Genomic DNA, 1,123,390 nt, shown 5'->3' with positions numbered 1-1,123,390 from the left:
AGACAGCAATTGCAATAGACAGTTGAAAGCAATCGAAGATATGCTTTTACCGAATAATAATTGTATTGAAAATTTAAAACAGTTTCTTCAATAGCTAACTGCAATGTTTGTAAATATGCAACAGAGAAAACAAAACAGAATAGCAAATGGCTTCGCGATGAGTGAACATTTCAACGTTTCAAATATAATAGTAACTAGTAAAATCTTGAACTGGCATTCATTGATTCTTACAATCTTGTGTCTTGCACCAATCGACAGCAGTAAACAAAAGCAAAAATGCAAGTTGACTTTAATCCTCGAAACAAGGGAAGAACAAATAATCGAAGCAAAACTTTACTCTTTATTTCCATTACTTATCTGATTGAATTTGTTTCATTCAGTTTCTCATGATAACTGGTCATTGAAATAAAGTCCATTTTGCAAGTTTCCTTTTCACCCAAACTTGCTACCAGAATAAACCTTAAATCCATCATTTCCATTATTGTTTTCCCTTTTCCTCGGTCAACTTTCCCTTCCCTTTATCGACGTTACTTATCAACATGATCATCATAATAATAATCATTATCATTATTACTTTTTATTACTATTACACCCAAAAATACATAATCAGATATCATTTATCCAATTGATAGTCTAATGGAGCTAGCTGATGCTCTTAGAGTTTATCACTTTTCCTTCTTCTTTCCTCTTCTTTCTTAACTCCATTCTCATGTGGCTTTAATAATCCTCCTTTTAAATAATCAATAACTCAACTTTCCATATCTAATCGTAAACCTCGAACCCAGAAAAAAGGTCTAATAATGCGACACACTGAAATTAATATTTACAGAAGTTAAGCAAGAAAAGCGAAGGTACAAAAGGTAGAAAAGGATGAAACTCACACTTAGCCAAACAGTAATGATAAAAGTTATCAAGACTATAATAACTATTAGTTTGTCATCAATATTAATAATATAATGTACACAGTTGAGCTTTTCATCTTGGAGTAAAAAAAGGTTTACTTTTTTATTATATCAAAGTAAACACTTGAACAGGGAATTTTGTTTATTTTTCATTTTTCCATTTCTTCTCCATTCACCCAAATTACATGATCTTTAATTGAACAAAGCAAATGCAGATTCAACAAGTTGAACTTTGCAATCAAATGTTTAAAGTTAACTTTGGACCGATGCAAGGTTTTGGTTATCATTTAGGTTTTGCTCTTTTAGCTGCTGACTCGCCAACTCTTGGCTTCAGTTAAATTAACATGAAATGTTATTCGTTTTGTGGATACTTTTGCTTCATTTTGTGCACTTTTTTTTGGCAAACTAAAAGCTTCCGGTTTCCATTTATCAAGCAAAAAAAGACAAAATATAAACACAAATTGAAAGGATGATTTACTTTTAGGGATTGAACGAGGTTTGTTCATAGTCTTTCTGTGTGTGTGTTTAGAGTATAAAATATGTAATAGTTTTTAAAGATTTGCTTGTTGGCTTGCTCAAGCTTTTCTTGGTTAAACTCATCATTATCATTATCCTTTATAACAGCCATTCAACTTTTATCCAATGATAAACACAGAATGAACCGGATAACGGAAAAATGATTATTTTAGATTCCAGACTAGACTTGACTTAACCATCAACCATTAACATCAACATGTTGACAGAAACCATGACAGTACATAACCACTAGGCCCTGTGCATGTACACTTGCTCACTTATTTGCACACACGCACATAAGATGATGAACAAGGAAAGGGAATGATAGAGAGGAAAGAAGAGAAGAGATGAAAAAATTGACTTTAATGGTAACCGGAACATCATTATCATCTCTCACTTTCAAACTGAAACTACATTAAAAGCTCAAACTTGCCTTTTACCCTTCAAGACTTTCGAGTTACTTGTCTTCACTGGAAACATTATTTTAATTGTCACACTTTACTGGTGAGTAAATATCGCCAGTTTAACCAAAAATAATGACCTCTTCTTCAAACTCGAACTGGACATTTGCATAATCATTACTTTACAAATGATCGAAAAGGAAGGCAAAGGTTTTTCTTTTTCTACTCATTTCGCTCTTTTCATTTTTGTCTTTCATTCAGAATCTCAAGAAAATTATTCGTTTTTCTAGTAAACTTTATAAGTAATTTTTGCTTCGATTGGTATCGCAATGTTTGCAAAAGTTTCGAGATTTTGCTTGGCCAATCGAGAATGAGTTTTGTGTTTTCATGTTTGGGAATCGATGTTGGATTTTTGGCTGGAAACTTGGAAATGTAAATATGAAAATACTTGACAAGGTTGGAAGGTGAATATTTGGCAAACCAAAAGGATTGTGTTCAAGTGCATTTTTATAATTCATGTGTTAAATGGATGATGAAAGTCTGAAAGCAATTTCAACTTGAAATGAAATATTCAATTGGAGCAAATGAATTTCATCATTTATTCAAAAAAAAGATGAAAACAAGAAACAGAACAAAGCTTTTTAGCCATCAAAATTCATTTGATGCACTTTTCTAGACTTGAATTGAATTTTAAAGAATTGCGAATTAATGATTGAAGAAACGAGGCAAAATTTATTTTTTCAATCAACTTTTATTCATCAATATCATGAAAAGAAACAATTACAAGTTGACTTAACAATCAATTGAACAAACTGAAATTGAATTGAAATCTTTTCAAATCAAATTCGGCAACTAACATAATCTGTGGAAATTAATTGTAATGAAAACATCAATAAAATGTGAAATGAAGTCGAGATGGGAATCTCATGAAATTGATTGATTGAAGATTTAATTTTTCAATCGAAAGACAGTTAAAGAGCGTTAAGTTGTTTCATGAAACTCTGAGAATCATTTCGTTATCTGAATAAAGAAAAAAACTAATAAAATAAAGGAAAAAAAAGAACCAGAAAATATCGGAAAAAGGTCATTTTGTTCTCTTAATTTGTGTATTTTACTCGAGATAAAAATTGTTTCAGTTACTTGATTCTTTCCTGTTTCAACACAATCATCTTTGATCTCTTTACTTTCACTCTAACAGAGCAAGTATCATCATCATCATCATCACAGAATTATTTATTCCTTCAACTTTAACCTGAACTTTCTCTTTATTCTGTCCCATTATTCAACTCTAAGTATAAAGAGATCGACAAAATTTGCTTTATTGTCCGTAAAACTGTTTGCTGTTATTTTTTCTTCTCCTTGTTTGCAGGGAAAAAAGTAAAAAAGTCAAAGAGAGTAAAAGAGATGAAAATGATGATAAAAGGCGAAAGAGAGAGAAAAGAGAGCAAGAGAAAAGCGATGCGGAAATGAGCCAGACTAAACAGAATAGAATTTAAATTGGATGATTTGGCTCATGAAGAAGAAGAATAAGCTGGGAGTGAAAAAAGGTTTAACCAGTTTCATCAAGAGTTTCAATCAGGTTGCCAACAATTTCCGACTCAATGAAACACAGGAACACCAAAAAGTGTACAAGAAAACCAATGAATGAAATTTTATCAACTTTGATCAATCAGTTTCAGGTTGAAACAATGCTAAGAAAATGAGAAGAAAAGATGTCAACAGAAATGAATGTTTACGCACAACAAGACAGTGACAGACAATATGATGGTGATAAAAGTAAACAAGCTTTGGTCAACATTTAATCATTCCGTTAAACATGGGAAAACATTGTTTATTGATGGTCAAATAATTGATCAACTAAGTGGAGCAAAAAATGAAAAAAGAGAGAAAATTTCCAATTCCAAACTGGGAGTGAATTGGGATTGAACTGGGAGTGATTCCTTTGATTCGAGTTTTGTTGATTAAAATAATCCGAGTGTTGACTTGTTCACCTTTAAATGTTTAAAAGGTTTGCCAAGTGAAAAGTGAATAAAGGTTGAGCCTAGTTTAATATCCGTTATTGTTGTGTTTCAAGCGTGTCTGTTGATGATGAATTATCATCATGAAACCAACAGTAAATTCAATGGAAATGTTTCTCTTTAACTTCTCTTGAACTTTTTCCTCTGTCTTTTGCTTCTGTCGTTCCATCTCTGTCTAATTTTCTCCTCATTGGGAGGTAAAAATTGGTGAAATAAGGTTAATCGATTTTGTGTGTAATAATGTAAATTCAATTGTGTCTCAATGAGTGTTGAACTCACTTGTTGATGATTGTTTCCTGTGTGTTCTTGCCTTTCATGTTTTTTTTTCACTATTTTTACTAGCTTTTACCGTTATCTTTAAAACCTTATTATGTTGAGAGGCAAGAGAAGAAGAAGAAAAATCGACAGAAAAATATTACATTAAAGCTAAAATGGTGAAGCTTATACAATAGACAAGGGAATGATTTGTTGTAACTGGTAAAGCCAACAATATCATGGAGTGAACACAGGCTTTACAATGTTCATTGAAGATGGAAAAGGCGAAACAATATCGATATTCAAAGGTTAGTCAAACAGACTTGTGTAACTACACTTGAAACAGGAAAACAGGGTTCAATGTTATTGCCACCATTCGAGTCGAGGTTAACATTTAACAAGAGTTTGCAGTTAATTTTGTGTGCGGTTAATTGATGAATATCTAGTTTAATGGTTAGCTTCACTGAGCCACCAACTTACACAGGAAAATGTAATCAATAACTATTGGTCTAGAAAAAGGTGAAATTAAATGATACTCGGAAAGTTGAAAGGAAATCAAGGTTTTTTTGTGTTTCATTTCATTTCGAGTTTTATTGGGGGAAAAAAGGTTCAGTTTGAGGGTAAAGAAATGGACAGGATGACTGAGCTTTTTCCTGGTGAGTCTGTAATTCTTGATTGGTAACAAGAATGAAAATAATGATCAAAAGTATTGCTCAGGTTCACTGCTTATTTTGCTGTTTTTGTGGTTAATTTTTCAGTTTGTCCAAAATTTACATTTAATCCAATTTATGTTTGAGATGCTAACTGACTCAAAGTTATTTGCATTACTGTCAACTTTCGAGTTTTTTGATGAAACGAATGCAGACTTCATTCATCATTCCAGCTGCCTTTATCTCAGCATTAGGCTCGACCTTTGTTCATTGTCCAAAACCAATTTGTTTTTAATTAATTTGCATTATTATTGTGACAGGTAATTAAACTTTGATCAAGTTTCATTTCAAGTTTCACTCAATTTTTACGGTTTTTGTCAAAAATCATCTCTCGATCTCTCAGATAGATTACGCACTTAATCGATTAGAATCAATGCCCAATTGGAGCAACAAGAACGATAACTCATTCATATTGAACAAATATTATATTGAAATTAATTTTGGAAATCTGTGAACGGGAAAATATGTATTTTTTGCATCGATTTCGATAAATGCATTTTGCGTTTCATGTGATTGATGGAAGACGATAAATAATTGAATAAGATTATTCATCATGCTTTGATCCAAGTTAACTAGGAAGCAAATAAAGAGTTGAAGAAGCGCAGGTTGATAAAACAATTGATTGTCTTTGTTTTCCCTGTGCGCTTTACCATGTTATTTATGACAACGATTTTCAACTTGTAAGATTAAAAGAGCAAAGAGAGAAACTGATGAGAGAAGGCAGATGAAGATACAGATAAAGATGAACAAGACATAAAGGTTAATCAAATGCTTGCAATTGTAGCGTAAAAACCAGAATCCAATAAAAATATCTAAACGTTTTTACCTCTAAGCCTTAAGATGCCTTTGGGAGTCAGTCTAATCAATAACAAGATTCAGCTTAGTAATAGCTTTTAATTTTATTTCACTTTTCTCTTTCCTTTTTGTTCTCCTTTTGTTTTTTTCCATTCATTTTACCATTCCATTGCATTTGGTACAACAATTTGTTGACATCAAACTAATTGTTTCCCTTTTCATAATTACCATCTAATTTGTTTCCCTTCATAATCAGTTCAATTTGTGTGTTCAACCCAACACAAAAAAAGTTATAAAAAAAAGCAAGTTGAACAAATTGAATCGCATTGACAAGTCCAACACACAGAAACAAGGTTAAACCTAAATGGATGAAAAGTGTAACCTATTCTTGGCTTTATTTACCTTTTCTCATCTCGATATCTTCAATTTGTCGAGAGAGAAGAAGAAAACTTTCAAATCAAGTCAAGCAAAAAGGTAAACTCGAAGAGAGAGAGAGAGAAAGAAAATTACTGTGAAAAAATGAAAAGAAGCAAAAGTATTATAAAGCACAATTTGATACAACTACAAATCTAAAGCAATATTCCAATAGATTGACTTTATTTCACCATTTTATTCTTACCTTTTTGCTTTCCTTCCCTTTTGACTCATCTTCCCTGTAATAACCCTCAAGTATCAACATTTCATTCAATCTTTTACTCTTCTGTTAAATCTCTTTTTGCTTTTTCCCTTCAACTTGTGATTTTTCGTTGCAGCTTAAAATCTTTAAGGTGAAATAAAAGGAAAGCGTAATCTCATATTTCCAATAAATGTGTCACAAATAATGTCAAGTCAAGTTTTGTCAACAAAATTATCAAAAAATTGGTACAAATTTTCTGTAAACAAAAAAGTTGAAACTGAAAACAAACAGAAAGCGCAACGAGTCAACCTCGATGAGTCAAAATCCTTGCAATTTGCGATCTTTCATCACTTCATCATCTCAGTCTTTTCATTCAAAAATTGCTCTTTTTTTTATTTCCACATCTTCGACTCAAGACGCAAGACGGCAAAAATGCTCAACTCTGAGAGGTCATATTGAGATTAAGTAAAAAAACTCTTGCAAGGTCAACACTGAAACTTGTTCAATTAGAAGGAAGCAGAAATGGGCTGAATAATGGTGAAAAAAAGGCTGAAATCGAAAGACAATCAAAGCAAAAGAACAAGTTTCATCATGTTTGAGCAGAAAAAAATGTCAACTTTACCAACAACAGTAAACTTGACAGGACTTCAAAGTTGATGAGGAAATAAGAAAAAAATTGCTCTCGTAAAATGTGGTTGATTGAGTTTTTTGCACATCAAATGGGTTTTCACGGGTTTCATGGTTTGCACCAGTTTTTTTTCTTCATAAGTTTAATAGCTTTTAACAACTTATCATCCATTGTCAAACTGGGTCCATCGATACACAACATGCAGTGAACATCCAATGGGCCAGCACAGCCTGTCTTGGGTTGTGTTGTTGGTTATTGCTGATGTACTTTACCATCATTATCGTTGTTCACTGTTTTCACCACTTTTTAGTGGTTATTTCATTTTCATTTTTATTTTCATTTCTCTCTCTCTTTGTAACTCCTTTCATCATTTTTTACTTGCTCAATGTTTGGTTTTGTTTGTTCCGTCACTAACAAAGTTACTTATGAGCTTGTAAGTTGAAAGCAATAGGCAAGTCTTTTGGGTAAAGGTTAACATATTAACCTAGGAAACTGTAAATGATTGATTGTTCCTGGTTTAAAGGCTATCCACACATTGCCATTCATCAATTTTACCATCTTATCCATTTTGGTTTGTATTACTTTTTTTCTTCCCTTTTCTTCTTCTTCTTTTTTATTCTTTATTCTACCTTTTCTCACTTACTTTTATCATCATCATCATCATTATGAAAAACTTATTAAGTCGCAGTTATGGTGAAATTGTTCACTTGTTGTTAATCATATCTTTAAATTAATTAATCACTTTTTCAGCACCTTCTTCCTTCTGCCATGCCAGACTCCATTTTTCATCGTCATTAATTGTATCAACAATATATTCTCAAGTGTTCAACTTTCAAGCTTCAACTCAATCGATGATAAACAATTGAAATAAGGGTTAAAAGAAGAAAAGTCAATGTTGAAAGCAAATATTTTGGTTGGAAAGCGCAAAGAGTAAAGTCTGAAAATGTTCGAAAAGAAGAAAATACTGAAATTGAATTCTATTTCATTCCACGATTCGACCTCAAAAGACATTTGAAGGTCATTTTCGGAATGAAAAACTTTCTAGTAGTTAGCAAAAGTCCTGTTCTGGACTTCCAACTCCACCGTACTGGGACAACTCGCGGTTCTAGACCAAATTTCAACATCGTCATTCAGGGGGGGGGGCTTTTTTGATAATCCCGACCTTGAGAACCCAACTCATCGCCAACATGAATAACAGTGAAAACAGGTCAGTTACAAGTATACAAAATGTATATTAAATGATAATAGGAGTAACAATTGTTGATGAATTTCCACTTGATTTGGAGGAGTACTTTTCATCATCAACATCTTTATCTTCACATTTTCCTTTTCTCATGAATCCATCATCATCTAATCATGAGAAGCGTCATTTAGTTCAGATCAAGAATGAATTGTTCACTGAATTTAGTTCTGATCTGTAGCACCGACCGTTCGTGAGTCATACCTGCAAACAGGCGTACAGGATAAAAAAACGGCCATTATTTTGATTATGATAGTTCTGCAATTCTGTTCACGGATAACATAAATTATCAAACTAAAGTAAGTTTTTTTTCCGTTGGTCCAATTATTAATCTTCTAGCTGTGTTTCAAGGATGACTTTTCAGAGTCGTCACAGAATCATTTTACACTTTCACTAAACACTTTATTATAACAAAAATCACATATTTTACTTGCTTGAATAATGCTTAATTCTACTCGATAAAAATTGCTAATTTGAAATTTCGAACTATTACAGAAACATTTTCATTCAGGGCTGAAATAATTTTTTCAAATTTTCTTTTGCTGTAAATTTCAGCCCTTTGATTAGAAAAATATTTGTTTTGAATTTTTGGATTCTTTCAGAACTTGACTGCATCAATGTGTGTGTTTGCATGGACAGTCATCAACGATTTTTTTCTTTTTTATTTGTTCAGATTAGTATCTATGGAAAAAGTAAAGTATATTGATGACGAGTGTTAGAACCATTAGTTTCAACTATTGATCATGATTAGATAAATTTCCATGTGAGATTATTTTTCTTGTTAATATTATTTTACTTTTTTCTTCATTATACTTTTGTTCACAATTTTGGTTCGCTTCACTTCCAATATTAATAGCAACTATTTTTGTTTGTTTCACTTGTTATCAAAATATATAAATAGACACCATTTAATCATTTAAAAGGCTCTTCATTTAACCTACAATATTCAGAGAAATGATAACATGAAACATTCTCACCGTTATCAAGGGATTTAAGATTTAATAAACTTGGCGTTAATGATAATATAATAAGAATTTAATCTAAAATCGTAATAAGCAACTTTAATGATACTTTGAAAGGTTTCAAGATTCAAGGGAAAAGATGAAAATGGAAAAGAGGAAAACTTTTTTTTTCTCTCAATTTTTCTCAGCTTTACCATGGTTTATTGTTTAAAAATTTTCACAACAGAATTTGATTCTGTTGCAAGAGAAGAGGAAAAAATGTGAAAACAATTTTCAATTGACTCTTTACTTGAACATCTTTTTGTGCCAAAAATGAATTTCAACTGATCAATCATTTCATGTGATATTTTTTCCCAAGTAAACATTGTAAACATGATTAATGCTTTTAATGAAATTCTTTATTCACTGACCTGTAATGTAGATGTTGGATGGAGATCTCGGCATGAGGTGCAACAGAATTAATATGATTGAAGAATGGAAAGAAAGAGAGAGAGAGAGAGAGAGAGAGGAATCAAGTATCATGGAGAGTAAATCAGATTGAGGTTTATTGTTTTTCATTGTGGCCAGAGTTTGCATGGTTTGTAGTGTGCAAATGAAAAGGAAATGAAATAAGTGAAATGCAATTGGTATGCAAGCAATGGGAATGAAGATGAGAGAGAAAAGTTTATCATCAATTATATCCTGTAAAAGGGAATTAATTTGTTCTGTTTTTACTTGCAGTTACTTCTATAATGTTACTCAAAGTATATCGATATTGCCTGTTAGCAGGTCATCATTTCATTTGCTTTTTCCTTCGTCTTTTCACTGTTCATTCACAGCATTTATTTTCATCCAAAATTCAACTCCAACGAGTACAACAACAAAATTGTCATCGTTTTGGCCAAAAGATGACCGACTATTGGATGCATTCAAGAAAAAATCATTTTCTTTTTTGTTTTTTCATTCTCTTTGTCTAAAAATAAATGTTTAAGTTTATTATTGCATATTAAATTGCTTCTCATAATCAGTCTGGTCAGTATGCAAATTTAGTCTAGACATTTAAAGTGCAAGTTTCAAATGCATTCAAATATTTACCATTGACCAAATGAAACATAAATAATACTTTTCAAGAAGAAGATTAAACGATGAGAAGAAAGTTTCGATAAAAGTGATTCATTGTTTAAAAACATTTTGCTCGTCAAACTGTTAGTCTGTGCAGTTGATCGTGGTTAAGAAGTTCAAGCCCATGTACCATTTCAATTACCTTTATTTAGTCTCATCTGCTTTCACTCTGTTCATATATTCACTCCCTGTCCATTATAAAAAAAGACAACTTTCTTTTCCTTCTTCTTCTTCTTCCTTTCTTCATTCAATTCATTCTGGTAATTCATTTAAAAGTTACCTTTTTCTCATACAATCTTTATAAATTTAATCTTACATTTCAAGTTGTTCATTCACCAAAACCATCATCATCACCATCACCATCATCATTATCATCATCATCATTTTTCCACTCTTTTTCTTCTTCTCCTTCAATTGAAAGCAATATTCTTGCAGCATATTATTCAACATTTTGCCTTCTCTTCATCAGTTTATCACCTTTTCCCACTTTGCTTGTTCAGCCTTTACATTGTTAATAACAAATAATATCATTAAAAGCTTGTTTAGATGAATTAGATAAGTGCTGAGCTAAAAAAAGACGCATTCCATTCATTCACAGCTTTTACCAAATTAAATGTAAAAATCATAAAATTTACTCCAAGAGCAACTTTATATATTTTATTTGTTTCTTTTTTTTCCAACTTTTTTTCTTCTTCCATCTTCTCCGTCTTTACCATCATTTTATTATCATCTTGTAGTTACTTCAAGATGGATAACTTGTGTTTCAGACGAAACTCTTTTCTTCTCATCTCTCAACTCGAACACAAAAAAAGAGACAAAAATGCCTTCTAAATGGTTTAATGTTGCTCATGTAAAGTATTTACTGTTATTTACTTTTTATGCTTCCACCATTTATTGTTATTCAATTTTTATTCAAACATAATACTAAAGATGTAACCCTTTCCACTCAATGGATAATCTCACTTGTAATTTATAATTAGAACAAGATTTACTGAAGAAATAAAATTCACCAAAATAATCAAATTTGCTTAACCACTTTTGCACTTGACATCAATATCAACTTGACTTGCCATGAACATAATGAAATTAGAAAAAGTGAAAACTTGGAACTTTTCTTTCGCTCCAACATTTGGAACTTAAATTTCCATCATTTACGATGAATTCATTTTCACTCGAATTTCCGTTCATGGCGACAAAGATTCAATGTTTTCAAACATTCTTTCAAAATTCAAAGTTGAAAGTTTTTAAGATTGAATGTTGTTCGAAGAAGGATTGATTGATTTCAAAATTTGATTTCATTTTTCATTTCAAAACATTGCCTCGAGTTATGTGCTTTCATGACAAAAGTTATCCTTTTCAAGACTCATTCATGTTCAATCAAAGTTTTGATTCAATTTTCACTCGATGGATAAGTTCAATTGTGTCAAATGTTCGATCGAAATCAACTTTTCGATTTTTACTCAAAGTTTCAACTGATTGCAGGCAAATGCAGCCAATCCGATTCTCAGTTTATTCAACTTTCAATTCAAAGTAAACCTTGAAATGTTTACCTTTTCCGATTTTCGCATTCAATAAGAATCAAAAATTTGGTCAATTTGTAAGATGATTTGAAAGAGAAAAGGCGAAAAGAGAGAGAGAGAAAAAACGAAACAAAAGCATTCTCAAAATGGTAATCAACTTGACTCAGCCTCACCCAAGTTTACCTTTGAATGGATAAAGGATCAAGATGATAACAAGCATCATTTAAAATCAACTTCCCATGACTTTAGTAATTTGATGCAAGTTGAACTTTTGTTTTCTTTCCTTTCCTCATCTGTTAGCCTTTCCAAAGGCCATTCCAGTTTGTGCTTAGTTAACTTCTCGGTTGTTGGTTGTGGTCAAATATCAGCTCTGATAGGTTAGGTAAGGTTAGGTAAGATTAACCTAATACGGTTGAAAATTGAATAACAATCGTTAAACATGTAATTTGTGAACACAATTGCACAGTCGTTTTTTTATGGTTTCAGAGTTACTCTTGCAACTACAACTGAACAAGCTTTTTTTACATTTTCCTTTTTGTGAGTTTCTACCTTTTGTGTTCACCAATCAATTGCACAAAATGGTTTACCCTTTAACATCTGCAAGTGAATCCCAACTCGAGCAATTATATGTGAAAAGTGAGAAAAACAAAGAACCAAAGAGAAGAAGAAGAAAAAAAGGAAAAAAAGAAAAGTCGATTTATAAGTTTCAATTTCAATTGAATGTTAAAGAGTTGATCAACTTGTACAAGTTCATTACACTTGTTTTACTCTCATTATACACTAAACAAGATTAAACAATTGGATTATTTATCTGATTCAATTGAATGGAATCAACGAAAAAGCATTTAAGTCGATTAGCGACGAATTAATGAAAATGATTTTCTTTTTTTTTTCACCTTTCAACTTTTTCCACGATTAGCTCAATTCATTGGTAATGAAGTTGTCTGGTAACAAATGAAAAACAGTAAAAAAGAGGGAAAAGTTGAACAACAATGAAAGTGTCAAAAATTATCACAAATTTTAAGGTGAACATGAGATGAGAAATGCCATTAAAAAAGGAAGATGAAGATGATGAACACGATGAAGATAGAGATGAAGAGAAGAGAAGAAATGACAATAGAACAATACACTTTTCAGCTCACTAATTCACAAGTTTAATCTTCTTTTAACTTCTTCTTCTCAATCATCTTCATCATCATTTTACCTTTTGTTTGCTTCTCACGATACCCTTTGTCTCTCTCTCTCCTCATCTTCACTTTCACCTTCCATCATCTTCTAGTAAAATCTTGATTCACCATTCAATTTCAGCATCCTTCTCCTTCTTCCTTACTCACTCTTCATCTCTTCTCATCTTTACCATCTCTTGTATCATGTAAGCGTAGGAGGTCAACCTCCGTTCAATTTACTCGGAAAAACTTTACAACTCACGTCTCAACATCTTCTTTTTTTTGTGTTTTGTTTTTTCTCTTCATATTAACACAGAAGGAAAAGAAGAAGATGGAGAAAGAGAAAGATGATGATGATGATTAAAAGGAAATCTCGCGTAGGTAACCGGTTCCTTCGAGTTTACCTACTTAACAATACATCTTTGGTTCTATTGACTTTTCTCCACATTCAACATTCTTACACATTTTACCATCTTCATCTCTTCAACTCTTCTTCCTTTCCTCTTCAACTGGCTCACTCTAACACACGCATATTAAATCTTGTTTCATCTCTTCATGATCCCGTCAATATTATACAAGGCCGATTACATGAAATTGAAGAGAAATTCAGTCTTTCCTTTTTTTTCTAAACTTCAACTTTTCTCCTTCTCACTCTCTCACTCTCTCTACCCTAGACTTCACCATCATCCTTGTCTTCCTCTTTTACTCACCAAACCCTCTCTTGCATCTTCCTCAACTCTTACATTTCTCATTGGTTATCGTTCTCACTCACTCTCTCACTTAGTCTCTCCTGGTTGGTAAAGTTTTTTTTTCCAGAAACAGACATTTTCACAAGTAAATCCAGTTTCCATTCATGTTGTAAAGTGTCTCGAGTAGCCAACGAAGGAAACGTTCATCGTTCCCTTGCAACCACACCAGTTGGGTTACTCGATGCCAGTTGAAACACTTTCATTGTGCAAGACTGTCAACCTTTACTTATCAATGTTATCTTATCAAAGGAAAAATGTTTTTTTCTTCTTTTTCGTTTCCTTTTCCTTCTTGAGCACTTTTCACATTTCACTCTTGTTTCTCATTCATCATATGCAAGTTTACTAGTTGCCGTCAATGAAAACCCAAGGGTTAACTCAACACACACGGATTTAACAAGGTTACCAACAACGAGACCGATCAACGTCAACACGACTCATTGAAGACTCAACAAGCATTGAACACCAAACACAACCCATTTCACAGTTAACAGAGTGAAACAAATCTCATCTTGAATCACACTTATCACCTCCTCTCCTTGTCTGCCTCACCCACACATGAAGCAGCACACAAACACACACTCTTCACCTCCTACTTTGACACTTTACTTTTTCATCTCACGTCTTCATCATCAAATGATCATTAAGTGAGACTAAAAGTGAACAACAACAAAAAAATGAAGAGCAAAAGCAAAGATCAGAACGAGAATGATTGGATTTACCGAGGAAACCCAAAAGAAGCATTCAGTAAGTAACAAAACAAGCTCCATGAAAAAAAGTATTATTTCAAGTAAATAAGTTGATGAAATTTTACGAGAGAAGAAAAAAGTTGAGACGAAAAGGGTTATTCATGATGAAACCCGATTCTAAAGATCGTTAGTTTGAAACAAGATTAGGTACAAATGAATGAAATAATCAAATCTTGTGGAAAGCTATTCATTACTGAACATCTTTTTGCATCATCAACTTTTCCCTGGCTTTTTCATCTTCATCATCATTCTTGCTATTCATTGAAATCCATCATCTTATTGAGGAGCCAAAATTCACCTTAAATTGGATCATTTAATTACGCTTTTATTAGATTCACCAGTTTATATTTCATCTTATTTGCTCTTCGCCCTCTTCTTCTTCCTCTTCCTTCTCATCATTTTAATCTGATTCACTCGATAATTTCATCAAATCAAAAGCTTATTCACGAGGTTTCATTCACTTATCAATATCATATTGACCATGAACATGTTTAACCAGGAAAATGAGCAATTCTTGCAAACATTTTCCATTCCTTTACAAGTTCATCATTAAAGCAGAAAAAAAAATCTTTAACCTCAAACTTTCTCTCTTTTCCCCTTCCTTCAACTCATCCATACTTACGCCCTTTCCTTTCTCATCATTTTCATCACAAATGAGTGAAATATTCTCTGTTGTTCAACATGAATTCATGAACCTAACCTCACCCATAAAAACATGTTCATATTCAATAATAAGTCAACTTATGAACAAGTGTAAGAACAACAGAGGAACAAAAAAAAATGATGATAAAACTCTGAACCAGCGACGCCCAAAAATGATCCTCAACTTATCATCACCATTGTCATTTGTATCATCATTATCATTATCATCATTATTACCATGAAAAAAAAGGTTTGAACAAAAAAATTACAACTGAGCTTACATCTGTAGACTCTTTTTTTACCTTCTGATGAGGCAAAAAAACGACTATTGTTAAACAAAAAGGTAAAAACAAATCAAGTTGACCTTGTACAAGAGTATACCTTTCATCATCATTTACCTTTCTTGCCATTTCTCTCTCAATGATATGCATTTCACATTTCAAACAAAAGTATTTACAATTAATCTCAACATGATATCTGCAATTAAAAATCATTTCCCCCGCTCCACCTTAATCAAGTTAATATCAACTTTTAATCAAATGACCAACTTTAATCTCAATCAATCTAAATGCCTTTTTACTGCATTTATCGGCAGCAATCGAACTCACGAATGAGACTCGAACCAAAAATACCATAAACCTTTGCAAGTCACTTAACCCCTGCGCTGCCCTGCGCTACTTGAGCTTACATAATTTCAATCTTAATACAAAAACGCCTCAACTTTTAACCCAAAAATCTAAGGAACCACTGAATTTACAGAAAAAAGATACTCAGTCTGTTGATATGGCCGGTTTGCCCTATCGATTGCCTTATGTCACATTAAAATCCCTCAGATAAGGTCCGTGTCCTTCCCTTGTCAAATTAAACTTTGCATCACTCGCCATCTCATCGAGTCATTCCGCGGCAAAATCAGAGGCAGTGTCAATCTTTAAAAATGTCAGTGACTAAAAGGTGATCTTGTTAAAAGACTATGAATCAGCAACTTTCATCTCCTGAGTTTTGCACAGTTGAAGCATCATTGGGTTATTTTGCATTATCGAGATTGAAAATTGATAAGGTGATTGTCAAGAGTTTATTGAATGACAAAGTTGATTTCATTATAATCATTGTGAAAGGATGTTTCAAATAAATAGAGGCAGACATTTCAAGAGACATTATTGTTTCATATTGAAAAGGTTTCGTTTGAAACAAATGAGTTTCAAAAACCACTTTTTACCCTTTTCATCTTTCATACTTGAAATTTCGTGTTACCTAAGCAAATGAGTTTTTACTGTAAAACTGTTAGCTAACAAGAGTCTTTGAACTCTACCATGTTAATTGATCATTTAAATCTCGTTCTATTGGCAATTCATAATTTTTGAATTGCTCTTTGAGTCAATTTCAATTTTCTCAATTTACTGCAAAAATGCAAATATTACGAATCATTTTTTTGGTGAAACTTGTCAATGAATTTTTTATGCAAACGATAATCATGAAACTTGAGAATTGATTGAGCATTTAATTTTTAAACTGCCCACTCAAATGATAACAAAACAATGCTCAAGTCCAGTGATATTTTGAATGTTGATTACATTTCATTGTTACAGAGTTAACAATTGAAGAAGAAGAAGAAGGTAAAGAGAAGGAAAAGTTTCAAGAAAGTAACAGATGAAATAAAAGATGATGGAGAAAACGATTGAGGTTGAATAATATAACATTTCAGTTACATGAAACTCGTTTCAAATGATTGCCACAGTTTTGGGTTAAATTAATTGAAGATAAGAGTACAACAGTGAAATGATGATGATGGTAGACATGAAGGGAAAAGCTGCAAATCTAAGAAAGCCTATTATGATACAATCAAAAAGGTTAATATTCCAGGTTACCAATGGATTTATCTGGTCTCTTGTTTCATCTTAACCTTTCTTATTGCTTGATGGTTTGCGCTCATCATCAACATCATCACTGCACAACATCATCTGAGATTCTTTCATCTATTTTTTTAGCTTCATCTTTTTTCCTCTGTCACTTGACGCAGAGAGCAAAGAGGATGAAAAGAAGAAGAAAAAGAAAGAAAAAACATGAACACATCCAATATTACATGAATGTTCCTAAATGATTAAACATCAATTGATGATCTAACCAATGAACAACAACTTTATTTTTTTTCTTCATTTCATCTTGTTTCTCTTTTTCCTTCATTTATCTTCTTCCTTTTCTCATCTTCGCATAACAAGGCTTATTGTTGACTGGCAAACCAATCAATGACCTGTAAGATGCATCTTCAAGTTGCAAGCAAAGAAGCAAATGAAGATTCTGATGATTGGCTCGAGATTCTCATTCACAGATTAATCAATATTTTCTTTCTCATTTCTTAATCATTCTCATCATTTAATAACCATTTTTTACACCATCAAAGACTTGCCTTGTCTTGAGTGGCAACAAAAAAAGTCAACTCTCAAAATGGATTATCAAGACTTCATTTTTTTGCTTCTCTTTTTTTCTCGCTCATTCAATCAATTAACGTTTTTCATTAGCAGTTTCATGATTGATTTTACTACATTGTTGGTTGAAATCAGTTGAATCATTTCACCTTCTCATGTTGATGCATTATCATGTTAATTTGCTCAATGGTTGTAATGATAAATCCATTAACAAGATTCATTTTTTCAACATTTTTTCTCTTTTCGCCATTTTTTGTTTTCTTTGCTCAATTTTTTTTCCATTTTTCAAATAATTTTTTTTCTCCTTTTTCTCTGCTGCTCTTTCATTGGCAACTTCATCTTCAATATCATTCTACTCGTCATGATCATGTTCACTTTGGTTAGTGATTACTTTTACATGGAAAACTTGCAATTGCAATATTCAAAGGTTGGGTTAACATGATGGTGAACAAGGTGCAAAAAGTTCTGAAACTTTGTGTTCTTTTCTTTTTTCCAAAGCCATCATTTTCCATGGAAAAATGGAAAACCTGTCAAACTTTTTTTTTCTTCAAATTCTCAGATAATCTTTCACTGTTTTCATTTTTTTGTACTGTTGTGCATTTTACCTTTTCTATTGTAATCTGCAATTTCATGAACTTGCCGACTGGAAAGTGTCGAAGTCGAGAAATGTAATAATAAATAAAGGGACAATCAGAAGATGAATTGGGAAAAAGGTAAATCAGTGAAAGAAGGAAAAAAATGAGAAATGAGATGAGATGAAGAATATGAAAAGACTAGATTGGTAAAGTATCATGAATCAACTATTGAACAAGGAAAGAATTCAAGGATGAAAATGATGATGATAGGGATGAGAGTAGAGGAAAAGATGAATGTGTTGTCGGTTTGACATGGAGAAGGAGAAAAATTGTCGCGAAAATATATATTTACTTGGTAATTACTTATTCACCTAATTATATTTATTGGCAAACGGTTTGAGTTGGAGATGAGAAGATGAAGAAAGAAGAAGATGGATAAAGAATGAAAGAGAGGAAGGAAAATAACATCTATTTTACATGATAATTGACAATTATGTTAATGAAAATTGATGTTTTTAAGCGTTAAACAGTTGAACGAAAAATTGTTTCAAAACAATTTACATCAACTTGAAAGTAATAAGTGTTGACTTTGTTGCCATCTATAACTGTTTCCTCTTGTTTGTTTACTCACAGTCAGTTTAAACTATAATTGTAACTTGAAGAGGAAAAAAAAGTATTGAAAATGTTTCCCTTGTTGCCTTGTCAATTTGACGTGAATCAAATGATCCAACAAGTAAGCCAACCTAAAAGCCTGCAGTTTGTTGCATTAAATGAAGACGTTGATACTATGGAGATCACGTGAAGCTTGGGACTTGCCTGTCTCAAGACCAACTTGATGTGATGCAGTCAATCCAACTCCAAGAGTCGACCCAAGATGTAGTCACACGTCTGGTTAAGGGAAGCCAATTAATGGCTTTGTCAACCAGTGGACCGCATAGAGTCAGGCTCATGGTTAAGATTTACTTGACCGAGAAGTCGATGCATTGCCGTTGCACTTTTGATGATTGGCTGGTATCGTTGCGGACAAAAATGTTAAACTGAAATTTGTGTTCATTAAGCTCGATCAAATTTGGGCACTTTAGCACGTTTTAAATTTCTTTGAATTTTGTTCTAATTCAACAAGTATCTATGCTTTTGATCAACAATTAAAATTGATCAAATCTGATTTAATGAAGAAAATGTTTTGAGCTTTTTTTCATTTTCACCTTTTCTGTTTTCAATTTACTCTTGCTCAGTTCACAGAAAGGCTCGTTTTTTCGTTACTCACTTCCATATCTCTCATGGGATGAATTTGTTTTGCCGGTAAAAATGATGGTTAACACGAAAAGATTGGATCAATCAAAGATTTCTTTGTTTTCCTCTCTTCTGCCATGTTCCTTTACTTTTTCCTCTGTTTGCCTTATATTATTCTTGAACCCTCTGTTTATCTTACAATCATCCTCTTGCAATTTTCATCTTCCCATCATCATCACCATTTCCACTTTTTTTTCCTCTCCCAACATTTCGTTGACAGTTTCGTCAGTTAATAGGTTGATGTCTTACAGACAAGTGATTTGTTTGCCCTTTAAGCTTACTTACAAATTCACTTTTCTCCTTCAATTGTTCAAGGTACATTTAGCCAGAAACACATACACACAGACAATCACACTTTATCCATTTCAATATTCCCTTTGATCCTCTTCACCACTCTCCAAGTAACAATGTAGCAAAACGTTGAAGCGAAAGAAAACAAGAAAAATAATTTTCCATTTACAAAGTGAACAAGATTCACCAAACAGGTTGTTTTTCATGTTACAGTTTTGTTTGATGTTTTCTGATCGACAAGTTGCTACCAGAATTGACGATGTAAAGACAACTGTAGTTTGATACAAAGAGAGACGAAAAGGAAGACAAAAAGAAAACAAAAGACCAAAAATTTGGCTCTTCTTCTTGTTCCATCAAACAAACCTAATCCATTAATCTTCATTCCAATTAACTTTGCTTCCTTGAGCTGTGAATAGCTTTACGCGTTTACTTATGCTTATAAATATAAAGATGTCTTATTCTGCTTCTTTGCCTGGTTAAGATGTGTCAAGTGTACCCTTGTTATGTATTATCATTACCATTCTTATTACTATTCTGTTATTACTGTTATCATCACAATAAGACAGCATTTTTACAGATAAATGATGGTTACTCTGGCAAAGGCGAAAATTATGTTAATGAGCATCACAAAAGCTAAAAGAAGGTGCAAAAAAGAAGAAGAAGGCGAAAAGAAAATGAAAATGGAAAAACATTGATATTCGTAAATTAATGGTAAATACATATTCCATCGATAATGGGCTGAATACTGTTTAGTGTATTCACTTAATAATAATTATCCCTAAAGCCATTTCTGTCAAACGATGAATCAAAACATTTTGGATACAGATTCGAGTCTCACCAATTGTACCAATTGAGATTCTGTTTTCCCTCCCAGTCAGAATAATGCATGGTAATGATAAAAAATTTGCAACAATCACAGCGATAAACGAATCTCTAATGTCAACAATTTTAACATTTACTTTTCCATTGAAAGAAAATGAAATTGCTTCAATCGAGAATCTCGTTGAAATTTTCAGTCGACTTTGCTTTGCAACCGAGCAAATGGTCAACTCCAGTGCAATTGTACTTGCCTTCAACTCTTGTCCAAAAAAGAAAATTTCAAAATGGAATTGAAAATATCTGTTCCATCTGTTTTTTTCCTGTTATTGTTCATCTTTTTGCACAGCTTTACGATTTACTTGAAACATTATTTTCACCTTTAGTTTAATGTTGTCTAGTCACGGATTATTTGAATAAATTTGAACACTTGAAAGGAAAGGAAAATCTGAATTTTCTCTTCATCATTGGTACAAGAATTGAAACAAACAATATTAACTGTTACATTGTCATTGACTACTTTCAACAAGATTCAAGGCTTTTGGAGTTCATTTGTATTTCATTTTTGGTCAAGTTTACAGAAAGCAAATTGTCAACTTTTGAATGAACATTTTGTCCAATCGAATTGTCAATTTTGTCTTGTTTCATGATTATGTTTTTTTTGTTGAGTGATAAAGTTGAATAGGAAATGGAATATTAGTGCAAGAGAAAAAATTCTGTGTGAAAATGTTCTCACATTTTCTGTTGATGTCATCCAAGCTCATGCTGTTGCCCATTATTGCTATCATTATTATTCTCATTTGGATTGACCAATGTTTATGACGGAACAATTGGTAAGCAAATTTTTATTCTTTACTCAGTTTTTCATTTGAGATTGCATGGAAGGAAATGTTTGCCAGCAACTTTGATGAAACTGCAACTTCAATATTTTGATTGATCAAAAAATGATTCAACTTGAAAAGAAGAACAAAAAAGAGTAAATTTTCAAAGTTAGACTTTATGATGAGAAATGGCATTTTTGTGTTGCTTGCTTTTGATGAATTGTTGGGAAAGGAATAAAAAAAAGTGTAAAAAATTGAGAAATGTTATTAATTTAAAGGCAATTATTTTGAGCACTGAATTGCCATTATTTTTTGTGTCAGATATTGTCAGAGGAACTTTTTTTCATCTTGAAAAGTGAAATATCAAGGTAGAGTGAGATAAAGGTAAAGATGAAAATAAACAAGATTAACACTCAACATTGTTATCATCAATCTTGCGATCAAAAGGTACCGTGTTTCCGCACAAAGAAGGCCAGAGCTTATTAATGAAAACTTCACTTATTCCCCCTTTTTACTCTATTTGAATAAGCCCAGTTTTTTTTTTCAATAGAGTTATAGCATTGCGGCTAATTAATGAGAAAATCCAAGGGCTAATTAGTGAGAATTTTGATGAATAAGCTCTGGCCTTCTTTGTGCGGAAACACGGTACTTCGATGTTGAGAACTTAATGTTTAAAAAATGTGGCCAAGTGTTGAATTTTATTGATTGAAGTAAAATAATTGAATAAAGGTAAAAATTGTTTCATTAACTTGATAACATTCGAGGAAAAAATATTTCATTTCCTCATTACATGAAAATCTCTGTCCATTTCAACAGATGCTTCACCAAAGCTCAAGTCATGAAATTTTTATTTACTTTGGTAAAGCATTGAATTTCCAACAAAGATTTTGGTCAACCAATAAGAACGACTTAAGATTTTTGGAAATTTCGAGCCGTTTCGTTCCGAGGTCGTTTTTCTGTGAAATGGCTTTCAGTTGCTCTTTTCGGTGAATGGAATTGCGGTTGATTTTTGTTCTTGGAATATGTTTTTTTCTTTTTGCAGAGGGTTGACTGGCTTGGATGAAGAAAAATGGGAAGAATTGAAACTTTTCTCTGATGAAATGAACCAATGAAACGGATAAATGATGAAGTATTATGATGATGGAAACAGGTTACGAATAGGTTAGAATCTGATTATTGAGAGTGATTCATTGTGCTCACAAGATTGATATGGGTTAAAAATAGTGACAATAGTGAGAAATGAAGATCACCAGAAAATATCTGGGAAAAGGAAAGAAGGAAGAACAGGGAAGCAAAAAGGATAAAATGTAATTCAATCAACAAAAGTGGAGTTGAACGACTAATACATGGTTAAACAAGAGATAACTGGGAGTGAGAAAACAGAGTAGACCTTAGTTTATAAAATTATCATGTTATTCAAATAAATTCATCAACATTTTTCATCTCAATTGGGCAAACAACTTTTCCTCTTTAAGTTTACCCAGACAAGAATGTTTTTTGGTCTTAACTCACATTAGTCTTTGCTAAGTGGTTCATTCAACTTTCAAGTTAGTTATGGATGAACAACAAGACAATGTTTCCACAAGCCTTGGGATCATTCAAGCTCACTGGTTCATTGCAAGTGCATAATACGAGTTAACAACAACGATTAAATTTGAGAAATGCTAAAATCTTCGATGACCGCATCATTCGATTGTCTAAACGAAGTTTAAACCATCGAATATTTTTGAATTCTTTTGAAATTTATTATAACAAGTTACCAAAGTAGCCAATACTATTATCACAGAAAATTATTTCGAAAAAATCTTGTTTCAAGTCTGAATTTTCTATCCAGTGAGGTTCATTAAAGGTTTCTACCATTTTTGTGTTTACCTCGAACAAATTAAATTCAAAATACTTTTAGTCTTCTGCTTACTTCGTGCTTTCTGTTAGAGTTATCCAGACACTCTTTACTAGCGTCAATATCGTATTCATCAAGTGATTAAGCAACGAATATCAATTGAATTTGCATTTTTTACGGTCAACCATAAAGTCTAAATTGCTATTCGTTTAATTGGTTTGCTATATTGCTTGGTCTATGTTTATACTCATTTAATGATTAAAGAAAAGAAATAACGAAAAGTTCAGAAAATTTGAGAATTTTATTGGCAAGTGTAACATTTCGAAATTTGTCGCCAGAATTTGACGTCAATTTCGAGTTGAGCAGGTTAGTTCTAGGTTGTACACTTGAGTTGAAAATTGGAAAGTTTTATCTGAACCTTGAACGAAGTCAATCATGAAATTGGGTAAATAGTTGGAAAATAAGGAAATAATCGAATTGTGAGTAATCTCAATGAAATGCTTTACACTTGTACCTCAATCCCATCCCTTTTTAGACAACACAATTGGGTCAACGCATTGTAAAGTAAACCTTTTCTCTCTTTACTTTCAACTTGCATTTCAATAATGAAAAATAAATGTTGATCAAGAATCTTTCTTTTCTCCTGGAAACAAACTTTTCAAAGTTTGTCAAATGACAAAAGAAAGTTTAATGAAAATGAGTTTCAACCAAAAAACGAGGCAACCAAAATGTTCAACTCTCAATGGAAGATGATTAGGATGATGATAATGATGCTGATGAAATGTAAATATGCAAGTTGCTTAGCAAGACAATGAAAGATAAACTTTTAATGGCAACAAATTAATTCATCTAATTGTCCTAGGAAAAGTGAAATTGATGAGTTGAAAGGCGAAAAGACTTTTCACACAAAATTTTCATTGTAAATAAAAGTATCACAAAATTGGATTCCAGTGTGAATATCTTGTGAACGAAAGAGAGGAAAAACGAGAGAAAAAAAAATTCGATGAAAATGTTGAAGGCAAAAGAGTGACATAAAAGGATAAGTAATAAACTGGAACCGAGTAAAATGTGTTTTAATGAAATTGTAAACTTCGTTGTTTCTCCTCTTTCCAACTCTTTTTCACTTTTCTCCTTCTCCACTTTTCTGTACTTTTTTATGGTTCCAACTGATATAATGATGGTTGATCAAGTTGATTACAAGTGCTCTGCATGTGTAAATGAGTAGAGTGAGAGACCATCAATTGAACAATCATTTTGCATATAATTAATGTCTTCTTATCACTAAGCGTAATTGTAATCACTTTTACCTTAGTTGAGTTGCCTTCATCATTACCATTATCATGGTTAAATTGTGTGACATTTTTTTTATCTTGAGCCTCATCTTGTTTTGTTTGCCTCTCATTTAAACCAATTTAAATGTCAATGTGACTAGTGATTACAGTATTTCAGTAATTCAATTTACACAATTACACTGACATGATCATCTGGACATTAGCAATTTTACAGTTTTTCTCCTCTTCTTTTTCGTTTAGCTTTCACTTTATTTTTAACTGGTTACCAACTTGCAGTTTAACAACATTTCAATCATTCAATGATTACAAATTAAATCACTATTCAAGTTTATTCATTTTACTTTAAATATTCAATGAAGTCTTTTTTTCCAAGTTTCACTCCATCCTTTTTATCACTGGAATTTTTCTTATTTAAATGAGATTCTTGACTGTAATATGTAGATATAAAATGATATTGAATCTGGATCTGACTTTAAAGTTGACATTTGTTGTAATTAGCACGTTTAAGTTGCAATTTATTGTCCATTCATTTGAGTTATAAGAAAAAATTAATATTCATCGCTACATATTCACGCGATATTCATCAGTTTGAAATGATTTCATTGATTGGTGCTTGTGATGTTGAGTTTATAAAGATCCTTCTGTAATTTATATCTAATAATAGGTTCAACTATGAAACTTCAGTTTCCATGGTTATTCAAGGTCACATGTTTTTTACATGTGCTCACTTCTAATAATTAAACAACTTTGAGAATAGTATTGATGAGTCTGGGTCTGGCCTCTGCTGGGCGTTTTACTGATGGGTATCTAAGTTAGCATTTTTATTCTCATTACTGGAGTGCAACGAGCGAAAATGCTTCCTACCTGAGAGTTTGAAAGGTCACCAAACCTCTTGAACACTTGAAAACAATCCTCGAAGTCGGAGAAGTCATTTTATTAAATTTGCTTTTGTCTCTTACAATAGCTGTCAAAGAGGAGCGACATTGGGATGTAGATAAGAATGACAATGAAGCAGAGAGCACGAGTACAAGTCATAGTGATATGCAATTGAAAGCATTTTGGAAGCTCAGCTACGAAGTGAATCTCGCATGACAAGACGTCTGGTTTCTCTTGTGCTCGAAACATCAACTTTTTTCTGTGACCGCGTATGAATATTATTTTTGTATGCATAACGATATGCTCACAACACTAAATATCAACACAATCAGTCACTTATATTGCTGATTCCATGACCACAGTGAAACTGATTCTGCTACCAAATCAATTTTAACGATAAAATTAACCATGAATTGCCCTTTACTTTGAAATAATCAGCTTTTGTTTTACAATCGCAATCGTTTGTTTTACAATGAGAGCATTTGTATTGAAAAAAAGGATTTAAGAAAGATGAATGCAAAACTGAAAGTGTTTAAAATAGTTGAAATGAAATAAACTTTTCAATCGAAAGTTAATTTGGCAAAAAAATTTGGAAATTGAACGACATTTGAAAAGCAAACAATTACTTCGATTAACATTTAATCTTTTGATTACTTTGGTTGAATCCCAGGTTCACTTTCTTCTCATCATTGATTCTCTTCATTCCAGCATAATCTTTATTCATCCTTTTTGCTGCTCTTTGATGGAACAGAATTTTTCTCTTTTTTCCACTCTCTCTCTTTCATTCAAGCTTTTTTGCTCTTCAAGGCAAGCATCAGCTTATTTTTGCATCAATCTTTGTTCACTCAATCTCCATCTCCATCAACATCCTCAGCAACAACAGAAACAACATTGTTGCTCTCGTTAAAGTTTCTTGTCTTGAACGAAATTGTCCCCTTTCATCATCCCCATCATCCTCCTAAAATGATGCACCTTTCATTATCAGCCAGCTCATTCATCATCCATTTCTTTAGCAACTCTTTTTTTCTTCCCTTAACTCGCACAAAAGTTGCCTACAAAACCTTCATCTTCTCCAATTTTTTTCTCTTTTCCTCATCTTCTTTTCTCTTAAAAAAATTAGTTTCTCGATAAATTTTCGCACCAAAAACAAAGAAAAAAACTCTTTACATAAACTATCATCTTCTCAATTCTGTCTTCTCAAATGACACCCTCTCACGAACTGATTACAGTCCTTTGGCCATCAAATGATTAGAAGCAGAATAAATGAAAATGCCTTTTTTGCCCTCAAATCCACTTTTTCTTTCAAAGAGTCGAGATTGAAACAATTTGCTTAACTAACATTTCATCATTTCAATTACTTATCAACTCTCAAGGAGAGATCAATGTTTCAACTTAAACAATGTTGATCTTTTTCATCTAAATAGTGTTTCAACCATTAAAGTTGAAGCAATTATTCACCTAAATGTTGATAAGAAAGACATCGATAAAGATTGTTGAAGAAACAAAATAATAACAAAGACTCAATATTTTAATGGACAGCAGCTTCATCTTATCACCATTAGAAAAGTGATTGCTTGAACCTTACAAACCACAACTCCCTGTACAGAGAAAAGGATATCGCCTTTTTTCGAATTATCCTTCTCATGTCCATCTGATGCTTAGTGAGCCAATAATGAAAAATCTTTGCCAAGAGAAAATTTTTTTTGGAAAATTTCGATTGAAAAAATGGCGCAAAATGTGAACTGTGAATGAAGAAATATTGTTCAATTTTCACTTCATTTGACCAATCATAATCTCTTCAATGTTGGCCAACGATTTTGGAAATTTTCTTGACTCCATTTAACTTGAAAGTGAAAGTTGGTTGGAAAGCAAAGCAACCTCTCTTCACTAATCAACTTGATCATCTTGATCATTATTAAATGTAAAAAGATGAGAAAAGAAAAAAGCGAAAAATATCAAAATTGCGATTAAAGTGATAAACCATGAGCTAGTTAAGAGAGGGTTCAACCGAGTGATTATAACGATGATAAAAAGTGTTGCAAAAATGTTGACATTTAATTTTAAATTGCAAAAATATGCATGAAAAGAAAAGAAGAAAAAAGACAAAAAATCTCTTCTTTTATCATCTTTTATCCATTCAAGTTTCTCATCAACTTTGAGTAAACTTTTTTTTCTCAACTTTACCAGTTTAATCAAGCTAAGACAAAGATTGTCAAGAGTATTTATCCTTTCAAACACAGTTTATCCAACGTTTCAAAACCTTTACTATCATCATTGAGATTACTTCGAAACTTTTTTCCTTGACTTTTGCGTTTCAGCGTTCACATCAGATTGATTACTCGACGAGTCTATTCATGTAAAGATTGATCTTTTCACACAAATGATAACATCTTTTCCAATTGTTTCAACATTTCAAGTTTCATTCATCATGTTTCTCTGAATATCGGTGAATCAAGTTTAATTGATGAAAAATTGATTCGATTCCAAGCCATTTCATCGAAAACTAAATTTTCGATTTTTTATCCACTTTACCTTTTCTTTATCAACTTTACAAGTTTAACCTTTTTTTGAATCATTTTTTTGCTTTCATTCATAATCAAGATGCAAAACTGTGCAAACATTGAGTGTTATGGAAATGTTTCTAAATGAAATGGATAAAGAAAAAATGTTGAAAATAAAATTGAAACGTTTTTCTTCTCCTTTCAAGGTATATTATTCTGGAAAGGAAAAGAAAAGTTCATTTTATATCCATTTTTGAATCAATATTTACAGACTTTGTTAAAGTTGAAAATGATGGAAATGTGAATGAAAAGGAAAATGTTTCAATGGTAAAAATGTTGAGATAAGAAAAAAAATTTTCTTTCAACTTCTTTTTTTTCTGCTTCGATTTCAATATTTATTTTTCAATCTTTCAGATAATTTGCTCACTCATCTTTAGATAATACAATTAGGTGAATTTTTTTATTGACACGATTCGATTGTTGATATTTTTACTATTCCTTTTAGTCTACATTTTTATCCTGTTTTGTTCAGTTCAAAAGAACTTGACATTTTCATGATTTTTGCTTAATCAGTAATAAGAGATTAACTTTTCTTCTGAAGCAAAAAAGTTGAGATTAAAATGTTGACTTGCTTTAATCGTTTTCAAAGGTTGATCTAAAAGAGAGCAAAAATTGAAAATTGAAAAGTCTCGAGTTTATAATGACTTTTCATGGTGATAAAATTAAGTCATTTTAACGATAAAAGCAGATCAAATGAAGAGAGAAGAGCAAATTTTCTGTTTGTTTAGCTCTTCTTTTACCATGAGTTAAGCTGTTTCCAATGTGGTTTTACATGGGATAAATTGATGCAAAAAAGCGTAACCACAATCATCATCATCTTTAATCTGAAAAAAAGTTTTTTTCTTCTCTTCTGACAGGAGAAGCTGTAAAAGATGATAAACATGTTGAAGACAATGATGAAAGAGAAAGAGCTTTACATTTAGATTAAAAGCAATTTTTTTCAATTCAAACCTTTTTCTTTTCATGTGAACAAAATTTTCCATTTCGATATGATTTCATTAATTTCGAGACTCTTCAATAGCCAAACATAAATCGATACAAAATTGCGTTCAAACTAACTTTAAAAATTCCTGGGCAAGAACCCAAACTAAAACTTAAGTGTGCCTTGAACCCATCTTAAGTGTGTTACAGCAAAAGCAGTCAAAAAGAAAAATCAACGATCTTGAAATTTTCTAAGATTCTCATGAACAGCACATCAGTTAGCCTCAAGTAATCAAATAACAAGTCTTTTCATTGCAAACACAGACTAAATGTGCGAATGATATTTTAGGCAAAAATTCATAAAAAGAACTCAGAGTTGGGCAGAAACTCGAGTCGTCAAGGTAAAAGCACAGGCGCATGTAAACTTCAATCTTTTTGGTTCACCAAAAGTTTCTGCAAACATTTGAGTTGCACTTTTCTTCGAAAACTTCTGATTCTTTTCGTTTATAAATGAATTTATTTTTCGAAAAAATGTCATTTTCTCGTCGATCCAATAGTACAAAAACGTTTGACCGAAACAGCCAAGAAGAGGATTCTATTAATACTTACAAGCATTTGACACATTTTCTTAAAACTTTCATGTAATATCTAAAAGCTGAGAAAGTCGAAGTTTCGTCAAAAAAATTGTTAAATGCTGAATGGATGGAAAACTTTCGAGAGGAAATTTTGACTAAAAATGAATAATTTCAATTATCCAGCATTACAATTATGCAGCGAAAATGCAGATGATCCAGAGCTAGAAAGGTTGAAAGAGGTAAAGGGTTGTGAGGAGGAAAAAGATATCATTAAAAATACACAAACTGTAATCAATTAGAATTAAATTTGTCAGATTATGTTACTTGATTCCTTGTTAAATGAGAATGGTAAAACAATGACAACAGAAACAAGAATGGATAATAATAAAACATCGATTCAAGCCAATTTATTCTGATACTTTATCTGTTATTTAACCTTCTTCATTCCCTGTTATTTTCACTCCCAGTTACATGAACTGTTATTTACTATCCTATTTGGCTCCTAACAGTTTCCATCATCTCACTCTTATCTCTGTCTCTCTCTTTCGCTTCATCTTTTGATTGTCAATCTTTTAAGTCCATTTCCATTGGAGAGGCAAAAATAAAGAAAATGAAGGCGAAAAAGAAAAAATGTTGAATCCAAATTTCTTCCTTTTTCCGTGCGATTGATCAAAATCTAACCAATTTCATCAATTCTTCTTCTCTTGTTCGCCGTGCTGCCTTCATCTTTTTCACCCTCATCAACATTATCATCCATTTGGTAGACACCAGCTTTTACGCCTTGTCCTGTTCATCTTCCTAATTCATCATCCATTCTCTCACCCTCATGTTTCCATCAGCTTTTCCATTCTCTGTTTTTCTCTTTCTTTTTCATATCATTCTCATCTCAACCAGACTCAGAATCAATAATATTTTAATAGTAAGACAGAGAAAAAGAGAAAGAGATGATCAAGATGATGAGCATGCTCGCCATGAGAGTGGCTTGAGTTGGTATTGTTTGGTTTGTAAAGTATTTTGCTTTCACCTTTACATTGAACAGCATCAATTTCAAACCCAAAAGTGCTTTTAATGAAACAAAATGGGAAAAGAAGTGAACATTTTTCCCTTTCCTTCTTTTTCCTCACTCACAGCTTCTCTCATCATTGAACAATTTGTGACCTTTTTGCATCTCTTTATCATCATATTAATCATCTTTAATGAACTTTACATTAAACTTATTTACTTGAAATTGTTGGAAAAAAGCAAAAAATGGAGAAAATTTCAAATTTCAAAAAAATGGAAAATGATGAAAATGATTTTTCTCTTCATTCTTCAATATATTCCAATGGAAAGTTGATATTGGACGAGTGACTATTAGTGTTGTTTAACTGGACCATTGACGTGTAAACCCACTTGTTAAACTGGACTTTACGACGAATCTATTTCTTTACAACAAAAGGTAAGAAATTTTTTTCCCTCTTTGCTTCAATTTCGATTTCAAATTCTTGTTTTGGAAATGTCCAGTTTCTTGTTTCTTGTCCATTCTTGCATGGCAATTTTCATGCGAACATTTCTTTGGCGAAATTGGAATTTCTGCTCATTTCAGAACGTTGATTTTGAAATTTCGAAATTGATAAAAGGGAAAAATTGATTTGTGATTATAAGTTGAAATTGATTGAAACAATTGACACACTTGAGAAGAACCAGAAATTGAAAAAAAAGTGAAGCGAAATGTTGAAAGGTTAAGCTTTTCGTATGGATGCATTGAATTGAGCTTTTGATTAAAGGAAAGTATCCAAAGGGAAGGAAAATTAATTGCTAACAATGTTACAATATCTTAGTGAATTTTGTTTCTTTTGCCTCTCAAGAGTTGACACTTATCATGATCATTATTAGCATGAGAGAGCAAAAAAGAAAGCAAAAAACAATTTAATGTACATCATTATCAGGACAAAAGCTTTATCATTATTAAGATAAAAGTTACACTTTTGTTGTTACTTTTAATGTGTTCAGATGAGACATCAATTGAGACGGAATGAGAAACATCTCAAGAGATAGACAGAGACAAAAAAGGTAAAAAGAAAGAAAAGACAAAAAGTATAAGAAACAAGACATTCATTATAATCTTACCATTAATTTATTCAGAAAACATATCGTTTAAGACGCAGTTCGAGCAATTATTTAGATTAAACACCTATTTTGATTAAAGTGTTGTCTAAAAACGTATTCCAATGCTCATTTTTTAATCAAATGAAATTTTAAGATGAAATTTTTTGATAAGCTTCCAATGCAAGCGCATGACATAAATGTGGATAAAAATTGTAAATCGTTGTAAAATTGGTGACGTCACAAATTATCAGAGGAATGCCAAAACTGCCTGGAAAAAATTTTTTTTGTTATGAACACAAATGATGCACAATTTTATATCGATTTCATTTAGCCAATCCATTTTTCGAAATAATTTTTCCTTTTCGAGATATCATGAAAGAACGTTAGAAATGCTTGGAAAAAGTACCGCTCTAATAAGGGGTGAAACCACGCTAGGAATAGATTTTCAGATGTAGAATTCAATTCTGATACCAATGAAATGATTTATTTTGTTCTGCCAGCTCGAAAAAGTGGTCATTTTTTCGATAATCTGATTATTTGAACGTTTTTGAATATATGGATCAATAGCCAAAGATGAAACCAAGCTAGAAGATTTTTTACATGTAAAATTCGGTTTTGCTTTCCATGGAGTGGTTCATTTTGATCTGTCACCCCGCAAAACTGGTCATTTTCGCAAAACATCTTCACAATAATCGAAAATATTGGTTATTGGTCCGTATTTTAAATAACGGAGAAATAATTAAACTATCGGAAAAATGGTCAGTTTTGCGGACTTACAGTCCCAAATGAACCACTCTATGAAAATCAGCATTGGATTCTACATCTGAAAATCTGTTGCTAGCTTGGTTTCACCTTTGGTTCCTGTGGAGTCTGTCCCCATGGATTTTTAATGTTTTTTTACGTTTTCTCGAAGATGAAAATTATTTCAAAAATTGAACAAAACATTGAATTTAGCATAAAATTTTACCTCTTATATGATCATAGCAAAAATATTGCTAGATAAGCAGTTTTCCCTATTCTTTTGGTCTTCATCTTTTTATCTTTAATAACATTTTTGTCGACATTTTTTATTAAAATTTGTCTGAACTGAACTGCCCCTAAGTTGAACGAAAACACCAACGAATATTGAAAACTCGAGTTTTCGAAAAAAACAAATTTCCTTTGACACATTTCTTCTTGAGCACATTGGCACATTTACGCAGTTCTTTAGCACTTGTCACTTTTAACCTATTGAATATTGGCAATAAAAAGAGTGTCAGAAAAGATCGGGAAAGTGATGAGAGAAATGAAAAGTTGTTTCAAGAAATGAAAGGAAAGGAAAAAGGAAAAGGAATAAAAAAGAAGGAAAAAAAAATCTTTTCATTCTTTTGTTGCTTTTTATTTCTTGCAAGATTATACACTTACTTTTCCGTCTGTAACATTCCCAGAGATGCTTTGCTATTTTGTTTCTTCTTCTTCTCCTCATTCCCTTTCAGTTATCTAACAACAAAATTTCATTCCCTCTTGATATTACATTTGCTTCTTTTGTTTTTCATCATGCCTTTAATTCCTTCTCCATCATCATCTTACTTTTTCTGTCCACCAAACATTTCACTTTCTACCTCTTCACACACAAATGTTCACTTTCATCAACATTTTCATCTTCCTTTTTCCACTCCGCCCCTGGATTCTTCTAATTGTATCAGCTACCTAATTAGAGGATGAAATGGGAAGAATCCATTTTTTGCCTTTTCTTTCACTCTTTTCCTCATCTCTTATCATCTTTAGTATTTTTTTCGTATTCGTCTTTCTCTTTTTTTCATCTCATCTTCTTTTCTTCTTCCTCCTCCTTCACTTGTCATTCAGACGAATTAAGTAAAAAAAAAGTTTGTAAAGGAAGACTCGAAGAGATGAGACAAAAAAACTCTCAACGTGAATATGAAATGCAAGAGGCAAAGAGAAGCGTTTTGTTTGTTCAACCGAAGAAGATCTGTGTGAAGAGAAAGAAAGTGAATGAAAAAAAGATGATGCTGACTGTGATGAGGATGAGCAAACTGAAATCATAATCATCAGAAACAGAATGGTTTCATTTAGCATAAAAAGCGGAAAAAAGTAAAAGATAAAGACGATGAGTGGGAGAAAGGAAGAAACTAATGGCCATTAGTTGAACTCTTTTTTTTGTTCCCTGCTTCCCTCCTTTCCATGTAATGTCGTCATCATCTGAATCTGATCATGATTCACTGAGTTGAACACTTTGGTCAGTTTTGCTAGTTATTAGACAGACTTGGATTAATTCAACTTTACCTCAAAAAGTCTTTCTCCTTCAAATTTTCTCCTCTTCTTTTACTTTACACTTTGTACCAAAGGTTCTGGTTAAATCAATTGAAAGTGCTCATTCAAATTGACTTGTATTCAGGTTCATCTAATTAATTCATTAAAACAAGTAGTCAGGCAAAGTCACTTAAACAGGTTAAACTTGGCTCTTTACTGTTACCAGTCAGTGGAATCTATTTTCACTTGAAATCACTTTTCCCTTCGGTTAACACTTGCAATCATGATTACCTTTTCACTTTAACTTGAAGGTAATTATTTAGCTATTTATTGTTCAACAATTGAAAGACAGAAAACAATCAATTGTGTTGGCCAATTGATTTGAATCAATAAAAATATAAAAGTAAAATGTTTGAATAAAAGAATGAAAAGTCGTTGGAAAATGTTTTTTTCTTCTTATAATACATTCTTTGCTCGGAAACATTCATAAGCATTGTTGAGTTTATTGTGCTCATGAAATTAGAGCAAAATTTTTATATTCAAAGAGTCACTTTTACTGAATGGAAATATGGAAAATTTGGAGCTTCTTGGTTATGAAGGTCCATCGTTTATTCAACCTTTAGTCAAGTATTCTTATGTCAATGACTGAAGTCTTTTATCGACTCAATAATTCTTAATTCCGGATATTCTCATCCAAATGGTTTCTTCATGTAAGTCGATCAATTATTATTTTTAATGTAATTAGCTATCGATTCTCGATTCAAACTAAAAGTATTACATTTTCCAGTTTCCATGTTCCAGTCTTGCTTTACATCAATATAACATCTAATGATAATCTTTCATTTTAATCTGAATAATCATTTTGAAATGCGCACTGAGGATATTTAATAAAAGACAAAAAGATTGACCCAAAAGCGAAGGGAATTGAAAATAAAACGAAGAAAGAAATGAATAGTTAGCAAAAAGAGTTCGTCAAGTAATTTGCATACTTTTCATTCAACATTTCATGAAGCAAAAGCAAAATCAAAGGTGAGATTATTAACTTGAAACAAAAAGCTAACAAAGTTGAGCTAATTTCATTAGCATAAGATGATTCCTCCATGGCTTTGCTTGCAATATTTTCCCATTTTTGCATTTTCTTTATAATTCAAAAAGCTTGGAAAAATCTGATTTTCTCATTAAAAAAGTGTTTCTTTCAGCTTATAATAACTCGAACATTGAAAGGAAAATTTGAATTTCTTGTTAAAATTTCTTTCCATTAAAACCTTTTCATATTTTCATTAACTGAGCTCAAGTTCATGTGACAAAGATAGTAAAAATTGAATTCTCAATTGTTGCAACTCTCTGACAAATTGACTGTTGAGCGAAAACATCTTCAAGTTTCAATGGTGGTCCACATGACCAGTAACTCAGTGTTTTAGTTTGACTGGTGAATGAATGGCGAAAATGATTGAAGAATGAAAAGTTGAAATGAACTGAAAAATGAATGCTAATATTGATTTGTTGTGTGTTTTGTTCAACCTCCAAGTGTGTGGAATAAATGTTAACAAAAGAAAAGGCAAATTAATGATTGACCAGTTGTTTTTATCGCCATCAAAGGTTCAATATTTCAAGTTTTGTTTGTTCACCTTTTCCTTCTCCTTCATCGATCCATTCAATAAAAGCAGGTTTGCTTGTCGCTCGAGTTTATCATTTCAATGTTTGGTTATGGTAAAAGTAGTGGTTCCAATTGTTTCAACAAATACATAATAATGAATACTTTTTTTTCTGTTCAATCATTTGTTGCAACAATATTTTTATTTGTAACCAAAGGGAACATTATTCAGCTCTATTCAATCAATTATTGAACTTTTCCTAGCAACACACACAATTTCATGTTGAACACAATTTAGACTATAATAATGATAAATTACTTTTCACTCCCAGCTTTTGGATTATTGTAATGAAATAGTAACTCTGATAACTCTTTTAACAATCCAACATTCATTGTCTTTCCTCTTTTCGAGTTTCAACCTTTCATACTGACCAAGTTTCGTATAATTTACACTTTTCTTATTTTCTTGTTTTCACCGTGAAACGGTCAAACTCGATTTTGAATAAATTTACATTTAATCTTTGACATGACCAGAATTGAAAGAAAATTGTGATTTATTACTGATTGGTTCAATTGAGACTCTGTGACTGTCAAATTCCAACTCGGCTCATCTGTGAATTGAGACTTTTTAGATTAATATTTTTTCGATTCAACTTTCGATTCTGATCATTTGAACAAAGGAATGGAGATTAAGTCAAGTCTGTTTCTCGATGCTATCAAGATGAGTTTGAATGTCGCCAACAGTAGATCTTGAGCTGAGAAAGTTTGCAAGTTCGTCTTTAATCATCGTTTAAACCTCCTTTTCGAAAAAAGTCGATCTTGAATCGAATATTTTAATTTTATTTTAGCGAAATTCTTGCGGCTCGAAGTATTTCAAGTGTAAATTTCAAAACCCTTCGAATAAGATTTAACTCTATCTCGATTTATCTCGAATCTTGAAATGCAAGATTTGGATTTTTTTCGATGATAAATGAATTGACCGGGTCGCGAGGTGAGCTTGGAGGCAATCTCGAGTCTATCAAATTACTATCATTAACTGTTCAATTTTGTTCGAAAAACTACAAAAGGGAAAATTTCCAGCGAAAATTTCGTCAGCAAATTAATCATCAATGAAAGAAAGATTTAGTGGATTTGAGGGCGAAAAAAAGGAAAATCACAAATAGCGAAGAGCACAGAATGCTGTGTCAAGTGTGTGTGATGGGAATGATGTTGACTATCCTTCAGGGGATTCCATATGTGAGTCAAGGCAAAGAAAGTGAAAGCAAGTGGAAAAGGGAAGCAACAAGATAGAGTGTTATAAATGTGTCAGAATGAATACCAAGGCTCAAGGTGAGCTTACCATGGAAATAAATTAAACGTTGAATAAAGATGTAAACAGAAGTAAACAGAGCGACCCTAAGTTGACCATTTAATTTGACATTTGAATGAGTCAATCTTTTGTCTTCAACAATTGTCCATCAACATATGCAGCAAAGTAGCAACAATGCAAGCTCACCTTAAAGTGGAACAGAAGAAGGCGAAAACAAGAACTTCCCTGACGAGACTGAGACAGGGAGGTGAAACAACGAACAAGAATGATAATGATGAAGATGAAGAGGGTAAAGAAAAGTTGGCCAACAACTGTTTGTGACTTGAGGCTATCATTTCTAGTGATTCATGTCTGATTACCCAATGCAATTTAACAGTTGAAAGTTGTGTATTATATCGTGATATTAATAAATATCTTGGCTCAGGGTAAACATGAATAACCGTCAAATATATTCATGTACTATTTATTCAGTGAAGACTGTGTTTGACAGATAATGGTCCAATTGGGCTTCACCATAATTTTCATGTTGGCATCTTCTTTACCTTTTAAGTCAACATTCTTTCTCATTATCTTCTTGACATGTGCATTCATTTATCACTTTGCCTTTTCTCATGTTAATGTCTTTTGTCATATTTAATGGCAACTCGACATTCCAGTTAATCAACAATTTCAACTTTCGATTGCATTTTCAACTCAAAATTCAACTTTACTCTAAAAAGAATTTCTTTTTTCTCTCAGATTTTCCGTTTTTCATCAGTTGATCAATTTTGTGATTCAATATGGATTTACCATTAAAATGTTCATTTCAAGGTAAGCTTCAGAACTTTTTTTGTCTCTTTTTTTCTCGTTCTTTCATTCTGTTTGGAAATGAAAATTTGAAAATCAAATGGTGAATAGAATTTGACTTTTTTTATCATGAAATTGAATAATGAAACTTGTCGATAAACTAAGTGAATAATGAGATTGAATCGAAATGTTGACTTGATTTTTGTTGAAAATGAATAAAGATAAGAATGAATATTCAGTGATTTTAATCACGAGCAAAGATAAACATGATGAGAAGAAATATCAACAATATTTTTCTTTCTCTTATCATGTAAATATCATGGAAATGTTGAGTTTGATGGAATGAAAAGCAAAATGAGATGGAATAGTTAATAAGAAAAAGATATTCATCTTTTATCATCACATCTTGAAGAAGCTAGTCTTGCACTCAATTTTCACTTTTTCATCTTCTTTATACTTTTTGCTCTTCTTGAACATTTCATTCGAGAACGAAAAACAAGAGAAGAAGAAGAAGAAAAGAAGAAAAAAAATTCAATCAGACTTTCCATTCCAATGATTCTCATTCTTCATCTCGTCAATTTTTTTGCTCTCCTTTTCTTTCGTCTTGAATCATTCCACTTCTTGGTGGATACACATTTTCAATGTAATTTATCTGAATCTTGAAACAAACGAATAAGATGGTGAATACGAATAGGAAACAAGAAAAAATGTATAATCTCATTTCATTCCTATTTTCTGATTCTCTGGTCTTTTCCTTTTGTCTCATTTTCATTCCACTTTTCCGAGTACATTTTTTTCTCTTCTTTCATCTTGTTTTTTTTATTCTTCTTCTCCCTTTATTCATGGGAATCATTTGAATAGGCCATTCTTATTCAGAAGTTACATTCATTTCCTTGTAAGTCTCTTGACAATTTGCACAAATCAAGAAGAGATAGAATAAGTTGGCCAAAAGTAAAATGTTGATATCGAGGTAAGCAAAAGGTAAGGAACAACAAGATCAACGGAAAGTTGAACCGACAAACCATTATTGCATTAATAATGGCAATGCTATTGATATTGGTAATAATAGGTGTGCATATTTGAGAATCGAAAGGGAACAGAAATCAAAGAAAAATTGTCATTCAATTGTAAATTTTCATTTCAGTTAGGAAATGGCCTTTTTTATCTGTCCGATTTCATCATGAAAATGCGCTCTTTCAATCCTTTGCTTTGATTGCAATCAAATCGTATGTGTTGTATCCATTCAAGTTAGCAAACCAGCAAAGAGAGATCAACTCAACTATCAAATCAACTTTTGTCGTTACGGCTGAACTTCCGAAAACGTTGCGTAGGCGGACAGTCACCAGAGCTTGTGTCGCTAACCGAAACTAACCTAACCTGGCATACAGTGATATATATTTTCATAAGTTAGGTTAGGTTTGGTAAGGTTAGGTTCGGCACGCTATGTTGGTTGGTCAGTCAGGTTAGGTTAGTTTCGGAGACATTTCATCGGTTTTTGTCTGTATATGTTCTTTGCTGATTTGTTACAGTCTTTTCAGTTTTAAATCTATGGAAGATACTGTAAAACATATCTAAATGTTTGTATTTATAACTTTTTTCTACTGCACATGTGCACATTTTCGACCTGATATTTGAATTTCTGGTACTTTTTTCAGTAAGGACACAAGTTCTGATGACTGTATGCCGATGACATGTTTTCGAAAGTATATCCGCCGTTACTAAATCTTGATGAACTCTGAACTCTGTTTCAGATTCGATCGTAAGTCTCTTTGCAGTAATGCAAAATGAACAGATGGTGCTCTTGGGTACAGTCATTGTAGCTATCAATTTTTTTCGAAGTTTCTTGTTTCTAAATCTAAAAAATTGGTCCAAATAAAGAATATTTCGACTACAACGAAAGGCCATTTTCTTGGAAATCTTAATTGAATTTGATATTGACAGTCATCAATAAAGATTTATGACTGTATTTTAGCAATCATTTTTTGTCGATTTTTTCAATCGATTTTCCTCGATTGTTCGCAAATAATTGTTAAAATCGATGCAATCAGTTATAGTAGAAAAATCGATTATTATATTGTTTTTATTCACCGTAACATAATCGATTAAAAATCGAATTTCTTTTGGAATGACATGAAGTCAAACAGGTGAACTGATCTTACACATCTTACTGAACTTCTCAGACAATTATGACTTAAATACAATCTACCGGAAAAAGTCCATCTTTTTTAAACGATTTTTCCTGTTTAATGACAAAGAAATGTTAATCGATACAGTCTTTGAATACGATAATCAATCAGCTTGCTGGAATAATAATGCAAAATGAAAGGATGAAAATGTAAATGAATACAAACATGATTTGAGAATCGATTAGTTTACTCTAGCAAATTGAGTGTTGCTTGGTCAACATGCAAAAGGATTGGATTCGTTAACCTAACTGTTACTCTGTTAGTTGATTAAATTGGTTTCAACAGTGAATCCCAGGGAAGCTATTTACTGAGTTTCATTTTTCAATAAGCCGACTGTTTCAAGTTATTTACTAGTCCTGTACAACAGAGCAGTTTATCCTAAAAACATTGAATTGCGTTTAGGAAGGCAAAAAAATTAACCTTCGATATCAGCAGATTTATTAAGTTGACTGTTAAGGTCGAAGAACTCATTAATCACAGATTAAAACACAATTTCACTTTCAGCTCATCTTTAAACTATAGCAAGTACTTCATTTTTCATAACTGATTCACTTTGAATGATGACTTTTCTCATTGCCAATCGATAAAATCAACTTGAAATGGCACAAGCTCGAAGAGAGAAAAAAAAGCTGATGAAAAAAGAAACCAAGTCACATCACAAGAACAGCTTTTAGTTTCATCCATTTTTTGTTGCAATTTAATCTCTTCTTTACCTGAAAAGATTTGAACAACGATAACCATGAATACAGACACAGAACTTTTTCACAGGTTATTAAATCTTTTCAAGTTTGAGAAATGGCAAGATTAAGCCAAATGCAAGAGCAAAAAGAGGAAAGCAATTTCGTCTGATTTGCTTGTTAACATTGATATTTCATGTATTATAATTTTGGCCATTTTATAACATTCGCTAAAAATTTGCTGAACAATATTTTCCATTGAATTAACTAAAATTTAGTTGAATCTATAATTGATTAATCACTAAGTCCAAGTGACGAAGAAGCATTTTCCTTCATTTTCAAGTCACCAAATTGGAGCCAAAATTTCAACTCACAATTGTCAGTAATCCATTTGTTGAAACAAAGAGTTTGTTTTAACCCCTTCTGGCCATTGTTAAGAATAAGAAATGTATTTGTCAAGACTGGAAAGTAGACAGAATAAAGAAAGAGGAGAATAATTTGTACCATTTCTCTTTATCATTTTAAACACTTAATTTTTGAATACTACATGTAATAATCATGAGTTATCTAAAAATGTCAACATGATTCATGATGAATGGAAGAATGAGCAAGGGCGAAAAGGTAAGAGAGAGAGAGAGAGAGAGAGAGAGAGAGAGAAAAGATAAAAAAGAGAAGAAAAAAATGTTCAATTTTTCTTTGCTCAACCTTTTCTCTTTTCCCTTTTTTGCTTCTCCAACCTTTTTTCGTTAGCAACAAGAAGAAACTTGAATAGATTCTGACAGGCACAATGTTGAATCTTATTTATCCGTTTCAATCCAGGGTAATAACAGCAAGATTGATTGGCTTATAAAGAAGCTTCAATGTGCATCCGTAATTGAATTAGATGTACTGTCTCAGATTAGAAGTATCGTGATTCAACTTATTGTTCATCTTTTTTCTTCTTCTCATCATCATTCTCTCATTTTTTATCTTTTCGCCAACTCAAATCTCCTTTCCTCTTAAAATGCTCACTTGACTCAATTTCATTGCATGATTTTGTCAATCAATTCAGCTTACTAGACTCACTCTGGGTATTAATCTTGCTCTTCATCATTAACATGAAAGAAAAGCATCTTTATCACGCTTACAACTTTACTCAGCACATTTATCAATTTAATTTTGACTCGAAAATGACAATTGAAATTTCGTCCAAAGTCTACATTGCATCATGTTAATGACTTTGGAATGAAAAATTGACTTGAAATTGGTTCGTAATTGTTTATGTTTCCATTGAGTAAAGATTATTCAATTTTGTCTTTTCGCTCAATATTCAGCTTTATTTATTCTCTTTGTTTTTCCTTTTTTCTTTCATGGAGAAACATTTTTTAAAATGAAAAAGTTCTAAAATTATGGAAAAAGAAAAGAATGAGTTTGGCTTATCTTTGCCTTAAAAAAAGAGAAAGAAAAATAAAGGAAATTGAATAACTTCCTGAAATGATGAGGAAGGGATTGGATGATAGAAAGAAGAAAATATGAGATGAAATTGTGAATAGATTGGAATAGAAGGGAAAAAATTTCAAGTAAACAGGGAAGTCAATTTCCATGTAAAATGATCAAATATATATGATTAATTTGCACAAGTTTAGAGCAATAAAATGTTGCCGAAAAGGTTTTCATTGCAAGGTAAGAAAAGTTTTCACTCCCAGCCATTCAATTTGTAATCGATACTTTTACCTTTGCATAACTATTAAAGAAGGAAAAAGGTGAAAGATTTGAGAAATTTTCAGTCTTTCACGGAAATGCTGGTATAAATCGAGTACCGTAAGAACATCAAGACACAGTCAAATATAAGCACTGGACCTTAATGTTCGTCGATACGGTAATTGAGGAGTTGATCAGATATAGAGATTGAAATTTTCGTTTTTTTCTTTTCTTCTTTAGCTATTGATTTTTTGCACACTTTATTGGTTGGTCACCCGTTGCCATTTCAATATCAAATGTCTCGGGTTAAAAGTCAGTGATAGTCAATGTTGGCTCAGTTGACGTAATAGATTAATTGAATCGTAAATATGTTTGGATAGAGAAGACTGATTAATGTATAATTGGAATGATTGAGAGAAGAAAAATGAGGGAAGATCTTGAAGAGAAGAGATGAAATTGCTTGTTGAAAGGAAGGACTTTTAACCCAAACTACAAAAATAATGACAAGATACCGTGACTTTGAATGAATAAGATGAGATAACATCTCTAATTTAACTGAAACACTGGGAATAAGGTTAGACTCTTCATCAACACTAAATTTAACTCTAAATTTTCTTCCTTTTTCCAGTTGAGACTTGCAAGGTGATAATATTGTGAACAATTTTACTCTTTTTTCTGTACATTCTATTACATTTCATTTTCAATGTTGTCAAACACTTGGTGTATCGAGTCAATGTGTGATTGTAAAGGGATAATGTCATGTTACCCTGTTGGTTGATGGGCCAATGTCAGAGGAAAAATTAGATGGGAAATTGGGTTGAACAGAAAAAAGCAAATTCTGTTCGTGCAAAATCAAACCGGAAGGTAATACTTTTCATGCCATCTTAGCCTTTCATCTTTACTGGGAATGATAGTGATGATAATGGTGGTCATCAATGAATCTTGAATTGTCCAGGTTGATAGAAAAAAGAAACTTTTGATAGTAAAATGAAGTGCATTTGCAGGTTGATCCATTTATTTAATAAAACTTGATACAAGAATATGATGAGAGTAATGTTTGTGTGCAACAATCAATAAAATGATAATGAGTCAAAACAGGCATGAAAATAAAGGTAAAAGGAAATGCGAAAAAGACAACTCGAACAACTTGCGAAAATGAACGAGAAACAAAATGTATCCAAAAATCGCGTGACTCTTTGTCTGCTCACTATTCTGCTCTCTTTCACTCTCTGTTTATCTCTCCAATATTATCGAAATAATTGTTGTACTAGGAAATTTGCTTCAAATTACCATAAATTGGTTCACCCTAAGGATCCAAAACTAATTTATTTTATCGATTTTAATCATGATAACTTTCACTTTCTATTCTACTTTTCTTTTGATAATTTGCACTCCCAATTTTCACTCCCTGTCAACATTTTCTTTAGAAAAATTTTTCGTCTTCTTTTCATTTTGTGTTTTTTTTCTTCTCCTTCAGCCAGTTTTGATACAACATTCAACATTCATCAACATTAAATGAACATGAATATGATATCAGAAGGGATTGGTAATATGCTTTTGGTTAAGTATACATTGTCTTATCATTTTAACAAGATGCTCCAGGCATTGTCAGATGTTGAAGCATTTGGGGAATAAATTTCTATTGTTGAATCATCTGTAAAAAATGCCATTGACATTCAGCTTGACTGGGAGTGAAAGATAAATATGGAAAAAAAGCACTGAATTTGTCATTATTTTAATAACCCATTATAAAGTGTTTACAAAGTCTATCATAATTTGATGTGCATTAATGTTGAAACATTGTAACTCTGTGGTTATACGTAACACTGATAATTATCTCATAATTGGATTCATTTTCTGATGCCATTGGAATGAAAAATTTTCACTCCAAGACTGGGAGTGTTGAAATATTGCCGAACATTTTCCATAAATATTTCCTCAACCAGTTTCGCGTCTTTTCAATTTAAAGATTACAAATATTACTATTACTATTAACATTAATACATCAGTAAAAAAAGGTGTTTTTATCCAAATACTTTCACAGGGAGTGATAATTAAAGATAATAACAGCAATTATAATAATGGATGTGAAAGGAAAAGTTCACGCAAAATTTGCTATTTTTAACCAACAAATGTTGAATGCTGAAAAGACTGAAAATTGGATAAAAATACAATTGCATGTATTGAATAGTTTATCTTTTACCTTTTACTAATAGATGCTGATACAGATGATCTCAAGAAGCAAAGGAATACAAAAGGGTTGTAATTTAATCAATATTCAGGTTTACAACTAGGTTTTATATCATATCATAATATGCATTTATATTCAATAATGGCAAGAGAAAGTGAAATAAAATTATCTGTAAACTATAGATATAAACAGGGAGAAAAGAAGATAAAATATTCTGTAAACTGAATAAAATGTCCCAAAAAATATTCAGATGAAATTGAGTCACAATTCAGTTTATAAATATATAATATCATATAAGTAGTACATGTTTGCTCTCCTTTGCTCTTCTTCACCGCATTCATCTTTTTTGGTTCAACTTTTCATTCTCGTTCGTCTCTTCTTTTTTTCACTTTTTAAATCCTTCAATATATTTCATTTAATTCACTCCCAGTCTCAGCATTCCCAGTCTACTGGGAGTTGAAGAAGAAATAAAATAATAAAATACACAAATGTGATGGAAAAGGTAAGAATGAAAAGGGGAGGGAAAAGAGTCTTTTTTTTCTCTCAAAAAAAAGTTCCACTCTTTATTCACAGGCAAATGCTTTTCACCTTGTTTATCAACATGCAGTTTCAGTTATCATTTCAACATTTCCCAAGCATTATGCATGATCATCTGAAGGCAGAGACGAAAAAAAATCTGAAAAAGATTTCCCTTTCATTCCACAGCTCAAAATTTTGTTCCACTTCTTTCCATGATAATCTTTTCCAAATTCCAAGTTTTACTTGTCATGATAAATGGTGCCAATTACTGTTGGTGAAAATGAATAAATCCTGAATCGTTGATCTTGCCTATTCTCCTTGGATAATGATTTAATCTGGAAAATGGTTTGATTGCATGGAAGTTGTAAATAATCTTGGGAAATAATTCTCCATGAAATGGAAGAAGAAAAGAGGGTGAAAAAAGTTGGCTGAGATGAAAATTCATTACTTTTCCATGAAACTAAACACAAAAATGATGATCATCATGATGCATAAGTCAAACCATTTTTTGATTTACTTTTCCATCTTTTCCTCCCCACTTCGATTTCGTGCATTTAAGAGCTTTACTCATCTTCATCTTTATCGTTTTAGAGGTTGTTCCCATTTCTGTGCCCTGAGTTGCTATTATTAAGTAGATTCTAGCTATCTCTAGGAAAATTCAGTCAACCAGCAATTGGAAGAGAAGAGCTGAGAACGAAAGAAAAGGGAGAAAAACTTGTGTTGCTCTTTCGTCGATTACAAGTGTTACCATTACCATGATTCTGTTAATACATTTTCAACTGAACTCAGCATTTTTCACAAATAATATCATCAATTGTACTTTTACCTTTTCCTCTTTTCCTCCTTCCAACCTGATCATCTTCATCATCATCTTTTCCTTACCTTTCGCCAAGCTTGGTTTAAATTTTTGCCAGTTTCCCAGTCTATTCATTATTTTCATCATTATCATTGAGTTATAATAAATAAGATGGAGAAATGGTTCAAGAAGAAGAAGAAGAGTGAAAATAAAATTCTCATGAGACTTTTATATATTAATAAATATCATAATATATTGTGTACAATATCATGTGCATTATGTTGAAAGATACAAAAGGAGTGAAGAAAATTTCGTTTCAAATTTATCGCTTCATTTCGCATCTAACCAGGGTTGTAATGCAACATTTCCGGTGATGGACAATTGCAATGAGTTTTGTCAACAGAGAAAAGAAAGTTATCTGTTTACAAAAAAAATGAAATGTTTTATTCTTTTTGCGCATTCAGATGGATTCTTTTCTTTTCTTTGGAAAAGTTCAATTTTGAAAATTCTCTATTCATGGAAAAACCACATTTTGAAGCAGTTTTTCCAGTTCGAGTATCATTTGGATACTCATCATTTACCGAAAAGCTTACCTATTCAAGAATCAGTTTATTTTCACTTTTTGATGGAGAAAAGGAAAAAGGTGGAAAACTGTTTAAAGGGAATGAAAAGGAATGAATGAAAAAGAATTTTTTCCTTCTTCTTTTTCTTCATTGAAATGATTTCAAGTATTTTTGATGAATGAAAAGTTGCATGAAGAATAGGAAATGAAAGTGCTTTAAGATGGTTTAAGATGAGGGATGAAAAGGGCAAAACAAATAAAAAAGAAGAGAAAAGAAAGTGAGGAAAAATTGATGGGAAAAATGAGTGAAATGATGAAAACTGTTAAATGGTTTTATAGCATTTCTCTTTTTTTTGGTTCACCAAATTAGGAAAGGAATGAACAGGCAAACTAAATTGTCAACTAAATCAACTCAATTTCACCTTTTGAATAGTGATAAATCGATAAAAAAGTATTGATGAAAAAGGCTATCGAATGTTGGCTTCGAATAATAAAGTTGAGTTATTGTTTGCCACAAACATGATTAGTTTATCAGTATAATCTTCAAGTTGGCCAAGCGTAACAAAACCAAGACTGAATTTGACTCGACTAATTGAACACTCATCTAAAACTTGTTCTAATATCGAATTTTTTTCGCTTTAAAAGTCATCTTATTTCTGAAAACGATTAGTAAATAAATGCCCTTTTTTGGGCCAAAGAAACGCTTTAAAGTGGTGATGTTACGATCCGATTTCAAGATCGATCTCTTTATTTGATTTCAAGCTAGAAGACAATTTCGTAATCCTGTTACTTTTTTTCGTTGAAAATGTCAAGCTAATTTTTTATGATATAATTGTGTTTTTAAAAATCGGTAATTAATCGATTTCTGAGAAAAATAGAAAGTAGAAATCGAAATCTCACATTTCTACTCAAAAACTCATTTTTCTTTCACCTTAACCAAAGCTAATTGTGCCTTCTCTCAATGTTACGAATATTTTTTGAGTATTGATTGATTTTTTGTCTTCAAGTATTGACGCTTTTCTGCAAATTGAGATTCAAAGTTATAAAAGAGTTTACAGAAATTGAAGCTTCTGAGATTCAATTCTTCATTTGCTTCAGTTTTTGCCTCAAAAGATTGAATTAATACATTGAACATGTTTTAATTTGTTCATGGAAGATTGTTCAACATAGTGAATAAACCTTTCTGTCAAAGGCTGAGCTTGAAAGGATCGCAGTAAGATAACTACTCTACTAAGTACAATACCTTGGCAGGCTCTTGGGTCGTCTATGGATTATCATATGCTCAAGCAACCATCATAAGTTGGTTTTGAATACATGGTCGGAATACACCAAAGCAAAGATCTAGCAATCCTTAGATTGCTATTTTATTATTTGAAAAGTTGAACATGACAGAGTAGATTTGTATATTTGATGGTGAATTACAATAAAATTATTTTTCTTAGTGTCTGTTGAGCAATCATGATACAAGTTTCATGAGATGATGAGAGGAGGAAGGAACAGTGGAAAGAGTAAATAGTCAAGGGAATGAAATTTAGTGTTGTAAAGGTGAATATTGTTCAAGTGTTGATGGATGATGATGACTACTCAAGGTTAGTTGCAAGTTGCAAAGGTGGAGATTATGAGTGAAAATGTGAAATGATGAAAAATGATAAATTAATGGTGTGGCCTTTTACCATAATCATAGTATCATCAACACATTGTATTACCTGGAATCAACCATTTTCCTCTTCTTTTCTCTATTCACTTTCTTGATGCTGGTTACTCCAAAAAAAGAGAGGTTGCTGGTTAGTGAACCTTTATCCTAGTAAAGCATACTTTTCAGGTTAGGTTAACATTAGGTGTAACCCAAAATCTCATGAGAACAAGTTTTAACCTATTGTTGTACAATAAATGAATTTGCTTGATACACTTATTATTATAAAATTCATTGTGAAACATTTTCCTTTTTTTCTCTTCTCTCAACATTCTCATCTTGAAATACATCTATTAACAATGTTGTTATACATAGCAACTTGGGAGTTGAAAATATTCAATCTGTTTCATTGTGTTATATCATCATGTTTTGAAACATTTCCCTTTGATAATCATCTCAGGTTGATTAATTCATGAGAATTCATTTTGCTTTTCAGTTCAAATTCAATGTTGATCAATTGATTTTCAAACTTTTATCGCAAACCTTTTGGCAAAATAACTTCAATTTAGTTGACGCATAATAAGAAAAATGTGCGCATACGCAAAAAATCTCTTCGATTTTCGTAATGTTCATTCATCAATTAATATGTTGGTGAATCCTCAGCATGTTTCCGTTTTGCAACCTCAGCTGAATCATTTTCTTTTCCATTTTATTCAAGGAATTCGAAAACTTGGAATTTGCCCACTTTTCTGGACTTGCGGTTCTTCATGGTTAATATATTTCACCAGCTTTTCCATGGTTTGCAAGGTTGAAAGGTGAAATGTAAATGCTGGATTTCACAAGGAGAAGCAAAGGAATAACGAGCGAAACGAAAAAAAAGTTTCCATTTTTATCCTGACAACTTGACATGTTTCAAAATCATCATCACCAAAGGCTAACCTTTTTCATCTCTTTGTATTCCAATGCATCAACAGTGAGTTTCATCAAATAGATTTACTCTTATTTTCCTTCTCAGTTTGCCATTTTTGGACGAAAAAAAGTGAAGAGAAAATTTTTTTCTTGCTCAACTTCATCTTTAAATGCACCTCAACTCGACATTTGATGAAATTTTGATAAAAAAACTCAAATTCTCAAGAGTCAAATGAGTTTAAAATGAAAATTTACATTGTTTTTGTTCCATTAAGTAATCATTTTGAAGAGTTGGAAAAGATTTACTTTTCAAATTTTTTCAAAAGCGAAATGAAAGAGTAAGAACAGGTGAAAGGTAAAACTGATATTGTTGCCAAGGTTGAAGGAAAGGTTGAACTGGACTTGATTTGCCTATTTTGCTTTGTAACCTTAATCCTCTTGAATAGCAATTTAGTTGATGATAATGATGATAATAGCATTAATGCGTAAAACAGAAAAGGTAAGAAAATGCTTTTTCAATGAAAAGTTGAGGGTGAAAATGAAGAGTAGAACAAGCAATATCAGGTAAGAATATCGATTTTTACTTTTTTTTGCCTCTCTTTTCTCTTCTCTTCATATTGCATGGTATTGGATGATGGTGAGATGATGAGGGGAGAAAAAATCGATTTGTGACATTTTCTCTCTTGTTTACTCTCTCTTTCCAACTTTCATGTTCATCTCTTCTCATGATGAATAGATTGGCAACACAATCGAAGGATTAACAAAGCATCAGTCAAGGGCGGAAGGACAATTGAAAAATGATGACAATGATGATGATGATGAGGGTAACTTTGGTGATTATGTTGGCGATGAGATGAAGTAAAGGTTGAAAGGAAATGTTGAAAATTGGAAATGAAAAAAAAGAAGAAGAAAATTGAATAACGAAAAGGGAAAAAAGAGGAAAATTGAGTGACAAAAAATTCTTGAGTGACCCTTACAAACGATGATGAAGATAACATTTTTTTTCATAAATATATTTTTCTCAAGTTTACCAGTCGAGAAATTGTAGTGTAAAACTATCATCTATCAAACAATTTGAATGACCCATGATAGTTGTGACTGCAAGTGGAAAGGATTTTCACTTGATATTGCCAGAGAGAAGATAAAAAATGTAGAAAAGAGCAAAAATTGGAAAAGTAATAATGTTACCTTTCTTGTCTTCATCATCATCTTTTCATCATTTTTTTACTTCTTATCGATTGCAAGGTGCTCCAGCATTTTGTTTCATCTTGAATTTTGCGATTTTTTTCTCCACTTCTTTTCATGACAGAAGTTGAGGAGCAAAAAAAGTCAATGATGATGATTGTTCTAGAATAGATATTCTTGGAGTAATTCAAGTAGTAATCAAAGTTTCATCTTGTTTTTTTTCTGCTGGACCCAACTTTTGCTTCTCTTTACTACTTTGACCCCTTTTTTGGCTCTCTTGGTAAAGGTTAACTGAACAATGAACTGGTTAATCCATTTGATTTTCATCTCGTGATACAAATATCCTTGACAGTTGTTAATCGACTTTTAATAACCTCTTAATCTACTTTGAGATTAGTTCGAGAAAACTCGATAAAGTTGATACATTTTGTTTGGAAAGAGATTAATGGTTTCAAAGCCAAAACGGCACTTGAGGACACATGACGCTATTTAAGCTACAGTAAAGTCTAGTAGTCAGAGTTGATAAAACTGACAAGACAAAACCTAAAAATCAATCCAATTCTGACTCTTTTACTCGAGAAGACTGTTGAAGAAGAAGATGAAGTGGGACAATTGTAAGACTGTCGATCCGTGAAGAAGGTTCCGTTCTAAACTAATAAAGAAACTCGGACCATCGAGTAGCTAGTTTCCTCCGAATTTTCCCTCAGAATAGCTGGCACCAATGGAAGTATCAGTAGAGCGAATGATTGGAAGTCTTGAAGTCGAAATGGTCTCAACCTATTCTCAAACTCCTAATGGATGCGAAGTTCAACTTGTTAAACTTTTAAAGCTGAACATACTTTTGAATGACAGTACGCAGTGACATTAATCAGAACTGGAGCTGTGTGATTAACCAAATGTTTGTGATTGTCATTTAATTCAGAGCCCTTTGTTGGGTAGATTATCGTTTTAGAAAAATGAAAATTTTCTGTTTTACGGTTTGGCCCACACCTCGCTTCATGATAAAACTTTACCAATAGTACCCTCGAGGGCTGAATATGCTAAAAGTTTTTCCAGCTTTGGCAAATGAAGTTTAAAATTTTAATCATCAAAGTAACCGCATCTATCAAGGTTTTCATTCAATTTATTTTTGCTTGTTGAATAACCCAATGACGAAGCCAGTCAACTGAGCAAGCAAAGTCAACCAGACAAACTTTTCAACTTTAGTCACAAAAGTCGACGCCACAAATGTAAACTTTTAGTCTGAAACTTTTGTTACCAGCATAATACAGTTACACTTGAAGAGCCTTGAACCAGTTCATCATTTCGATTTTCATTAGCAATGGGCAAACATTTTTCTCTGCTCATTGTTTTATTGAATAAGCTTCGTCATAAGATATCCAATGGAGAACAAAAAACAAAATCAAATTGATTCGATTCCCAGTTGAGAATGAAAAGAACATCACTTTTATCGTATCATGGAATGAAAAGGCAGCAATTTTGTTGTCAATATGAGACCCAAAAAAGCCAAACAAATGGTTGAATCAATTATATGAAAAAAATGGTGAATCAATCAAGAGGTAAAATGAAAGACAAAACAGAATGAAAAGAAGGAGAAAAATGAATTTTTCCAAGATGGACATTGAACCTTTTTCGCCCATGATCAACATGCAAAAATGATTGAACTTAAATTGGTATTGCACCAAGAGAAAAAAGTATAAAGGCAAAGATGAAGAAGAAGAAAAGTTCCAACTGTTATCATATTTCTTTCGTCAGTAAACAATACAAAGTAAACAAGAGATGAAAAATATTTGACAATTTGTTGAGAAGAAGAAGTAAAAGTGAAACGAAAATGAATTTGAAATTGTTATCTCCTTATTATCATCATTTCTGAATCTATTTTGACCATTGAATAAACTCAGCATAAGCTTAACTCACGACGAACAAATGAAAAAGAAAATAAATTGAAAATAAAATATTTCACTTTTTCTTCTTTTCCATTATTCTTTGCCATCATTGAATGCTATAGATTTTTGTGTCTCTTTACATTCTCATATAATATATAAATATACATATCAATTCCTTTTGCATCATCATTCTGCCATCTTCATCTCTTCAAGTTGAGCATGAGAAGCAAGAGAAGAAGAGAAAAAATGAAAATTGGAAAGAAAAGAAATCTTTCCAATTTCCAGAATTTTTATTATTGTAAATCTTTGTGTGTCTAACATTCTTGGTAGTTTCTGGTAAAGAAGAAAATGTTTTTTTTCTCTTTCATCATTTTCATCTTTTTTTGCTTTTCGTTGCTGCTCACTGCTTCATCTTCATCCCTTGTATAATCAGCTATGTAAGTAAATTTCATTGCTCAACATCAGATGAGGAAAAAAAAGAGTTTCATCTTCATCTTGAACCAATTTTCTCTTTATACACTTTCTTTCATCCTTTATTCTGTATCAACAGTAAAATCAGAAGAAGAGTTGAAATTCAGTTTTTTTCTCCTCTTTCATGGTAAAATGCTAAATAGTATCTGTAAATGTTGATACAATGTTTTGCTTTTCATTTTGCAAAGGCAAGGCAACTGAAAGAAGGATGATGCTGATGATGAAGGGAACAAAAAATTCAATTCTTGGTTTCAACTTTTTTTTTCTTCTTCTTCTCTTGCACTTTACAACCAAAAATAACCAACTTTTAGTTTACACTTAATCATAAAGAAACTGGTTATTCTCAAATCAATTTTTCTCATCGCATTCAATTGCTTTCCAGTTTCTAGTTTTTCATGGTTATGAAAATGCTTTTCCAACTTGAACATTATTCAGTTTAATTTAAATCTTTATTGACAAATGCTGATTTCACTTGAAGATAGACTGGTAGGGAAGAAAAAAATTGTGGCGAAAATTTTGCTCATCAAACTGCTGATTGCATGGTGAAAAGTTCAAAAAGATAAATCATTTGGATTTAGAAACGTAAGTTTAGTCAAATCTTCTAGAGTTGGTTGAGTTGGTCTAGATAAGCTTTAGACACCAATGAGTCTGAATGTTGATGGTAGCTCTTGTCTTTACAGTTATTCAGCAAGATTTCATCTTTTAAGATGTTAACAGTTTCTTGTTACAGTAATAATGCAAAATAAGCCGATGATACAATTGAACCAGTCAACTGGAACGTTAGTCATACAAGTGAACAGTGAGTCTGTCAATTTTGGTTCTAAAAGAAAGTTAAGATGAAATCGAGTTGATCGCCGTTTCATGTTATCTCAGTTTTCATTTGAACCGTTAAATAGCTGTTTGAATATTGCAGTCTTTTCCGTTTGAATAGAAGCAACATTCAAAGAGTAAATCCAATCACAGAGTTTCCCCAAGAACAAAATCCATGCGACAAGCAAAGGCGAGAGCTGCGAGCTGAGCTTAATCGAGCTATTGAACTTCTGATCTGATTGAGCTTGACCTTTGAAAGATTCGAGTGCTCGAGAGGGATCGACCAGCCTAAAAATTCAGAAAAATAACCAATAAATTGATGGATTTTGATCACTTTGGTCTTCCCTCAATCATTTCAGTTTCAAGGAAACTCAAAACATTAAAGATCGAACAAGCATCAAACTCCAAATAGATCTTCTAATTACCGTTTGATCTTGCTCTCGGTCTTTAAATTTTTTGGGAATCGGAAGATTGAGCTGGATGAATCTCTAGACAAGATTGGACTCCACCTCGATAACATTTCCAATGTAGTGATCTAACATGAGTAAAACATGTGATGACTCTGGCAGAAAATATAATACAATGAACTAAATCGATATTCAATCATCAGTCAAAATGTTTCAATTTTCTTCGCTTTCTTTTCACTTTCGTATTCCATTCGACAAATTTTTCTTATTTTGAGCAAAAACATATTGAAAAATATTGCCATCTTTAGTTTGGAGTTTGATTCAATATTTTGTCGCAAAAACCCAAATGATTTAAATTGAAGTTGGAGTCAAATTTTCCAAAAGATTGAACGGAAAAACTCAGCTCAACGGTTTGATTAGTTTTACGAGTCTGATCAAGTTACCCTTACGCGATCAACTCTCAAATTGTAAAGGGCCAGTATTTTGTTTCCAGTAATAACCATCCAAAATGATTGCATTACGTATGAATGGATATATTTGATAGTGATCATTGATAATCACAAGGGCAACAACTGATCGAGAAAAGGACAAAACACAAACAAAGCCAAAGATTGGAGTGAAAATAAGGTTAAATTGATCAATATACAATTGATTATTTGACTGGTGGTCAATTGATCCTCTCTTTTTTACTGTAAAAACAAAAATATGAATTGAATAATAATATTGATTATTGATTTTCATTATTATCATCATCAAAGTTTACTTAACAAAAATGAATCTACTCGAGTGTTGACTACTCATCATGATGACCATGGCTGGTCAAAGTCAACAAACCATTCTTGACAACATTAGCCATGATACCACCATCAACTCCAATTGGCAAACCCAAATTAACCTTTTTCACTCTTCAAATTAAAAAGATTTTCTTCCATCATTCTCATCATTGCCATCTTGACTTTAACCAGAGCATCAACATTTTCATCACCTTTTATTATTCCAATGATCATTCATATCTGAATCAAGTCTGACAGCAGAAAGAAAGAGAAAGAAAGAAAGAAGAAAAAAAGTCTTGCCAATGTTTGCTCACCTTACGGCAGTTAATCTGATTCTTTGTTGATTTTTGTGATATTATTTATATAATAATAATAATGGAAGCAAACCCAAACAGCTAGAGAAACATTATCACCTTAAGCTTTCATCAATTTTTGTTATTTTTGTCATCTCATTTTCACATTGAAACCTGAACAAGATGAAGTGCAGAGCAGCAAAAAAAGAGAAGAAGGAAGCTTGAAAAACAAAATATCCAAGAAAAGAACCAGAAAAAAAATTCTTTTTCTTCTCATTCAATTTTCTTGGTCTTGTTCAACTTTTCACTAAATATCCTCATCCCTCAAGGTAACTATCTCTTCATCCTTCATCCTCTCTTTATGCATCAACTGATCATCTGTGCTCATCTCAATTGATTAGTTGACACCTTAATTGGATCAACATTTTCCATCCTTTTTTTGTCATTTTTTGTTTTTACTCTCAATGTTGGAGGAAGAAAAAAAAGAGAGACGCAAAGAAGGCAGTCAAATGTAATGAGACAAAGAGTCCTAATAATTGGTTATCTTTGACTTATCCTGTTACACTAATCTGGCTTCAGTTAAACTTGATCTTCCCCTGGTTCACTGTTGACTGGTGAATGTAAAATAATTAGACAATCTAAAGCTGAAAAGAAAAATGGTGAAGATGATCAAGTCTGGAGAAGATAAATGATGATGCTAACTGGTCGTGAAAACATAAAATTGAGTGAAAATTGGCTTCCAAAGAGTATATGATATAAGATCGATTATATGTCAAATAATATTCCAATCATGGCCATCATCATTATCATCATCTTGTTGACCATCATTAATACCTTCAACAATTTAAACGTCACTTTTATTTTTTGCTCTTCTTCTTCTTCTTTTTAGATTATCATCATTCTCTTTCGATTGAAACTGAAAGAGGAAAGAGAGAAGAGAGAAGAAGCTGTAAAAAGAAAGAGCTTGAAAAATTGGGAAGATTATCATCAACATGGAAGGTTGAGTGAAAAAAATCAATTTCATCTTTTATGGTCAGAGTAAATTATTAAAGTTAATGTGTACAATTGAGAGCATCATCATGATAATGATTATCATTGAGTTTTTAAAAGCAAAAGTTGACAATTGGAGAAACAAGAAGATCAAAAGGAAATAACATTTTTGTTCAATTTTTTATTTCTTTTTCACTCTCTTTGTTTTACATCATTTTGCATTGCATTTTTCACTGCTTTTTCACTTTATCTCTCCATCATCATCATCATACCCATCATTTTCATCTTGATCGTCAATCTTATAGACTCTTAACAATGTATATAAAGTCAATTCCCTGTTGATGTATAATCATCACTAGTCATTTATAAGTTTATCCAGTCACGTTTATGCAAGGTAAAGATGAGATGATTTTTTGCTCGATAAACGATTCAGATTCATGTGTATTTCAGAATTGAATCATCTTGAAGATAAAAAATAAAAGGTCAAACATCAAATGCTGACAAACTTTATGGCGAGTTAAAATAGATACAGTAAAGGTCAGGGTTGAGTTAACAAAAGCGCACATTTTTTCATACTCGTCAGTACATTAAATGAAATCTTTTACGATATTTTTCGATACAATGAGAGACGATATAATCGATATTTCATTAAAAATATTGTTCTTTTCGATCCACATCAGAAATGAATATCGAGAAACACTTGGAAGTACCAATAAGATTCAACTTTATTTTGTCCAGTTTTCTGTTGTATTGTTTTTCCGCTGAGCTCTACAAGAATACATATGTGCTGTGATCGAAGTGGTGGCACCTGAAAATTAACTTGATTCTGGCCCTTTCATTGTTAACCCTGACTACTGCTGCAACAGATAAAATCATTTCAATTGAATTTCAATTTTTTGTGAACTTGTATCGCCATCTACGGTCCACAAGTTTAACTATCTTTTGATGCAATTAAACAACTTTGATAGTAGTGTTGTTTACACAGTGTTGTAGGATCACACTCTGAACCCTTTTAGCCTAGCAAAAAGTGACCACAGTCATTCCTCTCATGGGATAATTGCTTCCGTGAACCAACCAGCCTTGTCAGCTTTTAAGGCGCCATCAAGCACTGGGAATCCAAGAAGCTTAACCCTTTGAGTGAATCTGTAGTTTGCCCAACTTCAGGACTTGGCGAGATTCGAACGTTAACCTTCAAGTTGGAGGTTAACCATCTTATCGCGTGTGCTAACCAATAGGCCAACTCACAAGTTATAAGTCTCACTGGTTACAAAAAAGACTCATGAGCGGATTATAAGCTTAAAATTTGTTGGGCAAAAGTGGTGAAAATGAGTATTTAATCATTTTCTCGATGTCATTTTTCATCAGAAACAACTATAAATCTGCAAATATTGCTGATGGGACTTAATTTAAAATGATTTTCGATTGAAAAGGCCAAGCATTTTTGAACTCATTCATACAAAGACTTTTGGAAACGCGAACTTTTTTCAGCTTGAAATGAATTGAAAACCAATGAATAACAGACCTTTTCTTATCGACTAATATCGATACCATCGATAGATATGACACCACTAAATTGAATTTATTAAGTTATTTTGCATTATTATTTTGACAAGAAATTGATGCGTCCAGAAAAATGGCCTCAACTCACAATAGACGTAACTCTATTGGCTAGAAATTATGTGATTCTATTGAACACATAATTTGACAAAATTTATCAAAACTTTGCAAGCTTATTGACTTGGAGTTTGATTTGCTTCATCAGGTTATTTTGCATGATAAACAAAAATAAGCAATTGTCTGCTTTCTTGAATATATTTAGGTTTTGCTTGGCAAAGACTAACAAGATTGCAAGATGTGATTTGATGGCAATAAATATTTAATGATAAAAAGTTTTTGTCCCACAAAATTGGATTCATTATTGGATCAGGATAAATTCAGATAAATGCATTAGCTTTGATACAGATTTGATGAAACCGGGAATAAGAAGAGGAAGAAGAAGAAGCAAAAATAAGTAAAAATAAGGCAAAGAAAGAGGTTAAGGATAAATCAATTTCAAGTGGGAGTTGCTTCATCATCTAGTTATTTGTTTTTCATTTTGCTTTCTGTTTCCATCATTCATTTGAAACACTTTTTCATTTCGTATTTTTCTCTCCTTTTCACTCACTTTTTCCCTAAGTTGACGTGTTACTGTGTTTCCAGTCAACAATTGATTCAATAATTTATTTTCACTTCTTTCATGCAAAAAACACCTAAACTGTTGATCAACTCGGCAAGTGTCATCATTGCGTTGAACGTGCCCGATACTTTGTCTCAACCTGAGAGTTTTAATCTTGCAAATGAAAAAGGTGAGCAAAGTTTCAGGTGTGTTTGGTGTAATTTGCAACTTCATTGGGTGCATTTGGATCAATGTAAGTATTTCGATTATTTCCTTTTCACTTTTTTTCTCACTATTTTGGTGACAAGTTTTTCTCAGTCGACAACTTCAATTGTGCATTTTGTTGAACAAGCCGGAACCTTTGACTCAACCTTATGAAGTATTCAATTTAGTTGAGCAAAGTTTCAGGTGTGTCCAATGAAACGTCCACTCATCAATTGGAATATTCAACATTCTTTCAATTTTAAATGGTCATCATACCCGCCTGAACTATTGTCTCTCTGTACCTCTGTAGGTTTATTATGAAGGTGAGCAAAGTTTCAGGTGTGCTTGAACCATTTATACCAGCATCATTTGAGGGGAGCCAATGATCGACAAATGATTCTTGACCAAAGTCGGTAATATTTTGTATTTTAATTTGACTTTTTTTTCTTATTGAAACGTTACGTTGAACGTGCCTCTGACTTTGTCTCAGCCTCAGACATGATTAAGGTGAGCAAAGTTTCAGGTGTGTTTGGTGTAACTGGATAAACAGCCTTAAATTTTGAAAAATTGTCTTTTGTATTGTAATTAAAAAATTTAATAATTTAATTTAATAAGCAAAGCTTTCAACTGAACAAAGATTAAACTCAAGAAGTGTTTTCACCGGGAAAAACTTGAAAAATCGGGAATGATGTGGCCGGGGAAGGCAAAGTTACGATTTGGAATTCTGTATACTGGATGTACGGAATGGACCAGCTTGAGGACAGTTATAACTGAAATTAAGCAAAGCTTTTAACTGCACTGATAATTGAGTTTGAACCAATTCCATATTTTTCAATAAGATCTGCTGGTGGACCACTTCGAGGAATCTCTCGTACAGCCAAATGTTTCATTGTAATACCAGTTGAGTTTGAGATGGCACCAGCAACTGCTTCACCTAAACCACCTTCTGGGTAATGATCTTCAACAACAACAATCTTTCCATTACATGCTTTTGCATTCTCTAAAATACCGGCAGCATCAATTGGTTTAATAGTGAATGGATCTAAAACTCGACAATTGACTCCTTGATCAGCAAGTTGGTCTGCAGCTTTTAAAGCTTCATGGAGAGTTATACCAGCACCAATGAGCAATACTTTATCATTATCTAAAAGGATTTTAAAAAATGATTATTATAAAGAAAAAAATTATTGTTTTTATTTTTGAATAAGTTGTAAAAACTAGAAGATTAAAAATTGAAATGTCAACTTACCGCTTTTACGAACAACTTTAGATTTTCCAATTTCAAAAACAGTGTCATTGGCATAAATGACTGGTGTTGCTGGTCTAGATGTACGAATGAAATCAATTCCTTTACGTTGTGCAGCTAATTCGGTAGCTCGTTCCATACTAACAGCATCACTTGGATAGAATACATTACAACCTGGAATAGTTCTAAACATAGCTAAATCTTCAAGAGCCATTTGGGATGGTCCATCTTCTCCGATACTAACACCACAATGAGAGCCAACACATTTAATGTTTGCTTGAGAAATTGCACCTAAAATTATCAAAAAAAAGATAAATTAATTGTGAGTAAGGACTAAGCACCATTCATAAGATGAGTGATAATAAATTTACCCATTCTGAGTTGATCAAATGCACGAGAAAAGAATGCAGCGAAAGTTGACACAAATGGTATTGCTCGACCTCTACATCCAGCACCAATACCAACACCAACTAAATTTTGCTCAGCAATGAAACATTCGATGTAACGATCTGGGAATGCTTTTTTGTAAGTCTCAGAAAATGTACTATTTTTAGTGTCACCATCAAAAGCCAAAACTCTTGGATTAGTATTGCCGAGTTTAACAAGTGAAGTACCATATGCTTGACGAGTTGCAATCTATGATAAGTCAGGAGTAATAATCAAAAAAGGAAAAAGAGTTAGAATCGCGAAAATTATAGCAATTTATAGCATCTAAGGAAACTCATGTTTTAGGCAATTTTTCAGAACAGTACGAGCTAAATTCGTAATAACTTTCTTATCGCTAGTATTAAGCCATGCGAAACATAAGCTTATGAAATAATTGAAACGAAACGAAAAAGACGGCTCTTTTAAATTTGAGACACAAAACATTTTCAGAATGAAAGATTTCAATACTTCACTAAAATACTCTACCTGAAAACCTGTTGAATCTTAATCGTGTTAATCTTATATTATATTATTAAGCGATAAGATTGAGAAACTAACAAAACAAAATAAATTATATTTCTATTGAGATGCGACTTATTCAATAGCAGTGAAGCATTTGCAATTTAAGAAGCTTTCTGTATGGAATGATAAGCAGCGGCAATACAGCTTGATGATTTTAGTTGTTAAGAAATGAAATAATCACTTCTGGCGTGATGTCAAAACATGCAAATTACCTACTTAAAGATTCAAATAAGAAAAAAACCTGAGATTTATCACAGGTAAATGGTGTAGAACCAGTGGCTACAACCAGTGTAGAATTGAATCAGAGAAAACAATCAAAGAAATGCTCCGAGCTGCGAAATATGACGTGTTATTGGTTTGTAAACTTACTTTATCACCAAGCTTATAGCTAGGAGGTTCATTGAGTGAAACTTTCAAACTTATTTCTGGAGCTGCTGAACTAAATGGTTGAATTGCTGCTGATAAATTTTTCAATTGACCTTCCAAGTGTTTAATGACATAATCAGCTTTATCTCCAAGAGGTTTACCATGCCAGTTATCTTTATCCTCAATATCAGGAAAACCTAACAATAATAAAATGACAAAGTTTATTATTATATTCATTGCAGACAAGGAAGAGAAATAAATATAATAATTATACCTTTTCCTTTGTAAGTTTTAGCGAGGATTGCTGTTGGACGACCTTTGGTTGCAGAAGCTTTAGCAAATGCTTCAACTAAGGCAGCAACATCATGACCATCAACGACAATAGTTTCAAAACCAAATGCTTTAGCACGGGCTTCATAGATATCAAGATTGTGCTGTAATGAAGTAGGTTCACTTTGACCAAGACGATTGATATCAAAAATTGCACAAAGATTATCTAATTTATAATGTGAAGCAAAAGCCATTGCTTCCCAAATCGATCCTTCAGCTGATTCACCATCACCAATCAGACAATATGTCCTGAAATCAGTTTTGTCAAAGTATTTACCAATGACAGCCATACCAGCTGCAACACTTAATCCTTGACCCAAGGATCCTGTAGCGACATCAACAAAATTCAATCTAGGAGTTGGATGACCTTCTAGATCAGAATCAATTTTTCTTAAATTAAGTAAATCACTGACAGGAAATAAACCAGCTTCAGCCCATGCAGCATAAAGAATTGGTGCAGAATGTCCTTTACCTAGCAATAAGAAAATGTTTTACGTTAAAAATTGAATAACCCACAACATCATATTTCTTTAACCAAAGATTTCGGACAATTGTGATAAAGTCGTTTTTTGTATTAATTTGAAATCATTTTCTCATTAGCAAGTTATTTAAGTTGAAAATGAATTTCAATCAATAAATCAAACCTTTCTGTCTAGTAAATCTAGTGTCAAATTCAAATTACTACTTACTTAACACAAGCCGATCAGATGCAGGATGCCTTGGTTCTTTCAATGAGTATCTCATAGTATCGAAGAATAGAACCGACATAATTTCCGCCATAGAAGCACATGACGTAGGATGTCTAAATAAAATGATAAAATGAAATACAAAATTTTGTATATAAAAAACAAGGTTACTGTAATTTCCTGCAAATTTTACAGACAGATATTCACATGCATATACATATCCTAAAAAATATTGTTTTACAATAATTAAATGACAACTAAAAATTGACAATCAAGTTTAAATTGATTTACTTACCCAGATTTAGAGGCTTGTGTTGCTTTGATTGAGTTAATACGAAGCCGATTGGCAACATCTTGAAGAGCTTGTAACTTTGCCATGGTAAAAATGAAGTTAATACGTATTACAGTCCATTCAAAATAAGAAGAATACTTTTTGAGATAAGAAAAATTTCTGATTAGATAAGGAAAACCAATTGAAAAATGGGAAAAATGAGAGCGAAAATTAAATATTATTTAATTTATTTATTTTGTTTTGAAAAACACAATTAAAGCAATGGAAGTACCTTTTTGTGCTTCCATCTATCATTTTTCACCTTTAACCCTTTATCTTATCAAAAAAAGTATTCTTCTTATTTTGAATGGACTGTAGTTATATGTACAACTCAAATTAATCTAAATGACAGTAGAAAAATCAGTCAATATAAGAAATTAAATTAAAACGTTAAACTATTTATATAAATGTATAAGTGAAAGGAGGTGAGTTTTAATTGTAATTTAACTTTCACAACAAAATCCAACAAAGGTATAATTAAAGATACCAGCAGTGAAGTGAAACAACAAGTTATGCCGACCGATTAGAGATCCAGATTGCTACTGCCGTCTATTGAGTAACAATTATACTATTATATAATCATTTTCAAGAGCTGAAGCCAGCTGAATTTTAACCGGCTCCCTAAGATTGCTAAATATTAGCTGTGCTTGATTTGAGCCTGCTCCAGATGCGAGCTGATTAAAACTTTTGCCTGAACTTGGCTGGAATTGAAAAAAACAATTCAAGTTTTTTTTGTGAAAGGATTATGTCACATAATATGTTATATTTTTGAAAGACATCGTAAAAATAGGTTTAACCTAAAATGGAATTTGAAACGTTCCGTTTGACCAAAATCTTGTCCGGCAGTGCGACTGTTCTTGGTCATATCTCATGAACTAGGAATAATAACTGGCTTTAATTCATGTAATGGTCAATCTTTTGCACCTACTTACGCTGTAGAAAAACAAACATTTCGTCCTTCTGTTTATAGGGACAGATCATTTTCCGCTTTACGATAGATTACACTCTAGAATATATTTTTTACATATATTTTTCATATTGTATATATTCGTCGGGACTTTAAATTTTAATATTTTATTGATGCTCGAACCAATTAAGTCAATTCTTCTGAAAATCATAAGAAAAGATGCTGAATTTTTAAGAAAAGTGCTTTATAATTTTCCGTTTTCTTATTCGAAATTTATCTAAACAAAATCAAAAAACGAAATTTCGGCTCAAAATTTTATTAAAACCAAGGTTCCCCCTGTGGGTTCTCACGATAGAAACTTTTTTAATCGAACATTTCTCGAAGATCGGTTTTCCTAAATGTGTTCTACTCAAAACTAAAATATAAAAATGAACCAGGCTTTGGTTTGGCATGCAAGAGACCTGAAATTTGCGCACTTTGACCTTAAAAATCTTGAAAACTGTTAATCTCAGAGAGAAATACATAAAATTTTTGTGATCTTCATGGTTGCATAATCTCTCAAAAAAAAGTTGGGATCTTAACTAGCTAAGACAAAAAAGTGAAGATTTTTGGAGACCCTCCTTTCGAGCTGTTAGAAATTATTGATATTTTGATGAAAAAATTGAAATCAAGATCAAAAATTTACATCAATCGAAAGCTTAATGTCCATATAATTAATGTGCGAAATTTGCTTTTTCTAACAAGGGAAGTGTCTCAGGTGTCTCAATAATTTCCCGTCGGGACTGTGTTCGTTCGATAGAGCACAAAAAATAGGTGAAAGATAAGGTATCACAAAATAATGAGTGTTAGAAAAGACGAAATCTTGGATTTCTGATAATCTTGGTCAATTTGATTTTGATACAGGGTGTTAATTAATCAACTTTAGACGTTTGAATGGCTGTATTTTTGTTTTTGCGTTTATCAGCATTCTGATTTAGCCTGAATGAAGAAGAAGAGCACGAAAAAAGATCACAGTACATTCCGAAAATTAGAAGCTTTTTCTGTCTGCAGGAGGTCAAGCGAAAGTCGAAAGTTCGTAATGACAATATTTTCCACATTATGCACATGCCTAAGGTACTTTTCGAATAGAAGATGGTTTGGAAACTGTTACTATTCTGGAAATTTTCTAATGCCTTCGTTAACATTCTAGACTACTCAGTAGAGAAATACGATGAACCCTGGATTAACAGAAGTAGTAAGAATGATATACAGTCTGAAAGAGGAGGAGCCTCTTTCAGACTGTATATCACGTGAATTTTTAGGGGAGGGAGAGGGGAAATAAGAGAAATAAAGCGAAGAAGAGGTGCAAAAGAAAGTAAAAGAGGGAATGAAGGGATAACTTATTTTCGTTCATTTTATTGCTCTGAGGGTCAGAGTTGAATTCGTAAAACTTTTACAAACAAAAGAGTCAACTTTACCTTTGATGGTCCGAGTCAAAAAATAAAACGTTGAAGAAGGTTAAGAAAAGGAAAAAAGGGTTAAGATGAAGAAGGTTAAGAAAGGGAAAGAAAAGGCAAAGGTAAAGAATATGAGAAAAAAGATAAAGAAAGAAGCTAAAGAGAAAATAAAGCGAAAAAGAAACAAAAGACCTCATTTATTTTTGTAGAAGGAACACTTCAAACACTTCACTTTATTGCTTTTTTATGGTTTAGTCAAAAATGTTTCAAAAAGTTAACAAAGGGAAAATAATACAGCGCAAATTCCATATTACAAAGTGAGACTAGGGCTGGAATACCAGTCTTTAGAGAGCTGTCCAATTCTTCTATAAAAGGTAAAGTTGAATCAGTTTCAGATTCACTTAACTTACCAAACTCAACCAGTCGCCTTTTATTTCTTCTTCTTCAGGAAAGCACCCCCTTTTGTTGCTCAGAAGACAAATTTGTTTTGTTCACATTTTAACAAGTTAGACTGAGCACAATAGACCGAAACCCTTTTCCCTTTATTTTTTATCCACCCAGTATAATGAATGAGAACTTGATTCTCTTTTATCTAGTGTTGGAAACGACGAGATTTGTATCAACTGTGAATTGCCAGAGGATATTTTAATGAGTGATTAACAAGCGAATAGACTGTGCCAGGAAGTCGAAATACAATTGTACCTTAATTTCACCAACTTGAACACCATGAACAAGTGTCAGTGCCAGTTCTCAACTGATCAACAATCAAACTCAACACAATGATGTGATTCAATCAGGATTCCGAGGTATTTCGTAGTCCGATTTGAATTTTCCTTATTTTATCGGAGAGTGATTGGATGAACAATAACAATTTCCATACCAGATCTAAAACAACTGAAAGCGTCGATTTCTCACATACTCAGTACCACAAACATTGATTTTTTTAACATTGCCGGTGCTATCAATAATGCTTATGAATGTTTTGCCACTGATGTCATTTCTGATTCATCTTGACGATTGTATGCGTTTCACTTTTCTCTGTTCAGCATGGCACCTAATCCTGTAACAATTGTTCTCCCCAACCCCCATTTCCCCAACAACACCGAAGTCTTGCGTCGATTACATACCACATTCCGCCGCACCATCTGATAGTTACGACTACGACCATCAGGGTGGGGTTCGGTATAGGGTTCTCTCCAGAGGAACGGTATAACACCCACTCTGACCCTCCACTATGCAGCAGCACCGCTGTTACCTCAAGAAGTAACAGTAAGGTAGTTGCGTATAGCCTCCATAAGGCGTCCTTACTTTGATGACCTGGATGGTTATGATCGTGATAGTGATGGAAATGATGACAATGGTGAAAATGGTGGTGATGCTATTGATTTCAAAGTTGATGCAGCCTTCCTTAAGTCAGCATTTTTGTTGAGGATGAAGCTGGAGAATTTTTATATTTTTCTTTAGCTTCATCCTAAATTTCGTTAGATTCACACTCACGAAGTGAATCTGACGAAACTGATGCTGATAACGAGGGCAGCATCAACAGTAACTACCTCTATGATAACATAAATCGGGCTATCAAGCGCCGACGATTATCATAGACGTAGTTACTCGATAATAATGATAATAATGATAATAATGATAATAATGATAATAATGATAATAATAATAAAATCTGGTTAAAACAGTATGCTTTTGTTTCATTTTATTTCTCTTTATCTTCGTCTTCTTTCTTTTCATCTTCTTTTCTTTCTCCATCTCTTGTTTTTTCCTTTTTCCTTTTATTTTTCCCTTCTTTCCCTTCTTTCCCTTCTTTCCCTTCTTTCCCTTCTTTCCCTTCTTTCCCTTCTTTCCCTTCTTTCCCTTCTTTCCCTTCTTTCCCTTCTTTCCCTTCTTTCCCTTCTTTCCCTTCTTTCCCTTCTTTCCCTTCTTTCCCTTCTTTCCCTTCTTTCCCTTCTTTCCCTTCTTTCCCTTCTTTCCCTTCTTTCCCTTCTTTCCCTTCTTTCCCTTCTTTCCCTTCTTTCCCTTCTTTCCCTTCTTTCCCTTCTTTCCCTTCTTTCCCTTCTTTCCCTTCTTTCCCTTCTTTCCCTTCTTTCCCTTCTTTCCCTTCTTTCCCTTCTTTCCCTTCTTTCCCTTCTTTCCCTTCTTTCCCTTCTTTCCCTTCTTTCCCTTCTTTCCCTTCTTTCCCTTCTTTCCCCTCTCCCACCCCTAAAAAAGCCTTCTATGATATACAGTCTGAAATGGGATCTTCCTCTTTCAGACTGTATATCATACTTACTACTAACAGAGGCTGATCTGTTTGTCCGCGATTTTGCGTTCATTGGAAGAATGTTAATAAATCGGAAACGAGGAGAGCAATCAAAGTGAACTGAATTGCCTCCAAAAGAACATAAGCAAAATCATAAGCAAACTGCCTTAAAGTATTAGTTAACCAACTATGTTTTAAAATTTCTTTATTCAGTTCAAATTTTATTGTAATTCAATCAAAATAGTTGTTATTTAAATAAATGGTCTAAGCCGTCGAGCCTGCAGCTTTTTGATCCCATTCGAACAAAATTCGGGGTTTTTGGACTCTAATAATTCGTCGAGCGCTCGTTGAGCTTTGGTTCGGTTAATTAACTTTCGGCCGTTGAAAGAGTTCGCCATGGACAAGAAAAGTTGGTAGTCTGATGGTGCAAGATCAGGTGAATATGGGGGGTGAGAAATAACTTTCCATCTCAACTCAGCCATTTTATTCTTGGATAGCCAGTTTATTCTTATTATTATTCGATTCTGGCAACGTGTGGCCGTGCGTTATCATGTTGGTAGATAATCTTTGACCTATTGACCAATGCAGGCCATTTATGACCAGGGATTCGTGAAGTTTGGTCAGCTGCTGTGCATATAACTCAGCGTTAACTGTTTGACCTTCTGGTAACAGTTTATAGTAAACCACGCCCTTTGTACAGCACCAAATAAAATTTACCTTACATTACCTTTGAGTGATGAATTGACGGTCTGGGAGTTGAGCATGAAGGTTGACATGTGTCTAACTAAGCGTATGCCCTTTGAGAATTATGCAGGTGAATCCATTTCTCATCAGACGGTCAAGGAAAGGGCCGTTTTCCTCTTTCAAAGGCGATGACAAGGATGACTTACGTGTTGCCTTCTGATCAATGGTAAGGTCATAGGGCACCCGTTTATTCTATCGGTGAACCTTGTCCAGGGCGTGTAATTTTTTTCTCACCCCCTCAGCTGCTAAACTTAGTTGTTGTCCTGAAATTGCACAGGTTACTTCGGGATCTGCCTCACCTTAGGGCTTCAGGTCACTATTTTGAATCGCAGTTGCTTTAAATGCGCAAAGATACCGCAAACATAGTAAACTACATTTTCTATGCTGTACAATGTCTGCTTATAATGAGAGAGTTAAGAGTAAAAATAAGAGTAAACTTACGATTATTCAATGAAAATCAGAAAAATCAAATCAATTTTCAAAAGCAAACATTATATAGCGTACCAAATATTTCAAATGAAATTCCGGGAAGTGAATCAACGTTTTGTGAAACCGGTTTTTGACCTCAATTTTTTAGCGACCAGAAAGTTTCTGAAACCGACAAACTCTTTTACCAGTTTCTTATACCCTATCGAATGAACATAGTCCTGACGGGAAATTATTGAGACACCTGAGACACTTCTCTTGTAAGTATCATTATATAATTATTTAATTTAAGGTTCAAAAGCTCATTTTTTGACCTTTTTCTATGGAATTTTTCAATAAGATTCGCATTAAAATTGCAAAAGTTCAAAAAACCTTTTCATGCAAATTTTATGTTAAACGAACTTGTAATACTACGTTTTTTTACTTATGTAACAATGTCTATGATTAAAAAAACCAAATTTTGCTCAGCAATTATGTGAACAAGAAGCTTCCGATTGATGTAAATTTTATTTTTATCAAAAGTATGCATTAGTTCTGGAACCTTCAAATTACGACCCAAATCAGTAAATATTGATTAGCTAATCAATTATAGTTATTAACTCCGATCGAGTCTAAAAATTTCCCACACGTGCTTATACTAATGCTCTTGTACACATTTAATTATTGTGCCTATAAAATAGTCAGAACTCATTTAAAATTAAATTTAAATCATCAGTCAAAGAACAACAGAACTTTTTGATTCCCAAAAACTGTAGTTGAATGGCATGAATGCAAATCCGTCATTGGTAACGACAATATATTGCCAAAAAGTTTGGGTTTATAAAATTGCCATTAGTAGTATAAAAAAGCCATTTCTGGCTCAATGGCGAAACCGGTTTCGCGGAAAGTTAAAATGAAAATAAAACTTGATTTAAATTGAACTTGAACCCAAGTGTCACCTTGGGTGTCAACCATAAGTTTATAAAAAACAAAACTTTGTTTTTAAAATGAGTTAAGTCGATCTGAGTTCGATTCTTCGTTCAATCGATAAATTAAAAAATGAGCGTCTCTTCTCTTTTAAAAACTCTTCAACATCTTAATGCTTGCCCTTTGTTGGTAGATTTGCGCTTGCATATCCTTGATAGTGTTTTCCATGGTTGATACTGAAGAAACTTGCACCGCAATTTCACTCAAAAACTTATAAACATAAGTCTGTAAATTTTCAGGCGCTCAGCTTGTGGTAGAGTCAGTGAGAAGTCAAACGAAAGAAGGATTAAAAAATCTCGCAAAAGATGGATTGAACAAGTTAACAAATTTTTGTGATCGATACGGTTTAGAAGGATTATATAAAGCGAAGAAAAAGAAGGTTGTCAAAAGACGAAAAACTGTCTCTAAAAAAAGAAAACATAAAAAGGTTAGAAAGTTAAAAGGAAAAATAAACGACATATTGGATATTAAAGATAAGGATAGTAAACCAGTTGTAGATACTGATGTTGTTAGTGGTTTTAGTTGTGCATTATTTGAACAAATTGATCTCTACCTCAATGCAGCTAATGTTTCACAAGCAGATGAATCATGGAAGGAAGCAACTCATTGGGTTGCTGTTTTCTTCGATAGAAATAAAGGAGCAATTTATTTTGATTCATATGGTAGACAACATCCTGAAGCAATTGAAACATTCATAGAAAGAAGCGCGAACGATTGGAGTTATTCAAAATATAAATTACGAGTCGATTTGAGGACAGAATGTGAACTTTATTGTATAAAATTTCTAAAAAATGTCTTGATTACACGCATTTTTTCAATAAATTCAAAGATTGTGCAAATACGAATAAAGATACAATTATTTATATTTAGCGTTTTCTTTCATAAGATTGTCTTTAACTTTTACTTCTAATATTCTAATGTAATTTTGAAGACCTAATAAGTCAACATCGTTAATTACTTTTGCAGGTTGTAATATTCATCTGCCATCTCTTTGAATCTATCAGTCGATATCTGTCTTTCCTTTCTCATGCGGATAACCTGTAAGCTAGTGTCTTCATTTCCACCTTGCATTCTCTAAGCTAGTTATCATTACAACGAACTTCTCGCGATACGACCTCCAAAGCACGAGCCATTCTATCGTTGTTCGCTGATGATGGTATTGGAGGCGGGTCCGTCTGAGTGTATTGATCACGAGCTTTTATCTGGCGCTTTTTGACCAACGGTGTGAACTTCTTTTCTTCATTATTTCGATCTTCAAGTAGACGTATCTTTGACAAAAGAGAGATTCTTTCATTACGCAAATGATTTAGTTCGTTTTGCTGAATAGATATGCCGCGTAGTAAGTTCTATACAGGGCTATTCAGCTACTTAGTAAGATGTTGAACGCCAATAACTTTGCAACCAGACATACCTTTGACCTGGGAATCGAATATAGAGAGTTTGGGGGACATTCATTTTTCATGTTGCAAGGACAAGGTCATTCAAGGTCATTTATCAAAATCGCTTCTGCTCAGGTTAGAGGTCATCCTGAGGGCTGGACACCATTTTCGAAGACAAAAATCTTCCTGATCAAGTTTCGACACTCTGTGATAAACGCTGCGCGCGTTATTGACATTTAAGCTTCAATTATTCGTTAATTTAAATTTTTTATTTTTATGAAAATTCGCATTTTGCATGCTCATTTAGACTGAATTGGAACTAATTGGCAAGAATAATGCATCTAATGCTGTAAAAACTGAATAAGACCTTGTTAAGTAAACTTAATTAGCCCCATTCGTGTAAATCGCTGCTGCAATCACCTGGATCGTAAGAAGGTAGTGGAAAACGAATTTAGGTTTCGATTCCGCCCCATATAATACTCAAATCTATGCAATTCCTTTTAAAATTTTCAATTTCTTTCTCTAATTCAGCTAGTTCATTCATTCATGCTTAATCCAAGCTTGCGGGTCGGTTTTGTGTATTCTTGTGAGCTCGGACATTTCGTGATCGTAGATTGAATCTCATTGTATCTGTTAATCAGGTGAGAAAACAGATTGGCAAGCCGAGTATAGGAGACTACACACATTTGCTTCGCTCTCTCACACTTGTATCGGTTGCGTGGTTCATCCTCTCTTGTTCCTCTCAAGCACTCTAACATGAAACTAGTCAACGAAGGTTTCTTTTCCTCTATGGTTCCAGGTATGTAACGTCCTGCGACATTATCTCCCTGTTGGATAAAGTACATCGGTGAACATGTACTACATCTGCTCGCTTCAGGAATAATGCAACATCTTTTATAAAAATGATTATAAGCGAATGGCATTCCGTAGAAATACGTTGTATTGAACATCTCAAGCATAGTTTCCATTCAAAATTTGGACAAAATTTCGTATTCTTTACTATGATTTGAATGAATAAGAAGAAAATTATAAAAAATATGTTTTGTAATGAATTAAATAACAAAAATCGTTAAATATCCACAATCAAATCCTTACAGCAGTTCAATACCATCATCCTTTGCTGAAAATACTGATCATGCAATTTTAGTTTAGTTACTTTATCCTTCAATAGATTGTGTGAGTTGGTTGGTTGGCATTACATCAAATGTTAGCTCGAAAAGCTATTTTAGGCGTACAATCTATCATTCTCTTTGGCTATTTGAGCTTTAAATAACAATATCCAACACATCTAGTACAATCCAGTCAGTACTCTTTGAGATGAAGTTGATCAATGTCAGGTTTGAAAACCTATTTTGTCCCTACGTGTGCACACTAAATCTCCAGAACTACTGGGTGACCAGAAATAAGCGCCGTACTTTTTTTTGAATTTTGAGCCAAACCTTTGGTGTGGTGACCTCTAGATTTTTTTGGCATACTTAAGCGGTCAAAGGAATTTGTTTGAAAAGAAAAAAAAATTTACACAAATTTACATGTTAAAACATAGGAAATGGCTGTATTTTTATGATTTTTATTCAAAACACAATTTCAAACATTAAACATGTTTTTCAAAGTGTCCGTCATCGGCATCATGGCATAACTCAATTCTTTTATAGAAGTTGGCGATAACTTTCTGCAGAGTTTCGCTTTTGATTGAAGCAATAGCCGTGTGGATGGCTGCTTTTAATTGGTCAATTGAAGTTGCTTGTTGTTTATAAACTTCATCTTTGATATAGCCCCAGAGGAAAAAATCGCACGGGTTAAGATCTGGGCTATACGGTGGCCAATCTACGCCGCTTCCAATCTTATCAGGATATCCAAAAGCAATAACCCTGTCACGATACTTTTCGTTTAGCAGATTGAAAACGTCTTGTGTTCTATGCGGTGGGGCTCCATCCTGCATGAAGTACCAATCTCGAATGACTCCATTCTGCTCAGCAAAAAGGAACCATTTTTCTTTTAGAAGTTTGCAATATCTTTCACTTGTAACTGAGTCAGTGAAGATCTCAACAAACACTCCTCTAGCGCAAACAGCTGCCCAAGCAGTTACTTTCTGTGGATGCAGACTAACATCAACGAGATAATTGGGATTCTCACTACCCCAGATGCGATAGTTCTGTCGGTTAACATATCCATCCATCCAAAAGTGCGCTTCATCAGTGAAAACCGTTTGCTGTGCAGGAAACGGGTTACCGTGTTCTACCCCTAGTAGCTGTGCGCAAAATTCTTTCCGTTGAATTTTAGCATAGTCAGAAAGTCGTTGAACGCCTGTTATTTTATAAGATAAGAGTTTAATGACTTTTCTGGCAATGAGTGATGCTTCAGTGAAATTGCCATTACGCATATAAATACATTTAACAAAAAAGGCTTTTTGCTGGTCGGTCAAAAGATACATTTTTGGCAAAATTTTTTATCAAATTTTTTTTGTCTCAAACAAATTCCTTTGACCCCTTAAGTATGCCAGAAAATCTAGAGGGCGCCACGGCAACGGTTTGGCTCAAAATTCAAAAAGAGTACGGCGCTTATTTCTGGTCACCCAGTACTTGATGGATTTAGATTTGCAAAATATCGTTATCTGTGGCTTAATAAGAGCTAACTAGCAATTTATAAAGCATTGGAATGGGACAGTTACATTTCGAGTTGTTAGGTTCAAAATTTACCTATTTAATTCATGTCTTACTTATGTGTTAAATAAAAACAACTTTAAATAACTTGCAGACATTTTAGGTGAAATTGGTACAGCATATATGTCTAGAAAAACGCATATATTTACCTTGAAGGGTCTGTTGCTGATGAATGGTTACTGTTGAATGCAGCTTGATATTCAACCAAGATGAATTTTATTCAAAATTGAAAGTGAAAGTAAACTTTCTTTACTATTAAGATGTGTAAAAACTTCAAGATTGAATATAACAATTTAATGATTTAAACTCAAGGAAGCAAACTTAGCTTTATCAATAATATTTGTTGATTTGTTGAATGGAGGAAGACTGTTTGAATGAAATGAATGGAGAATTTTTGTCATTTATACAGCTTCAGAAATTGAGTTTGCAAACACATTTGTATCATTTGAGCAGGTAAGATAAATTTATCAACAATGAATTTTTATAAAGATTAAGCCAAAGTAAGATAATTCAAAATAAGATTTAAGACAAATCAAAAGCACATTTTTTGTTGATGTAGTTGAGTTTGTTTTGTTTTTTGTGGTTTCTTTACTCAGTTCTCAGTAATTAATGCAGTGATCTCAGGATGCCTCGAGCAATCAATCATGAGCTAAGAACAGCTATCATCTCTTTAGTTGGCCAGGGATACAATGATAACGATATTGACGTTGAATTAGGTCTACGATACGACACAGTTAGACGATGGAGACTAAGGTTTGAGTCAAGTGGTAACATTGAAACTAATTATCTAGATCGCAGGAGCGGCGATCCTCAAGCTCGACTTTCGGATCAAACAAATAAAAGATCGAATAAAGACCGATCTTTCAATGATTTGATTTTCCGTAACTGTTGACTCAAATGATTTAGTGGAACACAGAATCATCAAAAATCTATCGCTTTTTAACTTGTTTTACGTAATTTTTAGGTCGGTCGATCTTTCTCGAGTACTCGAATTTTTAAAAGGTCTATCTTGACCAGATCATATGTTTAATAGCTCGATTTTTCTCGGCTTGCAGCTCTCAAAGATGAATCTTTCGAGTACTCAATCTTTTCTGCCATGGCTGAAAATATCTCAAGACTATTTCTCTGTCAATTTGCAGCCAGACATCACTTGCTGCTTTGCTCAAGCTAGCTAAGGTCCTGAATCTTATTGAGTTTCTGCTCTAAGTATCTAAACTCAAAAAAAGTGGAGCGAAATAGCATCAAGAGTAGGGATGGTGTAAAAGATCGAGTACTCGAGAAAGATGGACCGGCTGACGTTTTAGTATCTTATTTTATGTTCACCATAGTTGTTTAAGTTACCTATATAAAATCAGGTAGGTTTACATTGAGTTAACATTAAGTTTTGATTATAAAAACTAGATGGCAGAAAAGTAGAAAAACATGTGTTTTGTTATAAGAAAAGTGTATGTGTTTTAATTTCTTTTAATTAGTGCTTATTCCTCACAATACTATTAATTAATAGGTTCTCTGGCGCAAACGATGACGCGGTTTTTGTTTGATTAAATTTGATCTAATTGTCGGAGTTAGATGAATATTCGTACTTAGCATCTCACACTATTCATGTATTTCTTGCAATCAATAGAAATTAATTATCTCAATTAATTGCGAACTTGGATCATTTCACAAATTATTTTTCTTAAATCAGTTGTTCATGAATTAAACAAAAGAATGCTCAATTAATGGGTTGATAATGCTGTGCTGTGGTGTTTTCAGTTCCGGCGAATCTGAAAACATTTAATTCGTCACTCAGGAATCGAATCTTCATACCGAGGGGAAAACTATACCGGATGACCAGATGAATATCAATGCTAAGAAAGATAAAAAGCTCAATTGGAAGTTTGGAAGAGCTTTGAAAGAGTTAACGGGATGTTATAAGTTATGGTATGGAAACCTGATTTGGATGGAAAATCAATCGTTGACATTGAATACAAGCAAGTAAACAATTGTTTAGTTTTCATGTACAAAAGCCCCCGTAAGCATTGAATACCTAAAATTACTAATGCACCAGCATCTTATATCCAAACCTGGCGTACATTTGACCGAGCTATAACTATTTATTCTGTTTCTGTAAGCATCTGTTGATTAAATAAATTTTATTGGCATAAATCGTTACTGGATGCGAACAATTTTTGTAGACTACGTTTCTCAACGATATTTTAGAAAGGAATACATCGAATTTTTTTGCTCACAAATCCACTATTAAATATTCGATTAGCAATGTACCTGTTTTGTTGTTTGACTCACCGTTATAGAGGCAGAAGAGAAATTTTCAAACTCTTTGGTTATGGATTAGCAAGAATAATTTTATCATCATGATTGCTGGAAATTTAATTTGTTGACAGTTCTAAACGATTCACCTTTCAATACACCACAAGTTAAGCTGTCTAAATTCGACCATCATTCAATATCTTTGCCTGGAGCGTAAACTGTCTATTAATTTGCACATTCAAAGTGTCTAATGATATTCAATCCATTGCTCTTAATTTCACTCCAAGTTTAGCTTGGTTTACAAGTTTGACGTTGATATTGGTCTTGAAAGGGTCTTCATTTTTCTGTCCATGTTCAGTGAAACAAGACAACAATTTTGATCAATTTTGATTAGAAGACAAAAACTAGTCTCACATTAACACTTAATCTATCAAAAAGTAATGTCATTATCAGAAGAGAACAGTTAATAATGTTCTTTTCATTTGCGATTTACAGGCTTACCCTACGCGACTAAAAGGGGCAAAAACATGAAAATGGACAATTGAATGGAAGAGTAACAATATTTAATTCAATATTGATGATTTTCATTTCTTCCTGTTAAACATAAGGACAGATCAATTGTTGTCGTTGATTAGTTTACTTTGCTTTACACAAACATCGACAAAACTAGACCCAACATTACAAGCATCAATGGTAAACAGAAGAAGCTGAAGAGAGCGAGCAAAAAAAAGATAAAACGTAAAAATTGAAAAATACATTTGTGAATCACACACATAATTGGTGAGATAACCTGATGATAATGATGTTACTCCAGTAGCTGTGATAAATAAATAAAAAAAAAGTAAAGAGGAGACGAGGACCTGTTATTAGCCCTGTGGTCCTGTGTGAATTGGGAGAAGCCAAGGCCTATTACCTTTTCACTGGTTGATTGGGGAGTTAAAAGCTCGAACCTAATAGACATTGGATCCTGCTCTGTTGATCAACCAAATGCAAATTGGTATTTGTAAATGGTTTTGTTGCCTGTTGATGCTTCCCTTTCATCCGATCCGGAAAGATCTTGTTACATCTCTTGATCAATTTTTTGCATTCCCTTTACCAGTGAATGGCAGCGTGAAATGGAGGCAAAAGTTGAGGCTAAAAAAGATGCAACTGAAGGAGTGCAAAGAGTAACAATATGCACACGAAAGAGGATCATCTTTTCATCTTCTCATCAATACTCTTGATCATCATGAAAAAAAGCTTGGATAAACTTGGAAAGAGCAAAGAAAAAATGATGAAAAGTCAAGTGATGTGGAGAAGAGGATAAATGGTAAAGAAGCAGAATAGGATAAGAGGATGATGGGAAAGCAGAGGAAGGAATCATGCAACAAATATTTATCAGAGAAAGAAAATGATTTCCCATACCAGAAATTCAGGAGAGGAAAGAAGGAAAGAAAAAGGCAAAAAGAGTAAATCAAGAGAAAAGTAAAATTCTGTTTACATTCTGTATAACTCTATCCTTAATAACCTTTGTTCATCTCATTTCCGTAGTTTAACGAGTAACATGTTAACATGAAGCTCAACATTAGTTAAACCTCCTTCTTTTCCACTCCCACTTTATCATGTTCAAAGATCCATTATCTCATTTCGCATTCAAAGTCAATTCTAATTAGTCTATCAGAGAATAAGTTCATTCCTTTTTATTGAAAGGGATTCGCCTACCACTTGATCTGAACAAAGGCGCAACAATTGCAATCAATCAACCAGACACATTTAATGCCTCTAATTGAGCATGCAGCAAGTTAATAATTGAAGCATTTCAATTGTGATTACAGTTTTAACAAATCAAAGTTTACTCCCATTAAGCTGGCCATGTTAACATGAAAAGTCACTTTTACTCTTGATTAGTTAATAGACCATCTTTAGACAAATCAGTTGACCAATGAACAATTGAATCATCTTTTGGATTAGTTTCCTTTGGTTTTCATCCATCAATCGAGCAAAAATGATGATTAAGGTAAAAACGAGAATCACGATTGATTCCAAACTCAATCGTGATCAAGTGTCATCATCATCATCAACACGATCAACATTATCCTTGTCTCACCACCCTTCATGATGATACCGATTAATGGTAAAGGAGCTACTTATGTATCATGCTTCAGAAAAGTTCATTTCAAGAAAAGAAAAAAATGAGGAGAAAAAAAACAGAAAAGGAAAATAAATTTGTTACTCAAAGAAACAGAATTGAATGGAAACGGTAATGGATTCTGTTGTCCTGTTAGGAACCATAAAGAAGAGTCTATTTTGTTGGATGGGTACTTGTTCCGGTTTATATTCATGAGTGTGTATTGCTCGACTCGAATCAGGAAAGGTTCAGGAAACAATCATCTAAATGATTAGAATGGAAAAAGACATCACGAAGAACCTTTTTTTTGTCGCGATTTATATATACTATTGATATATATTTAGTAATCATTGTCATCATCGTCTCATTGTGAAAGGAAAAGAAATGATGAGAAAAGAAGAAGCAAAATCAAAGTCTTTTCACTTCCGATTCAACTTAACCTTTCCACCGTCACCAGACTCTACATGAACATTGCATCTTCCTCTCTTCTCCTTCCTGTCATCCCTTTCAATTGAAATAACAGCAAATTATTTCAATTCCCAAGCCTCAAACTATAAGCCTCTGCACACAATCCATTGTAACGGACAACAAATTAGTTAATTTATTGACCCTTGTTTAACAACTTCCATTCAAACCCATCCAATCTAATATTGACCTGCAAACTCATCCTCTGCCCATCATTTTTGTTTCATCATTTGATTACCTTTCATCTATTTATACAACATTTGGATTCATCACAATCACAATCTTAATCAACATCGTCTTGTGTTTGGAAACAGATCACATCATAATTAGTTTATTAATGTTAACAAATTGGATAATCATTTACACCAATAGCTTCGCACCTTTTCAGTGTTCAAGTTTGGACAAAAAACTGAACATTTATCCATCCAAATCTGATTAACTTGATAATCCTTGAATGACAGAAACACCGAGAAAATGAATGTTGCTTGAAACATTTTCACTTGTTAACACTGATTGTAGTCACAGTCACATTATCATCTTATTGTAATGAACAAAGAAACTGAAAGAAGATTGAAAATGGCAAAGAAAAGAAGAAGATGGAAAAAAGTGAATTCTTCTTCTTCTATTGACTTCAATTCTTATCCTATAAGAATCATTAGCAAATAATTCTTGGCAAATGTAACAAAAATGTTCCTATAATGGCATGATAAACTGATTCAAGTCAATCCAATTGATGAACCTTAAAAGAGTCAAACTGATTAACTCTTGTCGAACCACAAAAAGGTCTTTATTAGCACTTGCGATTTGCTTAAAAGTACATTTAGTTGTAGATTGAAATCAACACCAAATATTGTGATGAAGGTTGAATAAACTTTGTCACTTTTGATGAGCCAATTGAACAATCAGAAAGCATTTAAACAGTTTCAATCTACTTGTGATTGACAAAAGTGTATTATGAATACTTAAAACTCGAGACTTGAAAAGCTTTCAAGTTATTTTTATTATCATTGATCAATAGTACTGGGTAATGTTGGTTTTTTAAGGGTCACAACACTTTTCATTGTATCAATAAAAGGTGACAATGTTAATGGATCAATAAGGTAAATACAATTGGATTGCAATCGTTTTAAAATCGTTTCAATTTTAACCAATTGATTGCAAAGGCAACAGAAAAAACATTAAATTGTTTCCAATTTGCAATTTTGTTTTCATTCCAACAACGTTAAACATTTGGGTTTAAACTTTTTACTTTTACATTATCATTGTTATTATAATACGATAAAACAAAAGCCGAGAATCGTCGAGTTGAACCTTTTCAATTTGCTATTATTTAAATGGTAAAAGGTTAAATTTTGTTTTATGAATAGTTCAATTTATGTAGTTGATAATCAGCTATTCAAGTTTCTTACCTGAAACTACATTAAAGCTGATTGTTGACTCAACTCACGAACTGAAATACACTTTTTGTTTACCAATGGTTCAATTGAATAAGCAGATGAACATGTTAAAAGGAGAAACTTATAGTCAAAATTTGGTGGAATCGATAGGGAAAAAGGTTCAGTTCAGGTTGAAATTCAATTAAACAAGAATTATGCAAATATAGTAATGATAAATATTAATGTAAAAGTTGGTTGAAAAAGATTTCAATAAATGGCAAAAGTCGATCTGACAAGGTGGCCTTATGTAGCAAAATTTGAAAAGGACAGCACGGTTAAATAGGTTATCATTGTGAGACAATGAATATGTTGAAATGGAAAATAATTCATCTTGAAAATTACCTGAAATTTTCATTGGATTTCCTTTCAAAACATTAACTTGTATTGAAATATTAATAAGCACACAAAGCTCAATTGTAATGAAATCATGAAAAATTACACAGCAAGACCCTCATTAAGAGCAAAATTTGATCCTACAAGGGCAACCTTTCAGGTTGCAGGATCCTAATCAAAGGGCTAACTTTTCTGTAAAGAATATAATGAAGACGATGATGAAGAAGATGATGAACATGATGATGAACATGATTATGATGATAAAAGTGAGTGTGAATATTATTTGCCACATGGTAGACCCTCATCGTGAGCAAAATTTGATGAGACAAAAGCGACTTGTTAGGTTGAGAGATTCATGTTCAACGGCTTAAAGAGACTCGTGAAGTTTACGCATAAAAATGGTGAAGCTGATGATAATGGAGAACCATTAATCTTCATCTCTTTCAACAATCCAACAATATGATAATATAATTATCTAATGAATGAGCCCATTGAAAGTGATACAATTTAACGGTCTGTCCCTTTTCATATCAAATCATATTGGTGAACAAGCACCAATGAATGACCACAAGGTCATAACATCAACAAAAACGCCAACTGATAATAATAATAACAATAATAATAATAATAATAGTAAAAGTAATGGCAATAAATTATATTAACTCCAAGATAACTCTTGAAATCAACTCAACAATGCTAACCACCGCCAACGCCAGTAACCACCACCAAACAAAAACAGGACAACATAATCAATACAACAATATAATATTAACAATGAACAAAAAGATAGCAAACTGGAAAGAAAAGTTTACCAAGAAGAGAGAAAAAAATCCATTCATGAAATTTTGGCTTTTCATTTCTTCGAGTGAGAAGAAAAGTGCAGAAAAAAAAGTTGCTAAGCAAATATCAAAGGGAAAAAGCAAAGTGTTTATTTAAACTTTATTCAAACTTGCCTCATTGAAATGGCCTTTAGTGATGAATGTCAAAGAGGTTTTACGTTCATCTTCATCTTCATCTTGCTTCTCATTTTAACTCACCTAACCTCAAGTCAACCTCACCTTATAATGAAGTGAACTTACCGTGTTAATAGGTTTCTTTTGCTTCAATAGGATAATGTTTACAACAATCTGAAAGGTCTACTTTACCATATCTTTGCACATTCACATCATCATTTTCACATTTTTATTGTCGATATTTTTTTCATTTTATTTTTTTCTTCTCCTTCTTTTCTTGTCTCCTTCCTTCGACTCGTCAATGTTTGGTCAACGGATTTTCAATCGTTTTATGTTTTACTTAGCACGTCATTCAAACACCACTGGCAATGATTCAAAGTGTGCTTTTAACCTTTTCTTGTTGTTGTACCTGTAAACCTTTGAAATACCATTTAATTGACGCTTGACAGTGTTTACCTTTTTTTTATTGTGTCCAACTTTACCATTGATCTTGATCTACATTAAAGATGTTTACGATTCTTGGGTTCTCTTGGCATTTTCAAGTACTGCGGGAATTGGTTCGGCTTTTTTATAGTGTATAATAACATTAAATGGAGAAGGAGAAAAATGACAAAAAAAATGATAACAATAATAATAATGACAATAATATGACAATAAAAGTTGCAACAGATTAAATTATTGTATCAATTGCCTTCAACTAGCATCTTTGTGCCCATTTGTTTATTGTAACGCTTATTGTTATCAATGCGCCAAATTTTCCATCCCCATTATTTCTCATCATTTTTTTCACTTCGATTGGCACTTGAATTTTGTTTCCTGGCGATGGTTAAAATATCAGCTTCAAAAGTATTGGACCAAACTCATTGAGCCCATTTAAAAAGGGTTTATTTAGCTTCATAAAATATCTGAAACTCAATGCAAAATCCTTTGGCTTGTTGGCGTCTCTTATTGTTTGAGTTTTAGGGAACTATCAAGCGAACTTGAAGGATTCGAAAACTATAAAAACCTCAAATTGAGCCGTTGGAAAGTTCCTTATTAAATGTTATCTAAAAATTTACGGCGGGATTCCGCTTCAAAAGCATGAATTTCTAATTTTAAATGATCAATTCTAGTAGACGTTTCAGCTCAAAGTATTATATTATGTTGAAGGGTAGATTTAACCAAAACCAAATTAATTAATTGATCGATAAAAATTCATTGCTAAGAATACTTTGTAAATTTTGTATTATTCCCTAACATTTTATTGTCTTTTTGCTAGATTTGTATTTGTTTTATTAGACGCATCTAATGTTACAAGTTGTGACGGTTCCCTCGTTAGTTGTTTTAAACTGTGTGCTGGACTTGAAAAGACTTGAGTAATCGTCAAAAACATCGGACAAATTAGCTGAAACACCCTGTAGTGTAAGTCGACCTGTTGACTGGTCAGTCAGTTTTAACAGTGATATTATCTTAAGACATTTGGTCATTCTGTGGTTTCTAATCCTTGTAATCTTGGTTGACTGCAAGTGAAAGTAAAGGTTGGACCCTAACAATAGTCTAACAATAAACCAAATAATTTACAGTTGTAAGAATAAACTGTAAATTATTTGGTGATCCTAAAAGAACCTAATATTTAGGATTTGAGAGGCTGAATCAATCTTCTGAGTTGCTTAATTTAATTCAGTTTAAATTGTTTAAAACATGAACTTTTCCTTGCAATTTTATGATTAACAAGCTACGAAAAAAATGAAAACGCAATCAAATGATAGAAAAAATTGAACCAAAACTCAAATAATACTCGGATCGAAACTGTAGCGTTACGAATATTCAACACTCTCAAAGCGTCTTTTTGATCCCTTATACAGTTTAACAATTTTAGATTAAGTTATTGAACAATGCAAAATTGACTCAAAACCCAACTAAAGTGAAAATGCGGTTAAACCGAAGTGACTTTCACGGGTAATCTTCATCAAGAAACAAAATCACTTAAACACATAATTCCTAAGCAGTTTACCCTATTCAACTAAACTCGTATAAACATGAACCTTATGAAAGGACAAACTTTTGACAAAACTTTTGCTCACAAGAAACACTAAAATACTGATATTCACTGTTTTTACCCGGAGGCTTGAAAATGAAAAATATAAATAACTAGCATTAAACTGTCAACCAAATCAATTGTCAAAAGTGAATCACGAAGAAAGAGGAAAAAGGAAAAAGCAAATTGAACTGAATGGAAATGAAAATTATCTGAAATTAGTTGATTAACAATATTGCAATGTTGAACTCGACGAGCATATACTTTCCCTTCTAGGTAACTAATTCACTCCCAAGGGCAACAACAATAATATTCAACCTTTTCCTTGTGTCAACCATTTGTGATGAAAAACTGATTCTCATATAAAATGGCAAAAGAGTTTGAGAAAAGTGAAAATTGATGAAAATATTAATGGCCAGTTAAACTTGTTATCCAATATGAAAAAATATCGCTGATTGAATAAAAGCAAACGGTAGCTCAATGGTAACAATTAATGCGCTTATTGCATTTATCATTTCACAAATTGAATCAAACAGTAAATGATGAAAACAGTTTTCTCGTTTCACCTTTTCCATCAACTTGAGGATAAGTTTTTGGCAACTAAAGTCATGACAAAGTTGAGTAAACTTGTGATGAATTATCGCCACTGAAAATGGCTCAAGATTATTGAGTCATGTTTACAACGCTTTTATCAACTTGCTAATCTCATTATCCATTCAACTGTTAATCATAATTAATCCCTTTCTTATTGTAAATATTGTTGACTCTTTCACCTTTCACCTTTCCTTTAAACTCACCTTTAGCCTGTCACCTTGTTAACAATTTAGTCTAAAACACATTCATCTTTCTTTCATTTCATGGTCAGTCAATGAACAATATAACGACCAAGTTTGTCGGATCGGCCTCTTCTTTTGTTGCTATTAACTTCAACCTCTTTCCTTACATTTTCATTATGGTCAGTAGTTTTTGTGTAAATGTTTTCCTTTAGCCTCGTTATTGTCCATCTTGTGATTGTAATTTGTTATTGTTATTGTTGTTGCTTGTTGTGGTGGTGGTGGTACTGTTGTATCTTCAACAAAAGGTTTGCAAAGAGCAGAGAGAGAGAGAGAGAGAAGAGTTGACCAATGGGCAGTTACAACTGTCTACTGTTAATGGGAACAACACTTTTCATGATAATTACTGGACTCACAAAGAGTAAAGTTGTCAGTTAACGATTGACCAACAATGGACAAACAGTTTCCTTTTACTTGGCTCCTTGTTGTTGTTGTTTTTTGTTTTGTTTTCATTTTTTGTCCACTTTTTTAACCATCTTTTTTCACTCTTTTTTAACCCTGTTATATGTTTCATGTGCTATTATATTTCGAGACATTGTTGATGTTTTGTTGATAATGTTCATGATGAGAGTATTGATAAGTGAAAGGGAAAAAATAATAACATCAAAACTGAAAGGTGATGGGTTGAGGCAGAGGAAGATCAAGATGAACAGTAACTACCTTTGCTTACTTTGTCCACTAAATACACACTTTTTCCGTCCCATTAGTCCGTCAGGTCAGGACATCTTGGTCAAAGTTTACCAAAGTTTATTCATTAATTTATGATACTTTTAGCTGTTGATCAGATTGAAGCGGCGAAGTCAGAACTGAGTCGGACTAAAACTCGTGATGTTTCCAAGTAATAACTTGAAGCAATGAAATTTGACAAGTAAAAGGCATCTCAACACCTTTCAACGACCACAACTGATTTACAATATTGTGCCGTCATTAGTATTAATCTGTCAATAGTGGTTTGGATGATGAAAAAAGATATGAAAAGCACGAGAAAACAATATTTTTTATGATATGAAAATGTCTCAAATAACAAGAGCATTGTTGTCTACTTAATCAAAGCGAAAATATTATTTATCATTTCAATGTTGGTCGAGTTGTTCATTAATAAAAGGTTGCAATGTTAAGGTGTAATTCAAGATTGAACGGAAACCACGGACTAATGAATTACCAATGAGCCTTGTAAAAGCATTAGTGATAATAATAATAAACCTTGTACTATTATAATAACTGACAAACAGTTTTATTCGCACAAAAATAACAATATGAATAGCAAAGGATTAACATTTTCTTTGGATTATTTTCCATTCTATATTCTCTTCTTATTTCATTTCGGCTTTTCTGGTTTGTCGGATAATCTTTTCATATTATGATTATTATAAGCGCGTGTTTATCAACTAACAATGTACTTATCATTACAATAACAACACCTAACATTAACACTAGTAAGTATCAACATTAGGCAATGTTAATACCTCAAATGTAAATTTTCATTGCCCAATACTTATGGACAAAGTTGTCGTCATTCAAATAGTGTGCCCATTATTGAGATGTTTGAATCGGTAATTTTCACCCAAACAACCAGAATAACAAAAGTTTCGTGACTTTGTGTCCAATAATGAGCACTCAGTAAGTTGATACATCGAATAGTCCTTTTGCCCAAACTTTCAATTTCAACATTCTAAAAGTTTGCAAAAAGGTTACTCTCGACTGTTTGACATTTTTAAAGTTGCATAGTTGACCTTTCGAAGACTTTGCAATCACCTGAAGCATCATACAGATAAATTCATAACTCAGGGCTCACAGCTTGAGAATCACTAAAAAGATGAGATCTGAACTTGACGGCTAAATGACATTTAAAGGTCATTTTCTGAAAAAATATACTTTTTTGTGATCAATAAGTTGATCTGAAGACATGGTATAAAATGGTTAAATTTATTGGCTGAATAGTGAAAAGTTCATGCTTTACACTGATTTATATCAACTGAGCATGTTTTCAGAGACTTGACTTTTGACCTGAAAACAGGGAAAACCCGAGACTTTCCTTTTTATTGTCAATTTTTCTTGCACTGTTTAATACATTTTCAGGCAAATGAATTGATCAAAGTATTTTTCACATAAATAAGCTTACAATGTATTTACAATTTGGGCAGATTTGTATAAGTCGTTAATGAATGCTCATCAATTGCACACAGAGTGATGTTTGTTGTCATCACATTTTTTATCCTTTTTCATCCCGTTTCTCATTGTTTTGGTCTTTCATCATTTCTTCATCATCTTATGGTATAGAAGAAAGGAAAAGTGAATTCATCTTCTTCTTTTCTCTTCGGTTGAAATTTGATCTGAAGAGATGATAAAGAGGAAACTAAAAGTGATAAATATGCTTTACATTGCACTCGCCAATGTATCATGATATTGATAAAAAAAGTTTGAGGCGTGATTAGCATGATTATCAGGATTATTCCTTGGAGACTATTTCAATATGTTAATATTAACAATGAGGAAATGTTTTTTTCGCTTCTTTTCTTCCATCGAAATATGATCATTTCTTTATTCTTTGTGCTTTTCATTTGCTCCATTTGCTATTAGTTGTTATTTCATGTTGTCTTATAACACTCCAAGCAGGAAACAGTATCAGTTATTATCCAAGTTTCATTTATCAAATTTAAATTAACTACTTATTTGAAGTAAAGTACAGGACGAAAACAGGAAACTTTTACTTTTAAATTCAGACCATTTCTCGAAAAGGTTCGTTATTCTGGTCGAATTTTTTAAAACAAGAAATCGCATTTTTATCAAATCGATTTTTCATTATTGTACTGATAAAAACTTCTTTTCTCATTATTCATTCATCTAAGGAGTGCTTCCTCTAATTGTTGACTTTACCTTGAAATGGCCTTTGTAAGGATGATTTGCTTGAATCCTGATAAGGAATTATCTCTCAACTTGCTTCCTCGGATTATCTGTATTAAGAACTCATTTGTATTCAGAGTTCAACTCCGAGCTCATAATCAGTTAACTCAGTTACGCTACTTAATCCCTTAGCCCATTAAATGTGTGAACCTTTCAATCGACACTTATTAAAGCTAACCTAGTCATTTGACCTTAACATTTTGTATCATTTAAATTGTGTCCGTAACTTTCGTTACATTATGATCAAAACCGTCAAACTTTTCCACAGGAAAGAGCCTGTTAAAAACCTGGTTAAACTTGTAAATGAACACTGAAAGTATTGTGGTTTATCAACATTTACACAAGAAACTTTCGCCAAAAATCGAAAATCTATTGTATTATACTTTCATGTGACAAATTTTTATGACCGTCACAATTTTTTTATCATTTCAAGCATAAGCAAGAGATCGAGTATGGGTGATCAATAATAACCGTACATGTAGGATCTCGTAAAACTTTTGAATAAAAAGTCGGATTCCAAAATGGATGGTACTTTGACATTAGCATCGAAAAGGAATTTTTCGAGACCATGTTGAAAATTTCGAAAATTTTTGAGTTTTCATTGAAAATTCGATTTCTTTATTTCAGTCGATTGCTTAATGGAAATTGAGAATTTTTAAGTTTTTATGTTTAACATTGTATAACAACTATGTACCTGTGCTCATTGGTATAACGTTCCTGTGCTCAAATTCCCGATATTACAAGTTTATCGACTAAATAAAGAAATGGAATTTCTGCGAACCTGGTGATTATCTTCCCATCACGATTAAAAGACCTATATCCTTAAACCTGGGTAATAAACCTGGAACCAAGCTACAACGAAGGATCACATTGGGTTGCAATAAATTTTACACGATATGGAAGAGCAATTTATTTTGATTCGTTTGGTCGTGAGCCAGAAGGGAATATTCTGACTTTTATTGAAGTACATCAAGAGGTTTTGACCATTCTGACAATAAATACCAAGGAAACACTACCACTGTAAAGTAACACTTCTGTGTTCTTTTTGTAATGTTAGCTAATAAACCTAAACAATTTTTAAATTTATTCAAAAAATGTAGACATAATGTAAATGAAAAACGATTGAAAACAATTATAAATCGAAAATTTTTGGCATACTTAAATAGCGATGCAAAAACGCGAAAAAAGTTATAAAACTTATACAAATAAAAGAACTAGAAATAAACTCGCTAAAGCTCTGATTTCTGATCGTCTGACCTAGTAAACTTCCAATATCGATTTCCTCGAAATTATAGATTTTCTGAGCAATAAAACTGGATATTGAATGCCTGTACTTTGAAATTTTCGTTACTTTAGGATAATCGAAGCAATACTTTTCTTTTTTGAAAGCAACACATCGAAGTAATCCAAAGCAAAAGCTGTAAATGTAGGTTAATCTGCGCAGTTTTAGAAGACGCTTCATTTTTTAAGTTTCGGGCCTTGTTACGACTTTACTAAACTTTGCTTTATGATCTTGTTGGATTTCACAACTCTATCGATTACAGCCTATCATTTCAGCGCACTTGAGAAGCGATTAAAATGATTCAATTGTTTCCATCAGCCAAGCATGTTATTCATGAAAAATTTACTTTTAAATTGCTTTGAAAACTTTTACTTTTAATCAGATCAACTCGGAAAATTTCAACATTTTTTTCAATCAGACAAGTTTATTGCTTCGTTAATATTATTATCAAACAAAACGATTTCGAGTAAATTAACTCAAGTGTGCAGCAACCAAGTAATCAACATGAAATTCAGTTTTAAATTGATTTCTGTTCACTTGACTCTTTCAATGCGAATGGCGAAAAAAATCTAATTGTTTGAATGAAAACTGTAAAGTGATGAAGATAATCAGATGATAATGATGATGAAAATGGTGATGATAATAGTTTAAGAGGAGAAATAAAAAAGCTTATAGGTTTAAGTGACAGCAAAAAGCATGTTGATTAGGTGAAATTGATTTATCCAAATGAACAAACAATTTACAATTTAGGTTAATTGTTTTTCCTCCAACTTTTGCCATTATTGTAATTCAAGCTCTTTTTGTATTCAACATTCAATTACAATCTTGTTCAAATGTTTAAATTCAAACTTGAAATTAAATTTCAACTTTACTGAAACAACATTTTTTTCCCTGCGCTCTTTCAATCATTCAATGTTTTCCAGCAAAGGCAAGGCAAGCAAAAAGAAATGATAAAATTGAATAAAAGTAAAGAAAAAAAGGTTAAAAAAATGTTGATTTACACTCGCATCAACATTAAAGTTTGGTCAGTCAATAGTTAAACAATCGCTAACCATGATGTAATGCTGGATCCAAGTTTATTCAAAATGATTATTCAATTGTTTTCCGTTGTAACCTTGTTGTTAACTGTTGATGGAAGACTTCAAGTTTATTTAAAAAACCCCTTCGCTCTCAATTATCGCTAACATGTATTGATATTAAAACAATGTGAAGATACAAAGATGATGTTATTGTTACAATACAATTAACCTTGTCCATGCCAAGAGCACAGCCTTGTAACGGTGTTGTTTCACGGAATCTTTTGTTTTCATCTCAACTTGAGATTCTGCTGTAACTAATGTTCATGATGAAATGGCGGAAGTTTGATCTAAAATATCTTCGAATAGAAATTCCGTAACTCACTCAAATTTCAGAACTCTATTAGCAAATGCCACAAAACTAATTATGAAAAGTTTCTGACTAAAATTGACAAGAAACAAAAAGTTATTAGAAAAATGAAAAGATTAAAAATCGAAAAATCTTCCTTCATTTATCGAGTCTTTAGACTAAATCTGAACTGATAGAAGCAAGAAATTATTGCCTTGTCCTCTATCATGAATGGTCCATTTTGTCAATAAAATCAAACAATTTTATTCAATAGAACCTTCGATTTTTTTGAATTTTCTTCAAAATGAAAAACTTTCAGATCAGAATCAGATTTCGAGTTTGAAAATTTCTGATTTTTTCATTTTTAAGTGATGTTCCATATTTGATCAACTTGAATCTGTTTAATCACAAGTTGACCTGCAATCAACTTTTACTGCAACTAAAACGAAATTTGTTGATAACTTAAATATCAACAGGCAATAATCAATAATTATCTCATCATACATCATGAATAGAAATGATCTGAAAAAGGTAAATCTTGAAATGTTGATTTACAAAATCTTTTTTCCACTTTAGGTGATTCCATTTAAGCTGATAATTGTATTCATGAGTTTTCACAGAAAACTATTCGTTTATCATTTACTTGAAATGAGTTGCCCACTTTGAGTTATGATGCAAAAAACATTGAAACTGAACATTATTTGAATACCACTCATATTATTTGATAACACAATTGATTTGACATTTGATTACAAGTAAATAAAGGGCAACATTTGGCTTTTGTTTGAAGTTAACCTGTTAAGTTGAAGACAATCTTTTCTTCTCTCACTTCATGATTACAGTTCTTAATGGATTAATAAATAAATTACAGTTTGATTGTTGGTAAATTGATGAAAAAGCATTAAATTGTTCAGAAGAAGAGAGAAGAAAAAAAATGTTGAACAAATTGTTGAGAAAAGTTTGTTCAATTGATTTGTAAAGATTTTACCATTGTATAGATAAGATGGGAACTGATGATGAAGATGAAAATGAATACACACAAAAAGAAAGACTTGAAAGCCTGAAGCATTTTTATATCAATATTGTTTCATTTAAAGATGCTGAATAAAAGACAATGGAATGACATGCACTAAAAGCCTCAAGGTAAATCATCATTTCGCTCTTCTTTTTTTTCTTCTTCTTACCTTTTCCACCATTAGCTTCATCATGTTTTTTGAACAGTAAGTGGAACTCATTTTTTCTTCTTCTTCTCATCATTCAATTATAATCCATTAGAGTTAACAAAATGTTGCTTCCCATTTCATCTTCAACTGCCCGCCTCCAATTGTAAATGGCACACTAAAGGTATCATCATTTTGCCTGCCTATAAAGGTAACCATTAGGCAACAATCATTATGTTGATCCATCTCATCATCACCATCATCATCATTATCATGTTACTCTTTACTCGTTTCCCTCTTAATCAACCTTAAGCTCCAATGGAGATGCTAAGAGCTCTCAATTGATTCCATGTTGATTCATTACCTTTTTTTTCTGGGCTCACCTTTTTTCGCTACTCAATAGTTACTTTTATTTCTCAGTTTCTTTTTTGGGCTTCTTCTTATTTCTGTTTACAGTAGACTCATTGGCATCGTCAGCACATACCTTTCACCTCTCTTAACCTCTTTAAATGTTCACTGCTCACCTTGCCATCGTTAACCTCTCATCAACCAATCAAAGGTTATCCAAGTTATGTTGAGAGTCTAACAAAATGGGTAACCTTAAGTACCTTTAGCCTTTTGTTGTTAACATGAAGAGGGTAAGGAGAGCAAAATGTTACTGTAACACAAGATGAAGCACAAGATGAAGATGCCATTTCGCATGTATCTTTCACTATCATCATTCTTGCCATCAATATAGTCTTAATACTGTCAAGAGTCGCCATTTTAGCACTTAACAGTTGAAATTACGAAGTAGCTTCATTTCAACTTAAAGAGTGCAAAAAGGAGGAAGGTTTACATTTCTGATGACTTGAGTTTCCACCCCGATTGAGTTTTATGTGAAAATGTTTTAGATTGACCGAATGTTTCTGCGAAATTTTGAGTGAACTTTTAATTATTTTGTCGCTTTTTTGAAGCTATTCAATAGTTTAATGGCAAATTTCATCAAGAAATTAGGTAATCAATCGAGTCTTTGGTCTGTTTGATGTCAAATATCCGTTTGGATTTTGATCTATTGGCGATTCAATGTTGAGTTAATTTTCAGTTTTCAACTTTTCTTTTGCATTTGATTTTATTTATAATTTGACTGCATTTACTACATTTGAAATGAGGAAATTGAAGGGAAAATTAAATGATTTAAATCAACAAAAGTTATGGATTTGATCAATTTTTATTAGCATTCAATATTATCAACAAATTAATTGTTTGTTCAATTGGAAATAATGTAATCAATTGTATACTTAATGGGAGATGTTTTAATAGTTGTTGATGAAGAGGGTGAGGATGATGTTGATGTTGGTGTTGGTATTGGTGTTGGTGTGGACGAGATGGTTGATGTTGATGTTGGTGTGGACGAGCAGGTTACGGTTGATGTTGGTGTTGACGAGTTGGTTGATGTGGATGAAGGTTGAGATGTTGAGACTTGTGGTTTACCGGTTGATGCTTGAGCTGAAGCTGATGGTGAAGAGGAAGAGGGTGCTGGTAGTGGTGGTGGTGAATTTGACGTCTTTATCGGTGTCTCCAAAGATGAATCGTCTTCATCAATTGTATATCTGTTGTGTTTCTCGGCCTTCCGTTGAGCTTTTCTCCGTCTAAAGTCACCCTTTTTAAAATCCTCCAAGTTGGCCGGATGAATGATCCAAAAGTGTCCCTTACCATTGGCACTGCGCGATGATTTAATGAAACACGGATTGAGCGATAAATTGTGGCGAATCGAGTTTCTCCATCCATGACCACGGTTACGAAAGTAGGGATAATTGTCCAAAATGTATTGATAAATGTCACTTAGAACCATCCGTTGTTCGGGTGAACTAAGTATGGCCATTGCAATCAGCCCAATGTATGAATGTTGCGGCTTGGGTTCTTCATTGATGAACCTAAAGCGACCACCAAAGTGAGGTGGAATCGAGCTTTCGGTAAACACTGGATGGTGATAACCAAAGTTGTAAGTCAAACCAGGATGGGTCAGGCGAAGTCGAGCCGCTTGAGCGTAAAGTTGAAGTTGCAGTTGATATTCAAAAATAGAAACTGGATTCTCCTTTTCACACATAACTTGAACAAAACGTGAATTGAAATTGAATTGAACAATAAAACAAGCAACAACAAAATGAAGTTCACATAAGTTGCTAAGTTAACAATAATAAATATAAGGTAAAATGGGCGGGTAACTTGGCTTTACCGAGTTGCTTGTTTAGTTTGTGCAAACATTTGCGTGAACAAAGATAAACCAATGAGAAACGTTTCAAACTCATGATTGGTTGTTTATTTCATAGTTATATGTTATGTTCAAGTTTATACATTATCATAAATATTAACATCACAAGTTATCCAAACTACCAGTTCAAGACAATACAAAAGATGATTTTGGGTAAAATTTAAGGCTGTTCATCCAAATACAGCCAAACACACCTGAAACCTTTGCTAACCTTAATCATCTTTTAACATCAATCATCAATCATTCAATTTTCACCATTGATTGTTGGGCTCAACACACAAGTTATTCAATTGATAACATGTCATAAAGTTTCATGTTGAGGCAATATTTTTTAATAGCTAGTCAATTACAGCAATCCAATATCTATGTGGCTTTTTCAATGTACATTTAAACTTGACTTCGACTCATAAAAATTGTCTAAAATGAAATGATTATCGAATAGACTAAAATATTGATTTGATTTTAAACATTATTAACAGTCAAGTTCTGGTTCTCTCAGTCTATAAATATTTTGAAATTGATATTAATTTGTGATAAACTCGTAAGATACTATGTTTGATTAAAAATTGACTTTAATGTCGAATCTAATCAAGCTTCAATTTTCACAAATATTAACACTAACGCTTTTAATACAATACTCATTAGCCCCTGGTTTCTGCTAAATCTTGAATTACACTTTAACACAACAACTCAACCAACATTTAAATGGTAAATAATATTTTCGGTTTGATTAAGTAGACAACAATGCTCATGTTATTTGAGACATTTTAATGTCATAAAAAATATCGTTTTTTTCGTGTTTTTTATTCTTTTTTCATTATCCAAGTCACTAATGAAAGGATGGTCATTGAAAGGTATTGAGATGGCTTCTATTTTGTCAAATTTCATGATAATTTCATTTAATTGTTTTGAATTGGTACACTGCAAGAGGGCTGAAATTTACTGGTTTATCTGATACATCTACAAAAGAAGAATCTTCATCTTTTGTATTTCATGTGATTATCGAATAGAGATGAATATCGGTGGTAAGAGTCTCGAACCTTCATGCATTTTTGCAATTAACAAAAATTGATTATCCCAAAGGAACCCTTTGAGAATCGATTCCATTTTTCGATATGATGTATAGTTTTTGAGTTATCAGGTAAAAAATTTTGAAAGGTGGAAAATGACCTGAACCTAGTTTTAAGTGACAAAGTATTTTGACTTTTTTAAATATTCTTGACTATTACTTTACCCGAAAAATATATCAGTATATTTGTATCATCGGGGCGTCTGTGACTTTTTTGATAACGCTTGATATTTTTTGCGGTTTTTAGCCTTTTGGCCACTTATATGATTTGAGTGACAAAGCATTTTGAATATTTATCATACACTCAACTATCCTCTATCCAAAAAATGTATCAGAATATTTTCATCATCTGGAAGTGTATACTATTTTTCAAAAAACTAATATTCTTAAATCTTAATGATTAGTTTAAATAGTTATCCAAGTCTATTTGTGATTGAAATCTTTCGATATTTGTTCCTCAGTTCTATTCCTAAGAAGTTAATCGACTTCTGGGGAAGAAACATTTGAAATAAAGATCTTTGTTGTAACCCCAACAATGTTAAGCTCTAAAAAATGAATAATATTAGTCAAAAAGTTAAACTTTTGACTCAAAAGTCGCCCCCTCATCATCTGATCAACAGCTAAAATTGTCAAAAATTAATGAATAAACTTTGGTAAACTTTGCCAAGATGTCCTGACCTGACGGGCTAATGGGACGGAAAAAGTGTGTATTTAGTGGACAATAGTGAGCAAAGGTAGTTACTGTTCATCTTGATCTTCCTCTGCCTCAACCCATCACCTTTCAGTTTTGATGTTATTATTTTTTCCCTTTCACTTATCAATACTCTCATCATGAACATTATCAACAAAACATCAACAATGTCTCGAAATATAATAGCTCATGAAACATAAAACAGGGCCAAAAAAGGCGAAAAAGATGCTTAGATCAAGATTCGGAATCAATTTAGATTCGGAAAAAAGCTTTCGAAATGGTAACTGATTCCATCTATTAGATCGATTAATAGATGGCGCTGATTTTTTCAAAATAAGTGGGAATCCATTTTAATTCAAAATTTTGATATAAAGCTAGGGAATTGTTTCACTAAAATAAGAATCAAATTTTTATGCTGATTATTAAAAGCCATAACTTAAGAATTTCTTGAAAAATTGAATTTTTGGACAAAATTTCCAAAGTGTACCTTTATTTATCGGCTGAATTGTGAATGTGAGTTTAGTCTAATGTCTAATCTTGAATAATTAGTCAGTAACATTAGGAGTCATACTTTGAACCTTCAAAAAAGGCCAAAATATCGTGAACACAGACATCGATTAACCATTTGACTACAAATATTGTTGAAGCTTTTCAGTGGCCTTTGAAAACGGTAAAAAGCAAAATTTTGAACCAAATTTTGATAACAAAATATCAAAACAAAATCTTTTCTACTCTCTTTTCATGAGTTGGAGTTTTTCAACCATTGATTGTCTTTTGCAAGCCATTAAAGAATCTAGTAAAAGGTTTTAAAGTTAGAATTGACCAGAAGAAAGATCACCCTGAAGACCAAATACACTTGAAATACTCTCACTCCCACTTAGCTGAAGTACCGTATCGGCGCACATAATGTCACGGTGCCTCGGATCGAGCTCGCTCGTTATAAGTGAGAATTTTAGTCACTGAGCATGCGTTAACTCAGAAAAGGAAAAATTTGTAAAAATCGAAATTGATCGGTTAATAGAGAAATTTTGATTATTATTTTAAATTTTTCAATTCACTAATAGAAATGCATTCACAAGATCAAATTTTTTCCCTGCTAATCGGTCGAGAAAAAGCTCAAAGTGATCATTAATAATAGCCCATGAGCGTCTAAATGGGCAGCAAAAGTGCTGTTATTTGAGCGAGCCCGTTTTGAAGCACCGTGACATTATGTGCGCCGATACGGTAATAGGAGCAAGCAAAAGGAGCAAAAATACAGTGAACACACAATGGTCAATTGGGAAAGAAACACACAAAACAAAAACACATTTTGATTGGCAATAGAAACGGAACAATAATAGAAACATCCCTTTGACCTCTAATAAATGTAAATACAGTTAAAGTTGTATTCAATTTTCACAATGAAACTTTGAAAATGATAATGACGGTGATGACCACAGTCCCACACACATACACACTCACAGAGAAAACTTACAATTCATTGAAGAAAAGAGCACAAAAAGACTAAACGTTTTGAAAGAAGAGAAAAAAAAACTACTCAACCTTTTTATTCTTTTCATTTGACATGTAAAAATCAAGTTGATTCTGTCAAAAAAGTGATCCGATGAACAAGGGAAGAAGCCAAGGTGGTACAACATGATAATTTGGGCAAATCTTTCCTCTTATTTTACCTGAAAACTCGAATAACCATTTACCAGTTTATTAACTACTTCATGCCCCAAACTGCTCGAAACTCAAAGGCCACTTAGTGAGACAACAAAAGTTGTTTCATTTTTAAAAACCAAATCAAAGTTTTCCTTTTTCAGCCCATTTTCACATTTGCATATCGTGAACCTTTTTTCATCGCTGTCAAAAGATCAAAAACTCGCCCAAACTATTAAGATGTCAAGTATATCTTCGCCTTTTTTGGTTAAACATTAATTATTAGGTTGTCCGGGCTGAAATGACGGACATTTGATCTAATTTAAAATAGGAATTTCGTAGTTCACTCAAATGCTCGATTCAATATGAAAAATATCTGACAGAAACTAACCTTAATAAGTTATTAGAAAATTAATGAAAAAAAATTTCACCCCATTGATGATCTGTAGATTAAACGGAACTGATGGATGCAAGAAATTAACACATTGCCTTGTCCTTTATAATCTAAAGGTAAATTCATTTTTTCAATAAAATTCAGCAACTGTACATCTACATGGTTTGCTTAAGAAGCTTTTAATTATTGAACTAAACTAGTGTTAAAAGGTTATCGTTAAATAGTGGTCGCGTGATCGATCGGTTTAGATATGTAAATTTCTCTGCACTGAATACAATAAATTCCAAGTTTATAGACTTAAATTCTTGATGAAAAAATCATCATTGATGTGAAAAACAAAAAAATCAAATCTGATGAAGTTTTCTGAAGTCTGAAGTTGGCCAATTTGATTATTAAAGTCGCAAAACATTTTGTGCATTAAGTTTCTTAAAACCAAAGATTATCTGAAGCTCACTTGGTTGTACTGTTGAGTATAATGTTGATTCAGCAGATATGAATGCAAAAAAACTACATGGCTGAAAAGCTAAGGCTGTTTAGAATGCAAAAATGTAAATGAAACCAAAAAAAATAATTGAAACTGTTTGATTTGTATCCTTGCGTAAGTCAGATAAGTGTAATTGTTTTCCGATAGACGGCGTTAGGTCTCTATCCTTGAATTTTTCTGCTTGAAAAATAGTCTTTTGTAAGGCGCTAAAATATCTGGTAGGGTCAAGTAATTTAAATCTGGTTTGTTAAATTATGCATTGTTAACATTTTTTTATTTTTATTCAACCGTGAATTTTAAAATTTGTCTATTTTGAAGCTTATTGAGCCAACGAACTAACATATTAACCGTATCTATTTCATTTTTACCATGGCATAATATTTTCATGATGTTGCCAATCGGCTTCGTATTAACTCAATCAAAGCAACACAAGCCTCTAAATCTGGGTAAGTAAATTGAACTTCATTGTCTATTTTTAGTTGTTATTTAATTTGTGTAAAACAATATTTATTAGGATATGTATATGCATGTGAATATCTGTCTGTAAAATTTGCAGGAAATTACAGTAACCTTGTTCTTTATTGACAAAATTTTGTATTTCATTTTATCATTTTATTTAGACATCCTACGTCATGTGCTTCTATGGCGGAAATTATGTCTGTTTTATTCTTCGATACTATGAGATACTCATTGAAAGAACCAAGGCATCCTGCATCTGATCGGCTTGTATTAAGTAAGTAGTTATTTGAATTTGAGTCTAAATGGTGATTTCGAATCAGCTGAAGGATCCGTTTGGGAAGCAATGGCTTTTGCTTCAAATTATGTATAAGATAGTCTTTTTGCTATTTTCCATACCGTTTTAATCGTCTTGGTCAGAGTGAAACTGTTTCATTGCAGCATAATCTTGATATCTATGATGCTCTTGCTAAAGCATTTAGTTTTGAAACTATTGTTGTTGATGATCTTGCTGTTGCTTCATTAGTTGAAGCATTTAAGCATTTGCTTCAATCAAAGGTCGTGCAACAGGAACCCTTGCTAAAACTTACAAAGGAGAAGGTAATTATACATTGTTATTGTTTATAATAATCCTTGTCTGCATTTAATATAATAATAAACTTTGTCATTTTATTATTGTTAGGTTTTCCTGATATTGAGGATAAAGATAACTGGCATGGTAAACCTCTTGGAGATAAAGCTGATTATGTCATTAAACACTTGGAAGGTCAATTAAAAAATTTATCAGCAGCAATTCAACCATTTAACCCAGTAGCTCCAGAAATCAGTTTGAAAGTTTCACTCAATGAACCTCCTAGCTAAAGGATGTATGTCTAAAACCAGGCAGAGAGCACAACAGTGAATGAATATTATTGGTCATCGATAATAACAAAATAGATTAACAATAGCCGTCATCAACACCATCTCTTGATTGAATTAAACTTGATTCAAATCATATGCTCAATGTGCATAAAATCAAATGTTTTAGTGGCTCAACTAATAAGGTAACAATTTTTCAATCAAGAGATGTTTAGACTGTTTAGCTCTCTGCCTGGTTTTAGACATACACCCTTTATAAGCTTGGTGATAAAGTAAGTTTAAGAACTAGTAACATGTCATATTTTGCATCTCGGGGTATTTCTTTATTGTTTTTTTTTGATTCTCGTCTACTCTGGTTGTATTTAATTGAGAGACTTGTTATAAATCTCAGGTTTTTTTCTCACTTGAATCTTCAAGTAGGTAATTTACATGTTTTGACATCACGCCAGAAGTGATTATTTCTTCACAACTGAAACCATCAAGCTGTATTGCAATGCTTATCATTCACTACGAAAGCTTCTTAAATTGTAAATCCTGACTTTTATTCAATAAATCGCATCTTAATAGAAATATAGTTCATCCTGCAAATAGTGCTTAGCCCTTTAATCATAATTAATTTCATTTTTCTTGAAAATTTTTAGGTGCAATGTCACAAGTAAACATTAAGTGTGTTGGTCCTAATGTCAGTATTGGAGACGACGGAACCATCTCAAATGGCTCTTGAAGATTTGCTGATAAAGGAGTTAATTGTCGAGTTTTATATCTATTAAACCAATTGATGCTGCCGGCATTTTAGAGAATGCAAGAGCATGTAATGGAAAAATTGTTGTTGTTGAAGATCATTACCCAGAAGGTGGTTTAGGTGAAGCTGTTGCTGGTGCAATCTCAAACTCAACTGGTATTACAATGAAACATTTGGCTGTACGAGAGATTCCTCGAAGTGGTCCACCAGCAGATCTTATTGAAAAATATGGATTTGGATCAAACTCAATTATCAATGCTGTTAAAAGCTTTGCTGAATTTCTGTTATTTCACAAGGTTTAATATAATTTCCATAAAATTTGTTTTACGGATTTTCTAATTTAACTGTTTTGTCGCGTTACTTTCAACGTTTCACTGTTTACGGTACAATTGAACTTGATTATCAATCATTGTATAGTCATCAATTTTCTTGGAACTATCCAAGTGTAATCAAATTCATTCTCATTTCGTCTTTTGAGAAGTCTATTATTAATACAATTCAATCCTAAAATTGAGACTATTTAAGACAGTAATCAAACCAGTGAGGTAATTAAAGTTAGTAGGTTTAGTAATAGTATCAACTCAATGCAATTGAACAAATCAAGCGGCAGGAATCGAAATAAATAACAATTGGTTCAATTAACCAACCTTGATAGAATTAACTTAAACAGTTTATTATCTTAATTTGTATTATAATCAAGTTTATTGCCTATTAAGGGCGACATTAACTATTCAAATGATCACTATTGAAACAATTTTCAAATGTCATTTGGTTTTCAATATTTAAACTCTTTAAGCTTAAGCAATCGGATCAAGGTTTGATAAAAAAATGAGAAATCTAAGTTTTAATTGGCAACCGTTGAATAGTTTCTTTGTTTTCCAGCTTTCAATTGCACCGTTCAGTACTTGTACTTTTGTGCCTTTTATTAAATTTAAATTATCAAAGGCACAGTTGATTTTTGTCACAGATTGAGTTGTACCAGTGTTAAACAATATGTCATAATATTCTAATGTATTAGTTCAATAGTAATCGTATAATTCATGAAATTGCTTTGGTGTTATGTTCATAGTTAAATAATATCTCGAGATAGACAGCAGCAATATTGATAAGAATAATCATATTTTGTTAGGTTTATCGGGTTCACGTGAAATAAGCATGAATCTTTGTGAACAAACGAGACAATATTTTACCTCACTATAATATCGATTGCATTACTAATAAGATAATCAATTTGACAGCATATTCATTGAAGGCTTTGGGGATAAAAGCATTGAGACCACTTGGAAAGTTTTATCTAATTAACTCTTTGAATTATACAATGCTTGACAAAATTATAAAATCACTCGATTTTTGATCACATATTTGCACCTATTCATTAAGCACCAGACACTGAAAAAAGATTAATGAAAATTTAGCTCAATGATGGAGCGATAATAAGATCACAATTTCAGTGAGTAATGGAAGTCTTGGTTTGAGCAAGCACATCTTGAAGCCCCGTGACATTATGGGCACCGAACCGGTAACTGGACGAAACATTTATGAGAGAAGTTTTTGATTTGAATTTCATTATTAGAGCCGGAAAACATTGATGATTTTGTGCTTGAAGATTCTTAAAAATCACTGATTATCTCAAGCTCGCTTGGTTGTATAATTTATGTTGATTCAGCAGATATGAATGCAAAAAAAACTACATGGCTGAAAAGCTAAGGCTGTTTAGAATGCAAGAATGTCAGTTGAACCAAAAAAACAATAATAAAAGCTGAATTTTATTACAATGTAACAATTGAAACTGTTTGACTTGGATCCTTGCGTAAGTCAGATAAGAAGTATAGTTGTTTTACGACAGACGGCGTTAGTCTCATCCTTGAATGTTGGTCGGCAACTTGTTGCTTCACTTCACTGCTGGTACCTTTAATTATACCTTTGTTGGATTTTGTTGGGTAAGAATTTGAATTACAATTAAAACTCACCTCCTTTCACTTTATACATTTATATAAATAGTTTAACGTTTTAATTTTAATTTCTAATACTTACTGATTTTTCTACTGTCATTTAGATTAATTTGAGTTAAACATTTAACACGTATCAACTTCATTTTTACCATGGCAAAGTTACAAGCTCTTCAAGATGTTGCCAATCGGCTTCGTATTAACTCAATCAAAGCAACACAAGCCTCTAAATCTGGGTAAGTAAATCAATTTGAACTTCATTGTCAATCTTTAGTTGTCATTTAATTTGTGTAAAACAGTATTTATTAGGATATGTATATGCATGTGAATATCTGTCTGTAAAATTTACAGGAAATTACAGTAACCTTGTTCTTTATTGACAAAATTTTGTATTTCATTTTATCATTTTATTTAGACATCCTACGTCATGTGCTTCTATGGCGGAAATTATGTCTGTTTTATTCTTCGATACTATGAGATACTCATTGAAAGAACCAAGACATCCTGCATCTGATCGGCTTGTATTAAGTAAGTAGTAACTTGAATTTGACACTAGATTTGCTAGACAGAAAGGTTTGATTTATTGATTGAAATTCATTTTCAACTTAAATAACTTGCTAATGAGAAAATGATTTCAAATTAATACAAAAACGACTTTATCACAATTGTCCGAAATCTTTGGTTAAAGAAATATGATGTTGTGGGTTATTCAATTTTTAACGTGAATACTTTCTTATTGCTAGGTAAAGGACATTCTGCACCAATTCTTTATGCTGCATGGGCTGAAGCTGGTTTATTTCCTGTCAGTGATTTACTTAATTTAAGAAAAATTGATTCTGATCTAGAAGGTCATCCAACTCCTAGATTGAATTTTGTTGATGTCGCTACAGGATCCTTGGGTCAAGGATTAAGTGTTGCAGCTGGTATGGCTGTCATTGGTAAATACTTTGACAAAACTGATTTCAGGACATATTGTCTGATTGGTGATGGTGAATCAGCTGAAGGATCAATTTGGGAAGCAATGGCTTTTGCTTCACATTATAAATTAGATAATCTTTGTGCAATTTTTGATATTAATCGTCTTGGTCAAAGTGAACCTACTTCATTACAGCACAATCTTGATATCTATGAAGCTCGTGCTAAAGCATTTGGTTTTGAAACTATTGTCGTTGATGGTCATGATGTTGCTGCATTAGTTGAAGCGTTTGCTAAAGCTTCTTCAACCAAAGGTCGTCCAACAGCAATCCTCGCTAAAACTTACAAAGGAAAAGGTATAATTATTATATTTATTTCTCTTCCTTGTCTGCATTTAATATAATACTAAACTTTGTCATTTTATTATTGTTAGGTTTTCCTGATATTGAGGATAAAGATAACTGGCATGGTAAACCTCTTGGAGATAAAGCTGATTATGTCATTAAACACTTGGAAGGTCAATTGAAGAATTTATCAGCAGCAATTCAACCATTTAACCCAGTAGCTCCAGAAATCAGTTTGAAAGTTTCACTCAATGAACCTCCTAGCTATAAGCTTGGCGATAAAGTAAGTTTAAAAACTAGTATAACTAACACGTCACATTTTTTATCTCAAAATTTCTTGAATATTCCAATGAATGAAATTTCATTGCAATCAATAGATAAACTTTCATTTGTCAAATATCACTATCATGTATTTCTCATCAGTCATCTACAAATGTCATATTTAGAACCAGGCATCCTAATCTGTTTTTTACTTTGTGCAAGCTTTTCATATTCCAAACTAATCTGGCTTGATAGCTTTGTAATTGCAAACAAAGAGAGTTATTCACTGCTCAATCTTTCGTTAGACAAATTAGATTTATCAAATCACTCATGAAATAGCACAATTTTGTGTTATTCATTCAACTTTGAGTAATTTTTTCTCCCATTTGATTATTACTCCTGACTTATCATAGATTGCAACTCGTCAAGCATATGGTACTTCACTTGTTAAACTCGGCAATACTAATCCAAGAGTTTTGGCTTTTGATGGTGACACTAAAAATAGTACATTTTCTGAGACCTACAAAAAAGCATTCCCAGATCGCTACATCGAATGTTTCATTGCTGAGCAAAATTTAGTTGGTGTTGGTATTGGTGCTGGATGTAGAGGTCGGGCAATACCATTTGTATCAACTTTTGCTGCATTCTTTTCTCGTGCATTTGATCAACTCAGAATGGGTAAATTTATTATCACTCATCTTATGAATGGTGCTTAGTCCTTACTCACAATTAATTCATCTTTTTTTGATAATTTTAGGTGCAATTTCTCAAGCAAACATTAAATGTGTTGGCTCTCATTGTGGTGTTAGTATCGGAGAAGATGGACCATCCCAAATGGCTCTTGAAGATTTAGCTATGTTTAGAACTATTCCAGGTTGTAATGTATTCTATCCAAGTGATGCTGTTAGTATGGAACGAGCTACCGAATTAGCTGCACAACGTAAAGGAATTGATTTCATTCGTACATCTAGACCAGCAACACCAGTCATTTATGCTAATGACACTGTTTTTGAAATTGGAAAATCTAAAGTTGTTCGTAAAAGCGGTAAGTTGACATTCAATTTTTAATCTTCTAGTCTTTACAACATATCCAAGAATAAAAACAATAATTTTTTTATTATAACCATTTTTTAAAATCCTTTTAGATAATGATAAAGTGTTGCTCATTGGTGCTGGTATAACTCTCCATGAAGCTTTAAAAGCTGCAGACCAACTTGCTGATCAAGGAGTCAATTGTCGAGTTTTAGATCCATTCACCATTAAACCAATTGATGCTGCCGGCATTTTAGAGAATGCAAAAGCATGTAATGGAAAGATTGTTGTTGTTGAAGATCATTACCCAGAAGGTGGTTTAGGTGAAGCAGTTGCTGGTGCAATCTCAAACTCAACTGGTATTACAATGAAACATTTGGCTGTACGAGAGATTCCTCGAAGTGGTCCACCAGCAGATCTTATTGAAAAATATGGAATTGGTTCAAACTCAATTATCAGTGCAGTTAAAAGCTTTGCTTAATTTCAGTTATAACTGTCCTCAAGCTGGTTCATTCCGTACATCCAGTATACAGAATTCCAAATCGTAACTTTGCCTTTTCCAGCCACAACATTCCCGATTTTTCAAGTACATCCCGGTAAAAACACTTCTTGAGTTTAATCTTTGTTTAGTGGGCTTTTAAGTTTTAAATCCTTCGTTATCAAAATGCAATCACGTTGTACGTCCAGAATTTTTATCAGCTGTGGAAGCTGAACTGTTAGGATGCCTCAATGCAATAATGTTAATCTAAATTAAATCGTTTTTTTAAATATCTAATCAACCTCCTTATTTCAATGAGTTCAAATAAGTCATTTTATAACTACACAAGCTTCATCCCGTAAAGAAATATAAAAATCCTGAAAACAGTAATGTTAAATAGTTCGGGTTCATCTTTCATCAATATCCACCAAGATTACCACATGCTGGATCGGTAATAAAATCAGTTCCTGAAATATTATATGATCCAAATCAAACGGGTAGTTTGAATTACTCAAAGTTAACCCACTGCAGTGAAAATATCGTTGAATATATTTATCAAAGTCAATCTTGAACAAAAGCATAAGAAACAAAGATAAGTGTAAAAAATAACAATTGGTTTAGATTAACCTTGATGAACATTATAGTAAACTGTATTTTACCTGAATGTGTAATTGAGTTCATTACCATTAATAACTATTCAAACAATCAGTTCCGTTCACTCGACTTGAAAATAAGGCCAAAATGAAGTTTTTTTCATCATTTTCAACTCTTTTTTGTTATTTACTTGTAATTTAGATTGTTGTAATTATATTCAAGGTTTACCAAGCCAAAAATGTTGTAATGAAAATACATTTCGGAACTGGAATCACATAGCGGATGACATTGAATAGTTGATGAAAAATCATTAGCTAAATCATTAGTTACCTGAAACAGATGAAAAGTAGATAAAGAGAGAATTAGATTTCAGAATTAACTAAATTAAACCAATAGCGAAAAGTCAATCAACTTGAAAAAATTGTTTCATTTTAAATAAAAGAAAAATTAATTAATGTTGACCAGTTTTCTAACATTTTCTGTTCACTTATGATCATAATTATGATTATAACTATCATCACTGTTAATCGATGATTGAAGTTTACGCTCATTTGCTGTCATTAATATAATATTAAATTAGTATTTACCTTTTTGAAGCTTTCCTTCAAATCTTTTAATCATGTAAAACGATGCCAACAAGTTGATCGATTAAAATTTACGTTATTAATAATAATGAAGCCAATCAAAACAGTTGATCAGTTGTAACAACTCAAAATGGTCAACCGGTTAGAAGAGAGATGAAAGTAGGAAGAATCAGTATTATTAAGAATTATCAACAACAATCAATAATTAATTGATGAGGAGTGATTAGCTTCTAAATGATGATGGTTGGTAAATATTAAAAGCAGTAGATACGGAAAAGACCAACAACAAAAAAAAGCTAAGGGCAAAGCGCGTGGCCTCAACATCAACGCACCAAATAACATATCAACAATTAACAATGCACCAAAGAATGATAATGATGATGATTTCAACTGTATTTAATTATAATATCGATTAATATTAAATATTAGCTTAAAAATAAACCAAATAAGAGATAAAACATTTATAGATATTAATACAATCACAAAAAACAACGACAATGAAAGTCTTACATAGAGCCAACCATTTGAACCGGGAAAATTAAACCCAAACTGGTTGATTTAAAAAAACGATTTATTACATTTTCTTCAAAAATCATTTCAATTTCCAATCAATTTGAAGAATAAATTTCATAAAAAATTGATTTCTGGTATCATTTTTACCATGAAAATCCAATGAGCTACAAGTTGAAATTGAGAAACAACAAGCGGTCAAAGTGAATATCATTTCAGCTTTTACCATTTTCATTTTCAAACCTAAGTTGGTGGAAATTAAAATTGAAATGAGATTGAAATGAACTTCTTTATCCTCTGAAACATTTCAACATCTTAACTTATAATGCTGACAAGTCGCTCCAGGATGATGGTAAAGATGATGAGGATAACAACATTTGAATAAAAATTTAACCATCACAGGGTTAGTATTTGTTGTGTTGCTCATTTAAATTATAATAGGAATCAAACTCTTTCTTTCTTCTCCTCGGGCAAGTAATTGAAAACCGAGAAGATGAAATGAAATTTAATTTATATTAAACATTAAATGAACAGATAAGAAGAGTCGAGCATTAACATGTTATATTTTTTGATACGAATTAAAATTTATACATTAATACCTACTAAATAATGCATAAATACATTTATAAATAAATACATTAATACATGCAATTGTTGTAAATATTATGCTCATTTATAAATAAATGCGTGTAAAAAGATGTATTCAGTTGAATGGTAGAGACTGTAATTCAGTAGGTTTAATATTAATTGGTTTAGGTTGGCGTTTAATTTCAATTGTTTTCATTAAGTCAAATATTTTGCTTTCAAATCAAAATATGCCGTTAACTTGAGAAACTAATACTAATTGTTGAACCTTAAAACATGTTTAACCATCAAATCTGGTAAGAAAAGGCTTCTAACAAGCAATAAGCAATCAGCAACAATAGACAACAATTGCTAAGGCTTTAAGCAGTTAACGTCCATTGTTGCATTATTTGTTTATTGCATTAAATTATGATTAACTCACGTTTAGACCAACTATTTGTATTGCTTTAGAGTTTTAATTATTCGAGAATTCATTGGTACAACTGCCCGCAAGTATTAGGTTAATGCCATTCGCTTTGATGGTGACTGGCTAACTTTATAAACATACCTATTCTGTTTACAGGCTTAACACTAATCAGTTGAATATTATTAATGAATATATTTCAAAGTGAACATGAAATTGTTTGACAGAAAACATTCCAACTGATTGACTTTCTTGTTTAATCAGGCTCTTCATCATGATCATGACAAGAGTTGAGGTTAAAACGACTTTAAAAAGTTGAAAAAGTTGAACAGTTTTTTGAAGAAAAAAAAAGACTGAATAATAATGAAGTTTGCCTGGTTTGCAGGTTTTATCCTCTTTTTACAACGATTCTGGTGACATCAGTTTTTTTATCATCATGTACTTTTACAAGCTTTAATGCTACTCCTGAAGGGACGTTGAGCCCGATTTTTGCATCTCCATCGCCATCATTATCATCTTTATTATTCTTTGGTTTCATCCTTTTCTTCCTTGATTTTGCTTCAATTTTGGCTCATTTTAGTTATTCATCTTCTTTTTTTCAGTTTTAATTTTCCGTCTCTCCTTCATCCTTTTGGTGGTGACTGAATCAATAGAAAGAAAAAGGATGAAAAATTGATGAGGCAGTAAAAAGATTGATTTTTAAACATACATTAAAGTGGCCATAAAATTGGTTGAAAAAAAGAGTTGAAAAAGATCTTGAATCGCTGAAAAGTAAATGGTTACATTTTTTGCACATTCACATCAAAGTGGCTCGAAAAGGTTTTTGAAAAGGTCAACCAGTTGTTTTTAAAGATAACCTGATTCGGGTAAGACAACCGAAAAATGGTTATGGTGGTGATGGTAAAGATGATGATAGATGATAGATGACAGATCTAGCAATATTTACCTTTTCAACGAGAGAAGACATTTTGTTATAGATTGATACCCAAATCAGCTGGCTGTCCATTCTTGATGATCAACAATTGCCTTGAAATACTTTAACGGGTAGAATCCAAAAATTAATCCAGAGAAAGTCTTTTGTTTAGGTTGATCACGAGCAAAATTTGGGTTAATCAATGGTAAATGATCTGTAATCTGTTTGATCTAGAGTATCAGATATTGTCTCCACACTGAAAATAGCTTATCAAGCGCTATTCGTTGAGCAAAAAATGTAAAATTAATGCAAAATCAAAGGGGTCGAGGGACTATTGAATAATTTACTGACAATATCTGATAACTGTAACACTTAAAATGCTGGCTTTTCCAATGAAATAACAATCTGTAAGAAACAAAACAAGAAATAAATTAGGCAATTTCAATTCAAAATGCATTCCAAATAATCTCATTTGACTCACATTTGGTTTATTATACAAACTGTGAGGAGCTTGAAGATTAGTTCAACTCTATTCACTTCTATTCACTTCAATGTAACATTATCATGAGAGAGATGGTTAATAAGGATAATGATGGCTTACAATTTAAATATAAATTGATTTTGTTTTAATTGCAATTATTGCATTATTATGTATCTTGTAAATGAAGTTGTAATAGCCAAGGTTCATTTAGATTAGCTAAGGCAAGAAGTAAACAAGAAATGATTTTATACCAACATTGTAAGTTGCATTATTTAGATTTAACCAACAGTTGATTAAGTTAATAATTATCATTATCATTTACCTGTAGTTGTGTACTTTTAATTGTTAACTTGCCTTAAGTCTATTTTTTAATAGCCTTTAGACGATGATGATTTTGTTTAAACGTGATGACGTGTTTAAGCGAGTGTGTGTGTGTTGCCTGGGTTTTATGTTATTTGTTTGGAGACTTGATTTTTCATTGAATAAGCATGGCAACAGGGTTATTTAAAAGATAATATTTCATGGTTAGTGTTAAGAGGCCTTCAGTCGTATGTGTTATCTGTATCAGCATTGGATCACATATTGAGAGCTGCTAATGATGGACACACATTTTTGCTGTTTCCTCACCATTACCACTAATTATAAGGCATATTATTAAAAATCAGGATGAGAAGCTAAAAAAGAGGAGAGAAAATAAAAGATGAGATGAGATGATGATAGAAAGAAAAATGAGGTAAAAGTAGGGAAAAGGATGAAGATAGCCGAGTATTGAAGGTGATGAGGATGATGGCGTTTAAAGTTAATGGGGAGAAAGCAACATTTTTTGTTGTTGTTTCACCGATGATGGCGGATGAAGAAGGGTCAAAACAACTGCTATTCATACCGGCTTTTTTGGTCAATTTTGCTCTTTGGTTGAGTTGAAGTTGATGACCAGTTGATGTCTGATGAAATGGTTTAATCTGCTTGTCAATATCATTTTGTTTTGTTGACCGATAATGTAATAAGCTTAGAGTTTATTGAAAGTCTTGAAGCGCACCAAGAAAAGGATTTAACCGTCTGGATCTGGAAAGAGAAGTGAGAAAAAAAAGATTGAAATTAGTAAAGATCAGATGATTGTTGTTATGATGATGGATGAGAAAGATGAGTAAGAAAGAGAAAAAGGAAAGGATGAGATTGAAGAAGATGAATTATTAAGGTTGAGTAAATTTCCTGTAAAAAAAAGCTGACTGACTGACTGACGATGCATGATAATCACTTTATCATAATGAACTCATCTTAAACTGACCTTACAACTGAGACATTGATGTTCACTTGTTGCGTGTTTTAACCATTTTCAATCATGATGAAGATTATTATGATTTAATTTTTGTCAGACTGAGTAAAAATAAAATCACAATCATTAAACATGATCATCAGGATGGGCACAGAAAAAAAAGAAAACAGTAAAAATGAAAATGAAAATAATGGTCAGGCCTTGTTGTTGTGCGCAATGGTAAACTTGCAGCTTACTTTAACCTGGTTTTGAACAGTATCAAGTTTAGATGTTTGATTAAAGAGATTCACTGATGATTTAGTCTGATTATTTTGACACCTTGATGAATAAAGGGATTAATTGAATGAAATGATAAACGGCAATCAAATTTAAATTGAATCAAATGAAATGTAAGCTCAATGAGAGGAAGCAAAAAAGCAAATGGCTAACCCAAAATTACTAACATTTGGGAAACATTTGGGAAAGATTGAAAGGTAGCAAATTTAAAGGCTGCCTTCGTGTTTTTAACACACATTTACTAATTGTTGATCTTTAATCAACTGTAATGGCTTGTTGATCCGATTGTCATTAACTCACAGTTTGATTGACACTTATAAAACATTGTATTCATTTTGGATGGCAGTAAACGTCTTTAATGGGCTCTTAAAGGCTGTTTAATTAAATTAATTTCAATTTGCTTTCTTCTTCTTCTTCTTCTTCAACTGACAATTTAATTAATTAACGATCTGTTGGTTGACCAAATGATTAATGATTTAAACAGTTTACCAATCAGGTTAAGAATGATAAGCAATTGATTTGTATTGTATAAAATAATCAAAGCATCCCAATGGATACAATCTGGTTAAGACTGTAAGGTTGGTTTCTGGTAATGGGAATGATTGTAATGGTAAAAATAATTTCAAACTCAACTGGACATTGACATTTATCAATATAAATTAAAGTGACATTATCAAGTTAACAAATTAACATTAATTTACCAGCCATTTAGATGGCCTGAAATCATTAATTAAGGTTGACATTCATATTTGTACCATTCCAGTTGACTATTATTATTGACTATTGAACAATTAAAGAATCGCTATTATCAGGGTTATCATTAAAATCAATTTAATGACAATCATTTTACACCTTATCACGTACGTATCCCTTAATGGTAATAATAATGAGAGGCATCAACACACACTCAGAATGATATTGGAAAAAACACTTTTCTTTGACAGAAAACCAGATTTTGTTCACAGTTTGGGTTCATTTCAACGAAGGTGGTTGTTGGTGTTTTGCGCTGTTGATATATACATATGTAAATTATCATTATATTTAGTTCCTGGTTTCTATATCTTCAACAAGTTGAGCATATTTTTTTCAGTTCAGTTGAAGATGAATGAAGAGAAAGAGAAATGACTTGAGGGAAGAGAAGAGCTTCTTCATCTTGTTGAGCGTTCACTTGGCGACCTCATTTTTATCATGTTAACCAAAGCTTGAATGTCACATGGGTTATCAGCCTGAGGCTGAACGAGAATCCAAAAGGAAGCAAAACATGACGCTCTTCAAGAGCATGAAAACTGGTAAGATGAAGATGAGCTGAAGCAGCAAGAAAAGCAACAAAAAATGAGTTTTGATGAAGAGCAAAGCTGAAAGAAAATTGAATCCATTTAAAGCTCAAGGCACAGATGGAATCATCATTTTTGCTTGTTTCATTTTCATTTGTTTTACTCTTTTCATTTGGTTGATTGATTTGCATGAATTGGCCAAAATTGATTGCTAATGTTAACCGCAAAGTGTCTCCGGTTAGGTTCAAACAACTAACACTATTTGGGTTGACAATGGGTAACATTGAAATGAAATGAGCTACGTGATTGTCTTCAGCCTTTCAATGCGGAGGAAAACATTTCACTCTCGAAATATGATTAACGTATTAATTGTTATTATTACTTTGGCCTTAACAAATTGAGAAACATTTTAACAGTTTAACTGGAAAGATAGTTATCAAGAAAAATTTAGTTAATTTGCCTCAATCAATGAAAAATTATCAACAACAGCAAAATGGATTTGCCTTTTGAACCATTTTGTTAGCGTTTAAGTTTAAGACAAAACTATCACTCATTATTATTAATACAAGTATCATTATTAATGAAAATGTAAACAGTCTTTTTGGTTGAGTAAAGGCAAAAATACAGTTAATAGTTAAGATTAACCAACTAACCTCTAAAAATATCACATCTACCTTCAATTGATATTAACATACATTGACCTGGCATCGTCAAATCAACTGCAAATTATCCGTAAAAAAAACGTTAATCTTTTTGGTACTCCTTTTTGATCTGGCTTACTTCGCATCAATTTAGTTAAATTATGATTATCTCTTGCGCTTTGGATGGCAGCAAATTATACTGATCAAATGATAAACCAATTGATTCCTCATCACCCCATTAAAATTAATCTTATTGATCAACGAATCACTTGACATCTTCTGGTAGAAGCAACCATTTCTAACAACATTTTCACAAATTAAAATCAACTGGTAATAACATAACATGAAAGGGTAATGGAGATAATCATGGATTTGAGGATTGCCGGCCAATTGGTTATCTAATAAACTTGATGCGGAAATTGATTGGACAGATAAAAATGAATAACATAACATGTAACATGTTAAAATTGATATCAATAGCTGCTGGTCAACATGGCTACAAACCTTTGGATGGTAAATTAGTCTGATCAAATGAAAAACCAATTCTTTCGGTGATGTTGCTACAGAATAACTTTATTTTTCCAAATTTTCAACAGATCAAGTCCAGAAGGAACTTTTTTTCAATACTTTGGCGAAATTTTTCAAATTGAAATTCGAAGCGTAATTTTTCCTTTGTATATTCAGCTTTAGATATTACCTAGAACTTTTCAAAAGAACGAGATTGCAGCAAATTTGAACAGTTTTGTGCAGTTGTGTGATCAGATATTTTCATAAAAATCATTTTATTGATGTGAAATATTATAAAGTTTTTGTTTTCTGTACAAGAGATCAGTTTGATTCTCAGTTAAACAATGCTAATTCTGTGACCGTAAAGGTTAGAGATCTGAAACTTATTATTTGTCGATAAAAACTGTTAATACACATCAATCAATCAATAGATTACATTATGGGCTATAATATGGTCAAATATTAAATCATTCAAGATCCTAAAAAAAGTTTAGCATTGAATCACTTTTGTTGTCTGATCTGATTCTTGATTTATAAAGGTATAATAAATGTTTACTCAAATACAAATCTTGATGCGTTAGCAGAATATTCATTATCAAATGAAGCAGCTTAGATTTTCTCCGGTATTCAGTCATATTAAAGCCCACTATCATCTGGTCATCAAAGCCTTCAATATTGTATCTCACAAACAATAACAAACGATTCTCAGATCTCGTGGGCTTCCACAACCTGAGCAACTTCAATTTCGGTTTTTTTATGGTTACTCAAGTTCATTCTCTAAAACTTGAATCTTTTCTTGCATTGATTTGTGTTTATTACAAAGGGCAAGAGTTGAAAGATGATAGCCATTATCAACAATCGCAAGCAATAGTCAACTTTGGAGTTTATTTATTAAAGTGTTTTATAATCACTATAAATGCCAATCAATTGTGTTGATGAATTTAATGTCTTCAGACTAACCATAATGAACCCGTATTTTTAAGAGGTTCAAATATAAATAAAAAACGGACATCAGCAGACAATATACGATTGGAAAGTTGTTTCAGACAACAATAGATGGTAGACTTGTTGAGCAATTGAATAGACAGTTGAACAGTTGAATGTTTCATTCATTTTGTTAATCGGTTATCATCTTAATCTGATTCTCATCATTATCTTTGGGTCACTTAAAGATGACAATCATGTTGTTGATGATGGTTGTGATGCCTTGATTGTTACAAGTTAATAGGCACAAATTACAATACAATTACCCAACACAACAAGCAAAAATCAAAAGGTATGTAAACACATCTTTTTATAGTAAACAAAATGTTTTAACGTTGGTCCATTTTTTCATTAACTCTTTCAATTTACTGTTGAACCCTTTTGCCAAATAAATTGTTGAATTAAATTGATCAATTGATCAACAATTTAATGGCTTTTTAGATGGTCAAAGTAATATAATAAAGAAAAAGGTTAATATTTTCAACCGTTTAACTGGTTGAAGAAATGGGAAAGAGTTGAACAAAAATTGGTCCAAGTAATCATCTCAATTGTAATCACATTTTGATTCCTATTTGATTCACATTTAACAATATTATATCTCACTGACTGTTACATAGTTGAGTTGATGAAAAAAGGTTGAAATTCAAATGTTTTACCTTTGATTGGTACCAATCAAACCTGGAAAGTGCGTGTCAAGTCTAACCAGTAAACCCATTATAAAGTGATTACATATAATGTATTTTTGTCCCATCTCTCAATACAAGCCACCTTTTGATATAATTTGATATAATAGTGAAAATTGCTTTTAATATCATTATTAATTGTTGCTAATTTATTACTCAATTACTTCATGATTATTAGACAACTTATCATTGTTACATCAACTTGCTACCGTTGATTTAACCCTTGATTTATGTTAAGTCGTTGTTTAGTTTTTCATCAACATTAATCAACTACTCACGAGTCTTCAATAATTGCATTGTTATTATCAATATCAAACAATTTATTACTTTCTCAAGTTTCATTCTGATTAACTTTAAATCAAATTTAGCCTTTGATCACCAATTTACTCTTTAGTTGAGCTCATCATTGTGGGCTTACCTTTGTTTTAATTAAACTTTGGCTGTAAAATTTAGATGATAAACAATTATCTATTAACCCACTCCTTACTTGGCTTTTAATTGAATCCATTTATTTTGTGCTTCCATTTGATTCAATGAATCAAATTGTTCCCCTGTTATTGTAATTGCAGATGGGAAAAGATGATCAACTTGTAACATGAAACTGATTTTGAACAAAATGGGTTCCAATTGGGTTTCAATTTTGAATTATTGAAGACTCTATTGCTATTTGAAAAAATTAATTTTTGTCAATTTTAATAATTTTAATCTAAAAAAACTAAATACACTGTTGGTTAACAAATTGTGTTGCTTTTTTGCTATGATTCAAAATGACTTAGTTTGATAGGGAAAATAGTTGAGTGTAAAGGTTGAATCCAACAATTTAAGTTGATTGTTGTTGTGAGAGGAAAAAAAGTATTTTGACGACAAAAAAACAATGAGTATATTACTGTTGATGATAATGAGGATGGTAATTATTAAGCTGCAGATATTTTGAGCCATAAGATGACGATTGATTTATACTTGTTGGTGTGTGTTTAACGATAAAAAACATGACTTTGTTTTATGCTCAGTGAATCTGGAAGAGCTTGACAAAAATATACATTTATAATTGTAGGAATCCAGATTGGAACCTTGAATTTTTTACTTTTCCCTTTTTTTTGGTGCAAACAGCTTTTGTTATGTTGATGGGAAAATGAGGAGAAGAGGCAAATTAATGGGTTTTAATGGACAAAAGATGTTGCAAGTCAAGAACGATTTTATCAACACTAACAAAATGTTTTGAATATTAAAGTTGCTGCCATGATGATGATGATGATGATGAGCTATATTACAAGTGTTAAAATCCTAATTGTTGGCAAATTTTAAAGGTGGGTACTGGGAAGTGCGTTTGTTTTTGTACAATTTCGTGACTTCGATGCTGATAATTGTTGCTGTCGAGCAGTAAATCGTCCAAAATTACCTAAAGACACCGCTCTTTTACCATGCACAAGTTCAGTGCTAATCTCATTTGGATCAGTGGAACCAGGATTTGAAGATGATCCTGGTGTAGATGAAGTTGAAGATGATGATGATGATGTTGGATGAAGATTATTATTCTTTTTAAGCTTCTTTACATCGGCAACTTTTTTATCCTCATCATCGAAAGCTTCATTATCTTGTCCTTGTTTCTCGATAATTGCTCGCGTTGTAACTAAACTGTTACCGTTAGTATGGCCAATATTGCACTTTGTAACTGGAAAAGATTCAGTTGTACAAACAGAAGCATCACTTTTTTGCTTTGAGACGGAAGGTTTGCATGAAGATGAAGTTGATTCAGATGATGTTTTGATAACACTATTACGAAGGGTATTATTACCGCAACAGGTTGATTCGGTTGATGCACTATTGGTTATTGATGCGACTTGATGGTGATTATGATGATGGTTGGAATGAGTGTGAGTTTGAAAATTACCATTATTAGCAAGACCACCAAATAGATGGGCATCATTGCCAACAAAATATCTATAAGGTGTATCATAATCAACCTCCAAGATTGTTGAAAATTTATTTGGGAAAAAATAGTCAAAAATAACAATGATTGATCCAACTGAGAGTGCAATTATACCAGCAATTAAAACAAGCCAAAAGGACCAACCATAGGAAAAACTGAGAACACCTCCGGGAAAGGGAATCCTCAATGGATTGGCAGGTAGAGAAAGGCTGTAACAGCCATTAATAAATAACATGAAACCTCCGATAATGGTTAGAGTATAGATTCCATACTTGGGAACAGCACACAACATGATCAACATGAAAAGCCAAGCACAGAATGCCATGACCAACAGATTGGAGGCTAAACTGCCTGCACCACGATACTTTTCACCCCAACTGAATCCTTCATCGGCTTTACTTAAATACTCTAAGATGGTTAAAATAGGGAAAGGAAGTCCTTTGGCAAGTGCACTTCGATATTCTTGTTTCATTCCTGTGGCCTCAATCCAGTAGAAGCGTTCATTGTAATCAATTTCCTCGGCTCTTTTATGATGAGTCGCTTTAGCTTTTAATGTAATATTAACACTCTGTAATCCAATATAAACACCAACATCAGCAAATATCTTTTGCTTTGAAAATGCTCGATAAGGACTAGATATTGAAGCTTCAGCTATATGCCAACTGGAACCACAATGAGCAACTGTAATTGTACATCCAATAAACAATGATAAACTAACTATTATAAAGGTTGATATTTTCTGTAAAAAAGGAAAGAAAATAAGAAAAGAATTAGTAAATTAGAAAATTAAATTCAATACAAACATGGAAATATATTAACATTAAAAGTGACCAACAATCTTGCTTTTAAACAACTTTTACCATCTTAGTTTATACACAATGAAAGTATGAAATTAGGTAAAATTGTTTCCCTCTTTTCAGGTTTAATTTTTGTCTCAAAAGCTGTTCTCATCAACCTTGTTATCAAGTTAATTCATGACATTTCTTGGTATTAATGATTCAATGAATATTTTTTTTGAAAACAATACAATCTTGATAGAGAAATATCTTAATATTTTGCTTGTTGATTTGGTTGAATTGAGGTGAGTACAACAATTGAAGCTACAAAATGCTATTTTATGATATTGTTAGCAACTTGTTAGCTAATTTGGTTAGCTTGAGAATGAGAATAAGCATGATTATGATGATGATGATTAGCTTGCATTCATATGAAAATTATCAAGGTTAGGTTAGGTAAAGGAAGGAATGAAACATTTTTTTTCATTAAAATGGCTTAATTAAGAGAGGAGATGTTTCAAGAAATTAATGAAATAGACTTTAAGATTACTCTTGATTTTTTTACGGGTCAAGGTTTGGATGATTTGGTAATTGTTTATCCAGTTTAATATTAAATTATAATAAGGTTTGCTTTTCTTTGTCTAACATCACTTGATTTGAAAAGTTTCAACTGAAGAGAAACAAAATTGTTGCAAGGAAAAATCATTTTCATCACAGAACGATGTTGGTCTACATTTTGAACATTCATTGTTCAAGCAATGATTTATTCATGATTTTACACTACGTTTGATGAAATTATGGATGAGGAATAAATTAAACTATGAAAAATAATAACTATTTGATTGTTGTGTGAGATTGTAAATTGAATAAAACTATTTTGTATGTTTCATGTTTGATCAAGATTAAATAATGTAAGAATTGATGATTATGATGATGATGGTGATGAACTTGATTGATGCGTTTAAAGTTTAGTTAACCTTTATATAATTTTAAAAGTGATTAGCTTAACGTAGCTTCTCAGTCAGCTGAATTCAGATGGCTTTGAACACTAATTATTATTTAGTAAAAAAATATATAATGAAAGAAAAAAAAACATAAGCTTTGTGTAGGCTTATTATTGTATTCATTTTTTTGTTCAAAAATGAGAGGAAAAGTTTCATTGAGGAAGAGGCGAAAATGAAATGAAGTGTGTTAATTATGTTGATGGTGCTAGAGTTGTTGTTGATGATGTTGATGATCAAGTCGAAGAGGGAAATAAACTCAACTTTAATAAATAAATTTCTTCTCAAAAGCCTAATATGTTCCTTGTCGAGATTGCCTTTATTGTATAAACATGCACTTCTTGGGTATATAAATCACGAGTTGATCATCTTTTAATGTTAAATGATGGTAACAGTTGATTAAATGTTTAATTTTTTTACCTCTTTTCGTATTCCAGGTAAAACTAGAAGGAATGCAATCTCTGCTGTGGCAAATGTTAACAGAATGAAAAAAATTCTTGAATCAATCAAGGAAGAAGTTCGATTGGGATCAAGATACAATGGTGGACCTCCATTGGGTCGAAAGGCATCAAACCAACCCGATTCAGATGACATATCATTAAATATGGTTAAATAAATCAGGCTTAGCAACTAATCCAGATTCAATCCTGTAATGGTTTCTTATTGAATTGATGCATGAAATCTTATGGACACAATAATCACATTGAAGTTGAGATGAGATGGAAATGGAGTAAAGAGTAAACCCAAAAAAATGGTAAAAATGGCAATGGAAGTATTAACTAATACAATTTAAAGTTGGTTAAGTTGACTTTTTTAATATTGATGGCAAGAATGATGATGGCGAGAGGGGTAAAGATGACGATGACTTAAATAAAGAACCGGTCAGAATGTTGTTTACGAGCTGAATTACGGTTAAAAGTTGATAAATGTCCATTTTGGTAACACATAAATTGATCGGCTGATTCCTTAGATTGTCAGAAGGTTATGTAAAACAATTGTTTGCTGTTGTAAATTTCCATTCTGAGTCTATAAATATAATTTACAATGACTCAGTATCCAAAAATTGGCGATAATTTGTAACAATTAACAATATAAAGATGAGATCAAATGACTTCTTTTGTCCAGTCCTTTTTTATTTTTGGCTCAATTTCACACAGAAGCCAACAATGGAGTCACTGGTTTCAACACTTATATGGCAGAGTAACACAGATTGGTAGACTTAGATTAATTTGGTCAACACTTATCAAACAGTAATAATATACACAACAATTATTAAATTAGTGAATTATTAATAACAGTCTGTTAACCAGTTTCAAGTTTCAACGTCAACAACAAGTTAAAAGCTAACTTAAACGAAAAAATTACGCTATGATGAAGAAGCAAGAAAAATGTGTGAGCAAGAGTGAGATTAAAAATCAACTTTTTTCTCGCTCCTAAGTAATAATTAGGTTAATATTAATAGATGGCACCACGTAATCAGAAACTTGAAAAAATAAATTTCAATAAACAGCTGATGATAATTGATCAGAAAGTTCAACTTTTTTTATGTTAATAATTTGTTTTGTTAAAATTATATTTATTAGTTCTGACTGTATTTTCATGAATGATAACAATAATAGAACAATTTGTTTCATTAATCTTTATTTGTAAAGATACATCTTAACATTTCGACTTTGATTGTTTTGTCAATGAATAGAGATTATTGTTGCTCTTTATAAACCTCAATTTTTCTTGCTTTACCTTTCAACCGCAATTGTTAAAATCGACTCAATCGGATCAATTTAATCTTGTAGACTTTTTTGTTGACATTTCACTTGCTAACATGTTAATCTATTCACCTTGAACTCTTGAAATTTCAGTATCATTTCGAGATTGTTTCACAACTTTATTGGTCTTCTTCCATTCCTTCCTGGTCCATTGTTGGTTCAACAGGTTTCTGGGAAACTCATGTTTTTCACCTTTTCCATTAAGCTAGAGATGCTTGTTTTGACAGGATTACAACTCAATCATTCACTTTAATTCAACGTTTCTCTAATTTATTCAAAAATTTGATGGATTTTGGATGAAAAATCGGATCATCGTTTTAAAAAGAAGTAAAAAAGCTGCAATTTTTTAATCGATTGCTCTCCAGTTATCCTGATTTTTAGGCAAAATGATGAAACATCAATTTTCCTTTTCAATTTTCACTTTATTTTTAGACCAAAAACAGTTACATAAAAGTATAAATAGATGAAAATCTTCATTTTCATCTTCAATTGAAGCAATTATTACAGATTGCAGTTAAAGATTATGTGAGGTCATTTGCTGGTCCTTAAGCAATATTCATGATTACAGTTGTATCCCTGTATTGGATTTCCAGGAATTTACTTTCAATTTCTCAGCTATAACTAAAGCAATCAAAGCTAAAACCATTATTATCAATGTTCAAAGGATCATCTTCACCTTAATCCAACCGTCCTGATTTGAAAGTATCATTGAAACAAAAACTGGATTATCTCATTGAAGCCATTAAATGATGACTGAACCAAAAAGACCAGAAGTCGTTAACTAAAATAGTTAAAAGCCTGCTACTTCTCAACCAGATTTACTCAACTTCTTGATTTTAATGGACCAACAAATCATTGGTAACAATCAAGATCAACCAAATCACCTTCTTTTTGCTGCTTCTCGAAATAATCAAGGTTATAACCAATAAGGATCACAATTCAAATTTTAATGGGAAACCAGAAAAAAAAGTCAACATAATATTACAACTTCCTCCATCGATGTGTACTTCAAAATCAACTTGAAAGTTAGACCAATTGGTTTTAATTGAAAACAGGAAGAAGGAAACGTTTTAAATGTGATTCAATTTAATTGTTGTAATACAATGTTAATATTATAAATGGAAAGCAATAAGCAATGGCCATAATTTAACCATAAACAATAAAAAGGTTGGACAGAAAGAAAAGGGTAAGATTTAAAACAAAAGCCTTTTCTTTACCTTTCCCTAATCAACTATTTAACTCTCTCACTAATTTACAATTTTAATTTACAATCAATTTCAACTCTTTTTATCAGTGTTGTTGTTGTTTTTTCATTTTCATCATTGTTACCTGAATAGCAATCTAACCTTGAAGCGTTGGCGTTCAGTCCAAGTGTATAAAACCAAGTGCAAACCATTCACTGCTGTTTCTGGCTCCTGCTTAACCAGATTTTTCAACCATTTTTTTTTGGGTTGCGCCAAGGTTAAACCTGATTAATAACAATAAAAACAAACCCAGGCCAATGTAATGTCACAATTAATCCAAAAATTTTCATCATCTCATCAGCATCTTACCTCCTCCTTATCATCATCATCATAATCACCATTCTTCCTGCAATGGATTTCCACTTTCTCCTTGAAACAAACCAAGAAGAAGCAAACCGTTTCTTGCATTTAAAACAACCTTGATTAAAATTCCCAATCAATCTATTTTTAACCCAAACCAAACCCTCTCTATGTGAATTAACTTAATTGTTATACAAGATACCAAATATAAACATTGACCATTCCATTTAACCAGTTTTACCAGACGTTATAACAATTGAACCTCAGATGTATTTGGTCGTTAGGCATATTACTCCTTTTACCATGTTGATTGAAAATTACAACGAGCTGACCATGAAACTAATATTATTAATAACTTGATTAACTGTAGTCTTGTCTTGTTTTTGTTTTGCCGTTAATTGAGACTTATTTACACTCTATTTGTGCTTCAGTTTTGTTCAACTATTTTTAAAATTACAGTTCAATTTTGGTGCCTTTTTTGAAAGGTTGCTTCAAGGCTGCAAGTTGTTGATCTTATATTACAATCACTTTATTTACTGTTTTACCAACAAGATTAACAACAATTAACTAATTGATAAACAAATATTGTTAACATAATTATCTTCAATCAATTTTAATGCTTAGGCTGGTTTTAACCAAATGCAACATCTTGCAACGTCTTTGTATTCACTTTTACAGAGAAATGGTTTTCAATCAAAAATTTGGACAATTTTTGCTAAGATTTTCTAATTGTTCAAACTTGCGATAGTTATGAACATGAAAAATTTAGAAGCATGAAGCATTTTCATATCAATATCTCATAACTGAATGAATTTTTCACCAAATTTACAACATCAACAGCTGCAATTACCGATTTAAATGCATGATTTTCAATCGTCTATCACTATCATCATCTAAATAGTCTTCATTTTAGCACTTGCAGGTTCAAGTAGTTTCATTTCAACAAAAAGTAGTGTGAAAGCGAAAAGAATTATCGATTTGACGAATATTTTTACACATTTTTAGGTTAAATTAGCAATAATGATGAGTAGGATTAGATTATAATGGTTTGAAATGTATTGCAAATCCATTTAAGATTGGTGAAAATGTCTTATAACGAGTCTTCAAATTTAATTTTTAATGGCATTTCTCATTATTTTGAACCACAAAAAAACAAAATATTATTCAGACCAAATTAAAATATAAAAGGCAATAAAGACTTTAAAAAAACGATGTGATGAAAATTGCGGAGTTGTTAATTTTAAACCAGCTTAACCATTCAATCATAATTATTAGAACATAATATTTTAACAAAAGCTGTTCTTACGATTATCCTTTCAACATAATAATAAATATAAAAGGATAGATAATCAGTCACCTTTCCAGGGGATCATTTTGATTTAGAAATGATTCAGAGAAAGCAATTGAAAGATTGGAAAGTTGCTGGGTAAGTGTGTATAATGCATCTATGAATGCGAAAGGGGAAAATCCAATGGACAGTGGAAACAGCAATAGCTATTATTATCACTATTATTATCATCATCGTCATTATTAAATTCATTGTTACCCACCCAAGAGTAGTATTCCTGTTGTAACTCTTGTTGATTAGCCTTGAGGGTAAGTTCACACAACTCCAAAGGCGCCATGTTATTATGAATACACTTTTTTTTCTGGAATAACCTAAAGCTATCGACCGCCCCTGTTAATAGTTACAACTATTAACATGTAAGGGTCCATTATTGGAATCAAGGTTTCGATAATTAATAGCAGCGATGGTAATTATTTTTCTTTTACATTTTAATTGCAAATATTTTTGATGATCAACAATTTCTGAACCAATTTATCAGTTTCTTTGCGCTGCTCTTTTTACGAATCCTTTTCTTGCTGTTGGGTTGTGTGTTGATGTGATTGGATCCGTGAATAGTTATTTTTGTTTCCTCATCAACGTTAATATAAAATTTGCTTGCTGGATGGAAACAGGTATTGGTCAATAATTGCCGACTTGTTGGACGGTCATGTCTGTGGATGTTGTCCAATTTGTAGTGGGAAAATCAGTTTTTTAAAAGCTGCTGTAAGATTAGCCTTGGAATCTTTTTTTATCCTTTTCATCGGGAATCGGGTAATTGTTGGCTATTGTAATTCAATTTGCTGCTGATTGTCATTATGTATCTCCGCTTGGTTATTAACCAAAATTTTTAACATTAAAGGATTTTCCAAAAGATTGAATATAATAATCATGTCCAAAGTAACAAATTTGATGAAAGGAATGAGAAATAAAATGCTGATTAAAAAAATTTCTCGTGGTCCTTTGATCAGTCAAGCATCAACAGGACATAGTTAATTTTTGCCATCATAGTAATCTTCAGGGAACTTGAAATTCTTGATTACAAATTTCGACTTTCTTTGCCAGTTTCAAGCAACAATGATGATCGAGACGTCACGGAGAGAAAGACTAATCAACTGATTGTCTCTGCTTCTCATTGTGTCCATACACATACACAACAGAACACAATAATCAACCAAATCAGGCAGCATGATTGTCTCATGATTATCTCTCTTCTTTCACCTGAAGGACTATCAGGTCTTACCTTCACAACTCAAAAGCAACAGTAAAAAGCAACAAAAGCAGCAACAGAAACAGCAGAAGCAACAGCAATGACTTGATTTTCAGAAAGATGAGCTTGTTGACGACTGTGAATACTTTTTTTCCTAAAAGAGAGAAAAGGAAGAAATAAAAAAAAATGTTAGTTAATGGTTAACAAGTCGAGAACTCATCATCTTTGATCATCATCTAGATAACTTCAGGGATTAAATTTGAAAATGAATTCATCACTTGAATTATAAATGAACAATTATGGGGTACTTTTATGACAAAATAATTCTCAACATTGAAAAAGCAAAAGCATCCTTGTTGACAGCGACAGATTAACCTTAAATTTGCATTTCCTTCGTCTTTACACAATTATAGCTGATATTATTATCGATGATGGTTGATGGTAAGATCAAGATGACTATGGTGCTGATGGTGATGATGGTTATGATGATACCAAGTGTAATTTCAATTTTTCACAGAACACAGAGACAAATAGAAAACCTTGGAAGTTATTATCTTGTCTGATTGACAATTAATTGATGTAATCCACTGTTTCAAAAATTCAACTTATTTTCGTAAGGTTGTAAGGGAACAACAGCAATCAACACACTCAATATAATTACCATCATTGTGACTAAATTAATGATAATTAACGTTGTCTTGATAATGTTTCTCTTACCTTTCATTTTTACAATTCCTTTGTTTTTATTAACTTCTCCTTTTGTTCCCATTATTGTCACTTAATTATAATTTACAGTTGATGATATTTTTCACTGTTACAAAAAAATGTGCTTCGTGAAGAAGGACAAAATGGCTGACAAAAGGAATGAAGTGACAAATAAAGTTTAACCCGATTACTAACTAGCAACTGGCTCAGCAAACTGATCCATTAGATAACATATCTATTGAATCGGATTTCTTGCGGACTCGATACTTTTATTTATGTATCAATTAACCAGAAATCATACAAAACTAAACGTGAAAATGAGATGATTGAGAAAAAGATTGACCAGCTTTAGCTGGTCTTACACATTTCGGTGAAAATTAATATGTTCAGCAAATGAAGAGCAATCTTTCAATAAATGTAACAAGTCAACAAAACTTTTTTTTGTATTCAGTTTCAACTTTGAACCCGATTTTGTCAATGATTGACCATCAGAGAAACTTTTTAATCAAATAAATGGAATAAATTTTATGCCTTTGCACCCAAAAAAGGTCCAACTCTCAACCCGAACAAAAATTTTTTAGTTGTGCTTAAAGAATGGATTTTTTCATATCAAAATGAATATCACTGAGGCAAATCTGAAAATTTCAACTTTTGAATTCATTATTCTGAAGATGGTTTTTCATTAAGAATTCGTGTTTTTATGTCGATTTATTGTAGCCTACTCAGTGAAAAAAATTCATGATCGGTCATTTTTTGCGGCACAATGGTGGTAACGGAATGGTTCACAAGAAACTCTACGACCAAATTATGACCATGATTTGATGGTTTGACAGTAGCAAAAAATACTTGAGCGTTCTAGGAACTGAGATTCTTGAGAAAATCGTGTTCAGGTTGGTGTGAAAAACAATCCGTATTCAAAAGCGATGCAAAGTAAAGAAAATTATCTTTTCGTTTAATGATGTTATCGTACATTGTTGGATGATTTATTTCGAGTTAAGAAGTGTGACTTGATGAACTTTTAGGGGCATAAATTTTGTTCAGTTTAAATTGTTTAAAACATGAACGCTTCCTTTCAATTTTATGATTAACTAACTACGAAAAAATTCAAATCAAACTCAATCAAATGATAGAACTCAATTAAAACTCGGATCGTTACGAATATTCAACACTCAACACGTCTTTTTGATCCCTTATGCTGTCTAATAATATTAAAAATAATATTCAACCTTTCCCTCTGTCAACCATTTGTTATGAAAAACTGATTCTCACATAAAATGCCAAAAGAGTTTGAGAAAAGTGAAAATTGATGAAAATAAAGTCAAAATTTAGTTAAAATGTTAACCAGTTAAAATTGTTATCACTTAATTTTTACAGATCAAACGATCAAATTAAAATCCTGGTTAAAAATTGAATTGATTCAACATTATTGGTGCAAAGAAATAAATCATTAATATGATTTTCTGAACCTGAATTCAGAGAAAAGTCATCCTATTGATTTATCATGAAATTGATGTGGTCAAGATATCTATTATATTTCCATAGAACCCATTTCAGCCACTTTGACGCAAACATTAGGTGCATCCACTTTATAGCTTAATATTGTTAGATTTATTGATTAACCTTGTTTAATTGTTAGCATTGTTGTTTCCTTCATTTTTAACGATCATTCTTTACTTTTCCGGAAAATCATTTAATTGTAAACCCGACAGACAACAGAATCAAATCAATTTCCCTTTCATCTATTGTACTGTTTACTTTCAATTTTGTCCCTTCATTTTACCCTTCAATCTGTTGCTATTTATTGATTAAAATTCATTAATTTAACGTTTCTGTTTTGTTTCTATTATCAATTGTCTTTTGTATTTGTGTTTCCAATTAACATTGATTAGTTGATCATTGACTAGCAAAAAAGCTAACAGTAACAACAACCTTTCCAATAAAAGAGGAAACGATTGCACCTTTAAGATCTCAAAACGTAATGTTTTTGCCAAATTTTTTAAGGTAACACTAAATTTACACTCAATTGTCACCAAGTTGATTCAATTGTTACACTTTTCAAGTGTATTTACCATTTCAAGTTCAAGAAATCTCTAGTCTGGTCAACCAAAGTCAACCAAAATGACCATTTTAGGTTAAGAAGCCTTTCATTCATTTCCAGATCAATCCATTCATCTTATCATCTTTTTCATAAATATTGAACCCAAAAAACCTCAATTTTGATTACAATGAAATTATTGTTTCATTAAATTCATCTAAATGCTGGCAATTCATTTCCATCTTCAAATGATTAACCAATTTAAAACGTGCAAAAGCCACTTATTATTGTTACATTTCAACCAATTTTACCAGAAAATTAGCTTCTCTATTTGACCCTATTAACTTAATTCATTACTTTTGATTCACATGAAAATTGCGTTGATTTTGTTTTTAATTTGCTTTATTTGTGTTCAACACTTTTACAAGTGAACAAACCTGAACACGATTAATGTTATTGTTATCATTTGTGTTTACTTCAATATTTACAATTTACTTATTGTTACCTTTTTCATTTGATTTAATGTTCAATTCATTTGTTCACTTTCATCATCTAACAACATTAAACATCACCATAATTATAGCTATTTAATCATATTGGATTAACTTGTCAACCTTGTTTCATCGATTAAAAACCATTTTTACAGTTTACTTTAATTCCAATTGTATTCAGCAAATTGTTAATGTAATAGAAGCATGTTTTAATCAAAATAAAGTAAAATAATTGTAAATCAAATATAAAATTGAGTTGCCCGCGCTTTTCATTGCCATTTCCCTCAATCGATTAACTTGTTTCTTATTGGCTCCTTATATACTTGAACGGTTGTTTTAGTTACTCAGCAACTTTCTTACAATCAACTTTTCTTACCATTAACAACATTATTTTTTATTATAATTTTATCATTTACTTTCTCTCTCTATCTCTCTCCTTTTCATTGAAACCTGTTGTCTTCACATGATCAGCTGTGAGCATGGAGCGGGAGTCATTTATTTTAACGGATTGAACAACTTACAAGCCAAAATTTGATCAGATCAATCACAACCATCCATCAATCAACATTGAAGATTTGTACAGAAACTGCTGTTTATTATAATCAGCTTTCAACAATTCCAAACTTTCTCAATTATAATATTGAAATTAATCATCAGCATTCCTTTCAAGACATCTTCATCATTCCCAAAGCTTTAAGCTATCCAACTCATTGGTCTTTTGTGTTCTCAGTGTTGTCATCATAATTTGGGTTTCACCAGTTTCCTGTGGACTTTCAGTGTTTCATATTTATTTGCCTTTTATTCATCTTTAGGTTGATTAGGCAGCCTTGTTTGCCTATGCAATTGTCGTTATCTTTGGGTTTGTAAACCCAGATGACAATGTGATGATCATTTTTGTTGAAACAAAAATTGTATTCCATTTGGATAAAACTTGTGTCCATCAACTTATCTTGTGATATGTCTCCTGAATCGGGTTGGTTTGATGCCTTTCGACCCAATGGAGGTCCACCATTGTATCTTGATCCCAATCGAACTTCTTCCTTGATTGATTCAAGAATTTTTTTCATTCTGTTAACATTTGCCACAGCAGAGATTGCATTCCTTCTAGTTTTACCTGGAATACGAAAAGAGGTAAGTTTATCAAAAATTGTATTCAATTTGTTATTACATTTAATCAATTGATTAACTTAGCCGCACGCATCTTCAATAGACTGTTATTTTCAATTTAATTTCAATTTAATTTATTCTTCTCTTCTCAATCATAATCAGCTCATTTTGATTTTTGATTTAAATTTTGGCACATTTTTATTTAAATTAACACTTAACTCATCATAACATCAGTCAGCTAACCATTTTCGTGATCAAATCGTTTCATACTCCATTTCAAATTTTATGAATTTAGATGTTTTTACGATTAATCTCCATATTTACCTGGAGTGATATAAAAATGATCATTTTTTTATCAATCCATTTGAAACCTTCAATGATTAAGTCATGAAATTTAAGCTTTCAGCCAATTGTTATTTGCTCTCAATTACTTAAGCTATCAATAAAATTTCACCAAAGTTTCAACTGTGTCGTCTTTTTGCTGTCAATTCAGCTCATTCTTGCTTCTCATTAAGCTAACTACTAATCATATCATTTATTCAAGATATTACATGTAAATGTTTTCACCAACCTTGGCCTTCAAAGTGAATCTTCATAACTAAAGCTGCCAATTTCATTCATCTTGAGAAATCGCTTTTCATTTCATTTTGTATCAATGATTAAAGTACCTTTTTCAAGTGTTAATTTGATTTAAGTTTCCACATTTTTTATGCAAATGCAATATTAGTTAATATTTCACTATCGTTAGGCTATCAATAACTTCCTTCAACCTTCTCTTAAATTGAATTAAATAAACAGATAAGTGCTTTATTCAATTACTTTCTCTACTTGTAAAATCATTGGTTCCAGTTCAATAGTCTGAATAATTTACTCTAAATTTTGTAATTTTACCGTTTTCAGTCAACCAATTATCCATGAGCATAATATGTTACAAGAAACACATCGACATTAGTACGAAGTAAAAAACCCTTCAAAAATTGTCATTATCAAAACTTGAATTACCTACAATTCAAGGTTCATTTTTCACCATTTCCAGCCAACATTATGACTAACTTTGAGTGTTTTTTGTTTCTTGCTACAGAAAGTATCAACTTTTATGATATTAATATTAACCAATTTATTGTGTATCAATTAGCAATTACAGTGGTTTTTGGACGATCAAAGTGTTATAATTTTCATTTGTTTCAAGTGAAACTTGCCAAATTATCTCAATTCAACCTCGTCAATTCTGATTCGCAAAAGTTATTCATTCAATTGTTTTAACTTAAAATGTCCTAAATTAACTCAATAACAAGGTTGATGAGACTTGATAACTTTCAAGACAAAAATTTACTAATTCAGCTATTTCTTTCTTCTTTCATTAGAGAAATATTTTACATTTTATTAAAAAAAATATTTCTCCATCAAGATTGTATTGTTTTCAAAAATATATTCATTGAATCATTAATACCAAGAAATTTCATAAATTAACTTGATAACAAGGTTGATGAGAGCAGCTTTGAGACAAAAATTAAACCTGAAAAGAGGAAAATCATTTTACCTAATTTCATACTTTCATTGTGTATTAATTAAGATGGTAAAAGTTGTTTAAAAGCAGATTGGTGACTTAAATTAGATAGTATCATTGGTTATAACACAATATAAATGAATACCTAACGATCGTAAGAAAATCTGATCTAATTAGTTAAATAATAATTCCTTCTAACACATCTTAAGATTTGTGTTCGAGTAACCATTTACTTTAATCAAGAATGAATTCTGACAACATAAGTAACTCAATGCTATAACTTTTTTTGGAGGATCTCTACTGGTCTGAAATTGCAATTTATTTTATTCAATTTTTTATATTTATTTTCAATATCTAATAATGGATCAAAGAATGGTGATTGTAGGTGATACCATTCTCGAAATATTGAGGATAGAAGTTTTTAAACAACGGCCAAAATCAAAAGAACTGTTGAGTAAATTGAAAAAAGTGTTCGATCGTTGATGTGTACCAACAATTTTATCGACAAATAATAAGTTTCAGATCTCTAACCTTTATGGTTACAGAGTGCGCCTGGTTTAACTGGAAATCGAAGTGATCTTTTGTACAGAAAATATTTTCTCTCACAAAATAAGTGCATTTTCTAGTTGACCATCAAAAGTTGTATCATAAATTGGATTTTGATGAAAAAATCTGGTTACAATACCGTACAAAAGCGAATGAAGTGTCAGCTTTAACCTCGATTTTTTCGAGAACTGTCGATCAGAGAAATTTTTTAATAGCACTGGACTATGGACTTTGAATGGACTTTTTATGCGTCTGCTAACCCACAAAGTTAACCCACTCTTATTAATAACTCGAAAGATAAATTTTTTACATAAACTCATTTCATATTTTCATTGTGTATTATTAATAATTAAAATGGTAAAAGTTGTTTAAAAGCAAGATTGTTGGTGACTTTTAATGTTAATATCCTTCCATTTTTGTATTTAATTTAATTTTCTAATTTACTAATTATTTTATTATTTTCTTTCCTTTTTACAGAAAATATCAACCTTTATAATAGTTAGTTTATCATTGTTTATTGGATGTACAATTACAGTTGCTCATTGTGGTTCCAGTTGGCATATAGCTGAAGCTTCAATATCTAGTCCTTATCGAGCATTTTCAAAGCAAAAGATATTTGCTGATGTTGGTGTTTATATTGGATTACAGAGTGTTAATATTACATTAAAAGCTAAAGCGAGTCATCATAAAAGAGCCGAGGAAATTGATTACAATGAACGTTTCTACTGGATTGAGGCCACAGGAATGAAACAAGAATATCAAAATGCTCTTGCCAAAGGACTTCCTTTTCCCATTTTAACTATCTTAGAGTATTTAAGTAAAGCCGATGAAGGATTTTGTTGGGGCAAAAAATATCGTTTAGCAGGTCATTACGGTTCAACTCTTTTAACTATGTCATTTTGTTTGTGGATTTTCATGATAGTCTTACTATGTGCGGTTCCTCGATACGGAATTTACGCCTTACAGTCAACTGGTGCTCTCATGTTATTAACAAACGCTCTTTACAGTGTACTATTGCCTGCCAATCCACTCAGGATTCCTTTTGAAGGAGGTGTTCTTAGTTTCAGTTATGGCTGGTCATATTGGCTGGTTCTAGGTGCAGGTTCATCGGCACTGGCAGTGGGAACAATTTTAGCCATTATTGATATACTTTTTCCAAATAAATTTTCAACAATCTTGGAGGTTGATTATGATACACCTTATAGATATTTTGTTGGCAATGATGCCCATCTATTTGGTGGTCTTGCTAACAATTGTATTAATAACGGTAATTGCCATCAATCAAATCATCACCAAGTAGCTTCCATAACCAATAGTGCATCAACCGAATCAACTTGTTATGGTAATGCAATGCGTAATGGACTACAAAAGTCACCTTCCTCAAAATTTGCCGTCTCAAAGCAAAAAAGTGATGCTTCAGTTTGCACAAATGAATCTTTTCCAGTTACAAAGTCTAATATTGGCCATACCAATGGTAACAGTTTAGTTACAACACGAGCAATTATCGAGAAACAAGGACAAGATAATGAAGCTTTCGATGACGAAGATAGACACAATATAATTGGCAAGAAACGGGATAAAAAACTGAGTCTTAAATCACAGCCTTCATCTTCTTCGGCCACTCCATCAACATCTTCAGCCTCCTTAACAGCTTCCATTTCAGCGTCATCTTCCTCCACAGGAATCAATAGTGATCCAAATGAAATTAGTACTGAACTTGTCCATGGTAAAAGAGCTGTTTCATTGAGTAATTTTGGCCTTTTCACTGCGCGACAGCAACAAAGCCAACAACAGCGAACCAGTAACCAACACCCTTTCACAAGAAATGATGCCATGCTAATTAAATCATCTCCAATCCCGGGTACTCATCTTTAACTCCAGTAAATCAACTGAAAAATAAATTTGCTCACTTTACTTTAATGGAAAAGTATAATTGAACTCTCTCTTCTTGAAATCATTTTTATACACTCATGGGATGATCACGAAGTTACATGAAAAAGTACATCTATGCTGTTAATATTGTGTGGCGTTTTGTGTTGATAACAAGTTTTGGCCTATTGTGTTAAACGACTTTGCTAATGAGTATCAGTAAGCTCATCAGTTTCGTGTGAAAAAGTTCAATACAAACATCTAACACCATTTTCACATTATGGGCACCTTTTGGTCAACCTTTTCTCATTCATACTCTTTTATCTAAGTCATTTCCATTGTCTTCCAATCTTACTCATCGCTCATTTTTTTTTATTTTCACACAATCATCTGAATAAATTAACGATTTTTCTGCAACAAAACTCTCTCCTTTAGTATGGTTTATCTTGACCAAGAATAATTTCAATTGCATTCAAGTTTTTCGTGGTCAATTTGTGTTGATTAAAGAAGGAAAAGATGAAAGAAACAAGGTTAATCCAGGATAACATAATGAAGAATAATTAATGCCTAATCGTGCTCAGCTGTTGACATACAAGTCCACCTAATATAAGATTAATGATCCACCAAAAGGAAACATTTGAGACCACAATTTATGCCTAATGACAAACTAAGCTTAAATTATAATAATATTTACAGTTGAGCTTCGGAATCGTTTGAATAGGATAAGTTTATAATAAGTGAATAAATGCAGGTAAAGATGGCCAAGTCGGGCTTATTCAACCAACCCATTAGATGAATAAACTGAATCTTTAACACTAATAGATTTCATAGTTTATAAACTTGAAACTGAAAAGGATGATTCATTGATCTGATTTTTAATTAGCTCAACCCAAGAAATTAAAAACCAATCATCATAATTTTACCAGTAATTACTAAATTTATTTCATTTCCATACCACCGGTCACAGTGAGCCTGTAAAAAAAATAAAACAAAATAAACAAGAGAAGAAATTATTGATTAATTACTACAAGCAATTGATTGGTCTTTAAAAGACCATAATTAAAATATATACTAATGAAAATTAAGCTTAACACTAACCGCCCAGCTTGATTACAACTTGAAGCATCATCTCAATACCCAACTCAACCCAATGCACATAAGAAAAAGACAATTTTCAAATAAACGTTTTCAGTTTCACTCACAGTTGATTGGACAAATAGATACCAACAATTTAAACCAATTATAAGTCAGGTTAATTCACAGTGGAAAGAAAATTAGTTGATTTTGATTCAAACGATAAGTAAATAACAGTTGAAACTCGCAAGTGAAAAAGCTGTTGCTATTGAAATTTGAAATGAATTGCAATAAATTTATTAATTAATGTCGCCATCTATTGTCGTCTTTTTCAACAACAGCCAACTGATCAAAATTGTTTGTTAATCAAGACTATTTAAAGCTTTAATTTCTTTATTCTTATTGTTGTATGTTAAAGTCGGGGTAAATATTAAATTAGATCTCCCAATATGTTCATCAGAAATGTTAATAGTTTAAGCTAAGGGCAACAATAAAAAAAGCAAATTAGCATAGAGTCTTTAATGTGGTTAGAAATTAAAATACACATTGATTTATTACCTCTATGAACTGTTACTGAGTCCATGTTAATGATGTTTCAGTTATCAATTTGTTAAGCAAAGGGCAACCAAATAATCATTAAAGTAAAAGGACAAAAATTAATTTGATTGAAACAATTTTTGCTCGCGGATCAGTTGAAAGAGGCCATCATTGAAGAGCTTTCATTTTGTATCAATTGCTAATTGTTATTGGTAAAATAACTAGATGGAAATGAGCAAAAATTTAAATCTCAGTTGTTAATATGCAGCCAAGGGAACATTCAAAAGTCAATCTGGATAATTCAGCTTCTAATATTTAATGGATAAAATAATTTAATTTGATTGGTGCACTTTGTGAGTGAAAATTTGCTAGTTTAGGTTATTTCAGAACCTTTCTTAACCTTCAAATTTCAATTCATTTTTTTACTCGTTTCATGAAAATTCACAACCAGTTGGGAAACATTTTGACACAATCAACTCATCTCAATCATTTAATAGCAATAATAGTTAATCAGATTGGCATTAAGTGTTGAGAAAAGCCAAAAAATCAAGTTTAACTCTTGCTTTTGGTTAACCAGAAATTTATTGATTTAAATGAAACTAGCTATTTTGATTGACAATCAAGGTTTTTTTACTTGTTCATCAACTGATCTTCATCATGATAATCATCATTTCCATTCAATTTGTTTCAAGACAGAAAATGTTTCAATCTGTTTTCATCTTTTGAAAATTATGTTCGGCCATCTTAATTAGTAAACTTAATCTCAATCATCTTTGCTAATTATTATCGTGATTAGGTTGACATTTACTTTGATATTCAAATTCATGGAACGGCTATCGAACAGTTAAACAAAAAGAAAACAATTAACGAAAAAAGCCTCTTGAAAAGTTGAAAGCAATTTGGTATTAGGAATATCATTATGAAAGATTAATGGTTTATAATGATTATAATAGGGTATTGAGTTGATGGTTAATTGTTTGCTAATTGTTAGTTAATTGGTTTTCATTTGGTTTGACCAGAAATGAAGAAACAAAATTTTAATTGAATACAATTTAGACTTAATGATTTTTGGCAATTTTTGCTGCACTTTTATTTACATAAATTTTTGGTTGAAGCGTTTTCTTTTGCTTACTCTTCGCGAATGTTGTTGTTGTAATCACAAAGTATAATTATGATTATTTTCATCAATCAGATTGATTGATTTAGGATTCATCAATTTAACGGGAGTGAACAATTGTTGCGTTAATTAATAAAGATATGAAACAGGTACAGAGATGAATATGTTAATGGTAAGACATGGTAAGTGAATTGAAGGTAAGCTTTGAGGGGAACACAGGTTTTGTTTTGTACAACGTTGAAGATGACGATGATGATGATAATGAACATGTTGATTATGCGAGTCTCATAAATAGAAGGATAAATTTAACTAAAATTTTGATTGTGAACAAAATTAAATTAAATGAAAAAATGGTTAGTTAATACAAAATTTGATTCATCATTTTCCCTCATTTCAATTAAACCTGGATGTAATATCGATGGATACCCTTGGTTAGAGTTAGTTAACATTGAAATTAAAACATCTTCATCATGTTAATGATGATGTTAAAGAGTAATTGTTCAAAATATGAATATGCATTAACAGAAGAAAAACAAATTAAATTAGAACTAATTTTCAATAAAAATCTATTAAGCTTTAAATAAATGAAAATAAAAACAACAGATTCAATAGTCTGAAAGGATACTTAATTCTGGCTTTCTGATATTTTTGCCTTCAATGTGAGTCAAATTAGATAATTTTTAACCAGGATTGTGCCACATTCAGGTTACATTGAAATTGTGATGAAAATAGATTCATTTTACAATTTCAGTCAACTTTATGAGGTTCATCGCAACGATAGTTAAGAGTTTGAAATAAATTGCACAAATCAATTAGAATTAGTGGCTTGGTTTTTTATGCTGTTATGATCGTCGACACTAACCAAATTATTACTATTGCAATCACCATTCTGGATTTCACATTTAATTTACACTGATTCATGATCAATGTAGACTAGTCGAGATTAGGTGAAAGAGGAGATAATAGAAATGAATAAATTGTGATAGCAATAAGAATAATAATGTAGTCAGACGATAATAATAGAAAAGAAACCAATACAACTGAAGTACGGAAATAGATGGTTTAGATGATGCTGGCGATGAGGATGGTTAAGATGATCAGGATGGTGATGAGGGTAGTGATGATGACGGTTCATATTTGGCTCTTTACTTTCCATCCATTTTGATTATTTTTTCAATTAATGGATTAGTAATGTTGATCTGAGATTAATGAATCTTCGTCTTCACTTGAATCCATGATTGGATCTTCAAACCACGATGAACAAGAGGTTGAAGTTTCATTGGCAAGAAGGGTTGATGATGCATTACTTGGTGGCGTCGTGTCAGTAGTCGGTGTAGATGGGTTTTGATTGTTGGGCCAAACATTACGATTAGATGCCGATAAAGGTCTTTGATTGCCTATAAATTGTAAAAGAGAAACAAAATTGATTAGAAACAAGTAAATTAAATAAACAACCTCAGTAGTCAAACTTAATCACAATGACAATGGGATTAACAACCGCTAACCACTCATTTTACATATGATCATCTTTTGCATAATATTAACCATAGATGGTGGTAGGAGACAATGTAAAGCTAATTTCAATTTCTTGTAAATTGATAATATTGTAATGATTGTTACCATTAGTTGAACACTGATCAAGGTAGATTGGTCATTAATTCAGATAGCCAATTGATTTAAACCCGTATCAAGTTGTCTAATGTTGATGGACCATTAAAACGTCATGTTTATTCAACTAATTTGGTCAAGGATGGTTCGTAATTCATTGTTTGATTTTTACATGAAAATGTTATCGTTTGATTATTCCACTATTAAACACTTTCTCGTTTCATGAAAATTGTGAGTTTGATTATGATAATTTTATTTAACAAGTTGGTTAGATAAAAAAAAGTTAATTGTTTTTGGCTAACTGTCAACTCGTCAAAATGTAAAGAGTTTAAAGGATTTAAGGAGGATTTCAAAGTTCCCAAATGATTAGTGTTACTTTTGAATAATGCAAAGGTATAAACTTGTTATCAGATGATTGTCATTCAAATGATGAACGGTTCTGTTGATTTACCCTTTAGGCAAATGATAATCATGATAATCATAATAGCTTGGTTAATCTTGATTATCTTGTTACAAGACTTAAACGGTGAACAACAAGAAAAGGTCACAAACAAAATATCAAAACTATAAAATAACAATCAGCAAAAGTCAAAGTTGCCTGTTGACTGATAATTTTATCCTGTTTAAATCCTTTGAAACTGGTGAAAGATGAAAGTAATCATTTTCATCATCTGTCTAGATGAGAGATTAAGATGTTGTTCAATTCATCAACGAAAAGCAAGAATGTCAAATCAAATGAAAATCAAATGTAATAAGAGTAAATCCAATCTGGATTTAACATTCAGGGACAAGGATAAAACAGATCAATGCGAAGACAAAATGACAAATAAAAAGATAAATGAAAGAGGGACAAAAAAAGAAATGACTTATGGCTATTGAAACTGGACAACGTCAAATTGTGACCAATTAACCATACTGTTGAATGTTAGCAATGCTAATTGATAAAGTCGATTAAGTTGTAACCTTGTAACATTACAAAGTGTTTTTACAATTGATTTAGTCTCAAGTGTGATCAGAGGAAATGGGAAAAGCTTAAACTAACCAAGTGTTTACAGTCAAAGATTAAGATCTACTTGTACTGTTAATAAATGAAATTGATGCTTTTTTCACCCTTCACTATCCACCTTCATCATCATTTTCATCATCATTGTAAAGTGACTATTTAGGCAAAATGAGATGCTTTGTATAGAAGTAGTTTTTTTACATTCATCCATCATGGGATTCATGTCATTTTGTCAGAAGAAACAAGAGAAAGAGAAGATGAAAAGATGAGGATCAAGAGAGAGGGAAAGAAAAGTAACAAAAGCGAAGGATAAAAGGGCATAAAAGTAAAAAGTTTGATGGCTCTAAAGATGCGTTAAGATGTTATGCAACAAAAACAACATGAGAAGCAAGAGGATGATGAAGATGAGGATGAGAAGAGAGAGTCTGTCAGAGTGAAGCCTATAAATTCCCTGAGGTTTTTTTTGTTCAACACGAATAAGAAATAAGAAAGATTCAAGATGTCGATGGTGGCAGGAGAAAAAAAACTCAGTTTTCAAGAATGTACAGGAAAAAGGAGGAAAACATGGAAGATGAACGAGAAAGAAAAATGTGAAATGAAGACGAAGGAGAAGAAAAAAGTAAACCAAAGAAACGAGTAAAGCAAGAGGTGAGAATGATGAGTTAATTCTGAGCGTAAAGTGAGATGAAGTAGTAGATGAAAAAGGATGGATTCACTTGACTTGATGATGATGATGATGATGGTAAATGATCGGTCATTTTTTTCCTCTTTTCCTTTCTTCTGTTTTTATCATCCTCATGGGCGGATCATTTACTGGTGACCTGAACTTTTTTTGCTGGTCTACACAAATAATTTACGCTTCGTTTTACTTGATCATATTATTTTATTGATGTGCGTGTTTTGTAGGCTAAGTCAAACTCACTAGACAATGTTAAAAAGTATAAAAAGGTTTAGTTGACTGCAAAACCCAAAAGGCATTTGCAGTTGACTTGTGGAGAGAGAAAGAGAGAGAAAAAGAGAGTTATTATTTGAATCTGTATCAAACTAGATGGAGAAGATGAGATGAGATGAGATGGATGAAAGGAGAGGAAAAAAAGTTACCCACTAGTCTCGATTAACCTTACAAAATACAGTTCAAAGGCAGCTAATGTAAAGAAAGTTGAGGATGAAGAAGATGAAAAGTAGAGAGAAGAGAGAAGCAAAAAACTTGAATCCATTAACTTATATGCACAAGATGCAAAGCAATTTAACTAGACTGATGATAATGATGATAACAGTAATAATCATAATAATAATGATAAGTGAAAGTGAAGCTTGAAAAATATTACTGGAAATATCTTATTCCCTTTTTATGGCTCAACTCCCTCACCACTGAATGATAAATATCAACTGTATCCATAGTGATCAAGCCATAAGGACAATTTGTCCTTCGTCTATCCAAGTCCAATGGTCCATCAAGCCATGTATCTATTCACCACTCCACCCTTGTTGATTTGTTTTTTTATACCACACTTCAATCTCCCCGGTGTGTATACATGTGAGAGAGAGATGTGGGGTGGTTAAAGATGAATAGGACGAGATAAAAGAGAGAGACAGAGAGGTAGATAAGTGAAGATGCTCCTTTGCGTGCGTGTATCATCAGCTTTTCACAATGTACATATCATTAAAAGAGACAGACGGAATTGAAAGTATTGTTATTACTTTCGATGTTGATGTTGTTTGTTGATCACCAATATGATGAAATGATTATATCACGCAATAATCACTATTTTCAACATTTAACACTGTCATAACAAAAGCCGGAAAAAAAGCTTCATTTCAACCTCTTGCATAATCCTCACCACTACCAGAAAAACAATGGCGGTTAAAGATTAAGCTTAACCCCTTGGACGCGCCATTTACAAATTTTCCAGACAAAACAGTTTACATCTCCAACCCTTGTTAATCTATTACAATAATTTGCGATATTATTCAACTTTAACCATAGAGATATCATAAAATAAAAACAATGTATCCCAGTAACAACAGCATGGCAAATAAGTAGATTAAGGTTGACCACAGAAGGTTAAAATGTACCCAGCAAACCAGCTTACCCAATTGACCACTATTTGCATCCTTTTTTAATCTCTTCTCTTTAGCTCTTCTATTTTGAAACCAGACCTAAAAATTGTTGCGAAACATATAAACACAATTAATATTAATATATCAACAATGATTAAAAACATTACCATAATCCTTACCTGAACAACTCTCATATCCAATCCAGTATCATGGCTTAACTGTTCACGAACATGCCTTGCTGGCTTGGGCGAATTATTATATGCACTTTTTAATACATCCAACTGTTTGGCTGTAATTGTAGTTCGAGGTCTTTTAGATGAGGCTTCTGTTGATTAGAAAACAAATTACTAGAATCAATTAAGTGTAATAAAAACATGACCAATTAATAATTAAACACAAAATAAAACTACAGTCAAAAGAAGAGACAAGAAAGGCTGAAGCAAGACACAAGATTTTAATAAAATAAAAGAGGCGCAAAAATAGAAACGCGCAAATTTTAAAAATTGTAACAAACCATTAAATTAATAAAAAAATTACAATTAATAACAAGATTAATGCCCAATGAACACTGTAACAATCGAAATAATTACCTCTTTGTTTAGCTGCTTCATAATCAGGTTTACAAACCAATTTATTGTCTTCCATTAAATAAAATTCATCGCCTAATAAACAAGATAAATAGGAAAAACATTCCCGATTAGTTGATTGTTGGACGAAATAAAAAAAGGTAACAAGTGATATCAACCCTTTACTTTTGTATAAATAATTGGACCAAGTCTTAGCATTCAATACATTGATCATTATTAAATCTAATTGGGTGTGAAACTAAAGTAAAAGCTAAAAAAAGCTAAAGCTAAGCTGATCAATTTAATTTTTGTAACTAAATGAAAAAGCAAAGAAGCATTTGAGAATCGGATTATCAAGAGGATTTAATAGACGGATTTCAACGCTTTTATCTTCATGCTTACACCTAAATACATACACTTATTGCATCTTTAATCGTCTTTGAGTAAAGCACAAAAAAGAAGAAGAAAAAAACACTCCAAAAATAATAGCAATTGAATCGGATATAAAAAGCTATTGATGAAAATAACCATTAAATTGGTAAAAGAATAGCAAGATTTAAAAGAATCTAATTGTAACAATCAACTAATTAATTTGAAGCTAAAAACTGAAGCAAAAAAAACAAGAGACTAAAGTTAATATCAATAACAGTTATCGATATTAATTTCACTCCAAGTCATTTTCACTCCCAATGATTCCAAAAAAGATGTCAATAGTGTTTTCAAAGGTAATGAAGATAAAGCTTGTAATGAATAAGTTGAATGAAGGCAAAGTTTTGAATAGGAAAATAGAAGAATGAAAAAAAAGTAAAATCTTCTCCTTATGTCCTATTCAATGTCCTTTTGTCTCGAGTTATTCATTGATAGATGGAAATATAGAGAGAACTGATAAAGATGAGAATTGTGTGACTTGAATCCTATTCATTCAGTTGACTAGCTTTGGATTTAAAGCGATAGAGAAGAAAAGAAGATAAAAGAAGATAAAGAATAACGATAAACCCATGGAAACCCTGTTTACCTAGTTTATCAGAATGCACGCAATGATGAGGAAACCTCAACATGTACCAAGGCTAAATGTTACAGGGAAGATGAATGTTTCAAGAAAATTTTCTCTTCTCTTTTAGCTTTTCTCTTCTTCTTTCATCATTTTCACTCCAAGATGATATTCAACTTGAAAGATAAACGATGAATAACGTTCACTGGGAGGCAAAGAGGAGAAGAAGAAGAATAAAGAATCTCAATGAGCGTTTCCATTGAGATTCTTGTTCAATGAATGTATGAATTTTATAGGTTCAAATATTGTTCTATATCAAATCTTTCTCTCTCTCTTTTCATCCTCATCTTCATCTTTATCTTCATCATCTTAACCATTCTTTTCGCCTTTTCTCTCAGTTTGACTTCTTTCTTCTTCTCTGTCTCTCTCTATATTTGTTTGATATATATTTATGTTGATATATTTATGTATTAGCAAGTTGCATACCGCTGGCTTAAAGTATTATCACAATACCTTTTATCCTTTCTTTTGCCTTTGTTACCTACAACTTTTATCCTTGATAACTTTTTCACTCCCTGTTAACATCAATGCATAATAATGGACAGCAAAATATTATTAATCTCATGTAATCCACTCTAATCTACACCTAAACCAAAAAATTTTACCAAAGCAAATGATGTTTATTAACATTTTTCAAGGTTGAAAGTTCTTGCAAATATTATTCTCATTTCATGATTTTTTACTGAAACGAAAAAGTCGAAACTTTGGAAGCGCTCAATTGAACGCTTTTATAACTTTTAGCCAAACCATTCATTTCAATGGAAATGACTGTTTAGTTACGATTTCCGCACAAATCATATTGATTCGACTTTTAGCTTCTCGAAGATGAAAACTGACGATTTTGTAGAAAATGAAATTGGATTTAAAGGATTTGGAAATTTCTTGAAATGAAATAATCTGTAAAATTTACTCTTTGAAAATTTGCTTTAAAATAAAAAATCAACAAAGATTTTAATCGAAAAAGTTGATTTTTTGACTTGAGTTTCGGCGCAAAAAAGGCTAAACTTCATCGAGTTTCTCCTGCAAAGGTGAATTCAAGTTTTAATTGTTGGGGGAAAAATGATGATCATTAAAGATTCTTTCGAGTCTAGAAAGCTGATTAATATTTGAGCATTTTGACTACTTGACTAGCCAAGTCCTATCGATTGACACCTAGCTTCATTTTGTCGTTTAGTTCCCTTGTGAGTTTGAAAAGAAAGTCGTAAATTGATTTCCTCGAACACTTTAAACATAAAAGCATTCATTTGTTTACAAAATGTCCAAATTTGAATCTTTTCCTTATCCAGACAAACGTCAAGTTGATTGAAGTCAACTGACTGTCGCTTTTAAAGCATTAAAACTAAATGTTGACCAGTCACGAGTGAAATCGATAGTAAAGTCAACAGTAAATGCTCATTTTCACTGTAACCATTGAAACAAATGTTTGATGTTGATAGATTTAAAAGGTAATAACAGCGATTTTTGAGAAGCGTAAAATGCTTTAAAGGCTAATGTGATTAAATTTGCTCTTTTCTGGCGTCTTTTTAGTCTATTGTTTGAAAATTCATTTCAACTGTACAATGTTTTTGTTTTTGCACGCGCTTTGAATCATGGTTGAAGGTGAAAGGCAGACTTGGAGCAGCAAAAAAAAGTAGTTTAACGCAAAGGCAAAGAATGAGGTAAATATTGAATGATCCCAAAGGTAAATACTGGGTGAAAAAAAAGACTGAGGTTGAAGGAAAGAGCAACAGAAATGGGAGAAACAGAGTTCGAAGGAACAAAAAAAACGAAAAGCAAATTGAAAGATAAATTATTGAAAAAGCAAAGTGGATTATAATGAATGAACAGAACCATGCAAATGATGATCGAAGAGGAAGGCTCACGTGGCTGTTTATTGACTATTTTTTGTGTTTTTGTGGGAGTCGCAATCAAGTTGATATTATAAACAATTAGGGAAGGAAAAGGCGAACAGTTTTCTGTGTTCAAATTGATTTCAGTCGCTGATAACATGAGTGTTCAAATGTACACCAACACACACTGCACACTTATGGACACACTTGTTGGCCTTTTTTTATTCACTCACTTGAGGATACAAATGGCAGTTGTGCAAAGTTAAAAAAATATGATATAAAAATGTTCAGTGAATCTTGGAGTTAGTTTTCCTTCGCTTTTTGCACAGCACTTTAAGGCACGTGAACCTTTTCAAAGATAAGTTAATTTAAATGGCAACAATGAACCTTAAAATTGTTTCAAGGCTTGATAAATGGTTCATGGTAATGTCTTTCTTGGTGTAAATTGTCACTTTCAATGGATTCCGTTTTGTGTCCAAATTTTCACGACAAAAGTCAACTTGATTTGCTTTCAACATTTTGTCACCTTCCAGGATTATTATTGTCCTGTTAGCGTATAATTTATTGGATTATTAGCAGGAACTATTGATATTCATTGGTAAACTTTTTGCTTCGAAAGAGACTAAATCTTTAAAACATTTCGATTATTCGAAAAGTTTTCGGTTAAAATAGAATATCGATTGTTAAAGAGGTTTTGATTGAAGCGTTTATTATCGAAGTAACGCTGACTAATGAACAAAGCTAGACAGAAACACTTATTATTCAAACTGTTAAACATATTCAATTCGGTTTTTAGCATTTGAAGACCTTTCGTGTATACGAAGAGCTTTAAGACTTTGTACAGTTTTAACACTCTTTTGATCATTTGGAGTGTTTCAGTTTTGAAAGTTGTGCCTCAATCTTTTTTGCTTTTTCAAGTTACTACACTTTAATGTCAACTCATCTAACGATTCTGAAATTTAAATTCTAGAAATTCAATTCTTCGAAGTGACTGAGATATTGAGCAAGAAATTGGAAATAAACTTTTTATTTAGAAAAGACATTTTCACATCCAAAAATGACGGTTTCCAGATCAATCTTTGTTGAGTTAGTGAGAAATTGAGATTCATTTGGAGTATAAAGGTTTCAGAAATTCAGAGTTTATTTCGAATGTCGATTGAGCTTTACTCAGAACTGCATTATCTATCCAAAACTCTCTTAACAAAAATAAGTCATATTTGCAATGATAAAATTGTCTCAACAAAAGTCGCTAAAATATCGAAATTTGAAAGTCTTACTAAATTATGAAGTTACGAGTTTTGCACCAATTCAACATCTTTTATCTCAATATCGTTGAAAATGCATAAAGAAATGACAGTTACTCATTGAAACATCAATAAACCACAAAAAAATTAAAAATTGGATTAAATCAATTTCAATTCCCTGCACAAATGTAACATAAAATTGGTGTTAAACTCAATTTGTGTGGTTACATTATTTAACATGAAATGGCCTTTAAGATGAAAAAACTACTAAAAACGGACAAAAAACGGTAAAGCGAAATGTTAGCAAATGAAAGACGCATAACCATGTAAATAACCTGAAGCACTTGACTCATAATGAGATTATCATTATTTTGTAGTCTTTAATGAAAATAGATTAACTATAATTGAAAATATAACCCAAGGCTATTAACTAAACACACTAACTGTTAGACAATTGAATAAGCCAAACATGAAGATTAACATTTGCAAACAAAGGTCAACAAAATTAGTTTAAATCTTGATCAGTTGAACGCAAACACAAAAAATGGAAACTCAAGTTCGAAAAAAGACATTTTCCAATTTCGTTCAGTCCCATTGTTAAATATTCATCATGAGCCTCTCTGAATTTAAGTTTTTGCCCGGAAAATGAACAATTTTTCAAAAGCCAAATAATCATGAATTGTGGTGAAATGTTGAGACAAAACAAAATTCCTATCATCATATAGGACTGAATATCTTGAAATATTTTCTCGTTCCCTTCATGAGTCTAGAGCATGCTCATAGATTCATGATAACTGCTTGTTGGCCAACAGTCAAATATGGATAAAAAACGTTCTGTTATTCATTAATAATGAACCTTATTTAGGAATTATCTTGTTGAAATGTTGATGTAAACAAATTCAGGTGAATCTGTTTTCAAGATGATTATAATAATGATGTTAATAATGATGATAATGGTAACATTGTTAGCCATGTTAATGATATTATTGAAATGCTTTTTGGTAATGACAATGAATGTTAAATTGTTATTTGTTTTTTTCCCCATTTCTGGACAATTTTTCATTCTATTAATAAATCGTTTTAAGATGCAATTTGAAAGTTGCTTAAAGTCACATTTTCATGAAATGAAAAGGTTTATAATTACCTGTGTTAAGAGGCCTTTTACATAAGATACAATTGAAACATTCCAGGTGATATACATTTTCTTGAGCTCGACGTACCAAGGCTGTTGGTGAGATTCCTGTGAAAGAAGCGAGCAAAATAATCATGATTAGAATGGAAAATTGAAGCTAATTGTTGAGCCATTTAGCGTTATGAGTAATGAGTTAATGAATGAGTTAACATGGTTAATGGTTGCTAATTGTTGCCTGTTAACATTATTAGCTAAGAGTTGATCTGAGCTTTTCAAGATTCACAGCTCTTGTAATCAAATTTAACGATCGTTTAACTTTTTTCATTTTTTCAACTTTACCTGTTTCATGAATGATCAAAGCTAAAGTTAATGTTAATTGTAACACAATAATTGACGGTTCGTTTTGCATTGAAACACTGTTACTGAATTACTGTTAATGATCTGATTAATATCTGATCAAGTGTATGGCTTAATTTAATATTGCCAGCTTCATTGAATAGCTTTTCACCAATAACTAATGTCACATCGACAATAGTTGCGTTTAGAAGAATGGTTTTTAATACATAAATGTGTTAGAAGAATATTCAGCATTTAATGAATTAATAGCTGAAATTTCTTCGGTTTTTAGTCATATTATCTTATAGTCCATAATAAAATCTAACGTTTGGTCAAAGAATGCTGGTTTTAGGTTTTGTCATTCTTGAAATATTGAAGCTCGGAGTTGAATCTTCAATCGTCTTTTGTGCAGTTTTGTGGCCAGATTTATTCATGAAACTCATCTTGCATATGTAATTTATGATTGTTAACCATGAAATCTACTTACTTCGGTCAATAAAATTTTCTGTTTGCGTAAAATTAGTATTTTGTATAAGTCTCAATGATAAATCATGTTAAAACATTTAGATTTTTGCTAAAAAGACTCAAATAGCAACAATTGATGCATTTATGCACAAATTGACAAAACACTGAAAGAGAAATGGCCAAAAACGGGTGAAAATTAACTTCTCACAATTTTAGATTCCGTCATTTTGTAGGGAATTGAAAACTGAGTCCCATGGTGTGATTGAAAAGTTTCTATTATACACAGTTCACGAAATATTGAGGCTCGAAGTTGAAACTTCGATAGCCTTTTGTACAGTTTTGTGGCCAGATTTTTTCATGAAACTCATTTCGTAGAGGTAACTTTTGATGGAGAAGTTGAAAATGTACTTATTTTGCTCAATAAAATTTTCTATTTCCGTGCAACTTCGATTCTTCGATTTTCACTAAAACCGACTGCTTTTTGTGACCGTGAAGTTTAGCAAGCTGAAAATTATAATCCTTCAATAAAAATTGTCTGTAAACATCATGGCAGAAATATTTTCTTCAATCAACCAACAGTTCTCTTGATTTTGGACATTAACCAGAAAACTTTGAGGGTCAATATTTCGAGGATGACATAGCCTGCAATCATCATTCTTCGACCAAACATTTTATTTCATTATCAGCTATAACATGATATTACTGAAAACCGGAAAATCTAGTCTAATTTATTCAATAATGCATTTTATTCTAACACATCATAAGTAACCATTTACCTTTGTTAATCTGGTATCAAATCTGACAACCCGAGTAATACAATGTTATAACTTTTTAGTTTAGTTTCTTGAATAATCTAAAATTTGTATATCTCGTAGGTCAAATAAAATCTGATGTTGAATCAAAGAATGATGGTTTTAGAGCTTACCGTTCTCGAAATATTGAACCTCGAAGTTTTCTGGTCAATGTCCGAAATCAAGAGAACTGTTGCTGAATCGAAAAAACTATTGAACTCAGGATGTGTACAAACAATTTTTATTGACGGATGATAAGTTTCAGCCCTCTAACCTTTACGGTTGCAGAATGGGCCTTGTTTAACTAAAAATCGAAGAATCGAAAATGTACGAAAATAGAGAATTTTATTAGGCGAAATAAGTTCATTTTCTGATTCTCCATCAAAAATTATATCAACGAAATGAGTATCATGAAAAAATCTGGTCACAGAACTGTACAAAAAGTGATTTAAGTTTCAACTTTTAATTCGATTTTTTCGAGAACTGTGTATAATAGAAACTTTTCAATCACACCATGGGACTCAGTTTTCAATTCCCTACAAAATGACAGAATCTAAAATTGCGAGAAGTTAATTTTCACCCGTTTTTAATCATTTCTCTTTCAGTGTTTTGTCAATTTTTGCTTAATGCATCAATTGATGCTGCTTGTCTTTTTAGTAACAAACTGAATGTATTAACATAACATATCATTGAGACTTATATAAAATTATTAATTGTACGGAAACAAAAGTAAATAATACAAAGGTAGATCAAATGGTCATTCTTATATTAAGCTAACTAGTAGAACTATTAATTTCAATATTTAAAGTTTTAGCTTTATTAAAATCAAATACACTTAATTGTACAACAAAAATCAGTTTATGAAACAGATCAATTGAGTTATTTGGCACATAACTTCGTGCAATCGTCGAGACAAGAGTAAACTGACGAGTCCATTAAGATCGTTGCTCGTCTCAAGTCAAAGATGTTGATCATCAGATTTGCTCGATGAAAAGGAATAAGAGTAAACTATCGGATAGAATGGTGAAAAACTTGGAAATTTTGTGCATTTGAAAGCTTTCTCTTCATTTTGTGGTCAATATTATGTTCATTGGCAACAATTAATCAATCAAAAACAATTATTATTTGCTTTTTATTGAGCACAACAAACTATTGATTGAATAAAAGCTATTGATTTTGACCCATTCAAACCTTTTTGCACTCTTTAATGTTTGCTTTTTATTTGTTTTGTTTTCGTGTTTTTGGTCAACTTTAAGACTAAAAAATTTGTGCCGATTTTGCAAGTTAAATTGTAATTGATGAGATTCAGAGAAACATGAAAATGGATTATATTGATTACATGGAAATGGTTCTTTTTAAAGAAGCCAATTTTGTTGGTGAAAACACTTAACAGAGCGAAGTAAAGGGACAGAATGATGATCATGAAGAAAAGTGAGATTAAATTGTTGAAAGACTTTCTCAATGGATGTTAATGTAAATCAATTGACAAAGACAAAGGGTAACCTTCCTCTTCACTAGATCCATAAACGTTGACCATTAGGTTAATAAAGAGAAACGTTTAACATGATAAACTTATTATGTTTCAGAAGTGATTTGTAACAATTAAAGAAGATTTTGATTACATTTTTAGGGTTAAATGTTTCACTTTGTCCCATTGAAATGGCTTCAAATTGTCTTGGGTGAGATAAAATTGAATGGAGTTCACTTTAAATTGTTGTTGTTCGCGACTGATTGGGATGTTGATGATACAGTTAATGTTGTTTGACTGACATAATACCAGCTTTTCATGCAACTAACCCATCAATGAGGGATAAATAGACGGACAGATCGAGATGGAAACACGCAATCATTGTGACAACATTGAAAGCAAAGAGAAATCGTAAAAATAGAAAAGCAAAATTCAAGTGTTTACATTGGCTTGGTTCATGTAAGTGACAATTATATCTTATTATTACATTTTCTTGATCAACAATCAACAACAATATGTAAAGTGGACTCTTCATCTTAACGATAAGGTAAAAAAAGTGAAAAGAAGAACAAAAGTTTTCGATGAAATTGATGTTGATCAACAATGTTCAACTAATTGAATAATATCAATTGAATGATGAATGAATGAGTTAAAATGATAGAGCCTTTTATTGGTCATTGAAATGGTCAGGGCAAAAGTTAATGACTTTTCCTGTTTTCACCAAGATTTCCTTTCTTCTTCTTTTTTCTGTGGCTTTTGGCAAGATAATCTAATGGACAGTTGATGTGATATTGAAACATTTTTCCCATAAAATAATGCTTTGAGTGTCAAATTCAATTAGATCTCAATAGATTGACCAGAAAATGTATTTTCACTGAAACAAGGGAACAAACGACAAACTCAATTGAACCAAAGGTTGTTACAAGTTGAAGGGAAAACAAAAAATATTTCAAACAAAAAAATCGAAAAAAAACGAATTCTTTTTTTGTTGTTTCTTTCGCCCTTTTAAGGTGTCCTTTCAGGTTGACCTTATTCAACTGATGTAAAGGAAGGAAGGAAATTGAGATGAAGTTTCCTACTTCCGAAGTTAAACGTCCATCAAATTGTTTGTTGGAGTTACAACTCCCAGTCGATGTAAGTTTTCACTTTTGGTTAACTTGCATAAATTATCAAACTTTCATGACCTTTCCAACCTTAATGGTTGCTATCAGCAAATTAAATTTAACCTCTTCTGGGACCTTTTGGGGAGTTAATGTGATGACATTGCACCCACAGTGCCAATGGATTCAACCTGCCATTTGGATTAATCTCATTTTCCCTTATGAATATATTTGGATGAATGTCAAAGTGGCCGGAAAGTGGATTGTATTATGACGAGTATTAGCAACAGTTAAGCTGTTAACTTGTTTTCAGCTTATATCAACCAATCCATTGAGACCTTTACATCCATTAGAAACATTTTTGTATCAATTTTTCTTCTTCTTCTCGCCCGATTTTCTCGACCTTTTTTCATTATCACATTTTGACAATTAAATTGATGGTTAAACAGTTTCATTTGCTATTCAAATATTGCACTTTTTGTCTTCTCAATATTTTTGTCCAATTTTTGAGAAAATTTTTTTTTCTCTTTACTCTTTTTACAGTTTTGGCTTTATTCTTGTTGCTTAATTTAATAATCATAATGATCGCTCTGTAATATGATTAAGATAATTGTGATGCTTGGTTGATTGTTTGTTTGACCTGAAAGAGGTTTTATCAAGTTGAAAGTTGAACATGTTTTTGTTATTCTTTTGCTTCTTGTCTTGTTATTGTTGTTATATCATTTACTGTATTATGTTAATCAGGTTAGGATGGGCTTAGTAAGATAATGGAGGATGAGAGTGAAAGAGTGAGGTGATGAGGTGAAACAGAGACTGGAGTGGATGATGATCCAGGATGAGGAAAGTTTAATGTTATTGCTAGTCTTTTCAGCCATTTTTACATAATCACTAATAGTCGTGATGGAAGCAAAGGGCCACCAAAAAGATCTGTCCTGATAGAGAGTTGATAAAGTCAATTGACAGGCCAAATTTAACCTTCATTCCGTTCAATTGAACGCGATCTCTTTTGGTTAAATCACTTTTTTTTCACCATTCAAAATGCATAAAATTTATTAAATTTATGATTATCATAAGTTGTAAGAATCAGTTTGATTTACACGGCTTTTAAGGTTAACTATTTTGCATTACAATTGAATTGTGACTTTTCAATTTACAAATCATTCATTCACTTATAAAAGGGTCATCACTCTATCCATTAATTTTCACTCAAAGTGACTTTTTTTCAAATAAATTCAACTCGCAGTTATTGCCGAATCATCGGGTTACTTTGAAATGGTTTCATGTTGACTGTTAGGTTGACTCGGTGGTTAAAAGGATAAAATGAAGTCTCATTTTAATGTATTGTCTTCAATGGTTTCAATCATTTTGTCCAGCTATTTGGTCTAAAAGGCTGGCTTAAGTCTGAATGAAAGTCCATTAAAGTTATCTGAATATTGCAAGGCATTTTCGAGATAACAGTTGGTGATGAGATGAGCATCGAAATAATTTTTATTATTCTTCAAGTTTGACCTTATGATTTTTAATCTGATCAAGTCGTGACACTGACTAACGAAGTTGCTTTCTTAAGTCATCTAAAGCTTGGAAATGTGTCGAGTCTAGTTGATCCAAGCGATTGGCACAAGTTTATCTAAGGATGATTTTGAATTAATATTGTAAATCGATTGTTGTATTTTCATGAGAAACTCAAATTAACTCAAACATTTGAAATGGCGTTACTGTTTAAATAATGAATGATGGACACTTACCTTGTTCACAGTTAGCACATCTTGTTTTGGCAAAATTTTTATAAAAATGTTCTTTACAATAAGGTAATCCATTACGAAGGTAACATTTAATTGATAGCATTGTTTTACATTCACGGCAAAAGAGACAGCCTAATGGGACAATAGACAATGATTAGAGGACAATTTTGAGGACACTTTCACAGTCACAGAGAGAGGACAAAATGAAATAACAATCATAAAACATAAACGCATTTTTTCAAAAAAAGTAAACCAAAAATAAAGCGAAATGAAAACATAAACATTGAAGATGGACAAGGTAATAATACGATGCAAAAAAGGTAACCACATACGGGAATGCCAACAGGTATGCCTTTCATTGTTGTATCCTAATTTAAGTATAATCCTATCTTGTATTACATCTGAGCATCCATGGCATTTGGGTAAACTTGCTGGATTAAAGTTGAGTAAAGAGTTAGACATTTTTGTCAACAAATGAAATTGCGTCAATGTTGTATCAATAATCCGTTGTTGTTACAATTTCATAAACACATGTTTGACATGTTTGTTGACAATCATTTAAACATAACAATTAGGAAACTGTTAAAGAGCAGAATATGAACAGAAAATGTAAATAATTGAAAGACACAAAAGTAAAGGTAACTTGTTATTGTTGTTTGGTGTTGATGTGCATCTCCTTTTAGCACAAGCACAAAGTATAGGTACAAGAGTCACTGAGTAGTGATGAAAAGGAAATGACTTTTTTCTGTCTTCTTCTTCTTCTTTTTCTTTCTCTTCCTTATCTTCTTCCTTTTCACTTTCCCATCAGATTGTGTTTGCACGCGCATTCACATATAACTTCATAGCATCACTATCAGAATGATGATCAGAACTGGATGAGATTGATGACGATGTTGGGAATGACGAATATGTGTTCACCAAAAAAAAACAAGTTACAATATTGAAGCAAAACAACACTCAAAGTTGCGATAATGATGACTGGGAGTTTTTCATGTTGTACATTTTATAGTGGATAAAAGGTAGGAGTGAAAGTTGAATGAGTTTGTTACCAGGAAAGTAAATGATAGTAAATGCAAGATATTATATATTTACCAGGAAAAGCTTATAGAATCATGAGTTGAAAAGAGTTTCAAGTTTTGTCTGTCATGTAAACCATGAAAGGTAGAGACAACAAATGGACACAAAAGTATCAAATTAAAGTCATTATTATAATCAATTTTTGATACCAAGGGATGGGTCAAGATGAAAGCTGTTTGACTATCAAACCTCAACAAGTCTCAACATCTTGAATCAGCATTTCAACAAATCTTTTGTACTTTATTTTTTAAACTGGACTTTGTTGCTGCTTCAATCGGTTTGACCAGTCAAACTGCATTGTCAACCTTTAAATGCTCCCTGGCAACCTCAAAATCATCTGTACTTGAGTCAGTTTTTTGTTTCTCTCTTTTTCCTCATTTCACCGAGTTCTTTGCATGTTTCTCACTCCCAGTTTAGGATGATGATAAAAGGGAGTTGTTTGACTTTGTCTGTTATTGTATTGATAATACTTTGTGTGTCTACTTTGGGCTCAAATGGATCCATCAATAGTAATGTTAACATTTTCATGTATTAATTTTTTCCTCCTCTTTTTGTGCCTTTGCCTATGGATGAGTTACTGACTGGACAGAATGATAATGTTCATAAAACCATGAAACAAAAAAAAAGTGTTGCTCATTCAACCTTACACTTAACATTTTGGGATGTGTTATTGTCTTACCAACAATGAATAAATACATAAAAAAAAGTTATTCCCGTTTTGGTCCATTTTTCAGGTTCTTTTATTTTTACTTCTTTCTGCTTGCCTTTCAGTCAATTTCAACTCATTTTAATGGCTCAATTGTTTGCCAAATTAATTATTGATTTGATTAATAAAAATGATAACTTTGAAAATGTCTGACAGGCAAAAATTTATACAAAACTGGTTCAAATGTTAAGTCTCGAGTCGAGTCTTTACGTTTGTTGCTTCATTTTGTGCTTTTTAATTGTTTTTCAATTTGGTTTTTACCTTTGATCACAATTTACATTTTCAAGATTAATTGTTGATTGAAGTTGGTTAAATTTGATGTAAAACATGGTTAAGGTTTAAGATGATCTAAATTGTACAAGAAAACATTGTTTGCTTGTTGGTTTACATGAATTTTTTAATATCTTTTCTTTAGAAGCGATTTTATTCTTCGTCTTCTTCCTTCTTATCTTCATTCATCTTCTTGGGTGGAGACTGGGTGAGAGTGAGATCAAGTAAAGTATACAAAAGGGTGTAACTTGACTGACTCAGGGGGAGGATGAACTCTTATATATGGATCTGAGTTCATCTACTCTCTGTGAGTACAAAAGTGATTTGAGTAAAAGCATTTTAACGTGATTAGTTTTATCCCTTTTTTTTGCTGCCTTTTTTCCTCTCTTTTCAGTCTCTCTATTGATTTTTATAGTAACAAATGTCTCTCTTCATCTCTCTTCCTTCATCTTCCTATCTTCATTCATCTTCACTTTTAGTTTTCATCTTAATTCACTTGCTTTTGTTTCTCCTAATTTCATATTTTCCTATTTCATGCTCATTTGTTCAGTTTTTGTTTTTCCTTCTTACTCTTGTTTTACTCAATATTTCGTTCTTATATTGTCATTTCATCTTTCAGTGTTAAATTATTCATTTGAATCAATTCTTGTTTTATAATTAAACTGTTATTTCTAACATTTTGTCTGTTTTTGGCTTCGAATTGAATAAAATATTGAAATTGAACAAGAATAATATTGAATCGAATTTGTATTTGTATTTTGCGCTAAAATTTATCTTAGTTTTGATTGAGTGTAGGAGATGGCGCTAGGCTCGTTTATTACAATTTGTTCGATTTTTAAGTTTTCTCTCGTTGAGATTTTTAGATTCAATTGTTGATCAAATTTTCTTAATTTTTTGCTGTTTTTTTGACAATAATTTTCACAGTATTTAGCTTTAATTTTGACAGTTTATCAGTGTACTTCTGTTGAAAGCAGATTTGTATCAGTATCAATTGTGCTTCTTTTTTTGCAGTTTTAATTCCGTTCTGGTCATCGTTTTAAATTTTTTCATCATGGATCTTTTGGGTAAAGTTTATGAATTCGCTGTTAAAAACAACGGAGAAAGAAAAGATTTGGAGGAAATTACTCATTCAAGTGCCATGGATTTTTTCCAGGCGCAGTGTTTACGAAAAAATGTTGAAAGCGATGTTTCGTGTTTATTGTCAGAGAGAGAAAGCTTTTCCATGGAAAATTTTGAAGAACTTCTGACTCGTGTTAATTTTCTTTTTAAAGAGGTTGAAAAATTACTTAAAACGCATTCCATGTGCATTCTTTTAAAGCCTGTGGTGACCAAGGAAAAGAAAAATTTAGACGAACAAATGAAAAAGATGAAAAATGAATTAGCTCATCAACTTCAAAATCATGATTTTTTTAATGGCAAAGGTGATCGACATGCAACGGCAGCAAAACTTCAAGATCTTGAAAATCGTGTTGCAGCTGCAAAGCAGCTTATTGAAACGCTGGAGAAAGAATTTTTCAACCGAGCTGTTTCGAATGAATCAAAGAGACGAACCATTCAAAGATTGAAAAAACAAGCTGAGAGTTTGAAAAAGATCCAGAAAAAATACTTCGCTAAAGATTATAAAGAGGAAATGGATGCAGCTGAACTCAACAGTAAACAACTGGATGAAGTAATTTTTGCAAGAAAATATGAACATGACGCTGTCTATCAAAATTTCGAACGAATTCTGCAGCTCAAATTCAACATTGACGAGATCAGAATCAAAATTGAAGGTATGGTAGAGCAAATTCAACAAAAGGAGCATATTTTGAAACAAGAAAGAGCCGAAGAAAATCGCTTAACAAATCAAGAAAGATTGGCTGAAGAAAATTCAAAGCAAATAGCAGGTGCTTTAGATTCTGATATGTCACAATTAAGGAATCACAATCAAGCCTTAAATGACTCCATCAAACAATATGTTCATCAAATAGAGCTTACAGCCCAAGAGAATAAGCAGCTTAAATTTTCATCAGAATCTATCGGTTCGCAAATTCGACTTGTTGAACGAGAATTCGCTGCTTGGAAAGCTAGTCTTGATAATCAATCTGACGAAAGTGACGATGAAATGAAAGATCTAGAAAGTGAAATTCATGAACTTCAAACTAAACTAGCAGAAATGAAAAAAGCCATGTCCAAATCAAAGTAATTTTTTTCCAAATTTTCAATTATTTTTCTTTAAAGAAAACACTTTATCAAATTGTTAATTGTTTATTTTGTCAATCTAATCAAATTTTTTCTCTACTATGATTTTATTTCAATCAATTATTAAATCGAACTTAACTACAAAATTTTACAAATTGTGTTGAATTTCCATTCAAATAGGCGCCTTCTGGTGTCACCTTGGTTACTCAGATTACCAGTTGTTTAGGAAAAGCTTGACCAATGCAATGAATCAATTACATTTCTGTTTCAATTCGATTAATTTATATAATTTAAAGTTTATTTGCTGTTAATTATTTATCCCGAAACTGATGTTTTAGTGCCACTCTCTATTTGAATCTGAGTTCTCTTATTATCATCTGACTTCACTTGGAAATCTTGCTTTGACTCGCAATCTTGGAATGCATCTTTTCCATTCTATTCTCGTTTTTTTTCTAACTTGTTATTAAGTGATCATTTCGTTCTTATTCTTAATCAATTCACTTCTAAATTAATACCACTTTCTTTGAGTTTTCACTTATTTTAAAGTATGAAAGTTTGTGAAAAGTGTCTTAAGGAATTCTCAGCTCAATCCAACTTGAGTCGTCATCTTAGGCAGATTCATGGGGAACCTCCAAAACATTCACACTCTCTTATATGTCCGCTTTGTGATGACTCATTAACACGCGAGAAATATTTTCTAGCTCATTTAAGACACAATCATGATTTGACCATTGATGAGAGGCAGTTATATTTCAACACAGAAGATGGTAAGTCTAATCTGTCTAGGCTAATAGCTATCTGTTTTTAGCTTAGCTAAGCTTCAGCTCTTGTCAAATATATTATACATTCTTACATTTAATTTCTTTTGCTAAATTGTTTGTGTTTTATACTTTTTTGTTCTTAGAATTTTATAAATGGAAAATTTTGATGGAAAAATCAACCGCAAGTTACTATCGGAAAGATCGATCTAAGAAGGACAGCAAACAAAAGACCATGTATTTTACTTGTAATCGATCTGGAAGCTATTCTCCCAAACAAGAAAGAAAAAGACGTTTAAGGGCTCAAGGCAGTCGTAAAATCAACCGTACATGTCCAGCAAAATTAATTGTTACTAAAAATAATGCATCAGGCCAATTATCGGTATATTTTATTCCTACACATGTTGGACATGAAACTGATTTAAAACATCTAAACCTTCATAAAGAAGACAGACTGAAGATTGCCAAAAAGCTTGAAATGGGAGTCGATAGAAATCAACTTTTATCTAAGATCCGTGAATCACTTTCTTCCACGAGCCCTCAGCGTTTGCATATGATTACAGTTAAAGATTTAAGGAACATTAAAGACAAGTGTACCAAGACCCGGGAAGAAATTCAGGCAGAAAGTCAACAAGAAAGACATTTACTTTTAACCCCAGCTATGGTTACAACTGGAGAAATGGAATCATCTAATGTTGAAGTTGTAACAGCTGATAATGTAACTGATTTTGATGTCCAAATTGACGGTGAAATTCAAATGGAAGAAGACGGTTCTATTTTGTTCGAACAAAATGGTAATGAACAACCTGAAGATCGTGCTCGTCTTGTTGAAAATATTATGAAAAATTTAGACAATGAGATTCCAATCGAAACATTAAATAATATAAAAGAGCTTATAGAAACTGCCAAACAAAAAAGTAAATGCGTTGTTGACATGGGAGTACCGATTACTCGATGTGGCAGGAGAATGGTACCAACTCAAGCCAAATCTAAAACTGCAATGACAATAGTTCCATCCACTTCACCAGCTTCTAGATTAAGAAAAATTCTTCCTAAACCATCTTTAGATCAAACAGACTCTTCAAAAGTAAATTCATCTCATCCGATTGAAACAAACCTCAATGAAACCTCAAATGAAGCAACTCTCGCCTCAACAATTTTAAACCATGAAGCAAATAACCATAACAATGAGAATCCATCTTCTTTGCAATTAATTGATGTTCCAGCAGATTCTCAGATCCGAAGGATCAATCAATCCTGTTTCATTATAATACCAGCAACAAAATGAGACAACATAATTATATTGTAAATCTATTTCTTGTATCAAGATATAATAAGTTTAAGCGATATAACCCCAAAGAATAGATCACTATCGTGCTGATCGAATAAAACGAATCTGGATAAAGTTATATTTTTAGAAGATTGAAAACAAATCAATCTTGACTATGTGCTTGTACCTATTTTGGACCTTTGAACATATATACATATATACATACAACTTCATAAATAATTATATCACTTTGTTGTTAATGAATCAAACTGTTTTTATTAAATATGAAAAAAAAGATCATAAGGTGTTACAAAATTTTGTACGAGTGAAGGTCAATTTTAAGAGTTAACTGTCTCACAGGCGTCGATCCATTCAGAATACACATCAATGGCTTCAGAAAGGTAATTGATAGTCGTTTGAAAGTCTTCAGAACAAATTCGGCAGACAATTTTGCCTATATTCCTGTTGCGGTCCATCTTTACTTCACAGCTTTTCTCGTGGTTACAAAAGGGACAGTTGAATTGTACGTCCAATGGTTCAATAGCTTTTCTTGCTGTTGGAGCTTTCCTTTTACTCTTTCTCTTGGCCATGTTTGTAGAGACACAGAAACAAAACAAGGATCAAAAAATAACAAGTGTTAAATTAATGAAAAAACGTAGATTGATAGGTCAGTGGACACTAAACACGAACGTTAATTTGAAATGACACTTCCAGAAGTGGGAAAAAATATGAATACAAGAATGAAAACAGGCGATAAAAGCCAAAGTTTGTTTACAGCATGAGATCTTCAAAAATACTGCTAACGGGTAGGTAAACCAGTAGAGGGCGAGTCTCTTTTTTAAGAAGCTTTGCTTTTAAGCTTCTTTCTTTTTCAAATAAGAGGTTTAGGCTTCCAAGACTGACTGACTGAGGCTTTAAGGGATCGTTAAATAACATTTTTCTGTAAGAGTTTTGTCTTCAGGCCATCCATAGATTTTGCTTTAGGTCACTTTTATCCAATTTCACATAAAGTCATGGAGTATACGCTTGTTCGTGATATGAAGCCTGGTCTTAAAAATATTAATCTTCAATTTGTCGTTTTAGATGTTGGTGAGTAATTTAATTCAAACCTATTAGATCTTACTCTTTACTCGTCTTGTAATTATTTTGTATTTTTTTGTCAACCAGGTCAAGGAAGCATAACCAAAGATGGACATAAAGTTCGAACATGTAAGATAGCTGACAAAACAGGATCCATTAATCTCTCTGTCTGGGATGAACCTGGCAATTATCTTAATCCTGGAGATATTTGTAAATTGAGCAAAGGGTATTTTTACTTGATTGATCTCTTAAATTTATTTGCCTTCATTTGGACACAGTGTCTTTAATTACTCTTTTTTCTTGGTAATTCTGGTTCTTGATTTCATTCAAAATTTAGATATGCTTCCGTGTGGAAAGGATGCTTAACTCTCTATACGGGAAAAGGTGGAGAAATTCAGAAAATAGGTGAATTTTGTATGAGCTTCTCAGAAATACCAAACTTAAGTGATCCTAACCCTGAGTATGCACCGCAGATGGCCAAAAGAAGTTGACTTGTAATTGATCGCTCAATCGATATTTATGTACTTAAACAATTTTATTGTCTTGTTACAATTAAAATTTAAACTCATCTAAATTGAATTTTTCATTTTTCCTTCGATTTGGAACAAATTTGAATTTGATTTACCCGCAGCTTTATAGCTTTGATGGATACTGCCATCTCTTATTCCTTTTATCCAAACCCAGTTGTAAACATTTTTCATCCAATTTTCAAAGTCAAATTGTGTTTTGTGCAAATTAAATTTTAGTGAACTGTGTTTGATTCGTAAGGTAATTATCGATTTTCATCTTGTTTAATTTTTCATTATTCACCCCTAATTCTTTCGAATCGCTCTTTTGTCTTTTTAGTTTAGTAATCAAATCCAAAATGTTACCAAGATTGGTCAATATGCGATACTTGGCTAAGGGTCTTCCTAAACGATCCATTTCAACAAGCACAGTCAATTACCGTAGGAATTCAGACTTCAGATTCGTTGGAACCTCTCAAGAGAACATTGAAGAAATTGAAGCAATTTGGTTTCCTTACTATTTCACCATTGCAATGGGAGTTTTTTCATTAAGTTCATACGCTTATTACATGTACTACCAGTCTCGGGCTGGTGAGAGATTTGCTGCTATTGAGCTGGAAGCCAAGACTCCGAAAAAAGAGTAATATTGTTATAGTCAAATCTTTTTATTTGTATAAATTAACATTATCAAGGAATTTAGAAAAAGTGAGACTTCGTTTTATTGGAAATAATTAAAAGAAACATGCTTAAAAGTTGATTTTGTGACTTCAAATCATGTTCTAGATTCTTTAATCAATAAAGGCATCTGAAAAAGCCAGAGCGGTGATTGGTCCTTGGTGTCCAACATATTCTTTTTTAACTTTACCGGTATTAATACTCCAAAGTCTAGCATTATTATCAGAGGAAGCAGTAATTATATACTGAGAGTCAGCAGAGAAAGCTAAATCCCATACCCATCGCTGATTCTCAGTTTGTAGTTCAGCTGTGGGCGACATATTGTCCAAAGTATCCCATATTGAGCAATTAGAATGGCTACTGCTACTTTCGGAATTATGCGTTGATAATGGCAATAAATCGGCAGTTCTCCAAACTTTGCAGGTTTGATCGGCACTGGTGGTTGCTAATAAAGTTGAATCAGGACTAAATTTACAATTCAATCCATATCTTTTGTGAGCAAAAAATTTTAATCGAGGTTGCAATGGAGCACATTGTAGTCGAACATAGTTCAAAGTAAACGTGAACATGTAACAGTTTCCCTTATTATCGACAGCTGCCAAACAAGTTCCTTCTTGATCAATATCAATATGTTGAATGGAAACATCATCATCAACAGTGAATGTTTGCTTTAGAGGACCGCGTAAGTCCCAAACATAGATTTTACCTTCTTGATCAGCTATACAAACTTCGGTTTGATTAGGATGCAATTTACATGTATTGATTGGATTACCCACTTGGTGGGTTCTTTGTACCTGGAGGTTGCGAGCTCGAAAATCCCATATCCTACAGAAGCCATCCTCTCCTCCAGAGTACATCCACTTTGAATCTTCTTGAAAACCGATTGCTGTTATACTTTTAGTTACACTATCACAGGTGATTACAGGATTAGGGTTGGTAAAGTCTCTAATATCATACAAACGAATGTGCTGAAAACCAGCGGCAGCCAAATATTCCCGATCTGGGGAAATCTCCATTGCATTAACCTGGGAATCAGTGTGTTGAACAACCCGTAAACACTGTCCATTGTGAGGTGACCAGAAGCGTATAGTTTGGTCATAACTACCCGTCGCCAATAGCACTTGGTCACTAGATTCATTAGATTTCATAGTTTAATAAAACCAGCAATGGACCTAAACTAAAGAAGGAAGAAAATACGATGAAAAATGCTGGAATGTTTTTTTCCAACTAAATATCGCACTTTTCACTTTACCCTAGTTATAATGGGTAAGTAATGACACTAAATTCCAGATCATTAATTAAACTATAAAGCTGTCGCCAAAATATAAACTACATAAGTTATTAAATTAGAAAAAGGATTGTAATTTCTCAATTTTGTTTATATTGTAGTAGACACAATTTATTGATTGAATAACAATAAACATTGCAAAAAAAAATATTTTAACTTACAAATAGTGCAGTAGATGGCAGATGTCATGGCAAAGGCAAAAGACAATTTTTTCTTGATTTCATCCAGTTTCTACTATTAATTTTAAATCATTGAATACACTTTCTCGAACTCTTTTAAGCCTTTATTGAGTTGAATCTTCCCTGAATCATTTATTTCGAAGATCAAATTTCTCAATTATAAATGAACTAATATCTAGTGAGCAGAAAAAGTCAATCAAGAGAAACGAAGACACGTCAAACGGTATAAGAAGACAAATGACTTCAAGATTCTCATAACCAGAACAATCAACTTTACTTAATATTAGTAGCTGAAAAGCAGCAGCAAAAGTTCAAGACAAATACAGTCGGGACAACATTGGTAGCATGGTTTACTTAAAACATATAATAACTAAGCTAAAAAAATCAGAAACACGTGAATAGTCTGTGAATGACTCTCAGAATTACATGAATCTTGAAGATTAAACATCGCGTAATTTATGTGCATTACCCACTCTTATACTAATCGATATCTTATTCCCAATCCGTCGAAATTGGTAAATTCAAGAATTCATGTTTTGGTTCTGTTGAAATTAATCTTTATCAATCCCAAAATAATCAATGATTATCTTGAATAATTTTAAATCTCCCAATCTCGTAAGATTTAGGTTATCTTAGGCCAGACCAGCAGTAACTTTGAATCTTCAGCTATTATTATAATGCTAATTCTATTAGCAGTAGACAATATGTTACTCCTTATTACATTTTTATATTTCAGTGATCATTAATGATCGAGTAAACTGGATCGAGCACATTGTAATAGTAAAAAATGAATTGTATTTTTTCCCTGTGCTTTTATCATTCTCCATTAGGAAATGATTAACCAAGCATTATGAACTTTCGGTGCTTAAAAAATCATGTAAGAGCAAGTATATATTAGACAAAAGGTTAGAGAAAGAAGTTGATTGATTGTTTGGTTCGTCCATGAGAGCTTATGAATTGTAAATGATGGATGTACCAATAAAATATCAATAATTGTTTAGTTATCCAGGGCATAATCAACATATCATTGAATGAATAGACTATTTTAAACAATGAACATTCATCAAGAAAATCAATTTAAGTAAATTAAAAATCCAATAACCAGAATGAAGGGGGTCAGAGGGTAAACTGGAGTTGATGGGTGTTAAAAGTTGAAAACAGTCTAATGGTCATTTACAGGTTTTCCCTTTCAAGAAAGTTGCCTTTTATGCTGTCCAGTAACTGTGTTGAAATGATGATGAAGGTAGACCCATAAAAGTGTTAAACAATTTGACTAAAGCAGCATTTTTAACAATGAGATTTATTGTTTGACAGTTCACAATTTACGAGATCATTAATTGGTTAAAAAGGCTCTCTTCTCAGGCAAAGAGGGTAAAAGAAGGCAAAAGAAGTGCAAGAAAAAGATGAAAAGTCAAAACATGTACTAATGTAAATTATGGCAAAATAATACAAAACAAGTCTGAGTTTTGTTTTCTTCCAGTCTTCCTTGGTTTAAATCTTTATCCATGTAGAGTTTAATTTTTTTTGCATCCCCTAATGATTCTGTTTATTACCATCCATGTTATCCATAAAATTATATTTATATCTCTTGCTCGTACATTTACATCTCAGTCTGATTCCAAAAATATAAACCTCGTAAGAAGGATCAAGTAAAAATGTAGGAGAAAAAATCGATCAGGTTGTCCTTGAAGGTCTTTATGGGTAAGTAACACATCTTATAACATGAGGAACGAACAATTCAACTCCTCTTTTTATAAGGCCAAGGTCACCATCAGGATCAATATTTTTGGAAGTTTCAGTAGTAATCTGTGAGGAGTAGAGAAAGAGAAGCAAAAAGTGAGTTACAATGAGAAACAAATGAGTTTATGCTCCTTGACCGAGATCAGATAATCATAGGAACAAAATTTGAAGGGAAAAATTAATGACATACACCATGTTATTATGTTCATTTCTGATAGTTTAACATAATTTTGTACATTTTCATCTGTTCATCTTTTTCAAGTTTTAATAAAGTCTTTCTTTATCCTTTGGTAAGTTGTGACTTGGCTATTGATGATGATAGTTTTTTCACTTTAAATTTACCCGCTTTTCACTTTGGCAGTTGTATTCACTTGATTGTGAACAATCAGATTATTTTAAAGCTCTGATATGTAAGAGGATTAAACAACAAAACCAGAATCACAATATAAAATATACTATAAAATAAAAATGGGAATTAAATCTGTTTAACAGGAACATGAAGTAATGAGGCAAGGATTTCTTTTTACGTTTTGGCTGTGGTTAATTAAGCCTTACTCATCCAAAAATGTTATTATATTAAAGATTAATTGTAAAAAAGCCAATGGTGATGGAATACACTTTCACTCTTTACCAGGCTCTTGAAGTATTAAATAAAAAGTCAGGCTCATATTTATCGTCATAGACATCTGATGAGGAAAAGGTTGAAGGTGTTGGAGATGATGATAAAGTTGAGCTTTGATAGCTTTTGAGTTTAGAACCATGTTTCCGTTCCCAGCGAGATAGAAAATTGTTTGTCTTCATTGTGATATTGGAATAGGTAGCAATTAATTTTATAGTTTTCTTTTTCATCCCTTCAATGTTTTCACGGTCATCTAAGTTTAATTTATGAAGGTGCTGCAATTTATCCAGAATCTCATCCAATTGCCTTTTCCTAGCGGAATACCATTCTTGATCCAATCCTTTGACTTTTGAATAACGGTTATCTAGTGATCTTCGCAACTCGTTGGTCATACCATGGTGTAAGGACGGAGAAGTAGAAGACGATGAGGATGGAGATGTTGATTCGGATAAACAATGTTTAGCCATTAAATTTTTATCCAAACATTCTTGCTGATCATTATGTTGATAATTCTTGTTATTATCTTGACTGTTGACAGACAAGGATGAAGATGAAGCAGAGTTAGATGGAAAAGCAATTAACTTGTAAAATGTAGACGATTCTGTTGAAGATGATGGTACGATTGAGGCTGATGGCGAAGATGATGAGTTAACCAGGCATGTTCGTATGTTTGAACTAACTGGATCAAAATTGACTGACATTCCTTGATTATTTTGATGAAAGAATACAACATGGACTCTTTAAAATTGAGCCTGATGATGATTATGATGATGATTGAGTAGCATATCAAAAGAAAATGAGGACTAGAGTAGCATTATTGTTGAAATGTTGGAAAAACGGTTAACAAGCCACATAATGTTAACAATTGATTAACCATTGATTATCAAGCTACCGGTTCCTGGGGCAACCTGAATAAACAACAAAGATAGCTCATGCTTAGAATCGGCATGATTATTATGAAGAAAACTTATCCTTTTTCTGATGATTCACCAAAATTTCAGATAAAAACAAATGATGAGTTAAACGGACAATTACTGCAATTTAATAAATATTGGTAGCCTAATAAAAATGATAAAGAAAAAAAGAAACATAAGCAATCAAGAAACAAAAAAATTAACGGCGAGAAATCACAAGATCCAAAGAGCACAGAAGGGTTACAGAAAAGGAAAGGAGTTGGGGTAAAAGTATAATGTCGCTTAATCAATTACCTTATTTTGATACCATGAAGATTGATTCAATTGCTTTAAGAAGAGTTAATGAGCAGGAAACATCACAACATAACAGCAATATCTTAAAAAACCACACCAAAACAAGCAACGAGATTTATTGTGGTAAAACAATAAAAGGTGAGAGTGAGATAAGCCAAACTTACCAGTTTATTAATTAAATTACTACAAGCTGGTTGGATTGAGGATTACCTTGAATGATCAGTTCGTGTAAAGAATAAACAATAACAATTAATCCACCATCAGCACCATGAACATCATTGAATTAACATGTAAAAAGAAGAAGAAGAAAAGCTCTCAAAAATCAGATGATCGGATGACTAAAAGAGGCGTCTGATGGTGTAAATTTGAAAAAAAATAAAACAAAACTTACCAACCCAACGGTTTTTAGTTGATTCACGGTTTAATGTAAATTCAAATTGGATGACTTCCATGATGACGATGAACAAACTGAGAAAGAGTTGAACTGATGGTGAAACAAATAACCAAAATTCAAGGTAAAATGATGGCAAAAAAAGGTCGATCAATAAAGGACCAAAAATGAAAATTACTGAAGACATGCAATCATTACTCACAGAGGTTGATTTGCTGTTGAATTAGCCAATTACATTATCTTTTTACTCTCTTTTTCCCTTTCTTTCTGTTTCTCATGTGACAATGGCTAAACTTACACTAAAATCAATCTCAATAATTTACTTAAAATAGACGTTAAAGCAAACATCGTTCTGGCTTGTAATCGTAATTTAAATAGATCACAATTCAGTAAAAGCCAATCACTGTTACTAACAAACCAACACACCTAAATAATGAAGTAAAGCCAACAAGAAAACCTTCATTGTTATTCAACTGGATAAACACATTTCTCTTCATCACCAACTTTCATCTTGTAATGTCATTCAGTCAGTTATTGTTGTACATATTAACAAAGTTGAATTGTTGGTAACAGTATTTGTTTTGCGTTAATTGTGCCGATTGAATAATCAACAGTAAAAAAGAGCAAAAAATAAGTGCAAACAAACATGAACAAGAAGCTGAAATGTATGCAAGCACAAGCAAAAGTGATAGACAGTTTATTGGAAATCAATGAGTACAGATATTTATGATTAACAATCAGTAAATCATGTCTAACCCAGTCACTAATAATCAGCTTATTGATACAGAAATGAAGTGAAAATTGGTTGAAAAATGAACAAGATTTCAGGCAAAAATCACAATCAAATGAAACTCTACCAGGAAATTGTAATTGTTGGTTCAAGAAAAAAAATGTCTAAACCAGAATAGTTGAAATGTACATAATAATGGTTGTAGATTAATTGGTAATATCTAATTTGATTTGTTAATTTGCTCTCTAAACCTTTCAGATCTATCGTTCAATGAGATTCCAAGCAATTTCAAGCCAATATCGCCTTCAAACTGATAACTTCCTTGATTCAACCAACAATTAACTGCCAATTAAATGGTAACTTTCATTATTTTTAATTAAATAGTAAATATAAAATCAACTTTCAAATATAAATAGCAGTTGAATTGTTTACCAAGCTTGACATAATTACTATTGAACAAAATCAATGGCCATTGAAATACAAAATTAGTCAATGAAAAACAGCAAAAATTGGTTTTCCTTTTTTTCTGCCAAAAATTTCAAGTTGAAATCCTTTCTAGATGGTCATTTAGAGTTGAAATGTTTGAAAAATCAAACATTGACAGTAAATTGTTTCACGCTGAGATGTTGATGATCAAGTTGATTGACCATTTTTCAGTCTTGTCTAAATATTGACCAGACAGAGATGAACCATTTTACAGTTGAATTGAAAAAAGGAAAGATTTACCTAAAAGTGAACAAAAAAAGCATAAAAAATGAATAAATGTAAAGTTAATTTAATCAGCAGACAAATTGACGATTTAACTTGAGTTCAATTCAGCAATTACATTTGATTAAAATTTCTCCTCTCTTCAATTACCAGTTAAATGTAACTCTTAACCAGAAATTAGCTGTTTAATCCAATGTAATAACCCAAAAGTAACCTTTATCAACTCACTTTGCACTCCATTTGGGTTCATCTTTAATCGCATTGGAACATTGTATTAATAAATAATCCCATTTAAGTTGACATTTAAGGTTATTAAGTCACTCCTATTTAATCCACTTTCCACCCACTTTGATCATGTCATATACTTGAATCTTTTCCGGTTGATTAATAGAAGAAAATAAACCCAAAAAAAAGACAAAAAAAGGAACAAAAAAGGAGCAAAAAGGTTGAGAAAAAAGGTGATCAGGTTTCGAAATTTTCATGTTAACTTGTCTTTTACCTTTTTTCACCAATTTCAAGAATCGACTATTTAATGAAATTTAAATTTCATCAATTTAAATTGTTTCTAATTTCTGTTGATTCTACTGTTAATCTAAATGAAGTAAACCTTTCAATTGTAAACAGAGATTCAACTTTGATGGTAAACAGTTGACAAATGTAAAGATTGATTGAAAACAAACAATACCAAGCATTCAGTGTGAAATAAAACCATCGACATGATTAATGTTTAAACAGTTAACAAGATTTTACTAATTTAGGTTTGATTGATTAACAAATCAACGGAGTTACCAGTTTTATGTTGAATCAAGTGACAAAAGCGAAGGTGCAATTGTAACAATCATTTTCAGGGTTAAATTTTTGTCTCAATTTCTTTTTTTTAAATTTCTTTTTGTTTCATGGTAAATTGCTTACAATTGAAGGTACAACAATCTGGTGACAATCAACAAAAGGTATCAAGTCTAGGATAAGTTTAACCCTTTTATTTTCACTGTGAGTTGAGAGGCGAAACGCGTTAATAATGAACAAAAAGTGAAACTCTTTACATCATCATGATTCTTTGAATTCATTGAAACGATTGACTGAGTTCAAGGTAATTGACAGTTGAATGATTATTAAACTCTCAATGTCAATTTATCATTATTGTTGTCTTGGATGGTTAATATGCTTAGTAATCAGTTGTCAGTAAATTGTTAAGAAATTTCAGTTTCCATCTTTTCTCTGTATTTCATTTGTTCATTTAACTAATGTTGTTTCATTGATTGATGAACAGTTTTTAAACTTGAACCAATTTGGGTTCAATTGGGTTTTTTGTCATTAATTGTTAATTCGTTGGTTAATCATTTGTAATAACAGTTTATTTTGTTTGCAGGGTTAACAACAAATGAACAACAAGGAAATGGGTAAAGAGAGGTTAAAATATATTGCTTATAATTGTGTTATTTTACAGATTTTTTTGTCTTCTTTTTGCTTAAATTACAATTAATTTTTACTTCAATTTACGGTTTGAAAATTAGAGTTGCTCTTATTGTAAATTAATGCCATTTGACTTTAAATATTCCAATAGAGTTTTGATTGTTTCTCCTCGTCCATCATGAGAAATGCTAGAGTTTGATAAATGTTTAGTTTCTGTTAGATGATTAACTGTAAAATGAAATTAACAAGTTAACAATAACCTGATTGTTCAAACAGTTTACAGCAATGTTACAATGACAAACCAGAAAAAAGAGAAACATTGTCACATTTTCTGGTTTTTGCTGGTTTACAATTTGCTTATTGATTGTTTTAGATTGTAGCGTTAATTTGAGGCAATTAATGAGAGAGAGAAAGATAAAGAGTGAAAGAAGAGATCAACAGATGATGATGATGATGACAAGGATGAGTTATTAGAAACAGACTGTTAAATCTCAATGATAATTTGATTTTGGATTGAAGATGATTTATGCTAATGAAATGCTTGCTGGTTACGTTTCTCAAAGAGCTTTTCAATTTTTGCTTTTCATAATCTAAAAAAGAAATGCACTCTTTTTTCATTGCATGGAATCAGATTCATTTTACATGATGGTTGAACTATTTTTGCTTCTTGCTTTGTGTCCATCAATTCCAAGGTTAACTGTTTGGTTCATTGTGAATCTTGCTCAACATGTTCAATTGATCTGCGTTTGTAATGTCTGCACTTTGCTCACCAATCATCATAACAGCATAAACCAACACACACCAAAATCAACAACAAAGCTGTTAATTGGTTTCAATGATTGTTTTTTTTCACAACTTGAATTGTAAATTGAAATAAATAGGCCAAGAGTGAGATGATGAAGCAGTAAAAGGAGAGAGTGAAAGGAAGATAAATTCAACAATTTTGGACAATTGGTTTTGTTGAAAACCACAAAAACCAATCAACAAGGGTAACATGCGCATATAATAATATTGTATAATCTGAACATTAAAAGTGTATATTATTCATCAGTAAAGATATTGTTGAGTCGCAATAAATAAATAATAATATCTTGTAAATTTGATGATATCAGGATGATGTTGATGATGTCGATGATTATCGTCTGTTGAACTAGGTGAAATTGAGAAGTCAGAATAAATGTGATACCAGGCGAAATGGTTTCGATTGCATTACATTTCAAATTGAAAACCAATGACAACATGATTTGCCAATAAGATGATGACCTTTTCCAAAAGATGAAAAGTAATTTGAGTCAAGTTGATCTACTTTTCAATGTCTACATATTGATTGCATATGCGGCCAGTACACATTGGTGTTCATCTTGTGCCTCCTCTTGTGGGTTTACTTGTGCCGATCATCACGGTTGACAGACAGGATAACTTTATTAGCAAAGTTGACTATCGCCGAGGCTGCCTGGTCTTCATCAAACTCGACAAATAAATGGCACTCGTTGTTACTGGGTTTGTTGATGCCTCTAGCTCGAGCCACAAAACCAAACAATTGACTGAAATAAGAAGAAGAAAAGAAGAAGAAGACAAATGTAATATGAGTAAAAGAGAAAGAATAAGATGAGAATGATGATGAAAAGGCAAGGACAAGGGAAAACAAAAGGCAAAAAAGAGATTATGTCAACATTAGCTTTTAAGGCGACTACGAATCACGCTTGATTATTAACAATTGAACAGCATAAAAAAAAGTATTACAATGTTGTTAAACAGACAGACAAACAAAATGTTAATTTGTATTCAGAAATAGGTATAAAGCATGTTGATTGTTCACTAAAAGTGCCTTTTTGGTCTCTTTATTTTCCACTCATGACAATAAAAGTCACACTAATGTAAAATGATAGCAATTTTTCAGGTTTCAACTTGAAATATGAAAAATGATATTCACTAAAAGTAATGAAATCAACTTGATAACATTAAATGACTATTATTGCCATTGTTGTAATGGTTGGAGAGTAAAAAATACTAACCTGGTTCGAGTGTTGGGTGTTTTGGGTTTATAACAGCGTCCTTCAGGGTCTAAGCCAAAGTGGCTTACAGTTGATAATGGATAATGTCGGCGGAAAAAGTTTCTGAAAAAAAGATTGAAAAGAAGTTAATTTACGTTGATTGGAAATTTGATTTGTTCTATGAAGCAAATGTGCTTTCAATTTAGATGAAAATCAAAAAGTAATTCAATTACTTGAATGGTACATTAAAAGTCAAAATTGATTAGCTTGTTGAAAGTTTATACGAGCAAATTAATGTGGATTTAGTAGATTCACAAGAGTCAGTTTAACATGAAAATGAACCTGAATTTAGTGTTGATTTGTCGGAAGATCAAGTTTGGTTCATCATTAAATTCATTGAAACTGCAATGGTAAATGTCAGTTCAATATCATAGTTAAGGTAATAAATCAATTGTAACTGAGCTTGTTACAAGTGATTGAATGAATATCAAAATGAAAGTTATAACAGGATAACATTCACCAAGAAAGTGTCGTTTATCACTCAAATTACATCAATGTTTACAGTTACTTTTGTGCTGTTTGACATTCAAAGTTTCAGATTATAATAAATAAATCAAATAATCAAAAGGAAAATTCAACATCAAGATTTGTTATTATACAGTGAGCTCACGTCAAATTGATTTGTCAATATTAATAAGATTAGACCAAAATTTACGTAAATTTTCATAATAGGTAAACAATTTAATTTCAAGGTGCATCATAAATGTAATTTGATACAAAAAGAGTCTCAACTATTATTGAGAAACAACAAATGTTAACAGCAATAGAATCATATTTTTGTTTGAAATACAAAAATGGATAACATTTTCTTGAAATGTGAAACTATTGACGAAAATGATAGTCAATTGGCAAAGAAGCGATTAAATTTTGTTTAATAATCATTTGGATTAGTAATTAATTTATTTAAATTTGATTTCAAAGTTTACACGAGACCGAGAAACAAAATGTTGAAAAGTTAGTGATATTTGAGTGATTTAAATTTACCATCATTTGTTAAACACTAATTTGCTTCATGATAAAAAAGATGAAACAATTGGTTTTAAATGAATGAAGGATGATTCTGATTAGGATAGATAGTCATAAAACTGATTGATTCTTTGCTTTTTCTTGTTATGATTTAATCGACATTGTTTTAACCAACTAAACGAGCTGACCAAATTTACAAGTCGAGTAGCTTAGCCAGTAGTAGCTGTAGCTTTTGCTTGCGAAGCTGTTTTTATTTGCTCAAATGCAGCCAATAATGGACTCGACAGTATTGGATTCTTTACCCCACCAGATTTAGAAAAACCGCCCAATAAAATTGAAGCAAGCTTTCCAATATCACTTAATGGTTCATCAAGTCCACCTAAATTATCTCCTAATTCGCCTAACGTCTTGTCCAATGTACCGCCAAGACCGCCAACGGTTCCGCCAACAGTTCCAAAGATTGGATTAAGAAGAAACAATAGGTTTTTCGGAAGGCCTTTGAGAATGCCAGCAAGACCATTAGAACCACCTAGACCACCTAAACCACCTAAACCACCTAAACCATACACAGGAGGATATTGAAATTTAGCCAAAATTGGAAGTATAGAATTCACAACTTCAGTACTAGAGGACGCAGAGGACGTAGCAGTAGTCGCTGGCCCAGGCAAGTTACGTTTAGAACGGGTCTCCGCGAGATTGGTTTCTTTCTGTTCATTTTCACCGATTGGTGAACAGCTTGTTGGGACAATTAAAGCGGCACTAAAAGATAGGATGACACATCCAATGATGAGAGCAACGTGTTTAACCATTTCTTTTTCAATCTTGTTTAAGTGGACAAAAGTCAAAGATTTTGGCTATGGTATTGGTTCAAACTTTACGATTTTATACTTATAAAGGGAATGGTTGAAAGTCAAATTAACATTGTTGGACTAAAATATTCATTATCACTCAGCTTCCGTGTAATCTCACTTTTATACCTGAAAAGCGAGTGTACATCAGGGGATCCATTGATGATCAATTGATTGTAAATCAAATTTCAAATTGACAACATTGATAGCGGTGATACATTTATACATTTTATACATTTGTACCTTTTTCCCTTTCAAAATCATCAACCATTCCCATCAATTTCATTGGACATTTCAAGTTGCACACTTTAACCTTTAATCAACTTAGCGTTGACAAGTTTTGAAGGAAGTACGGTTCGACCGTGCAATGGGAAATACATTGGTAAGAAGTGATGTCGTGAAAAATATAGTCGAGTTTAATCAAAGATCAACAGCTAATTTATCTAGCCAAAGAAAAAATGAAAGCAACTTGAATTGATAAACCAGAAGCGAAAATTCATTTTCTAGTTTCAACAAGGAGAAGAAAAATGCCCTTTTTCAGCAAAATCCTGATACTCATTAAATATGTAATTGATCAAGAAATCCTTCGACAGATTCAAGTTTATCAAAGCATAAGAAAATCTTTCACAATACGATTGATATCAATGAGCAACTGAAATGAATTTCTCCAGACTTTCCATCAGCCTCTAAATAACACGAGTTGAATTAGCTGAAGCTGAAAATTTGTAAATCAATCAATTTCACTTTAAAAATTAAACACAATCTGGTTCAAGTTGCTAGAAAATCGAGAAAATTATCGAAGTAATTTATGAGTTGATCTCTTAAGCCCTGAAAGGGTTAAAGTAGATAAAATCTCGAACTAAAACGACAGATTTTGCCATAGTTAAAAAGGGAAATCTTGTAATCAAATGAATGATAAACATTATTAAGGTTTAGATAAATAGGTTGATAAATTGATTTTCACTATTTTTGTAAGTCAAATGGCAACAGTAAACAGCAACCAGATAGTGTATATCTAACCCAACATTATACAAACACAGAGCTAGGAAATGAAAACAATCCTGGGACAAGAAAAGAAAGATTGTGAATCTTTTCAATGAGAAATTGTTACAGATTAAGTGATTGTCGGTTGTTTATAAAACTTGTAAATCAATCACGTTTGTTTCAGGGCGAAGCATTCATGATTTTGTAAAATCTGCAGCTAATCTGTGGCGCGAATCACATTTACATTATCAGTAAACGTTGAAAGAAAACAAATTGTAAAGAAATGAAAGAGAGCAAATCGCATTTGATTGGCAACATGATGAATATGGTGAATAGAAGCAGGAAAAAGAGATGAAGGCGTACGAACGATGATTAAGAAAAAGATGTTTTTCCTTTTCATCAATATTTGGTTAAACTAGTGAATTTAAGGCATAATGCGAATCAAATTTCAAGCCTTTACTTGAAAATGATTCTCTTTGTTGCCACATTTTATGGACTAAAAACAAGATCAACATTAAAACCTCCTCACTTTTGTGACTATATTTATGCATGGCAGTTGCAAGTTTTCAATAACATTTTTTTTTCTTCTTCTTCTTCATGATAGGTTTCAAGTTTCAGTAACTGGCCTGGTTTTAGGTTGGTTTGGGTTGTTTGTTATTGTTCATTTGCTAAGCATACGGTCAATGTATTTATAAGGAAAGAGAGTCTTAACGTTATGGAAGGTTTAAAAGATTCAGATTAAGGCGCAAGTTGAATGAGCTCAAATGATTAATTTATGTGATTTTTGGGAAACCAAGTAAAATGAGAGAAAGAAAACATTGAAGAAAATAGGGAAAAGTTCAGCAAAAAGTGCAACGATTTTGATGCTCCAGAAAAAACAAACTTGTTGAACATTACAATTCTAGAATCAATTTAAATTGAAACGTCTAAAGTATTTTCAAACGCAATTTAGAAACTAATGTTTTCTTTTCAATTGGAAATGAAAAGAAAATATTTACAAAAAAAAGAGTTGAATGAATTTTCAAAGATTTATACTCTTTTCTAGACTCGAGATGATTTTCAATGCAAAAATACATGAGATAAATAATGATTAAACAAGTGATAATTAACTGATGTTTGATTCTGTAAATTTATTGATTCTCTAGGATTTATATCTTCTTCCTCATCTTTATTCATAAAGTTGGCCTTAAAATGAAATTTGAGGCCAAAAGCGTTTCTTCAATAGACTCATCTTCATCTTTTGTTTTGCACGTTTAATAGGTTTATCCTAGAAACTTTAGCCAATTTTAAAGGTAAAAATGTTGACTTAGATCCGTTTTAGAGTCTTTTGTCTTGAAAATTTAAAGGAGGAACCAAAATGTTGGGCTATTGATGATAATGTAAATGGCCTTTTATGAGTTTCTAGAGGATGAAAATGCCTTAAGTAAGATTGTGTCAACTCCTTGTTTACACTCAAATTAACAGGCCTCTCACTTGGTTGTTTATTAGTCTCTCTAAATAGTTTCAAGTTGGGAAAGGTAAAGGCAGCAAGGTAAAGAATCTAGTTTTGGGTAAATTCATGAACCATAGCGTTTAGTTGAAAGTTGTTGAAAAGCAATCAAAAACTGAAGCCTCTTCTCATTTGCTGCATTTTTTATACTTTGTTGAGTAACTTTTGTGTTTCCATTTTTTTTCTCTGTTTCATGAAAAAATTCAGGAAAATAGACAGCAATAGAAACTAATTAAAGCTAACAAGAAATGATTAGCTTAAGCTTTTTTTATTGCACAAATGCTAATATGAACCAGTATAAAACAGTTAATAACTGAACAAAATAGTAAACAATTCAACAAGTCATTCAATTAAAGTTTAACAAGCTAATTGGTTTGAATGAGTTTAACTTCAATTTGATGTTCAAGTATTTTGTTTTCAATTTGTTTTTCCTTTAAAACGTTGAATGTTGAAATGAATTTTTTATTATCAATAAAGTGACAATCTTACCTGTGGCTATTGTCAGTCAATGTAATGCCAGAATTGGAAACCTTGAAATTAACAATAATTTCATTGAGATTTGTGCGAGATATCAATTCGGTAACTGCATTACGAACTGCCAAGGGTCCAGTTAATGATTCAGTTTCAACGGTCAATAAATATAAAACATTACAAGCCGCTCCTTGGGCAAGTATATCAGCAGCTTCAGTGACTCCAGAGATACGGGAAAGTGTCCCAATCATGCCACCAGAGGTTAACAGGGATTCAGAAGGTCCTCTGGACAGGGTAAGATCAGAGTCTGGGATAATTAGTTTGCAGGAAAGGGCCAAAGGAGTGATTGAATGTTGATAGACGAGAGCAGAGAGACTGGCAAAAACGGGTTCATTTGGGCAACCCTTGATTCGAACTCCTTTAGATGTTGGTTCAATGAGGAAATGTCGGACAAGCTCATGTGATGTATCACCTGTTGCAAGATAAAAATGGATGAGAAAAAAAATGAATCAATAAGAAATGCAATTACAATTAGAAGCAATCATCATTAACGGATTCCCATCAACACTTCTTTTTGTCAGTTACAATGAGAGTCTACTTATTACGGTGAGAACAAACAGAAACACTTATGACGTTAATCATCATATCCTAATCACGCAAATTATTAATCAACATCATCATTCATATTTCTTTTCATGCATTCATTTTTAATCCATTAATCTGTTTTCATGGACATTAAATATCTTTAATTATGATATCATTATTTCAATGTAACTTTGAAATTGAAATGAAACTTGCGACTTAAGATAATGATTGCTTAAAACTATCAATGTCTGAATATCAACTATTAATGATATTGAAATGACCCTGATTTTGGAGACTGAAAAATAACTCAACACTTTCTTATTGATATTTATATTGAAATATCATTGTCCAAGTTGGGTCAACAAATAAGAACCATCAATTTGATATTATCAATGAAATATCAGAGTGGGAATAAAATGAATTGAATCTTTTTGTGTTTGATTTCATGAAATAATGAAGGAAAACACAATTTACTGTTTACAATAAAACCTAAACTTATTGACAAATGAAGCATCTTGAGGTAAATATTGCATTAACATTGGTTCAAGGTAATTAAAGGATTACAATCAAGATTAAACGAAATGTAATATTTGTTGAAACGGTGAATTGTGATTAAGTGTGATTCCAGTTGTCCTCATTTGTTCAGTATTTTGGGCTTTTTATTTGAAGCAAAAAATTTACTCGGATGCTGCCAATGTTTACACGCCAACGTGAGAAGGAGCTAAAAGGAGATTTTTTTTACTTCTCCTTTTCATGTGAATAACAGAGGTTGAGTAGGTGAAAGGAGATGGAGATGAGGATGAACAAAGAGGAAGTGTAAACAGCAAGAAAGTGTAAAGATAGAGGAAATACTCAAGAGATATTGGCTGAGTAAGTTTCAGATTGCGGGATAATATCGTTACAACGAAAGAAACAGTGAATTGCCCACATGGATTGACTTGTTAGAGAAGGAGGAAGAGAGAGAGAGAAGGAGAGAGAACTAGATGATGAAGATAAGGATGCTGAGGAGGATGAGAAAGTTACAAGTAAACTTGGAATCAAGCCATTTTCAAGTCTAAAGGAAAAGATGGATTGAGAAGAGAAACTTAAAGAAGGAAGAAGACCTAGAAATATTGTGAGTTTAGAAGCCAAATTTTAGGCCAAAATTTGAACATATGTCAGTTCGATAGTTGGATCAAGAAGAGGCTGGAAACAAACAAAAAATGGCAGATAAGGAAGATAAAAGTGAGTGAGCATCAATTCTCATATGGATGTTGATAAACTAAACAGAGCTTTTAAATTTAGATCTTTTTTTCTTCTTCTTCAAAGAGAGATGATTATAACGATCGAGATGAAGTTTTGTGGATGAAAAGGATGCAAAGGCGTTTTATGAGCCACACCTTTTGACTTAAGTAAGATAAATCAGTTGGATGATTAAATTGAAGTAAAAAATAGTGAACATGAATTGAGGGTGAAAGTGGGTGATGGATAAGATGATAAGTTCAACATTGGAAAGGTGGAAATTGTCTTGGCAGTTAAACAAGATTATTGTTTTTTTTCAGTTTCGCACTTTTCAATTTATATCACATTAGCTTTAACCTTTTTTGTTGGTTTTTTTGGACAGACAGACCAAACATATTTATAATTTTGATATTTTTAAATTATAAATTATGACTTATTTTGAGATTAACTGAAGTTCATTTTTCTCGGCAAAAAAAATGCTGAAGGTTGAAAGATAAAGCAAAGTGATAAAAATCACCTTAATAATGAGTTCAGTATGCATGTGTAGATATTTGAAGACTTGATCGTAGTTGATATTTTTTTATGGATCCTCGATTAAGATAATTTAGATTGTCAGAAAAGTTGGTTCATTTTAATTTGGTTAAATTCATTTGTTTACCTGATTTAGTTTGAACATCAGGAGGTGGTTGAGCGACTTTAAGGGCAAGACCAAATGCGCCAGGGAACGAATTACTGTCTCGAATGATGAAAGTACCTGGAGGCTTATCCAATAAGATTTTGATTGCTGTAATAATGATGAAGAAATATGAAAAGGGAGAAAAAAAACGCTGATTACTGATTAATGGCTTAAGTTTTATGTGTCACCAATAAAGTATCAGATTTGCTAGTAAAAAGGTTACTCAAGTGTATTTAGCTGGTTACATTTATATCATTCAAGATAAGATTAGCTTTGCGCTAATAGTTACTTAGTATTTTTACCTCCTTTGCACTGTCACTTAATGATCTATCCCGTATGATTAGCATTAATTTTGAAAGTAAATTAAATAATTAATTGATTAATGGCTTCTTTTGAGATGTGTAAATCATTTCTGGATAAAACATAAGGCAAGACTTAGGCAAGTAATCTTGGGTAGACTTGGACAGAAATGGACAAAGTATCAAGAAATTGAAAAGGGTTCAATTCAACTTACCGTCTTCCCTGGGTATCTTTGGTTTGTACCAAAATCTAGAGGTATCTTTAATAAATGTTGGATGTTGTGAGATGATATCCGATTCATTTAATGATAGCATGCTAGATCTTTGAGATTGGCCGAAATAAACAGAAGGCGAATCACGGCCTGGTTCTGGTGAGCTAGGTGTTCGTCCATAACTGTCTCTGATCTGTGAATAGGTTAAAGGTGAAACTGATCCACTGGCACTAACATAACGATGAGGTGGAGTGGAAGGAATGCTGTTTTGACGAGTCATAGCATTTAAAGGTGGTTTACCACCGGCACTCAAATTGGGTGTAGAAGGTGAATCGATGTTGCTTGGCGTCCCAATATTAGACCCGATTGATGTGCGTGGTTCAAAAGTACTGACGTGTAAAGGTCGTGAATAAGTCACAGATGTTGGACTTGAAGCTAGGGATGGAGATTGGCGTGATTTATCATTTAAATTGAGACTGGACATCATCGTTGTCGCTTGATTGGATACTATTGACTGGGTTAAGGGTGGCTCTGATGGGGCCGGTGTTGGTGGGGTTGATGGAGTTGGTGGGGAAGAATGATAATTAGTAGATGATTGTACGGGCTGTGGTGATCTGGGAATTGGAGATGCAGTTAGATTGGGTAACACCAAAGGTGATCGTGATATTGGTGAGGATGAAGTAACTGTGTTGAATCGATGTTGAGGTGATGATGATCTAGAGTCGGGTGTGCGATCTACCATGGAAGAGACATTTTCATGTCGAGCAATGGTCCCTTTGAGTTCAGCTAAAACTAAATCTTTACCCCTTAAATCTTTACTTTCATGTTTATTCTTCAACTTCAATTGTTGTTTCTGAAGCCAAGTAAGACCCGAAGTATCTTCATCGTCAATCAAGTGGTATTTATGGTGTCCATTAGAGATAACTTGTTCCTCAATTGACACAGAACTTTCATCCAGACTATTTATAGTTGAATCTGGAGTTGTTTCTGGCAAAGGAGAGACTGGCTGTGTGGTATCGTTAGATGCAGGGACAGAGGTGGATACAATTGTATCTGGCTTGGGACGACTTTCACATATGTAGGCAGTTGTTTCGGAAACTACTCTTCGCCTCTGTAGGGCTGGTGAAGTTGCTGTTACACCATAGGAGAATGGCTGACTTCCGGGTCTGGCATGGTAGGGTCGACCTCTCTCATCTTCACCACTGGTTGGTGGAGCTTTGGTTAAAAACCGAGCTGGTAAAGGTTCAATTTTACCAAAATGATCGGTCAACGGTGGTAATTGGGGTGAAGCAACACGAACCGGCTCATCGGTTCCAGTTTCATCTGAATTAGTAAATGAGTCGACAGCATCAATGGAAGGTGATTCTGGTTTTCCCGTACTTTTAACGTATTCATTATTTTCCAAACTAATGTTTTTATTGTAATTATTAGCGATTGAAGAGTTGACTTTATTATTGTAATCATGGATTGGTTGATTATCTGTTGATCGTTTTAAGCTTGGTGAATGCATAGGATAATCTGGGAAATTTTCAACTTCCTTCAACATACCAGATAATAATTCATCTAAGGCTGCTTGTTCTGCTTCACTTATACCGGAAATAGTGTTACTGGTAAAAGATGAAAAATTACCATTAGATGATTTCCCATTACAATAATTTTCGGACGGATTGGCTGGACGATGCTTTTCGACTATCGATTCTGGCTTATGGTGAATGATAGCTTCAACATTAACAACGGAATCTGATTTGTATCCGTTTGGCATAACTGTGTTGTTATTTGTTTCACTTGATTGTCGTAAAATACTTGTTTTGCCGTTCATGTTTGTTGATGGTGATAAAAATGTACTAACAGATGTCATTGGTCGAGAGTTGCCGATTGAATTGACCGATGAAATTCCAGAATCAATGCTGGATCTAATATGAGATTCGTTGTAACTCATATCACCAGTTTGTTGACTACTTGACGGTGGTAATTGTTCATTAGATGAATTTAGATGATATTGGTGGGTTTGTGTAGGTTTATTAGGAGAAACACTTGATTTATTAGGCTTTGAAACTGTTGCATAGAGGTTACCATCAATGGGTCCGTAAGTGTAAACAGTAGAGAAAGAATCGTTCCCGTTAGATGATGTTTTTGCTGTTAAATTTGATTGATTGTCACTATTGTAAAGATTATTTCTATTATTAAAGTTGTGATTATTATTTTGGAAAGTTGTAAACGTTTTCCATGAATCAGAATCATGTTGGTGAGATGAACGATGATTGGAAGTGGTATCCCATGATAAAGTTGAATAAGCTGGTGAATTGGATGTCATTGGAGGGAAAACAAATAACAAGAAAGAAAAAGATCACCTTTATGGACGACCTTAGCCTTTGCCTTTCTTTTCTTAAGGTCACTTTTTTTCAGGTTTATTTCCTAATAAGATACTACTTTTACCACACACAGCTAAGAGAAGTAAAATATCACTGATAACACTTGGAATAAACTCCGGTTTGGACCACCAAGGTTGTCTCTTGTTTGTTATTTTTTGACTGTCAAGATGTTCAAAATCGAGATCACGATTGCAATTGAAACAAGATTAAAATTAAAGAACGATATGGCGATCTAAATGGCAAAAAGAGATTCAGAAACAGTTGAATTTTTTTTACACGAACGAAAACATTTTGCCGATTGATTGATAGTAAAATGTAAACATGAGAAGAGAGAGAGGGAAGAGGAATAAGGAAAGAAGACAATCTTAAACTAAAAGGATAGATAACTGAATACCAACTACACTATACAAGACTAACTTTCTTTGCTATTAACGTTTCTCACTTATTCCAAGGTTGCTCTTCAACAGAGTAGAAGAGACAGAGAAGATTACATATATTTATCAGTATTGCCATCTGGTGATTTCTTTAACTCTTATACCAATTATCGATTTTAGCAATTTAGATTGTCTTACGGTCATTTATTAAGAAAAATGAATGATGGAAGGATTAGCGATTTTTTAATGTCAGATTGAATAAATGAAAATATAGCGTGGAATAGTGTCTAAGATTGATTCTGAGACATTGATTGACTGCTAAAACTCTTACGATGTGCAATGAGTGTGAAGGTACATTGTACGTCCTTTCATCGGTGATCAAACTTTTAATTTTTAAAATTTTTATTTTCTGAGATGAGCATTTTCTTGCAGAGAACAGTCACTTAACTAAATTATTCTTAGAGAAAAATTTAGATTTTAACTTGAACAGTTCAATCAAGGAAATTCAATTTTACCTTCGATCCTTCTAAACTATTTTTGTAAGTTAAACAAGTATTCAGCAATTTTGGCTATTGATAAGTCAATTGGTCAATCCCAAACAGACTTGGTTTTGTTAAATCTGGAAATTCTTTCATTATTGCGAGGAAATATTTTGAATTGTAAAAAATGTCTTTATGTCCGATGATTAATAACTTAAGAAAAATTATAATCAAAGTTTAAAAAAATAAACATCAAAAAGCGCGGGTCAAAAGAAACCAATCGCAGTAAGGATTGTTTTAAGCTCTAGTCTAGACTCATGCTGCTTTTAGTTGTTTACCTTAGAAATGTAACCAAAGAGTAAACTTCTAACATCAACAAATCTTATAAACAAAGCTCAAATTGCGTTCTTATCTTTACAGTTCTTGTTTTAAACATAATCATTAATTTTAATCCTAAATATATGTGTAACAATGTCTCAAATCAAAGAATTAGTGTCAATAGAATATCCAGGAATAGTCAAAAATCTGGATAAAATGATGGAAACAATTGGCGGAACCGAACAGCTGATCAAAACATTCAAAAAATCAGGCTCCAGGCTCGAATTGTCTCCTCGACCTGACTTGTTCAGCCATCCCATTTTGGGTGACAAAGTTCCTACTAATAATCTGTTGGTTAAATGTATTGAAACAACTGTAACTGACGAACAGGGGAATGTCAAGAAAATTTATGAGACTCAGATTGTTGGTTTTATTAGCGTTTCTTACAAATTCAAAGCTTTAGCCGATTTCCAGTATTTACCCATGGAAAAGGTTTCATCTGGTAAGAAATTTTCTATTTGTCCATCTTATTCTGATTGCTGACATCTATTTTCTTTTTCTTTACTAGATTCTGATAGACCGAAATACAAATCTCGTTATGCTGATATTGTACCTCAGGATCCATTCTCATCTCTATCAAGTTTTAATCCAGAAGCACCTTTACTAATTTTACCAACTATTTTTAGTAGGTTTGATTTACCTACAGAATATTACTTTAAAGACGATCCTGTGCATCGGAACGAGCTTATGAACAAAGTTGGTGAAACACATCAAGCTCGGTCAATCATCGGTCTAACTCGTAAACCTAGATCTATTCTTGCCATGTTGATTAATTGGGATGAAGAGATTCCAATGGAACCAAATCCTGTGCTTATCAAGAATGCTGGATCCATAAAAAATGCAAATTTACTTGAGGATCTTAAAAAGTTATTTGAAAACCGTCCAATTTGGTCAAGAAATGCTCTATTGTACAAACTAAAATGTGGTCGTGATGAGTTGAAGATCTTACTACCATGTGTTGCCTTTTATTATCCAAATGGTCCCTTTAGATGTCAGTGGGTCAGGTATGGTTTTGACCCTCGTAAAAACAAGTCTTGTAAAATTTATCAAACTCTTGATTTTCGTGTTAAACAAGCCTATATAAAAAAGGATAGTTCCGATAAAATAATGCCAAAAAGAAGTATCTACGAATATGCTATGCCATTATTGAAAAGAGAACCTTTTAAAAAAGCTCAAGAATCTCAAGGATCTGTTATTCAGTCAACAATATTTTTACCAGCACCAGGACCATCTAATGAACCAGACAAATCCGTTCCAGAGGATGATCAACGTTTACTGGCCACTTTTACCTTTCGACCCGGTATCTTACCTTCCTGTAGACAGTGTCACTATCAATTACGTGAGATTCACGTCCCTGCTGTACAAAAGTTAGTTCATGCTAACGATGGAACAGAGCCTGATGTTTGCCATGACAAAGATGGATGGTGTTCTGAAGGAGTCATTGATCAGATTAGAGGTATTCTCTCTCAAATGACCGATGAAATGCTGAAAGAATCCCAAGTTGAAGAGCAAGATATTTTGAATAACTACAGTGCTGATGATTATTCCGATCCAGGTTTGTCTGACGAAGATGAATACTTATCTTATCAAGGATAGATTTGGATTATACTGACCAGACTTTTCATAAACTATCATGGTTTATCAATATTCAAAAATATTGACAATTTTGTTCATTATGTATAAAGAACGCATTTATTTACAAAATAAATATATTGTATCAAGTTTGAATTGTCTAAATAAAGCAACGGCAAATGTGCAAAAATAAATTTAAAGACACTGATTTAAAATTAGTTGCAAAAAATACAATTTATTTGTTATTTAATGTAACATGCAAAGTACCCAACTTGTATACACTTTCAGAATACATTAAATATAAAATTTCTAATGATTTAGTTCATAATACTTTTGAACAAAAAAAAGAAGACTAATTGTTTTATTATATTATCTTTTTTAAGATATAATATAGTTACACAAAATTACGAAGCGCAGTTTAAGTCATGATCTTGTCCATTCTCCAAAGATTTTTCCAGGTTTTGCGAACCAGAATGATCGGATAATTTTTTTAAAACATGATTTGGTGAAGATCATTCGCTACGTTTTGAGCATCAACTTGAATTGTATTATTGAATAGTGTAAATTTGCATAATAGTGTAAATATCACGGGTTTAAACAATAAGACAAGATGAATATGCCATTATTTGATTCTATTTAGCTGCTGTAAAAGACCAGCTGTTAATTTACTGTTTGATCTGAGATTTTCTCGTTCAATCAACAAGTGTTCGGCCAGTTTTCGATGTTGCTCGCATTTAGATTTAATGGCTGCTATTATAAGAAGTTGACTGAAAAGATCACGCTGAGCTTCACTTCCACCAATTTTCGAAATATCGTATTTAATTGGTAAGAGAAGTTCAACAGCTTCGCTGTATTTTTCTCTTTTGTAGGCAATTATGGCTTCAAGAAGTGATTTCACGATTTTTTTATCGATAGTGAAGAAATAATCTTGCTCCTGAAGTGAAGTAAGAATTGATTCACCAACTGAATCATTCCCACTTTCAATACAAGCAAGCAAATAATGTGCATCTTGGAAACTGCTAATTCGAGTTCCAAGATAAGGGGATGAAGCTTTATAAGTCGATTTCCAATGAGCTGTAAAATCTTTTTCTTGAGGACAAGTGAAGCCTAAGCGAGTCAACAATGAAATTGCATCAGCTAAATCCAATCCATGAGGTGTAGTATCGATCTGAGGAATCAAAATATTATCCAAGATACTAATCGCCTCATCGTAGCTATTGTTTTCAATGTGGAACACAGCTTTATGCCAGTAGTTGTGTCTTGCAAGAATATTACATTTCTTCCAATCGTCTTCAGTTGTTTGAAGAAATTTGATACCTTCATCAACTCGAACTGTCATTTCAAATACATGAGCTAAAGAATGAGATGCCCAACCATCGCATGGATTCCATTCTAAAGCCTGAAAGTTGAGAAGATTGGAAAATTAGCCTTCTTTAATTAATTCCAACATGTGCATATTAAAGTTAATATAATGGACTGTTGACTTACCCTACGAGCTTGAGCCTCAGCTTTGTCGAAAATATTTGTTTCACAAAATCCAAAAGCGAGTAATCCATGGAGATAACTATATTTGAAAAATTCGATTAGATGAGAAATTAACCTTGGACAAGATCGATGTGAATCAATTAATTGAGCAACTGTACCCCTTTAATGGAATGTCTGATGACTGCCAAAAGGGAAGAACTCGCGCAACTGTGTCTCTCAATTGTCTGAACTGTCCACGATTGAAGTAAATATCATAGCACGTTTTCAAGGCATGCAAATCAGTTGGGTAGGTTAACAGAATCTTTTCCCATATTTGACAAGCGCCATCAAGATCTCCTCGAGCTAATCGAAGTGTAGCATCAACATGAGCCTTTTCACGATCAGTCAAGGGTTTATCTGATTTAGACAATTTTATAAGATTATCAATGGAGGTAGTTAACTCTGTTTTAGTTGTAGTTGAAGCCAAAGCTGCCAGCATCAAATCAATCTTTAGACAATGACCTAAAACTGTGTAAACAAGAAACAAATAGATTAAACATATGTTAAGATAAAAATTGAGTATTGGGCGATCACAAATCGCAAGGTATGAATCAACATTGCTGTCGATATAGACTAAAATTATCTTCTGAGATATTGTGGAGTATTACAAAAGAATTAAAAACAAGTCTGGAATCTAGATTACCGAAATCAGGATCGGCGAGAAACATTGAGTCAAAAGTTCCTCCAATTCCACCGAGAAGTGGATCATCGTAAAAGCCAACGACCTAATTAAAAAGATGAGACAGTTTAATGTGATTGATCTCAATTAAAAAAAGAGACAAAACAAATATGCTTACTTGTGATAAAGCTGCATCATACATCTTACAAGACTGATTAGATGGAGTGGATAGAGCTAAGCCTTCAAAGCTCCATTCCTGTTGTTTTGAGATAAAATATGTCAAACAAGCGAATAGTTGGGTGACAGTGCAAATCGAAGGCAAAACTGGTCCAACTTACCATGATTCCTCTCCAATGTTCACGTTGAGTCATCTTGAAGCAATTTATTTCACGCCTTTATGGCACAAGAAGATCAATTGAGAGCTCGTTTCTTCACTTTGATACTACTTTGAGTTACTTGCAACTGGTATTGTCAACTTCTATGCTAGTCTAGAAACAGCAAAATATTAAATCACAAAATAATAAAATATTAAACACACAATAAATCAAAAGGATGGAATAACATGATAAGTAAAGTTTTGATCAATAATAATTAGCTAACTTTAACATTAATCTATCTAGTCACAGTTGTTTTGCAAAAGTAATTTTTTTCAAGATTATCGATATATTTTTGAATACTTATCGATACTAAGCATATCTGTATCGATACTGAAACATTTTACACAGAGACGATCAACAGTAAATCAATTGTCGATTCAAGCGAAAAATTTTCATCAATTATCGCAAAATTCATTTTCATTCATGTTCAAATATCTATAAAATTATATTTATTTGAGCTTGAAAGGCTGACTGAATTAAAAATATACAGGTTTATGTAATTTTGAACTCGATGAATATAGCAAGAGAATATACGAGAGAAGTGAGAATACAAATATAATTGACAAAATCGACAGACCAGGAATGAAAAATAAAGATTGACTAGAAGCGTCAATATATTGAGCCGATTGAGTATAATCGATGCATTTCTAAAAGTCACAACATTTTTTGATTCCATCTAATAGTTAAGATTATTTTTTAAATATTCTCACTGATGAAAGGAATGGACAATGCAGAGAGACATACACAAAATTAATTTATCGTTAATCAACCACCACAAATCATGTTTTTCGGTACAGCAACATCTGAAATAGAGAGGTAAAATAATTAATTTGTTGTAAAAACATCGAGGATGCCTAAAAAAAGCTTAAAATTATGGAGAATGTGCTGTTTTAGAAAATATCACAATTACAATAAAAACGGTTTATTTTATAATAGCTGGAATAACTTACCCATCATTTTAGGATAATCAAGGTTCAAATTTTCCATAATTTTGATGAACTCTTCTTTTGATTTTGTTAGCCTTGGATTGAATTTCTTTTCTTCCCCAACAGTCGACACCGATTGACCTAAAGAGACCAACAAATCAGTTTATACAAAAAAACATGATGATATTAAATTTATGATGTGAAAATAGTTTTTAGTAAGTTATTTACCATTATAATCATGGGCTGGGAAAACATTATATTCATCAGGCAACGTAAACAACTGCGAATGAACTGAATCATAAAGTTTAGATGCCGAGCCTTGATCCAGATGAAATAAAAAAGCAAGATCAATTAAAATCTGGTGATAGCATATTTTAAAATGTATAAAACAAAATAATTCATTGAAATTTACCATTCTGAAAATCGGTTCTACCACAGCCTCTGATGAATAGGGTATCACCAGTGAATACTCGTCTATTCAAGTGGTCAATCAAACTCATACAACCATTGGTATGACCTGGAGTATATGCTACCGTCAGCTTGATCGACCCACAATCAATGACTTCACCATCACTAACACATATATCTGCCTGAGCACGACTTGATTCAGATATTATGCTCATCACTTTTAAATTTTCTTTAGTATTTAATCGGTTTTTAATCATCCCAGATCCAGTAATGTGATCAGCATGAACATGAGTATTCAAAACATATTTGAGCTGTAAGAAGAAAATCGAGAAACTTAAACCTTAGCCCAAGAATCGAAACAAAAAGTTAGATATTTTTACAATAATAGACAGTGAGTTGTATGTAGACATTGTATAATAATGGTAGTGAGTTTTTGATGTGTAGATATTTATGTATTTATTGATAGATAATATCATATCCATAAATCTGTAATATGAGGATAAACTATAAGTAAATTATCACGTCCAAAATCTAGTTTATCCAATCACTCACGATATGGAAAGAATAAGAGGATCACTCTTTTGTATCGACAGTTATAATTTTCCTGAAAGCTTACCTCAAGTCCTAACTCATTAGTTAATTTGAGATCTCGATCAACGCATTCCAACACAGGATCAATTAGCAACGCGATATTTTGAGACCGATCACCAATTAGATAAGAATAACCACAACAAGACCTGTCGAATAGCTGAAATTGGTTGTAAAAATCAGAAATAGTGATTGAAAAAATAAATAAACATAGGATAAGATTGAAGAAGATTATATCAGTTTATCTATAGATACCTGGCGGAAAATAATAGCGCCGCGAGAAATCATAGTGATTTAAAATTGGATTAAAAAGTTAAAACAGGACAAAAGGTTGAGCTTGACACTTAAATTTGAGGCAAAAAGTAATGATTCAATTGGCAATTGAGCTCGTATAAGCTATAGATTCAAAATTGAGGAATCGATTAAATCGTTCAGTAATTTCCAAAATCGATTAGAGAATTATTTTCAACCAATAAACGTTGATCCAATGTGCATTCATAGTCAGTATTACTACAACAACGAGACGTACCAATGCAGTTAATTAAGAATGGTATAAGCTGGATACGTTCATAGACGTAATTTGTAATCATCAACTGTCCGGAAATGAACAATTTATTGGTACATCGGGCATTGTTTACAAAATTCATTTTTTATTCGATAGTTAAGCAGTAAATTACAATTATTATTCACAATCTATGCGAATTATTATGCAAATATTTCAAGTCTTGATTTAGCACAATTTCTCTAACCATTGCCCCCTCAGACTCAGTACCAGTAGTTACTTCATTGTTCGTAGCTCTTAGTATGTTGGCAACGGCATCTGTTAATTCTTCAAAGTCACTTTGGCATAAGTTTTTTCTGAACAAAAGTATCAATGGTAATTCATTTGCAATTTTGTGATCGAACGAAAGATAATTCCTCAAATAATGCAAAAAGCGCTCAGCTGGTGAGAAACCGAAAGTCGGATATAATGGTTCTCCTAAAAACTTGTATTGACCATAGATGATGACTGGTGCTAATGAATCAAAAAACCGCTCTTGCAGAGGTCGTTGTAAGTTCCCCATAATTGAACCCGATTCCTCAATCGAGGGAGTTTAACTCGACCATTTCTTGGACACTTGCATCGGCTCAGGATGATGTTCCACAGTATGTGCCTTTTTCCAAACCAAACATGTTCGTCAACAATTACAGGAATCTCATGCTTGAGGTGAGAGAATCGCTTGCTGATTGCTATGGTCAGGACTTTTAATTTAGAAAAACGCGTGGCTAGGGCATGTTTATCCGCTAATATGCGTTTATCGAAATCTGGATCACCATTCCTTTGTACTTCTAAACGGAGGATCAATTTCTTCGTTTTGCCAATGCAAACAGGTCTTAGAGTACCAGCACCATGTTTCTGATGTGGTGAAATGGGGAAAATCGATACGTCACCTAAGTATTCAACAGAGTCAGCATCGACAGGAAAAAAGGGATACCAACAAGCTGGCCGAAATATTCAAAGATTATTTTGAACGCGTCCGGGTCATGCTTAAAAACATGGTTGAAAGACGCATTGCACATCGGGTCCAAATGTTCTCCAAGTTTCTGAAAATAATTTGATAATAAGTTTTTAAAAATAAGTTTATTACTAAATGCAATGATTTACTTACATCTTTTGAAGGTTGAGCTAGCGAGCAGGTGACCTTTCGCTTACTAACACTCCGTAATAGGCGATCACTGGTATTAGCCATCAGGAATCAAAGTTTCACATAGCTTGAATTTACTAAACTTTACCTAAGATAATGTACCGGTGACTTACTAGTGATAGACGGTTTCTGTTTAGGTTTCGGTATTTCTGAGATAGTATCTTTTGCTACGGTCTTGACATTGAATTAATCTAGAAAAACAAAGCTGCAGGTGAGATTAGAATTTTCTAGTCCAAGTTATTCATACATTCTAGACCATGGACTGTATGAGGATGACGAAAATTGAGACATATAAGTTTTACAAACCTTTTCAGAATCTTTTGAATGTTGATCCACAAATCTTTTGGTTGATAGTTGGTCAAAAAAATGTAATATAAGCAAATGCTTTAACCACCAGACTTGAGACCTTTTATCTTGGGTAACTAATGGCAATACACTGCATAAACAATTAATACGTAGCACCGCACGAACTATTAAATTTAAATCAATCACGTACCAAATTAGAGAAGCAAAGATAGCCCCAGAGTCTGGATCATCTGAAGAGGTGAAAGGCTAGCAACTCTGTTGCTATAGACCGAAGGCGGTGTAATCAAATTTCATAACAATGGATTCACTCAATCGTCAATGTAATTTAATTCATTCTATTGGAATCAAAAATTTTTCATTTCAAGACAGTTATTAGACTCAATCGCCGGTGAAACTCACCTCAACCTATTGCTACAAGAGATCGTTCATTTAAAGACAGTTGTTGTGCATTTCAATGTTCGCGCTTTGTAATTACTGTTACTAGCAACCGGGTTGCTAAAGAGAGCTGTTGCTCTGGAAATACAGTATTTCCTTTTCTTTTCTATTTTTTGTTTAATATCCTTTACTTTTGATTTCCGTATTTAATTGTATAAATAGCTCTAAATTGATCAATTGTTTTAAGTGACCTTTGATAGATTAAACCTTTGTAATCAAGAATCAACGTGTGTCCTTCAAGTTTATTAGATTCTAGGAATCTGTGCTTTGGTGAATATTCCAGGAATATTCAGCCTTACCAACTAGGTTGGTTAAACTCATCGTAATACTCGGTATTACATTTGATCTGTGATTAGTCTTGGACTATTACTGGTTTAGAAGTACTGACTACCCGGTCAATTCTTAGTTTCAACCCTGTTGAAGTTTTGTGAATTACTCAACCCGGTTGAGCCATACTGGTGAAATTAAGCTTCTAGGAAGCTTCTGTGATTCAAAGTGTGTTAGAAGAACTTGGAACCGGACGTCATACAACATTTGGTGGAGATGCCCTTCGATTTGTGAGAATCTCGTGTTAAGCTGTGCTCTTTTGTTGGTGGTTTTTGTTTTTTGGTGGTTCTTTTGTCTCTGTGTGGGGGCAGAATTGGTGTTTTGGATTCGGAATCCTATGCTGTTAGAACTCGCGCTTGTCGAATTCGTTATTGGTTTGCTGATATTGTTTGCTGAATTCTATTGTTCTGTTCTAAGTTTGTTCTGGCTACAGTGCGATTACCAATAAGAATTCCCGGAATTCAAAATGAATGATAAAGATCCGCTCGTTCCTCAACAACAAAGACAACAATCATCTAAGATAACCATGTCACCTGAATTAGCTGAGCAGATTAATGCTTTGAAGCATAACAATAATATATTCCAGAAATCGTTAGCTACGATGGAAAAGACTCAGCAGGAGACACAAAAGACTATGGGAGAAGTCTTGACAGCTCTGCAAGCTCAAGGTACGAATTTAGAAATTCTAATGAAGGATCTAGCTGATGTTAGAAAGACTCAGAATGATCATGTGAATATGATTCACGCTTTGAGAGTTGCTGAAAAGACGAGAAGTGATAAAGAGAAATTGCTTGAGAGCAATAAGTTGCGTGTTCAGGGAACACCAACATCGTCAAAAGAAACGACAGGTTTAGAGGATTCCCTGAATCCTACTGGAGAATCCGATTCTCAATTGCCAGGTAACAGAAGATTGCATTCCTTTCTGGATGAATTTTCGACAACTGAGAACGGTGAGAGAACTAGAGGTGCTCTAATGAAGGCAATGCCTTTGCCTCATTTTCATGGTGAACATGAGAAAGCTGCTAGTTGGTTAAGGAGATACGAGGAAGTTGCTGCTCTGAATTATTGGAATGAAGCAGAACTTATTCGAGGAGTTGGAGCTTCAATGAAAGAGGAAGCCTCAACTTGGTATTGGTACATTTACCTGCCTAAGATGGCTGGGAAAGGTCAAACATGGCCACAGTTTCGGAAACTGTTCTTGGATACCTATGTGAAGGATGAGGACAGACATGTAATCTTTCAAAAATTGATGAACCGGGTTCATCTTAAAACAGAGAGATTGTCAACGTATTGGCATTCTATTTTGTCGTTATGCATGGACTTTAATCCTGATATGCCGGAGAGTGAAATTATTTCTTATACTTTGAGAGGTTTGGAACCTAACTTAAGAAGTACTTTTGCTACGGGACTGCATGGGAAAAGAACTTTGGAAGTTCTCGAGCAGTTGATTTCAGTCAATGATGCTATTATTGAAAAAGGTCGAAAGGTTGACTCAAAGTCGAATGAGTCAAAGCCTAGCCAAAAGAGTAAAGAAGAGAAGCAAGACAAGCCGCACGATAAAGTGAACAAAGTGTTCAAGAGAAAAGATCCTTCTACAGTTATTTGTTATAACTGTATGAAATCTGGACATTTCATGAAACATTGTCCTGAAGTTTATGATGCTGCTAAGGTAAAGGCTAACTCTTTACAATTGAAGAACCAACGAAGTGCAGTTGTTAATTCAGCTATTGTTGGAGATGTTCGAGGAACATCAGATGCTCAGGGAGCGTCAAACGCTAATGTTCAGGGAACATTAGAAAATGGAAGAGATGTTCCAGGAACATCAGGTACTCAGGGAGTACGGAATGAGGATGAAGCATTAAGGAGTTTCAGAGATGATTGGCAGATGATAACCAGTGAGATTGGTATTCATTCATCAGATTTACCCTTGACGTTGGCTTCATTTCTCGAAAATGTGTCATTGCCGACATTGCCAATTGAAATAAATGGAGTTAGAAGCAGAGCATTAGTGGACACAGGAGCTCGAGTGTCACTAATCAGCGACTCATTTAGGATTCGATGTGGTTTGGATTTGAAGGCATGGAGTTTTGGTCCATTGACTATGGCAAATACGAACGTGGACGTTCCGCATGGATGGACTGAATGTAAATTGGTTGCAGATTTTCATGTTATACCAATTCGATTGATAGTACTGAAAAAGTTAACCCAAGATGTGTTGTTGGGAAGCGACTTTTGTACTCGCCATAATGTTATGATAACTTATGGGAATAAAAGTGTGAGATTGATTAAGCCTCATGGAGATGTCGTGAAGACAAGGCGAACAATCAATTCTGTTGTGAGTTCCAGGAACTCAAATGCAGGGAATAACTCGGTTATTTCTGCTGCTGTTGTGGATCTAACTGAATTCAAAGATGTTTTCAGTAGATCGCCAGGAGATGTTGGTTGCATCCCGGATGCAGTACATTCGATTGATACAGGTAATCATCCGCCGATTTACCAGAAGTATTATCCGATTGCTGTATCAGAAAAGCTAGCTATTGGTAAATTGCTTAATGATATGCTGAAGGATGGAATAGCGATTCCAAGCGAAAGTTCTTGGGCAAGTCCGATTGTACTTGTTGGAAAGAAGAATGGTCAAACTCGGTTTTGCGTAGACTATCGAAAACTGAATGCGATTACTGCTTTGGACCCGTATCCTATCCCTAAAGTTGAAGATGCTTTAGATGCCTTGGAAGGTTGTATAAGATTCTCATCTTTAGACGTTGCAGCTATGTATTGGCATATTCCTATGAAACCTGAAGATCAGTGCAAAACTGCATTTGTGATACCGCAAGGATTGTACGAATTTACTAGAATGCCTTTTGGGTTAAAGAATGCACCTGCGACTGCTGTCCGAACGATGAACCGGGTTCTCGCTGGACTTAATTATATTTCTTGCTATATTTACTTTGATGACATACTAATTTTTGGTAAGTCAGAGGAAGAGCATGATTTAAACTTAAGAAAAGTATTGGAACGCTTGAGAAAGTTTGATGTAAAGCTGAGAAAAGAGAAATGTTCCTTCAACCGTGAAAGTATTGATTATCTAGGATATCATATTAGTGCTGCTGGAATTTCTCCGAGTCAAAGTAACATTGAAACTGTTCTGAGGTTCCCGGAACCTGAAAGTTGTAAAGACATAAGAAAGTTTCTTGGATTGTGTAGCTATTTTAGGAGATTTATTCCTAAATTTAGTGATTTAGCTAGACCGTTAACAATTATGTTGAAGAAAAATGCTATTTTCAGTTGGACTGAAAGGGAACGAAAAGTTTACGAGGAGTTGAAAGGAGTCATAACTTGTAAGCCTGTTTTAGCATGTTTTCAAAATGATGGTAAAGTCGAGATCCATACCGATGCTTGCGATTACGGTATTGGAGCTGTCTTATATCAAAGTCAAAGTGATGGTAATCTAAAGCCTGTCTGCTATATTTCCCGTACTTTGAACCCCGCTGAGAAGAATTATGGAGTGACGGAAAAGGAGTGTTTAGCCATAGTTTGGGCTTTACAGAGGTTACGCCATTATTTGTTTGGACGCATATTTACTGTTGTTACAGACCATTGTGGGTTATGTTGGTTCACATCATCGAAAAGACTGACGCCGAGATTGATGCGGTGGGCAATCAAATTGCAAGAGTTTAATTTTGTTGTCAAGTATCGTAGTGGACGATTGCATGGAGATGCTGATTGCATTTCACGCTATCCGCTAAAGGAGATCAGTAATGATGATGAAGTTGAGATTAATCTTCCAGGAAGATTGAATCAGAATGATATTTCGATTTGTTACATTGAACCTGTTGCAAAGTTCAAGGATGTGCAATTGAAAGATGCTTATTGCTTAAAGATCCGGGATCTTTTGAACTCTAGTGAGTTAACGAAGAGAGCAAAAAGCAGATTGAAAAAGAAGTTTCTGATTCTGAATCAGATTTTGTTCTTTAAAAGAGGAAAAGAACTTGTGCCTGTTATTCCTAAAGAATTGAGAATTCTTGTGATGAGCGAAGCTCATAATGAAGGTCATTTGGGTATGAACAAATGTTTGGAAAAACTCAAGTGTCGAGCTTATTGGCCGGGAATGTGCAAAGATCTTTCCAATGTGATTCGAAAGTGTGATAAGTGCCAGAGGAGAAAGCCTTATCCTGCAGCTAGCCAAGGATTAATGATCCCGATAAGATGTCCAAAGAACGTATTTTGTGACATAAGTTTGGATATTATGGAGCTACCGCTGTCGAAAAATGGTTTCAAATATGTTGTGGTGATCAACGATCGATTAACTAAGTTTGCCGTAGCAACATCAGTGAAATCAACAGAAAGTGAGCAAATTATTGAAGTTTTGTTCAGTGATTGGATACTTAGATTTGGAGTTCCAGGAACTCTGATAACTGATCGAGGGACAAATCTAATGTCTGAGGAGTTTGAAACTTTTCTGAAAAGTTTTGGCATTAGACATTTGCCTACATCAGCTTATCATCCACAAAGTGATGGACAAACTGAACGATTTAATTCCTATTTGGGTACAACTTTGTGCATTTACAGTGGAAACAATCCGAATGAGTGGGATAAATTCCTGAAAGAAGTTGTTTTTGCATACAATGTGACGCCTCATAGGGTTACTAAGTATTCGCCGTTTTATTTAGCTCATGGTGTGGAAGCCAGGCTTCCCTGGGAATCCAAGATTGGATTGCCAATTGAATGGAATCGAGTTTCTACAAGAGAAGATGCTTTGGTTAAAGCTCGAGAATTGATTCGATCGAATATTGAGAATTCTCAATCGAAGTCAAAGGAGTTGTACGACCGAACGCATAAGGAAACTGAGTTCGATTTGCATTCGCTTGTTTTGGTAAAACAGCCTTTATTGGTTAAAGGAAGAAACAAGAAGTTTATTGATAGGTTCAAGGGACCTTATAAAATAATTAAGAAGATAAATCCAGTTAATTATGAGTTAATTAACCTAAAAGGGCCAGTTAAGAAAGAAATTGTTCATGTTTCTAGACTGCGGCCATACCACAGTGAAACTCATTCCAGGAATGAGGAGGCTGATGATGAGCTGTTGGAAATGCTTGGATTTAATTAATTATGCTTGTTTCTGTTTAAATTAATTTATTTTCATTTTGGGTATTTTGTTAAATTAATTTGTTAAATTTTGAAGTTGGAGGTTCATTTGGTCATTGCAATGGTTACTCGGTAACCAATGACACTTGTTTCCCTCGCAACTGGAAGTGGAAGTTAAACTCATTGTTCTGGGAACAATTGTTCTATTCACTTCAATTTGTTAATTTCATTTGGAAATTTTGTTAATTTTGCTTTGTGTTTTGCAAATAGTTAATTTTGCATTTAGTTGTAATCGTATTCAGCAATCAATTGGAATACTCTTACTGAGTTCGCTGTTAGTGTTCTGGGAACACTCCAACATCGTTCTGAGATCTCGGATCTCATTGGTTTTAGTTACTGGGTAACTTCAACGTTTGTATTCTAGGAATACTTTATTTTGTTTCATTTGGGAACTTTTTGTGATAATTTGTATATTGGATATACTTATTTGTTTGTATTCTCGGAATACTTGTGATTTCTGAAATCCATTTGTGTGTTGAACCGGGTTCAACTTGTGATAAGTTTGATAATGGATATCGAATGGGAGCCTTTAGAAGATGCCAATGATGACTTACCAGAAATCATCTTCGAAGCTCAAAGGTGGGACCCTAATGGTCAACCTAGGGAACCGATTGGAGTTGCCGCTGCTGGTATTGGAAATCCTGTGATAATTGGTCCGGATAATAGACCTGCACCGCCGGTACAAGAATGGCAATTGGTGGATGAGGACAACTCTTTGGCTCATAGACAGATGGTGAATCCTCAAGAATTTGAAGATTACAAGTGTATCTTTTGTTTAAGTATAGCTGTGGAACCTTTGGTTCATGTAACTTCTCCGCAACCAGGTTGCCCAACGATATTGTGCACTCGCTGTTTTGAACGCTTCCTGGAAGCTGCAGCAAATCAGTTCTGTCCTTACAGATGCAATCGAGGAGAACTGTTAAGAAATGGAATTGGTCCATTACCTTTGAGAGGTGGACGAAGAAATTTGGCAACTCTTAATAGTCTACAAGTAAGGTGCAAATATGAAGCTTGTAACGAGATTGTCAGATATGGTGATCTGAATGCACATGTTGAGAACTGTGTTCACAACCCTGAAGGAAATGCTCCTTGTGAAAATTGTGGTGTCCCTAAGCGTGGTCATAATTGCAAGGATTATGTTAGAACACTCGAATCCAGGATTCGCAGTCTCAATGAAAAGAATGATGATCTTTCCACTCAAGTAATCGATTTGATGATGGAAAGAGATGCGGTTCGCGAAGAACTCGCCCAAGCTCGACAGGATGGACGTCCAAGAGGGATGATGAATAACCTTCGTTGCGCTAATCAGTATCGAGGATCACCTCATGTAATTGTGAGATATGGGGATCGCTCGAGACGTTTCACTGATTTGGATCTTGGAATGAGAGCCAGTGAACTTCGATCCAGGATCGAAAGGCACTTTTGTACGGAACTGGGTTCCATCATAAGAGTGGATTACACTGTCCTAGGAACTCATCAAACCCTAAGACAGCATCAAGTGGGTCATAGACCAACGTTTTGGATTGCGTTGCCACCCGGTGAACGGGTTGTGGATGGACAATCAATCGAAGTTACGTTGGGTGCTAATGGACCGGTGGTCTAGTTTCAGTCGGGGGGAATGTTGTGCATTTCAATGTTCGCGCTTTGTAATTACTGTTACTAGCAACCGGGTTGCTAAAGAGAGCTGTTGCTCTGGAAATACAGTATTTCCTTTTCTTTTCTATTTTTTGTTTAATATCCTTTACTTTTGATTTCCGTATTTAATTGTATAAATAGCTCTAAATTGATCAATTGTTTTAAGTGACCTTTGATAGATTAAACCTTTGTAATCAAGAATCAACGTGTGTCCTTCAAGTTTATTAGATTCTAGGAATCTGTGCTTTGGTGAATATTCCAGGAATATTCAGCCTTACCAACTAGGTTGGTTAAACTCATCGTAATACTCGGTATTACATTTGATCTGTGATTAGTCTTGGACTATTACTGGTTTAGAAGTACTGACTACCCGGTCAATTCTTAGTTTCAACCCTGTTGAAGTTTTGTGAATTACTCAACCCGGTTGAGCCATACTGGTGAAATTAAGCTTCTAGGAAGCTTCTGTGATTCAAAGTGTGTTAGAAGAACTTGGAACCGGACGTCATACAACACAGTTGATGAACTCGATTGCCGGTGTGTCTCATCTCATTTCAATGGAACAAGAGATTGTTGCATACGATTATGCATCTTGAAACTGATTTGTCATGTGAGAACTCAATGTAATAGTCATTTCAACTGTCTTGAAATGAAAAATTCCTTGTTCCTATAAGATGAGGTGAGTTACATCGGCGATTGAGTCTATCAACTGTATTGAAATGAACGATCTCTTTTTACGAATCCATCGACGAATGAGTCTATCAACTGTCTTGATTCGTTCTGATTTATATTTTGACTTATAAAAACGTTCAATTTATAAGTTTCTTAGATGATTTTTCATCAAAAATGCAAAGCAAACCACGCACGATACGATAGTCAGTATTACTACAACAGACGTACCAATGCAATTAAGAATGGTATAAGCTGGGTACGTTCATAGAAATCATTTTAATCATCATCTGTCTTGAAATGAACAATTTATTGGTACATCGGGCATTTTTTACAAAATTCATTTTTATTCGATAGTTAAGTAGTAAATTACAATTATTATTCACAATCTATGCGTATTATTATACAACTATTTCAAGTCTTCATTATTAAAACAATCGACGATTAAATTTCTTTCTAAATACAATCTCGAGATGAAGGATTAGGGATTTTTTGTATCATCGCGAATCAGTCATAAATTTTGGTCACGGTCCTAAGCACACTTTTTTGGCAATACAATAATAGATTGAAAAACTAAACAATTGGGTTTTCAACAGAGTCAAGTTTTCAAGTCAATTTCAAGTGGCAACCTATTATGATGTACGTGGTAAAATCCATCCTCACCAATATATGCAATTCTTGCCACCGCTTCAGTCAGCGCTGAACGGATGTTCTCAATCGTCGATTTGTCATTTGAAGTAGAACACTATTTAATATTCAACGCTATTCTATCTAATTGACGATAAATTTTGTAGGCTTTAGAAAGAGCAGCATAATTAATAAAATGAGAATAAACTGCTGATTGCTGATCCATTGCATTGGCAATAAAATCATCAAAAACGTTTAATAACGTTAGATGATCGCCATCAGGACTCATATAGGTAGATCTACAAGCTTCTGCTTCTTTCTTTGAATCAAAAGGAGTTACAAAGCACATAACATCAGTACATAACATTGCAATTATCTTATTGATCTCTTTTTGACAATTCAAAGAGCATGATTTTAGCAGAATCGCACTCAATTGGGGCTCCAACGGGAAAGTTGATAATTTTTTCTCAGTTTCAGTTATAATGCCTTGAGTGTCCTTTGCTTTAATCAATGTCAATTCTTGCAATGCCAACATCAATGAATAAGGAGGTGGAGTATGAATGAAATCGAATTCAGCAACATTTCGTTTAATATTCTTCAAAAACAAAACAAGTGAGCTTAATTCTGAAATTTGAATCTCAGGGTGTTCCATTTCCGCTAACAACTCGAATGAGTGCCAGCTCTGGTTCTACCGGCACGACCTGCTCTCTGAATGGCAGCTGATTTTGAGATTGGGACAGAAGCTAAGACTTCAGATCCAAGCTCTGGATTAAAAATTTTTTGCTTACAGAATCCTGTATCAACAACATAGGCGACTCCATCAATTGTGAGAGAAGTTTCAGCAAGATTAGTCGAAACAATAATTTTTCTAGCTATTTTATCACAAGAGGCCGGAGCAGAAATTTTTTCGATAATGCGCGAATGTGATTCAGCGGGAAGAGCTGAATAAAGAGGTAAAATAAGAAAATTGCTGGTTTCTTTATATCGGCCAAGTTCAAACTCAATTCTTGTGCAGATTTCTTCGATTTCCTGAAATTAAAATAAATGGAAAGAGAGTTATTAGTAATTAATAGGTAAATATGGCCACGAGTAGATTACCTCTTTACCAGTCATAAAAACTAAAATATCCCCATCTGGATGATTTAGATGAATGGTTATAACAATTGCGATAGCTTGAGCGATAACATTTTGAAGTGGCTGAGATGCATAAACGATTTCTACAGGAAAAGCACGACCGGGTATCTCGATGATATTTGGATTGCCGAAAAAGTCCATAAGTGTGTTGATGTGTGAAGATGCACTCATGATTATTATATTGAGATCGGGTCTTTTTTTCGAAGCACTTTTTAGAAGGCTTGAAAGAAGGTCAAGATTTTTGTTCTTCTATGAGCTTCATCAGCTAATATTATTGAATATTTCATGAATAAAGGGTCAGTTATGGCTTCACGGACCAGTATTCCTTCTGTTTTATAAAACAATTGCGTTTTGCGAGAGTAACAGTGGTCAAAGCGAACACAATATCCCACTTCCTGGCCTAATTCAACACCACGCTCTTGCGCTACACGATTAGCAACAGCTATTGTAGCTAACCTCCTTGGTTGAAAGCATACAAGAAATTGAAATTGAAAGATTGAATAGCTTAGCTTAAGATAGAAGATTGTGAAGGGTTGAAGAGGTTAAGATCACACTTACCAGCCTGTTGAGAATCGCGCGACCTTGATTCAAGACACCACTGAGGAACCTGAGTTGTTTTTCCAGAGCCTGTTTCACTTTTAAGGAATATAATTTGATTTTCTTTGATTTTTTTAAGGATGTTTACACGATGGTCTTTTATAGGAAGTAGCAACTCGACACCAGTTACACAGAGATCAATCGAATTAAAAGTGTGCAGAAAGAGGTAACAGGAAAATACGGTGCCTCTGGTGAACAATCAACACAATTATTACATGCGACGATAGTAACTACAAATATTGAGGGCTAGATAGAAGGGAATAAAATTTAAAGAAAAAACAAAGATTAGAGCACAAGAAAAAGTCATTATAATTATGCCATAAGGCACAACCGTACATCAACAACAATCAAAACAATTATCAAAAAACAAAACTTGTCTCTAGAGTTTACACGAACTCCACTCGTTTGGTTATTTTGATAACTCAATGGAACAAGAGATTGTTGATTCCAAGAAAGTTTCTAGACTCAATCGCCGATAGTATTGGACCAAGAGACAGTTGTTAGACTCACTTGTCGGTAACTAAAAATATTGATAAATAGGTGGAAGGGAATAAAATTATAAAAAACAAAGATAAATAAATATATATAAATATCAACATAATCTGGTTTACGAAACTTCTCTTCAATCCATCCTTAACCCATTGAGCGGCTGGTATTAATTCTTTTCAACGTTGCAGGATCACTCATCACTCGTGGATTATCATCACCATAAAGTAGTCAATACCATTTACCACCAGGACTAAAGTCATTATCCATTGTAGACATATTTCGAATAACTCAATTGCAAAAAAAAAGTTATTGTCTTGAAAAATTTAATTTGCATGTGATCACTGCAAAATTTTCAAGTGAGTAGATAAATGGAAGAAGACATTATTCTAGGAAAACAAAGATGCAAATAAGATTAGTATTTTCTGGTCCAAGTTATTCATATTATGCCCATAGAATATATGAGGATGACGCAATAAGATAAATATAAGTTTTACAAACCTCTTCAAATCTTTTACCTCTTTTATGTTGTGGATACACAAATCCTTTGGTTGATAGTTGGTCAAAAAAATACGATATGAGACGTACCAATGCAGTTAATTAAGAATGGTATAAGCTGGATACGTTCATAGACATAATTTGTAATCATCAACTGTCCGGAAATGAACAATTTATTGGTACATCGGGCATTGTTTACAAAATTCATTTTTTATTCGATAGTTAAGCAGTAAATTACAATTATTATTCACAATCTATGCGAATTATTATGCAAATATTTCAAGTCTTGATTTAGCACAATTTCTCTAACCATTGCCCCCTCAGACTCAGTACCAGTAGTTACTTCATTGTTCGTAGCTCTTAGTATGTTGGCAACGGCATCTGTTAATTCTTCAAAGTCACTTTGGCATAAGTTTTTTCTGAACAAAAGTATCAATGGTAATTCATTTGCAATTTTGTGATCGAACGAAAGATAATTCCTCAAATAATGCAAAAAGCGCTCAGCTGGTGAGAAACCGAAAGTCGGATATAATGGTTCTCCTAAAAACTTGTATTGACCATAGATGATGACTGGTGCTAATGAATCAAAAAACCGCTCTTGCAGAGGTCGTTGTAAGTTCCCCATAATTGAACCCGATTCCTCAATCGAGGGAGTTTAACTCGACCATTTCTTGGACACTTGCATCGGCTCAGGATGATGTTCCACAGTATGTGCCTTTTTCCAAACCAAACATGTTCGTCAACAATTACAGGAATCTCATGCTTGAGGTGAGAGAACCTATTCTAGGAAAACAAAGCTGCAGATAAGATTAGTATTTTCTAGTCCAAGTTATTCATTTTATGCCCATAGAATGTATGAGGATGACGAGATAAGAGACATATAAGTTTTACAAACCTTTTCAGAATCTTTTACCTCGTTTATGTTGTGGATACACAAATCCTTTGGTTGATAGTTGGTCAAAAAAATGCGATATAAACTAATGCTTAACCACCAGACTTAAGAACTTTTATCTTGTGTAATAAATGGCAAGACACTTCATAAACAATGAAAACGGTGCAATGAACAAATTATTAAATTTAAGTCAATCACTAGCCGAATTAGCTTTGTAGAAGCAAAGATAACCCCAGACCCTGGAACAATGCAATGAGTGAAGAGGTAAAAGGCTAGCAACTCTGTTGCGATAGATCGAAGGCGGTGTAATCAAATTTAATCGTCAATGAAATCCAATTCATTCTATTGGAATCAAAAAGATAGTTCAAGACAGTTGTTAGACTTATCAAGACTCAATCGTCGATGGATTCGTAAAAAGAGATTGTTCATTTCAAGACATTCAGTATCATCCAACAAATTTTTAAATGTAAAGGTAAATGAGATAATTTCTGATGTGTCCAAAGGAGTAACCCAGTGTGTCCTCGCTTAAGTTATATCCTCGGATAAGTTATGACTCTTCTTTCATCAACTTTTGCCTTTTGCTCAAGCGATGGTACAATCCGAGTTCGGGATAAATTGACAAAATTTCACAATCCGAAGACCAATAAATACTTCTCTTATACTTGTAAAACATTAGTCAAACCCTACCAACTCTATCACTCATAAATTTAATTCTCGGAATACCGCTGCTTTTTCAAAGGAAAATTGAGGATTTTGATTGCAAGAGCTACAGTCACGTTTTGTAACATACAGCTGTATGGGTGTTTGGTATTTTGTTCAATTCGAGAAGTGCTGCCTCAACTCATGGAAGGAACTCTTGTATTTTCAAGAAATATAAGAAAGTTAAAAATTGCGTTGTGCAACTTGATAGTTATTAATTTTTTTTCCATTCTTGTTCAAGATTTTAGGCAATCATTTGCAGATCCTGTTGAAATTTTCCATAATGGAATGTAGTAGCTCATGATTGCTAGCGTTATTGCCATTGTTGTTTGCGAAATGAATAGTAATAACACTTTAATTCTGAAATGGAGCTGACTGGTTTGATGTTAAGTGGCTTTGATTTAGATAATTCAATTTGTGATTTTCTTACTGATGAGTTCGGTATAATAACGGACACAATAATTTTTGTATCGCGTGCAATGAAAAATTTAAGTGAAATCTCTACTTTATTTATTATATTCAAAGAATATGCACGATAAGGTCATAGTCCTGGGACTAGTTGCGGATCTCCCCTAAAGGTGACGCTGTTATTTTCTTTTTTTGGTACTTGCACACCACCTTTAGACTTAGGACCAAAGAAGAGCCTCAGGACCCTCAGGTGTAAACAGTTAGACTCGAAAAGTATATCCTCTGCTTCTGTACTAGTTCATGTTTTGCAAGTTGAATTTTGGTTACTAAAAATCAATTAAATGGAACAATCAAAAAATATTGGCACAAATGAAGCTACGAAAGAAAGTAAGTTTTTTACAGCAAAATCTATTTAGTGTTGTCAATTATTTCAATGTATGCTTGTAACAGTTACTATCAAAGTTAAAATTGCTGATGAGGATTATCATGATGTTGTGATAAATTTGTCGAATGATCAAGCTGCGCATAAACAATTTTTGAAAAGGTAAGTTCAATTTTATCAACTTTCAACTTTTTACTGACGAATTCTGCAATAGATTTCGTCCATAATAGGAATGAAAGTATGGCGCATTCGTTCTGTTTTTCTATATAACCAAATTCGTGATTTTCCGAATCCAAATTCTTTCTTACGAATTCACCAACTCGATTATATCTCAAGAAATTTTCGAGAATCATTTTAATTCAGTTATATGGTTGAGCAACGCTTTTTAATCGACGGGACTCGTTATGCTCTCGATATGGAATTCGAATACCATTTTAATAGGCTGGATGAGGATTTCAATTTGTATTCAGAGTCATATTTTGATGAGCAACGCTGTACACTCGCGTACTGTCACCACATTAATAGCAGGGCTTTTTGGAATCGAAAAGCATGGATTATAAAAAAACACATTTTAGCAATAAGTTCTGTCAGAGACACATTTAATGGTTTTTTTCGTCCTGTGACGTTCAGCCTTACTTACACCCAATTTGTACAGCAAGAGAAAACTTGCGCTTAAACCAAACTCAGCCTCTCTATTCACGAACTCGCGGTTGATCTGACAAAAATAAAGTTTCCTTTGCTGAATAAAGCAACGATTGTTTCAAAAATTCGTCTTAATCAATCTTGTTTCAGCTATCTAACGATGCTACTCGGTTCGGTTGTAATACTTCCTGATTCTTTCAAAGGCACAATTTTGTGACAATAGAGGTGCCTTTGAATAGTAAGCCATTTCGTGCAGCACCGCCAAAAGGCGCTTATATGATAGCGTACTTTTTTATAAGCACTATGTGCGTCACTACAGTAATCAAAATCAGTATGAAAATTTTCAGTAGATAAGCATTTGCGTTAAATATCTAATTCATTTTAACATGAGGTTACGTGCTCACGTGGGAAAAATGCTTATTCGTCGACTTATTCGGCAATTGCAATAATCAATGAATGATTTTAATCAAAGAAAATGACTTTCCAGTATAGTCATCTTTAAAGTGTTGAATTTCATGATGTCTCGTTTGATCCGATAATGATCTATGAATATTACGCAGTTAATGATGTTTAAGCAATTTTAATTAAAAATGAAAATGCATTTCAGTCACATCAATAAACAATTATCGTAAAAGCAAGGATACTTATTGATCAAATGATCAATTAATGATTATTCAACATCATTAAATGTCATAGAACATATAACAAGTTATCATGACCATTTATTCAACATTTGCAATTGTGAAAACTACAACTGTACTTTTGTGTTTTTTCGTGTTTTTTTCTTTCCTCTGTGTTTTCTTGGCATCAAAGTAACCCATATTTCACTTTAGTTTAACTGAATTACTTTTTAAGATCAAGATGTTTTGTCCAACCGTTGATCGTAAAACTCTCTCTAACGCGAGATCATCTCGCGACATCATTTGAGACATAATGAGACATCATCCTACTCGACTGACCTATCAATGTATCAGCGAACCTATCAATGTCAACATTGTCACAAATTGTTTGGTCGAATGGGTAACTTAAAGCCGCATGATAGACTCACACACTCTGTGAAAGGCCTTTCGAATGCAAAATATGTTTCAAATCATTCATTTAATTAGCTCATCTACAGAAACATGAGCATACCGACGAAAAAAAACCTTTCAATGTGGTCTTTGTTTGAAAATTAAATAACCAAAAAGCTTGTCATGCCTACCAATGATAGCAATAATGAACCGATTATTACGTTAAGGAATTTTATGTTTTTTATTATCTAAAATTGTTTCCCATTGTTTACCTATCAATCTCTAGATTTTCATAAATCAAAGAGCAATCCCAATTAAAAGTCACTAAAAATTTGTATATATTATAATATAATCTTACACGGGTCTCACTAAAAAACCAAAGACGACCAAAAAACCAAAATGTGACCAAAATAACCAAAACACAAACAGAATGACCAAAATGTACCAAAACAAGGTAAATCTTTCGATTTATAATTTGAGACTTTAGGATGTTTGTAGGGACACAAAAACTGAGTCCATTAGTGCCATCAAAAAATTTCTGTGATAGACAGTTTTCGAGAAAATCGAAGTTGAAGTTGCAACCACGAAAGCCTGTTGTTCACTTATTTAACCGTATTTTTTCATCAAATCATGTTATTTCATCGAGTTTTATCGATGGCACTAATGGACTCAGTTTTTGTGTCCCTACAAACCCCTTAAAGTCTCAAATCATAAATCGAAAGATTTACCTTGTTCTGGTCACATTTTGGTTTTTTGGTCGTCCTTGGTTTTTTAGTGAGACCCTAAACTTACTCCTGCTGAAACCTCAAAAGATTTATCGATATGCTTGGATACCAAACAATGCGCCATAGATATGTATCGAGGTCTAACTCCATTTTCGCAGCTGTACTGACTGATCGACTAACTCAGGAGCAAATCGCTGAATTCAAAGAAGCCTTTTCATTTGATAAAGATGGAGACGGGGAAATCACCACCGCGGAATTGGAAACTGTTATGAGGAGTCTTGATCAAAATCCAACAGAAGCGGAATTAAAAGATATGATTAACGAGTTTGATGACGATGGTAATGGTTTGCCTGAATTCTTATCTATGATGGCTAGAGCAATGAAGTATACGAACTCTGTGGAGGAAATCCGTGTTTTTGATAAAGATGGTAATGGTTTTATTTCTGCTAAAGAATTTAGATATGTAATGACCAATTTGGGTGAAAAATTAACAGATGAAGAAGTAGATGAAATGATTCTTGAAGCCGATATTGACGAAGATGGTCGAGTTAATTATGAAGAATTTGTGAAAATTATGAAATGTAGCTAATTTGCTGACTTAAATTTTGATTTATAATAAACTGTTCTCTTGTAGCAGAAATGAATAAGCTCGGTAATTTTCTTGTCAAAACTCTTGATTCTGACCGACAATAGTCCGGTCAACTTTACAAGCGCTTGTAGAGTTTGAATAGCAAATCAGCGAATCTCATATTAATCGTTCATCAATCAATTAGGAACCTTTGATACCAATTGTTCACAATTGTGCAATTTTTTTAAATCAAAAGATGAGATACTTTGCTTGCTATTTGTTAGCTTCTTGATGTCTTGTTACTTCATTTTAAGGGCATTAGGCAGTCATTTGAGATCCTGTTCAAATTAATATGCTCATAACTTCCGGTATCTGGTACCCCTCTGTAACTCGCTGTTGTAGTTATCGCAACTTCATTGCGTAGTCATTACAAAATTCATTCAGAGTGTTAACCATCTTTGAACGTTAATATAAATCAGAATATAAATCAAAACGAAGCAAGACAGTTGATAGACTCAATCGCCGATGATATTGGAACAAGAGAAGGTTGATTGACTCAATCGCCGGTGTAACTTACCTCATCTCAATGGAACAAGAGACTGTGCATGTCAAGATGAGGCCATTGAGTCTATCAACTGTCTCGAAATAATTTGTTCATTGCACCGTTTCAATTGTTTATGAAGTGTCTTGCCATTTATTATCCAAGATAAAAGTTCTTAAGTCTGGTGGTTAAGCATTTGTTTATATCGCATTTTTTTGTCCAACTATCAACATTCAAAAGATTCTGAAGAGGTTTGTAAAACTTATATTTATCTTATTGCGTCATCCTCATATATTCCATGGGCATAATATGAATAACTTGGACTAGAAAATACTAATCTTATCTGCAGCTTTGTTTTCCTAGAATAGTGTCTTCTTCCATTTATCTACTCACTTGAAAATTTTGCAGTGATCACATGCAGATTAAATTTTTCAAGACAATAACTTTTTTTTTGGAATTGAGTTATTCGAAATATGTCTACAATGGATAATGACTTTAGTCCTGGTGGTAAATGGTATCGACTACTTTATGGTGATGATAATCCACGAGTGATGAGTGATCCTGCAACGTTGAAAAGAATTAATACCAGCCGCTCAATGGGTTAAGGATGGATTGAAGAAAAGTTTCGTAAACCAGATTATGTTGATATTTATATTTCTAAAAATGAACGGGTCACTCTGGACGCGCGCTTCTGGCACGTTTTCAATTTAACTGATGTTTTACCTAAGAACCTTCTTTATAATAGAAAATATGATTGGAAGAGTGATGCTTTCTCGACTATTCAAGATTGGATGATACACCGGATCCATAATCCTTCATCTCGAGGAAAACTTACACCATGGGACAAATATTTCTTCAGATCCATTCGTCCTCATTGCGTTGCGGATCTTCAAACAATCGCACATGATCTAAAACTTAATCTTTTGATCCGAGCTCTAAGTACGCTTCTAACTGATTCATCTTTTACACAAGTTACAACTTATGTGCCGAGCATACCAATTGCATTCTACCGACTTCATGTCGCAAATTTACCAGAAAATGTCATTTCAAGACAGTTGATAGACTCAATCGTCGATGGATTCGTAAAAAGAGATTGTTTAGTCATGCCGACTATTGTTACTCTATTGCGTAGTCATAGACAATTGTTAGACTCAATCGTCGATGTAACTCACCTCATTCGGCATTAATTCCTGGTTTAAATTAATAGACCAATGAATTTAATACATCAATTTAGACAGGTAATTAGGATCCTTGATGGATGTGTTGCCTTGTTTAAATAAATCGAGTTTTGATCGAGAATTAGCTTCGAATAATCGATTTTCTCTACGAAAAAAAAATTTGGATTACTCAAGATTACACATTTGTTGCTAAAATTTATTTTGTAGCTTCGAAATATGTTTATTCAGAATGATCATTTTATCAAAATTTTTTCAATTGGGAATCAAGTACTCCCTGATTTGGTTAAACCAAGAAAATTGTCAAGATTCATTCGGATTAGATGGTGGAAATAATTGTAACTCTTTTAAACACCAATTTTTCTGCAAATTTATTAATACGAATATTTTATTGAAACCTAAAAGGCCAGTTGAACATGTAGCATAACTTGTTTAATGGATGTTACAAAAAGAAAAAATAATTGTTCAAAAAAGTCTGTATGAAGGTGGGTAGGCAACAATTTGACTTCTTTTATAATGAGCAACAGCAAACTTCCATCCAAGTCGATCAAAACAATCGATAAGTTGATCATCCAATTCTCTAGATGGTTTGTTTTCTTGCTGTTTCATGACTGCTTTAAGGGCTCTTCCAAACTGGTGTTTTTCAAGAGCGTGCTGGTAAACAAATTTATGCCATTTTGTGTTATTCAATTCATCCATTTTTTTCAAGTCTTGAACAATTTTGTCTAAATCTTGAATGGTGTACTTTTGGGTAGCACTGGAGCCAGAAGATGCTTCCGATCTAATTATTTGTAAAATGGCCATTCCCTTTTGCGCCAAGGCTTCACATAACCATTCTTTTTGTTTTTCTAGGTTTTTTAAAGTCTCGTCCTTCTTTCCAGGTTCATCGCCCGATGTTTTGTTCTTGTTTTTGGCAAGTAAAAGGCCGCCATAGAAGTCATCAATATTGTGTGATGCAATTATTTCATCCGCTAACTCGATAATTTTTGAATATTGCTTATTTTCATCTTTAGATGCGTCAAGAGCCTGAATCTGAGCAATGATTAGAGCTTGTTTTTTATCAGGCTTAAGATTGTCGGTATCAGAAAGTATATGTTCATAACCACTGCCATGAAATCTGTAAATAGATAGAATTTAAACATTCAGCAAATTAATAAAGATCATATTATGTTTTCAAAATAAATTGTGATAAGAAATTTTCATACTTAGCAATCCAATTAGCTTTGAAGTCCACTAAGGCATCTCTATATTGTTCTTCTACTGGCTTTTCTTCAACAGTTTCTTTAACAGCTTTTTTAGGAGCTTCAGAATCCAAAACATAGTAGAAAGGATAATCTTGAGTTTTTTTCTTGCCTTCGTCCTTTTCTAAACTAATTGCACCACAGAGATAAGAGCCTGAAATGCTAGGCAAATTCTTCGGAATTTTATCAGCCGCAAAAGATCTTATGAATGCATTAAGCTGTTGTTTCTCTCCAATCGATTGACTAGCAAATTGTTTTCCTTCAAGCAAAAGCTCTTTGTAAGATGGATAGATATCAAGACTGGCAGATGAAGGAAGCTTGGTCACTAAATGAATAGGAGCTTTGTTAATTTTTTTGAGTAGATTAACATTTTCAGAACGAATTTGTAGTTTGACAACGTAATCTCCTTTTTCTAATTTTTTGCTATACCGGTCAAATTTGTAAATAGTTCGAGAAGGAAACGGTCCACCACCCATCATAAACTGTTTATTGGCATTAAAGACCTGCCATAAATGACTATGATATTCATCCTCGTAAAGAAGAGTGTCCAAAAGAGGGAAAATACACGTAGTTTCAGCCGCCTTGGGAAGATTGAAGTTGTAAGTTAAAAGTAACTGATGAATTTGACGACCTCCTGGCATCACATCACGCGAAGATAGGGGAGAAATGATTTCTTCAGATGGTTTCAATGGCGAGACTACATGGTTAAGTGCAATTTTGGGTTGAATACGATCATTAGGTGAAGACCCAAAAATTTCAATTTTATGATAATTTGAGCTAGCAAACATTGTTACATCGCTAGAGTTGAGTTTGCAACCAGAAAATTCTATCGAATATGAAATCAACGCATCTCCGAAACTCGACCACCATTTAGTGATGGCAACATCAACAGTTTTATGGTCCCAAATCGGGAATTTAAGAGATGCTTCAGCTCCAGGAAGCAAAGAAAAATCTGAATTCAAATTTTTACCCCAGCCTTGAGGAATCAACTGACGTACACTGGCTATGCAAGTTCCAGTAGCAATGGTGCCAATGTTTTTAACTTTGACTGTAACGACTGACGAGCCAGTGGGTGGAGTGAAGTGTGTAAAATTAGGTACACCTGGTTTCAATTCGAGCTGATTCCATTGAGATTGCATTGAGGTAGGATCTACAGTCATCGGCTTGATAACGGTGATAGGAAGTTTGAATACAAAACCTTTCTCAGGATTGGTAGAATCAAAGGCTTTCAAATGAGTAATGTGGGAGCCATAAGAGAGACCAGATGGATCAACTTTGACAGTTATGTTTCGTTTACAATTTGTTACTAGTAAATAACCTGGAATTTGTACCCAAGGCGCATCACAGGTAAAGAATAGTTTCATCTCAAAATCACCCTTGATCTTATTATCATAGTCATCATGATTCAAGAAGAATGGTTGAATTGATACAATGTGGACTGACTGACGGATGGTATCTGTCGACTCTCGCAAATAAATACCTTGTTTTCCGCCGTTACAAGTAACACTGAATCTGACATCACGTTCAATTGAATCAGCAAATTTGGCACAGTGATCAAAAGCTGGGTCAATTTGAATGAGCCCATTGTTCATAGAGAAAGGATCATATGTTGGTGGTTTGTAAGCAGTATTTTCAATGGAACGTCTTACAGAAAAGGGAGAGTAAGGCAAGTTTTTCTGTTTCATTCCAGATAAGAGTAACGCTATACATCCGGTTGCATTGGGTGCTGCCATAGATGTTCCGTTAAAAAGCTCACATTTTGCTAAAGTTGCTCGCGATACAGAGGCAATCGCAGCTCCAGGAGCACAAACACTGATAGAATTACCACCTTCAATATTGGGGTCTTTGGATGAGAAAGTCAAAATTCTGCCTGGAATTTTTTCCCGAGTAGAGTATTCGGCTTCCATCATTTCAGGACTAACATATGCTCCAATACCTGAAAAATTAGGTGAAAAAATAAAATAATTACACTTGAATGCAACCCATCACAATAAATAAAACTTACTGATGAGAGAATCTGGCATAGAAGATGCAGAGGACGTCGAAAAATTTGGTCCATCATTTCCATCTGCAACAACGAAAATAATTCCGTGCTTTTCAACTACTTCATTTAGAAACTCGAAACAACGGCCACCAGCCCATTGAATAGGTTCACCAAAGCTCATGTTGATAACATCAACTTTCGCTTCGATGGCTCGCAAGCAAGCTCTGATTATTGAAGCACTTGTTTCCATTCCACCTCCAAGGCGACTATTTCCAATGTTGATACTGATTAATTGAGCACCAGGAGCAACGCCATTCTTTTCAGGTTCTTCGGGAAAATTTGCAGCAGCAATAGCGGCAACGTGTGTACCATGATCACCCGATATGCAATTTATTTCCAGTAAATTACCGTCATCGTAAATGTTAACCGAGTAATTGTGCTGATCTAGATGAACCAAGCAAAGATAAATTGTAGTAAAAATATTCGATAAAATATCAATAAAGAAATAATACCTCTGTCAGTGAGGGTCGCATATTCCAATGTATCTTTATAAGTACCAAGAACAGTGCATTTTTCTAGATCTCCAGTTTGAGTAACATCAACACAAGCTCTAAAAAATAGATTAGAAAATGAAAGGCCTTGTTTTCACGTGCTAAGTAGTAAGTGAAATAATTACCTCCACATTGTGCCATCATGAAAAACAACACAATCATAGGTAGGTCCCAAATCAGAATAATTTTCTTCTAATGAATTCAGTACATCAACTTTTCCTTGTAAGTCTTCTTTTAGCAATTGATTCTCAAATGTTTTGTCACCATCACTTGATAGCTGAATTTCATTTCCTGTTTTAATTTGAGATGCTGCTGTTGATTCAGTATCTTTAGGGACAGTTGCTTTCTTTTTTTCTTTTTCTTTAGCTTCAAACTCTTGAAGTTCGCGTAAACTGATAGTTTTAGCATCAGAAAAAGCAGAATTCCAATTGTTACGTTGGTATTCTGCCTTTATACGACTACAAGCGTTTTTAGCATAAAGTTCGTAACCACTCTTGAATCCAATATGCCATTTTCCTGTAGGATTAGTCCACGAACTTGGAATTTTGAGCTTTCGTCCCGTTAAGCCAGTAATAATGTTACTTCCTTCATCACAAGTGACAACAGTTGAAGTATCTACATCATGATCACCAGTGGCTGATATTATGTCGATTATTTTAGGTTTTCCATCGGACGTTACTTGGAGACCAGCAGCTCCTGGATCAACTCCCGTATCAAAAATGGCAATAACAACTTGTTTCCCATCAGCATTTGGATATTTATTGATGAAAGATAAGGCTGTTGTTTCTTTCTTAGGCAAAAGAGAAATACTAGGGAAAGGGTCAACAGAATTAGCACTGGACATGTTTCGTTGGCTGATGGCGACTGAAAAAAATAAAAATTGTGAAGATTAAAATCAATCAAAAAAGTCAAATTAAGCTTGAAAAGGACGAAAGGAAAGCTATAAGGATAAGTAATAGTGGATTAAATAAAATGTGAAAGGTTCATTGGAAATAAATCTGCAGTTGGAGATAATCTGCAAACGATCATAAAAATGAGATTATGCTGTGTTGATAGAAAAAGTAACCGCAGGTTACTGAAATAGGGCAAAGTAGAGGAGCTAAAAAGGGAAGCTATGTAACTAAAAAGCATGATTAAAACGACAATTAAATACAAGCAATTAAAGATAAAATCAATTTGCAAATCCCTTAATTATCGTTGAATCAACTACACTGAACAATAATAAATCATTTTTCATCCCAATTTAACAGCAGCATAACAGGCCATGACAACAGCAATAGTTCGTCTGACAATCACAAGATATTGAAAAGACTTTGCTTTTAAACCTCAGAGCAACAAGCTGTAACCATAAAAATTCCATAAAATTAAGGGTTACAATTGCAAGTATGAAAACTTCAGTTGGCTAAATCAGTCAATGGTGAAGTCAATTAATGAGAACATTTCTCTGCAAAATTTGTATCAGGTACCAGAAATTGAGCATAATTAGGGCTGTAAACTTAAAAATATATCTATAAAATGATGATATTTGCAGAGGAAGATTGCATAAAAGTGGTAGCAGTTTGAGATCAGGTCATCAACAGTGGTAAAGAATAGGAATATTTAAAATAATATTTAATGAAAGGTCAACTTACCAAAGGTAGAAGGGGTAAACGATGACACTGGAGATGATAAGCCTAATTTAGCTAAGTTAAGTAACCTACCGTTACAAAGGCAATAAATCTTGTAAGCAGCAATGATTAACTAAATTATGCATCCAAAATTAAACAATTTATTGTCTATAAGTAACTGCAAGTCACACAAACCATGAGATTTTATTGAATTCAGAAAAGATGAGATAACTATAATTATGTAAGAAAGCTTTACAAAAAATAAGCTGTTTTTATGTAAGAGCCGAGAAGCTAAATTTCGGCTTAAAAACAAGATAGCTCTTTAAATAAGTTATTCTGTAGATTAATAAAATTGATAAAATCAAATAAATTAAGGTCGCAACTAATAATAATTTAAAGATTTGCAGAAGTTCTAAATAAAGAATGGTCATTATTTTTAATTATGCATAGATTATTGAAGAGATTATTAATTTAAACCTCATTCAGAGTGCATTGGAATTGGTTATTCTATTTGAAAATTTGATTCATCAAACTTTTATTGATTGTAATTAATTGAGGGTAAATTTCAAGCTTAACGAGAAAATTAATTGTGATTTGTAAATAACATTTATTTTTTATTTTAATTGATTAAGATGAAAACGATTGATCGAAATGAACAAAAGGCTGATTTGCTGTGAAAATAGACGTTTTCCTTATTTATACCGCAATTTTAGTAACCGGAAAAAAAAGATTTAGTTGTTTCCGCTGTAAATCTAAAACAGAGTAAGCTTTCTTCACTTCATCTTTAAACAATAATCTAATTGTTAACTTTTTAGGTAAGTTTCTCTTTATTATTTTATCTAATTAATAATTATTCTGTGTGTTATATCATGGATCTGTATTCTGACTGTGTTTTTATTGTACTGCACAGAATTTCTATCATGGTTAACTGTTTAAGTTTGACATTTTGATTTTCATTTTCATTTTTGCCTTTACTTTTCTCTAGGTAGCTTTTGGTTAAGTTATTAAGTTAAATAATTTACAATGAGTGGACGTAACACTGGAGTAAATGTTAGCCGAGATCTTCTCTGGCTTTTCACCAAAAACCATAACTGTAACATCTATAAACAAAAAGGAATCAAAGTACCATTCACCAAGGATCCTCTTAACCCCAAGGGTGTTCAAACTCTTCGATGGTCCGGTAGTATTCAACGAAAAACCCTGAGTGTTACTCCTCATCCTAAAGGTAAAGGTGTTGTCCTCGTATACCGCAAACGCAAGTACCAAATGATGCCCAAAAAAGCTTTGCAACGAGTACCTCTCTTAAAAGACAACAGACGGTCCTATCGAAGCATTAAGAAATTTGTTAACCGCAACTTCTACCGAACCGACCTTAAAATGGTAAATATTTCTTCTAGTTACATGAATGATTATATTTTTATTTGCTGCTACCTTGTTCAGTTGCTTAATCTGTTCTCATCTTTTTCTTTTCAGACTGTTCTCCGTAAAGCCAGTGCTATTCTTCGTAGTCAACAACCTCGAATCCACAGGAAGAGAAACAAGCGAGCAAAGAAAGCCGAATAGACTTTGGTTAACCTCTGTATAACCAGTTTGGTCATTAAATTGATAATTATCGCTTACAAATTAAATTTCTCAATAATTTAGTTCATTTAATTCATTAACTCTTTTTATTGCGTGTTACCTAGTTTCTTCTTTATTATAGTTAGAATCTTGATAATTTTAAAATTTTAACGATTATAAAGCTCATTCAGATATTCTAATATCTGATAGCTTGTATTGAGTCTGTTGAAAGGCGGCGGAAAATGTAATATGATTATTTCATTATCGTTCTGAGTTGGAACAAATCTTTGCCAATCTTACTGGTAGACGATTTAATTCAGTTTAATAGAACTGTGATCCAATTATCTGGCCAGAACTCGTGATTTATCTAAATGAAAGAGAAATTAAATTATTCACTTAATCGGGACTGTCCGTTACTCATAGTTTACAGAAACCAAATTAATAAATAGACTTGTAATCCCATCTATCTCAGTCATTCGTATGCAATTGATTTTGAAGAGAAGTTTTAATTTATGGACTATTTCCAGGGGGGAACAAGGTATTAATTAAGCTGTATGCAATTATTGGAAATATAATATTACTCGAAATCATAATTTGATACAATTATGGAAAACTTTAGAAATGTTATGGTTCTTACGTTTTTGGTCTATTATATTTTGTTGTTTCGTTTTAAAAACCAGGAGTTTTCTCATGAATATTCAAGTGATCAAAGTGATCATAGATATAGTTTTAATTCGGCACTCAAAATCAATACAACCTTGGTCGCACAAAATAGTTCTTGAACTTTGTCTGTATCTTGAAAAGAAAAGCACTTTACTCTTTGACTAAAAGTCACACTTTTGAAGCTACATTAGCAGTCGCAGTCACTCAAAATCACATGTTTATTTTTCAAACTAACCAGCTTTACTCAACCACAACCGTCTTCCTAATTTATCGTGTTTACATTTAATTAAATTAATAAATATGGCAGTTCTATTCGAAGATATTTTCGAAATCAAAGACATTGACCCTGAAGGAAAAAAGTTCAACAGAGGTAAGATAACTAGATGAATTAAAATGTCTCGTATCTCAGCTGTTGGTTTTTTGGTTGTTTTTGAAGGATTCAAATTTATATTATTTTTATCGTTAATATTATGACTTTTGTTCTATTTCTTAGTCAGTCGTATCCATTGTGATAGTGAATCTTTCAAGATGGAACTGATTTTGGATGTCAATTCCCAAATTTACCCTGTTGAATTAGGTAAGTTAGTCAAGATTTATGTTTCGATTCTTATATTCAACTCTGCTGTATTATAATGGAAAACATTGATTGGATTGTCTCATGTTTTAATTAGGTGACAAATTTCGACTAATGATTACAATTACCTTGCGAGAAGATGGCTTTCCTACCGATAATGAATGGTCCTCTGAAGAAACTAAATCAGTCTTGGCGGATTCATTTGAATACGTAATGTTTGGTAAAGTCTACAGAATTGAGGGAGATGAAGGTCCTGGTGATGCATCTAGATTGTAAGTGACTTCAAGCTTAATCATTTTATTCAATTTTCATTTACTAATTTTTATTTTCTCTTGCAAAATCGCACATTTACCAGAGCTACCTATGTTTCTTTTGGAGGATTACTAATGAGATTACAAGGCGACCCAAACAATTTACATGGTTTTCAAATGGATCAGAATGTATATTTATTGATGAAAAGACTCGCTTTCTAAATTCATTTGTTAAAATTCGAATCGAATGACCAACACTTTCACTCGTTTTCGTATCCATCTACAACTCATCTTGTTAAAATCAAAGCGCTCACCTTTCACTAAAACCAACATTAAACCAATAAAGAATCAAGTAAAACAGGTTACATAGCTGTAATCTCATTACTTCGGTTCAAAATAATTTCTCATGATAGTTACTTTTCACATCTAATGAATATTTGTCAACTACATCTTCATTGGAACGATAAGTCTAAAAATATTTATGCAAACATATTGAAAGATGAATTTTACTGAATTATAAGTCATTACCTAGACGAATTGAATTATTTGAGACAGAAGGAACTACCTTTTGCAAATCATACAAGATCATCATGTAAGAAAATCAACTATTCAATACTTCTAAAGTTTTTTTCTAGGCTGAGCTTTCGTCAATTTTGGATGAGCTGATCAAAGCTTATCATGAAAACATTCAATTCTTGAAAACCAAAGTACTCACCATCTCTTAATGTTAGCTATCTGTAACAATATTTTAAAACTTTTCTTTATTTTCCAAATCTTTGATGGTGATTCAATCAGGGATAAGGTGTTAGTCTCAGGGAGAAAGAAGATCGCTGAACCAGGTAAATTAAAGGAAAAACAATATAAGACAATCAGATTAGGGTTTAATAAACCATTGAACAAAAACAAAGAAAAATCCGTTAAACAAAGAGCTAATGGGGGTAAAAAGATAGGCAGAAAAATAAGACAAATTAAAATAGAGAGAAAGAGGGAAGGAAAGATTGAAAAGAAAGATGAAAAAGAAAGAGAACTCACCTTGAGACAATCGACTTTTTGCGTTACTTCAACACTCAAACCTTTTGTCACCTTTTTCAATTGAGTACATTTAGTTCAATCCCCCTTGGACAATTAATACCAAGTCAACACCATTAAAATTAGTTGACACTCCATTTTATCTTTTGCTATCCTTTTTCACCCAGTTGATCATTCTCATTACTGGACATATTCAATAAACTGATAAACAGATCAACATTGTTTACGTATATGCAAATATTCCTATTAGTGTTTCATAAAACTATTCATGAGTAATTCATGAACATCTAATGTTATTGTGTACACGGAGATATTATAGTGCAAAATCAACACAGAAATAATCCAGTTACACAACAGTATAACGATTATTGTGATCATATGTGGACAAATATTTATCTCATGATGATCGATTGTCACTGAATCATCTCTCCGTGATTTTTGGCTGAAATCCCATCTAAATCCCATTCTAAACACTGATTTCCTGATGATGAATTGTACTATCTTCCTTTAACGTCCATTATACATTTGTTAGCTCAATATGATTCCATTTCGGATTATTGCAATCATTATTTGTGCATCTTTTTTATCAATAACCAATAGTTTCAAAAATGGAACCTCGCCATCGAAGTCTCCATCAGCACTGCCGTCATCAATAACTTCAACATCACCAAATGAGCAAGTAAGTTTTAAATTTTTGAAGTTCAGAAGATGAAGACTTTTTCCGTTATAAGTTGAGTCTAACCTTAATGTTTCAACTTTATCAGACTATATCTGTAAACCAAACACAAATTTTCCCACTCTCCGAAATTCACCAAGAATTGCTGTATTATTTATATTCTTAACCTTTTTCTTTCTCACCGTTTATCGCTTTTAGTTTGATGAATTACCAGAACCGATTCTACCAAATACTGGTCCTGGTGGATTTTATGATGGTAACCTAACAGCACAAGAAAACAAGTATCATGCCACAATTGATGATGACTTTATAACAAGCCCATTGACTTTTAGTGGTAAACATTATACTCGATTTGGTGGAGCTCCAGTCCATGAAAAGATCAATGTTTTAACTGCTGGTAAAAAGGGTCCTCTTCTTATGGAAGATATTACCTTTTTTGAAGAAATGAGCCATTTTTCTCGAGAACGAATACCAGAAAGAGTTGTCCATGCCAAAGGAACGGGCGCATTTGGCTATTTTGAAGTGACCAATCCACATGTAACTGCTTTCACTAAAGCATCTTTCCTTTCCAAACCTGGTAAACGGACTAAAGTTGCTGTAAGATTTTCAACTGTTGCTGGAAGTAAAGGATCAGCTGATACTGTTCGGGATCCTCGAGGATTCTCTGTTAAACTATACACTGATGAAGGAAATTTTGATTTACTGATGCTTAATTTTCCAGTCTTCTTTGTTAGAGACCCTCTAAGGTTTTTCAATTTCATTCACAGTCAAAAGAAAGATCCTCAATCAAACCTAATCAACTATGATTACTTTTGGGATTACATTTCACTAACCCCTGAAACTCTACATGCAGTTTCATATCTATTTACCGACCTCGGTACACCAGATGGATATCGACACATACATGGCTTTAGCTTGAGCACATTCAAATTGGTTAATCGGTATGATAAAGTTGTCTTTGGAAGGTGGCACTTTCTGACTAATCAAGGAATCCGTAATTTAACTGCTGACATAGCTACTAAATTGGCAGGATCTAATCCAGATTATGCCACTGAAGACTTATTCAAAGCAATTCATGCTGGTAATTATCCTTCATGGAGAGTTTGTATCCAAGTTATGACCCAAAAGCAAGCTCACAAGTGGAAACATAGTCCTTTTGACCCTACAAAAGTGAGTACAATCGAGAGAAAATTCACACTTTTCGATCTCAAAAATCAATCAACGAAATAATATTGATACTAAATTATCAATTAATGTAGTCGAGTAACTTAATTATGCGAAATCATTATATACTGACCTTGTCTGCAGTGTAAATGACAGTTTTATTTAAAATCGGCTAAGAATCGATTAGAAACATTTAAATCATAATTACAATTCAGTAACCCTGTAATTAAATATACAAGTATGTAAACAAACCAGACTAGGTTAAACGTCTGGTCGGTGACATCGTAAAGTAATTACTATAATAGGCCATATTAAAGTTAATGAATTTAGGAAAAGTGCAACTTGATCACAAGGTAATTGCATTAAAGTGATTCTAATAATAGGTGAAAGTTATTATTTTTAATCGAATGCCAACAATGCTTTTCAATGAAACAATGTTGCCATTTTTACACCAAATATCCTTTTGACTCAAGTAAAGCTAGAGATATGATCATAACTTCAGTCCATTTCCATCGTTTCGAAAACCTTTTAAAAATGAAACTGAAGAAGCATTGTGTAAATGATTTAACTACTTTCTACTTTGATTCACACAATTCGATAATTTGTTAAGACAAAACACCACACAATTTGAATAATAGATGTAGAAGTATAAATTAGCCAGAAACAATGAAATTTTTGTTCCAATTTGATTATTTTCATTTTCTTTTCATTTCAATTGAATAGCGGAAAGTGAAGAGTTTTTAAAAATCACTAATGCCTTACCATTCGTTGCTTCTTTTGTGTACAGTTATGGCCTTTGAAACATTTCCCTCTCATCGAAGCTGGTAAATTGGTATTAACACACAACCCTAAAAACTTCTTCGCTGATATTGAACAATTAGCTTTTAATCCAGCAAATCTTGTTCCTGGAATTGAACCATCAACTGAAAAGATTCTCCAAGGAAGATTAGTTTCTTACCATGAAGCTCAAAGTTACAGGTGGGTGAAAATGACAAGAAAATTTAATCTAAATGGTTTCATTAATATTTGTCTCGTCTCTTCACAGACTTGGAACCAACTTTTTCAAGCTTCCCGTTAATCAAGCAGCTTCTGATACTGCTTATCCAAATATCAGAGACGGTGGTTACTGTTATGATGATAATGGTGGAAAAGGACCCAATTATTTTCCAAATTCATTTGATTTTAAGAAGGAAGATGAAACGGAGAAACCGAGTAAATGGAAACTACCGTCTTATGTTGAAGTAAAAAGATATGATACAACCCATGATGACAACTATTCTCAGGTATATTTGTTTAAGAATTGAAATTTTCAGTTAAACAGTTCATTGTACTAAGCTAATTCTTGTCTTCTTTTGTTTAATTCATCCTTTTGTTGCTTACTTTTACAGGTTTCCAAATTTTGGGAGGCATTGGCACCAAAAGATCGGGATCATTTGATTTACAATTTGAGTACTCATTTGAAGCGGGCCAAGAAATTTATTCAAGAAAGATTCTTGTATCATGTACGAATAGCTCATCCAGAGTATGGTCATCGTTTGAAAGAAGCACTGGACTTTTTTGCTGGTAAATAAGCTAAAAGAGTTGGATACTTAAAGACTCAATTTTGGACTCCAATCATTTTGAAACATGTTCAGATTGTGTATGGTTTTTGCATCAATATTTATTTTTGACCTCACAATTGGACTGATCAAGGAAAGAAAATTATATCGACGAAAATTTACCAGTTTTCAAGAAACTTACATTCTTAAATTATAAATGGTTGCCAAAGTTTTGAATACAAATGAGCATTTTGAAGCTTTATCGTCATCTTTCGTCTATTCCAGTGTTTATTGAGTTAAGAGCTGGTTAACTTGTAATGCACGAGACTTGATTGAAACAAAACTTTTCATTTGTTTATAATTTTTTGTATTGATCAAAAGATTTCGAGCAAACACAATTCAATGCTGTAAAATCTGCAAGAGAAAATGCCTTTTTAATCATTTTTCTCGACATCACCATTTTCAATACCATCAATCCAGTTATTCTTTCAGCTTCATAATGTAATTAACCAATCATAAGATCTGTAAAACATTGTAAATCGACTGTTATTTAGCTAATGAAATTATTTGTCCTACTCTTCACGCTTTCAACTAGGCGCCAATACAAATAAAGCAAAAATGAAAACAAAAGCAAAATGAATAATTAAATTAGACTCAGGCTATGAAACTCAGGCTTGTTTCATGCTTTTGCCTATTTTACGAGTTAAACGCATTTTACGGCTAATATTTTAAAAATGGGGTTTAATCACTTCTTATAAAAGGTTTGTGAAAAGCTTGGTACAATTTTTCTGCTTTTAATGGTCCTAGACCTGGACATAATCCTAAAGTTTCGGCATCGGATTTTACTATCTTTTCAAATGACTCAAAATTGGATATGAGAGACAGTGAATCAGTTTTATTGATGGATTTGACGCTTGATAGAGCCTCGATCACGCACTTGTGTTTGTCCTCAGTTCCATTTATATTAGCAAGCTGCTTTTCCATGATCATAGCAGGAGACTTTTTCTCAAAAAGCTTATAATGTTCAATCATCCTAGACGCTTCTTCTGGTGACCAGCAACACATCAAGGTGAAATCCGCCATAATTGAAACTTTAGCTAATTCTTTCAAACTTGCATTTGGATCTACTACATCCACCAAAACTAATAAGACTTGCAATTGATATGATTTGCCAACTTGTTGCATTCGATCGTATATATAATGAGGATATTGGGTGTGATGTTTAAGTGTCATATAAAGAGCACATGTAGTTTGACCAAGAATAAAATCAGGCACAATATCATTAAACATCCAACGGACACTCTTTATTCCAGCCAGAATAGCATTATTCTTCAACCTCGGATTCACTTGAACCACGTTTGGTGTTAAAATAGTGGCTGAGGTGGAAGGTCCAGCGGTAGTTGTCATTTCAGACTGTTGTAGTAAAAGTTTTTAACAAAATATATCGTGAATAATCACCAAACAAAACAATGTTTAATAAAACAAAATAGTCTTGAGCAGAAAACACTTGTTATGTGTAGATACAGCTAATTCATACAAAATTCAACGAATTAGAAAGACAAGAACATATTTAAGTCTTTGGATTTTCAGAAATATTCAAAATATAAGAAAAAATATAGATAGCTTATAGAGAAATTGTTGTCTAACTGATTAATTTGTTTACATTAATCAATGTAAACAAAGAAACATTTTTGATTTGCTCCTTTGAATTTACCGCTGTATTTGGCTTTGCTGTCATCTGTTGTTCATCACATGCAACAAATTATGTGCAGCTGATAAGTGGTTTGGTTGGTTGGTTAAGATTGATTGTCAAATAAATTAATTTATAAACTTAAACTGTTTAAGATGGATTTAGATGTTATCGCTAATCAACCGATTGTTATCGACAATGGGTCTGGTGTTATCAAAGCTGGATTCGCTGGTGATCAAGTTCCAAAATGTATCTTTGCCAACATGATAGGTAAACCAAAACATCTTCGGGTGATGGCCGGGGCTCTTCAATTGGATAATTTTATTGGTAAAAAGGCTGAAGAGCATCGTGGTTTATTGACAATCAAATATCCCATGGAACATGGTATTGTCACTGATTGGAATGAGATGGAAAAGATTTGGAGCTATATTTATGCAAAAGAGCAACTTCAGACATTCCCAGAGGAACATCCCGTGCTTCTCACTGGTCAGTTCTTTACAGTTAACTTAATTAGAAAAACGATTGATACTATTGATTGATTAAGATTTCTAAATACAACTGACTATTCTTCATTTTAACATGCTAATATTTTTTTTCAACTTGATTATTGTATTCAACTCCACAGAGGCTCCTTTAAATCCAAGAAGGAACCGTGAAAGAGCTGCCGAAATTTTCTTCGAAACATTCAATGTACCCGCTCTCTTTATATCAATTCAAGCCGTCCTTAGTCTGTATGCTACTGGTCGAACCACCGGTGTTGTTTTGGATTCAGGTTAGATCACTGTTATAATCAAAGAAATTTAATGTCTTCAACTGTTTTTCAACTTATTTTAGGCGATGGTGTTACTCATGCAGTGCCTATCTATGAAGGCTTCGCTCTACCTATGTCTATTGTTAGGTCTGATATTGCTGGTAGAGATGTAACCAGATATTTGAAGCTTCTGTTAAGGTAAATACAAAATCAACAATTTATCTCTTTACTTAAACTAATGATTTTTTATTTTCCACTCAGAAAGGAGGGTCTTATTTTTAATACCACCGCTGAGTTTGAAGTGGTTAAAAATATAAAGGAAAAAATTTGCTACATCACTAGCAACCCTCAAAGGTAAGTTCAGAACTATAATCAATACTAGTGCATACCTCTTACATCATTATTTAATTATTTTTCAGGGTACTTGATGATCTTTCTGCTACAAATAATGAGCTAGAGAAAACCTTGTACACTCTTCCTGATGGAAATCATGTTGAGATTGGAGCAGGTCCTAGGGTTAGAGCTCCTGAAATTCTTTTTAGGCCTGATATTATTGGTTGTGAATTCGAAGGAGTTCATGATGTTTTGGCTTACAGTATACAAAAATCCGATATGGACCTACGTAAAGTTTTCTACCAAAACATTGTTCTCAGTGGAGGAAGCACTTTAATAAAAGGTTAGTTACTTGCAATCGTCAGCCATAAATTTCGTGATTTTCATTCCATATTGCTTTTTTATTAGGTTTTGGTGATCGTTTACTAAACGAGCTTCGTAAGATTACTCCGAAAGAATTGAAAATAAGAATCAGTGCTTCTAGTGAACGATTGTTTTCAACATGGATTGGAGGATCTATTCTGGCAAGTTTGGACACATTCAAGCGTATGTGGGTATCAAGAAAAGAGTATGACGAAGCGGGTCATAGAGCAATTCATCGAAAAACTTTTTAGTTATTGTTACATAAAATAAAGCTACAAACAACTTCAAGGTACTATTTAATAATGATGCTATTTATACCTAAGAAGATGATAAAAGTCAAACAAGGCTTATGCCGATTATAGCATAACAAGCACCACGTTAAGTGTAAAAATAAATTTTTGATATAATAAGTCAAATGAAATCACTAACAATTACAATTGAAGATCTTGCAAGAAGAGAAACTTAACAATACTCTGTAAATGCGATTAGCATTTCCTCTCAAATCAGTTGCTTAATCGATGTAACTCGAATTAACTGATTTCTTTTCTCCTCTCGACCAAAGTTCGTTTTCTTCGCTTTAATTTTCGCTCTGTATTGATTCTTTGTATGATAATTATTTCAATTATGTTATTTTCACTTCGTGATTCAACTTAACAGCAATCCAAATGATTCCCGAAACAATCATTTTTTATTATATTATCTATGATAAACTCAATCAATTTTCTCATTTCTCCATGAAGTAATCAATTTCTTTATTTTACAGTCTTGTTTTTTACGCTTGTAAAACATGATTAAATACAATTCATGGATGTAATTTATTTCGCATAAAGTTGGCCAAAAGAACTTTTAAAATTAAAGTTGGATTATTGTCATCAATTACTTAAAGTTTCAACTCGTAAATTTGATATTTGGAGTTTCATTAATATTAAGATCCAGATATTAAACATTCAATCCCACATCCAAATCCTGGGAAACTCGGATTGATAATTGATAACATTCAACTCACTAATATATCGGTTTATTTGTGGGCTTTGATTTGAAGATTGATTTTAAATTTTGATTACAAAGCGGGCAAGTGTAAAAATTAACGAATCCAAGTTGTAACTCCAATAATGAAAGACTTCAAGTGATAACAATCCTCGGATGATCCTGACGATGATATGCAATCGGGCTAAATTAAAATAATTTTATAATATAAAAGATGAAAGTATTTAAGAAAGTGAGTCAATGGTAATTGAAATCAGAGGAAATTTAAAGAGAAGCATCAATTGTATGAGAAACTGAAACATCGCCATGAAAAATAAATTTATGGTCAAAAGATGTTTGAATGTTTGCTATTTATGGACTCAATACTGTCTGAAGTTGTCCAGTTACTAATTAGATATAAAAGGTCAACAATAATCTACTTAAAAAGCTTAATTAGCTTTACTCAAATTGACTTGCTTTCATCTAATTTGATATTTCAATTTACAAGCAAACACATGTGATTACAGAAATTACTCGAAGAGCATTTTCCAATTTAAATCATCAATCAATGAGAGTTGCAAAAATGGCCATTACCAAGCATTACATCCAAATCAACTGACAATTGTGAAACGAGTGATTAACAAGGATTGAATATACATATTTACACAATCAAACCATAATACCATTGACCATAAACTGTTTAAAAATAAAATGTAAATTAACCTTAAATGGATGTTTTATTATTGTGTATAAAAATTGGTAATCTGTAAGGATAAACCTAAAGCAGAAACAAAATAAACGTAAAATAATTTGTTGGTAAGCAACAATATCCTCTTATGATGACCAAGTTAATACATGGGTATAAATATAAGTGTAGGCTCTTAAATTATGAACCCAGATTGTCAACAACACAAGATTACTGTGTTTAATCACTAATCAAGACTTGACCTTTCCTTATTTAATTTATCTTGCATGGTAAGATGATCAAGCCCTGCGCAAATATCATTCAACATGTTTAACCGTTTCTGTTGCTGTTTGTCTTGTAATACTTGCGCATATCATTTATGCTATACTGAGCAATAAAAAGCAAGTTGATCATCATTCAGTCATTTTCAGAGGTAAACAGCTTCATCATCACCATTAACCGTTGTCATCACCATCTTCATAATAACCATCAACATCAACAATACCAAAATTTTCGTTCTGTAAGGTTACAATTTTCAGCCAAATTAACTCGACAAAATGTTAAACTCTTGAACATCTAAACCTTTTGAAAAGCCAACCCAGAAACGACAAAATATTTGTCCATCAATTAAAGCAACATTTAAATTTAAACAATTTACACCAATTTCATACAAACAACTTTATTCAATCCTTTTATTGTCAACTTATCAACAAGTTATACCATTCAATACAAATTCAATCAATGAGCTTCATTTTTCCAACTTTTCAATCTTTTAATCTTTGTTCCATCTTTTCCGACTCCTAATCATTGCCCTGTAAAACTTGATCGTCCATCATCAATCCACTGATTAACAAGCAACAATGCTTAATGTTTTCCTCTTTTACTTTCCCTGTTGATTGATTTTACTCATCAACACTCTAATCATCGTTAATCATAATTGTTTACAGTTGTTGATTACATTTTAAATTTTGACCATTTTTCACTTTCTAAAAAGTAAACCCAAAAACCAGAAAATAAAACCAAAACAGTCAACAAGTTTAGTCTTTAACAGTGAATATGTTTACCAGTAAAATTGTGATTTAGTTTTCATTAAACCACAATTAATGCCTATCAATATAGAGACAATTAAAGGTTCTCATTGAAACGGATTTACCAAATTTAAATCAAATTTTGAAGCAACCATTGATCAATATAACCAGAGGACAATTTAAAGTAAACAAGTAAACAAAACTGGAAATCCCAATTGAAATGTATCATCGAGTGCTTACCGATCTTCCAACTCGTCATCATCTTCCCTCACCAATAGATATTATTGGTTTTCTGCCATCTCCTCAGGTAAATAGATTCAACTCTAATCAAACTTAATTAAACCATGATTCTTGAATTATCTTCAGTGAACAAGAAGAAAAAAAGAAGAAGAGAAAAGCAAAAATCAATCTTCAAAATGATCAACAAACTCTTTGGGTTGTAAACCAGAAAATACAAAGTTGCCCATTTAAAAGCAACCCAATCTCATTAAAACTTGGCGTCAAATTTTGATTACCAGTAAATTGCCATTTCCAAATCAAAATACTAATTTAATTATCATTTACTTAACCTACAGCTTTTTTGTTCCTCAGTTAAAGGTGAAAACAAAAGCGAAAACCAGAAAACGAAGAGAAGAAGAGAAACAATAAGTTGATTTATTTTCTTGATTTACTTCTGTTGATTCATTTCGCCAATTTATTGAGTTAATTTATCAACTTGATTTATACCAAGTTAAACAGATTGATTAGAGTAAAACTTTCAACTCTATTAACCCTTCAACATAATACCATTGAGAGATTTGTATTTTCAAACATTGATTTGATTTTGTAAAATTGAAACAAATTTCATTTCCATTCAATGAGCGTGTCAACAAAAAGGTTTCATTATTATTTTCATCAAACCTTCAATTCAATTTCATGTTGATCAAGTTAACCAGCATGAAAACCTCAAACATTATCTTCCATAATTATGAGTATAAAGGCTTTCAATGTTTAACTTGATTTGTGAAAATGTCAAATTCTGGTAAAGATTTGGTTCCAACTGTAAATTTTGCCTTTTTTATTGAAATGGTTTCGAGTTTCGAGTCAAATGGTAATCATGATAATCTAAATAACAATTATAACGAGTAAGTTGGATGAGAAAAGAAGATTTTGGAATAAAAAAGCATGAAATGACGAGAATCAAGATGAAAAGCATATTAAGCAAGTTTTTTCATCCATAGACAAAGATAATGTGAAGTGTAACATTAAAATATATGAGGTTAGTTTTCGTTTGCCTCAGTGGTAAACATTTTCATCCTTCATCCATGAATTATTATTTCATCTTCTTTTTGAATAAATACATTGGAAGAAACCATTTTTCTTTTCCTTATCCCTTAACCATATCTGAAGCATCTTCAAGCAAACTTATCTGTTCTCCCTTCCTGGACAAAGAATCTGTATTCATCTTCACCTTCACCTTCATCATCACAGTCATTTTAGTCTACATTCATGTCCACTCGGATCAAATCCTGAAATCTTCAACTTTACATTTTATCCATCAATTCAATCCAATCATAAAGTGATATCAATAACGAGAAGCAAAAAGCTGTGACCAAAAAAAATGTTTACATTTAAATGGTTTACAATAAATTTAAGTCAACTGGTTGTAACCTTTTGAGGATTGATTTTGGTCCAAACAATTATCAATATTTTAACCAGAATATTGAATTTCATTTGCACAAAATTCTTCAGAAACATGAAACCTTTACATTTAGCTTTTTAATGTCGCATCACAATGATTTACAAAATAGATTGATAAAAAATTTCAAGTTATTATATTTTGGTACGTTTGATAACCATTCAATTCAGTTCCTTAAACTGCACTTATCTTCACTCCAAGAACGAACCAAGATTAATCATGGAATCTGTTTAGTTCGTAGTTTTCATAGCCTCTCAATACACCAATGTATCAAATGATAAACTTGACTATTTTAAATTTAGTTGAAAATCGAGTTTTGTTCTATTCGTTTCTACAAATTCTAAAGACACCAAAAATAGAGTAAAATAGTGAATTTGGAATGAAATGAAATTGGATTTTGATCAGTCATTTTGTGCTTTTAATACCGTTCTTTAATTATTCAACGTTGATTATCAAAAGGGAAATGTTAACATTGAACAATCTTATTTTGTCTCACTCGATTTGTCAGTCTTGATAATCTTTAGTCATGTTTTCCCTTGCACTTAACTCACCATCAAACATGTCTTACTTTATTTATAACATTACCATTCAAATGATTAACTCTAAATGATGATGATAATGTGTGTATAGTTTAACCCTTTGACAATTGTTTTGCATAAAATATTATTTTCTTTGAGTAATTTGATTAACTTGATTCTCGCAGCCTTTTTTTCCTGGTTCACCATTAACTTTACCTTCCACTTTCACTAACCTTTCCAGTCTTTCCTCTCAAATTAACCAATATCAAGACATTTTTTTTCTTTCATTCATTTCTAAAGAATCGATAATTCATAATTCACATGATAACACACATTCATTTTTATAAGATCTTAATTATTGCCTTTACCTTTCTTTTTGCTCCTTTACTTTCCCTTCCAACGATTACTGAACCTTATTTGGTTGCCATTATGATTGTCATTACTTTAATCATCAGGAAGAGTTAAATGAACAGACCTTATTCAATCATTAATCTAATGTGTATATTAATACATCCAACATGGTAAAAGAAAAAAGCGAGAAGAGAAAAAATTTTTATCAAATTATATGGAAAAGGCAATTTACGTTTATCATGATAACTATTGATGATTGACCGATTGTTGACTTAAAATGTGAAAAACTTTTCAACACGAAAATTTTCATGATTATGGTGATTCGTGATTATCATGGTTACCATCATGATCATGATTGCTATTAATGGCTTTAGATTAACTTGGCCTTAACTCGCTATTTTTACTTGCTCTTTTGCCGGAAGTTCCGATAATGTTCAGATTCTTGCTTCAGCTTTTGCCTTTTCATTTCATTTGTCACTTGAATGCATTCATTTCCTGTTATTCCAAGTTTTAATCTAAACATTATCATTCATAATGGCCATTTATATTTCATACAAGTTGAAGAGTCCAGATTAAACCACCAAAGCCTTTCATTTAATCCTTTCATTTCTTGTAAACTTCATTGATTGCCATTTGAAAACAATTTCATACTCAACTTGATCCAATCAGTTTCAGGTTAATGAGTTGATATTTAAATTAATCATTTTTGTCAACATTTTTCTCAGTTTCACTTTTAGACTGGATTTGATTGATATCGATTCATCACTAATTTGATGAGAAAAGTCTGTAAATTTAAATTTAGTTTCAATTTAATTTCCTCTTTTTTTCAAATTCTGCTGATGAGAATTATTGATGAAATGATATAAAAACATAAGTTGAATCCAATTAAATTAAGAAACTTACCTTGAAATTCAGATCGATTCTTGGTTTCACCTTATCATCGACTTCACAAACCAAGAAAATAGAAATTCTTCTTTTCCTTGTTTCTTCCAGAATCTTGTGAAATTGTTCAATGAAACTCCAACTCACCTTTAATCAACGAAAACGTTCCAATGATATTTTCCAATTTTTTTGAGCAACATCATTCCTTAAGCGAACATTTTGAACCAAAAGAAAATCTTTTCAGCAATTTTCACCATTCCATAATTTCACTAAACAAACGATTAAAACATGACAAAATCTGTGTGAGATGATGAAGACAGAGGAAAAGGATGTTCTGGAAGAAAGTTTTTTCCCTACTTCCATTTACTGTTGAGAAGCAAATCATATGTTAACCTTTCAAGTTTTTTTTGATAATCTTAATCATTCTTTTTTTTATAAAAAACTCGTTTTAATCATTCTAATGTCACAGTTGCAATAAATGATTATCAACTTTATCAATCAATTTGCTCATCAACTCTTTGCTTTCATAATTGTCTGATTGATACACTTTAGTTTGTGCTAATCACAGTTTACTCAATGTTTGTCTAACCTTGATTATTACTTTACTCTTTGGTTGCAACTCAATTTGGATAAACAAACTCATCTTTAAATTGATAAATAATGTTGATATGGATCGATATTGAAAATACATGATATCACCTGTAAGCCTCCATTTGCAACTCCACAGAGTCTTTACACAAACTTTAATCTCCTTTCAATTGAATTGGTTCAGTTTCAAGTCTGAAAATTGTTGAGCGATTGTAAAATGTTTGAGAATTGTTTGGTTACAAGTTGAAAAACGTGAATAACTATAACGTGATAAGACTAGGAAATTCCCTGGTTATCTATTGTACTTATCCTTCATCAGACGTCAACATGTGAATGATGTGATGAAGATGACATTGATAGGTAATTAAAAGTACTTGAATACAGGGAGTGAAAATAGTAATGATGAAAAGCATATTCACCAAGAGATCAGTGAATAAAGAAGATAATAACTGATGATATTTCAACACCTGATTAACTGGTAAACAAGAAATGAAAGGTTACATATAAAGGTAAGATTACTGTATAAATAGGATCAACCCATGAAAAATGGCAATAAATATCGAACATGGAACAAAATTCTAGACTTTTATTGTTGAAAAATTAACAATTTGATCATAAAATGTCTCTTGCCCAAGGATAGTTTGAAGGGCCATTCCTGATCTGAAATGACAAGTTTAAAGGTTGAGAAGAAAATTGAATGTGACAAAAATTTTCAAGATAATTCTCGATTGATTTCATTGTTCAACTTGTTGAATCTTCAGTTTGAAAATGAAATTTTGTTTCAAATTTAAACTCAATTTAAATGTTGAAATGAAAGGTTTCACCAAGTTTCAACCTTAAACATTGAAAATCTCGATAGCAATTCATTTCTGGTAAAAACAAGGTGAAATCAAACTCGATTGTTGTTCAAACTATTCAACATCAATTTCAAAAATCAATAGTTTTTTTTCATGCAAATTGAAAAGCAAAAAGCATGAAAAGTTCATCGAAAGAAAAATCTTTTGCTTTTAAAATTTTCTCTCAAATCATTCAGATTGACATTTTGTAACAATATGTATTCAAAAGCAAAATGTTTAACAATAAATAATTTACAAAATATCATTTTTCCTCTATAAGATTCAGTTTAGACATTCAGTTGCAATTGATTGTTCATCGGAATTGATTGTTGTGTCAGTTTGAACAACAATTAATTGAAGCACTTTAATGAAGCTTGTCAAGTTAACTGATTTAAGTCTTGATCATTGATTATAATAAATTAACTTTTACTTCTGAGTCGATTGAAGCATTGCAATTATTCAATGTGAATATCGTTTCTCTTTGTAATTATGTTGCTGCTTGAAAGTTTCACCTGAAGTTGAACAATAAAAAAACTAATTAAATTAGAAAATTGAAAATCTCTCGAGAATCAGTGAAATATTTTAATATAAAGTAGATAATTAACTGTTTAAGCGTTCATTTTAGTTTCATTTAAATGAAATGAAACTTTTAATTTGCATTTAAAAAGGAAAAATTGTTTCCTTGGTTTTTGTTCATCCAAATAAATTGTATCATTTGGTCAAAGATATAATGTAATTGCCATTAATTGTACATAATTTTTGAATTCAATTATTGTTTCCATGATAATCAAGTTAACTCGTCAGTTGACTGGGAGTTTCCTTCCCTGTTTTTATATCAATTTGATGTATTTTTTTGTCTTTCATTGGTTTAAAGTTGAATGGTCATTAATGATTTTGTGCTACTTTTCAAGTAAAGATCATTATTATTGAAGATGACCATTTTGATCCATTAATTGGTCAACTTTACGTTCATCTCGAGACTTGTAATGTTCAGTTTGCATTGTGAGTTGAACCGTAAGCAGAAACAATTTACAGCTAATAATGTTTAATCAATGTCAAAATCAGATAACATGAGAAACACCTTTCTTCTGTTATTTTTGACTACAATTGCAATGGAAGGCAAAAGAATCAGATATTTTCTATCATTTTGTTCGTTTTTTGTATTCTTTTCCTTCATCACTAATGTTACGTCCAAATTGAGAAACAACTAAAGGGTAAACAGAAATCTCGAGTTCCAAAAAGAGCAAACGAATTTAATGCTCATTTAGTACATAAAAAATTCAATATAAATCATTTTCTTTAGTTTAAAAAAGAATCCAAATTCCTTTCTAGAACTACTTGGAAGCATCCAACTCTAAACTAAAGATGTACATGTGTAGGAAAAGAATGTAAATATCCATTTGAACATACCAAGTGAGAATTGATACTCTTTTTTACCATCGGTGTGAATCAGAACGCAGATTTTCCATGCAGTTTGGGGTGCAAAGGCAATGGAGATACAGAGTTATCTTTATGAAAATTCCATGATATGTTTGTTTTTATGAGTTGTATTCTGACCTTTAGGTCAACGCATTTCAGACGCTGACAAGATTACATGAAACTTATACTAACAAGGGCAGTGACATTGATTGTACGATCATTTTCAATTTTCTTTGGGCTTGTATCGTAGAAGACAAAAAATAATTAGAATGCTTTGCTTTTTTACGCCGGTGCATTGGTATTTAGGCATTTTAAGTAAGAATTTGCAAAGTATTAGTGACACTGAAAAAACCGATTTCACCGCTTATACGGAGATGGTTCCAGGTGTATTACAGCGCTCGGAACCCAAAGTTTCGATTGTGAAGTCCGACAAGCATCATGGTTCGGCAATTACCTGTTATGACAGTAAAAGTTTCCAATTTGTTTCTAAATGTTGTACAAAAATCGACACGTTAACCTGTGTTAAAGCCCGCTGGAATAGTTTAAAGATTGCTATACTTTGTTGCTATTTTTCTTCCAACATTACTAAGTACAAGGTGGCCGATTTACGAAACGCTCTTAAAGGTATCGCTGACTTTCTCGATTCGGTGCCTGACGACGTGTTAAATCTGTTTGTCGGCGATTTCAATGCTTACCACCCTTCTTGGTCCGATGAACAGTGTAAAAACACCTACAAACGACAGAAAGGTGAGCAGTTAATGTTGTTTCTTAATAGGACCGAAATGCGGGTGTTGAATCCAAAAATGCCCAATTGTTATCGGAGAGACGGGTACTGTTTGTGACCTGGTTTTACCCTGTGAAGCCATGTTTCGGGATTGCTGCAGTTTTTGTTGAAGGTCCAGCAACGGGCTCCTCCACTTCTTCTCCATTTACATTAGTTACTCCCGTAATTACAGTTAAGCTAGTTGCCATTGTTTCCAAGGTTAAAAGTAATGAGAAATTAAAGATGCTTGCACAGTGCACAATACTTGATGTGTGGTCAGATGTGACATTTTAAAAGTTTTTGTAGAGTCCAAAAAAGACTTTGAACGCATTGTAGGTGGGGAATGTGAAGATAATCTCTTTTCCCCTTACTTACTACCCCCTTTTGTTTCCCTTTCCTCTGCTGCTCTTCCACTTAAGTTTTATTGCCCTGTTTACTCTTTTGCTTACTCTTTTCTTTTACTCTTTTCTTCTGCCCATACCCATGCCCAGCGGGCAAACATCTGCAACCCAACTAACCAACAATCTTATCTATCCAAAAAGCAACAAGGACGCCACTTAGGCCGGGATGGTAAAAGAACGAACATTACTTCTTTTATCCCGTCGGAGAATCTCTATCTTTTCTTTTCGACGGAGGTAGACGAGTTACCTGGTTGCTCCTGCCAGTAGTCATATGCTTGTCTCAAAGATTAAGCCATGCATGTCTAAGTACATACTGTTTATAAAGTGAAACCGCCAATGGCTCATTTAACCGCCAACCCCCCCAAAGGGGGACCACCTCACCGTGGTGGGGGGTGCTATGTTCCCAATAGGCTTCTGATCATTACTGGGTCTTTAGCTGGCGAATACTAAGTGTCCCTCTGGTTGACCTGAGCCATAATATAGGTAGCAGTCTCGTGCTGCGACCCTGACCAATGGGTCTCTTAACATCTTAGAGTACATTGGAAGTACTGTGCAGTACCTGTACTGTGCAGTACGAAAAGGTGACCAGTCTAACTGGTAGGCCTTATGATATTGTATTTATTGTCTCGTCGTTATAAACGGCGCAATGTAATATGAATGGATTAGGGTCGAAAACCTCTTAATGAGTCTTGCATAAATTTGCTGCAGCCTAGCCTTGTTTTCCTAGAAGCCTCAGTCATTTCGTCTCGCTTGCGGGACATCCTTAGCAGAACAAAGTCGCCGTCGCAACTATAACCTAATCAATTCCAAGCGGCGGGGTGGAGGAGGGCGAATTTTATGTTAGGGCTCATTTAATGAAAGAAAAATTGAGTGAACAAAATTTTTAAATTTTTGTTCCCATGCTATCTCTAACAAACTTGTAGACATGAGTATGGCAGGAATCGGTTCGGTAATTCAAGAGAAATTGGGTGAACAAAATTTTTAAATTTTTGTTCTTATGCTATCTTTATGGGTGAAAATTTTATCTTCGATTTTCAAATTTTAAATCGTTACTATCGTTTTGATAAGGTTTAAACAAACTTGTAGATATGAGTATGGCAGAAATCGGTTGGGTGGTTCAGGAAAAATTAGCATGACAAATTTTTGGAAAATCTACTTAAAAACTACCCATGTTAACCCTATGGGAAAAATTCAAAACTCCAAAATTGAACATCCAATGACATGGTTGTTTAGAAGAGGTAGATTGTGTGTTGACTGGCCACACCTTGCAACCGACGTTCAAAAGCGCAACAGAGTTCAAGCGTGTACTGCAGCTTTGAGCACCTATAGATGGGACACGCAGCCATTTATGAAAGCGCTTTTCACGATGGATTAAACCTGAATACCGCTTCATGACCCTCTCACCGAAGCTATGGAATGGGTTTCAAGTCGCGATCAGCTCTCACAAAGGCCAACCTCTTCCATGCATGACAAAAAAGTGATGGCGTGCGTCTATTGGGATTCATCAAGATTTATTGGATGGAGCAAGGGCAAACAATTGACGGTGACACCAACCGAGCCTAGCTCGATGAAATTGATGGCTTGGTTCAGGTTTAGAAGACCCCCAAACAGTCGAAGGAATCCATTGTTCTTGCAGGACAACGCGCATCCCCACAAGGCTGCCAAATTAATGGAAAAAATACGTGACCTCAGATGGTCTGTCATAATGGTCATAATCTGTCTGTTTTTACCTATTTTTTTTGAAAATGCCCAAAAAGATGCCTCTTATAAAAAATATAATTAGCGTATGAAAGAGAATGAGAGGAGAGAGAAAGAACTATTCGAAAATTTGTATGTAAACTCTTGAAAGTGGTCCTTCCTCATCACGTGGAATGCAAAAAATTGTATAAAACTTTACTCCTTCTTTGCCTTCTTCATCATATTTCTCTCATCCTTCATCCTCACAATGGTCCTCTTGCCTTTCGTCCGCTTCTTCATCTTCAGGTTCCTCTTTCTCCTCAGGTCCGGCTTTCTCAGTTGTGTCTTTCTCAGGGTCGTCATGATCATGCTCGTTTATTGAAGAACCGTTTTCTTTAATTCATTGAGAAAATCAAGGTAATTTAATAATTTCTCGAAATAATGAGGAATTATTCAAACACTTTTGATTTAATTGTCAAATACGACTTTCCGAATACGACTTTCCCTTACGACTTCCGAAGTAGCACCTGATTTACGCGAGGGCAAATGGTCGAAAATATTATGAAAGATTCGTATGACCCAATGTTGATGTACGACCAAGAATTTGAAAAAATTCTGTATGATTTATTTAAAATTTCAAGTATGCAATAAAGTGAATTGACTTTTTAATCAATTTTGTTTTTTATACGCGGGAAACAACTGGTTAAATGGACCAGAATGGTCAATTACTGCTGAGCTGAACAGTTTCTTTATTACTAGCTAAACTTAGAACTTTTTGTTCGCATTCAAATGACTTGCTTAGCTAAATTGGACGCAATTTAAGCAGCAATAATTTCAACAACTTCTGAGATTTTGAACTTTTATCTAATTACCCATGCATTACAAGAGAATTCAATGGTTATTATTTCTCAATTAGAAGTTAACATGTGTTTTATTTCAAGTGATATTTTTGCTTAAAATTGCGATTTGCTCTATATATAGTATATTGACCAAAACTGAGTCCTACGTTAACAGCTGAAAAATTGAATGACCTAACAATCGATAGCTCATCACGAAGAACTACATCACTTTATCGTGTCAGCTGCTCTTAATATCAACAAAACCAGCTTCAACTTTAGATCACAATTATGGCCAAATAAAACTAAGACCCACCATGGATGTCAGCAGACGTGTCTTATTGATAAAAACTGTATCAAATAGCTCAAGATTTTCGTCTATGAATAGAAATAGCTTTCTTCGTATCTTGAATGTCGTGCAAACGAATTTCGTTGCAGCAATTGTTTCAAAAAGATAACCTTTGAGCTTTTCTCCCATGGAAATTCAGTAAATTTCCCTTTAAGCAACTCCAGAACACATTAAAGTGTTATGACTGCTAACTTTTAGCGTAAATTAAGCAGATCAAGTTACAATCAATAATATGCATTTAAGCTAATTTGATGATAATTTCATTTAATTTGCAAGTTTTGAAAAGCTTGAAACTCTTCAACAAAAAGACTATTTGAGTCCTTGTTGTTGTAAAGAAGAGGCAAATCAAATTCTGAGTCTAATTATGTGAATAAAAATGAACTCAATTAAGTCAAACTTCACAAGAAATATCATCAACAATTTTACATTTCACTCCCAATAATTTGAAGCCTCCAAGCTATAAACCAAATGGTGAAGTGTTTTCACTCCAATATTAATATTTCACTTGAAAATGGTTAAACAGAAAAGGCAATCCAAAAGACAAAACAAAGTCAACAAGCAATCCATTAATTGAAAAGCGTAATTGCATATTCAGTTGATTATTACGTTTAAATGAATGTAATTAGCTTTTCTCCATCAACATTCACATTTCTCATTAATTCCTAAATAATGGATTCTTTAAACAAAAAATCTCTCAAAATGATTAGAAAAGAGGTTTTCAAAAAAATTCACGCAAAATTTTCATTCTTCACCAGAAAAGATGAATCCATGAAATTGGTTGACAAGTGAAAGATATTGCAAAACGAAACTTATTTTGTCCAATAATTAGTTTTTCCATTCAATACTTTTATCGAAATGCGGAAAAGATTCAGAAAGAATTCCTTTTATTATCATTGTTATAGTTTACTGTATTAACAAATTGATTACCTGTCAAGTTATTGAATAAACTCGGAGTGAAAACAGGGAGTGAAAAGTATTTCATTATATTTGACAGAAGAGATAATTTTTTTTCTCTCAGCAAATTTTGGTTCCCTTGAGTTGTGAACAGTTTTTCAACACAAACTCTGTTTGATATTCAACAAGTTGACTCTCATTTCCTGATCTTAATCAAAAATTTAATTATTCAATGTTTCAAAATGATAATTAATCGAAAAGAGATAATTTCATGGAAAAAAAACTTTCCACGTTTTCATGTTCATTGAATGTTCATAATCTAATTTTCATTATCTTTAACCACTTTTTTTGCACCCAAACATTGAACATGAAAAGTTCATTGCTTAACCAAAACCTAACCAAATCGATAATGTTTGATGTAAAAATAATGCAACAAAGGGTCAACATTGAATATCATTATTTAGATTCATCGGTCGTACATTTGGCCAGTTGATGCCAACAGTCGAGACTGGGTAAAGTCACGTTCGTAGTTGAACTTTGAATTTAAATTGAATCAGAAAAGAAGAACTTTTTTCTCGTAAATTTGGAAACTTCGCTTTTCTGCTTGAAATTTAACTAAAAGCATAAACGAAATAAAATGTTTGAATTTTACGAGATAAATGTTGAGTATTAACCTGGAAAGATGGTTTCCAATAAAACATTAATGTCTAAATGGTTGATGAAAGTGGAAAAGGATTGATGGTTAAATTTAATAGAAAATTTTTTTCTCCCAAAAAAAATCATTTGATTTGTACAAGGTTTTTGTTTAGCTTATTCTGGCTCTTCACATCTTCAAATTTGATATTGTCATTATTCAATAATATTATTTGACTAAAAGATTATTCTTTATCATATTCAAATGTTAAATTGAATTTAAAGGTTACAAAAAGCCTTGAGGGTTGAATTGAACAACAATTGAATTTCGCTTTTCAACTAGAAAACAAAGCCAAGATTAAACATGACGTTAAACACCATTTCCAATCTTGACTTTGTTCACTTTCACATTCAATTAGATTTAAATTTTAATCAACCGTTGCTAATGCTGTTTAAAATTAAACTTTTATCCCAATCAAATCAACTCAACCCACGAAAATAAACTCCCAGTCACTGGGAAGAATTAGTTTTTTCAGAAAAAAGACTTTGCCTAAAAATGAAAAGACTTGCCATTCAGAGATAACATCATTTTATGTCAGAACCAAGAGACTTTTTTGATCCAACAAGCAATCAGTTTGATCACTTAAAAGATCGCATCGCCAGTAGGACTTTATATGATCTTGGCTCAGCTTTGCTAGCGACTTCAGTTCTGATACAGATCTGGTTATCTTGTTAGTCACAATATTGATGAAATATAAAGTGATTGTTGATCTTTGAGGCGACAAATTATTCATTCAATTTCGATTGAAAATAAATCTCATCCAGTGAACAACAGACTTTTTTGGTTAAAACAAATCTAATTCCAATTTGATTTGCTCATCGCAAATAAACAATTAAATTTGATCAACTGAATCATTCATTTTTGAGTAATCATTTGATCAAGCATTTCTTTTCCTGTTTCTTCCTGCAAGAAAAAAATCAATGTAACTTCACCTTTGGAGTGAAAAAAATCCAAAAATATTCATTCATTGTCAGCTGGGAAATGGATGAACAAAAAATTCACTCTTTTTCCTTCATCATCATCTTAATCTTATTTTGTTTCCTGGTGTGCTTCAAAAAAGTATATCAACAAAGGAGAGAGAAAAAAAGGTTAAAAAACTCGAAAATTTGCACACAAATTGAACTTTAAAAGGACAACCAAAATATGGATCGACATTTTTACCCAATCTAGATTTGGGTCCAAATATTCATTTGCAACAGTGAAACCAAAGGCGAAACAAGAATCTGGTTAACTTTGGTAATCATGTGAATGCACATTGGATGAACTGTAATCCTGAGAGCAAAAAACTGATCAAGTTTGACGAAAAAAGAGTACAATTTGTTCGACTTTTGGGAAATACTTTTCATTGAAAAAACAAAGTTACATTGAAAACCAGTTGCATTTTAAACCATTGATAATCATTTTCATTCTGATCTGCAAATGAATTCACTTTCGCTTTTCCATTTACTTGATGTATTTACTATCAACTAATATAAATAAAATTATAATGACACTGATATTCCATTAAGCTGCCTCTTACCGCTCTTCCATCACCATCATCAACATCTTCATCTCTTTTCCCTGTTTCCCATCATCTTCTGGTTTGCATCATGAAACTTGGTTAAACCTGAAAAGTTGCAACATGAAATACATGCTAATATCACTTTAATAATAATGACAATATTAATATTAATGGATAATGAATGATGAAAAGAAAGTGCAAAGAGTCAAAAGTTAATCTTGATTGTTGAGACTTTTCAATACCCAAATGGTTAACGAGGAGAAAATCGTTGAACTTGAATTTTGGTTCCAATCAACTTTCCTCTCTCTTTTAAATTGTTTCACCAGCTTTAATGAGTTATCATTGCTAATTAGATTGATGTAAGGAAGAAGATGAAGACTAAAAGATGGTTGACAGGGAAAAAAGAGATTCTTGTTTGTTCGCTTCAACTTGCACTGATACCTTTGACTTGGGTTAATTTAGTCGACTTGAGAATACATTTTATTGAAAAAATTGAACTTTGATAATTAACCAAATTGGCTATATAATGCTGCTTTTGTTGTGGTTTCAAGCAAATTATTATTAAGATGTTGAAGAGTGAACAAAAGATGAATGATTATCAAACAATAGCAGGATGATGTCAAGTGTATTATGAAAAGTGAATTATAATGGAGAGTGGATAAAAGTGTAAGGCCAAAAGGGATGAAAGAAGTGGGTAAAGAGGGAGAAATGAAATTATATGTAAACCTCATAAAAGATATCTTAACAGTTGACATCATTGATGCTCCAAAAATTTGCTATATTAATTAAAAGCTATTATTAAATTTTTTCGCCTCAAAATGTCTTCATCTTTATCCATTGCCTTTTCAATAGTTTTCATATTCACTTTTCCTTTTATCACAACAATCAATTAGATCAATCAATCAATCCAGTTTTAAACGTTGATTCAACCTCTCAACCTTATTAAACTTCATTCGTGTTCACATAAACATTCAACAGTTGATCAACACTTTTCAAGTGATCTCAACCAGTTTTCAAATTAAAAAGTCAACAGCATTCATTAGCTTGACCAGGTTAAAAACACAAAAGTTTTTGTAAACAAAATTGAAATTAAAATCGAAGAGAATATGAATCTTTCAAGAATAGTTCGTCTGAACTGAATATTCAAATTCGTTTTTGTTTTATCCAATTCTGTCCATTATAAGCCCTTAAAATCTGATGGATTCGTAAAGGACTTTGTTTCCCTTCTTAGCTCAACTTCAAACCTTTTTGTACGAGTTCATCAAATAATTGTTTTAACACTTTGGGTTGTGCATTTAATAGACTGTTAATCATTGCTGGTAAAACTGGTCAAAACTCTCGAGTAAAGGATGAAAAGAAATGGTTAACTTGGATATTGGTTATTTGTCTTATTTGTATCTTTCTTGCTAGTACATAAGTCTATTAGGTTGATATCTTAATAACTCATGGAATCACTGGTGGACTTTGAGGTTCTCATGTCATTAGCCAACTCTAAGGCATGATGAACCATTTTTTGCACTCCAAGTCAATCATCTTAATGTTTCTCTAGTTATTACATTAACATCAAAACTGAATAATCTAGACTTGGCAAAAGTTGACGTAAAGTGCGATAATCTAATGGTCAACTAACTCGTTGAGCGTCACAAAACTAGACACAACAGAAAAGTTAAAATTCAAAGTCGATTTTCACTATTCTTTTCCGTCTCAATCATGACTTGTACATTGACCATTCTGTACTCTACTTTATTTCATTATTAATACCGTTTCCAAGTTTATCATCATTGGTTAAGCCTGATCTTGACCAAAGAATCAGGTTAATTTCCCTTGAGATTGAATCGAGAATCAGATCAATTTTATCTTCTTATTTCCTTTTACTTTTCACTTTTCATCCCATCTTTTTCATCATCATCACCAGTCTATTTAAACATCACCCAACAACACCAACAAGACCAACAATGAGGTTTATCGCTAATAACTGCTGATCTGTACAAATACACAAATAAACAGTTTGACCAAAAAGTTGGAAATCTTTTCAAACCTACTTTTCTGGTTCAACTTTTAACCAGAAACAAAACCAAGAAACAGAAAACATTAACATCAACAATTGAGTTCAATTAAAACCTTTGAGAATCGTTAATTACTTTGGGATTGATTCAACTTTACTCTTGTCGTTTAATCATTTACCAATTTCAAGCTTAAAAATCAGTTTCCATTTGAAATGCCATTTACCTTTTGTAATCTAGTTTCAATTAAATCGTAACTTGATTTGATTAAAAGACTTGAAAATGACGGCAAATTGCTTCCATTCATTATAAACTAAATTTAATTACTTTTATTTCTTTAACTTACTCAACTATTCTAAACTGAGACAACATCAATTTACTGGTATTATATTAATTTGCTGTAAAGCCAAAACACAATCCCTTTACTGTTCAAGATTGAACAAATTTTTCAGCTTCTGCCTAACATTTCATTAAACCTTAAAACCATCTCAATAGTAAATCAAAGGCAACAATTTATTTAATCCTGTTAAAGCTTTTCAATCTTTTTAATAGCATTGCAATGAAATAAGATCAAAAGTGAGAAACAAAAACATTCACAATTAACTAGATATTAAACTGGATCAATTAGAGGATAAACAGATGAACAAAAAGTGTTCAATTAAACAAGTTGAAGGGAATGACTGGCAATGACTGGCAATGAATTGAAAACTTGATTTAACTAATCATTTCATATCACAATTGATGGTTGAATGGAAAACAAAACAGTGAAAAGTGACTTGTAATAACAGGAATGAAAATAAATGAAATGCCAGGGCAAACAATGAACAGCTTTTGTGGTGCGTTTAATCAATGTAAATACCTTTAATTAACTTTCAAGCTGAATAGCCGCCAGGTTAGGTAAACACCAAGCCTACAAGCCTGGGTTAGGTGACACTTTTCAAATGATCAAATCAATGGAATGAGCAACTTATAGATTCTCCATTCAGAGTTGTTCAATTTGTCAATACAGTTCGCCCTGTGAGCCTTTATCATTCACCATCATTGATCAAGAACTAGAAAATTGAAAGCTCAACAACTGAACACTTCGATAAATATCTTTTCACATCATTCCATCATTTATTTTCCTCGAAACTGAAAATACATGGCTTTAACAATCATCTATTTTCCCCGAATTTCGTAAACTTTCAAAATTCTCTTTCCTCAAAAGTTAAGTTAAGAAAAAAAATTTGGTTTCATCTTTCAAGTCAAGTTTTGGAAGTCTTAAACGTTTCTTAAATTCAATGTTGAAAGGCCAAACTTGTAGCCGAAGTCAGTACTGAAATAATCAAGATTATGGCTTAGAAAACTTTCGAAACAGTTCTAAATCAATGTTCTCAATTGATTTCAAGAAAACAAACTAAAACTTCTGAATGTTAGAGATTGAAAGATTCTTGATTCTATTACAAATGCATCGAAGTTTTAACATAAATGTTTAATCTAAATCTGTATTCGGCACCTTTAAAGTGCGATGTTTATTTCGCTTTTGGCATAAGTTGAATCTAGTTTGGAGTCGAAAAGGTCGGTCAAAAGTTTAAGCTGTTTGAGGAATGAATTTGTTTGAATAAAGTGAAACGAATGTACTCTGGATGAGTTATTTCTGTGGGAAAATATGCTTTTATTGAATCTTGTAATGGTACAAGAGTCAGAAAAGTAAATCGTAAAAATAAATTGCAAATTGTTCAAGTTGGAAGCTTTACTGAGCCAACAAATTGCAAGGGAATGAAGGAAAACAAACAATCCAAAAACCAATTGATATTGAGACTTGTTTTCATCACTTTTTTGTTCATCATTCATGTTCATCTGAGCAATTTAAATGTTACCTGGGTAATGATGAATTTCCAGGTAATACAGAATGTGAAGAATGTCAACTGTTGATTCCAATGAGATGTGCAACTCAATAAAGGAGTAAAATGAAAATCTTAGTAAATCTTACTCATTGCTGTTTGCTTGCTTGAACATTTACATATGATAGAGTTACTTTCCTCTTCTGGAAAAAGGTAAAATTGATTTCATCAAGAGTAATTCTTGGAAGAAGGAGAAGAAGGAAAAACATTGTTGCCGAGTTATTCAATATTACATCCATTCATCCATCCATCATTATCATCAGTAGCAACAACATTTCAAACTATAGTTTCTTACATTTCATCTCAATTCAATTTGATCCATAAACAGACAACACTTTCCTCCAACTATTGATTCACTTTTATTATTGTTATTTCATTCATTCCCTTGCAATATTGACAATAGCAAAAAAGCTAATTTGCAATCATTCAGGTAAAAAAAACCTTGTTTTTGATCAACCAAAGCAGGTACCGAATCATGTAGAATCGTGGCAAGAGAAAGAAAAAAAATTAATTCAATTCTAAATTGTTTTCCCAAGTAGCAATAATAATATCAATGAATATTCATTAACCAAATTCAACATCAATAACTTGCAATATTAAACTGTAAATTGAATCATAAATTGTTGCTGCTTAACTCCTTACTACAGCTTGGCTTCATGCTTATTTATTGTTTTTTATTCACTCAATTATCATGGAAACATGTAAAGTCAAGTTTCGCTATTAAACAAATGTTTTGCCATCTTTAACCATCTTTACCATTAATACAATTGCTCAACGGCAAAAATTAACTTTGTTACCTTTGAAATGTTCAACCAGTCAATCATTTTAATATCAATTATGATTATTATGATCCAAGAGTTGATGCTCGAAGACGAAACTTTCTTCTTCGAAACCGAAACCATCTTTTTGTACACAGCAGCTTAGATGATGACCATCGATGCAGCATGTGACCTGTGTTACTTAATTGAAATTATGTCACTCAACAGAAACAAAATGCTATGAGCAAAGGCATCAGGATATTGCTATCCAGATCGTAGAAATACTTTGCAAGATGTTTCTTTCCTTTTTTAAGGCTGATATTGCAAAGGAACTGTTAGAAAAGTTTGCTTAAAGGGTCAACATGTCCAATGCATAATGACTGGTAACCAAATATTGCACTAGAAAAAAGTTTCTAGTCGTTTCTAATAGCGAAAAGTGAATCCATACTGCTTTAAAATGCTAGAGTTTCGAGGGCAAAGACTTTTGGTTCTATGAAAATCTTACATGGAAAAGCATTGGACATTGACAAACCATCCATTACTTATTTAAAAGTTGTTTGCAGGAATCGATTCTGGCTTCAAATGGACACAACTAAGCTCATTGATACTTTCGCCAGGAAAGGAACTAACAATGTCATTACAATGTTTTTAGAGTCAAACTTAAGCATATTAACATTTATTTGGAGTTGATGTTTGATTAAATTATGAATATTAATTTGATGGCGAAAAATGCGAAATTGGATTAATATTTGATTCAATTAAGAAATTACATTTGATCTCAACATTGATTGTTAATTTAATAGATGACAAAAATTGTGATCTCAATTTAAGGTTGCAATGATTAGGATAGTGATGAACGACTTTCTTTTCATGTAAATTGTTGGATCAATTTTACCTAATGTAATAAGATGTAATCAACAAATTCTTGTACTTTTACACTGACATTAGCAAAATAAGATGATTAATATTATTACCTGGACAACAATTTAATGGCAATTAAACGATCGGAATTTCGAATCCTCTTCCTTTAGCAAACTCCGAGAAAAAGAGAAACAATCATTTTCATTCAACATCTTATTCACTTCAAAACTTTTCAAACAAAGTTGATGTTTGAAAGATTTCAAGAAAATTGTAAAAACTTAAAATCAATTGTGTTTACGATTAAATTGTTCACTGCAAAGCTATCGAAATGATCAAGTTTTTAATGCAAAACTCTTTACTCTGTTAAATAAGCTGGAAATTTTGTTATTCATTTTGATTGCAAGAAAATTGGCCAAACATTTGATTCAATTATATTTAGTGTTGACTTGAAATTAACCAGTTTAACCTAATTGACTTGTTTAATAATTATTTGCAGTGAACATTGGTTACAAGTTATTAGCTTTGTTAAATTGGCAACAATTTTTGTTTCTTTTCATTTCCATTGTAAATATGTAAAGATGGTTAATTCAATTAACCGTGATCAACTGTAATTGCAATACTAAAACAAAATAACTCATTTGTATTACAACATTCAATTGAAAGTTGAACAAATACTTTTGACTAAAATTGATATTCTTGCATTGAAAGTGTATTTCATTTGAATAGACTAACGATAATCTTGGAAGGGATTGAGTTGTTTAAAGGATTTGCCGAACAAAATGTTCAGAATAAAAAAGCAAATCTTGTCATCCAACATTGTCATTTGTGTTTACTTTTTCAGACTTTTTGTGCGATTAACAGCAAAGTTTCCAAGACAACATTTCCACTGCTTTTAAACAAATTGTCAAATCAAAGGTTTCCAACATGATTGATGGAACTCTTTACACTTTGATTGTTGATCCGAATCGAAACAACACTTGGAAACTCTGATCAACTTTCAATCGATAAATTTTTCTGTTGAAATTTAATTTCCATTCGAGTTATCCCAATAAGTGTTAATCAGTTTCGATTCAATTTAAAGCGAAATGGTTTTCACGATTCTCTGAAAAGCTCGTCGAATATCGAATGTCTTGAAACCTTTTGCAATCTTGTTGGTTCGAAGCTTTTCAATCATTTCAATTAAATATCAAAATACGATCAACAATGAAAAGATTGAATAACTGGTTGAAACGTTCAACTGACAGAATTGAGATTTTATTAAAAAATAAAGATCTTGAACCTTTTTCTTCCACTTATTTCTTGATCATTTTGTTAATCTTCTTGTCAATGATATTTAACTTACTTTGTTCATGAAGGTAAACCATGGAATGAGTTGAAAAGTTGTTCAAGAAGCACTTAAACTTGCTCATGTTAGCTCTTGTCCATCATCATAACCGTCATCATCATCATCACACAAGGAATGTTCATCTGGCAAAAGGTTTTACCTCAAGAAATGTTTATCAATAGCTGAAGCAAAATTATCGAGATAACTTCTTATTTCTTTTTTTATATTTCTTCTCCTTCTTTCCTCCCTGTCAACCAGTTTCTCGATTCTACTGAAGATGAACTTTTTCTCAGCTTCAACTTCACTTTAATGATGAAAATGTTGAGACAGAAAGAAGCTATCAAAATGGCGTAATAATAACATTTAGAGCACAATTTAAGGTCCAATTTACCTTTTCATTGACATGAAGCAAAAGAAGAGACGAAAAGAAAAAGATTTCCTTTAAATTTAATGTTATTTGCTCAAAAATTCACTTAATTTTAGTCATTAAAGCACAAAATTGTACAGATTTTTGTCCAAAATTCATTTTTCCTTTTCTCTAAAAACAGTATTCTTTCAGCAACCCAGTTTCATCACAATTAAAGTGAATTGAATTGAATAAAATTACAGATGAATGGTTTTCGTTTGAACATGAATTAGTGTTTAATCTCAATCTGAAGATATTAATTTCCTTCAAGTTGTTCAAATTGTTCAAGTAAAATGAACATTGATTGAACTTGTTCTCAAATTTCAAAGCTTTATTAAGCTTTTATCATCTCAAATTTTACACTTGAAAGTGAAAAGAAAAGTTGAATGAAAATCAATTTACTTTTAAATGAAGCAACACTTTAACCGACAATTGCCACAGAAGTTTTGATATTTTCGACTGACCATGTTGACCATGAAACAACAATATATTGATTAATTATTTTACAATTTGATAACAAGTTGAAGGTACAATTGAAAGTGTGTTGAAGGAAGGAGAAAAAGGTTGTTAAAATATAGCTTTTCTTGTATCATCAAATCAAATCAATTCAACTACAATTGAACCCATAACAACGAAAAAAAATATCAAAAGCATTTTTTTCCTTTCACTTCCTTTTCAATATTGATTCTGTTGATTTTGATCAAAAATGAAATGTAATAAATTTCTGTATAATCCATTGTCAAGAGAGAAAATAAGGTTAAATAGAAATTCATTCTGATAAACTTTACTCCCAGCTTTACCTAGAAATAAAATGATAAGATTTATGTCAAAATTTTGGAAATGAAAATAGTTGCCAGAGTTGGAGTAATGAACAACAATCTGAAACGGAAAATGATGTTAATGTTGTTGCCTGATGATGAGAGAATCCAATGTTGCCTGTCAATCTGAATACAGCAAACTCCCTGTTGACTGGAAGGTGAAGTTAAAAAAGTAATATACATAAATCGTATTAACTTTTGCTTTAGGTTTTCCTTTGTTGTTGCTGTTTCAGTTGCTTGATACAAAAACCATGACCTGATTTGGAATTTGAAAAGCTTATTATGTTCGCTTGTTCAATTGAAACTTTGAGTTCACTTTACCCTTGAAATTTGTCATTTGACTGACTGGTTAAGTACATTGTATTAAAGGGTGTTACACTTAACAGCCTGCAAATTTTGAAGATAAGAATAAAATTGAGCTTACCTTTATCTTAAAATTTGTTGATATTGATGAAGATGAACACAGATAATGAAGCACCAGAGACAGGAAACCAAAGCCAATTGGTCATTGGGTATCAATATCAACAAATTTTAAGATAAAGGTAAGCTCAATTTTATTCTTATCTTCAAAATTTGCAGGCTGTTAAGTGTAACACCCTTTACTTTCGACTTGCCCCTCAAATAACTTGCTAAATGATGTAATCTGGATTGATGAACAGTAAATGTTGAGAAGCAAAAAATTGACACTTTTGTTTCAGACAGCAATTCATGGCTGTCACAACTGTAATCTGGAAATGAAGAGCAATAAACAGCTTATCTTTGATAGGAACGGTAAACCATATTAACAGGAATTAACTTTGATCATCAAATGTATCATTGGTAAAGTACATGATCATCTTCAGGTTTTGACGTTTCACAAGAATCTCTTTATTAATGGCTGCCGAAAAATTAAATTGAAAAATGGAAACAAAAATACGATTTCGCTCACAAGTTTGCTATATGCATATCAAGCAGCATTTTTGTGTTTTATGCTCATCATATCGATCATTGCAACACTAATTACTGTGTGGAATCAATTTTTTGTACCAAAATGCAACTCATACGAATATTCATGGACAATGAAACTGTTCGATTCCACTTTCAGTGTTTGCATTAAAAAGTATTTATATTGCATATCGAGTGAAGTACTGACCAGTTCCTTTGTGGATAAACAATGACTTGTAAAAGCAAAGTGAAAACCAATCCGTGACCAAACATTTAGAAACCATGAAATGAATCTTGTGATTTCAATCTGTAACTAAATTAATGAGAACATAAAATAAAGTTAATTCCTATCATTTCTTTCATGAACTTTTATTGCATAAAACCGAACTCCTAAAAATTTGAATTGCAATTATTTAGCGTAACAAGCGATAGAAATATTGCAATATTAGCAGAAAAATCGAGCTCAATTACGACTCAATCGAATATGCACATTTTAAAATGTCAATTTTACGATTGATCAAGTTTTAAACGAGTGAAACCAACTCAATCAGCGAGACAAACTCGCAAACAGAATTTTAAAAGTAAAAAGAAATAATTTCTCATAAGAAGCAATTCTAGTCAATTTAATGAAAGTTGAAAACTCAAAATTAAGCTAAGAAATGAAACTAAATTATAACTTTGTGCAACTTCTCACGACTTCAAACAATTGAAGTAACAATTGTTGCATTTATGAACTAACTTTGAGTTATTAGTGAAAGAACAGACTAAACAAAACAGACAGAAAAGGCAAAGCCTATTAAAAACTATTCAATTGAATAAGAGAGAAAATAATTTCTCCTTCTCTTCCCATTCCCTGTATGTGGTTATGAATTTTCACTTATTACCATGTACAGCTAACAAATCTAATAATGTCTATCAATGTAAAATAAACTATTTTCACTTGCAGTGATTTGGTGAAAGTAAAACCTTTGCTGGAAGAAATGAAGAGTAAAAAGTTATCAAATATACTTTTCAATGTTCATAACGATCTAATAGCTAACCATTAATATTTAGTACCGGAAAAGTGACTTTTTATCAAACATTGAAAAGCATCTTTTATGGTTAAAGTTGACTTAAATTAAGTTCAACTTTACATTTCAGTTTAAGAGCCATTTCTCATTGAAACTTAGCCATTTGTAAACTTTATTGGGTTCAGTTTGCTTTGATGAATTATTCATTATTAATGTTCATCTCTAGTTGAGTCTATCAATTATTGTAGTCGTTAATTGTGATTAAACCAGCAACTTTCATTGTCTACTTTCTTTGTAAGTTGAAAAACTTGGGTAAACAAGGTGCATCTTTAATTATTTATGAACATTGAAAAGGTGATATTTATATTCATCTCATGATGTTTTGTTTGCTTTTACATATTTAGTTGATTGTTTAAATGAATTGACCGTTATTGTTTAACTCCTTCTGTAATTGCAAAGCAATTCAATTATAATAGAGTTGTTAAGGTTTGTTCATAATGTTTACCTTTTTGTTATGCTAATTTGGGCTTCATTTTTGCGTTTTTCCTTCGCTTCTCATCATAATTGCTGTTCAACATATTTTTTTAATCAAATTAACTTTTGATTAACTTGTTTGCCTATGAACCTGGCAGTTGTCATTTTTCCCTTCAACCCACAGTCTTGGGTGACAGTTGAATTGCCTTATTTGAATCGATGTTTAATTTAAATGCAAGTTGAGGGTTCTTTACGTATTTACAGTTTATGTGCAATTGGAATAAACTTTTAGAGCAAAAAAAGGCTAAAAAGAGATCAAATTTACCAATATCAATCTCATGTTAATGTTTTGAATAAATGACAAATAAATCTTTTGTATTCTTATCCTTTCAACAGAAACATTTAATTCAATTCAAAAATCATTGTCATAAATATTCAATTTTACAGAAAATTTCGGTAAATGCAATGCAAAAACAAATGATAACTGTCAGGAATGAAATTGGAAGCAATGATATCATTTCCCTGAAACATTCCAAGTATTCATTTTCAATTTATTCCTCGTTATCGTCATAATCCAAGCAGTCAAGATTGCAAGGAAAATAAAAGGATACGAGGAGAAAAATGCTAAATGCATTGGATTATCAACTAAAGAATCAACGAAATTGGTTGGTAAAGTAGTTTTACTCGTTGAGACTAAACACGGCATGCTACAAAAAATTGGTTGAGATTCAAACCGAAATAGCTTAAAATCCTTAAAGTTCTGCTACAAGCTATTTATCCATGTAAGGTTACATCCATCTCCATACCTAAACATATTGACGGATAGGCTCATAATATAAGCCAGAAGGCGATTGAGTCGATGATCTTGTTTCGTATTGTGCGTTGATTTTGAGTCGATGGTCATATAACAACAAATTGAATAACACAAATGTTTGAACTGAAGATCGGTTTCTCGAGGTTGTAATCTGTACTTTGAAAGCACAATAAGCATATGAACAGCAATCACCTCGATAGGGTTTTCGACCTGTTTTACTGATAGCAATAAGAGGTGTGACTGTTGGCTCGGGAGATGGATATAGACAATAGTACTTCTTATTTATAAGTAACTTTGAAGACAAGTTTATTATTTACTATTGAAGCCGAAACCATTGCTATAACTTTGAGTTTAGTTGCTTTATGTTGGTGTTAAACAAAACAACTTATTTCAATCCCATTCAAAACGCAAAGAGTGCTTTTGACTTTATGGTTGAGTCTTTCGTCTGTTCAAACTTGAAACCAATGATGTTTAAAACGGCAACAAGAATGATATTTTAATAGATTCGAAGCTACAAGCTTAATGTTTTAATGACTCTGTAGCATAACGTTGCAATGGATGTTATTGATATTTATGAAAGCTTAAAACTCTTTGCAGCTTTTAATGTTGTAAAATGTGTAATTTGCGAAGATAATGTTTGGCAAACAACGATTTTTACCCTCATGATTTGATGGAAATGTTGGTGAATTCAATCTGAATCTTGGTTTTTCCAAGTTTTTCTCATCTATATTTGAACTGTTCTAAAAGTTTTGTCAGTAAACAATAAGAATCAACAGACTAAACCAGTAAAGGGTTTCGATGTCGAGAAATTCTGTAATCTAAAGACTCTTTCATCCTACGTTTGTTTGTATCATTTTGTAAATGATTCAGAATAATCTGAACTAAAAAAGGACGAAAAATAAGCTTGACTCGCCTCAACTCATAACCGTATGTTTATCGAAATATGATGATAAATTGGGCTGCTTGATTTGTTCATCAACGTAAACGTAAATAGTGAATGAATAATAGCCTTCTTTACATGATCATAATTCAATAGCAACATTTACTTGTGAATAATATTTATTCACCAGAAAGAGGAGAAAAAAAAGAAAAAGAAAAAAAAGGAATCATGAGAAGAGTTGAATGGAATAAAAATGGCGATTCAGAGTTTCTTATTATTCATGAGAAGTATCTTTTTATTCAATCTTTCCATTTTTTTATCAAACAATTTCAAACCAAATTATCTCAACCATTTCTCACTTTTTATCTTCCATCCATCCACTTCTTCCATCATCATCATTTCACTTATCAATTCCTAAACATTTCCCATTCTTCACAAGTGGGAGTGAAACACAAGCCCAATGCATTCCCAGTGAAAGCCAAATAAATAAGTATTAATTTTATTCAAAAAGAAAATTAAAATTGTTTGATTATTTGCTTTTTCAATTTTCTTTCAGAGAAACTCTCGGATTTAAATTCAAGGGATTCAATTGATTTTCATTTGAAAGTACAATTTAATATTCAATTTAGTCTTGTTACAATTTAAATTATCTTTTGTTTCGCTGTTACCCAAAACAATATCAAAGCAACAATCAAGAGTAAAACCCAAAAAAACAATATTAAAGTTGAGTGTTGAAAGGTGAAATAGTTTTAAACAGATGAAAGTTTTAAGGATTGTTCAAAATTCAATTGATCATTTGTGTGATTATTTAGTTTGCTTGTTAAAAGGGAATCTAAAAGTGAAATTTTTCTTCCATTTACCTTCACAAAATCAGATTTACCTTTCTTTTTACATTATTAATAAACTCTGTTTTTTTTTGCTCAACTTTTTTTTCCTTATTACCATTTCACCTCCCTGTTGAATCAACTTGATGATCATGTATATTCAGTGGTACAATAATTTACAGCTCCATCAAAAGATATAATAAGAGGAAAAACAAAGTTGAATACATTTAAAGAGAAACCTTTATTTCGTTATTAAATACATTTCACATTTTTCATGGTATATCAATTCAGTGATTAGAGTTTATTCATTAGATTGGAATAAAGTTTAGTTAATAAAATGGTTGGAAAAACAAATGAGAAAAGAAAATCTCTTTTTTTCCTTTCATTTCCTGATTTCAACTTTTTTTTCTGGTAAACTCGACTTTTCTCATCTTTACCAAGTCTTTAAATGTATTACATTTTACTTGCAATGTTTCAGTCTTTCATTACTATTTATGATGTATTAATGCATTTGATTGACATGAACGCCTTTTTGGGTTTAAAGATTAAAGGGAACCCAAGAAATGCATGGAACAGTATTCATGAAACAAGATGACTGGTTATCAGTTGTGATGAGATGGTGAAAGTGAATGAACAAGAATAAGATGAATGTGTGTCGAACTGAGGCCAACATGGAGTTTGATGAATTATCCTTTTTTGCTTAACCTCATTTTGCATTGTTGTCACGTTAAAGTCACCAAGTATCTTTACCATGAAACTATCAGTTTAACGTTCAATAATTCAATATTAAATATTCAATTTTCATCGCCTTTTAATTGACTATTCAGTTGACTGAGTTGAAACAACTTTAATTGTGATTCTGTTGAATCGATTTTTTCTTTCATCTGAATTTCGATTTACAACTGAACGTTGGCACATTGATGGTAGATTGTGTGATTTGATGATTCATTTAATGATCAGTAAATCACGATTGGACAATTTTCATGGAACTACAATTTGTTGGAAAAGTGAAAAAAGCATTGAAAGTCTACTTGACCACATTGAGTACTTTACATTTCAAGGCAAATATTTACTCTTTTGTCTTGTTCAGTAATTCACCTGAGATTCATCCTTTTCCTCCTCTTATCTGCTTACCTTGTCATTTTTATACATTTTTATTCGCATCTTTATCAACCAATTCTGGGTTCACATGAAACTTACAACAATTATAATCACATCAATGGTAATAAGATTTCATTGTTTACCGTAAACCTTTCAAACTGTTTCACCACTTTTCCACAAAATCGCAAAATTTATCAAACTTTTTTCTCTGTTTACATAAATTTCACTCCCAGATCAACCCTTCCAACCAGATCAATCCCAGGTTAGATAACATGTATTGAAATGCTAAAGAAGATGAAAAAATTGTTTCTTTTTAATCTATTTTTGAATAAAACATCAAAACGAACTAAAATGTTTAATAAATAGCTTCTATTCAATATTCCGACATTTTTGGCTATAAAAATATTCTTGTAATCAAAATGTGAGTTTTGCCTTGAAGCTTCCAACAAAAGTCAATCTGACGAAACTTTCAGTCCAAATGTTCTGAATGCTGGAATGAAATTTTTTGCCTTTAAGTTCGCATTCATCTGATAAAAATTTATCTAAAATTGAAAAAAAGGTTCAAATCACTAAAGTAATAAAAAAATGTTCAATTTTCAATGTTCATGGAAATAGAGTTGCAAGAATGATTACATTCAGAACTTTTCATACTTTTCAGATATAAAAGGAATCTTTTCATATCAAAGAAGAAAAAGTTGAAATTATTGATTAGCGATTTCGATTCAATGTATTTTGGTTTCCTTTCAATTTAATGTCATACTTTCGATGGTCCAAAATTTCGACTTTTATTGATCACAAAAAATGACTTTTTTAAGGTAAAACATTTCTTTACATTTGGCTATCAGTTTGGTCAACAAATAATGAAACCAAATGAACCAAAATTTAACCAGTTTTAATCATTTTGCATTCGAAAAATAATTCCATGGAAAATGGTGAATCTCGAAGAGAAATTTTCAATTTCCATTTTCAAGTTTACAATGTTTTTGCGTAAAAATTGGTCCAATATTTTCTCGTTGAATTGGTTTAATTTGAAATTCAAATTTTACCTTTTTAACCATTCAATTGAAGATGAATTTTGACGGTGAAAATACCTTGTATCGGTTGTTGTTTATCATTTAATTGATCGTCAATAACTGTGATCAGGCAACAATTGAAAATCTATTTCTTGTTCAGTTATCATTTCCATTCTTCTCACAACAATAACTTGTTTTAGTTGAAAAAATATGCATCATTTTCATATTCCAATTGTTCATTGAAAATAAAATTTCATGTTTTTAAAGCTTGTTATTCTTCCTTTTACTTCTTCCAATCTCATTCAATCTTTTCCTTCTCATCCTATTTTGAATTTCAAATTAATCTGTTATTGAGTATTCAATGGACAGGGATAACATGAAAATTCCGAGTTTACTTTTAATGTTTTCTTTTTCCTTCTCTTTTCACATTAAATGTCATCTAATGTCTGGTTAGAGCCACAAAAAAGCATTAGTAAATGGTTAAACCATTAGAATCCACAACATTTTATAACATCAAGAATCCAAGTTCGAACTGATTATCTCGACAATTATTCTGCTCTTTGTTATTGTTGGGAAATCTTTCAAAATAAATATTGATATTTCACATAAGAAACTAAATAAAAGCATAAAAGTCGAGTGTGATTCAAGAATCGAGTACCGATAGTACTTTATTCAAGTTAACCAGGAATTTACCAAATTTTCTTCGTTGATCATTTCGAATTGTTAATGGCTTGATCTCATCTCATTGCTAAATTGTCCAGTTCAAGAAAGTCTGAACAGAAAAATTCTGTTCCAATCAAAGTCAATGGTTAGTCTTGAACTGGATAATTAAGTGGTTGGAGGTTGAAGAAGGTTTATTTGATTGGAAAAGCTTTTCATTTGTGTTTCTGTTTCTGTTGTAACTTCAATGTTCCTCCAAATGATCTAATTGTAATTTGTTTGACTCTACAACAGGCTCAACAATTGGTTAACCCAATGACAAGTATTTGCTCACCATATTCACAATTCACCTCACTGAGTCCATCGTCAACACCAAATGGTTCACACTGTGATCAAGCACCAATTGCCAATGACACAAATGTCAACTGTAATGGTTTAGTCAACGGACTGAATGGAACAAGCCTAGCCAATGGTCAACTTTTGGGACACACTGAAAGTTTACCCGATAAACCGAGAAGCTCAATCCTGTTAACCTCCAACTTTAATGGGCAACACTGCTCATCACCGCACTCAAGCAACCAGTCTAATCAATCAAACAAAAGCACCAGTCAAACGTTGACTCAAACCTCATCAACCAGTCCGTCAGTATCACTCGATAATCAACCCTGTGAACCAAGTTTCATGAATGGCCTTAGAAAGTCAAACGCAGTTGAACAACAAACGGTAAGCAAAAGTAAACTCTAGTTATTAACAGATTGTTTGCCCAGAGTAAATACATTGTTTAACCAGACCTAAAAATTAGGCAAACATGAATCCAATTTTGAGCTGAACAATTTTGAACAACCCAGAACAAACTAAAAGCCATTTTTTACCACAAAAATTTTCAATGAAAGTGAGAGTTTAAACAAATTATGAAGGACTTGGGTAAATAAAATAAAATGATGAAAAAAAAGAAAATGAAAAATGAAATAAATGAGGAAAAAATAACCAATAACGAGAAATGAAGAGCAGATTTTTCAACATGAACAATCAAGAATTTTAGTGATGAAGCGAAAAGCAAACGGTAAAGAATGAAATAAAGAACAAGTTGGATAAAATAAAATATAAAAAATGGAGAATTACATTACTCTTGATCTTCTAGTTCAACTGAGTATTTCATGAATCTCAAGATTCTTTTTGTGTTCAACCTTTCCCTTTCTCTACTTTTCTCTGTGTTTTATATCCATTCTTCATCTTCCCTGTTCTTTTCCCATTATCTTCTTCATCATCTTTACTCGAGTTGTACACTTTTCCTCCTTCTTCCATCAAAAGTTTTCTTCCTTTTCTCACTCACTTGTTTCCCTGTTCATCCATGAATGGCATCCAACTATGCACTTTAAGCTTTGATCTTGATCATTTGAATCTTTATTTCTCTCATTTTTATTATTGTTTCAAATCAAATCATTTTTCTTTTTCTTTTTTCTTTCCTGTCTCTCCTTGGCATTCAATAGCAAACTGATCCTGATGCTGATGAAGGTGTGAGGATAACTTTAACCGAATCAAATGGTACACGGAATGCCTTTGATGCCAACTGTGGAGGAATCCCGATCAACTGTGGTCTCACCTCTAATGGCATTAATCAACCCAAAAGGTTGCATGTTAGTAATATTCCGTTCAGATTTCGTGATCCAGATTTAAGGCAACTTTTTGGTGTAAGTTTCATTTATTTGACATTTTATTCCAACTTCAACTTTAATCTTGCTCAAGCTACAGGTTTTCAGCTTCGTTTATGATGGTTGACGTTATTCATCATGAATATTTAAATTTGACAGTAAATATTTGATTCAATTTCAATAGTCATTCATTTTGCATGATTCTTTAGATCATTAGTCTTGAGGACAGTAAACGATTGGGGAAGCCAAAAAGACTACTAAAGTTTTATGTTTTAAATCATCTTTTATTTCAAATCAAAAAGTACAAATTTTATGAGTCTTTTTATTTAAAAACTTTGACTGGTTCCAGTCCTGATAATGCTATATTTTATAGTCGCATTTTCCTAATTGTACAGAATTGAATATTGTTATCTTGTTCTTCTCTAAAAAACTGAGTATGTTATGGTTTCTGTAGCTTTATGTGTTTATTTTAGCCTTTTAGTACGACTCAAAAAACGAAGCAAATTATTCCTAACCCAATATTTTGTAGCCAACAAGCCTTGAGCAGCAAGTATCGTACATCTTCTCCGTCTCACAATACCTGAAAAGGAGGAAAGTCTCGATTCCACCAATTACGGTGATTTATCTGTCAGTCTGAATATTGGTAGTAATAGTAACAGTAACGTCATCACCATTAAAAGTTTGATGAGATTGTGTTACTTTTCATATGACCGAAAGTTACATCCTCTTAATAGTTCATGGCTGATATCAGAATCAAAGAATTACTCCATTCTGCAACCCCGACAAAGACCTTTATTCTGTTGAATCCTGCTTTTTATCGAACGATCCCCGAAATCAGTAATTTTAGAAGCTAAATTTTCATATAACAGTTACGAGGTGACAAATGGAATGCGTACTAGTTTGGATTTATAAATATAGATTGCGATCACATTTTTTGGCCTTACGGCTGGTTTTGCATCTTTTTCTGACCATTTTCATACCAAAATTTTAGAAAATAAAATTGAGATCAATGAAAAAAGACGTCCAGTTCCAATTGTCAGTTGCAGAATGTTCATGATGGCAGTAAACCATTTTAAATCAATCCTGGATTAGGCATTAATACCGATAAAAAATCATCTTATTCTCGAAATGATAAGTTTCACATCCAACAATTTTCCTGATTTCAAATTGATTCTATCGAAATTGATATTTTTAAAGATTTCGATATTTGTTTCCTTTACTTGCGCGTTGTATTGCTATACTTTTGGCTGATTCAGAATTATTTTTCACACAATTTTCTTTCGTCCATTGATTAACATTTCCTTGAACATTATCCATTATTATTGTTACTGTTGTTTGACTTTTCTTTGGATAACAATGTTGATATTGCTTGTTATTTACTTCACTTTGTGTCTAAAGCAACAAAGAAACATTTGGATGATGATTACCATGAAACAGAAGATTAGGAAAGAATAAGAAAGTGAAGAAATGATTCAGCCAAAATCGATGTTTCTATTCCGCTATTACAGGGTTCATCAGTGAGGTTGGAACAAGCAAAGTTCAAAATTTTTGATAAAAAAGCTCCAAACTTCGTTGCCAAGTTTCTTTTCAAACTCAATTTGACTCAAATTCCAGCAAATAAATAAAGTTAAAACTTGAAACTCAACATCAAGCTTTACTTTTTCATGAAAATAATATGATTTGTAGATGTACAGAACCATAATTTTGATTCATTTTAGTGTTTTTTGACCTCAAAAATCAGCTTGAACTGTTAACTTAATCGAGTTTGACCATCTACTGAGAAATGTTTTGCATTCTTTTTGTGTTGGAACATCGAGATTAACTAATAGTTGTGATGAAAAATTCAAATCCATTCCAGTTGACTGGCTTCTGATTATTTTTATTGCATTTGGTTGTTTAAATAACATTTACAAGATGATGTTAAATTGATTCACATTGAACTTGTTTTCCTTTCCTCTTCCATTCCATGAAATGTTTAACCAACTTATCATTTTGCTTCTACAATTTATATTATTACTTATCGATTGTTGAGAATAATTGTTTTATTCATTAGATTTTCCCTTCATCCATTTGATCAAAGTGAAGCTAAAAAATCTGGAAGCTAAACTTTGTTGTTACGCTAACTAAATATAATTAGTATGTTATTGGTTATCTTGATTGGTACAATCATTATCAATTTATGAGCCAAAAAAGGCTTCCATTTTGGGTGGAAAACCTTTTTCCTTTCAGGCTAAATAATCGGATAAACTGAAGTGAATAGTTTTAAACGAGAAAAGCAAAAGTCCAATCTTTTTCCTTCTTCCAAAACAAACATGAAAAGTTTTATTTTCATTTTCAAATTGAATTTCGATATTATCACAACTCAAGGGAGTTGAAATTTCGTCTCTTCAAGACTGATTATCAATTGAGCAGATTAATTCGTTGACTGTCCATTCGCGAGTTTTCATATTTCGACTAATTTATTCTTTTACTTTTTTACAGCAATTTGGACAGATAATTGATGTTGAGATTATCTTTAATGAAAGAGGATCAAAGGTGAGTAATCAAATATTCAATTACAAGTAATGCTTTTATTGTTCAGGGAAAATCCAATTATTCATTTAGTAATTGAACCCAAGAACACCCGAAAATCTGATCAACTAATGAAGCAATTTTTTGGATTACACTTTGTTCATTCTTGGTTCGATAAAAATTGTTGAAGATTTTTTTGGTGAAATGTTTTTAATTTTGGAACTTTTGGTGAGACAGAAAAGGATTTTTTAGAAACTTGAAGTTCTTCACATGAAAACAGATCTTTAGACGTTCACACCTTGCAGTTATTGAACATTGAATGATGACCTTTTTGATCTGTTTATGATTCACTCTATTCAGTGATCATTGAATAGCTGAATTGATGGTTTCCTTGAGAGAAGCAAAAATGCTTTCAACATTTCCATTGAATTGATATTCTGCGATTTCTTGGAAAATTTCACCTTCTTTTGAATCTTTGGCTTCATCTATTGAATAATGAAAGGTGTGAAACAAATGAAGTGATAAAATGAACTGAAATAAGTTTGAACTTTGTTCAATGGAAACCCTTCAAGAAATTAGGTAAACATTTGATGAAAGCAAGAAGTCCGAGTGAATCTGACAAAGTGAAATATCATTGAGTATCGCAATGAGAAGTGAGAAAATTCCGATTGAATGAGAAAATAAAGAAACGTCAAGAATGCACAAAAAATGGATCGAACTTGTAATTGAACAATTCATTTAGAGATCAGTCTGAATGAAGATGATTAAAGATGAACCCAATCTTTACCAGAGAGCAACTAATCAATCAATTTTTGGCCTTAATTGATTAATGAGAAAGCCTTTTCGATCTTGTATGAATCAATCAGATAAATCAATTAATAATCATCAACTGTATCTTTCAACTGAATGCATTATATCAAACTATTAAACATGTATGTTTACCTTTCAGGGTTAAAATTCCCAGTTGTGATGCTTTTCTCATGTCTGGCTATTCACCTAACTGGTTTATATTGAGATTCATCAAGAAATATTGAAATCCCATGATATTAGGGTTTCGTTAATTTACAAATAATGAAAGGGAAACAATAATTTTTTAATGAGCAAACAATCGATTTGATGAACGTAATTTGAACTTGGTTATTGAACATTCATTAACAATTATTGCACTTAAAAGGGGAAGACTTTGGGTTTTCAGGTTACTTGCAAGTTTCAAGTTGATAACTTCGAAAATTTCCAATTAAGATTTGACGAAATTTCTCGATGTTTTTAGCTGTAAACTTGATTCGTTTTTGCTTTTGGCACAAAGCATTGATTGAGTTTAGTGTGAAGCCTTGTGATTACAGTTAAGAGAACGAAGTTGGCTATTGATAGCTTATTCTAGGAGCTCATTTGGTAACCTACTAAATCGAAGGTCTACTGTTCAGAGTTGTATGGAATTCCAAGTCGAAATCAATTGTTCACTAAGAGTAAACAATAAGATTGAAAGGAACGCCATATGGTCTAAATTTTTAATCAAAAACACATTGGAACAAATTGAACGAGTTAGAAAAGAATAAGAAAAACTCCAAAAAAACTCCAAAAATAACTTGTTATTTTGTAGTTGTCTTACAGAACTTAGAAAACCCAATTTTTTATCTTTAACCAGTTTGGGTACTGATTTAACAAAGGAATCAAACATTGATTCCCTAACATTGGAGCAACCAAAATTAACCAGTTATTTATAATCGGGTTGATACCAAAAAGTAAAGTAACCTTTACTCTGGTTGATACCGGTCATGAAGTAACCGATCCAAAGAGTAAAGTAGAAGAGATTTGATAAATTTTTTATCTTAACTTTTTTCTTATCATTTTTAGTTTTTTTTTCAATTTTGCATTCTATTATACCAATTGTCGCCATCCGTTGAGTATAAAATACCTGGAACCAATCCATAGTACTTTTCCTTCCCCTTTAACCAGAAAACCGGTTACCAGCAAAGATTAAGGTCTGGTAACTTTAATCTTTGGTTACCAGTAATTACAACATCTTTAATTGACTAGCCAATTGCTTGACGAATCTAATAATTTTTGTGTAGACATGAGTTCGGTTCATTTGTGTTTCGTCAAAGCTTTCATCAATTTTAGACGAATGTTTCTTTAAAAGCTCAACATTGTTACCAATAAAGGTGACTCTAACCTGGTCTCAACCTTTTCATCAATTGATTCTTTGTCTTTACAGGGGTTTGGTTTTGTTACTTTTTCTGATTCCATGGATGCGGAAAGAGCACAGAATCAGCTTAATGGTTCCATCGTTGAAGGACGCAAGATTGAGGTAAATTTGCATTTCTATTTTTTACAACCCAACCCTTTCCAACATTCACTGGAAATTGTTCCTTTCCCATTTCAATGACATTATTGGAATGCATGATGATTGACCATAAAGCATGACTCAATTATTTGACTTTATCAAGAGCAGAGAACGAAAATTGGAAAAGGTTCAGCAAAACGGTTTACAGATTAGTTGATTGCATGGGATTGAATTCAAGCCATTTAAACGTTTGATTAATTTTTGATCTTAGGTTGAAATCGTACGCCTTTTAATCGCAGTGAAAATGCATTTTGTGTTGAATCTTGGCTCAATCAAATCTAAACGATATTCATCTCTTGATCACCTTTTTTCCTCTGTTTTCATGACAGTTTATCGAACCATTTTATCCTTGATCATTCTTTATTACCTTAATCTTTTCTCGTCCAATTCTTTCATTTCTTTTCCCTCCATTCACTGGTCAACTAATTGTATTAATGAATTCATTAAATAGTGACGATTGGTCAAAGTCTTGCTGCTTTCTATTGTTGGTCAGCATCCATGTTTAACCCATGAGAAGTGAGAGGCAAAAATGAACCAACAATAACAAGACTCATAATAGTAATAATAATAAGGGAAAGTAAAAATGTTATTGAATAAGTGAAATCATCAATTGACCAATTTATTGTCAACTTGGACCATTAAATGAGATCAGGATGTAACTTGTCTCGATTGAGTGTTAAACTAGATTCTGTGTTTTTCATGAGTTACACACTATTTAATCAGTTGTATCATTTTATCTGATTAGCCAGTAAATAGTGTAAACACAGTCAATATTGAGGACTTATCTTTAGTCAATAATGAAAACCAGTTAAAGAGTTGATCAAAGAACCAAAAAAATATCGAAAAAGCGATTCATAAACAATATTACAACTTGTCTCGACTGCAATAATTACTAATTAAACTGATCTTAACTATCTTAACACAGTCTAAGAGCAAATACAGTCACAGAACATTTCAGATGATCCAAGTTCAGAACAAGTTGAAAACCTTCAACTCATGTAGAAATTGATTCGCAGAACATTAACTTAAACTCGTAACTCGACTTTGAAGCTCATTTCCAGGTTAACCGAGAATTAAGAGAAACATTTTTCCCCCAAATTTTCTGACTGGGGATTTTCATCCTAATTTTCACCTCATTTCAGTTGAAGAAAATCATGAGATGAACTTTGAATCGTTTTCTAAGGTTATTCCATTTCTGCAAATGTTGATAGATTGTTCAGTTTCAAACATTTCTTTCACTTTAGGTTGAGTTGTAGTTTGATCATGAACCTTTGTGAGATGATTTAAAGATATAGATTTGAACAATTTTAATCGAAATTGTTGATCATGAAAAAGTAAATCAATCTTATCGTTTTGTTGAAAACCATTTTTAACCTCATCCTTGGCAGTTTCATTTTGTCTTTTCACTTAAACTTTATCTTAACCTTTCTTTCCTTTTTATGCAAACACTTTTTTGGTCGTAAATTGTTACATTTTTGACACTTTTCCTGATTAGGTAAATAACGCAACCGCACGAAATAACAGCAAGAAAAATGTTACACCTTTATTGAAAAATGGTAAGTTGCAAATGACTTGAATATTAGATGGACAAGATTAGACTGACCTGAGACGCGAGGAGAAGAAGAAGAAAAAAAAGAGTTGAAAATTGAATTGAAGAGTGAATTTTGTGAATCAAGTGTCAACATGATTTGTGATGTAAATATAATGACAAGGTTGTATGGAAGAGAGATGAAAGGCTAGAAATGAAAAAAAAGTCCAATCCATTAATCATGTTACTGTCGTATTCATGTAATCATCACCTATCACCTTAGATTAATTGCATGTTTGTTTTCATCTTTTCTTCTTATTTCTTCATTTCGCTTTGTTCGCACAATCATCTTGAAACGTTTTCTTGTGACTGACACACATTTACACATAAATACACACTAAATTGACACCAATTCACGTATGAACCATGTCTACATATTGATATAAATATATATCCATACAATTTAAATACTTTTCTGGTTCCACCAAAACTGGCTCTTCCTCAATTGTGTCACCAATTATCCCACTGGCTGACGAGCCAACATCGTCGGCCACAGCCTTAAGGGAAGTGACGCTATCAAGAGCACCGAGAACAGCACGAACCAGCTCTTTGGTAAATGCATTTGTTCGGCATCCGTCTCCGTTATCGGTGGCTACTAGTTCGCTGCATGGGTATGCTCCGTAAGTTTGAATCTCTTCTCTTCTTCAATCCTTTCTTTTCTCTGCTCAATTGAACAAATTTCAAACAATTTTTACGCTCATCAATGTTCATCTTCAACAGTCCAGTTGGTTCGAAAGGTTCATTGAAAAAAAAACTTTTGGAACGTCTTCGTCTTCGTTCGTTCAAGTAATCTTTGGAAGAGCAAATTTTGATCGAGAGAACTATGAAATTGTTCCATCATCGATAAACGACATTTCCTGGATTCGTATTTCAATCGAAGTTGAAAAGATTGAGTCTGAGTCCATGAACTTTGGTTTCATGAGGAGTGATTTTTTTGGCACTGAAAATGTTTGATGTAAAATTGGATTATTTTTGGGAATGTTTTTATTTGCTTTTCTTTGCCTTGAGTTTTGAATTTCAGGTTGAGTGTTTTTTCGTTATGAAAGAATGAGCTGAAGGGTTATTTGATGGAATTTTCGATTTAAATTGTTTTGATTAAAAATTTGCTCCTCCAAGTCTTGAACTTGAAGTATTGAACGAATGTTGAAATACTGAGATTGAATATTATTGATGAAAAGGATCCAATATTAATGGATTGTTGAATATGCGAACAGAAGAGCGTGAAAATTGATTGAAACTTTGCTCAATATTAATCAATCATTTGCTATTAACTTTTACATTTAAATGGATTTGTGGATAAACTTTTGTGTTACAACGAGACGACGTCTCAACCTGTCTACTGTTCAGTTTGACTAACAAGTTGTTCCCTGTGAGTTATTGCAGTTTCACCTGAAATACCTTTACCTTATTAATAGGTTCAATTGAAAAAAGTCAGTCTAACGAAATGAATATGCAAATGTGGAAAAGGCCAAAATTATTGAGAAGAAGAAATAAAAGGCAAACAGAAAAGCAAATCCGATTGATATTTGTATTTGCCTTTGAGTACCTTTTCATTGGTTTTGCAATTGATCAATAAACTTGAATAATATTGATAATATATGAGCATCCATGGTAGAGATGATAATGAAATATATTGATATTAATATTGATACAGAAAGTAGCTTATAAGCTCATCATGAACTTGAACAGTTTCTCATTAAAAGTGTTTCCCCTGAAAATCAAATATATTAATCAAAATACTGAGCTTTTGAAAAGTCAAAAGGCTGAGCCGAACAGAATCACGAGATATTCGCTTCATCGGCGATTCAACAGATGAAATCAAACAAAATAAATAATTCAGAAAAATGGTTAGACATTGAATTAGAGTCAATAAAGATTGCATTTTAAAAACAAAACAGATCAAAGAGATAATTCGAGAGCTTAGTCTAAAATGACATCCAACGAAGAAATATGTCCAAACCAGATCATTTTGAAAATAATTGTCTTATGCATTTTTTGTGCTGTTGCTACAAAAATCGAAAAATTCCAAGAATGTTTAGGCACCAATCTAAATTATTATTGTGTTTATCAAACGAAAAATCGAGCAGTCCATCATTGACAAAAATACTAAAACTCAGCTTTCCAAAATTCGTTTCAAAAGGATTCCAAGATTAGCTCAGTTGCATCTAATTTGCCTTTCAATAACGTTAGACGAACCAATACAGAATCCAGAGCAAAGCAGTGAATATGTGATTTCAGTATAAACTAACGATTCATGTAATTATTAGCAATAATTAGCCTTTAATAATCATCTGTTATGATATATTCACAGTTTTTCCAATATCTGACTAATTTTTCAACCTTCAAGTTTCTTGTTTTAGTGAATATCGCCCGATCCGTAACTCAGATCAAAAATGTTTTCATAAATAGCATAAAAAATACATAATAAAAATTAATTTAAAAATGATCTGAAAACAGGCAAATTTTGAAATGATCCTTTGCGATTCTTTTCGTTACTTTTCTTAGTCTTAAATATCTTCTCAGAACTAAGTCCAATAATCAAAATAGAAACATAATTTGAGTCAAAAGTAGTTTATTTGCTGAAAAATGAGCTTAGTAAAGCAACTGAACATATCGAAATGAATAAATATGAATAAAATACAAATGGTTTGAAAACATCCCAAGGTAACTGAAGGTGAAAATGAGTCTGGACAAGTTACCATTAGTAATTAAATTAGTGTGAATTAGAAGCTTGTTGATTGTTGTGCAAAGACCAGATAATTTGATCCTTTAAGATTTAAAGAGATGAACAGAGGTAAATAGGCAAGGAAAGGGTCAATTGATTGTCTACAAGAGTAAGTAATGGGAAAAGTAAGTGCAATTATAACCACCATCTTTGATGTAGATGAGTGTTTATTCACAGGGGATGAGTTAGTTTCTATTATCATTAATGAATATTGTTGGTAAAGAGAAACATTAGAATCTAGAGTTGCACTTTTTACCAACGAATCTAGATTATTATCATTATTAACGTCCAGCAAGACTGAACAAATGTGTTCCAACAAGTGGACATTAATCCCAATGGACCATCCATTTGAGTCAATTGATAGCATTTACTGTTAAATACATTAAAATAATTTCTCGTTGAGACACGTGAAGCAAAAAAAACACAGAAAACAATTCAAGCATTAATTCACTTTTTCTTTCATTTTCCGTTCTCTTGGCGATTCCTTCCGAAAAGTAGTCCTGTTTATCAAGATCCTTTCATGGGCTTTCCTCATGGCCATGATAGATATCAAATACCGGTAAGTGGTTAAATAGGAAGGGAGATGAAACCAGAGATGAGAGAAAGTGTTGTAAATATTCAAAGATGAAAATCCCGCTTTTCCTCAATAGTCTGTTAGATTTGCAGAATTGCTGAAAACTGTTTAGTTTGCAGAGAAAATGTTATCTGATATCGAGATAGATGAGCATTTGGCATTCAAAAATGAACTTACTTGAGTAAGTTTGATTCGTTAATTGGGTTCAGTGTGATCGATAGACTTGAGGTTGTTTAGTTTGAGTTGGTGTTTGGTCGAGTTATTTCAATTGAAACTGTTTTTCAGCCATTCATTTCAATCTATCTCATTAAATTTTATTCCCAACAAGTTTCATGAGTGGAATTTTGAGTGTTGCAGAAATGTAATTTTAAAATTTAATGAAGAAAACATATTTTCTCTGAAACATTATCTCACGATTGTCAGGATAATTTAAGAATAGCTCAAGTATGAAAGAGGATATTGTGCTGATTGGTAACAGCAATCATTACATTTCGAGTTAATCAGTTGGATGAATTTCAATCGATTCCTCAAATTTCAGTTATTTTTTATTAGCTGATTGAATGTTTAATGTAAAATGAGTTAAATTTGACGTAAAATAGATTTGAAAGAGACTTCATTAGAAATTTAAAGAAAATCAAGGAGCTAAATGATAGGTTTCATAATGAATAAGAATCATTCATGGAGAAATATAAGTCAATGAGTTATCTTTTGTGTAGAAATATTATGTAAGGCTTTTGAAAACCCAATTAAATTCAGAACAATTTCAACTTGAAGACTTCAATTCGTTAGTTTCAGATGTCATTTTTTTCGTTTCATTCGGCATTCCTCTTTAGTTTCAAGTGTAAAATTCAAGAATATTTTCCTGTAAATGATAATTGAAAAAAGAAAATCGGTTTTCCTTTTCTCCATTTTTCCATGTCAATGCTTCAAAAATTGAGGTTTCCGTATTTTGAGATAGAATGTTGAAAAGTTCAGATTCACCTGATTATTTAGGCACTTAAAATGAAGAGAAAATTAAGCAAATCATTAGGTGCACAGGTTATTCAAATTTTAATTAAAGCTGATCTGATTTAAAGTACAATGTAAATCAACGATAAATTTTCCTCTATTATATTGTACAAGTTTTGCCATCTTTTGGATAATTTGAAAACTAAATCTGGTTTATTAATGTATGATCTCATCGGGTGAAGTGACATTGAAAATAATGCGTGATTATGTGCTTTTCCGTTGAATTTGTTGTTTGTTATAAAAGTTTCTAATTTTTTTCAATTTTGTAAAGCTTTTCAGTCCAATAGTTTCTTATCCGGAAGCCTACATCAGCCATGGAATAGGTCCAGTTACTAATTATGGGGTAAGTTCAAGTGAATCATTTAGAATACCATTTTGAGGGAAACTTGACCGAATGTGCATTCCAGGATTTTATTAAAATTGACAACATTTCTAATGTTCCTATTTTATACTTTAAATGTACAATGAACTATCAAATCGGCCAAAAATGGTTTTCCACTCAACTCAATAATTAGAAATTTTGTTGCATTCGCTTTATAATTGTAAAGATACCATCTCATTAAGCAATTCTATGTTTCATTTTCAGGCATCGCTTTTTCGTGGGGCATACAACCGCTATGCACCTTATTAGCCATGATGATGAATTGATGAGTTATTTATGGTAAAACGAGTTCATCATTTGTCTGCAGCTGGTGAATACATCACTGAAGTGCCGACAACAACGCGGAGTTGAGCTTGAGACCGAATAAAGTACAAGATCTGGATAAAAAGATGAAATCTTGGGGAGATCATATTAATATAACTTTGAACATTGATGGAAAGAAGAAATAAATCGAATAGAAGACGAATAGATTGCAGCTCGTGTTAATCAGAAAACTTTCATAGAACATCACACATTAATAAAACTGATACCATTATACGAAAAAAACCTCGTGCAAATGGGTACCAATCTTTCAAACCAAGTTGAAGCGATGGTTTTGCCAACGATACCAGATAATTCTTGTTATTCAATGATCAGAAAAGTGAATTATTAACCCAAGAAGCTGCTCGCCAGAAATACATTGAGGAAACTGGTAGAAGGAAAATCAGGACCTGGAAATCAAAATATCAATGATTGAAAAAGAGTATTCTATTTGGAAACAAAGTGAAAAAGAACAAGGTGATGAAAACGATGATAATGAAGAAGAGAAGGAATTGGAACAAGAGATTTGCGAATTGAAAAATAAAATCAATCTGCTTAAAGAGGGATCTAAAGGTATTGGCGAATCGACTGTTAGCTTTCAATAATCGATGAAGCCATCAAATTCAGTTGAAATGGCCCCTCCACAGCCATCTACTCCAGCTGTTGTTCAACCAGTGGTTAGCTCTCAAGATAAACCTTCATGTTCGAGTCAATCATCTAATCGTAAATACTTCAAAAATACTTCATGAAAATGAAAGATGAACAAGGCTCTCGGAGTTTCTAAGCGCTCGTAAACGTAAAAACACAAAGATGTGATAAATAATCACCATAATTAAAATTAAATGGTTAAAATCAATGAAAAATTTTGTTTTCATAATGATTTGATTCAATTTTATTCTAAAAATTTCATTTTTGTACTCCTATCACTCGTATTCATTGCCACAAGAAAATAAATTCATTTTTAGAAAATTTTAAAAGAATTAATATTCAATAATCAGATAAAGCTGGGCCATCATTATTTGGTGAAAATAAAGTCCGAAAAACCTCTGGAGGAAACCGCGAATGTTTCACAACAGTTTTCATCATTTGCTATTGAATACAATTCATCAATTATAGCGAGTGATTCTTCCTTTAAATCGTTTCTTTAATTGTTAAATAATCTTTTCAGCTGAATTTGATTCTCAAAATTTACAGATTGTCTTCTAGTCAATAAAAATGATTGGATAGATTTATGAAATAAAGACAGTTTTTTAATCGTTAATTAGAATTGAATTTGTTCATTACTATAAATACATTTTGCAGAAAATTAAAAATTGGATGGAAGTCAACGATCAGATGGAAGTCAGTCCATCATTGGAGGCTACCACTACCTCCTATGGAAGAAACTGCAACTGTTTCACCGACAATTCTCATCATTTTGTACTTGAATACAATTTACCATCAATGCCAAGTGTTTTTGTTATCGCTTGTTTCTTTACTTGCTAAGCAAATTTTTCAGGTAAATGTTATTTTCATAATTTGCTGGATATCTTTTATCGAATTAAATAAATGGATGAATTTATGAATTGAAGAGAGTTTTTAAGTCATCAATTAGAATTTGATTTTTATCTCAATACAGTCGAGTCCCTGAAATTGTCCATCAGTTGTTTGAGGCCGAATGAGGCGCGACATTCAAAAGACACCAATAAAAATTACTAATCAAAACACAATTCAATTCATAATTATGGTTTTTTTTATTTATAAGAGATGGTGCTGATATCGAATGGACAGTTTTAGGAACCGACAATTTCAGGGACTCGACTGTAACTGTTGACACTATTTATATTAATCGAGGCTTTTTTAATACTTTTCAAACTTACTTTTTTCCTCTTTATTGTACACCACTCTAATCTAGTCAGATTGAACTTTCCGAATAGCTAAGTTCCAGGATCGATGGACGATTTGATTGCAACCAAAGTCAGTCTCCAAAAAGACAAGTAATAAGATGACGATTGAAGCAAATTGAAGGTTTACTCTTTATAATATGGCGAATACTGATTTAATAGTCAACATTGAGAACTAATTAATGTCTATCAAAATTATCGTCATCATTACTAAATGAATCTAAATAATTGATACTGGAAATGATCAAAGCAATAGTTAACAGGCTTCTCTAATAATATCATAATACCGAAGGGTGTATTAGAGTTTCGCCACTAGCTGGGCAATGAAGAAGAGCAAGAAAAATTTCACTGTTTGTGTGAACTATTGGCATCTAGCTAAGGCTGGTTTAGGAGATTTTGTCGGAATATCTATCGGGAGGCTCCGATTCCATTAATCACAATAAGAAAATTGATGCATTTTAGAAAAAATTAAAAGAACTTATATTCAGCAATCAGATAAACACGAACCATCATTTATTTGGTATTCCCCAATCGATACCTCTGGAGGAAACCGCGAATGTTTCACAGAAGTTTTCATCATTTGCTTTTGAATACAATTCACCAGTTTTTAGCGAGTGATTCTTCTTTTAAATGTTTTTTCTAACTGTTGAATAATCTTTTCAGCTGCATTTTATTTCTTAAATTTACTGTTTATCGCCTGGTCAAAAGCAAAAATATGATAGATTTATGAAATAGAGACAATTTTTTAATTATTAATTAGAATTGACCTAGTTCATCGCCATAAGAAAATAAATACTTTTTTTAGAAAAATTTAAAGATTTGATATTCATTAATCAGTTTGAAGTCAGCCCATCATTGGTAACAGCACTTAGCCTCTGTAGGAAACCGGCGGGGATTTCTCTGACAAATTCTCATCATTTTGAAGTTGAATACAATTCACAATTTGTAACATATGATTCAACTTATAAGTTGTTACTTTGCTTGATAAGTAAATTTTTCAGGTAAGTGATATTTTCGTAAATTGCTTGATAGCTATTTATTAATAAAAATAATTGAATAGATATATAAAGTGGTGACAATTTTTTGGTCATTAATTAACATTTGATTTTTACACCAAATAATCGTGAATATAAATAACGATAATTGATATCGTGGTTTTTTAAAAAAGATGGCATAATGTACATGGTTTTTCATGAGAAAAGGTGGACTGGTATTTTCACCTGAGTTATAAATATTTAGTTAAATGAAGATATTTGATAAATAAATTGATCTTAAGTTTAAAAAGAAAAAGAAAATTGAAAATAGACGTTAGAAGTTAATTATAAACCTCGAACTGATGAGTTGGTATCTGTTATGGAGAATCTGTCAAAAATGGCTGAATATTCTTTTGGTTTCTTTGCTTGACCTTTAACAGTCGCGTCATTGACTTCTATTTTTCGTCCTTCCACTGTAATACCATCTAACTCCTTTTTGGCTCTCATGGCATCATCAGAATGGGCAAATGTAAGAAAACCAAATCCTTTTGAACCTCTTTCATTGAAAATAATTTCAACATCTAAAATGGGTCCATAAGCACCAAAAAGTTTCCTTAAATCAGGTTCTCTGAATCTAAAAGGAATATTGCTTACATGGATTCGTTTTGGTGATCTATCATCTCCACTTGAACTGCAACCACCAATACTTTCACAAGAAGAAATTGAAGATCTTTCAAGAGATTTATGAACAACTAAATCTTGAATTAATCCTTCGACTGGAGGCAAACATGGAATTTCACAAAATTTCATAATTTCATAATTAAGATGATACCATTCGATTAACCATTTATGTTGCATTTCTTCACGTTTCTCAACTGGAGAAGGATAAAACTTTTTGTTAGAAGAAGACATTTTTATAAAAGAAAAGATGAATTTGAGAGAAAATAAAAACAATATCAAAGTGAAAGGTAAAAGAAAAATAAAATAGAGATAAGAAAAAGACAAAGAATAAATTTAAACGGTTAAGGAATAACGTCTTAAGTGGCGCTACTTTGTCTGTGAACTCTTTTTTATTTATAATTGTCTCTTTACAGCAAATGTAAGTAAAAAGTAAGTAAATGTATCAAAGTTAAAAAACATAACAGTTACTGGTTAAAAGACTTGATAGCGCCACTCAAGACCGTTGGAATAAATTGAAACTTACATCAGTTTGACCAACGACTCATATCTTTCAAAACCGTTAAAAAGTCTCTTTTGTCTCTTCTTATCTATTTTTATTCTTTTTAATGTCTTCTTCTAACAAAAAGTTTTATCCATCTCCAGTTGAAAAACGTGAAGAAATGCAACATAAATGGTTAATCGAATGGTATCATCTTAATTATGAAATTATGAAATTTTGTGAAATTCCATGTTTGCCTCCAGTGGAAGGATTAATTCAAGATTTAGTTGTTCATAAATCTCTTGAAAGATCTTCCATTTCTTCTTGTGAAAGTATTGGTGGTTGCAGTTCAAGTGGAGATGATAGATCACCAAAACGAATTCATGTAAGCAATATTCCTTTTAGATTCAGAGAACCTGATTTAAGGAAACTTTTTGGTGCTTATGGACCCATTTTAGATGTTGAAATTATTTTCAATGAAAGAGGTTCAAAAGGATTTGGTTTTCTCACATTTGCCCATTCTGATGATGCCATGAGAGCCAAAAAGGAGTTAGATGGTATTACAGTGGAAGGACGAAAAATAGAAGTCAATGACGCGACTGTTAAAGGTCAAGCAAAGAAACCAAAAGAATATTCAGCCATTTTTGACAGATTCTCCATAACAGATACCAACTCATCAGTTCGAGGTTTATAATTAACTTCTAACGTCTATTTTCAAATTTCTTTTTCTTTTTTAAACTTAAAATCAATTTATTTATCAAATATCATCCATTTAACTAAATATTTATAACTCAGGTAAAAATACCAGTCTACCTTTTCTTATGAAAAACCATGTACATTTTGCCATCTTTTTAAAAAAACCACGATATCAATTATCGTTATTTATATCCACGATTATTTGGTGTAAAAATCAAATGTTAATTAATGACCCAAAAATTGTCACCACTTTATAAATCTATTCAATTATTTTTATGAATAAATAGCTATCAAGCAATTTACGAAAATAACATTTACCTGAAAAATTTACTTAGCAAGTAAAGAAACAACTTATAGCAAGAGTCACATGGTAAGAATAGTGAATTGTATTCAACTTCTAAATGATGAGAGTCTGTCGATGAAACATTCGCGGTTTCCGCCAGAGGATTCTACCAATGATGGGTTGACTGCCTACTGATTAATGAATATCAATTCTTTGAATTTTGCTCAAAAAATGTATTTTTTCTCTTATGGCAATGAACAAGTCCATTTCTAATTAACGATCAAAAAATTGTCTTTATCTCATAAATCTATCCTATTTTTTGCATTATTTAGAAGATTATCAGCAAATTCAAGAAATCAAATTCAGCTGAAAAGATTATGTAACAATCAAAGAAGTTATTTAAAGCAAGAATCATTTCTATAACTGGTGAATTGTATTCAAGAGCAAATGATGAAAACTGTTGTGAAACATCGCGGTTTCCTCCAGAGGTTTTACGGCATTTACCAAATAATGATGGTGCTGATTTATCTGATTATTGAATATCAATTCTTTTAAAATTTTCTGAAAAGCATTTATTTTATTATGGAAATGAATGTCATTGATAGATAGTACAAAAATGAAAATTTTAGAATCAAATTGGATCAAATTATCAAGAAAACAAAAATTATTACCGTGATTTTAGTTATTTAATTTTATTATTATGGTAATTATTTAGCAAATTTTGGGTTGGGTTTACGTTTATATGCGCGCTTAGAAACTCTGAGAGGATCTTGAGAGCCTCGTTCATCTTTCATATTCATGATCATATCCAATGGGTCATCAAGAAGCTCATAGCTAGCAGGTTGAATTGTTTTGAAGCATTTACGATTAGATGATTGACTCGAACATGAAGGTTTATCTTGAGAGCAACTAACCACTGGTTGAACAACAGCTGGAGTAGATGGCTGTGGAGGGGCCATTTCAACTGAATTTGATTGCTCTATGACTTTTACTTGTTCTGATTGAGAGCTAACAGTCGATTCACCAATACTTTTAGATCCCTCTTTAAGCAGATTGATTTTATTTTTCAATTCGCAAATCTCTTGCTCCAATTCCTTCTCTTCTTCATCATCATCATTTTCATCACCTTGTTCTTTTTCACTTTGTTTCCAAATAGAATACTCTTTTTCAATCATTGATATTTTGATTTCCAGGTCTTGATTTTCCTTCTCTAGACGCACCGATTCTTCCATAGTTGCAGATAAATTCATACCAGTTTCCTCAATGTATTTCTGGCGAGCAGCTTCTTGGGCTAATAATTCACTTTTCTGATCATTGAATAACAAGAGTCTGGTATCGTTGGCAAGATCCATCGCTTCAACTTGGTTGGAAAGATTGGTATCCAATTCTAAGAGGTTTGCTCTCTCTTCAGTTTTCTCCAAAATAATAGTCTCAAGTTCTGTAAGACGTTTTTGATTAGCATCGATTTCAATTTGTTTGGCTTCCATAAATGAATATTTTTGTTCAATGTCTTTAAACTTATCCATTTGTTTAGCTATGGTTTCATTTATTCCCTCTTCTTGTTTTTTGGCTACAAGCAAACCATCGTTCAAACTCTTCTTCAATTCATTGTTACTTTTCAACAGAGATTGTTTCTCAGATTCCAGTCGGTGTAATTTGCTGGATACATCTTGCAGCAAAGCTTCTCTTTTCCGAATCTGTATTGAGCTTAAAAAACTAAAATCTTCAGCTTCTTTACAACGCTTCTTTTTTTCGATGATTCTTTTTTCAATCTCTTCAATATCTGTCTTTTTTCTTTCAATATCCAACTTTATTTGATCTTCCCAGGACAACATCTTTTTTTTCAGAGTTTTTATTATAACATGTCTCGAGGTCAACTCTTTTGTTGACTTGTTGTCTGTAATGTATTCACAAATTGCAGTCAGGAAACGATGAACTCGCTTTAGTCTATGTATCTCATGAATTAATCTTTCCAGCTGGGCTTTTACTGAATTGAATAAATCATAGGATACGCCATCAGCAGATTTCTCAATATCAGCAACAATTTTTTCTATCTCCTCTAATTTGACAGCAATTTTGTTGAAATCAGAATCAGATTTTTGTTTAACAGCTTCCAGGTTTTGGCGATTAGCTTCCAATCGACTAATAATAGGAGCTAAACAGACGTTTTGCCTCTCAATTAATTCCATAGTCGAGATTTCTTGAAACACTGAATATTAATAAACAACTGAAGATGATCACAAAAAAATAAAATTAAACTAAACGAGTGAGAAAATTCAAACAGAAACAAAAATTAATTAAGCTTTTCACTTGGAAAGAGAAAAGTTCGAAAATAAGAAGATTGTGAGGCGCCAAGTTTAAAAATTACCAACCTGCTTAAGATGATATTGTTTTTGATATTTATGCATATCATAAATTAAAATTAATTTCTAGTCATAATTTCTTTCGATTACAATATATTTTCTAAGTTAATCGCTACTGAGTAAAATAATTTTGACAAAAAAAACAATTTACCAGTAAATGAAAATGGTTTAATTTACAGCTTGTAGCTTGTTTTCACATGACCATCCTGTTGATGTAAAAATTGAGAGTAACATTGAATTATATTCTGCCAAACGGTTTATTTTTAAAAAATTATAGATTTTCAAATCTTATGCACACATCTGAATGAAGTAAGGGCAAATTAAATTTTAAATTAATTGATCGTTTCACTGGGCTACAAATCATCCGAGGCATCAACAAAAGTTGGCGGTATAACTTCATTGGAAAATTGACCTGGAAAGGAAGAAATGAAGATTAGTAAAGTTGCCACAAGACTGATAAATGGTTGCTAATAGTAATTCTATTAGAGAACTTAAGAGGATGCAAAATTGAAGCAAGCTTGAAATTCGCTCTAATCAACTTGAAAAGCATGCTAATGATTGTCATCTCTTTAAAAGTACAAAATTTTACTGAAAAAGTGCATTTATTCGTACCGTAGGTGGCTATCTTGTGATTAGCAGCAACAATGCAATCTTTGATTTCCGCAGATGAACAGATAACAGCATTGTTACAAATTATGCTTCCTTGAATATTACAACCGGCTTCAACAGTAACATGATTCATTATTACACAATTAGCAATTTTAGCCTTTTCACCGATTAAACAATGGTCACCAATACATGATCTTTTAATCGAAGTCTTATCCCCGATTCTACTCGAAGGTGAAACAAGACAATCTGCTCCAATTTGCACTTTAACTGGAGGTCCTACATTCGGGGTAGTTGGTGTGGAAGGAACAGAAGTTTTATCCTTTACAGGCAAATTCGGGAAAATTGCTCGAAGACGCTTGTTAGCTTCAAAGTAGCCGGTAACAGTATTGGCTCTGAGACTTATTCCGTCTCTTTGAATTACGGCATAACACTTGACAGCGCTATCAGGATAAACTTTCTTCTTCTCTTTAGTATCTGGGTTTACGGTAACATGAGAGAGATTGAAGTTGTCTAAATTTTCAATGGCTTTATAAATCTCATCTTCTTCGACGTAATCCAATAAATCAACTTTATATTTATTTTCAACTTCCGAATCATACGTTGTTTTATGTTGAATAACGTTGCTTTTGAATTGTTCTCGAACAAGTCTCGGTATTAAATTGGCCTTAATTGATTTAAATTTTCTGAAATATAGAAAAAATAAAAAATTAATATCAGTTATTGAGTTTTTATTTCATTTGTTGTTACCTTTTTTCTGCCAAATAATCTAAAACCCATTTCTTGATTATGTAAATATGAGTGTCAAGAAAGTTGTTGTGTATAATGAACTGCGGACATCTGGAAGATAATTTAAATTAGCATTCAATAAAAAAACTTTACATATTAGTGTGAGTATTAGTTACCTCTTCAACATTGAAATGCTGAACGGAATGTCCTCGTCAAAAACCAATTCCGAATTGAAGAAAACTAGTCTATCGTTATTTTGATAATCAATCCCAATCAGATCTTTCTCTGTGAAACGAATAAAAAATCATTATAATCATGAAACAAATACTCGAAAAAATGAGTCCATTTACCCAATACTGGTTTTCCTTTTTTTCCCGGTGTCGATCCATCAGAAATAATATTAGATGAAGATAAAAGACAAGTGATAGCAGCATCACGAATATGATATGAACTAACCAGCTGGTATAGTGGATAATTAGTCAAGGTATCACAGCTGATGACAAGGAAATCACTCTAAGAAATTAAAAATCTAAATTAATCATAACAGAATCAAGTGGTTGTAATCAACAAAAAGACTAACCGAAATTTGTTTTTGTTCATGCATTAATCTTAATGTATCAGCAGTTCCATAATCTTCATCTTTGTTAGGCAGAAGAAACCAGCCGATTCTATTTGTCATTGTTCGTGTATCAAAATGATTGTAAATGGCTTCACTAACAGCTTCTTTTTGGCCCTCATTGATTACAATTGTCACCACTGTATATGAAAAGGAACAGAGAATTAGTAAATCATTTCCAACTTAAAAAAAGACTTGGTTCAATAGTATGTAGCTAGTGGTTTGGTTCAATTCCGATATGCCGGTCAAATCCACAAAGAGGGGAATCTATTTCAATAAAAACTGATTGTCTAGGCTCATCGAAATCAAACCAAATTACGGGTTAATGAACAACTCACCAGAAAACTTGCACGACTCTAAAGCATGTAATGGGTAATAGATCATTGGGCGATTACCAATAGGTAAAAGACATTTAGGTTGTGATGATACCAACTCAGGTATCCTTGATCCTCGTCCAGCAGCTAAGACGATGGCTTGAATACCAAAAGACATGATTGCAGAAATTAATTAAACTTTAATATGAAGAAAGCAAAATAAACCAAACAGATGTGAAACACAACACAAAAAATTAAACCTGTCTTTAGGATAGAAAGCGCGGTTAAATTGAATTCAAAGATTGTATAGTTTTTGATCTATGCGTCCTCTAAGCATTCATGTTTGTTTATCGTTCAGTCAATGTTCAAGTTGATTGAAATTGATCGAAATCTGTCAAATTAACAAATTTATCAGCTTATTAGAAGTCAGATTTTTAATCATTAGTCAAAATTTTGACTGATTAATAGATAGTATCGAGTCTTGATTCGGATTGTGTAAATGCAAAGCTCTGAGCTGAAAAATTGTACCAAAATATTTCTTTAAATGCAGAAACACTTCAAATTAGGTTTATTTTGATATGAATCGGACAATTAATTTTTTTATATTTCTCATTTAAATTGTTAAATCTAAAAAAATTCAAGTAGTACTGGTATCCAAAAGAGAGACTCGGATCTATGGACAACTTGTTTCAGGTTGACTTTCAAACACATGTTTTGAAAATGTAAACACTGCATTTTGATGTAAACTGCATAGTCTTCATTTAATAATTAAGCCTATTATCCAATTTTGTTTGTCTATTCATTACCGTCGTTGTGTTAACTTACAAATGTTCATCATGTCACATCGTCGACAAGTCTTGTCTCTATATAAAGAGCTGCTAAATCTATCCAAAACATGGACACCAATCAGTGTTGAAGAAACTCAAGCTCAACGTGAATACATCAGAGATGAAACTCGAAATTTATTTCGTGCTAATAAGAATTTGAGCGATGATAATTTAATAAAGGAAAAAATTGAATCAACTAAAAAACGAATCGAAATCGCCAAACATTATGGTGTAGCCTATGAAAGACAAGCCTATTATCCAACCGGCTATAACATTAAAACAGGAAAAATTCTTCCCAGATAAGTCTTACTTATCGATTTATCAATGTTTTCTTCCTTTCTAAAAATTTTCTTAAATCTAGTTCCTTTAAAAACTCTAGTTGGATATTACAAGGCATTTTGATGTAGAACGATAAAAGCCAATACAACCAAATCAACTAATTTCAGCTTGGACAACAATTCTAATGAAGCTTCAGACTGGATATTTTCAAGCAGACTGTCAAATATTTATCTACGGAATAGTTTCTTGGTTCTCAGTTTCATCCTATTCAACCAGGCTCTAAGCTGCTGAGAATACTGCCGATTTTGTCTGTTAGATGGAAATTTTATCATTTTATCAAGACTTGTGATTAAATATCGGAAAGCTCATCTGATGAAACCAGTCTATTTCAATGGTTGAAACAAAATGGTTATATTTGACTTTGTCAACGCAATTTAGCTTAAAGAATCAAACTCTTTAAACAATATTTATATAAACTTGTTAATGTTATTTATCTTTATTAAATAATTTGAATTCACTAACAATTTCGATCGATTTTGATATGAATATTCAATCTCTATCGGTTAATTTGTCCCTTCCTTTCGTGTTCAAAATCAACCCTCCAATCAATTTATGATTAGCATATTCTATCAATGTTACGGTCTGGGTAATATAAACCCATTACTTAATATGACTGGTTAAAACATTGTAAAAATATGTTCCATTATATTCAACATTCACTTAATCTCTTAATACTCTGAAAGTTCAATGCTAACAACTAACAGTTAACAGTGGTAACGAACAGACTAGATTAAAAAATCAATATCGATCAATTTTATTAATTTGATTAATGCTTGGGAAATTCAGATAAAGTAAAATCAAAATTGCAAATTAAAATTTGGTTTTTACGATTCAGAAGTTGCCATCCATCCAAGAACCTAAGGTTAATCAAGAAACAAATTTAATTAGAATTGTTTTCAATAATAATCATTCAACAGCAAACAATTCTAATTATCAACAATTACAATTGCTATAATTCATTTTAAAACACTGATTTGAGTGAAATTAACAATCAATCATAAAATTGATACGATCAATCGTGACAACAGCTATTTGGTATCATCAAAAGATTAATCATGTAAAATAATTAAGCTGCAATCTGATGAGAAATGAAGGGTTTATTTAATAGCAATGTTTTAAAACAAAAACATTAACAAGTGATCAATGGAAGGAGAAAATTTAATCTTACAAACAATTAGTCAATCGATCCACTCAAATTGACTAAATTGCTTGTTTAAGTCTTGTTATTAGTGTTGCTTACACTGAGAGCTTTGTTAACAAGCTAAATAGGAAATAATGAAGGAATAATAAAGTTAATCTTTTGGTTGTTGATTAAATTTCTCATTAGAAACATGTTGATGAGCAGTTGAAATGAGCTAATATTAATCAGTAAAAAGGTGAACATTTAAAGTCTATTGTAAGTAGGAAACAAGGAGGACTTCTTGTTAATTGTTGTTGATTTGAGATCATGTCAGTAAGGATTGAAAGGATAGTTAGCGTATTTCAATCTGGTTGATTAACTGAACACAAGTTTACAAAATTTTAATCACTATTTAACCAGATTGTAAATGATTATTTATTGCTTCCTACAGAGTTACATGAAGGTGAGTTTCCTGCGATGACTTGATATTGATCATTTTTAATTGTAATTTGCTTGCTTTTTTCTTCTTCTTCTCCATTTTGCATAATTTGGGTTCGGGTAATATTTTTACAAAAAGCTGTTCACATCTACTATGTGTAGGCTGTAGTTGAGCTAACTGACAGTTTCATCTGATGTTTAACTATGATTATTATTTAATAAATTGAGTTGAACATTTGATTAATCTTCAATCAGATTCCTGAAACAATGGGTTTAATTACGATTTAAAGTGAAACTTGACTACTGATGAGTCTAATGGGTATGATTAGAGATATTAAAAAGACAAATCTGATCGTCAATTAAGCTAGATTTTGATCCTGAAACAGGCAAATGTTTTGTAAAAAAATCTAATTTGTTATTGTTTGATATTTACGTGTCAAAGGTAAACTAAATTGAGCAAAATTGATTGTTGCTGAATAATTTTGTAAGGTATTGGAAAGGTGAACTTATTTTCTGGTTAACTTTGAGTCTAATCCATCCTAATCGATTGGTTAGTTTAATTTGACAATCGATCAAACATTGAATAATCTATTTTACAATATCATACAATGATTAACCAAAACAAAAAATTAACCCAATTTACAGTAATCACTAACATTCTTCCGGGAAATTTACTCAGGGAAAGTTAAATTCGCTCCTTAAATTTTGTACCTTTTCTGAGCAAATTTTTGTGACAACTTGGGTGTATTCAAATCAAATTGAAACAATTAATTGACCAGATTGAAAGCACTATTTTAAGGAAAATAACAATCACTAAACTATTAATATTATAATACAAACAAAAAGGGATGAATGATGATCTCGAATTTTGTAGATTCCTGAATAATATCAGCTAATTGGAGCTGTAGAACTCTGTTGCTCTGTAGAATTGAAATTCAACTTCCAAACGATTTCAACCAATTTTCAATTTTAGTTTAAGCTTTGTAAATATCAAACACTTCTCGGCCCTGATCGATTTATCGATTGTTGAGTTATCCAATTATCAATTACTGTTGATAACCAGGACATGATTTGAGTTCACAGTTCGTTTACAATTTAGCATTTAGTCACAAGTGATCCAGATGTGATATTTGTACCAGAAACAGTCGAAATTGTTGATCGAAATGACATCAAGTCTGGTTGGTTGTTGATCCAATTGCAGGGTAATCCAATGAAATGCTTGGTATTCTCATTTTTCAATGTAACGGTAATTGATAACCTTGATAATCATTTGATTGACCATCAAATTTTAACTTCCTAAATAGTAAAAAAGAACGAAAGATTGATTTTAATTTCATATTTTTTAACAACAATTACAATGGTAAGGTAAATTGAAAGGAAACTAATATAATCGTGACTTAATCAGAAGCTATTTGGATCTAATCTTTGCAACAAAATCAAATCGTGTTTACCTTTAAGCAAATGGGCTTTTAAATAATTTTACTTGTGCTGCTAATAATACTGATTATATTGCTGTTAATAGGTACGATTGTTAGCAAACTAAACTCTTTTACTCTTGAATTTAGCGTTTCTTTGGGTCTGTTATTAACTCTTGATTACTTGCAGTTAAATGAACGAATTGAAAACCTCCCCAAGAATTTACAGATTCAATTTGCTCAGTTTGTGTAAAGGTAACATAATTGAAGTTGTCAGTGAATCACATCCAGATCAAAATGTATTACAGTTATTATATTATAAATATACTGTTGATTAATCAAACCAATTAACCTTGACTAGAGATTGTTGAATGATCAGTAAATTCAGTTTGACTTGGGCTTTAACATTTTGATGAATATGTGCTTGATTTGTTAATGATGATTAAGATAAGTTGGGTGAAAAAATGCTTGAAATGTTGATAGCAAACTGATTAGTTTGCATTTAAACAGCAAATAAATCATTGGCTGATTACTTGGATTGTTAATAAAATAACGGTTAAACGGGTAAAGCGGGGATTTTTACTCATGGGCAGCAATTAATCATTAAAACCTTTGTTGTTTAAAATGGTCTTCTCAATGAAAGTTGAGCTAATTAGCTAGGACAATCAGGTTATTCCAGGCCACTGAATTGGATGGGAATGGATTTCTGCAGAAATAGAAAAAAATGAAAAGAAACTTCTGATCAGAATTTTTGTTTTCAATGACAATTAGGTGACTCAAGTTAATACATTTAGTGACATAATCTGGATACAGAAATGATTTCTCATAATCAACCTACTCATCATTACAATTTATAGACAATTTTGCCTGAAATTGACCTTCGTAATTAACTTTCACTCTCTTCGTATGAGTGTCAGCTTGTTTGGTTTGTTTATTTCTCCTCGACCTTAATTTAGTTTCAAAAAATTATGAAAGTAGAAGACACCTTCGCAAGTAAAAGATGATCAAGAGACTCTATTACGATGAGAGTGATGGTTTATGATGGCGATGATGTTGACGATGATGTTCACAATAATACCGAAAATGGTTTTTCAAGAACACGCTAAAGAAAGAGAGAAAAGAGAGGCAGAGAAAAATGAAAGTGATTACAACCAAGAATTGTACAAGTTCATTGATTTGTATAACACATATTGTATTGTATTTCACTTACCCATAGTCAGTAATTACCGTTATTACGATTACCAATAAAAACACCCTTACCATCTAAGTACAACAAATGGTTATGAATTGAGATGTTTGTTGGTAGATCACTCCAATAAACGCCAGGTATCGCCTTAACAGGACAATAAACACCATTATTACGTTATATTCAAATCGACACTGATAAATTGAATAAGCAATAATAAAACAAAATTAGATCATAAATCGCAACGTTACACATTAAACAAAATTCAAGATTCATTAGATAGAAAAGCTAATCCATGCTGGAAGCATTTTAGCGCCATCTTTACAAAGGACAAATCTCTGTCTATTTTAATTAACCCTTGATTTCGTGAGATGGCGATGGTGAAACAAACAATCGCTTGGTTTCCAACGTTTTTCATGAAAAGTACTTTGAACAATTTACTTGATTATGTGATTTATTGGACCCTTTTTGAATCGCTTTTGGAGCTGTTTTGTCTCTCCCATGGCCTGAGGTGTTTGAGGTAATAGATTACAGGTTGGCTTGAGTGCAAAAAGGTCAATTATGGATTTACAAATTTAATCACAAATAAAGGTTTGTTTTCTTCTTATTTTTCACTAATACCTTATACCTTTTTCATGCCTGTTGTCAATTAAATATTGATTAACTCAATGTTTCAATAACATTTATCCATGTTCACACTTTCAAAGTGATATAATGATTAATTGGAGGCTTCCTTTTATCAATCATTTCTATATAAAATAATTATGACGACCAGCCAAAATTGATTGGACATTAAGAAATGGTAATTATAAGAAATTGAATAAAGAGTAATAGTAATACCATGCATCATGAACTTGCTGTTAACCCTTATAAACATCAAAATTGAATGCCATTCAATCTTAATCAATATTGATTAGAATAAGATTTATTCAATTCATATTTAATCTACATTACTTTTCTTTCTCTCTCTAGTGACTTTTTGATGTTCTTGATGACAACATGATAAAGATGTATTACCAGTTCAGTTTAATTAAACAATTGTCCATTATAATCCTTTTTTGTGATTACAGTTTATTATTATAACTTGATTATATTTGAAAACTTAATTGACCCAAAGATAGCCTTGAAACCATTCACAGATACCGTCATTCAAATTATTCAATTATCCAGGAAATAAATGAACCTAAATTAATATTAATAACATTATGTTTGCTCTAATATCAACTAACAGGCATAAAATGCTAAAAATGATTTGAATAACATTTCAATTTAACCAACATCTAATTACATGACTATAAGCTCATGCTGTAAGAGTAAGGTTGTTGATAGGTTATGGATTATTAACAAAGAATCAATTGATCAACTTTTCGCTGCCCTTTTAATCAGTTAACTTAAAAATTAGAATTGGCAATTAAACCTTTAGCCTTGATTTTGAAATCATCAATTATAATTGTAGTTGTTAGTATTTCGTTAAACCTGCAATTTAATGGAAAACAATGAATACAATCAACTCATGAGAATCATTAATTAACCATAATCAAAGCAGATAAATGGCAGAAACAAATGGTTTACATTAGCATGTAATATGTATTGTTTCAAAGTTATAAATTTCAATGTGAAACAATCCAACAAATTGCACTTGGATTAATTTAGTAAAGCAAACATATTTACAATAAAATTATTTGCTTACAAAAAATACGTTTGAACACAAAACTGGCTTAAAATCAGATTGTCATCACGTTAACACGAAAGCCATGATTAATACAAATAAACCTCAAGATCAGGAACAATCAATAATTATCGTACAAAATAAGGCCAATCTAAAACCATAGGTTCTTGACCAATGAACAATTGATTTCAATCTTTCATCCAAATGGAAGAGATGTTGGAAGATTATGATGGTTCTGGTGATCCTGATTGATGGTGATGATTATGATGATTGTTATATTAAGCCGTAATAAGGGATGCCAAGAGATTAAATTTGGAAGAATATCTTGAATCACTAATCTTAATTGACTCCTCAGGTAGCCATATTAAACCATGAAAGATTCTTCCCAGGATAGCCATTTTGTGTCATCTGATCGCCTTATTTAACCAGAAAATACCAGAAAATCGGTTAAATTCATGATATCCCGATTAAATTGAGAAACAAGTAGTTAAAAATGTTCACAATTTTACATTAAAACAAAACAATAAATACCTGATAATCCTTTGAATCCAGTTAAAGCGAAAGCTTGATCGTCATCTTCGAGAGCTTCCTTGAATGTGTACATCTAAACACCTACATAAGACACATTTGATCTCGCCCTTTCAATCTCTCTTTCTTTCCATTCGTCTTATCACTTGTCATCATCTACTTTCTATCTTCAATCTTCCCTTTCTTCCTTTCTATTTCTCTCCTTTACCGACTGTTAACTGATAACTAATAGGTTAACCGTCGCCCAAAAATCAAATGCTTTTCCCGCTCAACATTTTATAATATTAATTTGTTTTACTTTTACTTTTTTGTCTTTCTTTTTCTTCTCTGTCTATCTCCGTCTTCTCTCTTCTTCTTCTCGCAACAAAATAACAATTACAATCTTAACGTTAAACGCTCACACAAACACAATAAATTACTCACTGGTACCATCAGTTTGTCCGTTTGACTCAATCACTTCACTTTTGTTTTACCAAACACTTTTCTGGAAGTCATCTTGCCTTCCATCTAAAATATTTCCCTCTCAATGTTTTTTCCCAATCTACCGGCCAATCTTATCTATTGTGAATCTAATTAACCGTTGAATTGTTAATTAAACCTTTTATCATCGCCATCAATAACCTAATCAACTGTAACAATAGTTTCAACATTGAATCATCTTATTGGATTTAAAAATTAACGGATCTTTACATTTGCCCTTTTCTGGTTCCATCAATGTGTTGAACCATTTTTCTGGTAATTTTTTCGGTTAGTCCTTTCCATTTCATCTTCAGCTCAACTTTAATTTATGTGAACCATTTTTTTCGCTGATAAATCAGTTATTTTTCACCAAAGCCATTTGAATGTTTCTATTGGTAAGTTAACATCTCAATAATCACAATAATCAATGAGAATTCCAATCATACCATTTAATTGTAACTTCCTTTTAACCACAATCAATTGGGTGCTACTCTTGAATTTAATACGTTTTTTATAGTAGATTTTAATTCTAATTATTAGTATTATAATAATATAATCTTTTAAAAATCATAATAATAATAAACAGTTAACCCCCAAAAATATTTAACCTTGGATTAGATTGAGATTGTTAAAATTAAGAAGTAAATCAAAAGAAACTAAACATAAATGAACTCAATCAGAATATGATTAACTTGAGTTGGTTTATTTTTTCAAGCCTCAGGGTAAACTTAACTTACCAATTTATTTCAGTTTGTTCATCATGTTCATATTCTCATTCAATTCACTATTATTCTCAATTCATTACTTGATTATATTATTACCATCACTTTTTTAAGCCAACCATATAACTGTATCAATTTACCATGGTCTTTGATTGTTACCAATTTCAATGAATACTCAGTATTATTGAGCTTATTGCTATCACCACATAAGAAAGCAAAATAAAACTCCTTCAATACTAACATCCACTCAATTAGATAACATTTAGTCTACATCTAGTTTTACTAAATGAGATTACCTGATTATCAAATAATGACCATCAGCTGAGCTTATTTTAGTCAAGTTTACTCATTTGAATTATAAAATTGTCTATTCAGACAAACCTTCAATTGGATATAGTTAATAGGATCGGACAAAACAAAACAGTTATGCAAAAAATGTATCAATTATTGAACTGAACCAATAATCAATCCCAATGACCAATAATCAGTTTAAAAATTTGAAAACTAAAAATCGTTGAAAGACCAGTTTTTGGTCAGTTTTTTACCCAAAATTTTCATAAACGCAAATGAACAAGAAAAATTTAAGGTGTTGTTGGGTAAAAATAATGATAATAATTTAAACATGGTTACGATTAAGGCGTGTTGAGTACGTGTTGAAAAAGCTTTACTTTTTCACTTTCGCTTTTCTCATTTTACTTTCTTTTCTGTCTCCCTGTATTGTTTCCCTTTCTTTCATTCTTACTTTAAATCTCTCCCCCTGTTGAAGGTGTGTAAGGTTTTTCCAGTTACAGTTGCAAGTTGACCATTTTAACTTGACCAAAAGTGGACCTTTCAATCATATTTTCAACTCTTTTCTTCTCTCTTTCAATTTCTTCGCAAATTTCATTCAAACTTGTTTCACCATTCACTTTGAGCCGCTAAACTCAGTTGCTATTATTTGTTTTTTTATTTCAATCTTATATCATGATACTAATGATTATCTCCTCCTTTTTCTCACCCAATTATCTCAAATTTGAATCTCTTTGAATCTGCAAAACATTTGTTTCACCAATTATGATACTTATGGTTGAGTTTGTGTTTCTAGTTATTAAACAGTGTTCAATCCATCAGTGATTATCTAATTTGTGTGTTCAGTTATTTGATACGTTTGTTGGTCAACATCAAGATTTCACAATACAATACTTAATGACCATTATGATTGCCATTGTCAACTTTACTTAATAATGTCTTCTCATATTACGACCTTTTGGTCAAATCTATTTGTGTCCATCAATTGAAACCGGTTAAATTACTACAATTAACATGGTATGTAGTCGATATCTTTGTTTTACAATTTAAACCCAAACTGAATCTTTTAACACATTGATGTTGCATTTAGCTTGTTAATAACTGCAGTTGATTAAATGCTAACTCGACGTGTGATCAAATGTGAACCTAATTGTTAGCAACTGTGAACAATTAGCTAAAATTGATGAATCGATAAGCAAATGTAACTCAATAATTGTTGAATGATAATTGTTGAGGAAAGTTGAAATGTGTTTAACACGTTATTAACCACAAATGATGGCTAATTAAGTCTACTCCTTATTAGGATTCATTTGATTAAGGTTACATTTGTTCATATGATTGTGAAAAGGTTATCAAGGATAATCTCAAAATCTTGACCTTTAATCATTGATCATAAAAAATATCCAAAGTCAATCCAAACTGATCAACAATAACAGTTGTTTCTGATAATCCAATTTTTGATGATCCAAATTGTTGATCAACTATCAACCGAAGCTAATCAATTTTTAACATTTCATTTGGGTTTACATTGAAACTATTTTGCTCTTCATTGTTTCACTTTTGCAGCTTTTAAATATACAAAACCTTTGAATCTTCAACCGATTCTCAATGTGATCATGATTAGGTTGAATTGATGATTAATTTAAACGCACCTTAACTGTTAAACTGTGTCGATATCAAGGTCAGTTAAATGAAGAACTACGATTTTGTTCATAAGATTGTTTCATTTTCGGGTTTTGTTTTCCTTTTTTTTCTCTCACTCAGCAATCTCTATTGTAAACAAATCTTATTTACTAACTGTACTTTTATTATTATGTCTCAATTTAATAATGATAAACTTACCTTTTTCATCATCATCATCATCATCAATAACAACAGTGATTTAAACATTACAATTATAATTGAAAACGCTTTCAAGTTTCACTCTAACATGTTCATTTCACCTTGATCGACCTTTTCAGTTTTCATTTCAACTGTTAATTTCATAACAATGTTTGATTGTTGAAATGAAAATTTAAATTTCCTTGTTGATAATACTATAATTTGTAAGCCTACTCTTCAATTGGCTATTAATTTTAATCTTATACAATTAACCGCGTGTTGGTCCATTACAATCAATTAGTGTAACAATTCACATTCAAAGATTTTCATTGTTTTAACTTCCCTTGAAAAATCTGTTGATGTCCATTGTTGCCTATTAGTTAACCATCAGTGAATAAAAATATAAATTGAATATTAATCAAACAACGCAATCAAAATTGGCTACAAAATTTCTTGTCAACAACTTGAAGCCTGGTTATTATGTTGGTTCAACTCTTATTGTTATTAAAATTGTTACGATTACTTATATCACTTATTATGCGTTATTTAAACCATTAAAATTGACCTGCATTCCTTAACTACGGACGACTCTCCTTGGGTAAAATTGAGAGTAATGTAAACGATTTAAATGTTGAATCTAAATAAAACAAAATCAATCTTGATCAACCTTGATTAGAATCTTATTTAGTGTTCAATGTAAACAGTTAACCAAGCGATTGCCCATTTCAACTAGTTCACATTTAAACGTATCACTGCTAATTGCCACCGTGTAATATGTTTATGATTGCTATTTATTTATGTTTTATCAATTTTCATTGATTAAGGCGAGTAACCGAACCCAATTGTTGTCAATCAACCCAAAACATGTATATCAACGCCTGACAATCAGAAAGCCTGAAATCTATCCAACCAACAACCAATCAATTTCCACCAATTAATAACAATGCCTAACGATGCCAACCTTTTCATCATTAAAAACAGCCAACTAATTGTTTCATTTTTTTTCTCTCTTTAATTTCAGGCCTTTACAATTTATTTACTAGCCTTTGCTGTTAGCCTGGTTTTACCGAGTCCATATCATTTTGTTTTGGGAACCAGTAATGGGATCAACGGAACATCAACCTACAATTTTGGATATGATACTCGAGATCATCCAGGTGGCAGTGGATCGGGTGCAGTTGATAATGGACCTCGGTTAATGAGGGAGGAAACTCGTTTACCTGATGGTACCGTTATTGGTCGTTATGGTTATACTGATCCGTTTGGTGTTTTCCGTCAAGTTAAATATGTTGCCGGATCAACGGGTTACTATGCTTATGAAGATGTTACTGGAGGCTCAGGTGGATCAACATCATTACCACTCTTTTTTAAAGCAACCGCACGTCAAAGAGATCTTGGACTTTCTGCTGGAATTGATTTATCAGCTAAATTTAATCCTCCTCTCTATCATCCAGAAGCACATTTAGCTGAAACACCGTCGACGACTCCAGCACCCTCCACGCTATCTCCATGGGAAGGTTCATTTGGGGCTTCAATACCATTCAAGAAAATTTTATCTCCATCTTCAAAACCAAAGGAAGAACCATCCTTTTCACGTTCACATCATCACCATCAACCATCTCTCTATCATCGTGATTATCCATCGTCTTCCAACAACCAATTGTCAACCTCATCAACATCATCTTCTTCTGAATCAACACCTTTCACACTTTCCTCTTCAAGCTCAAAACAATCACGTCTAACTCATTCCCTATCACCTCAATCATCGCATAACCAAGGCCGTAATAATGAACGGTTAACCTTAAATAGAGACAAAGGATTATTCACGACTTTATCAGCATCTTCATCAACTTCCTCTTCTGGTTCTGTTGTTAAAGAAACTGATGATGGTCAATTGAGATACACTCGACCACCTAAAACAGCTTTTCAATTTGACTTTGATCAAGCCTCTTTGATCAAGAAACACATTCCCGATCAAAAATCTGACGTTTATGGTAGCTATAAAGAATCCAATCTAACTCCAATCAAAAGTAATTCAAACGATGAAGATGATTTAAAAGAATTAGAAAGTTTCAGGATTCCAAGTGGCCTTAACATTCACCCTTCATCTTTATCTAGAAGACGATCATCCTCATCAATCTCATCATCCAGAACCTCCCAATTGAATAAACTTTCCCCATCACAACCACAATCCTCATCTACTCCACCTCCACCGCCATCATCAACAACAACAACTGTAAAGACACCGTCTACCTATCCATCAACAGTAACAACAACAACATCAACAACAACTGAGGCATTAATAAATCATCCGATTTTCATCAGAAATCAGGTCAACTCTGAACATTCCAATGAAAACGAAACGGTTTCATTCGATGAAAATGATAGGCTACGAAGATCTGAAGATGCAACATCTTCAGATAATAACCTTAAAAACGATACTTATTTACCAACAATAAGTATTTCAAGAGAACCTGTACTTGAAGAATCATCTGAAGATGATTTAGGTGAAACAGAAAGTGTTAGAGTAACCTCAAGCAGCAGCAGTAGCAGTAGTAGTAGTGATAGTAACATTGGTGATATTTACAACTTATACTCTAGAGAAATCAAATCAACTAGTTCATTAGCGCCTTCACCAATCAATCTTAGTGATATTTCACGTTACCGTGAAGCAACAATACCAGAAGTAGAGATACTGAGCACCTATGGAACGAGATTGAACAATCCTATTGATGGTCAACTCGAATCTTTAGGCTATTATGATTCAAGACTTTTAAGAGGCCTAAATTACAATGGTAAGTCAATAACCATTTTTCATTAACCATTATAAAAATCCTTATTAACAGCTCAAAATTTATTTGAATTAAAATTGCAAATTTACATTGTTCTCATATTTCTTTGCTCTACTTATCACTTTAGACTTTAGCCTCCAAACTCAACCTGTTTATACTCCTGTGATTGATACTTCTTCCTCAACGAGTCCGACAACAAAATCTTCTGTACTCGAACATTCCGAAGATCTGAATAGAACTGATGATAAAACTCTTGGAGATGATTCTTCATTAGAATCGGCCAATCCATTGACCGAATCAGTTTCTGTTGCAATTTCATCGACTCAATCTTCTGGAAATGAAGAAAAGGATGAAAAATTGAATGAAAAACCAATTGAATCAATTTTGAACTTACCAGATCAGTCATTGACCATCACCATAAAACCCGAAACTACAACATCAATGCCAACAACGCCAGTCTCAGAAACAATAACTGAAACAGTGAAACCTGAAGAACCAGTAACATTTAATCAAGCTGATAATTCTTATTCTTTATTAACCGATCAAACTCTTAAGGTTGCTGATGGAAATGTTAAAGTAACACCTAATTTAACCCATAAACAAGTTATTAACAATCGATTAATAACTGGTTCAACTAGAAAATCACAATCAGTTACATTATCCTTACAAACGGAAGGGACAACATTTTCATCAACATCAACTTTACCTTCAACAGTAATTGATAAATCAACTGTTTCTAGGTTAACTGAAGTAACAACTGAGATTAAAGCATTACCTGAGATTATAACAGATGAACCGACAACATTATCACCTTCAACACTGCCCACAACAATATTATCTTCCTCATCATCCTCATCATTGCCAACAACAACAGTAAGCTCAACAATACAAATGAGATCTTCTGGTTTGGATGATGTAACAACAATTAAACCTGATCTTGGTTTAGTTGGCGATGAAGTTACGACACCAATGGCAAGTGTCACTTATTCAAATGAAAATAATCAACCAACTACTACATCTACATCAAAATCAACCATTGAAGATTCATCAACAACTATTGCTGAAAGTCCGTCTTCAACTGTTGAAAATTTATTAACAACAACTGAGGCTAGTCTATTGTCAGCTGAATTGACAAGCAAATCAATCCAATCCAATTGGTCTCAATCAATCAACAACGATGTAAGACCATCATCAACAACAACATTTTCACCTTCAACAAATGATTATACTGCCAGTGAAAATATTTCAGGTGAATTCCCAAAGTTGCCAAATGAACCAGTTAATAATGGAATCAATCATTTACTTTCGCCAATAACCAAGGAAAAAGATGAATGGCTTGAACGCATTTTGATTAAACAAAATTCCTCCCAAGATGAACCTCATAGAGTTGAGACTCGACTTGAAATTCCCAAAGATTCGAGTAAACCAATGAAAAAAATTGTTAAAATTTGGTATAAAAGAGGTAGAATGTTCCTCTCCAAACCTTCAACATCGAATGTTCAGCTAAACTTTACTAATTCTAATGAAGGGTCAGATAAATTGCATAGAACAAAGATAATCCGTATTCCTCGAGGACACAGACCTGAAAGAATGGGCTATCGTAAAGGAGTATTTCTAAATAAAATACCTATAATAACAACAACTGCAGCAACGACAACAACAACTTATTCCGATAATTCAACAACAATTGCATCAATATCCACATCAGCTACAGATGCAACAACAACTAATGTTCCTGTGTCAACTCAGGAAAATGAAGAGTCGACAACTCTGTTATCAGCCATATCAACAGAAAAGGCTTTATCAGAATCACCCACACAGTCAGCAACTGATGAACCATCAACAATTTCAACATTGCAGCCTACGACGATAATTTCATCAACACCATCACCATCGTCAACGTCAACTTCAGCCACAATTACAGTTATAACAACAAAAGGCACAGAATCACCAGAAATCACTAATTCAACTCAACAACAGCCATCATCATCACCATCTCTAACAAAAATGAAACCGATAAGCCTTAATAATCCATTTTTATTATCAACAATCACTACAACCAGTTCACCATCAACTTTTGGCTCGATCATGACAGCTAAAGGTTCAGACCTTACCACACCAGTTTTACCGATTAAATCAACGCCACTACCAACTACAACAATGGCATCAACAATAATTACTTCAACCGAGTCAGCAACTACAGTTTTGCCAACAACAGTTTCACTTTCAACCAGCGATAATAATCCCATTAAACCTTCAGCCCTTTATGTACCTCCAATTGCTAGTTTATTGCGCTCATTAGTTGGTAATCAAGCTTTAATTAGCAAAGGAATCGGATTCAATTCACCTCTAGGTTTAGCACCAACACCAAGAAAAAATACATTATCTTCTAATCTCTATATTCCTCCGATTCCTGCTGGTGGCGGTTCAGAAACCAACTATGAATTATCACCATCATCATCCTCATTGAAATCTAATAATGAAAATGAGTTTCATTACAATAAGCATTTAATTTCAAGCAATCATAATTCACCAATTACTCGATCAGTCGGAATTATCAACATGGAAAAGCAACCTTACCATTTACCGCTTGGTTATTTTCATTGAAGATTGTCTCAATAGATTGTTTTGATAATTTGTTATTGGTATTACAACCTACTCATTTTTTTCATACAAATTTATTATTATTATTATTGTTATTATTATTTTCATAATAAATGTCGATCTTATTGATAAAGATCAAATCAAAAACGAGTAAACTTGCTTACAAAACAATTGGTTCACATTTTATTTCCTTTTGAAAAAACAACATTTGATTGTGTTATAATCGATAAGATTTATTGGAAATTAGAACCATCTATAACCTTAATTAATATTAAAAACCGAAGTTTTGTTCATTCCAATATCAAACAATTGGTACCAATTAACTTACACATTTCTCTACAATAATCTTAAACAACTGAAAAGCTTGTATCCTTTCAGATTTAATCACATTTAATAAGTCAGATATTAATCTGAAGCTTATTTCAAACTGTTACAATGTATAAGATGTATCCATCAACACAATTTGAAATTAGGTTAAACAAAGAATGCTTCACATAGATAATTAGTTGTGCACAGATGACAATACACTATGATTATGAACCAATTATGTAAATGTTGATTCTAGTTAACTTCAATCAAATCAAAAATTGAAACATCACTATTAGTGCAAATACTTATCAATAGATGGAGCAAAGATATGAAATTGTGGCGCCGTAAAAGCTGCTTGACAAATAACTTGTAACGACATTGACACAAATTGTGATAGATTCAATTAAGATTATCATTAAATACCGGTCTAGTTGCAATTTCAAACTATACTTTATTCACTCGATTGTTATATCAGATTCTAGAAAGCTGTTAACCATTGAATTGTGATCAATCTCATACATCTAAATCTGAAGTCGTTAAACTTTATCAATTTCAACTTACAATGCTTGTTAATATAAACTTTATTTTGATAAGATGCCAATTTTTGATTATAAATAGAGTTGTCAAAATTATTTTGTAATGAAACTATAATTGTTTGTGTTTTGTTTAATTTATACTGCCAGAGATATAATCAAATAAACTGGCAATCTAAATTTATGGTAATTATAACAAATTTCCCCATTTAACCTTGTCCTTAAATTTTTAATTTGAAATGTTATCCGTCACTTTCAATCTTCTTATTTCAATCATTGATAAACAGCTAAATGATGAATTTGAATTCCATTATTGAATTGTATTTCAACCCAATTAAGTTGAAATCTCATAGTAATTTAGTCGCAATGATTGAAAATAGAAGAAATGATTTCCAACAAAATAATTGGTGGATCTGGTAATTGAGAGCTTCATAATTGTTAGACAAAATTGCGTATGTTATCTGTCGGTATTTGTCCCATTAATTGTATTTTGAAGCAACTTAATAACACTTGAGTAGCGTCTACAATTAACGATTTCTTACTTAAGCTCAAGTGCTTCTAATTATTTAAACAGACAAAATATTTTTAATTTTCTCAAGTTTTAGGTTCAATTTTTAGTTTAAACTTGACTTAAAATCTTTGTGAATCTATGTCAATCAATGAAGTTTCAAATTTCCCTGGATAGCACTTACTTGATGTTGCTGAAACACAGTGTTGGCTCAAATAATTTACTGGAGGATGATTTAAAATTACTTTTGGGTCTTTGAATTACTAATTAAGTTAAAATTGTCAATTTGAAGATCAAATTACTATTAGTAGAGTTAGAGCGATAAAGTGAATAAAGGCTTCAGAAATTATATTAAGCCCGCCAGAAGCTACAGTGTCTCTGGTGATGCTCAGATTAACCCTAATCAGCTGTTGTCACTTTGGTTTAAACACGAAATGTGTATACCAGTTATTGTTAAATAGTCCTTTTTTAATTTATTAGTTCTTGTAATATATTTTCAACTGGTCAATTTTAACTTATTAAATACAACACTAATATAAAATATTGTTTTTGTCAAATTAAAGTCTCAATATTTCTGTGATAAGGCTACATCTACCTTTGGGTGAAAGTACAAACACATCTGGTGACCCTTATGTTGTAAAAAGATTGTGATAAGTGTTCACTATTGCTGCTATTCACTTGTTTCATTGTTTATCCTAATTTTTTTCTAGTGCAATTTAATTTATTGTTTAGACAAACCTTGATCAGTGTTTCATTTTATTATTTCATTTCAGTGAAACTGTGCTTTACATACTAAACCTCCTTTGTTTTACCAACATACAACCTAAGTTATCCTGTAAACAAAGAAATATCCTGTTGTGAGTTGGATAAAAATTGTTGGCTACAAATTACAATGGCTAATCTCAATTTGGAGCCCTTGTTGAAATTCAGTGAGATCTTACTGGACCCTAAAACGGAGAGAATACCCCTTTCTGAGTGGTTGGATAGCTACAATAGTGCAAAAGATGGCCATTTGAAGTACATTTTGCATAAATGTATTCCGTATACTGATTCACTAAATTGTCAAGCTATTCTTGACCATGTTGAGGCTGATTGTCCTTACGAGAAATGTGATTTATTGAGCCAGTTAATAAATCTTGGAAGCGCAGATCAAGAGTTAATCATGGAATGGTTACTTCTCCAGGTTGAAACGCAAACACCTCGGTGTAAAGGTCATTGTGTTTGCAGTTTAATCAAGCTTGCCACCGAGATGATTAAAAGAAAAATGCAATGGCCGATAAGCTCAAGTATCAACCTACTTAAACTTGTCAATAATCAAAGATGTGGTCTCGATTGTTACCTGGATTTTATCTTGGTATTAATTGAGTCGAAGTTAAATGATCATGGTTATCTTGAAGAATTACTCTCTGTTTTGGAGTCAAATCTTAACCCTAAAGATTACCTTCCTTTAGACGGAACGGTTGACGATCAACCAGAAATAATTTTTAAAGAAATATCGAATTCTATGTTACTACGAAAACTTTTGCTTCCTCGTTTGATCATTTTATCACAATTGGGTCCCACAAAGTTGGAGGTGCAATCACTGAATCAACAGATTAAATCTATGGAGGACCTGATTTCCAATGCAATTCACTGGTCTCATCATCCATTTATTGACCTGTATCTCGAAGAGGATTCAATGATGTTGGAATGTCTCAATTCATTGATCAAGGTGCTAGCTCAGACCAATGAGCCTGCAGCTCACATTATAATGCAAGCATTTCTGGACTCAATCAATCATGATGTCTCTATTTACATAGAATGGTTATCTGACCCAGAAAGCGCTGACAAATCTCTCAGAGTCCTGTTGACCTATCTTAAATTACCAAATATTAATTCGCAATGTTCAGCTATGGTTAAACTTTTCTTTAATCATCTATTCAAACGAATTGACGGTTTATGGAAAAAGCAGCTATTCCCTTATAATCCAAGTGCCTTGCTCAAGTATCAAGAAAAATTTTGATAATCGTAATGGATTAGCTAATGTAAAACTAACTTTTCATTCAATTACAACTATTGACCAATTAAGTGCATATAACTTACTTTATTCATATGACAAACGACCATGCTGATCATTGACCTCATGGAATAGTCAGGAATATCGTTCCGTATTTCAAACTTAAATTAAAAATTTCTTACTTTTAAATTTACTGTACATTTTTTCCCTCGAGATCAAATATGGCAAATTAAAAACTGATTTACCTGTTTGACTCATCAAAAGATCGGTTAGATCGTTCTAATTCATCGTAAAAATTCAGAGGATCTTTGAACTTGGCTAAGAAATATATTCCAATGGATCCAGTTCACTCCATACAAGCAATCATGTTAAACAATTCACTTTGATCATCAAACAACTTGATAATGCCGTGCAATCTACAGCTTTTTATTGATGTTTTTTTTACCATACAAATTATTGTAAAGGTTAACAAGCTTTTATAATTTAGCCAGAGGGTGATAAAACTTCTCATCATGCAGATGGAGGAAAAAGTTGGATATTTCAAACGTTTAATCGTATAATGTATGAGTAGTTTAAATCCAAGAAATACCATAGAGAAGCAAAAGCCTGAGATGTTATTACGAAAAGAGGCAAATAAGAGAAGCAAAAGATGATGATGACGATGAAAAGCAACAAGGAAAACAACCTTCAATTTTATACTATCCTGTACCACTGATTCATTGGAAAGATGGAAAATTCAAGAGGAAAGAAGAAAACCAGTTTTTCACCATGAAATTTTCTCTCCCTCTCCCTCTGAGCAATCTGATAGATGATTCTTGCCTACTACAAATAGAGAAATAAGAAAAGAAAGAAAGAGAAGAAGAATACCAAGCAACATCTTATCGCCAATGAATTTTTCTAGTTTAATATCAGACAACATCATCATTTTCTTTCTTTTTACATGAAAAGAAACTTCTCAGGTCACTGTACCATGAGAAAACAAGTGGAAAAATCTTATAATCATCAAGAAAATGTTCTTTTTTGAATAATTTATGCTTGGTTTGTTGATGCTGTTGAGCAACAACAATGGTTACAACTAAATGTCACATGCAATGCAAATGAAGGCAATAATGAACGGCGACTCGTTTAAAATGAACCGACAAGTTGAAGAACTGGGAAACAAAATGAAAAGTCAACACGAAAATAACCATTTTGAGATGATGTTGATGGACATTTGATGATGATGATGATACAGTCCAAAATGATTATAGTGGAGCCAGTCTTATCAAGTTAAAGTGAAAGTCTCTGGAACCATAAAAACTTATGTAACATTAATTTGAGAGGTTTACAATTTTGTATTATTATTGTGAAACTATGTAATCGCAAAATTTGTTACACCCGTGTGTGTGTGTGGGTGAGTAAAGAAAGGCGAATAAAACAATTGGAAATTTACAAATGTTGAACACAAAAGAATCAAATGAGTTAAATGAATGGCTATCAAAGATGAAACGTGAAAGGATGAAAATTAAAGCTAAAAATTCTGGAAACAATAGTCTCTGAATTTTTTGATAGAGCTGAAAGTGTTGAAAGAAAGCTCTGAGTTGATTTGATTTATGCATATGAGTTGAAGTCTGCCAAACGCCTAGTGTATTGAAAATCGGCAATTTAGAGTCAAAGGCGAAAAATTATATTATAATAGAGCTTGTGTGCAAATAAAGTGCTTAGCTAAGATAGTAGGTTGGCCAAAAACTCTATCGTTATTTACGTTTTGAGGTTAATTAGGAGTTGGTTTTAAATTAAATTGAAAGCAGAGGAAACGAGAAATGAGACAACTACATTAATATGTAAGAATTGTTTTAACAAGACTAACAAGTTTCGCGTCAATGGATAGTGTGAGTGTCGATTGTTGAACAACCCTTTTTTGAGCAAGTTCATGATGAACAGAGGAAAAATTGAAGGCAGAAACAATTGGATGAATCAACATGGAACATGGGTAAAGAGAGAAAGAGAGGAAAGGATGGAAACAATGAAAAATTGTGAAGATATTGATGAATATGAAACACTAATAATAAGAGGGAAACATTTTCTCGATAGCTTGTGATGTACATTAAATATAAACGTTGAGAGCAAATATGTTTGCTTTTTTTATTCAATACTACAAGGCCACAGCTCGAACAAGTAAAGTATAAAAAAAGAGTTCTATGTCCTTTTATGACAATAGGCCTATCAATATTAAACCTGTCAGTCCATAATAACAATAAAGTTGGAAACAAAGGTTAATACATGAAGATTGATGTGCAGCAGAAGCGATCCAGTATTACATTATCACAACACTCATAAATACCGTATAGACCTGAAAAAGACAGTCAAAGACTAACTAAATCAAAAGTGTCAAGACAAATTACCATCAAAATTATCTCAATGATTAAAATTAAAAATCAAAATTGAATTGTTTTCCCAATAAAACCTTTTGATTTACCCGCGCTACTCTTTAAGTTGCTAATGACATCACCTTACATTGAAGGAAACAAAATGTAATCTGTAAAATTAATAAGTCTTATTGTTATCTGATTTTTACTATTAACTTAATCATGAATTTTCGTGTTCTTGGTATTTTCATGATTAAATTGTTAACTTAAATTATTAACCATCTCAACGTTTTCCTTTGTTAGGGTATAAAGAGGTTTAGTGTAACCATCTCGATGTATTGTTTTGTTTTTGTTCATCTGTGCTTTTTTTCAATGGACACCAATTGACTCCTACATGGTTTTGCTTAATCATTTAGACTTTAATACATTGCGTTAATTTTGTTGTTTCATTTGTTTCCAAGCTTTTCTATTAACGCTCAATTGTTGATATGATATGCTCTGGTAACCATGGTATGAATACATTCATAGTTTTTTAATGTTACCTCAGTAAGGTAACCTTAAACATAATCATCATTCTATTCATAATACGATTAGCTTATTGATAATTATAATAAACATTGCTTTTCCTCTGTAAAATTGAAAGGCTTTAGATTAATGTGTTTGGCGGATGAGAAGCTCAATAACCTTGATTAACTTGTTTTAATATTTGTAATGTCTAACATATCATAACCAATTAAAGTCTACTTGATCAAATGTAATGACTAATTAAATGTTAATATTTTTCACCCAGAAAAGTGCATCATGATTAACTTAATTTGCTGTTTCTGCCTCTTTGATAATCTTTAATTTGTTAGTTCTCTGTTTTTTTTATCTGAATTTATCTTGTTCAGTAAATGAATTCATGATTGTATGTAAAAATAAAATGATAAAACGGGTTGAAAGAACTGGTTAAACCAGATAAACCTACTCATTGAAGATGAGTATCTAATTGTCCCAAGCATGAGTATTCCATGAGGTAAAAACTCATTAGGCACTAGATAACATTGAATAATCCAAATATATACACAAAATTGTTACCATTGAAATGTAACTAAAAAGGATGAAACTTGAAAATACAAATCACTTGAATGCAAACAAATCATCTTTCAATTGGATCCTTTCTGTTCCCTGCAAACAAAAGTAAATTACGTTACAACAAACCATTAATACAATTTTCTGTTTACCTTTGAATGTAAAAAAGAGTAAAGATTCAATATTGTATCAGTGGTAAGTTGAACCAGAATCAGAATACAGTAAAATTTGTAAGATTCAAGAAACCAAACATGAACTCTACTAAAATTGAATAAGTCTTCCAATGAAGCCAAGGCAATTACCAATCGAAAAGAGCTGTAATTTGAACTTCATCATTGATGAAACATTACTTACTCGTTAGCTCAATTGGCCTGTAATATTGATTGTAAATTTGGTCATTTTTTATTTATTTCTCAATCAAATCGTTTGATAGTGATTCAGATGAAAAGCTAGTTGAAATCTCATCTGACAATTGAGACTGGTTAGTTGTTGTGAGAATGGAAAAATGAATTTTCTGGTTTTCTGGTTTTCTGGTTTTCTGGTTCAACCGTGTTTAACGTTAAGGCAAGACTAGACTGAATTATTATGATTATTTACTGTGTTCATTTGTTGATCAAATGTATTCAAGGTTAGAAGGTTCAAGCTTGAGGAAGTAGCTGGTTAATTGTGAATATGAAGTAAACTTAATCAAGAAAAAAATTAACCTTGAATTTGCTATTAACATTACATAACCAGAAAAGAGTTTTTTGGCGATTTTTTTGAATCATCATCTTTTTCGTAAACATATAATTTTACATGGCTTTTCGTTTATCCAGTAAGTTCTTGTACTTATTAAATTGACAGGAAAATCATTGGGACTTGGCATTTTCTGGTCTCAAACCAACAAGATCCAGTTGATAAATAAAGTGAGAGAAAGAGAGAGATCAACATGACCAGTTTTTTGAGTGAAGATTAATCTAATAATCTTATAAATATCACATTTTGAGAAGCATAAAAAGTCACCAGTTTAGCAGAAGATAGCATGCACAGGTAAACCCTAGAAAAGCACCATTTTTTTCTTATATAATTATGTTCATTACTACCTGTAACTGACAGACATGTTAACAACAACATCAAAATATGATACTAATCATAAATGTTGACCATGTCAATCACAAATCAGGCAAGCTAAATAAAAACGTAAAAAATTACTAGAACTTACTAAAATATAATAGAACAAAAAAGAAATAAAAAACCAGAAAAAACAAGCTTTAGAACACAAAGTGTACCAGTAAACAATATCAAAGCTAATCGAAAGCAGAATGACCAACAAAGGATGAACCAAAAACCGTTTCAGTCCAAACCAAAAAATAGACACAAAATTAAAACCAAAATAAAGCAAAAATTGAAAAAATTGATGAAAACCCAAAAGCAACATAAAAGAGAAAAGTGAAACCAGCTAACAAACCAGCCAGTAGATGGCGTTATCAAACAGAGTAACTGAAAAGTCCAAGGACTGACATTTAACTGATAAAATTTCGTAGCAACGTACGTTTGACAGAGAATTTATTGACAGAGTTTCAAATCGTTAGCAAGTCATTCCCCAGTTATTCTCAAGGTTACAGGCGGAAAGAAAGGAAAAAGGCAAATATAACTTTACTTTCTCTTCGAGTTCCCTTACTCAATCAGTTAGATATTGTGAGAAGAAGAGAAAAAAAGAAGAAAAAAATGAAGTTCTCTGAGCTTTTCAGACACACTCAAACTGAGACTCTTCTCTCTTCCCTTTGTTCACACAAACTCACTAGCGCATTCTCTTCCTCCCTCCCGCCTTTACTAGTCCCACTCAACTCACTTTCCCAATCAAACACTAACCTTCTCAATAAAAAATCCCTCACCCTTTCCTTACATCTCTCTCTCTCTCTCACTCATTCACTCATCATCTTCATCTTCATCACTAACTCACTAACTCACTGGCTCACTCCAGGCGTCTCTCGCCCTCTTTCGTTCGTACGATAACCACCAACGTCAGAAAACAATATTTCAAAGACTGACTTGGTTAGAAGTTGAACGTCAATATCTTCTCTCTCTTTCTCTCTCTTCTCACTCTTGTATATATATCCACATATATATCTAAAGTTATATCTTATCTATGTTATGTACAAAAAGGATAGACCCAAATTAAGTGTAACAGCACTTTTATACCAAACTTCAAGTCCAAATACTTGGGGCCAACCAAATTCACCTTCACCAGGTTAGTATTTTTTAAATTCAATGCCTCTTATTGACCTTTACCATACCTTTACCAAATAAAAAGCGAGAGCAATCAATAAGAACGTGATGAAAGTTAAACTTATGCCCACATGATGACTCTGAGGGCTTTACAATTCAAGTCAATTGTGAATCAACATCAATTTTTATCGTTAATTGTTTAATCTCATCTCTTAATTTCTTAATTTTTCATGTTTACTTTTCCTTTGGTTTATATTAAGCGTCCTCCAGTGGGCATAAGTTTAACTTTCATCTTGCTCTCCTTCATTACCTTAATCTTTCAATTGAATTGACTATTCAGAATAGTATTTCAACGAAATTTTTTTCGGTGTCAGAAGATGGCGCGAGAAAGAGACTCTTTCTTTTTACTTTCTTTGCAAATTTTTTACTCTCTTTTTCTGTTTCATTTCTGTTTCATCCTTTTCAATCAATATATCAATACATCTTTACAATTTATAAAGTTCAAAGTATGAAATTTTTGCGGGAAGATTATGAGCAAACTAAACAGGTTCTAAAGAAAATTTTTACATTGGATGAAAGTTATGATTGAACTACGATTGAAAACATAGTCAGGGTTTGATCAGAATTCAGGTTACTGAGAAATTAGCGTTTAAACAGGGTAAAGAAAATGCAGAATCCGTATCTTTTACTATTGACTTTGGGGGAAAAACTTTTTGGTTATTCAGGTTAGGGTTTATTGGTTCATTATGTGTAAGAGTAAAGAGTTAGGTGAAAATTCTGGTGCCTCAACTGTACAGAAAGAGACCAATGTTTCAACTTTCAACTCGATTGTCGATGAATGTTGATCAGAGTAACTTTTTATTCAAGAAGTGGAATCAGTTTTATGTCTTCACAATCAAAGAAGGTTCAACTCTCAATCCGAACGAAAAATTTTTAGTTGTGCTCAAAGGATGGCTTTTTTCATTCCAAAATGAATATCATTAATTTGGCAAATCTAAAGATTTCAACTTTTGGATATCTTATTCTGGCAATGTTCCTGAGAAAGTCATGTTCAGGGTGGTGGGACAAACAATCCGTATTCTAAGGCATTGTGGAGGGAAGCGAATCAAGGGCATTTTTTCAATTTAATGACGTTATGCTTTGGATCACTTATAAGTGCCAAAACTCTGACTTTCGAGTTGAGAGTTGCAACCTGGTGAACTTTCAGTGACAAGAACTTGAACCATTTGTGTGATTAAAAAGTTTATCTGATTGAAGTTTATTGGTAAAATCACTTTCAAAGCTCAAACAGATTTCATTTTGTTCAGCTGTAGAACTAGATTTTATTTTAGTTTTTATTTTTCGCATTGACAATGGTTTTTCATCAATAATTTGAGTCTTTAAATGTGAATTGAATTTATCGTATTCAGTGAAAAGAGATTTACAATCAGTCATGATCAGAGGCTCCGCTTGTCAAATTAAAACAATTAATATTAGACAAGACTTTTTTGACTGCTTTTTAATGTATTTGATGTGTTTTTAATCGATTTCAATGATTTAGATGCTTAGATTTCTCATTAATGATGAATTGATGATTTAAAAGAAAAATGTCATTTTAACCAACAAAATCTAAACTAATCAGGCGACGGTTTTTGGGACTATTGTGGTTGCAATATATTTCTGAATTCATTCATTTTACGGGAATTCACCTTAACATAGTGCAAATGGCAAATAAATTGTCGTAGTATAATGTTGGACGAATCTACTGGTAATAAAAATAAAACAAATTTATCATTAAATTAATTGTTGATATGATATGCTCTGGTAGCCATGGTATGAATACATTCATAGTTTTAAATGTTACCTCAGTGTGGTAACCTTAAACATAATCGTCATTATATTCATAATACGATTAGCTTATTGATAATTATAATAAACATTGCTTTTCCTCTGTAAAATTGAAAGGCTTTAGATTAATGTGTTTGGCGGATGAGAAGCTCAATAACCTTGATTAACTTTTTTTAATATTCGTTACCAGTTATTTCAAGTCTATTGTTCAGTTCATTAAAACTCAATAAATTTTTCTTTCATTTTCAATCGATTCAAGAAATCATGATGTAAGTCATTCAATATAATGGGAAAGTCTTTTTGATATCAGCCAATATTGTGATCAATACTTAAACCTTCGCCAATCAATTCCGATGATTATGGCCAAAAATGAATCATGTTTTAACTTACAATTAATAATTACGTTGTTGATAATTTGTTGTCAACTCATTCTCTACGTTAATTTTACTTTTTATTCAGTATCAAATGAATGAACAAAAAGTGAATGCAAAAATAAAATGATAGATCGGGTTGAAAGAACTGGTTAAACCAGATAAATCTTCTCATCGCAGGGGAATATTCAACTTATTAGACATTGAATATCAGTAATTTTCGTCTGCATTTTATTCAATCAAAATTAAGCATTGAAGCTATCTGTAAATTTTCTGGCCAATCTAATAATATGAAAGAATAGTTGACTTGAATTTGTGTGAATCCAATAAGAACAAAGATTAAAGCATTAATCTTTGAATAAAAAGGCATCTTTTCATAAACTTTGAAAGTCATGTATAACGATGTAAATATTGCTTATCGTTTTCAATCATGTGTCCAATGGATGATAGATTCGACTCGTTTTACTTGGGTCAATCTAAAATGTTGCTTTATCTCGATGATAGAAGATGATGATCATCTAATCAAACCAACAATCGTTTTCCACATCGTTAAATATTGAACATAAAACCAGCTTGAATGAATCCCACCACTTCATGTTACTGTATGCATTTATATGAATTGAATTCTTTAACATGGAAGTTACTTCGAACCAGAGATCATTACAAACTTTTTGGACTCTGTTTTAGTCTTATTGAATAATATGATCCATCAACATGATCATCATCTCTGAAGTTTGTTGTGCAACTCATGTTTATAAAGATGTGTGAGAGTCAAGTCCACCTTGGATTCTAGTCTCAAACTTCAGACGAAAACCGGAATTCCTTGAAGGTGGCCTTGCTTTATCAAAAAAAAGTTTACGTCACTTAATACAGCAATGGGTATTTAAGCTAGAAAAAAGATATAATAGTTGAAATTAGCAACCAAACACACCAAAAAAAGAAGATAGAGAAAGAATAAAAAATGAAAGGCAAGATTCAGAAAGTAACGATGATGATGATAATGAAAAAAAGGAACCAAAGGGAGTAGACTTATTTGGAGACTAGAGCCAACAATTGTAAAATTTTAACTTAAGCTACTAATCTAATTATTGTTTTTTTTCAAAATTTTAACTAACAAGACCAGCAACTTGTAAGAATTTTACAAAATTTAATATTGATGAACATGAACAACAAAAGACCATAATTTCTCATCCTTTTATCGTTAATTATAAAAACATCAGAGCAAAAATTCAATCGGAATCATTCATATTTTTCTGATGGAAGTATTAAAACTGCAATAAAATGGTCTAGTAGCTTAAGTTAAAGTTTTAAAAATGTTTACTTTAGTGTCCAAATGAGTCCAAACCGTTTTACTTTAGTTGGTTGTACAACAAAAGAATTGAAAACAAGACTGGAAATGATGAAAAGTGAGACTGAATTTTTCTTGCTCATTTGTCTGTATTCAACTGAATGAATCTTTCCTTACTTCACAATGTAGTATTATTTAGAGAAAGCAAGGTAATCCGTTTTTTGCTCAAAAACTGGCAACTTTCTTCCTTTCGTTTCCATGTCACTTCCTAGTAACCTTGAAATTAATGTCTGAAAAAGCCAACGTTTGGTTGAGACCAATGAGCTTGATTCCCTGTGAATTTGTAAACACGTTTACATCCATGCATAATACACACTTTGCTGACCCAGTCCATAATCATCATCAGTAGCAACAGCAAAAACAACAGCATTTACTTTGTAATTTCTTCTCAAGGTAGAAGTAAAACCAGAGAGAAACATGATTCCTTTTCAAACCCAAATCACCTTGAAATTAATGTCCTTGCCACAGCCTAAGTTGTCTTCCGTTTCCGTATTCCAATGGTTTGATAATAATTAAATCATCTAGAGTTACAAATGAAAGATTCAGAAAGTTAATTTAGAGTCAACTGTCAATTAGCTGTCAGCCTTTCACTTTATACAGCGTCAGGTTTACTCGTTTACCTTAATCCCTTTGAACTTTAAAAATTGAGATCAACGCATTTACAATATGAAATAATCCTTTTTTTTCTTGGTTCATCTTTTGACAGTTGCTAATGGAAATACCGTTGGGCTACCTGGTACTCCTGGTATCAACTCACCAACTCCCATTAGCGGACCCACAACGTTAACTTATCCTGGTAACGGAGATATAGGAGGAGGATTAAACAGTACTCAATATACACCAGGTCCACCAAGTAACTCAATCAGCTTACCATCAACACCAGTTGCCTCACCTTCACCAACACCTCGTTATCCTCCAAATCATCCCTTGAGCGGATCTAAACATCTCTGTTCAATATGTGGTGATAGAGCATCTGGTAAGCATTATGGAGTGTACAGGTAAGTGATTATAAATAACCAAAATTGGCAAAAACTGGCCGGTGTTAGACAAAACATGAATACAGCAAACAAGACAATAAACCTTGAATAAGAAATACTTTTCAAACTTACTTTTTTTCACTTTACTGTACACTACTCTAATCTAGACAGATTGAACTTTCCGAATAACTTAGCTAAGTTCCAAGATTTATGGACGATTTGGTTGAAACCAAAGTCAGTCTCCAAAAAGACAATTAATAAGATGACGATTGAAGCAAATTTAAGGTTTACTCTTTATAATATGGTGAATACTGATTTAATAGTCAGCATTGAGAACCAATTCATGTCTATCAAAATTATCATCAGCAATACAAAATGAATTAATTAGAACATGAATCTAAATAATTGATAAGAGGAAAATTATCAAAGCAATAGTTAACAGACTTCTCTAACTAATATCATAACATTGAAGGGTATATTAGAGTTTCGCTCCTGATGGACAAGAAGAAGATCAAGAAAAATTTCACTGTTTGTGTGAACTAAGGCTGGTTTAGGAAATTTTGCCAGAATATCTATCGGGAAGCTCCGATTCCATTAATTACAATAAGAAAATAAATGCATTTTAGAAAAAATTAAAAGAATTGATTTTAAGTTTAAGAAGAAAAGAAATCTGAAAATAGACGTTAGAAGTTAATTATAAACCTCGAACTGATGAGTTGGTATTTGATATGGAGAATCTGTCAAAAATGGCTGAATATTCTTTTGGTTTCTTTGCTTGACCTTTAACAGTCGCGTCATTGACTTCTATTTTTCGTCCTTCCACTGTAATACCATCTAACTCCTTTTTGGCTCTCATGGCATCATCAGAATGGGCAAATGTGAGAAAACCAAATCCTTTTGAACCTCTTTCATTGAAAATAATTTCAACATCTAAAATGGGTCCATAAGCACCAAAAAGTTTCCTTAAATCAGGTTCTCTGAATCTAAAAGGAATATTGCTTACATGGATTCGTTTTGGTGATCTATCATCTCCACTTGAACTGCAACCACCAATACTTTCACAAGAAGAAATGGAAGATCTTTCAAGAGATTTATGAACAACTAAAGGGTGTCTGTATAATTATGAGCAGAGGTCCATATGAATAACACCATAGATATTATTTTATTGTCTTATTGTCGTTATATTAAAATATTGTCTAATTATTCTGACCAAAAATTGGTGTTGAATGTGGCTATCCTTATCTTTTCATTATTTATCTCGAACCAATTAAATTTTGTATGGATTTAGACCTCTGTTCATAGTTATACAGACACCCTTTAATTATGTTTCTTTTACCTCAGTCTGATACCTTATTCCATTAGTCTAAATACACTTTTCCGTTTCCTTTTCCTTTTACGCTGACCATTCGTGGTTTCTTCAGTTTGATGATTTTTGATCACCAATCTTGCCCATTATTAGACCATTTGATAGGGTTTGTTTGTTCACTTTCAACCCACCAATTCATCATTTTTGGATCATCGCTCGTCAACGCAAATAGTCTTTACTTGTTGAATGAATAGCACTTCATTTCCCGTAGGATATACACTTTTTGTTTCCCATTTTCTGCTCTGATGATCACCTTTCCTTGTAAATGCACAACTTTCCATCTTTTGACAAACTTGATTCCTTTCTTTATCCCTGATTGAAAAGAGAAACAGTTCATCATTAAGTCTGGTACCTGAACCATGGTAATTTTCATCAATAGACATTTTCCCCTCATCATCAACAAACTATGAGTTCATCACGATGAGTGAATAGGAGTAAATGCAAAATGAAAATTTACTTTAAGGCAACAAATTCAGCCGAGCTTGTATTATTTTATTGTTTCAAGTTGAGCATCATTTATGACAGCATTTTCCACTTCTTTATTAATTGTTAAATTACTTACCTTGTGATATCTTTACTGACAAGTTTCAAAAAGTTGACATTACTGACAAATAACTTAAAATCCAATCTCTTTTTTTGTAGATCCAATCATTTTTAAATGAATTGAGCTTGATTCGACATCCAGAATTTGCAGCTCAAATCCAGAACAATTGTCTAATTATTTTTCATTCTCTACGATATAAACCAGAAAAAAATCAATAATGATTTCGATCATTAACAATTAGATGAAATTAGACCGTTATATTGAACCAAGATGCTCGGATACACTAGTAGTCAGGGTTAAGTAAGAAAATCGGACATTTTTCTTCGTAGTCGCCATCTAACAAGATTCATCTGAGACCTTCAAGATGGAATTTAATTTGTCATAGTTTGCTATTGTTTAGTGTCTCTGAAAACTGTTTATGGCGACACTTAAAAATTAACTTAACTGTGACCCTTTTTGTTAACTTAACTCTGACTACTAGTGTAATACCACTTTTTACTGGTTAACCACAGGTTTTTAACATTAATTGATGTCAACATACAGATCGAATAGATTACCTCCTTGATTGTCCTGCAGGATTTACTTCAGATCACTTCACCATTTAAAAGCTTAGCGAGTCAAATACGGATGAGTCTCCAAATGACAGAGAAAACAGTTTTAAATTTAACCAAATTAAATTAAAACTAAAAAATTGTACAATTGTAATGAAAAATTTAGTTGGTGTAACAACTAACTCCCTCTTCTGTCAATAAATTTAGTGACTGATTATGTAAGCGTCTGTATTCAATAGATGGCGTGAGCTTTTCATGTTTCTGAAAAATTTTCATTGAAATTGTTTTTGTTTGAAAACTGAATATCAATAATTAATTGCTTTTATAATACAAAGGTATATCAATTTTGAATATTTAACTTATTGATTTTTATTTCTTTTTATATTCACAGTTGCGAGGGTTGTAAGGGTTTCTTTAAGAGAACCGTTCGCAAGGATCTTACTTATGCCTGTCGTGAGGAAAAAAATTGCATTATTGATAAACGCCAGCGAAATCGATGTCAATACTGTCGATATCAAAAATGCCTCATTATGGGTATGAAACGTGAAGGTAATGTATTGCTAATTATTTTCTGATCCTCTTATAACTAATTAACTTCATAACTAAAACACTTGCCTTTGGTAATTACTCTAGAACCTGCAAACCTGAAAGGTTTAAAGTATTAGATAGATTTATCTACACTGTAATCCTTTTCTTGAGTCTACTTAGCCCAAAGACAATGCATTTTGGAGTTTAAGATTTGGTTTGAGTTGAAAATGGTTTTGGGCCAATATTTAATTATCTGTGTTGTACCTAACAAACATTTTAACAACAAAGTTATGATGTGAATAGAGAATAGAATGGAAGTTTTGTGAAATCTTTCTTAAGCAAGAAAATATTCAAAGTTAATTTACCCTAATAATCCTGTGAACATCTGGTCATCTTATTAAATTTATTTATTGTTTCTTTCATTAGCTGTCCAAGAGGAGCGACAACGGAATAAGGATAAGAATGACAATGAGGTAGAGAGCACGAGTACAAGTCATAATGATATGCCAATTGAAAGGATTTTGGAAGCTGAACTACGAAGTGAACCTCGAAATGATAATCTTGATCTCAATGTAAGTATATTGGGGAACAAACTTGTTTACCCAAGAAAGTGAAAGTTTTTTGACTTAAGTTACGCTAAAAAGGAAAAGGGAAGCAAGTCTTTAAAAAATTAGCGAGAAATGAATTTGCAAAACCAAATCTTTTTACTTAGGAAGTGATCTTTGACAGAATATTCAAAAGCTTTTAGTTCCTTACTTAATTGAAAATGCTGAACATGCAAAAAGATTGCCTCTAATCAATCCGTATATTCAATTATTAATAATAATCTTCTTTTTTCCCATTCTTATTATGAATGTTTACCAACTAATTAAACAACTAATCAGGATTCAATACCAAACATTTGGCAAGCAGCTGATCGTCAATTATATCAATTGATTGAATGGGCAAAGCATATACCGCATTTTTGTGACCTTCCAATCGAAGACCAAATAGTTTTATTGAAAAGTGGTTGGAATGAACTTTTGATCGCTGGTTTCTCTCATGCATCTATGAATGTTAAAGATGGTATTGTTTTGGCCACTGGACTTGTGGTACATCGTAATTCAGCACATCAAGCCGGCGTAGGTGCTATTTTTGATAGAGTATTGACTGAACTGGTTGCCAAGATGAGGGAACTGAAAATGGATAAGACTGAATTAGGTTGTCTTCGATCTATTGTACTTTTCAATCCCGAAGCGAAACATTTAAAATCAATTTCCCAAATTGAACTGTTGAGGGAAAAGGTTTATGCGGTTTTTGAAGATTATTGTAAATCAACTTATCCTGAACAAGCAGGTCGCTTTGCTAAACTGTTGCTTCGTTTACCCGCTCTTCGATCCATTGGCCTTAAATGCCTTGAACATCTCTTTTTCTTCAAGCTCATTGGAGATACGCCTATTGATAAGTTTCTTCGTCAAATGCTGGAAAACACTTCCGACCATTAAATTATAAATCTATAAATAAATTGCTATTCTATCACTAAATACTATCAATTATTGTATATTATTATTATTTTCATCATTATTAGCACTAGGAAACGCAGCGATCAACTGCGTATGATAAATTAAATTCGCATTTAAAAGATTCAAATTCTTAATGAACTTATTTCAGTTTGAACAGTGTTCTCATATGTGTTAGATTTTGCAAAAATAATGTTGCAAAAGATGTGGATCCTGGCCCAGTCAACCAATTGAACTTACCTAATAGTATAGGTGACCAAAGGACAAGGTTCAACTTATATTGTTGTTCAACAACCAATTGAACATCAACTCAATGCTATAGGCAAAGGCTCGTAACCTTACCTAACATAACTAGACCTTGCTCAGTAGGCAATGCCTACTGTCGATATATTGCTAAAACAATGTTATTTTATTTTATTTGGGAAAATCATGTCAATCGATTGTCAAAGCTTATGGTCTTTTCGAGTGAAAAAAAGGAACTAAAAAAGATAAAAAGAGTTGAGAAGAGAAAGAAAAGGCGGAAAAGATGCAATTATGTTTTCACTCAACTTGGTGTTGCCTAAAATAGATTAACTAACAAAGGGTTAAAATTGTTGACCAACATGACCAAATATATCCTTGTGCAAGGTCCAAGGTTAACCCTTCTCTCTCTCTCTCTTTCCCTTTCCTTTCCTTTTTACTCTTCTTCACCTCATTATAATCTTCATCTTCCATCACTGACCATAACCACTTTTAGACATCATCATCTTTCTGACCCAAAGGTTTCAAAAGCACGGTTAAACTCAAGTAATAGAAAATGAAAAACTCTTCATTTCTCTTACAACCCTTTCTTCATCCTTTCATCATCTTCCGTCATCATCTGGTTCTTTTGTGTTTGCATGTGTCTGCTTGACCATTACTTATGAAATATGAAAAATTGTTTGTTATCCAAACGCTGCACTGAGATGGACAAACAAACGGACTGGACAAAAGATTGTTATAAATAATAGTTTTCTTCCCAATATTTCATCCATCCAATTTAAAGTCAATATTTTTCTCATACTGAGTGGGTTCTAAGAAAATTTCAGCATATGAATAAACTAAAATTTCAAAAATAGTCAAAGCTTTCTCGGAAATCAGGTTACCCAGAAATTGACTTTCGAGTTGCGAACGGTCATCGTCATTGTCAACATTATTTACTATTACTAATGATGATTGCTCAGTGTAAAAACAGAACTAATTGAAATAATGCAAAATAGATAATTTTTGAAAGTTTTCTGATAAAACAACTAATCACTGATAAAGATATTGACTTAAAAATTGAAACACTTAAGTCAATAGTCGATGAGTTAAGGGTATGTGCAAACGTATTGCAATAATATCATTTGGTACTCAACCATCTATGGCAGTCTCTATGCAATCAAATATTAAATATTAAATCAAATAAGACAAACCATACATACACTGGAATTGACCTTTGAAAGCAAAGGAAAAAACCTAAAAGTTGATTAATTTATCAATGATATTGAAAGTTAAATGAAGTGAAAAAGTGTCCAAATTATATTGTTGATTGGTCAAGTACATAAATAACAATGTTTAACATTAGATAACAATAAATATTGGCCTTTTTGGTGTAACAATAAATGTTGATGAACATTAAGTTTGTCAAGAGTAATGTTTATCTGCACAAATGAGGAAATAATAAATTGCTTTGAGTTTATTTTATTGCAGTAAATCGTTATATTAAAGGTTAAAGGAGGTTTCGATGACCACGATGAGGATACTGGAAATAGGTAAGAATGAAAAAAGAAGAGAAGAAGCAATTGTATTTCCGATCAATGTTTATGTTGACCAGAAAAAAGGTTTACAAAGACAGTGTTGAATGTAAGTTTCAATGGAAGGTTAACTCAGCAACAGGCAATACTGACCATTGGCCATCTCGTCAATAAGTCCAACTGTTAAACCTGTAAACCTTACTTCTTCTTCTCAAACTAATAACTCCTTTTTCACTTGAATAACTACTTTGCTATTTTCAGCTATAATGCAATCTATGATAATAAACGGTTGAGGAGGAAGGCAAAGGGTAAACAAGAAGAGGATGAGAAAAGACGAAGAATAAGAAAAAGTGTATTGAGTTGGTCATTGAGCAGAGAGAGGGGAGAGGAGGGGAAGATGAGAGTGAGCAAGGGTGGCCAGGAATAAAAGAAGTGAGTACTTTACTTGATCCTCCAATTGTCATTACCATTTTAGCAACTGACCATAACATTGTCCTGTTTCATCAGCTCTTAGCTCACAAGTCTCGTATTCTCGGTGCCGTTGAGCCTTTTAACATCATTTAAGTTATCATCATCATGAATCATTTTCCTTTTGGTTTTAAATTTTCAGCTCCAACCCCACCAGAATCACCACGACATTTTGTGTAAGTATCAAGCTTTAATTGAAATCAAATGACTTGTTATTAACCTCATTTTAACCTTTCTTTTGTACACAGTGATGCACCATTGGATTTAACTTCATCAAGCAATTCACCTTCACCACCGACTCTTATGCTATCATTGCCATCATGCTCATACCAGGTGCCATCATTACCATCATGCTCTTATCAAATGCCATCAACATCATTTAGTCATTCATCGCCATCAACATCCAACCCCAAGAAAAACAAAAAATTTGATGATTTTGAAGAAATCGCTACTCCAACAAAGCGGACCAAGAAAAACATAATTATAAATCAAACGGATTCAAACCAATCGGCCCCATCGCCAACACCTTCATGTGTATCATCTGTATCGTCTACAAAGAAAAGAACCAAAGTTCCAGATGAACTCAAAGACGAAGCTTATCGCTTGAAACGGGACAAAAACAATATTGCTGCAAAAAAGTCTCGTGATGCTCGACGAGCTCGAGAAGAAGAGACACAAGTGAAAGCTGATACACTCGAACGTATTGTACTTATATTAAAGACGGAAAACGAAATGTTGCGACGCGAAGTGGAACAACTCAAGGGTTATAGCATGGACGAAGAATAATGTTAATTGTATTAACTTGATTAAGGTTTCCTCAATTTTTTGCCTTTTACAAAATTATCTCATTTATTACGATGTCTTTCAACAAGGTCAACTTTTCTTTAACGTTCCATTCACTTTTGTATTGTTAGACACTTTTTTGTCTAACAAACTCTGGACAATTGGATATTGCTCAATTATAATAAATAATTTTTTGTAAAGTATTTGTATTGGTCATTCACTAATGATTGAATGCTCAAAAGCAAATACTGTATTTTGTGACCTTCAATTTGGAAATCAAGAAATTTCATTGTAAAGTGATTCAAATGAAATTTTAATCGCTATTTTCTTGCATCGGTAAATGGATGTTAAAACGGTATTGTTTTGGCCACTGGACTTGTGGTACATCGTAATTCAGCACATCAAGCCGGAGTAGGTGCTATTTTTGATAGAGTATTGACTGAACTGGTTGCCAAGATGAGGGAACTGAAAATGGATAAGACTGAATTAGGTTGTCTTCGATCAATTGTACTTTTCAATCCCGAAGCGAAACATTTAAAATCAATTTCCCAAATTGAACTGTTGAGGGAAAAGGTTTATGCGGTTTTTGAAGATTATTGTATTAATGAATCAACTTATCCTGAACAAGTGCTGGCCATTGAACATTGACCAGTTTCTTCGTCAATTGCTGGAAAACACTTCCGACAATTAAATTATAAATCTATAAATAAATTGCTATTCTATCACTATATACTATCAATTATTGTATATTACTATTTGCATCACTATTAGTACTAGGAAACGCGCACGATAAATTAAATTCGCATTTAAAAGACTCGAATTCTTAATGAACTTCTTATTTCAGATTGAACAGTGTGCTCATATCAAGATTTTGCAAAAAAATTGTGGAGAAAGGTATAATTCATTGTAATTAATGTCGATTGAAAGGTTCTAGTCAACCTCAAAGCAAAATTTAATGAAAACTAATGTTTCTTACAGTTAATTTGTAATTTGTTAAAAGACTATTTTTCAAAGTTTCTACAGAAACAAGAACAACAAACTCACTGTTATTTATCAAAATGAACTGATTTTGTCCAAAATATAATTACAAAGTTAACCTTTATTTTAACTGTTAAATGATGCATGTGAGTTGAATCCAATTGTCGCTTTTGTGTAAAATCTTATCAAATAATTAGTCCAAAACATTGCGGACAATACCTTATTGATTGAAAATCATAGGGATAGCCAAATTCATGAAAACTCAACAACAGATTGATCACAATCTTCTATCTCTTTGTCCAGTAAACTAATTGAACTTACCAAATAGTATAGGTCACCAAAGGACAAGGTCCAACTGTTCAACAACCAATTGAACAACAACTTAATGCTATAGGCAAAGGCTCGTAACCTTACCTAACATAACTAGACCTTGCATACAGCCTTGTTAGTAGGCAATGCCAACTATCTACATCTATCTGTATATAGTGCTATAAAACAATGTTATTTTATTTTATTTGTACGAATTACGCCAACCGATTGTCAAAGTTTATGGTCAGTTCGGGTGAGAAAAAGGAACTAAAAAAGATAAAAAAGAGTTGAGAATAGAAAGAAAGGGCGAAAAGATGCAATTATGTTTTCACTCAACTTGATATTGACTGAAATAGATTGACTAACAAAGGGTTAAAATTGTTGACCAACATGACCAAATATACCCTTGTGCAAGGTCCAAGGTTACCCTTCTCTCTTTTCCTTTCCTTTTTACTCTTTTTCGCCTCATTATAATCTTCATCTTCCATCACTGACCATAACCACTTTTAGACATCATCATCTTTCTGACCCAAGGGCTTCAAAAGCACTGTTAAATTCAACTAAAAGAAAATGAAAAAACTCTTCACTTTTTCCATAAACCCTTTTCCTCATCCTTTCATCATCTTCCGTCATCATCTGCTTCTTTTGTTGTTTGCATGTGTCTGCTTGACCATTACTTATGAAATATGAAAAATTGTTTGTTATCCAAATGCTGCACTGAGATGGACAAACAAACGGATTGGACAGATTGTTATAAATAACAATCTTCTTCCCCATATTTCATCCATCCAATATAAAATCAAAATTGTCGCTGAAAAAAAACGAATCGCTAATATCGCTAAAATATTGTCCGGTTTAGTTTCATTCGAAGTGGAAAATGTTTCACTTTTTTGATTTTTGTTCGTCTCCAAGTCTCCATTTCTGGCTGTAAGACATTTGTTTGGCATTAATGAACAATGTCAATCTGTATGTGATCATACAGGGTGCAAATTAAGTTTCTAGGCAGTGGATGGGAAATAACGGACTAAAATGTATTATGCTCAGAAACTTTCTTTTCTTATTATACGCTGTGTAAGAAGTCTTAATTGACCTTTGAAAGCAAAGGAAAAAACCTAAATGTTGATTAATTTATCGATGATATTGAAAGTTAAATGAAGTGAAAAAGTGTCCAAATTACATTGTTGATTGGTCAAGTACATAAATAACAATGTTTAACATTAGATAACAATAAATATTGGCCTTTTTGGTGTAAACAAAGTAACAATAAATGTTGATGAACATTAAGTTTGTCAAGAATAATGTTTATCTATGGATATTGATAGGCTAATTAATTATAGTTAATTAACTCCGTCAAAAGATGGTCTACATGCACCTACATCGATGCTCTTGTGTCCTTAAAATTATCGAGTCTATTGGTTCAAGTCAAACTTATTCAAAATTGAAGCAAAAGTCAGTTGTAAAAAAACAAAAGTACTTTTTGATACCCTAATAAATCTGACCATTTAAGTAGTTTTATTTGATTTAAGCAGCTTTGTATTTGGCTGTATTGACTTTGGCCGTTTTGGACTTGGCTGTTTTGGGCCCAAACCGATTAAGCAGTAGATTCAACTTTCAATTCGCGGCTGTTTTCTGTTTCCCCTCTACAGCTCTACATAGTGATTTCATCATTTACTTATCTGAAAAATCTGAGTACTATGATCGTGATGAACAAAATGAAATTTAAGTTTGAACTTTGGTAACGATTTCATTGAAAACCTTCGATCGGAAAATTTTTTATAATGCAATATATGATAATAAATGCTTCAAGAGGAAGCAAAAGAGTAAACAAGAAAAGGATGAGAAAAGAAGAGGAAGAATAAGAAAAAGTATATTTTTGAGTTGGTCATTGGGAGGAGAACGAGCAGGGGGAGGATGAGAGTGAGCAAGGGAGGCTCTACATAAAAGACCTATTCTTGGTCATCCAGATCATAATCATCATATTCTTGGTTCATTTTGACAACTGAACGTTACTTACAACTTGTGACGTTGTTAGTCTTGGTTATCCAACTCTTAGCTCAGTCACAATCCTACCGAAGGTGTTTTACCATCAATTTGAGTAATCATCTCATCATCTTTAATTTATTTTCAATCAGTTTTAGTTCACTGGAAACTCAGTACATAATGAACACTGGAAATTTTTTCAACTTAGGAGCTTCAGCACCAACACCACCAGAATCGCCCCAAAATTTTGTGTAAGTTTAACTTTTTCATTTGAATCAAATTACAGGTTTTAACATTAACTTTTTAACTCTTTTTTGTTAACAGCGATTCGCCACTGGACTTAACAGCAACATCATCCAACTCCATCTCATTCCCTTCGACATCAAGCACGGTTCCATCAATTCCTTCGACTTCGTCTTTTGTCCCATCATTCCCTTCGACATCAACCTTTGTTCCATCAATTCCATCAACTTCGAATTTCGTTCCATCATTTCCTTCGACATCGACTTTTGTTCCATCTTTTCCCGAAGTTTCTCCTTCAACATCAACAGCAACAGCGTCACGAAAAAAAAGATCTGTTCCATGTAAAAGAAAAGTCGTCAATTATCGATCTGATTTGGCTGCAACGCATTCGAGCGATAGCTTATCACCTTCGCCACCAAGCCTAACGGAATCTTTACCATCAGTTTCTCCTTCACCAACACCTAAGAAAAACAGACAATCGGATACAATCGACAAAACGTCTGATGAATATAGAATGAAACGGGATAAAAATAATATCGCTGCAAAAAAATCTAGAGATGCTAGACGAGCACGTGAAGAACAAACAGCTTGGAAGGCCGAGCATTTGGAACTATACGCAATCAGGCTACAGGCCGAGAACGAAATGCTTAAAAATGAACTTAAGCGGCTGCAAGAGTCTAACACGCAATAAAACTTGAAACTAACACGAGCTGCAAAATAAGACAAGAAATGGACACAATCGTGAAAATTGTTGACCAAATATACCCTTGTGCAATGTCCAAGGTTAACCCTTCTCTCTCTCTTCCTTTACTCTTTTTTGCACTCATAATCTTCATCTTCCATCACTGACCATAACCACTTTTAGACATCATCATCTTTCTGACCCAAAGACTTCAAAAGAACGGTTAAATTCAACTAAAAGAAAATGAAAAAACTCTTTATTCCTCTTTAAACCCTTTTATTCATTCTCCCGTCACAAAGATTGAATGTTTCTGGTCCACCTCAAAGCTAGATTTCAATAAAACTGATTAAAACAATTTGAAATTATTTGTAAAAAGACTATTTTTTAAAAGTTTCTACAGAAACAAGAAGCAATCAGATTTTCACGATCTTGTCCATCAGCAGCCACAACTTCACTGTCGTTTATCAAAAGTGTGCGATCAATTCAATCCTCATTTAAACACCCAAATTCTGAATCAGAAATTTTGTCTGATGGGCAATCTTTGATGAAGTTGACTTCGAAATCGGTCATTTGTTCATGAATTAATGAATTGATATTTTGACTTTATATATTGTATGGATGTTTGGATTGCATTAGTACTGAAAATAGCTTACAAATTGTTAGTAGTTATTCAAGCGTTGAGTTACTTTGAGAGAGAAACAGAAGTAAGGGTTTACAGGTTTAGTTGGACTTATTGAGGAGATGGCCAATGGTCAGTATTTCCTGGTGATGAGTTAACCTTCAATTGAAACTTACATACTTAAATGTGGATTGACTTTATCGTAGACAGCCAAAATAAATTTGCGATCAGTGACTCATCGGTGGCTCAACTTGTAATTTATTAAGAAAGAGTCTCTTTCTCGCGCCATTTTCTGACATCAAAAAATTTTCGTTGAAATACTATTCTGAATAGTCTATTCAATTGAAAGATCAAGATAATGAAGGAGAGGAAGATGGAGGGATTTTATTGAGAAGGTTAGTGTTTGATTGGGAAAGTGAGTTGAGTGGGACTAGTAAAGGCGGGAGGGAGGAAGAGAATGCGCTAGTGAGTTTGTGTGAACAAAGGGAAGAGAGAAGAGTCTCAGTTTGAGTGTGTCTGAAAAGCTCAGAGAACTTCATTTTTTTCTTCTTTTTTTCTCTTCTTCTCACAATATCTAACTGATTGAGTAAGGGAACTCGAAGAGAAAGTAAAGTTATATTTGCCTTTTTCCTTTCTTTCCGCCTGTAACCTTGAGAATAACTGGGGAATGACTTGCTAACGATTTGAAACTCTGTCAATAAATTCTCTGTCAAACGTACTCTGCTACGAAATTTTATCAGTAAATTGCATTTATTAAGGTAAATCAGGTAAAACAGAGGGTGGTACATGTTTATCGGGTAAGCTTTGAGGGCACTTCACCTAAAAATGCTGGTTGTTCTTTTTACTTTTACATTTGGACCTTTGTTACGATCTCTATAGAACAATAAAGGATGATACTGTAACAAAAGGACATGGTTAGAGGGTGTGGAGATTGATTCATTCAAAAAACGAGAGTAGAAAGTCAAAAAAAACTATTGAATTATTCATGTGAGTTGAATCTAACTGTCGCTTTTGTGTAAAATCTTGAAAGATTAGTGCAAAAGCATTGAGAGTCATACCTTGTCGATTAAAAATTATAAGGATACCAAATTGATCATAACTCTTCGATTGTTTGCCCAGTCAACCAATTGAGCTTACCTAATAGTAAAGGTGACCAAAGGACAAGGTTCAACTTATATTGTTGTTCAACAACCAATTGAACAACAACTTAATGATATAGGCAGAGGCTCGTAACCTTACCTAACATAACTAGACCTTGCATACAGCCTTGTTAGTAGGCAATGCCAACTATCTACATCTATCTGCATATAGTGCTATAAAACAATGTTATTTTATTTTATTTGTGCGAATTACGCCAACCGATTGTCAAAGTTTATGGTCAGTTCGGGTGAGAAAAAGGAACTAAAAAAGATAAAAAGAGTCGAGAAGAGAAAGGAAGGGAGAAAAGATGCAATTATGTTTTCACTCAACTTGGTGTTGCCTAGAATAGATTAACTAACAAAGAGTTAAAATTGTTGACCAACATGACCAAATATACCCTTGTGCAAGGTCCAAGGTTAACCCTTCTCTCTCTCTCTCTCTCTCTTTTCTTTCCTTTTACTCTTTTTCGCATCATTATAATCTTCATCTTCCATCACTGACCATAACCACTTTTAGACATCATCATCTTTCTGACCCAAGGGCTTCAAAAGCACGGTTAAATTCAACTAAAAGAAAATGAAAAAACTCTTCATTTCTCTTACAACCCTTTCTTCATCCTTCCGTCATCTTCCGTCATCATCTGCTTCTTTTGTGTTTGCATGTGTCTGCTTGACCATTGCTTATGAAATATGAAAAATTGTTTGTTATCCAAATGCTGCACTGAGATGGACAAACAAACGGATTTGACAAAAGATTGTTATGAATAACAACTTTTTTCCATATTTTATTACCATAAATGCACTAAAAATAACTTTTATTGATATAATAAAAGCTCTGGAATCGAGTCTTTTATCGCACAAAAGGGTTGCATATTGAGGTAAAGAAGTTCAACCAGTGAGTTCAATAATGTCATTGATTTGATTTTAACGACAGTTTCGCCTCTTTCAGTTTCACTTTAAGCATCACAACAAAGCACTAATCTATCCAATATAATCCTTTAAAACTAAAACAAAAGTCATTGATAATAAGAGTCAGCACAAGCTGATTGACTTTAATCTCTTTGGTCACTTCGTGTCAATACTTGATATTATCAAGTTGATAAGCAAATGACAAGTCTTTAAACATTGAGTTATTTTAAGAGTATAATCATGAATAATGAGCTGCTAATGGACAGTGTTTGACATTTACTCGATGTGCTACTCTTATAATCTGGCTAACTAAGAAGTGAATCTCGAAATGATAATCTTGATCTCAGTTTTAGTATAATTGGGGACAAAACTGTTTCAGGTTAAGGGTTGGGTTCAAAACCGAGAAAGACAAAACATCGAAAGCAAAATAGAGAAAGTCAAAACCTCGAAAAATATCGCATTTTTTGTATGAAATTAAAATGTTCAACTTCTTTGGATTTCAATCGGTTCGTAATTGAAGGAGGGAATAATTGAGGGAAAAAGTTGTAAATTCAATGAAATAATTGAGCCAATTCAATTTATTGCAAAGGGTGTTGAGATTCATTTCTGAAAATTTATCTGAAGATGAAATGACAAAAGTAAAGATTAACCAAAATACACGAGCAAATACAAGTGACCGATTCATCGTCATGTTATCACAATTTGCCATCTTCATTTTCAGATAATTTTGTCACAAATAAACCATAAAACCCTTGCATTGAAGCATTGTGTTTAACTTTCAGAAAAAAACTAATCAGTTCAAGCAGATTCTTTATTTTACCCTTTGCTATTTTGATTTCACTGTTTTCACCATTTACCGATCAAATAAATATGACAATCGAGCAAAGAAACGAGTTTCATTGATATACTCATAAGGATAACCAAATTCATCACAATCTCTTTGCCCAGTCAACCAATTGAGCTTACCTAATAGTATAGGTGACCAAAGGACAAGGTCCAACTTATATTGTTGTTCAACAACCAATTGAACAACAACTTAATGCTATAGGCAGAGGCTCGTAACCTTACCTAACATAACTAGACCTTGCCCGGTATCATAGTAAAGGGAGTTGCAATAAAAGCCTTCAACAGTGAAAAGGTAAAAGAGAAGATCCAAAAAAACTAGTTTCGCTTAGTTGACAAGAAAAATTTGATTAACCAGCAATTAACCTTGTGATCACTGATCGCATAATTTGATCAATCCTCGCAACTCTTAACTCCTCTTGTTGGACTTACAACTTACTTACATTTTTGTTTTCCCTAATACGCAAAAAAAATGATCAAGAGCAGTGGTAAACATGTGTAGGCTCATAAGATACACTTTCATGGCATTTAATCACTAAATATAACTAAATTACCGACAATTTGCTGAAATCGAAAAGTGGTTAATCGCCTAATAACGCCGAAAAGGTCGCTGTCGGTGTTTTAACTTATGCTAAAGATCAGAAAATTAACTTAAATTGGATTAAATTCAACGATTCTCATGAAATCCATGCTGTCCTTAATACCATGCATCATAGTGTGATTCTTAGTGCAAAAGCACATTTGCAATTATTTGTCGGGCTATAATTGAAAAATTATCACTCAGATTCTTCTAGATTGTGACGCTCGAACCAATCGTTAAATTTTACTGATTTTAACGTTGAAAATACTGCAACAGAAAATGAACTTACCACTATTGACAACCGAACATATAAGTAACTTTGTTCAACGAAATGAGCCTCGAAATAATGTGATAGTCTTGATCTCAATGTTAGTATAATTGGTGAGCAAACTTTGTTATCACTGTTATAAGCCTTTCACTAATCAAATGTTCCCGTTATGCTTATACCGTGTTTCAATTGGGCTGCACCAGTTTATAAATAGGAGGAAATGCTATTTTTCTTTGAGTATTTTCAGTGAAAATGGTTCGTAAAGTTTCATTAGGTGATCAAAAAACATTTTTCCTTTTTAGGAAACATTGCTTGCCTTACGGAGTTGGTTTATTGTGTCTGTAGCTTTCTTTATACCTTTATTAAAACACAAACAAAGATAAAAAAGAGTTGAGAAGAAGAGAAAGAAAGGGCAATAGATGCAATTATATTTTCACTCAACTTGATATTGACTGAAATAGATTAACTAACAAAGGGTTAAAAATGTTGACCAATATGACCAAATATACCCTTGTGCAAGGTCCAAGGTTACCCTTCTCTCTCTTTTCCTTTCCTTTTTACTCTTTTTCGCCTCATTATAATCTTCATCTTCCATCACTGACCATAACCACTTTTAGACCTCATCATCTTTCTGACCCAAAGGTTTTAAAAGCAAAAGAAGATGAAAAAACTCTTCACTTTTTCCATAAACCCTTTTCCTCATCCTTTCATCATCTTCCGTCATCATCTGCTTCTTTTGTGTTTGCATGTGTCTGCTTGACCATTGCTTATGAAATATGAAAAATTGTTTGTTATCCAAACGCTGCACTGAGATGGACAAACAAACGGACTGGACAAAAGATTGTTATAAATAACAGTTTTCTTTCCCATATTTTATCCATCAAATATAAAGTCAAAATTGTTCTCATTCTGAGTGGGTTCTAAAGAAATTTTAGCATATCCTGAAAGCCATGAATGAACTACAATTTAATAAAATAGTCACAACTTTTTCGGAAGTCAGGTTACTAAGAAATTCACATTCTACGGAATGGAGTAAAACAGATTCCGTATTCAAAAGCATTGTCAAAGTATAACAATTATTTCGACAGTTTCATGTTGTGATATGTTTTTTTGGCGATCAAAAAAAAAGTGTGACTAAGAACTGTCATAATCAACTAATCAATAAAAATTTTTTGAAAACTGATATAAACAGATGAAATCTTTTGTAACCTGCTTCAGCTTCTATCAGTTATTGCCAGTCAGTAAAAAAATACTGAAACGCGATTCATATATTTAAGTATCATAATACAAGTTACTGATGCGACGTTCATTTGGTATTCAACCATCTATGGCAGTCTCTATGCAATCAAATATTAAATATTAAATCTGTAATATAAGTCTTACAATACGTTAATAAAATAATGTATTTGAATGTTTGAGTGATGCAGTGATTAAGTGATAGGTAGATAAGGAGATGAGATGAGCCAGTATACGTTATTAATAATATCGTATGTTAAAAATAATGAAACCAATAATTGTCTTGATACCAGAATTGTCCAGCGGTTTTTAGATTAATTTTATTAGATTTTGATCAGTCTAGTGTTGTATTGTTCCAATATTTTCAAGGAACAAGAACAAAAAATGTTCCTAGTTAAAATCGAGAACAAGAACAAAAACAAGAAAAGTACAAATCGGAACAAAACACTAAAACTGAGAACAAATTTTTGTGAAAATTTTAATTTATCAACAGATTTTGACCAAAATAGGGTTTGACTTGAATCCCTCTAGGATTACTTTACTAGGAAATAGGGTTACTTTAGGCACACATTTAGCATTTTATTGCGTCACCTTTGTTTTTTTTTCTGTTCTAGATTTGGGTTGCTCTGTTCCTAGGTTGTTCCTAGTTCCGATTTTTTCGGAGCAAAAAAACGGAACAGAGCAAAGAACAATTGTTCCTGGCGCTGGAGAACAAGAACAATACAACAATAGATCAGTCTACCAATCTTTTAGAAATTTTAAAATTAAATTCTTGACACAATTATAGCTAATTATTAACCATTAAAAATGAGAGTCCTTATCCTTGTTAAATCTAAACCTTCTTTTCTTTTCTTAGCCAACAATATGGTTTTAGTTGGAAATGACTTAAGTTAATTGTTGAAGATAATTAAACAAAATTAAACATTTAACAAAAAGGATTAATGAGCAGCAAGGAAAGATTCTAAATGAAAATTGAATCCACTGATGTTTACTATTACAAATCAAAGAAGATACACCATATACACTCGACGTGACCTTTGAAAGTAAAGGAAAAAACCTGAATGTTGATTAATTTATCAATGATATTGAAAGTTAAATGAAGTGAAAAAGTGTCCAAATTATATTGTTGATTGGTCAAGTACATAAATAACAATGTTCAACATTAGATAACAATAAATATTGGCCTTTTTGGTGTAACTATCAATGTCGATGAACATTGAGTTTGTCAAGAATAATGTTTATCTGAATAACTAAGGAAATAATAAATTGCTTTGAGTTTATTTTATTGCAGTAAATAGTTATAATAGAGGTTAAAGATGATGGCGATGACCACGATGAGGTAGAAAAGGTAAGGATGATAAAGAAGAAGATGAAAAGAAGAGAGGAAGCAAATGTGTTTCCTATCGATGAGTGTGTATTTGGACCAAAAAAGGTTAACAAAGACAGTGTTGAATGTATGTAAGTCTCAATGGAAGGTTAACTCATCAACAGGCAGTATTGACCATTGGCCATCTCGTCAATAAGTCCAACTGTTAAACCTGTAAACCTTATTTCTGCTTGCCTCTCAAAGTAACTACTTTTTCACTTGAATAACTTTTTTGCTATTTTCAGCTATAATGCAATATATGATAATAAATGCTTGAGGAGGAAGGCAAAGGGTAAACAAGAAGAGGATGAGAAAAGAAGAAGAGGAATAAGAAAAAGTATATATTTGAGTTGGTCATTGAGAAGAGGAGGATGAAGATATGCAGAGGATGGAAGATGAGAGTGAGTAAGGAAGGCTGAAAATGAAAGAAGTGAACACTATTCTTGGTCATCCAACTGCCCATTACCATTTTGGCAACTGACCATAACTGTGTCTTGTTTACCAGCTTGTAGCTCACAAGTCTCTTAGTAATAGTGATCACTGCCGTAGAGCGTTTTACCATCACTGTGAGTAATCATCATGAACACTTTTCCGAGTTTTTTTCGAGTTTCAGCACCAACACCACCAGAATCACCATTAAACTTTGCGTAAGTTTTTACTTTTAATCAGATTATAACCTGAGTATACCTTGAGTATAAGTTTTAACCTCATTTTGAAACACTTTCTTTGTTAATAGTGATGTTCCACTGGATTTAACTTCATCATATTCCAACATGAGTTATTCACCTTCACCCCCAAGCCGAACGCCATCTTTACCATCATATTCCCCATCACCCTCATTCACATCCGAATGCCGAAAAAACAAAACTCCTGAACAACTTAAAGACGAAGCTTATCGCTTGAAGAGGGACAAAAACAATATTGCTGCAAAAAAGTCTCGTGATGCTCGGCGTGCTCGAGAAGAAGCCACGAAAGAGGAGGCTGAAAGACTCAAGCATATTGTGCTCATATTAAAGACGGAAAACGAAATGTTGAGACGCGAAGTGGAACATCTCAAAGGATCTATGAAGGAGAGACAAGCTTGATTGTATAAAATTGATTAAGGTTTACTCAATTTTAGCCCTTTCATCCAATTCCTCATCTCATCTATTAGGATGCCTTTCAACAAGCTTCAAACTTCCATTTACTTTTCTATTGTTAGACATTTGTTTTGCCTTACAGACACCAGACTATTGGACATTGCTCAATGATAATCAACACTTTTATATTGTACAGTATTTGTATTGGTCATTCACCAATCAGCTAAACTATTTATAGAGCAGACAACTAATATCATTCAATATGTGAACAAATAAATATCACTCTCACCCACACTTCACTTAACCTTACTGTTGGTCAGCCTCTCACATTAACCCTATGGCTCGTTTGTTTAGCAAAATAGCAGCCGAATGGAGTAAACCTTATTTAACATTAAATCATTAATAGATTGGGTCTCATTAGCAAAATACACTGGTTTGGACTCATTTGGACACTAAAGTAAACAGTTTAAAACTTTAACTTAAGCTACTAAACCAAGAATAGTTTTTTTCAAAATTTTAACCAAGAATTGACCGGGGACTTTCACAAAATTTATTAATAATATTGAAGATCGTGAACAACAAGTAAAAAGGCCATTTTATTCTGATTTCAATACTTCCATCTTTATTAAGCCTTGAGTCTTAAGTCAATAGTCGAATAGATAAGGGTATGTGCAAACCGATTAACATAGTATCGGGATAATGATAAGATGTTTATTTGGTGTTGAACCATATGCAGTCTGTGTGTCAGTCTAAATGCAATCAAATATTATAAGACAAACCATATACACTGGCATTGACCTTTGAAGGCAAAGGAAAAAACCTGAATGTTGATTAATTTATCAATGATATTGAAAGTTAAATGAAGTGAAAAAGTGTCCAAATTATATTGTTGGCTGGTCAAGTACATAAATAACAGTGTTTAACATTAGATAACAATAAATATTGGCCTTTTTGGTGTAACAATCAATGTTGATGAACATTAAGTTTGTCAAGAATAATGTTTATCTGAATAACTGAGGAAATAATAAATTGCTTTGAGTTTATTTTATTGCAGTAAAGTATAATAAAGGTTAAAGATGGTGGCGATGACCACGATGAGGCTACTGGAAATAGGTAAGAATGAAAAAAGAAGAGAAGAAGCGATTGTGCTTATTTGGACCAAAAAAGGTTAACAAAGACAGTGTTGAATGTATGTAAGTTTCAATTGAAGGTTAACTCATCAACAGGCAGTATTGACCATTGGCCATCTCGTCAATAAGTCCAACTGTTAAACCTGTAAACCTTACTTCTGCTTCTTAAAGTAACTCCTTTTTCACTTGAATAACTACTTTGCTATTTTCAGCTATAATGCAATCTATGATAATAAACGGTTGAGGAGGAAGGCAAAGGGTAAACAAGAAGAGGATGAGAAAAGACGAAGAATAAGAAAAAGTGTATTGAGTTGGTCATTGAGCAGAGAGAGAGGGGAGAGGAGGGGGAAGATGAGAGTGAGCAAGGGTGGCCAGGAATAAAAGAAGTGAGTACTTTACTTGATCCTCCAATTGTCTTTACAATTTGTAACTGACCATAATATAGTCTTATTTTATCAGCTTTCAGCTCAAGTCTCGTATTCTCGGTGGCGTTGAGCCTTTTAACATCATTTAAGTTATCATCATCATGAATCCTTTTCCTTTTGGTTTTAAATTTTCAGCTCCAACCCCACCAGAGTCACCACGAAACTTTGTGTAAGTATCAATTTTAATTGAAATCAAATGACTTGTTATTAATCTCATTTTAACCTTTCTTTTGTACACAGTGCTGCACCATTGAATTTACCTTCATCAAGCAATTCACCTTCACCACCAACCCTTACCAACGCACATAGATCACCTTCACCACCAACTCTCATGCTATCTTTATGCCATATTTCACCATCAAGCTCTTACCAGATGCCATCATTACCATCATGCTCTTATCAAATGCCTTCAACATCATTTGCTCACGCATCGCCATCAACAACCAGACCCGAGAAAAACAAAAAATCTGATGATCTTGAAGAAGTTGCTGCTCGAACGAAGCGGACCAAGGAAAACATTACCGCAAATCACTTGAATTCAAACCGATGGGCTCCATTGCCCACACCTCCACGTGTATCTTTAGCGTCTATAATGAAAAGAACCAGAGTTCCAGATCAACTTAGAGACAGTGATTATCGCTCACAGCGAAAAAAAAACATTATATTTGCAAAAAAGGCGCGCGAAGCTCGACTAGCTCGAGCGGAATATATTGCGATTATGTTATACAGAGAAAACGAAAGTGAAGTGGAACATCTTAAAGGCATGGACGAAGCATAATTTTATATAGAATTTTATTGACTTCATTAAGATTTTTTAAATCTTTTGCCTTTTCTTGAATTTCTAATCCCATTTATTACGATGTCTTTCAACAAGGTCAAGTCTCCAGTCATTTTAATACATTTTTTTTGTCTAACAGACTCTGGACACTTGGATATTGCTCAATTATAATAAATAATTTTTTGTAAAGTATTTGTATTGGTCATTCACTAAGATTGAATGGTCAAAGCAAATACTATATTTTTGTGACCTATTCGGACCCCTGAACTTTTGCTTCGTTTATCCATTGGCCTGCGATACCTTGAACATCTTTTCATGCTGGAGATACATTTATTAATAAGTTTGTTTGTCAAATGATGTAAAACACTTCCGACCACTTAATAATAAATCCATAATTAAATTGCTACTCTATCACTATATATCATCAATTGTAATAAAGTATTACTATTTTCATCATTATCAATATTAAAAACTCATCAACAGTGAACAAAATTGAGCATCAAAATCGTTTGTCGTTCTGCAAACAAAGAGTTTTGTGTTTTTTGAGCAAACATTAATTAACTGTTGCATTCAATCGCTCTAGTGAATCCATTCTTTCATATTTTGTACAGTTTTTGAGACATTTTTGCATAATTTGAGATGGAAAAATCAATGAAGTTGAAATTTAATTATCGATACTCAAACAAGTCAAGCAATTTAGAAATTCAAAAAATGTAAAATTGAACGAGAATTGAACCCAAAACCTCCATAGTTACACTCATCATTCTCTATCGATTGACACCTGACTCGTTCAAATCGGTTTGAGGCATGTCGTGGGGCTCACTTAGTCCCGTTAGTCTAACGCATTCTTAGGCTCTTAATTTTTTAGTTCAATGCGTTAGACTAAGAGAGACAGTTAAGATAAAGGTAAATTTTTCATTATTACAAAGTATTTTGCCTGTAGCTGATAATTAGTTGTAGCTGCTAATTGACAAGAGCGTGAAAATCTGATTGTTTCGCATTTTAGTAAAAAGTCTTTTTACAAATTAATTGTAAGACAAATTGGTTTTTAATCAGTTTTGAGGTGGACTAGAACCTTTCAATCGACATTAGTTACGGTGAATTACATCTTACTCAACAATTTTTTTTTGCAAAATCTTGCTATGAGAATACTGTTTAAACTGAAATAAAAAGTTGAAATCAGATTTTTCTGGTAATCCTTTTCCTCATCCTTTCATCATCTTCCGTCATCATCTGCTTCTTTTGTGTTTGCATGTGTCTGCTTGACCATTACTTATGAAATATGAAAAATTGTTTGTTATCCAAACGTTGTACTGAGATGGACAAACAAACGGACTAGACAAAAGATGTTATTTATAACATATTTATTCAATTTTAATTGCAGTCATCATTTCTAAAAAACTACATAGAAATATCATTAGATTTCATAACTTTCCTCATCAATTCAATGACAACTAGCATTCGTTCGGCTGTTGGAGCTGATGTAGTTCATACAAAATATTGATTGTAATGAATTTTTGTCCAGAAAACATCATAAAACTGATTAAGTTTCAAATTATTTTATCAATTACTGACTGAGTGACGATCAATTGATTGACTGTCAGTTTTTGAATTATACTGTATATGAATTAAGACAGTCTTACCCTTTTTGTCTCAAATTAGTCAAGGAAAAGGCTTTCAACTGGGACCTTAAACATTGTTTGTTTTGCAGATTAATACCAAACCGAAAATTTCGCATGAGATTGGCTGTAAATTTAATCGCTAACAAATGTGAATAAGCTAATAAATGCAATACAAGTTTATTCCACTTAAAACTAGCTTACAGGTTTCCAATTACACCAATTAGTCGCGACAATTAGACTCTTTTAACGGCTTTTGTTTGCAATAGCCATTAAAAGTGAATCGCTCGATTCAATTAATTTAATTTCCATTAGCTGAGAAGATCCATTGTCTATGCCAAGGCCTGTTATCAATAAAAATTGGGTTCTAATTACTTTAATCTTATCTTTAAATCATTAACAGAAGGTTTAACCGAATAAAAATCCTGGAAACTACAGTATAATTCAAAAAAACTGACAGTCTTACGTTCAATTGGGATTTTCGATCAGACGATGAATTGAAACCAAAATTTTTTTGCATCTCGCAGATCAGATCATAGGGAATCAATAGACATGTAGATTGTGATGCACAATTTCATAATTGGCCATTTATTCAATTTTAATTGCAGTCATCATTTCTAAAAAACTACATAGAAATATCATTAGATTTCATAACTTTCCTCATCAATTCAATGACAACTAGCATTCATTCGGCTGTTGGCGCTGATGTAGTTCATACAAAATATTGATTGTAATGAATTTTTGTCCAGAAAACATCATAAAACTGATTAAATGAGTTTCAAATTATTTGGACAATTGATTGACTGTCAGTTTTATTGAATTATACTGTTTTTATTTCATTGTGAAACATTGTTAAACATTTTTGACCAATATCACCAAATATACCCTTGTGCAAGGTCCAAGGTTGAACCTTCATTTTATTACAAGTCTGTATTAATTAGAAATTAATGATTTAAATACTGAAAACTAGATGATTTTTGAAAGTTTTTCGATAAAACAATTAATCACTGATAAAGATATTGACTTAAAAGGAGGATGTCAAAATGAATAGGGAAAAGTGCCCAAACTCAGAACACTTTCAAACTAATTTTTCTTATGTATTTTTTTATGCTGAGTTCAATAATATAAATTATTTTTTGGTCAGAGTTACCGTTCGCGAGATATTCAAGAAAAAAATAAAGGAATTTAAGGATAGAGGAACGTAAAAGATTCTTGAATAGGAGTTAGAATTATGTTATCTAGATTTGTTTTTCATATAATTCAGTGTTCTTGATCATATATTTGTAATAAAAAACTAGAAAAAATGATGCGAAATACCCAAACAGTTTACAAGTTAGATGATTCGCATTTCGACATTTGTTTCAACCATGTTCCAGTTAGGGACGCACAACGATATTCACATTTTAGACATAATCAGCTATGCTGATTTCATATACAAAATAAAAAAGACAAAAAAATGGTGCAAAATAAGTCAAAGGTGAGAAAAACTATTTCGAGTTTGTTCGGGTCAATTTCTGTCCATGTTCCAGGCAGGGACGCACCATGATTTTAACATTTTAGACATAATCAGCTATGCTGATTCCATATTTAAAATAAAAATGACAAAAAAGTGGTGCAAAATGAGTTAAACATCCACAACAAAAATTCGAAACAGCTCTACTCTTTTTTGACTTATTTTGCACCATTTTTTTGTCTTTTTTATTTTGTATATGAAATCAGCATAGCTGATTATGTCTATGATATGAATATCATGGTGCGTCCCTACCCAGAACATGGACAGAAATCGACCCGAACAAACTCGAAATAGTTTTTCTCACCTTTGACTCATTTTGCACCATTTTTTTGTCTTTTTTATTTTAAATATGAAATCAGCATAGCTGATTATAACTATTATATGAATATCGTTGTGCGTCCCTAACTGGAACATGGTTGAAACAAATGTCGAAATGCGAATCATCTAACTTGTAAACTGTTTGCGTATTTTGCACCATTTTTTCTAGTTTTTTATTACAAATATTTGATCAAGAACACTGAATTATATGAAAAACAAATCTAGATAACACAATTCTAACTCTTATTCATGAATCTACACGTTCCTCTATCCTCAAATTCTTTTGATTTTTTCGTATATATCTTTCGAAGAGTAACTCTGACAAAAAAATAATTTATATAATTAAACTAAGCATAAAAAAAATACATAAGAAAAATCAGTTTGAAAGTGATCTGAAAATAGGCAACTTCTGACGTCCTCCTTGAAACACTTAAGTCAATAGTCGATGAACTAAGGGTATGTGCAAACGTATCACAATAATATCAGTTTAATGATAAGACGTTCATTTGGTACTCAACCATCTATGGCAGTCTCTATGCAATCAAATATTAAATATTAAATCAAATAAGACAAACCACACATACACTGGAATTGACCTTTGAAAGCAAAGGAAAAAACCTAAAAGTTGATTAATTTATCAATGATATTGAAAGTTAAATGAAGTGAAAAAGTGTCGATATATTATATTGTTGATTGGTCAAGTACATAAATAACAATGTTTAACATTAGATAACAATGAATATAATGTCGATGACCACGATGAGGAAAGAGTGAGAATGAAAGGTAAGAATGAATAAAGAAGAGAAGAAGACATTGTGTTTCAGATCAATGTTTATGTTGACCAGCAAAGTGTTAAGAAAGACTGTGTTGAATGTATGTAATTCTCAATTGAAGGTTAACTCATCAACAGGCAGTAGCGACCATTGGCCATCTCGTCAATAAGTCCAACTGTTAAACCTTACTTCTTCTCAAAGTAATTCCTTTTTCACTTGAATAACTACTTTGCTATTTTCAGTGATGCAATATACTGTATGATAATAAACGGTTGAGGAGGAAGGCAAAGGGTAAACAAGAAGAGGACGAGAAGTAAACAGGTAAATAAAAAACTAAAATCTGATTTGCATTTTTTATTTCAGTTTAAACAGTATTCTTATATCAAGATTTTGCAAAAAAAATTGTAAGCGTCATCGTAACCAATGTCGATTGATAGGTTCTAATCCACCTCAAAACTGATTAAGAACCAATTTTTCTTACAATGGATATTCTTTATTAAGAAGTAGATATTTATAAGTTTCATAACATTGCTGGTAATTAACAAGACCATAAATCTATCTGTATTTCTTGCACAATAGAGAAATCATGGAATTTTTCACAACAGTTCATGATTTTCTGAAATAAATGCATAAAAGGAAAATTAGAAAATTGAATTGTCTTGTTTGATTGAGTCTAATCGAAAACCCACCTTAGAAGATTCATAAGTCGAGGGATTGGGTTCATCTTGTGAAGCGTTCGGTGGCAGCGGCTTTTCATTTGGGTTTTCCAATGAGTTGAGGCTCTAATAAAATATAAACCAAAAAACAATTAAAGCCAATCAATTTAGAAATTCAAAAAATGTAAAATTGAACGAGAATTGAACCCAAAACCTCCATAATTACACTTACACCTTTAACCAGTGAGCTAACCTTAAAGTCACATTTAATCTCTCTTTTAATTATGATTCAATAAAAATGTCCGATTTTTTATCTCAAATATCTCAAAAACCATTGAATTTGCAGAAAAACACTCATCATTCTCTATCGAATGACACCCGACTCATTCAAATCGGTTTGCAGCATCTCGTGGGGTTTCCCTTGTAAGAGAGACTCTACTGTGGTGTTCATCACCAAGATGCATGCCACTGAGCTCGCTAAATTCAGCTTTCAACTTGTTGCATACGAACTTTATTAATGCAAAACTATTGTCATTTTCATGAGTTTTTTCCCTGCTTTGAGCCGCATCTTTATATGGGAAACAATGATGAATCTATTTGAGAGTGATGTCAAGGTACCAACAATATTGAATCCAACAACAACATCCAGATCACAACCTTTTATTTCTATGACCAGTCACCAATTGAACTTACCTAATAGTATAGGTGACCAATGGACAAGGTCCAACTTATATATTGTTGTTGAACAACCAATTGAACACCAACTCAATGCTATAGGAAAAGGCTCGTAACCTTACCTAACAACTAGACCTTGCTCAGTAGGCAATGCCTACTATCTGTTTCTATATAATGTGCAGTAGACTCATTTGGACACTAGAGCAAATAATTGTAAAATTTTAGGTAAAGCTACTAATCCAAGAATAGTTTTTTCAAATTTTAACCAAGAGTTGGCCGGGGACTTTACAAAATTTAATATTGAGGATCATGAATAACAAGTAAAAGACCACCGTTTCTCATCCTTTTAGCGTTGATTTAAAAAATCAGATCGATAATTCAATCAGAATAATGTATCGTTTTTAAATTCAGATGGAATTATTGAAAATCGCAATAAAATGGTCTTTTTACTTATTCATGATACTCAATATTAAATTTTGAAAAAACTGTTCTTGGATTAGTAGCTTAAGTTAAAGTTTTATAACTGTTTACTTGCCGATTCCAAGTCTATAATGCAATAAAACAATGTTTTATTTTTTTGTGCAAATTACGGCAACCGATTGTCAAAGATGATGGTCAGTTCGGGTGAGAAAAGGAACAAAAATAAAAAGATAAAAAAGAGTTGAGAAGAAGGGAAAGAAAAGGCGGAAAAGATGCAATTATGTTTTCACTCAACTTGATATTGCCTAAAATAGATTGACTAACAAAGGGTAAAAATTGTTGACCAACATGACCAAATATACCCTTGTGCAAGGTCCAAGGTTAACCCTTCTCTCTTTTCCTTTCCTTTTTACTCTTTTTCGCCTCATTATAATCTTCATCTTCCATCACTGACCATAACCACTTTTAGACCTCATCATCTTTCTGACCCAAGGGCTTCAAAAGCACGGTTAAATTCAACTAAAAGAAAATGAAAAAACTCTTCATTTTTCTTTCAACCCTTTTCCTCATCCTTTCATCATCTTCCGTCATCATCTGCTTCTTTTGTGTTTGCATGTGTCCGCTTGACCATTGCTTATGAAATATGAAAAATTGTTTGTTATCCAAATGCTAAACTGAGATGGACAAACAAACGGATTTGACAAAAGCTTATTATAAATAACATCTTTTTCCCATATTTATCCATCCAATTGAAGATGAATAAATTCACAACATGAAATTGTTCAACGTTTGTTCAGATAAAATCAAATAATATACTAAAAAATAGAGTACATTGAAGTTAGTACAAAAAAATTCCATCTTACAGCATTGTGAGTGTTTTTAGTCGAGTTTTCATTAGATATGGTCAAATCGTAGATGGCAAGCTTACTGAAGATTTTTTTATTAGCTTTAGCCAGTTGTCAAAGATTTAGTCAAGTTTTCAAAGAATCAGTCAAAAGCCTTTCTCTTGTTGGACTCACAATTCAGAAGACAATTGAAATTTTAAAAAATTTGTTTAAATAAGTTTAGCAATGGAGGAGAGTAATTTTAATTAGAAATAATTTTTAGGTGAAAAAGACATCTTAAAAATACAAAAATGAATTGAAAATTTTTGACTAATTATTGCTAGTTCAAAAAGAGACTTCTAAACTGTGAGTCCAACAAGAGAAAGGTTTTTGACCAATCCTTTTGAAAACTTGATTAACAACCTTTTGTAAATCTTATGACAACTGAATAAAGCTAATGAAAACTCGACTAAAATCACGAAGAAATGCTGTATCTGAACAAGCGTTGGTACAACATTTTTAAAGCCGTTGGGCCTGTAACTAACAGTTAAGTAACAGTAACTAAAAAGTATTTCTAGCCGTTAAAAAAGATTTTCGAGTGTGATTTGTAAATTAAGTTTCGCTAAAACAACTCAAAAACGAAATGATCTCAAGCTCTGGTTATAAGATAAAAAGCTGATTCAATTTACAACTTTTTATTCTAATTATTCACCGAGATATAGCCTGAAAACTTTCTTAAAAATAAGTTTTTGCTATGATTCATGATCAGAGTTCCACTTGTTATCATATTGCACTAGAAATAACTGTTACTAACAAGTGCTAGACGTAAGTGATTTTTATTCAAAAAAAATATTTTTGCTCTTAAAATCTTATTGTTTATAAATGATAATCCATGAGCTACTCAGCTCTCAACTCCGTGTCAGCTCTACAAATACAGGGTGACGAGAAATTTGATGTGCAGAGGGGCTGATAAATATGAGTATAGAAAGAGCGTCTAATATGAACACATTGTTCCTAGATTTGAACAGATTAAAATCGGTTTCGAATGGGTGTTCCTTAAGCTCATAAACTTTCTCGCCACCCTGTAATCCATAAGTATATGATCACTGATATATTCTTGGATATATTTTTAAGCAATAACAATATCATTTACTAATGCTGATTAGCTAAGCAAAGCCAGAACAAAAAAATAACAATTCTAATAATGAAAACTAGATGATGGCTGAAAGTTTTTTGATAAAGCCACTAATCACTGATAAATATGTTGACTTAAAAATTGAAAGTCTTAAGTCAATAGTCGATGAGTTAAAATGTGTGTAAACCGATTAACATAGTATCGGAATAATGATAAGACGTTTATTTGGCATTCAATGAACTATGTCAGTCTGAATGTAATCATACAGGGTTAGGATGTAGTTATTAGGCAGTGGGCACCGCCCACAATAATGGACTAAAATGTATTAGAAAGGCGAAGATACTTTCTCTTCATCGGATACACTGTATATTGTAAGACCATATACACTAGAATTGACCTTTGAAAGTAAAGGAAAAAACCTAAATGTTGATTAATTTATCAATGATATTGAAAGTTAAATGAAGTGAAAAAGTGTCCAAATTATATTGTTGATTGGTCAAGTACATAAATAACAATGTTTAACATTAGATAACAATAAATATTGGCCTTTTTGGTGTAACCAAAGTAACAATAAATGTTGATGAACATTAAGTTTGTCAGGAATAATGTTTATCTGAATAACTGAGGAAATAATAAATTGCTTTGAGTTTATTTTATTGCAGTAAATGGTTATAATAAAGGTTAAAAATGATGGCGATGACCACGATGAATGGTGGAAAGGGTAAGAATGAAAAAAGAAACGAAGAAGCAATTGTGTTTCCGATGAGTGTTTATTTGGACCAAAAAAGGTTAACAAAGACAGTGTTGAATGTATGTAAGTTTCAATTGAAGGTTAACTCATCAACAGGCAATACTGACCATTGGCCATCTCGTCAATAAGTCCAACTGCTAAACCTGTAAACCTTACTTCTGCTTCTTAAAGTAACTCCTTTTTCACTTGAATAACTACTTTGCTATTTTCAGCTATAATGCAATATATGATAATAATGCTTCAAGAGGAAGGAAAAGGGTAAACAAGAAGAGGATGAGAAAAGAAGAAAAAATATATTTCTGAGTCTGTCATTGGGAGGAGAACGGGCAGGGGGAGGATGAGAGTGAGCAAGTGAGGCTAGACATAAAGGACCTATTCTTGGTCATCCAACTGCCCATTACCATTTTGGCAACTGAACATAACTCGTCTTGGTCTTGGTTCACCAACTGCACTCTTAGCTCAGTAACAATCCTACCGTAGAGCATTTTACCATCAATTTGAGTAATCATCTCATCATCTTTAATTTATTTTCAATCAGTTTTGATTCACTGGAAACTCAGTACATAATGAACACCGGAAATTTTTTCAACTTAGGAGCTTCAGCACCAACACCACCAGAATCACCTCAAAATTTTGTGTAAGTTTAACTTTTTCATTTGAATCAAATTACAGGTTTTAACATTATTTTTTTAAATCTTTTTTTGTTAACAGCGACTCGCCACTGGACTTAACAGCAACATCATCCAACTCCATCTCATTCCCTTCGACATCAAGCACTGTTCCATCAATTCCTTCGACTTCGTCTTTTGTTCCATCATTCCCTTCGACATCAACCTTTGTTCCATCAATTCCATCAACTTCGAATTTCGTTCCATCATTTCCTTCGACATCAACTTTTGTTCCATCTTTTCCCGCAATTTCTCCTTCAACATCAACATCAACATCGTCACGAAAAAAAGGATCTGTTCCATGCAAGCGAAAAGTCCCCGAATATCGATTTGATTTGTCTGCAACATATAGCGATAGCTCTTCACAAATGAGCATAACGGAATCTCTACCATCAGTTTCTCCTTCACCAACGGCGAAAAAAAACAGACAATCAGATCCAGTTGACAAAAATTCAGATGAATACAGACGTAAACGGGATAAAAATAATATCGCTGCCAAGAAATCTAGAGATGCTAGACGCGCACGTGAAGAGCAAACAGCTCTGAAGGCCAAGCATTTGGAAAAGGTCGTACTTATGTACGAAACCGAGAACAAAATGCTACGCAAAGAGATCCAACGGCTGCGGGACGGGAGTCAAATGCAATAAAAGTTTCATAATGTTATAGGTCGAAGTCAGCCAGCAACCAATCGCAATCAAATACAACCAGTCATAATAAGGTATTTAACCCCATTCCATGCACAAACAACTTTTCAATCCCGAAGCTAAACATTTAAAATCAATTACTCAAATTCAACTGTTAATGGACAAAGTTTATACATTTCTTGAAGATTATTTTAAAACAACTCATCCTGAACAAGCCAGTCGATTTACTTCATTTACCCGCTCTTCGATCCATTGGCCTTAAATGCCTTCAACTTCCTTTCTTTTCACGTTCATTGGAGATACACCTATTGATAAGTTTCTTCGTCAAATGCTGCAAAACACTTCCGACCATTAAATTATCTATTAATGTATATCTCTATATATATATTAATGTTCATTATATTGATCTATAAATAAAATATTATTCTGTATAACTTTTATTGTCACTTATTCTTGTGTTTATCGTGAAAATTTCAAAATACATTTCTTTTTGTTGCTATACGACAAGATGCACTCATTAGAAGGTATCTTCGGTATTTTTATAAGCTTGGAATGGCATGATATGAAACTTGTAAATTTTATGTCTATTAACTTCTGATTGTATCAACTAACATAAGCTACAAAATTAGACAAGAAATAAATGCAACCATAAAAATTGCTGACCAAATATAGCTTGAGTAAGGTCCAAGGTTAACCCTTCTCTCCTTTCATTTTTACTCTTTTTCGCATCATTATAATCTTCATCTTCCATCACTGACCATAACCACTTTTAGACATCATCATCTTTCTGACCCAAGGGCTTCAAAAGCACTGTTAAATTCAACTAAAAGAAAATGAAAAAACTCTTCATTTCTCTTACAACCCTTTCTTCATCTTTCCGTCATCTTCCGTCATCATCTGCTTCTTTTGTGTTTGCATGTGTCTGCTTGACCATTGCTTATGAAATATGAAAAATTGTTTGTTATCCAAATGCTGCACTGAGATGGACAAACAAACGGATTTGACAAAAGATTGTTATAAATAACAGTTTTCTTCCCCATATTTCATCCATCCAATTTAAAGTCAATATTTTTCCCATATTGAATGGGTTCTGAAAAAATTTTAGCATATGAATAAACTACAATTTCAAAAAATAGTCAAAACTTTCCCGGAAATCAAGTTTTTGTTGGATAACCATGTCCCAGTTAAGACGCCCAATGGTATTCCTATCATAGATACAATGAGCAATACTGATTTCATATTTGAAATGAAAAATCAAAACAAATGGTTCGAAATAAGTCAAATATTCACAAATTAAACTCGAAACAGTTTTACTCTTTTTTGCGTCCTTCTATCCTCAAATTTCTTTATTTTTCATGAACATCTTTTGAATGGTAACTCTGACCAAAAATTATTTATATTATTGAAATCAGCATAAAAAATACACAAGGTAAATTTTTATGAAAGTATATTTTTGAGTTGGTCATTGAGAAGAGGAGGATGGAGATATGCAGAGGATGGAAGATGAGAGTGAGTAAGGAAGGCTGGCAATGAAAGAAGACAACACTATTCTTGGTCATCCAACTGCCCATTACCATTCTGGCAACTAACCATAACTGTGTCTTGTTTACCAGCTTGCAGCTCACAAGTCTCTTAGTAATAGTGAACACTGCCGTAGAGCGTTTCACCATCACTGTGAGTAATCATCATGAACACTTTTCCGAGTTTTTTTCGAGTTTCAGCACCAACACCACCAGAATCACCATTAAACTTTGCGTAAGTTTTTACTCTTAATTTTAGTATAACCTGAGTATACATTGAGTGTGAGTTTTAACCTCATTTTGAAACCCTTTCTTTGTTAATAGTGATGTTCCACTGGATTTAACTTCATCATATTCCAACATGAGTTATTCACCTTCACCCCCAAGCCGAACGCCATCTTTACCATCATATTCCCCATCACCCTCATTCACATCCGAATGCCGAAAAAACAAAACTCCTGAACAACTTAAAGACGAAGCTTATCGCTTGAAGAGGGACAAAAACAATATTGCTGCAAAAAAGTCCCGTGATGCTCGGCGTGCTCGAGAAGAAGCTACGAAAGAGGAGGCTGAAAGACTCAAGCATATTGTGCTCATATTAAAGACGGAAAACGAAATGTTGAGACGCGAAGTGGAACATCTCAAAGGATCTATCAAGGAGAGACAAGCTTAATTGTATAAAATTGATTAAGGTTTACTCAATTTTAGCCCTTTCATCCAATTCCTCATCTCATCTATTAGGATGCCTTTCAACAAGCTTCAAACTTCCATTTACTTTTCTATTGTTAGACATTTGTTTTTCATTACTGTCAAACCTCGAATAATGTCACACTCTCAAAATGTCATGTTAATAGAGTAAACACCATTTTTTCATTCATTTCTTTGTGTCCAAATTTACAGTAAAGCTACTGAAGAAAAGGGTAAAATAAAAAAGTAAGTTGTAATTATTGCAAACTGAATCGCATGTATTGATAAATATTATATTTTACTTACTTTTGGAATTGTTGACAAAAATTCTTAACTAATCTGTGACAACGTCTATTGACAATTACCTGCAAATTCATTTTTCACCAAGAAAAACAAAAATTTCGGTAACAAGATTAACAAGGAAAGAGGAACAATATTACTCAGGTGCAATCAAGTCGGAGAGAAGTTGACACCTTTAGTAATAACTGAATCAAAAAATCCTCTTTCGTTCAGAGGTATTATAGATTGAATGAATCGAAACAAAAAGATGTTTTACTTACATCAAGCAAAGCAGCTTGGGTCACTAAAAATATTTTTCTCAGATTTATCCGGAGTTGGCATGAGACTTAGAGAAAAGAGGAAAGAAATCGCTCTTGTTTTGGATAACTTCACCGGACATAAATTAATGAGTTTTTGTTTCCTTCAATTGAATTTTTCTGGTTTCTACAAACACAACTGATGCTTTTCAACCTTTGGATGCTAGAATCATCAAATCATTTAAGAGTAAATACACAAAAAGGCTTTCCCAGATTTCGTTTTTTGAAGCAAAAAAAAAACAGAAAATCAAGGAGTATCTGCAAAATCGCCAGTTCTCGATTTTTTCTGAAATGATCGTTTTCATACACAAAATTTTATGCTGATTTTAATAATGAAATTTATTTTTTCACAGCACGCATTATTTTTAAGAAATGAAATCTGATCTGATCTAAATGAGATCTAATTACCACATAGTATCAGCGTCCTTTTAAATATAATGAAGATGCCGTCTAAGCCTAATATTGACATAATCAATGTAATGAAGTATGGTGAATAATATGGTGTTGGTTTGGTTCCTGAGAAAATAGCCAAACATGGTGGAAATTGTAGAAAACCAGATTAAGCTATGCATTTATGTACTTTCAAACATGATGAGATGCCATCTAAGCCAGCCAAATATTATCATGATCGATGTATTCGAGTATGTTGACGCCTATGTCTATGTCTGGCAATGAGTATGTCTTTGCCACCATTTTGATTAAAAAATGACTGATCAAGTCTGAAGTTTTTGTTCACTGAGTAGGATACAAAAGAAGGAAAAAGAGTTGCGACGAAGACGAAGACGGAGACAAAGGACGAAAGGTGCAATTATATTTTCACTCAACTCAACATTTTGCCGGGAACAGGTTGGCTAACAAAAGGGTAAACATTGTTGACCAATATGACCAAATATAGCCTTGTGCAAGGTTCAAGGTTAACCCTTCTCTTTCTTTTCCTTTCCTTTTCCTTTCCATTTTACTCTTTTTTTGCCTCATTATAATCTTCATCTTCCATCACTGACCATAACCACTTTTAGACATCATCATCTTCTTGGCCTAAGGGCTTCTAAAACGCGGTTAAATTCCAGTGAAAGAGAATGAGAAAAGTTCACTTCTTTCTTCACCCTATTTCATCCTTCCGTCATCACAATAATCATATTCAACACTTGCAGCTTATATCTTAAGAGCTTAAAAATTGGTCAAGTTGGACCAACCTTTGTTGGAGAACCAAAAAAGCACTTATTCTGGGAAAACTTGTTTTCGTTTTCTGTGCAACAGACGAGTTCGGTTTTCAGTTAGACTTTCCGTTTTCTGTGACCGTAAGAGTTACCGTAAACTTAATATATTCTAAAATTAATATATTCTAGTTTTGTTCATTGGAAGCACTTACCATCATAGCATTTTATTATTAACTGTAGCATGATATCATTGCCTTTATCATGCATTGGTAATGATTAGTTAATTAATGTAAAAACAGAAATTAATAATTTAAATAATGAAAACTAGATGATTTTTGAAAGTTTTTTGCTAAAACAACTAATCACTGATAAATATGTTGACTTAAAAATTGAAACACTTAAGTCAATAGTCGATGAGTTAAGGGTATGTGCAAACCGATTAACATAGTATCGGAATAATGATAAGACGTTTATTTGGTGTTTAACCATATGCAGTCTGTGTGTAAGTCTCAATGCAATCAAATATTATAAGACAAACCATATACACTGGAATTGACCTTTGAAAGTAAAGGAAAAAACCTAAATGTTGATTAATTCATCAATGATATTGAAAGTTAAATGAAGTGAAAAAGTGTCCAAATTATATTGTTGATTGGTCAAGTACATAAATAACAATGTTTAACATTAGATAACAATAAATATTGGCCTTTTTGGTGTAACCAAAGTAACAATAAATGTTGATGAACATTGAGTTTGTCAAGAATAATGTTTATCTGCACAAATGAGGAAATAATAAATTGCTTTGAGTTTATTTTATTGCAGTAAATGGTTATAATAAAGGTTAAAGATGATGGCGATGACCACGATGAGGATAGTGGAAATAGGTAAGAATGAAAAAAGAAGAGAAGAAGCAATTGTGTTTCCGATCGATGAAAGTGTATTTGTACCAAAAAAGGTTAACAAAGACAGTGTTGAATGTATGTAAGTTTCAATTGAAGGTTAACTCATCAACAGGCAGTATTGACCATCGGCCAATTGACCACTTTGCTATTTTCAGCTATAATGCAATATATGGTAGCATGCGAGAGAGAGAGGGAGGGGTGATCAGAGGGAGCGGACTAGAATGAGGATAAAAGGAAGTGAACACTATTCTTGGTCATTCAATTGTTCATTTTTATTTGGCAACTGACCATAACATTGTCTTGTTTTACCGGCTCTTAGCTCACAAGTCTCGTATTCTCGGTGCCGTTGAGCCTTTTAACATCATTTAAGTTATCATCATCATGAATCATTTTCCTTTTGGTTTTAAATTTTCAGCTCCAACCCCACCAGAGTCACCACGAAACTTTGTGTAAGTATCAAGCTTTAATTGAAATTAAATGACTTGTTATTAACCTCATTTTTAACCTTTCTTTTGTATACAGTGATGCACCATTGGATTTAACTTCATCCAATTCCAACCCAAGCAATTCACCTTCACCACCAACCCTTACCAACACGAGTAAATCACCTTCACCACCGACTCTTATGCTATCATTGCCATCATGCTCTTACCAGGTGCCATCACTACCATCATACCCTTTCCAAATGCCATCAACATCATTTAGTCATTCATCGCCATCAACATCCGGACGTAAGCGAGGCAAAAAATCTGATTGTGAACTAGTTATTGCGCGATCTAAGCGGGGTAAGAACAACTTTGCCGTTAATCCCTCGGATTCAAATCAATCGGCTCCATCGCCGTCACTGTCATGTTCATCTGAAACAACGACACAATCAACACCCGCACGGCAACGAAACAAAATTCCGGATGAATTGAAAAACAAGGAATATCGCTTGAAACGGGACAAAAACAATATAGCTGCTAAAAAGTCTCGTGATGCTCGACGAGCTCGAGAGCAACAGACGCAAGTGAAAGCTGAAACACTTGAGTATGTTGCTCTTATTTTAAAGACGGAAAACGAAATGCTAAGACGAGAAGTGGAACGCCTTAAAGGATATGACACGGATGAAGAGTAAAGGTTAATTGTATAAACTTGATTAGGTTTACTAAATTCTAGCACTTTTATTCAATTCCTCATCTTATCTGCAATGAAATAACTCTTTTTCTTTCAACCCTTTTCCTCATCCTTTCATCATCTTCCACCATCATCTGCTTCTTTTGTGTTGCATGCGTCTGCTTGACCATTGCTTATTAAATTTAAAAAATGTTAGTTATCCGAACGCTAGTCTGAAATGGACAAATTGATTATTGTAACAGGTTTTTCGCATACTTCATTACCATAAATGTTTAAAATAAATCTTATTGATATAATAGCGCTGGAATCGAGTCTTTTATCGCGTACTAAGAATGCTTTCATATTCTCACTATGCTACTCGGAGCAAGTTAACTCTTTTGCTCGAATGAAAATTATGAAGCCTTTCGAGAAAGTAAACGTTTTTTTACTTAAATTACTTTGGAAAGGAAAAGGGAAAAAGTCGTTGAAAAACTAAGTCAACCAATTGAACTTACCCAATTGTATAGGTGACCAAAGGACAAGGTTCAGCTTATATATTGTTGTTGTACAACCAATTGAACAACAACTTAATGCTATAGGCAGAGGCTCGTAACCTTACCTAACATAACTAGATCTTGCTTATTATCATAATAAAGGAAGTTGCAATAAAAGCCTTCAACTGCGAAAAGGTAAAAGAGAAGATCCAAGAAAAAACTAGTTTCTGTTATTTATGAAAAACTGAATAAAAACTGATAATATTTTGTAATTAAATTGATCACACCTCTTACAACTGTTATTTAGACGAAGAAAAGGCCATTCAAATGCTCAGGCAAACACAGTTTAGCTTTAAGACTTTGAATAACTTTGATCTTTTTATATGCCATCGATTCAACAATCATTAACACTTCTTTATTTGCTGATCAGCTTTCGGAAATACATGTAAGTAATTCCATATATTTAAGATTGCACCGACTGGACTATCTACTAAACTGCGCAGTTGAAAGCAGAAAAAAGCCGTCGGTACACGATCCTAAAAATAGCAAGTATTTAAAAAAAGACTCTCGGTTGTACTTTGAAGATTTAGTTCGTAAAATGTAAACTGAAATTAAAAGAAAATGATCGAGCGCTGGGTTTTTTGTGAACGTGAAATTTATGTTTCAAGTTATTTCAGGTATTATTGGAACACTAAAATAGTATATCGAAACAAGTATTATTACTGGTATTTTAATTATTACTGTAAATCTTATTTCACAAAATAAGTGCATTCTCTGGTTGACCATTGAAAGATATACAGAAATGATTTTGATGTAAAAATCTGGTCACACAACTGTACAAAAGGTGATCGAAGTTTCAACTTTGAACTCGCTTTTTTAATTTTAAGAAATTTTTTAATAGGACTAATGGGCTCAGTTTTCTTACCAGTTTACTTATTCCTTATTCACTCAAGTGAATTGTGCCCAGTTGCCTTTCGCTCAGTTGACCGTTACGCAAATGCTTTCCGCTGAAATGACCCTAGACCGCTTGTTTTCATCTTTGGTTACTGTGATACTCGTCCCCATGCAATTTTCTATTTTCATGATACCTCGAAAACGAAAAATAATTCGAAAAAAAGACTGAATTAATGTATTCAGCATAAAATTTAACATCTTATAAATTCATAACAATAATATTGCTTGCTAGGCAGTTTAACCTATTCTTTTGGTCTTTATCCATTATTTGGATAACAAACAATTTTTCATATTTCATAAGTAATGGTCAAGCAGACACATGTAAACACAAAAGAAGCAGATGATGACGGAAGATGACGGAAAGATGAAGAAAGGGTTGTAAGAGAAATGAAGAGTTTTTTCATTTTCTTTTAGTTGAACTTAACAGTGCTTTTGAAGCCCTTGGGTCAGAAAGATGATGATGTCTAAAAGTGGTTATGGTCAGTGATGGAAGATGAAGATTATGAGTGCAAAAAAGAGTAAAAAGGAAAGGAAAAGAGAGAAGGGTTAACCTTGGACCTTGCACAAGGGTATATTTGGTCATGTTGGTCAACAATTTTAACCCTTTGTTAGTTAATCTATTTTAGGCAATATCAAGTTGAGTGAAAACATAATTGCATCTTTTCGCCCTTCATTTCTCTTATTTTCAACTCTTTTTTATCTTTTTTATTTTTGTTCTTTGTCTCACCCGAACTGACCATAAACTTTGACAATCGTTTGGACTAATTTGCAAAAATAAAATAACGATGTTTTATAGCGTTATTGGGCTCCCAAGTTAACAGTTATGAAACTTAACTTAATATTGTTCATGATATTCGATATAAAATTATGTCAATTGTTAGTTAAAATTTTGTAAAAACTATTCTTGGATTTTTAGCTTAACCTAAAATTTTACAATTGTTTGCTCTGTGTCCAGATGAGTCTATTGCACATTATATAGAAACAGATAGTAGGCATTGCCTACTAGGCAAGGACTAGTTATGTTAGGTAAGGTTACGAGCCTTTTCCTATAGCATTGAGTTGGTGTTCAATTGGTTATTCAACAACAATATATAAGTTGAACCTTGTCCTTTGGTCACCTATACAATTAGGTAAGTTCAATTGGTTGATTGGTCAAAGAAATAAAAGGTTATGATGACATTCAAATAATTTTTGGTATTTTCCATCACACTGAAATAGATTTATCATTTTTTCACTTATAGTTATCAAGATGCAACTCAAAACGTGAAAAAACTCACAAAAATGACAGGGTTAAGTGAAGTTTGGGTGAAAGTGAAATTTATTTTTTAATGAATGATATTAGTTGTCTGCTCTATAAATAATTTTAGTTCATTGGTGAATGACCAATACAAATACTGTACAAAAGTTTTAATTATCATTGCGAAATGTCCAATAGTCTGGTGTCTGTCTGGCATCCTAATAGATGAGGAATTGGATGAAAGAGCTCAAATTGAGTAAACCTTAATCAATTTTATACAATTAAACTTGTCTCTCCTTGATAGATTCTTTAAGATGCTCCACTTTGCGTCTCAACATTTCGTTTTCCGTCTTTAATATAAGCACAAGATGTTTGAGTCTTTCAGCTTTCACTGCCGTCGCGGCTTCTCGAGCTCGCCGAGCATCACGAGACTTTTTTGCAGCAATGTTGTTTTTGTCCCTCTTCAAGCGATAAGCTTCGTCTTTAAGTTGTTCAGGAGTTTTGCATGAGGAATATGATGAAGTTAAATCCAGTGGTCCATCTCTATTAACAAAGAAAAAGTTTCAAAATAAAGTTAAAATTTATACTCAAGGTACACTTAGGTTATACTCAAATTAAAAGTAAGAACTTACGCAAAGTTTAATGGTGATTCTGGCGGTGTTGGGGCTGAAACTCGAATAAAACTCGGAAAAGTGTTCATGATGATTACTCTAAATGCTGGTAAACGCACTACGGCAGTATTCACTAAGAACTAGATAAAAGCTGGTAAACCAAGACTAAGTTACGTTCAGTTGTCAAAATGGTAATGGAAAGTTGGATGACCAAAAATAGGTCTTTTATGTAAGACCTCCCTTGCTCACTCTCATCCTCCCCCTGCTCGTTCTCCTCCCAATGACCAACTCAAAAATATACTTTTTCTTATTCTTCTTCTTTTATCATCCTTTTCTTGTTTACCCTTTTTCTTCCTCTTAAAGCGTTTATTATCATATATTGCATTATAGCTGAAAATAGCAAAGTAGTTATTCAAGTGAAAAAGGAGTTACTTTGAGAGAGAAGCAGAAGTGAGGGTTTACAGGTTTTACAGTTGGACTTATTGATGACCAATGGTCAATATTGCCTGTTGATGAGTTAACCTTCAATTGAAACTTACATACATTCAACACTTGCTTTGCTAACCTTTTTTGGTCCAAATAAACATTCATCGGAAACACAATTGCTCATCATCTTCATCTCCTCTTTCATTTTTACCTATTATATTTTCCCTATCCTCATCGTGTTCATCATCAGCATCTTTAACCTTCATTGTAACCATTTACTGCAATAAAATAAACTCAAAGCAATTTATCATTTCCTCAGTCATTCAGATAAACATTATTCTTGACAAACTTAATGTTCATCAACATTTATTGTTACTTTGGTTACACCAAAAAGGCCAATATTTATTGTTATCTAATGTTAAACACATTGTTATTTATTTACTTGACCAATCAACAATATAATATATCGATACTTTTTCACTTCATTTAACTTTCAATATCATTGATAAATTAATCAACATTTAGGTTTTTTCCTCTCAAAGGTCGCTTCATTATCTGTGTTCATCTTCATCAATATCAACAAATTTTATGAAAAATGTAAACTAAACTTAATTGTTATCTTCTATATTTGCAGGCTGTTAAGTGTAACACCCTTTAAATGTCTTATCTTTAAGACGAAGTTATGTTAATCGGTTTGTCCATATTCTTAACTAATCGGCTATCGACTTAAGTGTTGCAATTTTCGAAGTCAATATTTCACTGATCATATTTTCTAATGAAAAAGTCATAATCTTAGCACAGATTTAAGCTTCTTCAAATTCAAGTTTTTAAAGGGTGTTGAGGTTAGTAAGTATTTTCATTTTTATCATCTTTATCTCTTTATCAACATTTGTGTAAATGATTGCTTGAACCTTTCTGATCTACACACCCTTTAATTCCTTCGTTTTCCGAATTCCTTCGTCCTTTTTGAAATCGAAAAAATCTTTAGCTCCAATTCTTTAAGATACTTCGATGAGCAATTTGTGAACTTAAACTTTGTCTCGTGTAAAACAAGTGTCAGTTCAACAAAACTTTAGAGCCCGCCTTTTTCAATCGCAAAAAGGACTTTTTGTTGTGAAAACGAAGGAATTAAAAGGCTTGAATTTTAAGAAGCTCAAATCTGTGCGAAGAAAATTACTTTTCCAAACGAAAAATACTGTAAGATTGTCAAGAGTAATGTGCATCTGCAGAAATGAGGAAATATATGATATGAGGATAAATTGTCTTTTGAACACTAATGATTTGATTAAAGTGAAATTTGTCTCATCATGGTTGAAGCAATTTTTTCTGTTGCAGCCTGTAATATCGTATCTGAATCAGCCAAAGCTTGTTTAGCTAAATATCTTTTTCGTTTAATTTGAACCTCCAGTCGTCGAGGCACATCAGGCACAATTACATCAATCTAACAAACAAAACTTCTCACCCTAAAACTATACAAATAAAAAATGAAAATCTGATTTCATCGTGTTATTTCAGTGTAAATAGTGTTCTTATATCAAGAAAAAAAGGTAGCATTTGAAAGTATGATTAAGTGATCAAATAAATTTGAGAATCGGACAAAGAATACTCTATTTGATATACTTATAAGGATAACCAGGTTAATCACAACCTTTTATTTCTTTGACCAGTCAACCAATTGAACTTACCCAATTGTATAGGTGACCAAAGGACAAGGTTCAGCTTATATATTGTTGTTGAACAACCAATTGAACAACAACTCAATGCTATAGGCAGAGGCTCGTAACCTTACCTAACATAACTAGACCTTGCTTATTATCATAATAAAGGAAGTTGCAATAAAAGCCTTCAACTGCGAAAAGGTAAAAGAGAAGATTCAAGAAAAAACTAGTTTCTGTTATTTATAAAAAAACCTGAATAAAACTACTAATATTTTGTGATTAAATTGATCACTCTTCCTACAACTGTTAGACATAGAAAAGGCTCCATTCAAATGCTCAGGTAAACACAGTTTAACTTTAAGGCTTTGAATAACTTTATCTTTATATCTTATGGATTCAACAATCATCAACACTTGTTTATTTGTTGATTAAATATCAGCTCGCGGAAATACATGTAAGTAATTCCATATATTTAAGACTGCCCGACTGGACTATCTAATAAACTACGCTGTCAAAAGTAAAAAAAGCCGTCAAAAAGACACGGACCTAGAAATAGAAAGTATTTACAAAAAGACTCTCGGTTGTGATATGAAGATTTAGTTCGTAAAATGTAAACTGAAATCCAAAACAAAATGATCGAGCGCTGGGTTTTTGTAAACGTGAAATTGATGGTTTCAAGTCAAAACTTTTATTTCAATTATTAAATGAGATATAGCCTGAAAAATTTCATTCCAGATTCGTCTCTCGAACGAGGTTTTGACCGAATTCACCCATTTAACGTTAAACATTGTTCTTAACAGAAAAGGTTGACAGATATGCATTTAGACTGCTTATGGCCCTTTGAACACTAATGATTTGATTGACGTGAAATTTGTCTCATCATGGTTGAAGCTATTTTTTCTGTTGCAGCCTGTAATATCGTATCTGAATCAGCCAAAGCTTGCTTAGCTAAATATCTTTCTCGTTTAATTTGAACCTCCAGTCGTCGAGGCACATCAGGCACAATTACATCGATCAATTTTGAGACAGAAAAAACGACGTGTTCAAAGATGCAAACAAATGCAATCCGAACAAACATTAATTTCCAATATGTTAACGTCAGATTACCATTTGGATCACGAAAATCACGATAACTGGAACACAAAGAAAACAGAAAAAAATTAGTCAACATTCAACAGGTAGTAATTGAATGAACAACTTACCGACATGGTAAAGATGTTGTATTTGCTGGTGCCCAAGAAAGGCTAAAATCAAGATAACCATGGAGTGAAAAGTTATTTTCAAATGAATAAACCAGTTTGGGCAAAAAGTCTGATGTAAATGCGATGAGAAAGGCCTAATACAGGAAGAAATGATAAGTATAAGTAACATGTAATGTTTAGAAAAAAGTTGAATGAAAAAGCAAGAATAGAAAGGATTAAAATTTTCCTTCTCTCTGCTTTTTCAATACAATGTAATCAATAATGTGAAAATGTGTGTTTACAAAATTTTGACGTACATTACTGATAACCGCTATTTGAGCAAGAAAGGTAAGTATTGAAAACCAAATGCCAATATTTTGTGCTCGCTCTGGAATAGGTCGACGAGTCTGACAGACCAACTTTTGTGCATCTAATCGTATCTCAACCCAATTGTTTAAAAGTGCAAAGAAAGGAGCCAAAGGGAAAGCAGCCACAAATATTGTTATGAAACCAAACTGAAGAACCATCTCAAGATATTCCTCGAATAAGCCTTCATAAGGAAGCAATGAATAATCGAGTTCCCATCTAGTCATTCCTTCCTTTCCACCCTCTCTTCGAGAAGGTATGTTAGTTCGACGCTGATGCCACCATGTTTTCATTTTAGGCCACAATATCTCTTGGGCATTGTTGATAATCTGTTTACCAATCATAATAACTCCCAATTGTTGAGCCAATTCACCAAGGCAGCCATTATTGGAACACTAAAAATAGTAGATTGAAAAAAGTATTATTATTGGTATTTTAATTATTATTACTGTTGTTGTTACAGTTGTTGGTATAAGAGTGATGGATAAGAAGGAAAAGAAGAGTTAAAATTTGTAATCATCTGACGCTTAAACTAATCTTGTTGATATTAAAATTTGCAGAGTTGAGGCTAGTTGAAAATAAAATTGTATTGCTTGCACTCTTTATAATAAAGGCTGTCAAGGCTGGAGAGTAAAGCTTAATTGTATAAAATTGATTAAGGTTTACTCAATTTTAGCCCTTTCATCCAATTCCACATCTCATCTATTAGGATGCCTTTCAACAAGCTTCAAGCTTCCATTTACTTTTCTATTGTTAGACATTTGTTTTGCCTTACAGACACCAGACTATTGGACATTGCTCAATGATAATCAACACTTTTATATTGTACAGTATTTGTATTGGTCATTCACCAATCAGCTAAACTATTTATAGAGCAGACAACTAATATCATTCAATATGTGAACAAATAAATATCACTCTCACCCACACTTCACTTAACCTTACTGTTGGTCAGCCTCTCACATTAACCCTATGGCTCGTTTGTTTAGCAAAATAGCAGCCGAATGGAGTAAACCTTATTTAACATTAAAAGTATTGAGCAAATTGCAGTGAAAATTGATTATAACTAACAATATTATTAGAGTTTCCCTAAGTTTGTTAGAATCAGCAGAAATATATAGATATTTATCTGTGTAAATGTACTAAGTACACTCAGTTGCAGAGTTTTGTTCATACTGATACTTACATTTTCATTTCTCAATCCCAATATTTGTGCATAATTACCAGGAGTGCCGATAAACTTGCCTTTGAAGAAGGCAATATAAAATATTGATGAGTAGTAATTGAAAAATTGAAAGATGAAAACTTTAAAAGTCAAATGGTTATCAAATTCAGTTTGAGTTCGATGCATTTCCCATTGAGTTAAACGGAAAGCTAATTTTTCATAAACAGGACTCAGAAGCATGATAAATATGAGATTGGCAAGAGCTCCAGTTGAACTTGCAATGATAGAAGCCCATCCTGATAAATTTGGGTTCATAAAAAGAGGTATTGATACCAATAAACGATAAATTATCACGGCAACGACAAAAACAACAACCAAACTTAACTGAAAGAGAGAGAAAAATATCAATTAGAATGGATACAAAGTTTAAATTTGAAGTACTTCTGATGTTATGTCCATACCATTAGTGCAATTAACATGAGACCAGCAGCCATACGCTGATAGCGAATTCGGTTTGGAAAGCTCGGCTCTTGTAGACCAGTTATTGGATTTCGTTTGATGAAAGGTGCTCTAGCGACAAATTCAGGTCGAGATTTTTCCTTGTCAAATTGAAATAAAGAAGAAATAGTTAATAAATATTCAAATATTATATTTTGAAGCAATGAAAATGAAGATATTATGTTGATGTTTACCTCCTCTTCAAAACTCATCACATCCCAATGATAAGATAGAGATGCACTCTTACGCTTCCAGTACTCTAGAAAAGCAACAGCTAAAAACAAAATTTTTAAACAAATAAACCAATGATACAAATTTGAATAATTTCTTACCCCAAAATGAGACAAATATTGAGTAAAATACTGTTCCAGGTTGGTCAAATAAATATGACAGTCGAGCAAAGAAACAGGTTTGACTGATATACTCGTATGGACAACCAGGTTCATCACAGTTTTGACACATTCGATATTTGGTGCCACTTTCACAGATTTCTTTCCTAGAAAATAAAGGATGAGATTAAATAAGAACACAATGATTATCGGTTAAATAAATGAACAGTTGTGAATCAAATATTGACTTTGGCAAAGATAAACTGGTCAAATGATTCATAGATAATTTCAACAATCAATTTTATTGAATAGTTGCTTTATCCATTCAATTTGGTCAGCTACAGTTTATGAACGGAGTAAAAGCAAAAACTTAACTGAAAGGTCAAAGTCTATGCGAATACTCCTTACCAAGAAAATACATTTGACTACCTAAAATTGTCCCTTTTTTGTGATACGAAAAAAAATGAACGCAATTTCCAATATTGATTCATGTAAAAATTTGAATTAAATGATGTTTGATTTTGTGCGTTAATTTTGGATACATTTTTCATCACTATAGTACTCTAGTTAAGGACAATTTTAGGTAGTCGTGTGTAAATAGATTCCGGAATACATACGATACAACATCTTGGCCAATAGTTGCAACACCATAGATAAAAACAAGTAAACCAACAACTGCTGCAGGCAAAAGCCAGCTAGTATAAAAACCTAGGAACACAAAAGAAATTATAAGAGGAAAATTATTTTACTCAATATTCATTTTACACAGAATAATAAATTTACTCACCTAACCAAGCAAAATATATCGCAATCTTTTCACCAAAATATTGTTGAACATGATCCAAAGGTTGATATTTATACCAGCAACTCCACCGGGCCCAGTATTGATATAAAACTTGACGCTTGTTCATTTCATTGGGATCAATGTATTCTTTACTCTTGTAAGGTCCTTCATGTAGAGGAAAAGCGCCCGTAAAAATTTCCTCATTCAGCATCCGTGCAATTCCTATTTGAGCTCGTTTCCTATGACCGTAAACGGTTGATTGAAGTATTTCATGAACCAGGCGAATTCGTTGGTTGGTGGTGAAAATTGTATCTGGTTCATCGTGGTTTAGGAAACGGTCAATTTTAGATATTTTGAAAGGACAAGTAAAATACTGTAATGGCTTGTTGGGAACGTCAATGTAAAGTGGATTTGATATCTTTAAGATTCGAAAAATATTACTGGACCAATCGTGAAACAGTGATGGATAAGCTTGAAGAGGAGCTCGGACATTCAATTTTTCAGCATATTGAGCTAATACTGGCCATGGTATGGATATTTTGAAAAAATAAATAGTTGGACTGGATCGGGCAAAATTTTGAGCATCAACATCGTTTCCATTATTGACTTTTCGGCTTTGGTTACTTCTCGTGGATCCATTACGGGCTCTAACATCGAGATCAACTTCCAATCTTCCCGGTAAAACTTCTTCCTCTATCAGCAAACCAATTTTACGTAAATTGTTGATAAATCTTTCACGATATTTACGCTCTTTACGCTCTTTACGAGCTCTAACAATGGTTTCATCTTGAGTTTCAAAAGATACATTTGATCTCGTCCTCTCTTCATAAACCAGAATATAATCTATCAAAGCAACAAAGACAAAAATCACATGTTAGATAAAGGAAAACATTAATCATACAAAATTTAATGGCGCCTTTTTTGGATTACCCTTGAGAAGGTCTTAACATTTGATTGTTAATAATTAAACTCATTATTTGCTTAATTTTATCCGATCAAAGTCAAGTTTAGACTTAATTAAGTTAGATGCTGGATTAAATAGATAATAAAGGAGATTAATCATAAATCCTACATTGAATAACCTATCTTGAAGCTGCGTTTACGTGCAAAAATGTGTACAAAATATTATAATAATATAACAATGTTGAATCTGGATTCTTAATGAACTTAAAGTCTGATTGTCCATTTTTGTTGGTCAATTGTCTTTGGTAATTAGAAGTCTATTTCATACAATGGCTATTAGACGCACAAATGGGATCCAGATATTATCAGCTAAATTATTTACAATTTAAATACAAGCGACTTACCTATTTTACTCTTGCCATCTTTGAAATAAGATGTTTGTTCATCAAAAAATCGATATGGTAAAACACAATCAACATCACTGTGATTAGAGTTGCTCCTCTGGACCTGAAACAATAATTTAGCAACATCAATAATCAATTGGTCAGGGGCCATCACAATTTGGTTGTAATCATCATTTGGAAGGTAGTTTATGCATTAAATTATATTAAAAAATGGCAACAAGAATAAGTTATGAATGTTATTGTCAAGAAGAACTGATCATCATGAGAAAATTAATTCATATTGTAAACTAAGATTGATGTAAGTGTTGATGATTGTTAAGCTTAACAATTCTGGTTATTTGAACATTTGGTTAGTTACTAGAGTACTAGAGTTAATTGTGAGAAAAGAGTTGTACTGATTCTGATAAATTGTAATTGATGTTGAGTTTATCGAGATAGTTACCGATTGATGATTAATATATTCAGGGATTGAGATTATTGGTTTATCAATTGGATGATTTAAGTTAGCTGATGAAAGAGTTGTTGTTGCAGATGATGATACTGATGAGTTGGTTGAAGAGAGTAATATTGGCAACAATGGGTTCAATTTAATTGTCCAAATAACTGGACTTGCATCGTTCTCGTCTAAATTGGTTGAAACACTGTTGGTTAAGGTTAACTTGGATAATCGGTGTACTTTGAGACTACCAAGAGTAACTGACATTGTATTAACAATAGATCATAATCCATCTCTTGCTAAGTAAATAATAGATATGCCATGTAATTGATGAACAATTTTCTGGATTGAAACAGATGAAGGTTTTATACCATCATGTTTACCTATTTTCATTTCTTGTTTTTGCTTTGCTTTTCTGCTCATGAAAATTTAGTCAATGGTAAACATCAACTTAACCAGAAATGTTAAACCATTTTTTTATAGTTTTATTACATTCATAATTGTTGATTGAAGTCTAAAAGATTAATACCTTGGTGAACGATGAACTCTGATATTAATTATCAGTCAGTTGGGTATAATTAGGATAAATGGTTAATTCATATCAACATTAGAAAGTAATTTCAATTATCGAAAGCTGCTCATAACATAATCTTGATCGCTTTAAAGCCAACAATTTGGTAGAAACATTCCATCGGTTGAAAAGGCTATCCTAGACTTTAAAGAAGACAATCAAATTAACCCAATAAATTGATAACTTTACATTAATCAATGTAATTTGACAAACTTGATATAAACATAACGCTGGTTAAACATTGGGTCAGCTAGCGAGCTCTAGTGTCACAAATACAAACTAACTCATGAGCGAATTTCAAAACCACATAAAAAATATTTTTAGTGAAAATGATTAAAAAAACTAAATGATAGCTAATTAAAGTAGTTAATTGGATAGAATGGGGTGGAAATAAACTCAAAGTTAAACAGTCAAGTCTTGTAATTGGCTGACGGAAGGAATTTGAAAAGGAAATGAAAGGAAAGATAATGACAAAATCACTTACATTTGATGTTTGATGGTTTGTCAATAAAACCTCATCTTGACCATTGTTATAATTAGGATTGCACCTTTCATCAGCGGTGTCATAATTAGTAGATGATCGACCATTCAACTCAAATAATCCATTAATCTCGTAATTTTCACGAGGATTATTCATCACTCAATAGCGGATTAGAGGATGAAATGAAATTTAACGAGTAAATGTCGATTTGTTTTGATGGAGGCATAATTTTGATCCATTGCTATTCATAGTGATTAACAAACCATTTTAAAATGATAATAATTTACAGTTTACCGGTGATGATATTAAATTTGGATAACTATTGTTTATCAACCAGTTTTTGGGTTATAATGATTGATCTATACAATTGGTTGTTTGATTAGGTTAATAGTAAAGGTTATTTTCATCATTTTTTGTGGTAAATTGTATTTAATAAAATGTTTCAATTGAAACGGAAATAGTTGAATATAAATATAAACATGATGAGATGGAAAGGCTTAGTAAGTTGACTTTACATGGCCAACAATTGATTTAACAGGCAGTAATCAATAATCAGGCGCAGGTCAACAACATTTGACACATTCAGAGTTCATGGTTCAACTGATAGTTCCAACTTACAATCCAGGTTCATTGTAAATTAATCTGAGCAGCTTCTCCAATATTCAGAGGAAACAGTCTTAAATGGAGATTTAAGTAAAGACTTGAGTTTAATGCTACAGACTTGAGAAAATTTTTAGTTAATTCATTGAAATGAAGATCAGACAAATTTTATTCAAACTGTTGATCTTGTCACCGCAGACAAAAGCTAAATCAACAGCTTATTCTTGACTAATGATGGAATAATTTTGCATGACTTGAAATTAATGTAAATAAGGTTTCAATAATGATTAAGGAGTAATTCCAATATCAGCTTTGATTCCTCGATGAAACAGCAATCTTATCACTAAAATTGAACAAACGTTAATCTTAACCAGACCAGGTTTAGTTGTTATTGGACAATCTTTTGAATTTAAAATGTAATCACATTGTAATTATATTCCTTTTCTTGGTTGTAATTTGATTTTGAATTGAATCTTGAAGTTGACAGTAAAATAACGCACGTTACTATGGTGAACAAAGCTGGATGATTTTAGATATGAATTACAATGACAGGGCCTTGTCGGAATGTCACTAAATTACCAGCAGGATTGAAACCAGTTGAGTGTAGGACAGCTATTTTCTTGATAATATCCAACACAGAGGGTAAGTTGAAGGTAAGATCAAAATAAATTGACTGGCTTGTGTAAATAAACAAATATGAACAATTAGTATTCATGGGTTAATCTTGTAATCATAGTTAACCAGTAATTTCCATGAGAATTGGACTTTGATTGTATAACGATGTAAACTGTAGAGGCTTGATTCCTTTGGATCGTAATTTGATGGCTTTTGACTTATAATCAGGTTCCATTTGGTATGAAAATTGCCTTCTCAATGAATAAACCAATCTTGTTGAATGTTGATTGTCTGTTTTAAAATTCATCCTATTTGCGCTTATCTAAACACGTTAAAATCAACATTAGGTGAGTCTTATTGAATTGCTTCCAGAGAATTGATTACTTTATCACCCAACGATCACCGTAACAAATAAAAATTGATTAATAACAATATGACAGTTTAAAAATTTGCAATAACCTTTTTTTAATCAAACAATTCACATACACACAATGATTATGACTCATTATTCTTTTGCTTGGTGTGGATAAAATTTAGACAAAAAAAGCAAAATTAACCTTGATTATTGATAATTAATTGACCAAGAAAGTGATAGAAGGAATGATAAAATTGAGGTAATTAACAGCTTAAAAGATCAATCGTTAATAACCTCCTCTTTTTAACCTTACTGTCTTGCTAAGTATTTTAAGACTTGATTGTGATAAACAATTAAAACATTGTGTAGATTGAAATTCGGATTTTGTGACAGTTGGCGATTTCAATCCTTAGCCTGACCAGATTAACCATTTATTTGTTGGTAGCTGAGTTGAGAATAAGGGAAACAATGAGACCATAAAGTCCAAGTACCTCAGCGAAAATCAAAATAAGGATCATTCCGACGAATAAACGAGGTTGTTGTGCTGTACCTCGTACACCAGCGTCACCGACTACTCCGATCGCGAAACCAGCGGCTAAACCTGATAAACCAACCGATAAACCAGATCCTAAATGAATAAATCCATCAAAAAGTCTGTACTCTGGTGGTGGTTTCAAACTGTTGGAGATTACGACTGATATGATTAAACCATAGATAGCTAATGGATCCGGAGTATCAAATGGAACATTTAAACAGGAGATTCAAAAAAGTTTCACATATTCAATCATTTCCAATGGAGGGTGGAATCATTAATGAGTGAAGGTCAAAGTAGAGGGGAGGCATTGATAACAGCATGACGAAAGACACGGATGACGGATGAAGATGACAATGATGGCGATGGTGGAGGTGATTTGTGCAGGTGATTCCAAGTATGGATGATAAAATTGATAAATTCAGCCGAGAGAAGAGACGGAGAAAAAAAGGGAAGATATGGAGGTGACAAGGAAAAGAGAAAAAGAGATAGAAAAAATAGATGATAGAGAGAGAGAGAGAGAGAGAGTAAATGAGAATGAGAGAGAAAAAGAGAGAGAGAAAGAGATAAAGATAAACCAATATAAGATAATGGTGAGGACAAATGTAGGACAAAAATAAAATTAATTAATAACCAATTTTAAAGGTGAAAGTAAATAGAATGAAACTAGAAAAGTAAACAAAAAGAATGATAACATACCAATAATACCGGCCATAACAACTGGAATAATACTTTGCATGATACGCTCAGGTCTCATTACACCCATAGCAGCAATACCTGTACCAGACTTGGCTGTTCCATAGGCAGCTCCTAAAGATGAGAAAATCATTGCTGATGCAGCACCCATTACACCAAAGAATGGGCCATAAATCGGTGCGACTTCGGTTGTGGACATTTTAAATGATTAAAGCTAAAAAAAGGTGAAGATACAATAAATGATAATAAATATTTAACAAATAATTAAGATGATGTGACTACAATGGCAACTGCAAATAAATATTGATCAACAACCTACTTCTAGGTAAGGTATTTTAACTCAAAGCTTTGCAATTGGAAAGGAAGGGAGTGTCTAAACAAGCATTATTCAGAGACATCTGCTGTAAAGAAATGAGTTGATTCAATTTTTCGATACATCGATACTTTAACAAGCAAGTACAAGTTAACGATCAGTTGATTTAAAAATTTCACCGAATTAAATACATGTAACTTTATATCGATTCGGATTCATCCGTAAAAAAACATCTGATCGAGTCAATGTGAAATATTTCTGATTAACTGTTAATTTTTTTCGACTATGGACTAATTGAACCTATTTTTTTGTGAAATAATGTAGAAGGTGAACTTTTAAGTCTTGACAATTGGTACTGGAAATAACTCAACTGAACAAGTTTAATTTAGCTTCATATAACATAACTAATTTTGTTACCGATGCTTCTTGAATTAATCTGGCTGACTATGGATGAAATTAGGTGATACCGTGACATTAGGTGTTGAAATGCCAAACCTGTTGAATGTAAATCCTAGTAATCCTGGGTACAACCGCAAGTGTGTGCTTATCAGACGATACAAATGTTACAAATAAACGTAAGGGAAATAATTTTCAGTCAATAGTTTTGTTTCGAGTATTTTATTGATTTTTTTTTTATTTTTTTATTTTATTATATTTTGTCAAAAGACAATTTGAACATGTCCATCATTGGTTTTGCTTAATTCTGTTGATTTGTCGGCTGATGCTCCTTGCGTATCTCATAGCTGGTTGAGCAGATGGTTGACTTCCTGATCCCGTAGTCTGTACCAGTAAAGCTTGGATGAAAGGACTGTTAAAGGAGAAAAGAATTGAAAGATCAAATTAATCAACAAGTTGATATATTTATATAAGGAATATTCAGTGACAAGTTGTCATTAACTTGGCTTCATCAATGGTATTCTGGTAATTTTATCGTCTATTAAAGTGACCAGGAGAAAGATGTTGAAGCGAAAAATGTTTACTCCAGGAAAATATTCAATGTTCACGGAATTATTCATATATTTGTACTGATGTTATCTATTAATAGTAGCAATAACTATTAATAAGGGTAATCATCAATTCAAATTGTCTCACGTAAGTGTCATTTTAAATTTAACTCGCTAATCGCTTTTGATTTTGATAGCAGAAAAGGTATGCAAAAGGTACTTCTCAAAATAAAGGAGAAAGCGAAGAATCGCCAAAATAACTGTAAAATAAAATGTAAATTAGCTTGAACCAAGTCAAGCTAAAGATCAAGGTAAATTAAGATGAGATAAAAATATTTTTATCCATTTTTCGGTAAATTGTAAACACATAAAAAGATGTTGTTGTTGCTATTGATGAGGATAATTTAAGAAGTTAATTTATTTGGAACAAAAATTTGAGCTATAAATTGTAAATTTAGATTAACTCATCATTAACAAGTTATAAATTAAATGTAAAAAAGAGTGAAAAAAGTGTATATAAATTTTTCTGATCGTCATTAACGCGTTATTTATTTATCAGGTAAAAGTGAACTTGAATGGATCATTATTTATTGAATTTAAGTGAGAATCGATTCAAGCCATTTTCCTATTTGTTACTTTTATGTAATGCTTTAATTGACTAAAATAGTTTGATAGCAATTGATCACCATCAATTGGTTCCAGGCAATGGAACCTTAATTTAACCTAATTTGAATCCCATCATTTATAATAATAATAACATAATTATGCTGTGATCTCATTAAGCTTTTTTTTCTTTCTCATTTTCAGTTGTGTTGGTAAATCGGGTTCAACAAGTACTTACTTGGCTCTGATGGAGTCCCATCGTCGTTTAAGGACGTTGAAAACAGGGTCAGTCATGCTCCCAAGTCCAATATTACGGAAGATGAGTTGCCATGATGGCTTTGAGTCTGGCTGGGTTTCCGAGGCTGAACTGAAGACTGCTAGTCCCCCTGTTCCTTGGGTAGAACTGCTTGGCACTGAGATTAAGATGAAAAAAAGTGGTACGAAAAAAACGATGGAATTCATTTGGAATTATTTGATGGGATGGATTCAAGACTCCACTGAACACTTGGACACTTTAAAAGAAGAGACAGTTCTTTTTAAACCTTGTTGAAGCAAACAACAGACTCCGCTGACTGAACACACTGTAACACTTGAAGACAAGTTTTGCTTTTTTTTGTCTTGTTAGCAATATTTATAAGTAAACAGTATATTGACGACAGACTCACCGCAAACTGCAACTGATTCTCAAATGAATCAGGTAAGCCGATATCAAGTGAATTTAAGCAATGCCCAATTCAGGGTTGAGGTGAAAAGGAGGAGTTGAAACGTGAAAGGAGAGGAGAAGGAGGGGGCCAAATGATGATGGAAAAGTATTGGTACAGAATTACTCACCATCACTATCACTATTTTCATCATCCTCACCATCTTCCCCGTCACCATCCTCACCATCACCGTCTTTACTATCACCATCATCTTCATCATCCCCATCCTCATCCTCATCTTCATGTCCATCTTAATCAACCTTTTTTAACTTCTTTTTTTGCTTCACTGTCCATTAGGTCCTCTTTTTATCCTCCTCTCAAAACATAATGCCCCTTAAAATTGTTTAAAAACTGCTTTCTCAACATTCAACTATTGATGAAAGAAGACATACAGTAATCAGTTGATATTGGAGGAACTACAACTTTTGAATAAAGACACTTCTTGAAAAAAAAGAGTTACACTTCTTATCAGAACCTCGAAACTCTTGATTCTCAAATCATGTGGAAAATGAAATGAAAAATCAGATTATCAGTGTTGAATCAAACAAATCGTAAAACTAAAAGTTGAAATTTTCTTCTAAATAAATCTTACAATGTTTGAATCAAAATTTGATTTAGAGATTAATTTTATCCAAACTTCATCTAATAATACTTTTGTATTACATTTACACATTTTATGAGTTGATGGCGCCGCAAATGAACAATCAATATTAATAACTGTTAGTATGTACAATTAAAGTTTAATATAAAGTTAATAGAATAACATTAATAATGCAAAATGACTTTAATTAATTGCTGGAAGATCTTCAATTATTTTTTATTCTTTACGTACAGTCGAGTCCCTGAAATTGTCCATCAGTTGTTTGAGGCCGAATGAGGCGCGACATTCAAAAGACACCAATAAAAATTACTAATCAAAACACAATTCAATTCATAATTATGGTTTTTTTTATTTATAAGAGATGGTGCTGATATCGAATGGACAGTTTTAGGAACCGACAATTTCAGGGACTCGACTGTACTTCTATAAACTTTAATCAACATCGACCAACAACTCAAACCAACAAGGCTCTAAAAACCATTTCTCTGAGCTAATAAGGTAGTGGAAATAGAAACTTAGTTGTTAGACATAAATTCAAATCAAAGAGACAGATTGTCTAAAATCACCATTTTTTCAGGCATCGAGCTAATAATAACCTAACTTTGCCTACATATGAGATTTGGAGTCAATTGGTCAAACATCGGCCAATTATGCCCCCCATGAAGTGAATCAAAAGAGGCCAAAACAAAACAAAGTTTGAGGATGAAACAGCTTGGCTATAAAAAATCCCATAGAAAAGGTTAAATTTCAAAAATTGAAAAATTAGCCGAAGATTATTTTCTGTAATTTTTTCATGAGATTGACTAAATATAGCAAAAGTAGCTAGAGATGGTCTATTATTTTTACTCAATTAAGGACAATTAAAGAAAATAATTCTCTAACTAATCTGGTTGCTGAATAATCAGCAATTTATGTCTAAATTTTCATTTCCACAACAATTGAAAACATTAGTCAAACTTTCACTGTTAACAACATCTTCAGTGTAAAACTCAACCAGACCGAATTCAACCTTTAATCTGTGTTAACGGTAATCAACCTTTTAAATTTGCATTGACTTTGAATCCCTGATTGGGCATGAAAGTTTTACTCGAAATTTAATTAAACTCTTTTCAACCAAACTGATTAATCCGTTTGATTAAGACGATGCTTAGAGATTAAAGATTTAACCAGATTCATTTGAAATTTATATCTTCAAGTTGTACGCATTTTTGGAAACATTTGTGTCCAGATTGGCTCTTAAACTTTAATTTGAAAAATGGTTCAATTAAAATTGCAACAAAGTTTCACTCGTAATAATCATAAAGTCACACAAATCAGATGATCAATGAACCATTTGATTAGCAAGCAAAATTGTCAGTATATTTATATGTTTACTATTTGTGTCAAAAAAGACGAAAAAATAAGTCAACTTTTAATTCTTGGAATCTCATAATTTGGATCAAATATGTGTTCATATAAAGTGAACAAAATGTTCAATTGATCGGATCAAAAGAAGAAGCTGTTGACCGCAATTGAAATGTTATTAATTAACAATAATGTATCAACAGAATCAATTATAATAATCAAGATGAACCCAAAAAAAAATGACTAAAAAAAGGTTCAGTAAAAGTGAATAAACCATTAAAAAAAGATTTGCCTTTAACCAAGTTTACCCAAAAATTGAACCTAAATCTACCAAAGAAACCAAATCAATGTTTTAATCACAATCACATGAAACATTTAATTTCAATTTCAATAGTAATCCATCAAAAGCAAATGCCAATTGAAGGAACCAAAAAAAATCTGAACAAATATTTCTATTCTATTTGATTAATTTCAAATTTGATTAATCGCCGGTTCCAATCCTTTTACTCATGCAAACTGCGTTTAAATTGTAACAATTAGATTGATCTAAATAGGTCTTCAAAGTGATAGTTTAACTGATTGTTAAACAATGAAAGGACTAATGAGGGTTGCAATGATTCAGTTAACTGAATAAAGGCAACAGTGAAAAGAGTTTTTTGTTTAAGAGCAAACCTTTTAAATGTTGTCACTTCGATTGATTGAACGGTAATTCATGAACACAGGTTTAACAGAACTGTGACTTGAGCATCAACATGATCAGGCTGATCATCATATCCATCATGGACCGATTCATCATCATCTTTACCCTTAAGACAGTTGTCAACAAACTGTATACACAAGTTGATGATGAAGGTAACCGTATAATGGGGACAAAATAAGCCTAAAATTAAACTGATTCCTGGCTGTTGATCGTCTTTCATTGTTGCTGTTGCTTGATAACTTTCAAGTGTTTGTATATATACATTTTGCATTATTATTATCATTATTATCATTAGCAATCATGATTATTATATTATTGTAAGGTAAGAAGATGGTAAAGATGGTGAAAGAAAAGGTAAGAAAATACTTTTCATTCTTAACCAAATGATATTTCATTTGAATAATAAGGTTAATGTTGTCTCTTCTTGTTCAATGACTTTACCTGTTGATCTTGTCAAATATGTCAACAAGGTTTCCTTTTTTAATCTTTACCTTTTTTTTACCTCTAACCCGTTTGATTAACCTTTTCAGCTTGCTTACAATTAACTAATTGCTTTTAATGATTTTCATGAAACTCACGATCAAGCAACATTGTTCATCTTTTTGATGATATATTTTAAGGTTACAGTTGATTTTAATTTCAATTGTTTAACTTTTATTTTCAAACTAATTTCAATTTCAAAGGAAGCAACATTAACACTTTGACAAAATTAAGGTTAAAATGTGATTTTAAAAGAGTTGCTTTAGTTGGAAAACAATTAACTATCATTTAAATCATGATCAGTCAATCAAATTAATTTGCTCTTCTATTATTGCTGGTCAATGTTTTTCACCTCTTTTCCTTTTAACTGACCTTTTCCATTGGCCAATTAAATGGTCAAAGTTTTCTTTACTTTTCTTTTTTTGGGTTTCAACAATTAACCAGGTTTGGCTATTTTAACACTTGAACAAACTCAACACATTCCAATTGAATTTGGATAAATTGTTGTTGTACCATTTTACCTGTTTACTGGTCACTTTTCAGTCTTAAGTCTCTTCTTTTGGCTGATCCGTGATCATCACTAAATTGATGAAAATAACATCAATATGATGATGACAAGGATGTAGTTGATTAAGATGATAAAAAAGATGATAACACAAAAGCTAAGGTTAGAAAGTTTCTCCTTTTTTTTCTCCATTTTTTCGATTTTCCTTTTTTTTCTTCTCTTCTCTTCTCTTATTTCTTTTCTCATCTCACCCAATTTTAGGTTAAATTCAGTAATATTAGCAATCATCAGGATTTAAGAAGATGATGGTGATGATAAAGAAAAGAGGATAAAGAGAGAGAAGATGAAAAGAGATGAAAAATTGTTTGAAGTCTCTCAAGATTGGATTGACCTGAAATTAATTTTAATTTTATCACTTCTCTTCTGTAAGTAATTGTTTTACAAAATCACTTTTACCTGTTACAAGCTAATAGTTGATTAAGGTTAATTCAGTGAAAAAAAACTGATTTTTTAATCATAATCTGGACGATCGATTGAAGAGATTGGCCTTTTTGATTCTTTGCAAAGTTTAAGGTTGGCAAACGGTTGAACATGTTTTGTTTCATGGAAAGAATTGAATCAACTTTAATCAGATCATGTAAACTGTAACATTTATAATATTTATAATTGTTTGATAATTGACATGAAAATTGACAGGAAAATTGAATGTAAACAGATTTGGATTTGAAAAAAAGAGATTGAAGAGCAAAGAAGAAGAGTTAAGACCCTTTGGGCTCAATTTGCAGTTAATTTTCTTATTGATGTATAAATAAATTTCACTCAGTTAATTGGTTGATTGGATGAAATAATAATGAATATATTGATTACCGATATTTAAAAATAAATAGAGGCTGACATCAACCATTAATCAGTTGGTAATTCAATTGAAAAGAAGATGAGAATTTCATTTCAATATGAATGAATACATTTCATTCTGAATCGCAATGATGATAATAATATATTTGAAGGATGGCGAAAAGGATGATGAGAAATTGATGAGAATTGGGAAGAAAAAAGAAGAGAGAGAGAGAGAAATGTTAGATTAAATGAGAAAATATTGGATGAGAATGAAACTAGTTTAGCTTTTCATCCGGTCATGATGATGGCTAATGATGAGTTTGATTCTGTGAAAAGATATTTAGCCAAGCCCGTAATAGGTAAACATCATCAGCATCATTAGTAAATTGTTGCTCCTCCGATCAAAGTGAAAATGATTATCATCTTTTCTTCTTCTTCTTCTCGAGGACTTTCGAGGTCACAAGGCGGAAGATATTTGTATCATCACCATCGTCATCATCACCAAAAATACTCCGTAAACAAATATTAGGGTCAAACCAATAAAAGCTTTCAGTTTAAGCGTTTGTCAAACCGAAAGCCAAGAGTACTTGAAATTATTCAATCAATCTACATCACAGTCAACTGAATTACTTTCGATGGTTGAAACAATTTCGAGATATTTATATGTTCGTCCGTCTACTGCTTCAACATTGGAAAGTTTCTGTATCCAGCTGAACTTGTTGGTGAAACTTTGATAGAACTCGAAGAGCAGGAACGTGCTCTTATATGAGAAAATGTTGATTGTGTTAAAACGCGTTTTAACGCTGTTTGTGACTCGACTGACTGAGGTTCATTGTCAGTCCAACTTATGATCCAAGTTTCACAGCTTTATTCCTTGTATTACCTGAGATTCAATGTCAACAGCTCAATATACAGAAATAACAAAACAAGTACAGAACGATATCACTAAAGCCATTCACTGAAGATAAATGTTTTCAATTTTGATTCAGGTCTAGCCAACCAACTAGTCTAAGCTTTTGAAACAATTCAGTTAAGGAAAGGTTTAGACATTTCCTTGAATCTGTAAATCTTGTCAATCTTAAAGATCTGATTTGCGTTTATTTTTTGCAAAGCCAAAAATGATTTACTTTTTCATTTTTGAATAATCAATTTTGACCATTTAGAAGGTCAATTTTGTGTGAAGACTTTTTCGGTTTGAATCGTTTGAGCTTACGAAGTCTGTTAGTGCAAAAGTCTTGGGAAAATTGTGAATTACGACGATTCTTACTGAATTTATCAGGGTTTTGAGTACAAACATAAATTTCTAACTCACTTTGACACATTAAGAATAGAAATTTAAGATTTCTTGATTAATCAGTTATTAATATTTTCCATTGGTCAAACGATTAACATTGAATTTCAATTTTGTTATCAACTAAATCATGAATATCTCATAGTGGAAGTAAGATATAACATTGAAATCAGGTTGAATTGATCTTCAGAAAATAAACTGTTAACATAATTATGATTATCAAGTGATCTTTTTATTTCGAAATTGCAATTCGATTTTGAGTTTCATGTTACAAAATAGGTGAGAAACTGATTTCATTGATGACTTTTTTAATCTCGATTGGAAAAGTCAACGTTTGTTTAAAGTCTGAAGTTATTTGAAGCCAACAAAAAAACTGCGTTTTTAATGTTTTCCTTTGAATGTATACTTAACCTGAGTGAAATTGATCTGACTGCATCAATACTGATTATGTTGTTTCAATCAATCAATATGTTATGATGTTCAAACGCATTTGATCATCATTATCATCTTAACCAGCATCATTTTACTCTATAAATGGATCATTTTTGGGTTAAAAAAGGTTAAAATATTAAAGTTAATTTAGCTTTTTTCTTCTTCTTTCCATTACCTTTTCTATTCTCTCTCAAGTAATTCAATCATGCCAAACCTTAATTACTTGCCATTAGTTTGATAATTATTACGATTATTGATAGTTAACAAAGTTTGACCTTATTGTTTTGGGTAAAGAGCAAAGATGAGAAGCCTTAATGTTTGCCTTACTCATTAGACTCTTCATTTGCATTCAACAATTTTAAGGCCTTTAAGGTAAAAATGTTTAGTCTCACAACGAGAAGTTACATTAGCCTAAAAGGTCAATGTTGAGAATTGAGAGAATGATGATTAAAACCAAAGACGATTCAGATGAACAATTAGCACATTTGGATAGAGTAAAGAGGAAATGCCAGGTTTACATGATAATCAGCATGAATCTGAGACAGAAATGATTTATAATTGATTCTAATTGTTTTTGGCTAATTATTGTAGCATAACATCAGTAATAACAATAACAGTTGATTGATAATGATTTTACCTTTGCCATCTTCATCTTTTCAAAAGGTAAAGATGTGTTTTTTGTTGTTACAAAATTGGTACTAATCGATTAAAGTGCTTTACGAAGTGTGAAAATATAGCAATAATAATAATCAAAAATTTGTTGACTTTGAAAATTGCTGTTACTTTTTCACTTGTTACCATTCAAACTTGACATCATTTAAGGTCAATGTCTTTTTGTTGCCTTTTGATTAACATCAACAATATAACATTAAATCAAATGCTAAACACTCCTAACACTTTTCGCTATTCATTTTCATATTCAATAATATTGATTATCACCATTATCACCTGTTGTTGGATAACAATCATCGATCCTTTGTTACCAGATTACGGTATCATAAATTAGACTGGGATCAACTCTCATAATCAACAGCAACACACTTGATTAACTTTAAAATTAATAATGTTGTCTAAGATAAATTAAGATGAAAGTTGCAACAAAAATACCAAAAAAAAAACTAAGAAGAGCAAATATTAATCAAACAACAAAAAAGGTTGTTAGCAAAAATAATGGGGAAAGTTGATGGGAAACTGGTTTTCAGACTCATAAATCATATCACTGAGCAAATAAATAAATCAAAGTGTTTAATCAAATGTCATGATCAAGATGATAACTAAATTTCTAGGAAATTAAGTGATAGTTAACCCATTCAACGAGATTTAGTGGTTTAGCTGGCTTAGATCAATATTTAATCTAATCTCAACACTTTTTTTAATTTTGTAAACATAATTTTGTCTTCATTTTTCACTGCTTTCAATGGGTTTTCCTATTATATTTTCATCTTACAATTGTTAGATTTTTTGGTATCTTCATTTTAAGACTTTTTTCATCAGGCCTTATCATTGTCTTTTGAGCAAACTGTGCTTAATAGTGTTGGTTAACTTTTAAAGCAATTTAAAACAGTTGAGATTATACAATATAACCATTTGATTAAATACTGGTTGCCTTCAAAAAGTGGTTTGAAAATTGTTGAGAATCAGTCTTAAGCAAGAAAAATGGTTACTCAAGACTCTTAACTGAGATCTTCTTTCACCTTGTTACGCGATTAGAGATACTGTTATTCAGGGTGTGGATTCATTAGGTTATAAATGTAAATAATTTCATGTTAATTTATGAATCCATTTTTTCACTCTTCTCTTTTGGATGAAAAATGGTTTGCAGATAAAATCCTGACCTGATATTTACTGGACAGTTGGTCTTGATTTGATACACTTTTGCTTGAAAAATTTGCTTGTTTAAGAGTTTGTTTTTACCAGATTTAGTCATAGTTTTTATTATTTACTGACCGCAACTTTTATGTTTACTGTTATTTTAATCTAACAGTTTTTGGCTTTTGTTGAATTTTCATTGTTTCTTATGAATTGAAGAGTCGGTTGAAATCACTGTTGCATTTAAACTTCACTTTTTCATGATTAAAAGAGAAGTTGAATTGAAAAATGAAAACTTTAAGATAACCGTTAAAATTCATTTTATTCATTTCATTTCACCTTGTTACAGGAATACCGATAATCCCAAAGGAAACTACTCGATACTGTGCAGAGTGAATCAACAAATACACTCGCAGTGCACTGCAGGGTACGGAATATACAACCGTTCACAATAATGAAAAAATAAAGTTACATTTTTAAGGTAAAATAATAGTTTGAAAAATGAAAAGTGGAAAATGAAAAAACAATTCAAGAAAATTAAATTAGAGAAAGTAAATATTATAATATAAAGGGATGAGATGTTGAAAAATTTAAATTTAAATCAATTTAGCGTGACACGAGTCCGAGTCAATCTGTAGCGGTATGAGTTTCTCATTTTGTGAGGTTGTCTGGCGATGTCTAGGTCTAGATGGAGTTGTGTGTTATTTCTTCAGGCTGAGGCGAGCCCGTGAGTGAGGGTTGAATCGAGTCTCTAAGTGACTTTCGAGACAAAATCGTGGTGATGGTTCAGGCGAAACTTGTGGTGAACCTGTGGATGATTTTTGGGGTGAGCTCTCATGGGAAACTGGAGATGGCGAAAAGAAGGGAGAAGAAACTGGAGAATTTGGTACCCTCTCGGTGATAGTTCTTGGTAAAATTGGCGAGTTGGCGGGGTGACAAATACTTCCCATATCACGTCCGATTTGTGAGTCCTCCATGGAAGAAAAATGCCGGAAGGCTCTCCAGCGTCTGACATGGTAATATCAGGAATTTGTGGTAACATCGCCGAGTGTCGGGCGCCAAGGCATTTGGCCATAACCGATTGCCAGTCACTTTTCATCTTCCTCTTCATTGAAATTAATCACAGTTGATTGAAAAGAATACTTTTTCATGAACATTTTGATAGAAAGAGAAAAACCAAAGTTATTTTCATTTTTTTCGTCCTAATAATATTATCGTTCATTGTAAATTATTCGCATTATAATCAATTGCTTCATTGATTAGTATTGTCCACAAATGCTGTAGAGGCATACATCAGCGCTCCCTTGGAGCTGAAAGTTGTTTCATTTTATCCTAAGAATCTGAAAAGTGCGAAAATATTCAAGAATATTTGTTTCAAGAACACATTACTAAATTAATAAACTCTTCCTCATTTTTTAGTCAGGAGCTATCCTTGGAATCCTAGCAGCTTCTTGTATGATTAATCCTGATGCTAAACTGGCAATATTATTCATCCCAAACTCGTTATTTCCAGCTGAATATGGTATTAGCGGTATAATAGCCTTTGATACAATGGGTATAATCAGGCGTTGGAAATTATTTGACCACGCTGCTCATCTAGGTGGGACGCTTTTTGGAATGTAAGTTTAAATCAATTCAAATTATTAGCCACACACTTATCCATCTTGCCAACCATTACGTCAATGATTTTTTGTTTGTTTACAGTCGGTACATAAATTATGGCCAATTACAACCCACATGGAGACTTCTGTACTTGAGACTTGTACCTTGAGAACTTGCTTCAAAGCTTCCTGTTGAGTAATCGATGACTCGAACTTCAGATGACAATGTAATAGCGTTTCAGGCTAATATTTCCATAAATACATAAGCTATTCTAGGAAGATTGGAATTGTTTTCGCCCATGATCATTGGGTGATTACTGTTGATGAATAGAAGAAAATGGGTAATTAACAATTAACAATTAAGGCCAATTTTTAAAATGCTTGCTGTCCAATAAGAGATAGAAGAAATCCATAGCAATGAAGCAATTCTTCATCTTCCCAAACGGGTAAGAAAACCAAAGTGGTAATAGTTCATTTACATCAACCTAAGAAAAAAGCGTTAATTAAACAGAGTTCATCATTAACAGTTATATGACAATATTATTCATTAGTTAACAAGACAACTTACTTGACTGCTATTATATTGAAGTATCTTGGTTATAGCAGCGATTCCATTTTCGGTTGCGTTAATGTTTAGAGCTTCTCGGACATCAGGAGTCATTTGCATCAGGATATTTACACAGCCTACATCAAAAGAAATGGATACATTTTAAATGTTAGAAGTTCATCTTAAAAAAATGTAAAACTCACCAGAAAAAACACTAGCAAAAAAGGACCTCCGAAACGAGCTATTATTATTAGAACTTGAAATCCATGGCCGAAGGCTTCTGCGAGAAGAATGTTTAATTTTAGGATTGCATAAGATTAAAAGAACCGCAAAAAGCTTGTTCATTGGGTTCAATTCACTGTCTCCATCTTTTGATGAAAATTGTAAAGTCAAGGTTTTCATGTTTCAACTTTAATCGAAACTGATTGTCGGCAAATCAATGTTTTGATCTATTAATACATGGTAGTGACCAAAGATGGAGAGACAGAGTTGGCTAGAGAAATATAAAGAGACTGAAGAGAGAGCCAAAGGTGATGTAAATTTGAACGCAAACTCGTAATTTGATTGTGTTTTGAGTCTGCCTTGAAAGAAGTGAGTCTTCGGGTCGATATTTGTTAGACTGTTTGTTGAGTTAAACTCGCGCTCAACATTATCCTTGATTCTTCATATGAGTTTACATTGAAGCTTTTCTTTTTTTCCTCTTTTCTCTCTTTCTTTCTCTCTGTCCCTTGCCTTTTCTTCTTCCTCATCATCCTCATCATCATCTTGATAATCATCATCTTCTCATCGTCGTCTTCTCTTGTTGTGTGTGTCTACCATATAAAAAAGGGAAAGTGATGGATCGATGATGAAAGAAAATGGCCGCATCTTGTGCCGGTTTACGCCCATATATACAAATTGTTTACTATTTTTTGACAATTGTTCATCTTATTTCCAGGAATAAGGTTCTTTCTGAACCCAATAAAAGATGTAAGTAATAATTTCAATTAAATTAAATTGAATTTAATCAGCTTTCAACAAAAGGCTTACCTTTAACAATTCTCATGTGCTTCTTCTCACCTTTTCCCTGTCTCCATTTCTTCCTTTCTCGAGTCTGTCTTTTTTCGCGATTTACACAGTCTCTCTTATCTTTCTTTGAGCAGAAGATAGATTTATCTTCTTTTACATTTCCAGTTTCCTCTCTTTATTGTTTAATTATATAATCATTTAATTGTGATCATCTATGCTACAATAACTAAATCTATAAGTTAAGCATTTAAAGGAATCATTAAGCTATAGCTTCAGATTTTATAACAGTAACTCAAACACTCTGGCTTCAGTTTGAATTTACCGTTTGGTTTTCCAACAGTCGATGCATTTGGCTTTTAAAATGCATTCTATTTTCTTATTTTACTCAAAATTATGAAAAAATTAGCTTAAATTACTAATTTATTTTGAGAATCGGCTATTAATCAATTAAAATAAACGATATTATGACTAAACAGAATAAACAGAATGAGTAAATATTGATTTACAGTTGTTGAGTATCACATTTTTGAAAACTGAAAAAAACAAAATGGCAAACCAATCTTGACAATGAAAGAATAACCAATTGTCGAGTGAGGATGTAACTTGATTTAGAGATAACAATCTAACATTTATTGTGTTGATTGATCAATTTAACCAGTTCAAATGTTTCATGAGTCATGAAACATTTGAAATTAACAGCCAAATAACAGTTTCTGTTTTCCGTTAGAAAATAAAACTGGTAATATCAGTAGCTTGTTACAATCTCAACACTTTCTATGCACACTGAGAATTAGTGGATTCTGTTAAGGCTGATTATTTCAATTTTTCAACTCTTAACTTACAAAATTAACTAATTATTTTTACTCTAATTTCTCTCTTTTTATCCACACAGATCACATGTCAACACTTTGTATGAGGGAAAAATATACGCCATTGTCCAAGCAGATTGATGGAGCAGTAATTACATCTTCTCGTGATGAAAATATGAATTGTACTTTAACATTTCAAACGGAGCTTGTCTCTCAACGATTCATGCTTCGGTTTGATGACCTTCGCCTTGACTGTTATGATCACCTTTATGTGTATGACGGTGACGGTTTTGCAGGTCAATCAAAGGTACCAATCATATATTGTTGCTTATCAAAAATCTATTTCTCACAGTGAAACCCAAACAAGGAAAAAGTGTGTTTACATGTACATGGATTATCCCAATACCTCAGCAATTTTTTTCAAACCTTCATCAGCAACAGCATCATCAGCATCATCAACACTCTTCTCAGTTAACCAACAACCTCCACGAAGCCAACATTATTTCAACCTTTACAATCACAATTGAACCAATTGTGTTCTCGGTGAAATGTGTGCTTACAGTGTCTTCAAGTTTTGATTGTCAAGCCTTGTTTAAACCTGCCAGCTTTCAAGTTAACCTTAAACCATCAAAGTTTCACAGTTTCCTAGTTGTCAACCATTACTCCATTCAACCCATTCAATTATTAATGAAAAGCAAACAAAACAAAGTGAAAGTAAAATGGCGTAATTGATTTACTTTTATATTCCTACAATAATGAATTGATTATGTTAACCAGAAAGTCTAAAGCTAAAGGTTGATTGTTGGTAGATGATGTTAATTTTCAACTTTCCTTCAGGGAAGTTGAACCAAAAACCATTTAACATCCAAATTGGCACAACAGACAAGCTAGACATAGAGAGAAAAGACATTGTAATATGAGAAATAAAAAAGTCTAGATGATTTTAATACAATACAAGAAATGCAAAAGCTATTCTCAAAGCTATTTCAATGCAGAAACTATCAAATTAGATGATGTAAATGTCATCATGAACCAGCATTAAACATTATAAAATTCACCATGGATTATGATTTTAATAGCAAAATGATTGATGGAGTTAAATATGTTTCAATGAACCATCTTACTCACATCAACATCACCAACAACACAAACACACACAACACCAACCCAAAGCTTTACTATTTAATTAACTTTCATCAGCAAATTGGTTACACATTGAAGGAAATGAAATTAAAATCAATCTTGTCGATTCTCGAGTTGTACTTTTACTTTCACTTTATCAACTTGCATCAGATGTTGAAGTAGGTTGCTGTTGTTATTTGCTTCAAATGCTGCCAAGTCTCCATGATTTGTGACGTTAGTTTATCATTTAGTGTCTTCCATAATATAATAACCTTCCCTTCAAATAATATAAATACAAGTCTTGTTTGAGTTTGTTTTTTTCATACACTTCTACTCTTTGCTCACCACTTTTTTTCTCATCAACTAATCAATCTTTCTCTAATTGTAAGCTTTTCCCATTCTGATTAGCCTTTCATTGATTTATTGTCATCACAATTATTCCAGTGTTTCAATTCAAAATCCATCTTGATAAGTAAATGAGATGAAATTTTTGTCAGCCTTTCTCTTCTTAATGTCCAAATGTGAAAATAGTGTTACTTTTTTGGTTCGCTGTTAAATTATTGATTCTTAATCATCTTGTTGCCTCTAATTATCATCAAACTTTTTAAGTTAATCAACTTTGATAACCGTTGGTAAATGTTACTCCAAACATGATCTATTATTATTTGTATTGGCTTTTTGTTTGCCTCCTGTTAATGGTTTTAACTCAACAAAAGGATCACACACACACACAATTTATGAAAATTTATGCATTACCATTACAATCTACACATTGTTCAATCTTCACGCAACTGAATAACAAAAAAAATTCAAGTCACACAGTTATCATGTAACCTCATGGAATCATCATTATCATCATCTCCTTCTCTTGCCATGGACCTTATCCTCATCTTGATCGTAGTTCACTTTCACCATCAAACCCGAGAGTTTAGCTTTACACTAATCATTCTCATCATCAACCTCTTCAAAGTTCATTTTGATCAATTGCTTTTGTCATTGGCGTCTGTAGTAAATCATCATCAGCTTTTTTTACCTTCAAAATGAACAAATTAATTTAAAATCATCATTCAAACTGGAAAAGGCAAAAAACAATCAATACTCTAGCAAAGTCTATTGATCTTTTTAGACAATTTTGGACTCTTTTTTTCCTCTTCTTCTCAGTCTCACTTTGAATTGAATTTTCAATTAGATTATCATTATTTAAGTGTCTTCAATTGTGATTTCTTTCCTTTTCACTATCGACTTCTTTCCAACCATTTCATCAACATTTACCTGGTCTTGTTTTTAACCCACAATTCAATTGATTGTAAAATTGAAGCCATCAAGCTTAATCAAATTTTATCAACACAATTTACTTTTCACTCTAGACCATTGTTGTCAAAGCCTTGAAGTCAACCTGTTTAACCAGATGATGATACTGATGATTACATTGGATAATCAATAACTTTTAATGTTAAAATAATGATTTTAATCCTGATTTCTTGTTTTCATTTTATATGCTTTTCTGATTCAAAGTCAACCTGGAATCCCTTCAAACAACAGGAGGAAAAAGTAAAAAACAATCAACAGGGATTTTGTTTGCTGTTTCATTTCATTCATCCTTCAACCATTATTGATTGGTGAAAAAAGGCTCAAAAAGAAAGATGAAATGTATAGGCAAAATATGGACCCATTAAAGTTTTTTGGTTGGCCAATATCAAAAACAACAATTATACGAGGATGTCAATAATAAATGATAAGTTGAACGTTATTGGAGATGATAATGATGATGATGCTTTCTGCTGTTGCTGATTCAGGCTTTGCAAACTGCTGATGTTACCATTAACCCAAACATCACAAATAATAATAATAATAATGATTTAGAGGCAAATTGAACATCTAATGATAAGTGATCAACTAAATTGAAAAACAAGAGCAACAACAAGAAGAAAAAAATGAATCTCAAACGCCAAACTAAAAGTCAATTGGATCAAAAATTGGGTTTAATTTTTCATTGGATTCGCCATTTTCCTTGTTTCACTCAAACCTTCACCATTTCACTGAAACATTCATTTTGTAAACCACAAATTTAACCATTTATCAACTAATTAATAACTTTTTTTTGAATTCTTTTCTCTCAAGGTGAACCTTTCATGTCGCAGTACAAGAGGTGATTACGGGCTAATCTTTTTTCATAGTAACTATGTTACCTTAAAGTATCAAACTGACCAATGGAGTCAATCAGGAGATGGCTTTACATTGGTAATCACTGCCGTAAGGGACACTCGTAAGTATTGAACAATTTAAAGGTCATTAATACTGAAAATCCTTTAAACAGTTGAACCAGTCTGGGTTTTAGTGAAAAGTTTGATTTAAAATTAACCCTTCAAGCAAAGGATTAGATTATTCAAAATGACAGCAAAAAATGAGCCAAAAGTCAATAGATGGCTATTTACATCGACTTAATTTAACTATAAAAAATCAAATTTCCATTTTAATAGTTAATTGAAAATTGATCAAAATGATTACTGATTCCATTCAGTTCCTTCACATTTTGATCCAGACTCGTTCAAATTGTAAGCTAAAGGTTATTTTGAGCTTTTTAGATTGTCTTATTTCTGGTGAACAAAATTTATCCAAATTTACTGAATTGTATCATTGAATGTTTTGCTCTCATTGAATTTTACTTGATGAGTTAATTTATTTGGTGATTTACATCATTTTTACTCATTATAACCATTGATCTTACTAATCTATCATTTATGCAAATTAATGACTGAAATGAAGGGATTGGATTGTACATTTTTGGGTTAAAACTGTTCAAAAAGTCAGGTTCAATACTCAGTGTGACTTCACTATTTGCAGTTGAAAATTAAACTCGATATTTTGACAGCAATTTAAACCTTAGTGCTTCCAGCAAACTAGAATCAAATTTAATTGAATAAAATGATTATTTGATTTTATTGGTACATCTCAAGAACAAATCAAAGTTAAAACCAGAAAAATATTCCAAATGATTGTTATATCATGAAATTGTCTGGCAAAGGAAATTAAAAGCAAAAAATCAATCAATTGATTTACTGAAAAAAATGAATCAATTTTGAAATAATGAAACGAAAAGATCGCAAAGATTTGAAATGCAGAAAAATGAGCAAAATTGTAATCTCGTCTGTTGATCAATACTTAATTACTGTAACTCTATTTCATTCTCAATTGATTGTTCAACAAATGACTGATTTTCTAATTAATTGCTCTAATTCGATAATCTTTAAATGCCTTTTTGGTTGAGTAAAAAAGGATTCTTTGATTGTAATCAAACCCAGATCAATCTATACATCTATACAATATATAAAGTCAAACTATGAAATTTTTGCGGGAAGATTGTGACCAAACTAAAAGGATTCTAAAGAAAATTTTCACATCGAATGAAAGCCCTGATTGAACTTCAATTACGAAAAATAGTCAGAGCTTTCTCGGAATTCAGGTTACTGAGAAATCAGCGTTTAAACAGGGTAGGGGAAAAAATGCAGAATCCGTATCTTTTACTATTGACTTTGGGGGAAAAACTTTTTTTCATTCAGATTGATGGTTTATTGTTGGGCTAGGAGTTTATGTAAAACTGTCTTTCGAGCAAAGAGTAAGTTAAATATCTGGTGCTCTGTAACTGTGTAACTGTACAACTCTCAAAATCAACGAAAATTCTTTAGTTTTTCTCTTTGACAATGATTTTTCATCAACAGTTCGAGTCTTTAAATGTGGATTGAATTTATTGTATTCAGTGAAAAGAAATTTACGATCAGCCATGATCGGGGGCTCAGCTTGTAATGATTAATTGTAAACACCTAAACATGAAACTGTTGAAAATCGCAAAATCAAATTGAGCATTAATTTGAACCCAAAACTCAATACTTTAACGGCTGTTTAACTCTTGATTTGCGCTTAATTGTCTGATAATGTTTAATGTTTTTGATTGTGACAAGAAATGAATAGATCGCAATCATTTATTGTAATAACAACAACAATAAACATTAAACTGTGCAAAAATATTGATAAAAGGCAATAGTTTTTGTGATTTTAATGAAAAAAGTCATTCAACTAATGTCGATGAATTGATTGGTAAATGTTGATTGTGACAAATGAAAATGTTAAATTGTAAACTGTTAATGTTGACAGTTAACCAGAAAATAATAACAAGAATAGCTTTTCTTTTCCTCTACAATTAATTGTTCTCTTATTGATTTTAACATGGAAACAATCAATAAATTGTTATCAAAAGCTTTACCTTTTCAAAACATTATGCAAAACATAAAGTAATACATTGAAATATTTGCTTCCCTTTAGTTATCATTGAGAATCTGAAATACAAGGAAAAGTAAAATAAGCCAAAAATTGGTCAAAATTGTAACCGTTGAACCAAAGTTGCCCTTTTCTCTGGTTTTCTGGTTCCTTCATCCTATTATTTGTTTACTTGAAGGTAAAACAAATAATGAAATACTGATAATATTGATAATTCATAGTTTTTAGTCAAGTTATTTCATGCATTAATCACATGAAGAAATTGAATAGCCTCAAGAATTATAGAGACTTGACCATAATCAACTTAGTGAATGTTGAGGAAGGAAGGATAAAGATGATAATAATGGAAGACAAATTTGGCTTCCCTGTCTACTCTTCAGTTGCGTCCTTTTATATTAATTTCAATTCTTTATTCCAAATCTTGAGTTAACCTTCATCATCCATTACCTACTTTCATTCCCATCATATGATGATAATAGTAATCGTCTCATTTTAATCAATGGCTAAAGCTTGTCAACAAAACAAGTAAACATTGACTTCTGATGTGCAGAAGAAGAAGAAGAAGAAGATAATTCTTTGTCTTCTTTTGCTGTTATTTTTTCATCAACATTTAATCAAACATGAAAATCAAAATTTGACCCTTAATAAAAAGATGATCACTTCAAATTGAATATTTGGCAGCGTTTCACTGACAAGGAAAACTCTGTAAATCTCTTTACCCAATTTTTCATATAATAATCGATAATGGGTTTTGATTAAATATCAAAAATGAGCAAATCCTCCAGAATATTCCAAAAGTATCTGTGAAAATTTGCACATTTTTTGCCTTCAATTAAAGTCACATTTTAATTAGTTTTAGTCTATTTCATCGGTTAATTTAGGAGTTTTTAATTGATATCATTTAATGGAAGCATCGGAATTTCGTAAACTCAGTTTTATAATTCAATGAACAGAAAAGCTTCTATCTTTCAATTTTGGCAGTTATTGAATTGAAAAGTAATGCAATTTTCAATCAAAGGCGAGTTGCCAATATCTGCCTTTTGTCATAATCCATTTGCCTTCCTTTGGCACTTGGAGACACAAGGGAAACTTTCTAGAAACAGATTTTACGATTTGGTTAAAGCACATGAACTTGAGCTTTTGAGATATTCAAGTTCATCCAAAATCTCAACCTTAAACTATGGATACAATTTACGAATGCTCATCGAATTAAGTTAAAATTCCTTTTTTATCCGAATTTTTCGTAAATTTTGGTTTGAAAATGGCAATTATTCAAAGATTCTCAAACCGTAGATGTTGAGCTAAACTAAAGTGCTGATATGCAAAGACAGTATATGGATGAACTTGAATAACTTGAAAATTGCACTTTATAATCAAACGATTTCAAACAGTCTGATGGTAAAATTTTTGCCTCAATTGATCTCATGTAAGCTGTTGAAATAGAATGCTCAGCAGCTCTCCACTGTTACCATGTTTGCCAGGTCGATGGTAAACTTGGCTTCGATCTAAAGTTATATCATTATTTTTTAATTCAATAACTTGGAGTTGAACCTGAATCAATTGAAAGATTTCCATCCATTCATGGTTTTAACTTTTAATTCTGCTCTGAATTTTACCTTTTCACTTGCTTTCCTTTACGATCTACCATCAGTTCATACTTTTGCATTTGACCCACCAATTGCTTTCATGATAACTTTCTTTGATTATGGCATTCAGATAATCACTTTAAATGATTAATATTTACCCTCAGCTTGATGTTTGAGTTGAGTTCCAGTTCCAGGTTTACTGTCTTTACTCAATCAAATCAATATTATTCATCATCTGATTTAATTTTTCCAGACTTTCATGTTTTTATAATATTTTTACAGGGAAAAAAGATGAGAATCTAAAAGCTAAATTATATTAATATCTAATAATATTATGAATCTTGAAAAGAGATTGAAACTGCTGATCCAATGAGCATTGAACATGATAATATAATAATGATGAGAAAAGCTTTATTTTGATTGGTTCAATATGAATCAATTTGGAATCACTTGAATGGTTATTATGAGCATAAAGATGATGATGATGATTAAAAAAAGAAAAGCTTTTCATCTCTTGTAATCAGAAAATTAAATTATTATTCATTGATGATAAAAAGAGACTAAAATCGGAAGAGAATGAGCAACATTTTCTTCTTCCAATTTCCTGAATCGTTCATCTTGGGCGATCCAAAAGTCTCCATCAGAACCTTTTCAGAGCCATTATCCATTTACCATGGTCAACATGATATGAACTTACACAACCATAAGAAAATTGAAACAACTCTAGAACCATAAAATTTCAAACAATGATAACTTCGTTATTTGTCTTTTCCAATTTCGAACTTATTCAAAACATTTCCATGAACAGATGAAAATTAAAGCCGAAACAATCAAAATTTTGATAACTAAAGTTGATTCAGATAAGAGTCAAGATTCAACGGATATTTACTGGTCAACTCAATGATTCAATTTTACACTTTCCACAACTCAGTCCATCTCAATTGTTATCCGGAAGAAGAAGGTCCAAGAACACAGAAAATTCCACCTTAATGTTTAAAGATATTTTTTGAACTTTTATCCGGTTTCCATTGTTGTCTTTATAAAGCTTCCTAAGCTTGATATCCGTTTCCTTATTTCAGGGTAAAAATTGACATAAATAAATGAACAGAGAAAAGTTATCATGACTTTTATTTGGAACATTTGTTGACAATTTTTTCATTCCAATCGTTACTCGAAAATTTCATGATGATAATCAGTGTTGCTCTCATCCTTCATGATAATTACTGACCATTGAGCTGATAATGTTAACAATGCGAAGTCATTTCTTTGTTGGAAAAGAAAAATTGACAAATTTCATTTTCTTTCATCTCTTTTTTACTGAACAAGCTTCAACTTGACTTGTAACCTTTTTTTGCGCTCAAGATGAACATGATGATGATGAATAAAGAAGATCCTTGAAGATGATAGATAACTTAAAAAGAAAGAGACAAATTCATGGAGAGGAAAAAAAGAAGAAGAAGATAAATAAATATTTCACCTTCATTTACATTCATCTTACGTTGTAACCATTTTCAACATCATCTTTGATCATATTTTCATCTCTTCATGATTATAATAATAACGATAGTTGATAACATTTCATCTTGATAAAGGTAAAGAGAGAAAAAATATTTACCTTTTCATCTTGTTCTTCACTGTTTTTGCCTTTTTTTGTCAACTTCCGTTTACTTCAGTTGTAATCTCAAATTTTTCAGCAAAAGTTGCCTTGTTCATGATGAGTTATTTATTCATTTCATGGGAATAAAGGATGAAAAGAAATGTTCGCATTCATATTCATCTTCTTTATCAGGCTATTCAACCCTGTTCAATGATTAACTTGATCCTTAAAAAGGGATTACAACTGAAAATGTTCAAAATGAAATCTAAATCAAGTTATAAGAAAATTTTGATGAAAAGAAGAAACTTCATTCCCAGTTGAAGCGATAACATTTGAAGATGAATCAAGAAGAAACCTCAACATTTCAATGATAATTTAATGAAAATTTTACATGAAAATAATCCTTTGATCCATATTATCCATAAACCATTTTTACCTCTCATTGAGCAATGTTTCCCTGAAAATCCCTTTAAATTGTTGAACCACAATTGAATTGTTTCACTGTTAATCTACTTTGATTTGCAAATTTTCATGTTCTCTGTTTACTAATTGCTCATTTCTTTCGCCGAATATTCAACTTGATTCAGCGACAATTTTCTTTCCGCTTTTTAGTCAAATTTCCAATTAGATGGAAACTCTCATTGTAATTGTCATGTTCAGTTATCCATGGAATTGCAATGAAACTTATTTTAAGGCCATTTGTTTCTTCATTATTTAGTAGCTTCTCAAATTTCCAACATTTTACTTGATGGATTCAGTTTCTCAATGAGTCAAATGAACATGAATAAATAAATGGAAAAGGCAGCAAGATAGCTTTCAATGTTAAAAAGATGATAGAATTGCATTTATCATCATTTTCATCTTCTCTCTCTCGTAAAGGTTGGTTAAAGTTGAAAGTGAAAAGCCTTCATATTTGCTGTTTAAAAAAAGAGAGAGACGAAGATAATGCTGATTCTGATGATAATGATAATGATAAGAAGCTGAATCCAGGACAGAAATGGTGAAAAGAGACTTGGAATAATAAAGAAATGGTTTCTTTTTCTTCTTCTTTTACATTGTTCAATGAGAATCGCTGAGTTTCTATCTGTTTGTCTGAAAATATGTTACCAGATTTTACTGCATCACAAAAGGAAAGAAAAGCAAAAAAGTTCAAGTTTTCAACTTTTTTGCATCCTTCAATGCTCTTTTCTTTGTTACTCATTCCCCTGTTTTTCATCTTTACCTTTAACGATGAGAAGCAAAAAAACATGATAATGATGAATGATGATAATCTTAACTTGAAGAATCAAAGAGTTGAAGAAGAGGGAAGAAAGGTTGATAATCATCAATGATGATCATTTTAAGGCCAAAAGTAGCAACATTTAAATGAAATGATGCTAAAAATGATTGCCAAAAGGGAATCACTTTTTTTACTCCTTTTTGCTCGACTCTAACTTTTTTGTCAATCCTTTTCATTAAACTGATTGTTATTGGACTGAGATGAATGTAACTTTTACTGGCACTGATTATCATTAACTCTGTTTTCTTGCTGTCACTGTTAATGAATTTAACAAAATTAATAGCTTTAGCATATTTTATTTAATTTACTGGTTATTGTCATTAACCAAATGATTATTTTACTTTTTCTTAGTTTCTTGGGTTTTCTTGGTGAAAATTCAATTTCTTTTGCTTCTCAATGGAACCAGCTTTTGCAACCTTGATTGGGTTCATTTCATTCAACAATTCATTTTAATGTTTCAAGTTTGTTTCAATTTGCTCTTGAATATATCCTGCAAGCATTTGTAAAGATTAACTTGTTAATGGTTGATCTTTTTTTTGGTTGTTTCGGGTTAATCTATTGATGAACCAGAAAATTCATTTGGATTCAATTTAATCATTTGTCTCACCAAATTGTTAAATGCCTTTTGGTAAACTTGGCAAAGTAATCGATGTGATTAAAACAAGATTAACAATAAATGCTTAATACGTTTCATCAGCTTAAACAGATTAATTTTGTACATTTTCTGGTTTACATGAAAACCTGAAAATACAAGACAAAATAATGTCCAAAAAAGTGTTGAAATATGATTCAACATTTGAAATCATCTTTTACCCAATCTGGTTAACATAAAAATTGATATATTTTACATTTTTGGTTGAATTGCATTTCGATGAACAAAAATAACAACTCTTTATAAGGTTATAAAATGTTGAAGTAATTGATTAATCCGATGACTTTAACCGTATTCAAGTAAATTTAATTACAAATCAATATTATCACTGATTGAATTGAGTCTGAAACAAAGTCTAGACCAGAGTCTATCACAATTGTCCAGAAATAATTTCACCTAATCTGGCTAATATATCAGTGGTTAGTAACCTTACTGATTGCAGGTCTACTCATCAAATAATAATAACACTAACATGATACGAAACAGTGAATGTCCTTGCCAATGCATCAGTTTTCCCAATATTTCCCTGATTATTATGGAAATCCAGTTTTTTCAGAGTTAATCTCTACTTTATTTGACATCATCTTTTGTTTACCTTTTTCTGTACTATTTACATTCATTTGCCCTGTCTGTCTATTCAATTGATATGTTGATTCCCATTGATTATTCAGTTTGACTGATTACATGCATCTTCATCTTGATCCTTTTTCATTTTCTTTCCTCTCACTCATCACAGTTAATTTGATTCTCATTTCAAATCCCTTTTCATCCTTTTCATTAATTAAACTTTTGCCACCTTTTATCACTCATCGCACTGAAAAATGTTCAACTAAAATCAATACGCTTTCACTTGTTTTTTGTTCACTTTTAATTATTACATTACATCATTATCAACCTAAGAAGTAACTTTTTAACCATCCTCATCGTTGTAACAAGTCATTAATCAAATCATTTTTTCCATTCATTAAACACTTGTTTCAACAATTAGACCAAGAGAGTGGAAAACATGGGAATCATGAAAATACATATTCCGAAATTGTTTAGGAAAATCGAGTGAAAAAAAGGGAAAAAGTAGATTGAATGACAAAAGCTGTCAAGTAAATCAACTCTTCCTAATGACAGTACTTGAAGTAGTTTCACAAAACCATCTTAAACAATCACTTTTATAACCCATCATAATACCCTTAACCTCCTACCCATTCAGATGATGAGGGATGAGGAAAGATATAAACAGTTATCAAACTTTGAAACATAATATCAAATGATAATTTTACCTTTAAAATTGTTGCCAACTTTAATCATACAAAATACATTACAAAGTTAATAACAATAATATAAAGTGAATGTCACTTTAACATAATCTTCAACTTGCCATGTAAATATACTTTGATCGTTTCAATAATTGTAACTTTAAATTGCAATTTACCAACAACATTAAACCCATTAACTTAAACCACTTCAGTATTAAAGTTTAGGTTAAATAATTAACTTTACAATGATAATCTTGGCTTATCTCAATAGTAAATATTGTTGTACCAAAAGCCATTTCAAACTTTTCGTGAATCAACCAAATTAATCAATAGATTAATGAGTATTAACTTGGGTTAACAAAGAAGAAAAAACTCCAAAAAGAAGTTTTTTTTGCCAGAAAAATTTTTCCTTTTTCACCCAACTTTTATCAATCTTTTGAATAAATGATTCTCATTATTTATATCATCAATTAGCAGATTGTTTCAGTGCAACAATTGATAATATTTTTCGGATTAAACTGTAATTTGATAAAAAAAAGCAACTGAAACTTGACAGTCTTAACCATTTCTTTTTCAAATGATTAAATCAAAGTTAACTCTTGATTAAACCAATATTGAATCAAAATAATGGGCTGATGATCAATCAACGAAAAGATGAAGAAGAAGAAGAAAAAAATTCAATATTTTTATCATTTTCATCTTGTGTCTTTCATCCATATTTGTCACTCCCTTGGATACTTTCAAGAGTTAACCTAATATGAACTCTTCAGAGTTTCAGTTATTATTATATAAGAAGTTTACCATGAAAACTGATTTATCGGTTCAAGTATTTTCAACTGAAAAGAAGATAAATGAAAAAAAGTAACTCTACAGTAAATAGCACAAGTATATCTGAGCAACAATTTTCAATGAAATTTGTTCACTTGTCCAGATAATAAAATGCCATGAATGAGTTTGAGTCAGGAAAAGCAAGTAAATTAAAAAAGGAGAAATGTTTAAATCTTTTCTTTCCTTTAATCATCATTAAATGTTACCAAATTGAACATTATAATTAACAATTGTTTGATAAATTGACTTTGCGATGTTGAGAGTAAAAAGTTGGTAAAAACTCCCTGAAGCCTTTTAACGCATAAATATTTATATTACATTCAACTAATATCAACACATTAACGTCAATGTTTTGCGTTGCATCCATTTTTATCGTTATCAATCTTTTCTGGCCAATTGCAATATTCACTTTTCCTTTACCTTTGTAAAAGGTGATGAGAAGGATGAGAAAAGATGAAAGAGTGAAATTGGGAGCAACTAAATTAATAAATTGTTAAGTGTTTTCAGACTGTAAATCGTTATTCCAATGATAGATTGAACCTGAGAATCTGATAATGTCGATGTTTTCATTGCCTTTAGGCATTCACTTTTCTGCCTTTACCATTGTACCCATCATGTATTATCATTATTATTATATTTCATTACTTATCATGACTTGAGGAATAAATGCTTGAAATCAATCTGTTTTCTTGTCATCATCTTGGCCATCATTTTGTTTCAATACAAAAATGTCGCTTTCAAATAACAATGATAACATGAAATTAACAGGGAAAAATATCTGTTGGCAAGAAAAGAGCTTTTTCAATGATTCCTTGAAATGAAAACCAACCTTAAAAGTTAAACCTTTTTAACCTGTAATTTTGAGTCACAAAAAAAACTAGCCAATCATTTACATTGGCTAGAAATTTCAAGTTGAATTGTTTGAAATTGATTGTCGAGTTTGTTGAAAAGTTGGAAAATTTTTCTTCCATTCCAAGTATAATTAAGCTTTTCTCATTTCAACATTTTGTGAATAAATTACTTTGACTAAAAGTGTTTTTCTGGTCAATTTAGTGATTCACAATGAAAAAGGTGGATGAGGTAAAGAAAACTGGAAAAGACTGAAGAAGAAGAAAAATGTCTTTTGATGAATAGAGAGTTACATGATGTTGATAGTGTCTTCCATCATTAAGAGAGGTTGCACTTCACTTGCTTTACAAAGATGTTCAAAGGTTCTCTCTTTCCTTACCCTGTTTATGTGTAACAATTTCATGGAAGAATCTGTAATAAAAGTAAAAGTTGTATTATACAGAAAAGAAGAAGAATTCATCTCTTTTACATGGTCTCTCTATCTTGAGCATCTTTTCTCTTCTTCTTCATCTTGTTCTTTTTCTTTTACCTTTTTCTTCTTTTTTATCTTCTTCTTCTTCTTCGTCTTTATTATCATGAAGATCATTACATATGAGAGAGAAAATGTATCGATCTTTTATCCTTGTTGTTACTGTAAAGATCGACCCGAAACCCAGTGACTTGGTTACAGTTTGTTACACACACAAAGTGACCATTAAAAAGAAGACTTTAAATACAAGAAATTGGTCAAGTGACTGATGAAGGTAAAGAGTAAAGTTGAAATGATAATGATGAGGATCAAGTTAAAGTGATGAACAACTTGCAGGATAAACAGTTGAATGTGTGTTTAGATTTACCGAATCAATTTATCTTAATATCAATGTTATCAATCAAATAATAATTTTTAACCTTTTCTCGATTTTGTGATGAAAACATTTTTCAAAGCTTCTCATCACCTCATCAAATGCTAATCAGAGCAAACGTAAACATTTAATCTGTCGACTAATCAAATTGTTCAACTTTCCAATTGGTTAATCAACGATGAAACGTTTAAACTCAAATAATAGCAAAAATCATGCGCTTACCTTTACCTTTAAACTCAAACTCCAAGCTATTCAAAACGTGAAAGATAATCTTTTTGTCTCAACATTTCAAATTCAATTATCTGCGGCAAAAGGTATTCAATGAATAATGAATAATCCATGAAAGCAATTCAGACGCTAAATGGTTTCCATTGATATTCAAGTTTAAAATGAAATGAGACAAAATCTGTTTGTTTCCAAAATTCAATTTCAATTTTCGTATATTGATTAGGATTAACTTGGTGAAGCAAATGATAAATTGATGAAAATGATGAAAGGCAACTTTTCGTGTTTATTATTGTCACTGTCATTGTTATTGTAACAAATAACTGGTATTAACAACATTGAGACCAAAAATAACAAACAATTGTTAATGTAATAATGATAATAATAATGTAAAAGTAGCTCTAATAATGATGATAATGTTAATAGTTGCCAGCAAATTACCTAGTAACCTTAACTATGTACCAATTATTATGCATGGTTTAACAAAATTAGACCAAAAAAGAGGTAAAAATAACAGAAAAAAAAACTAATAAAATGAAGAATAGATTTTGATAAAATTTTTTCTCTTTTTTTTGTTGACTTTTTTGTCTATTTGTATGTTTCATTATCATTGAAGCCCATTTCATCCATTTATCATGTTCAACTCTACTTGATCATTCTGCACTTTTACCCAACTAATTACTATTTCCTAGCTAAATTAGTGCGCTCTGGCAAGATTGATTAAGGTTCAACATTGTCATTCCCATTACTCAATTGACAATGTTTGTCAATTTTTGGACAATTTTCAACTCTTCATTGTTGCCTTTGATTAACGCAAAAGATGATTTATTGTAAAATTGTCAGTTGATTTTTTAACATTGAAAACTGAGTTTAATTTTTCTTCCTTTTATTGATTGTTCAATTAATGCATTGTAATGAAGAGGAAATGAAGAAACCAGAAAATTAGAAATGAAAAGATTCATCATTTAAGATTAACCAGAAATTGAACATTTAAAAACTGAAAATTCGTGATTCTTTTAAAATGTTCAATTGTCATGAGAAGTAAAAAAATGTAAAACTTGCATGTAAGTTGATAATCAGACTTGAAAGGATAACATTTTCATTTGAAAAGGATGGAAAATTATTGATATAAAAAAAGTGAAATATTGAATTGAATGGGAAACATGAAGAGATGGAAAAGGTTGAGAGGAGCAAAAAGATGTTACTAGTTGATGAGAATGATGATGGAAGATGGCGGATGATGAGTAAAGACAGGAAAATGATAGAAGCTGTCAAAGGCAGAATTGTTTTACTCAAATATATAAGATTAGATTGAAAGAAATGCGGAAAGAAGAAAATGTTGAATCGTTTTCTTCTCTTCCAGTTATTCACAACTTTTATTTACTTTGAAATAACATTCACATTTTATTAGAGTTATAAGATGAGAATTGTGTTAATCTAATTTTAATAGCATTATGGGTTCCATGGAATCATGAAACTGTTGAAACAACGAGTTTGATTGGCAAGGAATGAACAACAAAATACTGAAATGGGAAAAGTTCAATCATAAATTCAATCTCATCATTATTAGCATTGTTTATCACTTTTACTTTGTCAGTGAATGTTTACAGAAAAACGAAATTGTTTTATCAAAATTATTCTCTTTTTCCCCTGCAAACTCAATTTATTCATTCAGAAATGATGAAATTTCAATATCAATCAGTTTCAAAAGTTGTCAAAGTGTGCAACTTTTGTATTCATTGAAGATTTGCAAATAAAAGCAAAAAATTCTAGACTTGATAATATCGAGTTTGCAAAAGCGTAAAACTTACCAAATTTACAATTGAATTGAAATGAACACAGAAAAGCTTAAAGGTATATTGGGAAAACAAAAGAAAATTTTCATGAAAATTCTCAACTTACTTTTTCTCTCGTTTAATTATCATGACTTGGTGGTCAAGTTGAGACATTTTTTGCTTCCCTTTCAAGGGTAGACTAATTTCCCATGTAAATTAGTTTCTTGAGTGACGGATGAAATTGATGACCTTTCAAGAGTTTAACGAAAAAAATGTTTTCGAAATTTTCCATTTCGTTTTTTCTTCCATGAACTTTCGGTAACGATGTTGAAAAGTTCTTTGCTCGTTTGACTTGAGATAATTATCATTGCATTTTGATTGTTTATACTTTTCTGTTTCATTAGTTTTATTGAACCTTTCCAGTCTAGCCACTTTAACTCCCAGTTACTGGGAGTAAATGTTTATCAAACTGTGTAATGGTGATGAAAGGAAACATTGAGTTGTTATTATCACTTTTGATTATTTAGCATCGTTATCATGAATAGTTATTATTGGAAAAAGTTGAAGACCATTGATAAATGAAGTTTCATGACATGATAAAAGGTTGTATTTAATTCGGATTGAACTATCCTTGTTGCTGTTGAAATGAGAGAAATGTTAGAGAATAGCATTTCTTGGAAACATTTTTCATTTTGTTTCTGTGACAAAATGTTTCACACTTTTCAAAATTTTGTTCATCTCAACATCTTTCACGTTTTCAAGAAAAAAAAGTCAATTTGTCGTTTTCAGCTCAAAATATTGCATTTACAATGCTTTCTATTTTTTTGGTATTTGCATTTTTTCGATTAACTTTTTTCTTTTTCCATTTATCTTTCCAGCCGACTGTCGGAGTTTTAAATGTCATAACACGTATTGCATATCGTATGATCTTATTTGTGATGGAGTTGATCATTGTGGTGATAATAGTGATGAAACAAATCCAACTTTTTGTTTAGGTAAGTTCAAGTAAAAATGTAAAATGAATCAAATTCAGAACCAAGTTTGAATCTGTTTATAATCTAACAAAAGGAAGGTTAACTTCAAAGGATATTGAAATCTAATCATTTTGAAATATTGAGATTCTACAGATTTCATTGTCAATCAATAGTCTTCAATGGAAATGTACTTTTTCCTTAATTCTTTCCTCAAAATCTGGGCAGAATCTAGTAACAATTATAAAATGCTCATGTCCAAGTCTCGTTCAAAAGGACCGAATTGAGATGAAAAACTTTATAATATTTAATAAGTAATTTAGTCCTATGAGTATAGATTTTCAGATCATTTTTTTCTCGTTTTCTAGAAAAATGATTAGTCTATGTAAAAGTTTGAGGTCAAAGATTTAATTCTATGGCAAATTGAACTGCAAGGGATTCAGATTACACGATAAATGATAAATCAGATTTTTCTAAGAATTTAAAATTCTAAGTCAATGATAAACATTAGTCGAAGAAGATACTGGCAATTCTAATGTCTAGATCAAATTTCCTCAAGCATTCAACAATCTTTATTTCACCTTCAAAGTCGACATTCGAAGTATTTTAAGGGTTTGAATTTCGAGGAATCTCGGTCCAACTATCAACATTTTCCTGATCATTTCGGAACAATTTGACATCGATTAGTAGATTATTTTGTTCAATATTGTGTTTTTAATTTTCCAAAACAGTCAACGAACCAATTTAAAGCAAAAAATTTCCTTCTTAATGAAAAAACTGAAAACACGAAGCTCAACAAAATTGCATGAAATTTCGTTGCATTGACAATTAGATTCTCCTTTGTCGTGACGATCACTCCAATTTAACTTTCGATATAATTTTTATTCAAGATGAATCACTTTTTTTGCTGATTACATTTTGTCGCTTCTTTTTTTATTGGTCATCACAACAATATATTCATCTTCATTTCTGTACTATTAATACTGTTAAAAATCAGTCAATGTTCCTGTTCCAATCCCTTACCGCATGATAATCGTTGAAAGATGAAAGGAGGAAGAAGAAGAAGCAAAAACTCCCACAGATTCATTTATCTGAATCAGATTATAACGTTTTGCAGAACAGATCTTTGAAATAACCAAAAAAAACATCTTCCTCTGAAGATCCATTAATATAACGTGACATTAACTTCACAAGGTAAAAAAAGAGTAACAAGATGAAGACTATCATCAATGATGATCTTTGATTATAATAATGCACAATTTGCTGACTTTTTCATCTCAATATTTTCATCGTTTTTCGCGTATCAATTATGATGATCCAAACAAAACTGAACAAATAAATTGTTCCATATCCAATCCTTGATTATCATTAATATCACCATTGATTATTAACGGGATTTAACCGTGAAATAATTGCAACAATTGATCAACCTTCGATTAATCTTTTAATTCCTTTCCTTTTCAGCCGATGAAGAAGAAACTGGATCAATTTTAGGTTTACCGATAACTGTTTTCATTGGCCTAGTAATTACTGTATTCCTTATGTGTCTATCCTGTGTTTTAGGTAAGTTTATTAACCATTTGCTTTAAAATGTCAACCTTGTTTTTTTTTGAATAAACCTTTTGACTTATTTCCAGTTCAATTTATATTCACTTTAATTCAACATTTTCATGTTCACTTGAAAAGGTTCAAGTTGTTAACCTTAAAAAATTAAGAGTCAATTTCATTCGAATCTTAATTTACATGAAAATGTCGAGAGAAGCAAAGGGTTCACTTAACATGATATTACTTTAATATTTTAATCCAATTTAAATTGACAAAATTTTAATTTAACCCAAAAGTTAATAAGAGATGAAAATTTAAATTACATTCTGCTGTTGAATCAATATTGCTATTAATATCACTATCAAATCTGACTGAATTAATTTTTTTTCTCATCATTTCAAGAAGCTGAAATAATCAAGTTTAGCAAATTATCTTTAAAACGTAATATAAATTATGAATCAACATTAAATTATTCAATTGTTGCAATCATTGAAATGTTGAATCAACAAATGAATTGAAAATTGAACTGAAAATTGAAATGCAAAGTCAACAAGGTTTACAATTTCAGTAGCCGAGAGACATTAATTGTTTGTAGGAATGAGTAAAAAATTAATTCTCCTAATTGTATTTTACAGGTTTAGCAATTTATTTGTGTAAACGTGAACAGCAAATGCACCAGCAACATCAAAGGATGACACTTCATCAGGCAACTACACCTATTTTAGCTCATCCCGCTTCATATAATGGTAATTATGAAACCCAAATTATTATGTTTTGGTTAAACCCGAATTTGATTTGGATTTTTGTCTTGTAAGACATTTGGAAATGATATTTGATTATCTTTTGATTAACGTTAAACTTTTTGAAGGAAAAGCTCAATTTGTCCAATGTTGGCTTTGCTTTTGTTTGGGTAAAAAGGAACCAGAAATTTAAAAGGTTTTCTTGTTGAGCAAACAAAATGAAAACAATTTTCAATTTGAGTTGAGAGTTAGTTTGTGATATTTGTTAAAGCCTTTGGAAGCAGAACAAAACAAAACCCAAAAAATGTAGACACAATTTTGATGGGAATTTGGTAATCATCAAACTGGTAAATTGGGAGATTGAGGGAATCACTGGGATTGAATGATGAGTGACCCAATAAACAGTCTTGCATGGACAAAGTAATACAATTGAATGGAAAAATGTTGAATAATAATAAAACAATTGGTTTTGATGTAAGCTTGAGCTTGCTGTCTTTGCGCTTGTAAAAGGCTCAAATAAGATTTACTTGTGATTTGGTGAGACACAAACTTGACTAAACATTATTTATTTATTGAAATACAAAAAAAGTAGGTAAAACTGTTTTGTTGAAACCAAATAAACAACTTGAATGACTTTTTCATCATCATTATCATCATTATCAACATTATCATCCATTTATTCCAATTCATTTTCAATTCAGATTACCTTATGAAGAAAGGTAAACCAGAGTGTGGTTCAAGCAAAAAAACTTTTCCCTCTTTCTTCATATCGATAAAAGTCATGAGAGATGGTTTCACTCACAAGATGAACAAGAATAATATCAGTGATTTTAGTCTTTTTTTCTTGCAAAATATCGATTTTTTGCTTCTCTTTCAGCTTTACTTCAACCCATTTCTTAAACCTTTTGTTTCTTGTCTCGGTGTCTTTGTTTTCCGCCAAAATTCAAGAGTCAAGACTATCAATAATAGTAACACTTATCGTTTCAACATGAACTGACTAAATGCTCCAATCTTTGTCAACTTCAATTCAGAAATGTTCACTTTTAGTCTTGATTATTCAATCGCAATTAGTTTTCATTTTCATTCAATCAGAAAATTCAGATTATCCTAAAAATTTTGAAATGAACAGAAACTTATAAAACTATGAAATCAATGATTGGGTTTTGGCAAATCGACATTTCTTTTGGTTATTAATGAGAAAAATTTAGATGTAAATTGTTGCGCCAAATGCTTAGAAACGTTTAGTTGATTTGAAAATTTCTGGTTAAGTTTCAAATTAAAAGCTGAAAGAGTAATTGAAGTTATTCAATGATTTTGTCTGTCCATTCATCTGTTGATTAATCCTGAACTTGTATTGAAACTGTCAAGTTTTACTGAGACTTGTTTGGTAAATCAATATCGAGTTACTGTTTGACTGTATCAATATCAGTTTGAATCAGTTAATCATTGAAAGATAACAATTGAACAATTGTATTACTTGTTTGAAGGATATAAAGATGATGAGAATTATTGTTATTATTAAAGATATTTATATTAAAGAAGCTGCAATGGTTTTCATCTTTATCTTCATCTTCATCATCTTATTGATGTTCATCTTTTGTATTTAATCCGCTTACAGACAATCTCATTTAACTGAAAATTGTGTCTCAACTCAACAGATCCTTTGTTTTCCAGTGCAACATCAATAATGATTGGAAAAATAATAATAATGTTCATCTTTTTGATTCAATAATCCATAACCTGAAGCGTATTTGCCCTTTCTGTTAATTAACTTTTTAAGACCATTTTCAACTTATGATCATGATTTTGATTGAACTGAGAAAGCAATAAGATTCCAGTTCAACTTGAAATCAAACTTAAAAAAGTATCAATTCATGTATTCCGTCTACAAATAATGAACCGAATAACATAGTGTATTCAACTTTGATTCACTATTCGATTGTTTTTCACAATGTTCATAGTTCATCATGTCTTTGATTTTGATTATCCTTTGATCAGACACTTTTTGGAATGAAACTTAACAAATCTCAAATTCTAATTCCTAATTTCACGTCATTCAATCCAATTAAAGAGCTTATTATTACTTTTTGCAAAAAGTCAATCAAATATGTGACAATCGACTGTGAAGGTCAAGCGACATGATTCAGAATGAAAGGGTAATGACCAAAAAACGAACCAAAATTATAAAATCTGTCAAAAAATAATCTTTGTCAGATTGTAATCCATGTCAAAATGAATGAAATCACATCTAAATTACAGAAACTAGTCTAGTTAGTCCTTAATAAGCATCAACATCTAATCACTTCCAAAAAATGAATGTTCAACTGCAAGTATTTCTGGTTATCCTTTTTTCAAACCTTGTATCAAGACTAAACTTGAAACTCTGATTTCTGATTTCCTTTGATCGAGTATTTACTTGAAACTGATTTTAAGGAAAGTTTGATGAAACAGTTAATTACGTTTAAAAAGGAATTAATAATTCCACAATCAGATTGTTATCATTCTATCCTTGCTAATTCATTGATTGGGAAGACAAAAAACTCTTTGCATTTACTCAAAGGATTTGAACCTTGTTTTTAACTTGATCGTTACTTGAAAATCAAATCAAAAAGTATAATTTCATTGATTCAGTCAACAATAAATAAATAATAAAATGACTTTTCTTCCTATCATTTAAATTGCAATAATATTACTTTAAACTTGAATAAATGTAATCCTCAAGTGAAGACAGAAGCCAATAAATTATCATTACTATTGAGCTATTAGTTTAATGATGATGATGATGATAATGTTGATGCTTGGGTAATGTACATTTCAGGTAAATAAAGGAATTGGCAAATATTTTCATCAAAACTAATGATAATATATTAATACAATTCATTTAATTTTTAAAGATGACAATTCTGTCTTCTATTATTGATTGCTTTTTTTCATCATTTCGTTTTTTTCTTGTTGATGACTTTTTCTTGCAGCGAAACCAAATTTCATTATTAGCTATTGCATACCAAATGACATTTGTTACAATTAAGTTGAATTTCATTTTTCTTCCTTTTTTATGATAATTAAAGTGTGAGATGAAATATTATGAGGAAGAAGAAAAATCTGAACATTTTCAGAATAAAACTGATTTTAGTAAACAATTTAATTTGCATTGTAAATGTAAATTTATTCACCTTACAATGTAAATATCATCTTGAATAATTAGTTTCAACATGCGTTAACAAACTAGCCTTACAGACTATTAATTTGGCAAACAACGTTCACTGATATATTAATTGAGTTAAACTATGCCAAGTTGGCTCAAAGGAAACAAACAAGATGAGTAATTAATTAAATTGTGAAACTTTAATTTAAACCGTGATTAATAATCATTTAGAGCAATAGATAGAGCTGTAAGCGTTTCATCTCATTGCGTATCAATCCAATATGAATCCAATCCAATCCAAGTCAAACTACTTTTTAACCGGGAAACCATTTTTGTTTTGTCTTTTGTTTTATTGTTAATCAACTAATTAATTGTTTTGTTTTTTTTGTGTTTCTATTTTTACAGGGACTATGGGCTCAACATTAAGCCCTCCAAGCCAAAGATTTGCCACATTGCCTTTAGAAAAGATGAGGGAAAAACCTCCTCCTTATCCTGGTAATATGTATGCTCCATCGTTGATGAACAACGCAACTAGTAACAATCATATAATAGGCAATTCAACAACACCGGTTCAACAAGTTGTTTATTATTCAACAAAATGACGCTCGATAAAACCATTTTAGCCAATTTTTAATCTAATTAACCAATTATAACAATTACCAGCAGAAGGAAATGTAATGTTAAACCACAAGCAAAAAAAACCAGTAAACCAACAATTTTTATGTGTATTATTACCAATTTACCAGTTGCAAGGAAACAAGAAAGGGAATAAAGAAGGAGCGAAGAGAATGCTTAAAATTAATAATACATAAGCAAAAGCAGTGAATTGCTTTCAAGAACATTCAAAGGAATAAAGCAAGTTCCAACATCCAACATTAAACCAATCAAAGATTCAACCTGGAAAATACACTGGATTGAACTCTGATTTAATGAATGCTTACATCAGCGGTAAATTGGATTGTTTCATGATGGTGTTGAATTTTGTCAATTTCATGGTTAATCGATTTCTTCAATTTTGATTATCCGTTTACCGGACACTTTCTGGTCATCAACCAAATTGTTTAATCTCCCTTCCATCAACTCTAATGGCATCTCAATACACCCAATTTGATACAGATATATATATTATACAAAAAAAACACAAACTCAATGAACTCACAAAATCTTATATAATTTAAAATTGTATTTATATGCATATAAATATATATAAATACTAAGTATATATTAATATGTATATATGTATGTATCATGTAAACGAAGATTTTCCTTATCGTTTTCTCACATTTATTTTATTTGTTGTATGGTTTGTAGTGATCAGAAATGTTAATTGAAAACGAAGGAGTCATTATAATGGAGATAATTACGTGACCCAAAAATATCCATTTTGTATACCCTTAGGACCATTCATCTACATCAATGAAAAAGACAAACTACGACAAATTCATTCTTAAAAAAACTCATGCATCCATGTAAACCCTTTTAATCGTCTAATGCCAATTTCCATGGGAAGGAGAACAAAAAGAAATGATTCCATCTTGAAAAGCTGTTCTTGCTTTACCATCTCTAATCAAACTGATTTACATCATGATGAACATATATCGTAATTTATATGTGTATATAATTACAACTATCCACATTATAAACCTGGATAAATAATTACAAGTGGTCAAGACCAAGGAATGCAAGTCACTTTAGGTGGCCATTGGCCTTTTTTGTATAATCAAGCGAAATCAACAAACCAAAAAACATACCGAAAACAAACCTGAATCCGTCAAAATCTCAATTGAACTGGTTAAATTAAAGCTAGTCAGCCCAATAAGTAAATCTCAAAATAACAATAATCACCAAAATTAACAAAAAAAACATTTTAAAAGAGATTTGATGGTTTTATTACAATTTAAATGCTGTAACCATTTTTTAATTTATCAGAAGCTTTATTTTGGAGTGAAAAACGAGTGATTGAATCATGTTTTTTAGTTGATTTGCGCTTGGTTCTTAACCTTTTGTATTAATTTAGATAATAATTTGCTTTCAAACTACACAATTTATACTTTGCTTTTCCCATAACATTACTTGATTGATTAATTGATCATTTTGTTCATATTCATATTTTGTTTATGAGTTTTCTATTGAATATGAGTATGGAAAAAAGGTGATAATTATGATTATTGTTATTGAAATTAGGTACAGTTAATCTTTATTTTGTGAAACAAAATTATCATTACCGAAAAGATGTTTAACACAGCGAAGTAACAATAAGAAACCAACATTCTAACGAGTAATACCCAAACTTACACTCAACTCTGGCTACAAGTAACCAAATCATTTTGTTTTGTTTTATTTAAAAATCTTGTATAGCCAACACATTCACACCATTCATCTTCATAATTCACGTTCATCAATCAACCGATCTCACCTAATTAATTTAATTTGATTCCTCTGTTTGATCACATTCTATTTATATTATTTACTGTATTAACTTTTTGCATATCAAAAGACCACCAAAGATTTTCATTTTTACTTTTGCCTCTCTTCTGTATTCTTTCCATCCCATCGTACATTTCTTTTGTATTGACTCGACAACAACAAAACATTAAGTTGTAAATAAATTGTTTGAAATTACAATCATTTCTTGTCCCTTAATTGATTATCAGCCATTGTTTCAGCCTCAGTTGTAATCAGCCAAAGTAGGTGAAGAAACGCTTATAAGTCCATAACATTTTCTTTTTTATATATTCTTTTGCCCTTCCAATAGAATTGCAGAGCACAATTTAATAATTAGCTTATAGTTAGGATTTTACAGAAAGAAATAATTATAATAATTAATGATTAAGCTTCAAATTGAAAAAGAATGAAGATTTTTGATTCTGGTTTTACAAAACTCTATTAGATGATGACCCCTGAACCAAAACAAAATTTCATCTGTTTTTGTGTTTTGTGTCAACAAATGAGCTAATTTATCTTTTTCTTGTCATTTAATTGTGATGCTTTCTAATTAACAATCATCTAGTGTCTTATGAATGTGATTTAAAACTATTTTCATATATCATGTTACATAAAACTATATTCAAGCTCAACCTGTGTTATCTTAGAAACAGCTGTCGTCTTTTTTCAAGGCACATTAAGAAATCCAAATTGAAAACAGATTCTAACAATCAATGTCTCATTAAACCTAAACAACTTTGGAAACCTGCCGTTATCACAATTTCGGTAATTAACGAGTATCATAAATAATATCATCTTTTTATGCAGTTGAATGATACTAATAATGTTTCAAATTTTCTTTTCCATTATATTCACTAACTTTACTAGGTTACCGGAGTTTCTTTCGCCTCTGCAATCATCATTGATTATGAGAAACATCGTTTTTCTAAAGATTTATTACCAGAATCATTTCATCAACTTCGTCGAAAATATGAAATCATTAACAGGGTAACTATTTGTCCATAACGATATTTGGTTGTATTCATCTTGATTCGTTGTTCGTTCTAATAATATTGAATCTTTACATTCTTAATCAATCTTTTCACAGATTTACCTGACTTGGATTCGACTTAATCCTTGTGAAAAAGTTTTCTTTGGGATATGTGCCTTTAACTTATTAGTTTGTTTTGGTTTAAAAACTATTCCTCATCGTTTGTTTCCTTATTTTGTGAGCCAAGCTCGAACAAGTAATTACCACCTTTTTTCACCCATTTAACGCTTTTGCCATCTAAACAATTAATATTAACACACATCTCCATGTTTCATTTTATTAGAAATGCTTTTGCCTTCAATGATTCTCCACATTTTTAGTCACTCTTCTCTTCTTCATCTTGCCGCTAATATGTACGTCCTCTATAGTTGTCTACCAATGATCAATTATCATCTTGGAACAAGTCAATCTTGGGCACTTTATTTAAGCGCCGGTAAGAATAATAAATTCATTATACTCTCTGTTTATTAATGCAATACTTATTCCTCTCTTTTTGTCCAAGGTGTTTTTGCTTCATTCATTAGTATTGTCCACAAATGCTGTAGAGGCATACATCAGCCCTCCCTTGGAGCTGTAAGTTGTTTCATTATTTTATCATAAGAATCTGAAAAGTGCGAAAATATTCAAGAATATTTGTTTAAACAGCACATTACTGAATTAATAAACTCTTCATCATTTTTTAGTCAGGAGCTATCCTTGGAATCCTAGCAGCTTCTTGTATGATTAATCCTGATGCTAAACTGGGAATATTATTCATCCCCAACTTGTTATTTCCAGCTAAATATGGTATTTGCGGTATAATAGCCTTTGACACAATGGGTATAATCAGGCGTTGGAAATTATTTGACCACGCTGCTCATCTAGGTGGGACGCTTTTTGGAATGTAAGTTTTAATTAATTCAAATTATTGACCACACGATTACCTATCTCATCAACGACTCTTTGTTTTTACAGTTGGTACATAAATTATGGCCAAGAACTAATATGGAGACAGCGAAATCGATTTTTACGATCGTATGTGGAACTCAAAAAACGCTTTTGATTTCTAATTTATTTGTAAATATTTAAAATGCACCTGATCAGTTGCAATAGATGTGATAATCTTTTCATGTGAAAGTTACGAATCAGCTTTTCCACAAAAAATAAACAGATTCTATTCACACTTCACAAATTCTTTGCTTATTTGACTTAGTCGATAAACTATTGACCATTGTATTGTAAAATTTACATTAATGAATTTTTTAATGGATATGATCGAAAAACAGATTGGAAAGTGAAAGTGGAGAATTACGCTGAGTTTTGGCGTCAATATTTTTTGCAAGATAAAAGAAGTTTTTATGAGTTAAATGTTAATCCAATTTGAAAATTTTCATTTTCAAGTTTTAACAACCTCGAATAAATTATGATATCCAACATAATCATTAACTGTTTCTTATTTTTTTTGTTCAAAATATAAATAATTGAATTATTGATCTCCTGGGTACGCAAGAACTTGCTTCAAACCTTCTTGGTGTTGAGTATTCAATGATTCTACGCATCTTTGGAAAAGCAGTGCATCATTCTAATAGAAAAAAAAGTTGAAATTAATAATCGGTTTGCAAACAAAAAGTTTCTGTTAAAAAAATCACCTTTAGAGAGTTCATTAAAGCTATAATTTTTTGTCCAACATCAGAAGACAATGTAATAGCATTTCGGGCTAATACTTCCATAAATATATAAACTATTCTAGGAAGATTGGAATTGTTTTCGCCCATGATGATTGGGTGATTACTGTTGATGAATAGAAGAAAATTGGTAATTAACAATTAACAAGGTCAATTTTTTAAAAATGCTTACTGTTCGATAAGATATAGAAGAAATCCATAGACATGAGGCAATTCTTCTTCATCTTCCCAAACGGGTAACCAGGAAAACCAAAGTGGTAATAGTTCATTTACATTAACCTGAGAAAAAATGCGTAAATTAAACAGAGTTAATCCAATAACAACATTAATCATTAGTTTACAACACAACTTACTTGACTGCTATTAAATTGAAGTATCTTGGTTATAGCAGCGATTGCGTTTTCAGTTGCGTTAATGTTTGGAGCTTCTCGTGCATCAGGAGCTTGAATCATTTGCGTCAAAATAGGTACACAAACTACAACAAAAGAAATGAATACATTTTAAATGATTGAAATTCATCTTAAAAAATATAAAACTCACCAGAAAAAACACTAGCAAAGTTAGGACCTCCGTATTGAGCTAAAACTCCCCAACCATAGGCAGAAGCTTGTCTAATTTCAGGATAAGTGCTTTGCACTCCATTGCCTAACAAAGGAATGAAAAAATCTTTATATTTTTCACATCCGGGTCCACCGTGTTCAATCACGTCATCCATAACGCAAATAGCCCAATGTTGTTCTGTCCATGCTCTATCACTTCCCTAATGAAAAAAATTAACCAGTTAAAAGATCGCTGAGAATAGTGGGAAGGAATGTGAAGAACTTACCGCTAACTTAACAAAATGATGCACAATTGCATCGAAATATCGCAAGAAATAGTCTTTACAGACAGAGAAACAAGCATGTAAAACATCTGCTACTTTGCTTAGAATGAAAACGTCTTCGTCATCCTAAGAATTAAAATTATAAAAATTATAAGAAATTTTCTCCAAATTAATGTTTCATCAGGAAATTTACCTCTTCTACAAGAGTCTCCTCAACTCCTTCATCATAATCTTCATCTTTTCTTTTTTCGGAACGTTCTTCACATCGTTCGAAGTATTGTTTCAAATGCTCATCAAGAACTTTCACAATAGCTTCCAATTGGTCATCTGATAAAAATTCTCGTCCAAGATCAGTAATACACTATTGAAAAAGACAAAAATTAAATTTTAGAGATATGAAGCTGGTTAGTTAAATGACAGCTAACATAGTTTAATGAATATACTTACAGTATCAAGGGATGCCATAAGCTCGGACAAAACTTCTCTTTCTGGTTCAGTTTCTATGGCATGCATTAATTCAGGGAAAATGTATTTCCACATACCGTTAACGTACTCTTTACCACGAGCTTTGGCACTTTCCAAAAGGTAAGGTAAAATTTCAGCGGCTGCTGTTCGAACACCATCATGGAAGATAAATTTGAGTTCGGGAACCACAACTTTAACAACATCTTCAACGTAATTGGCGAAATTTTGTTTCAATTCTCGCGCATAACAGACTAACATTTGGAGAGCTGTAGCTTTATCTTCCAAGCCACTTGTTTTTATTCCCACCTGTGACTGCAAAGCGTTATAAAAGTTCAATTTTCAAAATTAAAAAAAGTTAGAAAAACTGAAATCAAGAAAAGGAAATGAAACTTATATCAACAGGAAAGCTATGCTCGAAGACTTTCAAATTGAATGAAATAATTATCAACAATAATTTTTTCATTGAACTTTTTAATCATTTCAATTCATGATTTTCCTATCAAGCATCCTACCATAAGTATAAGTTGAGTTATCATTTCATCTTATGATTGCTGTTTCTTCAGAATGATATTCACGTAAAATTTGAAAATATCGAATGGTCGGATATTTTAATAAACAAAACAAACCTGATCAATAGTTAGGCGACTCCAATCTTTTTCAACAATAGTATCTTCATCATCCAAAAGGTGCATTTGAATTTGGTATGAAGCAGCTTTTAGAACCGGCGGCATAACATAGGGAAGATAAGGTTCGAACTGAGAACCAAGGATTTTACAGATTCGAGCCCAAGCGGATATCATGTATGCGAGTTGTGGATCGTCCTCAGCTAATTGTTCTTCTCCAGTTTGTGTTCGAAGTAACATGTCCATAACTTCACTAGCATCAGCACAAAAACGGTCTCTTCCAACAGCTAATCCAATTAAACTTATACACTCAATGGCTTTTCCCCTAAGAATTTTTAATTCATCGGTGGTTGCCATCTTTATAATTGCTTTAAGGCATGGCACAAATTTATCATAGTATCTTTCAAAATACTCTTGAGCTGAATCAGCAAGTGAAGCAAGTGTAACAACGGCTTGTTCAAGAACAAGTTTGGTTCCTTTACTCATCAATTCATTAATCTTCATATTGATCAGACCTTCTAATTTAGCTGCTGATTGTTCTAGGTAAATTGCAACAATCTTTGGTGGACATTCCTCGAAAAAGTTAACTAATGCAGCACCGGCATGAGCTTGGACTCTTGGGTTCATCTGATCGTCTAAAAGTGTTAATAAGCTGGGAACTACTACATTATGGAACTTTTCTTGGAAATCAGGAGCAAAGTCACTCGCCATTTGACCAAGAGCATTACAAGCAGCATAACGGACGCGAGGATGTGCATCAGACAAGAAAGGAAGAATTCCAGAAACAATTTTAGGCAACATAGGCAACATTTGATCATGACAGCCTTCTCCAACCGCTGAAACAGCCATCATAGCTGCAAAACGATGACGCCAATCAGGATTTTGAAGCATAGTAGAAATATTTTCAAGAACGAGAGGTAATATGGTTTTGCCACCAATAGAGCAAGCCAATCGATCTAGCGATGTTTCGCCAATAACGTGATTGCTGAATTGGTATGAAAATAGTTAAAAATACAACAATGAAAAAATCCTTCTGTTTAAACATCAAACCTCTCAAAATTTGCATAGAAAGAGACAAAAGAGCAACGTCAAAGAAAGAGACGAGTCTCCTCCTTTTTAAAGAGATTTTTGGTTGCGCCATCTGCGACCGATTGGCCCGTTACTGCAACTTTTGAGAGGTTTGACTGTAGTTAAATAGATAAAAAATTCACCTTTCAAAATCATCATCTTCTATGACATCCACATTTCCCCATTCAGGATCTTCTTCAATAGTTGTCATCATTAGCAATAGATGCGAGACTATCGATGTTAAATAGAAATTGAAACATTGTTAGAATCATAATGAACACAGTAAGAGCTAATAAGCATTAATTTCCTCTCATGATAAGAGAAATGGGAAGAGCAAATTACCTAGTTGGCCCAAATAAGGAGTTCCGCGTTTCCTTATTGTCTGTGGAGCGTTCTCGGCTAATGAAATCACAATTTCAATACAGAGATGTTTACGAGTATCCATAATATCCGCTCCTCTTAAGGCTTCGAGACAGAGTTGGATGAGATCTTCAGTTCGAGCTCTCAAAAATTGAGGACACTTTTCAGCAATATCAGTCACTGCTTTAAGGATAGTATCACAGTGTTCTCCGTCCAAGGAGATTGTTGAGACGATTAAATGTATCATGGGTACAGCACAGTCGGAAAGATGCTGGGTTACTTTTTTATTATTTTCATGGTGCAAAATAAACGCAGAAGTTGCTTTGACAGCAGCGGTCCGAATCTGAGAACATAAAATAACCCGTAAAATGTTAGATTGAATTTTTAAACTTCAGGGGAATTAAACATACGTCTAAATTTAAATTATTGTCCGTCAAACAGTGGTATAACATTTGTCGAATAACTTCTAGATATCGTTCTAATTCATTTCCAAATATCCCTGGAACCAGCCTGAAATAAAATCAAATGGTCAAGTTACTGGCTGAAATGTAGTTACTCAGGGTGAAAAGAACGCGGGAAATAAAGTAAGAGACTAAAAAATGAGATGATAAACAAAGCTGGACTCTCAAAAAGGTTATTAGAAAGGTTGCGGTGAGTAAAATTTCAAAAAGGGTCAAAGTTAACATAAGGGAAAAAACTTACGACAACAGGTTCAAGGCACATTCTTTTAAAACTAGGTCTTGTGAATTAACACATTCAAACATGTATTTCAATAATTCTGGCCAATGATTCTGATTTCTTTCGTCTGTATAGAGAAACATTAAATGATAATGATTAATTTCCCCATGAGTTTATGACTATCCATGCTATAATTACATACCTATTAGCCTTTTAGCCAATTCAGCTGCAACTTCACACATTTTTTTCAGTAAACTAGCATCCTGTGGATTTTTTAAGAGGAGTAAAATTTGATTTTTAATCTGCTCAAGAATTTCAGGTGTCATAACTTCCTCGATAGTATCGTAGTTGGCGAAAAACATTCGTCTCAATAATACAGCACATAATTGAGAAACCTAAAAAAGGAAACATACACGAGTTTAGAATTTTGTATAATAAACCAAAGAGAACAAAATTAGGCGTTTGTTATCTTACCTCTCTAGCCATAGTCTTTTCAGATATGATTTGAAGAAGAAATTCAATCTTGTTGAGAACCGGAACTTTCTCATATTTATCCTATAACGAGATAAAATCAAAATTAAATTAATAAGTTGTTAATGGGAAGAACCATAAAAAAAGTTTACCTCGGCATCCGTACGAATGTCATTATTTTCATTTAAGCAGTTGATTACAATCAACTGAAAATCATTATATTTCACAGGTAAATTCATGGTGTCAGAAGAAGTATCACTTTCACTGTCAAATAAATTGTTAAATTTGAAATAAAATGGTTAATCAAGGCAAAACAAGAAAGGCGACAACAATACAATTATCACACAAACACGTTGCTTTGATCCAGCAAACCAAGCTACAGTAACAAGCTTTACTCTTTGCTCCACCCACAACACTAGAATCTCCCCCTTCTAGTAGCTTCCCTTTCTTGTTGCTTAAAACCAACAATTAGAAAAACTAAATTAATCCCACAAGAATAATACAACAAGTTAATCAAAGAACAGTCTAATCAATGATATCAGACAATACTTAAATTCTTACAATTTAAATCAATATATTTTAACCGGATTTGCATTTCGTCACATGAAATCAATACGCCGCATGAAATCCAGTGACATCTATTGATTCCAGTAGATAAGTCAACTTATTGGGTAAATTTAAGCGGGTAAATACTAAAACAGTTTCGCTATTTTATAATACATTTTTGATATCGCTTTAAACTTGAGCTTTTACTGATCTAATGCTGAAAATTGTGAATGAGAAATAATTTCTACTTAAATTCCAAGTTTTTATCATCAATAAACTCAGGGAAATAAATCATCAAAAGCTATCACCCAGTAGATGACGCTACTCTTATCATTTTTTCGGTTTTTATCAAGCGACCGAAAAATCAACTTTAAAAATTTAATTCTTTATATCTTATGATTCTCATTAACTGACTGTTGTATTTTTCAAATGTTGTTTAGAGTTGAATAATTGGTGCCTGAGTTTCTGCAAACAAATTATCGACCAAAATCTTGTACAAATAGGTAATAATCATTGCTTGATTGTGAAAATTTTAACAAATGCGAATTTCAAATTCAATTTGAATCTTTGTTTTTTTCCAGCTAAAAGACTTGTGTTTTGATTTAGATACCAGCCATTAATTTGACTCTTAATCGACCTACAGGTTGGAAAATGACCTTTTCAGTAATGAATCAATCTGGAAAGGAAAGTTGATGCCTGGTGCGAGAAATTTGCTATTTAATAGATTGGAAATTCAAGTCCTCTACTCACAGCAATCTCCTTTGGATGCACTCAAAGTCATTAATAGTCGATATTTCTTGGCTAATTCGGTGTACTCACACTTGCTGCTTCATATTGAACGTGTTTGCCTATTTTTTGATGAATATTTCAAATTTTAGTCGAGGGTTACTCCTGATGAAATTAGAGGAAAGAGTGTATGGCGTTATATCCACAATTGGCTGAAAATTGGCAAGAATCTTGATTCAAGATTTTATATCAAATGACATCTAAATTGTCACCTGATTTCCTGACCATCGACCTTTAATCGTTCATTTGATGACGAACATGGTTAAATTGGCTTAATAGATGTTGGCTGAAATACTGTTAAAGATTGCCTCTTCTTAATCTGGTCCACTAATCAAAATCTGACAAAGACAGAGGTTTTAAATGTAGATTCAAGGTTTTGTGGTCAATTAACCGAACCAGATTAACAGAATTATTAATGTTCAGATCATATATCATTAATAAGATTGATTAACAAGCTGATTGTCTTGGCCGATTGCTGATGTTGCACCTATACTTATACTTTGTAAAGTCAAAAAAATGCACCGATTGCCTGTTCATTGCCATTCACTCATTCAGTTTATCTGATTAAGCCTTGAGCTTCTCATTTGATCTTAAAATACGAGTTATTAAACTCTAATCAAAGAGTAATAGAGAGTAGTTACAACTCTTTGACACTAATCAGCTAACTAATTGATTAAAAGTTTCAATTACAGTCGATAAAGGTAAACAATAGTAACCTCATCATTCACCAAAATAGAGTAAACTCAATGTCAAACTAAATCCATGACTGGGAAACATCACTCATGTGGATATCAACATTTGGTTTTTCAAGTCTATTCAGAATATTCAAAACTATAATTATTAACCCGATTAAGCCCAAGTAATTCAAGTTAACCCAAGACAAAGCCAAGGATTTCAGTGTTACTAAAGTGTTGTAAAGAAAGTAAAAAGCAAAGATGGATTTGATATAATTTGGATTTTATTAACGATCTTCAAAACATTGAGATTCAAAGATTCAAATTGTTTGACAATTGAAAGGAAAGTTGCATTATTTTTCGTGGTTGGTGATTTTGGTTTCTTATTTATCGTTGGCATCACATATTTATACATTTAGTTTTTTTATGAATAATATAACAAATAATCGGAAATGTTTCACTCCCGATCCTATCAAGTTGCAGTACAGAAGGAGTTGAATCGGATGGTTTTTGTTTTGGCGAACAAAATGTGTAAATGGAAAAAAGCTGTCCATAATCAGCCAGTTGAATGAAAAAGAAGACCAGCAAAAAATTTGAAAATCCGATCTAATTCAGACCAGAGTTAGACCAGATTGGAATCAGATTGGAATCAGAAAGGTACAAAGTGGACAAAGGAATGGTGTTGTGGAGATTTTTGAGGTCGTTTTGTGAGTGTATTTTGGTCAACGCTAACTGCGTCTTTAAATAACCATACTGTCTTTGCAAGAAAGTGAATTAAGATGAACAGCAAAAATCTATTTTTCATTTTTTATAATAAATGGTGCCTTTCAATAACCATAGAGATTGATGATTATAATCAAGACAACGTGTAACCATTATAAACATGATTTGAAGTGAACAAGTAAATGAGGTACGAAAAAACAAAACAAAAATTCATGTGAGTCAAATTTTGACGCTAATCAGGCAAAGTCAGCTTCTTACTGAAGCTTCAATTTACCATCTTTTCTCGTCTTTTTTTTGCATTTCAAGTTGCCATTTGCAATTACATTAATTTAGATCTATTTAAATTTGCAAATGGCAACCGATTTCAATCTCTAACTTGATGTTTTTGCTCAATTTTTGATCTCAAAATTTGTGATTTATTTCTCTTTGATTATTGAATATTTTGAAAGATTTCTGTTTTGTTGATGAATTGCTTAGTTTTGAGGCTTTAGTGGTCAACTTAAAAGGTTTAACTTGGCCAACATCACAATTTTTATAAATGACTTTCAGGACTCAATTTTCCTGATTCATATTTGCAGGTTGCATCCGCTTTCTTGGGTTCATTTGGTACAAGTAAATCACGATACAATTCCGATTGAAGGAATCTCAGGTAAGCATCTTGTTCCAACATGCCTTGAATTTTACGCTGAGCAATATCAAATGTACCCTCTTCTGGTGCTGTTAAACTTTGAAATATATTTGTCCTTAAATTAGGATCCAAATTAATCTATTGAAATAAGCAAAAGTAAACAAGAAAATTGTTGATTAGAAACAAAAATTGTTAAAATGGTTATAAGTTTATATTTAAACATTTAGTTGAATCTTTGAGCTGAACATTTAAGTCTTCAGTAGAGATTGGTTTGAAATTTTGCATTCATTTCAATATCCAAATGAAATGTAAAATTTTAAAAGGGATTCTCAATAAGCTAAAGATTCACTTTTCTGCTCTAAATAATTCTTATGTTTTAAAATGAAAACATTGAGATTTTATTAAATCAGATTGTCAATTTACCTCTTTGGGTGATTTAACAGCAACAAAATCGTCGTAAATTTTTCGAGCCTTTGAAGGCATTTTAGCTGGTCGTACTTTCTTGAACTCTTCACAGGCAATCCAGAATTCAATATTTTCTTGACTGTACTCTCTGGCTAGAAAGGCTTTAAACAAGGTTGCTCCATCTAAAAGTAAGAAAATGAATTGTCAGTCAGTTATATTTGGTTAAGAGAACTCTTCATTTGAATGGTTATTTAAATTCAACTTACATTTATTTCTCATGAGTAGATGAAAAGATTCTGACCATTTTGAAGCCTCTTCTGGTGTCGGTCTAACATTGGTAGACTGAATTGATGAATCAGTGTGACGACGGCGTAAGAATCTTAAACGTTGTTTCATGTCTTCCAAAGCTCTGAGAATTAAAAAAAGAAGATAATAATTAATTTCCATTGAGCAATTTCATCAAAAATTAAACCCAATAAACCCAAAAATGAAAAAAAGCTTTTCTATCCTTCCAACCAGAAATTAAGTTTAAACCCAAAAACCAAGCTAAATCTGTACAAACTCTCATTTTAATCAAACCAACATAAACTTCAATCCATTAAATCTTGAGTTAACATTTAAAATCCTCCCAATGAGTTAATCAACAAAATACTTACGGAGCTTGCTTGCGACCTCTTCGTTTATCACCCATTTCCCCTTCAGTTGTTGGTGCTGATGTTGCATGATGTTTCTGTTGTGAAAGAAAAAGATTTGTAAGATTAAATTATAACAAAAAATTTTAACTCCAAGTAAACAGTTTATCAAGGTTTTCATGGTTTACCAGTTTTTCACTTATTTTATGCAAAAGACAAAAGTTTGAATAACGAAACCTGAGTAAATGTAAAAAGCTTGTAAGTTTAAAATTAAGTTTCCCTTTCCGATCAGTGATAAAACATGAACAATCAAAATTAACAGTCAAATTGTAATTCTCAAGAGAAAAGATCTAAATTTTTACACCTAATCATCATTTACAGATCATTAACAGTTTCAACCTACACCATTAACCTGTTAAGTGGTCAAAGCCATTTACACGGTGAAACAAGATACAATTACAGGAATGATGAAAATTGGCAAGAGTTGAAAAAAGCAAAATTAACTAATTGACTAATCAACCGAAGATAAATAGGTTTATTGATAAGTGCATTGACTGGTTCGTTAACTTGATAGAGAGTAAACTGTTGACTAAGAATATCAGTGAAAGTCAAAGAAGGTGAAAAATGTATAGACTTACCATTGGCTTTTCTCGAAGGAAAAGTGCATGAGAAGGAACATCTTTTGAACATCCAGCGGAATGAGTTCGCCTGAGTAGACGAGCAAGTCGACCTGGACCAGAGAGTACAACATTGGCCATTGAAGCTTTACGTTTCTCTGATGTACTTGGAGATTGACTGGTTGAAGGTTGACTTGTTATCGGTATTGATACACCTGCAGTTGAAGGTGAACCCGTTAAAGGTTCACTTGGGTTAACTTGTTTACCGGTTACTCGTGAGGCTGACGGACTGCTGGTTGAAGTGTTTTTATCTCGCCTGTATTTACCCGTAAATATCATTTTGGGTGAAACACTTCGAGTTCCTGGAGTCAGAGTAACCTTATCACTAAACATTAAATCATCATGTATTTGATCGGAGCTTAAACTGCCAGAGATTTTTCTCTTCACCAAAGATCCAGGATCCAAAAGTAAACCTGCCTTGTAACCTTTTCCGGCTTCCAGTGAGGAATCGGAAGACATTGGCTTGGCTTCATCTTGTCCCAAGCAAGTCCCTGTTGATCCAGATACTGTCTCGGAAAGATGATGATAAGAAGGATGAGAAGAATGATGATATTGGTGACCCATTCTTGAGCCACCTCCCATGGCACCACCCAGGTTGACGCTGGTAACTCCGGTGTCCGAAGAGGAACCAGTAATGTCCGGATGAAGAAGTAAACTATCAGCAGAAACTGTACATTTACGGGTAAATTCAAGTTCAACACCCGAAGAGCTGCATGATGAGCCAATTGATTGATCGTCGAAAGGTCGAGAGAAAAATTGTCTAAAAAATATAAATTGAAATGAAAACAATAGACACCAATTAGAACCCAAATTTAAAACAAAACCAGAAAGTAATACAAATCTTTCAATTACTTGTTTCTTTCCTTCTCTTCACGCGTAAAACCTAAAAACCTGTGTGTGTCTTTTACCCAAAAAAAGGTAACAATGTTGATTTAAACAGTCTTTATATGTTGTCTCTACTGTTCATCTGAACAAATTAAATGATAATCAGTACAATTTACAAATAAAAGGAAACTTGAATAGTTTGGGTTGTAATAAGGGAAACCCAATGATAAGGAAACATTAATATGAACAAAAATTGGGTTTACACATTAATGTTACAATGAAGAGAGGTTTGAACATTTTGCATTTCAATGGTTTTAAAGTATACAAATTTAACGTTCAAATGACTATAAAAAGCTGAACCCATTCATTAATTGATTATAATACTAAATTGTGATCAACTAATTGTTAATAAACACATGAAAAGAAATGGAACGTAAAAACTAAGATTTCCTCCCAATTCAAAATTAACTCCAAAAGAATCAAATAAAGGATGAAAAAGGTAAAAAAATATGAATTTTTCTTCTTCATAATCATTCTTTTACATTAATCTCATTTTATCATCTTAATGAGTCAATGATGTGGATGATGATGAAGTTAAGAAAGTTAAGATGACAAAAATGGACTAAAAGCAACTTTATTGTTAAACCTTTTGTCAATTTACAATAAATGAAAGCTTTGAAATTTAATCTTCAACATTTTCATGGTTTCACTCATCATTTTGACATTTATTTTACACCTTTGCAAACCCCTTTTCATCATCTTCATCCAAACCAAATAAAACCTACAAATGAATCACTTGATTTTTGTCATTATTTAATCTGTGCACCTAAAAGCCAACGAAGAAATGATTTAAATTAAACAAATTCACTCCTCAACATTAATAATTGTACTCAACATTGAATATTTACTCTTATTCCTATCTTTACCTTTGCCTTAGAGATATTAAAGTGAAAGGTTGCTTTAAAAAAAGTGTTCAAAGGATTGTAATTCAACTTATAAAGCCTAAAGCAAGTATCAAATTGATTATCAAATAATCAAGAAAAATTTTGATTCATTGACCTTTAACTAATATCTTTATTATTGAGGTGAAAAAACCTGGTTAACTTGAAATGATCATTTTGACAATAACGTTTGGTTCAGCAAAAAAATTGGGTTCAACAAAGATTCTTATTTATAGACATTTTAAAGTCTAATTTCATTTTAAATTTTCCAGTTTCACCAAATTTCATCTTCTTTTTGATTCTGTTTATCAATTTTTCCCTGGAAACATTTTCATTGTCAATTCTTTTCAATCGGATGTGAAATGTTGCCAAAATTGCTCAAAATTCAGTTCACTGAACCTAATTTGTATCTAACTGATTTCAATGGTCAACCTTTTTCTGTGGTTTTTTTATTCTTAATTGTGCTTTTACAATTAGTTTTAGTGTCCAGTTCATTGGCATGCAACAAGTTGATTGCCAATTGATCAAGTAGATATTCAAGTAATTGAAAATCTTTTTTCTTCTTATTCTTTCACTTTTCATCCTTTTCTTGTCCATCTTTTTTTACATTAAATTAATGGAAATAAATGAAGCAAATGTAATGAAATGATGCTCATTCATTTGACTCCACTTCATGATCATTACTCAATGGTCTGATCAATGAATTTCTCGAGAGTTAATGACATGTATATTTGAGATTATTCAGTGTTCAGTCTCTTAATCACTCTCAACCATGTTATTGGTTATCATTTTTATTTCTGCAAACCTTTCAACTTCAACAACCCATTTCTCGACTTTTACTCTGGTTTAGTCAAATATTTCACTCAATTCTCAAGATGATTCTTCACCGTGATTTATATTCCGAGTAAATGACCTCGTTTCACCCTTAATTCATTCCTTATTTGCTAATCTTTTCATAAATAATAAGCTCTTGTACATGATAATTTCATCAGATTAATCTGCATCTGGAATATTTGTTTCATATTACAGTTAATCATTTACTAGCTCAGCTTGTTAATCGTCAATATTAACAGAAATGAAAAAACTTGATATTGAACTTTATTTGAATTTTGATGGAAAAGATGTTAAAGCGCCATCTATGATTATCAATATCAACTATTAAGAAAAGCTTAAATTTGATGGAATTAATCTTTTGCATTAAAATATTAGCGATTATTATTCTGGTCTATTGATTTTTATGGTAATGAAATAATTTAGTCTAATTAACACTTAATTGTTTGTTTTTTTTCAACAGATTTTTTGTGCGATGCTTTAGGTTTTACAGTTAGAAAGGTAAGATCAAGAAACTGTAGTTGAAAATCAATCGAAATGTATTTTTTTATATTAATGTTTTGTTTTACTTACAGAGATGTGCTTCCACTTGGAGACGGTGTGCTTAATGGAGAGGGACTTCGACTGGGTTCTGTTTTGCATTTTGGTGATGCGCTTTCTTCAATGGTTCCTTCGTCTGATCGATGTTCCAATTGCTGATGGCCCATAGATGAGGCTCGATGATGATGCTGTTGAGTATGGTGGCGAGGTGTATACTGCCGTAAACAGTGTTGATGAATGTGACTGTGTTCTGGTGAAGCGTCTCGGGAATGTTGTCCGTATCGGTGTACTTGGTGACGGTGATGATGGTGCTGGTGGGAAGTTGATGAAAGTAAATGGTGGGAGTGATGTGGATGAAACTTGAGCTCTTCTGGAACCGTCAATGATTGTTTCCTTCGACCACCAATGCTTTCACCAATATTTGGCTGATTACCCGGCAGATTGCTTTCAAGTGAAGCTGATATATTTTCACCAAGCTCGCTATTTTTACCTGTTCTCGTCTCCCAGCACTTATCTTTGGTATCGATATTGTTTTTATTACTAATATTATTGTCGCTGTTATTTTCCGGTTTTTTGCTATTTTTAGTGTTCGTGTTTTTAACGTTGTAGGCCTTCGTTTTATTATTGTTATAGACTTGTTCCGAGGAGAATGGTGGCAACTCGTCGCAAATTTGATGAAAATAGAGGGAAGCCGATTTTTTACCAGTTAAAGCGGAACAAGTGTCCTTGGAGGAACAAATTGACTCCTGGAAAGTGTTCAAAATAAGTGTTATCCACATTTCGATATTCTGTTGGACCAAGTTCGTTGAATTGAGAAACTTTTCATTTGATGCAACCAGATTTGATTGAATTGATCGTGTTTTTTTTCTTTTGAAAGGTAACTTTAACTCGATGATTCACATAAATCAACAATTATTGTAATTTTACTTTTTCTTTCAAACAAATATTAGATGTAACGGCAATTGGGAAAAGATGATTTCTTTACTTGACAACTTTTGCAAGATTACAATTTAAGGAGGAATTTCAATTTTCAATTTCAAGAGAAAAAAAGGAATACAATTAGGAAGGCAAATGTTTCGGTTTGGAGTGAACTAAGAAAGTTTGACAGAAGGTTCACTTATTTATATGGATTTCAAATCTGGATTCGGTAAAGAGCAAACTCACAAGGAGAATAGGAAAAAGACAGAAGAAGGTGTGAAAAAGAGAGAAGATGATAAATGCTTACGTCAAAGGAAAACCTCAATCTAAACTCCCAGGATCGCACTGGAATAACGTTCAAGGCAACTCAAGAAGAAAGGAAAAATTTGGGAGAAGAAGAAAGACAAAGGCTGAAGGCTAAAGGCTCAAGTTGAAAGAGTTTCCAGAAAGATAATTCAGAACAAAGTTCCTGGAGAAAGTAAGAACCAGATGATGGATCAATAGTACATGGTGTTTGGATGCTGGGAAAAACCTAGGATTTTTGGGAGACAAAATTGAGGCAAAAGAAAGAGATTCAAAGTTGGAAGGATATTTTTAGAAACTATGACCTCCTATCCTTTGCCATTTGTACAAGAAGTGTACCCAAGAATACTATTGTTTCCCCTTTTTCAGCCTCTCTTCTCACCTTAATTTGCTGATGGAAAGACATGGAGAAGGTGATTGCTGTGAACCCTTTCCATGATAAAATATTTACCATTTCTTCATCTTGGCGCATGAACTTAGATTTACTATTACCTTGACCGGATTGCCTTTGGCAAGGTAAAGGTAAACCTAAACTGGTTACATTATATCAGTGAATTTGATAATTTTGCAAATTAATCAGATTTTCTCTATAAAATTAATTCTCAGATTGCTGATGTAAGGGAAAAGAGGAAAGAGTAGGCTAGTAAGAAATAGCAGAAAGAGAAAGATGATTCTGGTGAAGGAATAAAAAAAGAGGTTGAATGAAAAGGAGGTCACCAGCGTATTAAAACAGGGAAGGAGTTTGAATGCAATGAAGACGAAGCAAATCAAGGTGGAGCTCAACATGAAATAATAATAGTATTATTAAAAAAATAATATTATTACATGAGGCTAAAAATAGATTTTCATTCCTTCTCAAATTTATTATCATGGTTAGTAGTACAAGAGATTGCCTTTGTGCACCAAAAATTGTGAATGAATACATATATATGGCAACCTTTCATCCTTTACCTCCAAGCTCCTCCTTTTAACCCTGTTTTACCCAAAATCCTAATAATACTACAATGTCCTTGTCTCATGTTGAAAAGATAATAAGACTGACAAGATGATTCTCATTGATTAATGCTAAATTTGGATTTGATTTTTTTTCTGCTCTTCATGTTCTCTTCAAAATTGATCCCAAAAAAATTTTACACTTTCTATTCAATTTCGTTTCTCTAACCATTTTCATACCTTTTTTTACCTTTTTTTGCACTAAAGAAATACAAATTTAATCCAAAAGCAAAGTCTATTATTATCGATATTCATCATTTCACTGTTCCTGGAACTTGATTGTTCAGCAAATCCTTTTGTTACCCACTTTTGGCCACTTCAACGTGCAACTCAAGTAAATAACTCTGATGGTGACTATTCATTATGAAAACCTTTTCATTGGCCAAACCAAGCGTCATCACTCTGCCTTTCAACAACATTTCAAGTTTACCTGAAAAAATGTGACAAATTTCTCTAAATATTGATAATAATAGATTACAAGCCATTCATTTGACCTACATTTCAACTCGCAAATTGGTAACAATTTACTAATCAGCACGAAAAAAGTCACAGAGAGAAAATTTTCTGTCAAATTATATCCTTATGTGGCATGATTGAACACTTTCAATCACCAAAAGACAAAATGTCCAAAATGACTGGGAAAAAAGTCTAGATCAACTAAATGAAGTTGCTTGAAAAAGGATCAGATAACTGTTTTGAAAAAAAAAGATTTGAAAAAACCTTTGAAACTCAACTCCAATTAAATTAAACATTTTTGCTTTTCTTACCTGTTCCCTACAAAAGCCATCAGCTAACAATTTTGCAGTTAAAACTACCAGTTAATCATTTCCAATTAAATTTAACTCTAAATCAACCCTGCAAACATCAAATAACAATGATTCAAAAATAGATTCTCTAATGGTTAGACAGAAACAAAATGCGGTCAAAATTGATTTTTTAAAATGAGCTAAAAATAGCAACACCAAATTGGCCTTCCTAATCAAGTCCACTTTCAATCTTGGATTAAATTGATCAAAATTTAATTCAAATTATCAAAGTAACAGAGTTTTTCTCAAAAATGGCAATGAAAATCATTTGGCATTAACAGTAAATGTCAATGAAACTCAATTTTTTCTCGTTTCCCTTGTAATTGAAGAGATATTAATTTCCAGGAAACTCAGTTAATAGGAAGATGATTAGGATAAAGAGGAAAATTACGGAACTGATGAAAAATATGATTCAAACAATATAATTTTGAATGGTTCGAATAAACATCTCAAGATGATGAATCTTTTGCATTACCATTACAATGGTAAACCTATTATTAATACAAGATATAAATGTTATCCAACATTGGATTAACAATCAAAATTTTCTCAGTGAAACAATAAATTGTCGTTAATTCATTAAATCACGATTCAAAAAAATGAAAAGCTTTAATCGTAACAACACAAAGTACGTCATTGGATTATTAAATGAATACAAATTTACAATTCGTAAAGTTGCACGCAAAAAATGTTAATATAAATGTACATTAACAGGGAAACGGAATTGCATGATTGAAATGTTTAACAATCAATGACGTGATCATAAAAAAACAATCAACTTACAGTTAACTTTATCAATTGTTGAATATATATATTTTCAAGTGATTATCCCAAATCTGAACAAATATTGACTCAATCTGATCACCAATTGATTTACTGTCTACATTTAACACGAAAACAGCTAAAATTAATCAACACATTGACAGTCAAAAACTATTAATCAACAATGCAATACAATTAACATTTGGGACAATCAAAAAATGGAAAATTTCAGCATAAATTGCCAGATAATTAGCAAAATTAAAATCACTAAATCACTAAAAAATGCCTTTCAATCAACTGAAGCGATCAAAGCCACTTGTAAACCCAAAAAATTGTCTTAAACCCGTTTCTCCTCAACTCTCTGGTCAACTCTCAACCTTAAAAGGTAACAATTATTTTTGGGTTATCATCACTTCAATCAACTTCAGTGACAATCGAATCATCTCTTATTATCAACAATAATTATGATCAATGTGAATCAACAACAATCAATTAACCATTTGCTTTTCCTCATCGAAATCAATTCGAGTGATTTTTCTTTTCCTTTTCTTTTATTTCTTATTGAATTGAATTTAAATTTAAAAGTAACATTTATCATCACCAGCCAGCTGTTCAACTTTGATTCCCAAAATATCTTCCTCTTAACAGATCAATTTATATCAATGTTTGTCTTTAATAATTGTATTGAATATTTGCTGATTGTATATCATTTATATTAGAAGTTGAATGAAAATATTGAATTTACATGAATGTTTGCTAATTGCAAGTTCACCCAATTTTTGTTGATTATTAATTTACTTTTTTTAATAGTTGATGTTTCCATTGAAGATAATGATAAATGAAATGTATTATATATTGAGATAGACGTAATAGCAGCTATTTTTAGCAACTTATTTGAGGTCAGGTCAAAAGGATTGGGTAATGTGTTTAAGTGAATGAAACAGAGGATTTGGCCTAATTTCATGAGCAACTAAAAGAATCAGAATGATGATAAAAGTAAGGAGAAACTTTTTTTTCGTTGCTTTCGAGTAAATAAAGTCTCAATGAATACTCTCTTTTCATTCATGTTAACACGAGACTCACTCCATGTTCATCATCAACTCTTCCTGGTTCAAAGTTTGCCTCTTCTGCTTCACAATCAATTCATCTTAACCAATATCGATTCAAGGAATGACCTGAATACACAGTTTCCACTCTTCATTCTTCCTTTTTTTCAGGTCACCTATTTTTAGCATCACACAGCAACCATTATTCTTGCTATTTCAACTCCCTTTTTCCTGGTTTTTTTTAAATTATATCAGTCTTGTGATATAAATATCATGATGATTGAAGAGCTTCAATGAGATTTAAGTAACATGAAGGAGAGACGGAAAGCAATCAATTGTAAGTGATACAAAGTCCTGTGCAACTGGAAAAACTTGTCAGCAATAACATGGTAAACTGATGACTGAAAAAAGGAGGTTAAGTGAGATTCGCCTTCTTCCCTGCACACTTGGAGTGAGACTTGGAGTTTAACTGGGAGTTTAAAGTTATGAATGAAAGTCAACTGAATGAGGTCAGTCAATAGAAGGCGCTCAACTTTACGTTAATCATTATTATTACATTACTACTATGGAATCAGTCAAGGATGATGCGTTTATTGTCAGTAATGATGAGCGTCAAAGGCACACGATATCTAGGACAATTGTTTTACCCAATTTTGATAGAAATTTTCACTTTTCTTCTCTTCTTCTTTCGTTCAAGTAAACTTTATTAATAACTTTCAAGTCAACAAATCGAGTTAACTTGACCCAATTTATCTCTTTCATGATGCTCTGAAAATAACATGGAAAGAAGAAGAAAATTAAAGAAGCACAAAAATCTATTAAAAATACGTAAAGGTTAACCTTGTCCTGTTAATTCAATCAAATTAGCAATCAAGTCCCAATTGGTATAACCATTGAAACGAGTTGATTAAAAACATGTAAATATAATTAGATTGATCAAGAGTCATTTAATTATACAATTTTTTACAACTTTCACTCAATCCAGGTCAATAGTTTTACGTTTCATCAATTGTAAGTTTGTAAATGATATCCTTTGTAAATTATAAAGTTAAGCTTCGATAATTTAATGAATTGATTCAGAAAAATTCTTATATTCCCAAATGAGTGGGTAATTCGTTTGATTTTCATGATTAAAAGGAAATCAATGCTAATACATTTAAAAGGGATTTGCCATATTGGATGTCCTTTTGATCTTACATCTAATAACAAATAATAACTAAAGGTTAGTGCAAAAGTAATGGGAAAATTCATTTTGATTATGAAAGTATTATAGTAGGGAATTTTGAGTTCTGGGACAGGGTTAGTTAGGTGATTACTAGGACAAATAAAACAAACAAAAGGTACAAAATGAAATTTATTTATGTGAATGTGATTTAAATGAAAAAGATTACATGAATTATACTTTATAGGGATACAGATGAAATCGGAAATTCTTGTCGCGGAATTCCAATAGCCTTATTTAGCTCAGTGTCAATATATCAAATATATTATTGTTAATCTACAGGGCTATTCAGCTACTTAGTAAGATGTTGAACGCCAATAACTTTGCAACCAGGCATAACTTTGACCTGGGAATCGAATGCAGTGAGTTTGGGGGACATTCATTTTTTATGTTTCAAGGACAAGGTCATTCAAGGTCATTTTTCGGAAATCGCTGCTGCTCATGTTAGAGGTCATTCTGAGGGCCGAACATCATTTTCGAAGACTTAAAATCTTCCTGATCAAGTTTCGACACTCTGTGATGAACGCTGCTTGAGTTATTGACATTTAAGTTTCAAAACTGCGTTAATTTACATTTTTATTTTTATGCTCATTGGGGGCGTAATCAAAACTTGAGTTCATTTTCCACTTTCCACTGTTCTCTTCCACATTTTAGCGATCCAGGTGACTGCTGAAAGCTCCAGGAGCGCTTTACACGAATGGAGTTAAGCAAGTTTATTTAACAAGGTTTTATTCAATTTTTACAACTAAGGATGAATTCTTTTTGCCTATTAGTTCCAATTTAGGGCTAATGAGCATAAAAAATTCGAGTTTTCTTAAAAATAAAAAATGTAAATTAACGCAGTTTTGAAACTTAAATGTCAATAACTCAAGCAGCGTTCATCACAGAGTGTCGAAACTTGATCAGGAAGATTTTAAGTCTTCGAAAATGATGTTCGGCCCTCAGAATGACCTCTAACATGAGCAGCAGCGATTTCCGAAAAATGACCTTGAATGACCTTGTCCTTGAAACATAAAAAATGAATGTCCCCCAAACTCACTGCATTCGATTCCCAGGTCAAAGTTATGCCTGGTTGCAAAGTTATTGGCGTTCAACATCTTACTAAGTAGCTGAATCGCCCTGTATTATTGCCGTTTGTGCGGACTCTATTATGTTTTTTTGAGAAATTTGATCCTCTTGTTGCCGGAAGATTTCCAACAACTCATCTATATCGCTGATCAAACTTTCTGCCTCAATAGTTAGCTCTGAATAGTTTGACTGCATTTCTGTAAGTTCAACTTTGAGATTACAAACCTCTATCTTAGCATTGATGGCTTGGTCTAGAAAGATGATCGAAAGCACGTAAAAATATAAGAATGATAAAAATAAGAATCTTTATGCTTCCGATAACCTACTTGTACACTAGAATCCATTCTGACAGTGAGGAACTAGTTCAGCCCTTTAGCTTAGTACTCTATGCTCTGATTAATTCATGGTCCTTATAAGACAATAAGTTGTCTTGCAAATTACACTTTGATTAATTAATAAAAATGATTTAAAACTCTTCGCTTCTCAAGTGTATGAGAAGTGATGTTGATTTTGATTACTGTATTATAACTTTTTGCTGCTTTGAAACCAAACCGTATTATTAGTACTCAATAAATGAAAACTCTAAATTAAATGAATTATCTGATCACCAAGTAATCAATCGCAACCAAACTTTATTATTGAAAGGAAAATGGCTGTTTTAAGTTAATTCCTAACGCCCATAAAAATCAGTTTTTGACTTCATGTTCATATTCGTTCTTGATTCTTTTAGCTGTAAAACTGCTTCGTTTTCAGCACCTTTAAATGCTGCCAGAACTCAAACCAGTTATACAGGATAATCATGGCCATCAGGACGATCTTCACTTTACTCAGCGAGTTGCAGAGTGGTTGGATATGAACCCTGTTTTCCTTTGGATGATTTTAGGTATGACAAAGATCATATGATGTTGTATCCATCGATTCGTGATCAACCGTACAGTTTTGGGTAAGAGTAAGGTTTTACGGACTAAGGAGGGCAACATGGACATTTAAATTTAAGGTTTATTTTAACCATTGGACTAGTCAAATCTTCGATAAAGCCAAAGACAGAGAGTAAAGTTTATTTACCTCTTCTTCGCAAGTATTGGACACTTATGCGGTTCAGTAGATTATTATTAATGGATAAAGAGATCCTAGCCACTTATGTCTGGCATACTACTTTAGCAATTGGCAATTTATTATAAAAAAATCGTAGTCTGCATTTTTAGAAATAGTAAACGGTTTAATTTCACAGGGCAAACAGCTTTTGATCTAAATGGCTGCGAGGTATTTAAGCCACAATTTTGCTGGCTTAGGTTTCAGTTAAGATTTCTCACTTTCATTACAATATCTAACTACCAAGCACTTTGGGTTTCTTTTCATTGGCAGTCAGTATGTTGTGACAAAACTTTAGCAACGAAACATTTCAAATACTTAGGTAAGTTTTAGAATTATTTAATATTTTATCAAATTTTTCTAATTTTTTGTTTTATTTCTTTTGATTTCAGATTTTTTCTACAATGGAAGGCGATACAATCGAACTGATTCATCTAGATGATGATTCAGACAGCGACGTGCAATATATTGAAACCATCAAAAAACAGGACCAGGATAGCAAAGAAAATGTGGTTGTAAAGAAAAAAACATTGCTAGAATGTCAACCTCAAAAGGTGCATTCAAAAATCTACAGATTTTGATGAAGTATAAAAATAAAATAAAAAAGTTTAAAATAAAATGTTTATTGAATACATTATTTTTATTTTTCATATTGGAAGCTTAACCTAAATGGGCAAAGGAGGGTCTCTCATTTTTTTCACTTTTTTGTTTCTTTTGAGTTAAGATCTCAACATTTTTTGAGAATAGATTCAACAACGATGATTACAAAAATCTTGTTCATTTTTTTCTGAGATCATCGGTTTTTGAGATTTTTAAGGTCAAAGTGCGCAAATTTCGAGTCTGATGTAGGCCATATTGTAGCATATTTTATTAACATATTTGAGATTTATGTAGAACACATTTAGGAAAATTGATCAATGCTATAAAAAGTTTTCTATTCACTAGGTAGGCTGAGATATTCGAGTTCGTAGAAAATTCGAACAAAACCGTGAGTTTAGGCCAGGTCTTAAAAGATCACTCTCTTGCTTTGTAATAATGAAGAGCTCATAATCGGTCACAATTATGATCGAAAAATTTCAATTATTTATTAAGATAAGCTGAGATAAGATTAAGATAAACTCGAATTGAATTAGAAGTTATTGTTCATGTTAAAGCCCATAGAAGAATATGAAAGTTTTCAGAATGCAACGATTTTTAGTATTCTTATACATTTCTGTTTGCTAAACTCAAAGCTGGATTATTTATGCAACCCTGTTCAGTTTATATCTGAAATTTCTATTGAGTTTTCATTACTTACAAGACTGCACAAAACAATTTTTATTCTTAATCTTATTCCGAGAGATGCAGCTGAATCTTTGAATCGCATCAATTGTTTCATTTCAAACCAATTGAATGCAGAAACTTTGACTTTTGAGTTGGAAATGGAAACTTGAGGTGTTTTTAAGTGCATGCAATTTGAGCCTATTTGAGCAATTCAAGTTTAACGATCGACATTTTTTTTCAGATAACGTTCGGAGCGTAGCGTTTAGTTTAGTTTAGTTGTTGTTAATTTGTCCCAGAAATCAATTATTATATCTTTTCTTGTTCTAGAAAACACCTTGTCCCAGAACTCACATTACCCTACTACTTATTACTACCTATTAATTATGACGATTTGACTTGATTAAACAGGAGTTTAAGTACAAAACAAATTGCTAAATCACTTTGAACCGTATTTTAGACTAATATTGAAAAAATAGAGTCATCAATGAAGTTCAAATTTTCATGGATTTAACCGTGAATATCTTATAGTGGAAGCAAGATATTAATATAATATTGAAATCGGGTTAAATTGATCTTCAGTAAATTAACTGTGAAACTAAGTTATGATCGTAGTTCAAAGTAAGTGTTCTCAATACTTATGCACTAAGATTTCAATGAACACTAATTCTTTACGACTTTATTTTGTTCAAAACACTGTCTTTTGAAACTTAAGATCAGAATCAATCTAAATGATGAATCGGATCTGAAATTTAGCTGAATAAAGCTGAAATCCTAAAAATCTTGTTAAACTAAAGTTGTTTCAATACGCAAAAGCTCCATCTGTTGCAAATTTCATGCAATTGAACTATGGTTAAGCTAAAATTGGCCTCGAATGCTGATGAAAATTTCCTGGACTTGCATGATAACATGTGCAAACTACTGTGATTTACTCATTGATTACAAATATTTTCATTCAAAATTTATTGTAAAAGTTGAATGTTACTAAGCTTCCAGTTGAATAGAAAACTAAATTGACTTGAGATTGAATTGAAAGCTGACCATACTAAAGTATTGGTTCCCTTTTCAATGATAAACTCCTGGATCATGAGTTATGATTCATGCAAGTCAACCTTGTCATCGTACTTGAAAGCTTGAAGACTTGAAACAATTCCAGTATTAAAAATATTTCGATGAGTCTTATTATGTCATACAAGTGTAAATAGCTTTACCAGCACAGTCTTAGTGCATCTCGAAACAAATGTATGGACAAAGCTGAACATATGAAAACAGTGAAAGCAATGAAAGTAAAAGCAATACTCATGAACTATGAACATTTCAAACATTTCTTTCAATGAGCATCCAAAGTGTTGAATTTCAAACACACAATTTCAACTTTAAATTGTAAGTTCAAGAAAACGATTGACATTTTAGAGCATCATTTTACAAAAAGTGAAAATTAAAAACTTCAAAGGCTCAAGCCATGAAACCATGAATCTAGTTGATTTAAAAGTGACAACCTTTTGGATTCATTCCCATATTAATCAAAAACAATAACATTGCATCCAAGTAGAGTAGGACAAGATACAAGCTTGGTCAAGTCTTAACAGAAAAGTTTTCAAATCGATCTCATGTCTCATACATGCCCATGACGCACATGGCTATCGTGTGTGCAGTTTTTGATCCATAAAATATACAGATAATGATTTCAAAATACCATATAATAGAGTGACTTAATCACATAAGACTTGATTACGAAAACCATTCTGTCATTTAGGAATTACACCTTTAATAAATGTTCCTATTCTAGGCGCAGTTGCCTTCATTGACTGGCTTTTCAAATTATCTGACAATCAGTGTTGACAATTAAATAGATGACCTGAAATTTGGTTTCAATTCAACGTCATCTCAACGATTCCGAATGGCAATCTAAAATTAAACTCTAAGTATCACAATCATTAACTCTATTGAAACAATATTTACTCAGCTAATTGAGCTTCTACTATAACAATATTTGTTAAATATAAATAGAGATTCAAGTTAATAGTCAGTGTTATTACCTTAAAACTGTTATGCATTAATTCAAGATGGATCATAACAGTAACTTGATTAAATATTTGATCCATTATATTTAGATTTGATATAAAAATATCAACAATTGGCAGTTGGTTCAGCATCTTTAGAGAGGTGAAAAAAAGTCTCAATTTAATGTATTATTTGAAAGCAACATTGAAGAGTAAAAAAGGGAGAAATGTTTACTTTCGATTGCCTGATTAAATGGTAAATGAAACAATTTAATCTTGAAACTGTTTCCACCGAGAAAATGTTTGAAAGGTTGAGATCAATATCAACTGGGAATACAAAAATTGTCGATGAAAAGAAAGGTAAAAACTCGTCAAATTGCACAGCAATCACCATGAATGGTGAAAACGTGATTAGCACATTTAAAATGAAAGGAAAAAGGGAAAAAGTTTAAAATGAACTTTTGCACATTTCATGACGATTTTCATATCGTCAATGTGATAACTGTTAAATGCTGTCAAACAATGTGTTATCACCTTTTGAAAGGTGAATCAAAATCCTACGCGATTTAAGACTCATTGTTGGTGAACACAAGCTTGTCAGGTAACAGTCAAAGTCAATTAGAGCGATGTAATAACAAGAAACAATTTATGAATCAATCGAGGTTGGAAAGGTGGAGAAGAGGTGAGGTTATTGAACGAATGAAAATCTGTTCAAAGTTGATCATTATTGTTACATTATAAACAATCAAGTTCACAATACGATTACAATCAGATTAAGGTTGAAGGAAGGGAAAGAAGCTTAATGTAAACTTTAAGCTAATCAAAAATGTGTAAACCTTTTAACCCAACTTGAGCCATTTAAGTTTGGGTTAAAAACGATTGTAATCCAAAGAAATTGTTAAATTATGATTCAATTAATTGAAACTGATTATCATGTACAATAACCTTTGACAAGAGACACAAAAAAGTAAGGTTAACAACATCAACAATTTGATCCTGAAAACAACAATAACTAATTGCTTCTCTTATTGATTAACAATAACAATGAACAACAAAAACTGTTGATAATTGATAATAATTGATGTTATTAATAATGGTAAACATTTGCCAATTGTTCAGACAATCTTTGGAGAAAAACATTTTCTCAGGAAAATGTTGAATTTCGATTGTTTCACTTTGAATTATTTTATTGAAGATCCAAAAGCTTGGGTTAACAACCTTAAACTGGTGATTATGATAAATGGAAAGGTAAATGTTTTAAATTTACATTTAATTTACAATTCTTATTGAAACTGTTAAAACGAAACTCTTGTAATGATTTATGATTATTGAGTGATAGCAACAAGTGAATGTCAAGTTGAATGTACGAACACAAAACAAATCATTTTTTGCCTTGCAATAATATTGATATTACTCTCGATTGATTATCTTGCAATTCATCTAATGTTTTTTTACCATCAAGATAAATCTGTAAACGTTTGAGACAAAAAGAATGCTCAAGATTGATTTATCAATGTTATTTGTTTTTTTTGGGGTTTATTTATTGAATTGTCGTTCACTTGATAACCCTGAACTTGAAAGTAATAGATGGTTGATTGGATGAGGAAAAGTAATAAATGGTAAACTCTGGTTTCTTTGCTTTTTTCCATTTACTGTTCAACTGTTATCATTGAGTGTTTCATCAATGAACAGAATCAAATCCCAGTGAATATATTGATAAGTTAATGGTGGGCTTTGGTGACATTCAGGGTAACAATATTCATTGATGACAAATGATAATCCAATCTTTCATCAAAGATAATTAGTGTGAGAAGAAGCATGAGAAAAGATAAATTCAATTTTCTGTCTCTTCATTTTCAGCTTCTTTTTTTCTCAATCATTTTTCATCTTCCAACATGTTTCTGTCTCTGAAAAATTGAAGCAACAGTAAAGTTCATTGATCTTGAAATGCTTTAAGGTTTTCCCTTTCTAATAATGATAATAATAACGTTTTTGTTTAGTCTTTGCGCTTTACTCTCTTTTCAACTCATTTTTCAACATCTAAAATCTGAAGAGGTTCAGGTTTAACAATGTAAGGAAACTTGATGGATTCCATGGGAAACTAGATAATAAAGGAGCAGAAGCATGATAATAATCAACTGCAATGGAAAAAGGAAATTGTAAATCTTGTAAAACTGTTAATAATAACAAAATTGAAACATTTAATCTTGAAATTACTTAAACTTCCTACTTGAGGTCATCCACCTGACGATCCACCAATTAACCAACAATCAAAGGCTATTTGGATTTCAAGAAAAACCCAAATTTTAATCAATTTTTTTCTCAATTTTTCAAAATTTCGATAAAATCGCAACTTTAAATAATTTTTGGTCAAAGATTTTTACAATTAATTCAGAATCCTAACAATCGAGAAAATTTTCTTCAAAGCATTCACAAAATCTTTTGCATTTATCAAGTTTCAAGTGATCAGTCGAACTGCTTATCATTTTTAAATAAATTAACTTCGATCAATTGACTTCTTCAATCGTTAATCTTGAATCTGAATTTGGAAAAATTTCTTTTCTTATTTCTAACGAATTAGTTTGAAATCGATTTTGAAATTATGACATTTAGATATTCATATTTTCTGCATGATAAAATGTTTTTTGCTCATTTGGTTGTTATTAAGAATCTGAGTTTGAAAAATTTCTTATGAATTAGCTTGAAATCGATTCTGAAATAAGAAATTTTTGGAAATTTAAATTTTCTTTATGCCGAAAGACGTTTCTGCTCATAATTATCATTGAAATCTGTGTAAAAATGGTTGCAATTATTGCTTCAAAAAGTGAACTCGATATTGATAATCTTCAGTCTTGGAGTTTTAACTCCCAGTTAATTCGGTTTAGTTGTAATTACGAGTTGTGCTTAGAGTCGTTAAGCCAATTAATTTGAATTTTCATCGGAAAATTGATTAAATTTAAATTTCAACTTTCATTAGTCAACCTACACAATTCAACATAATCTTGAACTTTCCTTTTCTTTCCCAAAACCTATTCAAATACCAATTATGTTTACTTTTTTTACCTTAAGGTACAATTAAAATTGTAAGATACAAAAGATTTTAATCAAGATAAACTTGAATTTGTTTCAAAATGAATGAATTGTTAAGTTTTACCATTTACTAATTTTAATAGAAATGAATTTTTACAAGGAAAAGAAAAGAAAAAAAATGTTTAAATTTACTCTCAAAATTCATTCACCAAACTAGTTCAATGAACTTTTCAATCAGTCAAAATATCTGTCAAAATCAATAATAACAAATGAATTGGCGAACAAGAAAAAGAACATTTCCTGCTGATTTATTCAGTTTCAATATCCACTGAAATCTCAATCTTCAACTGTTGAACATTTAAAGCTCATTCAACTTTAATAGCGAAATTCAACCGAATCAATTTGATAATTAGTTTGAATTAATTTCTAATTTGAGTGTCAGGTTAAAGTGACATAAATGGTAGAGAAAACGTTTTTTAATGTTACAATCCAAAGTTACTAGACTCTTCAATTATTCAATCAGAGGTAAAAGTTTATTGCCTTTAAACCGATGTCCAGTTAAGAGCAATTTTCACTTTTGACCAGAAAAAAGATTTTCGTTTTTCAATAACTTTACTCAAGTTGGTTCAAGTTGTTTACCTTGATCATTGATCAGGGTCAAAATACTGCAAGTTGTTGTTGGAGAAATGATTAGAAATTGAAACAAAATATTAATTAGTCAACAATTAACTTGGCCAAGATACAATTTGTCCATTTTCATCGGAGACTGATTCGACTGACCAGAAAGATAATTGATTTTCACGTGAATTTCCAATTCGATTCAACAACATCAATCCAATTGAGAAAAGCACGTTTTTTCACAAATTGTTCATCATTTGCAAATGATCAAGTTACAATTGAAATATGAGATTAAACTAATCAATTTTGTTTTTCTTTTAATCTTCCCATTTCATCTCATTTGAATCTATCGATAAAAAATTGAGAATCAAAGATGAATTTTTCAAGATTGATTGATGCAGTAAAAATGTATTAATCGTTTCACTTGTTGAACTTGATTGAGATTTGTGAGCTTATTGTCAGCATTTGGTCAAGTTAATAAACTTTCAAATGTACTATTACTAGTATATTATGGTCAATGGATAAATGAGTGAAATTGACTCAACTTTATTATCCTTTAAACCGTTTACCTAAATATTAATCATAAATTGTTTCACGTGTTTCAATGTGTGATTTGATTAAACCTTTGACATCATTGAGACTCGCTTTTGTAATACAAAAACACATTTTGTTATTATTAGACTCAATTTTGGTCACTTCAATTAGTCTTCAACTTTGAAAAGGTCACTTCTTTTTGTCCAAATTTAATCAGATTAGGCTTACCCTTTAAATCTATTAATAATAAAGTCGATTAACAGATTTATGGATTAAACTATTAGACAAATTACAATATTAATATAATGGTTCAGTGAATGGTTGAGTTAGATGTGTTTGTAAAAGATTTGAAGTATTATTAGATTTTTTCAACTGAAATAACAATTGTTGAACCTGAATTTTTATTTAAGTTATCGATAAGGTTTCGTTTGATAGTCAATCGGATCAATGGCCTTAAAGTTTACTTCAGATTTTTCAGCTCAATATCAACTTATTAATCAAATTATTATGGCTGCACTCAAGTTCATTGCTTTTCGTGATAAACACTGAAAAGTAAAGAATCATGAATGCCTGTTGAGAGGAGAGAAAATTTTTGCACATTTCAATTTTATCTAATTTAAAATCTCTTAGCAATACAGATGATATGCAACTCAAGAAACGGTTATATCTGGTAAAGATCAAAAGGGCAAATTTTTTACTCCCATCATGGCATGGAGGTTAAAGAATTGATGAAATTGTTTCGTTACAACATGAAATGTTCTGTAACATATTCATGGGTGGTGAGTGAACGAATTGATAAAAGCTGATAATAGTTAATAGTTTACTACAAAAATTAAAAGTTTACTACAAGATATGAATTTTCTATTCAATCATTTTTGTTCGTATCCATCGAAAGACATGTGAAAATTATGAATCTCAAAGAATGATGATTAATTGATCATCATTTAATTAGGATGATGGCAGTTTTTCTATCATTTTCAATGAAAAAAAATTATATTAGATGATAAACCATAATTTACACATTAAATTTGAATGTTTAGAGGATCTGAAGGTTGGCTCAGCCGATACAGGGAACTATGGCCAAATACTCGAATATAAATATGTCAAAGGCCCTGCTCTCAAAGGGTGTCATCTGTTTTTCTTCCAAGCAGACCCTTCGAATTCAACTAAAGTGCTAGTATTATTATTATACCAACAATGAACATACCGAAGAGGAATAAAAGAAAACCCACCGCAATGTTTATTTCTATGGACACTTAACTTTTCGGTTCTTGACCAATTTGTCAATAGAGATCGATACAGACTAAAGCTGATGTTGCAATTCAAATTTTACTGGGAGTTAGTTGAGTGATTAGTGGTTGATGTAATTAGTTATAAGTAGTTATAACTGATTTATATTGGGTATGAATATGGCATAATACAATATTTTTTAGATGTTCAATTTATAGTTATGGCTACAAACAGGCGTGAAGTGAAAAAACGCCAGGTATTTCCATTTTTCCCTATTCTTTTAGTCTTCGTCCTTAGACAAAAGCCAAACTGAATGTTAACCTACTTTCATCTTACTATTTATTATGAGTTTCGGATTAGAGCGAAACATTGAATTTTTGATGATGAGTCTACACCCAATACTCACGATAAGCGAATGCTAAGAAGAAAAGAGACGTTTGACAGGAGCCAAAAATTCACACTGATTGTCCATTTTAATTGCAATTACAAATGACAAAGTGATTACAAAATCCATGAAAATACGTCTTAAATCAATTATCAATAGCGAGTTAAATATCTATTTTGGGCAAAAATGTTTTATTTTTAGTGGTTAACCAACTGAAATGAAAAAGGTCAAACCCTAAAATTGTGCCTTGATTTGTTCCTAAAACTTTAATGATCTTTGCCATTAAAAATAGTAATTAGCTTAGATTAACGCTTGAAAGGTGACATTTCTTTTGTTACATTTACCAAATGATTGAACACTAAGCCAAATCAAATTAATCTAATCTAATCATTTTGATGAAACCAGGAAAAGTCAAAGGTTTTGGATTTTTTCAATTTTCTGGTCAATTTTTTTGGGTAATTGGGTTGAGATTTTGGTTTTCCTTTGAGTTTTCATCCAAACTCATTTCATTTGCCTTTTTCTTACTCTTTCAACACATTTTCAAGATCAAGATCATTGATTCCAACATAAAAAAATGATTCCTTATTTTGTTTGAAAACATGTTTAACATGAAAAAAATCATATTTGTACATTGAATGTTAATGATAAGTTGATACGAACTAAGATAGCTGAATGAATAATATTCAATGTCGTTCAACTTGTTTTGTTGTGCATTTAATTGGTAATTAGATTAGCTCACGTTTTAGTCAATTATAAAACAATAAGGTTTTCATCAAATGCACAATATTGTCAATGAAAAGATGAACAAGTCAATCACCTGAAAAATAACTAACGATCAACTTTACATCATGAGATCGTAGTTCCAACAGACAAATCAAAATGAAATTATCTCAAAATGCAAATCAACTCTAATTATTACTTGTATAATGAATAATAAACCTTTCAATTTGATATTCATTGAAATTAGCAGTAAATTCAATAGTAAAGCTTTATTAGGCAGCTGATTTGATGAGATTTGGCTATTTTCAAGTTTGAATATTTTATGATTTGAATATTAATTACAGAGAAAGGCACAAGATATGAATGAATATACAGAATATTTATTCCTGATTATTTTTATAATCCATAAAACGCAAACCAAATGACCAGTTTCAAACAAAATCAGATGATTTTTGTTTTGATAAAAAATAAATTTTGATAAAATTTTATCTTAACTGATCTTGAAATTCCATTTTTTTGTTTTCAATCAATAAAGTTGATTATTTTTCAATTTGTCCGTTCAATCGAACAAAATTGTCGCAAAATGTTTCTAAAAAATCATTGAGATTCTTATAGGAATATACAGACATGAAATAGAATACAATTTAATCTGAAATAAATCTCAATCAAGAATATTTTCTGTCTTTCTCAGATTACACCAGTGGTCAGGGTTAAGTTAACAAGATTTTCATAGTCTATGGATCAATGAAACAATGTGAATAAGATGCAACTTTATTTTGTTCAGTTTTCTATTACATTGTTTTATCTTACATCTACTAACTAAATATGCTCGTGACACCTAAAAAATAACATAAGTCTGACCCTTTTTTGTTAACTTGACCCTGACCATTAAATTTTTAAATTTAGTTTTTTATTGTTATGTTTGATTATTTTATGTTTGAATAGTTTTTGGCTTTGATTTTGATGATTAAATTTATTAGATCGGTAAGGTACTCTGGGTGTTCACAAAATCTGTATGAGCAAAATTTGAATTATAATTCACTGAACGATAAGAAAAAAATTAAATTAAATTAACTTAAAAATTGACTTAAATTAAAAAAGGCGATTGCAATTGATATGCTGGCTCCATCTATTGCCGCTAATGTTTGTTATAAAAGTCACATGATATAAATGTATGGTTTAGATACCGAAGTGAGCCGAAAGTCTCTCGGCTCACTAACTTGATGATATTTTTCACTCACTAAGCTAATAGTCGACTAATTGGCTTAGTCTTAGTTGGAAATTTATGTTTAGCTAGCTGACTGACTAAAGGCAAAAAGGTGTATTGTTTTGACTTTATGACAAAATTTTATTACTAGAAATTGATATTACCAATCATAGTTCAACCAATCATACCAAACAAATTCAGAATTGTCATGATTGCAAAGAATTTTCTTCAATTTTTTAGGAGTGAGCTGTGACCTTTTTTGGTTAGTGTCAAACCAACTATTGAAAACACTCGAACTTGAGTTCGAAATTCAAATTTCAGTCATTTTAGCGAGCTTTTAGTTGACTCACTAAAGCTGGCTTAGTGGTGAAAAAATTGGCTAAAACTAAAGCCAGGCTATAACCGGCTCACTCACTCACTAAGTTCACTAGCTTCAGTATCTAGTATGGTTATCATTAATTTCAAGCATTGTGTATCACAATTTGTGATTGTTGTTGTTGAATGATATTGGTTCAGAGGACGTAATTTCAAATTAGTTTTTCATGCTTTTTATCAACAAATTTTGTTCTATCAACATGGTGTTGCTTTTAAACAATAGTTAATCTTTTTCAATCTAAACTTGAGATGGTAAACATGTTTCCTTGGTAATTAGTCCTGTGAGGAAATGGATAAGTTAATCATTGAAAGAAATCAAAACTATAATACTGTGTTGGTAATTTTGGATGGACAGCAAATTGGTCCCTTGTCATGGATTGTTGTTTGAGTTAAACAATTAAACAAGTGGATGGATTGAATAAATGGTTAACTTAAACCTCTAGGGTAATTTTATTCAGCTCAATGGTTCAAGTTGAATGTTTTTTGGTATAAAGGAGAGTTAGATTATAAAGACTTTACGAAAGATGTGTAATGATCATGATAACATTACATTAATTCAATGGTTGGAGCACTAATAAAGGGTGAAATAAACTTACGGTTTTGGGAAGGGTTATGTTTAATCAAATGTGATACAATTTCAGATAGATGGAAATAATTAGGTTGAAACTATTGGAAGTAAATGAAGATAATTTCTATTCATTTCATCTCTTGTTTCATGCCTCATCTTTCCATACAAACTGTCTATTGCAAGTTGAAATCAGATTTTCATATGAATAATAAGCAACATTGAAATACTCAACAGACTTGAATCAATAAGTAGTTTACCGGCCTTTAATCAATAAACTTACTACGAATGTCGATTTAAAATTTGATTTGGCCAAAAAGATGAACTGATATTACTGTTAAAGGTTCACCAAATGAAAAGCTTCACTTATTTCAAGATTTTTTGGGTAAAAATGGTAAATTCAATCGATAATTACCTCATCCAATGAAGCGTTATGATGCTGATTAAGTGATCGCCTTTGCAAAGATTGACCATCCAGACTACTTCCAAATCCTTCAAAGGTTAATTTAACCGGTGAAGCTTTTACCGGTTTCTTTGATGTCATCTCAATGTCGTGCGTTGATCCAGATAGGGTGTCACTCTTGCCATCATTGGTATCATTATTGTTACTATCGAGATCGACCACAACGACAAATTGTTTCTGGGGTTTCCATCTTGAACAATCATCTATTTCAATAGATGAAGACTCTATTTTATATTTCAACTCGCTAACATGGTCCTTATGAAGATCTTCATTTGTACAATTTACTTTCTCCTCATTTAATCGGTTGCTTCCATTTTTAACCAGCCATCTCCATTTTTTACATCTATCAATGATACCTAAATTGGTTGGGTGCGATTTAGAGTCAGGATAAGTTTCTCTGGTTATTTGACTTGCACAGTGATGATGAGGAGAGGAAATGGATGAGGAGGAAGTGAAACATGGACAGCATAGATCCGTTTTGACTGCCGGTACCGTCAAATTTGTTTGCTTGGAATCTCGATAACCGTAGATAACAACAATCACTGATGACAACCTTTCAACAATCGATGTAACCATCCATCTTTTATCACCAGTTAATTGATTAATACGGTTACACCGAATTTCAATCTCTCCTTCTTTTAATTTCTCCGTGTTTCTTGTTTATTATTATTGCCTTCCTCTGATTTTTATTATGCTTTCAGGATAAATAAAAGGTTGATACCAGCAAATGGGCAAATCATTGATCAGAAATCGTAGACTTGAGATTAAAATATAATGATCTGTTTAAGTATAGTTGATTGTCCAGAATTTATCGGCAAAATATGAGTAATTATTAGCTGGAAAAAATATCCTTGTATACGATGTAAATAGGAATGGTCCGTTGTTCCTTCAATAGTAAAATATAGTTCCTTGTATCTGAATAGTGAAATAGACAAGATAGATCAAAATTAGATAACAATAATGAAAAATACTGAAAAAGAGCTCGAATTAGGATAAAAAATCTCTAATAAGATATGCACCAACAAAGCAACTAAAGCAGTTGCTGTTAAAGCATATCAATAGCAAGCAATGCTTTATTTTAGTGCTTGTAGACTAATTATTAGAATGATAGAATTAATTTTCACAATAAATGATGCATATTTACCTGGTTAATGATGGAAGGCAGAAAAATAGAGTCCATAAAATTTAATTAAAGCTGTTGACTTGATTAGAGTCATGTAAACATGTCCAAGCTCAGAAAAATTGTTTACAGATAGGCAGGACTGAGATTGTTTTTGATTGATGATAATGTCCACATTAAAGCTTGTTTAACCACTGTCAGTCAATTGTTACCATCACCATTCTATAAAATTGAACCAATTAAAAGATAAATTAAATACACACAAGCAACAATTAATCAAAAGACTAAATATGCGAATCACAATTACAATGGGTAACAAAAGAAAGGGTTGTTGTTACCGCATGTTGATCAAAAAAGACGTTGAGAGCTGCTGCTTTATGTATAGATGTTGAAGCTCTTGCGGTATTTCATTGTATTTTCACAATTATTGCTAAATATTGATTAATTTAAATTGTACCGAAATAATATTAAATACTGTATTAAATCACTTGTCTTAAAATTTAAAAATTATAAATCTATTTTGTTGTATAACAGACTTGTGTGTTATAAATACACATTCACACACACTTTTGGGTTGCAAAAATTGGGTAACTCTTTTTGCTCCATTATTTCATCCTTTCATTTTCATAGGCAATCTCAGTTTCATGATTTAATTATTTGGACAGCAAATCTATTTTTAGATGCGCATCAAAGTCAAGTAATCAGTCAACAGCAATCAGATTGTCCCTGGTAATGTACTACTAGCATTACCATGTAATCAATAACCCAGATAATGAAATGATATTTAAATAAATTTCCAAGGTTGACATTTACATGAAGTTGAAAATTTTACTCCCAATCCTTTCATTGAAATCAGTTGTAATCACTTTAACTACAAATCAAGGTTAATTCATTAGACACTTTGAAAAGTTCAAACAATTAGTCAATTTAGGTAAAATTTACGTAGTTAACCAGTAAAATTGCAAATTATATTATTATGAGAAGCGCCTTCTAAAGCCAATTTGTCAGGTCTACAGTAAACGTAACCATTGATCAACAGTCATGTTTAATTTTCTTAATTTTTAAACGCTTCTGACGTTGGTAGGTTCAGCTAATTAAATCAAAGGGAATCAATGTAATCAACAGTTTCCATGAAGACACATGAAAGGACAACTTTGATTGGGTTGAAATGTGACATCCATAACTTGATAATCAATAGTCAACACATTGTCAACAGTTTGTCAAACAAAGCGATTTTTTGTCCCAACAAAAATGCTTATAACCAAAAGAATCAATGTTTATATCAAAACCAGCATTTGCATTGATATTGAATGGTAAAATTTTTCAATTTAAATTTCAAATTTAATATGCAATTTTCAATAGCAGTTTCCATTCACAAAGTGTTAACATGAACCTGGAAATGAACCTGGGATATGAAATGGAAATTTCAATGAAAAGCTTTTGGTGAAAATTGAATGATAAACTGTATTAAACTGGGATCAATTAAAACATTTTCAACCAGAAAGAGAAATGTTTCATTCCATTTTCTGGTAAATATTACAGATTTGGTGTTGTTGTGGTTCCATTTGCCTATCATTTCACAGATGGAACCAATTTTATTTATAGTTTCAATAACCAGGAACAGGAAGATAAAGATGATAACCAGGTTACCAGAACTGTGCTTCGCAGAGCAATACAAATGTTATGTGCAACATTAGGCAAAGCTGACCATTAATTAAACATTTTCATTCCCTTCTCTTGACAATGATACAAAATGTTAACATTAACATTGTGATTGCTTACAAATAATGAATCAGTGACAACAATCTAACTGAAAATTAGACGATTTCATACTTTGCTTTGTTTTTGTTTTGCATTTTCATGTTAAAATGTTATTCCCCAGCAAATCCGGTTGCACATTAATGTTGACTTGAACCTCTACATTTCTCATGGTTTTAAATCATGTTTCCAATCGTTTATCGTGGCTATTCAGGAATCCGTAAGGTTACATCTGAAAGATGCCCTGATCCGCGAATATCACAACAACGAATCATTTTGGACAGTCATATAACTGGAGAAACACAGTTAACCAATGTTGATTTTGTGCCTTCGTTTTGCAAAAAGCTCAAAGAAACAGTAATTTATCATAATTTCAGGTAAGTCAGCATGCAATTGATTAATGCAAGAATAGATTAATGAATGTGACTAAATTTGCTAATGCCAAGCAATTTAAACACTGAAATGAATTTAATTGCAAAATGTTTGCTTTTAGTTTTAAATGTAACCCAAAAAGTAAACATTCGGTTTGTTGCTCTTTTCTGGTTAAACAAATGTCATTAACAATTTGGGTTTATTTTTATCTTTAACAGTTCCTTGGTGAGTTTAGCCAATGATTGGTTAATTAGCCATCCATGCTGGGAAATAATCAACTGTGAAACTGTTACCCAATATGTTCATCAAGTTCATGATTCAGTCGATTACTCAGCTGTAATAAACATTTTACGCATTTGGATTAAACGTCGACCCAATGAACCCTACTTGGTATCCAGAGAGCCTCTTCTCTGGTATAAAGATTTTGCTCCTGATCAGAGGTCGGGTTACAGTCGATTTGAACCCTTGGACAGAGTCATTGACAAGATAAACAAGGCGATTCTCGAGGGTCGGATAAATGGTAAAATTGTTCAAATGGAGACTCTAAAGGTTCCAGCAACCGATGATTGGACCTTCAAGTCAGAGGCAACCTACTGCAATGACGGTCGAACCACTAGGGACATTGAACGATACCAAAACTATGTCATCTTGATACGTGTTTTTTACCTTGCTGGACCTCTTTTTGACCATGAAGTGGTTCTCGCTGATTTTGTACCCTTCGACCTTTCCTCGGAAACATTTGCCAGGCGAAATGGGGAAAAGTTTTCTTCAATGATCTCAAGAGCAGCTCTCTGGCTTAGGGAAAACACTGAACTATCACTGGTAAATGCTCAAGCTGTTGACATTCATGTTCCAGGTATGACTTTAATTTAAAGAATTATTTTCATTTTCGATTAATTGTCTTCTCTTTTTAAACAAACACAGATCCCGATGCTGAAACCATTGAGACGAGAATCACTTGGAAAAGAAAGGAAAGGAATGATAAAGAAATCCGATTTCTTCGCATTTATTGTACAAAACGAAATGAAGTTTCCAAATTGTTTCTCAATTATGAATCTCTGTCAGTCTCAAGCCTTGAATATAAACTGTATTTAACTGCAATTGCCTTTAATGTGAAAAGTTTCCAGCAAGATGTCAATGAATGGTTCGTTGACTTGGCTCAGCGAAACAATGGAATCAAACCTCGAATTGTTAACATTGAAACTTGTGTGGTTCCACCCTTTGTCAATGATCAGACCGGCAAGTCATTTCAACATGCAGTCGATGAGACACATTCTTGTAACCAAATGGACGGTCGATTCAAGTATTCATTTGTTACAATCAGAATCTATTACGATGAATCGGGACTGGAAACGGGAGACTTTCAAATAACTCGATTACCATGAGACTTTGCTTTCCATTTCAATATTTCTTCAAAATTTGCATTTCAATTTCATCTGAAGCAAAACTCAACAACCATTAAGCACAACATCATTTATTTATTTAGCGATCTTTCATTGCTCTGGTTGCAACTGCAATTCATTTTCATCGACCTTTTCGAACTCATTCACATTACTTTTTGGGTGTTTTTTCCTCTCGAACTTTTGGATACATTTGAACATTTCCTTCGGAGTTATGTTTATCATGATTTGCATGAGATTGAGAACCTTGCTCGATCCAAACTCTCGACAGTTCAGACTCTTACTCTGCCTTTATTTCTTATGATGATGCCTTTGAGCTTGAATGTCTTTTTTACCCTTTGTGTGCTCTATTTTACCTTGAAAGATTCATAATAATGTTAATAAATAAAATTGAAATAAAATGATGAAACGATGTTTGCTAATTTGTATGTTGAATCGAGAAATGAAATGCTTTCAGTTTGAGTTGGGACCAAATAAAGTATGTTAGCATAGAAATTTTAGTTGTCTTGTTGATGTTGAACGAAAAAACAGTAAAGAGTAAAGAAATAGAAGCAGGCTGATTGTTACTATCCAAATGCTATCGTTTCACGATTTGACAAGCTACTCAAAACTTAGAACCTCGATTTTCTAGAATACAAAGCTCACAAAACATCAACTTATTCTTAACTTTCATACTTTACTAAATGCTTTACGATTAAATGCACCGTTATAAGATTTATACTAGAACAGTACCAAAGACTTCACGAAATTATCCTTCCGAACACGTACATAACACAAGATGGATGAGAATTAATAACCATTTGATCCATATTTACTAGCACGAATAAAAGATTTACCTAGAAACATTCGCGATTGTTATTGTTGTCGATATAAATATTTTCAACTGAAAAGAAAGTTATAAATGCTAAAATTCGTGAAGTTATTTAGCTACAAAGGTTTCGATTTACAATTTGGAAGCCTTAGTTTTGAAAATAATGAAACACGAACAAAACATCAAACAATCTAATTTAGTTTTATGCGATACAACTACACGTTAAACTATTTAAAGAAAACATTTGCACTTTGCAAACGATTGTAAGCATCTTTTTAAATCTGCAAAAGAAGTTGCTGCAAATGCTCGAATATTATAGTAGAAAGTTAAAAATTAGTGCTTAGTTGTAGAAACATAAATACTGAGTCCATTAAAACTCTTAAAAAATTTCTACGATCAGTATTTTTCGAGATATTCGACTCCAAAGTTAAAACTTCGATCGACATTTGTTCAATTATGGAACTAAATCTCTGCATGAGACTTATTTTACCAAATGTAGCTTTTGATGCTTAACCAGAAAATGCACTCATTATGAGGAATATCGTTTTCTATTCAGAATAAAACGGATATGTTCGATTTTTTATTAAACTGGCCCCATTCAACGAGCGACGAAGTTAGAGATGTGAAACTTATTTCTGGCTCATAGAAATTGAAAGTGAACATCAAGCACTGAATACTTTTTTCATACTATCAATAGTTCGCTAGATTTTGACCATTAACCCAAAAACTTCGAGCTTTAATATATCGAGATTAGTAATATCTACGATCGCCATTCTTTGAACAAACATTAGATATTAGTATGTGCAATAACATAATATGACATAATACCAAAGAAATGTGAGCTAGCTCATTTAATAATGAATATTGTTTTAACGCTGCATAGGTAACCAGATTTTTTGTTAACCAAGTATCAAATCTGGTAACGTAAACAATTCGCTGGTATAACTTGTCTTGTATCCTCTTCAATGATCTCAAATGTCTACACATAATAGTCCATGCTAAAATATAATGTTTGGTTGAACAACAACGATTCTAGGTACTACCAGACGCAAAATTTAGGGACTCGAAGTTTTTGGGTTAATGGGCGAAATGCAGCGAACTATTGAGAATATGAAAAAAGTATTCAGTGCTTGATGTTCACATGCAATTTCCATGAGCCACAAACAAGTTTCACATCTCTAACTTCGTCTGAATGGGCCCAGTTTAATAAAAAATCGAACATTTCCGTTGCATTCTTGACAGAAAATTTAATTCGCCATAGTGAGTGCATTTTCTGGTTAAGCTTCAAAAGCTGCATCTGGCAAAATAAGTCGCATGCAAAAATCTTGCTCCGTAGTTGAAAAAAAGTCAATCGAAGTTTTAACTTTGGAGTCGAATATCTCGAAAAATACTGATCGTAGAAATTTTTTAAGAGTTTTAATGGACTCAGTATTTATTTCTCTACAACTAAGCACTAATTTTTAACTTTCTACTATAATATTCGAGCATTTGCAGCAACTTCTTTTGCAGATTTAAAAAGATGCTTACAATCGTTTGCAAAGTGCAAATGTTTTCTTTAAATGGTTTAATGTTTAGTAATAAAGCTAGCTCAGACTGTTGGAGATTAATCGCGGACTTACTTTATTACTGGTCAAACTTTGACTATTTCTTAAACTCAGACTTAAATTGGTTAACTTATTCATACTTTACTATTCTAATTTAAGCACCGTAGTTGCTTGGAATTTTGCATTATCTTGGAACCACTTCAAAGCAATTATAGCCTTTAGTCAGCAATTGCTACCGAATATTAAAGCATTTCAAGAAAACAAATTGTGTGCAATTGTATTGAATCTTATTTATTTGTTACATCAACTCATTCAATTGTTACACTAATTGATAGAACAAGAAAATTAGTTCTTAAAACTTGTAATTTAGGTTAGATTTGGTTTGATTTTAGGTTTTACAGGTTTTAACCAGAAGATTTAAACAATAAATAATATTGAAACAAAAGTCATATTGTAATTTATTTCTTGATTAATTTGAGCTGCAATTTTAAGGCATTGTGATTAACTGCATTGGAAATCGGAAGTCCAGGAAAGCCAACTTGAATAATGATATACAGTAAAAAGATTTTCAGTTAAACATTGAAGAAATCAATTCTTTACTATTTCTCGCATTAGTTCAAACTTCGTCCCAAATTTTATTCATCATTTCAGCAAACAGTTTGATCCCATGTTTATCCACTAATTATGACCAGAAAAGTCCAAAAATTGATTTATCATCAGTGAATTTTGTGCTTTGCAATGTTTCCTATGAAAACAAAATTAGCTTTTCATGTTGAAACAAAGGAACCTAAAACATCGGTTTTAAATTAACCACAAAATGCTTTCAAGATATTAAGGATTAATTTCAACAATTATGCTTGAATAAACTAATACAATGCTTAATAATTGATTGCACCTTAATAAGGTTTATACTAGTAACAAAGACTTCACGGCATTATCCTTCCGTACGAGTAAATACCCTTGCACCAATTATAAGAAGCATGAGAATGAAAATCCATTTATTTTATGCAATATACAGTACTACACACAGTTGTTTTGTTTCCAGTTAGTTTGTATTTTTGCTGGACTAAAATCTTTGAAACCTTAAAATATTATTGAAAGGCCAGATTTTCAATGTAAAATCTACTTGCCCAATAGATGGCGACAAACAAAATTTTTACAAAACAACTGGACGTAGTACTGTAGCTCATTATGTGGAATAAAGTTTTCTGTTCAAAATAAAACAGATATGTTCGATTCTTGATTAAACTGGCCCCATTCTACGAGCGGTGAAGATAAAGAGCTGAAACTTATTTTCGGCTGATAGAAACTGAATGTGAACATCAAGCACTGAATACTTTTTTCATATTCTCAATAGTTCGCTGCATTTCGCCCATTAACCCAGAAACTTCGAGTCTCAATATTTTGCGTATGTTAGTACCTACCATCAATATTGTTTAACGAAAAATTACATTTTATTCTGGACTATAATGTGTGGACATTTGAGATCATTGAAAATGATACAAGTTATAGCAGCGAATGGTTTATGCTACCAGATTTGATACTTGTTGACAAAAAATCTGGTTGCACATGAAGCGTTGGAACAATATTCAGTATTAAATGAGATAGTTCACATTTCTTTGGTATTATGTCATATTATGTTATAGTCCATACTATACTGGTATTACTAATCTCGATATATTAAAGCTCGAAGTTTTTGGGTTAATGGTCAAAATCCAGCGAACTATCGATGAGCAAAAAATAAGTTTCAGCTCTTTAACTTAACCGCTCGTAGAATGGGGCCAGTTTAATCAAAAATCGAACATATCTGTTTTATTTTGAACAGAAAACTTTATTCTACATAACGAGTGCATTTTCTGGTTAAGTATCAAAAGCTGCATCTGGCAAAATAAGTTTCATAAAAAAATCTAGTTCTGTATACGAACAAATGTCAATCGAAATCGATCGAATCAATCTTGAAATGCTTGTATATCCGATGACCGAACAATTGTTGACTAAAGATCATAATTGCTTTGAAGTGATTCCGAGATGGTGCAAAATCCCAAGCAACTGCGATGCTTAAGTTCAGTGATTAAAAAGTCTTTACTTTAGACTTGCATCAAAGTTTAACCTAAAACGTTGTAAAATAACCAGAGAAAAATTTGCTGAGCATATTCATTCTTATAATACCTCGAGTCGAAATAGATTGAAAATACTACAGATGACCAAAGACGAGAATGAGTTAACCAGTTCAAGTCTAAGAAATAACAAAAGTGAGTCGGCGGTTAATCTCAAACAATCTATGCTAGCTTTATGTAACATGACTAAATACTAAACCATTTAAAGAAACATTTTAACTTTGCAATCAATTGCAAGCATCTTTTTAAATCTGCAAAAGAAGTGCTGCAAATGCTCGAACATTATAGTAGAAAGTTAATGATTAGTGTTTTTTGTAGAACCATGAATACTGAGTCCATTAGTACTCTTAAAAAATTTCTGTGATGAGTATTTTTTTAGATATTCGACTCCGAAGTTTAAACTTCGATCGACATTTTTTCCATTATGGAACTAAATCTTTGCATGAGACTTATTTTACCAAATGTAGCTTTTGATGCTTAACCAGAAAATGCACTCATTATGAGGAATAAAGTTTTCTATTCAGAATAAAACGGATATGTTCGATTTTTGATTAAAATGGCCCCATTCAACGAGCGGTGAAGTTAAAGAGATGAAACTTATTTTTGGCTCATAGAAATTGCATGTGAACATCAAGCACTGAATACTTTTTTCATACTATCAATCGTTCCCTAGATTTCACCCATTAACCCAAAAACTTCGAGTCCCTAAATTTTGCGTCTGGTAGTACCTAGAATCGTTGTTGTTCAACCAAACATTATATTTTAGCATGGACTATTATGTGTAGACATTTGAGATCATTGAAGATGATACAAGACAAGTTATAGCAGCGAATGGTTTATGTTACCAGATTTGATACTTGGTTAACAAAAAATCTGGTTGCTTATGCAGCGTTAAAACAATATTCATTATTGAATGAGATAGCTCAAATTCCTTTGGTATTGTGTGACATTATGCTATAGGTCAGACTAATATCAAATGTTTGTTCAAAGAATGGCGATCGTAGGTATTACTAATCTCGATATATTAAAGCTCGAAGTTTTTGGGTTAATGGTCAAAATCTAGCGAACTATTGATAGTATGAAAAAATTATTCAGTGCTTGATACTCACATGTAATTTCTATGAGCAAGAAATAAGTTTCACTTGTTTAACTTCACCGCTCGTTGAATGAGGCCAGTTTAATCAAAAATCGAACATATCTGTTTTATTTTGAACATAAAACTTTATTCCTCATAAGCAGTGCATTTTCTGGTTAAGCATCAAAACTCACATCTGGCAAAATGAGTTTCATGCATAGATTTAGTTCCATAATTGAACAAATGTCGATCGAAGTTTAAACTTGGGAGTCGAATATCTCAAAAAATACTGATCTCAGAAATTTACCAAGAGTACTAATGGACTCAGTATTCATGGTTCTACAACAAAGCACTAATTATTAACTTTCTACTATAATATTCGAGCATTTGCAGCACTTCTTTTGCAGATTTAAAAAATGTTTGTAATCGTTTGCAAATCAAAGATGTTTTCTTTTAATGCTTTGATGTTTAGTTGCAGTACATAAAACTAAATTAGATTGCTTGAGACTTCGGTCAGATATTCTTTAGTTTCAAATTCTTCTTCATCCTTCTTATAATCGGTACTGGGATATTTACTCTTACGAAAGGATAATGCCGTGAAGTCTCTTGTACTAGGTATTATTGAACGGATTAAATTATAAAGCTTTAGGTAAAGTATGAAGGCTAAGAAGATGTTTGTTAGCTAATCGAGTTTCTTAGTTCTTAGTGACTTGTCAAATTGAGACACCGATAACATTTCGATATAAAAGATCAACCCTGCTTCTATTTCTCTGCCGCTTACTGTTCTTTTCTGGTCAACATCAACAAAACTAAACAATAAATGCGCTTCGCTTTGCTCAAAAGCAGTGATTAAATAGCCTTAACTTTCTAATTTCACATAAAAATTATAAATTGGTCCTTAATTGTAGGCCAATAAAAACTGAGTCTATCAGTATTCTTTCTGCGATAAACAGTTTTCGAGATATTCGACTCCAAAGTTAAAACTTCGATTGACTTTTGTTCAACTATACAACTAAATCTTTGCATGAAACTACAGATGATACTACTACTTTCGATACTTAACCAGAAAATGCATTCATTATGAGGAATAAAGTTTTATGTTCAAAATTAAACAGATATGTTCGATTTTTGATTAAAATGGCCCCATTCAACGAGCGGTGAAGTTAAAGAGATGAAACTTATTTCTTGCTCATAGAAATTGCATGTGCAGAGCAAGGATCGAACACTTTTTTCATATTATCAATAGTTCGCTTGATTTTGACAATTAACCCAAAAACTTCGAGTCTAATTGTCTCGAGATTGATAGTACCTATGATCGCCATTCTTTGATCAAACATTTGATTTTAGTCTGACCTATAGCATAATGTCACACAATACCAAAGGAATTTGAGCTATCTCATTCAATACTGAATATTGTTTTAACGCTTCATAAGCAACCAGATTTTTTGTTAACCAAGTATCAAATCTGGTAACATAAACCATTCGCTACTATAACTTGTCTTGTATCATCTTTAATGATCTCAAATGTCTACACATAATAGTCCATGCTAAAATATAATGTTTGGTCAAACAATAACGATTCTAGGTACTACCAGACGCAAAATATTGCGACGCGAATTTTTTGGGTTAATGGGTGAAATCTAGCGAACTATTGATAGTATGAAAAAATTGTTAAATCCCTAATGTGTACCAACGAAAAATAAGTTTCAGCTCTCTAACTCTATCGTTCCTATAATGCGGCCAGTCTATCGGAAAATCGAACTTATCTGTTTTATTTTGAACAGAAAGCTGTATTTCTCAATGTAAGTATATTTTCTGGTTATTCATCGAAAGCTACACTAGCTTCATCAGTTTTATGCAAAAACCTGGTTTCCAAGTCGAAGAAAAGGCTATCGAAGTCTAAACTTTGTTCGACGGTTCCTCGAAAAACCGTCGATCGCAGAAATTTTTTAAAAGCACTGCTTGTCAGTATTTCTGTTCCTACAACTAAGCACCAATAACTCTAAAGTCTAAACTTTCAACTAAAATGTTCGAGCTTTTGCAGTTTCACCAACCAATAGTTTGAGCCGAATATTTAACTTTGAAAGTAATTCAATCACAAACTACCGATCATAAAACAATTATTGCATAAAGAGACTCAGTTTATGCCTTTACAAACTTACCAAGCCTCTACTTTTAACCCGGGAACCCTTTTTCATTCCTTTATTGCTTTCATTCCTTTATATTTACATTTATTTCTCACAATTACTCTCAATTTAAAAACGCTTTTTAACCTTACAATCATGGATCAGATTACAGAATGGCAGAGTAATTTATTAATAGAAACACTTTTTTAATAAAGAACTTTTTATTGAAAAGGAAAATGAAAAGTCTGGCAAATACAATTACACGTAATTATATGGAGTTACATCAAGTCTATAATATGCCCACGTTTACATTCAATGATTACTAGGCAACCAATTCCAATGTTTGGAATGACGCTCATCAATTCTTGATCTGTAATATTTCGAATAACTTCAATATTTTTCCTTCCTAGGAACTGAAGAAGCTGTTTCGTGCTTTGAATAGCCATTTCTGTGGGAATCAACTACATGCTCTTTGAATTTCTTTGTCGAGTCTCTGAGCTTTATGTAAATTCAGTTACATTGGATTAAACTGATGGCTGTGGTTCCTTGTCTATACAAGAAATCACTTTAAAAATTAACTTCAGACCAACAAAAAGCTTTTGTTTTCAAATATTATTTGAATTGGTAATCATTTCTGAATACATTTTCAAGAGAATCAATTATCTTCTTTCCTCTCTTTACTCAATTGTCTAATGTCTTTTCAAATTTTGATCTTTTAATTGTAATTATAAATTCCAGCCTTTCATAAAAGAATCGATTGTATCATGCAATTGCTATAAAAGATAAATAAACTTGTCATCCATTGAATCACTCAAGGTAACTTCAATATTCACAAAGGTAATGAATTGACAGATATGAGCAAGAATTTTAATCTTGCAAATGGTCGCAATTTTCCCAACAATTGATGGTTAACTTGCATTTCCCTGCTTAAACAATCAACGACAATTATAGACTGTTTAAATCGTATATTTAGCATTCATTGAATGTTAAACAAAACCAGATTCCGTCTTATTCAAAGGATTTGGTTTCATTCAATTTACCAGTTTTTTGTTTTCTTTCAATATCTTTTCAGGCCAGTATAAAGAATCTGGTATTTTAGTGAAACCTGAATTAAACTTCAGTTCAGTTGAAATACAGTCAAATTAATGTGAAATAATGATGATAATTTGTCTTAACAAATTGTAAAAATGGCTTTCGTATCCATTAAGGTAATCCTGAAAAAACAATTCATTATCCAATTTTGATTGAAGACTCGGGATTGTCATCACTTTCAAGGCTTTCATCACATTAACTAATGTAATTGTTCAATTATCAGCTGGTAAACTCTTGAGAAATATAAATTAACTCAATTGTTGCCTCGCTGATTAGGTCAATACGAGTTTAATTTTAATGATTAAGTCCAAGGGCTTACTTTCAATGTCCATTCATTTTGTACTTGAACTGGACAAATGTTAATCTTTATGATCTATTTAAATGGCTGCCTTATTTATCGACTTATTAAGCAAATGGGTTTATTCCTTGTTAAATGATTAATTGTGGGATTAAATTGATTAATTGTTTTACTCTAATCATCAATTATTTAACATTGAAAAATTTTTACATTTTCATCCGAAAGGTGGAGTTTGTTGTTTGACGTCAAGTGGGCTGGGAAAGGCTCATATGTTTTGGGATTCAACATTTGGTTGTTGTTGCTTTTTGCTGTGCTTAAGACAATGAAATGAATACTGTTTAATCACAAATTATATAAAATTTACCATTTTTGTTTTCAATTAGCATCACTCTCACCATCGTCATCATCTATTTAACAGTCAGTCATCTTGATTGGCAGCTTTTTTAAGGTGGATTGTCAACATTTCTCTTCGTTTTTTCTCTTCTTGGTCACATTTCTTTTACTGTTCTCTTCAAAATCATCTCATAATGTTATTTTGCTATTCTTCTGTTTGTGTGACTGTTCATCAAAAACCATTGTTTTTTATCTTCCCTCTCATTTGATTGTTAATTGTGTTAACCCTCCATGTTTAACTCCATTACCACTTCTTAATAATGTTCATCCCAATCTCAGTCTTCCTTTAACTCCTCTCTCTCTCTCTTTCTTCCCAATGATCAAGTGAAAGCTTTCTTTGCTTTTGACTGCTGTTTTGTATATAAAATTGAAATATTTTGTTTAAATGATGAACACTTTCTAATCTCAATCAATCAACCTTCCTCTCAACACCGACACAATCATCATTATTCCCATCAACACCATCAAAGCCATCTGTGAAATCAACCTGCCTTGAAAGAGAGAGAGGGAGAGTGAGAGTTAAGAATTATAGTGAGTAAAAGTGAGAGGCAAAACGCGAATCAACAGACATGGTAGTGTAACAGTTCAACTTGTTTATAGCAACTGTAATTTTTCACCTCTGATTTCCATAATCAACCAGATTTTTTACCAACAAAAAAAGGTTGATTTTTAAATTAAAATGTAATTATTTTCATAATAATCAAATGTTGGAATCATCCGGATGATGGAAGAAGCCATGTTTTATACAGATAGTCATCGTTTACTTGGCATTTGAAACAAGTGTTAACTCGTCAACCATTACAGCAACCCGAAAGCATTATACCTTAACCGTGAAAACCAATTTTCAACCCAATTCTGTATTCAACTACAATGGTGACACTAAGTCTATCACCATTATCATCATCATCATCATCATTAACTTCATATTCAAGACAATTATTATTCCTGATTGTTGCCTTAATGCTTACAAATAAGCAAATTTTGTGCCAGGATGAAAATGTTTTTACCAATAGATTTGCAGTTGAACTTAAAGCTGATTCAAGCGAACAAGATGCCCGTCATTTAGCTGATTCTCATGGATTCCACTTTATTGGAAAGGTTAGTAACTAATTCACCTTAATAATCATCATGTTATTGTGATTATATCATAAAATAACCTTATTTGTCATTTTGAAAGTCCAGGGCAACAGCTTAAGATAAATGGTAATCTCTTATCTCATCTCTAACATTTTAGTTTCTTTTTGTGTTCGCTTCAAACCAACTCTGCTATTACTTAATTATTTGGTAATAATTTTCATATGTGCCATCATCATTATCATCTTTGATGATCAGTATGATGATTTACAAAGAAATTGCCAGGGAAAAAAACCTTGAAATACTGCCAATATTGAAAAAGGTGGAGAAAAAATGCAAAAAATAACATGAGATGCAAATTAAAACAATTTTATCAATATAATTTGCTCACCGATAATACATTCTGATCGCTAATCTCACAGTCAAGTTGTTGATTTAACTCTTGACTATTAACTTTTCTACTCTATGACAACTATTCACTAATTATAACTTGAAAAACTCGACAACTATTCAACTCTATTGAATTAGTAATAGAAAAGGCTACTTTTAGTCAATATACAGTCATCTTTTTTATTGTTCACAGTTTATTACAAAACTAAATGATTGTTGGCCGAGAGTATATAAATGGTTATTATATTTGATTACAATATTAACTGTGGATAGATTGAAATAAACATTGAAAAGTATCACCATAAATGTTGAACCCTTGAACAGTACACAGCTAATAAAAGGATTTGTATAATGGTTAGGTTGAGGTGCTGTTACCCACTGTTTGATTACAGGTTGCTAATTGTGATATAATACTTACAAAATGAACCTAAAAGAGTCTCACTGTTGAGATAATTGTTATCTCATGCTCTACCGATTAAGGTTTATGATGATGATCATGATGATACCAATAACCAAGATTTAAAAGATTCTTACCTTTCCAGTCTTTCATTTTCACCCATTTTACCATGCTTTAGCTTTGGGCTTTCGCTTTCTTAATAAACTTTATTAAGTCAATTTACTTACCAAAATATTACTATCATCAACACCACAACATCAAATGATAGCTTCAATAATCACAATAATGACCTTAACATAGTTTTCATTTCAATCATTCAAACTGAAAAGATGGTTTAGTTTTTTAAACATATAAACTTAATGGATATTTATCAATACAAACTGAATAGTTAGCGAAAAAAAATGTTCATTATTTTGCTTCTGTTTTGGTGATTTACTAATTGAAAAGAAATAATTTCTGTAAACCTTGAACTGTTAATTTATTGCCTCAACTTGATTTTTACCTGGATATTGATTGGAAACTTATTAAGTCCAAGTGTCACCTTGTCTCTACATGATAACTGTTGATGGTTAATCTGATGATTGGGATAAAATTGTATACATTTTAAACTTGACGCTTGGCAACTAATGACATTGTATTTTGCTCATTACTTCTGATTGTCTATCCAGTTGAGGTGCCAAAATTCATTCCTAATCAACCAAACCAAGAATCAATAGTTAGTTATTCAGATACATTCTCCAATCTTGTTAATCAACGTTTAAATGTTTTTTTCCTGTCAACTTCCAATAATAAACTGAGCGTATTCAAAGTACTTCTCATTTCCATCTAATTTGCTCTTATCAATCTTGATTAAACTTATAATAAAAGGTTAATTTACTTAATCATTCCCATCGATTGCATCTGACTGTTCAATGTTCATCATTTCAAGACGTTTCAACTTGCCAATTTGTGATCAATCAACATTTATCAATTATAGTTGTTGGTAAAAACTAATCTAAACAGCATTCAAAATCAATTCAAAAGTAAACTGAATAGTTTCAATTTTAATAAACATTAACATATTTTGTTAACAATATCAAAGTGTACATTTGTATTCAATCCTTTCACAATAAGGCAATAACCTTTGATTTTGAATTAAATTAGTAAATTGTTTGTTATACTTGAAATGGTGAAGCATTTTTTTCGTTCAACTGTTGGTATTGATTATCAGGAAAAAAAGGCAATTCAACTTCGAGTGAAAATTATCTTATTCAAATGAATAGACAATTTTTTGTTTATATTTTTAGCATTCAATGTTTTCAGTGAGAAAGTTGACTTTTTTCGCTATTGATTATCGGGGAATCATTTCTCTTAATTGCAATGAAAAACTGTTACATTTGATTAAATTTATTGTAAAATGCATAACAATTAATCTTTTGTACTTCTATTTGTTACAGATTGGGAATTTAGAGAATCATTATTTATTTGAACATCATGGTATTTCAAAGCGTTCAACTGACCATTCACATGAATATGTTGCCAAACTCAAAGGGGATGAAAGGGTAAGTTATCTTGATCATCATTACCACTAAACATTGCTTTACTTTCATTTATTTCCCTGCCATGTTTACCTTTCCCATCATCATGATGATCAACAGAAAAACAAATTCCATGTTTGTCTGATACAATTTTCTGAACAAAAAAGTCAACTTAATGGTTGATCAATATTGAGTCTCACCAACCCAACAAATCAATTTTAGTCGAGCTAATTAACAATCCAAGCCATCATTCATTCAAAAAACTTAACTTGAGCTAAACTTATTTGTCAAATTTGCGTTTATTGTTGACATTTTCAGGTGAATTAGCATTCAATTGATGTTTACATTATTTACTGTTCATTTGTATTCCCTTTACCTTTCAGTTATACCTTTAATCTTTTATCTTTTAAATTTCAATTCAAAATATCTTTAGTTCAATCAAATTGACTATTCAATTGACTCTGCCGTCATCCAATTGTTATTAATATAAAGCTTGATTATCGTTTACCATGTAATATAAAAGAGTACAGAAAACATTTTGTTTTTCCTTCTGCTTTTACCTAAAATCAAATATGACCATCAATTGGGTAAATAATGTCAGATGAATATCAAATTAACCAACATATCAAAAATATCTCGAAAGTAATGCATTTATATCACAATCAATCTACTTTCCACATTTAACTATGAATTATCTGTTGATTAATGAATTGTTTACTTGCAGGTTATTTGGGCTGAACATCAAAAAATTATTAAACGTGTTAAACGAGCAAGTATAAGTCAAGACGTACCTGAAACAATTTCAGATCCACTGTTCAAAGAGCAATGGTATATTGTAAGTATAATGCTATTGATTTAGTGTTCAATTGTGATTAGACAATTGCTCCAATTAACATAAATTTCCTCTCAGAAAATTGCGATGTACATGAAAATATAGAATCGATGAATTGTGTTGGATTGAATGTGATATTAACATTTATTTATTAAATTAAAACCAATAGAGATGAAATTTATTTGTTAAAATTCACAATCAATTTATTTTTACACTCAAATGTTAACTCAATTATTTATATTTCTTTGTTTTACCTTCTTACCATGTCAATCAATGAATTTACTTACATGAATTGTTACCTTCATTTTCCTCGACCAATTGATTGACAGAATAAAGGAGCTCAAGATGGTTACGATATGAATGTTGCTGCTGCTTGGAAGAAAGGTTTTACTGGCAAAGGTGTTGTTGTCACCATTCTGGATGATGGTATTCAACCTAATCATCCTGATCTAGCGGAAAATTATGTAAGTTAATTATTATTGATTTTTCTTCGTTTGTTGTCTCTAATATTTTCACATTTATTTTCAATCTTTAGGATCCATTGGCAAGTTATGATGTAAACAGCAATGACCCTGATCCAACTCCTCAGGATAACGGAGATAACAAGTAAATATTATGTTAATTGAATTGGACAAGGCAACAAATTCATCATCTTTCAATAGTTAACAGATTGGTTGAAAGATTCATCTCTTTTTTTGCCTTTCCGTTTAAAAACAATCATATTGATTTGTTTGGCATTGATTATTTTCAAAAGTCAATGCCATTTAAAAGCAATGTTAACTGCTAATGTTTCACTTGCTGCTTTGCTAATTGTTTTTTGTATTTATTTACTTTCACAGGCATGGTACTCGATGTGCTGGCGAAGTAGCTGCTGTTGCTGGTAATGACTTTTGTGGCGTTGGAATAGCTTTTAATAGTAGTATTGGAGGAGTTCGCATGTTGGACGGTGTGGTCACTGACGAGGTTGAAGCCCGTGCACTTGGCCTTAATCCTGATCATGTTCATATTTATAGTGCCTCATGGGGGCCTGAGGATGATGGCAAAACAGTTGATGGACCTGGTAGGCTTGCAAAACGTGCTTTTATCGACGGGATTAAAAAGGTTTAACACATTTGACAGTAATCAGAGCTTATAGCTGCGAGAAGATCTAGAAACGCTAACCACAACTGTTGTTACTGATTATGTCCTAAACGTATTGCTATTTTTTGTGTTTGCACATTTTGTTGTTCATTTTGTGGTTTAAGTCTTTTTTGTTTGCTTGGAAAAATATTTTAAATTAGACTGCGAAAAAGGTAGCAATATAACAATTTGTTTAATTGTTTACTGTCATTTCCTTTTTTCAATGCTTTGACGTAATCACAATTACCTTTAAACCATTCATGGTCATTTCAATTATGAGTTGTCCCTTACCCAGGTAACAACAAATTCAATGATAATGATCGTAAATAGTAGTCATGAAAAATTTTACTTCCTGTGATGAATGACAGGTATTGATCACAATTATAATTGTTGTTATGCCGATGATTATTGTTTTTAGCTTTGTTCATTCATTTTTTTGCTCTCTGATTATAATACAATCAAATTCAACGTACAGAATGATTTGATTCATCTTCCTTCTTGGTTGAAGGAACATTCAACCCTTTTCGTTGCTTTTCAAGATTTTTGCTAAGACGCTATTTTTGCTATTTTTTAAAGATTACATGTGGCCTTGCATTGAAATCTCTTTCTTCATTCCATTCTTTCTCATTGTTAATAGTATTGACTAATTTATTGTTTTTATTTTCAGGGTCGTCGAGGAAAAGGGTCGATATTTGTTTGGGCATCGGGTAACGGTGGTAGACGTGATGACAATTGTAACTGTGATGGTTACACCAATTCAATTTATACTTTATCAATCAGCTCGGCTACTCAAAGTGGTACCAAACCTTGGTATCTTGAAGAGTGCTCGTCAACCTTGGCAACTACTTATAGCAGTGGTTCGCTTGGGCGGGATGAAAATATAGTGACAGTCGATATGGATACATCTTACTTTGAATCACTTGAGAAAGGCTGGCCTCCAGATGCTTCTCGGCTTTGTACCAAATCACATACCGGAACCTCTGCATCAGCACCCATTGCGGCAGCCATTTGTGCCCTAGCCTTGGAAGCTAATCCCAATTTAACTTGGCGTGATATGCAACACATTGTTGTACGAACATCTCGTTATGAGCCTTTAAAAAATGAAAATGGCTGGTTTACCAATGCTGTTGGTCGTAACATTAGTCATAAATTTGGTTATGGGTTGATGGATGCAGAAGCTATGGTTGATTTGGCAGAAAAATGGCATCCTGTTCCACCCCAGATTATCTGTGAATCTGCTGTTCGAGAAGAAAAATTATTAATTCCTGCAAGCTTTACTGACCAACTGGAAGTAACCTTAAATTGGACTGGGTGTTCGGGAACATCGTCTGATATCAGATATCTTGAACATGTGCAAACTCGAGTTGATGCACATTTTAAGCCGCGTGGATATTTAAAAATTACACTTATTTCTCCTTCTGGGACTGTTTCCAATTTATTGACACCCCGGGTTAAAGACATGTCAGACAATAATTTTGAACAATGGCCTTTCCTCTCTGTCCACTTCTGGGGTGAAGATCCTCGTGGAGTGTGGAGATTAATTATAAAAAATGATCTTACTCCAGCTGAAAAACCGGGTCAACTCATTTCATGGGGAATAACCTTTTATGGCATCAATGAGCCAATTCCAAATTATGAAGATCCCTCTCGACTTGTTCGCTTTTTACCTCGCCGAATCCCCTCTAAATGTCCTAAAGCAACCTTTATGAACCTTGAAACCTCTGAATGTGTCAAAGATTGTCCTGATGGAACTTTTGGTAATGTTGAAACAATTGAATGCACTAAATGCAGTGCCCAATGTTCAACATGCTATGGACCATCTTTTGATAATTGTATCACATGTAATATTGGACAGTATTATTATGCTGATCGCTGCCTAAACAAATGTCCTGATGGGTATTATGCTGACCAAACTGGTGAATGTCTTCCCTGTTCAAGTAATTGTAAAACATGTACTAAATCGAGAGACAAATGTACTTCGTGTAAAACCAATTTACAACTGGATAAATTAACCAACAAATGTTCACCTCTTTGCACAAGTTCAACGTGTAAAAATAACCGATGCCCACCTTATTGTATCTCATGTAGTCAAATACCTTCATCGTCGTTATCATCACCCGCAGTTGTCTGTAATCAATGTCAATCACGATATCGTCTTTTAGAAGGTTTTTGTTCATTAGATTCTTGTCCATCAAATTATTACGAATCAAAGCCAAACAAGGATTCAAAATCGACAGAATGTAGAAGATGTCACGAATCTTGCGGAACTTGTTCTGGTCCATCTCATTCTCAATGTTTGAGTTGCTTTAATTCAGGACCACCGAAAGATGGGTTCTGTCTTCCTTGCCCACTTGGTGCATATTTCAACAAATTGACCAAATCTTGTGATCTTTGCCATGAATCTTGCTCATCTTGTTCAGGACCAAGTCCCAATGAGTGTGTTGAGTGCCGATTCCCATTATTTTTAGATTCAAACCGTTGTTTACCTTGCTGTAACAAACCATCATCATCATCGTCATCCAAAAAATTCTCATCAACTTCATTATCTCAAGCAACAAATCCATTAGATTTTAATTTATCAAACACTTTAATAAACGATAAAAGTAATTCAGATAATGAAAATGTTTTAAGTAAAAAGAGGAAACAAAGCAAACCTGCTATTAATTACAATGACAATCAAAATTGTTGCCAATGTGATAGTCCATTGGGTCCATGTTTAGTTCCAGCAAAAACACGCAGTGTATCATCTCTACCAATGGTTGATACTCCAGTTAATAATAATTATGGACCAAAAAAGATGGAATTAACTTCATCTTATAAAGTTATATTTGACAATTTAATTAATAGTCCACCATCTGTGATAATAGTGATATGTTTTTCATCTTTAATTCTTATCGCCGTGATTTTCTTGTTACTCCAAACGATCTCAACTTACAGATCAAATCCAGGAGGTGGATTATTTACCTCAAGAAATAATCGTCGATATCAAAAGATATCAGATTTTTCGAGTTATAACTCTAATCAAAATAAAGTTATTCTCACCTGTGATGAATTATATGATGAGGACGATGATGAAGAAGAAGATAAACTTTTTGAGAAAATTTAATCAACTCTTCAATTGTGTAAAAATTTTGTTTTCCTGCCTACAGTGGAGCTCCATCTTTCAATAGATTTTCAAAGTAAAACTGTAATGGAAACAAACCGGTGATTCTAATCAAATTTAATAAAACTATCAACAACTCTGTATTTATGTTTAATCAATGCTTTCTTCTTATTGATCAACCCACCTGGTCAATTAATAAGTAAAGAAAATCAATAAAAAAGTACTGATAATTGTTACAATCCTTGTTCTCCTCATAAATCAAAGCACACATCAAAGATATCAGTGAATGATTGGTTGATCAAGTTATAACTTTTAAGCGCTCTTATCATTTACTCATTCAAGATGATCGAGGAAAAAATTTTTTCCTTTCCAAATAATTTCTTCTAGATGATTAACGGAAAAATTTAGATGAAAATCAGTTCTATTAATATTTACACTTTGAATGCTATTTTTATTCGCGGGTTTTTTCTGTTCTCTAAACATATCACTTTTCGCCTCTTTATTTACAGATGGTTTGTTGATATGGATTCAGTGTTTACCATGTTACTTATCTTAATTGTTCAACTTTTCAATCCTAATTCAAATGGATGCCAATTTAATGATTGAAATTGGACGATTTAAAATTTAAGAGGTAAGTAGAAGAGTTATTACTCTCCTTGTTGCTGGTTTTGCATTCTAATGTCTTCGTTTCTTACAGTTTTTCCTTTAGCTAACCATTTCATCCGACTTCAATATTGTCTGGTTTAATGTCTAGTAATCAAATTACATCCTGCTTTATTCAAACTTACCTGCAGCCATCAAATCGTTTAGATTAGGATCAATTGATGACGAACCATTTTGTAACTTGATGCATTGAATCTTAAATGCTAACCAATGTTAAACTTACGTCAATCTATTTTATTAAGGAATAGTTTCATCGATGTACGATTTCTATCAAAGAAATTAATTAAGAGCAAGATTGATTATTCTTTGGTCCCTAAGCTTGATGAAAAAGATTTGGATGAAACATTTACTCATGGAAGTGGACCTGGAGGTTCGAAAGTTAATAAATCTGAAAATTGTGTCGTCTTAGTTCATAAACCTACAGGTAAATATACAGTTATTAGATGCATTTAACATTTCACTTTCTAAAATTTTGCTCTTCAATTTAATTCCTTTAATCATAGGCATTGTGGTAAAGAATCACGAATTTAGAGAATTGGAGCGTAACCGTAAAAGAGCTAGAGAATTAATGGTTACTAAGTTGGATAATTTTATCAACGGCGAACGAAGTGTCGAAGCCCAAATTAGGGCCGTTGAAGATGAAATAAGAATTAAAAAAGAGGCTGAAGCTGCTAAAAGACGCGAACTAAAAAGAAAAGTAAAGGAGCTTTGGGACAAAGGAAATCCACCGACTGAAAAAATCCATGATCAGATGGAGACTAATACTGACTCTACAAAATAATCAATCAAATCGGCTAAAAATACAGACTTTTAGTGATGCCAATAATCCCTTTTAAGGCTTAAGTGAAAGGAAATATTTTGTTTTAATAAGTTTTGTTATTCTAAATTGGTAGTCACCTACTCTCATTGCCTATTACAATTCAAAGTTTCCGAGAATAAACTTTGTTATATTTCAGCTTCCATGTCATACCAGAGAAGATATTTTGTACAAGTCAGTTTCATACTCAAAATAGATGTTTTTTATTCCACAATCAGCAAATTGGCGCATATTATGAGATTCATAAGCAAGCCGGTACAACTTTCTTCAGAAATGCAGAGCAAATTGATATTCTTAAGTTAGCAGGATATGTAGCGATGATTTGTAAATATATGACCAGCATAATTATTAATCAACTGGAATTGAATGCGAAATGTAGAGTGAGAAAATATGAAAAGAACAGCTTGACTCCATAGTGAAACATCAATGGCACAGGATATTGAATTGATACTGCTTATTTAACATAAGACCAATTATTCAATAAAAATAAAATTGAACAAAATTTCCTTATTTGAAATATGCTGCCATAAAAATGATTGAGCTCGTAAAAACTAACAATGAGTTGACATTAGATAATTTATCACCTCGATTACAGCCATCGGAGCTACATGCATAAACACAACTTCGTAGCGGCCTACTATCTCCTACTCTTTTAACGTAATCACAATAATCCTCAAATTTCCGTGATGAACAAAATCTAAGGACTCCTATTTTACCTGGAAAAGACATTAAAACGAAAATATAAGATTAGATCGAACTAGAAAGTATCACAAAAAATGAAAATAAAGTTACCTTCATAAAGACCAGTAGTTTTGATACAGTATTTTGCATCATAAATATCACATGTTGTAGGCTGTATTTTAGTGTTTTCTTTATCAAATATCTCGCTACAATCAGTATTATTATGACTTGAGCACACGTAACAATCAAGTGATTGACCTTAAAAGACAATATGCAAAAATTAAATTATTCAGCAAGACAACAAGTGGTTAAAATCTTTAAAAATGAATGGAGAAAATTGAGAAGGGAAAAAGGTAGACAGCAAAAGTTTACTTACTGTATCCAAAGGCCAATAAAATGATTGCCAGTTGCAGGTAAAGGTTACTTTTATCCATTGTTTATCAACAATTTACAAATAATTCAACTAAATAAACAATATTTAGCAGCAATAACAATATAAAATCATGTAAATCAAAGTTACATAAACCTGCCAACCTATCGTCATAGGATCTTTCCCTCCCAGATTAACATTGTAAGGTGGATACAACAGGTCACCAGTAACTGGTTACCAGTTTTTTTGTTGTTTTATGGTTACCATTGGTTTCGGGTAAACGCCTTACTGCATTGTAATTGCATTGTAATACAATAAGCCGAATAACTGGAAACTTAAGAAGACTCTTTATTATGATCACTCGAAGCCAGCCTTGATGTTAATTTTTTGTTGATAATTCAATTAAATTGCTGATGATTTCATTTGATTTTATTTTTAGTTAACCAATAATTGTTGATGTTTTTGACTAACAACTCAGTTTCACTCACAAGGTTGTCTGGTAAACTCATTTTTCCCCCTTTGCATTAAAGAGAAGAAGAAGAAATCAATATTGTTAAACTAAACAATTAATTGATCTTTTATCATTTTCATCTATTATCAATTAAAGGTAAATATCTTGAAAATTAAACCAACTCTCATTATCAATCATGCAGCATGATCACCATTTGCGTTACACAATGTTAACCAATGGTTGTTAAAACTTATCAACAATAGCAAACATTTCTCAACGCATGATGATATAACAGTAAGCATCTGCATATCATCCAGTCATCACTATCTGAGCTGAATGTATTAATCAATTGTTTTTTTTATTGAACAACCAGTGTAAAAGGTTAACATTTTAGTTTGATTTAACTATCTGAGACTAATTTTTGTTATCACTATCATAGTCATCTGCAGAACATGTGGTGAAAGCTTGTCATTTGATAATCTCAACTCGATAAGGTTAGTCTATTTTTACGCAGAATTTTTCATTCACCCACACAACATTAAGAATTAAGATTTGAAAGCAAAGTTTTTTAAAAACAATTAAATGCGGAAATAATTTCTATTTTTTTATTCAATCAACAATTTGATAAATAATAGATGGATGATTTGAGAAAGACATGAAATTATTAAGATTTGTTTTTCAATGACAGCTATAGGGAGAAACATGATTTTTAAGTAAATTATGACAATTGTTTTCCCCAGAAATCAGAAAAACATGTAAAATGTTTTTATCAATTTAAAATCGTTTTTTGGTGTTTTGCTGCTTCTTTGTACCAACACAAATTATATATATATGTATATAATATATTGCTGTAAAACTAATTCATGCTTGATAAATAAGTGAATAATTTAGGCCCATATTATTGTCCCAGTATTCGTCTCCGTTAACCGTATAACGAATGGCAAATAAAATGCGTTGACCAGGAACCAGGGCACCACCACTTGAAACGGAGCGAACGGAAAAAGTTGCAGAAAATTTGTCACTCCAGCCATCACACGAGTTGGGTAAATAGGAGGCCAGAGAATCACTAGTGGTCTGCCATTCGGTTAGAGTATGACGAACGGTAACTGACTTTTCGAAGGCAATATTGAGTACTCGGATTACACAGGTCACTGAGATGTTACCTGCTCCAGAGGAGACTATACAATTTTCCAGGCAAACAAATTGACTACGAACTCGATCACAGAAATTGGCTGATGCTATGGGTTGAAGGAATTCAGGAACCAAAGTATTGGGTAAATGTGGATTATATGTTGATGGCCAAACAGGTGAAATTTTTCTTTTAGGTTTAATGATAAGTGACTGTGAATTGATGTTATTATTGTTGTTGATGTGATTCTTATTATTGTTGTTATCGTTGTTATTGTTTTTGTCCCAATGGCTGTTGATTGAAACACTGGTTTGACTTGAAACATTAATTGATTTACCTCCATTTTGGCTGATTGACTCTTTGAGCTGTAAATCTTGATATGCTGATCGAGGAACCGTTGGAAGCTCATCTTGACTTATTAATTTAACATATTCAAATTCAAGACCTAATGCGTCAGCAAAGCGAACCGCTTTTTTGCCTCGATCTGGAGTATTTGGAGGAGTTTTTCCAGTCTTGAGGGATGTGCTTCGAATAAATGGAGCTCGATGAAGGATGATGATGGGGCTCATTGAGAGATTTTAAGCTAATCGATGAAATGACAATGAAAGTCATTGAAAAAAAAGGGAAAGGAAAAGGAAAAAATGAAAAATTAGAATTAATCTTATACGATGCAGAATTTTCAATATCATCCGATAATCTTGACAGATGTATCTAACTAAGAGTAACAAAAATGAACCTTTGATTGTTCGGTGAAATCTTACCTTTTCGTTGATGATTGATTTTAAATAATTAAGATGTAAAAACAAATTCCTCTTGAATAAAGGTGATGCCGAGGTTGAACACATACAGCGAAATTAACATAATACACAGTGGAAACAAAAAATATTATGAAGATGATGGTGATGGTGATGGTGATGAAGGTGATGATGAAGATGTTGTTTTTGGTTGAGATGGCGGTGGTGAGGAGACGAATGATTGAATTGATCAGTAACGAGATTTATCATAGACATAATAACTATTTACGATGCTGCTGCTTACATCTTCACTATCTTTCCGATTAAACCAATTTTAGCGATTGGTGACTGGTCAGTGATAACAGGGATAAAAAAAGTCAATTGTATGGAAAGAGTAAAGGGAAATGTTGTTCACAATTTGTAATTTATTAATTTTTCGTTTTTTTTCTTCGTTTTCTTTCCTTTCTCTCTCCCTTTATCTCCCTCTCACCAGCGCTCTCTAGTGGTTTATTTAAAAGCAATGATTACTGTCTCTTTACTCTTGCCTTAAGATGATAAAGATGGAGAGATGGCAAGTTTATCAAGGTTAAATTGATTGGATAGTGTTATACTATTTGTTGATTATGATTATTTAGATGAACAGTTGGTTAACCTAGAAGAAGATGACTTTGAATTTGATAATACAAGTTTAGTGAAGTCTCTTTCAAGTGTGTAAAGGAAGGAATTGACGTAACCAACCTTTCAAATCAAATCTCTTGGTAAAAACAAAAATCTAGAGTTTAGTAAATAGATGAGAAAAAATTGAACCAAATTTCAATTTAAGCTTGCGCCCAACAATACTGTCAATCTGGTAAAGAAGGAACCATAACTCAATCCATGGGTAGGTTTACGTATATTATTGTCTATTTTTGGAAGGTAGACTACGATGTTCAGTTAGGTAATCATCAACAGAATGATAAACTCATGAATCAGAGCCGGCAGATTACTGTTAGTTTATCAATGGTTTTGGGTTAGCTGCTGGTAATCTTCGCATGTTCACTGTCTGGTTCATCTTTTTGTTTAGGCTTGATCCGGCTTTCAGTCTGGTCAATCCTTAATTAGATAATGCAGTTAATTGAAAATTTTTGATTTACATTTTGATTTAATTTGTTTCCATTTCAGATTCAATCCTTTTGCTTTAACATTTGCCCTTTTCCTCTCATTGGCATGACTGACTTATATTTTGAAACTGAATAAAGGAAGGATATAAAAAGACTGTGTTAGTGTGAAGACGGAATAAAAGCGAGTTAAAAATAGATGAACATTTCAGATGATGACAGATGAATCTGGATCAAGTTCATTTTTTCATCTTCTCGGCATTTTTATCATTATCATTTTGCTTTGCAGACTTACTGCCAGCTTTTAATAAATTTGTTAAAGATAATTAATTGTTATCCAATTGAGCTGATTCAAGTTACCTAGCTTTCATTTTACTTCAACATTACCTTTAATAGTAACCGGCAAAAAACCAATGATATTCACTTTTTTCATTAACTCCTATTTTAATTTTAATTTAATCTTTCATCCCTACAGGGATGGGTAAAGGGTGGAAAGGTTAACAATTAACTTAATGATTAGAAATGATTTCTGAATATTCACTGAAAACAAAATGATACGAGCAACAAAAACAGTATTCAATGTAGGATTGGGTTGAAATAAAAAGTTGCTTTAAATGGTAGCTCAAGTTGATTTAAAGTATCGCTTTCTTGTTTTATATTTTAAAATGGACAAACATGATTAACCATCATTAATTAACAATCAATCAACCATTCAAATGAATTTAATAAGCTCTCAGGGTAACTCAACATTTGACCGGTTCTCATGATTAGACTTCTTGGGCTGCAAAGCGTCTAGATTTGTTGGTTGAAATTGAAAAAAAAGGATGGATGGAAAAATTATACTTTTCAATTAGTGAGAAGTTAATTATTTTAGAGAAGAATTGTAAAGGAAAAAAAACAATTAAAATGAATCAGTTTTAATTGCAATAAAGCGCAACTTTGTCTTCCATTAGCTACTACAAATAGTAATGATATACTGAAGGATTGGCGTAAAACTGAACCTGTGTCAGCAAAGATTGCGATGATTTCATATTGAATGCCATAACATGTTTACCATGCTTACATTTTTACAATTAATTTACTATTAATGGCATCAAGTAAAAACGTGGTTAAATTACTTACATTGAGCTCACCATTTCAGCATGATTGGGAGTAAATACCAACCAGGAAGAAATTAAATTCAAAACATTGGAATCCTTGGGTTGATAATAAGGATGATTATAAGATGATTGCTGGTTCATTTTAACGTAAAGATTAAGATAAAGATGTCTTTGATTGTTGTCTGCTCACAGAATCACCGGCATATAATTTTCATTATCATGACAACAACGTGATCGAATGACAAAAAATTATGAATACATTGTTTTATTTAACGCGTGTTCACAAATGAAGTGTAAATGAACCTAAGAAACTAACATTTCAAGATAAGCTACCCTTGAAATAACCCACATATTATCCTTAGTCTGGAATAAGGATAAACCCAATTTCATGTTCATGTCCATCCAAGTCATAGGTCATATTTTATCGCCATTGGACACCCTTAGACAACCCTTGTTATTTCATCTCTTCATGTTATACCTAAGAACTCATTATTTATATTCTTGGATATTTGATCAGATCTGGAAATTGTTTGATCACTCGATCACAATTTGTCATTTTTCATGGAGAGATATTCAGTAAAAGGCCAAAATTACAACAATTTCCCAACTTTCTTTGCAACCAATTGCTGACTTCATTATGATAAACTCTGAAAAACATGTTTCTAATCTTTGAGCATCATGAGCAACTACTCCTAGACAAAGTCATTAATTTTCAAATGCCACTTAATGCAGATTAATTTCATGTTTTTCCTTCAGAATGAAAATAATGATAATAGCTTGAATAGTTTTTGAGTAAGCTTACGAACATTTACGGTTAATTTATGAACACGCGCTTCATTCGCTCCATGGCAACAAACACATGGCTCTTTTCAATGATCATTGTCTTTTTGTTTTGTGCCTTTTTATTTGATCATTGTGTTTAATCTTTCATCGATTTTGGGATAAACAATTATTTTCAAGTGGTTACGTTAATCCAGGGATCATTTAATCTACTATCTTCGGTTTTTTTGGTCCATTCAAATAGATTATTCCTGACCACACTCTACTTTTTATGTACATTTCGTATTATATGATGGATTGTGCTTTACATTGAAGTACATTGACATTGGCTGATTATTTTGAATTGATCATTCAATCATTACAATTAAAATTCTTATAGGATTTTCTATGAGATTTCACTTAGTCAAGGATTGATGAGTTGGTGTATTTCCGATGATAAAGCTGAAGAATCTTTTGTTTTTGTGTGTTTCTAAAGCTTGTATTCATCTTCTCGGTCTAACTGTTGATGGTGAGTATGAATAATCAATTCAATTGCTGCGATTAATTTCTCGTTTCAATATGGCTATCACTATTGATATTGATGGCCATTATGATTAGATTAACTGACATCATCATCTGTTTAAATAAGACTCTAAAAATGGACCTTTTCCCCAATTTTTCCTCATTTTTCTTCAAAAGTCTTGATAGCTTTAGCTTACAATAGCATTGACCACCAACAAACATCCATCGGATGTAGCAGCAGTAGACATACAATTGACCAATTTAAGTCTCTATGCTTGTTGTAGTCAGGAAAAGATTTTAAAATCATTAAAATCATCATTTTACCAAAATAATTGAATTGAAACAGAAACAATATCAAAAGCTGAATAAAGGTTGGGTTGATTGGCGTTTATTATATAAGTTATGAACTGAAGTCTGATTAGATAACTGCTCAAACCATTAAATTCCTGTCAAATTTATTGATACGGCTGTTCGAAGTGAATATTTTTTTACAATTTTCAAGTTAAATTTTAACTTTGTTTCTATTTTGTATCTGTTTTTGTTTGATTTTTATTCACAGTTAATAGGATATTAGCTGTTATTGATTAGTCCGGATTTTCCAGCCAAACCCCTCAGACATTAATAACACGAGGACTGCCATGAGTTACACGGCATACAGCTTGAAGGCTCATTTTAATTGATGAGAATTAAATTAGCTAATGGTCACCGTTTTTCAACTTTTTCAAATCCAATTTACCAATCTAAAGCCAACCATAATCTCCCGTTTGATTCCCGTTCTTACTAGTCTCACTGGTTTCTGGTTAAAGATGATTACAAATTAGAAAGTGGACTTATAATTAACTGTTTACCTGTTGTCTGAAGTTGAAAAATTGTGCATCACCATCAGCTTTATCAGATTTAGACTGTTTTTACCTTGCAATCTTTATATGGACACTTGTAAGATGGGATTTATCACAAGAAATGGACAGATAGTGATAACATTGACGAATGGTTCCTTTCGTGATTGCAATAACTGGCGCTCCAAATTTCATTAGATTACCTCACACAGCTAGTCCAGAATCTGTACTTTTACCTTTTAAGGTTGTTCATAATTGTAAGTTATTTAGCTTGTCTCTATGACTTGGTTAATAGGCTTTTTATTTTCCTATTTTCATAGATGCCGATGATGAGACCATTAATTTTGGTCATCTAAAAATACTTGAAGTATTAACGAGCATTGAGCTTTATCCATACCAGCAATAACCTGACAAGTTTGATGTTGTTTTTTTTCTCGCTCTCTCTCTTGGCTTCTAAAAAATAGTGAAACTGCCCAAGTTTACAGGTAAGAAAAAGTGATTTATAAGATTCTCTTTTTTCTTCTCTTTTACCTTCAATTCCTTCATTTTCACCGTCTTTTCATTTTAATTTATTTCCAGTTTGAAAGCCATGTGATCGCCAATCTGAATAACTAATACATCCCTTGTGTTCATTCATTTCACATGAGTAAATTAGTCTCCTTGCCCATGTCCTTAGTTGATTGGTTAGTTTGTGAATTGTTTTCATGATCACATGTTGAATAGCTGTTCTCTTCTATTTAATTCCCAAGTAAATAAAAGTTTACGATTCTTTCACTCTAATATAAAAATAATCAAATGTTCAAATCAATCTTTTGTCATCATTGATTATTTTCAGATTGCACAGACTGATTGTTACCCATCATCAATGCTGCTTGATATGAAACCAGTAAAAAAAAAGATCATGCATTTACCATAATTTTTCCTCTTTTCTTGTCTTCTTTCTCTCTCAGGTTACTTATTTTCAATGGCAAAACAAAACCCAAACCATGGACTGACAGAATGGCGTCAGCTATCATTATCATATCTTTTATGTTATTTGCGTTGAATTTTTCTCAATGATATCAACTACTGTTGCTTCATTCACTCGGGGACCATGATTAAGTTTAATGGTGATGATAGCCAAGGATTTAAATGGTTTCGGAATGGTTACAGGAATACAGGTCATGGTGATAATCAGTATGCCAATGTTGAAGTACTCCTTTTAAAATTCAAAGAATATCTAGTAATCGAAAATACCTTCTACTTTATCCATGGATTTACTCTTCTTCTCTCCTTTTTTCCCCTGGTTTCACCACTCAAGAACGTTATGCAAAAAGCTAAACAACTATCACTACATCCAGGCGTTATCTGTCTATATTAATCTTTACTATTGGAAGGAGAAAGAAGCAGATGAAGTGAAAGAAATAAAATGTCATTATCGCAGATAAAAAAGGCTAAACTTGTGAGTGAGTTGAATGCTCTCATCAAGAGTCGAAGCTGGAAAGAAGGAGGTTACGAGGAGATGATGAGCTGATAATTTTAAAACCATCAGAAGCTGAAAGATTTGTTGAATCTTTTTTGAATGTTAAAAGTACAACCCGATAAACTACATTGAATATACGACGATAAAAAGCGAAGGTAGACTGGGTTAAAAGCTATGGAAAAGGCTACCAAATCTGATGTTGATGATACCAAGAGAGCAAATGGAAGAGGCTATGGAAGATTGTTGCTGATTAGGAAAAAAAGTAAACTTGCTTGACAAGAGTAGTTGGTTGATTAAAAATTATTTCAACTTGAAATCTTGTGATTCAGCCAAAATACTTTCCATCATCCATTCCTCTGTACAAAAAACACTTGCTCCTACATATTCATGGATCTTCATTCATAATACATGCTTTGGATGGTTTCGTTGAACAATATAATCATCAACTTAACCTTTCTTTTTGGCCTAAAATCAATTTTTACATTTCGATAATTAGGAACAAGTTTCTTCTTTCAAGTTCAACTTGTTCACCTGATTTATCCTGACATTGACGGTTATCAACAGAGGCTATCAAAGATTATTGTGATTGAAAAATCAAAGTAATCTCCCAATAATCTAAAATATATATTCCCATGGAATAATTCATACAAAAACTGGTGACAACTTTACCCCTTTTTTTACAAGTCAAGTTTATCTCGTTGATATAACCTGGTCATCATCACCGAAACGCCATTGATTATCGTGTTTATTTCAATGTTACCTTAATATGAAGAGTTATGAATCTTTGGAACTGGAATATAGTCTTGATTAATGTGCCTTTGCATTCAAAAGCTATGAAAGATAAAACCGAATGAACTTCAAAGATTAAATTGCAAATAAAGAGGGAAAATTTTTAAAAGGCGAAAAAAAACATGAGCTTCAAGTTTGTTGTTGGGAAATGAACATATAAAGCTAACGATTTCGCTTTTTAATTGCTTAAATCAGATTTCTTGTCAACTTATCAAGATTATCAATTTATAAAATCATTTATAAAAACCCACCAAAAAAAAAACAATTCAAACCATCGAGAAAAAAGAAGGGTTGAGAGCAACTGATTAGATTTCTCTACCTTTAATCATGCTCTTTCATCTGTTTCATCTCAATTATTTCATCAAGATTAAGCTGAATATATCTGTGTCAGTGTGTGTTTGTATGTACATAAATGTTTACTTCTCAACCTTTTGATTATTTGCTTCTTCAGATAAAGTTGATTAATTTATTGTGTTCATTTATCTTTTCATTCAGAGGGACAATTGATGATGATTCCAATGTGAAAATTGTGCAAAAATATCTTAACCATGAAAATAAATCAGCATGTTATCACAGTTGTGCGGATTCTGATTAATTTGATTTCGGGATAAAGGTTAATCAATTTAAGAGATTAACTATCCAAATCATCCGATGAAACCAATTAAAGGGCATTAAATTGAGTGTAAAAGCAGCTAAACTGGTTAAAGATGAGATTGGAAGAGAAAGTTATAAATGAATTGTTAATTTACATAATTATTTAATTTGTTGTTATAAACATATAACCATCTTGTTTTACACTAAATTCATTTAATTCTGTAAGATTATTTGAGAGTTAATCTAATTCTTCTTATCATCCCATGTTCAATGTGCTCAAATCAAACGTCAATCCAGGTAAGTAACAAGTTATATTTAAAACGTTGAGCCATCACTCTTTTAATAGGCGTAATAAAATGTAGTCTGTAACTGACTGTTGGATTTTGAATATTCACAGTTGATTATTGACGATAATTGTGATCCTCTGTCTGACGATGATAAAGATTATTGCTTTTAAAATAATTTAGTATTGAACTTTTACTATTGAAGTTTCAATTTGCTCTGTTGTAAAAAAGGATTTAGTAGTTGAGGTGAAAAAAGGGCTAATCTTTGAGTATAACCTTGTCTAGAGCCAGGCTTGGATTAACGATGAAATTCATATCAGATTGCTTTTTCCTGTAGTTAAGAGTTTGTTTGATGCTTAAATCTCAAGTGAGTTGAATAAAATAATAATAGCTCTGAAGTAGACACAGCTTTTGATTATAAATCATGTTGAAGTAGCATTGAGTTGTATATTTTACCCAAACAATTAAGATTTCTTAATTTCTATTTTTAAAATATTACCAAGGAAAACGTTTACTTTTGTTGACAACAAATATGGAAAGGTTTAATATGGTTTGAAAGGTTTGCTCATCTATCATTGACATTAATAAGGAATTACAATGTTATTTAATTTTATTCTCAATTTGAAAAAACTTCTAGATAAATCCTTTGGATTCTAGAATATCTGGATTAGTAAAAGATAGCTCATTTTCAGATGAATTGACTTTAGTAAATAACTGTTGGCAAGCAACTTGAAAAAGATAACATTATACAAGATGTGCAAGCTCACAGTCAACATTTTCGATGGCTTTAAATGTTTTAATCATTTCTATGTACGACTCAGGTAGTTTGTGTTCAACGGCTCCTTTGATTATCACCCCTTTATACACTGTACTAGGGATACCATCTTGTGAGCCCAAAATATCCTTGCCTCGTTGAATCTCCTCGTTGGTCTGGACATAGGTAATACATTCAATCACCTCGCCCTGGTCAACGTTAATATTGACAGCAATCAGTCTATATCCATCTTCTTGGAGATTTAACTGCTCTAAATCTTTATAAGTTATCGACCAAATGACTCCAATCACTTTACTCTGAGAATAGTAAATAAAAACATAAATTAGTTTTAAGAAGATTAGAAATACTTTCATTTAAAAACACATGAAAGGAGTGAAATTGAGTGGTTAAGCCTTTGGTTTGACTGTTTGATGGTTAAATTATTATTAAGTTATAGTGATGGACCCGTTGAAGGATCGAGATTACTTACCCCTTGATGAGGAATGATATTGGCTGTTGCTCCTTTCCATAACTTTGAATAACCAGAAAAAGTTAACTTATAATCATCAAGGGTTCCATTTGAAATTACTGTAGCACTTTTCAATCGAACATGAATTCTATCAGATAATAGGTTAGATCCATAACAAAAGTAACGAATAGTATTTTGAGACATAATTATTTATCGAAAGTGTTACCGATTAAAGTAAAATAATATAGACAAAAACGTAATAGGCTTTGTTGCAATACAGGTTAAGGAAATCAATTTAATCAGTAAACTTGACAGCTGATTTCTTGCTATGCTGTCAATGATAACTCTTACCAGGAATTAAGCCTGTCTACTGAGGACATTTACATGACGGTCGAATCATGGCAGAATAATAGAACAGATTAAAATTAAAATAATGACACAAGAAAATGTAATCCAATCAAAATAAGTGTTTGTCCGATTTCAGTAGATTGGTCATTTTTCTTGTTACCATAGTGATAATTCATCGAAATAAATTTCAAGATTCTTCATAGATCAAATTTAATCAATTAAATTACTACAAATACTAAGGTAAAAAAACATTAAACAGTATCTGTGGTCAGTCTAGGTTTTGCAGCGGTAAATCATTCCATCAACAATAATACCAGGTCATAATACAAGTAATGATGTGCGTGATGGAAGAGCAAATGTATTATTAATTTAAAACAACAATTGGAATGCGTCTCGATTTTTTTTGAGAAAAACTCAACATCTAGTTAATTATAAATTGCATAGCTTTTTCGAAGGATCAACTTCTTTGATCGAATTCTCGTCTGAATCAACCAGATAAAGGGCAGCTTTTCGTCCAGTTAAAAATGCTCCATGTGTTGTTGAAAAGTAAGATGTATGACAGGCTTCCCCTGCAAATAACAAATTAGGCTTTTCCTGAGCTGGATTTGAGTAAATCGGTTGTGCTAATTTTTCAATGTCACCTACACACGATTGAGCTGAAATAAAGGAATATGAACCTCGTGAAAAGGGATCCTGATGCCAGCGAGTTGGAATTATGTTTACAGGATCAGGCAAGTCTGGCGCCTTTAAAATTTTCTTTACAGCATTGATAAGGTCACTTTTTAATTTTGAAAAGTCCATTTTTTCAATGGTTTGTGCTTCCTCTCCAGATAACCAAACCATTAAACAGCGATCACCAATTTTAGATATCGAGTACATTTTACTAGCCCAACTCATGTTTTCTAGATCCTGTGGTAACCAGCAGATAATAATTTCAGTTAATGCACTGTCGATAAATTTAGGGCATAATGATTCATTGAATTCAAGGAAAATTTTATCTACAGTTCCAAATCCCATTCGTTCAATGCAATCAATTTTGTACTGGGGCAACGGTGGGTCAAACAATTGATTGTGACAGGCTTTCAGAACACCTAAGGGAATGGTTGTAACAACATGGCGACACCGATAAACTGTATCTGAGCTGGTGATTACTTTGGCAAACTCGTCAGATGTTGAACCAATGCCTGGCCAACGAATCTTTGTTACAGGTTGATTTACTATCAATTGAAAATTTTCATTTCTCGATTTCTGTTGCAATTTTAAACGAATATCTTCCAGCAAACAATTTATTATTTGAACATAACCATCAGGTACAATTACATTTCCTCCAGGCAATTCCTCATAGGCACCAAAATAGGGTAGCGACACTTGATCCATTGAATGGCAGCCAGAAATGCATGTCTCTCGAGCAAGGAAATTGTTGAAAATTGATGCTGTTAAAGTGCGCTCATTTTCATTTACAGTAGAAAGATATTTTTCAATCCTGTCTTTCATCCAGAGACCAACTGAATCATTTGATTGATCCTCAAAAACATTTCCCTTCTTAATTGCCACATAAAAGTTTTCACATTGCTTCAACATGGAGAAGTACACCTTGTAAACAGAGACAATTACCTTATACGGAATTGGGTCGCCATTGGATGTTAATGCACCCATCCGACTGTACTCATCTTTGTTACTAACATTATTGATATCCAACGGATCGATCAGGTTGTGCTTGGCAGCAAGGTTATACATGGGATTATTTATTATACCATGAATCCAGTTGGCTCCAAGCTCAATGTTTACCCCACCAATCGTATCACCAACAATCCTACCTCCAATCCGATCACGAGCCTCTAACAGGACCACTTTTCCTTTGTAATTGAGGTCTACAATCAAGTGATAGGCACATGAGACACCGGCAATACCAGCACCGATAATAATAACATCACAATCATTTTCCATCATCATCTATTAAGGGAATGGTGATTGCAACAGAAGAATGGAGAGAGGAAGAACGAGAAGAATAAGAAAAAAAATGCTATCAAAGATGATTGCTTCATCAAACAATATAAGAGAATGAATAAAAAGCTAATAAAAATATTATCACAACTCAAATCTTTAACTAGTATTCAGAGTCAGCAGATAAATTAGATTATAAGACATGATTTTTACACTTGTTGGAACACAACTGACTGAATAAGCTTGCATCTTGCAAAATCTCACTGTCATCTGGTTTTGTTTACTTCTGTGTTTACATCTGTTTGTGTCGTGTTGGAATAACCGGTTATTTCAATTAAAATCATGGTACTGCTACCTTTTAAGCGCTTAAAGGTCAATATAATTAATAACATAGTCTACTATGATCTGATTATCCCGATTTTCACTATCTTTTGAATAAAATATAAAATTACTCGAAGCAAACTCATTTAGATCCACAAGATTTGTCAGATTTAATGAACATTGATGTCATTCAACTATCCTCTTCAGTTTATCGGGCTAACAATTCAATCTGCTTTAACTAAATTTCCCTTTAATATTTACCAATATTTCAATTATTACAGTATTTTTTCAAAATGATAATCGATACTTGATATGATTTATTATCTTTGTAGTATAGTGAGTGAATGGCTGATTAATAAGACTTAGAATGACTGCAAGATGATCAATAAAATAGACAGCAATAGTTATCGTCATTATAACGGCAATACTCTTGATTATGAGTAATTAAGCTACGTCTGTGAGTTTTTTTCACGTTGTGCCCTTGAAATTGATTTTGATTGTACAACTCAAAGATTGAGCCAAGAATTTACTCTCTCGTTATTTAGGTCTAGGTTGAATTAAAAGTCATGGCAAATTAAGGAAGAAAATATGGGAAGTTGTAGATTTAAATTATTACAAGATCATCTTTGCAAGTTCAAGAGAAAATTTCTCATTAAGTATTTATTCCGGTTTTCTGTGCCAAACAAGATAAAGAACTTCTGTTTAAAATTTATTTTGATATCTTTTTGTCTGTAGGTCATTTGATTGTCACTCATATAGCTCATGATTTATTTCAACGTATTTTTGTTTAATTGGTTAGTCTTCAATTGAATTGATCATTTGTAAACTTTCAAGAGGTAGAGCAATCAAACAGAATAATCAATAATCTTGTACTTCAATATCCTGGGAAAATTTCTTTCATGGTCCATAATTTATTATTATTTCTGTTCCATATTTGTTATCTTCTTTCAAATGGTTTGACTTTTAGACAAATTTCAATCACGATTTTATCAGCTTAACTGTAAATGCATTAAAGAATGAATAAAGTTGTAATACAGAGATTAATCGATATATTATTCGAAGTAAATAAATTGAGATACAAAAGGATAACCTAATCAATAAACTAGAATAATATGAACACTTAGATTTTGAAAATTTTTTAATGGTGACAGAAATGAAATGATTTTCGGAACTTATTGGCCTTCCATGGACCTGGATTCTTGATATCTTAAATATAAATCACTGTCTTCTTTAACTGGAAAAGTAATAGTTGATTTTTGATAATAATCACCCATTAGTGTAATATTATCAATGATATGGTCAAGTAAATGGCATCTTTCAACAGACGAGCTTCGATAAGCAAGAGGTTCGAAATGAACATGAAAATGGTAAAAAGACGGTTGATAATGGACATAAATACGCAATTGATTTTCTTTTATTCCATATCTTTGGTGGATAGCCAAACTGCCCTTCTCACGAATATTGTGCAGCAAAGTTAAATGATTAGATGTAAGATCTCTCAAGGATTTGATATCTTTTTTGTGAACAATCGCCAATGCATGCAGGTTACTTAAACCTTCTCCATCCCATTTCATATCAGGGACCAGAATAAATCCTTTATCTTCATCATTATCCTCAAATATGATTCTCTCGGTTTCATTTGAGTGATCCAGTATATTGTAGACCCAGTCCAATGAGAAAGATTGAGATTCAACATGAGGTAGTGTTATGTTCTTATAATCTTCCGGAGATTCTTGAATCATACAGAAACTTTGTGCGGAATACTTTTTTATGTGAAGCTCGGTAGCAGGATGGATAATAGTTGCCTTGATACCATTCAATTCGGGATTAGGGTATGCCTTGTAAAACCCGTAAATGTCATTGTTGAAATCTTTTTGAAGTGATTTGTCAGCAGCCGCCATTATTTTTTCCACATTTTCTTTGGTAAATGGGGTTTTCTCCAGAGTCAATACTACTTTGTCTCCACAATATTCACCTTCCACGTGAATTAATTTTGAATCAGCAACCTCGTTCAAAACACGAACAAACTTAATCATGGATAAGTTAATATCGCCTTTGGAGTGAATGGTTGAGCCTGATAACTGTGAAGAAGTTAAATCTAAGGCATTACATTGCTCTTCAGTTTTATAAACGCCTTTAGTTTCTCCACCAGCGGATTTAGGTGACAGCCTTAATTGTTTAGGGGCTGGTTCATGGTTATCAAGAATATCGCTCATCATAATGGTCAATACACAAGTTGACAAAAGGAACAGATAAACACAAGCAATCAAATTTGAAATAATATAAACAAAGGTAAAAATCAAGCGGTAAGCTGAGCTTAGCTTTTGACGTGATTCAATAGATACCAATATTGATCCGATTATCTGTTACTCTTTTGGCGGTTTTTTTGATTTTTTATTAAGCTCGAATTATTTTAACGTTTTTATCGAATGAACTTTCAGATGCCTGACTTTTCTTAAATAACTCGAGAAGCTAGCAATCTTATTCAGTCATATGAGCTATTATTCCCCAAAAATTCAATCTTTAAAGTCACTAAATTTAATAACAGTAGCAATAGTATTTGAATTACTCGCTGAATCAACCAAAGTTAATTTACCAACACAGTAATTCTGAAAATAAAAATGAAATAAAGCTTAATCCGCCGATCAACTCTGAAAACTCTTGCAATTTGATTCGTTCGTTTTCCAACAAATGATCAAGGTTTCATAAAATATGTATTTAAATCCTGAAAAATGATATCATTTGTCCATGAGAGTTCACTCAGCTTTGATGGTAAAATTTGTTTTCTCATATCATTCCATTCCATATCAATTGATTTTGATTTTTGTTTTAAACATCGACAATTGAGGGGCCACAATGAAGCGAGAAAGTGAAATCATCAAAGCTATTAAATCATGTTAATCTTATCCTTTTGCTGTAGATTAAACAGTTGCAGCAAGTTGAAAATAAAAGGTTGGACTGGTTTGACAGGATTTTTGATGAGCAAAATCAAGGGAATATCCTGAAACAAGGGAAATGTCACAATCAAAAATTGATCTAATTAATAATGAAACAAAAGTAAAATAGATCAAATCTGATAATGGTTATAATCCATCATAAAATAATTTGCGGTCCAAATTTAACGGTTTTTAAATTTTCCACAAACGCTTAGAATAATAGGATTTTCACAACTAATTCATCAAACAAAAAAAGTGTCTGATGAACAGTTTTGAAAATGAAATAATAAAAAGGGAAAAAACGATAGAGTATCAGAAGAAAGGAGAAAGAGAAAGGATAAGTTGAAATGGTTGAGACACGCTGAGCTATTTCACGAAACAGTGGGCTTCGAATCAGCAATTGTGTCTCGCTTTTAAATATTAGATCAAGGATATGAATAACAAATAATGGGAAAGATAATAAAGAAGAGAAACAAGAAGAAGACAGGAAAGATAAATAGGGAGAGGAGAAAGAGGATGGAAGTTAGTATAAATTATTGTTTTAGTAAATAATTTAGCAGCCATTTTGTTGTTTGTCTTGTTTGACATCTACAATTACGGCGAATAAATTTCTGTCGGATTGGGTTTGATCTGAATCAAAGAGAACCAATTTTCAATTGTTATCGACCAACTTCTAGCTTTATCCATGATATAATAACTGGAGTGAGAAGAGAAGATTTCAGTAAATATTTGATTGAAATGTAATGAGAATGAAATGAGTCCATGTTTCATGGTCAATTCAAATTAAATAAACTTTCAATAGTTCAATATATTTTTTTTCATATTTTTACGAGGTTTATTTGTTCAAGGACACTTAAAATAAATAATTGGCACCAATACATATAAAAAAATGTATTTCCCTGCGCAAATTGTCATTGTCGAAGGACATTGGTATACAATTGAACTAGATTGGTTGAGTTGGAAATCTCCTTTTTCAGATTAACAAACTCGGGATCTTTTCCAGGTTGAGTCTTCGAATGCCATACCAAAATCTGAAAGCAGAAAGAAAGTAAAAATGATGAGTTAAAGTTTTGGTCACTTTTTTGATTAAACAACAAAATGCATTATTCATAGTCACATGGTCAAGTGGATATCCTTGAATTTGAATAGTTATTTTGTCGAGCGATTGTTGAAAAACTATTCAAATTCAAATTGAATAAAGAGGTGATAGAGTGTGTAGAGAAAGTGAGAGAGAGAAGAAGGATTGGATTTAAGAGAATCTGCTAAATCAAGAAAATGATCAATACAGCTCGATGTTGAGGATAATTGTATACATAAAATTTTAACAAGGTAACGAAAAAAGTAAGGTTAAGTTTGATGATGATGGTGAAGATGATGAAATATTTATTTTCTTAGTTTTAAAAAAAAGTCAATTAGAATCAGGAAAGGAACCTTAAAAGAATTAGCCAGTTCATGGAGTTCAACGGAGTATCACCTTATTTAAAAACAACAGAAAATGTAAGGATAATGCCGGAGGTAAAGGAAGAAGGATTCATCATAAGGTTTGATGAACTGGTCAGACAACTCAGTTTTTCCCTTGGCTGGCAGGACTTGTAATTTGTATATTTCCTTGAAAACTACGCATCTGTATTTCAATAAACTGGTCAACAGGGAAATAACATTGCCTCAGCTATTGGGTTTGACCGATGTAATGATTGTTACGACCATTATCATTATGAGCAACGGTATTATATTAATGATTATTTTTTTTGAGAATATGATTGACTAACATAACTGAAATATTATTGTCATGAATTGGAGTAAATGATAGAAACATGCAATTGGAATGTTTTTATGAGGGCAAATTATAATTACCTGTGTGCAGTTATTTGCTTTTGGTTCTAAATCATCAATTGTAACACCTAGACTTCTAATAAAATAATCTTCTTCGTAGCCAACTTTATAAGGCATAATTGCTTTCGGTTTAGATAAAAATAGATTTAAATTAACAGCAAATCCGGCCATATCAACAGCAAACTTTCTACGTCCCATGAAAGGGTCGTGAAATCCTACAACCTTGCCTGTTGTGAGGTTCAATATTGGAGTTGACAATCCAATTTTGGCAATTAATCCAACAGGCCATACTGATACTTTCTTTGTATCCCTCATCTCCTCAAAAACTTTGATATCGTATGCGTTGTCATCATCAGCAAAATAGATCACTCCTTGAGCATTAGATTCATTGGCAAAAGTTGTGCGAAGCCACTGCAGAGCAACAAGTCTGTTTGAGACACCACGACCACTTCGTTTGTCCAAGTGAGTTTTAGGTCGAGGCCCGAGAAGTTGAATATGTGGAATGTTGGTTCTATTAAGCAGATCAGCAACTTGTTGGTTAAGTAAGTGAGAGTCTTCTGTCACTATCCAGAAGATATTTTTAACAAGCATCAGAGTTTGAGCAAGACGGGTCATATCAGCCATCTGAGTTGGCCTAGTATAAGTTGGAGTTATCACAAATATGGTAGGAGGTTTGGCTTGGTCGTTGGTTGAACTAGATGTTATAGCCTCGGTTTCTGCAGGAACATCTTCTCCCGGAGGAAGAGTAGTTAAAATAGTAGTACGAGAAAAGGTTGAAGAGTCTGCTGCGGCAGCAGCCGCTGCTGCTTCTACGATAGAAGCCGTTTCTTTATCACAGTCACATTTACAAGATTGAGAAGGATCAATCAAATTAGCTAGGTCATCGATGGTTCTCTTACTAGCTAAATACACACCAACATCGTCATTATCCGTTGTCTGATTGAATGTGGTTTCTGGTATGAGAAATACAAAATGCAAAATAGAGTTAGAAAAATTTTTAAAAGTAAAAATAGAAGAGTCTTAAACAAGAAAGAGAGGAAGAAAAGTAGAGAAAGAAAAGTTAAACAAACAAGGTAAGATTCAAAGCCAGCTGGACAAAGACATATTAAAATTGAAACAAATAACAAAAGTGGAGGCAAAAGTTGGGAAAAAAGTAAACTTTAAAAGTTTTGATCATAAAAGAGTAGATAAAGATGAAATCTGCCACAATTAGATAAACAATTAATTCAATAAGCTTACCTTTTAGAACAACCAAAAGTAATAGAAGCGGAATTAGAAGTACCAAAGAAGTTAGCGTTGTCCATTTCATTTTATGGACTTTCAAAGCCTTTCAATCACAGAGGCAACTTGTTAATGAAACAAAATATGATTACAGATGGATAATAAATAGTTACGAAAATCAATCAAGTGACAAATTTGACAAACCAATTGAAACAGAAATAATAGTTAAGTTGATGATGGTTAAGAGGATAAAGGGAAGAGCAAGATGTGATAGCTACCTCAACCTGAATGTCTACCTGTTACATCTCTTAAAACTTGAACAGAAACGAAACTGATATCAGATATCCAGGTATCGGTATTTTTGGATGCGATATCAGGTAAAATCCGAAAAAAGGTAAAAATTGGTAAAATTGAAATGAAAGGTTTTTCAGTTAATGATTAATGCTCGAGTGATACATTGACGCCATTCAATGAGTGTAGGGAGAAATTGTCAGATTTAGCGCGGATTTGCGCTAAATGCTCGTTAAATATTGTAAATTTAAACAAAAAGATTCCTTAATTCTTACTCGACCCAACTCACACTTAACAATGCAAAAAGCTCTTTGTCCACCGAGCTTGTGAATACTGTGTAGATTTATTTTTAGGCATTTTCGTTCTTATTGTTTTATTTGTTCTTTCGTTAGATAAATAGCTGCAAACGTTCATTTGAATGAGTAAATCCTCATCTCACTTAATTCATAGACTTTTTTATAGAAAAAATAACCATTTTGATAAATAGCTGAAAAATAGGCTTCAGTTCTATTTTTTCATATTTCTTCTTGTTTTTTTGAAGCTGATAGATTGCTAAATCATTATTATTTATCATCATCAAGTTGGATGAATTTAAATAATAAAACTATTGAACATTGTTGGACCCCGTTGATTCATTTTCTGGATAAAAATTCCTGTGTCTTCCTTTCTTTTTACCACTTTTATCATCACTAGGACCATCTTCTGGACTAGTTTTCATTTGTCGAACCATTTTTTTAGCTTTAGCTTTAGCTTTAGCTTTTGACATTATTCGGCGCTGCATCTGATATCAGCCTCACAATGTTTCCAATCGCTTTTGTTCTACCTTCACGGAAGACCATCTTTTGTCCTTCCCTCAAATATTCAGGGTTTTTGATGAAACGAAATAATACACCAGCTTTATCTCCAGTCCTTAAACATTTTCTAGTCATTCGAATGATTGTCGCTGTTTGACGAATACTGCCACAGTGAACTTGATTTTCGGGCGAAAAAAATGAGTTAATTTAAAATAATAACTTGAAAATAAAGATAATTTTAGGTAATAGAAGCTAAATGCTTACCCATGGCTTGGAAACGAGGGCTTATTGTGGTTGGATGGCGCAGAACCAGAATCTCTCCTTCGAATTCCCAGTAGGCTTGAGGATTTAGACTAGGTGCTAAGAGAAACATTCCTTTACGAGTATCTGAACGTTTCATCTAGAAATGAGGATTTAAATAGACGTTTTTTAATGTTAAAGAAATAAGTCAAATTTAGTTTGTACCTTTTTGAGTGCAAAGCTTGCTGTTTGTCCACTTCTGACTTCTTTAACCGGCATTCTTTTACGATGAATAGACTTAATAGCGATAGGAGTAAATTTACCAAGGGAATCAGGGCCAAGATAAAGAACGTCATTGACACGAATCACTCCTTTTATACAAAGCCCAGAGACTACAGTACCGACTCCCTGAAATGAGAAAAATGAATAATTTTATCAATACTTTAGCAAGAGGATTCTGTTGATAAACTTACAGGAACAGAGTATGTGTCATCGATTTGAAATTCAGCAGGTTCATTGTCATAATTTGGACTTCTTGGCATTAAAAGATTCATGAACATTTTGAGAAGATCGAGATTAAGTCCACTAACGTTCGAGACTTGGAAAATTGGACAAAGTCTTTCAGTGGCAAAATTACAAGCAGCTAAGACAACAACTCTCGAGTTAAAGAGTTACTTTATTCAGAGTGTAAAAAGAGGATTATCACTGATTTTTCCAATGAACTTCCATTGAAGATGTTAAATCACAATTAATAAGTCAAAATTTATCAAAATACTTAACTTATATTCCAAGATGCCTCAGAAAAGAAGCAATTAACAATTAACGAAACAGTCTACACCCTGAATAAAGATGCTTATTTAACTCGAGTGTTTTTGTCTTATGAAAATGAGTTTTGGTCATTTGAACGCGGTTTTGTTGTTATGAAAACTCTGTGACTTTACAGTCAGCCGGTTTCACTCTTTTGAATTCTGGTTTTGTTCATATGAAAGTTGGTTCTAAACAAACGAGAATGATTGTAATTTTATCAATACTTTAGAAAGAGTACTCTTTGCTGTTAGTCATATTAACTACCCAAGATATAACATTAGGAAAATGTAATTGGTGGAATTTTTAGAAGATTGATAATCAATTGATAAATTGATAAAAGTAACTTGGCAACACTATTCAACACAATAATTTGGTTGAAGTAAATAAATATTTTGTGAATACTTATTTAAATCTAAAGTGCGAAGCAATTGTTGGATATTAACATTTAGTTCATGTGATAATCACGTTTGAGCATTTGAGGAATATTTTTTCCTATGTAAAAAGATATTCATTGTTAATCAAAACATGTTGTGCTCAAAATTTAAAACATCATGTTTGGTGATGTTTATCATCTGCTTGCTTGAATCAAGCGCAGAAATCAAACGGCCAAATGTATTGTTAATCATTGTTGATGATTTGGGATGGAATGATGTTGGTTTTACGGGCAATAAACTAATTTCAACACCAAATATCGATACCCTTGCTAAGGAAGGAGTAACTCTTTCAAATTACTATGTTTCACCAATTTGTTCACCATCTAGATCGGCTTTATTAACAGGCTTTCATCCAATTCATACAGGAATGCAGCATGATGTGATTGCCTCTGATGAGCCCTGGGGTTTGCCACAGCAGTTCAAAATATTACCACAATATCTAAAATCATTGAACTATTCAACTCATTTAATTGGCAAATGGCATCAAGGTTTCTATTCAAAACGACATATTCCCACCAAACGAGGGTTTGATACATTTAATGGTTATTTGAGTGGAGCAACAGACTATTATGATCGAATCACTAGGTATGGATCACAATGGGGCCTTGATTGGTATGAAAATGAAACTCCATCTGCTTCTAAATACGCATTTAACCACACAACTGACATATTGACAAGCCAAGCAATCAAATTGATCCAATCTCGATCAAAAAACAATCCTTGGTTTATAGCAATTTCTTATCAAGCTGTCCATATTGCTAACTCGCCGAAATTGTATCAGGTCCCAATCGATTATTTAAACCGTTTCAAGTTTATAAAAGACTTGACTATGCGATCATATGTTGCTTTGTTAGCCTCACTTGATGATTCAATCGGCACAATTTTCAATCATTTACATAAGACTGGACAGGCCAATTCAACTCTAATAGTTTTTACCTCGGACAATGGAGCTCCAACTGGTACTCTTACTGGTAAAAATTGCAATTTAGGTGTCGGTTCTAATCAGCCTTTAAGAGGTGCCAAATATACTTTATGGGAAGGAGGCATAAAAGGTCTGTCATGGATCTGGGCTAATTGGTTGAAATCGAAGGGGACAGTATACAACGGCCTAAGTCATATAACTGACTGGACACCCACTTTATTCTCATTTGCTGGAGGTAACGAATCGAGTCTACCAGCAAATATTGATGGAATTAATTTGAGATATGCTTTGGAAGGTAATCGGAAGCGAAATAAAATTATAATGCGAAATGAACTTATTCACAATATTGACGATATCTGGAACGTTTCAGCGATTCGAATAGACGATTATAAACTCGTCACTGGAACTGTTCTTGATGGACAGTTTGATGATTGGGTGTCAAGAAATATCACTATTGATGAACATCTGTTGAAAAATTCAACTCCGCCATTGAAAGCATCTTCGTCATGGTTTACCTTGAACCAATCTTTGTACGAATTGGATAAAAAATCAATTGATCGAGAAAATGTTTTAATTAAGATTGACTGCTTCAATCAAAACAAAACTCATTGTGATCCTGTAAAAGAGCCATGTTTATTCAATATTAAACTCGATCCATGTGAGTTTAATAACATTGCACCAACTCACCAAACTATTGTAAATTCAATGTTGACAAGATTGGATGAGATACGAAAAACTGCCATGTATCCTGTAAACCGTCCTGGTGATCCATTATCAGCACCCATACACCATGAGGGTTATTGGACTTGGTGGTTACCATAATCGATGACTATTTTTCAAACAACAGAACCATTAAATCACATTTTAGCCAAAGAGCAATGAAGGCGAGTAAGCAGCAGCAAGAGTGAATAATTTCATCAATTAAAAGGTGTTTTACATTCAAGGTTTACTTCCTGGCCTTTTATTTTTCGAATTTGAAATAAACTTTGATTTTCTAACGATAATAGATTTTTGAAAACTCCAGAAATTGAACGACAAAATTTCAAAATTTTACGTTAAAATAACTTTAATGTTTTTATTACGACGTACTGTTATAAAGCATAACATTTTTTACGTATGCAACATGCAGAGTCATCTTTTGATACTGAAAAGAAACACAGCGAAAAGTTTGAAAAAGTTGACAATTGAAATCGTGAATTGTGATTAAACAATCAATTTCCATATGCAAAAACCCAACTAAATCTACAGATATTTCAAAAATATATGGAAATGAAATAAAATATTTGGTGTAAAATCTCGTTCCAAGGTGAAAGTTTAAATTTGTTTTTTTATCTAAATCGGAAAGCGTATTCACAGTTCACAGCACATTTTTGATGAGCTTGAATCAGGATTTGTATTTCATTTTAAGTATTCAAAATTATCTCAGAGCAGAATTAACTTGGCTATTAATTGGTCCTTGACCAAGAAATGGATTACTGTCAAAAAATGAAAATTTAATCCACAGAGAATCGACAATTTTCTGATCAGTGTTAACATTAAAATATAAAGCAAATCATGCAGAATCAATTTGAACAACAGTAAAGTAAATTATTTGATTTAACTGATGCAAATTGTCTGAATAACTTTATTACACAAAAATGAGATTTTAGTGAGCTTGACTGAGTCAAGTTCAAGTAATAAAGATGAAAGTCGAAGATCTTCTAAAAAATGTCTTGACGTTTATATTAGATCATATTTATCACAGCACTTTGATGCTTATTTCAAGGTGTCATAAAATAATTATTCATTCAGTTGAACACGGTTATATTAAGCAAACAATCACAAAATACCACATAAATCAATTAGATCACATAAAAATTGCTATTACTCTTACAATGTAATATTTTCAGGTTCAAAACATAATAAAACAGTTGGTCGTGCCTAGTAATCGTAGCTATAGCTAACAATATTGCTATAGCTATTGTAAGTACATATTCTTTGTGAGATCGAAAGAGTTCTAATGATTGTTTGTAGTCTAGCTAAGATCAGACTGAGGACAAAAAAGTTATTTAAAAAAGCAGTGTTAACGAAATATTTCCTCCTCCCAAATAACACTCGCTTTCATGAGCGGCAGCACAGAAACCCATAAAAAGGAGTTTAGATTGATTCCTATTATCTGTCCTCCTTATTTCCCTCTGTATTCCTTGTGTTTCCGCAGTGACAATTAGCTATTCTCTGATTTAAAAAGACGTCTCCGTGGCCAAAGGATCAAAACTTTAGATGAAATTGGAAACGGAGGCAAACTTCTTAGAATGGTGGACAGGGTAGTTGTGAATGATTTTAGATTTTTTACTCAAACAATCAATGCATCAATCTATCATCAGAATACATTAAAAATAAAAAACTCTTCACTTTCATACAAAAGTGAACCATTGACTTATCGCTCTTGCATTGATCGATTGACGGATTTACTGTTAGCAATAAAAAAACAAGACATTAAGTGAATTTGATCTGTGAGTCTTCACATAAAATTTCCTAAATCATTCAACAGCCGAATGTGCTTTTAAAGGAAGAAAATTATGGAATTAATTCAAGATTTTGTACAATCAAATCAAAGTTAATTGCCAAGTTTACACAGCCAAGTTTCTGTTGTAATATTTTTTGAATATCTTCCTCGAGACAATTTTTTCGTAACAATTTGTAACCATTATCATGTTATTCGTTGACGTTATAAATAAGTTAATTTTTATAGCATCATCAATCTAGTCTATTGCTTCAGCAATCAATTCGATCCTAGATTGTGATTAAAAGCCAATATTCAGTCAAAATAAAATCAATAATTCAAGAGCGAACAAAAAAACCAGACTTGATTCAATAATGATGATGAGCGACTATTTGGCTGAGCTTTCAAATGATAATTCGATAGATCCATGGCTGTCAATTATTTATCTGAAGACTGAAAGCTTATCAGGAGAAAAAATGAGATGGACATAAAAAACTTTAAAAGCCAACAGTTGAAAAATCCATAATATTGACCAATAGTCTTTACCAAAAAACTGATATCACTGTTAGAAAAAGATATAAAAATGAAATAAACAACATTGAGAAGCAAAAACAGATTGACTAGAATTAAAATGATAGCAATTTACAGTTGATTACCTCAAGATTGCAGTTAAGTGTCCGGAAATGTACCACAATCAGTCACAGCAGCAAAAAAAACTCACTCAAGGTTGGCTGTTTGCAAGAATGTCCAGAAATGCAGAAACGAGTATCAATTTTCAGCAGAAAAAAAAGAGCAAAATGGAAAGATGAAGATGAACTGTATAAGATTAGGTGAAATTAATGAAAAAAAAGATGGATGAAAATTAACCTTGGATAAGAAAGGTAAAAACAAAAGTAAACTTTTCCATCCAAAAATATCCGTTTAGCTTGTTTTTTGGCTATGAATACATTTACACAGTTTGCATAAAAGTCTGTAGCGTTACCTCAAGCCCTGGGCCATCAACAGGTCAATTTATTTTCTTATGGTTAAGTTGGTTTTTTTCCATGGCCCGGTCCTTAACCAAAATTACGGGATTTCCCCAATCATTAAAGCCCCTTTTACCTAACCTTTCCAACTACCTCCTCTTTTCTTACCTACTCAATGTAACATCTATCTTTTACCTTTCTCACTCTCATATTCATTGCCATTTCTCTTTCATCCTCCTTTGCTACCCTAAAAAAATATCTCTCTTCATCTACTCCTTCTTTACTCACTCATTATCTTTTCTCTATCATATCATAATTTCCTCTTTATCTCTTCCTCTCCTTTTTACACTTTCTCTCTCTCTTTCTCTATTAGTTTGTGTCTCTCTGTCTCACTGTCTTCCTCTCCCCTTGATCGTTTCGTTACCTGTTTTGGTAGTTTTAGGTTATGGCTAGAGTCCAGTCGATTCTTAGTTTACCTGAGTAACAGTTAAACTTTTCTATTTTATATTTACTGACTATAACAATTCTTTTAACCATTTTAACACTGTTTGTTTTTAGTTTCATCAAATTTCCTAATTTTTCTCATACACTGCGTTTTTGTTTTCATTTGAGCCTAATTTTTTAAGTTTACCTAATTTTTGTTCGAAATCTACTTAAACAAATATTAAAAATATCATGGAAACTCAGCATATCGACTCGCCAATCACTTCATTTTATCGAAACAAATCAGTCTTTGTGACCGGAGCAACTGGCTTTCTTGGAAAGGTAAAATTTTCATCCATTTTCATTTGCACTTTTCAGACTGTCCACCATTTTATCCATTACACAACATCTCGCTCATTACCATTATCACCATTGATTAATCTCTGTCTTTTTTTTCATTTGATTCGTTTAATTTGAATCGCCTGCTGTTTGGAATCAAATTTGAATTAGGTTTTGGTTGAAAAACTCGTCCGATCGTGTGAGGTAAAACATATTTATATATTACTTCGTTCAAAGCGAGGTAAGAGCGTTGAAAGACGGCTTGAGGAATTTATCCAGAATGATGTTTTCAGTGCCTGTGATCCAATCAAATTGTCATCAACTATAATTGCCTTGGACGGTGATTTAACACAAGAAGGATTAGGACTTTCATCGTCTGACCGTCAGAAAATTATCGATGAAGTTTCCATTGTTTTCCATTCAGCAGCATCAGTTCGATTTGACGATCCTCTCAAGTAAGATTTTATTTCCACATTTCTTTCCTTAATTATGTTTTCACATTTAGTTTACACTTTTTTCTTGACACTTAATTGTGAAAGTTTCGGCCATTAACCAATCAGCTTATCGTCAAATTAATCAATATAATGCAGCATTTTTAGAAAAACATCCTCATGATCAGCCTCGCTAAAAGGTCGAAAGGTCAATTCAGAGGGGAATTCACTCGACCTTTAACACCAACTAGTTAGATAAGAAAAAGAAAAAAATTATTAGTACAATCTCTTTGCAATAAATTAATAAGATAAGTTGATTATAGTTAGATTTCACAATAATGGACGGTAATGATTGGTATGCAAGCTGGACACTGATAAATGTACTCCGTAACTAACGTTTCATAGACAAACCTTAAAATAGTAGTAAGCTAATGTCCGTTTAATTTCACTCTTTTTGATCATCATTTGAAACAAATGAATATAACAGAGACTGTTTGACCACCAATGTAAAGGCCACTAAATGGGTTTTGGAGCTTTGTCAGGACATTGCAAACCTTGAAGTGTTTGTCCATGTATCAACAGCTTACGCCTATTGTCAGAAACCAATAAGCGGAGAGGTTATTTATCCGATGCAAGTGAACGTCGATGAAATGTTGGAGGCAAGCGAAACAATGGATAATGAAACTTTTGAGAAGATGTACTCCAAATATTTTGAAGATCGTCCCAATACATATACATTTACCAAAGCACTAGCTGAACAATACCTGAAAAATCATGGAAAAGGGATAACAATTGGTATTGCTAGACCTTCAATAATAACAGCAACTTGGAAAGAGCCAGTTCCTGGTTGGGGAGACACTGTTAATGGTCCAAGTGGAGCTTGTCTTCTTGGTTCTTTGGGTATTGCCAGGACCATGTACTTTAAACCCAACTGTATCTCTGATTTGATTCCAGCTGACACTGTGGTTAATGGTCTCATCGCCATTGGTTGGTACATGGCAAACACCCATGCTGGTCAATCAAATGGTGAAAAAATGAAAGTCTTCAACCTGACCTCCGGTGAAACGAATCCAGTTACATGGGAACAATTTTTAAGCTATGGTAGGGAAGCTGCTGTGGAATCACCGTCTCTCCAAATGTTAAGACCACCAGTTAAAGTGATGCAGGGTAATCATGTTTCCCGGTTTGATCATCTCATAACCAAATATTTCTCGGAACTTCTCTTTGCTTATCTCATCGATTGCATCCTTTTTATCCTTGGCCAACAAAGAAGGTAAGGTGTAATAACTGCACAGAAATAAATTGACTTTTATGCTTTATCAACCATTATCAATGAGTCAATCAATAGTTAATTAGAAACAAACAATTAGTTTAAGCAATAAACTTGAAAGGAGTAATCGAGTTCAAATTTTTCCCAACTGTTAATTAGTCGCCATCTAACGGGCTTTATTCACTGTACTTAGCTCATCTACATAAACAAATCTGATCAAATTGCAGCTGAATTGTTTGTTTCTTTTTCTTAGGATTTTTTAAATTTATTAGAAACTTATTTTGATTTTTTATTTTATAAATTTTTAGATTGGTTCGTTTGGTGGGTAAAATGCATTCAGGTTTTGAATTGTTGACTTATTTTGCCCGACGCCAATGGAGCTTTCCTTGTGACAACTTCAATCAACTGTCTGATAGCCTGACTGAAGAGGACAAGTTAAAATTCAATATCGATATAAGTACCATCAACTGGCGCAATTATACTCATAGATTGTATTTAGGAATAAGAAAATATCTTCTCAAAGAGGAAGACTCAACCATTCCAGAAGCTAAGAAACGGATGACATGGATTTACATTGGTTATTATTTAGTTCAATTCAGCTTCTTATCAATCATCATGTACATATTTTGTAAACCTCTATTCAGGCTGTTTCTTCATTGAGATCTTTTTGTAATCATTTTACCTTCTTTATATTGTTCAGCTGATCGTTGAAACTTATAACTATGATTTTTATTATTAAATATCATCTTTAAATGGTTTTCCATTCAGTTAGATGCATTATTTAAGTTAATAAACTCTTAATTTCATCTAAATCATCTTTTAATCAACTAAAGTGATATTCCCTTAACTTTCCTTAACCCATTCTTGTTTTAGTTTTTTTGTCAACTCTCTGTAATTATTAAAAATGATCATTAATAGACCAAGAATGATTTTAATCAAGGTAACTATGGTTAATTTGTTTATCGTTACAAGTTGAAAGCAGTTTATAATTCGCGGCTTGAGAAAGCTAAATACTGACAAATCAAATTCATTTTTGTCTCTTGTCCTGAACCTGAATATTGATTTGAGGAGACATTGACTTTAGCTAACCGTTAATGAGTTCAATTCAACTTGAAAGTCGCATGTATTTTTAATTTACATCGATGTTTTACGAGTTTAAATAACCAGGTCAATCATGTGCTTATGATTGGATGTGGAGATTAGATTCAGTCTGTAATCAGCTTGTCTCTACTTTCTTGGGATTTGTTGTGTGTAATTCAAGTAACATTAACAACTCTTAACACATCAACAACTTCCATTTTTTTCTTCTTTTCTTACTTTACCTTTTCTTATTGTCTATTTTGTCTACTCTTTTTTGTTCACTCTTTCTTTTTCTCTTTCTCTTTACTGGTAAACTCGGTCCAACGACACAATAACAACATAAAAATCAAAAAACAAACTTGTGCTTGTCATCATAGCCTGTTTATGTTATACTGTGTGGACCCAATTTTCACACCAACCTCCATCAATTCTCATCACTTAATTTACCTCTGTATTTTTCTTTAATTACTGGGAGACGTTGCGGATGATTACTGTCCTTGCTGTCAACTCAATTATCACTAGAAACAGGTAAATCAAGAGCATATCTGTGACTCTTCTAATCTGACATTTATTCTTGTTTTGTTTCCATTCTTTCTTTTGCTTTCCCTCTCTCTTTCTTTTTCTTTTCATCTGTTTGAATTTTTTTCCTCCCATTCTCCCTCTGTCAATTTCTCTCATGTTTTTTCTCCTTTCTATTTCTCTGTTTAATTAGTTTAATTTGACTATTTTATTTAAATCTATTGGTTATTCATAAGTGTCTGACAATCTTTCTCATCTTAATTTATTTTCTAGTTGACCTGTGATAAAGCCTGTTGAATAATTTGTGTCCATTGCCACTGGACGATTGAAAAAGCAACGGAATCTGCATATTTAATATTTATATCATCGGTAAGCAATAATGTCCCATTTATCAACTAATGGAACTGCTCAGTGCCGGGTACTTTATGACTTTCAAGCTCAACCTGGAACTGGAGAACTGGACATTTATGCTGATGAAATATTAACCGTTCTACGGCAAGATGTTGGTGAAGGATGGTGGGAAGGGTGTAACAGCCGAGGAGAACAAGGCCTATTCCCCGCTGGTTATGTTGAATTAATACAATCGACTAACAACACAACAGAACATGATTTTTTCTCACCTGTAACATCTTCATCAGTGTCATCTACTTTTAACCCACCAGTACCTAATTTTCCACCACCAAGTGGTCCAACAAACATTGGTCAAATGCAAGAAAATAACTATGACCAAGGAGATGATTGGGGCGATGAAGATTGGGATGATGATGATAGTCAAGGATCAGGTGGTGATACAATAGGGGCTGGTGCTGGAAGCGGATCTGGCTTTGGATCGGGGCCAAATCCGGCCCAAAGTTCACTTTCCCTAGCTAGTGGCAAATCTCAGCTTCCAGTTAAAAAAAGTATCAATCGATTTTCAACTTTTGTCAAATCAGGAGGAGAAGATTTTATCCTAGGTTCTAAGACTCGCAAGGTTCCCTGTGATGCTTACATTTATATTATTGAAACTTCATCAAATGAAATTATGTGGGCACCAGCTAAATCAGAATATTATTGTACCATTACTGCACCGAAAAAGGAGAGCAAACTGAAAGGCCTTAAAACATATACAGCTTACAAGTTGACGCCAAGTTTTAATAATATTATGGTTAGTCGGAGATATAAACATTTTGACTGGTTATATGGATGTTTAACCGACAAATTCATGGCCATCCCAATTCCATGGTTACCTGCTAAACAAATCAGTGGGCGTTTTTCAGAAGAATTCATTGAACATCGTAAAATTCAGCTGCAATTGTGGGTAAATCGTATATGTCGGCATCCAGTAATTTCCCAGGCTGATGTTTGGATGCATTTTATAACTTGTACAGATGATAAAAAACGCTGGAAAACCGGTAAACGTCGCGCAGAGAAGGATGAGTTCACCGGAGGCTCATTTTTTTATACTCTTCAACCTCCCACAGTGCCTTTGGAAGTCACATTTGTTGAATCAAGAACTGAATCATTCGGTAAATTTGTCAAAAAAATGGATGAATCAATTCAATTTATGTCCGATGTTGTTATTGACCAGTGCCGAAAATATTCTGGAGCATATAAGAAAGAAATGCAAAAAATAAGCATAGCCTTAAATTCGTTCGCTTCTGCCTATGATACAAGTGATTATATTGATCATCAATTAAATGAAGCTATCCGTGGTACCGGAGATACTTTCGATAGAATTGCCAAAATGTATGAAGAACAACCTAAATATGATTTCGAACCATTATCTTATGTTCTCCATGAATACAAGGGCATTTTATCCGCCTGGCCAGAGATATTAGATTTAAATAAACAAGCCTTAGGACGCAAGAAAGATTACCTTAGGTTACGAGATGAAGGCAAAGCTGAAGACAAAGTAGTTGAATCAGTGTCCCAAAGAGCTGATGTCGTCTCATATGCTATGTTGGCAGAAATAAATCATTTCCAAAAGGAGCGAATTTCAGATACAAAGCAAATGATGAAAAGTTTTGTCCAAGCCCAATTGGAATTTTATCAAAGAATATCCAACGAACTAAGTGAAGCCTTAAAAATGTACGATTGAAAATCATGCATATCATTATATCAGATTATCATTTTGTTTTTAATGACTAACATCATTAATTGGCCTTCAAACGTTTAAGAATCAATTTGATAACTTTCTATACAAAAGTGATTGATGTAAATATTATATACAATAGGGTAATCGATAAGTTTTTAATCGATAGATTTGTAAAAGGGTGTAACACGAGAGACGAGTCAAAATGAAGGTATAAAAAAAATGAATCAACTTACCAAAATCCCTTTTAATCAAACTTGAATCATCCATTGATGAATAAATGTCAATGTATCATCCAATTTATTATTTACTTTTCACGATTAATTTAAATCTATTCAAATCAAATACTACTGTGGATTTCAAGTGAATTTACTTTATATTTCTCAAATTGTGTATTTGGCTCTTTTCATGTGTTACACCTTTATTTTTTATCATATATATTGTCTATTGAAAAATGAAAATATCTTTTTTTTAAAAGCACTAAATCACTTTGTACATTTCATTTCACCTGATTTTATCAAAAATAATGATCAAATATATTGTGGTTGATGTCATTCAAGACTGATTAATGATTGTCCAATAACAGGCATTTTCAGATATTCAATGAAAAGAGTCTTAAGAGTCCTTTCAACCCAAATCAGTCTCACAATCATAACCAATTTTGAATGTTTTAATCATTTGAGATTGAATACGGAAATAAAGTAAAGGCAATAGTTAACTTTACTATTTGATTTTATATCATCACGCAAAAACACAAGCTGTTGATTAGATTATTGTGTGTGATTGAAATCATGCAAAGATGATTCAGTTTACAATATTAATTTTCTATGGTTGATATAATTTTGATCACAGATCGCGAGACAGTTTATCAAATAGTCAAGTCGATGTTTGGTCAAGAGGGAAATGTCCTTCGCGTTTCAGTTAATTGTTGAAGGTAACCTTTAATAGTGTTATTGTTCACTCTTGAATGAATTAACAAACATTCGAGGCTGTTAAAACATATTGAATTCAGTTTCCGTTGGTACAACATTGGTAACCATTTCAATCCTTGACAATCATACTTCTTAGGAAGCTACAGTTATGAGCAATTACAGTGATAATTTTTAGTAGGAAATGTAACTTTTTTTACCTCAAAAATAATTGTTTACCTTCACCTTCTCATTGATTGTTGCAAATTGAAGGGATATAAACTTAATTTATCTCGACTATTGGTCTTATTCAAAATTGCAGACGTCTTTTTTGTTAAAAGTCTGCTCATTTTTTTCCTTCTGTAAAAATTTTGCAAAAAAATGTAATCAACTTAATTACAATTTGGTAACAAAACAATCAAATCTATTGTATTCAAATCTTGAAAAGCTTTCTTTCATTTTATTTTCAATAATTTCCTTCATAAATGTTTATTGAAGTAAACATGAAATTAGAATGTTAATTTTAATCATATTTCATTGCTAATCATCACATAATATTTATGAAACTGTTCATTCATTCAAATGATTTGAGTTTATCAAGTAAAAATGTCATTTAAAAATAATCAGAGAAAATTTAAAATTTGCGGGCTTTTTGGAAAGTCACAATTTACTGGCTTTTGTTTTTATTTTGAAGGCGATTATTTGGATTACAGTTAACTAATATAATATTTTAAAATTAATCACCTTTTATTTTAAGAGTTACCGGGTTAATATTTTTAAGTTTGTTTTCTTTTTTAGCTTTTTTTGTGCTTGGGTACTTCTGTGCTATTTGGTTTTATACTCTTTCTACTTTTCTGTTGACCATGGATGCAATGGATGACAAGACTTGCATCACCTCGATCGAAATGGATGGTAAACCTGGTCAAGAGTATTTTCTTAAGAGTGAAATTATAAACCGGGATGGTGATTCTTTAAAAGTGAACCTAATTTTGACCAACATTTTAGAGGCTTACACTGGAACCTATGAAACAAATTTACATGGAGATCAAAGTTTGGAAGCCTTTGTTCGAGGAAACAAAACTGATTCCACCCGAACTACCAAATACATATTTATTTTGGATACCAAGAAATGTCTTTTAACTTGGAAATTGGTTCAGTATGATGAAGAGGGCGACGAAGTACTAAGAATGCCTATTGATAATGTACTTCTGAAAAAAGCATCTCTCGAGGCTACTCAGATAGTTTCTAAAATATTGAAAGAAATGAAAGCCAGTATAGCCGAGAAGAATGCAAAGATCAAGCAATTATCTGATAACAACAAGAGGCTGAAACAAAATTGCGCCGACACTACGAATAGACTGGAAAAATTTGCTCAACTGAAGCAAAATGAATTTAAAAAGTTGATTGATGTTTCCATTGGATTGATAAATGAAAAGAAAAAGATGATACGGGACCTTTTAGCGTCAGGTGCAACTTTCGGTAAAGAAAAGCGAGTTTGGAACCACGAAGTTAAAGATGATGATGTAAAACCTGAAACAAAACCAAAACTAACTAAAGCAAAGCGCAGTAGAATTAAAATTGAAGATGATGAATAAAAATTGATATTTTGCATTTTTTTTATAATATAATGATAATAGTTTTATTTTGAACCGAATCATCAAGGGTAGTAAGCTTTTCCTTCTGTATAGTAATTTTTATAATCTTCTCCGGACGGTATGAACTTTTGATAATGATTGTTATTTCCACTTCCATTTTCATTCCCGTTGCCATTACCATTCCCGTTGCCATTGCCGTTACCGTTTTCGTTTCCATTACCAAGATCATTACCATTACCATTGACATTATTATCTCCATTGATAACTGTTGGAATATTTTTCGTCATAATTAATGATTGTTTTTTCCAATTAAAGTGGTAAAAATTATATAACAATACATTGATATTTACAAATTTATTGGTTAATTTCAATAATTTGTGTAACCTTTTAATTATTTTATTTGCATTGTATAACAATAATTCATCATTAATGATGATTCCCAAATTGAATTGATAGGCTATTAAAGGAGAAATGACGTTATGTCTTTAAATTTTATGAACAGGTAATTGTAATCAAAAGACAACTACTATTACCAAGAAGCATCCTGTAATGATCGTTAAGAATATTTGATAGTTTATGATCAGCTAACCGAAGCCAGCATGGCTTAATTTGGTAAAAGATGATTAACAAACTAAAAGTAACTTGAAAATATAAATAACAATGCAAATAAAATGGTTGTTGCAGAAATTAGATTTAGCCAAAATTTTATCAAAACTTACTCGGGCCAAAATTTACGAAAAGAAAACCAGAATCATCTTTTTTTGGGTGGAATTCGTTGGTGGTTCGATCAGCACTTTGGACAACTTTGTTAACCTTAACCACTGTCGCACCTGGACCGCCATTACTAGAATTACCTTGGTTTGAATAGTCGTATGTGGTCGGTTGGTAAATTGGAGGTTCAGTTACATTGGTTTCATTGTTGATTGGCTTTACATTGGATTCGATTGCATTCGGTTTGATTGTTCCTTGTTGCTTTTGATCAAAGCCAGGAACAAGCTTACAGTTTGTTTGATTTTCATCGTCCCCGAGCAAACATTGGATCTTACCATCACATAACTGTGACCAAGGAATGCAGCGTTTGCTTTGTTGACACTGATAGGACATGTTTGGAGCACAATCAGCAGGAGAATCAGGATTCTTGACTGGTGCTGAAGTAGTAGTAGTCGATGATGATGCCGGACAAAGTTGCTCATCGTCCCCTGAGGGACACTCAGTTTTACCATTACATCTTGAGCTCTCGTGGATACATAAACCACTGGAACAGCGAAATTGATTAGGCTGGCAAACTATTTGATAATTTCCATAACCATTCGTATATTGGCTAAAAAGTATAAAGAAATTTAATATCAATTATAAACATCAAATACAAAGAAACGGTATTCAACTCATGTGATATGAAAATCACAGGTAACAATGAGGATTATACTTACTAGCTAGGAGCTGGATTGGCCGTATATTGGCTTAAAGTTGCAGCGTATAAATCGCGCGGGACAATTAAAATGATTAAAATGAATGAAAACATTCTCAGAGCTTTCATGGCTATTAATAGATTAATTTGGCGAATGAAGCGTTTTTATTCAAGACTTGTGTTACAACGAAGCAAGGGAAGGACGCAACTGGTAATATTGTGCAAGTTAGTCTAATTGAAGTCACTCAGCTCTTGATGATCAATTTGACTCTAATCTATGATCTAGCAAATTAATTGATAGCCATTAAATTGATTTTTTATTGTACCAAGACATTTATTACAAACATTTCTCAGAAGATAATCATAGCTATATCCCAAAGTACACAGAAATTTGGCACAATATTGGCCTTTTAGCTTTATATCCAGCTCTACATAATTGTTTAGTTAACAGTTTATAATCCTCCGTGTCAAAGTTAAACATTGACTTACAGGTTACGATTTGATAGCAAAAAAATGTCAATAATTAGGTACTTGACTAGATTCGTATCAATTTTGCTTCTCGTTTCCCTCTCATCATTCCATTCAAATTCAGACATCTTCACAAATTGTATATATATGCAATTAAAGTGCATATAGAAGATCAGTAACTGGATAATTTTTCAGAAATTAATTAAAATTGAATTTAAAACTCTGTAAAGGAAAGCTCTGAAGAGATTCAAAGTAAATAAGTCAATACCTAAGACTTGATAATCTGATAATGTATTTAATTGCTCTTTCAAAGGTCTAAGTAGGGACAAATGACAATGAAAATGAACTTTGAAGCAATTTAAATATTCAGGAATCATCAGTCATCCATACATCCGTAATACATGAAATACATGAGGAATTTTCAAATGAAATTGTTTCAATTTCAAAATGTAACTTCAACGTTTTTTAGCGCTGGTAAGACTGCGCCATCTGCTGATCTGTTGATTAAAGATTAGTTTTCCTTGTTTTTGTTTTTTCAAATTTTTTAACTGGTAATTTTTTAAGAAAATTAATTGTTTATTGTTTTGCTTGAATTACGCCTTATCTTCTTCACAAAAATGCCTCTCTTTATCAATGGAGCTATTATGGATAAATTACATTCGGACACTCGAGCTTTTTTGGATGCGTACCCATCATTGAAGGTATGGTAAAATTGTTGTTTTGAACCCAAAAAAATGTTGGGTTAGGTCAGAAGCAATTATTTTTCATATCGTGTTCTTTGTCCTATCTTCTCACCTAAGTTAAATTTATTTAGTCTATCTTAATATTCATCAGCGTATTTAATTTTATTTTTGAATTTTACTCAAAGGAATATTCTAGACGATTACTACCCCTTCCTCATAAAACTGTCAGTCCTATTGGATCTTTGTGTGTGATACAACGTGAATTCGCAATTGTTGCTCCAAATGATCGTAAGTTTACAATACTTTGTCTTCATACCACATTTTTGTTTGAGCCTTTCAAGTATGATTTACTGTCAAGATTGATTTTAAACAACATTGTTGGGCTCAAAAGCTTCTTTTCTCTCTGTTTTAAATTTAAGTCGCAAAAATCTAATCTCTATTCTTTTTTATCAGCAAGCATCAATATTGTTGGAACACCAGATGCAACTACATGTAGTATCGTGGTACTTCGTCATTCAGGAACAGGTGTTGTTGCATTGGGTCATTTTGATGGCTCAGACACGGAAAGAGGAATTCAAGAAATGATTCACAAAGTTCAAGAATATTCATCATCAGTGAATGGTGAAATAGAACTGCATATGGTTGGAGGATTTAACGACTCAAAAGGATATTCAACTGAGCTTTGTCTGTCTATTTTATGTAAGATTTAATCAATGCATTTAATTGACACTTAACAGATCTTGATTGGATGAAAATTCTCGAAAAATGCGTCAGCTTTTTTTACAGCTCAAGCTTTTTTGTTTACTTTTGTTTCAGATTGTTTCAATCGGCAGCCAGTAAATATCCATCTTATAACAGCATGTATTTGTGAACTGAACACTTTTGTAAGAAGCAACGTTAACCTACCAGTTATTCATGGCTTAGCTGTTAACGTTAAATCTGGTGACATATTTCCAGCAAACTTTGCTGATAAAGGTCCCGACTTAGCATTAAGATCCAGTCGTTTATTGTCCCCTGGATCTCCTGAAATGTTAAATGTCTATGAAAGCTATTATGGTGTCCTGAAAATTGGACCTTTCTGCTATCAACCAGTAAGATGTATTGATGACTGGATAAAATTTGATGATGATATAATTCTCAAGGTAAAATCCTATTTTGCTCATTAGTGATAAAATTTCCAATTTTGATTTATTATGCATTTTTATTTTTACAGTGTCTTTCAACTTCCCCTGAAGCTGAGAGTCCAGATTATGTTCGTGAAACTAGACAAGCTCTCCAGTTCATTAAAAAGCATCCATTCCCCAGTATAACTGTTTTTTCAAATGGATCTCGTTTTTATCGTAAAGATGAATATGGCCAGTGGACCAACTCTGCATAATCACACAAAGTATCTCCTTTCTTTGCCATAAAAAGAAAAATTTGGTGAATCAATCCAAATTATTGTCACTTTTTGCACACGTTAATAATCTCACACTCTCTTAATGAGAAATTAATGAAAAGCTTACACCGAATTGTGCCATGATGGATAATCTATTGATTTTCACTCATAAAAATCTAATAGTTAAATCTCAAAATCAGCAACTAAAAAAATCTTCAGCAAAGCAATCTTCAAAAAAATCTAATCAAACAATACTCGTATTAAGCTAATAAGTTTGAATTAGAAACTCGGGGAACCAAATTTGTGTCATGACAAACTATCAGCTTTATGACAAACTTCCCATTTTCAATTTTGTTCCTGATTAATTTATTTACTCCTCATTTAATATTAACAGTCGCAATCTCAATCAAAACCATTGAACTTGACATTATTGTGCCTTTAAGCTACCTGACAAATTGCCTTTTTTAGTATGCAATATTTCTTATGTCTTTGCTTGTATTTATAACAATTTTAATTTCAAAACTATTAATGTAACTGAGCTAATAACAAATCTTTTTTTGTTCCCGTCGACAATAGTGCACCATCATGTTGATTATAAGCATGTAAAAATTTGATTCACCTTAGATAATAAGTGATTTATTTTTATCATACTATTAAACCATTAGATTTGATACAATAAAATCGTACCTTAAATTTTTGAATTTCGGTTTTTTCTCAAAAATAAGATATTAATCATTGCAATTGAACAAATCAATTGAGATTTTACTTTTTTATGCAATAATCGTATGTGAATACAGATTTGGTTGTAAATTTTTATAATTTATTATATTTGTATGAAAAGAGACGATGTATTGGACTCGAGATGTCCTAGACATTATGAATTGGCAGATTTTTTGGCTTTGATGAACATGTTGACGAATCACAACTAAACTTGATTGTTAAACATGCAAATGATTTCATTTTTTCATAGAGTAACGCTTTAAACAACAAATTTAATTTCCAATGTCCATTTCGCTTTCTGGTTTGCTAATACTTTTCTTTGGTCACTGATGGAGTTGGACTGGACACCGTTATTGGATCATTATCTGATGTAATCGAAACAATGGTGTTGGTCAATTTGGGATTTGTTAATCCGGGTTTTTCATTGATCGAACCTTCATCCGCATCATCTTTGGACATCGATCTTTCCATAGAGTCAGACTTGAAAAGTGCTTTTAACCTTTTCATCAAAGTTTTCTTTTCTTCGATAGTTCCTTTTTTGATTCTATCTTCTTCATATTCTTTAACTTCATTGAGCACTAAACAAATGATTGAGAATAAATTGAGTAAAGAAATCCAATAAGAGGGAAAATTTTGGCAGACTGGTTAACTTGAACAGTTATTGACTTACCTTTGATTAATTCCATTCCTTCAATAGGGATTTTGTTCAGATGGGCTCTGAATTGCTTAGTAACCTTTTTACGGATAGCGTCTGCTTCAATTTCTTGTTTAGTTCGAGGGATCCTGCATCTCATTATACAACAGGCAACAATCGTAGCAATTATGGCTATCAACATTCCAATCATAACTAGATGCCATACTTTGAAAACACCAAACAACGGCTTTTCTAGAAAAGCATCGATTGTATCCTCAGCTGCTTCAGTACCACACTGTCAATGTTAAGAAAATAAATACAATTTTCCGTAAATTTGATATTTTTTGAATCAAAGTTATTCAATGACTTACTGGATGTCCATGGGAAAGAAGTGAATTACCGATGAGAAGTCCAAGAAAGATATAAATATAGGGAATCATAATGAATGATCTACTGATATTCAAATTGAATTGATGAAATGTGACGATGATTGTGAAATGGCTATGATGATTATCATGAAAATTATTGTAATCAATACAATACAATTGCCAGTTAGCAAAAAGAACCAGGTAAATCAGATCAAACTTTAATCTTTGATGTAAACTAGACTTCATCACCGATGAAATCTTGTTCAACAAATGTTTCAGCTTTGTTAGAAATGTGAATCTCGTTTCTAATAGAGTCTCGCTTGTCAACAAATATAACAGTGAGTGACCAGAATAAGGCAAATTATCACTTTGAGAATTGGTTAACATCAAACAAAGCATATTTTGGTCGCACAAATTTTAACGTTTCACAGTTAAATTAATCATCTCATGTATTGTCAACAGTAGAAAGTTGAATGGAAAGAAAATAGAAAATGGTCGAACTCATTTTGACCATGAATGATTAAATAACACGTAACATTGGATAGAAATGATGATTGTAATGGTGAAAACATGACTAGCTACTTGATGCTCTATAAACTAGATGAATGATAATTTAATCGCACAACTCTTTCCCTTAATTTCTCTCGAAGGATTTACGTGAGAAATTACCAAATGTTGACCAAAGAAACCATTTAACCAATGATGGGTCACATTGCGGCAAGATGGTGATCACAAGTATTCACTTAAATTAATAATCCAATTGAACCCAATAAACTAAAAAGGGTAAACCAGAAACGAAACCAGAAAAGAGGAAAATTAAACAACGAGTTGAAACAAAGGCTTTAACCAAAAACAAGTGGACCAGTCGAGCTACTTTTATTTCATAATGTAGCCTTCAGCTAACGGAAACCATTTTAACATTTCACAATGAAAATAATCATGATCATCACTCTGATGTCTTCCTTGTTTCCACTGAATCACTTTTGTCAAATATTTAAGGTTCCTCTGGTAAGAGGACCACCGCCCTTTACCATCATTAATTATTCATTATCAAAATTTCATTTGCTTTCTCTCCTTCTCACTCTATCTCATCATCATATTGCTATTTTTTTCTTAACTCTAATCATGTGTTCAAGTGGACCAAAACAAACATTTCAACTCTTTTACTCAACAATATATCCATCTATTTATTTGATAAATAAAATAATAAGTCAATGCTTCAAATTTTTGTGTCAAAATTTCTTTGAACTGAAATTGAAACTTATATAAAGCATGAAACCCAATATTGAGCTACATCAACGAAAATTATGATACATTTTCCCAGTATTCAGGTTCTTGAGAAATTATGAGAATGAACACAGAATTCGTATTCAACGTAGCGAGTGAAGGGATAAATGCTCTTGGATCATTAACGTTGTTGAAGTAAATTAGCTGGATAATGATAAAAACTTTGAATTCCTGGAAGGAATAAGGAGAGGAATGAAAATTTTGAATGAAACGAACCCAATTTTTGAATCGATTAGTGATTAATAGCTATGAGACAAAAAATAGTCAATTTTTTGATGAATCATTTTTTCATCAACAAAAAATATAAAATAAAGCCTATCAATGATCATCTAAATCTTAAGTTCTTGCATCAGTCTATCGAAAGATTTACCTGAGTAATATTCAGCTTTTAAATTGTAATATTCAGAAGGAAACATTACAATATCCAGTTGTAATATTAACTTTTATCTGGTTCAACCCAGTATTTCGTGATCAACATTCATGAACAATTGTCTGTTGATTAGACAAAATGCCTCAGATCTGATAACTCGGAGATGACAATTTGAAAATTGAAAATAAAATAAGTGAAAGTACATCACAATTAACTTCAATAGTCTACATACAAAAGGCTTAAAGAGTTGTAAAACTGAAAGTAAAAAGTAATTTTGATATTAACTATGGCTGAAGCAACTTCTATGGAATTAATCATTTGACCAGTTAAAAACGATTAATTTTATTAAAATATATTAATCAATGAATCCCTTACTAATATTTATCTTGCTTCCGGTGATATTTTTAATTTATCAGTTAAAAATGGTTAATGAAAAGATTCTTGAAACTCCTATTCATTTTATTATTTGACAAAATTTACATTATTTTGAATATCTCATAAAAATGGCTGACACACCCAATCACAACAATCGGATTGATTGTCCATGTTTGCTTTTAATGGTTTATTGTTTTCAAATGGCTAACCTAAAGGTTTTTCAGTAAGCTTTCCTTATCATTTGTACAAGAAAAAAATAAACAAGCAAACTGAACCAGATTCAAATGTCTGCTTTATATTTGATATTTTTCAACTTGAACATATAAAATAATGATTGTCATTAAATGGACTATCACAGTTGATTCAAATAATTTGAATGTCATTTAGATAGAGCATAAATTTTTGCTCTCAACTGAATCAGTTCATTAGGTTCAACCCAAAAAGTGATCGGAATACGAGAAATAAGACTTTGAAAGCATTCGCAGAGACGGCTTTCGTGACAGATATGCAGATTTCGGTTTTCGAGATGGATAAGTTTTAAAGATGTTAAAGTTAATTTAAGAAATCATTAGATCAATTGTAACCCGTCGATCCATTATATCTTTTCGTAGCTTTACAGTATTCCTTCAATTTGATTGACCAAATATACAATGTATTCCGATATGATGCTGAAAAATCTAAATGATAGTTTACGAACTTAAATTGTAAAATAATTTTAAACTTGAATTTAATGAGGCACATAAACATGATCAAAGTGCTTACTTGTATAAAGGTACATATTTTCAAAATACAAAAATAGGAAGTGCACCCGGAATTTTTTTATAAAAATCTTGGAAGTTGTGAGTTCCATAGAGCAAAATAGTCGATAAAAATACTTTTTTCAGGTCTTTAAAGTTAATTTAAACAGTGTTTGAGATCTTGTAGTAGAGGCTTAGATGTCCATTCCTTCTCCATGAATAAATGTAAGCCAAATCAATCATACTGTAGTCATCTGATAATGTGTCATGCTTGTAAAGCAATTCAATGTCACTATGTCTTTTTAATTCGTACTTGAGCTGTAGCAGCTTTTTCAGGTGAAGAACTTTCATGCTACCTTTACATTTAAAGTATCGTCGTTGGTTATGTTTTTCAACACCATTTACAGGGAATCCGTTTGAGCCAACAACAGTTGTGCTTCTAATTAAAGGAATGTATGTATAAGAGAAGACCTCGGGTAGATATTCAATCGATAGATAAAATATATCTGCAGGACTGAAAATGAGACGTTCACCACTGATTTCTCCTCTTTCTTCACTTGTCAGATTAACAGCTGAAAAATGGATGAATGATATCAAATATTAGTGTTTATATTAAATCAAATGTGAGATCAAGTATCAAAACATAAAAAATAGCTCACCAGCCTCAGGGTGCTTCTGATAAAACTCTCGTCGACGTTTCATTTCATCTGGAACAAAGAAAAATTTTCTTTTAGATCAATATTTGAATCAATTGAATTGTGTATGTACCTGTGAATAATCCTGGAACAATCTTATATACAATGTCTTGAAGAGTTGGATCAGATCTGAAACAACAAATAAATTATTAGTCAAAACAAGGAGATAACATGATAACGGTAAAGTTGCCTTACCTAATATTGAGTAGACTTCTGGTTTGAAGAAATTGGTCTTTACACATGGGGCATACTTGGTGCTCTTTAAGCCACATGATAATACATGTTTTACAAACTAATATGAAGGTAATAAACGGAAAAAAGGTCTAAGAAAAGTGGAAAGAGGTAGAGAAGATGAGGACTTGGAAAATTACTTACAGGTATGAAGGCATTCAGTTATTGTCGTAGCGTCAATCAGGTAACCATTACAGATGTGACAAGTTATATGATCATTCAAAGATTTAAGTGAAATATTTCCTTCAACCATGGTAATAATAATAGAGATGATACGAAGAATTGAAGGAAAGAAAAGAGATCAGCTGGAAACAGTTAAGGTAACTTGATATGAACAAAAAGGTTAAATAATATATCATCTAAAAAATAGTAAAAACATTTTTGAAGCAACATTGAAGTACATTTATGTCTTTTACTGTCCTTCAACTTATGACCATTGGAACTAATTAACTACAGCAATAAAGATGTCTTTGGGTAATATTAAGGTTATTGGTGAAAAGCAAAGAGAAAGCATAACTTTGCCAGTGTCTCTCTCCTCTGTTTACTTTTACCGCCGTTTTTTGCTCTCTTGCTTTTGGACAATGGACTTAAGTCAAGAAGAACGTGTTTGCCGAAAAAAGCAAAACAACTTTGTCAAGTTTGGTTTCAAGTGTTCTCGGTTAATCATGTTTCCTTGATTAAACCTTTACTTGATCTGGTTGATTAGAAATAAATCCGTAGGTTCCATGAATATTGAATATTTTATAATTCTATATCAAATGCCAATCTTGATTTATAATTTGATTGTTATTAAATTTAAAAACTAACCGGTTAAAGTAACCAAAGATACTTGGTAATTATCGATGGATTGAAAATTCTATCGATATATTATCGATATATCATAAGGTTTGATTACATTGTAGCATTTTTAAATTGATAACATAACAGAATAGATTTAAAAGATAAATATATTTGCATATGATTATTAGACTAACACATGAAAAGATTAAAGAACCAACGAACCAGATAAGTCACTGTGTACCAAAAATGGTGATTCATTTCATTTCAGATAAACTTTGGCAAATATGTTGAAACAAGATTTTTGGATAATTTTTAGATAATTTTGGTTCGTTAATTTTTAAAACAGTGTAAGCTTGAGCCTAGATTTTATTGGCTCTATAAGTTAGTTTATTAATTAATTAATATTTGCTGTGCTTCCGGGGATATTTTTAATTTATCAGTTAATAATGATGGATGAAAAATGCTTGAGCTATCGACCAGAGAATTTCATTTAAATTGGTCAAGACTGTCAGATCTGAATATTGAAAGTAGCTTGAATAAATTTTCCTGTTTGAATATTCGTTATAAAGAAATTTGCTCAAATTTTAAACGAACCTTTTTCCATTGGTTAACCTAAAGGCTTGAGAAGACTGACAGACTTGCGAGAAAGCTTTTCTCAATAATTTCTTAAAGCAAAAACAAGAAAAGCAACCAGACCAAATGTTCAGATGATAATATTATGATATTCTATAGTTTTTCAGATTTAAACTACTTTGGCTTTAAACGGATTATCAAAGGCCAATAAAATATTTGAGTTAAATGGTAAACCAATTCACTCTCTCAACTGAATCAGTCCAATAAGTTTGATGCTCAGTTTGGCCACATTTCTGGAAAAGACTTTTTTTTTCCTTATTTTTTGATTAACTTTAGTGAAAATCTTGAAAAATTTAGTTACAATAAACTTGTTTTACATTTTACAATCTAAACAATAGAGATAAATTTTCATCTTTAGTTTCTTTTCTGGTTCATTTTCCTACTGTTTGCAATATAACAACCAACCCTATTTCAACCAACCAACCGATACTCAGTGCGTGAAGTGTGTCTATTTCTTCTCTCTCTCTCCCTCATACTTGGATTTTTTTCGGTGTTTTAAAAAATAATTGTTGTAATTTATAATTACTTATGGCTTCTCAAGGTAATTATTAGTGTCAATCTGGTTAATTTAATGTTCTGTGAAATCAATAATATTGTCCCAATCATTGGACATTCAATTATCTACTCCTGGTGTTATAATTTTTTACTTTTCCAATGCAGCCTGTGTTTGCGGTGTTTTCTCCTCATGTTTCCCTTTACTTCCTCTTCAAAATGACTCTTGCATTTCTAGTCTCTTTTCTGTCTTCCTTTTCTTTCTCTTTTTTTGATTATTTTCTCAGCCTTTCATTACCTGTTTCGTTTACCTATCCTGCCTTTTATATCTCTAGCTTATTTTGTGTGGGACCGTGTGTCTTTCTATTGCACTCTATGTATCCTCTTCTCTGTTTATCAACCTCTCTTTTGCTTTCTTTCTTTCTCCTCTCTCTTTTTCCTTCTGTCTTTCTATCTTTCTCTCTCTCTTTCTCTTGCTTCTTTTCTCCTCTTCCCCTGTTTTTGACTCATCCACAATCCTTTAATATTTGCTACCCAATATGGAAAACACGAATCGCATTGTTGTACTTCTGTGCCATGGATTAATTTACCAATGTTTAATTTTATTCTTTCTCTTCTGCAGGAAAAAGTAAACGAAAAACTAAAGGAGTTAAAGTAAATCTTCAAACGTTCCTCAGCGATGAAACGAAAGCACCTCAAGGATTTGCAGTTGTCCAACCTATAAATTGGGCTGACTATCAAGATGACGAAGAGGAAGGTATGGATTTTTTCTCTTTTGATTATCATCATTATTCATCTCTTCTGTTTTCTGTCAATTTTTGATGACGTCTCAATGCAGTATAAGTGTCTAATGTTTTGATATTTTTGCGATCTAACCAGCAACTTTATTGATTACGCAAACTCTTGTTAAATTCTTCAGCTTTATTCGTTCCTGTCTTTTCACTCTCACCAATAGAATATCGACTTAGAAAATGACTTTAAAATTGACTGAAAATGGATTTGCTCTCCTTACATCCTGTTATTTTATTTCATTCTTGAAATGACGAATGACAGCTGTAATTTTTGAATAAGTTTTTAATTTTTGCTTTTCTATTATAAATTCAATTTCAGATAAATACTTTGAATCTAAGCAAGCATCTAGTAAAGTTATTTTGCCAACCGTTCCTAAATCTATCCGTACACCAGATTTTGATGTATCCAAAATTCCAGATAGACCACCATATAAAGCTTATCTCGGTAATCTTCCATATGAAGCTACCGAAGATGAAATTATTAGGTTTTTCAAAAAACTCAAGGTATTTATTAACAATATTTTTCAAATCATTTTATTATTTGTCAGAGTTATTTTTATTTATTATTTAAATTTGCTTGAATTTTATTACAGATTAATAGTGTAACTTTGATCAGAGATGGTGAACGAGGTAGAATTAAAGGCATGGGTTTTGCCGAATTTGAAGACAGAGAGAGTCTTATTGAAGCTCTACAACAGAATGGAGAAACTCTAAAAAGTCGTACCATTCGAATCTCTTTATCTGAAGGAACGGGTATGTATCTCAGTTTTCATATTTTTACTACTTCTACTACTTCTCATACCATCATTTTGTCTTGTATCTTCATTTCATTGGTCATTTTACTTTATGTCTACAGATTATGATAGATCATCCAGGGGTGGATATAGTAGTAATCGTGATGATCGAGAGGATAGAACGGCCGGTGATTGGAGGTCTGGAACTCGAGAACGAGATCCACCTCGTAATGGTAGCGATTACCAAACGCCTTTTGAATCACAACCTTACAAAGGTCGATTCAGTTATGATAAGTCAGATAGACGAGAAGGTGGATTTGAGCGTGGTTCATACCAGAAAAGTGACCGGGACACGAGAGATAGAGACTTTGGAAGCAATCGAGGAGGCGGCTTCCGTGACAAAGATTATGGTTTTCGGGATGATAGAAGCAGTAGCGGTGGTTATGGTTATAACCGTAACCGAGATGGTTACCGAGACAATAGGTACCCTGAAAGGAGCGATTATCGCGATCGTGGTGAAAGAAGCGATAGAGGAGGTGACAGGGTTGACAGAGGGGATCGAGATGGTGATCGACCGTCCAGTCGTAGATATGATTCAGCTTTTGAACCAAGAAGTTCTCAACGTTACTCACCATCAGCCCTTTCCACGGACTCTAAAAGTGTCGATGGTGATGCCAAGGAAAGGCCTAAGTTAAAGCTACAGCCTCGTACAAAACCCATTGAGAATGCTACTCAAGAAGTTTCAAATTCTGCAATATTTGGCGGTGCTAAGCCAGTTGATACTGCTTCCCGTGAACGAGAAATCGAAGAAAAATTAAAAAAGGAGAAAGAAGCTCTTATGAGTGACACTGCATCGAGTAAAGGATCAACATCTGGAAGGCGACCACTTCGATTAAGTACTGATTCAAGAGATGACAGCTCACGTCAAAGTTTAGATAGAGGCTCAGATACTCCTAGATCGGGTGGGCAAAGTCAAGGTGAAGGCTCTATAGATGGCGACTCAAGGAGTGAAGATAGAAGCGATGCATCGCCAAAGGAAAGTGATTCAAAAAAGTCTGAATGAGCAGCAAATAGATGGCTTTTTCTTTATACCTTCCCCTCCCTTTGATGATGTTAATATCATATTAAAATGCCATACTGCTTGAAAAGGCTGCGAGCTTAAACTCATTCCCTTTTCATTGGCATTCTTTGATAATCTTTTTTGAGTACTCTATAGAACCACTGTGTTTGCGAAAATGCTGGTGTTTCTATCCACTTTCTCTCTCCTCAAACCAACTCCAATTTCATCTCACTTTCTTATTCTTAATAATTTAAAAATTGAGCTATTTCATCTTCCCAATGGGCTCTCTCTCTCTCTCCCTCTTTCTCTATCTTCTCTTTTTCTCTACTTTCTTTCACTCTGTCAAAAAAACAAAAAATAAAGATTTTGCTTTCTCAGTCACATTTATGAACTGTCAAAGCAAAAGTTAACCCTAATCTATTCAATATCTGAGATGATTACATTTATTTAATTGAACCAAATAATTTAAACACAAATTTGTTCTCCCCTTTCAACTCAATGTATATTATTAATAATTGAAATCGACCGAAATCTCTAACCTCATCCGCATGACCTAAACTTTACCTTTTCTTTTCCACCTTGCAATTGCTCACCTTTTATGTCTTTAATCTATGTTATTATTTAGATTGTTAAATAGGTCTACTATTCATTTTAACACGATCAAGTTGAATACAACACCCAAACACACATCCACAAAAATTATGGAAAAAGATTAAATAAATAAGAATAAGTATCGATGAAAGATTTAAACATTTTTAATTGTCTTTTCATTTCTACAAGTGAAATAATTACCAGACTGTCCAAGTTGTGATAATTTTCTTGCTCTCCGGTTCATAGACACTTGAAACTGTCATATCTTTCGTGAAATGACCTTTCAATCCATTGAGTACATTAAGTGGATACATTTTAATTGAATACAAATCAACACCTTTACGTTCAATTTCAACTTCTTTATCCTTTATTCCCCAACCTGTTTTAGGTATTCGTTGCAGTTCCTTCAGAGTCAACAAAGTGTTCACCATTGTCAACTCTTCACCATCGACATTTTTCAAAATGGCAACCATTGATGATAACAATTGGATAACACTGAACACTTAACTAAATCAAGACGAAACACTGACCGTTGATGTTAACTGTGTAACTGGATGTTGATGATTTCCTTTGGTTGTTGATTTGATTTGCGTATAAATAACCTAAAAAGGGATGATTTTATTGCAACAGGAAGAACCTAATAACAAATTGTTATCTCAACAATGAGTAAGATTGATCCAAGACTGAGCAATTGACTGAAGGAAAGGAAAAAAAGATTGATTATCTTGATTACCATTCAACAAGAGTAATTCGCTATTATCATCATAGGTCTTACTCTTAACTGTTAATTCACCGCGCACATTAATCTCAATGATTAACATCTATTTACTATTCTGTCTCAATTCAACCAGATTGAAATGAGATCCAATTTTTGTAGTTATTTCAGCTCCAAATCAGTTGAACGTGACTGGTCATGATGTCGATTAACTAAGCTGATGCTGTAAATTTAATTTAAAGTTAAATCATCAAAATTTAGATATTTTGCTGTCAAACTGATATCAGCATTACCGGATTTCATACACTCGAAACATAATGATATAACACATGAATCTTAAACATTTTCAGATAATGCAGTTAATTTTTTGCTAGTCATTCAACTCTTGATTCTTACCTTTGTACAGTGAAAATGTTTGATTGCGTGAAGCATAAATGTGCCAAAATCTCATCATAAAGACAATTTAATTTGCAGATTAGTCATATTTCGTCTCTGCGTATTTTGAAGACAATTAGGTGAAAATTATAATAGATTGTCAAGAAATGTTGCAACCAAAACAGATAATTTAAATTGTAATTTAATATAAATGTACAATTGGAAAATTGATATACACAAGTATTTAATGATAGATCACAATATTTTCATTAACGCTTGTGATTGTAACAAGTCTTTGTTTGTCACAAAAGGTTTGTCCTTCGATGCTCAGGTAAATTAAGTTAAAATTGTAAAATAAAATGTGTCTTTTTATATTTATAAAAAGGATATCAATGAAATGTTTCCAATTTGATTGACTAGACCCATAATAAGGACTCCAATTGTAATACAAATCAATTGTTTAACCGATTCTTTTGGATTATCCTCTTTCATTATGTCAGGTAATATGTTGCTCATAGCAATGTAAAGGAAGCATCCAGCTGAATAAGGTAATATCCATTGAGTGCGCTGTCCAACTTCACTGGCATTTGTTTCTGCTAACAGAGCAACCAAAGCACCCAACATAGCTACAGCAGCGGTAATTATTTGAGCTTGAATAGCCTTCCATCTCGAAAATCCAGAGTTCATTAGAATGGCGAAATCACCAAATTCATGGGGCACTTCATGTATTAAGATTGCTATTGTGGTTAAAATTCCAATCTGTTATGAAACCGGAGTTAAAATAAGATAAATTATCAATAATAAATCAGAAAACAATAAATTTGTAATTTATGTCAATCAATTATCTAATTTTCGCACAATCTATACCTTTTGTTTTGAATAAATCACAAGTGCGAAAACAATTAGAGATAATCTAGTAATCAGACAAAAAATGTCTCATTTGTAGCTAAAATGCTCTAAATAATCCAGAATAGGATAAAGAGGACATAAATGGCGTACTGGACGCATGGAAAAAGTTAATCAAACAAAACATGGTTTTGTGATGAAAAATCATTATCATTATTATTATGTACCTGTAAGCCAGCCGAGAAACTTGCTGCAATAGCTAATCCATGAGTAAAATTATCAACACCATTGGCGAAAACACTTAAATATCCAGTCACTGAGACGCTCGATGAAGCTTGTGGAGCGATATTCTCCTTCTTCTTCTCATTAACGAAACATTTATCCTTATCTTTATTCTTGGAAGAATTGGTAAACACCTGAGAAGTTGATTTTTGAACAATTTTTTCACTTTTGTCGTCATTCTATGGATTAGTAAAGGAAAATCAAATGAATAAAAGAAAAACACACTTGGTGAAGTTTAGAAAATACCTCAGATTCTGTAGAAGTCAAGACAAATATCATTTCAATGGCAAGAAAAGTTGATATACCAGAGACTACCCACAGGCCAAGGGTTGTATGGGTTTCGATGGATGAACCTGCTTTATGAACATAAGTCCAAGCTTCTGGAAGCAAATGAAGGAAAACATCGCCAAGTAAACCACCAACTGAAAAGCTCAACATCAACCGCAATTTCCCATTTGATCCTGCTCATTAATTGGGAGAGTTTGAAGGAAATAATTAATAATACCATTGACAATTATGTACATTTAGTTATGGTTGTAATGATTTAGAGAATAAAGACATTAAACTGTTTCGTGATTAGTTTCTGCATGTTCAATTATTGATACAATTATCAACCCATTGAATGGGTCATAATTAGATACATGGTATACAATAAAAAGTGAAAATTATTAACGTTCTCCTAAATATTGAAGAGGATAGATATTAATGACACCGCATTAAACAACTTTAATTAGATTAACATTCCTTACTTTCTACCGCACTTGAGTTGAACAGTGATAATCAACTTGAAAAGCTTGATAATGTTGAATAAGTTGAAAATGATTGAATACGAGCGCACAAAAAGTAGCAATGAACAAGTTATGAAAGAAATCAACTTGATTAACCAATTAGTCAATTTCATCTTTACTCATAGTGAATTGTAAGGAAATTGTCTGAGAACAATTAAACTAGCAGTTAACAAGCTAATCAAATAAACTGATTTTCATGAAAATTGTTTAAATGTAAAAACAGACAGCAAAAAAAAACAAGAGAACCTCAAAAAGCAACTAAAAATAGAAGCAACCAGGAAAGGGATTTTTTTGCAAATCAGTTTAAATGTAGATTGTTATTAAATAAGTTGAGTTAATTTATGAAAATAATAGCCTACCTTGATTACCATGAGGTATGTGAGAAATGAAAAATATGGGAATCACTCCGACCAGACCAACTGTTGCTGCAGCAGACAGTGATAGCCACCATATCGTATTAACCGAGGAAGGATCCAGAGTTGAAGTGGAAACATTTTCCAAACTGATGTTCATAGTCAACAGATAGAGGAACAAATTGACGATAAACTTGATCTCTCTCTTTGTGCTCCTTAGTATCAATTTTATCTTGCCCGTTAACAAACGTGAACAAGTCAGTAAATTGAAAAAAAAGAGATGGAAAGAAGAGAGAAATCAAAAGTAGTTCATAATCAAACAACTCTGATTACAAGATAGACCTTGAATGTTCGGTAAAGCTCTGTTGATGTACTAGATGTATTGGATGATGCTGATCATCCTCATGATTAGAATAACAATCACATTGGTGACAATGATGAAACATCGTTGAAGTTGAATTATACTGAAAAACTCGGTAAAATAATTGTATCATCAGAGATGATTTGAGGAAAAATTTATTCACAACAAGAAATTAATTTGGCAAGTTGGAAGCAAACCCAAAATGAAATAATCTCTTAAATAAATAACTTGAAGCAACAGTTACTACTCCATCTAACGGTTAGAATGGTTGATTTATTGAGGAATTGGTGATTCCATGATACCAATAATCTAATTAGAGCTGATTAAACACTAAATTTTAAGCAAACTTGAATTTAATATGCAAAAATATTCGTGCCAAGATTATTTTTTATTCGCGCTTTCTTACTATTTCTGATAAGGTCAAAACATTTATACATTTGTATATCTTGCGATTAAATTAGTCAAACAATTTTTGCATTGAGCGATTTGCGGTTTGCAGATGTGCGTTACGAGAGTGTTCATTATTAAATGATGTCAATGAATTACGTTGACTTGGCTCAGCGAAACAATGGAATCGAACCTCGAATTGTTAACATTGAAACTTGTGTGGCTTCACCCTTTGTCAATGATCAGACTGGCAAATCATTTCAACACGCAGTCGATGAGACACATTCCTGTAACCAAATGGACGGTCGATTCAAGTATTTATTTGTTACAATCAGAATCTATTACGATGAACCGGGAATGGAAACGGGAGACTTTCAAATAACTCGATTACCATGAGACTTTGCTTTCCATTTCAATTTCATCTGAAACAACCTCAATGATTAAGCAAAACTTTAGTGAGCTTTCATTACTCCAGTTGCCACTGCAATTCATTTTCATCGACCTTTTCGAACTCATTCACATTAATTTTTGAGTGTTTTTCCTCTCGAACTTTTGGATATATTTGAACATTTCCTGTGGAGCTATGTTTATCATGATTTGCATGAGATTGAGAATCTTGCTCGATTTAAACTCTCGACAGTTCAGACTCTTACTCTTCCTTATTTCTTATGATGATGGCTTTGAGCTTGAATGACTTTTTACCCTTTGTTTGCTCTATTTTACATGGTTGTACCTTGAAAGATTCATAATAATGTTAATAAATAAAATTGAAATAAAAATGATGAAACGATGTTTGCTAATTTGTATGTTGAATCGAGGAATGAAATGCTTTCAGTTCGAGTTGAGATCAAATGAAGTATGTTAGCATAGAAATTTTTAGTTGTCTTGTTGATGTTGAACGAAAAAACGGTAAAGAGCAAATAAATAGAAGTAGACTAATCATTTCGAATAAAATGCTACCGATGGCACGATCTGACAAGTTACTCAACTTACAAGCAGTTAGAAGTTGTTAGAAGCTCGATTTTCTAGAATACGAAACTTACAAACAAGAATATTCCTCTCAACTTTCATACTTTACGAAATACTTTACGATTAAATGCACCTTAATAAGATTTATACTAGTACAGTACCAAAGACTTCACGAAATTATCCTTCCGTACATGTGAATATTCTTGCACATAACACAAGACGGATAAGAATTAATAACCATTTGATCCATACTTACCATCAGGAATAAAAAATTTACCTAGAAACATTAGCGATTGTTATTATGGTCAATATGAATATTTTCAACTGAAATGAAGATTATAAATGCTGAAATTCGTGAAGTTATTTAGCTTTAAAGGTTTCGATTTACAATTTGGAAGCCTCAGTTTTGAAAATAATAAAATACGAACAAAGTATCAATCAATCTAATTTAGTTTTATGTAACATAACTAAACATTAAACCATTTAAAGAAAACATTTGCACTTTGCAAACGATTGTAAGCATCTTTTTAAATCTGCAAATGAAGTGCTGCAAATACTCGAATATTATAGTAGTAAGTTAAGAATTAGTGCTTAGTTGTAGAGAAATAAATACTGAGTTCATTAGTACTCTTAAAAAGTTTCTGTGATGAGGATTTTTCGAGATATTCGACTCCAAAGTTTAAACTTCGATCGACATTTGCTCAACTATGGAACTAAATCTTTGCATGAGACTTATTTTGCCAGATGCAGCTTTTGATGCTTAACCAGAAAATGTACTCATTATGAGGAATAAAGTTTTCTAATCAAAATAAAACGGATATGTTCGATTTTTGATTAAACTGGCCTCATTCTACGAGCGATGAAGTTAAAGAGGTGAAACTTATTTTTGGCTCATAGAAATTGAATGTGAACATCAAGCACTGAATACTTTTTTCATATTGTCAATAGTTCGCTAGATTTGACCCATTAACCCAAAAACTTCGAGTCTTGATATTTTGCGTCTGGCAGTACCTACAATCAATATTGTTAGACCAAACATTACATTTTATTCTGGACTATAACGTGTAAACATTTGAGATCATTGAAGATGATACAAGACAAGTTATAGCAGCGAATTGTTTATGTTACCAGATTTGATACTTGGTTAACAAAAAAACTGGTTACTTATGAAGCGTTGAAACAATATTCATTATTAAATGAGATAGCTCACATTTCATTGGTATTGTTTTATCTTATGTTATAGCACATACTAATATCTAATGTTTGGTCAAAGAATGACGATCGTATGTACTGCTAAACTCGATATATTTAAGCTCGAAGTTTTTGGGTTAATGGTCAAAATACAGCGAACTATCGATGAGATGAAAAAAGTATTCAGTGCTTGATGTTCACATTCAATTTCTATGAGCCACAAATAAGTTTCACCTCTTTAACTTCATCGCTCGTAGAATGAGGCCAGTTTAATCAAAAATCGAACATATCCGTTTTATTTTGATTAGAAAACTTTATTCCTCATAATGAGTACATTTTCTGGTTAAGCATCAAAAGCTGCATCTGGCAAAATAAGTCTCATGCAAAGATTTAGTTCCATAGTTGAACAAATGTCGATCGAAGTTTAAACTTTGGAGTCGAATATCTCGAAAAATCCTCATCACAGAAACTTTTTAAGAGTACTAATGAACTCAGTATTTATTTCTCTACAACTAAGCACTAATTCTTAACTTTCTACTATAATATTCGAGTATTTGCAGCACTTCATTTGCAGATTTAAAAAGATGCTTACAATCGTTTGCAAAGTGCAAATGTTTTCTTTAAATGGTTTAATGTTTAGTTATGTTACATAAAGCTAGCTCAGACTGTTGCAGATTAATCGCGGACTTACTTTATTACTGGTCAAACTTTGACTATTGACTATCTCTGACTATTTCTTAGACTCAGACTTAAATTGGTTAACTTTTTTCATACTTTACTATTCTAATTTAAGCATCGTAGCTGTTTGGGATTTTGCATTATCTTGGAACCAATGCAAAGCAATTATAGCCTTTAGTCGGCAATTGCTATCGAATATTAAAGCATTTTAAGAAAACAAATTGTGTGCAATTGTATTGAATCTTATTTATTTGTTACATAAACTCATTTAATTGTTACACTAATTGATAGAACAAGAAAATTAGTTCTTAAAACTTGTAATTTAGGTTAGATTCATTTGATTTTAGGTTTTACAGGTTTTAACCAGAAGTCAAGATTTAAACAATAAATAATATTGAAACAAAAGACATATTGTAATTCATTTCTTGAATGATTTGAGCTGCAATTTTAAGGCATTGTGATTAACTGCATTGGAAATCGGAAGTCCAGGAAAGCCAACTTGAATAATGATATACAGTAAAAAGATTTGCAGTTAAACATTGAAACAATCAATTCTTCACATCTCGCATTAGTTTAAACTTCGTCTCAGATTATATTCATCATTTCACAGCAAACACTTTGATCCCAAGTTTATCCAGTTTATAATTATGACCAGAAAAATCCCAAAAATTGATTAACATTTAAATTGTAAATTTTGTGCTTTGCAATGTTTCCTATGCAAACAAAAAGACGAATAAAACAAAATTAGCTTTTCTTGTTGAAACAAAGGAACCTAAAACATCGGTTTTCAATTAACCACAAAATGCTTTCAAGATATTAAGGATTAATTTTAATTATGCTTGAATAAACTAATACATAATTATGCATTAACAGTATAATAGTTGGAAATGCTTATTCGGCTAACATTGTATCATTTCTGCTCTCAACTGATCAACTCAGTTTGCAATTTGACTTGCTTATGAGTTGACTAATGCATAAGCTAAGTTAATTATATTAATTACATTAATTTATGCTAAAATTATGCATTCAATTCGAAATAATTAGCCTGATGTTTGAGCTAAATCCTAAGAAAGGTTTATTGAAAAGATTTACACTAAAAATGTTATATTAGTCTCCTTTCATGACAAATATTGAGCTATTGTATTATAAAATCCAAAGTTACCTTTTATTGTTTCTCGATGTTGACTATCAATTCACTTGGTTTTATTTTTTGCTGCCATTCCCATGTCACACCATGTTTTATAGTCAATCAGCCGATTATTCCCAATCGGAGGAAGCTTCAATGCTTCAGAATCCATTTGCTGATTGTTGTTGCTGTTTGGTTCACATTTGACTGGTCCTCTTGATAAACTGTTGGGTGAAGACTTATTTGAAGATTTATTTGATGATCTTTGCTGTCCGTTGGTTTGACCAGTCTCATGGTTGTCACCATTAAACCAAGACATTGTTTCTTGTTCCCAGATCTCTTCATAATAATCTGTTGGTCGATTGATCGACTTGAGATTTTCAATTTTCCGTCTCAAAGCAGATTCAAAGTTAACATTTGTATTGTTGAAGTTATTTAAATTGTCATTGACCAAGGGCTCCGAGTCACGGTAAATATTGCCTTCATTGATACAATGACGTCTTGACAGTGAACATTGTTGCTGTTTATGGGAAGATGAAAGGGATTCAGTCGAATTCGGATTGTCTTGTTCGTTTTGATCATAACTTTGACAAAGATGATGCTGAGAATTGTGATGATTTATACGTTGCTCAGATGTTACATAAGTAACATCCGAATCAATTGATATTGAATCAAGTGACTTAGCTTTTGACATTTTTGGACGGATTGAAGTCCATCTTTCTAAATCTTTAGAGTAAATTGAATTGAATTGAGTCAAATAATTGGTCAACATTGAAACAATTTCACTGCGAGACTCTTCCTTTGCTATTTCCAAAGCATTTTTACCATAATTGTTTCGCTGTCTCAACAGGTTAGGGTCAAGTTCACGCTTAATGAAATGATCAATATAACACTCAACCACACTTAACTGTCCACCTTTGGCTCCATACATTAACCCAGTATTTCCCTCTTTATCTTGTATCGTAATATCAGTCTCATCCTAAAAACGACAAAATATCAAACAATTGGACTTAGATACTGATACACAAATGAAACCATTTTGACCTCTTTTTATTGTTTATATTTTAGTTAAATTGCAATGTATTTTCAATATTCAAAGTGAATTGACTAAATCAAGGCTGTAATGTTAATCAATAAGAAACAAATCAGTGTAAATGGGTTTTAGAAAATTAAAAACCGATTCAACTGGATTTTACAATATTTTTTGGGAATTGAAATGCAGAAGGTTTTACCAAGCATAAAACGACTTTTCAATATTATCCATTGTTTTCAACTATTGATTTTAAATTTATTGATCAACTTGATTTAATTTCTTCTCTCACTCCCAATCATTTAGCAAACTAAACTATCTACAAATAAGTGTATTACATTTCAAGACTAAACTAATATTTCTAAGTTATAACTGCGCAAAGTTTACTGACTCTGAATTTTCTGGTCATTTTGAACCCAATCTCATTCATTAACCAAATTAACCTTTTATAAATGATTTGTCCAATGTTTATTAATATTCTAGTTACATCTAATTAATTTACAAATGATAAAACTCGAAATGAGGGCAATAATCTACTTCTCTATGAGTATCTCTATACATTAGATATTTAAATTGCTCACTGGACAAGTTTCATGATCAGTTGACCGTGCACAATAAACTTGGGCTTGACCCTTTAACCAACATTGATATTTAGGTTATAAAACTGTCCGTATTTCCATGACCAAGGGTGAAATTTGTGTCATTCAATCCAATGGTAAGGTTAAGATTAACATGTTATAATGTCAATGAAAACCAATTTCATTTAGTGCTTAATTTAGGTTAAAGGGAAGCTTCCCCAATACATTTACTACTTTTGGTTATTTCAAAGGTTAATATTGCTTTACGAAAACAATTTCCGAGATTGAAGTCAAAATGGTTGTAAATTCAACAGAAATTAAATTATAAATTGTTTGAAGATGTTTTACTTACGTGAGAAAGCAAGGATTGAACTAGATCATCTTGACCTTTGATGGTTGCATGAATTAACGCTGTTTGACCGCGAGAGTCCTGAAGATTAGGATTTGCTCCAAAATCAAGTAGCAATTTAGCAAATTTCGCTCGCATTTTCTTGTGCTCTTTACGATTCAAGGATTTAACCAGATGAATTAATGGAGTCTCGCCTAACTCATTCCGTCCATTTACATCTTGACCACTTTGAATTAGCAGAAGACATTGTCTAAGGGAAAGAGAAGAGCAATTGGGTAAACATCATTTAAATATTTAGTAAATTTTAGGCAAAATGTTTTAAATTGAAAAACGATTTGTTACAACTCCGATCCTTGATTTTGTCTAGAGTGCGTATTAATATTTTATATTTTAATGTAATATTGAACATGTAATATTGCGGTCAAAAAACGGTTGACATTGAATTTTAGACTGTTATTCAAGTTTTAGGATGACATGAAATATTAAAAATCGATTGGAAGGATTTTAAATTATTTTATTTTTTTGATTCTCTTGCGTTAAATTAATATATTTAAAATGGCAATTTAGTGTATAAGTTACAAGGGTAAAATTTTTGTATAAAACTGATCGATTCGATGAAACTGAAGGAAATCCTTTCTCAATTCTGTTAATGATTGTTTCTCATTCAAATCTATAATTTTGTTGACATCAACTTTACCCGATTCACAATAATTCATTACAAGATTTATTGATTTCAAGTATAATGTCTTTGTTTAATTGTTGTTGATGTTTTCATCTTTCAATTTCAAGGTTGATAAAATGTGCTGGTTAACAAAAGCAATGTCCAATCTATAGCAAACAGGGAATCAACTGAGTAAATAAAAAGGCAAAATTCAAATGAAATGCTCATATAGCGTAAAGATTTATCGATTCAAATTGCCTTTCATGGTATCAATAGATTCATTAAACGTATCGTTATTTGTCATTAAACTTGACATGAAAAAGTAAAAAATATTTTCTTTCTCGCTTATTCTCGTTATTGGCGATTCAATAATCAATAACAATTAAATAAGAAATATTAATTCAATTACAAACCTGTATCTTTGATTACGGATTGAATCAAATAAAGCAGTGTTGTTTGAAGCATCAATTGAGTTTAATTTGTTGGACAGTTTGCCTTTAACAGTTGCAGTTCCATTGCCATAATAAGAATTGTTTTTGGCTACTTTCTGGTTAATTGTGATAAACTCTGAAGGATAAGCCAAGCTGGTCCATTGTCCAGTTGAATTTAAACTATCCGTGATTGAGACCATGATTTTCAATGTAACCAAATCAAGAAGTTGGAGTTAGAAAATGAAAAACAATTAGTTGATCACAATTAAAGAAGAGTTGAGCAAAGATTTACACTTAAACTTATCAATGATGAATTTCTGGGTTAAAAATTTTGATGCTCACGGTTGATAAACAATCAATTTGAATGTTCAGTAAGATGAAATGATAATAGTGTTGCTTATAAGTTGAAATGTTATTGAATTGACGATAAACCTCATGTTTTTTTCCAGTCAATACTTTCACCTTGATATTGAGTCAACTCTGCGCAAATGTTACGAAGTAATTATCATATTTGAATCTAGTTTAATCACCATTAGTATTCATTAATGTCCATTGTTTTTGGTGATTAACTAGACTTACCCTTAGTCTTGTCATCTTTGGCTATTTCAAAAATAATCAGAGCGTTTCAAATGGCCTTATAAGCTTATTTTTGTTATACTTTGAATTCATTTTTACTCTTTTTAGGTTTTCTTCAAATTATTAATATTCAACTCCACAGGAAATTTTTTTCTGAATTTTAAGAAAATCATAAATTCAATAAATAATGTTTGGATTTGAAAAGAGGGATGAATCAAATGCTAGTCATATGAAATGAGCAATTTCATTATTATTGAAACACATCTATTGATTTACTTGTCTTGAATGATGATGTGTTTTATTAGTTAAACTTGACCTCTTTTGTGTGTATATTGATTGAATTGTGATGTATCTGAAGTGTTCAAATGTTCATTAACCATCGATAAGATCAAGGTTAAGATTGATTATCAATATTAAAATATTAATCTTAAATGCGACTCAGCTATAAATTATAAATATTAACATAATAAAATGTCATCTTTTTCAATGTAGGCAATATCATAATTTACCTCATAATTGCATGTTTTTTTGCCAATTTCATTTTGACATTGTCTGAATTGTGTGCAACTCTTATTGACTAATTATCATATTTGCGATGAGTTTATTCAATTAATTAACATTCATTTTTGTCAATTATTTTACTTATAAACAAAACTTTACTCCTAGTCTCTTGCCATCTCTGTCTATTACAAATTACATTTCAATCAGAGCATTTCAAATGACCTCAAAAGTATTGTTGAAAGCTGTAATTGAAGTTGTAGTTATTGTGTGAAATTTCATGTCATTCAATAATTTCTTGGGAGTTGATGATAGAGTTATTGTATGTTTGAACCGAAATACAATATTAACTTTGTGCCTGTGAATGACTTAGCTTATTTGTAAGAATTATACCGATTTTAGAATAAATATTTTTAATGATAAATAGACTGCTTAAATTTTCTTTTTTTACTAGAATATAATGTAAAATAGCAATATTTAAAATTTAATTGCTTATAACATTGCTAGTTCACTAGCGCAGTAATTGAATATTAATATAAAAATAAATATACAAAAAGTACAATTGAAATATCATTTGTTATGAAATGAAGATTTAAAATAAACATATGATTTTTCTGTGATGGGTTTAAATTGTGTTTGATGGACGCTTCTCTTTGTTCTTGTATAACTAGACTGTTACTCAGCTGCTTCTGGTTCTTCATTGACAGCGATATCTTCGTCATTCTTAGCAGCTTCAACATCTTCGATTTCCTCTTCACCATCCTCTTTTTCAATTTCAGCTTCGTCAACTCCTTTGTTTTTAGCCTGTTTCAATTTACTTTCAAATTCATCCAAAATTTGTTTGGTTTCATTTTTAAGACCAGTTGTTTTTCTGGTATTGGCAACAATAAGCATGAACAGTTCATAAACACTTGCAACAGAAACTTTGTCTGCAAAACATGAGAAATTTTCAAATAACTTCGTGATTGATTTATCGGAATATTTAAGTAAACTTAAACAGAATGCTAGATCAACCCATTGTCTTTCATCCCTGTAAAATAAGAGAAAAATAAAAGTTAATTTTTTTTGATAAGATAAAAGTTGATTAATTGTGTTTAGTCAATACTTACAATGTATTTTTAAATCTTTGACACATTTTTTCTAAAAGTCCAATAGTATGGCGTTCTTTGTCGATTAACTCAAAGAGGAAGCGCATTATAGTTCTGAAATCATTCTCTTCTATGCCAACTTTAGCATCAGATAAATTACTGATAATATCAGGTAAAACATTATAAACAGCGTTAAGTTTTTTGCTCAATTGAGTGAAAAATAGTTTTGCGAAAGATGAGATACTATCCTCTTTATCAACCATTAATTTGGCAATTTCACTGATTTGATCTTGAACTTTGATCATATCAGAAAGTATCAAACGGGATATCACTTTGAGTGCGTTGGTTCGAACCAGAATACATTCATCTCTTAGAGACTGGTATAAATGGGAAGTCCATGGTTCCAATAGATTAGGAAATCTAACACACAGATCACCAACAGCAATGATGGTGTTTGACCGAATAATTGGATCTTCGGCTTTCTTAAGAATGGTAACCAATAAACGTAAATTATCTTTACAAAATTTTTCACTGATGGTCATAAATTTAGCCAAAGTCAAACTTGCTGCTGTCTTTAATTGTTGATTGGGATAATTTTGTGGGTCACTGGCAACTTTGATAACGAGTTTAGCCAAACGAACGAGTAAATTTTCGAATCTATCATTTGGATCAACAATCTCTGAGTTACAGAGTGAAGCTATAAATTCAGCCTCAGCGTCTTCTGCTGAAACAACCCCAGTTAGTCCCATTTCTTCTTCCTCTTCTTTTCCAGCGCCCATACTTTTTCTCCCAGACTTTCTTCTCATTGAAATAGTAGTTTGCGATAAGCTTTTCCTATTTTCTCGTTCTTCTTTGATGGCATTTCGCGTTTTTAGTTCAGTAAAAACATTCACCTCTAGATGAATTAACAAATTCATGGCAATGGAGCCGATACAAGAGATAAATCTTGCTAAAAGTTTCGGTGAGATCATGATTGGGGCCGTTGAAGAAGTACTTAAATTAGTTGAGGATACTTTAGAAGAATGTTGGCTGGAAGGTGATTCTTTATCGCTCAAGTTCTTACCATCCTCTGAGGCTATTGAGCTATTAGATGATTTCGATTGATTAAGTTCCATCAAACATCTGATCATGCCGTATAGAATATCTTCAGCAATCATATCAGGATGTTCAGCTAGATTGAAAACAACTTTTAAGGCCTCTTCGCACATTGGAAACCATCCCTCAAGTTCGATAAGAGGAAAGGTTTCAACAACAACTCTAGAAATATTTTCAAACACAGAATGATTTTTGAGAAGTCGATATGGAAGTTCAGTTGTGACAATTCGTCCTTGATTCGTCATAGCTTTGGAAAGAGCTGTACAAGTGTAACGGGCAAGTTTCAAATCTGTCAGGGCTCGATCACCAAGTCCAACTGAAACAAGAATATCAAGATTTTTTCTGATTAATTGAGGATTAGAAGAAGCCAACATGGAGATCAATTGAACACAAATACGACTCTCTTCCTCGGTAGTTTGAGCTGAACGAAGCGCAAATTTGTCCCAAAGTAACTGCATTACGTGTTTATCGAGATCATTTGAGTTATGAATTTCACGAAGTAATTCTTGTAGGGAAATAATTTCATCTAAATTAGATCCTTTAACTAAATCAATTAGTTTCTTCACAACAGATCTGGCTTTCTCTAATCCTGTCTTATTAGAGTTTTCAGGAGCATTAAATAAAATTCTTTTGTAAGCATCAATTACTTCTTTTTTTGTGCCATCAGATGAAAATATCAAAATAATCATCTTCCTGAGGCCAACTTCAGCCTCTTCCTTGATACCAAATTCATAGGCAGTGACCAAAAAGTTGATAGCTTCTTGAACATCTTGAATATTTTTGGAGTAGAGAAGAGTACAAACCAATGGGACAGATGACTTCAAATAACGTGTTACTTTCATAATGTCTTCAAGATAGCGGATAAGATTCTTCTGCTTTTCAATCAATGAAAGAATTTTCTCAAGAGACTCTTCTTGAGAGCTTGCAGATTGAGTAGTATTCGGATCAGCTTGGCTTCCTCCTTTGATTACTTTGCTAATTTCACCTCTCATACTCTCCTCACTTGTAAAGTCTGTCTTATTATTATACGTTTCCATAAAAACGTTTTTGCAGAACAACACAATCTTTTGAGTAACATTTTCATCATTAGATGGAACATCTTCACTTTCTTGGGTAGAACTTTCATCGAGAGCTTCGCCATCGGCTTCGTTTTCTTTGTCCTCTTCACTTTTCTTTTCATTTTCAGAGTCACTCTCGTTATCATCAACTCCCTTTTCCTGAGATTTCTTTGATTGATCCTTATTTTGAAAAATATCTTTATCAGGGAAGTTTGCTTTGATAAGTCCATAAAGCTTTATAACGTTAAGAAAATTACGTTCATCTAACTCCGTTTTAACCGAATCGATTAAATCTTCAAAGTTTTCCAAATCCTGTTCTTCATCATTTTCATCGTTTTCAATTATTTCTTCGACAGCTTGACAAGAATTCAGCAAAAACTCGAGCAATTCTGTTTCAATAGAGTGCCAATCATCCAATGGGTCAGATTGATTTAGTTTTTCTCCTTTATTTTCTAATTGTTCTTTCAAAGTCAATAACTCTTTGAGCCGATTTTGGGCTTTATCGTGGGCATCAACTATAACTTTTAAGTCAAGTTGGATGGCAAAGATATCAGAGCTAAGGAAATAAGTGAGAAATTGGACTGCATATTTCCTAACATAGGTTGTTTTATCTTGAAGACGACCGACCACAGTTTCCATCAGTGAGTCAAGTTTTGCTAGTGGAATCTTACGTTCTTGACAAAGCTTGGACCAAACTTGCAAAGCTCTACCTCGAGTATATGAAGAAATATCAAGCAAATGAAGTTCCAATTTATTCAAAAGTTCATCTCGCAGATGTTTCTCCCGTGAAGTCATCTTGTCTTGACTTAGATTTTCCGATATAATCGTCCCAATGATTGAAAGAGTAGCATTTCTCATCATGTAAGAGTCTTGTTCAAGAAATGGTAGCAGATTAGCGATAGAATTCATCATTTCTTTTGGACATTTTTCGGCAACTTCACTGAGGAATGAGGAAATAGCTTTTGGGCCACTGGAGTCTCTTGAAAGTTCTTTTATATCGATCCTCTCAATTTCACGAATGATTTCACTAATCAATAAACTCTGGTTGTGATTTTTTACGACAGATGAAACCAACTGAGCCAAAATTGAGACAAGATTTTCTCGATGCTGAAGAAGTTGAATTATTTTTAAGCAAAAACCTGTTAAAGAAAAAAGTTAATTTTAGAATTTTAAGGTTGTAAATAAAATGATTATAAAATGAAATGCAATAATAACAGTAGTAAAAAAATTACCTAAACTTCCAGAGTATTTTTCAATTGTGTATCCAATTATGTGGAAGACGCTATCCATCAAAGGTTTATTACGATGAAGATGCTGATTTTCAACTAATCTCCAGCAACATGATGAGATACATCTAATTAAATCTTCCTCAACAACAGCAGGTTGGAAGAGCAATTGCAAAGGCATCAAAATCAACTTGTAGATTACATTGATAGATCTCTCTCGTTCCCGTTCATAATTGTTGATGACAGGTTCAGTTTTCTTTTTAGCTGACATACGTACGTCAGTGTGTTCATTTTGTTGCCATTTGTTGGAAAGCGGAGAGCCTTCTATTATTTCAATTAAGGAGCCAACAGAAAAAATGAGCATTTTGAGTAGGTTACAATGGCGAAGTTTTTCCTCTAGATCAGTAAGAACGGTAGAACGAGACTTCTGGAATTCATGTGTCAAATCATCTTCGAATTTGACTAGAATATTCACCAGCGTTTTAAGTAAAATATTTTTCTCTTTGGAATTAAGCGTTTTGAAATTCCTTGAAATAAGTATAAGATGACAGATTAGAAATATGGCCAAATGAGATGAAGCAAAAAATTACTTACTTGATGCCACTGTAAATATAATCAAAATCCTTTAAAATGAAAGTTGGCCCTTCTAGCTTGAATTTGGCATTGAATCCTGTTCACAAATATAAAAAAAGTTAAAAAAACAACGATTCAAGGAACATTGTAACTGTTAACAAAAAGATAAACTTACCATCCAGATAATCATTTATTTCACGAATAGAATATTGCTGTGAAACAATGTAGCTACGTGCATCAGAGACGGCAAGTAGGTCCTCTAATTTATTAGGAATAGAAAATTTAATCATTTTAACATTAGATTGTGATAATTAAAATAAAATAAAATCAAAACAATTTTAGTCACATTAAAAAAGGTTAACCGCCAAATCCTTTTTTCTGTTTTGGATTTCAAATCTGTAGATCGATTAGATCGATTAGATCGATATAAATCGACTTCATTTTGAAAATTTTCTCGTAAAAATCTGAGGTTCAGTTTTGTTTGAATTAATGCTTTGATTATTTTATTAATATTTATTACAACAATTAATATTCAATAATCAGTTGTCTAATGGAGCAGTTCCGGAGCATTTAAGGCTAAGCCTGTAATTGTAACTTTTATCAATGCAAGTCTGAGAAAAGGTCTTAGAAAATTCGCGCCAACTTCAAAATACTTTAACTTCATTCAGGCACAATCAATATTATATGATCTTCTTCATGAAGTTAATTTTTCCCAAGCTCAGGGATACCCACTTGAATCGATTATTAGAAGTTTTGTCAATCCACTGTTTACTGATTCATAAATTTTACTTGAAAGGTTCTATGAGAGGTCTCCTGTAGGTCTTAACAGTTCGTAAATTGTTATCATGGGTTGACATTCTCTAGCAAGATTGGTCTGGCTTGATTATCATAAACAAAAGATCTAGTCGCTTCTTAATTAAATTATAGTAGATAAATTTATTGCATTTCATTCCAAAATTATATTTAAGGAAGTTGTGACAAAAGTATTGTAAAGGAAAATTTAAATTTATGAAAGTAAAAAATTATTTACTTTAGAATAGTTCATTCGGAAGTATCTTAAAAAATGTATTAAAGTTAATTAAGCATTGTTTTTTGAATAATGTGACCAGAGTTTATCAATGCACAAGCGCGAAATCATAATTTGATGGTGGATCAGGAATTTTCGGTGGTACTTCTGGAATGGTTACACCCTCAGTGTCAAGTAAACGTAATTTGATTTCCATTGAGAGTAAAGTCTCTAGATCATTTTGTGCTTCTTTGCTTATCATTTCATTGCCAAGAAGAGCATTTATTCCATCAGTCCAATAATCAAAAACTTTCTCACTGGGCGCGACAAAATTTAAGGGTTCTCCTTGGAATGATTCAGAAGTAAGTGAAAAAGCTAACGCGAATGTAGATTTTTTACTACTTTTGGCATCCTTCATATGGGCACACTCTTTTCCAATGAGCATCTCTTTGATGTCGTTGATTGCAAGTTTATGAGGTAATTCATCGATTGATGGAATCTTATTTTCATCACAGTCACCGTAATACAAGACTTTGAATTTATTTGACAAACGACAGTACCAAAACTTGTCTTTGATCCTTTGACCTGAAAGAATCAGAGAAAAAAGATTAATTATTAAAACCAAATTCAGATGACTTATGGATGCTTACCTTTGTTGGAATACTTCACAAATTGTGTGCCTTCGGTTAAATATTGTAATCTTTGTTGTTTTATAAGCTCAACTATTTCTGGTTTCAATTTTTCCCGCAATTCTAATATAGCTTGAGCCTTATTTTCCCACTCTTCTCTGCTACTTCTTTCTTTCTGCCACAAATTCATTATTGTTGAATAGGTTAATGACGAGGTTTTGGCTTCAAATTTTGCGAATGAGCTGATTGCTTCTTGATCAGAAAGTGCTCTGAGTAATTGCTGTCTCAATACAGAAAAAACTTTAGCAAAATCTTCACTTGTTGCTTTCATCTCTTTCCAAGTTTTGTTTAGCAATGGAACACAAATACAGAAAAATTCTTCAACTGGATGATCAGCGTTGAAAAACATTGGATAAAACAATTTTCCTTCGTCACTAGGTGCTTCGCCAATTTTGAACAGTTCTGCAATCAGCTTAGTTACTTGAATTGCTGATTTAGCGAAAGGGCATTCGTGCTCACGATCCGATCTCATACAATTTTCCAATACAACATTACGGTATTTTTCAGTGTGATTCCTAGCAAAATAAGACATCAGGTCAAGGGCTAATATTCCAGGTGGTGTTTCATTGAAATCTTCGATTGGATTTTTATAATTTGTGAAACCAAGTCGAATATAATCGTTTTTTGCACTATTGGATTTAAATGTAGATGAAGATATGATACTTCTTGTTCCACTAGACCCACCAGATCCTCCTGAGTTAACACTGCCACTACTACCAACCCCGACTCTTGAGCTTATATCCATATTTAATCCCTGGTCACTTTCAAAAGCCAGCTTCATCAATTCAACCAGTTTTTCTCGAGCTTCACTTTCTAGTATGACACTAGTTGTTGGTTTTGCTTGCATTCTTTCTTCATGCAAATTAATCAACGAAGTTTGCAGTATGTATAATTGATGAGCCATTTCAGATCCAACTTGAACAGATGATGAAGATGATAGCATTGACGATGTTACTCCTGTTCCAGTGCCTGCTGTTGTATTGTTTGATGCTGTTGATATTAATGATGTTCCTCCTAGTCCACCTCCAGATAACGATCCTATAGCAGATGTTGAACCCATTGATGATGATACAATTGTAGAACCATTATCATCAGTTCTAGAGACATTTATAATATTTTCCAAAATTATCTTCCGCATTTGTTTTGAACTTAATGTAGCGGCGATAGCTTTTTTCTTTGATAGGTCTGAACGTAGAAGAAGTGCATTTATCAAAGCAATCGTATTCTGTTGAATCAATGGGTATTCCATATTTTGCTTTACATGTTTCATCAAGTTGGGTAAAGTTACTTCAGCCTCAACAATGGAATTGAATGCACTTCCTGACATCAGTAAATTTTCCAGAATCGCAAGTGAGTTTATTAATATCTTTGGGTCATAAGATTTCTCGGAGTTGACATTGTTTGCGATTACAGCAACAAATTTGGGTTCCAATGAGTCCCAACTGCATAGACCATGATTCATAAGCTCAACAAATGCTTCAAGAGCTAGTCCCAATCCTTCTTCTGGTCTTATTGTTCCATGCTCGATTGCTTTAACAAGATATTCTTTACCTTCTTTAGCAATAAATTCTTCAACAAAAGCAACATCACTGCACAGTTTGACCAGTGAGCTCAAAATGGTCCGCTTTTCATCAGTGCTTGCCTTTTCTATCCTTTCTAATATAGTGGATGCTGTTTTTGAAGCCGATGGCACTAAATTTAAAATAGTGCCATTACGTATTTCACTGCGATTCTTTTCTGTGACATAATTTTCTCGATCAACAAATTGAAGGGAGTAATCTGAGCTTGGACCTTCTATACCCCAGTTGTTGAGAAATTGCTGAATCCAGGCATCTAATGGTCTTATTTGATCAAACTCAATCAATAGAGCGTTCTATTAATCAACAAAATGTGGAATAAAGTATTAAATGGTAATTCAAAATCAATAAAAAACGTCCAATTCATGCGAAATTTGACAAAAGAGAAATGTACCCACCTTATTCTCCATTTTGACAGCAATTTTCACAGAGCTTGGATCTTTAACTGCACCCATCTTGCCTTGTTTTTGATCAACCAGAGTTTTCAATTACTATGACTTTTAACTTTATGATTAAAATAAGAAATCAAAACTGTTGCTGAATGGCGAAAAAATTTAAATTAATAAACAAGAGAAATACATCACACTGTATTTTTGTGTTTGACACTTGGATTATCAGATAAACAGATGATTCACATATGGTAAACAATTTCGGTCAGGGATAAAAGACAAAAAACTGGGCAAAAGGCGAAAAGTGACTGAATTCACGCAATAAACCGTCTTAGGTAGTTTGACATATAAAAGTATTTCGAGTTTGATGAAATGTTGATTTATTATTGTGCATGCAAACTGATTTCATTAAACATTGCTATTCACCTAATCAACATCACTAACAGTTATGCCACTAAGCTCCCAGCTGATCCCAGCTGTTTCAGTGGCTGAGCCCAAACAGACCTTTAAATTTAATATTCAAGATCTCTTTCCGATACGATAGTCAAAGCACTAAGTAAACATTATTTATCATTTAATTAAAAACAACCTAAAAGTGACTTAGATTTGGTATTTTGAGTCTTTTATATCGGACCTTAACGTTATCAAACTCAAACTTGGCAGTCTCCTTACCCTTAATTTTGAATAAATTAAATTCTTAATCATAAATTAGCTTCTTATGTGGTTCTATCTTGATTCGAGTACCTGAGCCAAAATCGACAAATCACTCAAATAAAAAAATTGTAAAGTCTAAAGACGCCATGAAAATGTGTTGTTGACTCTAGGCGATGGTTGCCAGAGCTTTGTCAACTTTGCACTATTGATTACAAAAGTTTTGGTTAACTCATGTATACTTTTCTCGATGATGACCAGTTCCACGAGTAAGTCTAGATTAATTTTATAACTACAGAAATATCAATGAACGATTAGTCAGTGGTCATTAAGTAACAACAGTTACTTCTTTTCTCGATTAAATTCAAAAGCCTTTCATAAAACATTTTCTTTTCCTTCGATAGATGGAGCTATGAAAAAATAGCTTTTTTCTAGTGATATTTTGGATTTTTGTTTACTTACGTGTTATTATTAATCGATGTTTTTTTAATTAATTTCCCTTAATCGCAATCAACGATTAGACTTTCTTCATTGTCTTAAGTAAATTTTAAACAGTCTCTATACGATTAAATCATCTAAACGCGTTTAATTTCATTGTTGTGAGGCGTACAACTTGACTATTGTCAACTTCATTCTCATTCTTTGATGGTCTGTGACACTCCTTCTTGTTAGAGGTTAAACTATCGGACGGTTTACATTTATCTATTGTTTTAATCTAAATCACTTTTACTCAGGAATCGATTAAGAAAAGTATTATTAATCAATCTATCAAATATTATGGGTGATAAGGAGATGAATGAAATATCTCCAAGTTCAACTTCCTCCTCTATTCATGGTGGTTCTACTTCACCTTTATCTTCCTCATCTTTGCTTCCTTCATCATCTCAAAGTATCAAGTTAATTGTTAAAGCTCCTATCCAAACGGTCGAGGACAAGATTGTTGATTGTGATTTGACTTGGACTGTGGCTAAGCTTAAAGCACACATTAGTGAAATATATCCCAACAAGCCTGTAAGTAAACAAGAAGAAATCTGAGTTTGTTTTTATTTTGTTTTCTTTTCATTATTGTATCGTGTATTTTCATTTTCAACTAGTTCAATCCTGTTTTCTTTTCTTAAATCTCTAGTTTCAGTTAATTAGCCAATTAGGAGTAATTAAGTTCATTTGACAACAAAAACAGTCAACTGTTTAACTGCGATCACTTTTTGTCATAATCTAACCTTGACAACTCTTTTCATTATCAAGCTTTTAAAATGCGAAATTTGCCATTCTCCTTATCAGTTTACTGTCGCTTTTCTGTTTATTTGTACTTCAGCTGTAAATTCCAATTGAACTCAAGTGATTGACTACATTTACATTACTGTTATTTTTTTATTGCTGTTTTTATATCATTAAATAATTGATATTGTATAGTAATGTAATTTTACTCTTTTTTTCATCACCATAGTAACACTGATCTCGTATTACCTTTAGTTGTCACTAATCCATAAGTTGCTTAGTTTGTTTAATTTTATCAATATTGTGATCCAAATATCTAGTTATGAAATTAAAGATATGCTCACTCTTTCAGAAATGTTAAACTTATGATGTGGCTTATTTTGACTAGTAGTTTACTTATTGAAGGCCTTTTATATTTATAAGCAGCTATGAATTTGACTTCTGAGTTATAAATCTTATCCTTATTCATTTTAGTCTTCTAATTATAACAATTTCAAATTCTTGCGCATTAATCTTACATCTCTAGTTTTGCTAATTATTTCTCCAATCTTTCCCAATCTCTCAGAGTGTTAATGATCAACGCCTGATATATTCTGGTCACCTTCTAAAGAACGATCAAGTTCTTGGAGATATCTTGAAAGCGCCAAGTGATAATTCAACTTATACAGTCCATTTGGTTTGTAACGTTAAGTCATCTTATTCAACTAAGCAACCACAACAATCACAACAGAAACAAGTAAATTCAGAGCAACCGTCAAGCCAGGAGTCTTCCAATCAAATGAGTGACCAAGCCCAAAATGTCGCCCCTTCTGTTGCTGAAAGTAACACCGAACCCGAATCACCCAATAACACCCAAACCGAATTCAACCAAAATCATCAACATCTATTCTCTCAAGCAACTTTAGCAGGACTATTCTCTGGATATCCTTTTGTCTTGCCTACTAACTACCCTTGGACCAATTTTGTTAACCCAACGGAATCAGGAAGTGATTTTTCCTTACCTTCAACAAATCTTGGAGGTGCTAGTGTATCAATGAGTTTGGATCAGTTAACACAAAATGTTGCCTGGATGTCTAACCTATTGCAGTTTCAAATGTTTCAGCAAATGTATGCCCAGTATTTGGCTCAACACATGAACCAAGCAACATTAACCCTTTCACCACCTCAGTTACCTGATGTTTGTTTACTTGATGGCCAATTACCTACACAAATTACGTCAGCTGCTGTATCAACATCAGCTGCTGTCCCTCAACCGTCTCAACGTAATATCAACAATGCTAATAATAATAATAACAATAATATAGCTGATGCCGCTCCAGTTCAAGAGCCGATTGTAAGAGCTCGTCTCGAACCCGCTGCGCCTGTACCCGGGGTCAGATTAAATCCAGCTCCTGCAGTAGCTCCTGTTGACGAGGAAGAGGACATTGTTCAACGTGATTGGATTGATTGGCTTAGTTTGATAACTCGAGCTGTTGCTTTGGCCAGTTTTATCTACCTTTATGCATCATTTGGTCGTTTTATGCTGGTCACTGTTTTATACTTCTTATATCGATTCATAACAAGCGCAGTTGAGGCCTATAATGCTTTCCTAACCATTGGAGCTCCTAGGCAGCCTGTGCCAGGTGATCAGCTAAATAATCATGGAGCGAATAATGATGCTGATAATCATAATAATAATAACAATAATAATAACAATAATATTGATAATAATAATATAATCCCCAACGATGATCAAAATCATTTACAACAAGTTATGGATGGTAACATTGATAATCATCATGCAAATAACAACAGCAATAATGATAATAATCCTGTGGATGGACGAAGAAGCTCCAATGAGCAATCTAAAATTCGCTTATTATTCACCATGGTTAAAGCTCTCTTTTCATCGTTGATTCCATTACAACCGCCGCCTCTATATCCTAATCGGGGTTGAAAAACATTTATATAAAAAAACTGTTATTTTATTTGTAAATCTAACTAAATCCACCGATGGAAATGACAGCCCTTTATGATTGAATGATACAAACAAAAGACGTCCTTTGATTCGGATTATCAAATCCATCTTGTTTAACTACATCTATTATGATCAATTTAAATATTAAGAGAAAATAAATATGTCATGTTGAATCCAGGCATCTAATGATCTTTTTCATCAAACTCAATCAATAAAGCGTTCTGTAAATCAACAAAATTTGGAATCTATCTTCTATAATATTAATACCGTTTTTTCTGTCAAAATTTCTCCGCACTCAATGGGTCTATAAATTTTCTGTTGATCGCAAATGAAAGGTTTTGGCCTGATAAATATACCAATTTTTAGAACCCGACCCTGAAACTCAGGAAAAGCCTACAATAAGAGACTGAAATAGACAGTAAAAAAGAAAGAAAAATATAAAAGAAAGACAAAATGACACTTAATATTGTTGTACATTTGAATACTCAATATGTACACCATATGTATATCATAAGTCAAAACATCAAATTTTTGTGTGCAACTGAACTAAAAGAAATGTGCGGAAAACTTTGGTTGAAAGCCATGGTTGAACTACATGTCCGAAAAACTGTCAAAGCTTAAACAGAATCCAGGTTACTAAGAAAGGATTTTGCATAAAAACTTTGAATTTCGAGTTGGGACTGTGTAGGTTTGCAAGGGTATAAAAACTGAGTCCATTAAAAAGTGCTATTTTATTTAAGATTCATAGCAAATGGCACAGCCAATTAATCGAGGTGACTCTCAGTGATTCCTTTGACATTAAAGCTGCCGAGAAAGAAATGTTGAAAATAGTCACAACATTTGAGAATCACGACAACCGACAAACATTACCTCGAACAAGTCTTCCCATTTTTTGGTTAACCTTTCAATCAAACAGTAAACGTATTTGGATAAATCAGACCTTATGATTGTATAGACAAGATGTTTTAATTGTGATAAATGGTGGTCCATCCGATAAACCATTTTTTGGTCTTTGACCAGAATCTTTTTATATTCCAGAATCCAGATGCAAACTTTTTAGGTCACATCTTAGTAAATCGATTGTGGATCAAGCGAAATTGACGAACTTGACTTGACGATCGTTCATGATGATCAGCAACTCCGTTTCCTAGCACAGTAACCTCCTGTTTAGTTTCAGCAATTTTGGCAGCATGAAGATGTGCCCAATCGTTGCAGTATGCTGGTTATCTACGAAACATGGCGATGTTGCTGTTCAAGATTTACCAATCCAAGTAGACTTTGATTACAAGCCATTACAAGTTTCGAAAGTTGCGAAAAAAATTTGGCTTAAGGATACCTGTTAAAGTATACATTAGTTTTACTGTTTTGTACTGAATCAGAGACAATTGTTGGTGAATTGAAACATTTGAAACTTTTAAATCGACTATCGATGAAACTTTGAGATTCAAAAATTCATCAACCTGGAGCCGACAATATAAACAAGCAAGATCACAGATACCTGAGATCAAAGACAATAATGATTTAGATTTTGAATTTACTCTGAATTATGTTCTTTCACGGATAAGGCTCATTTCCTTTCATTGGACTTTTTTCTAGACTCTCGTAGATTGAGCACAACACCGAAGACAACTCTAATTACAATTTAAGTTTTTGAAGCAAATTACAATGATGAGCCATTGAGATGCTCGTAAGGTAAGTTTATAAATATTTTTGCAGGCTTGAAAAACATTTTAATGTCGATAATAATTTATGCTGTCTATTATAAACGGTTCTTATATTTTATTTACTCTGATTTCCTTTTTATACAGTTACTTCTCCTGGTTCACTGTTTCTTTGTGGAACTCTCCTTGTGCTTAAAATGTAAGAAAATGGTGTTGCACTCAAATCGAAACATGTTTCAAACTTTTTACGTTTCATTTTGAATTTCGAGTTAAAAATTCTTACGATAATCGACCATGATCTTGCCTACAAGTTATTTACCTTGGAAATGTGTTACCTTTGTGCGATGGTGGCAGAGCTTTACCAACTTTGTCAAAAAATTATTGTTTTAATGTTAAGCATGAAATCTACACAAGCGAGCAGAGAAACTGTCACTTCGTTTTTTGATTATAAACTCGTAATTATAAGGAATTGAATTTAGATATTTAATGAATTAGTTAAACAAATATTGAAAAAATAATTCTATTAAAAATTTAATATGAAATATGACCATCATTGGCCTGTAAACAAGAATTAATTCGCCTTGGCATTAACTCCTCTAATGAAGTTAGATATTGTATGGGCAATTTTGCACAATTCAACCGAGACGCCGCCTATCGGCAGAATGTAAAGTAGGAAATTGTCCAGATCCATGGCTAGTATTGATTGACTGACCAGTTTTTAATCGTTTTTACACCTGTAAAACGGTTCTTGGACTAACATTCGTCAATTCAGCACAATTTTTTTTATAATTTTTAATATTTTTTAACACAAAACAAACTTCATTTCTTTTCCTCTCATTTTCACTTGAAGGATACATTTTTAACACATTCATTTATGAAAATTAATCTAATTAGCCCGCCTAAAGTGTATTAATATGATCCTTTATGATCCAATATCAAGATAAAAAAATTATATAAAAAATATCACATCTTTGAAAAAAGATATTACAGTTCAAAGTAAAAATTGTGAAGTGACAGTTTCTCTGCTCGCTTGTGTATATGAAGTTATCCATATAAACATGGTCTTAAGCCTAACAATGGAACACGGACTCACTGAATATTCGTCTAACAGAACATATGTGGCCACTGATCCTGATCAATAAAAAATTTCAGTTGAGTCTAGCGTCATCTTGAGCATAAAATGAAACAAAAATCAAAGTTTCTATGTATTCAGCAAACAAAGTAAAGCCAAGGAGATGGACTAAAGATAAATCAAGACAGGAATTTAGAAAAGAGAAAATGTACAAATAAAACTTTCGATTGCAATTCGGCTCCTCGTTCCAAGAGATTACTTTAATTCGTCAAGGAAGCAGCTTTTTATCAAATGCATAGCAAAATACGGAAAGCTTTGGAAAGAATGTTAATGTCGATTGAAGACATTTTTAGACGAATCAGAGACAGAAGATGCTACATCCGATAGAAGCATTAACATCCTCTGAATGATCTCTTTCACAAATATTAACGATCAACACTTATGCATCTTATACCTGTTTCATCGATTGAATACATCCATTAATAAAATGATGACCAAACTTGATAAAAAATTACCTCGACAAAACAAAAAAATAAATGAAATCCCGACAAAATCTTTAGATCTGTTTCGTGGTATCCGTTAAATCGCCTGAAATCAGTATCAAATTCAAATATACATATGTAATATGAACAGTAACAATTGGTTATTTTGATGTGATATACTCTAGAATGTAGGTTTCTTCAAGGTTTACATGATATCTAAATCACGATCGTGCGGATGTTTATGATAGTTAACCGAATGAAAACACTTTTCTTCCTTTATGTTACATATTCCTAAAATTCCTATTCTTCCTACATGAATATTTTTATGTGCATATATTAATGAACACCAAAAAGTATTACTGTATTAAAGAGATTTACTGTAATGGTTTTTCTTAACCTCAACATTATGACTATTAAGGCGACAATCAATAAAAAATTTTATCATGAATTATGTTACAATGACAATGACAATGTAATTTCTAATCAATGGATGAGCTACTTTGCTGGTTACATTCAATGATTTATAAATAATGGTTAAACAATGATTAATTAAACTTGAAGAGATATTCAGTCGCGTAAAGAGTAAACTTGATTGAACCATATAATTTCTTACTCGATTAAATAGTGAAAATACTGTAATGATGATAAAAATGGTATAACAAGTTCCATGTAGATTCTATAGATAGTAAGGCACATTTTGATCGGCGTTGAATAATTATTTGCAGTAATAAAATGTTTTTTCTTTGATGATTATTAAGCAAAATAAGCACAGAATGTTGATTTTGTTTGAATCGAGGTTGGCTTATGATTTTACAATCATCAAGGTGAGAAATGGTTTGAAAACAGTACTTAAATCAAGAATTGGAAAGCAATGGTAATTCTAATGGAGGAAAACGTTGTTTTAATCATTGGAAGACTTGATTGGTTGATTAAGGCAACAATTGGAAATTAGCCATTTACACGTTGATTTTATTAACCAATTGAAAATAGACTCTGATAAACTTGAGCTTAACATTTGTTCAACAACTCCGGCCTTGGGATACTAATACATCATCTTTCGCAGGTGTAAAGATTGTGATCAGCCAATGAGTGATAGAATAAGATGATCATGGTGCGTTTATCATCGACATATGGATAACGATAAAATGGAAATCAAGTGTCTGGTTGGAATAATAAAGTATTCGGTGAGTGAAAGAAGATACCAGATTTATTATTTGATGTGGTAATTTACAAGAAAGAAAAATGTAGGTATGAATGACGGAAAGTTACATATGTATGTTCGGCCTGAATGAGATTAAGAAACTCAAGGTGTAATTTGAACTATCAGCAATTAATTTAAATTGGCTTAAAAATATTAGATCAGAGCAAAGAAAATAATTGAAGCAAATAATTATTAATAATTGAATGGATCAAGGATATGAGTAAGATTTAAAAAGAAATAGATGTCTCGAAATCAGCTCTCAAGAGACTGGACGAGAAAGAATGGTATTAAGTTAAAATAGAGGATAGTCTGGCTTTAGATGAAATGAAGTGAATGATTAAACTAATGAGAGACCAAGTGGAAAAAGAGAAAGATAGATGAATTAATTTATGGCTTGAAAAAAGTTATTCAGATTTGGCATTTTCCTCTCCTGAATTTGATTCATCATCAGCTGCATCCTCAGCTTTAAGATCTTTATTTTCCTCTGATTCTTTTGCCGCCTCTTCTTTTGAAGCTTTACTAGGTCTACCAGCTTTTCTACCTGAAGGAGCGGGCTTTTTCTTTGGCGCTGTTTTACCTTTTGGTCTACCTCTCTTTCCTTTTGGTTGTTCATCTTCTTCACCATCACTGGATAGAGCCCTTTTCCGTTCATTTTTGGCACTAGGCTTTTCAGTGTTATTCGCCTTGGGTCTACCACGACCACCTCGCTTAGGTTTCACCTCATCATCATCATTATCGCCTTTTCTTGCTCCTGCAGCTTGTTCCTTCATTGCATTTACAGCAGCAGTTGCCGCCTTTCTTTGGCTTGTTCGACTTCGAATTGGTTCTTGTACTGCTTTTGAAGCTTTCTCAGTACCAACATCATTATCGGTTTTTTCAATCTAAATTAATGAATAAAATTAAAATTTTAAAGTCAACAAATAAAACAAAAAGTAAAAACAAAATAAAACAAAATAAAATAAAGCAAATTTGAAACAGAAAGATTGGCAAAAAAACCAGAAAAAGAAAGACCAAGAGGTAAGAGAAGCAGAGAAGCAGAGGGAAAAGAGGATGAAGAAACACAATAAAATGTCAAACTTGCTCGAATGAAATAACAATTGTTTGTTAATGGTAATTGTTTTTTAACTTACCTCATCTCCTTTGACAGAATTAGTTAAAGCCATTGTGGCAAAAGCAAAAATATGACTATTTAATAAATAAGGATGAAATAATAATTAATAAATATTCAATGTCCAAAAGAACCTAGTTTTGGGAATTTATTTTCAAGTAAATTGTATTTCTCACTCTTACCAGCCGCTCATAGATGGCACTATAAACTCTAGCAAGTAGAAGCGCGAAATTCAATTTGCCATTCAAGTTCGTTTAATGTTTAGTGATGCGTTTCATTGAAGTGTTTTGATAAAAGGAAAAGTTTTTTCACGTTTTTATTCAAGACAAAATTTCACGAAATTCGGGTTCAAGTCACAGTTGAGAATGTATTTCTGTTTCATTAGAAATTTGTTACTCTGTTCTGGTAAAAACACCCGCTTGACAAATTTTGCTTTAAGAATCAAATTTATTGTGAGGTTTAATCGAAATTTTGATGAATTTTTGTGGATATAATTAAACTAGTGAAGAAAAGTAAAAGTAATTTTAAATTTTGGAATTGTCGTGTTTAATGATTTAAAAAATTCCGTTCAAGTATGATGATTACAAGTGAGATTAATGAGAGCAAAGTTAGGAAATCATCAAGCAAAGATGAATTCAATAGAAGTCTATGATAAAAAGTCAATGGCTATTCAATCTTTCACTCATTTTTACGCTTTGGCTTTTTAGGATTACGAGAGCGACTTTTTGCTTTACAGAGTGGACATATTGGTGCATTGCGATGGATTTGCTGTTGACATGAAAGACATGATTTCATTGGCGGAGGTTGTTGACGGAATGCAGGTGGACCCTGTCTCTCAGAAATAGAGTTGCTTGGTGTTGCACTGAATTGATGTGAAGCTGGACCTGATATCGGGTTAATCCTTGAGCCAGTTAGATTTTGTTTGAAAGTTCTTGCAGCTGTTGGTGGAACAGGGTTCAGATAAGAGTGAGGAGCATTGGAAGACATTGACAACATGGATTTATTCATCATTAGGTTAGTATTGATACTTTCATTATTAGAATGAACATGATTGGTAACATGTTGTCCTTTGAACAGTTCGTGTTTTATTTTATCCTCTTCATCGGATAACTCTGAAAGACGATTCAATCCTAATTCAGTTCTCATTCTGTTTGCATGTTCCTTCAATTGTTGCCATTCTTGAAGTAAAGATTTAGCAGCATTCAAATGATTGTTGTGTTCCTCTTCACTTTCTTTAATAACACTTTCCATCTGATGAAGATCCGAATGAATTAATCGCAATTCATCAACATGAGCCATTTTTTCTTGTTCAAGAAACTCTTTTTCCTTTCGATAAACAGATAAACAATTTTTCTCGCTTTCCATTGTCTCAATCTCTTGCTTTAGCCGTGATTTCAAGCTGTTTAGGTCGAATGTCACATCACTGCAAAGGAAACAACATAGATAGGTTATTGTAGTAATAGTGGAATATGTTAAAGTGTAATACAATATTAAGTGGACATTATTGTCAGTAATATCAACTTACCGCAACTCTTTAAGGTATTCCAATTTGGTGATAGCTATTTCATCCTCAGTTGATATAGAAAGTCCACTTGAAGGTCCAGCAGCCATTTTGAAATAAAAACACCACGAAGTAACAGAAAGATCGGATTTGAATGAATAGGTGATCAATCAAACAACTAGCAGAGAATTTTATGACCAGCAATAAAAACAAGTTGAAGTTACAATACTTGGGTTAGCTTTCAAGCAACCGAAAAGAAACTTTTTTTATAATCCTGTTTAAAGCTTTTGAAAAACTAGTAAACCACAATTTTCCTATCAGATTGAATCAAAATGTCGAATTGAATACATAATCTTTTTTATGAATATCACATCGACTCGATCGATTATAGAAAATGAAAGAGATCTGAGATGATCTCAGTGAGATCTGCATCGAATCTTTGTAGACACAATTGTCAATGTGTCTACTTTAAAAATCGTAAGATGGAGTAACCTCAATGACTCATATGATCCATTGAAAACTACGAAAACGCGGTAACCTGACAAACAACTTGCTTGAAACAAGTGCTTAATGAGCGTAATCTTTATTCCAATAAACAATGGTAGGTTAACGATCTGAGAATCTATGTAAATTTCATGTGATCCAAGATGCTAATCACCAAGATCCAGGTAAAGACTATCTGGTTTAGGCTATAAATTCTGAAAAAACATTCAAAAATAGGATAAAAATTAACAGTTCAAGAAATCAAAACATCTCGTGATGGCTATTAATTGCATCAAATTAAATGTCCATCGTGGAAAATGTGTCAAAATAACTAAACTGTTCACATGCACTGAGTTAGTGAGCTACATATTAAGAGCTTTTAAGCTAATTGATATTGAACAAGTTAGTCATATGGACTGTGAATTTATCTGTTTATTAAAATTTCAATGATTGGAGTAAAAATATTAATTGATTCCCGATATTTGTGTGACAGTTAAATTGTGTTTGTTTGTAAAGTGCGCTGGATTTAAAAACCGTTTGGAGTCACTACTGGTTGATTGTTTACATCATTACAATGTGAATGTTTTGGTTTTTTTTATGTAAACAAAACTTGTATTGTTAACTTCAAATTTCAATTAATTAACAACAATGAATCAATGAACTGAGTTTCTTCTATATTGTGAATTTACTTTTCAAAGTACGTGTGATTAAAATGTCTTCTTTTAAGTGCGTTTACAATCGCGTTGTTGTCAGATACAATTCTGATCGTGAATGAAAAACTAGTGTTAGTTAATTTGAACCTTAAGCTACTATGGATACCGGAGAAGCTAACGAAAGGCCTACGAACATTCGTCAAAATATGGTTGATCCAGACATAGGATTGGCATTAGATGATGAAGTGGATTCATTAAATAGCCCAGAAGATGCAGTATCTATCGAAGCGAGACTCGAACAATTTCGGGATAACTGGAAAAAAGAACTCAAACTGAAGACAACATCTCACGATAATGAAAATGACACATCGGTTAAAAATAAATCACCAAGAGATGCAGCCATAACTCATAGTAGAGGTTCGTATAGAAGGTTCAGTTAGATAATTTTCTTTATTCTAATGAGTTAAAAATTATCCTGAGTCCGATTCAACTAAGAATTTTTTCTTCAGATTATGATGGTAAAGATGTATCTGATATGGAACGCCAAGCTGCTGAATTATTTGAAAAAGGGAGTAATTTGGAAGCAAATGGAAAATTGTACGATGCTGTTGCTTGCTACAGACGAGCAACCCAACTTGTGCCTGACATAGAAGCAAGAATGTATTTTAAAGAAAAAGCTAATCGAGAGCAGCGTAAACTTGATCAAGAAAATCAAGACACTAATGTTGATGTTTCAATTGAATCCAAGGAAGACACAAAAGAACTCGACTTTGAAGATGAAATCAACTTAGTTTTGAAATTTAATTCGCTCAATATCAGTGACAATGGAAAATTTTTCATCTGTCAACCATCTATTCCAACTCGCTCAACTCATTTTTCTAATCTTCCGTACGAAGTTGTGCTTTATATTCTTCGTTGGGTTGTTTCTGATGAGCTTGATATGAGATCATTAGAAACCTTTGGACAAGTTTGTAGAGGTTTTTATATAATTTCAAGAGAACCCGAGATTTGGAAACTTGCCTGTCTTCGAATGTGGTCTGCACCTATCATTGACCAAGAAGATTTTTCTCTTTATAATGATGATTGGCGTACAATGTTTCTTGAAAAACCTCGAGTCAATGTAAATGGTATCTACATTAGTAAAGCATCTTATGTTCGCCAAGGAGAAGCATCTTTTCAAGATGTGAATTATCGACCCTGCTATTTGGTTGAATACTATCGGTACCTAAGATTTTTTCCTAAAGGTATTAGCTAAGAAGGTTTATCGAGAGTATTTTTTTAAAATTATCTTCTTTCATTTAGGAGTCATGATGATGTTAAACACGCCTGACGACCCATACCAAACCCTGCCAAAACTCAGGTCTCAAAATGCTAGCAATCTTGCAATCATTAGAGGCCACTATAGAATTCATGGTTCCAGGATTAATGCTGTTTTAAAAAGTCGAACTTCTTCTGTTGAAAGAATAACTTTTGGTAAACGCGGACATAAAAACCGACCGGTTGTCTCAGAGAAAGACTACAACATTTCATTGGATATTCGCAATGTAAAAGGAAGTCGTAACAATCAACTTGTTTGGAGCAGCTATTCGGTAGTTTCGAAAAAAAACAATGAATTTGAATCATACAATACTTTCGATATTGTTAGTTTGACTAAATTCCCTCCGTTTAGGTTCAGTCGAGTCAAATCTTATGGTCTTACATCCATGGCTCCTTTAATGTAAACCAAACAGATAAATTCAAATGTATACGTTAATACATTTTGTAGTTATAAACATGTAAGATATTTTGGGTGATATTTTAAAGGGGTAAATTGTTTCATTTCTGTATACTAATGGTTGGAATTGTTCAACTCATTTATAAAAGTTAAGAATGAAATAAATTCAATGAACCTTTTCGAAAATGAAGAAAATAGATTTGCATAAAAACTGCCAAAAATCGCATAAATTTTGATTGTATCAAAGGATTATCAAGATTCAATCGATAGATAAAAATCTTGTAAATAATCAAAATCTCAAAAATCTCAATTTAATACGAATTCTGTTTTGCTCATGGACCTGAATTTCTATCTGAACTATGAGTTTTTTTCGTGGATGCTTCCGAAATACATCTTGTTACTTTTTAACCAAATAATTAATCCATTTCCGTTTAAAATCAAAGTAGATTGAAAGTCTAATATCGGTGTATTGTTTATATTTATAAAGTTTTAATGATTAAACTGATTTGATTGTTTAAATCGGTGTCAGATTACAAGTCATGTGTTCTTGTAACTTTTTTGGGAAGAGATGCAAGATATTCAACTCCAATCATAACGAGAGACGAGGTCAAAATCAAAAATGACAACCGATATTTGTGAAAATGAGATTTTAGAATTGCCTGCAACATACAATTACATCAAAAAAGGGTTTGAATGAAATAGAACAAAAAATTCCCAGTCAAGGTGTGTAAAATGATTTACTAGGAATAGGATTATGATCAATTGAAACGAGACCCAGATGAGTACGAACTATCATAATAAGGTTTTTTAGCGTTAGAGTTAGATGCAGCATCGAAAGAATCGAATTTTCTCTTTTGAGGATAGCCTGCGCCATTTCCATTAGAATTATTTCCATAAGAGTTATTATAGCCATTTCCTCCTCCTCCTCTTCCAGAATTGTAGGAGTTCTTTGGAATGAAACCATTTCTACTTGAACCATATCGACGGTACTTATCTGGTCCACCACCAAATCGAGATAATTCGAGTAGTTTAGGGTTAACTGTTTGGTTAGCTTCTTTAAGAACATTGATCAAGTCATTAGCTTGTTTAGAATTGCCTTTGGTAAAGAAAGTGTATGCAGTTCCTTTTTTGTTTTTACGACCAGTTCGTCCGATACGATGGACATAATCCTCACTTGAGTTGGGATAGTCAAAGTTGATGACATATTTTATGTCTTCGACATCTGAAAATTGAAATGAAATTAGAATGAGATAACGAGATGATAATAAAAATAAACTGCGCTTCATTGCGTAGCATCATCAGTCCATTTTTGAATCTCCAGATTAGATCATCAAATTATGACCGAATTATTAAATGAGTTGGTTGAAGTTAAATTTGAAAAACATCCATTGATTTTTTTTCCAAAAAAACAAATATATGAATAAAGCATCCAGGAACTAAGTTCAATAATTTTGACCCAAAGGAACAACTTACTTACCGTTACTCCTTTGGTTCATGGTCAAGAGAAGAGAACTCAAAATTGGAGAAATTATGATTTTGTTTTCAGATTGAGCCGATTCCACATTATGACCCAGATCAGGAGTCACTTTAGTCATCGGCGTCATTCCCAGATGCAGTTATTCAAGACATTTACATGTCTGTTTCCAAATAAATATGTTCCTTCAAACTAAAGAAATCGAATTCATCGATTTTCATTTTATCTTACCAAGTCCTCGAGCAGCTACATCAGTAGCAACTAAAATAGGAGCCTTTCCACTTCTGAACTCTGTAAAATAGAAAATAAAAACAAAATATTAGAGAAATACTATAAGTAAAAAGTCATATACAAGAAATTTATAAAGCGTAATAATGTGAAAACCAGCTTAATAGCTACAAAATAACGACTTCAATAAAAATTGAATTAGAAATTTCAATACTAACCTTTCAAAACCCAATCCCTTTCCGATTGACTCTTGTCACCATGAATACACATGGCAGGCCAATTAGAGTATCTCAATTGCTTTGTTAAATCATCAACCTTTCTCTTGGTCTCAGCAAAAACTATGATTTTATTTTCACTATTCTCTTTTACTATTTCAGTAAGAAGACTGAAAAGTTTTTCTTTCTTCTCCATGTCACCACAAACTTCAACAATTTGAGTAATATTGTGGTTAGCATGTAGTTGGAGAGCACCAACATTAATTTGAATGTAATCTTGGAGAAACTCTTCAGCCAAAGTACGTACTTCCTTTGGCCAAGTGGCTGACCACATGAGAGTCTGCCTTTTTGCCATTGTGATTGTAGCAATTATCTTTCTAATTTGAGGTTCAAAACCCATATCTAACATACGATCAGCTTCATCTAAAACAAGATAACTAATATTGGCTAGGCTAATAATGCCGCTTTCTATAAAGTCATTGAGTCGACCAGGAGTGGCGATGACAAGCATTGGCCTGTTGCGTGTGATTTCTTTGATTTGAGGGCCTTTTGAAGCACCACCAAATACACAGACATTGCCGAATCGGGTTTGAAAATGATTGACTACTTCTTGGATCTGCTGAGCAAGCTCTCGAGTTGGAGCAAGAACCAAAGCCATTGGACCATAATCTACAATGATAAATAGAAGGGTTATAAATATAGTGAAATTGAGTTTAAGCTCTGGTATAGTATTTATAAAGTAGAAAGAATAAAACAAAACCAATAGCTAAACAGGCATGGGAATGGGAGGGCAACGTGAATTTTAGCTATTCATTACCATGGGGACTAAACATTAATTCATAATTCAATTCGTTCTTACCTCTACGTTCATTCAATTGTGAGTCAATGTGTATAAAAGCAGGGATGATATAAGACATAGTCTTTCCACTACCAGTTTGGGCAATTCCAACCATATCTCGACCAGCCAAGGCAATAGGCCATCCTTGTGCTTGAATAGGAGTTGGCTTATCATAGCCTTGTCTAGAAAAACCAGCTGAAATGGACTTAGGCCAAGGATAATCGGTAAATTCCATGATCGGTGGAGGTACATTGCTTCCTCTGATGGTGATACCTTCCTTTTCTCTGAAAACGGTTATATCTTGTTCACTATAGTCAGATCGCACATTTACTCCAGTGTAAAAATCACTTTTCACTGTTAAATTAGCAGGAGGTTTTGGAGTTGGGGTATTATTACGATGATAACCACCACCACCACCACCACGATTATTATTATAACCGGCACCGTAGCTTCTATATGAGGACATGATGTTTTAATAAGTTAAGTAAAGTAAGATTCAAAAACAATTTTACTAATTACAATCAAAAATTAAATAAAGAACAAGCAAGGTAAACCAGGCAACTCGTTTATATACTTCAAGAAAATGGCGTCCAACACGTTAACTACAATTGGCTTACAAAGCCATGCTATAGAAAGCTTCCTCCTTTTATACTCTAGATGGCGTCGTTAACATTTAAAAGGATTTAGCTTAAATGTATTCCGTTTCCGGAATTGTTGTCAAGGTAATCTCAGGTAATTAATAAAATTTATAATTAACCAACTGAATGCACAAATGTCTCTATCGAATCTTCAAATTTGTATTTTATCGAGTCTTAACAAGAACGGTTCATTGATAGAAATAGTGAAAAAATCACAAAAATGATTGCTATAAGCATAATCAAATGAATTGATTTTTAATTGAACTCTTCACATTTAAGGAATTGAATTGATAAAAGCCAGACAGTCTAGGGAAGAGTTTCATTGAATTGTTTCATGTTGAATCAAAGAAGAAACGTTTAGCTTTTGGTTTTCTTGTTGAACTATTCTTGCGTGTTCGTTGATTACATGCTTCTGTAGATTTTATTATTTTATTAAAAGCTGACCAAAGTTGTTGATTTTTTAGACAGACAACCGATCCACCTCGTTTTGATTGAGACTGCATTCTGTTTATATCACCGACACATGTCCAAGGATTCTTTTCACTTGAGGTTTCAGAGTTATCAGCATCAGTTGTGATAGCCCATTTTGAGTGATCAGATGTAAAGTCCCAATCATCGGTCTCGGTATCGTTTTTAAATTTCATACTGATGGACTGTACATTCATCACATTAACCGTTTTCCTAGAGCAAGTTGAGTTTAAAATGCCTCCAGCTCCTCGCCTCCAAGTTTGAGTGTATAAATCACTTTTTAATGTGGGTCCAATTACATCAGAGTAAATTTCAATCAAAGCTCGAGGAGATTTGCCAAAAACCGTAAACTGTGTTCCATCCGATGAGCCTTTTAGTGAAGATGTTAAAACTGTATTCCTATTTCGAGACCTTTTCCGACCAGAAGAAGGTACTAGGCTTTGGAAGTTATCATTTTCCTTCGGAATCGTATCGATTAAATTGTAAGCATAAACATTTGGTCGCATTAAAGCCAGAATTGATCCAATCTTAGGGCCTTCTAATTGACTCGCAAAACTGAGACACAATGAAATCTGTGCGTTTTCCCTTCCCGTAGTTGGGTAGTCGTAGGTTTCATTGAACAAATTAGGAAAATTGGGAACTGAATGGATCAACCAAAATCCTGAGGTTGCGTCCATAGCAATAACACCTTTAGAGTGGGCATAATAGCCATTACCTAATGAAAAGTTGAAAAGTATTTAAAAAATTGGTAAACACATGATATTGTTAAAAAAATAATCAAATGAATAAACTAACCTTTTTCCTTTGGTGGATCATCATTCCAAGCAAAATAAGTATATTTGGAGGCATCAGCATATAATGGAGCCAATGTTTTACCCCAAATGGATCCTGAATCATTAACCAATTTAGATGACAATTTCAATTTAGATTCCTTGTAATCTTTGCTTGTTATTGTAGCATAATTGTATCCATTTTGGTTTGGTTTGGGCTCTTCTCTAGGAAGTTTGTAGGCAATGTACCAATCAACTGATTCATCTTGTTCATTTTTACAGCTTATAGCGGTTGAGGGTCCGACAATACAACCAAACAAAATAAAAAAATAAAATAATTTAAACATTGCTGACATTTTAAGAAAATTAAGGTTAAAATCTAAATCCTGGTAAAGATGCTGGACAAAAGCTTTTGGTCACTTGATGTTGTTTGAGGCTGCGAATGGAAACCATTCCTGGCTACAAAAAAAACAAGGTTTAAAAAATCATGAAATTGAAGCTGCTTGTTTATTCCAGATTGAAATCCAATGCAACATGATATTCAATTTAATTTCACACGAATAATTTCAAATCACGAGATATTTGAAGAAATACAATTTCTAAATGTACAAAACTCTAGGTTTCAAATCGACAATCACCTCAAACTTGTTTACCATAAATCAATCAATAAACAGAAAAAAGTTTTAAATAAATTTTCACAGATCTTAATTGTAACTGTGGCAATGAAATGATATTCATCAATACTGTTAAATAGCAGGATGTAGACCGGAAGAATAAGGTAAACTGGCAAGGGTTCCATCCGTTTCTACCTTTTTTATGATATCTCGAAAACGAAAGATAATTTCGAAAAATGGATTCGATAACCGAATTCAGTATAAAATTGTGTATCATGTGTGTTCATAACAAAAAAATCCTTTCTAGACAGCTTTGACCTTCTGATGGACGAGGCCACATTAGATTCGTGTTCAGTTTTCACTCGACAACCTTGGTTAAATGAATCTTTATCGATGTTGCACTTGAACATATCGATGACAGTACGAAGCTCAGCTTCTTGATAATAAAACTTTCATTTTAATTCATTCGCAAGAAAGACAATATAATGAAATAGGGTGTGAGCACGCCCGATATTACTGAATATAACCATAAGAAAACCTAACAATTGAAGATTTTAAACCGATTTCCCTAATCTTGTCCATTATTAATTATAAATTAACAAGACAATCGAATAGGCAGGCATCATATTTATTGAATTATTTTGCAAACTCAGAGTTACCAATGAGATAAATTAATGTAAGAGCAGAGCCAAGCTTAACAAGGCTATGGAGGTTGGTACATAAGCCACTCAGTCTCATCTAGAAGCTAACTTGGCGTATGCCTTGAGTAGTATTCCAATTAAAGAAACTTTTTTATTGTCTATTTTAGTCTCTTTTTATCTGCTTTTCTTGAGTTTCAGGGCTGGGTTCTGAAATTTGTATTTTTTGCGGCGACATTCGGGCCAAAACCAGGAATATAAAGGGGAATATTAATATAGTGTTTCGATATATAAGCCCATTCTTTGTGGCAAAATTCAATTCTTTCCGTTTCAGTTTTTCCCCAATCATCAATATTCAGTATCATTGCTGACATCTTTTCTTGGAATGGTTTCCATCTAGTTTCACCAACCATCGGAATCTCACTGGAGAGCAAATAAAGAATCGTCATTATAAATTAATTACTTAACGAAGTGAATAAACTTACCCATTTTCAGCAAAAGCAGTCCAGATTTTCATCATTTCACGACTCAATGAAATATCTTTCTGTGAATAACCAGGTTTCATCAAGGGATAACCAAAAACATACGGAGCTTCAGCTCCATGAGGAGTCCCTATCCAATTTGAAATCCGACTTTCTGTACCATAATCAACCAACCCTAGCCATTCAGTCATGGAAGGTGTTGGATTTTGAGTGTGATAGTAAGCATACACTTTACCGCCCTATTTACCAAGACTGGATGCATATTCAAGTCCAAAAACATAAGCTGGACAAATGAATAAAAGGTCACTGTAAGCCTTTTCAAGGTGAGACCTGAAATCTGAATTGTTAGTTTCTGGACCAAAGTATAGTTCACGGAAATAATCAGCTGATTCAGAATCAAAAAAGCGCTTCAAGTAATTTGTAGCTTCTTGATACGATATTGGCTTAGGAGGTATTAGATAATTAAAGACTATGGGATCAATAGCCATCATGAACATCGAAGCGTCATTCTTTTCAACACCCAATAGAACGTCAACCGAATTATCAAAAAGTCCTTCTGCAAAAGCTTTGGATGGTTCGTATGGCAGAAACTCGTCACCCACTTGAAAGGAAAATTCAATTATTTTATTATCCAGACTATTCAAAATCTCTGTCGCTGACAAATTCTGCATGCATTCAAGAACATTTGGCGATTTTGAACATGAAGTTTTGTTGTAGAGCTTCCAAGAATCTCTAATCAAGACATCAATATTATGATCCATGAAAACTGTTCCCGATTCAAGAATAGCTCGTTTGAAGAGTCCTTTTGAAAGGGGAGACAATAAATGAGCAGAGACTGAGACTGACCCAGCAGATGAACCAGCGATTGTCACACTATTTGGATCACCCCCAAACTTGCGAATGTTTTCATGAACCCATTTCAAAGCAAACAATTGATCTTGAAAACCAATATTTGAAGGGATTCGAGGTTCATCGGCTCCAAAGTGGATGAAACCAAATGCATTGAGACGATAATTTATAGAGACAATTATAACATCATGTAATGGAACCAATGGAATACCTTCAATAACTCCAGATCCAATTGTAAACCCACCACCATGGATCCAGAAAAGTACTGGTCTTAGTTTTTCTGATGAGTTGTTAAAAGTTGATTCAGTTACATGAACATTTAGATAGAGACAGTCTTCACTGGTTATTTGAATATCTGGCATAATATGGGGTTGCAAACAAGCTGGACCAAAGTCAGTCACTGATTTAACCTCAGTCCATGGGTCTGGTTTAACTGGTAACTGTAACCTTAATATATCAACCGGTGGCTTTGCATAAGGAATACCGAGAAACTGGTAAACTCCAATCGATTCATATTCGATAACTTTACCTTGAATAGGACCAGTAGTCAAATTAACTATTGGAGTTAAATCAAGCCCATGAATGGGCGAAAAAATTAAACAGAATAATATAAAAACATTCATTTTCAAATGATAAATCAATGGTTATGGTAAACATTTTCTGTTTACGATTTATATATAACCAACTCTCCAATCGAAAGTCGAATCATTATTTTATCATCTCAAATAAATCAGTGAATTGTGATTAGAGAAGTATTTTGAAGAGACAATGAAAAAAACAATCGATTTAACGATTTGATCTTGATCTACAAATATTTATTAGTACAAATTATCGGGAAAATTCATTCTAATTTTGAATCATGAGAATTCAAAATCCGAGTACAAATTGATAACTCACTTCTGAACAATCAATAAATTAACAATTTTCTCTTAATATCATCGACTATTAACAGCAGCTCTGAGAAAAGTTTATGTTAGCAACTCAAGTGGTTGCAAACGCTCGAAATGTAAAATTTTTCCGTGACTTAGATGGACCCAATCTTTTGTCAAAAGAGTTTAGTTAATTTCAGTTAATTTTTGGTTGCATTTTCAGCATTTGCAACACAATTGCTTCTGCTGCAGGTTTCATATCTCTGAGGGTAATTGGTGAATTACTTGACAGTGAGTTTTTAGATCAACAGAAGATTAATAATGGCAATTTATATTATTATACTATCAATACTCACTAAAATTGCTTCTTGTTTACAGTTAGATCACAGTGAAGTCTAGTGATCTTTTTATTGGTGCTATCATGACTTTTGGTGACTTAAATTTTCTCATGTATGCTAGCACTGAGCCAGTAGCATGAGGTGTAGCTCCTTCACGATCAAATGATATCAGATTCGGGGTCACAAGAAGAAGCGTACTATTAATCTGTACTCAAAACTGGTAAACACAATCGAATTATAATGATTCAAAATTATAATGAATTTCCCCGATAAGAACTAGTATGAATCTTACTATCGTGAATCAAGATCAAATCAGTAAATCGATTGTTTTTCCCTTATCTCTTCAACACATTTCCTTTACAGGAGGAGTTTGTACACTTCTTGGATCATCTTTGCTCGATATTCAACAAGATTTTGTTACCACTTCGAAATTAATTCCAGTTCGTTCGATTGGCTATATCACAGGAGGAATCTTTTGTAAGTCAAAGTCAATCAATTTAACCTCAATTTTTGTTTTTAAATCAACTGCTTATGTGAATGTCACGTCTTGTTGCTGCTAAAATGGTTTTTGTTTATTACAACATTGTATCTTTTGGTAGCCTTTTGAGCACCTTTTGGTCCTTTTTGGGTGTTTTATTGATGAATCAAGTATTTTTTTTCATTTATAGCTGCTTTTCTGGAAAAATTCTCAAATATCAATGTAATTATGGCGCTGACCAACTTCACTGGAGGTTTATTCCTGATATTTGCTCCATGGTTTACATCAATCTATTTAGTTGCTTGTTTCATCTATCTTTCGGGGATTTCCCAGGGACCATTTGATATATGTAAGTTATAATTAACGCGATTGAAAACTTAAATACTGATATTTGTGGATGTAACTAGTTCTGTCTAGTTTTACTCGAGCTGCTGAACATCAGTCAAGGTTCTTGATTCAAGAGTATGAACAATAAGATCAGCTGAAAGTCTAAAGTTTTGTTTTTCATACTGGAAAGCTCGAAAATGCGGTAAAGGCTCTTTTGAGCTAATTCTGAACAGATAAGGGCAAAACGGATAATTTCACCAGGGATAAACCTATTAAAGCTAAATTTTTAAGAAGTTAAAATCAAACTTAATGAGTATAACCCGAAGTCTAAATAAAGCAAGTCGAGTCCCGAAATTGTCCATCAATTGTTTGAGGCCAAATAAGGCGCAACATTCAAAAGACACCAATAAAAATTACTAATCAAAACACAATTAAATTCATAATTATGTTTTTTATTTATAAAAGATGGTACTGATATCGAATGGACAGTTTTCAGGGACTCGACTGTATTGAGAAGCATTTTATCAGTTTTTTTCTTTTTCTCTTGAACCTTTTGTTACAATTTGACCATCCACTCAATCATACTGAGTGATAATTTAACTTCTATTACATCAAAAAAGGGTGCTAATCATTTAGATTTGGAAAATTATGAACATAGAGAATATCGAACTGTAGAAAACGCGACGCGCGCGCGTATTTGACTTTAGCTGTTTTGCCTTTAGCTCTTAAGGTTTATCTAAAACAAGCTTAGCTATAAGAGTTTTAGCTAAAAAGGTACAGAACCATAAAAAGTCATATATCAGCTGGAATTTTAAGCCATTTTCAAAATTGTTGACTTCAAAATTTCTTTACAATTACCGATTATGTCCGCAAATAAGCATTTTTCCCACTGAGCTTCGCGTTAAATTAACTTTTAAATTTTCATTACAAAAACTCATTCAAATTTCACCCAAAATTAGCCGATTGTTTGTCCATTGTGCTTTAACTGGAAAACTTTTTGCAATAACGTTTTTAAGCACTATGTAATTAATTGATAAAATCTCTATTTTTCATGATAATTTTGCATCATATTGTTCATTACCCTACTATGCCAATTTTGGTACAGAAACAAATGAGTTACTAAATTGAAAACACGATTCCTAAACTTTCGCAATGTCACTGTATCATTTGCCGCGTTATCGAACAGTACTTCCCTTATTCCTTATTTTATTAGTTAGATACTCTTCTTTCAATCTTGGAAGACAATTAAGATTTATCGAAGATATAACAATTGCATAAGAGTCAAAGCAGAAAACAATTAAAACAAAGCGTTTCACGTCACTAATCATAAAAATAACCACCTCAGAGTATAATCGACTCTCTAACGGTTACTTCAATAAAAAGTTGAAATATAAAAGGCTCGAATCAACTCAACATCGCTCTCATATGTTTCAATTGTGCAATAATATTGATTCTGTTCTGTTTCTTCAACTATCGTTTTAAATCACTTTATTTAATTTCTTTACTGTTTTCCATAATAATTGTAATCCCTTTACTGGTTCTTTTTGTTTTGGTCTGTACTGATGAACAACATGGCAAGTAAACCAGATCTCGAGATGCAAACTATCTCGGTATTACCAACAGTCATGGAATCCAAAGCTAACGATAATTTCCCGAAACCTTGTATTCCAACTAGGTTTTACATTGCCTTTATTACTGCTTTAACAACGTTTGTTATGTATGCCATCCGCAATTGTTTAAGTGTTGCGATAGTTTCAATGACTGTAGATGAAACTAAGTTGAACAAATCAACTTCATATTCAATGACTGACAGCAACAATTCAATTACAATCAAACCATTGCATGAAAAGGTAAGTTATGATAAAATCAGTTGTTGTTATTGACTAATATCAATATTAAACACTTTGAATCTCAATATTTTCTTAAAAGAATCGATTTAGTTTTAAATATTAATCGAAATATGAATTATTAACATAAACATTGTTTTAAATCATCCAGTTTGCTTGGACCGAAAGTCAAGAAGGAGTTATTCTTGGTTCCTATTTTTACGGATATGCTGCATTTCAAATAATCACTGGAGTCATATCAGATAAATTCAATGTTGTCCATTTGTGTATCATCTGTAACATTATCTCAGCCATATTATCAGCTTTAACCCCGATTGCTGCTCATGCTGGCGTTGCCTGGATATCGATTGTTCGAGTACTCATAGGTGCAAGTCAAGCTCCTACCATTGCTTTGTTATTGGTTTTGGCTGGTAAATGGTTTCCACCTGATGAAGTTGTCTTGCCGATAAGTTTGCTTAATGTTGGTGGTAACATAGGGTCTGCTGCTGCTATGCCATACACGGCTTGGCTTTGCAATCAAGATTTATTGGGAGGATGGCCTCTCGTCTTTTACTCATTGGGTGCCATTAACTTAATCATTCCATTTTTGTGGCTTACAACAATCACTGAAACGCCAAATAATCATCCATTCATATCTAAATACGAGATTGATTACATCGATAAAGCCAATTCAAATGTTGGAAAAGTCAAGGTGAGTTTGAAGTCTACACAGCGAACCAGAAATTCGTAGTGTTTAAGCGCTCAACGTATCGGTCAACTTTGCATTAATTTAGTCAGAGACCTGTGACGCTCGTTTTCAAAATGGAGGAAAATGGTTTGCTGTGTATAGCAATTCAAATTATTTCTTACAGAAATCTTAATCAATAATGTTTCGTTTTGTTTTGCTTTGAAAGATACCAGTACCTTGGTTATCTATATTCACCTCCCTTCCGATTTGGTCAATCATTGTTGCTAAAGGATGCATATATATGGGTATCATGATCTTTAACACCAAAATTCCCGCTTATCTCGAATCTGAACTTGGCATGGACCTGACTAGTAACGGTTCTTTCAATTCGCTGTTGAACATTGCTATGGCGATCTCAAATTTATTGTCTCCACCCATGTTTAAATATTTGATCAACAACGGCTATGTTTCTCGAACAGTTGCCAGGAAGATCGCCGAATCCATAAGTACTGTCTAATTCTCTTACGTTTTGCATCTCAAACTAACTTTCAAATCTTTAATCTTTCTTATTTGTACAATTAAGGTTTTTTTATACCTGCAATTGCTCTTGTGACAATACCATTCATCAAACAGAATACAACTCTGATCCTGTATCTGTTAGTGATTTCAATATTCTTCATGGGATTTCAAGCAGCCGGCGACTGGCCAATTACTTCTGAAGTGGCACCTGATCTAGCTGGAAGTGTTTTCGGTATTACTAATACAACTGCTGCTATTAGTGGTTTCATGTCACCTCTGATAGTTGGGGAATTACTTGAAAGTGGGGTTAGTAAATCAACATTGCATTATTAACATTTCATGATAATCATCTCATCATTATTTAATTTCTTCTCACAGTTAGACCACAGTGAGGCCTGGAGATATGTATTTTTTATTGGTGCTGGTGTCATGACTTTCGGAGGTTTAGTTTTTCTCATATTTGCTAAAGCAGAACCAGTACCATGGGGTGTCGCTCCTTCACGATCAATTGATGCTCTGGATAAAAATCTGGAGGCCAAGAAAAGGACGAGGCCACATTAGATTCGTGTTCATCTTGTTTTCACTCGACAACCTTGGATAAATGAATCTTTATCGATGTTGCACTTGAACAAATCGATGACAGTATGAAGCTGAGCTTCTTGATAATACATGTAAAACTTCGAAAAAGTCGAATCGAGTTTCTCCATTCAAAAATCAATGATTATTGGAATTGTGTATTATTGTAATTGTAATCTTAACGCCTGAGAAATCGTCAATTTCATTTGATCTGATGAATTAAATCATTGTTTCAATCATTTTAATTGCATCCGATTGAAAGGAACACAAAATTCTTGGAGAAATCTCTTGCATGACAAAATTTAACGAATCTTCATTATTCTGATGTTTATTTGAACTAATGCAATGTTATTTAGCACCGATTTTGTCAATATCTCGATCTTCACAGATCTTAATTGTGTAATTGTGTAAATGCAATGATATTTATCAACACTGCTAAATGACAATTTATTTGCACAACGTTTTTCACTTGTGCAAAGTTATTAACAAGATAAATTGTCAGTTAATGTTACTTCGATAAAAATGCGTAATGCTAGTGGATAAAAGTACAATTGTAAACTTATTAGCTTTTAATATGTTTACTTTGATGAGGAAAGGTGATTAGATTAAATTTTAAGACAATTTGTCAAGTGATAATTACATGTGCTGCAACTTGTGATGTAAACGCTGGTTAACGTTGAACAATTCATTCCTAAATGTTTTAATTTTCATTTCCATTCATTATTTTAAGCGTGTCCGCCATCTAACTGTACAGTTGTCCATTGAAATATCGGTGAACCACCGAGATCTATTAGTGAAATGAGTTTACAAACCTACCTCGACCAAAATGGATACAAACTTGTCAAGAGTATTTTTTGCTTTCTTACCTTTATGGGATTAGGAGGAGTTTGCACACTTCTTGGATCATCTTTGCTCGATATTCAAATTAGTATTCAACAAGATTTTGTTACCACTTCGAAATTAATTCCAGTTCGTTCGATTGGTTATATCACAGGAGGAATCTTTTGTAAGTCAATCAATTTAACCTCAATTTTTGTTTTTAAATCAACTGCTTATGTGAATCTCAAGTCTTGTTGCTGCTAAAATGGTTTTTGTTTATTACAACATTGTATCTTTTGGTAGCCTTTTGAGCACCTTTTGGTCCTTTTTGGGTGTTTTATTGATGAATCAAGTATTTTTTCATTTATAGCTGCTTTTCTGGAAAAATTCTCAAATATCAATGTAATTATGGCGCTGACCAACTTCACTGGAGGTTTATTCCTAATATTTGCTCCATGGTTTACATCAATCTATTTAGTTGCTTGTTTCATCTATCTTTCGGGGATTTCCCAGGGACTATTTGATATATGTAAGTTATAATTAACCCGATTGAAATCTTAAATACTGATATTTGTGGATGTAGCTAGCTGTGTCTAGTTTTACTCGAGCTGCTGAACACCAGTCAAGACTCTTGAGTCAAGAGTATGAACAATAAGATCAGCATTAGCATAAGTTTTCATCCAAGTATCTATAGATCAATGATCTTTGCTCATCAATTCTGAAGAATTAAACTTTTCTCTCAAACACAGATAGCAACGTTTATATTATTAAAATATGGGGAAAAGATTCAACAAATTATCTGCAAATTCATCATATGTTTTTCGGTGTCGGAGCTCTCATTATACCTCTGGTGACTCGACCTTTTCTATTGCCATTTCAACGTGATGAAGACCAGATTATTCAAGGAAGGTCTATAAACATTAATATAACCTCATCAGCAACAAAATTGCCATTTGGTGGATTTACACCCGATGATGTAACCATTCAATATCCCTATCTGATCAACGGAATCTTTCTTTGCTTGGTTTCAATTGGATTCATAGTTTTTTACTTCAAGGATAAGCAAATCCCATCTAATGACTGTAAATCCGTTAATAATACCGTTTCTGGTAACATTGATTCACCTGGATGCAGTAATGCTGCTTCTGGTGACAATGGATCATCTCAAGACAATGTTGATAAACCATGGAAGAAATATGTCGCTATAATTCCAATGATGTTGATTGCAAACATTGCCTTTGGATTTACAACCACAGTTGGTAAGATAAAATCAGTCAATCATTGAAATTCAATTATGACATTATTTAAAATTTCAATTTAACTTTTGCATCTTAGGTTCACTGGGTCCATCTTTTGCTGTGAAATCTCCCATCGCAATGACCAAGAAAACAGCAGCTTTGTTGATTACAGTATTTTGGACAATGTTTTGCTTTTATCGAATAATTTTTATCCCATTGTCTAGTTATTTTAGTCATAGACGGTTAATGCTGTTTAACCTGCTTTTGATCTTAATCAGTGTTGGCTTGATGATTTCAAAAGCTGCTTATGATCCATATTTTACATGGGCATCATTTATTTTACTCGGCACTGGATATTCACCAACATTTTCAGTCTCATTTGCCTTACTGCAACAATATTTTCCCATTTCTGGCCGATTAGCTTCATTCATATTCATGAATGGCTGCATTGGAGAATCAATTCATCCTTGGTTAGTGGCCAAGTTCATGGAAGGATGGCCAGAATTTTTTGTCTATTACCTTGGTGGAATGTGTATAGTCTATGTGATTCTTAACTTCTCTCTTCCTCATCTGTGTAATTTAATTTTTAAAAGACGGACTACCAATCAATGATAATCATTGTTCACAATTGCCTTCCATCAAAACGTTTCATTTTTACCAGCTTACCCTTAATCTAATATGTATTTTAAATTGGTTAAAGAGACTAATTGTTCCTTTTAATTAAAATCCTCAACCTCTAATCTGAATTACCCTACTCTTTAACCACTGAGCTGATGGTTATTGATAATAAATTGATGTTTTAATACATAACCTTAAGGCAGGTATTCTTGCGCAGATGAAGATTATTGCGTTTTACGCTAAAAAACGCAAGAGACTAAAGATTTTGCGTTTGCACTTCATATGCTGGCGAAACGCTCACTCTAGTTTGTATGTGCTAAAAATTTATGTTGACTGGTTTGTTATAAACTTTCAGTTATTTTGAGTTTCAAATTAATATATTCAAGTTCATCTTACAAACATGCAGAAATTAGTTTAGATTGAGCAAAAAGAAACATTGATCGATTGGAAAATAGTTGATTACAACCCTGTAAAAAAATGAAAATTCAAGTGTTTAGTTGAATTTGGATGCAATTATTTTCATTGAGTTATCAATGAAATTTGCTAATTCCAAATTTTTAAATTTTCATGTTAGATAAATCAATTTTTTGAAGCAAGACTTCATAGGTCTTTGAAGATATAGTATTATATCTTCAATTACAATTACTATACATAATGAGATAGTAATAACAAAGGTCCCAATAAACAATGTTAATCATTGTCTCAAGTCCATTATAATGATTTATAAAGCATTGCATAGCTCGACAAAAGTTGAGGTTGACCGTCGGTATCAAAAAAAAATAATCATTACAGGTTAAATTGTAATATCAATAGAAACCATCGCACCAGTTGGACAGATATAACATCAGAATCCACAACAATATAATAGAAAATCTTTTTTCAAATATTTTGCCAAATTTTAAATTCTTGACATCATCAATTTTTGCTTCCCTTTTCCTCTTCGTAATGACGATACTCTGGCTTGAGTTCCCATTTATTTTTATGTGGGTTTTTGGTATTGTAGACACAAATTTCTTTCAAAATGGTTTTCAAGTAAGTCTGGTGATAAAAAGAGAAGAGAAAAACATTGATTAACATGAGAATAGAAAATAACAATCAGAGTCAAGTAGTGAGTTGCATGTGGAAAGATCGCATGAAACTGTGACTTACACTAGGTTGTTTAGTAATTTTTTCAAGATCTTTACTGTTGTAATATTGATGCTTCTCGAAAGCTTTGAATAACATGTCCAGAACTTTGTCCTTTTCATCACGCGACTTTTTATTTTCTCCTTTACGTTTGGAATCAGTATCAAGCTGTAATATTTTTTAAGGTTAGTCGGCAAAAATTGGGAAAGAAAAGAAAGAAAAAAGTAAGTTAAAGATGAAGACATGTTGATGAAGAGTAGAGGGTAAGAACCGTTTAATGGGTGAGAGTAAAATCAAATTTACCTCTACTCTATGAGAATTGACGGGTAAATAGCTAATTGGAGTCTGATCTAATTTGAGAACCACTTTATTGGGTCTTCGAGCGATTTCCATTTGTTTGGCTTTAAGTCTCATGTAATTTGTATCAGCTTTAGGTCTACATTCACCTTTTTGGACAACGTTGCCCTCCAAGACAAGCTTACTACTGGTTCCTGATTTATCATCTTTTGGACACGAAAAAACAGCTAAATGTTGGTGAGAAATGTCGCTTATAATGAAACGATGTTCCTTTGGTATCTTCGGATCACTAGCACCTCTATGTGAGTTAGCTTGTTCAAAAACGTCACCAGATAAGTCAAACAGAATCTCAGGTCGTCCACCTAAGCCTCTATTGAGAATAAATAGAAAAAAAGAAAATAAAAATTCAATTAGGTTAACAGGAATTATTTAAAGGCCGATAGAAGAAGTCAGATTATGAACACGAAATCAAGTGATTGTTCCTATCGAGAAAATTGAGTTCAAATGAGAGAAGAGGAAAAATTGAAATCATTTCATTAGGCCTTAAACACTGGGCAAGCAGTTGTTAAGCTACAGGTTGATAACAATTGATAAAAAAGGTGATAGTAGGGAAGGTGATGGTGGTGATGATGGCAAGGAAACTCTATATTATTCATAAATGGCTAAATATTTAACTTACTTGCTGATTTTAAGCCGGCCAAGTTCACTTTTGGCTGGAGCAGTTGCCCATTCGGTTGCCATGTATTTAGGTACTTTAACCAACCAGACACCTCGTGAGGCATTAATGATGTCCATATCACCGGTTGAATTGGCACTCATGGTTCTAATTTAATAACTAGATTAGTATTTTAAATGATTAAGGTTGAAAGACACGGTGACAAGTTGTCACTGAAAAGAAGTGAAAATATTTTATCTGAATCCGGATTGTAACAACTGTAAACTAAAAAAATGGTTGTCATAGTGATAAAACATTTGTTCGACTTTTGAGGAATTTAATTTGAATCCATTTTCAGTTCATCAGTTCCTAAACAACTGATAAATCTCCCGATAAAACTGGATAACTAAATAGTCACAAGGAAACATTTCTACAAAGACATTGGACAAGCTGAACCAAAAATTATCAGATCTCAATGCTGAAATTTTATCACAAATTAAAGAATTACTTTGCGAAAATCAAATTAACTAAATTTATTTTCCTATTTTATTGGATATTGAATATTCAGTAGCTCATGGGATGAACCAATGTAGTCTTGAAGTGTAAAAGTAAATGGTCAATGAAGAAATTAAAAATTGAATGCCTTACTGAATGACCGTTTTCTCATTTCAATCATACAAAGTCAATTATTTCAGCTATCCTTATAGTGATAGGCTTTGTTTAAGATTTTAATCAAGAATAATTTAAGATTTAATTACTCTTAACTGATTAAACATTTGTTCACACGAGGAAATCTCAGACATTGAGCAAGAAAATTAGCTGAGAATCAATGCTGTAGGTTTTAATTTCAAACAAATGCCAAAACTAATAGAGTAATTATGCAGTAATGAAAATTGAAAATTGAAACCTATTCTGAAGATTACTAGATTGTCGTCTTGAAGTTACTTTTTCAATCAAATCTGGCTCACATCCTCGCTCAAACCATTTGGTTAACCATTGAACAAAGCTGGTAAAAATTGGTAACAGAGAGACCAGAATACAATTAATTTGACCTCAATCAAACCAACTAACTGATTGTAAGTGATTGTATCTTCCATTAATCAAATGGTTACTCAAATTGATTGAGAAACGAAATAGAAGGAGTGAGAGAGAAAAAATTAATAAAATTGGAAAAGTAACTCACAAAAGTCAACAACAGCAACAAGTAAGTTTACAAGAACATGTCTAATGCCATTGTTACTAATCAACTTTGATTCACTTTCAATTAGTTTCACTGGTGTGCGCCATTGCCAGTTGATTGTTTTCTTGCTTTTTTGCTGTTCTTGATTATCGTTGTCAATTTTTACCTTCCATCCAATGTATAAGGTTTGAACAAGGAGTTGGGTTGTTACTTGTCAGACATTTTGTTTTTAGTCAATTCATTGGAATCTAATTGTGCTAAAATCAACCTTTAATTCAAAGCTTACTTTGACGTAGCTACAATAATCATTTCCAATTATACTTGTTTACTACCATTGACTTTCAATTGTGCTACTCCAACCAGCATCATAATCATCTGACTCCTCACCATCAATAGACCAATTTAATTTATCCTCACCATTCAGGTTAATCGATTCGGTTTTTTTTCTTGTGTTCATTATCGACTCCTTAAATGTCTCCAAAATCATTTTTTGACAAAATTGATCGTCTCTCGGTCAACAGGAAATCAACTTATGAGAAACTTGACCCAGCCAATATTATGGACGATGATGATGGCGATTTAGATTGTTCAACCCTGGTTGATCCAACAGCAAGACGATCCAAGCCTGATTCAATTCCTTCAATTAACTTTGACAGAATCTGTAAGTTAAATATTTATTTCGATTGTTTATCCAAATTGCTTGTGTTTTTAAGCCTCCTTTGATTGCTAGTTATGCTTGTTTCGAGATATGAACTTTTAACATTCCCTTTTTCCTTTCGATTGTTGAATATTAATTTTGCATATTTTCCATTTTATCTCTTTGTTTATATCCATTCACTGAATCTTCATTTATCAATCTTGAAATTAGTCAAGGACAATCCAATCTATCGTAAAATTGATGCTTGGCTTCATCCGAAAGAACAGCGAATTATTCCGAGACTTGATTCTGGTAATTAGATCTATGAATGTATGAAAAGATGTTCAATAATAAAAGATTGGGATTAGCTTTGTATCATATGACAAATGTATAAACTGTTTTTTACATCAAGTTAAAAAACTGTATTGTATTAATATAACCAAATGTTGAAGTTAAAAAAAATGAACGAAATAAACCATCACCGTTATTAATTATTTATGAAGTCAGTGAAATAAACTTCACAATTAATTCATTGGTGTCATTGATTGAATTAGTACTTTTTACATATAGTCATTGTTTGGTTCAACCAATACGATATTCATCAACTGTTTATCAACCTAATCAAGTTCACTGTGTACTAAATTAATTCATTAGAAACGCTAAATGTGTACTTTAAACTTGAGGTAAGTTTGAAATAACATCATTAGTCTGACAGTATTTCAACTTACAAAAATATGTATTCCAATGGTTTTTTCTGGATTTGGTTGGCAATACAAATCAAAGGCAAGCAAATTTATTGGACTTGGCCATTTTCTAGTCTTTAGTATTCAACTATTCACAGCGAAATCGGTTTTAGCCTCATAATTTCCAGATAACAACAATTGAATGAATATGCTTACGATTGTATAAATAACGGCGAAAATAAAGGTAAATATTAATTAATTATTTCCTGATTTTAATTGATCCCTCATTTTGGATGGTAATTATTGTCATAAGCGAACAGATTTTCTTTTTTTCATCAAGGATCACAAAAGAAATTACATTTAGGTTGAACTGCTTTCATTAAATGATCATATGAATCGTCGTTGTTGTTTAAATGACTAATCATTTACTTTATCAATGTGAATATCGGGTTGTAGTCATGCTAAATATATTCCAATGTGATGAATTTCCTTCAGGGACAGGCCATGTTAATTTGCTTTTTTTGTTTTCTAATTTCCAATGAAGAGATTCATGATTAGTCCAGACAAACAATATCATCCGACATTGAAGTTGATTCCACATGTGTAGTTGTTACAGATGAAGATGTTGAGTGCTGAGGCGGTGGCGATGATGATGTTAATTTAGCCATGAGTAATGGTGCATTAGGTGCTGGAGGTGGAGGTGACGGTGGTGATAATGATGGTGGTTTATTTTGTTGTATTAATGGTTGTTGTATTAATGGTTGTTGTATTAATGGTTGTTGTGTTAATGTTTGTAGCAGTGATTGTGGTCTAGATTGTGGTTGGTATTGTGATGATGATACAGAAGGTACTTTCACAGGCGGTAACATCCTAAAATCACAGCCAACACATTTGTGTTCAAACCGTTTTAATGGTCTCGACGGATTTGCCATTTGCTTTTCAAACATTGCAACAGTAAGTCTCATATTTTTGACTTCATTTTTGAGCTCCGATGCCATCCGAACTAACTTTGCCTTATCTTGTTCAAGTTTTTTGACTCTTTCATCCTTTTCCAGGAGAGCTGCCGCCACACGTTGTTCAATATAATCAGAAATTTCTTGACTGATGGAATCCATTTGATATATATTTGGAATAAAGATGACTACTACGAGTTAAGACACCAAAACTAAAGACTAACAAAAGTAAATAAAGAAGATGATATACATGGACATGGCACAAAATGACAAAGAATGGAAACTTGCATGTTAATTGAAGGATCAGATGTTTACAGATGTACACTCAAACCTCTCATAATGAGACCCTCCGATAATGAGACAATTTCTGATCAGAGTCATCTATGGATTTAATAATCAATTAGCGCTATGATTTTAACTTATTTCTTTATATCATCTATGCAGTTTCTAATGCAATAATATTGTTGATAATTAGTTAAACATGTTTTTTGATGACAATTGAATCATTATTGGTTAAATTAAAATGAAACCAAATCAAATATGTACCATAATCGATATAAACAAAGCCAAAAAATCCTTCGTTCAAATAGCGTCTGTGGAAATAAGCTTAAGAGCTATTCACAGAGAGTCTCATTATGAGAGGTTTGAGTGTATTGACATTTTATTTATCGCTAGTTGCCTTAATTGGCGATAGATGTCGCGCAAGTCCTACTCGAATTTAAAATTTAAATTTTCCTCATCTTCTGGTCATCACATCGTTTCAATGAAAGGGATTCTCCTTAGCTATTCATAATTCAAACCAACTTATGCAGAGAAAATTGTTATCAGATCTTTCCACTTCCAGAATTAAAATTACCCAAAAAACTTGATCTTGCTTTAAACAATTTATCCCAAATTTAGTCAATGGATTGATTTGACCAGATAACTGGTAGATGCAATCATAGCCAGTGCCATATACAGTGAATTTAAAAACTTATTCTAGCCAAATCTTGCTATCAGTAAACCTGCTATCTAAAGAGGTTCTTAAGTACATCTCTTTGAGAGCTGCGGTCAGTAGAAATAGAAAAGTCAATTGTTTACAATATTGAGCGGAATGAGTTCAAGTTGGCAGAAAATGTGGCTCTTAAATCGATCAAGTATCATTGATAATACTTGATACAATTGAGAAATCAACAAAAAAAATAGTCTAAAATGGGTTGCCGAAATGACCATTTGAATTTTTTTGATGTGCTTATTGATATGTGTTCTGTTAAACAAAGCCAAAGGAAGTGTTTAACAGATGACTCGATGATCTCTGACAACCCAGTTATCAATTGAATATCGCCAAGTCTATGAATAAGCTGCCTTGATTGCTAGTAATTATTTACAGTTGCCCTTTTTTGTTCCGACATCCATTTCACAATGGCTGATTCGGCACCTAAAAGATGTGAACAAATCAAAATGAAGATGATTATTAACAAGGTTTTATCGATGTTCAACCAGAATAAGTAATTCAATGTTAAATTTCATTTACACCGTAGTTGATACAGAAATGTCCATAGACAAAAAAAAACGCGAATCTAATCCATGAAAACACAATCAGGTGACTTCATGAGACATTTCAATTTAGCCAACAGAGATCTGGTTAAAAAAAACAAAAACAAGTTAGCTTGAGGAATTGATGGAATAACATTTTTAGTGAGGAATTGAGCTAAAAAAAGTGGCTGTTGAATTAGCTAAATCAAAGGCAATTTACAGGTCAATATAATATCTTTATATTAAATAAATAAAGTACATTTCTCTCTAGATAAATAAACTATGATATCTCTGATATAAATCTCTATAAATCTATGAAGATAAAAACGATAAATATATATCTAAATATCACCGGTTCGGATATCTGTATTAGCGATTCAGCACCAAACAGCCACTCACTAAGGAAAGTTGATTTGATCACGATAATGTTGACTGCTAAAATAGGTTAAATAGTAATTACAGTTGTTCAAGAAATATAACTCCAGTTGTTTCCATTTTGAGGTTTAAAATCACTTTCAATTATTTACTGGTTTGATGAAATATTCATAAACAAAACTTAAGATTGAAAATGATCGATTAAATGTTAATCCTTGAATATACTCACCTTATTTTGCCTAATCTGGATGAAAAGGCGATTTAAGAATCAGTAAATCACAAACAAAAACGTCCTCTTCAACATATTAATCATCGCCAAGACAGGAAAAAAAGCGTCAAAACAAAAATTAAAATTTCAATTAGTCGCCATCTTTCGTTGAGAAGAGTTAATGAAAATAGCGGTGACAACTTGTCACTGACAAGCATTTGTCAATGTAGAGGCTCTAAGCTGAAAATACGCAATCTAGTTATTTAAGTTCAACTAAATTAGGGTCCAACTCCGTTTTATGGTGACACCAATTGAATTAACCAACAAATGTAAGTGGGCTGATTTTTTCAAACTGACATTAACGACAATTCAATTAAAATTCAATTCACCATTCAACCGTCACCATTAAAAATAAGAATAACCAGATTTAAGGTGTAAGGTTGAAATTGGGTTTAAAACCCGAAAAGATTGACATAAATAAATCAACATTAATTTAATAATCCGTATTTACTTTTAACCATTTACACAGTAAAAATTAAAATTGATCTTAAATGTATGACTTTAATAGTAAACTAATTATAATTGTATATTAAATAATGATGAAAATAAATAGAAGTTTAATCAATAAATAATGAACAGAATGGATGAAATTGATCCGATTTATGGTTGGTAATGGATAGATAAAGTCAACTGATTGTTAATTTAAGAGCAAAACATATTTAAACCCAGACAGATCTAATTAATTGATAAGTTGATTGTTAAAATATCTATTAATATCAACTCAATCATTTTCCGCAGCTGACCTTTTTCAATCTCATTCACTGTTTCCATCACGATTAATTAATCAATGTAATGGATCAATGTAACTTTTGTCTGCCCTTTCAAATGTTGATAACAATTAAGATGGAAACAAAGTTAACCTTTCTTTTTGTTGTAATTAAAATTAAACTGGTTTAAATTAAGGTTACGATGAAATTTAGCCTCGGAAAAGGTTGCATTGACCATCTAACTGGTACATTTAATTGAAATAGTTTTGTGGTAAACTTGCATTGCTTGATCATTGAGATAACATTAGCTTCATTTTAGGTTACCAAATAAGCTTTTACAGACTGAAATCCGTTGTCAAGTAACTCTTGAGGCTTTGAATTATGTTTGTTTTTTTGTTGTTTAATTTAGATATAATTTACAATATTTAATAATTATAATAATAATAATAATAGTTTTACATCATTTGATTTGATTTTTGTCAATTCTGTGATCTTCCAGGTAAATTGGCGTCACTTTGGCTGGTTTAAATACAGAGTAGGGTGAGTTGGGAACACCAACAATAAGAATGTGATTACCTTTAAACCAAAGTCTCCACATTGATTTATGGTAACCTCTAGGATCAAGATCCCAGATTTTAAAACATTTTGCCACTTGAAGCCAGGTTTTGTAGTCCCCGGGTCTGTCCATTTTGATGAACATGGCGTAAACCTCATTGCGAGTGTCTGGGATAAAGTTGTCCTCGCAGGGTGATTTACTGTGATCTAAAACAATGGCCTTTTCCAACATTGCCTGTATAGTTTGCTCGTAGTTGTCCTTTTTCACACTGTCAACATTTTTAAGCTTAATATAAGGAACTCGGTTAAAGGCATGTTTCTTGAAGTAAGTGTCATGGAAGTAGGAGTTCATGTTAAGTCCAGAGGAACCAAAGTGATAAGTACGAGAAACATCTGGTACAACACATTCCCGACCTTTGCGTATCTCAGGTAACCTCATCCACATATCCCAGTCCCAAAGTTTTTCTGGAGTAGGCCAACGGGTTTCCAGTTCCTCTTTGTAAAAATCACGTTTTAACATCCAGCCCAATCCAGGCATGGTTTCAACCCTGTACAGTAGAGAGGGATCTTCAGCTGTATGCTCGTAACCCTGATCATTCCAAGCTGATATACAGTAAAGGGAATCATCTTCCTCTAAAAGGCGAGAGGTTTGACTAAAATAGGAAAACAGGTCGGGTGACACATCCAGATCCTCTTCCAGAATGATGGCATATAAAGCTTGAGGGAAAAGGTTAAAGGTGGCTGTAAGGCTAGCCTTATAATGTTGTGAGATGCGAGCATTTTTAACTCCTATTGGTGTATGTTGAATACCTCGAAGGCCAAATAATTTGGTAACTTCAAGTGGCTCTTCAAAGTATCCATCAATGAAAACCGTTATCATCTCTTTATTGGCACCTTGAGCGGATAAAAGTGAACGCAACATGTTGTAAAGATAATGTGGACGATTGGAGGCAATTATGGTTACAGGAATATTTTTCACTTTATTGTCTGGAAGCTAAAATAGAAAAGAGAAAATTAAAATAATTAAATTAAAATTGGTAATAAAAGAGTAAACAATGAAACATATTCAATATAAATTTCGCGGTCATCATGATAAGAAAAACAATGCTTATAAATACTACCATCTTGTGTTGAAAAAAGGGTTTAAAGATATTAAAAGTCACAAAGTGAAAGACTGTTTGATAATTTTTTTCAATATAAATCAATAATTCAATTGTGATAATGATGATGGTGATCTCAATTTGAATGTATATTAGAGATAAATCAACTTACCGGTTCTGGATGAAATGATAGAGGTGCAGGATCAGAGCAAGAGCAAACTTGCCCATACCCTTCAATCCTGTTGCAAAAAGATCGTCTTCGTCGATTCTCTTCCGTCTCTGGCCAGTTACATTCAGATTCTTCTAATGGAACCAAAGGAAGCTCAACTTTAAGTACAACCGGAGCTCCCCATGAGTTAAATTCAGGGCTCTTTGAATAACCCTCACCAAGCAATTTACCGCCTTTAACAGTAACCATGGCCCACATGTCACGCCAACCTAGATGAGAGACTCTTTTACTGCCCAAGCGTTTAAGCAAATCACGAGCTGCTTGTTTCATCTGAAAAGTACCCTCATCTTTAATTGTGAATATAATGACTCGTCCATCTGAGACCATATTTAAAAACAGAGCCATGGCTTCATCTTCATGCGGTGAATAAGTATCAAAGGTTCGCTGAGCCATCACAGAACCACTGGCCTGGTTAAGTATCAATACATGTATGCCACGTCCTTTATCTTCATCAGAATCTTCTTTAATCTAAAAAATCAAGAAAAAGCCAGAATGAAAATCGAGATGTAAAACAAAGTACAAACTCAACCACAATTCAACTTGTTTTAACCAGAAAGCAAGCTAGCGAATCAGCAATTCAACAACCTAACCTAAACTAATCAGCTATGGAACTCAAAATACAGGACACTTGTCGATTCTCTTTCGTTTTTCTTCAATCATTCGTATACAAAATTTTACCCTTAACCTTTACAATTAGCCAAAAGGTAAAAAATATTCAATTACAATGTTGAACATAAAATAACATTGAAATGTTAGATGAAAATGATTAAATTTTAATCACAAGTAAACTTTCAACTGAAACATTACATTGTTTGATGCAAAAAAAAATTGAAAAGGTAAACAGTAAAAAATCCCAAAAAAAGCATAAGAAAGCGTGAATAAATATTTATCTTAACAAATAAAATAATTTCATTTTAAGTTACCATTTTAAATCATCTTTTCACCTTGACTGGTCCAGAATAAAAGATGAAATTGTAACAAAAAATGATATCTTTATTATATAAATATTTTACCAAATCAATTGAAATACAAGCAACAAAAAAGGCACAAAAAACCAACAACCACAAGACAGATGAAATAAAGTTTAGTAAAAAAAATAGACTTGCATTATAACACAAATGTCCTGAATATGTAAAGAGCAGCAAAATACAAAGAGATGAGTGAAAAAAGCTCATGCAATGTTTCATTCATCTCAATGAGACTCATGGGATTGGCTGTGCAAAAAAACACATCAAGTGATGAACATGATGAATGAACAAGTCAAAGTGATTGGGAGTGAAAATGAACTAATAATGTTTACCAAATGTTGAAAAGATTACAAAGTGTTAATAGTTATCTGTGATAATCAGGGAAAAGCTGTGAAAACCGTTAACAATTAAAGGTTTACCTGATTATAACTGAAGCAAACATGATTAACTTTACGTGAATAAAAAGAGACTGAATTGACCATTTAAAAGGGTCAATTGAAAAGATGAAAGATTATTGATTGTCCATAATAAGGTTTGGTAGCCACTTAACTAACCATCAATGATTAAACTGATCAACATAACCATTTTAATAGCAACGTTCAAGGGTAAAGATTAACATGCAAAATCAAAAAATAATTATGTTAATGATAATGTATTACAACTGATCAACTATTTACACCCAAATTCAGCTTTTTTTGTCTAACATTTCTAGTTAGACAAACATTTTTGGGTTCGGCTTTACCTAAAACTGCAATAACCAGAATCATCCAACAATAATGATGATAACAGTAATGATAATAATAATTATATCAATCAAAAGGTAAATCAAGAAACATTTTTAATGTTTCCATGTTAAGTTTACTATCATGTCAATCAATGGTTCCAATAATAGTTGAATTTCATCAATAAGCCGACTATTCATATTAGACAATTTAATCAATCGCACTTGGTCTGTAATAATTTCAGCTGATTATTGATTAGTTGACTTGCAATACTGAGCTTCACCTTTAACCATTTAAAATCAATCAATTGTTGACCAGGTTGACAGTAATTAATTTAATCACTAATGTTGTCAACCTTTTTGACAACATTAATTGAAACAAAACAAGAATCCAATTGTTGATTGATTTGTTGAAGCGACATCAATCACTTGATCAAATTGTATTTTTAATAACATTAATTGTTACTATGGGTTGAAGAGTCGCTTCATTTTAACCATTTTGTGCTTTTTAGAGAATCTTTTTTTCTGAATTTCTTTTGCTGATTTACACCTAAAGCTCTTGTAACTATTGTTAAATATTGACGATTAGTTAGGACAATTGTTAATCACAATAATAATCATTATTTGATTTCAATTCGACCCAGTTTGATTGTCAATTCAATCTTGTCTTTTTGCTTAAAACTGTCGCTCTTGACTTTCCTTGACTATCACTTGAAGCTAGTATTTTAATCATTTTCAAGAGTTTTATTTAAATGCAATTTGGTCAACTTTGTTCTGATAACTGAACCCAATCTTCATCTGAATGATACAAAAGTTTCATCTATTTTTCTGAGTATCTTTAAGCTGTATTTTCATCTTTTTTTTCAAGCAAGTTTTGATTAAATCAAAGAGTTTCATGATTAATGAGATTGTTGGTTTAAAGCAAAGTAAAACAATTAACATTTTTGGACACAAAGTTGACTTTGAATTGGACTTGGACAAATGGAAACAAAAAGACAATCTTTTGTGATGAAAGGTGAAAATTTTGTTCAATAATTTTGATTAATTAGTTGATTAGTGAATACAATTAGGGAGAAGATGAGAGGAATGTCATCTTTGGAGTTGAACAAAGAGAGGAAAATGATAACTGACAGAGAAATGATAATAAATGGAAAATTAGGAGAACATTTTCATTCCATTTTATACACAATTTTCATCATCTTTTCGCCTTTCATCAACATTATCATCATTTTAACCATTGAATATCTTGACCGTTTGGACTGTTATGAGAGGGTCAAAGTTTATCTGGCAAAAAATGTTTGCCTGTTTGGTGTGATAAGATGCTGAGAACCGGAAGAAAGAATTCAAGTGATGATGATGATGATGATGATAATGGCTAGAGACAAGATAAGCTCTAATTAATTAAATAAACTGAAATGTAACACCAAAGCTTCATGTTGTTCATTTTTGTTCATCTTCTTTTCGCTTGTTTTCATATTTATCAACTAAATTAAATCATATTAAGTTGTTTAATGTTGAAATTGAATTAATACCTTTATCCATGATAATGTTGTTAAAGTACTAATGATAATAGCAATAATAATGGTAATGATGATGATGATGATCTGATGAAAATTATGAAAATGATGGTAATAATGTTTCATCCTTTTTACTGAACATTGCTGTTGTTGGTATGAAAAAGACTATTAATTATCAATTATTACTGTAAAGCTAAAAATAATTTACTTTCATGTTAAATTGGTGATTATTTGTTCATAAAAGGAATGCAAATTGCAATGTGATTGATTGAAAGTGAGTTTGATAATCAATTCTTGACAACGGATTGAATGGTTAAAGCGACTTACCGTTGTACCGTCAACAATGACGGATACTTTTGATTGACTGGACAATACTTTAACATTTAATGCTTTTGCAAGGCTTTCTGATTGTAATTTAAGACCATTATAGCGCTCATCAAACGAGATACTATTTTCATCTGAGGAACCTGAATCAAGAAGGAAAAAAAAGAAAATTTGTTTTTATCAATTGTTAACGATTAAGGGAAATAGGTATTTATTATTTATAATCAGTTGCTTCAATACAATCAAAATGCAATCGACGGTAAAAATATTGGGGTTGATCAGTTAAAAATTGATCAATTTGGTTTTGCCCATTCAAGTAAGACTTTAATGTTTACCAGAATCAAATGTTCAATTTAAACTAACCCATTGATTTTCATCTTTTAAAGGATCAATCAATTCAACTTTGAATATGTGAACAATCGGATCATCATTATGATTAAACGTTTGTAAAAATACATTTCAGTAAAGACAAGTTAAGGTGAAAAATGGTCAAAAATAAAGCATATTTTGAATTAAAAGTTGAAAGGTTTCGTTATTACAACTAAGGTTATGTCAATTGATTCAATAGTTGTTTTTAATGTTAATAATAACACGATTAGTAGCAGGAAATGTCCTACTCTGGACTGAAATTTTTGCCTCCAAAAATGTCTTTACCTGGTTCAACTTCATCATTGTAAACAAAGGATTGACTGATTCTTGTTTCAACAATGATTCAAGATAAACTTGATTAGCTTGGAAGTTAAATCTGAAAGATTCACCTTTTGACTAAACTGAAACTTGAACAGCCAATTTGTGTTGCTCTTTGACTAGATGAATGAAAAAAGATAAATAATCAATTTTTGATTTTCGTTCATTAAGAGAGAAATATATTTTTCTCATCATGCTAACCATGAGAAAGTTTGCAATAATGATAATCTTGTTTATCTAAGTGCTATGCATTTTACACTGTAATGATATAAAAAGGTGTTTGTTGTTTGAAAAGTGCAGCAATAATAAAGTGTATGATTCAATGTATTAATATCATTTGTAATGATGTAAAGTTAATTAATGTAACATGCCAGGTAAAAGTGATGAAATTGATTAGAAGAGAGGAAAAGGCTCATAAAGAAATAAAACACTGAATACATTTCGTGTTGTTACAGAATCAATCAAATGTAATTCTTGTAATACTTTTGACTTGAATGTGGCAAGTAAAATGCCTTTTCCACTCTCACCCGGCCAAATTGATTTCAGTGAACATTCCTTAACTCTTCATCTCTGAACAACAGTATCCAACACATTTGTGTCTATCATTTGATGAAAACCAGAGAGAGAGAGAGACTTGAAAAAAAGATGCTCAAACAGACACGTAAAGGTTGAGATGAAGAATGATGAGAAATAATGAAAGAAACAAAAGTGAATAAAGTTTCTAAGAATCTGGAGAGAAATGGTGAAAAATATAAACACTGAGGGAAGACGAGGAAAAAGGAGCAACAATGATAATGAACAATGAAAATGAAATGAAAAGGAATCATCATCAACATGATCATTCCAATGATCAAGTAACATTCATGTCATCAAGTTAATATCATCTTCTTCCTTCCCAATGTCATTCATTTAGCTGAATAAAATTGAACACAATGAAAAGGTTAATTTTACCATTTCCATCATCAACTTCACCCTTTTTTTGTTTCGTTAACTGTCATAGATGAAAAATATGTTCAACTTGTTTCTGTGAAAAATTTACTATCTTTGTCACTCCAAGTGTTAACATAATGAAGGGATAAAAATTTGAAAAAAATATGATCAACAACAAAAAAAGGAGTGAAAATGATCAAGATTTGCTAATGAACATGTAACATGTAAAAGGTCATGGAAAAGGCCATCAGACAAGAAGCAAGTTTACCTTCAATTGAATCAATTCCTTGAAGGGAATTGGCACAAAATTTAAATCATTCAATTACTTTTTCTTTACAATCTTTTCTTCCTTATTTTACCTCGTCTTCCTCATCTTCATCTATTTTTTGTTTCGCCATCTTCTTCCTACTTTTGTCTTTTGTCTTTTCTTCACTTTTCCCTTTTTCATGATGATTCAACTGTGAATGTGTACGAGTTGCTGATGGATCCCTTGAGTTACACCACAAGAACCATTAAGATGTGACAAAGATGAATTGATTGATCAAATTAAATTAATTAACATGAAATGAGAGGTGACAAAAATCTTGTCCGTTCAACATAATAAACGGTTTACTTTTAACTTTGCCTTTTTTCCTCTTGCCTTGTCTCTACGTTGCTTTTACCGGTAAACATTCAACTTGTCATTCTCCTGATCATCTCTTAACTTGATTACATTTGAACACATCATCCATCAGGTTGACTCTACTAAACCGTAAAAAAAGACTTCAATCAACTTTCTAATCCAAACCTAGACTTGACTATTACTGTAAATTTAACTCTTAATCGCATTTCAAGTATTAAATCAACACGAAAAATCAAGCCAAACATTGAGTTAACAATAGCTCCAAGTTTTTTCCCAAGTAAAATGTTTAATTAGGTTATCAAAGGCAGTTTAATTGTCTAGTCACATCGCATTGTTTCAAACCTTTGCATCTTTCACGAAAATACAACTCTTATTCAGTTATTTTCATAATGAAAATGGTCAAATTTCAAAGAACAAAGTCTCAGGAATCAATCACGTTAGAGATGAAACTCAAGATTTTTCAAACTCAAGCTGCTCTTTAGATGAAATTGTCTGATTCAATAAGCTTTTAGGCTCATATTTTACTTGCTCATGTGTCAAGCTTTAAAAAATTGCTAGAGCAACAAAATTTTGTTCAAATCAATATCTGAAGTCTAAGTCTATGAGTTAAAGTCCAATTGTTATCAAGATCAAAACTTGAAAGCTTGTTAACGATAAAGTACTGTTTTAACATTTGAACGTTTCTTGTTACATTAATGATAAAAAATAACCCGATGACACTAATCTTGCCTTGTTATCTATTGGCCAAACTAGCCGGGTAGTTATCATACTGCGATCTATTGAGACTCAGCCTTTGACAGAAAGGTTCATTCACTATGTTGAACAATCTTCCATGAACAAAATAAAACATGTCCAATGTATTAATTTACAATAAACTAATCAGTAATCAATAAAGAAAACCAGAAACCTTAAAAACCAGAAAATGCAACGACAAAGCAATCAAAGTTCACTTTTTGTTAACACATTAGGAAAGCTTTCAAGTTTCAAGATAGACACATTGAAACTGATTTACAACTTCAACTATAGATTCGCTGTCTTTAAATGCTGTAAGATAAAAAAAAAATGTAATAATCTTCCCTTACAATTGCGCTAAATCAATTGTCACAATAATAATGCAAAATAATCTGGAGACACTTAAACAACAACAAATTTAGTCTGATAAATTTTAAGTCCACAAATCCAGGTATTAACCAAAGCCCATTGCAACCAAAGGAACCTGTAATTTTGATTCTTGGACCATAAACTTACTTTTCATTAATGACTCTTCCTTCAAACGTTTACTTGTGTCTATGATAAATAAAAGGTTTATTACCACAGTTACCATAAGAACAATCAAAAGGATAAACTGTTGAGAAAAGAAAAGTTCAATATTAGCATCAAATAATCAGATAATTAAATAATTGCTATAACCAGCAATTGCTCGTAAAATAGTAAATAACAATTGGGATGGAAAAATATTTTGCCGTACTTTCGTTATTAAACTTTTACCTTTTTTTAATGAAACTTTGCTCTCTTTTAATGGTACATCTAATTGTTGTAAACAACATTTTGGGCGATGTTCATTGTTAAATGGTTCAATTTGTTTCAACATTTTAATTCAAGTTTAATAGCTTTTGTCTGATAATCAATTAGTTTATCATTTGACTGGTTAACCTCTCTGTACGATAAATATGAATGAGGCGTTTGCTGAAAGTTAAATGATGAAAGTTTACCAAAACTTGTGAACAATGAACTTGTCATGATAATCTTGTGATGATAATAAAGATAATGATAATGATAGAGATAATAATCGTGACAATGTTGTGACAATATTTTCTTTACTCAATAAAAGAGAAAGTTTTTCATGAATTCAATTTCGTCTGTTTTCCAAATTGAAAAAATTTTTTATTCCAAACTTGGCCAAGGAAAAAAGTTCAATGAAGTTTTGTCATTTCAAGTCAACAGAGTAAAAGTAAGATAACAAGAACACTTCAATTACCTAGGAATTTGAGGATGAAAATGATGATGATGAGGAAAAGTGTAACCGCAAAAGTATTTTGAGAAAAGCAAAATAACTTCAACTTCTTAATAGACTTTTTTTGCTCCAAAATTTCAACCTTTTCTCATTTCAAGCTCAATCAATTGCTTCAACAATCATTAAAAGTAGAAATGTCTGACTTCTCACAAATTTTCACCCAAATGTACGGATTCCTTTGAAATTGGTTTCGCTTTTTTACGAGTTTATTTTTCATTGGTTTACTTGATCTGGAAGCCTTTAGCGTTTGATAACTCTATTAATGACACTGAGTTTTGGCTTTTTTGTCGAGGTCAACAAATCGCAAGTGAACAAGATGAGGCAAGAAAAGATTAAGTGAAAGCTAAGAAGTCAGGTGTTCTTTCAATTTCCGGGCAACATGGAGTTCTCAATGAACCTTTACAGGAAATCTCAATATGATAGAGATAAGGATGAAATTGAAGACAAGGGAACAAGAAGAAAGAAAAGAAAGAAGAAGAGGAAAGAATTATCTTCAATGAGGAAATATTAGACGTTATTATTGTGGAAATCATGAGATTATCATCATTTTCTTATTCGCATTTCCATCGGTTAATCATCTTTTCTTCATCGTCATCTCATGTCAATTCATAGCAATAATTGGTTTTTGTGGTTCAACTAATAAAACCGTTTTGTTTGCTTTACAATCTGATATATTGGTCAACAAAACTTGCTCCAAACTGTCCATCAGTTAAGATGTTTTCATTTAATGTTAACCCAACATTGATTGTTAAAGTCATTCAGTTTTGCATTGATTTAGTTTTGATAATAAAACATTTGTAATTTGCTTTTTCAATCCAACATCAAAAACTCAATTTAAACGGTTAATTGCGGTAACTTGGGCAATGGTCAAATCTCAAGTTACATTTTAAGGTGATTACAGAAAGACAATGTTTCAAGCTTAATCTTTTTCTGTAAATGGCCAGAGTTTTACAAAGATTAAAGATTTCAGGGGAAATGATGAAATTTCTTGGTGAAAGTAAAAGCGTTTTAGATTGCTTTGATGATTAGTTGATTTGATCGTAATAAACATTTATTTTTAACCAACATTTGGCTTTCAATTTAACCGGAAATTTTAATCTGTAAATGTGACTTGTTTTGCCAATTAGCAATTTAATTAATAAGTTTAATGTCAATTTGATTGCTTTCAATTTAAAGTTTGTTTACAAACGGAAAACAATGATCATGAGAATAAGCAATTTAGGCTTTTCGCGATTTAATGTCATTATTAAATCAACAATCTAGTAAAATAGTCAACAATCAACAAATGAAAATTAATTGAGGCACCAAAGTAAAAAAAGGTAAACATGAGCTAATTAGAATCAATTGTTGAAGGTAATCTCGTATTTTTTTATACAAATATATTTACAATATTAACCTTTACCTTATTTTAACCTTTAATTTGATTAATTTTGCTTGATTGCCAATGAATGTTGACCCAAATGTTTAAATGTTGCTCAAAATGATTCCTAATCAATGTTGACTTATTACAAGGTTGTTAAAAAATGCACACCCAAATGCAAGGGAAAAGGTAAAGAGGAGAGAGAAAACAAAACAAGGAATAACAACATGAGAACAAGAATTTTCATTCATCATTCACTGTTGATTTCAAAATTATCATGCTGATAGTTGAACAATAGACAATTGAGAATTGGAATAGTTTTCAGTTCTTTTGCTAAACTGGTAACCAGTAGTCGAAGGCAATGTTCAATAGATTCTATAAGTAATGATATCTGAGTTACTCAGGTTATGAAAATAAATTATCGTCAGATTTGCTGTCCTACACAAGAAAAATGCTATCGATCATGAAACTGAAAATAATATATAAACAGATGAAAGGGGAAGAAGGAAAAGGAAGAAGATGACAGAGAGAGAGGGAGAGAGAGAGAGAGAGGAATGAGCATCAAATATAAACAGTATCATCATCAAGTAATAAGGTAGGAGAGAGTGGAAAGCTTTATCATCTCTTCATAGTAAACATGATTCATGGTTAACATGTCATATTGATTCATGGATTGCAGGAATGGTGAAAGCAAAGTGAGACTGAGAATGAAAAAATACATACAAATACATAAAAGGTTTCAAGCTTGAGGCAAGTTAACATTAACACAAAAGGCTAAGAAGGGAAAAGATGAAGATGAGGAAAAGACAACAAGAACAAGACAATAACAAGAGGAAAGATCATTAAGATGTTCATCGGCTTTTTGAAGGCATTTTGTGTGTTCAAGACTCGAAAAATTGAATAAGCTGGAGAAACGAAGAGAAAAAAAGAAGCGAATTGTAAAAACTCTTTCCATTCCCAAATTTCAATCTCAAATGATGGATAAACTTGAATCATTCACCTATTTGACTTCACCATCAATAAGTTATCGCAACATTTTTGATCTTCCTTTTTCTTGCTCATGATGAATGGTTAAAAAGATGCTGACAAAATGAATTAATACATATTTGTTGAAGGCAATAGCAGCTTCCATCAATCAATTGAAATGGCAAATAATTAGCTGAGAATGTAAAATGTCATCTTTTGAGAAAATTTCAATTCTATTTTTGATATAAAATTTGCAAAAAATTGACTCAAAAAATGGATTTAAATATTGAAATAACTTCTCGAAAAAAGATGTTTAAGGATTGAATGGAATTGGCTTTTTCAGCTAATTGCAATTAACAATTATTGTGATTAGAGTTGGACAAATGATTAAAATTTTAGTGTTGATCACATTTAAATATAGACAATTAGTCCAAAGGCAATTAAGTCTTGAAAAGGAAGAAGAGTTTACATTTTAAATCAGATTAAAGTCAAATTCACATTCAACAGATTATTTCTTTTCTCCTGTTCATCATCTTTTAAGCAGCTTTTCAGGATGTAATTCATGATGAAAGTTCACAATTGATGCTATTGATTATATTTATCATTATAAAAGCATAAAAATCTAAAGTCGAAATGATTATCATATATGGTTAACTGGATGAAGTGTAACTGGAAAAAACTTGTTGACTTTTCCAGCCAATTGAATGGTTATAAGTTGGTGAGGTTAAGAGAGCATCAAATTGTTCATTATTATCATTTTTTATTTGCTTTTTTCGAGTTTAATCAAGAAAATTTGAGTAAAGAAGATGTTTAAAGTTGCAAAATGAGTGAACTTATTGGGTTAGGAATGAAAATAGCATTTAATGTTATTAAAAATTGTACATCAATTTTTATTTGAAGCATCAGTAGACATTAAATTGGTTCATTATTAAACATTTTAACATCAATTGAAATTCAATCCAAATGTTAGTGGAACAAAAATTGAGCTAAAAAATTGATTCCTTTTGTAATCAACTAGGACAAAGTTTCTTTTCCCTTTTTTTAGGTCGACCTTTGAATGCTGTAAATTTCATGATATGGTCATTTTGAAAGGTTGAAACATTTCATTCTTTATTTACAATTGAATTGTTTTTCTCTCATCTTTCAGGTCATTTCAGTAAATTAATGGTCAGTTTGTATTGTTTAAAAGGTGAAAAGAAGAAAAGTTAAACCCAGAATGTGATTTATTGCCAATCAATCGCATTTTATCGCAAAGGATCATTTCAAAAGTTTTATCAAGAAAAGCAAAAGAAAAAAACTGATTAATGAAACTGATTTACAGTTTAACATTTAACTGGTCAAACAATCAGTACAAATTGATTGTAACAAACAAATCAAGTTTAATCAATTTTTGCATTCAATCAATTCGCTCAGTATAAAATTGAGAACTGATTTTTGATGATCCATCAATTTTCATAAATGAACCTTTTTAGAAACCACGAGTTTGAAAATTCGATTTCCAAATTTTTCATGAAAGTTTCTCGAAATCTTTCTAAATTCCATTTAGAGTCAATGTTGTGTCTTGAAAAATTAATTGTCGGATCATCGCGATGCTCTCATCTTATGCCTGAGATTGAAGAGCTTCTTAAAGTCTTTATTTGTTCGAAGATCTGAACATTTATTAGACCAATCTGTGCTTTTCTGAAGACTTGGTTACTCACATTAGAATGGAGGTTTATCTGAATATTGAATTTTAACCTTTTCCAACAAAAATAGAATTGGAAGTTTGAAAGAGAAAATGAGAAAATTGAAAAGCCTGGAAACAATTAAACTCGTGTTTCACTTTGCTTGGCATTTGATGGGTTTACCATTGAATTGAAAATTTGCTGGTCAATCAACCTTTATTAGAGAACTAATCAGGTAAAACTGAGATTTTGTCAACTGTCGGAAATGGCGAGGAAAAGGTGAAAACAAAGGTATGATGAAGAGTATAATTATAATGGACAATAATGATGTTAATACAATGAGATGAGGTAAAATGAGGTGATTTGGATGCAAAAATGGTTCACTTTGTTGACTCTACTGTGGACAGAAGAAAGGTGTGCCCAAATGAAAATGACCTTTCAAGTGGTCAGTGAATCGAGAGAAGAGACTATAAATAGGGAAAGATTGAAAGGTAAGAAGAAGATGGAATGACCATTGAAAGTAATTTACCAATTATACTGTAAAAACAAGAATCTAAACTGGACAAACAATGAAAGGCAAGAAGAGAGATGAACGAGAAGTCGATGAAAAGGCAAAAGAAGGCAAAACAACAACTATTTCAAACTAATATCAAGGAATCAATTGGAGTTGTTGTTGCAGTTTAATGTGAAAGGCGTTCAAAGTGAAGGCACAACAATCCAAGAAGATCAGTCAATAAGAGTGAACATTAGTTTCATTCACATCTTCATTCCAATTCTAATTTCAGGATTCAATATGGAATCAAGTAAAACAATGGAATAAGTTAATAAGAGAAATTCAAGTTAAAAGCCTTTTCCAAGTTAAACACATGATATCATTTAAACCTCTTCAATGTTGAGCTCTATTAGTTCAAGTTAATCAACTTGATCAACTTTGATTTGCATTAAATCAACAAACTTGATTGACCTTATTTCCCTCAAATACAATTCAAAATAAAAGTGAAAATCAAAAGCAAAAAATTGAAGCAAAAGTTGAAACGTTTACCAAAATCATTTGTTTTTCATTTAATTTTTCATTTCTTTTCTTAAAGATTGAACAATTGTAACTGTTGATGAAAAGCGTAATGACAAATCTTATTTACTCAAATTGTTAACATTAAAGAGTGACTGTAATGGTCTAAGATTATGGTCAGTTCCGTTGAGACCAATGGTCGTGATCATTAAATGTAAGGCAAGAATTAGGAAAGTTGATTGGTTTTGTTGTTAGTTAATGAATGGTTAAACGAGCAAACAGATTGTTGTTGTTATTGGAATAATATTGCAACTCTGTTTTTTTCACTTTACATCATAATCATAGCAGTGTTTCAATTTTCACATGGAGACAATTTTCAATTGTAATTGTTCACCTTAAGGCTTGTTTTTGCAAGGTTAATCATATTATTATTAATAATGATAACAGTGAAATTAAAGAGAAAAGTTCAATTATCTTTGGACCACCAAAGTAAAAGTTGATGAAAATTGAGGTTGACATGAAATTAGAGAGTAAAAATAGTGTTGCAAATGGCGTTGCAAACAAATTGGTAAAGATGAACCCAATTTTGAACCAGAAAATGTTTCTCATTATTTACTCAAGTTGAGAGTTTAAATGTTGAACCAAAATGATCGAGTTTAAGGGTTGATCAATTTGGTGAAATGTTTACGTCTGAGAAAACGAATTAAAATTGTATTCTTATCTTTTCATTCCAATGCTTGACAATCTCAATCAAGTTCAGTTCTTTTTGCATGTTCAAACAGTTCAATACAAACAAACGAAGCAAACATGGAATTGGAATAGAGAAAAAAATTGACTAAAAAAACGAAAGATTCATTTGAAATTTTCATCAAAAATAAATGAATGACTTTTGGTTAAAAGTTTCCAATTTTTAAAACGAAACAAATATGTAAATGAACTTTCAATCTTCAAGAATCGTTCAGAATGTTTTTCCAGCAAAAATGATACTTTGACTGAACAATAAATGGTCAATGAAAAGAGGAAACAATAGCAATTATTTAATCATTTAATGTTGAGTTATTGAAACAATCAAATCAACTTTTCCTGCCTTTTATCCACTTTTTTATTGATGCAAAAAAGATATTTCAATATTAACATTTAATGTTTGCGTTTCAGTTCAATCTTTAAATTCATTGACAAATGATTCAAGTTATCGAGATCATTTAATAACATCGGAAATGATTTCAATTCTGAATTTAATGGATTCAAAATTGAATCCTTTGACGGTCAATAATTTTGCTCCAGAATCAAAGTGATTTGTCTTGAGTCTCTTATCCAAGTTTCAGACTTTTCCTTTTATCATTTTTTCCATTTCAAATATTTTTCTCTGAAAAGCTTTTTTTTGCACCAAAAAATAGTAAAAGCTGAAGGATGATGAACGATGAAATTGAAGGATAATCTAGATGAGAAGGATTAAGATGTTATTTTGATTCAATAACTGAATGTTGGATTGGATTAAATCCAGAATAACTTTTTCTTCTTCTTTACTTTTCGTTTCTTTGTTTTCACAATCAAACGCATTAAACAGTTCATTTGGAATCATCTTAATCAGAGTTAAGCTGAACCAATGATTTAAGATGATAACAATTGGATAATTATCAAACAATGGATCAAAAAGATAAACATTTTTTGCTGTTGATCCATCAATGATAAATGTTGATGAAACAAAAGTTGAGCTTTCAAATGAATTCAGTTTTACCAGACTAAAAGTGACAAAAGGTAGAAACATTGAGATTCAGTTGGAAAGCTAAACATCAATTTCAACAGCAACTTGATTAACATTATTCAATTGATTCTGTTTGAAGAGAATTGGGAAAACAATTGAAAAACATGGAATTTCAGGAAAATGATTGAAATGTGTTTAAAAGAAGTGAAAATTGAGTCCACTTTCAATTTTGTTTTCACATTAAAATACATGGAAATTGAATTTATGCGCTTCTTACTGTTGATACAAAAAAAGTGTTATAATTGAAACGGGAAAAGAACAAAAAATGGATGAAAATGTGTCAAAATCATCATTGGTTTTGCAGGGAAAAGTTGACATTACATGTGCTTTTACAGGAATCATTTGAAACATTATGTTGAGTTTATAGAGAGAAAAAATTGTGTCAAAAATTTCAAACTGAACGCAATTCTTGTTTCTATCTGTTGATGCTTTTAACCTGACATTTCAACTTTACCATTTTACAAGAAGTAAAAATGGATTCTCGAAAAAAAGTTTTGTATTTTCAATGAAAAAGTACGTGCGAAATGAGATGAAAGTGGCATTTTTAAAGCTCTTCAAGTCTCTTTAGGCAAAAGTTGATGAACTTTCAGTTTCCTCTTCTTTTTGTCTTATCTTTTCAGGTCAACAAATCAATTAATTTTGAATGAATGATAAAAGTAAATCACAAAATCACAGCTTTTGATGGTTTTATTAATGAATTTGGCAAATATTAATAGTAAATGGATGAAGAAAAGGTAATCTTTTTACCTTGAAGCATTGGATGAAAGATGAAAAGGTTGACAATAAAATGACAGAAGATAAATATTGTCGACAGAAAAGTGAGTTTCAGTAAGTTGACGAGTTTGATGAATAATTTCATTAATGATTGTACTTCAAGTCGAGTGTTGTAAAACAAAGTGTTTAATCAATAGACATTTGAACAATTTGATTGTTGATTAAAAAAAAGGTTTCCTTTCAACTTTTGCTCTCAGCAAATGAAGAGATTTTAAATTTTGACAAAATTTCGAGGTTGACTGAGTGCAAAGCCTTAACTGAAGGATGATAAGTTTAACGCCAATCTGAGTGAATTAACATGAGCATGAAAAGAATTGGCTTTTATATAACTGTTCATGAGTGATAACAACAATTTTGAAACCACCCTCATGATAAACATTGACTTCTAGTTATGAAAATATCCAGAATATCATGAAGGAGAAAAATGTCAAACAAACAAAAGTTGGCTTGAATAAACATGAAGCTGATCAACTGATATTCCAGTCTGATAAACATTTGTTAAGGGTTAACACCAAAAATCTGTTGATCAACAAGTAACAATGAGAAGTTGAAAGTCAGTTACCAATCAAGTCAAGTGAATGAAGAAAAGGATCACAAATTTGATTGATATGAAGATGAAGAAGATGAAGAAGATGAAGAAGATGAGGGAAGAAAAGCAATCATGGAATCTAGGAAATCGAAAAGTTTCGTTCCGGAGAATTAAGAGAATATAAATATTAGCGTTGAAAGCAATTTGACTTTTCCAACCATTCCATTTATTGTCATCATGAAATGGTTGAATAATGAGGAAAAGGATCAAAAATATTGCTGATGAAACGGTTCAAGCTCAATAACATTAATGGACTAATCATGAAAAGTTATCTGATTAGAAGAGGTGAGATTGGATATCATGATTAGCTAATGTACAATGGATATCAAATGATATTAATTAAGATGATAAGCTTATCAACTGAGGCCAAAGTAGATGAAAAATGACCTCAATTTTGTTTTTCTTTTAAAGGCTTTTAAGGTCGACTCAAGTATCGACATTATTTTTAGGTAAACTTCATGAATGATGAATGATATTCAAGTATATTTTACTATTAAAAGTAACAATTTCATTTGCAATTTGTTTCTTCACTCCATTGAGAGGTTGCAGGTTAAAAGGTTGCAAATTTTAATTGAATTATTTATCCAGAATCGATTGACATTATCAGCAATAATTAATTGAACTCTAAGTGAATAAGAGAAGTTCATTGATAATCTTTCGTTTTTTTCTTCTTCTCATGACTTTTCCATGAAAAAAAGAAGAAGGAAAAATCCAAAGAAAATAAATCATCATTTAGCTTATTCTGAAATTTTCATTTCTTTTCATCCAAAATAATTTTAAACATATTGTCAGGGAAGAGATTGAACAAAGTAGATCAATACTAATAATATTATCATCAGAATTATTATCATTTCTTTTCTTTCTTTTCCCATTGATATGAATAAACTTTATGTGAACAGACAAGATAAGTTTTAGATAAATTGTTCAATCAATATTCAAACAACTTTTTGTTCCGAAATTGGGTGAAATAATATTGCAAGTTATTTCCAGCAAAATTCAGCTGGAAAAGGAAAATGAAGGCAAGAGAAGAGAAGAAAAAAATCTGATAAAAAAAGGAGTTATAAAGAATAACAGATTAATATGGAAAAGTTGAAGATAACTGAATTTGAATAAGAAAATTGTTGGCAGCAAAAAATAACAACATCCAGGATAAAAAGCTGAATAAACTAATATTGACAAAATATAATCATTTATAAATCATTGTAAATCAAAGTTGACAAAACAAATTAACATTGTAATCTATAATATTTCGTCTTCCCTTCGTCTCTTCGCAAATTAACTTTGAGCTATTTTTAATATCACAAATGCACAACATCTTGTGAGTTTCATTAAATTTGCTTATCGCAATTTGATAAGATGAACACTGAAAATATATTGAAAATTGGGTGAAACTTCATTTTTTGTCCTCAACAGAGAGATACTCTTATTATATTACGCATACAATAGGCACTTTCAAGATATGAATATATATTTATTTATATTTGTGTGTGCAACATTTAATCAACTTTCCCTTTTCTTGCTCTTCAATATTCACCTCTTCAGTTCAATATTGGAAAAACTTTATTACCTTCAAAGCGTTCGCTTGCAAGCAAAAAAGCTAATAAACCAAAGTTGCAATTAATTTCAATCTTTAAGGGCAATCAACTTTTTTCATTATCGCCAACCTCGACTACAGTTTTGTAAATTTATTGACTCGTTTTGAGGTTTCACTCAAATTTCGTTCTTCGATATTTTCCTATTTCCAGTTCGAACTAAATGATCAGAGTCGAAATTGCAATTTCATTGCAATCGAAATTTCTTTCATTGTCTTCAAACTTTCCTTCAATTCATGACTAGTTTGAGACGAAATTATGAAAATCTTTGAAATTTTCAGCTCGAACTCAATGTTTTCACAAAAGTAGAAAATTTTTTGCTTTTATTCTTTGAACTAAACTGCAATTTTCGATGAACTTTTTGACTCGATTCGAGGCAAAAATACACTTTTTCAGTTTGAATGAAATCATAAAAATGATGCAAAACTCGAGATTACAAAGTTTTTTCGAATTCGATTTGATTTAAACTTGGAATTTTTCGAAATTTTGTTGAATCGTGAAATCAAAATTGTGATAAATTCCTTGTGGTAAAAGTGATTTATCAAAGTTGAAAAGTGAAGGTCAAAGGCGTTGAAATGTCCAATTTATCGACTTTGCTTCGATATTTAATTTATGTCTTTTAATTTCGCCCATTTTTCAGGGAAAATTGGAAGGAGAATTGATGAAACTTGATTAAACAACTAAACTCTGAACTGAAAGGTTTGATAAGCTGATAAACGAGTTTCAATTTTGATGGAGCAACAAACAATGAAAACATCAATCTATCATTTATAATGATTTGTTGATATGGAATGAAGTAAAGCCAGAAAAAGAGTTTCGATGATAATCTGAGAAATAAAATTTTCTCCTGAAAACGAGAAAAACAAATGAAAGACAAGATTATTACAGTTATTATTTTCATTAGCAACAAATGATATTGCATTATATTGTCTGAATGATAATATGATTGCTACAAATCTTTACCAGTCAACTTAATTATCACCATAAATAATATCAATAATAACAACCAGCTTATCATGAATTTGATATCGGTCAATCCCTGAGACTCAAGTGATTCCTCAATATGCATACAATGATATCATTTGATGCCGCGATTGTTGGTGCAAAAGTAAAATTGGTTCACCCAAAGTTTAATAATAAATGGATCTCAATCAAAGTCGGAAAATGATGGCAATAAGAAGTGCGAAATAACTGCAAATGAAAAGCTTTACAAGTTAATGGTATCAATAATAAAGGGCCATAATAAGGATCATTATCAACATTATTTCATGTGAATCAAGTTATCAAAGGAAAGAGTAAATTAATGCATTAGACGATCAAATTAATGATTAATATTAAATATGGTCAACAAGGAGAGTTAATTGTTTCCAGATTCAATCGTAATTTATCAATAAGCGAAAATAGTTGACTATTGATGGGAAAATCATGATTGTTTCTTGTCAGATAAATTGCAAGACTTTTTTTCCTTCAAATGTTAAATGAACTTTTTTCACCAGTCAAGTCTCAACTGATCAACTTGATAAACTTTTTTTGTCTTTTTTCTGTTTCTTTAAACTCCATTTAAATAGTTATTTAAAACTCTTTAACAATTTAATTAACATTTAGATTTGTAAATTAGATTTAAAGTGCCGCAAGCAGTTGAAGGTTTTTTTCAGAGTCAAAGTTTTGATATTAAATTGGGAAAATTAAGTCTCCAATGGGTAATAAAGTTGATTTCAATTGAAGATTACATTTGAAAATAAGTTGAACCTAAAGGTAAAGCTCGATGGACAAAAGTCGAATGGACAACATTAAAAGTTATATCAAGTTTAACGACTAGTTATTATGGTTTTTAGATTGTTACATTGTAAAGAAACAAATTAACAACATTGAAAAGAATTGAAATTTCATGAGTTTGACGACAATAGATGTTTGGTGAAACTTTGATGTTTCATGATTTTATTGAATTTTGTTGAGTTTAGGTTGAAAGTGTTGATCCGATCAATCTGATGTAATTATAATGAATTTGGTGATGAATTATTATGTGAAAAAACAGAATTATTCAATGAATGATGAATGTAGAAATGAAATTGTATTAATTTGATCAAATCTATTTATGTATATTTATATATTCATAGTTTTTCATCTGTTTGTGTTGATTTGATTAAAAACGAGAACCGGAACTATCTTTTGCTCAACTATTTTTCATGGCAACTCTTTTATTGAATTAACTAACCTGCAATGTTTGATAATGTAGTTAATGGATAAAATTGAGATGATTTTATCATTTTGTCAAGAAAGAAGAAGAAGAGTTGAGAGGAAAAAAGGGAAAGGAAAATGTGTTTAGGTGATCTTGCAAGTAATGTGTAGGATGAGGAGGATGAGGAGGATGAAGGAAGATAATCATCACCTTGGATTTTTATATAATGGAAGATGATGATCATTGAGGCAATAAGATTCACACGACTTATTTGATTAACATTAATTGAGAAAACAAGATTTTTTTTTGTTTCTGTCAAAGAGGCAAAGTTTCAAATCAAGATGTTCAATCAGAGTCTGTGAATAGACAATAAGTTAAAAGGTGTAAAGATGAAGATGAAAGGAAAGGTGAAGAGTAGAGATTATTTTCAATTGTCTTTTCAATGATCATCTTTCATGAAGACAACCATGCAAATGTTGACAATTTTAATCACTTAATCTACAATTTCAACGTGAAAATCAATGGAACCAGAAAACTAGAGACATTTCCTTCCAATTGAACGTTAAATTAATGTCAACTTGAAGCAAAACTGAAGTCATGAAAAATGTGTTTGTCTTCTGAAGAGTTAATTTCTTTCGATAATTTCTGAACTTGATTTTTCGAAGCTTCTGAACTGTCCAATGAAAAATGTCCAATTGATTACAGCTCATGAAGCTTGTTGATCGTGAACTTTGCAGGTAAATGGCTTGATTGATATTGAAGCAAAAAATAGGTTTGAATGTTGAAATTGAATGTTTCAATTGTTTGTCAATGTTTCCAAACAAGCAAAGCAGGTAAAAACATGTAAAGATTCAACTATTTTTTATCATTTTCATTCAATTTAAACTGTAAACATCTTACATCTTGTATTTCATCTTGAACATCATCTTTAAACAACAATCCTTTCGAAATGAAAAGTTTTAGTCCGATTGGAATCAATTGTGTTATTTTTTGGATATAAATATTTTTCAAACTTGTATCTTTTTTGTAGACCTTTTGTATCAAGATTGTTACAATTAAGTTACAATTAATTGATGATTGATTGGCATTTAAGTTGAACCATTTGAGTTTGAAAATGTTTCAATTTACTTTTTTTTTATTACCAATTCCTTCTGATCAATCAAATGAATCAACAAAAACGTTTACAATTGACTAACTATCATTTAACTGATGCTAATTTTTCAGCTCAAATATCCATTGCTATTTGATGGATAAACATTAAAATAATAATGACATCAATTTTGACATTTTGAGACACTTTTTTTAAGTAATCATAATTTGCTGTCAAAATTTCTCAATTGTTCAAGATTAATTATATGAATTAAAGTTTTCTTGTCTAGCAAAAGGTGAAAGCCTTTCCAAGAGCATGAAATGAGCGAAAGTTTCAGCTAATTTTAAAGGGATTAACATTAATTAGAATGGAAAATTATTGGTGATTAAAGAGCTTTTAAATGGATTATTGTTACAAATTAGTTTTATGCTTTGACCCTTATGATTATTATCATCATTTGTTGAGGTTGTTTCATGGGAAAACAGTAAGAGTTTGGATTGGGCTGAATAACAATGTCTTTTCAGTTGAAATGCTATTCAAGTAAAATGCTTATTAAAATCAAATCAGACATCAGTTTAATAATCATTTGATCAAGAATGAATTCAAATTGTTTAACATGAATAACCATGGAACCGATGGAATCGGATTAAGTGACCAAAGACAATACAGAATGAAGTAGGTAAAAGATGGACATTACACATGTTATCAATTTATTGTTACAATATTAATGCAAAATAATCGCATAATTTGTGAGGAAAAATTTTGTTACAGATTAGGATATGAATATCTCAGAACTGAGAGCTGAATTTTTTTGGCTCTATTAGCTCATTTTGTATAAATTTGCGACCAGTCACAGATTAGACTGCAACTTAATCGCCATGAAAACTAGTGATCTCAAACCTACATGTAAAGCTTTTTTATTACTAATTGTGATATCGAGATAAAATTCAAGATTCAATTTAGAGGCAGCAAGATGACATTTTCAAGTTAACCTCTGAGTCTTGAGCTGATCATAAATAGCAACAGTCAATCCAACTTATTATTAGAATCAAGCTTCATGTTAGAGATTGGATGGATGAAATCACAGTCAACAATGAATGTTAACTGTACATTGAGATTTTAGTACAATTGATGTAAGTCTGACATGTTAGACTTGAATTTAGAATTCAAGATTTTAACGAGTAGAATATTCTTAGTCATGAAAAAGAAAATAATTAGAAATTCAAGAGTGGAGTGACTATGATTAAGTCTTGTGTACTGTAACTGTGTGTAAATGAAAGGAAAAAGTATTTATAAAAATCATGTCAAGAAGTCTGTGTAAGTTTGACCAATTGTCACTTAAGGGATGAACAATATGAAATGGTCATCGATAGTTTTCTTGGGGAAATGGTTAGTTTTGATTTGTATCCTAACAATGACAGAGCAAACATAAGACTGAGTCAATATGCTTCTCATCAACTTCTTGTCCCAATAATGTAAAATAATCCGACAACCTCAACTTATCAGGTAAACGTAAACTTTACTCGGCTCAATAAAATTAGCTCAGTGATGCCTCATAAACTTAGATCAAGTTGATCGAGTAATCATTGTATGTGACTTTCAACAGATCATTTTGCGGTTGAGAATAAGTTAATCTAAACTTTTTATTAGCATCGAAGCAACAAATCCTGCTAATCACAATTGTAATCAATTTGGTTGTTTTAAATCTCATTTTACCGGCCTTTTCTAGTTTAACCTCAAAGTAAGTCAACTTTGATTTTAATCCAAGAGGCAAAACAGGTTATTTTCAGGTGCAAAACAAGTCAGCAGCTTTAGTCGTAACTTTGAGTCTACATGCGTCTTGGGAAGCGGACATTAATTATTATTCGTTGCAATAGAAAGAAAAATTGGAAATTGTGATTTATTCTGATTTTTGTTTGCTTTGTCTTGCTGTTGTTTCACGTCTGTCCAAGTCATTATGATTAAGTATGGTTGGGTCCGTTTGACCCAATTAATTGAAAGAGAGAAGAAAAAAATGGTTGACATGAGATTCATTTTAAATGAGACAACAAACATTAACACAATTGAGAAGAAAAAAACCAGCAAACGTTGCAATTAGCATTCAACCCATTTTGCGATTATCATTACCTTTTATTCCCTTCCCTTCAATTATCTTAATTTACTCATTATAAAACTGATTCACAGCATCTTTTCCTTCCATCTGATATAACAGTTGACCAACAGGCCAAAAGTCTTGGCCAAACGGAAACCTAACCAGATTTAGATAACAAACCAAATCCTCTTTCCTGAATCATCTAATGTTCAACAAATTTTCACCTTAAATCACTTTACACTACTTGATGACAAATGAGTGGAAATACAAAGTTTGTCCCAATAATGGAAAATAATTGAAAAGACAAATTTTGTCGATAATTTCATAACTCATTTGTTATCGACATTCATGAAAATATGACAATGTTTATTAGAGAAAAAAAGTTTGATTAATGATTTCTAATGAATAAGTTTAACCAAGAAAAACTGGAATTTCATTTCTGCTAACAACAAATTGACACGCTTAAAACAATTTGATTAGTTTATTGCTCAATGTTGCCATGAAATCGTAAAAGTTGAACCATTATTAGAGGGCAAAGTTTCACCTTCAATATCGACAAGATTTCAATTGAAAATCGATAAAATGGTAAAAAGACGAACAAAAAAGGAGCAAAATTTGCATGTTATCTACAGTTGGATGAGAATCGGAAAAAGAAGGTTAATTTACCTGGAAGGCTTTGGCTAACATGCGTTTCGGTATAATTGCCATTGAAGTGATTCTACCGCAAACTGGACTTCGTCCACGTTGACTGTATTTATAATCAATTAACGGTTTAAAAGAGTGATTAGTCCACTTTAATTTACTTCCATGGCGATGGTTGTTGTTATTGGTTAGGTTTAAATGCGATTGTTGATCACAATTTAATCGTTGGTTGGTTGTACTGGTTGTTATTGCTGGTGGTGAAGGTATTGCAGATGAACATGAATATGGTAAAGGTGAAGATGAAGGTATTAAGGGTGGCGAGGTTCCACTGGTTGATCTGTTTGACCATGAGTCAGTATTGGTTGATGAGGATGACTTTGATTGTGATGAGCTCAAGATAATTGTCATTGTTGACAATTATTTGCTTCCAATTTCAAGAGAAACAATTAAAACATTGAACGTCGATTAAGGTCACTTTTGATAATCCATTTGATTAGAAAGTTTAAAAGTTGCTTTCACAGTTGACGAGGTTTGTACATTCCGTTCACTGGAAACTGCGATAAACAAATAAAAGATTAAATTAATTGTTCAACTGAGAAAATCATGAGAATCAGCTGATTAGATATTAAACCTTTTTTCACACAATAAAAACTCAAATCATCTTCAAAGGTGATAAAACTAAATGATGAGAAATTAATTTTAAACTTCAACTTGGTCAACCAGTTATCTCATTAAATGATCAATTGACTGGTTAACGGTTTAAATGATTATTGAACGAGTCACTATCATGACACTTGAATTTTGAACAACCAAGTTTCATGATAAAGACTTTCACTAAATGGTCATCTTTTTCATAAGTCAAGTGGTTGGAAGATGATTAAGATGATGTCAAGTTTTGAGTAAAGCTTTTACTAGCAATGTCTTTGGATAACTTGAAAAGGATGAAAACTGTGAAGTTTCATGAAAAAGATGAGGAAACATGAATGATGTTGATGATAATGAGTTTGTGAGTGATGAAGCTAATTTATGTTAATGGAATTAAGATTAAACTTGAGAAGGCAAATGATGAGAGAAAAAGTTTTACAAAGAAAAACTTTCAATGAAATTATTAATTGATTAAACTAGAGCACTTAGCATCACTTTGAGATTCACAGAGACAATCAAATCCATGTTAATTACCTTAATCCACGAGTCTTTTAAAAAGAGATTAACCATGACTTTAAGGTAAGATTAAGGAAACACAAACAGAAAGGTTTTGATGTAAACATTGATCAAGCTCAAGTGATCAACTGAAAGATGATTTGAATGATGGTTAACATGATTGAGAGATATTGAAAGTCAAACAAACAAACTTAAGGTTGTTACAGTAAATCAGTTTGGGTCAACAATTGGTTTACAGTCCATTAAATGGTCAACAATATTTTGAGACTTTTTTTTGTTACTTTATGCGGTTGATAAACACCAACTGATGAGGATGCTGTTACTGGCTCCTCAACATTGAATGAAACCTTCAAAATTTCACTTCAACTAAAGGGAGCCAAACAGATGAGGCGGAGTTTACAGGTAGAGTGAGAGTGCAAGAGGTTCATGGTAATGGTGCGCATGTTGTGGCACAAGTTTTCATCAAAATCATGGTTAGTCAAAGTTCCAAGAGGATCAGATTAACTAATCACCATTAACTATTTATTAATTTAACTAATTTTCCATTCCTTTTCATTACTCAAAATGTTCATCTTAGTTCATCAAGTTACATTGAGTTTCAAATTCAGTTTCAAAAGTTTCAATTTTATGCGAAATTTTCAATAAAAGTTAACATTTTTTCACTTTTTACTTCAATTTCATCAACTTGTTGATTTGTTATCAATTGATTGAGTTAATTATGAGAATAATGAAATGAATGGAAAATACAATTGATTGCATTTTTCGCGTTCTCCTAAAAATTTATTCATTTTGATAATGAACTTTTCTCATTTCATTTAGAGTTCAATTTTAACCAAAAAAAAGTTTATTTTCAACTCGAAATGTTTCTAAAGGAAGAAGTTCATTTCCATACAAATATCAGTTATTTAAATGATAAACTGTAATCGCTAAATGAACGATTGTAATAATTAATGGATAAATTGATTTGTAGATGAAATTTACATTCAATTTTCATCTGAATAATATTAACATTTTAACAGATCAACTTTCACTTGAACATAATAATATGATGAAAATGGCCGTAAATAAAGTTACTTTTTTCATCAATTTTGTTTCACTTTTGCTGCAACTCATTGTGTGTGTTCCGTGAATGGCTAATAAAACCTTTACTGGACTGGTTCATTCCCGGTTGACCTTCAAGTTGAATGAGCTGAAGAAGAGAACTGATGATAAAAAATATAAAAATATATCATCAACCTCCTAACAAGAGATTTTTCTCTCTTTTCTCTCTTTTCTCTTTCTTCCCATTCTTCATCTTTTCTTCATCTCATCAGCCAAAGCCTCATCTCTCCACCAACTGGCTATAATAATAGTACATTTCATTACAACATATCAATGAACCTTACTCTCCATCTTCATCTTTTCAAGTTTATCTTTTTTCAAAACTTTCTCTTCAAACTTTCCCTTTTTTACTTGAAAAGATAGTTGTTTTTGTTGCCAAAAATCTGTCCATGCAACCATGCAAAGGGAAAATAGACAGAAGATGAAAGATGGAGGAAAAAAACTTCTACCTGGGGTGACTTGGGCCAAGTAACTAGGTTTAACATCCTTTATCATCATCATCGGGATGATTAAGCTCATCATCTTAATCTTTTCTTTTCTTCTTCTTCTTTTGTATTTGCTTGTTTTTTTTCATGGCTGTTTAAATATAATGAGATTTGAGCTTTTTTGTCAGATGAAATTTGCTTAACAAACTGCTTCAAAGCTTTCAATGTAAATCACTAATCATTATCGATGAATTTACCATTACTTCAGAGTAACCCAATGATAAATATTAAAAGTCACTTTTAATCATTCTTTACTTTAGTTAGGAAAGTTCAATTTAAATCATCATTTAGTTCATTAACAGTGATCAATAAACTGACGATTGAAAAGTTTTCTTGTCACAATAATAATACAAAAAATGGATTAAAAGCTGAAACATTAGAGCCTGGGAAATGAGATAAACTTAGATTCGTTTTGATAAACTTGATGCCAAACTGAGTTCAAGTTTGGAGTCAAACAGATAAAGTTTTTTTACGAGCAAATCGTTTCAACAAACTAACCAAATCAACTGTTGAAATGAAACATTTGTTTCCATTTATTGTCTATTAATGATTGGAAAAACCTGATGATATGTTGACCAAAGTGACTGAAGGTTCAAGTTTATCGATTGAAACAACAATTGATACTTTTTTTCCTGCATTTCAAGTAAAAAATTTGAATAAAAAGCATTTCAATTGATGTACAGAGGGAAGTTTGGGAAACTAGTAAATGGTTTTCATTTACCTTGATAACTTTGATGAGATTCATCTGAAATCTGTTGGAACAAGGTAAATACAAGAGTAAACATAAAAAGATGATGATAAGTTAAATATTATTTTACAGGATGAGAAATTTGATTCTCAAGATAAACAGAGTAACCAGATCATTTAACCCAAGTTGTTTCACTGATTAGTATTGAATGAAAGTTTACAAAGGAAATGAAATGAATGAAAAAGTAAGGTTTCATTTTCAGCAAAATGATGCGATTTAAACAACAATTGAGTGGAAAAGTTGACAAACAGAGAAGAAGGTGAAAAAAGCAATTAATCAAGTCTATTTTTTGCCTTCATTGCAATAATTTAAATTGAACATTGAGTTTAAATTTGAATGATTTGAGGTGAGATCAGGATTGGTTAAAATTGGCGTTAAAAGAGTCTGTAATTCCATGAGAATCAATGAAATTGACAGATTATTATTATTGATGATTTGTTGTTGTTTGGGTAAATAAGGAAAGTGCACTTCGACTCCCTGCCTAAGAAACCATTGTAAATCACCAACAATTGTTATCTAGTTACCTTAAATTGTTGATTGTTTTGCCTGTTGATCTATTCATTTGTTATGGTTACCAAGTGGTCGGGAGTCAAGGCAAGGTGAGGGTTAAGGTGGAGTTGAAAAGTGAAAAGAAATGAACAAAAATATGGAAACAAGTTGAGAGGGTTCAGAGCTTTTTTCCAATCAATGTTGACTACAAATTACAGTAAATAGGACAATGGATTCATTATCATCTTCACCATCAACAATCTATTCCCGTAAATGCATCAGTGAAGTTAAATCGCCAACTTGGTACAAATTTGGTCGCTATTTCCTCATCTTTCTGGCAATCACAACAATCATTTTGGATTCACAAAAGATGATCACTGAGTACAACAGGTCGACAATCGAGTTGACTTCGTCTAAATTGCAAGTAATTACCTTTTACTCTTCTTCCATAATCACTCATCTTGTTGGACTTGGAGCGGCCATTGATAATGAAATGTGGTTGACCGTCGTTTGCCGTCTTGTCTCTGCTCTAATCTATCAAATCAATTTAACGTCTAAATCGTCCGATGTTCAAACGGATCCAGCTAAGTTGGAAAAAATGATTCGTAAAAAGATTCGCAAAAATCCTGATCTATTGAAATCACTGAGATCCGAGCCTTTCCAATGGTCAACTTTGATTAAAAATTGTAAGTAATGGCAAGAACATGAAGATGAAAAAGATAATGAAAGTTACTTATTTTTTTTCAACAAATCAATCAATAGATCAATATTAGGAAAACAATTTTCCATCATTAACAATTTACGAAACTTTCAAAGGTAATAGCAAAGTACAGATTAAATCAGATTTAACCTTCAACTTGCATTTCAAGTTAGATTAGACAAACAACTTTTATCTTTAGCATCTTCAGCATCTTCCGCATCACCAGAAACATCATCACCTTAACATTATCTTTAAATATTTTTCACAAAATATTTTCTTTTCCATTTTTACGAGTCAACTTTTTTCGGCTATTTTTGCTCATCTTGACTTTGCTTCTTTACCTTCATTTTAACCTAACAACGAAAATAACTTTTCTTTTTTTCTCAGTTTTAGTGACCTTCTAATGTGAGCCAAAAAAGGTCAACTTCCGTCTGCATAAACCCGTTACAAGTTTTGACCAAACATGCAAAGATGATACCTTTAAGGCACAATTATACAAGTTGAATGATGAAAAGGATGACAAAGAAACTTGCTTTTACTGTTGATAAGAGGATTCAAAGCGCCAAGACAAGTGAAACCAGGCTAACCTTATTTCAATCCTTTTTTATCCTTTCGTTACAACAATCATAATCACAGCTTTTCAAGCATTTTGTTGTGAGCAAACCTGCCTTTTCAATTGAACCTTTATTTAACCAAATATTGTGCATTCAACAATTAAAATGCAATGAATTAATAAACATGAACCAAGCGAATCAAGTTTTGTACAAAATCTTTGTTTTCAGGTAACAATGATTATAATGATTATCGCAATTGCTTGATTTGCAAGATAAACTTTGAAACAATAAATGTCTTCATCTTTGGCACAGTTTAGAGGCAACAACAATAAAGATCGCGATTGTTCATCATTATTGAAATCAAGTTTACACGCAAAGGTTTTTGCTTTGCTGTTGAGTTAAAAATTGATTCCCAAATATTGGGTTTAACTGTTCAAGTTGAATATAAGTTCATCATTTGTTCACTTATTGAAGGAGACTTAAATGATTCAATGATTGTTAAGGAATGGGCAAAGGAATCGGAATGATTGGTGAAAACAAAACTAGTCCCATGGATGATTAATCGTCAATCACATTTTATAGTTGAAATGGTTGCAGAAGTAAATAAGCTTTGGTCATTCCAATAAAATGAGTAAAGATTGATAGCTTTAGTTGCGAGAAAAATTTTTGTGTTGCCAACAATTCTCATGGCGATTGGTGTACAACAACTACAATAACAGAATAGCAACATTTTCACCTCATTTTCACCTTATTTTTCTTTTCCTCATCTCACCATCATCACCCTCTACTCTCATCATCATTTCTTAATATCAACATTTTTCTCACAACTTTTACTTTTAGCATCGATTACAATCTAGATACAAATATATCAACTCTTTTTTTGCCCGTTTTCTCCTGATTTCAAGCCAAACTCAGGTTAACTTGAACATCTCACAACAATCAACTAAGATCAACAGAGCAAATGACAAATGATGTTGCCAATTTAAAGGAATGACCCAAGATTAAATATTGGGATTGAATGGTCAACACCTTTTTTTATATTTATTTCATTTTCTGTTCAACTTTTACAATCTAATCATGAGTCTGGACGAACCCTGAACAGTCTAAAAATCATCGAGTAAAGAGGAATCTAAAAGAGATGTAAAAAGCTTCGAATGATGGAAATGATTTTGCTTTTTGTTATTCTGGTTAACATGTTTATCAGACAAAGCAGGTTAGCTATTCTGTTACATGACAATGATGCTCATTAAAACTCTGGAAATATCAACTTTTTGTTCACTTCCATCAACTACCTGGTTTCATTTGTATAACATGAATGAAACCAATGAATGATGAAACGAGTTTTAAAACTAGAAGAAGAAGCTAAGGAAAGGATGAAAAGAAGATGAATAAGATTGAATTGGGAACAAGAAATGATAAATGGGAAAATGTTATCAATAACAAGTCTGTCTATACAAAAAAATTGAATCAAGTTCAAGTTGATGATTCAGTTACACTTTCAGATTATCTTCATTATCTGAATCTCTTTTTACATTTTACAAGCTATGGTTGGTTCAACTTTTTGTGACTTCATTAAAAAAACAAAAACAAGTCTGAATTATTATCCAGATTATTATTGAACAATTTTATTCCATGTTTATCCTGATTGAATAATGTTGTTAAAGGTTTATACTTTTTTGGGTTCCTGCAAAGTCGACAAGGAAAAAAAGGTACAACTGTTCATTGATTGTATCAATCATCACTCTTTACAATCTATTTTCATCTAATACTTATGAATTTATCATGAAAGTTACTCAATTTATACCATTCATGATCTACTTTTACCTCATGTACATTCTGATTAATCGGACATTTACTTTTTATCATATCTAATAATTAGAATGTTAATAGTTGTTATGATAAATTTCAATATTATTATTCATTGAGCTTGTGAACAAGAGTCGAGTGAGAACTGAAAAGAAACAAAAGATTAAGGCAAAAACTGTCTGACTAGAAATTCGGCGAAAAAAACCGTTTTAGATTTTTTAGATGCAAAATTCAATGCTGATTTCCATGAAGTCATTTATTTTGATCATACAAAACTGCCCCATTGCAGTCAATTAAGCAGATCGCGAGTAATCACACTAAATCACATACTCTCGCAACCTCGTTATAACTGGTGTTTTTTTCATTTTACGCCTTTTTGCAGGCAAACTCACGAACGGTTAATGCTACAGACCTAGGACTTGATCTACGGACTTTTGCAGATTGAACTGCATCTTTAATGCTCTTGATGTCGATAAACTCAATGTTTTAAATTGGTATACGCGTTCCCATGATTTGCAACGCTTTTTCATATCAATCTCTAGAATCTCAACGTTATTTGCAAAAGTAGATTAGATCAATGAATTCAGTATAAAATTTTGCACCCATCATGTTCATAACAAAAAATTTCTTGTTGGGCAGTTTTGGCCTTCATCTTTTGTTTCTTTCCACTTCTCACTCGACTCTTGTTCACAAGCTCAATGAATAATAATATTGAAATTTATCATAACAACTATTAACATTCTAATTATTAGATATGATAAAAAGTAAATGTCCGATTAATCAGAATGTACATGAGGTAAAAGTAGATCATGAATGGTATAAATTGAGTAACTTTCATGATAAATTCATAAGTAGATGAAAATAGATTGTAAAGAGTGATGATTGATACAATCAATGAACATTTGTCCCTCTGTCCTTTACATCATGTTCATGAAAAAAGTTCCTTACTAGGCAGTTTACCCTGTTCTTTTGGTCTCCATCCTTGTCTTTCTTTTTATCAAGGTAACAACAAATGTTATTATCATATTATTGTATAAATCATTTCGTTATTAACTGTATTTGATTAATGTGTTTTTACAGTTGAAAATGTGATCAACCAAAATGATATCAACTTAATTATTTCAAGTTAATTAATGGAATACTTGATTGTCATTAATATTTGCTTTGTACCGTTCAAAGTCAATGGATTTTGTCTTTTATTTTTTCAAGTCTCATTTCAATTGTATTATTTTCAATTTTAAAATTCAAGTTTCCTTAATGATCCGGTAAAATGGCTGCACGGTTAAGACGAAGGTGTGATAAATGAGTGAGTGTGGCTCATGTGAACAAATGAACTTTAATCATCAAAGTGGTCACTGAAATTACTGCAAGTTTAACCAATTTCTTGTGGCAATAATAATGCAAAGTAAACAGACTTGTTTCATGAGCTAAGACCTGGCTTCAGTAAATGTAACTTAAGATTCTTAATTTAATCGTTTTGACCAGTGAATTAACTTAATATCATCGCCAAACAGCTTACCATCAACATTAAGAAATGTGTAAAAATCTAAATTGAGTGTCAATCCTCTGCTTGACCATTAACTTTAATAGCTTTAATAGCTAATTGAATTGCTTTTCAATTGATTTTTCACTAAATGTTTAACAAAAAAAACTAAAAATGATTTCTAGCAATAACCAGATTCCTGTCAATTATGAAATTGAAGTGTCAATGAATTCACTGAATTGAAGTCACTCCAAAGTCAAGTAATCTGATTCAGCTCGAACTCACGTTTTAAAATGTTATTTGTTCAAATAAGACAAAAGATCGAATAACTTTATGGACAAATTTGCTCGAAGTAAATGCATCAATGTTAGTCAACCTCAGATTGCCATCGATCTTTGCTTTGTCTGGATTTTTCAAGAAAAACAAGTTCGAAGCAAAAAAAAGAAAATCTTTATTACAATCAAATCTTAAAGTCACAAATGATAAAATAGTGCCCAAAGTGGTCAATTTTGCTTGAATGTAGTCTGAATATTGGCTTGGTTTTGTTGAATCCAATTGTTATTCAACAATTGGTATTGTTGATTGTTGTACAGCTGAAGGATAAACAATCGAGAAAATTTGAGTTTATTTTTTGGTTCGTTTGTTGAACATTTTTCGTTAATTGCAAATTTGGTTAATTTTAGTGATAAATTGTCTTGTAATAGAGGGTTAAAATTAAAGTTAATATCATTATCAAATGATACGGTCAAGAGACACACGTCAAGACAAATGTAATAAATTAGAAGAGGGAAAAGAGATAATGATGATGAAAAATGGTGAAAATGATGAAGAGGATTATAATGATGCGGATCAAGAAGAGGGCTCTTTTTGCTGTTGACTATTACTTTGGTAAATAGTTAAAGGATCTTGAAGATGATATTTTGAAGGGTCCAAATCAAGGCGATACCTTTCTAATAGATACAGATTATTTGATAGACTATTGAAATTATATTATAATTTGGGTTAACAGGTCATTTATCTTTCTCCATCTCGCAGAGTCTAACATAACCAGAAAACCCAATTTTCAAGTTTAACGTTTCTCTTGCCAGTATCAACTCTTGTTTGGTCAGTATTTTTATCCCTTTAAATTGAGAAGATTTTTCTGAATAATATTCAGACCTTTTGCTTCATCATTAATGTTAACATTTTTCTGGTTTCTTTATCGCCATCGATATAATCACAATCATTTACTTAATCAAGTTAACCAACATTTTGTTGTTACTAGCGATTATCAATTGCTACAATCAAACCATGTTTAAGCTTGTTTGGTCAGTTAACAAAATGTTAATCCATCTTGTTTCACTGATTACCATGAAATTGGTGTAAACCTGAACCATTAGCAGGATTAAGATTGCGTTTATTTTCAGGATTAAACGTGAATTGATTAATGAAACTTACAATGAAAAACATTGAAACGTTTGAGAAATTATCTCAAAAAGACTTTTCTTTGATAAACTTTATTCTGTTTCCGATTCATTTTCAGATACATTTCTGTGTTCAGTCGAAATGAACTCAAGTTTATCATTTCTATTCATTGGGTCAACAAACTGAAAAGTTGAAAGTTAATTTCAAGTTCAATTCTCAACGGGTTTTGAGTAAATTAAAGCACATTTTTGTTGACCAACAAACTTGCAACTTTCATAAATGATAATTGTTAATTTAATTTGATTAAAGAAAACAACATCAATTTAAAATTTAAACCAGGGAAGAGAATGAAAAATCAAATTAAGCTACTCTAAATGTTAATCAGAAATTTGCTCAACTCATTCATCACAATTATCAAGTTATCTTTTGTTTCAAGTGTATTGCCATGCAAGGGAAACAGAACCCTTTAATGATACTAATTTATGATCAACATGATGAATCTCTGATTTGTCCTGGTTTACCTTAAAGGGTTGAAAGCAAATGAACAAAAAATGAACAAAATTTCATCTCAAAGCACCAAAAAAGCACAAAATGTGATGTTTTATGATTTTATGAAACACTAATTTGAAACACAAAGAAAGGCAAAATCAATTGTAAGAATCGTACATTTCATTCAATTTTTTCATCACTTCTCAACATCTGAATATTTATATTTCAGGATAAACATTGAAAATTAGTTGGAAATAAACAAATTTACAAATTTCTTGGCTAATTTCATTTGCTGTTAACTTCAGAATTCAAGATTTCATGAAAATCTATTTCGGTTTCACTCAACCTAAAAAAATATTTAACCAGAAAATTGATATTCAAAGTTATTGAAAGATTGAGAAAATTGAAAAAACGGAAATTTTCAATATAAATTTTGTATCCATAGAGTTGAATGGTCAAGTTAAATTGAGAAGTCTTTTTCTTCTCGTTCTGTTCCGGTTTCATGTGAACTTTTCAGCTGATTCAAGATAAATTTAATAAACATTGTTTACTCACCTTGTAGCCAAAGGCACTGACAAATCAAATGTTGAAATCAAAATTGTTGGCAATAATCTGGAATAACAATTAAAACTGTTTCAATTTTTTTCAATGAAAAACACTTTTTTTAACTTTCTTTGCAATTCAAATTGAACTTGACTTTAAGCTTCTATTGAATGCAATTTTTAGTTCATTTTTTTCTTGAATGATAGACCATAAATTATTGAATTTTACAAGATATTTGAATTGTGTAAAAATGATTATTGTTCAACATGACAGAATTTGAAAAGATGAGTCGATTTTTCTACCTTTTTCCTGATAAAAGTACTTTTTGAATAATATGGTGAACAAGTTATTATCAGTGTTAACCTGATTTGAAAAGATTGATGGATTCAGTGAGTGAAAGAGCAAGAATTGACCTGACTTAATATAATCAAGTAAAAATTGATTGAATAATATATTAGATTAAAAGAGTTGCTTAAAGATTTCAAGTTTCTTTGAATCCATCAATTCATTGAGAATCAAAAATTGAGTAGCAAAAAGAATGTTTCATCTTTTCTTTTTTTAGATAAAACATTAGCATCATCTTCATCTCAAGCATCAATTTAATATATTTATAAGACTTTTTTTTCTTGCTGTTGATTATCTTGGGTCTGATCGATCAAATGACATCAATTGATGCTGAGGAACCAGTTTTTTCGTGATAATTTTCACACATGTTTACAGGTAAAGATGAGTTAATGATGATGATGCTGATAATCAGATGATGTTAAAGGTAATAAAGGATGCATAATGAAAGAAAGTTACAACGTAATCATTGAACATGGAAAATAACTTTTGGATTAAATAACATTTAGACTTTCGTCATTTCTCAAGTCGATATGTTGTATCAGTTCATTGAGTAGTATTTTCAATCAAGAATCAGATAAACTGATTACGATTAGACGAGCAAGAATCATCAGTTTTTTGATAAGTTTATTGATAATTATCAAGATTTAATCTAACAACCTGGTGAAATTGACAAGAGTCAAGGTATAAGATAATTTTTAATGGATATTATTGATTGATTTATTCCAAGCTGAATTATTATTTCCAATCATTTTACCTTTTCTAAAGAAAAGATAATCAATTCATGAAACAGAACTGTAGATTCCAGGCTAATGGTTCGGCCTTTCATTCAATTCAATCTTTCAAGAGTTAACTGTTATTACAACTTGGCATTTCAAGTTAAAAGGTTAAAAAGTAAAGGCCTGAATCTGTGTAACGAGTATCATCTTGCGATAAGTATACAGATCTCTTTGAGCATAGATTAATGATAAAAGTGTTAAAAATGACTTTTGTTTCATCATCGCTTTTAGACGATCTTCAAATTCAACCGAAATAAGTGTCAGCAAATTTTTTGGAATATTTTTTATTTCGTTGTAAACTTATACCGTTCTGGTGGACAACTGCAAGTGCGTTAAAAGGCTAAAATTAACTTCATTGGCTTTTGAAGAAAAGGTCAGGTCTCCAGACGCAAAGAATCTTTGATCGAACTGATTTCTTTTGAATGACAAACAAAAACCTTTCATCGACATTACATTAGACTACTTTAAAGTACCAGAAAATGTCTCTGCCGTGAAATAGCTTATGTACACAGCAAGCGATATTCAAAAAGTAAAAAATGTTTAGTTAATCGGAATAACTTTCTTTATACGACATGTAAACAAAGGGGTTGAGGAACCATTGATTAGTTTAGTGACATTATCTGGTACTTTACAGTAATCAAAAGGCATAACGAAGATGCAGTTACTAGACAAGGATGCAATTTGTTACAATTGAAGTTTTTACATCAAGTAATTCTTCAAAATCGATCATCGTCAAAATTTTGAAGCATTGAATTGTCAAAAAAGGAACTCAACTTATCTCTCAGTTTTTACACTCATTCATGCAGGTTTTATCAACAGTATCAATGAATACAAGTTAAAGGTGAACCTTATAAGGACCAAATAATTCCAATGAAAAACTGAATCAATTGCAAATTTAATTTCGTTCATCAATAACGATGTAAAATAAGCAAATGATATGAACCATTATTGATAAGTTGCATTAGTAAAATTTTTGAAAATGGAAAAGTCTATCCATGCAAAAATAACATAAAAATCATCATCCGATTTCATTAAATTTAGAGATATTTTTGAGAAAATCAATCGACTTTCGATGTGCATAAAATTTGAAGCCTAAATAAAAGCAAAATCCAAACGATTATTATCAACTTAAATTGATTAACCCTGTCAACAAGGATTCAACTGACAACTTGTCAAATAATGATGCAAAATAATTAAACAAGGTGACCCAAGGTTTGACCAGACTGAAGTCACATTGGACTCGGCAAAATGAACGGAAATTGATTCCCAGTAATCTGAATAACTGTGATATTAATGATATTACACCATCTTTCTGTAGGAATAAAGTTGATGGAAATTGTTTACAATGCAATGTTATTAGATTTGATTGAATCACATGCAAATCATTATTAATAGATTGATGATGCAAAGTAAATCCATTTTTTTGTCCGTTGTTTATTCATTGGGTGTTGAGAATAGAAATGATAGATTATGATGAAAAATAACATCAAGAAAAGGATCAATTGCTATTGTCAAGAGTATTAATAGTAAACAGAATCATTCATTTAAATGTTGACCAAAAAAGAGCGAGAAGAAAATGTAAAAGAAGAAGAAGAAAAGAGAAGATAAAATATCATAAAAATACAAAGGTAAAGTCAAAATATTGGTAATAATATTTTCACTCAAACTATTATTATTATTATTGTAACAATTTTATTCTGTAAATGTAATAATGCAAGACAATAACGGGTTAGTGTGATAAGATACACTGTGCATGAGGAAAAGGTAAAGATTGATAAAAAAAGTGATCCTAAAGCCAAAGTAATTTATGTCCATTGGTGATGCTTAAATCCCATAAAAAAAGGAGAGATTCAGCAACCTTTTTGGCTTACATCTTTTCCTCATCTTTAAATCTTTTCTTCATCATCATCTCTTCCTAATATTATTACTATTATTAATATTATTTCAAATGTTGCTCCTTCCAACCTCACCATTCATCTGTATTTTCACCCTATGTTTATATCTAGAGTCGAGTGTAGACGAACATCAACAAAGAGAAACATGACATCGATAGAGCATTAGAAATGATGATGAAGAGATGAAGAGATGAAGATATAAGGATGAACAATAAAAGAAAAGTTAAGGTAAAGCATTGTTATTATTATCGTTACTTTTGGGTAAGAAAAGGTTGAAAAATACTTTGGATTTGAAATATAAACTCTCAATTGATCCACAAACATTTCTCTTCTCAATTTTCAAGCCCAACAAACTTTCCTTTTTTGCTTCTTCTTCTTCTTCATCCTTAAACAGAAATGAAATCTCTCAACCTTTTCATCTCATCATCTTTACCTGCAAGTGAAAGAGGTAAAAGGTTATAGCAACAAAATGAGACAAAATCTTGGAGAAAACGCAAAATCTTTTGATCGTCCAAATTGTCATGATGAAACTCTGTAAGCCATCAGTTTCAGTCTAACTTATTTATCTTTCAACTTCTTTCAAACCTTTTCAATTGACTCACAGTCTGAATGCATGTATTTTTTGTTTCCTAGGCCTGTATTCAACGAATGCGATCGAGTCTGATTCTAGGATCAAATTAACTGATTCGAGTTTTTTGTTTCACAAAACGAGATCAAGAGTTGATCTTGACTCAAGACTGATACAGGATCAGCCATTATTAATTGGTAAAAAGCGATTCTCGACTTATAAAGTTTAGTAGATACTCAAACACAAATCTTATGTGTTAGGATATTCATTATTAAATGAATTAGCTCAGATTTTCTTCGAAATTCATTCATTTATGAATAAATTTTCTGAAAGAATTGGCCTCTTGTACAGAAAAAGAAAATTTTCCGAAATAAGTGCATTTTCTGGTTACTTATCAAAAGTTACATTAGAAATGAAAATGAAAATCCGTTTCCACAATTGGCCAACAAGCGAGCGAAGTTTCAAATTTGGACTCGATTTTATGCCTCTACAAACTCACAAAGTCCAAACTCTTAACTCGAAAGTCAAATTATTGGCCTTTACTCCTTTCTTAATTTATTGCCGTAAAATCTAGTTCCAATTGATCCAAGTTAGTAAAATTTAATCAATGTTTTGTTGATTTTTGGACAAATTAACCAAGTTTGGTGAAACAAAAAATTAATTTGATGCAAGAATAAGTTGATTCAAAATTTTGGTTTCAGTTGATGAATACGAGCATTAATCTCAACTCTTTGCGTTATTGTGCATCTTTTTTTATCTTATTCACATGATGAATTGAAAGTGAATTACAACTCTAATTTTGTCTGGTTCAATTTTTACCTTATCACCATCATCATCATTTACTCAGCATCTTTTTTGCCAGGTTTTCTTGTTATTTTATTTCTTGCCTAAGAGCCGCTGGGTAAAGGTTGTCAAGATATATTTTTTGTTGTTTTGCTAACATTGCATTAAAAAAACTTATCAAAGGCAACAAAAAGGTAAACATAATCAATAATCTTCATTACGTGTTGACTTGGTTGATTCATCATCATCAACTGTTATCAAATGATTAAAGTGATGACAAAAATGAGAAAGCGCTTTATTCCGATGAAACCATTACAATCAGTTGAATCACTGTAATTGTAAATCATGAAGCGTCACAAACTAAACGTGTGCTTCAAATGTAATTCAAGTGAGAAAAGGTTCAATCAGGAATAAATCAAATTCAACAGTTAATGAACATTATAATCAATATAATAAAAGCAGTGTTTTTAGGTTCAATCAATTTCTTGTCACAATAATAATGCAAAATGAGGCTAAAAATGAACAAAAGTCTAGTCAAGTTTAGTCAATAACCCAAAGCTGGGAAAACAGATGTTAATAGTGAACCAAGTTAATGGTAACCAGTGATTATCTGCAAGTGTTTTCACTCAAAAAATCAACATTTATCGATAATTTACCATTAGTTGAGTCAATGAAGTAACTGATGAAATTCAATGACTGGTTCATCGTAATAATCATCTTGTATCATATTGCCTAGTTATTGTTGATTATTTTGCCGCTTGTTTGAACATAACTTTGATAATGATTATGAAAGTATTATTGCGATCAACGAATAAACAAAGTTGAAAAAAAGAGGGAAACTGAATCAACACGAATCATGTAACTGATCATGATGTTGATCATCAGGATGAGCGTCATCATCATCAAACTATTATTCATTGTATGACAATTGTCATTGACAGTAAAGTTGCAATAACAATTTAGTGAAAGAAAAATGATTCCAATGGAAAGATCATTACCACATTATCAGTAAAGGAAAGACATTATTCTGATGTTGGAAAAAGTGATTGATACAAATAGTAAATCAGTGAAGAACAGAATTGAATGAATAAAGATAAGAATAAGAAGATAACTTCATGGATATTTACCAATCAATTCCTTTCTTCCAATTGAATCGTAATCGTTTAGGTTTGTCTATGACCATTAGAATATCTGTGTTAGTTTCACTCTTTCATCATGGTTATCATGTGAATGGGAAAGATTCGTCTTTGGTTTTCACCAACAATAAGATCAACTGAACCTTAATGTTTGCCTCAAGTTGAACTTTTGCTGTTCCGGTCTAACAGAATTTCTTCTCAATTCTTGTGAATGTGATATGCATTATTGTGTACACACAGGGTTAAATGGTTTAAGGTTTGAAGGAGTTAATGGTTAATTAGATGCAAAAGCGATTCAAATGACTGTAAATGATGGATTCAATGAGATAGAGAGTTGAAAGTGTAACTCATCAATCTATGGTCTATTACATGCATTAAGTATTGACCTTTTTTTGTGGGCTCAGAGTTAAGATTGTCAAATGTTGGTCTAGAAAGTGAATAACCCTGTAAATATAAATATTGAATGGACAGGTTGAGTGAATGAAAAGCTGTGAATGGAAGGCAAATAAGCTGGGTTTAGGGCCAACCGACTGTCTTCTTGCTTGGCTGTGAGTTTCATGCATTATTTACACTGAATCTTTGAGTTTTATGGTCAAAACTGTAACTGTATCTGTTTTAGTAAGAGCAAGATACTTTGAAAAGGAAAGGAAAAGCGATTTCTTAAGAAATCTCTTCCTCTTTTTCACCATTTTTCTTCTTGTTTTTCTTGTTCTTCTGTTGGCTTTTACTTTTTCTTTGGGTAACAATAGGTATCTTTTACATCTATGTGTATGTGTGTGTGCATGTAAGTACATGGTTGAATGATGACAGAATGAAAAGACATACGATGTATGGTTGACTCCCTATCAACTCTAATAGGGCAACTAGAAGATGATGAAGATCTGGTTACTCATTGTGATGTGTATTACAATGAAATCGTTCAACTCAACAATCGATTAACAGAGTAAAAGAGGAGAAAAACGAGTTAAAAAGAAAAGGAAGAAAACAAGAAAAGAAATAAAAAGACTACAAGAGAGAAAAAAAGAAAAAGCAGAGAAACATTATCAGAAATACTTAATGAAAAAATGATGATCATCTTCATAGGTAATAGTATCAAAAAGATGATCTCTGTAAATGATGGGTATAAAGGGAAAAACTAATGCACATTACATGCCTATCTAAAGATATTTTTATCAATACTGACACGGTTAATTCATTCAATTGAATCATGAACCAAAATTAGTTCAATTTGTTTTGTTAAAAGAAGACTTACCTGGGTTTTTTGTTGCCTCTTTTCACTATTTGACAGTTATGGATGGATGGATCAATTGACACAGATACAAAAAAACATGGTAAAACATAACAGTTTTACATTGATTATTCAATAACAGATTTAATCCATTTGAGGGTTGATGGATTGTCTCTTCTTTAAAGTCATCTTACGGTCAAATTGAAACAATTTAAGGGGCTACATCATAGTTTAATCATCTTTTAAAAATGTCAATTTACTTTAACTAAAACTACGGCTAAACACTATTTCAACAAAATAGTATTTTTGTTTAGGTTGTTTTTACGCTGAGGCTAGATAGATGGCTCTCTAGCTCTCTGTTAGTTACATGATACTCCGGGGAGTGGGTCAGTTGCATCGAAAGGGAATACAACTTACGGCTTATACCAGCGCCGTTAATGAGGGAGAGATACAATGGTTTGGTTCAATATGGAAATGTAGGAAAATATTACAAAATTAGTGATAATATAAGAAGATGAATAGGAGGTTCCAGGGAAAGTATATATAGTTCAAATGGAGATGATAAAAAGGTTATTTAGGGTGTTTGATGTACGGAAGTACTTCATTTCTAAAGATAGTTCTGGTGAGGTAAAAACAAAGTTTCGGGGATTTTAAGCATAATAGAGGGATGTTTATCTTGTCCTTGTATTTTCTCTCTGTTAGTTACCGGTAATTGTTTCTATGGTTACCGAGTTTTTTGGTTTTACGCGTTACTTTCGCCATCTTGTGTTGTATTTTTACACTTTTTGGGTTAAGTTGATTAAATTTTGGATTCTTTATTTAACTGTTAGAATTAAATTTTATTTTTAACTTTAATTGTTCCAATAATTCAATTGTTTGCCAAGCAAGGGAATTTTTCATTGTCAATCCAACTGTTTAAGAGTTTTTTGAGTTAAGCTTAATTTACCCTTTTATTTGATAAGTTAAGGAATTGATGAAATGGTAAGTTGAAAAATCTTTCATCAGTGCCAAGTAATCAAGACTGAACTGTAAGAATTATGAAATTTACAATTTAAGATGGAACTGAGCTACAACTTTGAGCCATTTTGCTAATATCTAAGCATTAATAGGGAATATTGATGTTTTCTTGGAAGAGGATTTTCTTGGTGATAACTGGTTTTGGTTGGATCTGAATGAATTTTGGCCGATATTGAATACTTGTTGGTTTCCCTCGGTTTTTTAAATTTCAATGACAGTTTGTCATCAATCCGTAATGGTGACTAATAAAAAAATGAAAGAAAAAATTGTTGACTTATGTTGTTAACTAAGACATAAGTTATTTCAAGGCCGATGACTGGTTATGAGAATTTTTTTCTTCATATTGCTGAATAATAAAACAATCAGATCAAATGACAATGGACAATGTATTTTCGATCTGAATGATGGGTTAACAGTAGAAAACTTTTGTTTTCACAAATTAAGGCCCACATTTAAGGACATGTCTTCTTTGTAGACATAGTTTGATTCAAAGTAGGTTGGAAAACCACATTTTTTGAAACATACGTTCGTTCGGTCGTTGCAAGCAAAGGTTTGAGGGCGAAAGGAGAGAAGAAGAAAGAAACAGAGGCAGAGTAAGAGAAAAATCGGAGGGAAGATGAAACAATTCTCAAACAATTAACTCATTGAGGAAAATTTAGGATACAATGATGAGACTCATATGAGAATTCAACAGAAAAAAAGGAAATCTCAGTATCGCTTATTAGTATAGTGTAAGAGAGAAAACATTTGAGCTAACCAGTTGATCGAATAAAGCCTCGAGGGGATGAATTGAAGTCACGATATTTGGGTAGAGAGTGTTGATTGGAGGCAAATGATAATAAGTTAAAATGAGGTAAGTCAATGCTACTGGGTTGGTTAGTTGAAGTGAGGCAAGATTTTTGATTATAATTATTGTAATTATAATTAAAAGTATTGCTAAAGTTGGTATTCTTTTGACTGGTGGATGTCGGATTGGTGGAGGTTAGGGTGGGTTCACTGATGCTTGATTGATCAAAATGTCCAAGGCGACTAGAATTTCTAGATGAATCCGGTAAACTGGCTCCAACGGTCAAAGGTGAATAAGATGAACCTGGTTGGTAATAATGTTGCTGGTAGAAACTGGCAGTTGATAATGGACGTTGTTGTTCATCCTTTCGAGGTTCTATTAAATCATCATTGCCATCATCATCACCCAACAGGAAGCAATATGTTCAATAAAAGATAAAACAAGATAGAGAAAAAAAAACAATTAATAATAATGATAACCAAATAATTATAGAGAAAGAAATAGCGGTAAAAAACATGGAGAAATGTCAATATCAATAAATAAATGGTAAAATTGTAATCTCAGGGATACACAAAAATAGGGTTATATTAGGAAGAATAACGATTTCCTTAATTTAATTTATTACAAGGTGGTAAATTGGTGGGTACAGCACAAAGGTGGGTTTAATTGATTTAGATTAGCTCACTTGTTGAATCACCATTTTCAGTGTTGTTAGTGTAGACTGTTGATTATCTCAATAGTTACAGAGTCTAAGTAAATTAACAATAACAGTGAAATTTACCTAATTATGTACACTGTGTATAAATTAATATAAAAGTCAAACAAGACACAATAAACACTAATCAAAATAGATTGAGTCAGAAAATATAAAACACTTAATCAAAACAATGGTAAAAGTTGATGCAAAATATTCGAAAGTAATGGGTGAATAAAAATCCTGTAGATGGCGAGAGTAGATCAGAAACCAGAAAAATCTTCAAAGTAAATTAAATTGATTTCAATCAAGAAATTAAAATCTTATAAACATTTTATTGGAAAAATGATGAAAATAAAAATTGAAATTAAAGACTGAAGACAACAAAAAGTATCTTATGTGATGAAATTGTAAATGTTTGGTTAAAAAGGTAAACATTTTGAGGGAATAAATTACACCAAATCACAATTACGATTGTGATGAATAAAAATTCATTGATTGTTTGGAAACATTCAATTGCCAATAAATAACCATTCATTTAGAATCACAATTTTTGGACAGTTTAAACATTTAAAGCAAGTTTAATGGTGAGTTAAACGAGTCTATTAATAGACATAATTTAACGTTAACCAATCAAACCCGATTTAGAGTTGAACTTTTTGCTCTTTAATTTATTTGTATAACATTGAAGTTTTACATGAAAATTGTGTACATCAGGTTGTTAGTAAATAAATCATTTAAAATTATTAAAGCAATTGAATGAATCAAGAAAAAAAAACAAAGTGACAAAGTTAAAGACATAAATAAATATAAAGATCAAATGTTGGGTTATTCATTGATTGATTTGATTAATATTTTCAAAACTCATCTTGAATCTATTAAAAGTTAATGATAAAATATAAATTTCAATCTCACCCAATCAACTGTCAAAATGTCTAAATATATAGAGAATTGGTTGAAAGTGATTAGAAGAAGGATTCTGTAAGATTAATCTTAAATTGTTCAATTAAATGTAAAAAGGTGAATAAAGTTGAAACATTTGGGTTTCTTGGTTGTTGCTTTGGCTTGATAACAGTAAATTGTAAACAGTCCAAGGTGAATATCATCAGCTTAATTTACATCTTAATAACCACAATAGGAGATGATTTGGCTTAATGACAGTAGACAACCAGACAATATAATTATCAAGGAAAAAATAACATTTAAATAGCAACTAGATTGTAATTAAATGATAACAATGTGAAATCGGTTACAACCCAAAACCAGATTAATCCAAAAATTGGTTAAAGGAAGGTTAAGAATAGATTTGGATAAATTGTCACCATTGATCTGAGTTATTAACCAGATTATTCAATAATTTTCTTGGAATTTAATTTTTCTCTTCAATTTTTGGGTTCATGTGATTCTCACAATTGAATCATTTTTGCGATTATATCATCAATGTTTGAGTGATTTACGATGATCATCATTTTGTGATGGTTAACATTGAATTGTGAAATTTGTAAAATTTAGTGAATCTTGTATCATCAGTATCGCTATTGATTTTAACTGTTTACCATGAAAGTGGTAGTTAGTTAACTGAATTTAGCTGAAAACCAATTTTATGTTAAATAAGCAAGCAAAAAATGAAAACAAGTCAATTGAAAGTTATTGAGAGTGGAAAAAATATCAACCAAATCTTGTCAAGTTTTGCTAAATTATTTAACAAACGTGTTTGACTGTATTTAAATTGTTGCCATAAAACTGTCACTATTGGCCTAAATAATTAACACTTTACAGTTCGATTTGTTTAATGATGATCAAGCTGATGTTGATGATGTTGTTGAAAAAAAGAGTGAAAAAGATTGAAGAAAAATGTTTGTTTCAGGAAGAATCAGCAGAAAGATGGAGATGAAGATGAGTTAAAACTAGGTAAAACTAATTCAGAGCCAAGAATGAAAAATTTAAATATTTTGTTTGATTGTAAAGATAGTGAGAAAAAGCTTGAAAAATGTTTAACCAACAATTAAAGAATCCATGTCAATTGAATGTTGAATTGGAAAGAAAAATCAAAATCAAAAGAGTTCAGAATTTGGTGGAAAATTGAAAATATCTGAATATTATAATTGCGAGTCTTGCCAATTGAGTTTTGGGTTTGGGTTTGGGTTGACATTGGTTTAATTTCATTTCTCAATCCAATATTTGAAACCATATTTTTCTGGTTCTATCAGAGTAGTTATTGTGCTAGTAAACAACGATTGTAATCACCATGGTTGTTGTTTCATGTTTGCTGATCGCACTCATCCATAGCCAAGTTCAGAATAATGAAAATGCAGAGAGAAAAAAAACATAATCACTTTTTGTTCTATCCATTGAAAGTTGAAGATTACTGGAAACTATCCAACATGAAGATGATGATAATGATGATCAACATTATCATCATCATTACAATCATCAACATCATTGTCACCATCATGTTGATGGTAGCCGTTGGTTTACATGGTGTAATTTGTTCCCTGATCATTCCAAGTAAACAGTAAAAACAAATCATCAAAGCTGTTTTAACTGCATCATCATAAGGCGAGAAAAACAGAGAAAAATCAATTTTATGTTATCTGGAAACTTTCACTTCCTATAACAATTAGCAATTATCATCAACAGAATCAAGCTGAGCATTTATAAATATTTCTTGCCTTAGAGCCTACTTTACATTATAACATTTCATACACAAGTAATAGTAGAACAGTTATTACCATAGATTAAGACAATATCAAAGATTATAACCAATTGTATAATTATAATCAGGTTTACATCTAAATAACAATGCGATGAGTTACTCATTAAACAATTGTTAATCAACAAAATTAAATACTTTCATTTGATATTGAAGGTAAACAGGAACAGAGGGTTTCACAAAAAAAGGTTATTTCAAAGAGTTGTGCGTAATATTTTATATACAAGTTAAACCCGAAACCAGAAAAAGAAGAAAGCATAAAAAGGAATTAAAAGCATCAACTTGAAAATTTGATTTAGTGTATAATGGTTGATAATAACAATAAAATGTTGATTGCTATCACTGGCAAGGTTAATAATCAAGTCCCCTTAATGATTGTTGATGTTAATAAAAGACTGTTAATAAGTAAAATAATGGAAAGAATGAAAAAAAAGAAATTTCTACAACAGAATAATAGACTTACCATTGGTATTCCAACCTCTTGGAGCTCGGGCCAAGCAATTATTATACTTTCGCTCAATAAATCCAAATGGCTCATTGGTCACTTTATTGACTGATGACGTTGTTGTTCCTGTGGCGGTTATTGTTGAGAGTGTTGGGGCTTTTATGGGTTCAATTGGAGTTGAATTAATTGTTGAATTGATTGTTGATTTGAAGGCATCTTCGACTAGGCAATTAGTATCAATAGATGACCGCTTTATGGCAGCAGCTTCTTTAACTGTTTGCACAACTTTATTTGGTGTTACAGTTTCAAAAGCATTGTCAACGTTACCAGTGGTTAGTGCTGCTTCCCACGGTGATTTGACTAATCTTATCCGTTGGATGGAAACAGGATCAGACGATGTTTTACTAGTGTTTAAGGGTTGATTATAAGCGGATAATCTGGATTCAGGGCGACTAGACAATTCCGAGGCTGAAGTGGCCGCTTCCAGTTTCTCTTGTTCTCTCTTGATCTCACGGATTTCCCTGGTTGCCTGGTTTTCCTCGACAACCCATTGGGTACTTTTTTCCTTTCTCTTCAAAAATATTTGCGCTCCTTTGTTAATCTCTGGTGAATTTAAATCTTTAACCAAATTATGGCAGACATCAGGAGTGATAACATTGTGTTCGGAAAATGAAGTACCACTTTTTCGTAACCTTTCCACTGATTTTAATTCTCTTGGATCTAGAATCAATTTCAATGGTTTTCGAGTCTCATCTCTAAATCTTTGTTTCATCTTCTCAATTTGTTCCCTCTCATCTTCGGACAAACATTTCTCCTCGTAATTTACTGTGCTTGTGGTGTTTAACGTGGACAACTGTTGGTTTGCTGATAATCCACTGGCTCCTGATGTGCTTCCTATCCGGGTTGATTGGTGGACCCATTTAGGTGCTCTTTTAACCCGCTTGTAAAACATGGACGCTCCTTTAGATTCCTTGTTCTCATCGTTCACTAATTGTGACGCTATCTTACGACACAGTTCAACTTGCTCTTCAATTGTTGGAAAACTCGTATCCGTTTGACCATAAAACCATGACGATGAATACCTTTTCTTGTCTATATATACATACAAAACAATCAGTTAATCATTTGCTAAGCAAACTTTAGCAACCGTTAGAAATGCCAATTCTTACATACAGATATTGTTACCCTATCAACTCAACTGGATTTCACTTGAGACTTGAGCTTAGGATTGGATTTAGGTTTAAGTTTAGGTTTAGGTTTAGGTTTTACTCTTTCTTTGGTTTCAGGCTCAGGTAATTTATAATTTTTAGTAATCTGTTTAGTCCATAATCCTCTAGCAACTTAGCTAAACGACTAAACATAGTTTTTAAAATTCAAGTCTGGCTCTTGTTAACAAATTGACTTAACTGTATGTTAATTGTTGCCTATTCAATCCAAGTAAATTAGTATATTGTTCATTACAATAAACTTGAAGTAGCTTTTTTTTGATCGTCACTTGTTGCATTTTGAAGGTTTTTCAATTTACTTGAATCTTCAACATTCACTTGATTATTGAATAGCAAACAATCCTCAGATAATCATCTGATTTCATGTTAATGGCTTACAATTTAACGTTAAATACCAAATTAGCCTTAAATTGATTTTAAATGTAAATTTATTTCAATATCAGCGTCAAATTAAGTTGGTGAATTGTTTAACAACAAACAACAACAAAAATGCATAACAAACAGTTTACTCAAAATAATACCTGTTGCTGTTGTTCAACTATTGATGGTTCAACATTAATAGGTAAAAAAATGTTTGTAATAGTAGTAGCAATAAAACAAACCTTGATTATTATCAAATTCATGTTCAATTAATCGAGTAATTAATTGAAAACAACAACAGCAACAAGGTGCAGTCAGATTAGTTGAACAATCCAAGTAAAAGTAAAAGTAAAATTACTTACAAGTTGTTGGTGTTAAAGGTTCATCTTCACTCGAATTAAAATCCATCTCGTTGGTTGAAGAGAGTCTTGTAAAGGTGACTGTAGGTCGGTCAAAGGATGCCAATTGTTTGTAAATTGATTAATGAGTTAAGAGGAGGAGAAGAAGAAGCAACAATTAAAGATTACATTTCGGAGTGTTGCTTGTAAATAATTAAAAAAGGGAGAGCAAAAGACGAAAGTAGTGAAAAAATCTTACCAAAATAATGGTTCCATGAGAGCGTCAATGTAATTTTAGGACAAACAATGTTCAAGAAATGCGCAGTTTTACCCTCTTCTTTATTTTCCTTATCCTCATCTTCATCATCTTGAGCAACAGGGAACAGTTAAAATCTTGAATTTGAATAAATAATCAAGTTCTAAATATAAGTCACTTTCTTCTTCTCCAATTACTTTTGAACCAGAAAAACCCAAAATTATCAGCCAAAGCTGAGGCAGCTTTCAAGCACCAACATCTTTCTCTGTCTACGAAAAACTCATCATTCTCATCTTTACTCTTCCTCTTAACACTACTTTGCATCTTGTTTCAGAAAATAAAAGTTCTTCTTCTCATCTTCACCGGCATTTCACATTTTTCAACTTCTCGTTTTGCTTCAGATCGCATTGTCTTTGTCAAGTATCGTCATTTTGCCTCTTCCAACCTCTCATCATTCATATCTTGTTATTTACCAGCAAAAAGACAAGAGGAATGTTTGGTTGCATGAAAAATTTCTTGAATAACCATGAGACCTAATCGTTCATATTTTTCGATGAGACAAACACTTTTATGATGAATTATTAGCGAGACATGAGCTTTTTGGTGTTTCCTTTGCTGCCTGTTATTTGTTTTTTTGTTTAATTGTTACTTTTACAAGACATTATCAGTAGATGTCAACTAATTATATTAATAGATTAGCCAATTAAGCTAGAAATGGTGCAGCAAATAATAAAAATTAAATTAAAACAGTTTCTCTCAGACTCATTATTTGAAGTAACTATTTTTTTCCGCAGTTTGTCTACAGTCAAAATCAAAGTTGGTAAAGTTCATTGAATGGGTTTGATAATAATCAACAGGAATTATTAGCAACGTTATTACCATTTATTAATACAAATAAAAAATCAATAGTTGCTTGAAAGTTCAAATTGATCATGATTAAAGTGCAAAAGTCACTTTGATAAGCAGTTTTCTTTGCCATTTGTAGACATAATCAACCAACAACTAATCATTATTAAAAACGGTTAAACACAAAAAAGGTCATTCATTGTGTTGTTTTTGTTTCATGTTCAAATTTGAATATTTTTAGCTTTAACTCCATTTGAGGTAAAGCACAATCTGTATTTAACAAGCTTTTAGTTTCAACTTCGAAGAAGGGTTAAACCTTTAAAATCCGTTTTACTTTTACTAATCACACTCACACCGACCAAAGCTAAATCTTTAAACCTGACAACTGGTAAAAGGTCATTCTAGCTGGTTTAATGTTAATTTGTCTAGTTTTATTTAACCAATCAATAAGCTATTGCTTTCAAACTGTTCATTTATATTCAAATGTTTGATTAAAACTTGATTTTTGTATGAAAAACAAACTCTCAACATACAGACATACATACAGTATATTGGTAATGTAATCAACAAGTTATTTGTTGTGTAATGGAGAGAAAGATGATGTTATTACTTTGACCTTAAAATGTAGTCAAGAAAAAAATTAAACTGTAAAATATTCAATCACAAGTCAAAATTTAATATTTAAAGCTTTTAAAAATAAATATAAAAAAAGAAAAAATGGAAGGGCAGATATTCATGGTCCTAATTTGGGTTTCAATGGGCAAATAATACATGAGACAAATGATTTTTTTCTTTTGTGAAATTTAAAGTTTTGTGAGAAATTGAATGCAGATCTCATCTGATAGATCTTTGTTAGTAAGGATTTGATGTTTACAGGAATATCAAGCATTGAAAAAAATGCACATTAAATGTTTTTGTTCGTAAACTTGATGAAATATCCGCAGATACGATAATACAAATAGAGATGGTTAATTTTTCTTTTAAATTTTCTTCTTTCAATTAGCTGAGCATCGTTTAGCCAACATTAGCATCGTTGGGTTTTGTTTCGCCGTCTTTCTGTTCCACTGTCTTTTCAGTTGTTGTTTCAGCACCGGGTTTGTCAGCACTAGATGCTTCAGTAGTCTGTTCAGTTTTCTCAGATTTTTCAGCATCAGTTTTATCAGATTCAGTTTTTTGTTCAGCTTTCTCTTTCTCTGCCTTTTCTTTTTCGGCTTTCTCTTTTTCAGCCTTTTCTGCTTCAGCTTTCTCCTTCTCAGCTTTCTCCTTTTCAGCCTTTTCCTTTTCGGCCTTTGCCTTCTCAGCCTTTTCCTTTTCTGCCTTTTCCTTTGCTTCGCGCTTTTTACGTTCCTTCTCTTCTTTTTCCTCCTTCTTTTTACGTTCCTTTTCTTCTTTCTCCTTACGCTTCTTCTCTTCCTACATAACGAAAACAATAACAATGATACATTTAACAAGATGATATAATAAAAATTAAGTTAATTTAAATTAACTCAACATACCTTTTCTTTCTTCAATTCTTCTTTCTTTTTCTTTTCTTCTTCAGTATCTTCGTCAGTTTTTTTAGTGTCATCAGTTTCACCTTCCTTTTTTGGTGCAACTTCAGTTTCGACAGGTTGACAGATTGTGTCCCAATCCTTCCAGTAGCGTTCCTTCATTCTTTCAACAAATTTGAATAAATTTGGAGTATCGTTTTTGATAAATTCATCATAATTTTCGAATGGAACAAAGATGAATTGAGCTAAAATTGAGAATGCTTCAGCATCTAGCAATCGTGGTTTGTCCCCAAAGAAGAATTCTTTTTCACCTAATGCATTGCTTAGCATTTCCAAATCTTTACGCCCAGTAGCATAAACTTGATCTGCATCATGTCGTCCAATGCCATGCCCAATAAGATCTTTGATATTACTTTTGAATCCTATTTTGAACATAAAGTTGAGAACAGATTGAGGAAGCTTTGAATTAATTGTTTTCTTAATATCTGTTCCAGAAACTTTCAAGAATTCTTGTGGATGCTTGAATCGCCAATGTTTAATTATCCAAGCTGTATGATTTTCAAGCATTGATTCTAAAGCATGAGCTATGACTTTCTGATCGGCTGTCAAATCAGAGTTCAAATCAACTTTAAATTCTTTTGATAATTCCTCAACAATAACATCAGTTTCGGCAATTTCACGTCCATTCAATTCTACAAATGGCATATCACCCTTGCTAGATTTGTATCTCATTTTATGATCAACATTCTCATAGGGTATATTAGCCATCCTCAAAAAGGTTTCCAATTTAAGACAATGAGAAGATGATGATGGAAGTGATGCACATCTTTCAAATTGATACAAATAGACTTTTCCTTCCTCATAATCAACCTTATGGACTGTAGGTTTTTTAACCGGACTAGCAGCAGTATCCTTATTGCTTTCCTCTACTTTCTTTGAATCATCTTCAGTTGTAGAATTAGCATTAGCATTAGTGGTGGTAGTAGTAGTTGATTCCTCAGTTTTAGCATTAACTTTATCCTCTGTTGGTTCATTGGTTGCTTCAGTATTGGGTGCGACGACAGCAGGAGTTTCAGTTACACTCGTCATATTGATGGAAAAAAAACTGATTTAAGAAAAAAAAAGTTGTTCAAAATTCACAAAAGTCACAAACTTAAAAAAAATGACTAACAGGGAGAAATATTGTCAAGTCAAACAGAATACTGATTAATAAAATGAAATGATGAGGACGACGATGATTATTTTGATGATGTTGATGGAGGTGAAAAAATTTAAAATTGAAGAGGGTGGTGGTAATCAGGGGACAAGACAAGTATGAGAAAGCATTAATGGCGGCAACTAAGGAGTGTCTCTAGCTTTTTATCAGCATAAGCAATACAACGTGTGCTCGATCTGCCTCCATCTATCTATATCATTGAAAACTAACCTTCATTCCCTTCTTTCCCCTTTCATTCAACTTGAAAAAGGGCAAACAAAGAGTATCTTCAGTCGCCATCTATCCGGTTCTTTCTAGAACTTGTGGATTTCCCTTTTTCCTTCCCTTTCCAGTAACCAATCAATGAGAAGGGAATAAAGGTTAGTTTTATGTAACATGGATAGATGGAGACAGAGCAAGTTTACGTTGTTAAACTTATGCTGATAAAAGCTAGAGACACTCCTTAGATGCCGCCATTCTTGTTTCGCTCACTTCTGTTTATTCCTTTAATCCATCATCATCTACAAGTTTTTAAATTTCATCTTTCGTAAACATCAGAATCATCAGAATCATTAACAGTAATCTGTTTCTTGTTTTTTTGTTAAACGTTAGTCATTTTTTTAAGTTTGTGACTTTTGTGAATTTTGAACAACTTTTTTTTTCTTAAATCAGTTTTTTTTTCATCAATATGACGAGTGTAACTGAAACTCCTGCTGTCGTCGCACCCAATACTGAAGCAACCAATGAACCAACAGAGGATAAAGTTAATGCTAAAACTGAGGAAACAACTACAACTACCACCACTAATGCTAATGCTAATTCTACCACTGAAGATGATTCAAAGAAAGTAGAGGAAAGCAATAAGGATACTGCTGCTAGTCCGGTTAAAAAACCTACAGTCCATAAGGTTGATTATGAGGAAGGAAAAGTCTATTTGTATCAATTTGAAAGATGTGCATCACTTCCATCATCATCTTCTCATTGTCTTAAATTGGAAACCTTTTTGAGGATGGCTAATATACCCTATGAGAATGTTGATCATAAAATGAGATACAAATCTAGCAAGGGTGATATGCCATTTGTAGAATTGAATGGACGTGAAATTGCCGAAACTGATGTTATTGTTGAGGAATTATCAAAAGAATTTAAAGTTGATTTGAACTCTGATTTGACAGCCGATCAGAAAGTCATAGCTCATGCTTTAGAATCAATGCTTGAGAATCATACAGCTTGGATAATTAAACATTGGCGATTCAAGCATCCACAAGAATTCTTGAAAGTTTCTGGAACAGATATAAAGAAAACAATTAATTCGAAGCTTCCTCAATCTGTTCTCAATTTTATGTTCAAAATAGGATTCAAAAGTGTAAGTGTACTAAAATTATGAATCTTTACTTTTTTATTTAATATTCAAATTTAAACATTAAGTCCATGCAGTGATATGTTGGTCTGTCTTTCACACATTCAGTCTTTCCCTCTTTTTTCTCTTTCGCTCTTTCCCTCTGGTTTCTCTTACTCCCATTCTCTGCTTCTCTTACTTTATGGTTACATTTCTCTTATTTTTCTTCCCTCCTCTTCTGGTCTCCTTCTGTTTCTCTATCTTTTTCAATCATACTATCTTTTCATCTCTCACACCGTAACTCTTTATTTTTCTTATTCTCTTTCTTTTTAACTTTCTTTTTTTACGCTATTTAATCAACAGAATATCAAAGACCTTATTGGGCATGGCATTGGACGACATGATGCAGATCAAGTTTATGCTACTGGGCGTAAAGATTTGGAAATGCTAAGCAATGCATTAGGTGAAAAAGAATTCTTCTTTGGGGACAAACCACGATTGCTTGATGCTGAAGCATTCTCAATTTTAGCTCAATTCATCTTTGTTCCATTTGAAAATTATGATGAATTTATCAAAAATGATACTCCAAATTTATTCAAATTTGTTGAAAGAATGAAGGAACGCTACTGGAAGGATTGGGACACAATCTGTCAACCTGTCGAAACTGAAGTTGCACCAAAAAAGGAAGGTGAAACTGATGACACTAAAAAATCTGATGAAGCTACTGAAGAAGAAAAGAAAAAGAAAGAAGAATTGAAGAAAGAAAAGGTATGTTAAGTTTATATAATTTTATTTGATATCTATTCTATCTAAACGACATAAAATGTTAATTGTATCCCGATTAAGTCGTGAGTGTCTCCATTATGTTGGAACTAATACTTACACTATTACCGTTACAATCCAGACGTAACTATCACCTATCGCTGGTGTTATACTAATATAATTCGTAATTTAATGTTGATTTCTTGATTATTGCTATTGTTTTCGTTATGTAGGAAGAGAAGAAGCGTAAGGAGAAAGAAGAAAAGGAACGTAAAAAGAAGGAGGAAAAAGAAGAGAAGGAACGTAAGAAGCGCGAAGCTAAAGAAAAAGCAGAAAAAGAAAAGGCTGAAAAGGAAAAGGCCGAAAAGGAGAAGGCTGAGAAGGAAAAGGCCGAAAAAGAGAAAGCCGAAAAAGAAAAGGCAGAGAAAGAGAAAGCTGAACAAAAAACTGAATCTGATAAAACTGATGCTGAAAAATCTGAGAAAACTGAACAGACTACTGAAGCATCTAGTGCTGACAAACCCGGTGCTGAAACAACAACTGAAAAGACAGTGGAACAGAAAGACGGCGAAACAAAACCCAACGATGCTAATGTTGGCTAAACGATGCTCAGCTAATTGAAAGAAGAAAATTTAAAAGAAAAATTAACCATCTCTATTTGTATTATCGTATCTGCGGATATTTCATCAAGTTTACGAACAAAAACATTTAATGTGCATTTTTTTCAATGCTTGATATTCCTGTAAACATCAAATCCTTACTAACAAAGATCTATCAGATGAGATCTGCATTCAATTTCTCACAAAACTTTAAATTTCACAAAAGAAAAAAATCATTTGTCTCATGTATTATTTGCCCATTGAAACCCAAATTAGGACCATGAATATCTGCCCTTCCATTTTTTCTTTTTTTATATTTATTTTTAAAAGCTTTAAATATTAAATTTTGACTTGTGATTGAATATTTTACAGTTTAATTTTTTTTTCTTGACTACATTTTAAGGTCAAAGTAATAACATCATCTCTCTCCATTACACAACAAATAACTTGTTGATTACATTTCCAATATACTGTATGTATGTCTGTATGTTTTTCATACAAAATCAAGTTTTAATCAAACATTTGAATATAAATGAACAGTTTGAAAGCAATAGCTTATTGATTGGTTAAATAAAACTAGACAAATTAACATTAAACCAGCTAGAATGACCTTTTACCAGTTGTCAGACATACAAGATAAGATGTTTATTGGTCTTAAAGCTGTTTGGTTAATATTGCCTTTTCTGGTTCAAAAGCAATTGGCCAAAGTTGCTCACACATTTGTATATTTAGAGTCCGAATATTTATGCAACATTCAATTCTCTGACAGTTTCTTTCGCTTTGCTCAACTGGGTGATGAAGATGAGCAAAGCTAAAAGTAAAACTGCGCATTTCTCGGACATTATTTATCCTCTAAATTACATTTGTCGCTTCCATTGATCCATATATATTTTCATAGGGCGTGTAATCCCTCAACTGTCGCATTTTTCTTTCTCCTCTTCTTTCTCATTTAATCCTCTCAACATCTGAAAGTATTATCAATCTTGACCAGTGACCTTTCAGATTAAAAAAAATCCTTAAATATTAAGATTAGTTACAGCAATAAGTCTTGAGTTAAACTAATCATCTTTAAGCAAAAAAAATGTAAAACTATGATCACTCATGTTTAATCTTAAAAGGCTTTTATTGTTTTGACTCATAACCTCTTAACCGTCTCTACAAAAACAACAATTTAATGATAACAGTTTCCACCTTAATTTCACCAATTTTACTCCAACTTGTAATCTTAATTGCTAATTTAAATAGCAAGTTAATTAACTGATAATCCATTTACCCCAAACATTTAAATCTTCAGTTTGTCAAGACAGGCACAAACACTCACACACATCTTTTTATTCATCAATTGTAATGTTAATCATGTTGAATCATCAAAACACTTCAATTATCAGCTGAAAATTTATCAAAAAAACAAAGCCATGAAATGAAGTAGACTATTGATTTTCACTTGACAAAAAATATTTCAATGAGATTTTTGATTAAACTTAAAAAAATATACAATTTTTGGTTACATTAATATCAAGTAAAAAGAGGTAAAGGATTGGAAAAGTTAACCTTTTCCTTTGAGTAAAATTTAAATTGTGCTTGACTACAATTAGTTGAATGGTGAAGCTAAAAGTGATATAATAATGTTTACAGGTAACATTTAAAATGGGTTGAACACGAATCAAGAGCAAATAAGAGTCACCATGAAGACATGAAGACAATCAGTTGATTAACAATTTTGCTGGTGATACTCAACAGGCAATGGAACGGTTGAAGGATTAGAATGATGATGATGATGATTCAGTGGAAATGACATTTGAACCGGAACCTGATGGAACTGGTGATGTGCAATAACAGGTTGTTGTTCAATAACCATATGACCCGAGTGGGCCATGGAATTGGCTTGAAATCCGTGATGATTTGGGTGATGTTGAGCTCCATTGACTACCATTTGATCTTGGACAAACTCGGCTTGACCCATTACTTTATTTTTATAAATACTGTTAACCCAAACGGAATATAAAAAGATATCAAAAAAAGAAAGAAAAGGTAAAAACAAAGAGAATCAAAGTGACAAAAGGGTTGACAATCTGACGCTGATTAAACTTGCTACTTACGGAATTGGAAGTGGAATTGGAATCGGAATTGCGTACATTTTTTTCTTCTGTGATTTAAGTATCAAAGCTAAAGCTGCAAGCTTTTTCAATTTCATCATTTTCCTTCTTGGCATTGTTGAAGATGGAACCAGATTTACAAAAACCAACACAATTAGCGATACCAACAGGATAACTGTTTTACTTTGCATTCTAGGTTTCAATTTAACCAGAAAAAGAAAATTTCAAAAAATCAAATTTAAAAGTCACTTTTGCAAACATTTTTTCATTGAACAAATCACTCTTCACTTGATGATCGCATATTTGCTAATCACTTTAAAACAATACTTACTTGATTGCCTAAGTTCAACTGATTGTGATGATTATAATGTTAATTATAATGTTAATGATGATGTTAATTGTGATTATTGAGATGTTCAAGATGGAATCTAGAAAAAAAATGTTATCCAAAAGTTGAAGTTGTTTACAAGATTTTCAAAGTACTTGATAAAAACTGAAAGGACTTTTTGTCAAGATGAAATTAATACTCCGATTGTAATGATAAAACTACTGATGTTTCACTGAACAATTTAGTCAACAAAATGATCACTTTTCGACTTTTCAATTTCAATTTATACCAAATGACCAATTGAACCCAAATTGACCAGAAAACTTTTGGTCAATTTTTAGGCCTTAATTTATCGCCTTCAACCACTTTTGCTATATTTTTGTTATATTTAGAGAAAGTTGAATTCCATCTAAATTAAGAGAGTGACAAATTAAAAATTAAGGTCATTTGTATACTAAAACGATGTAACTTTATCTTGTCAGGTTAACACTTGTTGACAGGTTACCTGTTGATACAGATTAATTGAGACGATTACAATCAGTGTGTGTGTTTTGTTTCACCCTTTCAATTTCAATTTTACTTGATTAACATCAATTACGGTTCACTTGAATGATTTATAAAATGCGAGAGGAAAAGCTCAACTTAACTCCTTAAAACTAATCAATTATGATATCTGTAATCAATAATAATCAATGAATCTTCCGCATCTCTATTATTAACTTTTCAACAATAATCAAGTGAACACATTGATTTTATTATTTAATATCAACAGACACTGACTAAGGTTTGTATAACAATGTTACTGAAAAGATTCAACATTGTAACCAGTTTCTTGAATAAAGAATCACTTTTGTTGATTTTTATAATTCATAAATTATTACCAGAGTTGAGTCAGTTTTGGGTAAAGAAACAAAGTAAACAATTTTCTGGTTTTCTGGTTCAACAGCTATTTTTAGCTGTTGTTTTTACTGTTTAATTTAATTGATTAATTTCATTATTACAATTCTGGTAAACATTATAATTAACTGTAAATGCAGTTTTTAAATTAACCTTAACCTTGCGATTTCTGGTTCAACTGTTGGTTTCAAGAAACAGCCTACAATGGATGTAAATTTATGTCTTGAGTCTACTTTTTCTTCTTCTTCTTCTTCTTTTTTCTAATTCAAATGAATCAGGATAATCAAAAAGAGATTAAGGTGTGATTAGAAATGATTGTCTGTTTAGTGTGTGAGTGTTTCTCATCATCATCAACATGAAATTGTTACTGTTTTCATGATGATCTAAACACGAGCGGAGGAAGCAAATGAAAAGGTAAAAAAACCAGAAAATGTCGATAACAAAACAAACATGAAAATACCGTTAACCGAATATGGTTTGGACTTTTCTTTTACATTACATTTACAATTGATATTTACTGTTGACTGTAATTGTTGTTATTATCATAGTGAACTTGATTTATTTTGTTTCCTCCTAATCATTAAATGATCAATTGAACATTACAACAAAACGATCATCATCTTTCAATGAGATAATGTGAAACTTTGGTTTGAAAAAAAAGACCAACCAAGTCTACCTTTGTACTTGAAGCCTGTATTTTGATCTCATAGGATAATTTTGATGGTTGATAATTAAACGAAATGATCAATTAAACTGTTGTAAATGTAATTCCACAATTAATTTAGATTACTCTTGACGGAAATAGTTGGAAATGATTGCTTTGAAAGGGTCAACCAGGAGTTGGTTTTAAATTTGCTGATCTTCTTTTCGTTGTTTACTTCAATTTGCGTTTCGCTTCACCATTAGTTGATCAATAACTGTTAAAATCATCAACTCAGATCAAAGTTAAACATGATAATTAATATGTAAAACCATGAGTTGAGAGCAGTTGAAAAAGAGTCTAAAAAAGGTTGAGGAAACCAGCAAAAAAAAATGTATAACAAAAAATGAATTGTGACTTGAATAGTTTAACCAAATGAGATTTAAAGATTGCACTGAAAAAGCAAGATTAGACGGAAAAATAGCTTTATATCAATTTGTTAAACTTAATTTAAAACACTCAAATGGTTGACTTTTTTTACTTAAAATCAGCTGATTTGCATGATGAGGAAGCTTTCAAATGATCATTTTTAATCATTTACAATCACAACATTTTCACATTTTCACCATCTCACGCTGGTTTGAATCATTAAAGTTAAAACTCATAGAGTTTAGACTTTGTTTGAAACCCAAAAATGCATCACAAATCACCAATATCTATCAATATAAAAGACGATGAAGAGGATGATGATGATGATGATGGAGAAAGAAAAGGATGAGGAAGAAGAAGAGTGAAGATGATCGTGTTCACTAATTTCCTGATTGTTGAAAGGTATTTCTGTTGGATTCCAATTGAGCCTCGCCTTTCAACCTTGGCTTGTTATTTTTAGGTTTTACGCTCAAAGCGATAATAATAAGATGATAATGATGATGTTAGATGGTGACTGGTTAACTGTTTTCATTAAAAAATCATTGTAATCGTTCATTTAATTAGTCTTATTAAAAAGAGAGAAACAATCATTTCAATATCATTTCTCATTTATTGATTCAACTTTCAACAGTCAATTGTTTCAATTGAAGCAACAATTGTAACCTTTTTCGGGTTAGTCTGTTGTTCATTTTGCTGTCTTTCAATTGTGAACTTGAACGTGAAATTTATCTCCAATAATACAATTGAACTCAATTTCCACCCTGTTTTTGGTTGATGAGAATAAATATAACAGGGAAAGAAACAAAAAAAACAAGCAAAATGCGATGATAATATTAAATGGTCAACATTAAAAGCTATTGAAATGGTTTTAATTTAAAAGCACGAAAACAACAAAAAAAGGTTTCCTTCCAAATTGAATTGGTTTCACCTTTTGAAAGGCGTAAAAATAAAGGTTCAATTTAAGCGTGGATCAACACGATGATCATCTTATTTATCATCTTCATCAGATCTTCATCAGATTAAGGGAGAAGATGAAGAAGAAGAGAGAAAAAAATGAACATCAAAGTCATCTTGTATTACATAAAGACCATTGAAAAACTAATGGAATACATTGACTTTTCTTGTTTCTCAATTTCATTTATTTTCCTTTTCCATCTTCAACATCATAATATCAATTTCATTGTGATCAAACTGAATCAACAGTTAAACAGGGTCAATCAAAGGCATTCAAGGATAACATTGTTCGCCCTCCTCAACAATCAACCAACACCTCGATCCTCATCATCTTCATCATCTTCTCTCTTCTTCTCTCCCTTAGGCTTTTCAAACCTCAATGATCATCAACTAATGTAACCAACTTCCGACTAATCCATGAAGATGACGTTAATTTAATGTTCCTCTTCTTTCCAAGTTAACTCAATTTGTGTCTCTTCTTGTTACTCATCATCAGCTGTTTTTGTCCCAATATTTCATACCATTTGTCTAATGTATTAATATTGTCTCAACTCAATCAAGCGAATTGTTGTTTCCCTTAAAATGTCTTCTTTTTGTTCAATTTCAATTGCCTTTTTGCTACATTATTCAACCCTTTTTATCATTACATTTCTGACCCTTTTCATAACGCTATTCACCGTTAACATGTTTAATAATCATTTAAAGCTTGATCACTGACTTTTCATTGTTACTGTTTTATATTCACAACCTTTTATTTTTAGGTTTAGATTCTGGTTACAACAACCCAAAATACCGAAAGTAACTTGCACTTTCAAATAATTGTTTTAAATCAACTCTGATTACCTTGATTATCATCTGAATTGTTGAACAATCTTCTGATGAAAACAAATGGTTGGGAGAAAAGAGCCAACAATTGTTACTCTTGTTACCAGTGATTATTAATTTAATTACATTCTTGCGATGATCCAATGATCTTGATCATCAAGGGAAACCAGTTTTTGGTTAGTTAACCAGAATTGGTAACTTGATTAATACACTAATCATAATGCTAATCATAATAATAGTAATTTTTTCTTTTCTCTTGTTTTTATACTCTTTCTACCATTGATAACCGGTTATCAATTAGTTGTCATGTTGTATTAACAACAACAACCATAATGATAATCAAAACCCTTAAGCTAGAACGGTTAAATCATTTTCATCGTTTCCATCATGATTCATGATTAGTATTAAATACTGATCTCAGGCAAATAAACAAATTAAATCACCTTCAAAGAGGCAAACAAAAACAAATCATCAACATAATTTAAAGTTGAATGAAATTTGGGTAAAAAAAGGAGACCAAAAAAAACTGGTAAAAAAAGGAGTGTTTCAAGAGTTTAGACTGTTTTGTTTCTTGCTACTAACTGTTAACTTAATTTTTATTGTTGTGTTGATAATAGTCTCAAGGCTTACATGATTATAACACTTGATTATAAAGGTTTCCCTAATTATCAACTTTGGTTCCCATGATTGATTTAAGCTGATATTGAGTGTCGAGAGATCAACATTGGCTTCTTTCATGGTTATTATGGTTTGAAGATGATAAAAGTCAAAGAGAGGAGTCATTTTGTGGTTTGATAATGCCAATAATGTAAAGATGAGAATGATGATGAAAAGGAAAGAGAAGATGAAATTGGCTTAAAATTGGATTAAACCAGAAAAAAAGGAAAATCTGTTGAAGATAAAACGCTAAGGAAAACAAGTCTTGACTGTTAAACCCTTAAGGTAAATACATCTTCTCCATCATCCTCTCATCTTCATAGTCATCATTTTCATCATCTCATCTTCCATTTTAAGTATCTTCACATTGATATTTCCGATCATCTAAATGAGTTTGCTTAGGCCTTTAGCAATTAATTTTTAAACCTAAGAGAGTGACTCTTGTCCCATGAAAATAGTTTGGTTACAAGGGTCTACACATTAAATTGATAATCCACTTAATCTTTATTTTCACCATTTCCACCTATTTCATCCTTCACTTTATCATCGTCATCTTATTCATCATTATCCTCTTCATCATCATTCTCATCATTTTCATCATCTTCTTTGATATATTCCCATAACTTGAGTAAACCCAACTTGGCCGTTAGTCGTGAATTTTACAACCTAACAAAGTCCCTCTTGGCCCATCAAATGAACATTCATAATAATGGTCTTTTACATGATAGTATATTAATGTATTTTTTTATCCATTTCATACTCGCCCTCATCTTCACCATATTAATCTTTAAATTTTTGCTCATCTTTCATCCTTCTTTCATCATTCTCTTCATTTTCATTTTCCATCATTTTTCTCTCTCTCTTCTCTCTGATCTTCATCTAATGTCAAAGATGATTTGAAGGATAATCAATATTCGAGCAAATAATTGGCCAAAAAATGAAAGATGATCGAAATGCTGATCATCATTAAAATCATTTTTCTCATCCTCATCAAACTTGTTCAACTCATACATTTGATGAACAATTTATTTTTAACAAGACACGCTTTTTTATTAAACTCAACATTTCATTATCAAAAGCCAAAGTCACTAAATTCAATTTACTTTTGACTAACAGACAAAAAAACCGAGAAAACCATTTAATCTTTTAAATAAATTTAAACAATTGTCATTGTCTTATTCACGTTAATCATTCACAATTAACAGCGATTATGAATCAACAATTTTCATCTTTAAATAATCTTCCATCTTCAGGTAACAACAGCAAGAAATGATTGAATGAATTAAGTGAGAAATTTTATTGCATTAAAAATTTGTGTCTTTGATTGATGAGATGCTATTTTAATAGCTTTACAGGTAAACTTGATCATCAATTTAAACCTGAAACCGGGCCTGGACCGCACCTTGATCAACCTGTAATCCAATCCATTGAGTCTTTTGTCAACAATTTATTGATTAAAATCACATTTCAATATTGATTCAAATGATAGCGAAACCCACATTGAATAGACTAGAAGAAGAAGAGCAACAACAAAAAGAGACTTTTATTAATTACAATTAATTAACCATTATCCTGTCTTCCTATTTAGGTGCAACTCTATTAATACAACTCATTAAGCCTCACCTTAATCATCAGTCTTTACGTTAATTAATTAATTAAAAGAAAAGTGTTTAAATTGTTAAACATTGACATTACAAAAAAGCTATCAAGTGTTGAGGCAAAGAGTCGGTAAAGGTTAACCCAAAATTTTCAAATTTCTCAAATTTTGCTATTCTTTCATTTTGATTGAATCAATTGATTAACAGTTAATTGTTCAACTCAACTATCAAATGAAAATCAATTGTAAAATTAAATTGTCAGTTGATAACATTTGACTGTATGCTGATCAATCACAAGAGACTCTCAATTCAATCTCAACTTACTCCATCTTTCCAACTGTTCATTGATAGTAATCAAGTTGATTATGTTAACAGTGTAATGAAGATGATGGCTTTTCGTGGGTTGATTAAGTTTCCCAGTTAATCAGTTTTAATCAATTTTAAATTAGTTGTGATTCTAGTTTCATCAAGTGATGATCAGAGTGTAACTCAACTCGTGTAGGATTCACAATGAGCAACAAATGGCTAAACCTGTTGAATAGTTGATTAACCAATGAACAATGAACATTTTCACTTTCAACTTTACCATTTCAAAGCTGATTATAAAGATAATCTCAACAGCTCTTAACCTTGATTAATCTCATGTTTACCTTTTCAACAATCTTCATCTTTTTTTAAAACATTTTATTCAAAAAAATACAAATCATAAGACACACATAAATTAATTGCTGCTCCTCATCAAACATTCAAAGTGTCATCCAATGGTAATGAGACAATTGCATTGAAACGAAGCAAATCTTGAAACTTTAATTTTTTATTAGATTTATTAATATATCTCAAGGTTTAACAGTAATTTGTTTAATCAATTAGTTGATTGTTGAAGACAGTTGTCCAGCCGTTAATTGCAATTGAATACCTAAACTATCTTTAATGACAATCAGTAACCTTCAATTAACATTACAAGTTGAAAATTGAACATTATTTCAATTTCCTCTTTAAACTTGAGTTGATTAAATGATCAATGTTGATTAAAATATCTATGAGTAACCAAATTAATACATTTCCTGTTTCAAGACACCAATTAAATGAGTCACAATTAGATTGGTGAGAAAAGTCAGAAACAAATGAATAAAAAATGAGCATAGAAAAGGCCTTTTCTTTCCATGAAAATGTCAGCATTTATGAAAAGACAAAAATGTTCAAAGAGAAATGATATTTCCATTGAAAACCCATTGATTGTCAAAGGTTTAAGTTTAATCTTCCAAATTAAATCAGTTGTTGTTCATGATTTTACTCATACAGATGTAATGAGCCTGATTCTTGATCATTTGGTGAGGAATGAAGATGATTTGATGTGTGTCAAAAGACAAGTTGTTCATTTGATCGGAAAAATGGCCTCAACTCTCGGCATAAGGAAGACGATGGCAATATGGTTGGTTGACTTGACAAAATGGCTTTATCCCAATCACCAGAATCATTAGTATCATCACTGGTATCATCAGTAAGCAACAGTTGAAGTACCCAAAAATGTAACCCAAAAATTGATTGTAATTCAATTGTGTATTAGAAGCATGAAAGTGATTTTTTTATCCTTTTTCATGTTCAATCCTTTTCTCAATAACTTCATGAGACCAGACAAGAAAAGGTGAAAATAATTTGACTACAATTTATCATTACGACTTTAAAGGTATAAACATTTGTTAATCATTTTAAAACCTCAAAGTGTTTCTTTAATCATCATCATCAATCAATCAATTGAATAAAAATATTTACCTCCACAATTTTCATCATTTTCATTATTCATTTTTTCTCACCTGATCATTTCCATTAACATAAATTGTGGTTAACATCAACTTTTCAATTGAAAGTAAAAAATTTGATCGATTTCAACTAATTGTAAAATACTGTTAACCAATGAATGTGTTGATCAACAGATTTCTGGTCATCTTCAATTGAAGATACTTTTTGCTCCTCAAAACTTGTAAATTAACCAGAAAAATGGTTAACTTTTACAAGGTAAAAGCAGAAAAATTTCTGTGTAAATTATTTTCTCAATGTTTAACATGAAAATTCCTGAAGAAGAAGGTCAACTTGTTTAGCCTTAAAACAAGGTAACATTGACTTTTTAAAGGAATCACATGTTTGCAAATGTTACCTGGAAAAAAAGAAGAGAGAAGATGAAAGATGATTATCATGCCTTAGGGAATCAACAATAAATTTTAAGGCAATTTGTCTTCTTTTTTTTGTTAACTTTTTTGTTGAAATAAGAGAGAAAAAAATGCTTCCAAAGCGTTTTGTTGTTTTACCTTTTAGGTGTTTCTGTTGGTATTTTTGGGGTCAACAGATTAACTTAATTCAGTGTTAATATCACACGGACACGTTTGCATCTAATGATATCTTTAATACAATTGAAAATGAATAGCCAATCAGTTGATCAATTTTTGTTGCAGTTTTCATCTCTTCTCCTTGTGTTTAACCTTTAACATGATCAACCTTTTAATCCAGTTTTTATTGTTGTCTATGAATATGATTGTGATTAAAATGGTAATCAATGTTGATTTGAAGATAATTTGTGATTGTCTTTGGTTAATCCCAATTGCTTTGGGTTGTTCATTGGATTCAATTGCTTTTTTATACTCTTCTCAAGTTGACGTTTTATTGATAAGATGAGACAATTGAGATTACTTTGATTGTGTTAATCAATTAATTGCTCAATAGTTTAATTATAGCTTAAGAAATGTCTAATTGATTGACATTTGTCCTGTCAAATCAGGCCTTTAAGTGTAATCTTGAAAGGTAAACATTAAAGCTTAAATCAATATCAACATTGCTGCTGATATTGAGTCTACTATTGAGTTTGAATGTTCACGTTAATCTATTTCTTGGTATTGTCAATAAATACTGGCAAGAAATGGTTCAAACAACTAATTTTTGGTAAATTTTTAGGTGAAAACATTCACTGGTTTTCAGGGAAAAGCAAAAAGATTCACTGTTTTTACTGAACATTTCTCAAAATTTCTTGGCTAATAAATTGATTCTTTTATTAATTGTTGACCATTTTTCATCCAGAAGCTTGACTTGTCTATTAACCTTCTTTGAGGAACTTGAATGTACGTTTAAAAATACAATTTAATTGATTACAAAAACAAAACTCGCCAATTGCTGAGTCAAGTTGTTGGATGAGAATCAAGTAAATTTCAATTTTCGATTCTGATTGACAATCTTTTTAAACAGTGATTCAACAAATGCGATTTACAGGTTGATGTTGATGGATTAACAATTACAGTAAAGCATAAAGATGAATATTTGGCTCAAATTGAGTTGAAAGTAAGCAAAAAAAGAAAATCTTTTTTAATATCAAATTATTGGTTATATTTACAGGCAAATAATTGATTAAATATAATATTAAGAGAAAATAGAATTAGCTATTTTCAATAAAATTAGCTTAATTGTGCGTATATTTTTACATTAGCATTTGGTTTTGAGGTTTGTGTTTGACACTTGAAGTAAGTTGAAGCAAATCATTTAAGCTTTTGCAAACCTTTGATTATTGTAACCAAATCGTGTGATTGCTGATTGAACTTCCCTTACCAAAACAGAGATTGGCTTTTCATTGAACAATGAACGTTTCTTTCGACCAGCAGTTAAATTGATTGTCCCAGTTGTTACCATTGCAGTGGCAAAGAGGCTAAACACAGGTAAAACTAAAGCTCCGATACCAATGATAAAAGCAACCGGGATAAGCCAGTAATAATCGGCTCGTCCATACAACTCATGACTTGGATCCCAATAATCGTATCGATGGTGTCTCCAAAGGTCAATTGGATAGGGACGAGGTTGAATTGGATATTCCCAGTAAGGTGAACCTGAAGCTGTTCCTGAAGTGTAAGCCTGAGATCCTGATCCTGTTAGATAGGAGGACACCATTGGTGGTGTATAATCCAGTGATGAGGTTTCATTGGATCCATTAACTTGTAAACTTGGCAGTAAAATTGTAATCAAAGTAAACAAAATAAACATTTTTAAAAGAATTTGCTTCTTTGACTAAAAAAATTATTGGTAATTGGTGTAAGTTATCTGGTTAAGGATTAGGTTTGGGTTCACATTAAAATTGAGGTATTTTGGGTTATCATTTGGAAACTTCAATATTGGATAGAGTAACATTTGGGTTGAAGAGTGGGCAAGCAATAAGCACTGGCAGTGGAAAAGAGTTGATCTTATAGTGATGGCCACAGTCTGATTATTCACAATTTACCAGGATAAGAGTGAGATGGAATTGAAGAGGTTATGGAATGTTAAGAAGTTGCTGAAAAATAAAGAATGGTGAAAAGTAAATTGAATTGAATGAACAGATGAAATTACCTTTTGATCATTTTTGATATCCTTGTTGAAATGTTTCGCTTTGTGGGTTACATTGAAAGGGGTTAAGGAGCCGAAGCTGATGAGATCCTAGAGTTACCTTTGTTTACTTCATGTTTATCAGTAAACACATGAAATGGTAAATTGGTGAATCTTTTTAAACAATTATTGACCTGATTAAACTAGGACCATTTCAAGTACATCAAGTGTACTTCTATTGTGGATCCATTTTGCTGCTTCTCAAAATCACAAAAATCTTGCTATTGTAATGGATTCATTGAAGTCATTGAGACAATTTAGTTTTGTCTTTCCATTTTATCCGCTCTTTCTCAATGTTTGATGTATTTTCAACAAATTTTCATTGTTGCGTCTCTTTTACGGTTAATCATAAGATATTGTATCTCCAACAGAATTGACTTTTCACTTTATAATATCATCGTTTCGGATTGCCTTTTTTGTCATTCCTATTGAAAAATATAAATTGTTTGATCAGCATTCACTTTGAGATTGATTGTAACTGAATATTATTTGTTATTGTCATCATTTTACAGAGGGTTTGTTGGATAAAAGTTGCCTTTTATTTATTGCTTGTATGATTGAACTGCATCCAAGCGTTAAAATAGTCACAAAATTTGGACCAACTAATCATCAAAACAAAACATTTGCAATACAATTAGTAAAATTAAAGGGAAAATAATCAACAAAATAAAACAAAAAGAGTGAGAAATTGAAAAAGTGAAAATACATGTATTGTTGCGAAAAGTTTCATTCTCAATGATTAGTGTTGATAAGATCTTGGAGATCTTTAATCTCTTGGATTACCAGAATCAGGATGATGGAATGTATGTTTACTTAGTCCAAGAACTGGATCAGGTTTGGGTCAATGTTAGATTATTATGATGTATATTTTTCGATGGATGATTCCAAATTTTTCAAGACATTGATCATCATATCATTAAGGAAGCCAGATGATGAATCAGTGGATCGTCGTTTTCGTCCAGCAGGCAAATTGGATGGGTAAAGAACATGGGCAATGAATGATGTTAAGAATGGAATCAGCATGAGGCCAAGACCGAAAAGAAGGACGATTGGGATTAAAGGAACCATATCAAATCTTCCAGTTGAGGAAAGGGTGCTTGGAGTAGCGTGGCCCCACATGGAGTAGTTGGGATCAAATCCTGATCGTGATCCTCGAGCGCGAGTGGATGATGTCCCATTGACTGTTAGAGATTGAAACAAAAAACAAGCCGAAAGTAGTAAATATAAGTGGAATGATTCCGCAAATTTTTTAGCTAATTACCTTTAACATTGCTTTTGGATGATCCTGAGGTCAAGGGTGATGATGATGGGGTTGAAGTTGTAGATGTTGGTGGTTTGGCAAGTGAAAGGCTAACCAAACAAGCAATGGTAACAGCAAGAATAAGGGTTGACTTGATTGAAATCATTTTGATTTGGATTTTTTGGTGGATAAAGTTTGGCTTGGAAAGTGAAATAAACAGGTAAAAGACACACAGTTAATCACTACTGGATTGAAAAGTAGACTAAATTTGATAAAATTATAAGGGATTTAATACACAAGTTAATGTAAGGAAAAGTGTTAAAGCTGTAAATCGCTGTTGGCTGCTGTTATGAGATGTTATGATTGAAGATGGAAGATTGAAAGTGATGTTCTCTGTCATCGTGGTGGACATTTTTATATCTGATTAAAATCCTGGATGGGCTTGACACTTCGAATAATGGTTAAGGTGTTAGTAATGCTAATGCGAACGATGAAAGTAAGAGATGAATAAAGGGCTAACTAAAAGGGAAAGAAGAGAAAGGGATAAGCCAGACGAAAGTAATGGAGGCAAAAGTGAACTTTTAGTCATTCTTTTGATTCCCTTTGTTTTCCGATTAGCCATTGTCACCAGGTTAATGGAAGTTTCTGGTTAACTGAAAATGCTTATTTTTGTAAACACTTTAAATATACTTTCTTTTTCTGGCAACACTTTCTTATTATATTTTCATTTTCTTTCTATTATCATAGATGATTTATAATTTACTAATTCATTTCACCGATTCACTTTTGTCTTCATTTTTTTGTGCTGCAATCCTGTTCAATACACATATCTATATATTGTCACTTTCTTTACCTTTTTGTATTGAATTTTGTGCTTTTTTCACTTTGATTTTCAACTTTTCGCTCTGATTTACACAACTTTCATCTTTCTTTTGATACATTTTCATCTATTAATCTTCGTGTTTTCATCACCATTAACTGTTGACTAACCTGTGCTTTGCAGATATTAAAAGTGAAAAGAGTTTGCCAAGTTAAAGATTCATGTTAACATGAATTTAAATTAAGACAATGCTACGCTAAACATAATGGAAAACACTTTTTACATTATTTTAACCAACCATATTTAGCAATTTATTATTCTTGCCTTTACTCAGACCATGACATTGGTAGATCATGCTAATCCTCATTTGCTTGGAACACCGATTCGACTCAAATGAAAGTGAAAAAAAGTGTAACTTTCAATCTTGATCGCAAGGATAACAGTGAACTACGTAAGTTTACCATACAGCATTTATAACTTTATGCAAGAAAATTGTGTTCGTCAAGTAAAATTAGAATATAAAATTTCAATATTTTTGATAAAAAATTGGGTAAAATAATTGGTGAACATGGATTAAAGATCAAAAGTAATATTTATTGCAGGTATTTTTTATGAAATACTTGATACAAGAGAGCTGTTGAAAGTCACATTTTTGTACTGATCAACAGTTAATCACCGAATTACCAATCATTTTGATCGACTACCAACAAAATTGAATTGAAATAATTACAATTGGTTGGACAAACAACAAAATACAATTGGACAGTAACAAACATTGACAATAAACAATTGTTGAAGGTTAAAGTGGTAAGCTTGTCCAGCTTGATTGCAAAGCTTAATCATACAATCACGGATATATGTTGAAATGGTTAACCAGCAGCAAGTGAGTGATTTAATATTTAAGCTTAATCTCATTTTAATACTTATTTTCATCAAATCAGCTTAAATCAAAAGCAGTAAAAAGAACCAAACAATAAACCAGAAAAAACAACCAAGAAAACCAAATCAGGGTAAGGAAAAAAAGTCTAGCCGTCTTCAAGATGCTTGTTTATTTACTTTGATTGCGATTATAGCTGTTCATCATCTATTTTGATTATTTGATCGTCACATCTTACATGAAAAACAAATCATCAAATATTGATTATTTCAAGGGCAACAAATAATCTGATTGATTAAATCATTCTTTATTCGCATGCAAGCATCAAAAGACCAATAACCCAAACTGATCCGATCTTCACAGTTATCAATACAAAGCAAATGATTGGTATTCTTGTCACTGTATCGATTGAATAATACAAATCTAATTGGCCTTCAATCCGACCAGATTAGCGTTTTGAAAGTCCGCCATTAAGAGTCAAGTTGCTCATCTTGAAGAAGAGTTGAAATCCTGTGATTTTAGCATAACTTTACGGGAAAAACCATTGACTTAATCAGTCTCCAATTTTAATCAACAGTAAGATAATAACCATCCAAGGAGCGACCATGTTAAATGAACATTCGAGACAAGCCATGTTTCTCCAACTTTGACAATTGGTTAATGGAAGCTGTTAATTTTACCAATTAAAAGAAACTTGGCTGAATAACTGGAAATCTATTCATCATTGATACAAATTGTAAACCATAGATTTAGCTTTTGAACAAATTAAACGAAACCGTAATTGTTAACCAGATAAATTGCAGTTTGAGACGTCTTTTTGCACTCGTTGATTCGCGATTCTTATTTGTTTGCTTTCCATTTGCGTTTCACACGCAAATCTTGAGTTATCCTTGGTGGTTGTCAACTGAAAAATGTTGCCTTCATTATAAATATCATGTTCAACCCGATCAACTGTTGACTTTAAACTGCTTTTTTGGCTCATCGTCTGAACGTTGATGATTTTGATTTGATTTACCACAATATTAACCATTAATATTTTTGTTAATCAGTCAGCTCTTTCCAGTTGAAGAGAAACAAATTGATTGAATCCGTATTTTGGCCAAATTAAAATTATAATGGTTCAGCTTTTCTTCCTTTCAAGACATTGTTGATGTTTGAAATTAAAACGTAAAGTTAATGAGCAAAATCTAATGTTTCAAGTCAATCATTTAAATGATCATAATGATGATTGAATAGAGTTGAGATGATGATAATGAGAGCAACTTCCCCTTTATCATGAGTTGGTGAGGTTCATCATCTAATCATTATTATTCACTTATCTAAATAATTTCAACGTTTATGTACATTTTTTGTTTCTCCAGTTAACAGTTTACATTACAAACATGTTAAATTGTGATGTGGATCTTTGATTAGTTGGTTGATTAAATATTATCCATGGTAAATGATTGATTATAGTTTAATACCTTTAATTAAAGGCAAACTTGGTGTAAATTGATTTAGAAACACTTCTTTTCTTTCTCCTGTTGTGTTGCTGTATTTTTGTGTATTTTGTACAATGTATCAGTTGTGAAATGATTCATGATAATTTCAATTGATTGTTGAAGGTTGTTGATGGTGCAGGTATAAGTTCACTTTTTGTTTGATAGTTGAATGGCTTTAGCTTTTAAGAGACTAATTTTACCATCAAAATTGTTACAATTACCAAATTATACAATCAACTTGGTTTCAATTTGCATCAGCTAAAGGTATCACAAGTAGGTCGGAATTTGGTACAAAAATTCAGAAACCATTCTAATTGCAAGTTGTCATCATCAATATTATTGAAATATCAAATCAAATTTGCTATCTAATTGGTAAGACAGGCGGTTAGTATGTGTGGTTGAAGGGAAATCTGGTCTTTACAATAGCACTTTACCAGCCAATTTGAGTGTTTTCTTAGCAACAATCTTATGCATGAGTTTAACAAATATTTGCCGAGTTATTAACTCAATTAACAGTATCCAGATGATCATAAATTAAATTCCCGTTGAATGTTGATAATAGAGTAATAGTCGAATGATTGTTTTCATGTCATTTTGATGAAGGATTGAACAGTTTGAAGATATGGTAAAATTTGACGAGTTGATACCAAAAATAAATGAGGCGACTTTAAACAAAAGAATATCTTCTGAAAAAATCATTGCAAAGATAAGTTGGATAATAATCCTAGAATAAATCACTTGTCAACAATTATCACAATTTCTGGGCAACAACAATCCATTTTGATAGATTGTAATGGATGTAAACAAGAGTGAGAAGGAAATGATTAGTGAAGAAAATATAATTAACAAAATATCAATGGTAAACAAGAGCAAAAAACTGGTCACAAGATAACCTCAACTTTGGGTTCACTGGCTGTGAAGCTATGTGGAGTTGAAACAACATGTTCAAGGAATTGTAAAAACTATTGATTCAAGGCTGGAATAATGTTAATATCCTGAAAAAAACTAGATTAATTGAGCAACAATTATCATGAAAAATATTTCTTAACCCATTAACCGGCTTGATATTTGCTAAAACAAAAACAGAAGATCGCCCTTTTTTGCTAGCTTTTAAACGGCTAAGAAATCAGCTGATTGAGACTGGTGAGGTCATTACCAGAAAGTGTTGGCTCTATTGTTTTACTTTTGTGTTTTAATTTGGTCTTTATTAAGCGATACTAAATTTATTGTTTTCTAGTTTGTGATTAATTTAATTGGGTAAGATTGATTTATCAACGTTTAACTGTTTCAATCAACAGGATACTAGAAGAAAAAGAAAGGATCCACAAAAATGAGTTAACACAGAACAGGAAAAAGAAAGTCTCTTTTGGAGGGAAAACGGATGAATATATTATATTATATCTTCATAACCGGAAGGATGGAAGATCAACAAATCGCTGTGAATTTTGTATTTCAATTTTCATTTATGGATAATATCTGCTCATTAACTTCTTAAATTAATTGTTGGTTTCTTTTGGTATGAGCTGGTAAAAAACAGTGGAAATACATTTTGTGCCTTTTGGTGGTTGCCTTTCATTTTAGGTATCTTTTGACCTTTTAACTCTTCTGTTTCGGCCGCTGATTCAACATTTTAATTGTGCCCAGGATATTGTCTTGTGTGTTTGCTTCCTGTTCTGTACTATATGCTAATTTAATGAATTGATATACAATCAATTCAATGGCCAACAATGTTTATTCAAAGTTTCCATTGACTATTTTTACCATTTTTCTTGTGTTTGCCTTGGCTAAAGGTATGGATATATCCCTTCATTTCTTCATTAATCATCTCTGTGTGTGTATTGATGAAAGCTGGATTCATCTCATCTATTCTTAACGTACATATTTTTCAAAGCTTTACGGATCCAATTATTAATTAACTAGCTATCTGTTTACTTTTAAATTCTTGAGAATCAAGACTCTTGTTTTCTTAAGAAAGTCCCATGTTAGATCCGTAGGGTGAGTAATGCTACTGCAAGTGCCTTTGGTGAATTTTTAAAGGAAGTTACTGTTGAATGATGAAATACGAATCCTCAATGAAATCTGAAACAACCAGTCAACTGCTTCAATATTGTTTCCAATCCTTTCTTCAATGAATTTAAATCATTACCATGGCTCATTCACTGATTGTGTATTCCCCCTTTTTTCTCTAACCCTTTTCAGAAGTCAATTCGAGTGACATAGTTTTTCCTGATGAAAAAACTCCAATTAACGATGATACTGAACATCGATCTGAACGATCTCTAGGACTTCTCAGGAAATATATCAAAGGGTGAGATGGAAAAGAGCATTCATTAATGATTGTGAAATTGTTTCTAAAACTGTCATTCACAAACTGTTGAGCTCAACTCTTAATAAACTTAAAATTTTTTTTTCTATTCTCTAACACAAGGATTGTGAGAATCGGTGAAAGTTTGCCTGAACCCGGACCAAATTCAGGTAAGAATTGCACGATTGAGTCAGTGAATATACTTATTGACTGTTATCATTTCATTTATACTATTTTATCTAGGACTATCAATTCGTTTACCATTAGGACCCTTATTTAAACCCAATAGACGGGGTGATCAAAGTGGCGAATATGAAAATGTTAATCCACCTCATAGACCACCTTACAGACCTCCAGAAGAAATGCCTGAACATCCACCGTACAGGCCACCAGATAACGGATATAGACCAACAATGAGACCTTCTTATCCTTCTGGACCCAGAGTTGATCCAAATAACCATGGATATGGTCCAAATGGAAATGTTATTTACTTTACAACGGAATCTTCATATCATACACCTGATTATCTTGGTGGCTCAGTTTCACAGATACCCTATCAACCTGAGTCTCATTATTCAACACAAGCACCCACCCGAAGACCAAATGTCCATAGACCTTCATCGGGTTACCATCAGCAAAGTACAACAAGGAAACCTAATCGAAACCCAGGCTCTCAGAATGAAGGCAACTGTGGAGTCCGCCGAGGTGATATTAAAGATCGTATTATTGGAGGCCGAGACACGGAATCAAATGAATTTCCCTGGCAGGTTGCATTGAAAGACCGTTCTCAGGGAGTTTTCTGTGGAGGTGCAATTATCGGTAAAAGGTGGATTATCACAGCAGCTCATTGTGTTGTCAAGTAAGTTAACATAACTGTTTAATGATATTCATCATCACGATTGAGATAGACTATATGTAAATACTAATCAATAATCAATTGTCATTGAAAAGTTCAATAGCATTTCATGCTAACTTTATATCTTTTGAAAAAAATACAAAACAATGAACTCTTTCCACCTTCATTAAAGGGTAAGATCATTTAATTTTTCAGATTCACATGATAATTTGTTTCACAAAGTGATTAAAAAATGAAATGATCAAATTGATAATAATTCAATGTCCTGTATGCTTGGCATGAATCCATTTTTTAAAAATTATTTTATTCATAATTTAGCTTTTCATAGAACTAGTCAATAATTTCAATTCGAATCCATCAATCTTTAAATTTATATCGATATTTTTACCTGGGCTTGTTTTGTTATTTTAAACCTTGAAGCTTGATTTTAACAATTGGTGACACAAAATGACTTTCATTATTACCTGAGATTTCTTCATCAAATTTTTTTAATCCTGATTACTGTTGCTTTGATTCTGTTGATTCATGATAAATCTTATTCTGACTAGTGTTGAATAAATCTTATCAATGTTATTCAACTATTTGTTACCTCATTTATTAATGAATTATCTTGTCAGCGTTTTTTTATTTAACCAAATCTAACTAAATAATGACCCTTGTTCTTGATTTCTTTGATTAACTTTCAATGACTATCGCTTTGCATGTAACAATTCAAAATTTCAATTTTTCATCAACAAATCATATTAGTATACAGAAATCAATTTACACACAACAAGAAAAAAAATGTCTCACTCAAGCTTGCACCAGTTTGAACCCAATTTAGAGAACAACTGATTGATCTATTCTATTATTAACCTGTAATTAATTTTAATTGATCATTCCAGACTTCGTGATCTTAATTCAATTCGTGGTTTGGTTGGATCCAACTACCTGGAAGACTCTTCACTTCAAGAGATACAATTTGACAAAATGGTTTCTCATCAAAGCTATCGATCAGACACATTTGAGAATGATATTGCATTATTACATAGCAAATCTGATTTACCCCTTTATCCGTCCACATCATCCATCAACAGCATTTGCTTGCCCCGTGAAAAAGATACAAATTTCAATGGTAAAGGAACCATTGCTGGATGGGGTCGAACCTCTGAGGGTGGTTTTGATACATCTGAGACTCTTTTAGCCGCAGATGTTGACATTTTAAATGATGGAAAATGCAGAGAATATTATTCAGACAGGTTTAAATCAGGTAAACAAATATGTGCTGGAATTGAGGAAGGTGGCCGTGATTCATGCCAGGTAAATGAGTAACGTTTAATCATATAATTGAATGGATGATAAACTTACTAAATCATTTGACTCAACATTGTTCAAATTATTGGCTAGATTTTCATCGTTATCTTTTAGTATTTCCTGGTTGAACAGTTTTAATGGAACTCTAATTAAATTCTCTTCTCTTTCTTTTTTCCTCTTTCTCTTTCTCTGTTTCCAGGGTGATTCTGGAGGTCCATTAATCAAAGAGGTAGACAATAAATCCGTTCTAGTTGGGATAGTCTCTTATGGAAGAGGTTGTGGTCGTCGACGGTCACCAGGAGTTTACACAAAAGTTTCCCATTATGTTCATTGGATTCGAGCACAGATGCAATAATTTACTAAAGGGTTCCTAAGAATAAGTGTTAATAGATTCAAATGCAAAAATTAACGGTTTTTAACAAGGATATTAAAAAAACAAAGTTATAAAATGAAAGACTGCACTCTGCTGTTTAATTAAATACCAAAATTAGACTTAATTTCGTGAAGTAAACATGCTAAATAAGGCCAAACGCGATTCGATCTCAAAAAGAGGAATTTCACCCTATGGGAAAAATAGTGCATTACTCAAAGCTAATTTTTACTTTATTTTTACTGGTTGCGGAAAATGGCCTCACATTAGTTAGAAAAGGGGAAAAATGTCAAAATTTGCGCCAGGCTCGTTCTATTGAGAGGTTCTGAGTGTTGTGTTGCGCTGAAAAGGTCGAAGTAAAAAATCTAGCAACGAATATCTCTGATTCTAAAAAAAGTTGGGTGAAATTGTCGAAAAAAGTAGCTATTCGTTCTGGAATTAATAAAATAAAAAGTCTTGACTCGAAATTTTTGAAAACTTCTAAAAATGTTGTATGCAATGTTTAAAAAAGATTGCAATTTCAAAAAATGGATTAAGTAATCAATTTTGCTAAAAAAATTCATTTTATGTTCATTAACACTTATTCTTAGGAACCCTTTAGATTTTATTATGGTCTACCATTATACTCCTGATTGCTAGTCCGATCCACGAAATCCGATTGATTCACTACTCAAGCTCAAGACCTCGTCAGTTTATTTTCACCTTTTTCAAGATATATTACAGCTGCAACAATGAAATACAGCAACAATTAAGAGCTTGTTCTTTAAAATGCTCAAATCTAATACAAATCTTACAGACTACAATTGAGATTACAATTCTGGTCTCAAAACAAACACTTGTTTCTTACTGTAATTTATTTATATTTTATACAACAAAAATGCTTTAGACTATAATTTTTTCTATTGTTGATCTAATATTCAAATAAAAGAACGGGAATTACTTAAATGTTAACTTTGAAATCAATTGTACAAAAAAATAACATGCAATATCAGTAAAAGTCCAAAACGACTTAACTCTTGACAAACAACTCAATAAAATGAGAAACAAATCATGAAAAGATTTAAAGACAATCAAATGAATGAGAAAATGAGTAATTTGTATTCAAGTCAATTAATCAACTACTTTGAAACATCAAGCAATCAAGTATCCCTTCATCACAAGCAAAGTAAATAATAACACTTGGACTAGTTAATGTGGTTACAGTTTATTGGTGGCTTGCAATAAGTAACACAAATTGACTCATTTCAATGTAATATCTATTAATTTTCAATTCAAATGAGACAATTTAAGAGATAACACTTGATTGTAGCAATTGCCAAATATAAACTGACTCAACTTACCAAGAAGCTATCAATTGATATACAAAAACAAGGATAAACCAGAAGAAGCTTTTAAGACATGAAATGCTGGAACAAGTGAGAAAAAACGAAGCAAAATGAGGAGAAAAAAAGTAAATATAATTTTAATCCCAATAATTTAAATAATACAATCTATTTATATATTAATCTGATCATTTAGATAGCAGACAATTTAACCAAAGAGCCTCAAAATTAGCTAAAAAAAATACATTGAACTGGTTCCATTGCGAAGCTCAGCTATTGCCAATTATTATTACAAAGACTATTATTTTTTATTAGTCCAAGTAGCTTATTGTAATAATAAAAATAAATTGATACAAAATGAGCGACAATTGTGTGCAATTGAACTTTTCTTGGGCCAAAAAGTCAATTACAGTGCACATTGAAGAGGACAAACCTAAATTATTCCGATTATATTTGATTAAATTAGGAGAAGAGAAATGAATTGTTATTAATGACGGAGAAGAGACCAGAAAAAAAACAAAACATCAATTGAAATTCACAATGATAACAATCAATTATGCAATCATCTTAAACATTGTTAACAGTTGAATATTAAATTTCAATTACTCTAGACTCTCTGATGGTTCCAATTAAAGTCGTTTGCCAAATTTTAAATTGTTCACAATTTTTTCCTCTAAAACCCATTTTTAGCTGGTTAACAACGATTAAGCTTTGTTTTTCCTTTGATTACATTTTAAAGGTATTGAGCATTTGGTTTACAATCAACTCTTATGATTTATTTGAACAGTTAATTGTAAACATTTTGTTGATATATTTCATCTGTTAACTGTTATGGGTTGAAATATGTGAGATTGTTTACCAAATGGAAAGCAATTTTCATTATTAACCATAATTGCTGTTTATCAGTTGTAAGCATCTTTTTTTAAGATGATTTACTCATTAATTATGATTGTTAATGTTTAAGTGAAATATAATTCATTGTACAATTTGAAAATGGATTAAACATGTAAACAATTGTAAAGCTTTATTGCTATTGTAACATTAGCTGTTTACAAAGGCCTGAATGATTTTTGGGTTGAATCATTAACAGTTTAATAGAGTTAAAAGGTTACGTTTTTTGAATTCCAATGGAATTAGATAATCTGAATAATGATATTTAATTTCCATTGATTCATTGAAATCTGGTAACAAATGGTGTAATTCAATGCATAATGGTGAAACTTAACCATCTATTATCATGTATACAGCTTGTAAAGATGGTTAATTTACGGTAAACAAGGTTAAACTTGAAAAGGTAATTCACAATTAATCAAGACTATTCAAGGTTGAGAATTATTTATATTACAGTTTATGAAAAATGAAACTCAAATTGAATGAATTTGAATCTGATAGATCAATCATTGATTTGATTTTGTGTTTGAAACAATTTCAACCAGGTTGGCAAATTTCTTGTCATAGCTACTCTTTTTTCAAAGCTAATCATTGAGATTCAGGTTCAACTGTAAACAATCAGTAAATTGCTTTTCCTTTTCAACTCAATGTTAAATGTTTTTATTTGTACAATATTAACAGTAAACAGACTAACATAGTAAATATTAGATTGTAAAGAAATGACAAAAGTAATGATAAAATAAAGTACAAAGACAAATTACTTGTAATACAATAACAGAGAGGTCTGAATTTTACAATGATATATATACAAGTATTATGTTTATATATTGAAATAGCAATTGTAATAAAAAAAAAGTTGTCACTGAGAAGGAAATTTGAGTTGAGATGAAAGTATAAAATTATGGGTTAAACATGATTAAAAAAAGGGTAGTTATGATGATAAACATAAAGTGAAAAAATGATATCTTCGAGTGTCCGTAGTTAGGCTTTTAATACCGTTGCTAATGATAATAGCAATAGTAATGATGATGAGAAGGATGGCAATAATATAAATAATAATGTTGATGATAATGATGATAACAGAGACCACAAATGATGAATGTTGAAGTGACGATTTACAGAGAGAGAGGAAGACAGGCTGAGGAGAAAGGCAGAAAAATATTGATTTCATGAATCAACCAAGCGAGTTCAAGTCTTTGTTCGTGTTTGACTGTCATTAAAGGTCACGGACTTCGATTGGAATAATCATTTGGAACTAGAGAGAGAAAAAAACAAAACAAAAGGAAGATATTAGCGAAAGTGAGTCAGACAATTGCATAGACAGTTAATTACATAGACACATGGGTGAGGCAATTGACAATCTAAATGTCAATGATCTGTTTCAAATTGTATTAATATCTCATTGTTAACAGTTTATTCTGGTAACAAAGTTAAACTTCCCTAAACCCAAAGGCCTAATCTTTGTCAACATATTTACCTGTCATCAATCAATCAAAGCATCAATTGAGATTCAACATTTTAATATCAAGTTATTTTGGTTGACATAACAATCTGGTCAACATTATTACAATGAGCGTTTCTTCATTTGTTTTAAGGAAATTTAATTTCGCTGCTTTGATGGAAATTAAAAATCTGGTAAAAAAATTAAAATCAAATTAAGCGATTTTTAGGCATTTTTTACATAAGCAAGCTAAACATATTGAGGGAGAGTCTAGAGAGTTGGTAATGATGATGATAAAGGTAATGATGATAATGATTGAGATGATGGGTTTGAATGAAATAGATGAAATAAAAAAGGCGAAATGAAATATATTTCGCATTGTAATATGGGTTAACACATTGTATGTTCAATCAGCGTTTGTGTTGTCTTGTGTGGTGTTGTTATCATCAGTTGAAATGGTTATTATCATCACAATCATTATCATTATCAAGTGAAAAGCAATTACGACTCACTTAAGTATTGAAAGAGGCCAAGAGAAGGTTAAAAAGATACTCATCATCATCTAAATTGTAAATATGTGAAAAAGGAGGAACCAAAGGGAAGAGAAGTGAAGAGACGGGAGGATGATAGGGAGAGTGAGAGGTTTAGGGGGTCAAGTCTTGACAGAAATGGTTTTGGGTATCTCTTTTTGGGTATCATGAGACAACCAAATGTTTCTCTCTACATGAAATTAGGCTAATGAGTCTAGAGATGGGTTGAAATTGTTTTCACTTGTCCATTTATTTTAAGTTACTTTAGTCCAATTTTATGGTCATTTTTGGTCTATCATTCATGGTTTTGGGTTATCTTCATTATCATTGTCCATCCTTTTTCATGAATCTTTAGACCAGATCTAAATTATTGGAAGATAAAAAAAAACAAATTAATGATTCAGTCCAATGGTAAATTAATATTTTGCTATTGGTATTAATTAGCACAAAGGTGCAATAAAAATGAATTAGTCTTGTCTTGTAATTTCAATCATTCTCAATTTTTTGCTTTGAGACTTGAGACATTATGATTATTATAATAACAATAAGCATGATGATAGTAATCATAATAACAATAATGGTACATCATGTAATCATATCATATTATGATTATTATTATTGGTGTAACTCTACTTGAATCTAAAGCTATCCTTCCTTTCGCGGAAAGTTATTTCAACTTGTATTTTCTTTTACATGATTCATCTCAATTTGGGTTAATGGTTAATATTAAGGATGATGATTAAGGGAAATGTTTACTAAACCTTTTTTTGGACTCCTGCGAAATATTTGACCTTACTTGATACTGAAATTGTTGAGATTTACGCCTTATTTATATTGATTGTCAAACCATAGGTTTAACCAATAAATCCAGTGATTGCAGAATAAACAACTTATTGTTTAAATATTGTCTATTTGTGTATGTCCATTCAATTGTGACATTATGTTGCTATAGTTTTTGTTTAGCTTTAATCAGTTCAGTTTATGGTTAGTTGACAGTTAAACATCTTGATTATTTGTTGAAAGTTAAACATGATTCTCTAGAAATGTCATTCTCGAAGGAGTTTCACTTGTTTCCTGAGTCTAAACATTCAATTGTGAATTTTAAAGATCAACAGAGTACTTTGATAGTACAATATTTGGTTCAAAATAATTTGGTTTATCGTAATTACCAAGATTGGCCCATATTACAGTTGTTTAACAAAATTTTTGCATCCATTGGTTTCGTCGTAGGCTGCATTGTCCTTTTGTCATCAAGTTCAATTCTTGTTTCCAGAATATACATGACAGGTTCCATCATCAATGAGATAAATAACGCAATCTTTTTTACGTGCTTAACGGCATCAGGTGACTTGGCTACATATTACGATCAATTTTTTTATAACCCGGTAACTTTTTCTGCGAAATTTGATGAGATTTGGAAAGATTTGATGCTTTCTGGTGAAAATCAGGTAAGATATGATATTAAGCAAATTAGGCGTCAACAACGGAAAGATGTGATAATCTTTAGTTTGGGGCAATTTTGGCTTATTATTGCGCTTGGTATATTTGCTCCAGAAGCAAAGGTTTACTGGGTAAAGATAGCGCAATATGGGAGACGAATCCTATTATTCATAGCTGCATTTTACTACATTACGTTGGTTGACCATTTAGGTACTTGTTCAGCTTTTATCAACAGCGCATACAACAGCTTATCCCGTCAAACAAAAAGATTGAGCCGAATAAGGTTAACAATGTTACAAGATTCAGATCGGGTTGACCAGATGATATACATAAGAAATAATTATGAGAAAATTGGTCGCTTGATCGAGTTGGTGAATCGAACCCATTCTATTTTTGTGGGCGCTTTTTATCTTCTTGTGATTCCCAAATGTGTCACTTTAGTTTATGATCTAATCTACACCAGCTCTTCGTACCTTGTTTACCACATAACCGAGCTTTTTTTTCAAGCACTACGATTACTTGTTATCACTCGAAGCATTTCAATGATTCCAGCTTATACGACTAAACCAAGAATGTCTATCTTTAATGTCAGCCTGTCTACCAAGGATCCATCATTAATAATTGAGGTAAAAGACTATAGATGATAGATTAAAGCTTAATCAATGTTTCTCGTTTTCTTTCCTGTCTCCATTTATAAAATACATCCGTTTTGGATTACCATATCAAGTCAGAGCTATTTCTGCAACGAATCTACCACCAGAGTTTTGGGATCACAATTTTTGGTAAAATGTTAATCTGTCCATCTATAACTGGGACTTTGATAACTGCGGTAGTCACTTATTTCATTGGCATCGCTTCGTTTAATGCAGGTTCCATTGTTAGCAGTCCGACTTCTCCAGATGTCATTCAAATTGAGTAGCTAAAGGATGGCGAGCAAAAAACAAAATAAATTAAATAATGCATCAGGACACAGTCAGTGAAATAAATACAGAATTTATGTGTCATATATCGCTTCTTCTCGATTAACACGTTAAATTTTAATCGAGAAACTGCAAGATATCAAACCAAACGTGAAAATTTGACTTGACAAGAGAGTAAACATGCTACTAAACCTTGTATTTAAAATGACAAAGAACGTATTACATACCTGTTTGCATCGTGATAAAATATTTGGAAAAGAATGTTTATTATCCAAGATAATTTGTTAATGATTTACTGTCTCAAAACGCACCATCTTGATAAACTTTCATTGAGTAAAATTGTTGCATGTTTCATCAAATAATAGCATCTTTGTTATGGAACACGATATTGAAAATTCCTTCTGTTCATTAAGAGAAATTTAATATTCACATTGTAACTAAATAATACAATACTAATTAGTCATTCAATCAAATTATAAACAAGATAACACTAGTAAACATTGCCTATTAGCAGCTCAAGTTAATTTTCCGCCGGAATTTGTCAACAAACGGGTATATTCTGCCATCTAGCGTACAAATAAAATACTAGAAGCAACTTTAATTGACGCATAAATAACTGTTTTTATCAAATTTTAACAATTAATTAGCTTTAATCATAACTTACAGACGCAGGTCGAAAGATTACTTTTTGTAAAATGAATACTTCTTCCTTTGAGAATCTAAAAAACAATGGTAATCAACATTGATAACCTCAAACAAATCATTAAATCTGAAATTTCATGTTTCGACCGACTAATTGTTTCTTTTGAAATGATACAATTTATATTTTTGGATGAAATAATGAGCAGTTTGGTTGCTTTGAAGCCTTGAATGTCGCCAATTAATCCATGGAGTACAAGTTATGATGTTCAAGATATTGAATTCAATTTCAAGGCATTTTTGTTGTTTTTTACAAACATTCTCATCTTTCAGTGAATTTATTATCTAAAATCTGACTGAATGTTAGTCATTATTCAAGAATTGTCTTCTTTATTTTTCTTACAATTACTCATCAGCACAATCGTAAATAAGATTATTAAGATGATGATTTTACTTGGGGTTAGCAATGCAAGATGAAAACATTTCATTGAATGGAAACAATCTTAACCTTGATCAAGATATTTAAGAAATGGCATGAAAACAAATGATTAATAATTTTATTTGTATTAAAAACACTTGTAAGTATTTACAATTGACTCGAGTCGTGGTGCTTTTGTCGTCTCCTTGAACAGTTTTCAGGTCTCTATACAATAGATCCATGTACGTATCATAAAACACAACTTTGAATGGCAAGAAATATTAACAATTACACAAAGTGATTTACTTTATATATTATTTGGTTTTCATAACATTAATCAACATTATTAATAATAGTGAATGAGTATTTACAGAGATCACTATTTACAATCTATACTCTGCTTGTTTAATTGTTTCATCCATCATCAAAGCTGTCCCATGACCATTACCATTCAACCTTATCTTAGTTTCTGTGATACAAGCTTCCGAGAAGCTTGATTTACCACGACGAGTCAATTTAGACTCTAGGAAGTTATCAGAGTCACTATTGTCATAACATAGACAGCAAAATATCTTTTTGAATCCTTCTCGAAACCTGAAACCAAGGTGTGAAAACATTTAGAATGACTTGATTGCGCTAAAATTAGAAAGAAATAAACTTCAAAACTCACCTCGAATTCATCCAACAATAAATTATTGGATTATACATGGAATTGGACATTGCCAGCCAATAGATAATTAAATAAATCTGTTGAACATAATCGGCTTCCATCATCTCAGGAAAATGGTGAGTGAGCAAAAAATACCCATGATATGGTAACCAGCAAACAGCAAAAATAACGAAGACAACAATCATCATTTTAACAATCTAAATTGAGAGATCAATCAACAAATTATAAAACAAAATTAACAAAAAATAAACAATAAGAGAAAGAATTATTGGATGGATCGTTGCTATTTGTGCCAACAGATGGCAAAAGTGTCGTGAAAGAGATTCGGATTTGGAGGGAAAGCTTCAATTAATAATTTGATTAATGGATGTTTGTTATCAATGATAGTTTATTGAAGCTCAAAGAATCAGATGATGATTAAAAGTTGATTTATGAATTATTGGAAGAAATAAACGAATGGCTTGACTTTTGAACTTGCTTGTGTTTTGATTTATCCGAATGATTAACCTTTTGTACAAGCCTTTGACCATTTGTTTTCAACGTTAGGTTAACCAGTAAGCTTTCCCTTGTAAATAAGTTATCTCTTCAATTTTAAGTTTGATTAATGTTTAAATTGTGTAGTTACCTTTCTTTTTGATTTCATTGATTCAACCTGTTTCTCTGTGTATTCACCAATACCTTTACTTCCCCAAAGCTCCAGGCCAACTCGAGAATAAGTAAAGCACATTGAACATATTGGAACCATGTAAGTAACCAACAATATTATCACATTGTAACTGGTAAACGCAAAGCAAAACAAGACAGAAAAGATCGTGTTATTAATGAAAATGGCCGAGACATCAATCACATTGGATCAAAATATTTCATGTCGAATCTACAATCTTACTGGTTGACAATGTGGCCAACATTGCAATGTGCAATTGTTACTTCTTTAAGCTATTTGTAGGTAAGTTAAACTCACAATTCAAGTCTTGTCAACAATATTAAAGCGCCAAATACAATGAACATATACTAATGTTTTTTAATTTATATCTTAATAGGTTGAAACAACATCCTAAGATGATGATAAAGTATAAAGATAATTCAGGATAACTCACATATAATCAAATTTACTTGATGTAGCGGGTCCATCAGGCCAATCAAGGAAACAAATATCACGATAATCGCCATTAAGAAAATATTCTCGTTTGGTTGTGGAGTAAAGTATATTGGGCAAAGATAATATACTTCCAATTATCCAAATTGCTAAAGTAATGAATACGGTTGTTTTTTTGGACATTCGAGGTTTCAATGGGTAAATGATGGCAACATAACTAAACGGATAAACAAGGAAACAAGGATAAATAATGAGCAAAAAAGTAAAGACAAGTTACCATGAATATGAGTTTACTCATGATATGACTAGGTCAAAAGGAAAAGCAATCAATCACCAAAGCTCATAGTGCCATATCCCATTTGGATTGATAAAGGTTCAATGTAAATGTTTGAAGAACCAGCTTTTAATGGAAATAATCAAAGTAATTTATTGATGTTACAATTGCTAAATTGGGCTGACTGTGGCTGTTGATACTCAACTCTTTAATCACTTTTCACTTTGGACTCAAAAACACAAGGTTCCCATGGTAGAACCTTTAAAATGGTTTTTCAAATAAATCACAATGCCGATCATTGGAAGAACCCATTCAACATTCAACACAAAATACATCAACACCACCAACACCAGAAGAGTAAATTAAAGTCTTATGTAAATTTATTATACATATCAACATGAACCAAACCCAAAAAAAATGCAAACAAAACCAAATTCCCTGGAAAATCTGTTTTATTGCATTTTTTCCACTTATATCAATCCTTTGATCGCGAAAAACAATCACAAACATTTGTATAATTAAATCACAATTACCAAACTTTTACGATTTCCACTAATCTTATCATTACCAGTCTATTTATCACCATTTATGAAGTCAACATTAATCATTGCAATGAAGATTTGGTTATGTTTGTTTCACTTCAAGACCAAGATGGTGATGAGGAAGAAAATGATTCTTATATTCATCCTGAACTTCATCTTGATTACAATAACAAACAGAAATAAGCATCATTAATTATATCTTTCATTTTGACTCAGTACAATATTATAGTGGTTAAAAGCATCTCTTGTATTAACAGGCAAATAAAGTTGAACAACAAACGCAATCGTAACAGTCCCATTACCATAATTCACAAGACAAAACAATTAAACATGAAAAAAAAGAGGAAAACACTCGACAAAGTTGTACAAAAGTTAATTAAACTAATTAATTAATGTCATTGGTAAACAAAAGGGAACGTAAAAAGTACAAAGAAAAAGGTTGTTTACAAGTTTTACAATGAAAAATGCAGCAAAAAATTAAGCAAACACATTTAAAAATAAATGTTATCCAGAAATGAATTTCAATATAAATTGTCACAATGATGGAGAAACCTTTTTATTCCCTCTCTTGGCCGTACTTAACCAGTGTTAATCAACATTTAGGTAAGTACTTGGATGGTTAAATAATCAAATTTAATAAATAATTGATCACTTCGCCATTTGCCTTCTCACTTGAGATGTACATTTATTCCTGGTCTATTTACTGGTAAATGGGTAGACGAGTTAATTCAAAAGGCTATCAACATATTTCTTTCGATGGATCCTGAATTATGATGTAAACTGCTCCTAGTAGTTCCATATTGAAACGTGTTCAATGGTAAAAGATAAAGTCACGGACTGTTCTGATTTCTCCATGTAATCATATTTCCATTTTTACCCTTCGATTGCATTTCTTTTCTTTCCACTTAAATACTGGCCAAAGGGAACCTTTCCTTCTTCCTTTACATGATATAAACAGCAAAACGAATGATCCAAGCTTATCAAAATTTCATGTTGAAAAAGAGCAAAAAAGTTAACAGGTTATGAAGAGTGGAACCACCAAAAACAAAAAGAAAGATGAAGAAGAATACGTTGAAGGAAAACCAATGAATAGATCAACTGGGAGTTTTATTTTTATTCAACATCTATTGTCTGAATTTTGTAACAGCAAAAATATTATTTGCTGGAAACTAAATCTGACAGGAAAGATGAGAGAGAAAGTTTATTTCATGAAGAATAATTTGGTTTTACCTTTGTTTGCTTTTGCCTTTTGTTGATGACATTTATGTATTAACAAGCTAATAAGATTACAAGATGAACACAATTCAAAAAGTAAACTGTAAATTGGCATTGAAAAATAATTTGAAATCAGCTGACCTTTAACAATTGGAAAATAATTCATCATTAAAAAGCGCGCATTTTAAAAATGTCAAACAGTGCAACATAAATAAAATAAATTATTAAATTATAATCAATTCAACCCAACCCACAACAATCATTTATTCATGTAAATTAGTTTTACCTGAATAACCCATTTTCACCTTAAAAAGAATGAAAGTCTTAAGATTACCCAAAATTGAGTAAATAAGTTAAATAATTTGTTTCCTAATTAGTTGCTTAGACTCAATAAGCCTTTGGAAGGAAAATTTCATATCAAAAGCAATTTCCATACAATTTCATCTGAACATGAGTGTTTTAAACTCATATTTCTTATCCTGTAATTTCATTTTCCCTGAAGAAGAAATAGTTTTCGAGAAAAAAAGATTTCCTTTTCTGTTGAAAAGGCTAAAAAAATGGGTTAAGATTGGGAAAAGCTGAAAGCTTTATCGTAAAAAAGGGACAAAAACAAAAGATATTGACCAAAAAAACATCTCTTAAACATTCATTTGCTCATAAAACCAATCAAGTTATCCTTGAGTACATTTAACAAGGTTTATAAGAGGCAGAATTGGAGTAAAAATGAAAGTAAAATTGTGTTATTAAACATATTTGGAGTAATCAAATTGATTACAGATTAAGGTTATTGAACAATGTTGATGTTATATAGTAACAGCTTGTCATTAAATATCAAAGTCATTTGCAAACCTGCCAATTTGTATTAAGAGGTGCAAGAGGTACAAGAATGGTGACAAGACTGGCAAAAAAATAGCTCAACACTTTTTTTCACCAACTAAAAAGGTTAAGCGAGTGGAAAGTAATTTTGATGGAAACACTAGTGATTAATCAGTTTTCAATCACATGGATCCATGGATTGATGGATTATCAAGGGCAAATTATTCAATAATATCTGGTTAAAAGGTTTAACAGATGTATTTGGAAACAATAATTGAATACTTGGAGTTGAACGCATACACAAGAGAAGCCAAGTCAAGTCCATCAGGAATCATCTTTATATTTTCATCAACATCACTAGTATCATTAGAATGCTGATCAACATAATAGTCTTGTTTGATATTCAAAGATGGTAAAGAAAAGAAATACCAGAAAAGAAGAGACAAAAAAGGAAGAAAAAGACAATTTAAATGAGTTTATTGTTCATGAACCTTATTCTGATGAATATGATGTGTAATTAGTTTTCATCTTCAAGAGTCTATTGTTTGCTGAAAGATGAAACAACAGTCAAGATTGAACCATTCATTTGACCAGCTTTTTTTATTCCTTCAACCTTTTGTCTAATTTTACACGATTAAAGGTCATAATTTGCCAATTACTTTACCAACAACAATCATTAGTCTCTTTGATTATTAATAAAAATGTTGAACAGTCAAAATTAAAAGACAATTTACTGTACAAAAGAAGGTAGAAAAGGACCAAATTTCAACCTTTTCCTGGTAACACTTTGGGTGCAACATTAATTGCTGGTTAATATTTAACTTTCAATTGTTGCTTTTGTTTTGAGCATTTTATTTCTTTTCATTTAACTTGTCTTTTCCCTTCAAATGTCCGAAGTGTCCATTAAAGTGTAATGTGTCAAAATCACTGAAATTAACTGTAAAAGTGATCATAAAAATAACAATAATAATGTGAGAAATGATAATAAAATGAAATGGCCATTGAAATGAAAAGGCTTTTATTCTGGACTTTACCTTTTACGATATCAAGTGAAAGACATTTTTTCATCTTAAGGATGTAAATGGTTAATTAAAACCATCAATTAAGATACATTTAGAGTTGTTAACAGCTCTTAATAGGCTGTTGTCAAGTTGATCATCGACATCATTAACATCATTTTCACCATGAAATTTTTCCAAATCTCTTTCCCTTGCAATGAAATTCAAAGCACAAGGTTGGACAAATTGGCTTATTGATGAAATTTAATCAAAATTTTTGCTCTTTGATTCCAAATCTGAAATTCATTTTCAACTTCACCCTTTAGAAGCATGATAATTATCAAGCAAAAAATTTCAAATCAAATTAAATTTTCATAACATTCCAACTTTAATACCTTGAGATCGCATAAGCTCACCTGAATTGAACTGAATCAAGAATGTTGTAATGATTATGAAATGAAAATGTTGATTAAAAATAAACATCAAGACAAATAAGATTCAAGTTAAATCTGTCGAGACAAGCAACAAGCTGAACCAGTCTTTTGGTTAGATTTAGGTTAAGACCAGAAAAATGAATATTTTGCAATTTTCTTTTAATCCATTGCATTTCAATAAGACAGTTTCAATGATTTACTGATTTAGTAAATTTTATTTCAGAAAATTGACAAATTCTTTGAACAAAATTTTTGCCATTTTTGATGGCTTTGGGATAAAAGCTCTATTCGTTAGTTGCTTAAAGACAATGATAATGATAATGATATTTATGACGATGTTTACGATGATCAACGGTTTAATTGGATTCCTGCCAAAAACAATTCCACCTCATCATCATCTATTTACGTCTTTATTATTTATCTTTTCATCCACTTTTCAGCTTCTCTCATCACACTCCCAACTACTGGGAGTGAAAATGTGCATGTGAAATCACCTAACGATTCTTTTCACCTTTTTTTCTTGAGGCTTCTTCTTCTTTTTTTTGCTTCTCTCATAACCTATTCTCATCTTTTATTTTAACACTCAAATCTTGAATGCTCTTGAATCATGAGAGGCTTTGAAAGGGACAAGAAGAGAATGAAATTTTGAAGGATAAAAGAAGAGGAATAATGAGAATAATGATGAGAGTAAAGAAATAAAAAGAACCAAAGAAACAGGTTATCTCAAGTTGGTGGGAATGGCGAGAAAAAAAGTGTTTCAAGAACATTGTTTGAATTGATAAATTGTGATTCCCTTTTCAGGGTGAAATGGCCAAACTCTCAATCTGGTTTAACCGCAAAAACTTTTATCAATTACTCGATGCTCCATTAGCGACTATCATTATTTTATCATTTTTATCAATATTTACACCTTTTCCAGGCAGACGTTTTCAATGAGCTAAAAATAAAACCTACAAAATGAAACTTTCAAGTAATTATCAATCTCAAGAGTCACTTGACATTAGGAATGAATTTTTTTTGTTTTTTTCTTCTTTGGCAAAACTTCTTAATAAGTTGTAAGTCAACAGATGAAATTGATTGTTTCCACATTCAATATTTGATGAGGAAAATAAAGTAAAGCTTAAAATATTGTCGACCATAAATAGCATTTAATTGGGTTGCTGAAAGATTATTAAAGTTGCTCAAAGTTTTTCATCTTTTCTCCTCTTGAATTATTCAGTTATAATGAATTTGATTTACTTTCGGAGTAAAAATTTCACAACAAAATGCTATTCATTGGCTTTCAACTTTAGTTTGATTCCATTTTTGCATCAACATTTAAAGGTTTACCCTTTCACTTTGATTTCTTTTAATCATGAAATGATAATTTTCTTGAAAAATTGTAAAATTTTCGATTGAAAAGTTGGTTGTAGAAGGAAAAAAAGAGTAAAAACATGAAGAATAAATGGAAAAAAGTTCATCTCTTCAACAATTTTCATCAATTTTTTGCTTCAATTTGCTACTATTATAGCAAATGTTGTTCAAAGGTTCATGAATTTTCATGGCGAACAGGGTTAACATGCTAAAGGCAAAGATTAAAGAGGCAAAAAATCTGATAATATTTCACTTGATTAACAATTTTTTGCGTTTGAAAAATTGAATGAAAAGGCTGAAAAGATTGAAAAGTTTATGGTGAAGTTTGGAAGAATTGAAAAGATGAAAAACTGAAAAAAATGAAAATGAAATAATAACACAGCTTGATGATTATAAGGATGAGAGTAGCTAATAATTAGTTGGAAATTGTAATTATAAGGTTTTCCTTTTTTAAGAAGGTTTCAATTCATTCATCTATTTATTTTGTTAATTAATTGTTGACCTTTGTCTGCAATCAGTTTGATCATTTTTTTGTGCTCAACTTGAGGAAGATTAATGTTTAAAGGGTAAGAAGGGTTAACAGGATTAAGGTTTCTAAAAATTGTAAACTCGACAAGATTCATTGAAAACTTTTAATGCTTTGATTGTTTGCTTTCTTTAGATTGACTTTAGAGATTTATCGTCAAAAGTAATTAAATCTTAATTTTGGCTGCATCTCGTCTATTCATTTAGGAATCGGTAAAGGAGCAGGACAGAAATTTCCTAAGAAATAGATTTTTTTATATTCGAAGCCGTTGACGAGAAAAAAGCCTTGGAAAATATCATAAAATAAAAAATGGCTCATTTGGATTGTTGCTGCACTCGATAATCGTCAACCATGGTCAGGATTGTTTCAACCCATGTTCTGGGCGTTTTATTTTTTTTGCTTGTTTGTGTTCATAACTCAAGAACGGACGGTGCTTCAGACCGCAAATCCATAAGCTTCCGTAAACTGAATAGATAATTTAATAACATGGTTTAAAAGAGAGTAATATCATGAAATTTTCTTCTTATTGCAGAATTACCTGAAAAAGTATAATCGTATTTACTAATTTTTCGATTTCTATCACTTTATATGAATCAAATTTTTATTATTTGAATATATTCATACCCAATATTTGATTTAATTATCCAAAAATCAATAAATTCGATATTTTATCTTGAAAGAATGCAAATCCTTATTCATCCAATGTCTAGAATTCATTTTTAATCGTTTTTCAATGCAATTCTCATTGCGAAATCGGAATAAAAGATCTTTTGTTCAGAAATTCTTCGTTCAATTCCGAATTTTTCTAATCATCATTCAAATGTATTATCAAAAGTTAACACTAATTGTTTGCTTTCGAAATGCACTGCAACTGATTGAGTTTCTTTGACCATCAAATCAACAGTATTTAAAAGTCTGAGGATTAAACTCAAAATTATCAAAATGCAAGAGTAAATCATAGCTAAACATCTCAAACCAATTTACTAATTGCTTTATTTGTTTAACCATTAGCACAGATTAGTTATAAAAGGTAAAACGTAAAGGTGAAAGTTATTGCAGATCAACTGCAAAATTGCGAAACTGGAGTAAAATGAAAAGACAAAAATAAAGTTAGACTTGTACTCGTTATAACCTGAAACCCTTTCTAAATCCCATCACTAATTAATTATGTAAATAGCAAGCTAAAATTTAAACTAGACTTGGATTGCAAAACGAAAAGACTGGCAAGACATTTCTTTTTTTACCCTGATTCCTTCATCTCCAGTTGATTATTATCGAGTTTAAAAGTTAAATTTTTTCATGTTGGTTAGCTGAGTAAACTAGCAAATTTTGTAAATGAATGGAAACAAAAATGAACTTTTCATTTGGCAAAAAGCAAAGCAAAAAGACTTGAAAAGAGCAATTTTGTTTTCTCGTTTCTTCTTTTTTTTCGCTCTTCTCATGTATTCACTAATTAACTGAACAGCCGAGATAAACTTGGAAATTGTCTCGATTCTTGGAATGAACTTATTATCTTAAGTCATAGTAAACAAAAGTGTTTCAAAGTCAGTAATAGGTTAACTTGTTACTCAAAGCAACTCAATTGGAGTTACAAGTTTTCAATGTTCATTCATTTTCTTCATTATTATAATCATGCCTTTACTTAACCAGAATGAAAATAAGAAAGAAGGCGACCAAAAATAGGAAAAGAAGAAAGAAGAATGAAAATTCTGATTAAGAATCACTTTCATCCATTTTACCATGTAATATGTTTCTGTATTCTGTCAACGTTTCAAGAAGCAAAACCTTTTCACATCTTTTTCTTGTTACTCATTTCGCCTTTCCTTATTCATCATGATCGTCATCTTTTTTTTATTCACAAATACAACAATGAACTCTCTTTACAACCTTAATGTATACAAAGTATTTCAATTGAATCAAAGTGTTAATAAATATCTGTTCAATTTGCAGATTATTCACATTCTTTCAGCATTCAATTTCTTTCCTTTTCGTCTGTTTTGCCATTTAATTAAGTTTATTGATTAAAATCACGATTGAATCAAAATTTGAAACTTTTCTTGTTTTCATTTTGTTTGGGAAAAGCCAAAGTTGAATTGAATTCATAATATTTAACCTTAATTTATTGTAACATTTTTTGATGGATTCAAAGAACTAGGAATTTCTTTAACTTCATTCAACTGAGGAAAATTGAAAAATAACATTGTTCATGAGCTTTTAAATTAGCTGCAAGTTGAAATGAATAATGATAAATGGAGGAGAAACGAAATGACGAACAACAGGGAAAATGGAAAATATTCATTTAAATTCAATGAATGTTGGCTAATAGTGTTGGGTGAAGCTTATCATTGGCATTATCAGTCCAATTTCCAGTCATCACTCCCAGTAATCACTCCCAATCGAGAACTTATCAGAATATCATCAGTCTAGAATAGTATAATCTTTCAGTTTTGTTCCAACGTTCAGCATGGTTGTAGTCATGGAACTCATGAATCTGTTATTCTACTTTAAATTTGCCACTGAATTGATCTAAATAATTCCAAATCGAAATTTTCCCCAAAAAATTCAAAGGCTTTTCGTCAAGGAAAATTTGAGGTTACAAGAAAAATCAAATTTCAAACGAAAATTTCGATTTCGAATATTTTCAAACTTCATTTTTCGAACTTTTGACACTTTGAATTAATTACATCCACACAAGAATCTGAGACGATAAACATCTTGATGAAGATGTTGAGTCTGGAAATCTAAATGAACCAAAGTCAATTAAGATCGAAAATCATTTTTCGTTTCGAGACGAATCAAGTGTTTATTTTCAAATATTTTATCTTTACTTTTGAATACTCAATAGACCCTTGAACATGTTTAAATAGTTTTGGTCTGGACGAAAAGCTTTGTTGACATAAAATGTTATAATCTGTTCATGAGGGTTGAAGAGTTGGAAAACATTCATTTTCATTGAAACTTCCATCATCAAGTTTCCTGGCTGGAAAGAGGAAAATGAATTGGAAAAACATTGACAAAAAAAGTATTACATTGCATGGTAAAAATAGGTATAAATATTAAAACGATGAAAAACTTTTTCTGCTCAACTTTTCCTTTCACTTTTGAATCGTCAATTGAAAAGATTTTGTTGAAAGGATCATTAAATAGTAAGAAAATTGAAAAGGTAAAACCTCTTTTTTATTAGACATAATATTAGGTTAATATTTATTCAGAATGAAAAGACATATTCTACTGAAGATAATAGAGTTTTCTGGTTAGATAAATATTGTTGAGGAAAGCATTGAAAAGAAAGTTTAAAGTTGAAAAGGCAAACAAATTGTTTTCCTAACATTTTTATGGGCAAATGGAGGGTGAAATGAAGGTTAAAATGAAAAACCAATTGATAATCATTAACAATTTACTTGGAAAATTAATATTTCATTCATCTACTTTTCTCGCTCTTTTCCCACCTTTGACTTGCATCAGCAAAAAGATAAATATGTAATGATAATAAAGATAAATTGAATTACTGACCAAGGTTTCAATTTCACCATGAAAAGGTTTAAAGGTTTTTATGAAAATATCAAAATGAAAAGGAAACTTGCTATCAAAGTATTGTATGAGACGGAATAAAAACTCCCAGTCAGGTTGGGAATGTCCGTATAACAATCTTTGATTCATGAATAACTTTCCAAGTTTCTTCAAATTTTATTTCAAATTAACTCTAACATTTGGAATTCAAAATGATTGGAGTAAAAATATTTCTACAAATATCAACAATTTTTCATATTCCAATACAAACCTTGAGTATAGCTTTGACATAAAAACAACTTTACTTTAATGTCTGGACGAGTTCAATGAGTTGATAAAGTTCAGCTTTGAAAAGTTTAAATTCAAAATTCATGCAAATCTGAATAAAGAAGATCTTTTGGACTCGAGATAAAAACTTGAGGAGAAAAGGTCGCAATTTTTGCTTCTGAGTTGAGAACTTTTCAATTTTTGATGAAAATGATGGGAATAATGAGCGGTCAATGAAAAATGCAAGAATTTCTGAAAGTTTTGAAACCAAAAGCAAAATCAAACAGTAAATAGGTTCACTTTATTTCTTTTGCAAGTTCTTTTCGGATTCTGAATCATAATATTCAAGTCTAAGTTGGTATCTGAGTTGATCGTAAATAAAAACTCATCAAAATTATATTTGATTTTCCCTGTATTCCAACAATATTATGGAATTTGACATTAAATTTTTTAAACGCAATAAACTATTGCTCGAAATCCTGTATTTCGTTTCGTAAATCCTTTCTTTTCAGCTGAGTGACAGAATATGAAGAAAATTCGCAAAGCGTTCCACGCGTCTTTCATGAACTTTTGAATTTATTTGCATTTTTACTGTTAAACCATTTCCACCCTGAATGCTGTGAAAAGGCAACTCTAATTCAATTCTTGACCTCGAGTTTTACATTGCTTTTTATACCATTATTATTGACAGTTGGCTAATGATTGATGGCATTTTTTGCAGAAATAAAATGCACTTATCAGATTTCAATATTTGAAAATCATCATTTGCACATTTATCATGAAAATCCTTTGAATGACCTTAAAGACTCACTTTAACCATTTCATTGACTTTTATTCAATCGCTTTAACCATTCAGATTTGCATTATATTATATCACCATATTTACCAGTAAACACAATGAAAGAGTCTTCTCGAGCAAATAAAACAATCTTAACTCTGTATTTACTTTGAGTAAAGATGAAAATAAAAAAGCAAGTAAAGACAGACATAAAAAAGTGCGACACAAAAAATAAGACAATAATCTTCGATTCAATATTAACTTTACAAATGTACAATCAATTGGTTGAAAGATGTACAAAGCATAAAAAGGGATAAGTAAAAGGAAGACGAAGAGGACACACAAAAAATAGTAAGTCTGATTGAATGTTGAAGGCGACAATTTTACATTACTCAAGAGACTCATTGTGTGTTCACTGGACAAGTGAGGAGATAATTTTCACTCCCAGTCAAAGATAATACATTTTTTTGTTTCTTTTTGACCAATACTTTACTTTTGGTCAACACACATTTTCATCCATTTTTATTCCCTTCTTCATCGACCATTTTGTTTTCATCATCTTTTCCTCTTTTCCTCATCATTTCCTCGTATTTTAAATCAATCCATCTTTTACTTGGCCATCAACTTTATTCATTGTAAACCTTTTTTTGTTCAAAGGATAAACTTTCATCAAGAAAAGTAAAGAAACAAAAGTGATGAAAATGAAGACGAAAGATGTAACAAGGAAAACTGGAAAATCCTTTTTTCGTCTTCAATCTCTTCAAGATTTAGCTTTATTATGAAAGAAGAAACAAAATCAATCTTTACTTGGATCTAAAATGTAGTCCAATCCATGGCTTCATATTTGACTCTGTTTGCTCAATAATTAAAGGTTAATCTTGCTTGTCATAAAAAGGTTGTTCAGAACTGCACAACTTGAAGAAACTGATTGATCAACAGAAGCAGTTGAAGGAAGAAAGTGCAAGAGAAATGTTATAACACCATTCATGTCATTGTTATTTGTACCTATTTTTGTGTATCTTTTTGCACTTTCAGTCTCTTGCCTGCATCTCTTTGTTTCTTCAACAGAACAATCTGAACAATCTTTCATTATTCAGATTCACAATTTGAATGTTCATTGTTATGGATGACAATATAAAAATAAACAGAAGGAGAAGGAAGACGGAATAAAACATTTTCAGATAAACAAGCAAGAGGAAAGGTTAAATAAACAAATGGATAACAAAAAAGTTGCCAAATGACAAAAACATCAATTGAAAAAAGTCGCACAATTACCATTCCCATGTGAAACAATGGTTTCAAATGTGAGCAGCAAACAACGTCTAACAAATAATGTGTAAATGGGTAAAAAAAGGTGAACAAGGTGAAGAAGGTAAAAGTAAACTGTACGGAATAAAAAATGGTTAAATTAATATTTAACTCTTTTTTCTTCTGGTTCTGGATCAAGTCTGTAAATAGCACAAGCAAATAGAGACAAGGAAAGGTTCAATCATTTTTAATTTAAACAATTTACTGCATTAACTTCATCTTTATTTAATGCATCGTAAGGTTGGCTGAGCTTCCATAAATATCCAACCCTACAAGAGTCAACCTTTTCACATCAAGTTACCTCAACAAGAACCTTTTGTCAGTCAAATTTTCACTTCACTTTTCACTTTCAATTAAACTTTTACTACATTTAATCATCTCGTTATGTTTCAAAAGCAACGCATTTTCAGACTTTTCAGAACACGGTCAAGCTCTGAGTTGGAAAAAAAGATTATTTATTAAGCCAATTTGGGATAAAATTACGAGAAAAAAATTCTATTTCTTTTTATTCTTTGGAAGTATAAAACGATTGAGAACTGGAGTGAAGCTAATAAAAGCTTCAAAATTTGGGTCAACATAAATTTAGAACACTGAAAATTCAATGAAAATGACTATCAATCTATCAATTATCAATTTAATTTACCGATTAATCCCAACGAATGTTCATTATGATCGGAAATTGCAAGTTTTCTGAACAACTTGCAACAAGATTCAAAGGTTTTTACCTAACTTTTTCATCTCGATTCATCTACTGTACTGTTTAGTCACCCATAAAAGTGCCTCAATTGCACATCAGTAATCAATCATAGCTCGAATGAAAAGCCCAGAACATTTCATATTCCTAATTTGAGCAATAGTTATTACAACTATTTGTAACAATTCCCAGTAAACCCCTTTAGCTTTCTTTGTTTCTCTATTTTTCTTTTTCTAATTTAGTCTAACAGTGTAAATAGCCAACAGTAAGTAATTAATTTTTGTGCATTTATTCAATTGTAATATGCTATTATTACATGTATCATTAAATGTTACAATTAATTAACTGCAAAGGTGTGTATTCTCAACTCTCTGAACTACTGTCCTCGAAAAGTGTGCATAATTACAGGGGAAGCAAATCATTGGAATTAACTGAATCAATTTAAGCACTTCAACCTCTTATAAAGTATTCAAATATTGCATTTGGATTTTCACTCTTCGCATTTAAAGCAACTCTGGTTAGCCAAGACTCAACCCAACAGAGCCACTCTAATCCCATCAAATGAAGCTTACAACAAGAGTCTTAACGAGACAAATGTCTTAAACTTTTCTCGTTAAACGATTACCAATTTAGTCTTTCACTTCTTTCGACATGTTTAATGATTGTTACTTTTTTTCGCAAATCTTCAACTTGCAGTCCTCATTTGATTTACCTTTTTTCCCGTCTAGATCTTCATCATTATCATCTTCTTCCTTTTTTTCTTGTTCAACTTATTCTTCTTCCATCAGCTACCAACTGGGACTCATCAGTCTATTGCACTGTCAAGCTCATTTTTTCTGTTCACTTGACAAACGAAAATGTCTCCTAACTGGGAAAAGCTGTGCATCATCTGAAAAGAATATCTTTTATACTCTCATTTTTTGTCTCACCTGACACAACATGATAACATATTCTATCGGTCATATTCAGCCTTAAAGTTTCCTCATCATCAGCATCATAATGTTCATAATTTTAGTTCATCTCTCTCTCTCTTTTTTCGTAGGTAAACATAAATCTTGTCCACATATTGAAACAGGAAATTACCTTTCCTCTCATTTCAGTAATATTTGTTATTCATGGAAATAAAATACATAATCATAATAAGTTGGCAGCATAGTTAATGTAAGATGAAAAGTACAGATTCAATAATGACCGGAATCAATGGTCACTTTGGTTGACATCATTTTTGTATCATTTTTATCTCTTCTCTTGCAACCACTTTTTGTTCACCTTTTCAACTTAACCTTCCTCAATTTTTCTGCCTTGTTCACAATTCATAAGGTTAAATGCCCGAAAACAGTTTGAATTGTCTGTCTATTTATCAATAAAATGTTCAACTCGAACTTTATTTCGCTTTTCACAAGCTTTCCTTTCTTTTGCATTCCAACATAACCATTAAAGAGCTGCAATTCATAAGGCTACTAAGATCTATCTGTTTAATCATAGATTTATAACTTAACATGAAAAGCAATGAGAATACATCAAAAAATTCTTCAAATAATCAAGAATAACTTTGTATTATAATGCATAATATTGTATAATAAGTGCTATAATCATTGATGAACCAAATAAACTTTAGCAAAACCTCAAAATCTGAAAGTATCTTATTGAAAGACTGTGAAGAGTTATATCATAGCATTCTGCGCTTAAAGTAATAATTCAAACCCACTTTTGCTTAGCTTTAGTTTTTTGATTGATTTATTTATAAGATTGAGCTAATTTATGTGCTTAAATTTAATTCAATCGAGACTTGGTTTGAGACGAACTTAAGCTTTTGAATGTTTAATTTGCAAAGAACTGTTTTAAAGTTTTGAATAGCATTTAATTGTAAATTAGACTTGACATGAAATGGAAGAGGATTGATGCTTTTACCATTTGATTTGATTGTATTACATCTTAATGTTTGATGAAGAGCTTTTCTTCGCGAGGTTTAAGAAATAAATCGTTTAAATTGAGCAAAGTTTGATCTTTTTACTGATTTTGGGAAATCAAATGGATCTATGATCAAACCCTTTAATATCACGGACCGTTAAAGGTCAATTATGGTTCAAGGAATGATTGATTAACAGTTTGCAACGAAAGGATTGTCAATAGACTAATTCATTGCAACATGATTACTATTCCCATCATGAAGCCAACTAAGGTTACAATTGGCAATCATGTTTGTTTCTGAGTAAAAACACGACTTTTGATCAACTCTCGGACTAACCATTTCATTGAAATCAGTCTTAATACATTGATACAAAACTACTCGAGATTTTTAGCTATAAATAGCAGAACATATCAAAAGAAAGTCAACCCAGTCTAACGTCCATTCATCAATCATTGCTTAATGAATCCCCGCACGTCGATTCGGATCAATCAAGTTCAAGTCAAGTTGATCCCCTTTAAAGTTACTTTTAGTTGATTTGCATCAAGGAAACAAACACAAAATCGGTACAATTAACGCACAAAGATCTAACTATGAATCCAATATTCACCTTAAACAAGTGCTTTTTCACTTGCAGTACTTGCAGTTTGATTTCAATTCATGCTTAAAATTGAATAACAATGCAATGTTCAATACAACCTTGCGTTCAATGCTTATTCTCACGATTTGCAAACCTTTACTATTCTGAAGGAAAAGGAAATTACGTTCATCTGAATGCACTTTTGTAAGCTTCAATTGTTCCATTGGTCAAGCTGAATATGTTCGTGTACGTTTTGTAAGAAGGAATTTGAAAGATTCTTCTCTTCGTGTTGACCCTTTTGAATTGTTAACCAATAGTCAGAAAAGATCGAGAAAATTGAGAACCTTTTCTCTTTTCTTTTCTGTAAAATGATGAGAAGAACGTTTTTCAACTGCAAATGAAATCGAAGGTGAAAAAGGTACTAAGCTGTGATGAAAATCTTGGCCTAACACAATGAAGGTTATAAAAATGCAACACTTGTTTTGGGTAAAAGACAAGGTATTGAAAGGTTGAACTGAAAATGTTTCATTAACTTGTTGAAAAGCTTTTAGATGAAGACGAAAAACTGATCACAAAAGTATCTACAGAATTACAAGGAAAATTTTGCCTTCCCATGATAATCTTTACATTTTTTTGCTACCAACTGAACATTATAAGATGATCATTATGCTGATCATCATTATCCCACCGTAAATACTCAGAGGCATTAATCTATTCTGGTGTCTTTAATTAACTTTTCACCAAATGAATGCATTTTTCATTTTTATGCTCAAATCTTTGCACCTTTCAATGTTCGCCTTGCCAAGTTATAATCAAAAGATTATTTAATTAAAGCATTATCATTATTAAATTGAATTTCCATGTAAATAGCAATTCAATCTTTTTTACCTCAACAAAAATGCTCAACTTTAATTTGCTCAACAGTCGATCAATTTTCAAACAGTTAATGTGAAAATTAAATGAAAGCGAAAAAAAAAGATTCTTACATTTCCAGATTGAACTTTACAAAAAGGGATTTCACTCAAGGATTGATTATCAACTTGCGTTGATACAATTATTGGATTTAAAATTTAATAAACCAATTTTGATCGTTAATGGATTTATTCAGAGAATGAATCGGATGAAAGAAGCTTTAAGTCGAAGCATTTCTTTACCAAAAAATGGCATTAAAAGAGGATAAAAGTTTCGTTCATTGAGCAAAAATTGATGAACAAAATGATGAGTAAAGTGAAATTTAGAAGCATTTGAAAAGCTAAAGAGCAAAGAATCGCCGGCAATTTAGAGATTGTTGGTGAAAACGATCGTGATGAAGATAATGATAAGCAATGATTGAACTTTTGGAGTAAAGAGAAGAAAATATTTTATGAGATAAAAAATCAATCGAGATTTGTCTGAGCTTCCAAGTTTCTTTGAGAGAAAAGTTTTTTTCTCAAGTTTTCCATTATAAGTCAATTTTTTTTGCCTTCCTGAGGTTTGAGGTTATGATCAGTTATGAACATTGTTGACCGAGAAAAAAATGATTATTATCATTGAACATTATCATCATCATTACAAGGGAATAATGATTTAGCTTACGGGAGTTGCTGGATTGCCTGGGAGTTAAACTGATTGTTATCGCATTTATGAAAACAGTTGCAACATTGCTCTGGTTCCGTTGTATTGGGTTAATATGGATATTATGGGAAGCTCAAAACTCGATAACTTTTATCCTCATCTTTCTTTTCTGTTGCTCTTTTCAGCTCATTTTACTTTTTCTGCTTTTCTTTCTTTTCAAACCTTTATTCTTTGCCATGCTATACACAATCTTGATTTACAGATCAGATTACCTTTTGACAGTAAACTTATTGAGCTTTTTTATTATTCACATTTGCTCTTAAATCAAAGTTGAAGCTTCAACTGTTGATGAGAAACTTCAAGAGCATGTATTCAATAGTCAAGTGAAAGTAAATGTTGTCTTCAGCCTTTTATTACAACCTTTCAATTTACCGTTTCAATGTTGATCTCATCAAGAAGATTGTTTTTTCAATGTTGCTATTTTTATCGAATCAGTCGTTAATTTTAGAGCAAAATTGCACAGAATATTCTTATTAATAGAGACATCAGATTGTTTCGTTTATTAGCTGAACTAATGTTTCAATTCAACTTGTCGTTTGTAAATTGCTTGCTTACAAACTGGAAAGTTTATTCGTTTGCTGTAAAGAATCTTCAGTTTTAATTAAATATTGCTAGCATTAAAGAACTATTACTATATTGCTAGCATTTTATTGACATTTTACTCGAATGAAATAAAACATGACAAATGAACAAGAGCCAAGTTATGCATCGAACAAATCTCGATGTTTTCATGATGAAGGCAAGAATAGAAAGGCGTTTAATCACTTATTTGTGGTGGAGCAGCAGCAACGTTCAATAACAAACCTTTAACATAAAAAGGCTACAAAACTGTACAACCACTTTGAGATCAAGAGATCAGTCTTTCGTTGGATCAATTTTATGAATGAACAAGAATAACGTAATGCAAAAGAGCGTTATTTACTTGGAAAGATTCATTTCAATTAACTTTGTCTTTCGAAACTCAAGTCAATTGAATTAAAAAGCTTCCTTTCAGTCTTTTTGCAATTTATTTGATTGTGAAAATATTCTGTTAATGTTTCAGTTTAACTTGTAAATCGACATTAAATTGCTTGCTTACAGATAGAAAGTTTATTCATTTGCTATTGTACAGAGTTTGCAGTTTTAATTAAACATTTCCAGCATTTGCAGTGACAATATTTATTGATATTTCAACTTGTTTGAAACAAAAATGACTTTCGATTCGATTCGATGTTTAAAATTTAAGCCTTTTACAATCAAATCAATTGCAAAAAGACTGCAAATGAACTATTATTAATCGATTGACTCAGGTTTTGAAAGACAAAGTTAATTGAAACGAATCTTTTGGAGTAAATAATACATTTGATCGCTTATTTTGCATTTATTTACTCTTGGTTAGGCATAAAATTAGTCCTAAGAAAGACTGATCTCTTGATCTCAAGTACATAGAGACACAAGTACACACTCTTACACGATTTTGTAGTGTTTGCATGTTAAACGCAGCTTTACCTCAAATGAGTGATTAAACGCCTTTCATTCTCGAATAACTCATGAAAGTATCGAGATTCGTTCGATGAATAACTTAATGTTGTTCATTTTCAAGTTTTGCATTGCTTATAAGAGTCCAATTTCAAGCTTTTTACTGCAGACGCTTGAGTTAATTGTCGATTTGTTTCTTCAAATACTGCACAATAGAAGCATAAATCGTGAAATGTTTAAACTTTGGTTCAAATTGAAAACAGATGTTGGAATATTGATTGAAAGCTTTTAGAACATTTTCTTTCCATGCAATTCTGTGCAGGAATATTCTTCAAGGTCTCAACTAATATTTACCTTTATTATGGTTATATTTCAATGTCTATCAACTGTTTCGTTATTTTCATTGTAACACAAAATATTTATCGATGGAAAGAAAAGATGTAACAATGTGTTGGTTCATACAATGCTCACAATAACGACGTACAAATCAATAAGATAGACTCGAGTCAAACGAGTAGTTCAAGTCAAGACATCAAGTGTCTGCGAATAGCTGCAATACGAAGCTCAATAGTTTCATAAATTCATTAAATGCAATTTTAGCTCAACTTCTTCAACTTTGCAGTAAAAAATTGGAACACAACATGCTAATGGTGCTGTTTGAAAGTTATCCAACAACGAATCGAAGCAATCGTTCAAACTTATCAATCTAGAGTTTGACATGAATCCATGTTTTATTCCTTCGATTCGTCAACGAAAATGCATATCGACAACAAGATGTTATTCATGAGTTGTTATTACCAAGACTGAATTTATTTCACTGATAATGCAATTTGGTAAACAGAATGGAAACATGGAAACAGCTTAAAGAATATTTTACATGGAAAATTAGTACAGAAAGTAGATGGGAAGAAATGAAATTTTATTGAGTTTCATTGATACAGACAAGAACTTGAAGGAATCAGGAATGAAAGATGCTGAGCAACATTCCCTTTGATTGACAAAACTGATGTAACGTAACATCTAAGGAAATGTTAAATGATTAATTTGAATGGTAAAAGTGGAAAAGGTGAAAAAGTCTAAACTATTTTCATTATTTTTCCCTTCAAGTTTCTTCTCTAAACCATTCAATAATATTATTGTAATTGAATCTCTACCCTGAATTTGCACACAATTTGCTCAACATTTTCATCCTTAACAGTAAATCTTTTCCTCTAATCATTGAATAATATAAAAACAATCAAATAATGAAATGAAAGTTAAACACACATTCCAATTTATCAAACAGTTGATTGTCTTCCAATGGTTAAAGACAGAATGTTAATATTATTAATACAAATTACTCCAAGTATAATCACTATTAGTGTCACCATTATTAATATATTATTGATTGTATTCAATTAAAACAAAGATAACAATAAGAAAGTGAGGAGAAGAAGAAAGGAAATTCCTTTTTTATCATGTTTCTTCCTTTTCTGAATCCCGTTTTTGTCATGAAACTGAATCAACTTGCTAGCCAATGATGATGATATTAATAAAATGAATTCCCTGAGCAACCAATTTACCGATTCCTGGTGATTGAGATAATTGTTCCCAATGACAACAGTTCTGATGACATTCAACATTCCTTCATTAAAACCTTTTCATCGCAATTACCATTAAAGCTATTGTATTAATTGTATTAATAAAAATATTTTCAGTTATAAGTTGAGTTTTTAATCAGTTTTCAAATGACAATGAAATGACAATGAAGCAATGAAAAGACCATTTTTTCACCTTCCATTTGCAAATGCTTATTGAAATTAGACTTTTATTTGATACAAAAATGTTCAACTTACTCCAATTTATTCATTGAAAAAATTACGATTCAAAGAGATTCTTTTTAGAGTTTGATTGAATTAGTTTCAAAAGTTGACCAACAAAAGAGGTCAAAAATTAGCATTAAAGTTGATATTACTAAATGTTAATGTGAATAATGGTTTACTTGGGTTGATTGTTATTTGGGATTTCAGTGTTGATGAATAAAAGCAAAGTGAATGCAAACATTGACCGTGTTGGAGCATGAAACATTCAGCTCAACAGATTTTCAGGTTTCGTTGCATGTCAAGTTAATGTATTATCAATGATCAGCTCTTTGACAGATGGACTTTTAATGGAAATGGATTTTGGCTGAAAAAAAGACAAAATCAATGCCCTTGATCAGTTCTCCATGCACTTGCTTCGAATTGGATCCCTTGTTCATTTTAAATACAAACCTTGAACATTTGCAATGTCTTTTGCTCACACGAACATTAAAAGAGATTGAATTCTGACACTGGTTTAATTACTTGCTAATTGCTTCAAAATTAAAATCTTCAAAAATGAATCTTTGATTCCAATGGAGAAGTTGCAATAGATTGTAGAAAATCGTTTTAAGAATGAAAAATGATATTTATTGAACTTCAAATAATGATTAAGAAAACATTGCTTGACTGTGATCTTAGCATCGGATTGATGCTAAAGACTAACAGTTTTATGCAGAGAGTGACTCTTTTAGGTTACTCTTTTGCACATCGTCAGGGTCACTCAATGGTGAGAATTAAACATTTGACTGTTGCTTTCGAAGCAAAAGTTGATTTTATTGAGACTTATCATGATATTACTCAACATTGACCTTTTCAAATTCATTATAATGATGATGAGGAGAAAGCAATTTCCAAATGTTATTTTATTGTAACTTCCTTCACTCCATGAAACGCAGTCACTATTTTTGTCTCTTTTTGGCTTCTTTTTTTGATTCAAGAAAAGTTCAACAGACCATAAATATGAGTTCATTTTGTTGCTTCTATTGGGTTACAAAAAAGGTGTAATAGGCAAGATGAGATTGAGAAGTGAAAGGTGAAATGAAACTAGGAAATGAACAAGCAAAAATTGAGATTCAAAACACAAGGAAAACCAAAAAAAGAACTGAAATTGCATTCAAAATAAGAGGAAAAAAGTCGAAGGGAAAAACAAGAGAAAATAAATAACAGATAACGTAATTTTGGTTTGATATAAAACTGACCAAAGAAGAAGAAAAAAATAAAAGCAATAATAAGAAAAGAAAATCACATAAAAAGTAAGTTGAAATAATGATATTACTATTGTACTGACCATTGGATTGGCCATTGGTTCAAAGATAATTTAGTTGTTGTTCAATTTGAAGGTGAAACAATCACATTTGAATCAGTCAAATACAAAGCTAACATTTCATCAACTTCACCCTGCAACAGGAAAACTCTGAGCAAATTTTTCTCTTGTGATTCCTGTGTTGCTCTTTTCAATATTTTTTGTCAATGTTGACCGTGTTTGTGGGTCAATAATGATAAGTATAATGATGAGGAAGAAAAGCAGAGAAAAAGTTTTCCCTCTTTTGCTTTCATCTTCATAATAATGGGTTCACAAAATGTGTACAAAGATGAAACTGTTTTAGGAAAAGGAATTATGTTATTATATTAAGATTGATGGATGAGGAGGTGAAAATGTTTGACCAAAAGTAATGGCCAGCATTTGGATGCATTGAAAAAGTGTCCTCAGTAAGGAACTTGAAAAGGTATAATAAGAGTCTGTAGAAGGGTTTGTTCACTCAGATGGTACAATATGCTCAACATGATTATCATCATGATATTGTCATGATATGAACACGCACTGCTTTTTGATCATCATCATAGGATTGTTGAGCGAGAAAAAAAGTTGCCATGGAAAATAGAAGTTTTACTTTTCATCATTTTTCATACTCAATATACCATAGAAAAGTGGATACAAAAGTTTCTCATGATTGATGCTCAAAATGAATTGATTACCATTGAGTGGAAATAACTTGATGGTTGATTAGAAATTCACAGGAATGAGAAAGTTCTTTCATTTCTGTTCAATCACTTAAAGTCAAGGTTTGCACTGATTGAAATGCATTATAATGAATCAAATTTTTGGTAAAATTAAGGTTCAATCGATAAAAGCATTGAACTTTCAATCTTGTTCTTGTGTATGTTTCTCAACTTTGGCATGTTTTTGCAAAAGCATTATGGTAAGATAACGAAGATATTGAAAATTATATTAATAATATTAACGGCGAAATGCGAAAAAAATCGATTTGCAGCTATAAAGATCGGTTGACAAGAGCTGGGTACACGAAAAGACTGTTGCAAAATCGGTTGGATAAAAGCATCTGAGCTTCGAGGAAGATCATGATGTTGAAATGCAAAGTGAAAATTAAGTCCTAAGTCTTGACTTTAACTAGATTTTCCTAAAGACTTTTGATCAGACGAACTCCACTTTAATATTTTAATTGCATAAATGGACTCAACTTTCATGTCTAAACAACCAACATGGTATCAACTCTAAACTCCAACAAAAGCATTTACGTGTGCTCAAAGAAAGGCTTTTCATATCGAAATGGATATTTTCAATTTGACAAAAGCTGAAGATCTTATTTTTGAGGATTTCTTATTCTGCCGATGGTTTTTTCATCAAGAACCTGAGTCTTTTAAATGTGGATTTATTGTATTCTATTCAGTAAAAAGATCTTAACAATCATGATCGGGGAATCCACTTGTTAAAATAACAACAGAATAACTGTTTTTTCGTTAAGTTTACGTCGCTTTGGAAATCAAAATTTCCTAACAAATTCAATATTTACTGTTGCAAGGAAAATAAGTAAAGATTACTTGAATTATGATCACTTCGATAACTCGGTCTAGTCCATCATTTTCACTTCTTTCACTGCCTTTTGCATGTTTTTTCACCAATTCAGTGATGGGAAGCAAAATAGTTTATATGATAATTTTGAAGAATTTTGTAGCAAAATATTTGTGAAAAGGTTCTCTTGAAAAGATTTCTTCTCTTGAATGTCTGTCTCAATATCGATCAAGAAACATTCCGGGCAAACAGAATCAAAACACTTTTTTGATGAAAAAAAACTTCGAGTGTACTTTGAGTTCGTGTGGCAAAGTGCACCAATAAGCATGCAAATGAGCATAACAATCACATATTGTTTCAACTGTCCAATTATTTTCCAATTATGTAATGATTTTTGTTTGACATCATTTATGTTTCATTGTTTAACAAACTCATGAAAATAGCAATAACATTCAAAATTCAAATTGTTTCCAAAATTTGAAGAATTCTTTTTCTCTCCTTTCAACCTTTCCATTCTGAAATATTGTCCTTTTTATTGAATATATTGTTAATTATATTTCAAGTTTCGGATAAAATTATGTAAATTTATTGATCACAGTTAAAAGAAGGAAAATGTTGCCATTAATCATTGGATCAAGTTAAAATAGTAACCATAATAATCTGTTAAATTATTCATTCAGTCTGATGAAAAATCTATTATTAATAGTTGAAGCAATTACTTTGATTGTTAAATTGTTTTCATTTACATTCAGCAAGACAATTGTTGGCACAACAAATGCAACTAAATTAGCATACAATTAAACAGTTGAAAAGTTACGAGTAAAGTTGAGTAAAGAAGAAAAAAATTGGCAAAAAAAGCAAGAATCAAAGTGAACAAAATGAATTGTTTATGTACAGCTGTATTAGATTTGTTGATTGTTTAATTTAGCGCAATTTGCTGTTTTTCAATCAAAGCAAAAAGTTATGTAAATTGTATTAATATTAATTGTTAGTTCATCAACAATGTATTCAGTGTTATTGAGAGTAAAAAAGTCGTCGGAAAGCTTTTTTTCTGATTACATTGAAATTATTGATTGAACTAACAAAAATAAGCTATCAAATATTAACCATGTTCGTGTAAATGGTGATGACGATGAAATAACAATTAATCATTGAAAATATTTCTATTTTAATCAGGAAAAGTTGAAAAACAATCGCCATGAATAACAAGTGTTTGGGAACGCGAAATAAGTCACAGAATTTGTTTCGGATTTTGTATCTCAATTAGAAGAGAGTGAACTTTTTCAGAAACAAGAACATGTTTAATTGAGCGTTTATTCGTTTAACAGAATATTCAGAATTTGATGAATAAAAATCAAAGAATCAAGTTTAAAAAGAGGAACATTTATTGAGTTTGGAATTGTTCAAAAGTCTTAAGCCCTTGATACACTTAAGTATCGAAAAGAAGGGAAAATGAAATATAAATATAATACAATTTTAACATAAATTGAATTTAAAGATTTGAATGCTAGTTCTGTGGTAGGATCATGAGAGAAGTGGAAATGTCTTCCATTTACATGAGATAATCTAATTATGAAAAACTATCAATAGTAATTGACTTTACATTCATATTTTGCAACACTTAAGTCTGGTTAATATTTCAACCTAACAGAGTCGACCTTCTCCCATCAAGTGAAGCTCATGACCAGCCTCTTTTACCGAGCAACTATTATCAACGATAAACTTCAATTCAAATCCTTTCCATCCGCATAGTCTTGGAGGCCATCAGTCTTGCATATTTCAACCTAATATAGTCGCTCTTGTAGGATCAAATTTGTCTTGCAGTTAGTCTTTACGTGGTAAAATAATTTTCATCGTTTCACGTCTCAACATCAAAGTAAGTAAATCTTTCAACCTAACAGGCTTACTCTTGTTCCATCACTCAAACATATGCCTAGCTTGATCTGTCAGCATTTGATTGTTGGCCATTGAATAAATGAATTTGTTTGATCCATTTTTAACACCATTCATTCTGTATACTCATTCTCACCATCTTTAATGTTTGCATCATCCCTGTCAGTTTCATCATCACCATGTTTAACCTCCTCATCATTTGCATAATTAATTTTCTATGCGTTTTCTGTTTTTTTCATTGTTTTCTCTTGCAGTTTCTTGACCATGTAAAATTCATCTTGTTCATGATGGATCTTTCCTTTTGTACATGTAAAAACATCTTGTCTGGCTTTCTTTTCCTTTCATCATTACTATTATTAAGCCAAAATTATGAATAGTAATAGTGATTATAATTATGTTGATGATTATTACGATAATATAAGAAGCTCTCTAATAGATTAATCTAATTCCCATTACATTTTGAACCACTTTCAGTCTATCAACATTTCCATTATTGTAACACTCTCTTGTTACCAGCGATGAAAACATGGAACCTGAATATTTGCCTGTTGATATAATCATAATCATGGTTATTTATGTTTCCACATGATACAGATGATTATCACTTTTCTACTCTCTTTCTCAGCATTATTCAATATTTCATGGTGAAACATTTCAAGAGAAGCAGAAAAGCTAATAATTTAATTCCAAACAGAGAAAATGTGTTCATCATGAAATGAAACTCTGAAACGTTATCCTTTCCTTAACCAAATTTACCATCCATTTCCCTGAATTCAACGTTTCCATCAATCGATAGCGAAACAATCTCAAAATATAAAAAAATTGCTCAACTTCATCAATAAGATGAAACTTTTTTTGGTTTCATCTTGAACTATTGATTTCAACATTCATCTTCTTCTGGAAGTGCAATTTAATATTAATTCACTGTCAAGTTTAATTAATAGACAAAGTTAATTTTCTTCCCTGTAATAAGTCAGAACTTGTAATGGTATAAATCATGTGCAAAGATAACGTCAAAAGAACATTGCCTTTTCAGATGATTTTCAGTTTTTAAAGTTGAGGCATTTCCATGCAGAATTTCCTCATGCAATCATGGAAAATGATTATTCATTGAATCAAATGAACCTTTTGATGAGATGAATGTGTTAGCATTAGTATGAGCTCAATAATTTTGCTAAATCTCTTGATCGAAATGCTATGTTTTTATCGCCGATTAATTTCACTACGTGAAACAAAGCATTTCAATTATTGTTTACTTTTCTCATTCCAATCATTTGATTGAATATAGCGTTATCTGAGACTTTCATTGCTCAATTACAAGTTAACCTTTATTTTTTTCACCAACGATTTTATCATTTAATTGAGTTTAATCGGCGTAATGCAAGATTCTTGTTTAATGATTCAACCTGTTTCACTTACACTCTTTAACTGCAATTACTGAGCAACTTGGTTACTTTGAATAGCAGCAAATGTAATGCTGACCACATTCAGTAAAACATTTGCAGCACACTTATTGTTTTGTGAAGCTAATAAAACAGTCAAGTTTACACAATTTATTGACTTTCAACAAAAATTAAGTTAATGTTCAGAGCGCTTTTGCTCTCCACATCTGACTGATGAATAACTCTGAAGTCACATCATAGATCGAGACACTTTTAAACCAATTTCAGATGTTTGACTGTAATAACATTCATCAGAACTTTCACTGTCTTTGAACTACAGATTTTTGTAGACTTTTATAGTCTTTTTTTGCGTGAGCGATTCTTCATCACATCTTACATCGTTTAATAATGCATCATATTCAGTTGATTTGATATATTAAGAAGTAATTAAATGACAGAAACAAAGTTAACAGGAAAAGAAGAGGAAGAAAAAAATGTTATTTACATCAAAATGAATTTGAAAATGTCACTCACACATTTCCAACAACAATAAGTTCAACTTTTATTAAAATCTTTCTGTTAATTAACTTTGACTTTAAAATTTTAACCTTTTACTTGATTTGCTTGCCTTGGAATCAAAAGTTGAAACTCGAAACAATCAATTGACCTTTTCGTCTCAAGGCTTCTGGAAGAATTGAATTTTCATTTGTTTCATTTACTCTCGACTATCACCAACCATTAGATTGAGTTAATATTGTAAAGTGGATGGAAACAATTAACAGTTGGTCAACAGTGCCACTGATCAATTTGATTGTTTTATTCGAGCCAACTAATTGAGTTGATTTGCTGACATTCAATTCACAGTTAATGAAGGATAAACAAGAAGCTTTTTTCGTTAAAGGTCATTCAAGATTTGGACCAAGAAGAGCTATAAACTTGGTGATCGATGATGATTACAATCATTTTTAATGTTCATCAGTGGGTCAGTAAAACTAAAGAAATGTCCATTTCTTTCAACCCATTCATTGACAATTATGAATACAAATTAAAGGTCATTATTGTAATCATTATTTGGCCTTGTTTTCAATCGCAATTATCAATCAATTGCTAATTGAAATTGATAGTGTTTAATGTAAGAAGACAACAATTCATCAACAATGAATTGACCAAAAAGAGGTCAATATTTACCAATACCATTGGATCAATGAATAGTCAAAGTGATTTCAGATAATTGTCTTCGAATGCAGAATTGAAGTTTTCAAGTTCAGAGTTGCAGATGAAATGGGTTGCATTCGTTATCAATTGCATTATTGAAATGATTTTAATTTCCATTAAGAGTTGACTTTTTGTGATATTTTTTTCAACTTTGCATTCTTTTGTCATCAATTGTTGTAAGTTTTTTTTAAATTGTAAACTCAAATTGATGAAAAGAAGGGAAAAGTTTGTCGGAATTCAATGATGGAGTGAAAATTCAAAAAGGACTGAAACAATGTTGAAGGCAAAGTGAAAAGTTTTATTGGTAAAAATGTTTTCTTCTTATAATACATCTTCTCCTTTTTTTACTCCTTTACACATTTTTCAATGAAATAATATTTCAAATGTTTCCTCATCTTTGACTTCAATGCTAAATAATAGATAAATGAAATGTCAAATTGATTTATAATGACCTTTAGATGACTTTGATCATCATTATTATCATTATACTTATCATTATGAAACGGGCTTAAACCATCATTCAAGCTGTTTATCATTTGTTTAACCCTTGAATCCGTTTCTCAATAAACACTGGGAATGATGATAATAATGATGAAAATAACATTGATAAACAACGATAATAATGATAATTCAAAGTGATGATGAAAAATGTTGATAAATGCAGCTTCCTTTGCAATCATTATTTTCACAATATTAACGCTTTTTTATCAAATTGTCAAGTATAACTTATGGCATAACAGAAAAAAGTGTTTCTCTTCAATAAAAAGTTCTAGAGCGAAGGGAATTTAATCTGAATAATTGAGGGAAGAAGAGTGAGAGATTAGCGAGGTTTTCAGGTAATCAGGCAATGAATGATGGTCATGTTGTGATGCAACAGTACCTGGTTAATAATATTCATGACAATAATAAACATGAATGAGATAAGTGGAAATTGTATATATTCGTATATTTTCCTAATGCTGGACTTTTATCAACTTTTAATAAGCATTTGGTCAAGAATGAGGTAAAGGCCCAAGAGTTATATATAGCTAAAGCCCAATGTGTGAATTTGAATGTTCTAAAAATGTGAATAAAAGGTCTATGAATTCAAAAATGGTTTAATTTTTCGAATTTATTATAGGAAAAATCTATTTCGATCATTTTAATCGTTCAAAAATTCATCCCCTTGTTCAATATTTATTTATATCGCATCCATGTTCAATCAATTGAAATTTTCCCTAAAGTGTAGACAATATTTTCAACTATTTAATAGCTTTTGATTGCCTCGAAAATTATTTTTAGAATACAATTGACATAATTATTTATCGTTTTATGCGTGAAGTAAGCTGACTCAAATATGAAAACAATTGTGTGTGAATGTCCGCGTCTAAGAAAAAAATAATAGAGTCTAGGTTATAGCGTTAAATCAATACATAATTATATTTGAAAAGTTATCGTTCATTTTCTCACAAGAATTTGACTGTTTAAAAGTTGCTGGAAAAATTTGGACCTTTGAAAGAACTAAAAGAGACAATTGAATATATTTATCAGACTCAAACTTTAATTTATTAAATAACAGCCATTATCAGTTTACTTAATCCGAATGGATCACGGCGTAGACGATATTTTGTTAAATTCAAATTTAGATTGGCTGACTGTTCGAATTCTCACCTTTGAACTAAAGTAATGTGCTAACTGTTCCATAATACAAACAACCGCAAACGCATGATGCTTCGATAGTAATAACTTTTTACACTTGTTTTGCGATCACACAGAATATGAATGAAATCTAAACACTTAAAAATTGCAAAAATTTTCCAGAAAAAGGATGAAACTAAAAATATGCATTCATATGTGTTTCATGCGTGTGAGGCATTTGATTGAAAATCAGGCTAAAGATTAAGAACGAAAATTTCAATTAGAAAATTGAGCTTATTGTGGTAGCCATGCTTTTTTTAAATAATAAATAGAATTTGATTTCGAGCACATAATGAGCTCTCCACAAAGAGCGATCCTAATTAGCTTTCAAAATAATACTCTGTCAACAGACGTTTGCCAACGTGTCAAATCGAAGATGAAACAGAATCACAAGATTTGCTGATACTACCTGAGCACTCAGTAATAATGTTCGAAGTGATTCACGCGGACTATGGAAACTGACTAAGAAAAAAGAGGGCTCAGCTAAACTAAAGCTTTCTTAGTACTTGTTGACGAAGCAACACTAATGAAGGAAGATGCCTCTTTCTACGTACTCTTTTCGAAATCTAACCCATTCATTAGTAAAATCAAGAAAATTGCATCTGATTGTGGTATATCATTTCTTTCTAAAGCACCTAGGAAAAGAGTTTGGAATTAAGTTGGTTAACTAATTAACTAATTAACTTCTTCTTATAATCCATGGTCGAATGAGATGGCTGAAAGACATGTTCAAAAACAAGATATCCTGCGATTGTTTCCCTGACTTTCCTGGTGGGAAAAAGCAGAAGAAGCCGCAGCAAAGCAAAAAAAACGTGCTAAAAACAGAGCCATTGGTTGATCACAATTTTTAAAGGCGTTTGGCTGTACCGATTGGTTAACAGCAGATAAGCAGTGGTTGATAATCGTGAGCTCTCAGAACGAGCCTTTGGTAAAGAGCAGCAAAATAGATACAGACAGAAATGAAAGAATTTCATAATAAAAACATCAAGAGAGTAGTAAGATACACTGTTGGTTCAATGGTCTTGGTAAAAAAGGAAAAATTGTAAAGAAATATTATACAATGGACCGTTTAAAATAAAGCAGATAAAAAAAATAGATGGAAGTCAGAGGAATTTTGTCTATGAGAATGACGGACAAGACCATTTCGCCCATATAAGAAACTGCAGACCTTATTATCCCAGTAGGGAAAACTCTAAGTAAGGGGAAATGTTGTAGACATACTTTTTCAATAATAAATAGAATTAAACCCCGAGCTCATAATGAGCTCTCCATAAACAGCGATCCTAATTAGCTCTCGAGATGAGCTCTCAAAATGCTACTCTGTCAACAGATTGCCTATCTTGCTTTACTCTCCCGGATTAACCATTTCCTAATCCTTTTGTTTTTCTCGAACATTGGCCATGAGGCAATAGACTGCCACGATGAGCTCTCCCATAAAAATTAACCGCTTTCTGTAACCGCTTGAGTTAGAGATCTGAAACTCATTTTTTACCGGCAAAACTCATGGGTGAACATGTTGAGTCAGCCAATTTTTTCGAATTTAACTGAAAATCGAAATGATCTGTTTTTGATCTGAACAGAGAATTTTTCATTGAAAATAACTTCATTTTCTGGTTAATCAACAAAAGTTCCACCAGGAAAATGAGTTTGTTGATAGAATCTGGTTTTATTATTGCAATAAAGGCGATCGAAGCTTCAACTTTGACCTCAATTTCATCGAAAACTGGCGACTCAAACAAATTTTCAATAGCACTGATAGACTCAGTTTTTATACCCCTAAAAACTCACAAAGTCCCAACTCTTAACGGTGAAATCAAAGTTTTTGGACATTGTCCTTTGTGTTAAATTTTTGCTTGATCACTACACTTGACTTCAAAAAATAGTGAATGTTGTTTACTGTAAAAACTTTTCAAAGTCCCAAAATGATAAAATATCAATGTTACAGAATTTAAATTTTAATAGTGTATTTAATTGCAAAAAATTTTGTTTAAAAGAAAGTTATGAATCCGCAAATTGTCAGTTTATTATTAAGTCGAGTCGAGGTATGTTTTTAATGAGAAATTTTATTTGCAACATGTTTGGTTGAATAAACATTTTGAGTGAATAAAAAAGCTGTGTAACAATTTACCGTAACAATAACATGCTTCAGGGCAATCAAGTTATTTTATTGTCAAAGATGCAGATGAACTCAAAAATTAATAGACTTTACAGACTCCTCATTGGTAAACATTAATTTTCATTTCCAACAATTTACATCATTATGGATCAAGTTCATTTTCATGTCCTCAGAATCTTTCAATTTCACTATTTTAATCAAATTTTAATGAACTCAAATGCGCATAAAATGACAAAAATTTGCCATCCGATCACACTTTAGCAACAAGAAGAAAAACATTTTGCAGACTTTCTCAATTCGGCATTTTGCTATAAAGTTGATCATTTTCATTTTGAAAAATGAAGTTTTGTTTTATCTTGCAACATTCACTTGTTGAACTGTTGTTAGCCTATTACTTAGCCCATTGAACCGTTGAGATAAATGGCTTCAATGAATATAAAGTAACTCGATGAAATCTGCTGAAACTTTTTCTTTCACAAAACAGAGAAAAAAAGTTTCGTAAAAATTTTATTCAAAAAATTGATGATCAAAAGCAACTGCTAAAAGCTAAACAGACCAGAAAATGTAAATTTCAGTTTATTGTTAAGCAGTGATAATGATAAAATTCAATGTTGCCCTGAATGTGGAAACTTTTCCTTGAAAAATGAAAATTCATTTTTTGTGAAGAAAAAACGTTTTCTAACAGAATGCAAAGTCGAAAAATTCATGGTAAACTTGAATGAATTCCTTCCAAAACATGAGAATGAAACGAATTTGCAAAAGTCTAGAAATTTTTGGAAAAGTTAATCAACTTTGAATTTGAAACTCATTTTGATAAAATTGAACTTCAATTTTCCTCTGGAAAACACAATAAGCTTACAATTTCAACAGATTATTACTCAAGAATCTTGAATTCAATTGGTATTGACTTTCTTTCCGCCCAGTTTAACATCAAAAATGATATCAAATGGCAATGAGAGCAGAATCTGGGAGAAAAATTGGAATCAAAAAAGGGTAAAACAAGATAAAGACTTTTGACCAGAAAAGCTACAAAAGTGAAAAGAGAATCTGAAAATGAATAAAATGAATTTAATCTTGCCTGTTATCCATTCTTGTATCACCATTATTACCATTATTGTTTTGGCTTTGCTCGAAAAAAATTGATCTGATATTAAATTTTCGTCGAGTGATTCTGGTTCCTTTGGAAAAACATTGAACTGTTGTCTTCATCATTTACTTTTTTTCACAATACTTTGTACTTTTGTGTATTCAATGTAATTTGAAACTGACGTACAATCAATTTGAAGCCAATTTATCATCATTACGTTCAAGTATAAAATGTCTTGTCAAACTTTTTATTTCATTTTATCACTCTCTCTCTCATCCTCATCTTCAAACAAGATATTCTTGTCTCTATTTGCTTTCAACCTTTTTGCCTCTTCTGTTGCTTCTCACTCTTTTAAAGTTCATTTCTCTGTCAATGGTTTCAATATCAAAATGTGTTGATATAAATTTTGGTTCCACTTTTTTGCCTTCTTCTTGCTTCTCATTTACCAACATTTTGCCAAACAACTGCATGATCCACTTATCTGGATAATCGGATTTACAATCATTGAAAGCAAGAGACTAACAATAAGATTGACAAATTTCAAGCTCATTTTTATATCTAATATCTGAATATAAAACTCATCATGAACAATCATTAGATTTTCTTTACAACTTTTCTTCTTTTCCATTTTCCCACTTTTCTTCATCTCCATTTCAAATGTTCAACTTAAAATAGTCTTTATCTGGTCTAATGGCAAGATTATCAATTCATCAATTCTGAATTTGTTCACTTGGTTTAACAATTTTATCGGCAAATAAATTAACATTACTCTGTTATCGGTGAAAGAGGAAAATTACTCAATGAATTTCAACAAAGTTCAACAATTCAACACTTTTCTTAAGATGAATCCATTTAGGATTTGGAACAAGTTTATTCATCCAATTTCTCAACACATTTGATTAAATTGTTAACCCTTATTGCCTTTGATTTAGCTTTCTGGTTATTAAACTGTTTGTTATCATGTATACCCTTTAGACTTGGTGTCTCGATGAATAGATCATGAGTTTAAGTTATTTGCTTAAATAAACTTTATCATTAGCAACATTAGTGCTTCAATAGCTATTCAATTGTTGCAATGAATAAGTTTTCCAAACAAATGAAACCTTTATCTGAGAAGTGAATTCAATGAAAAGTGTCCCACAGAGCTTCGTTCATGGCCTGGAACTCTTCATTATTAGCTATATGATCTGGTGAATCTATACAATATATAAAGTCAAACTATGAAATTTTTGCGGGAAGATTGTGGCCAAACTAAACGGGTTCTAAAGAAAATTTTCACATAGGATGAAAGCCATGATTAAACTACAATCGCAAAAAATAGTTCGAACTTTCTCGGAATTCAGGTTACTGAGAAATTAGTGTTCAAACAGGGTAGGGGAAAAAATGCAGAATCCGTATCTTTTACTATTGACTTTGGGGAAAAAACTTTTGGTTAATCAGGTTGATGGTTTATTGTTGGATTAGAAGGATAAGTAAAACTGTCTTTCGAGTAAAGAGTTAAGTGAAAAATATTGTACCTTAACTGTACAACAAGATTTCATTTTGTTCAGCTGTATAACCAGATTTTATTTTATTTTTTAGTTTTTCTCATTGACGATGGTTTTTCATCAAGAATTTGAGTCTTTAAATTTGGATTGAATTTATTGCATTTCAGTGAAAAAATTACGATCAGTCATGATCGGGGGTTCCACTTGTTTATTTAATCATCGAAATCACAACTTTAAATTCTGTGCAGATGACATGTTTGTATCGGTTCGCCACGAGTGCAAGAAAAATGTAGACAAAAACTCCTCGCGCCTAGCCATGATCACCCACTGGATCCTTAACCTATTCAACATTCCCTGAAACCCATTAATAGTCAGCAAATTTTAACAATAGTTAACGGTTAAGTTAACTAACACTATTGACTAATTAAAAATAGTTAACTCAAGAGACACGATAAAGAAACAAAATATAATAGAAAGTCAAAATAGAAATGAAGATGAAAAGACTGAAAAATAGCGAAAGTAGTAAAGTCGAGAAAAAATATTGATTTTAAAATTGAAAAAGTCTTGAGATTAAATTACATGTTGGTTTAAATCAGTTAGATCAAAATGTCCTCAAGTTATAAGATGAAACACTCAGACTTAACTCTCAAGTTTAAATCTCATACCTTTCAGATGCTATTACATGAACTTTCCAAAACTATTAATACTTTTGATGGCATCTGACCACCAATTTGTCATTTTTTGATCATCTCATGGCATATGCGATGTAATCTAAAATGGTCAATCCATAGGTAATTAATATTTTCTGCTCAATTATCCAATAATGAATCATTGCTCCTTAACGTTTATGAATTGGGCTGATTTATCCAACATCATTATTCCATTCAATATCTCACAGTATTTTGTTTGATATGACAATGGGTCTATGTCAATGAGTTTTCAATGCAAAAGCGTTAAACCTTAGATTTTCCTTATTCTGATATTCAGGGATATTCGGCCGGTTAGGTCTAGTTTCAACAATCCTTATCCTTTAAGTCTAAGATTTGTAAAGTAAAGTCATAGTAAACAACCCAAGGGCTGAACGTATATTGTTAATTTTATTTTCACCATTCAATTTTTGATTCTAATTATTATCACATTAGGCCTGAAACTGAATCAATATATTCAGACAAATTAATACAACCATAAATATAAGCTTGATAGTTAAGCTTATAACATTCATTGAAATTTCTGTATTTTCTTCATTCTGATGAATTTTTTACCATTCAAAACATGCTGAAGATCTATTCTGAATTCAAATTCCAATTTTTAAAGTTGATCAATTAAAGCAAAATATCAGGTGAAGGGCCATTGAAACAATCATTCAATTTTTTGTGGAACCCTTCAAGGTGATTTGTTGTCCTGGTTCCGAAGTTAACGAAATGATTCCAAATATCGGGTTATCTATCCAAGTTGCTTCAACATAATCAAAAAACTCATTCGTTTTATCATCAGCAAAAGTGTTACGCTCACAAATCAAAAACCAAGCAACATCTATATCATTCAAACCGACAAGAGCTAAAGCAATGCAATTTTTTATTATTAACTTAAAGTAATAATTATTTTCATATCTAGGTCTCAAACCTAAAGAATTAATTTTTCGTAAAAGCCATTGTGAAAAATGAAATTAACAGCCGTGGATTTTTTATGTCAGGAAAAACAATACGAAAAGCCTGAATGATTCCTAACGTAAAATCTGAAAAACCAGGGCTAGGTTTAAATATTTTATTAATTTTACTTCTAATTATATTGGTTAATACTTTGATATATGTTGCCTTTGATTTATCTTTTAGCTATAAACGAAACCGACGATTCGCGAAAAAAAATCTAAAAAATTTGGTAATGCTTCCTATCACAGTTAGCGAGAAAAGGTAAAAAATAAGCTTTACATGACTTTTTCACACCCGATAGGTAGCCTAGCATGAATGGTTCGTGAGACATTGAATAAAATGATGAGTAAATCACGCTGAATAGCCTTGTATCTAGTATGTTTCATCTTTAATTATTTCTTTTCCAGGTTATGACCATGTCAAATCGATAGTTTAATTCCTTGACAAGTTTTCGCATTCTTTCATTTATCACATTTTCCTGTTGTTTGAAACTTTCAGAACTTTTCCGTATTTCGCACTTATTGCGCAATAAATCCCAAGACAAGCTAAAATAGACTTTAGCCACTTTACCCTGGTTTTACATTGAAATGTCAACTTTTTATTGTCTCTTTTTGGAAAAATTAATTAACTAATCAACTTTCTTTTAATTAAAAAGATCGCAACATGAAACTCGAATAACATGACATCTCTTTTTGATTCCCTATTCATTAAACTTGCTTTCACTTTCAAATCACATTTAATTCAACTTATTATTAATTCATTTCCAATGAAAGTTTTAAATTAATTCAGCTCGACTTGGCTTCAATTTGAATCAGGTTACAACATTGTTAACAGCCCAAAACTCCAGATCAATCTTTCTCATTCGCATGAAGCGTGATTAATAAATCCCAACTCAAATCAATCATCAACAGCATTAAAAATTAACTGTAGTTGGTCAACATTGAAAAGGACAAAAGTTTAAAGCAAAATATTTAATTTGATGCTATTTTTAACCGACAAAATTGCAATTCAATTGTTTAATAGTAAAGTTGTTGAGACACAAAATAATCAAACAAAAAACTACAATAAATATGATAATAATAATGAAAGTTTATCAAAATTCACTAAACAAATATTAATATCATTCTTAAAAGGAACAGTTAATCAAATATTTATCTTGTAAATGTCTTCATTTTATATCGATATAAACTTTATTTGATCATCATCGTCCTTTACTTTCCTTTGATTCAAAAATAATGAATAAATCATTTAGACTTCATTTTTCTGATTAAATTGCGAAAAATTAAAACGCCAAATGAAATTTCAAGTTGGATAATCTGCTTGAGTTTCAACGAGAGATTGAATTTAAACTTGGAAATTGTATTATCAGGAAAAGTAGATCGAAGGATGGAATTGATTCTCATCTGATTCTCTTTTTGTCTCAATATAAATAAGATTATTTAATTCCTTAATAACATTGTTTACAGCCGATTGAATATTTATAGTTAATCATTTATCTTGGAATGGATTAACCTAATGGTTTTATTTTTCTCTGCTGATCCATTTATAGATTAATGCTATTATTATGACCACAGTGAATTATTGTCATTATTATTATTGCTACTATTATTTGGCCAATTGTATAATATGATATTAATTCTGCAAATATTATGAAGTTGACCGAGAAACTGGATGGAACAAGGAAAAGGATTAAGTCTTGCATGATACAAAGTTTTACTTTTCATAACTGATGCGAAGATGCAAAGACTTTCTGTTGAATGCGACACAAAGTTACTATTATTGCTCTTTATGTCCAATAAGCATGCAATTTTTCGACAAAAAAGTTCATTTTGATCCTGAATAGAGTCAATTGTTGATCTGATAATAAACACTTTGAGTGTTTGCTAGGAAAGGTTCAATAAATAGTCGTACGGAGACAAAACATTTCTGGGTCTTTCGATCCAGTTTCAAAGGTCCAGTTTCATTTTTAATTTCAAATTTTGAAAGTTGGAGTAAAAATGATTCCTATGAATGATATTCTGACCAGTGGAACATCCATTCTATGGACAGAAATTCTTGGACAGTTTCTTTGTTTTCATTAATAAGTGTTTGATTTTTAATTTTTTTTGCAATGCTAAAGGAACTCACAGATTAAGTTTAATCCATTTTTGCAACAAGGATTAATTTCATTTTACTTGTTTTTCATTGCCTCGTAAAATACACAGAGTCAAATTTGAAATTTGATCCTTGCAAAGATTGACGGATGCCTCTTAAGTCCTGTTTCAAATATTTTTGATCTTTATATTTTAATCCTAGGTCTAGTTCATAGGCTCGAGGTTAAGAGGCGACAAAAAGCGTGAAGCTGGTTCGAAAGCTAAAGATATTCTCAATTTTTATAAATTAACTTTCTTTAGATTCGATTATCAAATCACAGATATTAATTTATCTTTGGAAAAACATTTACAGGGCGTTTTTATACTTCACGTCTGCTGGGTTCCTCACAGGTTAATGTGACAGATCTCAGGTTTGTATGAGCTAGGTATGTCTGTTATGAGCTTCCAAGATTGGAAACCCCTAAATCCAGTTCAAAGTCACTCAGTTATTTGACCTGAAACTGTCTACACGTTTAGAGCTCATAATGTCCAAAAGATAAGAGCTTTAAAGGATTTTGAGTTTTGAGAAACTCGTGTATCTTTTCAATCGATAAGTTGAATTGATAGATGCATATAAATTGATGATAATTGCAACTTTCATTATTGACTTTACATTTCTTTCAAGGAAAACTGAAAAAGCAAAAGTAATCAATTAGCTAAACTTTGATCCTACGCTTTGTTTAATGACTGTATTATCATAATGTTAACTCAATATTTGAATAAAATGACAATTCATAAATGAAATCCATAACTGAATGTTTGCAAACAGAAAGTAGAATGAGAATGAAATGAGTTGAAAAGCTTAACATTTGAATCGTTGACTCGTTCATTTTGCTGGCAAAATTCCAATCAATTGTAATGTAATACAAAAAAATGTTTCTTCATATCAGAACTTACAATGTATCACTATTATCGTGTGTTATGGCAAAAGGGTTGTGAGAAAAGATTATTTTTATCAACAAAAAGATTCTTGATAATTGCATTCATTATTAAGAAGTTGAATTTAATAGTAGAGGAAAAAAGGCTTTAGAGTTGAACTTGGCATTCTAATTGCTCATTGAATAATATTGAAAAACCTGGTTGAATTTATAAAAACAAAAATAGTGAAAGTTATAAAAAGAAAAATAATTTGTATTCATCTCAATGAACATGAATGTTACCCTGAATAAGGCGAAATGATAAAGAAATGTTAATATCCAAGGAAAAGAAGAGAGAAAAGGCAAGAAATCTCGGTGAATGAAATTTTTCGGCAAAATTTTTAAATATTATTAAATTTTGTTATCAAATTTAGAAAGGAAAGGAAAAGAAAGAAAAAACTGTTTAAAGCAAATAAAATTCATATTCAATTCATCTGGGAGTGAATAAAAGAGTCTCGTAAAGATTTTGATATTTTCACGTTTATTAGGTTGCGCTTTTGACAGGGATTTAATTTTATTATTCAAACTATAACAATGAAAATGATAAAGATAATGATTATGATAATGTTCATGATAATGGCTATATTAATCATGATGAACCTTTACCAGTTCCTAGGCATTAATACAGAATGGTGAACCGAATTTCATCTTTTCTTTGATAACACTTTTTCATTTTATTGACAGATTTTTTAGATTTTTTGACAATAAAATTCTGATGTTGGCCAATTTCAAGTATCTTTTGGTCAACCTTCAAGAATTTCAGACAGCTATCGTCATATTCCTCATGAAATTGTGAAAGGCCCTTAGGTCAAGCTTTCAATGGTCTCTCAATGGAATTTGAAAGTCAGTCAGAACTGGACTTGTCACTTTCATTTGTTTACTTTCAGTTTATACATTCCATGATGACTCGTCGAAACTTCGGCTTCTTATCAAAAATGATGAATTTCCAGGGAAAGTTCAAGATAAATCAAACTGAATGAATTTAGCCTCGATTTTGATGAAATGTCAGGCAACTGAGAGTCTCGGTTCAGGTTGTGGAACTCTAATGATGCTTATAAAGTGTTAGTGTAAAGGTATTGGGAATTAAACATTACAAAATTTAGCCTCGAAATGAAGAGAAGAGATCACTCGATCATGATTTTTGTTTCAAAGTTTATTTTGTGAAGATTAATTAGAGCCAATTTTAGTGTATCTTGTTTCCATTATGAGATATTCATTATTCATTTCATAAAAACTTGAACATTAATTAAGACTCTTTTTGCAATATTAATGGTCTAAAATATGACAATTAACTGATTAATGAAGAAATCTTAATTTGAAATTTTCTATTCAAATTAACATGTCGAAGTGAGTGATCAATTTGTGTTTGCACTCGCAAGCTTTACAAATAGTCGAATCGTGATTCAAAACGTTAATTGAAATTTATTTCACAATGCCAAATTGGTACTTTTGTATACTAATAACAAGGCAAGTACGAGGTAAACGAGAGACCAGAAAGCGATTGAGCTGAGTGTCATTCGATAGGGCATGGTTATTTATGAAAAATAGTCGAGGATTTATCTGTAAATGAAGTGTAAGGTAAGGTGAACTGGCCTGCGAGATCATGCGATTTTAATCCTCCGACATCTTATTTCTTGGAGAACATGAAAAATTATTTGAGTCAAGATATCGTAGGTAAATTGGACACAATTTTTGAGCTTAGGGAACTCGTTCAAGAATTTTTCAAATCAGTCGACAGAAGAGATCTCGGCAATGTCAGCAACACCTTTCATAAAATGGAAAACAATTTGAATATCTATTAAAATGATCACTGAAAGTTTAATTTTCATTACATTAAAAAAATATTACTGGTTCTAAAATTAGAATAAGTGTCATCCATTTCAAAATAGCGTAGGAACCGTGTATAGCCGGTGTAGACCGGGCTGAGCCAAGCTCATTCAAATCGGTTTCTTGTCGCTTGTTTACTTACCATAAAGTTTGATAGCATCTTTGATTACCTTTAAGGAAAGGTGTCAGCAAGTCCAGCAACTGTCCAGCTCAAGTCAAAAATTAGGAGCCTGTCAAGAAGATTCTTTTCACTCTTTCAGAGGTTAATTATCAAGTTGATTTGTTTTTTGTTTGAGATTGAATTCACTTAATAACATGGTTTAATGGTTCAATAGGAATCTGATAACCTTGCAATTGACATTGGAAAGGAAAAGATCGTCAAATAAGAAGTTTCATTGAGCACACAATTTTTACTCATAACCATCATCATCATCATCATCATCCTTTTCCTCATCTTGAACCTTATCTCCTTATCCAGTCTAGTTTCTCTCTTCCATGTTATCTGGACCTGAATAAGCCAACTGCCAGTTGGAAGACTGTATTCTGTTTTCAACAATGTTTACTTAATCCAGTTTCATGTTCCGTTTCCGCTTCGTCAAACCAACCAAAAGTTGAACACAAAAAAGCCTAAAAAGGATTTCAAGATGAAGACGAGGATGAAGAGGGTAAAGAGGATGACATTGAGAGGTTTAGCTCATGTTGAAATGTGGTTAACAATGGAAATTCATTGATTTTTTTTCTTCTTCTCTCAACTTCTAGTTTTGAAAAAAACTGATTTACTATTTATTTATTGCATTGATTACTGAACTGACTAGATTAGTTTAATCAATGGAAATATTGGCATCAGTTGCCTGGGTGAATCATGATTATCATGAGAAGAAATGATGATTTTCAAAGTTGCATTCTTATTGAGAATCGATGATTAGAAAGAAAAGGTTTCAACAGAAATGGATTCCAATGAAAGGAATATCAGTTTTCATTTCATGGTGAGCTGATATGTAATGGAATGAATTGAGTTGCAATGAAATCTGTCATTTGTTACTAATATGCATCAATATTATCATGATTATTATAATCGCCATTCTGATTATCATCATGGTAATAATAGTAAACATTTGAACCTTCAAATGTAAAGTGAAAACGAAATGATTGCGAATATGAAAATATGATCAATTTGAATGTGAAATTATTTGCAAATATTACTGTTAAGTGACATGTAAATGATTAAAATGATTATTAAAAGTTGAGTTTATCAAGTCAATTGAATGTTGAACAGAAAAGGCAAAAAATGCTGGCAAAAAAGAAGAGAAAAAAAGAATCGAAATAAATCAAAATGTTTTTTCCACTTTTCTTATTCTCAACCCTTTAACAATTACTTACAATTTACAGTTCTTTTCTCAATATTATCTTCTATTAATATCATGAAACTAAATTATAATGAGAGTTGATATATTAATCAAATTGTGAATCATTAAAAGAGTCACAATTAAAATTATTGATGCATAAAATGAAAGATGACAATCAAGAGCCTAGTCAAATTGGACAAATAAGACGATAGTTATAAGTATCAATTATTGCGAACAAAATTGATGTTTGAATTTTCACCTTTCATTCACAATTTAGCAAGAAAATTAGTTCATTAATGGCAATTAAAAGGTCAGATTTGCTGCATTTCTTGAAGAAAGATATTGAACCAGAAAAGTCAAGCCTAACCTTTGAAAAACATGCAAATATTGAGAAGCAAAATAGTTGCAGAGCTGAAACATTTGATGAACGACAAAATCAAAATGATTTAATGCAAACATTGATTGTTGATCGTAAATGCAATGATTTACAATTAAAAGTGGCTTAATTGGGTTTATATTTTTATCATTGTGATTACTAAATGGATTGACATTTTAGTCTCTGGTTTTTTGGGTTAATTTTGAGGCAAAAGGGATTCAGGTCTTACTGTTTATTTTGGTTTATTTTTCTGAATATTAGATGATGTTAATTTAATTATTACCAAATTATGGCTGTGAAATGATTATCGTTATGAACGATTATTAAACGAATTAATTGAAATGATGATTGGAATGATGATTGGGTTTTAAATTTGTTTTTTGGTTAACAGCTTTTCATCTCAATAAATGAAACATTTTCACAGTTAATACAAACATACACTTTTCAAATGAATAACTATTAACATTGTGCATTAACTTGTCAAAATGATAAAATTATATCCTCAGGGTATTATGTATTAACTATTAACAGAAATAGTAATTATTATTATCATAATGATTTAACAGTTTGAATGATTGTACTCTGTTCACCATATAACTGTTCATGTTAAAAATATCCACAAAGTACAATATTCATTATTAATGAACTAATATTGTTAAATGGTTAGACAGTGCAGTTCTGTTAATAGATTATAGTATTTTTAAATAGTTAATTGTTGTTGCCCTTTGTTCAATTTAGTCATTTAATGTTCATTGATAATTCAATTGGTTTTATCCAAGTCAATTATTAATAGCCCAAGATACATGCATTTCTGGTTGGTATAAATGAGTCAATGAAATGGAGAAGTTAACTTTTCTTTTCTCAAAATTATTTGAAATTCAATTCAATTTAATTCCTTTTTTACCAATTTTTTGAGATTGAACAGTTTGATTCAAGTATCGATCAATAATTGATCAGTAAATTAAACGACGAGGAAGTTAAATCAAAGTAGACTAAAGCAATTTGTTTACTCTTTACTTTTGGGTGTTGATTCATTGTTTAAGGTTGAGTTGGCCATTGAAAAGCAAATGCTTGTTTTGTTTGTTTGGGTTTTTACCTTATTTTGGACAAAATAAACATTTAGTTAACCAATTGATTGTCAATCCGCAAGTAATCATCTAAATCAACACAAATTTAAATTGCAGTTAGCGAAACAAATTGCCACTGAAAGTGAAATTAAATCAATCCTTGAAAGGTAAACACATAATTGAAACAAATAAGAAACATTTTTAAAATAAAATGAATTGATTTTTCAAAGGTAAAACCTAGTTGAAAATTTACATGATGATGAATATTGAATGACTCTTTAACTGAATTCATGGTTCATTCTTGCAATGATACAATAAACTTTTTTACTCTCATCATTAAATTGGATAAATTGTAAGTTGTTTACATCCAGGTAAAGTATTTTCAATAAAAAAAGTATAGTCAAAGTGAAAGGTAAAAGCAAACAAATCAACATCAACAAGTAAATATTTAATATCACAATTTAACAATAGGAAAAGACATCAAGTTACCAATGACAATTGTTTGGCCAAGTTTCACATTTCAGTGTAACAATCAGAAATAAATCAAATGAAATGGAGATGAAGAACAGAAAATAATATGAAAATCATTATATCCAGTGAAATATAATGAAATCAAATTAAATTTTACATCATTTCATGTTCTTCCTTTTGTAAGCCCAGTGATTGAATAGTGCATGTTGAAGTGTAAAATAGGTGAAAGAAAAAATTACCTTCAAAGTTTGCTATTAAATGGGCGAGAAATATGATGAATCTTATTTGTTTAACGAGCATTGCATGGTTGAATAGGAAGAGTTGAAATATGAATCACTTAATCAGTGAATACAAGATTTGCAATGATGATTAAGATTGAAACAATATTATGTGTTAAACGTATTACATTGAGTCACGTAAAGGTTAACCTGATACAGAGTTTGGGTTCACCCTTATGTTTTATCCTTAGGCTTGGGTTTAGGTTTGAGAAATGGTTCATTACTTTGGTTGTTGCTTTATGCCTTTTTAATTGTTACTAGATAATGTTAACTAAACTTACCGATCTATTGAGATTGCCATTAAGGTTAAAACACTGGCTGACACTGATACAATGGCAATGTAATTGGATATTTTACAGTAAAGTGTACCAAAAGGCCAATCTCCGTTGAGCATACAGGTAAAGTTAAAGATTACATTGAGAGTTGAAACCATAATGTCAGCAATGGAAAGGTTAACAATAAAATAATTGGTAACCGTTCTCATCCTTTTATGTGCTAACACAAGCCATATCACAATTGTATTGCCTCCGGTGGCAACCAGAATCATACCACCAAAGACAAGGGTCCAGATAACTTGTTGCCACCAAGGAAGGATAAATTTATTCCTTTCCAGTGGGTTAACATCAGATGGTGAGGGTGAACTTGATGATACACTCCAATTGTTTTGAGGGTAATTTGAATTATTGATGAAGTAAACATCACTGTTGGTCAAGTTGAATTGGCTTGATGAATTGGTGGAAGAAAATGTTAACCCAGGATAACTTTCATTGTTAACACCATTGCTAAATAAAGATATATTCATTGAATTATCATACATTCCGGGTTGATTTAAGGGGTTACCAGTTGAAAGTAGTCAAGTGTTGTTTATTTTGCGCTGGTAAAGGTGATGTTATTGATGAAGATGATGATTATACTGATAAACACTGATTAACAATGATGACAATTCAAGGGCACATAACAGCGATGTCAATTGAGCTTATTTGGGTTGAACAATAGACGTTAATTTTTCTTGGTATTGCTTGGTCTTGTTGGTTGATGTTGTTGATGTTTATGGGTAAAATTGTTGGTTTATGATTGAAATTTTGTTTGTAAAATTATCGCTATAACTCATCAATTTAAACTTGTCAAACAATTTATCCTTGATCAACTTGAAACTACAGAAGATACTTTAATCGGTGAAACTAATTGATATGGAAATTATCGATAAACTGACTAACTATTGATGTATTTTTGTATTTTATGGCAATTTCAGTCTCGTTTCTTTGTTTCACACTTGATCATTTACTCCTTTCTTTTCACCTTCTTTCTCTCTTTGTCTACTTCCTCGCGGTTGTAACAACAATTTCAATATCATTAGTGATTAAAGTTTAACATGAAAAGTTATTTTCAAATAAATATCATGGCTACTGAGTCAGGATATAAACTATTTGTAGATAACTTCATGTAAGGTAATAATCTTTACGCAGTCTCTTCAATCTTTTCTTGGTCTTCCTCATTATAATCATCATCATCATCATCACCATCATCCTGAGTCTTTATACGTTGTGCCTTTAACCGTTCATCATACTTTTTCTTCTTGATCCTTGTCGTTCCATCATCGTTTGTTTTGGTTTGTTCAACCAATACTTTAATGCTCCTTGGTTGACACAATCAAATTAACCTTGGTTAAACTTTCAGTTTAATATTGTCCGTGCAAGAAAATGATAAAGCCTTGTCAGCAATTGTCAATATGATTCCGATTTGAACTGAAAGGGAAGAGAAAAAAAATCATTAAGATTATTGGAAATAATTTTCAACAATAAAGCGAAACCATTTACGTGGTCATTACATTTAAATGCTGAGGTATACTTTTAAAAGATTATCGTCTGTAAAATTGACCATTTTGTATCTGAAATTGAACATTTGGATTAACTTTTGGCTGTAAATTTAGATATCTTTTTGAGAATCTTTTTGCTGATTTAAGGCAATCAGTTAATTGTGTTACAATTTTGTCAATCATCTGAGTTTGTGGTGCCCTCTATTATTGGAGAAAAAATTTAGATAAATTTGACTTTCTCATTAATCTTCATGATTTAACATCACATCTCTAAATCAAACCATGATTAAAAATCTCGAATAATATCGGGTGTAGACCTTTCGGTGTCAGTTTCTAGAGACAAGATAACTTAAGAGTTTTTAAGATATTGATTCCGATTATGCTGTTTAGTTGATAATTATAACATTTAACTCGATCCAAAAGATTATTTGTAATTGTTAATCTTTCCATACAACTTGGATGACTTTTTCACAAACGTTGCTATGCGGTAAAATCAATTAAATTAAAATTGACTCGAGAAATTGATGTTAATGAAGATCATTAGACCTTTGTTTTTTTGAACAAACGAAGCACATAGAATGTGATAAAATAACAAAATAAATGAGAGCATATGAGCTCTATAACAGAAATTAAAAATACGATGAGATAATAATTAAAAAAACTGCGATAATGTGTGATTATCAATGATTATCCCTGTCATAGTGATGGACATTAAAAAATTTCTTTATGAAAGCTGAAGCCATATTGGTTTGAATAGTTATGAAGGACTTTTCCCAGTGGCGGTGGACCACAATAAAACAATGATACTCGTCCTTTGTTTTTCCTTTGAATTTCATCAAAAAACTGCAAAGAGAACAATAAATAATTAGTAAAGGGGCCGAAATGAGGGAAAATTCATGGTCAATATAAAATCTCAAAATCAATTGATCGATAAATCAATCATTGATTCAAGGTTAATGTGGTTGTGACACTCTAGAGATAAAAATCAGACAAGTCTACATACTTCATCCCATCTAGGTCTTCCTGGTTTAGTTCTAGTCTTAAGGCCAGTAATCAAATCTCTTTCTTCTTTGCTATGCATAAGATCAAGGGCTAATTGAAGACCAATGGCTCGGATATCAGCATTATCAATGGCTGAAGTGATGTAAATATGCATATCCAGAAATCGATCAGCTTCCATCAATTCAGCTTGAGTTATCTCTAACTGGGAAAGTAAATGAACAAACCATTCAAAACTACTTTGTTCACGGTTAATCCAAACAAAATCAACCTTTCTCAGTTTCATGACGGAAGGTGGAATAGCATCAGTCCATGAGTAACAACACCTGGGACATGTTTGTCTAGCTTCTAAATATCTGAACATAATACTTTGAAGGATTGATGCAAATGGTGTTACACCGATGCCCGTTGAGATGAGAACTGCATGTTCAGTGTTGAAAATGTGACTAGAAGGTGAACCATAGGGACCATCAAGTCTAACAGGCAAAGGTATTGATGCTTTCAAGTTAATAACAAAAGCAGGATTGCCTTTACACTGAACACTGCCAAAAGGTACATCTTTATGTTGTTCAATAATTTGACACACACGTTTAGTCCATTCACCAACTCCTCGAATGTGAAGCCAGAGATAATCTTGCATTTCAGGAGCACTGCTTATAGTAAATGGATGCCATTCCCATTTAGCGATGCATGGAATCTGTAAGTATACCCAGTCACCTGGGCGAAAATCAAAATTTTGTGGTCGCTTGATAACCAAATGAGCTACTCGTGAAGGTAAAATTGTTCCTCTCTCAATGTATGTGTGTCCAGTAGATCCAAACATTCGTTTGATCAAAATAAAACGCTCAAAAATAAATAAAAGAAGTGGCAGAGCAGCCCACATCCAAAAAGACGGTCCATGGAGAATCAGTGAAATCCCAAAAACGTAATAAAATAAATGACAATAGTAAAAGATCTATAAAAAAGATGGGAATAAAATGTCATCTAATATGAAAGAGCGAAAAGTGCCTAGCCATACCTCAAAGTGTCCTGATTTACGAACAAATGGAAGTGATGATACGACAATTATTGTCAATGATAATAAACAAACCCAACCAGTTAAGCTTGCAGCCCCGTAAAACCATTTGAATGTAGGATTGAGATTGAATAAAAAATATGCAAGACTGATGCCTCGCTCATCGGATAAATGAACTGTTAATGAAAGGAAAAGATCAATAAAATTGAAGTAAAACAAAGTAACACGGCAACAATAGTTTACAATAGCAATAACTTACTGAAATTGATGAGGTGAGCTATGGTATGGATTATGGAAAAAAATGCAATGAGATAACCACAAAGTTTGTGATAATAAATATGTTGATCGATTGGAAAGTAATCATTTATACCGAGAGTCCGCAGAAATGTCAAAGTTCGTCGCAGAACCAGAAAAATAATAAAAGCACAGTTGAAATTTAGACATATGCCTGCACCTCTCGCGATCCAAACAGGCTCTGGTTTTCCTTCTTCAGCGTATTCGGTAACACGCCATCCAAATAATGTTAAATTGAATACACAATAAACAGCAAAAAAGCATACACTTGTGCGATTGTTCCGGATGTAGGTTAAATTGAGTTTCCTAGCAAAATATCCTTGCAAAGGTTTTGGTTCGGGTGGAACAGGTAGTAACCAACGATCGATGGATATAGAAATATTCTCAATTAAGCCTGGATGGTGAGCAATCAATGCTTGAAATTCATCGAAACTTATAGTTCCAGTTTGGTCGGTATCCGCAGATTCAAAAAGCACATAGGTTAAATCGTTGATTTCTTCTTCACTAAAAACCAATCCATTCTCGGTCATACATGATTCGAGCAGATGACGAAGCTCACAAAATGAGATTAATCCATCACCTGATATTGAATAGAAAGACAAAAAAAGCAAATTATTAATAGATAGGAATATTGACACAATGAACTAATGCAAAGGTGACCAACCATCAATATCGTTGATGCGAAAGAAAAAAAGCAATTTCTCCGTGACTGGCTTATAGATAATGGCTTTTACGTTATCAATTATTTGCTGTTTGGTGAGATTACCGGAACCAGAAGGGTTAAACAACTGAAACAATCGGTCCGAGAAATATGCCTATTTAATAGGGAAAGACAAAACGGAAAAGGTCCCGAGTTAAACATTAAGTGAAAAGTAGTTAAAAATATTTACTCACATTTTTGGATACAATTAGATTGCGAAAATCATCTCTGGTTACGCGTTGATTACCACATAAATGATCAATTTTATCACCAAGCAGTTTAAGAGCAACATCTTTTACTACCCTCTGTGACCTGAACGTAAAATGGAACATAAAATTCAATGAAAATAATTCAAAAAACAAAAAAAAAGCAAAACTTACCTCGCTCTGGACAAACGAGATATTAATTCCATGATTCAGGAGGTAAAGACGAAGATGGTGACGATAGTAAAACAGTAGTAAGGGTAAGCAAGTCGACCTGTAACACAGAGTTGATTAAAAAAATAAGAAAACTGATAAATGTGAAAAGAAAATCACATAATTTGAAAGATCCAATCAAAAAGCCAGTAAACTCTTAGCCAATGATTGCCTATGACGTTATCATAAAACAAAGGAGTAAAAAAACCTCTTTCTCCTTTTGTTTGAGTTAGCAAAAGAATGAAAAGAAAGTCTCACAACTTGCAAACCAGATTAACTGTTAATTACTCTAATCTTGGTTTCTCTTCCCATTAGCCAATTTCCATGTAATGGTCAAAGAGTAAGGTAAAGTCTTGCCTTAGTGATTTTTAGCAACAACAGGTAGACATTATGTCTACATTTCTTTTTGCTGACCATTTTGTTTGGTGTATGTTGTGATAATATTCAAACACATCTAAATTGAACATTACACCAGATAAACAGATTTTTTTCAAGTATTGATGTAATATTATGAAATAATGAAACATTATCAAATCAAAATAGATGAAAATCGTGTAAAAGCCTATCTGAAAGGCTCAATCTAACAAGAATAAGAATTACTTACACACAAAAATCTTCCAATTTTTGATAAGCTTTTCCTTCGCAGTCATAAAACATTGAATTTTTTTCACGACAATTTTCAAAGACTTGAGCCTTTTAGTAATTTGAATATTTCATTCTTCATTCGCGAAATGAGAAAATAAAAAAAAACGAAATTCAAACATAAATAATTTTATTTATAAAATATAAATATTTTTATCTGTACATATATTTCAATTTACAATTAAGCTATCATATAAAGATATGGAAGTATTTTCAAATCCCCAGCCTTTAGTTTATCCATTGGACCTCCACGGCATCTACCAAATAAACAAATTGTACCTTTTTTACAGTGGTCATCACTTTTACAGATGGGAAGTTTGGTTGGTGCGGCATCTGATTGATTAACAAGGGAAAACAAGATGAATACAAAAAATGTCATCACAAATAATTGATTGAACTTCATGTTTACTGTTTGTTGGTTGTTACGTTGAACAGTTTTATGTATAAATGTTACTGGTAGAGTTGGTGATAGTTGAATGTTGCGATTCTTGAACTGAGTTGACGATGGTTGGAGATCGACTGTTGGGTTAAACTTGTGAGCTTTTGCTTTTTATATTTTTAAGAGTCCCAAGAAAATCTGTGAGTAAAGGTGAGAAGGAAGAGAAACAGAAGATGATTATAATGAAGGAAGAGAAGCACTAGAATCAGAATAAGTTTTAAACAATTATAATTATTATGTTCAATTAGATCAATGTAGAATACAGAATTCACTGCACTAATATGACCCATTAGGACTTAAAACTAAACCAAGATTGGTCAAATGGGAATATACCTAAGGAGAGAAAGAGAGTGAGAGAGAGAATTGGTTTGGTCCAGTCTTGGTTAATCTTTGGTTCTCTTCACCAAAACCAAAACACTGTGTAGTCCATAATAGGATTAGACGTGCAAATTGCTTTTTTTGTTTCTCATCTGTTGGAAGGGTTTGATGAAGTGACACTATTTACACCTTGACCACAATTTACAAGTCTATAAGCCTTTTATAATCTAGTCCATCTAAAGGCAATCAATGTACAATACTAATTTTTTAGCAACACTGGTTAAACAGGAGATAAGAATAAACAAATTTCCATGCTACCTGTCACAAGGTGAAAATTGACAAGATAAACACTAAGATTCTCTCAGTACTTAAACTAACTTATCTTAATTTACTTATCTCCTAATTAACCCATCATTTTAAACATGTACACACACATGCATGCACATCTGACAGGATTATCATCAATGTTCATTCTGTATGGACTTGTTCAAGTCTTAATAATGGTCCAAGTTTTGCCCAGGTCATTTGGGTTACAGCTGTAAACCTGAAAATATAATTTTGAGTTAATATGAAGCCTGGAAATATAATTGGACTATATTTGGTAACTAATAATCAAATATTAGAGGGACTTTACAAGACACGTGTGTTGTAGTTGAATAAAGTGGATTGACAATGAAGGAAATTAAGATTGCAATGTGAATGATTTAATGTGATAATTTCAATTTCATTTTATAAAAATCAAATTTATTAAACCTCCAGTTTAGTGAAGGCTTCAAATTAATCAAAAAGGATTTGTAGATATTACATTGAGGAAAATTATTAGATGTACATTAGCATTGTCATTGCATAAGAAATACTTTACAATGCTGAAACAATCTGCAATCACGATTGTTGACAAAAAGATTTGATGCCCGAACATCCGAAGAATTTGTTTTTACTTGATTTGTGACTAGTTGTACTTCGGCCGCAAAATTTTTTCTTGCCTTGAGACCCGGTTGCAGCTGAGAGATAATTTGCTGAGGTATTTTCATTTTTATTTTGATCAGAGGTTTCGGTTGAATATGAACCTTTCCAAATATCAATAGAAGATTCACTTGGATAATGTAGATTCTGAAGATAAGGTAGAACTGTCATGCTTCGAAGGGCATCGCCATTGGGACGAGTTGGTATGGTTACCGGTGAGCAATTTTTAATAAGCTTTTTACGTAGCCAGTCATGGTTTCGTATTTCAATCAGACTAAACCGTGAATCGGGATCCACGTCAAGCATACCTCTGATTAAGGAAGATAATGATTCATCTAAGTCACTTGGAATGGTGAATTCACCTTTAGAAATATTTTCAAATAATTTGTAGACTGTATCTCCTTCAAATGGATAAGAACCAGTGGTAATGTTAAACAGAGTAACTCCTGAAGACCAAATATCAATTTTAAAACCATGAAAAGATTCACAGCCTCTAGCTATCTCTGGTGGTTGAAAAGCAGGAGACCCTTGACTTGTTGATATTATGTCACTTTGAGAGAAACTGTCCAATAGCTCTGAGACACCAAAGTCACTTATTTTAACCGTTCCAGAAGTATTTATCAACAGATTGCCTGGTTTAATGTCTTTATGTATAACACCTTTGGAATGAAGATATTCCAACCCGTCTAAAAGTTGACTAAAATAACCATGACTTTGCCAAATTGGTAATTTTTTGTCTGGCACACTATCAAGAAGTTCCTGAAGAACAGCAACACAATATTCCATCACTATATACAGCTTCTGTTTCTCCTCATTGTAAAATGTTTCAATCAGTTTAATAACATTTGCATGATTGAGTCGGCACAACAATTCAATTTCCCTTTGTACATTTTGTTCACCATTAGGAATTTTGCGAAGTCTTTTCTTTTTCATAATTTTGAAGGCTCGCCGTTCTAATGTGATCCTGTCCAACACTTCTTTAACTTTTGAATAAGAACCCTCACCCAGCATATCCCCTAACACGTAGTTACCAATGAATTTTGCTCGTTTCTTCTTCTTCTCATACAAAATTTCAACACTGTTGACACGGTGAAAGGACAATGGTTCGTTGGACTCGTCGTCAATCAGGTACCCATCCTTAAAGTAACACTTTTCAAGCTCCATTGTCGATGTTTACACACAGAGTAGCACAGAGTAGTAACTTGCATGTTAATTCAGAGCTCAAAAAGAGTAAATAGTTACCTTAATTGGCGATAGATGGCACATATCGAATTATGGCACAAAATGGGGAAATCTCGAGATTTCATCAAGTCAGTTGAGCTAAATATTGAATTGCAGATGAAGCTGAGTTAAATTATACACTGCATGTGGACTACATTAACACGAATCAATTAGAAGTTCAAATTTACAATTTCTAAAACAGTAAACAACAGCATTATTCTCGAAAAATACAATTGTCAGATTGTTGTTGGGTTTTCATTCCCAGTAAATGATTTTAATCATAATTTTGTAAGATACAACTGGCACTAATCGTCTGCTAGTGGCCTGATAAAGATCTCTGTGGTTCGATGACAAGAGAAAATTGTCATTTGAATCGGACGGCTTGCGGAAAATGAGGTCACTTCTAATGAATTTACTCAGCACACAAAATCGGTCAATTTCAATACATGTGTCTCCACAATATATCAACAAATATTCAAAAAGCAAGCAAAAACAATGATGAATTTTCGAGTAAATAAAATGGATCAATTAAGAAAATTACATTTGTTGAAATATAATAAATTCATGGAGAAATGGTTAAACATTAAATTAACTAATTAATCATCAAGCAGTAATAATAATTCTATAAATCTAATATAAATCATGAAAACAATCAACAGCTCGAGTAAAAAAGTTTTCCGATCTCAGAGACATCTTGAGAGAAAAGATTTCCCTCCAATGTTACCGGTTACTTATAGGAGTAGTAACCGGTTAGAGTAACCTTCGCTAGACTGTAAATGCTCTGTACTTTTACCAGTTAACCGGTTACCAGTAACCAGTAACTTCTAGGTTTATCCTCCAATTCAGTTCAGCCCATTTTAGCAACAAATAGTATCGAGTCCAATCTAAAAGTTCTGTTATTAGTTTTTGAGAGCTTTATTTATCGGGAAATTAAACTTTGATGGTTCAATAGCACTCATCAATATCGATTTAAATAATGATGAGTGCTTGTTGAGTTTAGCTGTGATTGAATTAAATTATTTAATTAACTTTGCTCCAAGTAGTGCTGGTAGTAGTATCTTTAAGGAATTGATCTTTGATCGATACTTTGTGTACGTACATACAAGGCTTACCTATTCTACAGTGTTTTTGATTTTTATTTTATCTTAATTCAATTCTCATTGTCTACTCTTTGTTTTTATTTTTTTATATACACAAATGTTGCATCTACCATAACAATATACTGATTTAATTTTACTCAGTATTTAATCTTGTTCTTTATGAACATGGCTGCCTCTTCTTCTGAAATTGTGAAATGTTTGAAGGATTGGCATCACATTTGGAAGTATCAGCTTTATCTCCATCGGAAGACTGAACTTTTTGAGAAGATTGGTGGTTACATAAATGATTTACTAGAATGGCGCCGTCAAATCGCGGAAGCAACTTTAACCAAAGATCAGGTAAAGGAGATAACTCTCAAGATAACTCGTCATATAGACACGGGCAATCGTCTTCTCGGGTTGGACCTAGTTCCAAGAATAGATGGTCAAATAGTTGACCCTGAATTAATTAGTCCCATTGAGCTTTATCAAATACATTACGAGTCAAGCAATGGAATGGCATCCAGTCAACGAGCCAGCAATACTTCAACTCATTCATCAACCTTTACCTTTGTAAATAATTTTTTGTATCTTGATGTTCGTGATATTGTATTACCTTTGGTCAACTTTGATGATAATTTTGAAATATCTTTCTACCTGTTTGATTACTCAACTTCAACCCAATTGAGTGAAAAATTTGTTGTGCGTTTTCCTGGGACCAATGTCAACAATTCCAATGGTAGTAGTAACCTATCTGATGGGGATCACCCATCAAAAGGAAGTCAATTCAGCACTGTGTTTACTGATTTAAGTAATATCAATACTACTGGAGATGTGTTCCTATTAGTCCAAGTTATGCGTATTGGTAAGATGTTAAGTGTTGAAGGAAAATCTTCAAAGTCAGCTTTCTCATCGTCAGCAACTCTTCCTTCATCTCTTCACTCAACATCTGCTTCAGGCGCATCAGCTGCATCTTGGTCTAATTTGCGATTCAAAAGGCCATTTGGTAGTGCCATTCAAGGTTTATCCGATTTTCTCAAGTCAGAAACAAACGAGAAAGTATTCAATATGAAACTTGCTTGCACAAGCAATGAATGTGACTTTTATCAAGTTCATGATATGCTGTATAAAAAGCAAACCAACAAATTAACCCATATGACAAACACATCAATCTCATTAGTGGTCAAGTTTTTAACAGGACCTGACTCTACTAAAATTATCAATGAAAATTCTTATATTTTTCAAAATGTCACATGTCTTACTGGTAAAATGGGATTTCCTGATGTCATTATGCCCGGTGATGTAAGAAACGATTTATACTTAACTTTAGAGTCAGGAGAGTTTGAGAAAGGAGGTAAATCTATTCCTAAAAATGTTGAAGCCCATACTACACTTTATGGAGCTGATGCGGCCCCAATAATTAACAGCATCTCGTACGGATGTGGTATCGATTCAGTTACAACTTACACCTCTCAAGTTCTTTACCATAATAATAATCCTCGATGGATGGAAAGTATTAAAGTACTCATTCCACTTGAGGTTTGTGATCTGAAGGCACATATTCGTATTGAATTTCGCCATTGTTCAACTAAGGAAAATCAAAGCCAACGCGAGAAGGATAAAAATTTTCTCGGATTTTGTTTCTTTCCTCTGTCTGACGAGAAAGGTACCATTATTAAAGATGGTATCCATGAATTGTATCTTTACAAGTCAAATGGTCAATCAGAAATTCGCAATCGTCTCAATGATCCAAACTCTTATCTTTCACTACCCTATGGACCTAAAGATGATCGAGAGATCAACCATGAAGGAAATCAATTAACTCGAAGCAGCAAAGAATCAGTGCATGTACGAACTCAGCTATGCTCAACTAAATTAACTCAAAATACAGATCTTTTAACACTCTTAAAATGGCGATCCAACCCAGAAACTGTGCAAGATGCTTTGATGAAAGTTCATCGTTTAAATGGAGAAGAAGTTGTTAAGTTTCTTCAAGATATTCTGGATGCTCTTTTTTCAATGTTTTCAACTCATGATGGCAATCAAACTCACCATTCTGGTCTAGTGTTCAAAGTTTTACTTCATATTTTATCTCTCCTTGACGATCCTAAATATGAACATTTCAAACCAGTCCTGGACACTTATATAAATGGGCATTTTGCTGCAGCTCTTGTTTACAAAGGTCTGCTCTACTCTGTCAAACAGTGTACTGATCTTATAAAAGACGTGGACTCCTTGGACAGTACCCAAATGTGTTTCCGCTCGCTCGAATGGATTTTTAAATTTATTGTGCAGTCAAGAATTCTCTATGCTAGAGCAACTGGGGATCATTGTAATGAAGATATTTTCAAACAAGATCTTTTTACATTGTTCAGCTCATTCAAGCGCATGTTATCATTCAATTATGAGCCTACTCTGGTCGCATCTCAAGTTGCTTTCATCGAAAATTTTTCATCTACTTACAATCAACTTCTTCGTGTTTTATTAACCGACGAGCTAACTAATATCATTGGAATGATTATCGATTGTTTACCCTGTCTTGAGCCATGCCCTCAAATTATCAGAGCTAAATTGAAGTGTATTCACGAAACTATTAGCAATGAATTATTATTGAGAGATTTTGAGGCTCGTCGAAAATTGATTGATCTTTTCAGTGTCCATCTTAAGGAACATATTAATCGCCAGCAAGAACTCAAAGCATGCGCTGCCATAATTTCAGATATTTTGAAATTCTTGCACAACGAAAAGATTAACATTGCCTCTTGTTCTGGAGCAGCTATTTCAAGTGGTACCATAACTGACATCTCGAAAGAGATTGATATACTTGTGAATACAATGCTTGAGCCAATAGTCCGGGTCATTGTGGAACTGTCAACAACAACATCTGGTTCGGTCAATATGATCTGTATTAATCTACTTCATTCATATGTTTCTTCTTTTATGACCCTTCTCCGATTAATGGACGAAGCACATTGCCGTCGACTTTTGGATAAGAAAAATCGCAAAGAAAAGAAGGAACTTCTTCTACAAATATTCTATGTCTTCAAACAGATTTTTCAACCAGAGATGTATAGTAATGATTGGACTGTGATGAAAATGGTTTCTAATCATATTATTTTATGCTCACTACAAGAATTTTCTATTGCTTTGACGGAAGATTTTCTTGGCTACGAGATGGGTGGCTCTTTTGATGTTCAGCTGTGGAACTCTTTTTTCAATTTATCAGTCTCATTTCTAACTCAATCTGCTCTTCAGTTGGAAAATTTTTCTCCTTCAAAAAGGGAAGCAATTTTGAACAAATATCAAGACATGCGAGTTCTCATGGGCTTTCTCATCTTGTCAATGTGGGAAAAGTTGGGCGATCAAAAGGCCCATTTTATACCTTCAATGGTTGCTCCTTTCCTGGAAGTTACTCTTGTACCTGAAAAAGAATTGCGAAAGGCAACTTTACCCATTTTTTATGACATGATCGATGCTGAGTTCATGTCGAACGGCAGTTTCAAGCAAGTAGAATCAAAATTGATTGATAAATTGGATATTCTAGTCTCTGATTACAAGGGTGACGATGGTTTTAAACAATTATTTAATGCAATGTAAGTAAAAAATTCATTTAACATCTTGTTTACATCTCAATTTCACATGTTAAAATATTAGTATCGAATTACCTATTCTGTTTTGGTGTTTTGGACTAATGAAATATAACTCAACTCATTTCCACCATGATCAATTTTATAAAATTTTCAGGAAGATGGTCTTTCCAAAGTAAATAGATTTTCATGGCTAACGTAATTAAACCATGAGACTTGATTAGACTTTACATTTGCCATTAAAGCTTGACTTTGAATAAATTTGCTCCAGTTTCAATTGGAAACCATTCGAAACACGCCCAGTTTGTAGTCATCTTTAAAAAAAGGTTTCGGAAATTAGTCATTTTACTTGGGATGAGCCTTCACACCAGTATCAGTAAATATTCTGAGAAAATGAAATTAATAGAAAGGAAATGTATGTTCGTAACATTTTTTCGATTTTAAAAAATGAAACGAAATTGAAATATGGCAATGAAAAATTTGAACAGAGTGTTTTCAAATGCAAATTTTTCTTGAATGAACTAACCTTTTCATCTTAATCTTTATCTAACCTTTTTCCTTTCATGCTAACTAAGGGAACATTTAAAAGTCGTGTGAGTTAATTTTTTGATCAATTACATTGTTTCCTCCTTATTTTGAGTTATTATTTTTTTCTGTTTATCTTTTATTCACATTTGTATATTTATTTTATATTTTTATTACTTTTTGGTTTACATTTTATTTGAAACTATTCAATTAATCTATTGATGTTTTGTTTGTAATTTTAGACTTCTGGAAAAAGTTAATGAACAAAATCCCGTCTGGAGAGAATTAGGAATCCAAATGATACATTCAATCACCAAGCTATTGGAACTCTTGTTGGATTATCGTAGTGTTATGAATGGAGAAGAAAATCGAGACATGCGAATGTCTTGTACCGTTAATTTGCTTAACTTTTACAAAAATGAAATTAATAGAAAGGAAATGTATGTTCGTTACATTTACAAATTGTGCGATCTTCATATTCCCGCTGAAAACTATACTGAAGCCGCATTTACTTTGAAACTTCATGCGGATCTACTTAACTGGAGCTGGAACGTCATGCCTCGTGATGCTCTTTACTCTGTTGAACCCTTGGAATGGCAGAGGAAAGAATCTCTTTACCTTGCTATTATTGATTATTTTGATCGAGGTAAATGCTGGGAAGAGGGTATTCCATTAATTAAAGAGCTAGCCGAGTTTTATGAGAAGAAATTGTTTGATTATCAAAAACTGAGTAATCTTTTGAAGCAAGAAGCTCGTTTCTTTGACAACATTTTGATTCAATTGCGACCAGAACCTGAATACTTTAGAGTTGGATTTTATGGCAAAGGATTCCCTATTTTCTTGCGAAACAAGGTTTTCATCTATCGAGGACTAGAATATGAAAAGATTGGTGCTTTTACCGCTCGACTGCAAACCGAATTTCCTCAAAGTCAACTTTTAACTAAAAATAGTGCTCCAGATGATAAAAAAATGGAAAGTGATGAACAATACATTCAAATATGTAACGTTAAACCAGTAGCTGAGCCGAAAGAAGAGTTTGAAGGCAAAGATTTACCTGAGAAAATTTTATCGTATTATTTAGTTAATGATGTGAAAACATTTACCTTTGACCGACCTATTCACAAAGGACCCATTGATAAAGATAATGAGTTTAAATCTCTTTGGATTGAGAGAACTGTTCTCAAAATTGATTGTAAATTACCCGGAATCTTGAGATGGTTTGAGGTCAAGAGTAAACCTCAAGTTACAGAATTATCTCCAGTCCAACATGCTAGAGAAACTATTGAAAATATGAACAAACAGCTTCAAAAGTTAATTGCATCATATACAAATGAACCAACAAAAGCTCTCAGTCCTTTAACAATGAGACTTCAAGGTGTAATCGAAGCTGCTGTCAATGGAGGAATCAATAAATATCATGACGCATTTTTCGATCCAGATTATATCACTGCTAATCAAGCCCACTTGAAAGACATTAAAAGATTGAAACAATCAATCCTCCAACAAGTTCGTATTCTTGAAGGTGGCCTTTCTCTCCACGGTCGCCTAGTGCCAACAAATGTAAAACCTTTGCACAAACGTTTGGTTGAAAGGTTCACTTTGATGAGACAAAATATTCTTGAAAAAGGATCCTTTGACCTTGATTATCAGAGTATCGATGAAATAAATAGGAAATCTGCATCCATAATTAACACGCCATTACCGCCAATCCCGATTGAAACAAAACCACATTATGTCTCTAGTCATTCAACACCATCAGGAACCACTCCCTATGGGCGTTCAACAGAGGATGATCAAATTTATTGTGTGCCTCATGAATATTATGGACCAACTCCACCCATTCCGCCAAGCAGGAACACTCCAAAGCCACCTCAGCCACCACCTATTCCGCATACTCGACCTCGATCAGCTGGTTTCTCATCTACCGGTGCACCTGAAACATCATCCATTCCTAACACAAATCCACCAACGCCACCACCTCCACCTCTTCCTATATCCGCTTCACCTCTTCTTCCATCGACTCATCCAATTATCAATGTAACCACATCTCGTCAAGTACCAGTCACATTACCGGTAAACTCTTCAACTTCTTCTGCTGCGGTCCAAAGAAGTCGATCCATTCCTCGAACTCATCATCTTTACACTTCTACGGGTATTGGACAACAACAGCAACAACGGCAATCAACACAATACTCACCTCATTCCCCAGTTGCTGCTTACAATCATACTCAAGATGATAGCGAAGTACCTCCGCTACCTCCAAGAAACAGTAACACCTTGGATAAAAATCGATCAGTAACTATTATTCCAGTCGATTGTCGTCGAGGACCTGTAAACATTTTGTGAAATATTTTCGCTGTAAACAAACTGTACCTATAATTATTATATGACTTTTTCAATATTTCTTGGATACTAACATTAAATTATCTTCATTTTTTGCTTAAATAAGTCTAATCTTCATTTCCTTAATTCTATATTCATTTGACATTCAACCATTTCAATTGAATATTAGGGTATATTTGACTACTTACTGGTTAATATTACTATAACCTGAAATGAAATTATCAATTATAATTCAAGATGATCACATTATAGCAAAAAACTTATGCAAATTGCCTTATTAAATCAATTTACGGTTATAATTTATCATTAGCTTTTCAGTAGATTGTAACTAAATGCAGTTTACGAGACAAAACCTTTTATTTTATGTTCACAATTTAAAACATTTTTTAAGTAGAACCCGCTAATGAGATATTTATTGATCACTTGGAAAATCAGATGATGAAAATGCTAGCAACTTTGATGATTAATTATCCACAGCTTAGGAGACACTAATAAATTACAAGAAGTGTTATTAGTTGACAGTTACTTTTAAAACAAGTCAATTTCAGTTACAAGTTGCACTTGATTTTGACTGATGGAATAAAATCGTTGAACCAGAAATACCAATCGAAATTCAATTCAATGACTAAATTATCGAGATTGGCATTTTGTCAGAAAATAAACTTGAATTGCTTTTAAAAAGTCTATACATTTTAAAGTAACTTTCCAATTAAAATTATTTTACAAATTTAACAAACAGTGAACAAGAAACATGTAAAAACTAGTGATCAGTCGGAAAACAATTTAATGATAATTGAAGAGTTGAAGTTCATCTTGGATGAAAAATGATGATAAAGAGGAAAGTAAACACCAGAGAGCGCAATATATCCAAGTTTCGAGGTAAAAGCCTCGTTTTTACTTGACCAAACATCGGTTCGTCTTACACTGTCATTACTAGCTTTTTACACTTCATTGAGTTAACAACACATAAGTACAACTTTTTACTCATTTCGCTCTCTTTTTCAATTCTTATCTTGATCATTGTGTACTTATTTTACATCGTCTTCAACATTAAATTAATAGTTCCATTGACTCTACAATCTGGTTTTTAAATTTACCAAATCAAGTTAACCTAATTTATTTTCTAACCGTTCTTGTCATTTTTCATTGATTCACTTTTACTTTCTTGTGTCGGTGTTTTGTTATAATTTTCAACCGTTAATTGTGATCATTATTGTGTATATTAAGTTAATTCCGTTTTTTTGGAGTGAATTTCTGATTCTAATCTTTCATCTTTTACAATGGAAACATTTAAAACAGTTCTTCACCAACAAGATTTCTCGAAATTATATGTTACATTGGGATTTTAATCATTGAACTCAGACAAAATAATCAAGGTAAGACTTAAACATGTTTAAACCTCTCAAATATTTCCTGTTACAGTGAAAATAAAAGTGAATATTGAGTATTTCCTGGCAATGTTTTAGCTGTTGATTGTTAGTTAAACGGTTAATGGTTGATTAAATATTTCTTGTTCAATATTCATAAGCCTAAAGTAAAATTTGATATTTTTAAGTTAAATCTATGAGAAGTTAGATGTTGTTTCGTCGGTTATGTTAAATAATTTTAAATCATTGCAATTTATTCCGTTTTCAAGTCCACCTAATTTCAACTTTCACCTACTTCTCGAGGGTAAAATAACAGACAGAAATAACATGATTATTAAGCATGTTGATAAATTGGTTATTAGCAGAGATGAAAAGCTCTAGTAAATTAAAAATGTAGTGTCAACATCTTGGTAATCATTAACTTTGTTCACATCTTATTGCTTTTTTTGTTTATCGAACCATTTTGTCCATTCGTTTGACATCGAGTAAATTAATAGTTGATGTAAATGATCAACAAAATTCCATGTCAATCATAATGCCTTGTTAAACTAGCCTTTAAAACTAGCAAAAAATGAAATCTTGTTACCATCAACTTTAAAACCATTGACAGAATTAAGATATACATCATATTAACAAGATGATGATGTTGATGTTGATGGTGATGATAATGATGGTCTATTTAATTCCCTTTTCCATGGGTTTTCTTTCATGTAATATTTATCTTGACAGTTACATTGACAAAGTTAACTCATCCCAGCTTAAACCAATCTTAAGAGCAACTGTGGCTAAATGGTATCCACACTAAGAGATGAAAAGTACAGCTGAAGAAAAAACTGAAACAAAAGCAAAATCAAAATTAGACTTATAAAAGATAATCATTTAAAAACTTAAACATTGAGGAAGCAAAGAAGATGAAAAATGAAGAAAAGGGAACAAAAAATGTTGAAAAAGGAGTATTTTAAGGCAAAAAAAGAAGAGTAAAACTTACAATGGAAATGGAATGGAAGTTGCATATTTTTGAAAGTCATATTTACTCGTCAAGACAATTGATGAATCCGGTAGACGCCACAAGAAACTCATGTAAAACCAACAAAAAAACCATTTTTCGGTTTTCACAGTCCAAGTAAATATCCTTGTAAAGGTTACCTATGGAAATAAAGGTAAAAAGATATTAATAAGAAATCTTTCGGTCAAAAACACACCTTACATTCATAAAGGTAGAGTAAAAGATATTTTTACAAGAATGTTAGTTAGTTTCTTCTTCTTTTTTTGTGGGTCCTTTTATTATTATTACTTTATACCTGTTACTTTACTCGTGTAGGAGTCCATTGTTTTTTGGCCTTTTGCCCTTTTTTTATCTCATTTCTATGTTATTTATTTTTTTCCATAGCAAATTATACTGTTGTTAAGAGAAGAGAAGAAAAAGTCTAACATTAACCTCCAACTGAGTGAAGTGTATTTTGCTATGTGAACAGGCATAATTCAATGTGGACTCGTCGGAACTCGTTAGACTATTAACTAACAATTACCATTAACTGTCTACCTTTTATGGTAACATAAAGTTTACATGTTATTACATTTTTTACCTTGATCAACTATATGTAATCAACTTTCAATTGATTGCTAATAGATTCATCTCTATAGCTCAATTTAATACTTAACTATTACTTTCAGTTGCTCTTCTTGTGCCTTCAATTTACTCCATTATTTTTGCTTCTCATCTGCTTGTCTGTGTTGCTCATCGCTCATCTTCATCCAACAATTTGGGTATAACCAGAAAACTGGCTTGAAAATGGTTTAATTAAAAAACAAATTATCAGAGTATTTATATACATATATCAAAATCCTGACTCTTTCCTTATAAGGTCAACCAATGCAATCAATGAACGTTGTTGGTGGAAATCACTCAACAATCTAATATGATTACATAAACAATCTCTTTCTCTCCATGCCTATGTAACCATTGGCTTTGTAATAATAATAAAAATAAATAACGGGCAACGTAATTTTTTTTTGAAACTTTTCACCCAAACATTTTTTTTATCATCCTCTGTTCATCATTTGAACACATTAAAGGCAGTCATCATCCCTCTCTCTCTCTCACTCTCTTTACCAGTTACCAGTACTATAAGCTTTTCTTGTTCGTAATCTTTTTCACTGTTAATGCCACAACGAAATCATTGACCTCCCAATGACGATAATCAATGAGTTTCTTCATTGCCTCCTTTACTCTCTCTGTCTGTCTTTTCCTCATCCTCTTTCTCTGTCTGTTCCTTTTCTTTTTCTTCTTCTTCTCATCATCAACGTAATTTATCGACCTGACTTCGGAACTGTTCATTGATTGGCCATTAAGCTTACAGAATGTGCTAGTGTTTACATTTGAACCGGTCTTTTTTTCATCTTACTTTTATTTATCTTCTCTTTCACTTTTCCCTTTTTCTGTGTCTTTCTTTTTTACCATAATCTTCTTTTTCTTCCTCTTCTTGCTCGTCTTGCTGTTTTAAGACTGATCAACAGATAAGCGTACACCCAGATGCTATCGGCTTTCATTGATTGATGTCAATTCTCGCGAGCCTTTACTTTTCCTCTTGTATCTCTTTTCCTACTTTTATAACACAATTTCCATGGCTATTTTACTTTACTCTCGACGATAATAAATCGAGAAACACCATTTATCACCGCAATCAATTAACCTTTTAACCAAGATAGTTGCATCTCTAATGTTCACCTCCGATGAGTTTATTGTAGAGATGAAAAAGTGCATTTGTTTTATTTCCCTCTTAAAATTGATGCCATAACATTAAGAGTAGTTTAATCATCTTGACTAGCCACAGTAATTTCGTATCCAATAAAATCCATAAAATTTGACCATTTGTTGGTTGACCAACTCCATGTTAAAAAGGGAATAACAGTAAATTTCCAAATGTCCCCGTTTCGTTGAATATCTAAATGAGACAAGAAAAGAAAAGTTATTTTCACATTTCTCAAATAGTCTTTGAAAATTTTTACTTCTAAGGTAAACCTAGCTTAACCCTGTAATTTTGAACTCGTGGTTACAAGAAAGTGATGAGAGTCTATGAAGCAAGAAACATCATCTTGTGTTTCATCTTTTCTTTCATTTATTCGTCTCATCCCTTGTATTTAACCTATTCTAATAACCCTCTTTTTTTGCTCTCTCCTTTCTTTACCTTTACAGATATTTTTCTTCTCTTACAACCTTTTCTTTCTCACCTTCCTCTTTACTCGGCTTCTTAACAACTGCAACAAAAGCTCATTCTACTTAATCTTACAGTTTTGAGAGTAAAAATTGGCCTCAGGTCAGAAGGGCTCTTAAACAGGTAACTCAACATTTACCTCGCAAAATAAAAGTCTATGGATTCAAAAAGTTTTATCCTTCGTCATTGTTTATCCTGATTCAACATGAGATTCAATGGTAACCTTTTCAAAGGAACATCAATGTTGATGTTATCATCAGCGTTACTTTTCCTTCCTCTTTCTTGCAATCAATTGATAAATTATCGCCTTCCTTTTCTTTCATCTTAATAACTGAATGAATTCACAGCCAGACAAGATGAAACTATCCCAGTGATTTATTTACACAATTATCTCATGGCATCTTTAACCAAATCAATTTTTAAATTCATGGCCGGATCAAAGCCACATCGGAATAAATTTACTTCATCATCATCGACAAATTATCAAGAATTTTTTTTCGCCTTCATTTTTGTTAATATTTTGTGTTTCATTTCATTAACTTTTTTGACGACAGTTTCGGCTGTTACATCACCGGAGTCGGAGGAATCCAATTCAGTTGATTGTTCACCAAATGATCCCAATTTTCCATTGTGTCGACATTGTCCCTGCAATCGAGCGGGAGTTTTGGATCCAGAAAATTGTGATGAACCTTGTGAGTGTAAACCTTCAGTGATCGGTCAATTTTGTGACCAGTGTAAACCCGGTTATGTTAATCTTAATTCAGATAATCCAGAAGGATGTACAAAGTGTTTTTGTTTTAATGTAACAACATCTTGCCGAATAACTTATTGGCCTTCCCAAATAATAACAAACCCAGCAGATTGGCAAATAACAACATTATCTGGAGGTGAAATAGTTGACCCTCAACAAGAAGATGATCACTTAGTAATTGCCGATGATGATGCACCTTCAGCTCCATATTATTATTGGTCGGCTCCTCGTGAATATCTTGGTGATATGTATGCAGCTTACGGGCGAAAAGCAAAGATATCTTTAAGTGCCACAGTTCTTCGAGGTGATTCAGCTGGTAGTCCTGTCTATGGACCTGACATTGTTTTGGAAGGAGAAGATTCCCAAGGGTCAAGATTGTTGATTGGTCACAGTTGGAAACCAATTCCATTTGTTCGCGCTGAACGAACAAAAATTAATAGAAAAATTGTACTTTCTGAGCGCAATTGGTTTCGATTAAATGATGATGGGTCAAATAGTTCCAGGGTTACCCGTGATGAATTTGTTATGGTTTTAAGTAACTTGAAACGTTTTCTGATACGAGCTTATTTTCATACAGACCAAATTGAAGGATCTTTTTACAATGTTGACGTTTTAGTTGCATCACCTAACGGAGAAACAGATTCGGCAACGGGTCGGATTACACAAGAGTGTGATTGTCCCGAAGGCTACGAGAGACCTTCTTGTGGTCCAGGATGTTCACCAGGCTATAGACGAGTAAATAATACGCTAATTGGAGGAATCTGTGAGAAATGTGATTGTAACAACCATTCATTAACTTGTGATGCTTTTACTGGAGAGTGTACCCAATGTTTACACAATACCCAAGGTGCTAGATGTAATATGTGCTCTTTTGGATTCTATGGTTTCCCGTTAAACGGTCAACCTGACGATTGTAAACCTTGTGCTTGTCCACGTTTAGAGCCTTCAAATAATTTTTCACCAACCTGCATTGCAATTAGTAGAGATGATTATGTTTGTGATGCCTGTCAATGGCCTTATACGGGTCCCAAGTGTAATCAATGTGTAGAGGGTTTTACTGGAGATCCAACAACATTAGGCGGCTCATGTGTTCCGATTGAGATTACAAGTACTACCTCAACTACTACAACAACAACAACTACAACAAGCATACCAAGCACAACAACACGAACCACAACCACAACAATGTCATCTTGGATTCCAACTGAAATGACAACGTACTATTGGCCAACGTATACAGAAACATGGAGACCATATGAAACAACGTATTGGTATGAACCATCAACCACGGTACCACCGCCACCCTGTCGATCATATGAAACAACAACACTACCTCCTCTTCCTCCTCCCCCGCCAACAAAACCATTCATAGTAACTTATGAGAATTGTCAACAATCTTGTGCTGGTCTTCACTATTCAGATATCTGGGATATGGAAGTAACTTTGAGTAAAATAAACATCGATGATATATTTCATTTTCCATATGCATTAGCCTCTTTGATAAGGAAAGAGGTTAATTTAAGAGAGTCTTTGAAGCATAGACATTTTATCTTAACTAATGGATTAACTTTGATTGGTGGTTTGACGGGTGAACTGGAATTTAATTTAACCATGGATCCATTTGTGGGAAGAGTAAATACTTCAGAAGTTATAGCAATCAACATGATTAACTCACTCTCAGAGCTTCTTGGACTGTCAACCACAGAAATGAATAACGTGCGGTCCCTTCAATCTTCCATTCATCAAACAATTTCTTATATTAATTCCATTTCAAGTGATATCAGTGCAAATGAACCAAACTTTTGGGATGAAATGATTCGAAGAGCCAATTCTTGGGTTACTGAAATGTCAAACATTGATTTGACCTCCAAATTAGCCGATTCAATTGTTGAACGAGAGCAAAGTGTAGTTTTTCTCAACCAAGTTTCATCTTTTCTATCCACCTACAGAGAACAAAATTCGCTTCTCGAACGAATAAACCGATTGAAATATATTTTGCACCAAATAGAGTTTATAATAAATGAACAAGTCAATTCGCCGGTTTATTTGGTAGATCAACAAATGACGAGCGTTCGTAATTCAATAAATGCTTTAGTATTGAATGCCACTTATAACCAAGAACGAATTGTTAAATATAGTGAATCTATTCGAGAAGGTTTTAATCATCTGGAAGGATCTCAAGTGTACTTTTCGATAATCAACAAAGTAACTGGAGACTTAGAAACTATGTCAAATGATTTAAATCGTTCAATTCTGGCTGTTGAAAGAGTCCGATCCATTTATTCCAGACTTAATCCTTTTTATGAAGATGTTTATGTTAATCGGTGTCGTGACAGGGTAGATAAAGAATTGAGCAGGATCAATGGAGCCATAGAAGAGTATAACATGACAATTAATTTACTCAAACCCTACATTGATATCCCACAGTCAAATAATCAAACCGTTGTTTTGATAGAACGGGCAGAGATTGATGCAGAAAAGGCAATTAACACCATTGTAAGTCAAGTAATAGATTCTGTTGTGAATCAAGGAACGACAAGTAGGGCAACAGAGTTGAGAGGAACCAGCAATCAAATTTATCGGGAAGTTGTTCAACAATCTTTAACCATTAGTGAGCGTTCGTCTGAATTGATTGAAATTACTCGTTTTAATGAAGAGTCTCGATTGGTAACTGATTGTTTTAAATCTCATGAAACCATCCTAGAGGAGTTGAATAATTTTACAGTTTCAATTGAAGCTTCATCCAGGGATACAATTGAATTTTCATACATCTTGGATATGGGACTGAAAAGTATTGAAAGTAGAGTTGCTGAAATCAACGAATCACTAGGTATAATTGAAGGTCCAAGTGCAGTACGAGTTGAGGAAAAATGGATTGCAGAAATGAATGAGGCATCAAACCTGGTTAACCAATCATCAAACTTAGTTCAATCAATTTTGGTTAATACTGAACGACTATCAGATGTAGCTTCAAAAGTAAGGCATCAGCGTCAAGGGATGGACACTAATTTAGCTGATTTAAGAAAACGCATTCTACTAGCCAAACAAAAAGCTGCAGAAATAAGAATCGCCTTAGCATCTGAACCTGATATGTACTGTATCAGATCATATGTGGTAGAAACTCAACCATCGTCAGCCAATTCTATCTCTATGAATTATGCTATTGATCAGGAAAAGGTGCGAGATGCTTTGATCTTTTCCATCGTGAATCCAGATGATGGCGATTTTCTTGCCATAGATATGGTGGATCGCTCTATTAGATTTCTTTGGTCTTTAGGCACTAATGGTTTGACAATAATAGAGCATCCAATGAAACTCGAAACAAGTCCAGAAAACATGGAAGAGGATGCCCATTGGTACCACATAGAGGCTGAAAGAATAGGAACAATTGGAACACTGAATGTACAAAGAGTCGTTGATGGCAATGCTTTATCTGGTAACCCGGTTAAATCTGTTTCATCAGCCAACTATTCAATATTAGATGTAACAAGTGCTCATCGTTTGTGGATAGGTGGTCATCTTGAATTAGATGGATTCTTTGTTCCTAGTGGAGCTGTTGCCAAAGGATTCCAAGGTTGTCTAGCTGATTTAATGTATGATGAGAAGCACATTGGTCTTTGGGATTTCAGTTATACCTCTCCAACTGGTTGTAAACCATGTTCGAAGAGTGCATTAGAATCAGGAGAATATGGCGTCTTTCAATTCAATGGCAAATCATCATATTCCGTACTTGATCAAATCCCACGATATGATAATAGAAATTACCAAGTAGTAATGTTGATGAGAACCTTTGATGAATCCGCAATAATCTTTTTCTGTTCAGATGTTGATACAGGAAATTACATCGCTATACACATTGTAAATGGACGTGTATCATTCTCTTTCCGTGATAGTCCGGAAACATGGCTAAAATTGGTTACCACAGATAAATATAACAACGGTGAATGGTTCAGGGTAACAGCTGCAAGATCAGAAACACGGGCAATATTATCAGTGGATAAAGAAAACATTGAAGGTGAAGTTGAAGCATATAATTCCGATCTAGGTGATTGTAAAATTCACTTTGGAGGAGTCCCACCAAACTTTACAACTCACCATTGGCCTAATCTTGATTTTAAACCATTCCTTGGTTGCATGAAAGATGTTCAAATCGATACAACACCGTTAAATCTAATGAATGGAGAAACATTTGGATTATCGACTGGATGTAAAAACGATTTACCAAGAAGTGCAAAATTCAATGGACAAGGATATCTTGAAATGAAAGGCTTACCTTTACGTGATAATGATGTAATAAGTTTAACATTCAAAACTAATCAAAGTGAGGCCATCCTTTTGATGGCCACTTTTAAGAATCCTAAAAAACCTAAAAAAGAACTTGTAAGTATACAAAAACACCAAACAAAAACAAAACAATGCGTAATGGAAATAAAAAGCATAAAAAGCATAACCCGGCGGCTCACTTTTATGCGAAAAATCATTGTTATGCTTAACAAAGCTCATTATGATAAATTTTTAATTTGAATTTTTTTCTTTTCATGTAGCAATATTATTCTTTAGCTATAACTGTTGGATCTCTTGAAGCTCGATTTAATCCTGGCTCAAGTGAAGCTTTGTTAATTTCTCGGGTCTCGGTAAATGACGGAAAATTTCATACGGTAGCAATTACCAAAAGAAATAGAAGGTTTGTTTACTATTTTTTAGTTTTCAATTTTCGCTCTCACTTTGTTTTTCTTTATTTTTAATAATGATCTTTTCATAATGCTCAATTATCTGTCTTATTATCATCTATTTGTAGAGTTTGGATGACTGTTGATGATTATGAAGTCGTTACAGCTAAACTTGGACCAGGTCGTAATATTGGTGCCTCAGCTAGTGAAAGTGAACTCTTTATTGGTGGTGTACCACAATCGTCTGAATGGTTTAAAATTTTGGGAACTAATCAATCTCTGAATGGAGTTATCAAAGATTTTATTACTGATGGAAAAGTTATTTATTTCAATAATTTTGTGACTTTTGACTCCGTTGAAATTGGACGAGGAGTTTAAAGGAGGACTTGAAAAGGATGAGGATGAAGAAAATATTGAAAGCCTCAATTAAATGTTAATTCAAATTTGCAATCAACGAAAAAGATTTCTATAAACAGTGAATTGTATCATTTTTTTACTACAAATCACCGAGTGCCTATTCATTTAATGTGTATTGTGTATATATTCATCTTTTTTCTGATCTAATATTAAACAATCATTCTATTAATCAAAAAAATAGTTCGAAAACATCATTGACCTAACAATAAACATAGCATGTCAAACTGATTAGAGCAAAGCTACGTGATTTTACGCTCGGTTTAAGTTTATTTATCTGGGCCAATGGATTAATAAATCTATTTTAATATATCAGAGATTTGAGGAAAGTCTAAAACACTAACTGATGGACGTTGGTACACTAAAAGTAATCTTGAGATGATTCTTTCTAGTGTCCATTTTTTTCTGCGAACAACTTTGCCATTCCTCTCACATTATGAGAAAGAATCAAGATTTTCTTCCATATTTATGTTCACTTCTATCATTACAATCAATCTAAATAATAAAGAAACCTTTGAATTTAGCGTTATTGTTATTATATCTCTGTAATTTAACTATTGCAAAAATCGTCAGCCATCAAGTGATTACATAGAATATCAACATCTTTTTGATAGACTAGGCTCGTAAATGTATTTGATTTTAATCATATTTGCATTTACAATATGCTTAAATAAAACTGTTATAAAAGTTATCTTGAGATTTCAGAATTTTATTATTTCATTTCACCTTGTTACAGGAATAAGGATACCGCTAATCCCAAACGGATTCACTCGAACATATGAAGAATGAACCCGGACATCGCACTCGTAGTGCAACGCCATAAATTACGGTTTCCACGACCGTTTACAAAAATGAAATATTACAAAAATTGTTAGGACTTAAATTGAATTGAATTGAACAATTAAAGGGTGAAAAATGAAAAGAAAAAAATTGGTAAAATTTAAATTATAAGGGAGAGTAAATAAATGAAAAAAAGGTGATGAGACGTCTTTATGAGTGTGGTATCATATCAGGTTGGTGAAAAATTTAAATCAAAATTTAGCTGCGTTGGAGTCCAATTGAATTCTGGATTGGTATGATTTTCCTGTTTAATGAGATTGTCTTGTTGATGTCCAGGTCTTGATGATGTTGTGTGTTATTCGCTCAGGTAAATTGGGAAAAAATCAGAGAGTTAGTTATGGCTAATTTGATTGAATTCAATTCAATTTAATTCTGGTTTTTGTGAGTTTTTTTTTCGTAAAAAGAAAAAACAATTAATAATTGAAAAAAGAAAAAATGTTTTTTGCTTTTTTGTCTATTTTTTTCGTTTTGGTTTTTTTAATTTGGTTGTTTTTTCGTTCTACATTTCTTTAAAAGAAATGTGATTTTTTGTTCTATTTTAGAGTATCGAAAGAATCAGACTTACCTTGATTGTTTTGACACAAATAAACGAAAATCAGTACCATCCGATTAATTCACTAGGTGCACGGAGTATTCAGAAGTGATCTAAAAGATAAATAAAAAAAAACAAAAAAATAATTAAAACTAAATTTAATTCAGTTAATTTAAGACGGTGAAGAGAATCTTAACCAGACTTTATCCGCCACCTGATGGAAGCAAAATGAATAGAAGATGTAAAATAAAAATGGGAAGCTAAATAAAGGAATGTAAACAAATGATGTTCCTCTCTACGTATTTATTGTCTCTAATTGTTAATTCTGTTTCATTTTCTACGTTATTTCTATTTTTTTATTCAAGTCATACAATTCAAATGGTTTAGTGCGATGCTTCCTGTGGACAATAGGTGTTCACGTTCTTTGATGAACGAAGAAATAATGACTAACCATGACCCTTTGCCTATTGAGGCAGTTGATTCATCCGTTGGTATATCTTCAGAGGATCTTCCACACTATTTAAATTGTGTTGAATCGATCAAACATATGACTTCATCATTCCTGAAACCCCAACAATCACGTGAGTTAAATTAAATATTTTCACATGAAATAATTCAGCCATCAATCAACATCATCCAATACTCAGAGAGATATGTTTCATAATCATAACGTTATATCGTTCGATGTGTCTTACCTGTTTTGCTTTTTTATTTTCATTGGTCTGGATAATATTCTGGATCATGAAGTACATTCAAAACTCTTTAATGTATACTTTATCGTCACTTACAGCTTCTTTGTACCATCTTTCATCATGTAACTAAAAGATTTTTCTTATTATTTCTCACATGCATTTTGCATAATCAATGTAGCACTGTCTCGCCCGATGCAAAGGAAATTGATTAGTCTCTTGCAATGCCAACTTGTCGAAGGAGAAGGTCGATTACGAGCCATGAGAAATGCTCGATCCATCGGTGAAAGAGCTTTATCCGAGCTTCTCATAAAGCATCAAGATCCTCGTACATTGAGGTTAGTTGCATATAAGCTAAATATTAGTATTCTTTATTTACATATTATTCATTTTATAGTGCCAATTTATGGGCTGCTGTTCGTGCTAGAGGCTGCCAATTCTTGGGACCTGCAATGCAAGAAGAAGTCTTGCGACTTGTTTTGTTAGCTCTAGAAGACGGAAGTGCTCTTTCTCGCAAAGTTCTTGTTATGTTTGTTGTTCAAAGATTGTCACCTCATTTTCCTCATCAAGCCAGTAAAACTGCTATTGGTCATGTTATCCAGTTGTTATATCGGGCTAGCTGCTTTAAGGTGAGCTTTTCATCATTTTACTGTGCAATTCATGTTTGCACGTTTGCTATTTTTCCTTACATTGTTTATTAACTCTATCACAAAGATAAGAGTTTTTTGGATTATTATATATCCTATCCTTTCTGTGATTTATCGTCTCTTTTGTTATTTCAGTTTTTCCCTCTTTTCATCTATCTGATTCTAACTAAATCATGTGATGCTATTTTTATCAATATCAGTTAACTAAAAGAGATGGTGATTCAAGTTTGATGCAACTTAAAGAAGAGTATCGCAGTTATGATGCCTTAAGAAGGGAACATGATAATCAAATTGTCACAATTGCGTTGGAAGCTGGCCTACGGATCTCTCCAGACCAATGGTCATCACTTCTTTACGGAGATTCTGCACATAAATCGCACATGCAATCCATTATCGATTCTGTAAGTTAACTTCAGACTTAGTTTTTTAATCATCTACTATCTGATTAATTTATTGCACTTTATTAATACTAAAAATTTCATTTTTTTCTCTATTTATTCTACAATTTAGCTGCAATCACCATCATCTTTTCAACAATCAATTACTGAGCTAATGTCTGCTCTTCAACGTACAGGTGATCCTGCAGGACTAGCCAACCTCAAAGAACATTTTGACCGGTTAGCAAATATTGATTTGGGTATAAATAATGGTTAGTGACGTTTCAATTTAAATATCGACTGTTATCTTTTATCTGCTCTAACAAATTACTATATCAACTCTTTTTTTAACTTAGAACATCCAGTTCATCCATCGCATTCTGAGTTAGCTTCAATCCTTGAATCATCAAAAATTTTGACTTCTCGATTAATTGAGTTTTTGCACAACCATTCCTCTGGATTGTTTCGATCTAACACAAATCATCGACCGTCGATAGCAATTCCGGCTAATTTAACTCAGAATCGTGTTAATCGAGTAAAATCTCTTCCTATCGTTTCATCTAATACAAGTCAACCATCTTCATCGCCAATTCAAAGTCCCACAGAGAAATCAATTTTTCACTTTATTCCATCTCGGCCAAAAGATATCGTTACTCATCGACCCTGTTCTTCCACACTTGCCAATCGAAATGTTAATACATTGATTTCTCATCCTCATCAATTAACATCATCAACTCCTCCACTTCCTCTGGCTTCTTATCATCCAACAGCCTTTCCTCCACCACCCAACAATCATCCTCACCATCATATAACTGTCTCTCCTTATTTAATTGCTGGACATTCAAAGTTCCCAACAGACAGTGAATCCGTTGCATCTAACTCTATTGCTCTGGCAACTATTCCTACTATCCTAATTGACCCAAACTCAGGTCATCATCACCCTAGTCCTGGACCAACGGCCATATTAAGTTCATCCAAGTTGACTGGCCTTATAACCCCAGTCACACCAATCTCGCTTAAAACTGATACTAATTTAACATCATCTACTTCACGTCCACCTTTCTCTCTGAAAACTGCCGCACTGCCTTCCGATGATGATCAATTCATACCTTTCGATGAAAGATCATTCGTCTCAAAATATGGTCCTATTTCTCGAACTATGAATCTTATCAACACACCAACAGTTGCCAGTCCAGGCTCCAACTCTCAGCGAGTATGTAACAATAATTTTATTGGAAACAGTGCTGCAGAAACACAACCCACCAATGTAATACTTGGACGACCACTTCCTTCCCTAACACTCATCCAGCCTCTTCAACAATTGGTACTAACAGCTACATCGGCAATTTTAACTGATGACCCACAAACATTTAATCATAATCAAACGGATCGACTGCAAGACAACCCTTATCCAGATGAATCTGTTGTTCGTCAAGTTAACAATGTTGCTCCTGCTATATCATTAGCTTAAAAAGTTATCATCATTTGACTTGAAAGTTTCATAGAAACACAATAAAACTCGCATCATTTAATTAAATTAATGGCATGAGATCGCGATCGATCTAATCGTTACTCATACAGAATTATATTCTCCAAAAACCACTAATGAATGTCCTCGAGATTTGATGAAAAAACTAAAAGGACCAATATGGTAATAGAAACTGAAAAAACTGAAAGCATGACCAGGATCCCCAAAAATCACTTTTAAAAAAGGCTTTTCATTTTGCTCATTATTTTCCAAAGTCTATTGTTGTCCCTATGTAAACCATTGATTCTCATCTAAACATTGCGATTTATTTTTTATATTAACTGATTGCGTCCCAAAGTGTATCCTTTAATTTATTACTTTTCACTCCAAAGAGTTTATTCAATATTTAAGGATATATGGTGAAATGGTTAGCACTGTGTTTAAATCCATAACCGATAATAGACGAAGATGGTTGCAGAAGAAAGAAAGATAACAATTCCTGATTACTCTATTACTTGTTGGTTACTTTGAATTAAACATCAAGCTTGCGCTCAATCATAACTTTTGTGCTCTGGAACAGTTCAGTGGTTTTTGGCGCTCTATCTTCAACGAAAGAGATAATAAATTAAATAAAAGTGTATTAAATTTATAAAGTTTCACTATTACCTTTTCAATTGATCTTTGCCATCATTTCTTCTTTATTCCGATTTTGTCCGTGTTTCAATATTATTTATTTAAACTTGTTTTAAACGGAAAACTTTGGATTGACTAAAGTCAGGGTAAAAATTCTGAAATCAGTAAACACAGTTTTCATTGAACACAGGACCACAAATCCATTTCATCGGTTTCACTCGGTGTGATTAAATGATACTTCGTTCTCTCAGATTCGATAACAGAAGTTACGGTCAAATTAAAGAGATCGACATAGAGCTTCGATATATGCTTGCGAGGGTAAAAGAGTAGAGTAGAAGAGTTCAAGAAATCAATTGACCCTTTTCAATCCAATACCAGAGACGATTGGTCATTATGTAAAGCACTGTTTCAAGTGAAAAGCAATGAAAAATTTAAACTACTTCACTTGGATAAACCACTATAGTTCATACTTGAAAACAGTTGGAATTGCGATCGTGCTCTTGAATGTAAAAGTGAACGGCATCATGGAGAGTGAACAAGCACAAGACAAGGAAAGATTTGCCCGTGAAAATCACAATGAAATTGAACGTAGACGTTGAAATAAAATGACTGCCTACATTACTAAATTATCTGACTCTTATCGAGACGTAATAATAATAATTATTACTGCAAGATGATTACAGCACACGACATGTTTTTATATTATAAATTAATGAAACAAATATCAAAAAGTACCAGTTCCTTCGATGGGGCACAATAAGTTCACGATTTGAAGATTGTACTGTTCTTTCAACTTGGATTGATGTCCGCAATGCCCGTTGCATAAATGTATAAACTGTTTAGTTGACTTGAAACTATGGATTTACTTTAATCTTCTTTAACGCGAAGCAGAAAGAGTTTTGAGGAAAGAAGAGGAAATTGGCAAACCTCATTCTTATATGCCTTACCTAATCGATTTTAAAAATGGTTATTCAGAGATCACCATTTTCTTGTCGCAGCAACCCGAATCTCCACGCGTTTCTATCTACTTTGAGCGTCTATATGGGATTAAAAGGACCAATCAACGCTGTCAATAATTAAAGAAGTAAATCGGGTGTTCCATCACGTCTTGAGTTCCAATAATAAACAATAACTAGCTACTTTTGCTATATTTATTCTGTCTCATGAAAAAATCAGAGAAAACAATATTTGTCAAATTTTTCAAGTTTTTTCTTTTGCCTGATTATGATTCACTTGATGAAGGCATAGTCGACCAATGTTTCACCAATTGACTTCAAATTTCATATTTAAATCGTGTTACGGGAAAATAGTTCCTTTAAGTCTAGAGTCTGAGTCCATTAGTGATATTGAAAAATTTGTCTGATGGATAGTTTTCGAGAAAATCGAGGTCAAACTTACAACTTCGGTCGACTTTTTTTCAACGAGATTTTTCCATGGAAATTATTCCGAAATTTCTTAAACTTATTTGAAACGAATTTAAGAGTAATAATAATAATCTAGTAAATAAACAAAGAATTTAGTAATTTGAAGTAAAATGTCCTCACAGTATGCAGCCGATGGACCCATTTGATTGCGGAACGAGCTAAAAAAGTTAAATATTTGCTCGGTAAGACTCAGATTAATATTAATACTAATTCTCATTGAATAAGTTTGCGCATTCATTCAATTCATACTTTCAGAACATCGACAGAGTGGATAAAGTAAAATCGTCTCCATTCAGTACGATCTACAATCGTAATGAATTCAATCGAGAGATATGCCATTTGATAGCTTTCGATATGTTTGTAGCGTTTGCATTGAGCACAAGTTTTCGTTTTCCGAAGAGCCAAAAGTGATTACAGTAAATTGCCACTTATTTTGACCTAAAAAACAGCGCCGTCTATCATATTGCCAATAGTGCGGAGACGAAAGTGCTATTTAAATTATCCTAGCACTGTTTATAAAATGGCTAGAGTTTGGATACCAATAGATGGCTCTGATTTTTTGGTCAAAATAAGTGTCAATTTATGCATACCAAGATCATCGATGATATATTGTTTTGAAGGAAACTCTGGGTAACGCTTTTTTATCTTATGACTTCCGCATGTTTCATCAAGTCTGTCCTAGTTTTTTTAAATCTTTGGCTCATTCATAAAGAACTGTATAAGAACTGTATTATATCGTTTTATCGATTATTTTTGTCAACATTGCGTCTTTATTGATCATTGTGAATCTTTTAGGTTTAACGGTTTAAGCATTAGTTGATTTCAAAATGTTTATCAATGAACTTCCAGACGATTGTTTGCTCATCATTTTTGATTCATTAAATGAATTGGGTGATTTATTAAGCTGCTACGAGGGTAAGTTTGTTTTAAAAAAATCATGTCATTTTTATTTTATTCATTAAAATAGAAACTAATACTATGAAAACTTACAGTGGGTTGAATGTATTGTTTTCAGTTGAGTATGAAGTAGGAAGCTTGGCCCTACACTCACCAACCAGAAACGGCACCACTCACAAAATAGCTTATTCACACTATTCGTCGGTCAGCATAATTCATGACTCTCAATCTTAATAGGTTAAATTTAAGCAAAAATGTTGTTTTAAACTGATTTTGAAAGTTTTTGGATTGTTATTTTACAAACGAAAATTGAATTAAGACTGTTGATTATTCGAGAAATCGAATCAAAATTCGACGAAATTCAAAAGTAGATATTCGTCATTTATTGAACAATTGGGGGTGCCAAAGTGGCAAAACCGCTCGCTGTTACGAAAACTACAAATTCGTAATTAAATAATCATCGAGCAAACCAACAGAAAATTCAGTAATTTAATAAAAATTTTGTTACAGTTTGCAGCAAGTGGCGCTATTTAATTGCAGAGCGAACTCGCAAAGTTAAATATTTTGTTGGTAAGATTCAAATCACTTTCAATACTTGTTCTCACATTGGATAAAATCACTATTTATGCAATTTATATTTTCAGAACATCGAGATGACTGGAGTGGTGAAACATTTCCAAGTCATCTTATTGATCATGTTTATTATGGATCACGGGAACCAATTGATGCCACTTGTTTCAGCACATTGTTTCCTAATTTGACGGTTTGTTGAATCCAATAATCACTCTTATTACCTTAGATTGCCGACTTTTCTGATGGATTCAGTAATGAAGTAAAATATGAAGATACTGTTACTCTGGTTAAAAAGATAATCTTTTAAAGGAATTTTTTGTGCAATATTCATTTTGTTATATTACTTGTCTTATTTCCTTAGATTGCTGATTTTCGCAACATTCGTGGAAAAGTAAACTATGAAGATCTTGTTGGGATTATCCAAAAGATGAAATCTTTAAAAGGATTAACTCTTACATATTTTAAAGACAACGGTTACACCTTTAGAGACGTTGAATCAGCTTTCAAGTATTGTGGTGAACTCGAAATGGTAGGCGCGTGTTCTATCGAACCATGGATACTTAAGAATGGTCCCAATATTAAACAATTATGCATTATGAGTTATGATTCGTATGTTTTCGTGAGGGATGGGCATAATTTTCCAAATCTGGAAAGAATACACATTCGTCATGAATCAGGTGATGATGGTTACCCTATAGGTAATTTTGATTTTTAAATAGATGATTTTTGAATGCTTTATGAACAAATTTTGATTATGGACATGCATCTTTTATCCTCAGAGGAGATAGAGCACCACCAATACAAAGGTCTCATATTCAGAAGACTTAAGATACTTGAATTGTATCTAGAATCTTATTATGGTTTCCAGTTCATAGATTCATGTCCAAATTTACAAAGCGCATATATTCAATTGATGACGCCGAACTTTTTTGTCGATGAATCAATAAAACATGAATCTTTGCAAGATTTAGTTATAAGTTGTGTAAGTATTAATTTTACTTGCAATGCATTTGATTATTTGTGAAATATTCTTGAAATTTTTCCTAACCAAACACAATAAGAAGAAGAATATAGAGATAAAAATATTAATTAACTAATTTTTATATGCTCAGGGTTTTGATGATATTGATTTTTATGGTAATGCTATGTTAGACTGGAATGACTTGAAAAGATTGTTCATGAAATATCCAAACCTCAAACATCTTGCACTGTGCAACAAATTGAGCCTGAAAAATGAACATGTGGAGCAATTGGTTCGCATTTTCCCCAATTTGGTGTTACTTGATGTTCGTGGTTATTCAGATGTCACTCAGGAGGCTTCTGTTTATGTTGAAGATTATAGCAAACTACATGGACGATCAATCGCTTTTAATCGCAACGACTCTCATTGGCCTCCGTTTAAATCTAAGTGGGAACCAGTCGTTCATGGTTTTGATTTCATGAAACATTGTTTTTACAAAGCTTTTCAAAAGCTTCCTACTTTCTTAGTCTCTAGTGATTACTAAATGGTTTGGTTTATTCAAAATTTAGTCCGATTATTTGATTTCGGAGATGAGCTCTTAATTTTTTATTACAAATTTGAATTGATCTGTCATTGATTGTCAGTCTAATTACTATCGCTATTACTATTACTATATTTTTTTGTCATCGCTCACTACCTTGGAAAGTGCAACCGTGAAATGAATTGGTTGTAGTTCGTAGAAATCGTTTAAAGAGTTGTTTAATTTCGAATAAACGATTCGAGTCAGCCCGATCTTGACTTATCCATTTTTTCAACATCTACTCTTCTGTCAATTCAATCTGACCTCAATGGGGCTGTATTTGCTGTTCGTGTTTGTCTGGGGGTCACTCAAAAGGCTGTCCATTGTGTCCAAGGTTTTGATTTCATGAAACATTGTTTTCTCAAAGATTTTATGCACCTTCCTACTTTCTTAATCTCTAATGATGACTAATAAATAACCAAATTCACACACAAATTGTATATTTATTGGTTTCTCAATAATGAGTCTACAATATTTTCATTCAGTCATAATTTGAACTGTTCTTGTGAATTCAAAGTACGCAATATCACAGAATTTTATTTCGATTTCTTAAAATGTCTTAAGATACCACAAAACCACAAACATTTATCAGGTCAAAAAAGTCTTTAGAACTTATATTTAAAATTGAAATAAAAAGATATCTGATGGAGTGGACGCATATGGAATTGATTGAAATGGATGAACGATGTCCGGACCTTTCGCCTGACTTACAAAAAATTAAATGTTTATTGATTAACTTTCTTTTACGATTTCTATTATAAATCGACAATTCACTGGATGATGACTGTTAATTATATAAAATCAAGTATTACCAATGATTATGGTACACACAGACGTTCATTTCGCACGGATCAAGAACGCAATCTACTCATTTTAAAGGTAATTTATTGAACATTAACATCCATTTTTGTTTGATCGATTTTGAAGTAATCAAAATGATTTCTCAGTAGAAACTGTTACAATCTATTTACATTATTTGATTACATGATTTATATTTTGTTAGACCTATTGATAAATGAGATGTGGAGGCAACGCACCATCTAAAGACTGGAAGAAAACCAATGCCAAAGACTCCTCGTAACCTGGAAGCAAACCTGATGTTGAATGCCTTTTGTGTCTCTTAAGACCGAACCAGGTATATAATTGGATACGATTAATAATTAACTCTGGATGTTTGATTGATCTAATGTAATAGGTTGCCACTTTACCAGCTGATGGACCGCGCTCATTATCTAATCGAGAAAATATTATTTCTGAAGCTGGTAAACGTAAATATCCAACTCGTTTGTTATCAGCTAAAAGGTAAATCATGATATCAGGGAAACCGTCTTGTGGATCAGCGAGCAAGTCTTCAATCTTTCCCAAGTAATTTGTCACAGTCGATAGAGATTCTGATAAATTGGTTTCGTTCAATGCAATCAGTGTTTGTTTAACATCATTTGATAGTTTAATCAGCTCTCGTTGACGGTATTTAATAAATAAAATGTCCAACTCGTTTTTAGGATATTTGGATGGAGTCACTGTGAGAGCCAAAAATCTATTACAATGAACCATTAAGTCTTCCAAGACTCCACGAAATCGGCGGCATGTGTCTTGATGTTCAACCAGAGCCATTTCTCGGACATCAGTTAAACCAAATTCAAGTTCTTCTCGAATCCGGACAATCATATTATGTACATAGGTGCGATGCCGTAAATCGATAATCATCTGCTCAATTCCAAGTAAAGGTCTTGTTTTACCCAATGGTAAACACAGGTAATCATCTTCACCTGTCACCGGTTTTAGAGGAGTCGTAATTGTTGATTTGTCTGGAGCAACTTGACTTTGTTTGTCTTCAGAAATTGAACCACGCTCAGATTTTCCACTGGAACGTGAAATCGCTGTCAGTATGGAAGAAGTTTCAGTAAATTTGTTTGTGTCTTGTTCGGAATAACCTTTGATTGGTGTTGATCTTTCTGGCAGTGAAGATTTGTCATCTGTTCCACCATCTATGACAGAGATTGATGTTAAATCAAGAATGCTTGGAGATGAACATCGATCAAAGTGCATGTTATGATGACCAATTTCAACCTCATAAGATAGTTTACGATTTTCAAATTTTTTTGAAATCTTGTCAGAAGAATACAAAACTCCAAGAAAGGTAAATTCATCCTCTTTGGGATGCATCATTCCAAGCAAATCATCAATAGGTCCAGTGGTTACTGTTGGTTCCTCCAATCTTTCTGACTGTGAATTTTCCTTGTTACTTGGGTCATCAGTTGCTGTTGAAGTATTGCTGTTGTTAATAGATTGATCAAATCCTTTCGAGTTGATTGTGACAGATGATGAAGCTGCTGATAATGGTGACACTTTTGAGGATATGGAAATTAATATTCTCCCAGAAGCACAGGTGTCAGCGAAAACAGGATCTTTGGGGACTTCTTTAACGACCAGATAACTAGGTCCATAAATGGAACCAGATTTACCAGAAATGAGAAAAATTTTAGACAGGTCAATTGTCTGAACAAGTGGCTTGAAAAGTAATGAACCTGATTTGTCTTGTACTTTAATCGTCATATTTGGAGGTTTTTTTAAGTTTAATTTCGTATTAAATTTGATGCATTCATTCCAGGTTGGTGTTGTGAAACGCTTCACCGAACTTGTGCTTCCCTCCAAATCACCCAATTTAACGGTTACACAAAGTCCACTTGTCTTTTTGGATCTTATCCGGGAAACTATTTTATCTCTGGTTCTTATTTTGGACACTGGTATCTCGCCTGAGTAAATGTTTACCGAGAGAGACACTGTTTTGAGAGCATTTGAATCAAAGTGAGTTAGTCGACTTATTGGTGTTACTGGACGTATTATGGGTAATAATGACTCTTTTTTATCAACATTGGGCAGATCAATGATTAGATCACATTTGAGGTGGCCAACAAGTTCACTTGAGATTTCATTAAATATAGGAATCGATGATTCTTTAACCTTTCTACCAGGTTCATTGTATAAGCTGATAAGATCCAGATCAACTTTACCAAGAACTTTTGTTCCCTTTACCAATTTACCGGTTTTGAGCAAACGAAATGAAATGCTGTTATCAAGAAATTGTGATAAAACTGTATTAAAGGTGAAAGTGAAAGTTTCATTGAATACGATTGGATCTCCAAGGTTTGTTAATTTTACTGCTTTCCTACCAGTTTTTGCAACCTGTTCATCGATTTCAATTTTGACTGATAAATTGACTTTAGAGGCTGTTCCTGTAGCTGATACTGGAATAATCGGCGAGTTTACAGATGAAATTGTATCATTCAATGATATTTTACCTTCCTTATTTTGGTTCACTTCACTTGTAACCAATTTCACTTCAAAAACATTAACAGTTAAATTATATTTCTGTAGCTTATCAGTTAAAATGGCAGATTCCCGCCGCTCATTGGGTTCAGTCACTAAAACTGGAGTTGTAATTGAATCATGATATTCATTTGGCATCGGTGGCATTGGGTCATCCAGAGATAACAAGAAATCGTGGTCATAATCATTCGATTGGATCAATGTCATCTTTGCTGGCGAAAATATATTCACAGAATGTTAAAAAATGTAAACAATAAAAAATTGCTTTGCTCCACAAAAGATAGGATCAAAATACTTCAGCAGATCAGCGCAAGCCAATTGTTCTAGCTTTTATGGATCGATACTTTCACTAATAATAATAATGGTGTAACCTGGAATGGCACAGAGATGAGGATGGTAAAGATGAATAAAAGGAAGTGAAAGAGAGATAGAAAGTAAGTAAGGAATAGCAAAAGAGCAAAAAAATAGTTGGTTTGAAGGATGGTTATGAAGTTAGAATTTCTTCCGAGTTAACCTTGCTTCGCTAGTTAAACCGGTTCTTCGAGTTTCAGGTACAATCTTCTCTTTCGGTCGATCTCCGTACAGTCGTACGTAAAGACTGAAAGCTCAGTAAATAAGTGAATCCATGGCTTTCTTTACTCTCTCTCTCTCTCTCTCTCTCTTCTCTCCCTTTCTCACTCTATCTTGCTTTTGGTTTACCTTTAATTGAATGGACCAGTTTTGCTATCCTGATCTTTCAAGCTAATATAGTTTTAAGCTGAAAACATCTTTTCCTATTGGCGTCTAGTTTTTGTCTGACCTTGAAGGGTTCATCTTAGGGACATTTTAAGCTTAATCCATTCCTGGACGTCTCTTTTAAATGGCATCCATTTTGCCTGACTTTTTGCTTCTTGCCTTACAGGTTAAAAAAATTGACAGCCATGGACACAAGTACACAGTAAACTGATGAAAGTTGACATAAAGTGTGTTAACAATCAGGTTGCTATTGCAAACTCGGTGGCAGATCGTTTAAATAAACTCATCGCAAACGTCTTAAAACATTGAGACATAAAGCTTGAGTTTTTGACACTGACTTGTGATTTCTTTATGTTTTTATTATTGGTAGCATTTGTACACTTGTATTTACAAGTCATGTTTGGAAGTATTATTCTTTAGCAAAGTGAAGTGAGGTTCATTTTAACTGTTTATCCAGTTTTAGTTGATCATAACATCCTTAGGGAACAACTTATGAATGAAAAAATGGTAAACAATATAAAAATAGATGCTCATTACAATCTACTCTTGATTTTCGTGCAATCAGCGAAGGTTCTCTTCTCAAATCTTAGTTTGAACCTGTTTCTCCAGCCAATTATTCAATATCAGTTGTAACAAGTGATCATCGCGTGGTTTGGTAATTGTGAATGGTGATAATGGTGATTTTCGTACCCAAATATGGCATATTGTTTCATTAGGTTTCTTTGACTAATGAGATGACACGATTCTTATGAAACAAGTCCAGAAAACATGGAAGAGGATGCCCATTGGTACCGCATAGAGGCTGAAAGAATCTTTTCTATCCACCTACAGGAAACAAAATTCACCATCAACGACGGTACCACCGCCACCCTGTCGATCATACGAAACAACAACACTACCTCCTCCTCCTCCTCCTCCTCCGTCAAGAAAACCATTCATAGTAACTTATGAGAATTGTCAACAATCTTGTGCTGGTCTTCACTATTCAGATATCTGGGATATGGAAGTAACTTTGAGTAAAATAAACATCGATGATATATTTCATTTTCCATATGCATTAGCCTCTTTGATAAGGAAAGAGTTTAATTTAAGAGAGTCTTTGAAGCATAGACATTTCATCTTAACTAATGGATTAACTTTGATTGGTGGTTTGACGGGTGAACTGGAATTTAATTTAACCATGGATCCATTTGTGGGAAGAGTAAATACTTCAGAAGTTATAGCAATCAACATGATTAACTCACTCTCAGAGCTTCTTGGACTGTCAACCACAGAAATGAATAACGTGCGGTCCCTTCAATCTTCCATTCATCAAACAATTGCTTATATTAATTCCATTTCAAGTGATATCAGTGCAAATGAACCAAACTTTTGGGATGAAATGATTCGACGAGCCAACTCTTGGGTTACTGTAATGTCAAACATTGACTTGACCTCCAAATTAGCCGATTCAATTGTTGAACGAGAGCAAAGTGTGGTTTTTCTCAACCAAGTTTCATCTTTTCTATCCACCTAAAGACAACAAAATTCGCTTCTCAAACGAATAAACCTATTGAACGGACAGAGATTGATGCAGAAAAGGCAATTAACACCATTGTAAGTCAAGTAATAGATTCTGTTGTGAATCAAGGAACGACAAGTAGGGCAACAGAGTTGAGAGGAACCAGCAATCAAATTTATCGGGAAGTTGTGCAACAATCTTTAACCATTAGCGAGCGTTCGTCTGAATTGATTGAAGTTACTCGTTTTAATGAAGAGTCTCGATTGGTAACTGATTGTTTTAAATCTCATGAAACCATACTAGAGGAGTTGAATAATTTTACAGTTTCAATTGAAGCTTCATCCAGGGATACAATTGAATTTTCATACATCTTGGATATGGGACTTAAAATTATTGAGGGTAAAGTACAAGGTTCGAGATGCTTTGATTTTTTCCATCGTGAATCCAGATGATGGAGATTTTCTTGCCATAGATATGGTGGATCGCTCTATTAGATTTCTTTGGTCTTTAGGCACTAATGGTTTGACAATAATAGAGTATCCAATGAAACTCGAAACAAGTCCAGAAAACATGGAAGAGGATGCCCATTGGTACCACATAGAGGCTGAAAGAATAGGAACAAGGAATTAGATGGATTCTTTGTTCCTAGTGGAGCTGTTGCCAAAGGATTCCAAGGTTGTCTAGCTGATTTAATGTATGATGAGAAGCACATTGGTCTTTGGGATTTCAGTTATACCTCTCCAACAGGTTGTAAGCCATGTTCGAAGAGTGCATTGGAATCAGGAGAATATGGCGTCTTTCAATTTAATGGCAAATCATCATATTCCGTACTTGATCAAATCCCACGATATGATAATAGAAATTACCAAGTAGTAATGTTGATGAGAACCTTTGATGAATCCGCAATAATCTTTTTCTGTTCAGATGTTGATACAGGAAATTACATCGCTATACACATTGTAAATGGACGTGTATCATTCTCTTTCCGAGATAGCCCGGAAACATGGCTAAAATTGGTTACCACAGATAAATATAACAATGGTGAATGGTTCAGGGTAACAGCTGCAAGATCAGAAACACGGGCAATATTATCAGTGGATAAAGAAAATATTGAAGGTGAAGTTGAAGCATATAATTCCGATCTAGGTGATTGTAAAATTCACTTTGGAGGAGTCCCACCAAACTTTACAACTCACCATTGGCCTAATCTTGATTTTAAACCATTCCTTGGTTGCATGAAAGATGTTCAAATCGATACAACACCGTTAAATCTAATGAATGGAGAAACATTTGGATTATCGACTGGATGTAAAATTGAAATTGAATGATGGATCAAGATTTTGTAAAGCGACATCAAGAAATGATTGAATATTGAAGATAACACTAACAAATCCAAACCTTCTAAAGAAAGGTTGAGATTGATTTTAAAATGCATTTACAGTATTTTCTATTGATTTTTCAATCTATTCTTTTAAATTTACTTTCAAGTGTCATGATTTGAAATTTTTCAGTCTTCAAATTTTTTTCGGTCATTTATCAACTTGTAAATTCCCATTTAAGAAAATTAATGGACAAAAGAAATATAATTCAATTTATTATAAATGACGGTATCTTTGAATTATTAAATATAGCGCGTGATTATTGTTTTACATTTTGAGTTTGCCCAAAAGAATTGCATCTTTCAATCTAAAGTAAGGTAACTCTGACTCTTTGTTTTCAAAGATCCTTGATTAAATTTGTGTTCAACTTTGTTATGATTGAAGTTTATTTATTATTCAGTGGCACATAATTTAAATTACGGTTTTACAGATAAACCATTTCGCCTTGGACTGAACCCTCTTAAAATTCGGCTTCAACAGTGTTAAGGTTAGTTTCTCTTTTTTCTTTTCCCTTTACCTTACAAATTTTAAGTTCATTGAATTTTCTATTGATCATATGTAGGGACAACATAAATTCATACCCACGGAGTCTCATTTTAAGAGGGTTGATTTCAATCGCCAGAACCAGATCATGCGCCCAAGTTTTAATCACTGACAGTCTGACAAAAATACCTTTTGTTTTTTTAAAGATCGTAATTATTTCCATCAACTGTTTCTTTCCAAGTTATGGTTCATTTTGTGATTCAATCAAAATTGCATTTGTATTTTGATTGCCATCTTGCTACTGAAATCTGACCAGACTCATCTTTAAGTCTTGAATATCTGGATTCAAGTTTTTAATTTTGTGTTTTTAAAATTCATAACATTGTAAAATCATATTCATCATCAGTGTAAAAACTAAAAGTGAACGGCATCATGGAGAGTGAACAAGCACCAGACAAGGAAAGATTTGCCCGTGAAAATCACAGTGAAATTGAACGTAGACGTCGAAATAAAATGACTGCCTACATTACTGAATTATCTGACATGGTTCCAACTTGCAGTACATTGGCAAGAAAACCAGATAAATTGACCATCCTTAGAATGGCTGTTAATCACATGAAATCATTACGAGGTACAGGTAATACTAGTAATGATGGTACATACAAGCCTTCATTTCTCACGGATCAAGAACTTAAACATCTTATTTTAGAGGTAATTAAACACTAACATTTATTGTTTTTTATTTAGTCATTTTTAATTGATTAGTTTTAGTCCATTGACAATTTTTATTGGAACAAAATAGTTATATGCTATTTCTATATGCCATAATCCATATTTTAATCTCACTGTTATTTTTATCCTATTTTAGGCAGCTGATGGTTTTTTGTTCGTCGTTTCCTGTGATACAGGCCGAATAATCTACGTCTCTGATTCAGTCACACCGGTTTTAAATCATTCGCAATCAGATTTTTTCAACTCTTGTATATATGATCTTGTTCACCCTGAAGATCGTGAAAAAGTCCAAGAGCAACTTTCGACCTCAGAATCTCCCAACTCAGCAAGAATTTTAGACCTCAAAAGTAAGTTTCTTATTCCATGTTTAAAAAACAAAATTTTAGCTCATCTATTTAAATAATGACAGCTAATTTGATCTCGTTCTTATCTATTCTGTTTGCAACTTTCTATTTCTTTATTTAGCCGGAACTGTTAAAAAGGATGGAAGTCAAAATTTATCACGAATGTCGATGGGATCTAGAAGAGCATTTATTTTTCGAATGAAAGTTGGAAATATTCAACCTGATGCCTTATCTCCTGGTCATATCCATCGTATACGTCAAAGAAACAGTTTGGGTCCTTCAAATGATGGCAATGCCTATACTGTTGTTCATTGTACCGGTTATATTAAGAATTGGCCTCCAGCTGGTGTTCCAATTGAAAGAGGTTTAGACGGAGAAGATGGTCATCATGGCTCTCATTTTTGTTTGGTAGCCATTGGCAGACTTCAAGTTACTAGTACTCCAGATACAAGTGATCTAATGGGATCCAATTCAAATGCGGAATTCATTACTCGCCACAGTATGGATGGGAAATTCACATTTGTTGATCAGAGAGTTGGTGCTCTTCTCGGTTATCAACCACAAGAACTTCTTGGTAAATCTTGCTTCGACTTCATTCACCCAGAGAATCAGAATCAGATGAAAGATGCTTTTGAACAAGGTAACATTTTTTAGGAATATTGCAAAATTTCATCTTTATTGATAAATTAATACTCAAATTTGTAACTCATTTTTCTTCTATTTTATTGCAGTATTAAAACTCAAAGGACAAACATTCATGACAATGTACCGATTTCGTGCAAAAAATTGTGACTGGGTTTGGTTTCGAACATCAAGTTTTGCTTTCATCAATCCATACTCACAAGAAGTTGAATACATTGTTTGTACTAATGTATTAGCAAAGTTAGTATTTTTTCTTGAATTAGTTACTTGCTATGATTCAGTAACAAAAACGTTAAATTCTGTGAATTGATTTTTTTAAATATATTTAATATAAAATAATTTGTTATATCGTTCTCCCCATTTTGCCTAGAAGTCACAATCAAGTTGGTCACGTTACACAGCAAGATCATCAAAATTCGTCTGCTGACAACTCAATGACGCACAATTATCAAACTCATTCCATTCAAGGAAACACTGGCTTAGTTTCTACTAATCAACAACCTAAGTCCGAAGGTTTAGACTACAGCTCACAACGTTCAGATGTTTACTCATCAATGATTCAACAAACACGACCTCATTTACATGGACAAAACATTGCTAATGATCGTCGACCTCCGCCAACTGCTGGTCAAATTTACGGCTCATATGATCAATCTGCGAATCCAATGAGTTATACTCCGAACAGCAGTGCATCATCAGTTCAACCTCAAGCTAATATGGGTGCTACAAATACACTATCTCAAATGAATAAGAATTCCAGCTCCAGAAATTCTCCATCACCACCAATGACTGCCTGGGCTCCAAGGCCTATTCAAAGGGTAATTAATCACATTAAAATATAATTTTTTCAAGTTAAATTTCTATTCTAATTATATTTTTCTTGACAAACAGTCTGACGGCTACAATCAAGCGTATAATCAAATCAGCCCACCTTCAAGGAGTCCATCAGGGCCAACTTACACGCAGCTCAATAGTGCAGTTGGAAATAGAGGTAATGATGATGCTTAAATTTGTTAGTGAATTAATTATTCTAATTTCAATTTCTTTCATTTTTTCTCTTACTAGGTATGTGGGGACAATGGCAAGGAACTGCTACACCAGAAACTCCAGTCTCATCTGCACCCTCCGCTCAACAAACAGGACCACCTAATCATCCTCAAAATCATGTAAATTCCAACGCATCCGGTCCTCATCCACCTCAACAAGAATTATCAGACATGTTACAAATGCTTGGACAAACGGAACCAACCTCATTTGAAGATTTATCAATGTTTAATACATTCACAGAATGAAGAACAGTGAGAGACAATGAAAAAGTTGCCCGAACATAGGATTTTAACTGAATCAGTCAAACCTCTCAGAACTAGACTGGATGGGAATCACTCGAAACCTATTTAAACTCATAATGAGAATAAATATCTTTATAACGAGAGAAAAGTTTCATTGAAACTTTTTGAAAGTGAAGATTGGGAAATTGTAAAATTTTGAGAAACTTATTCTAGCTTGAAAAACTTTTGTAAAAAAATATCTCAATTCAATCAATAATCAATTGCCTTTTATACTACTGTTCGTTAAGTTTTATTTTTAATTAGACGAAAGATACAAGACGAGATAATAATAGAAACCACAGAGACAAACCAACTGTAGCAACGTTTAACCAGTCCAAATAAGTCTCAAGAAATTGCCTAAAAATAGACTTGAAATTAGATGTCAGTACGGGAAATAAACGCACGAAACTTCAGCAAATAATAAATAATGAATTGCATGAAATGAATATAATGATTACTTTGAATGGGGAAGAGTTACTGTCTTATTTGACGAAGTTTAGATTAAATTTGCAAATGTAATATATTTTCAAGATTGCTAGAAACTATTATGATTCAAATTCTTAATCATGACCTCGTAAAAATGAACTGATTACGGGATGAGAATGAACTTCTTTAACTTTAGCCGTTTGGAAAAATTGATAAATGTCTTCACGGCTCAAGATCGAGCAAATCTCATTGTTTTTCTGATTTGTTTACTTGTTAACAAAAAGAGGGAAAATTAAAACACTTCTTTTACCCTTTTAAAGAGACCTTCGAACTATCTTGGACTAGCAACCGAAACACTTACTAAGACAGTTCGTTTAGATTATAAAAACCTTTGCACTTCAAACTGATTTGTGATTTTTATGGTTTGATGTCAGTCATTACATCTTTTTAGATATACAATATGATTAGCCAATAATTTAAATATGAAATTGAAAAAGCCTCCAATTGTTTGAGTATTTTAATGTACCAATCACACAAATCATAACTTTCTTGTCACCTTTTAGATGGTAAACTGAAAGCACAGTTTAAACTTGACCAGTCAATTAATTTATTTCCCAGAGATCCTTTTGATAGATAATATTGTGTTAAAATGCCTAAAACAAGTAATGAAATCAAGGAATTGGTCAGGAAGGCTCATTTCAACGGAGATAGTTCGGAAGAGATTGCAGAACGATATGATGTTAAATTAACAACTGTGCGTAAGATTATTGGACACATTGGCGTACCTAGAGTTGGATATCGTGGTGTCTTAAAGCAATCACAACGACCAAAGAAGATCAGTCCAGAAATGGTTGCTGCAATTAAATCATGGCTCGATGAAGATTGTTCAATTACTCTCGAGGATATAGTAGCTAAAATTGGCAATCAATATAATGTCAGTGTTCATCGAGATACAGTCAAGAGATACGTCGATGGATTTTATTATTCTTTCAATCGTGTGCCCATCGTACCAAGGAATGCACCTGAGGACATAGAAACGCGATTACAATATGCTAAGATGTTTGAGAAAATGGAAGAATATTCGGAAAAAATCATTTTTATTGACGAGACTCATGTCCAGGTGTTTACTCGGCTCAATAACCCCCCGTCACTTGACTTACGTAAATCTGTGACTAAACGATCTAAACACTTTTCAATTTGCGCTGCAATGGGCATCAAATCATTAATATTTTACGGAATCAAAGATGTCGACACTTCAACCTCCAATATCACACATCATGCAAAAGATTTCATTGACCATCTAGCTTCAAATTCAATAACCAATGCATGGATACTCATGGGTAAAGCTGGTGTGGAGCAAATGGAAGAAGTTAAAAAGATTTTCTCAGAGACAGATCATGAACTCCTTTTTATTCCTCCTTGTGCACCATATTTGAATCCTATTGAGAGTTTATTCCGTCAACTCAAAGAGTATGTAAAATTGTTCTTGCCATTCGATGCTGATCGTGTCTTCAATTCAGTCAAACGTATTCCTGAGCTTGTAGATGAAAACGAATGTCAAAAGTATTATCAAAATATGAAAACCTACATTCAAAGATGCTTGGCGGAAGAAATTATTACAGAGTAACTATTTTATTGATCTTTTTAAATGTGTTTAAGCTTCAAGTCTGTGCATTACAACCTCTTGCTGATCTAATAGTGTGGTATCATGACCATTTGAATCATAACCAGATTTTAAATTATAACCACCAAACTTATTCTGACGAGGCAAGCTAGTAAAATAAACTGATTACCAAAAACGAATGAATTTCTTCTTTAATTTTGACTATTTGGATCAATTGATAAATTTTTTCACGGCTCAAGATCAAGTAAATTTCATTGAACTTTCTTCCGATTAACCTTTCTTTTCAATTCAATAAAATTTGCTTACTGAAAGACAAAAAGAAACAAATTTTTTGTTATTCATGGTTTACAGTTGAATTTGAAATTTCCAGATGCTTCAACTTTCTAACTTCCCACATTTAGCTAACACATTTCTCCTGAGCATAAGAATTAAAATTGAACGACGCCGGCAGAACGGGCACTAGAAATGACCAGATTTGCCCGTGAAAATCACAATGGAATTGAACTTTAATCTTTAGGTAAATTTGCTTGGACGGAGTTTGTTTAAAGTTTAATAAGTAAATTTGCCTGGACTCAATAGGTGTGTCTATGATTAGAGTTTGGTCAGTAAAAAGATTATCTCATTGAGAATATTTTTGGTTCAATATTTTCAAAAACCGTCTTAATAAGTTAGATGCGATTAATAGACGGTTGACAAAATCAGCCGAGCTTGATGAAATGCAATTATTTTACAATTTTCTAGGTTGAACTTCAAATCAACAATTGAAAGCCTCAAGCTGTACAACCAATACTTGAAACTTTTAACCTCATTACGATATGGACTTGAATTAAATTAAAAGATGAAAACAAGTGAAAGGCAAACACATTGTTGTTCACCGGGTTCAATGCTATTCCCCTTCAAAACAAACAAAACTCGGTTTGAAATATCGTTTGAGCAAAATTTTCAGTTTTTTTGAGGTGTTATTGGGTTAAATTTTCCGATGAAGTATCAATTTTCATTTTGAAAGACAAAGGTTGTAACTATTGTAATGATTGATATTCCAGTTGATTAATTAACTTTTGGAAGGCAATCTATCATTTCTAAACACTATGAACTACCTAGAATAGCTATCATTTGTATTTGCACCTCTAATATTGTAACAACTCACTTATTCTGGATGCATGTATGTCATGTTGACAATATTAACCTGAGTATAGTTGAAGGACATAGATTAAGGTTGGTGCTGAATCTTCACTATTTAGATTGATACCATTTTAATGTGATAATCAACCTGATCAGAATTAACCTTGAAGACAGAAGACAAAGAGAAGGCGATTTCAAAGAAAGAAATGAAACAGAGAGAAAGAGAGAGAAAGAAAAGAGGGGAAGAATGAAAGGGAAAGAAATAGAGGAAAGACAGAAAGACAGCTTTATCTCTCAGCTTTCACTTGAAATAAAAATAGCCGAAACACTGGTGTAATTTTTGTTTGTATTTTCGTTTCAGTTTTCTTGTTTAGACCTTTGTTTTTTACCGCAAATTTGATTGTTTTTATTGACAATACAGATCATCATTTGGTACATCACTTTGTGTAAATGTGATCAAACCAGTAAACAACCCAAAGTAAGTTACCATTTTATTCGTTCTATGTATTTTATTTATCCTCGTTTTTCTGGTTTACCGTGTTTCTGTGATCGTCTATGTTTAGAATTGTCACTTCTTAGGTCTATTGTATTGTATTAAATCAATACACACTGTTTATGATTATTATCTTTATTGTAGTGAATTCATTCGCTTTGAAACCTCGTAATGTTTTGAGTCTATGAGTTGAGGGTTATTTTATCTTCTGATGTGCTCTTATATTAATACTCTATTTCACTCTTTCGTATTTTTAGGATATTGTCAATCTTTATTTTTTGGTTTTCAACTTGATGCTTGGTTAATTATACGTGTAGGTATAAGTTTGTAATTGTTTAAAGTAATCATTGGTTTTTCCTTCATTAGGTGTAATTATGACTGACAGTTACATGTATTTATGTTCAAAAAAAGGTTGAAAAATTGAGATAAGATTGATAAATACATTCAATGAGTTAACAATCACTTGGCTCTCTTATACTAAACAAAAACAATACATACTGATCAAGCTTTTGCTAATTAATTGGTTTGCTAATTTGTGTTAACCAGGAAACTGTTTTTCTGATCATTTAATTCGTTTAGTATTATCCATTTAATTTCTTTCCGGATTGAATCAAACCTTTATTTTCCATCCATCACTATTTTTTTGCTTGCTCGTCTGACATCAACGTTTTCTTCAACATCAAACTGCTCACTATCTTTTTCGTATGATTTTTCTCATTTTATTTTTCTTCCATCATTGATTCAGAAATCGTCTTGATCATCATTACCTCCATCTTTACTTTAACCAAATCACACTGTGAATATAATGAAGCCTAGGTGGATGAACCTGTGTTGACGTTACCGGACGTGATGTGGTTTCAACAAAGACATAAAACGAAATCGTTGGATGATCTAGATTAATTTTGTGACAATAAAAAACAGAGTGAATTTCAAGTTTATTCCACTCCATCATCAAATATTTAAGTGTGTTTGATGGTATAAAATTTAAGTGATAACTAACATCTTTAAACCTGATAAGAAACTTTAAGAGAAAGTGATCAAGTCAAATCGGAAATAATGGAGCCCATTTTTGACGCAACGCCGACTACTGCAAAACAAATAAGTGATTTATTTGGAAATGCTGCCAATAATGATCTGTCTAGCAGTACCAAAGGAGATGAATCTTCTCGTTCACAATCCTCTAAAGAGCCAAATGAACGGGTTTTGGATCAATATGCCCTCATTAGACCAGATGAAGATGTCTACAAATCGCTCGTTGATCATATTAAAACCAAACTGTTCTCTGGGAATGGAGAAACACTATACCAGATCGGTGTTAATGGTAATAATAATTGTTGAACTTTAATACTCTTGTCTATAGTTTTGGTGCGAGTTGCTGGGCTCTCAAACTAGATGACGTTTGCATTGGTTATGCACTGTCGAAGCACCAATTTGTGTCTAAATTTAAAATAAGTTTCTCGATTGTAGCATCAGATTTTATCATCAACATAGCAACGTGATTACCAAATAGTAATTTTAATGAGGGAAACGTTGTTACGTTTATGATTGCTGATTGGGAAAGCTTCCAAATCGAGAGTGAATCAAAAAACATATGTTAGTAATTTTCATTGTTTTTGAATTCACTTTCTATCAAGGTCGTCCAAGCACAAGACTATGCTTTTTGAGCGCGAAGTTTTACTTATTCATAGAGCATGGAATTCATTTTTATTTTTACTTTTTAATTTCAGAAAGAGGTGATAATGGATTAAGTGAGGATGAGATGACTGAATCAATTGCTACCTTATCCAGAATAGTCGCTGAATTGAACGCTGATTACGTCCTTTTAAGATCTAAAACATTACCGAATGGTAAACAAATTGGCGATTATTTAATACGAGAAAGAGCCAAAACTAATGACTTTCATGAAGTTAGAGTTGCCGTTGTGGGTAACGTCGATGCGGGTAAAAGCACCCTTCTTGGTGTTCTAACTCATGGTGAACTTGACAATGGTCGTGGGCTAGCGAGACAACGTCTTTTCCGCCATAAACATGAAATGGAATCCGGTCGGACATCTTCAGTTGGTAATGACATACTTGGTTTTGATAGTAAAGGAGCCATTGTTAATTCAGCTGATACTCATGCTGGTCACCTTGATTGGGTTAAGATATGTGAAGCGTCATCTAAAGTGATTACATTCATTGACTTGGCTGGCCATGAAAGGTACCTTAAAACAACAATATTTGGTATGACTGGACATGCCCCTGATTATACGATGCTCATGGTCGGTGCAAACGCCGGTGTCGTTGGTATGACCAAGGAACACCTTGGTTTAGCTTTAGCTCTCAATGTACCCGTTTTTGTTGTCATTACAAAAGTAGATATGTGTCCACCAAATGTACTTGCAAACACATTGAAACTTTTACAACGTATTCTCAAGTCTCCTGGTTGTAGAAAGATACCTGTAATGGTTGGCAGTGAAGATGATGTTGTCTTAGCTGCTTGTAATTTTGCCACTGAAAGACTTTGTCCAATTTTCCAAGTCTCTAACGTTAGTGGACTTAATCTCGATCTTCTCAAAATGTTCATGAATCTTTTAATGCCAAGAAGTCCAAATTATGACAATGAACCTGCTGAATTTCAAATCGATGACACATACTCTGTTCCTGTAAGTTTATCAACAGAGTCCTCTTGCTAAAGTATTGATAAAATTATTCATTTTTCTCATTTCAGGGAGTCGGTACTGTAGTCTCTGGGCTTTGTATAAAAGGAGTGATTCGTGTCAATGACGTTCTTTATCTTGGCCCTGATTCCCTTGGTAAATTTACTCCTATCGCTATTAAGTCTATTCATCGTAAAAGAATGCCGGTTAAAGAAGTCAGAAGTGGACAAACAGCAAGCTTTGCACTCAAAAAGGTACAAACTAAATTTAACTTATTTCTAAAACATTAAAAAATGTCTATTTAAATCCTCATTTCTAGATGAAACGTTCAGATACTCGTAAAGGAATGTTTCTCTTAGCACCTAGTCTAAATCCTCAAGCCTACTGGGAATTCGAAGGAGAGATTCTGGTTCTGCACCATCCAACCACAATAAGCCCTCGTTACCAAGCCATGGGTAAGCATTTAGCTTCTATTACCTAAAATTTATTTTGATTTTCAAGTTATTATTTTAAATTAACTCACTTTTTTTCGTCCGAAAATCAAGTCCATTGTGGCAGTATTCGTCAAACAGCGACAATCATTCGAATGACTAGAGAATGTTTAAGGACTGGAGATAAAGCTGGTGTATTATTTCGTTTCATCAAAAACCCTGAATATTTGAGGGAAGGACAAAAGATGGTCTTCCGTGAAGGAAGAACAAAAGCGATTGGAAACATTGTGAGGCTGATATCAGATGCAGCGCCGAATAATGTCAATAAAACTAAAGCTAAAAAAATGGTTCGACAAATGAAAACTAGCCCAGAAGATGGTCCTAGTGATGATAAAAGTGGTAAAAAGAAAGGAAGACACAGGAATTTCTATCCAGAAAATGAATCAACGGGGTCCAACAATGTTCAATAGTTGTATTATTTAAATTCATCCAAGTTGATGATGATAAATAATAATGATTTAGCAATTTATCAGCTTCAAAAAAACAAGAAGACATATGAAAAAAACAGAACTGAAGCCTATTTTTCAGCTATTTATCAAAATGGTTATTTTTTCTATAAAAAAGTCTATGAATTAAGTGAGATGAGGATTTACTCATTCAAATGAACGTTTGCAGCTATTTATCTAAGAACAAATAAAACAATAAGAACAAAAAATGCCTAAAAATAAATCTACAAACAGTAATGAATTGACATTGATTCAGTTAACCTCGAGATATTCCATGTAATGATTTACCATGATAACTATTGTGCATGACTGGTTAAAGTCATTGTAATGTTACAAAAAAATGAGCTCAATGTTCAATTCAAAATTACATTTTTCAATGTTGACTTAATAATTATGTTTTTTAATTTCAAACAGCAATTCGGAACCAAGCAATTAGTAGACGTAATTTGAAAATTTAAAGGGTTATCCTTAATATTAACCTATTCTCATGTATCTCAACGTACCTCGAAAATAAACTCACTTTGCTTATATTCATGTTAAAATGAACAAAATCATATTCATACTTCTTTTTGTGCTGCCTACAAAACTGTATTTCCTTAAATGTAACAATAAAACCCAGTCGCCATTGCTACACTGGAGCGCGTTTCACGCTCACTGAGATTTTTACAAAAAAAAACGCCAGAGTCATTTGTCTTTTTGCGTTTAACACAAATATTTCCATTAAACAAAAGTATTAATATCTGGTCCCACAATCTGTACATTGATTGTACCTTTCTTTTAGAAGTATTCACAAGCTCGGTGGACAAAGAGCTTTTTGCATTGTTAAGTGTGAGTTGGGTCGAGTAAGAATTAAGGAATCTTTTTGTTTAAATTTACAATATTTAACGAGCATTTAGCGCAAATCCGCGCTAAATCTAACAATTTCTCCCTACACTCATTGAATGGCGTCAATGTATCACTCGACTGGGAAAGCAATCACGGTGAATTTGATTTGTTTCAATTTTATTAGCAAACATGAACAATAATATTTGATGTCAACTGTTCGTTAAGTTTTATTTTTTAATTAGACGAAAGATACAAGACAAGATTACAACCAAAACAATCACTGATAATAGTCAAAATGTTTGACATAGAATAGTTTTGAGAATGAGATTTTAGAATCAATTGTAACATTGAATTATTAATATAAAGAAAAGAATGAATGAGATAGAACGTAAATTCCCAGTTAAAATGGTTCATGTGTTAACTAGGACTAGAAGGTGATCAACATCAATTGTAACGAGGTGCTGATGAGTAAGAACTTTCGTAATTAGGTTTTTTAAGATTAGAATGAGATGAAGAATCATATGAGTCAAATTTCCTCTTTTGGGCATAACCCCCATTATTGTCATTAGAGCTACCATAGCTTCCATAGGAGCTTCCATAAGAGCTTCCATAGCTATTTCCTCCTGCTCTTCCGGAGCCATAGGAGTTCTTTGGAATGAAACCATTTCTACCTGAACCTGAACCATATCGACGGAATTTATCTGGTCCACCGCTAAATCGAGACAATTCGAGTAGTTGAGGGTTTACTGTTTGATTAGCTTCTTTAAGAACATTGATCAAGTCATTGGCTTGTTTAGAGTTGCCTCTGGTGAAGAAAGTGTATGCAGTTCCTTTTTTGTTTTTACGACCAGTTCGTCCAATTCGATGGACATAGTCCTCACTTGAGTTAGGATAGTCAAAGTTGATAACATATTTTATGTCTTCAACATCTAGAAATCAGAGAGAAAAAATAAAGATGAGATAATAATAGAAACCACAAAGACAAACCAACTGTAGCAACGTTTTACCAGTCCAAATAAGTCTCAAGACATAATCATCCAAGGTATCAAAAAAGTTGCCCAATTGATCAAATGAGGTGGTTGAAGTTAAATTTGAAAAACATTCATTGATTTTTTTGTCCGAAAACAAAATATGAATAAAGCATCCAGGAACTAAGTTCAATAATTTTGACCCAAAGGAACAACTTACTTACCGTTACTCCTTTGGTTCATGGTCAAGAGAAGAAAACTTAAAATTGCAGAAATTTTTTTTTTCGGATTGAGCCGATTCCACATTATGACCCAGATCAGGAGTCACTTTAGTCATCGGCGTCATTCCCAGATGCAGTTATTCAAGACATTTAACATGTCTTTTTCCAAATAAATGTGTTCCTTCAGAATAAAACTAAAGTAAATCGAATTCATCGATTTTCATTTTATCTTACCAAGTCCTCGGGCAGCTACATCAGTAGCGACTAAGATAGGAGCCCGTCCACTTCTGAACTCTATAAGAAAAAGAAAAAAAAAATTAGATTGGAGTTGAATGATGTGAATAAACGGGATACGCTAGAATACGCTAAGAAGGGGAATGCTTTGATAAAATTAGTAACTCCATTAGGTGAGAAAAGCGTAAGATTCTACTAACCTTTCAAAACCCAATCTCTTTCAGCTTGACTTTTGTCGCCATGAATGCACATAGCAGGCCAGTTAGAGTATTTTAACTGCTTTGTTAAGTCATCAACCTTTCTCTTGGTCTCAGCAAAAACTATTATCTTATTTTCACTGTTCTCTCTCACTATTTCAGTAAGAAGATTGAAAAGCCTTTCTTTCTTCTCCATGTCACCACAAACCTCAACAATCTGGGTAATATTGTGGTTAGCATGTAGTTGGAGAGCACCAACATTTATTTGAATGTGATTACGAAGAAAATCTTCAGCTAAAGTACGTACTTCCTTTGGCCATGTGGCTGACCACATAAGGGTTTGTCGCTTAGTCATGCTAAGTGTGGAAATTATCTTTCTGATTTGGGGTTCAAAACCCATATCTAACATACGATCAGCTTCATCTAGAACAAGATAACTAATATTGGCTAGGCTAATGATACCGCTTTCTATAAAGTCATTGAGTCGACCAGGAGTGGCGATGACAAGCATTGGCCTGTTGCGAGTGATTTCTTTGATTTGAGGGCCTTTTGAAGCACCACCAAATACACAGACATTGCCGAATCGGGTTTGAAAATGGTTGACTACTTCTTGGATCTGCTGAGCAAGCTCTCGAGTTGGAGCAAGAACCAAAGCCATTGGACCATAATCTAGAATGATAAATAGAAGATAATAATTGTGACGAACGAGGTGAAAATACATAAAAATGAGATAAGTGTGATTAAGAGGTAAGAAACAGTAGCAAAAGACGGATTATATTGGCAACTGAATTAATAATTATAGGTTGGAATTCGAGATATTACCTTGTCGTTCATTCAGTTGGGAATCAATATGAATAAAAGCAGGAATTACATAAGACATAGTCTTTCCACTACCAGTTTGGGCAATACCAACCATATCTCGCCCAGCTAAAGCTATAGGCCAGCCCTGAGCTTGAATAGGAGTTGGCTTATCATAACCTTGTCTGGCAAAACCGGCAGAAATAAATTTAGGCCAGGGATAATCGCCAAAGTCCATGCTTGGTGGAGGGACATCATTTCCTTTGATAGTAATACCTTCTTTGTCCCTGAACGTTGTAACTTCTTCATCTCGATAAGTAGAACGCACATTAACATCAGTATAAAAATCACTTTTAACTATTAGATTTGCAGGAGGCTTTGGAGTTGGGGTATTATTGTAATTATAGCCACGATTGTAACTGTTGTAGCCTCCACCATAATTTCGGTCTGACATGATGATTCTGTTAATTAAGTAAATTAAATAGAATGTGATGAAAAATTGATGATTGAAATATAGTAAATATTAATAGATTATTAAGTTGAATCAAGGTGGTAAGGCCTAAGAGTTACTTTGACTTTAATAAAAAGCTTAACCAGAATTTTAACAGACAGACTCCAGATAGTACATATTAGGTACATGTAGATGGCATTAGTTATCACTTAAAAAGCGGAAGCAGAATGAAAACAGCACCATCTCTGATTCTGGTTAAACATTAATAAGATAACTTTTTGGGTATTGTTGGATGCTTAAAGAGCAATAATAAGCCTTAAATAAGTCCAGTTGTGTTAATTGTTGGCCATAAATCTTCATTTATTATTTCTTGCTCTAATAGTTTACTTTAAGAATGCTTTTTAGATTCATGTAATTTTTCATCACATTATTATCGTTACTTTACAGAACTAAATTTGTTTAGATGAATGAAACAATGTTACAGACTGGATATAAAACGTATACTTTTCATATTGAATATTTTAAAATATTTGAAAAATTTGTTAATTTTCAATATTGTAGCGAAAAATCTAATGAAAATTGAATTGATTCAGAATCAGAAATTATTTATCAAGTTAACTATTTAATCATCGATTAAAGTTCCATTAGTTTGATCTTGATAGGTTTTCCCATTAACAAGCTATTTACGTTAGTAAATTATTCAACAAAAAGGCTTCAATTTAAACAATAAATCACAAATTGCAAAGAACGATCCTTTAAACAATTTTGTGCAAAATTTGAAAACTGCAAAGCATATGATCGGCAAAACATCATTAGTAAAATTTGACATTAAAGGGTCAAAGAGATCAATTTGCCAAAAATTGATTTTAACAAAGCAAAAGCATTGACAAAATTTTCTGTGATCAATTAAAAGTCATACTGGATGGTTGAATCTTGACTTGCACACTTGATTTAATTATCTTGTTACTTTAATCGTTCATTGGATCGTACAAAATTGTAAATCGAATTGAATTGTTTGATGCATTAAACTGACCATTGGTTAATTGTTGGTTCATGTTTGATGGCTCAAGTTAAAGGTTGTTGGCACATCAATTTGTTTTTTTTTGGTGACCATAAAGACATTTGCTTGATCAACAATTTTAGCAAGCATTTAATAATTGAACCCTCATTGCCATCTTTGACCTCATCATTATGGTTAATTAGGTAAGAGAAGAAGATTGATACAGTGTAATTAAATTGTTGAGCATCATCTTGCTCCATTCACTTTCACTTGTGATTTTCGAAGAATATAATAAACCCTGAAAGAGAAAATTAGGTCAAATTGTGATTATCAGTATCATAATGGAGTTAACCAGGAAAACAATTGATGATGGTGATCAGTGATCACATATATTCAACAAAACTAACGCAATTGAACAGAAAAATCGCTCAAAAACAATAGAAATGAAAATTGAAAAAATTAAGTAAAGGAAGAAGAGTATCCGAGTTAATCGATTTATTGTTTGTGATCATGTTGAAGATGATTGTCATTGCTTGAGGCTGTCAAACTTTCAACTTTCCGTTCCATTTTGTTAAATAAAACACTATCCGATTCAATTAGAAGTACAAAAAACAGAAATTAAAGTGAGTTTAAATTGAGTTACCTGTATTAACAGGCTGTTAATAAACATTGTAATGTAATGCTGTTACTGATGGTGATAACGATTTAATTTGAAAAGAAACGACTTAATAGTTACAGCAATTGTAACTGTGTCCCAATCAAATCAAATAAATCATCATTTAAACGTATTTCGACTTCAATTACCAGTAAAATACACAGAAGAGTTAAAATGTAATTCATTTTGTTTTTGATTGTTACTTTCATTGTTCATTCTTACACTACAAACTTCACTAACTTAATTTATTATATAAACGTGTAATTGATTAAGATGTTAGACTAAATGATTCAAGAAAGGTAAATAATTTCAGCAACTGAGGTAAAACAATGCTTGAATTCAATGGAAATAAGCTTAATTTGAATGGCAACCTGATCAGCATAAGAATTGGCCAAAAATGAAAGTAAATCAAACCTTTCGATTGACTCGCTATATTTCTTGGCTCTATAAGATTATTTAATAACATTCTTAATAACATTTTTGAACTAAAATAGGATTGATGGGAATACGATATAACGAAATTTAATCTTGTGAACAAATAAGAATTGATTTTTCATACCATTACAATAAAATAAAACTTTAAAACTTTGTAAAGCTATTAGCTTTAGTTGTACAACAAAGATTACATTACAATGGAAATATGAATTGAATGAATCGGCAATTCTTACCTTAAGCTTTAAAGCAAACAAAGTTTAGTTGAAAGGAGAGCAAAACTTAAGGAACCGGAATCAAGACTTCGCAAGGCACATGTTCAAATCCTAGATTCTTTGTTCAGTTTAATTCTGCTCTATTCAGTGAGATATCTTTAGGTTGTATTTGTTTGATAATGTTCACCGAGCAATTCCATTTCATCTTAATGATTCTTTTGTAACTTTATTAAGTGTTACCTTCTAGCACTACAATCTAGTTATTTTATCTCAAAGTTCATTAAAAGATTCAAAAATTGATGAAACAAGTGAGAATCGGTTAGAGCCTGGTAGCACTTCAACCTGCGAAACTACATGCATTTGACTCGAGAGTTTTAATCTGTTTAAGTTTTGATATTAAAAGTGTGGACTCCAGAATCTGATTGCGTTTTTGGCCATTGAATAGTCACTTCAACTCTCACCAATTTGAATTAAATCATTCGTGAGATATTAAATTTAAATCATCGAAAGTTCAACAGAGAACAAAAAAGGATTTAACCGAAAATCAAAATCTTTTTTAATAATCATCAACATTTCTTTCTCCATAATGTTTGAATCACCTTCACACTTGGACTAAAATGAATGTTTTCACCTCATAAAATGTACTTCATTGAGCCTTGACTTGGCCGCACAGTGAAACTTATTTTACGCGGTAAGTTGATAAAATATTTCATATTATGCATAACCTTTTATGTGGATAATGAGACTTTTTGTTATGCTTTTGCAAAGTTTGAAGGCGTTAGGTATAACGACACAGGTTATGTATTACATAATATGCATTCACGACCAAAATTTCAATGAGTATCATTCAGAAATAAGCTGCAATAGCTTCGTAACCAAGATTATCCAATGACTTAGAATTCAAGTTGAATGAATGTTGTAGTTTTATTCTTTTACATATACATGTATTAATAGTGTAGTTGGTCTGTCCTAAAGTTCTGTCCCATAAGATGTTGTTCCTCTATCGATCGATGTTATAGCCTTGAAGTCTGGTCAACGTGCTGTTAGATTTGTGCTCCGTTTGTTTGTTTGGAAGCAAAATTTTAAATTAACAATTATATTTTTAAGTAAAACAAGTTAAATATCGAACGAGCAGTTCTGCTAAAGTTAGAATTGATCGAAGATCGAAGACAAAACTTTGTCTATCCGAATGATTTGAATATTGCAATATTGAAAAGTATCGTTACTTCAAGTAATATATTGGATAACCGTCTGCCAACCGCTTCCTCAACAAAAACGTCTTCACTTCGCTGATGTTATGCCAACTAACGATGTTACCTTTAGAAGAGTAATGAAGAAATGGTTTCTTTTTTTTGGCTGGTTTATCACGATTAGATGAGCGGATCAATTCGATGATTAATACGAAACTTGAAAGACACACGAGAAGAACAAAAAGATAAAGTAAATCTTTAATCGTGATGAATGCAATGGAATGATAAGCCACTGGATAGCTTTCAATCTGTTTGTAGCGTTTGCATTGAGCACAAGTTTTATAAAATTTTACTCTTTTCTCAATAACCGCTCCGAATGCGCGATCAAATGCGTCAAGACAAAAGCCCATCTCAACGCATGAATAGGTTGCCCGTTGTAGAAACCTTTTCTTGCTTTTCTCGATGAACTTGTGATAAACCAGTAACCGTATAGTATTGAAATAACGCTGGTTACTAACATGGATATAAAAGTTGTCAGTTTTCTTGATGTTGACCATAAAGTTGCAAAATATTCTTTTCTGATTCTTAATTGCATTTACTGTTTCAAAAAAGACGATTCTATCATCGAATATATGTTTATGAACATAGCTAAACACTCTGTCAACCTCAACTGTATTAATACGACTTGACGAATAGTCTGTCATCTTACGAGCACAGTACAAATTATGAACGGCAGTTACAGATTGAGTTGATTTATTGAGATCATCCAAATAAACCAAAGGGGCATCTCGAGATTGAATTGAATAGTTGGTCGTAAATGAAGAGCATAATAGTTCGTAGACGTAAAAGACACTGAAATAACAAATGATCAAAACTATAAGCCCAAATTGTCCATCAATAAGCTGTTTTGTTATGCCTTTGAAAGGCCAAGGTAAACTTTTCTCACGAACTAAATAAATGTAAACTCCTAGGGCGATCAAGAAACCAATTAAAATGTAAACATTGAGCTGGATTACTTGGAAACTGGTCAAGATTCCGGGATATTTTGATTTAACTGCAGTGTCAGTATAAAGGTTAATAAAACCACAATCATCAGTGTACACCATTGAACTGAAACTCATGTTTTCTGGAACCAATGAAAAATGTTCCATCGCTTCAAAAGGGAATGAAGCATCAACGAGGCCAGATTGAATTGACCGAAGAAAAGGTGTTGAACAAATGGAAGAATGACAAGAGTCATTCTGATCGGGGTCACCACTAATCCATTCAATCGGTACTTTTCCAAGTGTAATTGATCCTAATGCTTTTATGGTATCAAATAGAGATTGGTCTTGATCTCTTCCGCTATAAAGGTCATGGTAAATTAATCTCAAGGAGTGATTGAAGGGAATATTCAATTTCATTGTTAAATACCTCAGTTATCGAACACTAACAAGAAAGAAGAGTAACGAGTGATTGATAAAAGACCAAAACTCAATTAAATGATGGATTGCAATTTTCATTGATTGAATTGTTTCTATTTGTGAATTTTTTCTTGATGAAAATAAAAAATAATGTCTTAAAGTGAAATGAAAAAATGAAACGATTAACTCTTCATCTTCCAATAAAACATATTGTATTATTGTAATATAGTTTTCATTCTTGAATAATTAAAAATTGATCAATAATGATTTTGAGTTCTGATTGAATTTAATCTATTGATTGGACTGGTAAATGGAATAAATGGAAGGATAAAGACCTTTTTCGATTGAATTTTCAATATTTTCCGTTTTTCATCATTTTTTTGTGATTTAGTAATATTATTATAATTTGTAACGACGTCATTTGTAGCCATCAGGGATGTCAAAAAGTTCTGTCGTTTTTTATCGATGACTTTTGCTTGGATTTGTTATAAATTCGATCAAAATATGATTTCAGATACATCAAAATATTAGTACTAGTAGTATGAGTACCTGTAGATCATTTTTTGACTTGATCAGAGTATCCGTGCTTTTATTGCAAAATTGAACAACCAAGTTAATCAAATTAACCAAGTTAACCTTTTATTTACATTCAGAGTAGGTATTTTAAAAGCAAGGTTGGGCTCTAATTGGAGTCTAATTTAATGATGAAAGTTAATTATTTTGTTGACATTTGTTGAAACTTGTAATTTTACCTGAAAGCTCAAGAAGCAGTCATTTATCAAAGAAGTTTCAATCAATGAGCTAATTAAGATGGGAAAGGGTTAACCTGTAAATTATTGAATCTTGTTTATTATGAAATGGTTTGTATTTTCATTTAATATGCTAATGAAAATTGGTTGGAAAACAAAATGTAAATTGTAAATAGTCAAATCTCAATCAATTATTGATCTGTGTTTTTCATTTCGTTTCATTTCAAAGGATGAGAGCGGATCCCATTGAAAATTTGCCTCCTCACCGATTTGAATGGAAATTTGTATGAGGATAGGGCACATCTAGCTCTACAATAGCCTTAAAAATTCAAGGGCAACAGCTTGAAATTCTGCACATCTGAAAAGTTTTGCCACGAACGTCATGAACTTTGGCATTGGCTCTTTTCCGTTTCCACTACTGACGATTTGACCAATGGAAAATTGAAAATAACCAGTCTTTTCTTTGTGAATGTTTGTTGTTTCAAATCAAAATAACTGTAAATACCGATTACTACGTAACCATACGTGATACAATTAGATTTTAGTTTTAGTATGTTTAAATTATCTTCTGAACATATCGATAATTTATTCCAGTCTATGTAGACCCGACTTCCTCCTTTCATGTGTATCGGTGTTGAGGCACAATATTTATGGGATCTTTCTTTGCTCTTTTGTTTGAAATAATAATGTGGTATCTAATCTTTCAGCTGTTGAGTAATGTATCAACAGAAACAATTGATAAATATGATGACAGGAAGATAAATTGATACGCAATTGATTAGATAGGGACATTACAAAAGTAAAAAACTGAGGCAAAACAAAAGTAAAGTAACCCAAAACCTAATAAAATGTGACAACTTGTGAAGCTTATTCAATGTTATCTTTTTTCCATAACAACCTACTTCTTCGTCATTTTTTATACCTAATCATATTTTTAGTATTTCTTTTTCATTTCTTAAGCAATGCAATTATTTAGTATCAACAATACGCTAGTCCATAATTAAAACATGTGCATAATTTCATTTCCTTATTTCCTGGTTGCAGGCTGATTTACGAAGCCGATAAACATAATTATCAAAAATGGTGAAGGAAATTTCACACTTGAACGTTTATTTTCCAGTCATAAGTGAATCTCTGTGAATTGAGTGATTCTCTGATCGAATATGGATATTGATGGGTGTTTATCGAATCTGGAACAAAATACAGATGTTACCTTTTATACTGGAATGGACGAGCCGTCATTGTTATCACCTTTAATGTCATTACAGTCATTACCCCACCTTGATCCAAATTATGTTGAAAATTATTTAAACGAAGAAGGTGGTAAAGCATTGGATGTGTGTCAGATCAAGGAGTTTTCCCAAGCCATTGATGCTTATTTTGCTTCAACCCATGATACAGATGTAACTGGTCCACTGTCAATCGAAGCTTCACCTTCAACCTCTCAAAGTTCACCTAGTAGTTTTTGTTTTAACAAATGTTTTAATTCATACTGTAAATCACCTTGCATCAATGCACGTTTCCACTTGTCGCCCAACTCATCACCTTCATCATCAGCACAACTGAAACATTTGTCAAATATTAATCCAGACTATCGTCATGTAAGAATAGCTTGTCCCAAATTCAAGAGTAAACTCACACTGGCTGATGACATTTCAAAAGTGAAAGAACCATGGATATCTCATGTTGCTAAGCAAATTTTATCTGTATATTATTCACCATTGAGTTTAAAATCAGAATTCATCTCAAACCAGACAATGTTGGATGCATTTGAGTCTGTAGCAGTTCAAGAAGTAGCTCAAGCTTTCAAGACAACAGCCTTCGTCAATCCTCATAATGATATTGGTTTCATAGAAAGTCATTTTTTCTCTGACCCAACTCCGCCTGAGCTTGTTTCTACTTGTGAAAAGATACGCGCTTTTAGGAAACTACCCACTGATGACAAAGTGACACTTCTTAAAAGTGCGTTTCTTGACTTCAATGCATTAAAAGCAATAATTGTCTATGATCCAGAAGTCGATGGTTGGGTTGTAAGTTGAAGTTTATTTTATCGTAGAATAGACTAAATCAATGATATCGAATGGTGTGATATCCACTCATCCACTCATTGATATTGTCTTTTGTTTGCTATATTTGTATTTCCCTTTTCCAACTCAATCTAATGACATTGTTTTATATAAAATACCTTATCATCTATTATAATTGGTTTCATCACAAAAGTATGGAGGGAAAGTTTGGTCAAGAAAATACTTTTACGAAATAAATTCAGCGGTTATCAGAAAAATGGATCATATCATTGAAACCTTTCCTAATTTGCTTCGAAGTGATCTCAACGCTGTCGCTTTACTTTATACAATTGTCCTTTTCAATCCTGATTTGGTTAAATTAAAGTTTCGAAACACAGTAAGGTAAGTTAATGCAAGGAACCATAATTAAGTGAATAAAGTCGAGTGCCTAAAATTGTTGAGTTAATAATTTAAGTGTTGACATTGTTAAAATATGAGATACCAGATAATCATAAGCAATTTGTTCGATGTTCCCTAATTAAGAGGAAGTTAAATGTTCAGTTTAAATTAAGGAAGATTGGAAATTTTGGAAACTGCTCTGTTCGGCGAATAGAGTTAATAAGCTATTTCAAGGTGCTGTCATTGTCTAGTACCTTAGAATAAAAAAATATAAACTGATCTCATGATGTATTTTTGATTTCTTGGTTAAACCCAGAAACTTTATGTACTCGAAGCAACTGACAATTTGGTTCCATTTAGTTGAATAATTGTGTTACAAAAAAATGAAATTTTACTTCTTAATATTTACAGGCGAGAGCGATACACTTACATTTATCTGCTTAAACGGTATCTGACCGCTTACTTTGGTTCCGACTGTGAAGCGTCAGACAATCTTTATCATTTAATGGTTAAAATTGATGAAATCGTAGAGCTTAGAAGAGGAACTGTGATAAATTTCGATCACTATCAACCTGGTTGTTCAACAATAATGACAAATCATGTGGCTCACTTAGTTCAATTCAAAGATTAAGGTACAAGATACTGAATTTATTGAGATGCAAAGTTTAGTACAAGCTCATCCCAACTGCATGACTCTGATCGGAGTATTTTACATTGAAAAACATTAATCTCAACTTTTTCTTTCATTTTTTAATTTTTTGTGCTGCAAGTATTAATTTTACTGATTGTCACCCTCCAGTGGTGATTTGCCTTTACTAAATCTTGCCTTTCAATGAATACAGTATCTTATACCTCAATCTTTGATTCAATGTATGGAAATCAAGAGCTCATCTTCCAAATCAAATACTCGAACCAAATTTTGAATAAACGATACTCGATTCAATTTGAAAATGCAACTTAAATTGAGTTACCGGTTGAAACATTGTAATTTGATGCTGTTGCTGATGGTGATAACGGTTAAATTTCAAAAGAAACAACTTAATAGTAACAGTAATTGCAATAGTAACTGTGTCTCAATCGAATCAAATAATCATTTTTTAAACGTTTTTTGACTCCAATTACCGGTATATCCATCAAAGAATTAAAATGTAATCCATTTTGTTTTCTGTTGTTACTTTCAATGTTCATCCTCACATGTTTAACAACATGCTTAATAGATTAAGATGCTAGACTGAATGATTCAAAAAAGGTAAATTAACTTATGTTATTTGCACAATTGGGGTAAAACAATGAAAGTTTTGGATTTCAATGGCATAATTTGAATGGACAACCTGATTAGCATAAGAATTGGCCAAAAATGAAAGGAAATCAAACCTTTCGATTCACTCGCTATATTTCTTGACTCTATACGATGATTTAATAACATTGAGACTCTTTTAAAATAAAATGAGATTTCATTGATGGAAATACGACCTAACGAAATTTAATCTTTTGAACAAATTTTAGCTTGCATGAGTTTATAATCGATTTGTTTTCTTTTGATGACCATGAAGACATTTACTTGGTTAACAATTTTAACAAGCATTGAATCCTGATTGCCCTCTTTGACCTCATCATTCAATTAGAAGCGCAAAAAACCAGAAAAATTGAGTTACCGGTTAATAAACATTGTAATGTGATAATGTTTTTTATGATGATAACGATAAAATTTTTAAAGCATCAACAATTTAGTGGTTACAGAATCATGTCTCAATCAAATACATCATCATTTAAACGTTTTTCGAATCCAATTACCGGTATAATACACCAAAGAGTTAATATTTAACCCATTTTAACACTTTCTGTTAATTTCAGTTTTCTTAATTACCCAACAAACCTCACTGGTTTAATGCATAAACATTAAAATATTAAAGTCTTAAAGTATTACCTGGTAGTAGAATCTCAATCAGTTATTGATCTGTGTTAAAGAATGAATGAATCCGAGCTTTCACATTGACTCGTCGACGACGTGAAAAAGCAAAACTTTTTGAAGTCAATCCCCACTGTTATTTCAAGCGCGTATATTTTTTTAGATCTGAGGTGTGCTCGGTAAAGTTTTGAAAGTGAAGGCCTTTGCCTCAAGATTTATTGTCAAGATGTGCTTTAGTATTTTCGGTAAAGTTTTAGACGATTTTCCAGCATTGGATCGCAACAGTTAGACTGCATTTACAGTCACACTTTAACATTTGTTTGTGTTGGTCGGATGTCAGGCTGCAGGGATATTTCATTCCGTACATTGAAGATCGCCTTCCGACTGACTCTTATATCTACTAAACTGCGATGTCGAGAGTAAAATGAAGCTGTCGAGACATGTACCTAACAGTAACAAGTATTTCTAGCCATTGCAAAAGATTCTCGGTTTTGATCTGTAGATTTGATTTCGAAAAAACGAAAAATTTGCCTTTCGCTAAAACTCAAAAACGGCATGATCTAGAGAGATTTTTTGTATACACATGATAATTCATAAGATAGTAAGCTGTTCCAACTTAAAGCTTATAATTACAATCATTCAACGAGATATAGCCTGAAAATTTACATACCATTTACATATCTTTCGAACGTCATTGTGACCGAACGGCTCATTAGGTTTGGTCCATTTTAATTTTGCACATAGTTTTTCAAGATCGTCTCTCAGAAAATCGCCAGCAAATTAAGTTTGACAGCTACACATGCATGAATTTTGGCCACCCTTGATTCTAGTTTCAGTATTTATTTTAAATTATTCTTTCTTCTGAACATATCGATGATTGATTCTAGTTAGGGCAATTTTCTGTGGTGATCTAACTTCCTCCTTTCATGTGTATCGGTGTTGAGCCAAAGTCTTTATGGACTCAGCTTTTACCACTTGGTTAAAATCAGAGAGTAAAGTAATCTTTCTTTACTTTTTCAGTTGAAATAATAATATATCTAATCATCCAGCTGACGAGTAATGCACCAACAGAAACAATTGATGAATATGATGACAGGAAAATAAATAGATAACCGATTGATGAAATAGGGACCTTACAATAGCAACAGTGAAGTCAATCAAACTGAAGCAAACAAAAGTAAGGTAACCCAAAACCTAATAAAATGAGACATCTAACTCTGTATGAAGCTTATCCACTGTTATCTTTTTTCCATAACAACCTACTTCTTCATTATTTTTGATACCTACCGTATTTCCGCGCATATAAGCCGAGGCTTATTAATGAAACCTTCACTTAAAAGCGCATTTTTCCTCACTTTAGATTAGCACTATGTGCTTCCACACTCGTTAAAAAACAGGTTTTTTCAATGTACTTCTATGTAATTGCTTATCAGTGTTCTTATTTATGAAGATAAACATGGACTTCGCAGTGAGGAATTTCTGTTGATAAGCACAATGCTTATATGTTCGGAAATACGGTAATCATTTTTAGTATTTTTTCTCATTTTTAAGCAATAGGTAGCATCAACAATACGTTAGTCCACAATTGAAACATGTGCATAATTTGATGTCCTTATTGGTTGCAAGTTGATAAAGCGAGGCCGATAAACATAATCATTGGAAATGATGAAAAACATTTCAATCTTCAACGTTTATTTTCAACTCATAAGTGAATCTCTGTGAATTGAGTGATTTTATGATCAACTATGGATATTGATGGGTGTTTATCGAATCTGGAACGACATACAAATACTACCTCATATAATGGAATCGACGAACCGTCAGTGCTATCAATACCATCACCTTTAATGTCATTACAGTCATTACCCCACCTTGATCCAAATTATGTTGAAAATTATTTAAACGAAGAAAGTGGTAAAGTATTGGATGTTGGCCAGATCAAGGAGTTTTCTCAAGCTATCGATGCTTATTTTGCTTCAAACCATGACACCCATGAAATTGGTCCACTACCAACCGAAGATTCATCTTCAACCATTCAAAGTTCACCTAGCAGTTCTTGTTTTAACACATGTAATCCAAGCTGTAACTCACCTTGTAATATACATTTTAACTCGCCACGAAACTCATCTCGTTATTCATCATCAACACAATTGAAACATTTGTCAAATATTAATCCAGACTATCGTCATGTAAAGATAGCCTGTCCCAAGTTCAAGAGTAAACTAACACTGGCTAATGACATTTCAAAAGTGAAAGAACCATGGATATCTCATGTTGCTAAGCAAATTTTATCTGTATATTATTCACCATTGAGTTTAAAATCAGAATTCATCTCAAACCAGACAATGTTGGATGCATTTGAGTCTGTAGCAGTTCAAGAAGTAGCTCAAGCTTTCAAGACAACAGCCTTCGTCAATCCTCATAATGATATTGGTTTCATAGAAAGTCATTTTTTCTCTGACCCAACTCCGCCTGAGCTTGTTTCTACTTGTGAAAAGATACGCGCTTTTAGGAAACTACCCACTGATGACAAAGTGACACTTCTTAAAAGTGCGTTTCTTGACTTCAATGCATTAAAAGGAGTAATCGTCTTTGATCCAGAAGTCGATGGTTGGGTTGTAAGTTGAAGTTTATTTTATCGTATAATAGACTAAATCAATGATATGATTCGCTAATAAGATTGCATGTGAATCAAATCCCATTCAGTTGACTCATTGATATTGTCTTTTGTCTGCTATTTCACTTTTACAAACCAATCTAATGACATTATTTTATTTAAAATGCTTGATCATCTCATTGGGTTGCTCGCAAAAGTATGGAGGGAAAGTTTGGTCAAGAAAATGGTTTTACGAAATAAATCCAGCGCAAACCAGAAGATTGGATCATATCATTGAAACCTTTCCTAATTTGCTTCGAAATGATCTCAACGCTATCGCCTTACTTTATACAATTGGCCTTTTTAATCCTGATTTGGTTAAATTGAAGTTTCGGAGCACAGTAAGGTAAGTTAATGTAAGGAACCATAATGATGTGAATAAAGTTGAGTACCTAAAACTGTTCAGTGCACAGTTTGGAATTACAGTTGAAAACGTTGGAAATAAGCTGCTATTCGAATAGAATGAATAAGCTATTTCAAGGCACTGTCATTATCTTGTCTATTGTAACTCTGAAATGTCAGATAGATTTTTATGTACTCGAATCAACTGACAATTTGTTTCCATTTAGCTGAATAATTGTGTTACAAAAATAACTGAAATTTTACTTCTTATTTACAGGCGAGAGCGATACACTTACATTTATCTGCTTAAACGGTATCTGACCGCTTACTTTGGTTCCGACTGTGAAGCGTCAGACACTCTTTATCGTTTGATGGTTAAAATTGATGAAATTGTCGAACTTAGAAGAGGAACTGCGAAATATTTCGATAGCTATCAACCTGGTTGTTCAACAATAATGACAAATCATGTGGCTCACTTAGTTCAATTCAAAAGCCTTTAATATTCTAGAAATACAAGGTTTCTGCTGAAGTTAAGCTATGAATTGAAACAAACCTGATGGGCACATTAATATCAACAGTGCAAATTGCATTCATCTCAGTCCGCATCGCTTAAGCGCTAAAAAAGTTTTTTTCACTCATGAACCTTCAAAAATTTTTGCAGTAGCCAATTTAATGATTCTTAATATTACACTCTCATTAACAAGATTTGAATTCAATCTGAACTTATTTTTTCTTTTTTCTTTATATAGTGGAGATACAAAAATATTAATAGAAAGGGATTTTCGTTTAACTGTGAGATTTATAAACATGTCGATAGTAACTGGACTGGCATGAACATCAAAGATGCTACATGTTAGCCTGTAAAAAGGGTTAAGCCCTTCTTCATCTACACAATAATCGGCAGGTTCATTCAAATTTGTAAAAAAAATAAAACTCAACTTCAAAGCCAAATACTTGGACCAAATCATGAATAAACTTCACGATATCCAATTCAATTAGAAATATGAAAACCAGAAAAATTAAGTGAGTTTAAAATGAGTTAGCGGTTGAAATATTATGTAATGATGTTGCTGGGGTGATAACGATTAAATTTTCAAAGAAACACTGAATAAAAACAGAATCAGTAATAGGAAAGATTCTATTGAACTATGAGTAATGAGTTAGCTGATTATTGATTGCAATTTAAAATAGCAAACAGACAGAAGCTTTTTATATTGTTAGCGAATGATAGCGCGTAACTACCGGGTTACAAATAATCATATGAAACGTTTTCAAAATAGAATAACATTTTAGGTTTTGATTTTTTGATTAGATTTTTTTCATAAAGGAAAAATTCAGTTTTTTGTCTTTCATTTGGTACTACAATCGTAGTTTTGAGTCACACAGATAGCGCACAGATCGATTTTTAAAAAAAGTCGATGAAAATTATTTTTGAGAGTTTAACATGGCGCGTCTATGGGAGATTGGAAAAACTTGATTGCTCAATGTTAATCTTTCCATAGGATTCACAAAATTATTTTCATGACTTTTTTTAAAAATCGATCTGTTCGCTATCTGTGTGTCCCAAAACTACGATTGTAGAACCAAATGAGAGACAAAAAACTAAATTTTCACTTTATGAAAAAAATCTAATCAAAAAATCAAAACCTGAAATGTAATTCTATTTTGAAAACGTTTCATATGATTATTTGTAACCCGGTATTAACAAAATAATAACGTAATATTAATACGTATAATATATTAACGTAATAATTAACAGAAAGTTTAATTTTGAAAAATTATTTAATATTCTTATTTGAGAAAAATAAATCAACAGATGATAACATTACCACGTTATTTTATCTGATCGAGAAGCAACGAGACAAAGATCTAGAAAAATGAACAAGAATAAATAATTAACAGGAAGATTTATTTTATAAATTATTTAATATTCTTATTCAAGAAAAGTTACAATAAACAGATGAAGAGTTTAATTGTGGATTACATCTCGTATCGATATCTCAATATCACGAATCAACAGAAGTTTCCTTGACAGATTTGCATCAATTCTTGTCCAGTCAATGATTTAACAAGATCCTTAACTTCTTGTGAAGCTGAAGCTCCTTTAGTCTTTGAAACGAACCAGGCTTTAACTATTATTTGAGCAATGAAAAAATGGAAAATAGTAAACGATGATTGAATTGCTTGTGTTATTAAATTATTATATCAAATAATTTACTTACCATCAACAGTTGAATCGTCAATTTTAACACAACTTGCTAAGACGGCTTCTTCATATTTAGGATTGTCATAATAAGGCATCCAAAATTTACCTCGTCGACCATCTGAAACCAATTTTGAATATTATTATTCTTTGCATAAATTTACCTAAAATTCATCGTTTACCTGCAGTTTCGAAGTTGAATGAGTAGGGTTCATAGCCCTCTGATACAAGTTCATAATATGATCTTCCATTGAATTCACCAACAGTCATTTCGATATACTTGTCCCAAAGTGACTGGACAACACTGTTATATAATAATTGTTTGTTCATTTGATAAGATTCATATAGAATAATTATTCATGCAATTGAAACTTACTTGTCTCTGGTTGAACCTTTCTCGATAACGGCAACTTTTCCAGGATAAAGGTGGTTAATCTCAAGAGTATTGTAGACAGTTCTTGGAACAGTTTGTTCACTTCGACCAATAACTTTCCAGTCTCCTACAAACTAATACGATAAAGTAGCATCATTAATAATAATGATGATGATTGGATTGAGTTAAACTTACTTCATTGAAGTGCCGATGAGGGCCTTTGGGTTGGGCTATTTTTGGACATGAACCCTTGATTTTAACTGCAAATGAGGTTGAAATTGCAAGAGCAATTAAAGCAACAAATAAAGTTGACTTCATCTTTAACGAAACTGTTGGTAACAAAGTAAATGTAATGATCAATCGAAATGATAACTGTAATGACTTGAAATCCTACGAAAATTTTGCTTTTATACACGAAAATCCAAGCCCAATGTTAATACACATGTCGAATCACTGTCAATGCAAGTGTGAAAAAATGGAACTTAAACAAGTACATATTTCATGAACTTAACATCTGAAACAAAAGAATCATTAATTGATAATGACAATCGCATGAAACAATAAAGCACTGAAGTTTGTCTAAAGTTGTGGTTTTAAGTCAGATTATGTTGATCCATTTAATGTTTGGTTCTAATAAGTTATAAGAAATAAGCTGTTGTAAGATATAACTTATGTTAAATTTGATGTTTGGTCACATAACAATTGACTGTCATAACTATTGTACCTTTAAAAAATTTCAAGTTTAATTTCCGATTTGAGTCGAGATCTAGCCAATCCAAACATATATAATATAAAGTGAAAACATCAATCTTTTGCGCTAAAATTGTGGCCAACTAAGAGGGTTCTGATTAAGGAAAGTTTTGACGTAGTGCGATTGTATGCACGAAAAATAGTCACGGCCTTATCGGAATTCGTGATAATGAGAAATTGATGTATGGAGGCAAGAAGAAAATGCAGAATCTGTATTTTAAATTATTGAGTTTGAGGAAAAACTCTTATGATGGTATATTGTTGGGTTAGGAGCATAGTAGAGTTTGGGGAAAAATTCGGTTCTTCAATAGTGCACAACGATTTTCTCAAAGACTGCCCATCAGATGAATATTTTGATCGCATAAATGAACTCGATTTTCTCTATTGGATTCTAAACTTCGAAACGAATTTCGAACCAGAAAAGTTAAATATTTGGTTGGTAAGATGAAAATTTTTATCAATACTTATTCCTTCGGTATGAATTAATTCCCTCATTTAAGCAATTTATATTTTCAGAACATCAAGATTTGCGGAATGATGAAATACCTCCAAGTTATACGTTTGATTATGTTTGCTTTCGAACAGAGGAACCAATTGATGGAACTTGTTTGAGCACATTATTTCCAAATCTAATGGTCTGTTGGATAATTCAGCTTTATTGTTTGCTCAATATTCATTTTGTTATGTTATTTGCTGTCTTGTCTTCTTAGATTGCCGATTTTTCTTGTGGATTCGGTAAAAAAGTTAAATATGAAGATATCGTTACATTTGTCAAAAAGATAAAACATTTGAAAGGATTATCTCTTTACTACAATTACGAGATTTCAGTTTTGCTAGATTGGATCAACTCGAAATGATATCCACGAATTGCATTGACCCATGCATGGAAAAGAATGGTGTCAACATCAAACAATTGCACCTTTGGAGTTTGCAAATTATATTATTTCAAGCAAGATGCTCGCTATTTTCCGAATCTTGAAAGAATACACATTTATTTCAATGAAAGTGAGTTTTAAATACTATAACATTATATTTTAATAGTTGTATTTCATTTCTCATATTTTGAACAAATTATTGAAAATGAACATTCATGTTTTATCCTCAGGCCGGTCAGATGGCTACTACGATGGTCCCATATTGAGAGAACTTAAAATACTTGAACTGTTCTTGTCTCCATATGGTTATGAAGACATTTATTATGGTTTCCGATTCATGGATTCATGTCCAAATCTTCAAAGTGCACACATTTACTTGCAATACGAGCATATTTTTGCTGCTGAATCTTTAAAACATAAATCTTTGCAAGATTTAATTATTGAATTTGTAAGTATTATTTTATTTGAAATTTTTCTGCTTCCTTTATGAAATAATCTTGATATTAATCAAATTTCCAAATCAAACACATTCTTAGAGATGTCCATCATGACAAAAGTACCTGAATTTATATTAATTAACTTATCTTTATGTGTACAGTATCATCCTGGTTATAATGAAAGTTTTAACTGGAATGATTGGAAAAGCTTGTTCAGAAAATATCCAAATCTTAAAAATCTTAAACACCTTACACTGAGGAGATTCAAGAACCTGGAAAATGAACATGTTGAGCAATTGGTTCGCATTTTACCCAATTTGGTGCTATTTGATGTTCGTTGTTGTCCGGCAGGAACTCAAAAGGCTGCTAATTATATTAAAGATTGGAATAAACTATATAGATGATCAATGAAATTTTATTTCAATGAGAATCAACATGAAATCAGATCAGATTGGCCTCAGTTGTTCACTAACTGTGAAAAAATAAGTCAAGGTTTTGATTTCATGAAAAATTGCTTCCTCAAAGATTTTGGTAGCCTTTCTACTTTTTTGATCTCTAATGCAGAGTAATTAACAAAATGTAAACATTTAATATTGATATTGATTGATATCTACAATTAAAGTCTCTAAAAATCAGTCCTCTTTGGGACTGTTCTTGTGAAATTTAAATGTGTTGAGGTTTTAACACTTTTGATGCTTGAGAATGAGTCTAACTTTAATATCTCAGATTTTTCATTTTAATTTCTTATAAACTTATTTATTTTCCTACTTCTTCATGAAATATATACAATAGCATTTCTTTCACTATTCATCAATTTTTTAGTCTAAGTTTTTCCAGACAACCCAATATCGGCAAGCTTGATTGGATGACAACTAAAGCTTAAAAAATATAATAAAAGGTACTTTAGCTTTTCTATTTCAATATTTATCAAGAACTTGTTGCACCTGTAATTCAACACATCGGTTGATCAATTATAACAATGAAAGATTCTAAGATTACTGCTGGATTAGTCAAAAAGTTTCCGAATCATATGAATATGGCAATAATCGTCTGTCAACCGCTTCCTAGACACAAGTGTCTTGATTTCACTTTATTATGCCATCTACTGTAAGAAGAGTGATGAAGAAATGGTTTATTTTCTTTGGATGGTTCATTATGATTAGATGAGTTGATCAGTAATTAAAACGAAACTTGAAAGACTCATTAGAACAAAAATAGACAGAGTAAATCTTTAATCGTCTTGAATGCAATCGAATAATATGTTACTGGGTAGCTTTCAATCTGTTCGTAGCGTTAGCATTGAGCACAAGTTTTATAAAATGTAATTTTTTTCTCAATAGCCATTCCAATTGCGCGATCAATTCACCAAGACAAAAGCCCTCTTAGAATCGTCGATTGATTAAAATAATCTCCTAAAATATATTCATTAGAAAACTCCATTACCAGTTCATGCCGATACCTTTTTAGATCTCCTTTTATATACTATTACTAGTACTATTAATAGTAGTTTAGGCTCTAGTTCTATCACCAAACTCTTCATTCATAACCAATAAATAATAAATAACAAATTTGATTTTGCAAAATTATTTAACTTTATTTAAGAAAAGTTACAATCAACAGGTGTAGAGTTTGATTGTAAATCCCGTCTCGTATCGGTAACTTAATAACACGAATCAACAGAAGTCTCCTTGACAGATTTGAATCAATTCTTGTCCAGTCAATGATTTAACAAGATCTTTAACTTCTTGTGAAGCTGAAGCGGCTTTAGTCTTTGAAACAAACCAGGCTTTGACTAATTGATCAATGAAAAAATGAAAATAGTAAACAATGATTGAATGTATTAATATTAATATGAGTTATGTTAAATAATTTACTTACTATCAACAGTTGAATCGTCAATTTTAACACAGCTGGCTAAGACGGCTTCTTCATATTTAGGATTGTCATAATAAGGCATCCAAAATTTACCTCGTTGACCATCTGAAACGAATTTTTAATATTATAATTCTTTGCATTCTACCTAAAATCTACCGTTTACCTGAAGTTTCGAAGGTGAATGAGTAGGGTTCATAACCCTCTGATACAAGCTCATCATATGATTTTCCATTGAAATCACCAACAATGATTTCGATAAACTTGCTCCAAAGTGACATAACGGCACTGTTACAATTAATTATTTAATTAATAAGATCAGTGAATAATTAATCTTCCAATTGAAACTTACTTGTCTCGGGTTGAACCTTTCTCGATGACGGCAGCTTTTCCTGGATAAAGGTGATTAATCTCCATAGTATTGTAGACAGTTCCTGGGACAGTTTGTTCACTTCGACCAATAACTTTCCAGTCTCCTACAAACTAATACGATAAAGTAGCATCATTAATAATGATGATGATTGGATTGAGTTAAACTTACTTCATTGAAGTGTCGATGAGGACCTTTGGGTTGGCGTATTTTTGGACATGAGCCCTTGATTTTAACAGCAAATGAGCTTGAGATTGCAAGAGCAAGCAAAGCAACAAACAAAGTTGACTTCATTTTAACGAAACTGTTAACAAAGTAAATGTAAGGGTCAATTGAAATGATAACTGTAATGACTTGAAATCATGCGAGAAAACTCCTTTTTATACACAAGAATCAAATGTTAATGTGTTAATACACATGTCGAATCACTGTCAATGCTAATGTTTCAGATGTTTTCGTTTAGCGTAAAAAGTTATGATTTTAATATCATGCAATGAATCTCAAAGAGTAACAAATCCAATGGATCAACAATTGAATTTGGGTGATGAAAGCAACGTGGATCAAACGAAAATGCTGTCACAAATTGATGTCTCTTGTAATATAAAATGAAAACAAGAAACTAAAACAAGTACATATTTCATGAACTTACCATCTGAAACAAAAGGCAATGACAATTCCATCAAACAACAAAGCACTGAAGTTTGTCTTAAGTTGCATTTTTAAGTCAAATTTGCATAGAGAAGCGCGTCATGTTAAACCATTTAATGTTTGGTCACATAAAAATTGTACCTTTGAAAAAATCTCAAGTTTAATTCACTATATGAGTATTTTGAGTTAAGATCTATCCAATTCATACAATTCATTGTATTATAAATACATAAAATGTCACCTTTGCGCTAGAATCGTGGTCAAACTGAGCGGGTTCTAAGAAAAGTTTTGATGTAGTTCGACTACATGAACGAAGAATAGTCACAGCTTTATCGGAATTCATGATAATGAGAAATTAATTTATTGAGGCAATCAGAATCTGTATTTTAAATTATTAAGTTCGGAGGAAAAACTCTTACGATGGCACACTGTTGGATTAGCGGCATAGTAGAGTTTATGTAAAAATTTGGTGCTCAATTTTGCAAAACGATTTCCTCAAAGACTGTCAGTCGATGAATAATTTGATTGTATTCGAGCGTGAATTTATTGTATTCTGATTAGTAAAGAGACCTTTGCAGTCAATCATGATAGGGGGTCCACTTGTTAAATACAACTTGAAATGTTTTCCTTTCAAATTCTATTGTTAATTATTGTCACTTTGAAAAATAACAATATCAGCTATTAAAGTCATTTTCATGTCTTTTTGGATAGTAACATGTGAGCGATGAAATATCAGATGCAATCTTAAGAATCAGCCTTAAAAAAGATCGATTCAGCAAGACAGATTCACTTTCATTAGTGTTGTGGCTATACTGCAAAGAGTAAATAGTAATCTCTTTTATAATTTTGTGCGGTTTCTGATTTGTTATACAATAAAAAGAACGTGATTTTTTAAACAAGCTTACTTTTATAACAGTTTAATAAATCATCCAGTTCCTTAATTAAGCCAAAAATGGTAAGGAAACAATCGTCTGGAAGTTCATTGATGAACATTGTGAAATCAACTTAAGCTTAAGCCTAACTAATCACTTCAGATGACCCGATCTAAAGATGTGATTGATTTCAATAGCAGTTATCTATTCAGAACCTTATAATTGGGACAAACAGCAATGAAACAATTTTAAATAACAGTTAAAAGTAGTGTTTTTTGATTAAATTGAATCGACCATTATAATCGATATTTTTCCCCATTGATTTTTATCGATATTTCATCGATAAAAGTTCAGGTTCCTCTAAGGAAACACTGTCCATCAGCAATCTCATAGGATCGCTGATCGGCTCATTTTCATTGAGAAATATTGTGTTTATTTAATAACATTACCACGTTATTTTATCTTGTGAGAATATTCTAGATCATTATGTAATCATTGCCCAATTCACTCGGAAACAATCAACCTATTGTTTCCCCCATTTGTATTGTCTTGCATTATACTGATTGGCTAGTGACAATTTGTGTATCCGTAGATACGTTACAACATTGTCACCTACTTGTATATAAGACATTACTGAGTTATACTAACTGTGTCACTTGTATGTAGTAAGACCGAGAGTCTATATCATCATTACTGTAAATACTTCTTATATTAATAAATCTCTTAACTTGTAAACTCGAGTCACTCCGTTCCCTTAAGTCACTCCGTTCTCGTGTTTAACTTAGTCTACTCTGGTGCCTTGCACAACACTGAGCAACCTCTATTCCACCCTCACATGGTAGCAGAGCGTGGTTGGCTCTAACGTTTGAGTGCTTTCGTTAAACTGTGTTTCTATTTTGAAATTTGGAGTTACTCCTGATATTTGTGTTCATCATGACGCCAACATATAATATCGAGAAACTTGGAGATGAGAACTACGACACTTGGAGTGTGTTAATGAAGAGTTTACTGGTCGCAATGAGACTTTGGTCTACAGTGGCTCCTGAACCAGAAAAGAAGGCTGACGATTGGGGAGTTAAGGATGAGCAAGCCCTGGCTCAGATCATGTTACATGTGAAACCGAAGAACTTCCGGACAATCGAGTCTTGTACAACTGCTTATGCAGCTTGGGAGGCCCTCAAGAAAGCTCATAAGCATACTGGTCCAGCTAGCTTGGTGCGAAATTTTAAGAGTTTGGTGAATTTAAGGATTCAACCTGGACAAAAGATGCAGGAACATCTTGATAACTTCAACGAGTTGGCTGATAAATTGTCAACTATGAAGGTTGATCTTCCTGATCTGTGTTTGTCAGTGCTTTTACTTAACAGCCTTGGAGAGACGTACGATAACTTTGTCTGTGCAATGACAAGTCGGGACGAGTTACCCGGAGTGAATGTCCTCAAGGTTAAGCTGTTAGAAGAAGAAAGCCGGAAGAAGTCAGACGAAAAAGATTCGAGTCACGTCATGAAGTTACGTGATAATAAGAGTCACTTCAAGAAGAAAACTAAAATAAAGTGTTGGAAGTGTGGCGAATCTGGTCATAAGTCGAATCAATGTAGTGAAAAATCAAAGAAAGTTGATAAGTTGGATAAGTCAGACTATGCTTGTCAGCTTAGATCTGTTAGTAGTAATTGCAAGATGAGTGAGTCATCATGGATTCTAGATAGTGGAGCAACTTCCCATGTTTGTTGTAATCGGAGTTACTTCAAAACCTTACGACCTTCAGTCGGTAGGACAGTAACTGTTGCAGATGAAAGGAAGATGAATGTCTCTGGAATTGGTGACATCAACTTGCATGTTGATGGTAATAATGTGTTATTACGGAATGTACTACTAGTTCCTGAACTTAAAGTCAACTATTTTTCAGTGTTTCGAGTCACTGTTGCAAATGGCAAAGTCATCTTTGATAAAAGATTTGCTCGTGTTCTTGATGATAAGGACCGTTGCATGATAAAGTTCCCTTCTGATGAAGATTTATTTGTGAAACAAATAAAGAGTAATAGGTTAGCTCGGATTTCATCGGAAGTGCAGTCGAGTGACTTGATGTTACTACACCGTCGACTTGGTCACTTGAATTTTGGTGACATTGAGAAAATGATAAAGAATAAAGCGGTAACTGGAATCAAAGTTTGTGAATCCAAGAAAACTGCCTGTGAGACCTGTATGAAGTGTAAAGCATCTCAGTTGCCTTACTCAACATCGAGAAGTCACTCATCGAAGTCACTCGAGTTGATTCATTCAGACCTCTGTGGACCCATTGCTACACCTTCTTATGGTGGTGCCAGATATTTTGTAACTTTTGTTGATGACTACTCCAAATATGTGTGGGTTTACCCCCTGAAATTTAAAGATGAAGTTGTGGACGTATTCAAAGTCTGGTTAAGTGAAGTTGAACGCCAGTCTGGTCATAAGCTAAAGACTTTGAGGACCGATGGTGGTCGAGAATACTTCAGGTTGAAACCATTCTTCAAGTCAAGAGGTATAAGGCATGAAAACAGTTGTGCTTATACACCACAACAAAATGGAGTAGCTGAAAGAATCAACAGGACATTAGTTGAAATGGCACGGAGTTGTATAAATGATAGTCAACTCGATCAAAGATTATGGGCCGAAGCAGTAGTTACATCCGCTTATGTGAGAAACAGAGTCATCAATAAATCGAATGACAGAGTTACTCCGTATCAATTGTGGACTCAAAAGAAACCCGATTTGAGTCACTTGAGAATTTTCGGTACGAAAGGAATTGTGTTAAATAAACGTGCCGGTAATAATAAGTTTGCTGAAAAAGGTAAAGAGATGATATTGGTGGGATATGGCGATACATCAAAGGGATATCGGATGTTGGACTCAAAGACACAGAAGGTCGAGTTGAGTCGAGATGTCAAGTTCATCGAGAATATCAGTGATGTATCTTATCCAGAGGAAAATGAAATTCCAATACACATCGGTGCTGATTGTGAATCAGAACCAGAGGACGTCACCCAGGAATCTGGTGGTGATGAGAGTCCTGAGCAAAGTCACTTGCAAACTTCTAATACCGTAGAACCAGAAGTACCATCAGAGACTCGCAGAAGGCGAGGTCGTCCGAAAAAGACTGATCCTCCTGTTGTTAGACCTCCACCGAGGATAGGTCAACATGAATATGATTTGAGAGAGAGGAACAAAGCTAACGATAATCTTGGAGTTTTGGTTGATGAGGAAGTCACTCCACCAAAGGACTTCAAAGATGCAATATCGTCGAGTCACTCGGAAAAATGGATGGAAGCTTTGGAGGCTGAGATGGCATCTCTCAAGAGAAACAAAACTTGGGACTTGGTCAAACTTCCTCCTGGTCGGCGCACCATTGGTTCAAGTTGGGTATTTGCAGTCAAAAGGCACAATGACAATTCAATTGATAAGTTCAAGGCGAGACTCGTGGCAAAAGGTTTCAGTCAACGGTTTGGTGTTGATTACAACCAAACGTATTCACCCACAGTAAGGCCAGAGTCACTCCGAATCCTCTTTGCTCTGTGTGCTGATAAAGGATACCAGATCCATCAAGTGGATGTATCAACAGCATATTTGAATGGTGAGCTTGATGAAGAAATATACATGGAACAACCAGATGGTTTTGTGGATGAAAAATTCCCTGATTATGTATGTCGCTTGAACAAGTCACTCTATGGACTGAAACAAAGTGGAAGACAATGGAATCTGAAATTGCATTCTATTCTTACTGAGATAGGTCTTTCAAGATGCGAAACTGAAAGATGTTTGTATACCGCAGTTGTGAATGGTCATAAAGTTATATTAGCCGTGTACGTCGATGACTTGTTGATAGCATCCGAGGACGTTGACACGATCAACTTAATCAAGAAGAAGTTGAGTGAAAGGTTTGACATAACAGATAAAGGACCTGCAAAATACATATTGGGTATTGAAATAGAAAGACCAAGTATCTATGAAGTTAAGCTATCGCAAGCTTATGCTATTGAAAAATTGTTGGAGAGTCAGCAGTTAAGTGACTCCAAACCGGTTGCGACTCCAATGGAAGCTAACATTGATATTGAGACTTGTGATGGTACGTGTGAGAAAGTAGATGGACAAAGATATCGAAGTTTGATCGGTTCATTACTTCACCTATCTCTGAATACACGCCCTGATATCACGTTTGCAGTGAATCGACTGGCAAAATTTAATCAAAGTCCGCATATTGAGCATTTGAAAGCTGCGCAACGTGTCCTGAAGTACTTGAAAGGTACAATGAATAAAAGCTTGTGTTTCTCGAGGAGACCAGGAAACAAACTGGAAGCTTTTGTTGATGCAGATTGGGCATCGGACAGGAGTGACAGGAGAAGTCACTCGGGATATTGTTTTAAACTGTCGAATGCTACAGTAGCTTGGGGTTCAAAGAAGCAGTCACTAGTCGCTCAGAGTTCATCCCAAAGTGAATACATCGCTTTGTCTGAAGCGGTTAATGAAGTGACTTACTTGAAGCAGTTACTTGAAGAAATTGGATTTTCGGAGTACATCCAAAGTCCCTTGGTTATGTTCAATGATAACACGTCCGCGATCAAGTTATCTGGGAACCCGATGTTTAACAAGAGAACTAAGCATATAGCGATTCGTGTGCACAATATTCGAAATCAAGTTGAGGATGGTCAGCTGCAGGTAAAGCAATTGTAAACGGAAGACATGGTTGCTGACATTTTAACCAAAGCCCTCGCTCGTGTTAAACATCAAAAGTTTGTTGCTGAATTGGGTCTGGATTAAGAGGGGGTGTGAGAATATTCTAGATCATTATGTAATCATTGCCCAATTCACTCGGAAACAATCAACCTATTGTTTCCCCCATTTGTATTGTCTTGCATTATACTGATTGGCTAGTGACAATTTGTGTATCCGTAGATACGTTACAACATTGTCACCTACTTGTATATAAGACATTACTGAGTTATACTAACTGTGTCACTTGTATGTAGTAAGACCGAGAGTCTATATCATCATTACTGTAAATACTTCTTATATTAATAAATCTCTTAACTTGTAAACTCGAGTCACTCCGTTCCCTTAAGTCACTCCGTTCTCGTGTTTAACTTAGTCTACTCTGGTGCCTTGCACAACACTGAGCAACCTCTATTCCACCCTCACATATCTGATCGAGAAGCAACGAGACAAAGATCTAGAAAAATGAACAAGAATAAATAATTAACAGGAAGATTTATTTTATAAATTATTTAATATTCTTATTCAAGAAAAGTTACAATAAACAGATGAAGAGTTTAATTGTGGATTACATCTCGTATCGATATCTCAATATCACGAATCAACAGAAGTTTCCTTGACAGATTTGCATCAATTCTTGTCCAGTCAATGATTTAACAAGATCCTTAACTTCTTGTGAAGCTGAAGCTCCTTTAGTCTTTGAAACGAACCAGGCTTTAACTATTATTTGAGCAATGAAAAAATGGAAAATAGTAAACGATGATTGAATTGCTTGTGTTATTAAATTATTATATCAAATAATTTACTTACCATCAACAGTTGAATCGTCAATTTTAACACAACTTGCTAAGACGGCTTCTTCATATTTAGGATTGTCATAATAAGGCATCCAAAATTTACCTCGTCGACCATCTGAAACCAATTTTGAATATTATTATTCTTTGCATAAATTTACCTAAAATTCATCGTTTACCTGCAGTTTCGAAGTTGAATGAGTAGGGTTCATAGCCCTCTGATACAAGTTCATAATATGATCTTCCATTGAATTCACCAACAGTCATTTCGATATACTTGTCCCAAAGTGACTGGACAACACTGTTATATAATAATTGTTTGTTCATTTGATAAGATTCATATAGAATAATTATTCATGCAATTGAAACTTACTTGTCTCTGGTTGAACCTTTCTCGATAACGGCAACTTTTCCAGGATAAAGGTGGTTAATCTCAAGAGTATTGTAGACAGTTCTTGGAACAGTTTGTTCACTTCGACCAATAACTTTCCAGTCTCCTACAAACTAATACGATAAAGTAGCATCATTAATAATAATGATGATGATTGGATTGAGTTAAACTTACTTCATTGAAGTGCCGATGAGGGCCTTTGGGTTGGGCTATTTTTGGACATGAACCCTTGATTTTAACTGCAAATGAGGTTGAAATTGCAAGAGCAATTAAAGCAACAAATAAAGTTGACTTCATCTTTAACGAAACTGTTGGTAACAAAGTAAATGTAATGATCAATCGAAATGATAACTGTAATGACTTGAAATCATGCGACGAAATCCCTTTTTATACACGAAAATCCAAGCATAATACACATGTCGAATCACTGTCAATGCAAGTGTGAAAAAATGCAACTTAAACAAGTACATATTACATGAACTTACCATCTGAAACAAAAGAATCATCAATTGATAATGATAATCTCATGAAACAATAAAGCATTGAGATTTGCCTAAAGTTGCGGTTTCAACTTGGATTGTCATAGAGAAGCGCATTATGCCGAACCATTTCATGTTGGGCTCTAAGACATAAGTTATGTATTATAATATATATCTGGTGTTTGGTCACAGAACAATTGACGGTCATTGACTTTTGCACCTTTAAAAGTTTCAAGTTCAATTTAAGATTCAAGTCGAGATCTAGTGAAACGACATCTATTGATAGCTACATCGCATAGTCAGTTCGAATTGAGATGAATAAAAACTCTTATGATTTCGTAGTGACATAGTAGAGTTTGGGGAAAAATACGGTGATTCAATTATGCAAGACGCTTTTCTCAAAGACTGCCGATCAGATGAATATTTTGATTACAATTTTCTTTATTTGGATTCTAAACTTCAACAAAAGCTTTTATGTTTCATAAATAAAGTCTTTCATCTCGAAATGGATATTTTCAATTTGACAAAGAATGACTTTCAACTTTTGCATTTCTTATACTGATGATGGTTTTTCACAATAGAATTTGAGTCTGAATATCTGAGTCGAATGTGGATTTATTGTATTCAGATCAGTAAAAAGACATTTGCAGTCAGTCATGATCGGGGGTCCACTTGTTGGATATTACAACTTGAAATATTGGATCCGTTTTGATGCCCTTGACTGAAATTATTAGAATTCTCTATTTATTCGAGAAAATTTCAAATTCAATTGTTAATTATTGTTACTTTGAAAAATAACAATTAACATGAAACTGAAACAAGTACATATTTCATGAACTTACCATCTTGAACAAAATAATCATTAACGTAACACGAAAATCACGTAAGAATTATACTATATAACCATCGGTACTCTTCGTGAGTTTATTAGCTATTTTATTCATTGTCATGTGATTTTTGGATGAAAACATGTGAGAAATGAAAGATCAGAGGCAATTTTAAGAATCAGACTTAAAAGAAGATTGATTCAGCAAGGCAGAATTATTATCAACCAAATTGTTAGTTGATTTACACATATCAGTTTAACAACAGAATTGAAATGGATATAATTTTGGATGCATCCATTTTGGTTTTTTCGATTAACTGTCACTCACAGGCGGCGATTAACAATCAAGCAAATTGTAAGTTAGCAATAAATCGATTTGCTGGCAAAGTTCAATAAAAATTTTCTCGTTCATTTGCAAATAAAAGCAGTAAAAGTGGTTCTAAAAGCCTTGGTTGCTAGTGAAAATTTCGCTACTTCTGCTCATTGTGTTGTTGGTTTAAATGTTACATCTGTTTTCCAGTTCAAGAGTTAGGACTCGGAGTCAACATAAGAAGATTTCACTTTTATGAGTTTGAGCCAGTGTTGCACCTTCAGGTTCAATAAGGATGTTACACCGTGATCCATTTGGTTTGGACAAACAAAGATGACTCATTGCTTTTTTACGTCATAAATAGAAGGGGTTGTCTTATAAATTCATCAATCGTTTCTTTTATTTACATATTGTTCAAACGTTTTTCCGTCAACTTCTAGACACAATCTAACTCTTTTGAGAGAATTATTGATCACTTTTTGAATAATAGGAAGAGGTATTGCTTTTACTGTTTCTTCTATTGCTTTTTTCAATTCATCAATTGAATTGTAATAAAAATTTTCATAATAAATTCTGTCTTTAATATAATCCCAGAGGAAGAAATCACAAGGGGAGAGATCAGGTGAATATGGTGGCCATTGGATTTCATAATCCGTTTTTTGAGATATTAAATTTGTTTTAAAAATACTCTTCAGTAAAAAAATAGTATCACCAGCGGTATGAGGAGGTGCTCCGTCTTGTTGGAAAATGTCATTAATCCATTCTTCACCTCTCAGTTGCATAAGACTAGGTAAAAATTTCTCACTGATTAGTTCAGCATAATTTCCTTTTTTTGTTTCATATTCACCATTGGCTTTTTTGAAAAAAATGGTCCGATTATCCCATAATTACTTATGGCTGCCCAAACATTAACTTTCTCTGGAAATCCAACCTTTGGTGCTGAGAAATCTGGTTTTGTTTCTGATCAGTAACGATAATTCTGTTTATTTATATACCCTGTAGTTGCAAAAGCCGATTCATCGGTAAACCAGATCCTCTGATGATAATCTTTATCAAATAGTGTTTGGACATTGACTTGTGAACATCTTCTTCTTGCTTCATCATTTAGTTTAAGTAATTGTGTCCTCTGAATTTTGTATGGAAATAATTTAGTGTCTTCATCAAGAATCCTTTGACATGAACCATATGATAACTTTAACCTTTCACAGGTAGGTCTGATGCCATCCCTTGGATGATTTGTTTTATCAACAAATACCTTGTCAATGTTACTTTGTACTCTTATATATTTTCCTGGTCCTTTAAACCTATTTTCCACACTGCCATGTTTTTTCCACTTTTGCCATATATTTTTAATTGTTGACCTCGAAAGTTCATCCTTATCAGGAAACCTTTCCTTGAATAATTTTTGTAACCTTTGTATTTTGCCAACTTCACTCTCTATTTGACTACATTGAAAATTTTCTATCAAAAATTGCTTCTCCTCGAGAGTCAACCGAACTGGCATATTGCTGAAAACAAAACAAATCTACCATTAGTGCCTTCATCATCAACATTACATTAGTTAATCAACATACCTTCAAACATTAATTACCAACAGTGGAAACAAAAAAAATCATCAATAGAAATAAATAAACATTACTGGTGACTATAAACATCTGTTTTATCTACTGTGATTATATAACAACCCCTTCAATGAGTCATCTTTGTTTGTCCAAACCAAATGGATCACGGTGTAAACATCCGATGTTTAATTATCCCGGCAATACTTTCAATTAAAGGGTGTATGTCTATAACCAGGCAGAGAGCTAAACATGAATGAATATTATTGGTCATCGATAATAACAAAATAGATTAGAAATTGCCATCGTCAACACCATCTCTCGATTGAATTAAACTTGATTCAAATCATATGCTCAATGTGCACAAAAAATTGACAATTGAAACCAATCAAAATATTCTCCATTTGCTTCAACTGTTTTAGCTCAGCGATTTTTGAGCTTTTTGATCCCATCAGACCGAAATTCCGTCTTTTTAGACCCAATAAAGTCATCCAGTGCCCGTTGAACGTCAGTTCGATTGTAGAACTTTCGGCTTTTGAACGAGTTTGAAATGGACAAAAAAAGATGGTAATCCGATGGAGCAAGGTTAGGTGAATATGGGGGCTGAGGAATAACTTCCCATTTCAGCGCGGCCAGTTTATCTTTCACGACCTTTGAAACATGAGGCCGTGCATTGTCATGCTGGTAGATTACCTTTGACCTATTGTAACGCAGGCCAGTTTTTTGTCAGTGTCAGAAATAATCTTTCTCTTAATGATGTTCCGAGAGGAAGTGTTCTCTTTCCTTTATTATTTCTTTTTATATCATTTTTGGTACACTAATTAGGGCTTGAGTAGAGCCGTTTCTATAGCCATATTTGGCCTGAACAACATCTTGGCAACACATGTTTGCCAAGGGACTAATTTTACATCTAAGAAAAGTTGGCGACTAGTGTTGCCAGGAAAAGTTATTTAAGTTACATATACCCGCTGTGATTCTGGACAGTCCACTGTCCAGTTACATATACTAAACGACTTGTCCAATTTCAGTGACCTCCATGTTAATTTGGCTACCTTCCTCAACAGGCATATCGATAGGCAAAACTGTTAAAACGGTGGGTTTGAATCCAAACTGGTGATGCTTAAGAATTTTATCATCTTTGACCAATGTATGGTCACATCTCAGTATGGCGCCAACTGGCTTACCAATTTGTTTTTCAATCTCTGATCGTAGGGGTTCTACCTTCAACTTCTAAGGGTATTCCATTAATCTGGAAGGTTTGATTTAAATATTTAATAGTGAATTTGGAAAATCTACCTACATGGCGCTTGGTATAATGGATGGGGTTAGATATTGAGCTAATTTTCCTAGGGTTTGAGGAAAGTCTTTTGATGAGAATATCTTTTTCTTTTAACTGTTCCTCTAATTGTTTATTCTTCTCCCTTTCTTGTTCTAAACATTTATCTTATTTTTCAATAGTAATGATTCCTCGTTGTAAAAGGTTTTTTGTAAGCGCTAGCTCTGCATGGAGTGAACTCAGTTCTTCCATACAGCAATCTAAATGAAACTGCTGGTTTCTATTTTTGGTTTTACACCTCAAGCAATTCTCTCTATTATATTCGCATTCATTGACATGTGAATAATAATCCCTTACAAGGAGGATATCATTACAATTTGGACTGAAATAGCAGGTACAATGTAATTTCTCAAAAGCTTCTATTGATCTGGGCCCATGTTGAGGTCTATCAACGCAGTGCAAAGGTGTCTGACATTTCGGGCATTTCACTTCTTCATTAGATTGCCTGGACTCTATTTCTTTTACTTGACGTTCTATATATTCGGGAAGACAAGTATCTGGACAGAGAGAAGTGAAACATTTTGCACATGATTGGGCTTCAAAATGATCAAAGACAACATCTGAACAAATTCTACATTCAAAATCCTTAATTTCATTATGGTCAAATAGATGATTTGGTGTCAGTTGAAATGGATTTGTAGATTCGACTGGTTCTGATCTGGATGTACTAGGGGTGTTGATATCATCCCAGTCGATTGGTCCTTGGTACCGTGGACGCATATGTCGAGTTGCTCTATAAAAATCTGGCAAATCGTCCTCGTCTGTACTTTCAGCCTCAAGATCAACAACTGGTGGGGTTTGACGTCTTTGTCTTAGCTGTCGAGGCATCTTTGTATGGAGGTTTACCATCAGGTTATTCATTTTCTCATTAATGTATTTTAGACAGGATTGGCGAGCTATGTAGAAAATATCGTTCCGATGAGTGTATTGAAAACAAAGCTGGTCAACCATCGCGTCACAAACAGGTCGTTTGAAGCCCTTTATTCCATCAACACATCCACGATAAGTTTTAGTTAGATTATCTATTTGCCACACGAATGTACAATCTGATTCGTTGAGGCTCATCATACCAATTCTTTTATCGAAATAGCTCTTATATTCGGGAATTGATTTGCAAGGATTCACCATCATTATGGTTTGGTTAACTGCAATGATTCCTTTCAGAAATTTATTTGTTGAATCTTTCCAAATCAGGGGCTCGCCAAATTCGAAAGGATTGGCAATCGATATAAGATAAGTCAAAATCATTAAGATAATACTATTGGAAAGAATCAAATTGTTTTGTGATCTTGAAGTTCTTGAATTCGTAGAATAAGGTTTGATTTGGGATCCATGTACTCTTTTGGGTTCAGAGTGTTCGTCTTTTCTTACTAAGTACGTTCTTTCTCCAATTTTCTCAATTATTTCGTAAGGACCTTCATATTTAGAGTCTAATTTATTTGAGCGTCCTTGTTTCTCGTATAAGACTAAGTCACCAATGCTGAAAGTTCTTATCCTGCGCCTTCTTTCATAATTTTTACTTTGTTTTTCTTTCGATTCATCAGAGTTCATTCTTGCTTGTTCCTTGACTGTTGTCCACTCATTATGAATGAACTCAACATAGTCTGATAGTCTCAATTCTCTATTATCTAATTTTCAAGTCAATAGGTAAAGTTGGTTCCCTTCCGTAAAGCAAGTAGAATGGAGAGAATTGTGTACTCTGATTTGTCGAAGTATTGTAGGCAAAGTTCATTAATGGTAATATTTGAGACCAACGAAGACGATTTGTTTCTTGACAATAATGACTCAGCATTTCACAAATTGTTCTGTTTACTCGTTCTGTCATTCCATTTGTTTGTGGGTGATATGTAGTTGACAACTGCCATTTTGTATTCATGAATAGGGCAATTTCCTTTATTGTGTCTGCTATAAAATTTCTGCCCTGATCACTCACGATTTTCTTCGGACAGCCATGTCGACAAAGTATATTTTCGATCAAAAATTTTGCCGTGTTAATAGTGTCCTTTTTAGCAATTGCTTTCATTTCCACCCACCGCGTAAAGTAATCAGTCGCCACGATGATGTATTCTTTCCCAGCAGATGGCGGTAAAGGACCTAGTATATCGATTCCAGTTTTCTCAATAAGGAACAGACACGTAGATTGGTTTCAAAGGTGGAACTGCATTCCCAGTACCTTTTTTATTTCGTTGACATTCCTCACAAGTCTTGATGTAATTAGCAATGTCCTTGGACATTTTTGGCCAATAATATTTTGGCTTCAGTTTCGCATATGTTTGGCAAAGACCACAGTGACCCGAAACGACATCATTATGGTAAGATCGCAAAATTGTTTTTATAAGTGAAGCTGGGACTACTGGAACCCAGTTAGTTCCTGTTTCATTCACAACTTTTCTTTGTAGGATACCATCCTGTAATCTATGGTTTCGAATGATTTTATTCCGAATTCTTGGTTCTAGTTTTTCGATATCATTTAATTGTTGTATTTGAGCTTGAATTAATGGATCATCTCGTTGTTGATTCATCAGATTGATAGATTCATCTTCTTGTTCACTTATTAAAAGTGCAAAGATGTCATCTCCTTGTTCTTTATCATCCTCTCCGATGATGTTGAATTCAGGATCGTTAGTTGGATAGCGACTTAAACAGTCTGCGTCCTTGTGAATTTTCCCTGATTTATAAGTTATGATAAATTCGAAAGACTGGAGTGTCATAGCATAGCGCATGAGCCTAGGCGGTAATTTAGTTTTCGATTTCATGCAACAGAGAGCACAAAGGTCGGTTACGATTTCAAACTTGATTCCCTCCAGATAATGCCTGAATTTTTCAAACGCGTAGATAACTGCAAGGCATTCTTTGTCTGATATTGGGTAATTGATTTCAGCTCCACGAATTTGTCTACTCGCGAAGGCGACTGGTTTCCATTTACCATCGTGTTTTTGTAATAATATAGCACCTAAACCCACATCAGAGGCATCAGTTCTTAATTGGGTTTCTAGGGTGTGATCATAGTGAGCTAGCACAGGTGCTTTTATCAAGCAACTTTTGAGATATTCAAAAGCTTCCATTTGATCTCGTCCCCAAACGAACGGAGTTTCTTTCTTTGTTGATTGCGTTAATGGTTGAGCAATTTTAGCGAAGTCTTTTATAAACTTTCTATAGTAGGAGCATAATGCCACAAAAGCTCTTATGTCTCTCAATGTTAACGGAATTGGAAAGTTTTTTACAGCACGTATTTTCTCTGGATCAGGCTCTTGTCCAACATAGCTTATGATATGACCCAAGTAAAGTATCTTTCTTTTGAAGAAGAAACATTTGTCAGGTTTTAGAGTCAATCCAGCTGCTCTTAGTCGGTTAAAAACGGCTTTTAGGCGGACGAAATGTTCCTCGATAGTTTTACTGAAAACTATTATGTCGTCGATGTAGACCAAACAACACGAATATTTCAAACCTGATAAGCAACAGTTCATCAATCTTTGAAAAGTAGCCGGAGCATTACATAAGCCAAAGGGCATCGTGACATATTCATACATGCCAAAACTGGTAACAAATGCACTTTTTTGGCGATCTTCTTTGACTAGTTCAACCTGATGATAACCTGATCGAAGATCCAATAAGCTAAAATATTGCGATCCTTTAAGTGCGTCCAGTGAAACATTAATATTTGGGATTGGATAAGAGCCCTTAACAGTAATTGCATTTAGTTTCCGATAGTCCACACACATTCTCCAATCTCCTGTTTTTTTGCTGACTAAGACAACAGGAGAGCACCAAGGTGAGAATGAATCCACAATTATTCCATCCCTTAATAATTCTGCAACGGTTTGTTTTGTTATTTCTCTTTTTTGTTCACTTTGTGAGTAGGGTGATTGAGCAATAGGTGGGTGATTTCCTGTTTCGATTTTGTGTTGGAAGAGATTAGTTCTTCCTAGTTCTTGAGCCGTAACAGCAAAAGCTGTTCGATATTTATTGCATAGTTTCACTAATTCAGTTTCCACACCGCCAGGCATCCCACTCTCTATGTTTAGAGGGAGTTTTCCATCTACGGTCGACGACAGAGGATGATTTTCTGACTAACTTTCAGGTAAATCTGAAGATTGGATAATGCCTGATTCAGAAGAGACAAAGTCGTTTAGATCGTAAATTTCATGTGACTGTTCGCCTCTTGCCAATGACTGTTCTTCAGATGATTGTGGTGAAGATTCGTCATCAGTAGTGATTAATTCAACATGCTTTTCAGTTCCAATCTTGATTGTTTTATCACCGCAATTGATATTAATGTTTGCTTCGCTCAGTAAGTCTTGCCCAACTAATATTTTGAATTTGCGAGGTAATTTTTTCACCACTTGCAACTTAGTGTCGATAACAGCCACTTTGGAACCATCGGTGATTTTCATTTGAACTTTAACTTTACCTAATATTGGTAAAGGTTTGTTGTTAGCTGCGTAAGGAACTGGTCCATCATAATTTTTTACTTTCAAGTACAAACTATCGGCCAATTCTTTAGTGATGAGTGAGATCTCGGATCCCGTATCCAACATCGAGTCTACTTTAACTCCGTTTACTTTGACAAATTGTTGAATCAAATTTTTATGTAATATGAAGACGACAGGGTTTATAATGTATTGTTCATCTGGTTCGTATTCATAATCAGAGACTGGTTCTTCTTCCGTTTCCTCATCTTGATAGGCCATCACTCGAACTTGTGGAGCTTTGCCTCGTCCACGTCCACGTCCACGACTAGGTGGTCTTTCTCTTTTAGGAGTTGCTGATCTTTCTATCGATCTTCCTCGCCGTGTTTGCTTAAGAGCCTCGGCTGTTTTTACTTCCGTTTCTTTTTTCGAGGTAGAAGGTCTGTCACGCCAATTTTCTGTTTCATTTTCTTTTTGTGGTGGTTTTCTTTCTGCAAAAGCACGATTCGTGACTGCCGGTCGTCCTGGCTGATAATTACCTGATGCTAAGGCAGCTTGATAATTATTGTTAGCCTGAGCGATTACTTGTTGACAATTTGGATCATTCATAATTGTAGGTTGTCCATAATTCATTATCGGGTAATGTTTAACCCCAATAGGGTGGGTTTGGTTAGATTGGTTAGTATTATAATTTGGGTTATGTTCCGCTGGGTTTCGATTTCCATAGTGACATCGGTCTTCAGTGTGTCCAAGTCTTTTACAAATAGTACATCGTCTGGTGAAAGTTTCCATGCGTTCCTTTATCTGCTGAACCTGAGTTTGTACTATCTCTCTATTTGGTGGGTCAAAAGGATTTGCACAACTATGCATTGCTCGTTCCGCTTAGCGAGCTCTCTCTACCAATTCCTGTAACGTTTTTGGATTATGTAGAGCTATACCATATTTGATTTGGGGTAATAGTTTTTCCTTGATCATGCTTACAATAAAAACTTCGGGAGTTTTTTCATGAATTCTGAGACAGAGTTCATTCATTTCATATATAAAAGCAACAGCAGATTGTCCGATTTTTTGGGTTGCTTTGTAAAGTTCTTGCGAGAGATATGATCTATAATCTGCCGGACAAAGATCTTCGACCATACGATTTTTTAAATCTGTGTAATTCGTTGGTTCACGTTCAGGCATGACTTGGCCAGAGATAGCATAGTACCATCGTCTAGCTGTCCCTTGTAAATACGCCGGAATGGCATTGAACATATCAGTCTCGCTCCACCCCAAAGCTTTCGCAGAGAACTCAAAAGTTTGAAACCAATCAATAATGTTTTCATCATCGTCACCGGAAAAGTAATTTATAGTTAGTGAAATATTGGGTAAGGGTAATGCAGGACCGGTGGTTACCACCGGGGCAGCTGCCACTACTGGAGCCGCTTCTTGTTGGGTTAATTGCGAGTTTGACTGACTCATACTGTTACTCAGAACAGTTACGCTGGGCCAGAGTGATGGTCAATGGCAAAACGTATTAAAAGTATGGCAAACCAGAGAGCAAAAGCGATTAAGGGTGAGACTACTAGTATCAATTCAGATGCTATTATTTCTATTTCGTCCTCTTCTTCGGAGTCTATTTCGATAATTATATCTTTATTTCTTGAGGGTTTGATTATGGGATAGCTATAAATATTCATAGATTAAAGGTTTCTAATGTCGACTGATAAAGCGTCGTTCGTTTCGTAACATATTAATAGAAGGGTGAAATCAATTACAGTTTTATTTTGATGGTTATAAAATACGACTACTGGTTGATGTTCACTATAGCGAGGATGAGGTATTAATGCAAACGCTACTGCATTAATTTCTATATTATTATTGGTTTCAGTCATCCAGTTATGCTTTATCTGAATCTAGGAGGTACAGTCTATCAGTCGACTGTATACCAGCTATCGTACAATCTATTATTAATTTACTATTGTATGAATAAACTAAAGTAATTGGTTGTTTACCTCCGTATGAGATTCGATTTCTTAAAGGGGTAACAACAATATTTAATTTTAAAGTATCATTAGGTTTTGTCATAGATAATTTAAAAGAATTTTGGTTGATGTAATTGACGTAATTGGTTAATTAACTAGAGATTCAAATTAGTTAACTGTAAGGATTTATTTGACACTAATTTCAATTTGTTTATGCGAAGATGTTGCCAACATGGATTACTTCTATCTTAATGACTCTTATACTGTTAGAGAGTTTTGCAGCTAGTTGATTCTCGGATCAACTTAAGAGCATTAAACAGAGGTATATTATTGGCACTTATTTCATTGGATGAAAAAAAAATGTTGTCAAAATTTTTATATTGTAGCCTTAGTAACAAATCACACTTTGTGACTAACAATCAAAGAATTGAATTGATGCTCGGATCAAGGAAATGTGGCTTTGATCATTTATAAATTACTTGAAGCATTTTATAACTTGTACATATATTTGTGGCTGAAAAAGAAATTAATTTAAGGTAATGCGAAAAGGCGAATAATTATGATTAATATCATTTGGACGTTGTAACATAAAGTTTATAATTATGTGGGTTGATATATATTAGTTATAACAGTATATATATATTCAATTTTAGACTTCTCCCAAATCTGTAGACTAGATTTTCTTCAATGACAATTGGATTTGAGTTTTTCTTCTATTAAACACTGATGCCAATTACACGAATGCGATAGTTATAATTTATTATAAGATCGAAGGTCGATCGTTAAAAGTTTAATTAAGATTATTTATTTGCTCATGCAATTTATATCGTAATTTATTAAAACTTACTTTTATATGGTCAATAAAAAGAGATTACCAATATGTGGGGTTTGTATGGTCATTACCACGGATATTTATTTGAAGAAATGTTCAAATTTGTTTATTTGTCACTATGACTGGTGGTGATATAGCAGTATCAATATAAGGTGATAAAAACGGTTGCACTATTTGTGGTAGAGTTATATCACTTTTAGTGTTATAGTTGTATCACTTTTAGTGGTAAAGCTGTATCACTTTTGTGGTATAGTTGTATCACTATTGGTGGTATAATTGTATCACTATTGATGGTATAGTTATATCACTATTGATGGTATAGTTGTACCAATAATTTTGGTAAAGTTCTATTACTTTTAATGGTATCGTATTATTATTTTTTTTCCTATTATATTTTCACTTATTGATAAATTTTTTGGTTGTAATACTTTGCAATTTTAGTTTTTCAAACTAGATAGTTACTTGTAAAAAGAGAAAGATTTTACCACACAAAAGAATATTTCACTTTGCCTACTCGGCATCTCCACCAAAACTGTCAGAAATAACCTTTCTCTTAATGATGTTCCGAGAGGAAGTGTTCTCTTTCCTTTATTATTTCTTTTTATATCATTTTTGGTACACTAATTAGGGCTTGAGTAGAGCCGTTTCTATAGCCATATTTGGCCTGAACAACATCTTGGCAACACATGTTTGCCAAGAGACTAATTTTATATCTAAGAAAAAATGGCGACTAGTGTTGCCAGGAAAAGTTATTTAAGTTACATCAGGAAAGCATAAACTTTGGTCAGTTGCTGAGAGTACATCTCCCAATTCAGCGTTTGACAGTCCGCTAACGGTTCATAATAGACCACGCCCTTAGGACACCACCAAATAGACAACATTACCTTTTGTCGATGAATGGACGGTTTTAAGGACGAGCAAGAAGCTTGACCTGGGTCTAAACAAGCATATAACCTTTGTGCATTATCATAGTAAATCCATTTTTTGATCAGAGGTCATAAGAAGGGCAGGAACGGGTCATTTTGCTCTTTCAAAAGCAATGATAGTGATATAGACTTACGTGTTGCTTTCTGATCAGTTGTCAGGTCATAAGGTATCCATTTATTCAATCGATGAACGTTTCCAAGGGCATGTAACCTTTTTCTGACACCTTCAGCTGATATGCCTAGTTGCTTTCCTAATATGGCACAAGTAGCCTCAGGATCTGACTCCAATAAGGCCTTCAGGTCACTATCCGAAACGGTAAGGTTTCTCCCTGATTTGGCAGCATCTGAAAGGTCATAGTCACCGTTTATGAATTTTTGATATCAATTTTGAACTGTACGAATGGAGTTTGACCCTTCAACGAACGCTTTATTCACTTTTTCAAAAGTTACGGTATCTTTAGTACCTAATTTAAACTTATAAAAAACCGAACTCGTTTATCGATAGAAATTATGGCCACAATAGAAAGTTAATTGTAAATAGATTATTGATTTTGATTTCACAAAAAGCCCATAGTTTAATTAGTAATTTAAGACTATTTCCGATCATAGGAAAATTCCTAGTAACTTTAATCAACTTGTAATTGAGATTTCCTCAATTAACGCAAAAACATAGTTGGTTACCTAATACTACTAAAGATCATCTTAGTATTAGTACAGATACACAAGTTAACTCACTTTTAATCGATATTTTATTAATAAAATTGACCAAAGCTTATTGATTAAGTTGAATGCATATGATAATTAATGCGACACTATTTTTGAACCTTATCAAACAATTAACTGAGTGCAAGTTTGAGGGTAATTGCTTGCAATTAGTTTATGTATGTGAAACATGAAAGTTTTTTTGCTTTGATGCAAGTTTGTTTAAAAAATCATGGTCTTTGTATAACAAAACAGAAACCGCACAAAATGATAAAAGAGTATTGTTATGTACTCTTTGCAGTATAGCCACTATGGAAATGAATCATCTTTTAAAGTGCTAAGTAAATAGCTTAGCACTTTAAAAGATCTGAATATATCAATATAACACGAAAGATTCACTTTGCTTCATTACACCTTTTAATCAGAGACGGGTCTGATTCAAGTTAAAAGCCATTCATCTATATTGATTAATTTTCTCCCGCTCTACTTTCTTCTCGTAAACAATCTGAATAAAAGGAAAAGTATGCCTAGTAGCTTATTCATAATAGTTTCTTTAGGTGAAGTGAAAAGGGTACAAATTTTGCTTTCTAATTACATTGATCATTTTTTAATACTAATCATCACTTTCTGCATCAATTTGACCATCATTCATTGAATCATAAAAGTGATGCGTTACCAAAGTGTTGAGTTGACCGGCTAACGAGTTCAATCTGTTGGATTGAGATCGAAGTTGGTTCATGATGTACCGGTTCATCTCAACCAAACCATCAAATCTAAACATCATATTCTGTAAAACTTTATCAATATCGCCATATAACCGGTCATCAATTTTATTATGTCTCTCTGTTGAGACAATCAACCTTTCCATTATTTGCGCCAATCGATCCATATTATTTACCTGAGGAATTGGTGGAGGTGGGCAAAATGAAGGACCTAGAATTAGATTGCAAACAAGACTTACATCGTTTTCGAGGCCAATCTCACTAGCATCATCTGATGAACCACAAATTGATGTCGAAGCGTAATCCATTGAGGATGCTGTTGATGAGGCTGAATTGATATCGATTTCGATGTGTTCATAATCCGTGATATCGTGTGTGATCCGATGAAAAAATCTTAAAGTCGAAACTTTATGCTATTAAATATGGAACAAAGAAAAAATGACAGATAAAGGTGTACAGAGAGCTATTGTGAAAGAGACTTTCTCAATTCAAGATTATAAAGATTGTTTATTCAAAAATCAGCTTTCTAAGCATCCAAATGCCCGGATTCAGAGTAGAAAGCATAACATTTCAACAGTTAGAATAAATAAATTATCATTTTCTCCGCTTGATGATAAACGATACATTCTCAATGATGGAGTTACAACATTAGCATTTGGTCATTACAAAATAAAGAGTTGATCAACTTTTGCAAGGTAATTCGTATCAAAACCTAACCTAACCAATCATTATTGTTTTATCATTTCTTATTAATTAATCTTATCATGTTTTTTCTTTTTGCAGATGGCCAGATATAACATTAAAGCGCGTGCTCAAAGAGAGAGAGAGCAGAAAACAAAAAACAAGAGAGACAACTAGTTTCACGGAGAGAGCCTATTGTCTATGCCATGTTTCTACAAGTCATCAAAAGAATGTTTGTCGACGGACTGCTTACTGCCCAATTATTACACTGGGATGGCAATCGATCGCCAAACCATGAACTGGTGACAACTAACATTCATGTTGATCTTTTCTCCTTTCCTTTTCTCTTTCTTTCTCTCCTTTTTAACATCATAATCGTCATCATCAGCATCATTCTGCTTCTCCTTTATCCACCTTCATATTCATCACTGGGACATTCCATTACTTTGCATCAATTCATTTTGCCTGATGGTTTGTCAATTTGTAAATAGATTTAGGGTACGTTTAAACTAAATTATATAATGTTCATCATTTATTTCTATTAATATATTTCTTTATTTTCCTCTCTATTCAAATAGGAATAAACGTTTACTTGTATTATTCACCTAAAGTCAACACTGGTAACAATTTACCAAGTCAATTACCAGCCAAGAGGCTCACAAGATTAATTATGAACAAACTTCAAGATTAGGAGGGAAACAATTAATTCAATTATTGAAGGCGAATATGAGTTTATGGAGCATAAAAAAACTTATGATTAGCATATGATTAGCTTGTAAAGATTTTTTGTGTTCATCCTCATTTCTGATGACATTGTGTAAATGCTATTACCTATCATTATGGAGAAGCGAGTCACAGGCATGGTTAAACCTTGAATTATTATTTGAATTAATTGAAACTGTCAATCAAGAAGAGTCTGTGAATATTAAAAACTAAGTAAAACGAAAAAGAAGGAAAAGACAGTAAATTCAGACAAATGCTGATAATTGTTAACAGTTACGAGAAGAGGTTAATATGAGGATATCCTTTAACTGGACTCAGGAAATCAATAAAGAACCACAAGATTAACTTGGACTAATCCTTGATCAACAATTGTTCAACCTTTAAGATGATCAAGTCTGAGCTGTCACAAATTTTTTAAAAATAGCATTGAAGACAAGTTTTATTGAAAGAAAATGGTCGTTGACAAGACAATGCATCACAAGATTGAAACAATTCAACACAAATTTATCAACAAATTATCTTTACTCATTTTCATTATGAATTTCTTTGCAAGTGCAAAAGTATTTTAAGAAAATGATGGAAATGCACAAATTTAACCTAACCTAACCCAACCTAAGAAAAGTTCAATAAACTTACTTTTTTCAGTTGGTGGTTGATGCTTGGTGGTTGAACGTTGAAGGTTGATGGTTGGCGGCGGTCGGCGGCGGTTTTTTGCTGGTTGATTCTGTAACTGGTCGATTGGTGATACTGGTTGTGTTGAACCTTAATTTCCGATGCTGGTGGCTGCTGATGTGTACCAATGATGATGTAAATAATCCAATGGTTCACAAAAGTCACAAAAAGTCACACAATGTCACAAAAAGAAAAAGAAGATTAGAAACAGTGCGTACTTGGAAACTCCTTACCTTTAACTTACCTTTATGGAATCAACAAGTTGGTTTAGCCTGCAAAGTTAAGAAAAAGTTCAAACGTTATTAAAGGAATCACAAAGTTTTACACTTACTGTAATATGATTAGAGGAGTTGAAGATGGAAATTTCAAACAAGTTCGGCCGAACGATGAATTAAAACTGAAGCAAATAACGCTCTGATTTCTCTTTCTCTTCATTCGCCCGCCCATCTTTATCTTTATCCGCCCAACTTCAATTGAGAGATAAATAACCGATAGGCTTAATTTTAATTGAATTTCAAGCACATTAGTCGAATTAAAATTTGTGCCACATCAAAAGATTTCCATATCCGTTCAAAGATGACTATTACATATGCTCAAAGATTTATGACCAGTATATCAGCTTTAGTACGTGTATTAACGTTAGTACAGAAGAATCATCTCATATCATTAAACGGCACATCTTTCGGTAAAATTACACTCTAATCAACTTATTCAAAGGGGGATAATCAGGAAATTATTTAGCATAAACCTTATCACAGAACTGAAGGGTAAAGTTCGTGAAGTACGAAAAATTGTTAAAGAAAATATAATACTAGTATTAATTCAAGAGGTTAAATCTTGCTCACAAATTTTAAAATATAATAATTGTGGTCAATAATTTATGGCCAATATATACTTTTCTCCAAGGCCAACGAACTAAATAAATATAAACTCCGAGGGCGAAAAAGAAACCAATTAAAATGTAAACATTGAGTTGGATTAATTGAAAGCTGGTCAAGATTCCAGAATATTTTGATGCAACTGCAGTTTCAGTGTGAAGGTTGACAAAACCACAGTCATCAGTGAACAGCATTGAACTGAAACTCATGTTTTCTGGAACCAATAAAAATGTTCCATCGCCTCACCGGGGAATGAAGCATCATTGAGGCCAGATTGAATTGACTGGAGAAAAGGTGTTGAACAAATGGACGAATGGCAAGTGTCATTAAGGTTGCGGTTACCATTAATCCAACCAATCGGTACTTTTCCAAGCACAATTGATCCTAAGGCTTTTATGGTATCAAATACAGATTGATCATGATCTATTCCGCTAGAACCATCATGATATTAATAGATTAATCTCAAGGAGCAATTGAAGGGATCATTGAATTTCATTGTTAAATACGCTTAACTGATGTAGACGAGCAATGAGTGATTGATAAGAGGCCAAAAGTCAATTGAATGATAGACTTCAATTTCCATTGATTGAAAGACAAATTTTATTGATGAAAATCAAAAAATAAGGTCATTATGTTCATGGATGGAACGAAAAGCACTTAATTTTCCAATGGAACAATTGCATAATAATTTATTCTTGAATAATTAAAAATTCATCAATAATGATTTCAACTTTTAATTGAATTCATACTATTGATTGGACTGCTCAATGGAAGGATAAAGTACTGTTTTCATTTATTTTCAATAGATTCCGTTATCTACTAATTGCAGTAAATTAGGATTTAGCAATATTATTGTCATTTGCAACGACGCCATTTGTATAGCTATTAGGCATATTATAAACTTCAGTTCACTAATGATTCTTACTTTGATTTTATTCAATAAATAAGCTCGACTTATTTAATTGGCCTAATAATTTAGATAGCTGAATAAGGATAAATAATCATTCACACCCAATGAATAATTGTAAGCAAATCTGATTTTGAAAAATTGTTTATTATTCTTATTAAAGAAAAGTTACGATAAACAGGTGGAGAGTTTAATTTTGAATACCATCCTGTATTGATATCACAATATCACGAATCAACAGAAGTTTCCTTGACAGATTTGCATCAATTCTTGCCCAGTCAATGATTTAACAAGATCCTTAACTTCTTGTGAAGCTGAAGCGGCTTTAGTCTTTGAAACAAACCAGGCTTTGACTAATTGATCAATGAAAAAATGAAAAATAGTAAAAATAGTAAAAATGATTGAGTTGATTGAATTATTAAATTATTATATCAAATAATTTACTTACCATCAACAGTTGAATCGTCAATTTTAACACAACTTGCTAAGACGGCTTCTTCATATTTAGGATTGGCATAATAAGGCATCCAAAATTGACCACGTTTACCATCTGGAAAATTTTTGAATATTATAATTCTTTGCATTTTACCCAAAATTCATCGTTTACCTGAGGTTTTGATGTTGAATGAGTAAGGTTCATAATCCTCTGACACAACCTCATAATATGATTTTCCATTGAAATCACCAACAGTCATTTCGATATACTTGTCCCAAAGTGACTGGACAACACTGTTATATAATAATTGTTTGTTCATTTGATAAGATTTGTGAATAATTATTCATGCAATTGAAACTTACTTGTCTCTGGTTGAACCTTTCTCGATAACGACAACTTTTCCAGGATAAAGGTGGTTAATCTCAAGAGTATTGTAGACAGTTCTTGGGACAGTTTGTTCACTTCGACCAATAACTTTCCAGTCTCCTACAAACTAATTGGATGAAGAAGCATTAATAATAATGATGTTTAAATTGGGTTAAACTTACATTATTGAAGTACCAATAATCAACTTTGGGTTGTTCAGGTTTGGGACATGAACCCTTGATTTTAACTGCAAATGAGCTTGAAATTGCAACAGCAATTAAAGCAAAAAATAAAGTTGGCTTCATTTTTTATTAAAATCTTGGTGTGAAAGTAAATGTGATGATCAATTGAAATGATAACTGTAATGACTTGAAATCCTACGAGAAAATCCCTTTTTATATACAAGAATCCAAGTCCAATGTTAATACACATGTTGAATCACTGTCAATGCGAGTGTTTGTAATATAAATGAAAACATGAAACTGAAACACGTACATATTTCATGCACTTACCACCTGAAACAAAAGAATCTTTAATTGATAATGACAATCACAAAAGTATTTTAACAGTGAAACAATAAACACTGAAGTTTGTCTGCAGTTAAGGTTTCGATTTGCAAGGAGAAGCGCATTAAGGTGAACCATTGTATGGTGCTCTATGAAATAAGTTTATTTTATGTTTGGTCACATAACAATTGATTGTTATAATGATTATCCTTTCGAAAAGTTCGATCTTCGATTTGAGTATTTTGAGCCGAAATCTATTCAATGCATACATAAAATATATAAAGTCAAAACATCGCATCAATGGACTGAATTTTTTCTATTAAACTTCAAAAAAGCTATATAACAACTTGAAATATAATTAATTTATTTTTATGTAATTTCCCTTTTAAACCCGTTCACTAAAATGATTATAATCATTTATTTATTCGAGAAACTCTCAAATTTGAATGTCCTCTTAAAAATGTCGATTAACAGGAAACTTAAACAAGTACATATTTTATGAACTTACCAGCTGGAACAAAAGAATCTTATAATGACAATCACACAAGTATTATACATGAACATCGGTACATCGCGTGAGTTTATTAGCTATTAGAGTCATTAGTATGTCATTTTTGGATAAAAGCCCTGTGATATCAGGTGTAATGATCATAAGAATCAGACTTGAGTCAATTATAAAAGAAGACCGATTCAGCGAGTCAGAATCATTAGCGATCCAATAATAAAGAATGCATTTTGTCATCGCCTTTAAAGGCCAATATATACTTTTCTCCAAGGCCAACGAACTAAATAAAATTTAAATACAGCCACGGAAAATGAGATGCGAATACTTTTGGTATCAATTGCGCATATAAAGATTACATTTTATTTATCAGTGATAATAGTTCCTATCAGTATGCAATCGGAAACCCATCATTTCTAGTATTTACTTTCACCCTGAAACATTTTCAATTTTTAATTCAGGTGAATAAAGTGAATCAAAGCAACAAGCCTTTTATCTCTAATTTTTATCAAAATCAAATTGATAAGTTATCAATTTATGCGTCAACTTTCTCAAAAATTTTCGCATCTCATTTTCCGTGGCTGTATAAATTCCGAGTGCGAACAAGAAACCAATTAAAATGTAAACATTGAGTTGGATTAATTGAAAGCTGGTCAAGATTCCGGGATATTTTGATTTGACTGTATTTATTTATTTTTTTTAAATACTTTAGTTGAACACTGAATTAAGACGTATAATGAGCGATTGATAAGAGGCCAAACTCAATTGAATGATATTAGAATAGTTTTATTAATAATTTTGTAATGAAAATTCGACAATTAATCAAAGTTTTGTCTTGATAGCCGAGGAAGAAAGAAACCTGAAGCTACATCCTACTGGAGCTTATTTTTTATCTCAAAGTCAAAAAGGTTGATTTGGTGAAAATTTATCAATGGTTTCGATTCTATTCATTGCATTCACTTTGATAAGTCTTGCAAGTCTTGTCTTGAGTTTCAATAAGGATGTTAGACATCCGATGTTTAATTATCCCGGCAATGATTTAACTCAGCTTAGAAGCGCCCTCTTATACATTTAATCAGAAGTTCACTTATACTATCAGCGCCATCTAATATTGAGCAGAAAAAACGCGACTTTGAAAATTTCAACATTACATTTTTCAAGATCGTCATCTCTATTCGATAGGGTCTATTGTTATATTAATACAAGTCTTTGGCTTTTCTCCCCTCAAAATGTGTTTAATGTAGTAATAGTAATTTAAACAAGTGTAATTGCTGTTTTGTGTTTTATCTCTTACATAATTTTATTATCCTAGTTAGATGTTTATGCATAGTTAATTGCTACAAATTTTGTTTGTTGGAGTCAATCACATCACTAAATCGGATCATCTGCAAGCTGTGAATCTTCAGGCTTAAGCATTAGTCGATCTTACGATGTTTATCAATCAACTTCCAGACGAATGTTTGCTCATTATTTTTAGATTGATGAATGGACTGGATGATTTGTTAAACTGCTATAAAGGTAATTTTGTTTTAAACAAAAAATAAGTTACACTCCTAGATTAGATACTACATTAAATGTAATATATGATTTAAGTTATTAAGACATTGAAGCATTAAACTACATCGATTAATCTCAGTGCTGTAGTATCTTAATCTAGAATCTACAGATTCTAGATTTTAGATATTTAGATTCTAGATTATATCAATGTGATAGATATTATCATTCGACTGTAATTAAGCGTAATATTTGCAAATTGTCAACTATTTCGTGTTGAGAGTGAAGCCAATTATTAATACATAATCGTCAGAAAGGATGAAGACCAAAAGAATAGGGAAAACTGCTTAGCGAGGAATATTTTTGTTATGAACTTATAAGATGCAAAATTTTATGCTGAATTGAATACTTTGCTCAATTTTTAATTACTTGCTCGAAATATTTTTTCGTTTTCGTAATATCATGAAAAAAACATTAAAAATAGATACTGAAGCTAGTGAACTTAGTGAGTGAGTGAGCCGGTTATAACCTGGCTTTAGTTTGAGCCAATTTTTCCCCACTAAGCCAGCTTTAGTGAGTCAACTAAAAGCTCGCTAAAATGACTGAAATTTGAATTTCGAAGTCAAGTTCGAGTGTTTTCATTAGTTGGTTTGACACTAACCAAAAAATGTCACAGCTTACTCCTATTTAATCATGACAATTCTGAATTTGTTTGGTATGATTGGTTGAACTATGATTGGTAATATCAATTTATAGTAATAAAATTTTGTCTAAAGTAAAGACAATACACCTTTTTGCCTTTAGTCAGTCAGCTAGCCAAACATAAATTTCCAACTAAGACTAAGCCAATTAGTCGAACCTTAGCTTAGTGAGCGAAAAATATCTTCAAGTTGATGAGCCGAGAGACTTTCGGCTCACTTCGGTATTTAATTAAAAATGCATGAGGACAGGCGACACAGGAACCAAAGGTGAGAACACGCTATAGATAGATTTATCAGATGTAAAATTCAATTCTAATTCTAATGAAATGATTTGTTTTTTCTGCCAGCCCGCAAAACTGGCTATTTTTTCGATAATTCGATTATTTCTCCGTTATTGAAAATACGGATCAATAACGAAAGGTGAAAACTTTTGCAAGTTTTTTATCACGTTGTGTTTAATGCATAATCATCAAGCAAATCAAACAGAAAATTTAGTAATTTATAAAAAAATTAATTACAGTATGCAGCAAATGGCGTTATTTAATTGAAGAGCGAACCAGAAAAGTTAAATATTTAGTTGGTAAGACTCAAATTACTAAAGGTTGATAGATAAAAAATGAGACGAAATTCAAACTCTAATAATTAGATAATTATTTTATCAAATTTAGTCTTAATTATATTATTAAGAATCGAAAAAGTCCATGAGCAGCTCGATCCGAAGATTCAATTTCAGCCTGATTTAGTCTACGCTCGAAGTAGCGTGAGCATAGTTAATGGGTGCGATTAAAAGAGAATTGTATGGTGGTATTCACAATAATGTGAGTAACTTTCAGTAATTTCGATTGAATTTTACATCTGAAAAAGTGACCTTTTGTGCAGTTAAAAATCTTTTTTTTCAAGTTTTTGATCTTTTAAGTCTTCGAAGTTATAAAAATAAGTAAAATTCAATAGAAATGCAACTCACTCACACTATTGCAAATATTATTTTCTTTTATTTGCACCCAATAAAAATATTAAACTCAAATTAATTAAAAGTATTGAAAGCTGTTGCCATTTTTATTTTATGTCATGAAAACTACTGCGAAAAATTTACACCGCGCCCTTTAAACTTTTAATAAATAGGATTGAGGCTAAATTTGTGGGCTAGTTTGGCAAAATGGAACCTCAGCCCTAATAGTAATTAATGATTCTCAATAATCAAATTAAAACTAAATTTGATTTAAACCTAACAATTTCTTAAATATTTGAGTTTAAATTTTGTCTCATTTTTAATTTATCACCTCTTATCAATACTTATTTCAATCATGAACTCGCTGATTCAAGCAATTTTTATTTGCAGAACATGATGGTAACTGGCCTAATGATGAAAAATTTCCTAGTTGTACGCTTGATTATGTTTACTACCGATCAGAGGAACCAATTGATGCAACTTGTTTGAGCACATTATTTCCTAATTTAATAGTTAGTTGAATAAGTCAACTTTCATTGCTTGCTGAACATGCATTTATATATCTTGTTACCTTAGATTGGCGACTTTTCTTATGGATTCCGTAAAAAAGTAAAATATGAAGATATTGTCACATTGGTCAAACAGATGAAATCTTTAAAAGGATTGATTCATGAATCTTATGACACAGATTATCCAATTACTCAGCACTGTGATCAACTCGAAATGGTATCCTCTAATTACATTGAGCCATGCATGGAAAAGAGTGGTGTTAATATTAAACAACTGCACCTTTGGAGTTATACTCTAGATCTATTCAAAAGAGATGCACATTATTTCCCAAATCTTGAAAGACTATATATTTATAATAATGAAGGTAATATTTAAAACTTTTATATTTTGAAGACATTTGAAAATGGACATTCATCTTTCATCCTCAGGCAGCCCAGATTGTCTTTACGATGGTCCCATATTGAGAAAACTTAAAATAGTTGAATTGGCATTATCTTCTTACCATGGTACAGACATTTATTATGGTTTCCAGTTCATGGATTCATGTCCAAACTTACAAAGTGCACACATAAATCTGGATTCCGATCGTATTAATATTTTTGTTGATACATCAATAAAACACGAACTTTTGCGAGATTTAGTTATAGAATTTGTAAGTATTGATTTGATTTGAAATGATTGATTAAGTTTGGAATATTCTTGAATTGCATTACAAATCAAACACAATAAGAGAGTTTCATTTTATATAACACAGTGAAATACCAGAAAATAACAGTAAATTGAAATAGCTTATTTGTACTATTCGCCGGGCAGTGTATTAATAATATACAGATTTGATTTGACCCCTCCTTGATTAGAGACCATTGACAAATTTACTGTCATTATCTGGTATTTCACTGTAATACACATTAATTAACTAATTTGTATATGCATAGTATGATCCTGATTATGCTGATAGTGTCAACTGGGATGACTTTAAACGATTGTTCACGAAATATCCAAATCTTAAACATCTTGCACTGGTGGGCAACAAGAGCTTGGATGATGACCATGTTGAGCAATTGGTTCGCATTTTACCCAATTTGGTGTTATTTGCTGTTCGTGAATGTCCAAGAGTTACTCAAAAGGCTGCTGATTATGTTCAAGATTATAATAAGCTATATGGACGATCAATCAAGTTTTATTTTGATGAGAATTACCATGGAATCCGATCAGATTTTCCTCAGTTATTAACTAAATATGTAAAAATAAGTGAAGGTTTCGATTTCATGAAACATTGTTTTCTCAAACATTTTCATAGCCTTTCTTATTTTTTAATTTCTGATGAGGACTAAATAACCAAATGCACACATTTGACTATTTTTATCTTAAATCCTAACTCAAAATCTAATAAAAATTAGGAAAACTGATTAAATTTTTGGGCAGCGATAGTTTTTAATAAAAGTAGTATTATAATTCATTAAAAGGAAAAAAGTCACTGATTCACTTAATTTTAATTGAATTTCATGCTCATCTATCAAATCCAAACTCTCATTTCCCATTAGTATTTGCTTAAAATTAAAATATGTTGACTTCCTCACAAACATGTCTAAATATAATGGCTACTACTGTATTAATTATGCTCAACCATTTGGAATCTGAAACATCAGTGTGAGTATCGTCAATACAAAAGCCCATTTCAACGCAAGAATAGGTTGCCTGTTGTAGAAACAGTTTCTTACTTTTCTTGATGAACTCGTGACAAACCAGTAACCGTAAAGTATTTAAATAACGCTGATCACTAACATGAATATAAAAGTTATCATTGCTCTTGACGTTGATCATAAAGTTGCAAAATATTCTAATGAAACCTTTGATTGAATATACCGATTCAAAAAGACGATTCTATCACCTTATAAATGATCACGAAGGTAGCTAAAAATTTCTCAGACTCAACTGCATAAATATGATTTGACAAAAATGATCGTTCGTCATCTTAAGAGCACAGTAACGAGGTAACGAGAAAACTAACAACTTGTAAGCTTAACTTCAATCACAAAATTTGGTGTAATGATCAAGATAATGATGAAGCAGAAGAGACAATGTAACCAAAATCAAATCTGTTTCTTCACAATCTTTATGAATATGTTCATCAATATCACCAAAAGCAGCCTAAACTCATATCCGTCAAAATTATTTCATGTTAATTTCCTGATAGAGCGTATTGGAAAACTAAAATAGGTTCAAAATTAAAATAGGCAAAATCTTACGACTGGTTTGGCTACAACCGCGATCGAAAGTTGCATCGGGGTTGAAAGTTTTCAGGCTACATCTCGTTAAAAAACCAACTTTTTGACTTTGATGGTCATTTAATTATCCCGGCAATACTTTAACTTACTTGTTAGTTTAGAAGCGCCCTCTTATACATTTAATCAGAAGTTCACTTATCATAAAACATAACGTATCAATATTTGCTAGGGTGTTTTACCCATAATAGAGTTTTAATCAACATGGAAAATATTGACTTGTTTAAGAAGAAGAAAATATAAACTCAAAGTTGACCAGAAACATGAGGTAAGTCAGTTTTCAACGTCTTTTTTTCAATTTTTGATTGGGAAAATATCGATCATAATCGTCGATTCAATTTCGTCAAAGAAACACTACTTTTTAAATATTATTAGAACATGTATCATTGCTGTTGGTGTGTTTTGTCACTAATTTACTTTAATTTTTCCCAATTATACAATTATAGTATATTTTTGTATAGATAACTGCTGTTAAGATTATCTTCGTTGAAATCAATCACATCTCTAGATTGGCCTGAACGCAAGTTTATTTCAAAATGTTTATCAATGAACTTCCAGACGATTGTTTGCTCATCATTTTTGATTCAATAAATGAATTAGATGACTTATTAAACTGTTATAAAGGTAAGTTTCTTTGAAAATCATGTTCTTCGTATTATAAAACGAAACAGAAACCACACATAATACAATAATCATCTAGTAAATAAACAAAGAATTTAGTAATTTAACGTAAAATTTCCTTACAGTATGCAGCAAATGGAGCCGTTTGATTGCAGAGCGAGCTAAAAAAGTTAAATATTTGCTCGGTAAGACTCAGATTAATATCAATACTAATTTTCATTGAATAAGTTTGCTCATTCATTCAATTCATAATTTCAGAACATCGAAATTGGTACAATGATGGAAAATCTCCAAATTATTCGTTTGATTATGTTTATTATCGAACAAAAGAACCAATCGATGGATCTTGTCTGGCAACATTATTTCCAAATTTAATAGTTCGTTGAATAGTTAAACTTTTCTTGTTTTCTGAACATTCATTTATATCTTATTACCTTAGATTGGTGAGTTTGGTGTAGGATTCCGTATAAAAGTAAAACATGAAGATATGGTTACATTGGTGAAACAGATAAAATCTTTTAAAGGATTGATTCATCGATTTTATGACAGATATGAATCAATTTTCCAGTATTCTGATCAACTCGAAATGGTATCCATCGATCAGATTGAGCCATACATACAAAAGATAGGTGTCAATATTAAACAATTGCACATTGAAAGTTATGAGGCGATTCATTTCGTGAAAGATGCACACTATTTTCCAAATCTTGAAAGACTACACATACGTCTTGATGCAGGTAATTTTCCAATACTTTTATATTTTATTTTCATTTATTACATTTTGGATATTCACCTTTATCCTCAGACCACTCAGAGGGCTACTTCCATGGTCCCATATTGAGTAAACTTAAAATAGTTGAATTGTCTTTGCCTTCTTATGATGGGCAAGAAGACTTCTATGGTTTCCAGTTCATGGATTCATGTCCTAATTTACAAAGTGCACACATTTACTTGAACACGCATCGCTTTTTTGTCGATGAATCGGTAAAACACGAATCCCTGCAAGATCTAGTTCTAGAATTTGTAAGTATTGTAATATTTAAATTGTTCATTTGCTCAATTTTTTGTTTGCAAAGTATGATCCTTATTGGAAGAAAGGTGTCGACTGGAATGACTTGAAAAGATTGCTCATGAAATATCCGAATCTTAAACATCTCGCACTGAGGAGCTTCAAAGACCTGGAAAATGAACATGCGGAGCAATTGGTTCGCATTCTACCCAATTTGGTACTATTCGCTGTTCGTAGTTGTCCAGGATTCACTCGAAAAGCTGCTAATTGCATTCAAGATTATAATAAACTATATGGACGATCAATCAAGTTTTATTTTCATGAGAATTTCCATGAAATTCAATCAGATTGGCCTCAGTTATCCACTAAGTATGCAAAAATCAGTCAAGGATTCGATTTCATGAAACATTGTTTTCTCAAAAGTTTTCGTAGCCTTCCTACTTTCTTAATCCCGAATGAAGACTAAATAACAAAATTTTTCAATAAAGAGTCTGTAACTGTTCGTGAGAACTGATTGTCCCATGTTCAATCGTCCTTTCACTTTACATCATTTTATTTTTATTTTTACATTGAGTCTTTACTTACAAGCAAGCCTCAAAGTTTGCTATACTTAAACATGCATTTTACATAAGAATAGATGTTACATTTAAATGGTTTACCTGTGAGAGGTTAGTTTAATGGGTTAAGGAAAAAAAGACGTGAAAAATATTTAGAAAAGTTGGAAGAATCAAAGTAAATCTTCAATCGAATGATATGCCACTGGATAGCTTCCGATCTGTTTGTAGCGTTTGCATCGAGCACAAGTTTGTATAATTTGCTTCTTTTCTCAAGAGCCGTTCGAATTACCCGATCATATCCGTCATGACACAAGCCCCGCTTAATGAATGAAAGCGGGTTTTAAATGCGATGTTACTTTCATTTCTCATATTTTGAACAAATTATTGATAATGTACATTTACATGTTTCATGTTGATTGATTCGAAAAGAGATACACTATCGCACTTTTACTGATTCACTAAAAGAAATGGATATGGCCTACATGATAGTTCTGTTTCAAGCTAAGGGCAGTCAAAAAATTCAGCAAAAAAGCTTTGACATGTTCAGTTGCATTACAATACTTTCTTACAATTGTTGTTAATAGTAGCAAGGCAATCTTTTTTAAAGTTGTATAAGGATTTGACTCGTTTGGTTTGTTTTAAGCTTTAATGTAGCAAGTTTACAGGGAACCGTTGAAAATCAATTCACTTTTCTTACCAATAAATCAAACTTTAAAGTTAAAGAGACTTTCTCGCCATAGATAGATTAACTGTAACCTTAAACCGGTAAACTACACAATATTCAGTTCTAAATTTTCTAAATTCCTTATTAATGTATCTCAATAAGATAATTTGGTAGAAGAATATCGAATCCATGATCCGATCTCATTTCTTGCTATTTAGCTGAACTAAATCTCACACTAAAAATCCGTTCGTAACTTTAAATATTATTGAAAAAGGCGTCATTACTGCTAATGTGTTTTATAACTAATTTGCTACTAATATACTTTAATTTTCCTCGATTATATGTTTGGACATATTTAACTTCTGCTAAAGTTTATAATTGCTGAAATCAGACACATCTCTAGAGCCGATCATCTGCATTGAAAAGTGAATCGTTAGGCTTAAGCATTAGTTGATTTTACAATGTTTATCAATCAACTTCCAGACGAATGTTTGCTCATCATTTTTGGTTTAATGGATGAATTAGATGATTTATTAAACTGCTATAAGGGTAAGTCTGTTTCAAAAAAGTCTTGTTCTTCTTGTGTTACATAAAAAAATAAGAAACCACAGAAATAATACAAAGCATAGCTTTTTATCTTTGCAGTATAGCCAAAATACAATGGTAAGTGAATCAATGTTTATTTTGAAACAAAATTTCGATATACTAGCAGCAGCCAGCTTTAAAAGTTCTGAATTTATAGCAAAAACGATCCATGTTGATTCAATTTTGCTTTTGCATCAAAATGTAAGGCGTTTACCAGTAAATTTTACCACAGAATCAGAGACTCGGATCTTGTTCAATTTAATAAAACCATTAAGCTATATCGATTAATCTCAATGCTATAGTATAACAATCTAGATTAAATTGATGAATATTATCATTCGACAATTACAGCATATTTGCATACTTTTCCAAATGTTATTGCATGAAAAATAGTAAAATCATCGCGTAAGTCAAACGAAAAATTAAATAACTCAAGACTAATTTTCCTTACAGTTTGCAGCAAATGGAGCCATTTAATTGCAGAGCGAACTAAAAAAGTTAAATACTTGATTGGTAAGGGTTTTCATCTATACTTATTGCCATAATGAATGAATCTCTTAATTTAAGCAATTTATATTTTTAGAACATCGAGATTGGTGGAATAATGAACCATTTTCAAGTTATACTTTTGACCATGTTTACTATCGAACAGAGAAATCAATTAGTGGAGACTGTCTGAGCACATTATTTCCAAATCTAATGGTTTGTTCAATCATTGGACCTTTTATTGTTTACTGAATATTCATTTTGTTATGTTTTTTCGTCTTATTATCTTAGATTGCTGACTTTTCCGGATTGCGTGAAAAAGTGAAATTTGAAGATCTTGTTACATTGGTTAAAAGTATAAAATCTTTTAAAGGATTAATTCATCAAGTTCATAGCGACGAAGAATCAATATTTCAATATTGTGATAATCTCGAAATGGTATCCACTGATTTCATGGAGCCATGCATACAAAAGAATGGTGTTAATATTAAACAATTGCATATTTCGGGCTATCAACTATATTATTTCCAGCAAGATGCTCACTATTTCCCAAATCTTGAAAGATTACACATTTATTTCAATGAAAGTCAGTTTTAAATCCTATTTTATTCAATTTTCATATTTTGAACAAATTTTTGATCATTTATGCATTTTTTATGCTCAGGCTGGCCAGATGGACCCTACGATGGTCCGATATTGAGAAATCTTAAAATACTTGAACTGTTCTTATCTTCTTATTGTCCTGATGACATTTATTATGGTTTCCAATTCATGGATTCATGTCCGAATCTTCAAAGTGCACACATTTACTTACAATATAATCATATTTTTGTTGATGAATCATTAAAACATAAAACTTTGCAAGATTTAGTTATTGAATTTGTGAGTATCTTTTTGCTTTGAAATTTATCTGCTTCTTTGTGAAATAATCTTGATATTATTTCCAAACTCGAAAATTTTTTTATATCAATTAACTTATCTTTATGTCCAACAGTTTCATCCTGATCATAATGAGAGTTTCAACTGGAATGATTGGAAAAGATTGTTTATGAAATATCCGAATCTTAAGCATCTTGCAATGTGTAGCTTCAAAGACCTGGAAAATGAACATGTCGAACAAATTGTCCGCATATTGCCCAATTTAGTGTTATTTGAAGTTCGTTGTTGTCCGGGAGTCACTCAGAAGGCTGCTGATTATGTTCAAGATTTTAATAAGCTATATGGACGATCAATCAAGCTTTATTTCGATGAAAATCACCATGAAATTCAATCAGATTGGCCTCATTTATCATCTAGACGTGAAAAAATAAGTCAAGGCTTTGATTTCATGAAACATTGTTTTCTCAAACATTTTCATACTCTTTCTACCTTCTTAATCTCTAATGAGGACTAAATAACCAAATGCACACACATTGTATTAATATATTTATTGGTTTCTCAATAAAGAGTCTACAATATATCACAGGATTTTATTTCTGTTTCTTAAAATGTCTTAAGATACCACAAAAGTCACTATTAAACATTTTGCCAGGTCAAAAAGTCTTTAAACACTAGTCGCTAAATATTTAAAATTGAAATAAAAAGATATTTGACGCATATGGAATTGATTCGTAAGCATGAAAATGATGTTTCATGGTTAATGAAACTCAAAATTATTTTGACCAACTTGAAAATTTGCCATTTCGCTCATTATATTCATCAACCTTTAATAAGAACATCTATTGAATTACCCGAAAACAACCGAGATCAGAGAACCAAAAAAAACACATTTGCAAATTTAAGATGTGTCGATGCAAAATCGAAACGTGCCCCATTAATTTCAAATTTTTTCGAATAGGATTCGATTAAACTGGAATCAACCCCAATGAGTTACATAATCCACGCTTTTCTGTGATTTAAAGGATTGTATCTTTTTCCTTGTGTGAGATTTCAATAAAGTAAACTCTATTGTTACTCTTTGCCTCTCTCCTTCCAAATCTGCTCCATACTTGAAATATTTTGCAAACAAATGTCATTGCTGTTAATGTGTTTTATCACTAATTCACTTTAATTTTTCTTAATTATATGTTTATGCTACCGAAGTTTATAATTTTTTTGGAATCAATCACATCTCTAGATCGGACCATCTGCAAGCTGTGAATCTTCAGGCTTAAGCATTAGTCGATCTTACGATGTTTATCAATCAACTTCCAGAAGATTGTTTGCTCATCATTTTCAGCTCAATAAATGAATTGGATGATTTGTTAAATTGCTATAAGGGTAAGTTCAACCAAAACATTTACATAGTTTTACAAACATTTGATAGTGAGGGCAGTTTTATCATCATCAAGCAAATCAAACAGAAAATTTAGTAACTCAATGTAAAATTTCTTTGCAGTATGCAGCAAATGGAGCCATTTAATTGCGGAGCGAACCAGAAAAGTTAAATATTTAGTTGGTGAGAAGCAAATCAATATCAATTCTTCTCATTGTGAATGAATGATTTCCTCATTTCAGCAATTTATGCTTTCAGAACATACTTATTGGTGGAACAATGGATCATCTCCAAATTATCCGTTCGATTATGTTTATTATCGAACAAAGGAACCAATGGATGGAACTTGTTTGAGCACATTATTTCCTAATTTAATGGTTTGTTGGATGATTTTTGTTTTTTGCTGACTATTCATTTTGTTATGTTATTTTGTGCTTGATTACCTTAGATTGGCGACTTCTCTCATGGATTCCATAAAAAAGTAAAACACGAAGAAATCGTTTCATTTGTAAAAAATATAAAATCTTGCAAAGGGTTGATTCATCAATTCTATCAAGGAAATGAATCAATATTCCAATATTGTGATCAACTCGAAATGGTGTCCACTGATTACATTGAGCCTTGGATAAAAAAGAATGGTGTAAATATTAAACAATTGCACCTTTTGGGTACTCTCGAGAGTTTCAAGGAAGATGCCCATTATTTTCCAAATCTTGAAAGACTATACATTCATGATGATGGAGGTGACTTTTGAATAATTTTTGTAAACATTTGGATAACGAATATTCATCTTTTATTCTCAGGCCAAAACTGCATCTACGATGGTCCCATATTTAGAAGACTTAAAATAATTGAATTGGCCTTATCTTCTTTGGATGATGTTGATGGTGTGGTTGGTCCAGACGTTTATTATGGCTTCAATTTCATCGACTATTGTCCCAATTTACAAAGTGCACATTTTAAAGTGGACTCTGATGTCACGCTTGTCGACGAATCAGTAAAACACAAATCTTTGCAGGATCTAGTTTTACATTTTGTAAGTATTATTCAATTATAAATGAATTTGTTTATTTTTGAACTGTTTTTGATATTTATTTTCAAATCAAACACAAAAAGAGGTTCATCATAACAAAATTATCTAAATTCATCTATTGGCTAATACATTTACCAATCTGTATCATTTACTAATCTACATATATGTATATATGTTCAGGATTCCGGGTTCGATGAGTGGTATCAATTGAAATTTGGATTAATCAGTTTGTTCTTGAAATGTCCAAATCTTAAACATCTTGCAATGAGAAAATGCTATCCCTTGGAAAATGCACATGTCAAGCATTTGGTGGATATTTTACCCAATTTAGTGTTACTCGATGTTCGTGGATCTCCAAAAGTCACTCGGGAGGCTGCTGATTATGTTCAAGATTATAATAAACTACATGGACGATCTATCAAGTTTTATTTCAAAGATAATCACCAGAAAATTTCATCAGATTGGCCTCAGTTATCAACTGAGTGGGGAAAAATAAGTCAAGGCTTTGATTTCATGAAACATTGCTTCCTCAAAGATTTTCCTAGTCTTTCTACTTTCTTGATCCCTTGTGAGGACTTGTGAAATGCCAAATGAACACACTTATAAATTGATATCTCTAATGAAAAGGTCTCTACATTCAGTCATAATTGTGGCTGTTTTTGTGAATTCACAGTGTGTTGATGCTTTGACGCTGGAGACTCAATTCTTATTATATTTTAATATCAATGAATTTCATTTCAATTTCTTATAAACAGTCTTATTTCGCTAAATCTTCATGAAACATGCATTAAAAATAAAATTAACTTAATTTACCAAGACTAAAAGTGATATTTTAGCCTAAAAATGAACTATTGAAGAAGAATGAAAATCTTGCAAACACTCAGCCTACAAGTCAAAAAAGTTTCAAGAACAAAAGTAAGTTCAAGTAAGAAGATTCAAAGTATTGATTCGTAATCGTGCAAATGATTCATCATTTCTGAAACTAATTTTTTGGTAAAAATTATTTAAACAATCTTTGAAAATGTGTCATTTCGCCCATGTTAGTCTACTAGAGAAGTTATCATATGCACTTCATAATGAATTCCCCTTGTGTCGAAGTTAAATCGTGTGGACACGCTGCAGTCGCACAATGTACACTATTCTCATTTCAAAAAGTTGAACGAGTGAATAATTAGCAAGGCTAGCTTCTAAGAAATTGAAACTAGTGTAGCTGTAATTTGGACGAAACTCACTTTTTATAAGCCTGTGGAATACCTATTCTCTTGCAATTAAGTAAATAACAAAGTTAATTGTAAAATTTAAGCCTTAAATTGTAAGTTTTTTTAAGTAGCCAATAGGCTTAAGCCGAAACTTGTTTAGCTAAATGGTGATATGTCATGTTTCTTGAGCTCATTGCCTAATTTCTTTCGTTAAACGTAAATTAATTTAGATTTCGGTTTCGATAATCTAAATAATCGGTATTTTTTTGAGTATCGATAATTTTTCTCAATACCGAACAACTCTAATCTCAATAAGTCAACTCAATCTGTAACTGTCATTTGAGTTATTTTTGATACAAAAGATGGCGCTTTTCCCTATCAGTGCCATCTAATAGTGAACAGGATAAACTAACAGCATGAAAATTTCAACTTCACAGTTTTTCCAGATGGTTTATTTATTGGTGTTGTTAAAATAACAATTTAAACAAGTGTCATTGCTGTTTTGTGTTTTATCACTTATATAATTTTATTTTTCGCAGTTATATGTATCTACATTGTTAATTGTTACAAAATGTTGTTTTGAAATCAATCACATCTCTAGATTGGATCATCTGCAAGCTGTGAATCTTCAGGCTTAAGCACTAGTCGATCTTACGATGTCTATCAATGAACTTCCAGACGAATGTTTGCTCATGATTTTTAGATTGATGAATGAACTGGATGATTTGTTAAACTGCTATAAAGGTATTATAATTTTGTTTTAACAAAAAAATTAATTTACACCTCTAGATCAGATACTATTATTTTATGATTTAAGTTGCAACTATTAGACTACATCGATTAATCTCACATGTTCGTTGTTGTTCAGGAGTCACCCAAAAGTCTGCTGATCATGTTCAAGATTATTGCAAACTAATATATGGACGATTAATCAAGTTTTATTTTGATAAGAATTGACATGAAATTGGACCAGATTGGCCTCAGTTGTCCTCAAGTGTGAAAAAATAAGTTGAGGTTTTGATTTCATGAAACGGTAAGAGTAAGGTTTTACGGACTAAGGAGGGGCAACATGGGACATTTAAATTAAGGTTCAATCAGGTTAATCTTTTAAAATTAAGTCTAATGGTTATGATGGTAATTAAACTAATTTTTAGTCACTAATCTTGTCTCAAATCCATGGATACTGAAAGAGGAGCAGAGAAAATTCTGCTTAATCATTAATTTCATATGAAAGACAATTTAGTAATTTATTAAAAATTTCATTACAGTATGCAGCAAATGGAGCCATTTAATTGAAGAGCGAACTAGAAAAGTTAAATATTTGACGGGTAAGACTCAAATTACTATCAATACTAATTTCAATCATCAATCCCTGATTCAAGCAATTTGTATTTGCAGAACATGATCGTAACTGGCCAAATGCTGAAAAATTTCCAAGTTGTACGCTTGATTATGTTTACTATGGATCAGAGGAACAAATTGATGGAACTTGCTTGAGCACATTATTTCCTAATTTAATAGTTAGTTGAATAATTCTGCTTTCCTTGTTTGCTGAACATTCATTTATGTCTTATTAACCTAGATTGGTGACTTTTCTTTACGGTTCCGCCAAAAAGTAAAATATGAAGATATTGTCACATTGGTCAAACAGATGAAATCTTTAAAAGGATTAATTCTTGAAATTTATGACACAGATGGTCCAATTTTCGAGTTTTGTGATCAACTCGAAATGGTATCCTCTGATTACATTGAGTCATGCATGGAAAAGAGTGGTGTCAATATTAAACAACTGCGCCTCTGGGATTATACTCTAAATCTATTCAAAAGAGATGCTCATTATTTCCCAAATCTTGAAAGACTACACATTCATAAATATGGTAATTTTTAAATAGTTTTGAAGCATTTTTGATTATGAACATCTAACCTGTTCGGAAAAAAGATTGGACGTTAACTTTGAGGGGATGTAATTCAGTAAATAAGTAGACAAAATTCATGATTTTCAGATGAGTTTATTTGTCAAACATTTGTGTTTTTGACATTGTACCATTCTCAACAGAATAGTCCCCTTTTGAGACAACATTTTTCATGAGTCGGCAGAAATAGGGTTTATCAAATAATTTCAACTTATTTTTTACTCGCTTGATTAGCTCACTTTCATTTTTTGTAGTGGTTGTGAGCTGTCGACTTTTTTACTCCAAAACTACGAAATTAAGCAATAATGTCCTCTTTTTTGAACGACTCACAATTAGAATTATAAAAAGAACACAATTTTCTTAAACTAATTTGATTCATGTTTAATAACTAACTAAATCTTTTGTCTTAAAAGCTCAAATTTTGTCTAGACATTTGTCTGAGCCTTATCTACAAATTACCAAAAACCGTTAAAATATTTAAAAAGGTTTCTTTGATATGCCGCATCAAAGTTAACGTCCAATCTTTTTTCCGAACAGGTTACCTTGAGTCCACAATAAGTCCAGATGATCTTTACGATGGTCCCATATTGAGAAAACTTAAAATAGTTGAATTGGGATTATCTTCGGACGATGGTACAGACATTTATTATGGTTTCCAGTTCATGGATTCATGTCCAAATCTTCAAAGTGCACACATAAATCTGTTTTCCAATAGTATTTTTGTTGATGAATCAATAAAACACAAATCTCTACGAGATTTGGTTATACATTTTGTAAGTATTGATTTGATTTGAAATGATTCATTAAGTTTGGAATATTCTTGAATTGCATTCAAAATCAAACACAATAAGAGAATGCATTTTATATAATATAAAGGGTGTTCAATGTAGTAACTTCCAAACTGGCGGAGCTTAAATTATGATTATCACAATCAAATAAATGATAAGCAAGATAACTAGAGTAACATTTGCCTTTCACCCTTTACCTTTGTTATTGTGGTATTACTCTAGTTATCTTGCTTATCATGTTTTTGATTGTGATAATCATAATTTAAGCTCCGCCAGTTTGGAAGTTACTACATTGAACACCCTTTATTACAGTGAAATACGAGAAAATAACAGTAACTTGAAATAGCTTATTTGTAAAGGGTGTTACACTTAACAGCCTGCAAATTTAGAAGATAAGAATTAAAATTGAGCTTACCTTTATCATAAAATTTGTTGATATTGATGACCAATGACCAATTGGTTTTGGTTTCCTGTCTCTGGGGCTTCATTTCTATGTTCATCTTCATCAAAAGCATTTTATAATAAAGGTAAGCTCAATTTTAATTCTTATCTTCTAAATTTGCAGGCTGTTAAGTGTAACACCCTTTACTATTCGCCGGGCAGTGTATTATAAAATACAGATTTAAACCCCTCCTTGATTGGGACCATTGACTGTCACTATCTGGTATTTCACTGTAATACACATTAATTAACTAATCTTTATATGCATAGTATGATGCTGATTATGCTGGTAATGTCGACTGGGATGAATTGAAACGATTATTCATGAAATATCCAAATCTTGAACATCTTGCGTTGGTGGACAACAAGAGCTTGGATGATGACCATGTTGAGCAATTGATTCGCATTTTACCCAATTTGGTGTTATTTGCTGTTCGTGAATGTCCAAGAGTTACTCAAAAGGCTGCTAATTATGTTCAAGATTATAATAAACTATATGGACGATCAATCAAGTTTTATTTTGATGAGAATTACAATGAAATCCGATCAGATTTTCCTCAGTTATTAACTAAATATGCAAAAATAAGTGAAGGTTTCGATTTCATGAAACATTGTTTCCTCAAAGATTTTTATCACCTTTCTACTCTCTTAATCCCTTGTGAGGACTGAATAACCAAATGAACACACTTAAATTAATAAATGATATCTTTAATGAAAAGGCCTCTACATTCAGTCATAATTGTGACTGTTTTTGTGAATTCACAGTGTGTTAATACTTTGACGCTGGAGAATCAACTCTTATTTTAATATCAATGAATTTCATTTCAATTTCTTATAAACAGTCTTATTTCGCTAAATCTTCATGAAATATGCATGGAAAATAAAATTTACTTTAATTTAATAAGATCAATAATGAGATTTTTAGCCTAAAAAATGAACTACTGGAGAAAATTGTAAATCTTTCAAACACGCAGCCAATAAGTCAAAAAAGTTTCAAGGACTTAAGTAAGTTCAAATATAATAAGAAGATTCATAGTCTTGATTCGTAAATGCAAATGATATATCATTTCTGAAACTCATTTTTTTGGTAAAAATTATTTAAACAACCTTTGAAAATGTGTCATTTCGCCATTTTAGTCTACTAGAGAACTTTATCAACTTTAACAAGAATATCTCGATAAAAGTTTGAGAAACTTTACATTTGAGCTTCACAACTTTTACAAGACTAAAAACAGAATTTCAACTATCATATGCACTTTATAATGAATTCCCCTTGTGTCGAAGTTAAATCGTGTGGACACGCTGCAGTCGCGCAATGTACACTATTCTCATTGCCAAAAGTTGAACGGGTTCGAAGGACGGGAACGAGAACGAATAATTAGCAAGGCTAGCTTCTAATAACCATAATTTAGACCATAATAATTTTAACCATAATTTTCACCTAAACGGCAGTCTATTAATAAAAGCAATAATTCCAAAAAATGAAAATTTTCAGTAATTGAGTTTTTCAAATTGAAGGAATTCCTTCGTCAAACTTAGGATTTTTGTTTACAACTTCATTGAAACTGATATTTAGATGATATTTAACTGATTTTAACTACTCCTGATCAAACTTAGATCAAGATCTGATCAAGATAAACTTATAAGTGCTTTTATCCGTCATAAGTCAAGTTAACTATGCAAGGGTAGCCATCATTGGATCGCGCTAATTGCTCTGAGAACTGAAAACTATTGAAGATTGAAAATCCTAAAATTACTCAACAAAAGTTTATGAGGAAAACTTGCCGATTCGTAAATGCACTACAGCAGAACGTATAAGTATTGTCATGAGTTTCTGAAACTTCTCGTTTTTGATTCTCGTATCAATATACAATGTACATGTATAATGATCTTTCTGAGGGTCACAAAAAGATATCGATAATTTTTGATACCCTTTAAGCCTTTCTACCTTTTACTCTTGAGGTGGAGTTCATTAAGCAGGATTAAATTGTTTATACTTGAAAATTAATTGTTGTCATGTTGTAATCATAGATGTCAGCACACCAAAGAATCACAATATACAGACTTTAACTGTTTCAGTTTGGCGCTTTCAGATAATTTATCAGACTGTGTGTGTTTCTTGGTATCAAGTATTATGGCAGATATTGATACTTTTACTCTTAAGCCGTCACCATCAAGATCTGTTTGTATCTTTATAATCACATTATTTATTATTGTAACATTTAACAAATGTCATTGCTGTTGATGTGTTTGATCTCTAAATAACTTTAATTTTCTAATTATATGTTCATGGATATTAAAGTTTATATTTTTTAAAACCGAATTCATCTCTAGATCGGATCATCTGTATTGTGAAGTGATTAGTTAGGTTCAAGCATTGATTGATTTTATCATGTTTATCAATGAACTTCCAGACGATTGTTTGCTCATTATTTTTGGTCTGATAAATGAACTGGAGGATTTATTAAACTGCTATAAAGGTAATTTTATTTTAAACAAAAAGTAAGTTACACCTCTGGATCAGATACTCTGATCTGATTTAGGATCCAAGTTAAAACCATTAAGCTATATCGATTAATCTCAGTGCTATAGTATCTCAATCTAGATTAATTTCATGAATATTATCATTTCACTTGATTTAAAGCATTTATAAATTTTTGCAAATTTTTTATCACTTTGTGTTTAAAGCATAATCATCAAGCAAATCAAACAGAAAATTTAGTAACTCAATGTAAAATTTCTTTGCAGTATGCAGCAAATGGAGCAATTTAATTGCGGAGCGAACCAGAAAAGTTGAATATTTGGTCGGTAAGACTCATTGTTATCGATACTTAGCCTCATTATTAATCAATTCTCTCATTTAACTAATTTATATTTTCAGAAAATCGACATTGGCGGCATGAAGAAACCTCTCCAAGTAATACGTTTGGTTATGTTTATTATCGAACAGAGGAACCAATAGATGGAGACTGTCTGAGCAAATTATTTCCAAATCTAATGGTTTGTTGAATCATTGAACTTTTATTGTTTACTGAATATTCATTCTCTTATATACATGGTATTTGATTCCTTTAGGTTGCCGATTTTTATTATGGACTCTGTATAAAAGGAAAACATGAAGATATCGTTACATTGATTAAAAAGATGCCATCTTTAGAAGGAAATAGCCATGAATTTTATAACACAGAGCAATCAATTTTCCAACATTGTGATCAACTCGAAATGGTATCCACCAATTATGTAGATCCATGCATGGAAAAGAATGGTGCCAGTATTAAGCAATTGCACCTTTGGAATTATACTCTGAATAGATTCAAGGAAGACGCACATTATTTCCCAAATCTTGAAAGACTATCTATTTCTAATAATGAAGGTAATATTTAAAGCTTTTATATTTTGAAGACATTTGAAAATGGACATTCATCTTTCATCCTCAGGTAGCCCAGATTGGCTTTACGATGGTCCCATATTGAGAAGACTTAAAATCGTTGAATTGGCATTATCTTCTTACGACGGTACAGACATTTATTATGGTTTCCAGTTCATGGATTCATGTCCAAACTTGCAGAGTGCTCACATCAGATTGGGATCTAATCGTATTTTTGTTAATGAATCATTAAAACATGAATCTTTGCAAGATTTAGTTTTACAATCTGTAAGTATTGGTTTGCTTTGAAATGCATTTCTTTATTTGGGAAATGTTCTTAAAATCTTCCCAAATCAAACACAAACATAGAGATTAATCTACATTAATTAAATAATCTGTATATTCTCAGTATTACGAGATGGACTGGAATGAACTGAAAAGATTATTTATGAAATATCCAAATCTTAAACATCTTGCACTGAGGAGCGACGATAGACTGGAAAATAAACATGTGGAGCAATTAGTTGACATTTTACCCAATTTGGTGTTATTTGCTGTTCGTGGTTGTCCAAGAGTAACTCAGAAGGCTGCTAATTATGTTCAACATCATAATAAACTACATGGACGGACAATCAAGTTTTATTTTGATGAGAATTACCATGAAATTCAATCAGATTGGCCTCAGTTATCAACTAAAAGTGAAAAAATTAGTCTAGGGCTCGATTTCATGAAAAATTGTTTTCTTAAAGATCTTCTTTTTCTTTCTACTTTCTTAATCTCTAATGAAGACTAAATAATCAAACTCATACATTTAACTATTTGTTTCTTCAATACAAAAATACCTCGACGATATCAATTAGGAAGATAACTCGAAATCGTATAAAAATGTGGACAATTAGTGACTAAAGAAGTTAAGTCTTATTGTCTTCAAGCTAACATGTATTACTGAACTTTATTTCATTTCACCTTTTTAGATGAATAAGGATACCGATAATCCCAAATGGAGCCACTTCGCTTGTATGCAGAGTAACTCAGAGTAGTTTCACTCTTTAGATTCAGCAGTTTGTATTTAAAAATGGTAAAGGTCACTTTTTCATAAAATTTTGCTGAATTTAATTGAGCAATATTCAGTTTAACTATTCTCAATTCCTAATTGATACAATGTATCTCAATTAGATAATTTGGTAGATAAATATCAAATCCATGATCCGATCTCATTTCTTCGATCCAAATCTCACACTCACAATCGTCCCGTAGCCTGAAATATTATTGAAACAAGTGCCATTTCTTTAATGTCTTCTGTATCTAATTTACTTCTAATAAACTTTAATTTTCTCAATTATATGTTTGTGTACAGGTATTATACTAAAGCTTATATTCACTAAAATCAATCACATCTCTAGATCTCTGTTTTAACAAGTGAATAGTTAGGCTTAATTGATTTTACCATGTTTATCAATGAACTTCCAGACGATTGTTTGCTAATCATTTTTGATTTAATAAATGAATTGGATGATTTATTAAACTGCTTTAAAGGTAAGTTTGTCTTAAACAAAGATTAAATCATAACATAACATTAAATCTCAGAATCAGATACTCTGATCTAATTTAAGTTAAAACCATTAAACTAAATGGTTTCATCTCACAATTGGATTGTCAGTCCTATAGTTTTTTAATCTAGTTTATAAAAATTTATTGAATAATATCACTTGACTTGATTAACAACATTATGTATATTTTCTGCAAGTGATTCAAGAAATTTTTTGTTTCAGTATGCAGTAAATGGAGCCATTTAATTGCAGATCGAACGCGAAAAGTTAAATATTTGATTGGTAAGACTCAAACTTTTATCATTACTTGAATCTTCATATTAATCATTTCCTTTATTCAACTAATTTTTATTTTCAGAACATCAAGATTGGCGTAATGATGAACCATGCCTAAGTTATCCGTTTGATTGGGTTTATTTTCGCACAGGCGAACCAATTAATGGAACTTGTTTGAGCTCATTATTTCCAAATTTAATGGTTTGTTTGATAATCTAGCTTTATTGTTTGCTCAATATTCATTTTGTTGTACTTCTTTTTGCCTTAGGTGGCCGACTTTTCTGATACATTTCGTGAAAGAGTAAAGCATGAAGATATCGTTACATTGATCAAAAAAATAAAACCGTTGAAAGGATTATTTAATCCAATCCATAGCGACACAGGAACAGTTTTTCAATATTGTAATGAGCTCGAAATGGTTTTACTCAAACACATTGAGCCGCGCATAGAAAAGAATGGTTTCAACATTAAACAATTAGTCCTTTGGAATTCTCTAACAATATTCAAGAACCATGCACATTACTTTCCAAATCTTGAAAGACTTTACATTAACAATCAAGGTGATTTTTAAATATATTTTGAAGAAACTTTTGATAATGAACATTCATCCTGCATCCTCAGTCAAGCCAGATGGACCCTACGATGGTCCCATATCCAGAAGACTTAAAATACTTGAAATTTGCTCAACTTGTTATGATGGTAGAACCCGTTACACTTTTTATGGTTACCAGTTCATGGATTACTGTCCAAATTTACAGAGTGCACACATTTTTCTGGAATCTGATCACATTTTTGTTGATGAATCAGTGAAACACGAATCTTTGCAAGATTTAGTTTTAGATTTTGTAAGTATTACTTTAATTTGCTGATTTGTGATTTATTCTTGCAATTTATTTCCAAATCAAACTTAATTAAAGAGGTTCATCACAAAAGTATCTGATCGCATCGATATTAATTAACTAATTTGTATATTCTTAGTATCGCAGAAGTGTCGAATGGAATGACTTGAAAAGATTGTTGACGAAATACCCTAATCTTAGACATCTTACACTTTGGTATAACGATAGACTGGAAAATGCACATGTGGAGCAATTGGTTCACATTTTACCCAATTTAGTGTTACTTGTTATTCGTGATTGTGACGGAGTCACTCAAAAGGCTGCTGATTATGTTCAAAATTTTTGTAAATCAAATAGACGATCAATCAAGTTTTATTTTGATGAGAATTTCCGTGAAATTCATTCAGATTGGCCTCAGTTATCGACTAAGGGTGAAAAGATGAGCCTAGGTTTTGATTTCATGAAAAATTGTTTTCTCAAACATTTTCTTCTTCTTTCTACTTTCTTAATACCTATTGATGAATCGCATTGAGTTTTAAGAGGTTAAATCAAATAAAGGTTAATTTATCAATTGTCTTCTATAGAATAAGGCAAAACTTCAACCTTTGTCTTCAGGACTGCTGACCCTTCTAATTTACTCTTTGGACTTCAGCTCTTGTTCTGTAGAGCTCATTTTACCTTTGCTTCATTTTGGAAAATTAATTTTAATGTAAATTCAATAATTTAATAATTAATAGTCGTAGTAAGTAGTAGTAATTAGTAGTAATAGTATTAGTATTAGTAGTAATTAATAATTATCAGTAATAATTTCCTAATTTTTTTCGTAACCGAACAAACAAGACCGAACTGTTTCATTGTCAATGTGGATCAGTTTGCCAGAAGAGGTCATGGAGACGAACTATTATTTGAAGCTAAATTTTTGATTATAAGAGCGATCCATTGATAATCACAATTTTTGAATAAGGTGAATAAGGTGACTGGATTACGGGTGTACAGTCCAAACTCTAAACTCGCGTAAATTCGCAAAATCTGCAAAAATTTGGTTTTTGACCTTAAAAAATTCTCCATCAAAAAGTTTTATTTTTAGGCATAACTAAATCAAAACTAATTAGAAATCAACTAAACCTTTTCTCTGATCAAACACGACCTGGAGAGTAACTTAGAAATGTTTTTATCCATCTCAAGTTAAGTTGACTATGCGAGGGTAATCATCAATGGATCTCTCTAGTACATTAAAAAGTATTTACAACATTGGATAGATGGCGTCTTTCCTTTTTGTAAAAATAAACGTATAAATGTATTGAAAAGTGATTATTGTAGCTTAAGGCTTAAGCAATGTCTATCAATGAACTTCCAGACGATTGTTTGCTCATCATTTTTGGTCTAATAAATGAATTGGATGATTTATTAAACTGCTATAAGGGTAAGTCTGTTTTAAAGCAATTACTGTCATCTAACAGATAATGGCAGTAACTGGAAATAGCAAATTTGCACAGCAAGTCTATTCACTTATCAAAAATCTAAAATTAATTGCAATAATTAAATAAATCAAAATCGATTGCTAGAAACATCATACAAATAAATATTATTGAGCTGAGGATCGTTGCCTGAATTGAATTTATCAGAAATATTCAATTTTCTTGATAATATTTTTATAATTTCAATTAAATTTTCCTTATTGGAGATGTAAACAAAGGGTTTGAGGGGCTATTGAATAATCTACTGACATTATCTGGTATAGATACCGACGTGAGCCGAAAGTCTCTCGGCTCACTAACTTGATGATATTTTCTGTCACTCACTAAGCTAATAGTCGACTAATTGGTTTGTTAGTTGGAAATTTATGTTTGGCTAGCTGACTGACTAACAAAGTAAAGGCAAAAAGGTGTATTATTTTTACTTTATGACAAAATTTTATTATTATAAATTGATATTAAAAATCACAGTTATCACAGTTTTCTTAACAAATTCAAAATTGTCATGATTAAAAAGAATTTTCTTCAATTTTTCAGGAGTGAGCTGTGACCTTTTTTGTTTAGTGTCAAACCAGCTATTAAAACACTCGAACTTGAGTTCGAAATTCAAAGGAGGAAGGCCAAAACTGCCTAGAAAGGAATTTTACTGAAATAATGATACATAATGTAAACTTTTATGTTGAATTCATTGCTTCAATCCATTTTTCAAAATCTTTTTTCGTTTTTGAGATATCATGAAATAACGTTAGAGATGAATGGGAACAAATTGCAAAATACGCATTGATAACCGAAAGTGAAAACTCTTTCTGAATACGTTTTTCAGGTGTAGAATTGAATTTTGATTCCAATGAAGTGATTCATTTTGATCTAAAACCCCGCAAAACTAGTCCTTTTTTCGATAAATGTAGTCATTCTCTATCATTGAAAATACGAATTAATAACCGAAAGTGAAAACTCTTTCTGAATAGATTTTTCAGATACAAAATTCAATTCTGATTTCAATGAGGTGATTCATTTTGATCCAAAACCCCGCAAAACTGACCATTTTTACGATAGCTTGATTACTAATTCTGTTTGATTTTTTGCGAAAATGGTCAGTTTTGCGGGGTTACAGATTAAAATAAGTCACTTCATTGGAATCAGAATTGAATTTTGTATCTGAAAAATCTATTCAGAAAGAGTTTTCACTTTCGGTTATTAATTCGTATTTTCAATGATAGAAAATGACTACATTTATCGAAAAAAGGACTAGTTTTGCGGGGTTTTAGATCAGAATGAATCACTTCATTGGAATCAAAATACAATTCTACACCTGAAAAATCTATTCAGAAAGAGTTTTCACCTTTGGTTGTTCATTCGTATTTCCAATGACGGAGAATGATTACATTTATCGAAAAAAGGACTAGTTTTGCGGGGTTTTAGATCAAAATGAATCACCTCATTGAAATCAGAATTCAATTCTACACCTGAAAAATCTATTCAGAAAGAGTTTTCACCTGTGCTTCCTGTGAAGCCTGTCCTCATGCATTTTTAATGTTTTTTCATGATATCTCGAAAACGGAAAATCATTTCGAAAAATTGATTGAAGCAATGAATTTAACATCTAATTTTGCATCAAATAAGTTCATAACAAAAATATTCCTCGCTAGGCAGTTTTCCCTATTCTTTTGGTCTTCATCCTTTCAGTCATTTTAGTTAGCTTCTAGTTGACTCACTAAAGCCGGATTATTACAATGTTATAAATATTATCATTTGAATGTTGAATCCTAATATTCGCACATGCTGTTGTGTTGATATTGAACGAAATAACGTAATCATCAAGAAAATCAAAAGAAAATTTAGTAACTTAATAAAAATTCTTATTACAGTATGCAGCAAATGGAGCCAATTGATTGCAAAGCGAACCAGAACAGTTAAATATTTGATTGGTAAGACACCAATTATGAATATTTATTCTCATTTTTGATAAATTAACTCATTTAAACAATTCTATTTTCAGGACATCGGGTTAAAAATGGTGGGTGCGAATCTGTGCAATTTCCAAGAAATGTGTTTGGTTATGTCTATTATAAAACAGAGGCGCCAATTACTGGAACTTGTTTGAGCACATTATTCCCAAATTTAATTGTTGGTTGAATGATTTAATTTTTATTGTTTACTGAATAATCAATCTTTAATACATATTATTACCTTAGATTGCTGACTTTTCCGGATTTCGTGAAAAAGTAAAATATGAAGATATGGTTACATTTGTCAAAGAGATAAAATCTTTAAAAGGATTAATTCATAAGTACGATACCAGAGGTGAATTAATTTTCCAATATTGTGAGCAACTCGAAATGTTATCCACCAATCACATTGATCCATGCATGGAAAAGATTGGTGTCAATATCAAACAGTTACGCCTTGACGATGTTACTCTAGATGAATTCAAGAAAGATGCACATTTTTTTCCAAATCTTGAAAGACTATGCATTTTCACTGACAAAGGTACATAATTTTGTAATTTTGAATATATTTTGAAGAAATTTTTGTTAATGATCATCTTCTATAATAGATTCAGATGTCTACTACGATGGTCCCATACTTAGAAGACTTAAAATACTTGAATTGTACTTTTTTACTCTCCACGGTTATTATGATGACCCATATGTTGATGAAGACCTTTATTATGGATTCCAATTCATGGATTCATGTCCAAATTTACAAAGTGCACACCTTTTCTTTCGCAACAATCGCATTTATGTCGCTGAATCAGTAAAAAACAAATCTTTACAAGATTTAGTTTTGACCTATGTAAGTATTTTATTTTAAATTTATTTGCTTATATTCTTGAATTTCTTTCCAAATCAAACACAATTAGAGAGGTTCATCATAACAAAAGTATCTAAATTCATCTCTATTAACTAAACTATATATGCATAGGATGGTCTTGATTATTATGCTAGCGTCGCATGGAAAGACTTGAAAAGAGTGCTTATGAAATATCCAAATCTTAAACATCTTGCACTGGTGGGCAACATGAATCTAAATGATGAATATGTTGAAGAATTGGTCCGCATTTTGCCCAATCTAGTGTTGCTGATTGTTCGTGCTGAATATTGGCCTGACGTTACTCAAAAGGCTGTTGATTATGTTCGAGACTATTGTAATTTACATGGGCAATCAATCAGGTTTTATTTTGATGATAATCACCATGAAATTCAGTCAGATTGGCCTCAGTTATCTAATGATTTTGAAAAAATAAGTCAAGGTTTTGATTTCATGAAAAATTGTTTTCTCAAATATTCTATGGTCCTTCCTAATTTTTTAATCTCAAACGAGGACTAAATAACCAAACCTAAGAGTTCATCTATTCTCATCTTAAATCCACAATATGTAATCGCGATATGTATACAAAAGATAACTTATAATCGAATAAAAATTGAAACAATTCACATAAATCCTAGAAAACGACAACAATTCGATTGTCAGTAAAATTTGAAATTACATGCAAATGTTACTTGCCTTTATTCCATTTCACCTTAACACATGAATAAGGATACCGATAATCCCAAATGGAGCCACTTCGCTTGTATGCAGAGTAACTCAAAGTAATCAGTGTTAGTTTCACTCTGTTTATTCTTAAAGTGACAAAGGTTTTCATACAATTTTGCTTAATTAAATTGCTTGACATTCATTTTGCTTGTTAAAGATATTCAAAGATCTTCATTACTTATTGTTATAATTTTACAATAAGCCAGTTTAAATATCGAATCCAGGATTCTGTTTCCTTTCTGACTATTGAGTTAAATCTCACATCCAAACCCGATTCGTACCTTGATGTAGTTTAAACATTTGCCATTGATGTAAATGTGTTTAAATATGTGTTATAATATAACTGTTATATTTTAATTTTGTTTGTGATAAATAACTGCCAGAAAAGTTCATGTTTGTTGAAATCAATTTCATCTCTAGATCGGATCATCTGTATTGAAAAGTGATTAGTTAGGCTTAAACATTAGTTGATTTTAAAATGTTTATCAATGAACTTCCAGAGGAATGTTTGCTCATCATTTTTGGTCTAATAAATGAACTGGATGATTTATTGAACTGCTATAAAGGTAAGTTTATTTTAAACAAAAGTAAGTTAAACGATGAATAAGAGAATATTATTCAAGTTAAAATCCATGCAGCTTATAACGATTAATCTTAGTACTATAGTATCTGAATGTCGATTATAAAAATTTGGTGAATGTTATAAGTATCACAGCATAATATTTGCATACTTTTCCAAATGTTAATATGATCATCAAGCAAGTCAAACGGAAAATTTAGTCCTTTAATAGAAAATTCATTACAGTATCCACCAAATGGAGCCATTTAATTGCGGAGCGAACCAGAAAAGTTAAATATTTGATTGGTAAGAATTTTCCTCTCTAATTAGTCACATTTTGAATGAATCTGTTAATTTAAGCAATTTTTCATTTTCAGAACATCGAGATTGGTGGAATTATGAACCATCTCTAAGTTATCCGTTCGATTATGTTTATTATCAAACAGAGGAACCGATCGATGGAACTTGTTTGAGCACTTTATTTCCTAATTTAAGTGTTAGTTGGATGATTATACTTTTATTTTTTGCTGAATGTTCATTTTTTATAGTATTTTCGCCTTATTACTTTAGATTGCTGACTTTTCCGGATTACGTGAAAAAGTGAAACATGAAGATCTTGTTACATTGGTCAAAAATATAAAATCTTTCGAAGGATTAATTGATCGAGTTTATAGAGACGAAGAATCAATTTTCCAACATTGTGATCAACTCGAAATGGTATCCACCGATTACATTGAGCCATACATAAAAAAGAATGGTCCTAATATTAAACAATTGCACCTTGAGAACAGGAATCTACAGGTCCTGGATTTCAAGCAAAATGCTCACTATTTGCCAAATCTTGAAAGATTGCACATTTATTTAGATGGAAGTGAGTTTCAAGTACCTATTATTGCATTTTATTTTTTTTATTTTGAGCAAACTTTTGATAATGGAAATTCATGTTTCATCCTTAGGCTGGTCAGATGGCTACTACGATGGTCCCAAATTGAGAAGACTTAAAATACTTGAATTGTTTTTAACTTCTCATTGTTTTGGAAATATTTATTATGGTTTCCAGTTCATGGATTCATGTCCAAATCTTCAAAGTGCTCATATAAGCTTGCAATACGATCATATTTTTGTTGATGAATCGTATAAAAATGAATATCTGCGAGATTTAACTATTGAATTTGTAAGTAAATTTATTTTTTGCTTTGATTTTTATCTGCTTCTTTGTGAAATACTTCTTTGTCTAAGACATTTGTAGTCTTGATATTACACTTCAAATCGGACACAATGATAGATGTCCAACATGAAAAAAGTACTTGAATTATTCTATATTAATCATTTATCTTATCTTTATATGCACAGTATCGTTATGACTATAATGAAAGTTTCGACTGGGATGGATGGAAAAGATTGTTTATGAAATATCCAAATCTTAAGCATCTTGCAATGTGTAGCTTCAAGGACCTGGAAAATGACCATGTGGAGCAATTGGTTCGTATTTTGCCCAATTTAGTGTTATTTGCTGTTCGTGGATGTCCAAAGGTAATTTCGGAGGCTGTTCAATCAGGACGATCAATCAAGTTTTATTTTGATGAGAATTACCCTTACAGAATTACAGAATTGGATTGGCCTCATTTATCCACTAAACGTGAAAAAATAAGTTCAGGGTTTGATTTCATGAAACATTGTTTTCTTAAAGATTTTGATAGACTTTCTACTTTCTTGATCTCTAATGAGGACTAAATAACATTAAAAGCAGATCATTTGAGGAAAAAGTCACACAGTCATACAATTTTGATTACAATTTGACGTCCTTTTATCAAAACTAAATTAAGTTATAACTTTATTCAACTTCAACCTTGCTACAGGAATGATAAATAAAGATCGTTAATTTATGAGAAATTGATTGTCGATCACAAATATTAAGACTTAAATCAATTAGAAATTAATTTCAAAGCAGGTTATTTACGGTCAATAGGTTCGAAAATTTAGAACCTAAGGCTTTGACTCTGTAGAGCTCATTTTTTATACGATCGATTCTGAAAATTATTTTTAAATCAAACAATTAAAAAACTTGATGACTCCCCCTATGGGAAGAAGGGTAAAGAGGCTACAAGGGGATGTCAATTGAAGAGTTTAATTGTAAAATTCGTGGTTTCCCCTTGTAGTTCACCTAGATGGCAGTCTAACAAAAAAGTTAAAAGCTCTGGAGAAACTTGTCGATTAGATAAACTGTTTCAGTGTGAATGTGAATCGGTTTATCAGAAGAGGTCATTAAGACGAACTAATTGAAGTCAAATTTCCAAATAAATTATAAAAAAAGTATTTACAACATTAGATACTACAGTTAAAACGGGTGATTTAACTAACTTTTTTCTTACAAGCAGTTCACTGGTGTAAACAATTTAACTTGATCGTCTGCTCGACTTCTGACCATTTTTCTAATTTTCTTATCAATAGATGGCGACTTTCCTCTTTGTAGAAATAAACGTACTGTAAACGCAAGCTCTAGCTAAACTGTATTACAGTTATTGTAAGTAACTTGAAGTATTCTCAAATAAGTGCCACAGTTAATGTGTTTCATCGCTAATTTACCTTATTTTTTTAATTATATGTTTATGAATAGATAAGTTCTACTAAATTTTATATTCTTTGAAATCAATAAAATCTCGGATCTAACAAGGGAAGTACCTCCGGTGTCTCAATAATTTTGGATCGGGACTATGTTCATTCGATAGAGCATAAAAAACTAGGATAAGGGTTTGTCGGCTTTAGATAGGAAACTTTCGGGTCACGAGAAAATTGAGGTCAAAACCCGTTTTCTTGCAAAAAATACAGTTTACCTAAAATTTTTTCTAACTTTAATTCATTTTTCGGGGTTTGTAGACCTAAAAAAATCATTGGAAATATTTAAAACGCTATATAATGTCTGCTAATAATGAGTAAGTTCAAAATAAGAGTAAATTGATGATTATTCCAATAAAAATCAGAAAAATCAAATAAATTTGTAGAAGCAGACACTATATAGCGTTCAAAATATTTCCACTGATTTTTTCAGGTCTGCAAACCCCGGAAAATGAATTGAAGTTAAAAAAAAAATTTAGGTAAACTTTGTATTTTTTGCAAGAATTGCGGGTTTCGCGGGTTTTGACCTCAATTTTCTCGTGACCCGAAAGTTTCCTATCTAAAGCCGACAAACCCTTATCCTAGTTTTTTATGCTCTATCGAATGAACATAGTCCCGATCCAAAATTATTGAGACACCGGAGGTACTTCCCTTGTAAGATCGGAACATTTGGATTGAAAAGTGATTATTGTAGCTTAAGCAATGTTTATCAATGAACTTCCAGACGATTGTTTGCTCATCATTTTTGGTCAAATAAATGAATTGGATGATTTATTAAACTGCTATAAGGGTAAGCTTTTTTAAAACATGTCTTTTTGTATTATTTGAAATAGAAACACTCAAAATAATAGAAGAGTATTACTATTTGCTCTTGGCAGTTCAGTCCCAATGCTAACGTCAGTTGTAAGTGAAAGTGAATCAATGTTTTCTCGCCTATGGATTATCTTTCATTGGCTTTAGTCAACTAATAATCAATAGTCAATTATTCAGTTTAATTCTCGGATGTTTACAAGTTTTGAGTTATCGATTACAGTAAATTCACACTTATTTTGACCAAAAAATCAGAGCCATCTATTGGTATCAGAGCTTTAGCCCTAGCATAAAATGTGCTAGGATAACTTAAATAGTACTCTCGTCTTACTATTGGCAGTATAATAGACGGCGCTGTTTTTTTGGTCAAAATAAGTGTGAATTTACTGTACTTGGTTTTCAACAAAAATATTAATGAAACAATATTTCTATCTATTACCAGCAGTAGATAACTTGATAACTTCTGACTGTGTTATACAAAAGATTAAGATGATTCACTTCTGCTTTTTACTCACAATTGTGGCACTTTTTCTTGTAAGCTTTGCCTCTGATTCAGATACTCTGATCTGATTCAAGTTGAAAGCCATTCAGTTATATCGATTAATCTCAAGCTAAATGTGAATTATAACAATAAAATGCATATTATCATTTGACTGTTGAATCTTAATATTTGCACATGTTTTTTATGTTGTGTTAGTAGTGAAGTGAGTAACATAATCATCAAGAAAATAAGAGAATATGTAATTTCATAATTTTAAAAAATTTCTATTACAGTATGCACCAAATGGAGCCGTTTAGTTGCAGAGCGAACTAGAACAGTCAAATATTTGATTGGTAAGACTCTAATTATTTTCAATGCTAATTCTTACTATGAATAAATTTACTCATTTAAGCGATCTATATTTTTAGGACATCGGGTTGATGTGTGGCAAGGTGTGGAAATTCCAAGAAATATGTTTGGCTATGTCTATTATAAAACAGAGGCGCCAATTGATGTAACTTGTTTGAGCACATTATTCCCAAATTTAATAGTGAGTTGAATGATTTACGCTTTATTGTTTGCTGAATAATCAATCTTTATTACATATTATTACCTTAGATTGCTGACTTTTCCGGATTTGGTGAAAAAGTAAAGTATGAAGATATGGTTACATTTGTCAAAAAGATAACACCTTTAAAAGGATTAATTCATAAGTACGATACCAGAGGTGAATCCAAGGTTTTCCAATATTGTGATCAACTCGAAATGTTATCCACCAATTACATTGATCCATGCATGGAAAAGAATGGTGTCAATATCAAACAATTGCGCCTTGACAATCATCGTCTAGATACATTCAATAAGTTTGCAAATTATTTTCCAAATCTTGAAAGATTATACATTTATGTTAATGAAGGTGATTTTCGATTACTTTTTTGAGAAATTTTTAATAATTGATGCTCATCTTTTATCTTTCAGCCATGACCAATAGCTGCTACAATGGTCCCATATTGAGTAGACTTAAAATAATTGAATTGTTCTTATCTTCGTACGATGATGCTCGAGACATTTATTATGGGTTCCAGTTAATGGATTCATGTCCGAATTTACAAAGTGCATATATTTACTTGAAATCTAAACGAATTTTTCTTAACGAATCATTAAAACTCGAATCTTTGCAAGATTTAGTTTTACAGTTTGTAAGTATTTGATTATTTGTGAATTATTCTTGCAATTTTTCCCAACCAAACATAATGATAGAGGTCGACAAAAGTATTTAAATTCATCTTTATTAATTTACTAATCTAAATATTCACAGGATAGTTTTGATTACACTGGAAAGGGAAATGTCGACTGGAACGCATTGAGCAGAATGTTTATGAAATATCCGAATCTTAAACATCTTTTTGTGTGTTATTACAAGAAACTGGAAAATGAACATGTGGAGCAATTGGTTCACATTTTACCCAATTTGGTGTTATTTTGTGTTAGTGAATGTCCAAGAGTCACTCAAAAGGCTGCTAATTATGTGCAAGATTATAATAAAATTCATGGAAGATCAATCAAGTTTTATTTTGATGAAAATTTCCGTGAAATTTTTTCAGATTGGCCTCAGTTGTCCACTAATTTTGAAAAGATCACTCAAGGTTTTGATTTCATGAAAAATTGTTTTCTTAAAGATTTCCATACTCTTGCTACCTTTTTAATCACTGGTGAGGACTAAGTAACCAAATAGACACATATCTCAAAGCCACAATATACACGATATTTTACTGTGCAATTATCTGATGCATAAAAGATCACCCGATGCTGTAACAGAGATGAGTAACTTGAAACATTTAGTTAATCACTCAAATCCAAGTATCAAAGTTTACTATTTGTTCAGGTAATGCATCTCTCGGTATTCTTGACTATTCTTCATTTCGGGTAATCTCATAGTATCTGAAGTAAATAACGAGTAAGAGTGTTCAATGCTCCTGATTGAATTCAAGATATTTTACATCCATTGAGGGTTAATGAAGTTACATTGGGCCCGATTTAAAAGGAGGAAGGCCAAAACTGCCTAAAAAAAGAAATTTCTTGTGATGAACGTATATGATGTAAAACTATATGCTAAATTCATTTCTTCAATCCATTTTTCAAAATAATTTTTCGTTTTTGAGATATCATGAAATAACGTTAGAAATGCATGAGAAAGAATAGCAAAATAATCAAAGGTGAAAGCACTTTTTAAATAACTTTTTCAGATGTTCAAAATGTCAAAATTGTCAAAATTCAATTCTGATTTCAGTGGAGTGATTAATTTAGACCAAAACTGGCCATTTTTTCGAAATTGTAATAGCTCTCTGTCAATGAAAAATCGAAATATGGCCAGTTTTGCGCCAGTTTTGATTAAAATAAATCACACCACAAAAATCAGAATTGAATTTTACATCTGAAAAAGTTATCTAGAAAGTGCTTTCACCTTTGATTATTTTGCTATTCTTTCCCATGCATTTCTAACGTTATTTCATGATATCTCAAAAACGAAAAATTATTTTGAAAAATGGATTGAAGAAATGAATTTAGCATATACAGTATGTAGTTTTACATCATACATAATCATAAGAAAATTTTTCATGCTAGGCAGTTTTTCCTATTCTTTTGGTCTTCATCCTTACATGTAATTTAAATTAAACGATGTCAATATCCAGATGTGGTGACTTTTAGTAATATTCAAAGACTTGTAACTCGAAATATCAGTGTAAGTGTCATTATCTGAACTTAAATACAATCACGATTTAAAATTGAATGATACCAAATGTGTTGACTATTATTCATGCTCTAGGAATAGTGATATCAGTGTAAGTATCATTAAAGATTGTTCAACACAAGCCATATAATTATCCATTTTCCGGTAACATTATAGTTTACTCATATCATCTTTTAAAAGGAAAATAATCAGAGCTTTAATAGTTTCAACCTGATCACAGGAATGTGAGGAAGAAAACAACATCTCATCAGAAAATCCTCGATATGAAATAGCAAGTCCAAAAAGATACATTCAACTTCACTAAAAGTAAATCGCTGGACGTCTCATAGCGGTAAATCATTCTCATTTTGTCGATCAAAAATTTATAGTCTTACACGATTCAATCAGAAAGATTTGTTTGGATAACATTTGCAACTTTTCTCAAAGCAACCCATTTGTGGTCAAAGAGTTTAAAAGTTTCTTAATGAAGGCTCTGGCTTTGTAGAGCTCATTTTTCAATGAATCAATTTTGGACAATTGATTTCAATCTAAATTCAATTACTTTAATCATTTATTTGAGCGGAGTTTGAGAGATAGATATCGGATCCGGGATCCAATCTTATTTTGGCTATTTTAGATTTTTTTCTATTCAAGGTTACATCTTAATTTCAACGGTTGAATGGCGCCTGTATGTCTAGTCTAAGTGTCTCATTTCATTATCAAAAAATTTGTCCATTTACCAGTCATACCTTAGAATTCTCACTCAAAACTCATTCGTAAATTGAAATATCATTTAACAAGTGTTATTTCTGTTAATTGTTTTTACTTTCTTACTTCTCAATTTTCCCCAATTATATGTTATTTTGGATAGATAACTGTTATTGAAGTTTACATTTGTTGAAATCAATCTCATCTCTAACAAGGGAAGGTGCCTAAGTGGTACGGTTCGATTCGGGAAATTTTATGATAAATCGATAGAAATGTGTGAAAAAACATGTCTGGTGAAATTTGAGGACTTGCAAATTTTCGCTTCAATTTTTATTCAAGTTTTCAATGCTTTAAGTCAACTTTGCCTATGAAAAATGACCATTATGAAGCTGCGAACAACATCTATTTTGTTTGCTTTCTTATGAAATGTCTTTGTTTTTGCCATTTTCAGCTTATTTCAATGGGTCTGATTAGAATTTAAAATAGAATAAAAATTGAAGCGAAAATTCGCAAGTCCTAAAATTTCACCAGACATGTTTTTTCACACATTTCTATAGATTTATCATAAAATTTCCCGAATCGAACCGTACCACTTAGGCACCTTCCCTTGTAAGTCGGATCATTTGTATTGAAAAGTGATTTAAGCATTAGTTGTTTTTGCAATGTCTATCAATGAACTGCCAGACGATTGTTTGCTCATCATTTTTGGTCTAATAAATGAATTGGATGATTTAGTAAACTGTTATAAAGGTAAGTCTGTTTCAAACAATCTTGTTCTTTTTGTTTTATCTAATAAAATAGAAACATAGACACAGTATTATGAAAAGTTACATCGATTAATGTCACTATTGTCAGTGATTTATCATCTGAATATGGATTATAACAATGTTATAAATAAACATGTGACACAATATGAATATTGACTGTTGAATCATAATATTTGCATATGTTTTATCATGTGTTTGATTTTGCAGACAATCACATAATAAACAAGCAAATCAAGCAGAAAATTCAGTTATTTAATGTAAATTCTATTTCAGTATGCTTCAAATGGAGTCATTTAATTGTGGAGCGAACCAGAGGAGTTAAATATTTAGTTGGTAAGACTCAAATTATTATCATTATACATTCCCATTATGAATAAATCTCTTAATTTAAGCAATTTTTTATTTTCAGAACATTTTGATCCGTGGGATGAAGATGTATCTCCAAGGTATCCATCTGGCTATGTTTATTACCAAACAGAAGAACCAATGGATGGAGCTTGTTTGAGCACATTATTTCCTAATTTAATGGTTTGTTGAATCATTGGAATTTAATGTTTACTGAATATTTATTTTCTTATGTATCTTATTTTCTTAGATTGCCGAATTTTCTTGTCGATTCGGTGAAAAAGTAAAATACCAAGATATTGTTACATTTGTCAAAAGGATAAAATCTGTTAACGGAATCATCAATAAATTTTCTAACGAAAATGAATCAATATTGCAATATTGTAATCAAATCGAAATGGTATCCACCAATACCATTGAGCCATGCATAAAAAAGAACGGTGTCAATATTAAACAATTGCACCTTTGGAACTATAAGATCGATTTTTTCAAAGAAGATGCCCATTATTTTCCAAATCTTGAAAGACTTCACATTGGTGATATTGAAGGTGATTTTTGAATTCTTTTTTGAAGAAATTTTTCTAATAACATCTTTTATCCTCAGGCAATCTAGATAAATACTATGATGGTCCCATATTCAGAAGACTTGAAATATTTGAATTTTTATCTTCTTGTGCAGACATTCAATATGCTTTCCAGTTCATGGATTCATGTCCAAACTTACAAAGTGCACACATTTGCTTGCAATCTCATCGTATTTTTGTCGATGGATCAGTAAAACACGAATCTTTGCAAGATTTAGTTATAGAAATTGTAAGTATTAATTAGTTAGTAGAGGTTAACAAAAGTATTTATTCATCTTTATTAATTTACTAACCTCTATGTTCACAGAATGGAGTGGAGCGTCCTACTAGTTTCGACTGGAATGAAACGAAAAGATTGTTTATGAAATATCCAAATCTTAAACATCTTTCATTGTGGGGATACATGGACCTGGAAAATGAACATATTGAGCAATTGGTTCGCATTTTACCCAATTTAGTGTTATTTGATGTTCGTGATTGTCCAATAGTCACTCAAAAGGCTGCTGATTATGTTCAAGGTTATAATAAATTACACGGACGATCAATCAAGTTATATTTTAATGATAATCACTATGAAATTAAAACAGATTGGCCTCATTTACCCATTAAACGTGAAAAAATCAGTCAAGGTTTTGATTTCATGAAACATTGTTTTCTCAAGAGTTTTTTCATCCTTCCTACTTTCTTAATGCCTAGTGAGGACTGAATAACTGAATTCACACCTTTGTCCATTGGTATCTTTATCAAAAGTCTAAACAATCGATCATAATCTTGGACTATCTATAACACCTATAACGCTGGAGAATTGAGTATTCGTATTTTTGTATCACAGAATCTCATTTCAATTTCTTATAAACAGTCTTATTTCCCTACTTCTTCATGAAATATTAATAATAACATGAACATAACTTATCAAACTGTTGCTGATATTTTGACGCTAAAAATGTAATATCGATAAAGATTGAAAATACTGTACCCTCAAGTGGAATAAATTTCAAGAAACATAAGAAATTCAATAAAAAGATATTTGAAACAGAGTTGATTTCATTCTTTAGATTCAGCAGATCGGATTCAAAAGTGTCCAAGGTAAATTTTTCATAAAATTTTGCTCAATTGGTTGACGATATTCAATTTAAATCTTCTCAATTCCTTATTAATGTAAGATAATTTCGTAGTTAGATATCGAATCGAGGATCCAATCTCATTTCTGGCTAAATCTCGCATAACGCTCGTAACTTGAAATATTATTTCTTTGCTGTGTTCTGTATCTAATTTTCTTCTAATAACCTTTATTTTCGCTCAGTTATATGTGCGTGTACAAGTAACTTCTACTAAATCTTATATTTGCTGAAATCAAGCACATCTCTAGATCTCATTATCTGTTTTAACAAGTGAATATTAATAGTTAGGCTTAAGCATTAGTTGATTTCGAAATGTTTATCAATGAACTTCCAGACGATTGTTTGCTATTCAATAAATGAATTGGATGATTGATTAAACTGCTATAAAGGTAATTTCGGTTTAGCTTCAACCTTAGTACAGGAATGGTAGGCCAAGAGCATTAATGCAAAGAAAATATTGAAGCAGCATGAAAATTAGAAACATGCAGCATACATTGCCTGATGAAATAAGGTACAATAATGTAATGATGAAATAATGTAAAATGATTCACAAGAATCTCGTTAAAATTGAAGTTGTTAAATCTTATGCTTTGAGTCTTCTAGAGATCACAAATTTTGCGACTCACACCACTCGCGATTTATCTCAACCCAGATTATTAATATTTACAGTCAATAGGCTCAGAAAATTTAGAACCAAGAGCTCTGGCCTGTAGAGCTCATTTTTCATATGATCAACTTTGAAAAATTGATTTTGGTCCTAATTCAATTACTTTAGTCGTTTAACTAACTTGTTTTCTTGATTGAATTAAGAAGAACTGTCTCAGTTTCAATGTAAATCTTCACGAGATCAATGATCATGAGAAGAGGTTATGAGTACTTGTAACCATTTATGAGATCTGAGTGTTTCATGTTAAAGCTTCATTTGGGTAATTGGGCCTCCATTTTCAAGCAGACCACAAACTTTGAGACTCAAAGTTCATCAGACTTATATTAAAGTACAATAGATGGCGCTTTTATTATCAGCGCCACCTGCGAGTGAACTGAATACCTAAATCTAGCTTAAAAGTTTTTCGCGATCTCTTATGTTATCTTATGTTCAACTTTTTGACCTCACCTTCAAAAACCGTTCATTAATTTTCGAAGTATTTAAACTAGTGTAATTGCTGTTCATGTGTTTCATCGCTAATATACTTTAATTTTTCCCAATTATATGTTTATACATAGATAACTGTTACTAAAGTTTCTATCTGTTGAAATCAATCTATCTGGTACAATACTTGGCTATCTGTTTTAACAAGTGAAACGTTAAGCTTAAACATCAAGTTGATTTCAAAATGTTTATCAATGAACTTCCAGACGATTGTTTGCTCATCATTTTTGGTTTCTTAAATGAATTGGATGATTTGGTGGAGTGCTATAAAGGTAAGTCTGTTTCAAACAAATAATGCACTTTTTGTATTTTATAATGAAATGAAAACCGCTTAAAATAATAAAAGAGTATAGCTATTGCATCTTGTAACAAGATTCTCGTTTTTGCCTTTATAATTTGAAGCTTTTTTAGTATTAAGTTACACTTCTGATTAGAGACTCTGGTCAGATGCCAGTTGAAGCTTTTCAGCTATATCCATTAATTTATCAGCTACCAATCTCATTTATTTCAGTATGCAGCAAATGGAGCCATTTAATTGCAGAGCGAACTAGAAAAGTTAAATATTTGTTTGGTAAGACACAATTTTTTATCATGACTTATTTTTATTGTGAATCAATCTCCTCATTTAAATAATTTATATTTTCAGATCATGGATATTGGCAAAATGGAATGTTTAAAATGGGCCCTCCAAGATATCCGTTCGATTATGTTTATTATTCAACATGTTGGCCAATTGATGGAGACTGTCTGAGCACATTATTTCCAAATTTAATGGTATATTGAATGATTCAACTTTTATTGTGAAGAGTAACAATTACTTAATCGTTTGAAAACGAATCACAATTAAAGTTAATCAATTAAAGATGAATTCAGCAGCAAACTCAGAAGATTTATTCAGCCCTTCAAATCCTGAATATTCAGGTTCTTTTAGGATCACAGTTTCAAAACTATTGAGTCAAACCAAAGTCAAACAAAAGGTAGAATTTCTAAGCTAGGATTAGCAGAAACCACAAACCACAAATCTGGTCAAACTGGAAAATGTTGTCTTAGGACAGGAATGTTTAAACTGGACAGTCACAAGACTTGAACTTTTATTAGCTTTAGAAAGCTTTTGCACTGTTAGTGTTGAGTAGCGAGATTAAGCTTGAAAGCTTTTAACCAGAATAGTCACCAAACTGGAACCAAAAGAGACTCAAAACGGAAGCTTCTATCTCGACCCAAAGTATCAAAATTATCACGACTAACTCGATAGCTTTCAGCTCTAGCATCACTTGAAATTAATCAATTTAGAACAACTAGACTTAAGTCTTAAAGCACAATTTCAAAGGAAAATTAGAAGCACAATTGGAAGTTATTAAAACTAGAAATTAACAAAATTTATTAAACATAATTAAACTGTAAGATGAAGGTTTTATAACCATGAAAAGCGTGTAACTCAAGAAGAGAGATTATCACGTTAATTAGAGTTGATAGAGAAAAGTAAGACAATTAAACTAAATCAATTAACCCCTTATATATGATTTGTAACGGAAGGAAGAGAACAAAAAGAATAAGGAAAAGGAACAATTATGCAAGCTTGAAAGCTATGGTCACCATCTCTGTGACAACAGTAAACAATCTTATGATGTCATTGTTAGGGATTAATACAAAATTACAAAACCGATTTTTATGATTAAACAAGAAAAGAAAGATAAAGCTTGAAAGCTAGAAAAATGAATTTAAATGATTAAATGATTTAAATCAAATGATTAATGGGATTGTTCTTGGGTAACTCTACCCTTCACATCCCCTCCTCGATGACCAAGATCCCAAAGATCAATACCATTCATCACCATTCGTCATCCTTAGGAATAGCTTGAACATTAGGGTCAACGAAGATAACAGTTTTATCCGAGGCTGCACTTGAACTTTCAGAAGTTTTTGAACTTTTAGATGCATTTGAACCATTTGACTTTACAGATGAAGTTGAATTTCTTCTTTTAATTGAACCAGGATTGTTATCCTCCTCAGCTTCACGCTTTGCATTTGCAATTGTTTCCGCTATCGATTCGTACTTTTTGGCATCTCGGTAGGCTTTAGCTTGGCGGAGCATTCTTGCTCGAGGTGACTGCGAAGATAGAGGCAAAGTCGGATGACTATTCAACTTTTCCAAATTAATCTTGCATTGATCAGCAGTACTCCTTAGCATTTCTTTATCAGGCAGAACACAATTATCGCTAAAGACTGGATAAGGAATTCGTCTCCTTCTTTGAGGGTGATTCGCCCATTCTCGAGGCCAGTTGCAAACACCTTTCTTGACTCCTTGGTCAAATTCATAAAGAAGTGCAGAAGTCACTCGATTACCACAGGTACCATTAACATTTTCGTGATGAATTCCATCAAAATTATGAGCGATTCTCTCAATTTCTTCCCATTGAAGAAAATAAAGTCTTAAGACTGTTGTTGTCTCAACTACTGGAGAGTGAGCTTCGACTGGTAAAGTATATCCAGCAAACCACAAGAATGCAATTGCATGAAGATGCAAAGGGTGCTCATTATAAGGCGAGTAAAAGTTGTTAATGTCCCTCATTTTAGGGTGAAATGCACGAATTTCTTCGATTGCCAATCCAAGGTTCAGTAAATGATTGACTAAACCATAACCTACAATTTTATCAGCACAAGCCAAATACTTGACAACTTGATCTCTTGCTGTCATCAGATTCCTAGCGTACTTGAGATCTCGAGGACTAAGTCCATGCCAATTAGAATCAATATATTCAATCTCGCGATAGCGAACAAACGTTTCATAAACGACCTCCATATTACCGTCCATGATTACTATCCAACAAGGGCGAGGACGCATTCGACCATTTTCCCATACTGAGATACAAAGCATACTGAGACTGAAAATCAGTTGCTTTTCAGGGCATTTAGCAGCACAGTCATTGATGACTTTCAATTGTGAATCCAGCATCGCGGGTAAATTAGACTTAGGTCTGTTAGCAAAAGATTCATTGAGAATTCCTCTTCTCTTCTCACGATAAAAGATTGTATGTTCTTTTGTCGAGGGTGCTGGTTCCTTATACATGGATCGAGGGTTAACTATCGAAGGAACTGATTTCTCCAACCATTCCATTACATTTTCTGCATCTGCAGGAGCCAAACGTTCAAATGGATCAATTCTGATGAACGGAGTTTGCAAATCTTCAACATCGATTGCATATAACACGTTTGTAGACGTAGTTGACAGAGAATCATCATCTCTGGGTTCAACATATCGAGACCATCTCTTCCAATTCAGCGAATAATCAAGTAAATACTGAGGAACCTTTGAACATTTTGTCGTTGGCCATCGTCTTGGGACGTCAGGAATTGGCTTAGTTGAACAACTAGGCATACCAATTGCTAAACAAAATTGTTCACCTTCTTCTATCGGCTCTGTTGGATCATACTGTCTTTCGACGTTATTCCAATATGCTGATCCAAAACCAGACTGAGCACGAATTAATTCGGGGTGAAACTCAGTAGGATTAACTTGATATCCTTTAACGAAAAATGCACATCCCAATGCCTTTCGATGCCATCTCTGCTCATGAGTTTGAGTTGGTTCCTTCAACTTCAAATGTGCTGGAAGAATGCTTTTAAGCGAGATCGTCTTCCGATTGAGTTCTTCACGAACTGGGCCAGATACATAAGATAACTGCAGCGTCTTATCAAATTCCCAAACAATAGGGCCATTTCTGCATCTTGTAAGATGATACAATATATGATCAATCTTAAGTTGAGCATCACAGAATTGTCTATGACACGTAAAGGTGGCTTCCTTGTAAAACTTCTGGATCTCCTCATTCTCTACATCTCCATACTTCGGATAACCATTAATTTCAATGGAGACTAAACATTTTGCATTAATGCACATGAATTGATCGGCAGCATTGACTTTAGTCAACTCAATATCACCAGGCAAGGACTGCAACCATCGAATGCATCCCAAACAGTAAATTCTGGTGCAAGTTTTACAACTTTTTGGATTCAATGCGATCTGCTCGCATAACTGGCAAGTTATCAATTCTTTCAATCGGCCTAAATCAGGATGAATAACCTGACTAGCACCTAACCCTTTCCTCAAGGAATCAAATCTTATTCCATCAAGATTTGTATCTGCAACATTAAACTGGATTTTTTCTTTAATAAATGACTCGAACCAAGTCTTATCATTAGCAGATTTTTGAATATCTTTTTCTACCCATTCTTGGGCCTTCAGGAAAAACTCCACTCGATTATAATGTGGAAGCTCGCTTTCATCAATAGGCTTTGGAGCCGGAAATGAACAATTAAATCGTCCTTGAGTAGGATCTGGAGGAGGATATGGACTTGTGTCCTTTGACTTACGGTCAATCGAGCATAACCCAAACGCAGTTGACTTTGGAAGAGGATCTCTCATTTCCATCTTCTCATAACGATTACCTCCACTTGATTTATCAGGAATTAACTTAGATGGTTGAACCTTTCCATCCCATTCATTCCATCCACTTGCTAACGTTTGCAAACGTTTCCTGACATTTTCACCTTTACCATTATAAGTCGAAGGTTTATCACCATCAAGGGTAACCACAGGAATTGGCTTGATTTCTTTGAGCTTTGAAGCTAACTGTTTTCCAAAAACTTCAGAGGATACGATCGATCCTTCACTACAGTCGAAAGAGTCATTAGAATCTTGGTTATCATAAGCGGTACCAGACATGTTGAGAGATTCACGAAAAACCAGAACACTTTCGAATCTTAAAGTTGAATCAAAATTAAGTTTTAAAACTAAATTGGAACCAAAGTTCAGTTTATCAGCACAAGTCAGAAGACTATCACAATTGGTATTACCAGAGTTCAAATAGAATACGAGATTCTTCAAAAGTTGAAACAGTTGCTGACCACAGTCACAGTTAATGTTACTCGATGATTCAACCACAATTAGCTTGAGAAAGCTTAACCACTGATGCACAATTAGCTTAAATAAGCTCGATGAGAAGTCTGAAGACTGAGTAAAGAGTTGAAAATCTTCACAAAGAACGAATTCGAAAAAGAATTTTCTGACTTGATTTAAATCAAAAGGCACAAATTTTAAACAATTAAGACTTAATTTAACACAATTAATTAAGAACTTTGATGATAAATTCAGGAGAAATTCAGAATTGAATTGAAGAAGTCTTAAGACTGAAGAAATTAGAATAGAATATTCAAAAGATGATTTGACCAAAATGTCAACTTGAAACAATGGAAGTACAAGTGAAAGTGAAGACACTTCTTGTCCAAACAGTAACTCCCTCTCAACTGTAAAAGCACTTTGAGCGCGAACTAATTGCAATGCTTCATTAGCGCTAATTTTAAATCTCTTGAAGTTTTCAAACTTAATTATCATAATTAGATTTACTGAGATTATCCTCTTTTTTCTAGTTGTTGGACCAACTAAATCAGCATTTATGCTTTCGATAACTTGATTATCCATAATCTCACGATTAGCAGTTTTATATTTTCTCCTCTTCTTCTTCTTTTTGCTTAATTGTTTGAATTGACTTAAGTCAACAGCTTGATTCTCATCAAAGATAGTCGATTTCTCAGACTCGGAATCATTTCCATTTGCATTATTATCATTATCAGCATTTTCAGAATTAATTGTAGTTTCAAAACTTTGATTGTTATCACTTGATTGGTTTAAATCACTTGAACTTGAGTTCAATTGTTCACTTGAAATAGCACTTGAAAGTTCACTATTTACATCTGCATCACTTATGCTGTTTACCATCTCGTTTTGAAACGCTTTTAAAGAATCAGGAATAATCCCCAGATGTGGTTTAGTAAGCTCTAAATTCCATGTAAACCTTTCTTTATCCTTAGGATTAACCAGCAGCACTGAACCATATTTTACCCCTAACACCAAGTAAGGGCCCAAAAATTTTGGAACTAACTTTTTAGTTGTACCAATCGAAGGCGCACAATTTTTGATATAACAAAAATCTCCTTTCTTATATGGATTCCTTTTTGTTGAAGACTTAAGTCTTTCTTGATAATAATTAGATTTTTTCAGCAATCTTTCTCGGGCTAATTCTCTGCATTTTTCAATCGATTGTTCATTTGTTGAAGTTTCCAAACTTAACTGCAAGTCTATTGGCTTTCTCAAAAATTTTCCAAACACCAAATAAAAAGGTGAAAATCGATGAATCTTGTGAATTGAAGCATTAATTGCTATTACCGCATCTTCCAAAGATGACTTTAAATCAAGCTTGTCTTGATCACAAATTGACGTTCTCAAACGTTCAGCAATTGTTCGATTCACTCGTTCAACAGTTCCTTGACTTTGAGGATGGTAACTGTTGCTCACATCATGTTTAATACCAATAGATTTTAAATAATCATTTACTTCCCCTGAAAGGAAGTTTCTCCCTCTATCAGTCTGAATGACTTCAGGGAAACCAAAAAGGCTGAAAAACTCGTTTAGAAACGTAATCACAGTAGATGAATGCTGATTCGCATAAACTTTTGCATAAACAAATCTCGTCAAAGAGTCAATTAAAACCAAAATTACTTTCTTTGCTCCATTCTTATAAGTAATTGGTCCTTGTGCGTCCATTTCAACACGTTCAAAAATCATTTCAGGAATAGGTTTTAAAGCCGGTTCAGCGTAGGTTACATTTGTTGCTTTACCTACATAACATTTAGAACAATTAAGACATAAGTCTTTTACCTTTTCGTATAACCTAGGCATCCAAAACCTTCTCGCAATTTGTAAATATGTCTTCTCGACACCAAAATGTCCACCAATAGGAGAATCATGTTCTTCCAAGAAAACTTTCTCCAAAACTTTGTCATTGATGACAATACGATTTATATCGTGTCCAATTGAAGGTTTATGATAAAGCAAATTGTTCAGAAACAGAAAACTTTCATGTAGCTTTGAATCTGGATTAACTGCCATTTCATTGATGATGTTGCTGATTTTTTCATCTTCCTTTTGAGCATCAATTAATTTGATTTTCCACTGCTCGTCTGTTTGATAATGATAACAAGTTTCAAAACTTTTCCAAAGTAATGAATTCACTGCTTGAGCATCACTGATAAATTGTTCATCATTGAAATCACAAAATTCACTTGAGTCTGAAGACTGCACAAAATACAAATTTTCAATGTATTCCAATTCTGGATCAATTGTTTTCCTATGATCCCATTCGTTTTGATAACGCGATAGACAATCAGGTCCATGTTGATCACCTTTAGTGTAAATTACTTTGAATTTATAACTCGAAAGAATTATTGACCATCGATTTAATCTTCGATTTTTAAACTGAAGCTTTGGAAGCTGACACAGGGCATGATGATCTGTCTCCACGAGAAATGTATCACCATCCAAATAGTGGTCAAACTTTTTAATTGCTACCAAAATAGCCAAACACTCTTTTTCACTTACTGAATAACTCAATTGATGCTTTGCTAACTTCTGGCTAAAGAAGTATAATGGTTTCCAACATTTGACTTTTTCAATTGGAACCTCATCCAAGGATTTAAATCCATCAGGAACTTTTTGTTCAGCATCTTCTTGCAGCAGAATTCCACCAACTGCAATATCACTAGCGTCAACGCTTAATTTCTTCCTAAGTTTAGGATTAAAATGTACCAGTAGAGTTGTTTCAATCAAAGAGTTTTTTAACTCGTCCAAAGCTTGATGGTCTTGCTTCAACATTTTAAATTTTCTTTCTTTCGATACCAATCGATACAAAGGTGCAGCTAAATTTGAATAGTTCTTGATATACCTCGAAAAGTAATTATAACACCCTAATTGCGATTGCAACTGACGAACACTAGTAGGGTAAGGCAGACGCTTTAAAGCGGCAACTTTATCAGGATCTGGTCTTATTCCATCACCATTGACCAAATGTCCTAATAACACCAATTCAGTACAACCAAATTTGCACTTATCTGTTTTAATTTTGAGATTCCAATCTCTTAACCGCTCAAGAACTAAACTCGTGTTTTCCAACAATTCATTCCAAGATTTTCCAATAACAGGGATATCGTCGAAGTATCCCAAACACTCAGTGTAATTTAAGTCTTTCAAGACTGTATTCATTAATCTCTGGAATTCAAAAGGAGCACAGGCTAACCCCATCGGAAGCCTCTTGTATTGGTACTTGCCATCAGGCGTTACGAATACTGTTTTACCTCTTTCACTCGGAGGTATTTCGATTTGAAAATAACCTTGATAAAGGTCAAACATATTGAAATACTTTGCATCTCGAATTGCTTCCAAGCAATCATCTATCCTTGGCATAGGATGGTAAATAACCTTTGTAAGTCTGTTGACTGCACGTAAATCGTTCAATAATCTAAATGAACCATCAGGTTTACCTATCAGCATCGCAGGTGAACCTCCTTCAGAATTTGATCCATCTTCAAGTATATCGTTTTTCAAAAGATCAGCAATAATTTTCTCATACTCCTTACGTTTTTCAACGGTACAAGGATACGGCTTTTGAAAAGGAACATGATTATCTCCAATATCGATTTTAATCGGCCATCTCTGCCAGGGAACCAAGCCAAGATCTGCTTTATTTTGGCTAAAAACTTCAGGGTATTTCAATAATACATTTAACAGCTCCATTCGTTTTTCATCATCCAAATTTGGATCCATACGCTTCATAAGTCTCTCACTTAGACTTAAGTCTTGTTTTTCATTCTGAAAATAAACCGGAAAGATGTTTTCAAACTCTTTCGTCTCAGACAGTTCCATCATGAAATTCTGTCTTTCTTCAAGTTGAACTGGGACAACTTCTTCTTTCTTATACGGAGAATAAGGCATAACAGGAAGGAATTCCCCTTGGAACATTCCTAATCCTAAACAATTAACCATAGGCATTTCAGGTCTACCAATCAACTTCTTTGATTCATCAGCGGTACAAAATCTAAACATCAGCTCCGGAGTGAGCCATTCATCTCCAATCGCTTCTCTTACATTAACTTGGTATCGGCCACCATAATTCACCATACCAGCAAAGAACACGTCGGCAAAACGATTTCCAAGCACCATTACTGGTTCCAAGTTCCTCATCACTTGAAACTTAATTATCCTTGATACATTCATCTTAGGATGCTTGAAAACAGCGAAGGCAGAACCTTCCACAGCTTGAACTGTATTTGCAATGATACCGCGTACGGCAACATTTGAATGCAAAGTAAAAGCTTTGAGTTGTTGAGCAAGATTTAAATCTATACACGCAGTACATGCACCAGTATCCAGTAAAACATCGCCGACTCTAATAACTTCTTTATCAGGATAACAAAATGTTAACCTCACCGTAGGAAAATTCCTAAATTCATCATCAATATTGGTTATTAGCTCGACTTTCTTAGTTTCAGAACTTTCAGTCATCATGAAACAAACGTCGGATGCGTCTGGGGCTCTAGCTAACTTCATTACTCCATTAGCTTCATTTAAATCTGGCTTTTCCTCGCCAACATAATTGCTAGTTTCTTGCTTTACAGCATTTGTCTGACCTTGACCAAACGTCGGTTGAACTCCAGCCATCCTCAAATTAGCAGGCTGAAAACGACCATTAGACTGACTGCTACCACCACTTTGATTAGCATCAGTATCTCTGTTAGATTTTCTCGGTTTGCGACAATCCCTTGACGAATGTCCCAAAATTCCGCAATTATAACACCTGAAAGCTGGCTTTCGTGCCGAAGCACTGAAGGAACTGGAACTTGTATTCCTCTTCTCGTCCTTCTTATCACCACTATCTTTTCCACCTCGAAAAGATTCTCGTTTTGATTCGCCTTTCTCATTGCGTTTTCGCATCTCAATATTATATTCGTTTACTAACGCAGCAGTTAGATCTTGAATATCATGAACAGACTTTGACCGAATCAAAGTGTCCTTTACCTCTGTAGGCAATCGTATTAATACGTCTTGTATAAACTCACTTGGCGACGGTTCGCCTTTCACCTTAATTACCATAGTCTCCAACTTACGAATGAATTCGTCTGGTTTCATATCGAAGTTCCACTTGAGATTATGAAATTCGGCTGTAGCTTGAGAAATTACTGCAGGGTTTCTCAGCTTCTTCTCTAATGCAGCGATGTAACTCTTACTCGTATGTTTCTCGCGATCCAATTCTCTCGCATACGGTAAAAACTCGTAAGCCATAGCCTTTTGTAAGACATACAGCTTGTCGTCTTCATGACAACGTTCTAAGCTTAAGATTCGCTTAATCGTTTGTAACCACATCCATGAGTCCACAGTACCAGGAGTGTAATTGGGCAAAACTGGAAGTTTTGGTTTACAACGATTGTAAGTACTAGCAGCTAGACTTTGTCGTCTTCGAGGTCTTTCAACCTCATCATCATCACTAGCATCCATTTGGTCTTTTGACCTCTCTCTCTGAACAGGAACATCTCGTTCAAAATTTCTGCTTCGGTTAACTTCTTGAGAAGTACTTGGTCCAAAGACATCATCTACTTCAGACACTTCATCATTACCAATAAGGTCTTTCACATCGAAACCTGGGTTAATTGTAGTTTTAGCAGCATTAATGCTTGGCAGCTCTGATCGACTCCAACGTCGAAGAATTGATTCAAGAAGTCGCTTTGCAGGAGGTGCAATCGACATCTTTTTAATTGAACCCTCTGGAGCCATCAACATGTGCTTAGGGTCCCATCCAACCAATCGAATTATTTCGCGAATATCGGCTTCAGAAACATTATTTTCCCTTAACTCAGTTACCCATGAAGGTATCTTCAAAAAACATTGACTTGAGTCAGTTGTGTCCAGCATTTCTTGTGTTACTTCGTGTACATTGTGAATGTAAAACATCGTTTTGACTGCATCAAAAAATTTAGCACGAATAACTGCATCGTTCTGAATGAACTTGATTTTCCATGTCCCAAGATGGGTTCTCATTGTAATAATATCGAGAGCTTTTAAGCTTGAATCTGGTGAAGTTGTTTGAGTTGAACTCTCATCGTTCGTTTTATTTTTATTTTTATCACTATCACCAGCCATGAAACAATAGTCGAACTCAACGGTTGAATTTAACAGCAATCCTGCCGAGGTCGCCATTTGAAAGGTAACAATTACTTAATCGTTTGAAAACGAATCACAATTAAAGTTAATCAATTAAAGATGAATTCAGCAGCAAACTCAGAAGATTTATTCAGCCCTTCAAATCCTGAATATTCAGGTTCTTTTAGGATCACAGTTTCAAAACTATTGAGTCAAACCAAAGTCAAACAAAAGGTAGAATTTCTAAGCTAGGATTAGCAGAAACCACAAACCACAAATCTGGTCAAACTGGAAAATGTTGTCTTAGGACAGGAATGTTTAAACTGGACAGTCACAAGACTTGAACTTTTATTAGCTTTAGAAAGCTTTTGCACTGTTAGTGTTGAGTAGCGAGATTAAGCTTGAAAGCTTTTAACCAGAATAGTCACCAAACTGGAACCAAAAGAGACTCAAAACGGAAGCTTCTATCTCGACCCAAAGTATCAAAATTATCACGACTAACTCGATAGCTTTCAGCTCTAGCATCACTTGAAATTAATCAATTTAGAACAACTAGACTTAAGTCTTAAAGCACAATTTCAAAGGAAAATTAGAAGCACAATTGGAAGTTATTAAAACTAGAAATTAACAAAATTTATTAAACATAATTAAACTGTAAGATGAAGGTTTTATAACCATGAAAAGCGTGTAACTCAAGAAGAGAGATTATCACGTTAATTAGAGTTGATAGAGAAAAGTAAGACAATTAAACTAAATCAATTAACCCCTTATATATGATTTGTAACGGAAGGAAGAGAACAAAAAGAATAAGGAAAAGGAACAATTATGCAAGCTTGAAAGCTATGGTCACCATCTCTGTGACAACAGTAAACAATCTTATGATGTCATTGTTAGGGATTAATACAAAATTACAAAACCGATTTTTATGATTAAACAAGAAAAGAAAGATAAAGCTTGAAAGCTAGAAAAATGAATTTAAATGATTAAATGATTTAAATCAAATGATTAATGGGATTGTTCTTGGGTAACTCTACCCTTCAATTGTTTGCTGATTATTCATTTTATTATATAATTTTTCTCTTTAGGTTGCCGAAATTTGTGATAAATTTCGTGTAAAAGTAGATGATGAAGATATCGTTGCATTGGTCAAAAAGATAAATCCTTTAAAAGGACTAATTTATGAACGTGATAACGAAGATGAATCAATTTTCCAATATTGTGATCAACTCGAAATGGTATCCGTCTATTGTGTTAAGCCATACATGGAAAAGAATGGTGTTTGGATTAAACAATTGAAGCTATGCAATTATAATCTGAATTCACTAGCGAAAGTTGGACATTATTTTCCAAATCTTGAAAGATTATGCATAAATGATTATAAAAGTAACTTTTGAATACTTTTTTGTAAATATTTTTTGATGAGTGACATTCGTCTTTTTTCCCTAGGCCAAAACAACTACTACAATGGTCCCATATTCAGAAAACTTAAAATACTTGAAATGTGTTTAGCTTCTCAGATGAACGAGAACATGTGTTATGGTTTCCAGTTCATAAATTCATGTCCAAACTTACAAAGTGCACATATTGACTCGTGCTCTAGAAACTTTTTCGTCAATGAATCAAAACACTTATCTTTGCAAGATTTAGTTATAGAATTTGTAAGTATTGATTTGATGTGAAACGCATTTGCTGATATTGGAATATTTTTGTAATTTATTGATCATGAAAATATTATCTGAATTCATGAATGTTAATTAACTAATCTGTTTATGCACAGACTGATTATGGTCATTTTGGAGTTTACTATGAAGGGCTGAGAAGATCGTTGAGCAATTATCCAAATCTTAAGCATCTTGCACTGCGGCACAACCATAGCCTGGATGATCGACAAGTGGTGCATTTGATTCGCTTTTTACCAAATTTAGTGTTATTTGATGTTCGTGGTTGTCAAAAAGTTACTCAAAAGGCTGCAGATTATGTTCAAGATTATAATAATCAACATGGACGAACAATCAAGTTTTATTTTGATGGGAATTACCGTGAAATTAAATCAGATTGGCCTCAGTTATCAAAAAAGTGGGAAAAAATAAGTCAAGGTTTTGATTTCATGAAAAATTGTTTTCTCAAAGGTTTTGAGGGACTTTCTACTTTCTTAATTTCCAATGAGGACTAAATAACCAACGCACATGTATTTATTGATATCTTAAATTTACAATACATGTTATTAATTAGGAAGGTAACGTTAAAACAAATAAAAATGAGGATTATTCACATAACTTTCGGGGACGACAATAACACACCGAATCATGTAATTTGATCTAATTTGATAAGAAATTAGTCTTAATTTTGTTTCCAAATAAAATTTTTTTTATGTTTATTCAAAGATGCTCATTGTTTATGCTCAAAGATTGGTGATTCGGAATCTCAGGTATATCAAGTATTATCATAGATGCTTCGACACATTAAATGGCACATTTTTTGATAAAATTATACTCTAATCAACTCATTTAAAAGGAAAAGTATTAAAACTTTACTAGTATTAAAATCTCGCCAGAAAATACTCGATTTGAAAAAGCATACATAAAAAGATACATTCAACGCACTATTATTAAATCGCAGGGTGTCGCGGGTAATTATTTACATTCTGTTGGTCATAAATTTTGAATTTACACCACTCGATCGAGAAATGAGAAAGTTTTGTTCGGATAGCCTTTGGAATTTTTTTCAATGCAGACCATCAATAGGTTCAAAATTTTTGGACCGAATTTTGGTGAATTTTTCATTTTTGAAATTGCTTTCGATCTAATTTATCAGTAACTAGTAAAAGTGAAACATGTGACAAATCTGATAATGAAGATCCTTCCACAAGCTATATTTATGGATCCTAAATTAATGAGAAGCATATAATTAAGAAAATTCGATTAAAGTAAGATGCCAAGTGTAAATTGAAGGGGCTAACTCCCATGCTTTGAGTCTTATTGAGGTAAATTATTCACATTTTGTCGATCACAAATGAGAACCTTGCATCAAATGAGAGATGAGAAACTTTTCTGTGAATAGCCTCTGCAAGTTTTCTCAAAGCAGACCATTTGTGGTCAGTAAGCTTAAAATTTTCTTAATAAAATCTGTGACTTTTTAGAGCTCATTTTTCAAGTGTTCAATTTTGGACAATTGATTTTAATCTAAATTCAATTACATTTGTACTCTAATGATATGAGTCTAATCATTCAATTGAGAGAAGTTTGATAGATAGATATCGGATCCGGGATCCGATTTCATTTTGGCTTTTTTTCTATTTTGAAATCTCACATTCAAAACTCGTTCGTTAAGTGAAATATCATTTAAACAAGTGTTATTGCCGTTCATGTTATTTACTAATTTACTTTAATTTTTTCCCAACTATATGTTATTTTGGATAGATAACTGTTAGTAAATTTTATATTTGTTGGAATCTATCACATCTCTAGATCTGATCATTTGTATTGAAAAGTGATTTAAGCATTAGTTGTTTCTACAATGTCTATCAATGAACTTCCAGAGGAATGCTTGTTAATCATTTTTGATTTAATAAATGAATTGGATGACTTATTAAACTGCTATAAAGGTAAGTTTACTTTACACGAATCATTTTAATTTCTTTTTATATAATAAACATAGTCACAAGACTTCTAGTCTTCAAGTCTATCAATGATTTTTCGTATATAGATTGTCTTTCAATGCTTATCTGACTTATATTCACTAGTCAACTATATGTAGTTATAAGCCATTCAGATATATCTAATAATATCGAGCGGACCAACACAAGATCTAGAAATTTAATGAAAAATTTCCTTACAGTATGCAGTAAATGGAGCCATTTAATTGAAGAGCGAACTAGAAAAGTTAAATATTTGGTTGGTAAGAAGAAAATTTTTATCGATACATATTCTCATGTGGGCCAATTTCCTCATTTAAGCAATTTATATTTTCAGATTATCAAGATTATGGGTATAGTTATACGTTTGATTATGTTTACTATCGTACAGAGGAACCAATCGATGGAACTTGTTTGAACGCTCTTTTTCCTAATTTGAAGGTTTGTTGAATGTTTCAACTTCTATTGTTGGCTGAATATTAATTCTGTTTTATATTTTATACCCTTAGATTGGCAATTTTGATTGGAAACTCCGTGAAAAAGTAGATCATGAAGATATTGTTACATTCGTCAAAAAAAATAAATCTTTAAAAGGAATAATTGATCGATTTCATAGAGATAAATCAGTTTTCCAATATTGTGATAATCTCGAAATGGTATCATCGAATTACTTTGAGACATGCATGGCGAATAATGGCGCCAGCATTAAACAATTGCTACTTTCGCGTTATCTTCTAGATCAATTCACAACGGATGCCCATTATTTTCCGAATCTTGAAAGACTACATATTTGTAATGAGAAAGGTAATTTTTAACTATTTTTTTGATAAATTTTTGATAATGGAAATTCATCTTTTTATCCTCAGACTACCCAGATTGGGCTTACGATGGTCCCATATTAAGCAGACTCAAAATATTTGAACTGTCCTTAGTTAATTATGAAGCTGATTGTGGTTTCCATTTTATGGATTCATGTCCAAACTTACAAAGTGCACATATTAGATTGTACTCTAATCGGATTGCTGTTGATGAATCATTGAAACACGAATCTTTGCAAGATTTAGTTTTACAATTTGTAAGTGTGTGTTTTATGTGTTTGCTTAGATGTGAGATGTTCTTAAAATCTCTTCCAAAATCAAACACAATAAAAGAGGTTCATCATGACAAAAGTATCTAAATTCAACTATATTAATTAAATAATCTTTTTATGCACAGTGCACGAGAAGTAATATTCGTTCACACAACTGGAATCTCAAATCGAAAATCTTGTTAATGAAATATCCTAATCTTAAACATCTTGCACTGAGGAGCAACCAGAGCTTGGAAAATAGAGGTGTGCTACAATTGCTTAACATTTTACCCAATTTGGTGTTACTTGATGTTCGTGGTTGTCCAAAAGTCACTCAAAAGGCTGCTGATTATATTCAAGATTATAATAAACAAAATGGACGGGCAATTAAATTTTATTTTGATGGAAATCACCAGGAAATTCAATCAGATTGGCTTCAGTTATCATCTAAACGTGAAATAATCAGTCAAGGATTTGATTTCATGAAACATTGTTTTCTTAAAGATTTTGATGATCTTCCTACTTTCTTGATTCCCAGTGAGGACTAAATAATTAAATGCAACCATTTATCTATAGATACATGTATATTCAATACACAATATTTATTCATAATATGTATCAGGAAATCACTCAAAATAGAATAAAAATACGGACAATTAACACTATTTCATTGTCAACTTCAATAAAGAGATAAATAACCGATAGGTTTAATTACAACTGAATTTCAAGCACATTAATCGAATCTGAACTTAAATACAATCACGATCTGTTTGAAATTAAATGATACCAAATGTGTTGACTATTATTTATGCTCTAGGAATTGTGATATCAGTGTAAGTATCATTAAAGATTGTTCAACACAAGTTATAATGATCCATTTTCCGTCAACATTATACTCTTATCAACTTTTAAAAGGAAAATACAGTAAAATCTCGCAAAGTTACATGTAAACTTACACGATTCGATCAGAAAGTTTTGTTTGGATAACATTTGCAACTTTTCTCAAAGCAGACCATTTTTCGGTCGATCAGTTCAAAAGCTTCAAATTAAGTTTTGGTTCTGTTGAGCTCTGTTAAATAATAACATGTAACCATTTATTTATTGGTATCTTCAATACACAATATATTTTCACGATACATGTGTCAGGAAGATAACTCAGTATCGAATAAAATCAGGACAAATTGAATCAGAACATTGTCGGTTTCGTTAATATAAAGATCATTTGAAGAGGTTGAATCTTACAGGTTGTTAGGCTTTGAGCCTTCTAGTGGTAAATTATTCCCATTTTGTCGATCACAAATTTTAAGACTTCTATGACGATTCTATCAAGAAATGTGAAAGTTTTCTTTAGATAACCTTTAAATAAAGAAGAACTGATGATGAGCATCGGTTTGTGGTAATGGAGATGAATTATTCGAAGTTACATTTTCAAATCAATTCCAAGCAAACCAATCAACGCTCAACTACTTAATTAATTTGTTTCTTACGTAAGTTTGGCTCTAGCAAGATCAAAGAGTATAACTCTCACTCTTTGAGCAAGATATTAATTTGAGCCAAATTTGATGGATAAATATTGGATCCGAGATCCGATTTCATTTTAGCTTCTTTTCTATTTTGGAATCTCACACTCAAAACTCGTTCGTAATTTGAGATTTAAACAAGTGTTATTTCTGTTACATTTGCCATCACTAATTTTCTTTAATTTTTTTAACTTAATCGTCTGCTCGACTTCTGACCATTTTTCTAGCTTTCTAATCAATAGTCTTTCCTTTTTGTAAAAACAAACGTATACTTTGTAGCGTAACCTGTAGCTAAACTGCAAGTAACTTGAAATATTCGCAAAAGAGCGCTATTACTGTTGATGTGTTTCATCGCTAATTTACCTTATTTCTTTAATCATATGTTTATGAATAGATAAGTTCTACTAAATTTGATATTCTTTGAAATCAATCAAATCTCTAGATCGAAACATTTGGATTGAAAAGTGATTGTTATAGCTTGAGCAATGTTTATCAATGAACTTCCAGAAGATTGTTTACTCATCATTTTTGGTCAAATAAATGAATTGGATGATTTATTGAACTGCTATAAAGGTAAGTCTGTTTCAAACAGTTCTTGTTCTTTTGTTTTATCTAATAAAATAGAAACACATAGCCAAACGACTTTGCAAAGTATTAGATCAACGGTCTTTGCCTATGGACTATCTTCAAGTAGCTGATATTCACTAGCCAATTATTCAACAAATTCTCGTTTGTTTGCTTGTTATGAGAAAGTTTCACTTCTGAATCAGAGACTCGCATTTGACTCAAGCTGAAGCCATTCAGATAGAGCGATTAATCTCATTAATTTTACGAATGTTTCATTATTTCATGATTCTATTAGTATGCAACAAATGGAGCGATTTAATTGCGGAGCGAACTAGAAAAGTAAAATATTTAGTTGGTAAGGGTTTTCTTCTATACTTATTCCCATTATGAATCAATCTCTTAATTTAAGCAAATTTTTTATTTACAGAACATAATGAATCACTTCCAAATTATCCATTTGATTATGTTTATTATCGAACAGAGGAACCAATTGATGGAACTTGTTTCAGCACTTTATTTCCAAATTTAATAGTATGTTTAATAATTCAACTTTTAGTGTTGGTCAACTGTTCATCGCTTTATATATCTTATTACCTTAGATTGCCGACATTTCGTATGGATTCCGTAAGAAAGTAAAGTTCGAAGAAATCTTAACATTTGTCAAAAATATAAAATCTTGCAAAGGATTAATTCATCTATACTATCATCCTTGTCCTCGAGAAGAATTAATCTTCCAATATTGTGATGAGCTCGAAATGGTATCCACGAGTTACTTTGATCCATGCATCGAAAAGAATGGTGTCAATATCAAACAATTGCACTTATTTGATATTAGATTAGATGAATTCAAGGAAGAGGCACATTATTTTCCAAATCTTGAAAGACTACACATTTGGTTCGATAATGGTGATTATATGTATATTTTTAACAAATTTTTTGTTAATGGGCATTATCTTTTATCCACAGACTGGCCAGATGACTACTACGATGGTCCGATACTGAGAAATCTTAAAATACTTGAACTGTTCTTATCTTCTTATTCTCCTGACGACATTTATTATGGTTTCCAATTCATAGATTCATGTCCAAATCTTCAAAGTGCCCATATTTACACGCGACATGATCATATTTTTGTTGATGAATCGTTAAAACATATATCTTTGCGAGATTTAGTTATTAAATTTGTAAGTATTTTCGCTAGAAATGTATAAGTTAATTTGTGAAATATTTGATATTTATTTCCAAATCAAACCTAATGAGAGAAGTTTGCCACAATAAAAGTATCTGAATTCATCTGAATCAATTAACTAATTTTGTACATACACAGTATTCTTTTGATTATCATTGTACGTTCAACTGGAATGAATTTAGAAGCTTGTTCATGAAATATCCAAATCTTAAACATCTTGCATTGAGGAACAACAATAGCCTGAAAAATAAACATGTGGAGCAATTGGTTACCATTTTACCCAATTTGGTGTTATTTGATGTTCGTGGTTGTCCAAAAGTCACTCAGGAGGCTGCTAATTATGTCCAAGATTATAATAAACAACATGGACGATCTATCAAGTTTTATTTTGATGATAATTACGATGATATTCAATCAGATTGGCCTAATTTGTCCACTAAATGTGAAACAATTAGTCAAGGTTTTGATTTCATGAAAAATTGTTTTCTTAAAGATTTTGATGGACTTTCTACTTTCTTAATTTCTAATGAAGGCTAAATAAGATTCAAAACACAATATGTATTCATGATATTAATCAGGAAGATCTTATAATTTTAAAGCAATCTGAGGTGAAGCTATCAAAACTTAATTTTAATTTACAATAAAAATTTGTTGACATCAAAAGATTTCCACGTCCATTCAAAGATGACTATTAAATATGCTCAAAGATTTATGCCAGAAATATCAGCTTTAGTACGTGTATTATCACAGATGATTTAACATAATTCATTAAATGACACATTTTTTGATAAAATTATACTCTAATCAACTCATTTAAAAGGAACAATCAGAATTTTATTCAGTTTTAACCTTATCCCAAAAAGGTAGAGCAAGATCATTAATGTAAGAGAAATTTATTGCATCAATGAAAATCAAAATTAGAAACATGAGCATTGCCAGATAAAATAAGATAAATTGATTAAAATTCACAAGAATAGCATTGAAGAGGTCAAGTCTTCTTATAGAAGAAATTATTCACATTTTGTCGATCACGAATTTTAAAACTCACACCAGTTGTGAATGAGTTTAAAAGTTTCTTGATGAAGGCTCTGACTGTGTCAACTGAAAATTTCAACTGGAATGAATTTCAAAGATTGTTCATGAAATATCCAAATCTTGAACATCTCGCACTGTGGAGAAACTGGAGACTGAAAAATGAACATGTGAAGCAAATGGTCCATATTTTACCTAATTTAGTGTTATTTGATGTTCGTGGATGTCCAAAAGTCACTCCAAATGCTATTAACTATGTACAAGATTATAATAGACTACGTGGACGATCAATCAAGTTTTATTTCGATGGGAATTACCATGATATTCAATCAGATTGGCCTCATTTATCAACCAAGCGTGAAAAAATAAGTCAAGGTTTTGATTTCATGAAAAATTGTTTTCTTAAAGGTTTTGATGGACTTTCTACTTTCTTACTCGTTAGTATCTGGTGAAGACTGAATAACCAAATGGACACATGTATCGGTATTTCAATCAGTCATGCATGTACTTGGAACTGTACTTGTGAATTCACAGTGTGTTGAGGTTCTTTCGTCGCTTGAGAATTAAGTCTTTTTCTGTTTCGTGTTTTTATTTGAATTTTGTAAAATGTCTCGCTTCCCTAACTCTTCATGAAATATTACTTTACTAACGTATCAGAATTTTCAATGATAATTTAATTTTAAAAATAAATTCTTGAAGAAGATTCACAATCCTGAATCCTGAACCCTCCAAATAAAATGTAAGTGGAACTTTTGATGAACTCGAAATGGTAGCCAAATGAAAACCCAAAGCTGAAAAATGAAAGACACTTTTAGCTTTTCCATTTTAATGCGTAATAGGAATATCTTGATTCTACTGATATTATTCCATCTATCGTTTGATTCTATGATTAAACCAAAACTTGAAAGATTCACGAGAAATACAAAAAGCTAAAGTATTAAATAAATCTTTAATATTAACGAAAGCAATCGGATGATTGAAGTTGAGAGTATTGAAATAACGCTGGTTACTATAATAAAAGTTGTATTTTTTCTTGACGTTGATCATGAAGTTGCAAAATATTTGTAAGATTCAAACATCAAGTGTTTAAATTAAGAAAGAGAAATGGACGAAATTATTCTCCTCTTTCTTTATTCTGTCTATTTCCCTGTCTTGACAAATCTATTTCTTATTCTAACAATGGTCAGAAGGGCAAAACTAACTCTTTATTTTAACTAAAGGATTATTGAGGAGAGTGGTAATTATGACTCCAAAGTGGTGACTTGAAAATGACTGGAATTAGTGCTTGGACATAGTATTTATTTAATTATTAGTTTAACAAAATTTATTTAATTCAATGGGATATTGTCCGCTAAATGATTATTATTAATAAATGTTATTAAATGGCCTTAAAATCTTACATATTCTTATATGGTTCTTATCTGCATTTACTGAGTCAAAAAAGAGTCTTCTAATATCAAATGAATGGTCATGAAAATAGCTAAAAACTTCCTCGACCGCAACTGTATTAATACGACTTGACAAGAATGAAAGGAATAAACAGTAGTTGTTGAAGGGAATATCCGATTTCATTTTTAAATATGTTAGTTATTGAACGATAAACTAATGACGAGTAATGAGTAATTGATAAGAGGCCAAAGCTCAATGATTGTAGACTCTACAATGTAGAGTTCATGATGATGGACTAAATAAGCCAATTCCTATTGATTGAATTGTTTTATTAATGAAATTTTGTTGATGAAAAACTAAGTTTTAATGTTAATGAACGAAACGATTCATTTTTCAATAAAAACAATTGGTTTCAGTTTATATTCTCTGATAATTAAAAATTAAAAATAATTCAATGTAACCATTAATTTATTAGTATCTTCAATACGAACACTTTACCTATGGAAATACTTGAAAGATTTGTGATGAAAACAGAAGTGAAAATCTTGGAGACGATGAACGGAATCTTTTTTGACCAATTTATGAATGCTTTAATGCTTTAGTGATCTGATTCTTATAAACTCACTGACTTACTTGTTAGTGCATTAATCTTTGCTAAAAACGGTACTCGTAGCGGTTTCTCAGGGCTGACAATGGCAAAGAGTTTTGATCATCATTTGAGTTATTTTTAATACAATAGATGGCGTGTTTTGCTATCAACGCAACAACGAATCAAATCTCAATCCTTTCCTTTTGCAAAATTTAAAAGATTACTTAACAGTTTCTGTAAATCGTCGACTCTTTTCATATCTCTCTCTTTCACTTTCACCCACTCAAACTGTTCTTAACTTGAAATATTATTTAATAAATAGTGTCATTGCATTTAAAGTGTATTCGAAGTGTATTTGACTTTTTTACCAATAGTTTACTTCATTTTTTTCCAATTATATGTCCATTAGTTGATTTTACAATGTTAATCAATGAACTTCCAGAGGAATGTTTACTCATCATTTTTGGTTTCATAAATGAATTGAATGATTTAGCAAACTGTTATAAAGGTAAGTCTCGTTCAAACGAATCCTATTCTTTATCCTATAATTTAAACAAAAAATAAGTTACACATCTTAATCAGAGACTCTGGTCCGATTCAAGTTAAAATCCATTTCAGCTATATTGCTTAATCTCAGTGCTTTAGCATCCGACTGTGAATTATGCCAATGTGATCAATATTATAATTCGAATGTTCACAGTATATTTTCACTAACGTTGATTAGGATGTGTTAATAGTGAAGCAATTTAATAGTATTAAGCAAAACAACAGAAAATTTAGTAATTTAATATTTTCTTTACAGTATGCAACAAATGGAGTCGTTTGGTTTTAGAGCGAGCTAGAAAAGTTAAATATTTGTTTGGTAAGACTCAAATTTTTATCAATACTTATTCCCACTATGAATAAAACCTTCTCATTTAAGCAATTTATAATTTCATAACATCAAGATTGTCGTGATGAAGACCCTCCAAGTCACCTGTTTGATTATGCTTATTATTCAATAGATGAACCGATGGATTTAACTTTTATGAGCACATTATTTCCTGATTTAAAGGTTTGTTGAATGCTTTTTATTTGTTTACTGAATATTCATTTTGTACCTGGTAATATATCTTATAATTTTAGGTTGTCGAGTTCTCTTTCGGCTTTTGGGAAAGATCAAGATTCCTTTGGGAAGATATCATTACATGGGTCAAAAAGATGAAATCTTTAAAAGGATTAATGGTTTCCTTTCTTGCTGAAGATGACGAAATTTACCAATATTGTAATGAACTTGAAATGGTATCCATCGATCGCATTGAGCCATGCACAAATGTGAATAGTGTCAATATTAAACAATTGTGCCTTGTTAATGATATCTGCGCCTTATTCATGGAAAATGCACATTATTTTCCAAATCTTGAAAGATTATTGCTGCATACAGAAGAAGGTGATTTTATAATACTTTTTTAAGAAATTTTTGATAATGACATTCATCTTTTATCCTCAGATTTAATATACTACTACAATGGTCCCATATTCAGCCGACTTAAAATAGTTCAATTTGCCAAAGTGGATTGGGCCTATATGGATGATGATGGCCCAAGCATTTATCATGGATTCCAGTTTATGGATTCATGTCCAAACTTACAGAGTGCCACTATTTCATTGGGATTTAATCGCATTTTTGTTGATGAAACATTGAAACACGAATCTTTGCAAGATTTAGTCATAGAATTTGTAAGTATTATTTGATTCGAATTTATTTGTGTAATATTCCTGAAATTTTGATGATGAGAATAGAGAATTTTATCATTGAAAAGTATCTAAATCCATCTATATTAATCAACTAATTTTATATGCACAGTCTGAACCTGAAGATACTGATAGTGTCACCTGGAATGAATTTAAAAGATTGTTTATCAAGTATCCAAATCTTAAACATCTCGCACTGAGGAGTTGGAATAGGCTGACCAATAATCATGTTAAGCAGTTGGTTCGCCTTTTACCCAATTTAGTGTTATTTGATGTTCGCTGTTGTCCAAAAGTCACTCAAAAGGCTGTTAATTATATTCAAAATTATAATAGACTACATGGACGGACAATCAAATTTTATTTTGATGGGAATTACCATGAAGTTCAATCAGATTGGCCTCATTTATCCACCAAGTATGAAAAAATAAGTCAAGGTTTCGATTTCATGAAAAATTGTTTTTTTAAAGATTTTTATAAGCTTCCTACTTTCTTAATCTCTAGTGAGGACTGAATAATCTGTGAACATACTCATCTATAAGTATCTTAAATGTACAATATGCATTCACGATATTAATTAGGAAGATCATTAGGTAAAAATGACCGATTCATATAATTTCAATCGAATCTATCGCTTTTATCAATTCTGAATAAAAATTTGTATATCTATTATTTATTTGTTTGTAAATCTAACAATGACCACTTCAAGTACAAGAGATCAGCAGAGATTTTAACAGTATAACCGATTCCCTATGTCCGTAAAGAGAAAAAGCAAATTGTTGGAGTAGACCAGACAACGAGATTAATTTAAATTTACTTTCGTAAAAACATTTACCATTGAAATACCGCAACTGAGGCCAGATATTTTTGTAGATTTCATTATCTAACCTGATTAATTCATTGCCAGATAAATTAAATTCGGTCAGAGATGGCATACCTTGAAACATATTGAGTTAGATATATTCTAAACTGTTATCACTCAAATGCAAGTACCAAAGTCTATCATTTGTTGAGTTGATGCATCTCGGTATTCTTGTCAGTTTTTCATTTCGAGTGATCTCATAGTATTTGAGGAGAACAAGATTATTCAATGCTCCTGATTGAATTGAAGTTATTTCACATCTATTGAGGCTTAATGAAGTTAAAATGGGTCCGATCACTTTAAAGACAAATTTACGAGTTAGAATGAGTGAATGGAGAGTAAATAATGTTGAATTTTCAATTACAGTAGGATTTGTTTAAAAATATGCTAAATGTGATGTTAGAAAAAGTGAAACATGTGGTACAAATCTGATAATGAAGATCCTTCAATATATAAAAAGCTATATTTATGGATCCTAAATCAATCGGACGCATAATATTAAGAAAATTTGAAGAGAGATGCTAACAATCTATTGTAATTGTTAATTGAAGGGGTTAACTCTCATACTTTGAGTCTTATTGAGGTAAATTATTCACATTTTTTCGATCACAAATGAGAAACTTTTCTGTGAATAGCCTCTGGAAATTTTCTCAAAGCAGACTATTTTTTGGTCAACAAGTTTAAAAGTTTCGGAAAGCTCATTTTTCAAACGGTCAATTTTTAACAATTGATTTTAATTTAAATTCTATTACTTTAATCATTTATTTGAGCGAAGTTTGATAGATAGATATCGGATCCGAGATCCGATTTCATTTTAGCTTTTTTTCTATTTTGGAATCTCACTTTCATAACTCGTTTGTAACTTGAAATATCATTTAACAAGTGTTGTGCTGTTACATTTTGCATCACTAATTTACTTTAATTTTTCATAATTATATGTTAATACATATTAATAGTTGACAAACTAAAATTTATACCTGTTGGAATCAATTTCATCTCTAGATCGGTCCTCTGAATCGGAAAGTGATTAGTAGGTTTATTGAATAAACTTTATTCATTCGAAGATTCCACGATGTTTATCAATGAACTTCCAGACGATTGTTTTCTCATCATTTTTGGTCTCATAAATGAATTGGATGATTTAGTAAACTGCTATAAAGGTAAGTCTGTTTTAAAAAATCTCTATATTTTTGTTTTTATCTAATAAAATAGCAACAAAGTCAAACGACTTTGGAAAGTGAATGGATGTTGCCTGTTGGTTATCTTTTGTAGCTTAGTTAACTGATATTCACTAGTCAACTATTCAGTTAAATTCTTGTTTGTTCACTAGCTATGAGTTATCGAATACCAGGTTTTTTCAAAAATATTACACGAAATCATATTTCTTAGTACTAACAGTTAGCAGCAGCCAGTAGTACTCTACAAGATCAAGATGCATAACACAAGCGATACAAAATTATTCACTTATGCTTTGACATTCATAGTTATAGGATTTTCTAGGTAGTAACACCTCTGAATCAGAGAGTCTCATTTGATCCAAGCTAAAGCCATTCAGCTAAAGCCATTAATCTCATTGCTAAAACATCTGAATATGGATTATAACAATGTGGTGATTATATGATACTCATGATTTAAAATTGATTGCTGCTGTATAATATCCACATGATTTGACAAATGTTTCATTATTTATGATTTTATTAGTATGCAACAAATGGAGCGATTTAATTGCGGAGCGAACTAGAAAAGTTAAATATTTAGTTGGTAAGAGTTTTCATCTCTACTCATTCCCATTATGAATCAATCTCTTAATTTAAGCAATTTTTTATTTTTAGAACATAATGATTGGTGGAACCAAGGATCATTTCCAAGTTATCCGTTTGATTATGTTTATTATCGAACAGAGAAAACAATCGATGGAACTTTTCTGAACACATTATTTCCTAATTTAAAGGTTTGTTGAATGTTTGAAATTCTCTTGTTGCCTGAATATTAATTCTGTTACATCTTATTCCCTTAGATTGCCGACTTTTCTGTTACATTCACTGAAAAAGTAAAACACGAAGAAATCGTTACATTGGTCAAAAATATAAAATCTTGCAAAGGAATAATCCATCAATACTATCATCATTACCCTCGAGAAGAATTAATTTTCCAATATTGTGATGATCTCGAAATGGTCTCCACTAATTACTTTGATTCATTCATCTTTAAGAATGGTGTCAGTATCAAACAATTGCACCTATTGGATATTAGATTAAATAGATTCAAGGAAACGGCAAATTATTTTCCAAATCTCGAAAGACTGCACATTTATTTTGATAATGGTGATTATTTTTATATTTTGAATTTTTTTTGTTAATGGGCATCATCCTTTATTCACAGACTGGTCAGATGGCTACTACGGTGGCCCAATATTGAGAAGACTTGAAATACTAGAATTGCTCTTGTATCCATATTGTTATGAAGACATTTATTATGGTTTCCAATTCATGGATTCATGTCCAAATCTTCAAAGTGCACATATTTACTTGCGATTCCACCACATTTTTGTTGATGAGTCATTAAAACACGAATCTTTGCGAGATTTAGTCATAGAATTTGTAAGTATCTTTCCATTTGAAATTAATAAGTTTATTTGCGAAATATTCTTGAATTTCCAAATCAAACCTAATAAGAGATCTTAAAAAATTGTCTGAATTCATCTGTATAAATCAAATAATTTGTATTTGCACAGTATCTTTCTGATTATGACAGTTTCAACTGGAATGAATGGAAAAGCTTGTTTATGAAATATCCAAATCTTAAACATCTTGCACTGAGGAACAACAATAGCCTGAAAAATAAACATGTGGAGCAATTGGTTACCATTTTACCCAATTTGGTGTTATTTGATGTTCGGGGTTGTCCAAAAGTCACTCAAGAGGCTGCTAATTATGTTCAAAATGATAATAGACTACATGGACGGACAATCAAGTATTATTTTGATGATAATTACCATGATATTCAATCAGATTGGCCGCATTTATCAACCAAACGTGAAAAAATAAGTCAAGGTTTTGATTTCATGAAAAATTGTTTTCTTAAAAATTTTGATGGACTTTCTACTTTCTTAATTTCTAATGAGGACTAAATAACATTCAAAACACAATATGTATTCATGATATCAATTTGGAAGATCTTATAATTACAATGCAACCTGGCGTGCAGCTATCAAAACTTAATTTTAATTTACGATAAAAATTTCTCAAAGCAGGCCATTTACGGTCAATAAGTTCAGAAAATTCAGAACCAAGGGCTCTGTTAAGTTCATTTTTCCTACTGTCAATTTTGAAAAATTGATTGTGATCTAAATTCAATTACTTTAGTCGTTTAACTAACTTGTTTTCTTGATTTGATTAAGAAAAACTGTCTTAATGTCAATGCGGATCTTCATGAGATTAATGATCATTAGAAGAGGTTATGTGTACTTGTAACCATTTATGAGATCTGAGTGTTTCATGTAAAAGCTTCATTTGTGTTTTATTCTTAAATTGGGTCAAACAAGCCTCAGAGTTCGCTAAGCTTAACATGTGTCACTTATACAAGTGTTTAATAGATGGCGCTTTATCATCAGTGACACTTGCGCTAAATCTAAATTCAAAGTTTTTCGCGATCTCATTGTTATCTTACTTTTTGGCTTTCAATCTTAAATCTTTGTGTAACGTTAAGTATTATTCAAACAAGTGTCTTTGCTGTTAGTGTGTTTTATCGCTAATATACTGCAATTTGCTAATTACATGTTTATGCATAAATAAATGCTGCTAAAGTTTACTTTTGTTGCAATTAATTACATCTCTAGATCGGATCATCTGTATTTAAAAGTGATTAGTCAGGCTTTTAAGCATTATTGATTTCAAAATGTTTATCAATGAACTTCCAGAGGAATGTTTGCTCATCATTTTTGGTTCAATAAATGAATTGGATGATTTATTGAACTGCTATAAAGGTAAATCTGTTTTAAACAAATCATTTTCTTTTTTGGTTTATCTAATAAAATTAAATAAAACAACACAAATAATGAAAGAGTAACGCTATTCACTCTTTGCAGCATAGTCAAAATACTACGGAAAAAGGATCAATGTTTTTTTATAAAATATCACATGAAACAATATTTCCATCTACTAGCAGCAGTTACCTCAATAGGATCTGAATGTATTATATAACGCAAACGATTTAAAATGATTCACTTTTGCTTTTGCATTCATAATTTCAGGCTTTTTCTAGTAAGTTACGCCTCTGTATTCGAGAGCCTGACCTGTTACGATTGAGAGCCATTCAGGTACATTGATAAGTCTCACAAGCAGTACACTAACATCTGAATAGATTATAGCGATGTGATGAAAATATATCTGACTTAATCTGAATATATTGACTTTTCAAGTTTAATATTCGCATACTTTTACAAATGTTTAGTTAAGTTTTGTTGAAATTGGAGATTGCTTATATTTGAAACAATGTTATTAATATTTAGTAATTTAATACGGATTTTTATACCAGTATGTCGTAAATGGAGCCATTTAATTGCAGAGCGAACCAGAAAAGTTAAATATTTGACTGGTAAGACTCGCATTACTATCATTAGTTGTTCTCATTGTTAATTATAAACAATTTATATTTTCAGAACATGAAGGTGATTGGCCAGATAGGAAGCCATTTCCAAGTTATCCGCTGAATCATGTTTATTATCGAACAGAGGAACCAATCGATGGAACTTTTTTGAGCACATTATTTCCAAATTTAATAGTTCGTTGAATAATTCAACTTTTATTGTTGGTCAACTATTCATTTTATTATACCTTTCAATATAGATTATCGAATATTCTAAAGGATTTCGTAAAAAAGTAAAACATGAAGATATCGTTCCATTGGTCAAAAAAGTAAAACCTTTAAAAGGATTAATTCATCAATTTGTCTATGGAGATTCAATTTTTGAATATTTTGTTGAACTCGAAATGCTATCCTACGATGTCATCGGTGCGTTCATTGGACAGACTTGTGCAAATATCAAACAGTTGAAAATTAAGGATTTTACTGTAAATGATAGCTTCAGTGATTATGAACATTCTTTTCCAAATCTTGAAAGACTATGCGTGAATGCTGAAGGTAATTTTTAAATACTTTTATATTTTATTTTTTTGAATTTTGAACAAATTTTTGATAATAGTCATTCATCTTCCATCCTCAGGCTGCCAAGATGGACCCTACGGTGGTCCCATATTCAGAAGACTTAAAATACTTGAATTGTTCTTCACTTGTTACGCTGATACAAGCATTAATTATGGATTCCAGTTCATGGATTCATGTCCAAACTTACAGAGTGCCCATGTTTACTTTGAATCTAATCGTATTTATGTTGATGAATCAATTAAACACAAATCTTTACAAGATTTAGTCATAGAATTTGTAAGTATTATTCGATTTGTAATGTGTTTGCTTTTTTGTGAAATACTTTTACAATTTATTTCCAAAGTGCTAACAATAATCAATGTTCAGCATGACAAAAGTATCTGAATTCATCTACATTAATTAACTAACCTGTATATACACAGTATGAACCTTATTGGAAGGAAAATATCAACTGGAATGAATTGGAAAGATTGTTTACGAAATATCCAAATCTTAAACATCTTGCCCTGTGGAGCTACAAAAGCCTAGAAAATGAATATGTTGAGCGATTCGTCCGGATATTACCAAATTTAGTGTTACTTGCTGTTCGTGGATGTCCAAAAGTCACTAAAAATGCTGTTAACTATGTACAAGATTATAATAGACGACATGGACGGGCGATCAAGTTTTATTTTGATGGGAATTACCATGAAATTCAATCAGATTGGCCTCAGTTATCATCTAAACGTGAAAAAATCAGTCAAGGTTTTGATTTCATGAAACATTGTTTTCTTAAAGATTTTAATAGTCTTCCTACTTTTTTAGTACCTGGTGAGGACTGAATAACCAAATGGACACATGAATCGGTATTTTAATAAGTCTCTACAATATTTTCAATCAGTCATATTTGGAGCCGTACTTGTGAATTCACAGTGCTTTGAGAATAAAACGCCTTTGACGCTTGAGAATCAAGTTATTAATTTATTTCCATTCTGTAAAATGTCGTATTTCCCGACCTCTTCATGAAATATTACTTTACTAGTAAATGTTAAATCTAGTAAATCTTAAAATACAAATAAGTAAGGTCAATTTTGCTTAAAACGGCCGAAAACATAACAAAATTAGAAAGATAAAAAAACATCGATGTTTGCTCTTGGTAATCGATGATCGCTACAGGCAGAATATATCGATAATTATCGATTTTATCGATAAAATCGCCCAGCACTGCTTGTATTATAATATCATTCAAACAAGTGTTATTGGTGTTCATGTTTTTCATCGCTGATTTACTTCAATTTTTCCCACTTATATGTTTATGCATAATTGAAAGTTTATATTTGTTGGAATCCATTACATCTCTGTCCGATCATCTGTATTCAAAAGTGATTTTTAGGTCCAACCATTCGTAGATTTTACAATGCTTATCAATGAACTTCTAGACGATTGTTTACTCACCATTTTTGGTTTCATAAATGAATTGGATGATTTAGTAAACTGCTATAAAGGTAAGTCTGTTTCAAGAAAATCTTGTTCTTTTTGATTTTAATTAATAGAATATTAACTATAATCATGATTCATGAAAAGTGATATCGATTAGATACCGAGGCCAGTGAAAATGTATTCTACTAACTACTTTATATGTTAATACATAGACAAATGACTTTGGAAAGCTCATTAATGATCTTCGCCCATGGATTATCTTTAGTAGCTTTTAGTAGTTGTTAGTCAACTGATATTCACTAGCCAATTATTCAGTTAAATTCTTGTTTGTTTCTTAGTTTTGAGTTATCGAATACTAGTTTTTGTTAATCACATTACGCCAAACAATACTTCTATGTACAGCTATGTGCTAGCAGCAGCCAACTTTATAAGATCTTATGTATAACACAAACGATTCAAGATTATTCACTTTTGCTTTTTTATTCTTAATTTGAGACTTTTTCTTGTTTTAATAAGATACACCTCTGAATCAAATACTCTGATCTGACAAGTTAAAAGTAATTCAGCTACATCGATTACTACAACATCTGAATATGGCTATAAAAATGTGATGATTACATGATAGATACATCTGTCTGAAGTATTATATCTGTATACTTACACAAATTTTACTTATTTAGTAATTTAATAAAAATTCTTATTACAGTATGCAACAAATGGAGCCAATTAATTAATGAACGAACTAGAAAAGTTAAATATTTGGTTGGTAAGGAACAAATTTTATAATTTTTTATTCTCGTTGTGAATGCATAATTTCCTCATTCAGGCAATTTATATTTTCAGAACATAATGATAGGCGGCATTATGGACCATTTCCAAATTACCCGTTTGATATTGTTTATTATCGAACAGAGGAACCAGTCGATGGAACTTGTTTGAGCATTTTATTTCCCAATCTAATGGTTTGTTGAATGATGAGACCTTTATTGTTGGCCAACTTTTCATTTTCTTATATTTCTTATTACCTCAGATTGCCGACTTTTCGGCTGTAATCCGTAAGAAAGTAAAACACGAAGAAATCGCTACATTCGTCAAAAATATAAAATCTTGCAAAGGATTAATTTATCGACATGAACATAATTATCTCCGAGAAGAATTGATTTTCCAATACTGTGATGAACTCGAAATGGTCTCCACCAATTATTACATTGATCACTACATCGCAAAGAAAGATGTCAATATCAAACAATTGCAGCTGTGGAATTGTAAACTAGATAAATTCACGAAAAATGCACATAATTTTCCAAATCTTGAAAGACTACACATTGATTATGGTGATTATATTTATATATTAAAAAAATTTTGTTAATGAACATTTATCTTTCATGCTTAGGTGCAACAGATGGCTACTACAATGGCCTCAAATTGAGAAAACTTAAAATTCTTGAATTGTATGTAGTTCCTAATGAGTATGGAGGCATTTATTATGGTTTCAAGTTCATGGATTCGTTTCCAAATCTTCAAAGTGCACATATTTACTTGCGATTCCACCACATTTTTGTTGATGAGTCATGTAAACACGAATCTTTGCGAGATTTAGTCTTAGAATTTGTAAGTATCATTCGATTTGAAATTAATAAGTTTATTTGTGAAATATTCTTGCATTTCCAAATCAAACCTAATAAGAGAGTATTATCTTAAAAAAATTGTCTGAATTCATCTATATTAATTAACTAATTTGTATATGCACAGTATCTTTCTAATTATGACAGTTTCAACTGGAATGAATGGAAAAGCTTGTTTATGAAATATCCAAATCTTAAACATCTTGCACTGCGGAGCTTCAAGAACCTGAAAAATGAACATGTGCAGCAAGTGGTTCGCATTTTACCCAATTTAGTGCTATTTGTTGTTTGTGAATGTCCAAAAGTCACTCAAGAGGCTGCTCATTACATTCAAGATTATAATAGACTACATGGACGGACAATCAAGTTTTATTTTGATGATAATTACCATGATATCCAATCAGATTGGCCTTATTTATCAACCAAGCGTGAAAAAATAAGTCAAGGTTTTGATTTCATGAAAAATTGTTTTCTTAAAGATTTTCGTAGCCTTTCTACTTTTTTAATTCCCAATGAGAACTAAATAATAACTGTAACCATTTATCTATTAATATTGATATCTTTAATAAACAATATTGCTCAGTACTATGACGACTGTTTTAAACAAAAAGTAAGTTGATCAGAATCATAAAATCTTATTCAAGTTTAAACCAACTCAGCCATATCGATTAATCTCTTCAGTGCTTTAGTATCTGAAAATGGGTGTGATGATATTATGATTTGAACGTCTGATTGAACGTTTGAACATATTTGATTAAACGTGAACACGTTTAATTACCTTGCGTTGATTTTGAAGGAAATTGAATAATCATTAAGCAAATCAACAGGAAATTTATTTTGATTAAAATTCCAATGTAGTTTGCTTAATATTGATCTTGTAATAATCTTATTACCATAGATTGGTGACTTCTGATCGAATCCGTGAAAAAGTAAAATTCGAAGAAATCGTTACATTGGTCAAAATATAAAATCTTAAAAAGCAATAATTCATGGCTTTTATCACAGAGTAGAAATATTATAATTTTCCAATATTTTGAGAAACTCGAAATGGTAGACAAATGCAACCCCAAGATGCAAAAATGAAAGACACTTTTAGCTTTTCAATTTTAATGCTTAATAAAAACTTGTACATATAAATTCAACGCATTAGTTGATCAATTTCACAATAAAAGAATCGAAAATTACTGCTGGATTTGTCAAGGAGTATTTTCATATTATGGCTACATGTATATTTAAAAGCATCGCTATTTCAACTAATATATTGGATTAACAACCGTCAACCGCTTTCTCGATAAAAACGCCTTGATTTTGCTGATATTATTCCATCTATCGTTTGATTCTATGATTAAACCAAAACTTGAAAGACTCACGAGGAGAACAAATAAATAAAGTAATCTTTAATCGTGATGAATGCAATCGGATGAAATGACATTGGATAGCTTTCAATTTGTTCGTAGCGGTTGCATTGAGAACAAGTCTTATATAATTTGCTTCTTTCTTCAAGAACCGCTCTGACTGCCCGATCTATTCCGTCCAGACAAAAGCCCATCTCAGCGCAAGAATAAGTTGCCCGTTGTAAAAACATTTTCTTGCTTTTCTCGATGAACATGTGATGAACCAATAACCGTATAGTATTGAAATAACGCTGGTTACTAACATGAATATAAAATTTGTCAGTTTTCTTGATGTTAATCATAAAGTTGCAAAATACTCTTATGTATCCCTTAATTGTATTTACTGAACCAAAAAAGACAATACTATCATCAAATAAATGGTCATAAATGTAGCTGAAATACTTTGCAATCTCAATCGTATGAATATGACTTGACAAAAGTGAATTATCCGTCATCTTAAGATCACAGTAAGAATAATGAACGGTAGTTACAGATTGAGTTGACTTGTTGAGATCATCCAAATAAACTAAGGGTGCATCTCGAGATTGAAGCGAATAGTTGGTCGTAAATGAAGAGCGTAATAATTCGTAGACGTAATAGACGGCAAAATAAAAAATGACTAAAATTATGATCCCAAATTGCCCACAATCAAGTGTTTTGTTATACCTTTGAAAGGCCAAGGTAAACTCTTCTCACGAACTAAATGAATGTAAACTCCCAGGGTGAACAAGAAACCAATTAAAATGTAAAAATTGAGTTGGATTATTTGGAAACTGGTCAAGATTCCGGGATATTTTGATTTAACTGCAGTTTCAGTGTAAAGATTGACGAAATCAGTGTACATCATTGAACTGAAACTCATATTTTCTGCAATCAATGAAAAACGATCCAATGTTTCAGCAGGGAATGAAGCATCATTGAGACCAGATTGAATTGACTGAAGAAAAGGTGTTGAACAAATGGACGAATGACAAAAGTCACTCTGATCGAGATCACCTCTAATCCATTCAATCGGTACTTTCCCAAGCGTGATTGATCCTAAGATTTTAAAGGCGTCAAATGTGGATTGGGCTTGCTGTTTTTCATTGGAACGATTATGATAGATTAATCTCAAAGATCCGTTGAAAGGGATGTTAAATTTCATTGTTAAATACAAATACTTAAGTTATACAACACTAAGTTGACGAGTAATTACTGGTTGATAAGAGGCCAAAACTAAACTAAATGATAGACTCCAATTTCAATTGATTTAAAGGTTTTAGTGAATGTTATTCAATGAAACGATTAACTCTTCATTTTCCAATAAAAACAGTTATAATTTTATCATTGAACAATTAAAATTCATCAATAATTGAATTTATATTGTCGATTGAACGTCTAGTAATTAGTTGAAGGATAAAGGATTGTTTTAGTTGAATTTTTATAGATTTCCTTATTTATCATTTTTTGTGATTTAGCAATATTATTATCGTCTGTAACGACGTCTTTTTTAGTTATGGACATCAAGAGTTTTGTCAAAATAAAATAAAAGCCTTACTTTGACCGAGAAGAAAGATATTTGGAAAGAAAACAAAATTGGAAGAAACACAGAAACACCTTTTTTAAACACGCTGATATTTCGCTTTTGATATGAATTCGTTGTTGACTATTATTGATAAAAAGTATCATCCTACACCTAGAAGTAGTCTTCAGTAACATTGTATCACTTTATTTGCAATTCTTCAGTTCGCGCATTCGTTCAAAAGTTAATTTGCCTGTGAAATCGATCATCTTTGTTTAGTAATATTAGTAAATTTGTAAAATAATCAAAAGTCTGAAATTTCATGCAAACATTTTATTTCCATACTGCAAAAAATATTCAGTAAGTTTTAGCGCTGTCAAACTGATCATTTACTACATATGGTAGCTCAAAATATGCCAAGTTGCTCCAAATAGCCTAATATTGACAAGCTTGATTATAATCTGCTAACCAAAGCTGAGAAATGAAAGACACTTTTAGCTTTTCAACTTTAATGCTTAATAGGAACTTGTTGTACATATAAATTCAACACATTATTTGATCAATCATAACAATGAAAGACTAGAAAATTACTAATGGATTAAAAAAAATATGTGAGCCTCCAAGTGGTTTGGATGAGGCATTATTCAAAAGCGTTGTTAATTCAAGTATTAATAATAAGCTCTCATTGGCTGAACGACCGTCAACCGCTTTCTCCACAGAAATATCATAGATTCATAAAATTTAATCGAATCGTGCATTTATAAAATCTGAATTTTAATTTTCAATAAAAATTTGTTTAAAACTAAACGATGTCCATTTCCATTCAAAGATGAAGAGTTACAATAATAAGTAATGCTCAAAGATTTGTGATCCGGAATATCAGTGTAAGTGTCAGCGTCAATCTTATTAGAGGGATAAGATGTAAAGCTCGTAATTTGAAAAATTTGATTGAAATAAGATGCTAAGTGTTACATGAAGAAGTTAACTCTAATGCTTTGATTCTTATTGAGGTGAATTATTCTCATACACCAAATGAAAAGTGAGAAAGTTTCGTTTGCATAGCCTTTTAAAATTTTCTCAAAGTAGACCATTTGTGGTCAATAAGTTAAAAAGTTTCTTAATAAAGGCTCTGACTTTTTAGAGCTCATTTTTCAATAAGTCAGTTTTGACAAATTGATTTGAGCAAAGTTTGGTAGATAAATATCGGATCCGGGATCCGATTTCATTTTAGCTTTTTTTCTATTTAGAAATCTCAAATTCAAAACTCTTGAAATGTCATTTAATCAAGTGTTATTTCTGTTAATTGTTTTTACTAATTAACTCCTTAATTTTTCCCAATTATATGTTATTTTGCATAGATAACTGAAGTTTATATTTGTTGGAATCAATCTCATCTCTAGATCGGATCATTTGTATTTAAAAGTGATTTAAGCGTTAGTTGTACAATGTTTCTCAATGAACTTCCAGAGGAATGTTTACTCATCATTTTTGATCTGATAAATGAATTGGATGATTTAGTGAACTGCTACAAAGGTAAGTCTGTTTAAACAAATCATGTCCTTTTCTCGTTATATAATAAAAGAGAAACATATGCACAAGACTTTGAACAAGACTTTGAAAGATGAAATGTTTTTTCCAATATAGATTATCTTTCAGTGCTTATTTGGCTGATATTCATCAGTCAACTATCATGTTAGATTCTCGTTTGCTCTCTGGTGGAAGTTATCTAATACTAGTTTTTTGTCAATATTTCAGAAAACAATATTCACTATTTAATAGCCCAAACGATTCAGGATGATTCACTTTTGCTTTTTTATTCATTGTTTGAGGCTTTTTCTCTGAATCAGAGACTGATCTGATTCACGGTATAAGCCATTCGACTATATCGAATAAAATCAGTGTGAAAGCATCTGAATGTGGATCATAACAATGGGATGAATGATATTTGCATATTTTTATAAATTTTTAATTATGTTGTGTTGATAGTGAAGCCAATTACATAATCATCGAGCAAACCAACAGAAAATTCAGTAATTCATAATATAAAAAATTTCTTTACAGTATGCTGCAAATGGAGCCATTTAATTGTGGAGCGAACTAGAAAGGTTAAATATTTGATTGGTAAGAAGAAAATTATTTTCAATACTTATTCTCATCGTGATCAGATTTACTCTTAAACAATTTATATTTGCAAAACATAAAGGTGATTGGGTAGATAGGGAGCCATTTCCAAGTTATCCGTTGAATCGTGTTTATTATCGAACAGAGGAACCAATTGATGGAACTTGTTTGGACACATTATTTGCAAATCTAATGGTTTGTTGAATAATTTAACTTCTATTGTTGGCCAACTTTTCATTTTCTTATATTTCTTATTACCTTAGGTTGCCGACTTTTGTACAAAATTCTGTAAAAAAGTAGGTTATGAAGATATTGTTGCATGGGTCAAAAAGATAAAATCTTTGAAAGGAATAATTGGCTCATTCTATAAAGGGGATAAATCAATTTTCCAATATTGTGATCAACTCGAAATGGTAGCCACGAGTTGCGAATGGTACATTGAGCCGTGCTTAAAAAAGAATGGTGCCGGCATCAAACAATTGGAAATTTGGGGTTGTAGTCTAGATACATTCATGGAAGATGCCGAATATTTTCCAAATCTTGAAAGACTGTTCATTTGTCATAGTGAAGGTGACTTAGAAATACTTTTTGGAGTAATTTTTGATTATTGAAATTCATCTTTTCATTCTCAGACTGGCCAGCTGGCTACTACACAAATGGTGCCATATTAACCAGACTCAAAATAGTTGGACTGTCCTTAAATAATTATAGTCATTACATTTATCATGGTTTCAAGTTCATTAATTCATGTCCAAACTTAAAAAGTGCACATATTAGATTGTACTCTAATCACATTTGTGTTGATGAATCAATGAAACACGAATCTTTGCAAGATTTGGTTTTACAATTTGTAAGTGTGTGTTTTATGTATTTGTTTAGTTGTGGAATATTTTTAAAATTTCAAAATCAAACACAATAAGAGTATCATGACATAATGACAAAAGTATCATAATTCAACTTTATTAATTAAATAATTTTTATATGCACAGTATTCGGATGATATCTGCTGGAATCAATTGAAAGAATTGCTCAAGAAGTATCCAAATCTTAAACATCTTGCACTGAGAGAATGCAATAGCCTGAGAAATGAAACTATGCTGCAATTGATTAACATTTTACCCAATTTGGTGTTATTCGATGTTCGTGGTTGTCGTAAAGTCACTCAAGAGGCTGCTAATTATATTCAAAATTATAATATACAACATGGACGGACAATAAAATTTTATTTTGATGGAAATTACCATAAAATTCAATCAGACTGGCCTCAATTGTCCACTAAGTGGGAAATAATAAGTCAAGGTTTTGATTTCATGAAACATTGTTTTCTTAAAGATTTTGATGATCTTCCTACTTTCTTGATTCCCAGTGAGGACTAAATAATTCAATGAGACCATTTATCTATAGTTACATGTATATTCAATACACAATATTTAATCACAATATGTATCAGGAAGATAACTCAAAAGGGAATAAAAATACGGACAATTAACACTATTTCATTGTCAACTTAAATTAAGAGATAAATAACCGATAGGCTTAATTTTCAAGCACATTAATCGAATCTGAACTTAAATACAATCACGATCTGTTTAAAATTGAATGATACCAAATGTGTTGACTATTATTTATATTTAAGGAATTGTGATATCAGTGTAAGTATCATTAAAGATTGTTCAACACAAGTCATAATGATCCATTTTCCGGCAACATTATACTCTTATCAACTTTTAAAAGGAAAATACAGTAAAATCTCGGAAAGGTTGTATGAAATTTAGCAACGCCATCTTTGGGATTTAAGATTTTCCCCGCTTTTACAATGCAATTATGTTAATAACTTCAAAGAGTTGCACAAACAATATCGCTAGGCGGCCGGACCGCTCACAACCTTTGCGAGGTTTTAATGTAATCAGGGCTTTAAAAGTTTCAACCTTATCACAGGAATGAGAGGAAGAAAGTCAATATCTAATCAGAAATCCTCGATATGAAATAACAAGTCCAAAAAGATGCATTCATCTTCACTAAAAGTTAATCGCTGGAAGTAACATAGCGGTAAATTATTCTCATTTTGATGATCAAAAATTTATAAGATTTCACGATTCGATCAGAAATTTTGTTTGGATAACATTTGCAACTTTTTCTCAAAACAGACCATTTTCGGTCGATAAGTTCAAAAGATTTAGACTAAGTTTTGGTTCTGTAGCAATCATTTTTCAAACGGTCAATTTTGCAAACTGTTTTAATCTAAATTAAATTACTCTAAATTAGAGTCTCTAATCACTCATTTGAGCGAAGTTTGATAGATAAATATCGGATCTCGGATCCGATTTCATTTCAGCTCTTTTTCTATTTTGAAATCTCACATTCAAAACTCGTTCGTTAATTGAAATCTTCATGAAATATTACTTTACTAACAAAATTTATCAAAACTTTTAATGATAATTAAAAATTAATATTCTTAAAAATAAATTATTGAAGAAGATTCAAAATCCTGAATCCTGAGCCCTCCAAGTACATTGTAAAAGTTTTTGCATTCTAAAGGTCAAAATCTGTCATGAAATCTTATATTAATATCTTAATGAATATTTCAAAAATTCTCTATAACTCATATTTAAATTAAAATAAAAAGATATCAGATGCAGAGAATGATTCGGATGATGTTGATGAATGTGTTTACATTCATTTAGGACGAACAAGTCTTAGGACGAACAAGAAACCAATTAAAATTTAAACATTGAGTTGGATTACTTGGAAGCTGTTTAAGATTCCGGGATATTTTGATTTAGCTGCGGTGTCAGTGTAAAGGTTAATAAAACCACAATCATCAGTGGCCATCATTGAACTGAAACTCATGTTTTCTGGAACCAATGTAAAAAGTTCTATCGCCTCTACCGGGAACGAAGCATCCTTGAGGCCAGATTGATTGAAACGATTCATTTTCCAATAAAAATAATTGTACTACAGTTTTTTTTCTCTGATAATTTGAAATTAAAATAATTAAATGTAACCATTAATTTATTAGTATCTTCAATACAAACACTTTACCTATGGAAATACTTGAAAGATTTGTGATAAAAACAGAAGTGAAAATCTTGGAGACGATGAACGGAATCTTTTTTGACCAATTTATGAATGCTTTAATGCTTTAGTGATCTGATTCTTATAAACTCACTGACTTACTTGTTAGTGCATTAACCTTTGCTAAAAACGGTACTCGTAGCGGTTTCTTAGGGCTGAGTGTCCAATGGCAAAGAGTTTTGATCATCATTTGAGTTATTTTTAATACAATAGATGGCGTGTTTTGCTATCAACGCAACAACGAATCAAATCTCAATCCTTTCCTTTTGCAAAATTTAAAAGATTACTTAACAGTTTCTGTAAATCGTCGACTCTTTTCATATCTTTCTCTTTGACTTTCACCCACTCAAATTGTTCTTAACTTGAAATATTATTTATTAAATAGTGTCATTGCTTTTTAAATGTAATCGAAGTGTATTTGACTTTTTTTACCGTTAGTTTACTTCATTTTTTTCCATTTATATGTCCATTAGTTATTTTACAATGTTAATCAATGAACTTCCAGAGGAATGTTTACTCATCATTTTTGGTTTCATAAATGTATTGGATGATTTAATGGACTGCTATAAAGGTAAGTCTGTTTCAAGCAAATCCTTTTCTTTTTTATAATTGAAACAAAAGTAAGTTACACATCTTAATCATGGAATCTGATCTGATTCAAGTTGAAAGCCATTTCAGCTATATTGATTAATTTCAGTGCTGAAGCATCCGACTGTGGATTAAATCAATGTGATCAATATTATAATTTGACTGGTCAAAGTTTATTTTTACTAACGTTAATTGTGTTATGTTAATAGTGAAGCAATTAAATAAGTATTAAGCAAACCAACAGAAAATTTAGTAATTTGTTTAAAATTTCATTACAGTATGCAGTCAATGGAGTCGTTTGATTTTAGAGCGAACTAGAAAAGTTAAATATTTGTTTGGTAAGACTCAAATTTTTATCAATACTTATTCTCATTATGAAAAAAACCTTCTCATTTAAGCAATTTATAATTTCATAACATCAAGATTGTCGTGATGAAGACCCTCCAAGTTATCCGTTTGATTATGTTTATTATTCGCTATATGAACCAGTGGATTTAACTTTTTTGAGCACATTATTTCCTGATCTAAAGGTTTGTTGAATGATTTTTATTTGTTTACTGAATATTCATTTTGTACCTGGTAATATATCTTATTATCTTAGATTGTCGAGTTCTCTTTCGGCTTTTGTGAAAGATCAAATCCTGAAGATATCGTTGAATGTGTCAAAAAGATGAAATCTCTAAAAGGATTAATGCATCCCTTTTATGCTAAAGAAGAAGCAATTTTCCAATATTGTAATGATCTTGAAATGGTATCCACCGATTGCATTGAGCCATGCATGGAAAAGAAAGGTGTCAATATTAAACAACTGCACCTTAGGAGTGATCCCTTTTCTTCATTCATGGAAAAAGAACATTATTTTCCAAATCTTGAAAGATTATTGCTGAAAACAGAGGATGGTGATTTTTAAATACTTTTTTGATTAATTTTTGATAATGACATTCATCTTTTATCCTCAGGCCCAAGACTCGAATACGATGGACCCACATTCGAAAGACTTAAAATAGTTGAATTTTTCACATTGGATTGCACCACGCTTGAAGATTACGATGATCCACGCTTTTATGGTTTCCAGTTCATGGATTCATGTCCAAACTTACAGAGTGCTAAACTTTTCTTGGACTACAATCGATTTTTTGTTGATGAAACCCTAAAACACGAATCTTTGCAAGATTTAGTCATAACATTTGTAAGTATTATTTGACTCAAAATGTATTTGTAAAATATTCTTGAGATTTTTTCATCCAAAAAATATCTAAATTCATCTATATTAATCAACTAATTTTTGTGTTAATTAATGCACAGTATGAACAATACTATACAGATAGTATCAACTGGGATGATTTTAAAATATTGTTCATGAAATATCCAAATCTTAAACATCTTGCACTGAGGAAATGCAATAGCCTGGAAAATGAAGCCGTGCTGCAATTGATTAACATTTTACCCAATTTGATATTATTTGATGTTCGTGGTTGTCCAAAAGTCACTCAGGAGGCTGCTAATTATGTTCAAGATTATAATAGACTACATGGACGATATATCAAGTTTTATTTTGATGGTAATTACCATGAAATTGAATCAGATTGGCCTCATTTATCCACTGAATATAAAATAATAGGTCAAGGTTTTGATTTCATGAAACATTGCTTCCTTGTGAGCTCTCCTACTTTCTTAATCCCTAGTGAGCACTGAATCACCTTTGAGTATAATTTGCTGTTGGTATCTTCAACACACAATATGCATTCATAATATTATTCATTTTGAAAAAATGACCGATTCTTACAATTTCAATCGAACAAATCTGAATTTTAATTTTCAATAAAATTTTTTTTAAAATCTAACGATGTTCATGTCAATTCCAAGTTCAAGAGATCAACAGAGATTTTAACAGAATAAGTGATTCCCTATGTCATTAAAGAGAAGAAGCAAATTGTTAGAGTAGATCAAACAAGATTAATTTAAATTTACTTTCGTAAAAACATTTACCATTGAAATACCGCAACTGAGGCCAGATATTTTTGTAGATTTCATGATCTAAGCTGATTAATTCATTGCCAGATAAATTAACTTCGGTCTAGATGGCAACCCTTGAAACATATTGACTTGGATATTCTAAACTATTGTCACTCAAATCCAAGTACCAAAGTTGATCATTTGTTCAGGTAATTCATCTCTCGGCATTGACTATTCAAAGATGTGGTGATAAGTTAACTCTAATGCTTTGAGTCTTATTGAGGTGAATTATTCCCATGCACCAAATGATAAATGAGAAAGTTTTGTTTGGATAGCCTTTGAAAATTTCCCAAATCAGACCATTTGGTCAGCAAGTTAAAAAGTTTCTTAATAAAAGCTCTGACTTTTTAGAGCTCATTTTTAAAGTCAGTTTTGACAAATTGATTTTAATCTAAACTAAATTACTCTTATCATCAATTTGACAAGTTTGTGATAGATAAATATCGGATCCGGGATCCGATTTCATTTTTAGCTTTTTTTCTATTGAGAAATCTCAAATTCAAAAAACCGTTTGTAACTTGAAATATCATCCAAACAAGTGTTATTTCTGTTTATGTTTTTTACTAATTAATTCCTTAATTTTTCCCAATTATTTTATTTTGCATAGATAACTGAAGTTTATATTTGTTGGAATCAATCTCATCTCTAGATCGGATCATTTGTAATATTTAAAAGTGATTTAAGCGTTAGTTGTACAATGTTTCTCAATGAACTTCCAGAGGAATGTTTACTCATCATTTTTGGTCTGATAAATGAATTGGATGATTTAGTAAGCTGCTACAAAGGTAAGTCTGTTTTGAACAAATCATGACCTTTTCTCTACATATAATAAAAGAGAAACATATGCACAAGACTTTGAAACAACAGAAAATTTAGTAATTATTAAAAAATTTCTTTACAGTATGCAGCAAATGGAGCCGTTTAATTGAAGAGCGAACTAGAAAGGTTAAATATTTGCTTGGTAAGAAGAAAATTATTTTCAATACTTATTCTCATCGTGATCAGATTTACTCTTAAACAATTTATATTTGCAAAACATGAAGGTGATTGGCCAGATGAGGAGCCATCTCCAAGTTATCCGTTGAATCATGTTTATTATCGAACAGAGGAACCAATCGATGGAACATGTTTGAGTACATTATTTCCTAATTTAATAGTTCGTTGAATAATTTAACTTCTATTGTTGGCTGCTTATTAATTCTGTTATATTTATTACCTTAGGTTGCCGAATTTCTTGGGAAACTCTGTAAAAAAGTAGATCATGAAGATATTGTTACATTGGTCAAAAAGATAAAATCTTTCAAAGGAATAATTGATCATTTTTATAACAGGGATGAATCAGTTTTCCAATATTGTGATGATCTAGAAATGGTATCAACGGATTGCGTATGGGACATTGAGTCGTTCATAAAAAAGAAGGGTGCCGGCATCAAACAATTGCAACTGCGGAATTCTACTCTAGATAGCTTCATAAATGATGTCAAATATTTTCCAAATCTTGAAAGACTGTTCATTTGTGATTATGAAGGTGACTTAGAAATACTTTTTTTAAAATTTTTAATAATTGGAATTCATCTTTTATCCACAGAGTTTCCAGATGGCCTCGAGCCAGATGGTGCCATATTAAGCAGACTCAAAATAGTTGAACTGTCCTTAAATAATTATTGTAGTCACAATCATCAGGGTTTCAAGTTCATGAACTCATGTCGAAACTTACAAAGTGCTCATATTAGATTGGAATGTAATCACATTTCTGTTGGTGGACAATTAAAACATGAATCTTTGCGAGATTTAGTTTTAGAATGTGTAAGTATTTGTTTCATGTATTTGCTTGGTTGTGAATATTCTTAAAGTTTCTTTCAAAATCAAACAGTAAGAGACATCATGACAAAAGTATCTAAATTAAACTACAGTATATTAATAAATAATCTTTATATGCACAGCGTTTGAAGGATGTCGACTGGAATCAATTGAAAAAATTGCTCAAGAAGTATCCAAATCTTAAACATCTTGCACTGAGAGAATGCAATAGCCTGAGAAATGAAACTATGCTGCAATTGATTAACATTTTACCCAATTTGGTGTTATTCGATGTTCGTGGTTGTCGTAAAGTCACTCAAAAGGCTGCTGTTTATATTCAAGATTATAATAGACTACATGGACGATCAATCAAATTTTATTTTGATGGGAATTACCATGAAATTCAATCAGATTGGCCTCAATTGTCCACTAAGTGGGAAATAATAAGTCAAGGATTTGATTTCATGAAAAATTGTTTTCTTAAAGATTTTGATGATCTTCCTACCTTCTTGATTCCCAGTGAGGACTAAATAATTTAATGCAGCCATTTATCTATAGATACATGCATATTCAATACACAATACATGTATTTATTCACAATATGTATCAGGAAATTACTCGAAATATTATAATAGAATAAAAATACGGACAATTAGCACTATTTCATTGTCAACTTCAATTAAGAGATAAATAACCGATAGGCTTGATTTTAATTGAATTTCAAGAATATTAGTCGAATCAGAATTTGTGCCACATCAAAAGATTTCCATATCCGTTCAAAGATGACTATTACATATGCGCAAAGATTTATGATCAGGAATATCATGATTAATGCGCGTATTATTTCAGATGATTCAATACAAGCCATTAAATTTTTCGTTAGAATTTCACTTTAATCAATTGTTTAAAACTAAAATAATTATAATTTTTTGCAGCTTCAACCTTGTCACTCACTAGGGCAAGATCATTTATTCAAGAGAAGTTTAATTTAGTGAGATGAGAATCAGAAACGTGAACATTGCCTGACAATATAAGATAAAATGATTGAAATTCACAAGAATCGTGTTGAAAACGAAGAGGCTGAATCTTATGCTTTGATTTTTCTAGAGGTGAACTGTTCGTATTTTGTTTTTCACAAATTTTAAGGCTTACACCAACAGAAGTTTTTCTCAAAGCGGATCATTTACGGAAAGGTTAGGTTCGCAAATTTTACAACTAAAGTCTGATTCTGTTTACGAATTGAAGAGAATGAATAGTTTGTCATCTTAGCTGCACAATAACGCATATAATCCGCAGCTACAGATTGACAGAAAACGAGAGTAGAGAGAAAGAGGAAAATAAAATTTGACATTTTTCTTTTCTCTATTTTCAACACTTCAGGCTTTGTAAAAATTTCCGTTAGAATCCTTTCTGATTCACCAATTTTTTTCCAAAAAATTCGATGCTATGACTTTACATATTGTATGGATTTCATTTATTTAATTGAGTTACCAGTTGTATGGACATTGGATAATCAATTTGTTTTCTTTTGATGTCCAGGAAGTATTTGCTTGATGCGCATCATTTTGACCTTATGGTAACTAAGGTGAGAGAAGAAGCTTGATAAACAGAGTAATTAAATTGTTGAGCCTCTCGTTTGATTCACTTTCAATTGTGATTCTCAAAGAAAACAACAAACACTCAAAGAGAAAATCAGGCCAAACTGGATTATCAGTTATAATCAAGACCAGCACCAACATGATCGTAATTGATCTTCAACAATTAAAACCACATTCACCAGAGTGATTAAGGTAAATCTTCAAATGAGACGAAAAACTGTTAATCTCATGAAAATTCATATTCATAATTGTAATCAAATGATATTGCTAAATCACAAAAAATCGATAAAAAATGAAATCTATTAAAAATTCAAGCAAAACAGCCTTTTGTCTTTCCATTTAGTAGTCCAGATACTAGTTAAAATCGAAACCATTATTGATGAACTTTTAATTATTCAACATGTAATTAAAAAGCAATTGTTTTATTGGCAAATTAAGAGGTAATCGTTTCATTCATGAAAATTAAAACTCTATTTTTGATTGTCAGCAACAAATTTCATCAATAAAACTATCCAATCAATGGAAATTGAAGTCTATCATTTAATTGAGCTTTGGCCTCTCATCAATCACTCATTGCTCGTCTACAACAGTTTGGCATCAAACAACTAAGGTCCATAACAAATGAAATTGAATATTCCCTTTAACGGCTCCTTGAGTTTTATCTTTCATAACCGTTCTAGCGGAATAGATCGAGATCAATCTATTTTTGATACCTGGAAAACCTTAGGATCGATCACGCTTGGAAAAGTACCGATTGAATGGATTAGAGGTGATCGCGATCAGAATGACACTTGTCATTCATCCATTTGTTCAACACCTTTTCTTCTGTCAATTCAATCTGGCCTCAATGATGCTTCGTTCCCGGCAGAGGCGCTGGAACATTTTTCATTTGTTCCAGAAAACATGAGCTTCAGTTCAATGATGTACACTGACAACTGTGGTTTCGTCAACCTTTACACTGAAACTGCAGTCAAATCAAAATATCCCGGAATCTTGACCAGCTTTCAAATAATCCAACTCAATGTTTACATTTTAATTGGTTTCTTGCTCGCCCTCGGAGTTTACATTTATTTAGTTCGTGAGAAAAGTTTACCTTGGCCTTTAAAAGGCATAACAAAACACCTGATTGGTGGACAATTTGGGCTCATAGTTTTGGTCATTTGTTATTTTGCCGTCTTTTACGTCTACGAATTGTTACGCTCTTCATTCACGACCAACTATTCAATTCAATCTCGAGATGCACCTTTGGTTTACTTGAATGATCTCAACCAGTCAACTCAATCTGTAACTGCCGTTCATAATTTATACTGTGCTCGTAAGATGACGGATGATTCATCTTCGTCAAGTCGTATTAATACAGTTGAGGTTGACAAAGTGTTTAGCTATATTCATGAACATTTATTCGATGATAGAATCGTCTTTTTTTGTAACAGTAAATGCAATTAAGAATCAGAAGAGAATATTTTGCAACTTTATGATCAACATCAAGAACAATGATAACTTTTATATTGATGTTAGTAACCAGCGTTATTTCAATACTATACGGTTACTGGTTTATCACAAGTTCATCGAGAAGAGCAAGAAAGTGTTTCTGCAAAGGGCAACCTATTCTTGCGTTGAGATGGGCTATTGTTTTGACGCATTTGATCGCGCATTCGGAGCGGTTATTGAGAAAAGAGTAAAATTTTATAAAACTTGTGCTCAATGCAAACACTACGAGCAAATTGAAAGCTATCCAATGTCATTGCATCCGATTGCATTTATCACGATTAAAGATTTACTCTATCTTTTTGTTCTTCTGGTGTGTCTTTCAAGTTCCGTTTTAATAATTGAATTAATCCACTTATCTAATCGTGATTGGATTGAATAGTTGGTCGTAAATGAAGAGCGTAATAGTTAGTAGACGTAATAGACGCCAAATTAACAAATGACCAAAACTATGAGCCAAATTGTCCACCAATCAGGTTTTTGTTATACCTTTAGAAGGCCAAGGTATTTTTTTCTTACGAACTAAATGAATGTAAACTCTTAGGACGAACAAGAAACCAATTAAAATGTAAACATTGAGTTGGATTACTTGGAAACTGGACAAGATTCCGGAATACTTTGATTTATTAATAACTGCAGTGTCAGCGTAATGGTTGATAAAGCCACAGTCATCAGGGTACATCATTGAACTGAAACTCATGTTTTCTGGAACCAATGTAAAATTTTCCATCGCCTCTGCCGGGAACGAAGCATCATTGAGGCCAGATTGAATTGACTGGAGATAAGGTGGTGAACAAATGGATGAATGACAAGAGTCATTCTGATCAGGGTCACCGCTAATCCATTCAATCGGTACTTTCCGAAGCGTGATTGATCCTAAAATTTTAAAGACTTCACAGTTGGATTGGTCTTGCTGTTTTCCACTGTAACGATCATGATAGATTAATCTCAAAGATCCGTTGAAAGGAATGTTAAATTTCATTGTTAAATACAAATACTTAAGTTATACAACACTAAGGTGACGAGTAATTAGTAGTTGATAAGAGGCCAAAACTAAATTAAATGATAGACTCCAATTTCAAGGTTTCAGTGAATGTTATTGCATGAAACGATTAACTCTTCATTTTCCAATAAAAAAAATTATAATTTTATTATTGAATAATTAAAATTCATCAATAATGATTTCGAATTTTAATTGAATTTATATTTTCGATTGAACGTCTATTAATTAGTTAAAGGATAAATGATTGTTTTGTTTGAATTTTCAATAGATTTCCTTATTTATCATTTTTTGCGATTCAGCAATATTATCATCGTAACGACGCCATTTGTAGTTATTATAAACATCAAGAGTTTTGTCAATGAGTATTGTTATGATAAATTCGTTGTCGACTAATATCGATTAAAAGTATCATCGCTATAACTGACAGTAGTCTTCGGCAACATTGTAACACTTTATTTGCAATGTTACAGTTCGCGTTCAAAAGTTCATTCTCCTGTGAAATCTTTGTTTTGTAACATTAGTTTTAGTACATCTGTGATGTCTGAATTTTCATCCAAATATTTTATTCCCATACTGTAAGTTATATTCAGTAAGTTTGAGTGTTGGCAAACTGATCGTTCTCTAAATATTGTAGCTCGAAATATGCTAAATTGCTCCAAATTACCTAATATCGACAAGTTTGATTATAACTTGCTAACCAAAGCTGAAAAAAGACAGTTTTAGATTTTCAATTTTAATGCTTAATAGGAACTCGGTGTACATTCAATTCAACGCATCGGTTGATCAATTATAACAATGAAAGAAGCGGAAATTACTGCTAGATTTGTTAAAATTATGTGGTTTTTCGAGTGATTTGGATGTTGCATTATTTGCAAGCATTGTTGACTCAAGTAGTATTACATACAGTAGTAATACATTGGATGAACGACCGTCAACCGCTTTCTCGACAGAAATGTCTTGCTTCTACTGATGTTATTCCATTTGCAGTTTAATTCAATGATTAAAACGAAACCTGAAAGACTCACGAGAAGAACAAAAAGATAGAGTAAATCTTTAATCGTGATGAATGCAATCGGATGAAATGACATTGGATAGCTTTCAATTTGTTCGTAGAGTTTGCACTGAGCACAAGTTTTATATAATGCGCTTCTTTTCTCGAGAACCGCTCTGACTGCCCGATCAAATGCGTCAAAACAATAGCCCATCTCAACGCAAGAATAGATTACCCGTTGCAGAAACTTTTTCTTGCTCTTCTCGATGAACTTGTGATAAACCAGTAACCGTAAAGTATTGAAATAACGCTGATTACTAACATGAATGTAAAAGTTGTCAGTTTTCTTGACGTTGATCATTAAGTTGCAAAATATTCTTATGTAACCCTCAATAGAATTCACTGATCCAAAACGTACGATTCTATCATCGAATAAATGATCCTGGAAATAGCTAGAGAATTTTTCAATCGTAACTGTATCAATACGATTTGAATATTTTGTCATCTTGACAGCACAGTAACCATTATAATCTGCAGCTACAAGTTGAGTTGACTTGTTGAGATCATCCAAATAAACCAAAGGTGCATCTCGAGATTGAATCGAATAGTTGGTCGTAAATGAAGAGCATAATAATACGTAGACATAAAAGACGGCAAAATAACAAATGACCAAAACTATGAGCCCAAATTTTCCATAAATAAGCTGTTTTGTTATGCCTTTGAAAGGCCAAGGTAAACTTTTCTCACGAACTAAATGAATGTAAACTCCGAGTGCGAACAAGAAACCAATTAAAATGTAAACATTGAGTTGAATTACTTGAAAGCTGTTCAAGATTCCGGGATATTTTGATTTAACTGCAGTTTCTGTATAAAAGTTGACAAAACCACAATCATCAGTGACCATCATTGAACTGAAACTCATGTTTTCTGGAACCAATGTAAAAAGTTCCATTGCCTCTGCTGGGAATGAAGCATCATTGAGGCCAGATTGAATTGACTGGAGGTAAGGTGGTGAACAAATGGATGAATCACAAGTACCGTTCAAAGCGTTCTGATCAATAATCCATTCAATTGGTACTTTTCCAAGTGTAATTGCTGCATAAGTTTTTATTGTATCAAATGCAGATTGATCTTGATCTGTTTTGCTATAAATATCACGAAAGATTAATCTCAAGGATCCGTTGAAGGGAATATTCAATCTCATTGTAAAATATCTTAGTAATTGAACGCTTTGTGATTGGTAAGAGGTCAAAACTCAATGATGGTAGACTTCCTGATGATAGACTAAATAAGCTAAGTGATAGACTTCAATTCATTTGAATAGTTTTATTGATGAAATTTTGTTGGTTAAAAACAATTTTTTAATGTTCATGAATGCTAACGATTTATTTTCCAATAAAAACAATCGTATTAAAGTTTTTTATTCTCTAATAATTAATAATTCATCAATAATGGTTGTAATTTCTAATAAATTTATGCTGTTGATTGGACTATTAAATGGAAGAGTTGTTTTGTTTTAACTTTTAATAGATTCCATTTTTTACCAATTTGCTGTGATCTCGCGATGATCCATTAAACATGAAAATCGGTGGTTGGGACTTGAATAACTTGCCTTGTGAGTACAATATTACACAATACAGTACATTCAATATAGCTAGAAATACATGTTATTTAAGTCAATTTGAAAACAACCATTTTACATTTGATTAAATGAGTTACCAGTTGGTAAACATTATAATGTAATGATCAATTTGTTTTATTTTGATGTCCATGAAGGCATTTGCTTGATGCGCATCATTTTAACAAGCATTTAATGAATGCACCCTCATCTTTGACCTTATGGTTAATTATGTGAGAGATGAAGATTGATAAACAGTGTATTTAAATTGTTGAGCATCATCTCGTTCGATTCACTTTCAATTGTGATTCTCAAAGAAAACAATAAACACTTGTAGAGAAAATCCAGGCCAAACAGGAATATCAGTTATAATCAAGACTAACACCAACATGATCGTGATTGATCTTCAAGGCTTAAAAATCATGTTCATCAGAGTGATTAAGGTAAATCTTCAAATGAGACGAAAAACTGTTAATCTCATGAAAAATCATCTTCATAATTAAAATAAAACTGTAAAGTTAACCAGGAAAACAATTGATAATGATGATCACATAAAAATTGTAATTGAACAGAAAAAGGTTTAAAAACAATAGGAATGGAAATTGAAACAAGCAAGTGAAGGAAGAGTTATCCAAGTTAATCAATTAATTGATTATGATCATGTTAAAGATGATTGTCATTGCTTGAGGCTATCAAATTTTCAACTTTTCATTTCATTTTGTTAAACGAAACGATATCCGATTCAATTAGAAGTAAGAAGAAACCAGAAAATAAAGTGAGTTTAAATTGAGTTACCGGTTGATAAACATTGTAATGTGGTGATGTTGCTGATGATGATAACGATTGAATTTTAAAAGAAACGACTTGATAAAACAGAATCGTGTCTCAATCGAATCAAATGCATCATCATTTAAACGTATTTTGACTCCAATTACCGGTATAATACAAAGAAGAGTTAAAATGTAATCCATTTTGTTTTCTGTTGTTGCTTTCAATTCTTATTCTCACTGGTTTAATAAACATAAACGTTTAATTGATTAAGATGTTAGATGAGCTTTCAAACGGCTAAAAACATTCAAAATAACAATAAAATGCTTAACTGGTACGATTTGATTTAGGAAGTTCTTTGATAAATTGATCAAAATAAGGGAATAAATACGCCTGGTAAAATTTCAGGACCTGCTTATTATTGTTTCAAGTTTTATTCAAATTTTAAGCACTGGAAGATAATTTAAAATCACTTTTGTCAATTTGAAAATAACATTCAATGTGTCCATTCAGAATCTAGACTTATTAAAAATTTTGGTGGATGCAGAGTAAAGTTATCCATTCCTCTCTCATTTGTGTAGAATCAGCTTAAATGTACCGGTTCATCAAATGCACCCCTGAAAGAGTTTAAGAGAATGAAAAAAAGAGACAAGATTAAGTTTTGAGTAATGAAAAGATGAGCTCAACTAATTTACCTGGTTCGACCAGTCCTGCGACTAGATTGATTTACATGTGCATACACATTTACATTGCCTGCCTCCACAATATTTACAACAAATAATAGTAAAAAGCAAGAAACCAGCAATTGAGCCTCCAATGATTATGTAAGCTTCATAATCATGCCAAAGTTTGATCCAGAAGGAATCTGTTGAAGAAAATAACAGTTTCGGTTCATAATAGCTCATGAAGCTCATGAAGCTGAGCAATATTCGAGTCCATCTGTACTTCAGACAATAGACTTGACTTTCTTTCAAATCTTGAAAATTGGTTTTGTCCCAGTTTTTTTCATAATCCAATCATAATAATGAATAATTCAAGAATGTAAGTCTGAGTTTTCAAGTTTCAAGATATCGACAAAAATAAAGTCAACACTTTTTCATGGCTCTAGCAACGTCTACTTACCTTCATCTGATGATGGCGATAATTCTTTTTATGTAGCAATAACAGTCAATTTTGTGCATATGAACAGTATTACATTACATGTCAAGAAGAAATGGGTGAGAAAAATAGAAATTAGAAATTGCATCAAATTGAGTTGACTAAAAGCAATAAAATTCAGAAAAAAATTGTCACAATTTTCTTCAGATTCTAATCATTGAGAACTTACCTTTTTTGCATAAATCACCAACCAAAAAGGGTGCATCAGCGTCACAAACACAAGTATTATTTTTACAGTTATTACTCGAACAATGGTCATTGGTAGAACAAGGTGAACCTCGAACTCCATTTTCTGAAAAAAACACAAAAAAAGATAATCAAATTATTCCATTCCAGTCTTATTCTTAAGACTATCTGACTTTTGTGATAGTTTTCACTGAGTAATACATTTATTTACGATTTACTTTTGATTTGATTGATAACGAAGCAAATGAAACTCAGACATCTTGAGGATCAAGTATGACTTACATTGAGACTGAGTAATTGAAAATAGACAACAATCAGGATTTGATTGACAAACAGCTAAGAAATGCTAAAGGGTATGGCACTTAAAAACCCACAGATGAAGAAGGTAACAAGAAAACCTATCTTACCTTAATCATAAAATTTGGTGAAAACGCTAAATTTTCTGCATAAAATTTACGTACTTCATCTGCGCGTTTTTAGGTGTTGCACTCTTTAGTTGAATCCATTTATATGTATCTAGTTTGCCTCAACACTCATACTTGTTGTTTCTAAGACCAATATAAGATTCATCTTTAAGTTGCAAATAATCTTATATCATAATTAATGAAAGTTATAGCGCTAACAATATTTGTTTTGCATATCAGTCAAAGAACCGTGGAAAAGACGAACGAAGCCTTCTATGTTCAAACTAACTCAATTGTTCACTTAATACTCACCAATTATATCGATGTTAAACGCATGCTGCCATGAATCAATTTTACCATTATCATTGTTACTGAACTTGAAATTGCATGACCAGTTACCACGATGAGAGTAGCCAGTATTGTTAATCAGTAAATGAGAAGAGTAAATCTGATAATCTGGATTACTCTTTAGACTAACAGGCAGATCATCTTGAATCCTTATTCTTGGATCAAACCCTTTATTGATTTGCTCCAAAAGTGATTCAGGATAACTCCATTCAAACTTGAATTCGCAGTTTGGTTCATACTCGATGCACATTTGTTTATAGTTGATCTTGACAAAACAGGATCGAGTAAACTCTTGACTAGTGTAAACCTGCAACCCATCCTCGTACTCATTGGCATCAGTTCCTATCGAGACAATCTCTTTTGTAGGTAGTCTTTCGAAAAATTCATCACTGAAACTGTGGAACAAAAGAAAAGAAGAAATCAAATGAGAACAAGAAATGTTTCATTTTGCTAAAAGATAAACAGGCAAAACTGTCTGAGCTCTAGATGTTGAATGAACACAGCTGGTCAACTTTTATCAAGAAATTTGATAAGAATATTGAAATTTAACACCATCTATGGTCAATTAATGCGTTTATGTAATTTGCATTCATCTCTTAAAGAAATTTGTCCAAATGAGTCTACTCCGACCAATTTTGTTAATTCAACATCTAGATCTCATTTAGTTTTGCCTGTTACACCCTTTACTTACCTAGTTTCATTTTCCAACGGTTTACCATTGGAACTTGGTAAAATTGATAAAATTGAAACAACTATTAACACTTGTAACAATGTTGAATGTTTGAGTAGTCTTTGATTCATCTGAATCTGGGTTCGTTGATTATCAATCGTGAGTGTAGACACTAAAGATGACTTTTGCCCGTTAAAAGCCATCAAATTGTTTTATTTAGTTGGACGAAACGACAAACAGTAAACAGTTATAAACAGCTTCTATGAAAACTAAACTGGCAAATGATGAAATATTTGATTTGTGAAAGTGGAAGATCGTCAATCATCAAACGATTAAAGGATAAGATTAGAAGAGCTTCAGAGACTGCATGAGCTTAAACGTGTTATACCTGCCATATTTTATCTGAATGGAGATCGAACTGAAAAAGACGGAAATGGCCAATGAAAATTTTAACCTTCACCTTGTGTTGGACGTTTTCATCTAATAATATATCAGATTATTGTCTACAGACACAGCACCCTTTAAGATTTGTTGCCGTATAATAGGACTTGTGGTGCTAGGAGTAAGAAACTCTTTCGTTACTCTGTTCATTTTGATTACTTTTCGTTTCCATGTTAACGTTGGTTTACCATGGTTTCAGTTGGTTACAATGATAACGTCTTGGCGTGATTGCTATTACTTGATTGTTGAATTTTTTTCAAAACAGCAATTTCCATAAATTCTTTGAATAAATCACAATTTACTCTTCAATCACTAGACTATAATCACGAACCGAATTTGCTTTACAAATGAAAAATGCACTCTCGATCAAGACTTGTCGCAAAACTCTTTTTCCTGAGTGCAATAAATGTACATTCAATCAACATCGATAAAACTTGAATTATAGATGGAAAAAACATCTTTTAAATGGTAAAACAATTTTAAACAAATTTAAAATTGAACTACAACAGAACAAAAATACAATCGAAATCCGAAAGCAAATTTATTAAAAACTGCCAAGAGATCAGAGATACGAAGATTTGTTCAGCTAGTCATGATCGATGGATAATAAACTATCAAACGCTAGTCATAAACCATACTCACTTCCTTAAGCACTTTATTGTTATTCAGCTTTTGTATTTTTCTATTCATTTAGTAATTCATCCTTTAATCTAACGTCTTAATCAATTAAACTTTCATGCTATTAAACCAGTGAGAATGAAAATTGAAAGTAACAAAATGGATTACATTTTAATTCTTGGCGTATTATACCGGTAATTGGAGTCAAAATACGTTTAAACGATGATGTATTTGATTGGATTGAGACACGATTCTGTTTTATCAAGTCGTTTCTTTTAAAATTCAATCGTTATCACCATCAGCAACATCATCACATTACAATGTTTTCAACCGGTAACTAAAAGTAACGTAAAATGGCGAATGCATGAAATTTGTTTTATTCTATATCGCTAGATGGAGACTCTAGAAAAAGGTTCAAACAGTGATTGATGAAAATGAAAAATTAATTGACTATTAACTTGCATTGTAAAATGACATAATTGCGATTTAAATTGTCTTTCAAAGTTGACCTCTGGCTAAAAGTTAACAGAATTGAAATAAATTGACAAAAATAAATGAAATGTCGCTTATTGGGCGATCAAACATTTTAAATTTTTGAGAAGCAACAAATCATAATTGACAGAGAAACAATTAACCAAAAAGGGTTTAAATGAATGGTCAAAACATTAATCTAAGTTTAAAGTCCTGCTTCAATGGTCATTGGGATAAATTGATGAACAAAAATAGATTCAATTTTGAAGCAACTAATGAAGTTTAACTTTCAATGGTTGACTTGAAGTTTTAAGGTTTGGTTTGAAAAATCACAGAGAGAAGTTTAAGACAGGAAATTGTGAGTAAATACAGAGGAAAAGGAAAGGCTGAGAGAGAGAAGAAAGAAAGAGAAATAACGAATAAACCAAGATTAAATAGAAAGAGAGAAAGAGAGAGAAGAGGGAATCAGGGAAAAGAAAGAAGAAGAAGAGAGTAAAGTGAGTTTTGCTTGGAAATGTTGTTTTTTCAGTTTAAGAGTTTTCAGTTGAAAGTTTGCTTTGCTGAGACTAACATTACTATCTTGTATCAGATTTTCATTTATCTGGTCGCCATGATTACATTAACTGTAACTTATTTGTAAATATAACAGCAATTAATTTAATTATGGACAACCCAAAAACTTGGTGTGATTACAATGAAAAGTAAATTGTCTTTCTATTGAACAAGTTAACCATTTTTACCTTCAACTTAACTGACAACCAGAAAAAAAAGTGAAACCAGAAATCAAAATATCAAATCAACATTTCTTTTCCAATGACTAATAGTGTGAAATTACCTTCTAACCAGCAACTGTTTGGATTAAATATGGCTACTAATGTTTTGTTAATCAAATTTTGTGACCAACATTTGGATTAATTGAATGTTATTATCGCCTGTTCAAAATTCAACCCAAAAATAAACCGTAAACCTAACCGTCTGTGATATAATTTAACCAGTTTTTGTCAACTTGCAATGAAAATGTTTGGGTCATCGATATTGGATTTTAAATTAGCTTTTTTTACTTGCCAAATTTTTGTGACTCTATGTTGTGGTCAACAAATGGACACTTTTACCTCACCGGATATACTTCATTATGCCCAGATTTTAGTTGAACCCTCACAAAGTCACCTAATTATTGGTGCAAGGTAAGTTGATCAAATATTTTCTTTTCACGTGTTTTCTATTCTTTCCAATTTTAAACTCTTTCTTCAAATAGAAAGAAGATAACGATAAAAATGATGAGTAAAAGCCCACGATATTCAACACTAAAACGATTCTGATGGTTGTTTATTTCCCGGTTTTTTAGCAGTAGAATAATTTTCATTTCAGTTTCAATATTTACCTGAATTTATTCGAAAACATTGAAATGGTTTCAACTTGTGTGTGAGTGTTTCTGGTTGATTAACTTTTGACTTTTTTTGGATTGATTGCGGCAACTTGAAAACATGATCAGCCTACGACCAACTAACCAAATCAAATCAACAGCTCAGGGCTAAGCAGTTAACCAACAGCAGTAAAAAAAAGTTATAAAGTAAGGTAAGAAAGAAAGAGAAGTCCAGTAATCAGTAAACATTAACAGAAATTTGAAAATGAAAGAATATGATCAAACAGTTGAAAGCTTATTGTTGAAGATCAATAATGGTGTTGAAAAATATCCCGCCATATTGATTACAAAAGGTTCATTTTCTTTAAACCAAATGTAATGTTTACTTCAACTTTTTTTTATAAACGGTTAACTCAACTTTATCCAATGATAAGCGTGTTACCAAAGCTTCCAATCTTAATCATTATGTTTACCTGATATTCGGTTAGCTTTTTTTTCTACCTTAAAATCAGGTTTTCCATTATTTTGTAACTGTCAATAATATTCTTTAGATGATGCTTTTAGTGGTGAAATGTTTATGATGATCATTTCAATGGAATCATTTTGCTGTAAAAGATGATCATGATGAACCTATCAAAGGTTTTAAGTTAAAGGTAGACAAAATATTACATATCAGAACAATGATCAGTGTTGTTTACCAGATAATTTCCGGACTCATTTGCACGATTAAATGAATAAAAGTAATCATTTTCACGACTAATATTGTGCCTTTACTTACAACTTTCATTTTTTTGTTAATACATCACACTTCACTTTTGTTGTTAATGTTGACTGTTGATATCATCATTAACACCATCACTGTTGGTCATTTTTAACTCAATTAAAGCTCGATATTTTTGAATAATAATAAAAAAAAGAGTCTAAAGTTAGATTCAAGATACAATGCTAGTCAGGTTAAGAGTTGAATCTACTCTTAAAACAGTTATCGGTCCAGTCGACTTGCAATTCAACTTGAACTATTTTTCTGTTAACATTTAATGTTACCTACGCTGTAGTCTAACTGTAATTTGATATTTTGTTCAACTTTGCTACCATTACTAATAAATATTATTACCATTACAAAATGACCCACACGGAGGCAAAAGGTCATATTGTAGAGGTTAATTTCGTCTAGAGAAGAGGCTCTTTTTTTTTGTTCACCAAATGTTGAGAGTTGCTAAAGATGTTGAAGATGTTGAAGCAAAGGAAACAATTTTCAAAACTATTCTCTTCTCTTCCTTCTCATATCATCATCTCTTTGTAAATCACATACTTTCCTGGACACATTCAAGACATCATAATCTTTCTCTTCTTCTTTGTCTTCCCCTTCATCTTCGTCCTTGTCATCTTCATCAGCACATATTTCCCTCATTACACATTTGCTGTCTATTTTTTCAACAAACTTTACTTTGTATCTGCACGGTTTCTTTGTCTATTTGCTATGCACTGTTTTCAAATCTGCTTTTTTTCACCCAAAAAAAAGAGACTTTGTCCTTTGCAAATTGTACATCATCTACATTTAACATGGCTATTGAGTGATTTGGTGATCTCACAAATTGTCCAAAGTATTCAATCATTTTCATGAAATGCAAAACTATTAACAAATTGGTTAGGCCTAACAGTGAGAGTGATGATGAACAGAGGAAAGATATGATTGTGTTTGAGTAACTGATATCACACTGTTGAGTGTATATCCTTACAAGTATATCAATCTTGATCATATTGTTTTTGAAAAATGCAAACAGCCAGAAACAATAATCGACAGTTTATTATGAATTGCTTTATTACCTTTGATTTTTTTTTGTTAACCTGTTGATATTGTTAATACAATGTAAAAAAACAATGTTTCATTTGAAAGCATCAAATGGACAGATTGATGAAGACCACATTAGAAGTTAATCTAAAAAATTGATTGAATGAATGATTGTTTCATTAAACTGGCCAATTGATGGTCAAAAATTAGTAATCATTTGTTGACCAGAAAAGTAAACAATATCCTTGATTCATATTAAACCTGATTTCACGTTAATCATTGCTACTTTGATTTGTTTCACTATTTTCTCAGATCTTGTGAAAGACTCTCCAAGATGAGATTTGAAGATGATATTGGTGAGTAAACCCAAATGATAACCATGTGAGAGCTGCAACTACTAGAGATAGGTAAAAGCTAGAGATATTATTACCCTTAAATAAATATATACACAAGATTAGGAAACTTTAAGATGTTCGATAAATATTTTTCCGAGACTTCTAAATGACCTCCGAAGGTGGAAGAAGCAGAATGATAAAAAAGGTAAATTGAGGAAAAAAGCAATTTCGTTTTGTTATATCATTTTATTTCATTAGATTGCAATAAAAATTGAATGCTTTTTCAGTTGAATACAAAATAATTTATTTTGTCATTTAATTTATTTCCAAATACATGAAGTTAATGAATGAATATTTGCATGAATATTATATATCAAAAATGTTTGATTAAAACTTAGGTTTAAAAAAGAAAAAATTTGTTAAAAAATTTAAACAAGTTTAGCATCTTTTGCCATTGAATAGAAGACTGTTTTAGTATCGGCAAGAAGATTTTTAGGTGAATCGTATTCAATGATTTGACCTTTATCCATGACTATGATCTTATCGTAATCCATAATTGTGTTTAACCTGTGGGCAATTGTAACAATGGTACAATTTTTAAACTCTTTACGGATTGTTTCCTGAATCAGTTCATCAGTTTCAACATCTACTGCAGCTGTTGCCTCATCAAGAATTAGAACTTTGGTCTTTCGCAGAAGAGCACGAGTCAGGCAAACAAGTTGCCTTTGACCAACACTTAGATTCTCTCCTCCCTCAGCAATCTCATGTTCCAACCCCGAGTCCAAAGTGTCAACAAAACTCTTCAAGTGGGCTTGTTCAAGTGCACGCCAAATTTCCCGATCAGTGTACATATCAAATGGATCAAAGTTACGTCTAAAGGAACCCGAGAAAAGCACTGGATCTTGTGGTATAACCGTCAGTCGAGATCGTAAATCGTGAAGTCCCAATTGCGTTATATCCTCTTCATCAATGGTAATGGTTCCACTTGCAGGTTCAATTAGACGGAACAAGGCAAGTGTTAATGATGATTTACCTGCTCCAGTTCGTCCAACAATTCCAACCTTTTCATTGGGTTGGATGGTACACACAATGTCCTTCAATACAAGATCAAGACCGGGTCGATATCGAGTTGAGTAACTTTTAAACGAAATTTGTCCCTTTTTGGGCCAATTATCTTTGGGTCGATGTGATGGTATAACCCATGGAGCCTGAAAAGATGAAAGTTTCAAAAATTATTGTTTAGTTTGAAATTGAATTTTAGTTGAATTTGATGCTTACCTCAGTAGGTACTCTTGTATACTCTAAGCAACGTTCAATTGAAACAATGTTTGTCTCGACATCTGAAACTGCTCGAACCAACATGTTCAAGATGCTTGTAATTTGTAATGCATAACTGATTGATAGTCCAGTAGTACCAGGACTTGATCCTCCTTTTGTAATGACGGCAAACAAGGCTGTTATCGTTACAATCAAGTTACCCAATAGTTCAAGTCTTATGGCTAACCAACGGTTAGCACCAACATTGGGATAAAATGAACTGTGATTGATATCAATTCGAGTGTACATTTCATTGGTGAATCTTTCCGATGCTCCATAAGCTCGAATTGATGTTGATCCTGTAACGGTTTCCGAAAAGTGTGAGTAAATTGGTGATCGAGTAACTGATTCAATACGACGCAATTGTCGTGAACTGGAAATGTAAAATTTCTGTCAACAAACGAGAAAAGGTTAGCAAATATGTAATAAAATGAGCGATATTATTAAATGATATTTTACCTGGACCAAAATGTAAACAACACCAAGAACAATAATGACGACAATTAAATAGGTTGTTTCCAAACAAATGACTATAATGGATACAATTGTACGGAACAATTGTGATACAAGAAGACGAAGATTGAAACTAATTGTTGTATCAGCTGTATCAATATCTTTGGTGAATCGATTGAGTATCCGTCCCAATGGAGTTGTATCAAAAAATGACATTGGAGCTCTAATTAGACGAGTCAACATTTTCTCGTGAATCCATTTGGCACCATTCACAATGCAAATGTTCATAACAATGGTGTTGGCAAGGGTGAAAATGGTCTCGGACAAGCCTAAAGCTGTGTAAACTCCAAGCCGTTTGTTACGAAGAGCTGTGTTGTTGTTGTTGGCTGGGTTCAACGAGTCATCAGACCAGGCAGTTAACCATAAATTGGTACCCAAATTGAAGGCACTTGAAGCTCCAAACAAAATGATCAACATTATACAAGCAGTTACTCCAATAGCCACAAAATAGTCGAGGTAAACCTTTAACTTGACCGAACCAGTTTCAGCTGTTTCACTCTCTATCAGTTTGAACTTGTTTTCCTTCTCATTCACTTCATCTCCAGCCTGAGTTAGTCCACTTGTTATTGTTGATGTACGACGTCTAATCATTGAGGTTCCCTTTCGTTGGCGAAGTGATGAGGTTAGTGAACCACTTGAAGCTTCAGATCTTGCCTGTGACAATTTAGCATCGATTTCAGGAGCCAAAGTCTTTATCAAACTTGCCGCTTCTGGATCCAATTCATCGCCCTGTTCAGCCAAATATTGAACAATAAAGTCTGCAAATTCCCCCTTTTTAGCCATCAACTCAGCATAAGTTCCACTTTCACGGAATTTACCATCTTTCATGACAATTATTTGATCAACTTGGGGTAAAAAGGTTATCCTGTGAGTCACCAAAAGACGAGTTTTATTCTTGAGCAAACCTTTTGGTCCAATAACTTTGTCAAACAAGTGTTTGGCTACATGAGCATCAACCGCTGAAAGTGGATCATCAAGCAAGTAAATGTCGGAATTGGAGTAAACTGCTCGAGCAATGGAGATTCGCTGTTTTTGACCTCCCGAGACGTTGATTCCTCTCTCACCAATTTCCGTTTGATCACCGCCAGTTAAAATTTGTAAATCAGGAGCCAGTGCACAAGCTTCAATTACCTTGTCGTACTTGTCTTTGACAAAAGGTGATCCAAAGATGATGTTGTTTCGAACCGTTGCATTTTGTATCCAAGCCGATTGAGGTACATACGCTATTTTACCATATACATTAACATAGCCCTGCTTCTTGTACAAATCACCCAACAAAGCCGAGAGTAAAGATGATTTACCGCTTCCAACAGTTCCAACAATAGCAACCAACTTTTGCTTGCTAACTTCCATGTCAATGTCTTTGAGGGTTTCCTCTTCATCGGGTGACCATGAGAAGGAAGCATTTCGTATTGTTACAGGGGTTGTTGGATCAACTTCATGCAAGATTGCATCCTCATCCAGTTCATCTCCTTGAAGATATTTGTTTATCCGCCGAATTGAAATGAAGAACTGAAAAAGAATAATCGTGAAAATTGAATTTCTAAGTTGATCATTTCCGTCTTTAATTGATTGTCATTTTGTGTACTTACATTAGCTCCATATGTTACCACAATGGGTAGAAAGGCTAAAGGTCCACTAAGAATGTTAATCAATGAGATTGATACAAATGCTTTGTTTGCATCAAGAACATGACTTTTATCGATAAGCACGTAAGTTGCAAAGCTGATGACAGTTATCTGATGATTAAACATGAAAAGTAGAGAGAGTTGAGTGAACGTTGAGTTTAGCAAACAATGAAAAAGCTCATTGAAAATGATTTGTGTCATGATTTAATCTTACCAGGAAAGGTGCACAGGCAAAGGCAAATGTAATTCCAGCTGACCAGATTGCTTGCATTTTAAGCGCATCAATTTCATTCTTTCTGATTGATGCAATGATATCACCAAAAGCTCCTTCCCAAGCATACAATTTCAACACCTTCATTCCATTGAGAACTTCAGAAACCAATTTAGATCGAGCATCCTTTTCCTTCATCAAACGAAGTTGACAATTTTTAAACTTTGTTGTAACCAACCCATTAAAGGGAACCAAGATCAACATAATAGCTAAACCAGCAATCGATGAAACACCCAACTGTCGCCATAATAGGTAAACAGTGATAACTAATTGAACCGGTGAAGACCAAACAAAATTAACAATGTTAACATAGTCAACAATTCGTTGAGTATCAACAGCCATTAGGTTGACAATTTCACCTGTAGTGAAATCTCGTCTTCCTAAACTCGATAACCTGAGACTCTGAAGATAACAGAAAAAAGGTTGAAATTAGATTTTCAAATGTTTGAATTAGAAAATTGAATTAGATTTTTCCTTTTTACCTTTCGATAAATTGTTGCCAACAAGGCTGATCTCATTCTCATTGAAGTTGTTTGTGTCCAAAATTCATATTGCGAGTCCAATATCGATTGGAACAGAGCAGCGGTAAACATTCCGATTGCAATGGTGTAACCTTTCCAAGCTGGTTCATCGGAAACGATGAAAGTTAAAAGTGCATCCATCAACTGTGGACTTGCAAATACCAGTAAACTTGAAATCAATTTGCAAATCGCACCAAACAGTAGAACTGGCCAAAAGGCTTTAATTAAAACACCCAAAATGCTAACTTTAAGGGTTGACCTTCTTTGAGATGAACTTGTCGTTGGTTTATCATAATTGCTGTATTGAATGTATTCAGTTGCAGATTGTAAATGAGGATCAAAGTGTTTCTCAATTGTTTGTGTTTGATTATCACTAATCAGGTTCCACATGTCACCCTGTGTAAGCGTTTTACGGAATCCTTTGAGTGCCATTGAATCGTACCAGAAAAAGAGTAATCGACTGATGAACGATGAACTTGCATATGGACATTCATTCTAGAGTTAACAGTAAAAATGTCTCAATTTAAAGCTCATTGACTTAATGATCAATTTACCTGAACGTCTTCTGTGAATACTTGTCTTCGAGTATCGGCGAAACAATACAAAATCAATTGACAAATTGTTGCCGAAGTTTGCAACGATTTGTTGATTATATCGCTTTTATCAAATGACCAACTCTGTACAGACTTGAAGTGCGTATTTAGGAAAGAAATGCATAAAAATTAATCGATTGTTTTGTATGAATGATTAAATTTAACTTTTGATTGTCCACTTACAGGGTATTTAAGGGAAGCTATTAACGTTGAAAAGTTGATTGATGAATAGATTGTCATAAGAAGCCAAAAAATGAACAATAATCCTGAAGTGTGAGCTCCTTTACGACGATAAAGTAATATTAAGAAAAAGGCCAAAATCTGTTATAGCGAAGTGTTGCAAAAGGAAAGGATTTAGTTACATATTGATCAAAGATTATCTTTAGTAGTTGAACCTTTTCCTCATTTTGATCAAGTTATCACCAGTTGCATCTAACTTTTGCTTTCCTAAAATAATCAGATTGCACTCATTGATTAATCTCCAATCAATTGATCAACACAATCACTTGCATCATTTTTTATGAAAAAAAACTGAATAAAAACCTTTGTTGGTGGAAACTGATAACTAGGTGCATTTCATCGATATGCTTGAAAACCTAATTGCGTTATATTTTTCGATAGATTTGATCAAAATTGAAATTGAAAAAGCACGTCGAAGGAAACAAAATATAAATTTTTACTCACATAAGTCAATAGTTTTATGAATGGAGTATAATAATCAGTTGGATAAGTAATTTCATCACTTCGAAGTTCAATCAATGAACTTATAAATTCAAAAGCACTTGACACAATGAGTATTAATCCAACAATCTAATGGTCATACGATTAGTCCAAGATTTAAAGATGAATGGAAGAGGAAAAAGATTGATAAAAAGTTAGTAATTGTGTAAATCCATTTCTGGTTAAAATACTCAACTATTTTAGTGAAAATGAGTAAAGTCCAGGGCAACTTTTTACCCGAACTCGAAGCGACTGAATGAATTGCAAATGGACACGAGATCCAGATGAATCCAGCGGCTATCCAAAGTAGTCCAGTGTCGCTTAAACATGGTGGAAATAGTAGCGTTTCAGAGTTCCATAACTTGTTCAGGTTCTGTTCAATTTTTGTTGAAAATTAAAAATTAACTTTACTTTAAACATTTCATAAACTGATACTTACCCATGCATTGTAACCACAGTAATTTTCAAGCACCATGTTGAACAATGAGTTGCAACCAGAAAACTAACTTCTTTACAATGCGATTTACTTTAATTCCAATAACAATCAATGTAAACCAATGAGAGACATGAAAACTCGACTCATAATTGTTATTCTCAATTCACCCAATGAGGCACAAATAACATTGATATTGATAAAAATTACAATCTCTCTCTACCTTTCAACCATCTTATCAGGTTGTGGAGCAAAAAAACACAATTGATTCCAGAAAATGCACTGAACATCATTGTCTCATCACAATCACACTCCCCTTTGAATAACTTATCAATTAATTATGATAGGAATTTAGATGCACCAATAAATGTTTCACTTTTGACATCATTTGATTATCAGTTTTAAAATAATCCAAACTAACCCTGACCAAAGTCAACTTTTGATCCTTTGCTGGACCTTTACCAAAGACTAAAGTAAATTGATTTCCATCTCTCTTGCTTTACTCTTTGCCTTTAGTCTGCCATTTGTGACTTTTTAATCACTAGATTAACGTTTGTTTATTATTTTGCTTTAAATATTGTTGATAATTTAAAGCCAAATAAGGATTAAAGTTGCAATATTTTTTGATGCTCATTACACTAAAGTTACCTTTTGCATTATTTTAACCTTTAAAAAGCAACTTTTCTTTTTTATTTGCCCTTCTCGGGACCCTTTGCGCTAAATCCGTTTGTAAAACCTGACCTCAGGTTATATCGTCTTGGCCACTGATTTACCTGGTTACCTGGTTTTCAACCAACCTGACCAGTTTACCTTGAAATTTTTGTGTGCTTTTTTCACTTTAGTTTACCAATGTATTTACCTTTACCATTTACCGCTCCTAACTGACCATTTTCACCATCTTCAGTCAACTGACCATGGTCGAGTGACTTTGTCTCGAGCAAAAAAATAAATTACCCACAAATCTACTTTTTTCATCAACCAATTAACTTGTTCGTTGAGCAAATCATTTTCCAACCAAATAACCATGCAATCGTGAATTCATTTCAAGATTACAGTTACAAAACCTTGAGAAAATTTTATTCAACAAAATGACAAATCTCAACAGGTAAAGTTTACTTCAAAATTATTAACAATTTTCCCTGTAAACTGAAAGATCACTCGGTAATCTTAATTTCATTTCAGAGTTTCTTTTCTGAACATCAATTAGACCCAATTTCAATATTGTATTTCGTTTCCATTTTTAGAGATTCGTCATTCATGAAAACTTGAACTTATTGATCTATTTTCAAACGTTAAAGGTTCAAATTTGACGATTAACTAATTGACAGAGAAATCTCAATTTAGCAATTTCTATCAAAATTCTCGGTTCGAGGTGAGTTATCGATTTGTAATTGCACTCAAAACCTCTATAAATACAATTTCGTGATTCATGGTTAGAATGAATCTTCCAAATACTTTTGCTCTGAGCATCAAGACAATGCTCTTCCTTATCCTTGCATAAAACTTTGAATCAAACCTTTAATATTTCAATTCCTCAAGTTTAACCACTTTCACCTAAAAGTTTATCAAAAATAGTTATCATTTACCCTCACAACATAATCTCACCTTTACCAATCCAACATTAAATTCCAGGTGAAAGTTAAATGAAAGCATAAACACAGATGAAATTTGATGAATAAAATAATTACCCAATTATTTTGCAATTTGCCCTTAGTCATCAATCTGACCAGTTTTAACCCAGACAAGTGCAATTGTATTGCTCCCAGTTATGCAAGTAAACTCAGGTAAAGGCACATCTTGAATCATGTTTTCATTTTGATTTGCCAAAAGCCTTTGAACACTGTTACATTTGTCAATGAGCTTTACTCTCACAACAGTTAGCCATTAAATGTCCATTAAATGTACATTAAATGAAGATTAAATGTAATTAATTAGTAAAAAAGGCTGACCACACTTTAACGGTTGACCTGGTCAAGAGTTAACCTTCTTTTGTACCAGGGTGTGTCAACATTGAGATTACAAGTGAAGATATATTTAAATAACTGTGATGAAGATGAATGCAGATTAATGCCTTATTACCATCTTAACCCTGATGACCTGATTGACCATCTAAATGAAAAACCCACTGACCAACAACTCATCAACAAGCCCAGTAAACAAGAATCAACTACAATTTCAACCTTTTTTTCCTCTTCCCTCTAATAGAATAACATTTTGCACTTTACTCTTGCAACCTTTAATATGCTTTGTCCCAATGATAATGAGATATTATCATGATCATTTCATCCATTTACATGCAGCATTAACTGATTCACCTGAAATATCTTCAATTAACATACAATTGTCTCTTGAAATGTTGACCATTATGACTTGATTTTGCGTTTACATCAAACCGGAAAACCCTTTCAAAATAACATCCAAACAAGATGAAAACAAAAGTTGTAAACATTTCCTTTCATTATCTTGATCCAATCATTTTCCGATAATTTACTTTCTTTAATCAAGTTTATCCATTTTTCAGCTTCTTGTAGCGCCATATTTTCACCTTTTTGTTATCACTTTTTATTGCTTGTTTTCATTGTAATTTCAAGTGATTTACTCTTTTTTTGTGTCTGCCAAATTGTTCAGCTTTTCATGAGTGCTAAATGAACTTTGAACAGCCTTTTGTTTCAACTTCCTAAATCTGCTTTTCACTTTAAGGGGTTAACCATTATCAATATTATCTCCAATTGTGGTAAGTTAACCCTTAATGTGTTACAGATGATTGGTGCTACTGATTGATCTGTTTTTTTTATGTCAACTTTTCATTCAATTTTATCTTTTCTCTTTCACTCTTTCCGATTGTAAACTTGTAAATGATGAATTAAGATGCTGATAAATGGCTTTGATAATCAACACAAAGAGACATCATTGATTGTTACCTGAAATGTTGATGTACAAGTTTGTACAATGAAAAGATGCAAACAAATGGCCATTACTAATTATTCTTGATTAACATTACAAATTTAAATACACTTTCAATTGGTTTCCATTAAACATGAGCAACTTGGATAAATTAACAAATTTATTGCTGATTAAACCCAAATTATGTCTAATTAATGTGGAAAACATTACTCAGATTAAATGTTAAATGACGCTCAATTTAGATTTGTTGAAATCTGTTACAATGTTGTTCATTTACCTTTATCATTCAATCTAGTTAACTTGTCTAATAAACTTGTAATCACCTGAAATCATCTTAATTTACTGTTTAATCTAAATCAAAATCGCCAGATGATTACTAATAACTCAGAAGCGGATAATATGAAAAACTGAAACCCAAATAAGATCAATCTTGAGTTTTTTTTCTTTCGCATTTTAAAATGCTTTATATTTTTATATCAAAAGTGATTAAGTTAAAGGTCGAGAGAAAAAAAATTCAAAAAACTTGACCCTCTTAACATGGGCTGATCTGATTTTTGATAGCAAAAAAGAGTAGAAACAAAATGATTCTGATTACATGATTAAACTGGTTTGTCATGTAAAAAGGAGAAGAAGAAAAAGTTGAATTTGTACCAAACATGGTTGCACTCTTGAAAATGCATTTTATTTAAATTCAATTTTTACTCCTTTAACTGTTCATCTTCACTTTAACCATCGATTGGAAGCTAAAAATCGCCGCTTTCAAGTTGCACTTTCACCCGTAAGGCAATCAGTAAATTGTGGTTACTTAATTGCTCACCGAACGATGTTATGGACTCAATTTGTGATCTGATTTCAACGCGTTCACCAATTTAACATGATCAAGTTTACTGAATGAAAAATCATCTCAACGTTGTTTTGTTTACTTAATATACACCTGAAATGCCTACAAACTCAATGAATATCAAATTTTGAAATTAAATCTTCTTTGATTGTTACAATTTTTCAAATGATTGATTCAATTGAATTAACTTGAAATCTTGAGTGAATTTGTTGAAACCTTTTCTTTTCTCAAATGAATATTTTTCATTAATTTGAATTTGTTCAACTCATTTTCATGACAATTATTTCAGTTACAACTTTACCATTTTGCACATTAAATAGTGATTTGATTAAACTAATCTATTAATAATAATAATAATTTTTCCATGTTAACCCAATGATGATGCCGATGATTATTGGGTGGGTCTAGTTGCTGAAGGCATCAATCAAGAGTTAAGAGTCGCTCCTCACATTGTAAGTGTCTTGATCGTCTTTGTAATTCATCCATGGAATCACAATTTGCGATTATTTCATGAAACTGGCCACACCTAATCTCAATGATGCCAACGATAATAAACATGTTTCTCCTTTTGCTGTTAAAAAGGAAAAAAGAAGAATCCATCATGAGTTTGGAACAAAAAAGATTGAAGAATCAACTGCAATACAAATCGATTAGAAACTGATAGTGATAAAGTATTGAGTTTTATTAATAAAACACAATTAGATTGAACCATCAATTTGATTTTCCAACTTTTCTCTCATTTGACTTTCATTGGATTCACCATTCCTGGTTGTTATTGTTGTGCTAATTTTAATCACTATTGATGATGATAATGATTATCATAATTGTACAACAAAATAAGGTTTTACCAAAAGTTTACTTATGCTTTTCTTTTCACGCAAACACTTCTTCATTTCTCTGAGTTAACACTTGAACAAAACTGATTGTGCTGAAATGATGAATCTACAATGATGATTGACACGCATATCACTAATAAGATAAATGATAAAATGTAATTGTAGCCAATCATTGGTTAATCTCATTTGTTTGTTTCAACAACAATTTATCATGAAATTATGACCATTTGATGGACAACAAATTCAATTTTGCCTCACTCTTCAAGTCAACCTTTTCATTATCATTTTAATTGAGATCTGTTGATTGCGTGCGATTAAAAAGTGAAAATGATTCACTGTTCTAATTGTAAAATTAGATTTTCTAATGAATGCTAACAATATGGTAAATAAGAGGAATTATGATCGAAATCACTATCAAATGATTAACATGATAAAACACAGTCTCGACCCACACTTGATTTGATTTATTCAAAGACAAAATTAAACTAAATTATCTACAATTTACTGTTACTCTACTTTACTCGACTGTTTTTACACTCAAACATGATCAACCCTTTCATTCATCTTTTTGCTCATCAGTTGTGAATTTTTCCCTTTGAACAAATTCCAATTCATTTCCTGATTTAACTTTTTTGTTGCTTTACAAATTTAATAACTAAATTATCATGTTAACCATTTCACCCATTGAAAGGTTGCTTACACCTAATGCAGAGCCATTTGTCCATCAACTAATTGAAGCTCAAAAATTTACAATTTACACCAAATTAAATTGTTTATTGCAATTGTTTGTAAAAACAACGTTTCCTCTAATTTTGTTGCCTTATTGTTTGCCAGAGTTTTTGCTGTAACCAGTTAACCAGGCTCAATCAATTAGATGGTTACAACAAAAAAAGAAACATAACAACAACAATAACTGCAAACAATCAAATAAACCAACAATTAAATTGACCTTCCCTTTGCCTTTTTTTATATATTGATTTAAATTAAACATCTAAACAATTTACAGTTACAATCACAATTATTTCCTGTCTCATGATTTTCCTTTGTTTAGCAGCTAATTGTATTTACAACAAAGAGTAAAGTAACATGAGAATCAATGAAAAATTAAAGTTAAACTTGTGTCCACTGGAAAACAAATTAATGATGAAAATTATGCAAAATTAAAAAGTGATTAAAAAATTGATTGTTGATTCACAATTCAATTGTAAAGCCTTCATCTTGTGGCTACAAGTTTTTGATTCTCATCTTTTCTACTTTTATCTTTGGGTAACAATCAGTGTATCAATTGCAACAATCAATTTGCTCATTGTTTTCAAACTTCAATCATTTCAACTAACTCATCTTCCCTGTATTGCTCGGCCATTATTACTCATCATTAGGTTGCCACTTGAACTGCAATTTAGGATTGGCTTTTATTTTTGGTCAATCTTTTAAATCTTTACTTTATCATTTCCATCATCATATTAGTTTATAATTGTTATTGTTATCATTTAAAGTTAAATTCAAGTGTTAATTGAAGGTTAACCATTAACTTATTACATCTTCATAACCTGATTGAATCCTAATCACTATTAGCTTTAAATATGCACAAGAATGCTAATTGTCTTCTAGGAGTGTTAAACTCATTGAGGTTCACTCTAATTGTTATCCTAATCCAATCTATTATCATTTTAATCCTGAATACCTTGAATAATTTCAATATTCTAATTTTCTGCAAATTCATTTCTTTGAGTGCAACAATTATCAGAATAATTGAGCCAAGTTATACTTGCCAACATTGAATAACAATATTGAACAATTTGACCGAATTTTCCATTTCACTCCAAAATTTACCTTCGACTTTAAGCGCTTTTTTCGTACAAATCTGTCCAACAAGATTATTCTATTCAAGGTTTAATTGTTTCTTAATTGGAAACAATTTTCAACGAAAATGAATAAATTGTAAACAACAATCGACTATCATTAACAAGCTTTCAATTGAGGTTCAATCAAAAAACCATCTTTCATGGTAGTCATGTTCAAGTTGCAATATGAATACAATTTTGATTCATTGATGATCAGTGAATAAAGATAATGATTAACTGAAGACTCTTGACTATTGATTCACTGAATAACTGGATATTGAGTCTTAATCATGATATGATGTAGTGAATAGTTGCATCCATTTATTGGTAATCAAAGTAACCATTCCTTACTCAATTCCAACACCACCTTAGAAATCACCTGATTCAGGTTATTTAATCATTCAATCAGCCATCATCATAATGGTGAGATCAGTAAACATTATCATCCTCTAATAGTTAAACAGTGAGTGGTAAACTAAATTAAACAAGCCTTATTTAAAGACGACAATTACCAGATAAATTAAGAAATTTAATCGACAATTTCCACTTTTCGTAAACTCACGTTTCACCAAATTTCTTGCAAAATCTTTCCAAAAAAATCTCTTCCGTTCACCAGATTTGATGAAAGTCATGATCCCATGTAGGCTCAATGTCAACATTGGTTGTCCTCGTATTTAACCATTTTAATCATTTATCTCAATCTTGGCAAATCATAGTAATAACGATTTGTTAAAACACTTTTTTTTCCTCCAACATCAATGTCAATTCAGTTTAGGTGAAAACTTGAGCAGCTAAAAATGAATGAACAAAAAATGATGAAAATTTGAGGTTACCTTGAGTTTTGTTGATCTAATCATGAATTAGTCTTTTCACTCAACCTTAAAAATGATCATTTTTGTTTTTTTGCCACTTCTCATTACCTTTTATTAACTTGTCTTGTCCCTACCAAATAAGATCAAGTAGGAGTTTTAAATCAATAACCTAACTATCGATGAAATTGAATAACAAAAACTTGAATTTTCAAGTGTCAATATCTCGACCTTATTAAGTTCAATTTTTACCAGTAAAACTGAACAACTTTACACACTTTAGTCTTGCCACTTTACCAATTTGATGATCAACAGTTGGACTTACCTTTCCACTTGACCATTACAATTGCATTTATAATTTGAAAGGAAAAAAGGTGTCTCTACTTATTATTGCCATTTTACCTTATTATCCTCATGATTTATCATCAATATTGAACTTTTTTTATTATCTTTTAATGCTAATCATTGGGATTAACAGATGAATTATTAGCTGAATCAGATTGTTCATGAAAAATGTTCAATAGAATCCAGAAAATCGCTTAATAGTCTTTCGTGATTATTGTTTAGTCTTTTGCTTAATTAGTAAATTGGTTAATTGTTTGATGAAAAACTGTAACTCGTGTCTATGCCTTTGAGCGCAATCCTTATTAATAAATGTAATTAATGATTAACATTCTGATTATGGAAGAAAAACAATTTAATATTGGCAGAAATTAAAAGTTAATCAAAAAATTAAAAGCTGCCTTTTGCTCTTGTTATTGACTTAATTGATAACCATTGTTTTAGTTAATCATTTGTTGTAATCAGCTCAACATTAATTAAACTGCAAAATAGACTATCAAGTTAACAATGTGTTAAAAGAAGCAATTAAATTAAATTGTATTTAAAAAATGGAAAACTCTAATGGCTTGTAGTTTGGTTGACAAACATTTGACCAAAATAAGTGACCACATAGAAGATGAAGTGTGACAATTTGTTTAAATTAAAAAAGCTGTTGATTTCAATGGAAACCTTCAAGCCTACTGTTTACAATTGCAATTAATCATAATTACACGTTTTGATTGTTGGTTTTGTTAATGAAACGGAAACGGGAAGTTTTTCGAGTAAATTCAAGCGATTCAATTCAATTGTTATTTTGAAATTTATCAGAGGAAAGAAGAAGAAAATGAAAGGAAAAAATACAAAACAGTTGCGATTCTCATCAAGTAATTTCAAGTTAATAATTAACTTGCAATCAAAGTGATCATCATTTGATTTAAACTGCTTTTTGTTTTAAAATGATGACAAGAGGCGACTTCATTAATTTCATCTCAACATGAAAACAACAAAAATATTGTTTAACTGATTATGTTGTTTAGTTTTTTGATGTTTACCTTTTTTTTGCTGTTTCAATCTCATCATTAATTTTTGTTGTTCATTCTGACCTGATGCTAAATCATGGGAATCCAGATTCAAATGAGATAAAACTGTCTTGTTGTTGTGCCAAGATAATTGTTATTGATTAAAACTCATTAATATTAATTTAAAGTTGAGTTAATTAAACTCATAACAATATTGACTTGCCTTGAGAATCATGTCATTGAATGATCATCGATCAGGTCGTTGATCTCATTGGACATTTGTGTCAAAATATTGTACTTTGATCTGGATCTTTGACCAGTCTTTGGTAATTTTGTTTGCCCAAAACCACTTGTGTTTATCAAGCGTCAAAAGTATGCCATTGAGAGACAATTCATTTCATATTTTTGTTTATTAGTTGTTCAAGTTGAATATTGCGCCTTTGACTAATCATTATTTGTCTATTGACTATTAATGGCAAGAAAAGTGATTTCACATTAAATGAAGCATCTGTTAATTACTATCAGCCAATCAATTTGTAAATAAGTGTTTCATTTAAACTTTGTTACCAAGCACATAAGTGATTATCTGGTTGAATATCGTGAGCCTCATCAGACTTGTTTAAATATTATCTAACTCTTGATTTTAATTGATTTTCAGAGACACAATCATTCGATTAGAAACAAACCATTTAAATATAACGAATGACAACATAATAAACTGGCCTGCCAATGGAGATGCTATTCGGGCATGTCGAATGAAAGGTCAATCGGAATCGCTTTGCCGTAATTATGTCAAAGTGCTGTTGGGCAAAAACACAACCGAAGTCAATTCAACCCTTGCCGAGGGTGATTCAGTCAACATTTTTGTCTGTGGAACCAACGCTTTCAAACCAGTTTGTTCATGGAGAAAATCTGATTCTCTGAACACGATTGAAAGTGAAGAAGATGCAAGTGGCAAATGTCCGTACAATCCTTCATGGAATACAACTTCGCTCTTTACAAGTCGAGGTAAGTTGACCATCAATGCATTGACAGTGCATTTACACTCACTCACAAAATGCTCTCGGTTAATGATGTTAAACTTGATTAATTGCAGCCCCTCTTAAATCGCTATCATTAACTTGATCAAATTAAAGTGTAGGAAGCAACAGATTAAATATTAATCCATATTAATTCAAATCACCATTAATCAATCTTTTTGAGATTCACATTTAAAAACCCTCTTCAATGGACAAATTTCAACCATTTATTGCAACAATTTATTTATTTGTACTTATAAGTTATAACTAACATTTATAATACTTTTGCAATTGCAAGTTGGTCATTACAAATGGTCTGCACAGCGGTGACCACAAATGTTTTGTCAATCTCGAGTTTAAAACTTTACTTTTTACAATCATTGTCTTGATCTTTGTCACTAACTTATTTTACAAAATGAATGGACGTTCAATTTATCTTGAGTATCAAAAGTTTCTAGATATGGTTGAGGGTTGATAAGGTGGCGGTGGTGCTGAAGGCGGATTGGGTACGTAAACTCCCGAAACTGGTTTATCAAATCCACCCCTGTAAGAGTGTAAGAGAAGGGAAAAGAGAGACAAGATTAAGTGAGGAGTAATGGAAAGATAAGCTCAACCAATTTACCTAGTTCGACCAGTCCTGCGACTAGGTTGATTGGATCTACTGGGACTACATAATTTACAGCAATAACAAATGATGACTGAAAGCAAGAAACCAGCGATTGCAGCTCCAATTATTATGTAAATGTAGTAATCGTTCCAAAGTTTAATCCAAAAGTCACCTGATAAAGAAAATAGGAATTTCAAATGAAAAAGCATTCATATTGACAGATAGAAATGAATAATCTCATGAAGCTCGTGAAGCTGGGAAATGTCGAGTCTATTTCTGTCAAAACCTTGAAACTTGATTTTGTGCAAGTTTTTTTTTTGTCAAATCGAACTAAACTCAACTCGAGTTTCAAGAGATCGACAAAAATATACTCAACATTTTTTCATGGCTCTAGTGAGGGTCTTTACTTACCTTTATCTGAAGATGGAGATAAAGCTTTTTTGTAACAATAGCCGTCAATGTTGAGGATATGATCAGCATTACAGGTGCAAACCAATTTCTCTCGGTGACAGTGAGAATTGATTATTTTTGAGCAATCACTATTATCTTGACAATTTTTGTACTGTGGACAAGTATCTTGGCCCAATTCACGTCCATTCAGACAAGCACATTTACCTTCATCGCAGAGACTGTATTTGGTTGAAAGGAAACATTGTCTTGCCTCTTTACATGAAGAATGCAGTTTTTTGCGATAAACACACTCGTTGTAGTAACAAAGGCCACCCTTCTCTTGGTCACAATCTTCGTCATTATAGCATGTACCTTCCAACAGACAACTGCCTTCTGAATTTTTGTAATAACCGGGTCCACAGGTACATTTGTTTGTTTCATCATCACAGTAGCTGTTTGCATCGTAGGCCTGACATTGTTTAGTGGCATAACATTGACCCAACAGGGGAACTCCTTGAATACAAGTTGAATTGTCACTGCAATAACCGTGTTCACAGTCTAAATCAGTGTAACAATACTCTTTGGGAATGCAAATCATTTTAACAGGCGATACTTTGTAACCAGGCGAACAAACGCAAACTGATCTGGTCGGTGAACACTGAGCATTTGGATCACATTCATCTGAAGATGTGCAAGCTTCATTGAGATCTTTAACCGTTTGACATCGCCCATTGCCACAGTATTCATTGATATTATTACAATCTAGTTTAGTATTGCAAAGTCTAATTGATGGTGTTATACAAGTTTTTCCAGATCGACAGGTGCAACGGTTTTTGAATGAACAGTAGGTAGATGGGTCGATAGCTTCACATTGCTGACTTCGATAACAATGTTCATTGATTCGAGCTGAGAAGAATAAGAAAATTTGTAAAATTTAATATCTTGTATCAGTTTCATCAAATCGACAGCAATTTGAAAATAATTACCTTTTTTTAGACAACGATAGCTTCCAAGACCCAAGTTGACAGCAATGTATGAAGGTGGACATTGACATTTACCCAAGTTCGAGCAATCCTCATTAGTCGTCAAATTTGATGGATTAGTACAGAAGCATTTAGCATCTTCAATGTTTATCTCACAATCGGCATCGACGGCACAGTTTTCACCAAGTTTCGGAGCTTTAAAGTTGACAAAATAGAAAAATGTTAAAACGTTATTTCATTCTTATCATTTCCATCTGAAATTCATGATACTTTTGGTTATTTTTAAGAGTCACTCTATTAGTCACAAACTAAGTTACAATGTAATTAAATGAAGATAATTATAGTTGCTATTGCATGTTCAACAAGAAATTGATAAGAAAATTAAAGTCGATGCTTTTAATTAGAAAATCAAATGCATTGATTAAAAGCTATAAAATTCAGTAAAACCTAGTCAGAATTATCTTCCAATTCCAATCATGAAGAGCTCACCTTTTTTGCATAAATCGCCAATCAAAATGGGTGCATCAGCATCACAAACACACAGATCATTTTTACAATAGTTACTCGAGCAATGGTCATTGGTTGAACAAGGTGAACCTCGAACTCCATTTTCTGAAAAAAAAACAAAAAAAGGTTAATCAAATTCCATTTCAGGTTTACTCTTATAATTGTAGTTTTTATTATTATATTGTGCTAATTGTAGTGGGTCAATGTAACTAGCGAATTAAGTTTATTTGGGTTACATTTTATCTGACATTTTGTGACAGTTTTCACTGAGTAATACATTTATTTACGATTTACTTTTGATTTGATTGATAACGAAGCAAATGAAACTCAGACATCTTGAGGATCAAGTATGACTTACATTGAGACTGAGTAATTGAAAATAGACAACAATCAGGATTTGATTGACAAACAGCTAAGAAATGCTAGTTGAATCCATTATCAGGTTTTCCTCATCAAAACACTCATACTTGTTGTTTTAAAGACCAATGTAATCAACAATCATTCTTGAACTTACTTTACCTATTGTCTAATCCTTTTTCATAGGCTACTGAAGTCACCATAAAATGAGTCACTTTATGATTCAATAATAACAACTAAACTAATTATGCACCAAAAGCCAATCAATGAAATGTTGTATAAATAATATAACAAGTCAATAATAGTCAATTAGTGATAAAACTATCATTAGCGTCATAATTAATGAGATAATTGAAATGTTAACCCAATGATTAAAATGGAAAAAACAAGTGATTTTCTCTGAAAATGAACAAAAATGTCTTTTTTGGGTTCAATCGACTCACCAATTATATCAATGTTAAACGTATGTTGCCATGAATCAATTTTACCATTATCATTGTTAATGAACTTGAAATTGCATGACCAGATACCATGATGAGAGTAGCCAGTATTGGCAATCAGTAAATGAGAAGAGTAAATCTGATAATCTGGATTATTCTTCAGACTAACAGGTAAATCATCTTGAATCCTTATTCTTGGATCAAACCCTTTCTTGATTTGCTCCAAAAGTGACTCAGGATAACTCCATTCAAACTTGAATTCGCAGTTTGGTCCATACTCGATGCACATTTGTTTATAGTTGATCTTGACAAAACAGGATCGAGTAAACTCTTGACTAGTGTAAACCTGCAACCCATCCTCGTACTCATTGGCATCAGTTCCTATCGAGGCAATCGCTTGTGCAGGTAATCTTTCGTAAAATTCATCATTGAAACTGTGGAATGAAAGAAAAGGGGAAATCAATTGAGATCAAGAAATGTTTCATTTTGCTACTTACCTTAAACCGTTGGAACTTAATGGTAAAATTGATAAAATTGAAACAACTATTAATACTTGCAACAATGTTGAATGTTGTTTAAGTAGACTTTGACATATTGCAATCTGGGTTCGTTGATTATTGGATTCATGAGATTTCTTGGTTAATTTATCAATTGCGAGTCGAGCACCTAAGGATGACTTTTGCCCGTTAAAAGCCATCAAATTGTTTTACCTTATAAATGGGTTTATTTAGTTGGACAAAACGACAAACAGTAAACAGTTATAAACAGCTTCTATGAAAACTAAATGGCAAATGATGAAATATAAGTTTGATTGGTAAAAGTGGAAGATTATCACTCATCAACTGATTAAAAGATAAGATTAGAAGAGCTTCATTGAGTTACTTTTCGTTTCCATGTTAACGTTGGTTTACCATGGTTTCAGATGGTTACAATGATAACGTCTTGATGTGATTCCTATTCATTGATTGTTAACCTTTTTTCAAAACAATAATTTCAATAAATTCAATGAATTAAAGCACAATTACTCTTCGATCATCTCGACATAATAACAAAATTTGTTTTCAATCAATGTGTCGAGACAGGATAAAATATCATCGCAATGAGTTGGATAGTTTCATTGTTCACCATGTTAGCCATTTGTGAAATTGATTGCAAATTTGCTTTTACAATTGAATTTTCACTTTTCTCATAATCACCATTTTCTTGACAATTTTGTTTCAATCAAATGTGATATTCAAAGGCAACATCTTTTTGATAGTGAAATTACACTGAATTGCTCAATCTGAATTACTCAACTTTTGCTGTTGAGTTGAAACCATCTGCTTGATCAATTCAATGGAACCCGTTTGAAAAGGTTCAAATGTCTTTCAATGGTTAAGTTCATTTCAAATGTTATACTTTGAATAATTTGCTAAATTATAATTATACCTGAATAATTGCCCTTGACTTTTAAACAAAGAGTTGATCTTCTCAATGAAAGGCTTGGCAATAAGTTAGTCTTTAGTTATTTTCACTATCGATCTTGAAAAAAGGTAAACTGTTCAAAAGTGAAAACTGAAAAGGTTCATTCAAGTTGATTCATCATCATCATCATCATACAGAAACAACAATTTTGAGGTTTTCATTTAAACGGAAACAAAACGTTTGCCATTCAATTTAAAGAAATGAAAACATCTTGAAAAGATTTTTGCAAAATTGTTTTTATTCCTTTTGTCACTTGAAATGTTCATTTGTTTAACAATTTCAATAGTTTATAACAATTTATCCAAATCATGATTCACTTGTTTAATCATTTCAAATGTTGCTTTTGTTTTCACTCTACTCATCAGTCCTGATCATTTGGTGCAATTAAAAGCTTTTCATTGATTTGAGTGACGCTCATTCAATCATAAACCTTAGACGTTTGTTGAACACCAATAACGATAATCGCGGCGTAATAATTTTAAACACTTTCATAATTAAATGCACAACCCAAACCAGGTTAACCAAATTGGTTTTCACTCATTTATCAACTCGTCACCTAACGACTACCTAAAAATGGCCAATCAACATATTAAATTCACTAACAATTACTGATTACGTGATTTACAGTTAATGATCAATGTAACTCGACTCATTATCAACACCTTAATATTGATTCCCAAAACCTGTTAATGTTCAACAATAAATCTTAAAAAAGCTCAATTGATTAAGCTTTAGCTGAAAATTCAACTTAATCAACTTTTCCATTTTTTATAATTAATTGTAACTCAACGTGCAATTGTCCAACAAATTTAGATGAACCAAATTCATCAACTCTTCCCTTTGAAACCTTTTCATTGTAAACATATTTAATTAGGTTAAAGCAACTATTCAAATTGTCTAGCCTCGCAATTGATACTATTTTTAATCTACCTTTAAAATTGTCTTCTTCATTGAAAACGCGTCCTAAATGTCACAGTAGCCTTTCCAACTGCCCTAAATACTGACTCAATAATCAGTTGATTGTTTACCCAGTTGTTGATCAATTTAATCAACAATATTCAAAGTTTACAATTAGATTCTTGTTTAAACATCATGAAATAGTCGATCAACTTTGAATGTTTCGTAAAACACTTTATCAGTGATTTTGTCACATTAATTGTCATTAACAGACTTGCAGAAATAAGACATCATTAAAGCATCAAAAACCATTAAGATTCAGTCTTGGATTAGTTAATTGACAATTTTAAATGGTAAACCTTATCATTTAAATGACCATTAATAGTGTTGCCACTGATTAAACTGGCCGATTGACATTAAACTGCTCATTAAACCATTATGATCAGATCGTAAATTTTAGCAAACTTTATTTACCATTTTGAAAATTCTTAATCGAGTTGATCTCAAGATCTCATCAGAAAACAATTTAACCCAAATTATTAACCTTGGAATGAAACTGAATATTAATAGTGATAATAGATTTGAATACAATGATTATGATTAATGACGGTATCATTAGTTTGACCAGTTGTTCCTTTGATTGGAGATATTGGTCAAAAGTTAATGAATAGTGTTTTGAAAAGCAAAATTCTGTATCATTGGTAACAATTACAATTGTCAGGATTATTTCCATTATTATCCAACTCTTATTACTCAGCTCCAAACAGGATTTTACAGCAACAATAACTGACAATCAACAATCAATATCAATTTGATAGTAACAATACTCAAATTGAATAGTTGGTTAAATCAATGGAGAGTAAAGTTTTCACAATTAAAGTCAATCCTTCATCCGAGTTTAAACATTCACATTTTCACCATCAATCTGTTTTCCATTGAAAGATTTCAATTTTTACTCTTCAACCCAACACTTTGTACAGTTACTTTCAACTCATCATTCCCATCTCCATGATGACTATAATAATTATCAATCTTTTCAATTTGTTGTTGAAGAAAGAAAAAAAAAGTCAAATTGAATGAGAAAAAAATAAATGACTGAGAAAATGAATTATCTCAGGGTAACCCCATTAAAACAGATTATCTGGTTCAGTATATCTTCACTGATTCAAAACCCTGTTTACCCTGTAATTGTCCCTGATTACTGGGTAAGGTCATTCCTACGGCTCGATGGATTGGTTGATGATAGTTTTCATGATAATGAACATTTCTTTTTGTTCATTTAGACGAAAAAATGACCAGAAAAGTTGCCATTTTTTTCTCTTTTTTTCTTGCGTTTCCTCCTTGAACTGGTTTACATCAAAAGAAAATTTGATAACTTCAATGAAAAACATTGTAATTTGTTCAATCATTTTACATGATTAAATTAATTGAGAGAAATGGAAAAGTTTCAATGAAAAATATCTCTTTAATAACATTATCTAACCTGTCAATTAGTTGAGTTGAAATTCAACTTTGAAAGAGTCGAGAAAATGAACTTCTTGCAAAAGTAAATTTTGTTTAACTTCATTGATTAATAAATGATTTAATTGTTAATCAATATTCAAATCAACTGCAGAACAAGGTTAAAAGATAATCAAATGTCAACTGAACACACACACTTTTACTGTTAACTTGAGCAAATTCAATGAAACCCAAGAAAAGCTTTTGATACTTTGTTAAAAGCGCAACAAGTTGATACAAAGCAACCAACTTTTCACTTTATTTTGGTGTAAATAAGCGCCCAAAAAGCGCCTCAAGACAAGAAGCCAGAAATGAGTTGATGTCAATTAATTGTGTTGATTGGTAATTGGACACAAAAAAAGCAGGCAAATTACATTCACCGATACAAACGTTAAAAATGCAAAGTTTGCACAACATTAAAAACCCATCAAGAATCAAATTAATATTTAATATAATTTTGTTACTTGATTAGTATCCATCATGATAATCAATTGACATGAAATTACTGTTCAACTACTCATTTCAATATTTACTTTTCTTTTCCTTTCTTGTTCACTGTAATTGATATTTATAGTTAAAGTGATTATAAATGATAACAAGGCTGATATTTTAAACTCATTTCTGCCTTTAATCCTCCATTAAAAGTGTTAATCATTAACCTCATCTCCTCAATCATGTACAGAGACAAATGTGCACCTTGAAAGCAACAAATGTTCAACTTTTTTCTCAAACCATTTCTTGCCTCAAGGCTTCAACCCAGACTTTAGAGTCTGGAAAAAATCACTTGAAACTCTGGTTACATGTAGGATGATCAAGATGAAGATGGTAAACTGTGAAAGATGAAAAGAAGGGAAAGTGAAAAATCTTGAAGCAATTTCATGTTCTCATGAAGATGAAAACGCTCAGAGTGTTAGAAAAATGTTTCATTTTTTTACAACAAAATATTGAAGTTGATTATTTTGCTATATTTAAGTTAATTGATTTACAGTGTTTACTGAGCAAATTGTTGCTTTTCAATTGTTGATGAACAGGAAGAGGTGAAGAATGAAAAAGATTTGGTAAAAAGTTTCATTCTTTCAATACTATTTTAATCGAAGCTCAATTAATTCGTTATAATTGATGTTCATTTCGTTGTTGCTTTTGATCTGTAAATTGTCCATATATTGGTCAAACTTTTTCTCTCATTTTTTTGCTTCTCTCTTGAGCACAACATGTAATGATTGAAGAAAAATAGGTGAAAAAGAAAATTCAGGTTATCCCATAAAATTGATTTGAACAATTTGATTGTTTGTGCGTCTTGTTAATGTTGTTGACCACAAAATGACCAAACAATTTTTCGCCATCTTTCCTGTTCCTTTAACAATTGATTTATTCACATGCATCCATTCATCATCATCATCATCATCTTTTGTCACTTTGTTTATCAAACTTTCCTTCAATGTTTATTTCAAGATGAGAAGGAAAAAAAATTCACATAATGATGATGATAATTTGCTCAGTTCTGGTTAGACTCATCGAATTGAAAAACATCAAATTCGTGTTATGCTCTGGTGAACTGTTGATACAAATCAGAAGTAATGTTTAGTCTTGTTACGCTTTAAGCCTCAACCTTGTTTCACCATTTTTCATACCAAAGGTGAAAAATGGTAACAATGAACAGGTAAATAAATGTTGATTGTAAACAATGATAAAGTTTCTTAACCGTTAATGAATCTTTTCATAAAACAACCATTTTCTGTATCAATTTTGGGACATTTTGCCAAACAGTTTAACCCGGAAATTTAAATGTTTTACCCAAAAGTTATTCAAATTGTCATAATCGTCATTCAATGTGATTCTGTAGGTTGATTAAGCTGTTTTCAAATGGCAAATATTTCCCTTTAGAATTGTGATTTATCCGAAAAAATGTTCAAAGCTGAGTTTTGTTGTCAATAAACTGATTTATTGATATTGGCCATTTGATTTGGGTTGATTTTTGAAAGAAATGCGTTTCTCCCAGTTATATTACTCTCTCCACCTTAACAGGGTTAATATTGTTGTGGTTGATATCAACACACCCGATGGGCTAAAGGTGATTGATGATTATTGTTTAATTTGTATTCAGAAAGCTACTTGAAATTAATCAAGAGAAAAGAAAATTTTGAAAAGAAACTTAATCTGTTGATTTATTTGAAAATTGTTAATCCAGTTGATGTTGTATACAATTGTTTTGTTTCAACTCATTAACAGTAAAATTGGTAAAATTAGAATATTTATTCTGATTTTGATTCATAGCCGAGTGTGTCTTTGCATTGAACGAGTTAATTTAAATTTCATTGTTTTCCATCTTTTCATTCAGGAATTTACTTCTATTTTGGACCAATGGACTCTCAGGGTCATGATAATGCAGTTTTACGATCTAAACCTTCCAAATCATCGACTAAATGGGCACGAACCATTGCCGCTGATACTCGATTCATTAACCATGATGCTTCATTTATAACATCATTTGAAAAGGATGACTTTGTTTACTTCATTTTCAGGGAATCAGCCATTGAATACATGAACTGCGGTAAAACGGTTTACTCTCGAATCGGTCGCCTCTGCATTGGTGACAAGGGAGAGAGACGCTCATCGGGACGCTATTTAACCACATTTGTCAAAACTCGATTAAACTGTTCGCTTCCAGGCCAGTTTCCATTTTACTTTGACGAAATCCAGTCAGCCTTTTACACCAATGGAACCATTTACGGAGTCTTTTCAACACCAGAGTAAGTTATAAACCTTTCTAACCATTTAACTCGTCTCAAGCAAAAGCTTGAAAATTGATTTTTAAATGATTACAATTTACTGATTGGGTCACTATTAATTGCATTTAAAGACAAGGTTAGTTTAACGTCAAACGGTCAATTATTATTGATTGAGTATCAATTGTTTTCTGACAAGTCAGATGAGATATTAAATTGTGTTTTTATTGTTCAATTTATATGTTTTTTGCTGCTCAAATCCAAGCTTGTTAATTGCTAGAAACATTGAATGGCCAGTTTTAATTTCAAACGTTAATTTACAGTGAAATGTCTTAATAATTAATCAACTCATTAGTTATAAGCTGAACAATAACTAAACGAGAAAAGGTAAACTTGTAATGTTGAAGGCAAAGTTTAGGTAAAAAGTCAAATCTCAATTGGCCTCACCTTGAAAGCATAAAAAAACAGTCAATATTAGTCAAGTCCTTTTTTTCAGACAATTTTTCAACATTTATTTCAAGGCTTACCTTTTCATTTTCCGGCTTAAATGAATAATGACCTGGAACACCTTGTATTCAGATTGAGATAAATTACAGGTTCAACAAAATTTAGTTATCTCAAGATTATCAATTGAACAGTTTTTCATGAGGCCTTTGGGCCGACGAAACGACTCATCATCTTCATCATTCTCCTCATCTTTATCATCACCAAGATGAACTATTATTATTATCATTAATAAAAGGCAAACCGTAACAGCAACCTGTTACCCTCTGAAAAGAGAGGTTAATATTAACAATAAAATGAAACACAAAAAGCATTAAATTAAGCTCTAACGTTTGCGCTCAACATCATAATCTTCAATTTATCCTCACAATACAATTGCTGACCATTTCAAACCATTGATACACTATTAATAAAATTACAATTGACGGAAGATGCCGTCTACAGGCAAGTTATGCACATTCATTTTTCACCAATTTGTTCAATTTCAGTATTCAAAGATTCAATAGCTTTTCATAAAGGGTTATGTTATAGATTTTTCTTCATCTTCGTCTTTGTAACTCCAAGTATAATGAAAGGTATTTGCAATGAGGAAACCATAAACCAGGAAAGAAGTGTTTCAGTTGAGTTTGATTCAATTCATAGGGTTAAATATTAGGGGTTAATATGATCACAATGATTTAACTCGTTTGCAGGTTGAAGTTGGAAAAGGAAAACTTTGGGTTAGTTTTGTTATTCTGGACTTTGAGTCGTTTCTGGTAAACTCAATGTAAAATGTTCAAGAGAAATGATTTGATTTGGTTAATTGAGAGTTATTTTCTAGACTTTCTCTAATGATTTAATAGCTTCAAAATTGCCACAAGACTTTCTTTATTTGGGATCAATTAGAGCCCGAAGTTAAAAGGTGTTGTCAATCGAAATTTCCTCGCCTTGATCTTAGCTTATATCCAACGATTAACGACTGACTCGATCCAAGCCTCAATAGTCAAACAGTTCATTGATGCTTACAAGTCTTGCATACAGTGGAGTACCTAAAATTGTCAGTACCTAATATTGTCACTTTGATGGTCTCCCCATCTCGTATCAATGAAATAACCTTCGGATTTAATTAAAAAATAAAATAATAATCGAATTAAATTTTAATTTTTGATTTTCTTGGTTAAATTTGACCAAAAACGACGCTCTGAGTGAGAAAATACTGAAAAAGTAGCGTTAATCAAGAATTTTTTATTAAAATTTTATTGTGAATCAATTTTTTCATATTCTGCGCCTTAAACATTAGACTGACAATTTTAGGTACTCGACTGTATTACTAATACTTTGATGTTTAAATTTGATTGGAAATCGCGAATTGAATCTGGATATGCTGCGCTCTATTGATTGATTTTAAGACTAGACGTGTCTATTCAATACTCTATTGTTTGAAAATGTCATGGCTTTTTGTTGCATGTAATTGAGTAAATTCTGGAAGATAATACCATTGTAACTTTTGTTCATCATTCAAAATGAAACATGACTTTTTATGGAACAATCAGTTGCTTGACATTTTAAAGGTTACTAATAGGTATCAAATGTTTTATTGATAGACGAATGTTCAAGGTATAAACCTTTATTAAATTATGAAAACGATTCAAGTTAATGATTATAATAATGTAGCTCAGTGAGTAATTTACATTTATACACAACTTATGCATTACATTATTTTTCCTCTCTGTCTGTACGTCTCTTCTTCTCTCCTCTCTGTTTAGGAATTGTATGATAAAATACAAAAAGATATTCAATGATAAGTTTAGAATGGGAAATTTTAGTGCTGTAAACAGATTTTGTAGCTATCGATAACATGACAAATCGATAAGAAAAATTCTTTAGATCCAGTGTCTCTGATTAAGCAGCATTTATAAGGTTAATTAGGGGTATGATTAATAGTATTACCCAGGTAGATAACAGTCAATGCAAACGAAAGCTTTGCCAAGTTGATTTGAGTGACTAAATTTGGTGGTTAATTTAAAGCAAACGACACTTGTTCGTTTATTTTTGATTCTTTAATTCTTTCCCTTTATCTCAACTGGACCAATCTATTTCTATTTGAATAGAAATAGAAGAACCAGAGTTGAATAATCATTTGTGACAATTAATTTGAGCGCTTGATATCGACTGTTGTCGCATAGTCATCACTTTTTCAATTGTATGGATTAAATTGAAATGTTCTGTTCGAGCTCGACAAGATGAGCCACATTGAGATTCCAGATATCTTCTCAATAGATAAATATATGTATATTGTTCAAGCCTGAAATGTAGATTGAAAAAAAACAATTAGTTTGATATAGATTGGAATTTCATTTAAATGATTACTTGATGGCATCAACTGCTTGTAAATGAGGAATATCCGGATTGTATAAAACAATAGTAATTAATATGCAGACCACTTTGGGATCATTCGTTAAATGGGCAACCAGTGATTGATCAACATCATTTTGAAATGAAGATCCTTCCAATCTCATCTGGCGCTGATTAGTTGCCTGAAAAAAAGATAAAAAGTAAGAAAAATAAAAGAATTAGAATATTAATGTTATGAATTAAAAGATTAAGATTGGGAAAAAGAAGAAATTAAATGCGTATTTGTGAATGAGCAACAATTGGAAATATCCCTTAGTATCAAGTTAACCCTTGATCATCTGATATTAACTGTAGAGTTAGTGTAAAAACTGGTTGTAACTATCCATAGTGATTAATCTGGTTCCCTTAGAAGAGACATAATTGTACATTGTCGTTAATTATGTCAGCCTTATCACAAATTTATATCTTTATTGTATTGAATGATAACCTCGATGGATGCAAACATCAGGTGCTTTTCTTGTTTAATATCTTTGTCCTTAAACGAGATACGGTGAATTACTGAGGAGGCGGGAAAAGTAGCATTCAAGTACACAAAATGTTATCTCATCTACCAGTATAGGGTGTTTTTTTCTGCTTCAATAAAACTTAATCTTTCACAATCACACTAGATAGATTGACTTCTAGGCAGGTGAACTGACGTTTTTTCATCGACATGGAATACTTGAAGTCTTTGCCTTTCTGGTTTACCTAAAATTTTTACCTAAAAGAAACGTTAATTTGAAAGAAATAATAATTTTCAATTACTTGCCAACAGTTAGCACTCAGGTCGGAAGAAAGGTAACTCTTGACGGCTAAAATATTTGGGAAACCAGCTCTGACCAGGGTAATTTGGTCTTGCAGGCATAATTCAGAATAAGATGGTAAACTTCTGCATCCTGAAATTAACTTTTCCAAATAAAGATCGGTGAATCGGGTAACCCCTTCGACTGAGGCCAGTTCACTTCGTGAACTTGATGAAGGTTGATTGAAGAAGTTGAAAGCATGAAATACACAATCAATGGTCGTAATTTCCAGTTGGTTTAGACCGACACCTTCCCGAGAACCTTGCTTCAAATGGCTTGGAGCGAAATTGGCATCCAAAATTTTTCTAATGACTCGAATTTTCAAGTTGCTTTCTTGTTGATTGATACATTGGGTTTCACGAGTCACTATTGGTGGAGCTTTGATCTCACAGGTTTCAACAGGTGGACAAGAGACTAGTTTACGACCATCCACTATTACACCAACTCTAGCACAAGGATTAGAATCAGATGGTAAACTTTGGTTGCACGTTTGACTGGATCTTGTCTCATCGAGATGAGCTCTGTTAATTGTAGAATCAGGTGAAGTTAACCGCGAATTAAGAGCATGACTCTCGACCAAAAATTTAATCAACCAGTCTGGATCATTGGCATAACGTGCGGGTTGCCTGGGTTGTCTTGAGCATGGCAGTCTATTCGTCAGATCAGATGATGAGTTTGATGATAGATTCGATGATGTTGACATAAGACAGGAAGGTTGTCGAAGATCAGAAAATGATGATGATGCCGATGACGATGATGAAGATGATAGTAAAGAAGACAATGAAGGCATGGAAAATTGATTCATTGGGGAAATCCGATTTTGAGATGAACAGCTTGGTATTGATGACATACCAGATGAAGAAAGGGATTCAAAATCTTGAATCGTTCTAGGTGAATTAAATGGATTGATTTGTCTCATTTGATCATCGGCATTGAAACTTCTCCGATTTATTCCAATAGGATTGCGTCTAGCAAAAAAGGAAACATCTTTGGTTGGACTGGGTAAAGGGTGACTTCGATGACAGTCAGACGATCGAGGCTTTTTTTCATCCTCATTTTGGACCCAATCTTTCCGCATACCAACTTTTAGACATTTAACCAGACGACACTTGCGACAAATTTTTCTAGTAACTCGGTCAATATCACAATCATTATTAAATGGACATTGTAACTCCTAAATAATTGAAGCAAAGGGTAACTTACATTAACAATCTTTAAACACGAGCATAAGATGAAAGCGAAAATCGAGGTTGAAAATTTAAAAGATTAGAGATTAACATGGATATTAAATAAAGATGAAACTTACTTCTAATTTATCAGCAGTTCGCCTAAAGAAAGCTTTACAGGGTTCACATGTGAGGACACTAAAGTTGTATCCGATGGCTCTGTCAGAGCAGATACGACAAACATGATAGTTGCTATCATTAGTTGCTGGTGAATTATTTGACATGAATCATTAAATTAATGGGAAACATAAATCAGAAAATAAAATTTGTTGATTACGAATAAAAGTCCAATGTAAGATTAAAATATGTAAATGGTTTTAATGGTGAAATTGGGTATAAAAATGCGTAAAATATTACACTGATACGAAGAAACACAAGAGACAAAGAGTAAAGAAGAAGAGACTGCGATGAATAAAATACCGATTTGTTGCTGTATAATAGCACTGGTGGTGCTAGTAGTAAGAAACACTTTCTTTTCTCTTTCCAACTTAAATAATTATCAATTTTTTTAAATTGATTAAATTGGTCAATTTTGATTAAAAAAAGAAAGAGAAAAGAAAGTGTTTCTTACTACTAGCACCACCAGTGCTATTATACAGCAACAAATTGTATTTGTATTTATCGCAGTCTCTTCTTCTTTACTCTTTGCAAGAGACTTTCTCAACACATGATTGAAGTAACTGCAAAAGTACGCTCAATCAGCTTGTACCCGATTAGCTGTTAATTTACCAGAAATGTTACCAGAGTTTTTTCTTGACGCATGCCCCGATTGAAGAAACATTTACACTGGATTGATACAAAAACAGATAAACAACAATACTTCAACAGGTGATCTTTTTTTTAATAACAACTTTTCACTAACTAAATGTGTGTATAACTGTTACGTACTTTCTCACCCAATGCATTAAAAGCCATCTACGACAGGTAAACTGGAGTAACTTATCACTGAAACAGAGAGATAGACAGATAAACCAGTAAAAAGACAGAGAAAGAGAAGTGGTGAAGAAAGACAGTTGAAGAGTGCTGAAAGCTAACGACTACATAACTGTTGTCTATCAAATCGTGTGAGTTTCAAGTCAAACAGGGCTAGAGAAACTAAAATGAACTTTGATATTGATAAAAATTCTGATACACCAACAGAAAGATAAAACTCTAATGAAGTTTCTTTCTTTTCTCTTTTTCTTTCTGAACAAACAAAATGATTCTCACCAGTTTAACAAGACTTGAAAGTATGTCTTGAAAATAATGAGTAGTACATGTGTTTTCATAATGTCCTCACTTTATCTAATGTCAAAAAGATAATTAATTGATTATTCTATTTAATTGAATACTTCGATTGTCAAGGATTTTCATTTTGTTCATTTAGTTTTCATGCTTTTTATCTATCATTTCATGTAGACAGTTAACCAAAGGTAAGCTGGTTTAACAATAAGGCAAGCTGGTTCATATGAAATGAAGCTGAGGGCACAAAAATTGCACCAGGATTCCTCTTGATTTACTAGATTAGATTATTGTATTTACACAACCTGAGCAATCACAATTTACTAACGAGTGCTATGAGAAATATTTCGATTAAAAGTCCAACCATTTTGGTGAAGATGGTGAAGGTTAAGATTGCCATTGACATTTCATTTCAACCAATTTTTCATCTTAATTGAGATACGATAAGCTGCTTCATTTACTGTCTTTGTACAAGAAAAACTTGAGTTGATTCAATTGATGTAAAACTGTCCAAATTCAATTCGTTCTGAACTTTTCAATGTTTTTTTCTCAATGGATGGATTTGCTTATTGGATTTCGTTGAAACTCGTACCGTAAGCTGATCATTCGATCATTGTTATTGGGAATTTTGTTTTTGTTGTTTTTCTGTTTCTTTTGCTGACGCGACACTGAATGTTAGCTTTCTGATGAATTAATTCTTGCATTGGAACTAGAAATGTAAGATTGTTTTTCATATTCTGATGAATTTGGTGTTTATGATATGTTTTACCATGTGAAGGTTTTAGTCCAACACATGATAGTTGAGTTTGTTTTCAGTCGTTTTCTGTGTTAAAAGAGTTTTCTTGAGAATTTTACTCGAATTTCAGGGGATTTGAAACAATGATCAAACAGATAAAGATCCACATTCATCGACATAACTCGAGTAATAGATTTTTCAAACCAACACAGAATTATTGCTAACACGTGTTAATACATTTAATCAGTGTAATATCAATTTTTATCTGCTGAAACTTTTCGGAATTGCCATGATAAGATTAGCATATTCTTAGAATTGCGTTGATATTTTCAGTGCAATGCAATCGAGAACTCACCTGTCGATGATTACCGATCACTTGTGAGCTTGAGAGACATTTCAGTCAATTTAAGTTGATATTATCTGATCGCCAGATTTACTGAAGAAAATCTAAAGATGTATTTTGTTGTAAAACGAGTCTAATCATGACTATCAAGAATAAAAAGCACATTTTGTTACCTTATCTTGAATATGTACGAATCATATTCTCACATATTCACTACATTCACATGTTTTCCTGTCGATCTCTGATGACTACAATTTGAATCGCAAAACGATCCACCATTTTGGTCTCGTTCCAATCTCGAAAACGATATCTCGCACACATCACCGCAATTTAATTTAATGCTTATATCAAAGTTTTTAAAGGTTAATACAAATATGCAAAACTCATTATCCTGATGAAATGTACAATCCAATGAAGTTTTAAAAAAGGCCTCCAAAATCGTATAATCCTTAATTTTCAAAACAACTTGAAAATTTGAAAATGTTTTCAGCGAAATTTTTCCTTCGTTTGTTCCTTTTATCCATCGTTCTCTAAATTTTTCAAAATTGAATGAGACATCAATAAATCACTAGTAGTTTTCCCACAAAAATCATCTAACTTTCGTAGCTTTTTTCGCACTTGTACAATAATTGGCTAGTTTGCACGACCTCCACTGTATTATTGACAAGAATTGTTGGGAAAAGATTATCTCTCTTATCTGGACAAATTGAGATCGATAAATTGAAAAGGGACAAAACTGTATGCGTTGGCATAAAACTTAAGGTTTATGATAAAAAATAAAACATAGATATTGAAAAACCTAGGCAATTAACTGATGAGTTGCGTTGGAAATAAATCTCCAATCTTTCACAGTTTATCAAGTGAATCTTAGGCTTTCAATTCAATTTCCTGAGCGAAACCAAGACATTACAATAACTAAAATCAAACCATTTTACCATTACATTTAGACTCGTTTATATTCACCTTTTAAATTAAGCTTTCAATTGTAAATTGAATTCTTTCATAAATTAACCTAGACTTATGGACTGTCCATTTACCTGTCATCAATAATTTAACTTAAACCCAATTGATTGATAAGTGTTACCAGTTTTTCATTTTCACTTACAAAGTAAGTCTTTTTTGTACGACAAAAGCAATTGAAACTGAAACATTAACTGAAAAGCAATCATGTAAAGCTTGGAAATCTTGTCCATTCTCTTATCTCATTAATGTGTATTATCATAATCATAATTATATTTATTTTATTGCCAAAACCATGATAATATCTCAATGAGCTTTTTAAGGTTCCTCTTGGACTTATCTAGGCACTTCTCCATAGCTTTGCCTCAAACTTTCCTTCAATTATCATTTTCCTCATCATCTTCATCTAGCCATTTGGCATTGTTTCCAAAAGTTCAAGTCTTACCATTTGAACCACCTTTTGACCGCAAGATTAAAACATTTAGCTTTCAATTGTTGACTATTGAAAGCATCTTAACAAATCCAACTTTATTGATCACTTCTTTATTTACCTTTTTCAATTGATGGTCCAATCATTTTTGACCTTTTCATGCTCATTTATATGTATCAATTCATTGACATTATCATTTATTCAAAACCCGTTTTAGTTAGTTAGTTGATTAAATGGGCCTAGAAAAGGTAAACTCAACTGTCAACATTTAAATTGGCAACTCAAATGGCTTATACTTTTTTTCCTGGTTATTTATGACAACTGATCAAGTTTTACAATTCATTATAATTTTGGTAAATTTGAATATTTAACTTTTCTTTCAGCTCTCAGGTAGCCAACATTTTAATTATAAATGTTTATTAAATTACCTTCAATCTAAATCATCAATCAAACTTGGTTCTGCTCTTTCAGTTGCAGAAGCCAAAAGATGAAAAATGGCAGAAAATTTGCTGCTTTTTTACCTGTTTATAAAGTATTAAGAGTTTATTATCAAAATTAAAACCTTAATTTGCATATCATTTATTTACCAACAACAACAAAAGCAACATTAAACTTCCGTTTTCTTCAAGTTATCCATAAAAATTGTAATCATTTAATCATCGTTTCCCTTTTAAATTCTGCCTTTTGAGTTCAAAGTAAAATCTAAATGATTTTATTCAAGACTTGCTATTTGTACCAAATGTTTACCAATTTTTTTTCTGGTAATTACACAGTCTTTCAATGCAATTTTACCTTTGATCTCAAACGGATATGCATAAAATGATTTTACTTTTACAGTTGAACAACAATTTGTAACACACATTTTAATGCTTGGCTTTTGTTTTCTTGTTTCAACCATTTAACAGAAACAGTATTCATGGTTCCGCCATTTGTGCCTTTACCATAAGTGCAGTTGAGAATGCATTTCAAGGGCCTTTCAAACACCAAGACACACCAGGATCAATGTACAAACCTGAACATAACAAAGATGTTGCCTCACAATTTTCATGTAATTCAAATTCTGGTAAAACGGATCAGATTCGTAATCAAGCTGGATATCAGTTGATGGATCGTTCCGTTGGAACATCAGAGGGTCGACCATTGTTGATTGAAAAGGCTCGATTAACGCGCATCGTTGTGGACTCTATATCAACCCTGCATTACTCTCAAGTTACAGTTATGTTTGTATTGACAAACGGATCTCGTTTACGTCGCTATGTTGTCTGGCCTGGATCATTGAAAGCTTGTTTCATTTCTGAATGGAATTTAGATTTACAGACAAATGATTCGGTTCTTTCCATAGCAATGGTTCAATCGGCACATTCAATTTATTTAGGAACAGTTAAATCACTGAAAAAATTGTCGATGTCTAATTGTGATGATCATTTAACAAGAGCTTCTTGCCTGACTTCAGGAGATCCTTATTGTGCTTGGAACAAGATTGAAAATATTTGTACTCGCTTTAACCTTTCCTCATCTCCTGATATTTGGGATCAAAATGAAGATGTAATTTGTACTGAAAGAACGAAGATTGTCGATTGGTCACCTTGGTCTGATTGGAGATTTTGTTCTCGAATAGTAAACGCAAATGAAACCTCACAATGTCAGTGTCGATCTCGATCTTGTCTAACTTTAGCTTGCACTGAACCTGATGAGGTTGAGGTAGCCAATTGTACCGTCAATGGAGGATGGACAGCCTGGTCTCCTTGGACTCAATGTACCACCTCTTGTGGATCAGATGGAACCAAAACACGATCCAGAAGTTGTACCAATCCAAGCCCTCAATATGGTGGGTTACCCTGTGTTGGAGCTTCCTTCGAGAAAATAAAGTGTCTTGACAATCCTCCCTGTACAACCACCACCACTTCAACAACAACACCAGTGTCTACTTATGATGCCGATGGAGAGGACAATGGATGGTCTTCATTCTCTGATTGGGAAGAGTGTCCAGTTAAATGTGGCGGAGGTGTTCAAGTACGTCGTCGTACTTGCTCAGATATGAATCCTGTTGGTAACCGTTGTCGAGGTTGTGACATGGAATGGAGACTTTGCAACACAGAGCCATGTAAAGAAGTACGTCGAACCTTTGAGACACCTTGGTATCGAGTCAATTTCACAGCTGATGGATCGGGTGCAATCGAGGAAAGACTCAAAGTTACTTGTAAAGCGTTCAATTTGGCCGAGGAAACAGATCTTGCCTTGACTCCTAGGCGTGAAGAGCGAACCAGTCCTCTGAGTTGGTCTGAATGTTCAGTTAAATGTGGCAAAGGAGTTCAATTCATGTACACTGGATCAATCTATTTGAAGCGAGCTTGTGATACCAAAGTTGATTGTATTGGCTGGTCATCTTGGTCTAAATGGTCAAATTGTATTAATGGAGAAAGAGTTAGATTTAGATCGTGTAAAAAGGAGAAATGTGAAGGTTCAGAAGAGGAAAGGATTCCTTGTTCATTCAGTTCAGGTGGACCCGTTTTGAATAAGGGATTAAATTCAGTTGGAGATGATTATTCTTCCGAGCCAATTGATAATGATTTGTCATCTAATCAAGGAAAAGGAATGATTGAACCAGGAACAATTGGAGATGAAGAACCAGCTTATCGTCTATCAGGATTTCCCTCTGTTTCAGATTCAACTTCATCTTTAATTGAAGATCCAAATGGCTTTGTTAATAATGTTGATAGCCGTGGTTGGTCAACTGGAAATTTAATTTTATTTGCCTGTTGTGCCTTCATTGTCGGCATTTTATTTGGTACACTTATAACTTATTCAATTATGAGGAGAACACTTAAGGATTCAGATAATTCCAAATTAAGTCTTAAACTGTTTACATCGCAAAATACAAATGATAAAACATGTAATCCGTATGTAACGGCAGATCACTTCAGGATCTCTAATCTTAATCCATCTTCATCTGCCTCAACTTGCCTGTTAAACGGTGTTGGTCGTCCCTCTTCATTAACATCAGCATCTTCACCAATGCTTAACTATAGTCCAACAAGGGAAGCAACTGTGAAAAGAGCTTCAACAATTAGAGCTAAATTAAATTCAGATCAAAACTTTTAAAACCTCCCAGAGCAACTACAAAAACAATCAATCGAGCTGCATCATTGTCATTTATAAATAACCATTAATACATCACCATCATTGCCATCATCATCACATTTTTCACATTATCCCAAAAAAACTCATTGATCATCATGAACCAAGCTTTGTACATATCAAGAGTCGATTTTTTATTCCTAAAATCAATTATTATTACATTTAATATTATCATAGAATGTCAAAAATTTAAACTATCATGAAAAAAAAGAAACATCTTCGGTTCATTTTCAATGGTTCCATGGCCATTGAACAAGTATCAATTGAATCATCATTTGTAGACTAAATTTTATCACCAATACAGTAAAGTACTCGTTTAAGGCAACTTTTTACTTTTCATTCAGGGCAATCTTCACTTTCGCCCTCTAATTTACATATTTGTTGAATACTAACTGAAACACTGAAGTCACTCGATGGCTACTGAGGAAAAAAATTGCCTCAATTGAGTACTTTACTGGACTGTACTGCCAATTTTTGCTTTGCCTGTAATTTTGACACTCTTTACATGTATACACACTGATACTCGATGTTATCATTTCAATAAATAAACTGAACCAGATGTAATATTTGAGAAAATTTAAATGTGTAAATCATTTACCAAAATTATAAATCTCTTTGTTGATACAAAAAAGCAAATACATGCTAATTAGCTAATGAAAAAGACATGCAAGAAACAAAGTAAATTCAGATAACTGTGAGCTATACTGTGAGTTGAAGCTGGAAAAGTCATTGTACTTGTCACTTGATCAATCAACTTTCATAACATTAAAATGAAAACAAGGAAGAATCATGAATATGCTTTTATCTCAAGGTTAATTGACACTGTAATAATATGAATATTAAGCTCATTTTATTTTATCCACTAATCAACATAGTAATCACAGTCACAATAATAATCCAATTAGATTAATGGTGTTTTTTTATTGTGAACTACAACTTATAACCCATCAGCAATTTTACCTTAAAATACAAAAGATGAGGATAAATCTTGTTAATATTATTAGGTTATTTTTATGCAAATCATTTGATGAAAGTGTCATTTATCAATATGTAATAATTTGTGTCATTTATTAATAATTATTACAATGTCAAATAGTTGTTTACTCATTCGATAATGGTAAAAGCTGCTAAAAATATATCACTGGTTCATTAAGTTGGACTCAATTTTAATAAATAATGTGTTGCTGTAAATGTAGCTTTGACCCTTTTTTTTTGGCTGGTAGTGAGTCCATCAAGATTAAATTGTTATTGTTTCAATTTTACAAATGAAAACTAATGCATGGTAACATTTTATCAATACCAACTCGTCAATCAACAACAACAACAGTCAAGGTAGTTGAATAATTTTCAAGTTGATGTTGATGATAAATAAACCTTATTCCTTAGTAGCAGCTCTGGTAATCTTTGTTTTCATCAGCCATAAACAGAGTGAGGTAATAATCCAAGCAAGATGCATAACCAAGCAATTGATAAGTTCATTTATCCAAACAAATGAGAAGGTTTCATCAGCTGTTGCGCCAGTAACTCTGCCAAAATGTTTATTGGTTATTGGATCTGGTTAAATATGAGTTTCCCATGGATGGCTTGTAATTGCTGGGCATCGGGAATGAGGTGAATGATTGAACCAGCTAAGGTTAAGATGACTGGAAAACAAATATCAGCAGATTGGAAACAAATTTTGATTACAGGTAAACACCAGCCAGCACAAAAATGACAAACAGAGATGTATATGGAGTGTGAGTGAGAGTAAACAGCCAAAAGAGTTTAAACGACAAACACAGAGAATAAACAATGTAACCAATTGTAGAGATGACACTTATGCAAGTATAACAAAAGAATTTTGGTTGAGTATGAAAAAATTGTGTATAAATATACATACAAGAGTCTGGTGTATGTATTATTAAAAGGTAAGGTACTTGAAATAGCAAAAGAAAAGATGATAATCCTGGATTTTAAATCCAACCATTTTCCTTAATCATGTGAGCCAGCTCGATGATGTATTTACCTTCCTTGTATTTTTGACTTGACTCAAAGGCATGTTCATATTTCCAGCCCAGCGTTGTCTTACAGCATTCACAGTAAATATCAGCGACTGCATGTAAACCAGTTAATAAAACTCTCTCCTCAGATCGTCCACAGCCAATGTTAACAACCGAATTGAATAGGTAAGCTCTTCCCTGACTTCCTTGGAAAGATTTGGAGATCAGCTCGTCGTGATTTGCTAAATGGGCTCGACAATGGATACAGCAATAAGTTCGCTGACAATTTGGTAAGTAAGCTTGAAATGTTTTCACCATTTCGTTAAAATGTCTATAGAGAGTGAAAGGTAAGAGGGATTATAAAATTATACAAGATACTGGATGTTAAAAGATGCAATGATTGAATTGTAAAGAGAAAATAGTAAACAACAAAAGAACTCATCACAATAAAAATCACTGATAAGAGGTTGAGATGAGGGTTGAAGAGGGAGCTTCAGGTGGAGAAACCAAAACAAAACAAAGAAAAACAGATTTTCATTTTTTTTCCTTCCCTTTCCAACCACTAGTGACATCACACTCCGTCGGACAAAACTAACTTATTAAGATGATTCTGTTTTCCAGTGAACGATTATTATAGATGAACTGGTTACATGGTTGAAGAAAGAATGAAAGAAAACTGGTTACTCAAACTCGGTTACTTTTCATGGCAACAAACCAACTATAAAATGGGTTCTTTCAGATGAAAACTGAATCAAAAGGAAAAGAGAGAAAAGGTCAAGTTTTCTCCTCAACTGGTAGATGGCATTGAACAGTCTAAGGTTCACAAATTTGCCTCAATTCGGGTGAAAATATTGTCCGTGGAACACACAATCGATGAAAAGTAACTGCGGTAAAATGTACCTTTAAAGCAAAGGAAAAAGTCGATTAACCAAAATTTCTCATAAAAAATAGAGACTTGATGTTTGCTCACTTGTTTGGTTAGCAAAACCAGTGTTATTGTTTACTTCCCCCTCAGTTACAAGTAACCAGTTACTTCATAGTTACGAATGTTTTCCGCCAAATTTGAAAATGAATCCATCGATTTATTTGAAATTTTACTTTATTTTCAATTCATCTTTTCAATGTAACCAACAAGTAACTGGTTACAGTAGCCATATTTGATTATTTTGATCGTCCATTTAACCAAATAACAGGTAGAAGCCACGAAGTATCTAGTAAAGAGTTGAACAGATGATGAGGGAAACCGGTTTTAACGGACAAAAAGCCAACCTTGGGATGAAGCAAATGATAATTCATATGATTCTTCCTTGTTTGTGTTTTCATGTTATGAAAGTTGATTGATCAAGTGACAAGTACAATGACTTTTCCAGCTTCAACTCACAGTATAGCTCACAGTTAGATGAAGTTACTTTGTTTTTTGCATGTCCCTTTCATTACCAAATCAATAAGTAACAGCTATTTTCAATCAACAAAAAGACGATTATTTTTGTAAATAAATTCTGAGTTTAAATTTCCCTTAAATCTGGTTCAGTTCATCTATTAAAGTAACCCAAATCTCAGCATTGGGATTAAATGATATTGATCTTGATTATGGATGAGGCCAAGTAGCACAAGTAATCATGAACTTGAATAATCAACCATTATAAATTGAACATTATAAGTGTGACTTTATTTGTACAATTTTGTTTGTTTGCTTGGATATTAGATGTTCAATTCAATTTCAAGATTCTCATCAAAATTCATTTGGTTACAATTTTTACCATAAATCTGAGGAAAGCTTGAAAGGCAAAGATAAATCTTGACTAACCAACATTGTTGAACAAAAATAGATCATCTATTCGAGAAGTAATAATTACTTTAGCCATCTTTTTCTGTGATTATTTTTATCTTGTTGCTTTCATTAAACTCCTCCATTGTGCTAATATCTAAGCTCGACTCTTCTGGCTATGAGACTCTTTACTGGAACCACTTTAAACAGTTTGGTACAATTGATAACAAATATTGGTACATGTTATCGAAGATGCTCTGTATAGATTGTTCAGTAAAGGAGAATCATGGAAATCACAAGGCTAATAATGAACAATGTCCCAGTCAAATGACTTGTTTTTGATTCATTGGGTTCATCTTCACACAAAAGCCAAGTGACTCGAAATTAAACCATTGTTATTATCAGGTTGGAGTAAAGAGAGGTGTTAAATTGTTTCTATTAATACAATATTGAACAGTATTATTAATTTATTGTTTGTATTAAAATTTACTTTGTCTCGAAACATTTCATTGAAAACGAAGAGTCAATCAACTTAAGGTAATCTTTTGATAGCGCCTCACTATTATTGATTTCCCTATTGAATATCATTAATCTTCGAGCAATTAATCTCAATTCTGATTGTCTCAAACCATTTTGTTGGTAATTTTTTGTTAGCAAAAGGGAAAGTAATTAGCTATTTTGATGGCTCGAAAATGTATGCACAATGCAGTATGTACATTTAGGGCTAAATGAGGAAAATTTTCAGTTTTATTTTCCCAATTAAATGTTTAGTCGTTCACTTTTGTCAGTAATGATGAAAATTTTGAGCAGTCACTTGAAATCTCTGAGCATTTAAGATCATTCAGTATTGGTGAGGCCGAGGGACTAATGATTAGCAAGAAGTTATGGAAATTGTTGCAGGAAATGGAAAGCAATGAACATCAAGATAATATTGCAGAATACAGACGATAGTAATGAATTATCAAGAATTTATTCTTATGCCCAAAAAGTTCAATAAAGCTGCAGCCATACAGAGAATTGTTCAACACCTCTTTAGATTAAAAAATATCAAAGTAAAATCTCTTCTAAATAATAGCCGACAGTCAGCCGACTTGATGGGAAATAACCTTTTGCTCTTAAGAAATCAAAGTCCAAAAACCCAAACTGTATTTTCAATAAACTGCCATATAAAGTTTAAAATTGGTATCAATTGTCGATGAAAAAATATGGCAAAACCAAAAGTTGACCAGAAACTTGACTAAATCCATGAAAATCGCAAGATTCCAAGTATTACATATGCAAAGGCAAAAGGAAGCATTTGATACTTTAACTGTAGTTATAAGAAAAGTCCAATATGTGCAAAAAGACGGTCATATTTGTCAATATCAAATCAATAAAAACATTGTTTAGTTTTCGTAAGCATTTGCACAAAATTAGGCCTCAGTTTCCAATAAACTCACCAGAGGACGCCAAACTCGTAACTTAAAGTACAGGGTTGACAATTTATTCTGGAGAGACTTTGAAAGCGTTTTAATTTTAAACTACTTAATCGAATTAGAAGATTCAAAAGGCATCTTGTAGACAAAATAAAGAGGATTAAGATGAGATGAAATTCGGCGTTAAATTTTGTTAGGAAAAGGTCATTTTTGCTATTTTACGAAAAAGTGTCATTTCAATATGGTTTTAGATTTTGAAACAAGAAGAAAAATTATTTCAACTTATTATTTATGTGGTCAAAATGAGTATCAAACTCACAAGAAATTATTGCTTGAATTGAAAAAAAATTGTCCATCTAAATCATCAATTCATCGTGTTGTGCGAACCTGGGAAAATTCAAATGGTGAAAAGGTCAAAATTCAACGATCTCGACATGTTTTGACTCCAGAAAAACTCAATGAAATTTCAGCATCTGTTACTGATAAACCTGAACTTTCTGATGTTCGTCGTGCTAATGAACTGAAAATTTCTAAATCATCTCTTCGAAACGGTAGGAAAATTTTATCAATTAAAGCTTATAAACTCAGAACGGTTCATGAATTGAAACCTGAAGATAATGAAAAACGAATGCGATTTTGCTCCTGGTTAGTTGATTTTTTCAAATGTGAACAGAATAGGTCAATGATAATCTTTTCAGATGAAGCATATATTGAGCTTAATCCACCTAGAAATTCTCAAAACAATCGATATTATTCAACAGTGAAACCAAAAATTTTTCAGGCTAAAAAACATTTCCCTAAAAAGTTAGGAATTTGGGCAGGATTATCTGGTAAAAAACTTTTTGGACCAATATTTTTTGAAAATGTCAGGATTAATTCTGAATATTACATATCTTTGATTAAAGAATTCATTAACATGATACCGAGAAATCAGAAAAATAAGGTTTACTTTCAACAAGATGGAGCTCGAGCTCACACAAGTAGAGCATCAATTGAGTTTTTGAAAAAACATTTTGGAAAAAGATTAATTTCTCAGAATTCTGAGTTATCATGGCCACCTAGATCATGCGATCTGAATCCATTAGATTTTTACCTTTGGGGTCATCTAAAATCTCATCTTTCATATCAAAAATTTTCTACTATTGATGAATTGAAAGCAATAATTTTGAACTTTTTTTCCTCCATAAACGCTCAAGATTTGTCAAAGGTTATCGATAATCTGAACAAAAGAGCTGAAATTTGCATTACACAAGAAGGTGGCCACATTGAAAATGTAATGAATTAAATTCTCTAAGTCTGATGATCAATTTGAGCCCTCATACAAGTAATAAAGTTTAATATTTCAAAAAATATATCAATTCAAAGTCTCTCCAGAATAAATTGTCAACCCTGTATAACTTCAGTTTTCAATTTAATTCAATTCAATTTAAGCTCCAATAAATCTTGTTATTCAAACATAAATGTTGTTGTCGTATTATTTCATTTTTTTGTAAACGGTTGTGGAAGCCATAACCGGCAGTGACCTGCAAATGCAGCGGCCCGGTTTACTCTGAACGGGTTCTCCCAAATGGGTTCATTCTGCATAATATCGAGTGAATCCGTTCGGGATTAGCGGCCTCCTTATTCCTGTAATGAGGTAAAATGAAATGAAATAACAAATGTATAAAGTTGATTGAAATGATTGAGTGTTGACCTGAGCATTTGACTGTAGTTTACCTTACATTTGGTTGATTCTCGAGTTTTCTTAACTCGAGCTTTTTTTACCAGTCAATAATTAATGAGCCAAATTGGTAGCAAATGCATAAATTGATCAATTACCAAATCAGTTATTCAACTGTCAGATGCTTTCGTTTATGTTAAACAAGAATGTCTTGACAAATTGAAAGGTAAAACGTTGGCACTCAGTAAACAAAGTATCAAATCAGCCTTCTGAATCTAATATTAGTCTCTCAATGTTTCCTGTTAAAAGGTAAAAAACTAAGTAACTATGTTGATGTGATTTAAGTGTAACGGAAGGATAAATTATTGATTGTCATTAACTTTTCAACAAAATGAATCAAAATACCAAACTTAATCAAGTAAAACCCAAGTTACCTATTACCCTTAAACCAAGTATTAATAGACTTAAATTAAGTAGCATTTAACCTAAAAATGAACACATTTCAATGAAAGTCTCACTCCTAATCAACTATCAATATTTAGCGCAAAAAAGCTTATAACCAAATTTTTCTTTTCCAAATGGTTAACAATAAAAAAAATTAACAATTAAAATGAGAAATCTTTTTTAATGAAAACTTATTGAAATGATCTTCAGATAAAATGATGAAGAGACAGGGAAGGGAGTAAAAGTGACTCCAAACAACAATCAACTAACAAGTATTTTTGCATTCCCATCACTTTGATCAGCAACATGATCATGCTCAGACTTTTTTGTGCTGAATTTTTGTTGAAATGAACAAAAGTTGCCCGGTAACACCCTATAAACTCATTTTAAGGTCAGTTGAACAGTGAAACAGTCTCATCACCGTATTCATTTTAGACTTAAAACAGCAGCAAAATATTGTTTCAATAATAAATTTTCAATCAAAATAACTTTCAACTTTAAAGCAAAAATTGGAAAAGAAGAGTAAAGGAGAAGAAGAGAAAAAAAGTTGAACAGAAAAAGACTGAAAAAGCAAGAATATTCAGAATATATATTCAACAAAATTCATTCCAACATCAAGTTTATCAATTCCAATTGACTCTGATTATTCTGTTCATCTTCAGTGATTTAATCAAAAACTCACCAAACACAAGTCAAAATTCATCCTTCATCTGTGGTCATTTTGTATTCCTTCATTTGTGATCAATTGATTGAAACAAGTTCAACTGTAAATCACGTTTTCCACCATTTCACCTGGAATTATCACAATAAAGACTGATTAACTTTGAACCTTTCTTTTTTTGTAATCATTTTCATCATTTGTTCACCTTTAACCATCAAAGTGACCATCGTTGGTTGAGTAAAACTTGAACACTTTTCAACTCATCATTTTCATCATTTATCCATCTTCACCTTCCTCTTCATCAATCATGTTACTTTGGATTCGATTAGCTCTATTCCTAGTTTTAACCTGTTCAATATGTTCTTATGGTAAAGTACTTATCAAGCGAACTCATGAAGACCAATCGGTAAGCATTTAACTCAACTTCAAGACCATTTACGATTGAAGACCAAACTGAATTCACTTGTTTGATTAAGAATCAGCATTTTGTAAAACTTCAATTATCTTGAAAAGAAGACAAATTTTCAACTCTTTATGTTTCTTGATCGGTAGTTGACCTATTCATTTGGTCATATCAAATTTATCCAAATGTTTGTAAAGTAATTAGGAATGAAATTAAATACGAAAAGTGATGAAAATAATGGAATGAGGAAAAAAGAAGAAAAAATGAGAAAAGAAAAGGAATTAAGGGAAAAAGAATAAAATTTTCATTATTATCGTTATTGTGATTATAACAAAGGATTCCAAGCAAATGCGCTAAAATGCCATCAATTTGGTTGAAAATAATATTTATTTCAAATCAATAATTGAAGTTACATTTGATTGTTGTTAACAAAAGGGAAATGTTGAGCAAAAATGTCGACTCTTTAATGTTTAATGGAATGACTTGGTTACAGTTTATTAATATCACAATAATTGTCATTATTCAATCTTCATTTTCATCATTTTCATCATTTTTACTTTTTTTCCGAATCTTCATCTCTGTTCATTTGAAGAAAGCTTTTCCAATGGATCGAGAAAAGCAAACAAATTGATAAAAAGTTGCTATTTATAATGTTGATCAATAAGATGTAAAAAGTAGTCTAAAGTCAATTAAGATGGCAAAACAAGCATCAATTGAATTAACAGGGAGAAACGCCTGAAAATGAATCATCAGATTCTTGATCAAACTTGAATATAAAGAATTAATCTGAATGAAATTGAACTCTTAAGCCAACTAATTTTCTGCATTTTTTCTTCTTCTTTTAATCAAAATCTTTCCAGGAGTTACCTGAATGTTGGAATGATAATTCTGCATGTTCTTATGTTGAACTGAATAGCATGGGAATCAGTGTACAGAATATTTGCCGTTGTAAGAATTTCAATTCATGTCCAGATCAATTTGACCGTTATGATGGCCGAACAATTGTCCACGGGATTGGACAATATAAGGTAACAACAAAAATCCAAAAATCCTGAAATCTAAACATTCTCAAAATAGAAACAAATAAATCCTTTTAATTGGAGTTTCTTTGCTAATTTTGTCATTAAATGTTATAAAAGAATCGAAACTTTGTTTCTAATAATAATCACAAAGATTATTTAGTTAATTAAGCGACAATTAAACATGAAAATCGTCAACATTTAAACCAAAAAAACAGGGAAATAATTAGAATCTTTATTCAAAGAAAACTCGACTCGAGATTTTCGTTCAACTCAAAGTCACTCATCAATTCATTATTATTTATATAATTAAAGTTGCTGTTAATAGAGCAAATGATTGACTGATTTTAGATTTGAAAATGATTATGAGATTAAGAAAGTTGGTTGAATGAACAAACTGAATAATCTGAGAATTTTCTCAGGTAAACTTTCTTTTCTTCTTTTGCTTGCCATCAAATGAGTCAAATTAATTGACTGTAAACTGACAATCATAATTTACTCTTCCATTGACCTGATTGAGCTTTCCACTTTCATCATGAAGCCGGAAGTTGATTACATGATAATAAAGTGAACTTTGAAACAAATTTTCCTCTTTACTCTTGTGGCAAAATTTCATATTCAACTTTCATTCTCATCAAGTAGATAATCAGATTTTGGAGTTTACCTTTATTTAGAAGTGTTTAACAACGAAATAAATCGTTTGATATTAAAATAATTTCCAATCAATTAAACATTAATATCGTCATTAACACGATTGCCTTTTAATGGAAATTATTTTTCACTCAAAAGTGCTTTTCAAAAGTTAAATTGAAAACTTTTCAACTTTACTATCAATCCAAAGGGAGTTCACTTTGAGTTCATATTTTTATATTAAAAATAACTATAAATAATGTCTTAATATGAGCGTCTATTCATGGAGTAATAATGATCAATAACATTGAATGCTTTTTCACTTTAGTTAAAATTTATTTTCATTTTTTGAGAAAATTTTTCTCAATTAAAATAGTCAAATTTCAATGTACAACATTTTGCATTAAAATTCACTATTTATCTTAATTCCCTTCAATTCAGATATTAATTTGAAACAGATTTTTAATGTTAAAATAAATGCTTGTCAGGATTAAACTTCAGTCATTGGCATTGGCTTTAGTTAAAGCTCAAGTTTATAAGCTTAAAAAATTAAATTCTCAGTTGAAGTTAACATGAGAATGTAAAGTGAAATGTTCATTAGCATCAAATCAACTATTTTCACCAAATTCATCATCAAGTTCGCCCTCAATTTTCATCAAACTCAACCTTTTTTCAAGTTTATCAATCTTTTGATTTTGATGCGTTAAAAGTATTCTGATCTCATTTAATGAATACATTTGCAAAATGCCTTTTAACTTTCATTTCATTTTTAAAACTTCAATAATGCTATTTGACTCAATTTTTGAAACTATTCATTCTGTTTCAGTGATAAGTTTCGAGTTTTAATTTTCTTCTTTGAAAAATATTCTGATGAACATTTTTCAGAAGCAATTCACTTTGGATTATCCAATTTACATGAAATTCAGCCAAGTTAATGAATATCATCTTATTAGGGATTGAGTCAAAATCTAGTTACATGTTTGTTTGGTAGATTTGATGGAAACTTTGAAGCCTCGAGAAAACTGAATAATCAACTTTTCTTGGTTAATCTAGATTCATTCTGAAATGTTGATTATCATGTAATGAGTTAACAGGGTATCAAGACATCAAATCAACTGTGATGAACCAAAATAGAACCAAATCAAGTTGTTGTCAGAACTTGAATCATTATTAATAGCACAGGAAGCGATTGAGCTTTGATTGAAACATGAGGTTAAGCTTGTGAGGAACAAATCAAATCAAAAAGGTGAAAATATTTGGACAAAGATTTGTAACAAGTTTATCAATTTCTGTTAACAATAATCCAAAATAAATTGACGATATGAGCTCAACATGATTTGATCGGATCAATCAGGGAAGGCAATTTTATTCAAACTACGATTGAAACAATTTAAACATTTTATTGTCAACATTTTCCTTCGACTTTTATTTAATCTCATTTCCCATCTTTTCTCATTACAGTACTGTGAAGAGGCACCTCGATTGAGGCCTTGTTCCAGCCATGATATAGCTCTCGTTATTACCTCTGAATCAAATCTTGAAACAGAAACAACTGATTACAAGTTACAGTGTTTGTGTCCAAAAAATAATATTTTTGTACTCAATTCGACTCACTTGCGAGATGTTGATGGACTTACTATTGACGCATTTTTATTTAATTGTAAATCGGTAAGTTAACACTCGATCCCCAAACTCACCTTCATCAACCTCACCTTCATCAAACTCTTCATCAAAATTCTGAATGAACACAAGAAAGATAAATATTAGCTGAAGATGTTAGTTTCAACAAGATCAGTGCAAATGCTTTCTTTTATTAATATCCAAGTGAATAAGTTTTCTTTGTTCGAGCAAACTTTTTTACAAACACTTTTTTCAATAAACATGATAGTTTGAACTTTCCAGATTATCCATTCATAAAGTATTTTAATGGATAAGAATAGAAGAGCAAAAAGTGTATTTTTACCATCATTTTAGCTTGTTCCACTTCTAATCATTCTAATCGTTTCCATGATCAGCTGGATTGCTGGCAATTGAATGAATTATTTTTATCCAAATGGAAGAAATGAGTTGTGCAAAAACGATTCCAAATTTGATTTGATTCCGTTAGTGTCAATTAGCATTCAAGTGTGCACAACAAGATTGTTTATTCATGTTAATCTAAATGTTTACATTCATTGACATTCAAATTTGAATACAAGTTTAACTTTCACTTGATTAAGTCAAACATTTTTTTCTCTCTTCTTTCCATTTCCATTGAAATTCAGCCTGAAATTTGTGGATTTCGACAGCCTTGCATGACAATAACCCAAACACCGTATACATACTTTGAAAAAAAAGTTTGCAACTGTCCAATGGATTCCTTTTGTCCAACCGATTTACGATATGCTTACCAATCAACCATCAGCCAGTTTAATCGAGGATCAGCGTTTTATATGCACTGTATTTAACACTCTGGACATTTTAACCTCTTCAAATGAAACAGTGGATTCGGCGGTTGCAAGTGACCAGAAAACACCATCAGATTGAAACCTTTTTTTCTCTCTCTTCTCTAGTCTTTGGATCAAAAGTCAACAGTAACAAAAACAAGATCATCTTTCATCTCATCAACTTGTTCATCTTTTTATTTCCCTTGTAATCATCCTTTTCATTCCAATTGCCATCAAACAACATAAAATTTACAATCAGTTGCTTTCACTTTGATCGTTGCAAACCATCAAACAAGAGCCAGTGAAATCCACCAAAATTGTATTCCAAATCCCTTCAGAAGAAAAAAAACTTTTCATTTTCATCATTTTTTCCTTTGACCATGAAAAATTGTGTTTTACAGTAAAAAAGAAGCAAATCTAAAATTGATAAACTTGTAAAGAAAATTCTGCATTCATTTTAAACGATTAACATTATTAATTTATCCCTTTCAAGTTTCCTCCACTTTACCCTTTTCCATTACCATTATTATTAGACTGGTAAGATTAATTTGACACCAAATTTGAAATCAGAACTGAATCCAGCAACTAAACTGTTCACTTCAATGGCTCGTTTTGTGTTTCTTTTTGTAAATATTAAAATAATTCATTATTTATTACTTTCTCACCCTCACAATTATGTAATAGATAACTTAATAGTGTATTCATCACATTATTTATATATAAATATATATATATGACAAAAAATACTCCAAACTCTGGCTAATAATCATTAACCTTTTCTGGTTCAACTTTGGGTTATCGCGTTAAAACAACATTCAAATATGGAAATGTGTAAATCATTTTTGCTCCATTTAAATCTAAATTGTCTTTTCAGGTTTCACCTGAACATCTGACGATTAATGGTTATTGGTTTAACCATTAATCATTTTACTAGATCAATGGTGTTAGATTTGCATAATTAGTCTTTAATATGGCAATTACAATTGTTTAGTTTAATGGATTGCCTAATTTGTTTTGGGTTAAAGTTTCTGGTCAAATTGCTTGACTCATTATTATTAGGTTAAGGTTCATTTGGAGTAAAAGTTGCTGATAAAATAAATGTTCAAGTGCACTTTCATTTTTGGGTTCAAGGTAGATGCAGGTAAATTTAACATCAATTGTCATAATAATTTAATAGTTGAATGGCTATTTAATGGCTTTTGCCTTTTGCCTTGTTTTTAATCTGTTAATAGGAACAATAAAGCTTGTAACTTGGTCAGATTGATAAAGGTCACTTCGAAATGAGATGACATTTAACCAAGATTTAGGTTCAACGAGGAAAAATAAATCAACTCTTGAATCAAGAGCAAAACACTATTAATATTTGTAGCTTAATTGTTGTGACAATTAAAACAATTATTCCTTTAAATCGCTTTTAAACAATTGTTTCATTCAACTAAATGTTAGTTTTAAATGCCAATCCAATCAATTAACTTTTGATTCCATTAAATTGGTCAAAATGCACAACAGTATGCTTGAAAATCTGGTAATAACAATGTAATTACATTGTGTTAAGGTTGAAGTATGTTAATAATAGGTTTCCCTGAAAGGAATCCCAGTGCGTGGATACTATTCAGGTTTACTAACTAAGGTTATTCAGATATAAGTTTAACCAACGAATAAAGGAGTTTCGTTAGGATAAAACTCTGGGTTAAAACCAGAAATTTTGGGTTCTGTGTTAAGTATGAAAAGAGTATTTAAAAGGTTGATTAGCTGAATGTGTCACAGTGAATATCGGTTAATGCTTTAAATAAGCAATTATAATGAGATTATTCGAGAGATGGTTCAAGCTTTTGCTTACTTTTAGCGAATTAAATCTAGATTAAGCTCGAAATTAATACCGAACTTTTAACAAGCCATAAGTATTACAAACTTAGAATAAAATTAAGGTTAGAAAGTAATGTGTATAAAGTTGTCTGCAAAGCTATTTTGAGATCTAAATTTAATGCTCTATTCAGCTCATTTCAAATACCATTTTCAAGTTATCAGTATCGACCTTTACTGTAAAGTTGTATAATAAACGAATGTATCAGCGAAAAGCATCTTTGCATCTTTGTTGTTTAACAGTTTTAACATTAAAGGTAACATGTAAAACCGAAAACACTTGCCTTAAACATTTAAACTGCAATTGAATGTTCGCATTTGGTAAGAGAAATATTTTTAAGGTTAAACATTATTGAATAACTCAATAACAGTTTTGGCAAAATATGTAATGCATTGTAAGGGAAATTCAATGAGCACATGCTAAGTCCATGTTTATCTGATTGACTCGAGGTGCTTTACTTATTTGGCAACATTTGTTCATCTATCGTGCAACTTCAGTTAGAGTTTCACTACTGAAAGAGTTTATGGAAACATTGAAAATGCTAAGACGTCTAGTCTAGTCTAAAAAGTCTTCAATAACTTTGCGTGTTCAAGTGTAACTTTTATTCGGTTGATTAATTCACGTTAACTGAATCAACAGTTGATTGTTTTAAGAGGAAATCAAGAAGAGAAGATCAAAGCAGTTTCAATTCTGTTTCCAAGCTACCCAAAGTAATTTCACTCATTGGCAATGTTATGAACGAATAGTTATACAATGTTTGTTACAATACAATGACATAATTGTTACAGATTTAAGAACAATAGCAACAGTTTGCGCTTTAATAGTCTAACAAAGTCTTTGCATATTCACTTTTGCAGCAAACGAAACGAGAATCCTTTCAATTTTGCTTTTCGCCAAAACATTCAGCTTAGCTTCGATTAAACTTTGATGCAATAAATACCGAGTTAGTTGATCTACTAAAAATAATACTAAATGTGATTAAAGTTGGATAGTTTTAAAACTGTAAAGTCAAGCTATGAATGAAGCCCAATTCTAATAGCAATTGGTTAGCAAGTTAGAAGCGAATTGAAAGATTATGGCCATGAATTGGATTGCTTTTTAAACTGATAGATCTAACTGTAGATCAAACTTCTGTAGATCTTGTGCAAGTTTTTCGTTAAATGCTTCAGGATATGTTATACAAGTGTATTGTAAGCTAAGATTGCAGTTTAAAATGAGTTATTAACAGTTTAATGGCTGTTAAAAGCTTTAATCGAGTTTGAGAAAGGTCATTTGGAAAATTGGATTGAAATTAAAGCCAAAATGATAGATTTTGATCATTTCTTCCAATAGCTAAAGCGATTTAACCAGAATCAAGTCAGATTCTGTACTATTATGCTTTTTCAGTTCAATATTAATTCTTAAAAGGGTTTATTAAAGCATTTGTAACTATTTTGTCCATTCATTCAACTAATGGATTTGCATTTATTCATGGTTAAAATAAGATTGACCAACAATAGGATGCAATTGTTATTTGTTTGACCAGAAGTTTTCACCAGGAAGATGACAATTCCCAATTTTAACGTGAACTGTCAACGTGACTATTGGCTGATCACATTTACAATTACAATTGTCCAACAACGAATTACAATGAGAAGTGGTTTACCAGTTTTGTTGGTCACTTTTTTACTCAAAAATCAAAATCATTTTTATTGCTCTTTCATCCTCTTCACCATCATCAAGTTTCCATTTATAATTGGTGCAATTAATTTGCAATTTGAACAGCAACATCAACCTCTGTTCAAGTAAAACAATACAAACTGAAACGGTAAAGCAAAACAAACAAAATGAATTGCATTCTCAACGTTTTCAACACAATTTTACTCTTAATTTTAACCCCAACACTAACCGAAACAACAGTTAAACCAACAATTAATTGCAACCATTTAACACTGAACAATATTTTTACCTCATCAATGAAACAATCAACTCATAATGGGATCTGGAGTGAACATATTGACTTTGATTCCAATTTTATTTCCAACTTTTGGAGTGATCAAAGAAAATCGGATTTACCAAAACTGCAATCAACTTATTCTTATAGCAATTGGGAAACCAGATCAACAGGTAAATGTCCAATTGATTCAATCGACAACTCATCAGACTGTTCTTATGCTAATTGCACTCGATCATCAACTGTTTATCCTTTTCATCATTTCACCAAAATGAATGCAAATGCAAAACTGGACAGTTCTATGGACTATTCAGTTGTTTCATCCCTAATTGGGCAGTTAATAGTGTTGCCATTGATTGATTTGGACTACAAAACGTCGCTCATTTACAATGCAAGTGAATCGTCAATCATTCATTCGTTACTAGCTAAAGTTGAATTCAAACAGTTTTTACGAACTTTCTTAAAACTTGAAAACATTAATGAAAAGGTTGACAATCAAACCCAACAGATAATCAACTTGATTAATGAAGCCTTCAAAATTGGACAATTTAAAGGTAAGCCTCAAAATAAAAGCATTTTAGCTTGAATACCCTTGTTTAGAACCTTAGCGTTAACGTTTCGTTAACCCGCGAATTTGTTTCGACAATGAAAAAAAAAGAAAAGCTTCGAATTGCCGGTTTCTGTTTCTTTCGAGCTATTTGATCAGGCTTTTTGTCTAGCAAAGTCCAACAATAATTTTGCTAATTACATTACATATTCTGGAATTACAATAAACTCTAATCACTACTTTTAAACATAATCTGTCTGCAATGAAGTGGCTCTTAATTCGATTATTGACCTCTTTTGTCATTTAATTTGTACTTTACAGCTCTTTTACTTTCAGCAAACACTAAATGGTCAACACATCACACTTGGAGCTCAATTGTTACAACTAAAATTAGCCTTCATCAAGTTAAACTGAACACGCAAAATCTAATTAGAAACATGTTCACAGTTTTAATTGTAACAAATGAAACCTCAAAATTGATATTTTGCTCCAGTTCAAACTCAAGTAAGTGTTCAAACATTTATTCAACGGTTTTGGTGTAAACAATAGGAAATGATGAGTTTTAATGCTCAGGGCAAAACATAAGTTGAAGTTAACAGATTATTAAATTTGCAAAAACAAAATGTTAATAAACCAAAAATTGTTATTCGTAAGTTATTCCTATTGCAAAACTGCAACTAAAAATAAACCATCAAGTCCCAGTGTGTTAACAATAAACCACCAAACTAATAATGTTATCAAACTGTTAATTGTGCAAATTTTAAAATGAAGACCCGACTCGATTTGCTTTCGAAACGTTAAGAGACTCTTTTCTCATCAATTTTATGAATAAGTAAATATAGTAATATTGAAACACTGAAAGTTGGATGGAAAAATGATGATTTAAGAAATTACATGCAATCAACTAATTGCATGATTTAACAATTTTCTCTGAATTTCATTACGAAATGATTAATTTTGAATAATTATTTATCTTTCGCTTTCTCTCTGAATACTTTCAAGCTCACAATCAACCTCTCATTGATTCAATAACATCATATTCATCAACTGCAATCATTTTAATAATGCTGTTAACTTTGGCTTTAATCAAGTTTACATTGAAAAGGTAAATAATATTTCATTGAAACATTTCAATTCATATTTTTCTCTTTCCTTTGTGTATATTTATTTTCATGATAATACCAACAGCTTTCCTCCAAAAAAGCATGAAAGTTCCAATAACTCTAGATATAATCATAAAATGAAAATTGAATCGATCAGTTTAATAACTATTCACCTTCTTTCCATCTTTTCGCTTCTGTTTCGATAAACACGGACTTGATGCTCGCAAAAAGCAATCTGAAGAAACTGAAGCCAGGTTCTTTAAGACCTGAATCGTGTACTTTCAGATGGACAAATGCATTTTTCATTCAATTAAGCGAACGTTTACATTGAACCTTTCCTATTTGCTTTTTGAACTCTAACCATTCTCTAGCAATTTTGACGATTTATATTAACTTTGAATTTAGTAAAAGGAATTTCTGCACTTCTATTTAACAATTTCTGAAAGGATGAGCTTCAAAAAATGAATGAACCAGATTCTAAGCGAAACAGAAGTGCATTTAACTCTGAATTGACTTTCAATGTATTCGTGACTCCTTTTTGTCTCAAGTAAAAGTACGGAAGTCGAAAAAAGTTGTCTCAAGATTTAATAGCAAACCAAATTGATCAAATAACTTCCAACTCGTTAAATACTGAACTGATGATAAGAGTTGCTCAAGTTTTTAATAAAAATCGTTCCAACAGGTTTACATTGTTCACATTTCACCTGAAATGTGACTTTTTCATTTAGTTTATCCATTAAATGGAATCATTGAACAGCCATTGAATCGTTTATGAAAAGCATTTTAACCCAAACTCTAACCCAAAAATATTCACTCCAATTGCTCTTCAAATGAATAAAGTTTTCATTTTCCATCTCATTTGATTGCACCTCGCCAGCATTGAATAAATTCAGTTCTCATGCAAATAATAAACTCTCAATGAATTGAACAACATTTAAATAGCTACAAGGATTGAATATCAATTGATCCTTTTTAAACTCGATTAAAGAGCGATATCAATAATTTTTGTTATAACACAATTATAACCTTTGCGGAAGTATTAGTCAAAGATTCGAGTTGATTAAACTGATTCACTTTTTTTCCATTTTCTTCACGAGCATAATGATAATCACAGGCTTTACCTTTCTAATTATCGGAAACAAATTATTCGTTAATTAGTCTAAAAAGGTGCTTCAATAGGATTACATTGTTTCTCAAGAGATGTTCATAATATCATGATAATGGGATGATATTAATAATTTGTCAAGTTACTGTGCATTTCCGATTCAATAATGTTGATAGCTTTGTGTCATTCCCAGTCATTTATATCAATTTCATTTGAAAAAATGATGAAAATAAATATTTAATAATTGCCAATTTATCATCATTTTTGAACCTCCCTGTGGTCCAATGATGATATCAAATGATCTCGAGTAAATTGGAACACAAAAAGACATTATTTATGAAACAAATGTAACTTTATTAAAGTTAACAAGAAACTAATTGGTTAACATTTACAGAATTGATTTACCAAAGAAAAGGTTCAAACATTTAATCAAACGCGATGATATATTCTTGGATGGAACTGGAATCATTTTTATCGATGTTAATCATTCAAACAACTTCATTGGAAATTTCAAGGTAAATTTATTTCTATTCTTACATGTTATCGAATTGTTATCAACATGAGTTACATAATTGCTCAATACAAATGAACAGATTTCCATTGGATTCCATGTTTATGCAAATTCAATTGTGAAATTGATGATTGATTTAAATGCTTCGAATAATGTATTCATGTTAAGGTGAAAGTTTTTCAGAACTTTTCATGTTTCCTCGTTTTCTCTCATTTTTGTTGTTTATTGTATTTTGATAAAAGATCGAGGAAAGATCTGAAACAATTGAAACATCTTTTTCTGTTGACATTGAATTATGGACAAAATCAATGTTTAGTTGATTAAATCAGTAAAGGGAATTGAAAATGTAAAAACTGAGTTTTCAATTTAATCTGCAAAATCGTTATCAAGTTAAGTAAACACAAAAAGTTTTCAATGATTAATGATGAAACGGTAAACAGGGTAAATGGTAAATGTTCAAGATTAGATAATAGCTACTTGTACTAATAATATGCTTTTGATCAATGATAAAAGATTTCAATTTTTCAACTCCCAGACCTGAAACAGATAACAGAATGATGAATAAGATAAATGGAATGAGATGAATTTTTTTTTTCACTTCATGTCTAACAATAGTTGATTCATCATGAAACCCTTGAGATAATCATCTGATGGTAAAGATTAAAGTTTATTATTTTTAATAATAATCCGGAAACGATGAATCATTTCTTTTTTTCACTTCCATGGATAATGAATGTTGTGTGATAAAGTTTTAAAGTTGAGAAAAATTCATTTTCAAAATAGTCAAAATGATGAATTTCGTTAAGAGAGGAATGAACTTGAATTTTGATTAACTTGAGTTTCGATCAAAGTTTTCAGATTTTTTTCTCAAAACTTCATTTTGATGGACTTTGAATGAACTTGAAAAGAGTTTCAAACATCTTTTTGGAGTGAAAATTTGGATTTCGCTTTGGATTCATTTCGTTTCAACAGCGTTTCCAATTCAAATTCCACTTTATTCAGCCAGTTTGAGAATAGAGGAAAATATTGAGAAAACTTAGATTTCTGTGCGAAATTTGAGTCGACAGGATCGAAAGTCGTCGAAAGAAGATCACTTTTCTTTCTGCGTTTGGCTTGATTTCTTGCGACTTTTGACTTCTTTTTGTCCTTGAAAACAAAAGTCTTTCATTTCAAATTTCGGTTACAAAAAACAATTCTGGTTCGTCAAGTCCCAGTTAAATTTCATTCAGAACATAATCATGAGTTTCAAGTTTCCAAAAATATTCGATTCTTTCAGGTTATGAAAAGTTCAATAGCTTTTCTCATCTCCATTTAGCTGTTTTGTAATTTTTATTTGCTTTTGAATTTTTTATCAAGCCTTATTACTTTCTTTATTATTGTCTTTTGAGTAAACTGTGCTTAGTTAACAGTGTTAGTTAACTATTAAGTTTACCAATTTTTAAACAGTTCCAGATTATACAATTTAACCATTTGATTAAACACTGGTTACCTTCAAAATAAAGGTTTATTAGTTTTTACATAACCCAGTGGGTAATAACTGCTATTCATTTCAACTAATATTTTTGGTTAACACTGATAGTCAATCCACTCGGACTTCGCCCTCGTGCATCTTTCATATTGTTGTGGTTGCATATCACCTTGTTATTTAAGTATAAATACATTCATATACATTCATCCCTTGAATAACATTTATTATAACACTTATAACTGCCGATAATTCAATACTATTAATAAATTAATAACAATAAGATTAGAATAATTTTTTACAGAATTTGTTCACTTGGCAGATTCATAATTGTCTCTGAATTAGTCTCTAATATCTGTTGACCTCAAATTAAAGGATATATTGATTTTAGTCTTGAGACTTTTTGGCCTTCCAAGTGTTTATTTTGGTCTCATATTTATGTTTATTTATTGAATATCTTTTGTTGTTTTTTCAGGGAGAAAAGGTGTATCTCAAGAGATTACCAGATAGATTGTTACCTTTAAAGAAGTCAACATGGAAGCTGTTTGGTCAAATGATTGACCTTCGTAATTATAATTTGGTTGATTTTAAGGGTTTATTTGATAATCATCATATTGTCCATCATGATCAAGCCTTTTCTACTCTTTACCCACAAATTGGTTGTTTCACTGTTTGGGAATATTGTGCTCGAGGAAACCTCCAGAATATAATCAAATCAAAATGTATTGACTTTGACTGGTCATTTAAGTTGTCACTTTTATTTGACCTTTCCAATGTAAGTATCAAAAATGTTCATTTAGCCAACCTTTTCTAACACACAATCCCTCTTAACCTGTTGATTATTATTAACAAATGATCCTTAAGACAATTGATTGTTTCCTTTACTTGTTTACTGTCAAAAGGTAAAACATTTTGTCCTTTCATCCAATCCATAGACAGCTCAATCAACCAGAGTTAATCAAATCAAGAGTTGCTTATATTGTTGAATATTTTTCTCAGCTTTATTTTTGTTAACCAAAACATTTCCAACTTTTTCCCGTTTGACCTGAAAATGACAAGTTCAATGAAAAAAAAATTTAAAGGGTTAAAGCTCTTATAAAGATTAGTTAAATTAACTGAAGAAACATGAAATAAATTGAGAAAGATAAATCTTGAAATGTTCAGAATAAAAATCAAAATCAAATATTCCTATCCAATAACAGAAAAGCCAATATTGCAAATCATAGAACTCAAGTCTTGATCGAAATTTTAGGTAAATTTGGAATAAAAAATTCAAAAAATTGAATATATTGAAAGTTCTTGAAGAGAGCAAAAGATTATTTCATTTCAATTCATTTACTGCATAGTTCCATCTGCATTTCTTAAGATTATTATTATTTATGAAAAAATTACACTTCATGTTGACTATTCATGAAATTGATCTGAACTCTACATTTACTGGGAAAATACAACTTTGAATATTTGGCTCATCAGTTTCTAATAGTAAAAATTATCAATTCTTGATTCTCTTATAAAACCTTCTTGAATATCAACTAGACATGATATATTTTTAGCTCATCTAACCTTGTATTTGAAAAATTTTAGTGCAAATCAAGTTAATCAGTCTGTTATTAGGTTAAACATTATCATCAAATTTCAATGTTAGTCAACAAATAAAGGTAATATAAACTAAAAGAGAGATTTTTGACAATGCAAAAAGTCGATGCATAATCAATTGTCAATCTTTTTTTGTTGTTGCTCGTAAAATAAGGAAGCAAATTAAGGAAGATGAAAGTGCATTAAGTAACAGATTTACCTTGTTACCTTGTTACCTTATTTTGATTGATTACATTTCACATTCAGATTGAGGTCAAGGTGATTACTGGAAGCGGCAAGTACAACAGTTGGACACATTAAATGTAACAAATAAACAAATTTTCATCCCAATTGATTTACAGGGTCTTAAATATTTACACTCGTCTATTGGTAAACATGGTTGGTTAACCTCGGCTGATTGTGTTGTTGACAGTAACTGGCTGCTCAAGATAACCAATTTTGGACTAATGACTTTATACCAAACCATTTCCAATGAAAATAATGAAAACGTTGATTGTTTTCAGCCAACTTCCTCTCATCTTTTATGGTCTTCACCTGAGGTGATTAAATGTTTTGTAAATAATAATATTAATGTTGATTGGAATAAGAATGAAAATAATAATAATAATACATTTACCTGTAACAAAAATGAAAGTTTAAAAAAGGTTAAACTAAATCCTTGTCGCTGGGGATCAAAAGAGTCTGACGTCTTCAGTTTATCCATCATTATGTCCGAGGTGATTAATCAATCATCACCTTACAATAGTCAAGATTCAAAGACTACAGATTCAATTATCCGCTCAATTGGTTCAGGTATTTATGTTAGGCCAACTGTTGATTCAACTGATGTACCAGATGATATAATTGATCTTATGGAACAATGTTGGTCTGATAATCCTGACCGACGTCCATCCATTGATGATATCCATGAAAAATTTTCAGCACACTCTGAAGGAAAGTAAGTAAAATTATTATGTAAATCTACTAAATAATGATTTGATTTATATAACGATTAAGCTGATTTTTTTTTCAATCATTGATTGTATGTTAGAAATACTTACGTCGAGATTACAAGCTCAATTCAATTCTTTGTCTCATCATTTACATTTGATTTTTTCCTTGCATTGATTTACACTTTTTTTTATAATTTTTTTGGCCTCATTGTTTGTTTCATATTACATTTTTGATTCAACGAGGAAATTCAAGTAAACATAACAACCCACGTTTGATTATGAATACAATTCAATGTGTAATCATTTTATAAATGGAAAGGAATACAAAGGAAAAAGAAGCAAAATTAATTGAATTAATTTCTGAAGCTTTCAATATTAAGCAAACACGATTATTTACTCATCATGTAATCATGACATCGAATAGATTCGCCAATGAGTTAACAGTCAATAGTAACCGAGTGAGTGGTTAAAGTGTAATTGGGCTGTGAATAAATACATCAAGAATTTACATCAGCAGAGCTTGCCTGTGTCATGATCCGATGTTATCCTTGACTTCAGCATTAACTATTGGTGTTTGAAATTGATCCATTCATCTATTGATATACCTCCTTTTAGGACAATTATTGATTCGATGGTCCACAAATTAGAAAAATACACAATCAATTTGGAAGCAATAGTGGCATCGAGAACCCTGAAATTAGAAGAAGAGATGAAAAAGACTGAATCTCTTTTGTATCGGATGCTTCCAGTGTAAGAATAATCATCTTGCAAATAAGTACTCACCTACAGAAATATTCATAACAATGACTCTTTGCTTGATTTTCAATTTTTTTCTGCCTTCTTGAATTATAACAGGCCCGTTGCTGATGCTCTTAAATTGGGTCAAACCATTGAACCGGATAAATTTGAAGAAGTAACAGTTTATTTCAGCGATATTGTTGGTTTTACAACAATTTCAGCCTACTCCAGGCCCATAGAGATTATTTCACTTCTCAATGATTTGTATACCTCTTTTGATCGGATCATTGATTCATACCAAGTTTACAAAGTTGAAACCATTGGAGATGCCTACATGGTTGTTAGTGGAGTCCCAGAGAGACGTTCAGACCATGCCGAGCAGATAGCTGATATGGCTCTAGATATACTTCACAGTTGTACACAGATAAAAATTGCTCATTTACCTGGTGTTCCACTCAAGATAAGAATTGGTATAAATACAGGTAAAAGAAGAAAGAATAGAACCTAGAATGAAAAAAAAACAAGAACAAAAACATAAATAATTTATAATTGAATAAGTCAACATAATAATCCAATTTTACTGTTATTAGCAATGAGATTTATTTGAACTTTTAACCTTAAACACAAGGAGAAGCAAAAATTAGAGATACTTTAGAGTCTATACTTACGATGATTTAGTTGTGACAATTATTAGTCGCCAAGTTGGTTCTAGAAACATGGTAAATTTTACATATCCAATTGAAACACACATTAGTAAAGCTACACCAAAGAGTAAAGAAGCCTAGTAGAGTTTCTCTTCTTTTTGAGCTACACGTTTTTTTACCGCCATCTCTCAATGACTGGTTACTGGTTAAAGAAGCGAGATTAATTCCTCTCTTTTAATTAATCCTTTCTTTCGGAAGATGGCGACATAGAAAAAAACATTGATCAGCTTTCTCAACCCCCACAACACTTAACCCTTTTTGGGAAACTGTTATTTAAACTAATTTGATTTAACATTTCAATCTAAATTTTTTCAAGGTAGATGTACAAAAGATTAAGCTATCTGTTTTCGTTTGGATCTTTTTCAATCGTTTCTAATACATTCCTGCTAAACCAGTGATTAAGATGAATGCTGATTTCAGATTCAATGATTTTTCTAGGATTTGAATTGAACAAATTACATGTGAAATAGAAACAGTTGAATGGTAGAAAAGATTGTTTAACTTTATGATTGATTCTTCTATTGGCAGGTCCAGTTGTGGCTGGTGTCGTTGGTACAGCAATGCCTCGGTACTGTTTGTTTGGCAATACGGTTAACATTGCTTCCAGGATGGAGTCAACTGGTCGAGCTTATCGTATACAAATATCTAAGCGTACGATGAGACACTTAAGGACAACTGGTATTTACCATATCGAGTATCGTGGTGAGGTCGATTTGAAAGGAAGGGGCAAAAAGTCAACTTATTGGCTAACAGGCAAGGATGGTTTCAATAAGTGTCTTCCTGAACCCGAAGATGATGAGTAAGTTTCATTTTGTTCACCAAAAGTCAACTCTCTAACAATAAGTATCTAATATCTATCGTGATTTGTCAAAGACATCCAAATATTATCAAGTTAAGGACTATTCTTACATACTAAAACACATTTACTTGAAAAAATTTGCTCTCACTATGTTCAACTCAACGAGGGTTGAATTAATCCAAAGAGATTTATCATGAAGAAATCAAATTGGAATTGAAAAAGGAACAAAGTAAATAGTATTGGTTTTTATTATATAATAGGCAAAATTAATGAGAAATTTGGGAATGAATTTGGAAACAACTGATTTAAAAATAAAACTTTGATTTTCCAATTTTAATTACATAAAAAATTGTTTAATCAATCAACCTATTAAATAACATTACAAAAATTCAGCAAATTATACAATAGCATAACTTCATAATTTTCAATCGTTTCAACATTTAGCTTTTGACTTTTAACAATTTTGAATCATTAATATTATCAGGGAATTTCCTCTTTTATGAATTCTTTCAATTTTGGAACAGATTTAGATTTCTTTTCTCAATTTTTTCGTTTAAATGACAATCAATTAAATCCCATCATCACTTAATTTTCATCATTTCATTCATCATTGGTTTGCTGATCACACCATCTCGGCGATGTCGATGAAGAGCAGATTCAACTAATTAAATCACGATCAAATGTTTTCAAATACATCCTCAGTATTTAGCATAATCTTCAATAATCAACTTTGTAACTTTTGCATCTTTTGATCAAATAAATGGATGAAGGTGCTTCTAAGGTAAACCTCTAACAGTCACAAACTGGTAAAAGGTGAAGCCGAAATACAAGAATGTTATTTTACATGAAATAGGGAAAATCAATTTATAAGTTTAAAAATTAACTATCGATGCTCATCGTAAAGGCAGTAAGGTGAAACTCACAATTGTTAGTCAACTTCATGGATAGTTAAATAATTGAAAGTGAATCAAGAACTGTCTCATTCATTTGCTCAACTGTCTTCTTCATTCTTTTCGAGTCTCAAAATTTTCTTTTCTTGTTAGTAGCTTTTTATGGTAGTCGGGTCAACTAGTGTTTTACAAAAGGTTTTTATGATTTTTCAACAAAAATAAAGTGTCCCATTCAATGGCTCTGATGTCTTACTCATTCACTCTTACCGACTCAAACAAACGAGCTTTACTGTATGTAAAAGATTCAGTCGAAAGATTAAACAGAGGATTCACCTCAAGATATATACCAATATTAGGTCAGAATTGACTGAAATTTTGGTCAATCAAAGTAAAAGCTTCCGTTATTAATATAACGTTTTAATTTTGACTCGTCAGAAAATCGATAGTGAAAAAATCGTCAAAGTGTTTTTGACCTCCGTCACCCGAATAGTTTAATACTGGGAGAAGATCACTCGAAATTAAGTTGGTTAATAATGTTTCATTAAAAATCTTTCTAATTTTGTTTTTTGTTTTGTTTCTTTCATCTTTATTCACCTAATTTAGTGGAGCTAATCATGGATTCAAAGATTGTGAGATCATTGAAATTTTTGGTCCTAATAACAAGACGTCATCTGATGTGTCTCCTTCATCACCAACAGGGTCAGTGTCACCAATAGATGTTTTTGAGTTAAACTCTTTGACCAAGCAAAATTATTCAACTGGAAATGTCCTTCAAGTCCCTAAATAGCTGTAATTACCCAATTGGGTCCATTAATTTGATATCCAAAGGATTTTGTACACTTTTTGCCTTCTCTCAACTCAACATGGCCATTATTTTGTCAGTCAATCAACCATCCATTTAACAAATCAACTTGGTCTACATCTTCATCTACAATCATCACCAACCCAAAAATGGTTAACAAAGTTAATTATCCAACTATAAATCTAAATTTCAGCTTTTCCCCTTTCATCCAGTTTTATTGAAATTATGAACATCTACCTTCACCCAGACTGAATCTGTTCTCAATCACTTCAAAATGTTCATTGCCCTTAGTAATGAAATTGTTATGATGGACAAGGTTATCTTTTTAATTGAAAAGGAAAAGAAGCAAAAATTGAACCAAATTAGCCAACATTGAACATTAACAACAAAAACAACAACACTATTTAACAACATTAACACAGTTGACGCATGATTAAATGTTATTGATGAGGATGATGATGGAAATGATGATAATGTGAAAATGTTAAATAATCTATGAGATGAAATTGAATAGCAAGAGGAATCCATTAAAATGGGATAAATTGAAAGGTGATTCGGTTATGATGGTTGACAGTTAACAACCTTTTAAGAGTCGATAAACGGCTTTTGATGTTATTGATACATCAAAATACAAATAAAAAGAAAGGACAAACGTTCAAACATTGAAAGGTAAATAAGAGGGCATCGCCTTTATCATCCTCATCACCATCACCATCACTATCACCATCAACCTTTACAACAAACGCTATCAATAAACTTATACATTTTCCATTTTATTTATTTGAATGTTGCTTCAAAATTTTGCTTTTTCTTCCTTTTTTTATATTCTTATTTTGCTTCTCTTTTATCCATCCAAAGGTAGTTTCAACTTTGCATTTTAACTTGTTGAGAAGATAATATTAGCAGGAAAATGAAGGAGAGGAGGAATGATGATCCAAGCAGTAATGGTAATAGTAGTTTTAGTGGGGAGAACAATCTTATTACTTGAAAGCGAAGTGATACTTGAAAATTGAGGAATACATGGAATGAAGGTTTCTGGCTTATCCAATGATCATCATGAAACATTTCATTTTATATTTTTCATCTTCTCTTGTGATTTTGTTTTTGCCTTTGCCTTCTTTGTTATACGTCTTCTAAATGAGAGTAGAGAGAAACAAAAGGATCAGATGGAATTGTTTAAAAGGAGAAAATCAAATAATAATAGATCTACTGATATCCATGTTACAACTTCAGTCTGATTGTACAATTGAGGTAATAACTGGATATTAGTAAGAAGCAGTTGAAATGAGGAGTTAAAACAATCTCACCTTTTTACAAAGAAAAGGTTATCAACTTCTTGCATAAATCATTTATCGCTCAACCTGGATAATCAATTTTGACAATGATGATGCTGATGATGGAGATAAAATGATACCTTGGATGGAGCCAATTCACGTGATAATTTGATATTTATTTCGTTTTTGTTTCTCCAAAGATCCAGAATTGAAAATGAATTGGCTTGATGGCAAAATGACAGGTTCTGACGGCATTTTTATTTGAACATTTTCATCATCCTTTTCAGGCATTCCTATTGACTATTATTTGTGAAGAAAGCAGCGTTTTTATCGTCCTTTTATTTAGATGATGGAAGCATCATGATTAAAGTGATTTGGGAATGAAGAGACACGCACATTGAGATCCTGAAAAGTGAATAGGAAAAAAAGGAAAAGCTTTAACCAACATCAAGTTTTCATTTTGTACATCAAAAAGCTAAAGACTGTCAACGTTTTTGGTTACTTTTTCATCATCCTCATCATCTTATTCATCTTATTCTCTCACTTTCTTTGCTCAACATTTTTTTTTGTTAACGGGCCTAATAAATATTTCACAAGTCTTTTTCATTTTGTATATCGAGTTTCGATTGCTAAAGCGATTCAAATGAATACATACATACTTACATTACTTTACTTTGGTAGACAAAGGCGAAGGGATTGATGGAAGATGATGATGATTGAAATGGGAGAGGAGGTGGTGATGGTGTTGTTGAATGTGGTGATTGTGTTCATCAGAATTAAATTAGTCGTGAACCAGAAATGAGGTTGTGAAAAAAAGACATCCAATCTTTTAAGCTGCTAGTCTAATGCTATGGGTCGAACCCTGCCGGTTCCAGTTGCTTGTGAGGTTTGTGGGGATAAATCCTATGGTAAACATTATGGCGTCTACTGTTGTGATGGATGTAGTTGCTTCTTTAAACGAAGTATCCGAAGGTCAGCGGTTTATCGGTGTATTGGTAAGAAATTGGTCATTTGTTTGAGCTACCAATCTTGTCTACTTACCTCTTCTATTCCTTCTAAAGGTATATTCTCAGTTCACGATAACACGTATGTGTGAAAAACTTAAGTCCAGATTTTAAAGGATTAAATGTTTCCAAAGCCAACATGGTCACTGTAAAGATTAGATCGAGTTTGGTCATTTCATCAGCTTTCGACTTTCCCATACAAATGATATCGTGAACAGGAATAAAATGCCTTCCAAAGTTGTTGAATGTTAACTCGTTTCATTTCCATTTTTAAAGCTGGAACCGCTAACTGTATAATTGATAAAGCTCGACGTAATTGGTGTCCCTACTGTAGATTAGAGAAATGCTTCAAAGTAAATATGAACAAATTCGGTAAGTTGAATATAATTAAATAACAATGATAACAAGTTACAATTTTGATAAATATCTGTTTAAGTTTTCAGTCTTTATTGTAAGTAGCTTTGTTAAACTGACGTAAGTTTAAGAGACTGATTAGCTGATTTTGAAAAAAACCATGTTTTTCGGGTTCTACTTACCTTCATGAATCACAATCAACAAAATTTAATAATCACTTTTAGTTAAAAAACACTAAATAATTTATTTTAAATCAGAGCCTAATTTTCCGACTTGAGATTTATTTGGGATTTGCTTAATTTAACTTGATCCGAATAAAAGATAGTATCAGATCCAATATAATCCGTTACTTGCTTTTAAATTTTGTGCAATGAAGTGATTGATGAGTTCAACTTGTTTTTGAGTTTTATTATTTAATTATAATGTTGTTTATTTAAACGCAATAGTAATGATGGATAAACAATTTAGTTACTGTAGATAATGCTATTCATCATTATGTAAGGTTGTATGAAATATTGATCAATTCATTTTATAAAAAATTAAATTTCCAAGAAAAAAAACCTTTAACCTTTTGCTAACCTTTTTGTTTTGTGATTTGTTTTTCTCCGATTATTTTTTTCTATAATTGTTTTGGCTGATTGATGAAAACAAATTAGCTGTACAGGAAGAACGTGGTCCAAGGAAAAATAAAAAGGGTAAACCTGGAATCAAAAACAATTCAATATCGCCCTCGTCACCCACCTTTTCAACTGGACCAACGGGAACAGGATTGAATAACCAATTACAACACCAATCTTCATCAACTTTAACATTGTTAAATCATCAACATGACAATCTTCATCACCATTCAAACTGTTTAACCAAGGATGTTTTAGAAGCATGTCGATCAAACAAGTTAATTAAACCTATGCCAATACCTTTTCCATGCTTACCTGTTTCAGGTTATCATGCATTTTCATTAGGAGCTTCATCAACAACTTCACCATTTGCATCCAATTCTTTACCAGTAACGTTGAGTGAATTAGGATTGTCAAAACCAGTAAACTATCGATCAAATTTCGATCCATATCCATTTAGAAATCCGATTTCAAACACTTCAACATCATCATCATCACCAGTAACAGCCTCGGCATCAGCTGCAGCCGCTGCTTGGTCACTATCAACTAAATTATTAGCAGCCAATTATCAAATTGCTTCATTGAGCTCTCTCCTTCACCATCACCATTCATCTTCGTATGGACAACAAAATCATCATGCATCACAACCTCAATTTGGTCGTTCTTCGCTCCTGACAAGTTCAACGCCATTCTATTCAGGATTAGCCAATTACTCTTCAATCGCATCAACACCAATAGGAAATCAAACAAGGCAATCTTCATTAGAAACAGGATTCTCCAATCCTTATCTAGATTCAACATTCAATGTTTAATCAAATTGTAGCTATTAGCTATTATATTGAAAGAAAACCGTAATCTGAACATCTCGTGAAAACTGTTTTGTGGGGAAAAAACTTGACTAAGAACCAAGCTGATACAAATAAAAGTTGAGTTTTATGTACTCTTGGGTTTTCATCATTTTTTCATCAAAGATCAAAGAGTAATTAGTTTATTGCTCCTCGATAAACAGACTGATATGAAACAAATACAAAATGTTGATGGCAAAACGAAACCCAGCAATAATTGGAATAAAGAAAATTCAATAAATTGCAAGTCTAGAGTTCACAATCAAGCAAGATAAATCAAAATGCGAAGTAGATTTAATGTTCAAAACAAGAAAATACAATTTGTTTACCGATTTTAATCTCTTTTCAGCATAGAAACAAGGATAACATCATAATTCTTTCCATTTCATCTTCATTCCATTCATTGTGAATTTTGGTTTATCCTTCAACGTGATTATCCTCTCTTGATCACACAAGGGTTGCATAGAGAATTGCATTCAATTATTTACAAATTGATTGGAACTAGAAAATTTGTTTGGAATTGCGTCGACAAGAAAAAAAAATCAAATGAAAGATCACTTTTCAGACATTGTTTTCAGATCTTTCATTTCTAAATTATCATTGATCCCGAAGATAGACTTTTATTAGCTGATATTGACAACTGACTATGAAACACAAGCTCTAATCAAAATGATAAAAACAAAAACATGTTGAGAAAAGATAATTCAAACGGTTCATTGGTGAATTTTATAGGAATATTTTGCAACATTAACAACGATATTCTCATATAACCATATTCAGTATGAACAGGAAAGAAAATTCAGTATAAATTGTTCAAAATAAAACTTGAACACAAGAAAATAGGATCAAAATGCTCAAGATGAGGATTACCAAATTTAGTTATAAATAGTCGATACTTAAAAAGATATCGCTCGATCAATGAATAATGAGGATTCTTTTCAAAACTGGTGACATTTTAAACATCATTGAACGCTTTTCGGTAGTTTGAACCTTTTGGTTCAAGGTTATTAATAAGCATGTTCGTGAGATTTTCATATTAATACTGATTTCGAACAAGATTTTCATCAAATTTCATTCCAAAAAATCAAAAATTCTGGTGCACAGTGCCATCTATTTTCAAAAAAGATATCTAACTTTTGATTGTCAACAAATCTTCGGTGAAAACAGTTCAAGATTTGCCACCAAATTTCAGTTTATTGTTTAAACAGCAGTTTAATTTTTTAATTCTGTTAGATTTCATTCATCCCGACTATCGAATTAGAAGATTATTCGAAACTGTCATTTATCTTTGCAATTTTATTTGGCATTTTATGTTTTTGCTTGCAAATGACAAATAGTATCCATTTAGATAATTAAAAGTAAAACAGAATGGACGTGAGAGACCAAGCAACACTAAATCAGTTTGAATGATAAATAAATGGTAAAATTTGGTTAGCCATTGAATAAATGAGGATCATAAAATGATAATAAAGTAGAGTAAAAATGTTGAGCTTATATTTTCACGCAACTCTTTTAAATTGAAGCATTTAAACCTATTGATGAAGAGGTTAGAAAACAAATAACTCTGGTAATAACCAAATTATCAACGATGTAAACAATCACAACCACTCTATTGTTTCTTAATTTTACCGTGAAAACTGAATACCCAAAGGTGCTTAGAAAGATGATGGACACTTAATCTTGATACAATCTTGTTACAAGCTGTTACTGGCTTATCCTTTGAACAACAACTTAAAATATCGACAAATTTCATGGCTACTTTATGAATTATGGTGTGGTAAATATCATGATTGATAATATTAATAAAGATCTTTTGCTGAATCAAAACAAAATTAAAAAGAAACTTGAAAAAGTATTATATTATTAAGAACGAAATGATAAAGCAAAATATTCATAGTTATGTAATTCACCGTTAGATGGTACTGTTTTACATATTTCCTGTTCCTTGCTCTTTAAACCATGTGCTTGGAGAATCACGTGATTACAATATTTTTTTGATGAAATTTTCTGACATCTTACATCGCATTTACTTTGATAATCAGTTTAATTATTTGTTTCATCTTTAAATTAACATCTACTAACATTAATTTTTTGTATATTGTTACTTTGTGATTTTATTCTTTACCAAAATGCTAATCAACTTAAAGTCAGCTGCTCGTTTAAATCCTTTTGTTCTCAACAATCTTCTGCTAAAGGTAAAGTGGCTAACCTTGGTTAATTCCCTTTTATCTTTTACCTCAGTTTTAAGAGATTATACTTTTCGCACTTTCATTTCAGCCAGTCTTGTTGACTTTTATTTTAGCTTTGTTTCTAATCTTTTTTTTCCATTATCCTATGTCTAGACTGGAAGTAGAGTATGTTTAGCAGGTCAAAGAAATGCCTCCGATAGTAAAGTTTCCGGACCTATCATTGGTATCGATTTGGGTACTACTAATTCATGTGTTGCTGTTATGGAAGGCAAAACACCGCGAGTTATTGAAAATGCAGGTTAGTTGAAACTTCTTAATTGACTTGTTAACAAGATGTAATATACCAAATAGAAAGCATGGTTTACAGTTTAGGGATAGGGTGTATCGAATGCATGCTCTCTGGAACTTTCGATTAGACTCATTCATTTTTTTATCGAATCAATTTAATTAAATTTTAATTTTTAATTTCATTTTTAGAGGGATCTAGGACAACTCCATCAGTTGTTGCTTTTACCGCTGATGGCGAAAGACTGGTTGGAATGCCAGCTCGACGTCAAGCTGTCACAAATGCTGCCAATACATTTTATGCCACAAAACGATTGATTGGTCGTAGATTTGAAGATGCTGAAGTTCAAAAAGATAGTAAAATTGTTTCCTACAAAATTGTTCGAGCCTCTAATGGTGATGCCTGGGTTGAAGCTCATGGAAAAGTTTACAGTCCTAGTCAAATTGGTGCATTTATTTTAATGAAAATGAAAGAAACTGCTGAAGGTTATCTTAATCATAGTGTTAAACATGCTGTTATAACAGTCCCAGCTTATTTCAATGACTCTCAAAGACAGGCAACCAAAGACGCTGGTTTAATCGCTGGTCTCGATGTACGTCGAGTTATCAATGAACCTACTGCTGCTGCTCTTGCTTACGGCTTAGACAAATCCGATGATAAGATTATAGCTGTCTACGATTTAGGTGGTGGAACTTTTGATGTATCTATTTTGGAAATCCAAAAAGGTGTATTTGAAGTTAAATCGACTAATGGAGACACTTTCCTTGGTGGTGAAGATTTTGACAATGCTCTTGTAAATTATCTGGTTGCTGAATTCAAGCGCGATCAAGGTATAGATCTGACTAAAGATGTAATGGCCATGCAAAGAGTAAAGGAAGCTGCTGAGAAAGCAAAGATTGAGTTATCTTCATCCATGCAAACAGATTTGAATCTTCCCTACTTAACAATGGATGCCAGTGGCCCTAAACACATGAACCTTAAATTGACTCGAGCTAAGTTTGAGTCTCTTGTGGGTGATTTGATCAAAAGGACAATAGAACCATGTAAAAAAGCAGTAAAAGATGCTGAAGTCAAGACATCAGAAATAGGAGAAGTTATTCTTGTAGGCGGTATGACCAGAATGCCAAAAGTTCAAGAAATAGTACAAGAAATATTCGGTCGGCAACCTAGTAAATCTGTAAATCCCGATGAAGCTGTAGCAGTCGGTGCCGCCATTCAAGGAGGTGTTCTTACCGGTGATTTCACAGAAGTCCTTTTATTGGACGTGACGCCATTATCGTTAGGTATTGAAACTTTAGGAGGTGTGTTTACAAAGTTAATTAACAGGAATACAACTATTCCTACCAAGAAGAGCCAAGTTTTCTCCACCGCTGCTGATGGTCAGACGCAGGTTGAAATTAAAGTTTTTCAAGGAGAACGTGAAATGGCCGCAGCAAATAAATTACTGGGTCAATTCACTTTGATAGGCATTCCTCCAGCTCCTAGAGGTGTACCCCAGATCGAAGTTACCTTTGACATTGATGCTAATGGTATAGTTCACGTATCAGCTCGAGATAAGGGAACTGGAAAAGAGCAGCAAATAGTTATTCAATCCTCTGGTGGTCTCAGTAAGGACGAGGTTGAAAACATGATTCGAGAGGCAGAGAAATTTGCTGAAACTGACCGTAAAAATAAAGAGATTATTGAAGCTGTTAACCAAGCAGAAGGAATTATTCATGATACAGAGACAAAGATGGAAGAGTTCAAAGCACAACTTCCCGCTGATGAATGCGAAAAATTAAAACTAAAAATCCAAGAAACACGTGATGTATTAGCCAAAAAAGATGAAGAAACAACTACCGCTGAAAATATAAGGGTAGCTACTAATGACCTACAACAAGCGTCTCTAAAACTGTTTGAGATGGCGTATAAAAAGGTAAGTTTTAGAGTTAAATTTGAAGTTCGTTAGTTAATGTTTTTTTACTTTCCCTTTAGATGGCTGCTGAACGCGAATCAGGAGGACAACAGCAGGAAACACCAAAAGAGGATCAGGAGAACAAAAATTAGTTTTATAATATTTGCCGATTATTAGGAATGTTTTTCGTAAAAAAATAAAGAATAATAATAATAATCGAAAATCAAAAGTTGATTTAAAAAGTGAAATTTATTAATTAATAATCAATAATTAATAGTTAATAATTATTTTTATTTTCCTTTTTTTTGTTTTGTTTCCTGTCTTTGGCACGTCGATTTTGAAACCAAATTTTTACTTGTCGCTCCGTCAATGATAGTTGATTAGCCAATTCACTTTTACGTTTGATTGTGATGTATTTAGACGAATAGAACTCTTTTTCGAGTTCTAACCGTTGCTTCTCACTATAAACAACTCGGTATTTATCACGAGTTCGAGTTTTACCCGACGAAGGATTTGAAACTGAAGTCTTCCAGCTGGTTGTGATGGATGTAGTGGAAGGTGATGAAGATGATGATAGAGTGGTTGAAGGTACATCAGGTAAATGATGATGATCACCGTTGGATGTTTGATTTAAAAAGGATGAATGGTGTTGATTCTCGTGGTCACTGGTAATTTGATCCAAAAATGAAGGTGGTGTATGATGATGTTGATGGTGTTGATGATGTTGGTGATGTTGATGAAGTTGATGATGATGATAATGATGAGGGTGAGGTGGAAGTGGATAAGAAGAACAGGTTGAAAAATCGGTTAAATTGTCTGCCATTTGTGAATCATTGAAATAGGATGAAGGTGTTGTTGTTTGATATTGATGTTGGTAAAAGTTGTAACTTTGATGATAGTCACTAAAAGGGTTTGATTGAAAGTTTTGCATCTCTTTCAACCTTTAATGAAACAAACAAACAAACAAACAAGTCTTAAAAACAATAAGTTAAAGTCGAGTCGAGTTGACTTGAAAACTGAATGAAGCGGACAGCAAAAGTGATTTGCAAAAAAAAACTTTTCACTGCCTTCTTTACACCTCTTTTTATCTTCTTCATCTTCCCATCTTCCCTATCCTCATCTTCCCCATCTTCCTGATCCTCTCTATCTCTCTCTCTCTTGTCCCCTCTCTTTTGCTAAGTATTTTATTGTTTTACAGCTTCGGCCTTCTTTCCTTTCCTATTCATGGACAAGCTCCACCTCATGAAGCATTTGCATCATGCAACCTATAAAAATGGAAATAAATTGTATTTGGTTAACTGGTTATCATAAATAAAACTTTGGTTAAGTTTACACAATAAAGCTCAATTGATGATGATCACCTTGGGAGAGATTGATTCAAAAGATGAATTTCTTTTGCTCGTTTTGCATTACAACTAACTATCGGCTGGTATAGGTTGCATGATGAAAATGGTTGATAAGGTGGAGCTAGAGATGAAATAGGAAAAGAGAGGAAAAATGAAAGGCTAAAGTTGTAAAGCAATAAAACACTTAACAGAGAAAGAGAGAGAAAGATGATGAAGATGTTGATGAGAAGAATGAGAAAATGGAAAAATAAACTCAGAAAATACAAGATTTTTTTGCACCTACATGTGAAAAAAAAGGACCTGAGGCCAAGGTGAATTTGAGGTATTCCGATCGTTGCTGATTTTTTATCAACAAGATAATGGAAGACTTATAATGGTCAAATACTCAAACTACTAATATATGGGTAACTCAAATAGCCAGCGATCATCAGCACCATCATGCACCACATTCATCCTTTTAGATCAAATACCAAGGGTTAGCAAAAAGATGGTTCCATTTTCAAAATGAAATAACATTTCACATTTTGATTCTTTGAGTTAGACTTTTTTATAAACTGAAAATCCAGACTAATATCTTTTATTTGGTACGATAATCGTAGTTCTGGGACACATAGATAGCGCACAGATCAGTTTTGAAAAAAATCGATGCAAAACAGTTTTTGAAACCTATGGGAAAATTAACGGAAAGTCAAGTTTTTCCAATTTCCCATAGAAGCGCCATGTTATACTCTAAAAAACTTTTTTTCTCTTTTTCCACCATTTCACCTGGAATTATCACAATAAAGACTGATTAACTTTGAACCTTTCTTTTTTTGTAATCATTTTCATCATTTGTTCACCTTTAACCATCAAAGTGACCATTGTTGGTTGAGTAAAACTTGAACACTTTTCAACTCATCATTTTCATCATTTATCCATCTTCACCTTCCTCTTCATCAATCATGTTACTTTGGATTCGATTAGCTCTATTCCTAGTTTTAACCTGTTCAATATGTTCTTATGGTAAAGTACTTATCAAGCGAACTCATGAAGACCAATCGGTAAGCATTTAACCCAACTTCAAGACCATTTACGATTGAAGACCAAACTGAATTCACTTGTTTGATCGAGAATCAGCATTTTGTAAAACTTCAATTATCTTGATTCGAAGACAAATTTTCAATCCTTAATGTTTCTTGATCGATAGTTGACCTATTCATTTGGTCATATCAAATTTATCCAAATGTTTGTAAAGTAATTAGGAATGAAATTAAATACGAAAAGTGATGAAAATAATGGAATGAGGAAAAAAGAAGAAAAAATGAGAAAAGAAAAGGAATTAAAGGAAAAAGAATAAAATTTTCATTATTATCGTTATTGTGATTATAACAAAGGATTCCAAGCAAATGCGCTAAAATGCCATCAATTGAAAATAATATTTATTTCAAATCAATAATTGAAGGAGGATCTGCAAAATCGCCTGTTCTCAATTTTTTTTTGAAATGATACTTTTCAGACACAAAACTTTATGTTGATTTCAAAGATCAAATCTTTTTTTTCATAGCATGCATAGTTTTTGAGATATTGGCCAAAATAACTAAATATCACATAGTATTAACGTCCTTTTAAATATAATGAAGATGCCGTCTAAGCCAGCTAAATGTCAACATAATCAATGTAATTAAGCATGCTGAATAATATACACTGGTAACTGCACTTAACGCAACAAATTGGGGTTTCAGTTAACGCAATTTTTAGGTGTCGTCATCTTTGGTATTTTATTGTTTTAGAGACATTAATATGTGAATAATGGTCAACCTTGAAGAAAATTGCATGATCTAATAGATGGTGACTATGGTAAAAATTGACCCATTTGTTGCGTTAAGTGCAGCTACCAGTGTAGTGAAGGTTTGATTCCTGAAAAAATAGCCAAACAGGGTTAAAATTGTAAAAAATTGAATTTGAACAGGGATTGATAAGTGTTTTTTGGAAGTAATGAAGATACTAAGCCAGCTAAATCTTGGCATAATTAATGTAAGTGAGTATGCTTTCAGCTTTGAAAAATAGTCAAACAGGATGAAAATTGCAGAAAACTGGATTTCGTTTACAAAATGTCAATGAAGCACCCTGTTTGGCTATTTTTACGAACATTATACCATCACCATATTATTCACTGTGCTCAATTACATTAATTATACCAAGATTTAGCTGGCTTAGACGGTATCTTCATTATGTTTAAAAGGTCACTAATAAATCCCTATTTTAATCTGGTTTTGGGCAATTTTAACCCTGTTTGGCGATTTTTTCACGGACTAAACCTTCAATATATTGTTCAGCATCCTTGATAACATAGATCACGAATAGAATCGACTGACTTAGCGAACTCTTTTAACGCGATAAAAAATGCAACCTTCGAACCACATGAACTTTTCTTCCGAACGCGTTGTTTTTTCAAAAAACGAAACAAATATTTAGAATCAGCATAAAAAATTGCATCTAATAAAGTTCATTTCAGAAAAATATTACAAGAGCAGATTTTCCCTATTCATTTCAGATCCTCCTTCAGATATAGGCTATTCTGCTGAGCTATGTTCTGATTCGCTTCTCATTTCATCCTTTTCTTGAATTTCATCACCAGGGCTTTTCATTTTCTATGCAGTCATATTTTTAATCAAAAGCATAGATTTTATGCCGATGCGTGATCTTTTTGTCTTTCTTTTTTCAATTTTATCAATCTTAATTTTCCCCATTGAATATCAATGGACTTTTCTTCGGTTTATCTTCATAGATAAAAAGCATGCAAACAGCATAGAAAATGAAAAGCCCTGCTCATTATTGTGTGTTGTATCGATGAAAAAATAGCATTCATATGATTTTTACAGAACATTCAAATAAAATCAAATTTGATTAGTTGTAAAAACTTCTCTAGTTTTTGATAGATACTAAAAGTATTTTTTAGGTTTTTGAATAAATTGTTTTCTTAATCAAGATGATCAAAAGAAGTAGTTGAAGACCAAAAAGCGTTCATTCATGAATATATACGATATAACTTAAACATAAACATAAAATCTTATTTTATTCTCTTGTGAAGATCTAATCAATTTAACTTTACATCAGTGATTTAAGAAAGGACTTGGAATAAAAGGTTTCATTTGACTCGCAGAGTCGATAAGTCAAAGGATTAGAATTGATTATATCTTAATCAGTTAATCAAGACCAAATTTTGGTCAATTTTAATCCGTCACTAATATTATAAGATGACCATTGAAAATGCAGTCAAAGTGGTAAAGTTAACTTACAGACAAAAGATGTATTTCGTATTACAATGCAAAATGACTACTCGACTAAACTCACCGAGAAATGCTGTAATGAAAACTAGTAATGGAATTAATTAATTTATTGAAATTTATGGAAACCCTTCTATAATATGGTGCTGAATCTTTCAAGTTTATGATTTTGTTGACTTCATCATTGAACATAAAGACCGATTTTATCGTTTTTCTTTGATTAATTTTTAATTATTTACTAGCCAATACTAGAACAATTGTACTTTTTTTTGTCCTTGTAGTACAAATTGTTTCTAAGTTCTGGGAATAAAAAATTATTGTCCTTTGCCTTCAAGCTGAAACAAGAACGAAACTAATTGTTATTGCTTTTGACTGGAAAAACAACACTAGAAAAATCGATATAAAGACGGAAAATAGCAAGATGCTCCTAAATCTACTCCTGGTCAATTAGAGCTCAACGCCAGAGGCTAAAATTTTTGACGGAAAATCTAGCGTCAGTTTCAGGTAAAAAAAGAAATAATCGAAGATGATGTATCTTGTATCCGATAACCTCATCATTTGAATACCAGATTGTTTACTTCACCGAGATGATCAACAGAAGAAATAAAAGACCAGAAAAACGTTTCATTTATGAATATATACGATAGATATAAACTTTATTGTAACATTAGTAATTCTTTCAACATTTATGTGCCTCTGAAAGATAGAAAAAAAAGAGATATATGTTAATATTGAATGTATACATTAGACAAATTACGAGAGAGAAGGATAAGCATGTTTAAATCAACTTACACAATGATGTTGTTAATAGGAATGTGGATTAGTTTGACAAAAAATCCAATGAATCCCATAATGGCAAAACCAATTGCTGTGGCCACTGCAATCTTTTGAAACTCTGCCCATAAACAGAAGTAATAACAGCAATAATAACATTAGTAGTAACACATATATTTAATTAACGGGTCAAGATGGATTGAGACATTAGTATGTATACAAATAGCTATTAATTTAACAAGAAAGGGTTTCTATAGTTTAAATATTTACCTTTACGGTCAGGTTTTGTGCATCGCTTAACCAATCGGTAAGAATCTTTAGCAAATAGACGCATAGGGTCAACAAGGCTTTCAACACGAAAATCCATAACTGTCTAGTTTAGGAAACAGAGGGTTAAAAATTATGATAATTATACGATCACAATCAAAAAAAATAACAGTAATAAGATTAAAAATAAAACTTTAAATTAACTAACATCTAATGTACACGTCAATCTTACAACAGATTGCCTTCAAGAGTCAGGCAAGTAACACACTCTGGTGAACAACTTTCAATGTAATCACTAGCTATTAGCGGCAAATTGAAACTGCCCAATGTTGTAATAACAAGGCAATATTTTTGCTTTAAAATCTTAATTCCTCATTTTTTGGATGTCGCCTTGATTCCTAAGCTTCTTAACCTTTTGTCTTACCTTTTCGGTCGCTTCAAGACACAGCCAAACACTCCGAAAGAGTTAAAAGGTTTATTATCAGTTCACAAAAGTTAACCTCCTTTTTAATCCTCAAATAAACAAAACCCAACGTTGATGCGAAAAAAGCACAAAAAAAACAAACGCAAAAACAAGCTCTAAATATTTTTAATCAACCTACGGAAATCCTGACTATATGATCACATGAATCTAGAATTAAATTTCCATTTGAACTTGAATTCAACCAGTTTTACCTTTTCAGAAGCGACAATTGTTCAGAAACCTTTTCAACCCAAAACCTTTAAATTTGATTCCAATTTTAGATACTATTGGTCATCATTGGTTGGAAAATTATTTGCCTAATTATTTGGATAATTATTTAGATTACAATGTTTTGAAGGTTTCCTTGAGAATTGATAGGAAAAGAAACAAATTTTGAAAATTACCATTATCTGGTTATTTTAGGAGGTTAACTTTCTGAACTGGTAATAAACCTGTTAACTCTTTCCTTGTCAGAGACTGTCGACTTTGTGTACAAACCCTTGTCTTTGACCTCATCTTCCGACTTTGTCTGACTGATTATCTTACCGATTTGGCTTGAATTTCAGGTTTACTTTGGTTATTGTTACTGAACCAAGAGTTGGTGATAAAATGAGTGGAGCCAACGAGAAATGGGTGAGTAATGATGGATGGATTCTTGGGTTGCCATACATAATATTGATATCAATTGGAAGATTGTGATTAACTCTTTTCTAGATTATTTACCTTTCTCTTTTTTTTATTGAGTTTATTTAAAAAGTATGAGTTAATTAGTAACCTGGAATGGGTATAAAATGTTAACATTGAAACTCACAATAATAAAAACCTAAAAATCAACAAAAAAGTGATACGCTAATGTTTACGTTCAATAAATCCATTGAAAACAAGCAACACAGCTAATAATACCTTGACGAGGTTACAAACTCAACGTTTATGATTATGTAGTTAAATTTTTAATAGCTTTTGATAATAATCAACAGATTAAGATGTAATTTCTGTTAATTTGTTCACTTGAATCGACCAACAATCAATTCTTATAATTGACTAATTATCATTGATACTTAACCATCGGGATAGATCATTAAAGTATCTAACTTAGCAACTAGCTCATTATGAGGACTCAACTCAAAGTATCGTCTTTTCAAATATCAAAATTATAAGTCATTATTAATTGTCAATTTGATAGACATCGGTTTAATCCAGTTTTTTTCAGTAGCAAGTCAATTAATTTCAGTCCATTTATAACCACAATCAATCCAATTAGAGTTTGTTGATACTTCAATTGATTCCTTTTGTGATTTTGCCTTCTCATGTATTTAACAGTTTATTAGCATTGATTGTTAACGTTTTTTGTTGTTTACCGTTTAATGGTTAAGCCTTTAAAGACAATCAAATTCAGTCAATTTCAAGTAAATTCCTGCTAAACATTCAGTAATCAACTAACAAGATGAGGGATTTTGGTAAGATTAAGGATTGGCTTTGTTAAGGTAAATAAACGCAAGGATTTTCAATGGGAATTAAATTGTAGATCAGATTGGTGATAATTTGTCAACAGTTTACTGACTTTGGTAATTGTTAAATTTACTCCAACTTGTTAGCCAGTTATTGCTATTTTTTACATTCAATGGTAGCTGAGTTAATGATAATCTGTAAGCTACAGTTAATTCCTGATTTGATTTCTAGAACAATTTCTAGGTTTGACTGGTTGATGACAAGAAAAGGTTGAAGATAAGGTAAAGAGAGCAGAGAAAATGAGAGAAAAAAGAAAAGAAGAAGAAGATTGTAATTAACTGTAATTTGTTTTACTTTCATTTATTACCATCAAACATTATAACTTGTCACTGTAACTTTTATTGTACTGTTTACTTTTAGCTAGCCATTTGTACCTTCAATCCTTTAACCATTGATTCCCTTTTCAATTTTTAACCAACTTTTTGGTTCCTACATTAATCATGGTGTCTTTTTTTCCCATCCAATTGTCTTCACCAGATATTACAGTTTACATAATAAATTGGTTAACCTTTGTCTAACCAATGAAAATCAATTGACAACTTGACTCACTTTCAATTTTGCCGTTTCAATATTCTTTTCTCTTTCCCACAAATTCAACTTGTTTGTCATAATAAACTATGACCCATGTTTGATTCACTTAAATCTGGTGCTGTTTCAAAAAACAAAACATCTCCTAGTGTCTTTGTTCAGCAAATGGCCAAAAATGGTTCATATCAACAGCAACAACAATCTAAGCAAAAACAATTTACTCGACAACAATCTAGTCTTCAACAGTTTAACCAACAACCACCAAAACATCATCTGGAAACAAATGTAGATATTCACGACACCAATGATATACGCTACTCTAGATCAAATACTCAGGTTCAATTACAGCGATTATCTCTTAGTGCCTCATTAATTGATATTTATTTTGGTCGCCATTACCGTTCACCGGATGTTCTTGTGGTGGCAGGATTAACAATGATTCTAATCGGATTAGGTGCCATTTTGATTGGTGTTTATGTTTATTTCAATGAGGATGAGGTAAGATTATTATATTATTGCTATTACATATTATATCACCAAATATATTACGTATTATTGTTAGAGCGACGTTTTTTTTCTCCCACCATACATGCATTTCTGACTTACCCAAAGAAAAACAAAAACCAAAATCTTTTCCGTTTATTTACTAATCATATTATTACATCAATTGTTTATTTTCAACAGTTTCAGGAGATGACTTTTCTGGTTGGATTTGCAATGGCTGGTATTGGTTTTATTTGCTGTTCTTGTCGCATAATATTATTTGGTCCACCTTTATTTAATTGTTGTTTACCCATTAAAACAGTCAATTATAATCGTGAACGTCGACCAACTAATCCACCTTTCTTTACTGCAGCAAGTTCAGCTATGTCAACAGTAACTTGTATTGGTGTTAGATTTAATTCGGGTCGCTCATTATCAGGAGTTTCTCATGTTATCCATATTAACAAGGTATGTTAGCAATTTTAATTACTTTGCCCTTTATCCAGGTAAGATTATCACTGTTAGATTTTACCTAAGGTTTTAACTACTAAGGAAGTTTAACAAATGATAACAACTAGATCCGCTCACAATGTAACAACGTAATACGTTGATCTGTGTGAGCAAACAGTGACTAAAATTATGTTTTTATGTTGTATTTGGATAACTCATTCATGGGTGATTTCACCCAAAATGATCATAGTTACTATTTTAAGTTTATTTTTTTTTGTCAATTTATCTTTTCATTGTAGGACTTGGATGGAGTGAATAAAAGAACGGAACATTGTGAAGACAATCATCTGAAAGAAATAATTGTAACACATGGACAAAGTTTGGAACCGATTGAAACAATCAGACAGGGAACTGATGGATATCCACCCAATCATATTAGACCCGTCAACCCAACAGTTATACAATATATTTCCAAATTAGGAAGTAAAACTTGATTGCTCACTAGCTATTTCCTTTTGTGAATCAAATTAACATTTCCCTTTGAAAACCATGTTTACCAATGAAGCTGGATATCACAACCAAACGAGGCAACATGATTTTTTATCATTGATTAGATGATAGAATGACTTTGGTTTTCCTTTACAAACCTTGCACACAGCAAGCGTAAATCAATGAATTGCTACTGAATAGGAGTTGGCTGGATACTCACAAGACTAGAAATCGCATCATAAAGTTAGCGAATGCTGCATATTTTCACTGTTTCGGGCTTGAAAAGAACGGTTTTGAGATTGATTGAGGCCAAAAAGTTCATGAAAAAATCTTTGTTGAAAGATATTTAAACATAACATGCTAATCATTGAATGTTAGCTATTAATAAAATTGCAACAAAATGAATATTTTCCAACATTTTCTAAATTATTTGAATTTAAAATTAATAAAATCACTATTTTATAAATTATTATTTGTTTGATTATTTATATTTTCAGCACAATTACACATTACTAAGAGCACTTGATTTCTTGAATTGTTTTCGTTTTTAATCAAGATCAAATTCAAAGTAAATTATGTATTTAGATTTGCCGCCTTTGGTTTGACTGTGTTATTGGAATTGATCGCCAGGGTGTGTTATTCACGAAGAAAACTGAAAACAGCAAAAATCTCTAGTAAAACCGACGTAGTTAGTATATGATTAATTAACTTTTAACCACCCTAACCCAGAATTTGATTAAATAACCCTGTGAATCAAGTGTTCAATAATAATGGATTTTCGTGGGGAAAGTCTTAATGATCCAGTGCGTTTGTTTGCCAAAGATTCGGATTTTACTGAATTTCATGAGGCATTTTCATTGTTTGACAACAGAGGCGATGGTAAAATCAACGTTTCCCAATTAGGCGATGTCCTCAGAGCGTTGGGCCAAAATCCTACCGAAGCTGAAGTTAAGAAATGCTGTAACCAACTCAGATCAGGTTTGTTGTTATAAGAGTTTTCCATTTGAAGAAGCTTCATTTTAATGATTTTCTTTCATCTTCGATTAGACGATAGGATTGGATTTGATGTTTTCCTGCCTATTTTGCAGACAGTGAGCAAAAATCGATGCACTGATACCGCAGAGGATTTCATTGAAGGTTTACGGCATTTTGACAAAGATGGGAGTGGTGTTATTAGTTCAGCTGAGTTAAGACATCTGCTCACAACTCTGGGTGAAAAATTGAATGACGATGAAGTTGAACAACTCTTGGCTGGCCAAGAAGATTCCCAAGGAAATATTCATTACGAAGAATTTGTTAAAACAGTTATGAGCGGCTAATTATATTTAACGCGCAACATTCCATGTGTCCACCCTTTGCCTTACGAGTATGGCATCAAATTGTTAGGCTTTGTGCTTACCTTATATAACCAAATATCTATCAGAACTTGAATCATTTTAAACTAACCCATTGTTCTTGTTCGATACGCCACCCAAAATTAGTTAAAAACTATAGTTTCGATTCCCATTCTTTCATCATCTTTTAACTAATTATTGCTAAAATCCGATCTGAAAGTAAACTTATTTACGTATAATCTCGTTTTCCGGCCATCTACAGAATTATTAAAATTATAATTATAAAATAAAATGCTTTGTTATTCAATAAATGACTGTTCACTTGTTATTAGCATCAATAAATGAAATGAAGTATAATTATCAACGATCATCAATTGATCCAAAATTGGAAAATAAACTGTTATCCTTCAAATTTCAATTTGCCGCTTTCAGTTTGCTTCTGACTTTGAACCTGGTCAATAGAGTGTGCTACTTCTGAAGGAACAACTGAAAATAGGAAATTTGACGTAGACATTGAAAAATAATTCACTTAATCCTGATCGTGATAAAATAGTAATTTTAATTCGGTGTTTACATTGTTGAATAATTATGGATTTTCGTGTTGAAAGTCTTGTTGACCCTATGCGTCTATTTGCCAAGGATTCGTATCGATTGGTCAAGCGGTGTACTAAACCCGATCGTAAAGGTAAATATTTAAACTAGATATGTAACCTTATTTAGTAAATTGTCGGTTTTATTTCCCTCTCAATTAATCTATCACTATTGATTTTATAAACATATTTATGTTATTGTTTTTATTTAGAATTTCAAAAGATTGCAATGGCCACAGCAATTGGTTTTGCCATTATGGGATTCATTGGATTTTTTGTCAAACTAATCCACATTCCTATTAACAACATCATTGTGTAAGTTGATTTAAATGAGTTTCTTATTCTCTCTCGTATTTTGCTCAACGTATGTTTGATTCACACATTCAATATTAACCTATTATTTCTCTTTCTTCTATCTTGCAGAGGCACGTAAATGTTGAAAGAATCACTAATGTTCCAATAAAGTTTATATCTATCGTATATATTCATAAATGAACGCTTTTTGGTCTTCTATTACTTCTGTTGGTCATCTTGATGAAGAGAACAATTGATTCAAAAACCTTAAAAATGCTTTTAGTATCTATTAAAAACTAGAGAAGTTTTTACAACTAATCAAAATTGATTTTATTTGAATGTTCTGTATAAGTCATACAAACCAATTTTTTATTGATATAACTCAAAGTATAGTTCTTATAATGAGATTCAAGATATTCAAAACAGTTGGTAAAGTCAAGCGAATCTGAATATAGCTCAGCAGAATAGCATCTTGTGAATAACGTTCTTTCTTTGAAATATTTCTTTCTGTATCGCGTCTCTAAATTCTAGAAATTTTTTTAAATTAGAGATTATCTCTTGTGTTTAATGAAAAAAAATAATTGCTTTAGGCATGAATTCGTGTTGATTTTAAATTGAGATCAAATTCACGATAAATGGGCAACGCATAATAAAGCGAGAGTGAAACATATTTTGTACAAGATAAGACAAGTTGATTGAAACATGGATGAAGAGGGAGAGCGAATGGACAATATAGTTGATGAAGTTTAGGGTGAACTGAAAATTTAAATAACTAACTAGGAATTTTCTTTATACATCCTTATTTGAGCTTGAATCTTGTAATTTATCCATTAATAGCTCTTTCTGAGAAATCTCATAAATCATTTTTTGCCGAATGTAAGGAATGTTTTTCTGAAAAAAATAAAGAAACAAAAAGAGAATAAGTTGAAATTCAGGAAAATTGTGATGCGTCAATGAATGAGAGAAATAAAAGACTTACCTGTGAGAAATCGAAAGGTTTATCCAATGAAAGTCTTTCAGCATATTTACAAGTGAACACTCCACAGTCTGAACCATTTTCTTGCTGTGGTATACCTTTAACAATCGTACATGTCCATTTAGAGGCATCTAATACCTGTTGCTTTTTATCTTTTAGTTCGTCTTCTAAATATTTAAGAAGAAATTGCAAGCATTCTCTATTATTACCAGCCATAGAATCGTAATATTTAATAGTTGAGTCTCTCATAGAAATAGCTGCTAGTGTCCAATGAACTTCCAAATGCACAGGAATAAGAATTAAATCATAAGAGAATAAATCGACTTTTTTAGTCCAACGTCGCAACGCTTTATGGCCTCCTTCAGTTAACCGTTTATAAAAGAAAGTATTGAAACAATAGACTTTAAGACTGCCGTTATCCCTATTATTGGTACTCCTTTTTTGTATCAACTGGAAATAAAAGTTTATAATTTCATCATTGAGCCAACAGGTACCTTTTAAAGTTTCTAAATCTTTAACACGAACTTCGACTCCATTTTCTTCTACGATTAACTCTTCCTTTCTCTTAGACAAACAATCATCAATAACTTGTAATGCATCAGATGATAAGGGAGGAAATTTATCCTCATCATCTTCCTCTTCTTCCTCCTCCTCTTCTGGTTCTTCTTCTTCCTCCTCGGACTCTTCTTCTTCTTCCGTTTCTTCTTTCTCGTCGGAGAAAAATCGATAGAAGTAAGGTAGATAAGAAAATTCAGTCTCAGGATACAAAGTTTTACTCGTCTCTCTTCTGAATTTCCTTATGAACAGTTCTCTCTTCTTACCAATCGTCCTTAAATAGTCTTCCTTCTCACGGCGAATTTTTTCAGCTTCAAGATGACTATCCTGAATAGCTCTTCGCATATCGTTTATCCATTCACGACTGAGTAATTTCTTTTTTTCCGCTCTTTCAAGCTTGTAATTTTCATAACTCTTTGGTAAACTGGGTAACTTAAACTCGGAATCATTTTTGACAGGCTCAGTTTTTTTATCTTCTACATCAACAATTGAAGGCTGAGCTTTGTTGGTTATCAAATCACGGGCAAAAACAGCTTTAAAAGATGAGAAAAACTTGGCTGAGGCTGGAGTTGATTCTTGAGGTTGCTCTACCGAGCAAGTCGAAAGCTAAAAAATCAGAGAAAAGATGAAATTAGAAAAGACGCAATTCAAATTTTTTAGAAAACTGAGCCGTAAGTAGACAAAAATAGTAAAATTGACTTACATTGACAGTAGTATCAACTAAATGTGAACTATCTAATGGCTTGATTTCACTTACGCAACTAGTTTCGCCAAGCAAAGCTGGAGATTTATCAACATTAACATTATCAACTTCGTCGTCCTCTTTATCATCATCAGTCCAAGTTGAGAAGGTTTTCAGCAAGGCACGATAAGCTTTCTTTTCACGATCACGGATCAAGTCTTTAACTTTACGACTTTTAATTCTTATTCTCAAGGAATCGGTAGTTTTTTTGCCCTTAGAAGTCTTCCAAGATGCAGGATAAGGCACAGAACCTAACTGCTTCATAATGAGGGAAAAAAGTAAACAATTTCAAATCCAATTATAATGAAAGAAAACAATTTTATATAACAATAATCATTCACCAGCTGATGTTGAACAGCATACAAAACTGGCGGCCATCAGAGCCAATAGAATGAGGTAAAAGCTACTGGCGCTTTGTTTGAAAAAGCTGAAAAATGCTTGAAAAGCAAAATATTGTAAATATAAAAATATCGTAAAAAACTTGTCAAAAGCAATTAGCTGATGAAATTTTCATGTAAAAGTTTAAATTTAAAATGTGATAACAAATCAAATTTGAACAATTGATAAATAAATAAATTTAACTTCAAATTCTTCAAATCAGAAGCCACTTGATCAGTAGATTTACCAATGAGTATATTCATTAGTTATTTTTTAGCAACACAGGACACAAATTAGATCAGACTTGGTGATTAGAAGCCATTAATTTTCAATTAATAATTTTAAAAGAGTAATGAAAAATAGCAAATTACATATTGTATGTAAAGATGGGAAGACGAAGGATACAACTAGCGATCGGTTGACTTAAAAAAACAAAAAACAGCATTCAAAACATGTCAAGTCCTTGTCAAGAATTTGTGAAAACTCCACAATATAGAAACATAATCAAAAGAGATGAATTATAATTCCAATGAGTCATTTCATCATCAAAGGAGCGATTTTTGATTGCAAAAAGCCGGCAAGTTAGGTATGATTAAGTCAAAGAATGCTTTAAATGTTGTTCTTGGAATTCACCTGATAATCCATTAAATGTATTTCATTTACTTCTAAAAACTATCAATATTTACGGTGACATGTTTTTCAATATCCCACATTCAATATCCTATTAATTTAAATCATACAATTTAAAGACAATGTTTAATATTGTCAACGAATAAAAAATCACTAGACAACGGCATCTATTGATTTTCTTCGAAACGATCACTTATAGATATTAGGTTTTGTTCAATAGACGGCGTTACCAGCTATGTATTTATTTTCTGTTCTCTTATCGTGTCGCTTTTAACCGCCGAAAGGGAAAAAGAAAGGAGGACGATTTTGTCACCAATAGATGGAGCCAATATAAAGGAGGGAAGATCGAATCGGCGCGTTAAAAGCTGCTCTACAAACAAACGTCTTTATCACCATTTTTCAATCATTTTATTGGAGGTTCTTGATGAGGCAAAGAGATGGCGCTCAATGGTATAAATTGCTTCAATTTGCTTCTTTTCTCTGCTTATGGCATGAAGAAAGCTTGACTGTTGGCCTGGAAACCAGGAGTGAGTAAGTGATCATAAATCTAAAGACACCCTTTAGTTTTATGATCACTTATTCACTCCCTTTTCTCTTTCCCTTCATCATAATCTTTTTGCTTCTTTTGGCTCTTTTTTTTCTTCGTTTCTTCCATTTCCCAACAAAATATATAAAATCTCTTTTCCAAAAACCTTTTCCAAAACCAAAAAACTTTGGTTTTTTTGTTTGTTAATTAAAAATATTTATTCACTTTAATCACTACAACTTGAATGATATTTATAAATATATATACACACACAGTTATTTATCTATATATATAATAAAGAAAGGAAATCAACAAATAAAATAATTAAATCAAAAAATTGTGAGATTAATTTGTTATTTTTATTATTTGTACACTGAATTTTTTGTTTTGTATCCTCATCAATAAATTCATCTTTATCATCTTTTATGATGGTAGAAATATTTTACACGGTAGCAATTATAATAAGAAGATGAGCAATCTCCGCAATGCTATGAAACAGATCTGGTGCAATCCGGGCTAGATTTTCATTTGAAAAGTCGCATGAAGGGAATATATGGATAACATAAGCAGCCTAAAAGAGAAAAAGAGAAGAAAAAAATGGTGAGATGAAAAACAAGCAGAAATAGAACGAATAGAGACGATAGAAGAAGAAGAAGATGGAACAAAATTTGAAGTGAAAGAAGAAGAACAAGAAGAGGCAAAAGAGGAGGAAGTAGAAGTAGAAGCAGAAGAACAAGAAAAAAGGGGATAAAAAAGATGAAGATGAAGAAAAGGAAGAATATGAGAAGCTTGAGATGAACAAATACTGTACCTGCTGAGATCCTGGAGCATTTGAGTTGACTATGCCTGCTGCTTGTTTACTTTGAAGGTAATTTATGAAACCATTTCGTAAGTTATTTGATTGGAGAAGAATGTCCATGTGATCACGACCAGTGGGTAAAGCTAAAAGAATGGCATGTTCATCTTGCATCTGAGAAAGAATGAGAAATGAGAATTAGAAATAAGAATGAAAAAAATAGGAATATGAGTGAGGAAATTGAATGAAATTGGTAAATGAATAGAAAGACTAAAAATAAAAGGCGCAAAAGATTGCATACGAGAGAACCAAGAGGAAAAAATGGTTTCTCTCTCTCTATAGTTTTCTGGTAAAGGAGTGTCTTTTTACTTTGCTTTTCTATGCTTTCAAAGCTATTATGAAGAGTCATTATTTCTTTCATGTATTATTATCTATGGAAACAAGATTATTTCAGGTAGAAAAGAAGGAGAAACAAAGGGTAGAATAGAGCATTACATACCTGCATTTTACGAGCAACAACTTCTAATTGTGATTGCTCAAGCCTCATTCGCTGGGCAATTCGAACTGGTGGAGTACCACCTTCACCCATTACTTGAGGTAATGATGATTGAGCTACTCTGTGATTGCCAGAAACAAAGTGCATTTGAACTGCTGCTTGGTCATTTTTAAGTGCTAATAATCCTTGCCACAGAACGGGATATCGTTCTAATAGTAAAGAGTAACCTTGAGGTGGAACTTGGCTTGCATGTGGCGGTGTTTGTGGATGTATTGAAGTTGGTTGGGACATTGCATGGGCAGGAGGTGGCCCATAAGGCATTGGAGGTGGAAGAGGCTTTTCATCAGCAATAAGAGGCAATGGGAATCCCGGTGGATACGGGAATCTTGGTGGTAAACCCATGGCGGCAACGGCTCTGGCTTGAGCTTCGTGTTGCGCTCGCATTCCTGGATGCATTTGTGAATAATGTGGATGGCCGTACATCATTTGTTGGTGTTGAAGGTATGCGTTTGGATGGAGGGAAAGATGAGAGGGTACGATCATTGGTGGAGGTTGACTGGATGGACGAAGATAAGGACCAGGAGAAGGTGATGATGCTGAGGAAAGATTGCGCATAACTGGCGGCATTGAAGATGGAATGTACATCATGTCAACATTATCTGACATTGGAACGTTAGGAGAAAGCGTTGATGAGGCAGATGTTGGAGAAGGCTGTTGTTTCTGTTGAGGGTGTTGATGTTGAATAGAAACATTGGTGGGAATCATTGATGTTGGAGTTGTGGATTGTTGTGGTTGATGGTGTGCATGCTGATTGTGAATTTGCTGTTGATGATGTGGATGGTGTGGATGTTGTTGATGATGATGATGTTGGTGATGTTGCTGTGCTTGATGCTGTTGCTGTTGTTGGTGCTGTTGTTGTTGATGTTGTTGATGCTGTTGATGTTGTAACAACAGCTGTTGGTGTTGTTGATCATTGAGATAAGATGGTGGAGTTGGATTTGTTTTTCTGTCATGAATTTTACCGAATGGAACTTTAGGCAATTCAACATTAGGAGTAGACGATACATTAACAGACAGTGCGGATTGAACCGATACTGTAGGTTGTTGCTTTTGTTGTGCATGCTGAAGTTGTTGAATTGTAGCATTTGTTGGTACTAACGGCTGTTTCTGTTGGTGGTGAAGTTGCGATTGTAATTGTTGTTGAGATTGTTGGTATTGGTTCTGGAGCTGTTGCTGCTTTTGTTGGTGTTGTTGGTGTTGTTGTTGTTGCTGTAATAAAAGATGCTGTTGTTGCTGTTGTTGGTGAAGGTGGTGTTGTTGTTCAGCAAGATAAGCCGCATTTGGCGATTCAATTTTTCTGTCTTTTATTTTACCAAACGGTACTTTTGGCAATTCAACATTATGCACGGTTGAAATGTTAGTGGGTAACAATGACGATGCAGATGAGCAGGATTGTTGTTGCTGATGTGGTGCTTTTTGTTCATTAGGAAAAGGCGATGTCACTGGAGTTGGAATTGAATCAGTTTTTCTTTCAACAATTTTACCAAGAGGTGGCATTTTAGGTAAATCACCATTGTCAAGAGACACTGGGATAGAAGGTTGTGAAACTGGTTGAGGAGGTTTCTTTTGTTGTTGGTCGTCATTAGATGGATTAGATAATGATTGTGATTCAATTTTACGATCCAAAATTTTACTAAACGGAACTCTCTGTACTTCAACATTATCTGCAACAGTGACTTTGGGAGACACAAGAGGTGCTGCAATAGTGGGTTTAGGTTGTTTGTCTTGGTGCTGTACTCGCTCATCAAGATGAACTGTTGGTTGAGTTTCAGTTTTAATTTCATTAATTTTGGCGAGAGATGATTTAGACTCATCAGCAACAGCAACAGTCAACGGTGTAGTTAAAGTAGTAGATGCTACTTGTTGGGGTTGAGGTCCAGACTGAATTTGTATCTTTGGTTGAATTTGAGCCTGAGATTGTGTCTGTATCTGCAGTTGTGGTTGTGACTGAGGTTGAGATTGAGGTTGAGGATGGGACTGAGATTGCAACTGTGGTTGAGCTTGTAATTGTGGCTGTGGCTGTAATTGCGGCTGAGTTTGAGACTGAGGTTGTGGTTGTGACTGTGGTTGGTTATGAATAAGAGGTTGAGACTGTTGAATTTGCTGTTGAATCTGTGGCTGAGTTTGGTGAATTTGCTGAATTGAAACGTTAGCAGACAATATTGACGTTGTTGACGTTGATGGTGTTGAAGATTGCTGTTTAAGTTGTTGATCGTTAAATTGAGATGATGATGTTGATGAGTCAGACTTTCTTTCAATTATTCTTCCAAATGATGGCATTTTTGGTAGTTCAACCTTGAGAACAGGTAATGTTGGACGTTTCTGACTATTTTCGATGATTAGATCCTTGCATGAACTGGTAGAACCAGTTGTTTCTGAATCAACAGCCTGTGATGTAGATGTTGTTGAGCTGGTGCCTCCTTTAGCAAGAGATCTGGTAATACGAAGAGTACGAATAGCGTTCTTGGAATCACCTTTACCTTCACTGTCTATAGAATCCATTTTAGAATCAGGCAATGACTCTTCGTCTTCCTCATGAATTTCATCAGCTTTCTTGCTCAGACGAGTTGATCTCTTGAATGATTTACTTAAATCTAATCTGTATGAGCCAACGCCTTTCACAACATCTTCAATAATTTCATCGACAGTAGTCTTGTTAGCTTGAGACATTAACCGAGCAGATTTACGAGTTGGTTTAACAGCAGCACCAGACAATGTTGAAGCTGATGCATCAGTTGCAACAGAGGATGAAGATGAGGTAATCACTGGTGTTGATTGTGCATTTGATGTCAAGTTTGTCAATGTTGTTTTATTTATTATAGCTGAGCTGCTATTTTCATTGACACTAGAGACACTAGTGTTAGTAGTTTCATCTTTATCATCTTTACTTTTATCATCGTCAGGTAGGAGAGCTTTACTTGTCTTAACAACCTCGGCAGTGCTTGAACCTTCTTTACCGTCTTGACCTTCTTTAGAATGCAAACGAATTGTGATTGAAAGTTTCCCATGTTGACTGAGTTCAGTAACGTACTCTTTACCGCTTGTTGTGTCATTACTGTGGTCATTCTTGTTTGTTTCTTCAGTCTTTTTCTCACTAAGTTCATTAACGTGGTGTGATGAACTGGATAATGAAGATGAATGTGATGAATGAGTTGAATGGTGATGTGAATGTTGATTTTGATACTGGTGACTGGATACTGATGCTGATTGAATTACATTTGATACAGAAGAAATGGATGAACTTTGAGCTTGAGCGTGATGATTGTGTTGATGGTGAGATGATTGAGCTTGCGGTTGATATTGTGCTTTGTGATCAATAATTTTAGATGCATTGGATGAGGAATGCATAGATTCAAGAGGCGGTGGTCCTTCTTCATCTGAATCTCTGAACTCGAAAACATCGTAGGGTGACAATGATTTTCGAGGTTCATTAGAAACGGTTGATTGTTTCTCGGACGAAGAAACTGTCGATAAGGAAAGAAAGATTCTTTCCTTATTGTGTTTGGATGGAATGTCAACTTCGTATGATTTAGACGGGCCTTCATTACCAGAAACCTTTTTCCTTCTTCCTCTCTTCTTACGAGTATCAGACTTGTCTTGAGAACTGGTATCATGAATGTGTTGATCATTCAATGGATGTTTATTGAAATAAATGCTTGGCTCATCATCAGACAAGTAAGCAGATTCATTGTCAGCACAATGTTGATCATCGGAATTAAATTCTGACCCATAATAAGAGCCACGAACATGTCTCTTTGGTCGCTCAGAGACGGGAGATTTACCTTTCCTGCCTGGTTCACCAGTATGAGAATCGGAACAACCAGATTCATAGCGAGGTAACTGCAACGATGATTCTGAATATTTACGAGTCTTGGCTCGCCTCCCTCTTCTGGGTCTTTCAAGACTCCCTTTACCTCGTTCATCATCATCATCCAATCGACTGTTATCATCTCTTGGATCATCTTTACTTTCCTCTTCAGATTTACAAGATAACTCTTTGGCCAAATCAATCTTTATGTTTGGCAAGCTTGAACCTGATTCTCTCTTCATTTGCAACTTTGCTTTTGACACACTGAATACAAATGATTCAGTTTCAGATGCAGCATCATTTTCCGAGTCAACATCTTGTTTAGATGATTTAAAGTCATTCAAACTGGTGCTCGTTTTCGAGTCAAGGTTATCCAAATCGATTGATTCTGAACACTTTTTATTCCTTTCAAGAATAAATTCCTTCTCAACCATAGATGTTGACGTATTATCTTCATTGTCTCCTTCCTCCAATGATTCTCTTTTACTATCAATCTCATTAACTGATGGTGAATCGTCATCAAACAATTCAGTCTTTTCTGAACTATCTGAGCCTGTATCAGGTTGTTGTTTCTTTTGATTATCATCAGAGAGAAGAGAATCAATTATATTTTCACTGATAAATTTAGCTTTGCTTTCATTGTTGTCCATACTATCATCAGAAGCTGGCTCATCAAAAACAGGTCGACTACAGCTATCATCATCATTTACACCAACCAGACTGAAATCATCCTCTTGGCTGATTTGACGATGATCAGTTTTACTTTCAGATACATCTTGTGAATCATCCTCAGTTTTACCCAAAAATGATTCTCCAGTTTCACTATGGTGAAATGGTGAATCCGATGTTGATGGTATTTTATCAACTAAAGGTGTTTCATCAATGATCAATTTCTCATTACCTTCTTCACCATCATCGAAGCAACCATCATTTTCACTGGCATTCAAATCAATATGACTTGAATCCAAGTATAAATTGGAAGATAATGATGTTTCACTTGGTCGCCTCTCTTCTTGCCTATTTGTATCAACCAAAGGACTGATAGACTCTTTAATAGGACTTTCTTTACCAATGATACCAGAAACATCATCTTCCTTCTTTTCAGAGCACAGAGTTGACTCTATATTCTTGTCTTCCGATTTGGAGGAGCTTCTTCTTCTGGATACAATTGATGACGAGGAAGATGATGATATTGATAATGTAGTTGATGGTGGCGTTGGTGCTGCTGTTGGAATGGTGGTGGGTAAAGTTGGAGTTACTGTTGTTATTGTTGTTAATGATGTTGATGTTGATGACAAGATGGTGTTTACTGTTGTCGATGGTAATGTTGTTAAAATTGGTTGAGCTGAGGTTGTTTTTACAATTGATGATGATAATGATGCGGATGATAAACTTTTTTCATCTTCAGAGTATTTCTTTTCTTCTTTCATAATCTCATTTTCCAAGATGGAGGTTCCAGTAGAAGCAGAACAAGTTGTGACAGAATTTACAGAACAAGTTGTTGTAGTTGTTGTTGTTGTTGATGGTAAATCAACAACAGTATCAGCAAGATCATCGGCAATTTTCCTCTGGTTATGATTATCTGTGTGTTCACCCTCTGAAAGTGATGAGGATGAAGAGGAAGATGAGAATGATGATGATGATGAAGGTGAGGAAGATGAAAGTGTTGATGGCAAGAACTTTCCAGTTTCGACATTTTTGATGCTTTCTTTTTCTTCTTTACATTGACTTGTAGCAGAGCCATGAATGGGACTAGAAGCAATAGGTTTGCTTGAGCTATTGAGTGAACTGGCTCCAGTTGATGGTAATGAGGTAAATGAGCTCGTACTGATCCCACTAATGTTATTATCAATACTACTGCTACTTGTGTTGTTGTCTTTGAAGTTGACTATTGATGAACTGATGCTATTAATGGCTGCATTATTTTCAGTTTGATCGTCCAATTTAGCAATCGAACTATCATCTGATTCTTCGGCAATTTGAAGTGGTGCATCTTCATCGGCAACCATGTAAGCCATGTCAATTTCGGGTTCAGTTGGTGAAGCAATACGTTCAATGTACTGTTCTGGTTCTTTGGTAAGTTCAGGAATAGATTCAACATTCATCTCTTGAAGAAGAGCTGATACAGCGAGGTCATCTTCAATCTTTCGCTGATCATCAATTTCACATTCTTTAACATCGTCAACCTTGAAGGGATCAACGTTAAGAATGGATGGATGATGAAGATGGTGTGGAAATGTTACCTTACTCTCAGGACCACTTGGAATGGCACCAAATATGTTAGATTCGAGGATTCGTCGTTCATCTTCCATAACAGGTTTAGAAAGTTCATCATCTTTTTTAGAACAGGGAACGATAAGTTCATCGAAAAGTCCTTTAGGTTCTTTGAAATGATTCCAGCTTTCATCTGCCTTCAACTCTTCTACCAACCTTTGAGTTTCAATGGCTGCCTCTTCTTCAAACCTTCTCTCCCTAATTATCTTCTCTTCTTTAGATAAAGCAGACGGACCAGAGGCTACCTTCAAACCTGAAGAGCTTGAATTGTGAGTTGAATGTAGACTAGTAAAATCATCAACACTGTTCTCTTCTGATGAATGACTGTTATAGATGGCTTTCTCAAGAAGACGAGCCTGTTCTCTTGTCTCAAGATCATCTTCTTCATTAGTCAAAGAAGAAAGTCGCTGATGTTGATATTTATCTTTAACAGGTTCACCAGTTTCACCCAATCCTGGTGCACCTTTCTTCTCCACCATTAAATCACTGATAGAACCAACATTGGATAACTTTTTCAATGGAGATGGGCTCTTGACTCGTTTCACTGAACCAACAACTTTGTGTTCATCATCTTTCTTTTCTTCTTTCATAACCGGTTTTTCATTATGCGTTTTACCCTCAACAACAGTCACTGATGTAGTTGTAGTTGTTGTTGAAGTTGAAGTTGATGTTGTTGTTGTTTCTGTTGCTGCTGCTGTAGTAGTTGTTGTTGTTGGAGCTGCTGATGATGATGATGAAGAAGAAGATGATGACGATGATGATAATTCCAGTTTCACCTTGGTTTCACTCAATATTTTCTCTCTCATTGTTTCTTTTTCCATCATCCTATCTTTTTCAAATCTCTTTTCTTCTCCAATAAATGTTGACTTCCTATGTCCACCAATTTCCTTTTCTTTCTCTTTATTAGCCTCCTTCTCATTATGACTTGAAGTTGATAAAGATGAAGATGACAATCGATCTCGATCTTTCATCTTTTTAGACTTCTTTCTTTCCTCATTATTATTGCTAGAACTAGATTTAACCTTATTATCTTTTTCTTTCTTCTTACCTCCGCTTATTACTCCTAATCCAGTTGTTTCCATGGTAAGACCATCTTTACCATGATGGTAATGATGATGATGTGAATGGTGACTCTCACTGACTTCTTTACCCTCCTTCCCATGCAATGATGATTCCATTGATGTTGATGTCAAAATATTTCCACTGTTATTATTGGCATTCACTTCTTTAAGCCATTTTTTATTGGGCTTATTTGATTTTTCACTTAATACACTTCCACTTAAAGAGTGATCACTTAAACGATCCAAATTGTGAGACAGAGATTTGGTAGACACATGATCCTCATGTTTGGATGCAGTTGATTTAATTGAGCTGATTGAATGATTATCCCAAATAGATGATGAGGTGGCACAAACAGTTGAAACTGTTAATTTATCACTATTTTCAGGACCACATTTCAACACTGTTACCCGAGATGGTGGTTCAGGTTCACAATCCGCTTGACTAACAATTTTCTCTATCCTTTGGAGACTCTGCTCAAAATCAGATGCATCTGACCTAAGGTCAGCATCAGATTCCAATTTGTAATCATTTTCAAATTTGGCTGAAGACTTTTCACGAGATGATGATTCACTGCAACTACGTTCTTTGTGTCGTTTATCCTTATCCTTTGATTTAACACTTTTTACCTTTTTCTTTTTCTTTTTACTCTTCTCTTTGCTTTCATCAAAATCATCACCAAGTCCACTGGACATTGATTGAAGTCGTCGTTTCTCAATTTTATCACTAACATTCTTCTCGTGGTTACCAAACGATGTTACTGGTCCAGTTGTTAATTTGTTGTCAACATCTTTATCCGATTTAGTCAACACTGCATCATGAAGTTTATCATGTACCTTATCATGTTTGTCATGATTTTTATCATGACTCTTCTTCTCATGACTCTTCTCTTTAACCTTTTCCAAATGGCCATCTTTATTTTCTTTGGATCTTTCCTTCAACTTTTTATCTTCCTTACTTCGTTTGATAGATGTTGGCCCATCATTGTCTCTATCCTCTGAGCGAACCTTTGAGATCGATGTTGAATGTTTCTCATCTTCTCTATCACCTCGATCTTTTTCCTTTTCTTTAGATAGTTTTAATTTCTTTTTCGCTATCTTATCATCACTTTTATCCTTACTGGATGAATTATCACTTTTATGATGATGATGACTCGATGATAGAGATGACCATTTAGATGAAGATGTAGACAATGGATGGTTGGAAGACGATGATGATGTTGCAGCAATGGGCCCTTCTTTTTTATCATCTTTCGATGACATTAAACTTTTGCTTGTTGATTCATTATCTTCATTCTCATGTCTCTCAGGACGATCATCCATTTTCTCTTCTTTCACTTTAACCTCAACTGAACCATCTTTACTTGACTTTTTGTGTTTATTGTTAGAATGAGTAGAACCATTACTATTTTCCTTCTTGAATTTCTTTGGTATCTTGGGTTTGGTTGTGATCTCTTCGTCTGAACTATCCTCTGTTAATTTATGTGAAGGCTTAGGCTTATTATAACGTGGTGAAGTCATTGAGATTTCATCATCACTATCACTTGAGTAAATTAGGTCTTTGGTTTTCTTGGAGGTGGATGATGAGTGAGCAGAGTTTTTCATGGCAGAAGCTAATAAAGCTTCAAATCCAAATTCAGAATCAGAATCAGAGTCAAGTGGTTTAGGAGGGACACTTTTCTTGGCCTTCTTTGCCACCTTTGAACTACTCGAGGAATTACCAGCAATTAAGGTTGCATTAATACCAGATGGACCATCATCCTCCATATCATCATCATTATCTGATGATGAAGGAGAACTTTCAATGATTAATTTTCTCTTTTTAGCACCAGAATTTGATTTAGATTTTAAACGGTTCAAGGATGAGGAAGAGGAAGAGGACGCTGTTACTGATGATGATGTAGTTGTTGTTGTTGTTGTTGTTGAAGCAGTTGCAGGTAATGATGGAGTTGGTAAAGATGACGATGAAGGTGTCGTTGTGCTTGTTGTTAATGGAGTTGTTGATGCAGCTGCCGATGATGCTCTTCGTTGACGGATTATTTCCATTCCAGATCTATCAGCACCACTTCCAGCTCCTCCCTCATCAGAATCAGAATCATCTGAGTCTGAGTCAGTATTACGTGAACCTCGATCCTCTTTTTTAGCTCGACTCTGCTTAAGCACATCAAACTTTGACCTCATCGCATCCATATCTTTATTGGCCTCTTTCAAACTTTGATTGTGACTTGATCGAGCTTTCACTTTATCATACATTGAAAAGTAAATTGGTTCATCATCTGTTATTCCCAGTTTTTTCATTTCCGATCGATAACGGGCAAGCTGCTTCTTCTCTTCCCTCTCAGCCATTTCACGATCTCTTTCCTCTTGAGTCTTCTTTTCTCTGTCCTTTTCTCTGTCTTTTGATACCTTTCCCTCCTTTTCTCCTCCTTTACCATTCTTTTCTCGATTTTTATCCTTCTCTTTCTTGAATCCACTCTTCTCTTTAGATTTTTCTTTACCTTCAAAACAACTTCGTTTATCTTGATGTTGCAGATTCCCTGAAGTAGATGAAGATGATGATGATGATTGCGACTTTAATTTAACCCTTTCTTTATTAATAGATGAATCGGTTCCCTTGTGTATTTTACCTTCTTTTTTGAACATCTTTTTCTCCTCTTTACCAGATTTGTTATTGTTATTGCCAGGAATGTCTCCACTAGCTCGAGATTTGTCATTTAACTTGCTCAAACCAATATTTATACCATCATTTCCACTATTGTTATGTGAACTTTTCCTTTCTTTATCATGTTTCTTTGGAAAATGTAAACTATTATTGGTATTGGATGATGATGAAGAAGATGCAAGAAATGATGAACCTATATTAATAGATTCTTTTGAATCACTTTTGTCTTCTTTTGAATGTGACTTAGTTTTATCACCTTTACGTGCAACATTACCAGGCTCATGACTGATATTGGTACCTCCAGAGGAGGTTAAATGATTGTCAGAATCTTGGTCTACATCATCACTGGAAGAGTGACGATTGTAAGTTGCACTGGACAATGTTTCTGTTGTCTTTTTGAGATCATTTCTACTAAGAGATTTCACATTTGGACCAAATATCGATGTGGAAGATGAAGAAGAAAGAGAAGATGAATGATGAATTTGATTTGACCGTTTAGGTATTGAGCTAGTTGATTCATGATGAGACAAATTATTAACATATGATGATGTGTAACTGGTTGAGTTTGATGTGGATGAGCTCCCACTGAGCAAATCTTTTCTTTGGTTTGATCCAATTGTATTGTCTTTTTTACTGTTACCTTGTCGGAGATCAGATGAGGCTGATAATCGACGTGCATCATTCCTACTGCTACTTGAAACATTATTTAACCCGATATTATCCTTTTTAACCGTACTAGATGAAACAGTTGATAAACCAGATAAATTACTGGTTGAACAGGATGATGCCCTATTAAGAAGATTAGGAGCAACGGATGGTGAGGATCCTGAGGATGATAATGAGGATACCGCCGACGCAGTCAAGGATGAGCCTGATGATGAGATTGAGCCAAGACGAGAGGAGGTTGGCGGAAGATTTGAGCAGGTCAATGAAGAGGCGGTTGAGGCTCCAGTTGTTGTTGCCGTCGTTGTTGTTATTGTTGTTATTGTTGTAGATAATGACGACAATGATGTGATTGAGGTTGAAAAGGGTGAGAATGAATTACACCGAGCTGGAGCAGATTGCGGAGTATTTGGAGTGCTTGGTGTACAGTTTCCTGATTTTGACTTATCAATCGAGCTAAGTTTCCCTGGTTCAGAAAGTTTACGCGTAAACAGTGACGATGGATGGTGATGGTGAGCTTTGGAGTCATGCAAATAAGACGATGTTGATTGATAATGGTGAAGCTTTGATTCAACAGTTGAACTCGATAAAGATGATGAAGATGACTTTTCGTCGAGAGATGTTGAAAACTCTTTGGCGGCTGCTTTGGTTCGAAAGGCTGGTTTCAAAGAGGAACCACTCGCTTCTCCAACACTAGAAAAAGATACTGTTGATGTCGTCTCTTTTGGTTCATATTTTTCATTAATATGCTCCAATCTTTTAGAATCTTGATCAAAAATACTTGACTTAGAAAGAAGAGAACGAACAATATCTGAAGGCTCGATTCGTTGTGAATTAAGAGACGAAGACAGATTAACATGACTTTTCTTTATAATGTTGTATTTACTGTAGTCCACTGTAGGGGTTGATGATAACCCACTTGAAGAAGCACCATCAGACCCTTTACCAGTAACTGAACTTAAAGAACCAGATCCTGTTCCAGCTCCAACTCTCCATGGAATGTATTTCTCATCTAAAGCCTTAATCCGATCTTCAATTGACATCTTGGTCGGTGATGTTAACCCTGGCGATCTTAAAGCTAATTTACTGCCATTTCCCGTTGTCGACAGGGTCAAACTTTCCGTTGTATCGGCTGACCCACTACCCGAGAGGAGGATATTATCTTTATCTTTAACATTATCATTATTAATAATGTTATTTGACTTTGTACTTGAAGAGGTATTAGTGTTACAATATAATTTATCAATTTGGTTGTTAAACGTTGTATCACCAGATGCAGAAGGTACTAAAGTTGATGAAGGTAACAATGATAAAGACGAGGATAAAGATGATGCCGTTGTTGTAGTGGTAGTTGATGAGGAGTTGGAGGTTTGGGAGGTTGTGGTTGTAGGAGCAGTTACATTACAATCTGTTTTAGACTCGGTGCTTTTAGCACGAAGTCGTTTTGGCACTTGAATACTAATTGGTGATAAGTTGCTCAATGGAGACATAATAGAGTTCCCTTTGGGAGAACTGTGGGGCACTTGTGGTAGTTGAGAGGAATCTTTTGACTGAGTTGAAAAAGACGAGGATGATAGTGATGAAAGCGGTGGTTGAGACTGAGAAGATTGATAAGCGAGAGAAGAGCTCGAGGTAGATAAATTTCTATGTGATGAGGAATTTGAGTGATGATGAGATGATTTATTGGATGATCTGAGAGATGTTGCAAACTCAGGTAAAGGTAGTGAGAGGGGAAAATTAAAGCAAGTGTTGGTTGTTGTACCATTATCTGGCAGATTGAGGCCACTTGATTCAAATGACCGAGAGGAATTACTGCTGTTGTTATTACTATTACTGGCGCTTATTGAACTACGTTTACTTGAATCAATGGTGCTACCAACTTTATCACTCGACGATGACACCTCATTGGAATTGTGCTCATCAGCTCGAGTGGTTGTACTATGGACATCTTGTTGTTGGTTATTTACAGATGAAGATCCCAAGGTATCTGATGAAGAGACCCGAGTTGCAAGGGTTGTGAGAAGAGTATTGGTATCAATGGTAATATTTAAATCACATGATTCACTTAATCTCTTACGATTATTCGGATAATGGTGACTTGTGTTGACTTGATTTCCAGTAGCTGTTGGAGTTGTAGATAAAGAATAATCATCAATTGATTTTATTGATTCCAAAGAGGATGGACCGGATGATGAGATTGATGGATTGGTCACAGACGAAGTATGATTACCACTTATAACACCAACAATATTATTACTATTATTATTATTAACATTATTATTACCTGTGGATGTTGGCGTCGACGAAGTGGGAACCTCACTAGAGGATAAGGAATTTAAATGATGATGGACAGTTGAAGATTGACGACGAGGATCGGTTAAACTTCTGTTGATCATGGATGATGTTGCATCAACCGTTTTCAATGGAATTGCACTGGTTTCTTTAGCACCATGAACACCTATTCCGGTTTTAGATTTAACACTACCGGAAGTTGATGAGAATAATTTTTTATTATTAACTTTAATCACATCACTGGTATCCAATGGAATTAAGACATCAGGGTACTCGGGGTACTTTGACCATTGACTCAGGTAAGACTTCTCAAAAAATAATTTTTGACATTCACGAGATGCAAAATCAACCTGAAGACGTCTACCATTAAATAGGCGACCCTTCAGATCAGTGACTGCATTAGAAGCAGATTCAACTGATTCATAACATACAAGACACTTTCCCCTTTCCCTATCCACTGTTAATGAAACAACGGTGCCAAAGCGTGAACATTGACGAAACAAACATTTATCTGATGTAGATTCTGAAATACCATGAAGCCAGACACAATTGGTGGGCATTGATTTACCAAAGCCCAATTTAATCCGATTGGCACCAAGGTTTTCACCATCCAGTTTCCGCATACCCTTAACTACACTAGATATATCGGAATACTGGATGAAAGCGTAGGTTGAGGTTCCTTGTTTTTTAATATCTATCTCAATGATTTCACCGAAAATTTCAAAATGAGATCGTAATTCTTGTGTGGTTATATCTTTCTCTAAATTACCAACAAATAAAGTTCTCGTAGCTTTTGGATGATATTCATCTAATTCAGCTTCCAATGGACGAAAATCATTATCTTCAGCATCCAACCCTTCATGAGGTGTAACTTCAATCTTGCATCCGAAGAATAATTTGTTCTATGAAGTGCGTGTGTGTGTTTGTTGTTTTTTTTTATTTTGTTGAATGGTTGGTTGGATGGTTGGTTGTTTAATTGTTGATTGTTGTTTGTATAAAATCAAGAATAGTAGAGTTGGGAAAAAAGGCAGTTGAAAGAAGAACGAAAGAAATGGCAGAAGGGAAATAAAGAGAAAAAAGAAAGAGAAAAAACCAGGCATGAAAAGTCGATCAATGCTGTTAGCAAGGGAGTGGGAAGCTTCCAGGAAAGAGTAAGTGATGAAAAAGAAAGGCACAAAATGACTTGTTTCTTTTCCTCGCTTTTTCTCTCTTTCTGAGGGTTACACATTTGCCTCAAGAGGAAGAAAGAGATAGAGTAGTTTATAGAAGAAGAGCCAACAAGAAAAAATAATGGAAATAACGAAAATAATAGTAATGAACATAATAAAATAATAATACTAACTAATAATGAAAATATTAATAAAAGAATAAATAAATAAATGGAAATAGTGATAATAATGAGTAAAGAAAAAAAATAGGAACAGAAAACAGAGACTAAACTAGAGACTGGAAAAAGAGAGCCAGGAAAAGCAATAGAAGTGCAAATGTAAGGGAAAATAAATTCTATAATGGAAATGGGAAAGGATAAATTGAATAGAAATGAAATATCTGTACACTTACTTTTGAGACCTCTAAAGCTTTCTCGACATCTTCTGCTTTCTTAAATGAAACAACAGCAACCCGATCAGTTCCTTGGCCGGTCACCTTTACACCAATTACTTTACCGTGTTTCTTATATTCATGGAATAATCCATCTTTTAAACTAGAATCTGTGGATCTGATGGGCAAATTTCTTATACAAATACCAAGTGGACGATCATCCTTAAATGTTGCTGAAGAATCAGATCCTGGTGTAGGCAAGGGTTGCTGCTGTTGAACAATGGTAGATGATGTGGTTGTTGTTGACGAAGAAAAAGGTGGCTCATAATATTTTGTCCACAAATTTCTGTTCTCCAATCTATTTTCCGAATTATGGGCTTTGGAGGCTGCTCGGATATCAATGAAAGATACGGTTGCACTTAAATTATCACATTTTCCACTCAATATCTTTACACGTTGTACTGTTCCATATCTGCTAAAATGGTCCACAATTTTAGATTCCGAGATATTATCCGGCAAATTGCCGATCTGCAGATGTCGAGTCTCACGAACCATTTACACAAGCAGAGAAAAAAAAATTAAATAACGTAATTGATTACTATTAAAAAAAAGATACAAGCTAAGGACATAGTTTTCTTATTATTTAGCTTAAGGTTTCAACATTATTTTTTGCTGTATGTTGTTTTAGTTGGTTTTCTGGTTTTCCTTTACTTTGCGACAAGCTTGAGTTGCCCAAACTAACTAAAACTGAACAAAGAGAATAATATTGATTATCTTCTCATTGGTCCGTTGACAGAGATAAAGTGTGTCATTTAACCTTAAATTGCACACTTTTATTGTACTACTGTGGCACCTGGTGAGCAAGAATTACATTAAAAACAGTAAATGTGTGTTTGGACTTGTTTTTGTTTTCTTACCAGTCTATTGGTTAAATCTGTTGAACCATATTTTTAGGTTTGTCGTTTGTTTTGATTTTTTTTACATTCACTTTAATTATCGATGGATTAATTTCTAGTTTTTTCATCATTTACCACTTTATCTATGATGTGTGTCACCGTTAATCTTGTTCTTTAATCTCAAATGCATTGGATTTTTAGCTGAAAATGTTATAAGGTATTTTCCAATTGTTACACCATCCATGTTTGTCTAGTTTTTTTCCCATTCTACATCTCAAACGTTGTTTCCATTGATGTTTAATTTTTTTCTACCCTTTCTAGCACAAGACTAATTTGTTTGTTTTTCCCCTTTATTTCCTCTTTTCTCTTCTTTCGTCACTTCCATTGTGTTTTTCTCATAGATATTGGCGTTTCATGTGGTTAACATTATCATTGATACATCCGTATTTCAACTGTTTTTTTGCTCTGCCTTCTCATGGCTGTGATTACTTCTAAAGACGTTCTCAACCTTTACAGGTCACTCATTCGATATGGTTATAATCTCAAGCTATCGGACAAGAAATTTTACTTGAAAAGAATTAGACAAGAAGTCAGAAAGAACAAAGAATTAACCAAACCAGAGGACATTGATTACGCATATCAGGTATAAATGTCTTAACTTGATATTTAACACATGCTTATATCTTACTCATAATTTTTTTTCTCATATTTTCCATTTCCTTATTGCATATGGCATATCAATCAATATCATTTGGATACCATTGTGATAAACTCTGATGACTTTGGGATCAATTTCTCCATATGTTGACACAAACCAGAAAGGATTAGTTTTCTTACGAAATGGAAGACTTATGTGAAAAATGTGCCAACTCTATATTTTTGCTGTGACATTGGTTTCCAGAATCACATTTAACTAATTAAGAAGAGACTTTTCAATATAATACATTTAGTTTCCCTGGAGATTAATCGTGCTGTTAATTTTTCACTGTCATAAAATACAAGACCTTAACATCTTTTCAAGTTAAGGTCATAGAAGTGAAACAATCATCCTAGTAATCATCTTAATAAACGCTCCAACCAGTTGTTTAAATTGCTCAGCATACAATTTCTGTGCAGAGTAAATTGCATTTTTTCCTATCCATAGAGGCTTTCATTGAAATCAACGGACTCATTTAATGGTCACCAAATTGCACCTCAATGTTTACCCTAAAAGAACTTGTTAATTGGTTTGGTGTGACAGTTTTTGAACTGATTATCATAACTGTTGCCATATTTTTCTACACAATTACCATTGCAATCAAACTAGATGGTTTTTTGCCAATAAGCTGGTGGTTCGTTCATCTACCGCTATTTCTAGCAGATTTTTTTCTAGCCTACTTTTGCGTAATCGTGTTTATACGGCAATGTTTGGACTGTCTTTACCGGACCGCATTTTTTCGAGCTTTCTGGAGTTTCAATCAAATTGCTGTTTTATTTACCATCAAATTTTTCCTATGCTTGAAGTTAGAAGGCGATCGACGGATAAGCTGCTCAGAGATTTGGGCTCCAATCTTTTTTCACCTTTTATTGTTAATGTTGCGAGGCTGCCAAATCCATTAATAACAAATTGAAGAGAAAAAGGAAAAAAAGCAGAGAAAAATTTATAAGAAAACCTCTCAAGAATCCAACGGAAATCATGAGACCGGAAAACGTAAACCTACATAAAATGTCATAAAGAAAGCAACATTTCTGGTATTACCTGGCTATGAACATTTGTATAAAAGCTGATTGAACAAAACAAAAAAGAGGAGGTAAATTTAACAATCCATTAAAATGGAATTCAATTGTATCATTAACTTCATAACAACTACACCAACAACAACAATTATCACAAGTTAAATAAATTTGTACATTTTCACATGTAGTTACTGTAATTTGGTAAAATTAATTTCAACGTAATCAGCCTATTGTGAGCAACAATGGAACAGCCCAAACCATTTGATTGAACCAAGCAACAAATGTCTAAATGATGAACATTTAACAAATGATTGACCCAAAAAGTTACTTTCAAGTTTTACCACTACTTCAATAGCTAATTTTATTTGACCATCAATTGAGATAACCATCTTATATAAATTATGATCAGATGATAACTTGGATTGATTAAACAAGAGAGAGAGAAAAAAATATCAAGAAATATTTATATTTATCAAACAAGATATTGAATCGAAGCAATATTTACTTTTACCATTTCCATCTAACAGTTAATTGCTTTTACACAAAATTCAGATAAGACGATAAGAGCAATTAACTGAATTATGGAGACAAAATAATCAGATTATTTAGAGTATTCATCTTTTATCAAAGTAAAAGTCAATTGAAGATTCAATCATCTTATCAATTGACATTTTCAGACTAAACAAAATATCAACAATTCCAGCCATTATAATTAACCAAGGTTTACAAACAAAAGGCCAAACAGTTTCCTTGATCAACATTCAGTCCAGCAAATAATGACCATTTACCGATTGAAAAAATAAGGTTGAACAAAAGACATTTTACATTGAATTATCGACTATTTGCTCGAGACGAAACAAATGTAACAAACTAGAAATTATCAAATTTTTCCATTTCAATCAACATTCACTGTAATCAATCAATTTTCACCCATTTGACCATTGCAACCTCACAACCCTTCCTAATCGATTGACCAGTGTTGTGCATTTAAACTTGGATTCAATGTATTATAATGATACAACAATAGTTTACATAATTTCCATTGAATGGTTAACTTTGTTGCTCATTGATTTACCTTTACAATTGATTAATGATTAAAATGTTTGATTTATTGATTAATTTCCTTTGGACTGACAAACAAGAAAAAATTGTTTACAATATAAATAACTGAAAATAAATGATATACTTTGAATGGATCTGAAATCAATTTACAATCCATCAAAAGGTTTGGGTTAAAATGGGTTTTTGTACAAACCAAATGATCCATCATACATTTGCTACAAAACCGCAACCATTGAATAATTAATGATAATAACTGTTGTACTTATTAAGAACCATTGATAGCAATTAAATTGATAAAAACATTGATCAACTCTACAATTGAGATGTTTAAATTGGCAGATCCAAAGGCTGTCACTCTTTGGCAACCTTAATCTGTACCATTAGTATTGAGAAAAAAAAACCTTTTTTTCGTTGAATTTCTTCTCTCCTTTCATGTACAATCCTCTAAATTTGGTCTCCATGTTGACCATGAGTAGTTCACCAAAGGCTTCAATTGTAAATACAAATCGATTTCTTCTTAAACATTGAAAGGTGTTTACAGCTTTTGAACAGTATAAAGAACTTGAAATTGACAGAATCACCCTGATGCACACACATTATGAAGAGAAACTGGCATCAATTTATTTTCCTTGTAATGCATATTTTCATGATTACATGTAAAATTAGATTCTGTGAGTAATATTAAAATGCATGCTTTTCTTAGCTTTTTTTATATCATTTTCTCTGTTCGTTTTTACATTCAATTCAGGTTTAAAGCTACCAACTGAAAAGGTTCAATAATAGCTGAGGTTCATCATGCATTCAAATCGATTTCTTCTTCTTCTTCTTCTCTCAAAACTCTCAGAGTGAGATAAATGGTTTATTCCGATCGATAACGATGAACATGCCCAAGAGTAGAAGCAATAATCTGAAAATATCCAAAATATGATAATAAAGGGAAGCTTCGACGAGGTGAACCAGTTCAACATTTACAATTGTTCAAAATGAATTACTCTCATTCTGTGCGTAGAAACAGATAATTAAGACATTTATTGATTCCATTTTTGCCCATTATTTCTGGTTAGTTAAATTTAAGCTTTTGTTCAATTTGCACAGGTTTCACTGTATTGTTACAATCAACGGGAAACACACACACAACACAACACAAGAAACGACAAAATACAATTAATAACATTTCAAGTTGACACAATTTATCAGTTACCAGTTTGGGTTAAAATGCATTTACCAATTGAGTTTTAATGGTAGAATAATTTGCTAATTGGAAAAAAATTACCATTTAGAGGCAGGTTAAATTGAAATGTTTCGTTTGGGTAACAATGATGAATCCTTAATTAATTAACCATTATATTGATTGAGCAGCTGGGATTGATCGAGAGATTAACCTTTTAAAAGTTGCTGTGAAAATGATAATCATGACCATAATTAGAATAGCAAATTTTTCTTTAAATTTTCAAGAGCTGAGGCGATTGTTCAAATTGAAATTACATTGTGTTCAAAAACCAAACTGCTTTACAAATGGCAGTTGAAAGCTTCAGGAATAAATTATCAGGCAAAATGACTGAACCCAAAAAGCCAATGGAAACATTGAAATTAAATTAAAACAGAAACATAAATCAAAATTAACCAAAATTATCAACTTAAACCAGAAAAGACAAAAGGTTTACTCTTGTTACCAAAGCTTACATTTACCCAAAGCCAACATTGACAAAAGGCTGAGTAAAAGAGAGCTTAAAATTGCTCAAAATATGAACTTACGAAACCAGAAATAAGCTTATGATAGATTCATATTTCATGGTTAAGGTAAGAACGAGGTTTTTGTTGGGAATTTCATCTTCAAAAGGATTCTCGAGAATATCGAAATTTCCTTCAAACTCGTTCTTTGCTGTTTCCTTTGAAGAGACATGTTTTTTCAGGTTGATAACTCAGCTATTTGTGACATCAGTTGAAATTGACTGGAATATTTGTAGAGAATGAAATTATGAGAAAATCAAGAAATAATTTGGGTGAAAGTTGAGTGGTTAAATATTAGTATGGAGGAAATTGGAAGAACATTTGAGGAAAATTTGGCAAATCAGAACGATATTGTGATTCTTTCAATTTATCCATTTGTGTGTTCAATGTTCAATGTGTTTTCAGTTGCAAGTAAAGATAATTCATTGATAATTACTGATAATTTTACACAGTCGAGATAAATCATTGATTGATCAATCAATTTTCAAATGTTCATTGAGTGCTTTGTTTAAACCAATTTTCATAACTCATACAAAATCTTATCCAAATTGATCATTACATCATTTGATGAGCTATCATTTTATGAAGCCTTGTAATCCATGTATTTACCTCAATTAGTTTCATAAAAATTGTGATTCTTTAAACTTTTGTCCAATTATTGGTATCAATAATAAAATGATGAAATGAACGTTTCAGCTTTCACTATTCAAAGTATTTCCAGGCTTTCTCATAATTTGATTATGAAATTATTATAATTTCCTTGTCGATCTAGACTCATTCACATATAAAACAGTTATCAATCTAAAAATATCACCTTTATCCTGTACTTTTGTACTTTGAATACATGGAATGATGCATTTGATTTCTCAATGAAAGTTGATTACGATGATCAACTGCAACACATTACTCATTTTGAAACCATAAATATTTTTATCCTTGGATTGAAAATTTAATTGATTCACTGCGATTATTGATAAAACTACAACAAAATAATGAAAAACTGATCAAAAGACTTAAGCACAACATTTTGTACTTCAGTGACTGAATTAAATCATTGAGAAACTGTATCTTACTGGAAATTACCGTGTTCCTGACATATTAGCACAGTCTTTATATGTAAAATGTGCTTTTAAGCTCTGTTTTTACTCACTCTAAAGCACATATGCTTAAAAATGAGCTTTTTTGTTGAGTCTTTACATTAAAATGAGTTAGAAGTGATCTGTAAAACCGGTTTTTAGCGAAATGGTAAAAGCGCTTATAACAAATATACTCACTTATAAGCAATGTGATGATATGTCAGGAAACACGGTGACTTATTTTCACTATTTGCCGTAAAGTTCAATATCTTTGTTTATTAGACGAATAATTTGGTGAATCATTATTTACTGATTTCATAATTTTTCTAATCGATAATTTATAAACAGAAATAAACTCAACTCAAGCAATTAAATAGAGGAAAATGAAATTGGCTAAAAATCAACATCCACATTAGGGACCATTGAAAAAATTAGGCCTAATCTCTTGATGATGACTGCACTTGAAGATTAAATACAACACCGTAATTATTGTAACAAAGAATCACTGATTTTTACCATAAATTGAACTGAGAATAATCGATATTAAAAAATATCACAAAAGTTAAGAGCAAGAAATCAATGAAATGAAAAAACTTGAATATTAAAACTAACAATGAATTAGCATAAATTGGAGAGAAACTAATAAACCAAAGATTCACTAGATGGAAGCAGTAAACCAATGATTGAAAAACAAAAGCCGCAACAGTAATCGCCATCTAGCGATAAACTGAAGAATGTTGAAAATTACGAGTTTAGTTCAAATGCAAGTTGAACTTGTTACGGTGAATTTGTATTCTGGTGTATTGACCCTTTTATTTTGGTTCAATTTTTCAAGGCAAACTTTTCACCTTCTCATTATCCATTGATTAACCCAATGTTAACCCCATAACAGTACAAAATTAGGTCAAAATAAAGAGTGTTTGTGAATCAACAGAAGTTAAATTTTGTTGACAAGCAAAAAATTAAATTGCAAAAAGGAACCAAAAAACGCGGATTGAAATAGTGTCGAGACTAAAGTAATTTGTGTAATGAAATATTTACAGTAAACAATTGACATAAACAATGTTAATTCATAATCAACATCCAAATCGACTGAAAATGTTTAACCCAATTGGATTTGTATTGATGATAACCGTTAGGTTAATCATTTGTGGACTTTGTTTATCAAGGATTGTTGTTCCCTATGAAGTAACACCTTTCACGGATCAACCTTTTGGTAAGCATTGAATTTACATTAATTACATCTTGATCAACTAAAGGCCGTTAAAGATTATTAGTGTTGAAATTGAACAACAAGCCGAGAGCCGAAAATTCAATTAAATTAATCATGATGGATTATGATTAAAGTGATGACAAGCCTGAAGGAAAGTAAAGATATACACAAAAAAGGATAGTAATGCAAACAGAGGGAAGAAGCGAAATATTAACCTTTCAATATTTCATCTTTAATATTATGATTATTTCTTATTTGTTGTTTACTTGTTGTTACTTTGTAATGTTACAGTTGGTGATAAAACCTTTTCCAATGATAAACCGATGATTGAAATTTTACCTTTAGGCTCATATGGGTCAATTTAATATACGTTAACAATATTCATTAAAGATTGATAGATTTAACAGCATAAAGAATATCATGTTTACATTCCGATAAAGTTGACAGTTTATCATGAAAATAATTAATAAACATTGAGAGAAACGAACAAATGATTATATTGATAATGAGATTGAATGAGATAATTATTTTCAGTCGTAAGTTTTCAGTCGCAAAAAAAGATCGACTGGATTTCAGTGGCAACTTTTGTTTTGATGAATGATAATTTTCGAGTGTTTAAGTCACTTTTTATCATGTTTTAACTGGGAGTTATTAATATTTGAAAAAATAAAAAAATCGAAAACTCGAATGTAAAATAATAAAAGCGAAAGTAAAGTTTCAAGAAAGTATTTCCGAATGAAAAATGTTTGCTCAATGTTTGTTTATTTGAACAAATCTTTCGAAACTTCTTTTAACGCTAAAAGTTCAATCTTCAGCAAATCAAGGAATAAAAAATTACAGATTTTTTTCAAGTCTTCGGTTGTAAATAGTTTTTTGTTGGAAAAGCTTAGAAGAAAAGTTATTGCAGCTCATCGAAGCCAGAAACCATTAACGGGTTTTACATCTAAAAAAGAACGGCGTTCTCTAGATATAAATTCGTGCACCTCTGGTCAGCTTATGGTCCCATTGAACTTGCAGAAAAGATGTACATTTACAATTATTGAAGACGAAAACTTGCAAAAAAGAAACTTTTGTTTTTCTGAAAACCCGAATGCTATCTTTATCAAAGGCTATATTGATTACACCAACATAGTTTTACCTATGGTCACACTGAGTACTTAACGGTATCGTTATCTTATAATGACGTTTGACTTAGAGACATTCACTCGTAATCCCTAGACGATCCTAGAGAATCCTTAAACGACAATGTCGATATTTTTCGGTCGAGCAGACACATGTGCCATTTATCCGTACCTGCGATTTCATTCTTACTAACCAGGATCTATTTTGCAATGCGAATCATCATTTGATGAAAACCAACCTGTCTCACGAACTCTTTGAGTTTTTTTCTAGTTCAATACAAGATAAAAAATGAGTTCGAGTCTAGGTAAAGATGAAGGCAGATTGAGTTGTAAAATTCAAACGTTTGCCAATCCATCAAGAAGCCTCTGAAAATCGTGTATTTGTATTCGGACTCAGTTCGAGAAAGCAATAAATTGTTGTTTCAAACGAAAAAACTCTTAAAGATTGAACAAAATTTTGCCGTTAATTTACATTTTCATTTTGTTATTTTGTGCAAACAAAAAGCATTTTAATGAATGCAAATTGAACTGAACAAAAAAGTTGAAATTTTTGTTGAAATTATTTCCATTTTGTAAATTTTGTACAATTTTACCCTTGAGATTAATTGAATCAAAGTTTGGACTGGCAAGGTAAAGTAGCAGCAGCAGAAAAAGTTAAACAGTTAAACTGAAAAGTTGATGAAAAGGCGGACGAGGTTAATGTTGATACTGGTTATGATGATCATAAAAGGTAACCATAAGTTGAACCTTTAAATGATGATAGCAATAATAATTGATAAAAGATTGTTTTCTTGAATAAACCTAATGTCTAAATAAATTTAATTTCTCATCATTTTTTTCCTTTTCTTTCTCTTCCTTCCTCTCATCATGCTCATCATCAACTCACAAAGGTTTACCTTTAGTAATTTTAAATTGCCATTTCCCATTCTTCCACCATCTTCATCATCATCTCCCATTTTATGTACACATCATTATTAACTTCATCGTCAACTTGAGTATAAAACTATAATCTAACAAAAGCATACCTTTTGCATGGCTTTTTTTGTCCTCATATATTTACCATGAAGAGATTTAATTTACTTCGGCTTCGAACAGAGAGAAGAATGAAGAAAAGAAGAAAAAAAGAGAAGAAGAAAAAAATGGTTGATTTATTTATGAAAATGATGATGATGATGATGATGACAAAAGGAGAAGGAAGAAGAGACCTAAAAAAATGATTATCATGATTACTGGGAGTTACAACTGGGAGTGATTTTGAAGGATAAACTTTGTCATTATTGTTGTTGTTGTATTTTTCAATTCCTTGTTCAACCTTTCCCATTGTGAATGATAATTTACTCATTTTACTCTTGATTACTTTCTCAAGAGAATTAATCTTCAATTATGTTCCATTGCCAGTCATAATCAATTTAACTTTAATCAAATCAAAATTAAAAGTTAAATAAACGCTTTTGTTTTAAACATTTCCTTTTTTTCAGCATTTCGCTCTTTTCTCTCAACCTTTTCCTTGTTGGTCAAAGACTTGATCTTGTCACGACAAGTGTTGAGGGCAAATCAGACAAACTGGTTAACCTTTACAATTGTTGCACTAATCAAATTGATTAACTTGGACTAATGATTCAGGTGAACCTTGTTAATCGTTATCTTGTTATTAACGGTTAACCATTTCAATCTCTTGTCCACTCTATTGTTGTCCAACCATGAACCACTCAAAGCCACTTGCGCTTGGTTAAGCACACAAACAGATGATTACTCTGGTATTTCTCATCTTAATTATTAACCTTTACCACAATCGGGCAACAAGAAGAAGAAGAAAAAAGTGAATAAAAAGTTCTTGTTGGAAATGATGAATTCTATTGAACAAGAGGTTGAAGGGACAAAAAATGCAAGAGAAAACAGTATTATTCCATTTTCATGATAATCTAATCCAAATGAACCTTAAACTCATTGATAGTCAACCAAGCAAAAAGCCATTGATCAAACCTTTTAATGTTCAACCAACTTCCGTTTAACCCGTAAACATTTCCCTATTCAAGTGAATCAATTTAATTACAATGATTAACCAAGTAACATTCAACATTTTATAACAAATTGCACTTTCATTTACACCAATTAGATGGAGAAAAGAAGAAGAAGAAGAAAAATTTGTCTTTATTCAATTAGTTTCCAGAGAAAACAATTTCAACCTCAAAATTGAATCAAATTTTGCCCAATTAATTGACCCAAAATGAAAACCAAATTGTCAATAAAAAGAATGAAAAAAAAAACGAGATTAAATTCACATTCTAAATGTTATCCGTTGAGTAAACAAGGTAAAAGGTTGCAATTTGAATGGGAAGAGACACAAAAAAAGAGTTTACTTTTTGTTGTTGATTAATAAGGTTTCAAATTGATTCAATTTAATTGCAACTACAAATCGAATGAAAAGAATAACTGAATGAATAAATTAGCCTTTTCCCATTAATTAACATAACCATAATTATCTTTCACTTTAATTGCATTAATAGTCTAAACAACTAATCAGTGACGAAAGATGAAGAGTAAAAATTGAGCGAACAAGTTTAGTTTTTTCTGAATTCATTTGAACAATCAGATGAACGACATGGAAAGATCAATAATCATTTAGGAATATAAAGTGATGACAAAAACATAAATTTTCAACATTTGAAACAAAAGACAATTAAAAAGTTAAATCAATGGGAATCTAAAAAAAGTAAACTTGGAAACTGAATAAATGATTGAGATGATAGTATTGAATGTCAAGTTGTTTCATGCAAACCATTTGTTTCTGTGACTTTTCAAGATGCAAAAAGGATGAACAAAGATTAGACGAATAATGATGATAATCATTAGGAAGATGATGAAGAGAGAAGCAAAAAGATTGAAAGAAAAGGATAAAAGCAAAAGTAATATTAAACTGATGAAACTGCAACTTTGACTCTATTTGTGTTGAGAACGTTTTTTTGCATTTTATCTTTCAAATGGCAACTCAAGATGACAATAACGATGGAAAAGGGTAAAAATGGTAAAGATGATGAAGATGGAGAAAATGTTTTTCTTATTGCAACTTGTTTCGATCAAACATCAATTTAGAATGTTTTTTTCCTTCTTTGTTTCATCTCCAAACGATTCTCACGATATCATCATTTTCATTTCTAGCTGCTCATCACCATAATCATGATCATCATCATAATCATTGTCACTTTGTTTCCATTAAATATCACATTTTCACCTCTTTTTTTTGTTCGCTTTCATTCGCCAGTTTTTTGTTCTTCTTCATCATAACCATTATTTAGATGTTGGAAGCTTCAATGACAATCATTGCAACGATTAAATCGATTGTGTCAAAATGTTGAACTGCGAAGGAAAATGAATCTCAATTTGAATCGTTTCGTGATTTAAAAGCATCAACAGTCGAACATTAAACCATTGACAGTTGAATGGTGACATGAATCATGTTCATGATGCAAGAAGAGAAAAGGAAAAGGAATTTTGAGTCAATTTTTCAAACCAAATGTTGATGATTGAGTCGAACCTTTTGCCACCTAGAAAAGGGTCGATTACACGAAAGACATAATTTTAAAATGGCAATTTTCACTTCGACTTTATCAAAATGTACATTTGAATACGGACAATTGGCTGCAAACAAAAAGTCAAATTGATCGAGAAAATGTTCATTTCTTTTTCATGGGTTTTCCCATCGATTATTATTGAACTTTCATTTTCAACATTTCAACCTTTTCTTTTCTCTACATTTCCAACATAATAATATCATGTTATCATGATTTGAACATTGAATATTCGGTGCAAAGAGAGAGAAAAAAATGAAAAAAAACTTTTTCTCCAACTTTTTACTTCTTCAGTGAATATTAAAGCTGCCTTTTTGGGCGAACAGGAAAAGATTCAGTAACATGTTGAGATGAATTTTGTAAATGCAGTTGTGTGGTTGTACTAATAATGATAATACATCAACATAAACACACAATGATAAAGGTAAGAAGATTGTGATGGAAACAAATAGAATAAATTTTGTTGAATTGAATTGGAGAAATGATGAAATGATGATTATCAGGTAAAAAAGCATCACCGATGTATAATGATGATGAGAGGAAATTTTATTATTGAAGGGAGTGAGAAATGTTTGATTTCATGATAATCTTTTTGCTTCAATTTTTACCTTTAAATTGCTACACAACTGGAAATATTTCACATTGAATTATTCAGAAAAGGCTGTACTTCTACTTTCCAGGTTAATAAATATTCTGTTCGTAAGCCAACAGTTTCAACCATTCCATGTATCATCATCATTATCATCTTTTGTTGATGGTAAAAGAGCAAGAAAAGGTTTGCTCATTTGATATTTTTTTACAGAAAAAAAAGAAACTCAAATTGGAAAATAATTTTGAGAAAACATTTTGTGGTTTCACTGATACTTTTGCCTTTTCCAGTTTCCTTTATTCACGAGTTCACTCTCATGATGATGGTTGTTGCAAGTAAAATGATACAAAGAGGTAACATTATGTGGGTAAACAAAAGATGAAAAGTTGACAATGTGTTACTATTTTGTCTTCTGTGGTAAAGAGTAATTTAAACTTTTTTTTTCACCAACAATTTACAAACCTTCAATACGCTTTTGTTGAATGTTCAACTATTGATTATACTTTCATCATTATGATGCATCATGATCATCATGAGTTTAATGTTATTTTTTGTTATTCCATTCAAGTATTTGCCTGAATGTTTATTGAATCAGAAGAGAAAAGATTTTGTCGAAACTTTTTCATCATTTTTTCCCTCTTCAAGCCATTCTTTCATTTTTACCCTTTTTTTGCAATTGATTTAAATGATGATTCAATTAATTTATCATTAAACCAACGAAAACATTTGTTTGTTATTGATTCGAACTCTTTTTTTCGACTTTTCCATTTTTCCATTTTTCTCTTTGAAATGGCAAAAAAAAGTTTAATTCAAAATCAATTGAAAGGCTTGTTTTTAATGTGATTAGAAAGTAATGATTGACTGGAAACGAGGAATGGTTCAAGTGATTGATGTTGAAGATGATGAAGATGTGAAGAGAGAAATTCAATTTTCTTTTCAATTTTCATCTTTAATCTGTACTCTTCTTCAGCTCATCAAACGCATCAAAATTATCTCCACTTTTCTGTCCATTTCAAGATTCTTTCCTTCCTTCCTTTTCCCTTGACCTTTGGAGGGTCAAGAGGAAAAAAGGGAAAAGTTTAACATTCCTTGGACTCACCTGACATGTTCATTGATCCTGGATTGATTGATGAGTTGAAAGTGTGAGAAAATTAATGCAAAATCAATGATTAAGTAAATATTGGAAAATCTGTCTCAAAGTCTTTTCAATATTTTCCAATTAATGTTAACATCGCAAATGCAAAAAGCATATATCGATATCATTTAATATGCTCACTAACATTAATAAAAATTGTATTAATGTTGATCTTTATCTTCAATATTATCACTGATATTATCGCATTTATCAATCCAATCAATCAATTCAATTTTGTTTCAACATTTTTCTTCATTTTCTTCCTTTTTCCTTCATTCATTTGTTTTCTCTTCATTTTTACCTCATTTTTGTTTTATCCATACATTCATTCAACTTTTTTTCCCTCCCTTTTGTTCATAACTATTTTTTGTTTGTCTGTTTGCTTGGTTGAGTTTAACCCAGTAAAAATGATGGAGAAATTATCTGACAAACAAAAATGGAAAAAATTCTCTGCATTTTGTTCATTCCTGGTGAATCACGAAAATAAACCAACACCAATGTTTTTCTTCGTGTTTCCCTCTGCTTTGAGTAAACATGAAACCAGTTTATGAAGAGAAAAGACAAAACAAAATGTTGAACAATTTGAAAAGCTTACACCAAACGATAAAATCCTTGATCTAATCCATGACATTATTTCTGTTCCAAACCTTTAAACTTAACCTTTAACCTGCAGCTGCAACAAAACCCTCAAAATATTCAAGCAAAAACAAGGTTCGATTTTCGACATCAGAAAAAATAATCAAATCTCGATTATTTTCTACAAAAAATCGATTTAGAAATCAAATTAAATATCGATGGTTAGTCACAGAAACACTGAAATATTTCGAGTTTAACTATCAGACAAATGGTTCGATTCGAATCTCGAGTCATTTTGAAGGAAACATCTTGAACCATTTGAAATGAATATTGAAACTTGGGAAACTCGGACTAATTTGAAAGGAAAACAATGGATAAAGTTGATACAATTGTCAATCAAAAGCCTTTACAAATCAGTTATCAAACATTGTCAGACTCGAAATGAGTTGACTTGAGGTGAAATTGATTAAATTTGAATAACCAAAAGAGTTGAACTTTAACATTAAAGCAATATTTGAATGGAAAAGGCAAATGAGCAAAGTCAATTCAATTACAAGCAATAATTGAATAAAGAAGAGAAAATAAAAAAAGTTGAAATTTTTCATTATTTGAAAGTGAAAAGTGAGTGGAGCGAATGTAAATGTAAAGTGAAATTGCATTTTTTCAGTGACCATTTGCATTCAACATTATCAAACATTGACAAAAGGCCACACTTTTCTTTCTCTCTTTTGACCAACATTTCAATATTTTGTCATCAAAAATAATGATAATGATGACAAAAGTAATCATAAAATGGTACAAAAATGGCGTATTGGACAAAATTTGCAAGAAAAGAAGCTTAAAAAAAGGCAAAACTTTTGGGTTAATATAAAGGGAAGGAAAAGAGCGTCCATCAAAACAGGTTTGGATAAATGGTAATGTTTAGCATTAAAATTGCTGCAAGTCAACCATTTGCTGTGTTTTGTTGGTAAAAGTTGATTCTCTACAAAAATGAATCCATTTGAATCTCTTCCCTGTTGACTTTGGCTTTCCTCATTTCATACAAATGATTATAGTTATCCTTTCTCAGTGACGGATAATAAAAGAGGACAAGCAAGTTGATAATAGTGGACAATAAGTTGCAAGGTTAATGGGAAGGTGGAGTTGATATGAGAATCCAGAAAAAAAATGTTCGAAAGTCAATATTGTTTAATATATCCAACCATAAATAACAATATAAGTGACACTCGAATTGAACAAGGCAAGAAAATCCCAGCATTGAGAATCTCATGATTATCCATTTTAACCAGGGATTGATAAGCATTTATCAAAATGGAAACAATGAGCTTCTTCTTTCGAAATCAAAAGTTGAAATTAGAACTTCTTCCAAAACCAAACCAAATTTTCGAAATTCAAATTCTTTTTTGCAATTCTTCAGTTTTCAATTTTCTCACTCCCAGTCTTATCATCCAAGTGAGATAAAACAGAAATTTTGCATTTTTCTAAGCTTTTTCGCTTTTTTCAAAATTCCTATTTTTATGTTTTGATTGGAAAGTTTTTGTTGATAAAAAGACTAAACTCTCAAGGTAACTGTTAATGTTTTGTATTCCTTTGAAACTAATGATTATTTGAAATAATTGTTATCAAAATAACTACAAGAGCATTTTATTATTCAATAAAAAAGCATGAAATTACAGAACAATAGAAAAAATCGAACAAATTTTTTCCAATGAATCACTTGGCGCTCATAATTTTGCTCCTAATATCACATTCAACTGATGAAATACTTCAAAATATTGATTAAAGTTGAGATATTAAAAGAGATATTAGAAAGGAGTGAAAAATTCCGCATTTTTATTCACAAAACATTCTTAGCACTTTACTCGAGCTTTACTCTTTTTTCATTTTTACTCGTTTTTTTGCAATAATTTTAATCACCTTCATTAAAGGTAAAGAAGCAAAAGTTGATTCCATTTTTTCATGCAAAAAATTCCGAACATTTTTCATTCATTTTATTCATTAAACTCCAAGTACCGATTAAAATAAATCTCAGTTCGAGTTGAAACTCGCAATATTTCATTTAAAATTCAAACAGAAACCTAAGAACATTTTTTTTCAAAATCCATTTTTTCCATCCTCATGAAACAAAGGACAAGAAATTGATAAGTTTTTGGAACTTAAATCAGCAAATGAATCGCTACATTTCTGTTTTGGTTATTCATTAGTTTTTCCCTTCTTTACAGATTTTTCTGTCATGAAGAGCATTTTGTACAGAAAATGAAAAAAACGAAAAAAACTGACACAATTTAGCATTTGATAATTTTTTGTTCATTTTCTTGCTGAATTGTTTATAAATTGTTTCCATGTTAATGAAATGGAAAGGAAAAGATGACAATGATTTGCATTCATTTGTAATGATAATGTTGAAGTTGATGCAAGAAAATATTAATAATTTAAAAATAAAGTTAATCAAAAGTAAAATTGTGCCAAATTCATGAAGAAAAAAGGAGAAGAAAATGTTGCAGGGAAGAAAAGATATTAATGATATTCATTTGATTTTGTCAGTTTAATTGGAGAAGTAAAAAGAGGAGAAAAAGCAGATTTAAAAAAGGTAAAAATGAAGGAAAATCGAATCGAAAATTGATGAATTAATTGTGGCGAAAAAACTCATCAAATGTTCATTCATCAGTCATCTAATGAACCAGATTAATTTCCGTTTCAATCAATATTAATAAAAGTACATTTTCTTGTTGATACAAAACAAAAAGGTCAACTATTAATGCAACTCTTTACCAAACCATTGACTGTTATTGATAACTTACTCATAATATTGTTATTGCATCAACATGGAAACTTTACGAGTAAAATATTCAGTTTCAATCATTTATCCCAACGGAATTTGTCTCTTTCTCCATTTCATCATTTCTCATTCGCTCTTTTATCTTCATCATCATCATTTTTCTTCCAAAGACAAAAACCAAAAGCATATAAACACAAATGTATCAACCACCTTGAGGCTATTCCGTTCCCTGAGTCTAACCTCATTCTCTTAATGAACTTTCCGTTTTTCGACTTTTACTTTACTCTATCTTGTTTGGCTTTTTTTCGTCTTTTTTTCTTCAGTCTTTCACTCTCTGTGTGGCTTCTTTGCCCTTTTTTACTTGATGATAAATATACCTCATTGAGTAAGTAACTTTTGTGGTTTGTGATCTGAAAAAAAGAAGGGATGACAAGTCAAAGTATATCATCTTATTCAGTTAACCTCAAGAAGATGAAGATAAGGAAAAAAAGGAGAAAAGCAAAGGAAAACTTTGCCCAACAATCATTAACTTTAGGATTGATGATGATTTTAAGATCAAGTAAAGAAGACGAGTTAAAATGTATTTAACCAGCAAAAAAGGCAACATCAATTAGAGCAAATTGAAGACTTACAATTTGCTATAAATTTTCACCTCTTTAGATGTTGAAGATTAAAAAGATCCAGATGAAGGCTGTGCAAGGGTTCAACTTGATTTCAGCACAAGACCATGTTGCTTCTCTGACACAGAATCGACAAAAATTTCTGAAAATTTTTGAAACCCTCACACACACTGATTGTTCAGCAATCTGTGCTTGAAAACATCGTACGATTTATAGATATTTTCTCGATCGAAATCCAAATGGCCGTAAAATCTTGACCTTGAAGTATAGCAAACAATTAGCTGAGAAGCTTGCATAAAGAAATATAATGTCTTTTGATCGTATACGAGTGTAATAGCCGAAAGAAATCTGCTGAAAAGAAATTCGCTTCGATATCCTGTAAAATGTTGCATCTGTTGATTAATGATTAAATCGTTTTCTCTCCCCATCACAAGTAGCTGACAATATTTTGATGCTGAGATGTTACCGGAATTGAAATAGAGTTTAGGTGAATGTTGAATTGTCTTTGTAACAGTTGATGAAAGGAGAAACATTTTCATGATTTTATCCTTTATTTTTCACCTTTTCTATCATTTCCATCATTTCCATAACAATGAACATTGATAATTACCATTGTTATCACTAAATATTGTTTCAACTTGCAATGGATAATGTTCACTGGCAGTCTGTTGAAAGCAAGTTCATCAAGTTGGAATTAATTGTTGCAAATTGTATCCAGATTTACCATGAAAAACAATTTATCCCAAGCATTTTCATTCCTTTTCCTTTATTCTCTTTTCGCTGAACCATTTTTACCAGCAATTATTATGAATGAATTATTAGAGTGAATAATATTTGAGCTTGATAAATATTACAATGTTTACATTAGACAGTCATTCATCTTGACTTTTTTGCCCATTTCTCAATGAATCTTGTTTTTGTTACCTTAAAAAGACCTTTGATTTTGTTCTGTTGACATGAACCAAGGTAAAGTGAGTCAACCGCTCATGTCTTATCATGAACAAACTCTCATCATGAAATGAAAGCCCTTTGTTCTTCCCTTCATTCAACGAAAATTGAGTCTTGTCTTGTTTTTTGTTTGAAAATTCAGGCAAAATCTTTTTCATGTTTCTTTTTCATTCTTTTTTATAACCTTGCTGTTCCTTCAAACAACAAGATGAACATTGCCTCAAGGGTATTCAAGGTATTCTTGATGCTCACTTTTTTTGGGTTTTCATACAATTTTTTATTCTTCTTCTTCTTCAACTTTCCTTTTCTTACTTTTCTTCTGCTCATCATTTTAAGTGTAAAGTAAAGTTTCTTTTTGTTTAAAATACAATTGAAATATACTGTATCATCATTGTCATCTTCAACTTTCACTTTAAACAAAATATTTATATAAATAAAGAGTAGTTACCAATGAACAGAATGAAAGAGAATGCAAGAGAAATGAAAAAAGTTCAATATTATCTAATCTTACAAGATTTTTTACTCTCATTCTTTTTCCATCGTTACTTTATTTTCGCCTTGTTTTCTCAACAATCAGACAATGTCTTCATGATGAAGAGATGAAGAAGCCTAACATCTTAAAAAATGAACAAAAATAAACTCTTCATCTTTACTCGTATCCTTCATCTTCTTGTTTCCTGTGAACATCTTTACAAGGGTAAAAAAGAGAGCAAAAAGATGAGGAAAAAAACTGAAAAATAATAATCACGCTGACAAACAATGGAAGAAGAAAAAAGGATGAAATTGATGTAAAAGTTTCTAACATGAAGTAATACCTTTATGACCAATGATACAATTTTGGGTTTATTTGCTCATAACCATCATTGGAATACTTTCAATTACTATTGAAAGACTTTTTTAAGCTGCATTTTTTAGCTCACTTGACCCTTCGCTCGTTCAAAATTCATCCAATCATTTGGAATTGCAAATGGAAAATTAAAGTTGAGTTGAAGATTAAAAATTTCTAGCCTCTCAAACAACGCTAGTCAATGATATTCAACGAAATCGTCTTATCAACCTTTTCCTTCGGTTTTGAACAATAAAGATTCTTGAATAATTTCGAAAATCGCTCAAATTTCCGGTCGATATAAGCTTATAAACTTTTTCTCAACAAGCTTTTCAGTTTTGTCAAGAAAACTGTTCTGTTAGTTGCTCGATGGTATTCTGCATCATTTCAAGCATCAAAGTTCAAGTTGACTGATAGCAGTGACTGTGTTCAATGGTAAACTTGATTTAATCTTATAATCGCAAACATTTTGTGTGGACATTTATGATTACTCAACATGGTCAAAGAAGATGAGTATTAATAGTATTAATATGATTGGAGGAGAGAGTTGTTAAAGGTGAAATGTATTTTACAGTTGACCTGATGTTAGCCAATTTGCAAGTGAAAATGTTTTTTCAAATGGAAAACAAAATGTTTGGTTAAGCGAGTTTCCATCTTTTTCCGCTGTTGACTCTAAAAATGCAATTCAAATCTGTCTCATCATCATCATTATCATCCTCATCAACTCTTTCTGTTTCTTTCCATTTTTCACTCCTTTCTGCAAAACTCCCAGTTGCTTGCAATTTCACTCCCAGAGTTTTGAGTCTTTCACTCACAAATTAATGAGACTCACTCACTTGAGACTCATGAAAGATAAATTTTCGTCATCTTCACAGGCTATAAAAAAAGTAGAAAGAAGAGAAAGAGATAGAAATCAAATGAAAGTAAAGAGTATTAAAGTAATTCAACTGACCAGTCTATTCTTAACTGTAAAGTTGACTTTGTTGGATGCATAAATGATGACCACTGATTAAGAAGAGTCCAAGTCAAGTTTCCCTGCTGTTTCCCAGTCTAGTCAAAGTCCTTCAAACTCGATGCCAACTTTAGCTCAGTGTATATCATTAAACTGTTTACCCATTGAGATGACCATTTAAACCATTTATTCTTAGCCATTTGTTCAATCCATTAATGAGTAAAATTTCCATTGAAACGCACTGACCCTTTATAACATGTAAAACTGTCCAAACTGTAATTCAAACCATTTCAGATTCCAATCAATAATCTGTTCATTCCAATGAAAATTTCCACAAAATCCTCAAACACCTTTTCACTTTCGAAACAGAATTATTGGTGGATCATGAGATGAAAAATTTCGCTTATCGTTAAAGTCTTGTTTTTGGGCTTTAGTTCAAGGCTTTTCGTCACCAGAATATCACATTAATCACCGATTTGCGCCATAACTCACGATTGATGCTACAAGTCTCAGGTGTAAACCATGTACCTCCGAGAATTGAGGTTTTGAGGTCATGATAGGTCACGCAGTTATTTGACTTTCACTGACATCGAAGGTCATTTTTCAATATTTTTCTTGAACTGGTTGAAGTTTGTTACGAGTCGATAACTTTCATCATTAGGAAGTTACACGAGTTTTTTCAGAACCAAACTGAATCTTCCCTTCGATCGAGAAAAAAGTTGTTGACAATTAGCTGAAGAGAAGACAAATGAGACGTAAAATTTATCGAGAAAATAAACTCTCAATCAAAATCTTATAACCTCACCAAGTTAAGTGAAGATTGTTTAATATTTTGTTATTTCTTTTGGTTTCAACTATTTCTGTCTTTCCTGTGCTACCTAAAGGTTTTCACTGTTTCTCAACTTTTTTCCTTTCACTTTTCCTCATGATTCATCATGACTTGAAGACGAAAACAGAAATAAGTAAAACTGAGAATCAAAGCTTGGCTTCATTTTTTGACAAGAAACGAGGAAAAAACAAAAAGGTTTGGTTAAATGTGTTGACAGAAGAAGAATAACAGTTGAAATAATAATTTGCCAACAGACAAGAAAGGGTAAAAGAAAATTAATTCTATAAGAATTCTGAAAATATAATATAATCAGAGTAGAATAGCAAGGAAAAAGGAGAAGAAGAATAAGAAGAAAATGAGACAAAAATGTTAACCCTTTCATCTTTTCACAATTAATATAATTATATTAACATATGTTTGATGGAAAGTAAAGAAATGAATTAGACATGAAGAGTAGAAGCAAAAAAAAAAGACTTTAAGAAGCTTAACTAAAATGAATCGCTATCAATTAACGGGTAAAAAGAGTTAACCACAAATTTGATTTAATTTGATTACAATCAAGTTTCATCGCAATAGCAAGTTCATCAAATTATTTTTTCATCCACTTTCTCAACTTTCTGAATTTAATGAAAAAAAAACTCTACAAAAGTAATTGTCAATTCTCAAGAGTCCAAAAAAGGGTAACGAACAGGATTGAGTTCAAATCTTGGTTCATCTTGTTTCCAGTAAAGTTTTGATCAAGATTCATGTTGAGATGCAAGTCAAGATGCAGGTAAAGGCCAACGGTAAGTGTAGTCATGATTAGTGGGTTCATCAAGTTGAATTAATGCTTTTATTAATGGAACAATGATAATGATTGAAATTAATTGTTACCAGAATAAAGATTGTTTGTAAGTGGAAGAAAAGATTTTGATAAACTTTTTTGATGTACTTTTGTAATGAGTGTTATGAAATTATCTGTTCAATAATGTAATGACTGTGAATAATTGTGATGGTCATTGCGCTGTGTGTTGCTCGCTTTTTCCCTGCAAACCTTTTTCTCCTCACCAAAGACTTACAGCTATCATTTCCGGATTGAACATCGGAAGACGATCATCAAATTTCATGTATTATTTCAGCCTTTGATTGTAAGAATTTCCTGAAACTTATCACGACTCTACTACCACCTTTGATCCAATCTTACTAATGATCATGAATGGAGAAGAAGATGATGGAAAGAAGAAAGGGAAAAGTCAGAAGCGAGTCAAAAAGATAAATGATTCCTTTTTTCATGGAAACAAACTTATTCTCAACTATTTAATAACTTTTCTCATGTGATTCACTTCAATTCTCTTTCCACTCATAATCATCATTCAACTCTTTTCTCAAATCATGATATCGAATAACCAAGCAAGGTAAAAGCAAACCTAGAAACGAAATGAAAAGACGAAACAAATTTCTCAAATACACTTCAGCAATGAATATTCACAGTCGCAACAAAAAATTCAACAGCAAACCGCCACATAAGCATCGCCAATACACAAAGCGTTAGATTGTTTGAAGGTTGTATTGAACGATTCCTTGGATCTGTGCTGTTCCAATCGAATCATCAGAAAAGACAATTGAAAAGAAATAAAAATGTAATATTTATAATGAAACATTTTGTTATTAAAAGAGGAATGATGAATGTAAAATTGATGAATAATACAATGTTTATAATGAAGTAACATTAAAGATAACCTCTAGTTTGGTTACAATACACTTGAATAGTCATTAAATATGATGACGATAAAAGACGAACAAGTCGAGTTGAATTTTTCCATCATTAGTTGAACATTTGAAATGCATTGGCAAGTAACAAAAAAACTATAACAATAATAAAAGAGTTGAATGATAATGTTGTGCAATTTCAAATATTAGTTAACATTAATATGTTTATATTGCCAGTGTTTGTGTGTCAATGAGGAAAGAAAAAAAATCACAGCTTAACCTATCCTAATTTAACCATTAACTGTATTTAATATAACAGGGAGGCAAGAAGAAAAAAGTTATTAACATTATGTTTGTGAATATATTAAAGGTTAATCATTCATTTTCCATGATAATTATATTATTATCACCATTCTGTGAATCAACTTTTTTCTTTTTTCATCAGAAAAATATCCTTCTCTTTAATGTGACTGTGCTTTTTATTGTTGCTCTTGAAAAGTGTTGCTTTTTGCGCTCACTATTGTTCATCTAGTGATTCAGTTATTGCCTTTTGCAATCAAATAAAGCACCAGAATTTCATGATAATCAAAATTGATGATTTCACTTTTTCACTTTTCTTGCTCAAGGCAATATCCAAAACTCCATTGCAACTCCCAGTCTTTCACCAACTTTTTTATTCACTTCAATTCACCTCTCGTTGTACAGTCATTTAAAGTTATTAATTTTTCATTCTTTTCACTTTATCATTAGTCTTTAACCATTTTCCCTTTTTGTATCATTTTGAGTAAACTTTTTTTTCCAACATTTGAATAGAAATAATTAATGGAAAGTTCAAAGTTGCCATGAAAATCTTTAGAAACTAGAACTTCTATTGAAACATTTATTCATAATTTCCTCGGAAAAAGATAGTTGATCTCAACTTTATTTCCTTGAAATTGTCGAGAAATTATTTCGCTGTTTTCAATCATTTCTTGAACTTGTTGTCACTTTATCCATTGAATATTCAGTTATGAGTTTAGAGTTTTTTACAAGTTGATTGATCATATTTTTGATCTGATTAATTACTGACCAGATTCTTTTGGAATGATTAAGAAAATGAAATTTTCATCTGGAAATGCAATTTTCTGGTTAAATCTTTTGCCTTCTTTCATTACATTGATATAATGCAAAAGATTCAACTCAAAGTGTGATGTTTATTGATTGTGACACTATCAGTATCGTGTTGTACATTTGGATAAAGAAAAGTGAGATTGACTTTTTGTCAAAAGAAAAACTGTTAATCCAATTGCAGGGAAAATGGTTCAACAACATGGGCACAACATGGTGACAATCAAAATGAGTAACCCTTTTCTTTTCCATCTCCATTTTTATATCATTCCAAGTGATACTAAATATATTCTCATGAGATGAATATAACTTTTACCAACCCATTCTGATCTCTCTCTCCTTATCACCATCATACATCTTTCTCGTCTTCAAAATAATTTGATAATACAATCAGTTATCATGCTGAGATTATAATGTAAATGTAATGGAGACGAGTTTAGAGAGCGATACACTTTTAACTGATCAACTTATGGTGAACACAAAGATAGAGCAGCAAAGGATGACATTAAATGCTGTTCATATCGCAATACAAAAAGGAAGTGCTATCGAAGCAAAGAAAATATTTATCGTCGAAAAATCAAAGTGATCATTATAATCCATATTACAGGTTTACTGAAAAAAGGCCGAGAAGACGATTCAGAATCTAGCTTTTCGACTCTTTTTGAGCAAGGATCGACAAAATTCGATCGACGAAATTTTCAAAAAAAATTTCTCAAAGTTATTCAAAGTCATTCAAGGTTATCTGTTCATTTTACTTCTATCGAGGTATTTTATGAGTTCAACCATTACTGACTAGATATCGTTCATTTGCAGTTGCGAAAACACACTGAAACATTTTAAGCTGAAGACTTGAACAGGTACCAACAAAACTGATCAAATGCAATTGTTCAAAGACTTTCATAAATTAAAAAATATTTGAATTCAGCCAACTTAGCTTTTCAATGAATATGCAAAAAATAATTCAATGTCAACCAAGTTTCCCATTTGAGTTATTAATTAAAAACGGCAAACTTTTCCTTCCCTGAATCAAAGTCTTTATCAAGTTGAAAGAGTAAATCTTTATTAAAACATTACATTAATCATCCAACGTTGTCTACTTAGAGTCTAACATTATCAAATTAAGAAGTTGAGAAACATTAAAATATCATGTTCACAGTGTTTATCATAATTTTTCATCATTAACCAAAGTTAAGCTAAATCAATCAATTGAAGGCAATCAATTTTATTCAACACCTTTAATAGAGAGCGACGCATCCTTTCACATCACATTAATTGAATCAAGAGAAAATGCAATTTAGTTAATCAATTGAATGAACAAAAAATTAACAAAATGAGTTAATTTTTTCCTCTCCATCCTTGTTCATCCTTCTTTTTCCCTTTTACCTTCATCTTATTATCCTAAGTATCTTGTTTTTTTCCTTCATCATCATGTTCACAATTTATCAGTGTTCAGTTTTTTTTCTCATTGTTCATCTCGAAAAGAATAATATTTGCTTACAGAATTTGTTTATCTAATAATGAGAATAAACTGTAAACTCTTCAACTGAACATTTCAACCGTTGAACCATGAAATTTGATTTTCTTAATTCTTTTCACTTTTCATCTGATCCACCTTTTCCTGTGCTTCTTCCCCTTTCGGATAAAATGTAGAGAACCAAGAGAAACTGAAGAAGAAGAAAAAAAGTTCTGAAATTGCTGATGAGGAACCATGATGAGACCAAATCTGTTTCCGTTTCTTTATCAATCTCAAAGTGTTGTTCAAACTGTTTATGCAAACCAAACAAGCTCAATGCAAGGCTCACATTTAAAATGATAATGATGATTGTCTGAGTAAATGGCTGAGAAAACACAGAATCATTCAGAACGGAAGTTTATTAATGATGAAACGGAACTTTTGTTTATTCTTATTCACTTGAATCGCCCTTTATTGGTCTGTTGATATCAATTTTTTCTTCTCGGAATTTCTTCTTCTATTGTCCAGTTGATTCCATCTTTAATTAACTTTTGTTCATTTTCTGTTCTTCCAAGTAATTCTTTATCAGGTGAAGATATAATTGGCTGAGTTTAATCAATAATTGAACAAAAGAGGCAAATGTTGAAATGAGATTTGAAATTGAAATTGATTGCTTTTCATGATTAAAAGTGACAAATGAGGAAACATCTTAACTGCAACTTTTAATTGATTAATTGAATTAACAATTCAACTTTGATTACAATTCACAAAAGGGCAAAATTGAAAATTTAAATATTTAAATGTTCGACTTTTGATTGCGATTCTTTAGTCTCTTTTCCTGGTAATTTCATCCATTTTGAATAGACATTTCAAATTAAATTATTTTTTATCAACATTATTGTTACAAAAAAACAGTAAAAGTTGAGCAAAGAGATAATTTAATTTGCATTTTTGGACAAAATTTTCAACTTTTGGTTTTCCAGTTTTCCCTTTAATAACATTACTTTTGTGTGATTTGATTTAAAGCAACTGAATGAATCAATGAATCAATTATTCTTTTCCCATTTCAATATTCCTTTTTCTTGTTTCGTTATTTCATTATTTTGTAACCAAGCAAAAGGTCAACATGTTGCAAAACAAAAGCCTTTTTTGGCTCGTCACATGGTCAGTCCCAGAGACTTTGAACATAGCCAATCTGGTAAAGTTGGTTAACCCTGGAAACCCAAGACTGATGAAGCACACAGTAAGGGGTTGAAGGAAAGCAATTAACTGTATTAGATAACAGATGAATGGAATCACATTCAAGTTCACTTTAACCTTTTGTTAATGGAGCTTGCAAATCCACTTGAAAAACTAGAGACAAGCCATTGAGTTTGCCACAGTTTTTCATTAATTTTTACCAACACAAGTCACAGTGACAATAACAAGATTAATTTTCAATAGTCAACAGACAATTTACAGCTCATTTACATTGCTATTCAGACAACAAAATATTTGGTTATCCAATAAAGCCACACAAGTGGACAAAAATTGAATCCAAAGGAAAAGTTAAGTTCGTAATTTTTATTGCAACATTAACAGAAACCGAATCAATTCATTTTATTGTTGACTTGACTGGTAATTCAAATTTGAAAAAGGTAAATTATCTTCGCAAAACGCAAAATTCGAGCAAAAAAAGTTATTCCCTTTCGAATATTTCCTTATATTCTGAAATTTTCATATTTTTTGTTATTTTGCTCCTTTTTGTGTTAGTTATGAAAAGCTAACAGCAGTAATTGAGTTTTCCCGAAGTCGACTATCGAAGACAATCGATTAGCTTGTCTAGTGAGATATGATCTTTGCGAAATAGTTTCCCTCTTTGAGACATTATCCGTTGTAAGCAAACAAATAAACCAAATTGAAAACAATTTACATGTTTGTTTATGATGGCCTGTCGTCTTGGTCAACTGTTTGTATTTCAATTTCAATCTTGCATCCATTCCTGCATTTATTGATAACAGCCTCAGCACCCTTTGATTTTCATTATTTTATTTGTATTTGTGGATCTTTTCATTATATTTGAAGTCAATATCGAATTGGCCTTTTAATTTGAAGAGAAAAATGTTTCTCACTGTATTTCTATTTGAATCTGACCGTTTTTATCCCCTTTTCTTGGTTAATAAAAAGACTTGACCAACAACTTGATCGATATGAGATGAAGTTTAACACTGATTGATGGTCTCATAATCCAATATGTTGTTGAAGCTAATTAAGATTGCTTTTTTTCTCACTTTTTTTCTTCTTCTTTTCGCCCTTTTCAACAATAAATATAAATGCATCCAACATTTTGCCTTCTTATTCAGTTGAAATGCTCATTTCTTTTGCTATCAACATTGAAACAATATTTTCCCCATTATTGGTCATCTTGCCCGAGTCAGCTAATTCAAAAGCAAGGCCAACCAAAAGGACATTATATTAATCAATCAGTGGCCAAGGATGCAAGAGAAGGCAAGAGAGAAGCAAAAGAAAAGAAACTTCAAGAGCAAAGAGAATAAAGAAAACAGAAAATGTGGTCAAAATAAATGAAGTGTTAGCTGTTGAACATTCATGGTCAACATTGCCTCTCTAATTTCATGAAAAATCTCTTTATAATCGAACAAGAAAGTCACGCAAAAATGAGCATCAAGCCATTCAAATCATCGTCTGAATTTCCAAGAATCTTGAACAAATTTCATATCCAATAGAACACTTTTTCGCTTGGAAAATCATTCAAATCCTAAATGTGAAAGTTCACCTTTGCCAAAGCATTTCAAGTGAACCTGAATCGATCGCTCCAAGTCTTTTTTTAACCGTTCAAAAGTCAAATCTCGAATGACTTCTGAAAATAGAAAAGAAGAAAATGGTAAAAATAGTTTTGATAATAATGATAATTGAGGTACTAACAAGTTGATGTTAAAATTGGTAAACAGAATTTGCAACTTCATGAAGCATGATATCCAATAATGATGAACTTGTTGAATGCACCAACATAAGGAGTAATGGAAGCGAAAGAAGAAGAGAATGGAAGAAGAAAAATGATGATTATGATGATGTTGGATGGAAAAGAGAGAATCAAAGGTTTAAAGATGTGATGGAAGAAGATCTGAGGGAAGGAGAAGAATAAGAAGGGAAAAAAGTGAATAACATGGTAAAGAGGGAAAAGCAAAAAAGAAGATGAAATTCCTTGCCAATGCATTGATTCAGATGAATGAACAGAATTATCTGATGATAAAGTAGCATAGAATAAGTTCATTTCTCTCAAAGGTCTTCTTCCCATTCTCCATCATTCTCATCATTGTCATCATCTACTGACCTATTGGTGGGGAAAAACACATTCTTATATTGATTGGCAATTCTGGTTCCATTTTTTGCCTCTTCTTCTGCCTCATCCTCCCAGCTCATCATCATGGTTCTTAAAAGAAAAAAACGAATCAACCAATATTCACACCTCTTAGAATTTGTCTTCTTTGTCATCTTTGCTCATCCGGATGAATTACTTTATCTTGTCAATAAAGAAAAGTGATTCTCAAAAGAGACTTCCCTGAAACTAAAAATCCAATGGACACTTGGATTCACAAGTTTCCTTTCAACATTCTCCAATGTTTTTCCTTTTTCCGAAAATTCTCAATCTTAATTCGTGTTTTCTCGCCCATTGATCAGAAGAGAAAAGAAGATTGGCAAAACTGAGAGAGAAAAAATTTTCATCTTCTATCCAAACTTCATGATGAAAATTGAAAGAAAATGAAAAGAAAATGAAAAGAAAAATAAAGTCAGATTATTTTCTTGGACAACAAATGTTATTAATATCAACAGATTATTACTTAAAGATGAACCATTTTTTTCAATCAAATCTCGCAACATTTGAACAGCAATAAAACGTTGTTATATTTCAATCATTGCAATGAAAGGTTTTATTTTTAGAACAAAAAAACACATTCAACCTATAACACGACAGATTAAACAACAGTTTATCGTAAATCCCTTAAACACTCCCAGTGAACCTTAATTTGATAACTCTTTTCGATGAATAGCTTTGTTCAATTTTTTGGAAACTTTTCATGCTCCAACTTTTCCCTACTCTTGATATTCATTTTTTTTGTAACCCAAAATTCAATGACACAACAATGAAGAGAGGAAAAGTTATCGCACTTTTTCCCTGCAATCAATCCATTGACATCAACTCATCTTGAGCAATGACAATGTGATGAAATTGGCTCTTGACTGTAATCCATTTAATGAGAATGCAAAAATATCCAAAGTGAGTCACAATTTATTCTCTTTATCTTCTTCTCCTCAGGGAGTGAATATTATCTATTGGAGTGAAAGTCATTCCCAATTTTATTATCATTATTTAGGATTGCGGATCCAACTCTTCTGACCAATATTAGATTCTGCTTAATCATTAATAATCTCACTTGGACATGACTGATGACTGCTTACCTTTTGAGCTCAATTTGCACTTGAATTGTTAATAAAGATTTAATGAGAAAATCAAAATTTCAGTTTTTTGAAAATTTTCCACACTTTTCTCAATTTATCATTCCATGAAAATTAATGTAGCACCTCGAGGCGATTGAACTTTACAATTGAAATTATCCTTTAATCTACACTTTATGTAATGGTTACTCAATGATTTCATTTTTTCTTGTTCAACTTCAAATTAACTAATAAATATGATAATTAAAACAAGTTTGGAATCAGAGATGAAAATGAAAATCTTTCATAATGAATAATGAATTTCTCGTGAGATTTGGTTTCTGTTGATTCGAAAGTTCAAGTTGAGAAATTGATAAAAATTGATTTTAATTGAAAATTGAAAGAAAGATTCTTCAGTTTACTCATAACCGCGATTATCATGTTGATACAACTTTTTCAGCTTCTCTCTTCTCACCTTGTTATCTTCATCTTGTCATTCAACTGTCTATCAGAAACATTTTCAAGCTGAAATTACTTGACATTTAAAAGAAGGAAAAAAACCAAACAACTAATATTTACATGATACTGATCGATACAGTTAATCTGCGGTGAATAAAAATGAGAAAAGAAGGAATAAAAGTGAGAGAAAAGATTGCTTTATGATGATTATTAAGCGTGATTGACGTTTCAAATGAATTGTAAATCTTTACATTTTCTAGAAGAAAAAGTTCTGTAAATATTACAATCAGTTGCTCAATAAAATTTAATGCTGTTTGATCACGTTAAGAGTTTAAATGTTTGATTACACACGAACCATTTATGTTAACATTTTCATGATGATGTCAAATTTTTATCATTCAATGATTGATAATATAAAGAGAGCGAATGATCAATCCAATAAAATTGATAATTAAATTAAAATCAATCAACTTCCCAAACTCGACCAGTCTTAAGCAAATAATAGTTCAAAACGTTTTGAAAATTGTATTCGAAAAAAATCTAATTCTTAAACTAAAACGATTTAATCAACAAATGGTCACAAATAGCTCTAATTGCTTTTCAAAAAAGTTCAGAGAATCCAAAAATTAATTCTTCATAGAATATGTCTGACTTTGAGACTGAAATGCGTTTTCGCCATCGCTCCAGTTCTCGGTCGAGATCAAGGTCACTCTATTTGAATATTTCATTAATGTAATTTTTAATGCAAAAAAAGTTTTGTGCGATTTTTGTCGGGATTTTCATCCTTTTGTAAATAATTTTTTGCTCGCTTTTGCTTGATTTTATTAAAGTTTTGGGTTTCTAAACAGGAAACTTGAATTTCTTGTGAATTGCTTCTGTTATCGATTTTATTGATGTAATCATTATCAGAATTTCATTGTGCAAAATATTGTTCATCTTCTGTTTCACTCTAAATCCTCTTCTTCATCATTTATTGAGCTGAACAAATTTTCTTTGAAACTCAACTCTAAAAAATGTAGAACAAGCTTTAGATTATCAATGATAAATTGAAATTCAAGTGAAAGTGAAATGGAAAAGATGAAAAAATCAATTGCATCATTTATTTTACATTAACTTTTTTCTTCTTCTTCGCCTTTTCCAAACTGTTCTGCCTTACATGAGCAAATTTCACCCTGAAAATAAACTGGATTCAGTAGAGACACAAACTGATGTGTAATAGATAAGGCTTCAGTCTAATATTGAGACAAATCAATGCATCAGATATCATCATGAATCTTGAACCAGTTGATTAACCTCTAAATTTACTAAGAAAATGTGTTGAATAATTAGTCCAAAATTTTGTATTCTCTTATCGATATCCATTGACCATTTCCACAAATGTCATGGGTCAAGATTGATGATAATTAATGTTGGTCGATAAATGTGATAAAACAATGAGAATAAGTGATTTTTATCAGACAAATTGACGTTTCTGGTTCCATTAAGTCATTGACTTTGGAAACATCAAACGAAGACGAAAAACCACAAAAAAGGTCAAAACCGAGAAAAAAAACAATTACATTTCCAGGCAATTCCAGTAATCACTCATTTCACATGATAATAGATTTTCAAGATTTCAAGGTTTTTATATCCATTAGATGAAATCTTACTCAACTGAGTTTATCATTTCTCACTCATCATTCCCTTCATCATTAAACTTAAATTCATAGTGTATAGTTGAAGCAGTGAAGAGGGAAAAGTGATGATTATGAGAATGATGATGATGTAGATGATGGTGGATAAAGAGTTATGAAGAGTGGCGAAAGGGTGAAATGGCTTGGCGAGAAGCGAACGAATAATCAAAAGTAAAAGTGATGAAAGTGTAAATTAATTGGTTGTGATTAAAATCCATGAGCTAAAATAAATGTATCTACATCAAAAACCATTAACTTAATCGGGTTTCATCATGAACATGAAGCGATGAGCTTCAACAACAGTTGAAACTTGCTGATATAATAACAACAATAGTGATAATAATGATAGTAATAATGATAGAGAGAAAACGAAGAGAGAAGAGGAGAGAAAGAGAAAGGATGATAATGAGAGAACACAATTGAAGTGATAAAAGTCACGTGATCGATTATCTTTGTTCATGAAAAGAGGTGTGGTCTGGGAGTGAGAAGAGTTTCATGATAAATGATGCAGCTGATGATATTATACAACAATCTCGTTCAAGGTTCATTTAAAAATTGAACAATGGAAAAGATCGTTAGACAAGAAGAAAAATCTTTTTTGGTCAACATTCGACTGAAAAACATGCTAATTCATTGTTGGTCAAGTTTCCTTGGAGTGTGAAATTCGTTTCAAAATAAAGATTAATGGAATTCGTCAGTCTCGACTTTCGTCACAAGATATTGAAATGTAATCCAAATGTTGGTGAACTTGAAGATGAAATAAGTCTCGACTGGATCGAATAAACTTGTGACTTGAAAACGATGAATTTTTAAAAAACGAATTTCATGGATTGAAAGTAAAACAAAAATATTGTATCAATTGACGGAATTGATGATTCAATATTCGATAGTTCTTAAAAGGTTAAGGGCGCTATTCAAGTTGAAACATTTTAATCACATTTTGAACAAGAATCTACATTTGAATCTTTTTTTGGAATTGTAATTTGATATTTTTTCGTCTATTCAGAAAACTTGAAATCTTCTCAATTTTCGTTTGATAATCAAGTTTCTTGAATAGTTGATTGGAGCAGAAATTCATCTTTTCTAAAAAATCGATACAAAATTTCATTTTCCTTACCAAACTTAACCAGATTGGAAAGTGAGTTTTCCAGAGAAAAATTGAATCCATGACATTTGGAAATTATTGAGTTATTGATAAGCAAATTGATTAATTTTGATTGAGATATTCACAGGAAAATATATTCCCTCACTTGATCCTGTGCAACTCGATAGTTCAATTTTACTCTACAGGGAAGGTTTAGAGAGAATGAATGAAAGCGAATAGAATTGAAGCCCAAAAAGCTATCGCCAAGGAAAACAGTTTCATGAGTTTAACCTCAAGAAAATATCATTTTTCTTGTGTTCACTTTGAACTTGATGTGATACCTTTTATTTGTATTATTTTTAAATTCAATATTTATTTATATTTGTTTACTTGCAGATTCTCCTTCCATCTCAATCCCATCTTCATTATCATCCTCTTTTCACTTCATCTTCATCAGTCTTTCCCTGTCTTCCAACATTCAATATTTTCTCCATTCATCCTTTTTCTTCACAAAAATTCCTCATTCCTTTATCTTTACCATTATCTGGCTTCCCTTGTTACCTTCACTCCCAGCAATCCTTCCCTTCCAACTCAGAGACACAATTTTCTCATCCTATTCTTCATCTTTTCCAACCAATTCATCCTCATCATGTTCCTTACATACTTTCCCATGCAAATAAAAATTTCTTCCCAATCAACTTTCGCCTTTTACTTATTCAAAACCATTTTTCTTCAACTCTTTTTTTTCATCATCACCAACTTTATCATGAAATTTTTTTTATGGAAAAAATTTTTTCCATTCTCTTGTAACACTAATTTGATTTGAAGTCGAGCTGAAAATTTGTTGGAAGTAAAATTGAATAAAAAGCAGTACAAGTATAATGAAGAATGTAAAATGAAACCTCAAAGCTCATGATCAAGGTGAGCATCAGTTTCATGAGGAAAAGGAAAACTTGAAAAGAGACAAAAAAGGTTGAAAAAGTTTTCCAAATTTCCATTCATTTTTCTTCTTCTCACTTTGCATATTCTTTTATCGCCTTTTCGAAACATTTGGACAAGTCGACCTGATTTTAAATTATTCACCAAATACTTGACCAAACTTGTGTGTTAAGATTAGCATAGGAAAGAAATTTTATTTACAGAAAATTTCCATTCTCATGAAAAATTGTTTCCTATTCATTCCATTGAAATGTAAAGTTGAAAATGAACCAGATTCTCATATTCAAATTAATGGTATTTTTACTGAGCAAATTTCATCCAAGTTTTAGAATAAGAAGAAGAGAGAAGAAAATGTAGTTCCAGGAAAGTAACGAAATGATGATAAATGATAACAAGTTTGACATTGTACGAAATGCTATGTGTTTGTGTGAATAAAATGACAAATCCAACATAATTAGTTGTCTTATTAAATTATGATTAAACATTGTCTTTTCTTGTTCTGTCTTTAACATTTCTCATCCAATTTAGCCTTTAAATATTCATTTATTAATCATCCAAAAAGGGAAAAAGGTTCACATTCAAAGTTATCAATCTTGCAATTCAAAACAGTTTCACGATTCATTTGCATTTCCATCTTTTTACATGGACTGAGAAGTTGACTAAAGAGAACGAAAAGAGAAAAAATTGAAACTTTTCATTAATTGGAAGACTTTTGATAATGATAATGATTCTTTTCTCTCTTCATCCTTTTCTTCATCCTTTAATTTTCTTGCAATTCTAATAATTCTGATGAATGTATTCCATTCTTGTTCTCATCTTTTTTTCCATCTCTTGTTGTGATGATAATTTATTTGTATAAAGTTCAACTTACGGTTTGTTTTCCTTAACTTTATCATCATTACTTAACTTGAATGTTTGTCTTCATTTTCAGGGGAAAAAAGTAAACAGAAACATTTGAAGTTAGTAAACCAGATTATTCAGGGAATGAAAGGCTGAGGAATCAATGGCGGAATTAAAAAAGTGATTCAAAGAGATGTTGCAAGATGAGTTTTCTTTCACTGATTAGAGTAAAGATGAAAAGGATTGGCATTAAAACTTGGATGAGCATTGGAAGAATGGTTGAGAATTGCATGAAACAGTTGAAACAATACAAGAGTTGGATGATGACGATGATGACAAGATAATATATTTCATTCACACTTGTTATTATTAGATGAAAGAAGAGGAATAAAAAAGTAGAAGGAAAAAAAAGTGGAAAAATCTAGTTATTCTCCTTCCCTGTAATGATAATAATGATAACAATAACAGAACTTTTCTATTACAATTTCATACAAAATTCATCTAATGATGGTGAGATGAGAAGCTAAAAAATTGGTTGTAAAAGTATAATTTTTATATTATCATAGGCAGGAAATTTTGTGCTTTTCATTTTACCTTTTTTTCTCGTTCTTTTTTCACCTTCTTTTTAGTTTTTATTTCATCTTTTGCTCTTTTCTCTTGCCTCTTGAACGGTGAAAATGATTGAAAATGAATGTTGACTTGCATGTATAAATATGAAAACGAGATGAGTGAAAATTATTCAAGGTAAATATTAATGAATAAAATGGAGAAGAAGAAAAAGGTGAACTGAGAGGAAAAGATGAGAATGGAAAAGTTAAGAGGATAATAATCAGGATAAATAAAGATGAGATGGATTAAAGGATGATGAAGATGAAAATGGAAATGTGAAAGATGCAACTGAAAGATGAACTAATTTAGGTTGATGGATTAATTTGATTGCTCTGTTGCACAAAGATGAACCAAGTAAAATTTAAATTTCCAATTGTGTTATGTTAATGAAACCCGAAAAGATGAAGGATAACAATTAACCTTGGGTTCTATTTGGGTGCAAATTCTAAAATGATTTATCGGTCAGAAAAAGTGGACAAAGGAATGTTTCATGAAAGTCTATTCCACTAAATAGACTAACTTTTTGTTGCAAATGTTATCATAAACAGTTACAAAGTTTCATTTTCCTAGCATTCGCTTCGTAAGTGATTGGTAACAAAGTTTGGATCCTTTAAGATCTTCAGTCTTTACTGTTTAAGTTTTACATGCACAAACCTCTTGACAGATCACTAGCTAGTCTAACCTTACATTTCGGTCTATGGGTTTTGAATGAAAGACAATTATTAATATCAGTTGAAGTGACGATTGTATCACTTAAAGAACTGTAATAATCCAAACTTGGTCGCAATAATGTATTTGAATTGATTGTATTGCTAGAACACATTGACCATGTATTCAGAAAAATGAGTTTCTTGTAAATTAAGATTTGCATTGAAATGAAAACGCATTAATTGTCCAAATGTATAACGATTAACTTAGGATAAAGTCAAATAATAGGAACATCAGCTAGTTGCGAGGTTTTTCTTTGCCAAGATTTTAAATCGACTTAAAGATACTTTAAAGCGCAAAGTGTTAACCTGAAAAGCTTTTATTCTATTGCTTTTCTTTCTGTTTTCGAATATTAAATGATTGTATTTCCAATATTGCTTGATTGAAAATTGTATCTTATGGCGATGCACTAGTAAGCATTGAAAATAGCATTAGCAATTTATTCTGGTTGATATATTTGTTGATTTGAATGAAGGAAAAGACAGAAAATTGTAGATGAGAATGAAGAACCGTGACTAAATTTTAAATTGTAAACTTACGTGCTTTCATTAGATGGAAATGAACAAAAATTAAGACTCAATGTAAAACTATGAATAGCGTGTTGTCTTATAATCAGAGCATTTTATATAACATGTTGATTGTGACAGTCAAAGATGCTTAAATCTAATGTAAACTCTCGCAATTGAGCTTCAATTCGCTTTTACTTTCAACAAAACGTTGATTCCCTTTGCCCCTTCAATTTTCAAATGATCAATCAATCAAAGTAAACCATTTATATGAAATAAAAGAGGAGAAAATATTGTATAATAGAAATTGTTTGGCTCAATCGAATGAAGAAATTAGTAGAAATATAATAAAGAATGGAATCAATTTTTCCTTTGTTCCAAGTAAAGAATTGTGATGAGTTTATGTGATGCTCATGATGATGATAGTCATAATCTTGATTCTATTGGTTACATTCAACCTTTTTCTTGTTCTTTCTCAGTTATTACTCAACAGAATTTCATGAGATGGTTTCAAATTTTTCGTGGAAAAAGTTTGTAGAAGAAGCAAAATCTCTATTTCATACTTAGTTCAACAGTTTTTTCCTCTTCAAAAGCATCTTGACCATCATCATTTCACTCTTTCCTGCATCAGTTGCCAACATAAACTTGAAAATCAATTGAAAGGGAAAAGATTTGCAAAGTTTTTAGCATCTTTTGAACATTGAACAAACTATTAGTTTATTTCAAACTTGAAATTGAATTGTTTCAAATCTTTTTCGCATTCAATAAGGACAACATTTGAGCGCAAATGTGAACAAATGTTGAACTGTTGTTTGTATTGTAATCGTTTATTAAAGCATCCAAATATCATTAACTTTTTATTTTACTTTTATTCTGTATTTCGTTCAAGCTTACTCTTTGCCGTTTGACTTGCAACGAAAAGAAAGGATTGTCTGAATCAGTGCTTGGAATTTTCGATAGTGAAGAAGCAAATGTTTCCAGCGCATCTTTCAATTCAGATTCAGATAGCGTACAGACGAACATATCTAATGATGATATTACTATTTTTACCATTATTACTTTTATACATTATCTTATGATCGCCATCAATGGTAACAAGAAGAAGAGTTTCCGAGAAAAGCAAAGTTTCAATAAAACAGAATGAGAAGAAAGAAAATACCTATTAACAAAATGATTTAGGAAAGGCATTATTCTAGCAATTATCATGAAATGAAACAAGAATAGCTGGCAATTATTATTTCACTTTACTTATTGGTAACATGAATTAATCAATTTTTACTACCTTTATGCATTCATTGAAATCGAAGACAAAATATTAATAAAGCGTTAAGCGAATCGATCATTCACTTAAGCCTTCATCAAAGGATAAAAGTGTGTAAAACCTTTCATATACATTGACGAAGCTTCAAACGAAATAACTTGAAGCTGATTCACCTTTATTTGCTTACAAACACAAGAAACAAAAGCCAATGTTTTGCAGTAAAAGTAACATTTAGCATCGATGAATAGTTTATCCAAGTTGGCATAACATCGAAGTTGATCTATTCACCAATAGAAGAAAAAAGAATACAATTTGTCTGGCGTTTGAACAATGAACAGTGATAGATGCAAGTTGCGAATCATCGGGATTATGAATAACCTTTCGTCAAAACGAATATAAGCGCAGGTTTGAGACGAACTGGGCTCTTTGAGTTTGGCTTTCATCAACGATTCTATTGTTTATAACCTTTCATGTGCATTGACGAAGCTTCACAGCAAATTACTTAAAGCTACTTCACCTCTATTCGCTTTAAAACCCGAGTTTGTTCAAGTCAACATAACATCGATATTGATCAATTACTAATCAGAAGACAAAATAACACAATTTTTGTGCGTTTAATGCAACAAACAACTTTGATAAAGCTTTAAGTTGCGAATCATCGGAATTATGAGTTAGCTTTTATCATAACAAGCGAAAGCACAGGTCTGAGACAAACTATGCTCTTTAAGTTTGCGAATTCAGTATTTCATTCTCTAGAAAGATGAACAATCTTAATTGAATTTGAAGTTGTAGTAAAAGGTTTAAAGAACTTGTTTTCTGCGATCTTTTTTTCGCTTCTGTTTTGAAAGATGAAGGAAAAATTGTCTCCTAATGTGTAATATTAATATTGTTTTTATTATATTCTTGAGGCTGGAAGAGATGAATTTTATCGAGTGTCCCTTCCCTTGTAGTCGCTTCTGTTATCCCAATATACACTTCTTAAGGTTAGTGAGCTGAGAGACCGAGTTTGATGTAATTGCTTGGAAAGTAATGAAATCAGGAAAGACAGAGATAAACCGTAGAGAAGGAAGAGAGAGCCAAAAGATTGTCATGAAAAAGAAATAATGTTCAATGAAAATGAGCCCAAAATTTTGGATGATTTTGGGCAGAAGAAGGAGAAGAAGAAGAAGAAAATGAAGAGGAAAAATTATAAGATGATGGTAACTTCATAAATCATAGTGAAGTTGACACTTTGTTGAATGTTATTTATGGCTGGTCGCTTTCAGAATCAAAATGATTCCAAATGATCACAAGAAAAGTTTCCTCATTGGCTGTGTGAATGAAAACACGAAACAAAAACAAGAGTCACAACAGATTAGCGGATGATGAAGATGGTGAGAGACAGAAAATGAGACAACACTATTAGTATAAATAATTTATTGTCATTTATTGCAACATATTTTACTCCTTTATTACTAATTTAAGGTTATCCAATTATTTCATTGTGAATATCAGCGAATATAAATTTATAAAATAGATATTCATATTCACCGAAAAACACTGAACCAAGAAAACGCCAATTTTGTGGTAAATTTATCAAACTACATTCATCAATGTCACTTGTTTCTCGTTCAAATTGCTTCATTAAAATTTAAACAAACTTTTCAACATCAATCCATTTCTCACTTTTAAAAACAATCGAAGATGCTTTTGCACCTTTAATAGTAAACTTTTCAACCTTTCTAGCCATCATGATTTCAATTTTTCTTTTCTCTGTTAGCGGTTTGTTTGGACACATTTTAACTTATCTTTCAAAATGCAATAAACTTGGTCAATGTAGTCGAGAATCGGCAGAATATTCTGAAGATATTTTTGCTTTTCTCTATTCATATTCTATTCTTTACTCTGAAAAGTTCAAGCTCTTTGTTTCTGCTTTTGAGTGTGTTAATAAACATTGAACCAGATTTCATTGATGGTGGGGAATCAGGTTAAAATTGGATTAAAAAGAAATGATGCAAAATGTTTAAACAAGTAAAAGTGTACCTTTAAGCTCGTGTTGACTGTTGAATGATTAGGATTGATTGATCAAGAATTAACTTTGAAGGGAGTGAAACAGGTTTTGATTCTCGTCATAAACAAGACATAACCATTTACATATAAAGAGAGCAAGTGATATTACAGAAGATATAATATTCACGGAAAGGGAAGGGAAGAGGCAACACAGAAAAAAATGTTGTATTCAATGGAGGAGAAGAGATATTAGTCTGTCAATCACAGGGTTTAGGGTTTGGGTTTGCTTTTTATTAGATGCTTTTGGCTCTGATGGATTAGCTTGCCAGTAAATAGGTTTAATGAAGAGCATTCAATATGTCAAGGGAAGGAAAGGCACGATTCAAGATGATGATAATGATACTTGGATGACACAACATTGGATAAATATTTTCGCGTTAATATCACGTGAATGTAATTGCAATCACAAATGTTTCCCTCAATCTGTGCTTCGTTAGTCTTGTCATGAAGCAAGAAGGCAATAAGACTGAAAATATTTCATCTGTAAAACATAAAAACATGTAAATTTCGCGACTCTTGGGCACGTCTTGCAATACGGTTCTTCTTGCTCAGGTTTACATTCAACGGTTCTGTTTATTATTGTTTTATATTGATTATTAATTGTAATTTAATGTTTCAACTACTTAGTTTTCCATCAATAATTCAACGAGACAAATTGATTGAAACGAGTCTAATGTATATTTCATTAAAAAGTGTTCATCATAAAGTGACTAAAGTGGCATCTTTACGAGTTTTACGGTTGTGTAATTGCTGGATGAGATTGCAATTTAAATGAGAGTTTATTGATTGAACTTTTTCGAAACTTGAAGCATTGCAATTGGAAACCAACTTTTTCGCAAAACTCTTTTGGTGAGTTTGCAGTTGAATAACCATTTGAAATTGAAGTTTCATCATGTTGTTTGCATCAAAGCAACAATTTAAACACGAAACTGTTTCAACTATTGTTACTTGGAATTAGTCGAGTTTTGCAATAAAATCATTTTTCGTCAAACAACTTTTTTCCATAAAACATTCGAGACAAATAGTTTCTCTTTATAAACTTGAAACTTTCATTTTTATTTCCATGTTTCAAAAATTGCTGAATACTCATTCACTGGAATACATGAGTAAAAACAAAAGATTGAGATCAGTAAAAGTTGAGTTATAAATATTGTAATAAGATGTAATAATATTCAGTCTGGAAAAAAGAGAATGTAAAATTCTTATTAGACTTTGAGGTTGAATAACATTGACACTTTCATGTAAATGAAGTTTCGAAAATAGAAAAGCTTGGAAAACAAAAGAGTGAACAAAACAATTGGATTTGAGAAACGAAACGTTCGTCAGGAAAAAAAGGGTAAACTTCAATTGAAGGGGTGAACAGGTAAGGTGAAACAATTGGTAAACTTTGTGGGAGTAAATTTGGTTTCATGAAAACTCTTGAACCTCGAAAAGGAAAGAATAATGAAATTTTCATAAAGCAAATTATGATAACATTTATGTTTGAAATTAATTTGAAGCTCAATTTATCTTCGACTTTTGTTCAATGTTGACTGAAAAGGTAAAGTAAATTGAGAAGGCAATAGTTTCTCGAATTGAAACTTTTTCTTCATTCAATTATTGTTCTATTAATGTAATAAGTTTAGAGTTTTGTCTTCGATTGTTGAGATGAAAATTCAAGTGATTCTTTTGTTCGATTAGTTGAAGATTTGAGGCAAAGGTTGGCGATTATGAAACGATGGAAAACAATTTTCGATAAATCTTTTATTCCTTCTTTTTCATTATCATCCTGTTAGTTTCATTTAACCACTCGAGTTTATTGAGAGAGCAAGCTTAGTCAAGATTTCTTGTGAATCTTTTTCTCTTCGCTTCTTCTCTTGTTCACAGAATTTTCAGTTCGAAAACTCTCAACTCATTATTTCTGTCCAATGTTTTACTTTTTTTTCTCTTCAATCATTTTTTCTCTTCGTTTCTCTCTTCACTTGACTTTGAATTATTTTCATGTTTTCTGCTTAAGGGAAGGGATTGATCAATTGGGTTTTGAGGTTGAATTGTAAAGAGCAAGTAAAGGCTAGCTACTGATATGGCTTTCAAGAATTGGATAAGAATGAGAAATATTAGTTTTCTGCTCAAGAGAATATCTCTTGGAATCTCTAGCAATCATGGAACCAGTGAAAAAAACAACTTTATCTTCTCTTCTTTTTTCTGTTTCTATGCTATTCTCTTTTCATGTTTTTTATCTTGATTTTCAATAAACTAAACTGGGAGTGAAAAATGTTGAATTCAATTCAAATGTTGAAAATTGTTGTTTGACAAAAGAAACAAAGTGAATGGAAAAATTCAACGATATTTCAATCTGATTCATTGAATTTACGTCGTATAAAGTTTATTCGCCAATGCAGGTGATGATCAAGAATAATGTTAATTTTAGTTTTGCTTTGAATTCAAGGAAAGGAAATAGAGATTTTTTCATATTTTAAATGTTGTATTTTAATACGAACACAAATCTTGATTCATTTGCATTTCCTTACTAAAATGATTGGATAATTTTATTTATCGATATTTTCTCAGAAAAACACATTTCATTTTATAATTGTATTCTAAGGCGAAAAGATAATCTCAACTTTTACAAATCGCAGTTTAACATAAAAATGAAAACATAATAACGAATATTTCAGAGTCTTTCTCAATCGAGAAATTCGCTTTGCAATTTTGTTCTAAAATACGTTTTTGTCGAGTTTCGATTAGAAATTTATGTAAGAATGCAAAAGTTCAATGCTTTGAGTGAAAATACTCCAACTGAATTTGTAATCATAGCATCATGTTACTTCGAACTTCTGAATTGACAGATCGCATTTGGACTTGGAATTTACGATGTTACCTCGAAACTTGCAACTAAAAAGTCTGGACTTTTCTTACTCATTTTATTTATATCGAATCCATTGTTTTTTCTGTTGAAATTTTGAGATTTGGTTCTATCCACTACCAATGCTTTGGAGTTTTATTTATATCTTTACAAACGCGATGCAAGACTTCTGATGCTTTCGAGGCTCACTTTTGCTACATTATAAACGAATTAAGTCGTACTACTGGCTTGGAAACAAAATTTTCCAGATAATTTGAAATTCTAATAGAGCAAAAAATAACATTCCTCTTTAAATCGAAACAAAATTATCTTTTCCTTGGAGTTTTTTCCCCAACATGAGATCAAAATGGAAAACATGGATAATTTTCTTCTTTTTTTTCGAAGAAATTTTGATTGATATGCATTTTGCAAGAGTTCATCATGTTTCAAAATTTGAACCATGAAAAGGAAGATAAAAAATGGAGAAGAAAAGGAACATTGTTAAGAGACTAAACATGGACAGGAAAGGGTTGATCAACATTGTATCATTGATGAGAAAAGCTCAACAATCTATTAGAAAGTTATTATTGATGTGAAGTTCATGTTATTTCAGGTTAAATCGTTCAACACTTGGTAAGGCAAAAGAGTTGCTTCGATTGGCACAAAAATTAGAAGGTAAACATTGAATGAGGATAAAACCATGAAAATAATGATGAAGAGGAATGAAGAGAAAAGATTTTCTTTTCTTTCCTCATCTCTTCTTATCGTCCTTTATGGTTATCCTTGGCATTAACCTTTATATTTTACTTTACAAGATAAAATGTGTCATTCCGATAAATTCAGGATTTGTGTGTAAAAAGGACAAAAATGAAAGGAAAGCAGAAAAAGATTGGAAAACCTATTTTTAAACATGAAAAGATAATAATTGGATTTGAAGCTGGGATAATCTTTTGTCAATCATTTTCACTATTACAATCAACAATTGTTGACCGCACAAGTAAATGGATTTCAGGGGAAATTCAAAATTCAGTTCAACTAGTTTCATCTTTCAATTCAAATGTGTAAACTTGTAACTAATAGTAACTTGTTGAATCATTGATCCATTTCCTTTGGTGGTTGTCCAAAAGGTTCAAGAAAAGGTTGTTTTATCAATTTTGGATTTTCAAAAGTTGGCTCAAAATTGCTTATCGACCATTTTGCCATTTATTTTTGATAATTTTTTCCAAATCAATTATGATTCGATTCTTGGAAAATGGAAATGTTTCAAAGATTCCCTGAAACTTGTATCAACTCTCATGAGATTTTGCCATTTTAAACATTTCTCTTGTTGACCGATGGAAGGGAAAACATTTTGTTCAGTAAATTATCCGATTACTGTGAAAAGCAGTATGGAATGAGAAGAGAGAGAAAAAAAGATTCTGAAAGTTGAAATATCTTTGAATCGCTTTTTACTTCTTTTGTGCTCCTGTTTTACAGAATTGAACTTAAAGATTTGATGAGATGAAAAAAAAGTGTATAAAGAGAAGACATGATATTTGAAGAGGTTCGCTTTGAAAGGGACGGAATTTACTGTTTCTCCTGAAAGGGAACAAGTTTCAAATGGAAGATTAAATTGCAATTGAAAATGAATGAGGAATGATAGGAAGTCGAAGCAGTAGCAACAACAAAAACAACACCAACAATAATGATAATAAAAAGCAAAAGTTGCCAATTGAGATATCATCTTGAAATCACTTTTTTCCAGTTTTTCTTGTTCTTTCAAAAGCTCATCATTTTATCTTTGACCGTTCCACTCAACTGATTATCAAGCAAACCCAAACAGACAGCTAAACCAAATCCACCCAAAAAGTTGGGTAATTTATTTCAACTTTTTTTGTTCACTTCTCAATCCATTGAAAGAGAAAAAGAAACAAAAATTTTCAAACTGTTATATTGAACGGAAAAAGATAACTGCTCTTCGTCTTTTTTTGCCTTTCCCTGAAAATACAATGGAACAAGGGTGAAAAGAGAAAAAAGTTGAATTTATACAAAATTCTTTTCGACTTTTTTTCACTTTCGAAACAATGAGTAAAGCATGAGAAAAGTGAATATAATGATTCATTTGAAAATAAAAGTCTAGGAATAATTTTCACACATCTTTTCCATGCCAAATCATTCCGACAAGCTTGAGATTACATCGAGTAATCGCATTAGTATCGACTTTGAAATGTCCAGAGAAAGGACAGTTTGAGATGAAAAATGAATTTCCAGAAAGAATTAAAAGTCGATGCGAAAAATCTGTTTCAACATTTTCCTTTTGCAACATTTCATGATAAAGTTACTTCCAAGTGAAAATATCAAGTTTCTTATTTTTGTTCTGAATTTCGGTCGAACCGCGAAATTACAAATTTTCCAAATTTTTCAAAAGACGTTATGGAAATATGCTAATCTGAATCACGAAAAGTCGAAATTTTGTGTCTTTCGAGATTCAATTTTGCTATTAATTTTGATTAATTGAAATGAGAAAATCACTTTCAATAGTTTAATGATCAATCTTGAATCCAAGATGAGCTTAGAAAAGATGAAATTTAATGATTTAAATGACTTGGAAGAAGCAAAATCTTTCAAAAATTGCAAATTTTTCATCATCCAACTTTGGCTCATTGAACCATTAAAACGACAAGATGCTCATTCGTCAAAACACTGGGAGTGAAAAGATAAAATTTCCTCCCAGAAAAACTGTGCAGCTAAACTTTCATTAATAACAAAGGCAACAACAAAATACTTGAGCTTTTTTTATTCTTCTTCTACTTTTTTTAACTCTATTCTTCCCCCTCAAGCATAGTCTAAATTTCTTTGATGAACATTTTCTTTTCTCTTGTTACTCGTTTCAAGAAAATGTTTAAACTTGAAAAATACATGATCAAGAGAAGAGGGAAAAAAAGGAAAATCAGTCAACAACAATTTATCCGTTACACCAAAAAATATTACTGCTCTTAGTGATAATAATGTTGATACTGATTATTGTACTAACTAAATTTATCAACCTTACGGATGGTTGAATAAACTTGTAGTTTATTATTATTATTATTACAACGTTCACTTCTTTTTTCCCTCTTTTTTTCAATTCAACCGATGAATAAACATGAACATTTTCAACTTTTTTTGCTCTTCATGATAATGATGGTTCAAGGTATAAAAAGAATGGCAAGAAGATGAACTGCTTTGTTCTATTTTCAGTCTCACTTTTCAATTAGTCAATTTTGAACTTGAAATTTTGTTGAACCAAAAAAAATTTTCATTAACTCATCATTTAAACGATTCATCAACAAAATGATTTGCATTTAAAATTAAGTGAAGATGGATTTTCATTCTTAAAGATATCGATCATTGAGTTTTTTAGAATCCTTCAATTTTGATAGACGCCTTTCTATTCCTTCAATAAAAAATTGATGTTAAATATTCTTTTTAGTCACCTAAACTAAAAGTTGTTAACCGGCGTGAAGATAAGCGAGAAAGCAAAGACAATTGTATAGAACCTCCTTCGAGAATCAGCCAAGAACGAAACAAATCTGAGGCTTTCTTTCAAATACTGAGTTTCTGCCTTCAGTTCGTCTTTGACAAGAGTTTACATAATGGTGTCTCTCGGAAATAATTTTTAGTGAGCTTTTACGGCTATTAATTTGCAATTCTGATCTGTTTCCAGTATCAGAAAATATATTATTTAGCAAAAAAATCATGGATCTTGAATTGTAGCTCTTTAGAACTCGAAAAACTTGGCTACGAGCAGACGATTAATCGGTAAAATTTGATTTCATTAAGATTTATTCTCATTGTATTTATTCTCCGATGGACGATTTTTGTCAGCTATCAATCTTATCGGATAAACTCTAAAATGAAGTTTTAAATGCTAAGTCAAACGAACGTCAACACTCTTGGCTTCACTTTTGGTGTTTGAATGTTTTATTTAACAAAATAATGATTCAAATTTGTTGAACTAATAGTTGGAAAAAGAGAGGAAAATTGGTTAACAATGCAATATTCATGAGAATTTCATGGAATGAGATTTTATCGCAAGTTCAATCTTTTTCTTCTTAATTCAATCAAAGCTAGACATGAAGCTATTAAATGGAAAAACTTTACAAATATTTTTCATTAAAACACTGGAAGTGGTAAAAAATGGAGTAAATGAAGCTTGAATTTATGGATAAACAATCGAGTTTTAATTGACTCGAATTTTTCTGTATTTTTCAATTTACTCTTTTCTTTGAAGGAAATTGCTTTTTTCCAACATGAAATACTGTCACTGAGTTGCTGTTAAAAGATGAAAATTCATGCTTCTTGTTCAAGAGTAACATTTCGTTGAATCACTATGCAAGGGAAGAGTTTACTCATTTCAAGAGATAAACTATTCTGTTAGCATTTTCTTGGCTCGGATGAAAGTATGGAAACATTTCATTTAATCATTTTCTTTTGGCTTTCATTCCATTCTGGCTGAAGATTACAGTGGGCAAAATGAAAACTTGACCCAAATTTTACAGAAGCTTCAACAAAAAGCACCTTAAACATGAACGCTAACCCAGTAATGGAAGTAAAAAGGTAAAGATTTGCAATTTTATTCGAGTAGATGAATCAGAAGTTGAACATTTGGCTACACCTTTTCATCTCAACCTTTTTGACATTCATAGTTGGTTTCATGATCAACTCTCAACCCTATCATTAATCAAAGTGAAACCTGCAAATTTAGTTGAATCGATAACGATCCAAGTAAAAGAAAGATGTTGATGAAAATAAAAAAGTAAAGTTGAAAGGGAAGGTAATAATAAAAAAGAGAATGCACAATGTAGAAAAAGAATATCATTAACTTTTTCGTTAATCCTTTTCATCTTCTATTCACGACGAAATTCTGTTACATTTTGTCTTTCGCATCGTTAGAGATTTCAAAATGTTAGCAATTATGTCACAGGGAATGAACGACAAAATGTAACAAGAAATGCTAATTGATTGAGCAACAACAAAAATTGTCATTCGACTTCGAAAAACTTCGAAAAGAAAAACTCAGTGTTTTTCATCAACCCTTTCGAATTGAAAATTTTTCGAAACTCAACTTTGGAGAATTTTAACGACTGTAGAATTTTAAGTTCTAAAAGCGAACTTTTCCTTCATCGAATGTAGTCATTATCGAATTTTTCAAATCACAAAAATACAGTAGGTCTCAAAAATAACCAACCAGGGTTAACTTTTTAATGGAAGATGATAATTGAAAAATTTTTGGGAAATTATTATTAAATTATCAGTTGAGTTTGCAGCCATAGAAAAAAAATTTCTAATCAGTTGATGTATCAATTTTTTACGACAATTTCGTCTTAAAAATAAGCATCGAAAAACGCTAAATGAAACTTTGCAGCATTTTTTGAATATGATCTCGAATTTAATTAAGCGAAAGTACCTAAGGTATCCAATTTTTTCGATGATAAGGTCAAAGTTTGAGAGAAAATGTACCTAAATAACAAGAAATTGATCGATAAAAAGCCAAATTAATGACCTGAGGTCACAAAAAGCGAAAAAGACGCTGAAAAATAGTGGATTTTACTTTGTCGAAAATTAATCACTTAATTATGATAAATGGTGATTATACCCTATTCCGATAGTTCTATTTAGTCTATTCTACATGAAAAATAAGTATTTCATGAGATTACTTTTCATTTAAAAAAGTTAACTATGGTTGGTTATTTTTGCGACGTACTGTATGTCTAAACTTTGAAATTATCTCATTCCAAGTTTGAATCATTGCTCCAGTTTCTAGAATTTCCCTTTTTTTAAAACAAATAACTTTTGTAAAACGATATTGAATCAGGATTGGAGCATGCGAATGCTTGATTGGGAATTGAATGTTCAGTGAATTATTCCAATGATTCGAAAAGAATTGAATTGCAATTTGAACTCGAGTTTGAAAATCAATTGAGAATAGAAGTTGTGTGAAAAGCAGCGAAAATGGTAAACTTGATGTTAACCTTTTCCACTCTCTGATTGAATTGAAGATATGTAATACATGAACAGTCAACATGTTTTCATGTATCAACTTCCTGCAAGATGAAATGATGAACAGGGAGGGATGAATGTATTGAGAGAGAATCTGTGATGAAACTGTGTAAAGGAAAAAATTGTCTTTCGTTTTATTAACACTTGACATAAACACTAGTGGAGACGCTCTTCTATTCAGATTAAATGTATTAATGTTGTTGTTGTTTTATTCGCTTCTTTTCTTGTTTTCTCTCAGAACTTTTCTCTTGATATACTGTCACTCTTATCAGATTTCATTGTAACTTTCATGTCAAGATGATAACAATGAAACCCTTCATCAACTTTATTATCACCAAACATCATCTGTTTATCATTTTGTTTTTACTCGTTCACTAGACGTTATTATCATCATCATGATCGTCATAAACATGCCCCAATTGTCAAGAGATGATGAAATCGAACAATCTTTTTTACTCTTTTCTCAGCATCTTTTTTCTTCTCCTATCGGCAAAGGGAGAAAGCGAGACTCAACAAGAGATTATTGCAACGATTGAAAATCAATTCTTTCAATTTTCTCATCAACATTTAACGAATGAATTGGAGCAAATTTGCATTCCCATGAGAAGAGAAAACAAAAGAATTTCGAAATTTGCAAAAGTATTCTTCTTCAAATTCCCATTCATCGCCTCGTTGAGCTTATAATGAATGAAATTAAATATTTCGCAAGACTTCTAGTCAGTCTATCGAATCGCAAGAATCTTTTATTATGATAAAACAGTTTGGATTGTTGATCAAACTCTAAACTGTTTATCCTTCAGATTTATATGTTTATTTCAAGGTAAAAATTGATCTCGAACTTCAAATATTAACAATTCAAAATGCAATTTTAAATCAAAGATGATTGTTGTTCACAGAATGAATCAGTTTCTGTTAAATCTTCAACAGTTTCAGGCAAATTTTCATGTCTTACGGTCGAAAAGTTGATTAAATTATTTCTCATGCAAACAATTTTCGACTAACAAAATTTTTCTTTTCCACTTGAACAGCCTCACTTAGCTATACCGCTGTTGTCCGTGGTAAGGCAGCCTTACCCTGTCATGTAACCACATCGACTCCCGATGACTCGGTGGCTCTCATCTTGTGGTACAAGGACGATGCTTTAGCACCAATTTATACCTTAGACGCTCGTAAAGGTAAGCAAAGACCTATTTCCATTGAATTAACCAAACAGAAAAAAACTCAACAATTGACTAATTAATCACCATGGAATTCAATTTCCTTTGGAGATGAAAAAAAAGTTTAGTTCCTCTCATCATGATTGTTTCCTAGGAACATTGAAAATTAAAAATTTTCCCCAACCAACATTATCTTAGGACAAAAGACAACAGCAAAAACATGACTTTCAACTACAAAACTATTGATTAAACTCGTTGAATCGTTCAACTTGCAAATGTCCAATATCGAGTAAACCTTACCCTTAGACTTGTTTAATCAAAATGAACTTTCCTCAATTAGCTCACAATCGAAGTAAATTGTTTCTCTATGCACTATAATTTGATTCCTGGTTGACTTAATCAACTTAAATTGTATTGATTAACTTTTCCCTGAATCTTCCATGTACATTAACCTTTACGTCTTTCTCAATCAAATTCAATCAATGATTAATTTGCCCTGCAAAAAAAGAGAGAAAACAGAAGAAGCAAAAGAATGGGCAAAAAAAAGTGAAAACTTGATGTAAATTAAGGTAGACAACAAGACAACAAGAGTGCAAGATTGAAAGACAAATAATTGGTGGAAATAAATTAACTGAAAAGATTAAAGGATAATTAGTAATAAAATACAAAAATGGCTTAAGCAAAGGTAAGAAAAAAGTTGAAGCGCGCAAAGCGTAACAAAAAACTTTGCATCCCTTAATCATAGTGTGTGTGTGTGTGTTGAGCATAATTAAATATGTACACAATTAAATGAGTCATCATCACCAGCACTTGATTATGTGTCAAAATGATTAGCATGATTAATATAATAATCAAGGAATTGAGTGAAGAAGAGAAAGGTGAATAAAGAAGGAATAATTATATTGAAAGAGAGAAGAAGAAAAACATTAAACTTATACTGGGAGTGTAGGCATAACCAGGGAGTGAAGGTGAAACTTGGTGGGTTAAAGAGCACACAAGAGTGGCTAAGCACTTTGTTTCATTGTGTGCATGTTATACTATTAGCTAATTAATCAACAATTTTTAATGAGCTTCAGTGTAAAAGATGAATGCAAACAAAGTGAAAAAGTAAAATTAATGAATAAATGTCAAACCAGAAACATTGAATCAACAAATTAATCAGATAAATTTTTGTTAACTTTTCTCTTCTTTTTTTGCCGCATCTCTTGCCAACAGTTAGCTTGGAGTAACCAAGGGTTACATTTAATTGTAAAACAATGCTTTTAATATTAATGGCAATAATGATGATAATGATGATAATTTTGATGATAATAGTGATAATAATTATGGTAACGTTAAACGATGATAATGAAAATTGGATGAAAAAAGTTGATTGGATAACTTTGGATGAATCAGTTATTTAAATGGATTGATAATCTAAATGAATATCTTTTCTCTCTGTGAATATTTCTTCATCCGTTTACTTTTTTTTGCATCCAATTCTTGTGAGATAATTAATTTTGTAACAAAATACCAGATTATTGCAGCTTTTATAATTGTCTTGCAGCATTTCCAAATGAATCAATTTCATTTTTACCTTTTTTCTCATCAAAAAGTGCCACATTTACCATTTCTTTCATTTATACATAATTTCAATGCCTTTTGCTCAATTATAAATGAGCGGTGAAAGATTTAATTGATTTTTCCTTTCAGGTTTTATTTGGTTCGAAATCTTTGATGTTATTGATATTCGCGTTTCTTTGAATTTCTATTGATCAAATAAAGTTATTAGTTATTAGTAAGTTGAGTAAAAGTTGGTAAAAAACAAAAAGTAATGACTGGTTTGGATGATTGACTAGCGCGCTATAAATAGTGTTGAAACCATTTGGCTGGTTTTCCGTTTTTATTGTCTTTCTAGAAGTTCATATGTTTCGGTTCGCTTGAATAGCTAGCAATAATGAAGTAGCGTTATATGATTTAAACAAAGAACATTATTGCGATCATTTGTTCCAGTGAAATTCAAGGACATTTGCGTGTCGGTTACTCAGCAGATTGTCAATATCATAGCACTGAGAGATAGAGAATCAGGACTGAGTTAAAACTTAGTCAGTTAATTTCAGAATGCAATACTCAACTGAAGACCACTACTCGAGTTGTTGGCACATGAGTTAAAAGTGTGTATTTAACAAGCCCTTTGGTTCTTCATAGAAAGCCGTGCCGGAGAAGCTTGTACTTATCTAAATTTTCGACTCGAAAATTTTTAGATGCAGAGCCGATTGAAAGACGAAAGTAAAAGACTTTAAATAATTGTCGGAATATTTAAACTTGCTCGCAGTCGCACACTGTAAGTAAACACTCAAATTAAAATTATTCAATTTCTTCAGAACTAAATGTTATATCATTTCGTTTAAAGTAACGAACTCGGAAATCGTTGCAATTAGTTTGTCATAAATCAAGCTGACCATAACATCAATCAATTGAAGAATTATTTTATTCCATGATTGACATTATCGATCATTTTCTTGCTTCTCTTCCTTTAACCAAATTCATTGAAATAAATTCTTGTTTTACTTCATTTCGCTTCTTTTCTCTTCTCTTCGTATTTTGATAAATTCAATTTTCATTCATTCAACTCGGTATCCATTATTAATATGGTTTTTATTTTCGTTTCATTGTTCAATTCTCATGTATAGTTCATGTTCAGTAGTGCTACTCTACCAAATAACGAGAGTAAAACAGAGAGAAAAAAAGTGAAGAAAAAAGGAAAAGAAAAAAAAGAGGAGAAAATTAATCAATGATCCTTAAAACAAATGGAAAACTGAATTTATCTTTCTCTTTATTCGTTCGCCTTCCATGATAATTTATTAAGAACATTATTAGTAACATTATGAGAACATCATTTTCGTCTGAACTTATCTTGTTCAAAAGCAGTAAAAACATAAAGTTCATCATCATCATAATCATCATCATGAGTTAGTTTCAGATTCTTCTATGTGAACTGAATTCTCAAAATCATTCTCAGAATCATTTTCATGCAACTGTTTTAAACCTTAAATTGGCTTGAATTATGAGTGCATATTTTTTCCTCTTTCATCCACTTTCTCAACATTTTTCAACATTTCAGACAATTTCTTCTTCTTCACTTCACAATTTCACCGTCATTATTTTCATCAACTTTTGCTCAATTGAAATTTGTGAAGCAAAAAAACATTTCAAACCAATTTGCAAGATAATCCAAAAAGTCGAAATAAAACGCAAGAAAAAAATTCCCGCCAATTCCTGCTCAGCTAATCTGGCGAAGAAAAAAGTTGATAAAATTGACAAAAATGATTACAATTTAAACTCGAAACAAAAACGAAACTCTAAACTTGATACTTTTTCGAAGCGAAAGCAAACTCGCCAAGGTAAACAAATGATTACATTGATAATAACAAGGTATTAAATCAAATTAAACCAATTATTCAACTCATTATCATGCAAAAGTTTACGTTAATTCACTAGAGATCAGTCTAGCCCAAAACAGGCAAAAGAGTGCTCTTGTTTCCTTTTCCAACAAATCATTTGTTTCACATTGCATTCAAAAATGAATCGTATCTTTGCATCTTCAGAGCTTGCTTTCAATCATGTTTTGCCTCCCTGTTAACCTGAGCTTATACCATCTTCTTTATCCAATTTTGATCCTCCGGTTTCTCCTTTTCTGGTTCCATCTCTTTCTATCATCTTTTTTTCTCTCTTTTCTCAATTTTTCCATTTCTTTTCCTTGCTCTTTCCTACTTGACAGGCAACAGGAAGATGAATAACTTGTATTTATTTAGCATTTATTGTTAATACTTTTCAAGGTAACCCAAAGCTTTATCTCACTCCCAGCTTACCTTTATCATTTTACCATTTGATTCCAATTCATGATTCAAGTAACCATATTTATATCCTTTTTCCACGTTTTCTCTTCCTTGTTTGCTATCATTCTCATATTGACTCACTTGTTCGAGTTTACCTTTTTCACGATATTTTTGACATTTAACTTCTTTTTATCCTTCAAATTTACCGTCAAATTCCCATGAGAAATTGAGTTTTTCTGTTTTCTTTTTTCTCTCGTCTTCTCTTTACCTTTTTTTTCCTTCTTGGACAAATTTTTGCAGCTTGAAATGGAGTAAAGGTGAATTAGGAATGAGATGATAATGATGAAAGAAAAACAAGGCGAATTAAAGGGAAAGATGAAAGAAAGGAAAAGATGCTGAAAATGCTAAACAAGTTCGAAGAGTTTACTTTTTTCTTTTTCTTTCACCAACACTGGCTTTCCAATGGTTTGCTTGATAATCAGATTTAAAGTGAATTAAAGCCAGTCTTCTGTTCATTTTGTTTTTCTGCTCTCCTTTAATGGCTATCAAAGTATCTTTCAATTGCTCTTTCATTTTTTCTTTTCTCTTCTTCTTCTTCTTCCCTTTGCTTCTTTTACTCTGACTTGAAATGGCAAATATCTTTAGCCAACCTAATCATCATCATAACATGTATCATTACCAATCGACCTCTGGTGGCTATTATCAATGATGATAATGATAATGATGATGATGCTCGAGTCAAATGAAGAAACATAATAAAGCAAAGTTAACTTTACTCGGTGTAATATCAGCTAATTAAAGATATGATTAAAGTTTTGCTTTTCTTGTTTCAACGAAAGGCAACTTTAAATGACTGCAAGTTGAGCATTGAAACCAAGTTGTTTAATGGATGTTAAGGGTTGATATGGAGTGATTGAGGTAGAAAGGGAAGAACAAGGTTGCAAAAGAATGTTTCCTTTTCTTCTTCCTCTTCTTCTTCTCTTGAAATGCATCTACAGAAGGGGAATATGTTTATCTCTCTTTATCTTCATCTTCTCCCGTCTCTTCTTCTCTCTTTACCTCTGTTGATATTGAGATATAATGGATAGAAAATCCCTTCAATTTTCATCAACTTTTAAAAGATATCTTTTACTCTTAAATTGAAGATAAAGGATAACAGGAATAGGTTGATGGATTGGGTGAAATGGGTAAATGAAATAGAAGCCAAATAGATGATTGAAGAGAAACTGCATGTTGAGAAGGATGATTCAAAGTGAAGGTTGAATGAGAAAAGATAAATACCAATTGAGAGACATGAAAAGCATTTGATTGAGACTAACTTTTCAAAAATTGTCATCAATTGAAATACGTTTTTACTCGTAACTTTCAGTTGTTGTGCAACATCTTCTTTATTTTATCCAAATTCTCACTGGGAATAGCATTATTATTAGCAAGCTAACAGGTAGAAACGAAGCTTCTGGGTCAAATCAGTTTTGAATAGAAATGTTTCCTAGTTAAATTTTCCGCGATTCGATTGTTCAATATTCAATTCAAAGCAACTCGTTAATTAAACGGATTTAAAGTTAGTGCCATTTTCTCTTGTATGCCTGATCTAATGGAAAAAGTTTGAACCGGCAAAACTTTTTGCGCTTTGAGCGTTGAACTAACAAGTATTCATTCTGTTTCTTAGCACAAAAAAATATTGACAACAAATTGAGGACGTTTTGAAGCCACTAATGCGTCATCGGTAGCAATACCCGATTCGATGGTAAGGTTAGCTTCATTCTCGATGCAATTCTTTCAAGATGTTTCAAGATGATTCTCTTTTTCCGTGATGAGACGAAAGAAGTTTTGCAATTTCAATATTCAGTGTTAAATTGCAGAGGATCATCAACAGTTAGTTGATTTAATCTTGTTTTTTCCCTCTCAATATTGTTCTCTTGAAAGAGAATTAAGATGATGAAAGAAATGAGAACTGAAAGAGTTTCCAGGGCAACTCAATGAGATATTACCTTAACAATGAAATGAAACGAGTTAAGTATTTAAGTACATCAGTAAAAGTAAACTGTGACAAGAAAAGTCAATTAAAACGAGTCTCGATTTCACCAGCAAAAATAATTATCGGATTGAAAAGATTCTGCTCTCGAAACAAATTGATAACCTATTTTTTGAAACCACTTTTGATGTTATTATTGAAAATGATTGGAATGAATAATGATACGGAATGCACCTTATTTCATGGATCATTGAGTTGTCTTGAAAAGTTCACTCATTCCAAGGGTTCTATTTGTTTCTCATCATTTTCTCTTTTCCTTTCCTTCCTTTCCTTCCTTGAATTTCGAATTTTGTTTTTTCTCTTCTTCTCTTTTTTTACGGTCAACTTTGACTTTGCTGAGCTTTTCTCATTTCACTGTCTATTCCTTTTCTCTCTTGTCCAAACAGTCAAGACGAACAAATGTGATTGATTCCAAATTTTCTGATGGATTATTCAGGTTATTCACATTGGAATCGACTAAATTATTCTCTCCTTATCTTTGTCACCATTTTTCTTCTCCTCTTTCCTCATCCTCATCAACTTCTCCTCTGATTTCACCTTTTCTTCATCCTTTCCTTGGTATTATTTTTCGTTGATATCAAATTACATCAATCACAACGTAAAGATTGTCCTTTTCTGTAACGATATCAAAAACAATTTAAAAAGGATTACATGACTCATGATGAAAGAAATGGAAAACAAAGAAAACGCTGAAATTAAAAGTGTTGCCAATGGTGAAACATTGAACATTCGTTCAACGATTTTCCAAGAGAAAATATTCTTTTTTTCTTAGGTTACACAAAACCTTGAATTATGAGGAAAAATCAGTTCTTCTGAGAAACAATTTTCAGTTGTAGCGGAAAAGATAACGATTTTGGAGAGAAAAATCATTGATTGAAAAAAAGTGAAAATGATTATAATTTAGCTTGTCTTGCTTCTCGTTGTGTGTGCAATAATGAAAAGAGTAACTTGAGTAATTATTACAATCAATATCTAGAAACCTTTTGATATTTTTTGCTTTTTCTGTTTTTTTTCTGTTTTTTGCTGTTTTTTTTCGTTTCCTATTTTCCCTTTTTATTTCATCTCATTTTGACTTGCTTTTTTCTAATCATTATCATCAACTCAATTGTTGTTATCATTAATTTAATTAGCCAATTACATGTGAATAGTGATTTAAAACAATTTCAACATTGAATGAGAAAAGTAAGGAAAAAACAATATTATCCAATGAGAAAAGTTGGTTAACTGAAACTTCTCATGAATGATTCGCAACTCTCTATTGATCAAGTTAAAGTTAGTTTTTCCACTGAAAACAAAATTCATGCAACGGAATGGGAACCTTATCATCTCTAAACTGTATTTGATTCGGAGAAAGCAAATTACTGCGATCAATGCAAATAGTAAGATTACAAAATAAACGAAGAGCCTTTTTTCCTCCTTATCGAGTAAGGACCCTTATTATTAAAAATTAAAGCATTATTACAAAATCTTTTAACATGAGATTTTTTAGTTATGGGATTTTGAGATCAAAAAGGGCAACTTTAAATATCAAGATAAAAATCAAAACCTTTCATAGTGCTTCTGTGAACGTGACTTTCTGCTGTCTTTGAATAAGAGATTTTATCCTTTGATTTCCTGAAAGAATGATCTTATTCTTGAAACAGAAAATCGGTCGATCGATCTAAAGCATAATAAATCGATAAGTACTAATAACAGAAGGTCAAAACTTCATCAGAATAATTTTCCAAGGTCAAAAATTATGAAATGATCTCTAAAGTCTTCCTGCGCGATTCACGAAAAATGCCCTAGCATGACCTTGAACTTGAAATATGACAAAAGATATCGAAAAGATACAAAATAGCCAAAACTGCTGTAATTTTGATTCGCATCTTCACTCAATAATTTGTGCAAACAGTTGCAACTTTTCAGAGAACTCGTGCGTCTCAAAATTCTCGAAAAACAATCAAATAAGTATTTATAGAAAAGAATGTACAAAATTCTTGTTGAGTTAATTTCGAAAAAATGTGTTCTTTCTTATTCTTGAAAAATCTTAAACCAAACAGTACTTCAATCACTCAGACTTTTGACACACATATACACGGCTATTCAGCTATCTTTACCGATGTTAAACGGATATATCTTGTCCTGTGATTGACCTTGAGGCCTCAGATTTCTTATAAGAAAATTCCGCCGATACTTATTTGCTATATTTCAAGGTCAAAGTCATTCAAGGTCATTTGTCGGAAATCGCTCCTAACAATATAAGAGGTCAAACTAATGTCACATCATACTTTTCAAACTCTAATAATCGTGCTGGTTCAGTCGCGTCACTCTAACATACGTGCTTCATGAGTTATCCACATTTTAATTTGAGAATCGGTAGAATCGCATTTTTTATGAAAAGTGCATAGCTTATGTCTCTTATCCAACCATTGGGAGGATATAACGAACTGAATGCGATTCTTAGGCAATTCAATGTGTTACAATATTTCTTATCTATGTGTCATGATAAAAATTGGCGAGACCCAGAAAATGAGAAAAACCTTTACTTGAGAACACGCGGAAGATAGATGACACCACAATCGCTTTAAAAAGCCAAATTCTAAATTGTTAAATTTAAATTCAAAGCATTGTCATACAAGATGTCTGAGCTTTACACTTTTAGAGTTTTTGTTAATTCTGAATATCATCGTTCGCGTTGAAATAAATTTCACCCGTGCTAATTCTCAACAAATTTTTGCCAACTGGGGAATAAATAATAATTTTAGAATGAGTAATGAATTACCAGACGAAGTTTTGGATTTCGGAACCATCCGAAATCGGATTATGAGCTCTGAAAATCGTGCATTTTATGTGAATTAAATTCTCAAATTAAATGTGGATAACTCATGAAGCACGTTTGTAAGAGTGACGCGACTGAACCAGCACGATTATTAGAGTTTGAAAAGTATGATGTGACCTTAGTTTGACCTCTAATATTGTTAGGAGCGATTTCCGACAAATGACCTTGAAATATAGCAAACAAGTATCGACGGAATTTTCTTATAAGAAATCTGAGGCCTCAAGGTCAATCACAGGACAAGATTTATCCGTTTAACATCGGTAAAGATAGCTGAATAGCCCTGAACATTCAATTTTTGAACAAATCTCATGTATGAGATTAGTTTATAAGTTTTTATTCAAGTTTGATGAACAAAAAAGTAATAGTTGAATAAAATTGATGAAAATTTTTGCCGTTTCCAAGTTTTGTTGCAAATCGATTGAAACAATTTTCAATCCTAGTTGAAGTTTAAATAGTTGCGATAAAGCTAACAAATAGTTCGACAATGATAAAGAATGTCTCGTCTTTGAAAATACAGTACAAAAAAAGATAAATTATAAGAGAAAATAGAAAAATAAAAAAAGTAGAATTTGCGAATAAAGAATGAGTCGAAAGAAAAAACTAAATGCTTACGATCATTTATTTATCCTTTTCACATTCACTCGATTCACCAAGAGTAACATGGAGGAAAACAAAAGTTTTGCAAATACAATTTGCATTGAGAATAATGAATTCAATGATATCTTTTCATTTGATGATCATCATCATGATCATCAGTTAAAATAACCACATTTAACGTTTACCTTTTATAAATATATATTTCTTCTTCCATGAACACATCAATCTGATAAATGATATTATATTTAATTCTTGAGACTGAAACTGATTACCTTGTAAAGGTAAAAGGCTTGAGAAAGGAAAGGATAGAGAAAAGGCCAAGAAAGAAGAGAGAGAGAAGAAAAAACAAGTTTTACTCTTTTTTATGCCAACAAGATCATGATGATGAAGATGAAAAAGAATCTTCTAACCTTTTTGTGCCTCTTCGCCATTGAAACCATCATTAAATTGCCTTTTACTTCTCTTGTCAAGAATCTTGCAAACATCATTCTTTTTCTTTTACCTTTTTTCTGCTCCCTTTATTCATCTTTAACATTCTCAAGTATCGCATTCTGAACGGAAAAACATGGAATATCACTTTTTGTTTCAATGAATATTGTAAACTAGAGTTGCATGTAACTGACACTAAGAAATGGATAAAATGTATATAAATATACAATATAAAGGATAAGACGAAAAGGCAATGAAAGATGAAAAAAAAGGAAATGACAAAAGTTTTTCTTCGCCCAAAGAATCAGTTGAACAACAGTAAAAATGGACATTTGATATCAAAGCCTTTCCCTTGCAACCAAAGTAGAGTTACTTTACCAAGTATTTATCAAAAGGAATATATTTTCTGAATGAGAATTCCATTTGGAACATTTTTTATAAGAAAAATTTCAAAACTTCATTTCGATCATTCCAAGAACGATTCTCTATCATTCTGTTCTTTCAACGGAAAAATGAATTTTTTCACCTTTTTGATTTTCGCTCATTCGGTTTTTCGTCGTCGATCTGATTTGATTCAGTTGAAACTATTTCTCTATTAAAACTTGAAATGTCAATGGAAGCATTTTAATCTTGTGATTCATGTAAAACTGATTCAATTTCAGCGGTAATAACTCAGGGAATTGTCGAGTAAATAAAATCACTATCAATTTGGAATAATTTATTTTCTTTTTTATCACCATTTTGTCAAAATTTCAATTGGTATGATTATAAAATGAAAAAGAAACGATTTGATCGACAATGAATAAACAAATTGGAAAAGGCAATCAAAAAGTAAACTTGAAATTCATCGAGTTTGTTGTACCAGTCGAGTCTGCTTTAAATCAATGTTTATCACGAAACAAATTTCAAAAGAAAATAAGTCAAGATCAAGGTTAAGATTCTTTATTCTGTATTCTTAATGGTCTAAACACTATTATTGTACTTGAATTAGTTTCTCCCATGTGAAGGTTAATCCCGAGTTGAAAGCCTTTTCAACTGTTAAACTGTTGTCTTTTACCCAAGATAATCATGATGATGAGTCTTTCCGTGAAAACATTTGAAAAGTCAATTCATTTACAAGCGACAAAATGGTTCGCCATTATATTTTACTCTTTACATTCAATGAATAAATAATAAACTTTTTTCTTTTCCAAAAATCTCGCCATTTAGGAACATTGGATCAAGCACGAACACTGATTGCAACTGTTCTTCAAGGTAAGCACCAAGGTAGACAAAAGGTGGATAGACTGGGAGGAGAGCAGAAGATTATACCAAAAGGGAGGAAAAAATGGGAAAAGTAAATGAAGAGCAAAATGGAATCATTTGAGGGTTCAAATTTTCACTCTAATCGAGTCTATTAATTGAGAAAAATGAGTTTCTTTAAATGTCTCGGAAGGTAAAGACAAGAGTGACACTGAACTACCTTTTCCCATCAAAGTATCGCAAGTTTTGGAGGAAAAATTTTCTTACCAAAAGATTATTATTGTTTGCTTGTACAACCCATTTACACCTTTCATTACGCATCAAAATGATCAGTATACAGCAAACTCGTGTCCAGGGGATCAACATTATCATCTTCTTCTGTAGAAAACCTTTTCTACTTTTAACATCAATTCTTGTCAATCTTGCACTTTTCCATCTTCTTCATCTATTACATTATTAATGCTCATTCACTCTCATTTGGTCTCAACTTTTTCCACCTTCTCATCATGATGCTCTTCTTTACCTCTTGCACCTTAACCTAGAAATGAAGGAAAGGTTGAGAGAAGAGAAAAGATGAGGATAAAGTGAGAAGAAGAAAAAGCTCTTTATAATCATCATTTTTGCTTACTTTTCTTCTTTACCTTTTTCTTGCCTACTTTCTGCTTTTCCCTGTTATTGAACCTTGTACAAAATGGATAAATGACCTGTCATGATGGATAAAATGTCAATGATATGTAAAAATGAATCAACATGCTTTCTTGGTCTTTAACCCTTGTCCATGGATCATGTTTTCCCTGTTTTTTTGTGTTTGATGACAAACAAGGTCGAGCATTCTTCAATCTCCATAATAGACCAGCTTTTTTAAAAATTGATCCAGTTCGTTTATCCGATTCTGGTGAATATCGATGTCGAGTTGACTTTAAGAAAGCTCGAACAATAAACACTGTTATCAGTTTAAAAGTAATTGGTAAGCCTAAAGTTTATTCAATTTTGTCATTTTTCTTTCTTCTTTTTTCTTTCCTTTGCTTTATTTTGACATTTTAAATTGACTTTTAATAATCTCGATTGATTCTTGTTTATCACAGTTTTGTTCAACTTTTTTTTCACTCTTCTTTTGTCTTTTGAAACAATTTTGGTTCCTTTTATTGTCAACAACCAATTATGTTGCGTTGAAAGAGTACATTTTTTTTCATTGGAACATCAAGAGAACAGATTTTTCTACTGTTGATAAAGACTTTTCCCTTTCGTTTTCCCCCTTTCCTGTTAACTACTCAATTGTTTACCCGGAAACGGAAATGATGATGGAATGAGATAAAATGGACAATCAAAGTTAACCTGTTTTTCACTGTTTATTGTTTTCATTTTTCATCTTCTCGTTCAATGGAATAGCATGAAAAGTGGAATTGTCCAAAATTTACAATCTTTTTTATACAATTGTGTTATAGTTTACCTGTTTGCAGTCAAGTAATACTTTAAGTACTCTTCAATGATAATTGCAGGAAAACTTCATGTTACCTTTTCTAAGATTATCAAGTCATTTTGTCAGTTGAATTTTCTCGACCCTTTCAGCTTTTGAATTGACCGGAGTTTATTCAACCAATTTGATTTGATACAAGTTCAGACAATCGCTCGCCAAAGGAGCTTGAAGCGTTAGTCCATTTATTTTAAACGATATTTTCATGAGTTTTTATAATTGTCGTGTTTCGACAGATATCAGTGATATAATGATGAATCTGTTCAAGAGTGACAACAAGACATTGAAAAAATACAAACAAACTTCAACACGTGAATGGGCGAATTCATGAAAAATGACCTTGAAAATTCGATGCTTCCAAGCTTTTTCCCTGCAAACTTCTATACCAAGTTTGAACTCATTCCACTCTTTCGTTCAAAGCGAAGCGCAACTCGTCAACTTGTTACTTTATCACCTTTCTACTTCTTTCAAAATCAGGAGATTTTCCTTTTTCCATATTCAATACCTAGAAACTTGACCTTGAAAAGAATGAATAATTCCAATTTTTTTTAAACATTGCTTACACACATATTATTGCCATGAGAGACTTGATGTTTATACTGTAAAATTGAGTTTCAGTTTGCATAATTTAATCAGAAAATGTTTTGGTCAGTTGACTTGGTTAATTTTTTCCCCGTCGAAAAAGGTTTTCCCTTTTGACTTGAAAAAAATTGTTTAGTTTTGTGAGAATGAAAGTCTTGAAGTCGGTTGTTTAAACAAGAGTAAATCTGAAAGAGTTTTGATGCACAAATCGTAAGAACGCATTAAATACATGAAAAGATTCAACAGAATGTAAATAAGCTTGAGGAGGTAACATTGAAGTAAAGATTTTTCAATCAACAGTAGACTAAAGCAAAGAAGCAAAGTGAATCAGTGTTGGTTAAACAGGGAAAATTAAACAAAAACAAGAACAAAAATCATTATTTAATCCTTTCAAACTATCAATGATGCTAATTCCTCTAGAGAATTGAAATTTTCATCCCTTCTCCATGAAGCAAGGAAAGATAAACAAAAGTGCTAAGTAAAGTACGAAAGAGTAACAAGAGCAAAAAATGAATGAATGAGTGAATAAAGAAATGAAAATGAAGCGCAAAGTCTGCAAGAAGAAGAAGAAGAGAAAAAAAGATTCTTGAAAATCCAGATAATTCAGTTTGTAAATCTCTTTTTTAGACGGAAAAATCCTTCTTTATCAATATTATCAATATTTACATTTATTCATTTTCAACCTCGACTAAGATCTTCATTTAACCCTTCAACATTGATCAATGCAGCAACGAAAAAAATGCCTTTTTCTTTCTTTTCTTTGTTTTCGTTCTTTTCATAATTTTAAATTTAAATTTTTCCATCAAACTCTAATTGAAACTCTTCTTTTGTATTCCCAACAGTTCCACCAGAAGAGCCTATTATAACAAATCCAGATGAAGTTAATCTTAAAGGTCTTATTGGACCGTACAATGAAGGTGATACTCTTAAAATTATTTGCACAACAAATGGAGGTAAGATTATTTTATCCCAAATTATGTATATCAACATTATCGTTAACCTTAATAATGAACAAGGTTAGCCTCGTTATGTCAACATGCATTTTCCTTGATCAACCTTTAACGAGAAAATATTGTTTTCAAAACATTTTCTTCGTCAACGTTGGTATCGAGTAAACTAACGATTCAACAAATCCTCTTTACATTTCAAGTACAACGTTTGACTATTTGATTTGTTTAATGTAATGTTTACAAGAGTATTTCAAATTGATTTTGATTTAAAGAGAATGGAAAAGAGAGAGAGAGAGAGAGAAAAACAAAGAAACAATTTAACTGGTTCGAGTGTCATCATGATCGTTAGTAAGATCATTGGAATGATGAAGGGAAATGATAGAGAAGAAGCATTAATTGAATTAAATGGGAAGAAAATTTGTTGAACCCAGGAATTGAATGTTAACAAAAGAGTATCACAACAACGAGAAGATGGCAAAACAACAAAAAGCTAACAAGATAAACTATTTCGTCTCATCTTTAACTTGCTTCTGATTTTACGTCTTTTTGCCTTGTTTCAAGATTGATGAATTGTAAGATGATGAAATTAATTGTGAATGAAACAACAGTGAAAATGGTAAACAAGTATTGATTGTGTGAGACGGTAAATACTGGGAGCCATTGTTTGAATCTACTATTCTTGAGGTGGATTAGTTTTAATTGTTTCACAGGGAAAAAGAGAAGTTAATGATGAAAACTCTGGAAACATTGTTTGATGAATGCTCTGTAATATTTAACAGCAAGATTGAAAATTAGTTTACTTTTAATTGGATTAGCAAACAATGAATTTTGCATGAATTATAGCATGAATTGTTGATTGCATTGGAATACAATTAGGTTTCAAGACTTTTTGTTTTCCTTTTTATCGTCTTTTACTTGTCGCTTTCCAAGTCATTTTCAGATAATTGTGATAATTTATTGCAATATTTTGTAAGTTTGAGTTTCTCTGGTAATCAACTTTTGGTTGAAAAGGGAAGGAAAAGTTAATTTGATAATTGCAATTAAACATTTTTGGTGTTGACTAGTTTCAAGTTTTAGTCAAAAGTAGGAATTGTGAGCCTATTTTTAATCATCTTGCAGTTTCATGGGTTTGCCTTGGTGACAATCAATTATTTGATTCCAATTTCATGTGATTGTTCACTTGTTTCATCAATTTTTTATTTCCAGTTTATCGCTTGTAATCTTTCAATTGGCAATGTTGCTATGAAATAACGAATCTTTCAATTTAATTGACCTTTATTCATTATGACATTGTTACTTTTTTTATTGCTTTTTTACTTTGATTGTTTCGCTTTTATCCATTTCATTTCATTTATCTTCAATTCAACCATTTAAAATCTGATTAACTTGATTTTCTCTGGATGACACAGTTTTGATCTTTGTCCACTGCGAGATGTAACCTTTGTGTTATAAGTGATAAATTAAATTAAATCTGATAGCTCGAGATGATGAAAGAGCAAAGTTTTTTTGACTGATGAGAAATGTTTGTTAGTCTAAAGTCATCTTTATTCAGCAAAAGAATCATTAATATTTCGAGTTTTGCTAATGAAAAATATTATATAATAACTTGATTAGTCGTATTCTGGCAATTTTATTGGGTTAATCAAATGTCAAAACCAATGCCCAGTCATCTCTTGTGACCTTAACCTTATAACTCAACAAATATCTAAGAATTTTGCTTAGAAGAAATCAGGGTTATTAGGACTATTAAGTGATCGTTTACGATTCATAAACTTCAATCCAGAATCCAAGTTTTGACTTGAAAAAGAGATCTTATCAGGTTTATTAGATACTCAACTCGGTAAGTGTAAAATAGAACTCGTCAGCTCACTCTTTGCTCTTCCAGCTCTTTTTGCTATCGGCTTGGTAGCTAAGCTTAAAGAGATATTGTCAATTGGATTTATTGAAAATCAAGGTAGATAAAGTGTGTTAAAATTATCTTAATTTGATAGAATGATGTTAACAAAAATGTAAACGAAATAATGACTGTTAAGGTTTATTTCTACCAAAATAGGGGAAACAGTTATCATTTTCAGCTTAATCTTTCGGTAATCTTATATCTCTTCCCCCTTATTTTGATAGAGATAAACCTTAACACCCTTTACAAACAAAAGTTTCATTTATGAATCGATCATGAATTTAATAAGGGTGAAAAAAGTGACAGTTTTAATTTCTAGGCATTTATTGGTTCGTTTAGTGAAATTTTCAATGGTATTTAGTAACATTTGAGAGTAGTTTTGAATTTATCAATTGAATTTCTAAATTGACTTGACGCTTTTGGCTGTGTGTGCCGTACTCGACTGTCGATAAAACCCCAAAGATAATCTAACGGATTAAGATCGCACGAACTTGGAGACCATCACTCACTACGACGGCTAATAAGTCTAGTTCCATCGTGTTGAGTCAAAAAGGCTCGTGTTTCATTAATGCAGTGATGAGTCAGTCCGTCTTGTTGAAACCAAGCTGATTCCAATTGATTTGGAACCCAGGAATGAAAAACGACTGAGTAAATTCTCGATAAGTTACCTGATTAACATGACTGGAGAAAAGATAGGAACCTATGAGACCATATGAGCTCAATGTAACCAAATCCTGTTGTGAAGATTTATTTCACCCTTTAATGTAAAAAATTTTTCATCTAAGACCATATATTGCTCGTATCTAAAATTTTTACGCAATTTATTGTAGCTATACGCAAAAACTGAATCTTGCATCGATATGGATATACAATAGTTGCTGAGCTTTTGTTTTTGCCATAAAAAGAGTTCATTCGACAAAATCCACTTTCGAAACCAAAATCGAACCGAAATGCGTTGAATCCTTCTGGGGATTACCACATCTAGTGTGCCTTTCTAGACAATTCAGAAGGTCAGCTAAGTCTGATGGATCTTGACATCTTGCAAAAAATGTGTATCGGGACGGATGTGTAGAACCTGCAAGTAATAATGAGTTTTGCCCTTTCTTTCTCTGTTATCGTAGCTATATCTCTGTCTTTGCAAAGCAATCTGAACAGATCTGGCCAATGATAATCAGCAAAGGAAAAAGTGAAGAATATATAAGGAGTGCCTAAATGCTGTACCATGTCAAGTAGCACCCCACATCTTGCACTCCAAAAACTTCGAGGTGTTCTGAAAGTTTGCGTTTGTCTGAGTCTACCAACACTATACATTGCTTCGCTGAGTAGATTCGGATTTTTTGCAATCTGATTCGATAATTGCTCAGTATTTACATTTCTAAATGAATTTCCATTTACAAAAACAGTTCTTGGCACTTCATGATAGAAGCAAAGGCAACGGATCTAAATCGAGGATGTCTTGCAAAACTTTGCGAGTTATGTCGCATAAGAAAACAGGAAATAATGCAAGTAATCAACTTTCTTCAATCTAGGTTGATTAAGGTCAGCTTCTCACAATGAAAAGAAGCTTGGAATAGCTTGACTGAAGTAGCCTTCAGTACTTCAATGAGGTACCATTTCAACTTCTTTCAGTGATTGCCGTCCTCTTAAGTGTTTTATTCTAACCTATGCACGGGAAATTTGGCAACAAATTTAAACTCTTTAATTATCAACTACTTTTGTGGCTAGGAATTTAAAGAGATTTTTATTAAACAGATACAAACATTTAGATTCAGAATATCGCAGGAAAAAGGCATAAGTCATTTATAAAAGTCGGAATTTTGGTGTTTTCAAAAATGTCTCTTAATTGCGTGTGAAAATCTTTTCAACAATCTAAACAAAGTTCGAAAAAGTGATCTAATTAAAAAATGCGTGGAGATTGGTGTACCTAGAAGGACTGCCTATAGGTATTATCATGATTTTGTACATCATGAGAAAAATCTGGTCAAAAAAACAGAGGAAGACCTGGAATTAACCTCGACAATCAACTGAAAAAAATTTTGCGAATGACTGATGACTGAATCTTCCCTTCACTAAAAAGCTGAATTTGTTACGAACTTAAGGTTAGAGCAGTATTTCACGAATTTTCAATAGTTCAATTAGTTTTAAGAAGCGAACTCACTTGCCAGTTTATGTTTCGGGCATTTTTAGAAAAGATAAGAGAAAGAGAAAAATATAAGTATTGCTATATCAATATATTTATATGATAACAATGATAGAAGTAGAAGAAAATGAAAGGAAGAGAAAATCTTGATAAAGAAATGAGTTGAGCTAATAAATAGACTGATGATATTTATGAGTATCATGATATTTATCTTTCTGCAACTGTTTGTTCAATAATAATGTTGAATATCAAGTTTGTCGATGATAAAAATGTACAACATGATTGACTCGGAAACCCTGTAATTGATTGATTGAGCGATTTCATCAGACTCTATTGATAAACAAGATAATCAATTGACTCGGTTAGAGTTTACTTTGAATAATTAACTGTTTCACAAGAATCTGTGATTTAGCCTTTTGCTTCCCACTGTAACTTGATCACAGTCTCCATTGTGCTCGGTGCATTAAGTTTTTTAACACATTAAATTGACATTTACACTTGAACTTATCTGGAAAGGGAAGCTTCTGTTTTTGTTCACACATTGAACCAGATCATGTAATGATTACTAATGACATGGTGCATCTGATGATGTTGATAATATCTGAATGGCCTCAAGAGACAGGCAGATGAGAAAGAAGACTGTAAAAAGAGAGGATTAATGCTGGTGCAAGATGTAGGTTGGGTGAAAGGGAAACGTTCATCTCTCATATCATTTAATCATTCCCAGTGATTCCTTATTATTTTATGCAAGCTGACATTTAACCAGAAATGTGTGTAGACTGAAGGAGAGGGAAAAATGATGAAGCAATGGACAAAAACAATCGTTGGTCAAGAAGAGAATATAAATTAGATGGAAAGATTAGGACTGAGTATAAGATGAATTGGGTGGAGAAGTTGGTCAAGAAATGAGACTTGATGAGTTAAATGAGGAACAATATCATCTTTCTAATAAGAGTAATGATGAAGATTATGTAGAGACTCGACAAGAAGGCGACTTGCAATTCGATCAATGAGTCTACAATAGTGAGATTGTTGCCCAATAATATTATATTAATAGAACACAAAAGGCAAGAATCTGAAACTCAAGTGAAGAAAAACTTTAATAGTTTCAATCAGACTGTCCAGTCTTCTGGAATTAGCAAAAAGTTGATTGTAAAAAGATGGTTTACCATTGTGTAAAAAACTCGTTACTTCAGAACTTAACTGATAATAGCTGATAAACTTGATAACTGAACAAGGGAATTTAATAATTTCAACATTTCAACGATTCGATGAAAGTTTAGAGTTCAACAATGAATGATGGATTAAGACATCAGCCAATATCTTCCACGCCTGAGTTCGTTATATTTAATGGAGTAACTTAATTTTCAATGCTATGATTATCTTGTTTTCACAAAATAATCAATATGTTAGGTCACAAATTTGGAGATATTCATGGCTTACCCGAGTTGAGGCTTACCCTTATCAGTGAATATCAGTAACATTGGAAAGAATAGCAAATACATATGAAAACTGGGGAACTCAACAAAAACATAAAGCACTTCATGTTATCAAAATTACTATTCTGAATTACCTAAGCATTGAGTGTGATAAAACTATGAAGTTAAAGAAAAGTTCGTCTACGATGCCTTCGATATCCAACATAGACGGCACAATCATCTGTTAATTTGCAGGGATGAAAAACTGCAAAAAGATTAAGTACAACCAGGCAAAAATTTTCTCGTTTTCATCGAAAATTATGCAATCGATAAATTAATTAATAGATAATTATTAAGAACAGAATTCACCAATTGAGCTTTAATCTTGGACCAGATTAACTGATTGAAGTTTATTTTTATTTCGAAAATAAAAATCCAAACTTGATCACGAATCAAGAACAATCGAGAAAAGAAATAACACCTTCAATTTAAACTAGTGAATTTTTTGCGAAAACAATATCAACGAAAACATCAACACCATTACCAATATCTAATGATAGAGGTGTGATATTGGTATCTGTGTGTAATATTTTCTGTCCATTGTACATAAATGAGACCTGGTTTCCAGTAATCCTGAATGGTCTCTGAAAGAAAAGAAAAGTAAAATTAGAAAAAGTTTTATGACCGCTAGCGGAAATATTTTACCAGAACATTTATGATGTGCTCAGCAAGCAATGGAAAAGGTGTTCGGATGTGACATAAAACATCCGAAGACCAAGGTTTTGTATCCCCATAAATATTTTGGATGTAGTCCTTGAAAGAGAATAATAAAAATGTTGAGAATTTAATGGAATGATTATCATAAGTCAAACGAATCACTTACAACCATGTTAGGGCCGGGCCTGAATGAAAACTCGACAATGTTTCCAGCGTCCATGTCAGTCCTAAAGACATGATGGATGCCAAACTTGCAATTTTGTCGGAAACATTTGGATTGCAGCTGATCTTGGCAAATATTGGAATTCCGTTCAGCTAATTTTTCTTGCGTACTGTAAAGAAAAATAATCAAAATGAAAAAATTCACGCTAGCGAAATGAACTTACCTCATCCATTCCCGAGCCAGATCAATCGGTAATTTACCAGTCCTTTTGTATTGTCTCTCGACATCTCTATTTTCGTGTAGAAATTTACAGCCAAGTCCATAACAGTAACCTTTATTGACGAAATTCCTACAAAAAACAACGCTAACAAAAAAATAAAAGACGGTTGATGTATTTGAGAAATTTAACAAGAATTGATGATAACTTACCCATCGATAGCTTGAACGTTTGACATTATAGTTGATTGAATTTAAAGTATATTGAGGTGAGAAATTCAATAAAACACAAAAAAAACAAATCAGAAAATTTCACAAATGAAAAACAAGAAAAATGATTTGAAAAATGTAAACAAAAATATTCGGGGAAAATTTCTTAATTTAATTTATGAAAAACAATCAATCAATTATGCGTCAGTAAATTAAGATAAATTAAGATCAGTAATTTTCTGTCTTTGATTTCTGATTTTTTATCTTTGGTCTGTTAAACAATTTTTGTGCATCAAAAATTTATTTGATTAAATATTCAGCCGATTCAACACTATTTTGATTCTAGTTTTGATCTCAGGTGAATATGGCTCGCAATTTATGTTTACCCAGCTTATTTGCAATTTTAATGGATTTACTTTTGGCGGTTTTTGGCCGAAATAAGGAATTGTGTTTTTGTTGCTTTGTTACTTTACCAACATGTGTTTGAAAATACGAATTTGAAATCATATCCGTCTAATTGATAGATGTTTGTATGCACATGGACTGTAGCAGTACAATTTATTGGCTTGCAATAAAGATAACTAGAATAACACTTTTTAATGGACTTAATTTTTATGCCCCTACAAACCTACAAAGTCAACCTAGAAATTCGTTTATTCGAGGCATTTGATTGAAAAGTTTTCTGTGTCCCTTTTTCTCATTAGAATTTAGAATTTGAGAAAAGAAAGAAGAAATAAAGAAAATAAAATAAAGAAAAAAATATTGATATGGGCTATTGAAATAAGTCTTTGTTTATATAGCAGTAATGAGCTATATTCATTGTCTACGACCATACCAGACTGAAAACACCGGATCCCGTCCGATCTCCGAAGTTAAGCAGTTTCGGGCCGGGTTAGTACTTGGGAGGGAGACCACTTGGGAACCCCCGGTGTTGTAGACTTTTTTATTTATTTTAGTATCAAAATACCGAAATCCAAATTGAATGGATACATTACTGCATTATACTAGGTGTTCGGATGAACTATCCCTACATTGGCGCGTTTATAACTCCGCAACTATGAATACTAGAGAGATATGATATAAGCCATTCGATAGAAAAAATGTGAAAGTTTTGTATGGCGCTACTTTGGAAATTTTTCGAATACAGGGTGTTTTTCGGTAAATCATCAAAGTTGTAAAAGTGTCACATTTTGCTGTGCGTGATTTTTTCTAATTTTTTATCAGGCCATATTGAAGTTCCAAAAATCTTATTTCCGATGGTCTTATGCTGAAAATGCTACGATGAATGGTTCTTGAGATATCAGCGTTCAAAGTAAGGGAATTCTTCCATAGGAAACAATGGGACTCAGAACGAAAACACTCAAATGAGCCAAATGACAAAATAAATATGCTAAATCAATCAGGAAGGATCACTTGACAGTCAATCGCTCTCATTTTATCATTTTTTGTTGCGAATTCTGTTATTTGATTTTGAAGAATTCACAATGATTGTCACTGTTTCTCCGTTCTTGGAGGTATGTAAAGAGAACTTTCGACGTCACGATGTCATCATGTGATCCTTCACATCGATGGGAATTGGATGCGCAAAGAAAATTAAAAGTACCGTCAAACTCAATGCAATCAACTGTATTACATTATTATTAACATTACATTATACATTTCAGGCCAAAACCTTTCATTTGCGATTAACAGAAAATTTATAGACCGTTTGAGTGTGGATAAATTTTGACCGAAAAATACCAAAACGGTATTAATATATTAGATACACTCACCTAACAGAAACTGCACCAAGCTGGAAATAGCTTATTTACACTATTCGTCGAGCAGCATAATTCATAATTTTCAATCTTCCTTAATAGCAAAAGTGTTGCTTTAAACTGATTTTGAGAGTTTTTGGATTGATATTTTACGAAAGAAAATTTAATTAAGTCTTTGGTAATTAAAGAAATCGAATCAAAATTCGACGAAGTTTAAAAGTAGATAAAACTCCTCCTTAATCGGGTCCATTGAAAAAATTATGTGCAGTTTCTGGTAAGTGAGGGTAAATTCGAAGCGCAACATGAGTCTGAAAATAATCTTTAAATATCTTCAAACGATTGAATCTCAGATAAACGTCTGACTTTGGATTACCTTGAAAACTCGAGCTTGAGATTTTCAACTAAATGGAATCCCTGCTTGTATTATCAATTTCCTAAATCATGACCTCAAAAAGACAGATGAACACTTTTGTCAAATTTTCTGTTCAATCCCTACTTTCCATGGATGAACCAGAATTCACCATTAGTTAACATTTTCTTATGGCTTTAAAATATCATGAAATATCCTTTTACCTTTACTTAACATTTGATCCAAATATTGATGCAGAATTCAAATTGATACTTTATCCGACACAAATCTGAATCAAAAGGTAAAACCATTTTTCAGAGCAAATAGAATCATCATCGTCAACATCATCGATGAAATGATGAAAATCCATCTCTCAAAACCATCTTAATGATACATTATTGTATTATTATTGTTGAACAAAAAAGTTATTGCGAGTAAAAAATGTTGCCATGAAAAAAAAGAAGTAAACTTTTGAAAATAATGATTTCTCTTTTGTCGAGAAAGGAAAAGGCATGCAAAAAAATTAATCTCAATCATGTTGAATTGTCTAAATTGGAAACTTTTCACTCTCTTCTCTCTCAACCTCAGGTAAACCTCGTCCATCGTTAACTTGGTGGCGTGATAATTCACTGTTAGATGATACCTTTGAATACATTGATAAAGAAGGTAAGTTTCTCAAACTTGTGTAATAGATTGACAAAAAAGGTTTTCAACAAAAAATGAGAATCAGAAATTTGATAAAAAAATGAAAAGTTGAAAGGAAGAAAAAAATATCTCAATAACAAATGATGGATAGATTCATCAGACTATTTGTCTATTTATTATAAATGATATTGACAAATACCAACATAATCTTTATTTCACCTTTTCTTCCTTTTGATCTTTTCCATCATCATCTTCTTCCTTTTTCTCGCACAAGATGGATGAAGATGAGAAAGAAAAATGTTCCTCATCATTACCATGGGACTTTTTTTCTCCTTTTCTGGTCATAGATTTTATTTCCCTTAATCTCGACTCTTATTTTTTACTACTTTTTTCGTTCAAAATTTTTCGTTCTTTACTTTCGTTGGATTTTTTTGTGTTCGTAGGAACCTCTTTTTTTGGGTAAACTTTTCGCATTTCATTCTTCATTCATCTCTTTTCGTCATTTTCTCGTTTCTCTTCATATCAATACCCATAAGAATTTAGAGTTGAGAGGAAAAAATTGTACAAAGTTGGGAAATAAAGAAAGTTGAACCAAAATGGTTCTAAAGTTATCAAGAATTTGAAAAATTATTTCAATTCCAACGTTAGCTGAAGCTTTACAAGAAGCGAAACTTTTACTATTTTCATCTCATCATCACTTTTTTTTCTCTTCATTTTCACTTTCTTTTTGCTTTCTCTTCGACTGGTCAAATGGTTGAAACTCTTGCCATCAATAACCATCATTAGTGACCACAAATCAGCTGACGATACTATCCTTAGCTCGACATCATCTTTTATCAAAATTAACCTGCCAAGCTGTCAATAACAATATGACCGTTCCATTGGCTACTTCAATCACCTTAGAGCTCAACTGTAAGTATTCCAGCAAAGTCTCATGATATTCATTTCAATCAAAACTTTCCGCTGATCATTCCTGAAAATGTTTCAGTTGTTGAACTCAAATATCATTGAATAGATTAAATTGGACAAAGAAAAGATTTCAGGTCATAATAGCCACGATAAATCGGCACAAAATGAGAAACGATTTAATCGAAATCATATGAACAATTGATACAAAACCATCGATGATTGTCGATTAATATTATCGAACACTATTTGCATAATTTTTCCCTTCTAAAAATTAACCAACCATTGAAATCAGACCGAGCTAAGATCAACAGACAGTAAAGCTAGTTGTCAGAGTGATTGCTGTGGCTTAGTCGCCTATGTCATTCAAGCCAAAGCCAATGTCTTTAAACTCGGAAAACAGTGATTTAAAGACGATCTTTGACAGTGCAACAGCCAATAGTCGTGATAGCGAATTACAATATTTTCATATTTGTAAAAGTTGCTAATGAATCAAGTTGAGACAACTTCTTTGACGACTTGAGACAACTTGAGGCGACAACAACAACAACAACAAGAGAGAAGTCGATTTTAGATTTTTTCTTCTTTATTCATTGTTAAAAGTCTTTATCATTATGCATCATTGTTGATCTTGGCTCATAGGTTCATCATCTTGTAATATCTCTATGCTTGGCTGCAACACTTTGTAAGCTTTCCCTCCTCTTCATGTTATTACTCAACTATTGTTACTCAAACTTGATTACATGATAACCAGTCATTTGCTAAGCACTTTTTTAGCACAACTTTTTAGCTTCCCTGTTCGTCGTAAAAACTGTTTATACTAATATTTATTTAATAATAATCTTTTGTCTTTATTTATTCTATTATAAGTATACTTGTATTTACCAGATTATTTATCCATATCTATTACTCCTGCCATCATCATGCAAACTATTATTATTATCATCTATTAGCATCTATTATTTGTTTCAATTTCATTAATATTACAATGTTTCATGTTTTCCTTGGTTCACAGTAAAACCTACCGAAGTGCATATTACTCAATTATCACCAATTTTGGTTGCCTCCAAACAAGTTACATTTGAATGTAAAACTATTGGTTCAAGACCAAAGCCCAACGTCTATTGGCTTTTTGATGGTAAGACACATTCAACTGGAATATCAGGTAAAATTCAATTATCACTATTTACACCTCAACATGTCTTTATCTCATTCATATCAACACACATTTCCCTTCATTTCCATTTGATTGACCATTCATCAGGTGACCAAGTAGTAACCAGTCGAATAACTATTCAAGTAAACAAGTCTCATAACGGTGCCATGTTATCCTGTATTGCTGAGAATCCAAAAATACTAAACTCACAGATATCGGATCAACTTCAATTAGATGTTCAATGTGAGTTTACAAAATGCTAAAAACTTTGAAATCGAATTTTTTTGTTTTTTTTGAAATTTTTTTCTATTAATGAACATTTATTTTGACTTTTTTGTGTAAACTAATCATTTTACAATTAAACTTTTTTCTATTAATTTCGATTCCTTTTTTGGCAACATTTTTCAATCTTTTCTCTGATCATTTGCCACCTTGATAAACAGATAAACCTGAAGTTAAACTTGAATTTGGTTCACCAACATCATCATCAACAACGATTCAGGAAGGAAATGATGTTTACTTTGATTGTAAAATAGATTCCAATCCAAAGCCAATAAAATCTGTTCAATGGAGATTCAATGGTAATCAATTGTCACCCAAGCAAGGTGAGTGAAACTGTTGAATTTCTACCTTTTCTTTCTCTTCTTTCACACACCTTTGCCTTTCACCCAACAATTTCATTATCATGATGTTTTCACGTTCACAATCTTGAAGAATGTACAAAAAGTTGATCAATTTAATTTGCAAAATTAACTTTCAATTTCAATATGATTTGATTGTAAATGAAAGAGTTGCCCATTCAAAGTAATGATAGAGTTGAATAACTGAAGAAACAAAAAAAGCGAAAAAAAATCCAATCAGAAAAGGGAAAAGGTTTTACTTTGAATTTCGTTTGCAACTTTACTCTTTTTTGGGACTTGTTTTGCATTCTTTTATTTTCTCTTCCTCCATCCTGATTCAGAGGTAACACCATGAAAATTGTGACTAACTTTATTAACTCTGTAACTTTACCAGCAACTTCAGGTTGAACGAGTTTTACTTTTATCCCAACGTGATTTAATTACACACCATGAAAGTGGAGAACTGCAAGTTGAATACATGAGAAGTGGAATGACAACAGAAGAGGAGAAACTATCAAATTGATTGATATCAGGTTAACTCTGTAATAAAACAAGTTGACATTCAATAGGAAAGGATAGAGTGCAAAATGTGAATATCAAATTGAAAAGGAAATGATTCAATATTCAAACTTTAACATGATCAACCATTTCACTTTCAATTATCCAACGAATCGAATTTTACAATTTTCCAATCAAAACCAACAAATGTAGTTATAATCATTTGACGAACCTCGTTTGGTCCAATTTTGTCGACTAATTATCATGCGAATGAAATTCAACTTTTGTTTTCAATTTTTATGACATTTTTTTGCATTCATTTTATCGTTCGTCTTGGGAGTGAAAATTTCAAGTCTTTATGTTTGTTTTATTTTGTCTACGAAATTTTCACATTTCATTGAACTCGATTGATTTGAACATTGGATCAAATTTAGCAGAAATTTCTACTCATTTGGTTATCATAGAAAGAAATTCAACTTTGTTATTTTTTCTGCCTTCAATGTGCATTTTCGTTGCTTTTATTAATTGACTGGAGAAACTCGATTTTCTCGTTCAACTGTAATAAGATTGAATCTTTTCTCTTCTTCCTTAGTTGTAATAATGTTTGTGTAAGTTTCAGTTTCATTGTTGAGTAAAGAAACTGATAAAGTTGAAAGGATTGATTAATCTAAATTGTTTCCAAATTCTGATCAGGTAAACTAGAGATAGAGAGATATCTGTTGATTAATCAGACAATTTCATTTATAAACCACAAGATTCAACTAGATCAATCTGTTGATGGAAATGAAAGAATTAAAAGAAATGTGAGATTCCAATTCGGGTAATTGTTTTAGTTCTTGATTAAATTCAAGCCATTTGCATGAAATGAGAGGCTAGCGCTCCATTCCTAGAGCTCTAACTTTTCTCACACAAGAATCACTACATTAACGGTTGTAAAGGTTTGCTCAAAAGTGAATCTACAGTAAAGTGAATAAAAGTAAAACTGTCTTGTGCTGAGCAAGATGTAGCATCCAGAAACAATTGACGAAAACCCTGTGCTAAGCTGAATAGTGTTATCGAATCAGCATTTTTTTCATATCTGATTTTCAGAAACAATAAAAAACGGGACAAAATTGAATTATGTCGTAGAGGTATAATAATTCATTTCTTGTTTCATTTCACTTTCTGGCATCTATGAACAAAGCCTCCGTTTTTCTTACTCAGCCCTGACTACTAAAGTGACACTTTCAGTCATGAGCTAAAGTTTTACAAATCAAATTGTCTGTGTAATTATCGCTGAAATCCTGTATCAAGACATCTTGCATGTTTGATTCGTGAGATATTGAACCGAACGAGAAGCAAATGGGCTTGAACTGCCTAGTATTTTCTTTGCTTGCAACTCAAGTCAATTGGAAGACTGGAATATTTTCGTTGGATTGTTTTACATTATTATCAAGACAACAGGTAATTGCAGGGCATGTTAGTAGTAATGTTTAATCTTTCTGTAAATAGAAAATTCCAATTCATCATAATCTCCAAGCGTTAGCATAATGCTAAATATTATAATAGTTTTGGCTATTAAATGATGAATTTTTCGCAAAGTCGCTTCACAAAAGAAGTTAAATTGCGCAAAAAATAAACCAAAGATTTTAAACTCTCCATAATGAACTACCAAACCAATTTATTTCATCCATAAAAAAACAATTGCAACAAAACACCAAAAGTCAACATTTGTTCAATGATTGTTCAATTTATAGAGGTTAAACTTGCAGCATTTAGAATCACATGAGAATTGTGAATGTTGATTGACAAAAATGTAACAATTGAATTGAGTGTTTGAGTAAAAAGGTGAAACAAAATAAAATCAGTGGAAAAAACAAAACAAAAAGATTAAAAAGTTACGTTGAGTAAAGAAAAGAAGAGAGAAGAGAAAAAAATGAGCCAAACACTTTGTTCCTAAATTTCATGATATCTCTTTAAATCATTTTACTTTAAACATTCATTTTATTTGCAAAATTTTTCCATTTTTTCTTCTTTCCTCTTCATTTCCATGTCAACCAAGTTTTAACCATTTTCAATTTTATTATTTACTACTTTGAATTCAAAATTTTTCATTAAAATGTTGACTTTGATGTTTGCACAAAAAGTAAAAACAAAATGTTCATTTTCGATTTCTTGATATTCCTTGATATTTCCAGTTGCAAAACTTTTTCACTTAACTTTTCTTTTTACTGATATTCTCGACTAATCTTTGTACTTTTGAAATGAAATGAAAATTCTTATTTACCTGAGTTTTGATAATCTTACACCTACAGAATCATGAAAATTTTACATTATACTGAGTGCTAGAGTTACTGAGGTAACAATGATGATTGTGAAGAGCAAAGGAAAAGTTGGGTGAAAAGATGAGTAAAGAATCCAAATATTCTTTAACTTTTCATTGTTGCAGTTATTAACGATAAGTTTGTTCATCATTGAGCCATGAGAATGTGTTGGCCACCGTGAAAATTGAGCAAAATGAGAATTCGATATAAGAGTAAAAAAGAAGTTTTCTTTTTCTTTTTGCTTCCTTTTTTTTACTTGAAAAGATTCACACTTTTGTGTTTGTCATTTTTGGGTGAAGAAGGAGAAAAAATTTATTTACTTTTCATGATGATGATGAGTGTCATGATGTTTGGTCACATAAACCTCTTTTCATTGTACTCTGCTTCTTACCTTAGCTGTTGATCTTAAACTTCATTTTTTTCCTAGTTGCTCATGAAAGAATTTGAATGAGAAAATTAGAAATGAAAAAGAAGGCAAGAAAAAAAAGTGAACAAAAATTATTTGGATGAAGAGAAACATAAGAATGGTGAAAAAAAGAAGAATCAGAATTTTGGTTCAATGGTCATAAGATCATTGAAAAATTCCATTCTGTGCCTGAATAATCTCGATGCATCCACATATGTGTACATATCATGAACATCAGGATTCCATTTTTATAGTCAAAGTCAATGGGCACATATAAATACGAACCAAAGGCAACAAAAAAAAATTCATTGAACCATTAAACCTGATTGATTGTTATACTCTTGAAGCCTTGGAGCATTATTTTTCTTCCTTTTTTTCATAGTTCTGTGTTTGACGTTGACTATCTTTAACGATAGGCAAGAATAGTTTTCATGATAATGACAATTGTCACCTTTGATGAGGATAACTTGCAGGATAAATTTGGCTCCACTTCGAATCGATTCTCATTTTTCCTTTTCTCCTTTTCTTCACAGGTATCATTGTTAGCAACCAAAGTTTGGTTTTGCAAAAAGTTTCCCGTCACCAAAGTGGCCTCTATCAGTGTATCGTTACCAATTCCCAAGGAGTTGGAACTTCAAATGAAATTAAACTTGAAATACGTTTTGCTCCTGTTTGCCTTTACGGTTTCATGTAAGTCGACTTTTAAAAGATGTAACTTTTTTTTATTAATATTTTTGTTCTAATGCTTTTTTCTCCCGCTACAGATTAATATATGGAATTGCCTTACACGAGTCGGCTGTATTGAGATGTTATGTTGAAGCTAATCCGGAAAAAGTGTCTTTTCAATGGAGATTCCAAGATAAACCTGATCTTCTCAGTAACTCGATACAATCAAAAGGAAAATTGTAATAACTTTTGTTGATTATAATTCATGAGCAAATAAGATGAGCGATAGTTAGTGATGATAGTTTTTTGTTGCACAAAAAATTAGGCAAGAGTATCGTTTCAACACTCAATATCTGTGCTACTCTCGACGTACAATATAGAACTTGGAAAAACTCAGAAAAATAATTTTAAAGAGACAATTTCAGTCTTCAGTAATTCAGATATTGTTTAGTATTGTTATTTCATGGAGCTGTTAATGTTTGAAAGACTAGTCCGATGAGGAGCCCATTTGAATGAGATGAGTGCCATTTTTTGGTGCAAATATTAGATTAATAGATTTCCATAATTTGAGCTGCTCTATCAAATGACATTTGTTCGAAATCAGTTCTAGCGATCTCATGATATTTCCTTGTTCAAGGCTTCTATGATTCTTCAAGAGAAAGGTCATATATAATCGACAGTCATGGTAAACGTTACAATGTATTATATTTTAGACTCTTTTGCATACCATCAGTTGATGAAACTTTTAGAAAGCATTCAATCTTCATCTTTCTTAGCCTCTTATTAAGGAACTCGACATTTTCTGGATTAGTTATTTTTAAATGACTCCAGATGGCACACTCACCTAAGCTAACAACCAAATGCTTTATTTTTTGGCGCCAAACTCGAATATTCTCTAAATTGGCGCATTTTTCAATTTCCCGCTGAATTTTTAACTCAATTTTTTTAAAAGCGTTTTCTGGTCGACTTAAGGTGAATATCAGCATGAATTTAGTGATAGAGGAAATCAAAATAAAAGCAAAAGGAAACAATTAAGACCCAGAGTAGCGGAATTTCCTCTGGAAAAATTGCTCAGCGATCAAATACTGAGGTCTAGCTAGTTGAGGCAAAATTGATACTGATTTTGATCGAGCATGGGAATCAGTTTTGAATTTTATATCTGAAAATATATTACAATTTTTGGAAATCGATTTGCACATCAGACACCTTCAATTACATGATTGACAAAAACGGAGAAAAGGCCGATTAAAATTGATCAACATTTGAAATAAAATTATGCAACAAATTGTTTGAAGGCTTGTAGCTTTTTGTGCTCTTCATCATGTATCATTTCCTTGAATTATGTTAACCGCTTTAATACATTTTGATCGTTTTTTTACGATGCCTCGAAACCAAAGCAATAGTTTGAAAAAGGAATAGAAAAATCTATATCAAATTTCACATGATTCAGCGCAATTCGTAATCTGATTCTAGGAACTTTTAGCCTTCAACTTTCGACTTTTTTCTTCCCTTTCATTACTAATGTTGTATCAATCATCAAGTTCTTTGCTCCTCACCATGCAATGACATTGTTTACTTACCTTTTTGTCTAACCATTCATTTGTATTTCCATCCAGTTCTGACCTTATATATACAGTAAACTCATCAGATGATTATGGAATAGTTCATTGTACAGCGAAAAATGATGTCGGCCTCCAAAGAAGTTCATGTAGATTTTTAATCAAACCACAAGGTGAGTTATTCAAAAATCGATTAGAAAATTTCAGAAGAAATAATCTTCTTTTTTTCTGTTTTTGTCCATTTTCTCTTTTCAGTGCCACCAGAATTTCCTTATAATTGTAAAATAGTTAATCAATCAGATGATAGTCTTTTTATAAGCTGTATCTACACTGGTAACCTCAATTTATCTAATAATGCTCAATTTATGGGTTCAAATGGCCTTAGAAGCGATGATGCCTTAAAACCGTCTAATTTGTCATTCTCATCATCAACTTTATCTTCACTTTCACTCACACCTTCACCAACAACAACAACATTCCCAGTGTTGTCATCATCATCTTCACCATTAATGGATAAAAACATATCATCGCAACAATCAAACAGCATAACAATTCATCCAAAGACAATTTACTTTGCTGAAGTTTATACCAAAAATGATCAGAATCTTGTTATCAATGTTACAAGCACTAATGCTCCTTATTACTATCATGATAATTCTAATGGAAAAAGGAAAAATAACAAGAATGAAAATGATGGAGATGGCGATAATGATGATGGAAAAGGAGAAAAAAATGATGAAAATGTTGAATTAAATGGATCAAAGGATGGTTCATCAACTAATTTTTTAACTCAAAGCTCACCTGAACTCGGTGAAACTGGTGATCCATTTCAAATAATTGATTCACTTTCACGTCCAATTGAGTTTTTCATCACTTCATTGGAACCTTCAACAGTTTTCAAGATTAATATTTATGCAGTCAACTCGTTTGGACGCAGCCCAAGTGTTACCTTAGAAGGTTCAACATTGAGGTCAGCCGAGAAGCTTATCGATCGCAGCATGGGATCCGAAGACGGGATGGCAGACTATGGAGGTAACTCCATCTCTCACCGAAATGGACCTGCTGAACGAAGTAAAAGTTCATCTTCATCAGCCACCTCAGCCGACTTGTCTTTTGATGACAAGGTTGACCTTTTAAGAGGATTCCCATTGCTTCTGATAATACTCATTGGTGGTGTTGCCACTGTTTGTGGTACTGTTTTCCTTGGAATCGCAGCAATCTTTCGATTGCGTCGAAACATTTTAAACCATAATGGAACAAATGGTTCAAAGGAGGCAAAGAACCTGGTCAATGAGGAGACAAAAAACTGCACTGATGAAGGTGACAATGAAAATAGTTTCTGTGCTACTGCCAATTGTGCCAGAATTTCGGGCGTAACGAGTTCTCAACCATACGATGGTCATCCTCAATATTCCCAGCCTCACCAACGAGAGCCAAATATTCAAATACACTTGTTCAATGGCAATAATGCTCAGGAGAGCACAGAAGATACAAGAGACTGTAATGTCGATTTTGACGCAGAGGAAGGACCGCCCGATATCATTCCATCATTCAATTATCTTAGAAGAGCTAATATGGATAAGCATTCCATTTCTCATGGTACGATTTCAGTAACATAAAATAAGCATGAATAGACGAATAATTGTCTCAATAGTTTCGAGTTTACTTTTTATAGTGAATGGTTTTGTGAATGTGTGATGAGATGAACCAATTTCGAGGAAGTTTTAAGGGTTTTTCAAAGGGATATAAGCTTCGATGTGAGCAAAACAGAACTGCACATTAGTGTTGGGTTGAGATACCGAAGTCAGTTGGTTGATGATCGAGTAATACGCACTTTCATCATTTCTTTACAAATAGTGAATCTCAATCTATAGTCGATCTATTCTTGTTCATTCCTGTTTAAGCGCAAATTTTGTTCATTCGAGTTTTAAACTATTCTTTTTTTCTGTCTCTTTAGATTGTTCTGAAAACTGTACACCTAGCAGTATCATCCACTATGCCGGACTCACATTTCCAGTCGAAGAACTGATTACCAGTAAACATTCACCTCATCAAGTGATGCACACACTTACTGGAGTTCAATTTGCACCAACAGACATGAATAGTATAAATCTAAATGCTGCAGTTAAAAATAACATGAATAGCAATATAACAAGTAGATATGAAGATCAAAAGGAGGGAATTGAATACGCACAGGGCGAGTTGGTGAAAACACGAGTCAACATTATTGGAGCTGGAAGTGCAAAATTTGAATCTTCAGTTTGATTAAGATTAAATTGTAATCATTTATTAACTTTTGATACACATTTTATATTTTATTAAGTGACCTCAGTTATATTTGTTTGAAGTAAATTATATCAAAAAACTAATGTACAATTAATATTAAACTGCATTCTAACAAGACCAAACTTGACGATCAATTTTATATGAAATAACAGCTCATGTTTTGCTTCCTCCAGCAACATCCGAAAATAGACTTGATTTAAGAACTTCCGAAGAAACATTCAAGTTCGATGAAAAGTGTAACTGGTCACCAGAGCTATTCTCTTGGAAACAACTGGCCGGTCCGAAAAAGCTTAGTTCAGTTACCATTTGGTGTCAAAACCCTGAAATTGGCTTATTGAGGAGCTTCAATTTCATCATTTTTAATGCATTCATGCAGCAACTCGATTACAATTATTTTTTTAATCATGATTCATACAGACTCGAAGACCTGTATTTTTTATTGATAATAACAAGTAATAAATGGGAAATCATTTCGATGCAAACCTATGAAAATAAGAACATAATTTTATATCAAATATAATGTTAGCAGTCGGTAAATCGGAATATTTTTACACTTTTTAGTGATTTCATATATTTGGACTGAAAGACAACGTTATTCAGAATAAAACTTATTATGATCTGGGTCAGCTGAGAGTTGACGCCATTATACAGAAAACGCGATTCTCAGAATCACTCAATCGTTGTTGGTTTGCACCCACACAGCCTTCGGGTAAAGGATCGCAAAATCATAAACCCTTGCAGTTATTAAACAACATTAACACATGTAAGGTTTACATTGGATTCCATAGTGAAATTGAAGTGTGTACAGTGTCCTTTCTGTTATTAATCGCCTTTTTAAATTCTGAAATAAATCACTAAAATAGGCAAAGTTTTCCAATGGTAGGATCAAATTTAAAGCAATGAAATAACCATTTTTAAATTGATTTCAAAGTAGACTTACCAGCAAATAGTTGTAGCTATTCATTTCCAAAGATGCCAAGATTACAAACAGTTTCCTATGCGATACATATTCAGATATTATCGTGAGCTTCATCTTATCCACCACTCTGAGCTTAATATCCTTTGAATAAATGACTCGACGCAATTGCTTATGGCAATCATTTAACTATAATTTTGTGAAAAAGTTTACAATGAAAATTGTGAATGAGTCAAGAATTCGAAATTTTAGATACATGAAATAAAGTCTGTTCACATAAGTTTATCATCCAAAATCATGCACTTCATTAGAACACTATTTCTCGAATAACGTTACTTCTTTAGATTTATCAATGCATATAATAATTTTGCATAATATTTTATTCGTTTGAGTTTAATGGCTATTTACTCGTGTTTTGTCATGTATATCAATAAGAATCTCGGCCCCAAGGAGCCTCGTGTCTTGTGTGTCAATATCTTCAAAGTATTGTTTTGGACACATACTTGGAAGGACTATTTTAGGATATCTGGATATAATGCATTAAAACACATCGATTTGTGCTCCTTACCTTTGACTTTGCATAGACTCCACTAAGAAAAATAAGTGATTGTCCGCATGCAAAGTTGATTATGGCGAGTCCAAGAAGCGAAAAGAAATGAAACTTGTTCAATGGAATAAAAAAGAGCAAATACATGAGAAATATTTGACCGATAAATGTACTGCTGAAAGCAGCCGAACATATTTGGGACCAAAACAAGTTGCCGTAATAAACTTGTTTCAACAGAGAAATGAATCGAGCCGAGTTTGATGAAATTTTTCGATGCCATCTTTTCGTTTTGTCCATTTTGGTATCAAATCTCTCTTTTAGCTTGATAAACTTCTGACCAACAAGGAAAGCGTTAAAACAAAACAGAAAGCATATGTTGATGCCATAATTCGTAGCTGCAGTAGCTGCTCCTGATATGATTAGTGAATGAATATTTAGCAAAATCAAGAGTGGAGTATCTGAATGATGCAGAATCATATTGGGCAGGAAAAAAGAATAGTTAAACAATAAGGCGAAAATAACCGACGAGTCAACATTGGAATAGTACAGCTTTGAAGCAACAATAATTTTGCCATTTGGTCTTCGAAAAAATTCGTCTTTTCCTTCTTCCAAAATTGATAAACCATCGAACCAGATTTGCATTTTGACCGATCTGTTTGTCTCATCGATTATGTAAATGGCATAGATGGCAGATAGGAACCAGAATGCTTGCACTGCCCAAATAACATCATGAATTGACTCGTAATTGTAGGCAAAGTCACCCAAATAGAGTTTGCGAATTGGTTCGATTGGAGCAAATATGTAAATTGGTGCTCTAATCAAATAGCTTGTACAAAGGCAGCACAGAAGGATTGTTATCGCTCTATTGTACCATGGACTGCGTAAATTTAAATACGTTAACCAGAAAAAGCGTTTTTTTATTAAAAACCGAGAAAATGGAAATGATTTTGACACAAAAGATTCAATGCCTGAAGCCATTCAAACTTATTTAGTTTTGAACTATTGAATTTAAAAGTAACTTTCTAAATGAAAGCAAAGAATAAATAAGAATGGATTGAAATTTTGAAATAGCAACTAATAATCAAATGATATTTTACTTTGTCTGTCTTTCATTGATGTTAGCGTTCATCACGCAACAAGTTTCAATAATTTTTATTAATTGCATTCTGTCTTAAGATCTAACTGGTTTAATTTGAGTTATTGTTTCATTTAATTGCCTTTGTTCGTTAAAATGAATTTTTTCCAATAAAAAAATTCATGATCTAATATAAACTTTTGATGATCCAAGTTGGTTCAAGTTTATTAGTAAAGAGGCTGCTGCAATCATGAATGCTCGCTAATTTCCTAGAAAGCTCAACCTAATTGTAGTCACTGTAGTCTAATCATGTCCATAAATAGATCGAAAATCCCTTTAAGTTTAGCCACAATTTGACTAATCGTAAAGTCTTTTTCACTGAGTAGGGTGCTATCGAAAAAGATACTTCGCAATGGAAAAACCATCCTCAGAATGAGAAATACAAAAGTTGAGGTCTTTAGCTTTCTCACATTGCTGTGCTTCCTCGGTGATGACTGATGTATCGATTGAAGCTGCGTTGCCTTTTCGATATCAATGTATCGAAGATCGCTTACAAATCTTAAAGCATTCCCTTGACTTTAATACCAAATTAATGTGATTTTCAGGGGAATTCAGCTCTGAGGCAATCTGCCTGGCTTTCACCCAGATGTCTCAGATTTAAACCTCGGTGGATGAAATTCAAGTAAACGTTGAATCAAGCATTGTATGTCAAAGAGGATGCATTTAAGGAGCAATTGTCCAATTTAATCCGACATAAATTTAAGGCATGTATCAATTAAATCAATGCAATATTTGGATAATAAATGCAGATAAATATGAAAGATGAATATCATCAAAAAATAAATATATATAATAAAAATAATTTGAAAAGGGCAATAAACCAAAAGACTTTAAGTCTGTATGTAAATTTGAAGATTCGCACGTTTTATGCAGGTTCACAAGATACTTTATTTTCACTGTTCTGATATCGTCAGATTGATTCTTCAGTCATTGCGAATAAACACAAGTGCAAGATGATAAACTGACAAGAGAAGTGCCATTGCTTTCACGATCCTTTAACGATCTTTGGTTCACAGTAAAACCTACCGAAGCGCATAACCTGTTCGGAAAAAAGATTGGACGACAATTTTGCGAGGCTGTAAATGAGCTAATATGCAGACAAAATATAAAATTTTTAGATCAGTTTATCTGTCAAACATTCGCGTTTACAATTCATGACATTTTACCGTTTTACTCAGAATAGGTCTCTTTTGAGACAAAATTTTGCATTTGACGGCAGAAATATGGTTTATCAAATAGTTTAGAACTATTTTTGGCCTTTCCAATTCGCCCATTTTGATCATTAACTTGTGAATGACTATATTCACTCATTGCTGCTTTAAACATCATTTTCTTTCCAAATTTCGGTTTTTCACGAAACCTGATTGTATCAGGTACATTTTCAATGCGCTCAGTGATGCAAAGAAATATAAAATGAAAAAACATTTTCTTGATCTGCGCTGTTCCATGTTCGATAACTAACTGAATCTTCTGTCAAAAAATTTCAAATTTTCACCAGACATTTTTCATACTCTTATTTACAAATCTACAAAAAACTGTTGAAATATTCTCAATAATTTAACGGCTACTTAGATTTGCCACATCAAAGTTAACGTCCAATCTTTTCTTTTCCAATCAATTATTCAATTATCATTAATTTTGATTGCCTCCCCAATTGAACCAAGTCTTATGGCAAAAGCAAACTAGAGAGAGCGTAAGGCCAGCGCATAAAGTTAACACGCAGAATTGTTTGCCTCTTTGCGTTTTTTGCGTTTAACACAATAATTTTCACTCAAGCAAAAGTAACAATGTCTGCTTATCGAATACACTTCATAAATTCTGATTAATTTTTTAAATCAAATAGCTCAGTGGTTGTAGAGTTGGTCAATTTTGATTAACAATTAAGAGTGTGAAAGGATCGAGTCAGGTGGGGGAATCTTTTTGCTGCTAGAAATTTAAACGGGCGTGTAGCGCGCATACATTTTATCAAACGCATAACTGGCGTCAAATCTGATAATTAAGCATTACGCTCGTGCTTACAGCGTCTTTACTTGAAACGATTGGGCTCTAAACAAGTTACATTTGAATGTAAAACTATTGGTTCAAGACCAAAGCCCAACGTCTATTGGCTTTTTGATGGTAAAACACATTCAACTGGAATATCAGGTAAAATTCAATTATCACTATTTACACCTCAACATGTCTTTATCTCATTCATATCAACACACATTTCCCTTCATTTCCATTTGATTGACCATTCATCAGGTGACCAAGTAGTAACCAGTCGAATAACAATTCAAGTAAACAAGTCTCATAACGGTGCCATGTTATCCTGTATTGCTGAGAATCCAAAAATACTAAACTCACAGATATCGGGTCAACTTCAATTAGATGTTCAATGTGAGTTTCCAAAATGTTGGCCACTCGAATTTTTTTAAAAGCAACAGTTTCGAAAAAAGTTTTCCTCCTATCAAATTTGAGTTGGAAGGTTATTTCTTGTCTATTTATTAACGCAGAATTTTGTTGTTTTGCACAAAAAGTTGATTTAATAGAGTTGTTACACTGTTATTGATGAACTTTCATTTCGACTTTTGGTTACCGTAAAAACTAATTACTCTTTCATGGATTTTGGCCCCTTTTTGGGTGCAATTTTCTAGTCATATTGTCTATCATTTCCCACCTTGATAAACTTGAATTTGATTCATCAACATTATCAACAACAATTCAGGAAGGAAATAATGTTTACTTTGATTGTAAAATAGATTCCAATCCAAAGCCAATAAAATCTGTTCAATGGAGACTCGATGGTAATCAATGGCAATCTAAAATAGCTAATCAATAAAACAAATCATGAATCATGAAAACTGCTTTAAATAAAATCATGGATAATAGATGTCACCACAGAACACATAAAAATGTTACCAATCCAATGACATGTTTCGGTTAAAAGACAATGTTAATTAAATTTAACTGTAACTGTTTCCCTCCTTTCTTCCTCTTTTAACCATTAATAACAATTTTTTGCATAAAATTAACTCAACCCTCACGTGACCATCGATCATATCGATAAACTTAGCCCAGTTAGCCTCAAAAATATACAGTTACAGCCCTTGTTGGAGTCGAACAGAAAAAAAGTGATGAAACCAAAGAAACTTATTAATAGCTAGGAAAATAAAATTGGCCGATTAACCATTTTACAATTATAAGGAAATTCTGATGGGACTGAAGAGAGAAGATAAACATAAAAACTAGAAACAGATGGTTATCGTGTGGATGGAGCGTGTCTTTTATGTTGACCTTGTCCAGGTGATATCGACAGAAGAAAAGCCATCTGCGCTGCAGACGTTGTTCTTATCTTATTTGCGCATTTACCTTTGGAGTGATGATAATGCGCTCACTGCGCAAGAGGACATAGCTTTTGACAAACAGCAAACATTTTCATTCAAGTTATTATACGATCAATGAACAGTTAAGGTAAAAAGCATAAGGAGAGAGAAAAGTTTTCCCCAAATTGCGCCACACTCAAGGAATATTCATTATTTTTTTGTATTTCATGTGTTATTCAAATCCAACCGATTCTTATTGAGCAACTTTTGTGTGTCTATTTCATCATCAGTCAATCATCGCAAGTTATCCCAATCAAACAAATGACTCTCAGCCAAAGTATGGATTCAGTGAACAATGTTCCTGAAGAGGAGGTAAGTTTATCTTGAAATTATTTTTCCTTTACAAACATTTTACTTTCAAATTATCTCAACAATCTTGATGCGCTTCAACTGTGAGTTGAAGTTTAGACGGAACAAGAAAAATGTACACGAAAAAGACTGAAAAGGGAAAAACGTAAAGTTCGAGAAAAGTAACTGTTCAGTGATTGATTGAACAGAACAGTAAAAGGAGGGAAAAGAAGAAGAAGTAAAACAAAAGAAGAAATCGTTGAGACTAATCTCTCGTTTTCTTCACATAAATTGATGTTTATAACAGTGTTTATCAGGTTAAAGTGATTGGAATGAAAATGTTAAACAGTTAAGTGGTTACAATACAATTTTTGTATATAATATTATACATGAGAGGATGAGAAAGAATAAAAGATGAAAGTCGAAAGATTTATATTTATATTGCAATTCTGATTCTGGAAAGGAAAAGAAGAAGAAAAGATTCATTTCAGTGTAAATCTTGATATTGATCAAACTGATTATTTCACGACAAGCGAGCAACTCTTGAGATTAATATTTGTACCAAAATTTAATCATCATTTATATTCATTGCGACTGTTAATTATGACAATTGACTGGACAATTTTCAAGCCCATAAGCATCTATTCTTGGAGTCACTTTAACCTCCCAGTTATGAGCAACACAAGTCGATAACAAGGTTAAAGACAAAAGCGTTTATAAGCTAATCAAGTGATGCCTTTTCCAGGCAACAATTGAGTGACTTTCAAACAATATTTAATGGAAAAGGTAAAAACAGAAATGAATAAAGTGACGAGCAAATAGGCAATTCAGATTTGATTCAATGGACTGGAATTTTTTCGCTGTGATTGGCTTCAATTGAATTGTGAAATTTTTCTTGGTCCAACAAATTTATTGGCAAAATATTGTTTGAACTCATGATAATGAAAAGGATGAATCTTGAAGATACTAAAACAGTCGAGTTGAAAAGTTGAACAAGGAATTTTGAGAAATGAAATTTCTTCTTTTCTTTTCTTTTGTCTACGATTTCTCAAGAGTTTACAGGCAAAAAAACAATTCGTTGCAATTGAACTTGTTGATAGTTGAAAAGTTTAGAGTCAAAAGTAAATCTCATAAGATAAAGTTGAGCATGAAAATAGCGAATAAACAAGAAAAGGAAAAGAAGAAAAGTTATTGCAAGGAATTGATGGAAAAGGCGAAAAATGCTTTTCCAATGAACATTTTCAGCTTGCAACTGATAAGCCAAATTTGTTGTAAATTTCATGTTTGGTTTCATTTTCTTTCTTTATTTTTCATTCTTTCACCTTGAGGGTATAAAATTAATTTACTATGTTTACCTGAACTTTTTTTTCACTTTACTCTTGATTCAACAATTTTCTTTCTTCATCATGTCTATCATCATTACTTTTATTTTCTCTTCGAGTTTTGGCTTTCATTGTCATTTATCTTGAACTTTATTCTCTCTCTCTCTTTCTTCTTGTGGATTTTACCTTTTTGGTTAAATCATTAAAAGGTAATGATGATGAGAAATGGAGAAGAGGAAGAAGATGATGGAGAAGAAGAGGGGAGAGGAAGAAGAAGAAAAACGAAAAGCAAAAAGAAAACAATTTTTTCTTTTTTATTCCCTCATCACCTCAATTCTTTTTACAGGTTCATTTTGATTGATTCAATTCAAGACATTGTTATTAATTTTTAAACATATCAACTACCAAGATGCAAGTAAACTTATCGTAACCTTCAAACTCTATTTTTTTGAACTTCAGTCATTATTTGCTTTACTAAATCAATTTCAAACTGTCATCACAAAATTATCTGTTGGCACATTTTGTTAGCTCGTTATTGTGTCAATATGAATTATAGATGGCTCAAGACCGATTGACTTGTGATCATTTTGGAGAAATTGATTTCGACAGTTTTATCGATCAATTTGTAGGCTCAGCATCGTTGAGATTTTAGAGAAATTACTTTTCTAGTCAAGCGTCGAAGTTGATCAAAATTTTCATATAAAATGAAAAACTTTGCTTTTGAACGAAAGTCAATGAGGCCAATGTTTGATTTGATTGGTTGATAATTAGAATTGAGAGAAAGTTCATTTAATTATTTGCTATTAAATGATTTTTATTTTCAAACGATTATAATTATTCATTCTTTAATCGTTTAGATTGTCGAGTTTTTATCACGCAATAATTTTGAATATTTGATACACATTTGAGTCTATTAATTACTAACTTTAAACATTGAATGTTGGATTCCCTTCGTGAGAACCTTTTGTCTCGTGCTTTTTTCATGATTATCAATATAATCTTAATCGTAAATGTATTGTGTCCAGGCGATTGAATATTTGTGTTTATCCTAAAAGGCTCAACACTGAACTCTGACTTCTGTCTTTTTCCCATGATGGACTCTTGAAAGACTCTAGAAGTAAACGAGATTAAATGATGCTAAATGTTTGCCAAATATCGAGTTATATTTTGAGAAATGCAGAATTTTTCAAAATGTCAATAATTTTGATAACAAATTGAGACCTTTTTCATTTTAATTAATCTCAATGTTTATTAAAACTGAATGCTCGAGAAAATTTTACTCGAAAAAAAAGATTAAAATAACTCTTCTCTTCGCAAGAAAAAAATGATACAAAACTAGAGAATGATGTTCGATCTCGAAACTTGAATACTTAAACAATTACTTTTTCAATGTAATCACTCTTGAATGCTTTCTCCTTAGATTAAAAGTTAATCTTATGTTGATCATTTCATTAGAAAGCAATTAGTGATTCAAATTGCCTTCTAAATCTAACTAATGTTGGCTTTGTTTAACGAGCAGAATACAATGCTCCACCTTTTCGAAGCCATTTAAACATCTTTTCACCAAAATTAAAAATCTCTTCACCCAAAAAAGCAAATCGAAATGTTGAAGAAAATTCAAAGTCAATCGACTTTCAACTAAAATGAACAAAGAGCTTGATGAAGGGCTATTTCGAGGAAATTGAATGAAAATATCAAATAGAAAAGTTGATTTCAAATGAATCGAAATTTTGCTCTTCTCATGAGATAATTAAACTGCTCGAATTAAGGGAACCGAATATTGAAATTTTCATCTTTTCTAGTAAACATTGCTTTTAATTTGAGTAACTGTTTAGTCTGTATTTAGCGAGTTTTCCTGTCTTGACCATTTAGTGGAAAGCAATGAAAAGAGATTGCATTTATGTTATGCTTCAAGTTTACCTTTAAAGTAAAAACCTTTACTCAAAAGGTGCGGTGTGAAATTACATTTTCTTTGTGTTTCCGTTTTCCTGATAAATTCATAAATTCACCTTTCCTGGGATCAGTTTTAGACTTTACACTCCCAAATTACACATTTAACAAATGATGAAATAAAAAAAAGAGAGAGTCACAAAATTAGATGAAGAAACAAAAGTGTAATGAAAGGTGAAGAGAAACCGTAAAACTTGGTAAACATACAATTAATTATTTTACTCTTCTTTCCATTAAACAGTTTACAGTAACTTTATTTAGAGGCAATCTAAGCTACCTTTTGTGAAACCACCTTTTGGAGACAATAATTGTGAAACTATAAGATTTACAACTTGAAAGATACATGAGTAAGCCACACTTGAAACCTTTCCTTTTACATTCATGACAACCTTGCATGTAGCAACAATCTTCATTTTACAAGATCGACATGATATTGAACAGATATTCTCATCAAGCTTGATCTTGACCTTAGGAACCGTCACAACAATCACTCTAAAACTCATCAAAAAGCTCGATTTTGGCAGATTCATCGATTGAAAATTAAGTTGAAGAGAAAATTGAAAATCTGTGAAAAAACTCAAATTTTGGCCCTTTTCAAGTTAGTCTCAAGAAATCCTTAGAAATGAACGTATTAATAACAGTTCGAATGAAAGTTCATTTTTGTAACGATTGGAAGAGCTGAGATTTCAATCTTTGAATTTTTCTTTTGAATCCATTTATAATCAAAGATTAAGAGTTGAACTTAGATGATCAATTTGCATAAAATTTTCATAATTTTATTACTTCCATTTTCATCTTAACAACTTTTTTTTATTCAAAAATTTCTCAAGTGATGAATTACTTTTGGGTAAACAAGAGGATTGATGAAGCTCGATCGTATTTAATTCAAAATTTGCTTTGGCGCAGATTCGCAGCTCTTCACTTATTCACCCATTAAAGCTGCTTCCACACATTGAACAAGAAATTAATAAAGCAAATAAAGACAATGTTGATAAATGGCTTTCAATGAACCACAACTTGATCACCTTTACTTTATTAGAATAGCATAACCGAAAGAGTTTTAACAATCATTCAATGGAGATTTTCTCAAGTTTGTTGGTTCTCTCTTTAATCTCACCATTCTTCATTCCTAATAGATTGATCATTCCACAAAATTCCTTTCTCATACAGAATTCAGAATATTTTATTGAATTTTGCAACTTGATTCATTTCGACAATTGAAAAGTGAAAAGGCATTTCCAATGATTTGCAAGTTTGTTTCCATTTTGCATGTCATTTGCTTGAAACAGCAAACTACAAACTGACTCTAATGGTGAGAATTTGGAAATTATCATTTTCTAAGAATCAACTTAAATCCCATTTTGCTACTTCATCCTCAATGTAAACCATTGCAAGTTTACATAATCAATTACATGAGCAAAACATGCATAATGTATTTATCACGTATATGAATTTTGCATACATTTTCAATCAAAAGTCAAAGTCAATTAATCTATTTTTTGGAACAGCGCAAGAAACGAAAATTTTCATTATTTCTTTGATTTCCTAAATTATGCATGTAAATCGTAAATCGCAACCATTTATAATTTAAAGATTAAACTTGCCAGTTTCTCTCTTTTTTTCACCAAATATGCAATTCTTCAAGTTTTCATTGAGAGTAAGGAAAAGTTTGCAAGGTAAAAAAATTGCATTTTTTCACCATTCTTTAAACGTTCAAATGTAAAGGTTGACTTTTCATTCTTTTTGAGTGAAAACAAAATTCGTTTCCAAATATCTTTCCATGTTTCTTCTCATCTTGATGCACACTCTGTTTCCATTGAACCAGCTTTTGCTATACTTGCACAAAGATCAATATCAATATCATCTTTTTTCCTTCTCCTTCCTTTTACCTGGAATTAACTTTACCTTTTCACTAAGCCAGTCTCTCTTTTTTCCTAACCTGTATCCAACATCTCATCATCATCAACAGAATAACGTTTTTCTTGAGGAATCTCTTTTACCATTTAAGCTCACTCACTCTGAGTATTTGTGTAAAAATGATTGGCCCCATGAGCTTTGGCAACATTTGAACTCTTCTAATTCAAAAGCTTCAATACCTTTCTTCTGTGTTTGTGTGTTAAATCTTGAAGAGAGAGAGAAATGAAGACAAAAGAAAGAAGAAGAAGAAAAGAAGATTGAATGGCGATTCATTTCAATCTGTTGAAGTTATATAAAGATGGATAGTCTGATGATTTACAGGCAAGATAAAAAGCCACTATCATGGGCTGGATTCCCTGAAGTACATCAAGGTAGCTTCTCTTTTCCTCATCATTCGTATCATCAGCTCATCTTCAACTCTTTATCTTCTTCTTCTCATCTCATGTTCCACTTTCAAAGTTGATTTACTTTTTAGACCTTTGAATGTTGAAGGAAAGAACAAAAAGGTCAATTGAAGTGTTAAAATCAAAACATGAGGTTAATCAATCAAATGTGTGTTCACTTAATTTCCCTCTCAATATTGTCATCAAATGAAGGTGAACATGAGAATGGTCACCAAGCTGACAATGGCAACAGTTGCACAGGTCAATATCAATGAGCGATAAATGAATGAAAATGTTTCAATGTTGAACCTTTAGTTAATTCCCAAGTGAAAGGGCAAACCTTGTCCAAGTTGATCACATTATGCCAATTTAACCTTTTCTTTTCTTCGCTCATTGTTCCTTCTTTAATTGACATTTCACCTTTTATCATGTGTTCAATAAAGCAAAATTGATAATTCATTGTTTACATGAAACCACACACCATGAACCTGTAAAGCCTTTCTCTTTTCCCTGTTTTTCGCAATTCCTTTAACCTCACTATTTACAATTATCTCTTCAACGATTTTCGATCTATTTAGATGCTTGATGAGCATGAAATTTAGGCAAAAAAAGACAGAATAAAGAGCAAAAAACAGAAAAAGTAACATTCAGTGATTGACTGAAAAAACAAGGAAAAGAGAAAACAAAAGAAGAGGAAAAAAAGTTGAGTCTAATCTCTCGTTTTCTTCACATAAATGGATGTTTATAACGTTGTTTATCAGGTTAAAGTGATTGGAATGAAAATGTTAAACAGTAAAGTGGTTACAATACAAATTTGGTAAATAATATTTTACATGAGAATGAGTGGAAAAAACGGCGAAAATCGAAAAAATCGAAAGATTTATTGCAATGTTGATTTGGAAGAAAAGGAAGAAGAAGAAAAAGATTCATTTCAGTGTAAATCTTAACATTGATCAAACTGATTATTTTTGATGTGCAAAAAGCGAGAAACTCTTGAGATTATAATTTGTACAAATATAATCTAATCATGATTCAATAGATATTATTTCCTCTTTTGCGTTCTTCTTCTTCCCATTAAACAATCATCGAAAAGGTAAACTCGAATAAAAGGTAAGCAAAAAGTAGAGGGAAAAATATTGTTCCTCACTTTCTGACAAAATGTATAACTCTTCAATAATATTACAATAATCAGTTCAACTAGTTCCTTACCCAGGAAAGGTTAAAAAATGAATACTCAGGTAAAGAAAAGAGAGAAGAGAAAAAAAATGAAAAGAAAAAACAACTTTTACTTTTATTCCTTTTCACATGAAAAAGTTTTCATTTTTGATGAAAGAGAAAAGGAAAAGTTCTAATCATCATGAGAATTGATTGAACAACAAACTTATAAACTTGTCAATCCATTATCATTACACTCTTATCATAGGAATCCCTGTTTTCACTCCCAGTTTACTTCTTGTTCAACAATTAAAATTTTGCATCTTTTTTTTCTTCTCTTCTTTATCTTAGCCTTTTCTTCCGTCAACATGAAAGGTTTTAATTATCGTCACCTTTATTCTGTTGCCCTTTGAATACTTGACAATGAATTTTATTGATTTTTAATTATCATCTTTACTTACCTTATAAATGAAGATGAATCTCGACTCATTAAGTTGTTCACCATTTTTCATCAACTTCATCTTTTGACTCTTTCCTTTTGTCACCATTAATGTTACCATTATTACGTGATTATTAACTTGCATTATCATTTTATTTCAATCAACTTGAATCCAAAGTCGAGCAAAAAAACCACGAAACAGAAAAAAAATGTAAGGTTAACAAAGAAGTAAAGAATCAACCTTTCAATCAATAAAACTAATAATGCTAATAAAGGTATAAAACGATCAGGGAATGAGAAGGAAGCGAAAAATGAAAATGATGCAAAATAATGAGAATCTGAATGAGAAATGAAATAATTTTTTCTCTCGAATTTCAACCTTTTTTTATTTCTCCAAATGAAAGTTAAAGGTAACTGAATCTTTTCCCAAATTTTCATGATTATCATCATTTTCTTTATCAATGATGAACCTTTTCTCTTCTTCTTTCAACATTCAAAATTCATTCCTTTTCCAAGTAAAAATCTATTAACATCATTTTCGTTATTCACTTGCAACATCATCAAACATAGACAAACAGTCTCACTGAACACACATATTCACACATTACCATGAAAATACTTTGAAACATTTTCATCTGGTAAAGGTATTGGAAGAGGAAAAGAGATGAAAGCAGAAAAAAAACATCTTTTACTTTTTTCCTTTTTTTCTCTCTTTAATATTTTTTCTCTTCGCACAAAACATCATCCATGATCATCATCATTACTCCGAGATACTAAATTCACATAAACATATATTTATACATGTTCGTTGGAAAGTCATTCTTTCATGACGAATTTCGCCTTTCTCCACTTTTCTCTTTTTTTCTCCTTCTTCTTCGCTCTTTCTTCTCTCAATCATATGTTCTACAACTAATATGAACACATAATATCAGTAAATAAATATCACCTCCCTTTTCATGCTACTATCTTTATCCATTATATCAGTTTTTATCGTTCTCCAGGTTATCATAATAATGTATTTTTACTCTTTCTTTTTGCTTTACTTTTCTTTCGAGTTGTTAACCTTTTTTTTCGCTGTCTGTTATCTTTGTTTTACATTTTCCTTTACCAACATTAAACTGTTATTTGGCTGAATCAGAATAAAATCAACACACAAAATGTCAATGTTTTATTACATTTTTATTTGCAAATATTTTCGTCAACCTTTCCAAATGTTTCCATACTTTTCATTTTTCATTGACCATACTTTTCATCTGCTAACAGCAATTTTGTTGCTCTCATTGGGCTCACGCAAACAAGGGTCAATCTTGGCTTTGTTTTTGGCCTTTCACTCGCTCCCAGTCGAGGCTATTGATCAAGTCTCAAGTGTATCCAGCTAGTTGGTTGCCGTAAAGCAATAAGGTTTAATCAATAGGACAAGGAATAAACTCAAAAATAAAGATCCAATTTGCTTCTTTAATTTAAAGGTTAAATCCAAAGAGATTAAGGATGATCGAAAGATTAAATGCCATTATTCATGAGTTGTTATTTCCAAAGTATGAAAGAAATGAAACGTCTGTGATCAATATTTACTGAGTTATTCGAGATTGAAAATTATTTTCATTTCACATAAGTTGTCTTTTGATTCAAATGGACAAACTGGACAACAAACAAACTTTTGTTGATTTACTCATTTTTTTCTTGTACCGTTTGTTGCTATTTCGGACAATTCATTTTTATTCATTGAAATTATTCTCATTGAACTTAATCTTGATGCTGATCCGTAGTTTTGCTGAAAATATCAAAGGCTATTGAACATATTGATGTTGATGAATCAATTTTTGTCGCAAATATTGTGATATTTCATTTGATTAAAATTTAATGCTTGCAAGTTTGTCTAGAAAGTTATCTTTGAAATACTCAGTTTAGCTGATAGTCTGATCTAATTTGCACCGTGATGATTCAATTTGTATTTGCTTCTCGTGGTCTTGCTTCTTAACCGTTTGATAAACTTTTCGAGTTGGAAATTGTTGAGTTATCTTTATAATGACTGACTGACTGACTGATTAATCAGCCACTTTAATCATTCTTTTGATTATAAAAGTTGACAATCGATCTGCTATTCTGATGATGATATCGATTTGTAAAATTTGTTTAACACCAGAAATCATGTTTTCTAGCTTTATTGACAAGAACCTTCTAGAATTTATTTTGGCGGGAAGAAATGATGTTCCACCATTAGCTAGCCATTACACAAAGCAGGCCATGATCCGAAAAATTACAGTGTCATGACAACCAATTTTCCTTTCGCAGATAAGCTTACTAGTTTAATGAATTCTGGCATGAACTATTCTCATAGAATTTTTCTCATCAGAAAACATTACTTTCAATTATTCATCACCAAAATCAATATACTTTTTTTGAAACTCAATTTAAAGATGATTTTCAGTTACAATGTTAGTCTCTTGTTTCATCAATTTTCAACTGCAACACAATAAACTGGCATGGTTCAGTTCAATTACTTTCACCATTTCACGAGTTTCTCTCCAACGAAAAGTGCGTCCAATTTGAAGATTAATTTCCAGTCATTTATATTCCTCAATTACAATGATTATTTTTGCTTCAAACGAATCTTTAAATACGAAATTAAACTTTGCTCGCTTCGACGAAATTTGATTGCAATATTCTGCGACACTCTGTAAACTTTTGACGATTTTTTATTTTCGCCGAGTTGACATTTTTCCATTGTCGAGTTACATTTTGTAGCTAATGGCTCAAGACTGAATGGATGAAGACAATTAATGAACAGGTTAACATTTTACCTTCTTTGTCCATCAGAAAGTAAAGGTTGAATAAATCATGATAAATCATATGAAACTGACAACTCTTTGATCGATATGTATCTATGGGCGCCTTATCTCAACAATTGCCTTTAGTCAAAAGTTAATGTGCCAAGAGATGTCTTAATAACGAATGACCAGCAAATGGAATCAATTGAGGCAACACAACGAAAGGTTCAATCAATGATTCAGTGACCACCAAAAGCGATAAAAGTTGAACCTTTTGTGAGTATCAGCAATTTGGATGTTCTGAAAACAAAGAATTTCCTGTTAATGGAATTACAAATTTTCATTGATTAGTCAACCAGAAAAGTTGAATATTGTATAAGAGGAAAATTTATACAATTCAGTTAACTCGATTAATGTCATTACTTTTCTGGACAATCGATATTTTCCAACCTCTTCTCCTTCCATTTACCTTGCAATTTTTGGGTCAAAAATTTTGCTTCACCAGAAAATGAACAAACACAATTATGATTTAGTTTCCAAATTTATTCATTTCTCCATCTTTACATGGTTAAACACCAAAAAGAGAGAATTGCTGAATCTTTCATTTCTCACTCTCTCTTGAAAATCTTAATCAAATACATTGTCATGTTGAGCAACTTGAAATGATCATTTATGATGGATTCCATGTTTACACTAAACTTGTGATAATTCACTTTGACAAAAAAAAAGTTATTCAAACCATGAAATTCTGCAAACAAAAATTCTAAATTTTTGCAAATTCCAAACTTGAATAGACAAAAATATTCATCTCATGATTCTTTGCAAGAACTGTGCAACTTTTTTTTCGATCAACAAAAAACTCGACTTTGCTCACTGACTACTTAATTTGAGGTTAATTTTTTAATGTTGCACAGTAAGCTCTTATCGATGATCCATAAATGTGTGTTTCCCAAAACTTGAAAGGAATCATGAATAATGTTTAGACGCAAAGGTAACAGAGGAAAGCATGCCTTTCATCCAGATAATGATGACAACTTAATTCATCTTCAATCAATAGAGTTAACAAAAGGTGAAGTTAACTCGTCTACTTGAGCATTACCTTTCATTAACATTTCCAAGTCACTTGCAAGATTCAAATTTCATTAATAAGGTTTAAAAGATTAGAATCACAACAAGTAAATGTTTAAAGGTAAAACCAATGAAACCCTTGAGTAGCAAAAGAATGGCAAAATTGGTCAAAAAATCGAATCATTTTTTTTCTTCTCTTATCCGAGTGAGGCTTCAATGGAAACATGAATCTATAGGAACATCAGATTGGTGTAAACCATGAACAAGATGATAATCAAGTCAATTAGCTTAAGTTGACTCTTGGCTAGAAGTGCAATTATTGAGCTAAAAAAACGAGAAAACTTTTTTATTCGTTCAATGATTCGTTGTGATGAATTTTGAAACGGAACAAAAATGTTCACCTTGTTTCTCATTTTCATCCAATTCTCATGAGAATTTCAGTTTTAACTCTATTTACAGAATATTTATTTATCAACTCAAAACTAGGGATTTATTTCCTTTCTATTGCTCTCATTCGCTCACAGATGATATTCAATAGACCATGAAATGGGCGTATCAAGATAAATCTGATTCTCTCATCATTTGGACATTAACTTGATAATCATGATAATATCATGAGTCGTAAAAAAAAGAAGAGCAAAAAAAAAGTAAAATGAAGTAAAATTGAAACAATAACGTAAACTGGCAAAACTAACGTGACTATCAATAACAAATGATTTACAATGATAATCATTTATATAATCAATCGATTGCAAGGTTTACAAGAGATAACAGATTTTGGAATGAAGATAAAACTGAAAATGTTGAATGGAAGAGAGGAAAAAGGTAAAAAGAGAAAAGAATCGAAAAATGAAAGTTGATGATAAATTGAATATCAGTTTTGTTCCTCATTCAAACCAGAGTAAACAATATTGCAAGGGAAGGAAAAAAAACTAGAGTAAACTTTGAAAGCCAAAAACATGAACATTTCGTTTCGATTACAATGGATATTCAAGATGATACGACGAGAGTATATTTAAAATGAACATTTTTTCCCAGTGACTTTGCTCTTCACAAAAGTAATGTTTTTCCTGGTTTCTTTGTCAATCAACTGCAACTACATAGAAGTCGACTGGAAACCATGAAATGTTAACAATTGCAATGGTCAATAATGAGTCCATTTTTGTCGAGCAACAACTTTTCCTTTTGATCGTCAAAAGTAAAACATTATTTTTGACAAATTCAAGTGATGAAAGGAGTAAAAATAGTTTTCCAAAACCACTTTCTGTTTTCACTTTTAATCACATTTCCAAGTCGTTTTTTGCTTCCACTAAACTTGCTGTTCAACTGTTTCAGACTCAAATAGACACATTTAGAGTAATGATGCACATGGAAAAAAAAGTTGAATATAAAAGTGAAAAATGAACTTTATCAATTTCCCTTCATTCTTTACTCGATTCGAGTTGCCTCATCATGTTCCCTTTACCAGCTTTTCTCGTTCTCCTTCAAATAATCAAATTCATCTTTACATTCATTATCAAATAACAACATCATTTTAAATGTACAATTGGTTTGATTAAGTGATTAACTTTTACATATGTAATGCGAGGCAGCAAAATGATGACCCAATTGAAAGAAGTAAAATTAGTGGAGAGAAGAAAAAAATGTTAAATTCGTTAATAGACTTTTCCATTAGTTAATCACTGCATTTTAATCACAATCTACTTTGCATTTACCATTGAATACATTTGAAGAGACAAAATTAGTGTACATTTCTGTCTTCGTTTTTTTCCTTTCGCCTTCTCTCTCTTTTCGTGTCTACATTTTGCTACTAAATGAATTACCTGCAAGCTTAATTATGCATTACTAAGAAGTAACCGGATTAAATCATTTTTCATCAAATAGGTGAAACTATTGGGTTACTTTTTGGGTTATTCAAAAGTTTGCTCAATTTTGATTCACTTTTACTTTTGCTCTTTGACTCTTTTTTTTCTTCCTCTCCTCTTAAGTGGTTATCATTACTGTGTTCATTAGATATTCAGCCATTTAACCATTCATCAGTTTCTCCTTACCCAGTCTGTCACCGCATGAAACATGTTACATGAAAATATGTTGAGAAAAAAATTAACCGTTTCAATTGAAATTTTAATCGGTAAAGTAAATATTTTGTTTCCATTTGTAATGCAATTCAAGGATTAGCTTTTTCTTCATTGGATTTTGCTTCCAACGGAAAACGAATGTTCAATAGTTTTGACAATTTATCAAATTGTTCATGATTAATGGAAACTTTGGTGGAAAATTTTGGCCTTTTAGGAAAATCTTATGAGTTTGGAGCATTTCAATTTACCATGGAAATTGCATGTTTCATTCTTGCTAGGAAATTGACTTTTGGACACTTTTTTCTCTACATTTGATTCGCTGGGGTCGCTAATGGGTCAACCTTTTTTTTCCTACTCGTCAAATGTTCTAGTACATTAGGTTGTAGTTTGTAATTATCAGTGAATCACAACTTTAAATACAAGTCTCTGTACAGTGTTTACTTTTCATGGTATAGTAATGATTATCCAATTATTGAACCTTTCCTTTCAACAAATTTACTTCAACTAGGTTTTGTCTTTAAATGTTGGATCCATCACATTAACCTTTTTTTCTGCTCTGATACAGTGACTCGAGACACTATCTTAAATTAATTCAAAGCAATCGTGTAAACTTTATTTTCAGCATTTTACGGTTGAATCTCTAAAGAATTCAGAAAATCACAGATTATTTTTTGCTTCTCTTCTCAACTTCTCCTTTCATCACTATGGAGCGACAAATAATAATCTTGCATGAAACATGATCAAGGCTCTTATTTTTGTGCTAAAACATCAACTGTAGAGATTGATAAAAGTACATTTCATTGGATTTTCAATACAGATAAATTCAAATCTAATCTTTAAATAATACATCTCTTGTTGCTTACTCGAGTTTCAACACACATTTTACTTTAGCAGCAGATTTAATCGAAATCGCTGAATTTCGAGCCATTAATCGACAATTTTTTCGTAAACGAGATTCAAAAAAATTATTCAACATTTAGGAAGTGCAACAAGTCTGCCTGATCAAAACCAGATAATTGAGCAAATTTTAGATGCAAGTTTGATCAAATGAGTTTTCCGGTGTATCAAAGACTTGCCATTTCCCAATATCGATATATCTTGAATATTTATCAGATCTTCTCTACTGCATAGTTTCGGTACAAATACATGGCTGATTATTTAATCAGATTGACGATGTAATGAAAGAGTATTTAAAATTTAGAAAGAGTAACATTCATTTCGCAGGTTTGAATAAAGTGACTTAACAAGGTTTGAACCTGCAACCTGCTCTTCGGCAGACAGAGATGCTAACCACTAGACTACCAGAGCATTGTTTGAAATAAAAATTCAATCCAATCCTCATTTTTCAATTTAAAGCACATTTTTACTTGTAATTTGTTTTCCTTTCTTTCAAATATAAAGCTTGTTTTCGTGAGTAGTTTTTTTCACCGCAACAACATTTTAATTGAGTTACCTGCCATTATATTGGTAAATATATATAAATGGGCATGAATGTCAATTTATCCTTTTATTAGTTGACAAAGTAAATAAAAAAATGTAAAAGATGAATCAAAGAGAAAGGGAGAGAGAAAAAGTAGGAAACGAAGTAAAGTGAAATAAAAAAATAAATAACAAATAAATAGCTTATTCTGCATATTTTACTCACTTTTTCTTTTTATCATCTTTACTTGGTTTCTTTTCCACCAAATCTCATTTTCTTCGCTTCCAGTTTTTTTCTCGGTTCAACTTTTATCTGTCTCACTTTTACTCCTCCTTTTCACTCTCCTTCTCATGTTGATCCGTTTTACCTGTAATTTCATCCACCAATCCAGGTCAATGTTTAGTCGTAAAAAGATGAAAATGATGATGAAGAAGAAGAAGAAAGAAGATGAGAAAGGAGAAGGTAAAGAAAGTTTATCAAAAGGCTAAAAATAACTTGATACAACACAGACAAACATAAACATCAAGATTGAAATGATAAGCTTCAACTCCCAGTTACCAGCGCCCTCTATCAACTCGAATAATTTCCACACTTTTTTTCGTTGAAAAGAAAAGTTTACAATTTAAAATTCTGACGCCAAAAAAACTCAATTTTTTCTTCTCTTTATCCAGGTTCGAACATTGTTTGTAAGTGGCCTTCCAATGGACGCAAAGCCTCGAGAACTTTACCTTCTCTTTAGAGCGTATAAGGTAATAATGGAAACATGAAAAGAGTGTAAAGGCAAAAATCAATAATCATTGAGCCTAAAAGTGACACTAGAAATGATTAAAAAAAAGGCGAAAAGTTGAAACTCTTTTCATGATGAAATTTGTTTGGCAAAATTTTTCCCCATTTTCCACATTTTTGTCCAACAAACCAATCATTTTCCTCAATTTGTTTTCATTTTTATTCTTACCCAACTTGGTCAATTGTACTTGTCCATTGATTGTAGAGTCAATTTTGTCTCATCTTTAAACCATACTTTTTTTTAATGGGAAGCAATGAGAGTCAAACTATTAGGAATAAAAATGAAAACTCACAAAAGAAGGAAAAGATAAAAATCTTATAAGAGAAGAAGAAAAGCGAAAGAAAAGAGTAAAAATTTAACTTTATCTCTCTTTTCTCTTGTCTCTCTCTTACCTACATCTTCTCATCTAAAATATCATCCATTTTTTGCTTCTTTTTTCTTCTTCTTCCCTTCTGGTTGTTATCAACATCATTCCAGGGTTATGAAGGATCATTGTTGAAAGTAACAAGCAAAAATGGGAAAACATCTTCGGTAAGTTATTTTTCTCTCTTTTCTCATCATTCTACTCATCCTTATCATCCATATCATCATCATCACTAGCATACTGTTTCATCATTCTCAACCATCATTTACCTTCACCTGAGTATTATGTGTGTATTAAACTGAGAATAGCTTTCAACCTTTTCTCTCTTCTCTCATATTCTTCATTTCGATTCTCATAAAATTCTTGACGAGCTTTTATTACTCATAAAACAGTTCTCAAAAAAATACAGGAAAGACTGAAGAGAATGTTTATCTTCTGTAGAAAAGAATTATTAACAAGATGATGAAGATGAGTAACAGAATAACAGAAGTTGCAAGGTAAAAAGGTAGTAATGGAAGCAACAGCAAAAAAGGTAAAGCAACTCTTAAGGTTTCCATTCTGACTTTTACCTTCACAGAGATACAACTTTTGTTACACTTTTCATCTCAATATTCAATCCCTGTTATCATCTTTTTTATCCCTTGAATTTCCTTCTCTCTCTTTCTCTCACTCTTTTAGCCTGTTGGCTTTGTAACATTTTCAACTCGTGCCGGAGCTGAAGCTGCAAAACAAGATCTTCAAGTAAGTTGTCAACACTTGTCATTATTGAGTTACCTTTTCATCAGCTTATCATTTCCTTTCCTTACTTTTTTTTCGATCTTTTTCTTTTCTCTCTTTCTCACTACTAATAACATCAGCACATTTATAAAGGTTAATATCTGCTTGAATAATCCATGATAAACACTGTCCACTTAATGCTTCTCTTTACCTGCTCAATACCTTGTCAATTGGTTAATTGAATAGAGTTTGACGCTAATTTCATTTCACAATTAATTTGTTACCTGTGTAAATGAGTGCAAGAATAGGCGAATTCAATGAAAACAGAAGAAACTTGATTCTTGCATTTGATTGATCATGAAAATTGTTGATTCTCTTTGTTCACTTGATTAACTCGGCCACAATCTAATCATTCCAATCATACAATAATCCATGAATATATAATCCAATAACATTTACTTGCATTTTCCTTTCAATACTTCTTTTAGCCTTTACATAATAATCTTCATTTTTTGATTACAATTGAATAAAAGTGAATACAAATTAGATTGCAAGATAATAATCATCTGATAATCAATTGGTGGAATAATCAATGAATGGCAAAAGGGGAAAAAAGGGTTTTTCACTCGACTAGAGAATTTATTCAGCATTTTACTTTTTTTCGTTTTTTCTGTTTTCTTTTTTTTGCCTTTTCATGATTTGCTTTTTTTCATTTTCATGTAAAGTAAGAAAAATGCAATTGAATGCAAAAAGAAAACATTTTCATCATTTATGTGAAAAGGATTGATCCAGTTTCAGGTACCAAAGTTGATGAGCTTTTTGTCAGAACGAAATTTTGGAAAAAAAACAAAAAGAGCAACATTTTTCTTTCTCGATGTTGGTTTGGGTTTCGTTGTTTGACGAAGGCAAGTGAAAGGCAACAGAAAAGGTTGAAAGATGAGAATAAAGATGAGCAAGAAAATGAAAAGTGAAAAGAAGAGGTAAAAAGGTAAACATGAAAGATTCTCATCGTCAGGGGAGAGAATAAGAATACAAGATCTTTTTCCTTCTTCTTCTTCTTCTTCTTTTCAGGGAATAAACAGAATAATGGTGAAATGTGATGTTCATGTTTAGATTGGGGTTACTTATTAATAATTAAACATTTAAGATTCCGAATTTTTGATCAACTCCAGTTTACATGTTATTATATATTGTATAATATATAGCCTTACATGAACCAGCTTTTATAACCATTTAAATATTATATCAACTTTTACGTTTACCCAATTCCAAATGATAATGATGATGATAATAATAGTTTATTGCATATCAAATGTAATAATATTAAGCTGTTCAAAAAGTTTAATCACGTTTCTCATCTAATCTTGAAAGATAATCATTAATTTCAAAATGATAATTGATTAGGCTTCAAATTGACACATGTAATAATTCACAGCAAAAATGTATTTACTTTGCATAGAGAAATTAATCGAAATGAAAACATTTATTGGCAAAAGTACAAAGCAATTTAAGCTCATACACTTCACCTTTAGTCCACTTTATAGCGAACTAAACATGCTAGATAGATCATAGAACTGTTTGCTTTTGAGAATTGAAGAACCATTAATCGAAGTCTCAAGTTCATTTAAGTTCATTGTGTATTCAATCTCTAAAAATATTTCATGGTCAGGTACATTGTTATACATATCGATATTTAGGAGTATTTTTAGTATCTGAGGAAAAAAGTTTCTTGAGATTATCTCTTTCGACCTGGGAATTTTTGGAGGCGAGATTTTGACGCTAGCATAGATTTTTGATTTCAAAGGAAAGGATGCCTCACAGGTCTTCAGGCTGAGTGCTCAGAGCGTTTTTCCTCTTTGACGCAAGTTTGTGACAATAACTCGAGAATCAGAAGTCAAATCTTGCTGATATTTCGCAAGTAGAACTCCCTGAATTGAAGAATTATAAATATCGATTCAAAGTCATTCAAGGTCATCCAGTTATTTGAACTCTAAATGATATTTGAGAGACGTTCTGAGAGCGCCACATTTTTTCGATTGGTTGGTGTATTTTGCCTGTTTCTAACTTATGCCGTGGGAAAGAAACGAATTTTCTCAATTTTGAGAGCCAAATAAACGAATGAACCTTAATGGCCTTGGGTCTTCAATTCTGAGAATGAAAAACTCGAAAACGGACTATTGATAGTTTCTGTTACAACTCATTCAACTGTAGCATGATTGGTTGATACCATCAATGTTCGAGTCTAGATACTTTACTGTAATTTGGATTTGCCAAAAACACTAACATTCACATTTAGGTAATATAAAAGTGCTTAAGTTTACTTTTGACTGGTCGACAGGGAATGCATTTGAATAGAAATGTTACTTTTTCATTCTTTTGCGTAAAAATCACGACTTGGGCAGAGATAACTTCTTTATTTGAGAAAATCTGATTTGTTGACGAATTTCGTTTGACTTTTTCTCATAGTTTTTGAATTTTTGTCCAAATCAAAAGGAAATTGAATCAGTTTCTGAATCAAATTGATTTTCAATGATTTTCAAGTGAAATCGATTTGAAAATGATAGTTTTGAATGTAAAAGTTTCTGTTCAATTTAAAATCAATGGGAAGTTGAGTTAGTTTCAACATTTTTTCACAATGAAAAGAAACGAAGTTTTAATTTTTAGTTTCATTCGAGTTTCAATTTCTTTTCACTTTGCTGCTTCTGTAAATGATTAACTTTTTAGACAACAAAAGTCGCAATATTTCCAAATCTCATCCCAACCCTTATTGATGTGCTAATATTTTTGTGGTGAAAAAGCGTTGTACTTTTCAAGATTACTTTTCTGTTAATCTTTACCATTGTTCACTTTATTCAGTATTCTCGGTGTCACAACTCTATTGTACGGCAAGTTCACTTCATTTCAAGATTAAATTTGATTAAACGAAAAGCAAAAGTCAGCCTAAAAATAACTAAATAAATGTAGATCATGAATCAAGTGAACCATTTTTGAAAATAGATTTCAACCTTTCCATTTCATTTTGCCATTTGATTTACCTTTTTTTACTCCAAAACCTTTTCCCATCAACTATGCAAGATTCAAGTTTAAACAGCAAACACAGAGAGAGAGAGAAAGAGAGAAAAGAGCAACAAAAAAAGTTCATTTCAAGGTTTTGATTAGAGGATAAACTGCATGCAAAAAGAGCAAAAAAAGTATAATTTTTTTACTCATTTTCACTTTATTTAAGCAAATTCCCAGTAGAGATAAAAAACACTTGCGCCACTAAAAAATGATGAAAAAAAACTAACTCTTTGCTTTCATTTTCTTTATTAAAATTTTTCCTTCTTCGCCATGAAAATCACTTAACTTCACTGTTCACACATTACCCTGTTCTCACTTGCTGCTCTTGAATCACTGAAACAAAAAAAACATGAAACTTGATGAAACCAAACAAAAAAATCCAACTCAATGACTGTGATTACACTTGATGATCGTTGTAAACCCATTTATTGAAACAAAACTAAACCTAAACACTAACACTTGAAACACTTGCACAACTCACGCTGATGCCTCGTTCGTTGGCTGCTGTCGATTGGTGCAACATGAATGACAACTCGACTAAACCTTGGCACTTTAAAACCTTCAGTCTGGTGTTCGTTTTGACCCTGACCTGCCGCAAACTATTCGCCTTGAATTTGCACGGAGCAACACAAAGGTTAGCAAGCCTAAGCAAAAAGCATCACCACCAGCTCCAGTCTCACATCCATCATTAGCAGTTCTTTGTCCAACGGAAGATTGTCAATTACCTTCACCATTCCCGATCCTTCCCAATCCAATGACAAATATTTTTTACTCTCCTGCTCTTGTTCAACCCTCCCATTGGCGATACCTGTAATAGTATCTAACCAAAGACAAATGATAATTTTCAACTTGATGATAATAATGATAATGATATTTGAAGATGATATTTGTTAGTAATCCGTGAAACTAAATATTGAACGAGGTGAAGAGAAGAAGGAAATTAATCATGGAAATGAGAAGAAGATAAGAGAAGAGATGAAATTGATCAATGAAAGTTAATTGATAATTCAATTGCCTGTTGACCTTGACCTTAATCTTGTACATTTACTATCAACAATTGTTGAAATTATTATCATCATTATTATCATTACTTCGTATTAATATTGTATCAAAATGATACCTTGACCAATCATCATCACCAATCATCCTCATCATCATTATTCATTGTTCATCGTTCATTAAATCATTATTAAGAAGCAAATCAAACTGAACCAAAACCTTGATCAAGACCAAAACATAGCAAAAGAAGGGAAACAAAAAAATGGTTTTTTTTTCTTCTTCCTTTGGATACCAAAAGTATAGTGATTCATCAATCAACCAAACCTGACGATATTCATCATGTTACATGATTGAACAATTAAGGAAAAAACAAGAAAAGACAAAAAATTGAAATTCTAAGCATATCTTCTTTCTTCTTCTTCTGAACAAATCGGCTCACAGGATGAAAAAGTTTTGGGTACAAGAAGAGGAAACTTTTTCTTTCTACATTTTTCTTCTTCTTCTTCTTCTCCTTTTTTTGTCATTTGAATAATAATATTATGATAATGTTAATGATAATGATAATAACTAATTACTAATAATGATAATAATAATTATAATAATAATTATGAGAATAACAATAATGATCAAATCAATTTGCAAATCAGATTGAAAAATAATTACCAAAAAAGATGTTTCAAAACTTTAATTCAGTTATCATGGATGGAAACAATTCATTCATAAAATGTGAGAAGCAAAATTAAACTGGAAAAAAATGAAGAATAAAAATTTAAATGAAAATCATTATTACTTTTAATGTACTTGCTAATGATAAACAAGTAAAATTCATTTTTTATTAACATTTTCCGTTGCCTTTCAATCAACTTGTTATTCATTTATTCAATTTTATATTTAGTTCAACTTTTAAATCTCAAATTGATCATGACAATGAATTTGCCAATTTTTCCGATTCTTTCTTTTCATTTGCTCTACATTTTTTTTCTGGGTTCAAATTGTTTTCCTCGACTTTTGGCTACATTGGACATGGCAAGGTATTTGCGCCCTAATTTTAGATCAACATCATTATTAATATTAATAATGCATCAACTATGTTAGTTTCATTATTTTTCGTGGAGCAAAAGAGGCAAAAATGGACCAGAAAAGGAAATGTCATGTTATCAACATAATTAT

The 1,123,390-nt window shown here is 32.0% G+C and overlaps 145 protein-coding genes, 26 long non-coding RNA genes, 1 other non-coding gene and 3 pseudogenes across 231 annotated transcripts; 91 read left to right on the top strand and 84 right to left on the bottom strand.

Moving 5' to 3' along the window:
- Nucleotides 1-58,190: 58,190 nt before the first annotated feature.
- Nucleotides 58,191-62,054, bottom strand: LOC107368917 (transketolase-like protein 2). 2 transcript variants are annotated; one of them, XM_089268414.1, is made up of 8 exons: nt 61,830-62,054; nt 61,477-61,585; nt 61,185-61,297; nt 60,440-60,967; nt 60,169-60,362; nt 59,223-59,487; nt 58,855-59,142; nt 58,191-58,749 (listed from the first exon to the last, which is right to left on the bottom strand). In XM_089268414.1, the coding sequence occupies exons 2-8, from the start codon at nt 61,557-61,559 to the stop codon at nt 58,382-58,384; spliced, it is 1,839 nt and encodes a 612-aa protein (XP_089124540.1). In that variant the 5' UTR covers nt 61,560-61,585; nt 61,830-62,054; the 3' UTR covers nt 58,191-58,381. The 2 variants fall into 2 exon arrangements, with proteins under 2 accessions (XP_089124540.1, XP_089124539.1); XM_089268413.1 differs by lacking the exon at nt 61,830-62,054 and having other exon boundaries at nt 61,477-61,604.
- A 28,520-nt stretch (nt 62,055-90,574) lies between these two features.
- Nucleotides 90,575-91,970, bottom strand: LOC107366731 (uncharacterized). Its single transcript, XM_015934362.3, has one exon. It carries the CDS (start codon nt 91,470-91,472, stop codon nt 90,633-90,635), a length of 840 nt encoding a protein of 279 aa, XP_015789848.1. The 5' UTR covers nt 91,473-91,970; the 3' UTR covers nt 90,575-90,632.
- A 4,217-nt stretch (nt 91,971-96,187) lies between these two features.
- LOC107366716 (transketolase-like protein 2) lies at nt 96,188-103,243 on the top strand. Of its 2 annotated transcripts, XM_015934342.3 has the most exons (8): nt 99,876-99,912; nt 100,029-100,157; nt 100,337-100,449; nt 100,665-101,192; nt 101,270-101,463; nt 101,855-102,119; nt 102,199-102,486; nt 102,587-103,243. In XM_015934342.3, the coding sequence occupies exons 2-8, from the start codon at nt 100,075-100,077 to the stop codon at nt 102,952-102,954; spliced, it is 1,839 nt and encodes a 612-aa protein (XP_015789828.1). In that variant the 5' UTR covers nt 99,876-99,912; nt 100,029-100,074; the 3' UTR covers nt 102,955-103,243. The 2 variants fall into 2 exon arrangements, with proteins under 2 accessions (XP_015789835.1, XP_015789828.1); XM_015934349.3 differs by lacking the exons at nt 99,876-99,912; nt 100,029-100,157; nt 100,337-100,449 and adding exons at nt 96,188-96,362; nt 96,537-96,649.
- On the top strand, nt 96,656-97,248 carry LOC112538691 (transketolase-like protein 1; annotated as a pseudogene). The gene is made up of 2 exons (XR_003081990.2): nt 96,656-96,972; nt 97,055-97,248. The product of XR_003081990.2 is annotated as a transketolase-like protein 1 (transcript).
- On the bottom strand, nt 102,725-104,625 carry LOC107366740 (uncharacterized). The gene is made up of 3 exons (XR_001569744.3): nt 104,133-104,625; nt 103,611-103,875; nt 102,725-103,517 (listed from the first exon to the last, which is right to left on the bottom strand). It is a non-coding gene; the product is annotated as an uncharacterized LOC107366740 (long non-coding RNA).
- A 1,235-nt stretch (nt 104,626-105,860) lies between these two features.
- Nucleotides 105,861-108,705, bottom strand: LOC107370517 (uncharacterized). Of its 5 annotated transcripts, none has more exons than XR_016198527.1 (6): nt 108,307-108,705; nt 107,905-108,083; nt 107,376-107,695; nt 107,022-107,237; nt 106,337-106,945; nt 105,861-106,268 (listed from the first exon to the last, which is right to left on the bottom strand). It is a non-coding gene; the product is annotated as an uncharacterized LOC107370517 (long non-coding RNA). The 5 variants fall into 5 exon arrangements; XR_001570655.3 differs by having other exon boundaries at nt 107,344-107,695; nt 108,307-108,702; XR_001570653.3 differs by lacking the exon at nt 107,022-107,237 and having other exon boundaries at nt 106,337-106,484; nt 106,574-106,945; nt 107,344-107,695; nt 108,307-108,689.
- A 4,618-nt stretch (nt 108,706-113,323) lies between these two features.
- Nucleotides 113,324-117,760, bottom strand: LOC107369039 (dual oxidase maturation factor 2). Its single transcript, XM_015936960.3, has 2 exons — nt 116,787-117,760; nt 113,324-115,328 (listed from the first exon to the last, which is right to left on the bottom strand). Exons 1-2 carry the CDS (start codon nt 116,958-116,960, stop codon nt 113,961-113,963), a joined length of 1,542 nt encoding a protein of 513 aa, XP_015792446.2. The 5' UTR covers nt 116,961-117,760; the 3' UTR covers nt 113,324-113,960.
- A 117-nt stretch (nt 117,761-117,877) lies between these two features.
- On the top strand, nt 117,878-120,194 carry LOC107370750 (uncharacterized). Its single transcript, XR_001570701.3, has 2 exons — nt 117,878-119,318; nt 119,427-120,194. It is a non-coding gene; the product is annotated as an uncharacterized LOC107370750 (long non-coding RNA).
- A 577-nt stretch (nt 120,195-120,771) lies between these two features.
- On the bottom strand, nt 120,772-123,108 carry LOC112538688 (uncharacterized). Its single transcript, XR_003081986.2, has 2 exons — nt 122,928-123,108; nt 120,772-122,364 (listed from the first exon to the last, which is right to left on the bottom strand). It is a non-coding gene; the product is annotated as an uncharacterized LOC112538688 (long non-coding RNA).
- Nucleotides 123,109-125,781: 2,673 nt separating this feature from the next.
- Nucleotides 125,782-130,892, top strand: LOC107369146 (dual oxidase maturation factor 2-like). The gene is made up of 2 exons (XM_015937071.3): nt 125,782-126,572; nt 129,079-130,892. Exons 1-2 carry the CDS (start codon nt 126,399-126,401, stop codon nt 130,474-130,476), a joined length of 1,572 nt encoding a protein of 523 aa, XP_015792557.2. The 5' UTR covers nt 125,782-126,398; the 3' UTR covers nt 130,477-130,892.
- On the bottom strand, nt 130,740-131,787 carry LOC107369156 (uncharacterized). The gene is made up of 2 exons (XR_001570261.3): nt 131,569-131,787; nt 130,740-131,442 (listed from the first exon to the last, which is right to left on the bottom strand). It is a non-coding gene; the product is annotated as an uncharacterized LOC107369156 (long non-coding RNA).
- A 1,352-nt stretch (nt 131,788-133,139) lies between these two features.
- On the bottom strand, nt 133,140-151,003 carry Lim3 (Lim3 homeobox protein). The gene is made up of 7 exons (XM_015928696.3): nt 149,927-151,003; nt 149,598-149,726; nt 143,705-143,800; nt 138,461-138,532; nt 138,050-138,195; nt 137,903-137,969; nt 133,140-134,595 (listed from the first exon to the last, which is right to left on the bottom strand). The coding sequence occupies exons 1-7, from the start codon at nt 150,054-150,056 to the stop codon at nt 134,384-134,386; spliced, it is 852 nt and encodes a 283-aa protein (XP_015784182.1). The 5' UTR covers nt 150,057-151,003; the 3' UTR covers nt 133,140-134,383.
- A 1,479-nt stretch (nt 151,004-152,482) lies between these two features.
- LOC107361779 (uncharacterized) lies at nt 152,483-153,974 on the top strand. Its single transcript, XM_015928686.3, has one exon. It carries the CDS (start codon nt 152,699-152,701, stop codon nt 153,830-153,832), a length of 1,134 nt encoding a protein of 377 aa, XP_015784172.1. The 5' UTR covers nt 152,483-152,698; the 3' UTR covers nt 153,833-153,974.
- Nucleotides 153,975-154,090: 116 nt separating this feature from the next.
- On the top strand, nt 154,091-156,153 carry LOC107361757 (uncharacterized). Its single transcript, XM_015928649.3, has 2 exons — nt 154,091-154,595; nt 154,733-156,153. The coding sequence occupies exons 1-2, from the start codon at nt 154,376-154,378 to the stop codon at nt 155,872-155,874; spliced, it is 1,362 nt and encodes a 453-aa protein (XP_015784135.1). The 5' UTR covers nt 154,091-154,375; the 3' UTR covers nt 155,875-156,153.
- LOC149094001 (transcription elongation factor 1 homolog) lies at nt 156,106-156,593 on the bottom strand. The gene has a single exon (XM_089267228.1). The coding sequence runs from the start codon at nt 156,444-156,446 to the stop codon at nt 156,195-156,197; it is 252 nt and encodes an 83-aa protein (XP_089123354.1). The 5' UTR covers nt 156,447-156,593; the 3' UTR covers nt 156,106-156,194.
- A 167-nt stretch (nt 156,594-156,760) lies between these two features.
- LOC107361772 (SOSS complex subunit B1) lies at nt 156,761-158,261 on the top strand. Its single transcript, XM_025160530.2, has 4 exons — nt 156,761-156,945; nt 157,024-157,162; nt 157,274-157,704; nt 157,783-158,261. The coding sequence occupies exons 1-3, from the start codon at nt 156,870-156,872 to the stop codon at nt 157,425-157,427; spliced, it is 369 nt and encodes a 122-aa protein (XP_025016298.1). The 5' UTR covers nt 156,761-156,869; the 3' UTR covers nt 157,428-157,704; nt 157,783-158,261.
- Lst8 (MTOR associated protein, LST8) lies at nt 158,138-159,601 on the bottom strand. The gene has a single exon (XM_015928661.3). It carries the CDS (start codon nt 159,263-159,265, stop codon nt 158,231-158,233), a length of 1,035 nt encoding a protein of 344 aa, XP_015784147.1. The 5' UTR covers nt 159,266-159,601; the 3' UTR covers nt 158,138-158,230.
- Nucleotides 159,602-160,868: 1,267 nt separating this feature from the next.
- Nucleotides 160,869-163,752, bottom strand: LOC107361748 (uncharacterized). 3 transcript variants are annotated; one of them, XM_089267226.1, is made up of 6 exons: nt 163,543-163,752; nt 163,316-163,361; nt 163,152-163,233; nt 162,934-163,002; nt 161,515-162,851; nt 160,869-161,390 (listed from the first exon to the last, which is right to left on the bottom strand). In XM_089267226.1, the coding sequence occupies exon 5, from the start codon at nt 162,642-162,644 to the stop codon at nt 161,952-161,954; it is 693 nt and encodes a 230-aa protein (XP_089123352.1). In that variant the 5' UTR covers nt 162,645-162,851; nt 162,934-163,002; nt 163,152-163,233; nt 163,316-163,361; nt 163,543-163,752; the 3' UTR covers nt 160,869-161,390; nt 161,515-161,951. The 3 variants fall into 3 exon arrangements, with proteins under 3 accessions (XP_089123352.1, XP_089123351.1, XP_089123353.1); XM_089267225.1 differs by having other exon boundaries at nt 161,515-163,002; XM_089267227.1 differs by lacking the exons at nt 162,934-163,002; nt 163,152-163,233.
- An 858-nt stretch (nt 163,753-164,610) lies between these two features.
- LOC149094000 (uncharacterized) lies at nt 164,611-165,621 on the bottom strand. Of its 2 annotated transcripts, XR_016198525.1 has the most exons (3): nt 165,480-165,621; nt 165,209-165,351; nt 164,611-164,998 (listed from the first exon to the last, which is right to left on the bottom strand). It is a non-coding gene; the product is annotated as an uncharacterized LOC149094000 (long non-coding RNA). The 2 variants fall into 2 exon arrangements; XR_016198524.1 differs by lacking the exon at nt 165,480-165,621 and having other exon boundaries at nt 165,209-165,460.
- A 692-nt stretch (nt 165,622-166,313) lies between these two features.
- by (focal adhesion protein tensin) lies at nt 166,314-179,068 on the bottom strand. The gene is made up of 5 exons (XM_015928618.3): nt 176,202-179,068; nt 175,670-175,795; nt 173,224-173,677; nt 168,409-168,510; nt 166,314-167,937 (listed from the first exon to the last, which is right to left on the bottom strand). Exons 1-5 carry the CDS (start codon nt 178,510-178,512, stop codon nt 167,775-167,777), a joined length of 3,156 nt encoding a protein of 1,051 aa, XP_015784104.1. The 5' UTR covers nt 178,513-179,068; the 3' UTR covers nt 166,314-167,774.
- A 696-nt stretch (nt 179,069-179,764) lies between these two features.
- l(2)37Cd (general transcription factor IIIC subunit l(2)37Cd) lies at nt 179,765-181,567 on the top strand. Its single transcript, XM_015935906.3, has 2 exons — nt 179,765-180,243; nt 180,310-181,567. Exons 1-2 carry the CDS (start codon nt 179,895-179,897, stop codon nt 181,395-181,397), a joined length of 1,437 nt encoding a protein of 478 aa, XP_015791392.2. The 5' UTR covers nt 179,765-179,894; the 3' UTR covers nt 181,398-181,567.
- Nucleotides 181,568-181,588: 21 nt separating this feature from the next.
- Nucleotides 181,589-184,147, bottom strand: LOC107368111 (tetratricopeptide repeat protein 38). Its single transcript, XM_015935897.3, has 6 exons — nt 183,855-184,147; nt 183,695-183,772; nt 183,541-183,622; nt 183,017-183,365; nt 182,862-182,937; nt 181,589-182,772 (listed from the first exon to the last, which is right to left on the bottom strand). Exons 1-6 carry the CDS (start codon nt 183,885-183,887, stop codon nt 181,996-181,998), a joined length of 1,395 nt encoding a protein of 464 aa, XP_015791383.1. The 5' UTR covers nt 183,888-184,147; the 3' UTR covers nt 181,589-181,995.
- A 178-nt stretch (nt 184,148-184,325) lies between these two features.
- Nucleotides 184,326-186,214, bottom strand: LOC107359713 (uncharacterized). Its single transcript, XM_015926252.3, has 6 exons — nt 186,071-186,214; nt 185,844-185,975; nt 185,232-185,538; nt 185,048-185,137; nt 184,844-184,960; nt 184,326-184,696 (listed from the first exon to the last, which is right to left on the bottom strand). The coding sequence occupies exons 1-6, from the start codon at nt 186,101-186,103 to the stop codon at nt 184,659-184,661; spliced, it is 717 nt and encodes a 238-aa protein (XP_015781738.1). The 5' UTR covers nt 186,104-186,214; the 3' UTR covers nt 184,326-184,658.
- A 10,545-nt stretch (nt 186,215-196,759) lies between these two features.
- LOC107371886 (ATP-dependent RNA helicase DHX15 homolog) lies at nt 196,760-197,293 on the bottom strand. Its single transcript, XM_015940040.1, has one exon. The coding sequence runs from the start codon at nt 197,291-197,293 to the stop codon at nt 196,760-196,762; it is 534 nt and encodes a 177-aa protein (XP_015795526.1).
- Nucleotides 197,294-197,298: 5 nt separating this feature from the next.
- Nucleotides 197,299-197,946, bottom strand: LOC107371874 (putative pre-mRNA-splicing factor ATP-dependent RNA helicase PRP1). The gene is made up of 2 exons (XM_025162173.1): nt 197,740-197,946; nt 197,299-197,670 (listed from the first exon to the last, which is right to left on the bottom strand). Exons 1-2 carry the CDS (start codon nt 197,944-197,946, stop codon nt 197,299-197,301), a joined length of 579 nt encoding a protein of 192 aa, XP_025017941.1.
- Nucleotides 197,947-204,112: 6,166 nt separating this feature from the next.
- Nucleotides 204,113-204,703, top strand: LOC107371862 (uncharacterized; annotated as a pseudogene).
- A 2,040-nt stretch (nt 204,704-206,743) lies between these two features.
- Nucleotides 206,744-211,946, bottom strand: TppII (Tripeptidyl-peptidase II). The gene is made up of 6 exons (XM_015933716.3): nt 211,806-211,946; nt 210,300-211,038; nt 210,136-210,233; nt 209,645-210,067; nt 207,604-209,575; nt 206,744-207,515 (listed from the first exon to the last, which is right to left on the bottom strand). The coding sequence occupies exons 2-6, from the start codon at nt 211,016-211,018 to the stop codon at nt 206,864-206,866; spliced, it is 3,864 nt and encodes a 1,287-aa protein (XP_015789202.1). The 5' UTR covers nt 211,019-211,038; nt 211,806-211,946; the 3' UTR covers nt 206,744-206,863.
- Nucleotides 211,947-212,553: 607 nt separating this feature from the next.
- RpL28 (ribosomal protein L28) lies at nt 212,554-213,434 on the top strand. Of its 2 annotated transcripts, none has more exons than XM_089267166.1 (3): nt 212,554-212,596; nt 212,771-213,161; nt 213,255-213,434. In XM_089267166.1, the coding sequence occupies exons 2-3, from the start codon at nt 212,805-212,807 to the stop codon at nt 213,342-213,344; spliced, it is 447 nt and encodes a 148-aa protein (XP_089123292.1). In that variant the 5' UTR covers nt 212,554-212,596; nt 212,771-212,804; the 3' UTR covers nt 213,345-213,434. The 2 variants fall into 2 exon arrangements, with proteins under 2 accessions (XP_089123292.1, XP_015781810.1); XM_015926324.3 differs by having other exon boundaries at nt 212,767-213,161.
- Nucleotides 213,435-214,228: 794 nt separating this feature from the next.
- On the top strand, nt 214,229-215,194 carry Polr2H (DNA-directed RNA polymerases I, II, and III subunit Rpb8). The gene is made up of 4 exons (XM_015926598.3): nt 214,229-214,374; nt 214,498-214,581; nt 214,676-214,850; nt 214,934-215,194. The coding sequence occupies exons 1-4, from the start codon at nt 214,305-214,307 to the stop codon at nt 215,049-215,051; spliced, it is 447 nt and encodes a 148-aa protein (XP_015782084.1). The 5' UTR covers nt 214,229-214,304; the 3' UTR covers nt 215,052-215,194.
- Nucleotides 215,195-215,892: 698 nt separating this feature from the next.
- On the top strand, nt 215,893-219,944 carry LOC107364734 (catalase-like). Its single transcript, XM_015932179.3, has 5 exons — nt 215,893-216,537; nt 216,733-217,704; nt 218,486-218,676; nt 218,744-218,981; nt 219,087-219,944. Exons 1-5 carry the CDS (start codon nt 216,397-216,399, stop codon nt 219,267-219,269), a joined length of 1,725 nt encoding a protein of 574 aa, XP_015787665.1. The 5' UTR covers nt 215,893-216,396; the 3' UTR covers nt 219,270-219,944.
- Nucleotides 219,945-219,957: 13 nt separating this feature from the next.
- On the bottom strand, nt 219,958-220,927 carry Ercc1 (DNA excision repair protein Ercc1). Its single transcript, XM_015932215.3, has one exon. It carries the CDS (start codon nt 220,641-220,643, stop codon nt 219,978-219,980), a length of 666 nt encoding a protein of 221 aa, XP_015787701.1. The 5' UTR covers nt 220,644-220,927; the 3' UTR covers nt 219,958-219,977.
- A 76-nt stretch (nt 220,928-221,003) lies between these two features.
- Arp1 (Actin-related protein 1) lies at nt 221,004-223,249 on the top strand. Of its 2 annotated transcripts, XM_015932202.3 has the most exons (7): nt 221,004-221,412; nt 221,552-221,698; nt 221,761-221,875; nt 221,939-222,031; nt 222,097-222,353; nt 222,419-222,662; nt 223,137-223,249. In XM_015932202.3, the coding sequence occupies exons 1-6, from the start codon at nt 221,082-221,084 to the stop codon at nt 222,622-222,624; spliced, it is 1,149 nt and encodes a 382-aa protein (XP_015787688.1). In that variant the 5' UTR covers nt 221,004-221,081; the 3' UTR covers nt 222,625-222,662; nt 223,137-223,249. The 2 variants fall into 2 exon arrangements, with proteins under 2 accessions (XP_015787688.1, XP_089123291.1); XM_089267165.1 differs by lacking the exon at nt 223,137-223,249 and having other exon boundaries at nt 222,419-223,106.
- On the bottom strand, nt 223,109-228,869 carry LOC107364788 (uncharacterized). Its single transcript, XR_001569250.3, has 4 exons — nt 228,503-228,869; nt 227,617-227,740; nt 225,293-225,412; nt 223,109-223,544 (listed from the first exon to the last, which is right to left on the bottom strand). It is a non-coding gene; the product is annotated as an uncharacterized LOC107364788 (long non-coding RNA).
- LOC107364744 (RNA binding protein fox-1 homolog 1-like) lies at nt 224,456-268,537 on the top strand. 2 transcript variants are annotated; one of them, XM_089267164.1, is made up of 10 exons: nt 224,456-225,359; nt 254,487-254,915; nt 255,683-255,883; nt 258,326-258,379; nt 260,571-260,663; nt 262,195-262,256; nt 262,722-262,907; nt 265,511-265,571; nt 266,866-266,937; nt 267,181-268,537. In XM_089267164.1, exons 1-10 carry the CDS (start codon nt 225,273-225,275, stop codon nt 267,223-267,225), a joined length of 1,290 nt encoding a protein of 429 aa, XP_089123290.1. In that variant the 5' UTR covers nt 224,456-225,272; the 3' UTR covers nt 267,226-268,537. The 2 variants fall into 2 exon arrangements, with proteins under 2 accessions (XP_089123290.1, XP_089123289.1); XM_089267163.1 differs by having other exon boundaries at nt 265,508-265,571.
- Nucleotides 268,538-271,217: 2,680 nt separating this feature from the next.
- LOC149093999 (RNA binding protein fox-1 homolog 1-like pseudogene) lies at nt 271,218-272,299 on the top strand (annotated as a pseudogene). Its single transcript, XR_016198376.1, has one exon. The product of XR_016198376.1 is annotated as an RNA binding protein fox-1 homolog 1-like pseudogene (transcript).
- A 521-nt stretch (nt 272,300-272,820) lies between these two features.
- LOC107364812 (uncharacterized) lies at nt 272,821-274,925 on the bottom strand. Of its 2 annotated transcripts, none has more exons than XM_089267998.1 (2): nt 274,786-274,925; nt 272,821-274,498 (listed from the first exon to the last, which is right to left on the bottom strand). In XM_089267998.1, exon 2 carries the CDS (start codon nt 274,458-274,460, stop codon nt 272,979-272,981), a length of 1,482 nt encoding a protein of 493 aa, XP_089124124.1. In that variant the 5' UTR covers nt 274,461-274,498; nt 274,786-274,925; the 3' UTR covers nt 272,821-272,978. The 2 variants fall into 2 exon arrangements, with proteins under 2 accessions (XP_089124124.1, XP_089124125.1); XM_089267999.1 differs by lacking the exon at nt 274,786-274,925 and adding an exon at nt 274,644-274,752.
- On the bottom strand, nt 274,781-277,146 carry eIF2Bgamma (eukaryotic translation initiation factor 2B subunit gamma). The gene is made up of 7 exons (XM_015932265.3): nt 276,924-277,146; nt 276,550-276,725; nt 276,320-276,482; nt 276,146-276,254; nt 275,991-276,080; nt 275,247-275,926; nt 274,781-275,046 (listed from the first exon to the last, which is right to left on the bottom strand). The coding sequence occupies exons 1-7, from the start codon at nt 277,075-277,077 to the stop codon at nt 274,988-274,990; spliced, it is 1,431 nt and encodes a 476-aa protein (XP_015787751.2). The 5' UTR covers nt 277,078-277,146; the 3' UTR covers nt 274,781-274,987.
- Nucleotides 277,147-279,663: 2,517 nt separating this feature from the next.
- On the bottom strand, nt 279,664-282,558 carry LOC107364831 (uncharacterized). 4 transcript variants are annotated; one of them, XR_001569273.3, is made up of 4 exons: nt 282,249-282,558; nt 281,877-282,140; nt 281,649-281,744; nt 279,664-280,919 (listed from the first exon to the last, which is right to left on the bottom strand). It is a non-coding gene; the product is annotated as an uncharacterized LOC107364831 (long non-coding RNA). The 4 variants fall into 4 exon arrangements; XR_001569271.3 differs by having other exon boundaries at nt 281,391-281,744; nt 282,249-282,540; XR_001569270.3 differs by having other exon boundaries at nt 280,395-280,919; nt 281,075-281,744; nt 282,249-282,506.
- Nucleotides 282,559-282,670: 112 nt separating this feature from the next.
- Nucleotides 282,671-293,430, top strand: LOC107364801 (uncharacterized). Of its 3 annotated transcripts, XM_089267997.1 has the most exons (4): nt 284,702-285,168; nt 285,240-285,275; nt 288,733-290,506; nt 290,631-293,430. In XM_089267997.1, exons 2-4 carry the CDS (start codon nt 285,264-285,266, stop codon nt 293,108-293,110), a joined length of 4,266 nt encoding a protein of 1,421 aa, XP_089124123.1. In that variant the 5' UTR covers nt 284,702-285,168; nt 285,240-285,263; the 3' UTR covers nt 293,111-293,430. The 3 variants fall into 3 exon arrangements, with proteins under 3 accessions (XP_025018659.1, XP_089124123.1, XP_015787728.1); XM_025162891.2 differs by lacking the exons at nt 284,702-285,168; nt 285,240-285,275 and adding an exon at nt 282,671-282,815; XM_015932242.3 differs by lacking the exons at nt 284,702-285,168; nt 285,240-285,275 and adding an exon at nt 286,231-286,907.
- On the bottom strand, nt 283,584-284,621 carry LOC149093998 (uncharacterized). Its single transcript, XR_016198957.1, has 2 exons — nt 284,425-284,621; nt 283,584-284,309 (listed from the first exon to the last, which is right to left on the bottom strand). It is a non-coding gene; the product is annotated as an uncharacterized LOC149093998 (long non-coding RNA).
- A 365-nt stretch (nt 293,431-293,795) lies between the features above and the next one.
- On the top strand, nt 293,796-296,642 carry LOC107369481 (uncharacterized). The gene is made up of 2 exons (XM_015937447.3): nt 293,796-294,135; nt 295,231-296,642. The coding sequence occupies exon 2, from the start codon at nt 295,350-295,352 to the stop codon at nt 296,457-296,459; it is 1,110 nt and encodes a 369-aa protein (XP_015792933.1). The 5' UTR covers nt 293,796-294,135; nt 295,231-295,349; the 3' UTR covers nt 296,460-296,642.
- Nucleotides 296,643-301,889: 5,247 nt separating this feature from the next.
- Nucleotides 301,890-311,221, top strand: LOC107365491 (retinoic acid receptor RXR-alpha-B). The gene is made up of 5 exons (XM_015933011.3): nt 301,890-302,102; nt 306,333-306,624; nt 309,456-309,613; nt 310,019-310,164; nt 310,477-311,221. The coding sequence occupies exons 1-5, from the start codon at nt 302,006-302,008 to the stop codon at nt 311,074-311,076; spliced, it is 1,293 nt and encodes a 430-aa protein (XP_015788497.1). The 5' UTR covers nt 301,890-302,005; the 3' UTR covers nt 311,077-311,221.
- On the bottom strand, nt 304,487-308,111 carry LOC107365527 (RNA binding protein fox-1 homolog 1-like). The gene is made up of 5 exons (XM_089268293.1): nt 308,053-308,111; nt 307,940-307,945; nt 306,247-307,715; nt 305,744-306,147; nt 304,487-305,166 (listed from the first exon to the last, which is right to left on the bottom strand). The coding sequence occupies exons 1-3, from the start codon at nt 308,109-308,111 to the stop codon at nt 307,298-307,300; spliced, it is 483 nt and encodes a 160-aa protein (XP_089124419.1). The 3' UTR covers nt 304,487-305,166; nt 305,744-306,147; nt 306,247-307,297.
- Nucleotides 311,222-313,310: 2,089 nt separating the features above from the next.
- LOC107371853 (uncharacterized) lies at nt 313,311-314,299 on the top strand. Its single transcript, XM_025160269.2, has 2 exons — nt 313,311-313,489; nt 313,562-314,299. Exons 1-2 carry the CDS (start codon nt 313,422-313,424, stop codon nt 314,097-314,099), a joined length of 606 nt encoding a protein of 201 aa, XP_025016037.1. The 5' UTR covers nt 313,311-313,421; the 3' UTR covers nt 314,100-314,299.
- Nucleotides 314,300-317,361: 3,062 nt separating this feature from the next.
- Nucleotides 317,362-319,145, top strand: LOC112538576 (uncharacterized). Its single transcript, XM_025160257.2, has 2 exons — nt 317,362-317,614; nt 317,688-319,145. The coding sequence occupies exons 1-2, from the start codon at nt 317,544-317,546 to the stop codon at nt 318,295-318,297; spliced, it is 681 nt and encodes a 226-aa protein (XP_025016025.2). The 5' UTR covers nt 317,362-317,543; the 3' UTR covers nt 318,298-319,145.
- Nucleotides 319,146-325,596: 6,451 nt separating this feature from the next.
- On the top strand, nt 325,597-326,631 carry LOC149093997 (uncharacterized). Its single transcript, XM_089267162.1, has 2 exons — nt 325,597-325,895; nt 325,985-326,631. Exons 1-2 carry the CDS (start codon nt 325,828-325,830, stop codon nt 326,331-326,333), a joined length of 417 nt encoding a protein of 138 aa, XP_089123288.1. The 5' UTR covers nt 325,597-325,827; the 3' UTR covers nt 326,334-326,631.
- Nucleotides 326,632-327,875: 1,244 nt separating this feature from the next.
- LOC107365509 (uncharacterized) lies at nt 327,876-329,079 on the top strand. Of its 2 annotated transcripts, XM_089267161.1 has the most exons (3): nt 327,876-328,051; nt 328,123-328,243; nt 328,274-329,079. In XM_089267161.1, the coding sequence occupies exons 1-3, from the start codon at nt 327,984-327,986 to the stop codon at nt 328,658-328,660; spliced, it is 576 nt and encodes a 191-aa protein (XP_089123287.1). In that variant the 5' UTR covers nt 327,876-327,983; the 3' UTR covers nt 328,661-329,079. The 2 variants fall into 2 exon arrangements, with proteins under 2 accessions (XP_089123287.1, XP_015788522.1); XM_015933036.3 differs by having other exon boundaries at nt 328,123-329,079.
- Nucleotides 329,080-337,745: 8,666 nt separating this feature from the next.
- LOC107365499 (uncharacterized) lies at nt 337,746-339,102 on the top strand. Its single transcript, XM_015933022.3, has 2 exons — nt 337,746-337,981; nt 338,056-339,102. Exons 1-2 carry the CDS (start codon nt 337,911-337,913, stop codon nt 338,657-338,659), a joined length of 675 nt encoding a protein of 224 aa, XP_015788508.2. The 5' UTR covers nt 337,746-337,910; the 3' UTR covers nt 338,660-339,102.
- A 1,133-nt stretch (nt 339,103-340,235) lies between these two features.
- LOC107360463 (uncharacterized) lies at nt 340,236-341,168 on the top strand. The gene is made up of 2 exons (XM_015927129.3): nt 340,236-340,411; nt 340,501-341,168. The coding sequence occupies exons 1-2, from the start codon at nt 340,344-340,346 to the stop codon at nt 340,847-340,849; spliced, it is 417 nt and encodes a 138-aa protein (XP_015782615.1). The 5' UTR covers nt 340,236-340,343; the 3' UTR covers nt 340,850-341,168.
- A 2,592-nt stretch (nt 341,169-343,760) lies between these two features.
- Nucleotides 343,761-344,934, top strand: LOC107360314 (uncharacterized). Its single transcript, XM_015926949.3, has 2 exons — nt 343,761-343,967; nt 344,041-344,934. Exons 1-2 carry the CDS (start codon nt 343,900-343,902, stop codon nt 344,633-344,635), a joined length of 663 nt encoding a protein of 220 aa, XP_015782435.1. The 5' UTR covers nt 343,761-343,899; the 3' UTR covers nt 344,636-344,934.
- A 2,427-nt stretch (nt 344,935-347,361) lies between these two features.
- On the bottom strand, nt 347,362-348,593 carry LOC149093996 (transcription factor HLF-like). The gene is made up of 2 exons (XM_089267160.1): nt 347,931-348,593; nt 347,362-347,841 (listed from the first exon to the last, which is right to left on the bottom strand). The coding sequence occupies exons 1-2, from the start codon at nt 347,996-347,998 to the stop codon at nt 347,580-347,582; spliced, it is 330 nt and encodes a 109-aa protein (XP_089123286.1). The 5' UTR covers nt 347,999-348,593; the 3' UTR covers nt 347,362-347,579.
- A 2,065-nt stretch (nt 348,594-350,658) lies between these two features.
- LOC107365199 (anoctamin-7) lies at nt 350,659-357,704 on the bottom strand. 2 transcript variants are annotated; one of them, XM_015932684.3, is made up of 11 exons: nt 357,115-357,704; nt 355,624-355,726; nt 354,320-355,159; nt 354,150-354,240; nt 353,536-353,699; nt 353,398-353,477; nt 353,167-353,304; nt 352,727-353,089; nt 351,492-351,935; nt 351,196-351,329; nt 350,659-351,126 (listed from the first exon to the last, which is right to left on the bottom strand). In XM_015932684.3, the coding sequence occupies exons 1-11, from the start codon at nt 357,265-357,267 to the stop codon at nt 350,841-350,843; spliced, it is 2,796 nt and encodes a 931-aa protein (XP_015788170.1). In that variant the 5' UTR covers nt 357,268-357,704; the 3' UTR covers nt 350,659-350,840. The 2 variants fall into 2 exon arrangements, with proteins under 2 accessions (XP_015788170.1, XP_015788163.1); XM_015932677.3 differs by lacking the exon at nt 357,115-357,704 and adding an exon at nt 356,066-356,417.
- A 1,062-nt stretch (nt 357,705-358,766) lies between these two features.
- Nucleotides 358,767-360,208, bottom strand: LOC107365215 (V-type proton ATPase 16 kDa proteolipid subunit c). The gene is made up of 2 exons (XM_015932694.2): nt 359,913-360,208; nt 358,767-359,399 (listed from the first exon to the last, which is right to left on the bottom strand). The coding sequence occupies exons 1-2, from the start codon at nt 360,106-360,108 to the stop codon at nt 359,113-359,115; spliced, it is 483 nt and encodes a 160-aa protein (XP_015788180.1). The 5' UTR covers nt 360,109-360,208; the 3' UTR covers nt 358,767-359,112.
- Nucleotides 360,209-360,824: 616 nt separating this feature from the next.
- On the bottom strand, nt 360,825-362,454 carry LOC107365227 (uncharacterized). Its single transcript, XM_015932704.3, has 2 exons — nt 362,008-362,454; nt 360,825-361,030 (listed from the first exon to the last, which is right to left on the bottom strand). Exons 1-2 carry the CDS (start codon nt 362,229-362,231, stop codon nt 360,907-360,909), a joined length of 348 nt encoding a protein of 115 aa, XP_015788190.1. The 5' UTR covers nt 362,232-362,454; the 3' UTR covers nt 360,825-360,906.
- An 8,318-nt stretch (nt 362,455-370,772) lies between these two features.
- On the bottom strand, nt 370,773-373,117 carry LOC112538811 (uncharacterized). Its single transcript, XM_089267159.1, has 3 exons — nt 372,821-373,117; nt 372,639-372,754; nt 370,773-372,555 (listed from the first exon to the last, which is right to left on the bottom strand). Exons 1-3 carry the CDS (start codon nt 373,017-373,019, stop codon nt 372,430-372,432), a joined length of 441 nt encoding a protein of 146 aa, XP_089123285.1. The 5' UTR covers nt 373,020-373,117; the 3' UTR covers nt 370,773-372,429.
- LOC107359441 (uncharacterized) lies at nt 373,061-399,740 on the top strand. The gene is made up of 8 exons (XM_015925920.3): nt 373,061-373,208; nt 373,446-373,586; nt 374,518-374,741; nt 377,678-377,822; nt 391,593-391,709; nt 393,150-393,248; nt 393,866-393,976; nt 397,521-399,740. The coding sequence occupies exons 2-8, from the start codon at nt 373,475-373,477 to the stop codon at nt 397,715-397,717; spliced, it is 1,005 nt and encodes a 334-aa protein (XP_015781406.1). The 5' UTR covers nt 373,061-373,208; nt 373,446-373,474; the 3' UTR covers nt 397,718-399,740.
- A 292-nt stretch (nt 399,741-400,032) lies between these two features.
- On the top strand, nt 400,033-401,761 carry rho-7 (rhomboid family intramembrane serine protease rho-7). The gene is made up of 7 exons (XM_015925945.3): nt 400,033-400,325; nt 400,428-400,547; nt 400,648-400,786; nt 400,874-401,023; nt 401,093-401,163; nt 401,274-401,473; nt 401,545-401,761. The coding sequence occupies exons 1-7, from the start codon at nt 400,164-400,166 to the stop codon at nt 401,630-401,632; spliced, it is 930 nt and encodes a 309-aa protein (XP_015781431.1). The 5' UTR covers nt 400,033-400,163; the 3' UTR covers nt 401,633-401,761.
- Nucleotides 401,762-401,813: 52 nt separating this feature from the next.
- On the bottom strand, nt 401,814-407,111 carry Karybeta3 (karyopherin beta 3). Of its 2 annotated transcripts, none has more exons than XM_015940517.3 (16): nt 406,895-407,111; nt 406,746-406,826; nt 406,474-406,666; nt 406,296-406,398; nt 406,004-406,103; nt 405,576-405,936; nt 405,377-405,464; nt 404,169-405,150; nt 403,525-403,854; nt 403,271-403,438; nt 403,081-403,203; nt 402,795-403,014; nt 402,608-402,729; nt 402,427-402,533; nt 402,219-402,360; nt 401,814-402,151 (listed from the first exon to the last, which is right to left on the bottom strand). In XM_015940517.3, exons 1-16 carry the CDS (start codon nt 406,979-406,981, stop codon nt 402,056-402,058), a joined length of 3,303 nt encoding a protein of 1,100 aa, XP_015796003.1. In that variant the 5' UTR covers nt 406,982-407,111; the 3' UTR covers nt 401,814-402,055. The 2 variants fall into 2 exon arrangements, with proteins under 2 accessions (XP_015796003.1, XP_015780969.1); XM_015925483.3 differs by having other exon boundaries at nt 403,525-403,848.
- A 540-nt stretch (nt 407,112-407,651) lies between these two features.
- On the top strand, nt 407,652-408,287 carry LOC112539666 (uncharacterized). Its single transcript, XR_003083635.2, has 2 exons — nt 407,652-407,791; nt 407,870-408,287. It is a non-coding gene; the product is annotated as an uncharacterized LOC112539666 (long non-coding RNA).
- A 727-nt stretch (nt 408,288-409,014) lies between these two features.
- LOC107359050 (uncharacterized) lies at nt 409,015-437,298 on the bottom strand. 3 transcript variants are annotated; one of them, XM_025162446.2, is made up of 9 exons: nt 436,978-437,298; nt 436,695-436,892; nt 435,503-436,465; nt 414,984-415,696; nt 411,775-412,573; nt 411,161-411,234; nt 410,771-410,913; nt 410,523-410,686; nt 409,015-410,237 (listed from the first exon to the last, which is right to left on the bottom strand). In XM_025162446.2, exons 3-9 carry the CDS (start codon nt 436,124-436,126, stop codon nt 410,004-410,006), a joined length of 2,751 nt encoding a protein of 916 aa, XP_025018214.2. In that variant the 5' UTR covers nt 436,127-436,465; nt 436,695-436,892; nt 436,978-437,298; the 3' UTR covers nt 409,015-410,003. The 3 variants fall into 3 exon arrangements, with proteins under 3 accessions (XP_025018214.2, XP_015780989.2, XP_089123284.1); XM_015925503.3 differs by having other exon boundaries at nt 437,009-437,249; XM_089267158.1 differs by having other exon boundaries at nt 436,695-437,290.
- LOC149093995 (uncharacterized) lies at nt 414,763-415,165 on the top strand. The gene is made up of 3 exons (XR_016198477.1): nt 414,763-414,819; nt 414,874-414,911; nt 414,986-415,165. It is a non-coding gene; the product is annotated as an uncharacterized LOC149093995 (long non-coding RNA).
- Nucleotides 415,328-416,505, top strand: LOC107359673 (uncharacterized). Its single transcript, XR_001568132.3, has 3 exons — nt 415,328-415,469; nt 415,584-415,827; nt 415,901-416,505. It is a non-coding gene; the product is annotated as an uncharacterized LOC107359673 (long non-coding RNA).
- Nucleotides 437,299-438,352: 1,054 nt separating the features above from the next.
- Nucleotides 438,353-440,616, top strand: LOC107359524 (uncharacterized). The gene is made up of 3 exons (XM_015926011.3): nt 438,353-438,805; nt 439,019-439,656; nt 439,725-440,616. Exons 1-3 carry the CDS (start codon nt 438,612-438,614, stop codon nt 440,183-440,185), a joined length of 1,293 nt encoding a protein of 430 aa, XP_015781497.2. The 5' UTR covers nt 438,353-438,611; the 3' UTR covers nt 440,186-440,616.
- An 8,904-nt stretch (nt 440,617-449,520) lies between these two features.
- On the top strand, nt 449,521-458,327 carry LOC107372295 (furin). Its single transcript, XM_015940506.3, has 7 exons — nt 449,521-450,754; nt 452,954-453,058; nt 453,759-453,869; nt 454,196-454,330; nt 454,402-454,472; nt 454,706-454,967; nt 455,653-458,327. The coding sequence occupies exons 1-7, from the start codon at nt 450,527-450,529 to the stop codon at nt 458,089-458,091; spliced, it is 3,351 nt and encodes a 1,116-aa protein (XP_015795992.2). The 5' UTR covers nt 449,521-450,526; the 3' UTR covers nt 458,092-458,327.
- A 272-nt stretch (nt 458,328-458,599) lies between these two features.
- On the top strand, nt 458,600-459,711 carry LOC107359604 (mitochondrial translation release factor in rescue). Its single transcript, XM_015926115.3, has 3 exons — nt 458,600-458,719; nt 458,786-459,175; nt 459,255-459,711. The coding sequence occupies exons 2-3, from the start codon at nt 458,962-458,964 to the stop codon at nt 459,530-459,532; spliced, it is 492 nt and encodes a 163-aa protein (XP_015781601.2). The 5' UTR covers nt 458,600-458,719; nt 458,786-458,961; the 3' UTR covers nt 459,533-459,711.
- Nucleotides 459,712-459,747: 36 nt separating this feature from the next.
- Nucleotides 459,748-460,811, bottom strand: bou (glycosylphosphatidylinositol anchored membrane protein boudin). The gene is made up of 3 exons (XM_015926190.3): nt 460,626-460,811; nt 460,361-460,507; nt 459,748-460,284 (listed from the first exon to the last, which is right to left on the bottom strand). The coding sequence occupies exons 1-3, from the start codon at nt 460,681-460,683 to the stop codon at nt 460,076-460,078; spliced, it is 414 nt and encodes a 137-aa protein (XP_015781676.1). The 5' UTR covers nt 460,684-460,811; the 3' UTR covers nt 459,748-460,075.
- Nucleotides 460,812-461,653: 842 nt separating this feature from the next.
- On the bottom strand, nt 461,654-463,349 carry LOC107359503 (glycogen-binding subunit 76A). Its single transcript, XM_015925992.3, has 2 exons — nt 462,961-463,349; nt 461,654-462,782 (listed from the first exon to the last, which is right to left on the bottom strand). Exon 2 carries the CDS (start codon nt 462,766-462,768, stop codon nt 461,932-461,934), a length of 837 nt encoding a protein of 278 aa, XP_015781478.1. The 5' UTR covers nt 462,769-462,782; nt 462,961-463,349; the 3' UTR covers nt 461,654-461,931.
- A 2,497-nt stretch (nt 463,350-465,846) lies between these two features.
- On the top strand, nt 465,847-469,225 carry LOC107359680 (uncharacterized). 2 transcript variants are annotated; one of them, XR_003083005.2, is made up of 5 exons: nt 466,013-466,418; nt 466,971-467,504; nt 467,568-467,732; nt 467,827-467,995; nt 468,198-469,225. It is a non-coding gene; the product is annotated as an uncharacterized LOC107359680 (long non-coding RNA). The 2 variants fall into 2 exon arrangements; XR_001568133.3 differs by lacking the exon at nt 467,827-467,995 and having other exon boundaries at nt 465,847-466,418.
- Nucleotides 469,226-469,757: 532 nt separating this feature from the next.
- On the top strand, nt 469,758-470,073 carry LOC149093994 (uncharacterized). Its single transcript, XR_016198476.1, has 2 exons — nt 469,758-469,898; nt 469,994-470,073. It is a non-coding gene; the product is annotated as an uncharacterized LOC149093994 (long non-coding RNA).
- Nucleotides 470,074-470,886: 813 nt separating this feature from the next.
- Nucleotides 470,887-471,887, bottom strand: LOC107359593 (gamma-glutamylcyclotransferase). Its single transcript, XM_015926105.2, has 2 exons — nt 471,621-471,887; nt 470,887-471,447 (listed from the first exon to the last, which is right to left on the bottom strand). Exons 1-2 carry the CDS (start codon nt 471,801-471,803, stop codon nt 471,121-471,123), a joined length of 510 nt encoding a protein of 169 aa, XP_015781591.1. The 5' UTR covers nt 471,804-471,887; the 3' UTR covers nt 470,887-471,120.
- A 253-nt stretch (nt 471,888-472,140) lies between these two features.
- LOC107359228 (peroxisomal N(1)-acetyl-spermine/spermidine oxidase) lies at nt 472,141-474,112 on the bottom strand. Its single transcript, XM_015925707.3, has one exon. It carries the CDS (start codon nt 473,898-473,900, stop codon nt 472,377-472,379), a length of 1,524 nt encoding a protein of 507 aa, XP_015781193.1. The 5' UTR covers nt 473,901-474,112; the 3' UTR covers nt 472,141-472,376.
- A 1,132-nt stretch (nt 474,113-475,244) lies between these two features.
- Dcps (Decapping enzyme, scavenger) lies at nt 475,245-476,643 on the bottom strand. The gene has a single exon (XM_015925916.3). It carries the CDS (start codon nt 476,429-476,431, stop codon nt 475,385-475,387), a length of 1,047 nt encoding a protein of 348 aa, XP_015781402.1. The 5' UTR covers nt 476,432-476,643; the 3' UTR covers nt 475,245-475,384.
- A 1,316-nt stretch (nt 476,644-477,959) lies between these two features.
- LOC107359413 (galactosylgalactosylxylosylprotein 3-beta-glucuronosyltransferase 2) lies at nt 477,960-480,483 on the bottom strand. The gene is made up of 3 exons (XM_015925899.3): nt 480,221-480,483; nt 479,003-479,934; nt 477,960-478,179 (listed from the first exon to the last, which is right to left on the bottom strand). Exons 1-3 carry the CDS (start codon nt 480,288-480,290, stop codon nt 478,060-478,062), a joined length of 1,122 nt encoding a protein of 373 aa, XP_015781385.1. The 5' UTR covers nt 480,291-480,483; the 3' UTR covers nt 477,960-478,059.
- Nucleotides 480,484-481,068: 585 nt separating this feature from the next.
- LOC107359546 (GTP-binding protein 1) lies at nt 481,069-482,222 on the bottom strand. The gene is made up of 4 exons (XM_015926033.3): nt 482,001-482,222; nt 481,753-481,935; nt 481,552-481,687; nt 481,069-481,463 (listed from the first exon to the last, which is right to left on the bottom strand). Exons 1-4 carry the CDS (start codon nt 482,085-482,087, stop codon nt 481,246-481,248), a joined length of 624 nt encoding a protein of 207 aa, XP_015781519.2. The 5' UTR covers nt 482,088-482,222; the 3' UTR covers nt 481,069-481,245.
- A 359-nt stretch (nt 482,223-482,581) lies between these two features.
- LOC107359178 (arylsulfatase J-like) lies at nt 482,582-484,694 on the top strand. Its single transcript, XM_015925652.3, has one exon. It carries the CDS (start codon nt 482,860-482,862, stop codon nt 484,510-484,512), a length of 1,653 nt encoding a protein of 550 aa, XP_015781138.2. The 5' UTR covers nt 482,582-482,859; the 3' UTR covers nt 484,513-484,694.
- A 1,476-nt stretch (nt 484,695-486,170) lies between these two features.
- LOC149093993 (uncharacterized) lies at nt 486,171-488,880 on the bottom strand. The gene is made up of 4 exons (XR_016198475.1): nt 488,742-488,880; nt 487,155-488,577; nt 486,829-486,988; nt 486,171-486,734 (listed from the first exon to the last, which is right to left on the bottom strand). It is a non-coding gene; the product is annotated as an uncharacterized LOC149093993 (long non-coding RNA).
- Nucleotides 487,605-490,412, top strand: LOC107359238 (fatty acyl-CoA reductase 1). Its single transcript, XM_015925717.3, has 4 exons — nt 487,605-487,902; nt 488,071-488,354; nt 488,818-489,603; nt 489,909-490,412. The coding sequence occupies exons 1-4, from the start codon at nt 487,813-487,815 to the stop codon at nt 490,258-490,260; spliced, it is 1,512 nt and encodes a 503-aa protein (XP_015781203.1). The 5' UTR covers nt 487,605-487,812; the 3' UTR covers nt 490,261-490,412.
- Nucleotides 490,413-491,060: 648 nt separating this feature from the next.
- On the top strand, nt 491,061-493,833 carry SH3PX1 (sorting nexin 33-like protein SH3PX1). Its single transcript, XM_015925622.3, has 2 exons — nt 491,061-491,208; nt 491,473-493,833. The coding sequence occupies exon 2, from the start codon at nt 491,579-491,581 to the stop codon at nt 493,274-493,276; it is 1,698 nt and encodes a 565-aa protein (XP_015781108.1). The 5' UTR covers nt 491,061-491,208; nt 491,473-491,578; the 3' UTR covers nt 493,277-493,833.
- Nucleotides 493,834-495,789: 1,956 nt separating this feature from the next.
- Nucleotides 495,790-497,556, bottom strand: LOC107359494 (uncharacterized). The gene is made up of 3 exons (XM_015925981.3): nt 497,204-497,556; nt 496,493-497,094; nt 495,790-496,038 (listed from the first exon to the last, which is right to left on the bottom strand). Exons 1-3 carry the CDS (start codon nt 497,308-497,310, stop codon nt 495,836-495,838), a joined length of 912 nt encoding a protein of 303 aa, XP_015781467.1. The 5' UTR covers nt 497,311-497,556; the 3' UTR covers nt 495,790-495,835.
- A 625-nt stretch (nt 497,557-498,181) lies between these two features.
- Nucleotides 498,182-500,411, top strand: Ntan1 (N-terminal amidohydrolase 1). Its single transcript, XM_015925969.3, has 5 exons — nt 498,182-498,350; nt 498,518-498,620; nt 498,786-499,031; nt 499,149-499,474; nt 499,546-500,411. The coding sequence occupies exons 1-5, from the start codon at nt 498,267-498,269 to the stop codon at nt 499,708-499,710; spliced, it is 924 nt and encodes a 307-aa protein (XP_015781455.1). The 5' UTR covers nt 498,182-498,266; the 3' UTR covers nt 499,711-500,411.
- Nucleotides 500,412-500,464: 53 nt separating this feature from the next.
- On the bottom strand, nt 500,465-502,530 carry LOC107359477 (uncharacterized). Its single transcript, XM_015925957.3, has 3 exons — nt 501,436-502,530; nt 501,101-501,359; nt 500,465-501,008 (listed from the first exon to the last, which is right to left on the bottom strand). The coding sequence occupies exons 1-3, from the start codon at nt 501,829-501,831 to the stop codon at nt 500,737-500,739; spliced, it is 927 nt and encodes a 308-aa protein (XP_015781443.2). The 5' UTR covers nt 501,832-502,530; the 3' UTR covers nt 500,465-500,736.
- A 1,266-nt stretch (nt 502,531-503,796) lies between these two features.
- LOC107359562 (polycomb complex protein BMI-1) lies at nt 503,797-505,571 on the bottom strand. Of its 2 annotated transcripts, XR_016198474.1 has the most exons (6): nt 505,272-505,571; nt 505,092-505,188; nt 504,970-505,025; nt 504,861-504,908; nt 504,227-504,773; nt 503,797-504,160 (listed from the first exon to the last, which is right to left on the bottom strand). XR_016198474.1 is itself a non-coding variant. In XM_015926057.3 (5 exons), exons 1-5 carry the CDS (start codon nt 505,378-505,380, stop codon nt 504,364-504,366), a joined length of 720 nt encoding a protein of 239 aa, XP_015781543.1. In that variant the 5' UTR covers nt 505,381-505,571; the 3' UTR covers nt 504,167-504,363. The 2 variants fall into 2 exon arrangements, 1 of the variants encoding a protein (XP_015781543.1); XM_015926057.3 differs by lacking the exon at nt 503,797-504,160 and having other exon boundaries at nt 504,167-504,773.
- Nucleotides 505,572-506,975: 1,404 nt separating this feature from the next.
- On the top strand, nt 506,976-510,367 carry LOC107359264 (eukaryotic translation initiation factor 4B). Its single transcript, XM_015925751.3, has 5 exons — nt 506,976-507,081; nt 507,655-507,789; nt 508,143-508,327; nt 508,417-508,576; nt 508,680-510,367. Exons 1-5 carry the CDS (start codon nt 507,069-507,071, stop codon nt 509,618-509,620), a joined length of 1,434 nt encoding a protein of 477 aa, XP_015781237.2. The 5' UTR covers nt 506,976-507,068; the 3' UTR covers nt 509,621-510,367.
- Nucleotides 510,368-511,484: 1,117 nt separating this feature from the next.
- LOC107359457 (zinc transporter ZIP13) lies at nt 511,485-513,902 on the bottom strand. Its single transcript, XM_015925932.3, has 4 exons — nt 513,574-513,902; nt 512,673-512,887; nt 512,372-512,605; nt 511,485-512,057 (listed from the first exon to the last, which is right to left on the bottom strand). The coding sequence occupies exons 1-4, from the start codon at nt 513,725-513,727 to the stop codon at nt 511,674-511,676; spliced, it is 987 nt and encodes a 328-aa protein (XP_015781418.1). The 5' UTR covers nt 513,728-513,902; the 3' UTR covers nt 511,485-511,673.
- A 3,477-nt stretch (nt 513,903-517,379) lies between these two features.
- LOC107359301 (uncharacterized) lies at nt 517,380-521,741 on the bottom strand. The gene is made up of 4 exons (XM_015925788.3): nt 521,311-521,741; nt 520,240-520,486; nt 518,316-519,258; nt 517,380-517,866 (listed from the first exon to the last, which is right to left on the bottom strand). Exons 1-3 carry the CDS (start codon nt 521,526-521,528, stop codon nt 518,347-518,349), a joined length of 1,377 nt encoding a protein of 458 aa, XP_015781274.1. The 5' UTR covers nt 521,529-521,741; the 3' UTR covers nt 517,380-517,866; nt 518,316-518,346.
- Nucleotides 521,742-522,826: 1,085 nt separating this feature from the next.
- Nucleotides 522,827-527,801, bottom strand: LOC107372284 (condensin complex subunit 1). The gene is made up of 5 exons (XM_015940494.3): nt 527,618-527,801; nt 527,464-527,539; nt 526,876-527,396; nt 523,512-526,782; nt 522,827-523,432 (listed from the first exon to the last, which is right to left on the bottom strand). Exons 1-5 carry the CDS (start codon nt 527,730-527,732, stop codon nt 523,078-523,080), a joined length of 4,338 nt encoding a protein of 1,445 aa, XP_015795980.1. The 5' UTR covers nt 527,733-527,801; the 3' UTR covers nt 522,827-523,077.
- A 557-nt stretch (nt 527,802-528,358) lies between these two features.
- Nucleotides 528,359-531,584, bottom strand: Ced-12 (engulfment and cell motility Ced-12). Its single transcript, XM_015925511.3, has 3 exons — nt 531,113-531,584; nt 529,099-531,010; nt 528,359-529,033 (listed from the first exon to the last, which is right to left on the bottom strand). Exons 1-3 carry the CDS (start codon nt 531,167-531,169, stop codon nt 528,558-528,560), a joined length of 2,445 nt encoding a protein of 814 aa, XP_015780997.1. The 5' UTR covers nt 531,170-531,584; the 3' UTR covers nt 528,359-528,557.
- A 612-nt stretch (nt 531,585-532,196) lies between these two features.
- Herp (Homocysteine-induced endoplasmic reticulum protein) lies at nt 532,197-535,102 on the top strand. The gene is made up of 2 exons (XM_015925683.3): nt 532,197-532,765; nt 533,538-535,102. The coding sequence occupies exons 1-2, from the start codon at nt 532,532-532,534 to the stop codon at nt 534,906-534,908; spliced, it is 1,605 nt and encodes a 534-aa protein (XP_015781169.2). The 5' UTR covers nt 532,197-532,531; the 3' UTR covers nt 534,909-535,102.
- A 4,231-nt stretch (nt 535,103-539,333) lies between these two features.
- On the bottom strand, nt 539,334-540,608 carry LOC107359589 (uncharacterized). The gene is made up of 2 exons (XM_015926092.3): nt 540,476-540,608; nt 539,334-540,226 (listed from the first exon to the last, which is right to left on the bottom strand). The coding sequence occupies exons 1-2, from the start codon at nt 540,506-540,508 to the stop codon at nt 539,750-539,752; spliced, it is 510 nt and encodes a 169-aa protein (XP_015781578.1). The 5' UTR covers nt 540,509-540,608; the 3' UTR covers nt 539,334-539,749.
- Nucleotides 540,609-540,975: 367 nt separating this feature from the next.
- On the bottom strand, nt 540,976-542,817 carry LOC107359513 (zinc finger C4H2 domain-containing protein-like). The gene is made up of 2 exons (XM_015926002.3): nt 541,979-542,817; nt 540,976-541,876 (listed from the first exon to the last, which is right to left on the bottom strand). Exons 1-2 carry the CDS (start codon nt 542,062-542,064, stop codon nt 541,132-541,134), a joined length of 831 nt encoding a protein of 276 aa, XP_015781488.1. The 5' UTR covers nt 542,065-542,817; the 3' UTR covers nt 540,976-541,131.
- A 211-nt stretch (nt 542,818-543,028) lies between these two features.
- Nucleotides 543,029-545,323, top strand: LOC107359283 (F-box only protein 9). Its single transcript, XM_015925771.2, has 3 exons — nt 543,029-543,507; nt 543,600-544,334; nt 544,393-545,323. Exons 1-3 carry the CDS (start codon nt 543,249-543,251, stop codon nt 544,809-544,811), a joined length of 1,413 nt encoding a protein of 470 aa, XP_015781257.1. The 5' UTR covers nt 543,029-543,248; the 3' UTR covers nt 544,812-545,323.
- Nucleotides 545,272-548,166, bottom strand: LOC107359198 (putative ATP-dependent RNA helicase DDX5). Its single transcript, XM_015925675.3, has 4 exons — nt 547,581-548,166; nt 546,725-547,390; nt 546,510-546,569; nt 545,272-546,026 (listed from the first exon to the last, which is right to left on the bottom strand). Exons 1-4 carry the CDS (start codon nt 548,023-548,025, stop codon nt 545,563-545,565), a joined length of 1,635 nt encoding a protein of 544 aa, XP_015781161.1. The 5' UTR covers nt 548,026-548,166; the 3' UTR covers nt 545,272-545,562.
- Nucleotides 548,167-548,421: 255 nt separating this feature from the next.
- On the bottom strand, nt 548,422-550,058 carry LOC107359391 (plancitoxin-1-like). Its single transcript, XM_015925878.3, has 2 exons — nt 549,461-550,058; nt 548,422-549,380 (listed from the first exon to the last, which is right to left on the bottom strand). Exons 1-2 carry the CDS (start codon nt 549,789-549,791, stop codon nt 548,530-548,532), a joined length of 1,182 nt encoding a protein of 393 aa, XP_015781364.2. The 5' UTR covers nt 549,792-550,058; the 3' UTR covers nt 548,422-548,529.
- Nucleotides 550,059-550,661: 603 nt separating this feature from the next.
- On the bottom strand, nt 550,662-552,653 carry LOC107359355 (pyrethroid hydrolase Ces2e). The gene is made up of 2 exons (XM_015925840.3): nt 551,173-552,653; nt 550,662-551,110 (listed from the first exon to the last, which is right to left on the bottom strand). The coding sequence occupies exon 1, from the start codon at nt 552,639-552,641 to the stop codon at nt 551,409-551,411; it is 1,233 nt and encodes a 410-aa protein (XP_015781326.1). The 5' UTR covers nt 552,642-552,653; the 3' UTR covers nt 550,662-551,110; nt 551,173-551,408.
- Nucleotides 552,654-555,462: 2,809 nt separating this feature from the next.
- Nucleotides 555,463-557,884, top strand: LOC107359218 (sialin). The gene is made up of 5 exons (XM_015925695.3): nt 555,463-555,880; nt 556,029-556,568; nt 556,771-557,050; nt 557,128-557,369; nt 557,442-557,884. Exons 1-5 carry the CDS (start codon nt 555,593-555,595, stop codon nt 557,622-557,624), a joined length of 1,533 nt encoding a protein of 510 aa, XP_015781181.2. The 5' UTR covers nt 555,463-555,592; the 3' UTR covers nt 557,625-557,884.
- Nucleotides 557,885-558,373: 489 nt separating this feature from the next.
- On the top strand, nt 558,374-560,506 carry LOC107359292 (solute carrier family 60 member 2). The gene is made up of 4 exons (XM_089266971.1): nt 558,374-558,645; nt 558,829-558,987; nt 559,208-559,717; nt 559,794-560,506. Exons 1-4 carry the CDS (start codon nt 558,438-558,440, stop codon nt 560,306-560,308), a joined length of 1,392 nt encoding a protein of 463 aa, XP_089123097.1. The 5' UTR covers nt 558,374-558,437; the 3' UTR covers nt 560,309-560,506.
- A 166-nt stretch (nt 560,507-560,672) lies between these two features.
- On the bottom strand, nt 560,673-562,626 carry LOC107359535 (general transcription factor IIF subunit 2). Its single transcript, XM_015926021.3, has 4 exons — nt 562,416-562,626; nt 561,743-562,106; nt 561,464-561,607; nt 560,673-561,352 (listed from the first exon to the last, which is right to left on the bottom strand). The coding sequence occupies exons 1-4, from the start codon at nt 562,553-562,555 to the stop codon at nt 561,230-561,232; spliced, it is 771 nt and encodes a 256-aa protein (XP_015781507.1). The 5' UTR covers nt 562,556-562,626; the 3' UTR covers nt 560,673-561,229.
- A 680-nt stretch (nt 562,627-563,306) lies between these two features.
- LOC149093992 (uncharacterized) lies at nt 563,307-564,702 on the top strand. Its single transcript, XR_016198328.1, has 3 exons — nt 563,307-563,595; nt 563,660-564,232; nt 564,440-564,702. It is a non-coding gene; the product is annotated as an uncharacterized LOC149093992 (long non-coding RNA).
- A 2,421-nt stretch (nt 564,703-567,123) lies between these two features.
- Nucleotides 567,124-568,105, bottom strand: LOC149093991 (uncharacterized). The gene is made up of 3 exons (XR_016198329.1): nt 567,964-568,105; nt 567,358-567,464; nt 567,124-567,261 (listed from the first exon to the last, which is right to left on the bottom strand). It is a non-coding gene; the product is annotated as an uncharacterized LOC149093991 (long non-coding RNA).
- Nucleotides 568,106-569,091: 986 nt separating this feature from the next.
- On the bottom strand, nt 569,092-612,109 carry LOC107359073 (protein O-linked-mannose beta-1,2-N-acetylglucosaminyltransferase 1). 3 transcript variants are annotated; one of them, XM_015925522.3, is made up of 7 exons: nt 611,817-612,109; nt 605,074-605,130; nt 594,123-594,652; nt 577,611-577,707; nt 574,127-574,266; nt 570,537-571,061; nt 569,092-570,258 (listed from the first exon to the last, which is right to left on the bottom strand). In XM_015925522.3, exons 3-7 carry the CDS (start codon nt 594,504-594,506, stop codon nt 569,170-569,172), a joined length of 2,235 nt encoding a protein of 744 aa, XP_015781008.2. In that variant the 5' UTR covers nt 594,507-594,652; nt 605,074-605,130; nt 611,817-612,109; the 3' UTR covers nt 569,092-569,169. The 3 variants fall into 3 exon arrangements, with proteins under 3 accessions (XP_015781008.2, XP_015781015.2, XP_015781024.2); XM_015925529.3 differs by lacking the exon at nt 605,074-605,130 and having other exon boundaries at nt 611,817-612,078; XM_015925538.3 differs by lacking the exons at nt 605,074-605,130; nt 611,817-612,109 and adding an exon at nt 595,278-595,593.
- On the top strand, nt 598,183-599,534 carry LOC107359613 (uncharacterized). Its single transcript, XM_089266972.1, has 2 exons — nt 598,183-598,768; nt 599,170-599,534. Exons 1-2 carry the CDS (start codon nt 598,312-598,314, stop codon nt 599,184-599,186), a joined length of 474 nt encoding a protein of 157 aa, XP_089123098.1. The 5' UTR covers nt 598,183-598,311; the 3' UTR covers nt 599,187-599,534.
- A 1,067-nt stretch (nt 612,110-613,176) lies between the features above and the next one.
- Nucleotides 613,177-619,574, bottom strand: LOC107359422 (uncharacterized). Its single transcript, XM_015925911.3, has 3 exons — nt 619,397-619,574; nt 617,467-618,540; nt 613,177-613,971 (listed from the first exon to the last, which is right to left on the bottom strand). The coding sequence occupies exons 1-3, from the start codon at nt 619,440-619,442 to the stop codon at nt 613,562-613,564; spliced, it is 1,530 nt and encodes a 509-aa protein (XP_015781397.1). The 5' UTR covers nt 619,443-619,574; the 3' UTR covers nt 613,177-613,561.
- Nucleotides 619,575-621,129: 1,555 nt separating this feature from the next.
- Nucleotides 621,130-623,286, bottom strand: LOC107359248 (failed axon connections). Its single transcript, XM_015925729.3, has 2 exons — nt 621,971-623,286; nt 621,130-621,887 (listed from the first exon to the last, which is right to left on the bottom strand). The coding sequence occupies exons 1-2, from the start codon at nt 623,051-623,053 to the stop codon at nt 621,489-621,491; spliced, it is 1,482 nt and encodes a 493-aa protein (XP_015781215.2). The 5' UTR covers nt 623,054-623,286; the 3' UTR covers nt 621,130-621,488.
- Nucleotides 623,287-623,643: 357 nt separating this feature from the next.
- Nucleotides 623,644-626,221, top strand: LOC107359256 (failed axon connections). The gene is made up of 3 exons (XM_015925739.3): nt 623,644-624,525; nt 624,862-625,266; nt 625,494-626,221. The coding sequence occupies exons 1-3, from the start codon at nt 623,848-623,850 to the stop codon at nt 625,860-625,862; spliced, it is 1,452 nt and encodes a 483-aa protein (XP_015781225.1). The 5' UTR covers nt 623,644-623,847; the 3' UTR covers nt 625,863-626,221.
- Nucleotides 626,222-627,296: 1,075 nt separating this feature from the next.
- On the bottom strand, nt 627,297-628,923 carry LOC107359637 (uncharacterized). 2 transcript variants are annotated; one of them, XM_089266974.1, is made up of 3 exons: nt 628,287-628,923; nt 627,959-628,147; nt 627,297-627,841 (listed from the first exon to the last, which is right to left on the bottom strand). In XM_089266974.1, exons 2-3 carry the CDS (start codon nt 628,144-628,146, stop codon nt 627,571-627,573), a joined length of 459 nt encoding a protein of 152 aa, XP_089123100.1. In that variant the 5' UTR covers nt 628,147; nt 628,287-628,923; the 3' UTR covers nt 627,297-627,570. The 2 variants fall into 2 exon arrangements, with proteins under 2 accessions (XP_089123100.1, XP_015781649.1); XM_015926163.3 differs by lacking the exon at nt 628,287-628,923 and having other exon boundaries at nt 627,959-628,272.
- A 3,907-nt stretch (nt 628,924-632,830) lies between these two features.
- On the top strand, nt 632,831-633,763 carry LOC112539806 (uncharacterized). Its single transcript, XR_003083787.2, has 2 exons — nt 632,831-632,970; nt 633,577-633,763. It is a non-coding gene; the product is annotated as an uncharacterized LOC112539806 (long non-coding RNA).
- A 3,841-nt stretch (nt 633,764-637,604) lies between these two features.
- On the bottom strand, nt 637,605-638,905 carry LOC149093990 (uncharacterized). The gene is made up of 2 exons (XM_089266973.1): nt 638,646-638,905; nt 637,605-638,262 (listed from the first exon to the last, which is right to left on the bottom strand). The coding sequence occupies exons 1-2, from the start codon at nt 638,654-638,656 to the stop codon at nt 637,809-637,811; spliced, it is 465 nt and encodes a 154-aa protein (XP_089123099.1). The 5' UTR covers nt 638,657-638,905; the 3' UTR covers nt 637,605-637,808.
- A 237-nt stretch (nt 638,906-639,142) lies between these two features.
- LOC107359623 (uncharacterized) lies at nt 639,143-640,791 on the bottom strand. Its single transcript, XM_015926137.3, has 2 exons — nt 639,943-640,791; nt 639,143-639,862 (listed from the first exon to the last, which is right to left on the bottom strand). Exons 1-2 carry the CDS (start codon nt 640,085-640,087, stop codon nt 639,537-639,539), a joined length of 471 nt encoding a protein of 156 aa, XP_015781623.1. The 5' UTR covers nt 640,088-640,791; the 3' UTR covers nt 639,143-639,536.
- A 454-nt stretch (nt 640,792-641,245) lies between these two features.
- LOC112539804 (uncharacterized) lies at nt 641,246-642,415 on the top strand. Its single transcript, XR_003083785.2, has 2 exons — nt 641,246-641,624; nt 641,683-642,415. It is a non-coding gene; the product is annotated as an uncharacterized LOC112539804 (long non-coding RNA).
- Nucleotides 642,416-642,984: 569 nt separating this feature from the next.
- LOC107359274 (transmembrane protease serine 3) lies at nt 642,985-648,660 on the top strand. Of its 2 annotated transcripts, XM_089266970.1 has the most exons (7): nt 642,985-644,889; nt 645,299-645,407; nt 645,528-645,574; nt 645,648-646,263; nt 647,145-647,559; nt 647,753-647,915; nt 648,524-648,660. In XM_089266970.1, exons 1-6 carry the CDS (start codon nt 644,817-644,819, stop codon nt 647,906-647,908), a joined length of 1,416 nt encoding a protein of 471 aa, XP_089123096.1. In that variant the 5' UTR covers nt 642,985-644,816; the 3' UTR covers nt 647,909-647,915; nt 648,524-648,660. The 2 variants fall into 2 exon arrangements, with proteins under 2 accessions (XP_089123096.1, XP_015781247.1); XM_015925761.3 differs by lacking the exon at nt 648,524-648,660 and having other exon boundaries at nt 647,753-648,007.
- Nucleotides 648,661-650,772: 2,112 nt separating this feature from the next.
- On the bottom strand, nt 650,773-655,015 carry LOC112539105 (uncharacterized). 2 transcript variants are annotated; one of them, XR_016198274.1, is made up of 5 exons: nt 654,695-655,015; nt 653,277-654,466; nt 652,090-652,469; nt 651,614-651,768; nt 650,773-651,391 (listed from the first exon to the last, which is right to left on the bottom strand). It is a non-coding gene; the product is annotated as an uncharacterized LOC112539105 (long non-coding RNA). The 2 variants fall into 2 exon arrangements; XR_003082707.2 differs by having other exon boundaries at nt 652,869-654,466; nt 654,695-655,000.
- A 626-nt stretch (nt 655,016-655,641) lies between these two features.
- On the bottom strand, nt 655,642-702,547 carry LOC107359310 (tachykinin-like peptides receptor 99D). The gene is made up of 5 exons (XM_015925798.3): nt 701,421-702,547; nt 657,292-657,507; nt 656,820-656,970; nt 656,195-656,391; nt 655,642-656,118 (listed from the first exon to the last, which is right to left on the bottom strand). The coding sequence occupies exons 1-5, from the start codon at nt 701,954-701,956 to the stop codon at nt 655,908-655,910; spliced, it is 1,311 nt and encodes a 436-aa protein (XP_015781284.1). The 5' UTR covers nt 701,957-702,547; the 3' UTR covers nt 655,642-655,907.
- Nucleotides 656,965-658,104, top strand: LOC149093989 (uncharacterized). Its single transcript, XR_016198327.1, has 2 exons — nt 656,965-657,140; nt 657,235-658,104. It is a non-coding gene; the product is annotated as an uncharacterized LOC149093989 (long non-coding RNA).
- Nucleotides 658,471-659,473, bottom strand: LOC149093988 (uncharacterized). Its single transcript, XR_016198322.1, has 2 exons — nt 659,337-659,473; nt 658,471-659,082 (listed from the first exon to the last, which is right to left on the bottom strand). It is a non-coding gene; the product is annotated as an uncharacterized LOC149093988 (long non-coding RNA).
- Nucleotides 702,548-703,476: 929 nt separating the features above from the next.
- Nox (NADPH oxidase) lies at nt 703,477-706,445 on the bottom strand. Its single transcript, XM_015925547.3, has 7 exons — nt 706,344-706,445; nt 706,158-706,275; nt 705,928-706,078; nt 705,229-705,843; nt 704,973-705,145; nt 703,959-704,909; nt 703,477-703,798 (listed from the first exon to the last, which is right to left on the bottom strand). Exons 1-7 carry the CDS (start codon nt 706,373-706,375, stop codon nt 703,667-703,669), a joined length of 2,172 nt encoding a protein of 723 aa, XP_015781033.1. The 5' UTR covers nt 706,376-706,445; the 3' UTR covers nt 703,477-703,666.
- Nucleotides 706,446-707,134: 689 nt separating this feature from the next.
- Nucleotides 707,135-708,107, bottom strand: LOC149093987 (uncharacterized). The gene is made up of 2 exons (XR_016198325.1): nt 707,794-708,107; nt 707,135-707,598 (listed from the first exon to the last, which is right to left on the bottom strand). It is a non-coding gene; the product is annotated as an uncharacterized LOC149093987 (long non-coding RNA).
- A 353-nt stretch (nt 708,108-708,460) lies between these two features.
- Nucleotides 708,461-710,620, bottom strand: LOC107359349 (serine/threonine-protein kinase STK11-like). Its single transcript, XM_015925833.3, has one exon. It carries the CDS (start codon nt 709,903-709,905, stop codon nt 708,661-708,663), a length of 1,245 nt encoding a protein of 414 aa, XP_015781319.1. The 5' UTR covers nt 709,906-710,620; the 3' UTR covers nt 708,461-708,660.
- Nucleotides 710,621-711,041: 421 nt separating this feature from the next.
- Nucleotides 711,042-717,601, top strand: spg (dedicator of cytokinesis spg). Its single transcript, XM_015940483.3, has 2 exons — nt 711,042-714,634; nt 715,396-717,601. Exons 1-2 carry the CDS (start codon nt 711,222-711,224, stop codon nt 717,497-717,499), a joined length of 5,517 nt encoding a protein of 1,838 aa, XP_015795969.1. The 5' UTR covers nt 711,042-711,221; the 3' UTR covers nt 717,500-717,601.
- A 1,495-nt stretch (nt 717,602-719,096) lies between these two features.
- On the bottom strand, nt 719,097-727,244 carry LOC149093986 (uncharacterized). 2 transcript variants are annotated; one of them, XR_016198323.1, is made up of 7 exons: nt 727,103-727,244; nt 726,925-726,999; nt 722,218-726,790; nt 721,269-721,808; nt 720,526-720,648; nt 719,852-720,009; nt 719,097-719,696 (listed from the first exon to the last, which is right to left on the bottom strand). It is a non-coding gene; the product is annotated as an uncharacterized LOC149093986 (long non-coding RNA). The 2 variants fall into 2 exon arrangements; XR_016198324.1 differs by having other exon boundaries at nt 720,526-720,644.
- Nucleotides 722,473-728,094, top strand: LOC107371842 (laminin subunit alpha-2). The gene is made up of 3 exons (XM_089266969.1): nt 722,473-727,209; nt 727,374-727,513; nt 727,628-728,094. The coding sequence occupies exons 1-3, from the start codon at nt 722,473-722,475 to the stop codon at nt 727,875-727,877; spliced, it is 5,127 nt and encodes a 1,708-aa protein (XP_089123095.1). The 3' UTR covers nt 727,878-728,094.
- A 512-nt stretch (nt 728,095-728,606) lies between these two features.
- Nucleotides 728,607-729,506, bottom strand: LOC149093985 (uncharacterized). The gene is made up of 2 exons (XR_016198326.1): nt 729,319-729,506; nt 728,607-729,055 (listed from the first exon to the last, which is right to left on the bottom strand). It is a non-coding gene; the product is annotated as an uncharacterized LOC149093985 (long non-coding RNA).
- Nucleotides 729,507-729,561: 55 nt separating this feature from the next.
- Nucleotides 729,562-733,140, top strand: LOC107359107 (uncharacterized). The gene is made up of 6 exons (XM_015925558.3): nt 729,562-729,866; nt 730,156-730,312; nt 730,372-730,603; nt 730,822-731,022; nt 731,132-731,270; nt 731,355-733,140. Exons 1-6 carry the CDS (start codon nt 729,677-729,679, stop codon nt 732,467-732,469), a joined length of 2,034 nt encoding a protein of 677 aa, XP_015781044.1. The 5' UTR covers nt 729,562-729,676; the 3' UTR covers nt 732,470-733,140.
- A 1,998-nt stretch (nt 733,141-735,138) lies between these two features.
- Nucleotides 735,139-737,587, top strand: LOC107359365 (uncharacterized). Of its 2 annotated transcripts, none has more exons than XM_015925851.3 (6): nt 735,139-735,438; nt 735,931-735,990; nt 736,065-736,183; nt 736,355-736,691; nt 736,773-736,975; nt 737,106-737,587. In XM_015925851.3, exons 1-6 carry the CDS (start codon nt 735,351-735,353, stop codon nt 737,496-737,498), a joined length of 1,200 nt encoding a protein of 399 aa, XP_015781337.2. In that variant the 5' UTR covers nt 735,139-735,350; the 3' UTR covers nt 737,499-737,587. The 2 variants fall into 2 exon arrangements, with proteins under 2 accessions (XP_015781337.2, XP_015781345.2); XM_015925859.3 differs by having other exon boundaries at nt 735,150-735,438; nt 736,355-736,670.
- Nucleotides 737,588-738,402: 815 nt separating this feature from the next.
- LOC112539353 (otoferlin-like) lies at nt 738,403-742,403 on the bottom strand. The gene is made up of 2 exons (XM_025161805.2): nt 741,564-742,403; nt 738,403-741,235 (listed from the first exon to the last, which is right to left on the bottom strand). The coding sequence occupies exon 2, from the start codon at nt 741,069-741,071 to the stop codon at nt 738,540-738,542; it is 2,532 nt and encodes an 843-aa protein (XP_025017573.1). The 5' UTR covers nt 741,072-741,235; nt 741,564-742,403; the 3' UTR covers nt 738,403-738,539.
- Nucleotides 742,404-744,822: 2,419 nt separating this feature from the next.
- tgo (Aryl hydrocarbon receptor nuclear translocator homolog tgo) lies at nt 744,823-748,239 on the top strand. Of its 6 annotated transcripts, none has more exons than XM_089266968.1 (8): nt 744,823-744,900; nt 745,169-745,673; nt 745,831-746,041; nt 746,160-746,678; nt 746,770-746,920; nt 747,054-747,498; nt 747,572-747,671; nt 747,746-748,239. In XM_089266968.1, the coding sequence occupies exons 2-8, from the start codon at nt 745,395-745,397 to the stop codon at nt 747,970-747,972; spliced, it is 1,932 nt and encodes a 643-aa protein (XP_089123094.1). In that variant the 5' UTR covers nt 744,823-744,900; nt 745,169-745,394; the 3' UTR covers nt 747,973-748,239. The 6 variants fall into 6 exon arrangements, with proteins under 6 accessions (XP_089123094.1, XP_089123092.1, XP_089123093.1 ...); XM_089266966.1 differs by having other exon boundaries at nt 747,051-747,498; XM_089266967.1 differs by having other exon boundaries at nt 744,823-744,966.
- A 3,254-nt stretch (nt 748,240-751,493) lies between these two features.
- On the top strand, nt 751,494-755,778 carry LOC107359132 (GTP-binding protein 1). Of its 2 annotated transcripts, XM_015925597.3 has the most exons (7): nt 751,494-751,658; nt 751,931-751,986; nt 752,419-752,994; nt 753,401-754,317; nt 754,383-754,565; nt 754,631-754,766; nt 754,857-755,778. In XM_015925597.3, the coding sequence occupies exons 3-7, from the start codon at nt 752,730-752,732 to the stop codon at nt 755,210-755,212; spliced, it is 1,857 nt and encodes a 618-aa protein (XP_015781083.2). In that variant the 5' UTR covers nt 751,494-751,658; nt 751,931-751,986; nt 752,419-752,729; the 3' UTR covers nt 755,213-755,778. The 2 variants fall into 2 exon arrangements, with proteins under 2 accessions (XP_015781083.2, XP_015781091.2); XM_015925605.3 differs by lacking the exon at nt 751,931-751,986.
- Nucleotides 755,779-756,275: 497 nt separating this feature from the next.
- On the bottom strand, nt 756,276-759,063 carry LOC107359189 (putative ATP-dependent RNA helicase DDX5). The gene is made up of 4 exons (XM_015925663.3): nt 758,516-759,063; nt 757,697-758,362; nt 757,497-757,556; nt 756,276-757,002 (listed from the first exon to the last, which is right to left on the bottom strand). The coding sequence occupies exons 1-4, from the start codon at nt 758,943-758,945 to the stop codon at nt 756,518-756,520; spliced, it is 1,641 nt and encodes a 546-aa protein (XP_015781149.2). The 5' UTR covers nt 758,946-759,063; the 3' UTR covers nt 756,276-756,517.
- Nucleotides 759,064-765,457: 6,394 nt separating this feature from the next.
- On the top strand, nt 765,458-767,942 carry LOC107359553 (uncharacterized). Its single transcript, XM_025161152.2, has 3 exons — nt 765,458-766,616; nt 766,807-766,994; nt 767,403-767,942. The coding sequence occupies exons 1-3, from the start codon at nt 765,750-765,752 to the stop codon at nt 767,620-767,622; spliced, it is 1,275 nt and encodes a 424-aa protein (XP_025016920.2). The 5' UTR covers nt 765,458-765,749; the 3' UTR covers nt 767,623-767,942.
- A 2,321-nt stretch (nt 767,943-770,263) lies between these two features.
- LOC107370585 (uncharacterized) lies at nt 770,264-772,900 on the top strand. Its single transcript, XM_089266847.1, has 4 exons — nt 770,264-771,518; nt 771,715-771,902; nt 772,176-772,558; nt 772,648-772,900. Exons 1-3 carry the CDS (start codon nt 770,646-770,648, stop codon nt 772,396-772,398), a joined length of 1,284 nt encoding a protein of 427 aa, XP_089122973.1. The 5' UTR covers nt 770,264-770,645; the 3' UTR covers nt 772,399-772,558; nt 772,648-772,900.
- A 761-nt stretch (nt 772,901-773,661) lies between these two features.
- LOC107359571 (uncharacterized) lies at nt 773,662-774,871 on the bottom strand. The gene is made up of 6 exons (XM_089268196.1): nt 774,670-774,871; nt 774,478-774,608; nt 774,284-774,405; nt 774,121-774,222; nt 773,864-774,030; nt 773,662-773,719 (listed from the first exon to the last, which is right to left on the bottom strand). Exons 1-5 carry the CDS (start codon nt 774,790-774,792, stop codon nt 773,912-773,914), a joined length of 597 nt encoding a protein of 198 aa, XP_089124322.1. The 5' UTR covers nt 774,793-774,871; the 3' UTR covers nt 773,662-773,719; nt 773,864-773,911.
- A 3,290-nt stretch (nt 774,872-778,161) lies between these two features.
- Nucleotides 778,162-779,131, bottom strand: LOC107359580 (uncharacterized). The gene is made up of 5 exons (XM_015926078.3): nt 778,950-779,131; nt 778,761-778,891; nt 778,575-778,696; nt 778,415-778,516; nt 778,162-778,328 (listed from the first exon to the last, which is right to left on the bottom strand). The coding sequence occupies exons 1-5, from the start codon at nt 779,070-779,072 to the stop codon at nt 778,210-778,212; spliced, it is 597 nt and encodes a 198-aa protein (XP_015781564.2). The 5' UTR covers nt 779,073-779,131; the 3' UTR covers nt 778,162-778,209.
- Nucleotides 779,132-785,536: 6,405 nt separating this feature from the next.
- On the bottom strand, nt 785,537-786,584 carry LOC149093984 (uncharacterized). The gene is made up of 5 exons (XM_089268265.1): nt 786,401-786,584; nt 786,209-786,339; nt 786,015-786,136; nt 785,852-785,953; nt 785,537-785,761 (listed from the first exon to the last, which is right to left on the bottom strand). The coding sequence occupies exons 1-5, from the start codon at nt 786,521-786,523 to the stop codon at nt 785,643-785,645; spliced, it is 597 nt and encodes a 198-aa protein (XP_089124391.1). The 5' UTR covers nt 786,524-786,584; the 3' UTR covers nt 785,537-785,642.
- Nucleotides 786,585-804,280: 17,696 nt separating this feature from the next.
- LOC112539827 (uncharacterized) lies at nt 804,281-805,386 on the bottom strand. The gene is made up of 5 exons (XM_025162617.2): nt 805,137-805,386; nt 804,951-805,081; nt 804,760-804,881; nt 804,601-804,702; nt 804,281-804,505 (listed from the first exon to the last, which is right to left on the bottom strand). The coding sequence occupies exons 1-5, from the start codon at nt 805,257-805,259 to the stop codon at nt 804,387-804,389; spliced, it is 597 nt and encodes a 198-aa protein (XP_025018385.1). The 5' UTR covers nt 805,260-805,386; the 3' UTR covers nt 804,281-804,386.
- Nucleotides 805,387-807,267: 1,881 nt separating this feature from the next.
- On the top strand, nt 807,268-810,972 carry LOC107359383 (uncharacterized). 2 transcript variants are annotated; one of them, XM_089268165.1, is made up of 6 exons: nt 807,269-807,480; nt 808,678-808,737; nt 809,497-809,618; nt 809,683-809,980; nt 810,045-810,268; nt 810,552-810,972. In XM_089268165.1, exons 1-6 carry the CDS (start codon nt 807,393-807,395, stop codon nt 810,948-810,950), a joined length of 1,191 nt encoding a protein of 396 aa, XP_089124291.1. In that variant the 5' UTR covers nt 807,269-807,392; the 3' UTR covers nt 810,951-810,972. The 2 variants fall into 2 exon arrangements, with proteins under 2 accessions (XP_089124292.1, XP_089124291.1); XM_089268166.1 differs by lacking the exon at nt 808,678-808,737 and having other exon boundaries at nt 807,268-807,480.
- A 1,066-nt stretch (nt 810,973-812,038) lies between these two features.
- LOC107369579 (uncharacterized) lies at nt 812,039-814,076 on the top strand. Its single transcript, XM_089268167.1, has 7 exons — nt 812,039-812,169; nt 812,348-812,525; nt 812,648-812,707; nt 812,781-812,899; nt 812,962-813,259; nt 813,328-813,545; nt 813,599-814,076. The coding sequence occupies exons 2-7, from the start codon at nt 812,438-812,440 to the stop codon at nt 813,995-813,997; spliced, it is 1,182 nt and encodes a 393-aa protein (XP_089124293.1). The 5' UTR covers nt 812,039-812,169; nt 812,348-812,437; the 3' UTR covers nt 813,998-814,076.
- Nucleotides 814,077-814,965: 889 nt separating this feature from the next.
- Nucleotides 814,966-817,417, top strand: LOC149093983 (uncharacterized). Its single transcript, XM_089268168.1, has 6 exons — nt 814,966-815,301; nt 815,791-815,850; nt 815,921-816,039; nt 816,115-816,409; nt 816,488-816,705; nt 816,818-817,417. Exons 1-6 carry the CDS (start codon nt 815,214-815,216, stop codon nt 817,214-817,216), a joined length of 1,179 nt encoding a protein of 392 aa, XP_089124294.1. The 5' UTR covers nt 814,966-815,213; the 3' UTR covers nt 817,217-817,417.
- Nucleotides 817,392-819,934, top strand: LOC107369551 (uncharacterized). Its single transcript, XM_015937531.3, has 6 exons — nt 817,392-818,082; nt 818,201-818,260; nt 818,336-818,454; nt 818,526-818,820; nt 818,881-819,113; nt 819,291-819,934. The coding sequence occupies exons 1-6, from the start codon at nt 817,995-817,997 to the stop codon at nt 819,690-819,692; spliced, it is 1,197 nt and encodes a 398-aa protein (XP_015793017.2). The 5' UTR covers nt 817,392-817,994; the 3' UTR covers nt 819,693-819,934.
- Nucleotides 819,935-820,780: 846 nt separating this feature from the next.
- LOC149093982 (uncharacterized) lies at nt 820,781-824,209 on the top strand. Of its 2 annotated transcripts, none has more exons than XM_089268163.1 (6): nt 820,781-821,053; nt 821,578-821,637; nt 821,708-821,829; nt 821,892-822,186; nt 822,760-822,995; nt 823,722-824,209. In XM_089268163.1, the coding sequence occupies exons 1-6, from the start codon at nt 820,966-820,968 to the stop codon at nt 824,118-824,120; spliced, it is 1,200 nt and encodes a 399-aa protein (XP_089124289.1). In that variant the 5' UTR covers nt 820,781-820,965; the 3' UTR covers nt 824,121-824,209. The 2 variants fall into 2 exon arrangements, with proteins under 2 accessions (XP_089124289.1, XP_089124290.1); XM_089268164.1 differs by having other exon boundaries at nt 823,576-824,209.
- Nucleotides 824,210-825,586: 1,377 nt separating this feature from the next.
- On the top strand, nt 825,587-828,160 carry LOC107359402 (uncharacterized). The gene is made up of 6 exons (XM_089268170.1): nt 825,587-825,931; nt 826,200-826,259; nt 826,333-826,451; nt 826,527-826,824; nt 826,889-827,106; nt 827,228-828,160. Exons 1-6 carry the CDS (start codon nt 825,844-825,846, stop codon nt 827,609-827,611), a joined length of 1,167 nt encoding a protein of 388 aa, XP_089124296.1. The 5' UTR covers nt 825,587-825,843; the 3' UTR covers nt 827,612-828,160.
- LOC107366294 (uncharacterized) lies at nt 827,760-830,085 on the top strand. Its single transcript, XM_089268169.1, has 7 exons — nt 827,760-827,896; nt 828,176-828,354; nt 828,591-828,650; nt 828,727-828,845; nt 828,913-829,204; nt 829,266-829,489; nt 829,623-830,085. The coding sequence occupies exons 2-7, from the start codon at nt 828,267-828,269 to the stop codon at nt 830,013-830,015; spliced, it is 1,176 nt and encodes a 391-aa protein (XP_089124295.1). The 5' UTR covers nt 827,760-827,896; nt 828,176-828,266; the 3' UTR covers nt 830,016-830,085.
- Nucleotides 830,086-830,743: 658 nt separating this feature from the next.
- LOC107366284 (uncharacterized) lies at nt 830,744-834,637 on the top strand. Its single transcript, XM_089267149.1, has 6 exons — nt 830,744-830,906; nt 832,827-832,886; nt 832,958-833,085; nt 833,154-833,448; nt 833,516-833,754; nt 833,884-834,637. Exons 1-6 carry the CDS (start codon nt 830,819-830,821, stop codon nt 834,286-834,288), a joined length of 1,215 nt encoding a protein of 404 aa, XP_089123275.1. The 5' UTR covers nt 830,744-830,818; the 3' UTR covers nt 834,289-834,637.
- Nucleotides 834,638-835,372: 735 nt separating this feature from the next.
- LOC107366266 (uncharacterized) lies at nt 835,373-836,921 on the top strand. The gene is made up of 4 exons (XM_089267150.1): nt 835,373-835,550; nt 835,625-835,925; nt 836,011-836,228; nt 836,408-836,921. Exons 2-4 carry the CDS (start codon nt 835,769-835,771, stop codon nt 836,786-836,788), a joined length of 756 nt encoding a protein of 251 aa, XP_089123276.1. The 5' UTR covers nt 835,373-835,550; nt 835,625-835,768; the 3' UTR covers nt 836,789-836,921.
- A 1,411-nt stretch (nt 836,922-838,332) lies between these two features.
- LOC107366246 (uncharacterized) lies at nt 838,333-840,753 on the top strand. Its single transcript, XM_089267025.1, has 5 exons — nt 838,333-838,460; nt 839,255-839,314; nt 839,390-839,877; nt 839,940-840,160; nt 840,280-840,753. The coding sequence occupies exons 3-5, from the start codon at nt 839,625-839,627 to the stop codon at nt 840,682-840,684; spliced, it is 879 nt and encodes a 292-aa protein (XP_089123151.1). The 5' UTR covers nt 838,333-838,460; nt 839,255-839,314; nt 839,390-839,624; the 3' UTR covers nt 840,685-840,753.
- Nucleotides 840,754-842,363: 1,610 nt separating this feature from the next.
- On the top strand, nt 842,364-859,770 carry LOC107366256 (uncharacterized). 3 transcript variants are annotated; one of them, XM_015933842.3, is made up of 7 exons: nt 842,364-842,611; nt 843,014-843,150; nt 843,441-843,500; nt 843,577-843,695; nt 843,763-844,060; nt 844,117-844,325; nt 844,404-845,133. In XM_015933842.3, exons 2-7 carry the CDS (start codon nt 843,063-843,065, stop codon nt 844,800-844,802), a joined length of 1,173 nt encoding a protein of 390 aa, XP_015789328.2. In that variant the 5' UTR covers nt 842,364-842,611; nt 843,014-843,062; the 3' UTR covers nt 844,803-845,133. The 3 variants fall into 3 exon arrangements, with proteins under 3 accessions (XP_015789328.2, XP_089123150.1, XP_089123149.1); XM_089267024.1 differs by lacking the exons at nt 842,364-842,611; nt 843,441-843,500; nt 843,577-843,695; ... (1 more) ...; nt 844,117-844,325; nt 844,404-845,133 and adding exons at nt 846,879-846,938; nt 847,014-847,141; nt 858,479-858,776; nt 858,840-859,051; nt 859,171-859,770 and having other exon boundaries at nt 842,992-843,150; XM_089267023.1 differs by lacking the exons at nt 842,364-842,611; nt 843,014-843,150; nt 843,441-843,500; ... (2 more) ...; nt 844,117-844,325; nt 844,404-845,133 and adding exons at nt 846,147-846,639; nt 846,879-846,938; nt 847,014-847,141; ... (1 more) ...; nt 858,840-859,051; nt 859,171-859,770.
- A 916-nt stretch (nt 859,771-860,686) lies between these two features.
- LOC107371774 (uncharacterized) lies at nt 860,687-862,670 on the top strand. Its single transcript, XM_025162070.2, has 6 exons — nt 860,687-860,997; nt 861,231-861,290; nt 861,365-861,468; nt 861,537-861,831; nt 861,894-862,102; nt 862,243-862,670. Exons 1-6 carry the CDS (start codon nt 860,910-860,912, stop codon nt 862,642-862,644), a joined length of 1,158 nt encoding a protein of 385 aa, XP_025017838.2. The 5' UTR covers nt 860,687-860,909; the 3' UTR covers nt 862,645-862,670.
- Nucleotides 862,671-868,599: 5,929 nt separating this feature from the next.
- LOC107366236 (uncharacterized) lies at nt 868,600-870,785 on the top strand. Of its 2 annotated transcripts, none has more exons than XM_089267200.1 (6): nt 868,600-868,890; nt 869,185-869,244; nt 869,387-869,436; nt 869,508-869,811; nt 869,872-870,101; nt 870,229-870,785. In XM_089267200.1, the coding sequence occupies exons 1-6, from the start codon at nt 868,803-868,805 to the stop codon at nt 870,625-870,627; spliced, it is 1,131 nt and encodes a 376-aa protein (XP_089123326.1). In that variant the 5' UTR covers nt 868,600-868,802; the 3' UTR covers nt 870,628-870,785. The 2 variants fall into 2 exon arrangements, with proteins under 2 accessions (XP_089123326.1, XP_089123325.1); XM_089267199.1 differs by having other exon boundaries at nt 868,601-868,890; nt 869,330-869,436.
- Nucleotides 870,786-871,801: 1,016 nt separating this feature from the next.
- LOC112539491 (uncharacterized) lies at nt 871,802-874,228 on the top strand. 2 transcript variants are annotated; one of them, XM_089266903.1, is made up of 6 exons: nt 871,802-872,135; nt 872,677-872,736; nt 872,808-872,926; nt 872,993-873,299; nt 873,358-873,575; nt 873,710-874,228. In XM_089266903.1, exons 1-6 carry the CDS (start codon nt 872,048-872,050, stop codon nt 874,103-874,105), a joined length of 1,188 nt encoding a protein of 395 aa, XP_089123029.1. In that variant the 5' UTR covers nt 871,802-872,047; the 3' UTR covers nt 874,106-874,228. The 2 variants fall into 2 exon arrangements, with proteins under 2 accessions (XP_089123029.1, XP_089123030.1); XM_089266904.1 differs by lacking the exon at nt 872,677-872,736 and having other exon boundaries at nt 871,815-872,135.
- Nucleotides 874,229-874,365: 137 nt separating this feature from the next.
- Nucleotides 874,366-877,102, top strand: LOC107371759 (uncharacterized). Its single transcript, XM_089266907.1, has 6 exons — nt 874,366-874,960; nt 875,512-875,571; nt 875,636-875,757; nt 875,823-876,117; nt 876,200-876,417; nt 876,564-877,102. The coding sequence occupies exons 1-6, from the start codon at nt 874,873-874,875 to the stop codon at nt 876,960-876,962; spliced, it is 1,182 nt and encodes a 393-aa protein (XP_089123033.1). The 5' UTR covers nt 874,366-874,872; the 3' UTR covers nt 876,963-877,102.
- A 224-nt stretch (nt 877,103-877,326) lies between these two features.
- Nucleotides 877,327-885,691, top strand: LOC107360171 (uncharacterized). Of its 3 annotated transcripts, XM_089266906.1 has the most exons (7): nt 877,338-877,625; nt 883,439-883,613; nt 884,142-884,201; nt 884,284-884,396; nt 884,465-884,771; nt 884,834-885,051; nt 885,191-885,691. In XM_089266906.1, exons 2-7 carry the CDS (start codon nt 883,526-883,528, stop codon nt 885,575-885,577), a joined length of 1,173 nt encoding a protein of 390 aa, XP_089123032.1. In that variant the 5' UTR covers nt 877,338-877,625; nt 883,439-883,525; the 3' UTR covers nt 885,578-885,691. The 3 variants fall into 3 exon arrangements, with proteins under 3 accessions (XP_015782280.2, XP_089123032.1, XP_025017857.2); XM_015926794.3 differs by lacking the exons at nt 883,439-883,613; nt 884,142-884,201; nt 884,284-884,396; ... (1 more) ...; nt 884,834-885,051; nt 885,191-885,691 and adding exons at nt 878,267-878,326; nt 878,404-878,522; nt 878,591-878,894; nt 878,954-879,171; nt 879,313-879,776 and having other exon boundaries at nt 877,327-877,625; XM_025162089.2 differs by lacking the exons at nt 883,439-883,613; nt 884,142-884,201; nt 884,284-884,396; ... (1 more) ...; nt 884,834-885,051; nt 885,191-885,691 and adding exons at nt 878,267-878,326; nt 878,404-878,522; nt 878,591-878,894; nt 878,963-879,171; nt 879,313-879,776 and having other exon boundaries at nt 877,346-877,625.
- Nucleotides 885,692-887,523: 1,832 nt separating this feature from the next.
- LOC112539900 (uncharacterized) lies at nt 887,524-889,708 on the top strand. The gene is made up of 6 exons (XM_089267190.1): nt 887,524-887,847; nt 888,143-888,202; nt 888,288-888,394; nt 888,466-888,763; nt 888,824-889,053; nt 889,170-889,708. The coding sequence occupies exons 1-6, from the start codon at nt 887,739-887,741 to the stop codon at nt 889,557-889,559; spliced, it is 1,194 nt and encodes a 397-aa protein (XP_089123316.1). The 5' UTR covers nt 887,524-887,738; the 3' UTR covers nt 889,560-889,708.
- Nucleotides 889,709-890,391: 683 nt separating this feature from the next.
- LOC107371163 (uncharacterized) lies at nt 890,392-892,336 on the top strand. Its single transcript, XM_089267041.1, has 6 exons — nt 890,392-890,665; nt 890,782-890,841; nt 890,924-891,036; nt 891,102-891,408; nt 891,469-891,686; nt 891,824-892,336. The coding sequence occupies exons 1-6, from the start codon at nt 890,578-890,580 to the stop codon at nt 892,208-892,210; spliced, it is 1,173 nt and encodes a 390-aa protein (XP_089123167.1). The 5' UTR covers nt 890,392-890,577; the 3' UTR covers nt 892,211-892,336.
- A 7,212-nt stretch (nt 892,337-899,548) lies between these two features.
- LOC107361639 (uncharacterized) lies at nt 899,549-902,185 on the bottom strand. The gene is made up of 6 exons (XM_015928487.3): nt 901,934-902,185; nt 901,207-901,637; nt 900,474-900,596; nt 900,269-900,292; nt 899,842-900,011; nt 899,549-899,763 (listed from the first exon to the last, which is right to left on the bottom strand). The coding sequence occupies exons 1-5, from the start codon at nt 902,113-902,115 to the stop codon at nt 899,863-899,865; spliced, it is 909 nt and encodes a 302-aa protein (XP_015783973.2). The 5' UTR covers nt 902,116-902,185; the 3' UTR covers nt 899,549-899,763; nt 899,842-899,862.
- A 1,799-nt stretch (nt 902,186-903,984) lies between these two features.
- LOC107361609 (semaphorin 5c-like) lies at nt 903,985-944,702 on the top strand. Its single transcript, XM_015928450.2, has 4 exons — nt 903,985-904,626; nt 922,161-922,510; nt 932,005-932,416; nt 941,894-944,702. Exons 1-4 carry the CDS (start codon nt 904,454-904,456, stop codon nt 944,088-944,090), a joined length of 3,132 nt encoding a protein of 1,043 aa, XP_015783936.2. The 5' UTR covers nt 903,985-904,453; the 3' UTR covers nt 944,091-944,702.
- LOC107361599 (ATP-binding cassette sub-family C member 1) lies at nt 907,220-912,999 on the bottom strand. The gene is made up of 11 exons (XM_015928439.3): nt 912,935-912,999; nt 912,692-912,868; nt 912,460-912,585; nt 911,959-912,096; nt 911,737-911,868; nt 911,144-911,677; nt 910,605-911,063; nt 910,355-910,501; nt 908,709-910,274; nt 908,211-908,639; nt 907,220-908,140 (listed from the first exon to the last, which is right to left on the bottom strand). Exons 1-11 carry the CDS (start codon nt 912,968-912,970, stop codon nt 907,361-907,363), a joined length of 4,524 nt encoding a protein of 1,507 aa, XP_015783925.2. The 5' UTR covers nt 912,971-912,999; the 3' UTR covers nt 907,220-907,360.
- Nucleotides 915,229-916,161, top strand: LOC149093981 (uncharacterized). The gene is made up of 2 exons (XR_016198824.1): nt 915,229-915,662; nt 915,797-916,161. It is a non-coding gene; the product is annotated as an uncharacterized LOC149093981 (long non-coding RNA).
- LOC107361617 (uncharacterized) lies at nt 922,748-926,589 on the bottom strand. The gene is made up of 7 exons (XM_015928462.3): nt 926,303-926,589; nt 925,809-926,239; nt 924,991-925,113; nt 924,505-924,696; nt 923,540-924,424; nt 923,144-923,300; nt 922,748-923,065 (listed from the first exon to the last, which is right to left on the bottom strand). The coding sequence occupies exons 1-7, from the start codon at nt 926,500-926,502 to the stop codon at nt 922,966-922,968; spliced, it is 2,088 nt and encodes a 695-aa protein (XP_015783948.2). The 5' UTR covers nt 926,503-926,589; the 3' UTR covers nt 922,748-922,965.
- Nucleotides 934,487-938,008, bottom strand: LOC107361627 (nuclear hormone receptor family member nhr-8). 4 transcript variants are annotated; one of them, XM_089267737.1, is made up of 5 exons: nt 937,941-938,008; nt 937,379-937,656; nt 936,035-937,246; nt 935,246-935,412; nt 934,487-935,180 (listed from the first exon to the last, which is right to left on the bottom strand). In XM_089267737.1, exons 2-5 carry the CDS (start codon nt 937,520-937,522, stop codon nt 935,012-935,014), a joined length of 1,692 nt encoding a protein of 563 aa, XP_089123863.1. In that variant the 5' UTR covers nt 937,523-937,656; nt 937,941-938,008; the 3' UTR covers nt 934,487-935,011. The 4 variants fall into 4 exon arrangements, 3 of the variants coding, with proteins under 3 accessions (XP_089123863.1, XP_089123864.1, XP_015783958.2); XR_001568538.3 differs by lacking the exon at nt 937,941-938,008 and having other exon boundaries at nt 936,039-937,246; nt 937,379-937,680; XM_089267738.1 differs by lacking the exon at nt 937,941-938,008 and having other exon boundaries at nt 936,035-937,284; nt 937,379-937,680.
- A 463-nt stretch (nt 944,703-945,165) lies between the features above and the next one.
- On the bottom strand, nt 945,166-947,085 carry Ypel (Yippee-like). Of its 2 annotated transcripts, none has more exons than XM_089267739.1 (2): nt 946,702-947,085; nt 945,166-946,436 (listed from the first exon to the last, which is right to left on the bottom strand). In XM_089267739.1, exon 2 carries the CDS (start codon nt 946,421-946,423, stop codon nt 946,079-946,081), a length of 345 nt encoding a protein of 114 aa, XP_089123865.1. In that variant the 5' UTR covers nt 946,424-946,436; nt 946,702-947,085; the 3' UTR covers nt 945,166-946,078. The 2 variants fall into 2 exon arrangements, 1 of the variants encoding a protein (XP_089123865.1); XR_016198823.1 differs by having other exon boundaries at nt 945,800-945,941; nt 946,006-947,077.
- Nucleotides 947,086-951,794: 4,709 nt separating this feature from the next.
- LOC107360059 (U-scoloptoxin(11)-Sm5a-like) lies at nt 951,795-957,277 on the top strand. Its single transcript, XM_015926683.3, has 4 exons — nt 951,795-952,459; nt 953,317-953,484; nt 955,567-955,773; nt 956,370-957,277. The coding sequence occupies exons 1-4, from the start codon at nt 952,361-952,363 to the stop codon at nt 956,550-956,552; spliced, it is 657 nt and encodes a 218-aa protein (XP_015782169.1). The 5' UTR covers nt 951,795-952,360; the 3' UTR covers nt 956,553-957,277.
- A 2,661-nt stretch (nt 957,278-959,938) lies between these two features.
- On the top strand, nt 959,939-972,300 carry LOC112539484 (retinal guanylyl cyclase 1-like). The gene is made up of 10 exons (XM_089267407.1): nt 959,939-960,882; nt 961,197-961,379; nt 961,878-961,980; nt 963,478-963,598; nt 965,535-965,781; nt 966,908-967,592; nt 968,203-968,337; nt 968,443-968,807; nt 969,540-969,828; nt 971,322-972,300. The coding sequence occupies exons 1-10, from the start codon at nt 960,222-960,224 to the stop codon at nt 971,503-971,505; spliced, it is 2,973 nt and encodes a 990-aa protein (XP_089123533.1). The 5' UTR covers nt 959,939-960,221; the 3' UTR covers nt 971,506-972,300.
- A 2,193-nt stretch (nt 972,301-974,493) lies between these two features.
- On the top strand, nt 974,494-975,710 carry LOC107360762 (uncharacterized). Of its 3 annotated transcripts, none has more exons than XM_089267144.1 (2): nt 974,494-974,654; nt 974,809-975,710. In XM_089267144.1, exon 2 carries the CDS (start codon nt 975,060-975,062, stop codon nt 975,579-975,581), a length of 522 nt encoding a protein of 173 aa, XP_089123270.1. In that variant the 5' UTR covers nt 974,494-974,654; nt 974,809-975,059; the 3' UTR covers nt 975,582-975,710. The 3 variants fall into 3 exon arrangements, with proteins under 3 accessions (XP_089123270.1, XP_089123271.1, XP_089123272.1); XM_089267145.1 differs by having other exon boundaries at nt 974,496-974,654; nt 974,817-975,710; XM_089267146.1 differs by having other exon boundaries at nt 974,498-974,649.
- Nucleotides 975,711-977,609: 1,899 nt separating this feature from the next.
- Hsc70-5 (Heat shock protein 70 cognate 5) lies at nt 977,610-980,281 on the top strand. The gene is made up of 4 exons (XM_015927465.3): nt 977,610-977,809; nt 977,957-978,101; nt 978,281-980,004; nt 980,064-980,281. The coding sequence occupies exons 1-4, from the start codon at nt 977,744-977,746 to the stop codon at nt 980,133-980,135; spliced, it is 2,007 nt and encodes a 668-aa protein (XP_015782951.1). The 5' UTR covers nt 977,610-977,743; the 3' UTR covers nt 980,136-980,281.
- Nucleotides 980,214-981,117, bottom strand: LOC107360782 (uncharacterized). The gene has a single exon (XM_015927505.3). It carries the CDS (start codon nt 980,912-980,914, stop codon nt 980,261-980,263), a length of 654 nt encoding a protein of 217 aa, XP_015782991.1. The 5' UTR covers nt 980,915-981,117; the 3' UTR covers nt 980,214-980,260.
- A 4,100-nt stretch (nt 981,118-985,217) lies between these two features.
- Nucleotides 985,218-985,872, bottom strand: LOC149093979 (protein transport protein Sec61 subunit gamma-like). The gene is made up of 3 exons (XM_089267143.1): nt 985,640-985,872; nt 985,388-985,490; nt 985,218-985,291 (listed from the first exon to the last, which is right to left on the bottom strand). Exons 1-3 carry the CDS (start codon nt 985,734-985,736, stop codon nt 985,282-985,284), a joined length of 210 nt encoding a protein of 69 aa, XP_089123269.1. The 5' UTR covers nt 985,737-985,872; the 3' UTR covers nt 985,218-985,281.
- Nucleotides 985,873-987,402: 1,530 nt separating this feature from the next.
- On the top strand, nt 987,403-990,027 carry LOC107360771 (uncharacterized). Its single transcript, XM_025160333.2, has 3 exons — nt 987,403-988,634; nt 988,821-989,087; nt 989,369-990,027. Exons 1-3 carry the CDS (start codon nt 988,233-988,235, stop codon nt 989,561-989,563), a joined length of 864 nt encoding a protein of 287 aa, XP_025016101.1. The 5' UTR covers nt 987,403-988,232; the 3' UTR covers nt 989,564-990,027.
- Nucleotides 990,028-990,240: 213 nt separating this feature from the next.
- On the top strand, nt 990,241-991,203 carry Mlc-c (Myosin light chain cytoplasmic). Its single transcript, XM_015927516.3, has 2 exons — nt 990,241-990,536; nt 990,606-991,203. Exons 1-2 carry the CDS (start codon nt 990,329-990,331, stop codon nt 990,875-990,877), a joined length of 480 nt encoding a protein of 159 aa, XP_015783002.1. The 5' UTR covers nt 990,241-990,328; the 3' UTR covers nt 990,878-991,203.
- A 214-nt stretch (nt 991,204-991,417) lies between these two features.
- LOC149093978 (protein transport protein Sec61 subunit gamma-like) lies at nt 991,418-992,100 on the top strand. Its single transcript, XM_089267142.1, has 3 exons — nt 991,418-991,577; nt 991,695-991,797; nt 991,906-992,100. The coding sequence occupies exons 1-3, from the start codon at nt 991,481-991,483 to the stop codon at nt 991,913-991,915; spliced, it is 210 nt and encodes a 69-aa protein (XP_089123268.1). The 5' UTR covers nt 991,418-991,480; the 3' UTR covers nt 991,916-992,100.
- Nucleotides 992,101-992,310: 210 nt separating this feature from the next.
- LOC107360751 (uncharacterized) lies at nt 992,311-994,391 on the bottom strand. Its single transcript, XM_015927476.3, has 3 exons — nt 994,011-994,391; nt 992,756-993,913; nt 992,311-992,667 (listed from the first exon to the last, which is right to left on the bottom strand). The coding sequence occupies exons 1-3, from the start codon at nt 994,311-994,313 to the stop codon at nt 992,566-992,568; spliced, it is 1,563 nt and encodes a 520-aa protein (XP_015782962.1). The 5' UTR covers nt 994,314-994,391; the 3' UTR covers nt 992,311-992,565.
- A 1,529-nt stretch (nt 994,392-995,920) lies between these two features.
- spen (spen family transcriptional repressor split ends) lies at nt 995,921-1,012,038 on the bottom strand. Of its 4 annotated transcripts, XM_089267140.1 has the most exons (6): nt 1,011,253-1,011,956; nt 1,009,685-1,010,594; nt 1,009,478-1,009,522; nt 996,879-1,009,387; nt 996,395-996,553; nt 995,921-996,154 (listed from the first exon to the last, which is right to left on the bottom strand). In XM_089267140.1, exons 1-6 carry the CDS (start codon nt 1,011,784-1,011,786, stop codon nt 996,026-996,028), a joined length of 14,286 nt encoding a protein of 4,761 aa, XP_089123266.1. In that variant the 5' UTR covers nt 1,011,787-1,011,956; the 3' UTR covers nt 995,921-996,025. The 4 variants fall into 4 exon arrangements, with proteins under 4 accessions (XP_089123266.1, XP_089123265.1, XP_089123264.1 ...); XM_089267139.1 differs by having other exon boundaries at nt 996,879-1,009,522; nt 1,011,253-1,012,038; XM_089267138.1 differs by having other exon boundaries at nt 1,009,478-1,010,594; nt 1,011,253-1,011,940.
- A 118-nt stretch (nt 1,012,039-1,012,156) lies between these two features.
- On the top strand, nt 1,012,157-1,014,030 carry LOC107360803 (mitochondrial ribosome and complex I assembly factor AltMIEF1). The gene is made up of 3 exons (XM_015927528.3): nt 1,012,157-1,012,344; nt 1,012,529-1,012,770; nt 1,012,946-1,014,030. Exons 2-3 carry the CDS (start codon nt 1,012,603-1,012,605, stop codon nt 1,012,982-1,012,984), a joined length of 207 nt encoding a protein of 68 aa, XP_015783014.2. The 5' UTR covers nt 1,012,157-1,012,344; nt 1,012,529-1,012,602; the 3' UTR covers nt 1,012,985-1,014,030.
- On the top strand, nt 1,013,325-1,014,030 carry LOC149093977 (transmembrane protein 203). The gene has a single exon (XM_089267141.1). It carries the CDS (start codon nt 1,013,325-1,013,327, stop codon nt 1,013,724-1,013,726), a length of 402 nt encoding a protein of 133 aa, XP_089123267.1. The 3' UTR covers nt 1,013,727-1,014,030.
- A 4,451-nt stretch (nt 1,014,031-1,018,481) lies between these two features.
- Nucleotides 1,018,482-1,095,664, top strand: LOC107370167 (uncharacterized). Its single transcript, XM_015938156.3, has 15 exons — nt 1,018,482-1,018,928; nt 1,061,554-1,061,700; nt 1,072,592-1,072,636; nt 1,073,448-1,073,591; nt 1,075,523-1,075,633; nt 1,085,086-1,085,163; nt 1,085,929-1,086,054; nt 1,087,064-1,087,213; nt 1,087,313-1,087,447; nt 1,087,648-1,087,809; nt 1,091,565-1,091,721; nt 1,091,796-1,091,936; nt 1,093,314-1,093,429; nt 1,093,512-1,094,855; nt 1,095,214-1,095,664. The coding sequence occupies exons 1-15, from the start codon at nt 1,018,775-1,018,777 to the stop codon at nt 1,095,519-1,095,521; spliced, it is 3,318 nt and encodes a 1,105-aa protein (XP_015793642.1). The 5' UTR covers nt 1,018,482-1,018,774; the 3' UTR covers nt 1,095,522-1,095,664.
- On the bottom strand, nt 1,081,458-1,082,580 carry LOC107370175 (uncharacterized). Of its 2 annotated transcripts, none has more exons than XM_015938168.3 (5): nt 1,082,395-1,082,580; nt 1,082,189-1,082,329; nt 1,081,969-1,082,134; nt 1,081,791-1,081,898; nt 1,081,458-1,081,729 (listed from the first exon to the last, which is right to left on the bottom strand). In XM_015938168.3, exons 1-5 carry the CDS (start codon nt 1,082,418-1,082,420, stop codon nt 1,081,574-1,081,576), a joined length of 597 nt encoding a protein of 198 aa, XP_015793654.1. In that variant the 5' UTR covers nt 1,082,421-1,082,580; the 3' UTR covers nt 1,081,458-1,081,573. The 2 variants fall into 2 exon arrangements, with proteins under 2 accessions (XP_015793654.1, XP_089123199.1); XM_089267073.1 differs by having other exon boundaries at nt 1,082,189-1,082,314; nt 1,082,395-1,082,548.
- LOC112539848 (5S ribosomal RNA) lies at nt 1,083,213-1,083,331 on the top strand. The gene has a single exon (XR_003083821.1). It is a non-coding gene; the product is annotated as a 5S ribosomal RNA (ribosomal RNA).
- A 5,909-nt stretch (nt 1,095,665-1,101,573) lies between the features above and the next one.
- On the top strand, nt 1,101,574-1,123,059 carry LOC107369781 (protein couch potato). Of its 2 annotated transcripts, XM_025160349.2 has the most exons (6): nt 1,101,574-1,101,817; nt 1,116,965-1,117,042; nt 1,117,558-1,117,611; nt 1,118,123-1,118,185; nt 1,118,302-1,118,314; nt 1,121,787-1,121,947. In XM_025160349.2, the coding sequence occupies exons 1-6, from the start codon at nt 1,101,767-1,101,769 to the stop codon at nt 1,121,801-1,121,803; spliced, it is 276 nt and encodes a 91-aa protein (XP_025016117.1). In that variant the 5' UTR covers nt 1,101,574-1,101,766; the 3' UTR covers nt 1,121,804-1,121,947. The 2 variants fall into 2 exon arrangements, with proteins under 2 accessions (XP_025016117.1, XP_015793247.1); XM_015937761.3 differs by lacking the exon at nt 1,118,302-1,118,314 and having other exon boundaries at nt 1,121,787-1,123,059.
- Nucleotides 1,123,060-1,123,390: the final 331 nt, after the last annotated feature.

This window comes from Tetranychus urticae, chromosome 2 (assembly GCF_039701765.1).
Source record: "Tetranychus urticae isolate SD_2017Ah chromosome 2, NJAU_TeUrti_SD_1.0, whole genome shotgun sequence".
In the NCBI taxonomy this organism is placed as follows: Eukaryota; Metazoa; Arthropoda; class Arachnida; order Trombidiformes; family Tetranychidae; genus Tetranychus; species Tetranychus urticae.
Note: the sequence above shows the minus strand (reverse complement) of the source record. Positions and strands in the feature narration are given on the sequence as shown.

What these genes read in the sequence shown, in the direction of transcription:
- LOC107368917 (XM_089268414.1), bottom strand. Translation starts at nt 61,559, where the DNA reads ATGGCAAAGTTACAAGCTCTTCAAGATGTTGCCAATCGGCTTCGTATT. An exon ending in ACACAAGCCTCTAAATCTGG is followed by an intron (nt 61,298 to 61,476) that starts GTAAGTAAATCA and finishes CATTTTATTTAG; the next exon opens with ACATCCTACGTCATGTGCTT. An exon ending in TAAAACTTACAAAGGAAAAG is followed by an intron (nt 60,363 to 60,439) that starts GTATAATTATTA and finishes TATTATTGTTAG; the next exon opens with GTTTTCCTGATATTGAGGAT.
- LOC107366731 (XM_015934362.3), bottom strand. Translation starts at nt 91,472, where the DNA reads ATGTGTGAAAAGGAGAATCCAGTTTCTATTTTTGAATATCAACTGCAA.
- LOC107366716 (XM_015934342.3), top strand. Translation starts at nt 100,075, where the DNA reads ATGGCAAAGTTACAAGCTCTTCAAGATGTTGCCAATCGGCTTCGTATT. An exon ending in GCTATAAGCTTGGCGATAAA is followed by an intron (nt 101,464 to 101,854) that starts GTAAGTTTAAAA and finishes GACTTATCATAG; the next exon opens with ATTGCAACTCGTCAAGCATA. An exon ending in ATTTGATCAACTCAGAATGG is followed by an intron (nt 102,120 to 102,198) that starts GTAAATTTATTA and finishes TGATAATTTTAG; the next exon opens with GTGCAATTTCTCAAGCAAAC.
- LOC107369039 (XM_015936960.3), bottom strand. Translation starts at nt 116,960, where the DNA reads ATGTCATCTGAATCGGGTTGGTTTGATGCCTTTCGACCCAATGGAGGT. An exon ending in TACCTGGAATACGAAAAGAG is followed by an intron (nt 115,329 to 116,786) that starts GTAAAAAAATTA and finishes CCTTTTTTACAG; the next exon opens with AAAATATCAACCTTTATAAT.
- LOC107369146 (XM_015937071.3), top strand. Translation starts at nt 126,399, where the DNA reads ATGTCTCCTGAATCGGGTTGGTTTGATGCCTTTCGACCCAATGGAGGT. An exon ending in TACCTGGAATACGAAAAGAG is followed by an intron (nt 126,573 to 129,078) that starts GTAAGTTTATCA and finishes TCCTTTTTACAG; the next exon opens with AAAATATCAACCTTTATAAT.
- Lim3 (XM_015928696.3), bottom strand. Translation starts at nt 150,056, where the DNA reads ATGTCTAACTCTTTACTCAACTTTAATCCAGCAAGTTTACCCAAATGC. An exon ending in GCATACCTGTTGGCATTCCC is followed by an intron (nt 149,727 to 149,926) that starts GTATGTGGTTAC and finishes TTGTCCCATTAG; the next exon opens with GCTGTCTCTTTTGCCGTGAA. An exon ending in TGCAAATAGTGGTCAATTGG is followed by an intron (nt 134,596 to 137,902) that starts GTAAGCTGGTTT and finishes TACAATTTATAG; the next exon opens with GCAATCAAAGACCTTTATCG.
- LOC107361779 (XM_015928686.3), top strand. Translation starts at nt 152,699, where the DNA reads ATGGATCTTTTGGGTAAAGTTTATGAATTCGCTGTTAAAAACAACGGA.
- LOC107361757 (XM_015928649.3), top strand. Translation starts at nt 154,376, where the DNA reads ATGAAAGTTTGTGAAAAGTGTCTTAAGGAATTCTCAGCTCAATCCAAC. An exon ending in ATATTTCAACACAGAAGATG is followed by an intron (nt 154,596 to 154,732) that starts GTAAGTCTAATC and finishes TTTTGTTCTTAG; the next exon opens with AATTTTATAAATGGAAAATT.
- LOC149094001 (XM_089267228.1), bottom strand. Translation starts at nt 156,446, where the DNA reads ATGGCCAAGAGAAAGAGTAAAAGGAAAGCTCCAACAGCAAGAAAAGCT.
- LOC107361772 (XM_025160530.2), top strand. Translation starts at nt 156,870, where the DNA reads ATGGAGTATACGCTTGTTCGTGATATGAAGCCTGGTCTTAAAAATATT. An exon ending in ATTTGTCGTTTTAGATGTTG is followed by an intron (nt 156,946 to 157,023) that starts GTGAGTAATTTA and finishes TTTGTCAACCAG; the next exon opens with GTCAAGGAAGCATAACCAAA. An exon ending in ATTTGTAAATTGAGCAAAGG is followed by an intron (nt 157,163 to 157,273) that starts GTATTTTTACTT and finishes TTCAAAATTTAG; the next exon opens with ATATGCTTCCGTGTGGAAAG.
- Lst8 (XM_015928661.3), bottom strand. Translation starts at nt 159,265, where the DNA reads ATGAAATCTAATGAATCTAGTGACCAAGTGCTATTGGCGACGGGTAGT.
- LOC107361748 (XM_089267225.1), bottom strand. Translation starts at nt 162,644, where the DNA reads ATGTCAGTCAATTTTGATCCAGTTAGTTCAAACATACGAACATGCCTG.
- by (XM_015928618.3), bottom strand. Translation starts at nt 178,512, where the DNA reads ATGACATCCAATTCACCAGCTTATTCAACTTTATCATGGGATACCACT. An exon ending in TTGACTGACAATAGCCACAG is followed by an intron (nt 168,511 to 173,223) that starts GTAAGATTGTCA and finishes TCTTTTTTTCAG; the next exon opens with AAACTTTTTCCGCCGACATT. An exon ending in ACACCCAACACTCGAACCAG is followed by an intron (nt 167,938 to 168,408) that starts GTTAGTATTTTT and finishes TTCTTATTTCAG; the next exon opens with TCAATTGTTTGGTTTTGTGG.
- LOC107368111 (XM_015935897.3), bottom strand. Translation starts at nt 183,887, where the DNA reads ATGACTCAACGTGAACATTGGAGAGGAATCATG. An exon ending in ATGATGCAGCTTTATCACAA is followed by an intron (nt 183,623 to 183,694) that starts GTAAGCATATTT and finishes CTTTTTAATTAG; the next exon opens with GTCGTTGGCTTTTACGATGA. An exon ending in TCTCGCCGATCCTGATTTCG is followed by an intron (nt 183,366 to 183,540) that starts GTAATCTAGATT and finishes TTGTTTACACAG; the next exon opens with TTTTAGGTCATTGTCTAAAG.
- LOC107359713 (XM_015926252.3), bottom strand. Translation starts at nt 186,103, where the DNA reads ATGATTTCTCGCGGCGCTATTATTTTCCGCCAG. An exon ending in CTAATGAGTTAGGACTTGAG is followed by an intron (nt 185,539 to 185,843) that starts GTAAGCTTTCAG and finishes TTCTTCTTACAG; the next exon opens with CTCAAATATGTTTTGAATAC. An exon ending in CCCAGCCCATGATTATAATG is followed by an intron (nt 184,961 to 185,047) that starts GTAAATAACTTA and finishes TGGTCTCTTTAG; the next exon opens with GTCAATCGGTGTCGACTGTT.
- LOC107371886 (XM_015940040.1), bottom strand. Translation starts at nt 197,293, where the DNA reads ATGGAACACCCTGAGATTCAAATTTCAGAATTAAGCTCACTTGTTTTG.
- LOC107371874 (XM_025162173.1), bottom strand. Translation starts at nt 197,946, where the DNA reads ATGAGTGCATCTTCACACATCAACACACTTATGGACTTTTTCGGCAAT. An exon ending in TTTTTATGACTGGTAAAGAG is followed by an intron (nt 197,671 to 197,739) that starts GTAATCTACTCG and finishes TTTTAATTTCAG; the next exon opens with GAAATCGAAGAAATCTGCAC.
- TppII (XM_015933716.3), bottom strand. Translation starts at nt 211,018, where the DNA reads ATGTCCAGTGCTAATTCTGTTGACCCTTTCCCTAGTATTTCTCTTTTG. An exon ending in CATGATGGCACAATGTGGAG is followed by an intron (nt 210,234 to 210,299) that starts GTAATTATTTCA and finishes TCTATTTTTTAG; the next exon opens with AGCTTGTGTTGATGTTACTC. An exon ending in TGCGACCCTCACTGACAGAG is followed by an intron (nt 210,068 to 210,135) that starts GTATTATTTCTT and finishes TGGTTCATCTAG; the next exon opens with ATCAGCACAATTACTCGGTT.
- RpL28 (XM_089267166.1), top strand. Translation starts at nt 212,805, where the DNA reads ATGAGTGGACGTAACACTGGAGTAAATGTTAGCCGAGATCTTCTCTGG. An exon ending in ACCGAACCGACCTTAAAATG is followed by an intron (nt 213,162 to 213,254) that starts GTAAATATTTCT and finishes TTTTCTTTTCAG; the next exon opens with ACTGTTCTCCGTAAAGCCAG.
- Polr2H (XM_015926598.3), top strand. Translation starts at nt 214,305, where the DNA reads ATGGCAGTTCTATTCGAAGATATTTTCGAAATCAAAGACATTGACCCT. An exon ending in AATTTACCCTGTTGAATTAG is followed by an intron (nt 214,582 to 214,675) that starts GTAAGTTAGTCA and finishes TGTTTTAATTAG; the next exon opens with GTGACAAATTTCGACTAATG. An exon ending in CCTGGTGATGCATCTAGATT is followed by an intron (nt 214,851 to 214,933) that starts GTAAGTGACTTC and finishes CACATTTACCAG; the next exon opens with AGCTACCTATGTTTCTTTTG.
- LOC107364734 (XM_015932179.3), top strand. Translation starts at nt 216,397, where the DNA reads ATGATTCCATTTCGGATTATTGCAATCATTATTTGTGCATCTTTTTTA. An exon ending in CAACATCACCAAATGAGCAA is followed by an intron (nt 216,538 to 216,732) that starts GTAAGTTTTAAA and finishes TATCGCTTTTAG; the next exon opens with TTTGATGAATTACCAGAACC. An exon ending in ATGATGACAACTATTCTCAG is followed by an intron (nt 218,982 to 219,086) that starts GTATATTTGTTT and finishes TTACTTTTACAG; the next exon opens with GTTTCCAAATTTTGGGAGGC.
- Ercc1 (XM_015932215.3), bottom strand. Translation starts at nt 220,643, where the DNA reads ATGACAACTACCGCTGGACCTTCCACCTCAGCCACTATTTTAACACCA.
- Arp1 (XM_015932202.3), top strand. Translation starts at nt 221,082, where the DNA reads ATGGATTTAGATGTTATCGCTAATCAACCGATTGTTATCGACAATGGG. An exon ending in ACATCCCGTGCTTCTCACTG is followed by an intron (nt 221,413 to 221,551) that starts GTCAGTTCTTTA and finishes TCAACTCCACAG; the next exon opens with AGGCTCCTTTAAATCCAAGA. An exon ending in ATCACTAGCAACCCTCAAAG is followed by an intron (nt 222,032 to 222,096) that starts GTAAGTTCAGAA and finishes ATTATTTTTCAG; the next exon opens with GGTACTTGATGATCTTTCTG.
- LOC107364744 (XM_089267163.1), top strand. Translation starts at nt 225,273, where the DNA reads ATGTATCATCGAGTGCTTACCGATCTTCCAACTCGTCATCATCTTCCC. An exon ending in ACACCTTTATTGAAAAATGG is followed by an intron (nt 262,257 to 262,721) that starts TAAGTTGCAAAT and finishes CACCAAAACTGG; the next exon opens with CTCTTCCTCAATTGTGTCAC. An exon ending in GTCCAGTTACTAATTATGGG is followed by an intron (nt 266,938 to 267,180) that starts GTAAGTTCAAGT and finishes TTTCATTTTCAG; the next exon opens with GCATCGCTTTTTCGTGGGGC.
- LOC107364812 (XM_089267998.1), bottom strand. Translation starts at nt 274,460, where the DNA reads ATGGAATTAATTGAGAGGCAAAACGTCTGTTTAGCTCCTATTATTAGT.
- eIF2Bgamma (XM_015932265.3), bottom strand. Translation starts at nt 277,077, where the DNA reads ATGTCTTTTGGTATTCAAGCCATCGTCTTAGCTGCTGGACGAGGATCA. An exon ending in AGAGTCGTGCAAGTTTTCTG is followed by an intron (nt 276,726 to 276,923) that starts GTGAGTTGTTCA and finishes TTTCATATACAG; the next exon opens with TGGTGACAATTGTAATCAAT. An exon ending in AAAAGGAAAACCAGTATTGG is followed by an intron (nt 276,255 to 276,319) that starts GTAAATGGACTC and finishes TTCGTTTCACAG; the next exon opens with AGAAAGATCTGATTGGGATT.
- LOC107364801 (XM_089267997.1), top strand. An exon ending in AAGAGGCCTAAATTACAATG is followed by an intron (nt 290,507 to 290,630) that starts GTAAGTCAATAA and finishes TTATCACTTTAG; the next exon opens with ACTTTAGCCTCCAAACTCAA.
- LOC107369481 (XM_015937447.3), top strand. Translation starts at nt 295,350, where the DNA reads ATGGCTAATCTCAATTTGGAGCCCTTGTTGAAATTCAGTGAGATCTTA.
- LOC107365491 (XM_015933011.3), top strand. Translation starts at nt 302,006, where the DNA reads ATGTACAAAAAGGATAGACCCAAATTAAGTGTAACAGCACTTTTATAC. An exon ending in TATGGGTATGAAACGTGAAG is followed by an intron (nt 309,614 to 310,018) that starts GTAATGTATTGC and finishes TTCTTTCATTAG; the next exon opens with CTGTCCAAGAGGAGCGACAA. An exon ending in ATGATAATCTTGATCTCAAT is followed by an intron (nt 310,165 to 310,476) that starts GTAAGTATATTG and finishes ACAACTAATCAG; the next exon opens with GATTCAATACCAAACATTTG.
- LOC107365527 (XM_089268293.1), bottom strand. Translation starts at nt 308,111, where the DNA reads ATGATGAATTGGTGGGTTGAAAGTGAACAAACAAACCCTATCAAATGG.
- LOC107371853 (XM_025160269.2), top strand. Translation starts at nt 313,422, where the DNA reads ATGAATCATTTTCCTTTTGGTTTTAAATTTTCAGCTCCAACCCCACCA. An exon ending in GAATCACCACGACATTTTGT is followed by an intron (nt 313,490 to 313,561) that starts GTAAGTATCAAG and finishes TTTTGTACACAG; the next exon opens with TGATGCACCATTGGATTTAA.
- LOC112538576 (XM_025160257.2), top strand. Translation starts at nt 317,544, where the DNA reads ATGAACACTGGAAATTTTTTCAACTTAGGAGCTTCAGCACCAACACCA. An exon ending in GAATCGCCCCAAAATTTTGT is followed by an intron (nt 317,615 to 317,687) that starts GTAAGTTTAACT and finishes TTTTGTTAACAG; the next exon opens with CGATTCGCCACTGGACTTAA.
- LOC149093997 (XM_089267162.1), top strand. Translation starts at nt 325,828, where the DNA reads ATGAACACTTTTCCGAGTTTTTTTCGAGTTTCAGCACCAACACCACCA. An exon ending in GAATCACCATTAAACTTTGC is followed by an intron (nt 325,896 to 325,984) that starts GTAAGTTTTTAC and finishes CTTTGTTAATAG; the next exon opens with TGATGTTCCACTGGATTTAA.
- LOC107365509 (XM_015933036.3), top strand. Translation starts at nt 327,984, where the DNA reads ATGAATCCTTTTCCTTTTGGTTTTAAATTTTCAGCTCCAACCCCACCA. An exon ending in GAGTCACCACGAAACTTTGT is followed by an intron (nt 328,052 to 328,122) that starts GTAAGTATCAAT and finishes TTTTGTACACAG; the next exon opens with TGCTGCACCATTGAATTTAC.
- LOC107365499 (XM_015933022.3), top strand. Translation starts at nt 337,911, where the DNA reads ATGAACACCGGAAATTTTTTCAACTTAGGAGCTTCAGCACCAACACCA. An exon ending in GAATCACCTCAAAATTTTGT is followed by an intron (nt 337,982 to 338,055) that starts GTAAGTTTAACT and finishes TTTTGTTAACAG; the next exon opens with CGACTCGCCACTGGACTTAA.
- LOC107360463 (XM_015927129.3), top strand. Translation starts at nt 340,344, where the DNA reads ATGAACACTTTTCCGAGTTTTTTTCGAGTTTCAGCACCAACACCACCA. An exon ending in GAATCACCATTAAACTTTGC is followed by an intron (nt 340,412 to 340,500) that starts GTAAGTTTTTAC and finishes CTTTGTTAATAG; the next exon opens with TGATGTTCCACTGGATTTAA.
- LOC107360314 (XM_015926949.3), top strand. Translation starts at nt 343,900, where the DNA reads ATGAATCATTTTCCTTTTGGTTTTAAATTTTCAGCTCCAACCCCACCA. An exon ending in GAGTCACCACGAAACTTTGT is followed by an intron (nt 343,968 to 344,040) that starts GTAAGTATCAAG and finishes TTTTGTATACAG; the next exon opens with TGATGCACCATTGGATTTAA.
- LOC149093996 (XM_089267160.1), bottom strand. Translation starts at nt 347,998, where the DNA reads ATGAACACTTTTCCGAGTTTTATTCGAGTTTCAGCCCCAACACCGCCA. An exon ending in GAATCACCATTAAACTTTGC is followed by an intron (nt 347,842 to 347,930) that starts GTAAGTTCTTAC and finishes CTTTGTTAATAG; the next exon opens with AGATGGACCACTGGATTTAA.
- LOC107365199 (XM_015932677.3), bottom strand. Translation starts at nt 356,326, where the DNA reads ATGTCAGTTACTCTTGGTAGTCTCAAAGTACACCGATTATCCAAGTTA. An exon ending in ATTGGCCAAGATGTTGTATC is followed by an intron (nt 353,700 to 354,149) that starts GTATGTATTCCG and finishes TTTATTTTCTAG; the next exon opens with GAAAGAAATCTGTGAAAGTG. An exon ending in TGATGAGTTTTGAAGAGGAG is followed by an intron (nt 353,305 to 353,397) that starts GTAAACATCAAC and finishes CAATTTGACAAG; the next exon opens with GAAAAATCTCGACCTGAATT.
- LOC107365215 (XM_015932694.2), bottom strand. Translation starts at nt 360,108, where the DNA reads ATGTCCACAACCGAAGTCGCACCGATTTATGGCCCATTCTTTGGTGTA. An exon ending in TGTTATGGCCGGTATTATTG is followed by an intron (nt 359,400 to 359,912) that starts GTATGTTATCAT and finishes CGGATCCATTAG; the next exon opens with CTATCTATGGTTTAATCATA.
- LOC107365227 (XM_015932704.3), bottom strand. Translation starts at nt 362,231, where the DNA reads ATGAATTCCATCGTTTTTTTCGTACCACTTTTTTTCATCTTAATCTCA. An exon ending in TGGGACTCCATCAGAGCCAA is followed by an intron (nt 361,031 to 362,007) that starts GTAAGTACTTGT and finishes CTCCTTTAACAG; the next exon opens with TCCTTTCATCCAAGCTTTAC.
- LOC112538811 (XM_089267159.1), bottom strand. Translation starts at nt 373,019, where the DNA reads ATGAAAACCTTGACTTTACAATTTTCATCAAAAGATGGAGACAGTGAA. An exon ending in TTTTGCTAGTGTTTTTTCTG is followed by an intron (nt 372,755 to 372,820) that starts GTGAGTTTTACA and finishes CTTTTGATGTAG; the next exon opens with GCTGTGTAAATATCCTGATG. An exon ending in TTCAATATAATAGCAGTCAA is followed by an intron (nt 372,556 to 372,638) that starts GTAAGTTGTCTT and finishes CTTTTTTCTTAG; the next exon opens with GTTGATGTAAATGAACTATT.
- LOC107359441 (XM_015925920.3), top strand. Translation starts at nt 373,475, where the DNA reads ATGGCCGCATCTTGTGCCGGTTTACGCCCATATATACAAATTGTTTAC. An exon ending in CACTGCCGTAAGGGACACTC is followed by an intron (nt 377,823 to 391,592) that starts GTAAGTATTGAA and finishes TTATCTTTCCAG; the next exon opens with CCGACTGTCGGAGTTTTAAA. An exon ending in TCATCCCGCTTCATATAATG is followed by an intron (nt 393,977 to 397,520) that starts GTAATTATGAAA and finishes CTATTTTTACAG; the next exon opens with GGACTATGGGCTCAACATTA.
- rho-7 (XM_015925945.3), top strand. Translation starts at nt 400,164, where the DNA reads ATGTTACATAAAACTATATTCAAGCTCAACCTGTGTTATCTTAGAAAC. An exon ending in CTGCCGTTATCACAATTTCG is followed by an intron (nt 400,326 to 400,427) that starts GTAATTAACGAG and finishes TAACTTTACTAG; the next exon opens with GTTACCGGAGTTTCTTTCGC. An exon ending in ATCAGCCCTCCCTTGGAGCT is followed by an intron (nt 401,164 to 401,273) that starts GTAAGTTGTTTC and finishes ATCATTTTTTAG; the next exon opens with TCAGGAGCTATCCTTGGAAT.
- Karybeta3 (XM_015940517.3), bottom strand. Translation starts at nt 406,981, where the DNA reads ATGAATTTACCTGTGAAATATAATGATTTTCAGTTGATTGTAATCAAC. An exon ending in GTCGCCTAACTATTGATCAG is followed by an intron (nt 403,855 to 404,168) that starts GTTTGTTTTGTT and finishes AACGCTTTGCAG; the next exon opens with TCACAGGTGGGAATAAAAAC. An exon ending in TTATGGCATCCCTTGATACT is followed by an intron (nt 403,439 to 403,524) that starts GTAAGTATATTC and finishes CTTTTTCAATAG; the next exon opens with TGTATTACTGATCTTGGACG.
- LOC107359050 (XM_025162446.2), bottom strand. Translation starts at nt 436,126, where the DNA reads ATGGTTACATCGATTGTTGAAAGGTTGTCATCAGTGATTGTTGTTATC. An exon ending in ATAACGCTTCATTGGATGAG is followed by an intron (nt 415,697 to 435,502) that starts GTAATTATCGAT and finishes AACACTTTCCAG; the next exon opens with GAGTCAATTTGTTCCTCCAA. An exon ending in CTGTTAAATCACCCAAAGAG is followed by an intron (nt 410,238 to 410,522) that starts GTAAATTGACAA and finishes TTATTTCAATAG; the next exon opens with ATTAATTTGGATCCTAATTT.
- LOC107359524 (XM_015926011.3), top strand. Translation starts at nt 438,612, where the DNA reads ATGTTTCCAATCGTTTATCGTGGCTATTCAGGAATCCGTAAGGTTACA. An exon ending in GTAATTTATCATAATTTCAG is followed by an intron (nt 438,806 to 439,018) that starts GTAAGTCAGCAT and finishes TATCTTTAACAG; the next exon opens with TTCCTTGGTGAGTTTAGCCA. An exon ending in TGTTGACATTCATGTTCCAG is followed by an intron (nt 439,657 to 439,724) that starts GTATGACTTTAA and finishes AAACAAACACAG; the next exon opens with ATCCCGATGCTGAAACCATT.
- LOC107372295 (XM_015940506.3), top strand. Translation starts at nt 450,527, where the DNA reads ATGGTGACACTAAGTCTATCACCATTATCATCATCATCATCATCATTA. An exon ending in TCAAAGAGCAATGGTATATT is followed by an intron (nt 453,870 to 454,195) that starts GTAAGTATAATG and finishes ATTGATTGACAG; the next exon opens with AATAAAGGAGCTCAAGATGG. An exon ending in CAGGATAACGGAGATAACAA is followed by an intron (nt 454,473 to 454,705) that starts GTAAATATTATG and finishes TTACTTTCACAG; the next exon opens with GCATGGTACTCGATGTGCTG.
- LOC107359604 (XM_015926115.3), top strand. Translation starts at nt 458,962, where the DNA reads ATGTTAAACTTACGTCAATCTATTTTATTAAGGAATAGTTTCATCGAT. An exon ending in CTTAGTTCATAAACCTACAG is followed by an intron (nt 459,176 to 459,254) that starts GTAAATATACAG and finishes CTTTAATCATAG; the next exon opens with GCATTGTGGTAAAGAATCAC.
- bou (XM_015926190.3), bottom strand. Translation starts at nt 460,683, where the DNA reads ATGGATAAAAGTAACCTTTACCTGCAACTGGCAATCATTTTATTGGCC. An exon ending in TTTATTGGCCTTTGGATACA is followed by an intron (nt 460,508 to 460,625) that starts GTAAGTAAACTT and finishes TTGTCTTTTAAG; the next exon opens with GTCAATCACTTGATTGTTAC. An exon ending in AACTACTGGTCTTTATGAAG is followed by an intron (nt 460,285 to 460,360) that starts GTAACTTTATTT and finishes TGTCTTTTCCAG; the next exon opens with GTAAAATAGGAGTCCTTAGA.
- LOC107359503 (XM_015925992.3), bottom strand. Translation starts at nt 462,768, where the DNA reads ATGAGCCCCATCATCATCCTTCATCGAGCTCCATTTATTCGAAGCACA.
- LOC107359593 (XM_015926105.2), bottom strand. Translation starts at nt 471,803, where the DNA reads ATGTCTCAAAATACTATTCGTTACTTTTGTTATGGATCTAACCTATTA. An exon ending in ATATCATTCCTCATCAAGGG is followed by an intron (nt 471,448 to 471,620) that starts GTAAGTAATCTC and finishes TACTATTCTCAG; the next exon opens with AGTAAAGTGATTGGAGTCAT.
- LOC107359228 (XM_015925707.3), bottom strand. Translation starts at nt 473,900, where the DNA reads ATGATGATGGAAAATGATTGTGATGTTATTATTATCGGTGCTGGTATT.
- Dcps (XM_015925916.3), bottom strand. Translation starts at nt 476,431, where the DNA reads ATGATGAGCGATATTCTTGATAACCATGAACCAGCCCCTAAACAATTA.
- LOC107359413 (XM_015925899.3), bottom strand. Translation starts at nt 480,290, where the DNA reads ATGAAATGGACAACGCTAACTTCTTTGGTACTTCTAATTCCGCTTCTA. An exon ending in ACTTTTGGTTGTTCTAAAAG is followed by an intron (nt 479,935 to 480,220) that starts GTAAGCTTATTG and finishes TTCTCATACCAG; the next exon opens with AAACCACATTCAATCAGACA. An exon ending in AAGCAAATAACTGCACACAG is followed by an intron (nt 478,180 to 479,002) that starts GTAATTATAATT and finishes TTCTGCTTTCAG; the next exon opens with ATTTTGGTATGGCATTCGAA.
- LOC107359546 (XM_015926033.3), bottom strand. Translation starts at nt 482,087, where the DNA reads ATGTTCATGAATCTTTTAATGCCAAGAAGTCCAAATTATGACAATGAA. An exon ending in ATGACACATACTCTGTTCCT is followed by an intron (nt 481,936 to 482,000) that starts GTAAGTTTATCA and finishes TTCTCATTTCAG; the next exon opens with GGAGTCGGTACTGTAGTCTC. An exon ending in CCCTCGTTTCCAAGCCATGG is followed by an intron (nt 481,464 to 481,551) that starts GTAAGCATTTAG and finishes CCGAAAATCAAG; the next exon opens with TTCACTGTGGCAGTATTCGT.
- LOC107359178 (XM_015925652.3), top strand. Translation starts at nt 482,860, where the DNA reads ATGTTGTGCTCAAAATTTAAAACATCATGTTTGGTGATGTTTATCATC.
- LOC107359238 (XM_015925717.3), top strand. Translation starts at nt 487,813, where the DNA reads ATGGAAACTCAGCATATCGACTCGCCAATCACTTCATTTTATCGAAAC. An exon ending in CAACTGGCTTTCTTGGAAAG is followed by an intron (nt 487,903 to 488,070) that starts GTAAAATTTTCA and finishes AATTTGAATTAG; the next exon opens with GTTTTGGTTGAAAAACTCGT. An exon ending in CGATTTGACGATCCTCTCAA is followed by an intron (nt 488,355 to 488,817) that starts GTAAGATTTTAT and finishes TGAATATAACAG; the next exon opens with AGACTGTTTGACCACCAATG.
- SH3PX1 (XM_015925622.3), top strand. Translation starts at nt 491,579, where the DNA reads ATGTCCCATTTATCAACTAATGGAACTGCTCAGTGCCGGGTACTTTAT.
- LOC107359494 (XM_015925981.3), bottom strand. Translation starts at nt 497,310, where the DNA reads ATGAAAGCTCTGAGAATGTTTTCATTCATTTTAATCATTTTAATTGTC. An exon ending in GCCAATCCAGCTCCTAGCTA is followed by an intron (nt 497,095 to 497,203) that starts GTAAGTATAATC and finishes TATACTTTTTAG; the next exon opens with CCAATATACGAATGGTTATG. An exon ending in TTTCGTAAATTTTGGCCCGA is followed by an intron (nt 496,039 to 496,492) that starts GTAAGTTTTGAT and finishes ATATTCCAACAG; the next exon opens with TTATCAATGGAGATAATAAT.
- Ntan1 (XM_015925969.3), top strand. Translation starts at nt 498,267, where the DNA reads ATGCCTCTCTTTATCAATGGAGCTATTATGGATAAATTACATTCGGAC. An exon ending in ATGCGTACCCATCATTGAAG is followed by an intron (nt 498,351 to 498,517) that starts GTATGGTAAAAT and finishes TTTTACTCAAAG; the next exon opens with GAATATTCTAGACGATTACT. An exon ending in AATTGTTGCTCCAAATGATC is followed by an intron (nt 498,621 to 498,785) that starts GTAAGTTTACAA and finishes CTTTTTTATCAG; the next exon opens with CAAGCATCAATATTGTTGGA.
- LOC107359477 (XM_015925957.3), bottom strand. Translation starts at nt 501,831, where the DNA reads ATGCTTTGTTTGATGTTAACCAATTCTCAAAGTGATAATTTGCCTTAT. An exon ending in TTCTTTCCCATGGACATCCA is followed by an intron (nt 501,360 to 501,435) that starts GTAAGTCATTGA and finishes TAACATTGACAG; the next exon opens with TGTGGTACTGAAGCAGCTGA. An exon ending in AGGAATGGAATTAATCAAAG is followed by an intron (nt 501,009 to 501,100) that starts GTAAGTCAATAA and finishes TCATTTGTTTAG; the next exon opens with TGCTCAATGAAGTTAAAGAA.
- LOC107359562 (XM_015926057.3), bottom strand. Translation starts at nt 505,380, where the DNA reads ATGGTTGAAGGAAATATTTCACTTAAATCTTTGAATGATCATATAACT. An exon ending in AGAAGTCTACTCAATATTAG is followed by an intron (nt 505,026 to 505,091) that starts GTAAGGCAACTT and finishes TTGTTGTTTCAG; the next exon opens with ATCTGATCCAACTCTTCAAG. An exon ending in TGTTCCAGGATTATTCACAG is followed by an intron (nt 504,909 to 504,969) that starts GTACATACACAA and finishes TCTTTGTTCCAG; the next exon opens with ATGAAATGAAACGTCGACGA.
- LOC107359264 (XM_015925751.3), top strand. An exon ending in GGTTTTTCAAAAAACTCAAG is followed by an intron (nt 508,328 to 508,416) that starts GTATTTATTAAC and finishes ATTTTATTACAG; the next exon opens with ATTAATAGTGTAACTTTGAT. An exon ending in CTCTTTATCTGAAGGAACGG is followed by an intron (nt 508,577 to 508,679) that starts GTATGTATCTCA and finishes TTATGTCTACAG; the next exon opens with ATTATGATAGATCATCCAGG.
- LOC107359457 (XM_015925932.3), bottom strand. Translation starts at nt 513,727, where the DNA reads ATGAACATCAGTTTGGAAAATGTTTCCACTTCAACTCTGGATCCTTCC. An exon ending in CATACCTCATGGTAATCAAG is followed by an intron (nt 512,888 to 513,573) that starts GTAGGCTATTAT and finishes ATTAATGAGCAG; the next exon opens with GATCAAATGGGAAATTGCGG. An exon ending in GTTTCTCGGCTGGCTTACAG is followed by an intron (nt 512,058 to 512,371) that starts GTACATAATAAT and finishes GTTTCATAACAG; the next exon opens with ATTGGAATTTTAACCACAAT.
- LOC107359301 (XM_015925788.3), bottom strand. Translation starts at nt 521,528, where the DNA reads ATGGTCTCAATCACGGATAGTTTAAATTCAACTGGACAATGGACCAGC. An exon ending in ATCCGTAATCAAAGATACAG is followed by an intron (nt 520,487 to 521,310) that starts GTTTGTAATTGA and finishes TCTTTCCCTTAG; the next exon opens with ACAATGTCTTCTGCTAATTC. An exon ending in TTCAATCCTTGCTTTCTCAC is followed by an intron (nt 519,259 to 520,239) that starts GTAAGTAAAACA and finishes TGTCGTTTTTAG; the next exon opens with GATGAGACTGATATTACGAT.
- LOC107372284 (XM_015940494.3), bottom strand. Translation starts at nt 527,732, where the DNA reads ATGATTAAATTTTCTATTCCTAATAAATTAGAGGACCTACTTGCCGTC. An exon ending in AATAAATGATTATCTGGATG is followed by an intron (nt 527,540 to 527,617) that starts GTAAGTTTATCT and finishes ATTTGTGAACAG; the next exon opens with GATTCAATGCCAAATTCAAG. An exon ending in TATATTTACAGTGGCATCAA is followed by an intron (nt 527,397 to 527,463) that starts GTAAGTAATTTT and finishes ACTTATTTCAAG; the next exon opens with GAATTTCAAAACGCTTAATT.
- Ced-12 (XM_015925511.3), bottom strand. Translation starts at nt 531,169, where the DNA reads ATGGGTGCAGTTAAAGATCCAAGCTCTGTGAAAATTGCTGTCAAAATG. An exon ending in CTGTCAAAATGGAGAATAAG is followed by an intron (nt 531,011 to 531,112) that starts GTGGGTACATTT and finishes GTTGATTAATAG; the next exon opens with AACGCTCTATTGATTGAGTT. An exon ending in TGTGAAGTATTCCAACAAAG is followed by an intron (nt 529,034 to 529,098) that starts GTAAGCATCCAT and finishes TGATTCTTTCAG; the next exon opens with GTCAAAGGATCAAAGACAAG.
- Herp (XM_015925683.3), top strand. Translation starts at nt 532,532, where the DNA reads ATGGGTGATAAGGAGATGAATGAAATATCTCCAAGTTCAACTTCCTCC. An exon ending in AAATATATCCCAACAAGCCT is followed by an intron (nt 532,766 to 533,537) that starts GTAAGTAAACAA and finishes CCAATCTCTCAG; the next exon opens with AGTGTTAATGATCAACGCCT.
- LOC107359589 (XM_015926092.3), bottom strand. Translation starts at nt 540,508, where the DNA reads ATGGCTTTAACTAATTCTGTCAAAGGAGATGAG. An exon ending in ATTCTGTCAAAGGAGATGAG is followed by an intron (nt 540,227 to 540,475) that starts GTAAGTTAAAAA and finishes TCATTAATTTAG; the next exon opens with ATTGAAAAAACCGATAATGA.
- LOC107359513 (XM_015926002.3), bottom strand. Translation starts at nt 542,064, where the DNA reads ATGGCTGCTGGACCTTCAAGTGGACTTTCTATATCAACTGAGGATGAA. An exon ending in GAATACCTTAAAGAGTTGCG is followed by an intron (nt 541,877 to 541,978) that starts GTAAGTTGATAT and finishes TTTCCTTTGCAG; the next exon opens with TGATGTGACATTCGACCTAA.
- LOC107359283 (XM_015925771.2), top strand. Translation starts at nt 543,249, where the DNA reads ATGGATACCGGAGAAGCTAACGAAAGGCCTACGAACATTCGTCAAAAT. An exon ending in AGCCATAACTCATAGTAGAG is followed by an intron (nt 543,508 to 543,599) that starts GTTCGTATAGAA and finishes TTTTTTCTTCAG; the next exon opens with ATTATGATGGTAAAGATGTA. An exon ending in CCTAAGATTTTTTCCTAAAG is followed by an intron (nt 544,335 to 544,392) that starts GTATTAGCTAAG and finishes TCTTTCATTTAG; the next exon opens with GAGTCATGATGATGTTAAAC.
- LOC107359198 (XM_015925675.3), bottom strand. Translation starts at nt 548,025, where the DNA reads ATGTCCTCATATAGAAGCTACGGTGCCGGTTATAATAATAATCGTGGT. An exon ending in ACAATTGAATGAACGTAGAG is followed by an intron (nt 547,391 to 547,580) that starts GTAAGAACGAAT and finishes TTATCATTGTAG; the next exon opens with ATTATGGTCCAATGGCTTTG. An exon ending in TGTAGCTGCTCGAGGACTTG is followed by an intron (nt 546,027 to 546,509) that starts GTAAGATAAAAT and finishes TTCAATTTTCAG; the next exon opens with ATGTCGAAGACATAAAATAT.
- LOC107359391 (XM_015925878.3), bottom strand. Translation starts at nt 549,791, where the DNA reads ATGTCAGCAATGTTTAAATTATTTTATTTTTTTATTTTGTTTGGTTGT. An exon ending in TGATCCACCAAAGGAAAAAG is followed by an intron (nt 549,381 to 549,460) that starts GTTAGTTTATTC and finishes ACTTTTCATTAG; the next exon opens with GTAATGGCTATTATGCCCAC.
- LOC107359355 (XM_015925840.3), bottom strand. Translation starts at nt 552,641, where the DNA reads ATGAATGTTTTTATATTATTCTGTTTAATTTTTTCGCCCATTCATGGG.
- LOC107359218 (XM_015925695.3), top strand. Translation starts at nt 555,593, where the DNA reads ATGAACAACATGGCAAGTAAACCAGATCTCGAGATGCAAACTATCTCG. An exon ending in TCAAACCATTGCATGAAAAG is followed by an intron (nt 555,881 to 556,028) that starts GTAAGTTATGAT and finishes TAAATCATCCAG; the next exon opens with TTTGCTTGGACCGAAAGTCA. An exon ending in GGGAATTACTTGAAAGTGGG is followed by an intron (nt 557,370 to 557,441) that starts GTTAGTAAATCA and finishes TTCTTCTCACAG; the next exon opens with TTAGACCACAGTGAGGCCTG.
- LOC107359292 (XM_089266971.1), top strand. Translation starts at nt 558,438, where the DNA reads ATGAGTTTACAAACCTACCTCGACCAAAATGGATACAAACTTGTCAAG. An exon ending in TATCACAGGAGGAATCTTTT is followed by an intron (nt 558,646 to 558,828) that starts GTAAGTCAATCA and finishes TTTCATTTATAG; the next exon opens with CTGCTTTTCTGGAAAAATTC. An exon ending in TGGATTTACAACCACAGTTG is followed by an intron (nt 559,718 to 559,793) that starts GTAAGATAAAAT and finishes TTTGCATCTTAG; the next exon opens with GTTCACTGGGTCCATCTTTT.
- LOC107359535 (XM_015926021.3), bottom strand. Translation starts at nt 562,555, where the DNA reads ATGAGTGCCAATTCAACCGGTGATATGGACATCATTAATGCCTCACGA. An exon ending in GGCCGGCTTAAAATCAGCAA is followed by an intron (nt 562,107 to 562,415) that starts GTAAGTTAAATA and finishes TATTCTCAATAG; the next exon opens with AGGCTTAGGTGGACGACCTG. An exon ending in TCAATTCTCATAGAGTAGAG is followed by an intron (nt 561,608 to 561,742) that starts GTAAATTTGATT and finishes AAAATATTACAG; the next exon opens with CTTGATACTGATTCCAAACG.
- LOC107359073 (XM_015925522.3), bottom strand. Translation starts at nt 594,506, where the DNA reads ATGACAATTATCTTGAGCTCATCACAATCAAAGTCATCCTCATCAACC. An exon ending in TCATTGTTGACGGTACAACG is followed by an intron (nt 571,062 to 574,126) that starts GTAAGTCGCTTT and finishes TTGATTTTTTAG; the next exon opens with ATTAAAGAAGATTCTGATGA. An exon ending in TATCATTTCATCCAGAACCG is followed by an intron (nt 570,259 to 570,536) that starts GTAAGTTGATTT and finishes TTTCTATTTTAG; the next exon opens with CTTCCAGACAATAAAGTGAA.
- LOC107359613 (XM_089266972.1), top strand. Translation starts at nt 598,312, where the DNA reads ATGGATTCATTATCATCTTCACCATCAACAATCTATTCCCGTAAATGC.
- LOC107359422 (XM_015925911.3), bottom strand. Translation starts at nt 619,442, where the DNA reads ATGGATTTTAATTCGAGTGAAGATGAACCTTTAACACCAACAACTT. An exon ending in ACCTTTAACACCAACAACTT is followed by an intron (nt 618,541 to 619,396) that starts GTAAGTAATTTT and finishes ATGTATATATAG; the next exon opens with ACAAGAAAAGGTATTCATCG. An exon ending in AAGAGGTTGGAATACCAATG is followed by an intron (nt 613,972 to 617,466) that starts GTAAGTCTATTA and finishes ATGATTTAATAG; the next exon opens with AACCTCGAAAGGATGAACAA.
- LOC107359248 (XM_015925729.3), bottom strand. Translation starts at nt 623,053, where the DNA reads ATGACGAGTGTAACTGAAACTCCTGCTGTCGTCGCACCCAATACTGAA. An exon ending in AAGAATTGAAGAAAGAAAAG is followed by an intron (nt 621,888 to 621,970) that starts GTATGTTGAGTT and finishes TTCGTTATGTAG; the next exon opens with GAAGAGAAGAAGCGTAAGGA.
- LOC107359256 (XM_015925739.3), top strand. Translation starts at nt 623,848, where the DNA reads ATGACGAGTGTAACTGAAACTCCTGCTGTCGTCGCACCCAATACTGAA. An exon ending in TCAAAATAGGATTCAAAAGT is followed by an intron (nt 624,526 to 624,861) that starts GTAAGTGTACTA and finishes TTTAATCAACAG; the next exon opens with AATATCAAAGACCTTATTGG. An exon ending in AAGAATTGAAGAAAGAAAAG is followed by an intron (nt 625,267 to 625,493) that starts GTATGTTAAGTT and finishes TTCGTTATGTAG; the next exon opens with GAAGAGAAGAAGCGTAAGGA.
- LOC107359637 (XM_089266974.1), bottom strand. Translation starts at nt 628,146, where the DNA reads ATGCAAAGTAAAACAGTTATCCTGTTGGTATCGCTAATTGTGTTGGTT. An exon ending in CCAATTCCACTTCCAATTCC is followed by an intron (nt 627,842 to 627,958) that starts GTAAGTAGCAAG and finishes TTGGGTTAACAG; the next exon opens with TATTTATAAAAATAAAGTAA.
- LOC107359623 (XM_015926137.3), bottom strand. Translation starts at nt 640,087, where the DNA reads ATGATTTCAATCAAGTCAACCCTTATTCTTGCTGTTACCATTGCTTGT. An exon ending in ATCCAAAAGCAATGTTAAAG is followed by an intron (nt 639,863 to 639,942) that starts GTAATTAGCTAA and finishes AATCTCTAACAG; the next exon opens with TCAATGGGACATCATCCACT.
- LOC107359274 (XM_089266970.1), top strand. Translation starts at nt 644,817, where the DNA reads ATGGCCAACAATGTTTATTCAAAGTTTCCATTGACTATTTTTACCATT. An exon ending in TGAACCCGGACCAAATTCAG is followed by an intron (nt 645,575 to 645,647) that starts GTAAGAATTGCA and finishes TATTTTATCTAG; the next exon opens with GACTATCAATTCGTTTACCA. An exon ending in GTGGCCGTGATTCATGCCAG is followed by an intron (nt 647,560 to 647,752) that starts GTAAATGAGTAA and finishes CTCTGTTTCCAG; the next exon opens with GGTGATTCTGGAGGTCCATT.
- LOC107359310 (XM_015925798.3), bottom strand. Translation starts at nt 701,956, where the DNA reads ATGTATGATAATTCAATGAATATATCTTTATTTAGCAATGGTGTTAAC. An exon ending in TCAAGTAAATTTGATTATAT is followed by an intron (nt 656,971 to 657,291) that starts GTGAGTTATCCT and finishes TGCGTTTACCAG; the next exon opens with TTACAATGTGATAATATTGT. An exon ending in CAATGAAATCAAAAAGAAAG is followed by an intron (nt 656,392 to 656,819) that starts GTAACTACACAA and finishes CTCTCAATTTAG; the next exon opens with ATTGTTAAAATGATGATTGT.
- Nox (XM_015925547.3), bottom strand. Translation starts at nt 706,375, where the DNA reads ATGGAATTAATATCTCGTTTGTCCAGAGCGAG. An exon ending in ATCTAATTGTATCCAAAAAT is followed by an intron (nt 706,079 to 706,157) that starts GTGAGTAAATAT and finishes CCTATTAAATAG; the next exon opens with GCATATTTCTCGGACCGATT. An exon ending in AGCTCACCTCATCAATTTCA is followed by an intron (nt 705,146 to 705,228) that starts GTAAGTTATTGC and finishes TTTCATTAACAG; the next exon opens with TTCATTTATCCGATGAGCGA.
- LOC107359349 (XM_015925833.3), bottom strand. Translation starts at nt 709,905, where the DNA reads ATGGAGCTTGAAAAGTGTTACTTTAAGGATGGGTACCTGATTGACGAC.
- spg (XM_015940483.3), top strand. Translation starts at nt 711,222, where the DNA reads ATGAACATGGCTGCCTCTTCTTCTGAAATTGTGAAATGTTTGAAGGAT. An exon ending in AAACAATTATTTAATGCAAT is followed by an intron (nt 714,635 to 715,395) that starts GTAAGTAAAAAA and finishes TTGTAATTTTAG; the next exon opens with ACTTCTGGAAAAAGTTAATG.
- LOC107371842 (XM_089266969.1), top strand. Translation starts at nt 722,473, where the DNA reads ATGGCATCTTTAACCAAATCAATTTTTAAATTCATGGCCGGATCAAAG. An exon ending in AAAAACCTAAAAAAGAACTT is followed by an intron (nt 727,210 to 727,373) that starts GTAAGTATACAA and finishes CTTTTCATGTAG; the next exon opens with CAATATTATTCTTTAGCTAT. An exon ending in ATTACCAAAAGAAATAGAAG is followed by an intron (nt 727,514 to 727,627) that starts GTTTGTTTACTA and finishes ATCTATTTGTAG; the next exon opens with AGTTTGGATGACTGTTGATG.
- LOC107359107 (XM_015925558.3), top strand. Translation starts at nt 729,677, where the DNA reads ATGCTTCCTGTGGACAATAGGTGTTCACGTTCTTTGATGAACGAAGAA. An exon ending in CAAGATCCTCGTACATTGAG is followed by an intron (nt 730,313 to 730,371) that starts GTTAGTTGCATA and finishes TTCATTTTATAG; the next exon opens with TGCCAATTTATGGGCTGCTG. An exon ending in TGCAATCCATTATCGATTCT is followed by an intron (nt 731,023 to 731,131) that starts GTAAGTTAACTT and finishes TCTACAATTTAG; the next exon opens with CTGCAATCACCATCATCTTT.
- LOC107359365 (XM_015925851.3), top strand. Translation starts at nt 735,351, where the DNA reads ATGTTTATCAATGAACTTCCAGACGATTGTTTGCTCATCATTTTTGAT. An exon ending in TTTATTAAGCTGCTACGAGG is followed by an intron (nt 735,439 to 735,930) that starts GTAAGTTTGTTT and finishes ATTTTGTTACAG; the next exon opens with TTTGCAGCAAGTGGCGCTAT. An exon ending in TGATGATGGTTACCCTATAG is followed by an intron (nt 736,692 to 736,772) that starts GTAATTTTGATT and finishes TTTTATCCTCAG; the next exon opens with AGGAGATAGAGCACCACCAA.
- LOC112539353 (XM_025161805.2), bottom strand. Translation starts at nt 741,071, where the DNA reads ATGACATTGATCCAATCGAATGATTATGACCACGATTTCTTGTTATCT.
- tgo (XM_089266966.1), top strand. Translation starts at nt 745,395, where the DNA reads ATGGAGAGTGAACAAGCACCAGACAAGGAAAGATTTGCCCGTGAAAAT. An exon ending in TGTACTAATGTATTAGCAAA is followed by an intron (nt 746,921 to 747,050) that starts GTTAGTATTTTT and finishes CATTTTGCCTAG; the next exon opens with AAGTCACAATCAAGTTGGTC. An exon ending in TAGTGCAGTTGGAAATAGAG is followed by an intron (nt 747,672 to 747,745) that starts GTAATGATGATG and finishes TTCTCTTACTAG; the next exon opens with GTATGTGGGGACAATGGCAA.
- LOC107359132 (XM_015925605.3), top strand. Translation starts at nt 752,730, where the DNA reads ATGGAGCCCATTTTTGACGCAACGCCGACTACTGCAAAACAAATAAGT. An exon ending in ATACCAGATCGGTGTTAATG is followed by an intron (nt 752,995 to 753,400) that starts GTAATAATAATT and finishes TTTTAATTTCAG; the next exon opens with AAAGAGGTGATAATGGATTA. An exon ending in CAAGCTTTGCACTCAAAAAG is followed by an intron (nt 754,566 to 754,630) that starts GTACAAACTAAA and finishes CCTCATTTCTAG; the next exon opens with ATGAAACGTTCAGATACTCG.
- LOC107359189 (XM_015925663.3), bottom strand. Translation starts at nt 758,945, where the DNA reads ATGTCAGACCGAAATTATGGTGGAGGCTACAACAGTTACAATCGTGGC. An exon ending in AAGAGATTGGGTTTTGAAAG is followed by an intron (nt 757,557 to 757,696) that starts GTTAGTAGAATC and finishes TTTTTCTTATAG; the next exon opens with AGTTCAGAAGTGGACGGGCT. An exon ending in TGTAGCTGCCCGAGGACTTG is followed by an intron (nt 757,003 to 757,496) that starts GTAAGATAAAAT and finishes TCTGATTTCTAG; the next exon opens with ATGTTGAAGACATAAAATAT.
- LOC107359553 (XM_025161152.2), top strand. Translation starts at nt 765,750, where the DNA reads ATGGATATTGATGGGTGTTTATCGAATCTGGAACAAAATACAGATGTT. An exon ending in CAGAAGTCGATGGTTGGGTT is followed by an intron (nt 766,617 to 766,806) that starts GTAAGTTGAAGT and finishes TCATCACAAAAG; the next exon opens with TATGGAGGGAAAGTTTGGTC. An exon ending in AAGTTTCGAAACACAGTAAG is followed by an intron (nt 766,995 to 767,402) that starts GTAAGTTAATGC and finishes TAATATTTACAG; the next exon opens with GCGAGAGCGATACACTTACA.
- LOC107370585 (XM_089266847.1), top strand. Translation starts at nt 770,646, where the DNA reads ATGGATATTGATGGGTGTTTATCGAATCTGGAACGACATACAAATACT. An exon ending in CAGAAGTCGATGGTTGGGTT is followed by an intron (nt 771,519 to 771,714) that starts GTAAGTTGAAGT and finishes TGCTCGCAAAAG; the next exon opens with TATGGAGGGAAAGTTTGGTC. An exon ending in AAGTTTCGGAGCACAGTAAG is followed by an intron (nt 771,903 to 772,175) that starts GTAAGTTAATGT and finishes TCTTATTTACAG; the next exon opens with GCGAGAGCGATACACTTACA.
- LOC107359571 (XM_089268196.1), bottom strand. Translation starts at nt 774,792, where the DNA reads ATGAAGTCAACTTTATTTGTTGCTTTAATTGCTCTTGCAATTTCAACC. An exon ending in CTCATCGGCACTTCAATGAA is followed by an intron (nt 774,609 to 774,669) that starts GTAAGTTTAACT and finishes TTATCGTATTAG; the next exon opens with TTTGTAGGAGACTGGAAAGT. An exon ending in AAAGGTTCAACCAGAGACAA is followed by an intron (nt 774,406 to 774,477) that starts GTAAGTTTCAAT and finishes ATTATATAACAG; the next exon opens with TGTTGTCCAGTCACTTTGGG.
- LOC107359580 (XM_015926078.3), bottom strand. Translation starts at nt 779,072, where the DNA reads ATGAAGTCAACTTTGTTTGTTGCTTTGCTTGCTCTTGCAATCTCAAGC. An exon ending in CTCATCGACACTTCAATGAA is followed by an intron (nt 778,892 to 778,949) that starts GTAAGTTTAACT and finishes TTATCGTATTAG; the next exon opens with TTTGTAGGAGACTGGAAAGT. An exon ending in AAAGGTTCAACCCGAGACAA is followed by an intron (nt 778,697 to 778,760) that starts GTAAGTTTCAAT and finishes TAATTGTAACAG; the next exon opens with TGCCGTTATGTCACTTTGGA.
- LOC149093984 (XM_089268265.1), bottom strand. Translation starts at nt 786,523, where the DNA reads ATGAAGTCAACTTTATTTGTTGCTTTAATTGCTCTTGCAATTTCAACC. An exon ending in CTCATCGGCACTTCAATGAA is followed by an intron (nt 786,340 to 786,400) that starts GTAAGTTTAACT and finishes TTATCGTATTAG; the next exon opens with TTTGTAGGAGACTGGAAAGT. An exon ending in AAAGGTTCAACCAGAGACAA is followed by an intron (nt 786,137 to 786,208) that starts GTAAGTTTCAAT and finishes ATTATATAACAG; the next exon opens with TGTTGTCCAGTCACTTTGGG.
- LOC112539827 (XM_025162617.2), bottom strand. Translation starts at nt 805,259, where the DNA reads ATGAAGCCAACTTTATTTTTTGCTTTAATTGCTGTTGCAATTTCAAGC. An exon ending in ATTCAACATCAAAACCTCAG is followed by an intron (nt 804,703 to 804,759) that starts GTAAACGATGAA and finishes AAAATTTTCCAG; the next exon opens with ATGGTAAACGTGGTCAATTT. An exon ending in TGACGATTCAACTGTTGATG is followed by an intron (nt 804,506 to 804,600) that starts GTAAGTAAATTA and finishes TTGATCAATTAG; the next exon opens with TCAAAGCCTGGTTTGTTTCA.
- LOC107359383 (XM_089268165.1), top strand. Translation starts at nt 807,393, where the DNA reads ATGTTTATCAATCAACTTCCAGACGAATGTTTGCTCATTATTTTTAGA. An exon ending in AAAAGTTAAATATTTAGTTG is followed by an intron (nt 808,738 to 809,496) that starts GTAAGACTCAAA and finishes TTTTATTTGCAG; the next exon opens with AACATGATGGTAACTGGCCT. An exon ending in ATATATTTATAATAATGAAG is followed by an intron (nt 809,981 to 810,044) that starts GTAATATTTAAA and finishes TTTCATCCTCAG; the next exon opens with GCAGCCCAGATTGTCTTTAC.
- LOC107369579 (XM_089268167.1), top strand. Translation starts at nt 812,438, where the DNA reads ATGTTTATCAATGAACTTCCAGACGATTGTTTGCTCATCATTTTTGAT. An exon ending in CATTATTTCCAAATTTAATA is followed by an intron (nt 812,900 to 812,961) that starts GTTCGTTGAATA and finishes TTATTACCTTAG; the next exon opens with ATTGGTGAGTTTGGTGTAGG. An exon ending in ACACATACGTCTTGATGCAG is followed by an intron (nt 813,260 to 813,327) that starts GTAATTTTCCAA and finishes CTTTATCCTCAG; the next exon opens with ACCACTCAGAGGGCTACTTC.
- LOC149093983 (XM_089268168.1), top strand. Translation starts at nt 815,214, where the DNA reads ATGTTTATCAATCAACTTCCAGACGAATGTTTGCTCATCATTTTTGGT. An exon ending in AAAAGTTAAATACTTGATTG is followed by an intron (nt 815,851 to 815,920) that starts GTAAGGGTTTTC and finishes TTATATTTTTAG; the next exon opens with AACATCGAGATTGGTGGAAT. An exon ending in AAGATTTAGTTATTGAATTT is followed by an intron (nt 816,706 to 816,817) that starts GTGAGTATCTTT and finishes TATGTCCAACAG; the next exon opens with TTTCATCCTGATCATAATGA.
- LOC107369551 (XM_015937531.3), top strand. Translation starts at nt 817,995, where the DNA reads ATGTTTATCAATCAACTTCCAGAAGATTGTTTGCTCATCATTTTCAGC. An exon ending in AAAAGTTAAATATTTAGTTG is followed by an intron (nt 818,261 to 818,335) that starts GTGAGAAGCAAA and finishes TTATGCTTTCAG; the next exon opens with AACATACTTATTGGTGGAAC. An exon ending in CATTATTTCCTAATTTAATG is followed by an intron (nt 818,455 to 818,525) that starts GTTTGTTGGATG and finishes TGATTACCTTAG; the next exon opens with ATTGGCGACTTCTCTCATGG.
- LOC149093982 (XM_089268163.1), top strand. Translation starts at nt 820,966, where the DNA reads ATGTCTATCAATGAACTTCCAGACGAATGTTTGCTCATGATTTTTAGA. An exon ending in TTTGTTAAACTGCTATAAAG is followed by an intron (nt 821,054 to 821,577) that starts GTATTATAATTT and finishes ATTTCATTACAG; the next exon opens with TATGCAGCAAATGGAGCCAT. An exon ending in ACTACACATTCATAAATATG is followed by an intron (nt 822,187 to 822,759) that starts GTAATTTTTAAA and finishes TTTTCCGAACAG; the next exon opens with GTTACCTTGAGTCCACAATA.
- LOC107359402 (XM_089268170.1), top strand. Translation starts at nt 825,844, where the DNA reads ATGTTTATCAATGAACTTCCAGACGATTGTTTGCTCATTATTTTTGGT. An exon ending in AAAAGTTGAATATTTGGTCG is followed by an intron (nt 826,260 to 826,332) that starts GTAAGACTCATT and finishes TTATATTTTCAG; the next exon opens with AAAATCGACATTGGCGGCAT. An exon ending in ATCTATTTCTAATAATGAAG is followed by an intron (nt 826,825 to 826,888) that starts GTAATATTTAAA and finishes TTTCATCCTCAG; the next exon opens with GTAGCCCAGATTGGCTTTAC.
- LOC107366294 (XM_089268169.1), top strand. Translation starts at nt 828,267, where the DNA reads ATGTTTATCAATGAACTTCCAGACGATTGTTTGCTAATCATTTTTGAT. An exon ending in ACTTTACATTAACAATCAAG is followed by an intron (nt 829,205 to 829,265) that starts GTGATTTTTAAA and finishes CTGCATCCTCAG; the next exon opens with TCAAGCCAGATGGACCCTAC. An exon ending in AAGATTTAGTTTTAGATTTT is followed by an intron (nt 829,490 to 829,622) that starts GTAAGTATTACT and finishes GTATATTCTTAG; the next exon opens with TATCGCAGAAGTGTCGAATG.
- LOC107366284 (XM_089267149.1), top strand. Translation starts at nt 830,819, where the DNA reads ATGTCTATCAATGAACTTCCAGACGATTGTTTGCTCATCATTTTTGGT. An exon ending in TTTATTAAACTGCTATAAGG is followed by an intron (nt 830,907 to 832,826) that starts GTAAGTCTGTTT and finishes TTCTTATTACAG; the next exon opens with TATGCAGCAAATGGAGCCAA. An exon ending in AACAGTTAAATATTTGATTG is followed by an intron (nt 832,887 to 832,957) that starts GTAAGACACCAA and finishes TTCTATTTTCAG; the next exon opens with GACATCGGGTTAAAAATGGT.
- LOC107366266 (XM_089267150.1), top strand. Translation starts at nt 835,769, where the DNA reads ATGGTATCCACCGATTACATTGAGCCATACATAAAAAAGAATGGTCCT. An exon ending in GCACATTTATTTAGATGGAA is followed by an intron (nt 835,926 to 836,010) that starts GTGAGTTTCAAG and finishes TTTCATCCTTAG; the next exon opens with GCTGGTCAGATGGCTACTAC. An exon ending in GAGATTTAACTATTGAATTT is followed by an intron (nt 836,229 to 836,407) that starts GTAAGTAAATTT and finishes TTATATGCACAG; the next exon opens with TATCGTTATGACTATAATGA.
- LOC107366246 (XM_089267025.1), top strand. Translation starts at nt 839,625, where the DNA reads ATGGTTACATTTGTCAAAAAGATAACACCTTTAAAAGGATTAATTCAT. An exon ending in ATACATTTATGTTAATGAAG is followed by an intron (nt 839,878 to 839,939) that starts GTGATTTTCGAT and finishes TTTATCTTTCAG; the next exon opens with CCATGACCAATAGCTGCTAC. An exon ending in AAGATTTAGTTTTACAGTTT is followed by an intron (nt 840,161 to 840,279) that starts GTAAGTATTTGA and finishes AAATATTCACAG; the next exon opens with GATAGTTTTGATTACACTGG.
- LOC107366256 (XM_089267024.1), top strand. Translation starts at nt 843,063, where the DNA reads ATGTCTATCAATGAACTGCCAGACGATTGTTTGCTCATCATTTTTGGT. An exon ending in TTTAGTAAACTGTTATAAAG is followed by an intron (nt 843,151 to 846,878) that starts GTAAGTCTGTTT and finishes CATTTATTTCAG; the next exon opens with TATGCAGCAAATGGAGCCAT. An exon ending in AAAAGTTAAATATTTGTTTG is followed by an intron (nt 846,939 to 847,013) that starts GTAAGACACAAT and finishes TTATATTTTCAG; the next exon opens with ATCATGGATATTGGCAAAAT.
- LOC107371774 (XM_025162070.2), top strand. Translation starts at nt 860,910, where the DNA reads ATGTCTATCAATGAACTTCCAGAGGAATGCTTGTTAATCATTTTTGAT. An exon ending in CTTATTAAACTGCTATAAAG is followed by an intron (nt 860,998 to 861,230) that starts GTAAGTTTACTT and finishes ATTTCCTTACAG; the next exon opens with TATGCAGTAAATGGAGCCAT. An exon ending in AAGATTTAGTTTTACAATTT is followed by an intron (nt 862,103 to 862,242) that starts GTAAGTGTGTGT and finishes TTTTATGCACAG; the next exon opens with TGCACGAGAAGTAATATTCG.
- LOC107366236 (XM_089267199.1), top strand. Translation starts at nt 868,803, where the DNA reads ATGTTAATCAATGAACTTCCAGAGGAATGTTTACTCATCATTTTTGGT. An exon ending in ATTGCTGCATACAGAAGAAG is followed by an intron (nt 869,812 to 869,871) that starts GTGATTTTATAA and finishes TTTTATCCTCAG; the next exon opens with ATTTAATATACTACTACAAT. An exon ending in AAGATTTAGTCATAGAATTT is followed by an intron (nt 870,102 to 870,228) that starts GTAAGTATTATT and finishes TTATATGCACAG; the next exon opens with TCTGAACCTGAAGATACTGA.
- LOC112539491 (XM_089266903.1), top strand. Translation starts at nt 872,048, where the DNA reads ATGTTTATCAATGAACTTCCAGACGATTGTTTTCTCATCATTTTTGGT. An exon ending in AAAAGTTAAATATTTAGTTG is followed by an intron (nt 872,737 to 872,807) that starts GTAAGAGTTTTC and finishes TTTTATTTTTAG; the next exon opens with AACATAATGATTGGTGGAAC. An exon ending in CATTATTTCCTAATTTAAAG is followed by an intron (nt 872,927 to 872,992) that starts GTTTGTTGAATG and finishes TTATTCCCTTAG; the next exon opens with ATTGCCGACTTTTCTGTTAC.
- LOC107371759 (XM_089266907.1), top strand. Translation starts at nt 874,873, where the DNA reads ATGTTTATCAATGAACTTCCAGAGGAATGTTTGCTCATCATTTTTGGT. An exon ending in TTTATTGAACTGCTATAAAG is followed by an intron (nt 874,961 to 875,511) that starts GTAAATCTGTTT and finishes TTTTTATACCAG; the next exon opens with TATGTCGTAAATGGAGCCAT. An exon ending in AAGATTTAGTCATAGAATTT is followed by an intron (nt 876,418 to 876,563) that starts GTAAGTATTATT and finishes GTATATACACAG; the next exon opens with TATGAACCTTATTGGAAGGA.
- LOC107360171 (XM_015926794.3), top strand. Translation starts at nt 877,538, where the DNA reads ATGCTTATCAATGAACTTCTAGACGATTGTTTACTCACCATTTTTGGT. An exon ending in AAAAGTTAAATATTTGGTTG is followed by an intron (nt 878,327 to 878,403) that starts GTAAGGAACAAA and finishes TTATATTTTCAG; the next exon opens with AACATAATGATAGGCGGCAT. An exon ending in AAGACTACACATTGATTATG is followed by an intron (nt 878,895 to 878,953) that starts GTGATTATATTT and finishes TTTCATGCTTAG; the next exon opens with GTGCAACAGATGGCTACTAC.
- LOC112539900 (XM_089267190.1), top strand. Translation starts at nt 887,739, where the DNA reads ATGTCCATTAGTTATTTTACAATGTTAATCAATGAACTTCCAGAGGAA. An exon ending in TTTAATGGACTGCTATAAAG is followed by an intron (nt 887,848 to 888,142) that starts GTAAGTCTGTTT and finishes ATTTCATTACAG; the next exon opens with TATGCAGTCAATGGAGTCGT. An exon ending in ATTGCTGAAAACAGAGGATG is followed by an intron (nt 888,764 to 888,823) that starts GTGATTTTTAAA and finishes TTTTATCCTCAG; the next exon opens with GCCCAAGACTCGAATACGAT.
- LOC107371163 (XM_089267041.1), top strand. Translation starts at nt 890,578, where the DNA reads ATGTTTCTCAATGAACTTCCAGAGGAATGTTTACTCATCATTTTTGGT. An exon ending in CATTATTTCCTAATTTAATA is followed by an intron (nt 891,037 to 891,101) that starts GTTCGTTGAATA and finishes TTATTACCTTAG; the next exon opens with GTTGCCGAATTTCTTGGGAA. An exon ending in GAGATTTAGTTTTAGAATGT is followed by an intron (nt 891,687 to 891,823) that starts GTAAGTATTTGT and finishes TTATATGCACAG; the next exon opens with CGTTTGAAGGATGTCGACTG.
- LOC107361639 (XM_015928487.3), bottom strand. Translation starts at nt 902,115, where the DNA reads ATGGCTTTTAACGGGCAAAAGTCATCTTTAGTGTCTACACTCACGATT. An exon ending in CCGTTGGAAAATGAAACTAG is followed by an intron (nt 901,638 to 901,933) that starts GTAAGTAAAGGG and finishes TTTGTTCCACAG; the next exon opens with TTTCAGTGATGAATTTTTCG. An exon ending in TGGTGATTTATGCAAAAAAG is followed by an intron (nt 900,293 to 900,473) that starts GTAAGTTCTCAA and finishes CTACATAAAAAG; the next exon opens with AATTATCGCCATCATCAGAT.
- LOC107361609 (XM_015928450.2), top strand. Translation starts at nt 904,454, where the DNA reads ATGAAAATGTTTGGGTCATCGATATTGGATTTTAAATTAGCTTTTTTT. An exon ending in CACCTAATTATTGGTGCAAG is followed by an intron (nt 904,627 to 922,160) that starts GTAAGTTGATCA and finishes ATTGATTTTCAG; the next exon opens with AGACACAATCATTCGATTAG. An exon ending in GGAGTCTTTTCAACACCAGA is followed by an intron (nt 932,417 to 941,893) that starts GTAAGTTATAAA and finishes ACCATTTAACAG; the next exon opens with AAACAGTATTCATGGTTCCG.
- LOC107361599 (XM_015928439.3), bottom strand. Translation starts at nt 912,970, where the DNA reads ATGGTGCTTGAAAATTACTGTGGTTACAATGCATGG. An exon ending in TAGCTTCCCTTAAATACCCT is followed by an intron (nt 911,869 to 911,958) that starts GTAAGTGGACAA and finishes ACGCACTTCAAG; the next exon opens with TCTGTACAGAGTTGGTCATT. An exon ending in TGGTAACATATGGAGCTAAT is followed by an intron (nt 910,275 to 910,354) that starts GTAAGTACACAA and finishes ATTCTTTTTCAG; the next exon opens with TTCTTCATTTCAATTCGGCG.
- LOC107361617 (XM_015928462.3), bottom strand. Translation starts at nt 926,502, where the DNA reads ATGGCTTTTAACGGGCAAAAGTCATCCTTAGGTGCTCGACTCGCAATT. An exon ending in GTTTAACATTGATATAATTG is followed by an intron (nt 925,114 to 925,808) that starts GTGAGTCGATTG and finishes TTTTTTTTTCAG; the next exon opens with AAAATGGAGTTCGAGGTTCA. An exon ending in ATCTCCATCTTCAGATAAAG is followed by an intron (nt 923,301 to 923,539) that starts GTAAGTAAAGAC and finishes TTTCTTTATCAG; the next exon opens with GTGACTTTTGGATTAAACTT.
- LOC107361627 (XM_089267737.1), bottom strand. Translation starts at nt 937,522, where the DNA reads ATGTCAAATAATTCACCAGCAACTAATGATAGCAACTATCATGTTTGT. An exon ending in GAACTGCTGATAAATTAGAA is followed by an intron (nt 937,247 to 937,378) that starts GTAAGTTTCATC and finishes TCAATTATTTAG; the next exon opens with GAGTTACAATGTCCATTTAA. An exon ending in TGAGTGCTAACTGTTGGCAA is followed by an intron (nt 935,413 to 936,034) that starts GTAATTGAAAAT and finishes TCTTTTTTTCAG; the next exon opens with GCAACTAATCAGCGCCAGAT.
- Ypel (XM_089267739.1), bottom strand. Translation starts at nt 946,423, where the DNA reads ATGGTGAAAACATTTCAAGCTTACTTACCAAATTGTCAGCGAACTTAT.
- LOC107360059 (XM_015926683.3), top strand. Translation starts at nt 952,361, where the DNA reads ATGTTACTTTGGATTCGATTAGCTCTATTCCTAGTTTTAACCTGTTCA. An exon ending in GAACTCATGAAGACCAATCG is followed by an intron (nt 952,460 to 953,316) that starts GTAAGCATTTAA and finishes AAATCTTTCCAG; the next exon opens with GAGTTACCTGAATGTTGGAA. An exon ending in ACGGGATTGGACAATATAAG is followed by an intron (nt 953,485 to 955,566) that starts GTAACAACAAAA and finishes TTCTCATTACAG; the next exon opens with TACTGTGAAGAGGCACCTCG.
- LOC112539484 (XM_089267407.1), top strand. Translation starts at nt 960,222, where the DNA reads ATGAATTGCATTCTCAACGTTTTCAACACAATTTTACTCTTAATTTTA. An exon ending in GAATATAATCAAATCAAAAT is followed by an intron (nt 965,782 to 966,907) that starts GTATTGACTTTG and finishes ATTCAGATTGAG; the next exon opens with GTCAAGGTGATTACTGGAAG. An exon ending in AAGAATTGGTATAAATACAG is followed by an intron (nt 968,808 to 969,539) that starts GTAAAAGAAGAA and finishes TAACTTTATGAT; the next exon opens with TGATTCTTCTATTGGCAGGT.
- LOC107360762 (XM_089267144.1), top strand. Translation starts at nt 975,060, where the DNA reads ATGCCAATACCTTTTCCATGCTTACCTGTTTCAGGTTATCATGCATTT.
- Hsc70-5 (XM_015927465.3), top strand. Translation starts at nt 977,744, where the DNA reads ATGCTAATCAACTTAAAGTCAGCTGCTCGTTTAAATCCTTTTGTTCTC. An exon ending in GCGAGTTATTGAAAATGCAG is followed by an intron (nt 978,102 to 978,280) that starts GTTAGTTGAAAC and finishes TTTCATTTTTAG; the next exon opens with AGGGATCTAGGACAACTCCA. An exon ending in TTGAGATGGCGTATAAAAAG is followed by an intron (nt 980,005 to 980,063) that starts GTAAGTTTTAGA and finishes CTTTCCCTTTAG; the next exon opens with ATGGCTGCTGAACGCGAATC.
- LOC107360782 (XM_015927505.3), bottom strand. Translation starts at nt 980,914, where the DNA reads ATGCAAAACTTTCAATCAAACCCTTTTAGTGACTATCATCAAAGTTAC.
- LOC149093979 (XM_089267143.1), bottom strand. Translation starts at nt 985,736, where the DNA reads ATGGATTTTCGTGTTGAAAGCCTTGTTGACCCTATGCGTCTATTTGCT. An exon ending in CACAAAACCTGACCGTAAAG is followed by an intron (nt 985,491 to 985,639) that starts GTAAATATTTAA and finishes GTTTATGGGCAG; the next exon opens with AGTTTCAAAAGATTGCAGTG.
- LOC107360771 (XM_025160333.2), top strand. Translation starts at nt 988,233, where the DNA reads ATGTTTGATTCACTTAAATCTGGTGCTGTTTCAAAAAACAAAACATCT. An exon ending in TTTATTTCAATGAGGATGAG is followed by an intron (nt 988,635 to 988,820) that starts GTAAGATTATTA and finishes TATTTTCAACAG; the next exon opens with TTTCAGGAGATGACTTTTCT. An exon ending in ATGTTATCCATATTAACAAG is followed by an intron (nt 989,088 to 989,368) that starts GTATGTTAGCAA and finishes TTTTCATTGTAG; the next exon opens with GACTTGGATGGAGTGAATAA.
- Mlc-c (XM_015927516.3), top strand. Translation starts at nt 990,329, where the DNA reads ATGGATTTTCGTGGGGAAAGTCTTAATGATCCAGTGCGTTTGTTTGCC. An exon ending in CTGTAACCAACTCAGATCAG is followed by an intron (nt 990,537 to 990,605) that starts GTTTGTTGTTAT and finishes ATCTTCGATTAG; the next exon opens with ACGATAGGATTGGATTTGAT.
- LOC149093978 (XM_089267142.1), top strand. Translation starts at nt 991,481, where the DNA reads ATGGATTTTCGTGTTGAAAGTCTTGTTGACCCTATGCGTCTATTTGCC. An exon ending in TACTAAACCCGATCGTAAAG is followed by an intron (nt 991,578 to 991,694) that starts GTAAATATTTAA and finishes GTTTTTATTTAG; the next exon opens with AATTTCAAAAGATTGCAATG.
- LOC107360751 (XM_015927476.3), bottom strand. Translation starts at nt 994,313, where the DNA reads ATGAAGCAGTTAGGTTCTGTGCCTTATCCTGCATCTTGGAAGACTTCT. An exon ending in TAGTTGATACTACTGTCAAT is followed by an intron (nt 993,914 to 994,010) that starts GTAAGTCAATTT and finishes CTGATTTTTTAG; the next exon opens with CTTTCGACTTGCTCGGTAGA. An exon ending in AACCTTTCGATTTCTCACAG is followed by an intron (nt 992,668 to 992,755) that starts GTAAGTCTTTTA and finishes TATTTTTTTCAG; the next exon opens with AAAAACATTCCTTACATTCG.
- spen (XM_089267137.1), bottom strand. Translation starts at nt 1,011,786, where the DNA reads ATGGTTCGTGAGACTCGACATCTGCAGATCGGCAATTTGCCGGATAAT. An exon ending in AAGCTTTAGAGGTCTCAAAA is followed by an intron (nt 1,010,595 to 1,011,252) that starts GTAAGTGTACAG and finishes CGCACTTCATAG; the next exon opens with AACAAATTATTCTTCGGATG. An exon ending in ATGCTCCAGGATCTCAGCAG is followed by an intron (nt 996,155 to 996,394) that starts GTACAGTATTTG and finishes TTTCTCTTTTAG; the next exon opens with GCTGCTTATGTTATCCATAT.
- LOC107360803 (XM_015927528.3), top strand. Translation starts at nt 1,012,603, where the DNA reads ATGGCTGTGATTACTTCTAAAGACGTTCTCAACCTTTACAGGTCACTC. An exon ending in ACATTGATTACGCATATCAG is followed by an intron (nt 1,012,771 to 1,012,945) that starts GTATAAATGTCT and finishes GACACAAACCAG; the next exon opens with AAAGGATTAGTTTTCTTACG.
- LOC149093977 (XM_089267141.1), top strand. Translation starts at nt 1,013,325, where the DNA reads ATGTTTACCCTAAAAGAACTTGTTAATTGGTTTGGTGTGACAGTTTTT.
- LOC107370167 (XM_015938156.3), top strand. Translation starts at nt 1,018,775, where the DNA reads ATGTTAATTCATAATCAACATCCAAATCGACTGAAAATGTTTAACCCA. An exon ending in ACATTCAACTGGAATATCAG is followed by an intron (nt 1,087,214 to 1,087,312) that starts GTAAAATTCAAT and finishes ACCATTCATCAG; the next exon opens with GTGACCAAGTAGTAACCAGT. An exon ending in TAAGCATTCCATTTCTCATG is followed by an intron (nt 1,094,856 to 1,095,213) that starts GTACGATTTCAG and finishes CTGTCTCTTTAG; the next exon opens with ATTGTTCTGAAAACTGTACA.
- LOC107370175 (XM_015938168.3), bottom strand. Translation starts at nt 1,082,420, where the DNA reads ATGTCAAACGTTCAAGCTATCGATGG. An exon ending in AACGTTCAAGCTATCGATGG is followed by an intron (nt 1,082,330 to 1,082,394) that starts GTAAGTTATCAT and finishes TTTTTTTGTTAG; the next exon opens with CGTTGTTTTTTGTAGGAATT. An exon ending in CTGGCTCGGGAATGGATGAG is followed by an intron (nt 1,082,135 to 1,082,188) that starts GTAAGTTCATTT and finishes TTTTCTTTACAG; the next exon opens with TACGCAAGAAAAATTAGCTG.
- LOC107369781 (XM_015937761.3), top strand. Translation starts at nt 1,101,767, where the DNA reads ATGACTCTCAGCCAAAGTATGGATTCAGTGAACAATGTTCCTGAAGAG. An exon ending in ACAATGTTCCTGAAGAGGAG is followed by an intron (nt 1,101,818 to 1,116,964) that starts GTAAGTTTATCT and finishes CTCTTTATCCAG; the next exon opens with GTTCGAACATTGTTTGTAAG. An exon ending in CTGCAAAACAAGATCTTCAA is followed by an intron (nt 1,118,186 to 1,121,786) that starts GTAAGTTGTCAA and finishes TAAAACCTTCAG; the next exon opens with TCTGGTGTTCGTTTTGACCC.